Consider the following 1,153,433-nt stretch of genomic DNA (forward strand, 5'->3'; position numbering starts at 1 on the left):
GTATTTTTTTTTTCAAGACAGAGTCTTGCTTTGTTGCCCAGGCTGGAGTGCAATGGCATAATCTCGGCTCATTGCAACCTCTGCCTCCTGGGTTCAAGCAATTCTCCTGCCTCAGCCTCCTAAGTAGCTGGGATTACAGGTGCACATCACCACACCAGGCTAATTTTTGTATTTTTAGTAGAGATGGGGTTTCACCATGTTGGTCAGGCTGGTCTCGAACTCCTGACCTCATGATCCGCCTGCCTCAGCCTCCCAAAGTGCTGGGATTACAGGTATGAGCCACCACATCCAGCCTGTTCCAGATATATTTTTAAGTGAAAGAAACAAGTTGCAGAGCAATACTGCTAGCTTGTACACAAATGTACACAGTAGAAGTACACTTGCTGTTCATATAACAATCTAGAGCCGGTAAACAGGTTCTTGGGGCTACTTTCTTCCAAGCGATCCTGCAGAGCTCAAGCTGAAGGAAGCTCTGTTATCTTCGACATGTGGCCGTCTTCATCTCGATGAGCTAGAAAGAGAAAAGAGCTTAGAGCAGCATGTATAGGACGTTTTCATAGCCAGGTCTAGAAGAAATGTTTATTACTTCTACTCATGCTCCATGGGCTATACTTAGTCACATTACCACAACTAAACTGCAAGGCAGCCTGGGAAATATATTCGACATGTGTTCTCAGGAAGAAGAGAATGCAAATTTTACTCTAGCAGTCTCTAATATATATACACACATATTTGTGTGAATATATGTTGATTAGAAATAGAAATGTTAGCATATGCATAGAAAAAAATGTGGAAGAATATAAACAAAATTACTTATCATGACTTTCTCAGGAAGATGGAATATAGACAACACTTTCTTTTCTTTTTTTTTTTTTTTTAACACTAAGTCTTGTTCTGTCACCCAGGCTGGAGTATAATGGTGTGATCTCGGCTCACTGCAACCTCCACCTCCCGGGCTCAAGTGATTCTTGTGCCTCAGCCTCCTGAGTAGCTGGGACTACAGTCGCATGCCACCATGCCCAGCTAATATTTGTATTTTTAGTACAGACAGGGTTTCACCTTGTTGGCTAGGCTGGTCTTGAACTCCTGACCTCAAGTGATCCACCTGTCTCGCCTCCCAAAGTGCTGAGACTACAGCGTAAGCCACTGCGTCCAGCCTATTTTCTATTTTTTATTAATGTCTTAAAAATAACAAATATATTACTTTTGGAAGCAGAAGCTAGCTTTTTGTTTTGCTCTTGTAAAAGGCTACAAGGGCCTTAGCAGTGAGATGAAAATGCCTTCTCCCTAAGTGAGGTTTCTAAGGCTTGACGTCTTGTTGGGACTGCAAATATGTTTACTGATTTTCAAACAATACTCTTGTCTCTGTCAAATAGGTAGGAAAAATCAGTGTCGTTTTTCATATTGCTACAAAGAACTAGCACAAGACTGGGTAATTTATAAAGAAAAGAGGTTTAAATGACTCACAGTTCCACATGGCTGGGGAGGCCTCAGGAAACTTACAATCATGGTGGAAGGTGGAGGGGAAGCAAGGCACCTTCTTTACACGGCGGCAGGAGAGAGAAGTGTAAGTAGGGAAAATGTCAGACGCTTATAAAACCATTAGATCTTGTGAGAACTCACTCATGATCACAAGAACAGCATTGGGGAAACCACCCTGAGATCCAATTACCTCCATTTGATCTCTCCTTTGACATGTGGGAATTGTGGGAATTATGGGGATTACAACTGAAGATAAGATTTGGGTGGGGGCACAAAGCCTAACCATATCAGTCATTCGTCTCTGAAGCTTATTACAATTTGTACATATGTGCATTTATTATTTCTCAGCTTGATTCTTTTGGCCCCAAAAGGGGACTTCTCCCACCAGAAGTGACATGGGGGTATGGGCACTGTCACATGGCAGCTTACTCACAAGTTTCCAGATAAAGAGAACCTGATACAAAGAAAGGACTAAGGTTATGAGCCACTTACCAGTTCTAGTTCAGTGGTTTTAGACAAGTCTCTTAACCCTCAACCGCACTGCGTTACTCAACTTCAGTAATGTTAATGTTTTAGGGTCTGGTCCTGTACACTGGAGGATTTAGCAGCATTTCTGGCCTCTACATACCAGATGCCAGCAGCAACCCTTCCCCTCTGGTTGTGAAAACCAAAAATGTCTCCAAACATTGCCAAATGTCCCCTGGGGAGTAAAATTTATCCTGGTTAAGAATCACTGACTGAACCCCTGTAAGCTTTAATTTACATATTTGTAGTTTGGGGATAACAATGCTTTTCTGGTATAATAGGGAAGGTTAGCATCACTAACTTTTATAATAAACAATTCCAGAATCTCAGTGAAATTTTTTGTTTTCATTAAACCAGTGTGGATATTTTTGGTCTGGTCATTTTCCATGTAGAAAATTCAGGTGCCAGGCCAGGTGTGGTGGCTCATGCCTGTAATCCCAGCACTAAGGGCGGCAGAATTGGGAGGATAGCTTGAGCCCAAGGGTTTAGTAATAATAATTATAATAGAAAATTCAGATGCTAGACTATTTCCAGAGTCTTTTGGCTCTGACCTCCTTAAGTTCCTTGGAGTCCTCTCTGTTCAGCTGAGGGATGAAAACAGGGATAGGTGGTAACAAGTGGGAGATTATTATGAACCTGCCTTGAAAGAGGCATATATTCTTTCTGCTTTTACATTCCATTTGCCAGTGCTCGCTCACACAGGCACACCTGGCTGCAAGGGAGGCTGGGGCATGTAATCCGAAGGACACGTAGTCTTCCCAGGAGCCAGAGAGCCTATCTCAGCATAGAGGTGTTTTTGTTGTTGTTGTTGTTGTTGTGTGTGTGTGTGAGCATAGTGATAATTTACTTACTGATTATGGAGTGTGTGTATCTGAATGTCTCCATTTCACTAGTCTGATGGAACAAAAGAGATGCCATTGACACTGACATTGAACCCTCTCATGGAGAATGTAGGATTTCAACCACCAGCCATTCAAGGTCTCCCTGCAGTATTTCTGTGAGTCTCCAGGGACTCCTAGGTACTCAGGAACGAGCCTCCTCAAGTTCTTTTGCTTGATATTCTTGTGGAAACTCATGACACACAAGCCCTTGAGGGAGGCCACTAACCTCTGCTGCCGCTGCTGGTGACCCTCATGAGACAAGGTCCTGTGTCACTGTTCCAGGAAAATCATGCCAGTCATACTACAGCTGCTCTTTGTGGTTTTTCAGACCCTGTCGGACCCTGCTGCTATGTTGTGGCACCAAAATAAGAGCAATGACCTCTCTCTTCCAACTTGGTTTTGCTTGCTTGCCTCAGTCACAGTGGTGCCCAGAATCTCCCTCGAACTTTCATGAAAGCTGCTCCTTTGGCTTTCCTCCCAACCCCCTATCCATAAGAGGTCAAATGTAATCAATTAGCCTGAACAAAGGGCAGAGCCAGCCAAGGAGAGGCGATTGTGGCAGGGACAGAAACTGCCCCTTACCTTTCTTTTCTCTGCTCTATTAGTACCTCTGGCCCCCAGGAACCCCCTGACCATGCATATCAGCTTCTGTAAAAGACACCCACAGGGCCATCAACCCACAAGTCTGTAATAGCAACCTGATTGGGCTCAGCCAGGATTGCTACATATCTACTAGCTTAAGCAGCATCCCTCCTGAAATTCCAAGAGCATGTGGTCACACTGCACAGGCATCACTCTAAAAAGCAACTAAATGAAGTGGAAGACATTATGGAGTGATATGGTTTGGCTGTGTCCCCACCCAAATCTCATCTTGAATTGTAGTTCCCACAATTCCCATGTGTTGTGTAAGGGATGCGGTGGGAGGTAATTGAATCATGGGGGTAGGTCTTTCCCTTGCTGTTCTTGTGAAGTAAGTCCCATGAGATCTAATGTTTTTATTAAGGGGAGTGTCCCTGCACAGGCTTTCATTCTCTCTTGCCTCCTGCCATGTAAGACGTGCCTTTTGCCTTCTGCCATGATTATGAGGCCTCCCCAACCACATGGAACTGTGAGTCCATTAAATCTCTTTTTCTTTATAAATGACCCTGTCTCAGGTATATCTTTATCAGCAGCATGAAAACGGACTAATACATGTAAGTAAGAAGGGGACACATATTGTGTCTGCCAAGTGACACGGACTCGTTGCTCATTTAGTTCACAGAACTTTAGGGCTCTTTGAACATGGCGATACTTGGTTACAACATGTTATGCACATGTAATAAATCATATGCTATTCCTACTTAATTAAAGATGCAGCTTTCTAAAATAAATCTCCACCGCAGCAGATCTCAGGGAAACTAAGCCACCTACCCCCACCTGTGTGCTTACTCACAGTCTTCCAACTTAGAATGTGTACTTAGCTCAGTCACCTAATTAGGTTAGCAAGCATTTTTAGTGAACTCAGCTTCCACTAGCTGAGAAAAAAATAATTTCTGAGACTTGCAAAGCTGAAATAAAAAGTTTGAGATTTGGCTTTGTACTTATTCAAATATTTTCAGTAGACTGTAGTTTTAGTTATTTTGGTAAGAAACGATGAAAGCAATCAGTTACTCTCGTCTTCTCACCCAGACTGGTTTCTTTTGACCTCTGGAGTTGGCTATCCCTGCATTTAAATTTGACTGGCTACTTTGCAGGCCACTGTTACAACAAATAAGATGACATTGCAGAGTATTTCTATGGCTCTGGACATACCCTTTCTTCCTTCCTTCCTTCCTTCCGTCCTTCCTTCCTTCCTTCCTTCCTTCCTTCCTTCCTTCCTTCTTTCCTTCCCTCCCTCCCTCCCCCCTCCCTCCCTTCTTTCTTTTCTTTCTTTCTTTCTTTCTTTCTTTCTCTTTCTTTCTTTCTTTCTTTTTTCTTTCTTTCTTTCTTTTTTCTCTCTCTCTCTCTTTCTTTCTCTCTCTCTCTCTTTCTTTCTTTCTTTCTTCCTCCTTTCTTCTTCTTTCTTTTTTCTTTTCTTTTTTTTTTGAGACAGAGTCTCACTCTGTCCCCCAGGCTGGAGTGCAGTGGCATGATCTTGGCTCACTGCAACCTCTGCCTCCCAGGTTCAAGCCATTCTCCTGCCTCAGCCTCCTGAGTATCTGAGATTACAGGCACCCACCACCATACCAGGCTAATTTTTGTATTTTAAAGTAGAGACAGAGTTTCACCATGTTGGCCAGGCTTGTCTTGAACTCCTGACCTCAAGTGATTTGCTGGCCTTGGCCTCCCAAAGTGCTGGGATTACAGGTGTGAACCACCACGCCCAACCTTGGATACATTTCTTGATGCCAACGAATCGGAATAATTTTTTTCTTTTAATAAAGAGAAGAGTTTAACAGGAAAGTGTGTATGAGTTAGTGAGGGTATGCATGTGTGTAGGTGCATGTATGTATTTTACGTGAAAAGGCTTATATGAAAAACAACCCCCAAACACGAGAAACCAAAGAACAAGGCAGACAAATCCAGTTTGTCAGAATAGGATGGAAGTGTGGTCCTGGGCAGCAATAAGACAGGTAGGTCTCTGCACTGTTATTCCCCAGACCCAAGACTTATGTACCACAGGGAAAGGTGTCGCTGCTCCAGCAAGACAATCAAAGGCAACCCTCCAGAACAGGCAAGAAAGCCCCATGCGTCATAGCCTATGATTTGTGTTATAACACCAAGATTGACATGTTCTTACACAAGGGACAGTAAATAAAGCAGGAATCAGGAGGCATCCATGGGACCGGGGTAATCAGAAGTTAACATGGCGGATTGGCATCCAAGATGGAGTCATTTTTATCTCCACAATGTACAAGTATGTGCCTCTGGTATGTATGTGAATATATGTGTACATGTGCAAATGTGTGTATGTCTGGAAGAATATGTGTAGATATGCGTGTGTGTGTCTGCACACATGTGAAAGTGAGTGTGAATGTGTATGTGTATATTTGTGTGTATGTGTGTGAGAGCTTATATGTGTGTGTACATTTGTGTGAATGTGTGTATATGTGTAAGAATATGTGTGTGTTTGTCTTAGAGAACTTAAACACAATCAAAGAGCTGACTTTTTTTTGTTGTTGTTATTTGGTCTTGAGGTTCTGCCTCAGGAGATTTCCTATAAACTCTACCCCTGTCCTGATAGGGCTCCAGAGGACTTGGTCATGGATGCTTACAACTGACCTTTCACAGGACACTCCTTTATCCTGGTGCATGGTCCAATTTTTGACCAGGTGTCCCCCTCACAGGAAACTTGTCTATACTGGCAGATACCTTTGTGGTTCTTGTCTGACTTGTGTCTACTTGGCTCTTACCAAGATAGCCACTCTCTAGGCAAGCCCTGACCAAGAAAGAAATTAGGTTCAGGTGTGTCAGTCTGGTGAGAAACAGAAGAGGTGACACAACAAAACACGTGAAATATTACAAGCAGTTTATTACTTACAGGTCCCAGAGAGAAGAGGGGAGCACCCTTCCCAGGGCCAACAGGAAGGGAGCTGACCAGGACACACACACTCAACCAGTGGGCAGGAAGTAAGAGAAAGGACACAGAGGACCCAAAGGCCAAAGATTTTATTGGAGTCTGCAGCACTACCCAAGCAGGTTTCCCATGAGAAGTTCTAATTGATGGGTTTAGAGCAAGCAGGCACAAGTTCCCTGCACCATGCTGTGACTGAGAGTGGCCACTGTGGTACATCTGTGCACTCCTTGTGGGGTGTGGGAGTCAGTGGGGTGCATCAAGCAGGTTGCATCTAACTGTGCCAAAAGGGGTTGGTCACCAGGAGACGGTTGTATAAAGCAGATAAATCGTCAGCTACATTGAGGAACTGGGAATAGGTGGAGAACTGGAAACTGTCAAGGATAACTAAGCTCTGTTTCTGGTGTGAGAAAGTCCAACTTACATTCAAAATGGATGCCTTGGCAACATAAAATCATAGGAATTCAATGAAGCTGACTACCTGCAGCAGGATCAGTCACTCCTGCCTTGGAATGGCCCCAAATCAAAGGCTTTAGATATCTTTCACGTGCTTTTGACTCAGTTTTCTCATTAGACAATTCCCTCTGGACAAAAGTCGACTTAGGTAGTGAAGAGCAGAACTCAGCGGAGACAGAGAGACTGCCAAGTTTAGCCATGTGATCTTTCCAGCCTGAAAGAAAAATGGAGAGAGAAGTCGGGACAATCATAACCACAGACAGCTAGTTCTCCCCAGCAAGGAACAGGAACTTAACATTACTGAGGGCAAAAGATAAAATAAATAAGACAAGGTGCCCGGGGGATCAGGAAGCCAGACAGAAGAGACACTGGGAAACTGAGGCCAAGTTCCTCTCCCTGATGTGTGAACTATTAATAACAGGGTGACCACTCAGACACCCTTACCTCCTTCTCCTCTTGTCTTCTCACTTGGCAGGGGGTGGAAAGAGATGTTTGGGAAGATAGGAGAGTGAAGTGGGGAAGTGAGTAATTTGGGGTTGACATGGAAGTATAGGCTCTAGGATTCCCCCAACCAGTGATAAGATCCACCAGCTGGGTGGACTGAGGGTGTGGTAGAGATTTTTAATAAAATCTCCAAAAAGAAGGCCTGAGTCCAGAAGCTTTAACAAAATAAAGAACAGTTTTTCCTAAAGGCCATGGATTCATGGATCACAAACTTAATTTTTGACATATTTAAATATTACTTGTTCTATGATATATGTAACATTTTCTTTAAATCAGTTTACTTTTTTAGTCTAAGAAATTTATTTCAAAAGGAAACTTTATATCAGCAGTTCATGGAAAGCCAATATAACTTGTCAAAAATGAATAAAAATAAATATAATAAAAATAAATTATTTTTTCTCCCCTTCATTCTAGAGAAAATAAATTAATGCTATTAAATTTTAGCTATACATTATTGCCTGTGAAAGGCACTAAACCTTAAGGTCTACTCTCTATTAAAAAGGAGAATTAGGTAAGTTTGGAAAGATGTTGAAGATATTCTAGCACCAAATTGAGACCTTCTCCTTTATTTAAACAGAACTGAGAGAGAGTGAAAAGGAAGTAATTTTCTCACTTGACAGAAAGGGAAGACTTGAGATAACAGTAAATGAAAAAAAAAAAAAAAAGACAAGGAGATCAAAAATTAGAGAAACAATATTTGATTTGGAGAATAAAGTGAACCAATAAACACGTAAATTTGCGTCTCTAAAGTAGAAAACCCAAGAAATGGAACAAAATCATATTGGAATTGGAATTGAAGGAAAACTCTGAAATAAAAGGAATAAATAAAGCTGAAAAGACTACTATGTTTCAGGGAAGGTAATGTAAATATAACATTTACCTTAGATCTATCCTGACTGCATTGTTGAATTCAAAAGATAAACGAAAACAAACAAATGTCAGGCAACCAGGTAGGAAACGCAAATCAATTCAAGAGAAAGAAAATCAGGCTGGCCTCATATTTCTTTAAACAACATAAGAATACTAATGACAAAGAAGCAACAAATACAGAAGAAAATTGTGACTCAAGAATATTATAGTCAACCTGGACAACATGGTGGGAAATTAAACAACATTAGCCAAGTGCAGTGGTGTGCATCTGTGGTCCCAGCTATGTGGGAGGTGGAGGTGGGAGAATCGCTTGAGCCCAGGAGGTTGAGTCTGTGGTGAGTTGTGTTCATGTCACTGCTTTCCAGCCTGGGCAACAGAGCGAAACCGTGTCTTTAAAAACAAACAAACAAACAAACAAAAAACCAAAACACTCACCCAAGTTAATAACCAAGGGAAAAGGTAACAGATAGATATTCTTAAACATCAGTGAATGTGGGAAAAATAGCACTCATAAACTCTTTTTGGCTGGGAGAATATCTGAGGTTAAAAGCCATTAACCAAGTGTTGAAGCCAAATAATAGAAATTAGGAATTAAGAAGACGTGGTGAAAGATCTCCTGGTAAATATTTTACCGTTTAAATATGAAATGAAGACTAAATAACCCTGGGATTTTGTTTCAGAACATAACATAAAGATTACAAAACATGTAAACTTTTCAATGTAACAGTATACAGGAAAAGCAATAACAGGAAAAATAAAAGTGTGATTTTTCTTTTTTCTTTTTTTCCCCAGCTAGGGTCAGTCGAGACTTTTGAGGAGTGAAATCTGTAATTGAGAAATTTCACCTTTTAAATTTTTCATCTTTTTTCTTAATTGTACAGAGATTTTGTTTAAATGATCTATTGTTGTGCAACAAACCATCCTAACAGTGGCTTAAAATAATGATAATCACGTATTTGATCACAATTTGGCAATTTGAGCAGATCTCGGGGTAAGGACAGTTTGTCTCTAATATACCTGGTGTCAACTAGAGTAGTTCAACTGGGGCCAGAGGGGTCACTCCCAAGATGGCTTACTCACATGGCTGGCAAAGTTGATGACGGCTGTTGTTTGGGAATTCAGTTATGACTGTTGACCAGGGGCCTCAATTCTCTCCCATTGTTGGCATTTCTGTGTAGCTGCTCTGTGTTAGGTTTTTTGTTTTTTGTTTTTTTGTTTTTTTTTTTTTTTTTGCACTGCTATAAAGAAATACCTGAGGCTGGGTAATTTATAAAGAAAAGAGGCTTCATTGGCTCATGGTTCTGCAGGAAGTACAAGAAGTGCAGTGACAGCATCTGCTTCTGGTGAGGGCCTCAGGAAGCTTACAGTCATGGCAGAAGGCAAAGGGGAGCATGTGTCTCACATGGCGAGGGTGAGAGCAAGAGACGGGGGAGGTGCAACATACTTTAAAACAACCAGAGCTCGTGAGAACTCACTCACTATCTCAAGGACCTCAAGGACCTCAAGGACGGCACCAACCCATTTATGAGGGATCTGCCTCCACAACCCAAACACCTCCCACCTGGTCCCACCTCCAACACTGGGGATTACATTTCAACATGAGATTTGAAGAGGACAAACATCCAAACCATATCAGGCTTCCTTGCAGCATGGTGGCTGGGTTTCATGAGGAAGGAAGGAAGTGAAAACTGCAAGTTCTCTTGAAGCCTAGGTGCAGAATTGAAACCATGTCACTTCTACTATATTCTACTGGGTAAAGCAGTGACAGGCACAGCCCAGATTCAAGGGTCTGGAGACATAGAGCCCACCCCTCAGTTGAAGGAGTGGTAATGAATTTGTGAACAAATTTTGCCACTACATCTGTCACTACCTCTTTCTTGTGATAGAATATTTTCAGTTTTACTTCAATTTATTTTTCATATTAAGCTCAAAATAATATTAAATTTGACATATTTGCCAAAAGTAACATATAGAGTATTATCCAATTATTAAAAAATTAGTTCTATCCATCTATCCACCTTTGCATCTGAATATATGCATAAGGAGACATCTAGAATGATGTTCAACTAATATTAAGTATGGTTACTTCTAGATAATGGTATTTAAGATTTTTTTTTAAAAAAACTTGCTTTGTGTACTCTTCTATTTTATATGAATTTATTTGTATCATTTTAATAAAATGAATAAAGTCTTTATTTTATTAAAATCTAGAAGGAAGAAAGTTGTTGGAAACCTAACTTTTCTCCTAGTCAGACAAGCAACACTCACAATGTCAGTGGGTTGAAAGTGCCTTTGGGAACCACAAGTGCCACTCACTGTGTGGAGGAAGAAAATGAGGTCCGGAGAGGGACTTGCTCCAGCTCACACATCTAGTCTCATTCAGTCCCACAGGAAGAAGAGGCATCAATTGCCTGGTCAATTACTTGCTGCTGGGGAAACACTCAGGGAGCTGTGTGATAGGCTGGCCGAGAGACAGTGAGTTGTATGTCACCACTTCTTCCAAAATATGAAGGAGGGAATTGGCTTGGATTTATCTAATATGAATCTATGCATTTGGATGTATCATGTGGAGCCATATACGTGGAGGAAAAATTCGGTTACCAGCTTGATTTCTGGGCACATTAGCAGAGACTTAGATTTCTCCTGGTCCTTTAAATTCCTGTTCTGGATGTCTCCCTTAGGCATGCCCTGTCCAGAGGGGTGGTCTAGTCTATCTGTGGCCTAAAACCTCTGTGACACGTGGATATTCCTGGCATAAGGATTTAAAACTCCCTTTGAAAATGGAAGGTTCTGAGGTGGAAGGTCTGGCTTTCCAGACAGAGGGAAAGTATATTTCAGAGGAATTGCTTATGCAGAGCAGAGTCTATTTCAGATTAGGCTCCATGTTGCAAATTGCTGCTGCTCCTATTCCATCACTGAATAAATCACAGTTGGGTTTTGTGGGTAATTTCTGGGGTGCAAACAGAATGGCTGGGGCTCCTGCTGTTACTGGGGAGCTGGTTATAGGGATGGTCACAAGATGGACTCTCACTGCCGCAGGCCTCTCTCACTTGGTGGAGCTCCCAGGAGCCTATTTCTTAACCAGAGGACTTAGTCTTCCAGGACTGGTGCAGCCTGCCCTTGCCTTTGCGATCCAGCACCCGACACCACGTGTGTGGTCTTGGCCAGCTCTGCTCCTTATCGAGGGGCACGATGTGGAGTTCATTTTCACTAAATCTTCCCTGACATTTTGCTGAAGTTACTATTTCCCAGCGTTCAGCTGCTCTCTGGTGACCTTAATGGGAAAGGGGCCAGCCTCCAGCAAATCTCTTTTTTTGAGGAGAGAGAAACATGCCCAGGAAGCCAGCAATAAATAAAGACCCAGTGCAGTGAGTACAGCAAGGATGGAAACCTGCTGTTTTGTCCAATTGCATCAGGAAAAAACAAAACATCCAGGAATCTATCTGGTCTGATTTGCTTTGCTGTTTCTTTTAGAGGACATTTCCCCGAGAGGCTAATTCTCCTGTTTTCATTCTTGCTTTCTCTCCTGCTGCAAGAGGGCCGGAGGGGTTTGTCTCTATAATCCTTCTACCTCTTCCTGTCTCCCATCATGAACAACAGAGAGTACTTCAGGAATTAATGTACTGTCTTTTGAAATGTCATGTCTCATTCAGAACACTTTTGAGGAGGACGACAAGGAAATGAGATTAGGAGGGTTTTGTACAGTTCAGGAAACAAGCCATCCTTTTAACAACCAACATTCCCAACACTTTAATTGAGCACATTCTATGTACCAGGTATAGCGTTCAGCTCAGGGCAACAGCACAGAAAGGGGCAAGGAGGCATGGAGAGCTTGTTGCATCCAGCGAATCATAAGTAGTTCTGAATAGCTAGTGAGAGAGACATAGGATTTCTCACTGTTTTCAGAGATGAAAAAGACAAAAAGATCTCCCCTTACAGAGTTCTCATTTTAATGAAAAGGACAGAAGAGAAAACAACCAATATGCTCTATGCTTTAATGAAAGGATATGTGCCGTGGTGCCCTGGGAGCTGAAAAGAAGGAAGGACAGAGTTAAAACAGCCAGGGATTATTGGTGGAGATGGAGGTTGGAGGGAAGGTCAAGGAGGGTTCACAACACAGGAGAAGCTTGGACTGAGTATTGAAGGGTAAATAGATTTTTTCTCAAGTCCACAATGGATGAGAGGAAACACCAGACAGTGGAAACAGGATATACCAATGCTTAAAGGCCGGAGGATATGTATTGCAGTAGGGAAATTACAAATATAATGCAATGGTTCTGAACAGCCAGACTACAGAGTATGGAGTGGTTGGAGTCCAGGGAAACCAAAAGGAAACTGGGTGACACCTTCTGCCGCGGGCTTCTAGGAGATTGGATTGACCAGGACTCATGGCCATTCCGAGCACTGACATCTCAGCTCCAGATACTTATATACTTAGGATAACCCAGAGGAGAAGCTGCCAGCCCTTTCCATATTTTAAAGGGTAGAGGCTCTTCTGAAAATCTAATGAAGACACAGACTGCTTCCCAGATAACTGCACACACTCACATCAATTTCAGAGAGTTTGCAGACCTTTCTGAAGCACACGCCCCAGATTAAGACAACTCTTAAGGTAGAATTCGATAACTTCACAAGCAAGCCAAGCATCATCTCCAGGGAAAGCAGACAGGTTTTCCTGACAGCAGCACGACACCATTCCTTAGTTGTAATTGCCCTTCTAACCCCATATTTTCTTCGACTCAGTCACCCAAGAAATGCAGCTACGAAGAGCACCAGTTCTCTCAGGACCTCTCATGCTGCTGCTTCTTTGCCTCTTCATTCAGTTTTGTAAGTGGCATAAGTGCACATTAGGTCATTTGAAATGATTTCATTTGTGCACAGCAAGTGATGGGCAGGAAATCACTGAGCCTGAGGCAGCAGCCTGGCGCAAGCGGCCCGCACAGCAGATCAATGCAGAAGGGCGGGGTGGAATTGACCTCCCTTGGTGGACTAAGGCGGCTTCACTGGAAGGAGTTTTAATTACGACGCTGAAGTGTATTTGTCATATAAAGTACATCAGGGATAAAATATTAAAAGGGCACATACTCCTTTCCAGGAGAATGAGTTTTTCTGCCAGTGTATTTTATTGGAACAATAATCCTGACGAAATCAAAGTAACACCGAGCCCCTGCCAGGGAAAGTTGATGAAAGCAAAGGCATCTTCTCGTGAAAACACCTACCCTTTATTCAGCACCTACTCTGCACCAGCCTTATTCTACATTCATCAGTTTATTCAGCTCTCCTGCTGACCCACCAGGACCCATCTGACACATGGGGAGACTGACGCTCAGAGACATGTAAGAGTCACAGCTAGTAAAGGCAGAGATGGAATTTAAACCAAGGTCACTTGATTATAAAGCATATCATCTTTTTCTTTTTAGTTGTCTTTTAAATTCAATCTTTTTCCTGCAAGGTAACAAATACACATAGTCTAGAAGATTGAAAACTATAACCAGGTTCATAACAAAACCCTGAAATCTTCTACCTGGTGCCTTAGCCCCATTCCCCGCCAGGCTGATCTCCACTGTATTAGTCTGGGTTCTCTAGAGAAACAGAACCAAGACGGTGTCTGTGTGTGTACACAGAAGGCAAGGGAGAGAGAAGTATCTATTTTAAGGAATTGGCTAATGCGATTATGGAGGTTGGCAAGTCCACAGTCTGTATGGTAGGTGGGCAGGCTGGAGACCCAGGAAAGAGCCAGTGTTGCAACTCAAAACCAGAGGCTGCCTGTTGGCAGAATTCCTTCTTGCTTAGAGGAAGTCAGTCTTTGTTCTCTGAGGCTTTCAAGAGATTGGATGAGACCCACCCACATTATGGAAGGCAATCTGCCTTACTCAAAGTTCACCAATTTAAATGTTAATCTCATTTTAAAAACACCCTCACAAACACATCCAGAATAATATTTGACCAGATATCTGGGCACCGTGGCCTGGCCAAGTTGCTGCATAAAACTATCCATCACATCCACTTTCAATTCTATTAAGTGTTTAATCTAGTCCTTACTTCCACATTTTTAAAAAAATGTGCTTTTATTGTTCTTTCTTTTTTTTCTGCTTTAAGTGTTAACTATTAACTTTTTATGATGACACTTGCAGATTTAGCTTTCTCACACACCTCGCCGTAAGTCCTGTCTCTGCACCATCCTCTCAACATTGTTAAATCACCCTTTAAACCAATTTCAGAGTTCACATTATTATGACTGCTGAACCACATAGTGTACTTCACTTATGTTTCCTTTCTCATTCATATTTTTGTTCCTTTTGGGAATTAAAAATCATCCCATGCTTTGTTTGCTTAGTTTACTGCTTAGTGGCGATTACTGATTAATCCCCAAACTCCAACAGCACTGAAAAATCTCTCAATACGCTGACCTGTCTTGAGTATTCTGTCTATTTCTTCTGCCTTTTCTTTTCTTTCTCCTTCCTTCCCGCTGAGCCCTGTGTATTGCTGATCTGGATAGGCCTTTCCCTAGGCCTGCAAAGCTGCAGTCCCCACATCCCCATGGCCATGCCCTGGGAATTCAGTTGCCTCCTTTCTGTGTGTTTGTCCCTGGCTACCTGGATCCCATGTTTTCTTCTTTCTTGATTTCTTCTTTTTTTAAAAAAATTTTTATTTTGATGAGTGCACATTTTCTAGTAGCTTCCTGAGAAAGACTGCCTGCAAGTGAATTTTTGAGGCCTCGCATATCTGAAAATGTCTTTCTTCTACCTCACACTTCATCGATAGCTTGAATAGGCATAGAATTCTTTATTGAAAATGATTTTCCTCCAGAATTTTGAGGGCTTTGTTCTATTATTTTCTGGATTTCACTGTTGTTGTTGAGATGATTGTTGCCATTCTGATTCCTGATCAGCTTCAGAAGTTTGTATTTGATCTTTTTAAATTTCCCCTCTGGAAACTTTTAAGACCTTTTCTTTATCCTTAGTGTACTGAAATTTTATGATTATGAGCCTTGATGTGGGTTTTTCTTTCTTCATTCATTCGACACTTTTCAGAGGCCCTTATCTTTCTGTTTTGTAAAATTTTTCTTGTATTGTTTCTTCAGTAATTTCTTCTCTCTTTTCTTTTCTTTCTCTTTCTGGAATGTCTATTATTAAATGCCGATTCTCTTTATTGGATTCTCTAGTTGCCTTATCTTTCCTTTTCCTACTTATTTTTTATTCAGCTTTCTAGGAAATTTCCTCAATATTGGATTCTCTTTATTGGATTCTCTAGTTGTGTTATCTTTCCTTTTTCTACTTATTTTTTATTCAACTTTCTAGGAAATTTCCTCAATTTTATCTTCCAAACTTCCTATTGAGTTTAAATTTTTTCTATTTTATTTTTAACTTCTGAGAACTCTTCATTATTTTCTGAATGTTTATTTTTTAGAGTCTCTTACTCTCAAATTCAAGGATGCAATTATCTAACCCTATTCTAAGGATAACATTTACAGATTTCTAAATGTTTTCTTGTTTTCATTGCTGTCTCTTCTTCCTCTAAGCGTCTTTTATCTATTGGTCTGTTTTGATCTCTTTCACATTCTAGGTACTCTCCAAACATCTGCTAATCTTTGATTGTCCGTTTTAAGACATGAAGGCATTATCAATGTTGTAAGGCACTAAAATGCTGATGCAAAGCTCTGTGTGCATATTAGGGGCTTATTGTCTGGTGACAGTAAACAGTGGTGATCAGATGGGAACCAGACTGTTTTGTTAAAGATCTCCCAAAGCAGCAACCTTAGACATTTCTCTTGAGCTGGCCAGTTTCCCTAGTGAAGAATCTTTCAGGAACATAAGGTTGGCTTTTGATATTCTGGGGCAAAGCGTGGCGGGGGGTGGGGGGCGGCGCAGGCGGGGCTGGGGTTCTAAGTATTCACATAATCCCCGTTTTTGGTAGGGAGGCTAATAGCCATCCTCAGTTGGACCCAGTCTCCCCATGTTCCCCAAGGAGCCTGACTGGTTCACTTCTCCACAGAGTAAATCCCTGGTCCTGCTAAGTATGAAAAAAAAGGAGCCAGACCAAAAAAAAAAAAAAAGACCGAGTGGGTAAAAAGAGCCTGGGCAAGGCAAGAGGAGGGAAAGAGGAGGGATAAGTGGGTATCATTGCTTCTTTCCGTCTCTTGATCACCTATCTTTTTTCCAGCCCCAATATGTACTTCCATATTTGACGCACATCGTGCCTTCAATTCCTGAATCTTTCTAGAGATCTGAAGTATAGAGAGGCTCGCTTCATCTTGACTTCCTCCTCGTCTTGCTGGCTTTGTTCCAAATTATATCTGCTCATCTGCTTCTCAGCTTCCAAATTTTTATAGACATTTATTATCTGCTGAATTTCCTCCCTGGTCTCTTGCCTTGGTAGTCTGTTTGTTTTTTAAATACTATACTGTCATCTTAGTGGACTTTCGGTAGGAAACAGATAAAAGCATGTGTTCTAGTCTCCGTGTTTAGCCAGAAGCTCCCCAGAGCAGTCACTCTTAACTCCTGGGCTTAGAAGAGACTGATGGGGAAAAAGCCTCCTGATTGTGGAACTTGAGCCATTGTATTCCAGGCTAGCCACTGCTGCTTTGGTTCACAGTACACATGAGGTATGCTGTACGAACTAACCTTTTAGCAATGCTCTTTATGACTGTCTCCCTGGAGAGCTTCAAGAAGTCAGGCATTATGCACCAGGTAAGCATCCTCAGTGGGATAGGAGTCATTTGGCCAAGCCGGCTGTAAAGTAAATCCCTTTCCCCATTATTCTGTTGCCAGTTGGCTTCACTTAGTAAACATATGGTTAAGTAGTTAACGTGGCCGGTACACTATGAAGAGCCAGCAGTCAGCCTCCTAGGACTTCTTGGTGGGTTCATAACCACCACATTGGTTTGGTTGCAGGGGAAATTCGGTTTTTGGCTTGGCTAAGTACAGATTTATCTCTGATAATGTAAAATCATCTTGAAATGCCTGTGTAAACACTGCTCTCTCCATTTCTTGCTTGTCATCTGAAACACTTTCCACTTTTAAGGCTCAGGTAAAATGCCAATTCTTCTGTAACTCTTCTAGTCCTCATCTTCATGTTCTCAGGGTGCTTTTGATAGGACTCTGGGGTTACCTTTTCTAAGAATTGCATTCACTTGTTTAATAGTTGCCCTCTGTGGTTGGACAGGGAGCTCATCAATGCCAGCAACTCTGTCTCCCCTCTACTCCAGTGCCCAGCAGGGTGTCTGACACATACATGGGAGCAGCCCACGCATATTTATTGACTGACTGAGTGAAGAGTCTTCTATTAGTAGAGCCTATGTATCCTTTTACCAGGGATGGTAAAAGGACATCCTAGTGATGAGTTTGTAGTGAGTTACCGTTTGGCTTCACATTAGAGCCTCTAGAGACAACTCAAGGCTTTCCTTGGCAATACCCCTTCCCCTAAGCCCCCCTGCCAGGAGAAGGGGCTCAAGTGTGAGTTAACAACAAAGTAGAATGACAAGATAGAGCTAGTCTCTGCCTTGGGAGTGCACTTCTGCGGGGAAGGATGCGAAACTGGGGTCCACACTCTTGGCTCTCCCCTTGGATCCTGCTGCTCCTTTGGGATGTGGCTTGCTCCTGGCTGCTGGAGTGATGTGAAGGGCCCACGTCATCTGGTTTTCCTTGTCCTGGTCCCTCCTGTCGTCATCAGGGTTACACTGTACCCTGCAAACATCCTGTGCAGGTTCTAACCCAATGGAGGTCATCAGCCCTATGTACCTACTCCAGTTGGAAAATTCCTTTATTTCAAGGCATCAAGTATGGGAAAGTGAATGATTTTCCTAGTTTAACATTTGCATTAAACACAGGCTGTGTTCTCACAGGGACCCTGCAGAATGTGTTTCCCGGTTCTTATGACAAAAAGAATACTGCTGGTAAGGATTAGCAAAGAATGTCTTCAAATAATAATCAAAAGACATAGATAAATTCCAAATAAAATTCCATAATAATGGACTACGATGTAGCAATGAAAAGGAACTGACACTGGTATATGCAAAAATATCATATGGCGTGAAAGGAGCCAGATATAAAAGACTACATGGTGTATGACTCCATTTATATGAAATTTATGGAAAACACAAGTCTATGGAGATGGAAGGCAGATGGGTGTTTGCCTGGGGCTAGAGGGGAAGTGGAAATTAACATGGGCACAGCATTATCTGTCTGGAGTAACGTAACTCTTCTAAACTGGATTGTGGTGATGGCTGCACTATTGTATAGATTAACTAAAAGTCATCAGAATGTGCGTTTATACTGGGGAATTGTATGATATGTAAATTATACATCTATGAAGCTGCTAGAAGTATGGAAGAAAAAGAAGCCAGCCCCTACCCCCCCATACACAAAAAAGACTTAAACACTCTTCCTTCAACTCAGGAAGTAGATGGAAAAGATTTGCTAGGGTTCTGCAGCTCTCTATTGATGTAGATTTCAGGCATGCATCAACGTTAAAGTCTTTTTCCTTTTAATTTAACAACACTGTCTTCCTGTCCTTGGAGGGATGGAAATGGCACAGAATCCTCCTACTGCTAAAGACAGTGAAACCAGAAAGTGAGGCACGGGAAAGATACTCGGCTCCCCTGAGCTGCCTCCCCTACATGTAACCTCTTCAGCTCACCCGGCCCAGCAGCTTCTTCATCTCCTCTTTTAGCTATTACTTTAGTCATCCAAGCACAAAGACCCAAATTGTCAGTGTCAGCAGGTTCAACCTACACAGTGCAGCTCCAGCTCCATCAAGGCCCATGCGCTTCCTTGCAAGACAGTCCTGAAGAGGCAGCTCTGAGCAAAGACGTGAGGAGCCAGGAGGGGCACTGGCTGGCCCAAGGCAAGCAGCTTTGCTGACCGGTTGGCAGGTCAAGGGCCCAGGTCTATGTAATCCAAACCACCAGGAAAGAATCAGACCCACCAGGATGGAGAGATGAAAAATTAGAAAACAATAGTAGGATAGAAAGCATCCTCACAATAATAGGCCACACTCATCTAGACATTTTAATACTTTGCAGAACTCTTTCACATTATCTTATTTAATCCTCACAGGCTCCAGGCAAGATTGCCATTAACATCCCCAGGAAACTGAGGGAGACAGGCAAGATAATCAGTGACAGAGTTGGGGACTGAAAGTCAGTTCTTTTGACTTAAATTAGTTATACGCACCATACTATGTACATGCGGGTCCCTATATTCACTAATATATATATGGGTTATGTATACATAGTATAGATACCATATTTATGTATACATCTATATACATAAATGTTTATGTGTGTGTGTATGCACATTGAATACCCACTGTGTGTTAGGCCCTTTTTAAAGCCCTTCACATTATATTCTCACCACAACCCCCCCATGAAGTAGATACTTTTTAACAGATGAGGAAACTGAGGCACAGAGCAATTTCCCTTGCCAAAGGTCACACAGTGTCCAAGTGGCAGAGCTGGGATTTGAACCCACATCATCCAGTGTGCTTTCATGATACCACATTGCTTGTCTCTTGGTCCACCACATGGGTGAGTTTTGGCTTTGATTTCAGGGTACAGATTGCACTAAAATTCTGGCTTTCCCAGCTCAAGTCGGTCTGGCCCATGCTGCCTTCACCTGCAAGGACTTCATTTCCTGCCGTCATGGCAGCTCTGTCTCATCAGTGTCCCAGCCGCTTAGTGTTTCTTTTTTTTTTTTTTTTTTTTGAGACGGAGTCTCACTGTGTCTCCCAGGCTGGAGTGCAGTGGCGTGATCTCGGCTCACTGCAAGCTCCGCCTCCCGGGTTCACGCCATTCTCCCGCCTCAGCCTCCCAAGTAGCTGAGACTACAGGCGCCCGCCACCACGCCCGGCTAGTTTTTTGTATTTTTAGTAGAGACGGGGTTTCACCATGTTAGCCAGGATAGTCTCGATCTCCTGACCTCGTGATCCACCCGCCTCGGCCTCCCAAAGTGCTGGGATTACAGGCTTGAGCCACCGCGCCCGGCCCGCTTAGTGTTTCTTTCACTCCCAGGCTTGGCTTCTGTTTCTGCTGCCACCAGCCTCGTGGTACAGACCCCGGAGGAGCTGAAAAAGCATGTGGATTTTATGGGCCTATGGATTTTTGAAATGTTATGAATGTTGATTTATTATCTTCTCTGCATGTACAAAATGGCCTTCTAAAAACTTTATGGATATATTTACATGGGAATTTCCAACTAAAGAATGTACTGTAATACTAAGAAATTTGTTGCCAATATTGGTTCATTTCCAAGTGATATTGAATCAGGTCTAAGTAAATATTTATGATTTATCTTGAAATGTGACAGACTCATGACACAGTAATTAATTTTACTGTAGGCTGCATTCAGAATGGCTTTGGTAATATATGAGTAGGTGTGTAAAATGTTTATAGGGCTTTCAAAAATAAGCCCAAGGCTTAAATGAAACCTTAATCAGACAACCGAGGAGGAATACAATTGCAATTCTAATTTTGCTGGTAGAATTTCTGTGGGAAACAAGGAGTTTCAGAGATTGATATTCATGGCAGAGAACCAGCACAGATCATATATTTTATGTACTGCTAAACTATTTGGAAACTTCAAATACATTTACTTTTCAAGAAATGCATGCTTTGAGCAATGGTTACAAAGGAAAGGCTAAATTTAGAAAATCGGCTTTGGTTTAGGGCAAATGCAGAGAGGAACAGATATTTCAGAACTCTGCAAGAGGCTAAAGGCCTCAAGTGAGGCCTCCGTTTTGGGGTGCTTCTTCTTCTCATCCCCACATTTAATCAGTCAACAAATCCTGCGTTTTCTACCTTAAAAACATATCCAGAATCTGGCTGCGTCTCGCCACCTCCACTATAACCACATGGTCCACCCCCATCATCTCTCACCTGGGTTACTATGGAAGCCCCTGGCCTGGCCTCCCTGTGTCCAAGCATCCTCCCTTCCCCACGGAGTCCGGCATGATCCCTGTGGGAACATAAGTGAGTTCACACCACTCCCCTATTTCCACTGGCTTCCAGTCCCACTCAGACTCCAAGCCAAATACACAGGGAGCCTACAGGCCCCACAGGACTGTATTAGTCAGGGTTCCCTAGAGGGACAGAACTAACAGGGTATATATATGTTATAAATATACCCTATTATATAATAATATATTATATCTATATATATATATAAAGGGGAGTTTATTAAATATTAACTTACATGATCACAAGGTCCCACAACAGGTTATTATTGTTATCCCCAAGAGTGTATTCATCCAATAACATTTATTGAATACATACTATTTGTCAGGCACTATGCTATGTATTGATGCTGCAAAACTGTATTGGTCTTGCTTCAAGGAACCTACAATTTAATGAAGGAGAAAAACACACAAAAAATCAACTATTGCAGCCCCATCAGCCCAAAATGGTATGTGTTATGGAGGGTGGTGGAGCGGGAAGAGGTACAGCTACATTACAAGATCCACAGGAAAAATGAACTGACAGCTTTTTTTTGTTTGTTTGTTTGTTTGTTTTTTAAACTTACTTTCTAGGTCAGACAAGCTGGCTTATGATTGTAATCCCAGACTTTTGAAAGTCCAAGGTGGGAGGAATGCTTAGTCCCATGAGTTTGAGACCAGCCTAGACAACATGGTGAGATCCTGTCTATTGAAAGAGGAAAAAAACAGCCAGGCTTGGTGGTGCACGCTTGTAGTTCTAGCTACTGAGGAGGCTGAGGCAGGAGGATCACTTGAGTCCAGGAATTCGAGGCTGCAGTGAGCTGTGATCATGCCACTGTACTGCACTCCAGCCTGGGTGACTGCAAGATCCTGTCTTGGAAAAAAAAAAAAAAAAAAATCCTACTTTCTTCCTCCTCAATCATGTAAGGCTCTTTGCTAATTTCCTCCTTTGCCTGATGAATGGACTTTTCCGGAGAAGTCAGTCTACAGACAGTATTTTTATTTACAGTGACCAGAAATCAGGTTAGTTTAGAGTCTGTCCTGGGGCTGGTTCAAGGGAGGAGTGATGGAAAATCTTGTGTATTACTCCTTTCCCTTTGACAGTCTCTCCAAAAAAGGCTTTGTTGCCATCATGCAAGATTTGACGTGTCTTTTCAGGGGGATCAAAACCCCATAAATCTACCCGCACACATAGACCTTAAGAGTCTTATAAAGATACTGCCTCTAATATCTCAAAGTAGGCAGTGGGCAGCCCAGGGAATGCAGAATGATACACTGGGGAAACGGGAAGCAAATATTGGGATGTCTGCTACTAATGTTTTATCTAAAAATGAAAAAGGAATTAAGCTTCACTTAAATTTAATATACAGGTTGGCGCATGCATGCTTGCTTGGTCTGTCTGTTGCTCCCATGTCACATACAGACCTCAAGGGGTATCCTGAGGAACCCCGAGTGTTACACACAGTTTGATGAGTCTCTCATTGGCTTTCAGAGTATCGTAGCTTCTTCGTGCCACTTGAGAGGATAGGGAAATTGTATTATTTAGTCTTAACTAAACGAATCCTCACACAACTGAGTGACTTGGGAAGAGCTCTACAAAGAAAGGAGTGTGGCGGTAACACCTACAATGCAAATGCAAATAAACAACAAGAAAATGGCACTGTCCCTAATGCAAAAGAAGCTCATTGTCAGATATATCATGAGGTTAGAAACCATAACAATCTCATCAGATCAGACAAGACGTTGACAAAAACAAGTTTAGAAATTATCAAGGGGACAGTGCCTTCACCTCCACTGGCATTTGTGATAAACCTCATCCTAAGTGTATATTAAGCCTTGAGATATTAGCTAATAATAGAAATGCATCAATATAATTTATAGATAAGTAAATACACTATATTGGAGTGTATCTTCAACATTTTTACTGCTAGGGTTATGTGAATTTAAAAAAATTGAAGGCCTCCTTTTTAGGGACCTAGCCCTGCTTTAACAAGTCTCGGACCTTTACGATAATATTCACTGTCATTTGGGCAGAGCTGAGGTAGGAGGTGGGACTAGATTCTGGATATGGGACTCAGATACAGGACCAAATTGAGGACTACCTAAAACAGGTCCGGCGTGGAAGCACTTCTCCCTAAGACATGCAAACCAGTGTACCATGTCAGTTTACCATTGCCATGGCAACACCTGAAAGTTATCACCCCTCTCTATGGTGACAACTCCACAGAGACTACTACCCTCATCCTAGAAATTTCTGCATAAGCTGCCTCTTACTTTGCATAGAATTGAAAGTGGGTATGAATATGGCAGCAGAACTGCCTCTGAGCTGCTACTCTGGACACACTGCCAGTGGGGTAGCCCGGCCTCGCTGCTGCTGCTGTGCACTGCTGCTTCAATAAAGACTGCTGTTTAACACCACCAGCTCACCTTTGAATTCTTTCCTGTGTGAAGCCAAAAACCTTGGGCTAAGCCCCAGTTTTGGGGCTTGCCTGTCCTGCATCAGAACCAGGTGGCTGGTCTGTATAGACCTAAGATCAAGGGCTTGTCGCTTATTCACTTACAAGCTGCATGTTTTAAACACTATCAGAACGCTGATGTTCCCTGAAAACCCGTCCTGCGTGCTGTGAGCCTTTGCAAAAATAAATCGTATTTTATAACAAATAACCATTTTATACTGTACAATAATGGAAAATACTGAAATGTAGTTTTATAAAATCTTTTCTTCATGTTGTGAAATTTAACTTATAAAATTTCCTGTCACCCATATGTATTCTTTTTGTTTCTGTCTTTTCTTAATCTGACAATGATTTTTCTTTCGGTGGAAGAAAATTTGCATGGCTACTCCACATGTGACAGTGTTGCTCCGTGAGTCCTGGTCACAGAAAGTTTAAGAAATGTTCCTTTAGAGCATGTGAATAAATCTTGCCTCCATCAAATTCTTTTTCCTGCAGCCTCCCCTGCTGGACTCCCTTCCTTGACCTCTGAGCCTGCTGCTTGCCTTGACCCCAAGTTCAGAGGCTCCCACTGACCCGGCCCTTTGCTGTCCTTTTAAGGCCAAGCCTAGGGATGAGTCTCTTCCTCACAGGTTAGGAGCTTTCACCACCACCTCCGGATCTCAGAAGGTGAGAACTGAGAACAGATCTCTGAGAACGGGCACCTTGTGAACAGGTGCTGCTTAGTTCCTAGAGGAATTCAGAGGGAGAACTGCATGGCGGGCTGCCAGCTCCTTGCCTCAAGGTGCTTCTTTCCAGGGGTGGCGGGTAGTTCAGCGGCGAGTCGCTCAAACCGGGCTCTGCTGTTGGGACACGTTACTTAGCTTCAGTGTATGTCCGTTTTCTCATTTGTAAAATGAGGATAATAATAACTCCCACTTCTTGGACTTCTTGAAAATGAAATGAGAATCCTATAGGCTAATGCACTTGGCCTGACACATAGTAAGTCGTCAAAAAATGTGAGCTACTGTTATTATCAAGCATTATTTACTTATATTCAGTCCCCAGCTGAATAATTGGAGAGAACTTCATGGCTAATGTAAAATTGGACTTTGACCACACCTACTTAGAGGGTTGACACTTCTCCCTCCAGAAAATAACAGGACCTCATACAATTTATTCTACGTAGAACAACTTAAATATAGTTTGCAGTAATGGGATTTGGGAGCAGACAGATTTGGACTCAAATACCAGCTCTGTCACATGTTGCCATGATCTTGGGCAAGTCACTTAGCTGTTGTGGGCCTCATCTGTGCAGTGGGTATTTACACAGTAATACTGAGTTGTGAGAACATGATGTAAGCATAGGATTCAGGAGAGTGACTGGCACTTAGTGGGATCTCAATATCTTGTCCCCTCTCCCCTTTTCTTAATAGCCGTAATAGACATTGATAAAAGAATTAACATTTGTTTAACCCCTACTGTGTACCATGCACTGGATAGGATTTTATAATCTTACATAATCTCCTGTATTCTTTAAAATGATGTAACGTATATATTAATAACATAATTTTGTGGATGAAAGAACTAAGTTCAGAGAATTTAAGACCTTTTTCAAAGTCAATAACTTGACTGCAAAAGTCCATGCTATTCCTCCTTCCCACTGGCTGCACCATCTCAGATCTCTGGACCAGCAAACACTATACCTCTAAAGGAGAATACCTAGTTTCACCTCTAGTTCCAAATGTTGGTAATTAAACCAGAACCAGCATGAAGGAGTTGTTTGGAACTTTTACCACAAGCCTGCAAGACACTTGATGTTACCAGCACAGTCCCCGGTAATGGGAATATGGTTTGTTTCCCTCCAACCCCTAATTACTGTGACGTTCAAGACATACTCATCCCTGCCAAAGCTTCTCTCTAACTCTCCTCTTATCAACACAGTGATGGCCCTGTCTATTTGATCCCTTAGGGGTGGAATATAGGGTCACAGAACATTGCTGTCAGGACTTTAGACAATGGTTCTCAGGCTATCACTGATGAAAGTTCAGTTGGCAATCCAGGGCAGTCTTCATCAAGAAGAAAGATGGAAATAACCACTAGCTATTAAATTTGACCACCATCTGAAACTGATAATCCAAAACTAGCTGGATCAGTTATGGTCAACTAAAATTTATGTCACAGAGGAGCCCCTGGGAAGGGCGCAGGGCAGCAGGTGTGGGAAGGTGATGAGCACAGGACCACTTTGGAACCCAGAGGTCATTCCACACCCCCAGCATGGTTGCAAGACAGAAGCCCCAGACAACGTCTTTTCAAAAATAAAAATACCTTTATTTTCTTCTGATTTTAAAATAATACATGCATATCATTCTTATTTTTAAAAATCAGACAATATGAAAAGGCTTAAAGAAGGAAATGAAAATTCCACTCTTAATTCTGCCACCTGGTGAAGACATTCTGTGTAAATCCCTCCAGACTTTTTTCTGTTCATATACCTCTAGCCCCCCACAATTGTTCTGAAAACAAAAATCAACCTTTCCTAAAGAATATAGATTGATGTTGCTATATTTAATGGAATTATGATATTCCATTATAGAGATGTACCATTCCATTACAGAGATTCCATTATAGAGGTGTAATATTAAATATAGCCATTCCTTTCTTTTAAATTGTCTCCAATTTGTCATGATTATAAACAAAGCTGTAACAAACACCCTGGTACATTTTTGGTATTTCATCCTGTGGTTAATGCTGATGCTGAAATTCCACAAGATTCCAGGAATCTCAATATCACTTATGTATAAATACTTAATAAGTTATGGCTGAAACATTTAATTAATTAATTTATTAATTTATTTTTTTTTTGAGACGGAGTCTTGCTCTGTCACCCAGGCTGGAGTGCAGTGGCGAGATCTCAGCTCACCTCAAGCTCCGCCTCCCGGGTTCACGCCATTCTCCTGCCTCAGCCTCCCGAGTAGCTGGGACTACAGGCGCCCGCCACCTCGCCCGGCTAGTTTTTTTGTATTTTTTAGTAGAGACGGGGTTTCACCATGTTAGCCAGGATGGTCTCGATCTCCTGACCTCGTGATCCACCCGTCTCGGCCTCCCAAAGTGCTGGGATTACAGGCTTGAGCCACCGCGCCCGGCCTGAAACATTTATTCATTCACTCATTTGCTCTCTCTCTCTCTCTCTCTCTCTCTCTATATATATATATATACACACACACACACACACACATATTGGGTAACCATGATGTTCCAGAAACAAACCTATGTTCTGTGGATACGCAGTGAATAAAACAAGCAAACTCTCTGCCTCAGAACACTCACATTTAAAGAGGGGAGACAAACGATGAAATAAATAACAGTGTGTTAGAAGCTTGCAAATGTTAAGGAGAAAAATGAGGCAGAAAAGGGTGGTTTTCTCTTATAGTCATTCAGTATTTTTTCCCTGTTCTCTGTCATCATCATGCTATTTAGTTTAATTCACTAAATGCCTGTTAAGTTCCTATGCTGTGCCTTAAACTGTGCTAGGTATTGGGAATGGGGTGGAGAGTTGTGTGGAATATGGGCCCTAGCATGGACAAGCTCACGTGTCATCATTTTCTTGCTCATGACTTCACCATTTCATATGTGTATATTTTGTCTTCACAACTACATTAAAAGGTCTTAGAGGGCAGGAATCCATCCACATTCTTGGTGTTCTCCTGAGCTTTTAGTATATTTTTGTACAGAGTTAGTGTTCAATAAATGCTTGTTCCCCATACTTGTGACATAGAAATAATGCAAGTGGTTTTGAGAGATGAAAAACTGGGTTCTGATAAGCCAAAAAAAAAAAAAAAAGGCACTGATTAATACCCAAGGTTAATGAGAAAGCTAGCTATTTAGCTCATAAAATTGGCCTTTAAAAAAACTTGTTCTAAATCGTGCCATTTAATCAAATATAGTGATATAAGTATAGTAAATATAGTAATTTTAGCAAATGTTGTGCAAATCTGGCTGAACAAGTAATACAAATTTTTTTAAATAGAAAAACACAAACCAAATAGAGAAGCATGCTGGGTTTTCAGCTGGCTCTGTGTGGCTCATTTACGCTGCCCCCACATCCTACTAACACACACCCAACTCTGCCTCCAGGGGGAGCTCCAGCACTCATTTGAGTCCCAAGGCCTTAGTTCCAAGGGACTGTCAACCCTCCCAGCAGTATCCGGTTTTGAACTCTCTCATCGTCCTGGCTAGCAGTCAGCTCTTTCATCTGCCTTTAAAAACAACAACAACAACAACAACAACAACAAAATATTTGCTATCCAAATGTAGATAACTCTTAAAGTATGAAGTAGTTCAGAATAAGACTTTGGCTTTAGAGTGATCTTGATTGAATACCTAATATTTGTCAGGGATTGTGTCCTGCACGTTACATATATTATTCCTAACTCTCAAAACAAACTTGCAAGAGGGGTCCTGTTATCCTCACTATTACCCTATGCAGACAAGGACTGTGCAGCTGAGAGAGGTTAAGGAACTTGCCTGAGGTCACAGTGTCAGCAGTGGAGGCAGATCTGCCTAAATTAGGGCCCAAGCACTTCTACCTTGCACTCTGCTCTCTGTAGCTGCCCTTATTTACCTGTTTATTACTTGTTACTGTCGTCATTTTCATCAGATTATTGTTATAGTTGATGTCTTTCTGGCAGAGGCAATGCAGTTTTTTGTGTGTGTTTGACCTCAGCACACTTTGTTTTTTGACACGGTGTCTTGCTGTGTCATCAAGGCTGGAGTGCAGTGGTGGGATCACAGCTCACTGCAGCCTTCACCTCCCCAGGCTTAGGTGATCCTCCCACTTCAGCCTCCAGAGTAGCTGGGACTACACGTGCATGCCACCACACCTGGCTGATTTTTTGTAGAGATGGGGTTTTGCCATGTTGCCCAGGCTGGTCTCAAACTCCTGGGCTCAAGCTATTCTTGCAACCCCTGAGATATGGTTTGGCTGTGTCCCCACCCAAATCTCATCTTGAATTGTAGCTTCCATAATCCCCACGTGTTGTGGGAGATAATTGAATCGTGGGGGCAGTTCCCCCCATACTGTTCTCATGGTAGTGAATAAGTCTCACAAGAGCTGATGGTTTTATAAGGGGTTTCCCCTTTTGCTTGGCTCTCATTTTCTCTTGACTGCTGCCATGTAAGATGTGCCTTTTGCCTTCCGCCATGATTGTGAGGCCTCCCCAGCCACGTGTATCTGTGAGTCCATTAAACCTCTTTTTCTGTATAAATTACCCATTCTCGGGTATGTCTTTATCAGCAGCGTGAGAACAGACTAAAACACCCACCTTGGCCTCCCAAAATGCTGGGATTATAGGCGTGAACCACTGCACCTGGCCTGTTTTTTAATTTTAAGACTAGCTTTTTAAAGAGTAGTTTTAGGTTCACAGCAAAACTGAGAGGAAGGCGCAGAGACATCCCATACCTTCTTCCCCGAAATATGCACAGCCTCCCCATTATCAACATCCCCCACCACAGTACACCCTGGACAGAGCACAGCAGAGTACACTGTCATATCATTATCACCTAGTGTTCATAGTTTACATTAGGGTTCACTCTTGGTGGTGTACATTCTACGGGTTTGGACAAATGCATAATGACATGTATCCACCATTATAATATCATACAGAATAGTTTCACAGCCCTAAAAATTATCTGTGCTCCACCTATTCATCCCTCCCTCCCCGTAACCCCTAGAAACTACTGACTTTTTTTTTTTTTTTATCATTTTCATAGTTTTGCCTTTTCCAGACTGTCATCTAGTTGGAATTGTACAGTATGTGTAGTCTTTTCAGATTGACTTCTTTCACTTAGTAACATACATTTAAATTTACCCATGTCTTTTCATGGCTTGATAGCTCATTTCTTTTTAGCATTGAATAATATTTCATTTTCTGGATGTACCACAGTCTATTTATCCACTCACCTACTAAAGGACAGCTTTTGACAACTGCAAATAAAGCTGCTATATACATCCGTGTGCAGGATTTTGTGTGGACATAAGTTTTGAACTCCTTCAAGGAAATACCAAGAAGCATGATTGCTGGATTGTATGGGAAGATGATGTTTAGTTTAGTAAGAAACTGTCTTCTAAAGTGGCTGTACTGTTTTGCATTCCCAGCAGCAATGAATGAGAGGTCCTGTTGCTCCGCATCCTCACCAGCACTCAGTGTTGTCAGTGCTCTGGATTTTGACCATTGTAATAGGTATGTAGTGGTATCCCATTATTTTAATTTACATTTTCCCAATAACATATAATGGGGAGTATTGTCTTATATGCTTATTTGCTATCTGTCTGTGTTCTTTGGTGAGGCAGGTGTTAAGGTCTGTGACCCACTTTTTTCTTTTTTTTGGTAGAGGCAGGTTCTTGCTCTATCACCCAAGAGGGAATGCAGTGGTACCATCGTAGCTCACTGAAGCCTTGAAGCCTCAATCTCCAGGGCTCAAGTGATCCTCTCCTCAGTCTCCCAAGTAGCTGGGATTATAAGTGAGTGCCACCATGCCTGGCTAATTTATTTATTTATTTATGTATTTGTAGAAACAGGGTCTTGCTATGTTGCCCAGGGTGGCCTCACACTTCTGGCTTTCAGTGATCCTCCCACCTTGGCTTCCCAAAGTGCTGGGATTACAGGTGTGAGCTGCTGCACCTGGCTTTGGCCTGTTTTTGAATCATGTAGGTGATCATCAACACCTTGATGGTCACCTTGAATCAAGTGCTTGCACTAGCTAGGACTTCAAATACAATGTTGAAAATGAGTAGTGAAAGGAAACATCCTTGACTTGTTCTTTATCTTATTTGGAAAGCTTCTGGTTGTCACTATTAAGTATAATGTTAGCTATAGGGCTTTTTTAGGTATTTTTTTTAATCAAGTTGAGGCAATTCACCTTTATTCTTAGTTTGTTGAGAGGTTTTATCATGAATTGGTGTTGGATTTTGTCAAATGCTTTTTTTACATCTACTGATAAGATCATGTAATTTTTCTTCTTTAACCTGTTGATATGATGGATTACACTAATTGATTTTTGAATGTTGAACCAGCCTGTATACCTGGGATAAATCCCACTTGGTCGTGGTGTATAATTATTTTTATACATTGCTGGGATTGATTTGCTGATATTTTGTTGAAGATTTTTGCATTTATGTTCATGAGAGATATTGATATGTAGTTTTCTGGTTTTACAGTGTCTTTATCTAGTTTTGGTGTTAGGGTGATGCTGGCCTCATAGATTGAGTTAGGAAGTATTCCCTCTGCTTCTATCTTCTAAAAGAGATTGTGAAGAATTGGTATCATTTCCCCTTTAAAATATCTGGTAGAATTCACCAGTAAACCCATCTGCACTGGATGCTTTCTGTTTTGGAAGTCTATTAATTATTGACTCAATTTCTTTACTGGATATAGGCCTATTCAGACTGTCTGTTTTTCCTTATATGAATTTTGGCAGATTGTGTCTTTCAAGGAATTCATCTATTTCATCTAGGTTATCAAATTTATGGGCACAGAGTTGTTCATAGTATTCCTTTATTATCCTTTTAATGGCCATAGGATCTGTAGTGATGTGCCCTCTTTCATTTCTGGTATGTGTCCTCTCTCTTTTTTTTCTTAGTCTGGCCAGAGACTTATTGATTTTATTGATCTTGATCTTTTCAAAGAACAAGCTTTTGATTTCATTAACTTTCTCTACTGATTTTCTATTTCACTGATTTCTGCTCTCCTATATATTTCTTTCCTTCTGTTTACTTTGAATTTAATTTGCTCCTCTTTTTCTGGTTTCCTAAGGTGGAAGCTTAGATGATCTATTTTAGATCTTTCTTCTTTTCTAATGCATGCATTTGATGCTATAAATTTTCCTCTAAGCACTGCTTTCACTGCATCTCACAAATTTTGATAAGATGTGTTTTCATCTTAACTTAGCTAAAAATATTTTAAAATTTCTCTTGAGATTTCTTCCTTGACGCATGTGTTATTTAGAACTGTGTTGTTTAGGGACTCTTCCTGTGGATTCAGGCACCATGTCCTTCACTGCCCTCCTCTGCTGCAATCACATTTCTGGTAGGCAGTGGATCAGGGAAGCACCAGCAGCTGTGGACCATGTGGAGAAACACTACTGGCCGAGCATGCCCTACCTGACTGTGGGACAAGAGTACAGCAGTGCTGAGGTGTACTTGGCAGAGTGCTTTGAGGCTGTGAAGGCGGCCAACATTTCCAAGTTGCCTCTGTATAGATAGATTTGTTGTAAAACAGCTCAGTCATCTCAATGTCAACAAGAAGTGGTCATCTTCTTGTTGAATCATCAGCACCTTGATGGTCACCTTGAGTCATCATCCCTTTGATTTTATGGATCATGGGGTTGCCATGTCTTTACCTGGTCTGGTGCTGAAAAACTGTAACCTCTATAAAAATGTGAGGCTCTGGAGCAAAGTCTTATTAAAACAAACGTGAGCATAGTGGTCTGCGTATGGAATATCTAGGGCTCTAAACAGACTAATACTTATAAGTATAATCACTGTCCTATTGTTTTTCATTTCTTTACCCTGACAGGAAGATATCAGGGATTTCCTGGGTCACAGATGATATAAAACACATTTTGGATGAAAGCTGCAGTAAAGCTACTAACTATGATTTGGGATCTTTTTTTAAGTATGAGATACTTAATGGGGGCTTTATCATGCATTAGTTTGCTTATCTTTTGTCAAGAATAACTGGCTAAACTTCAATGGAAATGTGAGGTTTTTCAGTTACACATTCTCCTAAAAATAGCATTCTTCTGGGATTTGACTACTAAATGAAGACATTTAAATGAAGTAAAGGTTATTTATCAAAACTTTCAAAAAGTGTGCTGCTTAATCTCCATATATTTGGGGATTTTTCAGAGATCTTTCAGTGATTGATTTCTAACTTAATTCCACTGTGATCTGAGAGCAGGCATTGCATGATTTCTATTCTTTTACTTTTGTTAAGTTGTGTTTTATGACCCAGATTGTGATCTGTCATGGTGAATGTTCCATGTGAGTTTGAGAAGAATGTATATTCTGCTGTTGTTGGATGTAGTCATCTGAGTAGTCTGTAGATGGTCATTATATCCAGTTGATTGGTGGTATTTTTGTTATTGTTGTTGTTGTTGTTGTTTCTAGAGAGAGAGTCTCACTCTGTCACCCAGGCTGGAGTGCAGTGTTGTGATCATAGCTCACTGCAGCCTTGAACTCCTGGGCTCAAGCGATCCTCTTGCCTTAGCCTCCCAAAGTGCTGGGATTACAGGTGATGGTATTGTTGAATTCAACAATGTCCTTATTGATTTTCTGCCTGCTAGTTATGTTCATTTCTGATAGAGGGGTGTTGAAATCTACAATTACAATATTAGATTCATCCATTTCTCCTTGCAATTCTGTCAGTTTTTGCCTCATGTAGTTTGATACTGTTGTTAGGCACATACACATTAACACTTGTATATCTTCTAGATTTTCCTCTTTATCATTATATAATGCCCTTCTTTATCGCTAACTTTTCTTGCTTTGAAGTCTGCTATAACTGAACTTAATATAATTACTCCTGATTTCTTTTGATTTATGTTATCATGATATAGGATGGATTCTCCATTCATTTACTTTTAATCTATAATTGTCCTTATATTTAAAGTGGGTTTCTTGTAAAAAAATATAATTGGATGGGGTTTTTTGATCCATTCCGATTATCTCTGTCTTTTAATTGGTGTATTTAGACCATTGATGTTTAACATGATGATTGATATAGTTGTATTAATATCTAAGATATTTGTTCCTGTTTTCTTTGTGTTGCTCTTGTTCTTTGTTCCTCTTTTTGTTGTCCACTCTTTTTCTGCCTTTTGGGGTTTTAACTGAGCTTCTTATATGATTGTATCTTCTTTCTTAGTGTATTAGTATGCAGTCATGTGCCACATAATGATGTTTTGGTCAATGACAGACTGCATCTATGACAGTGGTCTCATAAGATTATAATACTGCAGTTTTACTGTACCTTTGCTTTGTTTAGATGTGTTTAGATACAAAAAACTTACCACCATGTTACAATTGCCTATAGTATTCAGTACAGTCACATGCTGTGCAGGTTTGTAGCCTAGATAACAAAATAACTCCAACTCCTTCCCCCAGTCCCTTGAATCATTGTTGTCATTCATTTCATTTCATCATACAAGCATACATAAGCATATATGCATGAGCATGCATAATCAAATACATTGTTGCTATTAATATTTTGAACAAACTGTTATGTGTTAGGTCAATTAAGAATAAGAGAAATAGGTTACAGTGGCTCACACCTGTAATCCCAGTGCTTTGGAAAGCCGAGGCAGGTGGACTGCTTGAGCCCATGAGTTCAAGACCAGCATGGGCAACATGGCAAAATGCTATCTTTACAAAAAGTACAAAAATTAGCCTGGTGTGGTGGTGTGTGCCTTTAGTCCCAGCTACTCAGGAAGCTGAGGTGGGAGGACCACCTGAACCCTGAAGGTGGAGGCTGCAGTGAGCTGAGATTGTGCCACTGCAAAAAAAAAAAAAGAATAAAAATAAAAGTTTTCATTTTACCTTCATTCATTCCTTCTTCAGTGCTCTTTCTTTCTTTATGTAGATCCAAGTTTCTGACTTACATTATTTTCTTTCTCTCCAAGGAACTTCTTTCAACATTTATTGCAAGGCAAATCTACTGGCAACAAATTCCCTCAATTTTTGTTTGTCTGAGAAAGCCTTTATTTCTCCTTCACTTTTGAAGGATAATTTCACAGAGTACAGAATTCTAGGTTGGTGGGTGTTTTTCTCTCAACACTTTAAATATTTCACTCCTCTCCTGTTGCTTGCATGGCTTCTGAGAAGTTACATGCAATCCTTATCCTTGCTTCTCTGTAAGGAAGGTGGGTTTTTCTCTGGTTTCTTTCAGGAGTTTTTCTTTATGTTTGATTTTCTGTAGTGTAAAAATAATATACCTAGAAGTTGTGGGGGTTTTTTGGCTTTGTTTTTTTTTTTTTGGCATGTATCCCGCTTGATGTTCTCTGAGCTTCCTGGATCTGTGGTTTGGTATCTGACATTAATTTGGGGGAAAATTCTCAGCCTTTATTTTTTTTAAATAATAATGTCTTGTCTGTCCCTTTCTCTCTTTCTTTCCCATTATGTGTATTTCCATTATGTATATTTATACCTTTTGTATTTGTCCATAGTTCTTGGATATCCTGTTCTGGTTTTTGTCAGTATTTGTTCTTTTTGCATTTCAGTTTTGGAGGTTTCTATTGAGATATCCTCAAGCTCAGAGATTCTTTCCTCAGCCTTGTCCAGTCTGCTAATAAGCCCATCAAGGACGTACTTCACGTCTGTTACAGTATTTTGTTTGTCATCTCTGGCATTTCTTTTTGGTTCTTTCTCAGCATTTCCATCTCTCTGCTTTCATTGCCCATCTGTTCCCACATGCTGTCTACTTTATCCATTAGCTCCCTTAGCATCTTACTTACGGTTGTATTAAATTTCTTATCTGCTAATTCCAACCTCCCTGCCGTATCTGGTTCTGGTTCTGAGGTTTGCTCTGTCTTTCCACGTTGTGTTGTTTTGCCTTGTGACTTTTTCCTGATAGCTGGACATGATATGCTGGGTAAAGTGTCCTACTGTAAACAGACCTTTAGTACTGTGGTGGCAAGGTGCTGGGGAGAGGAGAAGCATTCTCTAGCACTCTGAGTAGGTCTCAGTCTTCTAGTGAGCCTGTGCCTTGACTGTATGAACTGCCCCTGTGCTTCTTGGTCCCCACACCCTCCTTCAGTGTGACAGGAAGATTGAAGTGGGCTGGAATTATTTCCCTTCCCCTAGGTTAGCTAGCCTTTGATGAAACCCTCAACGGGTTAGGCTCTGGCTAACTAGTTTCTCCCGAGGGCAAACCTCGTTAAGAAGAGCAGAATGCTCTGGAGTGTTCCCAGTGGGTTCCATTTCTCCTCCCTGTGTCAGAAACACAAGCACATTTTTTCTCCGATAGGTACTGTGTGGATCTGGCAGAGCTCCTGGGGGTCAAACTCACAAATGCCTAGGGCCCCTCCCCATGCCTAGGTCCCCCTGGAGTTTATAACTCTCAGACTTTTCCACACTGAACTTCCTGCAGTTTGTCAATTACAGTTCTGCTTTCGCTGCCCAGCGTTGGTTCCTGCAGAGGTTTGTGCTTCTGAGTTTCTATTCTGGTATGTTGTGATTCTTTGTATCTGCCAGTCTCTCTAATTTTAGGGGCAGTGGTTTGCCCGGTGACTTCACTTCTCTTATGGATCCAAGAAGCGTTGCTGATGTTTCAGTTTGTTCAGCATTTTACTTGTTGCTGGGGTGTAGTAGTGACTTCTAAGCTCCTTATATGCTGGGCCAGAAACTGGAGCAATAGTACAGTTTGACAGTACCATTTCCTTCAGATTTAACCCTTAGCCCTTCCAGGCTTGCAAGGCCGTAGTAAGGACCTGTGGGCTCTTTTCAGTACTTTCTGGTCCAGCGCCCTCTGAGCTGAGCAGGCCCTGGCACAGGCAGAATTCCCATCAGGCAGGCCCCAGCTGTTCACTGGACCAAGCACAGCTTTTGACTCAATTAAGTGCCATCTGACCTGAGCCTTCCATTTTGGCTGAGATTCTGCCAGCATACCCCCAGATGTGGGAACACCTGGAAATAAATACATTGCTAGCTTTTCAAGCTCCTATCTACAGACTGATGTAAAGACCTCAGGATGAAATGGGCCTTTCCCCAGTGCCCACCACAGTACCCGGGCCCCAGGAGGTGCACAATAATTTTTGAGTGAATAAATGACATTATTTGCAGAAGCGTTTTGTTAACTATTGGAACCTTTCCCACAGGATGCAAAGATAATTTCAGAACAGCTACAGCCTGGGCTAACATGGAAAACTATGAAGACAAAATTATTGAGTCAAATAAGCAAAGTGGCTGACTTTGCTGGTCATGAGCCTAATTAGTGGGGAAATTCTAAAAAATTATTTAGCAAAAAAGGTTATTCTCTTTGGTATAAAAACTTCTTCTGGCTGCGTGCAGTGGCTCACACCTGTAATCCCAGCACTTTGGGAGGCCAAGGTGAGCGGATCACTTGAGGTCAGGAGTTTGAGACCAGCCTGGCCAACATGATGAACCCCATCTCTACCAAAAACTACAAAAATTAGCCAGGCCTGGTGGCATGCACCTGTAGTCCCAGCTACTTGGGAGTCTGAGGCAGGAGAATTGCTTGAACTCGGTAGGCAAAGGTTGCAGTGGGCTGAGACCTTGCCACTGCACTCCATCCTGGGGGACAGAGACCCTGTTTCAACAAAACAAAACAAAACAACTTCTTCTGCCATGTCCCTAGAGCAGATTGTGGCACTAGGGAGAAGTCAACTTAATAGCTTGAAGTTCTTAGGGTCCATTTTTTTTTCTTTTCTTTGAGCACTGAACCCATCCATTTTCTCAGAGGGAAGCTCATCTCTTCTGTGCATTGTCCGTCAGTCTGCTGTTAGTCCAATTGCACAGCCAGGTGGCTTTGCAGAAATCCCTGGAGCAGGTCAATGGCTTATTTTGTTGAAGTTCTAGGTGATCCTGGTGTCCTGGTGACCCATAAGTTCTTGGCAACATTGTCCTCAAAAAGTCAAATTTTAAGAAGTCAGTTTCTGGCCTTAATGAAGTAAAACAAAGACATAGGTTTGGAGCAGCCGGTGGAGCTCAGAGCTGGGTTATTGGTAAGGACTAATGTTACACTACCTCTTTTCATCTTCTGTGCCACTCTTAGTGTCTTTTCTTGAATATATTTTTTCTCTCTTGGGGGAATTTAAAATTTTTTGAAATCTTTTTGAGAGCCCTTTCTAATACCAAGCTTCCTAAAGTAAATCTAACCTAATGTGGAAAAATTATTAGCTAAGTTTCTTTTATCCACATTAGAGGGTATTTGAAACATTGATCTTCTGACCACCTTTGACAGATCATGGCCATTGATAAGTCTCCAGGGATGGATTTACTGCTAGTGAAACACATGATGTATTCTGCACTTCAGCAGAGCAAGGTTGGCCCCACACATAGCTGTAATGGAAAATGAGGTAGGGGGATTTATATACTTAATTAAAAATAGCAGACTCTCAAATCCAGACCCACAAATTGACTTTTAGAGTTCTGATTGCTGAAAGAGTTGCAAATCAAAGCAATTTAGGTTGAAAGTTCATTTTTCCTTGAGTCCAGTTCTTTAAAAATGGAAAGCTTTCACTTGATATTAATTTCACTGATAATAAGAACATAAATGTAGCCTGAATTATATGACTATATATAAATCTGATTTACGAAGATCTGTCAAAGAAGCTCTAAGGATCAGTAACAGACATAGCTTGAGAAGGAAAATCACAGAATTGTCTAGCTAATAACCCCTAGAGTGTATAAGACATATAATTTAAAATTTGTTGTGTTTGGATACAATGATCAAAAATAAACAAATCTTGAAAAATGCAAAATTCCAAACAAGAGTGGGAAGCTGAAGTTATGGGTGTTATCCACACAAGGCCACAATAAATGTGTTTTCCCTCTTATTCTGTTGTTCTGAAAATATTGTTTTGAATTGATAGCTGGTTCACATGTCCTTGTGTCGCTCCATTTTATTATCATTCTGGGCCTTTTGAAGGACGTAACTGCTTTTTAATCACACCAGCAACATAAACCATAATGACCTATTTTTTTTCCCTCATAAATGCCTTAAGACTGTCAGTACCTTAGTATCCTGTGAGCAGTTTGAAGACAGGGACCATGCCGTTCAGCCTGTATATCCAGCTCTGGGCTCAGTGCAGGGCACAGAGGGGCTTGGTGACCATAATGGGTTCAGCTGGATTATAGGAGCCAACACATGCAGCCTTTGGTGGCCCCTGAGCCTAAGAAAAGCAAGTGACTGGATTATTCCATTGTCTGGGAAGTATCAGAAGCTGGGCTGGGGACAGATGTGGAATTTGCATGTCTTGGATCTTCAGTAACACAGGGCCTCATTTTTTGTGACTTGGGGAGAGGTAGATTCACAGGCAGAGAAACTAAATAGGCAAAAATGTAGAACACAAGAAAGATTGCTAGAGAGCCTCTAAATGTCTTTGTCACAAAAAAGAAATGTGAACTTTATCACACAGCTTAAAGTCTTCAGCTGGTGTCCTTCAAGGTTGAGCGATTCTCCGCCAGAGGGAAGAGGGATGACTAGGGGGAGCTAATGGTTTCCGTATTATCAGCTGTAAACTTAACGCTGTATTAGTTTCCGTAAATATTTGGCATGTGAGTAGTAAGTAGGGAATAATGATCGGTCCAAATTATTCATTCGTTACTCTGTTGGTGGAACATATAGTGTCAGCTGATGCAGTCAGCTTGACTCAAGTCTGTGATACAAGCAGCAGGCAGACAGACCGTCAGGGGCTGCAACAGAGGGTCCAAGGTAGCCAGTTTGGGTGAGAAGAACCCTGCTGAGCCTGCTGCCTTCCCTTCTGTACTACACCCCTACGGTTAATCTTAATACCAACTCCAAGCCCTGCCACTCACAGTTCTTTAAACCACCCCAGTCTCTTCTCTAGGACTTTAAGCTACTCCTCGTGGCACTGCAACAGTGCTCAGGGGACACTTGCTGGGGCATACCGGAGCCTTTGACCAGGGTTCCCTGGACAACCCCACTTTCTTTTTCTCCTATACTCCAATCTGTCCTATTAATAATCTAGTTCCACACTCCAGGCAGGCTTGGATTTGGAGCTGTAAGACAAGTTGGAGAAGGTAATTCATCTCTTTGAGATTCAGTGGCCTCATCCCTAAAGTGTAGGGTGATCAACCGTCTATGGTTTTTCTGGGACACAGGACTCCTAGTGTTAAAACTGGGATGGTCCCCAACAAAGAGGGATGTATGGGTCACCCTATACAAGCGGGAATACTAACACCTCATTGTGTGGATGAGCTGAAATATTGTTTGCAGAGTAGCAGACAGGAAGTAAGTGGTCAACAATGGTAGCTCCCACCCTCCTCACTCAATTTGGTGAATTTTGAAACAAGGGTTTGTGAAACACTTCCAGGTACCGCTCTAGGTGTTGGGGGGCTGTGAGCAAGTGAATTCTAAGACACAAATCCTGGCTTCAAGGTGTCCCCAGTTCATTTGGGAATGTAATAGCAATACACATGAAACTGCTATTTTATTTACTTATACTTTTATGCTTCATTTTCTTCCAAAAAAGGATTGAATCGGAGGAAGCTCAGAATAAACATACAGATACATGAAAATAAGAGTTGAAGGACAACAACCACGTAATTAAAGGAGACAATGGTAGAATAATTATACTAGGAACCCAAGGCTAAGGAAATCTACTCCAATTGAACACCAAACAGCCAGAGAACAAAACCACACAGGGAAGACTAAAATGAAACAGTAAATTATACGGTGTCAGCACCACACATTCCAGATAGTGCTCTAGAAGTTCAAGGTGGTATTTGGTGATGATTTTCCTCAAACTGGCTGCATAACCATGGGCAGGTTACCCACTCCAGGCCTCAATTTCTTAATCTAGAAAACAAGAGCAATAATTTTCGTGACAAGACACCACCTATTAATGCATGTGTGTTTCCACCCTCTCCTCTTCCCCTGCCCATTAGGTGGCTGTGTCATCCAAGTTTCTCCCACGGTGCAGGAAGAAGAATGAGGGCAAACCGAAAAATAATTGTTTCTTTTTGAAAAATGTCCTACTTTTATTTTAAGTTCAAGAGTACATGTGCAGGATGTGTAGGTTTGTCACATAGGTAAGTGTGTGCCATGGTGGTTTGCTGCACAGATCATCCTGTCACCCAGGTATTAAGCCCAGCATCCATTAGATATTCCTGATGTTCTCCCTCCTCCACTCCCACCCTCCGACAGGTCCCATGTGTTGTTCCTTCACATTTGTCCATGTGTTCGCATCATTCAGCTCCCAATTATAAGTGATAACACATGATATTTGGTTTTCTGTTCCTGTGTTAGTTTGCTGAGGATAATGGCCTCCAGCTCCATCCATGTCCCTGCAAAGGACACGGTCAGTTTCTTGAAAAGTTAAACTTACAAGATAATCCAGAAATTGCCCTCCTGGGATTCTATCCAAGAGAGACAAAAATGTATATCCACACAAAGAAATGTACGTAATTGTTTATAGCAGGATTATTCACAATAGCCAAAAACTTGAAACAATTCAGTTGTTTATCAGCTGGTGAACAGATAAAATGTGATTTATCCACATAATGGAAAACTATTCAGCAATTTAAGAAAAGCTACAAATCCACACTACAACGTGGATGACACTTGAAAATGTAATGCAGCCAGATGCAAAAGAATACACTTTGCATAATTTCATTATGTGAAATGTCCAGAAAAGGCAAATTTATAGAGACAGAAAGTAGATTAGTGGTTGCCTAGGGCTTGGGGTGGGAACAGGGATTAACTGCAAGGAGGAAACATTTTGAGGTGATGGAAATGTTTTCAAACTGAATTTTGGTGATGATTGCAGAGTTCTATAAATTTACTAAACATCATTGAATTATATAGTTATAATGAGTGAATTTTATAATATATAAATTGCACCTCAATGCAGGTGTTTTTAAAAAAATTTGAGAAGCACTCTTCAAGAACACTCCTTCAGCTCACTTCATACTTAAATGCCAGTTTCCATGGAACTTGGTCCTTAACCCTCGTGCTTCTTATTTTTGTCAATTATTCTCTGTATATTCCCTGTGGAACCATTTTAAAATACAAACACTGAAGAGTACCTCCTCCTTCCTGTAGCCCCCTATACCCCAATTATGATAGGCCCCAGAACAGAAAAGTGGTTACCACACACATTTTGCAAATGTTCCCCCAGACCACTCTGATCCAAACCATACTCCCTGGGTGAGTTAATCAAAACCAAGGGATGCTTAATTGATGGCATCCTAGATAACTTCCTAGATAACTATTGATCCAATTATATTGGTGTATAACAAGTTTATATCCAAACTTAGGGGCTTGAAACAACAACTTTTATTTTTCTCATGCATCTGTAAATTTGGCACAGCTCCGTGGGAATAGCTTGTCTCTGTTTCATTGAGCACCAACTAGGTGGCTTGAAGGCTGGGAACTGGAATTATCTGACAGTCACTCATTCTCATGTTGAGTACTTGGGCTGGAAGACTGAAAAAGCCAGATGCAGCAACATCTGGGGCTCCTCATATGTTTCTACCTGTGGTCTCTAAGATGTGGTCTTTCCGTGTAGTCTCTCCAACATGGCTGCTTCAGGGTGGCCAGACTTCTCGCATGGTGACTCAGGGTTCCAAAGACACATGTTCTGAGAGAGAGAGAGAAAGTCCACGTAGAAGCTATATTGCCTTTTATGAGCTAGCCTTGGAAGTCATGTGGTGTCATTTCTGCTGCATTCTATTGTTTGAAACAGTTACAAAGCACCTCCCAGTTTCAAGTAGGTGGGAACACAGACACTCACTTCTTGATGGAGAGATCTCAACATCACGTTGTAAGAAGAGCATGTGGAATGGGATCTATAATGTTTTGAGTATCTTTGAAAAATACAATCTTCCATAGCTGTTTCAAACTGTCTTTTCTTTCCTCAAACTTCTAACGATTCCAACCCTATCCTTGCTTTCAGTTCATGACCTTGCTTCCAATCTCACTAGAAAAGCAATCGTCCTGTCTCTGCACATTTTTTCTTTCTTCCCTCCAGATATAGTGAATGGATGACCTCCCCATGCTCTCAGTTAAGTCTGTTGCTTGTGATGTGGTTTGGCTCTGTCCCCACCCAAATCTCATCTTGAATTGTAGCTCCCATAATTCCCATGTGGTGTGTGAGGGACCTGGTGAGAGATAATTGAATCATGGGGACAGTTTCCCTCATTTTGTTTTCATGGTGGTGAATAAGTCTTACAAGATCTGATGGTTTTATAAGAGGAAAGCCCTTTTGCTTGGTTCTCATTCTGTCTTGCCTGCTGCCATGTAAGATGTGCCTTTCACCTTCTGCCATGATTGTGAGGCCTCCCCAGCCACGTGGAACTGTGAGTCCATTAAACCTCTTTTTCTTTATAAATTACCCAGTCTTGGGTAAGTATCACTAGCATGAAAATGGATGAATGCAGCCTACATTTATACACTAGAGTTCACCCCACCCTGCTCCTGTCCCCTCAAGCATATTGCTTCAGCATTCCTCCAGGACAATCAGATTTTCCTTCTACTGGATCATTCCTTTCCCCATGCTCCCTTCTTCCTTTATTCTCAAAACTCACTTAATCCCATTTTCCCCTCTAGTCACTAGCTTCTTTCTTGCCTTCCTTTTTTAGTAAAACTCCTTGGTTAAATGTGCTGTCTTCAGTGCACTCCCATTTTCTCTTGAAAAATCCCATTCCAATAAAGTTTGCTCTCTCATTCCACTAAAACCATTCTCTTGAAGGCCATCAGAGACTGTTATGTTGGAATATTCAGTGATTGCTTCTCAGTCATTGTTTTTAACCCATCAACAGCATTTTAGATTTTAAATTGTTCTCACTTGTTTGAGATGCTTTTCTTCACCTGGGTGCTAGACAACAAACTCTCCTAGCTTTTCCTTTGATTTTTCTGGCAGCCCCTTTTTCCAGTCATTTTCCTTTTTCCTTCTCTTCTTTCTGAACTCTGAAAGTTGGGATGCCCCAGGTCAGTCTTTGGATGCTGAGGTGGTTTTTACTGTGTCATTTAATTAATCTGGGAACTGAGTTTATCAGAGTCCTCTTTTCTGTATGATTCCAGGCTAGAGTTGGTCAAAAGAGGAACTTGTGTGGTATTTGGAAGTTAGAAATAAAGCAGTAGCCATTACTCTGGAGGTCAACACAGTCAGATGTAGTCGGTCAGGTAGGCACACAGGTGCCAAGCAGTTCCTAGCATATCCTTGCTCTCCTCTTCTCAAGTCCAGTTCTTCTCCTCAACTGCTAACCCTACTGCCAAGAGTGGCCCAGGCCTACCACCAGACACTTGAATGTGGGCCCACAGAAGCTTTAGCTATACCAAGGCTAAAGTTTCCCATAGACCTATCCATGAGTCCCCCCTTCAGTTGGACATGTCTGGCTTAGATTGACTGACTCCCTTCCTGATCATCCAACCCCACTTCTATACCTTTCCATCTCTAGCTCTTTCCACAATTGTGAGGTTTTATTACTATAATAAATCCCTTATGCCATAACAACCATAGCAATTCTGCTTCCCTAACTAAAGACTTACTGATACAATTATTGGTATCAAATGTGGTTCTAGGGGAATAGAACATTTTTTTTAAATTATACTTTAAGTTCTAGGGTACATGTGCACAACATGCAGGTTTGTTACATATGTACACATGTGCCATGTTGGTGTGCTGCACCCATTAACTCGTCTTTTACATTAGATATATCTCCTAATGCTATCCCTCCCCCGCCTCCCCACAATAGGACCCGGTGTGTGATGTTTGCCTTCCTGTGTTCAGGTGATCTCCATGTTCAATTCCCACCTATGAATGAGAACATGCAGTATTTGGTTTTCTGTTCTTGCGATAGTTTGCTGAGAATGATGGTTTCCAGCTGCATTCATGTCCCTACAAAGGACATGAACTCATCCTTCTTTATGGCTGCGTAGTATTCCATGGTGTATATGTGCCACATTTTCTTAATCCAGTCTGTCACTGATGGACATTTGGGTTGATTCCAAGTCTTTGCTATTGTGAATAGTGCCACAATGAACATATGTGTGCATGTGTCTTTATAGCAGCATGACTTATAATCCTTTGGGTATATCCCCAGTAATGGGATGGCTGGGTCAAATGGTAATTCTAGTTCTAGATCCTTGAATTGCCACACTGTTTTCCACAATGGTTGAACTAGTTTACAGTCCCACCAACAGTGTAAAAGTGTTCCTATTTCTCCACATCCTCTCCAGCACCTGCTGTTTCCTGATTTTTTTAATGATTGCCATTCTAACTGGTGTGAGACGGTATCTCATTGTGGTTTTCATTTGCATTTCTCTGATGGTGAGTGATGATGACCATTTTTTCATGTGTCTGTTGGCTGTATGAATGTCTTCTTTTGAGAAGTGTCTGTTCATATCCTTTGCCCACTTTTTGATGGGGTTGTTTGTTTTTTTCTTGTCAATTTGATTGAATTCTTTGTGGTTCTGAATATTAGCCCTTTGTCAGATGAGTAGATTGCAAAATTTTTCTCCCATTCTGTAGGTTGCCTGTTCACTCTGGTGGTAGTTTCTTTTGCTGTACAGAAGCTCTTTAGTTTAATTAGATCCCTTTTGTCAATTTTGGCTTTTCTTGCTGTTGTTTTTGATGTTTTAGGCATGAAGTGCTTGCCCATGCTTATGTCCTAAATGATATTACCTAGGTTTTCTTCTAGGATTTTTATGGTTTTAGGTCTAACATTTAAGTCTCTAATCCATCTTGAATTAATTTTCGTATAAGGAGTAAGGAAAGGATCCAGTTTCAGCTTTCTACTTATGGCTAGCCAATTTTCCCAGCACCATTTATTAAATAGGGAATCCTTTCCCCATTTCTTGTTTTTGTCAGGTTTGTCAAAGATCAGATGGCTGTAGATGTGTGGTATTATTTCTGAGGGCTCTGTTCTGTTCCATTGGTCTATATCTCTGTTTTGGCACCAGTACCATGCTGTTTTGGTTACTGTAGCCTTGTAGTATAGCTTGATGTCAGGTAGCGTGATGCCTCTAGCTTTGTTCTTTTGGCTTAGGATTGTCTTGGCAATGCGGGGTCTTTTTTGGTTCCATATGAACATTAAAGCAGTGTTTTCCAATTCTGTGAAGAAAGTCATTGGTAGCTTAATGGGGATGGCATTGAATCTATAAATTACCTTGGGCAGTATGACCATTTGCACAATATTGATGCTTCCTATCCATGAGCATTGTATGTTCTTCCATTTGTTTGTGTCCTCTTTTATTTCACTGAGCAGTGGTTTGTAGTTGTCCTTGAAGAGGTCCTTTACATCCCTTGTAAGTTGGATTCCTAGGTATTTTATTCTCTTTGAAGCTATTGTGAATGGGAGTTCATTCATGATTTGGCTCTCTGTTTGTCTGTTACTGGTGTATAAGAATGATTGTGATTTTTGCACATTGATTTTGTATCCTGAGACTTTGCTGAAGTTGCTTATCAGCTTAAGGAGATTTTGGGCTGAGATGATGGGGTTTTCTAAATATACAATCATGTCATCTGCAAACAGGGACAATTTGACTTCTTCTTTTCCTAACTGAATACCCTTGATTTCTTTCTCTTGCCTGATTGCCCTAGCCAGAACTTCCAACACTATGTTGAATAGGAGTGGTGAGAGAGGGCATCCCTGTCTTATGCCAGTTTTCAAAGGGAATGCTTCCAGTTTTTGCCCATTCAGTATGATATTGGCTGTGGGTTTGTCATAAATAGCTCTTATTATTTTGAGATACGTTCCATCAATACAGAATTTATTGAGAGATTTTAGCATGAAGGGCTGTTGAATTTTGTCAAAGGCCTTTTCTGCATCTATTGAGATAATCATGTGGTTTTTGTCTTTGGTTCTGTTTCTATGCTGGATTACATTTATTGATTTGTGTATGTTGAACCAGCCTTGCATCCCAGGGATGAAGCCCACTTGATCATGCTGGATAAGCTTTTCGATGTGCTGCTGGATTCGGTTTGCCAGTATTTTATTGAGGATTTTTGCATCGATGTTCATCAGGGATACTGGTCTAAAATTATCTTTTTTTGTTGTATCTCTGTCAGGCTTTGGTAACAGGATGATGTTGGCCTCGTAAAATGAGTTAGGGAGGATTCTCTCTTTTTCTATTGACTGGAATAGTTTCAGAAAGAATGGTACCAACTCCTCCTGGTACCACTGGTAGAATTCAGCTGTGAATCCGTCTGGTCCTGGACTTTTTTTGGTTGGTAAGCTATGAATTATTGCCCCAATTTCAGAGCCTGCTATTGGTCTATTCAGGGTTTCAACTTCTTCCTTGTTTAGTCTTGGAAGAGTGTAAGTGTCCAGGAAATTATCCATTTCTTCTAGGTTTTCTAGTTTATTTGCATAGAGGTATTTATAGTATTCTCTGATGGTAGTTAGTATTTCTGTGGGGTCAGTGGTGATATCCCCTTTATAATTTTTTATTGCATCTATTTGATTCTTCTCTCTTTTCTTCTTTATTAGACTTGCTAGTGGTCTATCAATTTTGTTGATCTTTTCAAAAAACCAGCTTCTGGATTCATTGATTTTTTGGAGGGTTTTTTCAGTCTCTATCTCCTTCAGTTCTGCTCTGATCTTAATTATTTCTTGCCTTCTGCTAGCTTTTGAATGTGTTTGCTCTTGCTTCTCTAGTTCTTTTAATTGTGATGTTAGGGTGTCAATTTTAGATCTTTCCTGCTTTCTCTTGTGGGCATTTAGTGCTATAAATTTCCCTCTACACACTGCTTTAAATGTGTCCCAGAGATTCTGGTATGTTGTATCTTTGTTCTCATTGGTTTCAAAGAACATCTTTATTTCTCCCTTCATTTCGTTATGTACCCAGTAGTCATTCAGGAGCAGGTTGTTCAGTTTCCATGTAGTTGAGCAGTTTTGCTTGAGTTTCTTAGTCCTGAGTTCTAGTTTGATTGCACTGTGGTCTGAGAGACAGTTTGTTATAATTTCTGTTCTTTTACATTTGCTGAGGAGTGCTTTACTTCCAACTATGTGGTCAATTTTGGAATAAGTGCGATGTGGTGCTGAGAAGAATGTATATTCTGTTGATTTGGGGTGGAGAGTTCTGTAGATGTCTATTAGGTCCACTTGGTGCAGAGTTGAGTTCAATTCCTGGATATCCATGCTGCTATAAAGACACATGCACATGTATGTTCATTGTGGCACTATTCACAATAGCAAAGACTTGGAATCAACCCAAATGTCCATCAGTGACAGACTGGATTAAGAAAATGTGGCACATATACACCATGGAATACTATGCAGCCATAAAAAACGATGAGTTGGTGTCCTTTGTAGGGACATGGATGCAGCTGGAAACCATCATTCTCAGCAAACTATCTCAAGAACAGAAAATGAAACACCGCATGTTTTTACTCATAGGTAGGAACTGAACAATGAGATCACTTGGACTCGGGAAGGGGAACATCACACACTGGGGCCTATTATGGGGAGGGAGGAGCGGGGAGGGATTGCATTGGGAGTCATACCTGAGGTAAAGGACGAGTTGATGGGTGCAGCACACCAACATGGCACAAGTATACATATGTAACAAGCCTGCACCTTATGCACATGTATCCTAGAACTTAAAGTATAATAATAATAATAATAATAATAATAATAATAATAATAAAATTCCTGGATATCCTTGTTAACTTTCTGTCTCGTTGATCCATCTAATGTTGACAGTGGGGTGTTAAAGTCTCCCATTATTATTGTGTGGGAGTCTAAGCCTCTTTGTAAGTCTCTAAGGACTTGCTTTATGAATCTGGGTGCTCCTGTATTGGGTGCATATATGTTTAGGATAGTTAGCTCTTCCTGATGAATTGATCCCTTTACCATTATGTAATGGCCTTCTTTGTCTCTTTTGATCTTTGATGGTTTAAAGTCTGTTTTATCAGAGACTAGGATTGCAACTCCTGCTTTTTTTTGTTTTCCATTTGCTTGGTAGATCTTCCTCCATTCCTTTATTTTGAGCCTATGTGTGTCTCTGCATATGAGATGGGTCTCCTGAATACAGCAAACTGATGGGTCTTGACTCTTTATCCAATTTGCCAGTCTGTGTCTTTTAATTGGACCATTTAGTCCATTTACATTTAAGGTTAATATTGTTATGTGTGAACTTGATCCTGTCATTGTGATATTAGTTGGTTATTTTGCTTGCTAGTTAATGCAGTTTCTTCCTAGCATCGATGGACTTTACATTTTGACATGTTTTTGCAATGGCTGGTACCGGTTGTTCCTTTCCATGTTTAGTGCTTCCTTCAGGATCTCTTGTAGGGCAGGCCTGGTGGTGACAAAATCTCTAAGCATTTGCTTGTCTGTAAAGGATTTTATTTCTCCTTCACTGATGAAACTTAGTTTGGCTGGATATGAAATTCTGGGTTGAAAATTCTTTTCTTTAAGAATGTTGAATATTGGCCCCCACTCTCTTCTGGCTTGGAGAGTTTCTGCCAACAGATCTGCTGTTAGTCTGATGGGCTTCCCTTTGTGGGTAACCCGACCTTTCTCTCTGGCTGCCCTCAACAGTTTTTCCTTCATTTCAACTTTGGTGAATCTGACAATTATGTGTCTTGGAGTTGCTCATCTCGAGGATTATCTTTGTGGCATTCTCTGTATTTCCTGAATTTGAATGTTGACCTGCCTTACTAGGTTGGGGAAGTTCTCCTGGATGATATCCTGCAGAGTGTTTTCCAACTTGGTTCCATTTTCCCCGTCACTTTCAGGCACACCAATCAGACGTAGATTTGGTCTTTTCACATAATCCCATATTTCTTGGAGGCTTTGTTCATTTCTTTTTACTCTTTTTTCTCTATACTTCTCTTCTCACTTCATTTCATTCATTTGATCTTCAATCGCTGATACTCTTTCTTCAAGTCGATCTAGTCGGTTACTGAAGCTTGTGCCTTTGTCACGTAGTTCTTGTGTTATGGTTTTCATCTCTATCAGCTCTTTTACGGTCTTCTCTGCATTGATTATTCTAGTTATCCATTCATCCATTCTTTTTTCAAGGTTTTTAGTTTCTTTGCACTGGTTACGTAGTTCCTCTTTTAGCTCTGAGAAGTTTGATCGACTGAAGCCTTCTTCTCTCAACTCATCAGTCATTCTCCATCCAGCTTTGTTCCATTGCTGGTGATGAGCTGCGTTCCTTTGGAGGGGAAGATGTGCTCTGATTTTTTGAATTTCCAGCTTTTCTGCACTGCTTTTTCCCCATCTTTGTGGTTTTATCTGCCTTTGGTCTTTGATGATGGTGATGTACTGATGGGGTTTTGGTGTGGGTGCCCTTTCTGTTTGTTAGTTTTCCTTCTAACAGTCAGAACCCTCGGCTGTAGGTCTGTTGGAGTTTGCTTGAGGCCCATTCCAGACCCTTTTTGCCTGGGTATCAGCAGTGGAGGCTGCAGAAGATAGAATATTGCTGAACAGCAAGTGTTGCTGTCTGATTCTTGCTCTGGAAGCTTTGTCTCAGGGGTGTACCCTGCCGTGTGAGGTGTGAGGTGTCAGTCTGCACCTAGTGGGGGATGTCTCCCAGTTAGGCTACTCAGGGGTCAGGCACCCACTTGAGCAGGAAATCTGTCTATTCTCAGATCTCAACCTCCATGCTGGGAAATCCACTGCTCTTTTCAAAGCTGTCAGACAGGGTCATTTACCTCTGCTGAGGTTTCTGCTGCTTTTTGTTTAGCTATGCCCTGTCCCCAGAGGAGGAGTCTACAGAGGCAGGCCAGCCTCTTTGAGCTGTGGTGGGCTCCACCCAATTCGAGCTTCCCGGAGGCTTTGTTTACCTACTTAAGCCTCAGCAATGGCGGATGCCCCTCCCCCAGCCTCGCTGCCACCTTGCAGTTAGATCTCAGACTGCTGTGCTAGCAATGAGGGAGGCTCCAGGGGCGTGGGACCCTCTGGGCCAGGTGTGGGATATAATTTCCTGGTGTGCCGTTTGCTAAGACCCTTGGTAAAGCGCAGTATTAGGGTGGGAGTTACCCGATTTTCCAGGTGTTGTGTGTCTCAATTTCCTTTGACTAGGAAAAGGAATTCCCTTCCCCCTTGGGATTCCCAGGTGAGGCAATGCCTCGCCCTGCTTCAGCTCTTGCTGGTTGGGCTGCACCCACGGACCAGAGCCAACTGTCTGACATATCCCAGTGAGATGAACCTGGTACCTCAGTTAAAAATGCAGAAATCACCTGTCTTCTGTGTCACTCATGCTGGGAGCTGGAGGCTGGAGCTGTTCCTATTCGGCCATCTTGGGTGCACCCCAGAAGAAAATCTCATAATGGGAATCTGGAATTGGTTCACTGATATGACTAGATTTAAAGGCATAAAAGACCCCAATACTGATGATAAATTGGACACTGGCAACCCATAGCATATAATGACAAATCTTTATTTAAATGACTACCTATAGCCATTGCAATCAAGCTCAAAGGAAGGCATTGAGCACCAAATGGCTGCTGCCATATAAGATTTTAGAGCAAATAAAAATGTTGAAGAACTTGGTTGCTTCCAAGTATACTGGACAGCTTGGGTAAAGAAAATAATGAGTTCAGTGCTCAATAGTCCAGATCAAGGTCCATGTGATGAGCTGGAAAGCTTCTCTAACTTCCCTGAAAGAAACCCTTATCATCTGCAGGTGCAGGGCTAAGATCCCAAAATCCAAACCCATGGTCTAATTTTGAAGATTGCTGAATTACAGGGCAAAAAGAATTTACACCTGTGAATGTATGAAAAAAACTCATTAAATTGTACATTTTGAATAGATGAATTGTACAGTGTATAACTTGTGTCTTTAAAAAGTGTTATTAAAAAATTCACAACCTTGAAGGGTCTTATGTGAAAGTCAGAGCATTGATTGGGACAAAGAGGGATCCTGAAAATTGGGATGGGGACATATGGGCAGTTTCTGATGAAACAGAGGACCTCAGTTTCCAAATTCTGCCAAGCCTTCTTTGTCAATAAAAGCAGACCTACCTCTTCTGTCTGAGGAAGTTAGTCTCACCTGTCTTCAAGACCCATCATAATCTCTTCTGAATGGAGTGACTTGCAGGGGACTGCTGATGTCCATTAGGATGTACCTTCATCATAGACTCTGTTCCTTTCCCATTCCAATCACTGATGTAGATGAGACATCCAGTGATGTCTTATCCAATCACGTGGTTTTAAGTGCCATCTCTGTGTTGAAGATGAAAATTTATAGCTTCAGCTTAGACCTCTCTTTTGAACTTCAGACTTGTATATTCAATTTCTTTCCTTAAATCTCCACTCAATACCTAATAGGCATCTCAAAACTGACATGTCAAAAATGAGCCCTTTTCATTCTTGCTTCTCTTATAGTCTTCCCTATCTCAATCAAAGGCAACTCCATGACTGACATTCTTGATGTCTTCTCCTCCTCTCACATCCACATTTAAAACTTTATCCCATCTTGCTGTACCTTCACAATATATCCAGAACTTAGCATTTCTTGCAGTCACCACTGCCATCATCCCAGTCTCCATTGTCTGTCACCTGTGTTGTTGGAATGGCCTCTGAGTTGTCCCCTTTTCAGTCTATGTCCAACAGAGTAGCCAGAGTGATTCTGTTAAAATGCAAGTCAGATCACCTTACTACTTTGCTCAAAACCTTGCAATGGCTTCCAGTTTCCCTTAGAATAAAAGCTGGAGTCTTTATGATGGCTTGCAGGACCCTGGGTGACCTGTCCTCCCATGCTCCTCCCCATACCTCTGACCTCATCTCTTTCTACTTTTCTCCCTCATTTCTCCACCCAGCCACACTGGCTATTCCAGGGGTTTGCTTCACCACAGGGCCTCTGCTCAGAATGCCTGTCCCCCAAAAGAGCCACATACCTTACTTCTCTGCCACTTTCTCAGTAAGGCCTTCCCTGGGCACACACTTTATAGTTTAAACTGTTTCCACTCCTAGTGTTCCTATTGCCTTTTTTGCCTTATGTTTCTTCCTCATTACTTATCGTTTTCCTGCATACTCTATATAGGCAAGGGTTTTTACTTTTTTTTTCTTTTTCTCTCTACTGTTGTATCCCCAGTACCTGTAATTGTGCCTGGCACATAGTAGTCTCTCAAAGAAATGGCTGAATGAAAGCATGAAAGCATGCAAAGCATTTAACGTGGTATATAACAAGTACTCAATACAGTCAGCTGTTGCTATTTAGCTAATTGTTTTAACCACAAAGTTAGGAGATGTTCTGGGCTTTCTCACTTTCTCTTTCTTTCTCTCTTCCATTTTCGTATCTAACTACTCATGAAATTCTATAGAATCTACCTGGGGTTAACCTCTCATCATTTCTTACAGGGATTATGGAACAGGTTTCACACTGACTCCTGTCCTTTTCTCCCCACTTCTTTTTTCTTTTTTTAAACATTCCTGCTACAGTTTCAGAATCACAAACCTGGTCATGTCAATCCTCTGCTTAAAATTCCTCAATGGCTCGGCAGACCTGTCAGGATAAAGTTTCTAGTCTTCACCTGGTACACAAATCCTCTCCTGACGCAGCCCTCTGACCCCTTCTTGGCCTCTTCTCATCCGATTCTTCCTCACACCCTTTGCTCAAACTAAACAGAGCCAACTGAGGTTCCCCAATGACCAATGTCAATGCCAACTGAGGTTCCCCAATGACAATACCTTGGTGTAACTTGGTGAGCACATAAACACACGGCTTTTGCATATGCAGTCCCTGCTGCCTTCGATGACCTTCCTCTTCCTTTCTCTCTTTTTAAAATCTCACTAATCATACTCATCTTTCACATCTCATCTCAAGCATGACAGACTCTAGAAATTCTTCCTTGAACTCTCAGTTTGATTTAGAGAGCACTTTTCTCTGCATGTCCCCATAATAACACTTACAATCCTGTAGTGGAATTGGTAGTTTATTGTCTGCCTCCTCCATTAGAGAAAACAAACCTGGAGTGTTGGGGGTGGAAGTTTCACACTGTACTTTGCACTTCTGTGCTGAACACAGAAAGGCAGGGGTCGGAAATGTTTGCTGAATTAGTGATGGTTGTGTGGTTAAGACTGCCAGCTTCTTATGGCTGCTTGTCGAGAGGAAGAGAGACAGGCTGGAAGCCGGGAGGCAAGACATTCATGCGAGGGACATTCAGAGTTGGACTTCTCTAGGGGTGAGTGAGTAACCATTTCAGAGAGCATAGGGAAGGGCCAGGCACTGAAACAGCAATAATAGGATAAGCATGCTGCACTTTGTATTCTCGATTTGAAAAAAGTTTCTGGTGTTTTCTTTGTTCATTGCCTTTTTATTGTCTTTTAATATTTAACATAGTCTAATGGAAAAACCCCACCCTGCCTTAGCTGTTCTAAAATAATCCAACAGAAACAGTTTGGGTCCATGATTGAGTTGGAGTATTAAAGAAGTAGCCATGTCCCTCCTGGTGATGGCAGCAAGAAGTCTTTCCCAAACAGAAAAGGGTGTCTAGTGCTCATCACTTTGGAGGGGGTAAGACTTCCTTGTATGCCGTCACCAAAGGAAAGGTAAGACTTACAGTACGCAGTTCTCCCATCCTACAGATTGTCTTTCCTGAGTGGACACCTCAAAGCTTCTGTGCTTTCTTTTGTCAGAGAGGCTTTGCCCATTCACAGATGCTTAATACATGTTTGGAAGAAGAGGCTTTCTGATTGGTTCCAGACATGAAAAGGCACTCTGATTGGTGGGTGCAGAGGTAGAGGTAGGTAGAGTGGGTGAGGGCAGGAGAGTGGAGATAGAAAAGAGATGGAAAGGCCCGGAAAACTCGGGCTGGGGGCAGAGCAAAAAGGCACCACCGATGGTGAGCACATAAACGCATGACTTGACTATGAGGATTTCATTCTTCTGGAGGAAGTTGTCGTGTGAAAGGGGCAAATATTTAAACAACAGTTGGAGTGTTGGCAATTACATTTCCCACAGATGAATTTACTATGGCAAAGGGGTGACAGAGGACAATTTGGCTTAGAACAGAGTATTAAGACTATGGTAATAGAAAGCAATCTGTTCAAGGAGAGGTCTTGGAGGGCATGAAAAATAAAAATAACACCAAGCAAGTGAAATGGATAAACAATGGAGAGAGGCAATAATGGTCACCTTATAGTCGCTGAGAAAACACCAACATTAATAAATCTTGAAAGACATTTATAGGATGCTGCAGACAAAGGAGGGGACTCTCATGACAGCTGGTGACGAGGGTGGGAAAGTGGTACAAGTAACAAAAACTAACATTTGACAGAAAAAATCCAACAGGTACTAATCTGCCATTTTTTTTTATGTGGCTATAGAGCCTGTTATGTAGTTTCCTTCCTTTAAAAATGTCAGCCATTATACATATTCATCATCACATAGCTAGGAGAGAGTGATTTTAAACTCATAAAATTTTAGTGCTGGGGTTTAGAGGTCAGCTCTTCCAACTGCCATTCTTTACAGATGAGGGCACTGAGGTCCAGGGAGAGGATGTGATTTGTGCAGGATCACATTCCCAGGCAACGTACTTGACTTCCTTCTAGTGTTCTTTCCATGACGTGAGGAGTTTCCTGCTTTCGAAAGTAAGAAGATGCCCTTTTTAACGTCAAATGTTGAACACCCTCACATGCGTCTTAAGTATCCTGCATTGTATTCCTCACAATACCCCACAGACATTTGAAAATGCATAGTATACCTATGAGTGACGCATGCTAGGTTCTGTCTCTAGGCAGCCTGGTACTAAAATAGACCATGACCCTGGCAGCTTCCAGGTTGGCAACAGGGCCCTGCAGCAGGAGGCGTGGGCTCTTTTTAAACTGAGAATGGAAATAAATAATTCTATTCTCTTAAGAACAAAGAAGGTATCAAATGAAATCAAGTACCTTCATTTGGAAAGGTTTCATAGGACTTTGGGTAATTTCAGACTACAGAAGAAGAGGGTCCTATTCTTTGGTCTTGTCAGGACCCTTGGGAGGGGCTCTGTCAGCCAACAGATTGAGAATAAAGCCGAGTGGAGGGTCAAAGGCTGCTTTTCTATCTACATAGTCGGAAGGAAATTCACCTGAAAGTGGGACGGGGGAGACTCAAAGTGTGTCACAGCTCAATCCAGGGAATTGGAGAAGGGTTGGAGACAGGGGTTGGAGGGGGTGTGGGTGAGGCTGTAGCAGTCCCCGACCAGGAAACTGCTGAGCCTGGGAACCCTGCAGGTCACCCAGGTGGGGACACTCAGAGTAAGCTACTACTTATTGAGCACCTACTATGTGCTGGTCACTCTGCTAGATGCGTCACATGCACCTTTTCATATAATCTTGATAATAGCATTTCAAGGTAGAGGCTCTTATTATCCCCATGTACAGTTGAAGAAAGAAAAGCTTAGAGGGACTTTGAAACCTGTCTAAAGATCTCAGGGCTGGAACTGGAACCCAGGCAGATTCTAAAGCACCTGTTCCTAGCCACAATCATGGCAAACAAAAGTGTAGCAGGTCATTGTTTGGCTCAATTGAGAAAAATCCACGTAAAGTGCTTAACATTGTGTCAAGGTATATAAAAGAGGCTCATTACATGGTGATGCTGATTATCTGTATTTTCAACGTCATTACTTTGGAAGTATAAATCGTGTAAGAGATTAAAAATACTAAAGAGTTGGAAGAAAATTAAAGTGTGAAATCTCCTAGGAAGGGGTTTAATTAAAAAAAGAAAAAAGGGATTCGTGTCACTGGTTTAGGGATGGAAACCTCCTCCCACCTCAGTGTGGTGACTGTGAACCCAGAAGTGTGGCCAGGGTACAGAGTTTCAATGTAGACATTGGTACCTGCCAGGTGATTAGATTGCTTCCACCAGGATGATAATAATCGTCCGGAATGCAGGGGGCAATGTAGTGTGGGAGACAGGCAGAATGTAGTGTGGGTCATATGGAGAAGGGTGCAAACTAGGCGCAGGGAGCCCCTGGGATTTGGAGGGTGGGGTTCTGCGAAAAGATTATTTCATCACCATTTACTCTTAGCCATCTCCTTGTGTGCAGGGTGTGAAGGGGACATCTGCCAGCAAGCGACATCATAATGGAAAAGAGAGATATGGCCAGAGTCCAGAAAAGTTGAGCTTCAATGATAGAAAGAGTTTGAATACACGCCAAATTTAGGTAATCCGCTTACTAAATCAGGACTGGCTCTTTGAAATGTTACTCAAAATCTCTGTTTAAAAAAACATGGGGCACTTCAAAAGTAGTTCTGCCACGGTATGTAAAAAAGAGGTCATGGTTTGTAGCTTAAAATTTCAAATATTGTAAGTTTCACTTCAGAGAATTAACGTAGTATATATGCAGCAAAAATGACTTTTCTTAACACATCAAGCAGAGCCTTAGAAACCTCCCACCCAACTGAGTTCATTCATTCTCTAGGGGAAAAATTTATTTTGCAAAGGACAGTTTAATCCATGAAACTGGCTGTTAAGGTCCCTGTTAGGGGATCAGATTTTCTACTTAATTTGACTATACGATTGAATATGTTTCGCATCATTTGGCAAATTTCCCTGTAGAAGTTTTCATTTTTTTCCTTTTGTTAACTGAAAACGAGGAGGTATACATGAGAACATCATGAAAGAAAATGCATTGTTTTCAGTATTCGGTTAATTTGAGGAGGCTCAGATGGTATGTTCTGAAAACTGCTCAAAAATGAGACTGATCCATCTTGAAAAGCCTGTTGAGATGGAAAACCTCATCACTTTCAAGGCCTCCTTGGTGCACTGGTTTAGAGTTTATGGTGAGAAGGAGGAAATACATTAACACGTCAGTGTTTTCAGGTGATATCAACACCAGCTGTCTAGAGAATGACGAGACTCAGTGTGCCATATGAAGAGACCAGTCCTCTAATGACAGGACTCCCAAGCAGAAACGTATCCTAATAGGGACAAATGGGTGTGAGTAACATAAATGGTCTGGGACAGGTACTCCATGATAAATAGGGCCATTGCAAATCCTGACCAGGATGGGAGACTCATAAGGACAGAAAATGTGTCTAATCCTAACATATGGTACCAGTGAGGGGAAGCTGGCCTGAGGAGTTTGCTGTGGAAAAGAATGTGTATATTTCTCTCATAAGCCGAGATTCTCAAACTTTGGCAGTCTGAGGTCTACTATGCAGAACAATGAATTCTCCCATGACCTCAGCCTGAGGGCTACTGTAGACATCAAGGTGGCCTCTGTGTTGCCTAGGAGACAGTACCCCATACAACAAGCCCCATCCCTGCAAGCAGCTTCCAGCTCACAGTCTTCTGCAGTTGGTAACCCCATTTTGTAAAGGATGGAAAAGAAAGATTAAGGAATCTGCCTCAGTTTGTATTGTCCTAAGTGGTGGCTGCAGTTCAAACTCAGGACTATCTGAGTCTATAGTCTGTGCCTGCAAAAGTGTCACTAGGTGGCAGGTGCATAGAAACTGCTGAGTCCAGTTTGGAAAGATTGAAGGAGCATACAGCGGCAGAAGGTAGAAACTCCAGTCCTCTTGAAGAATCCTGAAAGACATTGGGGATCACTGGTATGATTAATTTTATATGTCAACTTGATTGGGCCACAGCGTGCCTAGACATTTGGTCAAAGATGCTTCTGGGTATTTCTATGAAATTGCTTTTGGATGAAATTAACATTTAAATGGGGAGTTAAATAAAGCAGTTTGCCCTCCCTAATGTGGGTGGGCCTCATCCAATCAGTTGAAGGCCTGAATAGAAGAACAAAAAGGCTGACCCTCTTCCCAAAAAAATAAGAGAGAATAGTTCTTGCCTGACTGCCTTTGAATGGAGACATTGGTTTTCCTCTGTCTTTGGGCTAAAACGGAAGCACTGTCTCTTCCTGGGTCTTGAGCCTCTTGTCTTTAGACTGGAACAACCATCAGTTTTCCTGGGTCTCTAGTTTGCTGACTCACCCTACAGATCTTAGGAGTTGCTAGCCTCCATAACCATGTGAGCCAATTTTTTATAATCCACATCTTTCTGTATAGTATGTACAGGTGCATCCCACTGGTTCTGTTTCTCTGGAGAACCCTGACTAATATACTCTCCAACATCCAATTCCTTTCTCTGGTTTTGGGAGTTTCTCAGTATGTATCATCCTGGTGGGAGACAATGTCTCATTTTCTCCTCTAGAAACCCAAGGGTCAGGTGGTCTTTCTTCCCACAGCCTGGCTGCAGGGTACAGGCACATGACCTGCACTGGGCCAGTCAGATGCACCTGCCTGGGCCTTTGAATCCGGGGGGAGGGGGTGCACCAAGATAAAGAGGCAATTAGAGTTCACTTCAGGAGCAGCGGAGAGAGACTGCTAAAGGATGGCTGCCTTGGCTATCTGGACATGCGTAAACTCTTGTCATTTTCTGTGTCTGGTTCTCCCAATACCAATGGATTCTGAAAGTTGCTTTTATCTTTCCAATGAATGCCCTTTTCTACTGACGATTACAGATTAGTCTCATGCTTACAGCCGATAATCTTGACTTGTGCAGAGGTGAGACCTGTCTTTCAGGTTGGACTCTGGAGCCAGGAGAGCTCTTATTTCTGTCTGTGTCGTGTGTAGAATTATAGGCAGATGCCACAGACCATAATGGAACCAGTGAGTCATGGGAGGGGTGCTCATCACCAAAGCCAAAGGTAATAAGAACATCAGCAACAGCAACCAAGAGCCTTTCCTATGTGCCAGTGCTTTGCTGTGAGTTTCTCTTGCACTATTTCATCTGATTATCACAACCTTCTGTGGTTGGTAGCCCCATTTTGTAAATGATGGGACAGGAAGAATGAGGAATCTGCCTCAGTTCGTATTGTCCTAAGTGGTGGTTGTGATTCAAACTCAGGACTATCTGAGGCGATAGTCTGTGCCTATGAAAGTGTAACTAGGTGGCAGGTGCATAGAAACTGCTGAGTCCAGTTTAGAAAGATTGGAGGAACATACAGAGGCAGGAGGTAGAGAATCAGGCAAGAAGGACAAGGGGCAGGCATGCTGATAAGGGCCATCTAAGAGTCTGCTCTGGTGTTTCTTGACCACTGCATTCAGGTAACAAAATCCACCCTCACTAGTCTAAACAGAAAAGGATTTGTTACAGAATATCATTTAGTTTAGAGTTTCCAAAAGAGTCTCTAGTCATACTTGGATGCTACCAATTCAGGATTTATGCATCCAGGGGAAAAGCCCAAGCAAAATTCCAGAATGGTCTAGGGGAAGCCCAGTGGTGCCATGACTGGCCATCCAGCTCTGATGATGCTAGGAACAGAACCATCATCCCCACTGCTCCAGAAAAGTCAAATGCTTCTGCTACTGCACTTGCTGAAAGATCCAACCTCCCTGCACATGAACACTGACAACATTGCTCACCTTTGCGTTTCAAGCCTCGTGTTGGTGCCTGTGTGGTGGACCTGTGTTATATATGGAACACTAGCTGCAAAGAATCTGGAAATGTAATTTTTAGATTTTCAGCCTCTTTAGTTCAGGAAGGCTGTTTAGAAGCAGGTTGAAGTGGATGTTGAATGTCTGACTCAATGGTATTATCATCTTTTAACCCTATTGCCCTGACATCCATGTATGGTGGAAAATGTGTATGAGGTCCCTATACTCCAAGTTGGTATCACACAACTTCACATCTGGAAGGGGTCTCAGAAATCACCTAGGTCAGAATTTTTCAAACTCTAGTTTGTAAGTCATGGAAGTTTCTTGAGGGGAATTAGAGACTGCCACAGTCATCAAGAAGAAAGGTGGGGGAGAAGAGCAAACACACAAGGTTTTATAACAGCTCAGCTTTAATGAGTTTTAGGTTATGTGCTTTAAAAATAGTACCAAACCACTGGCTAATCTAAGTTCTTCATTTTTACTGATGAGAAAACAAGGGCTAAGAGATGCAAATACCTTATCCAAGATCACAGAACTAATGAATAGTAAAGCTGAGACCAAAACAGGGTCTCCTGATCATAGACTGGTGCTTCTTCCTCAACTACACTGTGATATCTGAAGGTGTGTTCATTTGAAATTGCCCAGGATGCAGGATTTCCTGGATCCAGCACAAGTGGTGATAATCATCTGATTTCAGCATAAACACCAATGCCCCAGAGAAGTCTGCCTTGACCGAGGTCAAGCCAGGTCTCACTGTCATATGCTCTCTTGGAGCCTGTATTTTTCCCTTGAAGCACTCAACACAATTTTAATGAATAATTTAATCTTTATATTGCTTCATATCTGTCTGTCTTGCTAAAATGTAGCTCCGTGGAGCAAGGACTATGTTGGTTTTTTTCAATGCTATATCCTCAGAATGTGGCAGTTTCCAATGGATGTCCAAACTCCAAAAGGGAGTGGAAGTCAGGGCAGTTAGGTCTAAGTCCTGCCTCCAGCTTCACTGAAGGGAGGGAGCAGTGACATAGAGTGAATGAGAATTGTGGACTGAATTCAGCCCTGGTCTGGGGCTCTGTTTCCTCATCTGTTAAGTGGAGCCAATTATTTCATTCTCATATCACTGTTGTGAGGAGGGAAGGAGAGGAAGACTAAAAGTTGGGCCTGAACTTGGACACAAATTTCCCGTGGCCAGTCAAACTATGGGAGAAATTATAATCTCTGCCTAGGTTTTCGGAAGCCAATGGAAAGAAAGCCAAGAATGTGAGGACTGAGGCTGTTCTTGAGATCCTTGGACCTTAGCTCCTTGTTTTTATGGGATCTTCATTTCTATATTCTGGCCAAAAAATATAAATGTAAATTGTAGGAAAACGTAGAAAATATAGACAATCACAAAGTAGAAAATTCAAAACCACCTCATGACCCAATGTCAATATTTTGGTATGCAGCGTCTAAGCCTTTTTTATATTTAAATTTATATGTCATCATTTATATTGCTTATAACCTGCATGTTTCCATTAACAACATTTTGTGCACATTTTCATGTCTTAAATGTTGTTACATAACATGATTTTGCTACACTTTTTCTTTGAATTTTGATTTGTGATCTTTTCTCTTTTCTAATGGAAGCATTTTAGTGCTATGAATTTTCCTCTCAGCCATGCTTTAGCTGCATCCCACAAATTTTGATATGCTGTATTTCACTTTCATTCAGTTCTATGCATTTTGATTTCCTTATTTGAGATCTTTTAATTTTGATATCTGTTTTTTAAAATTGTAAGTTTAGTTTATTCATATGGCAAAACAATTCAAACGGTATAAAAGAGTGTTCATCAAAAAGAAAGTCTTTCTCTGACCCAATAACCCAGTTCTATTCAAGAAGTAGAATTTCACCAGGGTAAATTTAGTGAATGGTAATTTTGTGTACCTGACAAAAATCTTCCAGTTATGTGCATGTATGTGGTGTGTGTGTTTGTGCATATGTGTATGTATCTGTATGTGTTGATGTGTCTGGTGTTTTATCTTTTTACTGGACAAAAAGGAGCATACAAAACTCACTGTTGTTTGTTTTAGATATGTAGAAGATTCATTACAAAATTTTTTTTATATCCCCTTCCCTGTTTTCATACTCCTTGAAACATCACTTTAAAGTTCTTTTCAACAAGAGAGGGAGAATATTCCACTATCCCTTGAATCTGGGTTTGCTTTGGCCAACAGAATGCAGCAGGAGTGATGGTGTGCCAGTTTGGACTATAAGCATCAAGAAGTTTTGCATGCTTCTACTCTCTTTTGGAATTCTACCACTGCCAAGTGAATAAGCCTAGGCTAGTTTGTTAGGATATGAAAGTCTATATGGAAGTCAATTGTCACAGCCAAAAACATTCTAAACTAGCCTACCCCAGATGACCACCAAACATGTAAGAAAACCTACCCAAGATCAGCTGAGCTGCCTACCCAACCCACAGCTGCTTCCGGAGTCAGGAGGAAGGTCAATCAAGCAATTAAAAATGTTTATTCTGTAAGCCACTGATTTTTAGAGTACTGTGTTACACAGTAATGGCTAACTGATACATTTTTATACCAGTATATTAAATAAATTAACATATATAAAATACTTAGAACAATGCCTAGACCATAGAAAGCTTTCAAGAATGTTAGGCATAATTATTATGACATACAAACAATGCCTTCAAGTATTCCATTGTATGGTTAACCATAATTTATTCAACTTATCTTTATTTGTTGAACATTTATATTGTTTTCATTTTTTCCTACTATAAAGAACGCTGCGGTTATCCCAGTATATACATTTTTGCCTGTCAATGGGAAAAATTCTTAATAATGTAATTGCTGGGCCAAAGTAAACATTTCAAACAAGGATCAATAATACCAACTCACTTTGTGAAGCAGTTATTCAATTTATTTCCATCAATAGTGTGTGAAATGATGTTCCTCTTCTTCATCACCAGACCCAAGATTATTTTAATGGCTCCATAATGGTCTATCATAATAGGTGCCATCATTTATTTGACCAGTCCTCATTATTGAACACTTTTCTTTTTTTCCCCTATTATAAATAAGACTGCCATTAACATCCCTGTAGATAAATCTTTTCACATATTCATGATTATTTCCTAAGAGTAAATTCCTGGAAGTAGAAGTTCTGAGTCACAGGATTTGCACATTTTAAAGTCTTTTGAATATATAATATTAAATTATTCCCCAGAAAAATTATACCAGAGTATACTTATATGCAACATTTTAAAACTTTTATTTATGGAAAATTTCAAAACTATACAAAAAAACAGAGAATATAACAGTGGCTCCCCACATGCAGCCATCACTCAGATTCAATAATGATCAACTTATGGCCAATCTGTTTCATCTATAACTCTCCCATCTGGCTAGATTATTTTGAATCAGATCCAAAGCGGGCATTTTTAATATATATATTTTTGAACAGCTGAGCATTCAGAAGACAAATGAGAGGCTCCCTTTGAGGGTATCATGGTGAGAATCTCTTGGAATCTCATGTGATCCCACTCCAAGGTGCTAGGCCAGGAGAAGGCCTCGCGGAGGTGCCCAGGGCCCCCTAGGTAGCTCTGGTGCATTGTGTTCATTCCCTGCTTCATTGGAGTCAGTGATTCTTCAGGCAAAGATTAATCCATCCCACTTCTGAGGGTTTTCAGGGCTTTTTCTGTGTCTCTGTATTCCCCAGCTGCATGTCGTTCATCATCTAAATAAAGCAGAGGTAGATAATGTAATCCATCCATGGCTCATGTAAGCGCAAACATTGTGATTTGTGTTTACAGTGATTGCTGCTGAGTGGGAGGCTCTTCTTTGGCTCCTGTGGAAATTTTCTAGGCTGATTGAATTTTGTCATACAGTTGGTCACATTGCATGAACAACGAGTTGGCGCAACCTTAGAGCAGAAATACAAGTAATTTCCTTTAATGAGAAACTACAGTAATGGTTCAGTCTCTTTCAGGCTCTTCAGGGCATATTACCAGGACTGTACCAGGAAACAAACTGCACAATAGGGGAAAGTAAGAGGTAACTTGAAGACCTAAGGAAATCTCCAGGTAAAAGAGCAGGAAAAGGTTTGTCTTCTAGACCAGAATAGTAAGTGGAGGGATGATACTCAAAGTTGGTTTCAAAATGTCAGATTCAAAACACCCTCAAGAGTTCACTGCAGTTATTCCCAAGATATTGTATTAGTTCCAGAGGTCATCCAGCCTTACTTTAAATAAGCCACATGATGATACTATGTCATCAGAGTGCAAAGGAAAGGCCACAGGCTTTGAGACTAACAGGACTGGGTTTCAATCGCAGCTCCATAACAAGCTGAGCAACTTGGGGCAAGTTGCTAGTTCATTTGTTCACTCATTCACTCACTCAACAAAAATGTTTTGAGCACCTGCTGTGTGCCAGATCTTGTGCTTGGCACTAAGGACTCAATGGTAAGCAACATGCTGTTTCTAGCCAGGCACGGTGGCTCAGGCTTGTAATCCCAGCACTTTGGGAGGCCGAGGTGGGCGGATCACGAGGTCAAGAGATCGAGGCCATCCTGACCAACATGGTGAAACCCTGTCCCTACTAAAAATACATAAATTAACTGGTCGTGGTGGTGAGCGCCTGTAGTCCCAGCTACTCGGGAGACTGAGGCAGGAGAATTGCTTCAACCCGGGAGGCCGAGGTTGCAGTGAGTAGAGATTGCACCACTGCACTGCAGCCTAATGGCAGAGCAAGACTCCGTCTCAAAAAAATAAAAATAAATAAAAATTTAGAAAAGATGTTGTTTGTGTCCTTAGGTAGTTTGCAGTCCGGTGGGGGACAATGTGATGCTGTGAAAAGGGTAGAATGATGAGGGACACATAAGAAAGAGGCATCTCCGCTGAAATCAGAGTCAGCAGGAGTCAGCCAAACACGGTGAGGGTTGGATCAACCCTTGGGGTGAAGGGAGGACCAACATTTGTGAGTAAGAGGATTCCACACAGAGGGAACAGCCATCAAAGATTTGGATAAAGAAATAAAAAGCACACTCTGGGCTTAAAGTTGTTAAGTGCATGGATCACACGCTCCAGGACCGAAGTGACAGGGTGACTCATTCACGAGGGAGCAGAGCTAGATCATGAGGGGACATCCATGACAGATCCGGGACAACTCGGGGAGCTGTAAAGTTTTGAGCCAGGTAGCAACAGGATCAGGTGGCTGAGAATTCCAGCTGCAATCCAGAGCGGATGGGAGGAAGCAGTTGTGGCGGTGAGGTGGTCTGAGCCAGTGCAGTGGCGGGGAGGAGGTGAGCTGTGGATGGAGCCAAGTGCCATTTCACAGGGAAATGACTGAATGTGGTGACCGTGGGATATGGTAGGTGAAGAAAGAAGGACCCAGGACTGTCACGGGGTGGGGAAGATGGGGTGTTAGTGCTGAGCTTGAGGCTGAAGAGGTTCTGTGGGCGATTGTGCAAATGTGTTGGGGGCTCAGAAGGATGACAGTGTTTGATTGTGAGTCGCTGACACACGCAGGGTCACTGAAGCCACATGAGTAGAGGTAACCACTAGGGAGAGCACCTAGTTAGGAAAGAGACAAAATTTCTTTATCAGCAAAATGGCTAAGGTCAGAGATTCAAAGAATAAGTGAGCTACCATACGTAAAATGCCTACGAGGGTGCCTGGCCTACAGCCAGCTGGCAGTCAATGGCAGGGCCCTTCTCTTCAGCTCCCTGTGGTGCAATGGGCAGCTTTGTCCCACACCCAGTGCTATTTTGAGACTCTTGCCTGATCTCACTGTTCTTGTCTGCCTCTTTCTTTGATTTAATAGTGTTAGAGGAGCCCCTGCTTACCAGGCCTTTGGTTTAATAAAACATGACCAGAGTGATTCCATCTTAAAGTGAGTAACGAAGCACTCACACAGCACCTATAGGGTTAATACTTATGGTTTGAAAATAGCCACATTCTAAGCTGGCCACCACTTATAAGTGCAGAATATTTGTGGCCATACAGAACATCTTTCACCAAGCCCACAGAGCATCCAGATGCTCTGTTTTCCAGATCCAGGGTTTTGAGTGCACCCCACTTGACTTAAAGATAATGTTAATGAGCAGGCTTAGGTTGAAAGATGAGTGGTCATTGATAGCACCAATAGCCCCTACCTTTGATGCGTACGTCTGCACATTTCAAGCTTAATTCTAGCTCCTTATAGTTTCTTAAAAGTATCGACACTAACAAGGAAGGACACAAGTTCCTCCTCCTGCTTTCCAAGGACTCTCTACTCCATAATGGAGTAGTTTCCAACAGTCTTGCTTATTTCACTGTGCTCACAAGCCCTGTGACTCGGCCTGAGTTCTTTCCTGCACAAGATCCAAGAACCCTCTCTTGGGGTCTGGATTGGGACCCCTTTTTATGGCAACAATACCACCTGTGAAAATCTGAGCTTGTCATCCCTTCTTACCTATGTCCCAGAAAGTGAAAATGGGCTGCTTAAAATGCAAGCCCTGACCCAAATCCCGCAGCATTTAGAAATAAATTCCCAACCAAGCAGGACTCGACTCACAGGCGGTGGCTGCCTACTGCTCCAGGGATAAATCTTAAAGCCATGGTTTGCTTCATGATACATAGGAGAGAAATCTGGTCAGGAAACTCCAGAAAATCATTTCTCAGCCATCTGTCTTCCCCTGAATGGCAGCCAGAGATGGCTCCCCAAGTCGTGTGTGGCAGCTCGGTTGGAAAGGGGCTGGGGCTGGGGTGCCAGGGCAGGGTGCTAGCGCTCTGTGTTTGGTGAAGGCACCGGCTGGCACGTTACGCCCCAGAACAGTCAGCAGTACCAGATTATCCAAGGATGGGAAAATTATCTTCTGAAGCCTTCCCAGATATCCTATTATTGAAATTAACTTTTCATCTGATGAGATGTAGTTGTGTTGAATTGACAGCCAAGCCCTGACTCCAGGTAATGGCAGACTCTACTGATGCTATTTTTTCAATTTAGTACTAGTTTGAGAGAAAATGTGAACCGGATACCTAGAATAGACTCTTCCTAAGGGCTGCAGGAGTCTCAGAGAGATTCTGTTATGCCCAGTTGCCCTGAGGGTCTCAAAGCAGGAGTTAATGACTTCCTTAGAGTCCGTTGAGTCTGTTGAAAGTGGGCTGACCCGCCTGAATCAATGAACTGTGCTTTCAAGCAGGTAAAAGGAAAGAAAAGAAGCAACAGGTGAAGCTCTCCAGGAGAGGCAAAATGTTTGTGTTATAAATAAATACTTTCTTATAAAGAAGAAAGCTTTGTGGCTTCGTCCTCTCCACTCTCCCCTCCCCGCCATTCAGATTGCAGCTTTGCTGACTCTGTGCTCTTCTTGGTATATACCTGTCATTGATTTAGAGCCACAGGGAGAAGGCAGACGTCTTTGGTTTATCTAACCGGACTGTTTTTCATTTATGTGCCTCAGGGGCAATTTTGGCTGAACTGCAACCCAGTTATTGCAAGAGTTCTTGTCCCCTTCCTCTGTCTCTATTTATATGCACGACACTTATACTTTGTAATTGAGAGAGGAAGAAAGAAGGGGCTTCATGGATCTCTTCTCCACTGTCTCTCCTTGGCCTGGGCTTCATCTTTACCGGGATAAGGATCTGAATTGGATGGAATTATTTTCATGGCATACTTGGTGAGATTCTGGGCACAAGCTGGGATGCTTTAGGACCCAGGTGACAAAGTGCGACCTGGGAGTAGGGAAAGGCCATTCTCTGCCCTCTGTACAGAACTCAGGATAGATGGCCTTTGAAGGCTTTTTCAAGCTGCTTAATGGGTGAGTGGAAGCCAGAGGAAGAGGCAACTCAGGGCAGCCCCTTGTGGTTGGTGCTGCTGGAAGCCTGGCCTGTGCCCATTGTGAAGCTTTCCTGGGGCAGTTCCCAGAATTTACTAGGGGCCCCTTGAGGGGCTCAGTTCTGGTTGGGCAAGGGGAGGGCTTGCTCAGGGTCATTGGAATTGGGACATCAACATAAACGTGACCTTGTTTTATGTTCCCAAAGTGAGAGGCCACGGGACCCAGGATATTTTATGGGGGGAATGCTGTAATCACACCGTCTGGCCACCTCTCTGGCTCCAACTGAACTTAGCGGCAACTTTGAAGGACCTGCCCTGGAAGAGTAAGAGACATTTCCTTAAGTCACTCAAATGAGAGATTTCTCATCCAAGGACACTCCCACCAACAGTGTAAAAGCGTTCCTATTACAGACATGAACCACTGCACCCAGCCGGATAATTTATAAATTGATTTTTATACACTAAATTTTCACTTTACAAATGTATAAGTGATTTTCATATTTATAAGCGATTTTCAATTTATAAGCGAAAATCATAAGCGATTTTCCATGTTCTTAGGTAGTCTTTGGTGATAAGATGTTAATGACCACACATATCAGATTATATGACACTTTCTTTAATTAATTCCTTGCTGTTAGACATTTTTTGGGTTGCTTCTGATTTTTTGCTAATACAAACCTGCTTTAAGGAACATTACTATTTACCTTTGGATAAATTTCCTTAAAAGAAATAAATCACTGTGTCAAATGTATAAGCCCATTTAAAGCTCTTGATACATATTGCCAATGCCCTGCAGAAAGTTTGTATCAATTTGCACTCCTGCCAACTGGGTATGGCAGTGCCCTTTTTACTGAAGCTTTGCCAAGCCATAGTCACTCTGTTATAACTCAGCTCAGGCAAACACTTCATGTCATTATTACTGTAATGCTTAGAAAGAAGAGGGCAAGAGCCACAGTGCTGGTAAGTGTGTGTGTGTGCGCGCACGCGCGTGTGTGTGTTTATAGGGGTGCTGTTCCAGCGGAGATTTGCCAGAGCAGTTTGTAGGCTGGAAGTGGGGGGAGAAAGGTGACAATTAAAGCAACTTGAGCCAGTCTGGACTTTAACAGGGCACACTTGGCACTTGGTAAGAGGACACAGGACACACTGCCTTATCTTTCTGTCATTCTATGATGTTAGACTTTCTGCCCAACACGTTTCCAAAGTCAGAGTTCCTTAGCTTTTGGTACCTCACGAGGGTGGCTTTTAAAGCCTTGGATAAATATAGGAAACAGATTTATGTTCAGAGCCAGGGATAAGGTCTTTTCAACCAATAAGTCCTCTGAAATGAAATCCATCCATCTGATCCTAAATCCCATCTAAAGTAATTTTCATAAAATTGAGAGCGTATTTGAGTACAGTGCTTCTTACTTGAATGAAGGAAAAAATATGGTTTCCAAGGGAAAGGGGGGAAAAAAGCTTGTATTCAAATGTGGAGAAAACACTCCTCGGCCTCCCAAACCAGGTAGGTTCTGGTTCTAAAAGGCCCCAAAGCAAATGAACTCTGTGTCAATAGAATGACCTTTGTGTGGCTCCCTTTTGCTGCTGTAGTCACTGATGCAGCTACAAACCAGAGTGCATACAGATGGTCCTCCAGCATTGCCACGAGCACCAGTGGACCCGTGAGCCTTAGAGAGATCCCAAGGCCTTGAGTGTTGCAGGGAGTTGAGGGGCACTACTAGAAAGCCAGTGGGCTGGGAGGGATAACTGTGGACACATCACGGCCATCTCAGGGCTTTTGGAGAAAAAGAGGTATAGTTGGGTCTTGCAGCCATTACAACTGGGGACTGCTAAGTCAGGGACCTAGACCCTTTCTCTGTCCCCCAACAGTGACTTATTTTTGCTTGCTCTCTCTCTCTCTTTCTCTCCACCCACCCCCAGTTTCCTCTGATTAATCGTCTTTCAAATGCTCCCCAAATAGCCACTTCAGCCCCTGCGTCAGCCTGAGTTTTCAGTTCCAAGATTCTCCATCAAATTGACAACACCCTCTGTGTCTCTCAACTTAAAATCCTGGAAGAGAGAAGCTGACTGGGCCAGAGCATTCTATGGATGACCCTGCCTCTAAGTCAAGTGACCACTCTGGTTCCTCAGTCACAGGCAGGGAACAGATGGGCCACATGACATATAGGGCTGTGGCTGTGAGTAAAGCTGCTATGGTCAATTGCAGAATTTTTGAAGTAGAAAAAGAATTTTAGTTCCTCTTTTAAGATAGCCTCACACTGCCCATGAGACCAAACTGAAAGAAAGATGAGAAAGGAAAAGTTAGGGGCCAAGGCCCATTTCAGGTGCAGAGATAATGTGCATGTGAGCAGAAAGGGCTTTGGGTCTGAAGTCAGAGGACCTGGGTATAAATCCTGCCTGGCCTACCTGGGAGCTGGCTCTGGCACCAGGTATTTTACTTCTTGAGTCTCAGTTCCTTATCTGTGAAAGATTCTGCTGGCCCCTTAGAGAAGGGTTGAGAATAAAATGCTATCATCTACATGAAAGTGAATTTTATTTGCAAATCATAACCTCTACTCAGCCCCCACTTCACTCTTCCTGTTATGAGGCTTTGATCTTTCTGGGCTCTCCAGAGAAGCCGAGTACAACAGGAATGACTTGTTCTGTATCAAAGTCTTTTTTACACTCTAAAAAATTACTGAGTACCCCAAGCTATTTATGTATATCACAGTTATTTACTGTATTCAAAATGAAATTGAGGATTTAAAAATATGTATTTAGCAATTCATTGTAAGAAAAAATAAGCCCATTAGGTAGTCATATAAATATGTATTTTTATTTAAAAATAACTATATTTTCCAAAGTTAAAATATCAAGTGAAAAGAGTGGTAGGTACTGTTTTACATTTTTACAACTCTCTTTAATGTCTGGCTTATAACATTCAATCTGTTAGGATATGTTGTTTCGGTTGAAGTATATGAAGAAAATCTGGCCTCCATACATGTACAGTAGGAGAAGAGAAAGTATTTTAACAGTCTTCTTGGATAAGTATGAATGTTCTTTGTTATCATACCTACCCCACAAGAAGTAGTTACTCTAAGATCAGTTGCAACGTAAAATCTAAAATCACATCAATGAACTTTTCATTCTCTAGTATATTAAAATTCATTAGCCTATCTTACATGTTTGCAATGTCTTTTATCCATGCATTATTTTGTAACATGATTCATTGGTCATCTGGGAAATATTGCTTGAATGAGTTCTATAGGTCATCCAAATATTGATGTTTTTCTGTATACAACATAAATTCTATTCATTAATTTCACCACCAATCTCATCAGAAAAGTCTTTAAGTACTGGGAAACTGTCAAACTTACAGTAGTGGATACAAAGTTTTCCAAAAAAAAAAATTGTTAAGTTTTGCTTGAAAGCTCAAATTCTGGCCGGGCGCGGTGGCTCAAGCCTGTAATCCCAGCACTTTGGGAGGCCGAGGCGGGCGGATCACGAGGTCAGGAGATCGAGACCATCCTGGCTAACACGGTGAAACCCCGTCTCTACTAAAAATACAAGAAAATTAGCCGGGCGAGGTGGCGGGCGTCTGTAGTCCCAGCTACTCGGGAGGCTGAGGCAGGAGAATGGCGTGAACCCGGGAGGCGGAGCTTGCAGTGAGCCGAGATCGCGCCACTGCACTCCAGCCTGGGGCACAGAGCAAGACTCCGTCTCAAAAAAAAAAAAAAAAAAAAAAAAAAGAAAGCTCAAATTCTATCATTGGCAACAAATACTGTCGGTTGATTTCTTTGACATGACAGGCTCGCTTTGTTCATTTCAAAGAAAAATTCTGCCAAATACGTAAGTCTGAGTAACCACATTTTGTCTATCAGTGATGCCTTTAAGTAAAAACGGTATTCTATTTAAAAAACAAAACAAAACAAAACAAAACAAACGGGCTTCTTCAGCTCACAGCTCAAACCCTTCCCACAGAGCTTTTCTTCAAGACACAAGACAACCACCATAGCTGGGCATGCAGCAGAACTGCCTCATGCTCACTTTCCAGTTGTCACAGAGAATTATGTGGACTCCAGGGTCACGATTAATAACATCAATAATTCTTGCTGCTTCATCAAGAACATTCTCAAGTGAAACTGGCCACTGTTTTATTATATGAGGTGGACACAGTGATGGTGAATGCAGGGTGGCGCCTGAGTCGTGGTGGGAGACCTCAGTTTCCCTCACCCCTGCTTTCCACATCTGTGCAAATGGCAACACAGTGAGAAGGGTAAACAACATCTTGGTATTATTATGAAATTAGTTTTGACCTCTAGGGCCTCCTGAAAGGGCCCTGAGGACCCTTGTAGATCCATAACTTAAACTTTAAGAACCACAGTTCTAGGGCGTTTAGGTTGAAAGAAATGACACATTTCATTGTTTTCTAAACAAAACTGATTGTGGCTTGAGGAAATCAACTGTGCTTAGTTTTCTGGGATTCTCTCCTCCTCGCTTGGATCAGGCGAGCTTGGCATAGGAAACAGGTGAGGGACTTGGTCCCTGATGGTGGTTGGTGTGGACTCTGCTCTTTGCCCAGGCCCTTCTGGTCCGTTCAAGGGCAGGCAGCTCTGCTGGCAGCTCCACCACCCCAGTGCCACGCTCAGCTGTGGGGCCTTCCCCAGATCCCCCAGGCTCTGATGCTTGGTGCCCTGTCTGCACAGACCCTTGTTCCTAGATGCCACCTCCATGGGTGCTGCCCTTGTGTTGGTTCAGGTCTTCATCACTCTGAAACCTGCAACTCCTCCTCTCTTCCTAGTTTCTATGTCTGCAACCTCCCTAGATCAGGCCTTCCCCTTTTCAACACTGAAGTCCTAAGCCTTTAAAACCCTTCTCTTCCCTAGCATCCTGGCTTATTCACCCAGTGGACCTAAACTAGAAGTCCATGGTTCACATACTGTGCACGAGTTTTTGTTTTCTAAAAATTTGAATTAATTGCGGAGACTTAGAAGTCCGGATATTCACAGACAAATGTGACATCTGTCTTCTCTGGAAGCATTGGAAGGTCTGGCATCCTTAAGCCTGCATTTTCACATGGTGGCAATTGGCTGCAGGTGAGGATGCACACTCTGTTTTGTCAAAGACCCTAGCACATGCTATCATCTTGGAGCAGCCCAGTTTGCTCTCTGACTTACCTGTATGGCCTCATTAAGATTTGAATTTGTTATCCCTGTCCAGTCCTTTGAAGAACAAATCGTTTTTCAGGTTTATATTCTCCTACAGGACAACCGTACACAAATTAGTATTTTAATTACTTTGTGATAGCCAAGAAGATAGGGATAAGCCTACCTGACAAAGATTTATGACAGGATTGCTGTGTTTTCTCAAGGCCAGTTTAGAAGTGGAGCGTCTGTCGTTGAAGTGTGTAGGGGCTCAGAGTGCTGGCTCCTCAGTGGCTCTTGAGACACCTATATGGAACCCCTGGGGATCCACAGAGCAACGGGTAACAATCGCAGATCTAATTGACGCAAAGCTCAGAAGGAAATCAGGAGTCCTTAATTAGCCAGGTGTGGTGGTACACACCTGTAGTCCCAGCTACTTGGAAGGCTGAGGCAGGAGGATCACTTGAGCCCAGGAGTTCGAGGATTCAATGAGCCGTGATTGCACCACTGCACTCCAGCCTGGGCGACACAGCAAGGCCCTGTCTCTTAAAATAAATAAATAAATAAAAATTAAATTTAAAAAGGAGTTCTGGAATGACCACAGCTAAAGATAAGGGTGTTAGCTAGCTGACAAATTACTGTTGAGGAAGACCACAGCTTGATGCTTACAGGACAAGATGGGTTGAAAATAATTGCTGACTGCAGAGCTTTGCCTCACCAGCCGAGTGCCCAAGATAGATCCCCCCAACTCTCCCAAAGCATGTCCTGTTTTAAGCCTCCTCAACACCAACAGTCATTCCCAGTCTATGTTGTTCTTATTCAGGTGGGGCTGGGGAGCCACTTCGGGCCATCTCCTCTTAGAGTGGAAGCAGGCCCTGTCTGGGGGATTGTGTACTCTGTTCAAGGTCTTGAGAAAACCCTGGCTCCAACCATGGTCTGTGCCTGGGTCAGGGCAGAGCTCAGGTCTCACCAACACCATCAAGTCAAGGCAGCTTAGGGAAATGCAGGGCGGTGTGTGTGTGTGTGTGGGGTGTCAGGGAGTTCAAACAGCATCACTGTTCCTTTTCACCCTCCTTTTGTATAAAAAGATCAATCTCATGTCTAATTCATTTGAAAATTCTCCACTTCTCTGTGTGTGTTTTTGGTAAAAATAGAAGTCTCTGAGGATTGCAGGCTCCTGCTGAATTTTATGAGCAACTTTTCAAAGCTTGGTAACCAGGTTCTTCTAATCTTTCCTTGAGTGAATTAAGCACCAGTGGGAGGCTTGCTTTCCAGATGACTGGTTTGAATAAAAGACTTTCAGGCTTGGGGGTAGGAGGCTTTTAAGGTCATTTAATTAATCTGCAGACCACAGTAAAGCACCACTAAGAGAGTGGGCAAGTTGGCAGAAAGTTGACCTTGTGACCCCCTGCTCCCATCCTGTTCCTCCCCTCCCCTCCCCTCTCTTCCCCTCCCCTCCCCTCTTTTCCCCTCCTCTCCCCTCCCCTCCCTCCTTCCTTTCTTCCGCTTTCACTGCCTCTTTTCTGGTCCCAGCAATCACAGTCTTTGCAACAGACTCCCAGTTCGCCTCCCAGCCTCTTGTTCTCTTCCTAGACAGGAAGTGTTTTCCAAAGGACAAATATGATGATATTTCCTCCCTGCTTAAAACCTTTAGTGCTTATCTGGTTCAAACACTTCTATGATGTTAGAAGTTGGCTTTGATGGGCAGAGTGTGGTTGACAATAGGAAAAGGCACGAGGAGGGCTCCTACACAGCTGGCAAAGTTCTGTTCCTTACATTGGGCAGTGGTTACATGGGTATTCATATTGTGATAATTTGTTGAGCTATGCCATTATGATGCATGCATTTTTTTCTGTATGCATGCTATACTAAAATAAAAAATTTTTAAGTTGGTTCAGTGCTTAATGTCACCCTGCTGTGCTTTCCAAGGTGAGGGTGAGGAATGGCTTTGAATGCTGGGGAAGCGGACTGTTGGGACTCCTGAAGAGGGCCACTGAATCTTGTGGCAGCTTTGATGCAGAAGTATCAGAATCATGAGCCAATTTCAACGACTGCTGGTGTGGCAGATTTGTAGACTGATATATGGTGCCATGGAACTGCAGAGTGCTGAGATAATGATGATTCCAAGAAGCCTCTAGAATCCTTTCCAGAGGTTATGCTTTGGTCCTGAGCAGAATTAATCTTGGCCTTGTTTCCAGCCAAGAATGGCTGTGTTTCAGATGCAGGTTGGTTAGGCATGGGCTTGGAGAACCTCTTAGCAGGGTGTGAGATTGCTCTATAGGAAAGCTAGCCTGTAATTTGTGTTCAGGGCTACAGAGGACAGGAGGCCATAGGACCTGGGAAAGATGCCAGGCCTTCCCCAGTGGCAGGCTGGAAAAGTGTCCCTCAGAAGTGACCCTAATGGGTGGGTCAATACAGGGACCTTGCAGGAAACAGTGGAATGGGGTGGGAGGAGGGTGCTGGCTTCCCACAGCTGGTCCCACGGAAGAGCTGAGGAAGTCTCAAGCTAAAGAAAGAATTGGTGTTCAGTGAGTTGTGGGAACAGGCAGAGAGGGAATGGCTCCCCTTGCCAACTGAGTCAGCAACTTACTGAACCTTTGCCATCATTGGACTTTTTGTTCTTTACATTTTAGGGGAAAAAACCTCTCTTGACAACCTGGGTCTATCTACCTAGCGCTTTGCACATCACGTTGACGTTTACCTTCTCGTGAGTTGTCCTTCCTGGAGGCCTTGCCCGCCTTGATGGCAGAAATGGCCCTTTATGACGTTGCACCCAGCCCCAGCACAGTTTCTGGCACCTTGCAGTGTCAGTGAGTGTTTACAGAACAATCAGAGGGTGCAGGCCATCAGAGGCAGTGCTCACAGGCTCTACAACCACCCTGAAGAACAGGACTTGTCTTCCATAAAATTGAGGGAAGTGTACTCGAGGCACACGGCTCATCAGTGGTAGAACTGTGGGTTAAACCTTGGTCTCTCACCAAAGCCCTTTTCCTGAATCTCTATGCTCTGCAGAGCCTCAGTTACACTATCCTAGTTATTTCCTGCTCAGCAATCCTATGGGTTGCTGACTTTTTATTCAGGGCAACTTAATCCTCTCATCAATGGATCCCAAATATTCCCAAGGCCAGGTTCCCCACAAAGTATACAAATCTCTCTGAGACCTGGCCTCTGCCTGCACCTCTGGTTCCATCTCTAGCCACGTGACATCCTGAACTTCATGCATTAATCATGCTGAAACATCTGTCACTACTTGCATGGATCATGTGTCTTTGATGGGTTCCTCTGTCTAGAATTATAACTTTCCCATTATTATTGGCCTGGATAATTAAAAATAGATATTATGATGTTCTTGACTGCAAGCAGAAGAAAACCTACCCTCAAATGGCATAAAGAGTATTTATCATCTCATGTAATAAGAAATTCTGGCCGGGCATAGTGGCTCATGCCTGTAATCCCAGCACTTTGGGAGGCCAGGGCAGGTGGATCACCTGAGATCAAGAGTTCGAGACCAGCCTGGCCAACAAGGTGAAACCCCGTCTCTACTAAAAAGACAAAAATTAGCTGGGCGTGGTGGCTTGTGCCCGTAATCCCAGCTACTCTGGAGGCTGAGGCAGGAGAATTGCTTCAACCTGGGAGGCGGAAGTTGCAGTGAGCTGAGATCGAGCCATTGCACTTCAGCCTGGGCAACACAGCAAGACCCTGTCTCTAAAAAAAAAAAAAAAAAAAAAAAAAATCCCAAAGGAGGGGGAGGCTGCCAGTGCAGGGTGCCAGCTCCTGTCCTCTGTGATTCTCTCTGCTCTGCCCCTCTCTAAATTGGTTTTCTCCTCAGGCTGGATCACTGCAGTGGTTTCAGGTCTCACATCCAGACTCATCAACATCCTGCCCAGAAGAAAGATGGACTATTTCTTCCCAGAACCTTTAAACATATCACCTGTATGGCTCACTCGCTGGGACCTGATTACAGAGCCACACTCAACCAAAGGCAGTGGTATAACTGAGCTTAATTTAAACCAGTTGGGATGTACCCCAGGAGCAGGGAATCGGCGTATGCTGGGAAAAGGTGGGCATCTGAAACAGTGGGACTGTCTGCTGGAAGGTCACAGGGTTGGAGTGGATCTTAAATGGTCCCCAGCCCAGCCTTCCTAAGAAGGCTCCTCCAGCTACTATTTTAGCCTGCTCACTGCCGTAATTCTCATTTCTCCAGCACTTTTCCCCATTGCCCTTCCACACAGTGTCCCTGTCACCTGACTGCACCTGCTTGCTGTCCTTCCCACACACCTCGCCTATTCACTTGCTCTGGTGCACTGCTTGCCCAGAAACATTGTCTTCTCTCTGACCAGTCCACAAGCATTTTCTCAAGGAGGCCATGCCCCGATTAACCCCATCCCATGGAGTCCCTCCCCTCATTCCACAATCCTCTATCCTGTGGAAGTCTCTCCATGTGATGCAGCTGCTGGTGCTTTGCTTGAAAACTTTCCAAGTTCCTAAGTCACTTCTCATGCATTTCACAGGTAACTTTTTCTCCCAAACTTGTATGAGTTCCTAGACAAGGGTGATATTTTCTGGTATCTTCTCCCACATCTCACACACACACACACACACACACACACACACATATTCTTTATCTCTTCTGATTTCCACAATCACCCTGGGAGGGTAGGTAGCCAGTCAATGCCACTCATTGACTAACGAGCCAGGGTGTCCTCAGCCTCCCCTCCTGCTCTTGTCCTTGCTCCTCTGAATGTTCTGACGGTTGCTGAAAGGCAGAGCGCCAGCACTGAGGGCCAGAAAATCTTAGGAACAATTGCTCTTTGCGGCTAGGGTGTTACATCTCTAGGAATAATTTAAGCTCTGTCATGAACAAACCAGGCACTGTCACTCGGCCAGGATACAACAGAAGGAAACCAGAACCCACGGAGCACCTACTCTGTGCCAAGGGCTGGTTCCCTGCTTTAGTGGCTTGTCCCTTCCAAGGGTGCATTTGCCAGGGCTACCTCCTCTACTCGTCCTTTTGCACCTCTGCCTGGAGGGGTTCTGCATACCCTGCACGACTAAGCTCCAATAGCACCCTTGGTGAAGCTTCACCTACATCCCCCAGGAAAAGTTCATTTCCCACCTCCTCTGTTGTTACTCTTCATGCGAACCCTTTGTGCAGCCCTAGCCCAGAATAAGAGAGTTTCTTAGTTAACTGCCTGCCTCTACTGCTGTGCGGCATCCTTAAGCCCAGGCACCATTTTTTTTCCCTGAATCTTTGGGTTCCCTGAGGACAGTTCACGTCTGTCAGGTAACAGGAGCTCAATAATTTCACCCCTGTGGCATTAAATTCAATTAATTATTGCTTAGCACAGCAGAAAGCAAGATTATAAAAAAGTGAAGATGCTACTTAACAAATACAATGATTCCTAAATATGTATTTCTCCCCTTTATTATGACTTAGGGATAAAAGAATGATAAAAAGGGAAGGAGATAGAATAAGTGGGGATTGATAAGGCCTTTCTCCCTCTTGAAATGACCTGCTTGTTTAGAGCCGAAACTTTTATATCCCATGGCCTAGCCTAGTACCTAGAGAAGAGGAGGAGATCCATAAACACTTGTTGAATGAATAAATGGTACATGGGTCAAGTTGTACTTTGGGATTGAATTCTGAGCCTTGACTGGGGTAGGGCATGAGGAACCTGGAATCTAAGGTGGGCTAGGGAAGCCCCTAGTAAGGGAATAATCACCTTTACCTATTTAACCATTTTGCTCAGGGCCTGCCTGCAACTCAGGCCTGTGGTTGATCAACCAGCCCCATCCTCCCTTTATCCCCCGCCCCCAACCCATGCTGGGCTCAGTGCCTGCACAGTCCCATTTTAGGCCCTGGGCTGAGGCCTCAGGTCAAGTGGATGAGACCTGGTCCTCATGCATGCCAGCCTCCTGGCAAAAGATAAGCAAAGGCCCAAGGACCATATATCATAAACGAAGAGAATAAATGATTTAATAAAATATATTCTAGCTTCCTACCTTGATAAACATGCCTCAGCAAAATACACAATATGTACAAAAACTACAGTTTCTGTGTGACTGAAATTCAGCCAAATATCAAAGATGACTGGATTAAATTATTCTTACACATGTCTTGGTGTTTGGTTGATGGACCTGTGATGTTGGGGTGCGTAATGAAATAAATACATACATCATTCAGAAACTATTACATACTCATCCATGGACTTTAGTTTTCATGTTTTTATTTTAGCAAAATCATAAATTATGTTGTTATATAATCAAGATATTCATATCATATGTGTTCTATTGATGGTACTGATCTGGAGTGTAGAAAAATGTGATTGTACTCAAAATGTCCAAAGTTTTAACATATTTTTATCATAAAGTGTAAATTAAACTAAAGGTAAACCATTTGAATGTACATTTTTCATGTTTTCAAAAAATGAATTTTCTTTGATTGTATGAAAATGTACCTATTAAAATTGAGTGAAATACTTTTATAATTAATGGATGTGAAAATTTTTAATCAAAATTACTTAAATAAAACTAAGCAAAATTCTAGTGTGTGAGATCCTTGTCATTGCCAGTGTGAAGAAACAGCATCACTTTTCATGCACTTATGTCTATGAATATGTCTATGTCTAGTGGTTCTCGGTGGGTGGTTTTGCTTCCCAAGAGCATCGTCTGGGTACATCTTTGGTTGACATAACTTGCTACTGGTATCTAGTGGATGGGGACCAGCGATGCTGCTAAACATTCTAGGTCAGCCCCACAGCAAAGAAGGAACCGGTCTAAAATGTCAATAGTGCTAAGGTTGAGAAACCCCGGCTACACACACACACACACACACACACACACGGATTTTATAAACTGTTTAATATTGCAAAAGGTTCCTTAACTGCTATAGAAATTGTTGTGAATTCTACACTAGTTTATGGGTAACTCCAGAATCACAAATGGGAACATGAAGAAAAGCAAGAAAATGGACATGCAATGTATACTGAATTTTGCAAGAATTGATTGCATTCTTGGCTATGGCAGAGGAAGAATTTGACATGTTAACATATTTGTCTTTTCTTTCACCCAAGTGTTTCTGCTGATCAGTCACCTCCCCTTCCCCAGCTGACACACATTCTGAAATAATGTCCATCTCCAACACTGGAAACTCCACAACCCACAACTCTTGACATTCAGACGCAGTCATCTTTTGTTTCAAGGACCTAAGAGACGTGGAGAAGCATTGTCCTGAGGCCGGAATGGTGTCATTTCCAAGAGGGGGTGTTTAAGGTTCTGCGTCATGCTGTACCAGAGTTGAGCAGCAGATCCTGAGAGACAGAGGCGCCCAGGTTTCCCCCCATACATGGAGTTGGTGTTATGGGGGTGGGGCTGTCATGCGTGAGGCCCAGGGGCTTCTCTGGTTGGAGTAAAAGGCAGCATGCTAAGAGGCCCCATGTCCCACTGTCAACCTTGGGCTCTGAGCAGGAGCCCGGGAGAGCTGGGAGGCTGTTCATATCAGATCATTAACAGTTTCCCAGCTCCTTTGCAGAACAGCATGCTGTTTGGCTGCCAAAATATTAGGATTGAAAGCAGCTGGCAAAAGTGTTCAGCGAGGAAGTGAGCCTGCTTGGAGACGCAAAAGGAAAAATTCCTCTTAGTCTGTGACCTGAAGGGAAACCTTGCTCTCAGACCCTCTTTGGGATGCTCTTAGTCAGACAGGTGGGCACTCCCTTTGACCCCAAGCCGCTGGGGCTCCTTTGAAGCAGGTGGGCTCTGGGCCCAGTGCTGACTGCACATCCTTTCTGGAGCAGCAGAACCGAGGAGACTCTGTCACTGCCCTGCAGACATTCACAGCCTAATAGTAAATTTGTTCTCAGCATATGTTTAATGAGCTTGCAAAATAAAGAGAATTAGATGGAGAAAACCCCTGCAACCTAACCTCAGTTGATATTTCTAAAGAGGTAGGCCAAAAGGGTAATTCAATGGCAGTAACTGTGCAGGTGAGCACTCAGAGGAGAGACTGAAGACAATGGGTTCACTAATGCTTCTTCCTTGCATGTGTTTATGAGCTCCTTCACACGAGTCTCAGTTGATCCTCACAGCAACCTTAGCACAGGTGGGTTTCATATTTCCATTTTACAGACAGGAAAATTACCTTTGAAGATGGAGTAACTTGCCTTAGGAGGCACAGACAGTAGGTGGTGGAACCAAGAGTGCAATTGGGTCTTTGAACTCTAAGAACAATGCACTTTCCAGTGACATCAGCGTTTCCAGGCCTGTGGACACTGACATTTTCAGTTATTGTAAGGAGTCTGTGATTCCAAATGCGCAGTAAGCACCATCTGTAGCCTCCATCACTAGATAAGTGACCATTATCATGCAAGGAGGGCCTAGAATGTTTTGACACCGATACAGAGTTCTGCAGAAGAGCTTGGGAAACTCTATATTGCCCCATGTGGCATCAAAGATCTTCTGGCAGAGATGGGGCCAGAAATTCCTCCGAGTGAGATAACTGGGACTGCGTCACCAACGCTTGGTTTATGTTTCATGGTGCGCAATAGACTTATGATTCAAAGAGAGAACCCTACACACAGTACACAGTAGGTGCTCAAAGATTTTATCAACTGACTCTGTGCTGGCTGAATCTGAGCAGGGGAGAAGCCAAGTGCCATAGGGAAAACCAGCCTCCCGATGGTGATTAGAGTGGGGAAATCAGCCATCGAATCCCCTTACCCGTTAGGGAAAAAGGAATGGAAACAAACAGCAAAAGCATTTAGCACATTGTTAAACACTGGAAAGCTGTTGCTTTTGAAATAATAACAACCGTGCAATCTCATTAGAGGTTCTAATGGGAACAGAAAAGAAATGCTTACGGCTAATTTTCTTTCTGTGCCTATAATTAGTGGCATATTTTTAAAGCCCTGAGTAGGCTGTTGAATCTTGTTCAATCACTGCTAGTTCATTCATTCATTCATTTATTCATTCATTCATTCAGCAAATGTTCACTGAGTTCCTCTTTTAGGCGAGGCACTGATCCAGGTTTTAGGGGTATAACAGTGAACAAAGCAGACAAAAGACCCTGCCTCATGGAGTTGACACTCTAGACAGCAAATGAAAGGTACACTACGTAGTGTATCAGATGGTGGCAAGTGTTATAGAGACAATGAGGCAAGGAAAGGGGACATGGGGCAAAAAGCAACTTTAAACAGGATGATCAGGGAAAGCCTCATTGAGAAGGTGACATTTGTGCAAAAATCTGGGGATATGAGAGAGCAGCCAGACACATATCTGAGGTAGAACATACCTGGTGTGTTCTAGGTCAGCCAGGAAGTCACTATGGAAAGAGCAGAGTGAGAAGGCAGAGAGAAGTAGGATGAGGGTGGAGAAAGAAACAGAGACCCAGATTACATACCTGGTGTGTTCTAGGTCAGCCAGGAAGTCACTATGGAAAGAGCAGAGTGAGAAGGCAGAGAGAAGTAGGATGAGGGTGGAGAAAGAAACAGAGACCCAGATTATACAGATTCTTATGGGCTTTTGGAAAGACATGGGCCTTTCTTCTGAGTAAGATGGGAAGGAGTGACATTATCTGATTTGCATTTTAGCAGGTTGCCCTGGTTACTGTGTTGAGAGTAAATGTAGAGAGTCAAGGGTGGGATTAAAGAGACTAGTTTGGAGGAAAAAATCCAGGAGTGAGATGATGGTGGCCTGGACCAGGATGGTAGCAGTGGAGGTGGTGAGATGTGACTGGATTTTGGATGTATTATGAAGGTGGAAGAGACAACATTTGCTAATAGATTAGATGCAGAGTGAAAGGGACAGATTCCTCAAGGGTGATACCAAGGTTTTGAACTTTAGCAATGGTAAGAATGCCATTGCCACTAACTGATATGAGGAAGGCAGTGGTGGGAACATGGGTCTGGGAAAGAGGAAGTTTAATTTTGATTCAGTTTGATTCATATGATATGTCTATCAATTTATAATTTATCTATCTATATATCTGAAATTCAAGGAAGAGATTCATATTTACAGAGGAAAAGAGAGCAGAGAATGGAACCCTGGGGATCAGAGCAGGTTTTAATCAGCAAAAGGAGGCAGCAACTGTGCGGCCTACGATGTAGCAGGAAACCAGGATTGTGTAGACTACTGAGAGTCAAGTGAAGGAAACATTTTAAGAAGTGTCAGCTATTTCAGTTGCATTGAAGGCTGCTGAGAGGTTGAGCAAGATGAGGACTGAGAATTGATCATTGGACTAGTAACATGGAGGTCAGCGATGAGCTGGATAAGAACAATTTCAATGGACCAGGGTAGGGTGACAGCTGACTACTGAGGTTTAAAGAAAACAGGAGGAAATGTAATCAATGAATATAGACAATTCTTTCGAGTTTTGTTGCAAAAGCGGGTGTAAAAAGGGGGAAGTATAGTTGGAGGGGGCTGTCACTCAAGAGATAATTTTTTTTTTCTTTTCTTTTTTTTTTTTTTTTTGAGACAGAGTCTCACACTGTCACCCAGGCTGGAGTGCAATGGCATGATCTCGGCTCACTGCAACCTCGGCCTCCCAGGTTCAAGCAATTCTCCTGTCTCAGCCTCCCGAATAGCTGGGATTACAGGCACCCGCCACGAGCCCCGGCTAATTATATTTTTGGATTTTTAGTAGACACAGCGTTTCACTATGTTGGCCAGGCTGGTCTCAAACTCCTGACCTCATGATCTGCCCGCCTCAGCTTCCCAAAGTGCTGGGATTACAGGCATGAGTCACCGTGCCCTGCCGAGAATTTTTCTTAATGTGGGCAATAGTATAGCATTTTTATATGCTGATGGGATGATCCAATAGCAAGGGAAATTGATGACATGAGATACAGAGGGAAGACTTGCGGAGAAATGTTGAGTAGGCAAAAGGACATTGGACTTGCAGCACGAGTGCGGAGGCTGGCCTTAGAGAGGAGCACAGGTGAGTCATCTGTAACAGCAGCAGGGGAAGCCAAATTTACAGACACAGACGCAGGTAGGAGGTAGAAGCAATAGTGGGAGAGTATGGAAGATGTCTTCTTATTGCCTTCATTTTCTCAATGAAATAGGAAGCAAGACCATGGGCTGAAAGTGAGGGCAGGGGAAAGGCATTGGAGCTACGAGGAGAGACATCCCTCCCAAGGCTATTGTGAGCATGAAATAATATGACACAAGTCCAAGGCTTGGCACATAGGAGGAGGTACTTAGAAATGTGAGTGCCTTCCCCTCTAATTGAAAGGAATTTTTCGACTGTCTTTGTCATTGTTGTTCATAGGAATGTTTTATTTATTTATTTGTTTATTTATTTATTTTTTTTTTTGAGACGGAGTCTTGCTCTGTCGCCCAGGCTGGAGTGCAGTGGCCGGATCTCAGCTCACTGCAAGCTCCGCCTCCCGGGTTCACACCATTCTCCTGCCTCAGCCTCCCGAGTAGCTGGGACTACAGGCGCCCGCCACCTCGCCTGGCTAGTGTTTTGTATTTTTTTTTAGTAGAGACGGGGTTTCACCAGGTTAGCCAGGATGGTCTCGATCTCCTGACCTTGCGATCCGCCCATCTCGGCCTCCCAAAGTGCTGGGATTACAGGCTTGAGCCACCGTGCCCGGCCTATTTATTTGTTTATTTTTTGAGACAGGGTCTCACTCTGTTACCCAGGCTGAAGTGCAGTGGCACGATCACAGCTCACTGCCTCCTCAAACTCCTAGACTCAAGTGATTCTCCTGCCTCAGCTTCCTGGATAGCTAGGACTACAGGCATGCGCCACCATGCCCAGCTAATTTTAAATTTTTTTTTGTAATAATGGGGTCTCAGCTGTATTGCCCAGGCTGATCTTGAACTCCTGGCCTCAAAGCAATCCGTCTGTGTTGGCCTCCCAAAGTGCTTGGATTACAGACATGAGGCACCATATGCAGCCTCAGCCTTATTTCTTAAATTATATGTGTTGTTTTTATTATTATCATTATAATATTTATTTCCCAGTGTATGAAATTATGGAAAATGCAGAAAAGCATAAAGAAAAAAACCACTGATGCCATTTCCACAAAGGAAACAGCTATTAAGTTTGATGTATATCCTTTCAACCCCTTTTTCTATAAACATACATCATATATATACTTTAAAAAATATTTCCTGTTTAATTTTACATTGTATTTGACTATTTTCCCACATCATTAGGTAGTGTCCAAAAATACGGTTTTTAATGTCAACACAATATTTCATTATGCAGATGGTCCATTTATTTTAGACTTTTCTACTTTGAATATCAAAGTTAATACCAATTTTTCACATTTATAACTAACACTACAATGGACATCCTTACAGAAATCTTTATACCGTGATGAGTTTTTGAAAATAAACTTGTAGAAATGGAATTACTGAGCCAAAGGGTAGAGACACTTTTAAGGCTTTAAGGCTCTTGATAAATGTTACCAAACTGCCTCCCTTCCAATGTGTGCTTCTCCTGCAGCGTGAGAGTGCCCTGACATGATCATTTGAAAGAACTTCACCAAGTCAGTGTCAGTTCTTGATTTAATTTGTATTTCCTTGATGACATGAATGTAAACTTTTTTCCGTATGTTTACTTCATTTGCATTTCTCTGGAACGCCCCTCTGCCAGGGAGCTTGGCTTGAAGAAAAGCCTCTCAGTGGAAATGTTTTTGAACCTGCTGGAGTTGTCTGGGCCGAGCCCTTCTGGGACACTCCCCTGCACAAGGACCCCAGATCCAGAAAGCATGTGTGAAGGACTGTGACAAAATCCTTTGGCTAGATGACTCCTTTCCTTGTTCTTCAGGAGCCTCCTCCAGCCCCTGCTTGCCCCTAGATGGCACCTCCATATCAGGGTGACTTCGATTACTTCTGTTTGGAATGCCAAACCCTGGAGACCAAAACTCCTTTTCAGTATTCCACAAAGAGGATTTCATCCCATCCGCGACCTGGAAACAGGAGCTGTCAGGGGAGCAGGGACAAATCTAAAAACGGGCCGTGGGCTGTTGTCTCCTCTACCTTGCTGCATAGGGCCTGAGCCTCCACTGGTTTCAAAATAAAATATTCCTTCTCACTCAATGGAAGGAAACTGAAACCACCGCATCGTTAGCACTGGGTATGTAAAAATGCTTCTCCCCAAAGTATCTTTAACACTCATTTTATTTGGTTGAAACCCAGCTTGTCCTTTTTTATCCAGAGCATCAGAGACCTTCTGAGCAGAGGCTTTAGCCAAAAAAGGAAGATATTCTGGCAAATTTCTAGGGATAGAAAAATTCCCTTTTCAAGCAGCTTATTTTGTTAGAGATGCTTTCATTCTTGCTCTGCCTCTTTTCACACACGCACATGCACACATATACACACACACCACCATCACCACCATCACTACCACCACATTCATTCCTCCACACTCACCACACCACACTACACAACACACACTATACACACACAACACACACTACACAACATGCATATGCACACACACACTACACAACAGACACATGCTCATCCATAGAACCCAGACCCCAATGTACATGCACACACCATACACACACAACAAACTTGACCTGCACAACACATAGCACATTTGCACATCACACACCGTACCACACATACACACACCCCTCACACTCAGACCACATCACACTGCACATGCACACACACACACCATACTCACACACAAAACACACTTGACCCACACAGCAACTCATACCACATCTCACATACAACACATGTCCACACACACAGACACCATCACATACTTGACCTGCATAGCACACCCACATGACATCACACACACACCGTATTACACGTAGACACACTCCCCACATCACTACCACCACATCCATAGCCCCCACCACATACACACATCCCTTTTCCCCCAGCCTCTCCCGCATCCCAGCCCTCCACCCTTGCACTTTAAAAAACAGATGTGGTTCTGTGATTTCCCTGAAAACAAGAGGGATGTACACTGCCTTGGTTATTTTTCCCGTCCCAACAGGCACCGAAGCAGCCCAGACGTCTTTCTTCCTGCTTGTGAAGGGTGGGGGGAAGAGGCAGAATATGCACAAGCCAGGGTTCTGGGATAGATCAGAGCATTAATTAAAAATTAGTGAGTCGTTCGTGAGTCAATCACTTTAGGCCAGAGCAAGCCTTGGACTGAGACCTTCTCCCTGATTGCTCATTAAGATGGCTCATGGAACTGGCAATCTGGAATAAATTGAGTCCAGGGCAGATGGTCAGAGCTAGACAATAAGAAACTCGAAGCATCCACCCTTCTAATTTTCCTCCACATTCCTCATTGAAAGACAAAGAAATTTAAAAAATAAAGTCTCGGAGGGATGAAGGAGCTCCAACCATCCAGCTCTGCTAATTAGAAAGAGCACATCTAATAAAGTTTGATCATCAACTTTACGAATTATCTGTAGTCAAATTTTTATGCCACAGTAGTTTCTCCATTCCCACCCCTCCTTCAGAGTCACTCTCCTCTCCCACCTAGCCAGAGTAGTCTCGGAGATCATGGCTATTTTTAATACTTGCCTGGAAAAACATAACTCAGAAAGCGATTCTGCTGCAAACTTTCCTGGTTAGGCCATCCACAGCCAAGTCCAAGTGACTCCCTGAGCACCTGTACATTGGTGCTATCCATCCCACTCTGTCCTTCCATCAGCTCAGATGCTTGAAAACTATTCCCTCTTGCCTAGAGGTGTCAAGTTTGAGTTATTAGTACTCAGTTATTTCAACCATTGAAACATTTCCAAGTGGCAGTAAAGGTGGTAGATCACAGTGGTTAAGATCTTGGGCTCCGGATTCAGTCTATGTTTGGATCCTGGCTAGAACACTGGGCCATCGACCCTGAGCCTAAGGTCTCTCATGTATAAAATGGATAATAGGATTCCCTTCATAGAGAAGGTGGAGAGGAGTAAATGAGGTGATGCACAGTGCCTGGCGCATAGCAAGGCTGCAATAAATGGCAGCTACTATTATTATGAAGGCCCCCAAAATACTGATAGATGAGCTCATTGTTCTAGAACGTTTTGTTGCTCTGATAGTGCCCTGCAACCGGAAACACAGAGGGGAGATTTCAGCAGCATATTTTCAAAAAGACGAACTGCTGTTTCTTAATTGTAGTGAGAAAACAGAGGGCTAGTCGAGAGTTTTACCCCACGTGTTCTCAGCATCAGTGATGGGGTCATCATAGTGAGTGACCACATTGTAATCATGTCCTTGCCCTTCCCATAGTCACCCTCATGAAACCCCCTTGTCTGTTTCGCTTGTTCACCCATTTGGAAAGAGGTCTCCTTCTCCTTTGTATGAAATTGGCAAGTTATTCTTAGAGTAATAATACCTATTATTACCAGCCAATCTCTCTTTCAATAGTAAATTATTATTATATACTTGGCTAAAAAACCCTTTGCTCTTGTAATTTGTAAAGGCCAGATTAAGCAGAAAATAAAATTCGAAGTAATAATAATGACATCTTGCATTTCCACGGTACATTTATTTTTCAAGTACATAGTATGTCAGCAGGCTGCTCTCTGACCTCCCCTGGCCAAGAAATCCTGGCGTTGTGCCATTTATTCTGTTGGGAACCCTAAGTTTTCAGGTCACATGTCCCTTTGGAAATCTCTGTGCATTGCATCCTCAGGCTCCGGTGACAGCTGTGCCAGGCAGAGCCAGACCTGGTGGGAGGAGGTGTAGGGGGAACTGTTTTTCTGCAAACAGGCACCCCTGACCCCAAAGAAGCAGCTTCTTTATTGTGGCCATTTATTATTTACAACGCACTGAAGGTGTACACTCACTTTATGAGACACAAAGACAAGGTCCCTGCCCCGTGGACTGAGAGGTTTTATCCTGCATTTCATCTGTCTGAGCTAAAGGGTGGGAATGCAAGGCAAGCAGGGCGGAAGATCCGAGAGCGATGTCTGGGACGTCAGAGTGGAAGGAAGGATTTCTGACGAGGAATTTTAAATGGGGAAAGTCAGAGCAGGTGCGTGCAACTCGCAGCATCACTCCAGGATCCAGAGGAATCTTAGTGATATCCTGTGTTCCAGCCCAGGGAAGACAAATTCTGCCCCAGTGTCTTTGCCTTTGGAATAAGGCCAAAGACAACAAATGCTCTCCCAAGAGCCTCTTAAACAGCAAAACAGCATGTACCTCCCCTTCCCCAACTTTCCTGGAAGTCATCTTGTTTTCTTTTGTGTGGGGGAGTGATGGAGGTAGGGAGGAGCATTAGTCAGTCTTTTAAAAAAGAAAAAATTATTATTAATGTACTGTGTAGCTTTAAGTAGATTTGTTTTCCTTCTCAAGTAGGGTAAATTTCAGGTAAATTTTTCGATCACCCCCTACCACTGGGCAATTTACTCTTCTTCTATCTGTATCTGTCTCAGCCAGGCCAGCCCTAATGGTGCTTCCCAACCCCTGTACATTACAATCACCTACCTGCCTCATTCTTCCACCCACTGAGAGGCAGGGAACAGGCCCTGGCCTGAAAAGATGAACAAGATCCTTGTCCCCAGAAGCAATAGAGAAATGGAAATGAGGATGTGAAGGACCTCACAGGGAGGCTGGGGCCAACTCTGCCATCTCCTGCAGGAGGAGATAGATGGTTTGGTGAGATGAGCACAGATTCCTTCAGGACTTTCAATCATTCACTTGAAATGTTCCTGGTTCCCACCCTCTAGAACAAGGGCTGAAATTCTACGAAGGCTTAGAAATCCAGCCTTGCCCCCAGGATCGGCAAAAACTGATCACGTCCTTGGCATGGGATTCTTCCTGCTCAGAGCTCAGGGCTTAGTCTAATACCAGGCAACTTCTGCAGCCAGAAACAGATATAAATTTGGCTGAGCAGCACGAGTGAAAATAAAATAGATTCTGTAATGTACCAAATATGCACCAGATGGCTCTACTTCCTACCAGCCCTATAAAGCTGGTTAACAAAGCCTACTGCCCTCCTTCATCGCCATCATCATCTTCATCATCTCTTATTAAAGTCGTCTGATACATGGTGTTCTGCAGAGCCCTCCAAGTCTGGATATCAAGCTGAGAATATCTCCTGCCTCCCTCCTATTTGCTTCCCAGTTGTGTCTATGGTCTGGGTCATCGTTTCCTCCATAATCCTCTCTCCCCTTGCTTCACTCCATTTCCCACCACCACTCTCACCCCATTTTCTCTTCATCCCTTCCACTTTCCAAGCCAGTGACTCTCAAAGTCTGGCCCTCACAACCCCTGCATCAGAATCAGCTGGGGAGTGTGTTAATAGTGCAAATTTTGGGGAACATTTCCACTCCTAGGCTAATTCAGAGTGCCCTGTAGCAGTCTGTGGGCATCTGCATTTTAACAAGTTCCCTGCCACAGAGTTTGAGAAATACCACCCTATATGCTTTCTTTCCAACAAGAGTCAAAGACTTAGCCTTCCAGCTTCCCAGTGTAGAGAGGTACAGACCAGAAGCCAGCCCTAGAAGGGACACCAACAGTGATGTACCAAAGCTGGCTTGTACCTCATTGCAAAAGTAAAAATTTCAGGAAATTAGAAAGCTGGTTGTTAAACCATTGGTAGCTTGAAAGTTAGCCACGGGAGGAATTTTATACCACAGAAATGATCAAACACTATTAATCAAGGCTTTCACTTTTTTTTTTCCACTGCAAACATTTTAATGATTATTGTTGAGCACACATTTTGGAAATTGTTTACTTCAAATGGCAACAAGTTAAATAAATGTTTGTACTATACAAAGAAAATAAAACCAAATTAAAACTTGCTTTAAGTGTGCTTTGGGCTTAGACCAGTGTTTTCCCCCTAATATATCTTTATTTTTGAGCTGCACAAACACACTTAAGACTTTGATCTTCACAGTATGGCATTTAGGAAATAAAAATATACTCTCACCTTAAAGAAATAAAAATGTTGTGCATGATTATATGCCAAACAAAAGAGAGAACACTAGAAAACTCTGATAGTGCAGGCATCATTAAAAAGGAAAAGTAAAGCTTGAGATGCTCATTAATTCTCTATGCTTTAAGGAAGCAGATTTTTGACCAAGTAGTTTAAAAGCCAGCAAAACCTTTTTTTTTTTTTTTTTTTTTTTTAATTTTTGAAGAAACAGTTTACCAGCGCACCACTGGACACCAAGTATCATCCAACCCCATGCTGTGATTTGCAGATGAGAACACTGAGGCCTGAAGAGGTGAAGGGACCCATTCAAGGTCTTGTGACAAGTGAGGATAAAGTCACAGCTAGAATGATCCCTGTTCCAGGGTGCATGACAGCCCCATTCCTTTTTCATAAATGCTTTGCACCTGTTGGGAGGTTGATTTGGAGGAATTATTATACAGAGTTGACTTAAGTGCCTGTCACTCGGTGAGTTGGGTTTGCTTGATTGCAAACCGCAGATTCTGACTCCCCTAAGCAGAAAAAAAATTCAATTTAAGAGTCTCACTGAGTTCACAGAGTAGAAAGGAAAGCTAGAAACCAGACTGAAAGAATAATTGAGCTAGGACAGCTCAGGATTCCATGGGGCAGGAATTAAGGGGTGATCTCCTTAGGGAGATGCTGCTGGGTTGAACCAACTCCAAACTCTTCTTTCCAGCCTGGCTTCACTGAGCTCTAAGAAGTCCTTGAAGAGAATCGGAATGCTCTTGGGTCCCATGCTCACCTCTCAGCCAGAGCCAGACAGGTCACATTGATTAACACCCCCAAGACTGCCCAGAACGGGTGAGAGGGGGTTCCCCAAAAAGAAATCATGCTCCATTAGAATGAGAAGAGGAAATTGAAGCAGGTAGCCAAAACACTATAATGCCGTCTACGTGCTTCAGCACAACAGTGAGCTCCAGGGAGTTTGGATCAGGATCTTCACCCTCTCACCCCTAATACCCAGTGTTACACTTTATGGCCTGGGCACATCCTGCCTTTGGTTGCTGCTGGGATTGGGAAACCTGACTTGGGCTTTCTAATGCTTAACTGTAAGGGTTCCGGTCATCTTCTGTTCACCCTCTGTGATCTCTCTTAGTGTACTGACTACCATCTAAAAGCTAATGATCCTCAACTCTGTTCCAGACCCATACTTTGGGTTTCCCAGTGGGTCGAGCCATTTCTCAGGTTCAACTTACCCTTCCCTCCTGCTGCCACTGCCTTAATTCAGGTTTGCATCATTCTCACTTGGTCTTTCACACTAGCCTCTGGACTCTGTCTCCAGCTTCATTTTCTTTCCTATCCAATCCACCCTCTACATAGCACCAGGTAATCTCTTAAAAACAAAAAGATCACATTACTCCCATCCTTCAATGACATCCAATGACCATAAAAGGCTTTTGTGATCTGATCTTGACCTGTCACTCTCAGCCTATCTGCCCCTCGCTGCTGACACTCAGCTTTTGCCTTTACCACAAGGAGCCTCTCTGCAGACCTACCAAGCCTTCCCCACTCTCATCCCTTTTCACATGCTTTTCCTCTGTGTGCAGGGCCCTTCCTCAGAAACTTTCCCCAGAAAGTTCTTAAGCATCCTTTATGACCCAGAGGATAAGACAGTAAATGTGGGCTGAATGATAACACATTAGGTGGGTGGGACAGGTGGAGACTGCCTTGGTGAAGTCTTCTCTGACCTGCTCAGTCAGGTTTTATTTCTCTGTCCTCTGTGTTTCCACAACTCTCTTCATGAAGTTCATAAAGCCCGTATTCCATTCTAATATATGTATTTGCATGTATTTTTCACCTCATCATGGACACTTACCAATGTTTTGGCCACCCGGAACCTTTTCACGTCTTCCCTATGTTTGGGGAATTCTGTTTTACAAATCCCCACATCCTAACTTAGAAGGCAGGTACTCACTCTCCCCACCTTCCTTGCAGCTAGGGCACAGCTGCATCAGAAGGACACTGAATCAGAAGCTAGCACTGCAAAGCAGCAAGAACTGGGAGGAGTATGTTCTGGCTAAGGTGGCTTGTATCTGTCTCAGTCTCAGGAGATTCTGATGAAAGCATCTGAGATCCCACATTGGCAGGGTCACCAGTTCAAGCTGTGTGTCTCTGCTGACAAGGGGGCCAGTATGGTCTCTTCTAGACTATTCTGCAAAGCGTTTTGAGGCATTATTCCTAGCTTCATAGCTTCCTAGAGTTTTTGGGACCTAATATTCTTTAGTAAATACGCTTCCTGCTTAGAGTAGCCAGACATGGTTTCTGATATTTGCAACTAGGAATCTTTGAGTCTGAAAGACCTTCAAGAGTAGGGCCCACAGTTTGTTCATTTCTTTATTCCCCACACAGTGCATGGCACTGAGAAGCTTCTCTCTACATGTTTGTTGAATGAATAAATGAGGTTGCTTATCAGCAGTGCTCGACTTGACTTTAAGAGCTGCAGGCTGGAGTTTAAGGGCTGACCATAATGCCTATGTTGCTTGCGTCAGAAATCTGAGTCCTACATCTTATTTCAAGGAGCTCAGGAATGTTCAAAGGGAAATATTAAGCAATCTTTAAGATTATTTTAATTTTTATGTAAAACTCCTTTTCTGTTTGACTTTTCCATAAAGCTCTTATACTTGGAATTTCATTTCATTTCATTTTTAAACACCACTATGTTTCTGCCTTCTTTTTGTTTCTTCCCAGCACAGATTAATGGAAGGTTTAAATGAATTTCACTGCCCCAAATGTAAAACCATTTCTCAGACAGAGTGTGGGCTGCTTGTGTGCCATCTCCTCATGATGCCCTGGAAATGATTTCCTTTCTTTGCTAGTAGCAGAGCAGAATGGTGGAGGCCTTTGATTTTGTAACGTATTTGGTAGTCACCTTACTTCCTCGAGGACAAGATAGAAAATGTGGCCTGAATGATAATGCATTAGGTGAATGGGAGAGGTGGTAATTCCTAGCTGTCCACCGAACTCTCCTCCCCTTCTTCTGTAGGAAGAGCAGTGGAGCTGGTCCCTGGCAGCTAAGCTGCCCTGCCTTTCCCACCTTCCCTATGGTGTGGCGCGCCTTTGTGTCTAAGTTCTCCCCCACGCGCTTGTAAGGAGAAGTGATCCATGCCCCTGGCAGGCCAGCACATATATCTCCTCCACTTGCTCCTCCACACTCTTCTCCCACTTCCCACTGGTGGGAATGGTGAGCAGCAGAACCACTCAGAAAGCCACATGCTGAAGACAGAAGAGCTGCCATCAGCCTGGGTCCCTGGCTAATGGTGGGAGGATGGGCTCCTGCCAAAGTGGGGCCTCTCCAGACTTTCATGTGAGAGAAACATAAACCTGTATACCAGTTAAGCCCCTGAGTTGTTACTGAACTTACTTACTAAACATACTTTCCTTTAATGTACGGGGTTAACTGGTGTAACAGCCAGATCCAAAGAATAGTGGCCAATGCTTAAACATCAGCCTGGAAGGGGGACACACGGGGCTCTGTCTTTGATGCTGACACAGGTTATTTAAGCAATAACTCAGACAAGGCTGTGGAAGACGTACTTCTCAGATTTAAAAATGACACAATGCTAAGAGAGATAGCTGGTCAAAATTTAAAAGATCTCAACAAGCTAAAAATAACAAGTGATATTTTCTAAGCATTTAATGTAAGCCAGGCATTAAATGCTTAGAAATGTATGGGTTAAATGCTTTCCATACATGATCTTGTTTAATACTTATGATGATCCTATGATGTAAAAATGTTATCTCCCTTTCCATGATGGGAAAACAGAAATGTCAAGAGATTAAGTAACAAACTGGTAAATGATAGCACTGGGATTTGACCCCAGACTCTGTGGTCCTAACCATTTTTTTTAGGGTGGTCCCGGGTCTGGGTTTGTTTGGACAGCCCTGGTTGTGTCTGTTGTCCCAAAGTGATTGTTAATAGTAATAATAGAACCTGTTTTCAATCTTAAAACTGTCACAATTTGTATGATAAGTTATATGATCACTTTAGTGATTCTGCCCCGTCTAAACCCTGTAAGATAATATTCAAGAGAAATCACTATGGAGCTCCATATATCAAAGATTAAAATATGGAAAATCCAATGGAAGGGGTTTATTTTCTCTAAGATTACATTGAGCTAATAGTATGATGAGGCTGTTAAAATGGCACTGGGCATTTACATATCATCATTAACAGGTGTGGTGAGCCCAGAACCAGGGATGGGATGGTTCTATTGTGCTTGGTGCTAGACAGGCTACATCTTTGAGATCCTTTCAAGGAACCATATTTTCAGAGAGGTGAACAATCACAAACAAAGCACATTCAGGGGATGATGTGCTGGTGCAATATCAGGAAACCAAATCATATGAGGACTGGGTAAGGGCACAAGGGATTCTTCTCCTGGAGCCAAGCAGACGTTAGGGACATGTGAGCTGTCCTCATATATCCCAATGGCTGCCATGTGGGGGAGGGATCAGGCTGATGCCAGGGACTCCAGATGGCAGATCCAGGACTAGGTGGAATGACAAGGAAGCAGATTCCAGCTCAATTTCAGGAAGAACTTTCTAACAATCTGAGCTGTCTGACAATGTGCCCGACTTGCAAAGGATGGAGCAGCCGGTCCCTGGTTGTATTCAAGCCAAAGCAGACTAGACCTCAGTCAGAGATATAGTAGTGGTGGCACCTGCCCTAGGAATGGAGTTGAACTAAATGACCTCTATGTTTCTTTCTCAAATTCTGTTATTTCAATAACAGTGATAAAATAAGGTTGTGGACACAAGAGAGGGCACAGAATTTATTCAGTGTGTGAGTGGAAGAACCAATCACAGTCTAGATTTTTTTAAAAACAAGTAGACAGTGCCCTAAATCCGTGTTTTGAGTGGCCCCATGGTCCATAACAGGCTCCGAGTTACCACGGCCTGCTGAGGCCGGTTGGGGACTTGAGGGAAGCTGGTTAGGGATGATTCTGTAAATGGGACCAGGAGGTAGGGATTGCATCTCAGCAGCCAGACAGAAGAGCTCCTGGATCTTCAGGGCCCAGGGGAGCTGGGAGAGGGATCCCTGATGCACTGTTGCATAGGAACTGGGAGAAAGAAGTAGAACCAGCATTGTAGCACCTGCCTAGAAAGAGCCACGTGCTTATAATGCCCTCCCTGCTGGAGTTGCTAGTCCCCTGATTAGAGCAAAGAAACTTACATTCACTCACAGCTAGGTGCCAGCCACTGTGCTGAGGGCTGAGGATTCAGTGGTGAATAAGGCAGAATTTAAGGTGTTTTCTTGATTGCAAGTAACAACAACAAGCAAACCCAATCTCATTTAAGTATGAAGGTAATTGATCGATCTGTGTAACTGACAAATCTAGAGGTAGCTCTAGTTTCAGGCAATGTTTGATCGAGTGCCTCAAATAATGCAACCAGGACTCTGTTTCTTTCTCTCCATTTCTTAGCTCTGCATGGCTCCACTGCAGGCCAGACTCCACCACCCCAACCTTCACCTCCGTTGGTGAAGATGTTAAGCCCCTGAGTTGTTACTGAACTTACTTACTGAATACACTCTCCTTTAATGCATGGGGTTAACTGGTGTAACAGCCAGATCCAAAGAATAATGGCCACTACCTCAACATCAGCCTGAAAGGAGAACACTAGCAGCATGCCACAGGGCTCTGTCTTTTATGCTGACACAGGTTATTTAAGCATAACTGGAAGAAACCTTGGCTTGCTTCCAGTATCACAAGAGGCTACATGTGTGGCAGGGGAGAAAAGTCCAGGGCTCATCTTTCCAGGCAGAGCCCTGAGGTGCAGCCTGATTGGCCTGGCCTGAGTCACATGTCAATCCTGAGCTGCTGTGACAGGGAGAATGGAGGTAGGGTATGCCCATTAACTTAAACTCTGCAGATGGACTTGGACATTAGCATCAGTCGCACACAAACCACATGGCTGAAATAAAAAGGAAAGGAAATTTAGTAAACTCTTTCCAGAGGAGAGGAGGTAAATGCTGGGCTACAGATATCCAACAGGCGTGGTTCCTGATCTCAGGGAGCCTCTATGAAAGTACAGGTAATTATGAAGGCAAGCCGGTGTTCTCCTGTTGTACAGGAAGTCGTGGGTGCCAGTGGAGCAGGGAAGTACCTAACCCATGCAGGGGCTAGTTAGGGAAGTCTTCCCTAGGTCAGGAAGTGACATTTACAGAGACCTGAGCGTTAATAGGATTTAACTAGCTGATCAGAGGGAAAGAATGTTCTTGGTAGCGGCACAAGCATGAGCTAAGCCTGTAGGTGAGAGAGTATGACAGGTTCAGGGACTGAAGGGAATGCAGTGTGGCAGGAGCGAGGAAACCTGGGAGACAGGTGCTTCAGACGGGTGACGTTGCTGTCAACTGTGCTGAGAAGGGAGGGGAGGCCGATTGGGAGCTGGAGCCTCATTTGTCCATCAGCCTGCAGCCAGTGGCAGCAATGGGGCTGAAAGCTCTGACTGGGGGAGAGCAGCCCTGCCTTGTCCTCTCACTGTCCCTGAGGGACAGCACAGAACTCTGAGGGAGGAGGACACAGTGTGGGTGAGCGTGGGTGAGAAGGGCAGAAACCTGGGCTGCTCAAGTCTCAGCAGGGTCTCTGGGTAGCCCCAAGCTAAATGTCACAGTTTTGCCTAAAGGTGGGTTGAGATTAAAGGTTCTGGGTGGCTTTAATCTCAAGCGAGGTGGCTCATGCCTGTAATCCCAGCACTTTGGGAGGCCGAGGTGGGCAGATCACAAAGTCAGGAGATCGAGACCATCCTGGCTAACACGGTGATACCTTGTGTCTACTAAAAATACAAAAAATTAGCCAGGTGTGGTGGCAGGCACCTGTAGTCCCAGCTACTCGGGAGGCTGAGGCAGGAGAATGGCCTGAACCCTGGAGGCGGAGCTTGCAGTGAGCCAAGATCGTGCCACTGCACTCCAGCCTGGGCGACAGAAAAAAAAAAAAAAAGGTTCTATTAAATTGTAGACTACTGTAGAGGTAGGCACTGCATTAATACTTGTCACTAGATCCTGAAGTGTGAGACAGGATCGCTATCCTAGCCTGTACCTTAGGGTTTCCTAGGGAACAGCTTTAGAAATAGTCTTATGGTGACTATGACACTATGGTGGTGAGGCCCATGCCCCGCGGGTGCTCCTGTGCACATCCTGCACGGAGAGCCACTGTCTTAGTTGCTTTATTGCTGGGGAAACAGTGTGGGCTGCAGGGTCAGACAACTGTGGGCTTAAATCTCAACTCTTCTATTTGTTGTGTGATCTCATGTGGGTTTCCTGGTCTTGCCAAGCCTTGTTTTCCTCCCCTGTAAGATGAAGATAATGAGAGTACCCACCTCATGGGATCTTTGTAAGGATTAAATGAAATTATGTTTGTAAGCTGCCTAGGATATTATAAGCCCCCCAAGTAGAAAATATTATTATTACTGTGTTAGAGATGACTTCATCTTTACATACATTCAAAGGCTGTCCAGTCACTCGCTTATTCTGGTGACATCCACTGAGACTCTTTTAAGTCCCAGGCACTGGGAATACAGCAGTGAACAAAATAGACAAAAGTCCCTGCCCTTGTCAACCTTACCCTCTAGTCAGAGAGGAGGACAAGAAACAAACAAATGATAGACTATTTCAGATAGGGATAAGTGGTATGAGGAAAATAAAGTAGAATAAGCGGAGAGGGCTGAAGTACAGAGGAACAGAAAAAGCCCCGCGGAGGAGGTGAGAGCTGAGCAGACCTGAGTGATGGGGGAAGGAGGGCCAAGTGGGAAGAGTGCACAGGGCAGAAAGGGCTTCAGCACATTTGTGCAAGAGCAAGAAGGTTCCTGCGGCCAGAGTGGCGTGAGTCAAGTGGATGGTGGGATAAGCAGCAAGAGAGTGAGGCCGCAGCCAGCCAGGGAGCTGCAGGTGTCACTCTAAGGTGTGATAGAGGATTTGCAGAGGGAAGTGATATGCTCTAGCTTATATTTTGTGAGGACCACTCTGGCTGCTATGGGGAAAATTGACAAGGGGATGTCATCCAGGTGCATATTAAGGATGTACATGCCTTTGTTCTACTCTTGGGGAGACAGTCAACCTCCAAGTGGCCTCAACCATCCTCACCTCCTGGAAGTCACACCCTTCTGTAACCCCCTCCCCTTGAATGTGGGCTGGACCTAATGAGTTGCTTCCATCAAATTTATGGCATCATTTTTGTATGGCAAAAATGATGGATGTCGTTTCTAAGATTAGATTATTGAAAGTCTGACTTCTGCCTTGCTGGGTTTCTCTGTTGTCAGCTGCTCCATGGAGAGGTCCAAGTTGTAAGAAACTGATATCTTCAGCTAACAGCCAGTGAGAACCCGAGGTCTGTCAACAGCCACCTGCATGATCTCGGAGGCAGATCCTCTTCCAGCTGAGTCTGGGGATGACTGCAGTCCTGGCCAGCGCCTTCATGACAGCCTTGTGTGAGAGACGCTGAGCCAAAGGGAAGCAGATGAGCCACACTTGGATTCCTGACTCACCGTGAGACAACATTTTGTTGTTTTAAGCCACTAAGTTTTGGGGTCATTTGTTCCATAGCAGCTGATAACTAATACACTTGATAAGAGTTAGTAAAAATATAAACCCTATGTAGCCAGTCAGAAGCTTGAGAAGTACACAAAGATCACTGCATTTTCTCCTTAGACATGTCAAGGCTCACTCACCTCCTTCAGATCTTTAACCAAAATTCATCTTCTTATCAAGGGCTTTCTTGGCCACCCGTTATGAAATGGCAAACCATTTGACAGTTTCTTTCTCAGTTTAATGTTTGTTAAGCATACACTTATGATTAGACCCAGGAATCTCAATTCCAGATATTTACTGAAGACAAATATAAACATACTTTGTACGTTTGGACACTCCTCAGCCTCCCAAGTAGCTGGGACCACAGGGTGTTCATCACCACACCCTCCACACTCTCCTGCTTTATTTTCCTCTTTAACACTTGTCACCATCTAGTATACCATATATCTTATTTACTTTTTTTCTTTTTGAGTCAAGGTCTTGCTCTGTCGCCCAGGCTGGAGTGCAGTGGCGTGATCACAGTTCACTGCAGCCTCTACCTCCTGGGTTCAAAGCTCCAACCCCAGCCTCTGGAGTAGGTGGGACTACAGGCACATGCCACCATGCTATTTTTTTTTTAACATATATAGCATTTTAATTTTTTAATTTTAATTTTTATTATTTTTATTTATTTTCATAGGTCTTTGGGGAACAGGTGGTGTTTGGTTACATAATTAAGCTCTTTAGCTGTGATTTGTGAGATTTTGGTGCACCCATCATCCAAGCAGTATACACTGTACCCAATTTGTAGTCTTTTATCCCTCACCTCCTTGTCACCCTTTCCCCCAAGTCCCTAAAGTCCATTGTATCATTCTTATACCTCTGCATCCTCATAGCTTAGCTCCAACTTATGAGTGAGAACATGGGACGTTTGGTTTTCCATTCCTGAGTTACTTCACTTAGAATATTGCTCTCCAATTCCGTCGCAGATTACTGCGAATCTCATTCCTTTTTGTGAGTGAATAGTATTCCATGGTGTGTATGTATGTGTGTATAAATATATACACACACACACACACACACACCCCGCAATTTTTTTTTTTTTTTTTTTTTTTTTTTTTTTTTTTGTTGCCCAGGCTGGAGTGCAATGACACGATCTCGGCTCACTGCAAACTCCGCCTCCCCGGTTCAAACGATTTTCCTGCCTCAGCCTCCTGAGTAGCTGAGATTACAGGCGTCTGCCACCACACCCAGGTAATTTTTGTATTTTTAGTAGAGGCGGGGTTTTGCCATGTTGGCCAGGCTGGTCTCCAACTCCTGACCTCATGATCCGCCCGCCTTGGCCTCCCAAAGTGCTAGGATTACAGGTGTGAACCACCACGCTGGGCCATACCACAGTTTCTTATCCACTCATTGATTGAAGGGCATTTGGGCTGGTTTCGTATTTTTGCAATTGCAAATTGTGCTGCTATAAACATGCGTGTGCAAGTATCTTTTTTGTATAATGACTTCTTTTCCACTGGATAGATACCCAGTAGTGGAATTGCTGGATCAAATGGTAGATCTACTTCTTTAAGGAATCTTCACACTGTTTTCCATAGTGGTTGTACTAGCTGACATTCCCACCAGCAGTGTAAAAGTGTTCCCTTTTCACCACATCCCCACCAACATCTATTATTTTTTGAATATGGCTATTCTCGCAGATGTAAGGTGACATCTCATTGTGGTTTGGACTTGCATTTCCCTGATCATTAGTGATGATGGGCATTTTTTCATGTTTGTTGGCCATTTGTGTATCTTCTTTTGAGAATTGTCTATTCATGTCCTTAGCACATTTTTTGAAGGGATTTTTTTCTTGTTAATTTGTTTGAGCCAGCTGATTTTTATATTTTTTGTAGAGATGAAGTTTCCTCTTGTTGCCTAGGTTGGCCTCAAACCCCTGGGCTCAAGCAATCTGCCTGCCTCACCTCCCAAAGTGCTGGGATTATAGGTGTGAATCATTGCACCGGCCAGTTTACTTATTTTGTTTATTGTCTATCCCTCCCTCACCTCATCCCCTTCAGCAGAGATTTTTGACTGTTTTGATCACCACTGTGTTCCCAGTGCCTAGAATCATGCATCACATAGTAGGTGCTCAAAAACATTTGTTCCCACGTCGACTGCTGTGCCTGAGCAGGCAAGGTAGGAACAAAAGGAATGACAGAGTTGGCTGAAGGCTATATTATTCTGTTCAGCAGTTCTCCACTTACACAGAGAACAAAGAGCATCAATCAAAGTGAACCACAGTGTCTGGGAGGCAGTGAGAATTCCAGAACATAGAATACAAGCAGCAAGAGAGAAAGCGCAAGAGATGAGAGAATGAAAGGGAAGCCGGAAGAAGCAATATCTGAGGGCAGGTGCTGCCACAGTGAACAAAGCTGCCCTTTTGATGCCTGTTGGGCTAGTGCATTTAGCCCCCCGGCTACCCTCCCTGTGGCTGAATGTGATCAGTCCTTGGAGTTACTCCATAGGATAAGTGGGTGTTTTTGGTATTAGGGCAGCTCATGCAACTTTGAACTGGCCCCTGTGCTCTGTGCTATGCGCTGTATCATCTAAGTCCTCTTCCTCCCAATTTCACATGGAAAAATCAGCTCTTACTCTTTGAGAAATGATTCAGGGGGAGAGAAGAAAAATAAAGCATCTTCCACTGGAGTTAGGGAGTAAAGCTTTAGATTCTTAATCTTTGGTCTTTGGGGTTTATTGTTGTTTGAGACAGAATTTCACTCTGTCGCCCAGGCTGGAGTGCAGTGGCCTGATCTCAACTCACTGCAACCTCTGCCTCCTGGGTTCAAGTGATCCTCACACCTTAGCTTCCCAAGTAGCTGGGACCAGAGGCACTCAGCACCACACCTGGCTAGTTTTTTATTTTTTGTAAAGATAGGGTCTCACCATGTTGCCCAGGCTGGTCTTGAATTCCTGGACTCAAGCAATCCTTCCACCTCAGCCTCCCAAAGTGCTGGGATTACAGGCGTGAGCCACTGCACCTAGCCTCTTTTTTTTTTTTTTTTTTTTTTTTTTTTTTTTTTTAAGAGGAAGCCTCGCTCTGTCACCCAGGCTGGAGTGCTATGGTACGATCTCGGCTCCACCACCTGGGTTCAAGCGATTCTCCTGCCTCAGCCTCCCAAAGTAGTTGAGATTACAGGTGCCCGTCACCATGCCTGGCAATTTTTTGTATTTTAGTAGAGACAGGGTTTCACCATGTTGGTCAGGCTAGTCTTGAACTCCTGACCTCAGATGATCCATCTGCCTCTGCCTCCCGAAGTGCTGGGATTACAGGCGTGAGCCATCACGCCTGGCCCTCTTTGTTCTTTTGACTGATCACTGTTGGCTTCCACTTTGGGGATGATCATGCTGGCTTTTCCTCCATGAATGATCCTGGTAAATTTTTCTTTGAGGTCTTTAAAAACCCAGTTTCCCTATCCCACAGCATCTGTTTCAGGGAAGACTGCTGCCAGCCTATGGAGTGTGTAAATTCAAAAGGATACTTCTGTGTGGACACAGCTTCACCAGCACTTGGCTTGGTGGGAGCTGTTGCCTTTGTGCAAAGAAAAGGCATTCCTTCCTGCGGGATTGGAGTTCAGCCCCACTTGCCTTCTTGGCTGGGCACCTTTGCACAGCGTATAAACTCATGTCCTTACAGAGTGGCCTTCTATTCAAGTTCTTTCTTGTCACCATCTGTAAACATGAAATACCTACAGAGTAAAACCCTAAAACCAGCTGGGGCCAAAGGTGGATGTTGAATTGGGTTGTGCCAGAAGTTATAGGATGTATTTCTAGATTTCCAAAGCGAGAAGATGAGATTCACTCCTGAAGTAATTCTTGCTACAAAAAGGAGCCAGTTCCCAGCCCAGCCCACCAGCAGAGGCAACTGAGCAGAGGCAAGCAGATGCTGATGATGGAGCAGATCAGCACATTCCAAGTAGAGAAAGGAGCCATTTTTGGGTTATAAGTAACGGACAGCAGGCATTTTGCAGAACACCTTGGACGAGGCAGCCTCCCTAGACGGCAACTGATGTGGCCTTTGTTATTTAAAAATCTGAACTTTGAGAAATTACAGATGTAGAGATTGAGAATTCTCTGCAATTAGTAACAAGATCCTTATACAAAAAAAATCCATATGAACCCAGACCAATATGAGTCAAGAATTAGGAAGAATGGAAAATACAGGTCAGCTAGACTTGGGTAACATAAAATCAACAGACCCATCAATTCCTTAGTTTGGAAGGCGTGGAGGTCAATATCAGAATTCAGCAGCAATTTTCCCAGTTAACAGTACAGTGTTTTAGCCAGTCCTCATTACATAATGTGAGACTCAGCCATTCTCAATTAACCTTTGCCTTATCTTTATTAAAGTCTAAATTAAAGAACAATTCTCAGTATTTTCATAAATGGAATCTGACTGGGAAAAGGGCCCCACCTAACTACTGCTGACAGGATCCCAGTGTCCAGAGTGGGCAGGGCAAATCTCACAGCCTCCCTTAGGGAATGCCGCCTCTGGCAGCCTTCTCCCAGGCCAGAGGGCTGCACATGAATGTGACACTATGCGTGGCTGCTGGCCAAGCTGGCTTTCTTGGAGCAATCTGTGTGACAGAGTTTCCACCAAGTTGTCTTTGTGTGTACCTCATGGCATCGATAATCCAGCACTTTCCTCCTTGTATCTTGCAGCTTGCCTTGGGCAATCCCTGGGAGCCCCATTGCTGCTACTGAACCAGCTCCCCATGCAGGTCCATCTTTGCTTTGTCTCACCCCTCTAGTGCCCATGGCAGTTGGGGTGGGAGGAAGGCAAGGACTAATAACATTTAAGTAAAAGCTATTTTAACTCTAAGAAGGGAGAAGGCAGAACAAATTGCAGCATGTTTTTTTTTTTTTTTCTAGTGGTAAAATTTGTCTTTGACTGTTTTCTCACCTCTTTTCACTGCCTTACCCATACTTCCTCTAGTCCACCAGTAACAGTCTCTTTTACTTCCATCTCCGTGAACTTCCCTTTGACTACCCAAGATCCCTGGCTTTAGCCCATTTATCTTCATAAGATTCCATGCCTCCAAATTATATCTCATCTTCCTTCCATTTTCTTATGGTAGGTGTGGGGAAAGCAATCTGATTAAATCCAAAACCCTCACCATTGAGACTGGGGAGATTTTGTTTGAATAAGCCATAAGTTCTCTCTCTGTCTCTACCAGCAACATGAAGAGCTTTTGTGACTACTGTGGCACCATTTTTATACTCAGTACAATGTTGGCTATGGAATCTCTGCATTATTTTCTTTTTTTGTTGTATTATTGGAAATAATCATTTTTTAAGACTGTAATTTCAGCTTGCTGCTCACTCCCTCACCTCTTCCTCTCCCCTCTTCCTACTTCTGCTCTTCCTTTTTTGAAAGAAATTACTCCAAGGAGACTTTTCTTTTGCCATTTATTCTATGAGAGAGGGGTTTTGAGTCAGGGAGAGAGACAGGTGAAAGAAAGCAGCCATTTGTCATTACACTGGGTATAACCATGGGAGATTTTTTTTCTTGCGTGTCCAACCTGGAAAAAGGCTTGATCATCACTGATTTAAAGGAGGACTTCTGCCCACAAATACCTCCTCAATACCACTTGCAATTTCACCAACTAACTTTTGACTTCCGGACATTCCCAGAATTAGGTTCTGGGACTAGTTACTGCCTCTCTGTTTTCTCCTTTTTTTTTTTTTTTTCTTTCATCTTAAATGACAATAATTCAGCTCTAGTTTTCTGGCCCTTTCTTTTTTTCTTTCTTTTTTTTTTACATTTTAAAAATTTGTGGTAAAAAATGCATAACATAAAATTTCCAATCTTAACCATTTTAAATGTACTATTGCGCAATGAATCTCTAGAGATTTTTCATCTTGCAGAACTGAAACTCTACAATCATGGAATGATGCTAATAATTCCTCTTTCCTCACCACCCTCTGTCCCACCCTCTAGCAACCACCATTCTACTGGCTGTTCCTAAGAGTTTAATTATTTGAGATACCTCATATAAGTTGAATCATATCATATTTTTCTTTCTATAGCTGGATTATTTCACTTGATATAATGTCCTCAAGGTTCATTCACATTGGAGCATGTGTCAGAATTTCCTTCCTTTTCCAGGTTGAGTAGTATTTCATTGTATACATGCACCACATTTCTTTATTCTCCCATCGATGGACATGTGGGTTGCTTCTACCTCTTGGCTATTGTAAATATGCTGCAATGAATTTGGGTGTCCAGTTAAAATATCCAGAAGGTAAAAAGAACTGAGGATAAAGCTCCACTTTGCCACAATGGAAGTAAAAAATCAGCTGCCTACTCTGTCACTCACTTAGGAAGCTACTTGCTAGTATGAAAGTTATTTTGCATAAAATTATCTATTAACTCAAAAAGCTTTCAGCTCTATTTAAAGCTTCACTTTAAAGTTTGACTTTGTTTTTAGTCCTTCAGAAGTTTTTATGGTCTGAAAGTATTTTGAAATGTCTCCATTCATCTGAGGTTTCTAGAATACCTTATTCTTGAACAAGGGTATCCTATAATTCACACTAATATGTGAGTGACTGTTGAACACACTGCCTACCCTGCATTAGCTTTTAAAAACCAATTTATTTTTTACTTGGTGGAATTGGAAGTAGGTACTGAGGAGGTATTTGTGAGCAGAAGTCCTCCCTTAAATCAATAATACCCAGCCCTTTTTCCAGGTGGGAACACAAAAAAGAAAATCTTCCATGGCTATGCCCAGGGTAATGACAAATGCCTGCTTGCTTTAACTTTACCTCCCTCTCCCACTCAAAAAAGTACACAAAAGAATATAAGTGAACACAGTGTGTGTTGTTATAGGGATAACCTTGAATTTTCTCTTGCTTATTTTTATAATAAGATAAATCATTTGCAAACTCCAGTATTTTAACTATTAACAAAACAAATTACTTGCAACACACCTCACAGATGATTCACCATGCCACTGTGAGCACGCTGTGGTCGAGAACATTTGTCTTAAATGGTGGCATTCAGCCTATTCCACATACTGGTGTATCTAGCCTTGGAAGAGGCAATGAGAGGCGTGATTATGGTTCCCCAACTCCTTCCTTCCAACTGGGGAAGGCAGAAGAAGAGGAACAGAGCAGATCGGCAAGCTCCTTTGAGGATCCAAGGGTCTCGAATGCGTTGTCAGGCTCCCTGCAACTTCAGTTATTTTGAGAACCCTAAATGACAAGCCCAAGTATTCAGAGTTGGAGTCATGGGGCTCTTGGGGATGCTGAGACAGTGGAGCTAGCAGAGTGCTGTGGTGAAAACATGTACTTTTGTGTTGGACAAATGTGGCTTCAAGCCCAAGCTCTGTGACTTCCTAGTTTTGGAAGCCTTGGTGAGTTATTTAACCCATCTGATCCTCCATTTTCTCATCTGTATCATAGGCTTAAAGACATTCTATTTGAGGAAATCTGATGCTTCATCTTGTGGCATCCCTTCTCTACAACTTTTCCTGTAGGTAACCCATTCCTTGGGGTTCAAATGGAGCTGACCCCCACTTCATTCTCCCAGTAACGGGGGAAGCATGTGACCCAGGTACATCCAATCAGAGTATTTCATCCCCCGACCACCAAGGCTGATTCAGGAAGGAGCATATGACCCCAATGGGTCAGTCAGTTCTTACTGGTGGGGTTATTGAGAAAGACAGATTCTTTTCTGATAGAGCTGCTAAAATAGGAGCATAGGAGTCAGGGGGTGCCGTTAGCTATCTACTACATGAAACAGGCTGTCCAAAGAAGGGAGCCAAGCAGAAATAAGCAGAGGTTAATACAGAAAGAAAGAGCCCTAATAAAGTCATTTGATGTCCTGGTTCTTGCCATGTCTGAAAGCAGATACATTTCTGGATTTCCCAGCTTTCTGAGCCAATAAATCCCCCCTCCCTTTTTAAAAAGAGTTTCAGTTCCTGACATTTGTCACCTAAAGTCTTGACTAGCATACTCCCTCAAGGTTGTTGGGAGAATAATGCCAGTAAAGGGATTTAAGGTTGAGTCATAGTGTTACATCTCCCTTCCCTAAGACAAGGTTGGGGCAGGCTGGGCGTCAGGCATCCATGCTAAAGTCGGTAGAAGCCAGAAAGCTTCTCCTTCTGGGTGCTGGGCTGGGAAAGACGGAAAGGCAGAGCCACAGACTCTTTCCCCATCTCCCCTTGCTCCACCAATGTGCATTTCACCCCAGAAACACTTGTTCTGGAGGGCAAAGTACCACTAAGTATAGCTGTTTGAATATACAGGGTTAATTTACTTGCAAGTGTTACTTGATTTTTACATTAAACTCTGCTTGTGGAACTATAGAATATTAGAGCTGGGGGTACCCTACAAGAGGAAACGTCTAGATTGAACCCTTCAGTTTCACCCCCTTATGGACAAAAGGAGCATTGGGTGAATAACCTACTCCAGGTCCTACAGCCAACTCGCCAAGGTAGGTCTGTATCTAGTCTCCTGATTTCCAGTTCACTTCACCATTCAGCTTCATGGTCAGACTTTGTATTTTTGGCTTAGTCATCTGTCTCACCCTAAGAAAAACCAGAAAAAATCTGGCCAAAATACTTAATCCCCTCCCTTCCTTCCTTCCTTCTTTCTTTCCTTCCTTCCTTCCTTCCTTCCTAAGCATCTCTCCCATTGTCTAGGCACAGCCTATGAAAATCTCACAATTAGAGATTGTTTCCTTGCTCTTTTCCCACTTTCTTATACTTTGGGGGAAGGGATAAAAGATTAAGACACTTAGTAAGAATAGGTTTATTAGACATCTTCCCTGAAGATGCCTGAAAGGGAGGTGAGAGGAATGATTCCAAAGAAGGAGAAGGGCAGAGGCGGAGAGGGCTCACAGAAGGCACCCGTTGTCAGCTTTGCCCCTTGGACAGGCAGAAATCCAGGCACCACCTGTCTCACATGCTCTGGGACTCAAGCACTGGCTAAACCTCTAGCTGTGGCTACTCTACTCTAGCTGGGGAGCTCCTCTGTTCCACAGTGGAATGCCAGTCATCACATCGGAGTGCCTCTCTGAAAGGACTGCACCCTCAAAACAAGCTGGGACTCTTCTAAGCCTCACATCCAGCCTTCTCCTCCCTCTCACAGAACACCTATATGGCACTGCAACTCCTAGATGTGCTTTACTCACAGGCCAGGCAGAGTGCTGCCCTGTCCATCTCCTGGGTGTTCTGAGCACATGGCCAAGTCCCCACCTGCTGCACGGTGGAGTCTCCCTCCCCTCCCTCTCCTCCAATCTCTCCCTCTCCTCTCTTCTCTGTCCCTTTCTCCCATGGTTCTCTGGCTCAATCTCTTTCTGCTCCTCTTACCTCCCTGACTTTTTCCCTTTTCTTCTTGGTTTCTCCCTCGCTCCTTTTCTTTCCCCTTTTCATTCTTTCTCCCTCTCCTACTCTCCCCTCCTCTCTACCCCTCTTGCCTCGTGTCCTGCTTACCTGGTCTAGTTGGCCCCATTATTCCTGAGAGGTTAAGTCACAGACGTGGAGGCCAATGTTCTAAAGTTAGAATTCCCAAAAGGTGATCTAATGACCAAAATTCCAATAATTGCTAATATAGGTTTCATGTGTTTAAAAAGTTAACAAATCATGAATTATCAAATGTAATGGATAAGAATTGAAACTCAAACTTGGATGCACAAGAACTGTCATATTGCCTTATTTTCTTAAAGTCAAATTGACTGAACCTGAACCTCCAACCCACTGGACTAATGGAAAATCCACCCTCAGCTGTCACTGAGAGTTCCTCTGATCCTGCCCTCCCCCTCCAGGGATATGACAATGTACTGAGGTATGATACACAGTGGGACCCTCTGGGCTCAGGATAGAGTGGCGTGAACAATGGTCTCTTGGTCTAGGCCTGTGTGGCTGTGTGAAGGGGAATGGTTCTGCCAAGTTTGTGCCAGGCTTGGGTTTGGGGAACTTTGCTGAGGCCAGAGTCTCAGTACTTGGAGCCCAGCTTCTTCACATGCCCCATCAGGTCCTGACAGCTCCACAGGGGTCCTTTCTGGTGCCAGCTTCTCCCAGAACCCCCCAACCTCTTCTCCCTTTTCATCTTGGAGAATTTCTAACTCCTCTGTCTGCTTTTGCCTTCCAACTCCACTCTCTACCAGGCAAAAGGACTTGCCTATTTACTACCCCTCTAGGAGGCAGTAAATACAGGAACCAATCAAAGACAGGAAGAGTGTATCAAAAAGTGACTACATAGATCTACAAAACAAATCTCTCAATCAAGAGGGTACCAAAAAAGGGCTGGAACCTTTCTCAGAGAGAAAACATTGGGGAACAAAACCTACAGTGGGAACAAAATGCAAAATATAATCTCAATAAATTGCCCAGTCATTATCAGAGCTTCTGTGCATTGTAAACCTCCAGGAGGGAGACAGAAAATAAAGTCTCTCTTGTGTGTATATGACCTGGGAACCACCTCTCTGACCAGCATCTCAAGGATTTGTTCTACAGAACATACCTTGGGAAATTCTGCATTAGAAGATGGCTGTTAATGGTTCCTAGCTCTGGCCTTTGCCTCTCAGTGTGGACCAGTGTGTGACATTATCTAGATGACACTTGGAAGGAGAGAGAGATGCTGGAGTGTAGTGATGAGGACATGGGCTGAGGGTTCAAATCTGGCTGTGCCACTTCTACCCTGTGATCTCAGGCAACTTAGCTTTTCTGAAGTTGAGTTTTCCCATCTACAAAATGGGGTTAGTAATAATACCTACTTAATAGAATTGTGTGAAAGTTATACAAGGTTATGTATAGGAAGCATCCAGAACAGTTTTGGAATGTAGTAGATAGTCAAAAGTTGTAGTTACAGGTGCCCTTGTAATCACTGTTATCAGTCAGCCTGAATCTGAGGGGCCTGTGAACATTGGTGTGGCCCATCAAAGTGGGCTTCAGAGACGTTTATTTGGCAGGGTCGAGGAGTGTGAATGGGGCACAGAACCTGGAAGCTGGGAGACAAGTTATTTGGAGGAAGGATGAGAGAGGAGGGGAGTGACATCTTTACCCTGCAGAGCTCCTCAGTGTGGTGCTTTTCCACAATTTAAAGTACTCTGTTAAAATAAATCAAAAAAGTAATCCCATTTACAATAGCCACAAATAAAATTAAATAACTAGGAATTAACCAAAGAAGTGAAAGATCTCTATAATAAAAGCTATAAAACACTCATGAAAGAAATTGAAGAGAACACACAAAAAAACGAAAATATAGTGCATGTTCATGGATTGGAAGAACCAATATTGTTAAAATGTCCACAACACTCAGAGCAATCTACAAATTCAATGCAATCTCTATTAAAATCCTAATGACATTCTTCACAGAAATAGAAAAAACAATCCTAAAATTCATATTGGACCACAAAAGACCCGAATAGCTGAAGCTAGCCTGAGCAAAAAGAACAAAACTGGAGGAATCACATTACCTGACTTCAAATTATGCTACAGAGCTATAGTAACCAAAACAGCATGGTACTGGCATAAAAACAGACACATAGACCAATAGAACAGAAAAGAGAACCCAGAAACAAATCCACACACCTACAGTAAACTTATTTTCAACAAAGTTACCAAGAACATACATTGGGAGAAAAGACAGTCTCTTCAATAAATAGTGCTGGGAAAACTGGATATCCACATGCAGAAGAATGAAATTAGATTACTATCTCTCACCATATACAAAAATAAAATCAAAATGGGCTAAAGACTTAAGTCTAACACCTCAAACTATGAAACTACTACAAGAAAACACTGGTGAAACTCTTAAGGACATTGATATGGGCAAAAATTTCTTGAGTACTACCCAACAAGGACAAGCAACCAAAGCAAAAATGGACAACTGGGATCACATCAAGTTAAAAAGCTTCTGCACAGCAAAGGAAGCACTCAACAAAGTGAAGAGACAAAACCCCACAGAATGAGAGAAAATATGTGCAAACTACCCATCTGATACGGTTTAGCTCTGTGTCCCCACACAAATCTCATCTTGAATGGTAATTCCCAGGTGGTGAGGGAGGGAGGTGATTTGATCATGGAGCAGGTGTTCCCCCATGCTGTTCTCATGATAGTGAGTGAGTTCTCATGAGATCTGATGGTTTTATAAGGTGGTTTTCCCTGCTCTTGCTTGCTGTCTCTCACCTGCCACCATGTAAGCGGTGCCTGCTTCCCCTTCTACCATGATTGTAAGTTTCCTGCAGCCTCCTCAGCCATCCAGAACTGTGAGTCAATTAAACCTCTTTCCTTTACAAATTACCCAGTCTCAGGGAAGTCCTTTATAGCAATGTGAAAATGGGCTAATACACTATCTAATAAGGGATTAATAACGAGAATATATATGGAGCTCAAACAACTCTATAGGGAAAACTTCTAATTATCCAATTAAAAATGGGCAAAAGACTAGAATAGACATTTCTCAAAAGAAGACATACACATGGCAAACAGGCATATGAAAAGGTGCTCAACATCACTGATCATCAGAAAAATGCAAATCAAAACTACAATGGATATCATCTCATTCCGTTTACATGACTTTTATCCAAAAATCAGGCAATTACAAATGTTGGCAAGGATGTAGGAAAAGGAAACCTTCGTACACGGTTAGTGGAAATGTAAATTAGTACAACCACCATGGAGAACAGTTTGGAGGTTACTCAGAAAAATGAAAATTGAGCTGTTAGATGATCCAGCAATCCCATTCCTGAGAGCAAATCAGTATGTCGAGGAGATATCTGCACCCCTACGTTTGTTGCAGCATTGTTCACAATAGCCAAGACTTGGAAGGAACCTAAGTGTCCATCAACAGATGAATGAAGAAAATGTAATACTTATACACAATGGAGTACTAGTCAGCCATAAAAAAAAAATAGAACCTGTCATTTGCAACAACGTGGATGGAACTGGAGGTCATTATGTTAAGTGAAATAATCCAGGCACAGAAAGAAAACATCACATTTTCTCACTTAGTTGTGGGATCTAAAAATCAAAACAATTGAACTCATGGAGTAGGTGGGTGGTTCTCAGAGGGTGGGAAGGGTAGTGGGGGCTGGCAAGGAGGTGAGGATGGTTAATGGGTATAAAAAATGTTAAAAATAATGAATAAGACCTAATATTTGATAGCACAACAGGGTGACTATAGTTGATAGTAATTTAATTGAAAATGACTAAAAGGATACAATTGGATTGTTTGTAACACCAAGAATAAATGCTTGGGGGGATGGATACCCAATTTTCCATGATGTGATTATTATACATTGCATGCCTGTACCAAAATGCCTCATATATCCCATAAATATATATACCTACTATGTATCCACACAAATTAAAAAAATAATAATAGTGTGTTAACAAGGCTGCTCATAAGACTGATTAAACAGGATAAAAATAGGTCTTGGAGTGAATGCAAGACCCTGAGACACCGACCCATGAACTTTTACCTTGTGTTAAAACATGGTTTCTCTGCTGTGGAAGGCCACTGAGAGGTTTAGGTGAGGATTTTTAAGGATCTGAACCAGAAAAATTGGGGGAGCAGAGAGAGGTATCTCCAACATCATGGAATTAGAGCCTTGCCATCACCTTGCCCTGCCCACTGGCCTGCACTGCTCCTCTTCATCCAAGGAGGATTCAACCCAGCTTGGTTTCCTCCAGCTGGGCCATGCCGGCTGCTCCTGGTGGCAGGAATTGGACTGAGACGTGGTTCAAGGCCGGCAACGGGTAGGAATGGAGATCTTATTTATTTCAGTATCCCTTACACTTATCGTGGACCTTTTTCCTCCCTATGAGGACTTGGTAGGTCCATGCTGAATGGACAGGCACGAACCCCTGCTTCGTCATGTCTCTCGCTCCCCCGGCTGCAAGGCTGAGAGACAAGGCTGGGGCAGATGTGGGCAGCTCTCACAGCACAGCTCCCACTGTCTCCTCCAACCCCTCCACAGTTGGCTAGGGAGCCTGAGAAAGGCAAGAGCGCCGAACCAAAGTGAAATGGCTGCTCTTGTCCTCTTCCCACTCTCTCTCCACCCACACTGTCTCTGTCCCCTTGGTTTCTTTGCAGCTCAGATGAGTGGCAGTAGAAAGAGGATCTTGCTTCCTACATGAAACCATTTTCACAGACACAGCTGGTGCTGTGCTTTGCCCCCTCCTAATGTTGCCCCAGGAGCAAAGTGATTTCAGCTGTGGTATTAGAAACACGCTGTTGAGTAGTAACAGCACATTATTCTTGAGCATGTGCAGAGGTACAAGTGGCAGTTGTGAGCTGAGACGTCTTATTTGTATAGAATTGAGGTTTGTGACAGCTTCCTCCCTCCATCACTCTTCGTTCACCTTTGACGTGTAGAGCAATGTGGGGCTGTCTTCAACAGCTTGGCCACTGTGACAGGCTCTATACAACATAGGGTACTGCAGGGTGGGAATGGTGTCTGAGAATCATCAAATCATGAACCCACAAGTCTATGATTTGATGAGGCTTTGGATATGGGTCTATCCTGGAGATGCCTTTTATGGCGTGGCCCTGAAACCCAAAAGCAGAGAAACTCAGGAAAGGCATGGCATGCACAGCACCAGGGCAAGGAGAATCCAGGGTTTCTGACTCCCACCTGAGTGCTTCCCTCCACCACCACCACTAGAATTTCTTCCCAGCACCTGTTGTAGTCTAGAATCTTTTCACCTGAAATCTGTCTGTGGGAGGGATAGAGCCCAGTGAGTCAGCTTTTCCTGGGGCTGGGCTGCAATGAGTTTCCAGGAATCCAGGTCCAGAGGACTGGCCTGCTCTGAAGCATCTTGCATGCAGCCTGTCCATGGGGCCTCACTTACTGGCTGGCAGGACCCCTTCTGTCTATTAACCCTACTCCCTCCTCACCTTTCCTCCAGCTCCCTCCCCTCCTCTCTGCCTTCAAGAAAGCACAGGGCTCCACTCCTAATGGGCAGGACCGGGGCCTTGCCTCAAAAAGCAACCACTCTTAGAGCTGGGGGAGGGAGCCCCAGAGATGATCCAGTCCAGTGATCTGGGAGGACACTGAGGCCCAGGGAGACCAGTCTAAAAGCCACACAGCTAGGGAGCATCCAGGCTGAAATCAGAACCCAGGACTACTGACTCAAGTCTTAGAGGCCTTCCCTCGCTACCCCACAGCTTCATGGAGAAGACACAGCATACTCTAGGCAGGGTTCCTCAGAGCAGGGCCTATGGACCAGTTAGCTTCAGAATCCTCTGGGAAACTGTTTAGAATTCAGGTTTCTAAGGTCAATTTCAGACCAACTCAATAGGAATCGGTGAGGTGGGGGGCCCAGGAAACCGCTTCTTATCCACCACTTTCTTGGAGAACCATTGGGGCATATGTCACAAGTAGTGGTGTGTGGTGTTGCAAATAATTGGTTACTAATAATACTTAAAGCATCCAATTTGGGGAGTGATTTACTTTTTGAATAGAACAGATATAATAGCCTGGCTGTCCTGCACTTGAATAATGATTAGCTTGTTTGACCAGCAAAGAAAGTGAAGGAGCTACAGCTAAGTCTCAGGGAACAGCACATGCCCCAAAGTCTGACTTTTCAGTGCACCTGCAAATGTGTCTTACAAGTGCCCTGATGCTTTATTTGTGTTTAGGCCTCCCTTAAGCGAATATTTAGTGGGAGAGACTTGAGTACACCAGCTTTGGAGACGGGCAAATCTGGGTTTGGATCCAAGCTCTACCATTCGCAAGCTGTTGATCAAATCTCTTAACTTCTGTCAGTTTCAGTTTCCTTATGTAAACTGGAAAGATCTTACCCCTTAGGTTTCTATGAAGGTTAAATTAAAACATCCTATTGTATGTGTTTTGGAAAAAATTAACGTGTAGACGTCCACAGCTCTCCTGTGGCCTGCAACAGGGCATTTGGGCCTTGTTTTCCCCCTTTCCTCTCTGAGGAGAAAGAACCCACATGGCTGGATTCTGGAAAGGAAGAACTGCATTCCCACGGGTCTGTGTTAACACAGTGCTTACTCCTCAGTAAGAGCTCAATAAACGGAAGTGACAACGTTATTCCCAGCCACTGCAATCTTGACTACCTCTCACCTTCCCGCAGCAGCCTTCAGTGACATGGCTGAAGCTGGGGTCCTCTCTGCCCACCCCCGACCTTCCATCACAGAAGATTCCCCCCAGTCCTGAATCCACTTTAGTGAGAACACAGGTAGGGCAGGGTGTCAGGTGGAGGCCGGCTTCGGAATGGATGAGACACACCCCTGGCCCTCGAGAAGCTTATTTGCCAGGGGAGAAGGGCTGCTAGGCCCAAACACTCATGCATCATTACTTTAATGCAGTTCCACTTCACTCACTGGCACGTTGCCTGCTCTTCTCTGGTATGGATGGCAAAGAGATAGCAATTCCAGCAGCATGTTTGTGGATTCCAGTGGGTTGGCAAATTTGATTCCCACAAATACTTCTCTTCACATTTCCGCCCCTCCAACCTCGTCTTACTCCAGAAGTGTGGCACCTCCCGATCTAAGCCACTTAATGGACAGCTCTTTGGCAGTTCCAATGTATCGATATAGGCGAGTGTTCACTGATAATGACTCACAGGGAGAAACAAATTTTCCTAATCACTGCACTTGGGCCTGGTTAAGGCTTGTAGCGTCTGCGATATATCTAGAGAACACAAGCCGGGCTGGGGGCCTTTCTCAGTGTGTCAACTCCTCATAAATAATGGGTGGAGGCCTAGTGGGGGCCACTGTCCTTATTAACCTACTCCCTGATGTCACTCATGGCACAATAAAGAAACATATTCCAAACTAAGAAATTGAAATAATGAGAGATCTAAATATGAGATCAATATTCCTCAAAGCACTTGGGAAGAGAGAGGCAATAATGGCCCTATGATTGGACCAAGAGATTGGGGAGTGCCTTAGTCATATGTGAGCCCCCAGGTTTGGTTTCTGATTGCAGACCTCAGAGAGAAGCCTTTTAAATAACAGATGCCCCTTCTACTCCCCGTATCTTGCAGACAGTGCCTTTGACTCCTATCTGCAGCCCTCCCTCCACCTGTCAGCAAAGGATCTCATTAGCACTTGCTTTCAAGACCCACATCAAAGATGACTCTAGCTGCAATTTGTAGGAATCAGGTTGCCTTTACTTATCCATGCCCTCAGGGTGGGTCCTTGGGACGTGGACAATTTTTTAAACTGCAGTTTATCTAGAAATGGCTGGATGACTACAGAAGACCTGTGAAAATATTAAAAACAGTTTTGGTGATGGAAGTAGTGTTGGGATGAGGTTAAAGAAGGGTTGGATTTCTAATCAGTCTTAGCTTATTTTTTTTAATCCCTTGGATGTACAGAGACTCATAAGTAGGGGCAACTCAGATATGCATCTGGTAACGGCAGGTAGTTGGATTTGGATTCACATCTTGCAGAACTGACTTGTGCATTTAACAGGAGAGAAGGCCACCCTACTTCCAAGCAGTAAAAAACCTTCACGCGGGGCTTAGATTAAGTTGTACTCCTTTTTTTTTTTTTTTTTTTTTTTTTTGAGATGGAGTCTCACTCTATCGCCCAGGCTGGAGTGCAGTGGCGTGATCTCGGCTCATTGCAACCTCCACCTCCCGGGTTCAAGCAATGCGGTGGCTCAAGCCTGTAAGTTGTACATTTTTGTTGACATTTCCTCCTCCAAGAACTGACTACATGGCTAACCCTGCCCAGCCTGCCCCTGCTGTGTCTGGAGGAAGAGTTGGGGACACATTCCAGAGGAGCCAAAGCCCCCATCGCCTTACTCCCACACCTTTTCTAATAACATGTCACAAATGCCCCCTGGAGAACTCGCCCTTCTGTCCTCAGCAGCCTCCACCAGATTAAAACTTCACAGACTCCAGGGAGCTTCCCTTCTGGTCCCCTAAGCCTTTGAAGTCTGGGTTAGGTACCTTTCCTTGGTGTTTCCTTAGCACACTGAGTTCACTTTTAATGGTTTTATTTAACAAACACTTGCACTGCATAACACTTGCTAAGCACTTTTAGAAATGTTTACTCATTGAATCTTCATAACAAACAATGAGGTAATTGTATTATTATGCCTTTTATAGATGAGAAAACAAAGGCACAGAGAAGCTAGGCAACTTGTCCAAGGTCACACAGCTTGTAAGTAGCAGGGCCAGAATTCCAACCCACCAATCTTGTCATAGATTCTGAGCTCTTAACCACTATGCCATACCATATCTACCATAGCACCTAATGTTTTATGAAATAATGCATTTATAAATTTTTCTCCCTCACAACCCTATGAGTTCTGTGAGGGCTGGATTCAGTACCAAGTGCACAGTAGATGCTCCAAAGCTTCTGGGAATAACATGCCCCATGTGAAGTCCTACCCTGAGTCAGGAAGGAGCACACACCAGACAGTCATTTTCCCTTGGCACCAAAAAGGGAGCTGTTGTGGATTGAACTGTACCTCCCCAAAATTCATGTGTTGGAATTCCAAGCCCTAATACCTTAGAATGTGTCCTTACTTGCAGACAAGGCTTTTATAAAACTAATAAAGTTAATTGAGATCATGATTGTGAGCCCTAATCAAATATGATCTGTCTTTATAAAAAGGGAAAATTTGGACACAGACAGACACACATAGAGGAAAGTTGGTGTGAAGGCACACAGGGAGAAGATGGCCATCTACAAGCCAAACAGAGAGGTCTAAAACAGATCATTCCTCACAGGCCCCAGAAGGAATCTCCCAACACCTCAGTGTTGGACATCTAGCCTTCAGAACTATGAAACAATACATTTCAGTTGTTTAAGCCACCAAATCAGTGTGGTACTTTGTTACTGCAGCCTTAGCAAACTAATACAAGGACTTAAAATGAGGAGGGGGCGGTAGCCCCAGGTCAGGATCAGCAAGGTTGCCTGGTGGTGAGGACTGTACTCCCTGTCTTGTGCTGACTTGCCTGGCTCCTGCCTGCTGCCTCCTCCCCGCCCCCATCTGTAGACTCAGCCCCATTCCTGTCCTGGGAAGAGGGAGCACAGGGACTCCTGAGCTGGCCTCTCAACGGTGCTGCTGCTGGGCTTTCTCTGTCCATGTGCCTCCGTCACAGGCACTGGACTCTTACCGGATGATGTGTTGTCCTTCAAAGAGTACCAGCTTCTGACCACCCTGGGTTCAAACCCCAGGGCCGGCACTTACTATCTATGCAAACACGGGGCAAGTTTTCAGGTCAACCTGAGCCTCAGTTTCTTTTCTGATAAATGAGCATAGCCCTACCTGCTCATAATGGTCAGGTGCTGTTTCTCAACTGCCCATTCCCATCAGCACTTTGAATTCCTCTGGGGACACCACCTCTTTCCTATTGGAAACATTTTTGACAGGGTTATAAATGAAGGTGACCTGTCCTCCCCCAGTCAAGGGGGCCATGGATCCTAAGTCAACTGGACTCCTTTTTCTTGGACTTTGAATCTGGCCTAGAGTCACACATGGATGGAGATGACCAATGGATGGTGGCCGGTGGGTGCATGCCTGCCCCTTTTGCCTGGTCTGATCCCTGCCTGGATGTGCAGGCTCTGTGAACGCCTTTTTCTCCCTGCCCAGTCGTCACCTCTGGACTTTGACCCAAGCCTACTTGGCACTGGGCCTCTTTGGTCTGGTTAGATCTGACACCTTGACTCCCGTGAACTTGTACCACTTTTCATCCATACAACCAACCCCAAGGAGTAACCCTTACTGTGGGCCCCTCTGCTCCCTGACCTGCTCTTGCTCCAGACCTCCAACAGCCGGCATCCTGTTTTCTAGGCCTTCTCTATCCTCTCTTCCAGGAAGAGTGTCCTACTGTGTTCTCTGAGTCCGAGGATATATGCACCGAGGGGCCCGGGGATCAAGCGAGAGGCTGAACAGAGGAAAACTATTGGTGCCACTATTATCTGTCTTATACATTCAAAGAAAATATAACTTAAAAGGAAAAAAGCTCCCCTACATTAAAAAAAAGTTTGAAACTGTCATCTTGGACCTTTTTGAAGCCATCATATTGTTCCTGTAGCCCTCTAGCATTCAAGAGTTCCGGTTTGTTCAGAAATCAGTTTAATTGATATTTCCTTAGTGCCTACTCTGGAAACTCTAAGCCCTAGTACCTTGCAATGTGGCGTTACTTGAAGATAAGTCTTCTGTGCCAGGCTGTGTGGGGTGCTGGGGATTCCAGATAAGGAAACCGAGCCTCTGTCCTCAAAGTGCTCAGGAGCTAGCATATTGCTCCCCAAATTTAGTGTGCATACAAATCACCAGGGACCTTTTTAAAATGCAGATTTGTGTTGTGCAGATCTGAGTTATGGCCTGAAATTCTGCATTTCTAACAGGCTCTTAGATGATGCTATTGCAAGGTTTATAGCATTGTTCTCAAATGGAATCAGGAGCCCCAGGCTATTTCTGCCCATGCTTTAAACAATCTCAGTGCCTAGGTCGTGATGAAATCAGAGTCTCTCCTGGAAGGATCCAAGAATCTGTAATTGTAAAATCATCCTAATGATTCCAGTTAAGAACAGATTCTCAATCTGTAGCCAAGATTAAGAACCACTGACCTATAGGAAGAGACAGACTATATTAGTTTTCCAGGGATGAAGTGGCAAATTGCCACATAGTGACTTAAAACACCACAAATGTATTATGTTATAGTTCTAGAGCTCAGCAGTTCAGAATGGGTCTCGCTAATTCACCCTCATTAAAATCAAGGTGTGAGCAGGCCTGCATTCCCTTCTGAAGTCTCTATGGGAGAATCCATTTCCTTGCCTTTTTCAGCTTCTAGAGGCTACTGCATTCTTGGTTCACGGCCCCTTCCATCTACTCTGATGGAGCCTTTATCACATTGCATCACTGACTCTCCCACGTTTCTTTTTGATTTATAAGGACCCTGGTGATCACATTCGAGCCACCCACATAATACAGGATAATCTGCGATCTGAAGCTCAGCTGGCCGGTAATGTAGCATAGCGTGTTTACACATTCTGGGGATCAGGACTGGGACATCTTTGGTGGGGGTGGGGGCTATTCTGCCTACCACACAGATATTGATTAAGTAGCACAATGTGGTTCTGCCTTGAAGAAGATATACACAGGTGCTGTGGCTTTTCCCCAACATTGGAAAAGGGAGAGAAGAGCGATGAGGAAGGTCTTTCTGGAGGGCACGTAGTGATGGACATACTGGCTCTAGAGAACTGGTTGTCAAATTTCCAGGAAAGCTACCTAAAATAACCATTTGTGGTTTGAAATCAGCCATGGGAGGAAGATTTATGGCATGGAAATTGACAAATGTGACAAATCAGGGTTTTTGGGTTTTTTTCTTTTCCCAGAGAGCCAGTTGTTAAAAATTTATCAGCACACCACTGATGAGGTGGCCCCGGAGCTGAGTCCTAAAAGAGTAGACATTAGCCAGGTGGATTCACCTCTGAAATATGTCTGCCAGCACCAAATATAATGTAAGCTGCCACTGGACAAATTCCGAATTTCGATATCTCTAACGCAGGGCTTTTCAGACCATAATGGGCACATGAATTACCTGAAGATCTTGTTAAAATGCAGATCTGATTCAGGAAGTCTGGGGCAGGGCCTGGTAATCACAAACTCCAAGGTGATGCCCATGAGGCTGGTCCAAATACCACACTTGCTTGGAGCAGCAAGGCTCTAGAGCACTGGTCTCTAAAAGTGATCATAAAACAATCCATTTGGATCAAGAGGAGAAGATTCTAAAATTTTTATTTGCTATATTTTATCTACCAAAAATGCCACTAATTACCATTTTTTAATGTACATTAGGAAAAATGTTTAAAAGCTCCCAATTAAACTATGGCATGCTATGGTTGTAAAATGCATTCTAATTTCAGAGGTACGAAAACATGAAAAGTCTTTGAATCAATAAAATTCAATGTTTATATTTTTATAATTACAAAAACTAAGAAAGAAATTACATTTACCAATATTTAATATGTGGCCTGGCCGGGCGCGGTGGCTCAAGCCTGTAATCCCAGCACTTTGGGAGGCCGAGGCGGGTGGATCACGAGGTCAGGAGATCGAGACTATCCTGGCTAACACGGTGAAACCCCGTCTCTACTAAAAATACAAAAAACTAGCCGGGCGTGGTGGCAGGCGCCTGTAGTCTCAGCTACTCGGGAGGCTGAGGCGGGAGAATGGCATGAACCCGGGAGGCGGAGCTTGCAGTGAGCCGAGATCACGCCACTGCACTCCAGCCTGGGAGACACAGAGAGACTCCATCTCAAAAAAAAAAAAAAAAAAAATGTGGCCTGACACCTGAGCCCCTGCTTGTTCTATGTGTCAGATGGTTCCAAACCATGTGTGATCTAGAGAGACACGGAGGCAAAAGTGGGAGGCCCACACCCAGAAGGGTTAACACGGTGCTCTTGTCTGTCAATGCATTTTTTCGTATTCCCATAATTTTTAATTTTTATTGAGTTAGAGATTATGTAATTTAACTCTAACTAAACTATTCTTCATAAAATGGAAAAATAACTTAAAAGGATCCCTGTGGTTTGAGCTTAACACCAATAATAATAAGCCTGAGTGAACAATAGGAAAGAGATAGAACTGACATTTCTACCCCAATAGAATATGGGGTATTCTATGAGCTCAGCATCTGTCACATCATGCAGTAAAAAAACGATGATCCAATCAAATCTGACAAGACACTGGCCAAAAAAAGTTAGAAATTATCTGAAACACCTTTTGAAATGTGAGTTTGTTTATTTTTTTAGAGATGAATGTCACCCAAAGGACCTTGAAGAACGAGTGAATGATGGCAGTGCGGGTATGTAGTTGATAAATAAATAAACACACTTGGGGGAGCGAGTCTGCTCATCATAGTCACCCTGGGACCCATGGTAAGATGCTCATGGAGCTGCCACCTGCTTAGTGCTCTGGAGGCTCTCACACCAGCAACTAAATGCTCCAGTCTGAAAGTGTCCCATGTTTTGTTTGTTTGTTTACAAGTTATTGGTCTAAACTAAATATATGGTCCCAAACACAAGAAGAACAGGAGTTGCCATCTCGGCAAACAGTATTAATAACCATGACTCCTGATTCTCACCAGGTCCCCTTTCTCCACCAATCGTGCTGTCTTCTGCCCCTTTGGGGTCATGATTGTTGCAAAGCACAGATAGCCCTTGATTCTCCATGCCAGAGGAAGCTGCCTGGGTAAGCCTGTTTGGCCCAGAAAAATCTTGTCCAGGCTTTGAAATGCATTAAAATATGAAGATGTCAAATATTCAGAGAAATTGCTGAGCTCTAACCAGATAATAAAGCCAAACTATGGAGAAATAATCTACAAGGGTTTAAAAAATTGCCTAACTCTCCCAGGTCAGCCCTATTCTGTGCTAGGAAATGTCAACATCCTCGCTAACCTTATGCCAAGAACCGAACTAAAGAGGTCTTTTCTCATCCTTGCCATTCTAGCTATAGTGAGCAGGAAGAGTAAACAAAGCTGGTCATTATCGCATTGAAGGATTATGCCAAGGAGAACCTGGAAAACAAGAACCCGAAAGCAAGGCTCATTCAGAAAAAATTCCCAGTGCTGATCATGCATCTGAAGAGGATCCAGAGTTACAGAGAACATTTTCCACCTACCAAGGTTATATATACATTTTGATTTTTTAAAGGAACACCAAGTGGTATAATAAGCACAATGAGAGACATGATTTCTCCGTGACTCCATAGGAATGTGTCAGAGCTGACTTTTGCCTGATGCAAACCTCATTCACATCTAATACTGAATAAATGAGCGGAAAACAAAAGGCAGTGTTTAATTAGGGTGTAATTATTCATCCTTAGTGGGCTCCCAGCACCATGTCCTGTTTTCATTAGAGGAACATCATCTCTTCATTAGCAGCAGGAGCTGTGTCCCAATTTTACCTGCCTGGGGGCCAGTACAGTTTGGAAGGATCAGCAGCTGTGGGAAATCACCGCCATGTGTCCCGGGGAGGAGACAGCAGGATAGGCAAGGAGAGGTGAGTTCTCGGAGTATTTACAGCGAGGCTACAGGGTAGCAGCCTCTGCAGCAGACAAACAAGGAAGTCTTTGCTGTGAGAAGTCGTGCTGTGCTGAGAATGCACCCAATTTGGCCTATTGAATTAGTACAACATCTGGTATTTTTAGATATTTTTAAAATCTAATATGAAACTTTTTCAGGGCTTAGCAACCTCCTCTGAAAAGTCCTCCCAGAAACCCCCAAGGCTGAGTTAGGTGTCTCACTCCCGCACATGCCGTGTCCTTAACCCTATTATAGCACTGTCATTGTAAGAGTGTTTGTGTAAGCATAGTTGCTCCTGCTGTCTGCCCTAGGCCATGAGCTCCCTGAGAATGGAGGCTGTGTCTTGTTCAGTGCCATACCCTTGGTGTGTAAGCTGTATAACACATACCTTGTATATTTGATTGAAAGGATGGGTGAATTGAGTGAGTCATTTTAAGCCCTCAATCGAAAAACCCTTTGAAATACCATGGAGGACATAGTGCTGGGCTATGTAGGCTTTGTTTATAGCAGGGATTCTTAATTTGGATCCCTTGCACTCTGTGGAAGGGGAGTGCAGCTCGTGAATGGGATTCAGAGTGGGATGTCTAAATTTGATGAAATCGAATACAATATTTTATGTGCATGTTCATATTTCTGACGAGGGCACCCATAGCTTTTATCAGCTTTTCAAAATGATTCATGATCCCCAAAGCATAAGAAATTCATATGCATGTGTAATGTTTGGCCTTGGCCCTGGTGGAAGAAAAGGGATGGGAGTAAATTCTCGTTTTGCAGGGCAGCATCAACCATCTGCTGGAGAGACTGGGTGGTAGACAGTCACTCCCAATCCCTTAGCCTCTGCAGATTATGTGTCACCCTGCTCAATGTTTCCTAAACACAATGAGATAAAAGTATGTCTGAATTTGAGTAACATCCTTGAAGTATGAACATTTTGGATTTTAGAAGGCGATTTGGCTGGAAAAGAGACATTTGAATGCAACAATCCCAAAGAAGCAATCAGGGATGTTGAACCCAAGGCAGACAGGAACATTGTCTTGTGATACATTAAGAATTGTGTGCAGGAGTCTCTGGAGGGTAGAACTGGGATCAATAGATGAATGTTTCCAGGAGTTAATTTCTACTCTTACAGAGAAAGAAATTTCTTCCAGCTAGACTGCTTTAAAATGGAATTGTGTATCTTAGGAAGTAGTGAGTTCCTTGTCACTAGGGAAATTCAAGCAAAGGCTGAATGAATAGATATCAGGGATACAGTGTGGGTAACAATTCTAAGGTTTTGAGTTTTCATTTTTGTTTCTGCTTTTCAAGTAATTCAGTTCATTTTGAAAGGCAGTTCCCATTTATTAATTTGGTCCTGTAAGAGATCCCCTTTCACCAACCTCACCCATAGTTTCTACCCTTTTGTCTCCAAGCTGAAATCAAGGGCTTCTGTGGCAAGCGGACTCGAAACACACTGATGAGATTCTGAGCAAAATCCCTCTGGATAATGTAGTGAAATGTATTCTTCTAAAATATAAAACAGATACGCAAAATAGCTTTTACTCTTTGTTTTCTTGAACATCCCAGAAGCAACTGCTCTTGAAGATTGAGCCGTCGGAGTCAAAGGCTCTGAAATTAATGGAATGTAATTTTCTGCCATTTGTGATCAATTTCTGGCCCTTTTATGCATATGAAAGTCAGGCATGAACAGAAGCAAAACTACTAAACAGGAGGTTATTTTGACAAGCTTCCTCCAGCCATCCCTCTATTGTCTTTTTCCGATCACAGTTTTTTGTTTTGCACTGAATAACAATAAAATAAAAAACGAGAACAAGTGAGAGAGGAAACCAATGATGCAATTTTAATGTTCAGCCAACATTGCAAACAGAATAAAAATGTTCTTCGATTTGAGACAAAGAAAGAATAATTTGGTTAAGGGCAAAAAGTATTGTAGCACTTTATAGAAAGCAGGCATTGGGAATACTGTAACTTTTCTGAGCCACACAAAGGGGTTCATCTAGAATGTTATTTTCACTTCCCATGCCTTCTTAGGCATTGTTGACTAACAAGTCTAGTTCAGATCCTCGTTTCTTGGAGGCTTTGTTGAGCGAATTTCTCTTTCAGACTCGGAGCGCTGTCCCTTAAGCCTAGAGGAATCCTGTTCTCACTTTTGAACTTGCCTTTGTACTTCATTTTCCCTCTGCTTGGGACTTCTGACTCCCACGCCCATCTTGTTCAGATCACCTGAACGAAAGCAGCCCACCCCCACTCTCATGGCCAGATACCATCAAGAACATCACCTTTTCATTTTCTTCATAATACTTTTCATTATCTGATACTATCTTGTGTACTTATTTATTTACTTCCTTAATTGAAATGTAATCTCCATAAAATCAGAGTCCTTTTCTGTCCAGTTCATAACTCAATCTCAGCACTAGGAATCACACACTACTTACCTCTCCCTGGACCTGGAGCTAGGGTCAGTGCCTTCATGCCTCTTTGCCACTCTCAGCCTATTTTTCTCCTCCTGCCCTGCAAGAATTGTTCAACTGCTTTGAAGCACAGGCTATCAAATTAGACACCTGGTGTCCTCCCTTTTTGCAATTATCTACAATCCTCCCAGACACTCCCCCACTCACCGATTATTTCATCACCTGGTTTACCTGTCATGGATCTTGGTGACTTCTTTGGCCATCTAAACATCCCTGGCCTTTCAGTCCCTTGGCCTGCTCATTGTCCAGTCCTGTCCTCTCCTCCTTAGCTGTCGGCTCCCATTCAGCATTGCGTATGGTGTCATTATGCCCATAATCAGCACCTCCAAGCCACTCACTGTTACCCATTCACTCTCCATTCCTCTGCTCATGCCCACCTCCCTCTTTACCCAGCGTAGGCTCCCACATCCATCAATATAATCGCTGCCCTGTATCATTATCATCAACTCTGTTGCCCCTGTCTCATTCTTGGCAAAATTCCAATCCTGATTAACTCTATAACTTTCTCTGCCTGCTCTTCACCTACAATCATGGCTGGAAAAAATACACACCCACATTGATTTGTCTCATTTTAAATTCATGACCACAAACCTCAAGTGAGCCCTTGGTGCTGTCGGGCAGTGCTCCTACATTCACCCAGTTAATTCACTCTCCTGCTCTCCAAGAGGACTATCGCTTACTTTCTCCTCTCTCCTTAAACCCCCTGTACCTGTGATGCTCTCCTCACTCTCAGCTGATGGTCTAGCATATTATTTCACTGAGAAAATAGAAACTCCCACTGCCATATCCATCAACCTGCTGATACACTGAATCCACACAGGCTGCCTTCCTCTCGTTGCAAGGAACAAAGTGCCCATGTCTCCATCAAAGGCCAAATCCTTCACCTGGGCAAGAGATCTCTCCCCTCTCCTATTCAAGGCCATCAATCCTGAACTAACTCCTCTTTCTTTCGCCTCATTACTTTGTCCTTCCTGTTGGATCATCCTTATCAGCATACAAACATGCTGTATCATCTGCCATATTAAAAACAAAGTTATCCCTAGACCCCATAGTTCTCTCCAGTAACTGCCTGGCAGCACTGAGAGCTGCCCCTTTATAGCAAAACTCCTTGAAAAACTTGACCTTATACTTGCTATCTCTACAACCTCACCTACCGTTCCCTCTTGCATGCTCTCTAGTCACATTTTTCTCCCGATCTCTCTGTGGATAGAGTCACCATCAAGGTTCCCCATGATCTCTATGTTGCCATATTCAGTTGTTAGCTCTCAGGTCCCCTGTTACTAAACCTCTTAGCTGCTTTGGGTGTGGCTGGTCCTTCTTGCAACAATCATTCCACTTGGCTGCCAGACACCACACTTTCCTGCTCTCCCACCTAATGGGCTGCTCCTTCATAGTTATTTTGTAGATCCTCTTCTCCAGCATCTAAATGGTGCCGCTGCCAGGCTCAGTTTATAGACCTTTTCTTCTCTCTTCTCTCTCTCTCTCTCTCTCTGCATGTGTGTGTGTGTCTGTGTGTGTGTGTGTGTGTGTGTGTGTGTGTGTGTGTGTGTGTGTGTCTTAGTCTTTTTGGGCTACTATAACAGAACATCATTAACTAGATAGCTTATAATCAATAATAATTTTTTTCTCATAGTTCTAAAGGCTGGGAAGTCCAAGATCATGGGCTGGCAGATTCAGTGCTGGATGAGGGCTGATTTCTCATAGATGGCACCTTCTTGCTACATCCTAATATGATAAAAAGGGAGACCTTTTCTATAAGGGACATTTTCTATAAGGGCACTAATTCCATTCATGAAACTGAAGCCCTTATGACTTCATCACCTCTCAAAGGCCCCACCTCCTCACCTTGGGGTTAGGATTTCAACATATGAATTTGGTGCGTGGTGGGAGGAGACATAAACATTCAGACCATAGTGTCCTGGATGACCTCATTCAGTCTTACAGATTTAAAGATCACCTCCCAGATTTTTAGCTTCAGCCCTGATCTCTCCCCTGAATTCCAAACTTGAATATAACTTGTATCTCTGCATGGATGTCTAACAGACATCTCACACTTGACACACACAAACTGAATGCATGATTTCCATGCCATCTTCACTCCCACCAAAACCTCTCTTCCCCAGCAATCTCTAGCTCAGTGATTGGTGCCACACAATTCATCCAGTTTCTCAGATCAAAAACCTGTGAGTCATTGTTGATTCCTCTGTCTCACATACACCCCACATCTGACCTATTGGCAAATTCTTTTCAGTTCTGTCTTTAAAATATGCCCTCAAATCCACTAAATCTCACTACCTCTACCACCACCATCTGATCCTGGCCACTATCATCTGTCTTGGATTATTGTAGCAGTCTCCTAGTTGTTCTCTTCACTTCCACCCTTGACCCCCTAAAAAGTATTCTCCACACAGCCAGAATGATCCTTTAAAATGTAAATCAGACCCCTCCCAGAGTTTTCCATCATGCTTAGAATAAAATCCTAAGTCCTCACTGAGGTCTACAAGGCTCTATACCAACTCTGTCCAATAGAGCTTTCTGCAGTGGCATCCAATATCTGTACTGTCCAATATGGTAGCCATTGGCCATGTGTGGCTATGAGCACTTGAAATGAGGCTACACCAACTGAGAAATTAAATTTCAAATTGTATCCCATTCTAATTAATTTAAACTTAAATAGTCATATGTGGCAACTCCCATATTGGACAACACAGCCTACATAACCTCTCTGACTTTGCCTTCTACCCCTTTCCCTTCAGTCACTTGGCTCAAGCCACATTGGTCGTTCAGAATCTCCTTGAACATTTCAAGCACATTCTCATCTCATAGGCTTTGCATTTGTTCTTCTCTCTATCTAGAATTCACTTCCTCTAGATATTCAAATGTCTCGCTCCTTCACTTTATTCTGGTCAAGGGCCAAAAATTTTGCCCTGTCTCGATCTCAGGGAGTGTTACCAATGACACCAATAAAGGCATCACCTGTTACTTTCTCTTTTCTTTCCTCTGCTTATGTTTTTGTTGTTGTTGACAGTTATTGCTACCTGACTGATACGGTTTGGCTCCGTGTCCCCACCCAAATCTCATCTTGAATTGTAATCCCTATGTGTCAAGGGAGGAACCTGTAATCCCCATGTGTTGAGGGAGAGTGGTGATTGGATCATGGTGGCGATTTCTCCCATGCTGTTCTTGTGATAGTGAGTGGTTCTCACGAGATCTGATAGTTTTACAAGTGATTGACAGTTCCTCCTTCACACATTCACACTCTCTTGCCACGTTGTGGAGAAGGTGCCTGCTTCCCCTTCCGCTGTGATTATAAGTTTGCTGAGGCCTCTAAAACCATGTGGAACTGTGAGTCAATTAAACCTCCTTTGTTTATCAATTACCCATTCTTGGGTAATATCTTCATAGCAGTGTGAGAATGAACTAATGCACTGACATCATATTATACACTTGTGTATTTGTTCATTATCCACCTCTCTCATTGGTTTATAAGCTTCATGAGGACAGGGAGTCTGTTTTTGCTCAGTGCTATATCTCCTGTGCTTCGTTGGTGATTTAGTTATTAGTTGAATGAACGAATTAATGAGACAGGCTCTGGCCAAGGGTAAACACCTTTGCAAAGCACTGTGGGGATACAAAAAAAAAATCCCAGGGCAGGGACAGCCATCCAGAAGTTCATGAGAGATGACTTAACATTAGCAACAAGAATTTATGTCTTGTGAAAGGGTCTGTATGAAAGGCTAGGGGCTCAATGCCAGGAGATCAAGTGTGTGGTCAGGGGGTAGACTTTGAGAGTGGTGTGGATAGCAGGTCTGCAAAGGTTGACATTGGAGAACAAGAGGTAATGAAAGAGAAGACTTCCTGAAGAAGAGAAGGCAAAGGACATGATTTGGCTGAGGAGATTTGAGCAGGGTCCCCAGGCCAGGAAAACACCTTGAGCAAGGACATGGGAGGCCACAGACTGAACAGGAAGCCTTCGTCTCTACATACATGAGGCCTTCCTGAACAGACCCACAGATTCTCCTGGCCTACTTCGCATCAATCTCCAGCATCCACACTAGTGAAGGTTTGACCTGTTCACATCACATTTTACAAATGGTGTGGTATTTGTTTAAAGTTTCTTGTGGACCAGACGCGTTGGCTCACACACATAATCTCAGCACTTTGGGAGACAGAGGCAGGCAGATCACCTGAGGTCAGGAGTTTGAGACCAGCCTGGCCAACACAGTGAAACCCCGTCTCTACTAAAAATATAAAAATTAGCTGGGCATGGTGGCATGCACCTGTAGTCCCAACTACTCGGGAGGCTGAAGCAGGAGAATCGGTTGAACCTGGGAGGCAGAGGTTGCAGTGAACTGAGATCGCACTACTGCACTCCACTGTGGGTGACAGAGCGAGAATCTGTCTCAAAATAAATAAATAAATGAACAAATAAAAAAAGTTTCATTGTTTTGGCTGCATCCCCATCCCTTCTCCTGTGGCTTTTAATTTAAAATCACCCCTGACTGATGAGAAGCAGGGAGCTCTTTTGGGCCTTGGATCCAAGTTATTTTCCCCAATTCAGCAGATATTTTATCTCATTTTTATTTCTGTGTCTGTTTCTGCTTTGGAATCGAGAGATGTGACTCATTGGCCCCCTCAGCAACCTCAACACCCCCAGAATCAGTTCAAAATGTCACCTTTTCTGAAGCCTTCCTTGACTCTCAGCATATTCGTGGGTTCTTCCTCCGGCTCTTGCAGCTCTTTGCACACACTTGACATGGGTTTAAGACACTGTCTCTGGACTATCATGGTAGCAGACAGGAAACTTGTAGCATCTGACCTGTCTGTTCCTCGCTGGCTCCCCCAGCTCTCAACGCAGAACAGATGCCTAATAAGCATTTAGTCAATCCGTAAGGAACAGATAGCCACAGCTACTGAGACAGGGGCAGCAGAAAGGCGTTGGCAGAGCTCCAAGCCAGTTTGGTAGTGATCATGGGAGGTCTATCCCATAGGACGGCTGTTATAATATCCCAAAGGGATATCTCTGTACCCAAGGCTCCAGGCCACATCTCCAAGAAACCCATGCTTAAAACAGAATTTTCTGGGGCCCAGGCCCTGTCTTGGAAAAATGTAGGTTTTTCCCTCATATCGCCAACCCCACTCTAATGACTGCCCATGCCTGGCTGCTGTCTAGGTTATCCCATTCAGTTATCAACTTTGGAGAGCGGAAGTCAGAAACTGCTATTAAAAACTAACCACTTTGAGGCCGGGCGTGGTGGCTCAAGCCTGTAATCCCAGCACTTTGGGAGGCCGAGGCGGGTGGATCACGAGGTCAGGAGATCGAGACTATCCTGGCTAACATGGTGAAACCCCGTCTCTACTAAAAATACAAAAAACTAGCCGGGCGAGGTGGCGGGCGCCTGTAGTCTCAGCTACTTGGGAGGCTGAGGCGGGAGAATGGCGTGAACCCGGGAGGCGGAGCTTGCAGTGAGCCGAGATCACGCCACTGCACTCCAGCCTGGGAGACACAGCGAGACTCCGTCTCAAAAAAAAAAAAAAAAAAACTAACCACTTTGGATCCTAATAAAAAATGCGCCAACTATAAAAAGACATTCTCAAATAACTGCACAATTTCAGTGTGGACAGGGTAATATCAGAGAATTATTGTTTTGTTGGTTTTGTCAGGGGTGATGAGTACTTGTATATAGGTAAGGCCATGTATATTTAGAGTCATACACATTTACAGTTTTTATCAGAAGTATGTGCAGCAGAATAGACAAGTGAAATGATATAATGTCTGGAATTTGTTTTAAAATACTTTAGGAAAATAAAGAGGTGAGAAAGACATGAAACAAGATTGGGATAATGTTGACAGTTTTTGAATCTAAGTGACAGGTATGTGGGACTTCATTTTATTATTCTCTCTGTGCATATTTGAAAATATTTTATTTAAAAAAAAGTCAACCTCTTGGTCTGTCCCATCTTGAGGCTGTAAACAAACAGCAGTCTCTCAGGCCTCAGAGGCTCACCCCCTCATGGAGTGCCCTGTGTTCTTTTAGTGTGAATGTGATTGTTTCTATGTATCAGTTCAATTAGAACCCACAAATCTACTAGTGTGACAGCTTTATTAATACAGGCGGCTTCAGGTTTAAAAACAAAAAACAGAAAAAAAGCTGGATGATGTCAACAAGCTTAGAAGAATAATAAGGTGGTTCTACAAAGGTCAGTGGGATTAGGGGAGCCCAAAGTGGGCCTGCCCCTAGACTAGAGCATGACCTTCATCACAGTGAGAAAATTTTCCTGCCACAGAAATAGCCACACGAACCAGGGGCGATGAAAGCAAAAGCACCAGGCCCTGGGCTTTGCTGGCTGTGAGCAGAATTTGCCCCCCACCAGTGCTAGTGCCAGAGCACAGACCACCCAGCAGTGGGAGTAATTAAACTAAGAAAAGGTCACTGATTCATAATTTATGTCCCAAGGGCTCAGTTTAACCATCAGCCCCTCCTCGCCCACTAGAGCCCACCTCATCTTCAAAGAGAAGGGGACCATCTGAAGGTTTCTAGGTCACAACAACACCTGTTTACCTTACCTGGCGGCAGACTGCTCTCTGGAGCTGAGGGCAATTTCTGTTCTCTTGTGGTTAAGGCGTTCAATTGGTGACCCTTAATAGGGGATTTTATCAAGGTCATACTTTTAGATTAGAGGCCACTCAGTAAGGACTTATCAAGTTCAAATAATAATCACAGAGCTATCAGTTATTGAGCATTTACTGTATATTAGGCCCTTTACAAGTACCATCACATTCAATTCTCCTGGCAATCCTAATAGGTGCTTGTATTATCCCCATTTTACTGTTGACGAAATGGAGGTTTGGAAATATTATATACAGAGGGAGAATAAATCACACAGCCACGATTTACGTCCACCTTTTTTTAACTTCAAGACCCATGCTTTTAACCTCCTCTGTGTCTCGCCAATTGGAATTGTGTTGGGCTAAAAATGAGCGTCATCCGACTTTCCGAGTGACAGTTGACTGTGGTCTTCTCTTAAGTTTAAAGACTAGCTGTGGCTAGAAAGAAGGGAAGCTCTCTCTGCCTTGCCCCCAGATCCTTTACTCTTGCTCAAGCCACTCAGCCACAGAGCACACCAGAAACCTCCCCCTAAAGGTAAGCTCTGAATATCCGCAAGTGTCTGCGGTGGTTGCCCTGGGACCTGACCAGCTCTGTGTTGACCCTACCACTAGCTGTCACTGATATTCTGGGTCGGCAGGTGGAACCTCAGCTCCTGTCTCTGGTGCGGGTGGCCTTTAGCTTTTGTTTCTCTGGTATTGCACAAGTGACCTCTTGGCGGCTGCTGCAGAGCTTGTGGTAAATGTCAGGATGCCTCATTCCTGCTGCTCAGTTGGGGACCTCTGAGAACCAGCTCCAGCCCCCGCCCAACCAGGCCAGCACCCAGGCAAGATGCCTGCGATGCGGCACCTGCTCTTTCTGTCTAGAATGCGACGACTCTTGGATATTCAAAAACTATTTATACGAATGGTAATTCCTTCCTCAGTCATTCTTAAGGTTCGTTTTCAATTGCCAACCTGCCGTGGCATGCTGAGGAGAAACGAGGAAGGGGACTTTGTCTTCACTTGGGTGGGAGCAGCAAGAGAGGGAGCAATGCCCTGGAAGAACATGAAGGAGGCAGCAGGAGTCGTCAGCTGCTCCCCGGTGAAGGGGAGGGAGTGAGGCCACTGGTTCAAGGAAGAGGGTTTCCAGAGCATGGAGTCAATGAGGCAGCACCTGCCGGGAGGTTCTCTGGAGGCGCCGAGTACCAGCACTGCAGAGGTCAGAGAAAGGAGAGCAAGAGGTCAGAGAAAGGAAAGCAAGGCCTCCCAGGAGGGTGGCCCCTGGTCCAGGAGATTGAGCTCTATGGGAAGATCTTGAAACTTTACCTGGTAGATCTTTTCAGCAGTTGTTCTAACCCTGCAGTTCAGGTTTTAGGAATTCCAGGTGAGAAGGGAGACATGCCCCTCTCCTCCTCTGTGGTCAGCAAGCCTTCTCTTTGCTTTTAGACACTTTGTGGTTTTCCCTCCTCTCCCTGGCAAGCAGGAATTGATCTACCTAAAAATGACTCCCCGACTCCTAAACTTTGAAACTCCTATCTCAGCTAATTCACCCAGTTAAACGTTCTTGAGCACCTACTAGGTAACAGACAACATAGCAAGGGCAGGGAATACCAAAGTGAACAAAACAGAGACAGAACTTGTGGTCTAGTCCCTGACATATCTGTCTAGGAGATGGATAAGTAAATTAGCAGTTACCATAAAGTCTGAGGGCAGTGACAACAGCGGAAATGGAGGGCTCAGGGGGCATCTAACCCAGATTAGGAAGATGGGACCCTCCTCCCAAAGGAGATGCTCAAAACAAGGCAAGGCTCAGTGTTGGTGTCTCTGGGCCTAGCCTGTGGGGGAATGAGAGGCTCTTCAGAATTGAGGGAGGCTCACCGAGGTACTTTCTTGTCTGCCTGAGGGTGACAGAGGAAAGCATTACCAAAGTTCTGCTCACAAACCCGAAGGCAGAGTGAAGCCACCGTGAGCCTCCCAGGGCATCTCACTCACCAGCTCAGTTAACAATTAGAATGGCTTTCAGAGATAACAGTGGACTTCCATTTGTTGTGCTGTTTGGCTCTAACAGTTTAATCCAATGAATAGTGAAAAGCCTTTGCCGTCCTCCCTACCGCCCCTACCCTAGGTTAGCACAGCTGTGAGGAAAGTGATTGGTTTTTGTCAATTTTCATGCGCAAGAATCATAAAGAACTGGATGACAGGCAAGCCAGGCCATCCAATCCACTCCCTACTGGGGCCAAGGCATTCGTGCTCTGTGCTGTCCACAGCTTCCCTGAGCCATGGATGGAGCTGGGACCCTGCGGTCATCCCCAAGCCTGTTCTCCTTGCAAGTATCCTCTGCATCCAAGCCTGGCTTCAGCAACTTCCTACCCCTGAACCCTCCTCCTGAAGCCACAGACTTCACTATTGCCCCTCCTTCCTTTTCCTGCTTCCCTCATGGGCCTCTTCTGCCCACCCTCTTCCCCAGGCCGGGAAGGCTGGGCTCCATCGGCCACAGCTGACTTCTGCTCACCAGGTCCGTGGGCGACTCTATAGCCTACCATGGAAATGCCTACTCAGGAACAGAGGCCTCAGTGAGTTCCCGGCCTCCCCTACAAAATCTTCCTGGCAGTTTTTAAACTCTCCATCTTACAAAGGCTGCTGAGGTTTCCCAAAAGCTCAACAGCCACCTGGGAGGAGAGCCTGTCAGAGAACCTGTCAGGTGCTTCCAGGAGCAAGGCTGAAAAATCCCCCTGGGCGTGTGTGTCTGAATACGGTCTATGTATGTGTGTCTAAGAGTGTGTGTGTAGGGAAAATAATTACTCAGAATGAAACAAAATATGTTCCCATCAAGCTTAGCTGCTGTTCCCACCAGCAACCTAAACAAACACAGTATCACCCACCCATAGCTCTGTTACCTAGCCCTGGCACTGGGCTGTCTCCCCACTGCTGGAGAAAATTCCACTATTACCAGGGCATTAGACAAAGTCTGTAGGGTGACAGATCACTGCCGCATACCCTGAAGGGTAAGTTGCCGTCCCCCACCTCCCCAGGCTACTGATGCCACCCTTATTTAACTTTTTTATTCTTATTTTTTTAGAGACGGTCTTGCTCTGTCACTCAGGCTAGAGTACAGTGGTGCGATCATAGCTGATTGCAACCTTGAACTCCTGACCTCGGGTGATCCTCCTGTCTTAGCCTCTGAAAGCGCTGGGATTACAGGCAGGAGCCACTGCTCCTAGCCCCTTGTTAACTTTCTGGTGCCCAGGTCAAGGCCAGCCTCTCCGTCCTCTTCATGGGCACCCCTTGGTTCTCTGCCCTCTCCCAGCTACCTGGGCACTTTGCTAATTTGGGAGCCTTGAGAGTCAAAATCCAATGTCTGACAGTCTCAGCTGGGGCCCTCCTGTCTCCCACTACCAGCTCCGTGGTTGAGAGGGAGGGGTGTGAGAAGAATGTGTGTGAATCGGGGAGAAAAGAGCAGAGAGAGGTAGAAAGGGCGGGGGAAGGAGTGGGAAGCAAACTTTGCATTCCTCATTAGCAGCACTAATTGTGCAGTAATGACTTGGTGTTATTATCAGAAATGTATCCTGGAAAACAGTCAGCTGCCCCAGCAGACACACGCGTGCTTCACAGCGAAGGCTTGACATGAGAAAAATGAGCAATTTCTTTTAAAAAATTATTTATGAATTTATTTTTCTCCTCAATCAACCTTTTGGTAAGCAATTTCTTCGAAAAAAGAAAATGTTCATGACCCTAACTCTGGAGTGTTTGCAGAGGAGTATTGACTGGGTGCCTCCCAGCTTCCTGTGGCTTCACTGGAATCTCCTTGAAGGCTAGGGCTGGGCCTCCCTCTGCCTTGGCCTCTGACGCTGGAACAAGCCCAGCTCTTGATAACAACCCAGCTGAGTAAGATGAGCATCAGAGCAGTGAACTGGGATTCCTGAGGGTCCAGGGTCCTCTCTCGCCCCTTGTCCTGGACTCACTCCTTCCTGTGAAATGCTTATTTTTGCCTGAGCTCCCTGTGTCACAGGTGGTCCTGCAGCCTGGAATGAATGTGCTCCCCCATTCCTTCCAGTTCCAGACAAACTACTCTAATCACAACTCTACTCTTCCAAGAAGCCTTCCCTGACTTGGCCTGTGGAACTGTCCTCTGGGATTCCTCCTGCACTCACACACTCACTTCGCGTTGCATTACACTCACACATTCAGCCTTCTTCAAAGTGACAGACATTTGCTGTGTGTGGATCAGGAGTGAGGCCCTGCAGGTATAAAGATCAATGAGAGACATACGCAGCTCAGCAGCTCATGGCCTAGTAATAGTCAACAGGATAGTTTGTTAAACTCTGCGACAAAGAAAAGCATTGGGTGCCATGGGCTGTCAAGAAAGGGAATATCTGAGTCAGCTCTGGAAGTCAGAGAATGGGATATTCTGAGTGCTTCGTTCATATCAACTCATTTAAACCTCCCAGTAAACTAATGAGAGAGGTACTGCTATTATCATCTCCATTTTATGGACAAGAAAACAGAGGCACAGAGAGGTTTAGTAACTTGCCCAAGGTCACACAGCTACTATGTCAATCATTCAATTGGATGGCAGATCCAATATTTGTACCAAGCAATCTAGCTGCAAAGCCTATACATTTTTTTTTCCTCCAACTTTTGTTTTAGGTTCAAGGTGTACATGTGCAGGTTTGTTGCATGGGTAAATTGAGCGTCTCAAGGGTTTGGTGTACAGATGATTTTATCACCCAGTTAATCGGCATAATACCCGATGGGTTGTTTTTCAATTGTCACCCTCCTCCCACTCTTTACCCTCAAATAGACCCCAGTGTCTATTGCTCCCTTCTTTGTGTCCATGTGTACTCAATGTTCAGCTTCCACTTATAAGTGAGAACACGTGGTATTTGGTTTTCTGTTCCTGTGTTAATTCCCTTAGGATTATGGCCTCCAGTTCCATCCAAGTTGCTGCAAAGGCCATGATCTCATTTTGTACAGCTGTGTAGTATTCCATGGTATGCATGTTCCATATTTTCTTTATCCAGTCCACTGTTGATGGGTATCTAGGTTGATTCCATGTCTTTGCTATTGTGGATAGTGCATACACATGCATGTGTCTTTATGGTAGAACAATTTATATTTCTTTTTGTATATACTCGGTAATGGAATTGCTGGGTCAAATGGCAGTTCTATTTTAAGTTCTTTGAGAAATCTCCTGACTGCTTTCCACAGTGGCTAAAGTAATTTAAAGTCCAACCAGCAGTGTATAAATGTTCCCTTTTTTCCGCAACCTCACCAGAACCTGTTATTTTTTGACTTTTTAATGATAGCTAGCCATTCGGACTCGCATGAGATGGTATCTCATTGTGGTTTTTATTTGCATTTCCCTAATGATTAGTAATACTGAGTACTTTTTTTTCATATGTTTGTTGGCCACCTGTATATCTTTTGAGAAGTGTCTGTTCATATTCTTTGCCCATTTTTTAATGAGGTTGTTTTTTGCTTGTTGATTCATTTGAGTTCCTTATAAATTCTGGATACTAGACCTTTGTCAGATGCATAATTTGCGAATATTTTCTCCCGTTCTCTAGGTTGTCTGTTTATTCTATTGATAGTTTCTTTTACTGTGCAGAAGCTCTTTAGTTTAATTAGGGTCCCAGTTGCCAAGTTTTTTGTTGCGATTGCTTTTGGAGTATTTGTCATGAAATGTTTGCCAGGGCCAATGTCTAGAATGGGTATTGCCTAGACTGTCTTTTGGGTCTTTACAGTTTTAGGTTTTATATTTAACTCTTTAGTCTACCTTGAGTTAATTTTTGTATATGGTGAAAGAGAAGGGTCCAGTTTCAATCTTCTGCATACAGCTAGCCAGTTATCCCAGTACCATTTATTGAATAGGGAGTCCTTTCCCCATTGCTTGTTTATCTTGGCTTTGTCAAAGATCAGATGGTTGTAGGTGTACAGCTTTATCTCTGGGTTCTCTAACCTGATCCATTGGTCTTTGTGTCTGTTTTCATACCAGTACCATGCTGTTTTAGTTACTGTGGCCTTGTAGTATAGTTTCAAGTTGGGCAGTGTGATGCCTCCAGCTTTGTACTTTTTGCTTATGATTGCTCTGGCTACTCAGGCTCTTTTTTTGGTTCCAAATGAATTATATATATTTTTTTAATTCTGTGAGAAATGTCATTAGTAGTTTGATAGGAATAGCATTGAATCTGTAAATGGCTTTAGGCAGTGTGACCATTTTAACAATATTAATTCTTCCTATCCAAGAGAATGAAATGTTTTTCCATTTGTTTGTGTCAACTCTGATTTCTTTGTGCAGTATTTTGTAATTCTCCTTGTAAAGATCTTTCACCTCCCTGGTTAGCTATATTCCTAGGTATTTTACTATTTTTCTGGCTGTTGTGAACGTGATTGTATTCCTGATTTGACTCTCTGGTTAGATGTTATTGGTGTATAGAAATGCTACTAATTTTTGTACATTGATTTTATATCTTGAAACTTTGCTAAAATTGTTTATCAGATCTAGGCGCCTTTGGGCAGAGACTATGAGGTTTTCTAGGTATCGTATCATATTGTCTGTGAAGAGAGATAGTTTGACTTCCCGTCTTTTTATTTTGATGCCTTTTATTTCACTCTCTTGCCTGATTGTTCTGGCTAGGACTTCCAGTACTATGTTGAATAAGAATGATGTGTATGGGCATCCTTGTCTTGTTCTGGTTCTCAACAGGAATGCTTCCATCTTTTGCCCATTCAGTATAATGTTCAAAGTCTACAGTCTTATCCTGCATGTGCCACTGCATCCAGTAGGAACAAGCTGGGTGATGAGGAAAAGAGGGAAGGTGTTTGGGGCAGAAGGACAAGCAGTCACAACGTTCTAGACTCTAAAATGGAAGATAAGAGGAACTGCAGGAACAAAGTGAGCAAAAGTGCAGAAGGTAGGGTGGAGAGTGAGGACAAGGGACAGGAATTACCACTCTGTGACCACAGCATAGGTGGCCCACAGGGGATAGCCAGGAGTGTCTAGAGAGAAGGCTACCTAGGTGGACAAAGGCCAGATCTGGAAGGGCTTTGTTTGCTGTACTGGAGGGTTTCAACTTCATCTCAAAGGTCCCAAGAATGCTATGAAAGATTTAATGGAGAGGGTGACGTAATCATATTACCCCATAACGTAACTGCCATGATCTGGAAGAAGGATGTTGGGTGCTGGAGCTAGGGCAAGGACAGTGAATCCAAGGATGAGGGGGCAAGGGTTCAAAACACTTGAGAAATAGAAACAACAGAATTCAGTCATGGACAAATGCAGGTGAATAAGGGAGAGGGAAGCATCAAAGAAGGCTCTGAGATTTTTAGTTTGAGCCACTAATTTGGTTTGGTTATAGCCTTCTTTAAGAAGGTAGAGCAGGTTTGCGAAGGAAAATATGATTTCTGTCTTTTATGTATTGGATTCAGAAGGCCTAGGGTCAAGTTGTTCAGAACATGAATTTATAAATGCACATGGAGAAGCAAGGAGAGATAGATGAGTCAGAGATACAGAATTGGAAATCCTTAGGGTGGGCGCTGGAGTGAGACTGCATGGGTTGAAATTCTGGCTCTATCATTTGGTACCTGCAAATTGCAGGCAATAATAAGATTGTTGTGAGGATTAAATTATGCAATCCATATTAAGCAAGCAGCATGGAGCCTGGAAAAGAGTAAGTGCTCAGTAAATGTTTACCATTACTATTAATGTTGGCATTGTTTAGTATTTGAAGCCCTATAAGTGGATAAGACCATTCAGAGAGAAGGTGCTGAGATAGAAGAAAGAAAAGCTGAGAGCTGAACCCTGGAGAAAGCATAGGGTTGACAGGAGGCAAAGGAGAGAGTGAAAGAGAGAATCATGTCAGAAGAGAATTTCACAGTTGATGTGGGTTGTGCAACTGTGTATCAAGGAGGTAGAAGAACTCATTTTCAATCAATTTCACACACAGCCTCTTTACACAACTGGTGATGTGCACTCCCTCAGGACAGAACCCATATGCTCAGGGCTCTGTATGCGGTGTGGCTGAAGGCCAGTGTATACAGGAAACAGCACAGGACTGCATCCCATGTGCCTGGCACAGACTGGGTCTTAGTAGGACCTCAACAAATGTTGAATGAGTGAACGAGTGACATGAAAAGACAAACTCGAGCTCTGGCTCGGCCACTTGCTAGCTGTGAATCCTGAGCCAGTTATTTCTAGCCTCTCTGAGACCTCACCAGTGAAATGAGAATAATAATGTCCACTCTCGGGGTTGTGTGAAAGGAGATAACATATGTAAGACTGTTGTGTAAACTGTGCCACGCTTTACAAAGGTACAGAAGTATTAATAAAGGTTGGGGGCTGACTCATTAAAACCATTTACTGTGGTTCTAGCAAACAGCAGAAATATATATAAGGGTTGGGGACTGGGGTAGAAAAGGGTTTTTATTCTACCAATTGGATGGAAGCTGGAATTTGATAAACAGATTTGTTCTCTCCAGGGACTCCAGCATCTCAGTTCCACAGGGGGCTTCAGTCCACTGACCCAAAGCATGCTCTGTTGATTCTTCCTACCTGAATTCTGTTGAAATCAAGAATTAAGACTTCCTAGTTTTGACAGGGCCTTTTCGGGTTTGTCATTTTAATTAGTTTTGGCATTTTATCTGGTTTCCTTTCATTAGTGGAATAGCCAGAGACCTAAGATTGCAAACTCTCTCCAGGCTCCTTGGGGAGACCTCCAGTCTTTGAGGTCCCGGTCTTACAAGAATCTTGACTTGGCCCTTTCCTGGAAGCAGGACTCTGACCACAGGACACAGTCCAGGCACAGAGACACCTCCAGCTGCTCTCTGAAGAGTCCTACCTCTGTCAAGAATGAAGCAACCAAGCACGTCTGGAGCCATGAAGCTGGCTGGCCCCAGCCCCGTATTTTATCAATGACACCATATTTCCTCTAGACCAGTAACTGGGTCCAAGAGGCAACTGAAATGGCTAGGGTCAAAGAGCCAAGAGCATTGCAAAGAGGCACAGGAAAAAAATCTTTCACTGCATTTCAATTTATTTCTAAATTTTTTATTTATTATAAAGGCAATTTTAAAATATTGTAAACTTTTGTAAGAAAATAAGAAAAAGTATTCACATCCCCACCATCTTTCTGCAGCATGGTAAAGAAGGAAGGAGGGCTGATCTGCTGTCTGAAGGCCTGAATTCCAGTTATCTGCCATCTCCTTGCTTGTGGACTAGGAACTAGGCACTTAATCTCCTCTACTAGATGGACCATTAGGATCCACCCATTCTGCCTCTCAGTGTTTTTGTAAGAATTAAATGAGATAAATTCCTTCTGGAAAATTTGCAGAGACTTGCCCCATGGAAGAATACAGGTTAACCTCCGAATAGTACACCTGCTAAATTTTCCTCTACATTCTTAAAAAAGGAAGGAAGAAGACAGGAACTGTCTTTTGTTTAACACTTGCTACAGATCAGTCACAGTACCTTCGCCATTTAACCCAACTCATGTAATCCTTTCCTTGTACACTGTGAATCAGGCCCTATATGTCCCATTTTACAAATGAGGAAGCTGAAGTTCAGAGAGCTAAAGTACAGGACCTAAAGCAAGCCAGTTGGTAAATAACAGACCCAGGATTTGAACGCAGATCTGTCCAACTCCAAAGCCCATGCTGTTTCTTCTGTACAAGGTCAGTGAGAAGAGGACTATTTGGCTCCCTTCCTAGCCCTTCCCCTCTGACATCATCTTCACTTCTCAATAATGAAGACAGACCCCAACCCACCATGGTTAGGCCTAGCTCTAAAGTTGTTTGAAGGATGATACTGCCTTCTGACCTTCAACCTGTCTCTGTTTCCCCAAACTCCAGCCTGCTTTTGTCCACAAAGCCAGGCTGGATGCAGAAAACATTGTCCAGTCTTCCCAAGTCTGATGTGGAACATTGTGTGCTTGAACAGAGAGCACAGGACAGAGATGAGACCACTGAAATGGGGGAGGAATGGGAGAGAGGCAAATATACCCTGGTTCAGGATGTTTGAATTTCCAAGCAGATTTCTTGGAATAAAAGCAAGAATGGACTCTTTCAAACAGCACCTAGGCATTGACCCTGAGCTCTGCAATGTCTTCTGCATCTTCTCAGGTAAGGAGGAATCCCTGAAAACTCTGATGATGGCTTGGAACGGCATGATTTGCAGAAGTCACCCAGCTTTGGCTAGATTTACTATCTTGGTATGGGGTCTTGGGGAGAGAGTGGAATCTGTAGGAAATACTGATAAAGCTGTTCTAGCTGAAACCCCATAGGGAATCCATAGTACGGTTTATTCCAAATAATGATATAAAGTTACACCCTCAAATGCAGGACCTCAACTTGATTCTCCATTGGCAGTAGATTAGGTTCAACTGATGTCTGTTTTCTTAAGTAAATTAACACTTCTTCAGAAGGCAGCTACAAGCCTCAGTAAGCAGAGGACGGGGGAGGTGGGGGAGAAGAGACCAGGGGCCCTTAGGGTTGGGTCAGAGCCTCCTTGGCTTCTATCCACATGACAAAGCTGTAGGTGTGCTTGTGTGTCTATTCCTCCGTGTCTCTCCCTGCACGTCAGACAATCCAGCTTCAATCGTCAGACTGCTCCCTTTACATTTCTGCTGGGGACTTGGAGGGAGGAGGGAATGGGGAAAGGGCTCCCTATTTAGAAATTGCATTGAGATGAAAAGACAATATGACACATCGGCTCATGTCAAAGGAGCTCATTCTTTCCGCCTACAGCATTAGCAATTTCCTACCAAGGTTCAATTTTTTGAAAGAAATTATTATTTGGTTTTAATTTATTTTATTTGCAACATAACTCAACAAGACATTCCTGCTCAGAGCAGAGTGGGAGCCTGCCCAAGGGCAGAGACTTAAGTTGGGGGGGGGGGTGGGCACATTGGCTATTTCTGAAGAGAGGAGGGCATAGGAGTGGGAGCCCTCTGATTTCTGTCTCAAACCTCCTCTTATTCTGCCTCCCATCCACCCCAACTCCTCTTCCTGCATCTGAGCAGTCTGGCCTGGGGGCTACCCAAACTCGGGATGCTCCATCCATGGCTGTAGATGCAATGAGAACAATGGGGGAGGGGGATCTGAAAGTGAGTTGGCCTCTGTAAAACCACCCTCAGCTTCAGAGCCAGGAAAGGCTGCCTCCCTCCTTCCCTCACCCCAGCCTCCTCCTTTCTCCCTCATGTAAAATCCTAGAGTGCTGTTGCCAGAAGGAGCCTCAAAGAGCTCCTAATCCAACTTCGGATAGGCACACTAAGCCCCAGATAGGGGATATGACAGCCTCATGGCTGCTTTGGTGCACCAATCCTGAATCCCAGCCATCCCAGGCCCTGTCCAATGTACTTATTTGCCACCACTCCATGCTTACTATCTCTGTTCCTGCTTCTCTCCTCCCCACCCCTACACCCAAAATCAGAATGAACGGGGTTTCTCTGCGAGATAGAATTGAAGGGCAACAATTCTACTTCTTTCCACCTCTTTCCCTCTCTGGGTTTGAGTGGGACCCCGGATCCTCCCTCCCAGGTCTTGGTGGGACCCTGGGACTCTGAATTTGATCTCTTCATATAGGAAGAAGCGAAAGTGTGTTTTGGGGTTGGGTTTGCAGGGCAAAGGGGTTTGAGAGACAAAAAAGTTTCCATCGTTACATGAAGAATTTTTTCTGCTTTGTGGCTGATTATGTGACCATAATGGTATCAGCAGTTGACCTGGGGGCAGGGGGAGGTGGCAGGCTAAAGAGGACAACTAGGGTGAGGCTTTATTTTAATGTTAAAAATACTTTTTAAATGTCTCCTTCTGAATGTGTGTTTCTTTATCTGTACAGCTGTCTCTCTGTCTGTTTCTCTGTTCTCTATCTCCTATAACTGTTTCTCTGTATCTCTATCTCATCCTCTGTCTCTCTTATTTTTATCTGTCTCTTGCCTCTATCTCTGTCTCTGTTTCTTTCTCTTTGTCTCTCTCACACACCCTAACTCCTACTCTTCAACTTCAGTAGCTAATGACTGACCCAGGGGCCCTAACCTGTTTCTGCAGCCCTCTCAGGGCAGCAGCTCCTTCACAGTGTTAGATTGAGAAATGCCAGGTCCAGAGCTGCTGCCGGGGCGCCAGAGACGCTGCAGAACCGCCTGCCGAGTGTGAAGGCTGAATCCGGGAACAATGAGAAATTATCTGTTAATTCTCGGCTCCTGCCACCTGCTCTGCTCCAAACGAGCTCCTTTACCTTCGGTTTAGATGCAAATTCCCCCACTCGATATAAGCAAAATATTGATTTGCCTGCATCACAGGTCTGGGCCCTTGGAACGGTCCTGTATTTTTTCATTCCCTCCAAAGGCAAAACAAGGCGCTTTGTTCTGTGAATTTCCCCAGGAACTCGCGAGGGGGAGGGAGAAATAGCAGCGGAGTGACAGAGTTGCCATAAACACGGGCAAAGAGCAGTTCTCCATTTGTATTTTACATAAACACAAACCTGCCTCTTGGGAAACTGCTAATAAGCATGTAGCCAGAGGCTCTCCTGGGTGCTGAGATCTGCATCGGGTGATGGAAAATAAGTTAATGGGGCCTCTGGGCTCCTCAGGTGGGTTTTCAGAAGCACCAGGAAGGCGAATGGGGATGCCAGAGTCCCACTTGTTCTTGGAACAGCAACCAAACACCTCCAGCAGGAAGGCAGCCCGGATTGCACAGTATCGCCTGCGTCGTGTCTGCCTGGTCCCTGCCTGAGTTCCTAACCTTCTCCTATCACAGGCACAGGGGTCAAGGTGGAAGCTGCGAACCTTCCACAATTGCCTCTCCCTCGTCCCCTAAACTTAGGCCCACGCTACGGTAGCACCAACTGGGTCTTCAGCACTGTGGACAGAGCCAGAGAGCGCCTCAAGGTGGAAAAGCCGCCTGGCTGGGCCAGGGTCCTCACAGGCCTCGCCTTAGCCCTTGGTGCCCAAGGCACTAGCTGCTAGAGGATAGCAAGTCTAAGGGCCGGCTGGCACAGATGGCGCGCAGTGGAGACCGCCAGTACCTAGGGCTCCGAATCTCCTCCCTCCGGAACGTGAGTCACTGCTCGAGTCACTTCCTACAAGCGTGTTAATGAAGAGGCAAGACCCTCTTCCCTCGCCAGCCACTCGGGCATACACCAACCCAGCGGTTTCCAGGGGCTTCAGCTAAAGTTTCCTTCCCAGCTCCGGGAGAGCAAATGGACCGGGGTCTGGGGCTTCAGGCGAGCCCCTCACAGAAGCGGCCCCACCGCCGACAGGTGGAGATCAAGAGACTCCCGTGATAGGCCCCCCAGCAGGGCGCTGGTCCCCCGGCCTCCCTGACCATGGCTCATAGACTTCCAGCGCTGAGTGAGGAGCCTCGAAGCCCCTCAGCCAATCTGTTCCTGGGCCTCACTCCACAGTTTCTGAGGGGATCTCTGCTTTAAGTCTAGCCTCAATCCTCCCGTTTAGCTTTCTGTCTTTCTTGTTATGCTTGGCAGAAAGATACATGATCTCTGGTGCTGTTTCACAGAAGCAGGGAAGTGGGGCGGCGGAACTGAGCGCCCTACGCCCTCTTGAAATGGCCCCCCATTCCTATTCGCCAGAAACTTTCCCCTCCCGTTGCCATGGAGAGAGACCGCCGCTGCCTCCCGTCGCCATAGCAACATGCGGGTACGGCTGACCGCAGGATTGCGGAGCTCGGAAAGTCTTGCAGTTCGCATCGCCCGCCTGTCTTGGGGTCTTCTACCTCCGAAGCTGGGACTCGGGGACCAGTCTAACTTCTCCCGTCAGGAACCTCTGCCAAGGTCCCCCCAGACCCAGCCTGACCGTCGCTCTTTCTGTTACGGGGTTATCTATTTCCCTGTCATTCGTGCGGCATGTGGCAGTTTCCCCAGTGTTATCACAAACACGATCTTTCTGTCCCCAGGGAGCCCGTGAAGTACTTAAAATCATTACACCACCTTTACGGAGAGGAAAATTGAGGCTCAGAGACGCCCAAGGTCACACCAGGCAGTGAATGCGGAGCGGGAACCCGGACTCCTTCTTGGCCTTGCACCCTCTGAGATTCGGGACAGCCCGGCTCCCCGCCTCGAACCCCCTACTCCCCGGACTCAGACCAGTCCCTGAGTGTAGAGGGGGCGGCCGCGAGGCGCCAGACTTGCCAGCTGCCGCGGGATGCCACGTGAGGGGCGGGGACCCTGCGGGGAAGTGATTAAAAGCAGAGCGGAGCCGCAGGGGGCCGCTGCAGGGAGGGTCTTCTTGGGGCCGTTGTGCCCCGCCCCAGTCCGGCCGCGGCGCGGGTTCGAGCTGCTGCTCGGCAGGCCTGGGTGTCTGGGGCATGAGCGGGGTGTGGGGGGCCGGCGGGCCTCGGTGCCAGGAGGCGCTCGCGGTCCTCACCTCGCTGTGCCGGGCCCGGCCGCCCCCTCTCGGGCTGGACGTGGAGACTTGTCGGAGCTTCGAGCTGCAGCCCCCAGAACGGAGTCCCAGCGCGGCAGGCGCAGGTAACGGGAGACCCAGGGCCCCTTCCCTTCCTGGATATCCGTCCTGAGGTCTCCCTTCCCCAAAGTCCCAGTCCCAGGGGCCCCAGAACCTAGAGAGAACTCTCCAGCTAGGGATTCTGGATTGGGAGCCAGCCTCGTCCAGCCCCCTGACCCATCGCTTGCACAGCCAGGAGAGACACGAAGGGGACCGGGGGTGGGGGTAGAACCCCCCTGGCCCTCCCGTATTACTACTGCGGACTGCGGGGGACCCCGCAGACAGCCAGGCTCCCAGGACCGGGCACCCTCGGGGCTTCAGTTTCCCTCGCATCTCCAAGCTCGCTCTGCGGGCAATCTACCAGGAGAGGGGTCCATGGAGAGCGGGAGACGAGGGGCGCCCGGCTAAGGAAGAGAGCTCGCCTCCTAGCAAGTGTCGAGGTCCCGGGGTCCGTGCGTCGGTCTGTCCGTCCGTGTGCGTGTTCTCGCGGTGAACGCGGGCGGACCCCCGGTCTCTCCGGGAGAAACTTGGGTCTGCGGCTGGCACGAGGTCTTTGTGTCCGGGTGTCTCTCCAGCTGCGAGTGGTTTTCCGCGTCTCCGCTGGGGGGCGGGGGACGGGGGGCGGGGTGGGGGAGGGTATGAGGGTGTTGCGGCGTCCTTCCCCCACCCCCCTCGCCCCTATAACTCGCTCCCTCCGTCCCTCTCGGACTCGGACTCCGGGCGGGTGCGCGACTGAGCGGGCGCCTCTCGCCGACTTTGCCAAGAGGGCGCCTCCTGCCCAAGCCGCGCGGACCCTGCGCCGGACGCAGCCCCAGGCGGCCGCCTAGCCGAGGCGGGAGCCCGAGCCGAGTCGAGCTCGCCGGAGCGGGTGAGTCCCGAGCCCGATCCCCGCCGGGCTGGACCCCGGCGCGCAGCTGCGGTGTCTCCGGGGAGTCGCGACAGCGGGAATGGCGTGTCGCGCCCTGGCGGCGGCAGCTGCGGGAGGGTCGGCGACGTGGCGGCCGGCCCCGGGTATTTACCTGCTGCACCAGTGCCCTGCAGTCACGCTCGCCGGCTGCCGCGGGGCTTCTTTGTCCCGACGTCTGGAGGGTCCCGGGCGGGAGGGAGTACGGGGTCGTGTCCCCTCCGTGGTGGAGGGGCTGGGGGGGTGAGAGGCCTGGAGAGAATGCGGAGTGGGGGTGGGGAGATCCTGCAGGGACCAGGGCACCGGGGTTCCAGGAGGCTCTGCGGGCTTCATTCCTCCTTGTTCCCCGACCCCGACTCCAGTAGGGCTGGGCCTAGGAGTACTCGGGAGTTGCCCAGTGGCTCCGCATCGCTGGCGCGGGAAGGGGAGACAGGGGCTGCCAGAGGCGGGAATTTGGTCCCCACGCCCTGCTCCAGGGACGAGATGCCAGGGACCGGCGGTTCCAGGAGCAGGTATAGGTGGGGTAAACTCCCCAGCGGCTGCAGGTCCCAGGGTCCTTTCACTTGAGGTTAAAGGTCGTATATAGAGGTAGATACCCGTGAGGAACAATTCAGGGGAGGGGGCAGTAGGCCAAGGGGAGCCTTGGGTGTGTGAGGGGGCTGTATCCAGCCTTGGGGTGATTGGAGCCCACCTGAGCCCCGTGAGGGTCGTAGGAGGCGCTGCTCTCCCTAGTTGTGGCAATGTTTAGTCAATGGCTTGATCACTGCAGCAGAAGGGACTGAGGTTAGACATAAAGAAGAACTTTTAGAGGGTAGTATGGAGATGGAGGTTGGGGAAGTTGATTCCCTGCCTTGGAGATTCGCAGAACACGTTAGGCCTAACAAGTTATTATTATAAGACTCTGGTTCTCTGGTGCCATCCCCTCCCACACCACCGGTTTCCCCATACCCACCAGACACAGAATTTTCCCTATCAGGGAGTCTCTTCCTGCCTCTCCCTACTCCCCAGCTCCCTTCCATCTTTTCCACCAAGGATCCATCTCCAGCGGGGCCTTAATGCTGGTCCTGACCCTCAGAGCCTACAGGGTGAGAACATACCTGTGGAGTTCCACCTGGGATGGAAGCTGCCTCTCCTGTCTGTTCAGGGCAGAAATGCCAGGGGTGAGGGTGGAAGTTGCTGGCAGTGGGGCAGGGCTGTATGTACGCAGCACATCTTGGTAGGGGGAAGCACTGGTGTTCTGACTCCAGAGGGATACCCATCATCTGCAATGACAGGTGCCTGGATGGCCAGGTTGAGGGTGAGAAAAGCCTGAGGGGTGAGAGTCAGCAGGCCCAGATGAATTACTATGCCTTCCCTGCAGGCTGTATCAGAAGATGAGTTCGAGTTAGCTCTGGAAAACTTTAACTTTGGCTGCTGAGTCACAAGTCCCGGGAAGCCCAGGGTCCAAGTTGGGAGGCTGAAAGGGATGTGGGGAGGCAGGAGCAGACCCTTTGATCATAGCAAGAGAAAGATAGTGGTTGAGAGTGGCCTTGGGATCTTGAGAATTTAGGTGACTAGAGGGTCTGGGGAGATGCCATGGAGTTCAGGACCAGGCCCCAACTGTTCCACCTCCCAGCCTGCTCCCTGCATCCCAGAGCCACTACCTGGGTCCAGATTCTCCAGCCAGCAGAATGCTAGAGTTTTTCATTTGTTGTAGTTTTATGAAAAATGCAAGTGGCTAGAGCATGCCCAGCTCTCTTTACCATTTTATGTTTTCCCTTGACTTTCTCCTGTTATAAGTCTCTAGCTTACAGATTTCTAGTAACACCCTGGGATTCGACAATTGAGATTCAGACTCCACTGTCATTTGCTGAGACTCCTCTATAGGCCAGAGTCTGTGCTAGGAATTGCACAGGAAGTCTCAGTTAATCAGACCCTGACTTGGAAACACCTGTACACAAACTGTTCCAACTAAAAGCAATTTTCCCCTTTTTCTTTAAAAACTCTGGAGCCACAGCCCTGCTATTCTCCTTAATACATCCCAAGTGAACTAACAAGCAGTTCTCCACCTTTCATTGTGTCATTTGCCTTGTGGAAATGAATGAACTTTTTCCATAAGCCAAGTTGCAGAGGTTTAGGTATGGTCAGCATGGGTTCTGTACCTACGGTAGCAAGCAGAGGTCCAGAAGTGCTTCAGAAAATGCAGAAACCTGACAGGAGACCTCAAGCTTCCCTGCTTTTCTTAGGCTGGCAGCTGGGAGTGGTTAACTCCAGTTTTCTTGTGGCCATGAGATTTATGTGATATTTGTCCTTCTCACTGGAAGGATGGAATTCTGCAGATTTTGCCGTTGTTGAGGAAAGGTACAATGCACAACCCTTTAGAACCCAAGGAGATGATATTCTTATTAGTGTGTTTTGAGCTTTAGAGTTCTGGAAGCAGGGTCCAGTATCTAGGAGTTGTAGAGCCCTTCGATTTACAGTTCTAGAAGTTCTCTTCTCTCTCTGACTTTGATGAGAACGTCAAGTAGGGATGGTGGTTTCAGTAGTTGTCATCCCTCTAAGCTCTGTACAAAAGACATGTTCTCTTCTAACTGTCTGAAGCTTATCTTCCCTGTCCACAGAGTTAGGGGTATAACATGTGGCTGCAAATAGTGAGGAGTGGCATTGAGGCATCTGGATCAAGCCAGGTTTCTTTATGGTCTGTATAGGGTTGTCTGGCGTAGGGAAAGCATGCTAAGACAAAGTCCCGACTAAACTAGGTGGCATCCTTTCTAGTCTTGCTTAGGAAAGGAAGCCTGTAAGGACAGAGTCACACTTAGGAACCGAAATCAGAGGAGTCTCTGAAAGTAGAAATAAATAGGGGCATCCGGATCTGGGCACTCCAAGTATAATGACACAACCTCATCCCTCCCTTCTTTCTTCTAGGAGCACTGAACTCTTTCTTGCTCCCCGAGGACCCAGGCAGACCCCTCCTCTCACTAGTTGCAGGTACAAACAGGGAGAGGAGCATAGAGGGAAAAGAATTTCTGACTGTCTGCCCCCAACCTCCATCACTCCAGCCTTGATCCCACATTCAGAAGGCCCACATGCCCTGACCCCTCAGGCAGAAAGGTACAGTTACCATCCGCCAAAATAATAATATTAGTAATTGCTAAATTAGTGCCAATGCTCTCTTAGCTATAACACTCCACATTCGTCTCCAATTTAGCTCTGAATCCCCTAATGATGGTGGAAGCGAGCGCCCAGTCATAAAGCTTGGTGCGGCCGTAATTAGCTTGGCATTGTCTCTCCTCATCACAGCTTTTTCAGGAGCATTAATTCCTTCTCTGTTTGGACTCTGCTAATTATCCCCATTGGTAGCTCAGGCTGGATCTCTGAAAGAAGGAAAGGAAGCAAAAGCCCTCTGCTCCCCTCCCCCCAGCCCTGAATTTTAATTACACCGGCTTCTCCTAATAAACTTACAAGCCCTGGCAGAGCTTATTATTAATGGGCCACATATGAGCCTCAGTACAGAATAGCTCTGTTCTCCTAACACACACACACACACACACTCTCTCTCTCTCTCTCTCTCTCTCTCTCTCTCCCTCTCTCTCTCTCTCTCTCTCTCTCTCAGATATTCCTCAGGGACACCTTCTCCAGAGGCCACTGGTTACTTGCCTGGTGGCTGGTGGGCAACCTGAAGTGTCAGCTTTCCAGGGAAGAAGTAAGATGGGGCAGGTGGTGACCAGGCTGGTCATAATCTGAGTCTCTGGGGCTCTGTCCAGGTTCATAGGGTCAGGCCAAAAAGTGGGAGTATCCCTGCCATCCTCTCCTGAGTACAACTAAGAAATGCCTGCCCCCTCCACCCCCTGCCAACTTCTCTGTCCAACCTGGGACTCTACAGCTCAATCTGTAGTCCTCCCAGATATCTGGTTCAAGAGCCCAGATTTGGGCATCAGAAAGTCCTAGGTTCAAATCCCAGCTCTTCTCCTTAATGCACTGTACCCTTGAACAAGTTACCTGGTTAACATCTCTACACTTAGTTTATTTATCTTTAAGCTTGAATACCAATTTCTTAGGGAGGGTAAAAATATTAAATCAGATAATGTAAAGGGCATAATGCTTACTATGTAGAAATGAATAAATAATATTATTAGTATTTTATGAGTGGTTCTGCCAGAATATCTTCTCTTCCCAGGCTAAACACTGTTCTTCCAAGCTCCTGGGCCTCTGCGTCACTTGCTCCCTGGCCTCTGGGCTGTGCTTTGTCCATGTCTCTATCTGTGTCTGCACGAGAGCTGCTTGGCAGAGGCAGCTCCTGCTCTCCCCAGCCTGAGCGCTGACCATTTCTGAGGGTCCACCACCAATTCCAGGCCCTGAAGCCAACCTTCTCTGGCTTTGGGATGAGCAGGGAAAATGGTTCTTTCTTTTTGCTTCCTCTTCCCAGTTTATCTCTTCAATTACAATTGGTTAGGAAGAATGCCTGTTACTGTTACAAAATGGATTTTTCTGACATGAGAGCCCATTAGAAAAATGGGAACAATAGCAAGCGATAAGAGTTGCTGATGAATTCTAACACTATGGGTGGAGAAGAGGAGAGGGGGCACTAGGGCTGTCTTTGGAGAAAGAAGTGTCAGTGGGGGAAGATAAGAAAGCCCTGAGCTGCTAATTAATAACCCAGCGTTTTCTGGAAGAGGAGGGAGACCATGGGCCATCACCCCAACAAGACAGTCTCATTTAAGGTGACAAGCAGATTCTACCCTGATGGCCTTGAAGGGGATCTCAACTTCCCAGGAGAGAAGAGGGGCCTGACGTCCCTCGGATGCTTTGTCCTCTGATCTGGTGTCTCCCTTCCCTGGCTCAAAGACTTAGCTTTGTGTCTGTTCTGTATACACAGTCAATTATTATCCTCCACCAAAAAACAAAACATGAAGAATAACAGCAGCTTACATTTTGGGGACATTCACCATGTACCAGAGCCTGTGTTCAAAATCTTAGCTTATTTAATATTCACAATAATTCTGAAAGGAATAATTTGAATCCTGACTAAATAAAAGAGAAAACTAAGATTTGGACAGGTTAAATAACTTGCTCAAGTTCACGCAATTAGAAAGCAATGAGGATGGTACACGCTATGCTGTCATTCATTCTGGCACTGCCACCCACCTGAGATGTCCATCCTGAGTCTGAGCACCTGTGAGTCCAGTTTCACAGCCAGGGCTAGGAGCCATGTGCCCCTGTACAAGGCTATGTCACTCGGGTGATCCCAAAGCCTAGTTCCATAGCTGTTTTCTCTCCCATAGGGCTGCTGGATAGCTGGCTACTATGGTTTACCAAATCAGGTGCCCATGAAATACTAGAGCTCTTCTGATGCCTGAATGAAAACATTTCACAATGAATATTGGCTTCTTTTCCCCAAATTTCAAGAAATTTTTCAAGAACATAGGATGTTCTCAATTACAGGTTTTTCTTCCATGATTTTCTTACTCCTTTGGAATTCATTGCTGTTCACCAGCTGGCTGGTGATGGTAACAACAAAGCAACTGAGGAAGCAGCAAGCAAATGAGTATTAGCAGGAAAGCCTGGAGATGTGTGATCTGAACCATGGTTTTGTTATGTCTCAAGATACAGGCAGACCTGGCTACGTCCGAAACTGTTATATTATTTCTGCTAGTCAGATTGTTCTTGGTTTGTGAAGGCAAGGTTAAAACTATCTCTATTGATTAATGTTCATGGTTTGCAGGTGTTCTGCCCACTAAACAAATTTCAAAACTAAGAACTGTTTCAAATTGGGCTGGGCATAACTAATTCTAATAAAAATAGGTAATATTTATTTTATTGCTTATTACATCTTAGGCACTATCCTCAACACTTTTGGTCTCATTTAAACCTTACAATGACCCTATAAGGTAGATACTATTATTACCCCCAATTTATAGATGAGGAAACTGAGGCTGAGAAATGTTACCTAGTTTGCCAAAGGCACACAGTTTAAAACTAGTGGAGGTAGACTGTGAGTGAGCCCAGTCTGACTTCAGGGCAATGCTTCCTTCTCTCTAAGCTGAAGAGGAAGTAAAGAAGAAGACAGGGAAGAAGAATCCAAATACCTAGGAAGTACTTTCTCTTTTTCAGGGCTGGGCTGAGCCCTCTCTCCCTTACTGGAGGCTTACTTCTCACTTTTCCTGAAGTGAATGCGTGGTGTAAATTGGAAGAGCACTGGATCAGGACTCAGAAACTGGTGGAGTTGCCCATCAAAGTTCTAGCTGCCTCAAGGGGTCAAAGTTCAAACAAGATGTGAATGGGGAAAGGATTTTGAAGTCTCTTTGTGCACCTGTGATTTCCTAGGGGACATGTCCCAGTGGGTTGGCCCCAGCAAACCCAGAGTTGGAAGGCACACAGCTTAGGTTATCTGGGCAGCCCTTAGGCTGTACCTCAATGTACCTTAAACTAGGAGATGAGGGCTGTCTGAGTTCGAGGAAATGTATAGCGATTTTAAAGGGGGTAAATCCTCTACAATCACCTCCCTCCCTGCTGCTTGTTTCTGGTCTTACCAGCCTTGCTCACCAACCTTGCTCACCAACCTTGCATCTCCTGTGAAGATGAACCCACCCAGTGTTTGAGACCTAATTCTCCTTGTACTGCCTGCCAGTGAGATGTCAAAAGCCCAGGCTCCTCTAGTCCTGGAAGAAGATTCTTCAGGCACAGGACGGGCCTCCTGGTCTCATATAACCACTATTGGGCACTGGGTGCTGATTCCAATAACCCATGCTCTCTGCCTTCCCTAATCACAGCTCTGAGCGAAGAGCAGCTGGGGGTCATGTGGAGAAGCAATCTAAATAGCAACCACACGGAGGAAAACCTCATTCTCCTGCCCCACCCCCTTCTCCTACCTCTCTTTTTTACGAATTCAATTTTTTGTCAGGCTGAACATTTAAATGCACTGCATGCTCTCTAGATTCCCCCTACCCCCTTCTCATTAAAATTCTAATTATCACCAGAACAAGTAAGATGTATGATCAAAGGAAAGCAAAGCCCTAGAAACACCTTTTGTTTTGAGGTGAGTCATATTGCAGAGAATGCATCCAGAACAGCTGTAACAAAGAACAGATGTGAAGGGCTAGAGATGGCCGGATATGTAGAATAAGGACACATATAGCTGTGGTGACTTTCCCGGTGAGCCCACTAGGATAAAGGCCTAAAGAAACAGTCTCCAAATTATTTAGATCATGAACTCATAACAGGTTAAAAAAAACAACTCAGTGCCTCCAATATATGTTTTTTTTGTTCCCAAGTTACATACATGTTTCACAGAACCAGACTGGCTCAGTTGTAGCCCTGTTTCACCACTTACTAGTTGTGTGACCTGGGTAATCTATTTAACCTTCTGTGCCTCAGTTTCCACATCTGTAAAATGAGGATAATAATCATATCTTTTTCATTGGAGAGGATTAAATAAGTGAATAGATATAAAGCTCTTTGAACCTTAGACATAGTAATGTTGAATACATTGCCTAAATCTAATAATAATATGCTATTAGTCCTGTCAACCTGTATATTAAAATTTTGATTTCTTTTAAAGATTACAAATATTAAAATGGCTTGGTTTTTTGTCTCTTGTGTCCCCCCTGCCCCAAGGTTCACCCCCATTGGAGACACCACCACATTGGAGACCTTTAGTATAGAAGTTGACTTAGAATGAGCTTTCCTGGTGTCCAGCAGTCTCAGGTGAAGAACTAGCTCCAGCTCCTTTGGCCAGGAAAAGGCTCTAATGTCTCTGTGCAGGGAGCCAGGCGTTGGGAAGGCTTGGGAAGGGGGTGGTGGTAGGTGGCTCAGGACTTGAGGATTCTCTGCTATTATTCTCTATTCTCAGAGGTGACAGCTGATCTAGGCAAGTAACTTGCAGCAAAGGAGTCAAAAGGCAGTGCTGGCTTCCCAGAGAGAGTGGCTGATATCCTCACCTCCTTCTTGGCCCCTCTGATGTGGGATCTCTTTCCCTGGAGCCTATGTGCTGTGGGAGTACCTGGATCCCCTTAGGAGGGGCCTGGGCGTTTTTGTATCCCAAGCCTAGCCCAGAACTTGGCACATGGCAAGTACTCAGTAAATGTTGCTTGAACTTAATTGAAATGAGAGCTAATTACAGCCTCCTCATATATCATTCTTTCATTCACTCATTCATTCCATGTGCCAGTTTCTGTGCGAGGCCCTGAGTCAGACAAAGAGGAAAAACATGTGTCAAAGTAGCCTACAGTTTAACCAGAGACAGACAGGCCAGGGCAGAGGAAAGAGTGCCAGGCTGAGTGGTGGACATCTGGACCCTAGTCCAGGTTCTGTGTCTGAACAACCTGTGACTCCAAGTAAGTCCCTTCTGTGGACCACTGCTCCCATCTTTAAAGGCACAGCCTGGAGTCAGTCCTTGTGGAGTCATTTCTCACCTTAAATAGTAATATTTTTAAGGCATTTGGACAGGCTAAGACAGAGGCTGCAAACTTATAGGCTTTCACGGGCCAGGCAGGGAACAGGGAGTGGAGGGTTGAACTGGTGAGGACATATCCTTACAAAGAGAGTCACCAGTTCCCACTATGTGGGAGCCCGTGTCAATTACCAAGTCATTCGTCTTTTCCAGTGAAGTCAGAAGTCTGGGGTGATGATGATGGTGGAATTTCTTAACATTTCAATCATTAAGCAAGCCAAACAAAACTCCTCTGCTAGCTTGTCCACAGTAACAGTTTTGCAAACCCTGCAAGGTCTGCCCTTGGTTCAGAGCCTTCTGACTTCTCTACTCCGAGCAAGAAGAGGCCTTGGACTCAAAGGTTCATTCTCAAATTTGGAGAGGGAAGTGGGATGGGAGGTTTGCTTAATAATTTCTCACAAAGAGGGGCATCCCTCATAGGGGCATACCCCTTTCTTGGGATAATGGGCATCCCTGGGGTTAGGGGTGGGCTGGGGGTGGGGCAGTGAGTGCCCACCTCCAAACCAATCACAACATTTAAAACACCATTTTTATAGCAAAGCTCTTGAATAGCCACAGGAAGGAAGAGGACAGCTCTAGGAATCATTTGTATATGAATACCTTGGAGATATTGTAGGTTCAGTTACAGACCGCTGCAATAAAGCATATATCAAAATAAAGCAAGTCACACAAATTTTTCGGTTTCCCAGTGCATATAAAAGTTATATATATATATACACACACACACATACACACACACACATATATACACACACACGTAAGTTATATAAACTTATATGTATATATACACATTTAAGTATATATAATTTATACATATATACATATGTATGTATATAGAGATATATATAACTTTTATACTATACAACTTTATACTATATATGTATACATGTATATATACACACATATAACTTTTATGCTATACTACTTTTATACTATATATGTATATATGTATATATACACACATATAACTTATACTATACTACTTTTATACTATATATACATATATGTATATAGAACTTTTATACATATAAGTATATGTAATTTATATATATGCATATGTAAACATATATATAACTGTGTAATTCTATTGTGCACTTAATAGACTACAGTACATTTTATAAAAATATTTTCTAAAAATAAATAGAATTATTAGAATAGCATAATAGAATTAAACAAAATATATATACAGTATAAAATATGCATATATACAGTATAAAATATACTGTAGTCTATTAAGTGTATACAGTATATACATATATGTGAATATGTACATATATACAGTATAAAATATACTGTAATATACTGTAAATATAATGGCATCAAGAATGGTGAATCCTATTCAGATGGTTTTCAATTTACTTTGCCCAGATCCATCAGAGGAATCACTATCCGTGGCAGCTAAAGCCTAACAAAACGTATACAATGTAATATATATACCTATACATATATATATGTATACAGTGTAAAATATACTGTAGCCCCTTAAGTGTGCAATAGAATTACACCCAAAAACAATATATATCTTAATTTTAAAAACTTTATTGCTAAAAAATGCTAACAATCTGAGCCTTCAGTGAGTCTTAATCTCTTCTTGATGGTGGAGGGTCTTGCTTCGATGTTGATGACTGCTGACTGATCAGTTTGGTGGTTGCTGGTGACTGGAGTGGCTGTGGTAATTTCTTAAAATAAAAAAACAGTGAGTTTGCTGCGTCAATGGACTTTTCCTTTCACTAAAGATCTCTCTGTAGCATGCACCGCTATCTGAGAGCATTTTATCCACAGTAGAACTTCTTTCAAAATGGGAATCAATCCTCTCAACCCCTGCCACTGCTTTATGAACTCAGGTTATATAATACTCTAAGTCCTTTGTGGTCATTTCAACAATGTTCACAGCATCTTTACCAGGAGTAGATTTTATCTCAAGAAACTATTTACTCATCCACAAGAAGCAACTCCTCATCCATTCTTCAGGCTCCACTTCTAATTCTGGTTCTCTTGCTATTTCTACCACATCTGCAGTTACTTCCTTCACTGAGATCTTGAACCCCTCAAAGCTATTGACAATGTTTGGAATCAACTTCTTTTAAATTTCTGTTAATGTTGATATTTTCACCTTTTCCCCTGAATTATGAATGTTCTTAATGGCATCAAGAATGGTGAATCCGATTCAGACGGTTTTCAATTTACTTTGCCCAGATCCATCAGAGGAATCACTATCTATGACAGCTGAAGCCTAAGATTTGAAAGTTGAAGTTACTCCTTGATCCATGGGCTGCAGAATGGATGTTGTGTTAGCCAGCATGAAAACAACATTAATCTCCTTGCACACCTCCATCGGAGCCCTTGGGTGACTAGGCGCATAGTCAATGAGCAGTAATATTTTGAAAGGAATCATTTCTTCTGAGCAGTAAGTCTCAACAGTGGGCTTAAAATATCCAGTAAACCATTCTTAAACAGATGTGCTATTATCCAGGTTTTGTTGTTCCATTTTTAGAGCATAGGCAGAGTAGACTGAGCATAATTCTTAAGGACTGTAGGATTTTTGGAATGATAAATAAGCATTGTTTTCATCTTAAAGTCATCAGCTATGTTAGCCCCTAAAAAGAGAGTCAGTCTGTCCTTTGAAACTTTGAAGCCAGGCATTGACTTCCCCCTTCTAGCTGTGCAAGTCCTAGATAGCATCTTCTTCCAATATAAGGCTATTTCTTATACACTGAAAATCTGTTTTTCAGTGTAGTCACCTTCATCAATTATCTTAGCTAGATCTTTTGAATCACTTACTGCAGTTTTTACATCAGCACTTGCTGCTGCTTCTTTGAACTTTTACATTATGGAGAGGACTTCTTTCCTTAAACCTCAAGAACCAACCTCTGCTAGAATAAAACTTTTCTTCTGCAGCTTCCTCTCCTCTTTCAGTCTTCATAGAATGAAAGAAAGGTACTGTCTTGCTCTGGATTAGGCTTTGGCTTAAGGGAATGTTGGGGCTGGTTTGATCTTCTGTCCAGACCACTAAAGCTTTCTCCACATCAGCAATAAGACTGTTTTGCTTTCTTATCATTTGTGTGTTTACTGGAATAGCACTTCTGATTACCTTTAAGAACTTTTTCTTTGCATTCACAACTTGGCTGTGGGGCACAAAATGCCTCACTTTTGGTCTGTCTTGGCTTTTGATATGCCATCCTTACTAAGTTTAATTATTTCTAGCTTTTGATTTAAAATGAGAGTCATGTGACACTTTCTTTGACCTGAACACTTACAAGTCAAAGTAAGGTTATTAATTGGCCTAATTTCAATATTGCTGTGTCTCAGCAAATAGAGAGGCCCAAGGAGAGGAATGGCCAGCCAGGGGAGCAGTCAGAACACACACAATATTTACCAATTAGGTTGGCCATCTTACGTGGGTACAGCTCAGGACGCCTCAAAACAATGACAATAGGAATATCCAAGATCACTGATCACAGATCATAGATCACCATAACAACTGTAATAGTAATTTAAAAGTTTGAAATAATGTGAGAATTACCGAAAAGTGACACACAGACACAAAATGTGCACATGCTGTTGGAAAACTGGCACCAAAAGACTTGTTCAAGGCAGGGTTGCCACAAAGCTTCAGTTCGTAAAAAACACAGTATCTGTGAAGCACAATAAAGTGAAGCATAGTAAAATGAACTGTGCCTGTATTTAACTTTCACGTGCTCTGTGTAGATCAGATTCCAACTTAATAGAAGTATTTATTGAACCTACTATGCACAGACTTCTGGGAGTACAGAAGAACATAATGCTTGCCCTCAAAGAGACTATGCTGACTCTCATTCACTTGAAGTCAACTCAATGTTTATTGAGTTCCTGTCTTGGGCTCAGTGGGGATGGGATAAAGAAGAAAAGAGGATGAGTTAGCCAGTGTCTGCCCCCCAAGGTATCACAGCCTGTTAAGGAAGTAGGCTGTAGACAAAAATGACTCGTAAGTCTGGCCATAGTAGCAGCTTTAATAGAAATTCAAACAGCGTCTGAACATGCATGCTTCACGAATTTGCACATTTGCTTAGGCTACTATTTAAATTACTTTCCTTTCCCTGTGCACACGCCAATAGGCAGTAGAGAAGACAGCCCAGGTGCTCCCCAAGCTGGCTGGGGGGAGGGGGTGGGGGCGGGAAAGAGGATGATGCTGGAAGAATCAGATTGAGGTGAACACAAGGCTGCAGATATTCCACGAAGTGGACAATCAAGAGTCAACCCTGAAACCACCTCTCCCTCTGACCTGGCAGCTTTCTCATGACCATTCTTCTCTCTTCTTCCGTCTTTGTCCCTTCTGTGTGCCCCCTCCTCCAACACCCTCACCCGCTTCTCCCCGCCTCTGTCTGTCTGTCCCTCCCTGCCTGGCTCATGCCGAGGGCAGGCACCTCTGTCAGCCTCCTCGCAGTTGTAGTTATTGTGTGTGGCGTGGCCCTGGTGGCAGTTTTTCTCTTTCTCTTTTGGAAGCTGTGCTGGATGCCCTGGAGGAACAAGGAGGCCTCCAGTCCCTCTTCTGCTAATCCCCCCTTGGAAGCCCTCCAGAGCCCCAGCTTCAGAGGCAACATGGCGGACAAGCTGAAGGACCCCAGCACCCTGGGCTTCCTGGAGGCGGCCGTGAAGATCAGCCACACATCCCCAGATATCCCAGCTGAGGTGCAGATGTCGGTCAAGGAGCACATCATGCGTCACACGCGGCTGCAGCGGCAAACTACAGAGCCAGCCTCATCCACCAGGTGAGGAGTGGACCGCTCCCTTCCCTGATCCCACACCTCCACACTCCCTTAATACATCTATGGGATTCCAGCCTGTGAGGATCAGAGATCAGAAATAATAACACATATCCTTTGATGGAGAAATATGTCAGAAGATGTGATCCATGATGGGTGATCAACGAGGAGGAAAGACTTCACGAAAGGGAAACCTTTGAGGCTGGTTGCTGTACATGTGGTGTGCACTTGGGGTATGTGTGGATATGAGGGGAATGGAATAGTGGAATTGGGGAGTGTCGGATGTTTGGAAGGAAAGGCTTCAGGCAGAAGGAAGAGAACGGCAAAGGCCTGGAGAGGTAAGAGTTCATGGTGTGTTTAGGGATATGTCTGTAAAGCCCGATAGCTACAGTCTGCAGTGCGTGGCAGATAAGGCAAGAGAGTCTTAATAGTTTGAGAATGAGGATTCCTTTAAAGCCTTTCAGAGTTCCCTGTATGACAACAATTGTAAATACATACAGCATCCTTTAACTGAAAATAGCAACAAGAAAAACGTAACGACAAAAACCTACCCCAAATTCAGAAATACTTTTAAAAGATGTGGCGCAAGCATGTGTAAGGCATTGTATTTACTCAAAACTTAGGGCTCTGATGGATTCCTAGGTCCCTGCAATGGCTCTCCAGGCCCTCAGGGGACCAACCAAAGAGAATGAGTCCTGATCTTCAGACTGGAGGCCAGGAATGAACATGCTAGGGGTCACACTGACAGTTTGTCATATGGCCTTGGGCAAGTTCCTCACCTTCCCTTAGCCTCGCTTTTTCCAACTGTAAAATAAGGCTGATGACTTATATGGCAGTTGTGAGGAGCCAATGGAAGAATGAATGTAATCGATAAGGAGAGCTAACACATATATTGCTTATGATTATGCTTGGCTCTGTTCTAAGCACTTCATATGTAATCAATTCATTTTACTCTCACAGCAATCCTATGTGGTTGTTACTTTTATTATCCTCGTTTTTATGGCACAGAGAGGTTAAATAACTTTCCCAAGATCTCAACTGGAAAGTGACAGAGCCAAGACTGACCTATGCAGTCTAACTCCAAAGCCCATGCTTTTACCACTCCGCTGCCTGCTGTATAGCAAATGCCCAACAAATGGAGATGCTGATGACGGTGATGAAGGGGGTGCCACACTGATGATAAGAAGGGATGGTCCTTCTCTTAAGGGATCTCATGATTTAATAAGGAAACCAGAGTTTTGTCTACTAGGAAGTAAACCTAAAAAGCAGGTAACAGAAAAGCAGGAAAAAGTGATTATGATAGCAATGGCTAACATTTATTGAGCTTACTATATATCAGGCGCCATTCCAACTACTTTACATATATTAAGACATGTAATGCTCACCACAACCTTGTACACCAAGTGTGTGCAGAGGAAAAGTGGGGTCAAGAAGAGGAAGGAAGAGGGGGCTCAACAAGGGATACAATGAGCCAGGGCTTCCAGGCTCGTGTCTGCCTTCATCCCCCTTCCCCTGAGCCCTGACCACACTCCCTCTGCCCCCTCCTGCCCTCTACCAGGCACACGTCCTTCAAGCGCCACCTGCCAAGGCAGATGCACGTCTCCAGTGTAGACTATGGCAACGAGCTTCCACCAGCAGCAGAGCAGCCCACCAGCATTGGCCGCATCAAGCCTGAGCTCTACAAGCAGAAGTCGGTGGATGGGGACGATGCCAAGTCTGAGGCCACCAAAAGCTGCGGGAAGATCAACTTCAGCCTACGTTATGATTACGAGACGGAGACCCTGATTGTGCGTATCCTGAAGGCTTTTGACCTCCCTGCCAAGGACTTTTGTGGAAGCTCTGACCCTTATGTCAAGATCTACCTCCTGCCTGACCGCAAATGCAAGCTGCAGACCCGGGTGCACCGCAAGACCCTGAACCCCACCTTTGATGAGAACTTCCACTTCCCTGTGCCCTATGAGGAGCTGGCTGATCGCAAGCTGCATCTCAGCGTCTTCGACTTCGACCGCTTCTCCCGCCATGACATGATTGGTGAGGTCATCATGGACAACCTCTTTGAGGCCTCTGATCTGTCTCGGGAAACCTCCATCTGGAAGGACATCCAATATGCCACAAGTGTGAGTACAGCCCTGTTCCTTGGCTTTTTGAGGATTTGTGGTTCTGGGTTGGGTTGGACATGTCCCCAACCCCTCATTTCCTAGAGACAAATGGGCCTTTTCCTTTTGGGATAGGAAGAGGGACTCTGGAAACTGCCCAGTGGCCCAGCCTACCCTTGCACTCTGCCCCAGGTTGGAATGGCAGACAGCAGAGTCCCCATGTAGCTAGGAAGGGGAGGGATTTTTTATCTGTGGCTTCTGGTTGCATGTTCTGGGATGGTTCTTTCTACTGAGAGTACTGATATAGAGAGTACTGATATAGATACAGAAACCTGGCATAGGCAATCGAAACAGGCCATATCAATTAGGCTGAACCAGGCTATGCTGCAGCAGCAAACGATCTGAGGATTTTGTGGCTTTAGACAACCAAAGTTTATGCCTTGTTCATGTTTTGTGTGCTTTGCATCTGGGCTGGGGACTCTACTCCACCTTGTTACCTGGGGACCCAAGCCAACAGACGCTGCATTTAGACACGGGCCCCCACAGTTAAACATCAGGAGGAAGAGGAAGTGGCAAATCATGCACTGTTTATTAAAGCTTCCACGCAGAAGTGACACATGTCACTTCCACTCCCATTAGAACAAGACACATGGTAACTCCTAATATCGAGGGAGAAGGGGCAAATTAATCCTACCGAGTGCCCAGAAGGAGAGCTGGACATACCTAATGAACAGCACAAATGACGACACAGAGCAGAGTCCCTTCGCTTGGGCATTGTTTTCCCAGTCATGTATGGGAGATGGGGGAGGCCAGCCCAAAAGGAGACCTGACTAACCCCTACACAGGAGGTGGGTGCTGGGCTGTTTGCAATCAGCTGGAATTAACCAGGGAAGGTTTCAAGGAGCTGGGGCTCAAGTTGGCTTTTAAGAGAAGAGAGCACAGGTTTGGCACAGAGAACTGGAGAGGGCACATCTGGAGCCCTTCGGTCTGGCATAGCCCTTCGCTCCAGTCCCGAGTTGAGGAAACTGTACAGCTGCGTCCTGCAGGTATAGCTAGTATCCTCTCTCTAAGCCACCCCCCCACCCCCAGGCAGCTAAGAGCTCAGTGGGGGCGTTCCCTCCAAGCTCCAGTGGCCTTGCATCTGCTGTCTGGAGTGCTAACAGGTTGAGCAGCAACCTGGATATTTCCTGCGCTGTATCTCTGAGGAGGGGCGACCCCACTCTGTCTGCAGACTCCCGCTCAGATAGTCAATACTCAATATCTCTGTGTTGAGCCTGTGAAGAGAGGGGCTGGGAAAATCAGCCCTGCTCTGGCGTGCAAAGGGTGTAAATCTTGATTTGTTCGAAGTGAGAAAGCTTGGTGGGCTCTGCTTACACCCCAGGAAGAGTCTGGGGGACACCCCATTCTCATAGCTTGTGCTGACTTTGACCAGTCCAGCCCAATGGCCCAGGGCCTCCCCCACCTTTGCTTTCCTGAAATGTCATCCCTAAGAAGAACATAAGTAGCCGGCTGGCTAGCAGGCAGACAGGGCGGCAGACCGGGTGGATCAGAACAGCAGCTGTGCCGCAGCCCCGGGCCCGAGCGCTCCACCCCATAAATCACTCTGAAGTTTACATCTGGTGCAGCTCTTCCCTGTGGTCTCCTTAGGCTGTGGTTTCATTATGGTAACTGGGCAGGTAGAGAAAAGCAGCTCAGCCCTCCTCAGAGTGAGGCTGCCACCCAGGGAAGGGCGTGAGGGCCAGGGGCTGCAGGAAGCAGAGCTCAGCTCAGCCCTTCTAGGAGCCTCCTTTGCTCCTTGCCAGAGTCCACCATCTGGTGTCTTTGGCTCTAGGCATGACTGGAAGCCTCATGCCTGGGATAAGCAGTCTGTGCCCAAGCACACTTCTCACCTGGATGCACCTTTCCATATCCGAGAACCCCGTGGCTGTCCTGCCCTTGTCCCATCACCACTTCCCCAGCCTGGCTTCTGAAAAGGGCAGATCAACCAAAGAGCATGGAACAAATCACCACCATCCTCATCATCCTCAACTATTATCATTATAGACCCCCTCCCTCTCCTCCTCCTAAGAACACTGTGCCAGGCATGGGGGTGAGGGGGGACTGGGGTAGGAAACAGCCTCTTTGACCCACAGAAACTTGTCATCTAATTACAGAGACAGGAAAAGTCCATGCAGTAGCTGGCAGTGCAAAGCAGCAAATACGATCCGCTGTGTACGGTTGTAGGAGCCTTAGAGTTAGGACAGCTGGTGAAGGTCTCCTGGATAAGGAGAACTAAATCAGGTGGGGAAGGACAGTCATAAATAAGTCAACAGCCCAAGAGGAAGGGACAGCATTCCAGCCAGGTGCAGAGGGAGTCCAGGTGCAGAGGGAGTCCAGGCGCAGCGGGAGTCCAGGCGCAGAGCGAGTCCAGGTGCAGAGCGAGTCCAGGCTCAGAGGGAGTCCAGGCGCAGAGCGAGTACAGGCGCAGAGGGAGTCCAGGCGCAGCGGGAGTCCAGGCGCAGCGGGAGTCCAGGCGCAGAGCGAGTCCAGGCGCAGAGCGAGTCCAGGTGCAGAGGGAGTCCAGGCGCAGAGGGAGTCCAGGCGCAGAGCGAGTCCAGGTGCAGAGGGAGTCCAGGCGCAGCGGGAGTCCAGGTGCAGAGGGAGTCCAGGTGCAGAGGGAGTACAGGTGCAGAGGGAGTCCAGCTGCAGGAGTTTCCCAAGCTGCAGAGCCGCACCCATGCTCAGCCAGTCTGTCTTACTGTCTGTCTGAGCTGGATGTTTCTTCTCAAGTGAGTCCCCTGCCACCCTCCAACCCACAGCCCCGCCAGCAGATAGAATTCTCAGGAGCAGGTTCATCACCCTGCCAGGCAAGGACTCAAGCAAAAAGAGGGGGAAGAGGTGCAAGAAGGCTGGTGCTTGTACCTATTTGTGGTGCTGTCACATTTTAATTATTTGGGGGCCAGGGGGCCCAAGTCATCATAGTCACCAGGAATGACAGAGCACTGGGTGTATATGAATTTCCACAGCCAGCACAATGGGGAGCAATACTGACGAGCTGAGCACAGCCAACAGCCAGCTCCCATCTCTCCCATGTGTCTGATTCCATTCCCAGAGCTGCCCTTTGGACCTGAGCTCAGGAATCCAGCAGCTTCAGAAAAACACCTGACATTTCTGCCTCTTGCCTTTGCCAACAAGTTCTCCATGTCAGGCAGGCCTGTTCCCACCTCTCTGCCTGGTGCAAACCAGTCCACCTTTCAGAGCCTAACTGCCGTCATCCTCCATGTGGCCTCCCGGTCTCACAGCAGCTGCCTCTCCAGTGTGTTCTCTGTATCCCCAAGTTATATCCTGAGTCATATTCTACCTTGTAAAGTCCTTCCAATGGCTCAGGAATGGCTTGTGACCCATATTTGACTTTCTCTTATATTTGCCCTCAGGGCTGAGTGTAAGAACCCAGTACTTTCTTGTTAAATGACCAGTGGCTTACTTAATTCAATTAAAACTATATATGGGTGCCCAAGGAAAAGACTATTAAAGAAGCAGTTGGAATTGAATGGAGTTAACCTGGGAAGGCTTCTTGGAGGAGAAGCAGCTTAAGTAGTATTTAGAAAATGGCTTAGAGCCAGGCTTGGTTGGGAGAGACCCAGCCTGTGCTCTTGTTCAGAGGTGAATGGGATGGTTTGTGTCTGGAGTAACCAGTCAGATCAGGTAGTCTGGACCAAAGCAGAGGGTCCGTGACCCACACGCTAAGCAGAAGGAAAGGTGCCATGAGAAAGGGGACTTGGAGGCTGCTCTGTGCTCACCAAAGTGATGTGAATGCTGCCTGTGTTGTTCCCTGAGTTTGTGCAGGAGAGTCAGATTGAGCCCTGGCAGGTGGCACCAGGCAGGTCCCTTGTTCCCGCCCCCGCCCTTGTGCTTGACTTGAAGTACCAAAGCCTGAAACATTTGCATTGTTTTCTCACAAACACAGAACCCTGAGCTCAAGGCTAGTGAAGGGGAGGTACACATCCAGGGAGTCTAGCTCTTTGTTAATTGCAAATCTTAAGCCTCAAGGGACACTCACCTCCCTACCCTAGATTGTTCCAGAGGGAAGTCTGGGCAGCACAGCAGCTCATATGCCCCACTGGCTGGAGAGCCAGAGCAAACCGGGCCTGCGGGACAGTCAGAGGCCTCTTGCATTGCGTGGAATTAAGAAACTCAGGCCTGGGATGGAAATTTTGGGAGTTCACCACACCCATTCCAGCCCTGGGAAGCGCTGCCCTCCTGCTTCCCCCATCTCTCCTCCTGCCTGGCTTGCCCAAGGGCCCCTGATGGTCTCTTGGGCATACCCAGAGCTTTGCCACTCTCTCCAACCAGAGCTTCAATTGGCTAAAATCACCACGCTCTTCCCTCCTAGCGTCTTCTGCCCCCAGTCTCATTATTTCTAAATAAAGCTGTAGATTTATCATTATAATAGAGCTGCCGTCACCTGGGTTTGCTAACATCTCTAATCTTGTAGTTATTGCTACAGAGGACTCAGACCCCACCGCACACAACTATTCCTGTGGCTATTCCCTCTCCTTCACTGTAGTGGGAGACGAAGGCTGTAATTGGGGACATAAATATGTGCTGTGCTTGGTGGTGCTAATGGATTCAGCCATCTTCCTGCCTTACCAGGTCCCTACTAGTTTAGAGTGTGCATGTGTGTGTGTGTGCATGTGTGTTGTTTTTGGACTAGGCTAGAGTGTGTGTGTGCATGCATGTGTATGTGTATGTGAGTGTGCATTTGTGTGTGTGTGTGTTTTAGGGGTGATGAAGTGTTCCATATTCTTCCAGAGAACCTGGACTGAGGGTATGCAGGGAGGAAGGGAGGCCTTAAATGGTAGAATAGCCTCTGGTCTGGAAATGAGCAGAGCTGTGCAGAAGGAGTGCAGGCTTTATTGTCAACCCAACCTGAGTTGCATTCTCACTTCCTTACTTTCTAGCTTTAAAACCTTGGGACATTATCTAAACTGTGCCTCAGGTTTGACATCAGCAAGACAGGGATAATAATGGCTTCTAGTCCTACTGGTATTATATGTAGTAAATGAAACAGAGGACACAGCCACCCAGGACAGCACTGTCACAGAGCAATTGCTGAGCCCTATTCCTCTGGTGCCTTCCTGCTATAACACTCCCAGGCCTGACCTTCCCCTTCAGTCCAGGTCACCTGTTCTGACTGGTTGTTGGATATTATGATTCCTTTTTTTATTTCTTGTCTTGGCTATGCCGTGTGTTTTCTGTGTGACCTTGAAAAAGTGACTTTCCATCTCTGGGCTGCATTTTCCTCAGTATTAAACCATCTCTAGAGGCCTGTGATTCTCAGCTCCTCCCCCCTAGGAAGTTCTTGGCTCTCATGCTTTCACAGAACAGAGCTACCCATTCTCTGGAGTGTGGTCTCCATAGCAGAGGCCTAAACCGCACAGTGATAAGCCACTGGGCAGAATTTCCAGACATCTTCACTCTTCCCTTAAATGTCAGTAAGAGTCAGGCCTCTCTTCAAGCCCTTGGGGAATGTCCTCTAGGAGGTTTCTGCCACAGGGGAGGCCCCATCAGCAACCCATCTTCCTCCTTTTCCCATGAGCCACCTTCCTATGCCGGCACTCAGCTCCCTCCCTCCCGTTTCGTTCTCAATCCCCATTTACTGGAATGAGCCGGTCATTACTTATTGAGCTCCTGCTAGCTACCAAGGGCACAACCTGCTTTGCCCTGTTTCATCCTCACCACAATGCTTATGGTGATCCCCTATATGTAAATAGACAAATGAAGTTTGTTTAAGTGACTTACCCATTGTCACCCAAACAGAAATAATAAAGCCAAGATTTGAACTCATGATCCTTATACCACCAGAGGGAAGCATGGTTACATTGTTCCTTGGGACAGAAAATAAACACCGAGGCCGGGCGCGGTGGCTCAAGCCTATAATCCCAGCACTTTGGGAGGCCGAGGCGGGTGGATCACGAGGTCAGGAGATGGAGACTATCCTGGCTAACATGGTGAAACCCCGTCTCTACTAAAAATACAAAAAACTAGCCGGGCGTGGTGGCGGGCGCCTGTAGTCTCAGCTACTTGGGAGGCTGAGGCCGGAGAATGGCGTGAACCCGGGAGGCGGAGCTTGCAGTGAGCTGAGATCACGCCACTGCACTCCAGCCTGGGAGACACAGCGAGACTCCATCTCAAAAAAAAAAAAATAAATAAATAAATAAATAATAAACACCGAAATTGTGCAGCTCATCAGGGGATCCAGAATAGTGTTTTGTTCTGTTTTTTCTTTGTGGGCTGCTTAGGTTCTCTCACTCATCTCAAAATCTGGTCATTTTGGAGAGTGGGTTTGGTGCTGACATTGGATTCCTTTACCTTTTCCCCCATTTCCTTTCTGTGAGCACTAGGTTTGACGTCCTTTCTCTTTAGTTTAATAGCTATTCATTGAATGCCGACTATGTGCTGGTCAGTGCATCATTGGTCACTTGTTGAACGCAGAGCCATGGGCTGGGCTATGGAAAGGAAGGCAGAGCAAGAGCCCTCCACATCAGGGTGCCCAGGCTGATGGGAACTGTAGGAGATGCCTGTGCCCCCCAGACCCCAAACCCCTCATACACAAGGCACACACCTGGGGACAGACCAGTTCAGGATGCTTACAACACAATTATGCAAGCTGCTGCACTGCAAGCCATGTGCAGAGGTGTTAGGAGACATGAAGAAAAGAAATCGGAGTCAGATGAGATTGCTCTAGAAAAGCTGCTTCTAGAAAAGAAAAGTTTTAGGCCAGGTTATGTTGATGACAGTGAAGGACAGAGCATGATAAAAGAGGAAGTCAGAGGAAGGCGAGTATGTTTCTTTGTTCTCTTTGGACTTAGGGAAGGATCTAGAGAGAACTTCTCTCTCATGAGATTGGGTTTCTTTTCTTTGTATAATAACTACTTGCAGAGTAATTACTATGTAGCAGGCACCAGGCTGGGAATATGACTTCAACTCCAGTCCTGCCCTCAAGACCTTGCAGTCTGATGGGGGAGGCAGGAAACCAGTTCTGTCGTCTTGGGGACATGCAGGTCCCTCACTGGCCCAGCATGTTGGGGGAAGACAGGCCTCCTGAAATGAAGTTGCCTTGCTTGCCTGAAAAAATTTTCTGTTGCATCCTCTTCTCACGCCCACACACTCAAGTCAAATGAGATCCCAGAGTGGCCACAAAAGGCTTTTTCAAGTAGAGCCAAAGAATCAGCTAATTGATCCACTGTGACTCATTGAATCACCCGGGGATGAAGCCTCCCAAAGCTTCATTGACAGGCAGTTCGATACAACGCCTTCAAAGTGTCCACCTTGGATCTCAGGTTTCTAGGTCTGTCCTGGGCAGGAGACGGGCAGGAGTAAGAGGTAAGCGTATTGAATCTTCATCCACTAAACAGGTCTTCAACGAGCCCTCAAAGAACGTAGTTGGGTCCTAGAACAACTAACTGGGTATTGAAGGGACGAACATAGTCCTTGCTTTCAAGGAACTCACAGTTCAACAGAGGTTTCAGAGCAAGTAAAATCTAATGAAAGGAATACAATTATTTAAATTACATTAAAAGGAAAAAGGGGGAGATTGAGGTGAGTATTGAAGTGAGAAGAGTGAGTGAGTGGGATGAGGGATACAGATGGCTGAAGGAGAATTCAGGAACAAGAACTGAGCTTTGGGAACGCCCACAGCCAGGATGAAGGAGAAAGAGCGGCAGGCAGCAAAGAGCACCGAGCAGGAGGAGATCAAGAGAAAGGGAACAGAGGAAGTCAAAGGAGGAATCACTTGGGAATTATTGATTCAGCAATGACCTGTTTAAGCATCTGCTAAGTGCCACGCATGGTCCTAGATGCTGAGGATGCAGCAGTCAACAAAGTCCCTGCTCTCATGGAGCTTATGCTCTAGTGGAGGAAGGCAAATGACTAAGATAAATAGTATGTCTGAGAGTCATACATGACATGGAGAAAATGAAGCAGGAAGTGTGATAGGAGAGTTGGGTTGGGGAGGGTGGGCAAGGGAGACCTCCCTGAGAGGGTGCCCTTTGCGTAGACCTGAAATATGGGAGAGAACCCTGCAGATATTTGCAGGAAAAGAGGTCCAGGCAGAGAGAAAAGACCCTGCAGTGGGATGGCATCTGGCATGATCAAAGAACAAGAAAGAGGCCAGGCACATTGGCTCATACCTGTATTCCTAGCACTTTGGGAGGCTGAGGCAGGAGGATCGTGTGAGGCCAGGATTTTGAGACCAGCCGCTGGCAAAACAAGGAGACCTCGTCTCTACAAAAATTGAAAAAAAAAAAAAAAAGGCCAGGTGTGGTGGTGCACGCCTATAATCCCAGCAACTCAGAGGCTGAGGTGGGACAATCGCTTGAGCCTGGGAGATCGAGGCTGCAGTGAGCCATGATCACAGCACTGTGCTGTGATTCATCAGTCTGGGCAACAGAGCAAGACTCTGTCTATAAAAAAGAGAGGGAGAGGAAGAAGGAAGGAAGGAAGGAAGGAAGGAAGGAAGGAAGGAAGGAAGGAAGGAAGGAAGGAAGGAAGGAAGGAAGGAAGGGAGGGAGGGAGGGAGGGAGGGAGGGAGGGAGGGAGGGAGGGAGGGAGGGAGGGAGGGAGGGAGGGAGGGAGGGAGGGAAAAAAAGAGAAAAACAAAGAACAGCAAGAGGACCAATGTGGCAGAAGCAGAAACAGGGCTGGGGAGGGGAAAGAGTGAAAGATACAGTGGGAGAGGTAAGAGGCCCAAGAGGTTAATATGGTTCCACAACCAGAAGTTGAAAAGGATCACTGCAGCTGATGGGCTAGGACTAGACTACTGCACACAGTCAGAGCAAAGGCAGGAAAGTCAGTGGGGATGTGATTGTCCTGAAAAAGAGATGACAGTAGCTTGAACAAGGATGGTGGTAGATATGTAAGATGTGGCTAGTCTCTGAATGTATTTTGAAAGTACAGCCAGCAGTATTTGATGACAGATTGGGTGGAGGGTCTAAGGTGTAGAGAAAGAGAAGAATCAAGATTTTCAGTCCGAGCAACTCGGGATGCTGAGTTGGGAAATCTTGGAGGAAGAACCCATTTGGGGAGGAAGATTAGGAGCTCAGATTTGGACATGTCATATTTGAGATACCTTTTGGACATCCAAGTGGTGATGCTACGTAGGAAGCTGGATATAAAGTCTGGAGTCCAGGAGTGAGGTCTTGGTTAAAGAAACAGATCTAGGAGATGTTAGCATATAAATAGTGTCAAGAGCCATGAGACTGATTGAAATCCCAGTGGAATAAGTTTAGCTAGAAAAGAGGAAAGAAACAGGATTTAACCATGAGGTACTCTAACAATTGATGTGGGGCTATGAAGAAAACCCAGCAATGGAGACTAGCAGCAGGGGAAAAGAAGGAAAGCCAGGTGGATACAGTGTCTCAGGAAACAAAGGAAGTGTTTCCAGAAGGACAGGGGTAAGGCTCAGTTGTATTAGATGCTGTGACCAATCAAGTAAGATGCGGACTGAGACCTGGCCATTTTGTTCAGCATCAAGGAGCTTATCATTGGCCTTGACAAGGGCCGCTTTGGTGGAACCTGAGTGGGGAAGATCAACTGTGGAACGGGGACTTGGGTCGTGTTATTCTGGGGAAATTTTCTGGAGGGTTTAGCTCTTGAAATGGGTTTTTAAAGGTCTAGGAGGGTTGGTTTTGGTTCCATATATGGGCCATAGCTTAGAGAAAAGCTGGGGCTGGGACAGGGAGGTAGAGTGAGCAGCCCTGGCTGAGAGCAACACAAACAATTCAGGCCAAGACCACCTTTTCCATCAGAAATTTGCAGAAAGGCTCAGTATCCCTAGAATTCTGCCTTAAATTCCTGAGTGTCTGGACTGCTGCATGCAGGTCCAAGCCAGGATGGAAGCAGAGAGGGAGAGTTTTCTGAAAGAGGCCAGCAGGGCAAATCAGGGTTACATGGAAGCCCCAGTAGGTGTAAAGGTATACCTGAGCCTGGAGAACTGGGTGGCCTGCCCAAACCTATGAAGACTGCTCCCCAGGCCGAACCCTGCAGCCAGAGCACTCTGAATAATGCACGAAGATGGCCAGGTTTGCACCCCTCTTTGAGCAGTCCAAGTGAGCCCAGCAGTGACTCTCCCAGCTGCCTGGCCCCCACCCACCTGGATCAGAAGCCACCAGGTCCTTGGTAGGGCTGCAGGGCTCCCTTGTGTGTTTGCTGCTCAGCGGGAGCTGTGCAGCTCCCCGGTTGTCTTTGCTGGATGTTCATTTGCCCCCACGCTCCCCTGGGCCTGGTCTCATCATCCTTGTTATTCTCTGACACCCCCTCCCTTAGACCAATGGAAATGTCCAGTGCATCCTACTCACAGTTTATTCCTTCCACCCCTGCCAATGCAGAGATGGATGGGACCTCTCCTTTGTACCTCTCCCCAAAGAGGGGAGGCGGTGAAGAGCCTGGCTGCCTCCCTGGAAGGATTTCTGGGTCAGATGGGGACATCAAGCAAGGAGCAGCTTTTCCTGCTCCAGAATAGTAACAGCAGCCCTAACCTCAGACCTCATGTCCTGTAGTGACTAGGAGGAAATTGGAGGTTGGAGGGTGCAGGGAGGGGTCCCTCCATGCTCAAAGCTCAGATCCTGAGAATGTGCCTCACTGTGTCCAGTCCCAGGTTCTAAAGCCAACAGGACCTTGACTTTTCTGGGACTGCCCAAGGGGCCAAGGCTCCTCTAGAGAAGGATTGCTGAAAATCCACCAAGAGCCCAGAAAGGAAAGAGGAGAGGTGTAGGTTCCACACTCCATCCCACGGGCAGCCTTCACTAGGGCCTCCATGGTCAATCCGGGAGTTGGGTCACACACTCCCACAGCTGAGCAGCAGCAGGTCCCTTCCGCCACAGGTGAGGACTCCAAGTCCACAAACGGTTCCTGCTGCAGAGGTGACGGATGTGCCCCTACCCTTCCACACACTCTCACTTGAGCCAAAATTAGGACCTGTAGCTGTTCTTGGTTCCAGGGGGCTAAAGGTTTCCCATGTGATGCTGGAAAACAAAGCTAATGGTCCAGACAGGGCTCTGACCTGCAGTAAGCAGAGCTGCTCAGCTCTGCTGGCCTTGGGTGTTCTTATTTAAGTTGTTTCTAAACTTGGCCTTTCACAATAGGTCCTTCTCCACTGCTTCAGAAGAAATGGCCTTACAAAGCTGCCGGAGGCCCAGACAGTGGAGACAGTTCCACGTTCACTCTTGATGAGTTCCCTAGCCTCCAGACAGCCCCATTGCCCACTCAGGCCAGCTTCCTGTAGGGCACAGCTCCCACTGGCAACCAGACCACAACCCTGTCTTCCCTCCCTCCCTCTGCTCACAGCCTGCTTCAGCACAGAACTGGTGGGCAAGCCGACCCTGCCCCCAGCCCAATGTGCCCCTCATTAGTATGCTGTGCCTCTGGATGGAATAAATATCTAATCTTTCCTTCACAAGAGGATGAATGGGAAATCATTAGGCAACAAGCTCATGCATCAACAAAAAGTGATTTCTCCAACACAGATGTACTTCCCATGCTTCCCCCGACCTTGCTCCCAGAACATATGCACTTGCTTAGTGCTTCCACCGCCTAATAACACACAATGACATTTTCTCCTGGAGAGAGACTATTTGGTCGCAAGGAAAGCAGCAGCCAAACATCCCCTCTGGGCACTGTCACAGACTTTCGAACTCCGGGATTCATCCAGGAGGAAGGGAATGCAGTTTTCTAGATCAGCAGCAATACAGAGAGACTAGGGTCATGGGGTGTCACTATGACCAGAATAGCAACCAACTCGGGAGAATTGGAGCAGTCCCTGAGGGGCTTCACATTTTCCTGTGGACCACGGTGTTATGACTCCATGTTTTCATGGACTTGGGGGTGGTCAGAGCTAGAAAGAGCCTCGGAGATGACCTGGCTCAACCTCCTCCTGCCATAGATGAGTAATCTCAGACCAGAGAAGTCTCACACCTTGCTTGGGGTGGTTGGGAGTCAATGCAAATCTGGGCTCCAAAGCAGGTCTTATGAGACCCAGCCCATGCCCTTCCTACTGCCTTCCTAGTTTCTGGATTTTTATAGGAAATTCTCTTGCCTTGTTTTTACTCTTTCCTTCCCAGGCTCCTGCCCACGCTCTGCCTTCATCCTGTGCCCATGAGCCTCTCTCTCCTGTAGGGAAGAGGTGAAAGAGAGAATTTGGAGTTAAAGGCATGAAATGTCAAAGGACACAGAGCAAAAACCCCCTCCCCTATCCCAAAAGTTAGTCCTTTCCATGCAAGGAAGATCTAAGACCAGAAATAGGCAAACCAACAAGCAACATCAGCAGGAAAACCAAGGAAAAAAGAGGCCATTTATCAAAGTGTTTTGACCCTGAGCCAATTAACTCCCACCCAAAATCTCCCCATGGTACATAAATATTTCTATCTTACAGGAGGAAGGAGACAAGGTGAGCCATAGAGTATAGGTCAGCCTTGTCCAGTTGCTAGCATATTTTATAGTGTTTTAGTGTCGGCAGCAATACAGAAAAATGTGGTCTCTACAGCAGCCATCCTCCCCCTCCCTCCAGCCCCCACGCCCCTGCCAACCCTGAGCCCATCTGGCCCTCATTCATCCTCATCAGCCATCCACTGTAGCCACATTTTCCTCTCATGTCTGAATTGACACCTACTCATTCTCCATGAATATTTAATATCTTCCTTTCTGGACAAAGTCCGTGAGACCTTGAGAGACTCTCTAGGGCTGCACTGCAATCTGGGTAGAAAGCTTTCCATGGAGTCCACTTGGCCTTGGGATGAGGGAATTAGGGTAGAGAGACAGCCCCCAGACAGGATGAGCCACAGCACGATGTTCACCCATGTCTGGCCAGCACAGGCTGGCACTGCCCTCCGTCTTGATGGACTGAAAACACCAATGATTGCCTCCAAAGACTGTCATTTAGAGCCCTACCCGGCTGATTGTCTGGATGTGACACAATGTGGAGTTCACCAACATCCTTGACCATGGGTCGGGTTTCCCTAGGAGCTAGTTTATGTTTTCTTCACAAAACCCGTGTCTGATATACTTGAAGTGGGAGGGAATGGAGGTGGGATCAGGAAGGGGTGCGAAAACAAGCCTCAGATGACAATTTATGTGCAGAATTCCAACTGCAGGTTAAGCAGGGTGTCCGCCAGAGCTTCTTGGCCTCCTGTGGGCCAGGCTCTAAGTGCCATGGTTTATTCATTCCTCACCCCTGCCTTGCAGGGTCGGTACTGGTGTTATCCCCAGTCTCCAGATGAAGCAACTCAGGCAATCTGCTCAAGGTCACCAGGCTGGTGAGCGGCAGGGGTCCACCTGGCCAGCCGGCTGCATGTGCTCCAAGCCCTCCCCCATCTTGCCTTCTCAGGAACTGGCTAACACGGGCTCCCTCCATGCGTCCTGCCTCTTCCTGGGGTGGAGAAAGCATATATGAGCATAGTCTCTTCTGGCACCAACGTTCCACCTCTTCCTAAATGTCATCCTCCTCTTGGTCTCTGATGGCTCTTCCTTCATTGACCCAGTCACAGAACATGGGCCTAGCGCCACCACACCGCAAGCAACACAAAGTGAGGAGCAGCACTTAACTGCAGGCCTGTTGTGATGGAGAGTACCACTTCCCAGCGGCACAGCAGACTGCTGGTGGGCACCTGCCCCCAGCTCCCCACCGCTCCCATCATTCTATTGTCTTCCCTCTTCATTCCCCGAAAGTTCCAGGCCTCACATCCAAACAACTACACATCCCTCTTTCAATTGCCTGACTTCTCTCCAGCCCCAGCCCCAGCTGCGGCTCAGTTGCAGCCCCATCTTCTCACATTTAAAACCCAACAAGGTTGCTAATTGAATAACTGGCCATCATTTCCAGGAGCAGTGGGGACCCTAAGATTGTTATATTGCCTTTACCAGGCTCCACCCTCCATAGAAGGCTTTTATGGTTTCAAATGGCATTTGCTTTCTCTGTTTCCTAAGAATTTCTATGGCCATTGGCATTTCTGTGGGGCTTATAAAGCCATTTTCCTATATATGCCGAGAGAGGCCCCTCCTTACGGCTTGGCTGGAGTTGCCACCTGAGATAGGAAGGCGGAAGCCACTTCCATCTCAACCCTCCCAGTTCTGCAAGTCTCCTGAGAATGAACCAGTCCTTCCATCCAAAATGAAGCCTGAGAAGAAGGCCCCAGCCAGGTGGAAGAATTGGATGGGGTCTCAGCCAGAAAAGAGACAGAGTGTTAGAGATAAATGTCCATAAAAGAGAGGATGCCACTCCACGGGGACAGGCAGAGAGCTGCCAGGGGAAGACATGGGGAGGGGCCTGTGCAAGTGTCCTGGCCACCTGGGGCTGGAGACCCTGAGGCAGTGTCGTTTGCTTTGTCTGTGGCTATTTCCTTTTGTTCACCCTTAGTATCTGAAGTTCTTTTTTATACTACCAGCCTCTTTCAGGGATGCGATGGGAACCAGGAGCGGGGTTTGGCTCTACACTTGGGTTGGAGCTTTAAAGAGAATTCAGGGACAGAACATGAAGGAGCACCTAGAACCAGAAAGAAAACCCAAAAGGAAAGAAGGGGAATGTCCAGGGGAAGAGACAGAGGGTCTTTCTTCAGCCACCCTGGCCCCCTGCCAGCCTTCTCCAGAGCTCCTCTCTGCTGCCCCCAAAAGGCTTTGCACCTTGTTTGAATAAAAGAGGTCACCGCTTTGTAGAAGGAGAGGGGAGAGGACAGCCTCTCACGCCACCCCTGCACCCACGGGAACGCCACTGGCGTGGGACTCTTTCCCAGGGTGAGTCGGTCCCTCCTCGAGCCTTTGGTTGACTCACATCTCTGTAGTGACACATTGGACCATGTGCTAGGAAGAGTCCAACTTCCAGAGAGAAAAAAACAGCTCTGGTGGTGTGTCCTGACAACATGATAAGCACTTCCTTTCTTGAGAAGTTGGGGACAGGGCTAGCTTTGTGACTTGAGGCACCTGCTTGAAAATGCCTCCTCCACATTGTCAGAGTCATCTCCAGCTGAGTCACTCCTGCAGGGCCCTGTGAGAGCGACACTGCTGGGAGCCCTGCCCAGCCCCTCCCAGGATCGATACATCAGAGGAACTAGCTGAAAGTCAGCTGGAAGCAAAAAGGCAGGAAGGAGGGCATACGGAACAGCCAGGCTCAGAGTGCCTCGCAGGCCCTGGAGAAAAGAAAGTGTGAGTCAGGATTCTAAAGCTCACAAGCTGTGCTGGGCGGGCAGGCCCTGGACAGGCATTTTGAAAGTGGGGGATTAGGGCTCAAGGTGACTCTTATGGGGGAAATTATGAGAACCAATATTTCTTTGTGCTGCTGGGCCTTTTTGGTAGGTTTGTGGAGAACAAGAGGCCGGGGGAAAGGCTGGCAGTGAAGGCCTTTGTAACTCCGACTCCTGCTGGCAGGGTGTTTTTAGTGAATCCTATCCAAGTGCAGGCAGCCACCCAGCTCTTTTTAGGGAGTGGGCGTTCCCTAGGAAAGTATTCCCCCAACCCTATTTGGAGAATTTTTACCAGAGAAACTCTGGCTGCGCTCCTGTCTGCGTCCTGCAAGAGATAGGGAAGCAGAATCTGAGCAGAGCCCTCCGCCACCCACCCTGAGTCTTCCGCCACCCACCCTGAGTCTTCCGCCACCCACCCTGAGTCTTCCGCCACCCACCCTGAGTCTGGTCAGACCCCAGGCAGCCCCCTGTGTGTGTACATAGGCTCATGTACACACACACACACACACACACACACACACACACACACACACATGCACATGCACACGCTGGGGAAGCAGCAAGGGGCTTGTTCCTGTTCCATCTTGTTTGATTGGCTTTCTGTCACTCCTCCTCCCCACAGAGGACTCCGGTCCCAGGGACATTTTTTAGTTCCCCTAAGAAATTCTGTTTGGAAAAGAATTTCGAGGAGAGCTCACAGCCTGAAGATGATGTGCCTTATGAATACCCTTAAGGGTGATTATAATAAAACCCAAACCACTTCCATGTCAGTTTGCGTCTCTCACGTGTTGAGAAAGGAGGACAAAGATTCTCTCTTCATTTCACTCACAGGGAAGCTGAGGCCCTGATAATGGTGTAGAGCCTTCAAGGCCATGGAGTCAGCTCTGGGCTCTCAGTCAGGATCCATGAGACCCTGCAAGGGGCATGGATCCAAGGGCAGACTCGGTGCCAGGCCCCAAGAGCCTGCAGGTAAGCAAGAGTTGGAGTCAGGAGGCTGGGGCTTGAAGCTGGCCTCTGCTGTGTGGCCTGTCAAACCACTTCACCTCTCTCTTTCCTCCTTAGCCAAATGTGGACAAGAATCTCTACCACAGGGCTGTGACTAGGGTGCAATACGATTTCCATGAGAAAAGGGCCTTCCTGGGTTCTTGCCATGGTTTATGGCTCTTGAATCTAACAACAATAACTAATGTGTTTATAAATGAATTTCCAAGGATATATTCTTATTTAACCTCAATACAGGAAGGTATCAGTATTTCCATTTTACAGATGGGGAAAACTAAGGAAATTCCCTGAAGTCACACAGTTTTAAAATGATAGAGCAGAGAACCAAAACTGAGATCATTTTCTTTAAATGCTCTATAACTCATATATTTTACCGTTCTTTGCCTCAAGGTAAAGTATTACATTCGTATTTTATATATTTTAGAAAATGCAGAAAGCCACCAAAAATACATTTCACTAGAAGCCCATTCTCCCAAGAATACTGCAACTCACATTTTGATGAGCCCCCGAGTCCCCCTGTTGCTTAGAAAATGATGTGAATGCAGTGAAGGGCGGGGACTACCCTGCAGACTGTGAGGGGTTGATGCACTGGCTGGGTTGGGCCTGCAAATGTCTAGGATTAAGGAATTTTGGAGGAATGCCGGAAAGAAGGGAAGATGTGGAGTGGAGAACAAGAGGGAGGAGAGTGCGAGGTGTGCAGGGCCAAGGCTCCGAGGAGGGATAGTGAGGACAGGCCTGAAGATCTGGCAGGCCCCAAGCCAGCCTTCTGACCAAAGACCAAGGCCACTGCCCATCTCATATCAGCAAGTCCTTGAGCATTCTGAGATGTTAGGAGTAGGAGGGGCCATGGTCTTCTCAGATGATGTTGAGATCCTAGAAGACACTCTGGAGAGTCCTACAACCTCACAGGGACTGCCAACCTCCCCCTGGGGGGCTTGGGGGTTATGCAGACATTGCCTGTCCCTCTCTGGCCAGTTAGCTGCCCAGTGGGCAGGGCAGTAGGGACAGCTTCAACTAAGGCCCTGACTCTAGGCATGGACAGCGTGAGGTTTGATGCAGCTCTGTTCTCCAGCCAGGGCAGCATCAGTAGCTCCTTCAAGCCACACAACCCTGGGTATCTTCCCCGTGACGTAGGAGTAGGTCCCAGACAGCCATGCCCTCTTCACCAATCCCTGAGTGCAGGTGCCCCAGGGGCAGGGACCCCATCTCGTAACTAATAACAACAATATTAGTAACAAGTCACCTTGCCTTTATATAGCACTATTGAATTTACGGAGCCTTTTTGCACACATTGTCTCATTTAATCCTCAGCAGGTAGGAGGAATTATCCTAATTCTGTAGATAGAGAAAATTAAGCTAAGAGAGGCTAAGTGAATTATCTGAGGTTGCACAGCATGTAATAAAAACATTTATTTATTTTGCTTATCACTTTGTGTTGCTCCAGAAAAGATTTAGCTAGCTTATAGGACATATGACAAGATTAAAAATAAGTTTAAAACATCATTAAAGAGTAGCAAAAAATAAGTGAAAGAATGTAAAATTCTGGAGCCCAGAGAGTGCCCTACACAATGTGCATGCCCTGCTGTCCAAACCTGCCCAGAGGCAGGCCACACGAGTGACTTGAAGCGTTCTGGCAGATAATACAAAAAGGGAAAGATAGTCACAGAATTCAGTGTCCATTAAGTAAAGACAAACCAGAGGCCTAGGAAACACAAAGCTATTCCTGGTTCTAGGACAGGAGAAAATTTTCTCCTGAGGGCATCACATGGTGAACAGCATCACGGGGGCGGATCATAGCGTGGTCTTTGAATTCTGAGACCTCCTGAACACCTCTATGCCTTCGGTTCTTCAACTGCAAAGTGGGGGTAATTATAAAACCTAGCTCACAAATTTGTTGTAACAAATACATGAGAATCTTTAAAAGAGTTTTGCTTTTTTGTTGTTTTGTTTTGTTTTTTAAACGGAGTTTGGCTCTGTCACCCAGGCTGGAGTGCAGTAGTGCGATCTCAGCTCACTACAAGCTCCGCCTCCTGGGTTCACGCCATTCTCCTGCCTCAGCCTCCCGAGTAGCTGGGACTACAGGTGCCCGCCACCAAGCCCGGCTAATTGTTTGTATTCTTAGTAGAGACGGGGTTTCACCATGTTAGCCAGGATGGTCTTGATCTCCTGACCTGGTGATCCGCCCGCCTCGGCCTCCCAAAGTGCTGGGATTACAGGCATAAGCCTGGCCTAAAAGAGGTTTTTAAAAACAAGTTACTGAGAGAACGTGTAAAGCTCCGTCAAACCTTACTCAGTCAGAGCTCCAGAAGCATTGGGTGAATAATTCTCAGGGACAACCTTTCAGAAAATCAAACTGGCTTGGCATGGTGGCTGAGGAAGACCCTGGGGTCTGGCTGCCTTTGTTCAAGCCGTATCTCCACACTCTTTAACATAACATCTCCATGCTTGTTCTCTCATCTGTAAAATGTGGGTAAAACTTACCCTTTTCCATAAGGTGGTTGTGAGGATTAAAGAAGAGAATTCACACAAATCTCAGCCAAGTGCCCATCGGCACACAGCAGGAGCTCAATGAACGCCAGCTATGTGTAGTACCTTTAAAGTTCTTCCTTATCATCATACAGTGTTAGAGGTAGGCAGTCCCTGGAATTTGGGACTTTCCAAATTACTGGAGCCCTGAACCCTGGCCTTGCATCCAGTAAGTACTCAATTTATACTTGTGGGATGGAATTGGAAAGTAAGAGAAAGGGATTCCAGCTTAGTCTAGGAGCTGGAAAACTCCAAGTAGAATCACCAGGGACGCACAGCCCTTCCAAGCCTCTGTTTTCTGATATGTGAAACGAGAAGGAGCCTTTGCCTTCTCTGGGGACCCTTGAGCTCTCACACTGATCCCCAGAGAGGCCTTTACACTTCAACTACTAACTGCAGAGGGGGCTTGGTTGGAAGTTCTTTAAAGAGAGGCATCAGGCCGACTTGATTCCCACCTTTATCCCTAGGAAGGACTGGGCTGGGACTGAGTTGCTGGATGCTCTGCAGAACTGTGGCGTGTGCGGAGGGCAGTGATCACAGAGACATAGGAACCACCCCAGGTCCAGGAAGCTGTGATTTCCCGCTGCTGGGCCTGGCAGAAAGGGGCTTGGGTATATGCCTGGGAATGGGCTATTTCCACTCCCGTTTGGGACCCTGCCCCCTTGAGGAAGCGTTGCCTCAGCTGACACCGACAGGAGATGGCTCTGTCTGGTGTGAGAGGAGAGGCAGATGGGGGTGGGGGAGGATGGAAGAGGTGAGAGAGGAAATGCTGACTGCTGTGTGGGAAGCCAAAGAAAGCTGGGCATCGCCTGGGGGAAGGAACTCGAGCTGTGGGGACAGCTGGGGAGCAGCAGGCCCCTCTGCAGCAGCAGCAGGAGGCCCAGGGACACCCCACCTGAGGGCCCGGCATGGCCTGTGGGCTGTGGCCTCCCCTGGAGGCCAGGCAGCGCCATTCCTGAGCAGGGAGGTCTCCAGGTTCACACAGTGCAAACAGACAGTTTCTCTAAGCGAAAGGGAGGATCTGCAAACTTCTGTTGTGGTGCTCAGGCGACCCCTGGCATCAGGACCGTCCAGTGCCTCGGCTTCTCCCTGGGCCTCTCTCCTCCCAGCCTGAGCCTCACTCTGTTTCTGCCACTCTGCACTTGGTGCCTGGAAGGGAGAAAATAACTATTAGTGTCACCTGCTTACCAATGGGAGACATTAGCTGGCTCTGGCAGAGCATGCGGCCTATAATTTTTGGAGGAGTTACAATAATGGAGCTAATTTGGTGCTTCATCGTCGTGCTCCTGGGTGAGCAGGGGGAAGGGAGGCCTGGGGCCTGGTTTAGAGGAACCTCCCAGCAAAGAACTCTGTACTTCCTGGGGAATCTCTGGGATCCTGGCCCCATGTTCCCTCCCTCCTGTCCCCCTCTCCCACACCACTTGCTTCTCCTTCCAGTGAGGCATTGTCAGGATGCAGTTTGGAGATGGCTGAAGCCAACCCACCAGCGGCCAGAGGCAGCTCCGCAGCGGGATGGAGCAGGAAGGGGCCCGAAAGTGTCTGAGGAGTTTGCTCTGCACTAGATCCCTGCCAGGTGTCTTCAGTGCATACACTCACTGGGCTTCACAGTTCACCCTATTTCTCTAATGAGGAGGCGAGGTCATCTGGTACAATGCTCTCATTTTACAGCGGAGGATGCACAGCTCAGGGAGGCACAGTGACTTGCCCCATATCATTCTACTGATTCGCAGCAGAACCAGGATTTGAACCCAGGCCTCCGAGAGCCAGCTTAATTTTTCCCTTAAGTTCCCTTACTGGGAACATCTGAACTGAAGCCTGAGAAGACACAGGATGCCCTCCCCAATCCTACTGATTGAAGGTGCTGCTGGGTAGGGAAGCCCAGGGCTGGGAGGGAAGAAAGAGCCAGCAAATCTACTCAGCTTCCATGGGGTCCTGCAGGCAGGAGCTGGGACCTCTGAAATCCAGGCTAGAAGATGTCTCATGCCCACCCTCTACCCAGGAACAACTCCAAGGCAGCTGCCTCTTCCTCCAACTCTTGCTGACTTAGACATCCATGGGGCATACCTGGCCCCTCAGCCCACCAGGCAGGCAGGGGGGACAGCACACCCAGTGGGCTCAGTGCCACCACCTGCCTCCATGTGGCGGGAGAATGACAGGCTTACAAACAGTTTGCATTCTTGCTACATGCACGTCTTGGTTTTCCTACTAGCAGCTGGCCACACCCTCCCCATGGTTTCCTCTTATGCCTCTGAATCAGGGCAAAAGACACCTGCCTCACAGGAGCCACCTCAAGCATGACAATACTGCCCATCGTCAGAAAGAGTCAGAGACGTTCAGTGAGTTTTACAGTCACACAGCTGGAAAGCAGCAGGGCAGGGATTTGAACCCCAGGTTCTGCGCCCAACTCCATTCATCGCTCCTTGGATCTGTTTATACTAAAACTCCTGTAGCTGACTCATGGTTCTTCCCTTCTGGATCATGAGTCAGGAGTTTTTCATCAATGGTTAGTTGTGGGTCTAGATGAAAGGCCACCAAAATGCCTAAAACATTATGAGACCAAGGGAAGGTTCTCGGTTTTGGTGAAGAGAAGGTAGAGTCAAAACTCATACAGTCTTAGAAGGCATAACCTCTAAATTATGATGTAATAGTAGGTAGGAACTAGGAGGGAAGACATAGATGCCCCAGGCACTGGGTCAGCCATCTGGGAGGACTTTCTGAGTTCCAGGAGGGGGTGGAACACTGGAAAAGAGGCATTGATTGTAAAGCTGAATGTGGTCTTGCTGGGGAGCTGGGACTGGATAAGCTGGCTGATCTCTTGGGGCCTCTTGCTTCCTAGTGACATATGATTGGAGTTCCTTTGCTCTGATCCTTAAATATCCCACTTCAACTCTCCCAAGAAGCCTGTAGGGACTACAGACCATCTCCTCACCCCTCCTCAAGACCTAAGGAAGCAAGGAAATAACAGTGAGGAATATAACTACAACTTTACAGGAGACAGGGGAAACACTTCACCAGCTCAAAACTTTTTCATATATGGGTTTCCTCCTCCTAGTCCTGGTGGCTGCTCCCCAGAGAACTCAGGTACAAAGATCTGTGCAGAGAGGGCCCAGGGTTCTTCCACTGAGCTGCCGCGTTGGGGACAAGAGCTTTGGCCCAGGTGTTCTGCCCCTGCTGGCCTAGCTTCTCCCCCTCCGTCCTTCCCCTGAGGCAGTGTCTGCTGCAGCAGTTTGGCACTTGGTGAGACAATGACATAACAAGGACTTTCGTGAGAAATGACAGGCTGAGGCCAGGGTGCTGCACTAGTAGGTTTAAGTGAGTGAGATGGATCCTATCATAGTCTGTAATGCAGGGTGACACCATCCATTTGTCTTCTTTCAAGAGGGGCAGGTGGGGGCAGGCAGAAGGGAGGTAAATATTCTAAGTCTCCAAGCTTCCTCTCTTGTGCTTCTTGCTTCCAGAACACCAAGAAATTTCACCTTCAAAACCTACATGGTCCTCGGCAGCCCTAACCCTCAATAACCAGGGACAGAAGATGGGGTGGAGTGGGGTGGAGCATGGACAGTCCCAGAGGAGGCTGGGTGGGATGGAAGAGAAGAGCAATGCCTTCAGAGTCAACAAAGCCAAGCTTGGCACACGAGACCCTAGGCAAGTTACTTAACCTCTGTGATTTTCAGTACGATGTAGAGATAATTATGTGTTCCTGCCAGGCATAGAGTATGAGTAAAATGAATTTAGTATTTGTTAAGGGCTGGGCGCGGTGGCTCATGCCTGTAATCCCAGCACTTTGGGAGGCCAAGGGGGGAAGATCACGAGGTCAGAAGTTTCAGACCAGCCTGGACAACATGGTGAAACCCCATCTCTACTAAAAATACAAAAATTAGCCAGGCATGGTGACATGCACCTGTAATCCCAGCCACTCAGGAGGCTGAGGCAGGAGAATTGCTTGAACCCAGGAGGCCGAGGTTGCAGTGAGCCAAAATCGCGTGCCACTGCACTCCAGCCTGAACAACACAGCAAAACTCTCAAAAAAACAAAACAAAGAAAAAAACAAGTGTTAAGTACCCAACATAGTCCCTACGAACTAGTAGATGATCCGTGACTGTTAGTCTCCTCCTCTCTTGACTTTGGCTTTAATCACCAAAATAAGTAGATTCAAAGAAGTGGAAGACTCTTCAAAATCCTGGCCAGAGTATGTGTGTTCAATTGGTTCTTCCAACTAGATAAAAGCAATGGTTGTCAGTTCCTGAGACTTCCCTGGGGCTTGTTAAACACAGAAGTCCCTGCCTTCTGGTGAGGGTAGCATCCAAGTATTTGTGTTTCTGATTATTTCCAAATGATGCTGACCTTATTGGTCAGGAACACATCCTTGGAGATCTATTGCAATAAGGAATATTTACAGAATGGTGTCAGATATCTTTGAAACACTGTCTTTGCTTAATACCTAATTTCCTTAAACCCTGTAAATTTGGATGAGGCAGGTTCTTACAAAAATATAGCTACCCAGTGTGCCTTGTGGTGCACAGGAAAAAGGCAAAGGGAAGTGGTAAGGGCCAGGACCAGTCCAGCAGCCCACATGGCTTCAATCCTTCGGAACCCTTGCTTGTGCCTAATAAAAGAGAAGAGGCCCTTTCATTCCTTAACTTTTGCTTGGTAGCCCTTATATTTAATGACTTCGGTTGCATTAGGACGTGTTCCATGTCACAGAGATTCTAATAGGGTCTGACCTGGGGCAACCTCAGAATCTCTCATCTTATATCACAAACTGAGGCTATGTAACACTCACCTGGGAGGCCTATCAATAATGCAAACATCCAGGCACCCCCTCCAGAGATGATGACTCAGTAGATCTTGGGTGCAGCTCAGGAATCAAGTCCCCACCTCCCAAGCTTCTAATGCAGGGAATATTCAGCCCACCCCCTCAGGAACACCTATGAGTCTCCACCCTGAAACCATCTCAATAACCACAGCAACCCTCCTGGGGAGACCAGAGGCTGAGGTTAAGTAGGCTGAATGGCCTACTCTTGTCAGCCATTCATTTTGCCACTTTAACCAGGTGAACCCCACAAAGCTGAGTTGCTCATTAATTCAACAAATACTTGTCAGCATCTGTTATACACCAGGCACTGTGCTCAGTACTGAGAATACAGTGGTGAGTAAAATATGGGGTTGAGATTAGGGTGAGGCAAGTGAAGTACCCAGGAGGCAGAATGGAAGGGGGCACTCACTCTTGGATACATGCATGAACCTGACAGTGAGCACCTCCTTCACTTTTGTACCTGGGCACCTGCTTTGCCTCACCCTCATCCTGGCCCTGGCAAAATAGACCCAGACCTGTCCTTCGGGAACACAGTTGGCAGCAGAGGGAGGAGCTGGAGGAAGTGGCCTGAGATGAGTGGGTCTCTGCCATGTGAAGAGCTGGGGAAGGAATGGTCAATCAGAGGAAGAGAAAGTGCAAAGTCACGGGGCAGGAATAACCTGGGGCATTTAAGGAAGCCTGTGAGGAGGGCCCTGGCACAGGGGAGGCTGAAGAGTCAGCCTTGTTGTGGAGGGCCCTGTAGATCTTGGTAAGTGCTTTTGTTTTTATTCCTATTGCAAGGGGATGCCATTGGAGGTTTTAAACAAGGAGTGGTACAATCCATTTTCCATCTGGGGAAGAGCACTCTGGCTGCTGCGTGGAGAATGGGGCGGGAGAGCAAGGGAAGCAGGGAGGGCAGATAGGAGGCAGCTATATGTGGGTGGGGGTAGGCTTTGGCCTCTGTGTGGCACTGGAGATGGAGAGAGGTGGGTGGACTTGAGATGGAATTTGGAGTTGGAATTATCAGGGCTTGATGATGATCTAAATCCAAAAGAGGAAGGCAGACGTCCACAAAGATGTCTCATTTCTGGCTTGAGCAACTGGGTGGATGGAAGGGCCACTTACAGGTTGGGGAAAATTAGAGGAGAATGTAAACAGAAGATGAAAAGGGCAACTGTGAGCCTCTGAGAAGTTCTAGATTTCCAGCCACATGGCCATGTCATTTTGGATATATGAGTCTGGAGTCTAGAAGAGATGTCTGCAGAAGGGCCATAAACTCAAGAACCATTAGTGTGGAGACGGATATTGACATTACGGCTGAGTGAGGAGAGGAGAGGCTTGACAAACCCCACTGTTTAGAGGCAGGGATGGGAGAAGAGGCTGGCACAGGAGACCTGAAAGAGGCAGCCAGAGAGGTGGGAGAAGAATCCGAAGGAAGTGTAGTTTTCAAGAGCAGGGCAGTCAACTCTGTGAAAGGCTGGAAAGAGATTCTCTACGGAACACCTTGCCATGGCAAGACCCAGAGATTCTGAAGTGTGGGGGGCAGGGGGTGGGGAAAGACCTTAATCTTCAGGGTGACTGTCCCCAAAGAGATGGTGAAGCTAAGCCACTGTCACGCAGTGCAGGCATGTGCCTTTGGCTGAGACCAAAGCCGTGCCTATTTGGCACCCCCCTCAGGGCACTTGTTTGCAAGAAACATTCCTCAGCTGCCCCAGGAGACTCCTTTGGAAACCAGGACCAAGGCATCTCCCCTCCTGCCGAGAGTCCCAGCCCCCACAGCCCTGCCAGGGGCAGATAGCAGATCTCTCACCACTGAGATGCCTGCCCTCTCCCCAGGAGAAACTGGCAGCTGTTTGACAGCCATGTGGCAGGACAACTTGTGGCAAGAAATTAAGATGGATTCTCATCATTAACTTCATTAATGTACCATTTACTACCCCCACCGCCCCTGAGGTTAATGAAGATGACAGTGGCAGGACCAGATCTGAAGTGAGGTCCTCGGCTCTGGGCTCTCATGCACAAGCACCCTACGGCACAGACTTCCTGGCTTGACCAGGCACTGCTGCCATCTCTTCTAAAACTTCTCCAAACTCCACTCCCCTCAAGCTCCTTTCCAACCTCTCATAGACCCTCTTCTTCTCCACCCACCTTTTAAAAAGTCATTAGGAAGAGATCTGCACCTCCCAGTGTGATTCTGACTCACGGATATTTGCCCAAAAGTAATGGTGCATGTGGAATACTAAGCCTCTTTTCAAGGGCAGGTTCACGAAGGAGAGGCTGAGAAAAAGTTTCCTAAATAAGACCATCTGTTTCTCCGAAGATGCTCAGATGCAGAAACATTTGCTTCCCGCTGGTGTGCTTTAGTCTCAATGGGTCCCTAGGACAAACCCAGACTCAAGGATCTCACCCACATCCTCCGTGCACCGCTGCTCCACACCGGCTTGGGGGTGCCTTCACCTCCACGGGGCAGTCCTTAGCCCTGTGTCCACACTGCAGAGTGAAGTTGGAGTATACTGAGTTCGTTTAAGGAGCCTCAATTCTGGTTGATCATTTATTCATAATGCTGCAAGGCCCTTGGGGCAGAGAAGCACTTGAGAGTAAAAGCAGTCATGGAACTCAGAACAAACAGAACCTGCCCCAGCACCCAGCAGGAAGCCCTGAGCGTCACAACAGACACATCCCGCCCTTCCACCCCAGCCACCCCCAGCATTCTTGCTGAAGCCCTAGGAGTCCAGGCCTGAGGAGGAGCAGGGAATCAACTCACGTCACCCAGGCTGGTGTTCACAGCAGGGGCCCCCTCTCGGCACCCTGGGAAGGAGTGCCCACTCCCACAGCTCCTCTCTCCCAGGCGAGAGCTGAGCCAGCCATGGGGACATGGGGCGGGCAGAGCATCAGTCTCCATTCTCCTCCTGCAGCCCCTCACCCAGCAGTTCAGCACATCCTGCCGGGTTCCTCTCGGAAGTCCGGACTTTGCCTTGGGGCAGTTGTGAGATTTCTCCCTTGGCCTTTACCACCCAAGAGCAATGGGAGCACAGCCCCAGGCCAGACCAAGGGAGTCAGAGGAGGTGACCCAAGAGGAGGTGACAGGACAGCTGGCCTGGAAGATAAGAGTTGTCCAGGATGGTCAGGGCGATGGAGAGGTTACTTCAGGCGGTAGAAAGAACAGACGAAGGCATGAAGGTGGGAAAGATCTTGGAGCGTTTAGTGGGGAGGTGTCATCAAGAGGCAGGATGGTGTAGTGGCTGAAAGTGGGGACTCTCAAGCTTCTGTCCACATCTTGGCTGTGCCATTTAGTAGCTGTGTGCCCTTGGGCCAGTTGCATAACCTCTCCGTCCTTCAGTGTCCGCAGGTAAAAAGTGGGGATAACAATAGTAGCCATCTCGTAAGGCTTGTGTGAAGATTATATGACATCATACATAGGAGCACTTAGGGCAGGACGGCGCATAGTAAACACTCAATGTTATGGTTATTATGGCTGGAGTGTAGGGCACCTGGGGCAGAACAGTGGAAGGTGAGGCTGGCTAGAAAGGCGAGGGCCACCCCGTGAAGAAGCTTGAATGCCATGTGATTCTGTGAATTAGTGGTTTTTCATGCCGACTCCTGAAAGTTCCGAGGAGGTAGCCCGAGGGGTTGAAGGTACTCTGGGTGCCCTGTCTCTGAGCCATTCTTCAGCTGCTGCGTGTGATTGGGCTTTTGGATGATACTTCATTTGAAGAAGAGGCTTTCCAACTACAAAACAAGTGTGAAATGAGAAGCCACTGCAGAATTCTGAGCAGGAGAGCAACCTCTTGGTTACAGCAAGGACGATGGATTGGAGGGGGTGGGCAGGGGGAGTTAGAAAACTGCAGGGATCTGGCAGAGGTGGTGCAGGCCAGAGCTGAGGTAGTGCAGGGGGGATGGGAGGAGAGGGCCTCAGAGTTTGGGGACACTCAGAAGCGAGAAGCTGTGCAGCTCGGGCACTGAGTAGCCGTGGAGGGCGTAGAGCATCTGAGCTCACGCTCACTTTCACCCTGCCCCTGCCACCCATTCTTTACAAGCTGCTGAAGTCCCAAACTACTGCAAGTCCTCCAAGGGCTCTGCTTTTCACAGGAAGCAAAATCCAATCACTTCCAAGTCCTCCCTTGACCTCCCTCTTACCCTTTGCTTACTCTGGTACCACAGCCACCATCTGCTTCCCCCAGCCAGACCTGCAGCACTCTTTGCTAGCCCCTCTGCTGAGAGCTCTCCTTCCACTCTTGGCTGCTCCTCCCCATCTTTCGGGACCACTCTGAGTAAAGTGGCCCCACACCCACTCACTACCCTTGGTCAGGTCCCTGGCTCCCTCGCTGCCCTTGGGTACCATCTTGCTGAGTGTACTTTTGTCTCCCTCCCTTAGATACGAGTTCCTGGAGGGCCTGGACTTTGTCTGTCTTATCATTACTGTCTCTCGAGATCCTCCAACATTTAGTGGTTGTGTGACAAATGAATGACACACATGAAAATGGTCTCTGGTGTGGGTGTCTGGGTTGCAAGTGACACACTGGACTGAGTAGGAAGTAGAGAAGGAAGGACAGGGGTAGACCCAGTCTCCCATCATCTGCAGAATCATGGACAAACTCCCAAGTATGGGCTACTAGGCAAGCAAGGCTGGCCCTTGCCTGGGGCCCTGTTTCTAGCCTCATCTGGGAGCTCTCCGCCCATGTCATCACCATGCTCTCAGCCCCTGTCATCACCATGCTCTCAGCCCCTGTCATCACCATGCTCTCAGCCACAGGGAACCTCTCATGCGCCCTGAACACTCCCTGCCCTTTCCATGTCTTTAGGCACTGTTGATCCCTCTCCAGAGAAAAAAAGCAAAAGCCCTTGCTTGTTTTTTTCTGACAGAAATCTACTTTTACTCACCTTTCTAGATCCCACCAAATATCACCCTCTTTGGGAAGCCTAGCTTGAAATCTGGGACTGAGTTCCTTGTTCCTTGCTCTGCATGCCCCCATCTTGTCCACACCTCTATTACTGCACCGATCAAACCAAACAGTACTACCTACTGATATGCCTTTCTCTCCCCTGCCCCTCTTCCAAGACCATGAGCGCTTTATAATAGTAGTAATAATCATAATAGTAGCCAATACTTACTAAGCACCTATTCTGTGCCAGCCACTGTGCTAAGTAAGCACTTTGCACAAATTACCTCATTTAATCTCTAGGGCAACCCTAAGAGGTGAGTCCTATATTCATCCCACTGTACAGGTTAGGAAGCCAAGATTATGAAAGGTTAAGTAAGCCACGCTACTCTCTTAGGAGTACTTAACCTCTCATAGTCTTGAGAGCTGGAAGCTGGATCTGACTGACCCCAAATCCACATTCTCAACCATTTGTTCATTAACCAGTATTTGCTGAGCACTTACTACACATCAGGCACTGGGCTACACATGAGAGGTATAAGGATGAATAAAACCAGACCCCATTCATGCCTTCAGAGAGCATACAATCTGGTGAGAAACACAGGCATTCATCATGTAATCCCCAGATCAACATAAAAGTTATAGTTGTAGTGTGTGCTTCAGAGAGGAGGCCTGTGTTGCTATGGGAGGAGATATCACGGGGGCTGGCTCAGGTCCACGTATCTGGCTTCCACATATGACTCATCTCTGTACCCCCAGTACACAGCCCCAGGCCCATAATGCGGGGTTGCTCAGTGAATGTTTATTTAGCCATTGGAGTCCAGTTGGCTTCCACCCTATCTCTCTTCCAGCCCCCCTACCCTCCCACAACCCCTGGGGAACTTAACAGCACTTCCTGCCCAGTGCTTCTGAGATCTTTTTAGGTCTCTTTTGGCTTTCCTGAAAGTGTAGCGGATGCTTCTCTGCTGATGATGAGAGATTCAGACAAGCCACTTAATGACTAAGAGACTAGAAGTGTTCTGTAAGAAATGGGGAAGCATTGTTCTTGCTTTGCTTAGCCTGCATTCCCAGGATGGACTCAGAGGCACTGACGCCACTCACTGCTTATTCAGGAGGAAACATGGCTGGCCTTGGAGAAGAACAAAACGTTTGAGGGGCAATGGGGACTAAAAAAAATGGGAGCGTTTGAATTTCAGAGTGAAATTGCTAGACTCCTTGAGACAGGCAATAGACACCACTTAAGCATCCTTGGGTCATCTCAGTTGGTGATGGCTGATAGATTTTCCAGTTGGAATCTTGGGTTCTCATGGCTGGCAGGGACCTTGAGGATAGAGCATCTCATCTAGAACAACCCCTACATTTTATAGCCCGAGGACCAGAGATGGGAAACGATTTGCTCAAGGTCTCGCAGCTAACTGGGGGCAGAGGGTCTAAAGTCCAGGTCTCCTGATTCGTGGTTCACTGCCCTTTCATGGGCAGCCCACAAATAGGATATCTTTTTCTATGCCCCCGACTAGGTGACTGCATCAAGGAGAGAGAAGTGCTTTAATCAGTTGTTGCAGAGGGGCCTCTGGGAAACCAGGGAGTGCAGTGTTGGGCTATAGATAGGTGAGCCTTTAAGAATCTCTTACTGTCCAGACACCCTGGGCACTGCAGCCAAGGAGAATGCTACTGTTATGGGCAGTGACATCAAGTGTACAGGTTGCACTGAAGGACAGATTTCTCCAGAAGCCAACATCCTGGCTCCCTCCCTTCAGCAGGTCCACCTCCTGCAAGCACTAGCCAAGACTTTCAGCCAGTGCTGCTGAGCTCTGATCTACCCTATCAGCTTCTAGGTTAGCAGTCTAGAGGGCTATGCTGGTTTCTACTGCTTTCTGGATAGCAGTGACCTCTCCTGCACCAGAGAGCTCATTACCAGTCAGGGGCCCTAAGGCAGCCTCTCCTGACGGCAGGTGAAGATGAAAGCAATAATGTGCTAGCTGTTCTGAAGCCCCTGGTCACCCATCGTTTTATTGAAGTCCAAAGTCTCAAACACCTCTAATGAGGATAAAAGGCTGGTAAGCCATGTGGGATCTGACTGAAACCTCCTGAGAGAGGGTAGTTCAGAGAGAGGACCTGGTGAGGGCTGAGCTGGGGCCTGGCTTTCCAGAGAGAGACAGTGACTACCAGGAGTTGCTGACCCTCTCTGTTTGCTTAGCTCTCATCTCTTATTTACTCAGAATTAACCTGCTTATTTTCCCTTATTAAATAATCCTGTCCTCTGCTGCTTGTACGTGCAGGAGAACAGTGAACCAAGAGCTGCTAACTTGCCACCAGGCCCCGTGAGGGCCAGCCACTCCCCGAGGAAGCCTCCAGAGCCAGGCTTTTGTCTTCTGGCCCTGGTTTCCTCCCTGCCTCCAGGTCATAGTGGGATCTTGGGCCAGTCCTTTTACCCGGCTGTGCCCATGGATGGAGAGTGCAGTTCACTTTTGGGTGCAGGGGCCACACCACACTGCAGACTCAGCACCTGCATGTCGCCAGCTGCCACAGTCCTGTGAGAAAGAGCAGGCGTCCTGCAAAAACCAGGAGGTCTGCGGTTCACTGCTCCCCTGGAGGGAGCCATCCTTGACAGCAGTTCATAGAGCCTGGGACGATGCTGTTTACCCTGAGGGACCTCTCATACCCCGAGGCAAGCCTCCCAGGTCCATAACGAATAAACTCAGACTCCCCCAAAAGAGACAGCCTGTGAAAGTGCAGGCAACTCCGCATCTGTAGGACATGGTGGTGGGGAAATGGGGACAGCAGCCTTTTGTTCGCTCCCTCTCAGGGGGGCCACAGGAGCTTCCAGAGTTCTTCCCAGGGCCCTGACTCGATCATAACACTGCGCGAAGAACCACTCCTTCCAGAGTTCTTTTACTAACATGTAAGCGCCCCTTTCTGCGAGCATTTCTGTAGCTGCTTTTGTGTCCTTCTGGGCACGCTGAAGCACAAGCAGGTGCAAGGCAAGGACCCTGTCACAAAAGGAGCTCTTGTCACTAGATGCTGGGGGACACAGCTACAGGGAAAAGGAGACTTGGTGACTCCTGTGAGCTGTTCGAGGACAGGAAGCCTGCAGGGGTGTTGAGGAGAGATGCTCACTGTGGCCTGGACCCTGGGCGAGGGTCCATGGGGGTGTGGTGTGGGGGCGTGATGTAGGTATAGGAGTATCCAAGCCAAGAGGAGAAGGGGAGGCATTTTGGCAAAAAGGACCAAAGATATACCAGCCATGTGGAGCGGAGGGTTGGCATAGAGAAGGGAGAGAGCAGCAGGTGAGGAGGTAAGACAGGGCCCAGTTGCTGAAAGCCCCAAGTGCAAGAAGATGAGCCTTGATCCCAGAAGCCAAACAAGGGGAGCCACTGAAGGTGTTTGAGCAGTGGCACTGATATATGAAAATCTCGCACCAAAGCGCTCATTAGTCACTCAGCCTTGGGCCAGTTATTTAACTTCACCAAACATGAATTTTCTCCTGTGTGCAATAGGGATGATGAGAGAGAGAGCACCTACTTCATAGGGCTGAGGTAAGACTCACCAAGATAGTCTAGCCAAGTACTTAGCAGAGGCCTGGCACACAGTCCATGTGCAATGGGTTGGTTCCTAGTACTGTGCTCACTGAATCTAAAGGGTTTCAGTAACTTGGGGCTTGAGAGGTTATTAAGGGAAATAAAGGGGCTTCTCTTTATACCTCGGTGCCTCTGTGAGACATGGAATATTTAGCCAGATGTGATGCTGATCTGCCCGCTGCCGCAGGACCCATGCCAGGGCACGGGGCACTTGCTGTGTGTGTCTCTTTTGACTAGGGGTCTAGGGAGCCAGGAGATGCACCTGAGCAAGATGGGGACTCCAGCACCTTCTTTTAACTGGTTACGCCCCACTAGACCATCTGCATTTTGAGAGTGGGGACTGCATACCCTCCACAAAGCATGGTGCCTCTGGCAGGCACTCTGTAAATATGAATAGAAACACAAATGAACAAGTGGATGGAGTGTACGCCAAGGTGCAGAAGGGTGAGGGTTCCCTTGAGCAGCTTCCTAGGTGAGCTGGAAGGGCATTGCTCAAAAGTGGAGTGCAAGGACCACTCTCCCGAGAGTCACTAGTCCAGGCAGCTGGCAAGGCTTATAAACCTGAGCAAGTTCTTCGTCTGTGAAATGGAGGGGAAAATGCCAACAAGCCTGCCTCACAGAGTTGCTGAGAGCCTCACAGCTGGAAGTGATCTTCATGGAGGCGCTCCACAGGGGCTGGTGTGGGATGGCTGGCTCTGTGGAGGCCACGGGGTTCTGTGTGCAGGAGGGGTGGCTGTCTCCACAGTGTACCCAGCCCTGGCCCCAGCCAGGCCCTTCTTTGGAAGCTGGGGGTATTCACCTGCTGTTCCTAGAATTTGGTTTGGGGGGTGACTTTATTTCGGGGGTGTGGACAAAAAGACAAATCTGGGGCTAGGAAAGCGGTGGGGTGTCAGGGCTGCCTAGAGGAGAGTGTGGTGAGCACAGGCTCTGGAGGTAGGGGAGACAGGGCCTTGGCTTATTCTCCAAGGGGACCAGGCTGTCGGAGTCTCCAGGAGAGGGTGGCTCTTTGCAAGGAGAATGGACCAAAACCCTGGTGTCACCCTCAACTCTTCTCTTTCCCAGAAGTCATTACCTCCTTAGAGAGGCCTTCTCTGGCTAAAAATTCAACAACTATAGCCTCCTGCTGGTCATTTTATATTCCCCTTCTCTGCCTTTTGTTCTCCTTGATACTTTTGACTAACTTATGTACTTACCTCTTTTATTGTCCTTTGCCCTAATAAAATGTAAGCTCCACTCGTAAAGATGACAACAATAGACACTGGGGACTACTAGAGTCGGGAGGGAGGGAGGGGGCAAGGTTTGAAAAACTAACTGTTGGGTGCTATGCTCACTACCTGGGTGGCAGGATCATCTGTACCCCAAACCTCAGCATCACGCAGTATACCCATGTTACAAACCTGTACATGTACCCTCTGAATCTGAATCTAAAATAAAAGTTGAAATTATTTTTTTAAGTTGAAATGTATTTTTTAAGTTCCAGGAAGGCAGGGGTTTTTGTCTGTTTTGTTCTCTCCTCTATCCTTAGCACTCAGATCAACACTTAGCACATAGCAGGTGATCAATAAATATTTGTTGACTGACTGAATTACTGAATGGATGGATGGATGGATGGATGGATGGATGGATGGATGGATGGATGGATGGATGGATGGGTGGGTGGGTGGATGGATGGGTGGGTGGGTGGATGGGTGGGTGGGTGGATGGATGGATGGGTGGGTGGATGGGTGGATGGGTGGATGGATGGGTGGGTGGGTGGGTGGATGGGTGGGTGGGTGGGTGGATGGGTGGGTGGATGGGTGGGTGGATGGATGGGTGGATGGGTGGATGGGTGGGTGGATGGGTGGATGGGTGGATGGGTGGATGGATGGGTGGGTGGATGGGTGGATGGGTGGGTGGATGGGTGGATGGGTGGATGGATGGATGGGTGGGTGGGTGGGTGGATGGATGGATGGATGGATGGATGGGTGGATGGATGGATGGATGGGTGGATGGATGGATGGATGGGTGGATGGATGGATGGGTGGGTAGGTGGATGGATGGATGGATGGATGGATGGATGGATGGATAGATGGATGGGTGGATGGATGGCCTCATCTGAAATCACCCCAAACCCTGATCTCTTCCTCCTCAAACCTGACTCTGGGAGCCCTATGAGAGAAAACATCTCCGTATCTTGGAGCTCCTCCTCAAACCTGCGGGAGGAGGCTTCACCATGACAGCGCCCTCCTTCATCAAATGGAGGAAGCAACCTGGCAAGGCACTGTTTAATGCCACACATGGGTGTGCTTACTGTCTTTGAGGTTTTCCTATTCTCTCAGAAACTTCCAGGAATCCCTGGCCACGATGATTCTGGGGGCAGGAGAGGCAGCAGAGCGTGTGCTCTGTAGCTGGGTTTATTTTTAAAGGATGACCACATTTAAGGAGAAAACAGAAAGTGGACCTGAGGCCTAGCATCAAACACTTGCCATCAGATGGGGTGCCAGGTGTTTGTCTCCTTGGTTGGCTGTGATTGACAAAGAATTACTGCACTGAGGGGCAGAAGCAGAAAAGAATCATGGACCTGCTGGGAGAGGGGACACCTGCAGGCTAGAGCATGTGTCTTGTCCAGGACACTGTCATGACCACATGCCTGGATGGGCAGGAAGTCAAGGGGGTCAGTGACTGAGAAGGGTGAGCTGGAGGAGAACAGGAAGAGGCCATAAAGGGGCTGGTGGTTGGAGGCTGAAGCCAAGGGGCACACAGAGAGCAAGTCAGGCCAAAGGCAGAACGGCAAGGACCAGGGTCAGAATGTGGGTTGATATTGAGAGGGAATGTTGGAAGGGGCAAATTGTACTGAAGAGGCAATATTGTTTCCATTGCCTTTTATACCCGGTTACTTGCAGCAAGGAGGCCAGTCCCTTAGTCTTAAAAACAGAGCACTGTGTCTCCAAGAGCCTCCTCCTGACCCCAGAGAGCCCCAACAGATGCTGCACAGGACATGAGGCCCGTGGTCTGCAAGCCCCTCATCTGCCCTCTTGTCTGCTTCTTTGCAGGAAAGCGTGGACTTGGGAGAGATCATGTTCTCCCTTTGCTACCTGCCCACAGCAGGCAGGCTCACCCTCACGGTGATTAAGTGTCGGAACCTCAAGGCGATGGACATCACAGGCTATTCAGGTACTCCTCTTAACCCGAGTGGCCTGCCAGCAGCCCAGACATTAGGATTTGGAAGGGTGTTCAGGGAGAAGGGGAAAGAATTATCAGCATTCTTAGAATAGAAGCACCAGCTCTGGATGCAAACTGCCTGGATTCGAACTCCAGTTCTGCCACGTCTTTGCTGTGTAAATGCTTTGGTTTTCTAGTCTGAAAAGTGGGAATAACAATATCTTATATGGGTTGCTTGCAGGAGAAATGAGTTAATTCATGTAAATGTTCAGAATGGTGTCTTACACGTATAAGCACTCAGTAGATATCATCTATTGCTGTCACTCTTTCTCTTAGAAGAGGGAGATAATAAGAATTAAATATACAGGATTTAAACCTTAAGGATAAGTTTTCTTATTTATATGAGGCCCCAGGACTTCCGGAAGGGTTATGTCAAGTTTGAGCGTGTAAATGTTTGCCGGTCTGTGCAGGCTTATGGCAGCAATTCTGTGCACTGAGCCAAGGAAACAAATCCACTGAAAAGCAAAATGCATTTGTATTTGAGGCTTTACTGCAGGCCTCCTGGCCTCAGCCTCAGCACCAAGAAAGCTGCTAGGTACAGCAGGAACATAGAAATATAGTCCTATTCTAGTGACAGAGGAAATGCTTGTTTGGGGGCGGCTGCACAGCAACCTGCAGGATGGACGTAGTGTCAGAGGTTTGAGTCTTCCCCTACAATTCTGCAAGTTGTGGAAGGAGGTATTTGAGTTTGGAAACAACAGAGGAGTAACTTGAGTCTTGGGAGCCTCCTTCCCTCATCAGCTCAGACTGCTCTGAGGAGTGAAATGGGGTGAAGCCTCTCAGTCTGGGCTGTACTCAGAATTGCAAATGTGGAAAAAAGCTCAGTTTGTTTCCCTAGATCCCCTGCCCTCCTGCTCAAGAGACTCTCGATGATTCAGATTACCAACGTAAAACCACTGAGGAGTTGCTTCTGAACTTAGCTGGGAATATATTAAAGAGTTTTCCTCATATTTGCTTTGTATTCTTTATTTATTTGTTGGAAAACCCCTAAGTTGTGGAAGAATTTGAGTTTGGAAATAACAGAGGAGTAGCTTGAGTCTTGGGTATAATCAGTTGCTGGAAAGAGGTGATGGCTGAGCCAGAAACACCTGGGCTCAGGTGTAACCTGGTGCAGCTGGAAGAAGAGGAGGTATCAGGCCTTGAAAACTGAAGTTTCAGGATAAGGTGGTCAGGAAACCCTAGAGTAACAAGTGTTTGTTGCAGCTCTGAGTCCCTCAGAGCTTCCCACACACATCAGGACGTAGGGAAGAGATTAACAGACCTCTTCTGGCCTGGGAAAAGCTTAGGCAGCAGCAAGTCAGCTTCCCCTAAAGTGCAGCCAATGTAGGTTTCATTTTAATACCAAAATAAGTGCATAACAGGGAAGAAAATTCACTGAAGACTCTCAAGGCTACTGAGGGAAATAGGATTTTGCTGCCTAAGTCCCCACACTCTCTTCTCTGGCGTAATTAAATTGATGTGCTGGAGAGAAAGCCTATGGTGAAGCTGCTGAGGTCATCACAAAAGCTGCTCTGAATCAGAGAGTTTGGGGTGTGAGATTTTTTTCATGCTAATTTCTAACCTACCTTTCACAATTGCCCCTCTTTTTGACCTGGGTTTGGAACCTGTTATTAAACCTTGGCTTGATTCTGAAGATCCAGGGGTCCTCTTTTCATTACAGGTTTCTGTCTATTTTGTTCATTGATGTAAGCAAGTATCTGGAACAGTGGATAAAACACAGTAAGCATTCAATAAATAGATATCGAAAGAATGGATGGTTGAATTTACAGCATGAGGAACCTGGTCCAAGGGTGAAGCAGTGGGGGTGTACTGGCTAGGAGCCTCTCGAACTAGATCTCCTGTTCTTGAGGATGAGTTTGAGGTTGCCCTCAGCCCAGACTTATTTGATGTTGAACTAAGCTGGGGAGTGAATGGAGCTTATTAATTGCCTATTCTTGAATTGTGTGGCATTGACGTCTAAAACCCAGGATCTTCTTGTTCTCCATGATCTAAACTAGCCCTGAATCAATTCTCAAAGCCTATCTGCTAGAACTATGACACTAAAAATAGCACAAAATAATAATAAGGACCAGTATGCTACAAAGGGGTGGTGAGTGCATTCTAAATGCTGAATTTTGATGGCTCCCATGACAATGAGGCTGAAATACACTGCTGGTCTTTGTGTCCCCTCCCTCAGCTGCATAGAGCATCATAGGCTGTTAGAGAGGAAAGGACCTCCAAGATCATCTGGGGCCAGCATTCCACTAGAAACCACGGATTTTTGCCCCAGAAAAGCCTAGGGAACGGTCATCTGTCTGCTTGGCTTCATGGATGCTGGTGAAAGTGTGGGTTCCTGCAAGGGAAATATGTACGCTGAATTTTATAAATTTCCTATCAGCCAGGCACAGTGGCTCATGCCTGTAATCCCAGCTACTCAGGAGGCTTAGGTGGAAGAATCACTTGAGCCCAGGAGTTCAAGACCAGACTGGGCAAAACAGCAAGACCCTGTCTCTTAAAAAAATGCATATGCCTTGTAGGGATGAACAGAGTTGGGGAAGTTTGCTAAGGCATTTGCTCAGTGGCCCATGGGACAAGTGGCTCTGCCTCTATTTTTCCAAGCCTCACGATATGGAAATCTGCTCTGATGTGGGAATGTATGGAAATAGGTAGAGCAGGGGAATGAGGCAGCACCTGAGCAACCTCAAGTCTGGAGCCACTTTGCAAGGCAAGATACATCCTTATGGATTCTGCAAGCTGCTGTGTTAAAGACAGGTCTTGGGGCTAGCTCTGCCCATCTGTCTACCTGAACCTGAATAATGTCCTGGGGCATATCCACAGAGAATGGAATCTGTGGAAAGCAGAGCCTCATGCCAGTTCTCAAAACTCTTACTTCCTTTATACTGAAAATCCCCGAGAGAGGATCCTTTCAAATGTGTAGTTAGAGAAGCAGGTTGATTAAACACCTCATGGTCTCCCCATCAACCCAACCTCATGTCCCCACAGTTAAGGCATAGCTACTGCTGCCACATGGATTAGTTGGCAGCTCATTTAGGTGTCTACAGAAATGCCTTTCAGGCTTGGGGTTTCTGATCAGGTGTCACAGTTCTTCCTCGTTTCCACCATGGATGTGTGCCTCATCTGAATGATGCCAGGGAGTACAGGGCCCTAGTCGGTGCTCAGTGTCCAGGAGATAGAACCACATGCCTATGAATCACAGAGCTGGGAAGCAGCTGCTTGGCTGGCACTTCCTGACAGATTCACAGGAGCCCTGGCTTCTGGGCAACAAGGTGTCTCAGCACATCAGTGTCTCGAAAACTATTATTACCTGTGAGCTGCCCTCCCATTTCTTGAGCTGTGCAGCATAAATAACAATTATGATGGTGACCGAGACACCTGCGCTATGAGATACAATAGGTATCACTTCACTTGAGTGAGTAGAAAATTTCAGGGTAGAAAGATGGCCATGAAATACCCATTCAGAAAACTAAAGAAAACAAAAGGATGGGAGGCACATGGAAGTTCAATAAAAGCATCTCTTTGCAGGATGGAGAGAATCCAAGATCCCACTGAGAAAGGAAATGTCAACCAGCTGCCCTGAGTCTCCCCGGGCCACAGCTCCCTCCTCCTCCACTGCCCAGAAGTGGGCAGGAAACGGCTTCCAGGGAAGCAGAGAGCAGGGCCACTTCCCGCCTTCTAGATGCCAAATGGAAATGAGATTATTGAGACAATGGGACCCAAAATTATGTTCTCAGGTGGGGAGGACATGAACAGCATCGTGATTGTTGCTGTTCATTTCACTCTGACACATTGTGTCTCCTTGGCCATTGTTGAGTCCTATTTTTACCCTGCCCCAAAACTTTTATCCTTTGGTTTATAATTCTGAAAAAACAAAAAAGTCACTCAAGGAAAAGCACTCCTCATAGGTGAAAGAAATAGTGTCATTGTTCAGCCTCATCACCCTTTTGAGTCAGCCAGTGATTGACGAGCTGAGATTTAGGGCTGTGAACTGCATACCTGTCGGCAGGTGCCACGTCTGATTTGGAGCCAGCTTCCCCATTAGTAAAAGTCCATTAGGCGCTCTCCCAAGAGTACTGAGGTAGCTAAAGACTCTGCATTTATTAAGCACAGAGTGTCCTCAGAGACAGGTGTGCTACATAAATACAAGGTGGTTTAATTATTTTAACAACCCACTGATACCATCTGATGAGCAGCAGTAGGTCTAGGGCTTCAGTCCCTTTGCTGCAAATGATGTTTGCAGACATCTGTTAACACACTCCATTCCCTTTCCTCTGTCCCCATTGGCACAGATCCCTATGTCAAAGTGTCCCTGCTTTGTGATGGGCGGAGGCTGAAGAAGAAGAAAACAACCATAAAGAAAAACACACTCAATCCTGTCTACAATGAGGCCATCATCTTTGACATTCCCCCGGAAAACATGGATCAAGTCAGCCTGCTCATCTCAGTCATGGACTATGATCGGTAGGTGGGCGTCCCAGAAGGATGTGATTCCACCCCTCACTCCCACTCCAGCACCAGCACAGAGCTCCTTGACCTTGTGATTCAGGGCTCAGCTTCGGGGTTCAGGCCTCAACTCTATCTGTACCCAAGAAGGGTACAGGAGTTTGAGGAAGATCATGGATTCTCCCTTAGCAAAGGTTCAAAGTTCTTTTCCCAACTGGCCTATTTCCATCAGGGGCGGCTCTATCCATCAGTTTCCCTGAATTCACCCCTTGCTATTCCCATTCTTCCATCTGGCACCAAGTCCTGTTATCTGGCCTTCGAAATGCCCCTCTATCCTCTCTATTTCTGCTGTTGCTACTACTGTCACCCTGGGATGGCTGTGCAGCCTCCTAACTGACCCCTGCCTCCATCGATTCCTGCCCCAATTCGGTCAACATACTAGGCACACATCTTCCTAAATGACAGCTTTCTTCCTGGACCCGCCCTTCTAAAGAACCATCAGTGGCTCCTGTGATCCAGGCTTTTCCCTTGGACTCTCACGGCCTTCCCTCATCTGGAACCAGCATATCCATCCAGTCGGATCTCCCCTCTCTCAGATATTTTTCTTCTCTTCCACACCTCCTGCTTTTCCATCTAGGCTGGCTCAGAAACATTTCTCAACTGCTCCAGCCCCTATAACTCCTTCTCTCCAGTTGTCACTTTAGCTAAAGAAGAAAGAAACCATGCAATAAAGCCTCAATACAGGACTTTTAGCCCAAGTTCTCAGGCATAGTATTGACAAACATACCTAAGGGATAATTGATGTTCTTACCTAGTGAATAAATCACATTCCAGCCACGGGGGTTTTGGAGAAATGGTGCTCAGAGACGGTCGATTTATTTGCAAATACTGATGTCTCAGTGAGGTTGTAATGTGTTGGCGGGGTCAAATAAGTGAAGAGACTTAGACTCTCTCACCTCCCAAACTCAGGCTGTCTGCCCACCATTTCTTGAGATTCCAAACAGGTTTATAACCTTTGCTTATCTGCCTGTGTCCAGTGTCCACTGAAGGGGACCAGGCAAAGGCTTCACTGCCACTGCCACCCAGAAGCCCTGCCAAGCATCTGTTTCCAGAGCTCAGAGTTCTGAGTTAGACCCATTGGGCAGAGTCCTACCATGCACCCCCCCCTCCAACCCGCGCTGGACCTCCTTGTCTGAAGGCATGTCTGGTAGCCAATGCTGGGACTTTTGTTTCTCCCTCAGAGTGGGCCACAATGAGATCATAGGAGTCTGTCGTGTAGGGATCAATGCCGAAGGCCTGGGTAGGGACCACTGGAACGAGATGCTGGCATACCCCCGGAAGCCCATCGCACACTGGCACTCCTTGGTGGAGGTAAAGAAATCCTTCAAAGAGGTGGGTGAGGTCGCCTGGCCCTTGGCATGTTTGCTGCATGGCAGTGTGGGCTGGAGAATGGCAGTCGGCTGCAGTGACACCTTCAGCCTTTTGTGGAAAGGTGGGCATGGGGGCCACATGCTTCTTACCCAGCGTGTAATAGGCCAAAAGGAAACAGAGGAAAAAGGTGGAGGCCACCGACACAAAGCCTCTGGTGTTGGGCATTTTGAAAGCAACACTGAGTTCGTAATGGAAAGCAAGAACTTTGAAGAAGACTTCCCAGCAGACCACTGTGCCAGGCCTGAAATGCTTTCACAAAGCCCTTGGCCAAGTTGGTCCTTTAGGAGAAAGCCCCAAGCGGGTGAGATCACAGCTTGGCAAGACATTCTACCCCTGTCAGAACAGTAAGTTCCCTGAGGCTCAAGCGAGGCAGTCACTTGGCAGTTTTCACTGCTTGGATGGAGATGCCAAAGAGCAGATTCCTCCTCTTATGAATGTTGGTTCTCGCCCTTGTTGGGGAAGGGAGCATGACCTCAAGGTGTCAGGCTTTCTGGCTAAAGCTGTGGAGCTGGGTTGCGTTGGGTTCTAACAGAGACGTAATGGAGAGAGCACTGGGCTGGGAGTCCCGAGACTTGGGCTCCAATCTTGGCCCCTCCTGACTTACTGTATAATCTTGACCCTGTCACTTCTCCCTCAACTGCAAAGAAAATATCCCTTTGAGTGATATCTGCAAACTTCTCCACCCTCCACTGAATCCCACTGACTTAGGATCCTGTATTCTATCACCCTGGTGGTCCCCAGGCCTGCTTTTTCTCAAATGGATTGGAAGTGTGGGTGACCAAACAAGGCTTAAAACTCACTCACAGTATCTCATGCCTTGGTCTGTATCCTAGAAAGCTGGGTGAATATTCTGTCATCTTAACAGGCTTCAAACCTAACAAGTCTAGAGAGCTGTACAAATTGGAAATTCTACTAATACAAAATAAAGCTTTATCCTTTTCACTGCATGGCCCCTCAGCTTAAAATCGGAGTCACCTTCAAAACAGAGTCATCCCCTCCCCACACTCTATGATGCAGAGAAGTCAGGTCGGCAAACCTAGAGAACCCACCGGCTCCCTGCCCTCTCATGGAGGACAAGCCCATTTCCAGCTGTTTCTGGCAGGGTGAGGTGTCTCAGGAGAGCCTGAGAGCCAAGGGGACTGGACCTGTGGAAACACGGGTGATAGGGACCTCGGTTGGTGAGGGGGCAGGCTAATTGATTCACCTCCCCAGACAGGTGGCGTGTGCTCTGTGCAGCTCCTGCCCTGTGACCTTTGAGGCGGCATCAAGGGGTATAAAGAAGCAAAGTTTCTGGCAGTTGAGACCTCATATTTCTATCTTGTGGGTGACTTGATTTTCCCATAGCTGTGGACCTTTAATGAGTGAGGCCAGTCCCTCGGCTCTCAGCTCCCCCAGAGGAGCCCCTGCCCCTCTTTTCCAGAAAGCCCTTTCTGCAGAGTGTGGGTGAGGAACCCACAATACAGGAGGCGTTGCTGGGCAGAACGCTAGACAACCTGCAGACAGCATCCAGCACCTCACTGAAGGCTGTGCTGGTTCAACCCAGGCAGAGGTCATGACAGCCCCATCCACCACACCACTCCTCCTCCCCCGCTTATCATCCTTTGGAGATATTTAAGAATAGAACAAGTCTACCAAACTGTTTAGGGTGGCTTAGGGGGAGGGCATGGAATGAGAGCTAAGAGGTCTCTGGTTGGCTGTAGGGCCTTAGAAAACTCACTGCCCCACTCTGGTCTTGGGGCTCCTTGGTAAAATGAGAGGATAAGCCCTTCCCATCTTTGCTTTTCTAGGAAACTCTGACCCTAAACTATGGCTGGGCCCATGAGCCCCCATCTTGTACTGTGACTGCCTTTCTAATCTTGAGTCTGCAATAACCCATCCCTGTTACCAGGCTGAGCCTGCCTGTGGAAAATGGAAAGTGACAGAGCAGCGGCTACAGCTGGGGGTGGGGTGTTGAGTACCACGGAGGAGCTAGGACTTGGCTCCAGAATCACTCTCCTTCATGATGAATACAACCTAATTAAGCCAAATAATTGATTTCCAAGTCCCTATTTCTTTGAGAACTCCGACTCACTGGTTCAGACTACAAAAGAAAGATAAAGTAGAATCAAGCCCTTGAAAATGAATATTTGATGAGACAGTAAAGGGAAAGTAACAGTATATGGAAAACAAAAAGAGAATAAATTGATATGCTTTGGGTTTACTTTTTGCTTGACCTCGCAGGCCAGGCTCCCAGGAATGCCCCCTCCCCCATGCATGATCCCACCATTTTCTACTCAGCTGATCATTCTCTGTATCAAGAAGCTGAAAATGACACTCGTCTCGGCAACCTGAGATTTCAATAGTTCGCATTTATTTGAAATTGTTGCCGACACATTTAGCGCCCACATTTGAAATATCTTTATTAAAATGCATGCAAACCCCCACAGGGCTGACATTAAGTAAGCACCTCATGTCCGCTGGTGCGATGCATTGTGCTTGGAGGCAATCCTCCCGCTCATCCTCAGAGCTCACATCCTGCCTTCTTTTCATTCCTGTTCTGGATGTTGAGCAAGAGCTTTGCTCCTGAAACTTGTATCTCCCATTTGTATAATCATAAAGAAATCTCCTCCAGCTGCCGGGAAGATAAATGGCATCATATCTGCAAAGCGCTCTGTATTTATCTTGCACCTTTCTTAAGGGATTTTCAAGTGCTGTGATCGTTTCTTTTTTATTAATGAGAACAGAGGGCATCATACTTGCTCACTTGTTTGGGGCTCAAAATAAGGCTGAGGGGAACAAGTTAACTGAAAAGGTGTCTTTCCCTGCTGGGATTCTTTCATGAATAAAAATTCATTGAGCCATCACAAGTGGCCTTTCCCAGCTGCGGCACCCGCCCCCTTCCCTCTCAGCCCAGAGCCACGTGTCATCATTGTTACCACACACAGGGCTGACCAGCACTCTTCACCAAGGCATTTTATCATGGAGGGCCAGGTTCAGATCATCTGCCAGAGATGTTAAATCTCCATTGGAACGTGACCCATTTCAGAGCAAAAAAAGACCTTACTGGAACACAGGCCTTCTGAAACAACAATCTCCCTGTGTGCTGGGGACAGGTATGCTGCTATTTCAGAGCCACTGTAAGCCTCCTGGAATCATTCACCTTCCCATTGTCCATGAACCCCATCTCCTCCCTTTGTTTATCTTCGTAGGAAAACTCGGACTAGCAGGGGAGCCAGTGTTCCTTCTTCATTTGTTCTGGATAAACAGTTATGCTCCCTGCGACTACTCTTTGGGCTGCTACATAAAGGAAGAAAGACACTCTATGAAGCCCTTTTATGTTTTCTCCTCTGACCTGGCCTATCAGTCAGGTTGTGTAAGTGGCATGCTTACCCAGGGAAGAAGCCAGTGATTATAATGTACCTTTCACCAACAGTAAAGGTTGTAACAGAAAAGTAGAACTCCTAAAATGAAGGTCTGTTAAATGAGAGCATTAGTAATCATCTGTTGTCACCTTCTGGTTAAGAAACACTTGAGTCAGAAGCCACAGTGGGCTCAACAACCAGGCATTTATTTATCTAAAATATTTCACCAGGGAAACCCTCGGTTGTGATTTCATTCAAGTGGATGCTGCAAGCAGAGAGACTGCCACCTGGAGTTAGGAGTAAGTACCTGGTGTGGACCCAAAGACGTTAGGTTGCTTATTACCTTTTGTCTCCTTCTTCCCCTAGTGTGGCCAAATGCTGAGATAGCAGCAGGATGGAGTGGAAACAACACTTAGTTGGGTGTTAGGAGACCTGGTTTCGGGTCCTGGTTCTGCCCCTAGCCAGCTGTGTCTTGACTTCTCTGTCTTCGTTTTCTTATTTGCAAGAACAAGGTTAGACTGGATCAGCTTCCAAGCCTGCCTCCAGTGCTGACATGCTAAGATTGCTTAGGTCTAGGTCACATAATGGTAGTCATCAGTACCTGATTGTCTGGCCCTTGGTTAGTCATAAAGATCTTCAGTTGGCCTGCACAGGGAGTCCTAAGAAGCCCACGAAGAACCGAGCCCAGAGAATGGTAACAGAAGCTTTCCTTAGAACTGAAAGCATTAAGGTAGTTTAGTAGGTCTGAATCCTTCCTCAACTTTGTGGGTTTCCCATCTACTCCATAGGTGATACTGGATAGAAAGTGATCTATTCCTCAGGTGGCTCGGCCCTTCTAGAAAAGACTGTATTGAGGGAGAATCACATCCTCCCCTGACCCCAAACCTCCGTGTGTGCACAGATGCATAGTTGCAGCTTCTGCTCAGCCCCGTTACTCCACAGTGGAGACCCTCAACACTCATGAGAAGCAGAAGGGGGGGCTGCACTTCCAGGTCAGGAAGGCCATCTTGACCACCTACCTACCTCTTATCTCTGGAGCTCTGTCCTGCAGACACCCAGGAGAGTACTGGGTCTCTGCAACCCACTCCAAGGATGGGTGAGCAGTGGACACTGACTCACTTTGAAGTTATTAATATACAGCCCCCAGGCAGGTCCAGAATATTCATGGGGTCAGATCCTTGCTCAGTAAACATTGCTGCGGTTATGACTGCTGCAACAATGACTGGTTAAAGAAGGATCGAATGGCTCAAGTCCAGCCAGCCTCAGCCCTCTCCTTCACTCCATTACGCCTCATTACATGACCTCTTTCACAGAAGGGTTAGAGTCTGGCTGATAGAAGACAGTCTTTGAGCTAGGAGAGCTGGGGAGGAGAAAGGGGTTACAGAAGCCCAGAAGGGTCTGCTCATGCCTCTACCTCTCCACAAGTCAGGTGCAAATGCCCATAGGAAGAATAAAGACCAAAGGAGACAGCTCAAAGCTAAAGCAGTATCAGATTTTTAGCTGTACTATCAGCTCCCAGACAAATTGCTAATAATGCATGACCATCAGTTCTTGGCAGTAAGGACATATTCTGCACACTGCCTCTTTCGCTGCTAACATAATATGATTTTCAGTGTGAAAAATGGCTGAAGCGCACAGAAATGGTCCAGTCAGAGCACCTCATTCACAAACACACACACACACACACACACACACACACACACACAGTTAAGAAAGCTTTAATTATCTCTGCGGTAGGTCTTTTTGAAAATCAGGTTTCCAAACCAGAAGCTCTAAGCTGTTTCCCTTATGTTTTTGCATGGCTGACAGCAAAATTCAAGAAAGCTTATGAGAAGCTGGGAAAGGTGAATTCAGTGCATTGGGCCAGTTCAGTTTTGCAAGTTGAAATGTAAATTTATTTAGCAATTAATAACCAGACTTTTCTCCTCTTTACAGTGGCAGGGCCGAGCTGCTAGCTTCGACAGTGAGAGCTCGTGCCCATCTCCGAAGCCACCTCCGACACCATGAGTTGTGCGGCCAAATAACACAAATGGGACTCAGCAATGTTCTCTTTGCACTTGTTCAACCGTCTAAACAGTGTTGTGCAGTCGCAGTGGCGGCAGCAGTGGCAGCCGTCCGTCACTCCAGAGTCTTACCTGCTCCTGTGTAGGTCAAGGCTGAGACACTTGTCTTGTGGTCAGATCTGTCTTAGTCTTTTCTGTCTCCCAAGGTGATGTTTTTGTGGTTTTTCACTTTTTATGGGTCTACTGTTAAGAAAAGAAAAAAAAAAAAAAAAAGAGTAGGAAAAGACAAAGGGTGGAAAGCCCAGAAGTTGGTTCTAGAAAATACAATGTACAGTTTTTTGGAAAGAGGTGGATTGAGTTTCTGAAATGCTGTGTCTCCAGCAAGCTCCACAACCCTGGAAAAGGAGGACGCTCAGTGGGACTGCGGTTGCGTTTTCAGTGCCCTGCAGGAATGAGGTGAATCCATGGAAGAGCCTTTGTGAGGCGAATTACTAGTCTTTGAAGCTCTTCGCTGGAGGGACAGAAACCACATTGGGACCATCAGTCCCATGTTGAAATCACAAGACCTCTGAGGCGCTTGTGAGCCTTCAGCTGAAGTGCAGGATTCCTTGCTGGTTTTCCCCATGAATTGAAAACGTCTTGATTCTTCATGGGAACTTAGTCACTTTCTTTAGGAATGATTCCGCCGAAACTAAACACGCCGTATGTTTTCTGATGCGCCACAGTTAATGATCATATTTGTTTGAAAACAGGATCTTTGTTCTCAGAAATAACCTTCATTGTAAAGTAAGAGAGACACATACGTTCTGGAATGATTTCTGCATTATACATAGCTTTATAATTCCATGAGGTATCAACTCTCTGTTTAAAATGCCTAAACAGATTAAAGAACAACCTAGATTAAATGTTCTTTTCCAGATGGGGAGTTTTGAAATCCAAGTAGCAGTCTGAGTCCATCTTTCCATGAAGAGTATCTTTTTGATTGAAACTGAGTGAGCGTAAGCCTATTTCAGCCCCTTTGGCTCTGGGACAATATTCATCTTAAACTTTAGTTCTATAAATTACTAAGTACTTCAGTGTTGTTTGTTTCAGTGGTTGTGAGGGTTTCTTGTTTCCTTTAGATCTCTACCTTAGGCCAAACTCAATTTAGGAAAAAAAAAAATGGTTTGAACGATTCTGTGTTGTAATAGCACATTTCTGTTGAGTTAATAGTGTTCTTCGCACCAACCCCTAAAACCAGGTTGATTTGCTCAATCTCAGTTTGTGCAACCCCAGTAAGCGCGTGGAGGTGAGTTTCTACTTTGACTTGTGGCAGCACAATGCCGGTTTCCAGAGCTGTGTGTACTACTTGCAAGAGGCAAGTCTGCTGAAGAACCCCTTCTTTTAACAGTGGAAAATCAAGAACAGAAAATCTGTTCACACATCCGTGTCTTATTCTTTATATACGTTACATGGTAGAGGAGCAGCGACCAATAAAGCATCCCTCACTTTAAACCAAGTTGTCAGATTTCTCTGCTGATAGAACTCTGCATAGTGTCTTCTAGCCCTAAAAATGACCAGGTTGGGCATGAGTTAACAGGATATTGTGGCAAAAGGAGTTTTCTGCTTAGAAAAGTAAATGTAGATAAACCTAAACTCCACCCTGTACTGAACCTTAGGCTAGGGACTCATGTGTAAAGATGACTTTTCTCCCCAGATATCTTGTGATTGACAGGCCTTCCTAGTCCGGCAGTCCTGCATTTGGGTGTTCTCTTGAGAGTGAGAAAAAAACCCAAGGTCATGACAAGATTCCTAGCAGGCGACAAACTTCATTGTGATTCTGACTCTAGACTGACCCCATCAAGATAGTCGTTTCCATCAGTGAACAGATGCTGTAGACCTTGCAATTACAAAGGGACAGCTGAGTTTCCTGGGTCATAAGGAGTCCAGAAATTAGTGTGAGAAGGCCCTTCTGGAAGTGAACTCAAAATGCACGTCCAGCTGTCATCATTAAACCCTTAGGCAGGTGAGGATAACCCATTCTAACCTCTTGGAGAAGGGAGTGTGATCAATGTGAATTGCAATAGTATGGCTCATCTGAGACATTCCTCTTATATCCAAGCAGCTATCTCCCATGAGTGAACATCCCAATGGTTTCAGAAAATCATCTTCTGAATAGATTCTAGTCAGACCCCATACCACCCTGGCCAACTGCAACCGCTGCTGCTCTGGCAGTCTGGGTCAATTCCTACAGGCCTGGGAGCCCACCCCAGGGAGGCTTTTAGCTCCTGCAGCCTCACCCCCAGCACCCTCAAAGTAGACTAGTCTTCAACCTGAATCATGAATGAGACCTGAGCATCTGCCAACTTCATTATCTAGCCCAGTATCTCTTCCCTCACAGAGGAGAAAAAAATGAAATACAAAGTCGATCCATTTGTTGGCTTTCTCTGGCCGGAGAAGCCTCTCGGGTTGTTGCTGTGAGCTTTGATAAAGTTGTGATAACAAGGGCCATTTGCACATAGTTTTTAAAAAAAAATATGGAAAGTTCCCTTCTCCTTTATTTAGCAGTGTTTCTGGGCTGAAAGATGCCCTCCTCCCCCTCTGCACTTACCCAGGACGTTAATTAATTGCATCGTCATTTAAAATATTATGTTGTTAATTACTGCTTCGTGTCTTCCCACCCCTGTCACAGCCTGGAGTTTTTATTCAATTAAATCTCTGTCTCTTGCCCATTTCTCTTGTCATTTTATGTTCCTGGGGTTTAGCAGTCAGCACACGCACAGGACGTCGCAAAGCTTTTCTTTTCCATCTTTGCTTCACATAGATAACCACTTCCCTTCTAACAGAGGTAGAGCAGAAGGGCTTGTTTGTTCTTTGTTCTGGCGGAGGAATACCTGTGTACCCCATCAGGCTGGAATCCACCTGTGTTTTGTCAGGCTTGTGGCTCGGAGATCATTTGGCACACAGGGCTCCGCTGTTCCTTCAGCTGTTCAGCTCAACAAGCAGCCCCTGCAGATGCTGAAGCTCCCCTAGGGAAGTGGGCCACACACTCACATCTGGGAAGTACGATGCTGTCACCCACTAGCAGAGGAATTCTGCTAACCATTGTAAAACACAATTTGCCAAAGCCATGGGAAAATACTGTTGCAACCTCAAAAAAAAAAAAAAAAAAAAAAAAAAAAAAAAGAACATTCTAATATAATAGAATATCTCTCTGCTCGCCTGCAGCTTTTATTTTAGAGAGCAGTCCGTAGATTGGGGCGTGGAAGGGACCATCCATTCCTGCACGTCTGCATCTAAATGAGGGGTGCTCCACCATGAGAGGCCCAGTGAGCTGAACTGCTGAGAGCAGCACTCTCCTGCCTGAAGACGCAGCCTCCCCTTGCCAGTGGCTTCCCATCAGGTCACCCAGCAGCCAGAAGGATGAGGCAATGTGCTGGTCACATCTAGAGCTGATAAACCAAAGGGGTCATTGTGTCTGTTAGTATGGGCTGGGCTATGCTGCAATTACAACCTGCAGATTACAGTAGCTGAAAACAGCAAAGGCCTATCTCTCATCCATGATAGGCGCCCATCACAGGTCAGTTAGGAGCTTTGCTCATCTATCACAGGTCAGCTAGGAGCTTTTCTCATCGTATTTATTCAGGGGGACTCAGGAGGACAGAGTAACTGAAATCTCAAACACTGCTAGTTGCTACCCATGAGGGAAAAGAGTCCTTGGAAGGGTCTTCTACTGGCCTAAATGCTCTAGTAACACATCACTTTTCTTCACAGTCCATTGCCAGAACTGCTGATAGTGTCTCACAAAACATAAGAGGCTCGAGTTCCCCAGGGAAAGAAGAACTGGAAATACTGAGTTAGCAGCACCTGGGAAGACCACAGTGAACGTAAACAGGCCTGTGGAGGCTGACAGCTACTGAACAATGGATTCAGAAACACTAACACAGGCATCCATGTGTTCTATTCATTGTTGAACGACTTGCCCACAGAAAGCTTTTAGTCTAGTACAATGGCACTGAGTAATGATAGTTCAAGGTAGAAAATGGAAGTGCAGTTATGGAGGTGAAGTAAAAGGCTATATAGAGGTCCAAGAAAGAACATCCCAGCTCAGCAGAATGAGTGGCAGCTTCAGGTGCAAAGTGGCTCTGAGCTAGGCGTTGAGGCTGAGTGGGATTTGGAAGTGTGGAAGTTGTGGGGAGGAGGCATATTGCAAACTGAGGGCCCACACAAGTGAAGGTCCAGAGCTGGAATTCCTAGGGCTGCCACTACCCTGAATCTAGGGGAGACAGTGAACCCCCTGAGTTCAAGTGCTACCCTGCTTGCACTGGTCAGCCCAGGCAGAGTGCAGGACTTCTGCCCATGGAGCCCTGCTGTCCCTGGCCCTGAGCCCCACCCCACCAGACTCTAGACCTGGCCCCTGTGTAGCTCTTGCCAACTGCCTCCACTAGGACCTGGACCTGCTGCCCCACCCTCCATTGGTGGCTTGGCAACTGCTCCTCTGACTTTAAGACTCAGTCTAGCAGCCTCATCCCATCCACTTAACCAGCCTTTCCTCCCTGGGCTATTATTTCTCAGCCAGAAGCCATTTGGGACTTCATGATCTGTGTCATGTCCTGCTGTCCTGCAGGGTGAGCCCTATCCAGAGGTCTGATTCCTTAGTAGGGGGAACAGGACCAGCCTCTCCCCAGCTTTCCCTCGGCTGTTCATAGCAGCAAGCCCATGTGGAGAGACTGAAGGTGAAGAGATGGGCAGGCAATTGTGGTTGTCCACTCAAGAGGGAGTGTAGGGCTGACCCAGACATAGGCAGGGCACCTGTATAACATGTGGTGGTCACAGACAGACGTGGCGGCTCACACCTGTAATCCCAGCACTTTGGGAGGCTGAGGTGGGAGGATTGCTTGAGCCCAGGAGTTTCAGACCAGCCTGGGCAACAGAGCAAGACCCCATCTCTATTTTTTAAAAATTTGATAGTCACAGAGGGAAAATGCAACACCGGTGACAGCTGAGCTCATCTGGAAGACAGAGAGAGGAAAGGGGGTTTCCCAAGTGTTGTATGTTTTTATACCTTGGAGACTAAGTGTTCTATGCCTTCCACAGAAACCAGAAATTCAGCAGAGCAAGAAAAAGTGATGAGTCCAGTTTGGGCCAAACTGAGTTTGAGATGCTGGAGGGATGTCTAGCAGACAGCTGCAGTTCAAGATGCATCCTGGCAGCGAGGTCAGGTGTGAGATGTTAGTTTCTGGAAACCTTACACCACAAAGCGATGTGAAGACAGGAGGCTGACGCTGTTAAGTACAAGTAGACGAGGGAGCCTAAAAAGAGGTTCTTCGGGAACCATCAGCATTTAGACATCAAGGGAAAAGAAAGTGATGTGAATCATCATGGAGAGGTGCCCAAGCAAGGCTGACTGATGCAAATGCTGATGAACAAAAACAGATCAATCAAGGGCTTCCTAAAATGATTCCTCATAACAAGCGAATCCAAGTTGCTTCAGTATAACTCAATTCACGAAAGTCCATTTTCACCTATGTTTGCAGGGCTCCAACTCTTTTTTCGTCTCCCATCAGCTTGGCCCTTGATGTTTCAAAAAGAACTGTGTAAAATACACATAACATAAAATTTACCATTTTTAATTGTATGGTTCAGAGGCATTAAGTACATTCACATTGTTGTGCTAACATCAACACCATCCATCCACAAAGGTCTTTTCATCTTGAAAAACTAAAACTCTACCAATTAAACACTAACACCTCATTCCTTCCTTCCCCCAGCCCCCGGCCACCACCATCCTACTTTCTGTCTTTATGAATTTGACTACTCTAAGTACTTCATATGAGTAGAATACACAGGCTTTTTCTTTTGTGGCTGGCTTATTTCACTTAGCATCATGTCCTCAACAGATGTTGTAGTATATGTCAGAATTTCCTTCTGTTCTAAGGCGAAATAATATTCCATTGTATGGATATGCCACATGTTGTTTATCCATTTACTCACCAGTGGCTACTTGGGTGGGTTCTGTGTTTTAGCTATTATGAATGATGCTACTATTGTATGCTATAGGTGTACAAACATCTCTTTGAGACCCTGCTTTCAATTCTTTTACATGTATACCCAGAAACAATTGCTGGACTATACAGCAATTCTGTTTGTAATTTTTTTGAGGAACCACCATACTGTTTTCCATAGCAGCTGCACTATTTTATTACATTCCCATCAGCACTGCACAAGAATTCCAGTTCTCCACATCTTCACTAACCCTGGCTTTTATGATAGTAGCCATCCTAATGGGTGTGAAGTAGTATCTCATTGTGGTTTTGATTTGCATTTTCCTAATGGTTAGTGATGTTGACCATCTTTTCATGTGTTTAATGGCCATTTGTGTGTTTTCTTTGGAAAAAAGTCTACTTAAGTCCTTTGCCCATTTTGAACTGGGTTGTTTTTGTTGTTATTGTTGACTTGTAGGAGTTCTCTATACATTCTGGACATTAATCTTTTATCAGATATGTGATTTGAAAACATTATCTCCTATTCCATGGGCTGCATTTTAATATTGTTGACCATGTCCTTTGATACACAAAAGTTTTTAATTCTGATGAAGTCCAATTCGTCTTTTTTCTTCTATTACTTGTACCTTTGTATCCAGTAAATAATCACCAAATTCCATGTCATGAAGATTTCCTCTGTTTTCTTTTAAGAGTTTTACAGGTTTAGATCTTTACATTTAGGACTTTGATCCATTTTGAGTTAATTTTTCCATATAATGTAAGGTAAGGGTCCAACTTTATTCTTTTGCTTGTGGGTATACAGTTTTCCCATCATCATTTGTTGAAAAGACCGTCCTTTCCCCCACTGAATGGTCCTGATACTCTTGTCAAAATCATTTGACCATATACACAAAGGTTTATTACTAAGATCTCTGTTCTAATTATTTGGTCTATATGTTTGTCTTTATGCCAGTTCCATACTGTTTGGATTACTGTAGCTTCGAAGTAAGCTTTGAAAACAGGAAGGGTGAGTCCTTCAACTTTGTTCTTTTTCAAAATTGTTTTGGCTATGTAGGGTTCCCTGAGATTCCATATGAATTTTAGGATGAATTTTTCAATTTCTTTAAAAAACATCATTGGGATTTTAATAGAAATTGCCTTGAATATGTGGGTTACTTTGGGTAATATTGGCAGGAACCCAACTCTTGAAGACACTATAATCACTCCACAAGGTGCCATTTGCTGACATTCTGTCCATAAATCCACCTCTGCTCTGAGAACCCTACTGATATACACATGTTGTGATCCTTGGTAAAAAACCAAGTACATATGGAGGTCAAAACTAGCTAACCAGACCTTTTACACCAAACTCAACTCTTACCAATTCCCTGTGAAAGTCATCTCCCACAACTGCAAATGTCCTGGCCCAATTCCCAACCGAACAACAGAACTGAATCCTGAAGCCCAGCTTCTCTCTCCTGCCCTACCTCAGCCCCAGAATGCTCAAGAACTTCAACTGGGCTTACTCACATTATGGCAGGCTCACCTCTTTTGCTACATACACATGGGTATTTACTCATCTATTCACTCAAAACACATGTGTTGAGCATCTAATGTATATCAGGTATCATGTTAGAGATGAGGACATGCAAATTTAATAATAATAATAACTAACATACACTAAGCAGTGACTATATGCCAGGCATTGTTCTAAGTGCTTTACATGCAAAATCTCACCTAATTCTCCCTCCAGCCCTAAGAGGGTAAAGAGCTTGCTCAAGATCATGAAACTGAACCTAGGTAATTAAATCCCAGAGTTCACACGCTTAAGCATGATGCTAAGCTGCCTTCTAATAAAACATAGCTCTTTAAGGAGCTCACAATTCAGAGGAGGAGACAAAGAAATAGAAAATTACTCTGTAATACAGTAAGAGCAAAGCTTGAGAAATGCCAGAGATTTAAGACATCCTAGAGAAAGATTACCTAACCCAGACAACTATGCATATCCCTTCCTGGTGTACCCCTAAACGTACCTTCTGAAACTCCAGCCTCATCCCTTCCAGGAGAGGGCCCCGTGATGGACTCTTTGAGAACCATCAGTCATGCATACTAATTTGATCCCCCACATCAGTTACTCCTCCAGGAGCAGCTAAAGAGTTGTGGGATCTGCGTATCAAACCCAACCCCAGCCAGTAACCCCACAATGACAATGATGCAAATGACGGACAATGCAAGAAAGAATTTAGTCGGTATAACTTCACAGCTCTATTGAAAAGCAGTGTTGAGCTTCAAAAAGGCAGGAGAATTCATCACGCTGTTGCAATATGCAGCTCCAGACAAAACATGAGCCATGAGACTTGACAAAAAGGGAAATTTGGTGATGAGCTGATGAGCTGCCACAGAAGAGGGCAGACAGAATACGGAGGGTTCAGAGGAACCCTGCAAACTCAGGCACTCCCACAGGCTAGCTCAGCTCTCCTGCCTCCTTGCATCTCTTTCCTTTCAGTACCAGAGTTGTGAATCACCTCCTGCAGCAATCTCAGCTGAGGACGACCAACTCACAGTGAATCAGTACTGGGGGAAGGAATGGAGGAGATGTGACTCTTTTCCCTGAGGTGGCTCTTTTTTCCACACAGTTTGGGGAAGTTTGGTGACACATCAGAGATTATCCAGAGAGACACAAGCACCAATGTGGGCAGATGCCCCAGGCTTTCCTGAGCCATGTAGCATTTCTGCTTTTCTCTGTGGCTTCAGCTTGCGGTCTGTACCTAGGCTAGGTCTGTGGGAACATTTCAGGCTGCAGCAATAAGGAATGAAAACCTGTCCCTGAGATGACAGAGGACTCGCTAATCACAGTTGAAAGGGCTATGGCCCTTTATACCATGGTCTTTCATCTCTCTGGAAAAATTACCAACAATGACACACAGCAGTAAAGCTGGATTGTGAAATCAAAGAGCCAGACAAACTTCACACGTTGTCTTCCTTAAATTACTAAGAACTTTCATTGCTGAATGATCCAAATATACCTAACTTACTGTGCAGAGAGATTCCTCATGTGCCTCCTGGATGTTAACCTGTAGCTGCCCTCCTGCTCCTGGCTCTCCCTCTCCCTGACAAGGAAATAGGGGCAAGAGAGGGGTGTGAAATTGTATTCTCCAGTTTATTTAATCCCCATGGCTACCTAGCATGTGAAGATAGATTTGTCTGTTTGACACCAATACATTTGGTAAGCTCAAGACCCTAGAGCCAGAAGACCTGGGTTAAATTCTGGCTCCTCGAGCCTCCCCAGTCTGCCCCGGATGGATCACTCGCCCTCTCTGAGCCTCACTTCCCTGTAAAACAGGGGGATGACAACTTTCATGGCAGTGGTCAGGCTCAGCTTCTGACCCCATTGTAAGAACATCCTGCAGCCTAGCTGCCTGGACAGTCTCCCTTTTCTCTGAAGGCCCCTACTCAGCCTTTACAACCGGGTAACTTGTGCTGCTCTTAAGCCTGGAGAAGGTGGCAGGGAGCAAAGAGGGGGGTGTAAGGAATAAATCAAGTGGCTGGGTAATTAATTTAGAATAACTTAAGCACTGAACGTGGAAGAGAAACAAAAGTGATGACATTTAATGAATGTGTCAGTTGATATCTCACTCACTCCAGCTGTCTTTTAAAATGTCAAATATCCCATTCCTTTTCCTTGCAGCTGGAAGGTACATGCTAAAAACAACAATTCTGTCCCAGTAGGTTAGCACAGGCACATAATTCAGAAGCAGGAGGTCCTAGAGGCTGCAGGAACAGGAGACAATGCCCATCACCCTAGAGAGCTGGACGCTGCGGCTGCTCCTCGTGCCCCGCACCGGGCCATTCTCCTAGCTCTTCAGCTACCTTCTTGCTATCAACCATAAAAAAACATACAAGACGTCGATGCCAAGAGAAAGACAGTCAGTGTGTTTTATGGTCCTTTCCCCAGTTTGTGGTTCTTCAAACTGATTCTCAGGGCTTGAAAGTTTTCGAGAGAAAACCTTAGCTGAACTCCAGGGAGAGAGAAAGCCAGGAGACGGTTGCTCCAGAGAACTCCAGGCTCAGGCATTTCCATTCTGAGCTGATTGGCCCTTGGCTCAGTCTTCTATAAATACCAGATACTGCTTCAGAGACAAACCAGGGGAACAAACCAGCTGGATTTTCACTTTGGGGGAAAATGTGAAGCCATGCGGTATCAAACAGTTTTCCTCTCAAACTCCAACCCTTACCCCCTAACGAGAGCTTCTTCACTTTCAGCCACAGCTGAGCAGCTGCCTCTTCAACCTCACAGGGTGCTGAGCTACAAGGAGGAGGAGCCGCTAAAGAGCAAGCAGAAAACTGGCGAGTGGTCAGACAACCCGGAAGCGGAAGTGGCCTCGGCAGTCCGAAAATTTCCAGCAACCTCAGCTTATTGACAGGAGCGCAGCTTCTGGCTTGAGGAGCAGAGAGGGCCGTGGTCTTCTAGGCCATCTGGGGAGAAGTGCAGAGTGAGCCGGTGTGGGACAACTATGAACAGCTCAGCTTTGGCCAGGCACAGACGTTCAGGGAAGACACAGTGACAGGTCAGAGCAGAGGCTACCCTTCCACTGTCCAGTTTAGAGCCACGTTGTGCAGGGAGTCCATGTCAGCCCCTCAGGTGAAGCGGGACCTCCACTGCCTCAGTGCTCCCTTACTGAAGGAGCAGAGCCCAACCACAGGGACGCTCACCCCTGCTGACCTGCTCACCAATGCTCAAAGCCAATGGCTTATTAAAGGACGTGTTTCCAACCCATGTTCTCCTTGGCTGCCGAAGTGCCTCCTGCAACCAATCGGCCGCTCCCTCCTGGAGGTTCTCTCCTTATCTGACTTTGGGCTCCTGCATGAGATCCAGCTTTGCTGCCATCCCGACTCTTCTGCACACCTCCTGGCAGTGAGAAGGCTCCCCTAGTCCTCCACCCTCTCCCTGCACACTCTTACCCACTTCACCTCCACCTCCACTTCACCTACCACCTCCATGCCAGGCTGATCTGCGTCCCCAGCTACCATTATTCTTCTGAGCACCAGGCCCAAATTGTCACCTGCTGTTAGACAAGGCCCTGAGATATCCTGCCACAACCTAAACCCAACATATCCTTCAGAGCCGCTCCTCAGCCTCTGCAGACTTCAGCAACATTGTCCCATCAGTTTAACCCTTGACTCCCCTCACTCCCTCAATCCGCCAGCATGTCCTATTTACTTCTTTTGTGTTGTTTCCTTCTTCCTTATCTCACTGCCCCACTCTCTCTGGGCCCTCACTACTTCCCACTACTGTCATCTCTCCTACTGGAATTTCAACTTTTCACCCTCCTCAGTGCCAATTGAGAGATTAAAAACTCTAATACCTTCTGAGGCTAAGCAGGTGTAAATGTATGAGGCTGTAAAACAAATGTAGAGTTGTAGGTTGTGGGAACTGGAAGGTGAAAGCTCTATCTAAAGATGTTCAAATTCAAATTAAAAAAAAAAAAAAAGGCCGGGCACGGTGGCTCATGCCTATAATCCCAGTACTTTGGGAGGCCAAGGCCAGTGGATCACTTGAGGTCAGGAGTTCAAGATCAGGCTGACCAACATGGTGAAACCACGTCTCTGCTAAAAATACAAAAAAAAAAAAAAAAAAAAGCCGAGTGTGGTGGCGGGTGCCTGTAATCCCAGCTACTTGGGAGGCTGAAGCAGGAGAATCACTTGAACCTGGGAGGCAGAGGTTACAATGAGCCAAGATTTCGCCATTACCCTCCAGCCTGGGCAACAAGAGCAAAACTCCATCTGAAAAAAAATTTTTTTAAAAAGCTAACACTGTTGGGCAAACTAATCAGATTCAGCCCCTGGACAACTACTTCTGAACCCCTAAAAAGTTGTTCTCCACTTCCCTAGTAGTTTATTCATCCTAAAACCTTTGCCAGGCATCCCACCATTATTCATAATTTTTTACTGACTCCCATTTTGCCCACAGAAGGAGAAACGAATGATTAATGTTTGCATAGAGCTTTTAAAATTACCAAGCACTTTGCTTTACGTGAAACTGACAATGCATTCATCTGGTGTTCAAAATACTTCATGGGTCTTCAGCACCCGTTTCTATGGCCAAATGCAACGCCCTCCTCTCACCGTGCTTTGTTTATACTCTGTATCCTCAGGATGCCCTCCCTAGCCCCAGGAAACCTAATCCCACTTATTCTTGGGGCCTAACTCCAGCCTCTCCAGAAAAGCCTTCCTAGAGCCCCGCTGGGGGTCGTGCTTTTCCCTCCCATACCTTGAGCCGGTGCTAGGCACACTCCCTTATTAGAAGCTGGTGTCCTATTTCTTTCGTGCCCTTTCTCGCCTGCTCCCTCCCGCTGCCCTGCACATCCAGGTGCCCCATCATGGGGAGCCTGTCAGAGAGGAGGCATCTACAGCCAAGAGGGGAGGACACATGAGCCAAAACCAGAGTCAAGTACCCAGATTCAGAATACCCAGCATGGGATTCAGGAAACAGTTAACACAGTAACCCCACAAACGTGGTCTATGATGGACGATGCACGAAAGAAGTCTTGGTGTGATTTAACAGAGGATGCTCTCCATCAGCGACTCAAACTTTACTGTGCATTTGAGCCACCTAGAAAGCTTGTTAAAAATGTAAATTGCTACCCACAGATGTTCTGATGCACTAGATTAGAGCCTAGGAATCTGCACTTCGACAAGCTGGCTGGTGATTCTGATGCATAACAAAGTCCAGGCACATGCATCAAGGAACATTAAGCCCAGAATTAGAGATTTGGCTTTACCTGGCATGGGATGGTTGTTCCTAAGTCAAGAAGACCCTGACCCAGACACAGCTCACAGGGGATTGTGTTCTAAATTCCACCTGATGGGACTTGTGTGTTTACTTAGGTGTGTTCATTAACAGTTTGGGGGCGTGACTGTTTCCCCCCTTAGGCATTTGGCTGGCAGCCCCATGGGCAACACACTGCCCGACTTACACAGGAGGGGTTGTTAGCAAAGGCACCCACTCTGCAAGCCTTGCCCAGTGCCCTGAAGGTCACCCCACACAATGCTACTGCAATTCAGTCCCCACTACAGCAGGGTGAACCATCTGCTTTCCATGACCACAGAGCAAAAGCAGAAGCAGACAGGTTGATCATGACTGACAGCATCTGTTTTAAATCAGGCTAACTGTAGGTTGGGCACAAGCAGGGCAGGAGGCAGTGGTGGAGCACTGCCCTGGCCTGGGCACCTCTTCACACCCCTCTCCCTAACCCAATCTTTTCTTTCCTATAGTCAGCAATGCTTTCCAGAGGACTGAAGGACAGATACAGGAGAATGTTAGGAAGTAGACTCTAGATTATTGGGGTCTGATCAAGGTAAGAATAAAGGTGGGTGTCTCAGGGGTGGGTGTCTCAGGTGGGTGTCACTAGTGCTAGCCATTAGGTCTGAGGATGGAAGATTAAGGGACCCTTAGTTTCTCTGCCTATGAGAAAATGTCTTGAGTTGCCGCAAAGCAGTGACCTTTCTCCCAAGCTCCCAACTTCCTGCTGAAGAACTCCATGCAGAAGACTGCAGCGAGCTCACACTCAGTGCATCTGCTATCAACTGACACTCCTTCCTCCCAGCCACCAGTCCCCTCCGGCTCCCCTCTCGTTCATATTCTTATCCACAGGCCCAGAGGCTCTGTGCATCTGCTATCAACTGACACTCCTTCCTCCCAGCCACCAGTCCCCTCCGGCTCCCCTCTCGTTCATATTCTTATCCACAGGCCCAGAGGCTCTGACTCATCTTTTCTTCCTTCCTTCTGTCCGTCTTCCTTTCCTTTCCTTTCCTTTCCTTTCCTTTCCTTTCCTTTCCTTTCCTTCCCTTCCCTTCCCTTCCCTTCCCTTCCCTTCCCTTCCCTTCCCTTCCCTTCCCTTCTCTTTTCTTTTCTTTCTTTTTTTATTTTTTTGAGACAGGATCTGGCTCTGTTGCCCAGTCTGGAGTGCAGTGGCAAGGACATGGCCCACTGCAGCCTCTACCTCCTGGGCTCAAGTTATCCTGCCACCTCAGCCTCCTGAGTAGCTGGGATCACAGATGCACACCACTGTGCCCAGTTAATTTTTTAAAACAATTTTGTTGAGATGGGGGTTCTTACTATGTTACCCAAGCTGGTCTTGAACTCCCCTGCTCAAGCGATCCTCCCACCTTGGCCTCCCAAAGTGCTGGGATTACAGACATGAGCCACCATGTCCAACCTTGACTCATTTTTCTATTCCTCCTTCACTTCAGCCCCAATCACTCTCCAAATTCTGTCCATTTCTCCCACAGAACATCTTATACCTGTCCCTACCTTTCAGAAACCATACCTGCCTTAGTTCAGGCCTTCTTAACTTCTGTCCCGCGCATCCAGGAGTTTACTAAGGGGTCTTCAGACATCTGCTCTTCTACCTCCTGAGCCCTTTGGTTCCCAGCCTGGCACTCTTAAATATCTAGGGATCTTCAGTATTTAAAAGAACTACTGGAAACTATACATTTACCCCAATAAAGCATCACAGACTATTGATACATGTAATGTGTTAAATGTCCAAAATCAAACCGCCAGATCTTTGGGGGTAAATTAACAAAAGGGGTTTCCTGGTAATGAAAGGTTGGGACCCACTGCCAATCTACTTCACACAGCCCCAGTTAGCTGTCTGTCTGAAACAAAGGTCTAATGTCACTTCTCTTAAGACCTCAGTTCCTTCAGATTCCCTACTGTGGCATTTGAGTCCAGCCATCATTGGGTCCTACATGGTCACTTTCTGTCTCTACCCAGGCTACATTTTCCAAATACCCATGCACTTTCACTTCTCCATGACTTTGCTAATGCCTCTCCTTCATCCTAGAATGTTCTTCCCTCCCTCCTTTGCTCCTTGCTTCTTATCCTTCACGTTCTTGCTCAAACATCCCTCCTCTATCTTTCCTGAGTTCTGCATCTCTCAGGTCATAACTACGAGCTCCTTCTTGTTTGTCCTTGTAAGTCCAGTGTTTGTATCTTCTTTCTAGTACATATTTTATTCTGATGTATGTTATAGTAGGATCTCCCTCATCAGATTAGAGGCTGCCTGAGAGCTGACGCCCCATGAGCGGCCTCATTTAGTCCACACTTTGCATAGTCCCTGACACATAGTATGCGCTTGATAAGTGTTTGTTGGCTAAATAGACATGTGAGTGAATGAGTAGACAAGTTCTTTTACAGGATAAAATCCACATCATCACAATGACCCACAATGCTCCCACTGCCCCTGTGGTCTCAAGTGGCCACGTAGGACCAGAATGGTCACTATCTTCCAATAATACTAATACTAATCACAGCAGCTGTCATCTGTTACATGATTATGATGTGCCAGTCACCATGCTAAGTTCTTTTCATACATTATCTGATTTAATTCTGTCATCAACCTTTTGAGGTAGGTAATATTGGTATGACCTCATTATATGGAAGAGGACACAAGGAAGAGAAGTAAAGTAACTTGCCCAAGGCCAAGGGGAGGAACTGAGAGTCAAGCCTAGATGAGCCTGGTGTTACTTGCTTTATTTTGCCTGTGAAGGGCATGGGCGCCAGCTCAGCCTGTGCCCACTGACTAAGCCAACAGCACAGATGACGTGTTTCTCTCTTGCCAGGGAGACTGTGTGTTCCACAGGGCAGATTGGGCCCAGGCCACAAAGGACAGACCACTGACTGGGCTTGCCCTGATCTGGCCAAAGTGCAGGTGCTACCCGGGCCTGTGCCACTGACTGTCCCCAGACCACAAGTGCTTCCTCTGCCCTACACCAGCCTTCCTCCCTCTGCGAGGCAGTACCTGGTGTCGAGCACCTCTGATGATGGATGCTTTCAATATTTTGGTCAGTCCTACTAAGAAGGTTTGAATATAAACTGGGCCAGCAGGAAAAGGTAATTAGGCAGCGCTTTCCCGATGAGGGAAGAGGATCAGCAGGTGTCAGATCAGGGATCAGAGTCCTGGTGTGCATTTAATCAAGTATCGCTGTTCTGTTCACACGTCGTCGGATGGCAAAGCTTGAAAAAGTCCTAACCCACCTCTTTATTCCTAACTCCCGGTAGAGGTGGAGGAAGGATCCCAACGGTGCCCTCCCCCCAAAATCAGCAAAACCAAAACTGAAACACAAAACAGAGCCATCAGCATCCCACGCCTCCTTCTTCTGCATTCTCAGCCCTTGATTATGAAAAAAATAACCAAAAAAGAACAGAGAGAACCCTGGGGACAAGGCTCTAGACAGACCCATGGCAGACAAAAGGATTGGAGGAAAGGGAAGGAATGCTTAAAAAGCAGTTAGGCAGTAGCTTGGAGTCATCTTATTTAAATTCTAAACAAGACCAGTATTCTGAGATAACAAAAGCCACTGTGTTTAATTAAGGGCATAAATGGTAGAAATATGAGACAGGAGCTTTTACAAGCTGTTAATGAGGTGGATGGGAAACCTCTAAAAATAAACCACAGCAAGTTTAAAGGGTAATTAGGGGATCAAAAATAAACAGAGGGTGTCAATTTAAGAGAAGTTCCCTTCGAGGGCTCCTCCAACCAGTCCTCAGTAGGTAGGGCAGGCCAAAAAGAGAGCCCCCCAAGGAGTCAGGAGGCAGGTATCTTCTTCTAACTTGGCCTTTGCTCCTTCCTAAACTTTTAAGAATTCTAATGAGCTCCCCGGCCCCACCACCACCCACAACAAGCAAATAAAGCCACTGTGAGGCAGGCTATGCCTTATTTAACACGTAGTCCCCAAAGAGGCCTGAGCAAACATTAGGGGATGAGAAACCTTAAGAGCAAAGTTATAAAAATCAGTCCAGTTCCTGCATTTGAGTTGATAGCCAAGATTTGTGCCTACGTGTGTGGGTGCATGGACACACAAACCACACACCTGCACACACAAACAAACCCCCCACTTATCAATTGAGAGCTCCACTCAAGGCCATTGCTCATGAATAGAGAATAGGTGTTTGCTAACCCTTGAGGTGAAGTTCTTGTATGCCTCCCACCTCCTGCCTCCCACCTCCACAATCTTTTTCCCCTTCCCCATTATTGCTTAAAATGCTAGCACATTAGGAAGCTGTTCTGTGGTCGGGTAAGTTGGGGAAGTTCTTCCCATAATATGCCCTTCTAGGAGATGCATGTTTACACATTTAACGCTCTAAGAACTGTGATCAGGAAATCTCTTTTTGTTTGTTTAACTCAGCGTTTCCCAAATCCTTTGCTCATGTAACCCTTTTCCCACAAAAGGGTTCTGGATATATTCAGGTTATATCCATTCCTCTTCTAGTTCTGTGAGACCCTGTCCAAAGGTGACATCTCATCTTCCTACAATCTATGAACTAAATGGTAAACTTAACCTCTGCCATACCCCAATATTCAACAATGGAACAAAAATGGGAAGATAGCAGAAAACAATCATTTACTTAGAAAAATAGAGGAAAGAAAGAGATCTCTAGGCAAGAACCATACAGTGGCTACTTGTCTAAGCAAATATTTAATCCTGAAGCTATAGGGAACCATTACCATCCCTCCCCACTACCTACCCCCAAGTGGCAAAATTTGGGGGCATTAAACACTCCCCCAAAGGACCAGGAATTGGCTATACAGAGGGATAACTGCAGCACAGGCCTCTTGCTTCTCCATGGATGGGGCAGGTCGGTGGTCTCCCTCAAATGGGCTAGAGAGCAGCAGGGCTAGTCATGGGGTGGGGGAAGAGGAGACACACAAAGAGAAATAAGGAGCTCTGGGATAAGCATCCTTCCTTTAATTCATTTACTCTCCTGCCAACTTCTCTGCAAATATGAGGTAATACTGGTCTTTATGATTACAAAGTGGTGCCCACCCCTGGAGAGAATTCTGGTCCAGATTCTGGTCCAGTGCATATAGCTCTACCCTGCAAATTCTGAGTCCTTTCTGCTCCTAATGGGAGCTGAAAAGTAAACTCAGTCAGAAGACCTGTGCAACCCAGGCAAAGTATTAATAACTGAACCCATTTTTATCACCTTTGTTCATTTGTAAAATTAGGACAATAATTACAGCTACTTTACAAAGTTGTTTAGAAGGCTAAATTATATATGCAAACATTTAATATCTTGTGGTACACTGTAATGATCAGAATACATTATTTTCTCTTTCCCTCTACACCCTCCTTGGGTGATTTCCTCCACTCCCAGGTCGTGATTCCACGGACATGCAGATGGATCTGAAAAACATATTTCCATCTAGATCTGTCTCCTGAATGCTAGATTTCTGCCACAGATTGGGATTTATTGTAAGAAAGCAGAAATCCAATGAAATCCAAGAACAGAAAAGTAAAATATTGCCAGATATGAGAGGTTCTAAAATTAGGAGAAACCCATTAAGAACAGAAGCAGCAGCTCTCTCTCTCCCTGTCAGGAGTCACCAGTCTCCAGGTGTCTGCTCCATTCTCCCCTGGCACCCCACCTCATTCCTGTCTACTCATCATGCCCCCAGTGTATAGGACCCACCTGAAGAGCTCACTCCAAGTGACAATAGACCCAATGTCTCCTTGTTCAAAATTCAGGAGAAAGAGTCTGCTTTGATGAGCCTATCCATTCAACCCTGACAATGTAAGTCATAGGATTTGCTGCCCTGGGTAAGGTGTCCATCCCGTATAATGCTGTCCCTTCCAGCATCACTGAACAAGACAAATAATGAAAGTCTGTCAGTTTCATTCTATTGCTTGTCCTTATTCGGACATTTTCAAAGGTGCTTTCGTCTAATTGATCACATTTACAACTATAAATCATACATCCTCTCCCCATAGGAAATAACTTGAAGTCATATTCTGCTCCTCATTCAGAGGCAGTGAGTGTCTCAAGGCCATCTCAAAGGTTGCCTGCCTGCCTCAGAATCCACAATATTCAGTTTATATCCATTCCTCTTCTAATTCTGTGAGACCCTGTCCAAAGGTGACATCTCATCTTCCTACAATCTATGAACTAAATGGTAAACTTAACCTCTGCCATACCCCAATATTCAACAATGGAACAAAAATGGGAAGATAGCAGAAAACAATCATTTACTTAGAAAAATGGAGGAAAGAAAGAGATCTCTAGGCAAGAACCATACAGTGGCTACTTGTCTAAGCAAATATTGAATCCTTAAGCTACAGGGAACTCTGACTGACACTGTAAGGCCAATGTCCTTGGAAGCCTGCATATTCTTAATTGTTGAAATAAGTCCTGAGGACCAGGCCCATCAATTTTCTGTTGCTCAGAACCCAGGATTAGGTTCTTCAATCTGACTGTCCTTCTCTTAATGGCTGATGCCACTTAGTACAAAAGGGATGTAGGCAAAAAGTGCTAGCTATTTCTCTCCTAATTTGTCTTTCCTTATCCATACTTCAATCCTAGCTGTTAGACTTGCCTCCCAGTGGGAAGAGATCTTCTTGTTTTGTAGGGAAGACAGAGTAAAAAATGCCTTGGAGGAGCTTGTGGGAGTGTCATGTTCCCCAGCAACTCCTTCTAGATAATCCTTTTCCAATGGCCTAAATATCCATCTTTGTCAATCACACCTTTAGCTTTGGCACCAGAAACTCAATGAGACAGAAAATTAGGACTAGACCACAGTTTGGCAAGGCCCATTAGTTTCTGGATTTGAATCTAAGTAATCAGAGAGCTCCAGCTACAGACAAAATGGGCTTCCTGCCCCAGGATTACATAATCACCTTGCTTTTCTTATTTGCTGATAGACGGGCATTTTGGATAGAAACATGTCTCTTTGCTGATGGCTTTAATCTAAGATTCTAAGCAATAAATAATCTGCTTCATTATTCTTACAATCAGTCATCAAGCCTCCCAGAGCTCCACCTTTTGTATGGTTATGTCCTGGGTCTCAAGGGATTGCAGGTGACACCTAACTAGTTTTTCATCAAAAATCACAGGCTGCAAAATTCTCATCTTGTCATTTATTTTTAGATTATATCTCCTCCCAGTGATACCATAACTGTCCCACATGTTAAGGCTCTGTCACTTGAAACCCCACTCCTGGTACCAATTTCTATTCTAATTACAGGCTTTCTGGTCATATACTAAAGAAGATTAAAATTTAAATATTTAATATTTAAACACACACACACATAGAAAGAGAGAGAATGCACAAGAAACAAGAACAGCCAGGCTCAAGGAAATTAGAACTGAAAGTTAGAATATATACCAGACATATTCTCTTTCTCTGTCTCTTTCTCTCTCAGGGGCAGTGCCATATTCTCTCAGTTGTTCATCAATTTGTGTCTGTTCCATTATTTTCTCTTTTCAGGTCTTTCAGGAAGACAATGGCCCTTTCAGCAACTTACATATAGGCCCAATGGCTATCACAGCCCCTGAGTTTGTAAGACCTTCCAATACCAATGTCCATCAGTTACTGGCAGTAGTCAGTGGCTTGGTTGGTTGAAACTCTCCAAAGACAAAATCTGATTGACGTAACTCACTTGTTTGAGCCACATGTGATGCTTAATAATGAGTGTCAACTTGATTGGATTGAAGAATACAAAGTATTGGTCTTGGGTGTATCTGTGAGGGTGTTGCCAAAAGAGATTAACATTTGAGTCGCTGGGCTGGGGAAGGCAGATCCACCCTTGATCTGGTGAGCACAATCTAATCAGCTGCCAGCGAATATAAAGCAGGCAGAAAACCATGAAAAGGAGAGACTGGCCTAGCCTCCCAGCCTACATCTTTCTCCTATGCTGGATGCCTCCTGCCCTCAAACATCAGACTCTAAGTTCTTTGGTTTTGGGACTCAGACTTGCTCTCCTTGTTTCTCAGCTTACAGACAGCCTATTGTGGGACCTTGTGATCATGTAAGTTAATACTTAATAAACTCCCACATATATATGTCATATGTATCATATATATCCTATTAGTTTATATTTATATATATAAACTGATTTTATATATATCCTATTAGTTCTGTCCCTCTAAGAGAACCATGACTAATACAGATTTTGGTACTGGGAATGGTTCTAGAGGAACAGAATTTTAAGGATGGAGTTCTTTCATTGATTTTGGGGTTTCTGGAGTGAGCTGCTTAATATGATTAGACCCAAAAATGCTAAGGACTCTACTTCTAATAGTATGGAAAACACTGATAGTCCTTGGCATGAACTATTTAGAGAGTTATGCAAAATAAATGCATTTGACACTCCTGATTCACTGCTCATGAGAGGCAAGTTTAGTAACTCTATACATAATACCTATGACCATATGTGGAGAACCAAGGGACACAATGAAGCTGGTTGGTTGCTTCTAAGTTCAGCGGGCACAATGATGAAAGAAAATGATGAACTCAGGGATTCTGTCTCCCGGATTCAGAAGCAGATACTGAGCCTCAAATCTGCTAAGATTGCCCTTAGTGAGAGTCTTATATCCTATAGAGAAAGAGCTGAAATTGTGGAAAAACAGACACAAGCTCTTATCATGCGAGTGGCTGACCTGCAACGAAAGGTGCATGCACAGCTTCACCAGGTGTCTACTGTTAAAGTGAGGGCATTGATTGGAAAAGAATGGGACCCTGCAACTTGGAATGGGGACGTGCAGGAGGACCCTGATGAAACTGGGGACACTGAGTTTGTAAACTCTGATGAAACTTTTTTGCCAGAAGGAACAGCTTCCCCATCCCCAGTAGTGGCAACATACCCTCCCCGACCCATGCTACCATCAGCCTTTCCACCTCTGTCTGAGGAGATAAACCCTGTGCTGCCTGAGGCAACAGTCATGGCCTCCCCTGAGGCAGTTGCCAGGCAAGATAATGTTGATCCTCCTCAGGAGCCACCCCCAACACCCCTGTTTTCTTCTAGACCTATAACTAAAGTCTCAGTGGGCTGCTAGAGGTGAAGTTGATAGTGTGACCCATGAGGAGGTGCACTACACTGGAAAAGAACTGCTTAAGTTCTCTAATCTCTATAAACAGAAATCTGGAGAACAGGCATGAGAATGGATATTAAGAGTGTGGCACAATGATGGAAGGAACATAGAGTTGGATCAGGCTGCATTTATTGATTTGGGCCCACTAAGTAGGGACTCAGCTTTTAATGTTGCAGCTTGGGGAGTTAAAAAAGATTCTAATAGTTTATTTGCTTGGTTAGCTGAAATAAGGATTAAATGATGGCCCACTGTGTGTGAGCTGGAAATGCCTGGTCTTTCTTGGTTTAATGTACAGGGAGGGATCCCAAGGCCTAGTGACATTGGGATGGTGGAGTGGATTAGCCACTTTAGACCTACTCATCCCAGCTGGGAGGGTCCACAAGATATACCCTTGGCCAATGCCTTGTGAAATAGATTTGTGAGGGTAGCACCTGGATCTTTGAAGAGCCCTGTAATTGCTGTTCTCTGTATATCAGATTGAATGGTGGGAACTGCAGTTACCCAACTACAAAATGTAAATACAATGGGAATAATTGGATCCTGAGGTGGCCGGAGCCGAGTGGCAGCACTCAATCATAAAAGGCAAGGTGGGCATAGCTACCATAATGGACAGCAGAGGCAAAGTGGCAATCAGAACAGTCTGACTCATGTAGAGCTCTGGCATTGGCTAATTAACAACTGTGTTCCTAGATCTGAAATTGATAGGAAGCCTATTGCATTCCTACTTAATTTATACAAGCAGGAAACTTCTAGGTCAAATAGATAAAAGACTAACATGAATTATAAAAACAGAATCACAGTCCCTCAATCAATTTACAGACTTTCCAGCCAGTTTACAGACCCAGGACCCCTTGAATGAAAGGGAGGCCAGGTCCCCTTGAGGAAAGGCCGCATTACCGACAATTTATACAATGAATCTCTCTCCCATCCTTCCCCAAGGGGACCTCCAGCCTTTTACCAGGATAACTGTGCAATGGGGAAAGAGAAATTATTAGACATTTCAGGGACTGCTGGACACTGGCTCTGAGTTGGTGTTGATTCCAGGGGACCAAAAATGTCATTGTGGTCCTCCCGTTAAAGTAGGGGCTTACAAAGGTCAGGTAATTAATGGAGTTTTAGCTCATGTCCAACTTACAGTGTGTCCAGTGGGTCCCTGGATTCATCCTGTGGTCATTTCCCCAGTGCAAGAATGCATAATTGACATAGACATACTTAGCAGCTGGCAGAACTCCTACATTGGCTCCCTGACTGGTAGGGTAAGGGCTATTATGGTGAGAAAGATCAAATGGAAGCCACTAAAGCTGCCTCTACCTAGAAAAATAGTAAATCAAAAACAGTATCACATCCCTGGAGGGATTGCAGAGATCAGTGCCACCATCAAGGACTTGAAAGACACACAGGTGGTGATTCCCATTACATCCCTGTTCATCTCTCCCATTTGGCCTGTGCAGAAGACAGATGACAGTAGATTATTATAAGCTTAGCCAAGTGGTGACTCCAACTGCAGCTGCTGTACCAGATGTACACATCTCCTGGTACCTGGTATACAGCCATTGACTTGGCAAATGCCTTTTTCTCCATTCCTGCCCATAAGGCCCACCAGAAGCAATTTGCCTTCAGCTGGCAAGGCCAGCAATACACCTTCACTGACCTACCTCAGGAATATGTCAACTCTCCAGCTTTGTGTCATAATCTTATTCAGAGAGACCTTGTTTGCTTTTTACTTCCACAAGATATCATACTGGCCCATTACATTGATGACATTATGCTGATTGGATCCAGTGAGCAAGAAGTAGCAAACACACTGGACTTATTTGTGAGACATTTGCATGCCAGAGGACGGGATAAATATGAGGTAGAAAGTCCTAAAATTCAGGGACTTTCTACCTCAGTAAAATTTCTAGGGCTCCAGTGGTGTGGGGCCTGTAGAGATATTCCTTCTAAGGTGAAAGATAAGTTGCCGCAATCGGCCCCTCCTACAACCAAGAAAGAGGCATAACGCCTAGTGGGCCTATTTAGATTTTGGAGGCAACACATTCCTCATTGGGGTGTGTTACTCTGACCCATTTATCAAGTGACCCAAAAGGCTGCCTGTTTTGAGTGGGGTCCAGAACAGGAGAAGGCTCTGCAATAAGTCCAGGCTGCTGTCCAAGCTGCTCTGCCACTTGGGCATATGATCCAGTAGATCCAATGGTGCTTGAGGTGTCAGTGGCAGATAGGGATGCTGTTTGGAGCCTTTGACAGACCCCCATAGGTGAATCACAGCAGAGGCCTCTAGGATTTTGGAGTAAGGCCCGGCCATCTTCTGCAGATAACTACTCTCCTTTTGAGAGACAGCTCTTAGCCTGTTACTGGGCTTTGGTGGAAACTGAACATTTGACTATGGGTCAAGTCACCATGCGACCTCAACTTCCTATCATGAACTGGGTGCTTTCTGACCCATCTAACCATAAAGTGGGTCGTGCACAGCCACATTCCATCATCAAATGGAAGTGGTTTATACATGATCAGGTTTAAGCAGGTCCTGAAGGCACAAGTAGGTTACATGAGGAAGCGGCTCAAATGCCCATGGTCCCCACTCCTGCCGCCCTGCCTTCTCTCCCCCGGCCTGCACCAATGGCCTCATGGGGAGTTCCCTATGATGAGTGGACAGAGGAAGAGAACATTAGGGCCTGGTTCACAGATGGTTCTTCACGATATGCAGGTACCACCCGGAAGTGGACAGCTGCAGCACTACGGCCCCTTTCTAGGACATCCCTGAAGCACAGCAGTGAAGGGAAATCTTCCCAGTGGGCAGAATTTCAATCAGTGCACCTGGTTGTGCACATTGCAAGGAAAGAGAAATGGCCAGATGTGCGATTATATACGGATTCACAGGTTGTAGCCAATGGTTTGGCTGGATGGTCAGGGACTTGGAAGAAGCATAATTGGAAAATTGGTGACAAAGAAATTTGGGGGAGATATATGTGGATGGACTTCTTTGAGTGGTCAAAAACCATGAAGATATTTGTATCCCATGTGAGTGCTCACCAACGGGTGACCTCAGCAGAGGAGGATTTTAAGAACCAAGTAGATAGGATGACCCATTCTGTGGACACCACTCAGCCTCTTTCTCCAGCCACACCTGTCATTGCCCAATGGGCCCATGAACAAAGTGGCCATGGTGGCAGGGATGAAGGTTATGCATGGGCTCAGCAGCATGGACTTCCACTCACCAAAGCTGACCTGGCTACAGCCACTGCTGAGTGCCCAATTTGCCAGCAGCAAAGACCAACACTGAGCCTCACTATGGCACCATTTCTTGGGGTGATCAGCCAGCTGCCTGATGGCAGGTTGATTATATTGGACCTCTTCTATCATGGAAAGGGCAAAGGTTTGTCCTCACTGGAAGAGATACTCTGGATATGGGTTTGTCTATCCTGCACACAATGCTTCTGCCAAGACTATCATCCATGGAAGCATGGAATGCCTTATCCACCATCGTGGTATTCCACGCAGCATTGCCTCTGACCAAGGCACTCACTTTATGGCTAAAGAAGTGCAGCAGTGGGCTCATGCTCATGGAATTCACTGTTCATACCATGTTCCCCAACATTCTGAAGCAGCTAGATTGATAGAATGGTGGAATGGCCTTTTGAAGTCACAATTACAGTGCCAACTAGGTGACAATACTTTTCAGGGCCCGGGCAAAGTTCTCTAGAAGGCCGTGTATGCTCCGAATCAGCATTCAATATATGGTACTCTTTCTCCCATAGCCAGGATTCACAGGTCCAGGAATCAAGGGTTGGAAGTGGAAGTGGCACCACTCACCATCACCCCTAGTGATCCATTGGCAAAATTCTTGCTTCGTGTTCCCACAACATTTAGTTCTGCTGGCCTAGAGCTCTTAGTTCCAGAGGGAGGAACGCTGCCACCAGAAGACACAACAATTCCATTAAACTAGAAGTTAAGATTGCCACCTGAGGCCAGGTGCAGTGGCTCATGCCTATAATCCTAGCACTTTGGAAGGCCAAGGCAGGCAGATCATGAGGTCAGGAGATCGAGACCATCCTGGCTAACATGGTGAAACCCTGTCTCTACTAAAAATACAAAAAAATTAGCCAGGCATGATGGCATGCACTTGTAGTCCCAGCTACTCAGGAGGCTGAGGCAGGAGAATGGCGTGAACCCGGGAGGCGGAGCTTGCAGTGAGCCGAGATCGTGCCACTGCACTCCACCCTGGGTGACAGAGCAAGACTCCATCAAAAAAAAAAAAAAAAGATTGCCACCTGAACACTTTGGGCTCCTCCTACCTTTAAGTCAACAGGCTAAGAAGGGAGTTACAGTGTTGACTGGGGTAATTGACCCAGACTATCAAGATGAAATCAGTCTACTACTCTACAACAGAGGTAAGGAAGAATATGAATGGAATACAGCAGATCCATTAGGGCATCTCTTAGTATTACCATGCCCTGTGATTAAGGTCAATGGGAAACTAAACAGCCCAATCCAGGCAGGACTACAAATGGCCCAGACCCCTCAGTAATGAAGGTTTGGGTCACTCCACCAGGAAAAAAACCGTGACCCGCCAAGGTGCTTGCTGAAGGCAAAGGGAATACAGAATGGGTAGTAGAAGAAGGTAGTCAGTAATACCAGCTATGACCACGTGACCAGCTGCAGAAATAGGGACTGTAATTATCATGAGTATTTCCTCCTTCTTTTACTAAAAACATGTTTGTGCATGTATACACTTGTGCTAAGAAAATATCTTTATTTTATTTCCTTTTCCTTTTTCATGTGACATAAGATTTATTGACTTCATATCAGCATTTAAGTATTGTTAACTTTATGTAATAGTATTTGGGTTGGGGATTGGTGCATTTCTGGTTGTAAAAAGGATAGTTGTATTAAGTTAGATGCAATTATGACATTATTGTCTTTATTTGCAGATTATGAATGATCTCAGGAGATGTGTATGGGTTCAAGTTGACAAGAGGTGAGCTTGTGATAGTTAATACTGAGTGTCAACTTGATTGAATTGAAGGATACAAAGTATTGGTCCTGGGTGTATCTGTGAGGGTGTTGCCAAAGGAGATTAACATTTGAGTCACTGGGCTAGGGATGGCAGACCCACCCTCAATCTGGTGGACACAATCTAATCAGCTGCCAGCAAATATAAAGCAGGCAGAAAACCATGAAAAGGAGAGACTGGTCTAGCCTCCCAGCCTACATCTTTCTCCCGTGCTGATATTTCCTGCCCTCAAACATAGGACTCCAAGTTCTTTGGTTTTGGGACTCGGACTGGCTCTCCTTGCTCCTCAGCTTACAGACAGTCTATTGTGGGACCTTGTGATCATGTAAGTTAATACTTAATAAACTCCTATAAATATCCTACTAATTCTGTCTCTCTAGAGAACCCTGACTAATACACCATATCATATGTGAAAAATTACTGGCTAGCCAGTGTATTCACTGCCATTGTGTCTGACATTGATTCCATGTCCAGTCAGCATCCGCGGACATGTAAGAACCATACAGTCTGTAATTCTGTCCCTTCCTAGAGTTATGAGCAGCCAAGCATCCTGAAACATACATAGCAGAATATCCATATATTATACATATCTCTAGTTGGAATCCGTAGTCCCTGAAAAAGAGTCACAACCCAAACTGAGATTGTAATCTTTCCATACCCCAACTCTTCTCCTTCCATGATTCCAATCTCAGTGAATGGCATCACCATCCATATGGTTCTCCAAACTAGAAATGAGGGTGCTACCCTCCACTATCTTTTCTACTCTATTCCCCACATCTAAACATCCAAGTTTATTGATTTTACCGCCAAATATCTCTTGAATTCATCCACCTCTCTTGAAACCACCAGAGTTATCTTAGATTATGCTATTATTATCTCATCGCTAGTTAATCCCGGTAGCCTTCTAACTGATCTCCCTCATTCTGTCTTTCCTCCTCCCAAAGCATTCCCCGTATGGTATTAAGACACACCTGATCATGTCTCTCTCTGCTTACAACTTGTCAATAGTTTTCCAGTGTTCAAAACCCTCCATAGTTTAGCCTTCACTTACCTCTCCAGTCTTTCCACTTGACTTCACTCTGAGCTAGAGCTAGGCTGAGTAATTTACAGTTCCCAGAACCCACATTTTCCAGTTTTTCTTTCAGCTCACTTTGTTCATGCTCTGCACCTCTCAGGAAGCCTTCCCTGACCTCTCTTAGTCTACATTATATGTGTTTTCTGTGCACTCTCATAAGGGATTTAGCATTATCATCGTTCTTATCATCTGTATTGTAAGTGCCTATTTCTTCGTCTGTATATAACCCAAGACGTTAAATTTATTAAAGGCAAGGACTGAGTCTTTTTGATCATTGTACTTGACACATATTCAATACAGGTTTGGTGAATAAAAGAGACACATTTATCTGTAGGCACTTCTTTGTTATTACAATAATTGCTAGCTTTTGTGCAGGGTCTTCTATTTTGTAAAGGATATTCACAAGTCGTGTCTCATTGGATCATCCCAGCAAACCTGACATAAAGTCTTCCCAGCCCAGGCACAATGCCAAGAAAGAAAGAAAGGAGGAATGTCACTCTTATTTACCTAAGAAGGAAATTTAATTCAAATATATTAAGTAACTTGCCTGTTGGCAAGTGTCTAGTACTGACTCCTATTGGGGAAATCTATAAGCAACACAGCTGGGAAGCAGGTATCTATCTCTGTGAGAAGAGAAATCACAAGAATGAGCATATTCTAAAGAAAAATGTGCTATGGGTAGTGACATTTGAGGCAGGAGATGCTGAAACTGATAGGAAGACAATGAGGAATCTATTCCAGGAGTTTGCAACTGCCACTTAGTAGAGTGGATATGGTCCTTAAATGATGATTTATGATGTTCCCTAATGGCAGTGCACATGGCTGGACTAAGCAAGGATTAGATACAACACAACAGGCTCAGTAAGCTGCTAAATATTGGCCAGGGAAAAGTTAGGTACAGGGTGACCTGATTTTCCATAGAACAACATGATGAGGTAGGCCAAGTAGAAATCAAGGGTCAGGGAGGGTGTGGAATACAGAATGGGCTTAGCTGCTGCTGCCTATGAGGGATGAGGTCTGCCACTCCATACAGCCCTGTTCCAGCGGTATTCCAATTACCATTCAGAGCCTACTCTCTTGACGATCGATAAGAGCACTATTTGTTATTGTTGTCATTTTTATTATTATTTTAGTACTAGGACATTAGAGCACTTTAACAACAACAACAAAATGCTTCACATGTAGGGAAAAAACTTAGGAAAAAAAGACCTGGCTCCATTAAATAAGATTATGTCCAGAAAACCTAAGCCATTGACAGATCCACAGTGACAGATGCACATCTCCATTTGTATTACCAGTCATACAGAAAGGAAAAGAAAAAAGTGACACCAAAAACAAATAGCTACAACAAACAGCTTTGCCTCTGGGCAGATCTCAGACAGTCAGGAGTTCCTTTGCTGGATCCAGTACTTGTAGTTGAATTAAAGCTCCCTAAATGCTGACAAAGTCATTCTAGCAGCTAAACACGTGTTTGCATAATTGATCTAACCAAAAGTAAATTAAGGATCTGTGTTTCTGGGATCCACTGTTGAAATGCACTGTGGTGTGGCCTAGTGTGAAAAAAAAAAAAATCATTAATCCCAGGAGCTGATAAGGCAAGGGTTTTACCTGATGACTGAGAAATACAATTTTTAACAGGAAGTAATTTCTTCCAGCTGTCTGCTTTGTAGAGTTACAGAATTTCCAGCTATTTCAACGTCTTAGCCCTTGCCCTGCTAAATTGAGCTCAGCCCAGCCCCAATTCCAAGAATGTAAATTTAATTTAAGACATACATAATTTGAAGACAGCTGGGTGCAGTGGTGCATGTCTGGAATCCCAGCACTTTGGGAGGCAGAGGCAGACAGATCGCTTGAGCTCAGAAGTTTGAGACCAACCTGGATAACATGGCGAAACCCTGGCTCTACAGAAAGTTAATTAGGTGGGTGTGGTGGCATGCACCTGTAGTCCCAGCTACTCTGGAGTCTAAGGTGGGAGGATCAATTTGAACCCTGGAAGTGGAGGTTGCAGTGAGCTCAGATCGTACCACTGCACTGCAGCCTGGGCAACAGAGCAAGGCAACCCATCATCCTTTAATCTGGTGGGGATTAATTTGAGAATGCAAGCCCTAGTATGGAAAAATGGGCCTTACATTGTGCTCAAAGTCACTTTCATTTTAGTCTTACCTGGGCCACTATTACATCCCTCACATCCAGTCTACAAGCTCTGTTGGCTCTATCCCTAAACTCTCTCCATTTCCAGCTCCAACCCAACTCCTACCATTGCAGGTTACTTGGGGTGTCACTCTTCTGGCCGGAAACCTCTGTGGCCAGTGTTACCTTTGCCCAGGTTTTGCTCAGGCCCACTGGACTCATTCCACCCACTCAGTCGGACACACTATACTCAGCTCATGCTACCAGCCTGGATCCCACACCTGCCAAGGGTGAACCAGGCATGGAGTGGGGAGGAGTATGTAAGCAAGCAAGCATGGGGTCTGGCACTGCACATAATCAGGCATGCCAACTGCTACAGGGGGACAGGCAGCTCCAGGTGCTAGTATGGGTGCAGACTCTCTGCAGGGCTGCAGCTGGATCAGGTACACAGCAAGCAGCTTCCACAACTGCCACCGGGGACCACAGTGGCACCCAGAAGCTTGGAGATTCCAGGAACCACAGGGCCCCAAAGAGTGAGTCACAGCCCTGGTTTGGGGAGCTCCCATGTCTGGGCTCCCCAAAGGGCTGCAGCTCTTCTCTCCTTCTCTTTACCTGCAACGTGGTGAGCAAGGGGCATATTTCAGCCCTTTCAGTCTTGCCGTGTAGCAGGTCCCGAGTTCTTGTCTTGAGTCCAGGAAGAATAAGGTACATGGACAAGTGGAGGGTGAGCAAGGCAAAGAGAAGCTTTGCTGAGTGACAGAATAGTTCAGAGGAGGCCCTGGAGTGGTAGCTCCTCTCTGCAGCTGGTCATCCTGACATCTGCTCAGCTTTGGCTGAGCCTAGGGCTTTTATAGGCCTCAGTGGGGAGGAAGTGCATGCTGATTGGTTCCTGGGCAGCCATGGGCAGGCCCAGAAGAGGCACCACAAGCTCCCACTCTGATCTGTGGGACTGGCAGCCTGGTCCCCCAGCCTTCAGGCCCTCTCTGGCCTGAAGGGGCAGGGCTCCAACTTGTCCCAAGCTCCTGCTGGCTCCATGGAGTGGGCAACCTGAGCCATACCTCCCTGCTGCAGCTGGCATGATGGCAGTGGCAACTCCAGACAGGCTGCCACTGCCATGACTACCACTGTAAGTCACCATCATCTCTTCCCTCTCTTTGGCTTACTGTAAGGGCTCCTAACTGGTCTCTGCTTCCACTCTTTCCCCCTGCAGTGCATTCTCCATACAGCAGACAGATCCTCACCTTTGTAATTTTTAATATGCATTTTTAAAATATACATAAAAGTATAGTATAATAAAGCCCCAATTATTTAATTATTTTCTGAAATAAAGCAAATCCTAGGCATCATAACACATTACCCGTTGCCACTTCCACATTATCCATCCCAAACGAATACACACTTTCTTATTTCTTATTTGTCTTTTTGTCACTCTCAGGATATGCTTAACAGACTTTCTTTTAGCCCCAAGGCATGCTATTATCACACTTAACAAAATAAATAATAATTATATAATATAATCTATCTAATACCAAGCCCGTATTCAAATTTCCAAGGTTGTCTCAAAGATCTCTTTTTACAATTAGTTTGTTTGAATAAGGATCCAAACTAGATCTAAACATAGTGTTTGCTTATGTCCATTGTCTCTTTCATTCCACGGTAGTCCTTCCTTCTTTCTTTTCATGTCATTGATTATCCACTTTAAAATATAAATCGATCAGGTCATTCCTTGCTTTAACCCTCCTGCCCCCTAACAGCTTGCCTTTGCAGTTAGAATAAAACCCCAAACCCTTACCATGCTGATATGATTTGGCTCTATGTCCCACCCAAATCTTATCTTGAATTGTAATCCCCAGGTGTTGGTGTTGAGGGGAGACCTGGTGGGAGATATTGGGTCATGGGGGCAGTCCCCCCCGTGGTGTTCTTATGATAGTGAGTGAGTTCTTACACCATCTGATGGTTTTATAAGTGTTTGGTACTTCCTCTCTTGCTCGCTTCTTCTCTCTCCTGCTGCCCTGTGAAGGGGTCCCTTCCACCGTGAAGAAATTTATGAAGAAAAGAAGTTTAATTGACTAACAGTTTCACAGGCTATACAGGTAGCATGGCTGGGGGGACCTCAGGAAACTTACAATCATGGCAGAAGGCCAAGGGGAAGCAAGCAAGTCTCACATGGCCACCAGGAGAAAGAGAGAGCAAAGAGAGAAGTGCTACACACTTTTAAGCAACCAGATCTCATGAGAACTTACTCACTATCACAAGAAGAGCAAGGAGGAAATCTGCACCCATGATCAAATCACCTCTCACCAGGCCCCTCCTCCACCACTGGGAATTAAAATTTAATGTGAGATTTGGGTGGGGACACAGAGCCAAATCATATCAATGCGCATACATGGGAGCCTTCAGAATGGAGGATTTCTTTGGAAGGAGTTATTGCTATCTTATGAGAGTTAACTTCTTCTACCCAAGGGGAAGGGTTAAAAATGGGGAGTGCTACCTCCTTCAATCCTGGAGTGAGAGGGCTTTAGAGGACCATTTAGAGAGCACCCTGTGTGTTCTCTCAAGTTGGTGAGATGGGAGGAGTGTTAGATATTGAACTTGTGCTTGACTCACTGAAAAACCTTAAGTGGTTAGTCTGGGAAAACAGGAAAGAGGGTGTTATATTGGTTCCAGTCTGCATTTTCAGAGCCTGTTATGAAGAGAGATGCTTGAATATATTCTATGGACTAACAAAGACAATGCAAGAAAAATCAGAGAGCTGTTGTCTTGGGTTCTGCTCAATGTGGGTACCTAGAAGATGCAGTAATTCCTGCAAGAAGAAGCTGGAAGAAGCTAAAAGTAGAGGCCTATTCTTCCTAGGGGCTAGCAAAGAATAGCAAAAAACTCTCACAATTAGATGCATCCACCTGACTTTAACCATCTGCCAGGCCCAAAGAACACAAAATCTCCCAGACCAGTCTAGCAGGGACTGCCCCATCCCCTTACCACTACCAGCACCCCGTCACACACACTACCCCCTTTGAAAGAAGCAATATATCAGCCAGGAAGAGGTAAGATAGAAGAGAAGGTAAAATAAGAGAGAAAAAAAACTATGTCCCCTTCCTAGAGTCAGGATGCCATCAACTATAGGCCATAATTCAAAGATGCTAACTCAACTTTTGGATGAAATAGAAGGACTTAATCATTGTTTTCTATCAGATATTCCAGTTTTTACAACTTAAAGTGACCAAGGGATTGTCTATCACCTAGGAGTGGGCAGAACAATCATGGAATCTACCCACATTCCCATTATAGGAACAGATCACGACCACTGAATATACTTCAAATAGACAGTGGATGACAAAATAAGTTGTACTTTGAGCCTAAAAATCATGCATTTAGCGTGTCAGCTTGTTATCTGTCTCCCTTCCCTGGCAGGCAAACCTCACAAGAGTGTGGACTTTGTCATCCTAACATTGTATCCTTAGAACCAAGAAGAAAGTGTGGCATGTATTAGTAATAAATATTATCTAAGATTGATCAATGAGCTCATCTTTAGGTTCCCCAAGTTTCATGTCTCCAAATAACTGACCTTCTGCTCTGGGGTTCATTTAAAGTGTCTAAGATAGCTGTGTTAGATAGGATAAGCTAACTGTCATGACAACAACTCAAAACATCATTGGGTTAACTAAAACAAGTTTATTTCTTGCTCATGAAAAGTCTAATGAAAAGTCTAATATTTCTGGGCAACTCTCATCCAACCAGTGACTCAGGGATCCAGGCTCCTTCCATCTTGTAATGCTATCATTTTAAACATGCAGTCTGTAAGGTTTGGAAGGGGAAAAGAGTGGAGTAAGGCACAGCTGATAATTCATCTCCTCAGCTTATAAATGGCACACATTATTTCTGCTTATATTCTTTTGCCCGGTGCTTGTCCTACGGGTGCAGCTGAAGACAGTGGATTGAGGAGCATGGTATCTAACTAGACAACTGCATGCTAACAATACCTCTACACTGTGGAAGGAGAGCTTGCATCTTTGGTGGTCAGCTACCACTGCTGCCACAGTAGCCACCTAGAAGGACTGATTAAAGGCCTGCCTTACTTGTATAAATGAGCCCTCCTCCCGCATAATGGAGCCCAGACCATGAACCCTTGCTAGATATCTGGGCTTGACTAACCCCAGAATCACCTCCCTGGTGCCAGCTGTTACTTAGTCCAGCTTTCTCTCAGCTCTACTATCTGTTGAAACCCTGCTATTTCATCAGGAATCTTAGAACTGAATAGCTGCCTGCCACATCAGTAAAGACATCCATACCTAGTTCTGTGAGCATAAAAAGGCCACATCCACCCCCACAGCTGGGTCAGCTACCAAGCACCAATTCCATCCAGAGAGGCCCCTCTGCTCTTACCCAGGCTGCTGTGAGGAAACACCCAAAACTCTAAGAGCCCTAAATACCTCCTTCTCTTTACAGATGGAGAACTGGCACCAGGAGCTGGTGGATGGTGGACATCCAAGGTCACACTGTCTGTGGCCAGAGCCCACACTTCTGGCCACTCTTCACATCACACTACATATCAAAGGCTGCCGCCTCCTCAATCCCCCAATCACTCGCTGTTTTACTCAAACTGAGCTTCCATTGTCCCCATATCCCGAGAGCCTTCCCAGGCCTTCTACTCAGCCTTACCTCTTTTACTTGAACCCCAAGACACACCTTCCTTGGCAGTCTTCTCCTACCTGTGGGGATGGTACCCAATCCACCCTTTCTCCTTGGGTCTCCTTTGGAGGTTTTGTTCCATGCTGAGCATCTCTCTGGCCCCACCTTTATGGGTGAGGAAAGTTAACACCCAGAAGGCTGAGGTGACCTGCGGAGCTCACGCTGCCAGTTGTGCAGTTTGAAGAAGGTGCATCAACACACACCTCTTTTGCATCTCCCCAACACTCTTGGCCTTACCTCCCCCTTTTCATGCAGCCATCAGTCCTCAGTGAGCTGAGACCACCTTCAGCTCAAACCTGATCCCCATCGCCTCAGCCCTGCTCTCTTCCCATCTAGGGCTCCTACCTGTGTCGAGGGGAACCTGGAAATGCCCGGGAGCTAACATTGGCCAGTTTGTGGAGGGACAAACCTCTAACCAAACAGGTATGGGAACTAACTGAATGCTTCTGTTTCTTTCCTCCAGGTAGACAATTCTGAGAGCTTGTCAAATGGCTTCTCAGGCAGTCCTCTGCGACCAGGCAATCAGCAAGTAGCCCACTTGCCAGTGTGTCTTTGAATGAGCTCTCTCTCCAACCTGCTTCACTCCCTCTGACTCTCACTCATGCGGTCCAGTTCCCACTCTCCCAGGAAATCCTCACATTTCAGCCTTTGTCTCAGGCTTTTCTGTCCAGGGACCCCAGCCGCACACAGAGACAGAGCCGGGGAGCCATAGGAATGCCTGGTTGCCAAGTTGGGTCCCATGAGAGGGTGTTTGTCTTGGTTAATTTGCCATCCCCTATGTCTTGTCTTCGGTCTTGTTGGTTCAGAAACTTAACTTTCTCAGAGCCAAAAGGGGCAGCTCCCATTACCCAAGCCACAGGATGCCAGTCTATTTAGTTACCCTAGAAAACAATTGTCAAACAAGACAGAGTCTTCTTGAGCGCACCTAATGGGGCATCTTCTCCCTGTAGCTGAGAAACTAAACAGGCCACAAGGGCAGAATGTGCCTTAGTGAGCAGTGAAGCTCTAGGAGTTCTAGAGGATTCTCATCATCCTGGGACACCTCTCGGCTGAGGCCCTCTTGGTGCATCAGAAGAGCCTTGTGGAGGAGAGAGTGGTGAGTTGGCTTGGCCAAGACCTCTCCATGTTTGCCCCGTCACAGTCCTATTTTTCTGCTTCTATGTCATGACTATTGTTTTTATTATTATTGTAAAGAGGGTGCTATTTGGAAAAATTATTAATGTGTTTTTCTCTTTTGCCTTTCAGAGAATATAACCTTTTCCCTCAATTGGCCCCAAGCATTCCTCTGCCTTGGGAGAGATTAAATTGTTACAGAATAATGCAAAAATAAATAAAGAGTTAATATTCTGCTATTGACATTTAAAATGAGATTTCTCCAAAGGCACTAATTTTTAGATATTGTCTTGAGAGAGGTGGAATTGCCAATTGACTAAAATGAGAAAATTAGAGGCAAAATATCTGTGCTGAGTCCAGGTTCTGCCATTTACCAGTTGTGTGACCTTGAACAAGTTACTGAATTACTCTAGGAATTAGTCTGCTTTTCTGTAAAATGGGGTAATAATAACACTGACCTCTGGGGATTGCTGTGAGAAGTTAATGAGCTAACACATGCAAAACATAATATTATTTAATTCTTTCTAGATGTCAAGCACTATAACACTTAGAAGCAGTTAGGAAGTATCTGGAACATAGCAAGTATTCCATAAACACAGGCTATCATCTTCAAAACTCCTTTCTCTTCCCCTTTAGTGTTGTAGGAACCAGCTTTTAGAGTGCCCATGCAGCCATGAAGCTCTCTATGGTAGGTGGAGGATAGAACCCAGTGAGAAAAGCCTTCTTTCAATCCAGAGGGATAATGGGGAAAGGAGGTGAGAAAAAGAGAGGGAAAAGAGAACAGTCCTCCCATGACACACGATCACACATACCACACATACACACACCACACATGCACAATATATGCCACACATACACCACACCACACTACACTTACCACCTACCACACACACCATATATGTATCACACATCACATACTACACATACACACCATATACCACGCACCCACACTGCACATACACACACCACACACCGTATATCACACAGACACACACTGCACATACACACCATATACCATATATACAAATGCCACATACACCACACATGTACACACCAAACACCACACATACACAATATATGCCACACATACACACACACCACACACCACACACACTGCACCGCACTTACTACCTATCACACACACCATAGACCACATATATACCACACACCACACACACACATCATACACATACATACATGTACATACACACCACATATATATTATACACACACACACACCTCTCAAACCACCCACCACACACACACCACAGCTGGAACTGAGTTTCTGAAATATCCAGGAAACGAAAAGGGCTAAGAACACAGAGACCTCATGTGTCAGAGCACAGATATGAGGGCCCAGCAGCCTGTTAGGCAGAACCAGGCTGTAATTTGCTTCTCTCAGTTCCAGAGGTTTTGCCTTCCTGGAGTTCCACCACAGAGAAGACCATGAGCAGACCACTAGGGTTAGGGAGCCAGGTGGGGGACACGACAGAAACTCAGAAGGAGCTCTGCCCCACCGAGAACACTAATGGACAGTTGAGTCTGCCAGGGAGGAATGTGGGGTCCTGGCCAGACTGAGAGGCCAAATCACAAATCCCTCTAGCTGCCAGCTTCAGCCATGTAAGCAGTGACCGGGCTAGGGACAAGAGAGCCCTGGAGACTCCAGGAACCAGTGGCACCATCGCATGCTTCCAAGGGGGCAGTAGGGAATCGGGGGTGAGGGGCCAGAAGACTTTAAAAGCTGGGAGACCACGTAATTTTACAGAGAGATTGAATACTTCCTAGATGTATTGTTTCCTTTGTTGTCTTGAATTGAACTGAATCTAGAGTTTTCTTCAAGCTACCCAAAGGCTGGAGACAAAAATAAAGATTCAGATTCCAATCTCAGCCACTTGGAAGGCTGAGGCCTAAGAATCTCTTGAGGCTAGGAGTTCAAGAGCCAGCATCTCTAAAAATAAAAAATAAAAATAAATAGATCACAGTTCCCTCTGGAAGGGTAAGGTATGGTATAAGTTTTATGACCTTGACACTGTATTTATTGTTGTTGTTACTCGTGGATATTATCACTCACTTCTAGGAATTGCCCTCTCCACCCACAGGGCAGTCCCAACAAACAAAACATCTTTTTATTAAGAGATCCTGCCACCTCTCTTCTCCACTCTCCCAACCCCAAAGAGGATTGGTCCGGAGTGGACGCCTGGCTCAAGCTGGATCCCTAAGAATCTCAGCCTTGGGAATTGGAGATTTTGATCAGAGGAAGATGAGCTGTTAGTTGCTCAGATAAGCTCATGGAAAATTTCCAGAGCAGTCATTCCCAAATTACTACTGCATCTTCCTGGTGAGCTTCAAACTAATCCAAAATGCAAATCCTCACATGAAAATTATCATGTACAAATGATTTCTATACATATAAATTTTTATATATCATGAGGGACTATTTCCTAATAATGTATTAAATGGTCATTAGGGGTTTCTAAAAATCTATAAATCACGAATTAAAATGACTGTTATCAGAGTGTCCTGATGCAAAGGAGTAAGAATGATACGATGGACTTTGGGGACTTGGGGGAAAGGGTGGGAGAGGGGTGAGGAATAAAAGACTACACATTGGGCACAGTGTACCCTGCTCGGGTGATGGGTACACCAAAATCTCAGAAATCACTACTAAAGAACTTATTCATGTAACAAAACACCACCGGTTCCCCAAAAACCTATTGAAATTTTTTTAATGAAAAAAAAAAAAACCAGAGCGTCCTGAGAACTCTAACTCTGTATTCTGCTATGGACGCTGCCTGCCAAGCCAAGGCCCTCAACGTTGGGATGCTCTCACAGTGCACAGGCACATGAGGAGGTGGAATTCCTGCAACTGGGGGTAAAAACGGGACCTCATTGTCAGTGCTTCACCATTGTTGCTTTGAATTGACTGTGGGTTTTGATAGCTTGGTTACATTGGTCATTAATTATAAATTACTATAAATTTGGTTTCATGCTTATTCAGCTTTAGAATTACCAGTTTGTTGTGCATAGTGATCTTTTGGGCTTACAATTTTTCAATAATTAGACTTTGAAACTATCCATTACAGTTCAAATAACAATCATTACACCCTTTACATGCATATGTATGCATATTCCCCCTTGCAACTTAGTACAGTGATCACTCATGTAATAGGACTTTATCTTCTGGAAATTGGAAATAATTGAAAGGTTTCAAAGTTTTGCCCTTCTTCAGTGAGTCAAAGTGAAAAGTTTGGGACTTTTATCCTAGAAGAAGGACCCACAAATATCTCATGTTAAGACTCTAAAGATGCCCTGATTCTTACCCTTTCAGACAGCTTAGTCAAGCTCCTTTGGATTCCATGAATATATACAATAAATTGTTCTTTTGACTTTAAGGAGCTTCAGTTGATTTTGGATACTCATATCAAAAGAACCTTAACTAATAAAGTTCTTATATTTTAGGTAAGGACAAAAATATGAATGTCTTTAGTCTTTTCCCTCCCCTCTGCGTTCTAAAGAAAATTCCTCTACTCTCTATTTTTGGGATTAGGCTATGGGTGAAATGGAGAAGGTAAAAGCTAATCAGGTTAACGTTACAAGACACATGGCAGCAGGGGGAAAAAGAGACTCCGAAGGCAAGAAGAGTTGAACTAGAGAGGAGTGTCAAAGGAGCCAGGTGGATGGGAGTATTCTGGAAAGAGAGTGAGGAGAGCTTAGTGGGGAGCAGCTGCCATAATGAGCGAGGTGATAGATGGGTACAGAGGACTTTGAGAATGTTTTACTATGTGCAGAGACCAGCCCAAAGTGGCCAGCACTGCTCAGGTTTGAACCTGACCCATCTTCTTCAGTGTACACATATTTCTCCTATACCGGTATAATGATTAGACCCTAATCACTAGGTTACTACTCACTAAACTGCAGTCACATTTTAGTCCTACCTCCTTGAGATTCCACTTAAGACGTTTTGGGTGTTCCCAAATTCTTAAATCTCATATTATAATCTCTTGGTTTATTCCCATGGACATATGATTACATCTGCTGAAAGGTTTTCTTTTGTTTGTTTGTTTGTTTGCTTGTTTGTTTGGGAGATAGAGTCTCACTCTATTGCCCAGGGTGGAGTGCAGTGGCACAGTCACAGCTCACTGCAACCTCTTCCTCCTGGGTTCAAGCAATTCTCCTGCCTCAGCCTGCTGAGTATCTGGGATTACAGGCACAAACCACCACACCCAGCTAATTTTTTTAATTTTAGTACAGATCGGGTTTCACCATGTTGCCCAGGCTGGTCTCAAACTCCTGAGCTTAGCCAACCAGCCCACCTTGGCCTCCCAAAGTGCTAGGATTACAGGCGTGAGCCACTGAGCCTTGCCGAAAGTTGTTTTTATTGGTTTATCTCTAAGGCAGCCTTAGTTCCAAACTCTTAGAGGGTTTGCTAAGCTGACGCTGGCCCCCTTTTTTCTGACTTCTAGGCCTCACTATACGGCCTCTGAGCCTGGTGCTCTTTTCACTACCCATGGGACCTCCCTAAATTTCTACCAATTACCTGATTGTCTGTTATCCATCCACTCAAATAGACAGCACCATGAGGTGAAGACCTATTAGTTCAAATACTCTTGGCATGGTGGTGAATCAAAATCAACCAGGGTGCTTTTATAAAGTGTGTGTTCCTGGGGTTCCAACTCAAACCCACCAAATATGAATTTCCCTGCGAGAAGCTCAGGCATTTGGGGAAAAAAAAGACTCCCTGGTGATACTGATAGGTACTTCTGATTTTAAAACACTGCTGAAGTGTGTATATTTTTTAAGGATAGTTCAACGTCTATGATGTCATATATCCTACCCATAAATCCTGGAGTGTTAGGCACATTAAAGATTAAAGATCAGTTAAATAAATTCCTGCTTGTTTGACTAAATAGCCTGTAAGTTAATAAACACTTTTCTGACTTAGGAAATACTTGTTTACTATATTACCTAGAGAAGTAGAGGCCCCTGTGAAAGTGAAGTTCTTGTAGGATTGTCATATTAACAAAGATTTACAATGGCATCATAAGGGACACAAAAGAGACAAAAATGAGTGTTGCTAGTTGCAGACAACAGAATCCACTCTAACTAGTTTAAACAAAAGGAAGCTATTAAAAAAAGATTAGATTATTCAAAGAATCTCTAGAAGAGCCAGAGAGTGGTCTCAGAGGCTACACAATTAAGAACAATGCTCCCAAACACTCTGCAGGGTCTTCTAAAAAGACATCACTGGCCAGGTGCGGAGGCTCACCCCTGTAATCCCAGCACTTTGGGAGGCTGAGGCAGGTGAATTGCTTGAGCCCAGGAGTTTGCACTTTGGGAGGCTGAAGTTGGCAGATTGCTTGAGCTCAGGAGTTCGAGACCAGCCTGGGCAACATGGTGAAACCCTGTCTCTGCAAGCAACACAAAGATTAGTCAGGTATAGTGGCTCACACCTGTAGTCCCAGCTACTCAAGAGCCTGAGGTGGGAGAATTGCTTGTACCCAGGAAGTTGAGGCTGCAGTGAGCCGTGATCAGGCCACTGCACTCTAGCCTGGGTGACAGAGCAAGAGCCTGTCTCCAAAAAAAAAAAAAAAAAAAAAAAAAAAAAATCTGGTTCAAAAGTTTTAAAAAAAAAAAAAAGGAGGAAGAGACATGGGATTGCTCTGTCTGCTTTCTGCCATGTAAGGACCCAAGTAAGACACAGTCATCCATGTAAGACACAGCCACCTGCAAACCAAGAAGAGCATCCTCACCATACTCTAGATCGGCAGAGGCCTTGATCTTGGACTTCCAAGCCTTCCAAACTATGATCAATAAATTTCTGTTGTTCAAGCCACCCAGTCGGCAGTATTCAGTTGAAGCAGCCTGTGATCGTCAATTTTGTGTGTTAACATTACTGGGCTAGGGGATGCGCAGATCACTGGTAAAACATGATTTCTGGGTGTGTCTGTGAGGGTGCTTCTGAAAGATACTAGCATGTTAATCAGTAGACTGAGTAAAGAAGATCCATCCTCCCCAGTGTGGGCAGGCATTGTCTAATCTATTGAGGCCCCAGATAGAACAAAGTGGTAGAGGAAGAGCAAATTATCTCTACCTCCTTGAGCTGGGACATCCATCTTCTGCCCTTGAACATCAGAGCTCTTGGCTCTTGGGTCTATGGACTCTGAAGCTGACACCAGCACCTCTCCCCACCAGATCCCAGGCCTTTGGCCTCAAACTAGTAGTTACACCATTGGCTCCCCTGGTTCTCAGGCCTTGGACTCTGAAACACTCCACCAGCTTTCCTGGCTCCAGCTTATAGATGGCCTACTGTGGGACTTCTCAGCCTTCTGAGTCACATGAGCCTCACATGAGCCAATTCTCATCATATTGGTTCTGTTTCTCTAGATAAGCCTAATATACAGCCCAAACAGACAGCATGCATGTGGGGGTACAGCCTAGTGCAGGGTATTAAAACCTGAGCAGAATAAAGGGGGCATTTGCATAAGAAAGTGACCTGGGACAGGGTGCCAGAGCCTGAGAGCAATGAGAAGGATGTTTACTTGGGGGTGGGACATTGCTGTATGGGTATTGGAGCTTGAGAGGGAGAGGAGGATTTTGGCAGAGGGAGCAGCCTGATGCATACTTCTGGAGCCCAGGCAAAGTGAAGAGAGCATCATCACAGGGGGCAGTTGCAGTAGCTCCTTTAGGTAGAAGAGCTCAAAAGGGGTGAGAAGGGGATCCTTGCTGCTGAGGGGTGGCAATGGGAGGGGGCAACATATAGAGAAGTTGAACAAATAATGCATTAAGAATAATAGAGCTAGGTTTCTTACTGTTAGACTTGGGAGTTACAAATATGGAAAGGGAGAAAACTAGAATGAACACTGTGGTTTGGGACTGGAATTGGAGGTAGTAGAGTGAATTTGTGGTTTTCAATATAGATAAACAGACATAAAAATAAATACACAGATATACACACACTTGCATGTACATATATTCTCTATCTCTGCCTCCCAAGAAAGCAACAACATCTCCATTGTAATGAGCACATGCAGCACCCAGATTGTGGCTTCTAAATACCATTCTCAAGTAAAAGGAACAAGGGCATCTTAGAGAAATGGCTAATTCCAGCTGGGCATGATGGCTCACACCTGTAATCCCAGCACACTGCAAGGCTGAGGCAGGTGGATCACCTGAGGTCAGAAGTTTGAGACCAGCCTGGCCAACATGGCAAAACTCTGTCTCTACTAAAAAAAAAAAAAAAAAAAAAAAAATTAGCTGGGCATGGTGGCATACACCTGTGGTCCCAGCTACTCCGGAATCTGAGGTATGAGAATTGCTTGAACCTGGGAGGCTGAGGGTGCAATGAGTGGAGATCACATCACTACACTCCAGCCTGGGCAAAAGAGCAAGACTCTGCCAAAAAAGAAAGAAAGAGAGGAAGAAAGAATGAAGGAAGGAAGGAAAGAAAGAGAAAGAAAGAAAGAAAGAAAGAAAGAAAGAAAGAAAGAAAGAAAGAAAGAAAGAAAGAAAGAAAGAAAGAAAGAAAGAGAGAGAGAGAGAGAAGGAAGGAAGGAAGGAAGGAAGGAAGGAAGGAAGGAAGGAAGGAAGGAAGGAAGGAAGGAAGGAAGGAAGAAAGGAAGGAAGGAAGGAAAGAAAGGGAAAAAAAGAAAGAAAAGAAAAAAGAAGGCCGGGCACAGTGGCTCAAGCCTGTAATCCCAGCACTTTGGGGGGCTGAGGCGGGCGGATCATGAGGTCAGGAGATCAAGACCATCCTGGCTAACATGGTGAAACCCCATCTCTACTAAAACTACAAAAAAATTAGCTGGGCGTGGTGACAGGCACCTGTGGTTGCAGCTACTCGGGAGGCTGAGGCAGGAGAATGGCATGAACCTGGGAGGCAGAGCTTGCAGTGAGCCGAGATCACGCCACTGCACTCTAGCCTGGGCAACAGAGCAAGACTCCGTCTCAAAAAAAAAGAAAAGAAAAAGAAAAGAAAAGAAAAAAAGAAAAAGAAAAATGGCTAATTCCATGACACCTTAGTGTGCTGGGGCTGCCATACAAACTAGGTGTACTAAGAAACAGACATTTATTTCTCACAGCTCTGAAGGCTGGGAAATCCAGGATCAAGATGCCAGGTGATTCCATTCTTCAGGGTGCTGTCTTCCTGGATTGCAGATGACTGACTTCTCATTGTGTCCTTGTATAGTGAGAGAGAAGGAAAGGAAAAAACTTTCTCTGGTCTCTTCTGAAGATGCTAATCCTATTAAATCAAGGCCCTGCCTATACGACCTCATTTAAACTTAATTACCTCCTTCTAGGCCCTATCTCCAAATATAGTCATATTGGGGGTTAGGGCTTCAACATATAAATTTTGAGGAGACACAATTCTGTCCATAGCACATGACTAGAGCAGGGAAAGTACAGAATGAGCCTATGACATCCTGTTTTGCCAAAAAGTAAGAAAATGTTCAAAGAATGATAAAGATGTATCGAAAAAGACCCAAAAGCCAGCTTAAAGGGGCCCCTTCCAATGGTTAAATCTGGTGGAGAAATCATGAAAATAAATGATATTAGTAACATTATAACCCAGTGAATAAAATAGAAACCATGAGTCACTACTGATATAAAGGAATAAATTGAAAGTTTGATAAAAAAAAAAAAGATGTACATAATGACTAAGTAGCTCCTCATAAAATACTTATTAAAAGTATTTTAATAAGGGGAAAAAATAACTTATAGAGTTACAAAGGGAAGAAAGAATAACTTATAGAGGAGAAGTCAGGTAGATATCACATTAATTAAATCATCAAAGTTAACATTATCAGTAATGGGACAAACAGAAATCAGGTACCACCTGACAGGATGCAGTGAGAACACAGCATCACTCCTGTGATATTTGTACCCAAGGTGTATAACCCACATATGATCATGAAGAAACAACAGACAAGCCCACGTTGAAGAAGATTCTACAAAATAACTGGCCTATCATCTTCAAGGGAAAGATTGAAAGAGACATGACAAATAACGCAATGTGTAATCGTAAGTTGAATCCTTTTGCTATATAATTAACATTATTGGAACAATCAGTGAAACTTGAATAGAGCCTGGGAATAGATGGTAGCAATGTAAAGAGGCCAGGAAACCATAATCAGACAGATGTGCACTCTACCTCCTATTTCATCACTTTGCTCTCAGACTTAGCCCACAACCTTACCTCCTCCTCAGCAGAGAATATAGAGGCCATCAAGATTGTATTGACTACCTCCACCTCCTGCATGACACTCATGCAACTTACCTTTCTTCATTTCCATCTTTACCGCTTTCCCCCTGGCCTCGGTGAAAGCAATGTCCCTCCACCTGTCCAAGGCCAGCCCTTCTGCCCTAGATTCCACATCTCCTACCTCCTTCTCCTCAAGAACATGGCTGCATCAATCAGTCATGCTCAGGGCGTGGTCTCCACCCTACTCTTTCTATTGGTTGTTTCCTTCAGCCATGCTCTACAATCTTCTATTGTAAAACATTTTTCCAAAGCCCTCCCTTTTTCTCCACAATTACTATTTCAGACCTTTATCACTTTACTCCAGCTCACCATTTCATCAGAGAATCTAAATTTTATACAACAGAATCCATTCTAGTAGTTAACTGGAAAAAAAAATGTGTTATCAGATATTATTAGGTTACTCACAGTATCCCTGGAAGTACCAGAAATTTGGACTCCAAAGGTATGTGACTGAAAACAACTCCTGCATCTCTTTCTTACTAGCCCCTCCTCTTCACTTCATAACCAAACTTTGTGCAAAATAAGTCTACAATTACCACCTCCACTGCCTTCCTTCCCCTTCACTCTCTGTCCCACATTCCACTGAAACTGTCCTTGTTAAAATCACTTCTGACCTCCTAGTTGCCAAGTACATGGACTCTATTCTCCCCTGAAATCTCTACAGCACTTGAGACTGTTGCTCTCATCCCCTCCTGACACTCTCCCGGTGTCCATGCTTTTGTGTAATTCCTTCCCTATGAATGCAGGTAGAACCTGTTATTTGCTTCTAACCAATGGAATATGGCTAAAATGATGGGCTGTCCCTCTCTTAAGTTATATTATATGGCAAAGGGGAGGGTATATCATTCCCATGGGTGCATTACCTTATGTAAGACTCTGCCATGGCAGGCTGGATCAAGAGATTCCTCTTGCTGGCTTGATGAAGTCAGCAGGCATGTTGAGGAGGCCCACATTTCAAGGAACTGCAGAAGGGACCTGAGGGTGACCTCCAGCCACTAGCCAGCAAAGCCAGGCTCTCAGTCATTCAACCTCAAGTAAATGAATTCTGCCAACAACCTGAATAAACAACAAAAAAAAGCTAATTCTTCTTCCCTTGTCAAGTTTCCAGATGAAAATGCAGCCCGGCTGACACATGATTATAGCTTCAGGAGACCCTGCACAGAGGGTTCAGCAAGACCATGCCCAGACTCTTGATTCACAGACACTCTGTGATAATATTTGCATGTTATTTTAAGCTGCTGATTTTTTGTCATTTGTTACACAGCATTAGAAAACTAATCAGCCTTCCTGAGGCAGGTAGATCCCGTAGTGAAAGAAGGCAAGTAGATGAGCCATTCATGCTCGTTCCATCTCCTAAACTCAACACTCAAATCACTGAGGGCGGCCAGGACTGTTCATCTGAGGGTGGTGCCTCCACATGGAAACATGAAGGCAATGGAAGGAAAATCTATCCCTTCACCGACACCTCTGCCTCAATGGGAAACAAGAATGGAAGGAGAAAGAGAGAACTGCTAGGAGGATACAACCATAGTTCAGACAAAAGATGACAATCGCTTGAGTGGTACAGTGGCCAGGATGGGGGGAAGTCAACAGATCTGAGACGTATTTGGAAGGTATAAGTTGCCAGACTTGCTAATTGATTGGATACATAGGATGAGAGAGAAAAGATCAAGAACAACTTGTAGGTTTCTGGCTTGAACAACTGGGTATAGTGGTGCCACTTACCAAGCGAGGAAACACTGGGAGAGAAATGGTTTAGGGAAAGAGTGAAAAATCGAGTTCGTTCCAGACATGCTAAGTTTCAGTGCCTGTGAGACATCCAAGTAGAGATGTCAATTAGGGGGCTGGATATGCCAATCTGGAGCTCACAAGAGAAGTTGGGGCTGGAGATATGAATGTGTGAGTTACTAGCATACAGATGTTATTTAAAGCTGCGGAGAGGGGTAGAAACACCTTGGGAGGGAATACAATCGTGCCCTTGCAGGCTCTCCTCCACGCCGCCCTCCACACTACTCACTGGTCTTTCTAAAATGCAAATCCCATCATGTCAGTGCTAAGAATTATGCAACTGCAGTCAAAGGGATTATCCCCCCTTCTTTTAATTTTCAATTTTGCAGGAATTTTGTTTAAACTGTAAAAGGAAAGCTATGTTAACATATTGTACATTGACCTAGTTTCACAGAAGAAATTATATAGCACTGATTAAAAGCCAGTACAATATTTGGAAAGTGCAAGAGAAACAGAGAACACAAAGAAAATATAATGAAGACAAGTGAATAATTAAATTATAACAAGTGTGTTGCTTTTAGCACTGCTTTCCCAGAGTAACTAAGATAATTTATAGAGTCAGCCAAAGATTTTAATTGCCTGAAAGGCCACTCACCAGCTGCGTGACCTTGGAAACTGCTTTGACCTTTCTATGTCTCTTCGCTTTTTCTGTAAGGTGGGGATAATGATGTTTGCACTGCTTTCCTGGAAAGGTCGCTGAGAAGGCCAAATGAGATAATGGAAATAAAAACACTTTGAAAAGTTTACAGGAGGAGGAGGAGGTCATACGCTCCTTGAGTTCAGGGACTGCGACATATTGTGTTTATATCCTCTCCACCCAGCAGAGCGCCTACAGTTCATTATAGGATTATTCTCAGAAAGGGGAAAGATGCTTCCCGGGCTCCCTCTTGCCTTCAGAATAAATCTCTGTTGGGTTCCCTGAGCGCAGAGTCTAACATTAGGACCTGGATGCAGATCATTTATGGGGTTGTCCCCAGAGTGAGGGAGCAGGAACAGAGACCAAGAGAACATGCCGGTGTGTGGCACAACAGGGACACCGCTGCAGAAGGCAACAGGGACTCAGTTCTGCAAAGACCCCAAGATGCTTCATGAATCACTTCCGGAACTGTCAACCTGAAAGGAGGGAGTCTGGAACAGTGACCCACCACTCCAGCCCCTCCACTGCATGAGGTTGTCCTGGAGTATGCCAGCCATCAACCCTCTTCAAGTGAAGCCCTATGGCCTCAGAGACTCCTGGGGCAGAAGGTGGAGCATGCTTGTGGTGAAACCTCTCATTGAGCAGTTGGCTCGGGCTTGCATAGAACCCTCCACCACTGCAGCAACTAAAGTCAGAGGTAGGCCAAGGGAATGTGATGTTGGGCACCAAAAGCTGTCTGCTACAAGATCCAAAATCTGCCTGTCATTTGTCCTCCTATAGCTCATAGCCCCACTTAAGGGGATTTTCCTGCTGTCAGACTGCTGCACAGGCAGCCCTAGAGGACTATTTTGTACCTCATATCCCTGATACCTCCCTGTGCCACAGCTGATTGGATCAAGGACAGGCACCTGTCCTGAAGGCAGCCAGACTTTAGGCACACTAGTAACCCATACTTAGATAAAACCAATCAATCAGATTCTGTCCCTGGGGAATTCAAACTGGGAAAGCCAAGAGCATGAGTCCATCAGCAGTAGGTGTTGAAACCAGCAGGATGAAAAGCAAGGATGGAGCTGTAAGAATAGGTCAAGTCTACCAGGGGGCAGACTGATCTAGAAAATTTTTCATAGAAGAGATGATTCTTGACCTGAGTTTTATAAGGTGATGATGTGTTAACCAGACAGGCAGATAAAATGAACCAAAGTATGAGCAGACCAAGATTATAGGAATTAAAAGGTAAGGTAGAGAAAAGGCAAACAAGGATGAGAATAAGCCAGTCAGGTGGAGACACCTAAAGGGGGACTGGATTTCCTTAAAGGCACAGAACTACCTTGAAGATGTTCCTGCTGCTCCTGAGGCCCGGTCATGCAGCTTCCTTACACCTGTGTCTTCTGACCACCCCACACTCCTTCAAAGAAAGAGAATAATGGATTCCAGGCACCCATAATGCAGCCACTCTCCATATACTCCATATGTTCTCAAACCAGCCCTGCCTCAAATTCCTGGGCAACTCTGTTTATTCTTTAAAACTCAGCTTGGACATCAGAGCCTTTCTTGACTCCACTGTACCCCTATAACCCTGAATCACATGCCTTTCCTCTGTCCTCCGGATACCCATATCCATCTCTACTATAACATTCTTTGAGTTCCTAATATTGATATTCTTATCTGTTACCGTTACACTGAGAACTCTCTGAAGATTGGGAAACAATTAATTTTCCATTCATTTAACAAATATATGTTGAGTGTTATGTGCCATGCATTGTTCTGGACATTGGAGACATAAAAATGAATCAGGAAGACAGAGTTCTTGCTCTCATGGAGCATTTGTTGGATGGATGGATGGATGGATGGATGGATGGATGGATGGATAGATGGTTTGGTAGTTGGATGTGTAGACGGAAGGATGAGAGGGTGGAAAATGGATGAATGGAAAGATGGATGGATAGATGCATGTATGAGTAAATACATGGATGAAGCTTTGATATGTAAAAGTCCACTATAATGGAATAAAAGGTTTTCTCTTTGGTTAAACATTTACAGTCACCTCTTAGTCCAGACCTATCTGTATTCCTGTGTTAATTATCTATCACTATGTAACAAATTGCCCCATGACTGAGCGGCTTAAAATAATTATTACTTCATAGTTGTTGTGTCATGAATTTAGACAAAGCACAACAGGAACCCCTGGGGTCTCAGCTGGAAGACTTGAAAGCTGGGACCTGAAATCACCAAAAGGCTTGACTGAGGGTAGAGTGCCTACTTCCAAGGTGGCTCACTTACATGGTCTTGTCAAGTTGGTTACTGTCGATGAGTGCCTCTCCATGGAGCTGCCTGAGTGTCCTCATGACATGGCAGTTGGCTTGTCCCTGAGTGAACAGTCCAGGAGGAAGCAGGGCAGAAGCAGCAGTGCCTGCTACGACGTAGCCTCAAGAGCCACAGACCATCACTCTCACCACATTCTAGTCATTAGAAGCAAATTACTCAGACTGGTGCACATTCAAGGCAACAGGAATTACACTCCACCTTTGAAACTGTCTTCACAGGGTTCACAGGAATCACATCCTGGGTTCTGGGTAAAAATATAGTTATAATCAAGCATTAATCAGGCTGCACTTTGGCCACATCCTTGTAACTGAAAGTCAGGTAACACAAGATACTGACCATTCACATCCCCCTTGTTCCCATAGGCAGGATTTCTGACCTTAGAATCATAAGGCTTTTGGTTAAGAATTGCTTAAGATGTTCTTCAGATCCTGAATTCCAGTGGAACTACTGAAACCAACCGGTTCGACGACCCACCACGAAGGAACCAAACCAGAATGAGAATGCGGTTTCTTCATCTCCCTGACTCGTGACTTCTCCCTGCACTTTTCAGCCAGTCAATGATCCCCACACCTTGGCCCACTCCAAACCCCTCAAAATCCCCAGCTCCAAATTCCCTGGGAGGTGGATCTGAGATTTCCTCGTGTCTCCTCATTCGGCTGCCCTGCGATGATTACACTCTGTCTGCTGCAGTGCCTGGCATCTCAGTATATTGACTTGCTGCACATTGGGCGAATGAAGCTATGAGGATTATGATTACACTTTTGAAGGGAGTAGTGCCTAAGAAGTTGTGGACATGTGTTAAAACAACACAATCTCTCCAGGCCTGCAAATTAATTTGTTTTCTTTTTTCCAGCCATCATCAACTCCTATCAGACTCCTCCCTCCACAAAAATCCCCACTCAATAGGACACAGTCTTCCCAATTTAATTCCTACCAGGCTTTTCTAAACAAGAATAACCTTTGCATCTTAAGGGTTTTACCACTAATCCTTACAGAAAAGAAAAGAAAACTGGCCAGGCACGATGGCTCACACCTGTAATCCCAACACTTTGGGAGGCCAAGGCGGGTGGATCATGAGGTCAGGAGATCGAGACCACCCTGGCTAACATGGTGAAACCCCGTCTCTACTAAATATACAAAAAAAAAAAAATTAGCCGGGTGTGGTGGCAGGTGTCTGTAGTCCCAGCTACTCGGGAGGCTGAGGCAGGAGAATGGCGTGAACCTAGGAGGTGGAGCTTGCAGTGAGCTGAGATCGCACCACTATACTCCAGCCAAGCTGACAGTGAGACTCCATCTCAAAAAAATTAAAAAAAAAAAAAAAGTTTTGTAGAGACAGGCTCTATGTTGCCCTGGGTGCTCTCAAGCTACTGGGCTCAAGTGATTCTCCTGCCTCAGCCTCCCAAAGTGCTGGGACCACAGGCATGAGCCACTGCTCCCAGCCTGACACTCCTTCAAAAAGTCTACAAGGCTATTCGTGATATTGCTTTGGCTGCTCACCTCTCCTGACATCCACTTTTGACCAGAAGTAACTAGGTTCACCACCAAGATCTGTCTCACCTGTGGGCCTTTATACACGCTGTTTCCTCCACCTGGAAAGTTTGCCTCCCCAGCCACCAACCCTCACCCTGAGACTGCCTCACTCCTACTCGCCTTCAGGTGTCAGTTTGGATGTCTTCATTTCCAGGAGTGTAAGCCTGACTTCACCTCACCCCAAGCTAGCATACTGGGCTTGCTCCCACTTTCCACATGCAATTATATGTTGCTATATTTTGCTTTCTATCTATGCTGTTGACAAAAAGGGCCAAACTCTGTAAATTATTTGAAGAGATATATTCTGAGCCAAATACGAGTGACCCATAATGGCCCATGACACAGCCCCAGGAGATCCTGAGAACATGTGCCCAAGGTGGTTGGGCTACAGCTTGGTTTTATACATTTTAGGGGGACATAAGACATCAGTCAATACATGTAAGCTGTACACTGGTTCAGTTCAGGAAGGTGAGATAGGGCAGGGGACTGCTTTCAGGTCACAAATAGATTCAAAGGTTTTCTGGCAATTGGTTGAAAGAGTTTATATAAAGACCTGGAATCAATAAAAGAAGTAACTGGCTTAAGATAAGGAGCTATGGAGACCACAGTTCTTACGCAGATGAAGCCTCCAGGTAGCAGGCTTCAGAGAGAATAGACTGTAAATGTTTCATATCAGACTTAAGATAAGGAGCTGTGGAGACCACAGTTCTTATGCAGTTGAAACCTCCAGGTGGCAGGCTTCAGAGAGAATAGACTGTAAATGTTTCATATCAGACTTAAAGAGGCTGTTTTCTCAGTCTTAAGGTCTCTGTTTTAATGTTAATGCTTGTCAGCTGTGCCTGAATTCCAAGAGGAGGAAGGTACAATGAGGCATGTCCCCCACCTCCCATCATGGCCTGAATAGTTTTTCAGGTTAATTTTGGAATGCCCTTGGCCGAAGAGAGGGTCCATCAGCCAGTTGAGAGCTTAGTGTTTTATTTTCAGTGTACAACACTGTTAAAACCTTGAAGGCATAAACCAGGTGCTCTATATCCTCACCACCTAACACCACACCTGACTCATAGTACTTGCTCAGTGACATTTACTGATTGACTTGAGAAAAGAAAAATAGCTCAGAGCAGTCTGAGGTATGTAAGGTCTATAAAATTTATCAGGTCTAGAGAGACATGAGTATGGGAATTTGGTTAGGTGAGGAGGGTACCCACACACCTAGACCTGCCTGGGGGCAATTGTTTAGAGGCATTTTGCTCCTGACTAGCTGCCTCATCCATTATCTTCATGTTTTTGTGTTCTTTCTATCACAAATTCCATTTACAGGAATTTCATTTAAATTCCATTCCATTCCATTTAAAGGAATGGAATTTGTGATACAAAGAATGACACATAACCAATTAATCAATCAATAAAGAAGAGGCAGTTGCTAAGTTGTTTACCAAGAATTTTTACATGTAAATTCTGCCTCTTCTTTTCCTTTAGAAACCTACTTGTAACTACCACTAGTTTGAGTGTATATTCATGGCAACTTGAATGTCTGATGCCAGGTTGCAATCCTCAAGCCTGGCCAAATAACCTCTCAACTTGTATTAATTTTGCCTCAGCTTCTTCCTTTTAGGTCTACATGTTACAGTAGGTAGCTAGTCAGACATGAGCAGGGCAGGAGAGAGGCCCCCCAACCAGAAACATCAGGCAACCATCAGGTGATGGTCAGGTGGTTGTTACACTGTTTCTCTAAAATAATAATTGGTCACAGCCAGTGCCAGAGAAAGGCATTCTCCCAATAGATAGAAAAAACCCTGAAACTGGTGATCAGCAGCTTCCCAATCAGATCTCGGGAGTTGGGCAAGTGGGCTCAAGCATGAGCACTAAGAGGCAAAATGGCGGCGTTTAACTGGTATATAACCTTCTAGAAACATTTGACTGGCAAGAGTAGAATGCCTCAAGTGAGCATGTGTACAACTGCCGTAAACACACTGTGTATGTGGCCCCTCCCAAGTGCTGGCAGGCCACTGCGCGTGTGGACAGCCCACCCCAAAGGAAGAATCAGGGGAGAAAGGATGCAAGACCCCAAAATATGCCAACATATAAAACCTTAAGTCAAAGGTCAAACTGTGCACTGGATCTTTTAAGTTGCCTGCTTGGCCTTCTTCCAAGCATACTTTACTTTCATTCCTGCTCTAAAACTTTTTAATAAATTTTCACTGCCTCTCTAAAACTTGCCTTGGTCTCTTACTCTGCCTTATGCCCCTCAGTTGAATTTTTTTTTCTGAGGAGGCAACAATTAAGGTTGCTGCAGACCCATATGGATTTGCCACCGGTAATAAATATATTGAACAATTGATCGGAGGCCCTTCGTTGTCCACGTGTCTGTTCTCCTCCAGGTGTCCACGTCTCTGTTCCCTGGAAGGCCTGTCTGGGCCCAGGCCTGTTTCTGTCACATGCACTTGCCTGAAGAGCCCTGATTTAGTAGACAGGTGGGTGGCTGTTAAGGTGGGTTTAGCTCTTCTGTGACTTTTTCTGTCCTGAGCCTCTATTGGAGCTAAGCCTCATTTGCTGCCACGTGATGTACCAGACTGGCACCACCCTCACCAAAGTTCCAACCTTGTAATCCATGTGACAGATCTCTCCTTCCTCCAGATCTCCAAATAGCAGGGAAATTACTTGTCATTTGGTCATCCTGTCTGCCTGGGTAATCAAAGTTGTCACCTGGGGTGTGTCAAGTGACCCCAATTATAGACTCTCCCCTTTCCTAACACAGCTTGGCCAGTCTTCACCAGACTGTATAGTCATTTTATTTATTTTTATCTTTTTCATTTTCTCATTTTTACGCCTCTGTTCTGGGCAAACACAAACTCTATTGTAATATCTCTGATGGCATTTGAAGCAATTCTTCATCAAAGTTCTCCAAAGCTAGAAAGACCTGGAGCACTGAAGGTTGTGAACATTTAGTCTCCATTTCCAAACTAGTGTAGTGTGTGGTTTGAGAGACTGAGTTCTAGAGCCACACTGCCTCAGACAGATCCTAGTTCCACCGCTCACTAGGGGAATGACCTTGGGCAAGTCACATGACCTTGTTATTCAAGTTTGTCCAACCTGCAGCCCATGGGCCATATGCGTCCCAGGATGGCTTTAAATATGGCCCAACACAAATTCACAAAGTTTCTTAAAACATTATGAGATTATTTTGTAATTTTTTTTTTTTAGCTCATCAGCCATTGTTTGTGTTAGTATATTTTATGTGTGGCCTAAGACAATTCTTCCTCCAATGTGGCCCAGGGAAGCCAAATGATTGGACACCCCTGTTTTAATCCTTTGGTGTCTCATCTATGAAACGGAAATAGAAAATAATAGTGTCTTCTCTTAGTATTACTGTGAGGATTAAACAAGACCATCCAGGTAAAAGAGCTTAGAACACAGTAGTTCCTCAAATAAAGGATAGCTACGATTATCTGTACATAAGGGAAAGCAACACCTCGGGCAGAATGTTCCCCATTCTCTAACTCCCTTCCTCATCCCAATCCGTCCCCTTCACAGTCCCCACTTTAAGTTCTTCCTCAGTTGGGATATTCTTCCTCTCCTATAGGATGAGGCAAACCTCAGCCCACTCTCTTCTTGGTCCTGCCATTTCCTCAGGCGGGTGTCAGTATGGTTTTCCTCCATCCAAGTCTTTGCTAATCAGCTGAGAACTACGCATGTGAAACATATGTTAGGGGAGGGATGATGAGCAGAAATGGTGGATGTTTCAGCTCCATTTCAGCTCCTCTCCATGAGCAAATGCTGCAGTCTGCTTTCCCTGAATGACCTAAAAGCAAACACCCCTTTGCAATTCATTTTCTTACAAAGACTGCAGTCTAGGATATGTAATGCATGTGTATTCTTCCCATTGACACAGCTTTGACCCTACTCTTAAGGAAGTAATTATCCTGGCCTTATTATGCTAAAGAACCATTTGCCTATGTTCTGGCCTGGTTTTTATTACAAAGCATCTCCCTGTTAACTGCAAAGGCTTCCATCTGAATTGGGAGATTAATGGTACCATCTCCTTGGCATAGTTTCTCTGATCCCCAAATTCCTCTTTTAACGATAGCTGTTTTTCTTGCTGCTTATTTCGCTGTTCACTTCCATCTTCCTATTTCAAAGCTCCAACCCCTCGTGGGAACTCCCACTCAGCAGCAGTTTCCAGCTGGATGGGCACCTCTTGGTCCCAGCCCACTGCAGAGATGACTAACCCATCCTAAACTCAAAGATGAGTCACTCAGATTACCAGCTCCCACCAATTTTTCACAGACCCTGTTACCCCCTAGGGTGTCCATCCCATCCCACCCTGTCCTCCTGGAACAGTGGTTCTCACCTCTGTTCACTCATCCTGCACACACTTGTGCTCACATTCCTAGCACCAGTCTTATGGGTCCCAATCCAGACCCCAAAAGAGGGTTCTTAGATCTTGCACAAGAAGGAATTCCAGGTGAGTCCACAGAGTAAAGTGAAAGCAAGTTTATTAAGAGAGTAAAGGAATGAAAGAATGGTTACTCCATGGACAGAGCAGGGCATTTCTGAAAGCAAGAGGAGGAAGGCACCCACCTTAGGTGCAATGCATGTTTATACATGAGATAACAAGGCAAAAAATCATGAGAAGGATGTAGTCTATTACAAGGGCTCATGACAAAGGATTGTTAATCCTTGTGTAACTACTGACTTTTGCAAGAATCTATATTACTATCTTTAAAGCAAAATTTATTACTAAACAAAGAATGCTTTTGTGCTTAAGACAGCAGGACGTCAAGACATTTCTTGGGTCTGTTAAGTCCTGGATCTGTTTGGTAAATATTATTAACCTTAACCATAAACATGCTGTGACTGAGAATCGCTAACCTCCTGCAAATGCAGCCCAGCAGGTCTTAGCCTCATTTTACCCAACACATATTCAACATGGTTCCAATGCTTCTAACACTAAGACATCCCTGGATTTTCTTTTTTTTCTTTTTTTTTTTTAACTTTATGCTTTGTGGCATTAATAAAACAGTCCTCAGGTAATGCTCAATCCCCAGTCCCCAACATTATTACAAATCTTCCCACAACTGAGCAACACTCCCCTACATCCCATTAAAAACCTGCATTCTCTACCTATTGTATTCCAGAGCTATAATTTCTAGACGCTTTTTAAACATGCAATAACAACAAACACAATTCTTTCTAAGGGAAAAGAAATTCCACCCCCATCCCAAAATCCCCCAAGAAACAGGTGAGCATTAATTCCACCTAAATCCCAAGCAGGCAACAACCCAGTGCCCATAATGGACTCTGCAGATCACTCCACCCCACCCTCTGCCCCAAGTTCCAAAATCTGCTCAGCAACCAAAGCCATTAAATCCAGGAACTAATTTGTAAGGAAAACAATGAAAAGAGTAATAATCTCTCCCTAGGAGTCCAATGGAAGGTCCCACAGGGACTGGTGCACTGGAGAAAGGTACCTGGAAAGAAATGCCTATTAACATTCAAAGCCCCCTAGTGGAATGGAAGCTGACCTGCTGCAGAATGAAAATGCCCCAGCCCACGGGAGCCTGCACTCAGGTTCGCTTTATTTATCCTGCAAACAGGAGTTGCCAATAGCAAACAATCTTGGGCCTGCTCCCCACAGCTCAGGGGTAGCTCACAGCGTGGTCCCCAGGACATGTGCCTGGGTTGCTTTGGAGCGATCCTATTTGCAAAAGGAGAACAAGAAAAATAAAGCAGGGATGTGGAAACTGGAGAAAGAGCCAGAAAGGCTGAAGAGTAAGCTGGCAGAGAGGGCAGTCTGGTGGTCTTTGCACAGTTGCTGCAGCAGGGGGCCAACCTTGCCGAAGGGAAATACTGATGCGATCTTCTGTTCTTCATGGATGGGGGCCAGATACTCAGAGACGGGGAGAGATTCACCTTGAGTCATCCAGTGAGTCACAGGCAGGAGGCAGAAATAGATCTTATGACCCACTGTTACCTGTCAAAGACATCTTGAAGCATCTGTAACCAGGATTCCTGAGTGGGGATGGATTCGGGTGCTCCTTGCAGTCAGATTGGTTCATTTGATGAGATGTCTATTATATTCCATTCCAAAGGCAAGTGGTTTAAAGTCAAGACAGACCAGGATCTTCAAACAAACTTTCCTGGCCAAGGCTGCCTCTCTACTCACATTAAGTACGTCTGTTTCCCATTGTTGGCAAGGTAGAATTAACTCGCTTCCTGTCTCTCCTTTGCTTGACTGCCATCTTGCTTCCACAACACCAAGTCCATCTAGGACTTTCAGATCTTGCTGGGGCCTCATGCATTCCAGAAAGCCTTTCTTGATTAGAATGCCCCAGTTTCGTTCTCTTCTCTTACATATATTTTATTAGGGCTTGTGACAGACAGTGGGAACTGCCTACCCAACATCCAAGGTCCCTTCAGCTCTTATGTTGTCAGAACTCACATTCAGCTCTGATATTCACCCTCCTCCTGTGCTTAAGGAGGGTGTTCCTTGCCACACACGTCCATTCGAAGAGACTACCAAACAGGTTTTGTGTGAGCAACAAGGCTGTTAATTTCACCTGGGTGCAGGCGGGCTGAGTCTGAAAAGAGAGTTACCGAAGGGAGATGGGGTGGGGCCATTTTATAGGATTTGGTTGGGTAGTGGAAAATTACAGTCAAAGGGGGTTATTCTCTGGCGGGCAGGGGTAGGGGTCACAAGGTGCTCAGTTGGGGAGCTTTTGAGCCAGGATGAGCCAGGAGAAGGAATTTCACAAGGTAACGTCATCAGTTAAGGCAGGAATTGGCCATTTTCACTTCTTTTGTGATTCTTCACTTGCTTCAGGCCATCTGGATGTATATGTGCAGGTCACAGGGGATACGATGGTTTAGCTTGGGCTCAGAGCCTGACATTCCTGTCTTCTTATATTAATAAGAAAAATAAAACGAAATAGTGGTAAAGTGTTAGGGCAGTGAAAATTTTGCGGGGTGGTGTGGAGAGATAATGGGTGATGTTTCTCAGGACTGCTTTGAGCAGGATTAGTGGTAGCATGGGAACCTAGAATAGGAGAGATTAAGCTGAAGGTAGATTTTGTGGTAAGGGGTGATATTGCGAGGTTGTTAGAAGAAACATTTGTCACATAGAATGATTGGTGATGACCTGGATACGGTTTTGGATGAATTGAGAAACTAAACGGAAGACACAAGGTCCAAATAAGAGAAGGAGAAAAACAGATATTAAAGGACTAAGAATTGGGAGGACCCAGGACATCCAATTAGAGAGTGCCTAAGGGGGGTTCAAGTAATTACTTGCTTGGTTGGCAAGTTTAGGCTCTATCCTTGGGTTTTTTTTATGTTGTCATATACCAGGCCAGATTGATTTAGGTAAAAACAACACTTTTCATTTAAAAATATACAGAGTCCTTTTTTTTTTTTTTTTTAAAGCAGTTAGTTGAGGCCTTGGCGATTTTGGAGGAAAGAGAAATGCAAAGCCAGCAACTGTTTGTAAAAGAAGGAATAGAAATGGCTAGGAGAGAGTGAGAGATTGATAGTGTGATGGAGATAGCTGGGGAGAGGTAGAAGGTGGCATAAGAACGGGAATGAGAATAAGAGTGAGTGTAAAAGTAAAGAATAGGACTTCATCAGGGTGAAAGTATTGGAATGTGCCCTGTCAGCAAAGATTATCTATCCACTTTAAGAGAGACTTAAGGGTGGCGGTTTGAGGTAAAACCAAGAGATATCAGTTATGATGGTTTGAAGGAGAAGTGTAAACTGGCAGTGTAAACAAGGGCAGGGTATTTACTAGTAGTTGAGAATGGTAAATAGGAGTATGACTAGACAGAAGACAGCAGGGATGACAAGTTTTTGGGGTGCAGTTCAAGTTGGGCTGGTGTCTAGAATGAGACTGGGGCCTAATAAAAAGGAGCATCCATACAGGAGCTCAAATGGGCTGTACCCTGTAGCAAGCCAAGGACAGGTCTGAATTCTGAGAAGGACAAGTGGTAAAAGTACTGCCTAGTCCTTTTTAAGTTGGAGGCTGAGCTTGGTGACGTGTGTTTTTAAAAGACCACTGGTCCGTTCTACCTTTCCTGATGACTGGGGACGGAACGGGTATGAAGGTTCCACTGAATACCAAGAGACTGAGAAACTGCTTGGGTGATTTGACTAATAAAGGCCAGTCCGTTATTGGACTGCACAGAGGTAGGAAGGCCAAAACGGAGGAATTATGTCTGACAGAAGGGAAGAAATTACTGCAGTGGCCTTCTCAGATCCTGTGGGAAAGGCCTCTTCCTATCCAGTGAAAGTGTCTACCTAGACCAAGAGGTATTTTAGTTTCCTGACTTGGGGCATGTAAGTAAAATTAATTTGCCAGTCCTGGGCAGGGGCAAATCCCTGAGCTTGATGTGTAGGGAAGGGAGGGGGCCTGAACAATCCCTGAGGAGCAGTAGAATAGCAGATGGAACACTGAGAAATGATTTCCTTGAGGATAGATTTCCATGATGGAAAGGAAATGAGAGGTTCTAAGAGATGGACTAGCAGCTTATAACCTACATGGAAGAGGTTATGAAATGACAACAGAATAGAATGGGCCTGTGAGGCTGGAATAAGATATTTTCTTTGCTCTGAGAACCATTTGCCTTGTGTGGGAAGAGATTGATAGGTGGAAGTTTCAGTGGGGGAGTAGGTGGGACTGACTGACGAGAAGGAGAAAAACTGGCAGTGAGGGACAGAAGTTGGAACACTAGCTGTGTCTTTAGCTACCTTGTCAGCATAAAGGTTGCCCTGAGCAATAGGATCTGACACCTTTTGATGGCCCTTGCAGTGAATGACTCCAGCTTCCTTTGGAAGTAAAGCGGCCTTGAGAAGAGTTTTTATTAAAGAGGCATTAATGATGGAGGACCCTTGCATAGTGAGGAAACCTCTTTCAGCCCATATAACAGCATGGTGGTGCAGGATATGGAAGGCATATTTACAGTCAGTATAAATATTGATGCGTAGTCCCTTTGCAAGAGTGAGGGCTCAAGTTAAGTCAATGAATTCGGCTTGCTGAGAGGTAGTGGAAGGGGGCAGAAAGTATATGTCTCAGGTGTGAGGAAGAAAATAGATTTTGGAAGTCATGAGAACTGTGGAGAGTGAGTTGAGCATAGCTTGTGATTTTGAGGGCCTCTAAAAGTATTAGCGTGGCAGCAGCCGCTGCACAGAGACATGAAGGCCAGCCTAAAACAGTAGGATCAAGTTGTTTGTACAAAAAGGCTGCAGTCCAGCTCTTGTGTAAGGATTTTGACCACACAGCCCTGCACTTCGGCTGTGTGTAATGAAAGGGAGTGATGAGTTAGGGAGAGCCAGTGTGGGAGCTGTTTTTTAAGGAATGGACAGGGGAGTGGGGAAAGGATTTAGGATCTATGGGGTCAGCTAGGTTTATCTAGAACAGAATAATGGGTTGTGGAGGGGGGTATTGAGGATAGGAGGGTCTATGGGTTTGGCACCACGAGGTGGATAGGCAAAACAATTTGGTTGATAAGGCGCAGATCCTGAACTAACCTGTAAGGCTTGTCCGGTTTTAGGACAGGTAAAATGGGGGAATTGTAAGGAGAGTTTATAGGCTTCAAAATGCTATACTGTAATAAGCAAGTGATAACAGGCTTTACTCCTTTTAAAGTGTGCTGTGGGATGGGATATTGGTGTTGAGTGGGGTAAGGGTGATTAGGTCTTAATGGGATAGTAATGGGCATGTGATCAGTTGCCAGGGAGGGAGTAGAGGTGTCCTATACTTGTGGGTTAAGGTGGAGAGATACAAGGGGAGGATGCAAAGGAGGCTTTGAACTGGGGAAAAGGGCAGCAATGAGGTGTGGCTGTAGCCTAGGAATAGTCAGGGAAGCAGATAATTTAGTTAAAATGTCTCGACCTAATAAGGGAACTGGGCAAGTGGGGTTAACTAAAAAAGAGTGCATAAAAGAATATTGTCCAAGTTGGCACCAGAGGTGGGGAGTTTTAAGAGGTTTAGAAGCCTGGCCGTCAATACCCACAACAGTTATGGAGGCAAAGGAAATAGGTCTTTGAAAAGAAGGTAATGTGGAGTTGGTAGCCTCCATATTGATTAAGAAGGGGACAGACTTATCCTCTACTGTAAGAGTTACCCAAGGCATCTGTGATGGTCCAAGAGACTTCTGAGGCGATTGGGCAGCGTCAGTCTTCAGCGACTAAGCCAAGAAGATCTGGGAAGGAGTCAGTCAGAGAGTCTTGGGCCAGAGTTCCAGGGGCTCTGGGAGTGACTGCCAGATGAGTTGGACAGTCCGATTTCCAGTGGGGTCCCTCACAGATGGGACATGGCTTAGGAGGAATCCTGGGCTGCGGGCATTCCTTGGCCCAGTGGCCAGATTTCTGGCACTTGAAGCAAGATCCTGATGGAGAATGTCTGGTAGGAAAGCCTGGCCGCTGTGGCCTAGGCATGTGCAGCTTAGGCATTTTGAAGTTCTTGTGTGCTGGAGGTGAGGCTGGGTTTTGTCTCACAGCAGAGGCAAGTAATTGTAACTTTTCCCTATTATTATACACCTTGAAGGCAAGGTTAATTAAGTCCTGTTGTGGGGTTTGAGGACTGGAATTTAATTTTTGGAGCTTTATTTAATATCAGGAGCAGATTGGGTAATAAAATGCATATTGAGACTAAGACGGCCTTCTGACCTTTCAGGGTCTAGGGCAGTAAAGTGTCTCAGGGTTGCTGCCAAATGAGTCGTGGATTGGGCTGGATTTTTATACTTGATTGGAAAAAAAAAAAAAGCCTAAACACTAACTGATTTGGGAGAGGTCGGATAAAGAAAAAGGGGCATTAACCTTGACTATGCCTTTAGCTCCAACCATCTCTTTAAGAGGAAATTGTTGGGCAGGTGGGGGAGGGCTAGTCAAAGAATGAAACTGTAAGCCAGACCGGGTGTGAGGAGGGGAGGTGATAGGATTATAGGGTTGGGGAGCAGAGGCTGAGGAAGAACTGGAGCCTGATTCAGCCTGGCAGGTAGCGACCTGAGGAGGAACAGTCTGGGGAGGAGGGCAGAGGTCAGATAGGTAGGTAGAAAAGGAAGACTGAAAAGATACAGCGATGCTTGGGGTTGGGACTGAGGGGACAGGCAGGAAGGAAGAAGGAGGATTTGGGATGAGTTGCATTGGGAACAGAGACTAGGGAGGGACCGATGTGTGAAAGAATGCCGGGACGTCAGCCACCTCAGACCGTTTGCCCATTTTACGACAAGATTTATCTAGATCTTGTGGGATGGAAAAATCAAAAGTGCTATTTTCTGGCTATTTGGAACCATTGTCGAGTTTGTATTGGGGTTAAGCAGCATTGTAGAAGAAAATAGGCATTTAAGTTTTAGGTCATGTGTGAGTTGAAGAGGTTTTAAGTTCCTGAGAACACAGGCTAAGGGAGAAGAAGGAGGAATGGAGGGTGGAAAGTTGCCTATAGTGAAGGAGGCAAGCCCAGAGGAAAGAGAGGGTAGAGACACAGAGAGAAGGGGTGCGGGTGCTTGCCCGCCAGGAAAGTGGTGCTTGTCACTAAGGGTGAAGGATCAAGGAAGGCATCCCCACAGTGATCAGACATCTCTGAAACGTGGGTAAATAATCAAGTAGGTGTCCCCGCAGTGATTAAACACCAAGGGAAGACTGTCTTCCTGAGTCCGTGACCAGCACCAGAGTTTTGGGTTCACGGACAAAATGTGTCTCCTCTGTCTCTACCAGAAAAGGAAAGAACTGAAATGAACAGATGGGAGAGATTGAAGGATGGTGCCAAGATTGAAAGGAGAAAGAGGTTGAGGGATAGTGAGAGAGGTTGGAGAAGAGAGTAAAAAGAGGCCGCTTACCCAATTTAAAATTGGTGAGATGTTCCTTGGGCTGGTTGGTCTGAGGACCAGAGGTCATAGATGGATCTTTCTCACGGAGCAAAGAGCAGGAGGACAGGGGATTGATCTCCCAAGGGAGGTCCCCCAATCCGAGTCACGGCACCAAATGTCACACACGTCCATGTGAAGAGAACACCAAACAGGCTTTGTGTGAGCAACAAGGCTGTTTCTTTCACCTGGGTGCAGGCGGGCTGAGTCTGAAAAGAGAGTCAGCAAAGGGAGATAGGGGTGGGGCCATTTTATAGGAGTTGGGTGGGTAGTGGAAAATTACAGTCAAAGGGGGTTGTTCTCTGGCGGGCAGGGGTAGGGGTCACAAGGTGCTCATTGGGGGAGCTTTTGAGCCAGGATGAGCCAGGAGAAGGAATTTCACAAGGTAACGTCATCAGTTAAGGCAGGAACTGACCATTTTCACTTCTTTTGTGATTCTTCACTTGCTTCAGGCCATCTGGATGTATATGTGCAGGTCACAGGAGATACAATGGCTTAGCTTGGACTCAGAGGCCTCACATTCCTTCCCCAGCCCATTCCTCTTTTTGGACTCATCATGTGGGGATATTAATGTTTTTTAATGTAGGTTTTATTATTATTCAGATATGATGAGGCCAAAAGACCAGGTGATGATGGCAATTGAAAAGATAGTTTGTTACTCACAGTTGCAAGAGGAGGGGAGACACAGCACCATGTAGGGTTACATAAGGAAGCACTAGGGTTAGTCAGGAGAAAGAAAGCAGGGGAGTGTGGGCAAGAGCCTTTATTGTGGTTTCCACATGACAGAACAAGTGAAGCAGAGTTAGCAGGCCTAGGATCAGCTAATTTCAACACTTTCAGTGGGCTCAGTGGACTCTGGGGCATAGGGACCATCCTTAGTTGCCTGGTACCTGACCCTGGGGTGATTAGGGCAGGTGGATAGTGGCCCAGAGTGTGAGAGCCCTGTGAGTGCCTCATAAAGGAAGTGGTTGGGGTGTGGGCTCTGGATGGGTTTGTTTGTATCTGAAAGGCACACTTCTGGGCAAATGGTTTACTGTCTCCAGGAATTGACTAGCCCAGAGAGGGAGAGTTTCTCAAGGGTCAGCACGGCCCCCAGAGGTCAAAGTATCAGAAATATGGCAAATAGAAAGGCATGATTAATACAATTACCCTTGGAGCTGCTGCCAATAGAATCCCTGAGAAGACACTCCAGGCTCCTTGAATTTGTTGAACTACCTTGAATTCTCTAACTCTAATGTTCTCATTATGTGACATAACAAATCCCTTACTGTTTAGCCACATTATTCAGCTATTAAGTTACTTGCAGCTGAAAGCATCCTAACTGATATGGTATTTAAGCCTTCAGTTTACTCCAAAGGTAAAAATCCTAACTCCAACTTGTTTTGTTGGACTAGAATTGCTTTTCCAAAAAAAGAATAATAATAAGTTGCTGGCCCGGTGTGGTGGCTCACACCTGTAATCCCAGCACTTTGGGAGTCTCAGATGTGTGGATCACCTGAGGTCAGGAGTTTGAGGCTGGGTGAAACCCTATCATTACTAAAAATACAAAAATTAGCCAGGTATGGTAGCACGCACTGTAGTCCCAGCTACTCAGGAGGTTGAGGTAGGAGAATCACTTGAACCTGTGAGGCAAAGTTTGCAATGAGCCAAGACCATGCCACCACACTCCAGCCTGAGCAGGAGAGTAAGACTCTGTCTCAAAAAATAAGGAGAAGAATAAAAAATAAAAATAAAAAATGAGTTGCTTGAAATAACATCATTCCCAGGCTGCGGGAACTACAGATGAAGTCACAACAACTGGTCACATTTGCCTAGAGTTTTTTTTTTTTAATTTTTAATTTTTTTGTAGAGACTGGATTTCACCACGTTGTCCAAGCTGGTCTCAAACTTCAGGGCTCAAGCGATCTGCCCACTTTGGCCTCCCAAAGTGCTGGAATTATAGGCATGACCCACCACACCCAGCCTAGAGTTTCATATTTTTCAGCCTCTCTCAGCTGCTGCATAACCTCTCCGGAGTTAAACAGGAAGTGAACACTAAGTGTTCTGAATCGAGTTGAAGAATGAGAGAGGTCTCTTGTGTTTATCTTTTTCCCCTCCTGATTCCTGAATCTTCTTGTCTGACATTTCCTCTTGAAAATATGTTTGAACTTTAGGCAGGCGAGATGGTTGGAAGGGGAGTTGTGATTAGAAAGGGAAGAAGGTAATGAAATTTGATGTTATTAGACTGTAGAACCAAATAAGCAAAATGGGGGAAACGTTTTCAAGCCTTCAGTTTACTTCAAAGGTAAAAATCCTAACTCCAACTTGTTTTTGTTGCACTAGAATTGCTTTTTCAAGCAATAACCTTAGAAGAAATAACCTTTCAAGAAATAACCTTAGAAGACAAGGCTTCTATACCGGCTTGGCTGCTATATAGATATGTGTCCTCTGCCAAATCACATCACGTTTCTAGGCTTCAGTTTTCTTAATCATAAAATGAGGTAATTGCACTAAATTAATCCTGGTCACTGCAAACCTACTAAAAATTCCATAATTCTAAATATAAACAGATCATCTCAATCTTCTTTCTGCTAAAATGCCAACCACATACAATCAAGTTCTTTATTAGAGACAAAGACTGTTACATGAAAGGACTGGTTGTAAATGGTTCTGTTTGGCAGGGCCCTCTACCAAGATTGGAAATAAGTATTATCCATGCTAATACTAATACTACTATCATGTGTCAAATTGTGTTCCTCCTTTCCAATACCACAGAATGTGATCTTATTTGGAAATAGGGTCCTTGCAGATGGAACTGGTTATGGTGAGGTCATACTGAAGTTGGGTGGGACTTTACTCTAAAATAATTGGTGTCCTTACAAGAAGAGGAGAGAGATATACAGAGAATACCATGTGAAGACACAAAGAGAGTCAGCCTGGAGCAGTGGCTCATGCCTGTAATCCCAGCACTTTGGGAGGCTGAGGCGGGAGGATCAACTGAGGTCGGGAGTTTGAGACCAACCTGACCAACATGGAGAAACCCCATTTCTACTAAAAATACAAAAAATTAGCCAGGCATGGTGGCACATGCCTGTAATCCCAGCTACTCGGGAGGCTGAGGCAGGAGAATAGCTTGAACTCGGGAGGTAGAGGTTGTGATGAGCCAAGATAGCGCCATTGCACTCCAGCCTGGGCAACAAGAGTGAAACTCTGTCTCAAAAAAAAAAAAAAAAAACACACACACACACACACAGACTCACAAGGAGAAAACAGTCATAAGACAACAGAGGTGGAGATTACAGTGATGCATCTACAAATCAAGGAATGCCGAAGATTGCCAGCAAACCGCAGGAACTAGAAGAGGCAAGGGAGAATTCTCCCCTACAGGTTTCAGAGAGAACACGGGCCTGCCAATGCCCCAGTTTCAGACTTCCAGCCTCCAGAACTGTGAGACAATAAACCTGTGTTATTTTAAACCACCCAGTTGATGGTATTCTGTTACAGCAGTCTTAGGAAATGAATACAACTATCAATAGTTCACATTCATTGAATACCAACAGCTAATATTCATTGAATATTAATATATTACTGTGGGTCAGTGCTAAGTATTCTATAATCTCTTTCAACCTTCACAACAGGCTTATGAAGTTAGTACTATTTTTATCTGTATTTTACAGGTGAAGAATGTAAGATTTGGGAAGTTAAGATCATGTCCGCAGTCATCTACATAAGTGATGAAGTTGGAGCTTTGAGCTGCAGGATCCTTTGTTGTAAGGGTTTAAGGGGATTTCACATATACTTGAGGCCTCTGTGGATACCATGCTTTTTATATTCACTTTGTTCTGCCTGTTTAGAATTTGTTTGTTCAACCAAATCGAATGAATAATAAAGTACTGCAAATTTAACATGTCCTATATGGTATTCTTCATTTTTCTCTTCCGAGCCTCTTCTTCAATTTCCCATTAGAACACCTCCTTTGACCAGGCACGGTGGCTCACGCCTGTAATCCCAGCACTTTGGGAGGCCAAGGCGGGTGGATCACAAGGTCAGGAGATTGAGACCATCCTGGCTAACACTGTGAAACCCCGTCTCTACTAAAAATACAAAAAATTAGCCGGGCTCGGTGGCGCGCGCCTGTAGTCCCAGCTGCTGGGGAGGCTGAGGCACAAGAATGGCGTGAACCCGGGAGGTGGAGCTTGCAGTGAGTGGAAATCACGCCACTGCACTCCAGCCTGGGCGACAGAGCAAGACTCCGTCTCAAAAAAAAAAAAAAACAAAGAAACAAACCAAAAAAAACACCTCCTTCAGGTTGGGCATAATGACTTATGTTTATAATCTCAGCATTTTTGAGGAGTGGGCAACATAGTGAGACCCCCACGTCTCCAAAAAATCTGAAAAATTAGCTGGCATGTGCCTGTGATCACAGCTACTTGGGACGCTGAAGTAGGATGATCACTTGAGCCCAGGAGTTCAAGGCTATAGTGAGAGCTATGATCGTGCCACTGTACTCCAGCCTGGGAGACTGTGTGAAACCCTATCTCAAAAACAAAAACAAAACCTCCTTCCTCCAGTCTCAGCTGGAGACTGTATTTGTTCAAGCCACAATCCTGAGTCATCCTCACTTTCTCCACTCATCCCACCTGCAGGAAAAACCCACCAGCAGGTCCTGGTCCCTCATACTGTGTATTAAATCAGACCCCATCTCACCATCCCCACTGCTGCCTGTCCATCCTAGCCCCCAGCCTTCCTCCTCTGAGTTTATTGCTATCCACAGAAAGAGTCAAACTCTGTAAAATACTTGAAGAAATTTATTCTGAGTCAAATAGGAATGACCAGTGGTCTGTGACACAGCCCTCAGGAGATCCTGAGAACATGTACCCAAGGTAGTCTGGGTACAGCCTAGTTTTTGTTTGTTTGTTTGTTTGTTTTTTGAGACAGGGTCTTACTCTGTTGCCCTGGCTGGAGTGAAGTGGTATGATATCGCTCACTGCAGCCTCAACCTACCAGACTCAAGCAATCCTCCCACCCAAGCCTCCGGAGTAGCTGGGACTACGGGCACGCACCAACACACCTAGCTAATTTTTGTATTTTTTGTAGAGACGGGGTTTTACCACAATGCCCAGGCTGGTCTCGAACAACTGAGCTCGAGTCATCCTCCCGCCTCAGCCTCCCAAAGTGCTGGGATTACAGGTTTGAACAATTGCACTGGGCCACAGCCTAGTTCTATACATTTTAGGCATACGTTAGACATCAATCAAATATATGTAAGATGTACATTGGTTCAGTTCAGAAAGGCGGACAACTTGAAGGGGTGAGGATGAGGCCTCCAGGTTATAGGTAGATTTAGAAATTTTCTGATTGGCATTTGGTTGAAAGAGTTAAGTTATTATTTAAAGACCTTGAATCAATAGAAAGGAATGTCTGGGTTATGATGATAAAGGGCTTGTAGAAACCAAAGTTTTATTATACTGAGGAAACCTCCAGGTAGCAGGCTTCAGAGAGAATAGATTGTAAATGTTTCTTATCAGACCTAAGGTCTGTGTTGATGTTAATGTTGATCAGTTTTTCCTGAATTTCAAAAGAGAGGAGGGTATAATGAGGCATATCTGACCCCCTCCCCCGTCATGGGATGCCATTTGGGCACCCCTCATTCTCCGGTAAGAGAGAGAGCTGTTCTTTCTTTCTTTTGCCTATTAAACCGCTGCTCCTAAATCCACTTCTTGTGTCTGCATCCTCAGCTCCCTTGGTGTGAGACAACGAACCCCGGGTATTCACCCCAGACAATGATGCCACTTCAGAGAGAGATGAAAAACAAGCAAAAAAAAAAAAAAAACTAATTAAAATATATGTAGGCTAATTTTGCTATACTACATGTAGGCACATAACCCCAACCTATATAAGCACTAAGAAAATGTAACACTTTGAGTTGGTCTGGCGGAATTGTGTCCAACCTTCTCTCTGTATCCAGTTACAGCAATACATTCCTAGTTTATCTGCTTCTTGTTATTGGGCCATGAGAAAACACAGCCAGACCCGGCTCGGTTTCGGGAACAGGATTACAGGCGTGAGCCTGTATGCTAACTTTGGAATGCCCTTGGCCAATAGGAGGGGTCCATTCAGATGGTCAGTGGGGCCTTAGAATTCTACTTTCGGTTTAGACTGTGCAGTCCTAACCAGGCTCCCTGCTGGTAGCTTCCACTGCTGCTCCGTTCCCCACAAAGCAGGGCTTTTGCAGTTTCAATCAGCTCATATTACTCTCCTGCTTAAAACCCTGCAGAGGCTTGTTGTTAGGCTTTGAATGAAAGCAACTCCTTCCCTGGTCCACAGACTCGGATGGTCTGGCCCTTGCCCTCCTCCCTCACCTCATTCTCACTCTCTAACCATACTGCTGCTGTCCTCTTTGTGATCCTCAAACATCCCTCAGGGCCTCTGTCCTAAAATACTTTCCCCCTAGAGCTTCACCTGGTGGCCCCTACTCATTATTCAGGTCTCAGGGCCCTTCCCTGACCCCCAGATTTAAAAAAGCCCCAGTCCCTAGCCCCACTCTATCTCATTACTCTCCTTTATTTCCTTCATTCTCTGAAAATTAGCCTACATATATTTTAATTAGCTTTTGTTTTGTTTTGTTTTGTTTTGTTTTGTTTTGAGACGGAGTCTCGCTGTGTCGCCCAGGGTGGAGTGCAGTGGCCGGATCTCAGCTCACTGCAAGCTCCGCCTCCCGGGTTTTTACGCCATTCTCCTGCCTCAGCCTCCCGAGTAGCCGGGACTACAGGCGCCCGCCACCTCGCCCGGCTAGTTTTTTTTATTTTTTAGTAGAGACGGGGTTTTACCGTGTTCGCCAGGATGGTCTCGAACTCCTGACCTCGTGATCCGCCCGTCTCGGCCTCCCAAAGTGCTGGGATTACAGGCTTGAGCCACCGCGCCCGGCCTTTTTTTTTTTTTTTTTTTTTTTTTTGCTTGTTTTTCATCTCTCTCTAAAGTGGCATCATTGTCTGGGGTAAATACCCAGGGGTTCGTAGTCTCACACCAAGGGAGTTGAGGATACAGACACAAGAAGTGGATTTAGGAGCAGAGGTTTAATAGGCAAAAGAAAGGATAACAGCTCTCTCTCTTGCGAGACTTCTGGCCTGCAGCAGAGTGCACTGGACTGCACTGGAGTTTATAGGCAGGCTTGAGGAGATGGTGTCTGATTTACATAGGGCCCACAGATTGGTTGGACCAGTCTGTGGTTGGACCACTGTGAGGTTTACATAGTCCAAGGGGATGCTGGCCACCCCACCCTAATCTAATTAGGCAAATGGACTTTCCACTTGGCCGGCACCATGTTGTCTGCTCCCTACTGCACACATGGCTGGAAAGGAAAAGGGAAGATGGAGCTGCCATGTTAGAACTGCCTAGCCCCAGTAGCCCCTTTCCTATTGACACAACTGCCGGCACTCACCTGTGCAAGCATCGAGTCTGCCTTTCTATGTCTGCAGCTCAATTTTACAGGCTGCTTTTTGTTAGAAAAGAAAATGATTTGGGGCTGCTTTTCATTAAAAGGAAAACCTTACCGAGGGCTTCCTTACCCTCACTATCCGACTAAATAATTCATTTTTAACTCCTATATCATCTCCATTTTTGCTTGTTTTTCATCTCTCTCTTAAGTGGCATCAGACAATGGGGGTATTTACCAGACAATGGGAGCAGGGGCCTCCTCTATCCTGGTTTACTGCTTCATTCCGATGCCCAGAATAGTGTCTGACACATAACAGGTGCTCCACAAAGGCTGCATGAGTGAAACATAAAGGTTCTTACCCTGGGGTCCATGCTTTTGGTGTCTCTTATGTCTTTTGCTGCTCCTGGTTCAGTGTTGTGGCCCAGACACGTGTTCATCAAATGCTTACTGGCCGGATGACAAGAGAATTCTTTCTTCTAGAATTTCTGATCTTCTCAAATATAAAAGTTTCTGGGTGGTCCCACTATTTCACATTCAGAAATCCATCACACAGTGCACAGAGCTGAGACTCAGACATTTGTCTTCCGTTTTTTTCTATAGAGGGTATCTCTGTGCAGCAAGACAAAGTCATCCTCCACATGCATGAAGGTTTGACCTGCCCCAGACTTGGGGCCTAACTGTCCAGCTAAGCTCATATATGTAAGTACTTCCTGGATTGTTAATTACTTCCAGAATAGAGAACACATTTGGAGCTCCTTCCCAGTCATTCTGCCTGTCTTACCACTCCAGCCAAACTGCTTGGTATCTGAGTTTCTCTGTCACAGGGGACAAAGAAGAAAACTAAGAACTATATATATTGTTTAATTAAGTCCCTAGTTGATGCTATTCTCAGGTGCATTGAATCTATTTGTAATAAATGAATGTGGATTTGTATTTCTTAAAAATTGATTTCTCGACCGTGCACAGAGGCTCACGCCTGTAATCCCATTCCCGGAACCGAGCTGGGTCTGGCTGTGTTTTCTGATGGCCCAATAACAAGAAGCAGATAAACTCAGAATTTATTGCTGTAACTGGATACAGAGAGAAGATCAGACATAATTCCACCAGACCAGCTCAAAGTGTTACAATTTTCTTAGTGCTTATATAGGTTGGGGATATGTGCCTACGTGTAGTATAGCATTCACCTAAATCTATTGGTAACTAATTTTGTTTCAACTAGAAGGTCAGAGGCAGAAAAATGCTTGCTAAGTCTGATTAAGCTGTGAGGGCCCTAGTACCTTCAAGGCCTGTCTACTATGGTACCAGAGTGATTATTTCTGTCTTATCTACTTTACAGCTTGATCTGGAGAGCTGCCTTAGACTCTCCAATGGAGCTATTCAAACAGCTGCCTCTGTTACCTTGACTTGTCTCAGATTTCGTCGACCTGAGACAGGTCCTGGCACTAGGCATGTAAGTCTGTCTCTATTATTTTGATTTGCTCCAACAGGGGAGAAGCCCATGCAAGACTCCTACTGACCATATGTTTCATTTCTAGCTTTGATGTCTGGACACCGATTTCCCTAGGTTTAACTGTTTGCTCAATGTTAAGGCAGCTCTGTGGAAATTTGTCTGTGTAACTGGAGTGCTATGCAGGCCTGTCTGTGTGACTGTCTGTCATGCAGTCCTCTCTATGTGATTGTCAGGGAGAAATGGCCTGCCACAGTCCCAGCACTTTGGGAGGCTGAGGCGAGTGGATCACTTGAGGCCAGGAGTTCAAGACCGGCCTGGCCAACATGGCAAAACCCCATCTCTACTAAAAATACAAAAAAATTAGCTGGGCGTGGTGGCACACACCTGTAATCCCAGCTACTTGGGAGGCTGAGGCATGAGAATTGCTTGAACTTAGGAGGCAGAGGTTGCAGTGAGCTGAGATCACACCACTGTACACCAGCCTGGGTGACAGAGTGAGACTCTGTCCCTCACTAAAAAAATTATTTCTCCATTTCCCTCAATAGTGTTTTTTTGCTGGCTGTATTAGTCCGTTTTTATGCTGCTGATAAAGACATACCCGAGACTGGGAAGACAAAGAGGTCTAATTGGACTTACAGTTCCACATGGCTGGGGAGGCCTCAGAACCATGGTGGGAGGTCAAAGGCACTTCTTACATGGCAGCGGCAAGAGAAAATGAGGAAGATGCAAAAGTGGAAACCCTTGATAAACCCATCATATCTTGTGAGACTTATTCACTATCACAAGAACAGTATGGGGGGAACTGCCCTCATGATTCGAATTATCTCCCACTGGGTCCCTCCCACAACACGTGGGAATTATGGGAGTACAACTCAAGATGAGATTTGGATGAGGACACAGCCAAACCATATCATTCTGCCCCTGACCCCTCCAAATCTCATGTCCTCACATTTCAAAGCCAATCATGCCTTCCAACAGTCCCCCAAAGTCTTAACTCATTTCAACATTAACCCAAAAGTCCACAGTCCAAAGTCTCATCTGAGATAAGGCAAGTCTCTTCCACCTATGAGCCTGTAAAATCAAAAGCAAGCTAGTTACTTCCTATATACAATGGGGGTACAGGTATTGAGTAAATACACCCATTTCAAATGCGAGAAATTGGCCAAAACAAAGGGGTTACAGGGCCCATGGAAGTCCAAAATCCAGCAGGGCAGTCAAATTTCAAAGCTCCAAAATGATCTCCTTTGATTCTATGTCTCACATTCAGGCCACGCTGATGCAAGGGGTAGGTTCCCATAGTCTTGGGCAGCTCCACCCCTGTGGCTATGCAGGGTATAGCCCCCTCTCCTGGCTGCTTTCTCGGGCTGGTGTTGAGTGCCTGCGGCTTTTCCAGGTGCCAGTGCAAGCCGTCAGTGGATTCTGAGGTCTGGAGGACCGTGACCCTCTTCTCACAGCTCCACTAGGTGGTGCCCTCACAGGGACTCTGTGTGGGGTCTCCGACCCCACATTTCCCTTCCACACTGCCCTAGCAGAGGTTCTCCATGATGGCCCTGCCCCTGCAGCAGACTTTTGCCTGGGCATCCAGGCATTTCCTTACATCTTCTGAAATCTAGCTGGACATTCCCAATCCTCAATTCTTGACTTCTGTGCATCCACAGACTCACCACCACATGGAAGCTGCCAAGGTCTGGGGCTTGCACCCTTTGAAACATTGGGCTGAGCTATGCCTTGGCCCTTTTTAGCAATGGTTAGGGCAGCTGGGATGCAGGGCTCCAAGTCCCTAGGCTTCATACAGCATGGGGACCCTGGGCCCAGCCCATGAAACCATTTTTCCTCCTAGCCTTCTGGGTCTGTGATGGCAGAGGCTGCCGTGAAGACCTATGACATGCCCTGGAGACATTTTCCCCATTGTCTTGAGGATTAACATTCAGCTCCCTGTTACTTATGCAAATTTCTGCCACCAGCTTGAATTCCTCCTCAAAAACTGGGTTTATCTTTTCTACTGCATTGTCAGGCTGCAAATTTTCCAAACTTTTATGCTTTGTTTCCCTTTTAAAACAGAATCCTAGCCGGGCGCGGTGGCTCAAGCCTGTAATCCCAGCACTTTGGGAGGCCGAGACGGGCGGATCACGAGGTCAGGAGATCGAGACCATCCTGGGTAACACAGTGAAACCCCGTCTCTACTAAAAATACAAAAACTTAGCCGGGCGAGGTGGCAGGCGCCTGTAGTCCCAGCTACTCAGGAGGCTGAGGCAGGAGAATGGCGTGAACCCGGGAGGCGGAGCTTGCAGTGAGCTGAGATCCGGCCACTGCACTCCAGCCTGGGTGACAGAGCGAGACTCCGTCTCAAAAAAAAAAAAAAAAAAAAAAAAAACAGAATCCTTCTAACAGCACCCTGTCACCTCTTGAATGCTTTGCTGCTTAGAAATTTCTTCTACCAGATACCCTAAATCATCTCTCTTGAGTTCAAAGTTCCACAAATATCTAGGGCACGGGCAAAATGCTGCCAGTTGCTTTGCTAAAACATAATAAGAGTCACCTTTGCTTCAGTTCCCACAAGTTTCTCATCTCCATCTGAGACCACCTCAGCCTGGACCTTATTGTTCATATCATGATCAGCATTTTTGTCAAAGCCATTCAACAAGTCTCTAGGAAGTTCCAAACTTTCCCACATTTTCCTGTCTTCTTCTGAGCCCTCCAAACTGTTCTAACCTCTGCCTGATACCCAGTTCCAAAGTCACTTCCACATTTTTGGGTATCTTTTCAGCAATCCTCCACTCTACTGGTATCAATTTACTGTATTAGTCTGTTTTCATGCTGCTGATAAAGACATACCCGAGACTAGGAAGAAAAAGGTTTAGTTGGACTTATAGTTCCACTTGGCTTAGGAGGCCTCAGAATCATGGTGGGAGGCGAAAGGCACTTCTTACATGGTGGTGGCAAGAAAAAATGAGGAAGATGCAAAAGCAGAAATCCCTGATAAAACCATCAGATCTCATGAGGCTTATTCACTATCATAAGAACAGTATGGGGGAAACCACCCCCATGATTCAAATTATCTCCCACTGGGTCCCTCCCACAACACATGGGAATTATGGGAGTACAATTCAAGATGAGATTTGGATAGGGACACAGAGACAAACCATATCACTAGTCCATTAACTTTTAAGCTCTAAGAGTGGTTCTCAACTCAAAATCCAAGGCAGGGGTGGTGGGAGAGGGAGTTTATCCAGATCCTGCAGTAAGACTGCAGCAGTAGGGTTCCTAAAGCCTTTGAAAATTCTGCAGAAGCAGATAGCTGAGGGAAGATTGAGCCTTAGATGGCAAGCCCTGGACTCAGTTGCTGCTGTTCTGAGAAAACAACATCACACAGGACATAAAGTCTGCTGTGCAGCAGTTTGTATCCTGGCCCTGCCCTGCTGTCACCACAGTCTCCCATTCCCATTCAGCCTAATTACTCCAAACCAGAAAGCAGAAGGAGAAAAATGATTTAAAGAGAATTAAGTAAACTTATTTACGGTGTTTGCCTGTAAGAAGGAAGCAGCAGTATATTTTGAGCAAAGTTACCTTCCAGCAAAACTATCCAAATTCTTCCTCCTTTAATCAAAGGTGTTGAGAAAGCAATCTGATTCAGCATTGTGTTTTGGTTAAGATTCTTTTGGTTAGGTCAGGTGCAGTAGCTCAAGCCTGTAATCCCAGCCCTTTGGGAGGCCAAGGTAAACAGATTGCTTGAGTCCAGGAGTTCAAGAGCAGTCTAGGCAACACAGCAAGACTCCGTCTCTACAAAAAATACAAAAAAAAATAGCCAGATGTGGTGGTGTGTGCTGGTAGTCCCAGCTACTCGGGAGGCTGAGGTGGGAGAATCACCTGAGCCCCAGGAACTCAAGGCTGCAGTGAGCCATGATTGCACCACCGCACTCCGTCCTGGGTAACAGACAGAGATCCTATCTCAAAAAAAAAAAAAAAAAAAAAGATTATTTGGTTGTGAATAACAAAAATCCATTTGAGCTAGCTTAAACAAAATAGGAGAATGAATGATATGGATATACGAGTATCTTACAGAACCCAAGATCAGGGAGAAGGTATGTCAGGAGAGAGTTAAACCAGGAGCTGAAAAACCTACAGAAACCAAATCAGCCATTTCTTGTTTTTCTCTCACTCTGGGTTCACAAAGACTCTCACCTCTGCTTCCCTCTGCATCTCTCTTCCACTCTTCTCTCTCCACAGACGGGGTTTCTCTGCTTCTCTCTAATGAGTAGATAGTGTGAGGCAGGGAGGATTCTCAAAGGGATTACGGAGGGCTAGGCATCTGTCCCCCAAAATATCTAATCCATGTCATTACCCCATAATATGACCCCATGATACATATGGCCACCTTTTCATTCTGCCACTCTTGCTGCTCTGTTCCCTTAACTCCCGTGACCTCAGGTTGTCCAAAATGACTATAGTCTGGCCCCTTTATTCATAGCTTTTCTTATCTGAGAAAGTATCATTTGTTAATAAAACTTTCTAACAAATACTAAAATCATTTTTCCAGAGTTGTTATTTTCTTCTTCCCAGATACCTGAACAGGTGTCTCCAAACTCCTAATGCATATTCACTCTCAACCTTGGGAACTGAGCCAGTCGTCCTGGGGCCATTAGGATATTAAGGCTAAGATATTAATATAATAATAATAATAATGGGAAAAGGGAAGGAAAAAAGAAGAGGAAGTGGGCACGGAAGAGGAGCTAGCAATTAATGAACATTTACAATTGCCGGGGATTGTAGCAAACATCTTGGGGATTGTAGCAAACATCTTAGGGGCTCAGTGGCCAGTCTCTTCCTCCAGCAATTTAGACACACTGGTAGCTATCATTGTATTACACACCCACATTCAGGATCACTGCTCTCCCCTAGAAGTCTCTGCAAGTGCTTGGTTTGATTGCACAAAATATTTCTGATTTTTTCATTACACAAATAGCTTTCATTTACACAAATAGCTTTCATTTGTACCTAATCACTATGAAGCACAAAGATGATTATGTGTTGATTAACTTTGCTTTAAGATTAATTTCAACACTAACTCTGTCCATTATTTTAGGCTTCTTAACTTGTTGCGTGTACAGAATTGATTGTATATTCAAACTTAAAAATAATTAGAGGACATATCATATCCTGGAATATTAGGCTACAATACAGAGGACACACAAGTCCTTCCCCAAGCAGTAGAGGTAAGAGAATATTCTGAACCTTAAGATATCTGAATTTTTTTTGTTGTTTTTTGTTTTTTGTTTTTTTGAGACAGGGTCTCACTCTGTCACCCAGGCTGGAGTGCAGTAGCATCATCTCTGCTCACTGCAGCCTCTGCCCCGCCAGGCTCAAGCATCAATCTTCCTTCCTCAGTCTCCTGAGTAGCTGGCACCACAGGCATGCACCACCACACCTGGCTATTTTGTTTGTATTTTTAGTAGAGATGGAGTCTCTGCCTTATTTCCCAAGCTAGCCTCAAACTCCTGATCTCAAGCGATCCCCCCACCTCGGCCTCCCGAAGTGCTGAGATTATAGGCATGAGCCACGGCACCCGACCCTGAATATCATTTTGAATTTTAGAGTCATGGAGGTATACAATATGGTCTAGTTGTATTTTTAAGGTGCTAAACAGAGGTAGGCAGCAAGATACTGTGGAGGAGTACTGGTACTGACATCAAATGCCATGGTCAGCCTGTCTGCAACATTACTAGCTATGTTACCTTAGGGAAGTGGGGATGTGGGACTGTGTAGGGGAAACTAATATTTGTTGAATATATATTATTAGAAGTACTAGCACTGTCAGATGCTTCAGTAATAGTAGTGGTAGTAATGAGAACAATCATATAGAAACCCAGATAGCTAGCATTTATTAAGGTCTTCGTGTATGCCATTGATATGGTTTGGGTGTATGTCCCTGCCCAAATCTCATGTCAAATTGTAATCCCCAATGTTGGAGGTGGGGCCTGGTGGGAAGTGATTGGATCATGGAGGTGGATTTCGCCTTTGATAAAGACTCTCACCTCTGCTAGTTCTTGTGACAGTGAGTGAGTTATCACGAGATCTGGTTGTGTAAAAGTGTGTAGCACCTCCCCTCTCTATCTTCCTCCTTCTCCGGCCATGCAAGGCATGTCTGCTTCCCTTTTGCCTTCCGCCATGATTGAAAGTTTCCTGAGGACTTCCCAGCCATGCCTCCTGTACAGCCTGCCCAACCATAAGCCAATTAAACCTCTTTATAAATTACCCAGTATCAGGTATTTCTTTAGAGCAGTGTGAGAACAGACTAATACAGCCATGCAATATCTCATTTAATCCTCAAAATAACCCTAAGGGATTGGAGCTGTCACGATCCTCATTTTATAGGAGAGGAAACCAAAGCTCCAAGTTGCTACATAACTTGACTAAAGTCACGTTGATAAATCACAGACAGTCTAGATTTGAGTCCAAATCCGTTGGGCATCAAAACTTTAGTCTCTCCATTTCTTCTAGAGTATCTCCAAGGTTAAGTAATTCCTAACCTCCCAGAATCTGTTTCCTCATTTACAAAGTTGTATGAAAATATCTTACTTAAAACAAAAGATCTTTTTGTGGCTCAACAAGATCACATACCCAAAATAGCATATATTGTAAAATACTAGAAAATGTAAACTTGCTAGAGACTTAGAAAATTTACCTGTTTTCCTTGAGGCAAATAGGTACATGTTCCTCCCTTCCTCTTTTCCTCTCTCCCTTCCTTACTGACATCCTGCCTTCCTGCCTTCCTTTCTTTGCTTTTTGTTCTCCCCCTTCCGTTCCTTTTGACCCCCTTTTTGTTCACCTCTGCTTTCTTTCCATCCTGCAACAGCTTCATCCCCACCCCTACCCCTGCTTGGTTTGGGAAAAAATTAAGCAGAGAGCCCAGGAGACTGTGCATTTTAATTAGCCATCTATGATTCATTGGGAAATGGCTTTGTTACGCTGAAGACAGAAGGAAAACATGGATTTTCTCATTTACACAGAGCTGGTTGCACACCCAGCAGGGGCTCCAGGCACAGTTGCTAAATGATGAACGACAGCAGACCCAGGTAGGTTACTCACTGGATAAATATGAGCCATTTCTTTTTATGGGATCATCTTCATGCTGAGTCTTGGACACCAACCTGAATTCTCCTACAGAGAAACTGGACATCTGCCCTTGATAGAGGGTAGTGGATAAGGCATAGCACCTGTGATCAGAAGATCTAGATCTGAGTCTCAGTTGTGACACTTTTTTGCTGTGTTACTTTGGGAAAGTTATTTACCCTCTCTGAGCCTCAATTTCCTCACTAAAATGGGATCATGGTACCAACGTGTGTTAAATGAGTATTAAATGAGATAATGAGTACTTTGTAAATAATGTGTTTGTAATTAATCACGAATCTTTGTTTTGATTACAATTATGGTTTTTTCCAGTAATGGAAAGAGTGCAGGGATAAAAGGCAGTGAGTGACCTGAGCTTCTGAAAACTCTCATAAGTAGGATTTATAGAGGATTCACCTGGTTCCTTCTAGGAGTTCACGCACAGCCACATAATTTTCATTATTCAGAAAAACAAGCGCAGATGTCATGTATCACAACTTGCAGAGAATACACCTGCCCCTGAGACAGAGCAATCATGATGATGGTGGACAGATGGGGTAAATTCTGGGGAACTGGGATTCCTTGTGGGAGTGGAGGCCATTTCCCCACGGGTGACTCACAATGGCTGAAGAAGGGAGAGGCAATTATCTATTATACACAATTAGCAATCACCCCACAACCCTGGCTCATGTGAACCCCACCACCCCCAAAGCTGTTGCCTTTTGCATAGTCCTCCACCCCACCTCCATTCCCAACTTCCCAGACACTCATTTTAACATGCTTTCAGAAGGCAAGAACACTGGTGGGGGGAGATATCTCACGAGGTTTACCTGGAGACACTCCTGCCCCTGACCATGAGGGCAGTCTCCTATCTCCTCCTCCTTGGGTCCAGGTCTGGCCACACCCACATGAGAAGGAAGTGTGATCCCTGAGCATGCCCTGAACGTGGTGTTAGAAGATGGGACCCACATGAAGATTCTGCCACAAAAGTGCTGTATAACTCAGGGCAAATCACTCCCTCTCTCTGAGCTTCAGCTTCCTCTGCAGTAAAATGGAGATACTAATACTTGCCCTGACTTCCTCACATTACTGATGTGAACATCAAATTTTAAAACCAAAACAATAAAACAAAAACAATCATGAGGACTAACATGCTGTTTAAATGTTTAGCTTTAGGAGAACAATGAAACAGTTAAGAGTAATGAGCCAGATGTACACATAGCAACGTGGCTAAGTCTTAAAACCATGGTCCTGAATAGAAGGCAAGAAACATAATGAGATATATCACAACCCTATTCACATAAATTAAAAATCCGTGCCCACACAACAATGATATGTGCTTTTCAAAATTCAACGTTAAACAAACTAAAACAGCAATGGAGTATAGCGGATGGGGATAAAAGAAATGAATGAATAAAAGAATGAATGAATGAATGAATGAATGGCAGAGTTCTTGCATGGACCAATGGTGACACTGTGACATGAGATGATGGGTAGAATAATTCTGTGTACCTGAGATCCAAGAAAAATGTTTGTTTTTATTATGCATCAGCTTTGTGAAGTAAGAGAACTGACAACACCTTCTTAGTCATTCCTTGATTCATTTATTCAACAAATGTTGGTTGGGTCCTGACGCAGTGGCTCATGCCTGTAATCCTAGCACTTTGGGAGGACAAGGAAGGAGGATTGCTTGAGCCCAGGAGTTTGAGACCAACCTGGGCAACGTAGAGAGATCCCTCTCTACAAAAAGTGAAAGAATTAGCCAGACATGGCAGCTCACGCTTGTGATCCAACCGCTTGGGAGGCTGAAGTAGGAAGATCGCTTGAGTCCAGGAATTTGAGGTTGCAGTGAGCCATGATCGCACCACTGCACTCCAGCCTGAGTGACAGAGGGAGTCCCTGTCTCGAAAAATATAAATCAATAAACATTGGTTGAACATCTACAATAGGCCAAACTGTGCAGAGTACCAGTATTATAAGCCTCCCCCAAAAAAAAGTCCTGCCTTTGTTTACAGACAAGAAAACAAATGATCACAGTGTGGTATGATAGTGTCTGACAGAGGTAAGGACAAAGGAACCTAGAGGAAAGGTCCCTCGCCCAGCCTGGGGGAGAGGGAGGAGGCTGTGTCAGCGTAGACTGGAAGAAGGATGCTTGAGCTGTGCTGAAGTATGCATATGGGTCAATCTGGTGAAGAAGGTAGGGATGTGCTTTAGGTATAGGAAACAGCAAGTTCAACAGCACTGACACATAAAGCAGCAAGCAGCTCAGTACAGGCTAACATGGACTGTCCCACAGCAGGGACCTGGGGAGGCTGAGGCCAGAGATGCAGCCCACTCTGAAAGGCCTTCAGGACCAAGACAGGGACTTTACAGATTCCCTAAATGCAGGGGAGCCAAGTGGTTTTTACCCAGGAGAACATCACACCCAGATATGTGTCTTTAATAGCCAACATGGCCGCAATGTGGAGATGGGTTAATGGAGAGAATCTTGGTGCGGGAGAGGCCATTCAGGAGGTTGCATGAGCACTGGAGGCCTGAACTAAGGCAGTGGCTGTGGGGATGGAGAGAGGAGACTAAGCCTGTGAGACAGTAAGAAGTAGAGTCCAGGGTTATGTTGACTAGTGTCTGACTGGACATGGAGTAGAGAAGGGGTAAGAGAGGGTCAAAGATAATGTCCAGGTTCCTGACTCAGAAATCAAAGTAGCTGACCATGCCATTCTCCAGAAAATGACATCCAGGAAGAGGGACAGCCTTGGGTAAAGGGTCAGAGATGCAGAAGGTGGTTGTGCACACATACACAATTCGGTAGAGGGCCCTGGTCAGAAATATCTATATTTGGCAGCATTGCCATATAAAGCACAGAAAGAGATGATACATCTGGAAACATTTAGAGGATGAAAAGAGGAGAGGTTCAAGAATGAACCATGCATTTAGGGGACAGGCAATGGAATTGTAACCTGCAGAAAAAAAGGAAAGAAAAGACCAGAAGAGATGAAATTAAGAATAAGTGAGACCAGTGTGGTGGCTCATACCTGTAATCCCAGGGCTGTGGGAGGCCAAGGCAGGAGGATCTTTTGAGGTCAGGAGTTTGAGACCAACTCATCCCTGCTCCTTTGGTTTGTGGGATTTTTCTTTCATTGCTGACTTCTGATTCTTGCCTTCTTCTCAAGAGTTTTGCCTTGTGTTCAATTCCTTGATATGCCAGCTTTTGACTACCTTGGCTAAAACTCATGTACTGTCTCTGCAATATGTGTATATATACTTTTTTTTAACTAGCCAGATGTGGTGACACACACCTGCAGTCTCGGCTACTCAGGAGGCTGAGGCAGGAGGACTGCTTGAGCCCAAGGGTTCAAGGCAGCAGTAAGCCAAGATCATACCACTGCACTCTAGTATGAGTGACAGAGTGAGACACTGTCTCAAAAAACAAGAAGTGAATCATGGAAATCAAAGAAAAGAACCATTTCAAGGAGGAGGAAGCAGGGGTCAGCAGATAGTGCAAATAAGTAACATCAAGACTGAGTTGAGTAGAGCAACCAAAAGGCTACTGGTAACAATAGGGAGTGCACCCACACCACCGCGGAGTGAGAAACAGAGAAAGGAGAAGCTGTGGGTGCAGGGAACTTTCAGGAGAGCTGTCTGTAAAAGGAAGGAAGAAGACAGAACTAGAGAAATCAAGGAAGAAATTGTTAAAGGATGAGAATATCTTGAGTGGATACGGAGGAAAGGATTTAGGAGAGAGGAAGAGATTGAAGATGTAGAAGAGAAGGGAAATTTGATGGAAGGGGGTCCTAGCAAAGGAGAGATATGAAAGATATGAGGATGGAGGAAAGTGCACAGCTGAAGGAATCCACATGGACTGAAGAAGGGACACCTCCTCCCCTGGGTGCAATGCATTTTCCAGCTTTCTTAAAATAATATTCCATACCTAGCTCTATACTCCCTGTAAAATGAGACTGGCATCTGTTAATGAGATTACTGTAAAGCTAATTTCACTTCATTCTTTACCTCATTTCCTCTCTCCCTAACTTCCTCCATTGATGACAAGAGCAGTGAGGTGCCCTGAGAAGCAGGACGGGGTGCCTAGAGCCAGCAGGGATGGGGAGAGGAAAAAGGAGTCCAGCCTATGGTAGGACACGAGTGGCTTCAACACCCCTCAGAACCCAATGCCTCCGCTGAACCACGAAGCAAGCTGACAAGCCCCACCAGCTTATGGGGAAAGTGCTGGCTTCCCTAGAGTCTAAACCAGTTCCAACTTTCCCCTGTTTCCAGCTCTGGATCCACCTCTACATTTTTAACTCATCCCTGCTCCTTTGGTTTGTGGGATTTTTCTTTCATTGCTGACTTCTGATTCTTGCCTTCTTCTCAAGAGTTTTGCCTTGTGTTCAATTCCTTGATATGCCAGCTTTTGACTACCTTGGCTAAAACTCATGTACTTATGCTCCTCCTCATTCAAAAGGGGATTCGAGAGTTGACAAGGGGGTCATAAAGATAAAAAGGGATTACGTCATTGTGCACACATCACAGAGTGTACTTACACAAAGCTAGATGGTACAGCCTACCACACACCTGGGCTACAAACCTGTACTGCATGTTGCCATACCGAGTGCTGCAGGCAATTGTAACACTATGGTATTCAGGGATCTAAACATATCTAAATGTAGAAACTGTAAAGTGAAGGTATGGCATAAAAGATAAAAACTGTACACCTGTATAGGGCCCTTACCATGACTGGAGCTTGCAGGACCGGAAGTTGCTCTGGGTCAGGGTGTGAGCGGTGAGTGAATGTGAAGACCTAGGACATTACTGTACCCTACAAGGATTAGAAACACTGTACACTTGGGCTATGCCAAATTTATTCTAAAATTTTCTTTCTTCAGTAATAAATTACCCTTAGCTTACTGTAAGTTTGTACTTTATACACTTTTTAAATTTTTTTAACTTTTTGAGTCTTTTAAAATAACAGCTTAAAACAAACATATTGCACAGCTGTACAAAATATTTCCTTTATATTCTTATTCTATAAGCTTTCTTCTACTTAAAAAATTCTAAATATTTTTATTTTCTAAACTTTTTTAATAAAAACTTAGACACAAACACATTAGCCTAGGTCTACACAGGATCAGGATCATCAAAGTCACTTCCTCCTGCACGTCTTGTCCCGCTGGAAGGTCTTTAGGGGGAATAGAACACATGGAGCTATCATCTCCTATGATACCAAAGCCGCCTTCTGGAATACCTACTGAAGGACCTGTCTGAAGTGAAGCTGTTTTACTGTTAACTTTTTTTAAATAGGTAGAAGGAGTATACTCTAAAACAATGATTAAAATCATAGTAAATACATAAGCCAGTAACACATTTATTATCACTATCAAGTATTCCATACTGTATGTAATTGTATGTGCTAGACGTTTACATGACTGGCAGGGCAGCAGGTTTGTTTACACCAGCATCACCACAAACACGTGAGTAATGCGTTGTACTCTGACCTCATTAGGCAACAGGAATTTTTCAGCTTCATTACAATCTTATGGGACCACTGTCATCTGTGTGGTTCATCATTGACCAAAACACTGTTATGTGGCATGTGACTGTAAATCAATACATATGTTGATCAGATTGAGAGGAGATGAAGAAAGTGACTGTGAGAGATAATAAATGTTTATTGTTTTAATCTACTAAGTTTTGTGGTAATTTGTGTTACTACAAAAATGGAAAAGTGGAAAATCAATAGACAATGTCTAAAACAGAAAAAAGTAGCAATATAAGCTTGTTATTTAGAAATATGAAAGTGATATCCCAAGAAAGCTGACAACAGTTGGAGCTGGAGGATGTGCTTCTAAGATGGCTCACACACACGACTGGCAAGTTATTGCTGGCTGTTAGCAGGTGGCCTCAGTTCTTCACCACATAGACCTCTCTGTTGTGCTATTTGAGTGTCTTCACAACATGGCAGCTGACTTCCTCCTGAGTGGGCAGTTTAGGAAAGAACATGGTGGAAGCCACAATTCCTTTCATGACCTAGATTGAGAAGTCACATTCCATCATGTCTGGTTTATCTTATAGCTCCACAGGTCAGCCCTATTCTATATGGGAGGTGACTACACAAAGGCATGACTTACTAAGAGGCAAGGATCGCTGGGGGCTATCTGGGAGGTTGCCACGCAAGTATTCAAAAAGTGGAAATTTGCCTGACACACTGAACCTCATCCTTAATTCTCTTAATGATAAGTACATAAAGAGAGAGGCCAGTGACATAACTGCTCAGCCTTGTTCAATAGAGCTAGCCAGCCAGAGGCCAAAACCATATGTTCAGCTCTCTGAAGGTCTGACTTATCTGTGAATAAGACTAATGGAATCTAGAGGAATGGTGGGAATGCATGTCTTTTATCTCTATTAATGCTATTTTTTGCAACCAAGCATTTGGTAAATTTTGAGCTGCAGGGAGCTCAGTGTTATGCTGACAAGTACATGGGGTTCAGCTCCTCCCTGTTACCAATTAAAGGCAGCCTTATTCTTTAATAGGCTGGGCTGGAGATAGGCTGTCAGCCTCCTGTGAAAGTGCAGGAGCTTGGCTGGAAGGTGAGCCTCTTGCATGTAATACCTGTCCTAGATGCAGACAGTCTTGGCATTTAGGACACTCCAACTTTAAATCCATGCCCCTCCTCCTTGCCCAAGAGCAGAAAAAGATTTTCTTTCTTTTTTAATTCTACCAACCTTTCAAAGTCTAGCTCAAAATACTGCCCCCACACACATCCAGCCTCCCTCACTGCCTTCATACCTGCTCTTCTGCCCCCTCCAGACCAGTATCCAGGCCTCTTGGGCCTCTTTTCTGCTTCCCTGTCCAACCTTACTGATGCAGAGGGAATTAACCAAGACTGCCAAGGAAAGGTGGGTACAAAGTGGGACTCATAAGCACACAGATGTGGACCTATTGACTCCAACAAACACCACTGTCTCATTCAGATATGGGACAAACCCAGATACCCTTGTCAGCTTGTACCTTCCCAGACCTCAGGTTTGCTCGGAAGCCCTCTTACCTTTACAAAAGGGTGATTCCAGGGGCACAGAGACATCCAGAAATGATACTCAAAATTGTGTGTTTGTTCAGGCATTTCTTTTCCCCAGAAAATGCCTGAACATTTTCATCAGATTCTCAAGGCCCAAAGAGGTTAAGATTCCCTTGTCAGTGGACACAAACAAAGGCGTGCAGGCCAGATGGAGCCCTGTGAGGTTTCTGGTTTGGACCACATAGGGTTTGAAGAGTTTTGACAACGTTTAAAAGTCAGATGACTTTGCACAAAAATCCAGATTTCTGGCTTTCAAAAAAAATTGAAGAATGAAGCAACCTTGAGCCGACATTCCCTGGTGGCAAAAACTGGCTGGCCCAGGGCAGCAGCTACCCTTCAGATGGGGCAGGGGCTCCCCACAGTCCCCAGTGGACAAACTTCTTTTTGACGATTTTGTCTGCCGTCTCCTAGTTTAGGTCCTTTGTTTAATATCTTCAAAAACCGGTGAGTGTTTCTCCCAGCAGCTGGTTTTTATTGGTTTCAAGCCACTGTTCTCCATCTTTGGTAACTCTCCCCGCTCAGCACCACACTTTCGACAGGAGCACACCCTCATGCACACTTGCGGGGGGGCAGGGAGTTCTTCTTTCTGCTGTGACATTTCATTACCTGTCAGAAGGGCCTACCTGAGCAGGGTGCTCCTGCTGGAGTCCAACTGGCTGGAAACCAGACAGGCACCAACCCTGAGAGCCTGTTCACCTTGGTTTCTGGGATGGACATTAACAACCTCAATTTGCTCTAGATGTGAGAGCTGTTGACATGGTTTGGCTCTATGTCACTACCCAAATCTCATCTCGAATTGTAATCCCCAGTGTTGAGGGAGGGACCTGGTGGGAGGTGATTAGATTATGGGGGTGGTTTCCCCTATCCTGTTCTTCTGATAGTGAGTTCTCGTGAGATCTGATGGTCTTAAAAGTAGCACTTTCCCTTTGCTCTCTGTCTCTGTCCAGCGGCCATGTAAGACGTGCCTTGCTCCCCCTTCTCCTTCTGCTAAGATTGTAAGTTTCCTGAGGCTTCCCCAGCCATGCAGAACAGTGAGTCCATTAAACATCCTTTTTATAAATTATGTAGTCTCAGGTAGTATCTTTATAGAAGTATGAAAACTGAGTGACACAGCTATCATCAGTAATAAGGATAATACTCTGTTCTCTACCAGACCACACATTGTCTATTTTCTCTCTTTAGCTGGCGGATTCAGGAATTGCATTACTTTTCACTTACTAATTCTGTGACCTTAGAAAAGTCACTTGATCTCTCTTCTACCTCAGTTTCCTGGGCTGTAGAAAGAGGATAATAGTGTCACCCTTACAGAACTGTCATAAAGAGGAAAAGAGAAGATCTAGTTTTAAATACTTAGCCTAATATCCAGAACATTGTAAGAACACAATAACTATAAGTTATTATAATTTCTCATCTCAGTGACTTAAAAATTAAACCAAACCAAAACAAGAAAACCAAAAACAAAATAAACACTGATTTTCTCTGACTGGAGCCTGGTTCCTCAGCTCGACCCTTCTTCCCTTTGATGGTCCCCCAAAGTGGCTCCAGGAAATTCCCAGGGATCCTCCAGATGCAGTTTGTTTTTTGTTTTTGGTTTTGTTGAGACAGGATCTCACTTGTTCTTGGTTTTGTTGAGAAAGGATATCACTTTTTTCTTTTCTTTTTTTTCTTTTTTTTTTTTTTTTTTTGAGGCTGGTACTATCATAGCTCACTGCAGTGGTATGATCATAGCTCACTGCAGTGTCAATCTCTTAAGCTCAAGCAATTCTCCCACATCAGCCTCCTGAGTAGCTGGGACTACAGGTGCATGTCACCATGCCTAGCTATTCTTTTTTAACTAGAGATGGAGTCTCACTATGTTGCCCAGGCTGGCTTTGAACTCCTGAGCTCAAACAATGCTTCTACCTTAGCCTCCCAAAGTGCTGGGATTACATGCAAGAGACACCACACCCAGCTGGACATAGTTCAAACCAGTCTCCTAGCTGCTGAAATGGCCCCACACTGACCATATGCTGGCGCTCAGACACCTAAGAGTAACCCTTTACTCCTCTCTCTCTTCCCCCCACATTCAGCAATCCCATGTCCTGTCATCCACGATCCCTGCTAAATTTCTCCCTACCTCTTCACTGTTTTCAACCCCACTGCTACTACTCCTGCCTTTGTGGATTTTTTTTCACCTATGAAATTCAATAATTCACTCATTTAGCCAATATTTATAGATACTTACTATGTGCCAGGCTGAAGGCACCTGGTGAGACAGCAGTGACCAAGACAGACACATACCTGCCCTCAAGGGGCTTCCATTCTACTGGAAGGAGACAGAAAATAAACAGAGAAGTAAAAGCTATAGTGAGGTGGACGGAGAAAACTACAACATGGAAATGGAACAGGGAATTGAGGGTAGGGGACCACTTTAAATGAAATGGCTAGAAAGACTTCCCTGGAAAGGAGACATTCCAGAGAGAGGCACAAAGGCCTTGAGATCGGCATGGCTGGCATGTTTAAGGATCAGTGTAGCTGAGCCAGAGAAGACTAGCTGGAGACAACAGGTCAGCCTGTGTGGGGCCTGATAGGTCCTTGGAATGGCTCTGGGCCTTTACCATGAGTGCAATAAGAAGCCTTAACTAAGACCTCCCCATTTCTCACCTGCATTACCGCAAGAACCTCCTATCTGGCCTCCCTGAGGTGTCTGCCCAGCCTGTTAAATTTTTATAATTCCTATTCTTCACGCCTTCAACAGGTTGCCAGAAACTGCCTATTTCCCCATTAAAGTTTCAAGACTTTGTGATTTGCACTTAGGCCTATCTCCTTCACTTTTCTACAGCCTCTACCCATGCAATGCCCCCTGCCCTGCGTAATGTAGAACTGATTTTAATTCCCTGTGCGGCCCACAGCCTCTCACTCCCTTTTTATTCCAGCTGTTACCTCTGCACTCAGCATATGTCCCCTTTCCCCTCTAATATGGTTTGGATCTGTGTCCTGGTAAAGCTCATGTTGAAATGTAATTCCCAGCGTTGAAGGTGGGGCCTTGGAGGAGGTGTTTGGATCACGATGTCAGATCCCTCATGAATGACTTAATACCACCCCCTTAGTGAGGAGTGAGTTCACACAAAATCTGGTTGTTTAAAAGTATGTGACACCTCCCCACTTCACACTCTCTCTTGTTCCCATTCTTGCTATGTGAGATGCCAGCTCCCCCTTTGCCTTCTGCCATGATTGAAAGCTTCCTGAGGCCTCACCCGAAGCTGAGCAGATGCCAGTGCTATGCTTCCTGTACAGTCTGCAGAACTGTGAGCCAATTAACCCACTTTTCTTTGTACATACCCAGCCTTAGGTATTTCTTTATAGCAACACGAGAATGAACTAATATGCCTTCTCTCTCTGCTACTGCTCAAGTGCTTCCCTAACTACCCTGAGGTGGAGAGGAGAACATCTCCCGCCAGGAGGTTCCCTATCCTGTGCATATGTCATTGTCCATTCATTCATCTGTCTGCTCTAGTAGAGCTCTTTGAAGGCAGGACAGTGCTCAGCACAATTCCTTGCACAAAATAGAAGCTCAATCAAATGTTAGTTTTAAAACTGAGTGATCCTACCCTCTTCGAATCCAATCCATTAAGCTAAACCTTGTCTTTTCCTCTGTTCCTAAGCACTTCCTTGCACTTGGTTTCCAGCAGTAGTCACAGTCCAATCTTTATTAGTTACATGTGTATATGTGTTCTATCCTCTTGCGGGTTACAAACTAACTGACCAGGAATATTGGAGCTAATTTTTACAACCACATTCCATCTCATCTACACTGCCTAGAACAATGCCTCCCACAGGGAGAGCCTTATAAAATTAAGAGTATGGGCTTTGGTATCAGACTGGTATTTGCATCTTGGCCTCCTGGCCTGTGTAGTACTGGCCAGTCATTTCGTCTCTTAGCTTTGCTCTCCTTTTTTTGGAAAATGGGGATGTCCAGCTACTGGAGGAGCGAAAGGAGCCACTGCACAGGGTTTACCGTTGATTACGGGCTCAACAAAGGCTGTTGTTATCATTGGACGCACTGTGCAGTATTTCTCAAACTTGTCTAAAATTCAGTCCCTTTTGAAGGAGAAAAATTTTCATAGGATCCTAGGGAATATACATGCAAAAACACAGACTTAAGTTTTGTCTTTATAAATGGTACGAGTTTCTGTAAAGCTTATCATAAAATTTAAAAGTCGAAATTCCAGCAATTCTTGGAGAACTAGCAGAACATAAGACTGCGTCCACAGACTCCAATCTAAGAAGTTTTTGTTTACTAAGTTGACTTGGGGCAGAACCATAGGCGGAGGAAGGCAGGCGGCCACTTCTTTTGCTGGCAGTGTGGCTTCCCTCCAGATGACATTCTTCACAGTGGGCTGCAGAGACCAGAGATTTTTGTTCTTCCCATGGGGATTGGGGTAGGGGAAGTGGGAGGGGAACATGTGAGGAGGAGCCAAAAGGCCAGTGGTTTGACCCTGGTGGCTCTAGCCTGGTGTGGGTCCAACCTGTGTGTGTGCGAGACCTCCCACATGAGCCCTGGAGCCAGCAGTGCCTTGCACAAGATGGAGGGGAGTGGAACTATAGCAAGAGGAAGGCTCGTGAGCAGAGGCAGAAAGAAGTTCGAGGAAAACGGTGGAATTAAAAAATTGTGTATCTCTAGCACATGGGAAATTCATCACATCAAGAGAAGGTCATCCAAAGCAAAGAAAAACTGGGGTAGCTAAGTAAAGAGAACCCCTGGCCCTCCTCCTTCCCTGCCCCAGACCACAGGGTCAAAGGAAGCCTTGCAAGGGCTGAGGACCCCTTGGGGTCTGCTGCACAGCTGGTCTGTAAATGCCACTTCTCAATCCAGCCTCCCCCAACACACTCCTCCCATCTCCTCTCCCCACTAGCACAAGCCAGTCTCTGGGAGTCACCCAGGCCACAGACCCAGAGTGGAAACATCCAGAGATTTTGCAACTTGGGTTTCAAAGAGATCTGGAGAGCTCCTGCCCCACCAGCAGCATATAGTAGCTCCTCCCACAGAGATAGGCCAAGGCCTCCGTAGTAAACAGACCAACTGCTCACATCCCCCCATCACAAAAGCCTAAATAAAAGTCTAAATGATCATGACAGCCACTAGCAGACTCATTCTGCGAACGCAGGGATCACGGACATTCGGAATGAATCTGGGAGACACAGCAGCTGCCCAGGAGCAAGGAAGGGCCTCCTCTGCGGCTCTCTCTCCTCATGAGAGACCCTCACTAGAGACTGTCACGCTTGGAATGCTGTTCTTCTCCCCTCGGGAGACTTTGGAAAGAGTACGGTGACATTAAACCAAGCTTAGCACACTAAAATGTTCCCAGTGGCAACTTTGCAGGGGCATCAGTGCTGTGATCCTGCAGAGACTGAATGTGAAGGCGGCTCCTGGGAGCTCCCCCGACCACCCGCCTCAGCGCTGGTGGGGACAGGAGAGCGCCAGGGACACACACCACTTCCAGGAAAGAGTTTTGGATTGTGGAAGAGCCAGTTCTGCTCTAAATCACTGCAGTGCACCCCAGCCAGTACTGAAAGAAAGAGAAAGTCGACTGTTGCCCACAGAGCCCAAAGCACCAAGCGGAACTTTTCCTCCATGTCTCCTTCGCCCACCTCCTTCCTTCCGTAGCCACTGTAAATTGTAAGGGTTTTCCAGAGGGCAAATTTGCAATGTATGTCTAAGTTCTTACTTCTAGGAATTCAACCACCCCAAAATAATCTGTTTTGCTTCCCCAAGTGACTGTCGAAAATGGCGTAGGGGTGGGGGGGCAGGTCCTGGTAGGCTTGAGGCCGAGGCCACTTCTGGGGACGTCGGGGCCATGTGGTTAAGCAGGCAGTGTTGGACTGGAGGGTGGGGGTCGTGCACAGTGAGGGCATCAGCATTTCTGGCAATTTCTGTTTGTTTGTTTGGTTGGTTGGTTTTTTGAGATGGAGTTTCGCTGTCACCCAGGTTGGAGTGCAGTGGCATGATGTCAGCTCACTGCAACCTCCACCTCCCGGGTTCACGCCATTCTCCTGCCTCAGCCTCCTGGGATTACAGGCGCCCGCCACCACGCCCCACTAATTTTTGTGTTTTCAGTAGAGACGGGGTTTCACCATGTTGGCCCATTTCTGGCAATTTCTACAGAAACAAGGTAAAGTACCTGGCCTTCCTCCATAGGTGGATGAACACCAACCCTTCCCGGGCCCCCATCTATCCAGCCTGGACCGCGCGAGGCCAAGCCTCCCAGGACCGCCTCAACGCGCGCGCTGGGATCCCACGGCCCTGCAACAGGAAACAGCTGAGGGTGGTTCCTGCGGCCCTCCAGGTGGTGTGTCTAAAGCCTACAAGAAAGTTTGCCTGCCTGGGGCGCCCAGCTCACGAAGCTGGCTAGAAGTAGCAGGCAGTGACAGCCACCTGCAGCAGGAGAGGAAGGAAAAGGCCAGGATTTACTGCGGAAGGAAAAACAGCTCTTGAGGCCACAGAAACAGGCGGCAAAGAATGTGAAAAAAACTGACAGATACACAGAGGTCCTCAAGACCCCTGGACTCCTGGTCTGAGCCCAATAAACACTGGTCATCCCTCAAAAAATGAATAATAAAATAAATAAACAACTAAATACATCGTCCTTTTTTTTTTTTTTTTTTTTTTTTGGCTTTTTAACATATATAAGTGTTATCTTTAGAGTGTTATTTGTAGTAAACGTAAATGGCCCAAAAAGAAGAGATCATTTGAGTTAATGATGGCATTTTTGTGCAGTGGAATGCTATGTAGCCAACAACAAAAAAACTTTTGAAGAAAAAAATTATGATATGGGGGAAATTCTCATGCTATGTTAGTAATCTTTAAAAAGCATTTTCCCAAACATTATTTCTGATATTTCCAACGATATAAAGCCAGAACAAAACAGAAGTATGTATTAAAAGACTGGAAAGATATATCATTGTGTGGTGGGTGTATGGATAATTTTTTTCTTCTTTGTACTTTTCAAATTTCCTACAATTTACCTGTATCACTTCTCTAATGAGGGGATAAAAAGCAATAAATTGTCTTCCTAAAAGACAGACGCATACTTTTACATGATACGGATGCTTTTAGGGCAAACATCGCTTTGCCCCTGAGAAAAGGCCAGAGTTGGGAAAGGGCAGATGAATGCAAGACAGAGCCATTGACAATGAAAGATCAACTGGCAGGGCTGGCTACATAATTCCCAGGCCCTGTGCAAATGGAAATAAGGAGTCCTTTTTTCAAAAATTAAGAATTTCAAGACAGCAACAGAAGAACATTAAACTAAGCTCAGCCCCTTCTAGGTGCAGGGTTCTGGGCACCTGCACAGACCACATGCCCAGGAAGCTGGCCCTGGTCACTAGTTTGGAGCAAGATACCCTGACCCAGCAGGTGAGGGTTTATAGACAGGTACACACCCGGAGGAGTTGACAGGAAGTCCCTCTGCCTCCTCACCTGTCACTAAGCAGTTTCACTCTTCATGAATTCAGCTTCCCGGAAATCAACCTTGGGAACAGGGGCATACTTTATTATATATATATACAAATCAGAAACCAGCCCAGATTACTTAAACCCTAGATCAAAACCTCTTAGTATTATTTTTTTTTTGAGGTGGCTGCCTATTTATTCTATTTTAAGAATATTGGAAAGATGCCAGACCATCTTCTACCCTGAAATTAATGACAGTCCCTAACTAGAATGGAATATGGGATTTAGGAAAAAAAAAAAAAGATTTCTGATTATTTTCTCTCCAGAATCATCAAGAACCCTGACTTGCAGAGAATTATGGTTTTTCTCTGATCCAACATTCTTTTTTTCCAATTTCTTCTCTTTGGGAGCAGAAAGAAAATTCATTAATAAATTCACTACAGAGCATTATTCATTTCTCTTGTCTCACTCAGAGGTTTTTAATATCAGGAGTACAGTAAATCACCCCTGAGTAGTGATCACATGCATTGGAGATCTAACAAGGTCCACAGAGCAGCCCTCCTGCTAATAAGAAAGCACAGATAAGATTGGAAGAAGCATGTTGATTTCCCTCGTCTAAGGGGGAGCAAACTCATTACCTAACCCTTGGATTAAATTAGGTGCAAAACAAATCTCTCCCTTTGCAACCAGTCACAGCAGCTGCCTGCCACAGAAATGCAAACAAATCAGATTCAAACCATAGCCAGCCACCTGCCTGAGCCTGAGTTAGTGAAAAATTGATGCAGAATTGCTTAGGCAGAAACGCGCACCCTAAACTTCTGCCTCTAACTTCTCCTGGAGACTTCACCTGAAGCCAGGCTAGGGGTGGGCGGAATGAGGCAGAGCCTCACTTCTACTCCTCATCCCAATAGCCAGAAGAATCCCTCTCATTTTCTAAATGCAGCAAGTGGAGTACTGCCACATGGCCAGCCATTCTGGTGTCTTTGAACCTCTTCCCTTTTTGACCTGACTTCTTTTTTTTTTTTTTTTTTTTTTGAGACGGAGTCTGGCTCTGTCGCCCAGGCTGGAGTGCAGTGGCCGGATCTCAGCTCACTGCAAGCTCCGCCCCCCGGGTTTACGCCATTCTCCTGCCTCAGCCTCCCGAGTAGCTGGGACTACAGGCGCCCGCCGCCTCGCCCGGCTAGTTTTTTGTATTTTTTAGTAGAGACGGGGTTTCACCGTGTTCGCCAGGATGGTCTCGATCTCCTGACCTAGTGATCCGCCCGTCTCGGCCTCCCAAAGTGCTGGGATTACAGGCTTGACCTGACTTCTTTTTTATATTGCTAAAAAATGGAACAAAATTTGAATGTTGGAAAATATCGTGAAGGGCGTCTAGTTTTACTCCTCATCTAATGCTTGCATTCTCTGTACATCTTTGCCCAACATTCATTCAACCTTTGCTTGAACACCTCCAGTAACAGGGAGCTCACTACTACCAAAGGTAACACAAAACATTTTGTCATATCGCTGACTGTTCTTCCTTTTGTTAAATGGAACTTCTTTTTGTGTGACTTACATCCATTGAGCCTATTTCTACCTTTTATGGCCTGATCAAACGAGTACTGTTCTCTTGGCTTACGATGGCCTTTCTGCTGCTTGAAGATAGCACTCTGATTCCTTAGGTCTTTCTTTAGTAGGTGTTATTTTTCTCCTCTCTCTAAGGACATTGGCATGTAACTGAAACTCCTAGAGGCTAAGTTTTCTTATTTATAAAATGAAGATCGTATTATCTACATCTTGGGATTGTTTTGGCGATTAAAAAGAATGCATGCAAGCATCTCATGGGAGCCTGGCACATATAGGTGCCTAATGAAGAGTGGCAGTTATGATTATCACCCTTACCTAGGACAGGAAAGAACATTGTTTCTTTGGCCTGACCAGAGCAGAATAACACAGGACTGTTTCCTCTCCTTCACACTAATGTGCTCCTACTAAGGCAGCCTAAAAAGTATCATCATTTTGAGCAGCCACACCACATGGTACCTACTTATGGAAAACTTACACCAACCAACATCCTTAACTCTTTTTTGCTTCAGACCTATCGTGCAATTACAAGTAGTTGTGAATTGGGAAGATACCTATCAAGTGCACATAGTAAGGACTCAAAAAAGTAAGCAGCTGCTAGTTGTTAGTCGTTGACAAATATTGTCCAGAAGGAAGAGGAAACGGAGATGCTGGCAATGAGAAGACTGGCTGTGGGTGCACTGCAGATTCAGGCGGCTCGTCACTTCCTCTCTGCCATATTTTAGTGATCCCTTGCTGGCGTCACACCAAATTCGCGTCCTGCTCTTCTCTCTTCAGACTCTGAGCCATTTCCCATCCTCTTGCCCTCTGCAGGTCATTTACTATTCCCTTCTCAACAAGACTGGGATTCGTTCTGACATAAACTCCATTTCCACTTGCTATCTGTCCCCCTGCTCTGAGCTCTGAGAAGCCTTGTCCTTTCTCCTTCCTCCTCTTCCTCCCTCCTCCTAAGCAGGCTCCTTTCATTCTCTTTCTCCATTACATCTTTAGTCTCTGCCTAGCTCCTACCTTTTCCCTTCAAAAAAAAAAAGTTTTCTTTTTTTGTTCTATGATTGTCTGGTGTTGGTATCAGAGTTATGTTAACCTCATAGAATGATTAGGAAGAATTCTGGCTGGTTCAATTTTTGGAATAATTTGAGAATTGGTATTAATTCTTCTTTAAAGATTCCATAGAATTCAGTGGTGCAGCCATCCAGTCCTGGACTTTTCTTTCTTGGCAGGCTTTTTAATTACTGATTTAATCTCATTACTTGTTATTGGTCTGTTCAAGTTTTCTGTTTCTTCTTGGCTCAATCTGAGTAGGTTGTATGTGTCCAGGAATTTATCCATTTCTTCTAGGTTGTCTAATTTATTGGTGTGTAGCTATTCATCATAATCTCTAATGATCCTTTGTATGTCTGTGGTATCTGTTGCAGCATCTCCTTTTTTGTTTTTCATGATATTTATTTGGGTCTTCTCTTTTTTTCTTAGTCTAGCTAATGGCTTGTCTGTTTTGTTTATCTTTCAAAAAATCACACTGTTTTCGAAATGAGGTTTCACTATATTGCCCAGGCTGGTCTTGAACTCCTGGCCTCAAGTGATCCTCTCACCTTAGCCTCCCAAGTGGGGAAAGATTACAGGTATGAGCCACCATGCTCAGCTAAAGCCAAATTTTTGTTATGTTGAACAAAAATTTTTTTAGTCTCAATTTTATTTATTCCTGCATTGATCATTATTATTTCTTTTTTTTAAATTCTTTTAGACAGAGTCTCACTCTGTCACCCAGGCTGGAGTGCAGTGGAGCGATCTCAGCTCGCTGTAACCTCTGCATCCTAGGTTCAGAAGATTCTCGTTCCTCCACTTCCCAAGTAGCTGAGATTACAGGCATGCACCACCACACTTGGCTAACTTTTGTATTTTTAATAGAAACGGGGTTTTACCATGTTGGCCAGGGTTGTCTCAAACTCCTGACCTCAGGTGATCCACCCACCTCGGCCTCCCAAAGTGCTGGGATTATAGGCACGAGCCACTGTACCTGGCCTATTATTTCTTTTTCTCTACTAATTATGAGTTTGGTTTGTTCTTGCTTGCCTAGTTCCTTGAGGTGCATTGTTAGATTGCTCATTTGAAATTTTTGTAGTCTTTTAATGTAGGTATTTATTGCTATAAACTTGCCTCTTAATACTGCTTTTGTGTGTCCCATTGGTTTTGGTATATTGTGTTTCAATTTTCATTTGTTTCAAGGAATTTTTAAATTTAATTTTTCATTTCCTCATTCATTTCAGGAGCATGTACTTTAATTTTCATGTACTTGCATAGTTTCAAAAGTCGCTCTTGTTATCAATGTCTAGTTTTATTTCATTGTGGTAAGATAAGATAGTTGATATGATTTCAATTTTTAAAAAATGTTTGAGACTTGTTTTGTGTCCTAACATATGGTCAATCCTGGAGAATGTTCCGTGTACTGATGTAAAGAATATGTATTCACGGTGGCTCAAGCCTGTAATCCCAGCACTTTGGGAGGCCGAGGCGGGCGGATCACAAGGTCAGGAGATCGAGACCACAGTGAAACCCCGTCGCTACTAAAAATACAAAAAATTAGCCGGGCGCAGTGGCGGGCGCCTGTAGTCCCAGCTACTCAGGAGGCTGAGGCAGGAGAATGGCGGGAACCCGGGAGGCGGAGCTTGCAGTGAGCCGAGATCGCGCCACTGCACTCCAGCCTGGGCAACAGCGTGAGACTCCGTCTCAAAAAAAAAAAAAAAAAAAAAAAAAAAAGAATATGTATTCAGCAGCTGTTGAGCGAAATATTCTGTAAATGTCTGTTAGGTCCATTTGGTCTATGGTGAAGTTTAAATTCAATGTTTCTTCATTGACTTTTTGTCTAGATAATTTGTCCGATGCTGAGAGTGGAGTGTTGAAGTCCCCAGCTACTGTTGTACTGGGCTTTACCTCTCTCTTTAGATTTAATAACATTTGCTTTATATATCTGGGTGCTCTGCTGTTGGATGCATATATAGTAATTTTTATATTCTCTTGCTGAATTGATTCCTTTGGTATTATTTGCCCCTTTTTACATCTTTTCACTTGAAGCCTATTTTGTCTGATATAATTATAACTACTTCTGCTTGGTTTTGGTTTCCAGTTATACAGAATACCTTTTTCCATCTCTTCACTTTCAGTCTCTGTGTGTCTTCACAGGTGAGGTGAGTTTCTTGTAAGCAGAATATAGTTGGGTCTTGCTTTTTTAAATTTATTCAACCAATCCATATCTTTTAAACAGGGAATTTAATCCATATACATTTAAAGTTAGTATTGATAGCTGATGACTTACTCCTGTCATTTTATTGATTGTTTTCTGGTTATTTTTTGCAAATTTTGTTCCTTATTTCCTGTCTTATTATTTATTTTTACAATTGGGTGGTTTTCTGTAATATAAGGGTTTTGTTGTTGTTGTTTCTTTGTTTTTGAGACAGGGTCTTGCTCTGTTGTCCAGGCTGGAGACCTGTAGCACAATCATGGCTCACTGTAGCCTACACTCCCTGGGCTCAAGCAATCCTCTCACCTCAGCCTCCTGAGTAGTTGGGACCACAGGTGTGTGCCACCATGCCTGGCTAATTTTTCCTTTCTTTTTCTTTCTCTTATTTTTATTTTTATTTTTTTGTTTGTTAAGATAGTGTCTCACTATGTTGTGCAAGTTGGTCTTGAACTCCTGGTCTCAAGCAATCCTCCTGCCTCAGCCTCCCAAAGTGCTGGGATTACAAATGTGAGCCACCATGCTTGGCTGGTAGTGATACAGTTTGACTCCATTCTTTTTCTGTTTTGCGTATCAACTCTACCAGTGAGTTTAGAATTTCACATGTTTTCATGATAGTGGTTATCATCTTTTCACTTGATGTAAGACTCCCTTGAGCATTTCTTATAAGGCCAGTCTGGTAGTGATGAATTCCCTTAGTTTTTGCTTATCTGTGAAAGATTTTATTTCTCCTTCATTTCTGAAGAATAGCTTTGCTGGGTATAATATTCTTGGCTGTCTAGTTCTTCTCTCTTAGTACTTTGAATATATCATCCCATTCTCTCTTGGCCTGTAAGGTTTCTACTGAGAAATCCACTATTTGTCTGATGGGGATTCTTTTATAACTGACTTGATGCTTTTCTCTTGGTGCTTTTAGAATTCTTTCTTTGTTTTTGACTTTTGACAATTTTACTGTAATGTGCCTTGGAGAGGACCTGTTTGGGTTGAATCTATTCGGGGGTTCTTTGAGCTTTCTGGACTTGGATGTCCATCTCTCTCCCAAGACTTGGAAAATTTTCTGCTATGAATTCATTAAATACGTTTTCCTCACGTTTTCCCTTCTCTTCTCCTTCTGGAACACCCATTACATAAAATTTTGTTTGCTTGGTGATGTCCTGTAAACCCTGTAGGAATTTTTTTTTTTTTTTTTTTGAGACTGGAGTCTCACTCTGTCACCCAGGCAAGAGTGCAGTGGCATGATCTTGGCTCACTGCAACCTCTGCCTCCCAGGTTCAAGCAATCCTCATGCCTCAGCTTCCCAAATAGCTGGGATTACATGCATGTACTGCCACACCTGGCTGCTTTTTGTATTTATAGTAGAGATGGGGTTTCACCATGTTGGCCAGGCTGGTCTTGAACTTCTGACCTCAAGTGATCCACCCACCTAGGCTTCCCAAAGTTCTGGGATTATAGGCATGAGCCACCACACCAAGTCTCTTCATTCTTTATAATTCATTATTCTTTTTTGTTCCATCCGCCTGTGTTATTTCAAAAGGCCTGCCTTCAAGTTCAGACATTCTTTCTTCTGCTTGGTCTAGTCTGTTTTTGAAACTCTCAATTGTATTTTTTATTTCATTTATTGAATTATTCTAGAATTTCCATTTGATTCATTTTATATCTGTCTCTGTTAAATTTCTCATTCACATCATGAATTGTTTTCCTGATTTCATTAAATTGTGTATCTGAATCCTGTATCTCATTGAGTTTCCTTAAGATGATTATTTTGAAAGCTTTTTCTAGCATTTCATGTATTTCCTTGTGATTCGGATTTTTACTAGAGAATTATTATTTTCCTTTGGAGGTGTCATGTTTCCTTTCTTTTTTGTATTGGATGTGTCCCTACATTGATTTCTATGCATTTGGTGGAAAAGTTGCCTCTTTCAATTTTATGGAGTAAGTTTTGTAGGGGAAGACTTATTCATAAGAATGGGTCTTGGGGTGTCAGTTCAGTGTAGTATGTTGGCCTTGATTCTAGGTGGATGCAGTAGTGTAGATTCCATGTAGTTTCTTCAGCTGTAATTCACACTGTGGTGTTTGCAAGTTGCTCAGCAGCTTAAGCTGCAATGGTGGTGCAGCTTTGCCACAGGTGGTCTTGCCAGTCTGTTTCTCAAGTTAGGGATGCTTGTGTGCACATGGTGGGTTGACCAACTTGAGGTCTTGCTCACTGAGGTTTGGGCCATTGAGCTGTTACTCTGGCTGGAAGCATAGGCACATAGTTGCTCAGCCAGTCTGTGGACATGTCTGCCAGGAGCAGCCTGCAGGGCTATTTCTCAGGCCCAGAACACAACTGCACAGCTTTTTGGTTGGCCTGGGGGGATGTTTGCTGGGGGCAACTCACAGAGCCATTTATTAGGCTCAGGATGCAGGTGCAGAGCTGCTCAGCTAGCCTGGGGGTATGTCTGCCAGGGGCAGCCCACAGGGCTATTTCTCAAGCCCAGGTCATGATCACATTTCTTCTCAGCTTGCCTGGATGCACGTCTGTTGGGGGCGACCTATGGAGCTGCTTCTCAGGTCCACGGTGTGGGCTCTTGGGTGTTTGGCTAGCCTGGGGATGTGCACACCAGGGGCACCCTGTGGGACTGTTTCTCAGGCCTTTACTGGGGGCACAGTACCATTTGGCAGCAGAGGGACATACCTGCATGCGGTGGGGAGCTCTGTGGGGCTGTTTCTCAGGCCTTGTGCATGGGTGTGTAGCCACTCTGCTGGCCCAGGGGTCTCTCAGTTGCTTGGAGGCTTGGAGGCCTCTTCTGCTTGAGGGAGGGCATGCAGCAGCTTGGCTAGTTCAAGGGGGATTTCACTCTGAGCAGGATCGCCAGACTGTTCCTCCAGCTGGAAATTGGACTGAGGGTCTGGTTTCCCTGCTGTGCAGGACCAGCATCACAGCCCGGGCTCCACGCAGCTGATGCTGTGCCATTTAGCCAACCATGTCGGTTTGGCGGAATAAAGATGGAGCCCCAGTGCTGGGCAGGTGCAGTGGCTTTTGGCCCCCAGAAGAAGATGTACTCTAAAGGTTGGCTGAGGTCTCAGGATGGCACTGTGCTGCAGCAGCTTGTCTCACAGACGGTGGTGGGTGAGGGGTGGGAAGTGTACACCTTGTGCTCCTAAGCTTAGGTGATGCAGCCGCCTGAGTTCCTGGCAGCTCTCCAAACCAGGTCTAGGGCCTATGAGGACTGTGGGATTCTCCTGTAGTAAGGATTATAAATGTTTGTAGCAGCAACAGGGGCTAGTGGAAATCTTCTGCTTCACTTTCCCTCATAATGGAAAGTCCTGCCTGACTCCAGACAGATCTGATTCAGATACAGAAGGTGAGGCTACAGAGGCAGGGTGCCTCCATGCTGCCCTCCTGGATTTCCCGTCTCCACTCTCTTCAACACTCTGGTCAGATCTTAGCTGTTTATTCATTGCCTTAGTGCTTTTGTGTGAAGGGGATGAATGCTAGGCATCACCAGCCAGCCATCTTACTGATATCACTCCCAGAAAAAATATTAAAATGTTTCCTTTACCCTAAAAATTCTTCCACATGATCATTAACATAATAATAAGATACCACATTAGACTCATCAGGCTGGCAAAAATCAACACACGTGGTAACACTAGGTATTAATGGGCCATGAGGAATCAGGGATACAGAGTGGCACATTCACTTTGGAAAGTCTTATAGCAATGTCCAGAGGACAGACACACCAGTAACACAGCAGTAGCTTCCACTTCTAGGGGTTTTAGAGGGACTCTCTCACATGGGCATGGGAAACATGGATGAGGTCATTTGCTCAGCACTATTTCAAGCAGTGAGAGATGGCAACAACCAAACTGACCAGCAGTAGGGAAGTAGGCTTATTCATATACAGATGGTTAAAATAGTGAGCCACGGCAGTATGTGTCATCCTGGGCAAGCTCAAAAATAATGTGGCAATTTTTACTGCATAAATGATGTGAATTTTTTTAAACATACAAAATAATTATATAAATTATATTGGTAAAGATATACACAACAAACATGTTTTTTTAAGTCATGGGGGCTGAGCCTGGTGGCTCATGCTTATAGTGCTAGCACTCTGGGAGACTGAAGGGGATTGCTTGAGTCAGGAGTTTGAGACCAGCTTGGGCAACATAGAGAGGCCCTGTCTTAAATTAAAAAAAAAAAGAGTCATGGAAATAATATTTACTTAAGGATGGCGTTTACCTGTGGGAAAGGAGAAAGACTTTTCTTTTGCACACATCCTTCTGCTCTTCCTTGCCAGACAGGCTGCTGGCCAACCCCATTCCTTGGCTGCCCAAAACCCAGCACAGACACTAGACAGTCAATGCTAGGTATTAAATCAATAATGAGAGCAGCTGGCATTTGATTTGGGTAGCTTATGATTTACAAACCACATTCACATGCATCATCTCATTTAGTCATCACACCACCCCGTGAGGGAGATATTAATATCATTACTATCTTACAGATGAGGAAACTGAGATCACACAAGCAGAAAATAGCTGAACTGCAACTTCAACCTTGGACCTCTGCTCCATGCCCTTCAACTACTTGGCCCTCAGAGAGAGCATAAGTCAGCCAGATCCTTTCCAGACCATGAATCAATAAGAGCACTTCTCTGCCTCATTTGCTCTCATTAAAAACCCACAAGACATAAATCACAATTTATGGCCAATAAATCTGAAATTTACAGGCTTTTGAGTGAATATTGAAGTTTGATTTAAATGGAATCACTCTTATCTCAATTTGAAATCCAGTGATAGAATTACCATTTCTCTCTGTCACCCCTCCCCTACTTAATTATCCATGAGTGTTTTCAGTTTACATTATTAGAGTTTCCCCTAGATCTCTAAGTAATATATGGCTGTAAAAAAGTATTTCACCTCAATCAGGACTAAAAAGGGCTAGAGAGAACACAGAGGAGAAAAAGAGGGAAGTTACTAGGTCATAATTAGCAATCAGGAGAAACTCCCATCTATGTATGTGTACCTCCTCTGTCCTGAGAGGAAAATTGCTTAAGAATCCAGATCACTGGGTAGAAATTCCAAAGGGTGGAGCCATGACTTTATCAACCATTACCTGCATAAAACATGCACCTGCTTCACAAGTCACTGAGTAAACTAACCCCATGCATAGAAGGAACTGGACAGGGGCATGAGTTAGGATATAGTTGCATGACTTAAAGAGGTCAGACCAGATGACTGTGAGACCTCTTCCAGCTTAAAATAGTCAATGATTAGGGGTGGCGCCAAGAAGGCCGAATAGGAATAGCTCCAGCCTTTAGCTCCCAGCATGAGTGACACAGAAGATGAATGATTGCTGCATTTCCAACTGAGGTACCGGGTTCATCTCACTGGGACATGTCAGACAGTGGGTGTAGGACAGTGGGTGCAGCCCAAAAAGCAAGAGCCAAAGCAGGGCAAGGCATCACCTCACCCAGGAAGCACAAGGGGGAAGGGAATTCCCTTTCCTAGCCAAGGGAAACCGTGACACACAACCCCTGGAAAATCGATTCACTCCCACCCTAATACTGCACTTTACCAAGGGTCTTAGCAAATGGCACACCAGGAGACTACATCCCGCGCCTAACTCAGAGGATCCCACACCCACAGAGCCTCCCTCATTGCTAGCACAGCAGTCTGAGATCTAACTGCAAGGCCTCAGGGAGGCTGGGGGAGGGGCGCCAGCCATTGCTGAGGCTTAAGTAGGTAAACAAAGTGGCCAGGAAGCTCGAACTGGGTGGAGCCCACCACAGCTCAAGGAGGCCTGCCTGCCTCTGTAGACTCCACTGCTGGGGACAGGGCATAGCTAAACAAAAGGCAGCAGAAACCTCTGCAGATGTAAATGTCCCTGTCTGACAGCTTTGAAGAGAGCAGGGATTCTCCCAGCACTGAGTTTGAGATCTGAGAATGGACAGACTGTCTGCTTAAGTGGGTCCCTGAGCCCTGAGTAGCCTAACTGGGAGACATCCCCCACTAGGGGCAGACTGACACCTCACACCTCACATGGCCAGGTACACCTCTGAGACAAAGCTTCCAGAGGAATGATCAGACAGCAACATTTGCTGTTCAGCAATATTCACTCTTCTGCAGCCTTCACTGCTAATACCCAGGCAAACAGGGTCTGGAGTGGACCTTGAGCAAACTCCAACAGACCTGCAGCTGAGGGTCCTGACTGTTAGAAGGAAAAATAAAAACAGAAAGGACATCCACACCAAAACCCCATATGTACATCACCATCATCAAACACCAAAGGCAGATAAAACCACAAAGATGGGGGAAAAGCAGTGCAGAAAACCTGGAAATTCTAAAAGTCAGAGTGCCTCTCACCCTCCAAAGGAATGCAGCTCCTCACCAGCAATGGAACAAAGCTGGACGGAGAATGACTTTGACGAGTTGAGAGAAGAAGGCTTCAGACAATCAAACTTCTCCGAGCTAAAGGAGGAATTACGAACCCAGCAGAAAGAAACTAAAAACCTTGAAGAAAGATTTGACAAATGACTAACTAGAATAACCAAAGCAGAGAAGTCCTTAAACGACCTGATAGAGATGAAAACCATGACACGAGAACTACATGACAAATGCACAAGCTCCAGCAACCAACTTGATCAACTGGAAGAAAGGGTATCAGTGATTGAAGATCAAATGAATGAAATGAAGCAAGAAGACAAGTTTAGGGAAAAAAGAGTCAAAAGAAATGAACAAAGCCTCCAAGAAATATGGGACTATGTGAAAAGACCAAATCTACATCTGATTGGTGTACCCAAAAGTGATGGAAAGAATGGAACCAAGATGGAAAACACTCTGCAGGATATTATCCAGGAGAACTTCCCCAACCTAGCAAGGCAGGCCAACATTCAAATTCAGGAAATACAGATAATGCCACAAAGATACTCCTCGAGAAGAGCAACTCTAAGACACATAACTGTCAGATTCACCAAAGTTGAAATGAAGGAAAAAATGTTAAAGGCAGCCAGAGAGAAAGGTCAAGTTACCCACAAAGGGAAGCCCATCAGACTAACAGTGGATCTCTCAGCAGAAACTCTACAAGCCAGAAGAGAGTGGGGGACAATATTCAACATTCTTAAAGAAAAGAATTTTCAACCCAGAACTTCATGTCCAACCAAACTAAGTTTCATAAGTGAAGGAGAAATAAAATCCTTTACAGACAAGCAAATACTGAGAGATTTTGTCACCACCAGGCCTGCCCTACAAGAGCTCCTGAAGGAAGCACTAAACATAGAAAGGAATAACCGGTACCAGCTAACATCATAATGACAGGATCAAGTTCACACATAACAATATTAACCTTAAATGTAAATAGGCTAAATGCTCCAATTAAAAGACACAGACTGGCAAATTGGATGAAGAGTCAAGACTCATCAGTTTGCTGTATTCAGGAGACCCATCTCATGTGCAGAGACACATGTAGGCTCAAAATAAAGGGATGGAGGAAGATCTACCAAGCAAATGGAAAACAAAAAAAAGGCAGGGATTGCAATCCTAGTCTCTGATAAAACAGACTTTAAATCAACAAAGATCAAAAGAGACAAAGCAGGCTGTGACATAATGGTAAAAGGATCAATTCAACAAGAAGAACTAACTCCTAAATATATATGCACCCAATACAGGAGCACCCAGATTCATAAAGCAAGTCCTTAGAGACTTACAAAGAGACTTACACTCCCACACAATGAATTCCAGAATCATGAACCATCTGGAAGGGGCTGAGGACACATATGAAGTACAGTCTAAAGCTTCAGGATCAGTTTTGGGAGCCAGATGTTCTTCATTTACGGGCAAAAGACCAGAGGATCAAGGAAACTGAAAAATACAGCACAGCCTAGATCCAGAGAATTAACTGGGAGCTCTTAGAAATAAGACTCAATTGATTAGAGACTTAAATGTTAGACCTAAAACCATAAAAACCCTAGAAGAAAACCTAGGTAATACCATTCAGGACATAGGCATGGGCAAGGACTTCATGTCTAAAACACCAAAAGCAATGGCAACAAAAGCCAAAATTGACAAATGGGATCTAATTAAACTAAAGAGCTTCTGTACAGCAAAAGAAACTACCATCAGAGTGAACAGGCAACCTACAGAATGGGAGAAAATTTTTGCAATCTACTCATCTGACAAAGGGCTAATATCCAGAACCTACAAAGAACTCAAACAAATATACAAGAAAAAAACAAACAACCCCATCAAAAAGTGTGCAAAGGATATGAACAGACACTTCTCAAAAGAAGACACTCATGTAGCCAACAGACACATGAAAAAATGCTCATCATCACTACTCATCAGAGAAATGCAAATCAAAACCACAATGAGATACCATCTCACACCTGTTAGAATGGCAATCATTAAAAAGTCAGGAAACAACAGGTGCTGGAGAGGATGTGGAGAAATAGGAACATTTTTACACTGTTGGTGGGACTGTAAACTAGTTCAGCCATTGTGGAAGACAGTGTGGTGATTCCTCAAGGATCTAGAACTAGAAATACCATTTGACCCAGTCATCCCATTACTGGGTATACATCCAAAGGATTATAGATCATGCTGCTATAAAGACACATGCACACGTATGATGTTTATTGCGGCACTATTCACAATAGCAAAGACTTAGAACCAACCCAAATGTCCATCAATGATAGACTGGATTAAGAAAATGTGGCACATATACACCATGGAATACTATGCAGCCATTAAAAAGGATGAGTTCATGTCCTTTGTAGGGACATGGATGCAGCTGGAAACCATCATTCTCAGCAAACTATCGCAAGAACAGAAAACCAAACACCGCATGTTCTCACTCATAGGTGGGAATTGAACAATGAGAACACTTGGACACAGGAAGGGGAACATCATACACTGGGGCCCGTTGTGGGGTCAGGGGAGTGGGGAGGGATAGCATTAGGAGATATACCTAATGTAAATGACGAGTTAATGGGTGCAGCACACCAACATGGCACATGTGTACATATGTAACAAACCTGCACGTTGTACACATGTACCCTAGAACATAAAGTATAATTTTAAAAAAAGAAATTTTTTAAAAAGTCAGTGATTCTAGTCTGTGGTCTACTCCGCCATAATCCTTGTGACTCCAATAAAGGTACCTGCTATGTGCGCTAAACTTAAATCTTTCAAAGTCCTTTTACTGCTATTCTGCCCAGACTACAGTGGACAGCCCATTCAAAACAGTGACAGAGGTTTCTTAAAGTGGATTCAGTGGCTACAGGGAGAACTGACAGCTGACAGCGAGGGAGAAGACAGCAGGAAACATAAGTAGAAAAGCATAATGGCCACATTCTATATAGCATAATTGGTTCCAAAGGCATCCTGGCAGGATGCACAGTATAGTGATTGATGTGGATAATCACTCTGAGTCATCAAGAGGGGCTAAATTACAGATATGTCACTGGGAGCTGGTCACACAACTGATTTACAAAATATCTGTTGGATACCCAGTATGCACCTAACTGTGTCTGGATCCTGGGTATAGAAAGATGGATAAGGCATGGCCCCCACCCTCAAAACACTCTCTGAGCTTCAGTTTCTCCTGTTGTAAGAAGAGGAAGCCAAAGGACATGATTCCTAAGAGTCCTTGCCAGAAGTTCTGAATGCTTTATGCATTAGGGCTTGAACTGCAATGATCCTAGGCAATGATAATCCAGATAATATAATCCTGTTTTGCAAATGAGCAAACTGAGGCACAGAGGGGTTAGCATCTTGTTCAAGGTCACATGGTCAATGAGGAGCAGAGTCAGGACAGTCAGCATGTGGACCAATTACATAGAAATAGAAAGTTCATCTTACTCCCATCCATGCTCTTTCCACACTATCTTCCTTCCCGCAAAAGGACAATAAGAATAGATAGGCCGGGTGCGGTGGCTCAAGCCTGTAATCCCAGCACTTTGGGAGGCCAAGGCGGGCGGATCACGAGGTCAGGAGATCGAGAACATCCTGGCTAACACGATGAAACCCCGTCTCTACTAAAAAAAAAACTAGCCGGGCGAGGTGGCAGGCGCCTGTAGTCCCAGCTACTCGGGAGGCTGAGGCAGGAGAATGGTGTAAACCCGGGAGGTGGAGCTTGCAGTGAGCCGAGATCCGGCCACCGCACTCCAGCCTGGGCGACAGAGCGAGACTCCGTCTCAAAAAAAAAAAAAAAAAAAAAAGAATAGATAGAGAACAGCTCATGCATTTGACAACTGCATGGATTTACAGGTCTAGAACACAAAATTCACCAGCTACAAAACCAAAACTATGTGAAATTGGACAGTAATAAATACCCATAAGATGAAGTGCACCAAAATGGCACCGAAGGATCTGTCAAAATCCACAGCAAGGTAAGTTCAAAAAGTTAATAATGATGAATTCTAGGGACACAGGCTGAACAACTAAAATATCTTTGAGAGAAAATGTGATTGAAGGAAAAATGCGGCTTTGGAGCACAATGTCTCTCTCTCTCTCTCTCTCTCGCTCTCTCTTGCACACATACACACACACACACACACACATATCACTGCTGGGAGTGGTGGTCCAGGCACAGAGAAGGAGGATGTCTTGGTGCACCTTACTTTCTTCCCTCATGGCTGGTGCAGGGCACCTGTCAACCCTGCTGTTACTGATAACACAGAGATCTGTGGTGGGAAACAGGTGCCACGTCTTCCTACAGAACAGTGTACAAATGGAGAAGGAAGGAGCGGAGGGGTCACTGGGTCAAGATAAATGGTTTATAATGCCAAGCAGAGATGATCGCTGGCATGCTGTTCCACATCAAGATAGCAAGAGTCAAATTAGCCAGTTGTGGTGGTGTGTGCCTTTGGTCCCGGCTGAGGTGAGAGGATGACTTGCGCCTGGGAGGTAGAGGTTGCAGTGACCCAAGATCTCACTCCAACCTGGGTGACAGAGTGAGAACCTGTCCCCTGCCCCAAAAAAATAAAATAGCAAGAGTCATGGGCCTAGGAATGAACATTTATTGAACATCTATTCTTCTAGATGCTCTGCTAGATATTTTATAAACATTAGCTGATATGGTTTGGCTCTGGTCCCTACCCAAATCTCATGTTGAATCGTAATCCCCAGTGTTGAGAGAAGACCTGCTGGGAGGTGATTGGATCATGGGGGCAGATCTCCTCCTTGCTATTCTCATGAGAGTGAGTGAGTTCTTGTGAGATCTGGTTGTTTAAAAGTGTGTAGCGCATCCCCCTTGGCTCTCTCTTCCTCTTGCTAGCCATGTGAGACTTTCCTGCTTCCCCTTTACCCTTCTGCCATGATTGTAAGTTTCTGGAGGCCTCCTAGCCATGTTTCCTGTACAGCCTGGGGAACTGTGAGTCAATTAAACCTTTTTTCTTCAATTGCCCAGTCTCAGGTAGTTCTTTATAGCAGTGTGGGAATGGACTAATTCACTAGTTCATCCATTCCTCACAAGTCTCTGAGGCAGGGCATGTTTGCACAGGATTACATTGCTAGCAAGTGGCAGAGCAAGGATTTGAAGGCAACTTGAGTTCAGAGCTCCAGCTCTTCACACTCCTCCACATGGCCTCTGTAGCATAAGTTCCAGCTCCAATACTTATCAGTTATGTGGCCTTAGAGGAATCATTTCATCTCTATAATCCTCAGGTTTCTGATACCTGCTCATCTCATGGGATTATTGTGCAAATCAAAGGACAGAAAATATGTGAGAGCACTTTGCTAACTGAAAAGACTTATGCAATGATGATAACATTAGTAACAATAATAATAATAATAATATATATATTGAGCGCCTACTGTGTGCCAGATACTGGGATCACTGCTTTATATAGATTATTTCATTGAATGCTCACGGCAATCTGTGAAGTGAGTACTATTAAAACCATTCCATAGATGAAGAAACCAGGCTCACAGAGGTGGAGTAACTTGCACCACATCACACTCTGGCAAGTGGCCAGGCTGGGGTGCAAACACAGGTTCAACTACTCCAGGACCCTTGCTATGAGCCGGGTGCTGAACACCTAGGCCTTCCACTACCTTCCGCAGTTTTATTACCCTCCTCCCCTGTGGCCTCAGGGCATAAAGGTCCTGGCCTAGCTTGAGTTTCCCCTTAGATGTTCGAATTGGAATCATGTGGGAAGGCCAATGCCTTCTGCAATTGAAAGGCGCATGTTTTCAGTTTTTATCTGTATCTTGTCTTTGTCCAACTGATATGGTTTAAATGCATCTCCACCCAAATCTCACCTTGAATTGTAATAATCCCCACGTGTCAAGGGCAGGGCCAGGTGGAGAAAATTGAATCATGGGCATGATTTCCCCAATACTGTTCTTGTGGGAATGAATAGGTCTCATGAGATCTGATGGTTTTATAAGTGGGAGTTCCCCTGCACAAATTTCTTTCCTGCCTCCACATAAGACATCCCTTGCTCTTCTGCCATGATTGTGAGGCCTCCTCAGCCATGTGGAACTGTGAGTCAATTAAAACCCCTTCCTTTATAAATTACCCAGTCTCAGGTATGTCTTTATTAGCAGCGTGAGAACAGACTAATACACCAACTGACTTGAAAAATGCCACCAAGAACATGTACTGCTTGCTGGCAATGTGCCACTCCTGAGCAAGGTCCTGAGTTAGGAGACAGACATGCTCAGGGTTCCCAGGGTTCACAGCCTGACGGAGGAGCATGGATATATATAGCATTTATACATTCAACAATAATGATGAGTCAGGCTCTGTGTTCAACCCTGGCGACACCAACATGAGTAAACAGCACAGAGCATTACGGGCTCCAAGTGGGCTATGCCTGGGGGTGAACAGGGGTCCACAGCAAACGGTCCTGACCTGTGTGATTGGGAGTAGAAAGGGCCAGAAAATCCTCTCAAAGGAAGTGGGGTTTCAGAGCTACCACACACTGATTGCGTGCCCTACTGAAGAATCTGCATATTTCATCCTTAATCCTCATGGCAACAATCCTATTGGGTAGATATTATTTTATAGATGAGGCCTTAAATAACTTTGGTAAGTGGCAGAGCCAGACTCTGATCCCAGAGGCTCTGACCCCAGAGTTGATGCTCTTTCTAATACATAAGTTTACCTCTAAGAACGCTGTGCTACAGGCTCTGATGGGAGGAGACGGCAGCCCACGAATGAACAGAACAGGAATGTGGAACTGACTAGGTCATCTGGAAGGTGTCGTGGAGGAGGTGTGACTTGGTAGAATGATTGGGGCCAGGCTTTGGGGAGATTCTTTCATTATTCTAGTGAGTCTTCTAGGTCATGTGCAGGGAAGAACACTCTACAGCAAGCTTGTCCAACCCCCGGCCCGTGGGCCACATGTGGCCCAGATGGCTTTAAATGCAGCCCAACACAAATTTGTAAACTTTCTTAAAACATCATGAGGGCTTTTTTGCAATTTTTTTTTTTTGGTTTCGTTTTTTTTTTTTTTTTTTTTTTTTTTTTTTTTTTTTTAGCTCATCAGCTATCCTTAGTGTATTTTATGTGTGGTCTAAGACAATTTTTCTTCCAGTGTGACCCAGGGAAGCCAAAAGACTGGACACTCCTGACTACAGGGCCAAGGCCATTTGCCTAGCAGTCCAGGGAATAGGGGATTTTTCTGGTGGGGAAGGTAAAGATGAGGAACCGCCTTTGGGTTCTGGGAAACAGAAATCCACTCATATTAACTTACAGGCACTTTGCAGAACCCAAGAGCCAGAAGTGTGCTGTGACCTCAGGATTGATGGCTAGGGAAAGGGCCAGAACCCAGGCCCAGGTCAGCAGCCTCCTCCCTTCTGTCACAGCTTCTCCCTGGGGTCCACCTCATCCTTTCCCCTCCAGTCGGGCTTTCACTGCCTCTGGGTAGCAGGGCAAAGATGCCTTCACACACTTCCTAAGATCTAACATCTCTGACCTGCAGTTTTAACTCCCCAGGAGGGAGTCTGATGTGTTCCCCTCTGGGCATACCACTATGGCCAGGGAGTAAAGTTGTCTCATCTCAGAGAAGGGGGAATGTGAGCTGGGTAGACCCCCAGAGGTCATGCAGGAATGACCTGTGTTGGGAACAGGCCCCCCAAAATCTGGCCATAAACTGGCCCCAAAACTGGCCATAAACAAAATCTCTGCAGCACTGTGACATGTTTGTGATGGCCATGACATCCATGCTGGAAGGTTGTGGGTTTACCGGAATGAGGGCAAGGAACACCTGGCCCACCCAGGTCGGAAAACCACTTAAAGGAATTCTTAAACCACAAACAATAGCATGAGCAATCTGTGCCTTAAGGATATGCTCCTGCTGCAGATAACTAGCCCAAACCATCCCTTTATTTGAGCCCATCCCTTTGGTTCCCATAAGGAATACTTTTAGTTAATCTATAATCTATAGAAACAATGCTTATCACTGGCTTGCTGTTAATAAATATGTGGGTAAATCTCTGTTCGAGGCTCTCAGCTCTGAAGGCTGTGAGACCCCTGGTTTCCCACTCCACACCTCTATATTTCTGTGTGTGTGCCTTTAATTCCTCTAATTCCTCTAGCACCACTGGGTTAGGGTCTTCCCTACCGAGCAGTCCTGGAGAGGTATCCGGTTACAGGCATGGTCAGAACCCAAGTTCTGGGGAGACAGTGCTGAGAGTTTTGCACTTTTAGTTTCTCATTCTGCCCTTTAAAGTAATACATTGGCTTCCACATTTATAATTCTGTGGAGTTATTAAATCCAGAAATAAAGATTTAATCTTTTAAGCTCTGCATTGTAAAAGCAGAAGTTAAAGACCAGGCAAAGGAAAGCTCGCCAGCCAGGCTGAGGGGTCCACAGGGCCTGTGGAGGCCACAGCTGCCAACAGGAGCTAAGGCCACAGGACAGCCCCTGCTCTCCAGCTGGAGAAATAGAAAAGTTCTCCTGGACCAGAGACCACACTACACTGCAAAGGCAGACACAGAGAGGCTGGGCAGCAGGCCCTCAAGAGACCTATCTTGAAGGCCCTGAGAAATACCAGGACAGTCTCAGCAGCTCTCAAAATGCGCATGCTTTCCTCTAAACCAGGTAGAGGAGTGGGGAGCAGTGGAAGGGGAGGCCCCCAGGAGCCTCAGGGAAGGAGTGCCTGTTCAGGGAGAGATGAGAAGAGGCCCAGAAAATCTGAGACTGGAGGAGGAGGAAAAGGAGGGCTTGGTTTCTGTTTAGCTCAGAGCCCATCCCAGAAGAAACACTGACAGCTGAATCAACAACTTCATCCTGTCCATCTCTGCCCTGTCCCTCGCCACCATCCAGGGCGCTCACAACACTGGCTCAGCTTCCTTGATTAGAATGAACAAGACAAACACTTTGGATTCTCTGGCAGGCAGATGCTGAGACCAGCACTGGAGAAGAGAGGATATTGAGAACAAAGAGGGGAGCTTAGGAGGTAAAGCAGGAAACCCTGAGGCCCAGTGTGGTGGAGAGGGGAACCCTCTCAATACTGCCTTGTGAAGGAGAAGCAACATCTGGACCTAAGACCTAGCAGACAGCTGCCTCCACCACAGCAGGCCCTCCTGGTTCTTGGTGCCCTTCCCACATCCCCATCCTTGGGTGTTTACTGTATCAGGGCCAGGCACTGGGGCACATGTGGGACTTCTCTTTGGGCTTTTAACCCCTCTCCTCTCCTAGGCCCTTTGCCTTCCACTGTCTTTCGTTCAACCAAATCAGAGGTCATAACCTATATCTGCCAAGTGATGGGTTGTGGAGGGTCTGAGGTGGTTCTGAGGCTACTTGTGGATGATAGGATTTAGCTACTGGTGCTGTCTCCTGAAGCAGCAGATAATTTTGTTTAATGAATTTGGACAGTTCGCTGGATCCGCCCACACAGTTCTACTCACCTTCCAAAATTCTTCCAAAATAGCACTAGCTGTTGCACAGAAGCCAAAAAGAAAGAAGAGAAAAGTAATAAATGACAAGGCCCCAGAGATTTCTGCCCTTTCAGAAAAGCCTGAATGAACTTTTCCAGAGAAATTGTAAGCCTAAAAAAAAGAAAAGATGCTTTTTGCTTTTTTTTTCTTTCTCATGGAGGTGGAATCAGGCAAAGATAGATGCCACAAAGACGAGCACACACATGTAACGCGGAAGAAGCTGGTTACCTGGTTTTCATGGAAGTGACAAGGCGTTAAGAATGTACTTCAAATACACGTTCCTTGACATCACTTATGCACCCGGAGTCTCAGATTATGCTCTCATCAAGGGCATCAGAGCAGCTCCTGGTGTTTGGTGCTCTAACAAGGTCACTCCAGAGACACAACCCGACCCTACAGCCTCCCGTCACACACAGCTACACAGCTAGCAGACAAGCTCCCCTGCCACACGCGGGCACACATACACATACAGTCACACTAGGGAGACGACAAGCACCTCTACTACACACTGTCAGTGCCCCCCACCCCCACCAACCCCACAGTCACACCAGGGAGCAGACAGGGACCTCTGCCACACACAAGCACCCCTCACCCACAACACACAGTCACGCCAGGGAGCAGACAAGCTCCCCTTCCTTCCACCTGGGGCACCCACAGTCCCCACGCTGCGCTGCCAGCCCTGTGGCCCAGGACCCATTCTCCAGGCCTGCGCTCAGAATGCCCTTCCCCCTCAGCCCCTCCCTGTGCACCACGTGCGCCGCAGCCAGCTGTTCCGTGGGCAGACCCTTCCGTGGGCTGACAGGTGGTGATTACTGTTGCCAGCCCCACATTAGGAGAGAATTGAATGGGAGAGAGCCCCTGCCTGCCCCGGGCTCCCTACAATAGCGCCTTTGTGAGGTGCTTCACTGTCTTTCTTTCCCCTTCCTCATCAACCTACATCTGGAGCAGCTCTGCCTGAGGAGAAAAGAAAAAAAGACAAAGGGAGGCTCACAGGGCCCTGACGGAGCCACCCCACCTGGGGCGGGAAGGCAGGCTGTGCTTTGGGGAGAAGGCTGTGCCCCTTCCCTGCACTTGGCTAGGGCAAATAACCAAGAGGACCCCCAGGGCTGCCTGAGGTGGACTCCTCATAAAAGCAGTGGATCCTGCCCATCAGCCAGCCTTGCCCCTGCACGCTGAGCACGAAGCAGTGAGGGTGAGGCCCGGGTGGGAGCCTGGTGCAGAAATCAGCAGATTCCTGGAGACTGGAGTCCAAAGCCCAGAGCCTTCCTCCTCCTCTCCCTTCTCCTTTCCCCAGATTACCCTCTGCAATCCAACCCCAGAGGCCAGGGTATGGGCCAGAGAGGGTTAAGTTTCCAGAAGTCCTGACGGGTTCTGGCCAGGTTCAGGGCTGGAGTGGGTAGGTGAGGGTGATGAGGGTGGAGAAGAGGAAAGCAGGAATAGGCTGCGGACCGGGTAAGGCCAACATCTGGGACACGGTCACTGCCCCTCCTCCCTGCCCAAACCGCAGACGCTGTGGCAGCAGGAAAATCAGAGCAGTGTAGACCAAGAACGATTGTGCAACCTGGCCCTGCAGGAGCGCAACGCTGGAGGTGGGAGTGGAGAGGTCTGGGGTGCGGGGCAGAGTCTGCTTTAGAGGAGAAACTTCAGTTCTTACTAAAAACACAGGCAGGCATTCAGGGCTCTGGTTTCCACCCTAGACTGCAATGCAACTAACATCCATTTTGTACTTCAAAATCCTCTGAGAATCGGAATTGGAAGCTCTGCCCTGGGCCCCAGTGTCTCACAGTCAGAGGCACGGTGCCACTGAGGTTCTGGGATGGCTGCTGTGGATTGGCTGCTGCGGATGGCAGTGGGTGTGGAAGGAGACCTTTCGCCCAGCCTCCTAAAGTGGCGGGATTCTGCCGCTTCCCCCAGGCGCCTCACTGTAAACTCTTCCTCAGCAAAGTGAGCCCAGCCAAGTCCTTAATATGGCTCAAGGAGTGCGGATGGGTTGGGAGGGAGAAAATGGATGGTCAGGGGGAAGTTGGATCTGAGGGCTACCCAAACACACACAGGAGAGGAGTAGTGGATTTTCCTTTTAATGCAAAATGTTGCAATACAAAACTGTGGAGAAAGTCCTGTTCCTCAGGACACTGAAGGGAGGAGTGAGGAAGAGAGGGCAGAGCTGGACGTCTCCTCCTATTTCTCCCTCCCCAAGTCACTCTGAGGGCAAGAACACTGCTGCCTGCTCCTGGGGCCTGCCCCCATACAAGGTCAGTGCTCCGGGTCTGGGTCATCTTAGTCTGAAATTTGTTGACGTGGGGCAGGAGAGCAGGAGGGAACATTGAGGGTTTTGACTCTTTGAGCTCTACAAGGATTACTCAGGATCTGGAGTTCTGTATGAAACAAAGGAGCTGCAAGAATTTGATTGCCATTGGCTAAAAATGTAGAGGATTTGAGCCACAACTGGCCCACATTTGAAGAATGAGGAACAGGAAATTTAGTGGGGATATAATATAAATGTATGGGAGCAAGAAAGATGCAAAAAACAAGGCTAGCTCCTCAAACCTCCTCCTCTTTCTTCCTCATCTCCAGCTTATAGACAATCTGGTAGCCATCATCCCAGGCATAGAGCTGGCGTTCTCGGGGATTATAGCGGAGGCTGGCATGGGCACCGTATCTGCGGGGAAAATAAGGGAGTGCTGCCCGTTCAGGGGTCAGGGTGCCGCTGGCATCAAAGGAGCACTGGATGCGGGCCCGACTGGCAGGACGGGTGTTGTAGACGACATAGAGGGTCCCACAGATGACAAAGGCAGCCTCAGCATTCTCTCTGGGACATGGTGTGTCCCACTGCTGCTCTGTGTCCAGTGTCTGTGGATCTAACTTGGCCAGACACAAGTGCCTGTCATCCTCTCGGGTGGCATAGACAGCCCAAAGACCTTCCTCATCAGCTGCCAGGTCGATGTAGGTGTCTGCTGTCAGGCCGTATGGGGGAATCAACCCCTCTGCTGGGAATACTGAGCTGTCCACCACTGTCCGGTTTGCCAGGTGGAATTTGATGAGCTGCAAAGTGTTCTCCAGCTCACCACCCCCGCCAGGTCTTCCAGGAGGCCTCCGGGCAAAATAAAGAAAGCCACCATATACCAGCTGCCCTGTGCCTACCCAGGGAAAGGGCACCCGGACTCGGGAAGCTTTCCGGGCAGCCATGGCAAGGGTGAAGTCACGCAGCCTTGGGAAGACAAAGGCTGTGTCATTCTGTGTCCCATCTAACACGTAGATCTTCTCTGTTTGCCCCAGTGGATCCTTGGTCCACAGACCAGCTGGGCCACCAAATCGCTTCAGAATCTTCATTGATCTCACTTGAGAGATTGTGTAGCCACAGTCTGATGAGAAAAGCACAGGAAAAGGAAATAGAGGCAAGAATTAGATGCCTCCAGCAGGAACTCCCCCAGGGTGGGCGATCTGGAGAATAGTGAGCATTTGCCCAGTGGATGCCTCCACTCTTAGGGAGAATTGAGAAAGAGCAGGTACCACAGCGGCCTGGATCCCCAGAACCTCTCCTTAATAGACCTGGCATTACAGAGGTTTCCCTGAAACAGATTCCAGAAGACAGAGCCACAATGGACTGGGACAAAGAGAAAAAAAGAGTAAGAAGCTAGGAAGGAAGAGTATCAGTTCTGAGAGATTTAGGGGCCTGCTTTTAGATCATTTACCTGTCACCATATCATACTTCTCATTTCTTCTTCCCTTGCCTTTGGTCCCAGGGCCTCCAGTCACCTTCTCATCAAACTCTACACAGGGCAGAGCTGGGTTCTGGGTCTCCAGATAGTCCACCTCCCGCTCCAGACGATCCACTCTCCCGGAGATGGTGTCAGCCTCAGTTCTGAGTGCCTCCCGCTCCTTCTCTGCCACCTCCAGCAGTGGCAGCATCTTGTTCTTGAAGTCCCGCAGCTCAGCAGCATGCCGACTACTCTGGTCCTGGCACTGGGCCAGCCGTTCCTGAAGGGATGGGGGATCAGGAGGGAGGCTGCAGGGTTACAACTCCCAGGCAGGGAGAGGCCCAACTCGGGAGTCAGGAATGGGAAAAAAAGAGAAAACTCAGCCAGGCTTCAATATCCCCTTCCATTCCTGCAGAAAAGGAAACCAGATGTGCAGAGGTGCTAAATGTGTAAAGAGCCTAACTGAGATTCACCTAGGCCCCTACTCCGACTCCATGTCCTCCAGCCCGCGTTCTCTGTGAGCAGTGCCACTGAGTCACCTGAGCCTCTAGGCAGGTCTAAGCGCATGAAGGTGTGAAGAGGTCTCTGCTCCCTTAGCAATTATCCTCTGGGAACTAAAATGCTACAGATCTCAACCTGTTAAAAAGACAGGAAATTATAGATTCCCTGGGAACCTCCAACTTCAACAGAATCATCAGCTTCTCCGGAGATGCAGCCCCACAATCTTGGTTCTCGTTTCCACTCTGCCCCCTTATTCTGTCTAATCCCAGAGTTAAAACGCAAAAGTCTATTTGCTTTGGAATTCTTCTATGTGGGGAAAGAGGAGGGCTTGTCATTCTGAAGGTCCTCTTATTAAGGGAGAATTTTCTGTAGAGTCTTACAGAGCCCTTTCTTGTTATCCCCAGATCCCTAACAAACTGGTTGAACCAATAGACCTGGAATCCTTCTAGGCTGGGCTAGAAGGGGGTCCCTCACCTCTAAAGCAGCTAGTCGGCGTTCCATGTACTCCACCAGGTGGTGCTGCTGTCCTTGAAGGGGTCCCGACCATGACAAAAGGAAGAAGATGAGGAGAGGGGTGCTGGGCCCCATGGCAGCCGGGAGAGTGGTGCCAGAGTAGAAGGAACTTACAGTCGGCCTCTTCCCCTCAAGCCTGGGGGTTAGCTTTGGAGGCGGGGTGGGGGCGGTGCCTTCTCTCTTTCTGATCTCTGGGTCTCTCTCACTACTCTGGAATGCTTTCAGTCTCTTTACAATCCCCACCCCCTCCTTTCCGCCAGGATTGATCAAACACAGATGGCCCCATTGCACAGCAGCCAGAAGCCTTAACCACCTCCCGCCTAGGCTGTAGGCTCCCCTGGAGGGGAAAGAGCTGGAAACCCAAAGGCAGAGGCCTCTGGGCAGTCAAGCAGGAAAGCTAGCTGCAGGAAGCAGAGACCCCAGAGAAAACTCAGCAAACGTCATTCCTGTTTCAGGAAAGTTTCACCAGTGCTGACTTCTTAAGAAACTAACATCTTTCATTAATCCTTCCCTTCCCTGCAATGAGTGGGTTGTTTTCAGCCTTGTTCAGTAGAAGCTCGAAGCTGGGGAGGTGAGATTTGGGGGGAGGAAGCAGGAAAAAAAAGGCCCAAGTGGTCAAGCCCAACTTATTCTAAAGCTCATTGGCGCCACCTTGTGCTAAGCACCTAGTGTCATCTCTCATGATTAATATAGAAACTAAGGCTTAGACTCACCCCACGAGGAAAATTTTCCGCAAAAGCCAAATATATTGAATTTACAGGGGTTTTCACCACTAAAATGCAGATTTCCCCCAAGACTATCCAATTACTACTTTGGATAGGCTTGGATTGGCTATGCAAATATCTCTCTGATTTAGCCCAAGAAGACAATATAACTGAGATTAAAAAAAAAAAAAAAAGAGGTCACTGAGAAGTTAGTAAATTAACTCTTGATTGTCTGGAAGTAAGGCTGACAGCAGCGCTGTTTTTCATGGCTTTCCTTTGCTTGAAAGAGGCCAGGTATATTCTCTCACCAAAACTGAGGAGTGTTCAATGAGTTCACATTAATTTACTATACATTCATTTATTGCGGGGGGGGCGGAATCTGAAATACATATACATATATGTATGTTGTTGCAGTCTAAATCAGTGTATTCTGACCCCCTTACTACTGGGAGAAAAGACTGTTGGTTATTTCTCTCGGTTGGGGTCCAAAAGGGTATTTCTGAGTGTTTCTCATTTCCATACCCCAACTAAGGCTGCAGGAGCATCCGAAATGAATTAATGGCCACCATAAGGTAGACATGGCCTGACACACAGGTCAAAAAAAAAAAGAAAAATCAAAGAGAGCATTTACTCAGAGACCTGCAGTCGTTGATCCAAACAACCCCGTATTTCTTTATCGGGAGAAATTCTACTCACTTTAGAATCAAGAGAATCTGACAGAGAGGTTCCTTCTCTAAAAAGGACCATGACTCTTAACGGTACAGCTTGAAAGGAGGGGAAAAATAGCAGCTTCCTGTGGTGACTCATCTTTTCATTCTGCTACTGCTATTTGGCAAAATACACTAGGAAACAAAGCTTAATTAGCCTGTCTCAGATGTCTTCTACCTCTTTCAAGTGTCAGATCCAGATGATGTGAAGTAAGGGCCCTGGACACTGCATTCTTGGGAAGTATTCCCTGCCAAACCCTATTCATTTCCAGTATGGAGATTTGTATGAAGAATGAAATTGTCTCTAGTACTCTACTGATGTTCAAATATAATATGCTTAGCCACTTTCAAAGACGTCATTTATTGATCCCCTTTATATCCTATAACAGAAGTCAAAAACAGCCACGATTCAGAAAATTTACCCATTTTATTGATGCATTACAATTGCTCTACATTTTACCATATTATGTAGAAAATACTGAAAATACAAGCTACTTTGTAAAACCAAAGACAAACATTGAATCCAAAGATAAACTATGTTTTACACAATGGACCCTTTTCCCATAGTTAGTATTAAATTTTAAATATCTATTTCTTTTGTTAAAATGATTATTTTACATACTCCCTAAGTACATCTGCATTACAAACATAGCTCAGTAATTCTCAGAAACTATCTGTTTCTAGAGGCTTGTTGTAAAAGAAAGCGCACAACCAAAAAAAGGGAGAAAGCAAAAAGAGTTTAAATCACACACAATAACTAGCATATCAAATACATTTAATAAAGTAGGAATTCCATTGCAATATCAAGGATTCAAAGCAGAAATACTAACATTACATATAATGTACATATAATGTACTGCTACATGTAGTGAGATTATTTTTCAAGCTGAATTGAAACCACACATTATATAAAGTTTAGCAACAAACAACCATGTAGACATGCTGCACCATCTATCAGTTTAAAAAAAAAAAAAATCAAAATAGGAAGCAGGCTCGGGCCACTCCTGTCACTGAGAGGCAATTTCATTTCCTATCCTAAAACAAACCATCTCAACTAGTGAATTTTTGCATAATAATGCTGAATAAAACACACATTACTGTGCTTGCCTGGCCAAGGGCAGTCAAGCTTAGCCCCTCTAGTGGAGGACAATGGATGAGCAATCACAAAAGCAGGCTCAGAATGGCCAGAACTGTTTGAAACGGAGTTCTTATTCCTGGGGTTGGTATTTCAGCTGAGCACTGAAAATAATATCACCTCCTGGGAGCTATTAAAAACTCTGGAGTGACCAAGTGTCCCTATGAACCCAGAGTGGCTACAATGAACCCTTCCCCGCTTCTTCTCTCACCTGGAAAGGAAGAAGCTGGAAATGCAAGTTCAGAGAGAGGACTTAAAGCCTTAAGCTGGTTTGAGGTCAGGTCACTGTGACCCAGGCCAGCTGCTCACTAAATTCACCGGGCTTCCTCCCTTCCTGTCAGGGCCAACAATGTTAAGCCCCAGGGACAGAATCTAAAGCCACATTGAGCACATACATACACATTCAGTAGACACAGGTGGATTTTTATGTTGGAAAATCGGAAATGCCAGTTTGCACACTAAGACTGAAAAATCTCTAAAGTTTTTAAAGCCACACACTGCTAGTCAAGTGATTAACGTAACAATACAAGCTCTTGGTATTATCCTTTTCTGTGGAGTTTAGACTCCTATCTTAAGTGGTATCTGCTTATTGGACTAGGGGAAGGAATGTGGTTTGGTTTTGTTTCCTGCATCTCATTTCTTACAAAAACAACAAATCTTGTCCCTTATAGAAAAAAGACAAGGAACAAAAAAATTTGTCCTTTAGAAACCAGACCTGTGTTCCAACAAGAAAATCAGAATGTGCTTGGCAAAAAGGAGACACAAAGATCACACATGTTGACCAGAAAACTGTATGACACTAGTGACAGAAATTATACAAACTGCTTGGCTATCTTGACCAATATAGTGCTGAAAACACAACTCAATATAATGATTTTTAAAAATAAAGAAAACACAACATGTTCCTGGTAGGCTGTACTGACTACCTGCCCCATCTTGGAAGCCCTTACTCCTTACAATGAAGAAACTCCAAATACTTTGACAGCTCCTCGGTGTTCAACCTGGTACAGAGCTGGCTGACCAGGCTCTATGAAATCTCCCATCTCCATCCTGCACCTCCTTGACACCATCTCTATCTACATAGAACCAGTCCTAAAATTATATCTCAAATATATCATTTTCAATTCAGATGGAACACACCTGTATTTTAGGATTAACCTTCTTTCCCCAAATCCTTTATGGGCAGGAATGTCCCCATCCCCAGTACCTTCTACTTGACCCAGATCCGTGCAGGAGCTGAGAGTACCAGGACAATTTCACAGCTTGAAGGGCCCCAAGACTCTACAAGCTGTTAAAAAAGAAACCTCAAAAGCCTCAATGACTCAACAGGCTTTGGTTCCTTCTCTATATTCTTCACCAGCTAAGAAACCTTTCTGTGAGCTCCTTGTCACCAGCGGCACCATAAAACTCCTCCTCATAGTGTGGGGACATGGTAAGCAATACAATAGGCTCTTTGGTATAAACTCATCTGTTATATGTTTTTTCAACAAGCAAATATTTTACTAGGAATGTCAACTATTTGCAGGAAGGACTGCCACATGGGAAAAGGAAAAAAAAATTCATTCTAAAAGTGATTGCACATACTTTAAAAGAATGCATATTTAATATTGGCTTGACTCCTCTCACCTGCTTCCTGAATTCTCACAGAAGCAAGGTAGCAATGCACAGTGAGAGAGCCACATGGGGAAAATGCTTCTGTGAGAACTCAGCTGAGAATCCAAAATGGAAAGGGGTAGAGGTGGTGGTAAAGGAGAAAAGCTGCTGTTTTTATTTTTCAATGTTGGCAGGGAAACTGAGAACGATGCATTTACACAACACAGCTACTAATCCTGTTCTGATAAATCCCGTGAACAACTTAGGGTCCCCGGGGGCTTGCTGGTCCATCCTAAGGCAAGCTCACTGTAAACTCTATTAACCACTACATTATCATATAAGGCACTACAATAAGGGAAGGAAGGAGAAAGGGAAGGAAGAGACACACACTGAAAAACTCCTCACCAGACACACCTGTGCAAAACAATTCCAAGGGTCTCCTCTCCTTGCAGGCAATGCCCCTGCTCATTCAGCACTACAGTAATATGCTCTAATATACTTGCAATTAGTTCACATACATTCCAACAAGTATCAGTTCATTTTGGTTTAAATACAACGGGGACATCAATCCATCTCCCGGATAACACTGGAGGATCACATACACACTAAGTACACAATTCAAGTGTAATCACTACACATTTGATTACAAATAACATTTTGGGTTAGCAGGAAAAATTGCTTGTTATATTTTTCTAATCAATATGTACATATTTAATTATGTAAAATATTAAAACACCACCATTACAAAACTTCTAAAATATTTTTAAATTCAGTAATAAATTTTTAAAATATTTTTTGCAATTCCTACATGCACTTATTGTATAAGTCTTAATAAGAGAGCATTCAATTTGCTGCTGGCATACAAAGGAAGCTACTTTAAAGTATAAAAGCTATACACAAGAAATGTTCTTATCTGGTTTCAGGTTTTTTTAGCTTTCTCCCCAAACAAATCACATAAAACAGAAGGGAGAGATGAGCAAAACACAGAGGTGTAATATTGAAAATTCATACTAATCTTTAGGCAAAGCTCATCAATGCCAGTATCTCATAAGAGACAGAGATTTTGCATATAATAAAACAACCACCACCATATAATAATAACCACCTTAATGGCTTTTACAATAAAAAAATTTAAGCTGAATCAGAGAGAGAAAGACTTTTAAAAAATAATTTAAAAAAGAATTCATGGTGCTTCATTTAAAAAGAATACTTGGTGTTTTCACATAGATATGGATTCTCTCACATTAAGTTACCAGCAAATGGTGAGCTGCCTTTTAAACACTACTTTATAACACACACAGGAGCAATTGAGAGAATCCCAATAGTAACATAGAGTAATACGTAACCAGTTTTGCAAAAATAACAATTACCCATTAAGTATAATATGACATTAAAACAAAACTGAAACTCTGTAAGTTTAAATGTCCAATAAACGAAGATGAGATTTTGAGGAGAAATGCCTGATAGTAAAAACACAGACTTGTGTAAGCTGCTTTTAAAATAAAATAGGCAAGTAAGTCTGAGTTTATAAACAAACAAAAAGTAATGATTTTTCTTTTCTTGTCATCAGATTTCAACTCCTTCTATCAGCATTTTTCCTAACCAGCAATCACAATAACACAAAATGAAATAAAGAGGGGCTTCACTTGTTTTTAAAAGCATTTATAGAAATCAAGTCAGAGAGACAAAATATTTTTCAGAGGGTAACTTCACAACAATCTCTCTTCCTTGGTAACTGCAGAAGATGGGCATCTGAACTCTTCCAAGTACCAAAATTGCTGTCACAAAAATAAAGAATTTAAAAATAGGGCAAACTTTGGGAGACTACAACAATGCAGTCAACACTGAGACAGGTTCCCCCAGAGAAAAACTTTCTGCTTCAGTGGGCCCCTGCAGAACAAGTTGCTGGCTAAGAAGTTTCAAGAGGGTAAAGGAGGATCTCACCATAGCCCAATATTAAGAACTCAGGGCCAGAAGAAGGTAGCCATGACTCCTCCTCCCTCATGCTCACCAACTATAAGTAGGAATACTGGCTGATCTTGGTAGGACTCAGCGGGTATCCAGTGTAAATTGTTGAGCCTCGGGAAGACCCAATGTACGACTGAGTGGCAAACTGGTGTTGGTACTGAGCAGGGGCCACGCTGGCAGAAGTGAGGAGGCTGGGCCCAACACTGACAGGGACCTGGTGCACCAAAGTGCTAGGGTGAGTGGTATAGGCTGCAGCATGCCTTGAGGAACCCTGTGGGGAGAAAAGATGAGCAATGGAGCTGGTTGAGCCCAGTGCAGCAGCAGAAGTGGGGGCAGCATACGTATACAGATGAGCCTGGCTTGGCAGGTGAGCAGGGGCTGGGGCAAGGTGTGGGTGCCCCGTCGAGTGTAGTGGGCTGCCGTGCTGGAAGGTGTAGGGGGCTTGGGAGAGAGGGGCCACAAACGCCTGCTGCCTGCGGGGGGCTGGGTTGCTGCTTCTCTCCTGCGAGGTTGGAGCCGCCGATGACTGCTGGTTCTGGAAGAAAGAAGGAAGTGAGGAATCTTGAGGTCACTCTGGTTCAGGGCACGAAAGGCCAAGTTAAGAGCTCAGGTCCTGACTTGTACTGTTTCCGAATGGGTATATAACACATAATCTCCCAGACTGGCATTGAATGCTGTCAGAAATCAGCCACCCCTCCCTCTGCCTCTTAGCAAGATAGATCCTAACCTGGCTCAGGTAACAGCAGTTTGCTTATAAGTATGACAGGAAGAGGGAGAATCAAGAGATCACAGGGTTCCCCACTCCTGCAATTTAATAACTGGTGACTCAACTCACCCTATTCTGGCATCAGTAAATTTGAATTTTTCCTAACCTTTATTTCTTACCATTGCTTTCTTTTGTTCTTCTCCTCTAAGTTCTTCATACCCCTCTTGAAATGTGGAGCCTAAAATATATACACTAACTCAAACTTACATTTTCACTTGCATGTGCTCTCACACTCTCTCTCTCATATTGAACTTTCTCACTACTGGTGGACATCATACAAGCACTTGAATTTTAGCCTCCAAGAATGAACACAAATAAAGTAATGAGAGAAGTAGAAGGGTGGGTTGGGGCAGGGGATGTTCGGAGAGTGGGGAAGTCCCAAATCCCAGACTTCAGCAACAAGCAGGACCTAGAACCAGTTGAATTTGGTGGCCAGTGAGCTTTTCAGTCTCTTGACTCAAGTAAACAAGGTAAGGATCAGCTTACTTATGGCCTGAGGGATAAAGAGAATCTGGTCTCAAAGCATACGCCTATCACTGACATGGTTAAACTTCCCACGCTCTTTCTAAATCCCAGACGTTTCTCTAACCTTCCATGGTAGACTTAGGGAGGTTTGATGGAAAACCTAGAATGTACATCCCAAACACAAAAAGTGAATGATGAGATGCAGCACATGCGGTACGACGTAAGCCATAGAACACAAAATTGTTTGACACAAAAGGGGCTTCATTTGGCTTTATTCAGCATCCAGCCAGAAGCAGGGTTCTCCAGAAAGTAACAACAGTGCAAGGCCCAAAGAGAAGGCAGTAGCCCGTAGCGCTTACCTGGCTAAGGTTGAGTGGCTGTGCTGCACCGGTCCCCCCGCGTTGAGCTCGATACCCTGTGGGGGTGATACAGCATCCAGATGACTGCCCACTCACTGAAGCTACTGGCTTGGTCTTATTGCTCAGGAGACCTAAAAAAGCATCAAGCTTAATAGTTATGAGTAGACATCACTGAGCTAACCTCAGATGGCATCATATTAATTAGTCCACATTTGTATGCAGTTTGCAAGCGTTAAGGTCTCATGTATGTCTTAATTCCTCAATTCTATTTACCCCAGAAGAAAATAACCTGTATCACCCATTTCTTTTCTGTCTTGGCACAAATCTCCACATAGGAGATTTGTTCACTTAAATCAATATTATAAATATTATAATATTGATTATATACAATAATATAATATTGTTATATACAAGGAAGGACTGGAAATACAAATATGCTAAGACACCGTCCCTCTCTCTAAGAGTTTATAGTTTTATGTAGGAAGGGATTAAACAAGCACAGAAATGACAATATGAAGCTGAGAAAGCTATTGGTAATTCTTAGGATATTAAAGTGTCAAGAGGGTTTAAAAAAAGGCAAACTTATATCTTGGGCACTTAACTGGCTTCAAATTCTAAGAAATTACAGGACAGCTGAATGTGAAATTTTGCTTGCTTCTGTGTTCCCATTAGGAAAACCAGAGCATCTATTCAGTGTTTCATGTGATAGCCTATATTCTCTGGACCCAAGAGCGCATGGAGGTCCTAATAATTCTGTTCAGTAGCCTGGCATCAGGAAGCTCTCTCCCTTGTCTGCAATGGGACAACTGTCTACTTCTGAAAAGAATCACACAGAGGCGTAACACAATACCCTCAAATTATAACCCTGTTTACGTCTATGGCAGTAAGATAATACACAATAAAACATAATTTTTACAGGTATGGCCCAGGTTTATGTTGATACCTAAACTTCACCAACCCCTTTCTTGGTATGAAGTTGTCACTGAAAAGCAGCTACCTTGACAAGACTACATTGCCTGGCTCACTTGCATCTAGGTGGGGCCATGTGAGAAGTATTCACTATTTCCACTTATATCCAGGCTAAAGAGATTAAAACATGTGTGTGCCTCCTTCAAACTTTCTCCTTCTGACTGGATGCTCAGGAATCAAACACTTGTACCAAGAAGTTATATGAGAGAGAAGTAAATTTGTACTATGTTATGCTATAAAAATCTAGGATTTGTTACTGCAGCTATTACCCAACTAACACAATAACTGAACCAGGGAGCCTAAGTCCAGTATCTATCAGAGCAAAGAAGATGGAAGTAATTGGGTTGGTAATAAAACCAACAAAAGCATCACTGCTATGACACTGGGTGAGAAAAAAAATCTTAAGAATATAACTGTTTTCCAAAACACTTTTGTAGTCATTTTCAGTATTATCAAGTCCTGTCTACATCTCGATTGCCAAATTCAAATCATCTATGGCAAACCTAATTGCCTAATACTTCTGGCAATATCACAGGTCTTGTCTGCTTTCTCCCATCAGCACTGAATGTGTTTCTGAGACTACAATCTCATTTGTGCATTAATCCAAGCAAAATAAACACAGGAAGATAAAGTGATGGCCAAAAATAATTTCACATTGTGCAGGGAACTGATTTCTGAATTAAGGACTCTTTAAGAATGTCTACACCACTGGTCTCTACCACTAACATAAGTGGATTATGGCAAAATATTTAAGCATACACACATCAAAGGAGAATTCAACTCAAGTTGTGAAGATACACTTACCTGAGGCCTGGGTTGCTACAGTGCAGTCACCAAGCTGAGTTTTCAGTGGAGGCACAATGATGGTGCGGGTGCCAGTGCCATCTGCCACAACTCTGCCAGGCCCCTCCAAAACGGGTCCACTATTGCCTCGGAGAGCACTCAGGGTATCAGTGGAATAAGGGCTGCTCAAAGAAGAGTCAGAGTCTGGAGAATCATTGACAGTGACATAACTGATGACATTAGACCTTGGCTTCAGGCTAGAGCTGAGGAAAAGAAAAATAGATGAAAATTGAATTGTTCTTTTTTTTGTGTGTGACAGGGTCTTGTTCTGTCACCCAGGCTAGAGTGCAGTGGAGTGATCACAGTTCGCTGCAACCTCAACCTCCTAGGCTCAAGCTATCCTCCCATCTTAGCCTCCCAAGTAGCTGGGACTACAGGTGTGTACCACCATGCCCAACTGTTTTTATCTTTTGTAGTGATGAGATCTCATGATGTTTCCCAGGCTGGTCTCAAATTCCTGGGCTCAAGTGATTTCCCGCTTTGGCCTCCCAAAGTGCTAGGATTACAGGCATGAGCCACCATACCGAGCTTCAATTGCCCTTTTAAGCAATGTTTCTTAGATGATCTGTCTCTGGTTCTCCCATGATAACAATGATGATAAAGATGGTAATAATAACGGTAATATTAGCAGCAGTTAACTTCTGAGTACTTATGTATCAAGCACTACTCTCATGCTCTACATACATCTCACTGAATCCTTACAACAATCCTATGAAGTAGGTACTATTAACACCATTTTGCAAATGAGGGAACTAAGGAATATGGAGATGAGGAACTTGCCCAGGGTCACACAAGAAGTGATGAGTGGTGAAGACAGGATTCAGACCCAGGACAGAATGACTTCAGAGTCCACACCTCTAACACTTCCTGTATATTGCTTCTACCATCTTACAATTGGTCCTTTTGAACTAACAGGCTCTAAATTCATTCTAAATTTTCTCTTCCAAGTTCACTTAAACTTCATTTATGTATGACTCTGTAAAGTCTCCTAAGTTACTTTCACGTGTGAATCCTACCTTCTTAGGTAAAAGCAAGAGGTCATTCCCTCTTCTGTATGCCCAACACCAAAAGCCCCATCGAAGGCTATGCTTCCAAAATACCTTTTTCTTCGGCCCTTTTTTTTGGGATAGGGGTGGAAGGGGATGCAGTCTTACTCTGTCACTCAGGCTGGAGTACAGTGGCACGATCTCAGCTCACTGCAACCTCTGCCTCCTGGGTTCAAGTGATTCTCCTGCCTCAGCCTCCCGAGTAGCTGGGATACAAACATGTGCTACCACGGCCTGCTAATTTTTGTATGTTGAGTAGAGATAGGGTGTTGCCATGTTGGCCAGGCTGGTCTTGAACTCCTGACCTCAGGTGATCTTCTGGCCTCAACCTCCCAAAGTGCTGGGATTACAGGCGTGAGCCACCGTGCCCTGCTGGTCCTTTCTTTCACAGGCCAAACTGGGCCCACTTGCCTGAAGCCAACAGTCTAAGACCAACAGAGCCAGGAACCATTCACTTATCTTACCTACTGGGCTTGTATTTGTTGTCCTCTTCCTCATCAGTGTCACTTCGGATAGTGATGACACTCACAGGAGGGCTGGGAGTATCTGGAATGATGATGGGCTGATGCTGATCTTGGACAGGGACTAAGGAATTATAAGAAGATGTGGTGCGGAGGGGACTGCTCCCAACCAGAGAATAGACTTGGGAAGGCAGAACATCTAGAGAGGACCTGTAGGAAAAGTTCACATGGAAAGATGATTCAGTTCTTGGCCTTCCAAATTGTACATCTTTTCCCCCAGACTGCTTTCCAATTTACTCGTTGATTCCTTTTTACATAATCATTAAGCAAATACATTTAACTATACAAGTTCCGATGAAAATAAGCACCATGCTGGCAAGAGTTTCAGGGACAAGAACACCAAAATACAAGACATTTTACTTTTATAAGTCCTTTATCCCAGGACTAAATTTCACTCTGTAAAGTAAAATAAAAGCATCATAAAATGCCCCAGATTCAAAGTGGCAGCAGAGAGAAAGGACCATCATAACCAGGACACACCTGGTGTACATGTGCAGATGAAATGATTTGCTCTTTCTCAATTTGGCAGCTACCTGCTGCTTCATATCTATATGATATGTCTATAAAATATTCCAAATGCAAGGCAACATATCTCTCAAATTGGCACAGTTTTAACTATCAGCTGTAACACAGACTCACTTGGAAGAGACTGGAGCTGACTGCTTATTCTTCTTCGAAGGGAGGGAACTGGATTGCTGTTGTCTGACAACATGGGCAACACCAACATTCAGAGGCTGAGCAGTGGCCAGTGTCACATGGTTAGTCAGCAAGGATGGCTGCTGCATGATAGTGCTGTACTGGTTGCCATGAGAGTGGGCATTCCTGTACCAACAGAAAGAAAGAGAGAAGAGTGAATTCCAAAACCACTGAAGAATCAGGACCAAACAGACATCAAAAGCAATTAGCCAAAATGCAGCTGCATTTTATTTTTTTAAAGTTGAGTACCTACCATCTGATAAGGGATTCATAACCAGAATATGTAAGCAGCTCAAACAACTCTATGGAAAAAAAATCTAATAATATGATCAAAAAATGGGCAAAATATTTGAATAGACATTTTCCATAAGATAACTTACAAATGACAAACAGGCATATGAAAAGGTGCTCAACATCTCTGATCATTAGAGAAATGCAGATCAAAACTGCAATAAGATATTATCTCACCCCAGTTAAAATGGCTTATATCCAAAAGACAAGCAATAATAAACGCTGCCAAGGATATGGAGAAAAGGGAACAACTGTACACAGTAGGAATGTAAGTTAGTACAACTATTATGGAGAACAGTTTGGAGGCTCCTGTAAAAACTAAAAATTGAGCTACCATACGATCCAGCAATCCCACTGCTGGGTATATACCCAAAAGAAAGGAAATAAGTATATCAAAGAGATAGCTGCACTCCTATGTTGCAGCACTGTTCACAGTAAGATCTGGAAGAAGCCTAAGTGTCCATCAACAGATGAATGGATAAAGAAAATGTGGTACATATACACAATGGAGTGCTATTCAGCCACAAAAAGAATGAGATCCTGTCATTTGCAACAACATGGATGGAACTCAAGTTCATTATGTTAAGTGAAATAAACCAGACACAGAAAGACAAACCACATGTTCTCACTTATTTATGGGATCTAAAAATCAAAACAATTTAATTCATGGACATAGAGAGTAGGATGGTTACCAGAGGCTGGTAAGAGTAGTGGAGGGTTAGTGAGGAGGTAGGGATGGTTAATGGGTACACACACACACAAAAAGAATAAGACCTATTATTTAATAACACAATAGGTGATTACAGTCAGTAATAACTTAATTGTACATTTTAAAATGACTTAAAGAGTGTAACTGGACTGTTTGTAACTCAAAGGATAAACGCTTGAGGGGATGGACACCCCATTCTCCATGATGTGCTTATTTCACATTGCATGCCTGTGTCAAAATATCTCATGTACCCCATAAACATACATACCTACTATGTAACCACAAAAATTAAAAATTAAAAAAAAGAAAAAAGGATTTTCATTATAAAAAATAAAGTTGGGGACCTAGATTATCAGGCTTTAGGATCTCACTGTATGGTTTCTAATCACTTAAGACTCTCTTTAAAAAATCTGGAAGAAATGATTCTTAAGAACCTATTGCTTTCCTATATTCAAAGTTTTCTTATAACACCGTCTCCTAGCCTGATATGGGTTCTTAAAGGATTCCAACAGAGTCAAATTTTCCTTATTTTCTTACTAGTCTCTCCTTATTATCAAGTGCTCCCACCCTATGGGATCTGCCCTTACAAATCTCCCAGAGTAACACAGGACACTTGCCTCCAGTCGGCTAGCTGCTGGCCACTCCCCATGGCCTCTGGAATCATTGCTGTGGGCTGGACAGAGTTGTGTAGAGCTACCCCAGGCAACTGTTGCCAAGTTGAAGGCAGGAGAATTTGCTGAGTCCCTCCAGGCCACGCCTGCTGTAAGGAAACACACACAAAAAACATCCAGACTTGATTCATTCTTGGCTTTTTCTTCTGTTTTTTTAAAGAAAGAAAAATTCATATCTTAAAAGAAGTTGCTTGTAGATTGTTAACTTGCAGAGATTAAAAAAGAAAAGTCAGAGGGGCTCAAAGCTACAAGTCTTATGAATGGGGAAAGAAAACATACTGCTTTCTTTCACTCACCCCCATAACCTGACCACCCTGGTATTAAAGAAAAGAAGATCCCTGCGGTTAAGAGCTTCTATTATACTGTAGAGAAAAGGAGTCTGAAGGTTCAGAGATAAGAGCTGGTTAAATGCTGGAGTTTCATTTTTGCAACAATTCTAAAATATATCCGTAGAAAGACTTAAGAGGACTCCCTGGAGATTAAAAATTTTTTAATCTGACTGCCAATCAGATAAGATATCAGATCAATTCAACCCATAAAACAAAGGGCAGAGCTGTTCCCTTTTTTCAAAGGGTAGTACTTAGAAAATGGAGCCAGATGTGGATGACCAAAGGCCTAATCCTTTTGGGAAAAAAATCTTACGCCAGCAAGAAAAAGCTAACCTCATCATTTATAGCCACATAATAGAATTTCAAAATAAGGCTAAAAGTAAGATCTTTGTGAAATAGATGCAGAAAGCACCATACTTTGTTTCTAATAGTTACCTAAAATATGTTTTTATGTATCATTTGCAGGAATATTTCCACATAAAAACTAATCACTACAAGAAAGCATGATTTCTAGTTTTTAAAAAGCCATGTCACTTGCAATAAACTGAGCAACAAATGTTTTCTGTACTTCTTCCTCACAGAAATTCTGGCATTTTTTGAAAAAAAATGGAAACAGATTTGGAAGTTTCCTTTTTAAACTTGAATTCTGCAGTACGATTACCTACAATGCCTGGGTACATATGGTTCTGTTTCTTGAATTTCAAATTGCAAGGCCATCAACACACTGTTTTAAAAATATTTCTGCAAGTAACAGATCCACTTGTTACAAATACTGGTTCCAAACAAGAAGCCTTCAAAGCAGAGAAACTGCAAACACGTCTGCTACCATAAGCAGAATTTAAAACAAAACAAAACAAAACAAAAAAAATAAAAGAAGTATGTTAAGTCACACCATGCGTCTTTCCATAAGCCAACACCTGCACAAGACAAAGCATGTAGTTTAATACAAAGCAAGAAATAACATTCCAATGTGAGGCAGAAATCTGGCGTTCCAAGCGACGAACTGTTTTGACAGAGGAAGAACAAAAATATGCAAAGCTTAGCAAATGGCTAGTGCAAACTTAAGAGAAGCAGCAAAGGAGAAGTGTCAACTAGCATTCCAACCTCGAAACTACAGATGAGTGAGTTAAAACCAGCGGCTTCGATCAATCGAGTTGGAAATATATCTGACTCCCTCACACTCAGGTTTTATGCTCACAAGAAAATTAATGTGGAAGTGACAAAGACTTTTAAACTGAAAACCAAATTCCAACCAAAGTATGTTTCTGGAAGTGTTTTCACTCACATGAATACTTAAGAAACAACAAAAGAAATTTAAAGCAACTTTGAAAACAGAGAAATAACAGGATTCAATAGTGCCTTTCAGGTTTTTGGATGCTTACCTAATTTTAAATTTCAAATGATAAAATGCTGGATATCCAATAAATAATTCTAACTCCCCAAATAAACCAAAACACATCCAAAAAATCACTCTTAAGGTTACAAATCCTGAAACACACCTCAAAGTCTTGTTTGTTTTTTCTGTCTCTAAGCCCAATACTACAACTGCAGCTATATTAAGTAACTATTCCCCGTGACTTTTAATAACAAAGATATTGTATTTGCATATGTATTTGCATAGTTTGTTGGCCATACTTTCAACCTTTGTATAAAGACCTATTTGTAAAATAATTAATTCTTCCCAAAACTCCTAAAAATGTGTTCACTTTTAATTTCAACCAACAATATGACCTCCAATATGATCTACATTCTAAAGGGAATATCTTTAAATGTAAGATATAAGCTGCCACTGATCATGAGTGGCAAAAAGAGCTATCTTCATGTGCCCATAGAAAGATGGTTAATATCAACTGATAATAAATTAAGAGCATCTTAAGCATTTCCACGTGCAGAAAAGTTTTAGAACCTTAAAACAGCAAAAAAAGGAGAAAGCTACCTTGCCAAGGAGTTCAATTTTGGCCATCCGGGTACCTGTAGCTGAGCCAAATTAAAGGCCACTTCCTTCATGCTCAAGGGTCAGAGGGTAAAAGATAAGGCAGAAAACAAGTAACAGTGTTGAAGCTCTTCTGAGGCTATATTGAGAGCTTTTATCACACTAGGCTGGCAAAGAAGAATCAAGGGATCTGGCTCCTTACAGAGCCATATAACCATCAGTCAGACAGTGCTACAGCAAATGTTGGGGAGGAAAACAATGAGACATTAAAAGATGTAGCAAGAACACAGCCACAAGATGGCACATGCTTCCATGCCCTCTGCAAAGACTAAGCTAAAAATTTTTTTTGAAAAAAACCAGAAAAAAACAGAACAAAAACAAACAGGAAAAAAACAAAAAAGAAAGAAACCAAAGAAACTCCGTTAGTAACACAATCAAGTGAGGGGAATTACCAGTACAGCAGCAGTCTGTTCAACCAGCGCCGGCCGGCCGGCTGCGCAGCTCAGAGTAAAGGGCACCGCATACTGCGGTGTGATGGTGGCTACTTGAGGGTGGAGAGTTGCTACCATTAGTGGTGTACAGCTTCCCTGAAACGTAGATTAGGCAGGTGAGTGAAACAAACACGGAGGCAGGACATCTGGATTCAGAAGGGTTCTCATTCCCCCCAAGTTATTACTGACAATGAACAGTAATTTGATAGCACCTAAAATGCATATACCAGACACGACTTCCCCCCTTCAACTTTGTACAGCACTGGCCCACAAAGTCCAATGCCAATGGCCTAAAACAAAGAAATATAGGAATCCTCCTTGGGCTAGATTCAGGGCATCAGTTCTATGAAACAAAGACATTTATTAAGAATTCTTCCTCCTGTTCACAAAATAGGGTTTTTGGATTTGAGAATTTCCTATGTGTCATAGGCCACAAACATTTATATATAAAATATAAAATATACTGTTTGTTGCTATTTAAATACTTCACTATTTTCTCTATCATCTTAGTCGAATGTTCCATAGCAAGTATAAAGTTTTAAAGCTTTCTACAGTCTGGTTAAACACAAAGAATGAAGAAATGTAATACGTGAAGGGGCATCCTGATGTGATCCAGCCTCTCAACTGTGATATTCTAAGAGTGAGCAAAAGGGACACAAAGGGTGCAAAAGTGGAACCTTGTATTTTAGAATCAAAATGCTGCATATATACTTATCTTTATATGAGCTCCAACATTTAAAAAACAACAACAAAAAAAACCACTTCATCCCGCAAAATTAAACTAAACTTACTCAGAAGACCATTTCTCAAGAATGTCTGGATATTTTTCCCTGCAAGTCTAGGGAAGACGATGGCACACTTGCAATAGTGTTAGGAATGAGTATATTGTTCCATAGAGATGTTTCATTTTAAGTCCACTGAATCATGACCAAGAAAGATCTTAGAGTCAAACGAAATGCCATTTTCTAGGACAAAATATCTGAATCTCAACAGTGTTTAGCAATACTGAGTATCCACATTGCTCTAGCTTTTACCTGCGTAAGAACTCCTGACTGAATCTGTAGTGGCTGAGCAGCTGGTGCCTGGGGTACAATTGGTACAGCATTATCCATCCTCACAGGGAATCCAGAATGCTTTGCTGTTGCTTGTAGTCCAGCTGTTGAAAACAGCATCACAGTGAAATAGTTTTGCTGGGTCTGGGAGTACTGTTTTAGATTATTTTGTTTTCAGCTTTTCTGTTCAAATAATCCACTATTCAGATTTTAGTCCTAGACACTTAAAATAAAGAAGTTTCATTCACAGAAGTCTTGGAAGTTAAGAAAAGGGAGACTGTTCCCCTCAGTTTTTTAATAGAAAGATGTTTGATATAGCGAGGGTTGGCTTAAAGGAATTCTAAATTTTTTTTACACTACAAAATTTAAAACACAATATTCATCCCATCTCCATTAACAGTACAGGCAAAAACAAGCCTTCACTTAGTAAATTACATTCACTTTTTCTTTTTGTTTTTTTTTTTTTTTTGAGGCAGAGTCTCGCTCTGTCACCCAGGCTGGAGTGCAGAGGCGTGATCTAGGCTCACTGCAACCTCTGCCTCCCAGGTTCAAGCGATTCTTCTGCCACAGCCTCCCAAGTAGCTGGGACTACAGGCGTGTGCCACCATGCCCGTCTAATTTTTGTATTTTTAGTAGAGACAGGGTTTCACCATGTTGGCCAGGCTGGTCTCGAACTCTTGACCTCATGATCTGCCCACCTTGGCCTCCCAAAGTGCTGGGATTACAGGTGTCAGCCACTGCGCCCAGCATTATTCACTTTTTAATCCACTAGGGGAAAAAAAACTTGATTTTAAAACTCTAATCTTTAAAAGCAAAGGCTTAAATATAACTTTTAGAGAATGAGAAAATATTATGAAAAGCTCAATAATTTATAATCTAAGTTACCTTTTTATTTACATTTTTCCCCATTCCTCAAAAAATATAACCTAGTCCATAAATCAGACATATATTTTATCCTTAACCAGGCATGAACTGAAAAAATTATGCCTAGGATAAGAATATTTTAAAAGCAGACATTCTGGTTTATAGAAACTTTCTTCTACTTATTTTAGAAATCTACTCTTGTCATTGACATCTAATAGGGCTCTTTTGTAGTTAATGGACAGCTAAGAAAATCAAGAATTCTTCTTTGTAACAGTGCCTTTATAACAATGATCATGTCTTCTTTTTTATTCATTATGCTCTTAGAACAAATGTTGAATAAATCTTTCCTACAAACAGATCTCCTTCTGGGGAAAAGCACAACTAAAGACAATTCTTTATGCCAAGACTTGAGAGTCTTCAGTTGCTTCTGTACTTTATCAAAACTTGCAATATAAAGAATTTAAGTTTCTATTATACTTCCAACTCACTAATATCTGCAATTTTGTTAAGTAAGGATATAAAGATTTTAATTAAAGACTCCTTCAGTGACATTTTCTCAACTATCACCAACTAATTTCTCTTAATATTGCTATGGAGGTATCAAATAAGCATAACTCATAGACCTAATACTGCTGTTTTCAGCAAGTCAGTCTTCTAATTTTCCACTTCAGTAATTTATGAGTAATTTAATAACAGGCTGTCATGAAGAAAAATACAATCCAGCAATGTACAAAATAAGAGGGCATAGTAAAATCGGAATTAAAACACTAACAATATCCTTTTAAGTTCTACTTGTACAAAAATAAAAAGTAACAAATTCATATATCAAGATTAAAAAGTTGCCAGCCATGCTTCATTAGGCAATGTTATCTAATAAGGCTAAGCCACACAAAATTCTTGCCTAAAGTAGGACATGGATACATGCCTAACTACAAGACATTGGTATTGTATAATAATAGCCTCCTACAAATTGGTAAAATTTAGGAGGAAATGTTTACTTCAGAAGTTCATCTATGGCCCCCAAGGTGATAAAGCAAAAGTGACAAAATTACAGAATAATAGTTACTACTAAGCAAAATGTGTATCTATTTTGGCCAACCAGGATAGTATAGAAAGTAGTATTTATAGTACTAACCTACAAATGTGACTCTAATGTATTAAGACTGCTATTGTACTTTAGGCTGAGCCCAAAAGTGGGAACAAAGAATTTAACAAAAGGCAACACTGTTGGAAGGTTCTCCCTGGCTCCTGACCTAAAAAGGATTATAGTTTCATTTTTTGTTATTATTTTGTTTTATTGAACATAGTCCTTTAAATAAAGAACCAGTGAAGTATGGAAAGAATAAACTGCCTAACTGATGAGGATCTATCCTCCTGTAAGTATAGGCATCTTGTAAAAAAACAGATGGTCCAAGAAAAGTGGGCAACCTGGAATAGACCATTGCTGCACAGAAATGAGCAAATAGTGGTGGCTGGGAACTGAGGGGCAATGAGGAATAACACTTCAAAATACAGAAGCTATGAACTCCCCTGCCTGGGTTCAAATCATGGTTCTGCAATTATTAGTTATAGGACTTTGGGCACATGAAGGAACCATGCTCAAAATTCTCATCTATAAATTGGAGATAATGACATTACCCTGCCTCCTAGAATTGTTAGTGAAGATAAATTAATACATGTAAAAGCAGTTAGAACATTATCTGGCATATAATAATACATATCAGGCATCATCATCATCACCTTAATTTTAAAACTCCCTTTTCATTTGGAAAATTTTAAATACGCTCTACTAGCTCCTCAGGTTATTTATACTTCCTAGATAGGAAAAATGTCAAAAGTTATACTTACCTAATTATAGTAAAAAGGGTTATCCCACTTTTCCCCTCTAACTTCTTTAGTTTACATTTTGTTTTGTTAAAGGAACTCAAAAGTTCTTCTGCTTCATCTCTTATCATCTCAAAAGAAGCAGAAAACTTCAGGGTCCCACATTTGAAAATTGTTCCAATGAAACTCTTTGGAAAAAGTAGTGAAAAAAGTGGCTAATCTACTAAGCTCAGTGGAAGAATCACTCAACATACGACAACCCCAACTACAGAATTTACTATTATGAAGCATATGCAGAAAATAATTTGGTAAGTTAGGCTAAATGTGCATTTACGGATTTTGAATCTGTTCCTCCGCTCTCCCTGTGGTTTACATCGCTATTGCTCTCCTGTCCTCCTGGTAATCTTTCAGACTTCCCTAGCCCCTCTTTTCCTTCTGCTTGCTCCAACTCTGTCAGAAACCAAACAAACAAGAGAGTCATAGTCAATAAGTAATTGATGTAAAAAGGCAAAAATGCTACCTGCGGCCGGGCGCGGTGGCTCAAGCCTGTAATCCCAGCACTTTGGGAGGCCGAGGCGGGTGGATCACGAGGTCAGGAGATCGAGACTATCCTGGCTAACATGGTGAAACCCCGTCTCTACTAAAAATACAAAAAACTAGCCGGGCGTGGTGGCGGGCGCCTGTAGTCTCAGCTACTTGGGAGGCTGAGGCGGGAGAATGGCGTGAACCCGGGAGGCGGAGCTTGCAGTGAGCCGAGATCATGCCACTGCACTCCAGCCTGGGAGACACAGCGAGACTCCGTCTCAAAAAAAAAAAAAAAAAAATGCTACCCGCTTCTATGTAAAGTGTTATATGAGACACCTGAATCCTGGTTTATTCTCACAGGGTACTGACACTGACCTTCTCTTGGGAAAGTCAAATGTGTCATTGGATTTTAGCCTTAAAGTAACATTCTTCTAAATGGCTTACCAAATGATTAAACACACATTTCCCATATACAGAAAAAAGAAACTGGACAGACTAGATTACAGAACAACAATGTCAAAATTAAGAAGGATGGGAATGTGAAAATTAAAATCGTATTGCAACACAGGGACTCAGCCTCCTCCTTCAGCTATTCTGTTCCTCTATTGACAGGAGTTTGCAGAAACTGTATGATTCATAAGCTGAAGAAGATAATCTTAATGCCTGCCCCACACAAGCACCTCAGCCTGTAGGATTTTTTAGTTCAGTAAATAATGATTTTTCTATCCTTAAGTAATTTAAGACATTTCCACATTCTTAAACATGGTATTTACATTTTACAATAAAATCACTTTTTATTGGGAACATAATTTTTATAATAGAATGATACAGGAAATAGGATCCAATATTTAGCAATTCTGCTTACAACGAATTTTTTTCAAGTTGTATAGATTTTGCATATTGACAGATACATGCTTATACAAGACATATGACACTGACACAAGGACTCAATGGGCAAGAAAACTGGTGTGAGGCAATTCAATTAAGGAAACATAAATTGAGCTGTTATAATGCATCAGATAGCATCATAATTAGATAAATAGCCAATGTAAAAAGGGAAAACCCATTTTGTGATATCACCCAATTTTAGTTACCTTCATCATCAGAGACAGAGTTTAAACTTGTAAAGATCAGAACTAAACAACTAGAGCTGCCTGAAGCAGGAAGGTCTGATACAATACCATATGATACAGGAGTTTCCCCACTTACTTTGAAACGCAGGTGGACATACTATAAATGTCTGTTGGAATGGATCTGTCTGAGTGCAAATCTGGGTGGTTCCAGGCTGCAAGGAAACACCCTGCTGGGCAACTCCAGGAACTGGTGCGGCAGATGATGGGTACAAAGCTGACTGGTAGTTTAGTAGCGAGACATCTGAATTAGCCAGAGAAAGAGTAGCAGCTGCTGCAGTAGAACTGGAAGCTAGAACACTGGCCTAAAAACAAAAGGATTATATTTGTACACTTGTATTAAGTGGAGACACAATAATTTTACATATAGAGAATTTATCCAGAAAAACTTAGAATAATGTTTTAAAATGTAATGTTAGCTGCCTCTGAAATAACTCTCTGCTTAAGAAACTTTCCCAGTCCCTAAATCGAAGGCATATTACAAGGTCAAATAAGCAAATAAAAAAAAAAAAATAGTTCTATGCTGGCTGTGGCTACACAAACCCCAACTACTTCTGAACAAAAATTGCCAGATGGAAGATCTCACCAAATCTCATAGGCTCTTCCATTAAAAAAGGACACCCAGTCAAGAAATTGGGAAGCTTACATCTTCAGAAACAAACCTAAATGTAAATATCACTGGCCAGCAAACAAATGCAAAACCACCCTGAAAGTTAATGATTGGAAACCTTTCAATACAGTAACAAGAGATATAAAATCCTTCTCCTAACAAGGAGAAAGTCATTTGGCTAAAGTTAGTACAACTAACAGCGGTAAGTAGTACAATAGTCAGACTCCATTTGTTTGATCATGCTGAACATATGAGGGCATGGATTAGGCCTTTATATTTAACTTTAGTTAGCCTGTGCCTGGTACGTATTATCAGTCTACCCTGTTTTCCATCAACTTTTGTCAAGTAGAGAATTTCTAAGAAGCAACAAGACCACCAAAACAAAAATTGGTTCTTTACCTTGCCCTGTATTTTTACTAGTTTCTATCCCATTTAAGCTTGAGTTTCCAAAATTATTTACTGAATACCTGATTGTGCACTGTATTGAGCTGATTGCTGAAGCTCATGGTTAGATTTGTGCTTGTATTTGGAGCAACATGTGTAGTGAAAGGACTCTTGATCTGACTCACTGTATCATACATGTGAACCCTCCGCTTGCAGATCTCCATGTTCTGAAAACAAGACTTAACACTGAAAAAGAGATTAAAGATTCATTAAATGAACGCTGAGATTTAAACAGCAAATAACTCAAGATGAACATGGATCAAAGTTTTTTTTCCCCAATCACTTTCAGATAAAATAAATCAAGAATATGTGTAATCATAGGGAAGAAAAATACACATCTAATTTTTATCTTATGAAGTTTCAATGAGAAAGAAAAGCACTGCTGAGCCAGATTTATAAGCACCAAAGTGGCTGGCTCATTTGATAGTGCTATTATTAAGGCAGTAACTCAACAAACCACATGGCAAAAGCCCCAGAATATTCCATACTCACTGATTGCTATGTGGAAAATCCAAAAGGTGAGTCATTGTCACAAACTGATGGTTAAGAGTTTTTAGAGGGGTAATTCTCTTATCTGCATCAATTGTGAGCATTTTCTTTAAAAGATCAATATATTCTCTTCGGTCTGCCTTCTCTGCCAACATATCTGTTCCCTCTAGGTCTGTGGACATATTCACCTTCCAAAGAAAATTCAGAATTATACTTCTTCACTTAACCTTTAGCACTGACACTACATAGCTGCTTTCCCTCCAAACTATGTGTGTGTTTCCCTCCAAACTATGATCAAAAGAGAAACCTGGGGAAATTCTTTTTATGAAAGTGTAATCATTTTCACAGGAGGAAGCTCTTTTTATGCTGCTTAATTAAAATCTTCATCTAAATTTAGTGGTAGAAGAAAGCTAAACAATTTCTTGTCATTAAAAATTTGGGGGCTGGGCATGGTGGCTCATGCCTGTAATCCCAGCACTTTGGGAAGCCAAGGCAGGTGGATCACCTGAGGTCAGGAGTTTGAGGCCCAGCCTGGCCAACGTGGCAAAACCCCGTCTCTACTAAAAAAATACAAAAATGAGCTGGGCATGGTGACACATGTCTGTAATTCCAGCTACTTGGGAGGCTGAGGCAGGAGAATCGCTTGAACCCGGGAGGCAGAGGTTGCAGTGAGCTGAGATTATGCCACTGCACTCCAGCCTGGGCAATAGAATGAGACTCTGTCTCAAAAAAAAAAAAAATTGGAACAAGTAGTTAAGCAATAGTGATTGTTACTACCTAAATATAAAAGTTTCTACTGTTGAAAAAATTAAGTAAGTGTGAAGAGTTCAGAGTTTGTAACATAATAGGTGCTCAATAAATATAGCTCTTAAGTATTTGAGAAAATGGGACAAGAAACTTTCAATAATATTTTAAAACAATGCTATGTAACAAGACCAGTTAAGCAAAGCAAGAGAGAAATATGTAATTCTAAAAATATACTTGGTTAGGATTTAAATGTTCCTTTAATACATGGCAGAATATTAATGCATTTTTTATAAAAACTGAAAACAAATACTAGAAAGATAACATTAAATTTGTCTTCAGTATAATCAAGAGAAGTGTGTCTCTGCTTAAAAATAAATGTCTGACTTTCTGAAACTTTCTGCACTCACCTGAGCCATGTCATCTAAGCAATTAAAAATGTACTTCCGGGCTTCTTTTGATTTTATTCCAGTCTCCAGTTCATGTTCTTCAGGTGTCTATAAAATAAAGATTCTCCTCCTTAAATTCCATCTGTATGTTATTTTCACATTTTATTCAAAACTAAAGCCAGAATACAAGAGACAAGTGTGGTCACCCTGCCAACCATAGATGGAAAACATGAAAGTAATTCACAATCAGAAAATCTTCCAGTGGACAGATGTGACCTTGATATCTAGCTACCCTTTCAACAGCGATAAAATAAACATGCAAGTAATGATACAGCACAGTTCCTGAAGAATGTCAGGTAAAAAGGGACACTACCATTGTTCTCTTAAAGCTACTTTGAAATGAACTGATATCTCAAACGCTAACTGTTCAACAGGATTAGAGGCACAGTCACAGAGTTAGTCAAATTACTCAGATATTTCTGAACCTGACAGAGCAGTCTCAGAAGTAAAAAGCAGGTATTTGTTTCAAGAAAAAATACAGAAGTCTTGAATGTGGGCAGTTAGAAAATTATGTGATTTTATCACGTTCATTGAGAATTCTCTAAAAATCAGTCATTACTAAATGTCTCTAGTTCTATCACTTAATGGTGAGCACTACTCTCCAAACTTTCTATCAGCTGCGGATTGAACACATACAAAATAACCTCAGCCAACTGAACTAGCACTTAATGTTTTGTTTTTCAACCGAGGATAAGGCCAAACAGGTACAAAGAAATAATTTTTCAAAATGTTTCCCCCTCTCCTGTCCCTCCACTACCTGAAGAATTTAATAAACTTTGAATTCAAAGTTGGGGAATGAGGGGTGGAGTACAGGAATCGTAAGCATAGTAGGGAAGACAGACCTTAAGCCTCCACAGTGGGTACCCCAAATTAGGATCTCTGTTGAAAAACCTGGTTGTTTTTGTTCCGGCACTGAGAAGATATTCAGCTGGCAAGCCTTGTGTTTGTGAAATATAACGAATCTGAAACATCAAAACCATTAAACATCTATTTGAAGTGAAAAGGGAAATTATTAAAGACTTTTACACTAAAACATTATTAACTTTAGGCAAAAGAAGAAATCAATTCTTTAATCAATACAACTGAAATTTATCTGTAAATACCTATATATACTAACCCATCCACAGCTACTGTATCCATTGTTTACAAGGAAATCCAGTTTTGAAAATTTTGGCTATAATCTTTGCTTTTCCTGTGGACTTCTAATACTTCAAATCTGTGGAATCTGGGCCGGGCGCGGTGGCTCAAGCCTGTAATCCCAGCACTCTGGGAGGCCGAGACGGGCGGATCACGAGGTCAGGAGATCGAGACCATCCTGGCTAACACAGTGAAACCCTGTCTCTACTAAAAATACAAAAACTTAGCCGGGCGAGGTGGCAGGCGCCTGTAGTCCCAGCTACTCGGGAGGCTGAGGCAGGAGAATGGCGTGAACCCGGGAGGCGGAGCTTGCAGTGAGCTGAGATCCGGCCACTGCACTCCAGCCTGGGTGACAGAGCTAGACTCCGTCTCAAAAAAAAAAAAAAAAAAAAAAAAAAAAAAATCTGTGGAATCTACTACAACTCAGATAACTTCCTTTCTAAATCCTATAACTGGAAACCAAAATACCACGCAGACATTGTAAATAAGGTAGAAGTATATTTATGGACATGTAAAGATATTTGACAATATAGACCAGGCATGGGGGCTCACACCTGTAATACCAGTACTTTGGGAGGACAAGGCAGGAGAATAGCTTGAGACCGGGAGTTTGAGACCACCCTAGGCTGATATAGCAAGATCCCCAATTCTACAAAAAATAAAAGAATTAGCCAAGCAAGGTGGCATGCACCTGTAGTCCCATCTATCTGGGAGGCTGAGGTGAGAGGATCGTTTAAGCCCAGGGGCCAGAGGCTACAGTAAGCTATGACCACACCTACACGCCAGCCTGGGTGACTGAGCAAGACTGTCTCTAAAAAAATAAAAACTTAAAAACAAACAAAAAAAAAACTTGTGTACTGACTGTGTACCAGACACAGTGTTAGGAGCTGAGGATATACCAGTGATATGAAACAATCTCTACCCTCAAGGAGCTCACATCATAAAGGGTAGAAACACTTTTTAAAAATAAGAAGAAGGCTGGGCACAGTGGTCACACCTGTAATCCCAACACTTTGGGAGGCTAAGGCCGGCAGATCACCTGAAGTCAGGAGTTCAAGACCAGCCTGGCCAACATGGTGAAACCCCGTCTCTACTAAAAAATACAAAAATTAGCTGGTCGTGATGGGGGGCACCTGTAATCCCAGCTACTCGGGAGGCTGAGGCAGGAGAATTGCTTGAACCAGGGAGGCAGAGGTTGCAGTGAGCCGAGATCGCACCATTGCACTCCAGCCTGGGTGACAGAACAAGACTCCATCTCAAAAAAAACAAAAAGAAAAAAAATAACAAGAAATGAGAATTCACAATTTACTTCCACGGTAAAACATTTTCCTTTAATGGACAAATTCCTCAGGAAATTATAGTGTATCTCCTAAAGTTTGTCTATTTTGAGATACAGATCATCTATTACTACAACTCAGATGACTTCCTTTCTAAATCCTATCTTAGAGACCCAGTATGTCACAGCTTCTGGGACCTAAAGTGTTTCAGTCTGAAGAAAGTACTTCACTGTATCATGTGTAAAGGAAAATTATAATAGCTCTGAGTAAGTAGAAGTTCTCTTAAAATTCCAGTTCCTCATCCTTACTCTACTTTCCTAACTCACAAAGCACATTAGTTAATGAAAGTTAAGTCTCTAATAAATCATTACAGATCTAGCAAAGTATCAACCTTAAGTAATATAAAATAAAATTCTTTTTTTTATTATAGAATTGCAAACATACTTTAGCCTAAAAGGCAGGAAGAGAAAATTCTACTATTCTTTAAAAAGTTCTTTAGTAGTAATTGGACTACTCTTTCCCTATTATCTAAATACTTCAGTAGTACTTAGTACTTCTCTTTCTCTAGAATCTATTTCACAAGTAACTACTTGCATTCTATTTCCATCCAAATAAACACTTTTACCTGATCATATTCTGAAGCACCAGGATAAAGAGGCCATCCCAGGAACAGCTCAGCTATCACACAGCCCAGTGACCACATATCAATAGCTTCACAAAATGGTAACCCAAGAATAATTTCAGGAGCTCTAGCAAAAACAAAAAATATCAGATAAAAAAATAAACATTATTTGGGAAAATTAACTACATGACTAAGTCCTGTTTTAGTATTAGCTAAAGGAATATTTATTCAATGAAATGGAAAAAAATCTTTGGTATACAATCTATCATCTGAAACTCAGGGCCAGATGTGTTTTGGAATACAGAATATTTTGAATTTCAGAAAGGTAATGCAGAACACAAAGTACATATTATATAATAATCCCAGTGGAGTTCAGTGCAGTGCCCTATAATCAAACACATTAATATTTCTGCAACAAAACATGGAACAGTCATACTAAATTGGTTAAATAAAGACTTCAAATAGCTTTACAATGGTTCAAGTCAGGCCTTGCCAATTAAATGAATTTGTACCAAACTTAAAGAACAATTTTCATTTATGAGAGCTTTCTGAATTTTGCAATCACAGATAAGGGATAATAGATCTTTTTTATTATTATTCCTAGAAACTTTTCAATCACACACACACACACACACACACACACACAAAATCAATTAAAAGACCTGGTCAGCTGGGCACAGTGGCTCATGCCTGTAATCCCAGCACTTTGGGAAGCCGAAGCAGGCGGATCACCTGAGGTCAGGAGTTCGAGACCAGCTTGGCCAATACGGCAGAACCCCGAATCTACTAAAAATAAAAAAATTAGCCAGGCATGGTGGTGGGCGCCTGTAATACCAGCTACTCAGAAGGCTGAGACAAAAGAATCGCTTGAACCCAGGAGGTAGAGGTTACAGTGAGCCAAGATCACACAACTACACTCCTGCGTGGGCGACAGAGCGAAAAAAAAAAAAAAACCCTGGTCAATAAATAACTCCTCATGACAGAAATGCCTTCTGGAAAAAAAAAAAATAAGAAAGGCCTTCTGAAGAGACATGGTGTTGACAGCACACTCTCTAGAGCCAGCCTGTCAGGGTTTGAATCCTAGTACCATCATTTAACAGTTGCGGGTGTATTACTTGATATCTCTGTGCCTCAGGTTCCTCATCTATAAAATGGTGACAGTAAGAGTTCCCACCACACAAGAGTTGTTGTGAAGCTTAAATAAATATATGAAAGCTTTTACACCAGTGCATGGCACATGGTAAATACTAATAGGTGTTAGATATAATAACATTATTATATTACCATTATTTTAAGACTCTGAACTTTCAGTGTGCTTTTTAGAAATATTCATTTTCATTAACAGTCCAAGTGAGAAATAAAACACTAGGGAACCTTAAAAAGATGACTAAGGTAATCCATAAACTCAGACCTTTATATACATGAACACAACTAAAATAGAATTATACCCATTGTATAAAAAGAAATTGAGAAAAAGAAATATTAAGTTATTGGCCTAGAGTCACAGTCAAATAAGTGGCAGAGCTAGGACTTGAATCCCTGCAGTCTGGCTCCAGAGTTGAGTATATTATGCATTACACTGTTTCTCAATAAGTAAAAGTACATACTCATATATATAAATTTATACTTGACATGGTGGAATACAAGGGCAATTGTCAAACTGTGAGTAATTAAGCAATAAGTAGGTTCAAAAAGAAAATAATAGGTAAACACTAATAACAATAATAATAAATGACACATAAATAGTGCCTATTGTGTGCCATGTACTGTTCTAAGTTCTTTATAAATGTTGAGTCACTTAATCCTTACAACAATCCTATCAAAGTATTATTATTATACGTCATCAATTCTAAGATACACATCTTTTTACATTTCAGCACCTCTGAAATTAAGATTCTTACAAATGATGGTATCTTTTAGTTTAATGGCAGTGCTTTTCCTTTTTTAAGTGATACAAAAATAATGTTGTATCTTATAATCAATGGCACCTTAGATTCTATGTAATAAAAATATTATTCTCCATTTTACAGATGAAGAAACTGGGCACCAAGAGGTTAAAGTAACTTGCTGAAGGCTATACAACTACTAAAAGATGGTGCCCTTGGCCAGCGCAGTGGCTCACGCCTGTAATCCCAGCACTTTCGGAGGCCAAGGTGAGTGGACTGCTTGAGGTCAGGAGTTCAAGAACAGCCTGGTCAACATGGTGAAACTCCATCTCTACTAAAAATACAAAAATTAGCTGGGCATGATGGCGGGTGGCTGTAATCCCAACTACTTGGAGGCTGAGGCAGGAGAATTACTTAAACTCAGGAGGCGTAAGTTGCAGTGAGTTGAGATCGTGCCACTGCACTCCATCCTGGGCAACAGAGCAAGACTCCGTCTCAACAAAAGAAAAAGGATGGTACTCAAGCTATCTGGATCCAAGATTTCGGCTCTTAGGCACTCGATCATCTTCTCCAAAGAATTTCCTTTCCTTCTTACAAGTCATAGAATTACAATCTATAAGGACATTCCAGATCCAGATCCAGATCCAGATTCCTCATGTAACAGGAGTTAAATGGAAAACAGATCTCTCCATGAAGAACCATCTAACTGGCCATGTCCCCTCACAGAATACTTAGGTTTCTCAAACTACTTTCAAGTGATATGTGCTTATTGTTGCTTTGTGTATATGTGCAGGGGGTTGAGGGAAGGCAAGGATTAAGCATGGAGAATATAATTTCCCTAAATAAGAATATCCCTCCCCATCTAAGCAAACTAGGCATAGAAGGAAAGAAAAAAAATTCCCCCCTAGTATTTATACATAAATAGTGGCCCTTAGAAAATAGTAAATATCTGGGGACTCCACAGGGCCTGAAAGCTTTTCTGATCCTTAAACAGAAATAGCAGTCAACCCAAGCCTCTTCAGGCTTACACTTTTTAACAGCTATGGATGGAACAACCAATATCATCAGTTTTTGTAGTATTTAATTTGAACTGTGGTTTTGTTTACCAAAGAAATAACTGGCCAGGTGTGGTGGCTCACGCCTGTAATCCCAGCACTTTGGGAGGCCAAGGCGGGTGGATCACTTGAGGTCAGGAGTTTGAGACCAGCCTGGCCAACATGGTGAAACCCCATCTCTACTAAAAATATAAAAAATTAGCCAGGCGTGGTGACGGGTGCCTGTAATCCCAGTTACTCAGGAGGCTGAGGCAGGAGAATTGCTTGAACCCAGGACGGAGGTTACAGTAAGCCGACATGGTGCCTGCCACTGCATTCCAGCCTGGGTGACAGAGTAAGACTCTGTCTCAAAAAAAGAAAAGAAAAAAGAGAAGAAGTAACCCTCAAAAGTGATATTCCTGTTACAGGTGGCTAGAAGCACATATTACTGATGGAATTTCAGAGTTCAATGAAATCTCAACCATAAGGGCATGTTTTTAACACTGCACAAATTTGACAAGCGCATTAATAAGCTAGTGAGTAAGACTACCCAGAAACAACATAAAAGCTTTTCTAAAATTGAAAAGGAACAAAATTTTCTACTCCTAGTGAGCAGAATCATTAATTTCCAAGTTCATGACAGTGCCAAAAATAGCTGGCAGGGGGAGCACAACTGGCTATGTGCCAAAATAAAAACTGGGTTTAGAACATTCCAAAGCATCAATTGGAGGGCAGCATATTGATTTTGCTATTCTTACCATACTAGAAAGACATTTTAAAGTCCAAAAGGTAGGTCACAAAGAATGGCCAGGCCACTCTATAACTTCCTTTTTTAAAAGGCAGCAATAATAGGCCAGGCGCAGTGGCTCACGCCTGTAATCCTAGCACTATGGGAGGCCGAGATGGGTGGATAGACTGAGGTCAGGAGTTCAAATCCAGCCTGGCCAACATGGTGAAACCCAGTCTCTACTAAAAATACAAAAATTAGCTGGGTGTGGTGGCAGGTGCCTGTAATCCCAGCTACTCCGGAGGCTGAGGCAGGAGAATTGCTTGAACCTGAGGGGGTGGAGGTTGCAGTGAGTCGAGATTACATAAATTCACTCCAGACTGGGCGTAAGAGAGAAACTGCGTCGGGGGGGCGGGGGGGAGGTAGCAATAATATAACTGTCTAGAGCTTAAAGTTTTCTGGGAAATTAAGGAAAATATCACTTCCCACAGCCCCCAAGTCCCGTTTTTTAAAAACAAACTGAAGATTGGCTGAAAGTTTTTTCATTTGGTCTCACCCTGCTTTTGGAGTGACAAAAGCAGTTAAGGATTTCCAGCAAAAGCTCAGTCAAAACAGCAACTCTACCATATCCACCTTATAAAAAGGCAAATAGCAAAAGGAAAAACAAAAAAGGAAAGCAGTTAAAAAAAAATATATATATATATATATGTACAGCCAGAAATGGCAGTTCACACCTATAATCCCAGCACTCTGGGAAGCCAAGGCAGGAGGAACACTTAAGCAGGAGTTTGAGACCAGCCTGGGCAACACAGCAAGACCCAATCTCTACCAAAAAAAATTTTTTAATTAGCCAGGTATGGTGGTGCGTGCCTGTAGTTCTAGCTACTCGGGAAGCTGAGGTGGGAGGATCACTTGAGCCCAGGAGGTCACGGCTGCAGTGAGCCATGATTGCACCACTGCACTCCAGCCTGAGACCCTGTCTCAAAAATAAACAAAAAACCAGTAAGGCTGCTTAGTTCATTGAGGGCTTTGTATTATTTGGGCCTATAAATGTTAGACTTACCCAAACTCTATGAAGCAAAAAGACAAGTTATTTTCTACTTTACCGAACAGTAAGGCATCACTAGGGCAGGTTCATCTCTAAGAACTGAATACTTTAAACTGTGTATCCAGATTATAATTATTAGAATTATTTTCATTACATCTTTCCTGTTGGCCTCATTATTTCTTAATCCCTCAGTATAAACTCTATAGACAAGTAAAAATTCTGGTTCTACCTCATTTGTATAATAAGGAAGCGGAGTTAGATAATTACTCTTCCAGGTCCCTTTCCAGCTTTAACATTCTAACAACTGGGCAGTAAAAAAGGTTATCTACAGAAGCACAGGAAAGTGAAAGAAACTGTTTAAAACTGGCCGTGTTCACTTCAGTAGGAAAATGGCATTGATTGTGCTTTGAAGACGGCAAGTCTCCTCTCTGAAGACACATCCCATCCTTAAAAAACAAATACTAAACAGGCTTTAGTTATTACAGTTAAGTGATAGAAACAACAATCCCTGCCTTTTGGTTCCCCAGCTTCAAACTTCTTTAAGTTGAAAAATTCTTCCAACCAACATTGTTGAGGTTAATTTCACTGGCACCCAGAGCAAGCTAAGGTTAGAATCACTTAACACAAATCACTGATTATTTCCATGAACATTCTCATTTCTTTCTTCCTATCTCAGAGACATCAAACCTACTTACTTACCAGATTACAGAGGTTACTTAAAACCTAACTTCCTGCATCAGTGGCTTAGGTGAAACTATAGTTTGACTGTCAGAGGAAATTAGATTATTTGTTTGTCTAGGATAAATGGAAGATACATTCTCCTTCTCTAGACCTTTTCCTTCCATAAGTAACAAAGTGATTCAGCTTGAAATAAAGGCTGGCTAGTTCAGTAGGGAAAAACATTCAGCTTGTAAGCATGGCAAACCTTTGTCTCTAAAACTCAAGCCCCAAAGACAGGAGCTTTGCTTGGAGTCTGTGCACATTTACAGTGAGCCAGAGAATAAAGTATATTATTTCCACTGCCTGAATCATTTAGCCATGCCCAGGACCAATGGACACAGCGAGGTGGCAAATTTATGTGAGCTGATACTTTGGCAAGTTATCAGAAAGACAATGCAATGTAAACTAAAAAGGAGGGTAAGAGGAGGACTAGCTTTGGAGTCAGAATGCTTCACCAGCCAAAAGGATTTCACAGAGGTTTTATGAAAGACAGAAGGGTGAGGACTTAATGGTCTCTAATACAGCAACAAAGCAACATGAAAGAAGCTTAAGAGGACCATTGCGGATAAAACTAGTGATAAAGAAGGAATGCCTGAGCTGCTATTCCATCTGCCTTAGGCTCATTATCAAGTATTACTGTGACACAACAGAACACTCATGTTAAATCCTAAACACAGTCAAGCCCTGGGTACTGAACTTCAGTATACAGAGTAATTACTCAGTAACACACAGAATGAACTCCTGTTTTTAAGAGGCAAACTTAGCTCCACTTAAAATTACACTCAACAACTATAATGCAGTGAATTTAAAGAAAGCTTTGTCGAAGGTAACTTTGAAGATTTGAAAATTGTAGTTTCTATAAAAAAAAAAAACCTAAATGAATCAATTGACAGCTTAAATTAAAAGGATAAAAAAATACAAAGATCAGCAACCTAACATTGAAAATTATTCAAAAGAATTACATATTACAGAAAGCTAAGCAGTCAAATAATTCGTTTTATTTTGTATTAACATGCCCCAATTATAACAAAGTCAAAAAATATTTATCTCCTATTGCTCTTTTTCAATTTAAAAACTACTCTGTTATCACAAGAGAATGCACTTTGTCTTTGACAGGGCAAACAAGTACTTAAAGAACACCTGTACACACAGTGAAGACAGAAAGGAAAAGCTGATCAGCCTTCCTCCTTCAGCTGTGGTCTGCCTAGTCCCTCCTGAGGACTCAAAATGGGATGCTGTGCTGAACTCTTCAGTTCACCAGTAGAGTATGCTATATATATGTATGTGGGTGTGGCTGGTGGTGAGACTGCTCAAAGGAGAGTATTAAAAAGCAAATGTAGTTGGAACTTAAATCTCCCAAGGCATAAATAAATAAATGGAGATGAGATTCTTAAAGTTAGCCAAGGTTGCCTAGGGCAGCATAAAACCAGAAAACGAAGGCTCTAAGAGTTTCTTTACCTCACCTCAAGTAAAAATCACCAGTTTTATAAAACTGTAAAAAGGCCGGGCGCGGTGGCTCAAGCCTGTAATCCCAGCACTTTGGGAGGCCGAGATGGGCGGATCACAAGGTCAGGAGATCGAGACCATCCTGGCTAACCCGGTGAAACCCCGTCTCTACTAAAAAATACAAAAAACTAGCCGGGCGAGGTGGCGGGCGCCTGTAGTCCCAGCTACTCGGGAGGCTGAGGCAGGAGAATGGCGTAAACCTGGGAGGCGGAGCTTGCAGTGAGCTGAGATCCGGCCACTGCACTCCAGCCTGGGCGACAGAGCAAGACTCCATCTCAAAAAAAAAAAAAAAAAAAAAACTGTAAAAAGATATAAAGAAATAAGGATGGACTGACTTAATATTAAGCTGTCAACACTACCCAAAGCAATCTACAGATTCAATGCTATCCTTAATAAAAAGTAATTATGATTTTTGTATAAAATAGAAAAACCCATCCTAAAATTTATATGGACTCTCAAAGACCCCAAATAGCCAGAACAATCTTGAAAAAGAATAAAGTTGGAGGTCTCGCACTTCCTGATTTCAAACTTACTACTAAGCTACAATAATCAAAACAGTGTGGTACTGGCATACAGACATACATAGATTAATGGAATAGACAGCCCAAAACTGAAAATGGGAAAGCAATAGAAGATAAGAATTATTTGTATATATGTTCAAATGATTCCAACAAGTGTGCCAAAACCACCCAATGCAGAAAGGACAGTCTTTTCAGCAAATGGTGTTTGAAGAACTGAATAGTCACATGCCAAAGAATTACACTGGATTTGTAACTTGGACCATAGACAAAAATCAACAAAGAATCAAAAACTGAAATAAAAGAGCTAAAACTATAAAACTCTTAGCAGGAAACAGTGGAAAATCTGTATGATTTTGATTTAACAATGACTTCTTGGGTAAGTCACCAAAAGCACAAGCAACAAAAGAAAAAGTAGACAAACTGCACTTCACCAAAGTTAAAAACTTTTCCGTGTCAAACACTATCAACAGGTAAAAAGGCAACCCAAGGAATAGATGAAAATTTAGTATATAGACTATACAACTCAACAACAAAAAGCCCAATTCAATAAACGAGGAAAGGACTTAAATAGACATTTCTCCAAAGAAGATATACAAATGTCAGACACATAAAAAAATGCTGGGCTGGGCATGGTGGCTCATGTCTGTAATCCCAGCACTTTGGGTTACTGAGGCGGGCATATCACTTGAGCCTATGAGTTTGAGACCAGCCTGGGCAACACGGTGAAACCCTGTCTCTACTAAAACTACAAAAAACTAGTCAGGTGTGGGGGTGCATGCCCATAGTCCCAGCTACCGAAAGGCTAAGGTGGGAAGACTGCTTGAGCCTGAGATGTCAAGGCTGCAGTAAGCCATGATCGCACCACTGCACCCCAGCCTGAATGACAAAGTGGGACTCTGTCTCAAAACAAAACAAAATAAAACAAATGTTCAACATCATTAATCATTAGGGAAATACAAATCAAAACCACAGTGAGATACCACTTCACACCCATAAGAATGGCTATTATTGGCTGGGCCCAGTGGCTCATGCCTGTAATCCCAGCACTTCGGGAGGCTGAGGCCGGTGCATCACAAGGGCAAGAGATCAAGACCATCCCGGCCAACATGGTGAAATCCTGTCTCTACTAAAAATACAAAAATTAGCTGGGCATGGTGGCACCTATAGTCCCAGCTACTCGGGAGGCTGAGGCAGGACTGCTTGAACCTGGGAGGTGGAGGTTGCAGTGAGCCCATATCGTGCCACTGCACTCCAGCCTGGCAACAGAGCAAGACTCCATCTCAAAAAAAAAAAAAAAGGCTATTATTGGCCAGGCGCAGTGGCTCACGCCTATAATCCCAGCACTTTGGGAGGCCAAGGGCAGATCACCTGAGGTCAGGAGTTCGAGACCAGCCTGGCCAACATGGTAAAACCCCATCTCTACTAAAAATACAAAAATTAGCTGGGTGTGGTGGCAGGTGCCCGCGTGGTCCCAGCTACCCGGAAGGCTGAGGCAGGAGAATCTCGGGAGGCAGAGGCTACAGTGAGCCACGATCACACCACTGCACTCCAGCCTAGGTAACAAGAGTGAAACTCCAGCTCAAAAAAAAAAAAAAAAAAAGCATGGCTATTATTTAAAAACCAAAACAAGGCCAGGAGTGGTAGTTCATGCCTGTAATCCCAGAACTTTGGGAGACTGAGGCAGGAGGATGGCTTGAGGCCAGTAGTTTGAGACCGGGTTGGGCAACAAAATGAGACCCTCAAAACCCCATCTCCACAAAAAGTAAAATAATAGTAATTAGCCAGGTATGGTGGAGTGTGACTAGTCCTACCTACTTGAGAGGCTGAGGAGGGAGCATTGCTCAAGCCCAGGAGTTGGAGGCTACAATGAACTATGATCGCGCCACTGCACTCCAGCATGAGCAATAGAGGGAGCCCCTGTCTCTGTAAAAATAAACAATTTTTTTTAAATAAAAAAAAAAATAACAAATGTTAGAGAAAATGTGGAGAAATCTGGAATGTTCATCCACTGCTGGTGGGAATGTAAAACGGTGCAGCCTCTGTGGAAAATAGTTTGGTAATTCTGCAAAAAGTTAAACATAGAATTATCATGTGACCCAGCAATTCCACTCCTAGTTATATACCCAAAAGAACTGAAAATGGGGACTAGGATACTTGTACACCAATGTTCATAGTGGCATTATTCACAACAGCCTAAAGGTAGCAACAACCCAAATATCTACCAACAGATGAATGGATAAACAAAATGTGGTATATACAAACAATGGAATATTATACAGCCATAAAAGGAATGAAGTTCTGATACACGTTACAGCATGGATCAGCCTCAAAAACATTATGCTAAGTGAAATAAACTAGACACAAAAAGACATATATTGTATGATTCCACTTACAAGGAGTATCTAGAATAGGCAAATTCATAGAGACAGAAAGTCAAATCAAGATTACCAGTGGTAGGAAGAAGGGAGAATAGGGAGTTATTGCTTAATGGTTAGAATTTCTGTTTTGGGTGATGAAAACATTTGGAAATAGTGGTGATGGTTACACAACACTGTGAATATCCTTAACATACTGAGTGGTACCAAATGGTTAAAATTGTAAACTTCCTATTACAAAGATCTTACCACAATGTTTTTAAAAAAGTAAACATGTAGATGACATTTTTTCTGAGTCCTTGCATGGGTTAAAATATCTTCATATTATTTTCACACATAATATAAAATTATTAATTCAGAATTTCTATTTCCTCAAATTTTATTACAGATATCTGGCATGTATAGCTCCTTATAAACATATTTTATAGGTTATCTATGTTTTTGTTTATTATTTCACTTCTTGATTGGATGCTTACATGATTTGTATTTAATGTACGGCCATTAAAACTAAGTATTAGATTCCTTAAAATTAATAACTAGGCAAGTAAGTAAATGGGTGCTGACAAAAAGCACATTTTAAAAGCCTTGGTTATGATATAGACAAAAGTATATATATCAGCATTTACATACTGTCCCAATAATTATTATATGTTAAAACGGTAACTACATTAAAAGTATCAATCTAGAAATATATATCATTAAAGTGTAAGGTACTTGGGTCAAGGCCATTCTAGGATAACCCAATAAGTTCAAAGTATTTAGAGAATGTTAAGACAGGAAGAGACTGTAGCAATCATCTAATCCAATTCATGCTACTACAGAAGAAAATGTAAAAGAATAAAATGTTACTAGAGTTAAAGCTGGAGTTATTCCCAAGTTATTTTACCTGCCAAGGTAAGAGCTTCGAAAAAACAGCAGCATATGCTCAGATTCATTACAAATAAATAAATATCTTTGTATATTTCAAGACTCTTTAAAACGGGAAAATGGCTGGGCATGGTAGCTCCTGCCTGTAATCACTGGGAGGCCAAGGCAGGCAGATTACCCGAGGTCAGGAGTTTGAAACCAGCCTGGTCAACATGGTGAAACCTCATCTCTATTAAATATAAAAAAATTAGCCAGGCATGGTAGCAGGCACCTGTAGTCCCAGCTACTCGGGACAGGAGTAGCAGGAGAAATCACTTGAACCCAGGAGGTGGAGGCTGAGTGAGCCGTTATCACACCACTGCACTCGAGCGTGGGTGGCGAGTGAAACTCCATCTCAAAAAAATAAATAAATAGGCCGGGTGCGGTGGTTCACGCCTATAATCCCAGATCTTTGAGAGGCGGAGGCAGGTAGATCACAAGGTCAGGAGATCGAGATCATCCTGGCTAACATGGTGAAACCCCGTCTCTACTAAAAATACAAAAAAATTAGCCGGGCATGGTGGTGGGTGCCTGTGGTCCCAGCTATTCAAGGAAGCTGAGGCAGGAGAATGGCGTGAACCCGGGAGGCGGAGCTTGCAGTGACCCGAGATTGTGCCACTGCACTCCAGCCTGGGCAACAAAGCGCGACTCCGTCTCAAAATAAATAAATAAATTAAATAAATAAAATGGGAAAATGAGGTATAATGATAATAAAGAAAAGAACCAGGTGGTAGTATAATTCAACTAGTAACAACTTTCAGAATCAGACTGAGTTAATTTTTCCAGTGCTAGATAAAATTTCAGAAATAAGAAAATGTCATATATAGGAATGCCACACACACAGAATGAGCTAAAACATATCCTATTTCTATCTCAGAATCTATAAACAAATTCACTGCTATATGTAGGCTATGGGGTATATGTTAAATATAAGGACAGAACTCTAGCCTAAGATACAATTTTCAGCATTTGCCACTTGCCTGTAGTAACGTGACTGTAAGTAGGTTGAGCACACAGCTTTGGAAACATGACTAGCAGAACCAAAGTCAATGACCTTCACTCGGTAGGGTTGGCGAACTGGATCAACCAGCATGATGTTTTCAGGCTTAAGGTCGGCGTGGATCAGACCAAGACTCTTGAGCTTCATCAAGGCTGTGGCCACCTGCTGCAAGATTGGTCTGATGTACTTGAGTGGCAGTGGGCTAAATTTGTTTTGCTTTAGAAAATCATATAAGTTCTGCTCCAACATCTCAAAAACAAGGCAGGTGTGATTCTTATGCTGAAAGCACTCGTATGAACGGACAAAATTATATTCATCAGCATTTTCACTGCTTAGGCGGGAAAGGATGCTCACTTCAATCTGCCCCTGTCTGGCATAGGAGGGGTGGTTCTTCAAGATTTTAATAGCCACAATTTCCTTGGTGCTCCTCTTCCAGCACTTAGCCACCTGTCCAAATGTCCCCCGGCCTAGGAACTCCAAGACTTCATAGCTATTGGTCATAGAGCAAAGGATCTCATGCTGGACCAGCTGGTAATCCCCTTCTCCACTGGAACTGCTACTCTTTGTGGTCACAGTGGTGGTTGTGGCAGCAGCACCCACCACAGTCCTGTTTTGCAGCATGAGAGGGGGATGTTCTTCTATGATCTGCACACTACCGTTGCTGTCAACTTCCTCACTTTTTCGTTTCAATCCACATTTTTGATAGGGCTCAAGCAAAGAAACGTTGCTTCTGTGAGTCAGGGACTGGCTGCTTTGGAAGGTTGATGTAGCAGCACTGCCCGAGCTATCAGCGGCTGTTACAACAATATGCTCCACTGCAGGAGCTGGGAGGAGGAGGCCCTGGTCGTAAGCAGGGATGCTGAAATTTGCTACCTGGTGAGAGGAGTTGGCTTGGCCTTGTGTGGCTGGGAGGGTTTTGCTGTGGGTATAATATTTGTCGTTGCTACTCTGTCCTGAAACATCCCAGCCAGAGGGCTCTATTTTCAGTTTCTTCGCACTGCAGAAGGCACTCGACGACACTGATGGGGGCGAAAACACTTGCAGCTGTGATGCCATACCTACATTGAGAGAAAGGAGGAATTAAACCACAAGGATAAGAGATACAAGGCTTAGGTTTAAAACGTATACACACACACTTTTACTTGATAAAAGAAACATGATGTAATAATGTTCTCCTCAAAAACTAATTCAATCTGGGCCTATATTCATAGAAACAGTGTACAGAACCTGCTGGACAAAGTGAAGATTATCCACTCTGCTCAAGTCATACATAAAATGCATTCAACTGTCTACCACATTTTAAGAGAAAAAAGTAACCAGCATGGGCCAGGCACAGTGGCTCAAGCCTTTAATTCCAGCACTTTGGGAGGCCAAGGCAGGAGGATCTCCTGAGCTGAGGAGTTCAAGACCAGCCTAGGCAACATAGTGAGACCCTGTCTCTAGTATAAAAATACTAAAATTGAAAAAAAAAAAAGTAACCAGGATGATGAGAAATCTAGGGAGTATATTCTGAAGAACTAAGGAAAGTTAGCAGAAAAATATGAGGAAAGGATAAAGAATAGCCCAGCTTTCTGTCCCTGAATATCCCACAGACACTTCCAGCTCAATATGCCCAAAGATTAAACTGAAAGCTATCTTTTCAGAATAAAGTCCAAACATCTGACATAGCATACAAGCCATTTCATATTTATCTTCTCCATTTTCAACCATCCGATTTCATATGCCTTGGGGCTCTATAGTAATCCCTCTTTCCTTGCTCTACACTTTCCCCCTTTTTAATAATTACTCCTCAGAATTAGTCATCTGCAAAAGACTAAAATCTCTATCTCTAACCCAGAATTCTCTCGCTTTGAACTCCAAACCCGATATCCAAATGACTACTTAACACTGCAACTTGGATATTTTATAAATACCTCACATTCAATACATTCAGAATTAAACTTATGAGCCTCCACCCCATCTTCAGTTTTCTATCTTAATTATGAGATGCCATTACACATCCAGTGCCTCAAGCCAGAAATCAGGGAGCTCCAGCCTGGGCAGCATGGTGAAACCATCTCTAAAACAAACACACACACACACAACAACAACAAAAAGCAAACAAAAAAAATTAGCCAGGCATGGTGGCACATGCCTGTAGTCCTAGCTACTCAGAAGGCAGAAGTGAGAGGATCACCTGAGCCCAGAGGTAGAGGCTGCAGTGAGCTGTGATCGTGCCACTGCACTCCAGCCAGGGTGAAAGAGTGACACCCTTTCTCAAAAAAAAAAAAGAAAAAAATCAAGGATGTCTGTTTCCTCAGCTACACAATGGTGATAGCAATACCTACCTCATGGGGTTGTTCTGAGAATTAAATGATTCAATACCTGTAAAGTGATAGTGTCTAACACATATTTAATACTATTATCCCGACTCATTCCTCTCCCTTATTCCTCCACATCTAATCTCTATCTTATCCATTTCATCTCCCAAGTATATTTCTTTTATTTCTTTTTTTTATTTTTTTTTTTTTTGAGACAGAGTCTCACTCTGTAGCCCAGGCTGGAGTGCAGTGGTGCAATCTCGGCTTGCTGTAACCTTCGCCTCTGGAGCTCAAGCGATTCTCCTGCCTCAGCCTCCCAAGTAGCTGGGACTAGAGGCGTGCGCCACCATACCCGGTTAATTTTTTTGTATTTTTAGTAGAGATGGGTTTTCACCATGTTGCCTGGGTGGTCTCAAACTCCTGAGCTCAGGTGATCCACCCCGCTCAGCCTCCCAAAGTGCTGGGATTACAGGCGTGAGCCACTGCCCCCCACCTCCTAAGTATATTTCAAATCAGCCCTTTTCCCCTAACCTTATTGGCACCATTCTAGTTCAAACTGACAGTAGCTTCCAAACTAATCTCCTTTAATCCACTTAATAGATCTTTGCTTTTAAACAATGCAAATCGGATAACCGCTCTCTCTTCTTAACCATCTTGCTTCCCCTTCGCCCAGGGTTTCTCATTGCTTTGGAGATAAAGTCCAAGATACTCAACTTGGCTGGCCATAGTCACTCATGCCTGTAATTCCCGCACTTTGGGAGGCCCAGGCAGGAGGATCACTTGAGCTCAGAAGTTCAAGATCAGCCTGGGAAGCATTAACATTAAAAAAAAAAAAGAAAGAAAGAAAAAAAGAAAAGAAAAGAAAAATTAGGCCAGGCACAGTGGCTCATGCCTGTAATCCTGGCACTTTAGGAGCCCAAGGTGGAAGGATCACTTGAGCCCCAGGAATTCAAGACCAGTCAGGGCAACATGGGGAGACTCCATCTCTACTGGGAAAAAAAAAAAAAAAAAAAGCCAAGTATAAGTGGCACATGCCTGTGGTCCCACCTACTCAGGATGCTGAAGCAGGAAAATCATCTGAGTCTGGGACATTGAGGCTACAGTGAGTTGTGATCACTCCATTGCACTCTAGCCTGGGCAACAGAGCTAGATTCTGTCTCAAAAAAAAAAAAAAAAAAAAAAAAAAAAACTGTCTCAACCTGCCTTAAAATGCACTCCAAAATCTGCTTGCTGCCTTCCAACATCTCCCCACTTTGATTCCCTTCCCCCAACCCTCATTCTGGCCACACTGCCCTTCTTTCTTTAGTTCTTGGAAGGCCACTCACCTCCAGGCCCTCTAAATATGTTTAAGACTTTCTGCTGCGAAAACTGCCCTCTGTCACCTCTGCCACATGCAGAAATGCTCCCTATGATCATCCCCTGCCCCTACCATGCATTCCCACAGCACCCTGTTAACTTGAAAGCATTTCTTTAATGCTACATTCCCAACTACAGTATAAGCTCTAGGACATGTACCATCTCTGTCTTGCTCTTCTCTTATACCACCAAAGCCTACTACAGACTGACAATATATACATACTCAATATCTGTTGGATGAATTACTTGACCCCTGCCTACCAATCTCCTACCTATTAAATACAACTCCCTACCACTCATATTCAAATGCAGTATCTTCAAATGCTTGGTCCTTGGTTTTGTTTTTTTTAATGTCTTCCCTCCCTTTTATCTGTGTGGTCCTTGAGTCATGGGGGAGGTCTCTACTCCAATCCATATAGTATAACGTTACTAATCACAAGAGAATAAACACACACAACAAGAAAGGAAGGAAACATGACAAAGGATGTTACAGAACATCAAAAGGCAGTATGTGCATTTCTTTGTGCCTGAATACAACTAGAAACCACCTGCACTGGACTAGTCAGCTGGAAAGAACAAATCCTCTGCCTTCAATTTCTAAAACCCAGTTAAGATTTACTTTAAGAGTTTCCATAATTTACATAAACTTTGAAGAGGAAAAAAAGTACAAATTAAAAGTTAAGGTCAGTACAATTTAACTGTGAGACTGAATTTACAAATCATCTTGTTCTATCTACTTCACTGAAATACCAAACATAATAAAAGAAAAATCTGAAACCAAGTAGCTCCTTTACAAAATGCACCTATTAAAATATAAGTATTTCTTGTCATAAAATTAAGCCAACCTGTTGAACAACAAAAGGAAGCAAATTTTCTAAATTTGTTTTCCATTAACAATGTTAATATTGTTCACCTGCTAATTTTAACAATCTATCAAAAAACATAAACATGACTTCTATGTAACTGAAAGGAGTGAAAGAATCTAAATAGAAAATTTGCAGTTTGCAGCAACTGTCTAGGAATAGGGGGGTCATAAAAGTAATAATACTGAAAAGAATTCATGAAATACCAAATTTTTAAAAATGTATTCATTTTGGGAGGCTAAGGAAGGCAGATCATGAGGTCAGGAGTTTGAGACCAATCTGACCAACATGGTGAAATGCCATCTCTACTAAAAATACAAAAATGAGCTGGGCGTGGTGGCGTGCACTTGTAATCCCAGCTACTCAGGAGGCTGAGGCAGGAGAATCACTTGAACCTGGGAGGCGGAGGTTGTAGTGAGCCGAGATCATGCCATTGCATTCCAGCCTGGGTGACAGAGCGAGACTCGTCTCAAAAAAAAAAAAAAAAAAACAAGTATTCGTAACTAGATACTCTATAAAATTTTGCATTTAGCAGAGTAACATTATTGCCAACTTTTTACCCAAAAAACATAATAAAAGATTACTTATGATTTCAGATCTACACACTGCACATTGAAAAAAGCACAAGTTCTAGGACATTTTTCAGAATGTTTTAATATTAAATGATTATAATCTTTATCCATAAGGACAAATTTAGTTCACCCAAAGGGAAAGGACAACTCAGAATTCTTTCACTGGTCTTCCCCACAGCAAGGGTGTGACGTACAAAAAGTCAGTATCGGACCACCAGGGCTCTTACAATGTGGCTGAGACTCATTCTGACCTCAATTAACACAAGGTGAGAAGAAAATACAGAATCACAATGGCCTAGAAAAACCAACAGACTCTTATTTATATTCTACTCTGAAATTCAGCTAAAATAGCAATTTCTAGACACAGGATAAAGATACTATGTTCCATCAAACCTGCCTTTGCAAGTCGGGGGGCAAGTCTCTTCCTAGGTGGAGAGCTTTCAAACAACAACAAAAACAGAATTAACACCTGTGGAAAACTTACTATATATCAGAATCTATGAGGCAAATTACAGATATTTTTAATTCAATGTGAATAGCAACCCAATAAATTAAAACGCTATTTTTGACACATTTGCAGTCAACAAGCGTATGAAAAATTGTTCAACATCACTAATCATTAGAGAAATGCAAATCAAAACTAAAATGAGATACCATCTCATACCAGTCGGAATGAATATTACTAAGAAGTCAAAAAATAACAGATGCTGGCAAGATTGTGAAGATAAGGGAACAATTATACTGCTGGTGGGAGTATAAATTAGTTCACCCATTGTGAAAAGCAGTGTGGCAATTCCTCAAAGAATTTAAAACAGAATTACCATTAGATCCAGCAATCCCATCACTGGGTATATACCCAAAGGAATATAAATCATTCTACCATAAAGACACAAGCACATGTTCACTGCAGCACTATTCACAATAGCAAAGACATGAAATTCAACCTAAATGCCCATCAACGGTAGACTAAAGAAAATGTGGTACATATACACCATGGAATACTATGCAACCATAAAAAAGAAGGAGATCATGTCGTTTGCAGCAACAGGCAACATGGATGAAGCTGGAGGGCCACTATCCTAAACAAACACAGGAACAGAAAATCAAGTACTGCCTGTTCTCACTTATAAGTGGGAGCTAAAGAACAAGAACACATGGACACAAAGAGGTCAACCACAGACACTGGGGCCTAGGGCCTACTTCAGGGTGGAGGGTGGGAGAAGGGAGAGGATCAGAAAAAATACCTGTCAGGCACTATGCTTATTACCTGGATGACAAAATAATCTGTACACCAAACCCCTGTGACATACCTATGTAACAAACCTGCACATGTACCCCTGAACCTAAAAGTTTTTGTTTTTTAAAAAAGCTATTTATTTATTTATTTTATTATTTTTATTTTTTTTGAGACAGGTTCTTGCTACTGTCATTGAGGCCGAAATGCAGTGGTGTAATCACAGCTCACTGTAACCTCGAACTTCTGGGCTCAAGCAATCCTCTGCTTCAGCTATCCAAGTAGCTAGGACTACAGGCATACACCAGGACGCTTAGCTAATTTCTACAAGCATATGCCGCATTTGGCTAATTTTTTTTTTTTTTTTTCAGAGATGAGGTCTTACTATGTTACCCAGGCTGGTGTCAAACTCCTGCTCTAAAGCAATCCCCCTGCCTTGGCCTCCCACAATACTGAGATTACAGGTGTGAACCACCGTACCTGGCATAAAAAGCTATTTTTGACTTCCTGAAAATGCTGCACCTTTTGACTCCAGCAATGAATGAAGTCTTTACATTTCAAACCTGACTTTCCAAGGACTTAGTCATCTCAATATAATGATAAATTTGCCCAGTGCATTAATACCAAATTAGCAATGATGGGCAAAAGGCCATTGGTACTTGTATTTATTGCTAAAAGATAATTGCTAGAATCCAAGGCTTTCAAAAACAGATTAACAACTTTCCCACTCCCTGGCATGGTCACATTCATTTAACATCGTTTACTGGGTGCTCCATACTATAAGCACTATAGGTAGATAATCTTATTAAAATCATCCAAATATTATAACCCTGAATGGAACAGTTGGATATGACAACCAAGGTAATCATTTTCCATTGATTTGTCCTTACCCCTCAGTAACCTTTTTCCTGACACAACAGTAATAAATTCCTGTTGCTTTTGCTCAATGTCATCTTTGCCTCCTTCATACAATTTAACAGTTGGTTAGCCAAATGACCTAAAAACTGTACTATATATTGATTTCTTGTTCTAGCACTTATCCTCAGATGACATGAACACAGGTGTACATACTGTCGATCACATATTCTGATACATATTTTTACAGATGATAAGAGTACACCTTCTGTAAAACCAAAGTGAGACAAGTTTGGGAAGAAAATTATTTCCAACAAACACCTCTCTACTCTCCTAAGTTTTCTCCACCTCTACTGCACAATTCCATACTTAAACAGCTTAACTGGTTTCCTCCAAACTGTACTTTCAACTTCCCCCCTTTATTTGAGATTCTGTCACCCAGACTGGAGTGCAGTACATGATCATGGTTCGTTCACTGCAGCCTTGACCTCCAGGGCTCAATTCACTCTCCTACCTCAGCCTCCAGAGTAACTGGGACTACCAGCACATGCCACCACGCCCCGCTAATTTTTTTGTATTTTTTGTAGAGATAGGGTTTCACCATGTTGCTCAGGCTGGTCTCAAACTCCTAGGCTCAAGTGGTCCACCTACCTCAGCCTCCAAAAGTGCTGGGATTACAGGTGTGAGCCATGATGCTATCCTCAAGCCCCTTTTCTAAGCTCCCCTCTCCCAATTCATTATTCACCTTTCAACTGAAGCTTTAAAAATGCACAGCTGGAAAAAAAAAAAAAAAAAAAAAAGTGTATCTGTCCCCCACTTAAAAACTTAGGAAAAAGACCAAAAAATTCCTATTTTGGATTACCAGGCCTTGCAAGATCTGGACCATGATTACTTGCATAGCCTTGTTTCATCTGCGCTTTTCCCCAGGAACTTTCTCTTCCAATACTACCAAGTCTCTCTGGGTTCCCACAATATGCCTTGCCTTCTCTGGCCCTAGTTCCTTCAACACGTTTCCTCTCTGAAGTTCATTTTCCCCCTTAGACTTTTCTTTTCCTAACTTTCACTTACCCTTCTAGTCTGTACTTAAAGCTTACTTCTTCAATGTGGCAGAGGCTGTTGCTTTGTATCAAAATCAATAGTTCACTGAGATTTATTTGGAATGACTATGGCAACAGAACAAAAGAAAAGTGCTTGGCCAGGCGTGGTAGTTCACGCCTGTAATCCCAACACTTTGGGAGGCTGAGGCGGGCAGATCATGAGGTCAGGAGATCAAGACTATCCTGGCTAACACGGTGAAATCCTATCTCTACTAAAAATACAAAAATTAGCCGGGTGTGGTGACAGGCGCCTGTAGTCCCAGCTACTTGGGAGGATGAGGCAGGAGAATGGCGTGAACCCGGGAGGCGGAGCTTGCAGTGAGCCGAGATCATGCTACTGCACTCCAGCCTGGGCAACAGAGCAAGACTCCATCGCAAAAAAAAAAAAAAAAGTGCTTTGTATTTAGTAAAAAGGTACCATATTTTAGTACCTGCACATGACGGTCTATAGGTCTATAAGTTTAGAATTAAGAAAACTATACCTTGAGGAGCTTCCAGGATAAAAAAAGTTAAAATTAACAAAGCAGAGACGAATATGAAATATAAACAATATGCTAGCAAAAGCTGAAGGAAAACGGGACTTAAGTAAGGCAATAGCAGTTTGGAGAATGGAAGATGGAGGAGGCTCTTTCAGAAGAATGAGATGACTTTTGCTATGCTAGTACGCCAAAGGATGTGGAAAAATAAAAAGCTGTGTAGAGTAAGGAGATATATTTAACTGGAGCAGAAGACACGGGCAAAAAAGTACTGGAACTCTTACAGATAAAAGGGACCTTAAAAGATGCTAAAACCCCCTAATTCCAAGATGAGAAAAAGGCAATCCAGGCCAGGCATGGTGGCTCATGCCTGTAATCCCAGCACTTTGGGAGGCCGAGGCAGGTGGATCACTTGAGGTCAGGAGTTCGAGACCAGCCAGGCCAATATGGCAAAAACCCATCTCTACTAAAAATACAAATATTAGCCAGGCATGGTGGTGCATGCCTGTAGTGCCTGTAGTCCTAGCTACTCAGGAGGCAGAAGTATGAGAATCACTTGAACCCACCACGGCACTCCAGCCTGAACCCACCATGGTACTCCAGCCTGGGTGACAAAGTAAGACCCTGTCTCAAATTAAAAAAAAAAAAAAAAGCAGATCCAAAAAGGCCAAACGAGTTTTACCCAGAGCTAATGAGTAGCAATGCTGGCAAAGAATCCAGGTCTTCTCATTCCTTTTCCTTAAGCACTCTGGGAAAGCACTGTACCAGGTACCCTTAAAGAATCTAAAAGAAATGTCAGTTTCCTTACCTTCAAAGAACTTAAAATGTTGCTGAAATGATAAAACACATGAAAAAGAAAGAAAAATATGAAAACAGGATATAAATTTCTGAAGTGCCAAATTACGCACTACAGGAATATATTAGGCATTTAGGAGCTGGGTTCCAACAACTAAAAGGAAGATCAGGAACAAAAACAAAAGGAACCAAAAGACAAACCAGTGATTGTTGAAGTGGTACTCAAAGGAAAATAATCTTGATGACTTGTGTTCAGAATGGCACGAAGGGAGAGGAAGGGAAGAAAACGGGAGGAATAATAGTAAACTTTTTTTTTAAAAGACCTAAAAAATACAGACTGCTGTTATACCTCATGCAGGTGGCAGATCAAGCAGCTCATGTTTGCAAAATTACTTCAAATTACAAGACCAGTTACAATATATAACAAGCTGCACAAGTTCCAAGTGTAAGAACTTCACAAGGCCGGTATGACTCACTGATTTGTACCAACAAATCATTGATGGAGCTCTGCTTATAAAAACAAAAGCAGAGAATGAAAGAAGTCTATTTTCCAAAGAATTGTGAACTTTGAGATTATCTTTTTCTTTTAGAAGGAAGTTCTGGTTTGGTTTGAACTCTCAAGTTACCAACAAACTTGCTCTAAAATCCACAAAACTACAGTGTCGAGAGATAGGATAAACTATTTATGAAGGTATCACCAGCAAAAGTTCTACTTGCCAACCAGAGTCAGTATATTTATAAGATCTCATTCACCATTTTATTCTAAGATGCTTTACTGGCTTGGCTGCCTCCAGTTCCAACCGCAAGTACTTTACTAAAATATCCTTCAAGCCAGGAACAGTATCTTAAAAGTCAATGACACCCTTCATCATACCAGCATTATAACACAGAACCCTGAGATAATTGCATGTAAAGATCCAAAATCACCAGATGAATAATGAAAATTAAGTCAAATGATTTGTTAGATTTTAAAATGTTTTATAGAAAGCTTTAGGCTTCTATATTTAAAAACCTAGTAATGGTTTGCATTCTCTATAATCTTACAAAAAAAAAAACAAAAAAAAAAAAACCCAAAAACCCTACAGACCAGAAATCAAAAATAGCTTTACACAAACAAAAGGAAAATTGTAGGTTTGCTGAGGGCATCAGCCACTTAATTTAACCCCATTTCATCAGGAGCAGGAAGCCACACTGCTGTTTTCACCAGTTACTAAGAAACAAGATAAAGGACAGATTGGGACAGAGAGTCTATAGCTGAAAGTATTATTTTGATGCAATTACTGAGAATTCCCAAAGTGTCACTAATAGACAAGAAAGAGCATCTAGGACTGCCTCTAAATGAGTCTACCTACAACAGAATCAGTGGTTAAGTAAAGACAAGACTTACTGGAGCCTGGGGGTGTTTTCCCCCTCTTCCCTACCCCCATCCTCCCATCCTCAACTCCCCTCCCTAAGCAGGAAAGAAAGCTCGCCCAGCATAAACACAGGCCATTGCTCGCTGCTCGTCACCACAACAAACTGGAGGTTAGACCAACGCTCCTGGAGACAGAACTCCAGGTCTTGGTTGCTAGGCACAAAAAGGGGACTCTTCCCCACAGACCTGTGAACAGTGTGGGTCTTACCAGAATTTTGGTTGTTTCTCCACCTTTCCTTTTTTGTTTTTTTAACGAAAGCTTTGAAAGTGGTGACAGCAAAAGTTTCCCTTTGGGCCAGACCTCTAGATCTGCCTTGCACAGATATACATTAGGTGGGCTGGTCTCACCTAGTCTCCACCGTCATTACAAATTACAAGCCTAACGACTACAGAACATCAGCGAAGACGACAGAAAAGCTTCCACACCCATCCCACTGTCGTCCGCTCCAGGCACGGCTTCCTGGTCCCAAACAGCACAAATAACCCAAAATCATGGTGATAAGCGGAGCTGTGAAATACACACGCACAAGCCACACACTGAGAACCTGCCACGACAGCCGGGGAAAAACCGGCCGAGTGAGAAGACGCAAGGCGGTCCCCTGTCACTTAAGGACAACACGCCCAGGCGAGAAGTGGCAGGAGGCAGGGGGAGTTGTCCCGAAAAACAGCCCAGAGCCTGCCCACCTTCCTGGGAACGCAATCCCCTCAGCGGCCGCGAGCCGCCGGGCCGCAGGACGCGGCGCCCGGTCCCGGGCAGGGGCCCTCTGAGGAAGGCGCCCCCCGCAGGCTGGGCGCCCCAAGAGAGCCGGCGGCCGGCCCCGCCTCGGGGAGCTGAGGGGAAGTCCCTCCCCGCCGAGGCCCCCTCCTGCTGGTCCCCACTCACCGCCGGTGTGTCTGGTTCTCAGCCGCGAGCTGGGGCTGCCGTGAGGAGGCGGCGGAGGAGACGAGATCTGGGGCCCCGCCGCCGGGTCATCATACCCCCCGCGCGAGCCGGCCCGGGCCCCGGCCCCCGCCCCCCGGAGCCGTCCCCGCGCCCGTCCCGCAGGGGGAGCCTTCTCAGCCTCCCGCCCGCTCCACCACCCAGCCCCTTCCCGCCGCCACCGCCGCCGCCTCAGCCCCGCGCGCTCCCGCCTCGGCTTCCTGCTGCCGTCCGGGGCTACCGCCGGGCCCCTTGCTCCGCAGCCGCCGTTGTCGCCAGACCCGACGAGCGGAACGCCGAGCGGCCGCCCCTCAACCCGGACGGCCCCGCCTCGCCGGAACTATTCACCCGCCCCGCGCCATGACACCTACTGAGGCGGAAGTGCAGATGAATGGACTCTCTAGGACGACCGCATAGTACTGATCGCAGTGGGAGTGGGTGGGCCTCGAGTGGGTGGGCCTCCGTGGGGAGCCAGCGTGGATCGAGTGCGGGGGCTGGGCTTCCCGCCCCCTCCGCACCGTAGACTCCGCGGTGATTTAAAGGTGCCTGGCAGTGGTAGGGGATCCAACTGTAAAATGTCATCCCAGCTAGTGTGACATCACCAGTCTAGTGTGACACCCCCAGAGCCTGGGCAGTGTACAGGAAGACAGTGCCTAGCAGAGGAGCTCCACTGCCGGTGAGGGATTACCTCAGGTTAGGTTTTAATGTTTCGTTGCCGTCTAGAGACGTTCTAGCAATGTGACATCTGTGTACCCTATCTGGAAGTCTCCCTGTACGTCAAGAGCCCCTTAGGGGAGTCTCCCATTGCCGCCTTGGGAACCTATGTTTACATTAGGAAGAGAGAGAATAGCTGTAATCTGAACTTAAACGCTCAAAACATGCAGTGAGCGAATGCTAGCATAATTTTCTTGCCTCTACCAGAAGGAAGTAAGGCTGGGTATTTAGGAAACAGAACGCGTTGGCACAACATTCTGAGAAAAAGGACACTGAAAATTAGGTTATCCTAATGGAAAAGCAGTTGCGACCTCCCAAAATCAAGAGATTCTGCAGGACTTCCGATATATCTCCTGCTGTGTAAAATATTCAGATTCCTGAAGTGGGGGACATTTTTAAGGCAACTGTAATCTCTTCATTTTTTCCATCCCACAAGTGCTAGAGGCAGCAGTGATCTGAGCCCTAGAAAGTGACTGTCCGGCATCATCGGTATTTGCATATACTCTCTGAAGAGAAGGGCAGATGTGGCTAAGACAAAATTCTACCATCAAGTTTTGTTTCTCAGATCTCACTCATTAACATCTTTGATTTCCTTGGATCCCCATAACATACACACACCAAAAAAAACCTATAATTTTTGTAAAATGTGCTAAAGTACCTTTTAAGGGAAGTCATTTGACTTTCTCTCTGGCTTAACAACACGGGGAGCAGTTCCATTTTATCTGGAACAGGGAAGTTTATTTCCCTAGAGAAGTAGGGTTACCAAAAATGTTCGATCCCACAAGGCAGTTTTGTTTGCATATTTTCACAGAAACTTCCTTCAACTACTTAAAGAACTTAAAGTCCTCGCGTTGGGCCAACCTAGGAAATATGAAGACAAAAAGAGTGGGTAAACGTGCCTGCTTGATGAGCCAGAAGAAAAGGCAGAAACCTGTGGTCTGGGTATAACAGATCCTGCTCAAAATGTAAGCTTCAAACACACTGTTTATCATGCCTTCGTTCAACCTAACTCTCTGACATGTTCCTAAACTCCTGCTCTCTCAAGGCATGTCCCTTTCCTCTTTTCAAATATCTCTCAGAATTCACCTCTCGGGAACCTTTGCTGATTGACTCTTATTTTATTTGAATTCTACATCATCATCTGATTACTTAAATTAACCTGTACCTTCTTTATTTATACTTGTTAACCTCTATTTTCATTGCTTTTAGGTCCTCAGTCTTTCTCACTATACGGGGAGCTTCTTAAAGTCTGTATTTTCTCCTCTTTAGTATCATTCATTCATTCATCCAGCAAACTGCTGTGTGCCTGCTCTGTGCTATACACTCTTCTAGACACTGGGTCAGGTATGCATGAGACAGATGAATAAGGCATGGTCTTTTCCCTCAGGCACCTTACAGTCTATTGAGGCAAAAACGTGTGCAGACATATATAAGATAAGCGAGAGAGTCGGAGAAGAACATCAGAAGTGATATTTGAGCATAGTAAGGTCAAAGAAGTTTCAAAGTTTCATCATTTGTCCATTCCGTAACTATTTACAGAGCATCTTCTGTGTGCCAGGCACTATATAAGAAATTAAGGGGCTGGGTGTTGTGGCTCATGCCTGTAATCCCAGCACTTTGGGAGGCCAAGACGGGTAGATCACCTGAGGTCAGGAGTTTGAGACCAGCCTGGCCAACATGGTGAAACCCCATCTCCACTAAAAATGCAAACATTAGCCAGGTGTAGTGGTGCATGCCTGTAATCCCAGCTACCCGGGAGGCTAAGGTAGGACAATCACTGGAACCCAGGAGGTGGAGGCTGCTGTGAGCCGAGATCGCACCATTGCACTCCAGCCTGGGCGACAGAGTGAGACTCCGTTTCAAAAAAAAAAAAAGAAAAAAGAAATTAAGGAGACACAGAAGAAAAGGCATGGTCTGTTCCCTGAAGGAGCTTACAGTTAAGCAGAGAAGTGGCAGGATATAGAAGTAATAAGGTAAATTGAGTCAGATTTTGAAAGGCAATGTAGAGCTGTTAGAAGTTTATTCGCACAGGTGGCCAGGCACAGTGGCTCATGCCTGTAATCCCAGCACTTTGGGAAGCCAAGGTGGCAGATCACTGGAGGTCAGGAGTTCGAGACCAGCCTGGCCAACATGGTGAAACCCCGTCTCTACTACAAATACAAAAATTAGCCGGATGTGGTGGCATATGCTTGTAATCCCAGCTACTCAGAAGGCTGAGGCAGGAGAATCTCTTGAACCCGGGAGGCAAAGGTTGCAGTGAGCCAAGATCGTGCCATTGCACTTTAGCCTGGGCAAACACAGCGAGACTGTCTCAAAAAAAAAGTTTATTCAGATGGGTAATGTGAGAGAGAACTAGTGATGGTGAAGGAAGATAGCTGGCTGGAGTGGGTAAAGACTGGAGAAAGGGATCCTAATCAGAAAACTATGATGAGGGTTTGATTAAACAGGAAAGAAGGCGAGAAAGGGGCAGATATGTGAAATATATCCTCCTAAACAAAGACAGAGCAGCTGGAGAGGGAGATGGAGCAGTTAGCAATTGGAAGCATTCAAGTCTCATTCAGGGTCTGACATCCTTCTAGGACCTAGAGCCTAGATTCAGTGTTGCAGGCAAGAAGTCACTTGCCCAAGAGTGGCAGTGCTTAAGACCAAATAGGAGAAGCTGACGAGAAGGCTGTGTCTTGAGACAAACTGAACCATGAAGCTAGGCAAACTCTTCAAACAAATTATGAATCCTAGGGGCTAGGAAAAAAAGAGAATTTAAATAGAAATCAACAGGTTGTGAAACTGGGAAAATCAGATTAGCGTGAAGGTCTGCAGTAAAGGATAAAAAGCAGAAAAGTCCCTTGAGCCAACAGGAGGAGAACTTCAATGATTTTTTTTCAAATCCAGAACCCAGGATACTTTTTATTTGGAAATAATGTTAAACATACAGATATGTTGCAAGAGTGACAAAAAGAGGACCCATATACCTGTTACCCAGATTATTAACATCTTGCCCCTTTTGCTTTATCATTTGCAGTTATAGATAGATAGAGTTCTATTACACACATACATGCTTTTTTGTTTGTTTGTTTTTTGACAGTCTCACTCTGTCACCCAGGCTGGAGTGCAGTGGCGTGATCTTGGCTCACTGCAACCTCCGTCTCCTGGGTTTAAGTGATTCTCCTGTCTCAGCCTCCTGAGTAGCTGGGATTACAGGTGCCCACCGCCACACCCGGCTAATTTTTTTGTATTTTAGTAGAGACGGGGTTTCGCCGTGTTGCCCAGGCTGGTCTCGAACTCGTGAGCTCAGGCAATCCACCCACCTTGGCCTCCCAAAATGCTAGGATTATAGGTGTGAGCCACCACACCCGGCCCACATACATTTTTTTTTTCTGAGCAGTTGAAAGTAAATTGCATGCATCATGCTCATTTACCACATAATACTTGAATATCCTAATAAGTACATTATCTTATATAAACAAAATACATACAATTATTGACTCCAGGAAATTTAACATTGCTGTAACACTTTACCATCCATGTTCCAGATGTTGTCAGTTGATCCAATAACATCTTTTTTAGCATTTTTTTCTTTTCCAGCACAAGATTCAGTTTAGGATCATATATTACATTTAATTGTCATGTCTCTTTAGTGTTCTTTAATCTGGCACAGTTCCTCAGCTTTTCTTTGTCTTTGATATTTTTGAAGAATACAGGCCTTTTTCTGGTAAAAGGGTAATAAAATGTTCTTCACAGCTGGGCGCGGTGGCTCAGGCCTGTAATCCCAGCACTTTGGGAGGCCGAGGCGGGTGGATCACCAGGTCAGGAGATTGAGACCATCCTGGCTAACACGGTGAAATCCTGTCTCTACCATAAATACAAAAAGAAATTAGCTGGGCGTGGTGGCGGGCGCCTGTAGGCCCAGCTACTCGGGAGGCTGAGGAAGGAGAATGGCGTGAACCCGGGGACAGAGCTTGCAGCGAGCCAAGATGGCGCCACTGCACTCCAGCCTGACAACAGAGCGAGACTTCGTTTCAAAAAAAAAAAAAAAAAAGGCCGGGCGCGGTGGCTCAAGCCTGTAATCCCAGCACTTTGGGAGGCCGAGATGGGCGGATCACGAGGTCAGGAGATCGAGACCAGCCTGGCTAATACGGTGAAACCCCGTCTCTACTAAAAAATACCACAAAAAAACTAGCCGGACGAGGTGGCGGGCGCCTGTAGTCCCAGCTACTCGGGAGGCTGAGGCAGGAGAATGGCGTAGACCCGGGAGGTGGAGCTTGCAGTGAGCTAAGATCCGGCCACTGCACTCCAGCCTGGGCGACAGAGCAAGACTCCGTCTCAAAAAAAAAAAAAAAAAAGTTATTCATTTTAGGATATCCTCATTTTAGGTTTGTTGTTTATGTTTGTCTGATGTTTACTTATAATTAGATTCAGGTTATCCATTTCTGGCCAGAATACTTCATGTATGATATTGTGCCCTCAGGATATTATATCCGAAGGCACATAATGTCCCTCTGTCCTTCACTGGAGATAGTAATTTTGATTACTTTGTCAAAGGATCTGATTTCTCACAGTGCATTTACTATTTTTTCCTTGTAATTAATGAGCAATCTATGGGGACACATCTTAGACAATGCAAATATCTGGCTCCTCTTTAAACGTTTTCCTCTAGATTTAGCATCTATTGTGTTTTGCCTGTACCAATCCTCCCTTGTCTCTTATTTAGTTAGTTGGTTTTTTAGTTATCTATTAATGATACAGACTTATGGACTACTACTTTTTTCAATGGTTTATAATTCATTACTGTCCTTAATTATTTTGGAACTTGAATTTTCCAGATTTAGTCATGGATACCCTTTCAAGTTGGCTCCTGTGTCTTTTTCAGCATGTCTCCAAAATAGGATGCTCCAGATTCATCTTGTACTTTCCATGCCCCAGCCCCAGAATCAGCAGTTTCTCTGAGGAGTCCTGGATTGCTATTTCTTTAATGTGGAACTATATTAGAAAATAAGATCTGAGCCGGGCATGGTGGCTCACGCCTGTAATCCCAGCACTTTGGGAGGCCGAGGTGGGTGGATTGCTAAGTCAGGAGTTCAAGACCAGCCTGGCCAAGATGGTGAAACCCCATCTCTAAATACATCTAAAAATACAAAAACTAGCCAGGTGTGGTGGCAGGTGCCTGTAATCCCAGCTACTTGGGAGGCTCAGGCAGAGAATTGCTTGAACCCGGGAGGCAGAGGTTTCAGTGAGCCGAGATCACGCCACTGCACTCCAGCCTAGGCGACAGAGCGAGACTCGGTCCCCGCCCCACAAAAAAGATCTGAGCACTAGGCCCACAATGATTTATTACTGAATGCTTGGATATGAATGTCAGCCCTTTAGTTTCCCTACTAATCCCTTTCCTCAGAGTTGCAAGACTTAGGTATCACCAAGATTCTTCTCTTAAGACTCCTTTTGAGTATCCTTAACAGAGAAAGCTTGCATAGGGAAATTTGGCAGACACTGTACATTGCCTATTCAAATGAATAGTTAGGGATAGCTAACTTCTCTAGGAAACAATCCCCATACCTCAGGGGCTTATGGAAAGGTCACAGCTAGCTGGTCCATAATGGCATGTGCCTGTAGTCCCAGCTTCTCAGGAGGCTGAGGCAGGAGGATTGCTTGAGCCCAGGAGTTCAAATCCAGCCTGGGCAACATATTGAGACCCCCATCTCTAAGGCAGATAGATTAGATACATAGATAGATGGATAGACTGACAGATAGATAGATAGATAGATAGATAGATAGATAGATAGACAGATAGATAGATTCTGATTTTCAAGAGAGCGGTTTTAGTGGCATAGTGGGGGCAGACGCTGTGTGGTTCCTACACAGGATTACTCATAGTATGAGTGGTGACTGACAAGCTGGGAAGAATGGTTTGGTCCAACTGAATGATAGAATCTATTCTGGTCAATACCCATATTCAGCTCTTAATATCCAAGGAATCTGCTTGGGTCCACATAAGCTACATCTGAGAAGTCATGAAATGAATCATTTTGACAACGTTCTCTATCACTTCTCTTCTCACAGGAATAAACCAGGAAAAGTTGTTCTGGCCCCTCATCTGGTTTCATGATGGACAATATCTAGCATGAGAGTGACAGGGATTAGAATAATGGACATTTTGGGGACTGCGTTCTAGCAGAAATGATGGAATAGTGGAACAGGAGTTTGGATGAAGCGGCATCCTATGGGATTAAAGAAGATTTGAATACAAGCTTTCCTAATAAATGAAAGGGAAGGTGAAACTAGAGCATGCTGATGGCTGCACAGCATTGTGAATGCACTAAATGCAGTAACTGTCCACTTTAAAATGTTTAGTAATATGTCAATTTTATCTAAATAAAAAAAAGGAGCAACATAGTGAGACCTTGTCTCTAAAACAATTTTATTCAGATGTCATGGAGGATAAAACTTTCTTTTTTTAATTAGCCAGGCATGGTGGCACACACCTGTAGTCCCAGCTATTCAGGAGGGTAAGGTGGGAGGATTGCTTGAGCACGGGAAATTGAGGCAGCAGTGAGCTATGATCTTGTCACTACACTCCAGCCTGGGCAACAAAACAAGACCCTGTCTCAAAAAAAAAAAAAAAAAAAAGTGGGGTGGCAGGGAAGGAGGTTTTCAGGATTTAGAGACAAGGCACAATTACCCTTAATTTTCAAGGGTCAACCCAGAGACTATTGTAGGGGAAAGAACAAATGCCTTGACTCCTTATACAACCCATGTTTACGACTCCTCAGACCCTCCTTCCTCCATAATCATTTCTAATGTCTCCCTTTTCCACACATAATGATCTTACTCTTTCTCACTTTTCTCATATACCAACCGTTTATTTAGCAAAAGCAAGGAATAGTGCTTTTACTCCCTTTCCTTGGGTCATCATTTCTCATTATTATGCTTCCTCTGTTCTGTAGTTTCTCACCTTTTTTTTTTTTTTTTTTTTTAGATAGAGTCTTGCTCTGTCACCCAGGCTGGAGTGCAGTGGCCAGATCTCAGCTCACTGCAAGCTCCCCCTCCTGGGTTTACCCCGTTCTCCAGCCTCAGCCTCTCGAGTAGCTGGGACTACAGGTGCCCGCCACCTCACTCGGCTAGGTTTTTTGTATTTTTTAGTAGAGACGGGGTTTCACCATGTTAGCCAGGATGGTCTCGATCTCCTGACCTCGTGATCCGCCCGTCTCGGCCTCCCAAAGTGCTGGGATTACAGGCTTGAGCCACCGCGCCCGGCCACGTTTTCTTTTTTAAAAAGTCATCCTCCCCACTCTAAGATTCTCACCTTTTCCTTCACCAACTGTTACACAGCATTTAGCATCTGCATTCCATATGTCTTTCCCTATCATCAATTTCAAGCAACATCTAAAACCAAAATAAATGGTTTGGGAAGGCACAGAGACCCACATGAAAAGGGCAATGAAGCAGAACAGGAACTTGAAATTTAATAATTGAATATTATTTGTGTTAAGTCATTTTGCACTTCCCACAAACTCAGAAATCCAAAAGCCCCAATGAAGTGTCCCCTGCCCAGCACAATTCCTTACACATGGTTGGTGCTATAACTGTTTTGATGAATAAATTACTGAGTGCTTATTCACAGTGCTCAAAGCATCAGGATCAGTTAACTATAGAATAGGGGTTAGGAAACTTCAAATGGACCCGGTACAATGGTTCCTACTTGTAATCTCAGCTGAAGCAGGAGGATTGCTTGAGTCCAGGAGTTGAAGGACCAGCGTGGGCAACATAGTGAGACCTCATCTCTATGAGAAAAAATTAAAAATTAGCCAGGTGTGGTAGTGTGCACCTGTGGTCCCAGCTACTTGAGAGGGAGGCTGAGGTTGGAGGATTGCTTCAGTACAAGAGATTGAGACTTGTGCCACTGTACTCCAGCCTGAGTGACAGAGCCAGATCCTGTCTCAAAACAAAAACAAAAACAAAAACAAAAAAGAGAAGAAGGGAGGGAGGAAAGAAGTCAGGGAGGGAGGGAGACCTCACATCGGTCACGCCTGTAATTCCAGAACTTCAGGACTGGGAGGCCGAGACAGGAGGACTGCTTGAGGACAGGAGTTCAAGACCAGCCTGAGCAACATAACAAGACCTCATCTCTATTTTAAAAAGAAGAAACCTCAAAATAACAATTATCATCATTGACTGTGAATTTAATTTTTTTTATTATTACTTTTGTAAACTCACTTTGATGAAACCTGTAAGCAGTCAACAAGTGGTTCTTTTCACTCAGGGTAGGATAGGGGAATGTGCTCTATGAAAACCCTAGAGGGTAAATTCTCTGATGTGAAATAGGCTTTTACCTGACCAACCTCACTGCTCCTAGGATTCCAGTATAGAAAAATAGGAGCTTCAGAGCCTGACGTCCATAGGAATCCTGACTCTGGTAGGTATTAGGGTATGATGGTGGGCATCTTAATGAGCCTCACTTTCCTCATCCTGAAAATGAAGATGATAATACCTTTTCCTTAACTCCCTCATTCCATCCATCAGAAAATGTCTTCAGTGGTACTTCCAAAAGATACCCTGGCTGGGCATGGTGGCTCACGCCTGTAATCCCAGCACTTTGGGAGGCCAAGGTGGGCAGATCACCAGAGGTCAGGAGTTTGAGACCAGCCTGGCCAACACAGTGAAAACCCGTCTCTACTAAAAATATAAAAATTAACCAGGTGTGGTGGCAGGCACCTATAGTCCCAGTTACTTGGAAGGCTAAGGCAAGAGAATTGCTTGAACCCAGAAGGCAGAGGTTGCAGTGAGCTGAGATTGTGCCACTGCACTTCAGCCTGAGCAACAAGAGCAAGACTCCATCTCAAAAAAAAAAAAGAAATCCTAAATTTACTAATATTCATCTCTACTGATACCACCTGTGAAATTAGAAAGTCTGTGAGAAGTGAAATATAGAATAACAAATATGGATACTTGATACATCTATGTTGTGTGGGAAATATTTAAAAATTTAAAAATATTGGCCGGGCACGGTGGCTCAAGCCTGTAATCCCAGCACTTTGGGAGGCCGAGACGGGCGGATCACGAGGTCAGAAGATCGAAACCATCCTGACTAACACGGTGAAACCCCGTCTCTACTACAAAATACAAAAAAACTAGCCGGGCGAGGTGGCCTGCGCCTGTAGTCCCAGCTACTTGGGAGGCTGAGGCAGGAGAATGGCATAAACCCAGGAGGTGGAGCTTGCAGTGAGCTGAGATCGCGCTACTGCACTCCAGCCTGGGCGAGAGAGCGAGACTCCATCTCAAAAAAAAAAAAAAAAAAAAATATGGTCAGGCCTGGTGGCTCACGCCTGTAATCCTGGCACTTTGGAAGGGCAAGGTGGGCGGATCACCTGAGGCCTTTTTTTTTTTTTTTTTTTTGAGATGGAGTCTCACTCCATTGCCCAGGGTGGAGTGCAGTGGCGCAATCTCGGCTCACTGCAACCTCTGCCCCCCAGGTTCAAGCAATTCTCCTGCCTCAGCCTCCCAAGTAGCTGGGACTATCACACCCAGCTAATTTTTGTATTTTTAGTAGAGACGGGGTTTCACCTTCTTGACCAAGCTGGTCTTGAACTCCTGACCTCGTGATCCACTTGCCTCAACCTCCCAAAGTGCTGGGATTATAGGCGAGAGCCACCGTGCCTGGCCCTATAATAATCTTAATAATTTAAAAATAAAAAGTAAAGGCCAGGCACGATTGCTCACACCTGTAATCCCAGCACTTTGGGAGGCCGAGGCAGGGGTGATCACCTGAGGTTGGGAGTTCCAGACCAGCCTGACCAACATGGAGAAACCCCGTCTCTACTAAAAATACAAAATTAGCCAGGCATGGTGGCACATGCCTGAAATCCCAGATGCTCGGGAGGCTGAGGCAGGAGAATCACTTGACCCGGGAGGCAGTTTGCGGTGAGCTGAGATCATGCCATTGCTCTTGAGCCTGGGCAATAAGAGTGAAACTCCATCTCAAAAAATAATAATAATAAATAAAAATTAAAATTAAAAGTAAGCGTTGGGTGCGGTGGCTCACGCCTATAATCCCAGCACTTTGGGAGGCTAAGGCAGGCAGATCACTTAAGTTCAGGCATTTGAGACCACCCTGGCCAACACGATGAAACCCCGTGTCTACTAAAAATACTAAAATTTGCTGAGCATGGTAGTTCGTGCCTATAGTCCCAGCTGCTCGGGAGGCTGAGGCAGGAGAATCACTTGAACCTGAGAGGTGGATGTTGCAGTGAGCCGGGGTCGCGCCACTGCACTCCAGCCTGGGCGACAGAGTGAGACTCTGTCTCAAAAAATAAATAAATAAAAATAAATAAATAAAAAGTAAGTACTGTCTGATTAATGAAGTTTTTTAAATTGAAGATTCTTAGTTTCTCAGGAAATGTAACCTCTAACACCAAGACTTGTGTTGACTCCAAAGCAAGTAAAACATGCTATTTCTTTTAAGAAGATAGTTATAAAACATGCCTATTGTAGGAAATAATGTTAATTCATAAAATATTCCAATTATTTACTTATAAACTGGCTTACTCATTTCTTCCTGTTTTCTCATTCCCCACAAATATATGTATTTATATATTATTTTGTGTATACATATGGTTACAGATACACTTTTTCTTTGTGAAAGCTTTGGTGGAGGAAAAGGTATTCTTTTTCACTGTAACTGCTTGTAATAAAAAGGTGCTCTAAAAGATTCCTATCTAGACACAGTGTAAATCCGGCCAGGTGTGGTGACTCATGCCTGTAATCCCAGCACTTTGGGAGGCCCAGGCGAGAGGATCATGAGGCTGGGAGTTCAAGACCAGCCTGGGAAACATAGTGAGACCACATCACTACTTTAAAAAAAAAAAAAAAAAGTCAAATAGAATATAAATTACCTTTCCCCAGCTCCCAGCTCAGTTCACCAATATCTCTGATTGCTGTAAGAGCTTCCTAAGTGGTATCCTGTTTTCATTTTTGCCCCATTCTCTGTTGTTTTCAAAAATATATATCAGATCATATCACTCCCCTAATTTAAAGCACTCCAATAGCTTATAAGTACATTTACAATCAAATTAAAACTTCTTACTTTAAACTATTAAGTCACTTCTGATCCAATACCTGCCACCCTCTCTGACCTCATCTCCTCTTCTTCTCCTTCTGACACACTCTTCTTTGTTTATACATATATCTTTTTTTTTTTTTTTTTAATTTTTATTTTTGGAGACAGAGTCTCTCTCTGTCACCCAGGCTGGAGTGCAGTGGCATAAGCTCGGCTCACCGCAATCTGCACCTCCTAGGTTCAATTCTCCTGCCTCAGCCTCCCGAGTAGCTGGGATTACAGGCATGCACCACCATGCCCAACTAATTTCTTGTACTTTTAGTAGAGACAGGGTCTCATCATGTTGACCAGGCTGGTCTTGAACTCCTGACCCCAGGTCATCTGCCCACCTCGGCCTCCCAAAGTGCTGGGATTACAAGTGTGAGCCACCGTGTCTGGCCTGTGTGTGTGTGTGTGCGTGTGTGTGTGTGTGTGTGTGTGAAATATATATTTCAACTTTTATTTTAGATTCAGGAGGTACATATAACAGGTTTGTTTCATAGGTATATTGGATAATGCTGAGGTTTGAGGTATGACTGATCCCATCACCCAGGTAGCAAGCATAGTACTTAATAGTTTTACAACCCTTGCCCCCCACCCAGTTGTCCCCAGTGGCTGTCATTGCCATCTTTCTGTCTGTGACCACCCAATGTCTAGCTTCCACTTATAAATGAAAGCATGCGGTATTTGGTTTTCTGTTGCCGTGTTCATTTGCTTAGGGTAATGGCCTCCAACTGCATCGTTGTTGCTGCAAAGTAAATTATTTCATTCTTTTTATGGCTGCATAGTATTCCCTGGTGTATATGTACCACATATTCTTTATCCAGTCCACTGGGTTATATTTTTTTTATTTTACACATCACAAGTTACCATTAACCAATCCACTGTTGATGGGCACCTAGGTTGCTTCCGTGTCTTTGCTATTGTGACTAGTGCTGGGTTGGACAGATGAGTGCAGGTGTGTTTTTAGTAGGATGATTTATTTTCCTTTGAATATATGCCCAGAATGGGATTGCTGGGTCAAAGAGTAGTTCTCTTTTAAGTTCTTTCAGAAACCTCCAAACTGTTTTCCACAGGGGCTGAACTAATTTCCACAGGGGCTTATACACTGAACACCAACAATGCATAAGCGTTCCCTTTTCTCTGCAGCCTCACCAGCATCTGTTGTTTTTTGGCTTTTTTTTTTTTTTTTTTTTTTTTAGACGGAGTCTCACTCTGTTGTCCAGGCTGGAGTGAAGTGGCACGATCTCAGCTCACTGCAACCTCTGCCTCCCAGATTCAAGCAATTCTCCTGCCTCACCCTCCTGCGTAGCTGGGACTACAGCCGCCCGCCACCATGCTCGGCTATTTTTTGTATTTTTAGTAGAGATGGGGTTTCACTATGTTGGCCAGGCTGGTCTCAAACTTCTAACCTCATGATCCTTCTGCCTTGGGCTCCCAAAGTGCTGGGATTACAGGCGTGAGCCACTGCATCTGGCCATTTTGACTTCTTAATAATAGCCATTCTGACTGGTGTGAGATGGTACCACACTGTGGTTTTAATTTGCATTTCTCTACACTCACTTCTTGATGTTCCTTAGGCACAAAGCTCATTCCCATCCCATCACAGCCGCTGATTCTGCCTGAACCCTCTACCTATTCCCTACTCTCGGCAACATAGTGAGACCTCGTCTCTACAAAAACGCTTTTTAAATCGGACCTCCCCACCAAGTCTTTACCTGGCTGGCTCATTACTCAGGTCTCATTTTGTTGTCAGTCCCACAGATGTACTTGAGCAAGTAAGCCAGGAGAAAAAGTTTAAAATTGAAGTTTCAGATGTAGTATAATTTCTGGTAATGACAGGGTGGTGAGGTAGAGGGAGAATAAGGTCTTTGAAGATGAAGTCAAGGAAGCTGAGTGGCCAGGGTGTTGAAATCATCCAGAATGATGACAGGGTTCTGAAGGAGGAGAAGGCTGTGAGTCAGCGACTCAAGTCTTGATAAGTGAGAATGGGAAGGAGGGGATGGTGTAGCTAGATAGTATGCACTTCATGGGAGGAGAGATGGCCACAGGAAGAAATGGCAATAATGATTAGGAGGCAGCAAGGAGAGTAAGGAGAACATCAATGTCACCTTCTTACCTTGAAGTGGGGGGAGAAAAAAGGAGCCTGTATGTGAGAAGCTGGCTGGAAAGCAGTGTGCTCAGAGGAGAGCCAGTCTTCAATTTAGGCAAAGAGGGTGATGGATAGTTTCAGAAAAGATGCTGAGGACATAGAGGAATTTGCTGATCACAGAGCAGGAGACTTGAGAGCCTAGTGAAAGAGGGGAGGGAAGGCTGAGGATCCGGCCTTAAAGACTTGAACTCCTGACAATGACTGGGGTTTAAACAAGGTATAGGGGGATTCATTCTGCCACCTTTAGGGTGAGGCTGGGTGACCAGACCTGTTCTTATGGTCCAGGGAAGTTGCCCCAGGGTGTCACAGCTTGGTATCCTTGATGCTCAAAGGTGTCTTCCTAAGGCTTCACATGTTGTAAGAGTTTGAGTCATAAAGCTTTGTCATAACCACTGATGTACATGGGAGAGGAGGTGGATCGAGGGCATAAAGAGATGAGAAGCAGCTTTGAAAATACCAGAGGCTGAAATCTGTGGTGACACCAGTTGTATGGTTCTTTTCTCCAGTGGTTCTGCCTTCCTTCTGCAGGAGTTGAAAAGGAGAATTCCAGGACTGATCCAAGGTTGTTGGTTTATACAGCTGGTGTGGGAGAAGAATCTAGAACCAGACCAAGCATAGTATCTGGCCCTTAGTTTACCCACAATGTTTTGAAATGCACAGGCCAGACTGCTCTGCTCTGCACACCTCTTTGGATTCTCTGAGCCTCTGATTAACCACTTGTTCTTCTGAGGTGTTTTGGCTTTGCCTTAGGATTTTACAGTGAAATCTACTCAGCACAGCATCTGAAGCTTATCATGATTTCACCCTACTCTTTTTCCATCTGTACAAATGCATCCTTGGATGCTTCGGGTAACTGCCCTTTTGGTTAGACTTGACTCCAGGAACCTCTCCCCCAGGAAGTAACTTCATCAGCCAATCTCTCAGATTTTTCTGGGTCTGAAAGGTAGGATTAGCCAATGGCATTATCCAGAGCAAGCACTGGACATGTCAGTCACTCCTCTGTAAACAGAATTTAAGGTATGTCAGGGAGTTTAAGGCCAAACATTTTTTTTTTTCTGCGGTAGGGTCTTGCTCTGTTGCCCAGGCTGGAGTGCAGTGGTGTGATCTTGGCTCAATGCAACCTCTGCCTCCCTGGTTCAAGCGATTCTCCTGCCTCAGCCTCCCAAGTAGCTGGGACTACAGGCACATGCCACCACTCCCAGCTAATTTTTGTATTTTTAGTAGAGACGGAGTTTCACTATGTTGGCCATGCTGGTCTTGAACTCCTGACCTCAGGTGATTCGCCCACCTTGGCCTCCCAAAGTGCTGGGATTACAGGTGTGAGCCACTGCACCCAGCCAAAGGCAAAAACTTTTTCTTTTTTTCTTTTTTTTTTTTTTGAGACGGAGTCTTGCTCTGTCACCCAGGCTGGAGTGCAGTGGCCGGATCTCAGCTCACTGCAAGCTCCTCCTCTCGGGTTCACGCCATTCTCCTGCCTCAGCCTCCCGAGTAGCTGGGACTACAGGCACCCGCCACTTCACCCGGCTAGTTTTTTTTGTATTTTTTAGTAGAGATGGGGTTTCACCGTGTTAGCCAGGATGGTCTCGATCTCCTGACCTCGTGATCCACCCGTCTCGGCCTCCCAAAGTGCTGGGATTACAGGCTTGAGCCACCGCGCCCGGCCGGCAAAAACTTTTTCTTTTCTTCTTCTTTTTTTTTAATGTATTGGATACTCTTGTGAAGTACTTTGGTTGCTTTATTCTATTTCATTCTCCTCCAAACCCTATGAGGTAGGCATTATTATTCCCACTCTACAAAAAGAAACTTTATGCCGGAAAGCTGAGTAGTTTGCTAGAGATTATATGCACAGCTAGTAAGTCACAGGATCACTATTCCAACCCAAGACATCTAACTTGAAAATCCATCTTTTCCAGTATGGCCTACCGTCTTGCACATTGGGAGAACCCCGGGAGATAAGGCTAGAAGGATATGTTGGGCCTTGTATCATGTGGACCTAAAATGTTCTGAATAGTTTGGGTTTTTGAAGGTGTATGAGCAGAGAAAATGTTCTTAGTAAGAGGTTAATTGAAGGATTTTTATCCCACCATTGAGAGGGAAATTAGAAAGCAGATGGTATGAGCCTGGATGATGGGTGGGAATTTGAAGAAATTCAGCTGATCAAAGCTTTCCTTTCCTCCTGAAGACATGTTTTCTCCAAACTTTGTATCCCTGACTCCCTAAACAGCAGGCATCTGCTCTTGCTCTGGTGCTTTGTCTCCACAAAGCCTAATTAGTAGGGTGAGTGAGCTTAACCCAATTTCCTTAGCTCCTCAAAAACACACATTTCAATGAGCACATTGAGGAAGGAACAGCACAGGGGGCAAATTTTTCATCCCACACTCTCCAAAGTTGTTGTAAATTAACCAGAGGAGACAGGACTGGTAAGAGAGCCATAATACAATAGTGTAAATAATGTAAGGCACAGGCAAACCCAAGGCTAGCCAGAAGTTTTGTGTGATTGAAAGATTATTCAATAAGCTATTTATCCAGAAGAAGAACCAAGCCCAGAATCCTGGCAGCTTTTTGTGATCCAGTAGGTCAAGGATATGTTCAAAGAAGACAAAGTTACCCAGGAATGAGACAGTCAAAAATGGAAGGGTAGAGCTAAATGAAAGCATTGTGGTCAAGAGAAAGACAAGCTTAACCATTCTGAGAATGCCTCACAGGTGGCTGTAGACTCAGATGATTATAAGGGAGAGCAGCATCATTCTGTTTGGGTATAGGTGGGATCCCCTGGGGAAGAGAAAGGGGAAAGCACCATGAATCTAAGACAAAACAGCTTGTGGTGGTTGGTGGTGGCTGAGGGGCATGAGGGGTGGGAGGCAGCTAACACACTGACAGGTGCTCACTGATGGTAACATTGAAAATATATGCACGTGGGCTGGGCCAGGCGCGGTGGCTCACGCCTGTGATCCCTGCACTTTGGGAGGCCGAGACGGGCAGATCACCTGAGGTCAGGACTTTGAGACCAGCCTGGCCAACGTGGTGAAACCCCGTCTCTACTAAAAATACAAAAATTAGCCAGGTGTGGTGGTGCACGCCTGTAATAGCAGCTACTTGGGAGGCTGAGGCAAGATAATTGAACCCAGGAGGCAGAGGTTGCAGTGAGCTAAGATAGTGCCATTGCATCCAGCCTGGGCAACAGAGTGAGACTACTTCTCAAAAAAAAAAAAAAGAAAGAAAGAAAGAAAGAAAAAGAAAAGAGAAGAACAAGTGGAGTCACTCATCTGTTTCCTACCACAAAGGGCAATCTGGGTCAAGAGTGAGAGACGGTCCCCCAACGCCAGCCAGGCAGATTTTTTTCTGTAACGGGACTTAAGCCACTGTCAGTCACCTTGTGGAAAAGTACAAGTTCTCCCACAAGATCATCCATTAAATAACTAATGGATCTCTAGGGAACCTCCTTTTTCCCAGCACCTTCAAGCCTAATTGCAAGATCTTCATACATCTATAGGATCATCTTTAGAGCCTAAAAATAATTTAAATTGGCTATGTAAAGTATATGCAATGCAGCATTTTTATATGAGGGACTATTGGAAAATCAAACAACTGCTGATCTCTAGTATAAGAAGGCAGACATTTTTCTTTTAGAATAGTATGGAATTTTCCCATTATGAAAATGCAAACATGGCTGGGCACAGGGGCTCATGCCTGTAATCCCAGCACTTTAGGAGGACAAGGTAGGGGGGATCACTTGAGGCCAGGAGTTCAACACCAAGACCAGCCGGGGCAACACAGTGAAACCTTGTCTCTACAAAAAAAAAAAAAAAAAAAAAAATTAGTTGGGTACGGTGGTGCATGCCTATAGACCCAGGTACTCAAGAGGCTCAGGTGGGAGAATCTCTTGAGCCTGGGAAGTCGAGGCTGCAGTGAGTTGTGACTGTGCCACTGCACTCCAGCCTGAGTGACAGAGCTAAAAGCTGTCTCCCAAAAAAAGCCAAACAAATGCAAACATGCTGCCAACAACTAAATTCCTCAGTCTTTTGCTTCCCCTCCCCTATGTGAATGCATATAGAACCCACTTCAAGGAACAGGTGTGACACAGCATGTGCCAAGAGTAGACGGGCTCCCTTGTTGCTAGAAGATAACGCCAATATGAGGACCCCTGTACCGAGAACTACCTTATCTCTCCCAGCCACCTTCAGCCACACAGAAGTGAGACAGCTGGAGGATGCTAGAGGAAGTCCGGCTAAATTTGCCCACACAGTTTAGTAAATATTTATTAAGTTAACACATGAGATGATTTTCCATGTGTTAACATGTACCGTTCTCGTGATCTCATTTAAACTTAATGAGTCTTCAAGGTATTTTAATGCTATCCTGTCTGCAGAAAAGATGGTCAGGAAACCTTTCTGGAGGGCAATTCAGCACAATTGGTATCAATAACTTAAAACTATAATCTACCTCCAGTAATTTAATTTAAGGAAATAAAAATGCAAAATATATGCATAAGGTTGTTCACTGTAATATATGTCATTAGAAAAACAGTACACAAAGTGTTGAATATGGGAATGGCTTAGTTAAGGAATACTCATATGATAGGGTATTATATTAATATTAAAAATGATGTTTTTGAATAATATCTAATGAGTGAAATGCTTAAGATATCAAGAAATTAAAATGTAGGCTATAAAATTATATATAGTATTATCCCCAACTTTGAAAAACATTTACATATTTAATACATCTACATGCACAGGAAAAAAAAAAACTAAAAGAAAGCAAATCAATTAATCTATGACGAATTAAAATTTTTTCTTTATATTTTTTTCACTTTCAAAGTTTCTTTTGTTATATACAGATTAGTTTCTTTCTCGAACCAGAAGCTAAAGAAAACCAACATCTGAAAGACCCATCCTGTGGCAGACATTGACCTAGGGGAATTTTACCAATTATTTGATCTCCAAAGTAATCATGAGAGGTAGGCATCCCAAGTCCATTTTACAGATGAGGAACTAGGCTCCACAATTTAAGCAATTGCTCAGGGTTACACAGATTTGAGCCTAGGCAGTGCCCATGTTTCCTGCTGCACCAAATGCCTCACCTGCTGTGGCTCCTAACAGAACACTGGTACTTACAACAAAGGTCACTGACAAAACAGAGCTGTGTACAGCTTTCCCAAGAGCAACTGCTTTCTAAACTCTATTTCTCTCTCAAAGCAGAAAACTCTTTTAAATCCCCTGGACAAGAAACGGAACCTTTTTCATTGATAGGGCTAGAGGTTCCATCCCAAAGCAGTTTTGATCCAGATGCCCAGCTCCACAAGTCTGTGGCCTCTCAGAGCCTATTCCCTCTAGCCGTGGTATCAGCTATCCTGCTTACTAGTTTGGCATTTTGTCAGGTTATGAGCAGAAGGACAGGGCAGACTGTACACCCCACCCCTTCCAGCCAGCTGGCTCCTTGGTCTCTTCCTTGGATACTAAAACAAACAGGCTGTGTGCTCTGGCTCCCTACTCAATCCAAGGGGTGGGGGGAGCAACAAATATCCCAGCTATGTGAACAATTGGAGGAATATCTGACAACACATTTGATCTTTTGTAACTCTGCTTCAGTCAAATAGGGCCTCCAGGCCTGGGAGTCCCATCACACCCAAAGCCTTGCTGTTCAGCTGGGTTCTAGGTACTGCTAGAGAGTTGCCCAGCCCCCCAGCTGGCTCTGTTCCACATGAATCCCAGTGATACTAACTGCACATCCTCATGAAGGACACAGAGGTAGAATTTTCACTACTGTTTCAAGACCTCTTCATCGCTTCCTGTTCCCTCCCAGAGGCAGAGACAGGAAATTATTTGGATGGAGGGTCACAGCAAGTCAGTGATGTTCAGGATTGAAGCATGCAGCACCATAGTTCATAATTTTAAAAATAGAACTCCCTAGGGATTTTGATCTGAGAAGAGGCAGAAGGGGACATGGAGAATGGCACATGACACCACAAAACAGCAACAGGAATAACCTGGTCCTTTTTGTTTCAGACTCTTTTTGATTCAGACCCACATAAGAGGATTGCATGTTCACAAAAGTTTGAGAAATACTGGGTTAAACAAGGTTAAACAGATTAAGTTACTGTAGGACTTCAAAGAAATTTTAATTTGCTCACGCATACTCCAAAGATTTTAAAACAAAACGTATTTCTTAAACATAATCAATTATAAAATGAAGGATTCCATAGGCACGAGGACCCCAATGAACAAGTTTTGGGAAGTGCTGTTCCACAGTGGGCCCGTAAGAGTCTTGTAAAGATAGAAAAGCAGGCCCCCAAAACAAACTCTTTCCCACCAGCCATCAGTTACTATCTTCCAAATGGCAGTGTGGGCTCAACGTTGTCCTTCTGTACTCTGTCTTCAGCAGGGTTTATGGTATTTTTCCACTTGCTGGTCAAAGCTCCTGGAAGAATACCCTGCCTGGAATAAGTTCACTGGAGTCAGAAGGTATTTGAGTGCTAGATCCCTGAATTCACTAGCAAGATGAGGGGTGCCCTTGCTGCTGTGGGACGGGGGAGAACCATGGCCCATCCAGGCACTCTGATTCTCTGTGGCTTCTGGACCTCCATCATCATCTCCCAAGGGTACCAAGGGGGACCCTAAACCAATTTCCTCCCTGGTTTTTAGAGAGATAAACTCTTCATCTGTAGACCTTAAGGGCACTGAAAATCCCAATGGGGCAGTTAACATAGTCACCCTCTTTTGGGACTCACAGAAAGGCACTGCCTCGTTCCATTCTTTGCTATAGAGGTCTGGGAACAACTGCTTCTTGGTCCGCAAAGGATGGTGGGAAGGCTGCTTTTCAAGGTATGCAGGCCAGGGAGAAAGTTTCTCTTTCTGGGTCTTCTTCGAGTCTCTGTCAGCTTGAGATTGATCAGCACTTTCCTCAGGAGATTCAAACACAACACCTTGGGTTCTTGGCCTCTTTAGCCTCCTTTCTAACAGCCAGAGAAAGCTTGGTTTTCTAGAGGAAGAACTCATGTATTGCTGTACAGAGTCCGGGATCAGGGGCATGGAGATCCTGGGGCTCAGACTGTCCTGAAAGCCTCCACAGGGCTGCCGACTGACAATGGGCACCACCTGGCAAGGCTTCAGTGCTGCGACAAAGGCACAAAGCTCGGAGTAGGAGGAATGGTCAGAGTAAGGGATGACATGGATATCAGGATGGGAGCTGTGGATTTTTCGGCTTGTGGGAAGGATAGCAATGGTAGGGTGGGTCTGGTTCCAACGCAGCATGTTGGAATGGCAGATCTCCATATGGCCTACGGCATGGATGCGGCCAGCCTTCTCCTCCACCGTGAACACATCTGCCAGGCCCAGTAGCTGCACCAACTCCAGGCGCCGAGGACTCAATACCACCCAGGTCTGAAACTCCAGGGCGAGCTGCTCCAGCAGTGATTCCTTTCCCAGGTTGTAGAGTCCTAAATAACGTTCAATGTATTGGGGAAAGTAAGAGAAGGAAGAAAATGAAGCTATTGGAAAATCCTAATAAATCAACAAAATGTTTAACAAAAATAGATACAATTCATAGAGAAATCCAGGGAGAATATCAAGGAAGAAGCGACATTTGAGCTAAGATATATGAAGGGGAATGAGAGCATCTAGCAAGCTTCAGGCACTATGAAAACTAATAAAGAAAGCTGTCAGCCCTCAAGAAGTACAATCTACAAGGAGACCCAGAAAAACCAGTTAAGAGCAACGTAAAGATATGTATACAGGCCGGGCACTGTGGCTCACACCTGTAAGCCTACCATTTTAGGAGGCTGAGGCGGGAGGACTGCGTGAGCCCAGGAATTCAAGACCAACCTGGGCAACCTGGCGAGACCCTGTCTCTACAAAAATAGACAAATAAGCATGTTGCTGCACGCCTATAGTTCCTGCTACACGGGAGGCTGAGGCGGGAGGATCACTTGAGTCCAGGAGGTCCAGGCTGCCGTAAGCTGTGATCGCGCCACTACCCTCCAGCCTAGGCAACAGAGTGAGACCCTGTCTCTTTAAAAAAAAAAAAAAGTATACAGCATTGTATCCAACAGGTGATGGAGTTAGGGAAAGTTAGGCTAAATCTTAAAGGATGGGCAAGTTTAACCTGTCAAGGAAAGGGTAGAAAGGGTATAGTGGAAAACATTTTAAGAGGGGTCAGTTTGTTGTTACTAAAGTAAAGAAGGAATTGGTAAGATATGATACCAGAGAGGCAAGAAAGGGCCATGTAATAGAGGGTCTTATATGTACCACTAAGAAGCTCGGACTTCATTGTGTAAATGAAGGGGAGCCCCTGAGTGTGAAGCAGGAAAATGGCTAATTCTAATCATAAGAATAACATGCTCAGAGCAGAGCTTTAAAAACAAAAATATGGTAATAATATTATTTGACTGCCAGGATGAGAAGAAGCTGGAGTGGAAGTTTCAATTACCCAAATAGTACTTACAGAGAAAGAAATTGAGACATTAATTTGGGAAATGGTTATGGTAATAGATATAGGAGATGTTTAATAGCTGTTCTCAGACCTTTTCTGAAGAAGTTTCAAATCCACAACCAGATTGTGAACGCCTTAATAAGAAGTATGTATTATTTATATCCACTTTATTCCTGATTAGGGTTCAAAATCTCACTCTTTGGGCACAAATGGAGCTGATTTTTCTTCTCTCTATATATATTCCCACTTCCACCTCCCCACAGGTCCTTCCCTACCAGACTGGGAGCCCTCCAAGTCAGAGACTGTATTTTATTCATCTTTATATCCCCACTGCCTATTGGATACTTGGTACTTAGTTGGTAGAGGATTATTACATGTTTGCAAAATTAATCAAGACTTACTATAGCATCCTCCTAGCCAGCTTTGCTTCTTTGAGAAAATTCTGCATTTAAATAATAAGAATGGTTAGGTCTTTATGAGTAGTTAAGCAATCCTGAGAGTAGAGGATATTTCTCAATCAATTTGGTAGTCACCCTGGAAGGTATATAATTTTTTCAATGCCTTTGTTTAGTCTCATTTTGAAACTCCTTTCAGAATTGAGACATGTCCTTTTCAAATATTTATAATGGTGGCAAATCTTTGCCCTTTTGTAGACTCACAAATTTGGAAACAACCAAAAAAGTAATTTAGAACCAAATCTATTACATGTATTTATTTTATAAAACAAAAATTTATTTTCATAAACTATTCCAAATGGCAACTCAAGAGTCCTCGACAATGTTTTATACTATTTATAATCAGTAGAACAAGCACATAGCTGTTTTTTCAGTATACTTAATTTAAAGCACAATGCTCACTTAAATATCTATGTTCTGATAAATTTCATTCATTCATATTGAATGCATCTGTGTTAGGCATTAGTGGTATACCTATAATAAAACAAAGAGCCTGCCATAGTGGAATTCACATTCTAACAGGGGGAGTCAGACAATAAAAAGTCCAATAAATATATATAGAATATATTGCAAGATGATGAGTGCCTATTGTCCCTCTTCTACTTAAAATCCTTCAATAGCTCTTGGTTGGGTTTAGGATCAAGTCCAAAATGGCTTAAGAGCACTACAGCTCCTCTTGCCTTTTCAGCCTCCTTGCCCACTGTGTGCCTGTCATACTAGCTGCTGCCTCTCTGTTCCACAAACACACAAAGTCTCTTCCTATTTTCAATGATGCTCTTAAGGAGTTTATGCTTCTGTGTGTGTGTATGTGCGCGCGTGCCTACGTGCATGTGCCAGAGGAAGTGGGTGATAGGCAACAAGCAATAGCATATCTAAAAATGTATAGAATATATGAGTGCTATAAAAAAATGAAAAAAATGAATTGGTATAGGTGATCAGGAGTTGGGAATGGGGATGGTGGGCAGGTTGCAGTTTTACTTATTTTATTCATTCATTCATTCATTGAGACAGGGTCTTGCTCTGTCATCCAGGCTGGAGTACAATGGCACTTACATGGCTCACTGCAACCTTGACCTCCTAGTGGACCCAGGCAATCCTCCTGTCTCAGCCTCCTGTGTAGCTGGGACCACAGGCATGCACCATGCACCACCATGCCCAACTAATTTTTAAATTTTTTGTAGAGACAGGGTCTTGCCATGTTGCCCAAGCTGGTCTCAAACACCTGGCTCAAGTGACCCTCCTGTCTTGGCCTCCCAAAGTGCTGGGATTATAGGTGTGAGCCACCACAGCTGGCCAGGTTGCAATTTTAAATAAGGTGGTCAGTGTAGGAGAAAGTGAGAACTGCACAAAGATATGAAAGCACAAAGATATTTAAGTGAGAACCCTTAAATAACCTAGTTCACTATGTACAGGTGACAGGAAACTGAAAGGAAACAACTCACCAATCTTTATGTTATGTTGTGGGTGTTTTCGAATGAGCTGGACAATCTGGTGGGCAGCTTCTTGTCGGGAAGGAAGAACCAGGGCTGGATTGCAATTGGTGTTGTCTAGGTATAAAGTATGGATCTGTTTCCCCAGTGTCAGGGCTGGCTCCTTTAGCATGGATGGTGTGTATCGAAAATCACCTAGAAGAATATGTATATGGGGGCAGAAGGTCAGAGACAAAAAAACAGAAGACAAGCCTCTCCTACCTCCAACAATAGATGGGTGTTTGCTTACTAGTCTGTGAAAAAACTATTATGTAGCCTGGCACTGAACTATGCAGTATAGCTGCATGGTTTCTTTGTTGAAATGTCTCCATCCTGCTCCTGTTTTTCAATTACTCTTCACAAGGTTTGGACCCTTAAAGAGTGGGAAATTGGCTGGGTGCAGTGACTCATACCTATAATCCCAGCACTTTGGGAGGCCGAGCCAGGTGGATCACCTGAGGTCAGGAGTTCGAGACCAGCCTGGCCAACATAGTGAAACCTAGTATCTACTAAAAATACGAAAATTAGCTGGGTGTGGTGGTGGGCACCTGTAATCCCAGCTACCTGGGAGGCTGAGGCAAGAGAATCACTTGAACTCAGAAGGCGGAGGTTGCAGTGAACCACCATCATACCACTGCACTCCAGCCTGGGTGACAAGAGTGAAACTCCATTTCAAAAAAAAAAAAAAAAAGAGTGGGAAATCAGTTGAGATGGGGTCACTATGCTCATATGTGATGAACTTAGAAGGCCTTCAGCGCCTCCAGACTTCTATTGAGTTAAGGCTGCTCAAGAAAAGTCTGCCAGGTGTGGTGGCTTGTGCTGATAATTCTAGCTACTAGGGAGGCTAAAGCGGGAGGATCACTTGAGGTCAGGAGTTTGAGACCAGCCTGGGCAATATTGCGAGGCCCCAGTCTATACATTAAAAAAAAAAAAAAAAGGTAAGTCTGAGAAGTCACTGGGATTCCTTGAGAGGCCCACCTGTGTAGAGGATGGTTCCAAAATATCCTTCAAAGAGAAACATGACAGAACCAGGACAGTGATTGGCATCGAGGAGGGTTACAGTCATGGTCTCTCGTCCAATTTCATCTAAGGGTAATACATGGCTCTCACCAATCTCCAGGGGTTGGATCCATTGCTTAGATACCTGAGAAAACAGTTAGTCATCCCAGTGACCACCGACTCCCCTCCCTGTTACTTCCCCGGGTCAGGGACTATGCTTTACATGAATCAAGAAAGCTGACCAAATCCTGAGTCACCGCGAGCAGAAGCTGTAATGGGGATTCCCAAGCAATCTGCCCTTCCTCCTTCCACTCCCCATCCCACCCTTTGTACAATTTAATTAAGAGTTCAGCTGGCCGGGCGCGGTGGCTCATGCCTGTAATCCCAGCATTTTGAGAGGCCGAGGCGGGAGGATCATGAGGTCAGGAGATCGGGACTGTCCTGGCTAACACGGTGAAACCCCATCTCTACTTAAAAATAATAATAAAAAAAAAAGGTGGCGGGCACCTGTAGTACCAGGTACTCGGGAGGCTGAGGCAGGAGAATGGCGTGAACCCGGGAGGCGGAGCTTGCAGTGAACTGGAGTGTCCTCCAGCCTGGGCAACAGAGGGACACTCCGTCTGGGTGGGGTGGGGGGAGAGTTCATCAAACAGTCTAGTCAGCAATTTTCAAACTTACTCCTGATCTTAATATCTTGGAGACTTAAGGGTGGGGTGGGGAGAGAGCTGGAGAACCACCCAGCACGTTAGGTGGATTCTTAAGATAAGGCATATTTAGGCGGGGCGTGGTGGCTCACGCTTGTAATCCCAGCACTTGGGGAGGCTGAGGCGGGCGGATCACTTAAGGTCAGGAGCTTGAGAACAGCCTGGCCAACATGGTGAAACCCCGTCTCTACGAAAAATACAAAAAATTAGCTGGGCGTGGTGGCGTGCGCCTGTAATCTCAGCTACTCAGGAGGCTGAGACAGGAGAATCTCTTGAACCCGGGAGGCGGAGGTTATAGTGAGCCGAGATCGTGCCACCGCACTCCAGCCTGGCAGCAACAAGAGCGAGACTCCGTATCAGGAAAAAAAAAAAAAAGCAAGTTTGGGAAACATCAGCCTAGCTTATGTATAAAGGTAGCAATAGTTTCCTTGGCTGGACTAAAATATCTCCTCAACTTATAGCTAAATATCTCAAGTTGGTCACTTGGAAACCACGTTCCTATTCTGAGTTAAAGATGCATTTTTGGGTTCAAACAACTTCCGCATCAGTCTTGGTGGCCCCCATTCTATGACTCAAAGAATGACAGGTCGAAGTCCCAACCCAGATGCCTGGACCACCTCTTGGAGACTGACTCCAGCCCCATACCTGTAGGTGACGATGCAAGAGGTGGGCTGTAATCGGGGAGCAGTAGAGGGGCCGGGCCCAGGTGCTAGACAGGCCCACGGTGTGGTCCGAGTGCATGTGAGACAAGAAGAAGAGCCGTGCGGTGCCAGCCCGACGCAGGCTCCAGAAGTCCACTGCAATGGGCGTGTGGGGGATCAGGACCCCATTCATGGTGGCAGGGTTGTAGTCACCAGTGGGATCTTCTCCGCGGGGGCAGGGCTCCTGCGTGAGGCTTCCACAACGGCGCCCCGATAAAAGTCATGCTGGGGCAAGAACAGGGCCAGATACCCTAAGGGAAAGAGCCCAGCAGAGGAATAAGTCACTAGAGTGGGCAGAAAAAGGAAGTGACCGTGCCGGCGCAAGCCCAAATAGCGGAGGGCGCTTGACACTCCCAACCGCGCGGGAGCTGAGGCCAAGCCGGGCACTCAAAGCGCGCGCTGCTGGGAGGAGACAGGCCGAAGTAGCCGATTTCCGATTGCCCGCCGCAGCTCCACCAGAGGGAGCCGCGCGACTGCGCCTGGAGGGTGAGAGGTTGAGGGAAGGGCATCCTAAGGTCGGAGTCGGGACCAAGCTCAGCCCTCGCTCGCTGGGAGACCGGCAGCGCGCTTCTGTTTGGTCTCCTGACAAGGGGGCGGGACTTCCGCAGAAAGGAAGATTGGGCCTATCTGCGATGAGAACGGCTTGAAGGCGCAGGAAAAGCTGGAACTGGAGAGGGAGGGGTCTGCGGTCAGTCGGACGCGGCGCTGGAAATCCGGCGGAGGGCCTAGTGTTAGCGGGAGCGATCTGTGGGCGGGGCGAACGGCCTGCCGGGCGAGGGTAGGGCCTGAAGAGCCCAGGGTGGGGCTCGCGGGGTCGCGGAGGGCGTGGAAGTGTGTCAGGGCCAGCGTGCCGGCCCTACGGAAGCCGAGCCTGAGGCGAGATTTCGTCTTTAGTATTTTCACTGACTCATATTTCCTTTACTCAGGCTCCCACATCAAGACGAGAAGGAGCCCACGAGTTACCGTGGGAGCTGTGGGAGCTGCCCTGTGACTGTTAGGAAGATGCCGTACCTTGGCTCCGAGGACGTGGTGAAGGAGCTGAAGAAGGCTTTGTGTAATCCTCACATTCAAGCTGATAGGCTGCGCTACCGGAATGTCATCCAGCGAGTGATTAGGTATCACCTAACTCCCGTCGCGTGCTGTTTGCTCCCTTTGCAATCCCCATCAGGGCTCACTAGCCCCAGTCTCTCTGAAAGGGTAAATTAGCTTTCACACGTGGCAATTATATGGTTCGGTCTTCGTCCTGCTGCTTTGGAGTACTATCTCAGTCTCTCCTCTGCAGCATCTTTTACTTACCTGGGTAGTTTCCTCCATATCACAGGCTTGAACAATTACTGCTAACTCCTGGATCTATAATATAGCTAGTACAGACTTCTTTTTTTTAGCTTCAGACCCACGTATCCCACTGCCTGCTTGGCATTTCCACTTGCATGGTTTATCAAAAGTATGTCCGAAATAGCACGGACATTCTTCCGTCTTCCTCAAACCTGTTCTTCGGCTTACATTTGTGTTGATGAATGCCACCAGCAGTGACTATGCGTGGGAGCCAACCTTGAGGACACCCGATCCCCACTTCTCATGTCAGATGGTTTGAATTCATAATTCTAAATATCCACCCTCTCTTGTTTATTGGCGTTGTTGCTCTGGTCCAGGCCTTCATCACCAAAGCAATTGCAGCAGCTTACTAGTAGGCCACCTTGCCTCATTTGAGACAGAATTTTCCCATTATACAAATCTGAACATATAACTCTTGCCTACAGCTATGGTTCACAAACTTTACGGTGCACAAAAATCCCTGGGGGTGCTTTTTGTCATCCAGTCCAGGGATTGATTCTGATTTCAGTAAGGTAGGAGGGAACCCAGGAATCTGTATTTTTAATAAACATCTCAGCTGATTCCAGTAGGCGACCAGTTTGAGAAACAATGAAGTCCAAACTTACCACAGCACCCAAGGAACAAGCTGTTAATTCAACTACCTACAGACTCAAAAAAATGTATGCCACTCCTGCTCATGTCTACATACCTCATACCTTCTGTTACATCGATTACATCTGCCTAGTGAGCTCTTGCTCATTCTGGTAAAGTGTTACTTCCTCTGTGAAGAAACATTTTCTGACTTCCTGCCGGTGTTAGACCTCTGAATCCCCTCTGCGCCTTGTACAATACTTCTATTTAAATACTTATCAATCATACCATAATTAACGGTATTTTTATCTGGCTCATTAATAGATCTGAAGTTCCTAGAGGTCTGAGACCACGCCTTCTTCAAGATTATGTCCCAAGAGCATGTCCCTGGATGTAAAAGTTGAATTTCACCAAAGTACTAGGGATTCAATAAGTGTCTGTTGAGGCTGGGCATGGTGGCTCACGCCTGTAATCCCAGCACTTTGGGAGGCCAAGACGGGTGCATCACCTGCAGTCAGGAGTTCGAGACCAGCCTGGTCAACATGGCAAAACCCCGTCTCTACTAAAAATACAAAAATTTAGCCAAGCATGGTGGCACGCACCTGTGGTCCCGGCTACTCAGGAGGCTGAGGCAGGAGAATCACTTGAACCTGGGAGGCGGAAGTTGTAATGAGCCGAGATTGTGCCACTGCACTCTAGCCTGGGTAACAGAGCAAGACTCCATCTCAAAAATAATAATAAGTGTTTGTTGAATGAATAGAAGAAGAATGTTTATTGCAGACCTACGGTATGAAGTACTGTGTGATATAATAGACAAGGTAATCCTGGCTGCTACCCTCTTAAGAGATCACAAGCTAGTTGGGTAACCAGGAGATATGTAAGTAAAACTCCCTCCATTGTTAGTTGGGGATTTTGCATTTTACTTCTTTCTGTCATGTGCGTTGGTTTCAGGTACATGACTCAGGGTTTGGACATGTCTGGTGTTTTTATGGAAATGGTGAAGGCCAGTGCCACTGTAGATATTGTCCAGAAGAAGTTGGTTTATCTGTACATGTGCACATATGCTCCCCTGAAACCAGATCTGGCTCTCCTGGCCATCAATACGCTGTGCAAAGACTGCTCAGACCCCAATCCAATGGTGCGAGGGCTGGCGTTACGGAGCATGTGTAGCCTCAGGTGAGTACCGTCTTCTCTGTCTGGTCCTAAATGGCTGATGACTTCAAGAGATCACGCAGTAGGTTTTTAAAGAGGATAATTTATTTGAGCTCCTTAATACTGGGGAAAACATTATTGTACCCTGAACTTAGATTTTCAGCCACTGCTTTGGCTTAATAACCTGTATCATATAATTTTATTACAGGGAGTTTTTGATTCTCACTCTAAGTAAAATAGTCCTCAATTTTGGTTAAATATTCCTAAACAATTATGTGTATATATTTTTTTGCTGCCTGTGCATCATTATTCCAAATGAAAAGTCAAATTAGGCTGGGCACAGTGGCTCATGCCTGTAGTCCCAGCACTTTGGGAGGCTGAGACAGGAAGACTGCTTGAGCTCAGGAATTCGAGACCAGCTGGGCAAGATGGTGAGACCCTATATCTACAAAAAATTAAATGGGCATAGTGACACGCACCTGTAGTCTCAGCTACTAGCTAGCAAGGCTGAGGCAGGAGGATGGCTTGGGCCCAGGAATTAGAGGCAGCGGTGTCCTATGATTGGGCCACTGCACTGCAGCCTGGGTGACAAAGTGAGACCCCATCTTGAAAAAAACAAGAGAAAAACAAAAACATCAAATTATGGCTTTTTAAGCTTGATAGAGGCTTTCTGCAATTCTTCATGATCTGATGGGTGTAGCATCTACTAAACTCTGTTAGGTGAACAGGGTTTGATATATGTCAAAATTAGTATTTCCGAATCTGGCTGACTCCAGGATGTGTTGCTTAGGATGCCTGGTGTGCAGGAGTATATACAACAGCCTATTCTCAATGGTCTGCGGGATAAGGCTTCGTATGTCAGGAGAGTGGCAGTCCTTGGATGTGCCAAGATGCATAATCTTCATGGAGACTCTGAAGTAGGTAAGTTCAGTGTAATCCATCATGGTCAATGTGCCTCTATTATGTATAACTTTATAAAAGATTATGTAGCTTTGGTAGAAAATAATAATGTGGCCCCAGTTCTGTACATATCTCTTTAAGTAGGATGCAGGGCTTGGTATCTTCTGGAGATGAGAAGTCCTTTCTCTCGGGCCCCAGTGAGATCCTTTGTATTAGCTGCTTAAAACAGTCTAGACATGGCAGTTTTTTTTTTGCCTTGCACTTTAGTATGGCCTTTGTCATTTTTGTAGCAGAGAAGTTCAACTTTGTCTACTTGGAGCTATTACTCTGGCTACATCCCTGTTACTCTGAAGCTTTTCTTTTTTATCTAAGAACTTTGTTCTTTTTTATAGATGGTGCCCTGGTAAATGAATTATACAGTTTGCTGCGTGACCAGGATCCAATTGTAGTTGTGAACTGCTTGAGGTCTCTAGAGGAAATTCTGAAACTGGAAGGAGGCGTTGTCATCAATAAGCCCATTGCTCACCATCTCTTAAATCGGTTTGGATGCCTCGGTGCTCTTTTTATTATGAGATCTGCGTCCTTGTGGGATCTTGTTGATGTATTGAACAACTTATGTGAAGTAGAAAAGAAAGTTAACCATTATTATTATTATTTGAGACGGAGTGTTGCTCTTGTTGTCCAAGCCAGAGTGCAACGGCACTATCTTGGCTTAGCGCAACCTCCGCCTCCTGGCTTTAAGCAGTTCTGCTTCAGCCTCCTGAGTAGCTGGGATTATAGGCATGCGCCACCATGCCCGGCTAATTCTGTATTTTTAGCGGAGACAGGGTTTCTCCCTGTTGGTCAGGCTAGTCCCAAACTTCCGACCTCAGGAGATCTGCCCACCTTGGCCTCCGAAAGTGCTGGGATTACAGGCGTGAGCCACCGTGCCCAGCCAGTTAACCACTATTAACTCCCTCACATTTCACTAAGAGAATTTCTTTTATTTGCCTTAGTTTCCCTTATTGATATAGGGAAATAGAAATATACTGTGGGAATAGGTTCTGCCCTTCTCTAGTCATTATGTCCCCCAAAGTAAGCCATTTATAGTGTCTTAAAATGTAGGGAACCTGGACCCAGTGTATGCTGATCATGTCTTTGGTCTTAGGTGAGTGTGCATTTGTATTAACAGCTCATCTTGGAATTTTAAGCCTTTTTTGTGTAAACTTTTTTTTTTTTTTTTTTTTGAGACAGAGTCTTGCTCTGTCGCCCAGGCTGGGGTGCAGTGGCCGGATCTCAGCTCACTGCAAGCTCCGCCTCCCGGGTTTAGACCATTCTCCTGCCTCAGCCTCCCGAGTAGCTGGGACTACAGGCGCCCGCCACCTCGCCCGGCTAGTTTTTTGTATTTTTTAGTAGAGACGGGGTTTCACTGTGTTAGCCAGGATGGTCTCGATCTCCTGACCTCGTGATCCGCCCGTCTCGGCCTCCCAAAGTGCTGGGATTACAGGCTTGAGCCACCGCGCCCGGCATAAACTTTAAATAGTACATGAAAAGAATGATTTAATTATGGCACAGCCTATTTTTAAGAATTCTCCCTTTGTTATGATGAACAACCAACTGGTCATATGACAGTGGCATGGAAATGGCCCTAATTTTGTTGCTAAAATAGCTCTTTTGTTTTCTTTTTTGGATAGAATGTCAAAACTGGACCAATGGGGCCAGGCTGAGGTATTGAACTTTCTGCTACGCTACCAACCCCGCAGTGAGGAAGAACTATTTGACATTCTCAATCTGTTGGATAGTTTTCTCAAGAGCAGTAGCCCAGGTGTGGTGATGGGAGCTACCAAACTTTTTCTGATCTTGGCAAAAAAGTTTCCCCATGTACAAACAGATGTGCTTGTGCGGGTCAAGGGACCTTTGCTAGCTGCCTGTTCTTCGGAGAGCCGTGAGCTCTGTTTTGTTGCTCTTTGTCATGTACGCCAGATCTTGCATAGTTTGCCAGGTCACTTTAGCAGCCACTACAAAAAGTTTTTTTGCTCCTACTCGGAGCCCCACTACATCAAACTACAGAAAGTGGAGGTGCTGTGTGAGCTGGTGAACGATGAGAATGTGCAGCAGGTGCTAGAGGAGCTTCGAGGGTACTGCACGGATGTGTCTGCGGACTTTGCACAGTCTGCCATCTTTGCCATAGGTAGGTGTCTGCTGCTTTTCCTTCTTGAGAGACCAGCCAGCGAGAAAGCTGTGGTTAAGAGGAACCATAGAGAGCAAAGGGCATGAATCTTGCTTCAGAAGCGAAGTACTATGCACTAAATAATTGGGTCAGTGACTACAAACAAGGGGGAAGAGACTTGTTTTTTTTTTTCTTTTTTTTTTTTGGTCAAGATTGGTGTTGCCCTATCTTCCAGGATGGAGAATACAGGTAACTCAAACTACAATACTTAAAATTTTTGTTGTTTTCTATCCAAAATGCTTTCCTATACATCATCTTACTACAGTCTCATGAGACAGTCAGGAAAAGTAGACAAATGTCATTAACTTCATTTTAAAGATGAAGAAACTCAGGCACAAAAACAGTTATCAAGTTGCCAAAAGGACATACAGTTTTAGAAATGGGACTGAAATGCAACTTTCCTGACTCAAAGTCCTTTGTTAATCCACCAGTCGTTTATTGAGCTTCTACTATGGGCTATGTATTATGCTGAATGTAGACAAACACAGAATAATTCCTAAATCTTACAGACTTTTTCATAGTACCCTGTCTGGAATTTAAAAGGCTGGAGGTGACTCAAAAACTGAAAACAGCTGTTGAGCTAAGTTTTGAAGGATTTCAAGTATAGGAGGAGGAGGAACCCTCATATTTGGAATAAAACATGGTTATTTTAGGGGCAGAGAAGAGGGAGCAAAGAGGAGACTAGAAATCCTTAGGAGACTGCTGTCAAGTGTCCCCCGCAAAAATACTCCTTTGCAAGTGTGCTGCAACAAAAAGGGTGTCTCATATCTGGCTGCCATGTAAATACCTTTGTTACTATAAGTTTTCAGCCTTGTTTAATGGGGAATTGTTTTGCTATGAGCTTTTAATTTTCTAGTAGTCAGTGAGAAAAAATGATTTTTACCAAAGTTCCCTTTATAGCAAACTTATATTCTTAGTTCATCAAAGAATGATTTGTTTTTTCTCTTTTTTGTTTTTAGATAGCTCTGTTTCTTTTGTCTTTGATTGGTGGGAGATGATTTTAGATTGAGGTATTAATATTTCACTTAGCAGTTTTCTCTTCTTTCCCTTCTTTTGTAGGTGGCATTGCCAGGACTTACACAGATCAATGTGTTCAGATTCTAACAGAGTTGCTGGGTCTTCGACAAGAGCACATTACCACAGGTAATGCCTGCCTTTTTAGGATTTTTGATTTTTTTGTCAAGTGCCTGGCTTATAGTAGTTGCTCAAAACATGTTTGTTGTTGAATGAATAATATAGAGATTTGAACTTTTCTTTGCATCATCATCTGTTGCTGTTAGAGAAGCATAGGGTCTATGGATCTAATAGGATATTGAGTCTTTAGGCTGCCTTGAGTCTATAAGGCTGTACTATAGACAATGAAGGCTACTAGGATGACCTTGCTTGATATTTCACCAATTTTACTTCTCCTTTTGTTTTATGGCAGTATGCCATAGGCAGTGGCTTCCAGGGTTGGGACTAGGGTAAGTCAAGCAAGATGCCTAGGATGCAAAATTTAAGAAGGCACTCAGTCTTAGGTTCCTGCAAGAGCCAATCCTGCATGTCTTCTTCAATTTTGAACCCTAGGCACCTCACTTGCTTTATCATTTTCCCAAGCCTGGTGGTTCCATTTATACTGTCTTTAGTGTTTCATTCAACAGCAATACTACCCCACACACATTTGCATACGGCTTTACGTTTTACAAAGTGCTTTTTCATACATTAGTTCATTTATCCTCACATCAATCTGGTAAGAGCAATATGCAGTCAAGAAATTATTGCTCATTTCATTACATTTCTTAGATAACCATTGACCATACCTCCAAAACCCATTTTATAGAAATCCAGCCAGAACCATGAGTCTGAATACATGACTGTTCTTAAGATTCCTCCCTACCTGGAGGCTCTAATCCTGTGCTTTTGTACCCTGGCCTGTATTGTAGTGGTGGTGCAGACTTTCCGAGACCTGGTTTGGTTGTGTCCTCAGTGTACTGAAGCTGTGTGTCAGGCCCTGCCCGGCTGTGAGGAGAACATTCAAGATAGTGAGGTAGACTATAATTCTCCTTTACTTCTAGGTAGAGGGAGAATGCTTGAAACCTTGCCCTTTAAAAGGGAATCTAATTATTCTCTCTACCCTGTGTTTGAAGTGGACACTCTTCGAATTGATTGCCACCTTAGATTCTCTTTTGGATATAGATGGCATATAAATTATAAAAACAAGATTTATCTGACGGTTTTTATTACAAAACTCTGATACCATTGTTCTCTTGAACAATTTTGTTTTGTTTTGTTTTGTTTTGCTTGAGATAGTCGCCCAGGCTGGAGTGCAGTGGCGCGATCTCGGCCCACTGCAACCTCTACCTCCCAAACTCAAGTGATTCTCCTGCCTCAGCCTCCCAAGTAGCTGGGATTACAGGTGTGCACCACCACGCCTGTCTAATTTTTGTATTTTTAATAGAGTTTTGCCATATTGTCTAGGCTGGTCTAGAATTCTAGCCTCAAGTGATCCACCCGCCTCAGCCTCCCGAAGAGCTGGGATTACAGGCCTAAGCCACTGCGCCCGGCCTCTCTTGAACAGTTTTGAGTCAGAGATTTAGACCGTGGAGTTTTTAGCTAGAATGAGAATTAGAGTCATTTGTGAAATTTTTACAAAGATTTGGACGTAATCACAGGTCTACTGACTTAAATATTCAGGGGTAGTGGACCTAGACAGATAACTTTTTTTTTTTTTTTTTGAGACAGAGTCTAGCTCTGTTGCCCAGGCTGGAGTGCAGTAACGCCATCTCGACTCACTACAACTTCTGCCTCCTGGTTTCAAGCAATTCTCCTGCCTCAGCCTCCTGAGTAGCTGGAACTACACGCGTGCACCACCACGCCTGGCTAATTTTTGTATTTTTAATAGAGACAGGGTTTCACCATGTTGGCCAGGCTGGTCTCGAACTCCTGACCTCAGGTGATCCACCCTCCTCGGCCTCCCAAAGTGCTGGGATTACAGGCACAAGCCACTGTGCCCAGCTGACAGATACATTTTTAAGAAGCTTCACAGATGAATTTGATGTGCACTCTAGGTTAGTAACCACTTCTGTGAAAATTTTAGAGAAATTCTTCGAGCAACTTCCACTGAAACACTAAACCCCAATTGGGCCAGAGGCCCCAAACCTGAGGAAACCTTATTTATTGCTTAATCCAACATAGGCTATGAAAGTTTTGAGTTTCCTCTTGTGTATTAGAATTTCATTCCTATTTGTTATAGAGAGTATAGTATAGTAGGGGGAATTGGTAAATTAAATGAAGTAACTAAAGATTATACCTTTTCTGCTGACACTAAGCAAAAAGCAAAACCAGTGGCTGTCTACGATCTCCTTTGTTTTAGACAGTCAAGTGTTGAACGCTTGCTCTTATTCCTTTATTCTCTAGGGGAAGCAAGCACTTATTTGGCTACTTGGTGTCCACGGGGAAAGAATTCCTAATGCTCCTTATGTGTTAGAGGACTTTGTTGAGAATGTGAAGTCGGAAACATTTCCAGCTGTTAAGATGGAGCTGCTCACTGCTTTGCTGCGCCTTTTCCTCTCTCGACCTGCTGAGTGCCAGGACATGCTGGGACGATTGTTGTATTACTGCATAGGTGGGTTTTGCAGGAGGAAATAGTGCTTGCCGTGACCCATAGTAAAGATTCTTAATAGCTTTCATTGTTTGGTGAGTCATGTCTGGGACCCGAGAAGAAAATGTTAATGCTTCCTAGGGTTTCCTCTCTCCTTCATTTTTTTCTCCTGTTATGGTTGGCACAAAAGTAGGAGGAAAGTGGTTTTGTTTTTAATGAAGTCAATCTGTTGTCTTACCTCAGAGGAAGAAAAAGATATGGCTGTACGGGACCGAGGTCTCTTCTATTATCGCCTCCTCTTAGTTGGCATTGATGAAGTTAAGCGGATTCTGTGTAGCCCTAAATCTGACCCTACTCTTGGACTTTTGGAGGATCCAGCAGAAAGACCTGTGAATAGCTGGGCCTCGGATTTCAACACACTGGTGCCAGTGTATGGCAAAGCCCACTGGGCAACTATCTCTAAATGCCAGGGGGCAGAGCGTTGTGGCCCAGAGCTTCCTAAAACTTCATCCTTTGCCGCGTCAGGTAAAAACAGTCCTTACATTAAATCTTGTCATGATAAATCTTTACCTTTTCAATGATTGGCAGAAAGTAGAGTATCGTAGCACTAAAGCTCAGACTGTTGTCTGAATTTGAAGCATTTGTGAACAAGAAAGAGGTTCATCGTTGGTTATTTCAGCCATTTATCCAAAGATGAAAGTCACATTGTGTACATTTGGGAATTTGGGTAAAAAACTTAGCTCCTACAGATTAAGAGTATCTTTCACACAAGTTTTCTGTCTCTTTTTAGGACCCTTGATTCCTGAGGATAACAAGGAGAGAGAACAAGAACTCCCTGATTCTGGAGCCCTCATGCTAGTCCCCAATCGCCAGCTTACTGCTGATTATTTTGAGAAAACTTGGCTTAGCCTCAAAGTTGCTCATCAGCAAGTGTTGCCTTGGCGGGGAGAATTCCATCCTGACACCCTCCAGATGGCTCTTCAAGTAGTGAACATCCAGACCATCGCAATGAGTAGGGCTGGGACTCGGCCATGGAAAGCATACCTCAGTGCCCAGGATGATACTGGTTGTCTGTTCTTAACAGAACTGCTATTGGAGCCTGAAAACTCAGAAATGCAGATCTCTGTGAAACAAAATGAAGCAAGAACCGAGACACTGAATAGTTTTATTTCTGTATTAGAAACTGTGATTGGAACAATTGAAGAAATAAAATCATAACAGATTCTTGTTGCTTGTCCAGAGTAAGATGAATAACTATTATAGTTTATTTTTATTTATTTTTTTTTTTTTGAGACGGAGTCTCGCTCTGTCACCCAGGCTGGAGTGCGGTGGCCGGATCTCAGCTCACTGCAAGCTCCGCCTCCCGGGTTTACGCCATTCTCCTGCCTCAGCCTCCCGAATAGCTGGGACTACAGGCGCCTGCCACCTCGCCCGGCTAAGTTTTTGTATTTTTAGTAGAGACGGGGTTTCACTGTGTTAGCCAGGATGGTCTCGATCTCCTGACCTCGTGATCCGCCCGTCTCGGCCTCCCAAAGTGCTGGGATTACAGGCTTGAGCCACCGCGCCTGGCCAACTATTACAGTTTCTTTTTTTTTTTTTTTTTGAGACGGAGTCTCACGCTGTTGCCCAGGCTGGAGTGCAGTGGCGCGATCTCGGCTCACTGCAAGCTCCGCCTCCCGGGTTCCCGCCATTCTCCTGCCTCAGCCTCCTGAGTAACTGGGACTACAGGCGCCCGCCACCGCGCCCGGCTAATTTTTTGTATTTTTAGTAGAGACGGGGTTTCACTGTGGTCTCGATCTCCTGACCTTGTGATCCGCCCGCCTCGGCCTCCCAAAGTGCTGGGATTACAGGCTTGAGCCACCGCGCCCGGCCCTATTACAGTTTCTTAGTCTTTCTTTTTAGAGCTGGCAGTAAGTCCAGATAATATCAGATACAAAGGAGAGTGGAAAATCTAGAAATCAGGATTCTTAAGTTTTTGGCCAAAGAACATTGATTCATTCCTTTCATTCCTATTGGCAATTGACCCCATTTTTCAATGATGATGTTGTAAAGGTTAATGTTGGTAAGGGAATGGGGTAAGGATGGGATTTGGATTATTTCCTAATCAATTTTAGGAATTGTGTTAGTAATTAAAGATGGCTGATGTGTGGAAACTGACAGGGGTCATCATTTATGGGGGTCATCTTTTCTTCCCTGGATTATTATAGCAAATTGCTAACTGTTCTCATATTTCCAATCATGCTTTTTAGGCCAGATTCCAAAGTCCTTAATGTCATCTAAAGTACCTCTTTGGTGTCAAGTCTTGCCACTCCCAAAATGCCTTTTCTTCTGGCAGAAGCAAACCATTTGCATTGCAGTTCCCTGTATACACCAGCTTCTTTCACCTCTGTGCTTTAAACCTGCTTTTATTGTCTGGAACATTTTTTCACCCTCATATCTTCTTGAATTAACACCTTGTCTATCTTTCAGTGTTCAGCTCACTCATAAGCTCCTTCAGGAAGTTTTCTTTAACCCTCACTGCCTTCATTAGGGATCTCCTTCAAGCTGTGAAAGTAGCCAGAGCATACCTCTAGCAGTAGTACTGTGATTGTTTTCTTGTTGCTTGTCCTCAATTTTTATTCTGTTCTTACCTGACCACATTTTGTACATTGAAGCAACTTATGGCAAGAACAAATCTAATAAAATGATGGTAAAATATAAATAAGACTAGCGAATCCAGAATGGGAAAATTAAAATACCAGTTAAGACCAGCTGGGTTAGGGATGGGGAAATACACAAATGTTCAGGCTGTTTGGGTCTATTAGGTGATATAGTTGAGCCTTGATTTGTCTCTATAGGCGATTTAGCAGTCATAAGGGAAACAGTTATAATTGTCATCAGAGAGGAAGAAACATTGATTTCTAAAAGAAATTTACATGTAGTTTCACATAGGTGGTACTAAGATATGTGCAAGATCCTATGAGAAGTTAGTAATGGGTTTCACATGACTTTCTTACAGTATTCTTCAACGAAAGCAGAGACGTTAATATAGAGCTTAGATTGGGTGCAGTCGTTCACGCCTGTAACCGAGCACTTCAGGAGGCCAAGGAGGGAGGATTGCTTGATGCCAGGAGTTCAAGACCAGCCTGGGCAGCATAGTGAGACCCTGTGTGTAAAAAAATTCAGTTGGCTGGGCATGGTGGCACATGCCTGAAATCCCAGCTGCTCAAGAGGCTAAGGCAGGAGGATTACTTGAGCCCAGGAGTTCGAGGTTACAGAGAGTGGTGATCATACCACTGCACTCCAGCTCCAGCCTGGGTGACCGAAGGAGACCCTATCAAAAAAAAAAAAAAAAAAAAAAAGTAGGCTAGACATGGTGGCTCATGCCTTTAATCTCAGCAGTTTGGGAGACCAAGGTGGGTGGATCACTTGAGGCTAGGAGCTTGAGACCAGCCTGGGCAATGTAGTGAGATCCCCATCTCTACAAAAGTAAAAAATTAACCAGGTGTGGCAGTGTGTGCCTGTAGTCCCAGCTACTTGGGAGGCTGAGGTGGGAGCACTGCTTGAGCCTAGGAGGTTGAGGCTGCAATAAGCTATGATCACACCACTGAACTCCAGCCTAGGCTACAGAGCAAGACCCTGTCTCAATAATAACAACAACAACAACAACAACAACATGGTGCTTAATGAAGGCATTTCTTCAAGGACTTAACATGATCCAAGAATATAGCCTCCATCATCCAGCTTAATTCAAGGATTTCTACTATCTAGATACATAGATGAACACATACCCTTCAGAAAATTTTTCACCTATCACTTCTCTCAGTTAGGCTCTTTTTTTTTTTTTTAATCTGAGACGGAGTGTTGCTGTGTCACCCAGGCTGTAGTGCAGTGCTGTGATCTCAGCTCACTGCAACTTCCACATTGCAGGTTCAAGCCATCCTCCTGCCTCAACCTCCCAAGTGGCTGGGACTACAGGCATGCACCACCGTGCCTGGCTAATTTTTGTATTTTAGTACAGACGGGGTTTCGTCATGATGGCCCAGGCTGGTAACTCCTGACCTCAGGTGTTACCCAGCCTCAACTAGGCTCTTAATAGGAGTAGATAACAAACAGTATTGAATTTTCTGGTAAGAGCCTGGGTTTTGTGAGTTGTTTATTGAATGGTCTTCCCCATTGAACAACTTTTTTTTTTTTTAAACGGAGTTTTGCTCTTGTTGCCCAGGCTGGAATGAATGGCACGGTTTTGGCTCACTGCAACCTCCGTCTCCCGGGTTCAAGCAGTTCTCCTACCTCAGCCTCCCAAGTAGCTGGGATTACAGGTGCCCACACCACACCCAGCAAATTTTTTGTATTTTTAATAGAGACAGGGTTTCACCATGTTGGTCAGGCTGGTCTCAATTTCCTGACCTCAGGTGATCCACCTGCCTCGGCCTCCCAAAGTGCTGGGATTACAGGCATGAGCCACCGCGCCTGGCCTGAACAACTTTTTTTTTTTTTTTGAGACGGAGTCTCGCTCTGTCGCCCAGGCTGGAGTGCAGTGGCGCGATCTCGGCTCACTGCAAGCTCCGCCTCCTGGGTTTACGCCATTCTCCTGCCTCAGCCTCCTGAGTAGCTGGGACTACAGGCGCCCGCCACCGCGCCCGGCTAATTTTTTGTATTTTTAGTAGAGACGGGGTTTCACCGTGGTCTCGATCTCCTGACCTTGTGATCCGCCCGCCTCGGCCTCCCAAAGTGCTGGGATTACAGGCGTGAGCCACCGCGCCCGGCCCTGAACAACTTTTAAGAATGATTCTCACCGGGTGTGGTGGCTCATGCCTCTAATCCCAGCACTTTGGAAGGCCAAGGTGTGTGGATCACCTGAGATCAGGAGTTCGAGACCAGCCTGGCCAACATGGTGAAACCCCGTCTCTACTAAAAATACAAAAATTAGCTAGGTGTGGTGGCGGGCACCTGTAATCCCAGCTACTCAGGAGGCTGAGGCAGGAGAATCACTTGAAACCCGAGAGGTGGAGGTTGCAGTGAGCCAAGATCATGCCATTGCACTCCAGCCTGGGCAGCAAGAGTGAAACTCTGTCTCAAAAAATAAAAAAAATAAAAAATAAAAAAAAGAGTGATTCTCTCTTTCTTTTTATTTCCATAGTGCTTGCCACATAGTATTACTCAGTAAATCTTTATTGAATGAATGGCTGTATATAATTAGATTCTGATGTGTTTTGGGATTGATGTTTGAAATGAGTTTTACGATACTGTATCAACTATATGGAAAATAATGGAATTTCTTCTAGACCAGGATTTCTTAAAAGTGGCCATACTGACATTTGAGGCCAGATAATTATTTGTTATGAGGGGCTTTCCTCTGCACTGTAGAATGATTATTAGCAGTATCTCTGGCCTCTACCCACTGGATACCAGTAGAATCCTCAGTTGTGACAACTAAAAATGTCTTTAGACATTGTCAAAGTTACCCTGGGACAGGTGGCAAAATGGCCATTACTTGAGAACCACTGATTTAGACCATGGATCCTCAGGGGTAGGAAAGGGAGGGATTAGAACAACTTCAGAATTGCATTTTCTGTATTTTTATGGTTCAGTTAAATGGTGAATGTTTACATACTAGGAGAAATAAAATTGAAGTGCTGCCAATTCAAAGCGTAGCAAGGGGCTGGGCGTGATGGCTCACACTTGTAATCCCACCACTTTGGGAGGCCGAGGTGGGTGGATCACAGGATCAGGAGTTCAAGACCAGCGTGGCCAACATGGTGAAAACCCATCTCTACTAAAAATACGAAGAATTAGCTGGGTGTAGTGGCGGGCACCTGTAATCCCAGCTACTCAAGAGCCTGAGGAGGGAGAATCACTTGAACCCGGGAGGCGGAGGTTGCAGTGAGCCGAGATTGCGCCACTGCACTCCAACCCAGGCGACAGAGTGAGACTCCATCTCAAAAAAAAAAAAAAAATAGTGTATCAAGGGAACAGGATGCAGGTGGTGGAAACTGAGTAAATTTTTTTTTTTTTTTTTTTTTTTTTGAGACGGAGTCTCGCTCTGTCGCCCAGGCTGGAGCGCAGTGACCAGATCTCGGCTCACTGCAAGCTCCGCCTCCCGGGTTCCCGCCATTCTCCTGCCTCAGCCTCCCGAGTAGTTGGGACTACAGGCGCCCGCCACCTCGCCCGGCTAGTTTTTTGTATTTTTTAGTAGAGACGGGGTTTCACCGTGTTAGCCAGGATGGTCTTGATCTCCTGACCTCGTGATCCACCCGTCTCGGCCTCCCAAAGTGCTGGGATTACAGGCTTGAGCCACCGCGCCCGGCCAAGGAAACTGAGTAAATTGATTGACTTTTTAAAATTAAAGACTATAACTGAAAGGTTGATCTAAAGAAAATTAGGTATGACTAAGCAACTGAATAAATGAAAATACTAAAGTAATCCCAACTATTGGAGTTTTTAGAAGACTATGTTCTTCTTGGTCGCTTTTCTGTAATGTAAGAGGCATACATAGAATATGAAATTGTTGCTTTTGGAAAATATACTTTTAAGATTATCTCAATGAAGAACTGATTTCTCCTATAGCCTGGCTTTACTAATTTATAAGCAAAAATGACTAAAGCTCAAGTATACTATTAAGTTAATGCTTTAATATTTTCCCCCCTAGGAACTCTCTGTAGCTTCTGCAGACATGGGGTTTGATGATGTGATATAAGTAGATGTTTATATTTTAGAATCCATGAAGGTAGTCCATACTGTGCTCTTAAAGCAGCAGCCTTCTAATATCATTCTTAGTTGACAGGTAAACAGAATGTTGTGTATGTAATGAGGTCCCACAAAGACAATAGTGTTTTGGAACACCGCAGAGGCAATAATTTGCTTAGTTACCATCATTTTATAGTTGTGAATCAGTGACTGTGATGTATTTCCGTTCCCCCTATTTTTGAACAGGCGTTCTGTTAAAAGTATTCTATTCCTTTCTTAGATATGGGGTGTTTAGGGGAGAGGGGACACATTGCTTGTTTTCTTAGTTACAAGTCTCCATGTTGAGAGGAGTTGCACCCAAGGATCTTCATCCACATGCACATCTGGTACACATGACAGGATCCTGGACTTTAAGCCAATGATACAATGAGACAAAGCTTTTCGGGGAGGGATGTAAATTGTTGTGGTCAGAGGGTAGCAAGATAAACAAGTGACGGTGAAAAAATTCTGGCCTTATCATTTTTCAGTAATAATTAAGAGCACAATATTACAACTGCAAGGGTGAAGGTATGTGGGCTGATGGAAAGGGATAGTTTTGGAGGGTGCTTTATTGAAGACCCAGAAGAAGTAAACAAACGTGGAAAATTTACTCCACATTGACAATGACAGGCTGTACTCTCTTTCTATAGCTTTACAACATTGATTATAAAAGACAATGCAAAGGAGTTGAAATTAGACTTTTTTTTTTTTTTTTTTTTTTGAGACAGAGACTTGCTTTGTCATCCGGGCTGGTGTGCAGTGGTGTGACCATGGCTCAGTGAAGCCTTGATCTGGCCTCAAGTGATCCTCCTGCTTCAGTCTCCTGAGTAGCTGGGACTATAGGTGTGTGCTGCCACCCCTGGACTCAAGATTCGAGTTCAAAGATGGCATGAGCATACTGATAATGAAATGAGGAAGGTGGTTTATTACTGTGGGAAAAGCTTCAGTCTGATGTAAGACAGACTTGGTTTTATTCTGCCACTTACTGATGTGTTGGGGTCCGCGTGTTTCCTAAACAAAGGAATGAACACACAAGACAACACAAGACAAGACAAACATGGTGGCCGCCTCGAATGGCGTGCTCTGCTTTATTTTATACAGTCGTTTGTGGAATGTTGCCAAGTCACAAGACACATTGTTGTTTTTCTGACCTTTCCCTGACTTTCTGGATTTTCAAGATGTTTACACATAAACAAGCCCCCAACGCCCTGCTTCGTTTGCAAGAGCAGGACTTATCGGGAACGTCTCGTTTGCGAGCACATAGTCCTCTACACTGATGTGTGAACTTGGGCAAGCTATTTAATACCAGCTGGATGGTCTCATAAATATTTTCGTTTTTTATATATTGTTTTGGGAGTATGTCACAAATGTATTTTTTAGAATCCTTCAACTGTCAGTGGCTAGCTCTAATGTGAAAGGAGGCTAGCCTACAATTTTCTCTGAGTGCCCTTCTGATGTTAAAGATCTGAAGCCTACTTAGTAATAATGGAGGTTTCAGCCCTTTCGTCTCTAGAGAGAATGAGCAACAGATGACAAATGAAAATAGCGCTTTTTTTAGCTACATGGGAACATAATTTGTGTTCTTACTCCAAAAGCAATTTATGATCATTTTTAAAAATTAAGACTTTTTAAGAGCAGTTTTTTAGGTTCAAAGCAAAATTGAAACAAAGGTACAGAGATTTCCCATATACCTTCTGCCCCCACACAAGCATAGTCTTCCCCATTATCAACATCCTCAATCAAAGTGGTACAATTTGTTTTAAACTGATGAACTTACCTCATCAATTATTACCCAAAGTCCAATTATCACCCAAATTCCTCCTCATCTTTTCATGGCCTGATAGCTCATTTCTTTTTTTATTTTTTGATGGAGTCTCACTCTGTCACCCAGGCTGGAGTGCCGTGGTGCCATCTCAGCTCACTGCAACCTCCGCCTCCTGGGTTCAAGCAATTCTCCTGCCTCAGTCTCCTGAGTAGCTGGGATTACAGGTGTGAGCCACCGCGCCTGGCCAGCTCATTTCTTTTTAGCACTAAATAATGTCTATTGTCTGTATGTATGACAGTTTATTTATTCATTTACCTACTGAAGGACATATTGGTTGCTTCCAAGTTTGGGCAATTATGAATAAAGCTGCTATAAACAACCATGTGCAAGTTTTTATGTAGACAAGTTTTCAGCTCCTTTGGGTAGATACCAAGGAGTACAATTGCTAAATCATATGTTAAGAGGATGTTTAGTTTTGTGAGAAACTGCTAAACTCTTCCAAAATGGCTGTGCCGTTTTGCATTCCTACCAGCAATGAATGAGAGTTCCTGCCCCACATCCTCACCAGCATCTGGTTTTGCCAGTGTTCTGGATTTTGGCCATTTTAATAGGTGTATAGTGGTTGTATGTGTTTTCAAATGGAACAGAAAACACAAGATTGGCTTTGATATTTTGCAAGACAGAAATTCCATTCTGAACAACTGACTTACTGTTTATGCTTGAATCTTTTCTTTTTTTTTTTTTTGGAGACAGAGTCTCGCTCTGTTGCCCAGGCTGGAGTGCAGTGGCGTAATCTCGGCTCACCACAACCTCCGCCTCCCAGGTTCAAGCAATTCTCATGCCTCAGCCTCCCGAGTAGCTGGGATTACAGGCACGCACCACCACACCCAGCTGATTTTTGTATTTTTAGTAGAGATGGGTTTTACCATGTTGGCCAGGCTGGTCGTGAACTCCTGACCTCAGGTTATTCACCCACCCCGGCCTCCCAAAAATGCTGGGATTATAGGTGTAAGCCACCATGTCCGGCCTATGCTTGACTCTTTTATTAGTTGGAGCTGTTAATAACTTCACCAGGTCAGAGGTTGAGTGGTAAGTTTGCTGATAGACTTGATTTGGGTCTGAGACCCAGACCCAAAATCTAGGTTTAGCTACATTAAAAAGGCAACCACTACAGATAAGTGTCCAATCATGAGATCTCTTAAAACAGTGATGGAGTCCGACCCTGTTAGGAAAATCCTTTTGCTAGAGAGAGAATCTCAGATCTCTTTCATCCTGGTCATTATGCCTTGGGCTAAAAGGAGGACATTTAACATTTATTGTACGCCAACAGTGCTAGGCCATTCTGCATGTTATCGTACTTAATCTTCATAATTTATCTGTGAAATATTTTCCATTGTCCCCATTATAATTCCAAGTTGTTTGAGTTGTTTTTTTTAACTTTCCCAGACTTTATATTTGCTACCCCTCCACCTAGAATAGTATTATGCCTCCTTTTTGCATAGTGAATGCCTACTTATTCCTCAGAGCTCATCTCAGATGCTACTATTTTAAGGAAGCCTTCCCAGTCCCCTGGGCTTGTTTCCCTATTAAACTGATCAAAGGCTTGATTCTCTATTACACTTCACTGATCTAAGTGCACTGATCTCAATAGCACAAATAACTATGTGATTAGTCATTTAATGTCTGTCATTTCTGCTGAAGTGTAAGCTTCATGAGCACAGTAACTGTGCCTGTATCATTTTTCTATGTTATAGTGCCAAGTATAGTTCCTTGTTTGGTAAATAATTATATGATTATGGCAAATAAATTCCATAAACAGAAGGGTTTTTTTTTTTTTTTTGAGACGGAGTCTCGCTCTGTCGCCCAGGCTGGAGTGCAGTTGAGCGATCTCCGCTCAATGCAAGCTCCACCGCCTCCCAGGTTCACGCCATTCTCCTGCCTCAGCCTCCTCAGAAGCTGGGACTACAGGTGCCCACCACCACGCCCGGCTAATTTTTTTTTTTTTTTTTTTAGTAGATACGGGGTTTCACCGTGTTCTCCAGGATGGTCTCGATCTCCTGACCTTGTGATCCGCCCGCCTCGGCCTCCCAAAGTGCGGGGATTACAGGCGTGAGCCACCGCCCCCGGCTGCGTAAACAGAAGTTGAATGCTGGTCCACTGTAACTTCAAAACCTTCCTTTAAATTATGCCATATGCAGGACCTAAGAAGTAAAGGAAGTATTTCTTAATACAATTACTCCAGAGGCTCTTCCTGAACTCTGTTTCAGTTCTAGATTGGCTATCTAACGATAAAAGTTAAGCATTAACTTTATGTGGTTAGGGTGTGGTCTGAGATAAAGAACCTAAAGTCTTTAAAGTCTCCCCAGTTCCAAGTAGGTAATCCCCTCCGAGAAGTCCCACCTTTCTGAGCAGCTGTGTTTGAAGAAAGCTAGTGGGAAAAGTTCCAGGACTACATGTCAGGAAACTACAAGAGTTAGAAACATTTGTTGATTTACAAGTGTTTTTAACTTCCTGCTGGGCTGAAAACTGCTTGTTTTGTGGAAAAGCGAAACTTGGCAGCAAACATCTAAAATGAAGAGCCCCCAAACTTTTGAGGAAAAAACGGAATGCATTGTGAACACTCTACTCATGGACTTCTTGGACCCAACATTGCAGGTTGCCAACCGGAACCTATGCTGTGTAGATGAAGTAGATTCAGGTAAGGCTCCTGGCCTAGGTGGTGATTGCAGGTCAATAAGAGTATGTTTTCGGCTGGGCACGGTGACTGACTCCTGTAATCCCAGCACTTTGGGAGGCCAAGGCAGGTGACTTGAAGTCAGGGGTTTGAGATCAGCCTGGCCAACATGGTGAAACCCCATCTCTACTAAAAATACAAAAATTAGCCAGGCATGGTGACTCACGCCTGTAGTCCCAGCTACATGGGAGACTGAGGCATGAGAATTGCTTGAACCTGGGAGGCGGAGGTTGCAATGAGCAGAGATCATGCCACTGCACTCCAATCTGGGCGACAGAGACTCAGTCTCAAAAAAAAAAGAGTATGTTTTATTTATTTCCTTTAAGTTTCAAAAGGCAAACTCTAAGCTTTCAGTAACACCTAAAGGGAAAGAGGTTCTTAATGAAGGGAAACTTTCTGACTATTGGTGTTGACAAAACATTTAAGCTCTTGGGAGATGATGTGAAAATTATTTAAAAACAAGACCAATTTTTCCATTGCCCAGATTCCTGGGACTTGCCATTGCTTCAAGCATTGTAACAAATGTGTTCCCTCTGTCGTAGGAGAGCCTTGCTCTTTTGACGTGGTTATCATTGCTGGTCGCCTTCGGATGCTGGGTGACCAGTTTAATGCAGAATTGGAAACTTACGCCAAAAACATCATTGCAGAAACCATTCAAGAACAGGTCAAGTTTCTACTTCATGCTATTGTTTGCTGCTTTTTTTCCTATTTCAAACTTCCTTTTCTTACTACTCCCATACTATGGTGACTAGGAATGTTCTATGAAAATATTTGGGGGCTTATATTCCAAGGAGGTATAGCAAGAATTCTCCAATTGCTAAAACCTAAGTGGTATGGAGATGGAAAATTTTTGGCATAGGCTGATGAACCTTTAGCTTGTCTCTACTTGGTCTTCATCAGAGCTGTGCTTAGTGTGCATAGAGCACATTTTATAGCACTTTATTCTTGGCAAAGTATAGCATTTTTTTTTTTTGAGACAGGGTCTTATTCTGTCACCTAGGCTCAAGTGCAGTGGTGTGATCTCAGCTCACTGCAGGCTCCACCTCCTGGGCTCAAGCGATCCTCCCACTGCAGCCTCCTGAGTAGCTGGGACTTCAGGCAAGTGCTACCATGCCCATCTATTTTTTATTTTTATTATCTTTATTTTTAGTAGAGATGGGTTTTTGCCATGTTGCCCAGGCTGGTCTTGAACTCCTGAGCTCAGGTGATCCACCCACCTCGGCCTCCCAAAGTCCTGGGATTACAGGCGTGAGCTACCACACCCAGCCTATGCTTTTTTTTTTTTTTTTTTTTTTTTTTTTGAGATGGAGTCTTGCTCTGTCACCCAGGCTTCAGTGCAGTGGTGCGATCTTGGCTCACTGCAACCTCCATCCCCCAGGTTCAAGCAATTTTCCTGCCTCAGCCTCCCAAGTAGCTGGGACTACAGGTGCACGCCGCCACACCCGGCTAATTATTTTTTGTATTTTAGTAGAGATGGGGTTTCACCATGTTGCCCAGGCTGGTCTCGAACTTCTGAGCTCAGGCAATTGGCCCGCCTCGGCCTCCCAAAGTGCTGGAATTACAGGCATGAGCCACCACACCTGGTCCCAGCTTATGCATATTTTAATATTTATTTTGTTGGAGGTGGGCACTTTTTTCCCCCAGGGTCCAGCAGTGAAGTATATACAGGAATGACAGGCAGTCTACAAGTTTGATGCAATGAGGGATAAGCCCTACAGCAGCTCACTGGCTTTTCATCAGAATGCTGATTACTGGCAGTAGCACTTGGACTCTGTTTCAGATGTAAAGACAATAAGGCAGTATCTAGGAGATGTTGCCGATATATATCAACAATGACAGCTAATATTAACTTATCACTTACAATGTGCAATTATTATCTCATTTAATCATTATGCCCCTGTATGAGTTATCATGGAAGCTATTATCGCCGCAGCAACCTCTCCCCATCTGCATATAACACCACAAAAGCAAACATCTAACCTGTTTTGTTCACTGCCATATTCACACAACCTGTAACAGTGCCTTATATATAATACGTCCTCAGTAAGAATTTCTTTTTTTATTTTTTTTGGAGACAGACTCTCACTGCAACCTCTGCCTCCCGGATTCAAGTGATTCTCCTGTCTCAGTCTCCCAAGTAGCTGTGATTACAGGCACCCGCCACCATGCCCTGCTAATTTTTGTATTTTTAGTAGAGATGGGGTTTCACCATGTTGGCCAGGCTGGCCTTGAACTCCTGATCTCAGGTGATCCACCCGCTTCGGCCTCCAAAAGTGCTGGGATTACAGGGGTGAATCACCGCGCCTAGCCCATCTGGGTGGATCACCTGATGTCAGGAGTTCGAGACCAGCCTGGTCAAAATGGTGAAACCCCCATCTCTACCTAAAAATACAAAAATTAGCCGGGCAGATAACTTGACATCAGGAGTTCAACACCAGCCTGGCCAACATAGAGAATCCCTGTCTCTACTAAAAATACAAAAATTAGCTGGGTGTAATCCCAGCTACTTGTAATCCCAGCTACTTGAGAGACTGAGGTAGGAGAAACCTGGGAGGCGGAGGTTGCAGTGAGCTGAGATCACGCCACTGCTCTCCAGCCTGGGCGACAGAGCAAGACTCTGTCCCAAAAAAAGAACCACACTCTTAACCATTATGCTTTATTCTTCCTACTATACATAGCTTGGGCAGTGTGCCTACACTACTTTCAAGCAGAACTGGACCTGTTACCTCCAGTTACTTGCCCTGAGGCTGTCCTAGGTAGTTGATAGCTGAGTTGACTTTTTTTTCATTAAACAGATTTTTTTTTGGCTGGGTGCCATGGCTCATGCTTGTAATCCCAGCACTTTGGGAGGCTGAGAGGGGCGGACTGCTTGAGGCCGGGAGTTTGAGACCAGCCTGGCCAACATAGTGAAACCCCATCTCTGCTAATAATACAAAAATTAGCTGGGCATAGTGGCGCACACCTGTAATTCCCAGCTACTCAGGAGGCTGAGGTAGGAGAATCACTTGAAACTGGGAGGCAGAGGGAGGTTGCAGTGAACTGAGATCTCGCCACTGCACTCCAATCTGGGCAACAGAGCGAGACCCTCTCTCAAAATAAATAAATAAATACATACATACACACATACATACAAACACAAATACACAAATTAGCCAGGCATGGTGGCACACAACTGTAATCCCAGCTACGCGGAAGGCTGAGACAGAAGAATTGCTTGAACCCGGGAGGCGGAGGTTGCAGTGAGCCAAGATGGTGCCATTGCACTCCAACCTGGGTGACAGAGCAAGACTCTGTCTCAAAAAAAAAAAAAAATTATTTGACTTGAACTTGTTTTAATAAAAAAAATATTTTGAAACAGCCCTAAACTCAGGGAAAAGTTGCAAGGATAGCACAAATAATTTCTCTCTTTAATCATTTGACAGGAGGGAGTTGACATGATATTTCATCAACCCCTAATACTTTTATACTTCCTTCAAACGAGGACATTCTCTAATGTAACCACATTCTAACCATCAAAACCAGGAAATTAACATTGATTCATTTTCATCTAATCCTTAGATCTCTTTCAAGTTTTGCCATTTTTCCTGATAATGTAACGTATAGTAAAAAGTTGTAGGCCAGAATCACATATTGCATTTAGTTGTCATTTCTCTTTAGTTTCCTCCAATCTGGAATTTTTCCTCAGTCTTTCCTTGATTTTCATAACCGTGACACTTGAAGACTATGGTCTATCTTGTTGAATGTCCCTTAATTGGGTTTGTTTGATGTTTCTTCTTGAATAAATTAAAGATATGTACCTTTGGTAGGAATATCACAGAAGTATTGCTGTGTTCTCAGTGCATTGCATCAATTGGCACAATATTTCATTTTATCCCAGTATTGATGTTGTTAACTTTAATCACTTAAGATGGTGTCTGTAAGGCTTCTCCTCTATAAAGTTACTCTTTTGCCCTTTGTAATTAATAAGTGTTTTATGGCGAGGTACTTTGAAACTATGTAAATATTCCACATCTCATCAAAATTTCAATGCATTCATTTTTTATCAGCATTGGACCCATGAATTCCTACTTTATTCAGTGGGTTATAATCTGTTAATGTCATTATTAATTTAGATGCTCAAATCATCCTAGTTTTAGCTAGTGGGAGTGCTTTCACTCTAGACTGCACCTCTTTGATGTGTCTCTATTTTTATTTGAGTACTTCCTTAATTTCTGACAGAAGATCTTATACTTCCCTAGCCCCAAACTGAAATCAACCATTCTCCAGAGAGCGCTGGTTTCTTTTATTTTTTGAGACGAGTCTCACTCTGTTGCCAGTCTGGAGTGCAGTGGCACGATCTCAGCTCACTGCAACCTCTGCCTCTCGGATTCAAGCAATTCTCCTGCCTCAGCCTCCCAAGTAGCTGGGACTATAGACGCACACTGCCAAGCCTGGCTAATTTTTTTTTTTTTGTATTTTAGTAGAGACGGGGTTTCACCATGTTGGCCCAGGCTGGTCGCGAACTCCTGAGCTCAGACAATTCGCCGGCCTCGGCCTCCCAAAGTGCTAGGATTACAGTTGTGAGCCACCGCGCCCACCTTTTTTTTTTTTTTTTTTTGGAGACGGAGTCTCGCACTTTCCCCCGGGCTGGAGTGCAATGGCGCCATCTCGGCTCACTTCAACCTCTACCTTCCGGGTTCACATGATTCTCCTCCCTCAGCCTCCAGAGTAGCTGGGATTACATGCGCCCACCACCACGCCCGGCTACTTTTTTGTATTTTTAGTAGAGAAGGGGTTTCACTACGTTGGCCAGACTGGTCTTGAACTCCTGACCTCATGATTCACCTGCCTTGGCTTCCCAAAGTGCTGGGATTACAGACGTGAGCCACCGCACCCGGCCTTTGGTTTTAATGGAGAATGATATTTAGAAATCAAGATTTAGGTGCCCTCCCACACGGATGTCCTTTTCAGCTTGCTTGGGCTCTGATATTCAGCTCTGGCCAGGCTTGACCCGCCTAAATCCCCACAGATCTTGCTTGGACCCACCTAATGGCTTTTGGATCCCATATTTGAAAAGGAAAGAGGAAAAGGAAGAGCTACTCAATTATTTTAATTAATTATTATTTTATTATTAATTCTAATTAATTACTATTTTTGAGACAGTCTTTCTCTGTCACCTAGGCTGTAGTGTAGTAGCTCAATGATAGCTCACTGCAGCCTCAATCTCATAGGCTTAAGTGATCCTCCCACCTCAGCCTCCTAAGTAGTTGGGACCACAGGCATGTGCCACCATGCCTAGCTACTTTTTAAAATTCTGCATAGAGACAGGGTCTCAATGTGTTGCCCAGGCTAGTCTTAAACTCCTGACCTCATGTGATCCTCCCACTTTTGCCTCCCAAAGTGTTGGGATTACAGGTGTGAACCACTGCACTCGGCCTTTTTTTTTATTTGAGACAGAGTCTCGCTCCGTCACCCAGGCTGGAGTGCAGCGGCATGATCTCGGCTCACTTCAACCTTCACCTCCCAGGTTCAAGTGATTCTCCTGCCTCAGCCTCCTGAGTAGCTGGTATTACAGGCCTGTGCCACGATGCCTGGCTAATTTTTGTATTTTTAGTAGAGACAGGGTTTCACCACGTTGGCCAGGCTGGTCTTGAACTCTTGACCTCAGGTGATCTGCCTGCCTCGGCCTCCCAAAGTGTTGGGATTACAGGTGTGAGCCACCGCGCCCGGTCTTTACTTGAGAGTTTCCCAGACAATTTCCTAGTCATTCAAGCAATACCTTTACAATTTAACCAGCTGGACTATCACATACTTAATATTTTTCTTTCAAATCATTTTTCATTTATTTTGTTTAACCTAAGCAATAATATCTGAAATCATGGGTTTGATGGACTACTTATGTATTTTCAAATGCCCATTAATATAACAAAATATTAAAACGAGAAAAGATTATCCATCTACCCTCTGAGATTTCATTAGTTACCACCAATTGCACATTTGGCACTCTAAGAAACAATCGCTCTACTGGATTCCTGCACCTGCAGCCTCCTGCACTTTTTGAGGGATACTCTGTTGATATTTCCTTTGTCTTTCCTCAGGCAGGAGCTATACTCCAGAACACAGTGGAATCTCTCAGCAAGACCTGGTGTGCTCAGGATTCCAGCTTAGCTTATGAGAAAGCCTTTCTGGCAGTGTCAGTGAAACTTCTTGAGTATATGGCTCACATCGCTCCTGAAGTAGTGGGACAGGTGGCTATCCCCATGACGGGTATGATCAATGGGAACCGAGCCATCCGGGAGTTCATCCAGGGCCAGGGAGGTTGGGTAAGTGTGTTGGGGCTCCTGGCTTTGCTAGGTATTTGCACTGTTTTTGTACTAATACCTGGGATTCCAATTCATGACCCTTTTGGTAAATTGGAAACCAACAGGAAAACAGGCTTCCCTATTTTGCTGAAAATGCCTAGATTTTCTTGCCATGGAAAAGTGGAGCAGACAGAAGATCAGCCTGTGGGTGTTGGACTCCAGAGTCATGCTACCTAAAATATTGACTGCTGACTACTGTAAAGCTAATCTTCATTTCCTACACATAATCATCTATAAAGTATATTCGTGGTAGAGTTCTAATTTCAGCCTGGCTTCACTCTGTTCCCTTGTAAATTTCTGGGTCTTTTTTTCCTAACATCTTTATGTGTGTGTTAGGGAAGTCAGAATCACCTTAATAGTATCTAAGAAAAAACAATCTTTGCTGTAGTTGTAGCCATAGAAGGTATTCTAAGCCCATGTTTTAGTAATCATTAGAACTTATGCTGTCATAGAGCATTTACGGGGTCAGTGGAAGCCTTAATAAGAGCTACATTTCCTGGAGCTACCTGCAGATCATTTCCTGGTTTCTTAGGAAGTTCCTGAAAGCAATTCCTTTGACTGTAGGATTTTCACTGTCTTTCCTAGGAAAATCTGGAGAGCTGAAGAGGTGGAGCTATTCACGAGACTGAACATCACTTCCTTGTTGACTGATTGGGTGATTAACTCCTGGCAATTCAAACAAACAAATAAAAAAACACTTTTTTCATTTTATCAGAACTGAACTTAGCTGAATAAGTTATTTTTTACTGATTGTTAAAGTTGGGAGCAGCTGCCAGAGGCCTACAGAGTTGGTTTTTGTTTTGTTTTGTTTTGTTTTTTTGTCAACTTAACGCAAACCACAGAGATTTTCTACTTTCTGTTTTCACATGAGCTTTAATGAGGTTCTGTTGAAGCAAAGACCTCTAGACACAAAGTAATGACTTGTTAGTAGTGGAATTATAAACAACAGGGCAGGCCTTTGCTGGAGGTATTTTGAGAGAAGGGAGAATAATGGAAACTATTCCTTCAGATTTAGCCCTGTCCTTTGGTAAGCATCTTGTCTACTAATTTTGCAATTTAAAGGATTTCAGGAAGCTTTTTGGTTGAAAAATCTTGTTTTTCTTTTTTTTTTTTTGAGACGGAGTCTCGCTCTGCCGCCCAGGCTGGAGTGCAGTGGCCGGATCTCAGCTCACTGCACGCTCCGCCTCCCGGGTTCACGCCATTCTCCTGCCTCAGCCTCCCGAGTAGTTGGGACTACAGGCGCCCGCCACCGCGCCCGGCTAGTTTTTTGTATTTTTTAGTAGAGACGGGGTTTCACCGTGTTAGCCAGGATGGTCTCGATCTCCTGACCTCGTGATCCGCCCGTCTCGGCCTCCCAAAGTGCTGGGATTACAGGCTTGAGCCACCGCGCCCGGCCTGTTTTTTTTTTTAGATGGAGTCTTGCTCTGTCACCCAGACTGGAGTGCAGTGGCTCGATCTCAGCTCACTGCAAGCTCTGCCTCCCCAGTTCACGCCATTCTTCTGCCTCAGCCTCCCGAGTAGCTGGGACTACAGGTGCCCGCCACCATGCCTAGCTAATGTTTTGTATTTTTAGTAGAAACAGGGCTTCACCATGTTAGCCAGGATGGTCTGGATCTCCTGACCTCGTGATTCGCCCGCCTCGGCCTCCCAAAGTGCTGGGATTACAGGCGTGAGCCACCATGCCAGGCCTAAAATCTTGTTATTTTAAGTTGAGTATTTTCATTCAAAAATCATCCCTAAACTTCATGTTAATTTCACCTGAGGAGGACTATTTTATGCATTTTAGAGGTTGTAAGCAAAAAAAAAAACAAAAACAAAAAACAAAAACAACCCAAAAAACAAACAAACAAAAAAAATAGTTGTTTCTACTAGGAAGGTCAAAGAAAATAAAAGCTACTGCATTGTTACTGCCACAGGATGCAGGAAGTGCTGGCCCACATCTAGGACAGCAAGGCCACCCCAGCTGACATGAAGCTAGCTGCGTAGCACAGAGCTTTAAAAGTGTGGTTCACACACCACTTGTGGACCTTATTAAATTGCTGATTTGCATTCCTAGAGATTCTGATTCTGTAAGGGTAGGCTGGAGCCTAGGAACCTACCTTTTAAACTAGTTCCATAGGTGATTCTGATGTACATATAGAGTGTGACAGCCATCACTTTAGAGAATGGATTGACAAATTACAACCCACACGTCAAATCTGGCTTGCTGTCTTACTTTGTAAATAAAGTTTTATTGGAATAGAGTAACATTCACTTGTTTACATATTGTTCATGGCCACTTTTGCGCTACAATGGCAGAGTTGAATGATTATGGAAGACCATATGACTGGTTAAGTCCAAAATATTTACTAGCTGGCTCTTTACAGAAAAAGTTGGCTGACCCCTTCTCTAAATCAACATTTCTCCTTGGTAGTTGAAACTCTATTACAGTCCTGACAATTCAAGCAAACACAGCTGTGGATACAGGGTTTAAACTCAAAGATATTTAACTCTTTTTTGGGAACTTAGTCTCCATATGTTTGTTAGTTCTTGCATAATCCACAGTTTCTCTAGGTCTTCAGCCAATCAGAGAGCTCTGTAGCTCCTGAGTAGTCCATTTCTCTGGCCCTACAAGTGAGAGTGACTAGAAGCAAAACTTATGATTTGTATGATCTTATATCTCAAAATAGTCCTTAATGATCTAACAGATTAGTAGGCAGTCATCAGGTAGAGACTTCGAAAACCAGACTACTTTCCTGAATGTCAAGAAGAAAGGCATTGCTACTGTGATTCACGAAAAGCAGCATTAATGACTTTGGCTAAAGTTTAATAAAGCTAACCACTTCCCCTCTATCAGCCAGCCATCCATCTATCCCCTCTAAATTCAGAGAAGTAAATATGTAGTGCTGTTAATATATTTTTGCTTTTTAAAGTTATGCTTTGGCCTGGCGCGGTGGCTCATGCCTGTAATCCCAGCACTTTGTGAGGTCAAGGCGGGTGGATTACCTGAGGTTAGGAGTTTGAGACCAGCCTGGCCAACATGGTGAAACCCTGTCTCTACTAAAAACACAAAAAATTAGCCAGGCTGGGTGGCATGTGCCTGTAATCCCAGCTACTCAGGAGGCTGAGGCAGGAGAATCACTTGAACCTGGGAGGCGGAGGTTGCAGTGAGCTGAGATGGTGCCACTGCACTCCAGCCTGGGCGACAAAAGCAAAACTGTCTCAAAAAAAAAAGAAAGAAAATAAATAAAGTTATGCTTTTTCCTTTATTCCTAGTTAAATCACAACAGGTTAGTAATCTGTAAATGATGTGTCCTGTTTCTCTTTAGTAGAAATTATATTTTTGGCTAACCATTAAGAAACTTGTACTCCTTTGTCCCTTATGTTACTATAAACTCAAGATGATGAGTTTTGTGGTATTTGACTTCACAGGCAAAATCAAAATACTTTGACTGTTGCTATTCTGTTTTATGAAATAAACTTCTATCTATGCATTTGAACTAAGTTTCAGCAAATTCAATCTAAATTGAATAATTCCAGCTCCCAGTTTTATCCTGTGTTGCTCATAAAACAGTTCCAAGTATACTGCATTATCTTGAGATTTGAAGATATGGTGCCCACGGGGATTATACTAGGCAAATGCATTAAGCAGCTCTGGCCTAGGTGTTGTGTATTTTAGAAGACTCTATCTTAGGAGAGTTTAAGTGATTGGGCTGCAGGAAGAAGACATTTGTAACCCAGGAATTAAAAATGGATTCAGATTGCCTGATTTTAACACTTTAGTTTCACTATAGGCTAATTATGTGACATTGGGTAAGAGACATAATTCTTCTGTACCTTAGTTTCTACATTTGTAAAATAGAGATGATTTGGTAACTTATTAATAAGATTTTTGTGAGAGATAAATAAAACAATACACTTTGTAAAGGGCCAGTGCCTGGAATATTTTAAACACTGTGCCATTAGCAATTTGGAATTCTATGTTATGGAGTTCATAAGGTATTAGCTTGACTTTTTTCTCTCTCCATTAACCCTGGCTCTCACAGAGGCAAACCACTCTTAATGGCTTTACCTTTCACATCACTGTGAGTAATTCCTAAATATGATTTATTTCCCTTCTCAATTCCATACCCACAGACGCTTATTATTTATGTGTACCTTTCTTATCCCCATACTCTCCGTTTGCCATACAACTAGCTCAAAACCTCAGTCATTTTTACCTTGTCTCTCTCTCTCCAGTCCAACTCACCCAACAGTTTTTCTCATTCGTTACTTCCTTTTTGTCCTGGTTCTTCTACCAGATTTATTAGCAACTGCCTGGACTATTAATAAAGCCTCCTACTTAGGCTTTCAATAAATTGTTCTGTTCCTGCTCCATTCCAGTCTATCCTATATACTGACATCAGATTGATCAAAGCTGTGGTTCCTTTGTCTATTGTTTTGATTCATTTTTGTATATGGTATCATTCATTTTTAAATTTAACATACCAATGAAGATTATAGGACTTAAACATTTTATCAGAAGGGGGCATTTATTTGTTAAATCAAGAAATAACTTTCCAAAAGCATTGCTTTGAATGCCATTCTCTTAAAGTCCTTCAGTAGAACTTTTGAGGGTGATTAGATATGTTCATTATCTTGATTGTGATTTTATGGGTGATTTCATACCAACTTATCAAACTGTATACTCTGATTGAAATGTGTAGTTTATTGTACATTAGCACTACCTCAATAAGGTTGTTTAAAAAAGAAAATCTTCAGCGGCTCCCTACTGTTCATCAAATAAAGCCTGACTTTCAGTCTGATATTCAAATTCCCCTAGGATCTGGCCCTAACTGCCCTATATAGCCTTAATCAATCATGATTCTCCTCTACAATCCCAATGCTCTAGTAAAACCGAGCCAGTCACTAAAGCCATCCTCCTACTGTTCTCTGTGTTTCATATTGCTTTTTCTGAGGCTCTACCTGTAGACATCGTCAAGACCCAACCCAATTGTCACTTTCTCCATGAAGGCTATCCGTATAACTAGAACAAGAAGTGGCCTCTGCCTCCTCGAACTTTTGTTTGTACCACTTTTATGTTTCTTATCCAAAAAATGGCCTTAAATTGTAATTATCTGTATAGTCATCTTCCCCACTAGGATAAAGGATCGCTGAAGGATACAATTTGTTGTATACTTCTGTAACACCCCTCCTCTTCATTCTCTGTCATGTACATCGATATTAAAAATAGTCATTAAATGAATGAATAAATGATTGACTCAGATGAGACTTCAAGTTTGATTATATTTGAACAGGATGCTAAGCTTTAAGAGTCCTGATGCTCTTGGCCAGGTGTGGTGGCTCACGCCTGTAATCCCAGCACTTTTGGAGGCCGAGGCAGGTGGATCACAAGGTCAGGAGATCGAGACCATCCTGGCTAACACTGTGAAACCCTGTCTCTACTAAAAAATACAAAAAATTAGCCGGGCGTGGTGGCGGGCACCTGTAGTCCCAGCTACTCGGGAGGCAGAAGCAGGAGAATCGCTTGAACCCGGGAGGCAGAGCTACAGTGAGCCGAGATGGTGCCACTGTACTCTAGCCTGGGCGACACAGCAAGACGCTGTCTCAAAAAAAAAAAAAAAAAAAAGCTTCAGGCTGGAGTTGGTAGCTCATGCCTGTAATCCCAGTACTTTTGGGAGGCTGAGGCGGGTGGATCACCTGAGGTCAGGAGTTCAAGGCCAGCTTGGTCAACATGGTGAAGCCCCATCTCTACTAATAATATAAAAATCAGCTGGGTGTGGTGGCTCACGCCTGTCATCCCAACTACTCAGGAGGCTGAGGCAGGAGAATTGCTTGAACCCAGGAGGCGGAGGTTGAAGTGAGCCAAGATAGCACCATTGCACACCAGCCTGGGACAACAGCAAAACTCTGCCTCCCAAAAATAAAAAAATAAAAAAATGCTTCAATTGCAATTTATTGGTTGCCCTTTGCCTCTTGAGGATTCTGAAACCAAAGACAGAGTATGCTTCCCTGTGTAATATGTGGGAGGTTGACTATGAAGTCTGCAGCAGGTGAACTGAAGGACTTAGTGAAGTCTCAGAATGCTGTAGTGACAAACAGTAGATTAGAAGATGGGTAGGGGAACTTTTCCTACCATGGATGATGTGAAAACATGACAAAATGAAACAAGCTTAATTAAAGGCATTTTATAAGCCTCTTCCGTGTTCATTTATAAAAGGAGAAACAAGCCTATTCTAGAGATAAAGGAGGTCATTTATTTCTGGCTATTGCAGTTCTTCAGAGATGGACTCTGAAGCTCAGTATTGACACCATTCCTTTCATAATAATAGCCTTGCTGCTTGGACAGCAGCATTCAGGAAAGTACCCTTTGCCAGGTTCCTGTGCCTCCATGTAGGAAGGCCCATCTGCTCCTGGCATAATGAAAGTGCCTAGCTAGAGACAAGAAGCACAGACTGTGCCAGGCAAGAGACTTGGAGTAATTGATATAATGAGTAACCAAGTGAGAGTAGATCCCTCACCAAAGTGTAACCACATTAGCTTACATTATCACAACAGACTTATTTTAGGTATGTATTCTCAAGACCATGTTAAGCACTGTGGGTTACACAAATGCATAGAAGACACTATCATTGCCTTTGATAAATCTGAAAAACGGGGCATCTTTTGAATAAACTCTTAAACTTATAGGAGACAAGGAAATTGAATAAATGAAGAAAATGTCTATAGCTGTTATATTGAAGAGATTCAGACTAAGGGAAGATCATGGTGAAACAGTTAAGGGCAAGATTTTTGAAGAAAAAGTAATTGAGCTTTATGGCTTTATTTTCATCGTGGTGAAACTTAGGGGTACAAGTGAGAAGTAGAAAAAGAAGTAGAATGAACAAGGTCTGTAGGTGATGTGCTTGGATAGGTTGGCTGGGGATAGTTGACAGGGAGGGGCTTGGTGACAAGCTAAGGAATCTAGACTTGTTCCCATAGACCATCAATAACTATTCTGATTCTTTAGCATTAAAGTGCAGTTTTAAGAACTTTCATCCAGCCTTGGTTAACAGGAGATACTAGAATGGAAACATATAGATAGGAAGATAATATAAGTTTATTGCTATAGGAATCCAGGTGTGAAAGTGGGAATGGGACTAAGTGGGAATGGAAAAGACAGGTTGAATCAAAAAGACATTGAGGAAAAATTTCCAATAGGTCTTGGTGATCAAGAGAATGCTTACAAAGGACTGAATGTTTCACAGACAGTGTATATATCCCATATCAAATCAGTGACCCTGGGATGTAGGGAAAGGCAAGCGTAGTGAAACTAAAGCTAAGGTTGGGTAAGTATCTTCTCCAGGGTAAAACATGTCTCTTCCTCATCCAAAAGAGAGAAGGATGTTCTGAGAATCCTGAATGTTTTTCCTATTGAATAGTTTATCTTATCCTTGTAGTCTTTCCTGAAATTCTCTTCAATTAACCTGTATTGTAATCTAATTCCTGACCTCCATGATACTGATATTTCCCCTTAAACTAGCATACTCCCCTCTTGTTGGAACAGCTGACATGGTGACCAGCACTCTTCTCTATTGTGTTCTTCCTTCTGACCAAACACTACAGCCACATGAGGCAGCAGTGAGATGTGGCCTTGTCACTCCTCTTCAGGTGCTCATCCACAATTTACTTCCCACAATTTACTTGATGGTTCTGGCAAAATGTTGGTAAGTCTTTTTTTGTTGCATGGAATTGTTGTATTCACTTAGGTTTTATGCCAGACTGGTTTAAATGACTCATCATAAATTCTGAAACTCTTTTAGGTATTTGCCAACCTTTACTGCAAGTCTTGTTTCCCCTCCCCAGCTCTTTATCTTCCCACAACATACAAATGAGTCAACACAATCTTCATCAAAAAGTATTATGCTCTTATTGCCCTTCGGTATCTGTAGAAGGAAGTGTGATAAATTAAGTAGTAGCTTATTTAAAAAATAATAATAATAATAGCTCCAGCTACTTGGAAGGCCGAAGTGGGAGGATCACTTGAGCCCAGGAGTTCCAGACTAGCCTGGGTAACATAGCAAGACCCTGTCTCAAATCAAAACAAAACAAAACAAAACAAACAAACAAAAAAACCAAAACAAAAAAAATTAAAGTTTTGTGTTTTCTTCTTGTTTGTTTTTTGCTTGCTTGAGTGGTCTGCTCAGGAAATGGCCTTGTAGCTAAGTGGGTTTTGGGGGTTTGGTTATTTCACAATGTCTCTATACCTTTTGGGTTTACAGTTGAATAGAATCTTAAAAATTGCTGCTTGCTTTTTTAAAAAGTGTGAAGTTCTGCCCACACACTATTTACAGATTCTTAGATTTTGAAGAAAAGGACTATGGAGGCATCTAAGCAAAAATTTTTTTGTTATCTCCTATTTATTTCTATCTTCTCCCTCCTTAAGAAGAAACAAGAAAGTTAGTAAGAGATTGTTCTGAAATACAGGCTTGAGAAAAATAGATTTAAATTTTATTAGGCAGGTTTGCCTAATCAATTAATAAAAATAAAGTTTTAGTTTTGGTGTAATTGAGGACATTCTAAGGGTACAGAGAAATTATAAAACTATATTATCTTATTTGTCCAAACATAGAAAATCATTTTCCTTTTATGATTATGCTTTGCTACTCTGCAATTAAGCAAGTTATTTGGAATATTTTTATTTTTATGTTCTTTTCCAAAGTTACCTAAGGAATGTTTTAATTTTTATCAGTAATCATGTCTGTATCTTTAGTTCTGAGGTGCTTTACTAACTGGCTATGGATTTTTTTTTTTTTTTAACCATATTCTGGCTTTCTCAGTGTTGTATGCCCATCTCCTAAGATAATGTTTAGAATTTAGTAGGTACTCAATAAATTTGTTGAACAACTTAATGGATTTTTTTTTTTTTTTTTTTTTTTTTTTTTTAGTCTCAGGCTGTTGCCCAGGCTGGAGTGCAGTGGCGCAATCTCGGCTCACTGCAAGCTCCGCCTCCCGGGTTCCCGCCATTCTCCTGCCTCAGCCTCCTGAGTAGCTGGGACTACAGGCGCCCGCCACCGCGCCCGGCTAATTTTTTGTATTTTTAGTAGAGACGGGGTTTCACTGTGGTCTCGATCTCCCGACCTTGTGATCCGCCCGCCTCGGCCTCCCAAAGTGCTGGGATTACAGGCTTGAGCCACCGCGCCCGGCCAACTTAATGGATTTTTTAAATGTTTATTTCTAATTTTAAAAACAGTATAATAATTTTAGAAAGCAAACTTTATCCCATCACACTTATACAATTGATTCTCTTTTGCACCTTTTAGTCTTTAACTATGTACATACTTTTACATGGTTTTAGTTATTATAAACTTGAAATTTTGTATTCTTATAAATCAAAGATTTCCCATATTTTATGATTTAAAATAGCCAAAGTAAACATCACATTACTTAGAGCAGCAAGAAATTCTCTCTTAATTCTAGGTGGGAATAATTTGAGAAACATACTATTCTCAACAAATATTGCTGAAGAATGAGGGTTTAATTTATGTGTACTGGGATTGAGTTTCTTTATTTGAAATATTGTCTTTAAGTCACCTATAACCAAGATATCTCAATGATCTTACTTTTCTTTTTGCAGTACTTAGTAAAGAGCATGCAGTATCTTTAATATTCAGAATAAACAGTGTTCAGAATCATGATATCCTGAAAGAAGTTTGAATAATGTTGCAAAACAGAAAGGATTGCTAATATCTTAAATAGAGGAAGCCCTAACAACACATTTCCCAGTTTTCCTAGGATCAAGACTAATTTTGTTAACATTTGTTGAACTTCTGCCTTCAACAAAGATGATATGCTGATTTTGGGATGTTCTCACACTGAATTAGGCACTTGGGTAGACTTGTACCCATTGAGAGGTTATGCAAGCTGAGATGTGGAAGCTTTTTCTAGAAGAGCCTGCCTTTCAGGGCCAAAATGCCACAGGCACAGCATAACTTCCTGAAACAAATTTATTTCCTAAGACATTGGTTGCAGAGTAGAAATGTGTTCTTTAGAAACAGTTCTTCAGGCTTTCTGCCCTAAAAGTTACAATGTTGTCAGCAAGGTGGTTGATTTTACTTTCTTTTCTTTCCATCACAGTTTACCAGCATTACATATGCAGGATATTGTGCTAACTGCCTGGTCAGGTGCTCCTTGTGGGGGTCACTTGCTCTGGATCCTGTATAGACCAACACTCTTAGTCTTTATATCCAGAACCCAAGTGAAGCTTCAAAGGCTACTGGGAGGGTTGAAGAGGTGCTGAAATGAACACTTCCCCTAATGGAGGTCAGCACTTCCCCAGTCCTGGGGGAGACACAGACTGTCAGAAGCATCTGACTTTGCTTCATTCAAAAGAGAGTTTGAGGTATATATAGCAGACTTAAAAGTTATGAATAAAAACACCTTCTGTGATGAACAGAAGTTTCTCATTGATCACACTGACAAGAAACCTTTTGATGAACAGTCGGGGTAGAAGACATGTAACTCTAAATGGTGTCTGTCTTCTTTCCTGGGCCTAAATGAACTTTGCAGAGTTCACCTGGGACATAAGGAAACAGAAGGTGTCAACTGGGCCCTTGTGCTCACTGGGGAAATGGGGAGAGACAGAACTCATGCAGGAGACCTGTAATTCTGCTCTTTCTCTGGGAGGCAAGAAGAAAGGTGGGTTTTGCGTATGAGTGATGGAATGGAATAATCTCAGAGTTAAGCAGACCACAATTTATGTTCCGGTTAGCCTCTTGTTTGTTAAAAATTTGAATTGTAACCAGGTTCCTTTGCTGAGAAGGAAGGCGCTAGGGCCCTGGAGCAAGATAATGGCTGTGTTATGTGACCACAGAAGGTGGTTACGTACTAATTTCCTCTAGGGCTTGTGATGAAGTCAGTAAACCACAGACTTCAGCATGCTCTGCTCAGGCGGCAGCAGTGGCTTTTTGGAGGTGTCTCGGCCATGACACACATTTGACATGCCCTCCCTCAACCTGCTTATAGAGTATTTCTCTTGCTCTGCAGCATGGACCAAAGAGAAATTCTGCAGAAGTTCCTGGATGAGGCCCAAAGCAAGAAAATTAACAAAGAGGAATTTACCAATGAATTTCTGGTGAGTTCTGTGTGTGACCCTCTCAGGGTAGTTACATACGCTATTTAACTGACTATGTGGGTCCAATTTTCTGAGACCAAATTGCCCTTGGGATAAAGTAAATATCAGGCCTTGAAGGGGAAGACAGAAAAAAAGGCAAACTAAAGTCTGACTTCTCTGACTGGTTTGCATGTATTTTACGTATTCTCTCAAAATTACTGGTTTTAATATTTTGTTTGCTAGCTCTTTGGAGTTTGGTTAGGAATCCTACAGAAGACATATACAACTCCAGATATAAAACCACTAATATTAATTGAACATCCAGATTTCCCCAGATATCATCCAGATATCTGAGTTGTGGTTTATGCTTCATATTACTAATTTTAATTAATATTAAGAAGAAAGAGACCAATGTTAACTTTTCATACAATATTACATTTTTAGCCTCCCCTTGGGATTCCATTTGGCTGACAAAGGTTTTTGAAGAGCACCAAAACTACCCACTGCCACAGTTTGTTTTTTTTTTTAAGAGTCAGGATCTTACCCTGTCACCCAGGCTGGAGTGCAGCAGTGCAACCATAGTTCACTGTAGCCTTGAACTCCTGGCCTCAAGTGATTCTTCTGCCTCAGCCTCCTGAGTAGCTGGGGCCACAGGTGTGTATCGCCATGCCTGGCTAATTAAAAAAAAATTTTTTTTTTTTTCTGGAGAGACGCGCTTTGCTTTGTTGCCCAGGCTCGTCTCGAACTCCTGGCTTCAAGCACTCCTCCCATCTCGCCTCCCAAAATGCTGGGATTACAGGCATGAACCACTATGTCTGGCCATCATTTTTCTTTTCTTTTTCATATGAAAAATATATTATAACGTGTTTTTTCAATAACAGGCCTTCCTTAACTTCTTTTTCTTGGAGAAGTAGAATGGCTAGGATGGAGAGTAGAGACAAGCGTAGGTCACAGAGAGAAACATGAGTATAAGATAGGTTCAGGTTGGGTGGATTAGATTACCCAGAACAACAATGCATCTCCTTTGAGAGAACTGTGATTATTGATGCAATGGCAGCTGGGTAGGCCTCATTCACCCTACAAGCTGAGACATCAGATAACATAGGGTGTCTAATAGTACCTATCATGTATTTTAGAATACTTACAGCTGGTGTTTCAGAGATATAAGAATTTTAAACCTTAGCTCTTCAGCTGTGAAGAAATGGGGGGAAAAGGGAGAACTGAAGTACAAACCTGAAATTTAATCATGATTTTTTTCACTAAATTACCAAGTATTTGACATGTTCTTAAATCTTTCTGTTTTCTAACTTATAAAATGGGGATAATAATTAATGTCCTACCTATCCTCACAGGATTGTTGTGATGATTAAATATCAATAACAATAATTAAATGTGGTCATTTACTGAGTACTATTTATTGAGCACTTAGTAGGTACCAAGTTCAGTTCTAAGCACTAAAAATACAGCGGTGAACAAAAAGAACCAAAACCTTTGCCTCTTGGAGCTAAAACTCTGGTACCAGATAGTAGATGTGAAAACACTCTGAATGTCTTGAGTAATTAGATATTATTGAGTGATTAGATATTATGACAGGAACTCCGATGTCAGCTCAACGTGGATAATCTTGTGGTACTATGAAAAATGTGCTCTCACTGCCACTGGCTGAGCAGTCTGAGCCCCTCTGGTAGAGTTACCTGAAAGGAGTTAAGTAGGACATGTGTATACATGTCCCTGCCCCTGCACTATAATTCCTAAACCAAAGTAACCCAAGGCATAGATGTAAAAAGTGGGCTGATGGGCAGTGCCGGGCCTCTGTTTTATTTTAGTTGTGTTTCTAAAAATAATGCAGACTGGTCAGGTCCTGTGGCTCACGCCTGTAAACCCAGCACTTTGGGAGGCCGAGGTGGGCGGATTGCCTGAGCTCAGGAGTTTGAGACCAGCCTGGCCAACATAATGAAACCCCATCTCTACTAAAAATACAAAAATTAGCTGGGCGTGGTGGCGGGCACCTGTAATCCTAGCTACTCAAGAGGCTACTCAAGAGGCAGGAGAATTGCTTAAACTCGGGAGGCAGAGGTTGCAGTGAGCCGAGATACAGCTGTTGCACGCCAGCCTGGACAACAAGAACGAACCTCTGTCTCAAAAAAAAAAAATAATAATAATAATAATAATGTAGACTATATCCCTAATATTTTACCATTTCTCAGCTAAAGTCATTGTAGTTTCTCACTAAAATATAGCAGCTACTTCCTAACTGGCTTCTCTGCATCTAGCCTTGCCCTACCTTCAATCAATTTTCAGTTCAACACCCAAGTGCTCTTTTAATCATACAAATTTGGTCTTTTTTTTTTTTCTTGGAGACGGAGTTTTGCTCTTGTCACCCAGGCTGGAATGCAATGACACGATCTTGGCTCACTGCAGCCTCCACCTCCTTGGTTCAAGTGATTTTCCTGCCTCAGCCTCCCAAGTAGCTGGGATTATAGGCATGAGCCACCACGCCCGGCTAATTTTGTATTCTTAGTAGAGACAAGGTTTCACCATGTTGACCAGGCTAGTCTAGCCAATCAGGTAATCCACTCGCCTCAGCCTCCCAAAGTACTAGTATTACAGGCGTGAGCCACTGCACCCAGCCAAATCTGGTCATTTTTTCCCTGCTTAAAAACTTGTTATAGTTTTTTTAAGCTGCTTAATATTGTTCAATATAATACACATTTAGAAAAGTACATAAAACATCTAAGTATAATTGTAAAGCAACCATTAGCAGTGTAACCACCACCCAAGTCAAGAAACTGTCAGACCCCCGAAGACCCCTGCCCCATCAGGTCCGCTGCCCCCATCCCACCCTGTCCTGTCCTACCCTGGTCAAGGGATAATCACTATGCTGACTTTTATATTAATCACTTCCTTGCTTTTCTAGCTCCTGATTTTTAGGACCTTGTTTTTGGGTGGTGATTAAGTATAACCTCACTGTTCACTGACTCATGTCCTCCAGTGGAAAAATAGTCTTCCTCTCAGCTCCATCTAAAGGTTTCAGATGAGACACCAGAGAGAGAGCTTTGGGGGAGTAGAGGAGTGGTGAATGAGGCTACATTGCTTGCTTGGACAAGGAAAATACTGCCACTAAATCGGAGGGCTTTCCATCTGGTCATGTTCCATGTCCCATCTTGAGCCCTTAATGTATTCTCCCAGGATTTTATGTTTCTGAGGTTGGAGGACCAATTCTGTGACACAAGGCCACTGTTCACTTAACTGGTGGTACCTTTAGGGAAATTATCAAAATGCATATCTATTTCCAGGTAGATTCCCTGTGCATCCTAACCCCTTTACCCTTTCCCCAGGTCCATGGTTCAGATTTCAGTCTCCACTTCCTTCTTGGCCAGACATCTTTGTACAGAGAACAATACAGATGGCCCTCTGTATCCCCAAGTTCTACATCCTTGGATTCAACCAACTATGGATCAAAAATATTTGGGAAAAAAAACCAAAAATAACACAACAACAAAAAATAAAAAATGTAAAGCATAACAACAATTTATCTAGCATTTACATTGTATTAGGTATTACAAGTAATCTAGAGATGATTTAAAATATACAAGAGGACGTGTATAGTATGTGTAAATACTATGCCTTTTTTTTTTTTTTTTTTTTTGAGACAGAGTCTCGCTCTGTCGCCCAGGCTGGAGTGCAGTGGCGCGATCTCGGCTCACTGCAAGCTCCGCCTCCCGGGTTCACGCCATTCTCCTGCCTCAGCCTCCTGAGTAGCTGGGACTACAGGCGCCCGCCACCGCGCCCGGCTAATTTTTTGTATTTTTAGTAGAAACGGGGTTTCACCGTGGTCTCGATCTCCTGACCTTGTGATCCGCCCGCCTCGGCCTCCCAAAGTGCTGGGATTACAGGCGTGAGCCACCGCGCCCGGCAATACTATGCCATTTTATATGAGGGACTTGAGCATCCATAGATTTTGGTATCTTGAAGGGGGTAGTCCTGGAACCAGTCCCTCACAGATACTGAGAGGACTGTATTCATAATTCGATGTGGCAGTCCTGTTATGACAGCTGAAGCCAATGCCATGCTGCTTACGTCTTTTCCCTGTGCCAGGACTAAATTCAGTAACTTTTCTGTAGTTGAAGCTACCACTGACCACCCATCTAAGGTTTTTATACATCCATATAAACATTCATTGAGTGCTTATTGTGTGCAAAGTAATGCCCTAGATGCTAGGAATGCAATGCAATACTCCATGCTTTAGTGGAGCTTATTTTGTAAGACAATAGATATGTCTTAGAGAGGCAGACATTAAACAAGCTAATTAGTATATTAAATATTTAATATAATTGTGACAATCTGGGTGGGGTAGTCAAGGAAACATCAACATTCATTTTCTTATTTACTATTCCTTAAGAAAACCCTGTGAAATAGCTACAACTGTGATTTCTGACTTACAAATGAGGAAACTGAAGCGCTGAGAAGTTAAATAATTGGCCTAAGCTCACTCAGCTGTTCAGCCATAGGGATGAAATTTAACTCAGATCTGTCTTATTACAGAGCTGTGAAATTAATCCTTATCCAATAGTGTTCTACTTCATTCAATGACACTGAGTCTCTCAAAGGACCTAGTTTTAGGGTAAGTGCATAGTGCATAGTTAGTATAGCTTCTACACAGCAGAAACAGCAGGATGCAACTATACTGTTGAAATTTCTAAAGGTACTTTCAAACATTCCTTATTATTGTTATTCTTATAAAACAATGTTATTGAAAGTTAAAAGAAAGTAAACTCACCATAGTACCAACATTCTAACAAATCAAAACTTTTTTTGTGGATCTTGGCCAGGTGAGGTGGCTCGTGCCTGTAATCCCAGCACTTTGAGGCGAGCAGATGGCTTGAGTCCAGGAGTTTGAGACCAGCCTGGGCAACATGGTGAAACCCGTCTCTACTAAATATAAAAAATTAGCCAGACGTGGTGGTACATGCCTGTAGTCCCAGCTACCTTGGAGGCTGAAGTGAGAGGATTGCTTGATCACAGGAGATGGAGGTTGTAGTGAGCTGAGACTGCACCACTGCACTCCAGCCAGGATGACAGAGTGGGACCCTGTCATACACACACACGAAAACCAACAACAGCTTTTTTGTGTGGATCTTCTAGTTCTTGTCCATTTATATACTTTTTTATATTATGGTTATTATAGCATAGGTACAATTTTGTATTCTCATATTTTCACTTACCATTATACCAAAATTATCAGGCTGATTAAAATGTATATAATTTTTAATGGTTGATAATGCAGCATCATCACATGGACATGTATTTGTCCATGTGGGTTTTTGTTGTTGTTGTTGTTGTTTTTTGAGGAGTCTTACTCTGTCACCAGGATGGAGTGCAGTGCCGTGATCTCGGCTCACTGCAACCTCCTCCTCCCGGGTTCAAGCTATTTTCTTGCCTCAGTCTCTCGAGTAGCTGGGACTACAGGAGTGCACCACCACACCCAGCTAATTTTTGTATTTTTAGTAGAGACAGGGTTTCATCATGTTGGCCAGGATGGTCTCGATCTCTTGACCTCGTGATCTGCCCGCCTTGGCCTCCCAAAGTACTGGGATTACAGGTGTGAGCCACTGCACCCGGTCTGTCCATCTGTTTTTTATAATGAAAGAATAATAATCATAATAGAGAATGCTTGTATACCTCTTATAGACACTGTTCTAAACACTCATGTATCAACTCATTTACTCCATTGAGGAAGGTACTGTTTTCATTTCCATTTTATAGGTGAGGAAACAAACAGAGAGGTTAATTAACTTGCTCAGGGTCACATAGCTAGTAAGTGGTGGAATTGAATTTCAAGTTCAGGTAGTCTTGCTTTATCATCTGAAGTCATAAAAACTTTGGAGTCATATAAATCTTGCTTTGAATTTAGGTTATGCCCATGATTAGCTGTGTGACCTTTGATTAAGTCAGTAATCGAATAATTACTGGGAATAATATTCACTTTGAGGAACTGCTGTGAAGATAATAAGTATATAAACTTCCTGAGACATAGTAATATCCAAATAATTTAATTATTTCTCCATTGTTAGACATTTGAGTAATTTCTAATTTTTAATGATTATTGATAACACTAATATGAATATATTTTTCCATGTGGTTTTTCCCTTCTTTTGGATTAATCCTTAGGCTAGATCCCCAAAAATGTTATTACTGGGTCAAAGACTATTAGCATCTAATTGGTTAAGTATTACCAAATGTATTTCCAAAGGAGTTTTTCTAATTTGCAATATGTGAATTTATCATCTTCTCTACCACTCTGCTAGACTTAATAAATATAAAAAAGAATAAAAGATGAAAAAATTTTGCCTACTTACTATGTATCAGGCAATCTGCGAAGTGCTTTGCCATATATGATCTCATTTAATCATTACAACGACCCCAAGAGGAGAATATTATGTTCATTTTACCCATGAAATGGCAAAACCCAGATTTGAAACCAGTCTGTTTTTTTTCAAAGCCTCTTAACCTCTTAAACTGTATCAGGTAAAAATCATGTTTTTTTTTTCTGATATAACTAGCATAAAATAGTACTTTATTATGCTAATTTCACTTATTTGATTTCTGAGCCTGAAAATGTTCCATGATTATTTTAAATCTGCATTTCCTTATATACGTTTTCTGTTCATCTGCTTTCCACAGTCACAACAGCTAATCCATAGAACTGTGTTCCAGACTCTGTGCTAAAAGTGCTTCACAAATAGAACTTCATGTACCTCCCAAAGAACCTTTTAAAATGGCTACCAATACCCTACATAGTGTCTCTCCAGCTTCTTATAGCATGCTCATTTTCTTGTCCTTGCCATGCTTCCTCTGCCATAGGGCCTTGCACACATGTTGTTACCTCTGCCTTGAACATTCCTCACACTCCTCTTTACCTAGATAACATTTAGTACTTTTACTTTATTTTATTTTATTTTATTTTTTTGAGACGGAGTCTCGCTCTGTCTCCCAGGCTGGAGTGCAGTGGTGCGATCTCTGCTTACTGCAACTTCTGCTTCCTGGGTTCAAGTGATTCTCCTGCCTCAGCCTCCTGAGTGGCTGGGACTACAGGTGCATGCCACCATGCCCGGCTAATTTTTTGTATTTTTAGTATAGATAAGGTTTCACCATGTTAGCCAGGATGGTCTCTCGATCTCCCGACCTCGTGATCTGCCCACCTTGGCCTCCCAAAGTGCTGGGATTATAGGCATGAGCCACAGTGCCTGGCCTTTTTTTTTTTTTTGAGACAGGGCCTCACTTGGTCATCTAGGCTGGAGTCCAGTGGTGTGATCATGGCTCATTGCAGCCTCAACCTCTGGGGTTCCCATCTCAGTCTCCCAAAGTGTTGAGATTACAGGTGTGAGCCACCATGCCCGACTAATAATTCTTTAGATCTCAATTTGGTGGTCACTTCTTCAGAGAAAGCTTTCTTTTCTTTTCTTCTTTCCTTTTTTTTTTTTTTTTTTTGAGACAGAGTCTTGCTGTGTCACCCAAGCTGGAGTGCCATGGCTTGATTATAGCTCACTGCAGACTTGACTTCCTGGACTCAAGTGATCCTCCAGCCTCAGCCTCCCAAAGTGCTGGGATTACAACCATGAGCCACCACACCTGGCCAGAGAAAGCTTTCTGGACCTCTTTGAATAGATCAAATCTTCTATTATAAGTTCTTATTAGCACCATATGTTATTTTTCATAGCACTTACCACAATTTCAGTTTTTTTTTTTTGTTGGTTTGTTTTTTTGAGACGGAGTTTTGCTCTTTTTGCCCAGACCAGAGTGCAATGGTGCGATCTTGGCTTACCACAAGTGATTCACTGCAGGCAAAGTTGCAGTGAGCCGAGATCACGCCACTAAACTTTAGCCTGGATGACAGAGTGAGACCCCATCTTAAAAAAAAAAAAGGCATTTATTAAATATGAACGATTCATTGAATCCCAATAGAAAGAAGATAACTAGTTCTGAAGGCCAGGTTTAAGTGCTAATGATTTAAAATATACTAGAATTCAGACTGGTACTATAGCAACTTCTGGAGACTCAATAGAAGACCAGAGACAGATCAAAGCTCTGGTTACATCTTGGTTCTATAAAGGAGACATAGATACATCCTGGTTCTGTATGTATTACAGTAATGATACTAACCAAACAGTTATCAACATGGTACATCCTACAGAGCAAGTGCACAAACATCTATGAATTGACACTACTCATTCCTGGGAATCAGCCTATCACTTGAACATATCTATCGGCATTTCTTGACCTTTGTGCACATTAATGTGCAATTTTTAAAAATGCCACCACCAGAATAAATGTATCACATCACCTCTGAAGCTGACTTCTCTAACTCCAACTCTAGTCTCTCACTAGGGACCATCTAGTCCTATATTTTCATTTACTCACAGGACACTTAAAACACATTTCTTGGCTAAGCACAGTGGCTCACGCCTGTAATCCCTGCACTTTGGGAGGCTGAGGCAGGCGGATCACTTGAGGTCAAGAGTTCAAGTCCAGCCTGGCCAATGTGGTAAAACCCCATCTCTAAAAAAAATACAAAAATTAGCTGGGCATGGTGGCAGGTGCCTGTAATCCCAGCTACTCAGGAGGCTGAGGCGGGAGGATCACTTGAACCTGGGAGGCAGAGGTCGAGGTGAGCCAAGATTGCGCCACTGCACTCTCTGCTGGGCGACAAGGCAAGACTCTGTCTCAAAAACCAACCAACCAACAAACAAACACACACATTTCTTGCCATTTTCTCACATTTTATGTATCTAAAGTTGAACCTCTTGGTTTACTCACCCCAATTTAGCTATTGCCTACCCACCTAGCCATTTGCCCCACTATTGCACTGGAAACTAACCTCGATAAGTTTGTTGATCTTGTTGAAGATGATTGCACTGCACGCTCAGACAATTCAGTTTTGTCCTCCATTCCTGTTGGTAGTTCTCCTGATTACTGGATTTAGAGGCCTGAACTCCTAATGCCATTCCTTACCACTTGCGCTTTTTCTGTCCTGATGGAGGCTTGGGATAATACTGACCTATATTTGCAAGGCACGGAGGAACTACCTTGCAAAGTTCTGGAGATAACCAAACTTTGTGTTCTCCCACCTAGCACAGGAGGGCCAAGTTTGATTTTCCTCTCTCTAAAATGTCTCTAAAATGCTATGTCTTCTATTCAATAATGTAGTCCTTCAAGGCAAAGATATCGTGGTCTTGTACTTTCTTTTACTTTCTGTTCTCTTTTGGGAGTGACTTTATTTTATTTACTAGTCTATGAGAATAACATGCAAATGACTCAATCCGAATTTCTAGAATCTAGTACTCCTTGTTATACTGGCCAGGATCCCCGTTCTCCTCTCCTTTCTTGAAACGAAAGGGGTAGTATCATCTACAAACCAAATGAACTTACTATTAGCTTATCAAGCATACACAGAATCTGGTTTCTCACATATTCCACCCTATTTCAGGGCCCATACGGGATGCTGAGCTCTCTCTTCACTTTATTCTCTTTTTTATTTTTATTTTTTTTGAGACGGAGTCTCACACTGTCACCCAGGCTGGATGACAGACTGGAGTGCAGTGGCGTGATCTTGGCTCACTGCAATCTCTTCCTCCCAGGTTCAAGCGATTCTCCTTGCCTTAGCCTGCTGAGTAGCTGGGATTACAGGGGTCAGCCACCACGCCCAGCTAAGTTTTTTTTTTTTTTTTTTTTTTTTTTGTATTTTTAGTAGAGATGGGGTTTCACGATGTTGGCCAGGCTGATTTTGAACTCCTAACCTAGTGATCTGCCTGCCTCGGCCTCCAAAAGTGCTGGGATTACAGGTGTGAGCCACCACACCCAGCCTCTTCACTTTATCCTCTTGGCAACTATTCCCCTGACTTCTCTTGATGGTACCTCTTCTAGGGAACTCACACCCCCTACCTTGTACTTGGCAGAGAAATAACTTCACCCTTTAGATCTCGTATCTTTTCTTCCCAAACTTAAACCCATCCCCATGACCCTGCTTCCTCTTTTATACCCTTTTGCTTTCTACTCTCAGAGTTCCTCCTTTTCTGGTGTAGTTTATCACTTCTTCTGTCCTAATTGTGCCCTAATGTGTTCTTTGTTGGGGTATTGGATCCCAGGTGTCTGGCAGGAAGAGAGGTGGAAGAGAAAAATGAAGCCTGCCGGGCGCGGTGGCTCACGCCTGTAATTCCAGCACTTTGGGAGGCCGAGGTGGGGGGATCACTTGAGGTCAGGAGTTCAAGACCAGCCTGACCAACATGGCGAAACCCCATCTCTACTAAAAATACAAAAGAAAATTGACTGGACGCGGTGGCTCACGCCTATAATCCCAGCACTTCGGGAGGCCAAGGCAGACAGATCACGAGGTCAGGAGATCGAGACCATCCTGGCCAACATGGTGAAATCCTATCTCTACTAAAAATACAAAAAATTGGCCAGGCGTGGTGGCAGGCGCCTGTAATCCCAGCTACTTGGGAGGCTGAGGCATGAGAATTGCTTGAACCCGTGCCGCAGAGGTTGCAGTGAACTGAGACTATGCCATTGCACGCCAGCCTGGGCAATAGAGCGAGACACTGTCTAAAAAAAAAAAATGCAGAAAGAAAAAGGAAGTCTTCACAGTGGTATGACCTTAAGACGTTTGAAGGGAAAAAATCAAATCTTTCATACATTGCAAATGAATTATTCTGTAGGCATTTCCTGTGTGATGTTTTGCTAAGAGTGTCTCCCTTTGTCATCCAGCTAGATTACTCCAGGGGGAGAAAAGGAGTAGGACAAATAAAAGCCATTCTGCCTCATTGTTGAAGGTGGCAGTGAAGGCAGCTAAACAAATATAGGACACATACACACATATCCATCACCTTTATCTATAACATTTTGCCAAATTAATTGAAGCATATCTTACGCAAAGGGGTTTGTGTATAGCATTCTCCCTAGAAAGTGTTCCAAAAGCAAAATAAAACAAAAATAAATAAAAACAGTATAACAAGGAGTATGCACTGAGCTTAGTTCTGGAGATTCCTAGAATAAACTGTTCTGGGACTTGAGATCTTTTCAGCAGCCCTGGGATCAACAGCAACCTGAAAATGATCATTCTGGGGTTGCTTAAGAGCAGGGAGATTTGAAAAATCGGTGTAACTTCAGCTGAAATTCAGCATAGTCTTTCATGTGTCCTTAAATTCCCAAATTAGTCCATTTCTATCCATATCCATCTTGAAGTAAAAATATGGTATAAAGATAGTTCAATAGCTTCTTGGGGTTCAAAGTAAAGCAAGCAAACAAACAAACAAAAAGATATCAGTTCAGTATCTCTCCTCTCAAATCCAGTTCTGAAAATCTAAAGGAATTCAAATTACCGTAGGCTCTCTCTACAGAGGATGTGTTTGAAGACCTACAGTAGATGCCTGAAACTGCAGATAGTACCAAATCCTATGCATACTATGTTGTTTTTACCTATACATACATATCTTTAATTAAGGTCAATTTATAAATTAGGCACAACAAGAGATTAGTAATAATAGCTAGTAATACAATAGAACAATTATGATAATATACTGTAATAAAAGTTATGTGAGGCCAAGGAAGGTGGATTGCTTGAGCCCAGGAGTTTGAGACCAGCCTGGGCAACATGGTGAAATCCCTTCTCTACTGAAAATATGAGAACTATTCAGGTGTCATGCTCGCGCCTGTGGTCCCAGCTTTCAGGAGGTAAGGCTGAGGTGGGAGGTGAGGCTGAGGTGGGAGGTGAGACTGAGGTGGGAGAATCACCTGAGCCCAGAAAGTTGAGGCTGCATTGAGCTGTGACCAAGCCACTGTACTCCACCCTGGGTGACAGAGTGAAACTCTATTAAAAAAAAAAAAAGTGACTGCTTTTGGAACTGAAATCTTTGAAATTTTGCTAGATACAGACAGATTTTATTCAGCTTAAGCTCCACTTCTACTTAGAAAAAAAAAAGTGATCTGAAGTAAAAAGACTAATGGAACTTAATAATTTTCCAGTTACCATTTAACTAAAAAGCAGTTATGAAGAAAGTAAATTAAGCTTTTAATATCTGCCTTTGGGTGGAGCATATAGCTTGCTTCCAGAAGATATTTGGTTCTTAAAATATTCACAACTTTCACCTTTAAGTTCACACTATCTATGGCTCAGTTGCAGTAAGTGTGATCTTTTCACTTCCCCAAATGTCACTGAACTCCGGTCTCTTTATGCTCTGCAGCTCTGTCCTGAATGGAGTCAGAACCAGAAGATAATAAAAGGGTTGAGGTAGAATGTTTTGCCAGTGGAAAAGGAAAGCTCTTTAGAGATAGCTTCTTACCCCATTTCTCTATGAAGATTAATTATTCTTGGAATCTTATTACAGAAGCTGAAAAGGCAATCTACCAAGTACAAGGCAGACAAAACCTATCCTACAACTGTGGCTGAGAAGCCCAAGAATATCAAGAAAAACAGATATAAGGATATTTTACCCTGTAAGTTCCATTTCTCTCTATAAACTCATACTTTCTCCCAACCTCAATCATTACTATTTCTTTGTACCCACTGCTTACTGATCCTGACCTTGGAACATAGTATTGACAACTTAGTTTGTACTATTTATGACTGCAAAAGAATATTCATTCATTCATTCATTCATTCATTCATTCATTCATTCATTCATTCACTTGTTCACGCATGAGCATACACTATTCACAGTGTTAGGCCCTGACTTAAATCTGCTGACTAAGCTCTCTTAATTATACTATGTCTGTCTTTTGTATTATAGATGATTATAGCCGGGTAGAACTATCCCTGATAACCTCTGATGAGGATTCCAGCTACATCAATGCCAACTTCATTAAGGTACAGTGAAAGAAAATAGCCGGGCGCAGTGGCTCACGCCTGTAATCCTAGCACTTTGGGAGGCCAAGGTGGGCAGATCACCAGAGGTCACGGTTTCAAGACCAGCCTGGCCAGCATGGTGAAACCCTGTCTCTACTAAAAGTACACAAATTAGCCAGGCGTGATGGTGTGCGCCTATAGTCCCAGCTACTCAGGAGGCAGAGGCAGGAGAATTGCTTGAACCTGGGAGGTGGAGGTTGCAGTGAGCTGAGATCAGGCCACTGCACTCCAGCCTGGGCGACAAGAGCCAGACTCCCATCTAAAAAAAAGAAAAAGAAAATAAAAGCAGTCCACATTTCCCTAGATACCTAAAAAAAGGGGAGGGCTGGCTGGACTCAGTGGCTCATGCGTGTAATCCCAGCACTTTGGGAGGCTGACGCGGGAGGATCACTTGAACCCAAGAATTTGAGACCAGCCTGGGCAACATATGAGACCCCATCTCAACAAAAAGTTAAAAAATTAAACAGGTGTGGTGGCATGTGCTTGTAGTCCCAGCTACTGGAGAGGCTGAGTAAGGGGATTGCTTGAGAACAGGAGGTCAAGGCTGCAGTGAGCCGTGATTATGCCACTGCACCCCAGCCTGAGTAACACAGTGAGACTGTCTCAAAAAAAAAAAAAAAAAAAAGGGAAGGGGAGGACTAGGTGAGAACACGGTATTATTTGTAGTCACGCCACGTAATTTCTGTTCCCCTTTAGGGAGTTTATGGACCCAAGACTTATATTGCCACCCAGGGTCCTTTATCTACAACCCTCCTGGACTTCTGGAGGATGATTTGGGAATACAACGTCCTTGTAAGTATAGCGTTGCTTCTGTTACTTTATTCTCTACTTTATTAAAAACAGTGCCTTTAAAAAATTGGTCAGTGGAACTTCAGGGTTCAGGCCTCTTTTAGTCAGAATCACAATGCCATTCTTGTCTAAGGAAATGAAAGTTCTTAGCCAGGTGTACTCTGGGAGGCCAAGAGGGGTGGATAGCTTGAGCCTAGGGGTTCTAGACCAGCCTGGGCAATATGGCAAAACCCTGTCTCTACAAAAAATACAAAAATCGCCGGGCGCGGTGGCTCAAGCCTGTAATCCCAGCACTTTGGGAGGCCGAGACGGGCGGATCACGAGGTCAGGAGATCGAGACCATCCTGGCTAACACAGTGAAACCCCGTCTCTACTAAAAAATACAAAAAAAATAGCCGGGCGAGGTGGCGGGCGCCTGTAGTCCCAGCTACTCGGGAGGCTGAGGCAGGAGAATGGCGCAAACCCGGGAGGCGGAGCTTGCAGTGAGCTAAGATCCGGCCACTGCACTCCAGCCTGGGCGACAGAGACAGACTCCGTCTCAAAAAACAAAAAAAACAAAAAAAACCCAAAAAAAACCAAAAAAAGCAAAAATTAGCTGCGAGTGGTGGTGTGTGCCTATAGTCCCGGCTACTCAGGAAGCTGATGTGGGAGGATTGCTTGTGCCCATGAGGTTGAGACTGCAGTGAGTTGAGATTGTGCCACAGCACTCCAGCCTGGGTGACAGAATGAGACCCTGTCTCAAAAATAAATAAATTTTTAAAAATAATAAAAATAAATTTAAAAATTAGAAAGTTCTTACCTTGACAGGTTCATCTGGTAACAAGATTACTGGTTTGAACAGAGAAAGGGGAAGTACTGTCAGAATGAAGGAAGAGTAAGAGCAATGTTTCATAAGTTACCAGGATTTCTTTTTTGGTTAAAAAAAAAAAAACAACAAAAAAGAAAAAAGAATGGTTAATACTTTCTGACTCTGGGATCCATGTATTAACTGCTCTTTCTAACTATACATGAATGTTTAAGTTTCTATCTATTTCATCCCCCAGATCATTGTTATGGCATGCATGGAGTATGAAATGGGAAAGGTAAGTTACTTACTAGTACCTGCTGACCTACAAACAAAGGAAAGAAGAAAAAGGAAGGTGAAATTGGCAGCAGAACTTACCTAAGTGTGCCTAGATAAAACTTATGTCATCTTTCTAGTTTTCAATTTTGCAATGCCACGTGATTCTCAGGGGATTTTTTTTTTTTCTCATAAGAATCCTATTTGTTTTCTCAGTAGACTCTATGTTTTAAAGTTAAAAACAAAATATGCTTTTAAGATTAACAAATCGGCCGGGCGCGGTGGCTCAAGCCTGTAATCCCAGCACTTTGGGAGGCCGAGACGGGCGGATCACGAGGTCAGGAGTTCGAGACCATCCTGGCTAACACGGTGAAACCCCGTCTCTACTAAAAAATACAAAAAAACTAGCCGAGCGAGGTGGCGGGCGCCTGTAGTCCCGGCTACTCGGGAGGCTGAGGCAGGAGAATGGCGTAAAAACCCGGGAGGCAGAGCTTGCAGTGAGCTGAGATCCGGCCACTGCACTCCAGCCTGGGCGACACAGCGAGACTCCGTCTCAAAAAAAAAAAAAAAAAAAAAAAAAAGATTAACAAATCACTTGCCCATTTCTATTAATCAGATATCTTTAACTGCCAGCCAGAGCTTTTAATCCTGTGCTGTCCCATATTGCATCCACCAGACACATACAGCTATTGAGCATTTAAAATACGGCTAATGTGACTGGGGAACTCAATTATTTTAATTGATTTAAACTTAAAAACTGACATGCAATTCAGCTATCAGAAAGCTGTTTGAGTATGTGAAAATTTTTCAGATGTAAGTTTTATTAAATCTAAATGGAAATAAAATACTTCCAAAATTTGGCATCCTAATTGAGATTAGCTATAAATATAAAATACACACTGGAATTTGAAGACTTAGTAAAAAATGCCAAATATCTGATAATTATTTTATATTGGTTACATGTCAAAATGTTTTGATATGCAGGGCTAAGATATGTTATTAAAATTAATTTCACCTCTTTTCATTTTTTAATGTGTCTATTTGAAAATTTAAAATTACATTTGTGGCTCACATTATATTTTTACTGGATATCACTGTTCTACTGTTGCCATTCTGAGTTGACAATTCTAATCAAAACCAAGGAAACTAGGTATTTCACTTAGCTTGTGCAGCTGTTTTAGTAGACATATAATTTCTGTTAGTTCCTGTGAAATACTGAAAATAGGTCAAAGACTTCTATTTCTACTTTTTCAGACTCCCAGGAAGTCTGTAATTTATATATCCTTTAATGTTTGTTTTCCCATCTTTGGAGATTTTAATAATGTAGGGGTTGAAGCCCAAGGGGGTTAGACGCACCTAACCTAAGGTGAAGGACAGAGCTAAATATGCTTCCAGATGAGGGAGTGGGTTTTATTCCCCCGAAGAGACTAGAATACATGGAGGGAAATCACTGCATTCTGCTTTGTGCAACAGAAAAAGTGTGAGCGCTACTGGGCTGAGCCAGGAGAGATGCAGCTGGAATTTGGCCCTTTCTCTATATCCTGTGTAAGTATAATGTCTGTTCTCATGTCTGAGTAAAGCCTTCAGGGTCTACCTTATAGTGAGCTTGTCTTTGCAATCACTAATATTTTGGTCTTCTTTTTCTTTTTAGGAAGCTGAAAAAAGGAAATCTGATTATATAATCAGGACTCTAAAAGTTAAGTTCAATAGTGTAAGTATAAAAACTCTAAGGCTTTTGAGTTTATCAAAAGCCTATAGAGATCAGGCAAGTAAATATAGATGTGTGTAGCTAAGGCTGGGCATAAGACAATGGGGAGTGGTAGGGTCTTTGATGTCGTGAATGAGTCTTCATATTCAAGAGAATTTTGAGCCTGGCCAACATGGCAAAAACCCGTCTCTACTAAAAACACAAAAAAATTAGCTGGGTGTGATGGTGCATGCCTGTGGTTCCAGCTAGTCAGGAGGCTTAGGCAGGAGAAATCATGTGAGCCCTGGAGGCGGAGGTTGCAGTGAACCGAGATGGTGCCACTGCACTGCAGCCTGGGTGACAGAGCAAGACCTTGTCTCAAAGAAGAAGAAAAAAAGAAGAAACCGTTGGTATAATATGTCTTCAATCTATTCTCTACCATGACACACATATAAAATGATAATATTTGTAGGGTAAACAGAAGCTGAACAGTACATAGAGACTGGGGACCAGTTTGAGAGCTTAGGCTGCCCTAGGCCCTGCCCAGCTTCTCTAAGGCAAAGAGATTTACTATATCAGCATGATTGTGGCACATTTGAGGCATACCGGTTGGGAAACACTGGTTTCCCAACTATTTTCATATCCAGCTATTGCCTCTTGTGAATGGGGCAGATGGGGTCAAAAGTGACCTGAAATCACTTTTAATTGTTTTCAGAAAGCATCTGGTCACCTGAGATTTATAGAGAAGAAACCGGAATAAATTTCTAAAAGGATATACATAAAACTTAGTATGCCAGACTGATGTCTTGGTATAATGAGGTGGAGTTCCAGCCTTCAGTTGTCTTATTATCCTGGCTATTTTAAAAATAATTTCAACTTTTTTTTTGGGGGGGAGGAGGGGACAGAGTTGTGCTCTGTCACCCAGGCTGGAGTGTGGAGTGTGCAGTGGTGCAATCTCGGCTTACTGCAACCTGAGCCTCCTGGGTCCAAGCAACTCTTGTGCTGCAGCCTCCCCAGTAGCTGGGACTACAGGTGTGTGCCACCATGCCTGGCTAATTTTTGTATTTTTAGTAGAGACAGGGTTTCCCCATGTTGGTCAGGATGGTCTTGAACTTCTGACCTCAAGTAATCTGCCTGCCTTGGCCTCCCAAAGTGCTAGGATTACAGGCGTAAACCACCACACCCAGCCTCAACTTTAATTTTATGAATATAATACATAAGGGCGTAAATGTGCAGGTTTGTTACATGGGAATACTGTGTGCCACGGAATAATCACATCACCCCAGGTAGTGAGCATTGTACCTAATAGGTAGTTTTTCTGCCCTTGCCTCTCTTCCCCTCCCATCTGGCTATTTTTTATAGGACACTCGAACTATCTACCAGTTTCATTACAAGAATTGGCCAGACCATGATGTACCTTCATCTATAGACCCTATCCTTGAGCTCATCTGGGATGTACGTTGTTACCAAGAGGATGACAGTGTTCCTATATGCATTCACTGCAGGTATGATGCTATGTATAAACCTTCTACCTAGAATGAACCAAATGTCAGCGTCTGGCCAGGACTTTGTAATTGAAAGGGGGAAAGGTTAATAGCAGAAACAAACGACAATAAATTCAACCTAAGCATTAAATTCATGTTTTTCTGATAAGTTACTTGTGAGTAGTACAACTCTAGAGACTCTTGCTCTGAGATGTTGCCTAGGACCTGTGGCATGACAAATGTGCTCTGGGAAATGGTGGGGTTTGGGAAGTTTAATTGTCCCCAGGCATCTTCTTCCTCAAATCTGTTGGTGAAATTTTCCAGCTACTGTCAATGGTCCATTCTCTCTAGGTATACATGCATACATGCTACTGTGATCTTTCATTTCAGTGCTGGCTGTGGAAGGACTGGTGTTATTTGTGCTATTGACTATACATGGATGTTGCTAAAAGATGGGGTGAGTTTCTCTCAGCAGGCACTTCCCATTTTCTTACTCTACTGCTTTCATATTAGTAATTGTTTGGTTTTTCAAAATATCTATCTTCATGGTTCATTTTTTCTAGAAAATGTACTTGTAGACCCACTCTGTCAGATGATTAAATTAGTTCCCAGGTAGGTGGGTCTTAAAGGGTGGTCCACAGACAAGAAGCATCAGCATCACCTGAGAACTTGTTAGAAATGTAATATATATTGGGCTATGTTATTAAAATTAATTTCACCTATTTTCATTTTTGAATGTGTCTGTTTGAAAATTTAGGCTGGGTGTGGTGGCTCACGCCTGTAATCCCAGCACTTTGGGAGGCCGAGGCAGGCGGATCACGAGGTCAGAAGTTCGAGACCATCCTGGCAAACATGGTGAAACCCTGTCTCTACTAAAAATACAAAAAAATTAGCTAGGCGTGGTGGCGGGCGCCTGTAGTTCCAGCTACTCAGGAGGCTGAGGTGGGAGAATGGCTTGAACCGGGGAGGCGGAGCTTGCAGTGAGCCAAGTTCGCGCCACTGCACTCCGGCCTAGGTGACAGAGCGAGACTCCATCTCAAAAAAAAAAAGAAAAGCAAAAAAATTAGCCAGGCATAGTGGTGCATGCCCGTAATCCCAGCTACTCAGGAGGCTGAGGCAGGAGAATCGCTTGAACCCGGGAGGTGGAGGTTGCAACAAGCAGAGACTGAGCCACTGTACTCCAGCCTGGGTGATAGAGACTCTATCTCAAAAAAAAAAAAAAAAAAAAAAAAAGAGGCCGGGCGCGGTGGCTCACGACTGTAATCCCAGCACTTTGGGAGGCTGAGGCGGGTGGATCACGAGGTCAGGAGATCGAGACTATCCTGGCTAACACGGTGAAACCTCGTCTCTACTAAAAATACAAAAAACTAGCCGGGCGTGGTGGCGGGCGCCTGTAGTCCCAGCTACTCGGGAGGCTGAGGCAGGAGAATGGTGTGAACCTGGGAGGCGGAGTTTGCAGTGAGCCGAGATTGTGCCACTGCACTCCAGCCTGGGCAACAGAGCGAGACTCCATCTCACAAAAAAAAAAAAAAAAAAGAAAGAAAAGAAAGAAATTTTCGGCCGGGCGTGGTGGCTCACGCCTGTAATCCCAGCACTTTGGGAGGCCAAGGCAGGCTGATCACCTTCAGGAGTTCGAGACCAGCCTGACCAATATGGTGAAATGCTGTCTCTACTAAAAATACAAAATTAGCCAGGTGTGGTGGCACATGCCTGTAATACCAGCTACTCCAGAGGCTGAGACAGGAGAATCACTTGAACCTGGGAGGTGGAGGTTGCAGTGAGCCAAGATCGGACCAATTGTACTCCAGCTTGGGCAACAAAAGTGAAACTCCTTCTCAAAAAAAAAAAAAAAAAAGGAAAGGAAATTTAAAATTACATATGTGACTCACATTATATTTTTACTGGATATCACTGTTCTACTGTTCAACCATTCTGAGTTGACAATTCTAATCAAAACCAAGAAAACTTGGCCGGGTGCGGTGGCTCATGCCTGTAATCTCAGCACTTTGGGAGGCTGAGGTGGGTGGATCACCTGAGGTCGGGACTTCAAGACCAGCCTGATCAACATGGAGAAACCCCATCTCTACTAAAAATACAAAATTAGCCGGGTGTGGTGGTGCATGCCTGTTATCCCAGCTACTCGGGAGGCTGAGGCAGGAGAATCGCTTGAACCTGGGAGAGGGAGGCTGCAGTGAGCCGAGATTGTGCCATTGCACTTGGCCTGGGCAACAAGAGCAAAACTCCGTCTCAAAAACAAAAACAAAAAACAAAACCCAAGGAAACCAGGTATTTCACTTAGCTTGTGCAGCTGTTTTAGTAGACATATAATTTCTGTTAGTTCTTGTGAAATATTGAAAATAGGTCAAAGATTTCTATTTCTACTTTTTCAGACTCCCAGAAAGTCTGTAATTTATATATCCTTTAATGTTTGTTTTCCCATCTTTGGAGATTCCAATAATGTAGGGGTTGAAGCCCAAGGGGGTTAGGTGCACCTAACCTAAGGTGAAGGCAAATTACTGGGCCCCATTGAATTGAACCGTATCTCTAGAGATGGGGGCCCAGCAAGCTGTCCAGGTGATTGTGATGCATGATAAAGTTTGAGGACCACTGTCCTAAATTATATAGTTACCCTTCCTTTATCCAAACTGCTTTAATAGATGGACTCAACTTACTGCAATCATACTTTGCGTTCCAATCTATACATCATTTTTTAATGTCTAATAGGAAGTTTAAAATATGGCCTTTAGACCTATCTACCAACCTCTTTTATTTTATACAACTCTCATACTTGTGCATCTACTGAATCTTGTCCCTCGTTATATCTATAGTTTTAGACATTTGGTTACACCGTGTGAAATCATTCTGAAGAGTTTCTTTAGTCTTTTCTAGGGAAAATACCAGGCTTTAAATCATGTTGCAAGTGATAAGAAACCTCATTTGTTTTAAAAATGCATCATTTTTTCTGATATTACCCCATGTTAGAAGAGCAGATGCCATGGAAGTACAAGACTATGAAAAAGTAGCAATAATTTATTAACAAAGTATTGAAAGGAATAAGATATTTTCCCCTTTAATTCGATAGATAATTCCTGAGAACTTCAGTGTTTTCAGTTTGATCCAGGAAATGCGGACACAGAGGCCTTCATTAGTTCAAACTCAGGTATGAACTGTAGTGAATGGATCAGAAAGTGTGTCTGAGTCTTGCTCCATCTCTATGTTTAATGGTGAGGCATCCAAAAACAGCTGACTGCTCACATATAACACCAATTTACTATTACATGCTCTAGAGTCCATTGCCATTTTCTGTAACTCTGAATATCCCAATATTTTTCCTGTATCCCTTGTCCTGGGTCAAATTCCTTTCATTCCTTATTTTACTGTCTGTTCAGAAAATATTAAGACACCAATGTAATATTACTTACTTCCTTACAAAGGATGTTGTAAAACTATTCAACAAACTGTTTGGCTTGTGAACTTGAAATAGCTAGGTCATGTTAACTTGAAATTTTGTAGTGATAAAATTCATCTCTGAAAGCATAGAAAATCAGGGATTTATAATCTCTACCTCAGGATGTGGTAACAGAATATGGAGAATTCAGTCTATGTGCTCATTTTAGGAAACACTGAAAAATAAAAATAAAAAATATATTCCTATTACCTAGAGATAGCCACTATTACTATTTTTCTATAGTTTCTCCTGATTCTTATTGCATGCATACTTTTTAAAAAACACATAATTGGGCCAGGCACGGTGGCTCACACCTGTAATCCCAGCACTTTGGGAGGCTGATGTGGGTGGATCACCTGAGGTCAGGAGTTCGAGACCAGCCTGACCAATATGCTGAAACCTCGTCTCTAGTGAAAATACAAAAATTAGCTGGACATGATGGCAGCCACCTGCAATCCCAGCTACTCAGGAGGCTGAGGCAGGAGAATTGCTTGAACCTGCGAGGTAGAGGTTGCAGTGGGCGAGATCACACCACTGCACTCCAGCCTGGGCAACAGAGTGAGACTCTGTCTCAAAAAAAAAAAAAATATGTGTGTGTATATATATATATATGTATATATTATAATCACACTATATTTATGTATCACAATCTTTTAACCTACCCCAGAATGCCCACACTTGTTCATTCCATTTAGGAATGCTCTTCCCTTCTCCTCCTAGCTCAAATCTCTCACTGTCTACAATATTAATTTCACTCACATTTCTACACCAATAGTTTTACCCAACAGTTTTAGTTTTCTAAGTGGTATTCATTTTTAATATAGAATTTAGAATTGACCCATTCATTCATCAAATGTATATTGATATTTATTAACAGGCACTTTTGTGTAATCTGTTAGAACTACTTTTAACGACTTAAATAGCAAGACCTTAAAGTGTTTAAGACACTTAGAAATGAAGATGCAAATAGTTTTAGAGATAAAACCACTGACAATGGCAATTCAGATATTTTAGTCTAGAAGTTGTTAATTAAAGGGAAAAAATAAAGAGCTATTATAATATAAAACTGGCCTCCACAGGTTTTCCACTAATAGCTGGTGGAAAAAAATAACTTTTCATGTGCTGAGTGTAGGTGTTTTCTATATTCAACCTGTGAGGGAGAAAGCTTATATGAAATGAAAGCATTAGTGGTTTAATGCTGTCAGACTTGAAAGAAGGCTGATCCATGTAAATGCATAAAGATTCCAGAAGTATGGAATCTAGTTACATAAATTGCAATACTAATTTAATAAAACTATACTCCATTTCAAAAACAAATTCCATTTCAGGTCTACTTTTAAGAGTTGAAAGACAGCTGAAAAAGCCTTCACATTTTGGCATTATCAAACAACTAATTTAACAGTTGTAGCTGTTTTTTTCTGACACTACTCTAACCAGGAAATGGCACTGTAACCAGATGAGAGCTTCCTGTCTGATTTTTCTTTCTTTTCTTTTCTTTTTTTTTTTTTTTTTTGAGATGTACTTTCACTCTGTCACTCAGGCTGGAGTGCAATGGCACGATCTCGGCTCAGTGCAACCTCCGCTCTGCCAGTTTCAAGCAATTCTCCTGCCTCAGCCTCCTGAGTAGGTGGGACTACGGGCACGTGCCACCATGCTTAGCTAATTTTTTGTGTTTGTAGTGGAGATGGAGTTTCACCACGCTGGCCAGGCTGGTCTTGAACTCCTGACTTCGTGATCCACCTGCCTCAGCCTCCCAAAGTGCTGGGATTACAGGCGTGAGCCACCTTGCCCGGCCCTGATTTTTCTTTCTTAAAAAAATTAGCCAGATGTGGTGGCTCATGCCTATAACCCCCGCACTTTGGGAGGCTGAGGCAGGTGGATCGCTTGAGCTCAGGAGTTCAAAACCAGCCTGCGCAACATAGTGAGACCTTGTCTCTACAAAAAATACAAAAATTAGCAGGGTGTAGTGGCAGGTGCCTGCAGTCCCAACTTACTTGGGAGACTGAGGTGGGAGCATCACTTGAGCCTGGGAGGTCGAGGCTGCGATAAGCCGAAATTGCATCACTGCACTCCAACCTGGGCAACATGGTGAGACCATGTCTCAAAAAAAAAAAAAAAAAAAAAAAAAAGAGCATACTAATGACTATGTTGGATGATACAGACTCTGCATTGTTTCTTGCTAAAATTATCTTTGAAAAAATATTGTTCCTTATTTGTATAGAAATGTGTAAAGCGTCAGGGAAAACTCTGAATAGGCCCATTCAGATAAAAAGTAGGTTCAAAATTAAGTGCTTGAGCAAGTACAGGCTAAAACAGAATAGTAAGAACTCGTAAACCTTGTAATAGTAGAGGTCTCATTTCTCTATGGTGAAATCCTTTTGTAACCACAAATTTCCAAACCTTATTTAGTGGTTTACTTTTCTTTGGTATCTTTACTAGGACAAAATTTTAGCAACTTTATCTAAATGCACTGAACTAAGAGTGTGGAAATTAAGTTTCTGAGTCAAGTCCTGGAAATTTCTTCTGAATGACCTGGGATAAACTGTTTGTAAATAGGTATAATAGCCTATCTACTTTATAGAGCAATTGAGAGGACCGAATTAAAGCGTATACATTGAAGTTACCTATCTATACACCAACTACTATCTCTTTTTCCAGAAAAGATGAAGGTTGCTTACAAAAAATCCATCTAGAATGAAATACATTTTTTTTTTAATATGAGCAAAGGAAACAGAATTAGAGGAATGATGGAGAGAAAGATAAGAAAGTAGGGTTAGAACATAAAAGAAACAAGTCATAAGATTCTTGTACATTAGTTACAGGTGTATCAAATAGCTATTTTCAGCAGCATAAAAGTGCTTTGAAATCTGAAGTGAACTATGCAAGCATAAGGCATTGTTAGTAAGTTTAATAACATGCTGATTGTCCTTTTGGGTCTGCTATATTAGGATTTGATTGGTGTTCAAATTCCTAAAATCTGGTCCTGCAGTTCACCATTTTTTTTCTTTTTGTTTTCATTTGTTCTGGGTTGTGATGCTCTTCAGGAACAATATGAACTGGTCTACAATGCTGTATTAGAACTATTTAAGAGACAGATGGATGTTATCAGAGATAAACATTCTGGAACAGAGGTAAAATTTAAACTAGATATGATGTCAAAAAAATTTTCGTACTTGCTTTTGGTCAAGGGATGTCAGATTTGTTGCAGGATTTATCCATTGTCACAACTAAATTGAGAGCATCAGATGTGCATAGGGCTGCACTAAAAATTTCCTGTGGAAAAGAGCAAATTAATTTGAGGTAACTTAACTTAAAAAATTAATCTCACTAGGTCCGGTGGCTCGCGCCTGTAATCCCAGCATTTTGGGAGGTTGAGGCAGGCAGATCACCTGAGGTCAGGAGTTCAAGACCAGCCTGGCCAACATGGTGAACCCCATCTCAAAAAAAAAAAAAAAAATTTAGCCAGGAGTGGTGGGGCATACCTGTAGTCCCAGCTACTCCAGAGGCTGAGGCAGGAGGATTGCTTGAACCTGGGAGGTGGAGGTCGCAGTGAGCTGAAATGGCACCACCGCACTCCAGCTTGGGCAACAAAGTGAGACCCTGTCTCAAAGAGAAATAAAAATTTAAAAATAATCTCTTGGCTGGGCGAGGTGGTTCATGCCTGTAATCCCAGCACTTTGGAAGGCCAAGGTGGGAGGATTGGTTCGAGCCTAGGAGTTTGAGACCAGCCTCGGCAACATAACAATTTTCTCTACAAAAAAATTTTTCAAAATGGCCGGGCGTGGTGGTTCATGCCTGTAATCCCAGCACTTTGGGAGGCCGAGGTGGGCAGATCACCTGAGGTCAGGCGTTCAAGACCAGCCTGGTCACTATGGCAAAACCCAGTCTCTACTAAAAATACAAAAATTAGCTGGACATGGTGGCAGGTGCCTGTAATCCCAGCTATTCAGGAGGCTGAGGCAGAAGACTCGCTTGAACCCAGGAGGCGGAGGTTGCAGTGAGCCGATATTGCACCATTGCACTCCAGCCTAGGAAACAAGAGTGAAACTCTGTCTCAAAAGAAAAATAGTAGCCAGGCACAGGCATGTGCCTGTGGTCCCAGCTACTCAGGAGACTGAGCTGGGAGGATTGCATAAGCCCAGGAGGACAAGACTGCAGTGAGCCAACATCCCACAACTGCACTCCTGCCTGGGCAACACAGTGAGACCCTGTCTCAAAAAAAATTATTAAAAAAATTCATCTCTGATTAACCTACTGCATACAGTTAGTTTTCAGCTAAATTTAGAAACAATAGGAGTAAAAGGGCAAGCATATATTCTGCTCCCATGTTTAAAATTTACTATCAGCTATTTTGAAGTATACAATACATTGTTATTAACTATAGTCACCATGTTATACAACATTGTACAGCTTGAACTTATTCCTACTGTCTGACATTTTGTATACTTTGACTGACATCTCCCTAACCCCATCTCTCCCCCAACTCTCCACCCAGCCTCCTGGTAACCATTATTCTATACTCTGCTTCTATGAGTTTCACTTAAAAAAAAAAAGGTTCCACATATAAGTGATAATGTGGTATTTGTCTTTCTGTGCCTGGCTTATTTCAGTTAGCATGTCTTTCAGGTTCATCCGTGTTGTCACAAATAACAGGATTTCCTTCTTTTTTAAAGGCTGTATGGTACTCCATTGTGTATGTATACACATTTTCTTTATTCATTCATCTACTGATGGACACCAAGGTTGATTCTGTGTCTTGACTATTGTGAGTAACGCTGCAATAAACATGGGAGTGCAGATATCTCTCTGACACAGTGACTTCATTTCCTTCAGATATATACTGAGAAGTTGAATTGCTGGATCATATGGTAGTTCTATTTTTAATTGTTTGAGGAATCTCCATCCTGTTTTTCATAATTTCTGTACTAATTTATGTTCCCATCAACAGGGTACAAGTGTTCTCTTTTCTTCATATTCTAACTTTTGTTATCTCTTGTCTTTTTGATAATAGCCATCCTAACAAGTGACAGATGACAGGTCACTGTGGTTTCAATTTGCATTTCCCTGATGATTAGTGATGTTGAACATCTTTTCATATGCCTGTTGGCCATCTGTATGTTTTCTTTTGAGAAATCTTTTCAGGTCTTTTGTCCATTTTAAAATCAGGTTATTGTTTTCTTGTTGTTGGGTTGAGTCCTTATGCTATGTTAGTATCCAATGCTGTTGGATACTTATCAGATGTAGAGTTTGCAGAATTTTCTTCCATTGCACGGGTTGTCTCTTCACTCTGTTGATTGCTTTCTTGAATCACTGAAGTTTTGAGAATATTTTAGAATATCCAAAGGATTTTCAGCTGGAGGCCTAAGATATAAAAACTATTATGATTTGGCCAAATGCCAATTAAAAAATATTGAGAGTTCTAGGATATGCTATTTTGATCTCATCACAAAAATTGATGTTAAATACTGTATAACCACAAAGTGTTAGATTCTGAACAAACCTTAACAAGACAAAATTACTGCTGCCTTGCCTTCATGTGACATATACATTTCTTTTTTTTTTTTGGAGACAGAATCTCATTCTGTCGCCCAGGATGGAGTGCAGTGGCGCGATCTTGGCTCACTGCAACCTCTGCCTCCTGGGTTCAAGTGATATGTGACATATACATTTCAATTTTTAATATCGCATTTTAAATTATTAATCTGAAAATACTCACTGAGGCTCTACTATTTTCTCAGCATTAGGAATACAAAGTGTTTCAGACATGGCCCTGATCATAATTCTCATCATTTGAATGATGAAGCATACTTGAGACCTCAGCAAGACAGGTGGGTGGGAAGAAAGCCAGAATAACTGATGGGGCTAGGGAACTAATTAAGCAATCTTATAGTTAATATCAACTGCAAGGAGAAATGATATGGTGAAGGGACATGGAATAAGAATATAGTTGCTAGGAATTGTTACTTATTTTATATTCATGCCCATTTCATTGGCTAGTAATCCCAGAACAATGTCAAATAATAGAGGTGAAATAAACAATTCTAATTTTGATAGGAATTATTCTCGTGTCTCACTAAGCATAATTTTGAATTTTGATTGGACATATGAATTTTTAAATTGTTTAAAGGAATAATTCATTGATTTTCATTTTCTGAAGAATTTCTTCAGAAAGCATGTTGAATTATTATTATTATTATTTTTTTTTTTTTTCGAGACGGAGTTTTGCTCTTGTTGCCTGGGCTGGAGTGCAATGGCGCGATCTCAGCTCACTGCAACCTCCGCCTCCAGGGTTCAAGTGATTCTCCTGTCTCAGGCTCCCTAGTAGCTGGGACTATAGGCATGTGCCACCACGCTTGACTTATTTTGTATTTTTAGTAGAGATGGGGTTTCTCCATGTTGGTCAGGCTGGCCTTGAAATCCTTACCTCAGATTATCCGCCCACCTCGGCCTCCCAAAGTGCTGGGATTATAGGCACGAGCCATTGCACGTGGCCAACATGTTGAATTCTTATCAATTGCCTATTTTTGCATTATGGAGTGATTAGATGGATTTTCCCTCCTTTGACCTATTAATGCAGTCATATAATTATATGATTATCAACCATCCTTACACCCTTAGAATAAAGTCTACTTGAACAAAGAATATTGTCTTAATGTGTTGCTGGAGTAACTGTGCTTATTTTATTTAGGTTCTAGGAAATGTCAGTACTCAAATGTAGCCCAGTAGCAGTGCCATGGCTCTGGATAGCTGGGTTGTTTGGAGTGGGTCCTTAGCCAGTAAATGGGGATACAGGAACACAGTTCAACCCCTCACAGGGGGAACTGGTTAAAGATAGCCATGGAGGACTTCTGCTTCTAGAAAGATCTAGTAGAGATACTTTTCCTATTCCTTCCACTAAGTGCAACTAGAAATCCTGGATATTATACATAAAACAAACACTAGAAAACTCTGAGGGATGGAGAGAAAAAGGCAGACTAGTCAGGGCCCTCCGGACTTGAGAAACAAAATGGTGGTGAGCTCCCTCGGTTTTCTTTGCCTCATATAATTTAAACTTGGTGCTTAAGATGCCAACAACTGAGAAATGCTAACAGTGCAGAGAAAAAAGATGCCCCAATAAAAGCCTGCTATCTCTAGCCAAAGAACCAGTAAATGGGCAGCCTATCAAGACAGAACATTATTAGACAATAATCATTCTACTGTAGCCAACACTGAAGCAAAAGCTGACCCAATCTCATCCATGCCAACAAAGGCTGAGTGGGGAGCCTATACTTCCACCCTTACAAGGTTATAATAAGGTGTCCAATACGCCTTCTTGGGTGGTGTTAGAGAAGGGCAAATAGAGAGCTGGAACTTTCATCCCCACTGGCCTGTAATGAGGCTCCCTATCCTGCAGTGTCAGTGGAGACCATATGTAGCATCAGAAGAGGCCCAGTGGAAACTAAACACTTTCACCATCATTAGTGGTAATGAGGTCACCACTATCACAGTGTCAGTGGAGACAATGTGAGGAACCTAGGCTTCTACCTGGTATTAACATGACCCCACAATGCCTTCCCATTGAAGTAGTGTCAGAAGAGGCCTAGTGGAGAGTCAGGACTTTCACAGTCATCTGGTGGTAATGAGGCCACTCCCACTACAGTGTCAGTGGAGAACAAGTGAGGAGCCTTCCCAACAGTGCATGCCCTGGAGTGTCAACAGAGGCTAAGTGAGGAACCTGGTGGAGGTAGGATCCACCCAGCAGCAATGAGGAAGCACCCCCTACCATTTCCCCTGCTAGAGAGTATCAAAAAGCCCCAGCAACAGCCAGGTGTGGTGATGCATGCCTGTAATCCCAGCACTTTGGGAGGCCAAGGCGGGCAGATCACTTGAGGCCAGGAGTTCGAGACCAGCCTGGCCAGCGTGGTGAAACCCTATCTCTACTAAAAATACAAAAGTTAGCTGGGCATGATGGTGTGCACCTGTAATCCCAGCTACTCAGGAGGCTGAGGCATGAGAATTGTTTGAACCCAGGAGATGGAGGTTGCAGTGATCTGAGATCGCACCACTGCACTCCAGCCTAAGTGACAGAGCAAGACTCTGTAAAAAAACAAAAAAAGCCCCAGCAAAAAGAGAAGGCTTAACTAGGATTCAGAGTTTCATAATAATGTGAAAATACCCAGATTTCAGTTGAAAATCACTAATTATACCAAAAACCAGGAAGATCTCAAACCGAATTTAAAAAAGGACAATAGGTGACAACACTGAGATGATACAGATGTCAGAATTATCTGACGAGGATTTTAAAGCAGCCAAGATAAAAATGCTTCAGTGAGCAATTAAAAGCATGCTTAAAACAATAACAACAAAAACAATAAAAAGAATGAAAATATAAAAAAAGAAAAAAAGTAAAAACATGCTTAAACCAAATTAAAAAATACAAAGTCTCATCAAAAAAAAAAAAAAAAAAAAAAAAGAATCTCAGCAAAAAACGAGATATAAAGAGAAGCAAATGGAAATTTTAGAACTTAAAAATACAGTAACTGAAGCAAAATAGATGGGTTCAACAGCAGAATAGAGGGTACAGAAAAAAGTATTAATGAATCGAAAAGCAGAACAATAGAAATTGCCCAGTCTGAACAACAGTGATAAAATAGACTGAAAAAAATAAATAGGGAACTAAGAGACGAGAAAAAAAAAAAAAAAAAAGAAAGAAAGAAAATCTAGCATTGTGTCATCAAAATCCCAGAAAGAAAAGAGAAAGGGCAGGGCTGAAAAAGTACTGGAAGATACATGATAATTAAATTTCTGAAAACGAAAAACAACAAAAAAGTTTTAGAAATCAGCCAGAAAAAGATGACACCTTAACTGTAGGAGGAAAACAATTAGAATGACAGCATATTTTGCATTAGGAATCATAGAGGTCAGAAGGAATTGGCACAATATTTCCCAAGTGCTGAAAGAAAATAACTGTCAATCCAGCGAAAACATCCTTCAGGGATGAAGTGGAAATCAAGACATTCTCAGATGAAGAAAAACTAAGATAACCTGTTACCAGTAGACCTACCCTAAAAAAATGGCAAAGGAAGCTTTCTAAACAGAAAGGAAATGATGAAAGAAGGAAGAAAGAATATAATAAGCAAACATGGGTAAATATAATAAACTTTCCTTCTCCTCTTGAGTTTTATAAATTATGTTTTACAATTGAAGCTAAAATATAACACTGACTGATGTTGTTCTAAATGTATTAAAGAAAATATTTTAAATGCTTGTAACAGGAGGATGGTAAGAAACATAAAGGAAGATAAGGCTTCCACACTTGACCTGGTAAAATGACAATACCAGTAGAGTGTGATACCATATATCTAAATCTATATCTAGAGCCACGACTAAAAAAAGGCTATACAACGCGATATAATAAAACACACTGTAGGTAAATCAAAATGGAATTCTAAAAAATGCAAGAAAGAGAAAACGTCAGGAAAAAGAAAATAGCAATGAGAAACAGAATAAAAATAAAACAAAAAATAAAATAGCAGAATGAAACTTGACCATATTAATAATTACATTAAACATATAAGCCTAAATACACCAATATTTACTGGTGGTAGAGTGAATTGCCAGATTGGCACAGAGAATTAAAAAAACAATTCAACTATATGTTGTCTATGAGAAACTCACTTCAAATATATAAGAGGGCTAAAAACAAAGGAATGGAAAAAAGATGTATCATGTAAACATGAGTCAAAGGAAAGCAGGAGTGACTGTTAATATCAGATAAAGTAGACTTCAGAGTAAAGACAATTATCAGGGATAGGGAGAGATAATGATAAAAGGATCAATCTGCCAGTAAGACATAATAGTCCTAAATGTATATAGACCAAACAATGAAGTTGCAAAATATGTGAAGAAAAACTCATAGAACTTAAAGGAGAGAAACAGATGTTTCACAGTCATAGCCAGATACTTCAATATTCTTCTTTCAACAATTTTGATAGAACTAGACAGAAAACCAGCAAGGATATAGGTGAACTCAACACCACTAACTGACAAAATCTAGTTGACACTTACAGAACACTCTAATAAGAATACGCATTGTTTTAAAGTGCTTATGGAAAATATATATCAAGATAGAGTATATCCTGAGCTATAAAACAAATCTGAAAATTTTTTAAAAATTGTAGTCCCAGCTACTCGGGAGGCTGAGGCCGGAGAATGGCGTGAACCCGGGAGGCGGAGCTTGCAGTGAGCCGAGATTGCGCCACTGCACTCCAGCCTGGGCGACAGAGCGAGACTCCGTCTCAAAAAAAAAAAAAAAAAAAAAAAAAAGAAATTAGGCTGGGAACGGCAGCTCACACCTGTAATCCCGGCACTTTGGGAGGCCAAGGTGGGTGGATCACATGAGGTCAGGAATTTGAGACCAGCCTGGCCAGCCTGGCCAAACCCCGTCTCTATTAAATATACAAAAATTAGCCAGGTGTGGTGATGGGTGCCTGTAATCCCAGTTACTTACGAGGCTGAGGAAGGAGAATCGCTTGAACCTGGGAGGCGGAGGTTGCAGCTAGCTGAGACAGGATCACTTCACTCCAGCCTTGCCAACAAAGCGAGACTCTGTCTCAAAAAAAAAAAAAAAAAAAAAAAAAAAAAAAAGAAATTATACGGAATATATTTTCTGACCACAATAGAATCAAATTAGAAATCAGTAACAGAGACCGGGTATGGTGGCTCTTGCCTGTAATCCTAGCACTTTGAGAGGCCAAGGTGGGAGGATTCCTTGAGGCCAGGAGTTGAAAATGATCCTGGGTAACATGGGGGACCCCCGTCTCTACAAATATTAAAAACTCAGCCAGGTGTGATAGCATGTGCCTGTAGTCCCAGCTACTCAGGGAGCTGAGGTGGGAGGATTGCTTGAGCCTGGGAGGTCAAGGCTGCAGTGAACTGTGATTGTGCCACTGCACTCCAGCCTGAGTGACAAAGCGAGACCCTGTCTCAAAAATTAATTAATTAATTAAAAAAATAAAAAATCAGTAACAGGTAATGGAAAAGTATCCAAATACTTGGAAATCAAACCACACTTTTCTAAATAATCTATTGGGTCAAAGAGAAAGTCTCAAAGGAAATAAAGAAACACAGTGAATTAAACAAAAATGAAAATACAACATATCACAATTTATGAGACAGAAGCTATAGCAGTACTGAAAGGGACCTTTACAGCACTAAGTGCATCCATTAGAAAACAGTATAGGTCTCAGTAATCTAAGCTCTCACTCTAAGAATATAGAAAAAGAAATAAAGAGCAGAAATCAATGAAATTGGAAACAGTAATAGAGAAAAATCAGAATTGGTTTTTTCTTTGTTTGTTTTTGTTTTTTTGAGACAGACTTTAACTCTATCACCCAGGCTGAAGTGCAGTGGCATCATCTTGGCTCACTGCAACTTCTGCCTCCCAGGTTCAAGCGATTCTCCTGCCTTAGCCTCCCAAGTAGCTGGTACTACAGGTATGTGCCACCATGCCCAGCTAAGTTTTGTATTTTTGTAGAGACAGGGTTTTGCCATGTTGGCCAGGCTGGTCTTGAACTCCTGACCTCAGGTGATCTGCTTGCCTCGGCCTCCCAAAGTGCTGGGATTACAGGCGTGAGCCAAGGTGCCCAGCCTGGTTTTTTTAAAAGATAAAAAAATATTGGTTCTTTAACAAGATCAATGAAATTGAGAAACCTTTTTAAAAACTGACACAGATAAAAAAGGAGAAAATAAAAATTATCAATATCAGGAATGAAATAGGAGCTATGTTGCCCAGGCTGGTCTTGAACTCCTGGGCTCAAGGGATTTTCCTGCCTTGGCCCCCCAAAGTGCTAGGATTACAGGCGTGAGTCACCACATCCAGCCCAGAATGGATTATTTTCTCAAACACAATCCACCACAATTTATTCGGCATGACATAGATAATCTGAATAGCCCCTTAGTGATTAGAAAAACTGAATTTGTAATTTTAAAACTCCCAAAAAAGAAATCTCAGGCCCACATAGTTTCACTAGAGAATTCTATCAAATGATTAAGGAAGAATTAACACCAATTTTATACAGTCTATACCAGGAAATAGAAAAGGAAGAGATACTTTCCAATTAATATTTTTATTGTGGTACAATATATCATTTTAATCTGCTATTTTAGCCATTTTTAAGTGTACAATACAGTGGCATTAAGTATATTCACAATGTTGAGTGACCATCACTATTTCTGGAACTTTCGTTATTCTAAACAGACACTCTGTGTCCATTAAACAATAATGCCCTATTCTCCCCTCCCACTGGCCCCTGGCAACCATCATTCTACTTTCTGTCTCTATGAATTGGACTACTCTAGGTACCTGATATGGGTGGAATCATATAGTATTTGTCCTTTTGTGTCTGGCTTATTTCACTTAGCCTAATGTCCTCAAGCTTCTTCCATGTTATAACATGTGTCAGAATTTTCTTACTCATTAAGGCTGAATAATATTCCATTGTATATGTTTATACACACACACACCACACACACATACGCACACATTTTGTTTATCCATTCATCCATAAATGGATACTTGAGTTCCTTCCACCTTTTGGCTGCTGTGATGCTGTGATAACCACCGGTATACAAATATATCTTTGTATCCCTGCTTTTAATTACTTTGGTATAACCCAGAAGTAGAATTACATGTGGTAATTCTATGTTTAGTTTTCTTGTAGAACAGCCATACTGTTTTCCATAGCAGCTGTGCCATTTTACATTCCCACCAACAGTACACAAGGGTTCCAGTTTCTCTTTTTTTTTTTTGAGACGGAGTCTCGCTTTGTTGCCAGGCTGGAGTGCAGTGGCGAAATCTCAGCTCAATGCAACCTCCGCCTCCTGGGTTCAAGCGATTATCCTGCCTCAGCCTCCTGAGTAGCTGGGATTACAGGCACATGCCACCACGCCCAGCTAATTTTTGTATTTTAGTACAGATGGGGTTTCACCATGTTGGCCAGGATGGTCTCAATCTCTTGACCTCGTGATCCGCCGACCTCAGCCTCCCAAAGTGCTGGGATTACAGGCGTGAGCCACCACGCCTGGCCTATTTTGTTTTTTTGATGGCAGCCATCCTAATTAGGTGTGAAGTGGTATCTCATTGTGATTTTGATTTGTATTTTCCTAATGATTAAACACCTTTCTGTGGTCTTATTGGCCATTTGTATATCCTCTTCGGAAAAATATCTCTTCAAGTCCTTTGCCTTCCCCTACCCACCCCCACTTTTTTTTTAGTCAGGGTCTTGCTCTGACATTCAGGCTGGAGTCTAGTGGCACCATCCTGGCTCACTGAAGCCTCAAACTCCTGGGCCTTAAGTGATCCTCCCACCTCAGCTCCTGAGTAGCAGAAACTATAGGTATGCACTACCACACAAAGCTAATTTTTTTTTAACTTTTTTTTTTAAGAGACAAGGTCTCATTATGTTGCCTAGGCTAGTCTCAAACTCCTGGCCTCAAGGAATCCTCCCACCTCAAACTCCCCAGTAGTTGGGACTACAAGTATGAGCCATGGTGCCCAGATTTTGCTCATTTTTAAAATTGAGGCTGTATGCAGTGGCTCACGCCTATACTCCCAGCACTTTGGGAGGCCGAGGTGGGCAGATCACTTGGGGTCAGGAGTTCGAGACCAGCCTGGCCAACATGGTGAAACCTCATCTCTCCTACAAAGACAAAAATTAGCTGGGTATGGTGGTGTGTACCTGTAATCCCAGCTACTTGGGAGGCTGAGGCAGGAGAATTGCTGGAACCCAGGAGGCAGAGGTTGCAGTGAGCCGAGATCACACCACTGCACTCCAGCCCAGGTGACAGAGCAAGACTCTGTCCCCCGCCCCGCAAAAAAAAAAAAAAAAAAAAAAAAATTGAGTTGTTTACATGTTGTTGAGTTTCAGGAGTTCTCTATATATTCTGGATATTGATCCCTTATCAGATATGTGATTTGCAAATATCGCCTTCCATTCAGTCAAAGGGTTGCCTTTTTGCTCTGCTGATTGTGTCCTTTGGTGTGTAAAATTCTTAAATCTCAATGAAGTCCAATTTTCCTATTATTCTTTTGTTGTTTGTGCCTTTGGTGTCCTATCCAAGAAATAATTGCCAAATTCAATGTCATGAAGCTTGCCCATTTTCTTGTAACAGTTTTACATTTTACCTCTTATTGTTTAGGTATTTGATCCATTTTTGAGTTAATTTCTGTATGTGCCATAAGGGTCCAACTTCATTCCTTTTTTTTTTTTTTTTGAGATGGAGTTTCACTCTTGCTGCCCAGGCTGCAGTGCAATGGCACAATCTTGGCTCACTGCAACCTCCACCTTCTGGGTTCAAGTGATTCTCCTGCCTCAGCCTCCTGAGTAGCTGGGATTACAGGCATGCACCACCATGCCTGGCTAATTTTGTATTTTTAGTAGAGATGAGGTTTCCTCCATTTTTGTCAGGCTGGTCTCGAGCTCCTGACCTTAGGTGATCCACCGCCTCGGCCTCCCAAAGTGCTGGGATTACAGGCGTGAGCCACTGCACCCAGCCTCAACTTCATTCTTTTGCATGTGTGTATTTAGCTTTTCCCAGAATCATTTGTTGAAAATACTCTCCTTTCTCCACTGAATTTTCTTGGCACTTTTGTCAAAAATCAATTGCCCACCATATGTAATTGTGTTTTTCTAAGCTCTTCTATTTCATTGGTCTTTGGTCTATACTATGTCAGTACCACACCGTTTTGATTACTGTCGCTTTGTAGCAGTTTTTGAAATCAGGTAGTGTGTCATTCAACTTTGCTCTTCTTTTTAAAGATTGTTTTGACTATTCAGTGTCCTTTGAAATTCCATGAATTTTATTCTGGTTTTTAAACAAATTATGTAAAAATGCCATTGGGCTTTTGATAAGAATTGCATTGCACCTGTAGATCAGTTTTAGTAGTAATGTTATCTTAACAATAATACATTTTCCACTCCTTGAACAGAGAATGTCTTTTTATTTATTTATTTATTTATTTATTTTTTGAGACTGAGTCTGGCTCTGTCGCCCAGGCTGGAGTGCAGTGGCCGGATCTCAGCTCACTGCAAGCTCCGCCTCCCGGGTTTACGCCATTCTCCTGCCTCAGCCTCCCGAGTAGCTGGGACCACAGGCGCCCGCCACTTCGCCCGGCTAGTTTTTTGTATTTTTTTAGTAGAGATGGGGTTTCACCGTGTTAGCCAGGATGGTCTCGATCTCCTGACCTCGTGATCCGCCCGTCTCGGCCTCCCAAAGTGCTGGGATTATAGGCTTGAGCCACCCGCTCCCGGCCTGTCTTTTTATTTATATCTTGTTTAATTTCTTTCAGCAAAGCTTTGTAGTTTTCAGTATACAAGTCTTTTGCCTCCTTGGTTAAATCTATTCCTAAGTATTTTATTCTTTTTGGTGCCATTATAAATATAACTGTTTCCTTAATGTTCTTTTCAGATTGTTCATTGCTAATGTATAGAAATGCAACTCGTTTTGTGTGTTCATTTTACATCCTGCAACTTTGTTGAAGTTGTTTATTAGCTCTAGCAGATTTTTTGTGGAATCCCATATATAAAATCATGTCATCTGAGAATAGAGATAATTTTACTTTTTTTTTTCCTTTCTGTTTTGGAAACAGAGTCTCACTCTGTCGCCCAGACTGGAATGCAGTGGCGTGATCTCGGCTCACTTCAACCTCCGCCTCCTGGGCTCAAGCAAGTCTCCTGTTTCAGCCTCCCAAATAGCTGGGATTACAGGTGTGCACCACCATGCCCAGCTAATTTTTATATTTTTAGTAGAGACAGGCTTTCACCATGTTGGCCAGGCTGATTTCGAACTCCTGACTTCAAGGGATCCACCCGCCTCGGCCTCCCAAAGTGGTGGGATTACAGGCATGAGCCACCGTGTGCAGCCTTTTTTTTTCTTCCAATTTGAATGCTTTTTTTTCTTGCCTAAGAACAAAATTACTTTAAAAAATTACTTTGGCTAGAACTTTAGTACCAAGTTGAATAAAAGTGGTAAAAGTTGGCATTCTTGTCTTGTTTTTGATATTAGGGGAAAAGCTTTAAGTCTTTCACCACTGAATATATGTTAGTTATAGGTTTTCATATATGGCCTCTATCATGTTGAGAAAATTTCCTTACATTCCTATTTTAAGTGATTTTAACATGAATTTTGTCAAATGCTTTTTCTGCATCAATTGAGATGTTCAAAATGGATTTTAACATCTCTGAAATGAAGATATATTTTATAATCAATGGTATTTTAAGATTCTATGAACCACAATAACACATTTCATAATAATTGCTATAAAAAATAAGGATTGCGAGGCTGAGGTGAGAGGAGCACTTGAACCCAGGAGGTCGAGACTGCAGTGAGCCATGTTTGTGCCACTGCACTCCAGACTGGACAACAGAACAAGACCCTAACTTAATTAAAAAAAAAAGATTGAAGCCAGGCACTATGATACACACCTGCATGGTCCCAGCTACCTGGGAGGCTGAGGTAGGATGACTCCTTGAGCCCAGGAGTTTGAGGCCAGACTGGGCAATATAGCGAGGCCCTGTCTCTTAAAAAAGAAGATTGAGCATGGCTGGACAGGCGCAGAAGTGTGATTTTAGGTTGGGTGGTCAGGGAAGGTTTCCTTATGCAGATGACAGTTAAGCAGAGATCTAATTATTTAGAAGGAGACAGCCATGCAAAATTTGGAGCAAAAATATATTCATCAGGAGGAATAGTAAGTGTAAAAGCCTTGACTTGGAAGTAAGTTTGGCATGCTAAAGTAATGGCAAGAAACACAGTATATCTAGAGCATAGTGAGGAGGAAAAGAGTAGAACAAGATGAAATAGGTCCAGAGTACCTATAAAGGGCTGAGATGCTGAAATTTCTAAAGGCAGAGTGTTTTTGAGACTAAAGTTACTCACCAAAGAACATTTTTAAAACTCCCACATTTGCAAAGATGATATACACAAATCCTTTCTAGTTTCTATGACACTATTAATCCTTTATTCTGGCCATCTCAGTATATGAACGAGTTCTTGCTGAGTTCAATATTTTGGAAGCTAATCTAACCCTTTCATGAATTATTTTAAATCTTTGCATTTCCTGAAAAATTACTTTTCAGCCTTCTAAATATTAAAATATCTTATTGACATTGCTTCACTGAAAACCAGCCTTTGACTTATTTCTTTTAAAGAGTCAAGCAAAGTATTGTATTCCTGAGCAAAATCACACTCTCCAAGCAGACTCTTATTCTCCTAACTTACCAAAAAGGTGAGTACAATTTTATATATCTAAACGTTGACTAAATGTGTCTGGGAGATGAATCTCATGCTTATACATCATTGTGATGCTAGGAAGAGGCCTATTTGGAGTATGGTGTCATTATTACGCTTTCTTTTTATTTTAGTACCATAAAAGCAGCAAAAATGATGAACCAACAAAGGACAAAAATGGAAAACACAGAATCTTCTTCCTTTGACTTTAGGACTTCTGAAATAAGTGCAAAGGAAGAGCTAGTTTTGCACCCTGCTAAATCAAGCACTTCTTTTGACTTTCTGGAGCTAAATTACGGTTTTGACAAAAATGCTGATACAACCATGAAACGGCAGACAAAGGCATTTCCAACAGTTGGGGAACCTCTTCAGAAGCATCAAAGTTTGGATTTGGGCTCTCTTTTGTTTGAGGCATGTTCTAATTCTAAACCTGTAAATGCAGCAGGAAGATATTTTGATTCAAAGGTGCCAATAACACGGACCAAATCAACTCCTTTTGAATTGATACAGCAGAGAGAAACCAAGGAGGTGGACAGCAAGGAAAACTTTTCTTATTTGGAATCTGAACCACATGATTCTTCTTTTGTAGAGATGCAGTCTCAAAAAGTAATGCATGTTTCTTCAGCAGAACTGAATTATTCACTGCCGTATGACTCTAAACACCAAATATGTAATGCCTCTAATGTGAAGCACCATGACTCTGGTGCTCTTGATGTATGTTCTTACATACCTTTAGTGGAAGATCCTTATTTTTCATCATGGCCTCCAAGTGGTACTGGTTCTAAGATGTCTCTTGATTTACCTGAGAAGCAAGATGGAACTGTTTTTCCTTCTTCTTTGTTGCCAACATCCTCTACATCCCTCTCCTCTTATTACAATTCACATGATTCTTTATCACTGAATTCTCCAACCAATATTTCCCCACTATTGAACCAAGAGTCTGCTGTACTAGGTAAGTTATTTTTTAAAGTTTGCATAGAATTTTAGGTTTCACTTTGTTTCTATAGAATATTTGGTTTCTTCTCATCTTCCCTCTTCTCTGCTTCTTCTCTTTCTTCTTTTTTTGAGATGGAGTCTTGCTCTGTCTCCAGGCTGGAGTGCAGTGGTGCGATCTTGGCTCACTGCAACCTCTGCCTCCTGGGTTCAAGCAATTCTCCTGCCTCAGCCTCCCGAGTAGCTGGGATTACAGGCGTGCACCACCACGCCCAGCTAATTTTTGTATTTTTAGTAGAGATGGGTTTTCACCATGTTGGCCAGGATGGTCTCCATCTCTTGACTTCGTGATCCCCCTGCCTTGGCCTCCAACATGCTGAGGTTGCAGGCGTGAGCCACTATGCCTGGCCTACTTCCTTCTCTTTCTTCTTCCCGCTACTCCTCAAATAAATACATCCCAGGAGTGTTTTAATGCTGTAATAAGTTGAAAATAGCAACATCAAACATATAATATTCCATGAAACAGGCAGCAATGGAGGCAGTCAAGATCTGGTACAGGATCTGTACCAGCAGGAGTACTTCTAAAGAAGGCACGCCTCATTCCTAGAAATGTATATCAAAGGCCCACAATATACTGTTTTTCAAAAATATTTTTTGAAACAGAATCTCACTATGTTGCTCATGCTGGAGTGCAGTGGTGTGAACATTGCTCATTGCAGCCTTGATGTCCTGGGCTCAACCGATCCTCCCACCTCAGCTTCCCAAGCAGCTGGGACCACAGGGACATGCCACCATGCCCGGCAAATTTTTTTAGAAATGGGGTCTTGCTATGTTGCCCAGACTAGTCTCAAAAATCTGGCCTCAAGCAATCCTCCCACCTTGGCCTCCCAAAGTGCTGGGATTACAGGTGCAAGTCACCACACCTAGCTTCAGAATTTACTCTTAACATATAGAAGCAGCTTCCAAAAGAAGAGCAGAAAAAAATGTGATCAATAGCACCCAGAATTTTTGTTGCACAATTATGTGGCTAAAATGAGTTGAACATATTGCTAAAAACTGAATTCTCTTCCTGTGGGAGTTGGAAGGGGAGAACTTGATTTCTTGCTCTTTTGTAGTAATTTAGTAGATGAGAATACATGTTTATATTTTGTGTAAAAATTTTATCTTATGTATACCTTTACTTTCATGTTTTACCTTTTATAATTTTGTATTTTTGCATATCATGCATATTGTTCTGTTTTACTGATTAGTTTGAAAATAGAAATGAGCATCCTGTTAGAGATGATGACAATAATTTGATGTGGAAGATGATGAGGGAAAGCAAAGAACAAGTTTAACTCCCTTAGGTATATCATCAAATAATTTATAAAGCACATTCTACATAGACAGGAGGTGGAGAAAACTTTTGCTCTATAACATTATTTATTGTAGAGTTTCTTCATAAATAGTTGTGTAAGATCATTTGTGGCTTTGCTGCAAAAATATCTGGATCTAAGAAGTTCCTTCTGTGATTAGATTATTTTATACATTTTTAACCATTTAAATGTATTTTCTTTTCTCAGATACTCAAAATATCTTAGACTTCTCTAAGCATCTGCATCATTAAAAAACAGAGCGAGACTCCATCTCAAAAAAATAAATAAAAAATAAACCCTTATTTTTCCAAGGATTGTAACAATATCGTCAAGTGCCATCTGGTGGCAGTTTCTTATAATAGCATTTAAAATGTTTAATAACTGGAATGTTTGTATAGAAATACAGAAGACTATCCTATACTATTGTTTTGTAAAATGGAAAAATACCTATATTTTTGGATTTTGTGTAGAATGAAGAGATACTAAAATCTTTATAATTTTACCTAATGTATAACTGAAGCTTTTACATATCAAAGCACTTTATAATGCTTTATTATATAGTCTATATAAAACAAAAGGAGTTATGCGAAAGGTAATTCAAAGCTTCCAAAATTAATGTAATATTTTATGTTAACTGATATACCATGACTCAATCAAAATACTTTTGAGCTTTTATTTATTTATTATTATTTTTTGAGACGGAGTCTCCTGCTGTCGCCCAGGCTGGAATGCAGTGGTGCAATCTCCTCTCACTGCAAGCTCCACCTCCCAGGTTCACAGCATTCTCCTGCCTCAGCCTCCTGAGTAGCTGGGACTACAGGCGCCTGCCACCGCGCCCACCACCATGCCCGGCTAATGTTTTGTATTTTTAGTAGAGACGGGGTTTCACCGTGTTAGCCAGGATGGTCTCGATCTCCTGACTTTGTGATCTGCCCGCCTTGACCTTCCAAAGTGCTCGGACTACAGGCCTGAATCACCACACCCAGCCCTACTTTTGAGCTTTTAAAACAAACAATAAACGTTAAAGAATAAGCAAAAACCTCGTGGGTTTGTACCTTAAGATAATTCATTTTGCTTTTTCCTCGAATGAACAAGTGCCAACTTTACTGATAATGGTGCTTCAACGGAATTTAAATATAAATTATGGTAAATTTATATTTAATATTAGAATATAAGAATTTCCTTTGGATTGTTCTAATTAACAATTGTTACAATATTTCTGACATTTTGGATAGCAACTGCTCCAAGGATAGATGATGAAATCCCCCCTCCACTTCCTGTACGGACACCTGAATCATTTATTGTGGTTGAGGAAGCTGGTGAGTACAGTCCAGTAAGTACAAAATAAAGTGTGGGTCGGGCATGGTGGCTCATGCCTTTAATTCCAGCACTTTGGGAGGCTGATGTGGGAGCCTTGAGTTGGAGGAGTTCATTGAGGCCAGGAGTTCAAGACTAGCCTGCACAACATGGTGAGACCTCATCTCTAAAAAAAAAATTTTTTTTAATTTAGCAGAGCAATGGCAGCATGCATGTGTAGTCCCAACTACTTGGATGGTGGAGGCGAGATGATCACTTGAGCCCAGGAGTTGGGGGCTGCAGTAAGCTGTGATTGTGCCACTGCACTCCAGTCTGGGTGACAGAGCAAGACCCTGTCTCAAAAAATAAAATGAAGTGTGAATTAACTAGATTACTTCTCAGTTCCTTTCAATGTTTTATGTACTATTTGCTGAACAACATTCGATTTCTAAAAGAATACTACCCCTAAGAACTGAAACATATTCACTTTCTTCCAGAATTCTCACCAAGTATTTCCAAATCCTTATCCTCAGCTGTGAAGGCAAAAATTGGAACATCACTGGAATGGGATGGAGCATCTGAACCAAAGAAATTTGATGACTCTGTGAGACTTAGACCAAGCAAGGTCAATAATTTTTTAATGACTCTACTCATCTAGATTCAATAGACTACAGTTCTACTCCTTGTATTTTTAACACCCATCATTCAATAAATCCTAAGTACATACTAAATATAAAACAATGTGCTAGAGGATGTTGGGATAAAAAAGATGTATAAGACACAATTCTTGCCTTTAAGAAGCTTCTTGTCTAGTGGTAGAGATATAGGACGTGTACAAATCTTTATTTTTGCCTATATTTATTATAACAAAGCAAATATGATCAATGTCATATGAAAGATAAAGAATTTCAAGTGTGGGAGATGCCTCCAGGTTGGAAGTGATCAAGGAAGATTTAGTGAAAGAGGAAACATTTGAGCTGATTCTTGAAGGATAGTTAAGGCAAAAATAAATGTTTCATACTTAAGTAGGAAGCTTGTTCACTGTAGTCATCTGGTAGGCTGTATCATGTTAGCTGTGATAATATGTTATAGAGAATGACAGGTGTGCATATTACTTAAGATAAACCTTTTGGAATAGTGTGGTTGATGGTAAAGTCAGAGATGGTGGGGGGTTGTGGATTAAATAGAAAATAATTCTTGAAAGTAGACGTGTCCTGCTTCTGGAGGAAAAATAGAAGTGCATCTAAAAATGTTATGCATTTCTATATATTCTGTGAATCAATTATCTTAACATTTGAGAGACTGGAAAAATAATTAAACATTTTAAAGTACCTACAATTGCAATGCTGATAGGTAAATATTCTCTGCCTTTTAAATTATAATTCCAATGTACTAGTAATTATGATTGTCAATAATAACCACATATATTTATCTTAACAACTCCCAGAGGAAAGAACAATAATTCTTTCCAATGTTATGAAGTAACTTCAATTTCAATTTTCAGGGAAATGTTTTAGGTGGGACAGAAATAAGTCAGAAGGGGATCAATTTAGGACTAATTGCCATGGGATATAAAAAATCATCGTAAGAGTGAAGGATGCCATTTCCTAATTCAGCACACTTATGAATTAGGAAAAATAGGGTCTACATTTCATAATTATTTCTACAGCTATCTTAAATATAATTTCAAAAATGCCATTTTTTGCTTTGAGTTTGTATAATTCATACATATATTCTTCTTTCACTTTTCCTTTCTGTTTTTCTTTTAGAGTGTAAAACTCCGAAGTCCTAAATCAGGTAAAAGTTTCTCTTGGCTTTAGATGACATTTAGCCCTAAGATTGGAAGAATGGTTCGTTAAGTTTAGAGTAATTCACCTCAGGAAGTTACTTGGTTCCCATAATAGCTTCCAGTATTTATTGATTTATTTCTGGTTTTCCCGGACTAGAAATTTTGTTAAGAGCAAGGTGAAGACAGGATTTTAGAATTCTGTTCCTTAATATATAACCATTTAAAAATTATTTCAGAGAGAATCTTTTAAAACTTTGCAGCTTTTCCATTATATATATAGATTTTCCCACTGTTAACACTGTGATTCAAAAAATTATTTTTGGCCACTTAGTTCTTTAATTTGCTGTTGCCTTTCCAGTACTTTCCTGAGCTTTGCCGGTTTTATGCATTGAAGAACAAAAACTAATATTTATTGGGCACTTCCAGGTACTTTGTTTACATTATCACAGGTGGTAGTTGCCCTTAACATGTTTATTCATATTGTCATGTTATTCAAATACATATACAGACAATATAAGGGTTAAAAAACATGGGCTTTGCCAGGAGTTTCAGGCTGCAGTGAGCTATAATGGCACCACTGCACCCGGCCTGTATGACAGAGCAAGATGCTGTCTCTAAAAACCATGACAATAGGCCAGGAGCCGTGGCTCACGCCTGTAATCCCAGCACTTTGGGAGGCTGAGGCTGGCGGATCACGTGGTCAGGAGATTGAGACCATCCTGGCCAACACGGTGAAACCCCATCTCTACTAAAAATACAAAAATTAGCTGGGCTTGGTGGCACGCGCCTGTAGTCCCAGCTACTCGGGAGGCTGAGGCAGGAGAATCGCTTGAACCTGGGAGGCGGAGGTTGCACTGAGCCGAGATCACGCCACTGCACTCCAGCCTGGGTGACAGAGTGAGACTCCATCTCAAAAACAAAGCAAAACAAAACAAAACATGACAACAAAAACATGGGCTTTAAAGTCAGATAGGCTTTAAGTCAAATCCCCAGTCTACGAACTATCAACATGCATAAAGTTGGTTAAATTACATACTTTCTCCATCTATTTTTCTCATTTATAAAAGGAGAATAGAATCCCTTAGATAATTTTTATGAGGATTAAATACAATAATGTCATAAAGCTTATAGCCCAGTACTTGTCAAATAAGTCCTCATTAAATATTATCAATTATAATTTTTATTAATCATTAAATGAGCATTTTACTAAGCAACTTCTGTGTACCTTACATGGTGTTAGAATAGGCACGATGTATAAGAGTACTACTTAATGCTTATATTCAAATTCAGTAGATAAGATTAATACTCACATGGAACCACTAAGTGATAATCTGTGTGGTACCCACTGTAATCACCAGCAGTCTGGAAAAACAGGATGGCATTACTGGAGTGGTTAGGAAAGGCTTTGCTGAGTGGAAGAAAGAACTTTAAATAATTTGTATAGACAGAAAGAAAAAAGGAGGGAACTCCAGCAGCAGGGATCAGCCTAACAATGACTCAAAGGTAGAAATGAGCATGATGTGTATGGAGAAATGGTGAGTAGGCTATTTTTTATTGCAATAGATATTCTAGTTTGTGAAATACAGAAAATAAATTTGGGTAAATAAGATGTGAGGCAAGATTCTGAAGGACTTAAAAAAGCCAGTCAGATGAAATACCCAGAATAGATAGATCCATAAAGATAGAAGCAGGTTAGTGATTGCCAGGGGCTGGGAGAAAGAGGAAAATAGGGAGTGATGGCCTTATGGGTGCAGAGTTTCCTTCTAGGGTGCTGAAAAATATTCTGGAACTAAACAGTGGTGATGGTTGTACAATACTGTGAATATGCTAAATGTCACTAATGGCAAATCTTATGTGTATTTTACCACATACACCCAAATTTAGGCAGAGGAATTTAGATTTAATGCAGTAAGTAACAGGCATTATGGGTTCTTTGTCAGGGGAATATTAAGATGAAATGAAAATTTAGGGAAATATTTACTAGAATACTGTTAACGAACAACTTTAGTTTTCAAAATATTCCCTAACAGCAAACTGGAAGATGATGAACTACTTCAGAATAGTTATTAAGTATTTATTAAATGCCTACTGTATGCCAGTTATTTTATTAGGTGCCAGAAATAAGTACTACACTTGTGTGTATTACCCAGCATGTAAGAAATAAGACAATTTATTGATAAGACAAATTCTAAGGACTAAACAAACCCAGTGACCAATGACATGTGAACCTCTCGTACTTTACTGCATTTTCATTTTCAAAAGGAATTAATATAATAATACTCAGCACCATACAATGAGATGCTTATGTCAGTAGAATACCATCTGTATCTTTAGAAATTTACATCATGGGAAAATATGTCCATTATTGAACATCTTCATCATGGAAAATTTCAAACACATTTAAAACCTACCATGATACCATTATCACACCAATAAAGCTAATAATAATTCCTTAATAGTAACTAATATCCAGACTGTTCAGTTTTCAATTGTCTCAAAAATATCTTTTTACAGTTGGTTTATTCAAATATGGATTCAAACAAAATCTAAACATTGCATTTGGTTTACGTTTGTCTTCTTAAATCTGTCTTTTGAAATCTGTAACAGTTCTCCCTTCTTTTTTTGTATTTTCTTTTTAAATATATAACAGTTCTCCTTTCTATGCTTTTCACACCATTTATTTGTTGAAAAGAGTCAGTCATTTTTCTTAAAAGACTGCTTAACATTCTAGATTTGGCTAATTGTATCATGATGGTTTTATTTAACATGTTCCTCTATCCCAAATATTTCATGCAAAATGGTTGTTAGATCTAGAAGCTTGATTATATGTGGCTTCAGTGTCTTTGGGAGAATACTTCGGAAGTGAGCTATATATTTTTGATGAATCATAGGCTCACTGGCTAACGAGGCAGAAAAACAAAGTTCTTGAGGCTCCAGTCATTTTTCAGATAATATTTTATTTGGTGATTTTTGGTTAAGATTCATTGATTAAAAAATTATACAAAGAGAAAAGGGTGTTGACTTATGACTTTTAATTGATAGATTTCTCTGGTTTGTTGTATACTTTCTTATCACAGAACTACATCAAGATCGTTCTTCTCCCCCACCTCCTCTCCCAGAAAGAACTCTAGAGTCCTTCTTTCTTGCCGATGAAGATTGTAAGTGGTAGTACTTTCTCTCAAAAAAATCATAAAAATGAAAATGTTAAAAGATTAACAATAAAGTAGGACCTAAATGAAAAGGTACAAAAATGATTACACAAAAGAAAACATTTTAAAAGCCCATAACATATAGTCAAAATAATGCCTAAAAAAGCCAAGCTAATAATTTACTATATGTAACATGAAGGCTTAAGAAGGTATGCAATGAAACATGTTTTTCTCCTTTTTTTTTTTTTAAGGTATGCAGGCCCAATCTATAGAAACATATTCTACTAGCTGTCCTGACACCATGGAAAATTCAACATCTTCAAAACAGACACTGAAGACTCCTGGAAAAAGTTTCACACGGAGTAAGGTAAAGAAGATAAGAGTTTTGGGAAACATGCCAGAAGCTTTCTCTTACTGCGAGTTTCCCCCCTCCCCAGCATTGAGATGGAAAATTAGATTAAATATCTTTACTAAAACTAATTGTTGATATTATAACAATCAAAATTAATAGAAGGAAACCAAAAAGAAGAAAAAATACAACTTAAAGATTCATTTTTCAGAGACAGAGGACCAGAAAAAATACCTATTGGGTACTATGCTTATTACCTGGGTGACAAAATTATCTGTACAGCAAACCCTTGTGACACACAGTTTACCTATATAACAAACTGGCACACGTACCTGTGAACCTAAAATAAAAATTAAAAAATAAAAATAAAAAGAAATGAAGAAAAAAGAATCCACTTCTCTCTAAGGTTGATTTATAAATGTAAAAGATGCCCAATGAAACTACCAACTTGTTTATTTCTGCAACTATATAAACTGATTTCAAAGTTCATATGGGAGTAGGGGGAAGCAAGAATAGTCAGAAACCTGCAAATAAATAATAAATAAAAATAGTTCAGATAAATGTCTTTCTAAAATAATTTTTAAAGATAAAAATAAATAAAAAGAAAAGCAATAAACGAGTCACCTTAGCAGATATTCAAATATGGTAAGTCCCAGCCTTTGGGAGGCCAAGGCGGGCGGATCACTTGAGCTCAGGATTCAAGACTAGCCTGGGCAACATGGCAAAACCCCGTCTCTATCAAAAATACAAAAAATTAGCTGGGCATAGTGGTGTGCGCCTGTGGTCCCAGCTACTCAGGAGGCTGAGGTGGGAGGATTGGTTGAGCCTGGAAGGTGGAGGCTGCAGAGACTGCACCACTGCACTCCAGCCTGGGTGACAGAGTGAGATGTCATCTCAAAAATATAAATGTAAAAAATAAAATGGCATGATATTAGTGTATAAAAAGAAACATATACCAGCAGAGTAAAAGGGAAAGTTCTGAAATAGATCCAAATATATGTAGAAATTTAGTATATAATGAAGGTGGTATCTCAAAATCAGGGGATAAAGATGGATGGTTTAATAACTGTTGTTGGATCAAATAGATAACCACCTGAAAAAAAGCAGGGTCTATTCCTTATATCTATACCAGGATAAATTCTAAATGGCTAAAAGATGAAAATATTAAAAAAAAACAAAAACCTAAAAAAAACCTGGAAAGAGTCTTTTATAACCTGGGAGTGTGAATGACCTTTATAACTATGACTCAAAATCCAGAGGCCATAAGAAAAGAGATAGATAAATTCAGCTAAATAAAAGAGAAAATTTATGCATGGCAAAACAATCACCTTAAAATGATTTAAACAATCATTTTAAACAAATCACCTTAAAATCTAAAAACAAAGAACAAATTGGAGGAAAAAAAATCTGCAACTGGCACCACAGCCAAAGGGGTTATTACTCTAATATACAAAGAACTGTTAGAAATTCATGGAAAATAACCCCCAAATAAAAATGGGCAAAAATATGGGATCAGATGGTTTGAAGAAAATAAATGAGCGTGGTATGCCCTTTAAACATTTGATATGTTCAATCTCATTCATAATGAAAAAATTATAAATTAAAACCACAATGACATATGGCTTTTCATCTATCAGAATGGTAAATTCCAAAAGTTTGATTGCATTCTCTGTTAGGAAGACTATGGGGAAATAAGCACACTCAATGTTGTTGGTGAGAATGTCAAGTGGTACAACTTCCTTTTAAAATTTTTTTTAAAAATTAGAGATGGGGTCTCCCTATGTTGCCAACTTCTGGACTCAAGCAATCCTCCTGCCTTGGCCTCCCAAAATGCTGGAATTACAGGTGTGAGCCACTGTACCCAGCCTGCTACAACTTCTATGAAGGGCAATTTAGAAATATCAAAATTACAAATGCATGTATCCTTTACTCAACAATTTCACTAGAAGTGAAATTTATACTACAAATGTGCTTGCATATACATGAAATAACATGTATACCAAGTATTCATTGCAGCATTATCTGTAAGAGCAGATGACTGGAAACAACATAATTAATAGTGTTAATTGTTAGGGGAACTGATTAAATAAATCATAAATCATGTTATATCCATACAAATGGAATACTGTGCAGCTAAAAAAGAATTAGGACTTTCTCAATATATTTATATATAATTTATTAACTTTTACTTAAAAAGAGGAATATGATACATATGTGTATTTATATATTCATAAGTAACTCTGGAAGGATACTAACTATAGAGGATGAAAAACTAACAGTGGTTATCTACAGGAGGAACATTAGAAACTGAGTAGATTGAAGACAAGGATGGGAGCATTTTTACTAGGATTTCCTGACTTGTAAATAAATCATCTATTTTTTAAAAAATAACTAAAAATGTTACAAATTAAGAATTTATTAAACATCTATTCCAAGGAAGAGCACATTTCTGTTCGGTGTTAGGAAAATAGAAAAGTCATAAAGGATAACTATTTGCCCTTGAAAATAGTATAGTTAATCTGCTGGAACAGAACACCTTTGAGGAACATGAAAATTATCAAGAAGAATAAAATGCCATGAAGCAGATTAAAAACATACATGCTGAAGAAATGTGGAGTAAAGAAGAAATTTGGGTAGGTTCCTTGAAGAGATTAATTAGAGACACCACCATAAAAGTGAGGGAAGGAAGTATGGCTAACAGTATGGAAGGAGGCCTTAGTAAATTGAATATAGAATATGACTGGCAAAAATTCTTGGCTAGAATGAAAATGGCTGTGTATCATGGATATATTCAGAAGCCACTGTGGGTTCTGAAATGGTCCTAATAAAGGAGAGAAGTGGGAATTTCATCCCCTCTACCCCTCTGAGTCCCTTCCTTTCCCTTCTCCCTTCCCTTCCCTTCCCTTCCTCTCTCTCCCTCTCTCTTTCTGTTTCAGACAGGGTCTTGCTCTGTTGCCCACGCTAGAGTACAGTGGCATAAATATGGCTGACTGCAGCCTTGACCTCCTGGGCTCAAGTGATCCTCCTGCATCAGCCTTCCGAGTGGCTGGGAACACAGGTCTGCATCACCATGCCTGGCTTTTTAAAATTTTTGGTAGAGATGGGGTCTCACCATGTTGCCCAGTCTGGTCTTGAACCTCCTGGCCTCAAGGGAACCTCCCACCTGAGCCTCCCAAAGTGCTGGAATTACAGGCATGAGCCACCTTGCCAGCACCCCACCACTCCCTGTCAATATTCTGATAGCATAATTTAAAAAAACAATTTACTGGCTGGGCGCAGTGGCTCACGCCTGTAATCCCTGCACTTTGGAAGGCCAAGGCAGGTGGATCACGAGACCAGCTTGCCCAATATGGTGAACCCCCGTCTCTACTAAAAATACAAAAAATTAGCCAGGCATGGTGGCACGTGCCTGTAGTCCCAGCTACTCAGGAGGCTGAGGCAGAAGAATCGCTTGAACCCGGGAGGCGGAGGTTGCAGTGAGCTGAGATCACACTACTGCACTCCAGCCTGGGTGACAGAGCAAGACTCCATCTCAACAACAACAACAACAAAATTTATTAATCTTTCATAAAAGACATGTTTTCACTCTGTCGCCCAGGCTGGAACGCAGTGGTGGTATCAGAGCTCACTGTAACCTTAAACTCCTGGGATCAAGCGGACCTCCTGCCTCAGCCTCCCCAGTAGCTGCTACCACACTCGGCTAATATTTTTTTTTACTTTTTGTAGAGATACGGGGTCTTGCTATGTTGCCCAAGATGGTCCTGAACTCCTGAGCTCAAACAATCCTCCTGCCTTGGCCTCCCGAAGCACCAGGATTACAAGTGTGAGCCACTGCGCTCAGCCTCTGATAATATTATTTCAAAACACGTAGTGTGATACTTGCATGGGTGATAAAAATAGCAAGATAAAATCAAGTAGAGGTTGTGCACTGAATTAAAAATGGCAAGATGGAAAAACAACTTTGTACATTTTCACGGCTATTTTTAAGGAAATTAATTCTTTTCACTTAAGTCTATATTTCTACTTGATTAAAGTATTTCAAATTTCACAGGAAAAAAACTAACATTTTCCTTTTCTTTGCTTTTGTAGAGTTTGAAAATTTTGCGAAACATGAAAAAGAGTAAGTTGGTACTTATGTTTAAAAAGATCATTTTCTCAATATTGTAATTTTTCTTCATATAACCAACCAATATTGTGAAAAGATTAACAAAATTATTCCTAAACAGAGCCTCCCTAAAGTCCTATGAATCAGAACAATCACCCATAGGCCTCTTTTTTCTTTTGTTTGTTTGTTTTTGCTAGGCTTCACGATGCTAATATTGGGCAGGGAGTAGGCGATAAGTCTTCTGTTTAATACATAAGAATAATAATTAGTACAATGGCATTTTAAAAAAATTTAAATATATTTAAAAATTTATTTTTAATAGTAGAGACGGGGTTTCACCATATTGCCCAGCTTGGTCTTGAACTCCTGGGCTCAAGTGATCCTCCTGCCTTGGCCTCCCAAAGTGCTGGGATTACAGGTGTAAGCCACTGCACCTGGCCAATGTTTGGTACTTTTTACCCATCTTGAGATGCTGTCATACAATTGGGTTACTTAAAATTTCTAGCAGTCTAACCTCAGATGTATTTTCTTTGAAAATAGTCACAGCAAACCATATTGTGAAACAAATGTGTTGACTTCATGAAATAAGCAAAACATTGACACATTTCCATTTTTACCAAGTATTAGTAGCAATAAAAGTCTGCTGCTTACTATTTTTGCTATATTGTAATGAAAATAAAATCCGTTGAGTCCTGAAACTGTGGAAAATTATCTTAGAAATCTTATTTACAGGCCGGGCGCGGTGGCTCAAGCCTGTAATCCCAGCACTTTGGGAGGCCGAGGCGGGTGGATCACAAGGTCAGGAGATCGAGACCACAGTGAAACCCCGTCTCTACTAAAAATACAAAAAAAAAAAATTAGCCGGGTGCGGTGGCGGGCGCCTGTAGTCCCAGCTACTCAGGAGGCTGAGGCAGGAGAATGGCGGGAACCCGGGAGGCAGAGCTTGCAGTGAGCCGAGATCGCGCCACTGCACTCCAGCCTGGGCAACAGCGTGAGACTCCGTCTCAAAAAAAAAAAAAAAAAAAAAAAAAAAAAAAAAGAAATCTTATTTACAAATAGAAAATATAAAAAATATGGTGATGGCCGGGTGTGGTGGCTCACACCTGCAATCCTAGCACTTTGGGAGGCCAAGGCAGGTGGATCACCACGTCAGGAGTTCAAGACCAGCCTGGCCAACATAGTGAAACCCCGTCTCTACTAAAAAATACAAAAATTAGCCAGGTATGGTGGCGTGTGCCTATAGTCCCAGCTCCTCGGGAAGCTGAGGCAGGAGAATTGCTTGAACCTGGGAGGCGGAGGTTGCAGTGAGCCAAGATCATGCCACTGCACTCCAGCCTGGGCAACAGAGCAAGACTCTGTCTCAAAAAAAAAAAAAAAAAAAGAACCATGGTGATATACTTAAAAATTTTTTTGATCCATTTGGTTAATCGGTGAAAGACCAGTTATTTGACATTATACTAGTATTATAGGGAGAGACAAAAAGCACTGAGAAAATCTGATTTCAGGTATAGTCTAAGAAAGAAGGTTTCCTTTTGGGTTTTCATTCTATCTCCCTACCCAAAAGCTTCAGGTTCTTGAGCTAGTTTGATATCATTGCCATCATAGCTGATCTCTGACATGAACTCATGATGGCTGAAGTATAGTTGGAAAATGTACCTTTTCTCCTAAAGAGAGTCAAAAGAGAATTTAAACATTTCAAATGGAAATTATGGTAGGAAACAGGGGAAATAAAACAGCCAAGTGCAAAGAAATGAGTGACTTAAATGGTCAACCAAAGATTGGTTTGATCAGCCTAACTCAGAAAATAGTTTTCTTTCTCTAGCTCTCACTCTGCCTAGAATATCAAACAAGAAACAGAAACTTCAGGTAGATTTAGGTTGGCACAACTTTGAAGATATGGTGGAACTTTCAGAGATTGAGTATTCTTTCTTTTTTTTTTTAAATTTAAAAACCAAGTTCATGTTTTTCTTGTCCCAATAATTATACTATTTATTTATTTATTACATTTTAAAAATTATACTTTAAGTTCTAGGGTACATGTGCACAACGTGCAGGTTTGTTACACATATATACATGTGCCATGTTGGTGCGCTGCACCCATTAACTCATCATTTACATTAGGTATATCTCCTAATGCTATCCCTCCCCCTACCCCTTCCCCACAATACCACCCAGTGTGTGATGCTTCCCTTCTTGTGTCCAAGTGATCTCATTGTTCAATTCCCATCTATGAGTGAGAACACGCGGTATTTGGTTTTCTGTTCTTGCGATAGTTTGCTGAGAATGATGGTTTCCAGCTGCATCCATGTCCCTACAAAGGACATGAACTCATCCTTCTTTATGGCTGCATAGTATTCCATGGTGTATATGTGCCACATTTTCTTAATCCAGTCTGTCACTGATGGGCATTTGGGTTGATTCCAAGTCTTTGCTATTGTGAATAGTGCCGCAATAAACATACGTGTGCATGTGTCTTTATAGCAGCATGACTTATAATCCTTTGGATATATCCCCAGTAATGGGATGGCTGGGTCAAATGGTATTTCTAGTTGTAGATCCTTGAGGAATCACCACACTGTTTTCCACAATGGTTGAACTAGTTTACAGTCCCACCGACAGTGTAAAAGTGTTCCTATTTCTCCACATCCTCTCCAGCACCTGTTGTTTCCTGATTTTTTAATGATTGCCATTCTAACTGGTGTGATATGGTATCTCATTGTGGTTTAGATCTGCATTTCTCTGATGGCGAGTGATGAGCATTTTTTCATTTGTCTGTTGGCTGTATGAATGTCTTCTTTTGAGAAGTGTCTATTCATATCCTTTGCCCACTTTTTGATGGGGTTGTTTTCTCTTGTAAATTTGATTGAGTTCTTTATAGGTTCTGGATGTTAGCCCTTTGTCAGATGAGTAGATTGCAAAAATTTTCTCCCATTCTGTAGGTTGCCTGTTCACTCTGATGGTAGTTTCTTTTGCTGTGCAGAAGCTCTTTAGTTTAATTAGATCCCATTTGTCAATTTTGGCTTTTGTTGCCATTGCTTTTGGTGTTTTAGACATGAAGTCCTTGCCCATGCCTATGTCCTGAATGGTATTACCTAGGTTTTCTTCTAGGGTTTTTATGGTTTTAGGTCTAACATTTAAGTCTCTAATTGATTGAGTCTTATTTCTAAGAGCTCCCAGTTAATTCTCTGGATCTAGGCTGTGCTGTATTTTTCAGTTTCCTTGATCCTCTGGTCTTTTGCCTGTAAATGAAGAACATCTGGCTCCCAAAACTGATCCTGAAGTTTTAGACTGTACTTCATATGTGTCCTCAGCCCCTTCCAGATGGTTCATGATTCTGGAATTCCATGTGTTCTCCTGGTAGCCTGGATCTCCCACTGGTCCGTAAAGCTGGTCCTACTTTTAATGAAATTAGGATTCTTCATCTGTTATTTTAAGCTAGAATCTAAGCCTAGTGTCATTCATTCATTCATTCAATGAGTATTTGTTGAGTGTCTACTATATTTCAGGCATTCTGTAAGGCACTTGGTATATGATGGTGAACAGAACAGATATGGGCTCTGCTTTGTGGAATGTAAGTTTGGTGAGTGATTCCATCATTAAACAAACAACATTAAACAAAATTTGGTTGACCATATTCACAAATATGTACATAATAACACATGACAAATGCTATGAAGGAAAACAAAAGGGTAACTAGGAGAGGGTAACAAAGGGGATCCACTTTAGAATGAGGAGTCCAAGAAACCCTCCCCTTTTTTTTTTCTGAGACGGAGTCTCGCTCTGTCACCCAGGCTGGAGTGCAGTGGGGCGATCTCGGCTCACTGCAAGCTCCGCCTCCCAGGTTCACGCCATTCTCCTGCCTCAGCCTCCCAAGTAGCTGGGACTACAGGCGCCCGCCACAATGCCGGGCTAATTTTTTGTATTTTTAGTAGAGACGGGGTTTCACCGTGGTCTCGATCTCTGACTTCGTGATCTGCCCGCCTCGGTCTCCCAAAGTGCTGGGATTACAGGCGTGAGCCACCGCTCCCGGCAAACCCCCCGCCCCCACCTTTTTTTTAAGATGGAGTCTAGCTCTGTTATCCAGTCTGGAGTGCAATGGCGCGATCTCGCCTCACTGCGACCTCCCCCTCCCAGGTTCAAGTGATTCTCCTGCCTCAGCTTCCCGAGTGCTGGGACTACAGGGGTGCGCCACCATGCTCGGCTAATTTTTGTATTTTTAGTAGAGATGGGGTTTCACCGTGTTGGCCAGGATGGTCTTGATCTTCTGACCTCATGATCCACCTACCTCCACCTCCTAAAGTGCTGGGGTTACAGGAATGAGCCACTGCGCCCAGCCCAAGAAACCCTTTTTAAGGAAGTGAAAATTGAACCCGAAACATGAAGGAGCAGCCAGCCAGCCAAAGGGTCCAGAGAAGAGTATTTCAGATAGAGGGAACAAAATCTCTGAGGTATGAGAGTTTGGTGTATTGTAGAAACTCAAAGGGAAGCCATCTTAGTTGCAGGGTAGTAAGTAAAGAGGAGACATGAATAAGGCGAGACTGGAAAGATCAGAGAGGAGCAGTTAGATTCTCATGGGTCATGCATGGTAAGTAGTTTAGTTTATTCTAAGTGTAATGGGAAGCCATAAAAGGGTTTTAGGTAGAGATGTTACATGCTCTGTTTCCTATTTATTTTTATTTTTAAACATGCTTCACAGAAAAGTATAAAACGATCATGAATGAATTATAGAGTGACAAGAGTGGAAGCTGTCAACTGTGATGCTTGATGCTAACTTTTGGTGGGAAAATTTAATTGCTCAGAAATCCTTTAGTTACAAGTGACAGAAAACCTAACTTAAGCTGACTTAAGCAGAAAAGGGGAATTTACTGGCTTGTAACAATGGTCCAAATGATGTAATCAGAACCTAATCTCTCATTTCATGTCTCTCAGCTTAGTCTCACTCTGTGTTAACTCATTCATAGGCAGGTTTTTATCATGTGAGTTCAGGCTTATGATGGAAAAAAAAATAACTCTTTATTAGTTTTCAAGCCACACTGTGATGACTAGTGCCAACTGGGTCTGATTGTCTTGACTTGGTTCGTTTGCACATCCCTGAACCAATTATTGCCAGTATAGTCAATGTTCTGATTAGGCAGGATAGTGTCATACCCTAATATTTAACACTTATTACATGTGTACACTGTCCAATCAGGAATGAGGTCAGACCTATACATCTGGTGTGACCATGCCAATATACTAACTGAAAATCAGCCTTAGTTATAGGTCATTTCCTTAATCTAAAGGTACAATCAGCTCTACTGGAAGCATGGGAACTGAAAATTGGGGAGGGGTAGTTTCCTAAAGGAAAATTCAAGTTCTATTATTAGAAGTGGGAATGAAGGTTAGGCAGGCAGCATAAATATATCCATAATAGGCCAGGCGCAGTGGCTCACGCCTGTATTCCTAGCACTTTGGGAGGCCAAGGTGGGCAGATTATGAGGTCAGGAGTTCGAGACCAGCCTGGCCAACATGATGAAACCCCGTCTCTACTAAAAATACAAAAAATTTAGCCAAGCATGTTGACATGCACCTGTAGTCCCAGCTACTTGGGAGGCTGAGGCAGGAGAATTGCTTGAATCCGGGAGGCGCTGGTTGCGGTATGCTGAGATCGTGCTTGCGGTATGCTGAGATCGTGCCAATGCACTCCAGCCTGGGTGATAGAGTGAGACTCTGTCTCAAAAAAAAAAAAAACAACCATGATTTTTAAAATATAACAAAATAGCAGTTTCCTCTGATATATATGTGTGGAATCTGTGCCTCCTTTGTAAACAACCAATATTCTCCTTTGAGACAATTTTGTTTTCTTTCTGAAGGATGTATATAACTTTCAGCTCTATGCAGTATAGAGATTACTGATGTCTCCTGAACTTCCTTACCTTTACTCACTTTCTATTCATGTCTCTATCTTCAGTGCCTAGAGCAATGCTTAGCACATAGTAAGTATTTAAATATGAATAGTATTTTATACTTATACTTTAACTATTTTAATATATTAAGTATAATAATTATGCTTACTATAGTAATATAGTAAGTATAAAATAAATATGTGTTTTAACTGGATCTGATTGAAATTCAGTATGTATTCTAGTGATTCCTACTCAGGTACCTCCTCGAAAAGGAAGGTGTTTCTAGAATCCTAGTATGAGGTATGCATGTGCAAAAACACATATGCAGTTCACACAGTGCATTCTGAAAATGTTGAAAACAACAACAAAAATGCTTACCAATATTCTTCCCATTTATATGCAATTTGTTAGAAAGTTATACAAGCCTGAAATTATCTTTTTCCGTTGCCAAGATAGAATGTGCAAAATGTGGACAAAGTTTTTAAGGGACTATTTTCAAAACTGCAGAAACTGATACATGAATATATCAATGTAAATATATGACCTATAAGTAACTTATACCTATAAGTAACTAAAATAGCAAAACAAAGCAGCATAACAATGCTTTTGGGAGATTATTGGCCTAAATAATAATCAAATCATGTTTTTTTGAGACAGGGTCTTGCTCTGTCACCCAGTCTGGATTGCAGTGGCGCAGTCTGGGCTCACCGCATCCCTCTGCCTCCCAGGTTGGATCAATTCTTGTTTCTCAGCCTCCCAAGTAGCTGGGATTACAGACGTGCAACACCACGCCTGGCTAATTTTTTCTGTATTTTTAGTAGGGTTTCATCATGTTGGCCTGGCTGGTCTTGAACTCCTGGCCTCAAGTTATCTGCTTGCCTCAGCCTCCCAAAGTATTGGAATTATAGGCGTGAGTCACCGTGCCCGGTTATGGGCCTAAATTAGAAAAAAATCAGGCTGGAAAGTGGAATAAAAAAAGAGATTCCAGCGTAGAGGATTATATAATAAAAATAAGACTTGTCATGGATGAATTATTGTGGAGAACAAATGATGTAAAAATGTACTAAGAGTGGTCAGAGGAAAAAGTTATATGAAGTCCAAAGCCAAAATGTGAATTTCAAAAAAAAAAAAGAAAAAAACCATGCTGATTCATGATACATTGGATCTTATTTCTATGGCAATTACCTTTAGTGTTGGGCTTTACTATACAATCTGTTTGCAAAGAAAAGAAACCTTTTAAGAAAATACCAAAAATACAAATGAGAATATTATAGTGTCAACCCATTTGTAAGCACCTACATTTTGTTAACATTCGACAGTGATATGTTTATTTGGGATTATTAATTACTCTTAACAATTATATGTGATCTGATCAACAGTCATCTGAGTCTGTCTTTAGTCTTTCCCTTATATTTTTTCTTTTAATTCTAGGTATCTGTAATTCTTGCCCACCAAACAAGCCTACAGAATCTGTTCAGTCAAATAACTCCAGCTCATTTCTGAATTTTGGTATGTGTGTCGTTTTACTGAAGAGTTAAACAAATTACCTAAATTACTCATTTACAGTATAACAGATACAACTTTAAATATGATTTTAGGTTGCACGTATAGGTCCTTATGTTTATATTCTTTTCCATGCAATTTATCTTTTTATTTTTAACCTTAACTACCTCTTAATATCTCACACAGAACTAAATTATCTAGTATATGTGGAAAATAAAGCTAGGTAACCAAATGATTGTGTTGGCATGTAGTAAATAAATATGACTATCCAAATGAAGAAATTGAGATGCTGTGATATTCCAGTTCATATCTAAAGCAAATTTATGAAAAACATACAAGTATGATAAAAAGAATAGCAGTTGCCACTATTTAGTCTCATATAACTAATTTAATAGTACGAAATGAAGCACAATTCTGACAGTTTTAAGGTTTGCTTACCCAATTCCTCCTAAGTTAAGCTATAAACTTAAAATGATAATTTTATATTATTCTAAGCATTCTATTATTCTGTGTGATACATATTTATGATACTATTTAAAGTAGTATCAGGTATAATTTTTTGTAAGAAGAATAGCAATTAGTAGTAGGCTATTACTACTAAACATTATTATTAATCAACCCCCTGAAAGAGTGTGAGGCCTCCAGGAGTCCCTAAATCACACTTTGAGAACTGTCGCTTAATGGTATTGTCCTTACTTACACAATCAAAATTAGGTTGCTGCCACATCCAGACTGTAAGTGGCAAGAAAAGAGGAAAAAGTGGAGGTGTGGCCTCCTCTTCTTACTCTACAAAGGCACTGACCCGGAAATGGCCAGATCATATCAGCTCATATTCCCTTGAAGAGAACTCAGACATGTGCTATAATTAAACTGCAAAAGAGACTGGGAAATGTAATATTGCTGGGCAGACAGAAAAAACTGCCTACATACAATTCTATTTGAGGAAGAAGCAAAGAGGATATTGGTGGATGGGGAGCAATATCTGCCACGCCTAAGTTAGAGTCCCTGTGTCATCTTCACAAAATGTTTAACTAAAATCTCTGGATCTGTCTTTTTTGCCATAAAATTTTGTTTGGATTTCATTAACTCTAAGGTTTAAAAAGTTATAATTTAGGCTGGGAGGGGTGATTCACACCTGTAATCCCAGCACTTTGGGAGGGCGAGGCGGGTGGATCATGAGGACAGGAGATCAAGACCATCTTGGCCAACATGGTGAAACCCTGTCTCTACTAAAAATACAAAAATTAGCAGGGCATGGTAGCACATGCCTGTAATCCCAGCTACTTGGGAGGCAGAGGCAGGAGAATTGCTTGAACCAGGGAGTCGGAGGTTGCAGTGAGCTGAGATCGCGCCACTGCACTCCATGCTGGTGACAGAATGAGACTCCATCTCAAAAAAAAAAAAGTTATAATTTAAAAAATAAGTTATGATTTACACGAAATCACTTAGCTAAAACATTCACATAGAATATTGTAAAAACTACGAAAAAAGCAAGCCAGGCATGGTGGTTCATGCCTATAATCCCAGCACTTTGGGAGGTTGAGGTGAGGGTCCCTTGAGCCCAGGAGTTGAAGACCAGTCTGGGTAACACAGTGAGACAATCTCATTTAAAAAAAAAAAAAAAAAAAAGGAAAAAAGAGAAAAAAGCTCCCTACTTTGCCCGGAACATAAATGTTCTCTGCTTCCTTCTTTACTCTAAATCAGTGATACAACTTGAGTAACTCTAGGCCTACCTAGCTTAACAACAGTCTATATAATCTAATATGAGGATAAAATATTAGAGAGCTGCCTCCATGCTGCTTCCTCTCAAATATGCCTAGATTTGAACATTTTACCTACTTAAAAAGCAGCACTTTCATGCCTGTAATTCTAGCACTTTGGGAGGCTGAGGAGGGAGGATTGCTTGGGGCCAGGAGTTTGAGACCAGTCTAAGCAACACAGTGAGACTCTGTCTCTACAAATTTTTTTTTAAACTAGCCAGGCATGGTGGCATGTGCCTGTAGTCCCAGCTACTCAGGAGGCTGAGGTGGGAGGGTCACTTGAGCCCTGAAGGTTGAGGCTGCAGTGAGCCATGATCACGCCACTGCACTCTAGCCTGGGTGACAGTGCAAGACCCTGTCTTGGAAAAAAAAACCCAAAACATCAGCACTTACTTTTTTAAGGCAATATCAATTTAAGTGCATGTTACTCAAAAAAGTACTTAAATCGGAATGAAAAAAATTTGTGATTCAGGTTTATTTTCCCTGAATTGGCCCACATGCAAAAAAAGGTAGCTCGAAACTGTTTTAAACTACTGGGAATTGACCAGAGAAAGAGATTGAATATAGGTATTCCTAAAATTTTAGGTACTCAGTACTAATATATATCCATATCTCTATTCCTAGTCCACTTGGGTTACAATCAAGTGATCTGTACTGACAGGATGATTCTGACTATTGTGTGTGAAACATTTTAACCAAAAGTATTCCTTCCATCTTCTTTCTTACCACTGGGAAGAGTAAAATGTACATCAACTAGGCTGTGCGTCCCCTCCACCAATTTTTTTAATCACCACCATTAAGAAATTTGAATGTGCTTTTTTTTCTTGAATCTTCTTTCCCCTTCCCTACTCTTCTTCTCTTCCAGTTCTGGCATAGTTTTCTAGGTTGGAAATTTTCTTTTTCTTTTTCTTTTTTTTTTTTTTTAAATGAGATGGAGCCTCGCTCTATCACCCAGGCTGGAGTGCAGTGGCACGATATCGGCTCACTGCAACCTTGGCCTCCTGGGTTCAAGCGATTCTTCTGCCTCAGCCTTCTGAATAGCTGGCATTACAGGCACTCATCATCATGCCCAGCTAATTTTTGTATTTTTAGTAGAGACAAGGTTTCACCATGTTGGCCAGGCTAGTCTTGAACTCCTGCCCTTACGTGATCCACTCACCTTGGCCTCCCAAAGTGCTGGGATTACAGGTGTGAGCCACTATGCCTGGCTTCTGGGTTGAAATTTAAGCAACATTTGAGTAGTTACCATGTGCTTGAATTCCTGGCCTCAAGCTATCTTCCATACTCACCTCCAAAAGTGCTGGGAATATAGGTGTGAGCCAACATGACTGGCCTGAGCAACATTTGAGTGCTTACTATGTGCCAGGCATTGTGCTGGATGCTGTGCGTTTTTGTTTTTGTAATTCTTTTTTTTTTTTTTTTCTTTCCCTCTGCAGCCTTGACCTCCCTGAGCTCAAATGATTTGCCCACCTCAGCCTCCTGAGTATCTGGGACCAGAGGTGCAAGCCACCATGCCCAGCTAATTTCTTTTTGTTTTTTTTTTGTAGAGACAGGGTTTCACTATGTTGCCCAGGCTGGTCTTGAATTCCTGGGTTCAAGCAATCCACCTGCCTTGGCCTCCAAACCTGTGGGATTACTCAAAGGCATGAGCCACTGCACCTCATCCCATTCGCTTTTTACACAAATATCTCATTTGATCTTTACATCAGTTTTTTAAGGTAGACAGTACAACTTGTATGATGATGAAATTAAAGGTTTAGGAATATCTTTGAGTTTTCCATTTTATTATTCCTCTATACTTCGAACCTTTCATTTCTCACTGTAAGTTTCTAAAGTTGCTAAGTGTAAGATAACTGAAAAATACACTGCCATTAGGCCTGGCTTAGTGGCTCACACCTGTAATCCTAGCACTTTGGGAGGCCAAGGTGATCAGGAGTTTGAGACCAGCCTGGCCAACAGGGTGAAACCCCATCTCTACTAAAAATACAAAAATTACGCAGGCATGTTGGCTGGCACCTGTAATTCCGGCTACTCGGGAGGCTGAGGCAGGAGAATCACTTGAACCCAGGAGGCGGAGGTTGCAGTGAGCCGAGATCGTGCCACTGCACTCCAACGTGGGCAACAGAGCAAGACTCCGTCTCAAACAAAAAACAAACAAACAAAAAGACATTACCATCAAAGAAAAGTCATAAAGTCATATGTTGCTGAAATGATAAAGAACCAACACCATCAACCTGCATACCTTTTGAAAACATCCAGAAATAGCCTTCATTAGTTGTGAAAAATTTTCTCATCCTCCTTTTTTGGGGTAGGGTAGGGGGAACAAGTTTGAAGAAGAAAGATAAATAATAATGATTACTTACCTACTTCGTTTTTCAGAATTGTTTATTTTTTTCTAAGCTTTTCAAACATAATCTCTTAGTAAATTGAAGGATTTCTGGACTGACATAGAAGTATATCTAGATGTAATGCAATAATATTATAAGTAACGGTGTTATATTTTTGTGAAATTAAAATTTCCCAGCTTCATTTAATGGGAAGGAGTGGATGACAAAAAGTCATAGATAAATGATATTATATACTAAATTATCAAAGGCTATATATAACCAGGGTCCTACATTCTATTATTACCATTATTAAATTTGTAAATGCTCTTCAAAGTGTTATTAGTATTCTGTTATCATTTAAACTTTATATTACTATAATCCTTTTATAATCTATTACTAAATTGGTCAAGATGCTGCCTAAACTTAAAAAAAAAGACCATGTATTTGCATATATTATACTCTAAAATCCAAGTATTCATTTCTATACTTAAAACATCTTTTTCATTCAACTTCATTTTTGTTCCCAGGTTTTGCAAACCGTTTTTCAAAACCCAAAGGACCAAGGAATCCACCACCAACTTGGAATATCTAATAAAACTCCAGATTTGTAAGCATATGGGCTGCAAGTACACCTGCAAATAAAACTACTGGAATACTGCTAGCTAAAATAAGTGCTCTATACGCATAATATCAAATATGAAGATATGCTAATGTGTTAATAGCTTTTAAAAGAAAAGCAAAATGTAAGTTTTGCATTTTCATATCATTTACATTGAGTTGAAAACTGCAAATAAAAGTTTGTCACTTGAGCTTATGTAGAGAATGCTATATGAGAAACACTTTTAGAATGGATTTTTCATTTTTGCCAGTTATTTTTTTATTTTCTTTTACTTTTTTACATAAACGTAAACTTCAAAAGGTTTGTAAGATTTGGATCTCAACTAATTTCTACATTACCAGAATGTACTATAAAAAGTTAAAAAAGGAACTTACCTTGTGGGTTGCAATACAAATTGCTCTTGACAATGACTATTCCCTAAGTTATTTTTGCCTAAATGAAGTATACCTTGTAAATCTTCCCAAATATTGTGGAAAACTGGAATATTAAGAAAATGAGAAATTATATTTACAAAAATAAAATGTACAAATAATGACAATTATTTGAATATAACAACAAAGGAGTTCAACTGCATTACTGATAAGTTTTAATCAAAGTCATTAAATTACCAATTCTAGAAAAGTAATCAATGAAATATAATAGCTATCTTTTGGTAGCAAAAGATACAAATTGTATATGTTTATACAGGATCTTTCAGATCATGTGCAATTTTTATCTGACCATCAGAAATACTAGTTTAAAATGAATTTCTATATGAATATGGATCTGCCATAAGAAAATCTATTTCAACTCTAATTTTATGTAGTGAATAAATTGGTGGGTAATTGTGTTTTACAAAGAATCCACCTGACTTCCCCTAATGCATTAAAAATATTTTTATTTAAATAACTTTATTTATAACTTTTGGAAACACGTAGTATTGTTTAAACATCATTTGTTCTTCAGTATCTTTCATTCAGTAGGGCAAACTGAATGAAATATTATTAGCTGTCTGTTGTAGTACAATGTATCCAATAGATAATCAATAAACTTTGTTTTTAAACTGACTTCATTGCAGTAGTGTTTAGGTAATACTTCTCCAGAAACTAGTGAAATCAAACCACAGTAATTTTATCTGCTGAGTATATATATCATTGTAATCAATTACTTCCAAATGTCTTTAACAAGAAACAAATATATTAAAAGAATCCTAGGTAACTATGAGTCACCTAGGGCGCCATGAGTGCACCTGTAGACCAAGCTACTCAGTCCTTGAGCCCAGGAGTTGGAGGCCAGCTTGGTCAATAGAGCAAGACCTTGTCTCTCTCTCTCTTCTTTTTTTTAAGAGTCAGGGTCTGGATCTGTCACCCAGGCCAGAGTGCAGTGGCGCGACCACTCCTCCCACCTTAGCCTCCCGAGTAGCTGGGACTACAGGCGCGTGCCACAACACCCAGATAATTTAAAAAATATTTTTGTAGGGACAGAGTCTCACTGTTACCCAGGCTGATCTCGAACTCCTGGCCTCACGCGATCCTCCTGCCTCGGCCTAAGCTCTGGGATTGCCGGCCTAAGACACAGAGCCCCGCCCCGCCCGTCTCTAAATATATACCTAAAAGAACCCCAGGTAAAAGCTAAAGCGAGGATGAAATTCTAAATGAATTTCTGAGCAGCAGCTATCCGTAGTGAACAGTGACGATTTGTGGTGTGTTCTCTGGTAGGCACACTTTTCAAATTTATGCAACCTTATCCTTAAGATTTGGAAAAAAAACTTACAAAAAATCTTAAACATGGTTTTCCATCTACAATTTTTCTTAACTGTAGGGATATATTAAAAATAAATGCTAGACTCTTCCAGGCATTAGCGGGGATGTGGCCCGATGGCAAGGAGGGGCCGCCCCCACCAGGACCCCAAGCAGTTCTCGGACCTGACTTCGTAGGCCTGTAGTTGTAACCATAGCAATGCCCCAGATGCTTGAAAACATTTCTGAATTGCGGCCCTATCATATTTTTACAGCAAAACCACCCTTATTTTACATATTACTAAATCTTCTTTTCACCTTCATTTCATCCCCCGTAAAAGTTTAAAGGATGAAGATTTTTTTACCTGAAAAAGGTTATGAGAGAAATATTAAATTTAAAAGTCACTGTGGAGACCACCTCCTCCGTGTAAACGAGGAAGGGTCATAGGAAGATGCTAATGGGAACGCGCCGCCAGACTCTAAAAGCCATTAACATTGTTTCGGCCGTTAGGGCGGTTGGCGGCAACTCACCGCCCAGCGGCGGTTGCGTCGCAGCCAGAAGCGTGACTCCGCGCACGCTCCCTTTCCGCTCCTCCACTCAGAGCCGGGGACGCGGCGCGGGGCCCGGCGGAACTACAGCTCCCATAATGCTTTGCGCGGCACACGGTGCTTTACAATAGAAGCTCGGTTGGAGAGGCCTGCGGAGAAAAGCTGGGAACGGCCGCTTCCGGCATGTTCATCTCTGGACGAAGAACAGCCGACAAGTGGAGGGCGGAGGAGAGACTCCAATGCCCAGCGGGCAGTGCGCGGGCGGCGCTTGCGCGATGCGCGGACGGGGGGGCGGTCGGGCCATTTAAATGTGTGTTTGTGGGTGAAATGGCTGCGCAGGTCGGAGCGGTGCGCGTAGTACGGGCGGTGGCGGCGCAGGAGGAGCCGGACAAAGAGGGGAAGGAGAAACCTCCTGCTGGGGTCTCCCCGCGGGGAGTGAAACGGCAGCGCCGATCTAGCAGTGGGGGGTCTCAGGAGAAGCGGGGACGGCCGAGCCAGGAGCCCTCTCTCGCTCCCCCTCACCGGCGGCGTCGCAGCCGCCAACATCCTGGGCCGCTGCCGCCAACGAATGCAGCCCCAACTGTCCCAGGCCCTGTTGAGCCTCTTCTCCTGCCGCCTCCGCCGCCACCTTCGCTGGCACCCGCCGGGCCCGCTGTCGCTGCCCCTCTCCCGGCCCCAAGCACCTCGGCCCTCTTCACCTTCTCGCCTCTGACGGTGAGCGCGGCCGGGCCCAAGCATAAGGGCCACAAGGAGCGGCACAAGCACCATCACCACCGCGGCTCCGATGGTGACCCCAGCTCCTGCGGAACGGATCTCAAGCACAAGGACAAGCAGGAAAACGGCGAGAGGACTGGAGGGGTGCCTCTGATCAAAGCCCCCAAGAGAGGTGAGAGCAGGCAAACTGGCCGACTTGGGTTCTAGGTCTCTCTCAGTTCCGATATCCTGCATCTTTAGGACTGAAAGACGCCAAACCCCTGCTTACCTTCTGCTGCTCTACTTCCCTAAGCTCACTGGGGTGGACCCTGGATTTCAGATCGTTGACACGGTTTGATCTAACTACTTGAGGCTTCTCGCTCCGAGGCCGAGCTGTCAGTTACTAATCCCTTTGCCAGTCCCCCGGAACCTCAGCATTTGTTTTCAAATTCTGCAGGGTTTCCGCGCCGCGTTAGATTAGTAGGTGGGGTACTAAAAAATGCCTTTCCAAAGAAAAGACATGTTGCTAAAATCCCTTCTCCTTGTTTTGCTTGCTGGAAAGCTTTAGTATCCGCTCTCCCTTGCGCCAGAATAGTCAGGGGTATGGTTCCAGTCTTTCAGAAGGGAATTCATATAAAGGTTACACGACTCACTGGTTGACTTAGCTTCTGCAAGATAAAATATCACACGCAATTAATCTTGGTTCTTTTTAATCTAGAGATTAAAAATCATTTTAAAGTTTTCATATTATCCATTTAAATTCTTAGAATAGTCGTGTGGAAGTTTTCTCTACCCTTTGATACTAGGAAATAGGACCAACAGTGCCTCTGAAAAGTGGGAATTTGTGCAGTAGATAGTAGAGGCTGGAATTCCAGTTGCATTTGATTCTGTCTGGCACAATTTGTGAATCTGTTAATTCCAATAGCCCTCAAGAATATTTAACTAGAAAATGTCAGAGTATCCAATTAAATGTGGGTTCTAGAAAAATTAGATTGGCCAAAACTGATGTCTTCCTGTTCCCAAGTACCTGTAGCATTTATTTATATTCTTTGTGGAACAAATATGATGCTTTTGATTATGCCATATGTTTGTACTTTATATATTATTTTATATAATTTGCTAGTTGTTTTTCCTCAGGGAGATTTAAAATACTTCTTTGTTTCTTAGTACTGGGCCAGTTAGGTTATTACGTGTTAATTAACCGATCTTTCAACCTAAAGTTTTGTGAGTCTTGCATTCTTTCCACGTATTGAGTCTTAAGGCTAATCATTTTTTTTTGGTGGTGCTATTTCCAAATAGTGTAGTTCATTGCAAATAATTGGTCAATAAGTATTTATTGAATAGCATTAAATTTTTATTCATTTGGTGGCATCCAAATCTTATCCTTGGCAGTAGAACTTGTGGCAAGATGACAGAATTGCCAGTTTTCACCGCCAATATGCAATGATCTTGCTCTCTTTTTATTTTTACCTTTATTCCCTACTTTCTCATTTCGTGTATGTGTGTGTGTGTGTGTGTGTGTTAACTGTACAGAACTAGAGGGAATCAGTGATCCTCTGGCTTAAATTTGTATTGTAGAAAAGGAAACTGAGGCCCAAAGTAGTAAAGAGGCCTGCTTAATCAAATCACAGTTAATTCGCACCAAGTGCAAAAAATTTAAATATTTTTTAAAAAGATGAATTATTGACATAACAGGGAGTAGAAACCAGACTCCTGAATCCTGCTTCGAGCTTCATCTCCAGGCCTCATGATGTTGCTTTCTCTTCCTGCTATTCATTTTTTCCACTCCTTTGTTTACCTTTTCCCTGTGCTTTGACATTACAGTGGCTTTATATCATCAAGGATCCCTGACCTGGCCCTGTTTTATGGGGGATAGTGGCAATAGCATGTGTAATAATTCACAATCTGCTTCTCTGAAGATTAAACAGGCCCCACGTTCTTTAAAAAACACGCTTCTGACCCAATGCTGACTGATAGAACTTTCTCAGATGATGGAAATTTTCTGTATTTGTGCTGACCAATATGGTAGCCATATGTGGTTCCTGAACAGACTTGAAATGTGGCATGATTGAGGAACTGAAATTTTGATCTTATTTAATTCTAATTAATTTATAATTAGTCACATATGGCTAGTGGCTACCACATTGGACAACACCACTCTAAATATCTGTAGTTTGCCAATATGTGAAGAAGAGAAGTGGGTTAAGATAAGTCCATTTAAACATTTTAACTTTTGACTGAGAGATTGTTGGATTATATACCCAAACTATATTTTGGGTGAAAAAGAGTTTTTTGGTCAAATACATTTGAGAAAAACTGTATACTGTAGCCTTCTACATATGTAATATGAACTGGCAAACTGGCATTTTAAAAGTTTTGAAAACCCTACAGAAAATAAACTGATTTAACTTTGTTTAATCCAGGGTTTTGCACATAGTTGGACTGATACCTTTCTTGTCCTGTGAACATGTTTGTTGTTACAGTGGTATGCAGGAGGCATGCCTCTGGTATTAATCTGAGTTTAAATCATGACTCTCTTACTGTGTGAACCTGAACAAATTGCTTTACCCTCTCTCAACCGCACTTTTCCTGTCTGTAAAATGGGATTGTGGTATCATTTATAAGGACCTTGTATGGATTAAATAGGGCATTGTGTCAAAGTACTTACAACAGTGCCTGGCTCATGGTAGGCACTTAGTTAAAACTGGCCTTTATTATTTTATTATGCATGGTCCTTAAAACAACTCTAAGATTAATAAGGAGAGTGGGCAGATTCTTGTTACTTGCAAAGCTATGTCTTTCCTTCGCTTATCCTCAGATTTTTGGAAACTATTTTAACTTTTTTTTTTTTGAGATAATTAATGATTGACAGGAAATTGCAAACATACTCGAGTTCTTACCTTTTACCGGTTTCCCTCAGTAGCTACATCTTACGTAACTATTGTATAATGCCAACACCAGGAAATTGACATTGGAACAATGTATATGTAGTTATATGCTATTTTATCATATGTACATTAGTGTAACCACCACTACAATCAAGATACAGAACTATTCCACCACCACAAACCCTTTACAAACTTAGGCACTCCCTCTATCTCTCTATCGTCCCTGTCCCCTGGCAACCACTAACCTGTTTTTCATCTCTGTAATTTTGTCATTTTGAGACTATTATATAAGTTGAATCATACAGTATGTAATCTTTGGAGATTGCCCTTTTTCACTCAGCATGATGTCCCTGAGATCCATCCCTCTTTTTCATTGATGAATAGTGTTCCATGCTGTGGATGTACCATGGTTCACCTATTGAATCATTCCCCTATAAGAAAGGATATTTTGATTATTTCTAGTTTTGAGCTATTATAGATAAAGCTTCTATGAAAATTGATGTTCAGGTTTTTGTGTGCATGTAACTTTTCATTTCTTTGGTCGTATGGCAAATACAGTTAGCCCTCTGTATCCATGGGTTCCACATCCCTGGATTCAGCCAACCTGGGATTGAAAATATTTTCTTTTTTTTTTTTTTTCTTTTTTTTTTTTGTTTTGTTTTTTTTTTGAGACGGAGTCTCGCTCTGTCGCCCAGGCTGGAGTGCAGTGGCGCGATCTCGGCTCACTGCAAGCTCCGCCTCCTGGGTTTACGCCATTCTCCTGCCTCAGCCTCCTGAGTAGCTGGGACTACAGGCGCCCGCCACCGCGCCCGGCTAATTTTTTGTATTTTTAGTAGAGACGTGGTTTCACCGTGGTCTCGATCTCCTGACCTTGTGATCCGCCCGCCTCGGCCTCCCAAAGTGCTGGGATTACAGGCGTGAGCCACTGCGCCCGGCCTGAAAATATTTTCAAAAAAAAATTGTCTGTACTGGACTTGTACAGATTTTTTTTTCTTGTCACTGTTCCCTAAACAATACAGTATAACAATTATTTATATAGCATTTACATTGTATTAGGTATAAATAACCTGGAGATGATTTAAAATATAGGGGAGGATGTGCATAGGTTATAAGCAATTATTATGCCATTTTATATGAAGGACTTGATCGTCTTAGATTTTGGTGCCCTGGGAGGCTCTGGAACCAGTCCTCCGTGGATACCAAGGATGACTGTATATGTTTATTTATTTTGTTTTTTAAGATATTGCCAAATTATTTTCTGGAGTGTCTGTACCATTTTACATTCCTGTCAACGATGTAAGAGAAATCCAGTTTCTCCACATTCTTGCCGGTATCTGGTATTGTCACTATTTTTAGCAATTTTAATAGATGTGTAGTGATATATCATCATGATCTTAATTTGCATTTCCCAAATGGCTAGTGATATTACACATCTTTTCATATCATAATTTGCCATCTATATATCCTGGTCAGTAAAATATCTCTTTATACCTTTTGCCTATTTTCTAATTGAATTGTGTGTGTGTGTGTGTGTGTGTGTGTGTGTGTGTATATATATATTTTTTTTTTTGGAGACAGAATTTTGTTCTTGTTGCCCAGGCTGGAGAGCAATGGCAATCTTGGCTCACTGCAACCTCTGCCGCCTGGGTTCAAGTGATTCTCCTGCTTCAGCCTCCTGAGTCGCTGGGATTACAGGTGCCCGCCACTACGCCCAGCTACTTTTTTATATTTTTAGTAGAAACGGGGTTTCATTGTGTTGGCCAGGCTGGTCTTGAACTCCAGACCTCAGGCGATCCACTCGCCTCAGCCTCCCAAAGTGCTGGGATTACAGGTGTGAGCCACTGCGCCTGGCCCTTGAATTGTATATTTTTTTATTGTTGGGTTTTGATAATTTTTTGCAGATAACAGGTGCAGCTTCTTTGTATGTTTTGCACATATTTTCTCCCAGTCTGTTGCTTGTCTTTCCCTCCTTTTTGTTTGTTTGCTTGTTGTTTTTTTTTGTCATTTTGGTTTTTATTATTATTATTATTATTTTTTGAGATGGATTCTCACTTTGTCGCCCAGGCTGGAGTGCAGTAGCATGATCCTGGCCCACTGCAACCTCCACCTCCTGGGTTCAGGCAATTCTCGTATGTCAGCCTCCCGACTAGCTGTGATTACAGGCCTCTGCCACTGTGCCCGGCTACTTTTTGTATTTTTTAGTAGAGACGGGGTTTTGCCATGTTGGTCAGGCTGGTCTTGAACTCCTGACCTCAGGTGATCCGCCTGCTTTGGTCTCCCAAAGTGCTGGGATTATAGGCATGAGCCACCACGCCCAGCCTGTTTGTTTTTGTTTTTTGGGGAGGGTCTCACTCTGTTACCCACGCTGGAGCACAGTGATGTGATCATGGCTCACTCTGGCCTCAACCTCTGAGTTTCAAGTGATCCTCCCATCTCAACCTCCTGAGTAACTGAGACCACACGTGTGCACCACCTCACCTGGCTAATGTTTTTTGTTTTTGTTTTTGGTAGAGACGGGGTCTCTCTGTGTTGTCCAGGCTGCTCTCAAACTCCTGGGCTCAAGTGATCCTCCCACCTTGGCCTACCAAAGTGTTGGGATTACAGACAGGAGCCACTGTGTCTGGTCCTTTCTACCTTCTCAGTGGGATACTTCACAGAGCAAAAGTTTTAAATTTTGTTGATACCCAGTTTACTAGTTTTTTTTTTTCTTTAATGAATCATGTTTTTTTGGCATCATATCTAACATACCAAGTCCTAGATCCCAAAGATTTTCTCCTTTGTTTTCTTCTAAAAGTTTTATAATTTTAACTTTTATATTTAAATCTGTCATTCATTTGAGTTAATTTTGTACAGGTGTGAGGTTTAGGTTGCCTTTTTTTTTTCTTCTTGCCTAAGGATATCCAGTTGCTCTAGCACCTTTTGTTGAAAATATTAATCTTCCATTGAATTGGTTTTGCACTTTTTTCAAAAATCAGTACAATCTGTAATGTAACAATGTTTTTTTTTTGTTTTTTTTTTTTTTTTTTTTTGAGACAGAGTCTCGCTCTGTGCCAGGCTGGAGTGCAGTGGTGCGATCTCAGCTCAGTGCAACCTCCACCTCCTGGGTTCATGGGATTCTCATGCCTCAGCCTCCTGAGTAGCTGGGATTACAGGCGCCCACCACCATGCCCAGCTAATTTTGTACTTTAGTAGAGATGGGGTTTCACCATGTTGGCCATGCTGGTCCCAAACTCCTGACGTCAGGTGATGTGCCTCCCACAAGTGCTGGGATTACAGGCATGAGCCACTGTGCCTGGCCTAACAATGGTTTTTACAATTTAAAATAGTTGGAACGACCTTGTAGCACATGGAAATCTTATGAAATTTAAACTGTGTCCAGAAATAAAGCTTTATTGGAATATAGCTTTGTTCATTCATATATATTGTCTATAGTAGTTTTTGCACTACAGTAGCAGAATACAGTAATTGAGACAGAGACCATAAGACCTGCAAAGCCTGCTGTTTGACTCTTTAGAGAAGTTTGCCACCCTTGAGTTCACTTAGGAGACATGTTCCTTCCTGCACAGCAGTTCAACAGTATTTAATCGGAGTTCATGTGGAGACTAATTATGAACTATTACAATCTCAAATATTTGGAGTTGTTCGTAAACAGTTGAAACAAAAATTTAATCTGTAAATGCTAGGGTAGACTTGCTCATCTTCAAAACAGAAAGTAAAGTGATTTTCAGAGAGGTAAAGTGAAATGCTTAAAATTTTTTAGTTAGTGATAGAGCTGAATACAGAACTCAGTTTTTTTCACTCATAGCCCAGTTGACCTCTCTTTCTGCTATGCACACTGGGGTTGATTATTTAACAAAGAGATATTTAAATGTTTTTATTTCATATAGGCAGTAGACTTGAGTCTAACTAAACTGGCAGTTACCTATGTGTTTTGAAATCTTAATTTTTTTCTGTCCCTCTTATTGCTCATAAAAACATAAGACAGGCCAGGCGTGGTGGCTCACACCTGTAATCTCAGGCCAAGGTGGGCAGATCATGAGGTGAGGAGCTTGACACCAGCCTGGCCAACATGGTAAAACCCTGTCTCTACGAAAAATACAAAAAATTAGCTGGGCGTAGTGGCGGGCACCTGTAATCCCAGCTACTTGGGAGGCTGAGGCAGGAGAATCACTTGAACCCGGGAGGGGGAGGTTGCAGTGAGCTGAGATTGCGCCACTTGCGTTCCAGCCCAGGCGACAGAGTGAGACTCCGTTTCAAAAAAAAAAAAAAAAAAAATAGGACAAACATACTTCCTTAAAAAAACCATCAAAAGAAGTAATGCTTCTTTTTAATTATTCTTAGTAAATTCATGATTTTAATATTTTGTTGAAAAGGAAAGGAAGGACAGCCCCCATAGGCTGTCTTCTCCAATATCACTACATGACTGGATTGCTCATATGTATGTTCTTGTGAGTCATCATTCCTTTCTCTCTCTTTTTTTTTTTTTTTTTTACTCTTGACCACTTGCCTAACTGCTATCACAGAGTGTAAGTGTTCCTGAGCCAGACATTTAATGGAAATTTTCTCTTATGTCAAAAACCTGGGGTTTTAAGTCCAGAAGCACTTCTTTTTGATGTTAGAAATGGAAAATTATTGGGATTATAAGGGAATTGAAATAAACAGATAATCTTATTTATCAGAACAACAACTGTAGGGACTAATAGTTTTCCCTGCTCACCCTGAGAGAGGCAGAAACACCTTTAAGGATACGAAAAATTTTGGAATGGGTACTAAGTAAGATATTTGTTGAAGTAATACTCCCTTTCTTCCAAGCTACCTCAGGTCCATTAATTGTAACCAGATAATCTTAGTTAATCATCTAATGGGAGTGTTGCAGGGAGATGTCTGATAGTGGAGGCAGAAAGGAAGAGAGTGTAGTGTGCAGTATGTTAGAATAATTTGTTTTTGAGTCAGATAGGTGAGAAGTTTGAATCTTGGCTGTTGTCTACTAGCTTTGTGACCTAATATAAATTACATATCTGGTTTCAGGCTCTGTTTCTTTCTCCATACTTAATTGGTTTGAGGATTAAAATGAGATAACATATATGGTCCCTATTATACACTTGGCAGATAAGTTTTCTTTCTTCTTTCAGAGATCTTACGTGTTTCTCTTGATGATCAAGATGATAAGAGACTTATTGTGTGTCAAATATTGTGATGAGGGCCTATTATAGTCATTGTCTCATTTAATCCTTAAAATAACTCTGTGAGATAGACTCTAGAATTAATATATATATTTTTTTCTCTGAGACAGGGTTGCCCAGGAGGGAGTGTAGTGAAGTGATTATAGCTCATTGTAACCTCGAACTCCTGGGCTCAAGTGATCCCACCACCTCAGCCTGTAGCTAAGCCTAGCTCACTCCTGCAGCTAGGACTACAGGCATGCACCGCCAAGCCCAGCTAATTTTTTTTATTTTTTATTTTTGTAAAGATGGGGTCCTGCTGTGTTGCTCAGGCTGGTCTTGAATTCCTGGACTCTAGCAATCTTCCTGCCTCAGTCTCCCAAAGTGCTGGGATTACAGGCATGAGGCACTGCATCTGGCCTATGATAACATTTTAAGGTGAGAAAATTGAGGTTTAAAGAGATTTATGAGCTTACCCAGAGAACTTAGTAAACAATAAAGCTGGGACATTGACTTAGGTCTATCTAACTGTACACCTCCTGTTCTTAAATAGTACACTCTATGGCCTCTAGAATTCAACTGTTTTTGGCAATAATAGTAGTTAAGATGTATTGAGTATTTATTATGTTCTAGGACTATTATAAGTACTTTACATGCATTTTTCATTTACTCTGTACATGAATTTTATGATGAGATACTGTTCTTTCCTCCAATTTTACCAATGAGAAGCAGTGCAAAGAAATTAACTTGCAAAAAGATATGCCATCTCATTCATTATTTTTGTGAATACAAAATGATATAGCCAGTTTGGAAGACAGTTTGGCAGTTTCTTAACAAAACTAAACATATTGTACGATCCAGCAGTCATACTCTTTGAAATTTACCCAGAGGAGTTGAAAATTTATGTCCACACAAAAACCTGTAGATAGCTGTTTATAATAGGTTTATTCATAATTGCCAAAACTTGGAAGCAATCAAAATGTCCTTCAGTAGGTAAATGGATAAACTGTGGTACATTCAGACAGTAGAATATTATTCAGTGCTAAAGAGAAATGAACTATCAAATCATGAAAAGACATGGAGGAACCTTAAATGCATATTACTAAGTGAAAAGAAACCATTTTGAAAAGGCTGCACATTTTATGATTCCAATTATATGACACTCTGGAAAAGGGAAAAAACTATCAAGAATGTTAAAAGATCAGTGGTTGGTAGGGGTTTTGGAGAGGGATGCATGAATAGGCAGAGCACAGAGCATTTTATAGGACAGTGAAACTACTCTTTATGCTACTTAATTAACAGTGGATACATGTCATACATTTATCCAAACCCACAGAATGTACAACACCGAGAGTGAGCCTGAATGTAAACCATGGACTGTGGGCGGATAATGATGTGTCAGTGTAGACTCATCAGTTGTAACAAATATTCCACTCTGGCTGGGGATGATGATAATCAGGGAGACAGACTATGCATTTGTGGGAGCCAGGTGTGGTTATAGTTCTAGGAACCTGAAACTGCTCTAAAAAAAAAAAAAAAAAAAAAAGTAAAGGCTTAGGGGAAAAAAGTTATACTTCTAGAAAGTATACTAGAAAGTTGTACTTACAGAACAGGGATTTAAACCTAGGGAGTGCTCTTAAAACACCATGATATAGAGAGATGGTGGGTAAAGTAAGGCAGTGTTAAAAACATACAATGATTCAAAATGTTTGGCTTTCAAAATGAGTAGTTGTTTGTTTTTCCTTTTTAGTCAGGTATTTATATAGAACTGGCAGAACTCTCAAGAAGACTGAAAATAATTTGTTTTCAGAAAACAACTTTAGTCCTTTAAAAAATCATGAGTAATAAGTTGTAAGCAATTACACTTGTTTTGCTTTTGCTCATCTACTATGATTTTTAGGAATTGAAGATACTACCTTTTTTTGTGTTTTTCCAGTTCTAAGTCATAATTCGAGTATAAGAATTGCTGTTAAGACCTTACGTTTTGTAGGCCGGGCATGGTGACTCATGCCTGTAATCCCAGCACTTTGGGAGGCCAAGGCGGATAGATCACTTGAGGTCAGGAGTTTGAGACCAGCCTGGCCAACATAGTGAAACCCTGTCTCTACCAAAAAGTACAAGAATTAGCTGGGCATGGTGATGTGCACCTGTAGTCCCAGCTACTTGGAAGGCTGAGGTGGGAGAATCGCTTGAACTCGAGAGGCAGAGGTTGCAGTGAGCCGAGATTGTGCCACTGCCCTCCGGCCTGGGCGAGAGTGAAAAAAAAAAAAAAAAAGGAGAACTTAATAATGTGGAAAGCTATTTTTTGCATTAATGAAAACTTTCAGTAGTGTGAAATCAGATGACAATAATTGATAATATTGGAAGTATTAGCACATATGAGGATCTTATTAATAATGTCATGTATTGATAATGACCTTTTTAAGGACAGCCAGCAATTTGTTTCTTAAGTGAATGTTTGTATCTTCCTCTGTAGAATTATGTATTTCTCTTTATATTTAATCACACAGTTGGATATGTGAAAGCTTTTCTAAGTCACAGGTATAGCGTAGGTTGTTGGCTCTTTTTCTATAAAGAACTGTAGTCAATAAATTTTAGCTTTTACACTATGGGGAAATACTAAAATTGTGCTGAATAGATTCTCCGTTGGAAAGCTAAAATCAGAAATAGAAAGGTTGTGAAGACTTTGGACATTGACTTTCAAATAATGTTTTTAATTCAAGGCAGGACAATTGTTATTTTTCTCATAAAGCAACAGTGGCCAGCGTTTGATAATAACCTTTAATAACTTTTGTATACATATGCCATTCTCAATTAGTTGCCACCTTGATAATTCAGTAATAAATTTTGTTTCCTTATGGAGATTTGTTAGCCAGTATGAAATGGGTAGTCTTAAATTTCTCTGTAAAAAAGTCACGCTTTCTGTATCTTAGCCTCAGTTAGATAGATAAAAGTCAAAAGCTGGGGCCGGGTGTGGTGGCTCACGCCTGTAATCCCAGCACTTTGGGAGGCTGAGGCAGGTGGATCACTTGAGGTCAGGAGTTCGAGACCGGCCTGACCAACATGGTGAAACCCTGTCTCTACTGAAAATACAAAAAATTAGCTGGATGTGGTATTACATGCCTGTAATCCCAGCTACTTGAAAGGCTGAGGCAGGGGACTCTCTGGAACCCAGGAGGCAGAAGCTGGAGTGAGCCAAGATCACGCCACTGCACTCCACCCTGGGCAACAGAGCGGGACTCCGTCTCAAAAAAAAAAAAAAAGGAAAAACAGGATTAGTGAGAAGATAGCTTGAGATTTACTTCATATTTAAAATTTTTATCATGTTGATTTATGAGATTACAATGTAAGGTTTTTTTATTTATACAGTGGTTTTCTCTTTTTTTGTTTTTGTTTTTGCTTCTTTTTTTGAGATGGGCCATGTTGGACTAATTGAATGGTTTTCATATAAGTGACTTTTGTGAAACCCGTATAAGTGAAACCCACAGATACTTGGCCATGTTATAAATACCACTGGAAAGTTGATAGTAATATAGAAAATGTGTTACAATCAGCACAGTTCCTTCTTGGTGCTAATGTCAGTGGCAGATCTAGGTCACAATTTTCTGCATACCAAGTACCTCTTTTGAAGCTTAAAATAACAATATCTATTTGGAGATATTTTCTTTTCTTGTTTTCCTGTGAAATTCTAAAACATTAATAGCAGAGGGTAATTAGATGACTATTTTTAAATTGGTCTAACCTTTATATTGAATGGCATTAACATTTAGTTGCTTGGGAGAATTGACTAAATTACTGATTTGATATTGGGGAAAGTATTTAGATTAATTTTATGTGGTAAGAAGTATAAGTGACTATTACTAAGTGTTTAATTCTCAAATATCTCAAATATTTAGTTGTATATAGAATAAAAGATGACTTTTTCTCTTGCCAGGTTAACAGTATTTTGATTATATGTAAATTTTGGCATCTAGTCACAGTTTAATTACAAGTGATATTTGCAAATAAAGGGTTTTCATTTTATTGTTCTTAGAAGGAAATATTAAATACAATGAAAGTTATTTGGCATTGGAAAGTCTTCGACTTGGTTTTTAAAGTATTTTATGTAGAAGGTTTTATAAGCCTTGTAATAACTAATTGACTCGAAGTGATTTTTATATAGAGTACTGGAACTGTTATATATTTACGTATTGTACCAAGTAAATTCTTAACTCTAAAATTTGTTGAACTTATTCTTCTAGATGTAATAATAGGATTAATTGGAATATTTGTCTTAACTCCAAATTACTTCAATTATGTTAGAAAAAACGATTGTTTGGTGGATAAATTCTATACAGTAAATACTAGACCAAACTTGAAGGTTGGTCAGGACTGTACCTGGTATTTCATCCTGAAAGTTTCCTGCTAGGTATATTTTCCAACTGGTAAACAAAAGATGTCATTCCATCTTGGGCTTGTTAATCCATGATAATCCTTTAAAAATTAAAAATAAGTTTTTAAATTATAAAAGCAATACATTTATTGTAGAAAATTAGAAAATACAGATAAGCAGAAAAGAAGCTAGACATTTAGAATTCTACCACCAATAGATAACTACTGTTAATAACTTGGTATATATTTCTCCAGATATTTTTCTCTGTGTGTGTGTGTGTTTGTGTGTGTGTATAAAGCATCTATAGATCAGACTTTTTCATCGCTTTAGGTCCTTTTCTTCTTTCTGGGAATATTTTCTCCTAGACCTTTACATGCCTGGCTTGTCTTATTCTTTAGGAATCACTCTCAATTTTACCTCCCTAAAAGAGCTTCCCTCAAACTTAATGCATCCCACTTATCACTACCTGGTACTTTGTTTTTCTTGTACAATTAGATCTTAAGATCCAAGAGATGCCAGGCACCATGGCTGACACCTGTAATCCCAGCACTTGGGGAGGTAGAGGCAGGAGTATAGCTTGAGCCCAGGAGTTTGATACCTGCCTGGGCAACATAGTGGGACTCCATACTCCTCAAAAAGCAGGGAGAAAAAGATCCAAGAGATTGGGGATTGTGTATGTCCTAGTCAGCACTATGGTCCTAGTGCTCAGAAGTATACCTATGCACTTGGTAGGTACTTAAATGTTTGGATGAATGAATGTTTATATAAACATGGGATCAGAATGTACATGTGTTAAGTGTTCAGGAAAGGAAGGTAGGATATACATCCCTAAACTTAGATTGCTGACAGTCTAGGGGAGGGTGGAAAATGAAGTGTTAATAACACAGAGTATAAGTGCTGAAATGGGGATGCAAAGCTAAGGGAACACGTAGCAGGAGTAGCTATCCAGATTGGGTGGGGAAGAAAAGGCTTTCTGAAAGAATGACAGTCTAAGCATTTTGTAACTTTCTAATTTTTATGTCAGTTTTTTCATCTATAATATAATTTATTTATTTATTTATTTATTTTGAGACGGAGTCTTGCTCTGTCTCCCAGGCTGGAATGCAGTGGCGTGATCTCAGCTCACTGCAAGCTCCACCCCCCGAGTTCACGCCATTCTCCTGCCTCAGCCTCCCAAGTAGCTGGGACTACAGGCGCCCGCCACCATGCTTGGCTAATTTTTTGCATTTTTAGTAGAGACGGGGTTTTACCGTGTTAGCCAGGACGGTCTCGATCTCCTGACCTCGTGATTCACCCACCTCGGCCTCCCAAAGTGCTGGGATTACAGGTGTGAGCCACCGCGCCCAACCATCTGTGATATAATTTATAATGGCTGGGTAGTATTTTATAATATGTAACTACCAGAGGTTAATCAGTCCCCTGTTATTAGACATTTAGAGCATTCCCTGTTGTGTTGTTTTAAATAATACTGTCATGAATATCTTTTTATGATCTTCAATTATTTTCTTAGATAACTTTTACTTGGAAGTGGAATATCTGAGTCTGAGGATTAGAAATATTTTTTAAGACTTTTGACACGTATCATGAAATTGCCTTTCAGAAAGTTGTACCAGTTTAGTAGCAACTTACTACTTCCAGCAACAGTAGTTGAGAATGGCCAGAAACCACAAACTTTGCCAACTTGATAGGAAAAAATGATATCCCATGGCTTACTTTGCCTTTGTTTGATTCGCCTATATGTATCATAGTAATTCATAGGCCGACAGCAAAATACACCCAGCTTAAATTTAAATTTTATGATGGTAACTGAACAAAAGGATCTATGTTGTTAACATAGATTTCAGAATCGTCATATTTAGCTATCGTATAATGTTGCATACCATTGCTATATCATGATTTATTTAACCATTCTCTGTTTTTTGGATGCATGAATTATTTCTGATTTTTCTCCATTGTCAGTAATACTGCTTTGAAAAATGGATACCTTCAGTTCTTTTAATATTTTCTTCAATCCAGAATATTATTATATTTTAAGATCTCTGTCTCATTTGTTTTCTAACCATGTAAGTTGTAATAGCAAATTCAGAGAAATTGAGGATAGGCTATTTAATGAGATCAAGTACCTTAAGAAGCTTGTATGTTGACACTAGTCCTAGCAACTAACTTCTTTTTAATTATTGTGGCCAGAAACACCAGATGAAAATGGTAAAACCCAGAGAGCCGATGATTTTGTCTTGAAGAAAATAAAGAAGAAAAAGAAAAAGAAACACCGAGAAGACATGCGAGGAAGACGCCTTAAAATGTACAATAAGGAAGTTCAAACCGTCTGTGCTGGCCTGACCCGCATCAGTAAAGAAATTCTCACCCAAGGACAAATAAATAGCACTTCAGGACTTAATAAGGAGTCCTTCAGGTATCTGAAAGATGAACAGCTGTGCCGATTAAATTTGGGCATGCAAGAATATCGGGTACCCCAGGGAGTACAGACACCTTTTATGACTCACCAGGAACATTCTATTCGTAGAAATTTCTTAAAAACAGGTACTAAATTTAGCAACTTTATTCATGAGGAACACCAGTCCAATGGTGGTGCTCTTGTCCTTCATGCTTACATGGATGAACTCTCATTTTTGTCTCCAATGGAGATGGAGAGATTTTCTGAGGAGTTTCTTGCTTTGACATTCAGTGAAAATGAGAAAAATGCTGCTTACTATGCTTTAGCAATAGTGCATGGAGCGGCTGCTTATCTCCCAGACTTCTTGGACTACTTTGCTTTTAATTTCCCCAACACTCCAGTGAAAATGGAAATTCTGGGCAAGAAAGATATTGAAACAACCACCATTTCAAATTTTCACACTCAGGTAAGATAAACGTTGTTAAAAATTATTTAGTAAATACATTTCTAAACAGAATTAACCTCATTCTGTTGCACAGCACGTACCAGCACATTTTTGGTAACAAATTTTTGGTAATAAAGGTGCTTCAAATTGTTTGTCTCTTCCTTTCATTGAAAAATCTTAATTACTGAGTTCTTTGGGGTGGGACTTCTTATTTACTGGAAGGAATGCTTTATACTAATGTTATGTATCATTACAAACTTTATGGAAAACTAGCTTGAAAACTTAACTGGTCTTTCACAAATCAGGTAATGTTAGTATGGAGGATGTGATTGAGATCTGGTAGTCTCAGAATAACTTTAGTTAAGGTTTGCTTTTATATCATAATGAAACACATGAGGGCATGGGCCTGTTTATTTTCCAGGTTTTTGGAGTTTTTATATCTCTTTCAGTAACTTGTTGGCAGTCCATCCCAGAAATATACCCCAGTTATGTGACTTGGAAGTGTCATTAGGAAGACCGCCATAGCCTCTGCTCCTTCTGCCTATGCATTGTTGTAGGTGAAGACATTTTTTGAAGCCTTGCTTGGGCAGCTAGGCTTAAGTCAGCAGGGAAATGTCTGCTTCTTAACCAGTGGTTTTAACCAAACATTTTTTTCAGTGAAGTTATTTTAGGGCATAAGAAGTTAATAATGTGTCCTAGTTTTTTTTCTTACTTGCTTTTCTCATAAGAATTGAATATGAATGGTCAGCTATAAGTTTGTGCAGTATGTATTATAAATTCAACTTTAGTGGAGACTCACTTTTTAAACTTTTATGATTGTACATTCTATTTTTTCAGGTTGTCTAGTAATTTGCTGCCATTCTTTTCCCTTAAGATTTTTTTTTTTTTTTAGGTAAATAGATTGTTGCCATAATAAGACTCTCAGCTGCCTGAATTATAGTGGTTTCAAGCCACTTAGATTTATTTGTAACCTCCTCTAACTTGAATCTTTTTAGTGAGTCTTACCATCTTTGCCTCCAATGAGGGGAGTATCCAGTTTAGATTTATGAGCTTCAGAATTTCTCTAATTGAAGTTCTCTCTGCAGTAGAGAGAGCAGGAGCAGCCAATGTGGAGAGGTCGCAAGATGGGGCTGCCCACGATGTTGGAACACCATGTGCAATAAAGGGCTTCGTCTTGGATTTTGGCCTTGTTACCACAACCAGGTACCGAAGTGCTGACTTTTGTAGTAGATTTTCTTTTTTCATTTTCCTTTTTTTTTTTTTTTTTTTAAAGTTTTGCCCTTTGAAGGTCAAGGAATTCTATTTTTATAAATATTGCAGATGAGACCGAAAACATATCTCCCAATATAGTCCATAATCCCCATAAGTTCCCTATTTAACAAGGAAAGATATCGCTGAGAGCAGAGTCAACATGCTGTATCATTTTTTTAGTTTAGAAAAATGCAGCAAATTTTCTCTTTTGATAGACCAACAAGCATTTCTGAGAAATAAGCCAGAAATTTTGGGGAAAATTGTCCCAGTTTTGTAAGGGTGACTTTTTAACATTCCTATTAGTTAAAGTGAATCAAATTTGTATGTCAACAGACAGTATCCAATCTAAATAGTTAATAAAAGAAAATATCTTGAAATATTCCCTGCTGATTTTTGTCCTCCAATTAATTTTTTAAAATGGAGCTGAAATTTAAATGACTGTACCAACAACTTACCTTGATATTTACTATGAGATTTAAAAAATAACCACTTTTTAAGAACATATCAGATTATTATTAGATTACATATTAAACACTTCAACCACATAAGAATATTGAGGACTGTTGAATGAGTCCTGTGCTCTCGTGGTCCTGAAACTTAATTTGATTTATAAATTTTCAGTCATTAGAGAAGAGTATGGTGTGGATATGGGAGGTTTGATTAGCCCACTAAACTTTTAAGTTTGCAACTTTAGCAGATGTTGGGATAGAAGTTAACACAATAGTTCAAATGTATTTAGCACTTCATGGTTTATAGAAATGCTTTCACATTCATATCTGAATATTTGAAACAACCCAGTGGGTAGGTAGGTAAGCAATTTTATCTCTGTTTCCCATGGAAGAAACTGAGCCTGGGAGATGTTCATTGTTTGTTAGCCAAGGTCATATAGCTAGTAAGTAGAAGAGTCCAGATGCAAACCCAGGCCACCTGAACAATGTTCACATCATTTTACCATGGAGAAGAGATTAGTGCTTTTATTTGTCTAACACTGTGGTCATTGAAATTAAAGTATCTCCACAGCATGCAAAAGGCTTTGTTTCTAATATTTTTAACAAATCCCTTTAGATCGTTGGGAATTTAACAAATACCTAGGGTAGTTTGGACTTACGTGAAGTCTTTTGACATTTTGTGAAGTTCTGTTAAACCTAGAAATAAAGTCAAGTAAATTTTTTATTGCTTTAGAGACAGAGTTATTGGAAGTTATTTATAGTTTAAATGTGTAGCCATAATAATTATCTGTGACTATATTTCAAGATAGTTTATTCAGCAAGCACTTGCTAAGAACCTACCATGTACTGGGCACTGTGTTCTTTTCTTTTTTTTTGAGACAGAGTCTTGCTCTGTCCCCCAGGCTGGAGTGCAGTGGCGCGATCTCAGCTCACTGCAAGCTCCGCCTCCCGGGTTCACACCATTCTCCTGCCTCAGCCTCTCAAGTAGCTGGGACTACAGGCGCCCGCCACCATGCCCGGCTAATTTTTATCTATTTTTAGTAGAGACGGGGTTTCACCGTATTAGCCGGGATGGTCTCGATCTCCTGACCTCGTGATCCACCCATCTCGGCCTCCCAAAGTGCTGAGATTACAGGCGTGAGCCACCGCTCTCGGCCTAGGGCACTGTGTTCTTAAAAGGACTAATTGTTGAGCTCAGTCTAGTGGGGGAGATGAGTAAACCAGCAATTATAATGCAGAGTACTATTTGAGTAGAGGTATGCATAGGGCAAACCCTATAATAGAGGGAGCACTGTCTGTGGTGTTACCTAATGCAGACTTGAGGTAATTAGAAAAGGCATGTTAAGCCATGTGATGCTCGAGTAAAATCTCGAAAGCATGTTAATACTTAACTTGGTAAGAACATTTTAAGCGAATAACAGCCTATGCAAATACACAGAGGCATTTAAGAATGTGGCACTTAGAGAGAGCTACAAATAGGTTGACATGGCAAGAGTATGCACTAACTGTTAAGGGATGGAAGGAGTTGAGACCAGAGAGAGAGAGACATGATTAGGATTATGAAGAGCCTTATATGACATGCTTTTAAAAAGTTAGTACTTTTTCCTAAAGATAATTGGGAGTCATTGGTGAATTTTAATAGGGAAATGCTTGCTATTCATTTGTTTGCAAGATTACATAATAGTGTGGAGGATGGAATTGGTGGTGCAGGATATGAGATTGGAAGCAAGAATACCAGTTAGTTGTGATAGTAACCAGATAATAAATACTCCATGTCCAAACTGGTACTGACATTAGAGAGAAAAGAAAGTAATTTGAGAAATAATTAGAAGGTTGAGATTTAACTAGTCTTGGTGAGAGAGAGGGATAGTCTTCAGATGTGGTTTGGACAAATGGGTGGATGGTGATACTGGTCAAAGCCAATACAGGGTTGAAAAAGCTAGTTTCTAGGGCCCAGAGGGTGTTGATGAGTTCAGTTTGAGGTATCTTGAGTTGAAGGTACCTGTGGGAATATATGGTTAGCAATAACCATTAGGAGGCTGGGCATGGTGTCTCACACCTATAATCTCAGCAGTTTGGGAGGCTGAGGTGAACGGATTGCTTGAGATCAGGAGTTTTTTGAGACCAGCCTGGTCAAAGTGGTGGAACCCCATCTCTACTAAAAATTCAAAAATTAGCTGGACATGGTGGCGGATGCCTGTAATCCCAGCTGCTTGGGAGGCTGGCTTGAACCCGGGAGGCAGAGGTTGCAGTGAGCCAGGATCGTGCCACTCACTCTAGCCTGGGCGACAGAACAAGTCTCAAAAAAGAAAAAAAGAAAGAAAAAGAAAGAACTCTTAGGAATTGAATGTATGGATCCAAGTTTGAGAGATTTGTCTAGGCTGGAGATGCAGAAGTTGAACCCATTAATGCAGGAGATGCAGAGGTGCAGAAGATGGAACCAGCGATAGCACTGGAAAGGAGTTGAAACTAAGGGTATAATCTTGTGATGCACCCACAAGTATGATGAACATGGGAAGAGACCAAAAAGAAAGACAGGCAGAAGAAAGACTAGAAGTTTTCTACATTTTAGGAATGAAGTGTTTATTTCATCCATATGAAAGATCCAGAAAGTAAGGATGGGAAAGTGGTAGGTTTATCAGTTAGGAATTGAATTGGAGACGTTATCAAGATTAGTGCTTTGCAAACCATGGATAGCTAAATACTATTGTAAATTACACCTTTTCTTTAGGACCTTGCTACTAAAAGTCTGCTCTATGTATGAATTTGGCGTCACCAAGGAGCTTGCTAGGAATGTAGACTGGGCTTTTACCCAGATTTTCTGAATCGGAATCTGCCTTTTTAAAAGGTGATTCGAATGCACATTAAAATTTGAGAAGCTTTAGAACTCAGCTCCTCTAAGCAGGAGAAAGTAAAATGTAGGTTTTGTGCAAGAAGAATGAAAACTTCTGTTATTTTTATATTTTTAAATTATTGTGGTGGCTAAAGCTAGGATCCACATATAGGGTTTTCTTTTAACATTCTAGAAAACTCAAATGTTCTAACACCAGAGCAGAAAAATTTATATGTCCATTGAAACAGTAAGCTGATCCTTGTTTGATTACTTAACTCTCAGCAGTTGATACAGGATAACTTTATAAAGTTGAGTTTCCTTCCTTCTTCCCTTCCGCTTCCACTTCCCCTTCCCCTTCTCCTCCATTCCCTTCCCTTCCCTTCCCTTCCCTTCCTTTCTTTCTCCTTTCTTTGATGGGGTCTCGCTCTGTGGCCCAGGCTGAAGTGCGATCATGACGTGTGATCATGGCTCACTGATGGCCTTGAAATCCTAGGCTCTAGTAGTCTTTCTACTGTTTCTTACTCCACTGTGCCCCAGTACATAAACTTCGGGAAGTGGTGGATCTCAACTTGTTCTTTGCTTTCAGGTGCTATATCCAGTGCCTCAGCCTCCTGAGTAGAGTAGCTAGGACTATGGGTGTGTACTACTACAATTGGCTAATTTTTAAATTTTTTTATAGAGCCAGTCTCACTATGTTGTCTAGGCTAGTCTTAAACTCCTGGCCTCAACGGATTCTCCTGCTTTGGCCTTCTAGCGCGTGCGGATTACAGGTGTGAGCCATTAGCCCTGCTTTTAGTCTGCATTTTCTGGTGATGCTGATGTTGCTAGTAAATGGACCACCAAGGCCATATAGGTCTCAAAATCTGTACATAAATTACGCAAATAATAATAAACACTAAAAATACAGTGAAGTTAAAAGGGAATTGTTTTCAATATCACCATCTGAGATCTTCTGGCAACTAAGTAATTAAAGGATGTACATAGAGAGAAGTGTGTGTTATGTGTCTGCTGGTGGGGAGGGGAGATTGGCAAATCTGCATGTTTTAAGTATCTTTTTCAAAAATTTGCATATATAATTTTGAGGTTTCACTGAGAATAAAAGCTTTTTAACTTTAAGTAGTTTTATTTCTTATGTTACTTTTATTAGTCTATAAAATGATAATGTTCTGTAGCATTGGTGTGTACAATTTTAGTGTCTGCGGTTCCAGAGAGAAACAAAAAGTGTTATTCCCTCATTGTGTGTTGGGACAAGGCCTTATATGGGCTAGTTATATGCACTCTGATCTTTGATTAACATTTTATAATGAATTGGTAGTACTAATGAAGAGCAGAACTAGTAGAGTAGTATATAGCTTGGAGAATAACTGAGCAACCCTTAAGGAACTGTATACATTAGTGTGTTATAGAAAAGGAGAAATAAACATTTTAAGTAGCAGGTTTTATAAAATAAAATGGCATAAATAAAAATGGTAGGCTTGATTCTTTTTTTTTTCTCATTTTAAGTACTCACTTTGACCCACTGACACTGTTTTTTCACTATATATTTTAAAGTAGGAATGCTTTCCTATTCACAAGTCACAAGGTTAGGAAGATTGCTGGCTAGCTTTTTCCTTTCTGTGTTTTAAAAAAGCTTGACTAGGCTTCTTCCTGAAACGTGAGTTCTGTGGAATAATCCACACCCCCTCTCAAACCCCTGTACACAGGGTTTTCCACATAGTGCTTTTTTAGCTTGGTGTTCTCCTGAGTTAGTAACAGATTTATAATTGTCCTTTGTAGGAGAACCTGTATGTGTTGGGGACACAGTTGAGCTTACTTAATTCAGAAATTCTTACGGGATAGCTGTGAAGTTGAGTTTCTAATTTAAACACTACATATGTATTGACAGCATATGTATATATTCAAAGATAATTGTTTAACATTTTATAGATACTATAAATATGTTAAATTTTTATGCAAAACTAACTACTATTTTTTTTTAATAGGCGTATTTCTCTTTGATGCCACATCCTTCTCCCCTCCCCACTTTGCCTTCTGATTTTTACCAAAGGCTGCATTTTTCCTGTTGGCGTTATGTCTCCTGCTTCCATGGCAGCTTTAGTTTTTTCTGTTCTTTGGTCTCATACGTACCTCCCTCCAGTCCTCCCAATACTGTTTCTTCCTCCACTGTGCTCCAGTACATAAACTCTGGGAAGTGGTAGAATTCAACTTGTTCTTTGCTTTCAGGTGCTATTTCCAGGCCAGAGTTTCCCAAACTTGCCAGATCCTAAGAATAATTTGGGGTTGCTAGTTCAAATATACATTAGACTCTCAGGTTCCTCTTCTGAAAATTCTGGTTCGTGAGGTCTGGAGTGAGGCATGAAATAAGTACCTTGACTGACTTGACTCCTATGATCAGGCAGGTTTAAGAAACACTGTTTTAAACCACATACCATCTACCATTACTCTAGTTCCTTTCATTTGACCTGTAGATAGCATCTTTTTAGAATTTCAGAGCATCATAAACTAAGAGATAATCTTATCTGACCTCTGCAAAGTGCAAATTTTAAAAAATCATGTTTTGATTGGTCGTCACTGGGGACTTTGTCTCTTCATAACATTTTATAATGCTTCCCATTGGGTCGTCAACATTGCCTGGGAAGCCTACTTCGTTTCTTTGGTTAGCTTGCTTACCTAGTCTTCATAAATACTATTTAAACTTTCTCTGTATACATCTTTTCCTCATTCTCTCCTGTTACAGTAGAGAAGATATTCTGTCTCCTCCTCAAAGCCTAATTTGTCAGGCTAATTTGTCTACTTGTGTTATGAATACCATCCCTTAGCCTGCTAAGGTTTTTTAAAAACTGTTGTCAAATATACACAAAATTTACCATTTTAACCATTTTAAAGTGTATAATTCTGTGGCTTTGGGTATATATGTGGTTGTACTATTACCACAACTTTTTCCTCATACCAAACAGAAACTCTATACCCATTAGCTTAGGATCTTTGATGTCAGTTACCCGTTACTACCCCTCCAACCTTTCCCTTCTCCATTCCCACTCCCCACATAACTAAAAGTATAAAATATATTAAGCAAATTTCTGCTTAGTGTCTTTCCCCCTTTTTTTTTTTTTTAATAAACTTTTCCTTTCTCCCTAGAAGTAAATCTTTATTCTGAATTTGTGGCTTATCATGTCCTTTTATCTTTTAACATTTTACTAATACCAAATGAACATAAAAACAATATTTGTACCTTTGTGTTTTAAAACTATAGTGTATTGTGGGTATCATTCAGCGGGCTATTTTTGTTCAACATTGTTTTTGAAGATTATTATACACGTAACTCTACATTAATTTTAACCATTATATTTAGTATTTCGTTGGGCGACTGTATCACCGTTTTTGAACACCTTACTTTTCCTCTGCTGTCAAACAACAACTATCAACACAGAAGACTTCTTTGTCCAAATGTGGGAGATTTCTCCCCCACAACAAGCAAGCAATCAATTCTGCAGCAGACACCAGCTGGATGTCATCCAATTCAATTCCGACACTACCCAGAGTCAGTTTTGGATCCCAAATAGAGGGCTCAGTCCCCAGAATTGACCCCTCCTTCCCACCAGTCACAAGTCCAGGCCTCTGGAACTTCTGACCAACTGGCTTCAAGTTGGGGGTTCCCATGATCCCCCCTTTGAGTTCAGTGGATTTGCTAGAGTAGCTCAGAGAACTCAGGGAAATACTTATGTTTATCGGTTTAGTATGATGGATATGTTAAAGGGTGCAAATAAACAGCCATATGAAGAGATACACAGGGCGTGGTCTGGAAGGGTCCCAAGCACAGGAGCTTCTTTCCCCGTAGAGTTGGGGTCTGCCACCCTCCCTGCAAGTGTATGAATTCCTGTTCATCTTCCTGTCTGCTTCCACATGTTCAACTATCCAGATGCTCTCTGAACCTCTTGGGTTTTTATGAAGCCTTCAGTACGTAGGCTTGATTGATTAAGCCAGTGGCCATTGGTGGTCAGCTTGACCTTTAGCACCCCTCCCTGGAGGTTGGGGGTAGGACTGAACGTCCCAACCCTCAATTTTCTTATCTTTCCTATTATATTTTTCATTGTCTTTTTTCTTGCTTTCTAGGGGTAGATTTAACTAGCTTCTTAATGTTGATTAATGTCAGCTGTAATTTGAGAGGTTGTTCTTGTTCTCTGTTCCTTTTTTAGTAACTTCCTATTGTTTTATGGATACAATACCCTTTTTCATCTCTCTGATACTAATTATACTTGTTTTTAAATTCTCTTTTATGTTGTAAGTTGTTCAAGTTCTTTTTTGTTTTTGTTCTAGTCTTCTATTTATGTCATATGTTTTCATCAAACATGGTGATCTGTTCATATTGAAACATGAGTCGTTGTAAAACTGGTTAGAAACTCTGTGAACACATGGGTAGGATTTATCAATTGAAGACTGGATAGGCAATGTGGTCATATTGTGAGAAAAGCTCTAAATATTAGTGTTTAAAGATATTGTTTCTTGGGCTTTTAGTTTCTACAGCTAAAAATCTACCACATTTTTGTCAGAGGATAGAGTAGTTTATACACCCGTCTGCTAGAATTCTTGGAAGGAGGTAGGTGATTGCATTGTTAAATAACTGGGATTTTACTTAATTCCTTGCTTTCAGTGTAATGGTTCTCTCCCATGGACTTGTGCCTTGTATCCTTGTGTCTGTAGTCATTTGGTTCACTTTCACCACAAATAAGGTGAGGAAAAAGGAGTATGGGATAGGGAGGTAGAATGTAAGTGGAAGGGTCTCACTGACTCAAGCAGATTTTAAACCCAACTTTTTTGTTTTTAATTGCATGCTTTGTTCCTTGCTTTCTATAAAACTTAGCCAGAGTTCTCATTTTGCAAATTCCCCTGTACATTTTTCACCTTCCCAAAACATTTTGATAGCTTGTACCTATAGTTTTTACTTCTGTTCTTTTTGAATATTTGGGTTTTATAGCCTTGCTATTTTATTCTCACTTGAGTGGGATTTTGATAAGGAATAGAAAAAAATCGTTCATTCAGTCTACCATGTTTAAACAGCAGTCCTCTTCACCTTTTCATCTTTATCAGATTCTTTCTATTAGTGTTGAAACATGATCACACAAAAGAGGACTTAAATGGAAAGATATATTACTATGTTCCTGGGGAAGAAGAATCAATATCAGAATGACAGTTTCTCCTAAATTATAAATTGAACACAATCCTAATAAAATAGAAATAGTTGTTTTTTGAGACAAGCAAGCAGATACTGAAGTTTATATGCAAAAATAAGTAGGCAAGAACAGCCAGAAAAGAAAAGAAAAAGTGGAGGAGTGCCCTACCTGGTACCAATATATTCTAAAGATTTAATTATTAAATCAGTATAATTGGTTTATGAGCTCTGTTCAGCAAGACAGAAAATTTGGAAATAGACTACAGACACTCACCACCATGCCCAGCTAATTTTTTGTATTTTTTTTTAGTAGAGATAGGGTTTCATCATGTTGCCCAGGCTGGTCTTGAACTCCTGGGCTCAAGTGATCTGCCTGCTTTGGCCTCCCAAAGTGCTGGGATTACAGGTGTGTGCCATCCAGCCCCCAAACAATGGCTTGAAACAACACAAATTAGTTTCTTACAGTTCTGAAGGCTCTGAGGGAAAAAAATCAAGTTTTTGCCTTTTTTAGCTTCTTGTGTCTTGTATTTCCTAGCTTGTGACCCCTTCCTCCATCTTCAAAGTATAATACCCCAGGCTATACTTCTGTCATCACATTGCCTTCTGAAGTATCTGTCCGCCTCAGTCTTACAAAGACACGTGTTATTACATTTAAGCCCATCTGGATAATCCAGGATACTCTCCTCATCTCAAGATCCTTAATTTATTCAAATCTGCAGAGTCCCTTTTGCCGTAAGGTAACATTCACAGGTTCTAGGGATTAGGTTCTCGGGGTTAGGCTTTTTGGAAGCCATTTTTCAACCTATCACATACTTCCAGCTCATCATGTCCACAACAATGAAACCTGGTCCTCCTTCGGAAGACAGAGTAGTTTCTCTGTCAGGTTCCAAAGTACAGAAGCTGGCAGTCATCTTTGATACTTCTTTCTGTTATCTATCATATCCAATCTTTGTCCACATCTTGACAATTTTATCTCCTGTATAATTTTCAGATCTCTTTTTTTTCTTTTAAAAATAAGTCCCTGTTTAAAATCAAGCTATTAGCTTAGCCTAACATTTCTTATTTGGCATATTATAGAATACTCCCAGCTGATCTCTTTACTTTTTGTGCCCCTCTGAGAAAACTAAACAAACAAAAAGCCAAAGGCAAATTGGGTAACTTTCCTTCTCTTCAGATCCTTTAGTGGCTTTCCAAAATCCTTAATGTGATCCTCCAGGCTTTCCATAATCCAGCCACAAGTGTTTTTTTCAGTCTCATCTTTATTTTTCTCTTGCTTTCTGTGTTTATTACCATTAGCTTTCTTTTAGATCTTGGAAAGGGCAATGCTTAAGAGATTTTGTTTCCCTCTGAACTTGTTCTTTAGATCTGAGCTCAGTGTTACTTCAAGGAACACTTTATTCCCCGGATCAGGATCCCATGTTCTTTTTCATAGTGTCATACACCTTACATTCTGAAGATCATAGTTTATAATTAAATGTCTGTTTAGATTAGTGTCTGCCTCTCCCTACTAGACTGTAAGCTTCAAGTGGCTAGGAGTAGGTCTGGTTTGCTATACCTGTGTTGAGGACAGTGGCATAAAATATATGTTTATGTGCTATGTAATGACGTTTCGGTCAATGACAGACCACATATGTAAACTGATTCCGTAAGATTATAATGGAGCTGAAAAATTCCTATCGCTTACTATATTTGCTGTACCTTTTATCATTATTTTAGAGCATACTTCTACTTATTAAAAAAAAAGTTAACTGTAAAACAGCCTCAGACAGGTCTTTCAGGAGATATTACAGAAGGCTTTGTTATCATAGCAGATGATCGCTCCATGAGTGTTACTGCCCCTGAAGACTTTTCAGCAGGACAAGATGTGGAGATGAAAGACAGTGATATTGATCATTCAGACCCTGTTGTAGGCGTAGGCCAATGTGTGCATTTGTATCTTTGTTTCTAACAAAAAAGGTTTAAAAAAGTTAAAAAAAAGTTTTTAAGTAGAAAATACAGAATAAGGATGTAAAGAAAATATTTTTGTATAGCTGTACAATGTGTTTTAAACTATGTGTTATTACAAGAGTCAAAGAATTTAAAAACTCATAAAGTTTATAAAAATTACAGTAAGCTAAAGTTAATTTATTATTGAAGAAAGAAAATTTTAAAAAATTAGTTTAGCCTAAGTGTACACTGTTTATAAAGTCTACAGTAGTGTACAGCAATGTTCTAGGCCTTCACATTCACTCACCACTCACTCGCTGACCCAGAACAACTTCCCATTCTGCAAGCATGGGAAGTTAAATGTGTTTAGATACATAAAAACTTACCATTGTGTTTTAGTTGTCTACAGCGGGGGTCCTCAACTATACTGGTCCCCCAGTACTGGTCTGTGGCCTGTTAAAAACCAGGCTGCAGCAAGCTATAATAGCATTGCTGCTTGAGCCCCACCTCCTGTCAGATAAGCTGCAGCATTCGATTCTCATAGGAGTGTGAACTCTTGTGAATTATGCATGTGAGGGGTCTAGTTTGCACACTTCTTATGAGAATCTGACTAATGCCTGATGATCTGAGGTGGGTCAGTTTCAGCCAAAACCATGCCTGCCAATCCCCGACCCTGTTCCGTGGAAAAATTATCTTCCATGACACCGGTCCCTCATGCCAAAAAGGTTGGGGACCACTGGCCTACGGTATTCAGTACAATAACGTGCTGTAAGTTTTGTAGCCTAGGAGCAATAGGCTATGTCATATAGCCTAGGTGTGTAGCAGGCTATACCACTTAGATTTGTGTAAGTACAATCTGTGATGTTCTCAAGCACAAATTGCCTAATGATATTTCTCAGAATGTATTTCTGTCATTAGGTGACACATGACTGTACAATAAACTTGTGGTAAATGAATGACACCTGCTTTCCTGTAACTCATGTTACCGGCCTCCAAGTATTTGAAGATTGTTGTGTCCCTCCTTTAATCTTTTCAAGTTAAATACTTTTGAAATACTTTTGATTTCTTGAATTCTTCCTCCATTTTGTATGGTTTGCAAGTCCCTAATCACTTTAAATGTTATATTTTGGGTGTGCCCTAGTTATAGATTTTTTTAGCCCAGATCAGGAGATCACACCCCAGATGATATCTCTGTGCAATGCAGAATATTGCCTCCCTCATTACAAAGTATACAAGATACAGGCTAAACAACCATAACAATGAGGACCAATGTGCAGTGGCTAGAACAAAAGTTTCTCTCTTGTTTAGCAGTCCAGAGGTAAGCAACTCTGTTCCTTGTTGTCATCCAGGATCCTAGTTTCCTTCTGTCTTTAATTTTTGTCATTCCTACTGGTGTTGTCATGTGCATGGTTGAGACTAGCTCTTTACCACTCTGTGTTTCAGCCCTCAAAAGAGAAAAAGGAAGTGGAGGGCAAGCCAGTTCCTTATAAAGGTATGCCCTGAAGATTGCATATGTAACTTATGTGACTGTCTTATTGGCCCAAACTTAGGCACCGGCCACAGCTAGCTGTCAGGGAGCCTAGCTCATTGGACATATGCCCAGAAAGTTTTCTTACTAAAAGGAGGGAATACTTTGCTTGTTTGGCATTAGTTTCCTACAGTTGGTGAATGTTTTTTTGTTTTATTTATTTATTTTTCTCGCTCTCTCTTTTTTTTTTTTCTTCTTGTCAGCCTTTTCAAAAGGTTGAAAACTGGTGCATGTTGAATTTGTGGTCATAATTGCTGTTCATTGTTATGCTGTTTATTATTTAAATGTAACAAACATTTGCATTTATTAAATTTTTTAATGCAAGTGATAGACTAGCAATCAGCAGTTCTTCTCCGCACCCCCCCCCGCTTTTTTCTTTTTGCCAGAGTTTGTGGTTGATTACTTCATTTCTAGCCCTAACATACAGAAATTCAACAAATATTTATTACTACATACCAGGCACTCTGTATTACAGATATATAATATTGAATGATACAGATTATTCTCTTTCACAAAGTTTGTATTCAAACATATTGCTTGATTTCTTTTGTGCGTGGTTTAAATTAGGGGTTGGCAAACTTTTTCTATTAAGGACCAGATAGTATTTTCTGCCCTGTGGCCTAAAATTTATGTAAAGAATTCAAACAACCCAATAACAACAACGAAATAATCTGATTTAAAAATGGGCAAAAGACCTAAATAGACATTCTGAAATTTGAAGACATACAACAGGTATATGAAAAAATGTTCAACATCATTCATCATCAGGGAAATGGAAGTCAGAACTACAATGAGATATCACCTCACCCCAGTTATGGCTGTTAACAAAAAGACAAAAAATAAATGCTGGTGAGGATATGAAAAAAGGAGAACTTTTATACAGTTAATGTCAATCTAAATTAGTACAGCCATTATGGTCAACAGTGTGGAGGTTCCTTAAAAAATTAAAAATAGAACGACCACATGACCAAGCAATTCCACTTCTTGGTATATGTCCAACTCAAGGAAATTTACTCAGTATGTTGAAGATCTGCATTTCCATGTTTATTGCAGCACTATTCATAACAGCCAGTTTGTTTTTCTTAAAAAATAGTTGTCCTTGACCATTTTTTGAAATGTTATTCTTACATCATTTTAATTGCATTACTTCTTACTTCATCCTTTCACAATTCCTTTAGCTAACTCTTCCTCCTGTCTAATACCTGTTTTAAGTGAAGTTCTTGGTTCTCTGTCTCTCTCTATTCTTTCTCTCAAGTCTTAGTCACTTAAAAAAGTACATGTTATAGACAATTTGCAAATCTATGCATCTGTTCCTTACCTTTTTTGATCTAGTTATAACTCCAAATCTCACTTATCTAAAATCTGTAAATATTATGTACTTCAGTTCTTTGAGCTTGAAACCTTATTTTGAGTCATTTTATACCATCAAGGAAATAATAGGAGTTGTAGAGGTGGACAATAACATGTGAAAACTTGTAGAGGCAGCAGAAATTATTTAGAATTTGGGAAATGTATATTTAGAATGTGGCAAATGTGGAGAATGTGGCAAATGTTGGTCTGTTACTCCCTTGGAATAATAGATCAAGAGGGGCTTTGTCTTCCTTAAAAAGGATTTTCTAGTTTGATTCTATAGGTAGTATGGAGCTACTAAAGGATTTAAAATGGGAAGGTTTAATGATAAGATGTTTTCCCCTAGATTATTTGTAGCAGTATGTAGGATGGCTCTTGGGGATGGGAATCCTGAAGCAAGGATACTGGTTAAGAGGTTTTACGATTAGGTGAGAAATGATAATTTCCTGAATTAAGGCAGTGGTACTGCAGATTTAGTTAGAAGGATAGATTTTGATTTAAGTGGTGAGGAAGAGGGATTTATCAATTCCTGATTTAGGACCTGAGAAAATGAATATTATTAACTGGCGAAGTACATACAGAAGGAAAAAAAGAAGGTTTGGGAGGGGAAGGGAACCTTACAAAAAAACGAGCTCTGTTCTGTAGGTATTAAATTCAGGGGTGTCTGTGGGCTGCCCAGGAGGCATTTGTATGTAAAGATCTGAATCTGAGGCAAAGTTTTAAGTTAGAGATGTAGATATGGAATGTAGTAGGGTACAGGTGATAGTTAAATCTGTAGTATAATTGAAACCACCTGCAGATAATATGTTGAATGAAAACTCGGCCAACTCTGCAACAACCACGTTTTGGAGAGGAGGAAGCCTGGAAAGGGAAATCAAGAAAGCAGGTGATTGAAAAGCATTTCTTGAATTTGGCTGTGAAGAGGTCATCAGTGATTTGTTTCAGGGGAGTGGTGTGGGCAGAAGCCTGATTGCAATGATATGAGATGTGAATAAAAGGTGAGGTGAGGCAGTAGAGACAGGTAATACAGACTAATATTACAGAAGTAGGATTTTTATGTGAAAAAGGTATATCATGTTGCTTTTGATGGCAAGTTGCAGGATAGTCAATTTTAAAATGGGCTTAAATGATGAAAGAGATTTGTTGGCTTTTGGAATGGAAAAGTCCAGAGGTGGGATTGATAGTTTGAATGTTTCACGCTTGGGGTTTGCAGGCAGGACTGGTGGAAGGACTGGGATAGAGGATGAGAATGTGTTTATGAGAGAGGGATAAACCTTGGGGTTTAGCCTAGATATAGAAGCAGCTGGAAGAAGGAGGGGACTGATACTGAGAAAAAAACGTAGGTCACAGAAAGCCAGAAGTCTAAGTAAAGGAATGAAAACAGGAAGGTTGTGGTTTACTAATAAGGGCTTTCTCTAGCTAGGCTAACTTAGCTACAGTTATCCAAATAGGCTTTATACATTGCAGCTTTCAAAATCCAGTCCTAGTATTTTGTAGCGTAGTTGTTTACTTGATGGCTCTTCTGCCAGGAAATAAAAATTGAACATTGTTAATTCTTTGTCATTCGTGGATACAACATTGGTACTCACACAAAGGTGTGAACCTGAAGATCCTCATAAGATGAGAAGCTTTTCTTTGTGTATATATGAAAATAAACAAGTTGGTCTTGGCAAAATTATGAGGTTGCTATATTTTGTGGTCATACCCTGTCTTTGTCTTCTGTTGTTCCCGCCCTCCTCCTTTTTAAGTTTACTTTTTTTCTCTTTACAAATAAGAAAAGATGCTTCATATTTATTCATGTCACATGTTAATTATTCTAGGTGTTTACCTTTCTAAGGTGTCTTCAAGTTCAGTGCTGTTGAGTTTAGTGGTATTTGAATTAGGTAAACTTGGAGTGGTGTGATATAAGAATATTAATTCTGTCTCACTTTATGTGTAAAATTTAAAGTAATATGAATTCCTTCAAATTAGTAATGCATTGAGTTGCATAACCTCAAAGCCAGCAGGCCAAGTGAATTGAAAACTGCCACTTGGCAGTGTATTTCTTTAGGATTGGTCTTGAGTTTCGGCAGCTTTAAATTATGATAGGTCTTAAGAGTCACTTCTGGCTGGGAAAAAGATTTTAAAAAAGATTATGATAGGTCTTTAGGACATTTGTCCCATAAAATGCCTGTATAGAGTGAAAGCCTTTCTTAGGAAAGGAATTTCTGAGACTGGGAATAGTTGGGAGAGGTGTTTGGGGGAGACTGATACTTCTTTCATTTTTTTTGAGATGGAGTCTTGCTCTGTTGCCCAGGCTAGAGTGCAGTGGCACGATCTTGGCTCGCTGCAACCTCCACCTCCCGTGTTTAAGTAGTTCTCTGCCTCAGCCTCCCAAGTAACTGGACTACAGGCATGTACCACCACACCCAGCTAATTTTTGCATTGTTAGTAGAAATGGGGTTTCACCATCTTGGCCAGGCTGGTCTTGAACTCCTGACCTCGTGATTCATCCGCTTCAGCCTCCCAAAGTGCTGGAATTACAGGCATGAGCCACCGTGCCTGGCCGAGACTGATATTTCTTATTATCCCTAAAAGCATATGATTCCTAGAAATGTTGCTGAAGGTTAAATCTACTTTAGTTGTTTTAGAGTGCTTAGAAAGGTTAGAAAAATGATTTAAAAAGACTTCCCTTTCTTCCCCTTCCTTATCTCTATATCCCATGGTGAGCCTTTGTTCCATGCTGCCACCCCTGGCGTTTTATGGCATGATGATCATATAAAACATACGGAAAGTAATTCATATGAATATATATATAAAGTAATTCTGGCCTGGGTGGCTGCTGCTTAAGAATATCTGAAGTGATCTTCGGGGGAGGATTTGTAAGGAATTAAGAAATCCTCACCCCTGCTATTTGAGAACAAGATCTACGGCCTTTTTTTCTGTGTATATGTGTGTGGGTGATGTTAAATTGTCTATGGAAAAAAAATTGATTCTAAAAATGCTGCTTAAGAACACATGGTGAAGAATTGTGGTAAGATATCCTAGATGGTCGTTTATGTAGACTGTTTCCTATTAAGGCAAAATAGGTGGTATTTAAAACATGACGGTAGATTCTTTAAAATTTTTTTAATGTTCAATAAAGAGCCATTTTATATAAAGGCACAGCTATATGTTAGGCTTTTAAATTTAATCTGCATTTTAACAGAGGTAGAAAATGCTAGGTAACTGATCTGAAGTGGAAATTCTGGTTAAATGCAGCATTTCTAGTCTAGTCCATTGCTATGTACAGGATCCATCTCTCTGTCCTTGAGAAACTCTAAATTGGAGATTATATAAGATAAGAACATACATGAAATGACTAGAGGAATAGTATCAGATTGTATGGAATTAATTGATAGATTACATTCAAATGCTAGATAGGATGCTCTGGGCTACATATTTGTATAGGATATGCCGTCAATTCACTAGAGAGTTGATACAGTGAAAATGTATGTTGCTCATAGGTAACATTAGACTTCAGAGAAGGGAGAGATCATGGAGTATGACCAGAAAGATTTCTGGAAAAAAAAAAAAGCTTTTGAACTGCTCTTTGAAGTATGGATACGATTTGGGTTGACAGAAAAGAGGACATTCCAGATGGGCCAAATTCAAGAGAAAAATCACTGGAGGTAGAAATAAGTTTGTTGTAAGTTGAGTAGAGAAAAAAGATTGGGGCCAGGTGTGGTGGCTCACACCTGTACTCTTAAAACTTTGGGAGGCCAAGGCAGGTGGATCAGTTGAAGTCAGGAGTTCAAGACCAGCCTGGCCAACGTGGTGAAAGCCTATCTCTACTAAAAAAATACAAAAATTAGCCAGGCGTGGCAGCGCACACCTGTAATTCCAGCTACTTGGGAGGCTGAGGGAGGAGAATCGCTTGAACCCAGGAGGTGGAGGTTGCAGTGAGCCAAGATCACGCCATCGCACTCCAGCCTGTGGGACAAAGAGTGAAACTCCGTCTCAAAAAAAAAAGATTGGTCTGTCTTGGTAACAGTGAGCCTGGTATCCTGGTATCTGGGCTAAAGTGAAGACTTTGAAGCTAGGGAGTACAAAATGAACATGGAAGATTAATCTGACCATGGTCTTTTTTTCTCCCTGCCCTGATGATTTTACTTTTATATGTTTTTTTCCTTAAATAAAAATCACACTCTAAAATATTTAAAATATTACAAAGTTAAAAAAAAATCATTTTTAGAGAAGTTTAAGTATTAAATAGATCTTAATGTCTTCAATATTTCTTTGAGATGTTCAGGCTCACTCACACATTGAAATTTGCTTGTGGCAAATGTATTAGTGTATTTGTCAGTGTGCTTGGGTGCCTCTCTGACTTTATTCAAGGTATTGACCATTCAATTCTTAGTTTGTAGAAGAAATGGCAACATTGGAAACAATAACCTATTTTAATTCTTTAATTATATTATAGTTGTGCCTCAGTCCATTTTTCCCTCTTTCATTTTATCTTAGGTCAACAGGACATACTGCTGTGGCACCTACCGAGCAGGTCCTATGCGGCAGATAAGTCTTGTTGGAGCAGTAGATGAAGAAGTTGGTGATTATTTCCCAGAGTTCCTTGATATGTTAGAAGAATCACCATTTCTGAAAGTGAGTATTAATTAAGATTATTAAAGTTTTGATCTTTACTTAAGTGGGCCCTTTATATGTTGAAGAGTATTAAACTAATATTGCCTATTGAAATTAAATTTATCCAGTGTTTTGCATAGAAATGTTTAGATATAATAATATTGGTACAAAGTACTTAAATTCAATTATTCTTTTTAATATAAATTACTATGTAGCATTTGTTTCTTTATATACAGTTGTAAAAAAGTCTTCTTAGAACTTTTATTTGGGTGGAGGGATTAACTTATAAATCACTGAAATGATTTTTTAATGTGACTAATCCTTCTGATTTCTAGATGACTTTGCCCTGGGGTACACTTTCCAGCCTCCGACTCCAGTGTAGGTCCCAGAGTGATGATGGGCCTATAATGTGGGTAAGGCCAGGAGAACAGATGATCCCAACAGCAGATATGCCAAAGTCACCCTTCAAAAGACGACGGTAAATATTTCTTTTTCTCAAATAAACAAAACTACTTTTTTTTAATTGGTTGCTTATAAAAATGAACACAGTTTGAAAACCATTTGTCTTGGGCTCCCTTAAGTAAATATTTTAGTTGTCAGTTCCTCGTTTCAGTTCAATCATCACACAGTTATCACAGTGAGGCATTTTTCTAAAACACAAATTTAATTTTTACTTATTTTTTAAAAACCTGTGCCCTAACTGCCTGCAGGATAAAAGATCAAATCTCTTAGTGTGGTTTACAAGGATCTTTCATAATCTGGTCAGCTGTACCTCTTCTAGACGTATCTGGTTTTAGTCTTCTCCGGCCATACTGAATTCACTTTCCAAACCATAGTCTATCATAACGCTTTGCTTTTGCACTATTTTTTTTTTTTTTTTTTTTTTTGAGATAGGGTCTTACTCTGTTGCCCAGAGCTAGAGTGCAGTGGTACAATCATAGCTCACTGTATTCTTGAACTTTTGGGCTCAGGAGAGCTTCCCAAATAGCTGTGGCTATAGGTGTGCACTACCATGCCCATCTGATTCAAAAAATTGTTTTGTGTATTTTATTTTTGTAGAGATGGGGGTCTCATCATATTGCCCAGGGTGGCTTTGAACTCCTGGCCTCAGATGATCCTCCTGCCTCAGCCTCCCAAAGTGTTGGGGTTACCATCCCATAGCAAACTTAATACATTTTCAAAACTTAGCTTGAGCTCAGCACAGTGTCATATGCCTTTAGTCCTAGCTACCTGGTAGGCTGAAGTAGGAGGATCACTTGAGCCCAGGACTCCACAACAAGATCCTGTCTCAAACCAAAACCAAAACCAAACAAAATTTAATTTGGACGTCACCTCCTTTGTGAAGTTTTTCTTTCCTCCCTTAGGTAACTTTGCTACAGTGTTCTGTTCATTAAAGTTCTGTTTACATGTTTTTATTTTTTACTAATATTTGAGGTGTGCTTTGGGAAGACAGGGACTCTTTTATTCATCTTTGTCCTCATGACATATACTATAGGTAACCAGTATTTGCTACATGAAACCAGTAATGTACCATAGTACCGAGCCTCAGTAATTCATATTGTGCTAACATGTTTTGTGTTTCAGACTCTTAAGACAAATGTAGATTAACTCACTCTCTAGTATTTTGAAAAATCTAATTTAATGAGACCGAAAATGATTTATACCTGCTTAGACTATGAAAATAGCAATTCAAAATAAGTGCCCAGAAGTGAGTTTTAATGGACTAATCTAAACCTTAACTTAAGACTCATAGGAGAATGATACTTGAGCTAAGTATGGAATAATCTTAGGTACTTGAAATGCATGAAAATATTTTGAGAAAATTATGTACGAATGCAGGGTGGTGGGATGGTAAAAACCCAGGAGTTATTTGAAAGTTCTGCGCATTGTTAGATTATAGCAGTTTTTGTTGCAGGATGACGACGAATCTTAAAATCTTATTAAATTGTTAAATACTATATACATTTTTTTGTTCTGTAGTCTTTCCCCCAAAAATCACCATCATTTGTTTCCTGAAAAAAGTAATAGGAAAGAGTAAAAAGAGGGCAGGCGCAGTGGCTCACACCTGTAATCCCAGCACTTTGGGATGCTGAGGCAGGCAGATTGCTTGAGTCCAGGAGTTCAAGACCAGCCTGGACAACATGACAAAACCCTGTCTCTAGTAAAAATACAAAAATTAGCATGGCGGCACGCTTCTGTAATCCTAGTTATTGAGGTGGTTGAAGCATGAGAATCGCTTGAACTCGGGAGGCCAAGGTTGCAGTGAGGTTGCAGTGAGCTGAGATGGCGCCTCTGCACTCCAGCCTGGGTGACAGAGCAAGACTCCATTTCAAAAAGGAAAAAAAAAAAAAACAAGAGTAGAAAGAAGGCAGACCAGGCATGGTGGCTCACACCTGTAATCCCAGCACTTTGGGAGGCCAAGGCAGGCATATCACCTGAGGTTAGGAGTTCAAGACCAGCCTGACCAACATGGTGAAACCCCATCTCTACTAAAAATACAAAAATTAGGTGGGCATGGTGGCAGCCGCCTTTAATCCCAGCTAGTCGGGAGGCTGAGGCAGGAGAATTGCTTGAACCCGGGAGGTGGAGGTTGCAGTGAGCCGAGATTGTGCCATTGCACTCCAGCCTGGGGGACAGGAGCTTCTTCGCCTCCAAAAAAAAAAAAAGAAGGCAGAAAGCCACCATTTAGGCATATTAACCTTTCAAATTATATATAGTCATAAATAATCTTTTTACAAAAATCCATTGTTTGTGTGGTGTTTACTTTAAAACTTGGGAATTTTTTTCCCCCTAGGCTTATGCGTTATATCAAGATGCAGCTGTATCATTTCTAAACAACTGTGTAGTTTACTGTATGGTTGTATCAAGATTTATTTAACCAATTCTTGGTTGTGTTTTTGTTTTTTTCTTTGAGACAGGGTCTTACTCTGTCACCCAGGCTGGAGTGCAGTGACTCAATGAGGGCTCACTGTAGCCTACCTCCCAGGCTCAGGTGATCCTCCCACTTCAGCCCCCCAAGTATCTGGGACTACAGGTGCCTGCCACCATGCCTGGCTAGTTGTTTTTTTTGTTGTTATTGTTTTAAATTTTAATTGTAGGCCTCACTGTGTTGCCTGGGCTGGTCTTGAACTCCTGAGCTCACACAATCCTCCTGCCTTGACCGTTACCAACTCTTTATTAGTGTAATATTTTCCCAGGTTTTCAATGTAAACAGTATTTTCAAAACATGATACTGGTGTGCTGGAGCCAGTTTGTACCTGTTCACAAAGGCCATCATTAGCATCACTTTCCAATTCCACATCGTGTGATGTCATGTTAGTAACTGGAAATTGTTTGTGTTAGGTGTATTTATACCATAGAAATCAGCTAAAATCAGCCACCTCCCCGACCCTCAAGCCAGAGGTAAAATATATAGAGCGTACCACTGATTGTATGTGGATGGATCATATAAACAAAAACTTCTGTGAGTAAAGAAAAAAACACTGAAGCCGAAAGGCAAAGAGAAAAACTTGGAACAGAAGGGAAAAAAAGCTTAATAGTCATAATATATATGGGATTTTTACAAAAGAAAAACACCAAAATAGAAATATATATAAAGGAAATCACCAAAGACAAAATAAGAAACCCCTCAAAAAATAGCAAATTAAAATGAGACATTTTGGGGTTGGTATGTTTGTGCATATGTGTGTTTCTTTTCTTTTTTTTTTTTTTAAATATTTTTTGAGACAGAGTCTCACTCTGTTGCCAGGCTGGAGTGCAGTGGTGCCATCTCGGCTCACTGCAACCTTCGCCTCCCGGGTTCAAGTGATTCTCCTGCCTCAGCCTCCGAAGTAGCTGGGACTACAGGCATGCACCACCATGCCCAGCTACTTTTTGTATTTTTAGTAGAGACGGGGTTTCACCATGTTGGCCAGGATGGTCTTAATCTCTTGACCTTGTGATCCTTCCACCTTAGCCTCCCCAAGTGTTGGGATTACAGGCGTGAGCCACTGCATCCGGCCATGTGTGTTTATATTCTTAGTAAAAATTCCTAAAGGCTCAAAGTATACACATTTCTAATGGACTTCCAGAAATATACCAATTTATACACCCACTCATACAGTTCCCCTTTTTCTTATACTCTCCACTAACATTTTTAACTATATTGATCTGATTGGATAAAAATCTCTCATTTTATTTTATTTAAAAAAATTTTATTAGACAGAGTCTTGCTCTGTCACCCAGGCTGGAGTGCAGTGGTGCGATCTTGGCTCACTACAACCTCTGCCTCCCAGGTTCAAGTGATTCTCATGCCTCAGCCTCCCAAGTAGCTGGGATTACTGGCATGCGCCACCACGATTGGCTAATTTTTGTATGTTTAGTAAAGAAGAGTTTTGCCATATTGGCCAGGCTGGTCCCAAACACCTGGCCTCGAGGGATCTGGCCAGTTTGGCCTGCCAAAGTGCTGGAATTTCAGGCGTGAGCCACCGCGCCCAACCCCAAAATGTCTCATTTTAGTTTGCTATTTTTTGAGGGGTTTCTTATTTTGTCTTTGGTGATTTCCTTTATATATATTTCTATTTTGGTGTTTTTCTTTTGTAAAAATCCCATATATATTATGACTATTAAGCTTTTTTTCCCTTCTGTTCCAAGTTTTTCTCTTTGCCTTTCGGCTTCAGTGTTTTTTTTCTTTACTCACAGAAGTTTTTGTTTATATGATCTATCTTTCCTTTTGAGGTTTCTCCTTTAGCAGTAGGCTTAGAAGAGCCTTCTCTTATTCAGTGTTATAAAATACTCACCTACATTTTCTCTTAGTACTTCTGTGATTTCAGTATTTACATATTTAATCTACCTGGAATTGGCTTCAGTATAGAGGAAGAGATTTACATTTTTTCCAAGTAGTTAGGCAGCTATACCAACATCATTTATTTAATAATTCATCTGAGGTGCCATCAAATTTTGTTTCTATTGGGATTAAATATTCTTAAGTGAGGCATTCAAAAGCATTTTGAATTAGAATTGAATGAATCAAAATGTAAATGCTAATGTCCATCTTTTTGTGTTAGTGAAAACTTCTTGTTGCAGAAAATGGTGGAATCAATGTGAGAAGCTGTTCAGTTACCAAGGGCACTGCTACTGAAGCTTATCTTTGGATTTATGAACTCTGAAGTTAAAGAAATATGTGTACAGAGTTTTTTAAATATCAGATAATACAGCAGGACTTAATAATGGAAAATCCTGCCCACTTTTCCTTCCCAGAGGCAAATATATTTTTACGAGAGTCAAAACCCATTTGTTTATAATACTTTTTTAAAAAGGCTTTGGCAGGGTTTTTTTTTAATTAAACATTTTTTTAATCTTGTGTATATAATAGTTGTATATATGTATGATGCACATGTCATGTTTTCATACAGGTTTTGATTTTTTGGTATGATAGCAGGTATTCCTTCCTCTTACCTGTTCTCTGAATAGTTAAATGACCCCTACTTTATCCTCTTCCTCATTTCTTCTTTCAGTCAGCTGTCCCTACACATTGCTGGGGTTAATTCATATTCTGTTTTAAAATTATCGTTAGGTCTTACATGCCTTGTTAATAAGTGGATTCTAAAATTTTATGGCTAGCTGTGTTTACTGCAGACCCAGCTAGTAAGTTATTAATTCATATGCTAAGGTTTCGATGTTATGTCGTCACTCAAAGGAAGAATATGCAAAAGCCTCTTTCTTTTCTCTATTTCACCTATGTACTTAAAACCATGTCACATTTTTTGAAAGTTTTATATTTGGTATCATAACTTCTTTAAAAAAAAAAGTCTTCTGTTTTTCCTGCAGTTTCTGATTGCCCTGTTTTTTGAGGTAGGAACATAAAAAAGTGTTCTGTTTTTCCTGCAGTTTCTGATTACCCTCTTTTTCTTTTTTGGGAGGTAGGAACATAATAAACTTTTCTTGACCATCCTAAATATCTTCTGTTCTCTTTATTGCTTTACATCCTTTTATTTATTGCTTCCATTCTCCTTACTGCTTACAGGGTTAGCGTTAAGGTACATTACTTTCTTCCAGAACCACGCTGACTTTGTCATCTGTCTGACTATGGCTTTCTTTAATAACTTTTTTTTTTTTTTGAAAGGGCATTGCTGTTGGTAGTTACCTAGCATTCTGTTCTTTTATCATATCCTCATGCCTTTCAGAATTTTTTTTCGTACTCTCTGCTGTAACATATCAGTTTTTTTTTTGATCTTTTGGAACTCTGTGTTCTGCCTATAGAAGGCTTATTTCAGTTATGCACCTAGGACTTCGTATTTAATGCTTTTCTGCATTAACCTATGGTGGTTGTTCTCCTAGATTTATTTCCTTCTCTTGCTTAACACATTCTCAGGGAATAGTCTAACAAAAAGGAGGTATTCTGAGTCATTGTATGTCTGAAAATTTATTTTTCTGTTAATAAACATGATTTATAGTTTAGCTGAAGTCCAGAAGTTGTGTTGTCTCTTAGTATTATTAGCAATGCTCTATTGTCTTCTGGCATCTAATATTATTTATGAGAAGTCCTAATGCTAGTGTAATTTTTATTCTTTTGTAGGTAGCCTATTTTTTCTTGTCTGCAAGCTTATAGCATCATCTATCATCAGCAGTCTGAAATTTCACAGTGTTACATCTTGAGTCTTTCATTCTTATTTTTTAATTATACTTTTTGTTGTTTAGTAGTCACCTTAAATTAAAAGATTCATGTCTCCTTTCCTTTCTGGTAATTTTTCTTACCTAATTGCTTTGGCAGTTTCTTCTTTATTTTCTCTTATTTCTTTCTGAAACTACTATTGGTTGAATAATAGATCTCCTGGTTTGATTGTCCTCATATTTCCTATTATCTTTTTGCTTTTGATTCTGAGACATTTACTGGACATTTGTCTTCTAACCTTTCTTTGGTGTTTAAAATTTTAGCATTGTTCATTTTGGTTTTTCTGTGTCAGGTTGCTGTCTTCAGATAGCTGGTGATTTTTGGTTGACCCATCCATATTTTAAAATAAAGCATTGGGTTCATTGCGAGTTATATTTATATTTTGGTGAGTCTTGTCAACAGGTAGACAATTGTCAGTTGTCAGCTTAGAGTGAACAGGCATAGAAATGGACACTAAATGATGTGCCCAAATATCAGAGGATTATGTTCTATTTTTGTGGCAATTTCCATGTGTTTAGAGAATGTGCAGTTTTTCTGGCTGAAAGTTTATCAGGATGTTTTTCGCTATAAGCAACAAAAATTTTGATTCAAACTTGTTTATAAAATAAAATGTCTGTCTTGTATATCGAGAAGTCCAGAGAGGCTGGTTCTAGACACCATATGGTCAGTGTGTCGGTGCTGTTATCAGGGGACCAGATTCTTTCCTTTTCTCTGTTCTAACATTCTCTTGGCCTAGGCTTTGCACTTGCACTAGCTCCCTTTATAGTTGCTGGATGGCTGAGGCAGTTCTAGACATCACATCTGGATCTGGCTATATCTAATAGAAGAAGATAGTATCTTTTCTTGTACTTTCTTAGGAGCTAGGAAACTTCCCAGAAGTCTCTTCGGCATATTTCCTTTCATACTATTAGACAGAATCTGTTCATGTCTATTCCTAAATCAGTCACTGTCAGGGGAAATGAGCCTACCATAATTTACCAGGACTCATCAGAAATGAACTCTGGAGCTTGTGAATGAGGTCACATACAGGGCAGGATGAGATGCCTAATGAAAATCAGGGTTCTGTCAGGGAATTAAAGGGGAGGAATGGATGCTGGGTGGGTAGCCATAGTCTACTCCATGTGGGGCAAAATGCCTGTCTACATTTTTTCCTGCAGGGATGACTTGTTTATTTGCAGAATTTCACTTTAATTCCCCTTTTCTCAGCCTTACTTCATTTCTGTTCATCATTATTATGCCTGGCTTCTTTTTGGACTCAGGCTTTTCTAAAGTCTGTTGGGCAGGTCTGCTGCCTTTTGCCTGCTGATCTCTTTTTGTGTATTCTATGCCTGTGGCTTTCTCTGCTCAGTTTTATTAATCTCAGGTACTATGATCATTTTCCATCTTGTAAAAGTTTGCTGATATTGCTCATTCATTAATTCATTTCCTTCATCACTTATTCACTATCATCTTTAGATTATTATACTTAGAAATTCTTGAGCACATAAAAAAGCAAAAAATAATATAATAAACTGCTGTGTGTTTAATATACAATCAACAGCTGTCAACTCATGGCTAATTCTGTTTCATCTGTACTCTAATCCATTCTCCCATCTAATCCCCACTTCCCCTATTATTAATTTGAAGACTTTTACTTTCGTTTTAATGTAGAAGGAGATAACATGGATGCCTAGTTTGCAATCTTGAATCAGAACTCTAGTCTAACTATAATAGGTTCATTGCCTGATGCACATGGCAAGTCAGTACACCAAAACACCAGATTGCAACAGAGAAAGAAGTTTAATTGTAGGGCCACTAAAAGAGGAGATGGGAGGAAATCTGAAATCTGTCTCCCTGAGGAGTTTGGGGGTTAGGGTTTTTAGAGGTTTTGGAATGGGCTGATGTGTGGAGATGTTCATTGGTCTGAGAGTACAAAGTGAAGTTATGGACAAAGAGATGAATAAACTATTCTCATGCTGATTAGGTTTTTCTGTGGGGGTCTTTAAATTGGTTGGCCGCAGCTGTTTTGCCAGAATTCAGGATCTGCTTAAGCCATTCTTAATATGGGAGATTCTATCTTAAACAAAAGCCTTATGATGCTAATACTTGAATTCTTTTTTTAAAAAAAGTATATATATGTGTGTGTATATATGTGTGTGTGTATGTGTATATGTGTGTGTGTGTGTGTATATATATATATATATTTTTTTTTTACAAAAAGGTTTCCCACTTCAAGAAATTCTATCTGTAGGAACAATGGGGATGCAGATGGTCAGTATCTAGTGTTACCTGACTTGTAGTTATAAGAAAGTGGTCTAAGTGCAGCCTGATTAACACTTAATTATAGCTATATTTCCATCCAGAATTTTTGTTAACTGTATGAGGGCAGCCTCACTCGTAGCATATATTGAGAGTTGGAAATAAGATGATTAAGGGTAAAGAAACCTTAAACTTTGACTTTTATTTTCTGTTGCTAGACAGAAGCACTACATTTGAGCCTAATCTAAGATAATATTTTCAGTTTTATTATGGCACACAGGGAGAGGAAGGTAATTACATTAAGCATTATAATATAGTGTGTTAAATGCTAATGATCATAATCATTGAACCCTTCTCAGTCCTCATGTTATTTAAATCTGGTATTTTAGCAGACTTTTTTGTCTTACTGGTATTAATTAATTTTTTTCTTTTTTTGGTCTCTTTCTTCCTTGCTTACCCTTTGTTTACCAACCAAATCAACTCTAGATCAATGAATGAAATAAAAAATCTCCAGTACCTACCTCGGACCAGTGAACCCCGCGAAGTCCTCTTTGAAGATAGGACTAGAGCTCATGCTGATCATGTAGGTCAGGGGTTTGACTGGCAGAGTACGGCTGCTGTTGGAGTTTTGAAAGCTGTACAATTTGGTGAATGGTGAGTTAATTGAACTCAACTGCAAGGTTGGTTAATATTGTATAAGACAATGTGGACTCTATTTAAAAGGTTTAGGACTAGTTTTTAAATTGTGGTAAAATACACATACAGTTTGCCATCTTAACCATTTTTAAATGTACATGGTGGAGTTAAGCATAATTACATTGTTATGAAACAGAGCTTCAGAACCTTTTCATCTTGCAAGGCTGTAACTCTATACTCACTGAACAATTTCTCTTTTACTCTCACCCCCGGACTCTGGTAACTATCATTCTACTTTTTGTTTCTATGAATTTGACTACTTTACATACCTCATATAGATGGAATCATATAGTGTTTATCTTTTTGTGACTGGCTTGTTTCTCTTAGCATTGTCCTTAAGGTTCATCCCTGTTGTAGCAAGCGTCAGAATCTCCTTCCTTTTTTAGGCTGAATAATAATTCATCATATGTGTATACCACGTGTTGTTAATCAGTTTTTCCATCAGTGGGCGCTTGGGTTGCTTCCACCTTTTGGCTTTTGTGAATAATGCTGGTGTGAACATGGGTGTATACATATCTCTTCATGTCCGTGCATTCAGTTATTTTGGCTATACACCCAGGAGTGAAGTTGCTGGATTATATGGTAGTTCTATTTGTAATGTTTTGAGAAACTGCCAGACTGTTGTCCATAGTGGCTAAACCATTTTACATTCTGTTGGGGCCCATTTTTAACAAAGCTCAGGACATAGAAATACAAAGTGGTGAGAGGACCGCAAATGCAACTAGTTTAGAATACAACTATTCTTTTTAGCCATTTTTGTTTTAATTTTACAACAGCAGATCTGATTTTTATGGCTTTTTAAGTTTTAGGTTTTTCTCAAATTTTAAAAAAATTGTATACCTCGTCCTTAGAAACTATGCATCTATTTCTCTGCTAGTAGAAGCATTTCCAAGAACAAAAGAACTGAAATTTTTTCATTGTGAGATGTTTGGCTCTAAAACTTAATTTTGTTAGTTTGTCTCTAAAACTTAATTTAATCATTTTTCATTGTGAGATGTTTGTCTCTAAAACTTAATTTTGTTAATCTTAGGAGTGACCAACCTCGCATAACCAAAGATGTGATTTGTTTTCATGCTGAGGATTTTACTGATGTTGTACAGAGACTTCAGTTAGATCTTCATGAACCTCCAGTTTCCCAGGTAAAAAACTTATTTTTTATTACCATTTGAGATACTGGAAATAAATATCTATACCCATTTTATTTTGAATTTTATCTTTCAGTCTGATATGTGGGATAGTGAGTTTAATTTTATTACTATTAAAGACTGGGGTGGGGGTGGTGCTGAGAATCATTTAAACAGAGCTTCCCCAGCAGAATGCTTGAAATCACTTCCATCTTTGGGATACCAGGTGGGCCTGGGATGGTTAGAGGTCCCAGGTGACTCAGTTATGGCCATGAGCTGTCTCACTTGTTAACCCCATTGCACTGTGTCCCCTCAACTGCAAAAGGCTGAAAGACACACTGAAAGAAAACATGTTGCCTTTATGTGTGGTAAAGAATATTGGTACTTAGCTGTACTTTGAAATACTTAAGTGATTTAGGCCATCCTGATTTTAACCTGTACTTTGTTACTAAAGAGGTAGTAAAATAGGAGGAAAAGAATTTCCCAAGCATTACAAAAATTTTTAGAAAGTTACCTATCATTCAGTGTTGCTTAATTTTAATTTGATTGATGTTATAACACATTTTGTTTCTACTGTTTTCCTTTGCTAATTATAATATTTCATTTGACTAAATTATTACATGTTTTAAAGTCTCACGTAACTTTTTTCTTTCTTCAGTGCGTACAATGGGTAGATGAAGCTAAACTAAACCAAATGAGGCGGGAAGGCATTCGTTACGCTAGAATTCAGCTTTGCGACAATGACATCTACTTCATCCCTAGAAATGTCATTCATCAGTTCAAAACAGTTTCGGCAGTGTGCAGCTTAGCCTGGCATATAAGGCTTAAACAGTACCATCCTGTTGTGGAAGCCACTCAAAACACAGAAAGCAATTCTAACATGGACTGTGGTTTAACTGGAAAGCGAGAATTAGAAGTTGACTCCCAATGTGTGAGGATAAAAACTGAATCTGAAGAAACATGCACAGAGATTCAGCTGTTGACAACTGCTTCATCATCCTTCCCACCTGCATCAGAACTTAATCTACAGCAAGATCAGAAGACTCAGCCTATTCCAGTTTTAAAAGTGGAAAGTAGACTGGACTCTGACCAGCAACACAATCTGCAAGAACATTCAACCACTTCTGTGTGATATGTACATATTCAAACACATTTTTTAACTTTTTTAAATTTTGATGTGAAGTTATAGTTTTATAACTGGCTTAAGTTAAGTTTTATTGGAGAAATCTTGCCTATAATTCTATAAAGAGAAATGACATTCCACAAATGTCAAGCATATCTTTTTTACACAGATTATGCAAAGTTAAGAGTTGTATCTTATCCCGTTAGTACAGTATGTAATAGTGGGTCTGCTGCTACTTTCTGTTTTAAGGTGTGAGGTAACAATTCAATCTCTTCTTCAAATCAAAATGAGAATTCTCTGGAATAACAGATTCTTATTTGGTAAATTATTCACTTCCCTTAATTTTATCTTGCCTTGTCTCTTGCCATATTTGCTGTTTTTATGGATAAATCAGATTTATGGTTTAGTATTTGTGTCTTTATGGCACAGGTTCAATTTCTACAGTAAAAATGGCATTAGGTTGCAGGAAAGAATTCCTGCATCTGGTACATGGGCAAGTAAGTTATTTAGTTCTAACCACAAATAACAAGTAGTTTCTAAGGAAATTTCAGTGGCTCTCTGGTTTCTTAACAAAAGAGAAAGCACAGCACTTTCTGATCCAAACTGTCTTTTTTTTTGTATCTGTTATTTAAAGCCCAGTGGATATTTCAATTAAAAAAAAATCTAAAGATGAATAGTCCTTGGTCATTCATTATCCATGGCTCATTAATCTCTTCTAGAATATATGCTAACTATGGAAGATATTTTGGGTAAAAGAGATAATGTTGACATGATACTCTATTGTTCTGCTTCCTGGCATCCTCACATTTTGTGGGGATAATTTTGCTTCCTAAACTGATCACAACTATTAAACTTAGAGAATAATAATAGTCTTGCTGATGAGGCTGCCATATTTTGAGCATCAATCTTATGATAAACTATTCTTGTCACTTGGCATCAACCTCTTCATGATAAATATCTACTACTGAGACACTTCAATTCACAGTTTTAACTCGTGAATACCTGGGTTTATTTACTATTACTCTGTGTTGCTATTTTCTAAGAAAGAATACAGCACTAGACTTCATCCTAGAGTTTCAGGCTAATGCTTAGTGCCTGAGTATTTAAATTTTCTTTTCAAACAGGCACAGTTCACGTTGCTAGTATGGTCCTAACTTTCTGTTATTTTAGAATGTTAACATGATTCACATTATACTTTATCTTAGTTAATAATACAATAAGCCTTTTGTTTATTAAAGGAAGAGTTCTCCCCACACCTAAGACCAGATTCTTGTATCTCCCTGGTTACAGTGCAATTTGGAGATTTTTTTTTTTCCTGGATGGTAAGATTTGAAATATTTACATTAACATAGGCAAAAAAAAAACAAAAAAAAAAACAAAAAAAAAAACCAAGATGCTGCTTTATTATGTCTGTCACCATGAAAACGTAGCTGCATCTTTTGAAATATCAAATATGAATTTTCTCTAAAATATTCTGAAATAGGTTAAATCTTATATAAATATTACTTTGTGCAATATTGTTGTGTAGTTAAATGCATATTAGCAAAGTATAGAGGTCACTGTGTAAACAGATAGAAAAGTAACCATCAGCAAATACTGCAGTGATTAGTTAGAATCTGTATTATTCCTTATATATATGTATATGTATGTATTCTCTGTTACAAAGGATGAAGACAAATAGGGATACATTTCAATGTAAACCATTTATGAATTGGAAGTGATGTTGGCTTTAGTTATCTTTGTAAATAAGGTAATTAGAATGGTATGAAAGGTAATGTGATTATTGCAGGGGTGTTTTTAAATCTTGGGTATAAATTCTAGGGTAAATTCCAGTTTATCAATACTAGTTTTTAACAGGACCTGCCTTTCAGGGTGTTTTTTTGTTGTTTTGTTGGGGAGGGGTTTAATCACAAAGTGTGTGGGTTTGGGTTACTTCTTGTTTTTATTTTTCTGTCCAGAAGAGCTTTACCAGGCTGTGCAAAGTAAAATTCTTCTCAGGCAACATTTGCTTTTAAAAATAATCATGAAGAGAAGGCTGTTAAAGCAAAAAAAAAATTTTTTTTTAATTTTTTCTTGTCTTCCAAGATCCGATTTCCCCATCTCCCACTTGCCATCCAGCAGATGCCATCTGTCATCCAAGCTGGTCATTGCTAATAAACAAGGAGACTGTCTCCTGACAGCCAGCACTGTGTATTATCACTCAGGAACCAGCGGATCTGCAAAGACCTACAATCAAAAGCAAATCCCCATTTTCCTTTTATAAAACATTCTACCCTCACCTCCAATATAAACACATTAAGAGTACAATAAAAATGTTTAAAATCATGTACTAATAAATTCATTGTATGTTAGAATTGCAATAGAATGGAGAGAAACATTTAGCTAGTAATGTATCTGAAAACTGAATGTCCTATGTGAGTATTAGATTTTAATAGCATGCTTTAAAGACTGATGAATATAAAAGCAGAAGTTTTGCGTTTTTTACTGCTTTCAAAGCTGTATCCTAGTTTAGTGATACAAATGATTGCAATTTTTCTAAATCATTAAATTATTTGGTTTGGTGGAGTGAGGCATGGAGCAATCTGGCGTCTTCTGATTTGTTAAAGTAGTGATGGGAGTGAAGTTGTAACTGAAATTTAAGCTGATCTTCCTTTTTGATATATTATCCGTTGTGCCAGCTCTTGAGATTACTTGCACAATGTGGCTATAAGTTTTAATATTTTGTGGAGCAGAGGGATGGTTTTTAAATGTGCTTATGGAAAGGACCCAATAAATGAATATTCCTAACTTAGTAAAGTAGAATAACTTCATGGTACCCATTAAAAAGGATAAAAGTCTTCCTCTTGCCCCAGAAGTAATTCTTGATACCAAGATATGCTAGGAGTAGGATGATTCAAAGCGGTAACCCAAATTCATAAAGCAATAATAATGAAAACCTACATAGTATGTTCCCTCCTCCAAAGTTTTAACTCTAAAAATTGATGCCTAGGTTTAATTGTACTTTTAATTTGCTTATTCAGTACTTAGAATTTGTTTAACTGGTACTTTTATTATTTTTTAGTGAAAGACTTTTGAAAAGTGCCCTTTCCCCTTAAGAGACAGTTGGAATACCAGTTGACTGATATTATAAGCTCTTATAGGGGGGAAAAAGGAGCTTATTAAAGTTCTTTACTAAACTTTGGGAAAAGATGTCTTGCATCAGTCTTACTAGGCATAAAAGTCACACTTAATGACTGGAAAAAACTTGCTTATTGCCTTTCCTTATATAAATATTGTCTAGAATGAAAGCTAATATAGGAACAAGACTCCCAAATCCATGAAAACCCTTAGTGAATATATTCTTAATCATTAATATTAGCCCATTATATTTTCATCTGTATTTGCCATAAAAAATTTATTTGCATTTATGCCTTTAGGATAATTTTGTATCTTTCTAATCTTTTATCATTGCTACACGTTTTTAAAAAAGAATCTTTCACTAGCACATGCCAGAGGTTCACATCTGTGCTGTTTTGTTTTTCAAACAGGTTGTAGCTGTATTTATTGGCCATGCAAGTAGAGGAAATGCACAGTACAAATGTTTTTCTTTAGCACGTAAGGGACCTATCCTTGTCTTGAAAGTTTGTTACTTTAAAAGCAAGTATCTCTCCATAAATATTATGGCCTTCCATTTTCTTCATACATTTTTTAGGATCCACTTGTGCATGTAGTTGAGACCACTGTCTCTTAAAATATAGCACTTTTCAATTCTCTCTGAAGAAATACTTATGTACTACTATCACATGTTGTAAATTTTCATGTAATAGTGTTTTCTGTGACTAAACTCCATTTTGATTGGCAGCTAAGACTTTTTTTCCTGTGGCTTTTATTTATCTAAGAGGTCTTTGCATATAGATGAAATGTATATTTGCCTGGCGGACTATTTGCGTTGTGTGGCCTTAGTTTGTTTATTGACATTAACAAGTGTTTTAAAAAGGTTTTTAATGAATAGTCTTAAATCTAAATTTGTGTGAATAATCCTTTTAACACAGTGCTTTTTTGTAGCTGTCTAAGTGTGTTAAATTGTTAAGCTATTTCTTTGTAAAATAGGACAATGGAATGCATAGTTTTTTTTTTTTTTTTTCCTGTAAAGTATTTTTTTAATAAACAAAGTCTGATTTGTCCTTTACTGGTGTTTCATCACAAAATGCATAGCATATGCGAGTTCTAAATACCTGGAACCTATTTTTAGAGGACGAATCCTTCACCTACTTTATCCCCTACTACTACAAAAAATTTTTTTAGAAAATCTTACGACTTTTCTTTCTAAAGATGTCTGGGGAAAATTCCATCCATATTGAGATGCAATTAGTTTAGGGGAAGAAGAAAAAATCACTTGGCATTTGTTGTAGTTAATGCCTCTTAATTGCTTAAATTAGTGTGTATCTACTTAAAAGGACAGTCTTAAATTTGTATTCTGGTGATGTGGATTTTCTTGAAGTTCATTGAGTATTAATGAAGATGGCGTATAGACTTTTATGTCATTGATGTATTAATGCAACACCACAAAATGGATTTCTTTCCTCATCAGTTTTTGTGTGAACTTACCTTTAATTGAGGTACCTTTCCTAAGCACTGATAGCCTTTGATTCTGATTAGGAAAGGAAAAGAAAGGGACTTCACAGTTTTTGAGTAACTGCCATGGGCCAGGAAGTTTGTATGAGGGTATCTCATTTAATCCTCACATCCTTAAGAAGGCAACTATCTCCAAAATACAGGTGAGAAAACAGGCTTGTTAGTTGAATAAATTGCCTAAGATCACAGATTATTGGTTGGGAGCAAGGATTCATACCTTGTTCTCTGGTAGCCTTAGGAAGCACTGAATAGTTTCCAACAGGGCACCTGAAAAATGGTTTGCTACTTAACCACTATCCTCTAATACTACTTACCTGATTTAGTTCCTCCACACACTGCCCGGAAAATCTTTTGTGTGCCAAACAATGAAGTAAAGTACTTTTGCTATTAATGTAATTGAGGTTAAATATTTACGTGTGCAAAATTCGACGTTTTTCACTTGTCATTTATCTTTCTTTTTTTTCAAGTTGGTCATTTGTCTTGAAGCCCAACAGAATTGTAATGTTTAGCACTAACGAAAGGAAAAGCTGTCAAGGATTAAAAGGAAACCACTGCCAATGTGTGCAATGTAAAAAGGATAAAATAATTTTTACTTTATTTGAGACAGGGTCTCTTGCCTAGGCTGAAGTGCAGTGGCGCAATCATAGCTCACTACAGCCTCGAACTCTTGTGCTCAGACGAATCCTCCCGCCTCAGTCTTCGAAGCAGGTGGGACTACAGGTGCGTGCCACCATCTCCGGCTAATTTTTTTTTTTTTTTTTTTTTTTTTTTTTTTAAGAGATGGGGTCTGGCCATGTTGCTAAGGCTGGTCTCAAATTCCTGAGCTCAAGCGACATTTCCGCCTTGGCCTCCCAAAGCGCCCGGATTGCAGGCGTGAGCCACTGCGCCCAGTCTGGGGGAAATAATTTGTAAAACTTAGTCCTGTGGGAGTTATTTTAGCTTAGTCGATTTTCCTCATCCGTGAAATGGGATAACTTCCACCTGGTACCCACTCAATAGATGATAAGAAATAATGTCTGTAAAACCGCGCCTTTTAGCCTTTCTTAAGTGGAAGCTATCATCTGTCATTAGCTTTTCTCTGACCCAGATGCTACAGGCTGTGGGCCAACAAGAACACAGCTTCAAATAAGGTGGGGAGAATGACTAAGGGGACAGTGTTCCATTAATGGCCAAAAAAAAAAAAAAAAAAAAAAAGGAAAGCAGCTTAAAAATCCTTTTAATGTATCCTTAAATATTCACTTTAGGGTTCAACCTTTCTTTCCTTTCTCCTGACCTCTATCGGCCCTAATTAACGTGTTCCCGCCGCCACCTAACTTTACCCTATTTTGGAAAAAGCTGTGACTGCCCAATACTTGTCCCTCTTTTTCCCCTACCTTTGAGCCCCAGAAAGCTCCAGACCCAGAGCTGCTGAGGGGCGGGAGAGGAAGGGAGTCACTAAGCCGCAGCCTGGCCCTTCCTCCCAGGGCAGCGTAAATTCACATAAACATTCATTCATTCACTCAACAAACATTGGGAACCTAAGTGTCACGTTCGTGCCAGGCCCCAGTCTCTGACCTCATGGAGCCCACAGCCCACTGGGGAACAGAGATTAGGCCATGAAACACGAAGATGAGTGCCACAAAGACATGAGCCGGGAGCTACTAGAGTATCAGGACCGACCTCCTTTAGACCGCTGGATGGGAGAGTCGTTTGTGAGGAAGTGACTTTTAAGCGGAGGGCTGAAGGGTGATCTGAGGGAGCTGCTCTTGGCCACCGATCGCCGCGCGGCTCCCCAGGCCCTTGGACCCGGAGCCTGGACCTAGGCGGGGCGGGAAGGCCCGGGCCAGGGGCGGAGCCACCTCGGCGGCGAAAGCCGGAAAGCGGAAGCCGAAGGCTGCTACCCGGTGGTCGGCTGAGCGGCTCTAGCCCAGCTCTCAGACGGCTGAGTCACTGCCGCCCGGCCCGGCCCGGAAAAGACGAGCGCCGCCGCCGCCGCCGCGGCCGCCTCTCGGGTTCCCGGGCTCTCGGGGTCCCGGGCCTTTGCACCTGTCTTTTCCAGCTGGGCACACCTTTTGCTGTCGCCGTGGCGACTGGCGGCCTAGCGAAGACCTCCTTTACTTTTAATCCCCCTCGTTTTCCAGTCCATTCTCTGCTTATTTTCTGATCAGTCCGTGACCCTCTAGGCGGGCTCGGACCCGCGATCGATTTGCCGCCCTCAGGGCGCTGGGCAGCCCGGCTGCCTCCGGGGCTGGGGCTGCCTCCGCGGTCTCCATGGTAACGGTCTCGCCGGCGTTTCCGCCTAGGTGGGAAGATGCGGCCTGCCCTGCCCGCCGCCTCGCCCCCGGCCTTACGGTGGGACCCCGGGCACTGAGGACGAAGGTCCCGGGCGCCGGCCCGCGGGGCAACGGGCGCTAGGTGAGAGCCGGACGCCGGGGAGCGAAGAAGGCGGGTGCCGGGCGACTCCAGCGGCCGCCCCTGCCCCTCCCCCGCACCCAGGAACACGCTCGCCCGAAATATTGCAGAGGCTTCTCCCGTCGCCGCTGCGCCAGTTTTTGTTTGTTTGTTTGTTTGTTTGTTTGTTGTGTTTTCCCTGGCAAACAGCTGGAGAAAGAGCAGCTCATGGAGAGGCTGAGAGAAGCGGTTTTTGAGTCCTACCCAAATTGGGAGAGTAACCTTCAGCAGCTGGACTCACCGACTGGTTTTCCTTCATTTTCAGTGAAATCCCATTCTCTGGCTGGAGACACAGATGGCCTCGAATGAGAGAGATGCTATATCGTGGTACCAAAAGAAGGTAATACCAATATATATATATTTTATTTGTAACGCATTCTTCCTGCAAAAAGCTCTCACAAATAGTATATTACTTTCCCCTGAGTTTGGTAGTGCCAGGTGTTCATGTATACTTCAACATAAATGGAAAAAAAAAAAAAAGATGTACAAGGTCATTATGTTTTTTAAACCCGGTTCCAGGTCCTGGAATAAGGTTTACAGGCCACCTCCCTTCTCCAGGCTGCGTACACAATGCCACCGCAATGCTTTGAAAGTTTGCTTCTGATCAAACTGCTTAAAAACAAAAAAGACATGAAACCTTAATCTGCACAGCTCAGATTGATACTATTAACAGTCTTATTGAGCTGTTCCTTGTATTTTATTCCTCTCTAGTTTTTCTATTGCTGTTTTCCTTAATAAGTGGATTTGATTTTTTTTTTTTTTTTTTTTTTTTTTTGAGACGGAGTTTCGCTCTCGTTGCCCAGGCTGGAGGGCAATGGCGCGATCTCGGCTCACTGCAACATCCGCCTCCCGGGCTCAAGCTGTTCTCCTGCCTCAGCCTCCGGAGTAGCTGGGATCACAGGCGCCCACCACCACGCCTGGCTAATTTTTTGTATTTTTAGTAGAGACTGGATTTCACCATGTTGTTCAGGCTGGTCTCAAACTGCTGACCTCAGGTGATCCACCCATCTCCACCTCCCAAAGTGCTAGAATTACAGGTGTTAGCCACCATGCCCGCCCAAGAAGTGGAAATATCTTTTAAGGTAATATTTAATTTGAAATGTTTTGGGCATTGCTTTTGAATTTACTTTTAGGTCCAGCTATTTTAGATATTTGAAAGAAACAGTCCTTGGAAGTATTAATTTATTCTAACCCCTGAGTAGCACAAACATTTTCCACATAGCATATTGATACTTAATAGGCTCATGACTTTTGTGAGGCTTGACTTAGGTAAGGATTTCCTTTGCATCGTTTAAATACACTACTCCCTCTTTCAGATTGGAGCCTACGATCAGCAGATATGGGAAAAGTCAATCGAACAGACTCAGATTAAGGTAAATTGGTTTCTTTGATTCTGCCTATGTTTCACTGCATTAATATGAAGAGTGGAATTGTACTTACCTGGTAAACTCTCACTTAACTACCAGTATGGCATTCTTTAATCTTTGAAGGTTATAAGAAAAACAGTGCAAGCATAATGAGAAGTGACACTTGATTTTTGGCCTCACTATCAGGAAAACAGAAAGGGGTGAGTTGGTCTGTGATGAATTAGAGAGCAAATGTCCCATGTAAATAGGGCTGGGTTACTTAGCTCTGGCCAGTTTTTACTACATGGCAGTGCAGGTCCAAATATTGCCAGAGTTTCAGATTTTTCAAGAGAAGCTGGAAATACACATTTTTATATGAAATATATTGTGCATTTTATGTCAGATTTTTAAGAGACTCTTCCTTTTCTTCCTCCTCCTCTGCAAGCCAAATAAAATCCATTTGTGGCCTGAATCCAGCGTATGGTCCCCCATTTTATTCAATCACTAGCTTAGAGTATGGGTTTTTGTTTGTTTGTTTTGTTATGTTTTTGAGACGGAATCTCACTCTGTCGCCCAGGCTGGAGTGCAGTGGCATGATCTTGGCTCACTGCAAGCTCCGCCTCCCGGGTTCATGCCATTCTCCTGCCTCAACCTCCCGAGTCGCTGGGACTACAGGCGCCCACCACCACGCCTGGCTAATTTTTTTTTTTGTATTTTTAGTAGAGATGGGGTTTCACCGTGTTAGCCAAGATGGTCTCGATCTCCTGACCTTGTGATCTGCCCGCCTCCGCCTCGCAAAATGCTGGGATTACAGGCATGAGCCACCGCGCCTGGCCTAGACTATGGTTTTAAGTTTTTCAGATTCTTAAACTTTTTTCTACACAGCTCTTAGAACTGAGAGGATTCTTATTTTATACTAACCAAGTGACCAAAAACTGATATGTAATTCAGAATGCCAGTTTATTAACTTATAATAGGGGAGGAGAGGGTTAAATCATCTTCTAATATTCCAAGGTCAGAGTTGTGGGGTTAAGCCATTTGGGGATGCTGGTACAAATTCGTCATGGAATGGTTGCTTGGTAACCAAATGTAATTGGATAGTCTTGAGATGTGGAAAAGCCTAAAGAACTATCCTTGGTCCTCAAAAGAATGTAACTGTCTGCAACTTTAATACTTAAATCTTACGGATACAGGGCCTCACTTCCTTGGAAAGTACTGATAAATGCCAGCTGATTCTTGTTTTTGGATTATCTTTTAGAAAGTTTTGCTGCAGACTCTTCATTAATAATTAAAAAAACCTGGGTGAATACAACTTAATATTATCTGTTGTGTTAAATAGACCAATCAAGTAGAAAGCTACTTGAACGACAAGTAGCCGACTAACTTTTCACAATTTGGTATAGTCCTTGATTATTTATATTAATGGGAGATGGGGTTAGGATGAATAAGTCCCGGGATTTTATTTTGTAATTCTCTAAATCCTGTCCCGTTATTTTTTTGTGAGCTGCTAAACATCATTGATAGTAAGTATGGTATAATGGAAACAGCATAGAAGTGGAGTCTGATCTTGTTTTGTGATCTCTAGCCTTGTGATCTAACCTTCTTTTAGCCAATTTAAAGATTTCCTTCACTCTTTTTTTTTTTTTTTTCTTTTTCTTTTTTGAGACAGAGTCTCGCTCTGTCTCCCTGGCTAGAGTGCAGTGGCGTGATCTCGGCTCACTGCCAGCTCCACCTCCCCAGTTCACGCCATACTCCTGTCTTAGCCTCCTGAGTAGCTGGGACTACAGGCACCCGCCACCATGCCCGGCTAATTTTTTGTATTTTTTTTTTTTTAGTAGAGATGGGGTTTCACTGTGTAGGCCAGGATAGTCTCCATCTCCTGACCTCGTGATCCACCTGCCTTGGCCTCCCAAAGTACTGGGATTACAGGCGTGAGCCACTGCGCCCGGCCTGATTTCCTTCACTCTTATTTCCATGCTATTTAAAACATACCTTCCTTTTAGTGCACCATATGAAAGTTATTTGTTAACCTGTGTGTGTTCATAGGCCTTAAGGGTAGGAAGTGTGTTTGTTTCCTACTCTGAGAACATCTTGATTCATACTGAGAACTCTGTTGCTATAGTTAATTGAACCCTATCCATCATGCATGTTTTTACTCATTGTTCTCTCATAGGGTAAACTGCCTAATCATGCCTTAATGTGTGCTTCTGAATTTAGCAGCAGTGGAAAGAATGAAATGTAAAATAACTATAAACATTTACTGAGCTTTCAGTGTGATAGTAGAAAGCTGGAAAAAAAATTACTCAACTAATGTGCCACACTTATACTAGGTGCTGAGAATACAGTGAAAAAGATAAATGTGATGCCTTCGTGGGTTTCACTGTCTAACAGTGATGGGAGAAAAGCCAAGATATCTTTTTAATATGCTTAAGTCTTAAAAAATGACCGAAGTATAGCATACAAAAAAATTAATGCTAAATTTAAAAATACATTAACACAAATACAATTTTTTGAAAACAAAAAAAGAACAAATAAGCAAAAAAAAATTAAAATAAAAATATTAACATCATATCACAGTACTGTTATATAATTAAAAATTATATATGTAAAAGTATAATTCAGAATTATAAAAGACATAAATTTTAAAAATCTTAACTTGGATCATGAAAAATGGTACGAACTTTTCCATAAGTGTTTATTGAACTACAATGTTTAAGGCATTTTGTTGGGTGCTGAGCACAAGAGGAAAAGTACTAACAAACAGAAGTATAAGACTTGTTTAAAGTAAGAGCAAGTAAGTAGCCCAATGTGATTGGAGAATAAGGTACACAGATGGAGTGATAGGCCATAAATCTATTTGGACATTACTTGACTGCTTTACTAAGAACTTTAGATACTATTCTGTAGAAAATTGAAAGGTTTTAATGGTTTTTGAGTAGAGGAGTCACATCATATCTGTGTTTTTGAAAGACAGAAATAAAAATATAGACATAAAATTATGAAATTATGGAATATTTCCAGAGTCGTACTTATTATTCTTAATGTCTATATTAACAAAAAATGTCTAGTTTGACTAGGAAGGAAGATTTATAATGAATAATATTAATATTGAATAATCTAGAGAAAGAAAATAGTAATCAACCAAAGTAAAACAGGAAAAGAAATACCAAAAATAAAACGAAAGCATCCATTACATATTTATTTAACAAATATTTGTTGACTGCTTACCTACCATGTGTCAGACACTAGCTATGCCTACATAATGGTGAGTAAAAACATTCAATCTTTTTTTTTTTTTTTTCTGAGACAGGGTCTGGCCCTGTTGCCCAGGTTGGAGTGCAGTGGCATGAACACAGCTCCACTGCAGCCTCAACCTCCTGGGCTCAAGTGATTCTCCCACCTTAGCCTCCTGAGTAACTGGGACCACAGGCATGCACCAACAGGCTTGGATAATTTTTAAATTTTTTGTAGAGACAAGGTCTTGCCATGTTGTCCAGGCTGGTCTCGAATTCCTGAGCTCAAGCAACGCTTCCACCTTGGCCTCCCAAAATGCTGGGATTATAGGTGTGAGACACTCTGCCCAACCATTTTTATTTTCATGGAATTTATGACAAAGTGGGTGAGAATAATAAAAAGAATCCTTCTAATAAGTGCAAATTACTTTGAGGCAAATACTGAGAAGAGGGCTATTTATAAGCTACTACGCTTATAATAAGGGAAATAAATGAGCCTAGTTGCTGGGCATGGTGGCTTATACCTATAATCCTAGCACTTTGGGAGGCCAAAGTGGGAGGATCGTTTGAGGCCAGGAGTTTGACACTAGCCTGGGCAATACAGGGAGACTCTCTCTCTACAGAAAATAAAAATTAACTGGCCATGATGGCATCTGCTTGTGGTCCCAGCTACTCAGGAGGCTGAGGTGAGAGGATTGCTTAAGCCTGGAGGTCAAGATGACAGAGACCCTGCCTCTAAAAAAAAAAAGGCTGGGCATGGTGGCTCATGCCTGTAATCCTAGCAGGGAGGCCGAGGCAGGCAGATTGCATGAGCTCAGGAGTTCAAGACTAGCCTGGGCAACATGGTGAAACCCCTTATCTGCTAAAAATACAAAAATTAGCTGGGTGTGGTGGCATGCGCCTGTAGTCCTACCTACTCAGGCGGCTGAGGCAGGAGAGTCGCTTGAGCATGGGAGGCAGAGGTTGCAGTGAGCTGAGATCATGCATTGCACTCCAGCCTGGGCAATAAGAGCGAGACTCCATCTCAGAGAAAAAAAAAAAAAAAAAAACCTATTTAAGAAGGTCTCAGATAAGCTTTTGCTAAGGAATTGATTCTTAAAATGAGATCTGAAGCATGAGTAGCAGTTAATTATGTCAAGAACAAATATACTAATTCTACACAAACTTTTTCAGAAAATAGAGAAGGAAATATACTTCTCAGCTTATTCTATGAGACTAGTATTACCCTGAAACCTAAGCCAGACAAAGGCATCATAAGAACATTCATTATGAATGTATGTGTGAAAATCTTTAATAAGATATTAACAAAACCAACAACACATAAAATGGCTTATCTACTGTGACCACGTGGGAGTTACCCCAGGAATGCATTAATTTGAAAGCAAAGTAATGTAATATACCATATTAATAGGATAAAGGACAATCACATATGATCTTCTCAGTAAATACAGAAAGAGCATTTAACAAAATTCAGTGCTGGCCGGGTGCGATGGCTCACGCCTATAATCCCAACACTTTGGGAGGCCGAGGCGGGTGGATCACGAGGTCATGAGGTCGAGACCATCCTGGCTAACATGGTGAAACCCCGTCTCTACTAAAAATACAAAAAATTAGCCGGGTGTGGTGGCGGGTGCCTTTAGTCCCAGCTACTCGGGAGGATGAGGCAAGAGAATGGCGTGAACCCGGGAGGCGGAGCTTGCAGTGAGCTGAGATGGTGCCACTGCACTCCAGCCTGGGTGACAGAGCGAGACTCCATCTCAAAAAAAAAAAAAATTCAATGCCCATTAATGATAAACTAGGAATAGAAGGGAACTTCTTCAACTTATTAAAGATTGTCTAGGAAAAGCTTGCTACAAACTTCACACTTAATGGTTAAAGACTGAATGTTTTCCCCTAAAATCAGGAAAAAAGCAAGGATATCTGCTCTTACCATTTTTATTTAACATTGTCCTGGGAGTCCTAACCAATGTAATAAGCAAAGGAAAAGAGATGAAAGGCATTGAGATGAAAAGGAATATGAAAACTGCCTTTACTCATGACAACATAATCCCATGTTTAGAAAATCCTAATAATTCATATAAAAAACTACAGTAACGAATGTGGCAAGGTCTTCAAATACAAGATCAATATACAAAAATCAGTTGTATTTCTATATACCAACAATGGGTAATTCAAAAATAAAATTAAGAAAACAATTTTATTCATAATAGGAACAAATAATACAATTCTTAGGAATGTTTGACATAGAAAGTGTAAGAGCTATACATGGAAAACTATAAAACATTGCTAAGAGAAATTAAAGAAGGCCTAAATAAATGGAATAACTTTTCATTTTCATGATCTGGAAGATTCAATATTGTTAAAATGTTAGTTTTCTCCAAATGTATCTATATATTCAATGTAATCCACTCAAAATTCCAGCAGACTTTTGTTTTTGGTAGAGATTGATGAGCTAATTCTCAAATATATGTATGTAATACGAAGGATGTAGAATATTCAAAACAAATTTAAAAAGAATAGTGTTGGAAGATTTACATTACTACATTTCTAATACATCTGTTAGAACAAAACTAAAAAGACTAACGATACCAAGTGTTGGCAAGGTGATGGAGGAACTACAACTCTTCTACACTGCTGGTGGGCATGGAAAATGGAAAACAGTTTGGTGGTTTCTTAAAATGTTAAGTATATACTTCTCACATGACCCAGCATTTCCACTTCTAGGGTATCTACCTATATTTAGGGTATCTACTATATCTAATATTTTCTATCCAAGAGAAGTGAAAACATAAATACATGCAAATATTCATAGCAGCAGTAGCAGCAGTGTTCTTAATAGCCAGAAGTAGGAAAAATCCATGTGTCCATCAACTGGTGAATCAACTGGTATAAGCAAATGTGTTATAGTCATATAATGAAATACAATTCAGCAATAAAAACTGTTACTACATACTGCATCATGGATGAATATAAGAAATGTTATGCTAAGCACAACATATTGTATGATTGTTTATATGAAATTTCTAAGAAACTATAGAAATAGAAAACAGATCAAAGATTGCCTATAGATTGAGGGGAACAGGGCTTTCCTGCAAACCGGCAGAAAGGAACTTTTTGGGGTAATGGAAATGTTCTAAAACTTGAGTGTGATAATGATTGAACAACTCTACAAATGTACTAAAAATCTAAATTTACTAAATCTGTAAAAATGAGTTAGTTTAATAGTATGTAAATTATACCTCAATAAAGCTACTTTAAAAATTATACCAATAGAAAAAAGTAGGAAAAATAATAATGTAGTATACCAAAAACGTAAATGTATACATATTCACAATTAAAATTGTTTTCTAAATTTAAAAAAAAATTTATATTTTGTAGAGACAGGGTCTCACCACGTTGCCTAGGCTGGTCTTCAACTCCTGGGCTTAAGCAGTTCTGCCTCCCTGGCCTCCCAAAGTGCTGGGATTACAGATGTAAGCCACCACACCCAGCCCTAAATTTTTTGAATGAGAGTGTATATTAAATCTAATGTCTAACATTATTTTCAGTGATGGAGTGTAACTTAGTCCTCCAAGTTCTTATTTTAAGACTAAAATAAGAATCTCCCTTTTTACTACTCTTTTTTTTTTTTTTTTTTGAGACAGAGTCTTGCTCTGTCACCAAGGCTGGAGCGCAGTGGCGCAATCTCGGCTCATAGCAACCTCCCCCTCCTGGGTTCAAGCAATTCTCCTGCCTCAGGCTCCCAAGTGGCTGGGATTACAGGCACGCACCACCACGCCCAGTTAATTTTTGTATTTTTGGTAGAGGTGGAGTTTCACCATGTTGGCCAGGATGGCTCGATCTCTTGACTTTGTGATCTGCCCACCTTGGCCTCCCAAAGTGCTGGGATTACAGGCATAAGCCACCACGCCTGGTCCCTTTTACTACTCTTTAGCATGCTGTTTGAGATACATGTGCTGAGATGAGCAAAACATTCTAATTAACATTATTAATATTATCTTTTTTGTATGTTTTCTTTTTAAAAATTAATATTAGAGTGAACAAAAATCACTGTTTGAAGATAGCATGGTTTTGTATTTAGAGACTAAAAAAGGCTAATCAGAAACACAGAGACTACTTCAGCTGTATTTGTAATGTTTTACTTAAGCACGATGGTGGCCCATATGATAGATGACACTGACACTCCTTATTAAAGATGACAGTTTGAGGCCAGGCATGGTGGCTCAGGCCTATAATCCCAGCACTCTGGGAAGCTGAGGTTTTTGCTTGAGGCCAGGAGTTTGGGACCAGCCTGGGCAACATAGCTCTACAAAAAGATAAAAAAAATTAGCTGGGTGTGATGACATGCGCCTGTAGTCCCAGATACTGGGGAAGCTGGGTGGCGGGGATCGCCTGAGCCTAGGAGTTTGAGGCTGTGGTATGCTGTGATTGTGCCACTGCACTCTAGACTGGGTGACAGAGCAAGACCCTGTCCTGAAAACAAAAACAAAAACAAAAACAAAAAACAAAAAAAAACACCCAAAAAACGATAGTTCAAATACATGCTCTAATCTCTCCTGAAACCTCTTTAAAAGTACAATAAATAAGAAAAAAACATGGCAGCCTGCAAGGACTAAAAGAATGGAAGAAGAGACTACAGTAAACGAGAGCTATCAATGCAATTTTGAAGGCTGGAAAATGAAGGAAGTAAAAATCTAAGTCTCTGCAATAGGGAAAGCCAATAGGAAACAAGTAAAACCCATGTGATTAACTTCTGCAAGACTCAGGAATTAGATGTATCAGGTATATCTGTAGGAGTGAGGAAGAACTAAAGACAGGATTATTTGAGCATGTGTATAAGGGATAATAGACCTAGCCCCAGATCTTCCTTATTCCATGTAGCCACATAGTTACCCTTATCTTCCTCTGACAGAAGACTGGATTGAAGCTTGCTCTCTGGAGAGGCTGAGCCAGAGAAGTTCTGGATTCTGGAAGACCAAAAACAAATCAGAGTCTGGTGAGATGCTGCACTAACAATGGGGATTAAGTGAAAGTCTGGTGGTCAGATTTATAATCTGCAAACAGAAGACTGGAATTTCTTTTTGTCAAAACTGAGTAACCAAAGAGAACCTACGGATACTGAAAAGTGAATGACTGGCCACGCCTCTGTAGTGAGGCCCACTATTCAAAATGCTTCACCCATTGCACAGTGAGCTTGCATTCAGTGTGTTAGTGCCTCTTAACTATAAATGGATAATTAAAGATCATCAAATATTTGAGACCTAAAGAAAAAGAAGAAAAAAGAAAAGAAGCAACGCAGGAATCATAAGAACAGTGTTTTTAAAGATACAGTTACTACCTTTAAAAAACTGGATACTATAAAAAGACTGAGATATCTTCAGCAGATCTATTGTATAACATTGGTGACTATAGTTAGTAACAGTATATTGTATTCTTGAAAAATGCTAAGAAAGTGGATATTAAAAGTTCTTACCACACAAATAATAACCATGTGAGGTAATGCATATATTAATTTGCTGGATTTAGTCATTTTACAGTGTATATCTACTTCAGAATATGTTGTACACACTGAATACATAGAATATTATCTATCAATTTAAAAATTAAAAAAGAATGCTTAAAAGATAGACTATAGATGAGAAAGTAAGAAGACTTGAAAATAAAAGTAATCAGAATAAATTCAGTGGTGTCTGGGTACAGTGGCTCACGCCTGTAATCCCAGCACTTTGGGAGGCCAAAGTGGATCGCTTGAGCCCAGGAGTTCAAGGTTAGTCTGGGCAACATGGTGAAACCCTGTCTCTACAAAAAATACAAAACAATTAGCTGGACTTCGTGTTGCGCGCCTGTAGTCCCAGCTACTTAGGAGGTCAAGGTGGGAGATCATCTGAGCCCGGGAAGTCAAAGCTGCAGTGAGCTGTGATTGCACCACTGCACTCCAGCCTGGGCGACATAGTGGGACCCTGTCTCAAAAATAAACACATAAATAAATAGAAATTAAAATAAATTCAGGGGAAAGGTTAGAAGATAAATTTGAGACCATTTTCCAGAAAAATAGTATAAAAAAGAATGACAAAAAAGAAAATAACAAAGTGAGTGCAGTTCGTACAGGAAATGTAATATCCAACTAATAGATGTTCCAGAAAAAGGAAATACATGGAGAGGAAGAATAAATAATTCAAAAAAAAAATTGCCCCAGAAATTCAGTACTGTATATGTATTTCCAGATTAAAAGGATCTTTTGGTTGGGCATGGTGGCTCACGCCTGTAATTCTAGCACTTTGGGAGGCTAAGCCAAGAGGATCCCTTGAACCCAGGAGTTTGAGACCAGCCTGGGCAACAAAGTGAGATCCCATCTCTACAATAAAATTAAAAAATCATCTGGGTGTAGTGGTGTGTGCCTGTAGTCGCAGCTACTCAGAAGGCTGAGGTGAAAGGATCCTTTGAGCCTGGGAGTTTAAAGGTGCAGATAGCCGTGAATGCAACACTGCACTTTGATCTGGGTGACAAGTGAGACTCTGTCTCAAAAGAAAAAAGAAAATAAAACGATCTTTTGAGTCATCAGCATTGTTTGGTGATGTAATGATCATTAATAGCGTGGAGTATGTGTCTTGCATTATTTTAAGCAACACACACAATTTATCCTCATGATAATCTTATGAGGTATGTGCTATTATCTTTCCCTTTTTATAGGTGAAGGAATTGAGGCATAGAAAGGCTAAATGGAAAGTTATTTCCTCATCTTCAACAGTAAGAAATGAATGGATAACATCTGAAATTGATTAAAGCACTGTAAACTTTTTTTTTTTTTTTTTTTTTTTTTTTTTTACAAATAAAAAAGAAATAGCTAGGATATATGAATCAAGGGTAAGGAAGGGTGAGACTGGAATGTTATTTTTTATTAGCCTTGTAATATGAGAATTATTTTAGTACAAATAAAGATTTAATTTTAAAACATTTTTCCTCCAAAACCAAATAATATATTAAATGATGTTACCTGAGTAATAGGCTATACATACATTTCCATATAAGATAGGTATATTTAGAGGTATATGAGTATTTAGGTATATTGGCTATACCAATATGCTTTATTTATACCGGTGCCAAAACGAACAAATCTCATCAGCATTTAGGCAAGAGCTTTAGAGTCAGATGGACTTAACTGTATATTATAGTAATTTTCCTAATTATTCACTACCTGTAATTATTCTTTCCTGTAAGAAGATTATATGGCTGCACTTACTGTCATGTGACTTGCAGTGCCTTCCTATAAGAGGAGAATTCTTCCTGGCCCCACCGTCTTCCACCTTAGTCATGGAATTTGCTTGGCCAGTGGAGTGTGAGCTGAATGTGACCTTCCTCCCATGACTCAATACTTTTTTTTGTTTTCTTACCTTTCCTATTCAGTGACTTGCTAAAATACTAAAGTCAGGGTTTAGAGTTCTTCACCTTGACACTAATCTCACATTTTCAGTTACCAATACTTCTGGATTATACCTGCTAAATATCTTTTGAATATGAGTACAGCTCCCAGTTCACACTTCTAATTACTGGTCTGACCTATTGTCTACTCATCTGGTTGGCAAACTATTGCTTATGTGCAAATCTAGCTGAAACCCAGCCAGGTTTAGTGCTTTACATATTTATATTCAATGTCTGTGTCTGCTGTAGGGCTACAGTGGCTAAGTTGAGTGGTTGTGACAGAGATGGTATAGTCCAGCAGTCCCCAGTCTTTTTGGCACCAGAGACCAGTTTCATGGAAGATAGTTTTTCTGTGGACTGGGGGGATGGTTTTGCAGTGATTTAAGCACATTACATTTATTGTGCACTTTATTTCTATTATTACCTTGTAATATATAATGAAATAATTACACAGCTCACTATAATGTAGAATCAGTGGTAGCCTTGAGCTTGTTTTTCTGCAACTAGACAGTCCCATCTGAGGATGATGGGAGACAGTGACAGATCATCAGGCATTAGATTATCATAAGGAGCACGCAACCTAGATCCCTTGAATGTGCAGTTCACAATGGGGTTTGCACTCCTGTGAGAATCTAATGCCACCTCTGATCTGACAGGAGGTAGGGCTCAGGTGGTAATTCGAGCAGTAGGGAGCGGCTATAAATACAGATGAAGCTTCCCTTGTTCTCTCACCTGCCGCTCACCTCCTGCTGTGCAGCCCAGTTCCTAACAGGCCACCGACCACTATTCCATGCCCTGGGTATTGGGGACCCCTGGTATGGTCCATAAAGCCTGAAATGCCATCTGGCCCTTTATAGAAAAATTTTATCCACTCCTGATTAGATTACTGGAGTAGGTTTTTTAACTTTCTAACTGCTTTCTTTTGCTTCCTCTCTCTCCTTACCCTCCATCTGTTCTTTATAACGAAGCCAGGTTGTTGTTTTTTGGTTTCTGTTTTAATACAAATTTGATTATTTTTCTCATATTTAAAACTGTTTCCTGACTTCCTAGTACCCTTACAATAAAATCATACTCCTAGCATGATTATAGTTTTCACATTATGACTTCTCATCTCACAAGTTTACCTCTTACCCATGTCTTGACCTCTTTTCACTTCCACTGTGTGCTTTAGGCCTTCTCAAACTTACTTTAGTTTTTACCATGCTATCTCTTATTCCTGGGTCCTCTCATATGCTTTTCTTTCTTTCTTGCCCTCTCCTCCCCTCCCCTCCCCTTCCCTCCTCTCCCCTCCTATCCCCTTCCCTTCCCTTCCTTTCCCTTCTTTGGAGACAGAGTCTTGCTCTGTCATGCAGGCTGGAGTGCAGTGACACAATCTCGTCTCACTGCAGCCTCTGCCTCCCTGGTTCAAGAAATTCTCTTACCTCAGCCTCCCGAGTGACTGGGACTACAGGCTCATGCCACCACTCCCAGCTCATTTTTGGCATTTTAGTAGACACGGGTTTCACCATGTTGCCCAGGCTGGTCTCCCTGAGCTCAGGGAATCTGCCTGCCTCAGCCTCCCAAAGTGCTGGTATTACAGGCATGTTTCTTGATTCCTCATTTTGCTATATCCCATGCGCAACTTTACAAGTTCTTATACATCCTTCAGGTATCAGGTTAGATACTATTTTTCTTTGTGGAAATCTTTCTTGGACTTCTTAAATGTGAATAAGGTGTCCTTTATGGATGTTCCTGTAGTGCTACACTTGCTTGTAATTGTTGTTTTGTTGTTTATCATATGCCCCAAATCAGGGGTAACTTCCCTCTCTGCACCAGACTGTATAAATAGTTCAATTCTTTTGATGGTAATAAAATAGAAAATTTCAGCACACTAGGAAATAGAGATTTGTCACAGGGTTTCACTTGTTTTTTATTCCTTGTTTAATACAAAGTCCAATTATATTGCATCAATACCTCCAGTGTTTTTGTTCCTCTTCCAAAAAGTGGGAACTTCATTTGTCAAGTGGTTCTGAGCTTGTGATGATGTTGCACAGTTATGTTGGGGGCAAACAGTAGAGAGGGCTGCGTACAGCCTACACCTGGGGATGTGCAGAGAATTCCCCTACCACTACTCTGGCAACTAGTGATTATCCTGATTCTCTCCTACAACCTTTTCCTGGACTGCTGAGGTAGAGGTTGTGGCCAATAGGAAAATCCACTCCTAATGCCCATTGAACCTCTCAAAGTTAAGCAGTCTTGTTTGATTTAACAAAACCTCTCTCTACATTGATTAGGGATGCATTTTGTGTCATATAGCAAAAGGCAGGATAGTGTAGTGGTTAGAGCACAGACTTTGGAATGAGAATGACAGGATTGGAATCTCTGCCTTGGTTGCCTCATCTGTAAAGTGAGGATAATAAAGGTACCAATATCATAGGACATTTGTGAGGACTAAATGAGTCAAGTTAAGTACAGTCATGTGCCACATAATGATGTTTCAGTCATCGATGCTCCTCATATGGTCCCATAAGATTATAATGGAGCTGAAAAATTCCTATTGCCTAGTGATTTTGTAGCCATCCTAAAGTCTTAGCATGACACATTACTCATGTGTTTAGAGTGATGCTGGAGTAAACAAACCAAATGCACTGTCAGTCATAAAAAGTATAGCATACAGTTACGTACAGTACCTAACACTTGATAATGATAATAAATGTCTATATTACTGGTTTATATATTTACTATACTATGCTTTTCATTGTTATTTTAGAGTGGACTCCTTCTATTTATTTAAAAAAATCAGTTAACTGTAAAACAGTCTCAGGCAGGTCCTTCAGGAGGTATTCCAGAAGAAGGCATTGTGATCATAGGAGATGACAGCTCCCTGTGTGTTATTGCCCCTGAAGACCTTACAGTAGGACAAGATGTGGGAGACAGTGATATTGATGATCCTGACCCTATGTAGGCCTTGGCTGTGTGTGTTGGTATCTTAGTTTTAAATTAAAAAGTAAAAAAAAGAAGAAAGAAAAAAGCTTATAAAGATAAAAAGAAAATGTGTGTTTTTAAACTGTTATTACAAAAGAGTCAAAAAGTTTAAAAAACCTATAAAGCTTATAAAGTAAAAGCATTACAGTAAGCTAAGGTTAAGTTATTATAGAACAGACTGGTTGAGGTGGCTCATGCCTATAATTCTAGCACTTTGGGAGGCCACGGCAGGAGGATCACTTGAGACCAGGAGTTTGAGACCAGCGTGGGTGACAAAGCAAGACCCCTTCTCTACAAAAAAAAAAAAAAAAACTTGGGAGGCTGAGGTGGGAGGATTGCTTGAGCCCAGGAGAATGAGATTGTAGTGAGCTGTGATCGTGCCATTGCACTATATCATGGGCAACAGAGCAAGAGTCTGTCTCAGAGAAAAAAAAAAGTTATTGTTGTAGAAAGGAAGATTTAAAAAAATGTGATGTGTATCTTATGTTTACGGTGTTTATGAAGTCTACAATAGTGTACTACAGCGGTGTCCTAAGCTTTTACTTTCATTGACCACTCACTCACTGACTTACTCAGAGCAACTCCCAGTCCTGAGAGCGCTATTCATAAGTGCCCTATACAGGTGTACCATTTTTTATTTTTTATTTTTCTTTTTTGAGACAGAGTTTCACTCTTGTCGCCCAGGCTAAAGTGCAATGGTGCGATCTTGGCTCACTGCAACCTCAGCCTCCTGGGTTCAAGCGATCCTGCCTCAGCCTTCTGAGTGGCTGGGATTACAGGTGCCCACCACCACACCCGGCTAATTTTGTATTTTTAGTAGAGATGGGGTTTCACCATGTTGGCCAGGGTGGTCTTGAACTCCTGACCTCAGGTGATCCTCCTGCCTTGACCTCCCAAAGTGCTGGGATTACAGGGGTGAGCCACCACGCCCAGCCCCATTTTTTATCTTTTATACCATATTTTTACTATACCTTTTCTAGGTTTAGACACAAATACCACTGTGTTTAAAATTGCCTAAATATTCTGTATAGTAATATGCTGGACAGATTTGTAGCCTTGGAGCAATAGGCTGCCATATAGCCTAGGTGTGTAATAAGCTATGTTCAGGCAACAGTGAAATCACTTAAAGATGAATTTCTTAGAATGTATCCCTGACATTAAGTGATGCATGACTATATGTGAAAGTGCTTAGGATAGTGCCTGGCATGTACTTCCTCTTATACATACCTGCACGGTGGAAGATAAAGCAGAAGAATTCTAAAACAAAAGTATGGAATGTGGTTTTTACTCTCCCTCAGTACAAAATATACAGCAGTATATGGTGACTTTTCTAATCTTCCTTGAGATCAGTGGTCATAAATTTATTAATGATTTCTGTCTCTTTAGGAATTAAAAAAATGGAGAGATTCAGAGGGCATTTTCCTGAGAAACCCTTGTACATTTGGCCTTATCGTTTGTCTTCCCTTCTATACTGTACATTCGTTGAAGATAGAGCCATGTTTTGACTTATTGTTTTATACCTAGCTCAAGCAGAGTATCTGACATATAAAAGATACTTGTGGAATATTTTTTGACTGAGTGAATGAATAAATGTGTTTCTATTGCTAAGGGAGATTTGGATAATTGTACCTCTAGTTAATGCTAATTCTAACGCTGTAACATTATTGGAGAAAAGTCTAGAAAGCAAAGAAAGTAGAAAGATTATTTTGACTCTAAAGTGATGGGGAATAGCACTGGTACAAATGTCCGGAAAGCTTAGCACTGGGACAAATGTCCAAAAAGCTATAAAGTAATATTTTTACTTTAAATTTTTAATTTCTGATTTTGAATATAGCATACAAGATAATTGTTATTCTCGTGAAAATGCATATTTCAAAAATTAGTGTACATGTTTCTTCAAAGGGTTTTTTCCTTGAGTTGCCTCATTTTCAAATTTTGATTCCTTCTTTAATTTTATTACACTTGAGGTTTTAGAATATTTTTCTGTAAAATCTACAGCTTATGGTGAGTTGAATAGAAATATATAGGATTCACAAGAGAAATTGACTGCATCTGTTTAAACAAAGCTAAAGATCAATACTGGTTCAATGACCATGATAGGTAAATAGCAAATTATTGTAAACTTTATTTTTGGCATTAATTTTAATGATTGAATATCTAATTTTTAAGATGTAATTAAGAATTAGCATGTACAAATTATTTTATTATTATTTTCTAAATTAAGGGACAGGGTCTTGCTCTGTCGCCCAGGTTAGAGTGCAGTGGTGTGATCTCAGCTCGCTGCAACCTCCACGTTCCCAGTTCAAGTGATTCTCCTGCCTCAGCCTCCTGAGTAGCTGGGATTACAGGCACCCACCACCATGCCCAGCCACTTTTTGTATTTTTAGTAGAGACAGAGTTTCACCATGTTGGCCAGGCTGGTCTTAAACTCTTGACCTCAGGTATCCTCCCGCCTTGGCCCCTCCCAAAGTGTTGGGATTACAGGGGTGAGCCACCGTGCCTGGCCACTATTTCTCACCATATACAAAAACCAAGCCAAAATAGATTAATGATTTAAATGTAAGACCTGAAACTGCTAGAAGAAAACATAGGGGAAATGCTTCAGAACATTGGTCTGGGTAAAGATTTTATAGAGAAGACCTCAGAAGCACAGGTAACAAGCAAAAATAGACAAATAGGATTGTATCAAACTAGAAAGCTTCCGCACAGCAAAGGAAACAATCAAGATTGACGAGACAACCTACAGAATGAGAGAAAACATTTGCAAACTTTTCATCTGAAAAAGGATTAATATATATAAGGAACTCAAATAACTCAATAGCAAAAATCCAAATACTTCAATTTTAAAATGGACGATTGAGCTGAATAGACATCTCTCAAAAGAAGACAATACAGATGGCCAACAGGAATATGAAAAAATGCTCGATATCACCAGTCATTAGGGAAATGCAAATCAAACCACAATGAGATACCACGTCAACCTAGTTTAGAATGGCTGTTATCAAAAAGACAAAAAAAAAATGCTGGCAAGGATGCAGAGAAAGGGGAATTCTTATACACTGGTGGTGTGAATGTAAATTAGTACAGCCACTATGAAAAACAGTATTGCAGTTCCTCAAAAAACTAGAAATAGAACTACCATGTGATCCAGCAGTCTCAGTATATATCCAAAGGAAAGATAATCTATATGTCAAAGGAATATCTGTATTCCTATGTTTATTGCAGCATTATTCACAATAGTCATGACATGGAATTCATACATGTCCATCAACAGATGAATGGATAAAGAAAATATGGTATATATACACAATGGAATATTATTTAGCTGTAAGAAAGAATGAAGTTGTGTCATTCATGGCAACATGAATGGAAATGGAGAACATTATGCAGAGTGAAATAAGCCAGGCCCAGAACGATAAATACTTCGTGTTCTCACACATACATGGAAGCTAAAAAGTTGATCTCATAGAAGTAGAGAGTAGAATAGTAGTTACTAGAGGTGTGGAAGTGTAAGAGGGAGGGAACGACAGATAGCCAATGCTTGGTTAACAAATACAAAAGTACAGCTAGATAGGAATAAGGTTTAGTGTTCTGTAGCACTGTGAGGTGGCTATAATTAATCACAATTTATTATATGTTTTCAGATACCTAGCAGGGTGGATTTTGAATGAACCCAACACAAAGAAATGATAAATGTTCAAGGTGATATAGTTTGATCATTATACATTGTATACATGTATTGAAATATCACATTCTACCCCATAAATGTGCACAATTATAACGTGTCAATTAAAAATAGTAGAGCAAAAAAAAGATGAGAGTTATTTGTTTTTGAGGAGTGAAATTCAGAGGAGAGGAGCGATGGCTCAGGGGGCTATTATTTTTCATGTATTGATCTGTTGGCACTGTTCGAATATTTTAAAAAGTGATAAAGTATATGGATGCATTAGTGGAGAGGATTAAAAACTAAAACAAAATGTGTATTAATGGCAAGTTCCTTTAAGGAGCTTTAGGATTAAAGTGTCCTTAGTAAAAGGGAATCGGATATACAGAAAAAAAAATTTAAGTTTATTTTCTGTATTTAAAAGGGCTTTTCTGACTGGGCACAGAGGCTCACACCTATAATCCCAGCACTTCTGGGAGGCCGAGGTGAGTGGATCACCTGAGGTCAGGAGTTTGAGACTAGCCTGGCCAACATGGTGAAACCCCATCTCTACTAAAAATACGAAAAATTAGCCGGGCTTAATGGTGGGCACCTGTAATTCCAGCTACTTAGGGGGCTGAGTCAGGAGAATCACTTGAACCCGGGAGGCAGAGGTTGCAGTGAGCCGAGATCACACCATTGCTTTCCAGCCTGGGCAACAAGAGCGAAACTACGTCTCAAAAAAAGAAAAAGTAAATAAAAGGGCTTTTATTTATTTCTGGTTTTGTTTTTGTTTTGTTTTATCCTAGGGTTTGAAAAACAAACCAAAAAAGATGGGCCACATAAAGCCAGACTTGATTGACGTTGACTTAATCAGAGGTTAGTTCTAAAATTGTTTTTTATGTACATTATTATATTATTTCAGGTGGTGCCTAATTTTTAATATCTTCTCTATATGATGGTGTACTTTAATTTCCAAATGTAACACTTTTCTCTCATCACTCAGGCTTTAGCACTTTTTCTACCTCTGCCTTAGTACTGTGTGGCTCTATAAATTACATGCATACATGTAAAAGAGGGATGAACATAGAGACTTGCTGTTGTGTAATTAGATAAATAGGTTGTTTAACATTCATGTAAGCCTGACTTATTTTGAGCTTCTGTCCTAGTGATTGAGGCAAGAAGTTATTACATTTAACAGACATCTAAGAGGGTTTTTTCTTTTTTTTTTTTTTAACTGAACAGGTTTTGTGCTGATGTTTGCACTCACCTGTTTTTAATGTAGTGCTACAGGTGGGCATCAATACAGTGTATATAAATGTTTGATATTTTGTTTTATTGTATGTTTAAAGGGTCAACATTTGCCAAAGCAAAACCTGAAATTCCATGGACATCTCTGACTCGGAAGGGGCTTGTTCGAGTTGTATTTTTTCCATTGTTCAGCAATTGGTGGATTCAGGTTACCTCTTTAAGAATCTTTGTTTGGCTGTTACTACTTTATTTCATGCAAGGTAATTGGCAGAGTTGGAATAAGCAATGACAGTTTCTTTTTGCTGCTTTTGCTATTAAATAATTATCTACTGTTTTTACATTTACCCTTTCACTTGACGGTTTAAAGTACGCAGAAGTGAAGAGACATAGGCCATTCGGGGTTCATCTTAAAATTACCTGCTACATTAGAGCAAACATACTTGTGTAACTCTTTCTCTTCACTTGAGTTTCTTTCTACCTGTCTCACTGGCCAGGCCTTTTCTGTCTTTTCTTGTGTCTGACCTCTGAGCCTTTGAAATTGGGTATGTGTGTTTTTTGTTTTTGAGACAGGGTCTCTCTCTGTCACCCAGGCTGGAGTGCAGTGGCATGATCATAGCTCACTGCAGCCTTGACCTCCCAGACTCAAGCAATCCTTCCACCTCAGCCTCCCAAATAGCTGGCATTACAGGTGTATGCCCCTGTGCCTGGCTAATTTTTGTATTTTTTTGTAGAGACCAGGTGTTGTCATGCTGCCCAGGCTGGTCTTGAACTCTTGGGCTCAAAAGTGTTGGGATTACAGGTATGAGCCACCATGTTCAGCCTGAATATTGGATTACCTAAAGTTTGCACCCTAGGTTCTGTTCTTTAAGTAGTCTCATTAAGGCCTGTTGCTTTAAATATAATTGATATACAGATGATTCCCAAGTCTGTATCTTCAGGCCAGATCTCTCTGCTGAACTTCAGACTTACAAATCTAATTGGCTGCTTGACATTTCCATATGGAGATTTAATTATATAAATCTGGTATCAAGATACCATATGGTATCTTGAACTTAATTATATAAAAAATGGAACTCTTGACTTGTGTGTGTGTGCGCTGCACACATGTGCATGTGTGTGTAAACTTGTTCCTGTTTGTGTCTCCAATTCATTAAATGATACCATCAGTCACCCAGTATGCAGGTGAAAAATGAAAGCTTCCTACTCTGCCCTACCATCAACTCTCATGTGTAATGTGTCACCAAGTCTGCGAGTTCTTCCCCCAAATTTGTCACTCTATTTATCTCAGTCTCTGCTGCCATGATAATTGTCCACAGCACCAGCATTTCTTTGCTTAGACCACTGGAATAACATCTACTCTGAGCCTTCTTTCTACCAATCATTCTTTCCACAGCAATTAGCGAAATCTTTTAAAAACAGAAGCCATATAATGTCATTTTCCTGCTTAAAACCCTGTAGTGACTTCTGTCGACCTTAGAATAAAAATCCAAAGTTCTTACCATGGCCTATACTGCCCTGCAGGACCTGGTCCCTGTTCTCCTCTCAGACATCATCTTCTCTATTTCTTACCACTCTGCTTGTGCTGGCTCTAGGCATAATGTCCTTTTTTTGTTCTTCACACACAGCTGTTTTGTTTTGTTTGAAGCATTTGGAGTTTGGCTGTTTTTTCCCAGGCTGGAGTGCAATGGTGCGATCTCGGCTCACTGCAACCTCTGCCTCCTAGGCTTAAGTGATTCTCGTGCCTCAGCATCCCAAGTAGCTGGGATTATAGGTGTGCGCCACCATGTCCAGCTAATTTTTTGTATTTTTAGTAGAGATGGGATGTCACCATGTTGGCCAGGCTGTTCTCAAACTCCTGACCTCAGGTGATCCGTCCGCCTCAGCCTCCCAAAGTGTTGGGATTACAGGTGTGAGTCACTGCACCTGGCTGTTTGAAGCATTCTTAAGGCTTTTAAAATGGCTGGCTTTTTTCTCACCTTTAAATCTCAGCTGGGATGTAAATTCCATAAAGAGACCATTCCTATCTATATTTCTAAGTAGTCCTAATACCCTCTAGTCACTATCATAAGAATCAATTTTAATTTCTGGGTTACACATCACTACTTGATGTTTTCTAACTGTGTGCAGGGACCCAGTGTATTCTCTTTACGAATGTATCCCCATTGTCTACCAAGGAAGTAGGCAGTATGTACTATGGTTACACCTGTGCAAAAAGGCATGAATTAGAACAAAGAGTGGGAGAAAGTTGGGTTAAGGTGAAAGAATTATGTTTTTTTTTTCTTTTATCTGTGTCAGTTTAAAAAATTTTTAAGTTATAGAGTGAAAAATATATGTATATATTTACAAATTTATAGGTTTAATATTTTTTAAGTTGTGAAAGTGTCATTTATTAGAATATCTGTAATGGAAGTATTCCACATCTGTGCTGCCCAGTGTAGTAGCTACTTAGCCATATGTGGCTATTGAGTATTCAAAATGTAGTTAGTGTCAATAAGAGACCGAATTTTAAATTTTATTTGATTTAAAATAAGTCTTCATAACCATCATTTTAATGGCTGCATAATCATTCATCATGTGGACATACCGTCATTTAAAACTATCATTTTAATGTCTGTACAGTCTATCATATGTAGTCATATGTATCATATGGATTTATAAACATCTTTATATGGCTGCCCTTTTTTTTTTTCTTTTTGAGACAGTCTCACTGTTGCCCAGGCTGGAGTATAGTGGTGCGGTCTTGGCTCACTGCAACCTCTGCCTCCTAGGTTCAAGTGATTCTCTTGCCTCAGCCTCCCAAGTAACTGGAACTACAGACACACACCACCACGCCTGGCTAATTTCTGTATTTTTAGTAGAGAGAGGGTTTCACTATGTTGGCTAGGCTGGTCTTGAACTCCTGACCTCAGGTGATCCTCCTGCTTCAGCCTCCCAGAGTTCTGGGATTACAGGTATGAGCCACCACACCTGGCCTATATAGCTTTTTAATAGTCCATTATGTAAGAGTACTGTAATTTATGTAACCTTTCTGTCTGAGTCTGTTCAGGCTGCTATAAGAAAAATATCATAGACTGGGTGGCTTATCAACAACACAACTTTATTTCTGACACCTTTGGAGGCTAGGAAGTCCAGGATCAAGGTGCCAGAAGATGTGGTATCTGGTGAGGACCTGATTTCTGATTCATTGGTGTCAGTCTTCTTGCTGTGTCCTTATGTGGTGAAAGGGGCAAGGGAGCTCTTAGGAGTCATTTTATAAGGCCACTTCCATGAGGGCACTCATCCCCAAACTTACCAACTGGTTATATGTGACTGGGGACCTCCCTAATATGCTTTCTCACTTTTTACAATGTGCATAGGCTGATAACTTTTCAAATCTTTAAGTTAATGCTTCCTTTTTGCTTAACAATTCTGTCTTTTAAGTCATTTCTCTCTTCTCACATTTTACTGTAAGCACATAGGAAGAGCCAAGCTGCACCTTTATCACTTTGCTTAGAAATAGCTTCAGCTAAATATGCAATTTCATCACTTGCAAGTTTCACTTTCCACAGAATCCTAGACCATAAATACAGTTCAGCAAGTTCTCTACCACTCTGTAACAGAGTGTTTTTCCTTCAGTTTCTAATAACATATTATTTCTCATTTCTATCTGAGACCTCATCGGAATGGACTTTACCTCATATTTTACCAATACTCTGTTCATGGTTACTTAGGTATTCTCTAAGAAGACTGAGGCTTTTTCTGTAGCTCCCCTCTTTTCTTTCTTTGTTTTTGTTTGTTTTATTTTGTTTTTCAAGACAGAGTCTTGCTCTGTTGCCCAAGCTGGAGTGCAGTGGCACGATCTTGGCTCACTGCAACCTCCGCCTCTCGGGTTTAAGTGATTCTCCTGTCTCAGCCTCCCGAGTAGCTGGGATTACAGGCGCCTGCCACCATGCCTGACTAATTTTTGTATTTTCAGTAGAGATGGGGTTTCACCATGTTGACCTGGTCTCAAAGTCCTGACCTTAGGTGATCCACCCGCCACGGCTTCCCAGCTTGTTGGGATTACAGGCGTGAACCACTGCACCTGGCCACCTCTTTTCTTTCTGATTCCTTACCAGAATCTCTTTTGAAAAGGTTTAAGGCAATCCAGGCTTTTTCTACTGTGTACCTCAGTATTCTTCTAGTCTCTACCCATTACCTCTACCCATTCTAAAGCTGCTTCCACATTTTTAGGTATTTGTTATAGTAGGACTCCCATTCTCAGTACCAATTTCTATCTTATGCCACTTGGGCTGATAAAACAAAAATATCATGGCCTAGGTGCTTTATAAATAACAAAAATTTATTTTTTACAGTTCTGGAGGCTGAGAAGTTCAGATCAGAGCACTAGCAGATTCAGTGTCTGGTGAGGGTCTGCTTCTCTCTGGGTCCTCATGTTGCTGAAGGGGCACAGGAGCTCTCTGGAGTCTCTTTAATAAGGTTACTAATCTCATTCATGAGAGCTCTGCCCTCATGACCTAATCAGCTGCCAAAGGCCCCATCTCCTAATATGGTCACATTAAGGATTAAGATTTCAATATGAATTTTGTTGGGGACATACTTTATAGTATCTTCCCATATTGTGGGCATTTAGGTTGTTTCTATGTTTTTTCTATTAATAATGCCATCAGGAACAAAGTTTTCCTTATTTTATATTATTTCTTTAGAATTTGTTCTTTGAAATAGAATTAACAGATCAAAGAATGCGGACATTTAAGGGTTTTTGTACATACAGTGAAATTGCTGGTGGCACAGTTCTTTTGGAAAGCAATAGATGAGGATACTTGTTTTACCATGGTCTTACCAGCATTATTATAATTTTAAAATTGTTATCTAGGTGGGGGGCGGTGGCTCAAACCTGTAATTCCAGCACTTTGGGAAGCTGAGGTGGGAAGACTTGAGGCCAGGAGTTTGAGACCAGCTTGGGAAACATAGCAAGATCCCATCTCTACAAAAAAAAAAAAAAAAGAAAAAAAAAAGTTTAAAAAAATTAGTGGGGCATGGTGATGCATGCCTGTAGTTCCAGCTACTTATGAGGCTGAGGTGGGAGGATCACTTGAGCCCAGGAGTTTGAGGTTACAGTGAGTTATGATTCATCACTGCACTCTAGCCTGGCTGACAGAGTAAGACCCTGATTGCATCTCTGCCCACACCTGCAACAAAAAATTGTTACCTAATTTGACATGCAAAAAATATTTTGCTTGTTGAATATGCATTTCCTTGGTCACTTGTAAGGGTGAAATTTAAGTATTTTTTCCACACATTTATTATTAAATTATTTATTCCTTCCTGGTTGATAGATACTGTATCATATATAGAGAAAATTTCCATATATGCCATGGTCTGTTTCCAGACTACATATTCTGTACCGTCAGTTTTGGTTATTCTATGCCATATGTTAAATGGCACATAAATAATTTTGGTTATTCTCATATCTGTGCCATATACTAAATTTTCATATTTGCCATGGTGTGTTTCTGGACTACATACTCTGTACCATTAATTTCTGGTTATTCTCATATCTATGCCACACTGCTTTCATTAACTACAGCTATTTAATATGGATTAACATTGAGCAGGAAATTTTTTTTTTTCTTTTGGGATGGAGTCTCACTCTATTGCCCAGGCTGCAGTGTAGTGGTGTGATCTCAGCTCACTGCAACCTCTGCCTGGGTTCAAGCAATTTTCCTGCCTCAGCCTCCCAAGTAGCTGTAATTGCAGGCATGTGCCACTACGCCCAACAAATTTTTGTATTTTTAGTAGAGATGGGGTTTCCCCATGTTGACCATGGTGGTCTCGAACTCCTGACCTCATGATCCACCTGTGTTGGCCTCCCAAAGTGCTGGGATTACAGGCCTGAGCCACTGCGCCTGGCCAGGTATTTCTTTATTATTCTGCTTTCCCACATTTTCTCTCATGCTTTCTTGTTTATCCTTTCCAAAATAGTTTAGCATTATTTTATCATGATTAAAACCAAAAAACCCTACAATATAGGAATTTGGATTGGAATTCTCTGATTATCCCCTTTCCCCAGCACACATACACAAATATAGATGTATGCATATATTTTTGGAAGATGGACAGAAAATATGACTTCTTTACAATATTCTCTTCGCTATACAGAAATATGATATTGCTCTCCTTTTAATCGGGACTTCCTTTTTTTTTTTTTTTTTTAATTGAGATGGAGTCTCGCTTGTTGCCCAGGCTGGAGTGCAGTGGCATTATCTTGACTCACTGCAACCTCTGCCTCCTGGGTGCAAGCGATTCTCATGCCTCAGCCTCCTGAGGAGCTGGGACTACAGGTGTGTGCCACCATGCCTGGCTAATTTTTTTGTATTTTTAGTAGAGACGGGGTTTCGCTGCATTGGCCAGGCTGGTCTTGAACTCCTGATCTCAGGTAATCCTCCCACCTCGGCCTCCCAAAGTGCTGAGATTACAGGCGTGAGCCACAGCACCTGGCCTTAATCAGGACTTCTATTTATCCCTCAGTAAAGCTTTGCAGGATTTTTTTCTTTCTTTCTTTTTTTTTTTTAAATATAGACAGGGTCTCACTCTTACTCCCAGGCTGGAGTGCAATGGCCTAATGGTATTTCACTACAGCCTTGAGCCCAGGCAATCCTCCTGCCTCAGCCTGTTGAGTAGCTGGGACAGTAGGGGTGTGCCACCACGCTCAGCTGGTGTTTTTTATTTTTTATTTTTAGAGATGGGCTCTCGCTATATTGCCCAGGCTGGTCTTTGAACTCCTGGTGTCAAGTGATCTTCCTGTCTCAGCCTCCCAAGTGTTGGAGTTACAGGTGTGAGCCACCACACCCAGAACTGGATTTTTTTCTTATAAGGCCCCCTTAGATCTTATTAAATTCAGTTTTTTTTTTTTATTGTGGTAAAATGTACACAGCATGAAATACACCATCTTAACCATTTCTCAGTGTGGAGTTCAGTGGCGTTGAGTATATTGATATTGGAATACGACCATCAACACCGTTTATTTCCAGAAATTTTTTCATCTTCCCAAACTGAAACTCCATACCCATTAAACTCCCCATTTCCCCTACCCATAGTCCCTGGCAACCATCATTCTACCTTGTCTCTATGATTTTGACTACTCTGGGAACATCATATAAGCGGAATCATATAATATTTGTCCTTTTGCAACTGGCTTATTTCACTTAGCATAATATCCTTGAGGTTGCCCATGTAGAATGTTTCAGAATTCTTCCTTTTAAAGGCTGAATTGTATTCCATTGTATGTATATACCATGTTTAGCTTATACATTCATCTTTTGAGAGATACTTAGAGATTTCCACCTGAAATTTAAATAGTTTGTCTTTGTTGCTGCTGCTGAAAATACATGACTTTTTAAGTCTATTTTTACAAATTTTAAGTGGTTTTTGCTGTCACATTTGAAAGCTGTTGGTTTATAATTAAAATTGTTATAACCAGCTGCTTTATTAAACTCTTTGTCATCAATTCTAATAGTTTTTCAGTGCTTGTATTAGATTTTATAATGATACAACCATATGGTTGGCAAATAATGAAAATTTGGTTTTCTCCTTTCATATACATTTCATTTACTTTCACCGAATCCATCAACATTTCAGAGTCATGTTAAGTGATAACAGTGAGTGGTCATGTTGTTTTGTTCCTGATTCAGAATATCTTCACTAACATATAATGTGTATTTATTTTACTTATATATTCTTTAGCATGATAAGGAAATATTTTTATTCTTAATAGTTTAGAAAATATGGGCATTTGAGATGAATTACAAATCAAGAACAAATATGTGTGTGTGTGTGTTTTTGAGATGGAGTCTCGCTCTGTTGCCCAGGCTGGAGTGCAGTGGCCGGATCTCAGCTCACTGCAAGCTCCGCCTCCCGGGTTTATGCCATTCTCCTGCCTCAGCCTCCCGAGTAGCTGGGACTACAGGTGCCCGCCACCTTGCCCGGCTAGTTTTTTGTATTTTTTAGTAGAGATGGGGTTTCACCGTGTTAGCCAGGATGGTCTCGATCTCCTGACCACGTGATCTGCCCGTCTCGGCCTCTGAAAGTGCTGGGATTACAGGCTTGAGCCACCACGCCCGGCTGTGTGTGTGTTTTTTAATACAATGCTTTTTTTTTTTTTTTACTGTTACCTGGAGCTGGGCCAGACTTCACAGGTTTAGGGCACAGTCCTCTACAAGACTGCTCTCACTTCAGATACCAGCCTCAAGTTTAGGGGTCGCCAGGGTCACTCTCACTTCTGACCAGGTAGCTATAGTTTTAGGTCCCCCAGGCATTCCCTCAGATTTGATGATTGGATGGAATGACTCTCCAGAAAGTACTAAACTTACAATTATAGTTTCATTATAGCACCAGAACATAAATGAGAAGAGAGGTATAGGAGTGTTTGGGATAGTTCCAAACAGGATGCTTCCGTTGTCCTCAGGTAGCAATATGCAGAATATTGCCACCCTGCTAGGGAAGAAGCTCCCCTTAGCTTTGGTATGTAGAGTTTTTATTGAGACTTTATTATTTAGGCTTGATTGATGGGATCATTGACATGTGGTTGAACGCAGTCTCCATCCCCCTTTACTCCTCAGAGGTCTCCTATGGCTCAAAGACCCAAGCCTTTAATCACATAGTTGGTCTTTTTGGGGTGACCAGCAGCCATCCTTAGGTACCTTGTTAGCATAAACTATCAGGCTTGGCACAAGGGGCCCACAATGAATAGCAAAGGTACTTCTGTCACTTAGGAAATTCAAGGGTTTAGAGGTTACCTCTGAGGAACTGGGATCAAATGCCAACCAAATTCTTTTTTTTTTTAACTTCTTAATTTTTGTGGGTATATAGTAGGTATATATATTTATAAGGTACATGAGATTCTTTGATACAAGCATGCAATGCATAATAATCACATCATGGCAAGTAGGGTGTTCATCTTCTCAAGCATTTATCCTTTGTGTTACAAACAATCCAGTTATACTCTTATAGTTCATTTTAAATGTACAATTCAATTATTGACTATAGGTCAGCCTGTTGTGCTGTCAAATACTAGGTATTTTTCATTCTGTCCCATGAACCATCCCCACATCCCCTACTCCACCCCCACTACCTTTCTCAGCCTCAGAGCCTTCTACTCTCTGTCTCCTTGAGTTCAGTCTTTTTCATTTTTAGCTCCCACAAATAAGTGAGAACATGTGAAGTTTGTCTTTCTGTGCTTGGTTTTTATGGTTTTTATCACTTAACATAATGTCCTTTAGTCCCATCCATGTTGTTGCCAGTGACAGAATCTTATTCTTTTTTATGGCTGAATAGTACTCGTTGTGTATATGTACCACATTTTCTTTATCCATTCATCTGCTGATGGACACTTAGGTTGCTTCCAAATCTTGGCTATTGTGAACAGTGCTGCAACAAGTGTGGGAGTGACTCTTTGATATACTGATTTCCTTCCTTTCTTTTGTTCTTTTTTGTTTGTTTGTTTTGAGACAGAGTCTCATTCTGTCACCCAGGGACTGGAGTGCAATGGCATAATCTCAGTTCACTGCAACCCTCTGCCTCCTGGGTTCAAGTGATTCTCCTGCCTCAGCGTCCCGAGTAGCTGGGATTACAGGTGCCCGCCACCATGCCCAGCAATTTTTGTATTTTTAGTAGAGACAGAGTTTCACCGTGTTGCCCAGGCTGGTCTTGAACTCCTCACCTCAAGTGATCCGCCCACTTTGGCCTCTCAAAGTGCTGGGATCACAGGCATGAGCCACAGTGCCCAACCACCACTTTCCTTTCTTTCGGGCATATACCCAGCAGTGGGACTGCTGGATCATATGGTAGTTCTATTTTTCTTTATTTAAGGAACCTCCAAGCTGTTCTTCATAGTGGTTGTACCACTTTACATTCCCACCAACAGTGTACGGGGGTTCCCTTTTCTCCATATCCTCTCCAGCGTTTGCTATCGCCTGTCTTTTGGATAAAAGCCATTTTAACTGAGGTGAGATGATATCTCATTGTGGTTTTGATTTGCATTTCTGTGATCAATGATGTGAGTACCTTCTCATTTACCTGTTTGGCATTTGTATGTCTTCTTTTGAGAAATGTCTATTTAGATCTTTTGCCCATTTAAAAATCAGATTATTAGATTTTTCCTATAGACTTGTTTGAGCTCCTTATATATTCTGATTATTAATCCCTTGTCAGATGGATAATTTGCAAAGACTTTCTCTCATTCTGTGAGTTGTCTCTTCTCTTGGTTGATTGTTTCCTTTGCTGTGTAGAAGCTTCCCCTGCCCCACCTCCCCACTCCCACCCCCACCCCATCCCTGAGATGGAGTCTTGCTCTGTCGCCCAGGCTGGAGTGCAGTGTCGTGATCTTGGTTTAACTTGATGTGACCCATTTGTCCATTTTTGCTTCACCAACCAAAAAATTTTTTTTTTGTTTTTGAGACCAGGTCTCACTGTGTTGCCCAGTCTGGAGTGCAGTGGTACGATCTTGGCTCGCTACAGCCTCAACTTCCTGGGCTCAAGTGATCCTCCCACCTCAGCCTCCTGAGTAGACTGGGAGTGGGACAACAGGTGCGCATGCCACCATGTTCAGCTAACTTTTTTGGAGTTTTGTAGAGATGGGGTTTTGCCATGTTGCCCAGGCTGGTCTTGAACTTCTGGGCTCAAGTGATCTACCCACCAGGCCTCAAAAAGTGCTGGGAAGGCCAGGCGCGGTGGCTCATGCCTGTAATCCCAGCACTTTGGGAGGCCAAGGTGGGTGGATCACGAGGTCAGGAGATCGAGACCATGGTGAAACCCCGTCTCTACTAAAAATACAAAAAATTAGCCGGGCACGGTGGTGGGCACCTGTAGTCCCAGCTACTCTGGAGGCTGAGGCAGGAGAATGGCGTGAACCCGGGAGACGGAGCTTGCAGTGATCTGAGATCCGGCCACTGCACTCCAACCTGGGCAACAGAGCGAGACAACTTCTCAAAAAAAAAAAAAAAAAAAAAGGTGCTGGGATTACAGGTGTGAGCCACCATGCCCAGCTGCCAACCAAATTCTTACTGCATAACTGTCAAAATTGAGGTGATTTGTATAGATGTGATCAAAATTACATTGTATGAAATTATTACATTAATTCAGTTGAGTCAACAAATACTTAAGCCTATTGTGTCTGTGCCAAATATTCTTCTAGATGCTGAGATAAATTTTCTACTTTTAAATGTTAAATTCACTTTGATAGTATTTCAATAATTTATCCAACAAATATTGAGTGTCTATTCTGTGCTCCAGGTACTGGTTTTAGATAGAGCAGTGAACAAACCAGAAAAAACTCCTTGTCTTCACGGTGCAGTGGTAAATTTATATTCACATTCTCAAGTCAACAAGGTCTATAGTTTATTGTCTGGGTACTTTCATTATTGTGTTTGAGTATTGGGATTTTATTAGGGCATGAAATAGGTAACTTTCTTTTTCTCCACACAGGAATAGTTTGTATAACACAATAATTACTATCTATGTGAAAATCTGAAATATGTTAAAATATGGAGATACTTTTTGATATTTTTCCATTTCATTTGCTTCTTTTCTTTTTTTTTTTTTTTTTTTTTGAGACGGAGTCTTGCTCTGTTGCCCAGGCTGGAGTGCAGTGGCCAGATCTCAGCTCACTGCAAGCTCCGCCTCCCGGGTTTCCGCCATTCTCCTGCCTCAGCCTCCCGAGTAGCTGGGACTACAGGCGCCCGCCACCTCGCCCGGCTAGTTTTTTGTATTTTTTTTTTAGTAGAGACGGGGTTTCACCGTGTTAGCCAGGATGGTCTCGATCTCCTGACCTCGGGATCCGCCCATCTCGGCCTCCCAAAGTGCTGGGATTACAGGCTGGAACCACCGCGCCTGGCCCATTTGCTTCTTTAAACCTTTTATATATATGCTTTGATTTGCATTTCATACACACACACACACACACACACACACACACACACACGTATATGTATTTCTTCTTCATTATATATGAAATGAAAAGGCAACATAGTTAAGAGTGAGGACTCTGGAGCCTGACTACCTAGATTCAATTTCCATCTTTGCTTTTTGCTTTCTGTGTAGCCTTGGAAAATACTCTTCCTTAGAGCAACACATTTCAACATGCGTGTTATATACAGCATCTAGTTGTTTTTGCGGTGGAAACCCTTTTGAAATATCTAAATTATCATGCTGCCAGAAAGGTAAATCCTTTTAACACAGTATTCTTCACTTGCCGAGGGATCTAGGGCTTCAGGTTTTCACTCTGCTAATGTGCAGCTGGATGGGTGTTGTAGGAAATTATTTATTTGTGTACTTTTTTAAATGATGGATTTTTATAGAAATTGTATAGTTTTTAGAATTAATTTTAAAGATGAGATCTAATGTTTTACATCTTAAAACCTCTTCTTTTCAGTTATAGCAATTGTCTTATATTTGATGATGCCTATTGTGAACATAAGTGAAGTACTTGGACCCTTGTGCCTTATGCTACTCATGGGAACTGTCCACTGTCAAATTGTGTCTACTCAGATAACAAGACCATCAGGAAACAATGGAAATCGAAGAAGAAGGTAAGATGAGAAATTACACTGTAGTTGTATATTTTCTGGGAGAGGTGTTATAGAGATTTATAAAGTCTTTGATTAATTTAAAATCTCCCTCTTTTGTATATTTTTTCATTATTTTTTGGCTTAGGAAATGAATGCATTACTTTGCACTTTTCTCCTTGATGCTGAGAAACCTTGTTATAAACTTTCAGTTCCAGTTTGGGATTTTTGTCATTCAGTACAGTTGTTTAAAAGGAAATTTTTTATACTATATTATTCTTTATTAAAATTTATGTTATATATTGTCTTTAAAGAAAACATTCTCTTTGAAATTCAGTCTTAATCAAAATTTGGTGAAAATTCACTGTAAACAAGGATCTTGGTACATTTGGTTAGTGCTACCAAAATTTTACCTTTTTTCAAAAGTGTGTAATAAGAATTGACTTATAAGTGGTCTAAACTTTTTTTTTTTCTTTTTGAGACAGAGTTTCGCTCTTGTTGCCCGGGCTGGAGTGCAATGGTGCAATCTTGGCTCACTGCAACCTACACCTCCCGAGTTGAAGCGATTCTCCTGCCTCAGCCTCCCAAGTAGCTGGGATTACAAGCCTATGCCACCACGCCTGGCTAATTTTTTTTTTTAATTTAGTAGAGATGGAGTTTCACCATGTTGGTCAGGCTGGTTTGGAATTCCTGACCTCAGGTGGTCCATCCACCTCGGCCTCCCAAAGTGCTGGGATTACAGGCGTGAGCCACCATGCCCAGCTGTCTAAACTTTTAATAAGGATTGATTTGGCTTTTCTTTACATATTGAATTCATGTTATATTTTGATCGATTATATGGTATATGTGAGTTTTGGAACTGTTTAAATGTTCTTAGGTATATGCAGTGTTACCTTCCAAAAGTTATGTTATCCTCCCTCAGAATATCTGTAGATATTTGCCTGCGTAAGCAATTACTAAATAAGAATTTTCCATTAGGTGCAATGAATTTCAACGTATTCTTATTTTTGAATGTTATTTTAAAAACTTTTAAAAAAGAAGATTTCTTGTAAGTTCAGTTAAATTGATTGAATGTTTTCTAAGGAAATAAAATGCTATGCTATGTCTTATTGATATATATATAGTATATATCTTTTAATTATATAGGATATCAATAAAAAGTGATCAGTTGCTATTATTCTATGTTCCCCTTATAAAATGTGCCATAAGAGGTAGATTCCTAACGTCCATATTTAAAGAAATTGCTCCTTCTGCTAGTGGTGTTGAATGTGCCTGAACAGACTTTTGGTCATACAAGTGGAAATTTTTTTTTAGTAGATTCTGAATAGCAGTTCTATTTCTTTAATGAATGAACAAAATGGTAGCATAGGACTTTGGTTTGGAATCTGGTTTTGCCCTCAAATCAGAAAGTTCTTACATAATTTATCCTCAGTATGTGAAGTTAAACTATACTTGATTTTACGTAATAATTTGTCAGTATAATTTTCTATAGGGATATTTTGGGCAGAAATAGGGTCTTGAATAATCTGAAGTTATTGACCTTTTTTTTGTAGAAAATTGCGAAAAACTGTAAATGGTGATGGGAGCCGAGAAAATGGAAATAACTCCTCTGATAAAGTCAGAGGAATAGAAACTTTGGAATCTGTACCCATTATTGGTGGTTTTTGGGAGACTATCTTTGGCAACAGGTGGGAGTCTTTTTTACTTGATTTTGTATTCACATGGTGTTTACAGAATGTATAGTATCATCAGGTCATAGGAGTAAGTAGTTTAGACTTATCTTGGTGTGATTTTAAGGGTTATCAGAGGGCTTGCTTACTCAAAATGTTGTCTTCACTGTCTGTTTTGTTAACTGTGAATGCAGTAATCTATCATGAAAGTATTCTGTTTTTTGTTTGTTTGCTTGTTTTTTTTGAAACGGAGTCTCATTCTGTCACCCAGGCTGGAGTGCAGTGGCACGATCTTGGCTCACTGCAACCTCTGCCTCTTGAGTTCAAGCGATTCTCCTGCTTCAGCCTTCCAAGTAGCCGGGGATGACAGGTGCCTGCCACCACACCCGGTTAATTTTTGTATTTTAGTAGAGACAGGGTTTCGCCATGTTGCCCAGGCTGATCTCAAATTCCTGACCTCAGGCCTCAGGCATGAGCCATCGCACCTGGCCTGATTTCCTTTCTTTCAGGCATATACCCAGCAGTGGGACTGCTGGATCATATGGTAGTTCTATTTTTCTTTATTTGAGGAACCTCCAAGCTGTTCTTCATAGTGGTTGTACTACTTTACATTCCCACCAACAGTGTACGGGGGTTCCCTTTTCTCCATATCCTCTCCAGCGTTTGCTATCGCCTGTCTTTTGGATAAAAGCCATTTTAACTGAGGTGAGATGATATCTCATTGTGGTTTTGATTTGCATTTCTGTGATCAATGATGTGAGTACCTTCTCATTTACCTGTTTGGCATTTGTATGTCTTCTTTTGAGAAATGTCTATTTAGATCTTTTGCCCATTTTAAAATCAGATTATTAGATTATTTCCTATAGACTTGTTTGAGCTCCTTATATATTCTGATTATTAATCCCTTGTCAGATGGATAATTTGCAAAGACTTTCTCTCATTCTGTGAGTTGTCTTTTCACTTGGTTGATTGTTTCCTTTGCTATATAGAAGCTTTTTAACTTGATGTGATCTCATTTGTCCATTTTGCTTTGGTTGCCTGTGCTTGTGGAGTATTATTTAAGAACTCTTTGCCCAGACTGTTATCTGGAGAATTTCTCTAATGTTTTCTTTTAGTGATTTCATAGTTTGGGGTCCTAGATTTAGTTCTTTAATTCACTTTTATTTGATTTTTGCATATGGTGAGAGATAAGGGTGTAATTTCATTCTTCTGCATGTGGATATTCAGTTTTTCCAGCACCATTTATTGAAGAGACTGTCCTTTCTCCAATGTATGTTCTTGGCATCTTTGTCAAAACTGAGTTCACTGTTGGCTGGGCACAGTGGCTTATGCCTGTAATCCCAGCACTTTGGGAGGCTGAGGTGGGGGGATCATTTGAGGTCAGGAGTTCAAGACCAGCCTGGCCAACATGGCCAAACCATGTCTCTACTAAAAATGCAAGAATAATCCATGCATGGTGGTGGGTGCCTGTAAGCCCAGCTACTCGGGAGGTGGAAGCAGGAGAATCACTTGAACCTGGGAGGCAGAGGTTGCAGCGAGCCAAGATCTCACCACTGCACTCCAGCCTACATGACAGAGTGTGACCCTGTCTGAAAGAAAAACAACAAAAAAAAAAACAGTTCACTGTAGATGTATGGATTTATTTCTGGGTTCTCAATTCTGTTCTGTTGGCCTATGTGTTTTTATGCCACTACCGTGCTCCTTTGGTTACTATAGTGCTGTAGTACAATTTGAAGTCAGGTGATGTGATTCCTTCAGTTTTGTTATTTTTACTTAGGATATCTTTGGTTATTTTGGGTCTTTTGTGATTCCATATTATTATTATTATTATTATTTTTTTTTTTTTTGAGACGAAGTCGTCTTCTTTTGCCCAGGCCAGAGTGCAAATGGTGTGATCTCAGCTCATTACAACCTCTGCCTCCCAGGTTCAAGCAATTCTCCTGCTTCAGCCTCCCAAATAGCTGGGATTACAGGCACCCACCACTACGCCTGGCTAATTTAGTAGAGACAGGGTTTCACCATGTTGGCCAGGCTGGTCTCGAACTCCTGACCTCAGGTGATCCGCCCACCTTGGCCTCCCAAAGTGCTGGGATTACAGGTGTGAGCCACTGCACCTGGCCCATTCTGTATAAGTTTTAGGATTGTTTTTTCTATTTCTTTGAAGAATGTCATTGGTATTTTTATAGGGATTGCATTGAATCTGTAGATTGCTTTGGTTAGTATGGATATTTTTAACAATAATGATTCTTCCAGTTCATAAACTATGGAATATCTTTCCATATTTTTTGCATTCTCTTCAATTTCTTAAATCAATGTTTTATAGTTTTCATTATAGAGATCTTTCACTTCTTTGGTTAAGTTAATTGCTTGGTGTTTATTTGTAACTGTTAGAAATCGTATCACTTTCTTGATTTCTTTTTTAAATTGTTTGCTGTTGTCATGTAGAAATACTATTGATTTTTTATGTTGATTTTATATCCTGTAACTTTAATGAATTTATCTGTTCTGATAGTTTTTTGGTGGAATCTTTAGGTTTTTCCAAATATAAGATCGTATCATCTGTAGACAAAGGTAATTTGAATTCTTCTTTTCTAATTTGTATGCCTTTTATTTCTGTCTCTTGTCTGATTGCTCTAGCTAGGACTTCTAGTACTATATTGAATAACAGTGATGAAAGTGGGCATCCTTGTCATTTTCCAGATCTTAGAGGAAAGGCTTTCAGTTTTTCCTCATTCAGCATGATACCAGCTGTGGGTCTGTCATGTGACTTTTATTCTTTTGAAGTATGTTCCGTCTGTACCCTGATTTTTGAGAATTATTATCATGAAGGGATATTGAATTTTATCAAATGCTTTTTCATCATCATTTGAAATGATTATATGGTTTTTTTCCTTCATTCTGTTGGTATGATGTGTCACGTTAATTGATTTGTATGTATGTTGAACCATCCTTGCATCCCTGGTATAACCCTACTTGGTCATGTTGAATGATCTTTTTATTTATTTATTTCATTTTATCTTTTTTTTTTTTTTTTTTTTTTTTTGAGACGGAGTCTAGCTCTGTTGCCCAGGCTGGAGTGCAGTGGCTGGATCTCAGCTCACTGCAAGCCCCGCCTCCCGGGTTCACGCCATTCTCCTGCCTCAGCCTCCCGAGTAGCTGGGAGTACAGGCGCCCGCCACCTTGCCCGGCTAATTTTTTTTGTATTTTAGTAGAGACGGGGTTTCACCGTGTTAGCCAGGATGGTCTCGATCTCCTGAACTCGTGATCCGCCCGTCTCGGCCTCCCAAAGTGCTGGGATTACAGGCTTGAGCCACTGCGCCCGGCCTCATTTTATCTTATTGTTATTAATATTTGAGACAGAGCCTCACTCTGTTGCCCAGGCTTCAGTGCAGTGGCGTGATCTTGGCTCAGTGCAACCTCTGCTTCCCAGTTCAAGTGATTCTTGTGTGTGAGCCCCCCATGTAGCTGGGACCACGGGCATGTGCCACCACATCCCTCCCTAATTTTTTGTATTTTTTGTAGAGGTGCACAGAAGTCAAGAATTGAGATTTGGGAACCTCCGCCTAGATTTCACAGGATGTGTGGAAATGCTTGGATGTCCAGGCAGAAGTTTGCTGCCAGGGCAGGGCACTCATGGCAAACCTTTGCTAGGGCAGTGTGGAAGGGGAATGTGGAATGTGGGATGGGCACCCCCACATAGAGTCCCCACTGGGGCACTGCCTAGTGGAGCTGTGAGAAGCGGACCATGGTCTTCAAGACCCCGGAATGGTAAATACACTGATAGCTTGCACTGTGCGCCTGGAAAAGCCACAGACACTCAACACCAGCCTGTGAAAGCAGTCAGGGGATGCTGTACCCTTCTGGTGATACTTGATATAATTTTAAATTTCTGGAATGTTTTAAGATTTGTTTTGTGGCTATAATATGGTATATTCCTGAAAATGATTCATGCACTGAGGAGAAAAATGTGTATTCCATAGCCGATAGGTGAAATGTTCAGTAAATGTCTATCAGGTCTATTTGGTCTGTAGTGTAGATTAAGTCCAATGTTTTTTTGTTGATATTCGCTTTATGTATCTGGGTGCTTCAGTGTTGGGTGCATATATATTTACAATTGTTATGTCCTCTTGCTGCATTGACCCCTTTATCATTATATCATGACCTTCTTTAACTCTTTTTATAGTTAAAATCTATTTTGTCCAATATAAGTATAGCTACTTTATATGGTTAGGCTGTGTCTCCACCCAAATATCAACTCGAATTATATTTCCCAGAATTCCCATGTATTGCGGGAGGGAGCCAGGGGGAGGTAATTGAATCATGGGGGCTGGTCTTTCCTGTGCTAGTCTCGTGATAGTGAATAAGTCTCACAAGATCTGATGGGTTTATCAGGAGTTTCCGCTTTTTGCTTCTTCCTCATTTTCTCTTGCTGCCGCCATGTAAGAAGTGCCTTTCACCTCCTGCTGTGATTCTGAAGCCTCCCCAGCCTTGTGGAACTGTAAGTCCAGTTAAACCTCTTCTTCTCAGTCTCAGGTATGTCTTTATCAGCAGCATGAAAATGAATTAATACAGTAAATTGGTACCAGTAGAGTGGGGCATTGCTGAAAAGATACCTGAAAATGTGGAAACAACTTTGGAACTGGGTTACAGGCAAAGGTTGGAACAGTTTGGAGTGCTCAGAAGAAGACATGAAAATGTGGGAAAGTTTGGAACCTCCTAGAGATTTGTTGAATGGCTTTGACAGAAATGCTGATAGTGATATGAACAATAAGATCCAGGCTGAGGTGGTAACAAATGGAGATGAGGAACTTGTTGGGAACTGAAGAAAAGGTGACTCTTGTTATGTTTTAGCAAAGAGACTGGTGGCATTTTACCCTTGCCTTAGGGATTTGTGGAACTTTGAACTTAAGATAGATGATTTAGGGTATCTGGCGGAAAAAAAATTGAAGCAGCAAAGCATTAAAGAGGTGATTTGGATGTGGCTAAAGGCATTCGGTTATATAAGGGAAGCAGAGCATAAAAGTTTGGAAAATTTGCACCCTGACTGTGCAATAGAAAAGAAAAACCCAGGCCGGGCATGGTGGCTCATGCCTGTAATCCCAGCACTTTGGGAGGCCAAGGTGGGCAGATCACCTGAGGTCAGGAGTTCAAGACGAACCTGGCCAACATGGTGAAACCCCTTCTCTACTAAAAAAATACAAAAATTAGCCAGACGTGATGGTGGGTGCCTGTAATCCCAGCTACCTGGAAGGCTGAGGTAGGAGAGTTGCTTGAACCCAAGAGGCGGAGTTTGCAGTGAGCTGAGATCACGCCACTGCACTCCAGCCTGGGCGACAGAACGAGACTCTGTCTCAAAAAAAAAAAAAAAGAAGAAGAGAAAAACCCATTTTCGGGGGAGAAATTCAAACTGGCTATAGAAATTTGCATAAGTAGCAAGGAGCCCAACATTAATCCCCAAGCAATGGGGAAAATGTTTCCAGGCCATGTCAGACACTTTTATGGTAGCCCCTCCCATCATAGGCCTGGAGGCCTAGGAGGAAAAAGTGGTTCATGGTCTGGACCCAGGGTCCTCATGCTGTGTGCAGCCTTGGGACTTGGTGTCCTGTGTCCCAGTTGCTCCAGCCATGGCTGAAAGGGGCCAATGTACAGCTCAGGCTATGGCTTCAGAGGGTAGAAGCTCCAAACCTTGAGCTTCCACGTGGTGTTGAGTCTGCAGGTGCACAGAAGTCAAGAATTGAGGTTTGGGAACCTCTGCCTAGATTTCAGAAGATGGATGCCCAGTCAATAGTTTGCTGCAGTGGCGGGACCCTTATGGAGAACCTCTGTGAGGGCAGTGTGGAAGGGGAAAGGTGGGGTCAGAGCCCCCACACAGAGTCCCTACTGGGGCACCGCCTAGTGGAGCTGTGAGAAGAAGGCCACCATCCTCCAGACCCCAGAATGGTAAATCTGCCAACAGCTTACACTGTGCTCCTAGAAAAGCCCCAGACACTCAACACCAGCCTGTGAAAGCAGCCAGGAGGGAGGCTTTACCCTGCAAAGCCACAAGGACAGAGCTGCCCAAGACCGTGTGAACCCACCTTTTGCATCAGCATGACCTGGATGTGAGACCTGGAGTCAAAGGAGATCATTTTGGAGCTTTAAAATTCGATTGCCTCACTGGATTTTGGACTTGCAAGGGCCCTGTAACCCCTTTGTTTTGGCCAATTTCTCCCATTTGGAATGTCTGTATTTCCCAATACTTGTACCCCCATTGTATCTAGGAAGTAACTAGCCTGCTTTTGATTTTACAGGCTCATAGGTTGAAGGGACTTGCCTTGTCTCAGATGAGATTTTGGACGCTAGACTTTTGGGTTAATGTTGAAATGAGTTAAGACTTTGGGGGAGTATTGGGAAGGCATGATTGGTTTTAAAATGTGAGGACATGAAGTTTGGAGAGGCAAGGAGCAGAATGATATGGTTTGGCTGTGTCCCCACCCAAATCTCAACTTGAATTGTATCTCCCAGAATTCCAGTGGGTTGTGGGAGGGGCCCGGGGAGGGTAATTGAATCATGGGGACTGGTCTTTCCCATGCTGTTCTTGTGATAGTGAATAAGTCTCACAAGATCTCATGGGTTTATCAGGGGTTTCCGCTTTTGCTTCTTCCTCATTTTCTCTTGCCACCACCATGTAAGAAGTGCCTTTTACCTCCCACCATGATTCTGAGGGGCCTTCTCAGCCATGTGGAGCTGTAAGTCCAGTTAAATCTCTTTTTCTTCCCAATCTTGGGTATGTCTTCATCAGCAACGTGAAAATGGACTAATATACTACTCCTGCTAATTTTTAGTTTCTATTGGCATGGAATAACTTTTTCCATTGCCTTATTTTCAGCCTGTGTGTATGTTTATAGGTAAAGTTTGTTTCTTGTAGGTAACAGATCATGGATTTTGTTTTTTTATTTCATTAAGCCACTCTATGTCTTTTGATTAGAAAGTTTAGTTCATTTACATTCCATGCCATTATTGATAAGTAAGGACTTACTCTTGCCACTTTGTTAGTTGTTTTCTGGTTCATTTGTGATCTTCTTTTCTTTCTTTCTTTCTCGTCTTCCTCTTAGTGAAGGTGATTTTCTCTAGTGGTATTTTAAAATTTATTTCTTTTTTTTTTTTTGTGTATCTGTTATTTTTTTTAAATTTGGGGTTACATTGAGGCTTGCAAATAATATTTTATAACCTATTATTTTTAAACTGATGACACTGATTGCATAAACAAGCAAACAAACTCATAAACCAGCAAAGAGAAAAGTAATAAAAACTGTACACTTTCATTCTGTTCCCTTGCTTTTTAACTTTTTGTTGTTTGTATTTATATCTTATTGTACTGTCTATGTCTTGGAATGTAGTATTCTTTTAAATTGGTTCATCTTTTAGTCTTTCTATTGAAGATATGAATAGTTTACACATGACAATTACAGGGTTATAATATTCTGTCTTTATTGTGTACTTACTAATGAGTTTTCTACCTTCAGATGATTGCTTATTGCTCATTAATGTCTTTTCTTTCAATTTGAAAAACTCTCTTTTGCATTTCTTGTAGGCAGGTCTGTTGTTGATGAAATCCTTCAGCTTTTGTTTTTTTCTGGGGATATCTTTATTTTTCCTTCTTGTTTGAAGTTTATTTTTGCTGGATAATACTATTCTAGGATAAAAAGGTTTTTCCTTTAGCAGTTTAAATATGTCAGACTGGCTGCACATAGTGGCTCATGCCTATAATCCCAGCACTTTGGGAGGCCAAGATGGGAGGATTGCTTGAGGCCAGAAGTTCGAGACCAAGCTGGGCAACATTAGGGAGACCCAATCTCTACAAAAATAAGAATAAAAAATTAGCTGGGTATGGTGACATGTGCCTGTGGTTCCAGCTATGCTGGAGGTTGAGACAAGAAGATCACCTGAGCCAAGGACGTTGAGGTGGTAGTGAGCTGTCATGACAGTGAACTCCAGCCTGGGCAACTGAAATCCCCATCTTAAAAAAAAAAAAGTAAAAAGAAACAAGTAAATAAATATGTCATACCACTCTCTCCTAGCCTATAAAGTTTGCACTGAGAAGTCTGCTACCAGACATATTGGAGCATCTTTGTATGCTATTTGTTTCTTTTCTCTTGCTGCTTTCAGGATCCTTTCTTTATCCTTGATCTGTGAGGGTTTGATTGTTAAGTGCCTTGAGGTATTCTTCTTTGGGTTAAATCTGTTTGGTATTGTATGACCTTCTTGTACTTGAATATTGGTATCTTACTCTAGATTTGGGAACTTTTCTGTTAGTATCCCTTTGAATAAACTTTGTACTCCTATCTCTCTCTCTACCTCCTCTTTAAGGTCAGTAACTCTTAGATTTGCTGTTTTGAGGCTATTTTCCAGAATTTTTAGGTGTGTTCAGTCTTTTTTATTCTTTTTTCTTTCGTATCTTCTGTATTTTTAAATAATCTGTCTTCAAGCTCACTAATTCTTTCTTCTGCTTGATTAATTCTGCTGTTAAGAAACTCTGGGCCGGGCGCGGTGGCTCAAGCCTGTAATCCCAGCACTTTGGGAGGCCGAGACGGGCGGATCACGAGGTCAGGAGATCGAGACCATCCTGGCTAACACGGTGAAACCCCGTCTCTACTAAATAATACAAAAAACTAGCCGGGCGAGGTGGCGGGCGCCTGTAGTCCCAGCTACTCGGGAGGCTGAGGCAGGAGAATGGTCTAAACCCGGGAGGCGGAGCTTGCAGTGAGCTGAGATCTGGCCACTGCACCCCAGCCTGGGCAACAGAGCAAAACTCTGTCTCAAAAAAAAAAAAAAAAAAGAAACTCTGATGCATTCTTCAGTTGCATTTTTCAGCTCCAGAATTTGTTTGATTTTTTTTTTTTTTTTTTAGTTATTTCACTCTCTTTGTTAAATTTATCTGATAGGATTCTGAATTCCTTCTGTGTATTCTTGAATTTCTTTGAGTTTCCTCAAAATAGCTTTTTTTTTTTTTTTTTTTTTTTCAATGGTGCAATCTCGGCTCACTGCAGTCTCCACCTCCCAGGCTCAAGTGATCCTCCTGCCTCAGCCTTCCAAGTAGCTGGGACTACAGGCACATGCCATTGCACCCAGCTAATTTTTTTATTTTTTGTAAAGATGAGGTTTTGCCATGTTGCCCAGGCTGGTTTTGAACTCCTTAGCTCAAGTGATCCACCTGTCCCTTGGCCTCATAAAGTGCTAGGATTACAGGCATAAGCCATTGTGCCTGGCCAAAAATAGCTATTTTGAATTTTCTGTCTCTAAGGTTGTATATTTCTGTCTCTCTAGAATTGGTCACTTATTATATCTTATTAGTTGGTTTGGTGAGGTCATTTTTTCTTCGATGGTCTTGACGCTTGTGTGGTTAGATGTTTATTGTAGTCTTCACAGTCTGGGCATCTTTGTACCTGTCCTTCTTGGGAAGGTTTTCCAAGTATTTGAGGAGAATTGGGTGTTGTGATCTAAGTCTTTGGTCACTGCAGCTGTATCTGCATTCGGGGGCACCCTAAGCCCAGTAATGCCACAGCTGCTGTAGACTTGTAGAGGTGATCGCCTTGGTGGTCTTGGGTCAGATCTGGGAGAATTCTCTGGATTACCAGGCAGAGACTCTTGTTCTCTTCCCTAACTTTCTCCCAAACAAATGGAGTCTCTCTCTCTCTTTGCTGAGCTGCTTGGAGCCAGGAGGGGGTGACACAGCACCCCTGTGGCCTTTAATACTGGGACTGGCCTGGGGCAGGCCTGAAGCCAGCACAGCACTGGGTCTTGCCCAAGGTCCACATGGTGACCACTTGCCTGTCTACCACCTATGTTTACTCAAAGCCCAAGGGCAAATTCAGCCAGGCTTATGTCCTTCCTTTTAGGGCAGCAAGTTACCCCTGGCTCTGGGCAGATCTGGAGATGCTGTCAGGGCCTGGCGTTGAGAACCTTGGGAATCTACCTGTCGCTGTGTTCTATGGCAGCTGAGCTCGCACCCAAACCAAAAGACAAACTCCCCACTCCTCTCTCCCATTTCCTCAAGCAGAGGAATCTCTCCCCATGGCCACCACTGCCCCAGGCCTGCAGCAAGTACTGCACGGCTGTCGCTGATATTCACTCAAGGTCCAAGGGCTCTTTGGTTAGCTTGCGGTTAATGCTGATAGGCCTGGGTATCTCCCTTCAGGGCAATGTGCTCCCCTCTGGCCCGGGGTGGGTCCAGAAATACCATCCAGGAGCCATGGCCTAGAATCAGGGACCTCAAGAGCACACTTGGTGCTCTACCCCACTGTGGTTGAGCTCGTACCCTGCCTATAAGACAGGGTTCCCTTTACTCTTCCCTCTTTTCCTCAAGCAGGAAGAGTCTCTCCCTGTAGCCACCACAGCTCGGAATATACTGGGTCACTCCCTGAGGCCAGTATGGCTCTGAGTCTCACCCAAGACCCACAGTGAGTACTGCCTGGCTACCACTGTTTGAGCCCAAGGGCTTTTTGGTCAGCAGGTGATGACTCCTGCTGGGACTGGATCCTTCCCTTCAAATGTGCTGATTGCATTTTGGTCCAAGGTGTGTCTAGAAATGTCGTCCATAAGTTAGGTCCTGGAATGGGGGCCTCAGGACTGTGGTCCCTTGTTCTACTCTGGCTGAGCTGGTCCTTTTTACTCTTCTGTCTCTTCCTGGGCTGTGAGCAACACTGCCTGGCTTTGCAGTAGGGGTGGCACAAGCACTCCCTGGCCACTCAGCTGGTGTCTCAGTAGGTCATGTGCACCCTAAGTCTGCTGGGCTAGTGGAGTGGCAGTAACAGATGATAGAAGGTAGGAGTTGCATTGTGTTTGAGAAGATGTGGAGAGGACTATGAACCTACTTTTGTGCAACACTGAAAAGTATATGCTTCCTTTCAGTTAATTGACCTGAGTCTTTGAAGAATAGACTCACATTCTGAGTCTGTGATTGAATATTTTGTCATTCTACACCCTTACTTAGCAAGCTAAAGTCCTGAAAAATATGATTCTTGAATTTTCTTGATTTCCAGAATAATATAGCGTATTCCTTAGAAGAAAGTGGTTTCATGAAAGGTGTTATTTTCAAAAAACTAATCTTCTTTTCCTTTTTTTTTTTTTTAAAAAAAAAATAGGATTAAAAGAGTAAAATTAATATCTAACAAAGGGACTGAAACTGACAATGACCCAAGTTGTGTCCGTCCTATCGTTAAGAAGAGACAATGTCGACCAGAGATTAGAATGTGGCAAACAAGAGAGAAAGCAAAATTTTCAGATGGAGAAAAGTGCCGTAGGGTAAGATTTAGATGGATTTAACAAGCCTTTTTTTCCTCATGTAACATTTTCCTGTTAAGACTCTGTTAGAGATATAAAACAGATACTAGTAGGTTTGTAAATTTGTCCTAACAAGTAAAACCACAGGATATGAAAAGAAGCTATCACATGAAGACTGGAACTTAGTCTTAAAATTTCTAGTACTAGACTTGTTATTAATTTTGCGAGTTATCCAGCCTTAGCAGTAGGCTAGTAGATTTAATAAACAGATTAGTGAAGAGGGTGCTGTGTCATATTCCAGAGAAGCAGTGATAGTATAGTAAGAGTTTGGGAAATTATTTTGTAGGTTTAGGTAGAGATGGTCTGCTCTATGTCGAAAACTAGCTATATGCTTTTACTTTATAGTTTTAAACTGTTTTCTTGTTGGTTAGATCGTGGCATTTAGTCTAATAATTATTGAGCCATTACTATAACCAGGCATTGTTCTAAGTACTTTACGTATACTAACTTATCTCATTTATTTTCAACAAATCTGTGAAATAGATGCTTTTATTATCATTTCTTTTCAGATGAGGAAACTCAGCTCCAGACAGATTTAGTAAATTGCTCAAGGTTATGTGTCTAGTAAGTAGAAGAGTTGTGATTCAGGCTTAGAGTTTGACTTGAGTCTTGGTTTTTGAATACTCCATAACACTGCCTCTTCATTTAGCATATTTAGTTTCAAGTTAATATTTTTCTTAATTGAGATTAAATAATATATGGATTTATTCAGTTTTGGGTTAGTTTACTTTTGCTGCTTGGTAGTGTTTGTATGATTTTTTTGTTTTTACACATGCAGCTTATTAGAATATTTTGGGCTGTCCCCTGTGAAGATATTGCTGTTCTCTTTGTAGGAGGCTTTTAGGCGTTTGGGTAATGGGGTGTCTGATGACCTGTCAAGTGAGGAAGATGGTGAAGCACGGACACAGATGATATTATTGCGTAGGAGTGTGGAAGGGGCCTCAAGTGACAATGGTTGTGAAGTTAAGAATAGAAAATCAATACTTTCAAGGCACCTAAACTCTCAGGTAATTTCTGTTTTAGTTTATGAAAGTATAGGACTAAATCATTGAAGTTAGTAACAAAGCATTTAACATATCTTCCTATTGTTTGTTGGTTTGATTTTTGGCAGGTAAAGAAAACCACTACAAGGTGGTGTCATATTGTGCGGGATTCAGATAGTCTAGCTGAATCAGAATTTGAATCAGCAGCCTTTAGCCAGGTAAAGTATCCCTTTGAGAAATCAAGGTATATTTTTGAGTGTAATAACTTTATCCATTCCTTTTTTTATTGGTTGCCCTAAAGTTGCGTTTACATTAATATTTGCCAACCCTTTCCTTGTCTCCAATTATCTATCTCCTTATCTGGCAGCTTTTAATGACTACATACCTAGAAAGAATATTTTTTTTTTTTTTTTTTTTTTTGAGACGGAGTCTCGCTCTGTCGCTCAGGCTGGAGTGCAGTGGCCGGATCTCAGCTCACTGCAAGCTCCGCCTCCCGGGTTCACGCCATTCTCCTGCCTCAGCCTCCCGAGTAGCTGGGACTACAGACACCCGCCACCTCGCCCGGCTAGTTTTTTGTATTTTTAGTAGAGACGGGGTTTCACCGTGTTAGCCAGGATGGTCTCGATCTCCTGACCTCGTGATCCGCCCGTCTCGGCTTCCGAAAGTGCTGGGATTACAGGTTTGAGCCACCGCGCCCAACCGAAAGAATATTTTTCTATATTGACCCTGAGCTTAAAAGTCTCACAGATGATGCCCAGAAAGAGGTTACTTAATCCCTGAATTATGAGATTATTAAATATTCACTTGGAATATGAGGTTTATTTTTAAACATCATAAATTGGATTGACACTGATGAAGACAGATTTTTGAGAAAGGAGTTCTGAAAAGATGGGAGTAGTAAATCTCATCATGAGAGCTAAAGGGCATATTATATTATTTGGAAAATTGTAAGTCAGAGGTGAGCAGAGTAGATGGTGGTGGTGTGGTTTTTCTTTTGTTTTGATTAACAAGGCAATTGTGATCATGGAATAACTTTCATATTTATGTTTTTACTTTTCTTTGCCTGATTATCCTTTAACATTTTGGAGCTGAGTAAGTCTGTAGTGAAGTTCACAATATTTAGAGTTGGGGACATTTTGTGTGTGTCAAAAAGCTCAGCTAAGCCAATTGAGTTGGTCATCTTGGTGTGCTTATAGGAATCACTCCCTTCCAAGAACACCTTAGTTGAACAGTTCTGTAACTTGGCAATAGCTTCTTAGAGGGAGTCCTGCTTGCTAGAGACATCAGAGTTTAACATTTAAATACTAAAATCTATTATTGGCCAGACATGGTGGCTCATGCCTGTAATCTCAACACTTTGAGAGGTTGAGGTGGGTGGATAGCTTGAGACCAGGAGTCTGAGACCAGCCTGGGCAACAAAATGAGACCCCCTCTTTACAAAAAAAAAATATATATATATATATATGTGTGTGTGTGTGTGTGTGTGTGTGTGTGTGTGTGTGTATCCGGGTGTGATGGTATGCACCTGTAGTGCCAGCTACTCAGGAGGCTGAGGCAGGAGGATCGCTTGAGCCCAAGAGTTTGAGGTTACAGTGGGCTATGATAATGCCACTGCACTCCAGCCTGGGTGACAGAGTGTGACCCTGTATCAAAAAATAAGAAAGCATTATTGTTATGTGAAGCCCTGTGAAAAAATGAATTCATGGTGATTGACTTTTGAAGGCTTTCAATCCATTGCTGTAGATAACTTGTTTTAATTTTATTTCACATATAATTATTTTTAAAGATGAAGAAAATTTTTTCCTTTTTGTTTTCCTTTAAAGGGCTCTAGATCTGGTGTGAGTGGTGGCTCTCGAAGCCTCAACATGTCAAGAAGAGACTCAGAAAGCACCCGCCATGACTCGGAGACTGAGGATATGTTATGGGACGACCTGCTACATGGCCCAGAGTGCCGGTCATCTGTCACCAGTGACAGTGAGGGGGTTCATGTGAATACCCTTCACTCAGGGACCAAACGTGACCCCAAAGAGGATGTTTTTCAGCAGGTCTGTGCAGGCATGATAAGAATAGCTAGTATTTATTGTGTTCTTACTGTGTGTCAGGCATTCTGTTATCTCATTTAACTTTACAATAATCCTGTAGGGTAGATACTATTATTATCCCCAGTTTAGAGGTGAGGAAATTGAGCATAGCCTGTAAGTGAAGATGTTGGGATTAGAATTCAGGGAGAAGTAATCTAGAGTTACCTAACCTAAATTTTTTTTATATTACTTTTTCTTATTATTTTCCTTAGAATGGCCCTTAACGTGTATTTTGTATTTTGTATGAGTAAAGTTTGTATACAGAAAATATACCTTATAGTTTCATGAACATCACAGTGTTACATATGAATTACTAGGAAATGGTACTGCTTGCTTTTTGAATAGTGCATAAAATAAATAATGCTTTTAATTTCAGGTTTTATATTAATGTCATAAAATCAGTCATTAGAAGGTATTTCAACCTTCCAACCAATGTAGAGATTCATTCTATATCTGTGTAAATTTTTTACCATCTGTTGTGTGGTGATAATAGTTCCTACTTCTTAGGAATAGTGTGAAATAGCTAATAAGATAAAGTACATAGCATAATACCTGGCAAGAGTAAATACCCAATAAATGTTAGCATTATTATTAATGTCTCCATCAGATGATCAGTTGGCCTCTTCTTAAATACTTCTGGAGCTGGAGTGCTTGTTATTTAATGATACAGCTTATTCCACTTCTGGGTAGATTGAATGATGAAGAAATAGTTCTCATATCAACCTTTCAGTTGCTTAATGTCAATGATTGTTATGATTCTTAGGTTTTTGTTCTTTAGGCTAAATATTTCCACATTGACTTGCAAATAGTGAATGATGGATACATATTTGCTTAATTATCAAATTTTCTTGATTCAAAGATACCATTGATTTAGATGATACATTTTCATTTAAAAAATCACTTCATTAAATGTATATAATTTTTAAAAAATGAACCAGAAACAATGTAAATTTTCTCATTAAAGTTTGTTTTTTTTTTTGAGACAGAGCTCACTCTGTTGCCCAGGCTGGAGTGCAGTGGTGCAATCATGACTCACTGTAGCCTTAACCTCCCCAGCTCAAGTGATCCTCCCACCTCAGCCTCCTGATTAGCCACCATGCTTGGCTAATTTTTAAATTTTTTTATAGAGATAGGGTCGCACTATCTTGCTTAGGCTGGTCTTGAACTTCTGGGTTCAAACAGTCCTCCCACCTTAGCCTCACAAAGTGTTGGGATTACAGGGGTGAGCCACCATACCTGGCTCTCATTAAAATTTTATGCTGCTTTTTCTGATTTTGCAGTGAGGCTAAATATTTTTTGCATTCAGTCTGAAGATTCATCTAAATTACATTGCTTTCAGTAGTTATGCATAGCATCATGATGATCTTGATCTCTTTAGCACTCCCCTCCTTTGAGATTTGCAGTATAATTTTAAGACATATATAAGAATAATTGAGTGTGGTAAACTCACCATGTCAAATGCAATAAATCATTTTCCAATCCTGTTCACCTAGCCTATTATTCTTTTATTCCCTGTGTTTCTTAATACTATACTACCCACCCAAGTCAAAAAGCTTGGAGTCATTCTTGACCCCCCCCCCCTTTTTTTTTAGATGAAGTCTTACTCTGTCACCCGGGCTGGAGTATAGTAGCACAATTTCAGCTCACTGTAACCTCCGCCTTCCAGGCTCAAGTGATTCTCCTGCCTCAGCCTCCTGAGTAGCTAGGATTACAGGCGCCTGCTGCCCACCACCACACCTGGCTAATTTTTGTATTTTTAGTAGAGATGGGGTTTTGCCATGTTGGCCAGGCTGGTCTCGAACTCCTGACCTCAAGTCATCCACTCGCGTCGGCCTCTGAAAGTGCTGGGACTACAGGCATGAGCCGCCATGCCCAGCTGGCCCCATTCTTTCCACCCTTAATCGCTTATATTCTTTTGATTCAGCTGTCTAAATACCTGCATCTCTGTGGTCACCCTGCTTGGTGCAGGCCATCATCTTATTTCAACTGGATAAGATAAGAAGCTATTACAGTAACTTCTGTAGGGTTGCCTCTGTTCCTTTCATTTTCCTTGCTACAGCCAGAGTGATACTTCTAAAATACAAATCTGATAATGCCACTTCCTTTAAAATCCTTTTTTCTTCTTTCTGGATTGCTTGCTTCTGTTCCTTTATTTGTTCTAATACAGTTTCATCTCTGACCATTCTGTCCCTGCTCCTCACATGGTGAACTTGACTCGACTAACTTTCTTTGTTGCTGATATGTAACCAGGCCTCATGCGCCTCTGGGCCTGTATGCATACAGGTTTCTTTGCCTGGGACATAATTTTCTCTAATGCCCATTCTTTTGGTTCATTCCTTTTTATTTCCAGGCAGGTCTTGGCCTGAGTGATGCTTCCTTCAGGAAGCCTTTCCTATATACTCCTGAAGCACTCTTGCTTTTCCTTACCATGCTGTATAGTAACTTCCTTCAGAAGTCTATAAACTCCTTGATAGCAAGGACATCTGTCTTGTTCTCCATTTTATCCACAGGCATGATACATAGTAGGTGCTTAGTAAATACGAGTTGTATAAGTCAGTGAATCAGTCACATCAGTGATTCAAATCAATAAATGCTTGTTGGCATTATGCTAAGCGTTTTGGTAGAAAGAGAAAAAATATGCCAGATGGTCCTTTTCTAGAAGGTTATATTTTAGTTTGGGAACAAGATAATTATATAGGAAATAAGTAGAGGACAACATAAAAGCACCATATAATAAGATGCTAATTTGTCTGATACAGACTGTAAAAGTTTTTCATTTCAGAGAAGGGCAAAGTTAGTAAGGCTGAGGCTGTCAGAGAGGACCATGGTGGTGAAATGGGACTTGAGCTAGTATTTAAAGAATGAGACATGATATGGCAGAGGAGGAGAGGGAGCTGTTTTCATTGTGACTGTCTCCACTTGAGCTTTTCTAAGCCTCACTAATTCTCTGTGTCCTGGTTAGACCAGAAACAGACTTAACTCCTCAGTCATTCATGTGATGTATAAGGCCTTTTAGTATCTTCCTTTACTTCCTATTACTCCCAGTATAATCTCATAGCTCTAGAAATTCTTTCTTAATAGCCCATGACTACACTAAGCTTATCCTCACTTCCATACCTTTAGAGAGGGAAGCAACCTTGGAGATCATGGACTGCTATCTCTCCTCATAACAGAAGACATTTAGTCTCTCCCTAGGTAAGAGAATGGCTTAGTGAAGAAAAATGGACCTAGCGGGCCATGGTGGTATGTGATTGTGGTCCTTGCTACACAGAAGGCTGTGTAGAGGGAGGCAGATGGGAGGATTGCTTGAGCCCAGGAGTTTGAGACCAATCTGGGCAACATAGTGACACCCTGTCTCAAAAAAAAAAAAAAAGAAAAAAGGACCAGCATTATAGAAGCGGTTATTAGAGTGTTGGCAAATGAATGGAGCCTGGGAAAGAAAAACTAATGGAGGCAATAAAGCATGGATAGAAACAATTTTATATTTTTCTTCTCAGAATCATTTGTTCTGGCTTCAGAATTCAAGTCCTTCCTCTGATCGAGTTAGTGCAATAATCTGGGAGGGGAATGAGTGCAAAAAGATGGATATGTCTGTGTTGGAAATAAGTGGCATCATCATGAGCAGGGTAAGATTGAATATGTTTCCAGATTTTTCAAAAAATATACTAGGTGATCAGGAGCTATTTTATAAGAATCTCTTAGTGATTAAAACAGTATGACTCTGCTTTTGAAGCACATATATATATATCATCTATATTATATGTAATATATTATTAACATATATATGTAATTTTGTAGTCAGAGTCTTTACATGGTAGTATATATATTATTTGTTATACCTGGTCTCTGTTAGCATAGTCAACTGTTCAGGTATGCTCTACAGATATTCCTATCTCATTGAATCCCAATTTTTAATAAGATTTAAAAGTCATAAATCTGTATGTCATTTGTATTTATACTTTTAGAATGTGTTTTTAATAGTCTGAATAGTGTTTGATAAATACTGCTTTGTAACTCCATTTAGCTACACAATAATGATAGAAATTGTAAATAATTCACAGGTCAATGCCTATCAGCAAGGAGTAGGTTATCAGATGCTGGGAAATGTTGTCACTATTGGATTAGCATTTTTTCCATTCTTACATCGACTTTTCCGTGAGAAGAGCCTTGACCAGCTAAAGTCCATTTCAGCTGAGGAGATCTTGACTCTCTTTTGTGGGGCACCACCTGTTACACCTATTATTGTTTTGTCCATAATTAATTTTTTTGAAAGATTGTGTCTTACTTGGATGTTTTTTTTCATGATGTGTGTGGCAGAGAGAACATATAAACAGGTCAGTGGAGAAATAAGTAAAATTTTTTACCTCTGTTTTTGTATATGATATTCCATTGAGTCGTTTTTGTTCTCTTGATTTGGTCTCTCTTCAAGTTGATGTGGACAATAAAGGATTGATAAGTGGACTTTTGATATTTGTGGATTTATTGTTTGTGTTATTGACTGTTTACATATTACACATTGTAATCTGAAATTTTGCCAGGCCCCACGTGTAGAATAAGTGGCTTAGCCAGTGAGTGAGCCTAGCCGACTGCTTAGTTTCTGTACCTCAGTGTCCCTTTTTTGTTTTTTATCCATAGAATAAAATAATTATCTACATGTGATAATGTTTTTGTGAAAAATGGCCAAGTGAGAAATACGTAAATTGAAATTTGATAAAAATTATGGATGGAGGGTTTAAAATATTGGTGATACGCAGAAGAAGTGTGATTTATTTTATTTTATTTTTTTGAGACAGGGTCTCGCTCTGTTGCCCAGGTTGGAGTGCAGTGGTGTGATCACGGCTCACTCCAGCCTTGACCTCCTGAGGATCAAGCAGTCCTTCCAGCTCAGCCTCCCCAGTAGCTGGGACTATAGGCCTGCGCCACCACACCCGATTAATTTTTTGTATTTTTGTAGAAGTGAGGTCTTACTTTGTTGCCCAGGCTTGTCTTGAACTCCAGGGCTCAAGTGATTCCCCTGTCTTTCCTCCCTAAGTGCTGGGATTACAGGCCATGAGCCACCATGCCCAGCCCCAGAAATGTGATTTTGAATAGAAATTTAATTTGGGAATAAGGCAGAATGATGTATAAACATTTGAGTTTGTGAAGTAGTGGATCCACAAATGCCAACCATTCTTTGGGGGTCTCCAAAGAATATTCCTTGCAAATGTTGAGTGTACCACATTGTGAAGAAGTATATTACTATGTAATGTGCTTTGGAAACAACAGGGTAATGAGCTATTAATGAAAATTTTCACTGCCCATCTTAGTGATCACTGATTAGAACTTCATTCTTTTTAACATTTTTGTATTCTGCGAATATCATTGGCAATTATGTGAATACACAGACACATACATACATTTCACTGTGATTTTTTTTTAAACCTCTTCTAGAGATTTTTATTTGCAAAACTCTTCAGCCATATTACTTCTGCCAGGAAAGCTAGGAAATACGAAATACCTCATTTCAGACTTAAGAAGGTGGAGAATATTAAAATATGGTTATCACTGCGTTCCTATCTAAAGGTGAGTTTTATTTGATTAACAATAGAGTATATGCAAGAATATGCTCACTGAAGCTCCTGGCAGCAGTTACTCAGTAGACAGTGTAGTTCTGGGTGTCAGGCAGATCATATCAGTAGCCGACAAACTTGCTGGACAGCAAGTTGGATGTCATCTCTCTGCAAAGCTGGTAGGGGTAGGTAAAGAAGAGCTTAGAAAGGGAAAAGAAAATCTAAATTTCCTAGGGGCAAAGTGATAATTAAATAGTGTATATTTTTCTGACTTTTTTGGGAAATATTCCAGCTTTTTTGGGAAATATTCCAGCTTTTTTGGGAAATATTCCAGTATGTTAATGAATCAGTCACCCTTAATTTGAAAATGCATGGATTTCAGTACTTAAAGTTGATGACTTTATGTACTGAATATGTTAAAATCCTATCTCAGAAACTTCTTATAAACATTTTCACACGAATGTAGTACAATTCAGAGTGTTAATGATGTGAGGGCAGTTGCTGTCTGCCAGTAATCTAAAACATTAACACGTGTCTCACTCCACAGAGACGGGGGCCACAGCGTTCAGTTGATGTGGTTGTATCCTCAGTCTTCCTACTGACACTTTCGATTGCTTTCATTTGTTGTGCTCAGGTAAAAGTTTCACATCTGCTTTAAGGAAAAATGAAAATTCTAATATAGGATTCACTTTCTGTTTTAGACTTAGGTCACTGTCTTTAAGTATGTACTTTTAGTACATCTACATTTTTTACTATTTTGGATTTTTGGTAATTTTTCTAACTTTTCAAAATTGGAATACAAGTAATTTTGAAGTCCTTTCAAACTGTAAGATCAGTCTAATTTTAGTTGGTAATTATTAATTGATATAAAACTATCGTATGATTGTAAAATATTGATTTTCCGACTACGTTATTCCTTCTGTATTTATTAGTTGTCACTCCAAGGTAGATCTTTCATTTCTTTCCCTCTCATTTATTCATTCATTTATTTATTATACTGTGGAATCATGTATTCTCATTTTTATACAGTGGGTTAAAATCTGTTACTATAGGCTGGGCATAGTAGCTTAACACCTGTAATCCCAGCACTTTGGGAGGCTAATGTGGGAGGATTGTGTGAGGCCAGGAGTTGAAGACCAACCTGGGCCACATAATGAGGACCCATCTGTACAAAAAAAAAAAAAATCTGTTACTATATTTGCTTTGATGCCTACATTGTCCCAAATTTGGCCAGTGGGAGCTCCTAGAAACCCCCTCCTTTATCCTTTTGATAGGGTCTCCTTTTTGTAAAGCACTTCTGTGCTTTCTGCATTAAAAGAAGTTACAGGTTTATCTTATACTTTTGCATTTATTGAATTTTAATGTAATTCTACTGTGGTCAAAGCATACTCTGAATATTTTCAGTCCTGTTAAATATGTAGAGGTTTACTTTATTATCCAGCATATATTCAGTTTCATTAAATTTTCCATTAGCACACTGACAAGATTTATATTCTGTCATTGTTGAGAGCAGTGTCCTATATGTATCAAATTACCTACATCCTTACTGAATTTTTTGGTCTGCTTATTCTGTCAGTCATTGGTAGAGGTGTGTTCAAGTCTGATTGTGGATTTGTCTATGTGTCCTCTTCTGTCGATTTTTGCTTTATGTGTAACGGGGTACAACCAGATTTAGTTTTGTTATCCATCTTTTTGGGCAATTGACTTTTATGTCCTTTATAGTGATTTTTTTTTTTTTTCCTGAGTCCAGGATCCAATTCAGAATTACATATTGCATTTAATTGTCATGTCTCTAGTCTCCTTTAATCTGGAAAAATGTCAGGCTTGGCCTTTCATGACCCTACAAAATGTCTCTCTTTGTAATGTTTCTTATTGATTTGATGTTAATTTCGTTGCACCAGCTGTCTTGATTCATTTCTACATGTTATATCTTTGTCTACCTGTTTTTATTCTTTTGTTCTCATATTTTAGTTGTATCTCTCATAATCAGCATGTCCTCTTATGGTTGCTTGGTGTTCGTTCGTTCGTTCTTCTTCTTCTTTTTTTTTTTTTTTTTTTGGTAGCTGGGACTACAGGCACATGCTACCTAGCCTGGTTAGTTTTTAATTTTTTGTAGAAGTGGAGTCTGGATTTGTTCCCCAGGCTGGCCTTGAACTCCTGACTTCAAGTGATCCTCCTGCTTCTGCCTCCAAGAGTGCTGGGATTATAGGCATGAGACACTGTGCCCAGTTGGTTGCTTGTTTTTTAATCCATCCTCACAGTCTTAGATTTTGGAGTGTCTAGCCCATTTAAACTTAATGTTATTACTATAACCACAAATATATTTGGTTCTTACTTTTGCTACCTGCTAATTTTCCTTTTTCACTCCTCTTACCATCTTTTTATTAACCAAATATTTTTAAATATTCCACTTAATCCTATTAACTTGTTATATATTCTTTTACTATTGTTTTAAGTAGTAAAGAGATTACAACATGCATGCTTAATTTATTATAGTCTAATAAAATGATTAATTTATCACTCTCTTGATAATGCTAGGCCCTTAGAACAGTTCATCCCATTTACTTTTTCACCTTTTGTATTATTGTCCTTCACCTTAATTTTACATATATTTTAAAACCACAAGATGTAATTATTATTGTTTTGTGTAATTAATCATTTATATTTACTCACATATTTACCTTTTCCATTGCTTTTTATTATTTCCTGAATTTCTGTGTTTCTCTCTGGGATTATTTTCCTCCTACCTGAGTAACTCCTTTAGTATTTATTTTAGTGACAGTCTGCTGGTGATGAATTCCCTCAGTTTTTGCTTGTTTGAAAATATATTTTATCACTTTCACTTTTGAATATATATATATTTTTATCAGGAATCGAATTCCAGGTTGCCAGTTATTTCCTTTCAGCACTTTTAGGATTCTATTGCTTTCTGATTTCCACATTTTATCTTGAGAAGTCTGCTGCTAGGGTGCCATGACAAGCCAAAGCTAATATGAGTCAAACTCAGTGGGGAGGCAGAAAACAAAGGTCTTGTAAGGCAATGGAGCTGGCTAAGAGGAGTGGAGATGGGAGCCTACGTAGCCCTGGGGGAAGCGAGATGCAGAGGGCAGCTCTTCCTGTTTTTCACAAGGTTTCTGTGAGCATTATCTGTATGTTTTTCAGTAAATTCCATCTTACTTTGGGCTTGTTTGAGTAAATTTCTTTACTTTTAAATCAACAAATTTAAAAACAAAAACAAAAACCTTTTACCAGAAAATTTGACGCATAGTTCCTGCTGCTATTGTTATTTGGAGCCTAAAACAGAATAAAGAACTGATCGTTAGGACTTTCTAGTCATACCAGTGGGATGAGCCACATGTTTTAGGGAGCTCACTTGACATAATGCAAAGTTATTACTTTGAATAATGGTTGCCATATCGTTGTGAGTGGACACACTGATAGTTAAAGTAGTTGCAAATGCATTTGTCTTATTTTATTTGTGGTATTTTCCTTCTTTGTTACTTCTAGACCCTTGCTAAAGGAGAAAATCTAGGAAACTTAAATATATAATGATTAAATAAATAGGTAATACTTTGGGTATTAAAGCTCTTCTGCTTTGAGTATTAAAATACTGGATTTTTGGAAATGTTCTTAAATTGACAGAGTAAAAGTAATGATATGATTTTAAGGTAAATGAAAAACTAAACTTTTTTTGATCCTTTATATAGGTTCTCCAAGGACACAAAACTTTCCTGAATGATGCTTATAACTGGGAGTTTTTGATCTGGGAAACAGCTTTACTACTTTTCTTATTGCGTCTGGCCTCATTGGGGTCTGAAACCAATAAGAAATACAGCAATGTTTCGATATTACTTACAGAACAGGTATTGATCAGTCCTGTCAATTGGGTTTAGTGGTTAGGGGTAGCATAATACACTGTAAGGTCCCTGCAGAGGATTCAGGGTTTAATCACTGTCTAGCTATCACATTCTAGCTAAAGGACCTCACAAGTCACTTTGCTGCTCTGTAGTTGCTTATCCCTAATAAAATGGATGTAATATCTCCTCTTGCTCCCAGGATTATGAGAATTAAGATCTAATGGATTGAAAAGACTTTGTACACTATAGAGAGATTTTTATTGGTGGTAATGGAGCATGCTTTTAATCTCATACTCTATGTCAAGTATTACATCTTTAGAGTACGTGTCATTTAGCATGTATAATAAGCTTCTTGAATTCTTCTGTATCAGACATAGAATACATTATTCAATGTTTGGAAAATACTTGGTTTTCGGTATGTGAATAGATACTAAGATTGAGAAATATCTCTTGTAAATACAGAGTAGTATAAAGTGTTTTTTTTTTTGTAATTTTGTTTTTAATTTCAAGTTTTCCCATAAACTTTGAATAAAAACATTTATCATTCTTTTTTTTTTTTTTTTTTTTGGTCTTAGAATCATACTGGAGAATTCTTCATACAAGGCAAAATATAAGGAATTAGTAAAGTAACAGGAGCTATCTTCTTCCATGTTTAATGAGGATGTTAGATTATCTAGGGGGATAGTGAGATGAATAAGATATAGGTTTTGTTTTTTTTGTTGTTGTTTTTTTTTTTTTTTTTGAGACGGAGTCTTGCTGTGTCGCCCAGGCTGGAGTGCAGTGGCCGGATCTCAGCTCATTGCAAGCTCCGCCTCCTGGATTTTTACGCCATTCTTCTGCCTCAGCCTCCCGAGTAGCTGGGACTACAGGTGCCCACCACCTCGCCCGGCTAGTTTTTTGTATTTTTTAGTAGAGACGGGGTTTCACCGTGTTAGCCAGGATGGTCTCGAACTCCTGACGTCGTGATCCGCCCGTCTTGGCCTCCCAAAGTGCTGGGATTACAGGCTTGAGCCACCGCGCCCGGCCAAGATATAGGTTTTGAACTCAAGGTGCTTATGTGCTAATTATGTTATATTGCAAGTAATATTAAAATTTTTCATTGTTTTGATATTTAAATTGCTTCATCATTAATAATTTTTTCATCACTAAGTATTTTTTCTTTGCCAGAGTGAGACTGATCAGGGCTGGGGGCTAGAGTACGTGACATATGTTCTCTGTATCAATAGTTATTGGAATTTCAAAATTTTACTTGAAAACATGACCTTTGAAATATGCCAGATTTTATGCAGTATACATATTTTTTTCCTAAGAAATTTACCTTAATTTCTGTTCCTTCCCTTAGATTAATTTATATCTTAAGATGGAAAAAAAGCCAAATAAGAAAGAACAGCTTACTCTAGTAAACAATGTATTAAAGCTGTCCACCAAGTTGTTGAAAGTAAGTCATAGGCTGTGATACACTTTTACTATCATTTAAGTTAAATCAGTCTCTTCTCTGAGAAAACATTAAATGGCAGATGATACCTTGGGTTGGGAGGAGTCCTGGAAGTGGACTCTTCCACAGTGGCATCAGGGGTAGGGGTCACAGTGGTGGTTAGGACCAGAGCTGAGGTTACAGAGCTCCTGGAGGCAAGGTTAAGGACAAAGAGTGGCTTCCCATCACCAAGTTGGGCCATCTGGTCAAGGACATGAAGATCAAGCCCCTGGAGGAGATACGCCTCTTCTCCCTGTGCATCAAGGACCAGGTTCAAGGCATTTGTCACCATCGAGGACTACAGTGGCTATGTTGTTCTGGGTGTTAATGCTCCACGTAGGTAGCCAGCACCCTCCATGGGGCTATAATCATGGTCAAGCTCTTTATCCTCCCTGTGTGAGGAGGCTACTGGGGAAACAAGATTAGCAAGCCCCATACTCACACTGCCCTTGCAAGGTGACTGGCAGCCTGCATCTCTGTCCTGGTGGCCTCATCCCTGCCTCCAGAGGCATTGGTAGTGTCTTAGCCCCTGTGCCCAAGAACCTGCTGCTGATGGTGGATACCCACCATTGCTGCACTTTGGGGACTGCGCTGCTACCCTGACCAATTTTGCCAAGGGCACCTTTGATGCCATCTCCAATACCTACAGCTCTTTCAGCCCCAACCTCTGGAAAGAGACATGTTCACCAAGTCTCCCTATCTGGAATTCACTGACTATGGCCTAGAGACCCATACCAGAGTCTCCATGTAGAGGACCCAGGCTCTAGCTGTGGCTACCACGTGGTGGTTTTATACGAGAAAAATAAAGTGAGTTAGCCTGTTTTAAATAAATTAATTAATGTTTTACTTCTCAGAACCCAGTAAGAGATAGATGCTAGGCTGTGTAGATTCAAAATGCTGACCTGATGATTTTGGGTTAATAACTACTATGAAAAAATTTCCAATTTTGTTACCCAGGTTCTGATGATTGCTGATGTCTGTCATATTTTATATATTTTAAACCACAAATGACATATTGCTCAAATCCACCTAAAAAAATCTTAGTAGAAAAGTAGGTGAGAACGCGTTATGGATGTTTTGAAGGTAGCTCTTTGAATATTAAGGAAAGGCAGCCTTAAGCATTCATCTATACCCAAGACAAAACACAGCAAGAAGTCACTGAGTAGCTATGAGAAAACATGTATCTCATTTCAATTCTTTGATGTTTTTTGTAGGAGCTGGACACACCATTTAGACTCTATGGACTGACAATGAATCCCTTAATCTACAATATCACAAGAGTAGTTATCCTTTCTGCTGTCTCAGGTGTTATAAGTGATCTTCTAGGATTTAATATAAGAGTAAGTATCCCCACCACTCTGTAGCATCTTAGTCTTAAAAATTACTATGTACGGAAATCTGTGTTCTTCACACGTGTGTGTGTGTGTGTGTTTCTAGCATGGAAATAACTCTTGAGGTAAAGAAATAGGCATTTTGATTGGTGGTCCACAGGCTTTTCTTTCAAAGCTTTGGTGTTCTCATTTTACACAAGTATTACAGACAGTGCTCTTGAATGGAACAAAAAAAATCAAGTTTGAATTTCACATCAGTTTAATAGCCTGAGCTGGGTAACAGTCTTACTCTTATCCTGGGAAATGTACAGAGGTAGAATGAATGAAAACCAGTTCATGAACTGCATTGTATTATTTTTGATCCTGGAAGTTTTAAATGTTTTTTCTCTATGATGTTCTATGGTTGCTATTGCCAGACTTGATACCTTTTCTTCTTTTATAAAGGATTCTTTGTTTATAGTCATGTAAGTGTACCTATAAATCCCACCTGGTTTTCCTAGAACTAACTTATTTTGGTGATTTTGTTTTCTTAGCTGTGGAAAATTAAATCATAAGCTGAGTTAAATGCCTGGACTCTCCCCTGACTGGTATCAAAACTTACCTATCAAGGAAAGAGATGACTGCAGAAACCAGTGAGATACCCACCTGCTTGTTCACATGCACAGGTGCTCTCAGCTCTGCCAAAGCGAATGAATGGTGTTTCCAGAGGAACAAGTCCTTTTCCAACTGGGCGTGCATGCTAAAAACCTGTATCTTCATGCTTTTCAAACAACACGAATAGTCAGCCGACTAAAGACACTGTGTGTTTTGGTAACACAAGGACAATTTTGTAAGTTAGTAAATTTATTATGTGCACTTCTGTACTGTGACAGTTACATTTACTGGCCATAGTCTTTTGGGCAACTATGGTAGATGCCCAAAGCATGAAGCAAATGTCTTTTATTGGAAATATGCAAATTCAATATTTTTACATTATAGTCTATAGAATTGGAGATTTCATTTCTCTATCAAAGAGAGATCAAACTATTTTAGGTTAAATCCAAATAAAAGAACTTTACTGGAGACTTTCAGTTTCTAGGTTTTCTTTGTTGTTGAAGGAAGAAAAATAACTTTTAAACTCTGAGTTTCTGTTGAACTGTGGATAAATGTTTTGTTAGTTTACAATTTTGAGTTAATCCTAATAACTGTATAGTTGTTGGTGAGCGATGCATGCACACAATATGCCATGTAATTCAGCATGAAAAATTTTTAAGTATATGCCTACTCATCCATTTCCATCATACAACATGGTTTCCATGTTCTATGTGGAAGTCATGGAAGCATGGTTTCCATATAGATCATCTAGTTGTGGTTCCTAACACAGTGTTATGTGTCCTATCACAAGCATCATTGATAGTTTATCTGTTGTGCAACTTAATGTATTAAACCCTCAGTACATTTTCAGGTCCTCAGTGTCTATAGTCGACCATGCCATGCCTCTGATGATATAGATTCTGTAATGCAGCATCCTCTTATACACATGCATATACATATGTTAATGAAGCTCTAATAGTCTACTTATAATTCTTGCTCATTAAGTTACCTGCTTTGAAGAATCTTTTTTTTTTTCCTTTTTTTGAGACAGAATTTCGCTGTGTTGCCCAGGCTGGAGTGCAGTGCCACCATTTTGGCTCACTGCAACTTCCACCTCCTGGGTTCAAGTGATTCTCCTGCCTTAGCCTCCTGAGTAGCTGGGATTACAGGTGCCCACCACCACACCTGGCTAATTTTGAAGAATCTCTTGAGGCAAATTGAAAGCTTGAACATTTTAATGATAAGGTTTTGTGAACTTTTAAATAAACATAATTTAGAAACTTGGTTATTACATGTAAAGCATGTATTCATTCAAAATCAGAGTATCAGTTGCATATTTTCTAATAAGCAGGAAGATTTGTGAGTTTTAGAGGTGGATTTCTGAAGAGTCCAGGGATTGAGGTCAGACTTTTCTGAGTTCAAATCTTTGGCCCTGCCACTTATTAGCTCTTTGTATATTAATTTCCTCACTTCTTAACCCATTTATGGGAATAATAACTACAAGTGGGGATAATAACTACATAATAGGGTTGTTAAGATTAAATGAGGTTATCATGTAAGGTACTTGCACAGTGTAAAGTATTTAATACTTAGCAAATCTACAATAAATATGTTACTATTTAAAGTCCTTTAAAAAAACCTCACTGATAATTCCTGTGAAGATAGAAACATAGAAAGCAAGGTTGCCGAACTAGAAGTTGATTACCAAAAATATGCAACCTTTTATACATGAGTTATAATTTTTTAAATGGTAAAACTCCATTATAGTGATCTACCTTTAGAAGGAAGTGTTCTGTAGAAGCACTTCAGCATCTCAACAGATGGCTCATAGAAACCATGCCTTTACTATTTCCATAGGGAACAGTAGCAGTAATCTCAAATCCAAAATTGAGCTCACTGCAGATTTCAAATGAAAACTGATGCCTTCATCTTTTTCTTCTACAAAAATGCTGTTCTATTTTTATGTACAACTTTTACACAGTGAATTCTTAGTTTAAAAGCAGTGTTTAGAGTATATTAATTCACTTGTGTGGATTGCTTCAGTTGTGGTTTTGATGGTGTATATTGGTTTAAATTATTTTTCAGATGGGTAAAATTATATGTAAGTATAGTTAATCATATCAGTAACTTAGGAATGATTCTTGACTCATTTTTCTTCCTCATACCTCACATCCAATCAATCACCAAGCCTTTGAATAATTATCTTCTAGGTATCTTTCTGATCAGTCCACTTTTTCTTCCTCCCCACTGCCATTGCTCTTAAGTCAGCATCCTTGGTTTTTTGAACAAGTTTCTGCTATGCTCTTATGTATGCTTGACTCCTCTTTCCCCCATGCCTAACCCACTCATCTCAAAAGTGTAATATGTCTTTCCTGAAATGTAAGTTTCGTAATTTAGAATCCATTAGTAGCTTACTAGCACTTTGAAGATGAAAATCCAAAATTCTTTTAGCAAGGTGTATAGGCCTACCCTATTGAGAAAGATTTTGAATCTTCATGTTTGAAAGATACTTTTGCTGGGTATAAAATTCTAGGTTTAAAGATGTGGTTGTGCTGTTACCTCCTGGGTTGCATTGTTTCTGACAAGAAGTCTACAGTCACTCTAATCTTTGCTCCTCTGTAAGTGTCTTTTTTTTTTTTTTTTTTTAACTGTGGCTACTTTTAAGATTTTTATCTTTACCATTGAATTTGTGCAATTCAATTATAGTGTACATTGGTTTAGTTTTCTTCATGTGTTCTGTGCTTGGGGTTTGTTGAACTTATTGGATCTTTGGTTTTGTAATTTTCATATTATTTTATATACAGTTTTCTATTTTCATATAAAATTTGGAAACATTTTTGCTATTCCTTAAAATAAATTTTCTATAGTCTACTCTTACCTACTTCCTTCTGGGACTCAAATTTACATGTATATTAGACTGCTTGAAGTTGTTCCTCAACTCACTGATGCTTTATATGTTTGTCCAGCCTTATGTTTGTTTTAATTTTGGATGATTTCGTTTGCTGTGCCTTCAAGTTTGCTTTTTTGCACTGATTTGCTATTAATCCCATCCTATGCATTTTTCATCTCTAGAAGTTTGATTTTGGTCTTTTTTATATCTTCCATGTCTCTCTTTAACATGAGTATTCTTTTCTCTACCTCATGTAACATAATACATTTATAATAGGAATAGTATATAAGGATATTAAAACAGTTATTGTGTCACTTCCCCCCCCCCCCATTTTGGGTCGTTTTCCTGCTGTTTTGCTTGCCTGGTAATTTTTTATTGGCTATGAATTTTATACTGTTGGTGTTTGTGTGTATGTATGTATTCTTCTTGGTAGTCTTTTAAATATTGTTGAGACTTTGTTTTGGAACACTGTAAAGTTATTGGAAATAGTCTGATTATTTCAAGGCTTGCTTTTAAGCTTTGTTAGGTGGGCAAGAGCAGCCTTTAGTTTTTCTCCGTTCACCGAAGCAATATCCTTCTGAGTACTCTACCTGATGCTCTGTTCATTATGAGGTTTTTTCTTTGGCTGTAGTAGCGTGAACTATTCCCAGACTTGTGTGAACTTCTGGAATTTTTCTGCCTGCTTCTTGGAGGTTCTTAACCTGTTCTTGGGTATTCCCTCATATGCTTGTGCTGATCAATATTCAGCTAAAGACTTGAAAGGAGCCCTCTGCATGTCTCTGGAACCCTCCCTTCTCTGTGCAGCTGCATTCTCTCTGGTACTCCTACTTATAAATTCTAGACCCCAGGCCTTCTCCAAATTCTCAATTCTGTCTCCTCAACTCAGCAAGACTACTTGGTTCTTTTTGGGTTCTCCCTTTTTGCACCACAGCCTAGAAACTGCCTCCTTGTAAAACTGCTTGAATGAAATAATCTTGGAGCGGTTATGGGACTCACCTTGTTTAATTCTACTATCCTGTGCTGCCTGGTGTCTAATATCTAAAATCCATTTTTTCGTATTTTTAAAATTGTTTTTCAGTTGTTTGAAATTTGAAGAGTAAAACAACTCTTCATTACCTTAGTAAGTGAGTTTCTCCAGTTGCTCAGGCCGAAAGCTCCATATCTAATCTACTACCATGTCATGCCAGTTCTGCATTTCCACAGCTACTAGGTTAAGCCTCCTTCACTCTCACCTGGACTACTGTGTGACCCACTGGTCTGTTTGCATTCTTGTCTCCTACAGTTGGTTTTTCATAGCCACATGAATGAGCTTCAAAATTTGGAAACTCACATTGTTCCTACTTAAACCTTTCCTGGCTTTCTCTTTGGTGGCCTCCAAGGCCCTTCATTATCATGCTTGCCTTGCTTTCCAGCTTTACCTCCTTTACAGCCTGACTCCTTTACCTCACCACCACACTGACCTCCCTCTGCTCTTCTATTAGTCCAATTATTCTATTATTCTGCTCTTCTATTATTCTTTCTCATATCAGGCTTGTGCAAGCTTGTTTCATCTGCCTGGAATGTATTTTCTTAGGTTCATCTCTGGCTGGCTGCTGCTTATCTCTCAGCTGTCAGCTGTCAGTTCCTTAGAGGGCCTTCTCTCATGACCCTAATTAAAGTAGTTACCCATTTTATCCATTATCAGTTATACCGCCTTGTTAATTTCCTTCATGGCACTTACCACAATTTTATCGTGTTTATTTTTTGACTGTCTGTCTCCTTTCCCACTAGAGTGTAAGTCTCTTGAAGGCAGAGACTTTTTCTTGTCCCCAGAACATATAATAGGTGTTCAATAAAAATGTGTTGAATGAAGAATAGACCTCAAGTAATTTACCATTCATGTAGTTTTTTTTCTGTTAGGATAGAGGGTTGTACATTTGATTCTTGAACAATGCAGGGGTTAGGGGCATCATCCTCCTGTCCTGTCGAAAATTCATGTATAACTTTGATGCCCCCAAAACTTAATAGCCTACAGTTGACTGGGAGTCTTGCCAGTAACACAAACAATCAACACATTTTGTATGTTATTTGTATTATATACTGTATTCTTAAAGTGAGCTAGAAAAAAGGTAAATGTTATAAAGAAAATCCTGAGAAAGAGAAAACGTATTTCCTCTTCACTAAGTAGAAGTAGATCATCATGAAAGTCTTCCTCTTTGTCATTTTCACATTGAGTAGACTGAGGAGGAGGAGGAGGGGTTGGTCTTGCTGACTCGGGGTGGCAGAGGTGGAAGGGGATGCACAAGAGGCAGTCACACTTGGTCTAAATCCACAGAAATACATTTTAATCTGTCTGACTTTTTGCTTTTTTCATTTCTCTAAAAATGTTTCTATATGGTACCAATCCTTCTACTGTTTGCTTTAGTTTCAGTGTCCATATCATAGAAGAGTCCATGTTGTAAAAGAAGTCAAAAGCAGCCTTGAATAATTGGAACCCTTCTGCCAGATTGTCTTACATCCACTTGTTCTTTGGCATTGCTTCTAAGTTTTCTTCCTTATCATCTTGCACTGCTTTGGAATCACTCATCTCCATCAACAAGTCATCTGTTAATTCCTGTGGTGTGGTGTTTATTAGCTCTTGAATTTCTCTTGAAACCCTTCACACCCCACCTTTTTGCCACATCCACAATCTCTTTTTTTTTTTTTTTTTTTTTTTTTTTTTTTTTTTTTTTTTTTTTGAGACGGAGTCTCGCTCTGTCGCCCAGGCTAGAGTGCAGTGGCGCAATCTCGGCTCACTGCAAGCTCCGCCTCCCGGGTTCACGCCATTCTCCTGCCTCAGCCTCCCGAGTAGCTGGGACTACAGGCGCCCGCCACTGCGCCCGGCTAATTTTTTCTATTTTTAGTAGAGACGGGGTTTCACCATGGTCTCGATCTCCTGACCTTGTGATCCGCCCGCCTCGGCCTCCCAAAGTGCTGGGATTACAGGCGTGAGCCACCGCGCACATCCACAATCTCTTTCATGACTTCCTTGACTGACTCTTTTGTACATCTTATGAAGTTATGACAATATCTGCATAGTTTTCTCCAGCCAGAATTTAGTGTTTGGGCTTGATGATGGCATCTTCAGTGACATGGCATAATCATTCCTTCCAGACTTGCATAATGTTCTCTCTTGGGCTTCTCTTTCACAGCATTGACAGTCCTTTCCAGAGTACTGTGTGTAATAGATCTAAAAAGTCCTTATGACCCCCTTATTCCTGAATTAAAGATGTTGTGTTTGGGAGCACAGAGACCATTTCATTGCCTTGGTGTTGAATTTATGGGGTTTTAGGTGGTCAGGGGCATTCTCCAGTATCAAAAGAACTTTAAAAGGTAGTGTCTTACTAGCAAGGTACTTCCTGACTTTAGGGACAAAGCATTGACAGAACCAATCCAGAAAAAGGGTTCTCATTGTCTAGGACTTCTTGGTATACAACCAAAAGACTGGCAGCTGGTGTTTTTTATTTTTATTTTTATTTTTTCTTCAAGGCTCGGGGGTTAGCAGCTTTACAGATATGTGTAGTCCTGATTGCAAACACAACAGCATTTGCACAGTGTTAGCTTACCCTTTCCTGCCTAAATCATGGTGCTTGCTTCTCTTTCTAATAAATTTCCTTTGTGGCATTGTTTCCCAGAATAGGTACTTTCTACTGCATTAAAAACCTGTTAAGGCAGATTTCTTTTCTTCTCATTTATCTTCTGAATGGCATCTGTGAACTTGTCTGCTGCTTCTTAGCAAAGCTACTTTCCTTTTGCTTTAAATTGTCATGTGACTTTGCTTTTTCTTGAATCACATTGGAATCTATAGATCTGCCTTAGAGCACTCCTGTACTCACATGAAGCTGCATTTTAAATGCAAGTTAAAAAGCTATTTCACAAAAAGTGCAAGGTTTTCATGCCTGGTGGCATAACTGCAGCAAAAGCTTCATGAGTTTTCTTTTCTTTTTGCTTTCCTTTCTCTTTCCTTCTTTCTTTTTTTCTTTTTTTACAATGGTCCTTATGCTGCACTCATTTATCTTGAAATGGTGGGCAACCACAGACCCCAATCTATGGTATGTAAGCAATTCAACTTTTTCTTCTAATGTCGTGACTCCTCTGTGCTTCTTGGGAGCACTTCTATCACTGGTGGTACTTCATATGGGTCTTGCAGTTTTTATGTCCTCAAGGTTTACAGTATTGCACTAATCACGAAAAATATGCAGGAACCGCAAGGGATCACTTTTTACTGTGATCCACGGTTTATGAAGAGATGAACTGCCCACACAGAGATGGTTAGCATCACATGGTGTTTTAAACAGACCTTTCGACACTTGAGTTCACCACAATAGCAACAGGAGGTAACTACAAAATAATTATAGTAGCTCAGCATGTACTACAGTTAATTTTATGCAGTTATGATTTAATACTGTATCTTTGTTTACATTTCTCTCAACTGTGAATGGTGCCATGTACAGTTTGTGTTTGTATGTTTTTATAAATTTTAACTTCTTATAATAGATTTGTGTGTATTTTGTAGTAAATGATAAAATAGGCTAGTATCTACATACCATTTTAATTTTTCTGTATTTCTAGGCTACATGGTTTCTTTTTTCAAATTGTCATAAATCTCAAAAAAATTTTCCAATATACTTACAGAAAAAAAACCTGTATATAAGTGGACCCACACTGTTCAAACCCGTGTTGTCCAAGAATTTACTGTAATTTCATGGTTCTCCTACCTTCAGTGCTTCGTTTATCCCTGTATAGTAATTTCTAGGAACTTGGGCTTTTGTTTTGATTTCAAAAAAGAAATGAGATTTTGGTGTTAATTACTTGTTACTGAGAAATTAAACCAAGATGTAAAAACAATTAGATTAGGCCATTCACACATTTAGTTGGAATAGTAATAACCATAGAAGGGTAAGAAAAATACCTGTTGACTTAATTTTATAATCTGCAGTTGGGAAAAATTCTCTCTCTGAAAGTTGGGTGTATAATATGCAGCAGGGGTCCCCGGCCACCCACACCCCCCACTGGCCGAACAGCAGGAGGTAAGCTGCAGGGGAGAGTGAAGCTTCATCTGTATTTACAGCTGCTCACACTGCTTGCATTACCACCTGAGCTCCATCTCCGTCAGATCAGCAGCAGCCTGGATTCTTAGAGGAGCGCAAACCCTATTGTGGACTGTGCATGTGAGGATCTAGGCTGCGTGTTCCTTATGAGAATCTAATGCCTGATGATCTGTCACTGTCTCCCGTCACTTCCAGATGGGACGTCTAGTTGCAAGAAAACAAGCTCGGGGCTACCACTGATTCTACATTATGGTGAGTTGTGTAATTATTTTATTATATATTACAATGAAATGATAATAGAAATAAAGTGCACAGTAAATGTAATGCACTTGAATCATCCTGAAACCATCCCCTCCCTGCACCCCCTCCCCCTGCCCCCAGGTCCGTGGAAAACTTGCTTCCCATGAAATCACTCTCTGGTGCCAAAAAGGTTGGGGACCACTGATCTACAGACTTTCTAAATATGTACAATATGACCTGTGTATAATATAAACACTTTGAGAAGTTAAATAACCAAATAATTGCCTCACTGGAGTATGGTTCTGACTTTCAGAGACAGGTAGAAAAATTCTAAATACCAGGATGTCTCACAAAGTATGAGTTTGTTTTTATTTTTGGTTCATTTTATTTAGAGGCAAGTGGACCTATGCAATATAAAAATAACCTTTCAAATTAATGAAATTTATGTTTGAAAACTTTTAGTTCTACACACTTATAATAGGCTAGATGAGCTTCTCTCCCAAATACAGTGTGTCACTTGGGAATATCAAGTTAATTCATTAAATCTAATCTATTCATGTACTGGCTAGTTTAGTAATCTGTTACTTCCTGCAGTTATGGGGACCCATGTTGAATAGTGAAGTGTGAGTTTCACAAATGTGCAATAATTCTGTAACTTTCCTGCAGCATATCCTGAGCCTATAAGGTATAATAGGGTATTACTCTAGTTAATAAATGGTTGTCTTTTATTTTTCTATTTTTTTTTTTTTTTAATATTTTTGAGACGGAGTCTCACTCTGTCACCCAGGCTGGAGTGCAGTGGCACAATCTTGGCTCACTGCAACCTCCACCTCCCAGGTTCGAGCGATTCTCCTGCCTCAGCCTCCTGAGTAACTGTGACTACAGGTGTGTGCAACCACGCTTGGCTAATTTTTTGTATTTTTAGTAGAGACAGGGTTTCACTGTGTTAGCCAGGATGGTCTCGATCTCCTGACCTCATGATCCACCCCCCTTGGCCTCCCAAAGTGTTGGGATTACAGGCGTGAGCTACCATGCCCAGCCAGTTATCTTTTATTAATGGCAAAATATGTCTCTTGATTTGTGTATTTGCTAATAGTTAAGCTTTACTTGAATGCAATATTGCAAAATACCCACAGGATTATTTGTCAAAATATAGGTTTAGGCTAAATTAAAGCTCTTGGCTATGTTTTCCTATTTTAATGTATAAATGAGAAAGATTCAGGTTTTCTATTAAATAGAATTCTCTCTTTTTTTTTTTTTTTAAAGACAGAGTCTTGCTCTGTCACCAGGCTGGAGTGCAGTGCCACAATCTCAGCTCACTGCAACCTCTGCCTCCTGGGTTTAAGCGATTCCCCTGCCTCAGCCTCCCAAGTAGCTGGGATTACAGGCATGCACCACCACACCTGGATAATTTTTTGTATTTTAGTAGAAACGGGGTTTCACCATGTTGACCAAGATGGTCTTGATCTCTTGATCTCCTGATCCACCCACCTCAGCCTCCCAAAGTGCTGGAATTACAGGTGTGAGTCACCACGCCTGTCCAGAATTCTCTTTATAAGCCTTCATACTCCCTTCTTATACTACTAAAAAAAAAAAAAAAAAAGTTCTTTTTTGGCTGGGCGCAGTGGCTCACACCTGTAATCCCTGCACTTTGGTAAGCTGAGGTGGGCGGATCACATGAGGTCAGGGGCTTGAGACCAGCCTAGCCAACATGGTGAAAACCCATCTCTACCAAGAAGTACAAAAATTAGCCAGGTGTGGTAGTGCGCACCTGTAGTCCTAGCTACTGGGGAGGCTGAGGTGGGAGAATTGCTTGAACCCAGAAGGCAGAGGTTGCAGTGAGCCAAGATCGCACCACTGCACTCCAGCCTGGGTGGCAGAGTGAGACCCCATCTCAAGGGAAAAAAAAATTTTTGAGATGGGGTCTCACTGTGTCATCCAGCCTGGACTCAAACTCCTGGGCTCAAGTGATCCTCCCAGCTCAGCCTCCTGAGTAGTTTGGACTACAGGTGTATACTACCATGCCTGGGTTTATAATTCTTAAGGCTACTTGCCTATCAATGTCGTAATTCAGCTAACTAAAAGCAAAAATTATAGATTCCATGTAATAATGACATGCTTTAAACAAGTCATCATATTCCCGATAAACTCTAATAGAACCAGAAAAGAGCCACCTGAATAAATAAAGGTTATTGTTTCAAAAGCACAAATAGTTTTTAGGCCTTGGAGCATGCCATGATGATGTAATAAGTTGCTCTGATGTATTTCTCTTACCAGACTGAAATGTCACATTTTGTAACAAGTTTATTTATATCAATGTTCCTTAGCTCCACTGTGGACTAAGTGTCAAATACAGCTTCCTGGAAGTCATTAGTGAGACTGTTATACAGTTTAATCTGAATACTCCTTGCCTTATTAAATCCTTACTCTTCGAATAGTGGACATATTAAACATAAAATTCTTTGTCTGCATGTTTAAAAGCATTTGGCTTCTACATGATTACATTTGCTTCTCTTTTAAATCTTGCTATTAAAAAGGGAAATAACAAGGTATTCTTATGTTGAGTAAAAAGCCAAGTGCCTTTCTGGGTCCAAGACTTCTGAAATAAGAGTTGACCCTGTTCAAAAGCTACCTGGTCCAAGACTGATGTAACTAGAAGACAATATCATAGGATCTTAGCCTTCTCATCTCACTAGTGAGACAATGTAATAGTATCTCAAAGCTTTTCTCCTTGTTGTGACCAGTAAGGAAATATGTTCACTAAAACAACAAAACGATTTTACTGCCAGTTTCTGCAGCCTCTGCTATGGCACATCTTCACTGTGGTGTCTGGGAACTAGAAGTTTGGGTTTACTTTTGTTGTTGTTGTTGTTTTTTGAGATGGAGTCTTGTCTGTCAGCCAGGCTGGAGTGCAGTGGTGTGATCTTGCCTCACTGCAACCTCCGCCTCCTGGGTTCAAACAATTCTGCTGCCTCAGCCTCCTGAGTAGCTGGGATTACAGGCACCCGCCACCACACCCGGCTAATTTTTGTATTTTTAGTAGAGACAGGGTTTTTCCATGTTGGCCAGCTGCTCTCGAACTCCTGACCTCAAATGATCCGCCTGCATTGGCCTCCCAAAGTGTTGGGATTACAGGCATGAGCCACTGTGCCCGGCCGTGGGTTTACTTTTAGTATGAGTTCTTGCAATGGTAGGTGGGAATTTATATTTCACCTTAAGAGTATAAAATTTACCATGGTTTTGAAGTAGGTTTTAGGCACTTTTCATACCGAGTTAAATCAAAACGCTTTATTCTAAAAGTAAGTATAAAAGTAAATAAATGACCTTTAAAGATAATGTGGATCGTTAGTCTGCTGAAATGGAATTTTGTGACCTTGTGGTAACTGGACTTATGTTACTATAGCCATTATAAATGTCTAGTAGCTGAATTTCCAGTAAGAAATTTTCTTCTCTCCCCAACAGTGTAAGAAAGGATTTTTAGTAGCAAATTATTTATCCAAAGCTATTTTCTTTACAATGAAAGATGAAAAATGAGTATAATGATATTCAACTCTAAACAATTTCAAACTCTATGTGTAAATAAAAGAAGTGTAGCTATACAGGTAAAATCATTATTATAAGAATCTTCCTGATTTTAGGACTTTGAATGTTTGTTACTTGGAGGGACAAAATCTTGTCTGCGGACTCAGACTATGATGGAACCTTGCTCCACCAGTAGAAAGCAACATTGAACCAATGTGACAGTCACAGAAATGCAGGCCAGGAACTCTTGTTTTTTTTTTTTTTTTTTTAATATCTATATAAAAAATAACGAGCAATTTACAGATCTTTCTCTAATCAGAACCTCAAGTGTATATATAAAGGTACTGTACAATATATAAACATTTACAACCAGTACATCCACATTTTGCTCAGCATTCCAAGGCCACATTGCTAAGTCAGTATATAATCAGGACAGAGGTTACTTAGAAAGGAAGAACCACATAGGACAACATATGACATCAAAGTTATGTCACAGTTAACAAAAATAGGATTTGTTATCACTAATTGTGGACTACAGGGAAATAAATAATTTCTGTGGTACTAAATTCTTAGCATTTATCAAGCCTCCTAATTTTGCTCTATTTGAATAGTTACAATAGGTGGGTAAATATAGTTCTGGATGAAAAGGGGATTTCAAAAATCTCACTCTGGGAAGCATGTCTTATCTATAGGGGCTAATACAGTTGTTGGGTTGAAGAGTTTCACAGTCAGACTCCCAGAGGGAAGGACCTGGACGTAATGTGCTTCACAACAGGATGAACCCAGGTGACATAACAAGTGTGTTCACACACTCCATGGAATAGTTCTATTCTCCGAAGGTGCCTTTATTTATATAGATGCTACTGAATGCTGCTTCAGGGAACTGAAAAACCTGGATCTATTTTATGGCAGTTAACAGTCTCCAACTTCTAAGAAACACCTTTAACTAGACTTTTAAACAGAATTCTGAAAATGTGTACAAGCTAAGCAGATGTTTAGTCTCCCTTTCTTGTTTTTAAATAAGAAAGTTAATGTAGCCAAAAGTTAAATAAGATCCAGTAAGTACTGTCTACACATTTGTCCTCACTTGCTGGGCAGCATACCCTACACAGGTTGTTTCTAAACACCCAAGCTTGTGCACCTGCTACCAGAAGAGTTGGTACCTGGACTGTGAAACTGGTTTCATGATTAAGTCCCTCACATAATCTATATAATAATTTTACTTTTCAAATATGTATTATGTATTAAAGACTAATGACTTTAGTAGTAGGTACAGCCAAAATATCCAGAAATAGTTGGCGGTTTTTCTTCAAAGAGCAATAAACACTATTTCCACATGCTTCTTTATGGTTTCATAATTAAATAAGTGAAATAAAAAGCGTGACCTGAGATGCTGTAAGTATACATCGAGGTTGGATAACACAGCAAGAGATGAACTCTATTGCTTAAAGTACTTTCTCATTTTGAACATTCAATTGTAAGTAATATCTTTTAACAGTTATTTGAAACAACTTATCCAGCCAAATTAAAATAAAAAGCTGTAAGAAAGCATCAGTATTGGACTACATTTTTTTCCTTAAAGTAGTGATGTTTGGGGGTTTTATTTTTAAAGTGGGACATCATCAGTAGCTGTTAGACGACAACTGCCATCTTTAACGATGAGTTAACAGTCTCGTCTTCTGCAAGGACTCACATATTTCTCTCTGTAAACATGCAACATGCTATTGAGAACATCAACTTCCAAGCCAAACCTAACTTTTTCATTACTGTGGAAATAGCTGAACAAGAAGGATAAAAACAGACATGATACAGTAGATAACTTGGCACAAATACAAAGTGAGTTGTGACCACACTGTTAATATCAACATATGTCATTTGTTCAGACACTCGTGAAGATGAGCTGGGCAGCCTGAGCAGGGCGGGTCAGATGAGCGTGTGGATGCAGCTCCTTCCTGAGTGCGAGGGAGGGCAGCCGGCCAGGGGCAGTTGGTTCTTAGCAATCCTAAAGGCCCTTCATGCAGCCTAGGTAACTTGATGCTCACATTAACATGTACTTATCTGTTTCAGAATATCTGAAAAAAAAAGGCTTTTTCTGGAAAAATGCTGCTGTAAGAAAAGATGACAACTTGTTTTTGCTTTATACTAACGGTTACTGCCGTTTCTCAGCCATACCAGTAGTGCCTGTGACTTTATTTCCACTTGGCACCTTCCAGGGCCCTGGAGTTATCGGTGTTTTCTTAACTGGAGAACTACTTTCAGGTTTGAACCCTCCAGTCTCTCTGTTTTTGTCAGCTGCCTCTAGTTCTTTCCCTTTGTGGTCTTCTGTTTGGTTTGAAACTACCTTCTCTTCAGGTTCTTGCTTCAGCCTCTTTTCTGATAGCTGGATATTTTCTGCTATTTTATCATTACTAGAACTTGTTTCTCCTGTGGTTACTTTCTTTCCTTTTTCATTTTCAGATACTTCTTTACTTGTAGTCTTATTAGTCTTTTTGGATGGAAGAGATTTCTCAACCATTCTTTTGCTTTTTTTCTCTGGAGACCTTGTTCTGCTTTTTTCCACCTGATTCTGCTTTGCATCTTTCCTGATGACGTCTGATTTTTCCTTCCCATCTAGGATCTGCTCAGCATTACTGCCTGTGTGGCCTGCTATTCTTCGACTCTTACCCTCTAACAATTTGGCCTCAGCATTTGATGGAGCTTTGCTTCCTTCAATTTTTTGCTGCTTTTTTGGACTGGCAGACCGACCTCTGCTTTTTCTGCACTGATCTTGTCCAGAACCTGCCTTGGTGCTGACCTGGCAACTTTTATTTTCCCCTTTGCTGGGGCTGAGGGATCGATCTCTGGGTCTTCTTTTGGGGTCATTTTTTAGAGGACTAGAAATCTTATCCAAATGTTCCTCTGAATGTTGACTGGCTGGCTTTTTGGGACTAACCGATCTACCTCTTCGTGTAACACCATTTTCTACTTTTAATAGAGTTTTCTTGTTACTGTGCCCATGACTGCTGGGTGGATCCCTCTTACTCACATTTTTCTGGAGAAGAGACTGGTGCTTTATCTCAGGTTGATTTTCATTTAAAGTGCTTTTCTTTTCAGGTACAATGTCCTTTAATTCTTCTGCCTTTTCACATATCTGAACTCTCATTAAAGATTCTTCAATTACTGGCATGTGAGACTCTTCAAATATGGAAGCAGAATGTGAAGATGGGGGTAATGGTGACTGTTCATCATAAATCACATTTGACGATGAAGGATTATTAATATCCCAATCACCTAAAAAAGTGATTTGAATGGAACATTATTTTTAGAATTACAAATAGGAACAGTACGTTTGAACTTTGACAGCCATTTGAATTGTACTAACTGCTTAAAAAGCCTGTATTTTATACAGTTTGTGTATGTTTACAACATATCTCTCTACAAATATAGGCAGATGTGTATAAACATCTGTTCATACATAAAGGATAGGTTGTTTATATACATAAAATAATATTCATTTTTTTCCAATTACATATAATTAGTGAGATAATATATGTTCTGTAAATTCTCTATTAGTAAAGCCCAATTAGAACTTACAAGTTATAAAGTTGAACCAAATTACCTGGCCCAAGAAGCTCACTAATTATTATGGATTGATATAGTTTAGGATATGGCAAAATCACTAATTAATAAAGGAAACCAAACTGTGGTAACCAGAATGAGGCTCATGGGCATTTGTAAATAATTTTCTTGCGTTAAGCTGTCAAATTTAATGTCAAAAGGAGACTGAAAAGTGCAGAAGATAGAAATAGATGTATTTAATAGCATCATTTTTAATTTAAAAGAAAACAAAAGAAGAAAGTGATTTACAAGACATGCAAATTTACCAAGTCTTTTTAAGGAAAGACCAAGAAAAGCCCTGAAAGCCTTAATGTTGCTCGGGTTTCACGTAGGAGCACAGACCGGAAGGAGCCAAACCTGAAGAGGGAAGAGAAAAAGCCTAGGACTATGTGAAAAAAAAAATCAGTGCAGTTAGCAAAGATGTCACTGGGAACGTATGATTTACAAGCAGATGGTGGAAGGTAATACAGTCAGAGAATCATAAGCTGGAAGGCTACTGTAGGAGGTTATGTCTACACTTATCCCTCAAAAGTGGTGAGGTTGGGTAGGGCAGGGAGTGGGGAGCTAGATGAGGCAAGTACTGTGTGGGTGTCGTACTGCCTTTATTTCTAGAATAGTGCACTCAAAAAACAGTGACTTTCAAATACCATGATATTTCAAAACATGCAATGGAAACCCAGGATGTTTAACATTAATACAAGACAAACATGGTCTCAGGTCCAACTCCGTGTCTCCAGGTAGGGTGATAGCAACTTGTTTTTGCCGAGTCACCAGAAAAGCCTAAAGTTTTCATGCTACATATTCATTATAATATAAACTTATCTTGCTTTACAGAAATAAAAATATTGGTTGGTAATGTGTAATTAGCTAAGTAAGGGGAAAAGCTGGGATATTTTGCAGAGATTTAAAATGTTTTTTATGATATTTAAATTGTTTGCCTCTAATACACTTTTTTTATAGGCACATTTTTCTACAAAAACAACTATGTTTTTTCTGATTAAATTTAAAATACATTCCATTCCAATGAAAGTCCTGCCTAAGTCACTTGTTTTCTAATACTATTTATGATAACTCTGCTATGTAACTAGCTTTTCATGGTTCCAGCATTCATCTCTGAATTAACTAGTAAAATATCTATCCTCTGCAAATATATATTCATCTTTCTTCTGCCCCCCTCCATAATATACAACTTTTCAGCTACTAGTGGGCTACTTTACTTACCATGGTCAGGTATCAAGCCAGTTCCTGGCCTCAAAAGAAGAAGAACTTTATTTCCGCCAGCCTGAATGAGCTCAATTGCTCGAGTATGTGTGATTCCTTGTGTAGGTTCCCCATTGATTTCAACAATCTGGTCACCAACCTAGACAGAGAACATTCACAGGAACAACATGAAACTATGCATCCTTTGTAAATTCTGCTTTTGTCAGCTCTTGAGCCATTCAACCTTGCTAAGTGATTCTTTCATCTGTAAAATACCTAACGTGTACCCAGTGCTGCCCTGCGAGAGTTGATGAGAGGACAGATGATAACAAACAACAGGAAGCGGCAATGTCCAGGTGTACTCACAAAAAATCCTACACAGGAAAGTTTTATATGGCTAGTAACTAAGATCTGGACATCTTGAAGTCAAGCATCAAATTCTAGAATCAGATTTGGAATTTTCTAAATTTATAAAAATCGAATTTAGAATGTTAATCAAATTCTAGAATTTGGTTCTTGATTTGAAGATGCCCAGATCTTTAATAGCCATATAAAACTTTCCTGTGTAGGGTTTTCTTTTTTTCTTTTTGTTGTTTTTGAGAGGGAGTCTCATTCTGTGGCCCAGGCTGGAGTGCAGTGGTGCGATCTCGGCTCACTGCAAGCTCCGCGTCTCGCGTTCACGTCATTCTCCTGCCTCAGCCTCAGGAGTAGCTGGGACTATGCAGGCGCCCACCACCACGCCCGGCTAATTTTTTGTATTTTTAGTAGAGACGGGGTTTCACCATGTTAGCCAGGATAGTCTCGACCTCCTAACCTCGTGATCCACCTGCCTTGGCCTCCCAAAGTGCTGGGATTACAGGCGTGAGCCACCATGCTCGGCCCTGTGTAGGATTTTCATAAGTAAACCTGGGCACTTCTTGTGTAGGGTTTTTATACGTGAGTAAACCTGGACATTGTCTCTTCCTGTTGCTGCCATCTGTCCTCTTATCAACTCTCACACAAGAGAGCACTGGGTACACGTTAGGCATTTTAAAAACAACAATCCAAATGATACTACAGAGTTATGTCTGAATGTGAAGGGTACTTTCAAAGTTGAGCTGAATCCGAAATGTATCTCCTAAAACCTGGGCGGAGGGCTCCTTATCTTTGAAGCCTTTCTGGCCTCCAGGGAGAACTGCTCATTCCTTTGAGCTGCTGCTATGTCCTGTACATACATGAGGCATTTGAATAAATGACATCTTTATAGATTAAAATTCTTAAAAATTTAAGCTTGGAGAATAGATTAATATGAACAGTTATTTAAAACCAGTAACTCAGTGATGTTAAACTTAGTGATGTTAGTGTAAAATCATTTCTCAGGGCCAGAGGCAGTAGCTAACACCTGTAATCCCAGCACTTTGGGAGGCCGAGGCGGGTGGATCACCTGAGGTTGGGAGTTTGAGACCAGCCTCACCAACATGGAGAAACCCTGTCTCTACTAAAAATACAAAATTGGCCAGGCGTGGTGGCGCATGCCTGTAATCCCAGCTACTCCGGAGGCTGAGGCAAAAGAATCACTTGAACCCGGGAGGTGGAGGTTGTGGTGAGCCGAGATTACGCCATTGCACTCCAGTCTGGGCAATGAGCAAAACTCTGTCTCAAAAAAATAAAAATAAAAAAATAAAATCATTTCTTAGGAAAATAAACATAAAACTAGGGATCAGAATAAGATCTACCTTAGTACCATTGTGATTTACTAGAAATGTCTGAGTTACTTTAAAAGAAAAAGGGAAAATATGTAAAAGTCAAGTATAACTTTGGAACAGACCTAATTAAAGATAATGATGGTACTGATTTTAAATCTATTTCAAGCAAACACATGTTGATGAATGCCAGATTGGATAAAGAAAATGTGGTACAGATACACCATAGAATACTATGCAGCCAAAAAAAGCGAAATCATGTCCCCTTGCAGCAACAAGGATGGAGTTGGAGGCCATTATCCTAAGCAAACTAATGCAGAAACAGAAAACCAAACACATCATGTTCTCACTTGTCAGTGGGAGCTAAACACTGAGTACACATGGACACCAAGATGAGAATAACAGACACGGGAATACAAGATGGGGGAGGGAAGGAGAGGGTCAAGGGCTAAAAAACTGCCTATTGGGTACTATGCCCACTACCTGGGAGATGGGAACTCATTCATATTCTAAGCCTCAGAATCATGCAATATACCTGTGTAAAAAACCTGTACATGTACCCCCCTGAATTTATTTAAAAAGTTGAAAACTATTTCAAGGTGACATGTAAATGAAGGATACTGGCTTCAAAACAGAAAAATTAAACAATGGCATATTACTGAAATTCCTAAAAGCAAATACTCAAATGTTTGTAAGAGCTTACTAAAGCAATCCAGAAGTTCCTTTGAGTTGAAGCTAGCTAGCTGCAAGGTGACTAAAGAATAAAAAAAATAATAAGCCAATCCAGAAGTAACAAAACAGAAGGACTCAATATTTAACAAAGGTCAGTGGGTCAACGCTTTCTACAGACACAGCACGGCACAGGCGCTCAGGAGGCCGTGGTTCCCATCTTGTGCTCCACCTCTTTCTAGTGTTGTGGTCTCATTTTCCTCATCTGTTAAATGAGGATAATATTAGTACCTACTTCGTGGGTTTCTGGGAGGACTTAAGATAAAACATGATTATATACCAAGTACAAATATTAGTTTTCAAGCTATTTTCAAGTGTATCATTATGAAGATTTAACTGTAGACTGTACTCCATTCTATACAATGCAAAAAAAAAAAATTCAAGTCAACTACGAAATAGACTAAGGGTCTTATTGCATACTTATTTTAAACAAGGGAGTCTTACTCTTGAAGAAATGGAGGATATCAGAAACAAGATTGATGGATTTAATATGTAAGATGAAAACACCTTAATAAAACCAAAGTAAGACAATAGGATGGAGAGTAATTTGAAACCCCTTACTATCCAGAATATATAAGTGCAACAAAAGCCAGTACTTAGATTTCCCTTGATAAGTGATGGAAGAAGAATCATTTTCATGAGGCAATGTAGGTAATAACTTAGCACTAGATATATAATCCTGCTGATAACTAAAGAAAATTAAAGTAGATAGTATTTGGACACTGCTTTGGGTATATCTTGTAAAACGTGTTTGAGGTTATAATTTATTTCAGTCACATTCTTTAGCTTAAGCTCTCCAAACCTGTAACACTCTTTATTCTTTTACTGCAATAAACTGCAAAAAAAAAAAAACAACAACAAAACAAAACTTGTAATTGAACAGACTTGCCACCAGGTGTCATTTCTGTTTAACTTTAAAACTGAATGAGGGGAAGGAGGGGGAGCCATTGCTTTAAGATTTATGGTAGGCCCCTCAGAGCAGGAGAAATTCTGCAGAGACCTACATACACAAAACTACAGATGCAAAAGACTCTCCTGAGAGGGAAATTCAGAGAAGTAAATTCACCCAGTAAACATCCTTTTAACATTTTGAGTCACTTTAAAAATGTGATAAAAAATAATTTGGAGAAAACATCTTTTGATAAATAGAACAAACATTTAAGTTTGGTTTTGTATTATTGAAAAATAATTATGGGGACAGAGGAGAGAGAGGAAAGAAAAGAGAGAAAAAAAATAGAACCAAAAGAAAAGAAGTAGGAAGAATAGACAAAAAGAATGTTCCCTTTTTTAAACAAATCACTATCTTTTTAGGCAGTCTTGTCGTTTTAAAAACAACATCCACTACAAATGTATTAAAATGACAAAATATTTCTACCACATGGCTTATATTATCTCACAACCTGTTAAGAAACTATCTGCCTCTCAATGAAATCCAATCCAAACTGGACACAAGCCAAGACCTGACATAGCGGAAAGGACACGGACCGAGCTTCAAGGATGACGGACCAGGATCACACCTGGGTCACACTGTGGCCTTCACAGGCTGAGTGATCTCTGCAAGTGACTAGGTCTCCTTGAGCCTCAGTTTTAAATCTGTAAGTGGGGATAATGTCACCTATTTCAGAGTTTCTGAGAGACTATAAAACTAATGTAAGTAAAAACACACATGTAGGAAAACACGTATTGCCTCAAAGACAGCAAACTCTTAATATTTTCTAAATCTGATTCTGTTCTATGTTAAATATTCAAGTTTGACACTTTGCTAATATGAACCTTTTCCATTCAGCTATTTCTCAGTTCCTTATCCCAGAACACTTTTTTCTCCCTCCTCTCTAAATTTTAACCAGACTGAAAGGAAAAACCTCTCAACCCCTTCCATCTATGTTACAAGTTAACATTTTCTTGTTTTCTTAATGACACTAAGATTGTTGCTAATTACTTCATATATCCCCACTCCTGTTCACCCAGTAATACGTGCTGGGAACTGATCTTAAAAAACAAACAAACAAACAAACACAGTAATTCTCTCAGTATCTAGAATGATCCATCCATTTTACTCTTTCAACAAATACCTATGGAGCACCTGGTGTGAATATTCAAGGCACTGCATCAGGTGCTATGAATATTCAAGGCACTGTATCAGGTGCTGGAAATACAGAGTAAGAGGTATAGGACACAAAGCACAGTGGTCACCCTAATAAAGGGAGAAGAGGAGAGGCAAGCGGGGGAGGCAGAGGGGGCACTCAGGTAGCTCCGTGGTGCGAGTGTCAGCTGGAGATAAACTCTTATCATTTGGACAGTGGCCACCAGAGAAAGTTGTCATCAATAACACATTATTGAGCACTAGTTATATGCAAAGCCCTCATGAGCTTTATCAAGTCAAGATTTTGATAACTTAATAGCCCAAAAAGTGACTTCTCTGAAAAGCTGACATTTTCTTACAGGTTAGAGCACACTAGGGTCTAACAGTTAATTGCTTATTTCCGTTTGTTTTTCAGAGTTTATTCTTGAAATAAAAGCTGATTTCATCATTAGATTCTAAAGTTTCTGCTCATTCATAAAGCATGTCATGTCATTTTTTAACTGAGGATGTTTTGCTGTATTGCCCAGACTGGTATTGAACTCCTGGGCTCAAGTGACCCTCCCACCTCAGCCTCCCAAGTAGCTGGGATTACAAGCACGTGCCACCACTCCTGGCTAAGAATGACATGTTTAGAACTAGACTTTATCTGCTTTAAGGCCTGTTTGCCTTTTGTTTACTGACATTAGTGGATCTGAGGGTTATATTTGGAATCAACATTTAAAACAATGTTATCCTAATTTATCATGTAATTAGGATTTTGGTGACAATATATACAATGGAAGTGTTAAAAACACAGATGTAAAGTAACTGAAGAGGTTGTGTGTTTGTGAGAGAGAGACAGAGAGAAAAGAGAGAGAGAGAAGACAGGAGGGGAGGGGAGGGGAAAGGACCAAGAAAACCAGGAATAAATATGCCATGCTCTGTAAACAGTGTCTCAGGATGCTCTTATTAAGACTGTAAGAAGTTTACTTGGACCATGTATTTTACATATAGTTCTGCATTTTGCAGATGAGGAAACTCAGGTTAGGAGAAGATTCTTGTCCTGTCTGATTTCCAAACCCATGTTCGTGTCACCATATGAAACTGTCTCTACGAGAAAGCAGATCCAGGAGTTCCTGAGTTCTTGACAAGCTGTACTAACAGCATTTGGCCATCAGTCCCTCCTTGTCATAAACACTGCAGCTTTGGCTCTGTGGCTCTGCATGCTCTGCCTTCCCATTTCCTTTATCTTATCTAACTACATGCCTTGCTCAGAGCTCTGCCCTTGGCTCACTACTCTCTAAATATTCTTCTTTTAGTGATCTTATCTACCACAAAGGTTTCCATCATCACTTCTCAGTAATGTCACAATCTGGGCTTCCACCACTAGTAGTAATTGCCTGCTGAACATTTACACCTGCTCTACTAGCTGTTCCCTTCACCGCAACATGACTCAAACTGACTACACCATCAGTCTTTGCCATATCCTTTCTCCCCTTGGCCTCCCTAATGGTTTTCGTAGTACAGATGGGGCGAGGCTTCTGAGTCATCCTTTACTCTTCCTTTTCCTTCATCCCTCATTTAAAGGATCTTGTTGGTCATCTAGTCTGGTCTTTTCTTCACTGACAGTTGAACTCATAGGCATCTCTTATCTTCCATCCAAAGCGTTACCAAGTTATACTCCCACCACTACCACTGTATGCATAAATTACAGCTACCTGGATTCCTTCATCCATCCTGCACACCACTAACAGATTTTTATCAGCAGATTGCTCCAAGGGGAAATTCCTGGCTAAAAAGCCTCCCGTGGCTTCCACTGTCTAGGACTTTTATGCCTGTGACCCATATGCTTTTATATTCTCATCTCCTCTGTTCCTCTACATATTTTCTAAATAAAATCTAAGTAAACTCAACCATTTGAAGTTCCCTGTACATGACTTATACTTCCTTAGTTTTACCCCATTGCTCATTTATTCAGCCTGGAATGTTTTCTCTCCTCAATTTCTCCCTATTGAAATCCTGTGCACCTGTCAGTCAATGCCACCTATTCTGTGAAATCTTCTCTATTCACCCCTTTGAACTTGTGCATGTGTCTGGTCATTCTGAGGGAGGATAGTATCTTATTTGTTTTGGGTCACTGTCTCTCCCAGCTAATTCAGTAGCGCGCACAAGGCTTTGGGTAATGCAAACACTCAGTATGTGTTTATGAAATGAGTAATGGGAGTGAAATGAAAAATGCAAAACTGCTAAATCACCCAGAAGCACCTTTTCTAATCATCACTACAATATACCAGCTAATAATTACCAGGGTCATTTGCCTTTCTCACTGAATTACTTAAAGTTAAAAAAAAAAAGTTCCTTTTCCCTGATGCTTACTGGTGGCAGAGAAAGGAAATCCAAACTTTTTTTGAGTTAGTAGGGGGAAGGGTATCTAGAATTAAAAATTTTTAGTGTATCACCTAACTGAATACCAGTGAATTAACTTTTTTTTTTTTTTTTTAAATCAAGGACAGCAAATGTCTTTTTTTTTTTTTTTTGGATGGAGTTTTGCTCTTGCTGCCCAGGCTGGAGTGCAATGGCGCGATCTTGGCTCACTGCAACCTCCGCCTCCCGGGTTCAAGTGATTCTCCTGCCTCAGCCTCCCGAGTAGCTGGGATTACAGGCATGTGCCATCACAGCTGGCTAATTTTTGTATCTTTAGTAGAGACAGGGTTTCTCCACGTTGGTCAGGCTGGTCTCGAACTCCCAACCTCAGGTGATTTGCCCGCCTCGGCCTCCCAAAGTGCTGGGATTACAGGCGTGAGCCACCACGCCTGGCAGCAAATGTCTTCTACATAAGATTCTTCTTTAATTAACAACCAGAGAAGAGGGAAAAACTATCTTATGCAGATCTAGAAACAACTTGGTCTGCAATGCCCTATATGAAGTCACAGTGTTTCAGAGTGAGAACATCTGTGATGGAATACTACTGATGTGAATTCTAGTCCTTCAAACAGTAAGAAGTATTGAGAGCCACGCTTTTCAGCCTCTAGTTACCTCTCCAGGTAGCTAAGAGGGGGGTAAAAATCCTGGACCTATTGTTTCCTGGGAGAAGTTAAAGATTCTATTTGATCCTTGCTTTCTCAAGACTTATTAAGATGAAAAGTGTATTTATTAATTCATTTACCCTCAGATGTTGACTATGTGAATAAGAAATGAATTTTCTTATTGACCAAGGTCAAGAAGGCAAAGTAGCATAACTGTAATACAGTTTAGCACACTGAAGGGAAGAAATGAAATCATCAGGGCATTAGAAAAGCAAAATGACAAGCACTTGCCTTTTTGAGGTATCAGTGACGACAAATCCTGCTTTTTAGATGTAGGAGGTTCCTGCATCCCTTTAAATCAATTATTAATATCTTTTGAAGTTTCTAGTCTAGAGCCTGAACCTAAGGTTACAGACAGAAACCAACTCACATGAATTCTGCCATCTTTGATGGCAGGACCATCTTCAGCAAGACGAAGGATGAACAGCCCCATGTTGTACTCCTTCCCCCCTCGGAGGCTGAATCCAAAGCCCCGGGGGCCTCTCTCCAGCTCTACTGGGTAACAACCAAGGCTCTAGAGAGAAAGAAGTATAAGAAAAGCAAGTTCTCACGGACTGTTTATTTACATTTTGAAGAAAGATTACTTCTATAGCTAGGGGAAATCATTTATACTCTCAATGTGCATTTCTATATTGTAAAGAAGGAATGTAGGTTTTCGTTAAAGGGCTCCTTAATTTTTATAAATGTGGCCTAAACTAATCTGAAGGTTACATGTCCTTTCTAGTTGGTCAATGTGCAATGGAACAGAGAACAGAATTTTGGAAAGTGCTTCCTTTAAGTAGCATTTGACTAATTTTCCTGAAAAACAAACAACAAACAAAAAGCCCTAATTTGATTATATAAAATACTATTTACTGCTAAGTACTTAACCAAGGGTTCAAAATTCTCTTGCTATAGGGGAAACTTTTCTTTCACACCTGACGGCCTCCCGTGGATGCCAGCAGAATGCCAAACACATGGCAGGTCTTCGAGAATTATTAGTTTTGCAAACAAATTTATCTGAACTGATCTGTAATAAAAATTCACCAATGCCAGTGGTATGGCAACTCAAAATCTCACTCCCCGTCTGGGGGAGTGTTTGTTTACCTGATTGTGCCGACTGCCTACAACTGGAATCACTGCAGGGTCAGGCTGTGCAAGGTGCTTGTGGTCTGACCAAGAATGTCTGTAGGAAGTGCAGACATCTTTTCCAATCTCACCTTCTAGGCCACTTCTACAAGAGAGAAATCAAGTCACTCTCTGACCTGAGACAATGAAAAGCAGTCTAAAGGCAGATTAATTTCTTTTCTTTTAAAAGCTCAACCTTGCCACTTTTCCCTCTGACAAACCACTGTGAAGACAGACTATATCTAAAATCAAAGGGGCGCTAGGAGAAACCTGGCCATTAATTCCAACATATCTTGAAGTCTGTCAATATCCCCAATTTTTTTAAGGACATCTCAGAGTAGTTTATAGCAAAGGAAACTGCAACCAAATAACTACACCAGAGGGCAGTTAAGCTGACCCTGTCTCAGTGAAAAATGGCTCTCCTGCAGCACCAACGCCCGTGAAGATGCTGGATTTCTGGAAATCTAGTTTTTGTTTCATGGCTAATATTTTCAATGAAAGAGGACAGAAATACACACAAAAGCCTGCTCTGCTCAGGTGGCCTGATACGATAGCAATCCATATGGGTCTGCAGTTTGCCTATGAAAACTAGGAGGACCAAGAGTAGCAGAGCCAGATGCTACTGTCATTTCTTTCTAATCCTCGCATGTCAGGCAAAATTGGATAATTATGCTGTGCCTGGGATGGAGGCTGGAAGAGGGACGAAGGTACTGAATGGGTGGGTGGAAGCAATGGGGACGGTATTTGAGGAACAGGCAAGAGTTGTCATTTTGACCTCAACAGCTGGCATCTGCATTACTGTATGGGGGTGGATGATGGGGAGTGGGGTTATGAATAGCAGAGCAATAAGGAGAGAATAAGGAAAACAAAAACAAAAACAAAAAACCTGAGAATAGCCCCACCTGTCCCCAGGTATGTGGTTGGCCTGTGACTGTCCCACGGGCCTGTGCTGCAGGGCTGGGCTTTGCCTGGCTGAGTTTGTTCCTGATGGTGGACCATGATGCTCTGTTCAAATGAGAAAACAAAAGAAATAAGAATTTGTACATAAAAATGTGAAGACTAAGTGGATCTGTGAAAGTGAGACAATAACAGATGGTTACTGCTGTACTGACTTTAGTGGCTTTAGCATGAGCAGCACTATTGTCAGCTGTCTGGAACTGGCACATTAACATCTTTTTTCCCTGTGGCTTTTGATTAAAGTTTATGTGTCAGGAGAACAGGAATCATATCATGTCCCCATTTTCACCTTTGTTTTAGTCATCCATATAATATAAAATTCAGAAATGAATATAATATTTATCCAGAAGACAGAGCTCCAGGAACTATACTGTTGCCTATTCTATGAGTTTCCAGAGCACACACCTGATAATTGGTAACCCATTCTAGATAACAAAGTCGGGTCTCAGGAATGCTGGAACACGGAGGCCAGTCTGCAAACCAAACTCACACCTTTGAACCTGCATCCTCAATATAGGAGCAGTTATTTTGCCTGACACCGAGAACCAAAGACAAACTTATAGAATCCTGAGTGCTAACAAATGTTTATAAATACTCTACTGCTTCTATTTTCTCAGAACACCAATATAGGTGAAAAACATTACATTTGTTTCCATGTCATTCCTAACAGCTCTGGATTCCCTGCTGTTCCTTGAAGATAGCTTTCACAGCTAAGCATAGTGACTACCTGCACCTAGAACTAGATGGCAAGGAGGGGACAATTAAACGAGATGCCTAAGGGTGGCAGACTCATATTTCTGAAGTTGAAACTTCTGCACATTTTATTATGTTTAAATATAAAAGCATAGGATATTTAAAGTATCGGAGAGAGCAAGCACAGCTTAATGATTAAGAGCATGAACTCTGAGCAAGCTGGACAGAGTTTAAGCCTGACCGCATCATTTACCAACTGTGTGTTCTTGAGCAAATCTGTTATGTTCTCTGTGCTTTGAATCATCTTGTCTATGAAAGGGGAAATGCAGTTATCTCATTGGGTTATAGTATCAAAGGAGCTTATAAATGCACATGCTTAGAATAGTGCCTGGCATATAACAGTCACATTATAACAGTTTCTGTTATAACTATCATCATTTTCATCATCATCAAAATAATCTCTCTCACTTGGTATTGCGTTTCTCCTTAAGCATATATTCTGAAATCTTTACCTTGCTTTACAAAAATGTTAAATGTAGAGGATATTTTAAGTTAGAAAACCATGTGGAAGCTGATATAACCTGAATCTTAGAATACAATAGAGAAAATCTCACATTAAAGATAAAAGATACGAATATTAAGAAGCAGTTTCCATTAAGAAAGCTGAAACTTCAGGCTTCACTACAATACATGCATCACTATTTTATGGCTTGGATTAAGTTGCTACTTTCCAAAGTTCTGTGAGACTAAAAACACAGATAAATTGCTTATTTTTATTGAAAAACTTCTTGTAGCTAGAGAGTACTCTAAAAACACAGGCCAGAGAGTAGAAAGTGGCAGGAGGAAGAAATGGTATATGGCCAAGCCAGGTGGCCCCTGAGGATTTCTACGCCCTCTGGCTGCTAGGCTTAGGTGTGAACATGGATTTAACAACGTGTACCAGACCTGGAGATGCAGAACCAACCTCTGCACCAGAACTTATCCAGAGGGTTGTGTTTCCTCTTTAAAGTCAAGTATTCCAGGAAGGGAGGGTGTGGGTGGGGTGGGCTATGAACTTTTTTTTTTTGGAGACCTGGACATTGGTTGCTCTTTTATATTGCTATCATGAATTTTGTTTTTCCTGAGTAACTTTAACAAGTTGCTTATACTGACCTCCTAACTGCTCTCTTTCCCACTGAAGACTCCAGTTTTAACACAAGTTGAAATATGCCACTGTCTTGTGTAAAAAAACTATGGCGGGCTGGGTGTGGTGGCTCACACCTGTAATCCCAGCACTTCGGGAGGCCAAGGCAGGCGGATCACCTGAGGTCAGGAGTTTGAGACCAGCCTGGCCAACATGGTGAAACTCTGTCTCTACTAAAAATACAAAAATTAGCTGGATGTGGTGGCATGTGCCTGTAGTCCCAGCTACTTGGGAGGCTGAGGCAGGAGAATCGTTTGAACCCAGGAGGTGGAGGTTGCAGTGAGCCGAGATCATGCCACTGCATTCCAGCCTAGGTGACACAGCAAGATTCTATTTCAAACAAAAACAAAAACAACCTATGGTGACGTTTTCTTGCTCATAAGATACTATCCAACCTTGTTACCTGGGCACTCCTGCCTTTCCATTTCACCTCGTGTTGAAAATTTCACCTCCTCTGTGAAATCCTACCTGGCTCCTTAAGCACACTGTGATCACAATGTTCTCACAGCATTTCCCACATTGTGTCAGAGCTGACAGAACACCTGTCTTTCCTACCATACTCTGAACTCATTGATTGCAAGAATCACACCTCAGTTATCTCAGTATTCCTGTACTCACTAGAAATTTCCAGAAGTTCTTCCACATTTGCTTCCTGGGTATGTCAATTTCAAGGTACCTGTCTCTAAACTTTACTGCCCAGTATAGAGTTGGATTCTTTTCGGTCACTGTAAATTCATGGTTAATATTAAGGGAATGGAAAATGATGGGGAAAATTCCACCTGCCAACAAGATGACTGGGAGATACTTGTACCTTTGCATGTGGCCAAGAGAGATAATTTATCAGCATTACTAGCTTGGCTATTGTAATGAGTGTATAACATCAGAGCAGGACACCAGAAGTAATCTGATCAATTTCAAGTTTTCCTCTACCTTCCACTCTAGATGAGACATTTCAGTTTTAGGCAAAATGTACCACAAATTGGTGCTTACTTTTAAAGTTACATGTTTTTTGTTGTCTTCATCAAATTTAAGTAAAACTTCCTATCACTGGGATTCTTTTCATTTTTAGTCCTTCAACCCGTGCTACATGCTACGTGGCTTCTCCATTTTTTTTCTATTATAAGCTATTTTACTTCACAAAGTCAAATATTTATTCCATAATGTCAAACAGGCCTATCTTCTCTCTGAATTTTATTTGAAAATTCTTAAAAAAGTAAAGCAATGGGTTAAGTATATCTCTCCCTTGATGAGAATTAAATTTTTGCTGGGCTTTCTGTCTCTAAGTATAGGTACGCCTTATTTTAGTGCACTTCGCTGTATTGCATTTTTTATAAATTGAAGGTTTGTGGCAACCCTGTATTGGGCGAGTCTATTGGAGCCATTTTTTCCAACAGCATGTGCTCACTTTCATGTCTCTGTGCCACATTTCGTTAATTCTTCCAGTATTTCCAACTTTTTCATTATTATTATATCTGTTATGGTGATCTGTGGTCAGTGATCTTTGATATTTCTATTCTTGTACCCACTGGAAATTCCTTTGCTTAATGGGTATGTCAATTTCAAGTTACTTGTCTCTAATTGTTTTTGGGTGCCATGAACCACACCCATATAAAATGGCAAACATAATCGATATATATGTGTGTGCTGACTGCTCCATCAACGAGCCTTTCCCCATCTTTCTCCCTCTCCTCAGGCCTCTCTATTCCCTGAGACACACAATATTGAAATCATGCCAATTAATAACCCTACAATGACCTCTATGTATTCAAGTCAAAGAAAGAGTTGCACATCTCTCCTTTTACATCAAAAGCTAGACATGATTAAGCTTAGTGAGGAAGGCATGTTGAGACCCGAGACAGACTGAAAGCTAGGCCTCTTGTACCAGTTAGCCAAGTTGTGAATGCAAAAGAAAAGTTCTTGAAGGAAACTGTAAATATTACGCCAGTGAACAAATGAATGATAAGAAAATGAAACAGCCTTATTGCTGGATATGGAGAAAGTTTTAGTGGTCTGGATAGAAGATCAAACCAGTCACAATATTTCCATAAGTAAAAACCTAATCCAGAGCAAGGCCCTAACTCTCTTCCATTCTGAGAGCTGCGGAAGCTGCAGAAGAAAAGTGTGAAGCTAGAAGAGGCTGGTTCATTAGGTTTAAGGAAAGAAGTCATCTCCATAACAAAACTGTAAGGTGAAGCAGCAAGTTCTGATACAGAAGCTGCAGCAACTTTTCCAGAAGATTCAGCTAATATCTTTGGTGAAGGTGGCTACAGTAAACAACAGATTTTCAAGGTAGACAAAACAGCCTCTTATTAGAAAAAGGTGCCATCTAGGACTTTCACAGCTGGAAAGGAGAAGTCAATGCCTAGCTTCAAAGCTTCAAAGGACAGGCTGACTCTCGTTAGGGGCTAATGCAGCTGGTGAATTCATGTGCTCATTTACACTCCAAAAATCTTAGGGCCCTTAAGAATTTTGCTAAATCTACTCTGCCTACGCTCTAAAAATGGAACAATAAAGCCTGGATGATAGGACATCTGTTTACAACACGATTTACTGAATAATTTAATCCCACTGTTGAGACCTACTGCTCAGAAAAAAAGATTCCTTTCAAAATATTACTGCTTACTGACAATGCACCTAGTCACTCAAGAGATCTGATGGAGAAATACAAGGAGATAAATGTTGTTTTCATGCCTTCCAATACAACATTCATTCTGTGGCCCATGGATCGAGGAGTAATTTTGACTTTCAAGTCTTAGTATTTAAGAAATACATTTGGTAAGTCTATAGCTGCCATAGCTCATGATTTTTCTATGGGTCTGGGCAAAGCAACTTGAAAACCCGGAAAGGATTCACCGTTCTAGATGATATTAAGAACATTCGTGATTCATGGGGTAGAGGTCAAAAATATCAACATTAACAGGAATTTGGAATAACTTGATTCTAGTTCCCATGGATGACTTTGACAGGTTCAAGACTTCAGTGGAGGAAGTAACTGCAGATGTGGTAGAAATAGCAAGAGAACAGAATTAGAAGTAGAGCCTGAAGATGGGACTGAATTGCTGTAATCTCATGACAAAACTTGAACAGGTGAGGATTTTATTCCTACGGATAAGCAAAGAAATAGTTTCTTGAGATGAAATCTACTCCTGGTGAAGATGCTGTGAACATTATTGAAATGACCACAAAGGATTTAGAATAGTACATAACCTTAGTTGATAAAGTAGTAGCAAAGTTTGAGAGGATGAAGTCCAATTCTGAAAGAAGTTTTACTGTGGGTAAAATGCTATCAAACAGCATCACATGCTACAGAGAGATCTTTAGTGAAAGAAAGAGTCACTCAATGTAGCAGACTTTATCGTTGTCTTATTTTAAGAAATTGCTACAGCCACCTCAACCTTCAGCAACCACCACCCAAATCAGTCAGCAACCATCAACATCGAGGCAAGACCCTCCACCAGCATAAAGATTAAGACTTACTAAAGGCCCAGATGATCATTAGCATTTCTTAGCAATAAAGTATATTTTCATTAAGGTATGTATGTTGTTTTTAAAGATATACTGCTATTGCACACTTAAGAGACTACAGAATAGTGTAAATATAACTTCTATATGCACTAGAAAACCAAAAAGTTCATGTGATTCACTTTATTGCAATGTTCACTACCTAATGGCAGTGGCCTATAACTGAACCTGCAGTATCTCCAAGGTATGCCTATAATAATACACTTAAGAGAAAGTGTATATTCAAAAGATAAAAACAAAATCCACAATTAAACTACAGCAATAAACATAATCTATTGAGAATCACCTTACTAAGAGTAAATAAGAACCCTATGAGACAACATTCTAAAACTCTTATTAAAGGACATAAAAGATAATCTGAGTAATTGGAAAGACAGTCCATGATCTTTGGTGGGATGACTTAATATGTACAGATATTCTCCCCCCACCAAAAAAATATATATACATACACACATGTATATTTATATACACATAGACACAATATATCCCCAAAAAACTGCACTTTGACTTTTTTGGAGGAGCTTAATAATTTGCTCTAAAATTTTATATAGAAAAGTTCCATGAATATATAGTCAATTTCAAGAAACAGAGAGACAGGTTTGCCCTAATAGGCAGATATATTAGGATATATCACAGATAAAAAAAATTAAAAATACACACACATATATCATCAGCCCAAGAACAAATAAACTAATAGAACAGAATAGAGAATTTGGAGACTCATGTTTAAAGGGGAAGTTGATATATAGGAGAGATGACATCACAAATAAATAAGGCAAAGAAGTGCTGTCTAATAGCTGGTGTTGGGAAAACAGGCTCATGTTAAGAATAAAAATAAAACTACATCCCTCCTAAAACTACATACAAAGGCAGGCTCCAGATGGATTAAAGACCTAGGTACAAAAATCAAAATTACAAATCTGGTATTAGATCATATAAAAGAAAGATCTCTGTGATGTGGGGAAAAATGACTTATCTTAAATAAAACCTCAATAGTTTAAGCTGTAGGTAAAAAGTGACAAATTTGATTACATCTAAATTAAGAATTTCTATATAATAAAGGGTACCATGGTCAAAGAACATACAGATAGCAGAAAAAGATATTTATAGTCTCTAAAACAAAGCTGTACTACTGAAGTCCATATAATTCATGAGCAACCACTAAATATCAACAAGACAGAAATCCCACAAGAAAAAAACTCAAGCATATGAAGAGATGCTGAAATTCATGGGCAATCAGAGAAATACAAATTAAATAATGAGACAATACCTTCATGCTTTAGGCTAGCAAATTCAAAAGCTGATAATAACAAGTACTGGTGGGGAAGTAAAGGCATAAAAATCCTCAATGTTTTGCTGATGGAAATAGATGGATGCAACAATCTGACAATATCAAATCAAGCGCATGTATACCCTCTGATCAAGTAATTTCACTCCCAGAAATCCTCACACTGTTTTTCATTTTTTAAGAGATAAGGTCTTGCTATGTTATCTAGGCTGGCCTAAACTTCTGGGCTCAAGCGATCCTCCCGTGTAGCTGGGACTACAAGCATGTGCCACCAATGCCTGGCTTCTCACACTGTTTTGTAACATAGATATGTGAAGATGTGTATTATAGAATTGTTTGTAAGACTGTAGTGTTGTAGGCAATGTGACTGTCTATAGGAAAGTGGACAGGTTATTTGTTGTAAATATTCATGGAAAACTATCAAGCAGTTAAAAGCAATCAATTATGTTCATCCAGCAACGCAGATAAATCTTAAAAGCATATGATGCTATGATACCAAAGCACAAGCACCGCCCCTGCAAATAGATGAATTAGACTTCTTCAGCATTAAAACTTTTGTCCATCAAAGGATAGTATCAAGAAAGTAAAAACACGAACGGAGACTGGGAGAAAAATACTTGTAAACCATGTATCTGATAAAGGTCTAGTATTCAGAAACCAATTCAACAATAAAAAAGACAAATAACTGGGTTATAAATGGCAAAGGATTTAAATAGACATTTATGTAAAGAAGATTTACAAATAGTCAATAAGCACATGAAAAGATGTTCAACATCATTACTCATCAGCAAAATGCCAGTCAAAACCACAATGAAATACCATTTCACACCCACTAGGATGGCTAGAAAACAAACCCCCGAAACAGAAAATAAGTGTTGGCAAGGTTATGGGGAAATGGAAGCCTCATATATTGCTGGTGGGAATATAAAAGGGTGCAGCTGTTGTGGAAAACCGTTTTGAAGTTCTTCAAAAAGCTAAACATAGTTACCATGTGACCCAACAATTCCACTCCTAGGTATACAACCAAGAAAAATGAAATCATACATCAACACAAAAACCTATAAAACAACGTTTGTAGTGGCATTATTCACAGTAGTAGAAACAACTTAAATGTCTATCAAATGATTAATAGGTAAGCAAAATATATGTATGCATAATGAAATACTATTCATTAGTCATAAAAAGGAATGAAGTACTGATACATGCTATAACTAGGATGCACCTTGAAAACATTTTGCCAAGTGAAAGAAGCCAGACACAAAAGGCCACATACTGTACGATTCTATTTATATGAAATACCCAGCAAATCCACAGAGACAGAAAGTGGATTAGTGGTTGCCTAGGGATGGGGGTTTCAAGAGAATGGGAAGTGATTTCTAATGGGTATGAAGTTTCTTTTGGGGGCAATAAAATGTGGAACTAGTGGTAATGATTGCAAAATCCTGTGAATATACTAAAAACCACTGAATTGTGCATATATATATATATATATATATATATATATATATTTTTTTTTTTTTTTTTTAAGATGGAGTTTCGCTCTTGTTGCCCAGGCTGGAGTGCAATGGCTCGATCTCAGCTCACTGCAACCTCTGCCTCCTGGGTTCAAGTGATTCTCCTGCCTCAGCCACCTGAGTAGCTGGGATTACAGGCACATGCCATCATGCCCAGCTAATTTTGTATTTTTAGTAGAGGTGGGGTTTCTCCATGTTGGTCAGGTTGGTCTCGAACTCCCGACCTCAGGTGATCTGCCCGCCTTGGCCTCCCAAAGTGCTGGGATTACAGGCATGAGCCACTGTGCCAGGCTGAGCTGTATATTTTAGAATAATGACTTTTATAGTATATGAATTCTATCCCAATTAAAAAGAAAAAAAAGACACAACAACTAAATGCCACGAGGAATCCTGGATTGGATCCTGTTCAGTAAAATGGCATTAAAAGAAAACAACAACAACATGGTTCTGAGAAAAACCCAGTGTAAAATCTATAACATTTACATAACTCAAAAATAAATGCCAACACACAACAAAAATGTATTTTAAAAGACGTACAAATAAAATGCAGTACATAAAACATACTAGAATGTTTGCCAATGGGAGCAGTGAGAGAAATGAGAATGGAAAATGGAGACAAATGGGAATAAACAGATAAATAAATTGAAAACAAAACAAAAGTATTGCAACACTACCAGAATCATTCCAATAGGAGTGCTTGGTAGCCTTTGGTAAGTCATGTTCACTCTTAAAATTAACAAGACCTGACAAAAAATTAGAAATTAATTTTGAAAAATTATATATTTTTACAGTAAGCAGGAACTATCAGACATAGTAAATTTATGTTCCATATTTTAAAACAAGATACCATGGCGGAGGAAGAGGCGGTAGTGTTGTGGGGAATGCCATATGATAGAGAACAGTCTCAAGTCCTGGCTACAGTTTGGAAGTCTTTTATGAAATATGACACTTGCCTTACAATTTCCTTGGCAACATAGGCACAAATATTAAACAGCATCTAGCAAAGGGGGATAAAAAGGATGGAGGGACCAAGAGTTGTCCTTTTTCTAGGTAACTGTCTTTTACCTGTTAACGGGGAATGGCTGACGGAGAGAAGGGAAGAAGTACCAGATGGGAAGCTCTGCTGCCCTGAGGTATTGATCTGAATGTGTGGTTTCTGAAAATAGCTTTAGAGTTATAAATATTCATTTGACTCTTTAGTGCAGTTGATAGATTTTATACTGAATTTTATGAGAAACCTGGAAGGCTTACAAACTCCATGAATGAAATCTTTATAGACAGAAGGAAGATTTTCTGGTTTTTCCTAAGAAAAATAAGAGATTCTGAATGTTTTCATAGTTTAAAAAAACCTAGAGTATAATAAAATAATGTGTGATCACTGCAATGTGATTTAACATATAAAATGTGACTGTATTTTGAGAGGCTGTGGCTGCATATGAAATATACTTTAAGTATATATCTGCTAGGGAGCTTCCCTCCACCCTTCTCTCTTTTCTCTGAACACGAACTGACGTTATACAGGAAATCTCAAGTGTCAGTCCACAAGTGTTTGGGCCAGAATGTGAAAGGGAACTTTCATTCTAAGAAAAATTATGAACAATCTTGGATAATCTCTCAGAGAAAACACCATCAACAGTAAACAGTAATTTTTGGGGAAAAGTTACTGGAGAAAGAAGTAGTTTTTTTTCTAACAATCTATCCCAAGGCTACCCAAAGTGTGGTTCACAGACGAGATACATAGATATTGAGAGTAAGCATTTAGAACATTTTTTAACCACAGGCAATTCATCTAACTGCTCTGTGACTCAGTCTCCTCATCTACGAGAATTGGAAAACCATAGTGCCTGCCTAGGATTATTGTATTAGTTAATATACATAAAGCATTTAGGACAGTGTCTGTCACATAGTACACCCTTATTAAATACTACTATTATTTCCTTGGGAAGTGAGATTTAAACAGAGACCTGAATGAGGGAGCCAGTCATGTAGGTAAAATAATGATATTAGATGAGCACCCTAGGGTATTTATGTAGTTTCTGTATATTTTCACCTTTAACCTCTGCTGATGATCCTGAAATAGATATTACTACTCCAATTCTACAGTTAAAAAAGTGAAGATTAGAAATATTAAGTAGCTTTTTTGTCATATAACTAGCTAATAGATATCTGTGACCTTTGTCAAAAGCCTTACTTATTGGGTTTAAATCGCCTCTGCTCAGGTAATGGGATAGAAGGCCTCAGAACTAAAATCTCCTAACTTTTACTTTGTTCACTCATTCGTTTACTCATCTTTCATTCAAAACGTATTTGCTGGCAAGGCACAGTGGCTCACCCCTGTAATACGAGCACTGTGGGAGGCTGAGGCAGGAAGATCGCTTGAGCCCAGGAGTTCGAGACCAGACTAGGCAACACAGTGCGACCCCATCTCAAAAAAAAAAAAAAGAAATTAAAAATGATGTAGTCCTAGCTACTCAGGATACTGAGGTAAGAGGATCACTTGAGCCCAGGAGACTGAAACTGCAGTGAGCCACGACTGTGCTACTGCACTCTAGCCTGGGCAACAGAGTGAGACCCTGTCTCAAAAAAAAAAAAAAAAAAAAAAATGCTGAGCATCTAGTATCATAGTCAACCAATATGTTTTTTGTTTACAAAGAGCAGACCATTTAAACAGGGATATAGTTATATAAGAATGATGTCCAATGACGTGCAGAGACAGGAGGTGCCATGGGAGTTGGGGTCAGGCGGAGGCCATGTACACAGAGGCCAGTGAGGCCCAGCTCAGAGAGGGTGTGGAGAGAATACTGAGAAGTACATTTAAAAGACAGGCTGAGAGCAAAATCACAGAACACTTTCTGGGCAGAGAGTGGGGAAGCAGTGGAGCTTCTACAAGGGATTATTTTTAAAAAGAATCAGCAGAGTCTGAGAAGAGGGTAGGAATGGAACGGAGAAGGGAAAGAACAAAGGCAGGGATGTCACAGCATCTTGGAATCCTGCCCAGAATTCGACAGGACCTAAGGGAGCAGTAAAGTCAATTCAGGTCCACGCAGAAATACCCCCTACTGCATCTTGAACAGATTTATGTAATACCTTAGAAATAAATGGATGAGAGTGGTGTGGTAGGAACAGAAACAAAAGGTAGAACTGGGAAGTATAAAAGACTTGGAAACCAACTAGATCAGAGGGTCATGGGGGAAAATGGAACATGAATACACATTATAGTATGAAGAATTGTAACATCAAAGACTGACCCTTCATAATTCTGTTTTTGGCTTCTTGTTTTGCAAAATCAGGAAAAATGAGAGCATTACATAGTGGTTATGTTGTAATTCACAAAGAATATGAACTGGTTAAAGATGGTTCCTAATTAGAAATTCTTAATGATCAAAAGGCAGCTTTACAGCAAGGCAAGACATTAAACATGTTTGTAAGACTCCAGGGCTGCCAGTATGTGTTTTATGCCCCACTTACTAGCCATTCCCACACACTCTTTTACCCTGTTTACAAAGCGGCTGCCCAGAACAAAGCCTTGTCCCCAAGGAAAGGCACACGGTGGCATCGGCCTGACATAAAAGACTTGACATCAACAGTGACTTTCTTTGAACTGTTTAAAGGATTTTCTCTCACTCAAGCCAAGACTTAAGACATTATTTTAAGAAAATAAGATCTGAAAAGTATGACCAGTCTCTTTCACTTCCGGGTGCTTGCTTCTCTAGCACATAAATAAATGGTACACACTCACTAGCTGGATTATTTTTCTTGAGCTGCTGATAATTTTATAATAAGCTGTCTTTTAAGTTCATTAAATGGAAAAGGCGAAGAATGAGACTCCAGCGTGCATACACAGTTCTATCCCTGCAGTGATTCTGGCAGTGCTGGAGGAGGCCACTGCCTCCCACAGGTTTTGCGCCTCTCAGATCAGCTTGGGGCAGGCGGGTCTACTGGCTCCTTACCTTCTTCAGCAATGACCGTTAGTGTGACGGTGACACCAGCATCTTTGATCAGCTGAACAATGTTATCATGAGACAGTTCAACAATGGACTGCCCATTCACTGCAGAGATATGATCTCCAACTTTCAGTTTTCCACAGCGGTCAGCTGGACTTCCTTCTATGACTCGACCAATTTTATGAGGAATAACTATGGGAAAAAAAACCCAAAAAACAAAAAACCAGGTTTTTCAATTATTTAAGATTTCTGCTAGTGTTAGATTTATAATCATCATCATTTAAAAATTCAACATAACGTCAAAGAAAAATATTTAAAAACATAACAGAAAAGTACCACACGTCATCATCCCATCCAAACGCAAGTATTTTCGTACTTCTCACTTTTGCCCACATACATACTCTTTACACAGTTGTAATCATAGTATATAAACCTCTTTGCTATCTTCTACCTACCAGAAACCTTGTTCTAATTTTTACATTATCATCCTAACTGTTCTGTTTAAGAGTTATTAATCTCACTGATACCACCTGACTGATCAGATGTCTCATTGTTTATCGTTGATCATTTAAGCTGCATCAAGTTTTTAGCTGTTTTAAAAACTGCTACGATAAGATAATCTTTGCTTCTGTTAAAGGGGCACTTGCTCCCATAAGGAATCTTGTAAATAAATGCAGGTCAAACTCAGGTTTAGCACTCAGTAGTTATTGGTCAGAAATTCAGGTACAGTGAAATGACTGACAATTAAAATGAATCATACTTAATTCCACAGGTAAATTAATTCCTCTTATTTATGCCTTTGGTTCTTTTTAAAATTTGAAAAGCTAAGTGGAATTAGAACATTAAATGTTAAGTGTTAAGACTACTTGACTCATGGATCAAATTCTAAACCAAATACACAAAGCTGAGTCTCATACAATTGCAAAGATGCTCTGTGCAGCTCTACTGTATCTCTAGCTTATAATGCTAAGGGCCTTCCTGGACTAACTATTAAGACATTCTGCTATAATTGTAGCTTGAAATGAGTTCTCATATATTCAGGAAATCTTGTCAAACAAAATATTTTCCACCATGCAACAGGCAGCATTAGTATTAGGAAACAAATGTTCCTTCTGTGTTCTCTGAGAATTTCCTAGCCTAGGTCAGTCAACTTTAAACTTATCAGATATGTGGGCTCCTGCTGACTACTGACTGATTTGAATAGGGATACTTCATATTTTTGAATGGCACTGTGAATGATGTTTAATTTCCATAGTAAAACCCGCTCCTTACTAGTATGTCTGAATCATATCTAGGAGTATGTAAGGGACATTTTAATAGACCTTCGTTTGGACTAGAAAAGTTATTCTTGATGATAATTTATTTCCCTACAGACAGTGCCCTGGCTCTTCTAGGAATACACAGTGGGAGATTTTATCTTAAAATAGAGTAAGTCAGTGTTGGAAGGAAGTGCCTTTTAGCTCTGAATTATGTCAAGCACTTATTATTCTATTTTCCTTACAAACAATGTAATTAGAGAAATGCCAGTGCAGAAAGGGCCATGTCGTATGCCAGGCATTATGAGTTGATTCACTAATTCTACAACAGGTGGCACACCAGAAACATATGGCAGGTCATATGGTGGCCCTGTGGTGACCTTCTAAATCAATATCTCAGTTATTCTCCTTTTTACAAAAGATTTACTTAAACATAGTGTTCTTTCTAGATCCCCTGAGAAGAAAATCATTCAGTTCCTTGGCTCACTAAAAGGAGTTTGTTCAGACTTGGGAAAGCATTAAATAGAATTAATCTCTGAAATCTTAGTGGTCCCCTTTCTCAGCCTGTGAGCAATGTGGTAAAAAGAATTGGTGCATGGTGGTATACAACTTCCTAAAGGGCTGGTTATCTGGATCAGGGAAGGTAAAAGTAGTCAGATTGTTACTGTCTTAGTATTTATAGCAGTATCACTAGAACAGTTAAAAATAGCAAACAGACCAGTAGAAAGGTAACTTCTGAACATTTTCTAAATGGACAGGGAAACTGTTCAAGGTAACCTCTTAGAGTTCACATAGCTAGGGAAAAGCCTTCAGTCCTGCCTGATTTTTGTTGATACACAAAGTCTACAGGCATTTGCCATAAAGCCAACTTATCCATCTTCATTCATCTTTGGCCTAAATCTGTCTCATAGCCTGGCTTGTCCAGATCCTGAGATCACTTTAGTGCTCTTAAAACATTTCTTTTCAGGAAAACAAAGAACAGTAACTGGAAATGTTCCCTTTTCAAAGAAATCCTTTGCAACCGGAACTGAAAACTATATGATAAGAAGGAATAACACTAAAAGCTCTGAAGTACTGGTAAAGCAAAAACTAGCCACGTCTTTTTAATCTTAAATAGAGGCCTTTTCTAAATACTCCATTCATTCAGCACTTAGACAAATTCTGAGGATGCTGGACCTGGATCCCTGATCTTTGAAAAAGTCAACAGTAGAGAAACTCAGAATTCCATAACTGGTACCACAGATGCTACTAGGAACTCTTCTTGAGACATATGTCATCAGAAAATACCTGAGACAAGGTCCATAAAGAATGATCTGGCCAGGCACAGTGGCTCACGCCTATAATCCCAGCACTCTGGGAGGCCAAGGTGGGTGGATCACCTGAGGTTGGGAGTTCGAAACCAGCCTGGCCAACATGGCAAAACCCTGTCTCTACTAAAAATACAAAAAACATTAGCCAGGTGTATTGGCACATGCCTGTAATCCCAGCTAATCGAGAGGCTAACGCACGAGAATCACTTGAACCTGAGAGGCAGAGGTTGCAGTGAACCGAGATCGCGCCACTCCACTCCAGCCTGGGAAACAGAGAAAGACTGTCTCAAAGAAAAAAGAAAAAAAAAAAAGATCTATTCTGACAGACAGGTTTCCTGCCTTTCCACCTGTGCTAACTCCTTTCTGAACCAAACCTTCTCTATCATACAGTTTGCAGCAAGTATTCAGTCTCTGTGAGTGAAAGCTCCTCATTTGAGCTTTCCCCTGAGAATGTCAGAAAATAAAATTCTAACAAGAATACTCTCAGGCCTCAACATTTTATGAGATTATTAACTAGCATTTCAGTGAAATTATCAATTCTGGTTTTACACTAGGACTGAAAATCTCAAGTACTTTACATAAAATTCATTAACAACCTGAGCCTAATTTACCATTCAGCCTGATAATTAATGAGCTGCAATTACTCATTTCCTGCCACATGTGAGCTGCTGCCTCAATCTTACATTTTAATTGGGCTTTCTTTCCTATCTCATTATTAAGTATTGACGAACTTTTAAAAGTTTTTTAAAAGAAAAATTAAGAGATGGTTACAATTTTCTAAATAATAATGATGATGATAGCAACGGCAGCAGAAGCTACAACAAGCGACAGCAGCTAACATTTACTGAAGGCCTTGGCTAAGGGCTTCCCATACGCTGTCTCCTTTAATCCTCACATTCGTGAGACAGGGAGTGTCTCTATCATCCTCATTTTACGGAAGAAACTGGAGCTCTTGGAGGGAAAATAAGTTGCCCAAGATCAGACAGCTATTAAAAGATATAAGCAGGACCTGAATCCAAGTTTGTTGGATTACAAAACCCAACCCTTAATGACACTATCTTATACAGAGATGAAGTAGCTCCATAGGTAAAACTATCAAAATAGTAAAAAATGATTGAAACAAGGAAATATAAAATTACTTAAAGATTTTTAAATTTTTAAAAATTTACCAATAAAATATATACAAATAAAAATACTTAATTAATTTTTAATACTTAATTACATTTAATACTTAATTTTAAATATAAACAAATATAAAAATATGCTCAAACATATTTAAGCAATGAAACTTATTTTACTGAATTTCTCTATATAGGTTAGTTTTATGGTGAACATCAGACTCTCCCCAAATTTCTGTAGTGCTAGAAAGGGAATATCTTCAATACAGAAAGTGGTTAGCATCTATCTACTAGAGTAATACTCTTTCACTGTTTTTGTTAATCTGAATGCCTGGGGTTATCATATGTTAGGAGAATGACAATATCATTATCCTAAATGGTTATCTGTTTTTAGAAACACTGATTCCAATGACATAACATGAAAACCACCTAAAAGCTGCTTTCCTTTCATTTTTCTGACACAGGCCATATTATCATCCTCACAGCATCAGTGACAGTTCCAGTTCCAAGTGTTTCCATGGCAACTGCTTTGGGAAAATGGAAACTAGTATCAGTGAGCAGTGACCTAATACTATAGCAATAACTCATCCATGTCATGGACTCTTTTTCCCTTATATACTTCCATTAATTTTAGCAAGATTTTTGCAAATTGCTTTGGCTCACAACACTTTCCTAAAACTGTTTTCTTTTTTTTAAACTAAGGTTTTAGCAACCACTTGGTCTAAAAGGATCTCACTATTCAAAATATAATCAAACTGACTTGTAAAGGCAAGGGCACATTTTCATGTAGTCAGAGATTTTTTATTATTTGACTTGGGGCTGGGTTCTTATATTCAACTGGATTTTATAATTATATTAAAAATTATTATTTTATAGAAACATCAAGACAAATATTTCATTTGCTGAATCGTAACAGCCCTGAATATATCAGATGTAATTCCTCCTTTGATCATGGAACTGATATAAATACATTCATCTTCTGGATTAGAATATTCTGTTAAATTCGGTTCAAGATATTTAGATTCATTTTCTAATTGTTGACAAAATTTTTACCTTTCAATGAAACATTTATAAAAAGTATGCCTCTTATTCACAAGGGTAATTTATAGCTGGACTACAGCAATTATCATTAAATAATAACATTAAATAAAGACATATTTGGGTCAAGATTTTTCTATTAATCTGCTTTGCTTGTTCTCAATTGCTTCTAGTCTTTAATTCTTTTCTATATACATGATTAATCCTAATTTTCAAAACCTATGCCCCCATTTGTTTATTTTTTATTTTTATTATACTTTAAGTTCTAGGGTACATGTGCACAACATGTAGGTTTGTTACACACGTATACATGTGCCATGTTGGTGTGCTACAGCCATTAACTCGTTATTTACATTAGGTATATCTCCTAATGCTATCCCTCCCCCCTCCCCCCACCTCACGACAGGCCCTGGTGTGTCATGTTCCCCTTCCTGTGTCCAAGTGTTCTCATTGTTCAATTCGCATCTATGAGTGAGAACAAGAGCCCCCATTTTTTTAAAAGTCAGCATTATACCTTTCATTAAATCCATATCTATTACATATTATCTTCAGTATAACCTTGATGCAAATGGAGCTACTGAGACTTAGTAAATATTTTATAGAATGTGAGATAATAGATAAACCTGAGGCCTAGAAGGTTTGGTTCAGATTACCTAATTTTGAAAATAAGGAAAGTATTCACCATTCTTAAAAAGATAAGTACCTAAGGCATTTTATAAGTAGCTCCTAATTATTTCATAAACTCCAGTGGGAGCCTCAGAAAACTGGACTTGCAGGCAGAGACAATAAGATACAATATCCTTTACCTCCTGGAGGTGGTTTGTTTTTGGAGGTGAGGATGACAAAGCCAAATCCTTCATTTTCTTTTCGTTGCAAGACAACATCATAGGGCTCCTGGGGTGCAGGCCTGGCTGGGACCTCTGCCCGGTTCAGGCGGGGAGATCCATTCTGTGTTGAAATGAAGGCCTGAGAGCTGTCGTCCTCAGGTTGTTTTTCTATAATAAACATGATCAGTTTTGATATTTCTGGAACATCATAATTTCTGGTGACTAAAGTGTTTTTATGCTAAGCCCCTCACAGAAAAATTCAGTTTCTAATAACATAAAGAATAGAAAAGCAGCCCCACATGTGAGCTTCGGGTGTAATCTGAGTGCAGATTTAGGCAACAGCAGTCCATCCGACTTTCCAGATACTCAGAGTGGATTACTGAAAAATACATATAATCTCAAGTTGTCGTTTTTCTTCCCCCCCACCCGCCGAGATGCAGTCTTGCTCTGTCACCCAGGCTGGAGTGCAGTGGCGTGATCTCGGCTCACTGCAACCTCTGCCTCCGGGGTTCAAGCAATTCTCCTGCCTCAGCCTTCCGAGTAGGCGGGATTACAGGTGCCCACTATCATGTATGGCTAAGTTTTGTTATTTTTAGCAGAGATGGGGTGTCACCATATTGTCCAGGCTGGTCTTGAACTCCTGACCTTGTGATCTCATTTTAAAGGAAGCTTTTAAAAGCTTCTGTGAGATTTGATAGTAAAAAATTCTTCTTAAAACTGTTTTAGTTCCATCAAGGTTTATAACATGGACCAATAATTTTAACGAAACACATAATGAGGAATGACACAATGAACTTCCTTTTAAAATCAATTATAAATATAATTTAGTTCAGTGACTGATACTCATTGATGTCTGTCTTAGAGGTTAAAGCATCAGGGCAGAAATGTTGCCCCACTGTAACAGTTTGCTACCTGTACAGGATTTGTCTCATATGATGTGTTTTGCAATTGCAGTTTCCTGAGTGATGATATAAGATGAGTTCATCATTAGCAGTTCTCAGCCTTCCACCTCCCCAACCCCCACCCCCCAACTTGCTGGGACACATAACAAGCTGTCCACATGAACAGCAAACACTTCTAGGCATAGGCAGGGTCATATGAAATTCCTGATAAATGGCCAATTAACCTACACCTTTTTCTGCTCTTTTATCAGAACTTGAGAATGGCACAAAGTCCTAATTGATTTTTTAAAAAGGGCATTTTTTTTTTGCCATAATTTGGTACAAACCATCGTTAATAATAACCACAACACACTGCAGTCATGTACATATTTATAAGGTCTCTTTTTGGCTAAAAATTCACATGGTTTTAATAACATGTTTTTTTCTTTTTTTTTTTTTCAAAATGCATGGTTAGAATGTATTAGCTAAAATGTCTCCAACAATACCACACTACTATGAAACTTCTTCATGATTCTTTCCAGGGAAGAGCCAATGTGTAGGTTGTATAACATCACAATTTTACTGTAAGTAGTTACATTTGGCCTCCAACACAACCAAATTGAGGCAGTACTGCGTTACAAAATCTGTATGCATCTCTAAAAGGCTGGTATTTACCAAAGGAGGCAGGCGTTTACTTTGAATGTTGCAATAACAAATACAGTGCCTCAGTTTTGAGAGTGAGGTAAATATTCATCCAATTAACAATTTATTAATGTCCACTTTGTACCAGACAGGCACTCTTCTAGGTGCTGAGGATACAGGAGATAACTAAACAAATAAAAAATCATAGCTTCATGAGGCTTATATTCTTGTGCTACAGAGTTGTATTTTTCTAATTTTAAAGTGGCAAGAATTCATTTATAAGACTTCCTAATTATTCATAAAGCTACTGATGAGAAACTATAAGAGATATTCATATCCTAATATTATAGTTTAAACCCTGATCTCTGAATTAAACTGCAAGTTTTAATCCAGGCCCTATCTCTTACCAGTTATTTGTTTCTCAACCTTTCTCTGAGTAGTCATAGAACTAGACAATGACCTCATAGTGTTGTGAAGATTAAATAAAATAATTCATGCGTCTATGACATAGTAAGCACTCAATAAATGTTAAATTATACTAAAACTTCCCAAGTAGAAACATCCCACTTTCCCTTAGTAGTTCAGATTTCATTGGGATCCAAAAATCTTTGTACATTCAGCTAGTGGGATATCTAGGTATGACTAAATAACTTTTCATTTGCTATTAAAAAAAAAAATTTAGGCCAGGCATGGTGGCTCACGCCTGTAATTCCAGCACTTTGGGAGGCTGAGACAGGCGGATCATTTGAGGTCAAGAGTTCGAGACCAGCCTAGCCAATGTGGTAAAACCCCATCTCTGCTAAAAATACAAAAATTAGCCATGTGGTGGTATGCTACTCAGGAGGCTGAGGCAGGAGAATTGCTTGAACCTGGGAGGTGGAGGCTGCAGTGAGCTGAGCTCATACCACTGCACTCTAGCCTGGGTGACAGAGTGAGACTCTGCCTCAACAAAACAAAACAAAACAAAACAAAACAAAACCGGATTTAGATCAATACTCCCACCTATAATACCACATTTGCGAAATGCATCAATATATGAAAATAATCTTAATATAGAAACCCAAAATGTATTTTTTTATAGTAGTATTATTTCTGAATCCTTTTGTCTTTGCATGGCCTTCCACAGTGAGGCCTGGATCACATCAAATGAGTTATCTCAGATACTACTGAATGTAATAAAATAACAAAACTACACAAGAGGTAGATTAGTATCTTTGTTTCTTTTTTAACTTTCCAGAGCAGGAACAAGTTCACATACCTCCATAGAAGATCTTTCGTCTGACAGTTAGTAACACATGGCCATTTCGAGCAGCAGTCGTCATGAGGTCCAAGACTTGTTTGTGTGATTTCCCTTTAACAGGAATTCCATCAATGCACATTAGTTCATCAGCTGCACGGAGCCGACCATCTTTCTCAGCTGCTCCCAGGGGAATAATAGCCCCGATATATATCTGATAAGATAACAAAGTATAGTTTGGTCCACAGCGTAAAGTTTAGCTGAAGAGTTAAGGGATTCCTAACTTAGCATTGTGCAAACCAACAGATTTTTGCAGTTCAACTATGAAAACAGTCATATTCTAGAAAGGTATTATCTGGGAAAGTGCCCATTCTCCAAAACGGCACTTCAAATAACCACACTGTATTATGTAATCCCTTATAGATCCTCAGGGCTGTGTACAAAGGAAAGAGAAAATACGAAGTTGTTCAATAACTCAAAATGCACCACCATTATCCCCATCATTACAATGAAACAAAACACTAAACTCAGAAAATATAAATCTGCATAGTAGCTATTAAAAGTCTGTTCAATGTCATCAGGCAAGATTTTCTACATACTGTTCACAGCAACTGAGATCATTCTCAATGGTACTCCCATCACATAAGACTAACAGTACAAGTTCAATATACACAGCACAGAGACATTTCTTCTTTCTAAGTCTCAATGGGAACAGAGTGGCCTGAAGCTCACTTGTATCTAAGTGAACAAATCTGGTTCACTTTGCTCACCAGCATTAGAATCCTATTAATTAGGCAATTCTGAATGTTTGGGCTAGTTTCAGAGCTGCTAAAATCTGACATTCAAAAGAAAAGAAAGGTTTCTTCTAAGTTGTTTGAGACAAATTCTTAAAATGTCTAAGTGAACATTATGAGTATCAACAAAATAGGAAGCAACAAAACAAAAATACAAATACCACCAAGAACAATTAAAGTATCTACTATTTGTTCTACATAGGGCAACCTGCCTTAAGCTTTATGTGTCTCCAATGACTGTTGTAACTGTAACCAATATGACCAATTAGAACAAATTTATACTACATAAATCAAATGTTCTATTCAGAAATAAGAAGCCTGTAATTTTTAAAGATTATTGTTCTTCACCTAACTTCCAACCATAATATAGTCTTTTTTGATATTATATAAAAGAAAATGCAAATATGTTCTTAAAAATTCTATAGAACACATTACTTCTTTGTTATTCAAACCAAGAGCAAAACTTAGAAACAAAACCCACTACATTTGTTCTCTAAAACAAATTTATGTGAGTATCATATGTAAACAAAATCCTAGACTTCAAATGCTTTGCAAATATAACCCTTATGCCTCTGGACAAAAATATTAATTATTTTATATTCCTCTAGTTTCAAAGTAACAGATGAAATGAATGCAAAGTACTGAGCATGAAAATGCCAACCTACTAATAAAATGAGGTGAAACAATATACACAGGCTCATGCCAACCATTTATGGAACATTCAGCAGAAGTAATAGTGGGAAGGAGGACATGGGATTATAGGTTTCTTAGAGAAGGAAAATGTCTTAGACTCTGTTTAATGAGGGCAAAGGAAAATACAAACTTAAAATAAGCTTTATGTAGTTATTCACACAGAGAAGTAAATAAATTAATCACTGTCTAATTTGCAGCTGACATATTCAGTTTTTACTCACAGATTTTAGCCTCAGCTACACCCCAATAACTGAGGGACTATGATACTAATAGAAATGCAGTTCTTCCTCATACTAATGAAACTGTTAGAGGGAAAAAAAAACTTAAACCACAAAACAAAACACACCATAATCCACCAAATCACCACTCAAAACGTTTGAACAGGAAACAGCCATGTTCCAAAGAAGTGACACTTACAGACTGGTCAGGTCCATCTCCTCCTAGCACCCTGAAGCCAAACCCTGACTCTTGTTTTCGAAGAAAAACATCCAAATCTTTGGTATTTGGTGCTAAGGAAAATCAGAAAATATAAATATTTTGATTTATTTTAAAAGGACTAAAACAAAACAAAGTTCAATATTTAGTAGGACATTATAGAGTAAGACAATAAACTATAATCTCAGAACTTTTTAATATGTGAAAATTTGCACAGGAGTGTAACACACACACACAATTCAACTATAAATCCTTGTTTTGAGCTCTAAGCAAAACTGTATCAAGACTGTTTAGAAGCATTTACTTTCACTTCCATATACTCAGTATTACACTGTCATTAACTTCTAATGCTGTCCAATCAATATAACAATGTTGAATTCAGAATGATCAAACTTGAGTTTGATATTTGACAGGTGCAAATGACCTAACTTAACACTTGGGTAAGGTACATTAAATCCTAGGAAAAGAGTGCCTATAAAATACCTTATTCCTGCTCTCAAGCTGATACCTTTCTCTCAGAAAAGTATTCCATATGAACTACTTACCTAGCCTGGTTTTGCAAAATGATAGCATTTTAAATGAAAATAATTAAGAACTAACATTTATTATTAGCCCCGTTTTCTAGGTGGGAAAACAGGGTCTAAGTAAGTTGGCCATTGTCACACAGCAAGTGGTGAAGCTAAGATTTAAATCCAGGTTGATTTCCAGGGTCTAATCTCCTAACCCATACTATCCTACTCTGAAAGGGTAGGTTGTATTCCTTAGAATATTAAGCAGGAGGATTGCTTGAACCTGGGAGGCGGAGGTTGCAGTGAACCGAGATAGTGCCACTGCATTCCAGCTTGGACAACAGAGCGGGACTCCATCTCAAAAAAAAAAAAAAAGAATATTAAGTCACAAAAATCTATTTCATGACTAAAATTTTTTCATTGGGAAAATATTAATGTTATTTATAGGTAAGAAGTATTTACTATAAAGAGAAAAGAAATAAACATGTCAGGGAACTATATAAAAAGTGAGATTAGTCAATTCCTGATAATATTCTATAGAAGCAATATCTTTTGATATATACTTCCTATTAAAATTGTAGAACTTTAGAGATTAAAAGAGTCCACTTTGGGAAGCCGAGGCGGGTGGATCACGAGGTCAAGAGTTTGAGACCAGCTTGACCAACATGGTGAAACCCCGTCTCTACTAAAAATGCAAAAATTAGCCAGGTGGGGTGGCGTACACCTGTAGTCCCAGCTACTCGGGAGGCTGAGGTAGGAGAATTGCTTGAATCTAGGAGGCAGAGGTTGCAGTGAGCCAACTCCAGTTGCCACTCCAGCTCCGGGTGACAGAGCAAGACTCTGTCTCGGGAAAAAAAAAAGAGTCATGAGTTCAACTCACTTATTTTATGGGTGAAGCCTGATGGGACTGCAGAGTTTATATCAGTATTAACAATGTATCAGGCTATGAATGGAAAGTATGAAGAAAGGGATTCTACATAGTTATGCTAACTGAAATGATTGCTTTGCTATGCATACAACTGGTTTTCATCTTTCTGAATATGGATTGGTATTATCAAGATGTAGTTCTGCAATTAATTAAATAAGCATTAAGTCAATACACATATATTCCACTTGTACATATCTTTTCCATATAGATTTACGCCTATTTCTAAGAACAAACAAATTTTAAAAAATTATACCTACTTAAATCTGCAATTTTACTTTGGAAAAGATGTATCATTAGTAAGTGAATTAGTAGGGACATGCATGAATTTCTGCCTTATGTGGTCTCTCTTTTTATCTCTCAGCTGTACTCCTTTAAGGAGTCAATTCTTTAGTTTCCTCTTCAAATTGCACACTCTTCCTCAAATTGCATTCACCTCTGATTCATCCTTCATACTCCTGCCAGAGAAACCTTTCTAAAATACAAAACTATGTCTTCCTTCCAGTTAAAGGCATTCTGTGGTTCTCTGTTATTTGTATGACCAACTCCAGCTCCCCTTGAGGGGCATAACTGGCCTTTCTCAATCTGTTCCTACTCTCCTCTGTGACTTTCCTTGCCAACTGCACCCACGAAAGTGAATTACTTGCAGAACCCAAGTCATGCAAGACCAGTGTGCACGTGCTATTCCTTCTGTCTTTCCCTTTTATCTTCCTGATAGACACTTTTTCATCCCTGATGACTTAGCTTTGCTTCTAGTATGAAGCTTTTCCTGACACTTCCTACTGCCCACGCTGATAAAACTGAGTATTCCTTCTTTGGATCCCAATTTATCCATTTCATCTTTCTATCACTGTACCTGTTAGGCTTATTACGTGTACTTATTTGTATACTATTTGATTACATATTTGCCTTTTTCCATTTAGTTCTAATAATATTTTTGGGTGCAGGTCCTATGTAACCTATTTATCTCTGTATTCTAGTTACCTAGTATGGCATCTGGTAGATAACTAGCACTTAAAACATGATTCTGAAAAAAATGAATGTGTGAATGTTGAATATACATGGAAGAAGTCCAGAGTTCTATTAAAATGGTAATGAAGGAATAACTTTTCAATATGCTTCTGAAAGATGGGAAGGCCCTAATCTAAAATAAATCCAAATTTATCTTGTTACATGCTTTCCTGAAGTATTCCACAACTACTTACGTTTATCTTCATATAAAGTCTTAGATTTCAGGTAGACCTCAGAAGGATCCAATTTTGGGGATCCTGACCTGATAATGCTGGGTGGAAAAGGCATAGGCTGAGGAATAGGCTCATTTATGGCCTCCAAACTTCCTGAATTTTCCTTTTTATCTGTTTTCTGAAATGGAAAAGGGCCTTACTTAGTATCTTTTAAAAATCAGATGGTTGATTAATTCATAAAACTGATATCTGAAATGGATATGTCAACTGATTATAGTTGTAAAGGTGGCAGGATCAAAGACACAGCAAATTTACAGTTACAGGAATTCATTTTCATAGCAAGGTGTATTTGAAACGTATTTAACTTAAATTAGAAAAAAGTTTACAGTAATATCAACTGAAGAGCCTTAGTTAGTCCTATGTTTAAACAATTTTGCCCTTTTCTCCACCACCAAGACACAAATTGACTTTGAGATGAAGATAAATAAAAATACAACACAATACGGCACTTCTAAGTAAAGTAGGAGGAAGATTCAGAGAATATCTTCATAAAATTCTTGGCCCGGCCCACTTCCCATTCACTGAGTTTAATTTCTAAGGAAGATGTTTAAGATAATACTCTTTCTAAGAAAACAGGAGAGGTTAACTCTAATTTAGGTTATAAAGATGGCACTGTGGAAACCCTGCCTGGCCAATTCATACATATTAAGAGAAAATGTACCATGCAAGACAATTAGATAAGGGAAAACACAGTAGCATATTTTGATATTTTTCCTATTCAGATAGCACTTTTCCAAGATAATAGTCAAGCAAAATGACTTATTTAATAAAATGTTAACAATGAAATCCAATAAATAGCCCAAGGAATATGGTTTTGAGACCAGTTTGTTTTCCTGGATTATTGTTAGGAGAGGGAGATTATGGATGTTTGTGATCATTAACAATGACTAGAATGCAGGGGCACCGGCTTGTCAGGGAGTAATCAGGGGTCAGCCACTACAAAGTGTTGGCCTAGAGGGGACCCTTCAATCTCCCAGACCCAGTGAAAAGGGAGAGAAGCTAAAGGTGGTCTCCCACCATTTCCCCACACATCTTAGCATTCTGTCAGAAGCGGTTAAAGTTCATCAGACCCTTCCATCAATTATAAAGCATTAGGGCCACTGCGGCTGTAGTGGCATCCATTATGAAATAGATATGGTGGCACAGGAATTAAAAATGATTACTAGAGGAACCAGAGAAATGTAGAATATGTGCAATTTGAACTGAATGGACAAAAACAATTTCTGTTCACACTAGACCCAAGTAGTATAAGCACTCAATGAAAAGGGCAGAAGTTGGCCAGGCATGGTGGCTCACGCTTGTAATCCTAGAATTTTGGGAGGCCGAGGTGGGCAGATCATCTGAGATCAGGAATTTGAGACCAGCCTTGCCAATGTAGTGAAACTCCATCTCTACTAAAAATATAAAAATTAGCCATGTGTGGTGACGCGCACCTGTAATTCCAGCTACTGGGAGGCTAAGGCACAAGAATTGCTTGAACCTAGGTGGCAGAGGTTGCAGTGAGCCAAGATCACACCACTGCACTCCAGCCTAAGTGATGGAGTGAGACTCTGTCTCAAAAAAAAAAAAAAAAAAAAAAAAAAAAAAAAAAAAGGCCCCAGAAGCTGAGTGATTCTTTTTAATCCATAAAACAGCAAATTTGCAGAGGATTCCTACTTGGTGGGCTAGAAATAACTAATTCATTTAATATAACCATCTATAGTTTATGGTTATGGAAGGCCATCTTTCGATTTTGAGATAAAAGACTCCAAATGAGCAAACTAGAACTAAATTAGAATTTTAAATAAAATTGTCTTTATATCCAAAACATTGCGGATATTTAAATAGCTACAAATGTGCACCTTGTAGAGTTTCTTCCACAAAGCAGTATTTGATGCACCCCTTTTAAAGTTCTTACTTTCTGCACAGGTCCTTAAATAGGCTACGTGGTTATTCAGAAGAATGCCAAAGAAGACACTGTTTCAAGTCTTTCACTTTGACAACAAGCACATTTAGCACAGAAGGCCACAATTACTCTAGAAGTCTTGTTCAGTTAGCAGGATGTGGTGGTTCAAGCCTGTAATCCCAGCACTTTGGGAGGCTGAGGCAGGCAGATCATGAGGTCAAGAGATCGAGATCATCCTGGCCAACATGGTGAAACCCTGTCTCTACTAAAAATGCAAAAAATTAGCTGGGCGTGGTGGTGTGCACCTGTAGTCCCAGCTACTTGGGAGGCTGACGCAGAAGAATTGCTTGAACCCGGGAGACAGAGGTTGCAGTGAGCCGAGATGGCGCCACTGCACTCCAGCCTGGGTGACAGAGCAAGACACTGTCTCAAAATAAATAAATAAATAAATAATAATAAAAAGAAGCCTAATTTAGTCTTAAAAGTAAGAAGATTATCTAAAGGTGCATGCACATTTATAGTCCCCACAAAATTATGTGAACTACTACGTCTTCTCTTCAGGCAGGGGCAAGACGATGTAATAATTTATCATCTGTCTTAATGTTTAGGTCCTTCCTACCTTGTTTCTCTGAAACACAAAAGTAAAAAAACCTCTAGGTTGGTTCTTTGATGTGTTCACATTTTATAACTTAGAGAACAGGATTGTTGGTACAATAGGCCTTCAGCAGTCCTCCAGTTGCAATACTTACCCAGTGGAGCACATCTCCTCACTAGGGGGCTTTTTCAAATGCTTCCCTAGTTTCTGATAAATACAAGCCAAGGGCAGCATGCCTCCTAACTTCTCCCGGCCGATAATCATCACCACAGTGAGCCCTCTTACAGAGGGGAATGTGGCATCTTTCTCAGTGTGTTGGGGAAAGGATTTGAGGACCAGTGGATACTCACCATTTTGGTAGTTTTGGTTGGTGAAGGAGGACCTTAAAAAAAAATAAGCCAAAGTTTAAAACCAGAGGATGCATTCCCAGATCACAAATACTGCTGATGTTTATGATAAAACTAGCTTCAACTTTTAGTAGGCTAGTAAATTCTGTGTCTAACCTCCTATGTAGCAGGTATTATACATATATTATCTCATTTCATTTTTATAACAATCTGAAGGCACAAATGTTATGACCATCTTATAGAGAAGGTAAACTAAGATTCTTTCCTATACCAAAGAACCAGTAAGTGGCAAGGCAGGAGACTGACATCAAACCTGTATGACATGGAACTTTGGTGTCTTTGTTACACTTGTTGAAGCCCTGGCTTACTCTCAAGCACTCACATAGAGATTTCTACCTTACTCGGAGCACATTCCACCATCACTCAGAGAAGAAACCCATATGAATCAAAGAAATGAGAATAAGAAAAAACTCCCAAAGAAGCTGAAGTGCTCATTTGCCTCAATAGTGAAAAGTAAAATCCAGAGAGATAAAAGAGTAAGTGGTTAAGTTTTATTCTTTAAGATACTAGTCACTTATAAGTATGGATTTAAGAAAGCCTATTAAAATTAAACTTTGTGATTATTCCTTGGAACTGGATTTGTAAATGTCTGGGAGCAGTTCATGTCAGCTGATGACCTTGAAAAATAAAAATTCTATTTCTCTCACATAAGCACTGTGCGGTTTAATTAACATCTACAGACAGATACTAGAGCTTAAGATAAAAGCTTTATGAGCACAAGCTATCATGATTGCCTCTGCAGAACAGATTAGCACACCATCCAACATTTTACTTATCCACAGAGATGCTAGCTCTTTCAAAACATCTTTGGTGCATTACAGAGGTCCAGATGACGTACCATTGGTTGAAAGAGTCAATTTCTATTACTGTCATCAACAGAGAAATGAAATTAAGAGGATGTATTTCATTTGAAGTATCACAATGCTGTGACTCTCTCTAATCATTAAAGCCAAGAATCAGATTTTCAAAAGAATACAGAGGGAAATAAATCCATAATGGACATGAACGAAACCACTAATAACTTTTTAAAAACTGCTGAAAAAGATACTGCTTATGGAAACAATCAGACAGAACCTTAAGGAAAATGTGCACTAATTACTAGTTAAGTCTGCTGGGAAAACATATTCTAAACTGTAAGGAAGGACAATCAATGGATATAAATGCTTGAACACTGAAACTTTTTCTATGTGGTGCTTTTACTTACCTCCTCTTAAGATAAGCAATGGTACATCGGCACCTACTGGAAACTGCTTTAGCACCTCTACCACTTGGAGATGTGTTAAATTCTGCACATTTTGATGGTAAATTTCCTTAATTATATCTCCTTTCTGAAGGCCTTGACACCACTGACTATCCAGTATCATTTTCACCTTCTGTCCAGTAGGGCTGTCGGCAATTGCAAACCCAAACCCTTTAGGGCCCTTAATCAAAGGGATAGTCACTAGTTCAGGCTGGGAGCTGCCTGACGATGCCATGGATACTCTCTGCTCACTTGTATCTGATGGTCCATTGAGACCATCACCAGTCAAAGTGTGTCCCGATTTTCCATTCTGCTCCAGAACCATTGTTCCTGGCTTAAAATCCTGAGGATTCATGCAAGTCTCTCCCTTGGTTAATGACTGTCCATTGATGACAGGGGTAGCAGCAACAATATCCACGACAGGATCTTCACTGTCATCAGGAAGTGGATAACCACGACATAAAGTGAGGTTTACATACTGATTGACAGGTACCAATTGAAACATCTGGACAACATCTGCATGAGTATGACCGAGGACGCAGTTGCCATTGATGTCTACAATAACATCACCTGGTAAAACATAATCATATTAAAAATATTAAAATCAACAAATAAGTTAAATTTTTGCTAGGGGGCAAAAATAACTACAATTTAGTAACAAAATTTGAATTTTGGAAACCTCTATTAATTGCTGAAAAGACAGATTTCTAACACAGACATTCTCCCTTTTCTAACTCCTCTCTAAAAAGTATGTATGTCTAAAATCCTACTTATTTCAGTAGCAAAGAATTTTCACTTCAAGCTCAAGTGAATCATTAAAAAAACCCTGATAATTTATATTATCATTATTAGTATACCCTCTGAGTCGTATCTAAGTAGCCACGCAAAGCTATGCACATTGTAGCAGGTATTTAGTACAGGAGCAAATAACTCCACTGACTACTTGTACAAACTGTATTATATTTTTTGAATACATTAATTTTTTTATATATGTGTATGTATGTTTGTATGTATGTATATATACATACACTGACAAAGATGCTATCCTTAACCAAACTCTAGACAGGCTCCTCTGAGCTCTTTTTTCAGCAGGCCTCATCCTTGGCATGTCCTCCAGAGCCCAGCTTTAGCAAGAATTCTGCTAAGTTGGTTTAGCCAGAATCACCCAGTCTTGATACATGGTCTAAGTCCTCACTCCCCACCATTCTCCAGGTGATTATCTGATCGCCTCAGCCTGCATTCAGCAAGAATCCTGTCACATCCCTATAATAGCCAGAAATCCTCCTTCACCGTGATACATACATATATATATATAATGTTTTAATTTTACTTTAAGTTCCAGGATACAAGTGCAGAATATGTAGATTTGTTACATAGGAATACGTGTGCCATGGTGGTTTGCTGCACCTATCAACCCGTCATCTAGGTTTTAAGCCCCACATGCATTAGCTATTTGTCTTAATGCTCTCCCTCTCCTTGTCCCCCAACCCCCAGCTGGCCCTGGTGTTTGTTGTTTGTTGTTTGTTGTTCACCTCCCTGTGTCCACGTGTTCTCATTGTTCAACTCCCAGTATGAGAACATGAAGTGTTTGGTTTTCCGTTCCTGTGTTACTTTACTGAGGATGATGGCTTCCAGCTTCATCCATGTCCCTGCAAAGGACATGATCTCATTCCTTTTAATGGCTGCATAGTATTCCATGGTGTATACCACATTTTCCTTATCCAATCTATCATTGATGGGCATTTGGGTTGGTTCCTGTCTTTGCTATTGTAAATAGTGCTGCCAATAAACATACGTATGCATGTGTTTTTACAGTAGAATGACTTATATTCCTTTGGGTATGTACCCAGTAATGGGACTGCTGGGTCAAATGATACTTCTGGTTCTAGATCCTTAAGGAATCACTACACTGTCTTCCACATTCATTGAACTAATTTACACTCCCACCAACAGTGTAAAAGTGTTCCTGTTTCTCCACAGCCTTGCCAGTATCTATTGTTTCTTGACTTTTTAATAATCACCATTCTGACTGGCATGAGATGATATCTCACTGTGGTTTCAATTTGCATTTCTTTAATAATCAGTGATGTTGAGCTTTTTTTCATATGTTCGTTAGCCGCATAAATGCCTTTTTTTGAGAAGAATCTGTTCATATCCTTTGTCCTCTTTTTGACGGGGGTCAAACAGTCTATCTTTAAATACCACCTTATTTCTTGAGTTTAAGAAGCCATTGGCTGGGCGTGGTAGCTCACATCTGTAATCCCAGCATTTTGGGAGGTCAAGGCAGGTGGATCACCTGAGGTCAGGAATTTGAGACCAGTCTGGCTAACATGGTGAAACCCCATCTCTACTAAAATATTAAAAAATTAGGCCAGATGCGGTGGCTCATGCGTGTAATCCCTGCACTTTGGGAGGCCGAGGCAGGTGGATCACCTGAGGTCAGGAGTTCGAGACCAGCCTGGCCAACATGATGAAACCCTGTCTCTACTAAAAATACAAAAAATTAGCTGGGTGTGGTGGCGCATGCCTATAATCCCAGCTACTCAGAAGGCTGAGGCAGGAGAATAGCTTGAACTCGGGAGGCAGAGGTTGCAGTGAGCCAAGATCACGCCACTGCACTCCAGCCTGGGCAACAAGAGTATAACTCCATCTCAAAAAAAAAAAAAAATAGCTAGGCGTGGTGGCGTGCGCCTGTAATCCCAGCTACTTGGGAGGCTGAGGCAGGAGTATCACTTGAACCCAGGAGGCGGAGGTTGCAATGAGTCGAGATTCTGCCATCGCACTCCAGCCTGGGCGACAAGAGTGAGACTCGGTCTCAAAAAAAAAAAAAAACAAAAAAAAATTAAACAAAACAAAAGCCATTGATTACAATGTACTTTAAAAATTCATTCTACTTTGAGAAATATTGAACTGAAGATTAGAATGATGTTAATTTATGAATGTATTTTCTTATAGTATCCTTTTTTTGCAGCAATTTTGAATTTGATTTATAAATCAGATTTCAAAAGGTAAAACAAGCAACAAAAAATTCAACAGACGCAAACAATGCATTATTGAAGACACTGAAAAGTCAGCTTAATAAATCCCTCTAAAAGTTGGTTTTGCTTTCCTGATTTTACATTAGTATGAACATTTTGGTTGTAGAATCATTACCACTCGACGGTCATCAGTTGGGTATTTTTTAACACAATCTTGACTTAAAATTTGACCCCTGTTGTCTCATAAATTTGCTTTTATTTGAATATGATTATTTAAAAGGTTATTGCCAAATAAAAGTGCTTTAATTTGTTCTGATGGGTTTTAAGAAACTCAATCTGGTATTAAAGCTCCCAGAATTTTCATGGAAATATTGTATTGTCATGCAAATTAGATAAGCATATTAGACAAATATGAAACTATATTTTGAAATCCTGACAGCATACACAATAGCTAACACGTGTTTCATGGACAAATGTTGAAAAGGTCAAAACTGAAGACAAAAGAACCTTACTATTAATTTTAATCTCTAAAGTTTGTTAACTTTATAAAGTAATAAAGTAGAATAAAAATAATTTCCTTTACAAGTGTAACTTTTGATTATTTTAAGTTTTCTTGTTTTAAGTTTTTGTTACCTCAGTGGGAAAGCATAATATGAGAGATCAAAAAATACTATGACAATTCAACCATCGAATGTTGGTCCATATTTTCATGGTATGTGAAATAAGAGAGGATTAGAAAAGTCTAGCAAACACTGAAAAAAGCAACCTCAGTATAATACTAAAATCTTTCTGGAAAACAATGCTTAAACTTCCCCCTGCAATCAGAAATTAGTCTTCAACTTTCTCCAAGTGCCTGAGCCACAAACACTGCCAGCCATATTAAAATATCCAGCAATTACCAAGTAAAGGCTTTAGGAAACTACAGAAAAGACAAGTTTACACAACTTTGTAAAAATGGTAATATTTATGTCTATAATTCTTAACATAGGAGTTCAATTTAATAACCAGTAAGATTAAGGAAGAAAACAAACTTGGGAAAAACTGCAAGATTGAACAATTTGATACCATGATAAACACCACAAATGACCTATTTTCAAATTAGATTATAGGTAAATGCTAACTCCAAAAGTATCCTTTATAATTCAAGAAAATCAAACAAATAGTTTTCTGAGATGATTAATAAATCTTTAGTTTTATACAGTAAAATGATTATCTCAAAATTACATAAAATATTTCAAAATATTAATGAACTTAATGTTTTCTCCAACAGTTTTCACCTGTTTGTAAAATGGCCCACCATCAAAGATAATAGGCATTTAGTTTAGAGGATAGATGGTGACAGAGGGCAGAGCAAGGTGGTGGGATAGAAGCCTACACTACTCATCCCCCTGCCCCCACAGAAACACCAAATTTTAACAACTAACTACATACTAAAAGTACTGTTACAAGAGACAAAAAGCAGGTGAGCAATCACAGTGTCTGGTTTGGACTTCGTATCACTGAAAGAGACACTGAAGAGGATAGGAAAGGCAGTCTGGAATTGCCAGTGCTACCCCTCCCCCATCCTCCCTGCAGTGGCGGAGAGAATCTGTATGCTTGGGAGAGGGTGAGCACAGCGATTGTGAAGATTGGCATTGAACTCAGTGCTGCCCTGTCACAGTGGAAAGCAGAACCAGGCTGTAATCAGGTGATATATGCCAACAAAGGGAACATTTGGGCCGGCCCTAGTCAGAGAGGAATTGCCCATCCCAGTGGTTGGAGACTGAGTTCCAGCAAGCCTCTCCACTGGGGGCTGTAGTGCTCTGGGGCCCTGAGTGAAGAGGGGCAGTCTAGGCCACAAGGACTGCAATTCCTAGGCAAGTCCTACTGCTGAGCTGGGATCAGAGACACCTGACTGCAACCTATGAGACACCAGCCAGGGCAGCTAAGGGAGTGCTTATGCCACCTCTCCCTTACCTCCTGGCAGCGGCCACCTGGTATGGAGAAATCTACGTGCTTGGGAAAGGGAGAGTACAGTGGCTAAGGTACTCTTCATTGAACTCAGTGCTGCCCTGTCACAGCAGAGACCTGGCAGATTTCATCACCTGCCTACTCAAGAGCCCCTGGGCCCTGAATAACCAATAACAATACCCAGGTAATAAATACACCACAGACACTGGGCTCTGAGACATGCTGGCTTTAGGCGTGACCCAGCACATTCCCTGCTGTGGTAACTATGGTGAAACACTGCTGCTTGAGAAAAGTAGGGGGAAAGGTAAAGGTGACTCTGTCTTGCAGCTTAGGTACCAGCTCAACCACAGTAGGGTAGACCACCAAGCAGGCTCTTGAGGTCCCTGAGTCCAGGCCTAGGCTCTGGCTTAGCACTTCTGGACCTGGCCTGGATCAGAGAAAAGCCCACTGCCCTGAAGGGTGAGTCCCAGGCCTGACAGCACTCATCACAAACTGACTGAAGAGTGGTTGTGCTTTAGGTGAACATTAGCAGTGGCCTGGCAACACCCCCACACCCCCACATAGGCCAGTGTTGGTGGCCACAGGGAGAGGTTCCTCTGTCTGTGGAAAGTGAAGAATGGGAAGAATTCTGTCTTGTGGTTTGAATGCCAGCTTACCCACAGTAGAATAGAATACCAGGTAAATTTCTAAGGTTTTTGACTTCAGTCCCTGGCTCCCAGACAGTATCTCTGAATCCACCCGGGGCTTGGGGGAGATCACCATCCTGAAGAGAGGGACACGAACCTAGCTCACTTTGCCACCAGCTGATCATAGGGCCCCAGGGCCTTCAGTGAATTTAGGTGGCAGCCAGGTAGTGGTTACAGCTAGCTGTGGGCAAGATCCAGTGCTGTGCTGGTTTCATGTCTCACTCAGCATAGTCCCAGTGGTGGTGGCCACAGGGATGTTTATGTCCCCCAACCCCCAGTTCCAGGAGGCTCAGCACAGAGAGAAAGAGAGAGACAGAGAGTGAGAGAGTGAGAGAGAGAGAGAGAGAGAGAGAGAGAGAGAGAAAGATAGAGAGACTTTATTTGTTTGGAAGAATGTAAGGGAAAAGAACAAGAGTCTCTGCCTATTAATCCAGATAATTCTTCTGGATCGTATCCAAGAATACCAAGGTGGTCCTTATATGAGTCTGCAGGAACCACAGTGTTATTGGGTTTAGGACCCAAGTTCCTTTGAATACCTGGAAAGCCTTCCCAACAAGGATGGGCACAAACAAACCCAGCCTGCAAAGACTACAATAAATGGCTAACTCTTCAATGCCCAGACACCAACAAACATCTACAAGCATCAAGACCATCCAGGAAAACATGACCTCACCAAATGACCCAAATAAGGCACTAGGGACCAATCCTTGAGACACAGAGATACATGACCTTTCAGATAGAAAATTAAAAATAGTTGTTTTGAGAAAACAACAACAACAACAACAAAAATCAAGATAACAGAAGAAATTCAGAATCCTGTCACATAAATTTAACAGAGACTGAAATAATTAAAACAAATCAAACAGAAATCTAGAGTTGAAAAATACAACTGACATGCTAAACAATGCATCAGAGTCTCTTAACAGTAGAATCGATCAAGCAGAAGAATTAGTGAGCTTGAAGACAGCCTATTTGAAAATATACAGTCAAAGGAGACAAGAAAAAGAATAAAAAACAATAAAGCACACCTACAGTATCTAGAAAATAGCTTCAAAAGGGCAATTCTAAGAGTTATCGGCCCAAAAGAGGAGGTACAGAAAAAATGGGGTAAAAAGTTTATTCAAAAGGATAATATCAGAGGACTTCCCAAACCTAGAGAAAGATACCAAGCCCATGAAGGTTACAGAGCACCAAGCAGATAGAGCACCAACCGAAAGAGGACTACCTCAAGGCATTTAAAAATCAAACTCCCAAAGGTCAAAGATAAAGAAAGGATCCTAAGAGCAGTAAGAGAAAAGAAACAAATAACATACAAAGGAGTTCCAATATGTCTAAGAGCAGACTTTTCAGTGGAAACCTTACAGGGCAGGAGAGAGTGGCATGACATATTTAAAATGCTTAAGGAAGAAACTTTTTACCCCTGTAATAGTGTATCTGGCGAAAATATCCTTTAAGCATGAAGGAGAAATAAAGACCTTCCAGACAACAAAAGCTAAGGGATTTCATGAACGCTAGATCTGCCCTATAAGAAATGCTAAAGGGGGTTCTTCAATATGAAAGAAAAGGACATTAATGAGCAATAAGAAATCATCTGAAGGTACAAAACTCACTGCTAATAGCACACAGAAAAACACAGAATATTAAACTGTAATTGTGGTGTGCAAAATACTCTTAAGTAGAAAGACTAAACAATAAACCAATCAAAATAATAACTAGAACAAATTTTCAAGACAAAGACAGTACAATAAGACATAAAGAGAAACAACAAAAAATTAAAAAGGAAGAGATGAAGTTAAATTGTAGAGTTTTTATTCATTTTCTTTTTGCTTGTTTGCTTCTTTGTTTATACAATCAGTGTTAATTTGTTATCAGTTTGTAATTATGAGTTATAATATAGTATTTTCAATCCTCCTGGTAACCTCATATAAAAAAAACACACAATGGATACACCAAAAATAAAAAGCAAGAAATTAAATCATACCACAGATAAAATCACCTTCACTAAAAGGGAGACAGGAAGGAAGGAAAGAAGGAAGAGAAGATCACAAAACAATCAGAAAACAAATAACAAAATAGCAGGAATAAGTCCTTATTGATCATTATTAATAACATTGAATCCATATGGACTAAACTCTCCAATCAAAAGACACAGAGAGGATGAGTGAATAAAAAATGCAAGACCTGATGATCTATTGCCTAGAAGAAACACGGCACCTGTAAAGGTACACATAGACTCCAAATAAAGGACTAGAAAAAGACATTCCATGCCAGTGAAAACCAAAAACAGTAGGAGTAGCTACATTTATATCAGACAAAATAGATTACAAGACAAAAACTGCAAGAAGCGACAAAAAGGTCATTATATAATAATAAAGGGGTAAATTCAGCAAGAGGATATAACAATTGTAAATATATATGCATCCAACACTGGAGTACCCAGATACATAAAAGCAAGTGTTATTTGCTTTACTAGAGCTAAAGAGAGAGGTATTTTATTATATATTACAATTATATATTATATATATTTATTACATAATATATGATATATATTATTAGAACTAAAGAGAGAGAAATATACCTCAACACAATAATAGCAGGAGACTTCAACATTCCACTTTCAGCATTAGGTCTTCCAGACAGAAAAATCAACAAGGAAACATCAGACCTAATCTGCACTATAGACCAAATGGACCTAATAGATATTTATAGACTATTTCATCCAATGGCTGCAGAATATATATTCTCCTCAGCACAGCATCATTCTCAAGGATAGACCATATGTTAGGTTACAGAAGAAGTCTTAAAACATTCCAAAAAATTAAAATTATATCAAGTATCTTCTCTGACCGCTATGGAATAAAATCAGAAATTAATAACAAGGGGAATTTTGGAAACTATACAAACACATGGAAATTAAACAACAGGTTCCTGAATGACCAGTGAGTCACTAAAGGAATTAAGAAGGAAATTGGAAAAATTTCTTGAAACAAATAATAATGGAAACAAAACACACCAAAACCTATGGGATACAGCAAAAGCAGTACTAAGATGGAAATTTATAGCTATAAGTGCCTATAGATATAAAAAAGGAAAAACTTCAAATAAATAACCTAATGATGCATCTTAAAGAACTAGGAAAGAGCAAATTAAACTCTAGATTAATAGAAGAAAAGCAGAAAGAGTAGAAATAAATGAATTTGAAATGAAGAAAACAACACAAAAGATCAATGAAACAAAAAGTTGGTTTTCTGAAAAGATACAATTAACAAACCTTAGACTAACAGAAAAAAAGAGAGAAGATCCAAATAAATAAAATCAGAGATGAAACAGCAGACATTACAACTGATACTGCAGAAATTCAAAGGATTGTTAGAGACTATTATGAGCAACGATATGCCAACAAGTTGGAAAACCTAGAAGAAATGGATAAAATCCTAGACACACACAACTTACCCAGATCAAACCACAAAGAAATCTAAAACCTGAACAGACCAATGACAAGTGACAAGATTGAAGCTATAATAAAAAGTCTCCCAGTAAAGAAAAGCCCAGGATCTGATGGCTTTACTGCTGAATTCTACCAAGCATTTAAAGAAGGAGTAATACAATTCCTACTCAAACTATTCTGAAAAACAAAGGGAAGAATATTTCCAAACTCATTCTATGATGCCAGTATTACCCTGATATCCAAACCAAAGACATATCAAAAAAAGAAAACTACAGGCCAGTATTTCTGATAAACACTGATGTAAAACTCCTCAACAAAATATTAGCAATCAAATTTGACAATACATTAAAAAGATCATTCATCATGACCAAGTGGGATTTATCCCATGAATGCAAGGATGGTACAACATATGCAAATAATTAGTGTGATACGTGGTATCAACAGAATGAAGAATAAAAACTATAATCATTTGAGGCGGGTCGATCACCTGAGGTCAAGAGTTCGAGACCAGCCTGGCTAACATGGTGAAACCCTATCTCTACTAAAAATACAAAATTAGCGGGCATGCTGGTGAGTGCCTGTAATCCCAGCTACTCAGGAGGCTGAGGCAGGAGAATCACTTGAACCCAGGAGGTAGGGGTTACAGTGAGCCGAGATCACGCCACTGCACTACAGCCTCGGTGACAGAGACTCGGTCTAAAAAACAAAACAAAACAAAAACAACAACAAAAACTGTATTCATTTCAACTGATGCTGAAAAAAATTTGATAAAATTCAACACCCCTTTATGATAAAACTCTAAAAAAACTGGGTATATAAGAAACATACCTCAATATAATAAAGGCCATATATACAACAGAGCCACAGCTAGTATCATACTGAATGGGGGAAAAACTGAAAGCACTTCCTCTGAGATCTGGAAAATGAAGATGCCCACTTTCACCACTGTTACTCAACACAGGACTGGAAGTTCTAGCTAAAGCAATCAGCAAGAGAAAGAAATAACAGGCATACAAATTGGAAAGGGAGAAGTCAAATTATCCTTGTTTTTAGATGATGGGATCTTATATTTGGAAAAACATAACAACTCCACACATAAAAAAAACTATTAGAACTGATAAACAAATTCAGTAAAGTTGCAGGATACAAAATCGACATACAAAAATCAGTAGCATTTCTATATGCCAGTGAACAATCTGAGAAAGAAATTAAAAAAGTAATCCTATTCACAACAGCCACAAATAAGATTAAATACCTAGGAATTAACTAAAGAAGCAAAATATCTCTACATCGAAAATTATAAAATACTGATGCAAGAAACTGAAGAGGACATAAAAAATGAAAAGATATTTCATGTTCATAGTTGGAAGAATCAATATTCTTCTCAATACTACCCAAAGCAATCTAGAGATTCAATGCAATCTCTATCAAATCTCTATCAAAATACCAATGACATTCTTCACAGAAATAGAAAGAACAATCCTGAAATTTATATGGAATCACAAAAGATCCAGAATAGCCAAAGCTAGCCTGAGGAAAAAGTACACACAACTGGAGGAATCACATTACCTGACTTTAAATTATACTACAGAGCTATAGTAACTAAAGGAAGATGGTATTGGCATAAAAACAGACACATAGACCAATGAAACAGAATAGAGAAATCCATACACCTACAATGAACTCATTTTCAAGAAAGGTGCCAAGAACATACATTGGAGAAAACACAGTCTCTTCAATGGTTCTAGGAAAACTGGATATCCACATATAGAAGAATGAAACTTGACTTCTATCTCTCGCTGACTTCTATCTCTGCTATATACAAAAATCAAAACAAGGTGAATTAAAGACTTAAATCTAAGACTTCAAACTATAAAACTAGAAAAAGAAAACACAGGGGAAACTCTCCAGGACATTGGTCTGGGCAAAAATTTCTTCAGTGATACTCCACAAGCCCAGGCAACGAAAGCAAAAATGGACAAACGGGATCACATCAAGTTAAAAAGCTTCGGCATAGCAAAGGAAACAGTCAGTCAAGTGAAGAGACAACCCACAGAATGGGAGAAAATCTTTGCAAACTATCCATCTCACAAGAGATTAATAACTAGAATATATAAGGAGCTCAAACAACTCTATAGGAAAAATCTAATCTGATAAAAAATGGGCAAAACATTGGAACAGACATTTCTCATGAAGAAGACATAGAAGACAAAGAAACAGGTATATGAATAGGTGCTCAGGTCATTGATCATCAGAGAAATACAAATCAAAAGTACAATGAGATATCATCTTGCCCTAGTTAAAAATGACTTTTATCCAAAAAGACAGGCAATAACAAATGCTGGAGAGGGTGTGGTGAAAAGGGAACCCTCAAACACTGTTGTTGGGAATGTAAATTTGTACAACCACTATGGAAAACAAGTTGGAGGATTCTCAAAACACTAAAAATAGAGATACCATACAATCTAGCAATCCCACTGCTTAGTATATACCCACAAGAAAGGAAATCAGTATATTGAAGAGATATCTGCACTCCCATGATTATTACAGCACTTTTCACAATAGCGAAGATTTAGAAGCCACCTAAATGTCCATCAATAGATAATTAGATAAAGAAAATATGGTACATATACACAATGGAGTACTATTCAGCCATAAAAAGAATGAGATCTTGTCATTTGCAATGACACAGATGGAAATGAAGATCATTATGTTAAGTGAAATAAGTCAGGCAAAGAAACACAAACTTTGCATGCTCCCATTTCTTTGCAGATACTAAAATTAAAACAACTGAACTAATGGAGATAGAGAGTAGAAGGATGATTACCAGAGGCTGGGAAAGGTAGTTGGGGTTGGTGGGGGGTGAGAGGGAAGTGGAGATGGTTAAGGAGTATAAAAAATATATAGTTAGAAAGAATGAGTAAGACCTAGTTTTTGATAACACAATAGGGTGACTACAGTCAGCAATAACTTAATTGTACATTTTATAACTAAAAGAGTATAAATGGGTTGTTTTTAACACAAAAGATAAATGCTTGAGGAGATGTATACCCCATTTTCTATGATGTGGTTATTACTTATTGCATGCCTGTATCAAAGTATAATATCTCATGTATCCCATAAATACATATACCTACTGTGTACCCATACAACTTTTTTTTTTTTAATTAGAGGATAAGCTATTTTAATACTGGAATCTCTCTCTTTAGTTATATAATTTAATTCTTTCTCTCTATGTATATAAAATCTCTTCACTATAATTTTTGTTATAGCATCACTACTCTTCAAACAATTATGAAAAATTTGTTACCTGGTGCAATTTTCCCATCCTGAGCTGCAGGACCATCTTTCAGCACATTTTTCACTTGTAGGAACTCATCAGGTCTATCTCCGCCAATAATGGTAAAACCAAATCCCATTGTGCTTTTTTTCAGTGATGCTCGAACAAGGACACCTTTAAGTTGGGATGGATCTCTTGTGAAGTGTGATTTTTCCATATCTGTGCCAAAATGAGAAGTGGGTTTGAGAACAAAAATAATTACAATGAATATAGCACTCAGTCAATCTTTTTTTATATAACTTAATGTTATTCTCAACTTTATCTCTTTCTCATTGCCTTGTCTGCACTTACTTTCAACCCAGAGTCCATTATATAAAGTTAAAATGACACAACCTTTAGTACTCAATTGCTGAAAGTTTGGATATTCAACTGTACTATAAAACTCAGCATCCACTGAGTTTTATGTGCAAAGTACGATACCAGGAGGATGAGGCCAAGTGTCACAAACTTGTGAAAGGGAGTATATTGAAAATTTTTATAATTCACAGTTCAGGCTTTCTGCAGTCTTTAATTTATAACTGATGGAAGGAGTGAATCTTTTTACTACCAGTAAATAGCTTCATATTTCTATCCCTTTCACTCGTGTTTAGTAGATAATTTAGGAAGAAAAACACATCTTCTTTTGAAATGCCCATTTTTAGGGGTTAGATGACCCTAGTGATTCACATCTGCAAATAACAACCTCCTTCCAGAACTTCTCTCTTCTCCTCAACCATGCGTGCCATTAGGGAAGTGACAAAAACTGAGAGAATCAAACTGTACAGGTTTATAATTTACTAAGTATTAAATTAACTGTAAAAAAAAAAGATTTTAAATGTTCTGCCATTATCTATTTTTTAACAAATTTATTAAGATATCATTCACATACCATAGAATTCAGCTCTTTCAAGTATACAATTCAGTGTCATCCAACTATCAGCATAATCTAATTGTAGAACATTTTCTTCCCTCCTCAAAGGAAATCCCCATGCCCATTAGCAGTCATTATCCAATTTCTCCCCAACCCACGTCCATATTCCAGCCTTAGGAAGCCACGAATCTACTATCCATGTATAGACGTGCCCAATACAGGCATTTCATATAAACAGAATCAGATGATATGTGGTGTTTTGAATGGTTTCTTTCAATTGACAGTGTTTTTGAGGTTCATCTGTATTGTAGCATATGTCAGTACTTTATTGCTCTTTATTATTAATATATAATAAATATTAAATTAAATATGTATTTACTAAAGATAAATTTATTATATTATTGCCAAATAATATACCACTGTATGGATAAATATCACATTTTGTTTATCCATTCATTAGTTGATGGACATCGGGTTATTTCCACTTTTTGGCTATTATGAATAATGTTGATATGAATACTCACAAGTTTTTGTGTGGACATATTTTCATTCATCTTGGGTATATACTGTGAGTGGAATTCCAGCAGTTACTATGAATATATCGTAATTATGTTTATCATTTTGATAAACTTCCAAACTTTTCCAAAGCAGCCTTGCCATTTTACATTTCCACAAGCAACATAGGAGGGCCTCAATTTCTCCACATACTTGCCAACAGTTGTCCTGTCTGTCCTTTTGGTTGTACCCATTCTAGCGGACATGGAGTGGTTTCTCACTGTGGTTTTGTTGTGCATTTCCCTGTTAACTTGAATTAATAATGGTAGCTTGTTTCACACTTAGCACTAGTATCACGCCCAGAGTTACTTATGTGTATTTGCTGCTGCCTCTCTTAGCAGAGTGTTCTGATATATTAAAACTTATCAGAAAAAAGAGCGATTCTTGGTGCTGTTCTGTATGGTTTGCAGATTATGCAGTATGTAAACAGCTTTCTCAAGAGGTAGGCTTGCCCTGGCAATAGTGACAGTGGCAGGTTCGGGGTGGAAAGTAGGAGCTACCTTATTTAATATGTTATTCCCAGATTTGTTTTTATTTGCAAAAAGCACATGATACAAACAAACGAAAAATCCAGCTCTTTTGGGCTTCTCAAAGTAGAGAAGTAGACTCCAGACAGCAGTGCATTGATCATAGTAAATGCCATTTTGTGAGGCCTCTCAGAGGATGGCCAGTCAGCCTACTTATGGTGACACCTCTGTATTATTGAGCTTCTCACATTCAAAGTAGCAACTTTGAATTTTGTTCAGTCTCTGAACAAAATATTACTTTAAAAAATTATTTAATTGACATATGCAATACCCATTCAATTACAGAAGTTGACTAACACCGTCCACTAGTGTTGCCTACCAGACTGTAGATAAGAATATTTCTCTAATGACTGAGTACTTGGACAGGTACTTGATGATAATATGAAATGTACCGTTTTCATTTTTATGTCAAATACTGAGATGTTTCTGGTTAGCTATCCCATGCCCTAATCCCCAGGAATACTAGAATAAGATTGGCTTCTGAGGGCAAAACTTGAAAACTAGCATACAATAAATGACATCCAGGTTGTACAAACAATAAAGAGGAAGGAAAAATAACACCTAATTTTAGAAAGTATTAATAAAACAGCCAAAGCCAACTGAAAGTTGGTCAGAAGTAAGTCTTATCAAAATTAAGCTTAGAAAAGTGAAAATCATAAAGGCACAAAGAAACTGTCTTTGAGATCAACCGTCTCAACTTTAAATCCAAGATTTGTAATTTAGTTGAGTGATCCTGGGTATGTTGTTTAAAACTTGTAATCCTCAGCTGTCTTGTCTCTAAAATGGGGCTAGTCGTACCTAAAATTCATGGGATTGTCACAGAGATTAAACTATGTGACACACAGAAAGCAGAGGAAGCGGTGCTTGACAAATGGTAACTGCACAATCAATGTAGATGAGCACAAACTCTTATATACTGTCCAAGGAAGGAGGTTCCATGGCTCACAAACTTGAGTGCTTCTGACTCTGTGGAAAGGATAACCTTGGGATAGATGAATCAGACAATTTTAACTTAATGCCATCAAAGCCTCTAAATGGGGATAATAATATCAATAACTTGCAGAGCTATTTTGAGACTTAAATGATATGATTATACAAAGTATCCAAATCTATATGTGATTCAGTATCTCAACAAATGGCAGCTGTTATTCCTTAAGGACTAGCATAACTTCAGTAACATCAAGGAAGTCTTTCTTGTCCTTCTACATTCAGATTTAATTTCTCCCTTTTGTCTACCACTATTGTTTATATCTTCCTTATCATACTATACTAAAATTATATGTGTATTTCCCTGACTAAGTTGGGAGCTCCTGAAAGACAGGTGTTGAATATTTCTGTTTGTTTGTTTTCCTTTTCTTTTTTTTTTTGAGACAGGGTCTCATTCTGTCACCCAGGCTGGAGTGTAGTGGTGTGATCACTGCTCACTGCAGACTTGACCTCCTGGGCTAAGGTGATCCTCCCACCTTAGCCTCCTGAGTAGCTGGTACTACAGGTGTGTGCCACCACACCAGGCCAGATTTTTGTATTTTTTGTAGAGATGGAGTTTTGCCATGTTGCCCAGGCTGGTCTCAAACTCTTGGGCTCAAGCAATCCATTTGCCTTGGCTTCCCAAAGTGCTGGGATTACAGGTGTGAAATACTATACCTGGCCAGGTGTTGAGTGTTTACTCTTCTTTTAATCCCTACCTTATAGGAGAGAGCCTGGGTATCTAAATCAATAAAACATATGGTACCTGACTTCAGGGAAATTAGAGTTTATAAAGGGAGGAAAGATCTCCCTTGAAATGTGCCATGAATTCAGGGACTATATATTATAATACAAAGAACTTTGAATTTAAAGTCAGTAAAACTAAGTTCAAATTCTGGCTTGACACTCACTGTTATTCTAAGCAAGAGGCTTAATCTTTATTAAAGTCTCCATTTCCTTATGTATAAATTAGGGATTCAAGTTGCTCTTCAGTTCATGTCTTCTGTCTATAATCTTTCATGGTCAAAGCTATGAAAATAGTTGGTTATACTCATTGTCTCCACGTCTTCACCTCCCATACCTTCTTCATTCTACTGCAATTTTATTTCACTCTCTACTTGCTCTTGCTAGAGTGACTAATGACCTCCCTACTGTCAAATCCAACATATATTTTTCAATCTTCAACTTCCTTGACATTCCAGCAACATGTGACATACTCAACCTCTTCTCATGGCTGCCTATCCCTATAAACTCATCGCTTGTTACTACCCTACAAATACCCTATGCTGTAACCACGCCTACTTGCCTTCTGGCCTTTCAGCACACCATTTCACACTTCTATGATTTTAAACATTCTGTTCCTTCTACTTGGTATGCTTTCTTACTCCTTTAAAATTTTTGTCTGCCTGCTTTAACTTTTCCTGACTTTTTAAGACCTAGTTCATATCTCTTCTGCTTTGAAATTTCTCCTGCCCCCTTGACAATCTCCACCAAAGCAGAGTTGGGTACTCCCTTCGTTATGCCACCACTGTACCTTGTACATCTCTATTAATAACAATGAAACTATTATAATTTATTAGCCAACGCACGCTTAATACCATTGCAGGCACTTTACATCTGTTATTTTACATACTCATAACCACCTTAAGAGGTGGGTACCATTATTATTCCTATTTTATATATGAGGAAATAGGGGCATTTAGAGATTCAGGAAATGTACCCAAGTTTACACAGCTGGGATTCAAACCTGCTCCTCAGCTTACCCTTATAATTACTATTCTAGGATGGCACCTATCTCTATATATTATAACCATCAGTTTCCTATATTAGACTGTGAACTCTTGAGGGCAAGCCCTGTCTTACTCTTAGTCATTTTTGAATACCTAGTGCCTAGCAAAGCACTGGGGATACAGTCAGTGCTCAAAAGTATTTGTTAAACTCAAAATGTTTGCTAAACGAAATGCAAAACTTTAGGAGAAGGATGATGTTTTTGAAGAGTAACTATAAGAAAGAACTATTTCTCTCATGGGCAACTGAAGTGGAGAATCTAGTGGATTACTACAATATGACCATATATACCCTGGTTATTAATGACAAATGAGGACTGGAAAAGGGATGGGGAGGGATAAGTAGAATGTAAGAACTTCCTGAGCAGTGTTTTCAAAATACACATGACTAGGCTCATTGAAATTTCCGGATCTGTATTTTTAAAAAATGCTCCCTAAGTGAGTCTGATGTTACTAATACCTACCATCCCACTTGAGACTCGATGATGTAGGTAAATCATTTGATATATTTATTATTTATTAATATTGGTTAATGAAGAATCCTCAATGGTTACAGATACCATACTTAAGCAATTAATGATGAACTAGAGACCTAATATTGGTCTCGCCTTAAACATATAAGGAAACATTCCAATCTTCAAAACAAAATCTCAAATTCACAAAAAAGCTACCCAAATCCCTTCTCCCAACAACTTCATGCTTTTTATATACTCCTGAGAAAAATCTCACTATTCTCATAATGTTCAGATGTTTTATTAAGATTATTCATATCTTTACAATAACAAATATTAGACATTCTTGTCTAGTGTCAAAGCCATAGAAATAAAAAGTTCAAACTCACTTTTATTAACTCAGCATACAAATTTCACAAGTTATTCTTTCAAGAAAAGATTGAGAAGAATGCCTACCTGGTTTTGAAGACCCAATTTCAGCCTGTCCTAACTGCTTTTTCCTTTTCGCTTCCTCCACTGGATTTTCAAACTGGGTTTTCTGGTTAAGGTGACTATAGAATGCAGAAAAATATACATTTCAGTTTAAAATAAAACAGTAACATATTCTTAAATAGTCTATCATACCATTCCATCCTCATAGATTAGGGGACAAATATGTATCTTTAGGCTATGGAACATAGAGAGACTGACAGATGATAGCAGTGGGGCTTTCTGTCAGCTAAATAAAGTCCTGTAGAAGATGCCAAGCTGTGAAGCTTTTGATATTATATTTACTATAGCTTCTTCATAAACCTACCCAATATAGCCAATAACGGTTTTCAAAACTATGGCCTTCTTATCTGATGCAATCACAAGTACTTGTTCTTGGTAATTTAATTTTTTTTAAAAGGCAGTTAATGATAGAAGGGTTTTAATTTAAGTTTCTCCAAAATAAAGCAAGCTGTAAAGACACTTTCAAAGAAATCTGTGTACAGAATCCTTTTTAAATTATATTACTATTACTTTTCCACTGACTCACCTATATCTGTTCAGTAGTAACTAAGAAAATGACTTGCTCTTATCAATTATAGTACAGAGTAACTCTTTCACACTTAAATTTCTTCATAATTATATCATAATTAAATGAATAATTATAACATAGGTTCAACTGACATTTATGATTTGGGAACATTCACTACTGACTCTTGGAATGCATACAACTCTGTGAGAGAAAGCAGGAAACCTGAGGAGACTAGCCGCTAGGAGATTAGCCAAAACTATTCAACACGCTATGGGCAATAGTATGTTTTACAGAAGAAAAAGATCACTGTTCTTCTGGCAAGCCAGGTAAGTGGAAGTTGGTTAAGAAAGCAACTGCTGTAAAAAAGATGTTAAGGACCTCGAATAGGTCTAATTCAGAAGCAATGGAAATCATATTCGAACACTTCCATAGTACAAATATATTTCAGCATATGCTACAGTTTTCCACTTTAATAAGAAGTGAGGTCGGGTGCAGTGGCTCACGCCTATAATCTCAGCATTTTAGGAGGCCAAGGCAGGCAGATCACCAAGTCAAGAGATAGAGACCATCCTGACCAACACGGTGAAACCCCGCCTCTACTAAAATACAAAAATAAGCTGGGCGTGGTAGTGCATGACTGTAATCCCAGCTACTTGGGAGGCTGAGGTAGGAGGCTCACTTGAACCCGAGAGGCAGAGGTTGCAGTGAGCCGAGATCGTGCCATTGCACTCTAGCTCAGGCGACAAGAGTGAAACTCCGTCACAGATAAATAAATAAATAAATAAAAAGTGGTAACACGAGTGAACACCAACAATTAAATACCAAATCATGAGAATTTCAGAACATAATTGTCTTTAGGTAGGTTGAATATTACAAAATGTACATATAAATAGTCACACAAGTTGAACATTTATTTTGCCTTTTTATTTATTTTACTTTTTTTCGAGACTGGCTCTCATTCTGTCACCCAGGCTGGAATGCAGTGGTCTGATCACAGCTCACTGCAGCCTCAACCTCTTAGGCTCAAGCGATATTCCCACCTCAGTCTCCTGAGTAGCTGTGACCACAGGTGTGTGCCACAAGGCCCAGTAAATTAAAAAAAAATTTTTTTCTTTTAGAGATGGGGTCTTACTATGTTGTCCACACTGGAGCTTTGCCATTTCCAAACATTAAGAGTGGTGGTAGAGAAACGGGCAGCAGGAACTAAAATTAAAATTTTAAAAACCACCTTCAAAAAAAGGAAAGTTAGCTTTCTCCATGTCACTTAGGCTACTAGTGCATATTAGTTCCACAACACATGTGGTTACTTATTAAATAGTTTAAGAGATCTAAATATGGTAAGTGCCACTGGACATTCTTTGGGTTCTGATTTCACTAACACTCAAGTATGCTTTTGCTTCATAATATGAGGGGGACAACCTGTCCATTGAGTTAACTGTTTAACTCTGTGAAAATAAAAATCTTAGGAACTACTTTAAAAAATTTATTTAAGAACTGATATTTTACATATTCTTTTGAAAAACAACTAAAAATTGACACTCAGAAAAGAATAAACCTGTTCAGAAAGAAGCTTGGCTCACTTTCACTTTAATATCATTGGCTAGAATGACTCACTTTGCCACCCAGGCATTAGAACATAAAAAGTAGTAATTTGTATTTATACCCTTTGTAATGTGTGGGAGAGGAGAGTAGAAGTATGCAAATGAGTAATCCTTTTCCTAAAAATTTGACAACAGAATATAAGATTTACTGAAGGAAGTTATTATCTTCATTATCTTAGACTATCTAGACTAAAATGCCACTCAAAAAAAAAAAAATCAAAAAATAAAGAAGTGAGAATACTGTCCTTTTCATTTAGTTACTTATACCTACACTATTATTAAGATACAACAAATTTTGTTTTCCATATAACCAGCTATGGGAAATAAGAGAGGAAAATATTATAGATTATCAGAAAGAAAAAAAGATAGCAAACAAGAACGATCAAATATTAGTACATAATGTGGCACATTGTATTAAAATTTTATGTCTAATATCTGGATTTAAAAATTTATCTCAACGAAATATTCTTTCATAAAGAATTTTAGATGGCTGGGCATGGCGGCTCACACCTGTGATCCCAGCACTTTGGGAGGCCAAGGCCAGCACTTTGGGAGGCTGACGCGGATGGATCACTTGAGGTCAGGAGCTTAAGACCAGCCTGGCCAACATGGGGAAAACCCATCTCTACTAAAAATACAAAATTAGCTGGGTGTGGTGGCACATGCCTATAATCTCAGCTACTCAGGGGCTGAGGTACGAGAATCACTTCAACCTGGGAGGTGGTGGTTGCAGTGAGCCAAGATCGTGCTGCTGCGCTCTAGCCTGGGCGACAAGCATAAAGCTCTGTCTCAAAAAAAAAAAAGTTTTAGTTGTGAAAGCAAGTATATATTTTGACTTTGTCACCTAGATGCATCAAGACATTTAATGTTCATTACCCTGATCTAATCACTATATATTATGTGTACTGAAACATCACTATGCACCCCCAAAATGTGTATAATTATTATATGTTAATTTAAAAAAGACATGTAATGCAATACAATCAAGACCGCATTTCTAAATATATATGCATATTTATATTTATGCATATTACAAGCATATTATATTTTTGGAACAATTTTATTTTAAAAAATAAATTCATCCATTTCAGAATCCCATCCTCTAAAATAAATACAAAGAAAAACTACCATTGCAGTTGGTGTTACTACTATAAGGCTCCTGCCAAGAGCAATCATCGTGCCATCTGGTTTGACAAACTAAGAGAGCCAAAGAGTAGCCATTCAAGTAACAGCTTTTTATCTCCATCAGTAAACTCACTGCAGATTACCATGGTCGAGATTCAAAACCTAACTAATCTGGGAATCAAGCCACACTCCACAGCTCAGCTGACTCCATACTAATGTGCATCTTGAGTACAGTCTGCTCCTTCTTAATCTAATACAAAACCCTCCTGTAAAATGAGCTCATTCTGGGAACAATCATAAAAAATCATGTCGCTGCTGCTGTTGCTTCTAATTCAGGCTATTTCATGTACCTCCCTGACAACTAGGAGCAGGTCGCTTCAGGATTTGCCCTAAAGTTGCTTTAATATTGTATCTTTGCATAATGGGCACCAGATCATTCAGCTCAAGGTTTTATAACAGGCAAATGACTTTCACCTTTTGACCATGTATTCAAATTCACTTGGAATGGGTAATAAAGAGAATGAGAATCATTATCTCAGAAATGTTCAGCAGTGTCAATGGCAAATAATAGCTGATTAGAGCCCAATTTAAAGAGACTAAACTTTGAGGGGAAGAAAAAAATCCTGCAAAACCTTTTCAGTTGGCCCCCAAATATTCCTTTAATGTGAAAAATGGTCGTTTCTTCCTTTAACAAAATATGACTTAGGAAAAAAATAATAAAAGAGCTGCTGTATACTTTTTATATCACAGTATCAGTAAGATATTAAGTAACACAATGGAAATGGAAACAAAATTAGCATAGCTTTCAAAGGAACCAAGATATTGAAATTCTGAAGTTATATACTTAAGTGTCAAGCTAATTGAGTCATTTCCTTAGGAGACACCTTTAATTATGAATGAAGTCATTCCAAAAATCCCTCTAACCACAGTGACTCAAGTAACAACCTGCACAACAGAATAAAGACTAAAGTTGCAACAGGAGTCAGAGATGCTTACTTTAGGGATAATTACCAGGAAATGTCATTGGTTTATGCCTGTAAGTATTGAAACATTAAGCAACAATCATAAAATTAAAGATGCTTGTGTTTGTTACTTTTTCAGGTAATAATAACATTTTGTCTTTGCTACCTAGGCGGCAGGTTTAACTCCTAGTCTCCAGGTAAATAGTAATGTTTCTGATACAATTATTTGCCTGCTGCTAGACGCTTGAGGTCAAATTCAATGTTTAGCATCTGGAAAGAAAGCAATCCCAATGGTCATAACAATGTAGCAATTAGATAAAGAAAAGAGAAGGCAAAATTAGACATTGACATTAGCTTAATTTCTCTGGCTAACATAGGCAGGGGTCTGGCACTCCTCTCCAATATATATTTATGTTTAAAATTAACTGTAACACCAGCCTAAGAAGCAACTTTCACCCCTAAAAAGAATACTAAGTTTTCCTGGAATAACTCCTTAAAAAGAAAGTACACCTTTAGGTGTATGCTTCAAAACTTTAGGTAATTATGTTATAATGCCCTAAAGTTCTTCCACTGCTTTCAGAAGCATACAGGGGTAGTGTTGGAAATTACCTTGATAATTAATCTAGTCTGTTGCCCTCATTTCAGTTTTCTATCAACTGACTTTCTCTTTAGAGGCTGTATTAGTAACAACAGTATCTCCAGCTATTAATCCTCTAGGCAACTTCCCCCTTATTTTCTATATTTAGAAATTCAAAGCCAACTTCCAGGAAGCCCAGGATCAATGTAGTAAATGCTCACTGCCTCTACCTTTTCATACCCCTAGTTGAAAAACTCAACAGCTGGATCACAGAAGCATAAAGTGCTATATCCAGTATTCTCTAAAGCTATATGCTGAAAGGAAAACATCTGGGAGAATATTAACTGAGGTAACAAACTTACTCAACATAGTATGTCCCATACTGAGGGTCCTCTATTTTCTCCCAGCCATAAGGAAGCTCTGTAAATAAAGAAAATTGAGTGAAATGCCAGATTCAAAATTGACAGAAAATAATTCACCAGTGAGTGAATTTATTATTTAATTATACTAATATTTGGGAGTCAGAAAGCCGAGGGCTCACTTCCAAGGAACAAACACAATTTAAGTCTGAGTGGCTTTTTCCCCAGCCAGTGAGAATTTCAGCAAGCATTAGAAGCCCAGAACAGAAGATGGCATTAAACAAAAAGGTGTTTATATGAACCACAAGCCATAAAAATGCTAATACAAATTACTGTATATTTCTTTCATTTAAAAACCTTGATTATGCTGACATGAGACATACATACCCTGTAGTCCAACACAAGAAGCAGGTGCCTGTTCAGTTTTTTACTATTATACATAGTCATTTTTGATGCTATGTTTGGACCCACTTCTCCTCAAAGGCAACCCTAGTCCTAGACTTTTGCCATTTCAAGTGAGCAATCTAGATTTGCTTAAAACCTACAAAAGTACCTCCTTTCTGTTGGTGAACAGGATCTGAGTATCTGAAGGAACACTAATCTAACTACCACAGTGCTTTGTGTAATCTGTATTTGTGAATAACAAACATCTTACACAGCATTTTTATATATTACTAAATCTCGGTAATTGAGCAATAAAATATAACCAGAAATACTGAAGGTAGCTGAATTTCTGGAAGTTAAAAAAAATCTCTAGCCTTTTCAACGTGAACTGACCTGAGCTTTTCAATGTGAATGTGAATCTTTTCCCTCCCACTTTGTCTGCATTCCTTGTAAAGTTAAGGTTTCTGAAGAACCATCTTATTAGGAAAACATGGATTAAGTTGGGAGGAATGTTCCTAGCAGGTGGTTCTAGTCCTATTCATTTTATATAGCAGTTGAGCAAAAAAGAATTTTTTTTTTAAGTACACAGTTGTACACTATGATGTCCCATGCTTTCATTTTCAATTTCTCTTAAGAGTGCTTCTGCTATGCTGGAAGACGCACACACAAAAAGTACGCTGGACAGCAAACAGGTTTAGAAAGTATCACAAGACTTATTAGTTTTATAACATTTAGCCTCAGTTATGACATACCAACTTTGTAAGTAAAAATTCCATTATAATAAACTTGACAAGTGATACTGTTTTACTCTAAGAAAAATTATTGTTCTGCATTCAGAATATAAGAAAAGAACAGATGACTAGCCTCCTGGTGAAAACCTCCGAATTACCCCTACCCCATTTCTCCACCATTCTTTTCTGCATACATATTGATTGGTGGTTTCAAAGTTTGATGAGTTTTTGTGTTTTTCCTTTGAAGGACCTGGTTGAAATATCTGAGGTGGGAAAGATGAGAACAAATGAAATATTAAAATAGTTGAAATATGTGAGAAGAGAACAAAACATTAAAAAGAACTGAGATGTACTTTAGCTCACTTTAATCCTCCTCAGCTATGAAGCAAATCTATCAAATAGATATAATATTTTATCGTGAAACAACTGTTTCATGGATAAGAGTATTTTTTTTGGAATATATCTGTAAAACTGCACTATAACGGTTATGGATCTTCCATGAAAAATATTTTTTTTTTCTTTAAAAGAAATTTTCTTGAAATAGCATGGGAACTGAATAGAGCTGAGTAACAATTAATTCTACAGATGTACCACAATTAGACTTACGTTTTGTCTTTAGAGAAGTTTGGAGAAATTAAGGTCTATAGAAATAGCTGAAATAGTCCATTTGATACCTGAAAAGTTCACTAAAAGGGATGTATTAATAGTTAATAAGGATAAATGATCAACATAAATATATTTTAATGTTAACTTGAAAGTTAATTTAGCATTTTAGTTAAGACTCAAGGTAATTAGCAACTAAGATTAACAGTCCTTTCTTTAGGAGGGTAAACAAATGCAGCCATTTATCTTCTGGGTTATTTTATTAATTTTAAACCTTTACCACTGACACCATTAGCAAGTTGTTTTTTTTTTTTTTTTTTTTTTTTTGCATGCAGGGAAAATTAATACAGATAAAGAAGTGGTTATTATTTGCTCATTTAAAATGAAGGTAATAAAAATCAAGACTAAAATACCTAGCAATTTTATACACTATTTAGTGGATCAATTCATTTATTCATTTTATTTCTTTTTTCCTTTCTCCCTTCTCATCCTTCTCTCCCCATCATCCTTATGCAGAAATAAAAATTATAAATATAACCCAGTTCTTGACTTCAAGGAGTTTACAGTCTAGACAGGAAGACAGAAGAGATAAATGATAAGATGAAGATAAACATCATCTTTTTTGGGGAGTACAGAGGAATGACACCAATTGCCTGGTAAGATTGCTATCAGGAAAGCCTTCTAAAAGGTGACGTTTAAGCAGTCTTTAAACATAAGTTGGCTCACACCTGTAATCCTAGCACTTTGGGAGGCTGAGGCAGGTGGATCACGAGGTCAAGAGATCAAGACCATCCAGGCCAACATGGTGAAACCCCATCTCTACTAAAAATACAAAAATTAGCTGGGTGTGGTGGTACACACCTGTAGTCCCAGCTACTCAGGAGGCTGAGGCCGGAGAATCACTTGAACCCAGGAGGCGGAGGTTGCAGTGAGCCAAGATCGTGCCACTGCACTCCAGCCTGGTGATAGAATGAGTCAAAAAAATAAATTAATTAATTAAAAAGTTGGGATTAGGGAGAGGGAGATGATTCCAGATAGATCAAAGGGCACTGAGGTATTAAGAATGCTTGGTATTTTCCAAAATTACAAATAATTTGGTAAACTAGAATGAAAGTTGTATGCAAAGAGAAATGAATTTTATGAACAAGCACCAAATTACAACATTCTTAGAGTGCTGTTTTGAGAAGTTTGATCTTTATTTTGATGATGGTGGAGAATTGATTAAGGTGAACTGTGACATAATTTAATTTATATTTGAAAAAGATTATGGGCAGTGGTAACAAAGGACGAAATAGATGGTGTGCAATGAGAATAAAGGCAGACAAGATAAACACTAATAGACTGCCTAAGAACTTGTGAAGACTGGAACTAAGGCAGGGATAGCAGAATGGATAATAAGACAAAGAAGGTAAAGTAATAGAACTTAATGACTATCATGAGGATTGAGGAAGGGAAGGGAGGAAAGAGGCAAAGATGATTCCCAGGTTTCTGGCTCTTGTAGCATGAAAGTGATACATTATCAAACATTTATTGAATAATTATGAAAATAGGACGGCGCAGTGACTCACACCTGAAATCCCAGCACTTTGGGAGGCCGATGTGGGTGAATCATTTGAGGTCAGGAGTTTTAGACCAGCCTGAGCAACATGGTGAAACCCCCATCTCTACTAAAAATATAAAAATTGGCTGGGCGTGGTGGTGGGTTCCTGTAATCTCAGCTACTCAGGAGACTGAGGCAGGAAAATTACTCGAACCTGGGAAGTGGAGGTTGCAGTGAGCTGAGATCTCATCACTGCACTCCAGCCTGGGCAACAGAGTGAGAGTCTGTCAAAAAAAAAAAAAAAAGAATAATTATGAAAATGGCTGTGGGAATAGAAATTAGGAATTAATGTGGATTCAGAGGAATTTACAAGACAGATGATATGTAAAAAGTGCCTAGTAATGTGTCTACCACCAATGGACACTCAAGAAATGGCAGGCTTTTATTTATTTATTTTTTTTTGAGATGGAGTCTTGCTCTGCCGCCAGGCTGGAGTGCAGTGGCGCGATCTAGGCTCACTGCAACCTCCGCCTCCCTGGTTCAAGTGATTCCCCTGCCTCAGTCTCCCGGGTACCTAGGACTACAGGCTCGTGGCACCACACCTGGCTAATTTTTTGTATTTTAGTAGAGACAGGATTTTACCATGTCGGCCAGGACAGTCTTGGTCTCCTGACCTTGTGATCTGCCCGAATGGCAGGTTTTTAAAAGTCAGAATTGATAGAACTTGGTAGTTAACTGCAACAAAGAGGAGTGAGGAAAGGGCGAGGATGACAACCAGTTTTTGGCTCAAGCAGCTGGCGGTATGTCATATCATCTGTTGAAGGCAGGAAGGGGAGGTGTTACATTTGAGTGATCTGTGGAACATCCTGGTAGAGATAAATAACAAGCTCTTGGCCATATGAACCTGGCACTCAAAAGAGAAATAAAAGAAGATAAAGATTTGAGAGACACTGTAGTGAAAGCTATGACAGCAGACATGATTACCTAGATAAACTGAGCAGAGAAAGGTGAAGAACAGAATCTTAGGCGCACTGACATTTTAAGGGGCAGATGGAGAAAGTAAGAATCATCAGGGGGAATGGTATAAAAGAAGACAGAAGAGGAAGGGCATGGTCAGCATTAAAAAATGCTTTGTAAAGCTGTTAGGCATAAAGATAAGGGCTAAAAAGAGTCTGTAAAAATCAGTAGCTTACTGGTAACCCTGAAAAGGTAAGAGGCAAAAGTCAGAATATTGTAGTAACTGGAGAGAAAAATAAGAGGTAGAGTCCTTAAGAATACATGACTTAAAACAAAAATTTGCTTGTGAAAAAGATAGTATAAAAACTATGGGGAGGGTTAGGGCCAAGATAAAATGTGTTTATTTTTGATACAAGAAAGACCTAACCTAACCATCTTTTCCCTTGTGTGAAGCCAAAGTATTCCCCTAAAAAGCTATTTCAAAAGACAAAACTATTTTGGGCATATCAAGCAGCTGGTTGGTTCTAAATCCCATGAATTTATCTTTCTTTCCTCTTCCCAAAATAGGATTTTTCTTGTTTAAATGTAAGAATTACAATTGTTTTCTCATGGTGGAGCTCTATTCAGTTGATAATTTTTTTATCACTCTCTAAGCTCTGAAATATCAACATTCAAAACATTTGTAAGCTGCCTTTAGCAAAAATTTAACCTTTCTTTCATCATAAGAGAAATGGGATGGGTTGAGGGTAAAATGGATTCCTAATGTTGTATTTTCAAGACAACTACCTAACCAAAACACTATTTTATTTGAATAGAAGATAAAATGTACATCAATTAAACCAAGCTGTTCAAGCTGTGTCCTTACACTGTATTTGAATATACAGCTGGGTTCAGAATATCAGAAGATTGGGAAGAAAAGGACATGTTTTAGAAACTGTAAGGTCTTTCCAGAAGATCTTAAATGTTCAGCAGAATGTAAACAATATATTAAACTATAAAACCTACATTTAAAATATTATTCTTCTATTTTCAGCATCTACTCTGTGCAAAGCACTGCAGAGAATACTAATGTGAATCAGATATAGTTCATCCTGAAAATAGTCTTCTGTGGGGCTATTTTCCCCCTACTGAGTGGGGAGACAAACTGTAGAGAGAAAGTGGTAAAGTCTGGCTGAGCATAAAACAAACAGACTCGATGTTCTAAAGTGTAGGCTCCCCCCAAGATCAGTATAGGCAATGTTAAAAAGGTGCACCCAGTGTGTAGATGGGAGAATAGCCCTTATTAAAGAGTTTCAAACATTCCAAGAATACCGAATGCAATTTTGATTGTTCTATTTTAAGAAAAATATACTTAGGATGATCATAAAATGTACTGTCCACTTTTGAGAATAAAAGGTGATACTATTAATAATTATGCTGGGACAACAGGAATAAGCTGGGTTAGTCCTGGGTCAACGAAGACACATGTTCAGCCTTAATGTAAAGAGCACTAGGGGGAAATGTTCATCCAATTATACAAATTCCTTAGAGAATAAAGAATGGGAGGAACGTTTCCAGTTTCTCGGAGCCCCCTCACTTTCTTCCCCAAGGAAGAACGAATGTCTTTTTTTTCTTTTTTTTTTTTTTTGAGACGGAGTCTCACTCTGTCCCCCTTGCTCCCCCTTGCTGGAGTGCAGTGGCCGGATCTCAGCTCACTGCAAGCTCCGCCTCCCGGGTTCAGGCCATTCTCCTGCCTCAGCCTCCCGAGTAGCTGGGGAGTTTTACACAATGTACTCAATATGCTTGCCTCAGGGACTCTTGAGTTCTCTCAGTTTTGGTTAACAGCCTGCCTGCAGAGGTGTATTCTGGTCTGTTCTCTGCCATGTCTGCCCATTGGGAGTAGGCTTGCAGTTGAACACACAGGCCAAAGACTAAGTATTTATGTCTCCCTCCTGCAGGGATAAAACAACAGCAAGGCCATGTACATGCAGGGCTAACATTCATTCACTGGCATTCTGACTTCATCTGTCCGTCTCTGGTGTCTTATTTCTCTATTGACTACAAACTGGTGAATGAAGACATGCTTATTATTTATTGGCCCCTCAAAGCCTCACAGAGATTAAAAAGTATTTCCAAAAGGGCGACCAAAATAATCTGGAGGATAGAGTAGTTTCTTTCCTTTTTTCCCTTTCTTTCTCTTCCTTTTCCCTTCTTCCCTCCTTTCCTCTATTCCCTCTTTTCAAACATTCAAGTCTCTGATGAAAGGATATATACAGATGAATGTGTCAAAAATCACTACTCTGAGTGTGGTATCTAGTTACAATGCAATATAAGTGCTACAAGAGAGACATGTCATATGGTACTACTGAGCACAGAGACAACATCTACTTCTGACTTGCAAGAAAATGACAGAAGGGGCTACAAAGAAATTATAGCTTAGACTGGAGCTTAGAAGGATAATAGGTATGAGCCAGGTAGACACTGGAAACAAGACTGGTTCCTGGCAGAAGAAATGGGTATATGGCAAAGACGAAAATTATGTCAGATTTATGACATGAGAATACTTTGAAAAATAAATATGGAATATGATTCAATTATAAAAAATCTTTAATACTTAACCAAGAAGTCTGGACTTTATTCTGCTGACAATGGACAGCAAGGGAGAGACAGTTAGAAAATTAGTTTTAGAAAGATTAATTTGGTCTTACATAATATCTCCAAGGTTTTTTGATCATGCAGCCTTTTTAGTAAAAAATCTGACATCTGCCCCTCTTCTAATATGTATATAATAAAACATATACAAAAATAGATGTTTTTAAAGGAGGTGATTAAATAAACAATTATGATTTTACCTTGATGAAGTTGAAAAAAGTTCATATACGGTCATATATGGCACACAAACAGTATCAGCTCTTCCACTTTCTTGCTATTAGTCTGGGTTTGCATATTTGTATTATCTTCAATCAGTATTTTTGTAGAAATCTTTTAAAGTGACATTTCCATTTTATGTGAGGTTAGTTTAAAAACTATATAACAAGTCTATAAATCCACTTAACTGGGCACAAATCAACTGTAAAATTTCACAGTGTCCTTGAAAAAAGAGCAAAGGTGTCACACCCATTCCTCCCTCAAGGCACTCTGGTTAGAGTCTGCGATAATCCGACATATGGAATCAGTAAGAATGCCATTACCAATCTGTATGTAAAATAGTAGTGAAGCTTAGTTTGTTTCTTTTTCTTTCAGTAACAACATTATGAAAAATTAGTTCTAATATTTTCTACTGGTTACCAGTAGATAGTTTGAGTATGATCATTTTGGAAACCACTGGCATAAAAGATATATTAAACAGAGAGAAATAACTGGAGGAAGAAAGACCAAGAATAATCCAAGTGTGTAGTGATTAGGAGAATGGAAAGGAAGATATAAAAGAAAAAGCACAGATAGAGAAAGAATAAATAAATAATCATGTGAATAAGCAAATGTAGCAAAATGTTAATTGTAATATCCTAGTGGTGGGCATATGTATGTTCACTGTAAGATTCTTTTCATTTTCCTATATGTTGAAACTTTTGCATAATAATATATTGGCAAAAAGAGAAAAAAGAAAAAGCAAGAGGACATGAAAACTAAATCAGGAAGTAGAGTAAGAAGAGAGGAACAGATAAAAATAATTGCAAAGATTTTGGCATAGATCATTATGAGAATGGTACCTATATGACAGAAAGAGGGACGGGGTGGTGTTAGGAGAAAGATGTCAATTTAGTTTTAAATAAGCTTATTTGAAGTATTAGTAGGGAAATCAAAACAAAGACTCAAAAGCAAGAGGAAATAGAAATATAATTCAGAACAAAGGACGATACTAGAGATTTTGATAATGGGGCAGGCTATAGTAAACTGATAAAGCTATGAGAATAAATACTTTCTACAAAAGAAAACAAGAAAAGGCTGAACTGAAACAATTAGGGACCAGGAAAAAGAATGGAAGTCAGTAAAAGGGACATGCTCTAGAAGACAAATACCATGCTCACAATCAAAAAAGTCAACTTCTATAGTATTATATATTCTAGTTTGCCTTTAGAATGGCTGATTTCACCATAAGAAGGGACTTACTATGGACCCAGGAGGAAGAGGCTGCAGTGAGCAAAGATTGCGCCACTGCACTCCAGCCTGGGCGACAGAGACAGACTCCGTCTCAAAAAAAGAATAATAATTGAGGTATAATTTACAAACAATAAAATGCACAACTCTTAAGTGCCCTTTTAATGGTAAAAAAAAAATCTGGCTGGGTGCAGTGGCTAATGCCTATAATCTTAGAACTGTGGGAGGCCGAGGCAGGCGGATCACGAGGTCAGGAGTTCAAGATCAGCCTGGCCAATATGGTGAAACCCCGTCTCTACTAGAAATACAAAAATTAGCTGGGCATGGTGGCACCTGCCAATAGTCCCAGCTACTTGGGAGGTTGAGGCAGAAGAATCACTTGAAACTGGGAGGCAGTGGTTGCAGTGAGCCAAGATCGTGCCACTGCACTCCAGCCTGGGTGACAGAGCACAACCCCGTCTTGGGGAAAGAAAAAAAATCGAGTGCTTGTTCAATTATAAAAAGTGGGTTTTGGTAATTGGATATGCCTGTGTAACTGTCACCTCAATTGAGATGGAGAATACAGCATTCCAGGGAATTATCTCACTTTACCCCACTTCTACTCTCCCCAGTCATTTTCTGATTTCTATTACCACACATGAATTTTGCCTGTTCTCAAGCTTTAAATAATGAATAATTAAGAACCTACTCTTTGGTGTCTGGCTTCTTTTACAACATGTTTCTGAAACTCATCCATGTTGTTGAGTGTTATCAACACTTTTTTCTTTTGACTCATGAGTAGTGTTTTATTGCATGAATATACCACAAATGGTTTATCCATTCTCTTCTTGATAGATATTTGGGATGCTTCCAGGTTTGAGCTATTAAGAGAAAGGCTGTCATAATCATTCTAGTTAAGTCTTTTGGGGAACATATGTTTTCATTTCTCTTTAGATATTACTTCATAGGAAACCGTCAAAAGTTCTAAAAATGTTCAGGTAATTTTGTGCCCCCACTCACAATACATGAAAACACTAGTTGCTCTAAAATCTCATTAATCTTCGGTATTGTCAGTATATTTTATTTTACTATATATAAAAATAATATTACATATATAATATGTATATTATATGTATATTTATATTGGGGTATAAGTGGTTTTTAGTTACATGGATGAACTGTATAGTGGTAACGTCTGAGATTTTAGTGCACCCATCACCCAAGTAGTGGGTGTACCCACACTTGGTACATACTTGTGTACCCATAGCTTAGCTCCCACTTATAAGTGAGAACACATAGTATTTGGTTTTCCATTACTGAGTCACTTAGAATAATGGCCTCCAGCTCCATCCAAGTTGCTGCAAAAGACATTATTTCATTCTTTTTCATGGCTGAGTAGTATTTCATGGTGTGTATGTGTGTATATATATGTGTGTGTGTGTGTATATATATATATATATACACACACATTTTCCTTTTTTTTTTTTTGAGATGGAGCCTCACTCTGTCACCAGGCTGGAGTGCAGTGATATGATCTTAGCTCACTGCAACCTCCACCTCCCAAGTTCAAGTGATTCTCCTGCCCCAGCCTCCTGAGTAGCTGGGATTACAGGTGTGCACCACCATGCCCAGCAAATTTTTGTATTTTTAGTAGAGATGGGGTTTCACCATGTTGGGCAGGATGGTCTTGATCTCTTGGCCTTGTGATCTGCCCACCTCAGCCTCCCAAAGTATTGGGATTCCAGGTGTGAGCCACCACACCTGGCAATACCACATTTTATTTATCCACTCATCATTTGATGGGTACTTAGGTTGGTTCCTAAGTTGGTTCCATATGTTTGCAATTATGAATTATGCTATGATAGACATACATAAGCAGGTGAGTTTTTGATATAATGACTTCTTTTTCTTTAGAGAGGTACCCAGGAGTGGGATTCCCAGATCAAATGGCAGATCTAATTTTAGTTCTTTACTTATTTTTTTTTTTATTATTATTATACTTTAAGTTCTAGGGTACATGTGCATAACGTGCAGGTTTGTTACATATGTATACTTGTGCCATGTTGCTGTGCTGCACCCATCAACTCGTCAGCACCCATCAACTCGTCAGCACCCATCAACTCGTCATTTACATCAGGTATAACTCCCAATGCAATCCCTCCCCCCTCCCCCCTCCCCATGATAGGCCCCGGTGTGTGATGTCCCCCTTCCCAAGTCCAAGTGATCTCATTGTTCAGTTCCCACCTATGAGTGAGAACATGCGGTGTTTGGTTTTCTGTTCTTGTGATAGTTTGCTAAGAATGATGGTTTCCAGCTGCATTTTAGTTCTTTAAGAATGCGCCATACTGTTTTCCATAGAGGCTGTACTAATTTACATTCCAACCAGCAGTGTATAAGTATTCTCTTTTCACCACACCCATGCCAACATCTATTGCGTTTTGACTTTTTAATGATAGCCACTCTGGCTGGAATAAGGTGGTATCTCATTGTGGTTTTAATTTACATTTCCCTGATGATTAGTGATGCTGAGCATTTTTTTTTCATATGTTTGTTGGCCATTTGTATATCTTCTTTTGAGATATGTCAATTCATGTAATTTGTCTACTTTTTACTTTTTGGTGGCATTATTTGGTGGGTTTTATTTATTAATTTTTCTGATTTGTTTGAGTTCCTTGTAGATTCTGGATATTGGTCCTTTGTTGGATGCATAATTTGCAAATATTTTCTCCCATTCTGAAGGTTGTCAGTTTCCTCTTATGATTATTTCTTTTGCTGCATAGAAGCTTTTTTGTTTAATTAGGCCCCATTTATTTTTGTTTTTGTTGCACTTGCTTCTGGGGTCTTTCTTTCCATGTTCATCAGGGATACTGGTCTGTAGTTTTATTTTTTTGTTATGTCCTTTCCTGGTTTTGGTATCATGGTGATACTGGCTTCATAGAAAGAGTTAGACAGGATTCCCTCTTTCTCAATCTTTTGGAATAGTTTCAGTAGGATTGATACCAATTATTCTTTGAATGTCTGGTAGAATTTGGCTGTAAATCCATTTGGCCTCGGGCTTTTTGTTGTTGTTGTTGTTGTTGGCAATTTTAAAATTACTGATTCAATCTCATTGCTAGTTATTGGTTCAGGATTTCTATTTATTCCTGATTTAAGCTAGGAGGGTTGTATGTTTCCATGAATTTATCTAGTCCTCTAGATTTTCTACTTTGTATGCATAGAGGTATTCATAGTAGCCTCAAATTATCTTTTGTATTTCTGTGGTGTTTGTTGTAATGTCTCCATTTTCACTGAGCTTATTTGAATTTTTTCTCTTCTTGGTTAATCTAGCTAATGGTCTACAAATTTTGTATATCTTTTTCAAATAACCAGCTTTTTGTCTCTTTGATCTTCTATGTATGTGTACATGTATATATATGTGTATACACACACACACACACACACTTCGACTTTTCTTTTATTTTTTGAGACAATCTCATTCTGCTTCCCAGACTGGAGTGCAGTGGGACAGTCTCGTCTAACTGCAACCTGTGCCTCCTGGGCTCAAGTAATCCTCCTACCTCAGCCTCTGGAGTAGCTGGGACCACAGGTGGGTACCAACATACCTGGTTAATTTGTGGGTTTCACCATGTTGTTTAGGCTGATCTCAAACTCCCAAGTAATCTACCTGCCTTGGCCTCCTAAAGTGCTAGGATTATAGACATGAGCCACTGTATCTGGCCCACTGTTTTTGTTTGTTTCAGTTTCATTTAATTCTGCTCTGATCTTTTGTTATTTCTTTTATTCCACTAACTTTGGGTTTGTTTTTGTTTCTCTAGTTCCTTGAGGTGTGATATTACGTTATCAATTTGTGATATTTCAGACTTTTTGATGTAGCAATTTGTGCTATAAACTTTCCTCTCAGCACTGCTTTGCTGTATCTCAGAGGTTTTGATAACTTATGTCACTAATATCACTCATTTCAAATAATTTTAACACTTCCATCTTGATTTCATTCTTAACCCAGAAATCACTTAGGAGCAGAATGTTGAATTTCCATGCATTTGTATAGTTTTTAGGGTTCCTTTAGGAGTTGATTTCTAGTTTTATTCCACTGTGGTCTGAGAAGATACTTTATATGATTTTGAGTTTTAAAAATTTATTGAGACTTGTTTTGTGGCCTATCATATGGTCTATTTTGCAGAATGTTCCATGTGCTGATGAGAAGAATATATATTCTGCAGTTCTTGGGTAGAATGTTCTGTAAATATCTGTCAGGTTTATTTGTTCTAGGGAGTAGTTTAAGTCCAGTGTTTGCTGATTTACTGCTCCAATTATCTATCTAGTGATGTCAGTGAAGTATTGAAGTCCCCTACTATTATTGTGTTGGTATCTCCTTTCTTAGGTCTAATAATAATTGCTTCATGAATCTGGGGGCTCTAGAGTTAGGTGTATATGTATTTAGTATTTCAATACCTTCTTGTTAAATTGATCATTTTATCATTGTATAATGACCTTGTCTTTTTTTTTAACTGTTTTTGCTTTAAAATCTGTTTTCCCTGACATACCAATAGCTACTCCTGCTCACTTTGGGTTTCCATTTGTGTGAAATATCTTTTCCACTATTTTACCTTGAGTCTACAGGAATCCTTACGTGTTAGATGAATCTCTTGAAGACAGAAGCTATTTGGTTTGTGAATTTTTATCCATTCTGCCGATCTTTTTCTTTCAAGTGAGCATTTAGACCATTTACATTCAACATTAATATTGAGATACAAGGTAGTATTACAGTCATCATGTTGACGGTTACCTAGTACTTTGTTTTCTTCACTGTGCTATTGTTTTATAGGTCCTGTATTTTTTTGGGGGGGGCGGGGTGGGGGCGGTGGGTAGAGTCTCACTCCATCACCCAGGCTGGAGTACAGTGGTGCAATCTCGGCTAACTGTAACCTCCGCCTCCTGGGTTCAAGCAATTCTCCTGCCTCAGCCTCCTGAGTAGCTGGGAGTACAGGTGCCCGCCACCATGCCAGGTTAACTTTTGTATTTTTAGTAGAGACGGGGTTTCACCATGTTGGTCAGGGTGGTCTCGAACTCCTGACCTCATTATCCACCCACCACAGCCTCTTAAAGTGCTGGGATTACAAGCGTGAGCCACTGTGTCCGGCAGTCCTGTGAGTTTTATGCTTTCAAGAGGTTCTATTCTGGTGCATATCAACTTTTTGTTTCAAGATTTAGAACTCCTTTTACCATATCTTGTAGGGCTGATCTGGTAGTGTAAAATTCCCTCAACATTTACTTGTCTGAAAAATACTTTATTTCTCCTTCATTTATGAAACTCAGTATTGCTGGATACAAAATTCTTGGCTGACACTTACTCTGTTTAAGGTGGTTAAAGATAGGACTCCAATCCCTTCTGGCATGTAAGGTTTCTGCTGAGCATCAGTGTACTTTAGTCCTTCTAAAGGATGTAGATGGTATCTCTAGCCCTTGTAGTGGGTGTTGATGGTATCTCATTGTAGTGGTAACTAATGATAAGCACCTCTTCATGTTCTTCTTGACTCTTCTTTTATCTTCTTTTGTGAAGTGCATAAATCCTTTGGCCATTATAAAAACCACTTTATTGAGGTATAATTTACATATACAATTCATCTGTTTTAAGTATACAGTTCAATAATTTTTAATAATTTATGGAGTTGTACAACCGTTACTACAATCCAGTTTTAAAACGTCTCCATAACTCCAATAAGATTCCTCATGCTGTTAACAGTTAAATCTCTATTTTTACCCTTAGCCCAAGGCAACCACCAACCTATTTTCTGTTTCCACAGATTTGCCTATTCCGGACACTTCATACAAATAGAACCATATAATATGTAGCCTATTTTGTCTAATTTCTTTCACTTAGCAGGTTTTTGAGGTTCACACATATAGCATGTATAGTATTTTGTTTCTTTTTATTGCTCAATAGTATTCCATTGTAGATTAGAGCACATTTTATTTATCTACTCATTGGTTAATGGACAGTTGGGTTGTTTCCACTTTTTGGCTATTATGAATAGTGCTGCTATGAATATTTGCATGCAAGTCTTTATGAGGACTTTTATTTTCATCCTCTTGGGTAGATACCCAAGAGAAAAATTACTAGGTCATACGGTAAACTTATATTTAACCTTTTAAGAAACTGCCAAACTGTTCTCCAAACTGGCTATACCATTTTCCAATGGCACAGCAATGTACAAGGGTTACTGTTTCTCCATATCCTCCCCAAGATTAGTTAGATTAGTTACCATCTGTTTTTTTTTTTTTGTTATAGGCATTGTAGTGGGTGTAAAGCAGTATATTACAGTATATATGTGGTTTTAATTTGCAAAACACCTAATGACTAATAATTTTTCATATTTTTTCATGTTTTTATGGGCTGTTTATATATTTTCTTTGGTAAAATGTTTATTAAAATATTTTGCCCATTTTAAAATTTGGCAACATTATTGAATTGTAAACAGTTCTTATAAATTCGGAATTTAATTCCTTTGGCAAATATATATTGCAAAGTCTGTGACTTTGTCTATTCGTTTTTCAATGGTGTCTTTTGATGAAGAGAAATTTAAAGTTTCTATTACATGCAAAATATTAATTTTTTCTTCTATGGTTCATATTTTTTGTGGCCTGCTTAAGCAATCTTTGCCAATTCTGACATCATGAAGACACTCTCCTATATTTTCTTCCAAAAGCTTTGTGGTTATAGCTTTTATGCTTAGGTCTTTGATTCATCTGAAATTAACTGTTTGTATGAAGTGAGGTATAGTTGACGTTCATTTTTCCATATCAGTTGGCACCTTGGTTGAAAATAAAGTGACTACATACATGTGTTTTGATTTCTAGACTCTCTATTTTCTTCCACTGATCTATTTATCTATCCTTATGCTAATACCAAACTGTCTTTATCACTGTAGCTCTAAAATAAGTCTTCAAATCTGGTACCCTATGTCTTCCAACTTTGTCTTTTTCTTTTAAGGTTCTTTGGCTAATGAACATAATATATCTTGTCAATTATTATTATTATTAGTAGTAGTAGTAGTAGTAGTAGTATTTTGAGACAGGGTCTCACTCTGTCACCCAGGCTGGAGTGCAGTGGCGTGATCACGGCTTACAGCAGCCTCAACCTCCTGGGCTCAAGCGATCTTCTCACCTCAAGCCTCCCGAGTAGCTGGGACTACAGGTGCGTGCTACGACACCCAGTGAGTTTTTGTATTTTTAGTAGAGACAGGTTTCACCCTGTTGCCCAGGCTAGTCTTGAACTCCTGGGCTCAAGTGATCCATCCACCTTGCCTGTGATTACAGGCATGAGCCACCATGTCACCAGCCTCTTATTAATTATTTTGTCTTCCTTAATGTCTTTCAATTATGTTTTGTAGTTTTTAGTGTTGAGAGCTTGCACACTGTTCAGAAGATTTGTTCCAAGCTATCTAACTTTTTTGATGCCACTGTAGAGAGAATTTTAAACAATTCCATTTTCCGATTGCTTCTTCCTAGAAAACTCTTAATAACCCTTATAATCATGCTGAACAATATATGTGGAAATTTTGTTTAATTTCTTTTTATAAATTGGACTTCAATACAAGGGGGACTATTGTGAGCCTCATTTTATGCTACTTATTTTTAAAAACCAATTAATATGTAGTTTCTGATTAGTAATACAAAACAAATGCAAATTTTATTCATTTGCAAAGGTAAAGACATCGCAAACAATTTTGGAGGAATAAATTCTATACTTATTTACAGAACTCTACTCTTTTTAAAACTTTGTTTATTTATGAATTTTCAGAGACAGGGTCTCTCTGTTGCCCAGGCTGGAGTGCAGTGGCATGATCACAGCTCACTGTGATCTCAAACTCTTGGGCTCAAGCAATCCTCCCATTTCAGCTCCCCATATAGCTAGGACTACAGGTATGTGCCACCACACCCAGCTCAAAACTATACTGTTAAATGTAATCTATAATATATAAGACAAATAAGTGCTATTATCTGATGATTCTTAGAGAAATAATTTTTCCTTTAAGCAGTAAAAAGTAAGTGTGTGTATGTGTGGGGCCTATATTAAAGACTTTCATTGAATTTCTACTGCTGCTGTAAATGGCTAAGGAATAGCTATAGATACTTGCATATCTACTGTAATGTATACTAAATTAAGTATACTTTAAAAACTTCAAAAGACATGATAAACCTAGCTTATGGTTGAGGATGTGCCTAATTTTTAAATATTTATTTAGAATTGTAAAAGTCTGTCTTCGGGACAGATGTCAACGAAAGGGCAAATGTATTTTATTGTTGTTGTTATTTTTATAGAGAGTTATGTAATCCTGAAAAAGAAATGAAATCTCTCATAAAGTTAGATGTAATGATGTAATTACCACAGTCAGTTGATTATGATATCCACCCACTGCTTTTTTGCTTGTGTACATTATGGTTTGTTTAGGGTTTTGGAAAACCCATTACTGGGGCAAGAAGAGCAAGAAAGGATTAAGAGAATAAGTATGATAGAAAAAGTTTCTGAATCTCTACCTCCATCTTCACAGTCTTCAGGGGCTTTGGCTTTCTTACAAAGACGCGGATCCAACCAGGTGGTTGTCTTGGTATTGTGGCTGTGGAATAAAAATTTTAATTAGAAACAGTAAAATAGAGGAGAAAACTATTTCAAAAGTAAAGATTAAAAGTGACTAAAAGGTATATGATGGTTGAACATTAATCTCCTAGAGCACCATTTGTATTCCTCAGATTCATTCATTAACCCTATTGTTCTCAGTCTACTTCAAAATTTCCATAAAGGAATGGTAATGCTAAGGCACTAACTTGAGAATCAAGACTTTAGAGAAGGCCTAAAATGCCAAGTATGGAATAACAGACACTATTTTAAGCAGTTAAAAATGTTTCAAAAGGTGGGTGCACAGCCACATACTGTGCATTATCTAGCCAACAATACTGCACTGAAAACCTTGTTTGCTCACTGGCTGAACTCCTTCCTCCTTCCCTTCAAAAAGTACTATATTTCTTGCATGCCTGTGATATGTAGGTATTGTGCTGGCAGTTGGAATATAAAGATAAATAAACAACCAGATAGAGCCCCAGCCATCAGGGACTCTTAAAAATAAAAGAGAATACCGAGACGGGCGGATCACGAGGTCAGGAGATCGAGACCATCCTGGCTAACACAATGAAACCCCGTCTCCACTAAAAATACAAAAAAATTAGCCGGGCGTGGTGGCGGCGCCTGTAGTCCCAGCTACTCGGGAGGCTGAGGCAGGAGAATGGCGGGAACCTGGGAGGCGGAGCTTGCAGTGAGCCGAGATCGCGCCACTGCACTCCAGCCTGGGCGACAGAGCGAGACTCCGCCTCAAAAAAAAAAAAAAAAAAAAAAAAAAAAAAAAAAAAAATAAAAGAGAATAAAATAAAGAGTTTTAAAGTGGCTGTTTTTCTGCCACATGCAAGTAAAAGCAACAGGTATAAATTCTGCTCTACAAAACTAAGTTTTCATCAGCATGATCCACACAGGGAAAAAAGGGAAGAATAAAAATATCCTGCTCCTGGCTTCATTTTATGATATAGGCCAAAGATGACTTTAGAGAGCAGTATCTGTTTAATTTCATTAAATGTCATAGTCAGTTAGTTTCAGACCAGGTCACCATGCAGCATATACTAATGCCCAAACAAAACTATCTCATTGCTCAGTGGACAAACAGTGTTAGTTTAAATATCTGAAATACAAGGATATTAAAGAAAGAAAAAGTCATGGAAGAAAACACAAAGGAAGGGAATAAAACATAAAGTTATTGTTATTATTATTATTATTTTGAGATAGAGTCTTGCTCTGTTGCACAGGCTGGAGTGCAGTGGCATAATCACAGCTCAGTGCAGCCTTGACTTCCCGGGCTCAAGTGATCCTCCTGCTTCAGCCTTCCAAGTAGCTGTGACTACAGGCGTGCGCCACGATGCCCAACAACTGAAAAAATTTTTTTTGTAGAGAGGCCTTGCTATGTTGCCATGCTGGTCTTGAACTCCTGGGCTCAAGTGATTCTCTTGCCTAAAGTTATTATTGGAATACAATGTCATACTTAACTGAAGTAATTAACTGTTATTAATTAGTAACAATGAACGTAAACAAGTTATTTTTCCTGAGTGTGTTTAATGTGAGATAAACTCACTAATCTGTACCTTGACCACTCTTAGAAAATGAAGCCAGTAAGGTTTCAGGAAATTAATCATATCTTCTATACCTTTTCTAACTGCTGAGCTACTTACAGAGCTATGCAGCCATTGCCAGGTATAAATAATATTAGCTGGTAGAATGTAATAGAAACACTTTTTTTATTTTTATTTTTTTTTATTTTTTGAGATGGAGTCTCGTTCTGTCACCCAGGCTGAAGTGCAGTGGCCCGATCTCGGCTCACTGCAAGCTCCGCCTCTCGCATTCACATCATTCTCCTGCCTCAGCCTCCCCAGTAGCTGGGACTACAGGTGCCCACCACCACGTCCAGCTAATTTTCTGTATTTTTAGTAGAGACGAGGTTTCGCTGTGTTAGGCAGGATGGTCTCGATCTCCTGACCTCATGCTCCGCCCTCCTTGGCCTCCCAAAGTGCTGGGATTACAGGCATGAGCCACTGCACCCGGCCAGAACACTTTTTAACTATGCTGAATAATAGCTAATTTCTGTAAAAAAAAGTGAGATTGTTTCTAGAAAGTCTGTATTACTCATGCTATTAGAGAAATAATCTCCCCAAACTTAAAAGTTTTTTGCTGAGAAAAAATTTAAAAAATGAAAGGGATGAGAACTCAGGGGCCTAGGAGCCACGCAGATTGTCAGGAAACAACAACAACAATAACAACACGAAAATACCTTGCTAAATCAAACTAAAAACTGCTACTTGAGAAAAGCTTAACTTAGGTTCCCATGATCCAAAATTTTATTGCTAAATTAGCAGATGTAGGCAATTTGCTAAAATTTTACCCAACATTTTCCAATGAAAAGAAATATCCATAGGGGCTATTCTATATGAACATTATTTTCCCACAGTTGCATTTTTCAACAGCAGCAGTAATACAGATCAACCATATTGGTTATACCAAACAAAACAGCTTTATCTGGCAGCAAATATTTAACTATATTCTACACATTAACCCTTTATTATGTAAGGTTTATAAATATTTTCTCCTATTCTATATATTGCTTTTTCAATCTGTTGATTGATTGCTTTGCTATGCAGAAATTTTAAAGTTTGATGTAGTCCATTTTTGTCTACTTTTGCTTTTGTTTCCTGTGCTTTTGGTGTTATATCTAAGAAGTCCTTGGCAAATCCAATGTCGTAAAGCTTTTTCCCTGTGTTTTCTTCCTTTTTATAGTTTCAGGTCTTATGTTTAGATCTTTAATCCATTTAAATATATTTAACTATAAAAAGATTTCTTTTTATAAATTATTCTCCCCTTTACTAACTTAGCCCTGTTTGCAAGGTGAAGTACTATCAGATTAAATGTCTCATAATCTGTTTTTAAAGATATTTTAGCTACTTCTAATGATTCTACACCTTATTTTGGGGTTTAGCTCTAAAGTCAGCATGAAAGTCAAAAGTCTAAATTTCCCTTAACAAACCCCTTAAAGTTGTCAGTAAAGAATATACCACCTGGTTGTACTTGTTTTACATCATTGTGGTCATGAATGTTTATATAAATGTATAACCTCATCAATAATGTGCAATCTATAGTAAAAAGAACGCTACACATCCAAAGATCTATGTCTTTTAAAAACTAGAATCCTATTTGGTATAGCAAGACGCTCACTCTTTTGGAAGGGGATGGAATTGCGAATATCTGAGGAAACAGATTCAAGATCCCCACTACAAATTCATTTCTGAGTATATGTTCTTTGAGTGTAGTACCCAGACCCAAATATTTTAACCATTATTTAATTGTTATATTCTGTAACTTTACTACATTAATATTCTACCTTTGGGCAAATTACTTTAAGATGAGAATTACAGCTACATGAGAACATAAAAATTCTTCATGATAAAACTTCCAATAATTATTTGCATAATATTATTCTCTAGTACAAACAACATACAATTTTAGGTTGATCTAATACATGTGGTAATCAGTATCTCTATAAATACTATATTAATAGTGCTTTCTCATAAAAGTAGTGTTTTTTGTGAACTTAAGTTTGTACCAATTACTCTGACATCAAGTGATATTTTCTTCCTACATCATTCAACTATATTGCCTGAACACATCAGACTCAAACTCTAGGACTGAAAATATTTAATTCAGATAATAATATGTTCCTACTCATGATGACAATTCTTGAAATCCTCATTAAGCTGGACAATCTACCTAAAAGTTTTTTAATAAGCAAAGCAAAATACCCTTTATTCTTTACATTTTTCACCATTCGTGATGAACTGTTTTTAATCCTCCTGCTCTTATAAAACCAGAAGTCAAATACGCTATTCCTTTATCCAAGTCAAATAAAAATGAAGTGTCAGATTAAATCAGATTAAAAATCAACTGTCAGTTTTATGAAAACTATTTTTAAAGAAAGAAAAAGAAATGAGTCTTCTGAAAAAGGTTTGTGTCCAAAATGGGGTTTTTAAAAAATCTTAGGCAATCCTCAAGGTGTTAGGGCACGTTAGAAGAGATAGAGACATTTGCTTACTCAATGAAGTAGATCATCCCTGTGTCAGTGTAGGCCATTTCCCAGTTTTTGGGCAGTGGTTCCAGAGTCTCATCTCTCATCATATAATTTCTAAAGTCCATGGAGCTATTTGTTTGGTTGTAACTTGGAACAGTCTTCATCCAGTCAGATGACTCAGAATGCCTCTCTCTGTTTTCTGCCATTGTTCAAAACAGAACAGTGTGAAAAGTAGGTAAAGTTACATTTTTCTTCAAACAGCACCTTTCATTTCTAAAAAAATTCCAAATACGTAAATATTGCAAATTTCTTGTCTATTATGTCCACATTCTGCTATAAATTTTAAAATAACCAACATATTCAACTCTTTTCCCCTACTCATTGACAACTAACTCTGTATAGCACCTCTGATGCTAGTCTGGGAAAGAAGCAAAAAACAACACTAGAATTAATTCAGTATAAATCCTAATAAGCCACAGCAGCTACAGCACTAATGTAGTCCTTTTATGTGTCAGGCTCTATTTTAAGTGCTTTCTATAAATTAACTCATAATCATCACAGCAACCCTGTGAGTATCCATTATTAAACTCCCTGTTTTACAGACTCAGAAAACTAAGGCACAGAGAGGTTAACTTAGTCATAATTACACTGCCAATAAACAGCAAAGCCATGAGTTGAATCTAAGTGGTCCATGCTCTTACCTGCTATACTAAGCTGCTTTGTACACATTTAACACTGGCCTTTAAATAATAGTAATTTTTAAAAATTACACTCAATAGAGTTCCTGTTGTTAAATATAATTCCATTTAGTAATATTAAAATCCTTTTAGAGTCCCAAGGCCCATAATGTAGGTAAGAATACTAAAATTTGGGTACCGTCTAGGGGGTTCACAATTCATATACTTAAAACTTGTTTCTAAAACTTAAACGATGCTATGTGATATCACTACGACAACTTCAAATTGCAGGCAATGGCCAGATTCAGAGAATCTAAGAGAGATCTTATATATCCTGAGATATCCTTCTCTATAGTATTTCAACTCCAACCATCCTTTATCTAACCATGCGCTACTACTTACTACCTTTCACTATTCTTTATCCTCTACCCATTTCCCCATTGCCCTGCTAACCCAACTTAAATTCCATGATGAACCATTATAATTATTCCCTTGTAAATATTCCTGATTCCTTTGCCCTAACCTTACTTCATAATACTGCCTGGCTAAATCAGAACTCTGCTTAAATCCTACTCTCCACCTACTCCATGTCAGCATATGCAGCTGAATACAGGCAATGTTGACAAGTTTACTTTAAATTCATGATCACTAACTTTAAGTGGGCATTTAATGAATCATGGTGATCATAGCATATTTCTTTAGTTGATTCACTCTGACACTCTCCAAGATAATTATTTCATACCTTCTTTCTCCTTAAACCATCCACTACTTTTCCCTTATCCCTCATCTCATTTGATGACCTTGTGTCTTATTTCACTAAGAAAATACAAGCAAGCATAAGAAAACTTCCACAAACTCCCACCATCACATCTACACAGCAACTGTGCCCATTGACTCCACCATCTGTTACTATGGAAGAACTGCGTGTACTCCTAGCTATGGCTAACCCTCCAATTATAAATTATATCCCATCCTCTCTGCTTACAGCAATTCTTTCACTCTCCTTCCTGCATCACCAATCTTCTTTATCTATTAGATCACATCCATCCACATAAAAACATGTTCCCAGTTCAGTAAAAAGAAAATAATTCTCTGGCCGGGTGCACTGGCTCACGCCTATAATACCAGCACTTTGGAAGGCTGAGGCGGGCAGATCACGAGGTCAGCAGATTGAGACCATCCAGGCTAACACGGTGAAACCCCCGTCTCTACTAAAAATACAAAAAAAATTAGCTGGGCATGGTGGCGGGCGCCTGTAGTCCCAGCTACTCGGGAGACTGAGGCAGGAGAATGGCGTGAACGTGGGAGGCGGAGCTTGTAGTGAGCCGAGATTGCACCACTGCACTTCAGCCTGGGCGACAGAGCGAGACTCCGTCTCCCCCCCCCCAAAAAAAGAAAAGAAAATAATTGTCTTTACTCCTTGGCAGCCAACCTATTTCTCTCCTCTTTACACCAAACCACCTTGAAATAGTTTATATTTGCTACTTCCTCTTCCGCTCTTCCAGTTCTTCTGGACCTCACTCCAACAAGGCTTTTAAATTCCTATCATTAAACTATTCTTATCGAGGTCATCAATAACCTCTACATTGCTATATCCAATGATCATTCCTCAGTTCCATCCTACTTGAGTTATCAGCAGCATCTGATCACTTTCTTCCTTGCACATTCAGTAACCTCCTAACTGGTATCCCTATTTTGCCCATGTCCTCCTTTTGCCTATTTGCAATACAGTAGTCAGAATAAGCCTGTTAAAAACTGTTGTACCATGTTACTCTTTGAATCAAAATCCCATAATGGTTTCTCATTTCAGAATAAAAACTAAAATTCTTCCAATGACCTACAAGATCCTGTATGATATGCATTCCTCCCTCTTCATACCCATCATTATCTAAATGATCTTATTGGTTACTATTCTATTCTATTTCCTTCCATCACCCAGATCCAATCACTCCAATAGAATGCATTGTCCACATCGTATCCAACCACTCTGGTTTCCTTGCTATTGACTGAATATTCTAGGTATGTTTCCATCTCCGGGCATTTGTACCTCCAGTTCTGTCTGTCTAGAATGCTCTTCTCCCAGATATCCTGAGTTTACTCACTCGATTCTTTCAAGTCTTTTCTTCCACACTATCTAAAATTGCAAACCTTGACCACCATATCTTACCACCTCCTGCTCTGCTTTGTTTTTCTCTGTAGCACCATCTAACACGCTATGTATGTTATTCATTTAAGTTGGCAAGTTCTGTCTCTCCCACCAGAAAGTATAGTTCATTACAGGTTTTTGTCCGTTTTGCTCACTGCTTTATTTCTAGCATTTAGCACAATGGCATTTAGTATTCTAGTAAGTGCTCACTACATACTTGTTGAATAAATAAATGAATCAAGCACATGATTTATTTTGTATGCAGAAAAAATGACAGAAATCAAAAGGTACCTAATGTATAAATCAATCAGGAAAGGAGTTACATTCTTGGCAACTAACCATGTTGGAGAAAAGCAAAAGCAAGTATATAATCTATAATATTTTTCTTAATAAAGTTCCAAGTGATTGAATAAAGGAGTTTGCTTAATAGCCAATGACTTGTGAAGATGTTCTTTATATAAAACCATTTCTTAGAAAAAAATTATAATTATTACATAACATATATTATTGTACAAGGCCATTTTAGCATTCTTTTGGGTTATTTCTTCAGTAAGATATAAAATAATAAACATACTGGTGTGCACAAATAAACTTCTACCTAACTTCTCCTAATTTCTGCTCCCAAACAATTTTCTGATTTTTCAAGGCAGGGATTCAAAAACGATACACAGGCCAGGCACGGTGGCTCACGCCTGTAATCCCAGCACTCTGGGAGGCCAAGGCAGGCGGATCACCAGAGGCCAGGAGTTCGAGATCAGCTTGGCCAACTTGGTGAAACCCCGTCTCTACTGAAAATACAAAAATTATCTGGGCAGGGTGGCACATGCCTGTAATCCCAGCTACTTAGGAGGCTGAGACATGAGAATTGCTTGAGCCCGGGAGACAGACTGCAGTGAGCCAAGGTCGCACCACTGCACTCCTGCTTGAGCAACTGAGGGAGACTCTGTCTCAAAACAACCAACCAACCAAACAAAGAAACAAAGAACAACAAAAGCAATACACAAAGCACATTTCCCCAACTTTGATTAGTTAACTAACAACTACAGTTCATACTTATTCAGAAGGTGAATTCTGTTTGTAGGCAGGTGCTTTGTATTTTTTCACTTAAATGTCCTATATATTTTCTATTACAAAGAAATATGTAATTCAATGTAAGTGTCCTATGGTATCTATACATAAGAGGTAGTATACGAACTGCCTCCCACACACCCTTGGATATATTCCCTTTAAATATTAATATCAAAGAGTATATAACGTCAGTTTAACAAGTGACTTACATGAAGCATAAACTATAGAGATTACAAACAAGTTTACCTCTAAAAGAACTGCAGTGAGCATTTAAAGGCTCTGTATTAGGAAGTAAAAAAACAACATTTTCTTTTCCCTTAAATCAAGAACATATAAATTCCTATATTGGGAAAGATTCATGGTCTCCAATCCTGCTGTTTAGCATTTTTAAATGTTAACAGACTTAATTTTGTGGGATAGCAGAGCTGGTATCAACATTAAAAGGCTCAACGGTGTGATGACTTCCCTTCGTAGCTCCTAAAAATTAGATGTGAATTCACCTAAACCTTTTAAAACCTGTTTTTAGTATTTACATTTAAATACATTGGGGTAATCCATTTAACATTAAACACACTATGTGGCATAACTACGTAAAAAGTTAGGACTATAAAACCGAACTCACACTCTGGAGTGGGACATAATGAATGTATTAACTCATTGTTTAATACATTCATATACATATCAAATTTTAATAATTGATGAAGAAAAAGATAAGGGTGCTTTGGGAAAATGATAAGGACATGTGTTCTGCAAATTTGAGGATTTTAGTTCCTATTACATGCCAGGCATTGTTTTTGATGGAAGGGACAGAACAGTAAACAAAAAAAGCAAAACTTCAGCCCTATGAAGTTTACATTCTAGTGTTCTGAATGGAATTTTTGCAATGGGTACCACTGAATAAGCTCAGCTGTGATTTTATGGTTTCCTAGTTATACTCTCAGTTACAAGTCTAATAACCCTCTAAGCAATCACCACATTAATTAGGGCTACTCAAAATGAGCAGATTCTTCCCCACTGAATTTCTGCTGGTTTTACATTTAATGAAGGGACTCATATTTGAAAATTTGAGTGAATCTAAAATTTAAATTCAAAATATTATAAACCAACCTTTTAGATAATTTTTACCAGCATACTTTCAAACCCTATTTACTTTGTTTAGGCTGAAGTCTACATTCTAAAACATCCATATATTGTTTACATCCTATAAAGGAAGACATAGACCAACAAGATTCCCATATTGCAACATCAGAGGCAAATCTCAAGTATTTTAAACAGCAGGGTAATTGCATATATTTTATTACTAATGATAGCTTATCATTAATTTATCCAAATTGGAAAAATTCACTTTAGCTTATAGGATGGTCTACAGAAATACACTTTGTTCCACATACAACCTTTACAAAAAAATTAAAATCCCATCACTTGCTCTTCATATGCTTTGTAGAAAATTTTAGTGGTTTTAATTCAATGTAATAGTAAAATCAATCTAGAAGATCAGTTAAAAGTTGTTCATCTATTACAAACCTGCGTTTCCACTGCCATTAATAGCTTCCTTGTCCTCATCTTCTTCCTCTTCAGGAAGAGAGCTATCCATTCTTTCCATCTTGCTGACAGATGTAGTTCGTTTTCTTTGAGATTCTGCATCAAACTCATTATCAAAGAGGACTTGATCAACTGGATCTGGCTGAAAAGGGCTGGGTTCTGCTGGAGGCTTGGGAGTTCCATAGAAGTTTCCTGAAGTGAGTAAAATAGCAGCTGAAATTACTAATGTTTAAGTGAGAGTCAGAGCAATTTGACTTAGTGTATGTCTCTGCACTGTTTTTCACAAAGGAGTTTTGAAATATCTACCAAAGGGCTGGGCACAGTGGCTCACACTTGTAATCCCAGCACTTTGGGAAGCTGAGACGGGCGAATCATTTGAGGTCAAGAGTTTGAGATCAGCTTGGCCAACGTGGCGAAATCCAACTCTACTAAAAATACAAAAATTAGCCAGGTAAGGTGGCACATGCCTGTGAATCCCAGTTACACAGGAGACTGAGGCAGGAAAATCATTTGAATCTAGGAAGCAGAGGTTCCAGTGAGCTGAGATTGTGCCAGTACACTCCAGCCTGGGTGACAGAGTAAGACTCTGCCTCAAAAAAATAAAAAGTAAATTTAAAAAAATTAAAATATCTACGATTGGCCAAAAGGAGGCCAAAGCACTCATCTTAGGAGAAGAGAGAGCAGAAATAGGGGAAAGAACTAATTTCTCAAGTGCTCTTCACCATATATTATCTAGTATTTTCATGCTATTTGTCTAAGGCCGGGAAATTGACTGTATGTATGTAGATTATTCATTCCTACAGGGATTGCCTTACATGGGTTCTGAATTAGGACACAATTTGTGAATTTAAATGCATTGGTGCTGTCATGTAAGACTAATTGGCATAAAAGGTGGGGGTAAATGAGGATAAAACTAACTGAAATAATTTTGTTCTAATGTGTAACATAATGAACTATTTTGGTAAAATGAGGAAGTAAGTGGGTAAAGGTTAAGCTATGAACTAACCAGGTCAGATAAAAATGTAGGATGTTTATATAAGGGTAATTTTTTAAAGTTTTTCTGAGCATTCTATTATTTTATCTGACAATTTATTGAACAAATAGAGACATTAGCAGGATCATTCAGTATTGGCTTACTCTAAGGAAAGCAAGAAATACTTTAATTTTCTCTTGAGAATCTGTAATTTTTGCAGTAAAAATAAATGTTCCAGAAAAGAATGAAAACAATTGAGTATCTTCTCAATTTGTCATGCAGTTCCCACTAGGCCGCCAAATAATATGGGAAAGCACTCAACAGGTCAAGCCAACATTAACAGCTTGTGGTTCCTACTACTTTTGACATTCTATTAATCATTATGCTAATGTTAGAGAAATATATATATGATGAGAGAGTAAAATACTCATGATTCTTCTAACTTCATATTTTCTAATCAAATTCTTTGGCTCCTAAGGAAGTAATTAAGATGCTCATTCACCTAACGTAAATTAATGAGGTAGATAATTGACTGTTTTTTCCTAGACGGAAAGTAGCATAGGTTCTTCCCCATAATGCTGAAACAAATCTAGATATTACATAGTTTACCTTAAATTGTGCATGTTTTGAGGGGGAAAACATTTAACATGAATTCTTTGGAAGTTTGACTTTCAGCAGGAATTGTCATTAAAATAATGAAGACAAAACAATAAAATCAAACTAAAAAACTTTTCAGCGACATCCTGTCTCTCCCTACTCACCTACTCCCTGGTTTCCAAATCCATATTTGAAATGGAGTTACTCCAATCGTACAGATGGATGCAAAGATTTGTATGAAAACAGACTAAACTTTCTGCAAACTTTCTAGCTCAGAAGTAAAGCAAAGAACCAATGAAAAAGCCAGTCACGCTTCTCTGGGGTAGCCGGCACAGAAATACATCAAACAGAGATTTGGCTGGGGATTAGGAGGTTCGAGGGTCTCTCTTTCTCCTGAATTATGCCTATTAATCACAGTATCAAGGAAACTGGATATACCATGACAGAAATAAAAAGTCCACTTTTTCTAAATAAGGTAGTAGTATTACTAGAAACACATCTTACTGAGAATTCTTGGTAATTATTATCTAACTTGAGAAAGTTTAACCTTTTTCTAAGGGGAAAATATAAAAATGCTGGATATGATGACTGCCATCCATAATCACTGAAAAGATTTTAGGACTTCATAATAATTTGGGGCAGTTTCCTTGTTAAAAAAGATAATTACAGGGCTTAGATTAAAAAAGAAAACTAGCATTGTTTATAAATAAATTAGATCTATTTTTCTTGAGTTGTTGGTAAATATCAAGTTTTCAGATACAGTATACAATTCCAAGGGTTGTGAACTCTAACTATAGTTACTGACAGAGAAAGTTTTTCATTGTTTTAGAGCTGTTTTGAAGTTTTTTTATTTTCTGAAGGCTTTTTCATTTTTACAGAACTGCCAACTATTCAATATTTCAAATATATATAAAATTACAGACTGTAGTATCAGAATAGTATTAGAAATATCTATGTATAAAATTTACTTACATAAATATGTGTACATGTATCAATTTATTTATATACACATCATCTAGATATTATTGCTAGATTGCCTTCAAATCTCTCTTTTTTTTTCTCTTTAAGGATATATATACATAGTCACATCTACAATTAAAGCTCTAACTTCCTGTCCGTATAGCCACTCCCTCCCTGAGCTGTCCTGAAGTTGGTATGTGTCTTTCCTCCTGAATATACATCTAAGATATGTATATATGCATCTATAACATGTAAACACTATTGTTTTCATAAAAGCTTCAGAGAATACTTTCCTAACATTTCACATATTTTTTCATAAATAGTATAATATAAATATTGTTTTGTAACTTTTTATACAATTTTATACCTTTATACAATTTTATACTTTTTATGCCTCTTAACACTTATTAATGTTCATACCTATAAATCTAGTGCATTGAACTGTTGTATAGCAGTCCATTTTTATGAACAAATTAAATGTATGTTATTCATTCTACTAAAGGAGAGTTGTTTCCATTCTGTCACTGTTTCACACTATAACAAATATTCCCATACGTGTCTATATATGCATATGCACAACGGTTTTTCCTGAGTAGATGTCTAGAGGGGAGCATTGCTGGGTCAGAGCTATGTATATCTTCAAATTTACTAGCCACTGCCACAATGTTCTCCAAAAGGATTATACTATTTTATATTCTCACCAGCAATGTATGGGAGTTTCCATTTCTTTCAATTATCAGACTGTAAAATTGTTGCCAATCTCTGAATGTGAAATGAAATGATGCATTTTCTTTGAATTGAGCACACAGCAATAAATAATATATAATATGCCACTTCGTCCATACTAAGCTCTTATATTTAATGGAATAAAATGTAGAATATCTTCATCATTTAAGGGGAGAGGGCTTCTTTAAAAAAAAAAACAAAAAACAAAACTTCAAAAGCACCTTAACCTTGTTCATCGCAGTATTCCTAGATCCTCTTATAGAGCTTAGCACATAGTAGGTACTTAATAAATGGTTGTTTAATGAATAAAACAGGATAAAACGAATGAACAAACGAATGAGTCATGAGTGCTAAGCCCAGAAAAGGTAGTTAGGTTAAACTTAGCAGATGAAAGGAAATCATTGAAGGTTCTGCATAGGAGAGACATGATAGAGCTGCTCTTGAAGAAGACTAGCATGGTAGCAATGGGCAGGGTGGAAGAAATTGGAATAAATGAGATCAACAGCAACAGTCCACACATGAGCTCTTCTAGTAGGCCTACAACGAGGTGGTGAAGGTGAAAGAAGAGCATTGTGAATGCAGCTACAAAAGAAGAATGATGAGATTTGGCAAATGGATGTGAAATGTGAGAAAAAGGAGAAAGTAAATAATGATTTCACTGTTCTGAGATCATGGTGCTGCTAAAGAGAGAAATGATGAAGAATTACTCTTTTGGATAGAACACAAATGCATATTTGAATATGCTGAATTCCAGGTTAGATATTTACTGAACACTATCTTTAGGCACTGAAGATAATATCAAGTATGAAAGACATGACCATTACTATCACAGAGCTTGTAAAGAGGCAATTATAATAGTATGAAAAAGCAATGATGGACCATAGCATAGGTGCTATGGAAGTGGATAAGTTTGCCAGGGAAAAGTATGCTACATAAGGGGAAAAATAGATCTAACAGAATCATTTAAAAATGGAAATTGATCTCAAATATCAAGTATCAATGGAATAAAGTGGGTAGAGGAAACAGAAATGAAAAGAAAACCAATTATTCTGTTTTTGTTGTTTTCTCCCCATATTTTATACTCTCTTTTGTCCAGGATAGTCAAGGTACATATAAGTTTTTTAAGAGTACAGATTTTGAATTCCCAACCACAAATAGAAAGCAATCAACAAATACTCATTGAGTTCACATGATGAATGTGAATTACTATGAAATATATAAACTGGCCAGTTTGACTGATTTTTAGTACATTGTTCACAATCAACTTTAAAATATGACAGACTTTTTTGGTTTATTATTTAATCCCATTTGTAATTAGTAAATTACAAATCTCTCCATTAAAAGAACATTTTCCCAAAAACAGAGCAGAAAAAACTTTTTCAAAAAGTGGTACTTTGCTGGTCAAATTCCCTCTGAAATAATTCCAGTCGTTCAGATAGTTTTTTTGGGTGGGGGGTGGTGGTGTTATTTGGGGACATACCATCATACGTTCCACTTTCTAACAATGCTCCACTCTCTTCCAGTGCTTTGAACTGTTCAACGGAAATGAAATTATAATCCACTCCTGGTACTTCCCCATCCCTGGGGGCCCTTGTAGTGCCTAAGAAAAAAGAAAAAAAAAAAGTAGGTTGTAAACTACTTTCAAACTTCCAAAATATTCAAAGTAATAGAATATTTCATCTATAGAGAACACTTTAGAGATACGTCATTCCCCTGCCCCAACTTTATTAAGGTAAAATTCACAGATAAAATTGTATACATTTATAGCATACAACATGTTTTGATATATGTGCACCCCTGGCGAAAGATAGACTTATTTTAAAGTAGTTATCCTACGTATTTTTTTCATCTCTAGCATAAATGTAAACATTCTACTTACTAGAGTGATGAAAGACAAAAAAATAATAATTTTTATAAGTTATTTTAATGAACTTTATTTTTAAAACTTGGACAAACACTGGTTATAAAGTTACTTTATAAGTGAATAAAATAAGATAGGTATTCACTTAATAAAAATTAAGATAGGTATTCACATATGGCTTCTTAGCTTTTATTTTCTTCAAGTAATTTAAAAAAATTAAGTAAGTAAATTGTTTCATAAAATTAACTGCAGTAACAGATCACTAAATGCTAAAGTACAAACTTTCTTTCAGCTTCAAGGTACAAATTCAGGTTATGGCAGCATTGCTACATTTTACTAAACAAGAGTCACTTTTATGAAATGTCATTTCAAACACTACGTAATACAAAGAGATCCAGGATTCTCACTGGGAATAGAGTCTGGGATTTGGCTGCAAGTCTAGGACAAGGACACTTTCCTTCTTAAACCTGTTTCTCCACTTAGGCCCCTATTCAGTAATAGCACTCCAGGTAGGAAATCTGAGAGTCAGTCGTCTTGGGCTCCTCCCTCTACTCCACATCCAGTCACCAAATCTACCTCATAAGTATCTCTAAATACTTCTTTTCATTCCCATAATCACTGAATTCATATCATTATCTAGGACCTGTATTGTTGGTACTCCCAGGTCAACCTTTACCTCTTCCCAGCTACACTCCTAGTACCCCGCCAAACTGCAGTCAGTGACTTTCTAAAACACAGTCTGAGGAAACAAAGAAAATCTCTCTAAACCCATCAATGGCTTCCCATGATCCTTGGTATAAAATCCAGATTCTATAACAACACATTTTACAAAGCCTTCCTCTTAAAAAAAAAAAAAAAGTAAATTCAATGATTAAAATTATAATTTGTAATTATCTATGACAGATGGAAAAAATATGATGACAATATTTTGCACCTCTTAAGAGGTGGGGCCTGTTGCCTCATCCCTTGAATTTGGACTGGATTGATGATATGCTGTGATTAATTTAATGTGAAGGCTGTGATGCTGTCCAAGTTTAGGGATCTAGACTTCCATCTTCACCCTCTTGGAACGCTCCTGCTACCATGCAAGGAAGTCCAGGCTAGACTACCGAATGATAAGAGAGCCCAAGCCAACAAAAAGCAGCAAGGCCCCAGACACATGAATTAGACCATCTTAACCCCTCCAGCTCCAGTTGAGCTGTCAATGACTACAGCCACATGAATGGTCCCAACTGAGCCCAACTCATGTAATCATGAGAAATACACACCACTATTTTAAGTCACTAAGTTTTGGGGTAGTATGTTATACAGCAAAGGCTAACTGAGATATCCAAATAAACTCTACTATAAAATATAATGACTAAAAAACAATTTAAAAAGCAAGCCATATTATAGATAATACTATAAAAACAGCACTGATCCAAGGGGCAGGAGGAACTCTGTTTTGGTCTGGGATTATTATTAATGGCACAATTTAGATCAAGTAGTTAATCTCTTTTGGCTTTCTCTTTCTGCAAAGTGGTGTTGAGCAGGATGTTGTCCATGATTCTTTTCACTGACAGATATGAATGTTATGTGTAATTCTACCATATATTTCTAAGACTAGAAAATAGTTTTAATGTTAATTCTCTTTACAAAGTATTGTAAATTTTAACTCCCCCCACAAAACCATACAACCCAATACACATAAAGTTATCTTCCTTCCTTTACCCCACTGCTTTTGGCATTCCATAAAATTTATCTTTATATTCTCCTAATACTATATATTTTATATAAAGCTTTCTACATCCCCACTCACCCCCAGTTCTCACCATAGTTCTCCTTTATACACAAAAATTCTTCCAGGAAGAGGAAGAGTTCTTTGGAGCCATACAGTCTCCAATTCTCCTCTCACCGTCTCTTGAGCCTATTCAAATACTATCTTTTCCCCAACCATTCACTGAGACAAAGTGCTCTTTCAACAACAGTCTCCACTCTGCTGAACTCAATGGCCAAGTCTTACCCTCATCTTAATTGACCTATGAATAACATTTGACATAACTCATTTACCCTTTCTGTTTAGTTATAAGCAAATCAACCCAAGCAAAGAAACAGAACATTACCAGGACCTCAAAAACCTTCTTGGGTGTCTCTGATGATAAATCTCTCCTCAAAAGTGACTATCATCTTGACATCTGTGATGATGATTTCCTTTCCTTTTTGATGATTGTACCAACTAAATAGTGCATTTTAAAGGAACATAGCTTAGTTTTGCCACTTTTGCAACCTCATATGAATGGAATCACATAACATGCATCCTCTTCTGTCCACACCAATACTTATCATGAGGCTTTTAAACTTTATCCAATATCCTGGGTGTGTAAAGTCACCTCACTGTGTATTTAATATGCAATTGCTTTATGAGATTAAACATTCTTTTTAATACATTTAGAAGCCATATAGATTTCCTCTGTTGTGAAGTGGTTATTCAAGTCTTTCCCCATTTCTCTGTTGGGTTTATGTCTTTAAAATTGATTTGTGGGAGCTGGCAAGATGCCCAAATAGGAACAGCTCTGGTCTGCAGCTCCCAGTGAGACTAACACAGAAGTTGGGTGATTTCTGCATTTCCAACTGAGGTACCCAGTTCATCTCATTAGGACTAGTTAGACAGTGGGTGCAGCCCATGGAGGGTGAGCAGAAGCAGGGTGGGGCATTGCCTCACCCAGGAAGCACAAGGAGCCTGGGAACTCCCTCCCCTAGCCAAGGGAAGCCATGGGGGACTGTGCTATCTGGCCCAAATATTACGCTTTTCCCATGTTTTTGCAACCCGCAGACCAGGAGATTCCCTCGTGTGCCTACACCAACAGGGTCCTGGGTTTCAAGTACAAAACTAGGTGGCTATTTGGGCAGACACTGAGCTAGCTGCAGGAGTTTTTTTTTGTACCCCAGTGAGACAGAACTGTTCAATTCCCCACAAAGGGGGCTGAAGCCAGGGAGCCAAGTGGTCTTGGTCAGTGGGTCCCACTCCCACAGAGCCCAGCAAGCTAGGAACCACTGGCTTGAAATTCTCACTGCTGGCACAGCAGTCTGAAGTTGACCTGGAATGATCGAGCTTGGTGAGGGGAGGGGCATCCACCATTGCAGAGACTTGAGTAGGTGGTTTTTCCCCTCAGAGTGTTAAGGAAGCCGCCAGGAAGTTTGGACTGTGCAGAACTCACTGCAGCACAGCAAAGCGGCTGTGGCCAGACTGCCTCTCTGGATTCCTCCTCACTGGGCAGGGCATCTCTGAAAGAAAGGCAGCAGCCCCAGTCAGGGGCTTATAGATAAAACTCCCATCTCCCTGGGACAGAGCACCTGGGGAAAGGGGCAGCTATGGGTACAGCTTCAGCAGACTTAAATGTTCCTGCCTGCCGGCTCTGAAGACAGCAGCAGATCTCCTAGCACAGTGCTCGAGCTCTGCTATGGGACAGACTGCCTCCTCAAGTGGGTCCCTGACCCCCGTGCCTCCTGACTGGGAGACACCTCCCAGCAGGGGTCAACAGACACCTCATACAGGAGAGCTCTGGCTGGCATCAGACAGGTGCCCTTCTGGGACAAAGTTTCCCGAGGAAGGAGCAGGCAGCAATCTTTGCTGTTCCGCAGCCTCTGCTGGTGATACCCAGGCAAACAGGGTCTGGAGTGGACCTCTAGCAAACTCCAGCAGACCTGCAGAAGAGGGGCCTGACTATTAGAAGGAAAACTAACAGAAAGCAATAACATCAACATTAACCAAAAGGATGCTCACACAAAAACCCCATCCAAAGGCCATCAGCATTGAAGATCAAAGGTAGATAAATCCACAAAGATAAGGAAAAACCAGCACAAAAATGCTGAAAATTCCAAAAACCAGAATGCTTCTTCTCCTCCAAATGATCACAACTCCTCTCTGACAAGGGCACAAAACTGGACAGAGAATGAGTTTGATGAATTGAGAGAAGTAAGCTTCAGGAGGTGGGTAATAACAAACTCCTCTGAGACAAAGGGGCATGTTCTAACCCAATGCAAGGAAGCTAAGAACCTTGATAAAAGGTTACAGGAACTGCTAACTAGAATAACCAGTTTAGAGAAAAACATAAATGACCTGATGGAGTTAAAAAACACAGAATGAGAACTTTGTGAAGCATACACCAAGTATCAATAGCCAAATTGATCAAGTGGAAGAAAGGATATCAGAGATTGAAGATCAACTGAATGAAATAAAGCTTAAAGACAAAATCAGAGAAAAAAGAATGAAAAGGAACAAAGCTTCCAAGAAATATAAGACTATGTGAAAAGGCCAAACCTATGATTGATTGGTGTACCTGAAAGTGACAGGGAGAATGGGACCAAGTTGGAATACACACTTCAGGATATTATCCAGGAGAACTTCCCCAACCTGGCAAGACAGGCCAACATTCAGATTCAGGAAAAACAGAGACCACCACTAAGATATTCCTGGGGAAAAGCAATCACAAGACACAAGATCATCAGATTCTCCAAGGTTGAAACAAAGGAAAAAATGTTAAGGGCAGCCAAAGAGAAAGGTCAGATTACTTACAAAGGGAAGCCCATCAGACACACAGCGGATCTCTCTGCAGAAACCCTACAAGCCAGAAGAGGGTCAATATTCAACATTCTTAAAGAAAAGGATTTTCAACCCAGAATTTCAAATCTATCCAAACTAAGCTTCATAAGCAAGGGAGAAATAAAATCCTTTACAGACAAGCAAATGCTGAGGGATTCTGTCACCAACAGACCTGCCTTACTCCTGAAGGAAGCACTAAATATGGAAAGGAAAAACTGGTACCAGCCACTGCAAAGACATACCAAAATATAAAGACCAACAACCCTATGAAGAAACTGCATCAACTAATGTGCAAAATAACCAGCTAGCATCAGGAGGACAGGATACAATTAATACATAACAATATTAACCTTAAATGTAAATGGGCTGAATGCCCCAATTGAAAAACACAGACTAGCAAATTGGATAAAAGAGTCAAGACTTTTTGGTATGCTGTATTCAGGAGACCCATCTCATGTGCAAAGAAACACATGGGCTCAAAATAAAGGGATGGAGGAAGATTTACCAAGCAAATGGAAAGCCCCCCGCCTTGCCCCAAAAAAAGCAGGGGTTGCAATCCTAGTCTCTGATAAAACAGACTTAAAACCAACAAAGATCGAAAGAGACAAAGAAGGGCATTACATAATGGTAAAGGGATCAACGCAACAAGAGCTAACTATCCCAAATATACATGCACCCCAACACAGGAGCACCCAGATTCATAAAGCAAGTTCTTAGAGACCTACAAATAGACTTAGATTCCCACACAATAATACTGGGAGACTTTAACACCCCACTGTCAATATTAGGCAGATCAATGAGACAGAAAATTAACAAGGATATTCAGGACTTGAACTCAGCTCTGGACCAAGTAGACCTAATAGACATCTACTGAACCCTTCCCCCCAAATCAACAGAATATACATTCTTCTTGGTGCCACATAGCACTTATTCTAAAATCAACCACATAATTGGAAGTAAAACACTCCTCAGCAAATGCAAAAGAATGGAAATCATAACAAACATTCTCTTGGACCACAGTGCAATCAAATTAAAACTCAGGATTAAGAAACTCACCCAAAACCGCACAACTACTTGGAAACTCAACAACTTCCTCCCGAATGACTACTGGGTAAATAACAAAATTAAGGAAGAAATAAATAAGTTCTTTGAAACCAATGAGAACAAAGATACAATGCACCAGAATCTCTGGGACACAGCTAAAGCAGTGTTTAGATGGAAGCTTATAGCACTGAATGCCCACATCAAAAAATGGGAAAGATCTAAAATAGACACCCTAATATCACAATTAAAAGAACTAGAGAAGCAACAGCAAACAAATTCAAAAGTTAGCAGAAAAGGGCCGGGCGTGGTGGTTCACGCCTATAATCCCAGCACTTTGGGAGGTCAATGGGGGCGGGTCACGAGGTCAGGAAATTGAGACCATCCTGGCTTACGTGGTGAAACTCCATCTCTACTAAAAATACAAAAAATTAGCCGGGCGTGGTGGCGGGCGCCTGTAGTCCCAGCTACTTGGGAGGCTGAGACAGGAGAATGGCGTGAACCCAGGAGGCAGAGCTTGCAGTGAGCCGAGATCATGCCACTGCACTCCAGCCTGGGTGACAGAGCAAGACTCCAGATCAAAAAAAAATTAAAAAAAGCTAGCAGAACAGAAGAAATAACCAAGATCAAAGCAGAACTGAAGATTATAGAGATATGAAATACCCTCCAAAAAATCAATGAATCCAGGAGCTGTTTTTTTGAAAAAGACTAACAAAACAGACCACTAGCCAGAATAAAAAAGAAAAAAAGAGAGAAGAATCAAATAAACACAATAAAAATGATAAAGGGAATATCACCACTGATCCCACAGAAATACAAACTACCATTAGATAATACTATAAACACCTCTATACAAAAAAAAAAAAAAACAAAACTAAAAAATCTAGAAGAAATGGATAAATTCCTGGACACATACACCCTCCCAAGACTAAACCAGGAAAAAGTCGAATTCCTGAATAGATCAATAACAAGTTCTGAAATTGAGGGAGTAATTAATAGCCTACCAACCAAAAAAAGCCCAGTATCAGAGGGATTTACAGCTGAATTCTACCAGAGGTACAAAGAGGAGCTGCTACCATTCCTTTTGAAACTATTCCAAACAACAGAAAAAGAGGGACTCCTCCCTAACTCATTTTATGAGGCCAGCATCATCCTGATACTAAAACCTGGCAGAGACACAACAACAACAAAAAAGTTTCAGGCCAATATCCCTGATGAACATCGATGTGAAAATCCTCAATAAAATACTGGCAAACTGAATCCAGCAGCACATCGAAAAGCTTATCCACCACGATCCAGTTGGCTTCATCCCTGGGATGCAACGCTGGTTCAACATACGCAAATCAATAAATGTAATCCATCACATAAACAGAACCAATGACAAAAACCACATGATTATCTCAATAGATGCAGAAAAGGCCTTCAATAAAATTCAACACACCTTCATGCTAAAAACTCTCAATAAACTGGGCACTGATGGAACGTATCTCAAAATATTAAGAGTTATTTATGATAAACCCACAGCCAATATCATACTGAATGGGCAAAAACTGGAAGCATTCCCTTTGAAAACTGGCACAAGACAAGGATGCCCTCTCTCACCACTTCTATTCAATATAGTATTGGAAGTTCTGGCCAGGGCAATCAGGCAAGAGAAAGAAATAAAGGGTATTCAAACAGAAAGAGAGGAAGTCAATTTGTCTCTGTTTGCAGATGACATGGTTGTATATTTAGAAAACCCCATCTTCTCAGCCCAAAAACTCCTTAAACTGATAAGCAACTTCAGCAAAGTCTCAGGATATAAAATCAATGTGCAAAAATCACAAGCATTCCTATACACCAATGATAGGCAAACAGAGAGCCAAATCATGAGTGAACTCCCATGTACAATTGCTACAAAGAGAATAAAATACCCAGGAATCCAACTTACAAGGGACATGAAGGACCTCTTCAAGGAGAACTACAAATCACTGCTCAAGGAAATACGAGAGGACACAAACAAATGGAAAAACATTCCATGCTCATGAATAGGAATAATCAATATCATCAAAATGGCCATACTCCCCAAAGTAATTTACAGATTAAATGCTATCCCCATCAAACTACCAATAACTTTCTTCACATAACTAGAAAAAACTACTATAAATTTCACATGGAATCAAAAAAGACCCCATATAGCCAAGACAATCCTAAGCAAAAGGAACAAAGCTGGAGGCGTCACATCACCTGACTTCAAACTATACTACAAGGGTACAGTAACCAAAACAATATGGTACTGGTACCAAAATTGATACATAGAACAACGGAATAGAACAGAGGCCTCAGACATGACACCACACATCTATAACCATCTCATCTTCAACAAACCTGACAAAAACAAGCAATGAGGAAAGGATTCCCTATTTAATAAATGGTGTTGTGAAAACTGGCTAGCCATATGCAGAAAGCTGAAACTGGACCCCTTCCTTACACCTTATACAAAAATTAATTCAAGATGGATTAAAGACTTAAACGTAACACCTAAAACCATAAAAACCCTAGAAGAAAACCTAGGCAATACCATTCAGGACGTAGGCATGGGCAAAGACTTCATGACTAAAACACCAAAAGCAATAGCAACAAAAGCCAAAATTGACAAATGGGATCTAATTAAACTAAAGAGCTTCTGTACAGCAAAAGAAACTATCATCAGAGTAAATAGGCAACCTATAGAATGGGAGAAAATTTTTGCAATCTATCCATCTGACAAAGGTCTGATATCCAGAATCTACAAGGAACTTAAACAAATTTACATGAAAAAAAAACAAACTACCCCATCAAAAAGTGGGCAAAAGATATGAACAGACACTTCTCAAAAGAAGACATTTATATGGCCAACAAACATATGAAAAAAAGCTTATCATCACTGGTCATTTGAGAAATGCAAATCAAAACCACAATGAGATACCATCTCACATCAGTTAGAATGGCAAATATTAAAAAGTCAGGAAACGACAGATGCTGGAGAGGATGTGGAGAAATAGGAACATTTTTACAGTTAGTGGGAGTGTAAATTAGTTCAACCATTGTGGAAGATAGTGTGGCAATTCCTCAAGGATCTAGAACTAGAAATACCATTTGACCCAGCAATCCTGTTACTGGGTATATATTCAAAAGATTATAAATCATTCTACAATGAAGACACATGTACACATATGTTTACTGCAGCACTATTCACAATAGCAAAGACTTTGAACCAACCCAAATGCCCATAAATAATAGAATGGATAAAGAAAATGTGGCACATGTACATCATGGAATACTATGCAGCCATAAAAAAGAATGAGTTCATGTCCTTTGCAGGGACATGGTTGAAGCTGGAAACCATCATTCTCAGCAAAGTAACACAGGAATGGAAAACCAAACACCACATGTTCTCACTAATAAGTGGGAGTTGAACAATGAGAACGCATGGACACATGCAGGGGTATATCACACACTGGGGTCTGTCAGGGTGTGGGGGGCAAGGGGTGAAAGAGCACTAGGACAAATACCTAATGCATATGAGGCTTAAAACCTAGATGTTGGGTTGATGGGTGCAGCAAACCACCACAGCACATGCATACCTATGTGACAAACCTGCATGTTCTGCACATGTATTTCAGAACTTAAAGTATAATAAAAAATAAAATTGATTTGTAATTCTTTAGATTCTGAATATTATATTAAATCATCAAATCTAAGTAACCAACCCCTTCTAAACTGCATCATTATTTTATCCCTAAGAAAGTAAATAACCTGACAATTACAATGGAAAGATTTCATCTATTCTAAGATGCATCCCAACTGTAGAGATGTTAAAATGTGAAATAACTGCCTTGGTATTGATGAAGTACTGTGGTCCATTGTCAGACATATGTATTGCAAAAGGGGGATTTCTGTGAAACATGTTTTCTTGAAACAGCACTTTCTGAAAAATCATGCACCCAAAATAACAGAGATTATGGAGAAAACAGAGTCATGGTTGACTTCTCAAAACCTTTGCAACTTTGTAACCAGAATGCTAACAAAATAAATAACGGTTCTAATTTAAAATATTAATACAGTTTAAAAGACATGTTAAATTCCCAATTAAAAATAATAAATAAAATACTGTGTCTTCTAAGAAAATGAAAGAAATGAAAAGAAAAGGTGGCTTGACAGAAAGGGGTATAAGAAAGGGTTAGCCTACTAAATAATGAAGATAGGGCAAATAGTGCAATAAAGATTGTAAAAACAGAACACAAAGTCAAACAGAAAAGATGCCAAATTGAAGTATACAGGCATCATATACACTGCCATATTCTTCCTCAGCTGCAATATTCAGTTGTGTTCGTTGATTCTATTTACTTGTGGCTATTTGATGATAAAAAAAAAATTAGCTTGCTGAGGAAAATGGCATAGAAACTAGTATAACCTCAGTTAAACTTATGTCATTTTCTACATATGTGCCAATCACATGTAAACTATTTGTACTGCAGAAATACATGTAGAGGAACAGAGAGTATCTTGTCACATTCTGATTTTTTCACCTTTTTAAAAAATTGTATTTTGATGACAGAAGTTCTTAATTTTAATGTAGTCAAATGTATCAATCTTTTCCTTTACAGCTAATGGGTTTTGTGTCTAGTTGAAAAAACTCCTTTCCCAGCCTGTGCTGATGGCATCCAGGGCACTGGGTTGCACCTGGAAAGCGAGCCTCAATTGTCTGAATGCATAAAGCAAACTGTCCAGAAAAAAAAAAAAAAAAAAATTCCTTTCCTAAGGCTATGGAGATATTCTATATTCTTTTTAAAAAGCACTACAGGTTTGCCTTTCACACCCAGGACTTTAACACAGTGGCGGGGATGGGCGAGCTGGTGAGAAGTACCAGTCCAATTTCCATTTTTTCCAAATGACTACTCAAAATGATTTATTGAAAGTCTTAATTTCCCTTCTGATCAGCCACAGCACTTCTTTCATAGCAATGTCTATATAAGCTTGGGTGTCTACTACTAGGCTTTCTACCTACTGACCATTCCTGTATCATTATCAGTGTTATAATTATTCTATTTTCCTAATAAATCTAGATATACAGTATAGCAAGTCCACCTATCTTGCTTTTTGTATTCATAGCCTGTCCATATACATTCTAGAATCAGATAAACAGGCTAAAAAGGCTGAAATTTTTATGGAATTTACATTGAATTTACCAATCCATTTGAGTAGAACTAATATCTTTGCCATACTGCCTTTAATTCATGAATAAGAAATCTCTGTCAGCATATTTAGATCTTCTTTAGCATCCCTTAATTTCACCCTATGGAGGTCTTATGTTTCATTAGAGGTTAATTTCTAGGTATTTTAAAAAAAAACTTATATGCCATTGTAAGTAATATTTTCATAAACTTTTATTTTCTAAATATTGATGGTATGAAAGAAGTAATTTATCTACAATAGAATGCACTAATTCTAACAGTACAATTAAGTGAACTTTGGAAACCATTATCCCCCAAAGTTTCCTTGGGCCTCTTTGCGGTCCTCCACTGTGGGCAGTTACTGACCTACTATCAGTAGAGTTTTGCCTTTAATATAATTTAATATAAATGGAATCATACATTAATTTGATTCCAGTAGTTGTCTGGCTTCTTTTACTTAGCCTGATGCTTTTGAGATTCACCCAGGTTGTTCAAATTCTTTTTACATTTAAGATGTCATCTGCAAAGAGAGATCATTTTAAGTCTTTTCTAAGTTGAATGCCTTTTATTTCTTTTTCCTGTCTTATTACTCTGGCTAGAATTTTCAGTACTATGTTGAATAGTAATGGCAAGAGTAGGCATCCTTGCTTTATTGTGGGATCTTACAGGAAAAGTCTTCTGTCTTTCCCTGTTGAGCATAATGTTAGCTTTTATTATGTTGAGGTAGTTTCCTTCTACTCCTAATTTGTTGAGTATTTTTTAAAATCCTGATAGGGTACTGAATTTTGCTTTTTCTGTATTGAGATGTTAATGTGGTATAATATATTAACTGATTCTTATATGTTGAACCATCCTTGCATTCCAGGCATAAATTTTAGCTGGTCAAGATGTATGATCTATTTAATGTGCAATATAATTTGGTTTGCTAGTATTTTCTATAGAATTTTTGTGTCAAATATCCATCAGGGATATTGGCCTGTAGTTGTCCTTTATCGTGTCTTTGTCTGGTTTTGTTATCAGGGTAACGAGTTTAAATGAGTTTGGGAGTGTCCCTTTCTCTTCCGTTCTTTGGAAGAATTTGAGAAGGACTGGTATTAACTGTTTGGTAGAATTCTCCAGGGGAGCCACCAGGTTCTAGGTTTTTCTTTGTTGGGAGGTTTTTGATTACTGCTTTAATCTCCACACTTGTTATAGGACTCTTCTGAATCTCTTTATGATTCAGTCTTGGTAGGTTTATATTTCTAAAACTTTATCCATTTCTTCTAGATCATCCAATTTGTTGGCATCTAATTTTTCACTACAGTAGTCTTTATAATTCTTTTCATTTCTGTGACATCAGTTATAGTATCTCCCCTTTCATTTCTAATTTTAGAAATTTAAGTCTTTTTATTCTTAATCTAAATAAGGAAGTAAGGGTTTATCAATTTTAGTGATTTTTTTTTTTTTTTAAAACAACTCCTGATTTGGTTGATTTTTTTCTTTTATGTTTTCTATTGAGTTTATCTCTGCTCTAGTCTTTATTATTTCCTTCCTTCTGCTGACTTTGGGTTTAGTTCGTTCTTATTTGTCTAATTCCCTAAGGTATAAGATTAGGTTGGTGACTTGAGATTTTTCTTCTCTTTTAATGTGTTTACTGCTATAAACTTCCCCCTTGGTACTGCTTTTACTACCTTCCATAAGTTTTAATATGTTGTATCTTTTTAAAAAATTTATCTCCAGGTATTTCTGAAACTCTCTCATGATCCACTGGTTGTTTAAGAACACACTGTTTACTTTCCATGTATTTGCAAATTTTCCTGTTTTCTTTCTGCTAATTAATTTTAGTTTCATTCCATTATGCTGAGAGAAGATACTTTACATAATTTAAATCTTAAATTCATTAAGACTTGTTTTGTGGCCTAACGTGGTTTATTATAGAGAATCTTCCATGCATGCTAGATAAGAATGTATATTCTGCTGTTATTGGATGAAATGTTCTGTATGTCTGTTAGGTCCATTTGGTCTCATATTGTTAAAGTCCTCTGTTTCCTCATTGATCTTTTGTCTTGTTTTATTCAGTTGGTATTCCACTGTATGGATATACCAAAACTAATTATCCATTCACCAATGATGGACATTTGGGTTGTTTCCAGATTTGGGCTATAATAAATAAAGCTGCTATTAACTTACATGACTTTGGATAGACATATATTTAAATGTATGTTGAGTTAATACCTAGGAGTGAAATTACTAGGTATTGTGGTAAGTGTATGTTTAATTCAATAAGAAAACGTCACATTATTTTCCAAAGTAGATGTCTTTGCATTTCCACCTGCAATATATGAGAGCTGCAGTTGATTTACGTTACTGTTTCTAACTAGGAATGCTTTCTGGAGTTTCTTGGGTAATTTGTTTTCTCTAAATCTTACAACAAATTCGTTGCCAGGAAAAATGACAAAAAAGTTCTAATTTCTCTTGCACAAATTAAAGTTTAACAATTTGACATAGAGACATCTGGCTTAAAGAAATCCGCTGATATCAACCGAAAGCAAGAGCAGGAAACGCTGAAAAGCAGAATCAAAGGTTAAGGTTGACATTGCCAGGAACCAGGACAGAAGCATGTGGGAGAGTAGCAGTCACAACATACTCAAGTCAGTCTTACTTGCAGCTGTTCCCACAAGTGTGTGTTCATGGCCATATCTGCTAGTGGTGGGTCTTTCTTACATAAAACAATACTAATAAGATGATATGTGTATTATACTTTATATAAATCCTACGAGTTGTGTTCCAAGAAATAACAAGTTTGGAGGCTAAGTCCTTAAATTGGCAGTTTCAACACACAACTCTGTGTAATGCTGTTAACCATGCTGGGAAATCTAAATATTAGGTTATTTGAATACTATCCAATAATATTTTCTGGCATTTTTCACTGATTATTTGTTACAAGCTTCAGTGCTTTGTAAATATTTAACAGAAGAAATGCAAAGAGAGAAAGTGAATGCTACTGTGGAACGTTTCAACATGAAATTAGAAACAGATCTAAAATCTGAAATAAAAGTAATATATTTAATAGATTTCAATGGCAAAATCAAAATCAGGAGAAGCAGACAAAATGCTTTCACAATTAAAAAAGAAAATGAGATTATATGAAACAACATACTTTGTAATGCCCAATATGAGGATGTTTTTTGATACATTCTTAATAAATTTGATGAATGTCAGTGCAAAATGAAATACAATTTTTTCTGGCATACTTGTCTGGCATATTTATCACCAAACAAAGATCAAGACCATCAGATAAAACAATTGATACTTTGTGCTTTAAAATTTCATTTTAGGGTTGGGCTTGGCGGCTCACACCTGTAATCCCAGCACTTTGGGACGCTGAGGCGGGCGGATCACCTGAGGTCGGGAGTTTGGGACCAGCCTGGCCAACATGGTGAAACCCCATCTCTACTAAAAACACAAAAATTCGCCGAGTGTGGTGGTGTGCACCTATAATCCCAGCTACTTAGGAGACTGAGGCAGGAGAATCACTTGAACCTGGGAGGCGGAAGTTGTGATGAGCTGAGATCGTGCCACTGTACTCTAGACTGGTCAACAAACAGAGCAAGACTCTGTCTCAAAAATCAATCAATCAATCAAAAATAAATAAATAAATAAATAAAATTTTAGGTGTGAAAAATTCAAATGCTAAATATGTATGTGATTATCTTTCAAATTCTAAATGATTTTTATTTGATCTTTATTTTGTGTTAATGCCTCCATTCATTCATTCATCAGTTTAGAGAAGCAGTCTTGCTATGTTGCCCAGGCTGATCTTGAATTCCTGGCTTCAAGATTTCCTTCTGCCTCAGCCTCCCAAAGTGCTAGGACTACAGATGTGAGCCACCATGCCCAACCGATGTCTCCTTCTTATAAGTTTTTCTGTTATCAAACATCTGTATCAAGTAGAGATCACTGAAAAATAGTAACAAAATCTTATTTTATTAGTTCATAATAATAATAATAGTAAACCATTTGATTTTATCTTGCCAGTTTCTCTCTGTAAGCGCTTGCCACACAGGAGAATCCATCCTATACTACAGTGTTTGTAGCCATAACTACTGCCATAACAGTCAAGTGCAGCAGTCATTTGGGCTCTCAAGGTACTGGGTTCATTTGTCATTTCTTCACAATCAACTGTAGGTGATACTGTAATTAAATTGTGAGGCCATGACTTCTCATGAATTATCAGCATCCCGCCTCTCATTGGAAGAAACCTGGCACTCCACGTAAGATCAGCCAAGACAACCAAAACCGATTCTGAAATCCCTTCTTGGAGGTTCTGTCTCCTGGGAGCACTACTTGTACTAATTCTGTATCAAGATCCAGACAGGAGAGAGAAACCACATGGCAATCTGAACAGAGACGGTTTAGTATATAGAATTGTTAACTGTTTACAGGGAATTAACTAAGTAGGAATAAACAAGGACTCTAAAGAATATCACCCTAAAGCTGAGGTAGAATAGTTAAATAAGGAACAAACTTGGAAGGGAGGGACTCTCCCAAAGTCTGGGATTCAGACCTCATTGAAGAGGGTGTGGTAACAGCCCAGTGGATGGTGGGGAATTTTGCTGGGTTGCCTGAGGACAGAGCTAGTTTACAGTCAGTGGGTCAAGGATTATAGGCAGGGAACTGCATGGGGTACCAATGAAATTCACCAGCAAGCTACCTCTGGTGGTGAGTGGGGTTTGTAAATAGAAAACCAGCTAAGACACTGGCTGGACTTGCCAGTAATCCATAGGAAAACCGGCTGCAGAGGATGTTGCTGAAAACTGGGGGACCAAATGGGATGTCAAAGAACTCACCAGGAAACTGCTAAGAAGTCAGCTGGTACACTGCTGGTACTCATGAAATCACCTGTGAGGGTGTTGCTGAACTTGCTGTAAGGAAGTCTCCTGCAGGTGTGCCACTGAACTTGTCACTGAGAAGCTGACTGCTAGGGTACTGCTGAAACTTGCTGGGTGTCTTTTTGGATAGCAGGAGCAAAAAGAAAAAGATACACTGGAACCAGGAAAAGAACTCTCTTCTTTGTCCAGTATCCTTCCTGTGCCCTCTATTGAAAGCTTAACACTGTGTCAACGGACAGGAGACAAATGTTACAGTATCACAACCAGGCAAGAAAGTAGATTTATAGCTAAGAGGCAATATGGGTAATAAATGGCAGACTAGTTTTCTGAGAGATTCTATCATAAATGGGAGTTGAATTTTGCCAAATAATTTTTCTGCATCTATTGAAAAGATCATTGGTTTTTGTTTTCTAATATTACTATATTAATTTTGAAATGTTATACCAACCTGGCATTCCTGAAACAAACTCCACTTGATCATAATGTATTATCCTTTTACATATTGCTATATATATATTGACTTGCTAAAATACTGTTAAGAATTTCTGAGTCTACATTCAAGAAAAATTTTAGACTAACATTTTCTTTTCTTTTTTTTAATTTTAGAATCAGAATCATGTTCACAACACAGAATGAGTTGGGAAATGTTCCCTCCTATATTTTCTAGAAGAGTTTGTGTAGAATTGGTATTATTTCTTTCTTAAATGTTCAGAACAATTTACCAGTATCACCCAGGCCTAAAGTTTTCTTTCTTTTTTCCAACTTTTTTTTTTTTTAAATTAGTAATTCCTTTACTGTGGAAAAATTAGCCACTGATAATACATGAATAATAGCACCTTGCTGTGACTCAATACTGTAATGCATGTACGTACATATTAACTCTACAGTAAATTCTGTGTCATTCCCATTGCATAGTCACCAGTCACCAGCTTCAAGTTAAAGAAATCTCTAAGCTACTAGAACCAAGAATGGGAGAGGCAGAATTGGCTACACCTGTATAGCAAATATAGAATTCACTGGTCTCAAATACAAGTGTAAAAAAAAAAAAATAACTACTCTTCTAGAACTATATAACTTGGCTTGAATTCCTAATTTCTCTGTTTAATTTGATTTGAATTCCTAATTTATCTAATGCAAGAAACTTAATACAGTCATCATGTTCAGGAAAATTCTCTAAACTCACTGCTTCTCGAATTCATTTAGGTTTTTAAATCATTTAAAAGCCTTTTCCCACATTCTTCTCCCACCTGAGTTTTAGGCGTGAGTTTGGGGAAGTCGGAGGTTGAATGTGGACTCTGGAGCAGGAGTAAGTTAAGGGCCCTTGCCTTGCTGTGCTGCCCACATGACTGCCATTGCAAGGCCCTTGCTGGCTCTGGCCTCTGCCACCTGTCCTTACTGATGTACTCTGTGTCAGCCTATGCTTATCTGGGCCTGGGCCAGTGTTCACTGAGGCAGTGTGACCCCGTTGGACCTCAAACCCATGGCATTGTGGCCATGAAGAACTGGAACCCATGTCATAACCATGAGCTGATTCCCTTTGGGGCCACTGCCTGCACAGAGCTGACCGTCAGACTCGGTGCACCTGGTCACCTCCGCTCTTGGTCATTTCTGTCCCCTGCCATGTAGGACTGTTCATGGAACTTTGGGATGTACCACAGGCTCTGAGCTCTAGAACAAAATCAGGCACAAGGAGCCTCTGGGTTAGAGTCTGTGCACCTGCTCTGGGGGTTTTCTGCCCTGACTTTCTATCCCCACGGTTCCCACCTTGGGGGAGAGCAGGGCTGGGCCTCTTTTTGGAGGCAGCCTGTTGTGAATTGCCTTCTTCCTCACATTCCTTCCTTCCTCAGTTCAGGCAACCCTCATTGCTGTGGGGTTCCTGAAAACATCTTGTTTAAGCCAGATGGTTAGCTTGTTTTGTTTTGTTTTGTTTTTTTAAAATTTATTTATTATTATTATACTTTAAGTTGTAGGGTACATGTGCATAACGTGCAGGTTTGTTACATATCTATACTTGTGCCATGTTGGTGTGCTGCACCCATCAACTCGTCATTTACATCAGATATAACTCCCAATGCAATCCCTCCCCCCTCCCCTCTCCCCATGATAGGCCCCGGTGTGTGATGTTCCCCTTCCTGAGTCCAAGTGATCTCATTGTTCAGTTCCCACCTATGAGTGAGAACATGCGGTGTTTGGTTTTCTGTTCTTGTGATAGTTTGCTAAGAATGATGGTTTCCAGCTGCATCCATGTCCCTACAAAGGACACAAACTCATCCTTTTTGATGGCTGCATAGTATTCCAGGGTGTATATGTGCAACATTTTCTTAATCCAATCTGTCACTGATGGACATTTGGGTTGATTCCAAGTCTTTGCTATTGTGAATAGTGCTGCAATAAACATACGTGTGCATGTGTCTTTATAGCAGCATAATTTATAATCCTTTGGGTATGTACCCAGTAATGGGATGGCTGGGTCATATGGTACATCTAGTTCTAGATCTTTGAGGAATCGCCATACTGTTTTCCATAATGGTTGAACTAGTTTACAATCCCACCAACAGTGTAAAAGTGTTCCTATTTCTCCACATCCTCTCCAGCACATGTTGTTTCCTGACTTTTTAATGATCGCCATTCTAACTGCTGTGAGATGGTATCTCATTGTGGTTTTGATTTGCATTTCTCTGATGGCCAGTGATGATGAGCATTTTTTCATGTGTCTGTTGGCTGTATGAATGTCTTCTTTTGAGAAATGTCTGTTCATATCCTTTGCCCACTTTTTGATGGGGTTGTTTGTTTTTTTTCTTGTAAATTTGTTTCAGTTCTTTGTAGGTTCTGGATATTAGCCCTTTGTCAGATGAGTAGATTGCAAAAATTTTCTCCCATTCTGTAGGTTGCCTGTTCACTCTGATGGTAGTTTCTTTTGCTGTGCAGAAGCTCTTTAGTTTAATGAGATCCCATTTGTCAATTTTGGCTTTCGATGCCGTTGCTTTTGGTGTTTTAGACATGAAGTCTTTGCCCATGTCTATGTCCTGAATGGTACTACCTAGGTTTTCCTCTAGGATTTTTATGGTATTAGGTCTAACATTTAAGTCTCTAATCCATCTTGAATTAATTTTCGTATAAGGAGTAAGGAAAGGATCCAGTTTCAGCTTTCTACTTATGGCTAGCCAATTTTCCCAGCACCATTTATTAAATAGGGAATCCTTTCCGCATTTCTTGTTTCTCTCAGGTTTGTCAAAGATCAGATGGCTGTAGATGTGTGGCATTATTTCTGAGGACTCTGTTCTGTTCCATTGGTCTATATCTCTGTTTTGGTACCAGTACCATGCTGTTTTGGTTACTGTAGCCTTGTAGTATAGTTTGAAGTCAGGTAGCGTGATGCCTCCAGCTTTGTTCTTTTGACTTAGGATTGTCTTGGAGATGCGGGCTCTTTTTTGGTTCCATATGAACTTTAAAGCAGTTTTTTCCAATTCTGTGAAGAAACTCATTGGTAGCTTGATGGGGATGGCATTGAATCTATAAATTACCTTGGGCAGTATGGCCATTTTCACGATATTGATTCTTCCTATCCATGAGCATGGTATGTTCTTCCATTTGTTTGTGTCCTCTTTTATTTCACTGAGCAGTGGTTTGTAGTTCTCCTTGAAGAGGTCCTTTACATCCCTTGTAAGTTGGATTCCTAGGTATTTTATTCTCTTTGAAGCAATTGTGAATGGAAGTTCATTCCTGATTTGGCTCTCTGTTTGTCTGTTACTGGTGTATAAGAATGCTTGTGATTTTTGCACATTAATTTTGTATCCTGAGACTTTGCTGAAGTTGCTTATCAGCTTAAGGAGATTTTGGGCTGAGACAATGGGGTTTTCTAAATATACAATCATGTCATCTGCAAACAGGGACAATTTGACTTCTTCTTTTCCTAACTGAATACCCTTGATTTCTTTCTCTTGCCTAATTGCCCTAGCCAGAACTTCCAACACTATGTTGAATAGGAGTGGTGAGAGAGGGCATCCCTGTCTTGTGCCAGTTTTCAAAGGGAATTTTTCCAGTTTTTGCCCATTCAGTATGATATTGGCTGTGGGTTTGTCATAAATAGCTCTTATTATTTTGAGGTACGTTCCATCAATACCGAATTTATTGAGTATTTTTAGCATGAAGGGCTGTTGAATTTTGTCAAAAGCCTTTTCTGCATCTATTGAGATAATCATGTGGTTCTTGTCTTTGGTTCTGTTTATATGCTGGATTATGTTTATTGATTTGCGAATGTTGAACCAGCCTTGCATCCCAGGGATGAAGCCCACTTGATCATGGTGGATAAGCTTTTTGATGTGTTGCTGAATCCGGTTTGCCAGTATTTTATTGAGGATTTTTGCATCGATGTTCATCAGGGATATTGGTCTAAAATTCTCTTTTTTTGTTGTGTCTCTGCCAGGCTTTGGTATCAGGATGATGTTGGCCTCATAAAATGAGTTAGGGAGGATTCCCTCTTTTTCTATTGAATGGAATAGTTTCAGAAGGAATGGTACCAACTCCTCCTTGTACCTCTGGTAGAATTCAGCTGTGAATCCATCTGGTCCTGGACTTTTTTTGGTTGGTAGGCTATTAATTACTGCCTCAATTTCAGAGCCTGCTATTGGTCTATTCAGGGATTCAACTTCTTCCTGGTTTAGTCTTGGAAGAGTGTAAGTGTCCAGGAAATTATCCATTTCTTCTAGATTTTCCAGTTTATTTGCGTAGAGGTGTTTATAGTATTCTCTGATGGTAGTTTGTATTTCTGTGGGGTTGGTGGTGATATCCCCTTTATCATTTTTAATTGCGTCGATTTGATTCTTCTCTCTTTTCTTCTTTATTAGTCTTGCTAGTGGTCTGTCAATTTTGTTGATCTTTTCAAAAAACCAACTCCTGGATTCATTGATTTTTTGGAGAGTTTTTTGTGTCTCTATCTCCTTCAGTTCTGCTCTGATCTTAGTTATTTCTTGCCTTCTGCTAGCTTTCGAATGTGTTTGCTCTTGCTTCTCTAGTTCTTTTAATTGCGATGTTAGAGTGTCAATTTTAGATCTTTCCTGCTTTCTCTTGTGGGCATTTAGTGCTATAAATTTCCCTCTACACACTGCTTTAAATGTGTCCCAGAGATTCTGGTATGTTGTATCTTTGTTCTCATTGGTTTCAAAGAACATCTTTATTTCTGCCTTCATTTTGTTATGTAACCAGTAGTCATTCAGGAGCAGGTTGTTCAGTTGCCATGTAGTTGAGCAGTTTTGATTGAGTTTCTTAGTCCTGAGTTCTAGTTTGATTGCACTGTGGTCTGAGAGACAGTTTGTTATAATTTCTGTTCTTGTACATTTGCTGAGGAGTGCTTTACTTCCAATTACATGGTTGATTTTGGAATAAGTACGATGTGGTGCTGAGAAGAATGCATATTCTGTTGATTTGGGGTGGAGAGTTCTATAGATGTCTATTAGGTCTGCTTGCTGCAGAGATGAGTTCAATTCCTGGATATCCTTGTTAACTTTCTGTCTCGTTGATCTGTCTAATGTTGACAGTGGAGTGTTGAAGTCTCCCATTATTATTGTATGGGAGTCTAAGTCTCTTTGTAAGTCTCTAAGGACTTGCTTTATGAATCTGGGTGCTCCTGTATTGGGTGCATATATATTTAGGATAGTTAGCTCTTCCTGTTGAATTGATCCCTTTACCATTATTTAATGGCCTTCTTTGTCTCTTTTGATCTTTGATGGTTTAAAGTCTGTTTTATCAGAGACTAGTATTGCAACCCCCGCTTTTTTTTGTTCTCCATTTGCTTGGTAAATCTTCCTCCATCCCTTTATTTTGAGCCTATGTATGTCTCTGCATGTGAGATAGGTCTCCTGAATACAGCAGACTGATGGGTCTTGACTCTTTATCCAGTTTGCCAGTCTGTGTCTTTTAATTGGAGCATTTAGTCCATTTACATTTAAGGTTAAGATTGTTATGTGTGAACTTGATCCTGCCATTATGATATTAACTGGTTATTTTGCTCGTTAGTTGATGCAGTTTCTTCCTAGCCTCGATGGTCTTTACATTTTGGCATGTTTTTGCAATGGCTGGTACCGGGTGTTCCTGTCCATATTTAGTGCTTCCTTCAGGGTCTCTTGTAAGGCAGGCCTAGTGGTGACAAAATCTCTAAGCATTTGCTTATCTGTAAAGGATTTTATTTCTCCTTCACTTATGAAACTTAGTTTGGCTGGATATGAAATTCTGGGTTGAAAATTCTTTTCTTTAAGAATGTTGAATATTGGCCCCCACTCTCTTCTGGCTTGGAGAGTTTCTGCCGAGAGATCTGCTGTTAGTCTGATGGGCTTCCCTTTGTGGGTAACCCGACCTTTCTCTCTGGCTGCCCTTAAGATTTTTTCCTTCATTTCAACTTTGGTGAATCTGGCAATTATGTGTCTTGGAGTTGCTCTTCTCGAGGAGTATCTTTGTGGCGTTCTCTGTATTTCCTGGATTTGAATGCTGGCCTGCCCTACTAGGTTGGGGAAGTTCTCCTGGATGATATCCTGAAGAGTGTTTTCCAACTTGGTTCCATTTTCCCCCTCACTTTCAGGCACCCCAATCAGACGTAGATTTGGTCTTTTTACATAATCCCATACTTCTTGCAGGCTTTGTTCATTTCTTTTTCTTCTTTTTTCTTTTGGTTTCTCTTCTCGCTTCATTTCATTCATTTGATCCTCAATCGCAGATACTCTTTCTTCCAGTTGATCGAGTTGGTTACTGAAGCTTGTGCATTTGTCACGTATTTCTCGTGTCATGGTTTTCATCTCTTTCATTTCGTTTATCACCTTCTCTGCATTAATTACTCTAGCCATCAATTCTTCCACTTTTTTTTCAAGATTTTTAGTTTCTTTGCGCTGGGTACGTAATTCCTCCTTTAGCTCTGAGAAATTTGATGGACTGAAGCCTTCTTCTCTCATCTCGTCAAAGTCATTCTCTGTCCAGCTTTGATCCGTTGCTGGCGATGAGCTGCGCTCCTTTGCCGGGGGAGATGCGCTCTTATTTTTTGAATTTCCAGCTTTTCTGCCCTGCTTTTTCCCCATCTTTGTGGTTTTATCTGCCTCTGGTCTTTGATGATGGTGATGTACTGATGGGGTTTTGGTGTAGATGTCCTTCCTGTTTGATAGTTTTCCTTCTAACAGTCAGGACCCTCAGCTGTAGGTCTGTTGGAGATTGCTTGAGGTCCACTCCAGACCCTGTTTGCCTGGGTATCAGCAGCAGAGGCTGCAGAAGATAGAATATTTCTGAACAGCGAGTGTACCTGTCTGATTCTTGCTTTGGAAGCTTCCTCTCAGGGGTGTACTCCACCCCGTGAGGTGTGGGGTGTCACACTGCCCCTAGTGGGGGATGTCTCCCAGTTAGGCTACTCAGGGGTCAGGGACCCACTTGAGCAGGGAGTCTGTCCCTTCTCAGATCTCAACCTCTGTGTTGGGAGATCCACTGCTCTCTTCAAAGCTGTCAGACAGAGTCGTTTGCGTCTGCAGAGGTTTCGGCTGCGTTTGTTATTGCCCTGTCCCCAGAGGTGGAGTCTACAGAGACAGGCAGGTTTCCTTGAGCTGCTGTGAGCTCCACCCAGTTCGAGCTTCCCAGCAGCTTTGTTTACCTACTTAAGCCTCAGCAATGGTGGGCGCCCCTCCCCCAGCCTCGCTGCTGCCTTGCCGGTAGATCACAGACTGCTGTGCTAGCAATTAGGGAGGCTCCGTGGGTGTGGGACCCTCCCGGCCAGGTGTGGGATATGATCTCCTGGTGTGCCTGTTTGCTTAAAGCGCAGTATTGGGGTGGGAGTTACCCGATTTTCCAGGTGTTGTGTGTCTCAGTTCCCCTGGCTAGGAAAAGGGATTCCCTTCCCCCTTGCGCTTCCCAGGTGAGGCAATGCCTCGCCCTGCTTCAGCTCTCGCTGGTCGGGCTGCAGCAGCTGACCAGCACCGATCGTCCAGCACTCCCCAGTGAGATGAACCCAGTACCTCAGTTGAAAATGCAGAAATCACCGGTCTTCTGTGTCGCTCGCGCTGGGAGTTGGAGACTGGAGCTGTTCCTATTCGGCCATCTTGCTCCGCCCCCCTCCAACTTTTATTCTAAGTTCAGGGGTACATGTGCAGGTTTGTTACATAAATGTGTGCCATGGTAATTAGCTGCACAGATCATCCTATCATCTACGTATTAAGCCCAGCATCCATTAGCTATTCTTACTGATGCTGTCCTTCCTCCCACCCTCCAACAGGCCCCAGTGTGTGTTGTTCCCCACCATGTGTCCATGTGTTCTCATCACTCAGCTCCCAATTATAAGTGAGAACATTTGATTTTCTGTTCCAAATGAATTGTAAAATAGTTTTTTTTTTCCTAATTCTGTGAAGAATGTCAATGATAGTTTAATGGGAATAGCATTGAATCTATAAATTACTATGGGCAGTATGACCATTTTGATGATACTGATTCTTCCTATTCATAAGCATGGAACGTTTTTCCATTTATTTGTGTCATCATCTCTGATTTCTTTGAGCAGTCGTTTGTAGTTCTTGAAGAGGTCATTTACTTCTCTTGTTAGCTGTATTCCTAGGTATTTTATTCTTTTTTGTGGCAATTGTGAATGGGAGTTCATTCTGGATTTTGGCTCTCAGCTTGCCTGTTACTGATATATAGGAATGTTAGCAATTTTTGCACATTGATTTTGTACCCTGAGATTTTGCTGAAGTTGCCTATCAGTTTAAGAAGCTTTTGGGCAGAAACGGTGGAATTTTCTAAATATAGGAGATCATGTCATCAGCAAACGGATAGTTTCACTTCCTCTTCCTATGTGAATATGCTCTTTCTTTCTCTTTCTTGATTGCCCTGGTCAGAACTTCCAAAACTATATTGAATAGGAGTGGTGAAAGAGGGCATCCTTGTCTTGTGCTGGTTTTCAAGGGCAATGGTTCTAGCTTTTGTCCATTCAGTATGATATTGGCTGTGGGTCTTATTATTTTGAGATATGTTCCTTCAATATCTAGTTTATTGAGAATTTTTAACGTGAAGCATTGTTGAATTTTATCGAAGGCTTTTTCAGCATCTACTGAGATAATCATGTGGTTTTTGTCTTTAGTTCTGTTTATGTGGTGAATTATGTTTATTGATTTGTGTATGTTGAACCAGCCTTGCATCCTGGGAATGAAGCCGAATTGATTGTGGTGGATGAGCTTTTTGATATGCTGTTGGATTCAGTTTGCCAGTATTTTACTGAGGGTTTTTTCATTGATGTTCATTAGGGATACTGGCCTGAAGTTTTCTTTTTTTTGTTGTATCTCTGCCAGGTTTTGGTATCAGGATGATGCTGGCCTCATAAAATGAGTAAGGGAGGTGTCCCTCCTTTTCAATTATTTGGAATAGCTTCAGAAGAAATGGTACCAGCTCCTCGTTGTACCTCTGGTAGAATTCAGCTGTAAATCCATCTGGTCCTGGGCTTGTTTTGGTTGGCAGGCTATTTGTTACTGCCTCAATTTCAGAACTGGCTATTGGTCTCTTCAGGGAATCAACTTCTTTCTGGTTCAGCCTTGAGAGGGTGTATATGTCCAGGAATTTATCCGTTTTCTTCTAGATTTTCTAGTTTATTTGCATAGAGGTGTTTATAGTATTCTCTGATGGTTGTTTGTATTTCTGAGGGGTCAGTGGTGATATTCCCCCTTATCATTTCTGATTGTGTTTGTTTGAATCTTCTGTCTTTTCTTCTTTATTAGTCTAGCTAGCAGTCTATTTTATTATTTTTTTCAAAAACCCAGCTCCTGGATTTGTTGATTTTTTTTGAAGGGTTTTTCATGTCTCTATCTCCTTTAGTTCAGCTCTGATCTTGGTTATTTCTTGTCTTCTTCTTCTAGCTTTGGGGTTTGTTTGCTCTTGGTTCTCCAGGTCTTTTAGTTGTGATGTTAGGTTGTTAACTTGAGATCTTTCTAGCCTTTTGATGTGGGCATTTAGTACTATAAACTTTCCTCTTAACACTGCTTTAGCTGTATCTCAGAGATTCTGATATGTTGTCTCTTTCTTCTCACTGGTTTCAAAGAACTTCTTGATTTCTGTCTCAATTTCATTATTTACCCAAGAGTCATTCAAGAGCAGGTTGTCCAATTTCCACGTAGTTGTGTGGTTTTGAGTGAACTTCTTTCTTTCTCTTTCTTTCCTTCCTTCTTTCCTCTTCTTTTCTTTTTTTCTTTCTTCCTTTTTCTTTTTTAGATGGAGTCTCACTCTGTGGCTCAGACAGGAGTGCAGTGGTGCAATCTCAGCTCACTGCAACCTCCACCTCCCGGTTCAAGCGATTCTCCTGCCTCAGCCCCGTGAGTAGCTAGGACTACAGGAGTGTGCCACCATACTCAACTAATTTTTGAGTGAATTTCTTAATCTTGATTTCTAATTTGATTACACTGTGGTCTGAGAGATTGTTATGATTTCAGTTCTTTTGCATTTGCTGAGAAGTGTTTTACTTCCTATTATGTGATCAGTTTTAGAGTAAGTACCGTGCAGTGATGAGAAGAACATATATTCTGTTGTTTTGGGGTGGAGAGTTCTGTAGATATCTATCAGGTCCTCTTGATCCAGAGCTGAGTTCAGGTCCTGAATATCTTTGTTAATTTTCTGTCTCAATGGTCTGCCTAATATTGTCAGTAGGTGTTAAAGTCTCCCACAATTATTGTGTGGGAGTCTAAGTCACTTTGAAGGTCCCTAAGAACTTGCTTTATGGCCAGGCACAGTGGCTAATGCCTGTAATCACGGGACTTTGGGAGGCTGAGATGAGTAGATCACTTGAGGTCAGGAATTCGAGACCAGCCTGGCCAACATGGTGAAACTCTGTCTCTACTAAAAAAATTCAAAAAATTAGCCAGGTGTGGTGGTGGGCACCTACTGTCTCAGTTACTAGGCTGAGGCAGGAGAATTGCTTGATCCCAGGAGGCGGAGGCTGCAGTGAGCCAAGATCGCACCACTGCACTTCAGCCTGGGAGACAGAGTGAGACTCCGTCTCAAAAAAAATAAATAAATAAATAAAGAACTTTATGAATCTGGGTGCTCCTGTATTGGGAGCATATGTATTTAGGGTAGTTGGCTCTTACCGTTGAATTGAACCCTTTACCATTATGTAATGCCCTTCTTTGACTTTTTTGATCTTTGTTGGTTTAAAGTCTATTTTAAAGTCTGTTGGTTAAACTGTATTTAGTCTGAAACTAGAATTGCTTTTTTCCATTGGCTTGATAAATTTTCCTCCATCCCTTTATTTTGAGCCTATGTGTATCTTTGCATGTGAGATGGGTCTCTTGAAAACAGTATATTGATGGATCTTGATTCTTTATACAGCTTGCTATTCTTTGTCTTTTAATTGGGGCATTTAGCCCATTTATATTTAAGGACACCATGGTTATGTGTGGATTTGATACTGTCATCATGATGCTAGCTGGTTATTTTGCAGACTTGTTTATGGTGGTTGCTTCATAATGTCACTGGTCTGTGCACCACAGTGTGTTTTTGTAGTGGCTGGTAATGATGGTTTTTCCTTTTCATATTTAGTGCTTCCTTCAGGTGCTTTTGCAAGGCAGGTCTGTGGTAATGAATTCCCTTAGCATTTGCTTCTCTGTAAAGGATATTAATTCTCCTTTGCTTATGAAGCTTGGTTTGGCCAGATACGAAATTCTGGGTTGGTAATGTTGATTATTGGCCCCAATCTCTTCTGGCTTGCAGGCTTTCCACTGAGAGGTCCACCGTTTTTATCTGGTGGCTTCCCTTTGTATGTGACCTGGCCTTTCTCTCTGGCTGTGCTTAACATTTTTTCTTTCATTTTAACCTTAAAGAATCTGATTATTAATTGTCTTGGGGATTATCTTCTCATGGAGTATCTTACTGGGGTTCTCTGCATTTCCTGAATTTGAATGTTGGCTTGGCCTGTCTTGCTAGGTTGGGGAAGTTCTCCTGGATGATATCCTGAAGTATGTTTTCCAACTTGGTTCCATTCTCCCCATCATTTTCAGGTACCCCAGTCAGTCGTAGATTTGGTCTCTATATAATCCCCTATTTCTCGGAGGTTTCGTTCATTCATTTTCATTCTTTTTTCTTTATTCTTGTCTGCCTGTCTTAATTCAGAAAGCCAATCTTCCAGCTCTTAGATTCTTTCCCCCGCTTGGTTTATTCTGCTATTAATACTTATGATTGCATTGTGAAGTTCTTGTAGTGTGTTTTCAGCTCTAACAGGGAGTTATGTTCCTCTCTAAAATGGCTTTAGCTGTCAGTTCCTGTATTGTTCTATGATGATTCTTAGCTTCTTTGCATAGGGTTACAATGTGCTCCTTTAGCTCAGTGAAGTTCATTATTACCTATCTTCTGAAGCCTACTTCTGTCATTTCAGCCATCTCAGCCTCAGCCTGCTTCTGAGACCTTGCTGGAGAGGTGTTGTGGTCATTTGGAGGAAATGGGACACGCTAGGTTTTTGAGTTTTCAGCTTTTTTTGCATTGATTCTTTCTCATCATTGTGGGCTTATGTACCTTTGATCTTTGAGGTTGCTGATCTTTGAACAGGGTTTTTGTGGTTTTTCTTTGTTGTTGTTTTCGGTTTATTTGTTTTTCTTTTAACAGTCTGGCCACTCTTCTGCAGGGCTGCTGCAGTGTGCTGGGGGTCTCCTCCAGACTCTAGTTGTTTTGGTTCGTTGTGTACCTGGAGGTATCGCTAGTGAAGGCTGCAAAACAGCAAAGATGGCAGCTTGCTCCTTCCTCTGGAAGCTCTGTCCCAGGTGGGTACTGACCTATTGCCAGCCCAAATGTACCTGGAGGAGGTGGCTGGAGACCCCAGTTGGGAGGTCTCACCCAGTGAGGATGAATGGGATCAGTGTGGCTGCTTTTTGGTAGAGGAGGTGTGTTGTGTTGGGGATTCCTTCAGCTCCCGATTGGTCTGGGCTCTCCAAGGCCCACAGGATGGACCCATTGATGAGCCCAAATGGCCAAGGTAGCAGCTTGCCCACCCCTCAGGCACTCTGTCCCAGGGAGAAATTGGAGCTCTGTCAGTTCCATAGAACATGGGTGGTGGCTGGAGGCCCTGGCTGAGAAGTGCCAGCTGGGAGGACCAGCTGAGACAAGAAGTAGATCAGAGTCTGGCTTAAAGAAACAGTCTGGCCACGCCTCAACAAAACAGCTGTGTCCTGGTGGAGAACCGCTTCTGCCCATCAACTTGGACTCTCCAAAGCCTGTAGGCTGTAACAGTTAAGTCATCCATCTAACTCAGGTGGCATCCCTCCCCTCCCCGGGGCACTCCATCCCAGGGAGAGATCAGAGCTCTGTCCAGAGTATGTGCCAGTGGGCACGGCTGGAAGGCCCAGCTGGGAGGTCCTGCCCAGTGAGAAGGATGTGATCCAGACTGCTTAAAGCAGCAGTCTGGCCATGATCTGGCAAAGCCACTGTGTTGTGTCCGGACCTTTTGGACTCTCTGAAGCCCGCATGCTGGAATGGCTGAGTCGACCAAACAGCAGAGATGGTGCCTAACCCTCTCCCCTTAAAGTTTTCTTTATAGGAAAGTTAAAAACTAAAATTCAATTTCTTTAATAGATAGAGGGTTTTTCAGCTCACCTATTTCTTCATGAGTGAGCATTGGTAGTTTTTGTCTTCTAAAGAATTTGTCCATTTTATCTAAGTTGTTGAGTTTATTGCCATAAAGTTATTCAGAATATTCCTTATTAGGCCAGGTATGAGGTCTCACATCTGTAATTCCAACACTTTGGGAGGCCAAGGCCAGAGGATCACTTGAGCTCAAGAGTTTGAGATCAGCCTAGGCAACATAGCAAGACCTCATCTCTACTAAAAAAAAAAAAAAAAAATTAGCTGGGCATGGTGGCACACATCTGTAGTTCCAGCAACTAAGGAGGTTGAGGCAAGAGGATAACTTGAGCCCAGGAGATGGAAGAAATGGAAGTTCAGCTATAATCACACCAATGAATTCCAGGACCTGGGTGACAGAGTGAGACTGTCTCAAAAAAAAAATTTATTTATCATACACTTACACACTTAACATCTATAGGATTTTCAGTGATGTCACCTCTCTCATTCCTGATATTGTTTTGCTTTGTAGTAACAGAGTCACTATTTGCTCAGGCTTATCTCAAACTCCTGGACTCAAGCAATCCTCCTGCCTCAGCCTCCCAAAGCACTGGGATTACAGGCATGAGCCACTGCACCCAGCCTCCTGATAGCATTAATTTGTGTTTAATTTCTTCCTAAGCAGTCTAGCTAGAGGTTTATCACTTTTATTGATCTCAAAGAATGAGCTTTGGGTTTCATTGATTTTTTTCTATTTTCTATTTCACTGGTTTCTACTCTTTATATTTTCTTCCTTCTACTTGAAATAAGTATTTTTCTCCTTTTTAAGATTCTTAAGGTAGAAGTTTAGATCACTAACTTGAAATCTTCATTATTTTCTAATATAAGTATTTAATACTGTAAGTTTCCATCTAAATACTACTCTAGCTACATCCTACAAATTTTCATATGTTGTGTCTGATACATTTCAATTTGTTGGTTGATATGTGTAATATTTTGTAATCTTTGTGATTTATTCAACTCACAGTTTATTTAGAAGTATGTTATTAATTATTAATTTCTGAATATCTTTCTGTTAGTATTTTCTCTATTTTTTTTTTAAGAGACAGGGTCTCACTCTTGACGTGATTATAGCTCACTACAGCCTCAAACTCCTGGGCTCAAGGGATCCTCCCGCCTCAGCCTCTCAAGTAGCTAGGACTATAGGTACATGCCATCTTGCCTGCCTCATTTTAAAAAGTTTTTTTTTGTAGAGATGGGGTCTTGGTAGGTTGTCCAGGCTGGTCTCAAACTCCTAGCCTCAAGCAATCCTCCCATCATCGTTAATAATTTCTAATTTAATTTCATGATGGCCAGATAACATGTTTTATAGGATTTAAGTCTAAATCCTCTTAAACGTATCGGTTCTTGCCTTGTGGTGCAGAATATGGTCTATATTTGTGAATGTATCATCTACACCAGAAAAGCATGTGCATTCTGCTGCTGTTGGGTGGCATCTTCTAATAAATAGTAACTAGGTCAAGCTGGTTGAAAATGCTGTTCATGTTTTCTATTACCTTACAGATTTTTTGCTTAATTTTAAAATTAATTACTAAAAGGGGATGTTGAAATCTTGAACTGTAATTATGAAGCTGTGTATTTTCCTTTCAGTTCTATTGCTCTGGTATCATTTCCCTTCTACCTGAAGAATTTCCTTTAATATTTCGTTTTGTTTGTTGTTTGTGCATTTTGTCCAATCTTTAATATTTCTTACAGTGTAAGAAATATTAATATCTGCTGCTGAAAGCTTCTTTCACCTTTTTGTTTGTCTGAAAATTCCTTATTTCTCTTTCATTTTTGAAGGATATTTTTGTTGTATATAGAAATCCAGGTTGGCATCTTTTTTTCCTTGCAGTATGTTAAAGATGTTATTTGATGGACTCTGGCTTATACTGTTTCTGTGGATTCTGCAATCATTCTTTGTTCCCTTGCATGTAATTTATCTTTTTGTTTCCTGTTTTTTGCATTTTCTTTTTCAAAAATTTTTATTTTATTTCACTTTATTTAGAGATGGGATCTCACTATGCTGCCTAGGCTGGATTTGAACTCCTGAGCTCAAGTGATCCACCCACCTCAGCTTCCTGCTGAGTTGAGATTACGGGCACATGCCAGCATGCCCAGCATCATTTTCTTTTTATCAATGGTTTTTAATAATCTAATTATGATGTCCTTTGATATGGTTTTCTTCATGTTTCTTCTGTTTCGGGTCTATTGAGCTTCTTTGATCTGTGCGCTTATTATTTTCATCAAATTTGGAAAAATTTCAGTCACTATTTCTTTAAGAATTTTTCTCCTTCCTCCACTTTGGCTTGATAGTTTGCCATGGGTAAATATAAATGCATCGTAGTCCTGTTCTGCCTATATTTAAATGTCTGAAAACAGCTGTTACATATTCCTCATCCAATTTCTAGTTGTCTATGACAACAGGGTAAATCTAGTACTAGTTATGGTACTGGTACTTCATGGCAGAAGTAGAAATCTCTCCCCTCCCCATTGTCATCTGGTTGCTCAAAAAAACAGAACGTTTTCACTTTCTCAGTCATTTTCTTCTCTGTGCTTCAGTTTCATTAGTTTATATTGCTATGTGTTCAGGTTCACTGATCTTTTCTTCTCCAGTTTTGAATCTTCTGTTAAGTCCATTCAGTGAATTTTTAAGGTTCCACTTAATTCATATATACATATATATATACACACACACACACACACACACATACATACACATATGAATATTTATATATAATTTTTCTCTTCATTATGTTCATATTGTTCTTTAAATCCTTGAGCATATTTCTAATAACTAAAGTTGCTGGTATAGTCCTGCCATCATGTGTCATTTCTGTTTCTTTTTTCTATCAGCTGACTTTTCTTTTGATTATGGGTCACATTTTCCTGCTTTTTGCAGGTCTAGTAATTTTTTATTAGATGCTGGACATTTTGAATATTCTATTACACAATGTTTCCATTTTGTTGTCTTTCTATTTTTTTGTTTGTTTGTTTGTTTGAGACAGAGTCTCACTGTGTCGCCAGGCTGGAGTGCAGTGGCACGATCTCGGCTCACTGCAACCTCCGCCTCCTGGGTTCAAGCGATTCTCCTGCTTCAGCCTCCCAAGTAGCTGGGACTACAGGCACACACCACTATGCCCAGCTAATTTTTGTATTTTTAGTAGGCACGAGGTTTCACCATGTAGGCCAGGATGGTCTTGATCTCTTAACCTCATGATCCGCCTGCCTCAGCCTCCCAAAGTGCTGGGATTACAGGCGTGAGCCACTGAGCCTGGCCAATGTCTTTCTTTAAAGAGTGTTGATTTACTTCTTTCCTTCTTTCTTCCTTTTTTGCTAGCAGTTAAGTTGCATGCATATTCACTTGATCCTTTGGGGTCTTGCTTAATTAAGCTTTGTTAAAGCAGGCCTAGAGGAGCTTTATCTGTGGCTATTTTAGCCCTGCTAGTAAGGCAGGAGTCTTATGGGATTCTTCCACCAAGCTGATTAGAACTCAAATGTCTCCTGGCCCTGGGTAAGCTCTGGGAATTGTTAAACTTACAACTCCAAGAGATTTTTTGGTTTAACCTTGAAGAGTCTCATCCCACATATTCTCAGCTTAGTATTCAGCCACAGAGTCAAGGGGGTGCCTTTACAGATTGCTTGAGCTCTTTTTCTTCATAGCTGTCTCCTCTGAGACATTCTGTCCTGCAAATTCCAGATACCTCAGGCTTCTTGAACTCAGATTTCTGTCCCTTCAACTCAGAGTCCATTGTACTCTGCCTGGGCTCTCCCTCCTTGTGCTGTGGTCCAGAAAGTGCCTTTAAGTAGAAACTTGAGGAAATTATAGGATTCCTCTGTGTGTGGTCTCCTTTCTTCTTCTCTCAGGGATTACAGTCCCATTCCACCTACAGCTCAATATCTGACAATAGAAGTGCCCTCTCTCTTTTTTCAACACTGTTGCTCGAATTGTCTCAGATTTTTTGAGTAAGCCTCCTTTTAGGTGGCTTCTATGTCCTCCTGGTATGTCTCTATAATTTTTTAAGCACTATGTACTTTCTGATACACTTACATGCTCCAAAGCTCATCGTGTACTTTCCTTGCCCCAGACCTAGAATCAGAACTATCTCCAAGGAGACCTCAAACTTTTTAGGAAAGTATGATATTTAGAGACCAGATGTGACCCTTCAGTATGCTAACTGCTACTGATGCGGCATTGTGTCTAGGTTCCTAGAGGGAGCTTTGGACACTTCAATTTGTGTGTAAGTTAAGAGGGCCTATTGAGATCTAAAAGGTCTACAGCTGCTTGGACCCTATGAAATGAAACAAAATAAATTTTAGCTCCCTTCAAGGATAAAAACCTCACAGTGAGGAAGATGCAAAACTAGAACAATAAAAGTAAAAGAGGCCGGGCGCGGTGGCTCAAGCCTGTAATCCCAGCACTTTGGGAGGCCGAGACGGGCGGATCACAAGGTCAGGAGATCGAGACCATCCTGGCTAACACGGTGAAACCCCGTCTCTACTAAAAAAATACAAAAAACTAGCCGGGCAAGGTGGCGGGTGCCTGTAGTCCCAGCTACTCGGGAGGCTGAGGCAGGAGAATGGCGTAAACCCGGGAGGCGGAGCTTGCAGTGAGCTGAGATCCGGCCACTGCACTCCAGCCTGGGTGATAGAGCGAGACTCCGTCTCAAAAAAAAAAAAAAAAAAAAAAAAGTAAAAGAAAAACTCAAGTGAAAGTGGCAGAGGGCAGTAAAAAAAAAAAAGACCTATCTTAGAAAGTACAAGTACATATTTTTATTATCTTGTTTTAACAACGGAAGAGGAAGCTCTAGAGTTATGAAACTAAAAATGAGACATCCTATGCAGGAAAAATATCAAGTTATTTAAAAAGAAATGAAAATTAGATTGCTACCAAACTCTTTAAGAGCAATGCTTTATGCCAAAAACAGTTAGACAGTTGACTAATATATTTAAGATAGTCGAGGAAAGAAAATGAGTCAAAAATTTTATATCCATCCAAACAAACATCAAAGTATAAAGGCCACAAACAAAATCCTAAGATGATCCTGTGAGCCTTTGCTGGGAAATCGGGTAAAGAAAAAGCTTTAGACAACTACAATTAGTGAAAAAATAACAACGTAAGGATTGGTGGTTATATTAAATATGTATTTACCCACAGAATAAAAGATAAATGATAATTATAAAGGAAGAAATTACAGTAATGTAATGGCTATTTGCTTAGCCAATGTAGATACAGCCCAACTATTAAAAAAAATAATAATAAGGTAAGAATGACGAAAGCATATGCAAAGTGGAATAAGCTTACTGATCACCTTATATTTGGTAGGAATAAAAAGGTATTACTTCAAGTCAGATGATGGGAGAGAAGGAAGGAAAAAGAAGAGATGACTAAGTAATTTAAATATTACTCATAGTAGAGACAGAAGCAAAAAAAGAGGGAGGGAGGAACAAAGATTATTATATAAAGGTATCAAGGTAACCATTAAAAAAAAAGATCCCTACAAACCTTTCTAAAAAAAGAGAGATGACTACATAGTGAAAGGATTTTCATACAAAAGGCTTATATATGGTAAATATAAAAACCATGACAGAATTGAGGCTAAAGATATTGATCACATCAATAAAAATGTAAAAAGTTTCACACTGGCTGAGTAAAGTCCAGAACTATTTGTAAAACAGAGATTCAGAGACTTTAAGAATAACAAGATAGACAAAGACACATCAGGCAAATACAAATTGAAATAAAGGCAGAAGTTGTGATCTGCAGCTACAAGGCAGATTTGTAGGAGGAAATCATAGATAAGGAGGCAGATTAAAAAAAACAAAAAATATTTTATGCGATGCTAAGGAGTCTGAACTTGATTTGTCAGTGGAAATCTTTGAAGGATAAACTATAGATGGACAAGAATCGGATGTCCACTTTATTTTTAAATTTTTTTCCCTTTCCTATAGTGCTGAGAAACGTGCACTTTAAAAATCGATTGAATTGAGGTGAAATGAGAGGCAGGAGATCCAGTTAGAATGGGAGAAGGTGACAAACACTACTTGAGTGCCTACTCTAGGCCAAGCAGTTTTACATACATGCTCTCATTTTAAATCCTAGTGACAGCTACATGAGGTGAGTCTTGTTATTTTAATTCTATATATAGAGTTTCTGAGGACCAGGAACATTAAGTAACTTGCCCAAGTAAAGTAGCCAGTAAGATTCTAGAGTAAAGATTTTGAACTCAACTTTACTTAGCTCTTTGCCACTACATAGTCAAGGTAGGAAGGGAGGAAGCCAGGGAGGGAGGGAAAAAAAATTATTCCAAGTAAGAGAGAGTTCCTTTCCTTCTTCTTTTTTTCTTTTTTTTTAAATTTTTTTCTTGTTGGGGAAGGGGCAGATTTTAAAATTATTTTAAAATAATGTTCTAATAAAATACTTGTTCTTGGTATACAAGGCATTGGGAGCTAAAAAGTCTTCTTACTGCATAAGGCTTTACAAATCGATTTACAGGAATAAAATCTAGTTAACAACATGTAAATATATATTCTTTTTTGATTTCCTTTTTTTCTTTTTTTCGAGATGGGGGTCTTGCTGTTATCACCCAGGCAGGAGTGCAATGGCGCGATCTTGGCTCACTGCAACCTCTGCCTCTTGGGTTCAAGTGATTCTCCTGCCTCAGCCTCCCAAGTAGCTGGGATTACAGGTGCCTGCCACCATGCTTGGCTAATTTTTGTGTTTTTAGTAGAGACAGGGTTTCACCATGTTGGCCAGGCTAGTCTCAAACTCGTGACCTCAGGTGATCTGCCCACCTCAGCCTCCCAAAGTGCTTGGATTACATAGTCTTAAATTCTAGTCATCACTTTTTAAAAGTCACAATATAGAATCTTCCAGTTTTTCTACTTTATACTTTTTTTTTTTTTTTTTTTTTTTTTTTTTTTTTTTTTTTTGAGGCAGAGTCTTGCTCTTTCGTCTAGGCTAGAGTGCAGTGGCATGATCTCGGCTCACTGCAACCTCCACTTCCTGGGTTCAAGCGATTCTCCTGCCTCAATCTTCAAAGTAGCTGGGATTACAGGTGCCTGCCACCACACTGGGCTAATTTTTGTGTTTTTAGTAGAGACGAGGTTTCACCATGTTGGCCAGGCTGGTCTCGAACTCCTGAACTCAAGTGATCCACCTGCCTTGGCCTCAAAAAGTGCTGGGATTACAGGTGTGAGTCACTGCACCCGGCCCAGTTTTTCTACTTTTAAAAACAAAACCTCTCAAGTTCTCTGAAAATTTTTCTTCTTATCCAATTTTGTTCATTTTTGCTCCCAATTTAGTCTTCACAATTTCATGTGAAATACTCTATCAAACTATCTGTAGATGTTTAATTAGTTAAGAAAGGACATTTCTGCTTCAGTTCTTTTATTCCATCACATACTTACATGGAATGGTTCTCAAGTAGAGATTATCTCTGATCACTTGCTGCAGTTTGTGGTCAATTGATCCTTTTTGAAACTGAAGACTTAGGTAATGCCGCAAATCTTTATTAATGACTTTGCCTGGAGCAAAGACAAAAAAACAGAAAATAAATGCATAATTTTTAGACGTTCACTTAAATATAGAAGCTAGTAACTGAATATTCTTAAACCAGTTAGCTATGAACAGGATAAAGGAATCAGAGTATTTTACTAAAAAGAAAATAAAACCAAATTATTTATAGGTACTATAATTAAAATATGTACCTGCAACATAATGTGGGAATAATTTTACATGGTAAGGGAGGGAGAAGGTACAGGTCAGAGAGGATGACAAAAATATTCAGAGTAATTTCATTTAGTCCCATGGCTTTAAATGCTACCTATATAATGATAACTTCCACATTCATATCATGTCTCCATCCTTGATCTACCTCTGCCAAGCTCTAAACTCATCAAACTGATCCATATATATTGCAGATATATTTGGAAGTCAAATAAACACCTCAAGTTTCAGATAGCCAAAACAGAACTTTTAATTCCATCTGCCCCCAATGTTTCCTCCCCAACATTTTCCCTATTGTAGAAGGCACCATCAGCTTGCAAAACAATCTCGATACCTAGAAATCATCCTTGATTTCTCTTTTTCATTCTACCCATCCAGATCCAACCCATTAGCAACTTTTGTTGGTTCTACTTCCAAGACATACTTGACTTTTCTTCATTTCCTTTGCCACCACCCTAATCTAAGTCCCCACTGATTCCTCATCTGGAATTCTGTCCCAGCCTTCTAATCGGCATCTATTCTTGTCTCCTTTCTGCCGCCCACCACTTAGCAGCCAGAGTGAGATTTAAAACATAAATCTGATAATTACTACTCTGTTTAGGGTCCCCCAAGATATCTTGTACTTGCATCAAAATCTAAAATCCTGAACAGGGACTAGAAGGCCCTACATGTTCTGGCTCCAGCCATCTCTGATCCTAATTTGGTCACTCTTCCCACTGTCAAACACTGCTCCACCTATGCTTGGCCATCTTTCTGATCTTCGAAAAGGGCAAACTGGCCCCACCTTAGGGTCTTCTGCCTATCACTAGATTAAACAGGCATTTTCTGTCCACTTGCTTGACTCCTAGATACAATGTGAATAATTAAGAAAGTTGGCCGGGCGCGGTGGCTCAAGCCTGTAATCCCAGCACTTTGGGAGGCCGAGTCGGGCGGATCACGAGGTCAGGAGATCGAGACCATCCTGGCTAACCCGGTGAAACCCTGTCTCTACTAAAAAATACAAAAAACACTAGCCGGGCGAGGTGGCGGGCGCCTGTAGTCCCAGCTACTCGGGAGGCTGAGGCAGGAGAATGGCGTAAACCCAGGAGGCGGAGCTTGCAGTGAGCTGAGATCCGGCCACTGCACTCCAGCCTGGGCGACAGAGCAAGACTCCGTCTCAAAAAAAAAAAAAAAAAAAAAAAGAAAGTCAAAGATTTTCTATTATTTGTGGGGAAAATGGGAAATAAATAGAGAAATATAAGGGCTCTCAAAGAAATATTAAGCAGAAAAAACAGGATTGCAGAAATCTGATAGCAATGAATTTATACTAAGGGTTGAACTTAAAATGAAACTCCAAGTAGTCCAAACCACTGTTCATTAGACAAGGCTTCAGATAATTAGAAAAAAATCAATGCTAAAGCAAAATAGATTATTTTACTAATAAGAACAGTTGATTAAAGTATACTATTTTATTTAGAGCAACATACTTATGACAAGGTTAGATAAACCAAATACTATAGATCAGCTAATTCTTTTAACTATTACTCCACAATATTACATTTCTAATTCCCTCTTTTGCTCTTCTCATATGTATAAATGAACATAACCTATGCAAGACAGTGTTAATATAAACAGGAGATCAGTGTGTGTCAAAAGTTCAGCAAACATATTCAGACCCTAAACTAATAAACACAAACCTTAAAAAATCCTTCTTTTGTCTTGCCAAAAATAGATGCTGAGCAAGGGGGAGCCTTTGTGATTTTAATAAACCTGAAAGATATTTACCAGGATGAACACAGAATAATCTCTGGTCCCAGAGATTGTTTCTATTAAGCATTTAGGGATCCCACTAACCCAAGTATTATTTAGATAAAAATAATATTATTTCATTTTTAAAATTTATAATACAGAATAGTACAGTATACTATTCATCACTGGATAGAATAAAATGCTAATTTATAATCAATATTGCATAGTCTCATTGCTTATTGAACAAAAATATACCAAATAATGAATTCATTAAGTATTTTTAAAATCAGGTAAGAGATGTCTCAAATGCTTTGTAAATGTTATTAAAAAGTTTTGGCAAATCGTTATATAGTTGCCTAAAGGTGTTTTGTGATACTTGGGGAAGTTTGGTTAGAGTTTTTGAATGGACAGAGAATGCATCATTGTTTTTTCCCCACTTAAAAATAACATAATATAGGCTCTGATATCTAAAAATCTGCTGTACAACATATTTTGTATAAAATATACAACAATTTTAATTTGGATAAAAGATAATACATGAATAATTTAAAAAGACAATCTGACTCAATATTTTGTTTTATTAACTCACGATTTCCTTTTTTTTTAATTTGAAGCTTTACTGTCAGATATGGTATAACTTACAAAGATAACTATAAAATGCTAAAAACTCAGATTGTATTTTAGTGTATAAAATAACAACCATTAAATTAGATATAATTAAGGACAAAGCCACAATAAAATCAGAAATACAGCATAATGGGTCTCTTAAGGCAAAATAATTGAAACAACTCAATTTTTGTTTTGTTTTGTTTTGTTTTGTTTTTTGAGACGGAGTCTCACGCTGTCGCCCTGGCTGGAGTGTGGTGGCGCGATCTCGGCTCACTGCAAGCGCCGCCTCCTGGGTTCACCCCATTCTCCTGCCTCAGCCTCCGGAGTAGCTGGGACTACAGGCGCCTGCCACCACGCCCCACTAATTTTTTGTATTTTTAGTAGAAATGGGTTTCACCTTGTTAGCCAGGTTGGTCTCAATCTCCTGACCTCATGATCCGCCCGCCTCGGCCTCCCAAAGTGCTGGGATTACAGGCTTGAGTCACCGCGCAGGGCCTCAATTCTTCTTTCAAGGGCCTACAAGATCTTAAGAGTGAGAGGCCAAGGCTGGAATTGCACTCTTTTTTTCACCCTTCACTTCTACTGGGATTCTAGATGTAACACCGAGATGAAGAGTTGCAAAGAAAAGTGTGAGGGACAATTTTGTAAGTGTGATATTTTGGCCGGGTGCTCATGCCTGTAGTCCCAGCACTTTGGGAGGCCGAGGCAGTTGGATTACTTGAGGTCAGGAGATCGAGACCAGCCTAGCCAACATGGTTAAACCCTATCTCTACTAAAAATACAAAAATTAGCAGGATATGGTGATATGTGCCTGTAGTCCCAGCTACTCCAGAGGCTGAGGCAGGAGAATCGCTTGAACCTGGGAGGCAGAGGTCGCAGGGAGACGAGATCGCCCTGCTGCACTTCAGCCTGGGCAACAGAATGAGATTCTGTCTCAAAAATAAACAAATAAATAAATAATTGTGATATTTTATGTAAACATCTGCAAGTATTCAAAAAAGTCATCACACTTTTTTGAGGCTAGAGGCAAAATATTACAAGCATCAAAGAAATATCAATTATGATGAAAGTTTAATAAGTTAACTATGGGTTTGCATTCTCTAAAAGTAACAATTAATTTAAAAAAAAATTGGATGTAGCAGTTATCATGGACTGCCAAAAGAACTTCCTAAGGGGACAAAATATATGGTTCTCTCTTTGATATGATTCCAGGGAATTTGTATTGTTTTTAAAAATATGTAAATATCTTGAACAGGCAGCTGACTGTGGGATTACCAGAAGGCCAACAGACACACTGACTCAAAAAGACACTGCTGAGTATATCTGTACTATCAAGTTGTATATGAACATCTGCCTTTTATTTAGGGATAGTTCACAGGAATGACATTTCAAAGGTATGAAAAACATCCAAGTGAGCTTAATATAGTTGTTACTGAACAAAGAAAAGATTCCTCATAATGTTAGCATTCTTAACATAGTCAGACTTTGCTCTAAATGTTAATATTATGCCTTGACTTTAAGTAATTTATAAGTCAAGGTTACATATATAAATTAAAAACAGATTTATATATCTTACAAATACAGCTCAGTTGGAAAAAAGTCCCTAACAGAAACCTCAATCATATGAATAAATCTAGGTACTCAAGTTTCAACATACAAATCCTTAAAAAAACTAATAACTACAAATCCATACTTTCTGAATATATGCAAATTAATGTTCACCACCAGTTCTCTGTGAGGAACCAGTATATAAAGTAACTATTATTTAACTAAACCCTGGGCATGCTGGCATGGGGATGGCCAGGCAAGCAGCTGTAAATCAATCTAATTACAATCTAATTTCATCATGTTTCCACAAGGATAGATAAGGAATCATTGTCAACCACTTGGCTAAAGTCAAGATACAACATGTCTTTACTATTCTCTAATTCAGTAGCAATTATAAAACTGAAAATAAAGCAAAAAAAAAAAAAAAATGAGGTCAGTTTGGCATGTCTTATTCTTATAAATTCGTATTGATTCATAGTGATCATCTCATTCTCTTCTAAACACAATATTTCATTTTTTTACAATCTCTTCCAATTTTACCACAGTTTAAAGTAGGGAACTGGTCTTGGGTTTTTGCAATATACTTTATTCCTTTTCGGAAACTGGGACATTTGTCTCTCTCCTCTCTCCAAGTATTTATCCCATATTCTCACTGATTTTGTTAAAAAAATAAAAAAATACTGACAACCCTAAGATTATACCTGAGTCCATCAACTCCTGGGAGGCAATTCATTTGGGTCTTGAAAATTTAAATTCATTTAAAGTGAATGATACTCCATCTTCTCATATTTTTTGTTTGTTTGTTTAATTTCTTCTGTTTCAGGTTGTTTGTTTTACCTTTTACTATGGGAAAAGGATTTCTGCTACTGCAGGATTACAGAAGCAAAGTAAGAATTGTATAGGTCTGATTTTTACCTGTAAAGAAACATTAAGAATATCTTCCTCAGACAGTGAGCTATCCCTTCCCTCTTGTTGCTCTTGCTCCAAAGACAACCTTAAAAGTTCTTTGTGCACTCTGAGGCATCTCAGCTCGTTTTAAATTTTGGTCTTTGAAAATTCTTAAATGTTTATTTCTTAAAATCTTAGCACTGTATAACTGTGTGATGATTATGTGTTCCTTTCATCTATTAATCATGCACATCCTTTAAGAAACCTGAGCTGTTCAGGGCATTTTGTACACCCATAAGAATTTCTTCTAATAATTTTTCTTTTAGAACTCTCTAGTCTTCAAATCACACCCATAGATGCTATAATCTTGCAAATATCTGTTTTCCTTAAAGGCAAAGGATGGGCATAATCATGTTTCAGTTCTCTTCTTTACAATGATGTCTGCAAGACAACTTGGTGACTTTCTCAATAAACTGTTCAATACAACCATGTCAACACACAACCAATGTTACAAACTAGTCCTTTTCCATTAGACCAAGACTCAGAATAGCAGTCCATCTTATTATTTCTTCTACCTCATGAAATCTATAGCAGTAAGGGAAGACTCCATGAAAGTGGTGAGATTAGCCTAATGCCAGACTGGCTCCCTGGCTCAAGGAAGAGGATCCCTAAAAGAAATAATAAATCAAACTGTCTACTTGTTTGTAAAAACAAAGAGTATTTACAATGCTTTTCTAGATAATCAGTATCTATACATTTCATAGTAAAACATATTCATTCTATGGCACAAAAGCTGTTCAAAAATACCATATACATTGTTAAACATAAATTGTCAGCTATCTAAAGGCGAAGGCCATGGTTTATTTTTTATTGATTTAGTTTATAGATTTCATTTAGTTTTTATAGATTTAGTGTGTACCTAGAAAACAGAATAAGTGAATCAGCTTTTTTTTTTTTTTAAGATGGAGTCTTACTCTGTCAACCAGGCTGGAGTGAAGAGGTGCGATCTCGGCTCACTGCAACCTCGGCCTCGGGGGCTCCAGCAGTCCTCCCACCTCAGCCTCCCAAGTAGCTGGGACCACAGGCACATGCCACCAGGCCAGGTTGATTTTTGTATTTTTGGTAGAGACAGGGGTTTGTCATGTTGCCCAGACTGGTGTCAAACTCCTGAGCTCAAGTGATCCACCTGCCTTGGCCTCCCAAAGTGCTGGCTGGATTACAGGTGTAAGCCATCATGCCTGGCCTTAATTTGTATTTTTAACTATTCATTTGACCCTCTCCATCCTTGAATACATGAAATTTTAGAAGACAGTACTCACTTAACTGATACAGCACTCTTTAACAGTCTGTCTACAACTTTATGTTAAATTGTGTTTTTTCAAAAATGAAACTGATTTTATTTTGGCTCTGTCAAATCACTAAAATAAATTCTTCACCAATTTCTTCAATTCTTCATTAAAGCAGCAAGCTCTATGAGTCTTTATAAGTAGGTTTTAATTATAGTTTATATGTCAATTCCTCAAATTCTGTTCTTTACTTATTAACATTTTAAAACATATTCAGAAAATGGTATCTGGACTGAAATATAAAATAAGGCTAAGCTAACCATTTGAATCTATTATCTTCTGGCTCCATTGGGTATAACAAGTCTACAGCAGGAAAAGCCAAAAACCCTTCTTTCTGTGGAAGAGGCATACGAATGAGACAAGAACAAGAAACGGAAACACTGATGACTAGGGCTGTTATTTTAGAATTATTATCATTACTATATACATATTAATTACATTATATTATATGCTATATGTTTTAACTCACTCCTCATGATAACCTTTGAAGTAGGTGTTATAATTATTCCCATTTTATAGGTAAGAAGCTGAAGTTTTAAGAAGTTAAGTAACTTGGCCAAGGTTACACTGCTAGTAAGTGACAGACTTGGGATGTGAACACAGTCAATCTGTCTTCAGAGCCGACACTGTAAACACTGTAAGCACTGTCCTAGAATATCCGTTTCTTTCTCTCTCTTTCTGTGTGTGTGTGTATGTGCACACGCGTATGTATGTGTAAGAGACACGGTCCCTTTTGATGAATTTCTTGTTTTGCATAAGCTTATAGAGTACAGGTTTCCTGTTTCATAAGAGCCTACTTTTCCATGACACAGTCTAGTCATTTCTGAGTTCTGAGGAGTAGGTACTTAGGGCTAAACATAGTGAATGAGAGTGAGCCCAAAGGGAACTTTAAGTCTTACAGGGAACATAAACATTGAAGAAGAAATTTCAAATGTGGAAACATAAAAGAGAAGTACAGGAGTTCCTCTTTATCTGACGTTTTGTTTTCCATAGTTTGTTACCCACAGTCAGCCTTGGTCTGAAAGTATTAAATGGAAAATTCCAGAAATAAACAATTAATAAGTTTTAGATTGCACACCATTCTGAGTGCTGAGATGAACTCCCGTACCGTCCTATTCCATCCCGCCTGGGATGTGAGTCATCCCTTTGTCCTGCTGTATCATCCCTATATCCATGCCATATATGCTACCCACACATTAGTTACTCAGTAGCTATCTTAGTAGCTGTCTGGGTTATTAGATCAAAAAACATAGTATATATAGGATCCGGTACATATCCCCCAAGAATAAGGGGGGACTACTATACAGAGTAGTGTGTGAATTTACAACTTAGATCCTAAATCTGGGGGTTATGGGAAGACTTCACTAAGTGCCATTGTAGCTGAAACCTGAAAGATAAATAGGAGCCAGCAAGGCAAAAAGGGCAGTGGGGGAAATGTTGGTAGAGGAAACAAGACATGCAACAGCACTTACTTGAGCTGGGGAAGAACATAGTGGTTAGAGGAACTGAAAGAAATCCAGTGTTGCTGGCTCTTAGAAAGTGAGGAAGAGTCCACACAGTCTGCGATAAGAGTTCCAGAGACCAGTAGGTTACGCAGAACCTTGTAACAATAATTTAAAAGAACATCCACTAACTCAGGTCTGACACTAAAACCCTTTGTAATTCCCGTAAGCTAACAACTATGAACATATTCTTTCTAGTCACTTCTATATTCCACATCTGTGTTCAAATGCTTTCTCATTATTTCTAGTCTGTCTTCTGCTTAAAAGAATAAATCCAAGGTTTTAAACTCAGAAGGTCTATATCTACACATTTCTCTAAGTATGCCACTCTCATTACAGGCAAGCAGGAACTTAATGAATTTTTAAAATAATTTATATAAATAAATTCCTCTCCAGTCCCAAGTGTGAAAAGCATTAAATACTCCAGAGTCTCCTGAGCCATTTCCATTTTTAAAACTAGTCAGTTTTTCAAGTTACAGTTTGAAGAAACACAGACTAAAGCAATGAAGCAATGTTATTATCTTCTACATAACAGAACCACCACTTCAGCAGTCACAAAAAAGGCTCCTGCTAACAGAGGTCACATTCTTTGTCTATATTATGAATTATGGCAATAGTAAACGTTAAAATAGGAGTGTCCACTTTGCATAGGTTCCTGGAAGGGGCCATCACAAATATATTGGTCAGATTTCATATGCTGCCCTGAGTCCTACATGTCACTGGCATTTGAAGGTCAAGCCTGCTGCTTTCCCTACACGTGCCCAGAAAGGTTTTCTTTTCTCTCTCCCTCCTTTCTTATTTCTTACATTCCTCCTTTTCTTCTTTCCTTTATTATTTTTTAATGTGTTTATAATCAGAAGAATTATAATCATAGCTAGAGAAAGAACTCTTTGGCGTAAGTAGCCTATACATCTGGAAAATCCATGAGCTCTACCAAACTAAAACTATATATTCCTAAAAGTCTAATACTGTTTTTCACATGTAGAATTCCATATTAATGTACCATCAAAATTGCTCTATTATATTCAAATTATGTGTAACTAAAACCCATCATGCTGTGGACATTTTTTTGTTTATATGATTTTTATTTGCTTAAAAAAGCAAATGTTTCTGTGTATGATATATTTACAAATAACAGTCATATCTCTAAAAAACTCTCAGACACATGGCTAGGGATCTGAGATGTAAAGAAAAAGAGGTGGTTCCCCAGAGGAAAATGATATTGCATCTATATCTATATTCTCACTTCTGAGGCAACTACACCAGTCTGTCAACACCCAGCTCTACCCTTCTAATCTCCATACCCAATTGTTTTCTCTACTGGTTTCAGTTTTGTGTCTCCAGCATGGAGAACAGAATGAGATCCTGTCTCAAAAAAAAAAAAAAAAGTAATGCTTCAATATATGACAATGCAGTCAAATGCTCAAGATATATTTTAAATGAAAAAAAGCGAGTTACAAAATAAAATATTTGGTATGAATCCAAATTAAAGATAACTGAAGATATGCAAATAAAAAATGTAAGGGACACACATAAAACAAACTCACACTTAAACACTTAACAATACTTAAGAGTATTATCAAAGGATGTAATTACCTTGTGATCTTGAAAAGCATTTTAAATATACTTTTCGCCTTTTTCTTTTTTTTTTTCCTCAGGAGTCTCGCCAGGCTGGAGTGCAGTGGCGCGATCTCGGCTCACTGTAACTTCCACCTCCTGGGTTCAAGCGATTCTCCTGCTTCAGCCTCCCGAGCAGCTGGGACTACAGATGCGCACCACCACGCCCAGCTAATTTTTGTATTTTTAGTAGAGATGGGGTTTCACCATGTTGGCCAGGATGGTCTCGATCTCTTGACCTCCGATCCACCCATCTCAGCCTCCCAAAGTGCTGGGATTACAGGAGTGAGCCACCGCTCCCAGCCTTAAATAAACTTTTTTCTTTAAAAATGTTTTTCTTCATAGTTTTTATTTTTCAAATTTTCTGCAGTGAAAATACGTTACTATAATGAAAAAAAAGTTTTACAAACTAGAAACCAAATTTTGAAAAATTGTGCCTTTTAAAGGTCATTAATGGAAAAGGAGGCCTAATGTAGTGGACTGTTATGACAAAAAACTTGCAAGTTCTACATGAAAGCTGAGACTATTTGTGTAGGTTTTTCTTTAGTCAGCTGTCTTCAAAATAAGTATTATTTTCACCATTCCTAGGATAAATTGCAATCATTTCTCTTTTAAATGAAACTCTCAGTCAACGGATAAACTAAAGAACTAAAACCTATGTTTGAAAAATAAGATGGAAATCATCATTCTAGACAAGACACAACAAAATCACCACAACCTCCCCTTAAAAGGTCATATATCAGGAAGGGCAAAGTAAAATGGGACCTTCCCAGCGGAACACAGTAGAAAAAGTAAAACAATAAATAATCAAAATTGGGTCCTTTTCTTTTCCAAACTTTTTATGGTATTATGAACATTTAGTACTTAAAGAAAAACAGCATTTTAGAAGTGTTATCCTGAGGCTATTTACAATTTTTTCTTTGTGACACTCACATCAGGAATCATTAGCAAACCTGTCGTAATGCCAGATAACCAATGCCTGGCTGGCATACCAATAACTGAGTCATATTATATGCTTCATCCTTTTGACAGGAGGGTACAAAGCCATCTATTATGTACTGTCATTTTCACTGCAAACAGAATAACTGGGTTTAGTAGTCTTTACACATCAAAGTTATGTGCTTCAACAGAATGTCCAGGACTTGAGGTGGAAGATCTGTTACTGATATTTCATTACAACAGCTGATAAAGACATAGCTGAAAGGGAATACTGACCCAAAAAAAGATAATTAGAGAATTCATAGTGTATTTTAAGAGACTTCATTATTGTAAACAATTTCAACCTCTGGATTCAGGCAGTAGGCTGATATAATTAACCAATATTAAAGGAAAAATTTAATAGTCTCCTTTTCTCTGATAGCTTTTAAAAATATATACTGACCCTCAGAACTTTTCTACAGTAAATGGTTAAAGATCCCCAAAATTCTATTACACATCGAAAGTAATCTGACTCCAGAGAGAGTCAACATACATTCAACAAACAAAATAATTTAAGTATTTTCAATTTCCATTTCTAATCTCTCTTTAATCAATAACACATTTAGAATATTTTTTCAATGATCCTTCAAAATGTAAAATGTCAGTTCAACAATGGAAGTGTCTTCTAGGCAACATGACAATATAAGTCACTTCCACAAAAATCCCTCTTTTCAACACAGAAAATGAGAAAAATAATCAAAAATAGAAAGAAAAAATGTAGTCTCTTAAAAAAGTTATCAACTCCAGAAAATGCAAAACAATTTGGACTACACTGAGGGAATGCCAGAAGCTGACAAGCAATTCTCTAGCTCATAAGCACAGCACGTTTTGAAAACTCTGAATAGAAAATATCCGGAAGGTCTCCACTGACATCCCCAGTTTACATGAGCTATCAGAAAGCATGGCAGGACTGAAGGTGGAACTCACTGGCCAAACTTACTGGCCATTTTTCTTCTGTACAAGGTTCTTAACTGGGAGGTGTGATGTCAGTAGGCAAACCTACTTCAAAGCTGCAGATGACAGTGACTTGAGAGTGGAATGGTACATGACAAAAGGTGTATGAGCTGTGGCAGAGTACCTTCTAATTCACCATCAGTTCACCTTGAAGCAGAGGGAACCAAATCAAGCCACCATGCCTACTCCCAACAAGGGAAAGGCAAAAATTCCCAATGCATAGGAGCAAAAGACAAAAATTCAGAGAGAAATGGACATAAAGCTACCAAAATGTTCCCTTGGCTCTAGCTCCCTCCTTACCCACTACTACCAATGCAGGCATTTTAATAGCTAAATAGAGGCTATCTGCCATCTATATCAAGCTGAAGACTTCATGTGCTAATGGTAAGAGCCAAGTGATACCAAGGTAAACTGAAAAGGTAGTCAAGAAATAGCACTAATGGGCTTTACGTGAAGAAGTAAGAAAATTAGACTGGCATATTGAAAAAGTAACTTTGTGTGGAGAATGTACAGGGGGGCAAGAATAGCTATGGGGCATGTAATTAAACAGTGAGGGTCATTGTCCAGGTGAGAGATGATTTTGATTTACAGTCGTAGTGAAGGAGAAAAGGAGATGGATTTGAGATTCACTGTACATACCCATACATATGAAGAGTTTTTCAACATCAAAAACTATCCTTAGAAGAGGAAATAATCTTATTTTGAACCTTAGAATATTTCAGATTATAGACTGACATATAAATTATTTTGTTCTGAAAAATCACAAAGTACTGTCTGGAACAGGCAGGTTAGCCTGAATCAACAACAATTGCTTCAAGAGATAATTTGACACAACTGGTAAAAAAAGAAAAAAAAAAAGAAAAGAAAATAATAAGCAAAGTAAGATTTAGTAATTACTCCATGACGTATTACCTCCCTGCTGTGTGTGTTAGATGTCACCATTAAGCAATATTTCAATGATCATTTGAAAAAAGTGATTCAGTCCATGCTTAGGTTACAGGATCAGGAATATATGCCAACAGAAAAGTAGGGGGAAAAATTCTGCCCTAATTGTACTTGGAACTGAGACAGCATTATACACAGATTCAAAAAATACATTATCTCAAACAACTTAGATGGAAGGGAGGAGGAGATGATCTGGAAAACTGTGTTAGATCACTCATTCCAGCGTTGACAAAGCACCAACAAAATTTTTGTATGATACAGTGGCAAAACCAGTATCTCTAAATTGTGAGTTTAAATATATGTATAATTAAAGTAAATATTAGAAGTAGAAATTTGATTATATCCCTAAAAGTTAGATTCATACTGTCTAATCAAAAGATTTTTTTAAAAAAACACATGTCTTCTACAGCAAACACATGCAACAAAGGCAATAGCTAGAGAAATGGTATACTTGATTTTTTGGAAGTTTTATGAAGTATTTCCATAAAATAAAATTACGACGTGCTATATCATAAAATAACCTTAAACAATTTGATACAGTAATGTTTTAATAGACTTATTTAACTAAATTACTATCTACCTGAATCTGAGATGAAGCACAGTTTACAAAATTATTGGGGTAATCTCCAAACTAACAAGCTGAACAGCACACCTGTATACAGGAATACGAAAAATTCAATCGGTGTGAAAGCAAAGGGTGACACACGAACATCTGTACATTTTCTTAGGTGGTTTAATACATATATGATAAAAGAATCATATAATTTCCAAATGTTGGTGGTATTACCTGAAATACTAAATAAAAATAAAAAGGTATCTTCCAAAAAGAAAAAAGCAAAACAAAACAAAAAAACACATGTCTTCTAGTAATTGTGGATAGCTTAAGAACAGGCTCTTCTTGTATTTGGATATACATGGGACTGTGGGTAGAAGTCATAATCCTTGGTAGTACATTTGACAGGAAGATTCAGGGAGAGACAAAAATAATAATGACTCCACGTTTCTCATTTGAGAAACCAGGTAAATTTAAGTTCTATTTAAAGAAAAATAGAAAGGAGAAGAACAGGTTTCAGAATTGAGGCAGGAAATCAGGTTGGTTTCAGGCATCCTGTTTTGATATGCTGGTAAGACGGACACCTTGTAGAAATATCAAGTAGGTTGTTGGATATAACTATGTGGAATTCAGAGAAGACATCTGAATTTAGAGCTGGAAACTGGACGACTTTACCTCACAGAGAGTAACTGACAATAATCTAGCTTTGAAAGAGATGTGCGGCAATAAGTATTTTCATGTACTATTAATGAGGGTATACAGTTGCACAACCTTTCTGAAAGGCATTATGGCAATATCTATTAACATATACTTGCATATCCTCTTACAAAAGGATCTACTTAGGTAATATTCAAATACAAATGTAAAAAAAAAGTGTCCAACTATAGGGAACTGATGAGTACATCATTAATAATGAAACATATCTTCAACTACTGATTTATAATGTTCAAATATATTGAGTAAAAAAAAGAGGATGGTGCAGAATAGCATTTAGTATACAATATTTATGAAATTGGTACACATTTCTTATATATGTATGCAAAACATATCCTAAAATGTGCTTATTTCTCAGTGGCAAGACATTGAAGAATTTTTAGCCTCCTCTTCGTAACTTTCTATCGAGAGGCTTTTTTTTTTAAGTGAACAACAAAAGTGCACCATTTTTTAGAAATCTATAAAGCTTCTGTTTTTTCCCCCATTCTCTTAAGTGCTTAAGAATTAGAGCAAATACAATCTTTGAGGCAAACAAGAAAAACAAGAGAAGACGACCACCCTGGCCAAGTACAGCTGGCTTTCAAATTTCAGAGCTGCATAACTAGGAACACACTGTCAAAGCTGAGCACCATCCCAGGCTTCAGACCAAACAAGTAAGCTAGAGAAGTCAGTCCTGGTTGACCTAAGCCTGTAATTTGATTACTGAAATGAATACTAACAGGCCACTTACAGAACTGGTTCCTCCACTCCGACCCAGTGATTGAATACCATATGGTGATTTAAGGCAATTTACTGTAAGACCACATCTTAGGGATTAGTAAATTATGTACAAGAAAATATGGACAGGAGAAAAACAAATAGTCTGATTCCAATAAAAATACTTCCCATAAAAAAGAAAAAAAAATCACACGATAGAGATGATCATTACTCTTCCCTTAAAATATATAAAACCAAGAGGACAGAAGGGTAATAAAACAAAATACCAAGCACTATGCTAGACACTGGGGATATAAAAATCACAAAGTAATACCTGTCTTTGGTGTCATAATGGCCACCCCAGTGTTATAGTATCACAAACCAGTCTAAACAAATAACTACAAAACCCAGTTAAGAAGCATGTACAAGGTACACAGGAGTATGTATCCAAGAGAAAATAATTGTAACTGGTAGGGGAAGGCAACATAGACTGGAAGAATGAATGGAGAGGATGGATAGAGGGAGCACAGTGGGCATTCCAGGCAGGAGAAAGGGCATGCTGAATGGCATGGAAGGAAAAGCAAGGCAGCAAGGGATTATATGACTAGAGTGATAGGCGGGAAGCTCAGATGAAAGAAGGCTCTAACTCAGGACCTTAAAGGATTAGAGCATTACTCTGTGGTGAAGTCACTAAATATTTTACCAGGATTCATGACATAGCCAGACTTGTGTTTTAGATGGATCATTCTGGCAACAATGTGACTATGGGAAAAGCAGAACAGTTGGAGGGCACTAACACCAGCACAGGATAAATTTAGCTGCAAACCAATTAATACTGGCAGTAGAAGTAGTATTAGAGGAATCAATGCAGCAGAAAATTGTATTGGCGAAATAGGAGGCAGAGTCAAGAAACACACTAAACATAGGAAATTAGCTGAGATGTGAAGTGAATGAATGCTCACAGATGTGCAGGGGAAGTGCTGTGATTCAAACTTCAAATTATAGGTGTCCCTGCAGGAGAAAAGAGAATGAACTAAATGTTTAATAAACAAGAAGCACAGTTGAAGAAAACTCAAAAATTAAAAAGAAATTACATTTGAAACGAGAATATTAATATTCACCCAAGAAAAAGGAAAAAACAACAACATCATAAAGACAAATTTAAATTCTTTAGCTATGGGGACGGGGAATCTGATTCCAAAAAAAAAAAAAAAGAAAAGAAAAGATATTTAAACAGTCCAAATCAAATCAAGGGAAATTAAGACGAAACTCTGTGATGAAAGACACGATGAGTTATCTGTATTCTGTCTGCATGGCAACAAGGTCTTTCTGAGTTGTGGTGGTAATGGTGGTTTTAAATTAATAGATAAATAGATAAATTTCATCTATCTTTTTATCTTTATTTTTCAACTTTTACTTGAGGTTCGGGGGATACATGCGCAGGTTTGTTACATGGGTAAACTGAGTGATGCTGGAGTATGGTATACAAATGATCTTGTCACCCAGATAGTGAGCATATTACCCAATAAGTAGTTTTTTTACTCTCACTTTCCTCCCACCCTTCACCCTGAAGGAGACCCCAGTGTCTTATTGCTCTCCTCTTTCTGTCCATGGGTACTCAATGTTTAGCTACCATTTATAAATGAAAACGTGTGGATTTGGTTATCTGTTCCTGTGTTAATTCATTTAATGTAATGGCCTCCAGCTGCACTGATGTTGCTGCAGAGGACATGATTTTGTTCATTTTATGGCTGCATAGTATTCCATGGTGTATATGTACCATATTTTCTTTGATTTTTTTCTTCAGAGAGAAAAGGAGTAATAATCCGGAGCTCTATGACTAAAGCTAAAAGAAAACCATATAACTTAAGAGCTGCTGTAGGCAAACATTAATACTATGTTATTTAGCTACTGTGATGAAAAAATAAACAGGTGTCACATGAGAAAAAACAAGGCACACAGGTAACAAGACTAATAGATAGAGGGGGGAGGTACAATCCACACACCACCTTATTTTTCATGGTCAAAATGAATGGATGTCAAAAGTTACTGCTTTCTAGAGAGATGTAAATTCATCACAATTCAGTTGGAAAATGTCTGTTGTGAAGTTCAAGTAAGCACTAACATCAATTCTTCTTTGTAGCTCTTCAATAACATACATTTTCATATATTATGATTCTACTACCTTGTTATTGACATGATGAGACAGATTTACAATACACACACTTAGAATTAACATTTTCCAAACTCTCTAATAAATAATTCACAAGTATCTTAACCTCAGTAAACATGAGATACTTTGTTAAATTTTAAATTCAAAATTAAAACCAAGTACACTTTTGTTGATCTTGAAGAATACTATTGTATTTAAAAAAGGGACCAGTAGGCAAAAAGCACCACTGAGAGGAAATTATTCTTAGAGATCAGGATTTGTAAAGAAACAGATGTGACAATTTACAAGAGACCTTAAAAAATAAGACAACTGACAAATAATTAAAATGCTGTTAGTGATAAGATTATGAGTGGCTATGCCCTGTCTTTACATTTTTGTCTCAATGTTGTTACTATTTTTCCAATTAAAAAAAAAAAAAGTAGAAAAGGTCCAATACAAACATATAGGTAATACTATAAAGACAAAGGTTATATATATATATATAAATACTGACTGAAAGGGAATTTGCAGACATGGAAATAAAGTTTAATGTTCAGTTCTGTTTCTGGGAAGCTGTTTATATATAATATAAAAGTTTAATAACTGCAATACAGATAGATTCGTATTTGACTCTATAAAATGAATATACAATTTTTCTTTCTTAGCAAAGTATGAATAATCTTTAAGCAGTAAGGCTATATTTATGTGATAATTATTTTAATTAAATTACCTAACTCAATTCAGTGAAGAAACCAATTTAACTGATTTCATTGGTTAAATTACTGATTTCTAATTATGTAGCTCTTATTGTATTATGGTATATTATAAAACTTAAAAGAACCACTGATGTTTGCTCTCACTTTATAGCAGTGATTTAAAGAAATTTAAGAACTGAATTACATCTTCAAAGAAACTGTGTAAGAAATTCCAATGGATAAAAACAGATGAAACTGTGAGTCCAATTTGAAAAGCTCTACTTCAACAGTTTCCTAGGCTTATACATATGAAGTTGTTTTAGTTCCTTAGCACGGCTGCAGTATGCATAAGACACCTTAAAGGGAGACATGGTGATTTCTGTTGTGTATCATGTTGAGTACTAAGGTTTCGAGAAAGGTACCCTGTTTTTTTTCCCCCGCCCTGCCCGCAATACCACTTATGTTCAAACATAAGAGTCGGGGAAACACTACCACCAAAACAAATGGCTAGGTAGTTTACAGAAAAAGAAATGCATGACCTTTAAACTTAAAAAGCCTTCACTCATAAGATGAATGCTAATTAAAACAATATGATTTCTCACCATCAGACTGATGAAACATTCAACAACACTCTGTTGGTGAGGTTGGGAAGAAACAGATATTCTCATACTTTGCTAGTGGACACAGTGGCGTACCACAGGTGGGGTGGTAGAAGCAGATCACCCTTGAGGCCCACAACAAGAGGGTGCATTCTACATAGAGAACTTAAAAATTGAACCTAACTAAAAATTGTTCTGCTTTTTATCATCACGTGCCAGCAATTCTAAACAATGTCAGTGATAAAAATACTCCCTGAAAAACAATTTGTGTTCTAAATTCTAAATAATTGTTCCAGTGACTGCTCAGTTTTAATAACCTGTATGTAAGCTTTAAATTAGCAGATTTTTATTACTTATTTCTCAATAAACACTGAATTAGATATGAAAATTAACTTAAAAAAAAAAAAAAAAGAAAGTGGAGAACTCCCAGTTTAGCCAGATACACATGGACTGTTACATTTATTTCAGAAGTTAATTTTGTAATGTTTCAAAATTATTCAAGCTCCCTCTGAGTACCATTTATGTCTCTAGCCCCTATGACACCAAATATTTCTGCACTTAAATAATATATTCCAAATAAATAACGATCAGTGTATGCTGTTTCTCTTTTTCTCTTTTCTTTCCTTTTCTTTTTTTGAGACAGGGGCTTGCTCTGTTGCCCAGGATGGAGTGCAGTGTTACAATCACGGCTTACTGCAGCCTTGACCCCCTAGGCTCAAGCAATCCTCCCACTTCAGCTTCATGAGTAGCTGTGACTACAGATGCACACCACCAGGGATAATTTTTGTATTTTTTGTAGAGATAGGGTTTCACTATGTTGCCCAAGCTGGTCTTGAACTCCTGGGCTCAAGCAATCCTCCTGCCTCAGCCTCCCAAAGTACTGGGATTACAGGCATAAGGCCACCGCACCTGGCCTTGTTTCTCTTCTCTAAGTTGTCTTTTTTTTTGTTTTAACTTTTATTTTAGGTTTCTGAATACATGTGCAGCACTGTTATACAAGTAAACTGCATGTCATGGGGGCTTGGTGTACCAATTATTTGGTCACCCAGGTAATAAGCATAGTGCCCAACAGGTATTTTTTTTTAATTCTCTCCCTCCTCCCACCCTCTACCCTCAAGTAGGCCCTGGTGTCTGTTGTTCCCCTTTTTGTGTCCATGTATTCTTGTTTAGCTCCCACTTAGGAGAACATACGACATTTGGTTTTCTGTTCCTGTGTAAATTGTCTCTTTTTTTTTCTTTTTCCTTTCTGGTAGGAAGTTTTAGATGAGCTAATCAGACACAAAAATGTTTGCAGACAGCTGGAATCAAATTTGAACAATGGACAATAAAACACAAAGCTTTAAAACTGTTATTTAAAGAACAGTACATGGAAACTGTGGCTATGGACATTAACTACGCAAAAATAAAATGTGAGGAAATGGACATTTATATTGAGAAAAGAACAAAAATGTGAAGAATGCTAAGGGAAACAACAAAAGATGCTGCTTTTACATTACTAGAGGAAACCAAATGGCACTGTTTATTTGAATGCACAGTTATAAACTAGTGGGTTAAATAGCATCAATGTTCACTATCACACAGTCATTTTCTCTGCATTTTCCAGAACAAGAAAAACTTTTAGAAGTTTTTTAAAAAACCAAATAGAAAAACTTAAGATGAATTTTCTGGTGAATATATTTTAATAAACATTTTCTGTACCATAATATTTATTTTATTTTTAATTTATTTTTATTGGCATGATTATATAGTCAACATTCGATCAAATAATTTAGTGTTTATATCTCATTTCTACCCATTATTATATTTTGTTTTATTTCATGGTTATTTTTGGAAATAATTTTATCATATAGGAGAGGTATATATTAAAAAGTTATCTGCTTTAGGCATCAAATATACTAGGCATGCCACTATGGAGTACAAGATGATACATCCAGTATAGAAGAAAAAATAAGGATAGTTAGAGTTGTAGTACTGCCAGAGACTAAATGTTTATGTTCCCCCAAAATTCATATGCTGAAACCTAATCCCCAGTGTAATTGTATGAGGAGGTGGGGCCTTTCAGAGGTGATTAGATCATGAGGACAGAGCCTACATCAATGGGAATAGTGTACAATAAAAGAGAACCCAGGCTCCTTTACCCTTCTGCCTCATGAGGATACAGCAAAAAGATGGCCATTTTTGAATTGATGTGGAATTGAGCCCTCATCAGGCATCAAATCTGCTGGCACCTTCAACCTAGTACTTCCCAGGATCCAGAACTGTGAGAAATAAATATTTGTTGTTTGAACCACTCAGTTTATGGAATTTTCATTATAGTAACACTAATTAACAAGGAGTTACACAGTTGTATCATAACAAATGGAAACACACTAGGAGGCTAAACTAGAAATGAATAAAAATGGTTACCTATGACAGGGTGGTAAAAGGACGGAGGTAGAGGGTAGATATACAAAATAGAAGCCAGACTTCTCCAACTATACTTTATAATATAGTGTGACTTCTGAACCAACAAAAGTTTTATAAATTCAAGAGAATAAAACTAAATATAAGATCTAAATAAGCAAACTCTGACTGAAAACAAGTAGAAACAAATGAACTTAATTGCTTGTCAAATTAGTAACATAACCACATGAGAACAAAAAATATTTCAAGTCACTTTTGAACACAGTATTCTGACTTACATTCTTACTGGCATATATTCTAAGGACAATAAAAACTATTAAAACATTTAACCTCACATTATGCTTATAGTATTAACATTGGGTTTTGTAATTTTAAACCTATTTTTGTGTACTGTAGGATAAAGCAAATAAGTAATTATGTTGTTCATTTCCAGCTGCAAAATTCTTATTTACCTAAGAATGCCAGTTAACAATGTACAAGGAACGATAGAATTAACAACTCCCGATGAAATAACTGATTCAGGCAAGAATCATCAATAAATGCTGAGCCATTTAGTATGAAATTGTTCCCACTGATTTCCTGCTAATCTCAAAGGGGAAAAGTATTTTATTACACAAAAAAGATGAAACTTATTATTGCTAATCTGATAGCCATTTTATGCAATACAATATGAAGTTTACAGTGTCATCTATGAAGTATTTTTGCCAAAACACTTAATCTGAATAGAATCAACTTGATTTACATTCCAGTTTATAGGAATTACAAAGGATAGAGGAACAAGACAAATGATACCATGAAGAAGCAATCAGACAAATTTAGAATTTAGAACATTCTGCTCTCTTAAAAAGTCTGTCCTCCCTTCAAAAAAAAAAAAAAGTGGGGGGAGGTGAAGATTTTCAAACAAAAGAGACTAAAGAGGTATAACACCTAAAGGCAATATGTGAACTTTAGTTGGATCCTGTTTAGGAAGGGGGGGAAAAAAAACATAAAAAATATTTTTGTGATAACTAGGAAAATCTGACTATAAACTGGATAGTAGCTAATATTAAGATATTATTGTCAGTTTTCTTAGATGTGATAGTGGTGTTGTGAGGTATAATATGGAATACATGCTAAATATTTTAGGATTAAAGTGTCACAAAATTTGCAATTTACTTTGAAATGGTTTCACTAAACAGACATGTACACATACACACACATATTTATAGACAGGTGGGTATGGAATCTAGGTGGTGGTTATATGGGTATTCATTGTCCTGTTCTTTCTAATTTTCTGTATGCTTGAAATTTTTCATAATAGTAAGTTGAAACACTATAGAATTCCTTAGTAAATACAATATTAATTAATTCTAGCAATAGGTACTGAAGACGAATAATTTATAGAAAGACTTAAGAACTTATTCTTTGCTATTCTGCCAATTAGGAATCAATCTTTTATCTTTTTTCCTTAAGTCAGATCCAAAACAGAAAATAATCAGCAACATCTTTCCTGTGATAGCAAAGTGACTTCTCTGCAGTTTCCTCAACAGGCCAATGATTTTCTTTCATCTAGCTGCCCATTTTACTCAGCTCAACATCCTCTGAAGACCAGCCTAATTTAAATGAAGTTGTATTGAATGCTGAAAGTTTTCTAAACTTTCCATTTGGCATCAAGTTTTATATTTTGGCTTCTGGCCTAAATAATAAATTCTTAAAGATAACATAATCTTTTATATGCCTTTCCCCTTATTTAACTAGTTCTTCATTTGGCTGAATTCATTCAATTTCCACAGCTTAATTATCACCTATATTCTAGTAATTTTCAAACTGATATCCTCAACTCTTTCTCCCTACTTCCAAATTCACGTGCCTATTGAGTGATGCCAACTGGAAAAGCCCCTCAAACTCAGCAAATCCAAATGTGAATTCATCATACCTCCCTGCCCCCAGCCTCCCACCCCCCGACACACATAAAATCTGCCATAATTCACCTCAACTGCCATTTAAAAAATCTATGAGTTAGCCTTGGCTCTTTTTCTCCCTCTCACTGACATGTCTAATCAGTAATAATAATATTAACAAATTCCAACAATAACTACTATAGAACTAATACTTATATGGTACTTACTATGTACCTGGCACCTGTTCTAAACTCCGTACACATATTAATTCATTTAATTCTCACAACAATCCTATAAAATAAGTATTGTTTTTCTTCCCATTTTATAGATGGGGAGAATGAGGCATAGGGAGGTGTAATAACTGCCCCAAATTTACAAAGCTACTAAGTGACAGACTTAGGACTTGAACCCAGATGTCTGGGCTCTACAATCTTTTTCTTAACTAATACATTATACCTCCTCTTCAATCACCAAATACTGTTGATACCATCTCCCAAATATTTCTCAAACTCATTCAGTTCTCTCCATTTCAATGACTACTACTACCTTAATCCAGGTCACCAACATCTTTAGCCTGATTAAGCCAATAGCTTCCTAACTGCACTCCCTGCTACCAGCTTTGTTTTCCAATTTTCCTAAAGTACAAATCTGCTTATATCATACTTCTACTTTTGTACATAACCTTCCAATTGAGCTAAGAATAGCACTCAAATCCCTTAATGTGGTTTATAAGACCTCCAGCATTCCCTTTCAGCCTCTTCTCCTGCCACTCTGTAGTTCCCTCTCCATACTCCACACCCACTGTCATTCTCACATTCCGCAAATGTTAGGTTCTCTCTCTCTCTCTCATATGCAGAGCTTGGGACGTGATGTTCCTTTTCTCTGGAACACTCTTCCCCTAACCCCTTGTCTGGTTGTCTCATAGAACCTTTATACCTACATTAACATGTCTATACATAGATACTATGTCTTTGGAGAGGTGTCTCTAATCTCCCAGGAGGTTCTAAGTTAGCTGCTCTTCTTATTTGCTCCCCTAGGACCCTGTAATCTCCTCATCACATATACTCACATGTCTTATTACACTGTACTACACCTTCCTAACAGCTTGTCTCACTCCCTGGATTGCAAACATTAGGGGAACAGGAACAACTTAGCAAGAGCTCAATAAATATTAAAGAATTAATAAAATGAGACTGAAATACTTTTTAAGCCTTTTTCAAATAAAACAACTTTTTTGGTCTATTTGTTTTTCTTTATAAACCCAATCTTTTGGAATATTCTACTCAAAACATGTTTGTTTTTGTTTTTTGTTTTTTTAAGACAGAGTCTCACTCTGTCATCAGGCTGGAGTGCAGTGGCGCAATCTTGGCTCACTGCAGTCTCTGCCTCCCAAGTTCAAGCAATTCTCCTGCCTCAGCCTCCTGAGTAATTGGGATTACAGGCATGCGCCACCACACCCAGCTAATTTTTGTATTTTTAGTAGAGATGGGGTTTCAACATGTTCGCCAGAATGGTCTCAATCTCCTGACCTCATGATCTGCCTGCCTCAGCCTCCCAAAGCTCTGGGATTACAGGCATGAGCCACCATACCTGGCCAATATGTATTTTATTTTTAATGATCTTTCACATAACCCAAATTATCTCCATTATTTATTTATCTTCTCAAAACTTTAAAGTTTAATTAAATAATTAAACCACATTAGTTATTAAATAATTAAATGATAATAAAATGTAGCCTTCATTTAATAAATTATTTCATATAATGGTTAAACAATTTAACTATTACATGAAGGTTACATTTCATTATCATTTAATTGTTTAGTTCAATGAAGACCCCAGAGAGGAAACATAATTTAACAAAGTTGGTTATCTTTCAATCTCTATGTGCAGTTTTCAAAAGAACATGTTACAAAGCAAGCTACTGCTCTATAGTCTTCTAAAATGTCAATGTCATAAGAAGACAGGGAAAAAGGAAGGAAGACTGGTCTAAATCAACAGACTGAAGAGTCAGGACAACTAAAGCAAATGTAATTCTTGTTTAGTTCCTAGATGTTTTTAAAGAGAGAGAGAAAGTAAAAAGGAAAAAAACTATAAAGGAAACTTTAGGAACAATTGGGAAATTATGAACATAGCCTGTGTATTAGTCCATTTTCACGTTGCTGATAAAGACATACCTGAAACTGGACAATTTACAAAAGAAAGAGGTTTAATGGACTCACAGTTCCACGTGGCTGGGAAGGCCTCACAATCATGGTAGAAGGTGAAAGGCATGTCTCACACAGTGGCAGACAAGAGAGGAGAGCTTATGCAAGAAAACTCCCCTTTATAAAACCATTGGATCTCATGAGACTTACTATCATGAGAATAGCATGGGAAAGACCCACCCCCATGATTCAATTTCCTCCCACTGGGTCTCTCCCACAACACATGGGAATTGTAGCAGTTACAATTCAAGATGAGATTTGGGTGGGGATACAGCCAAACCATATCATTCTGCCCCTGGTCCCTCCCAAATCTCATCTCTTCACATTTCAAAACCAATCATGTCTTCCAACAGTCCCCTGAAGTCTTAACTCATTTCAGCATAAACTCAAAAGTTCACAGTCAAATGTCTCATCTGAGACAAGGCAAGTCCCTTCTGCCTATAAGCCTATAAAATCAAAAGCAAGTTAGTAACTTCCTAGACACAATGGGGGTACAGGCATTGGATAAATACACCCATTCCAAATGGGAGAAATTGGCTAAACAAAGGGGGTAAAGGCCCCATGCAAGTTCGAAATCTAGTAGGCCAGTCAAATCTTCAAGCTCCCAAATTATCCCCTTAAACTCCATGTCTCACATCCAGGTCATGCTGATGCAAGAGGTGGGTTCCCATGGTCTTGGGCAGCTCTGTCCCTGTGGCTTTGCAGGGTACAGCCTCCTTCCTGGCTGTTTTCATGGGCTGGCATTGAGTGTCTGTGGCTTTTCTGGTGCAAGCTGTCAGTGGATCTACCATTCTGGGGTCTGGAGGATGGTGGGCCTCTTCTCACATCTCCACCAGGCCGGCTCCCCAGTGGGGACTCTGTGTGGGGGTGCCCACCCCGCATTTTGCTTTGGCACTGCGTTAGCAAAGGTTCTCCATGAGTGCCCCATCCCTGCAACAAACTTCTGCTTGGACATCCAAGCATTTCCATAAATCCTCTGAAATCTAGGCAGAGGTTTCCAAATCTCAATTCTTGACTTCTGTGCATCTGCAGGCTCAACACCACATGGCTTAGGGCCTGCACCCTCTGAAGTCATGGCCCGAGCTGTACCTTGGCCCCTTTTAGTCACAACTGGAGTGGCTGGGACACAGGACACCAAGTCCCTAGACTGCAAACAGCAGAGGGATCCCAGGCCCGGCCCACTAAACCATTTTTTCCTCCTAGGTCTCCAGGCCTGTGATGGAAGGGGCTGCCGCAATGGTCTCTGACATGCCCTGGAGACATTTTCCCCACTGACTTGGGGATTAACATTTGGCTCCTCGTTACTTATGCAAATTTCTGCTGCCAGCTTGAATTCCTCCTCAGAAAATGGGATGTTCTTTTCTATCACATTGTCAGGCTGCAAATTTTCCAAACTCTTATGCTCTGTTCCCCTTTTGAAACTGATTACCTTTAACAGCACCCAAGTCACCCCTTGAATGCTTCACTACTTAGAGATTTCTTCCACCAGATACCCCAAATCATCTCTCTTAAGTTCAAAGTTCCACGAATCTCTAGGGCAGGGGCAAAATGTTGCCAGTCTCTTTGCTAAAACATAACAAGAGTCACCTTTGCCCCAGTTCCCAACAAGTTCCTCATCTCCCTCTGAGACCACCTCAGCCTGTATTTCAGTGTCCATATCATTACCAGCATCTTGGTCAAAGCCATTCAACAAGTCTCTAGAGAGTTCCAAACTTTCCCAGATTTTCCTGTCTTCTTCCAAGCCCTCCAAACTGTTCCGGCCTCTACCCAGTTCCACCGTCGCCTCCACATTATTGGTTATCTTTTCAGCAGTGCTCCACTCTACCAGAATCAATTTACTGTATTAGTCCATTTTCGTGCTCTTGATAAAGACATACCAGAGACTAGGCAATTTACAAAAGAAAGAGATTTAATGGACTTACAGTTCCACATGGCTGGGGAGGCCTCACAGTCATGGCAGAAGGTGAAAGGCACATCTCACATGGCGGCAGAAAAGAAAAGAGAGCTTGTGTAGGGAAACTTCCCTTTATAAAACCATCAGATCTCGTGAGACTTATTCACTATCATGAGAAGAGCATGGGAAAGACCCACTCCCATGATTCAGTTTCCCCCACAACACATGGGAATTGTAGTAGTTACATTTCAAGATGAGATTTTGGTGGGGCCACAGCCAAACCATATCAGACTGCATATTAAATAGTTTTATTGTCTCTTTCTTACATTTCCTGGGTGTGCTTGTATAGGAAAATGTCCTTACTCTTAGTAGATATGTGCTGAAGTATCATGATATATGCAGTTTACCTTCAAGCAGTTTTGCTTAAAAAATTACACACACACAGAAAGAAGGAAATTTTGGCATTAAGTAAAAAATTAGTTCAAGCAAAGGGTATGTGGATACTCATTCACTCTTACCATTTTTGAAGGTTTGAATTTTAAAAAAAAGTTAGGGAAGATAACATTTATCAAGTGGGCTTGAGACACCATTCTAAGATATTTGCATATATTAACGCAATCCTTACAAGGTCCCTGTGAGGTATTATTATTATCTCTGTTTTACAGGTGAGTAGCCAGAGGCATTAAGAGGTTGGGTAACTTACCCAAAGTCACACAGCTGGTTGTATAAATTGTGGTAAAAAAAGCATAGCTTCTGAGAGGACAAAGCATGCCCTCTGAGAAGGCAAAGATAAGCACATGAGTAATTATAAAAAAGTATATGACAGGCCAGGTGTAATGGCTCATGCCTGTAATCACAGCAGTTTGGGAGATTGAGGCGGGCAGGTCACCTGAAGCCAGGAGTTCAAGGCCAGCCTGGCCAACATGGTGAAACCCTATCTCTACTAAAAATACAAAAATTAGCTGGGCATGTGGCACACGCCTGTAATCCCAGCTACTTGGGAGCCTGAGGCATAAGACTCACTTGAAACTGGAGTCAGAGGTTGCAGTGAATTGAGATCGTGCCACTGAACTTGCCTGGGTGACAAAGCGACACCCTGTCTCAAAAAAGAAAGAAAGAAATATATGACAAACCAAAAAATACGCATGTGTTAGTGTAAAAATTTAAAGCAAAGGGGAAGAAGAGTTAGTAAAGCTCCACACCCAGAGCTCAGGTTCTTGAGTTATTTCGTGGAGCTGTGGGCATGATAGAAGACTCTGATACATGGTTAGAAGATACTGAACAACCACCTAAGGCAAATTCTAAGCTCATTATATTAAGGAAGTCATATCAAAAAGAGAAATGAAAGAAAGCAAAACTGACTAATAATTCAGTTACTTCAGGAGAAGAGGCAGGAATAAAAAGGCAGTTTGCATGGGTAAAACAGGAAGTGATGATAATTGATTTCTTTCTGTATAAAGCTTTATATAAAATTCATAATATGACTACTACAAGTACTGGACATTAAGAATAGCACTAACCGTGGCCGGGCACGGTGGCTCACGCCTGCAATCCCAACACTTTGGGAGGCCGAGGCGGGTGGATCACGAGGTCAGGAGATCGAGACCATCTTGGCTAACATGATAAAACCCCGTCTCTATTAAAAATACAAAAAAATTAGCTGGGCATGGTGGCGGGTGCCTGTAGTCGCAGCTACTCGGGAGGCTGAGGCAGGAGAATAGCATGAACCAGGGAGGCAGAGTTGCAGTGAGCCGAGATCATGCCACTGCACTACAACCTGGGTGACAGAGCGAGACCCTGTCTTAAAAAAAAAAAGAACAGCACTAACTGGCCAGGAGTGGTGGCTCACACCTGTAATACCAGCTCTTTGGGAAGACTAGCCAGGTGGATCACTTGAGGTCAGAAGTTCAAGACCAGCCTGGCCAACATGGTGAAACCCTGTCTCTACTAAAAATATAAAAATTAGCCGAGTGTGGTGGTGGGCACCTGTAATCCCAGCTACTCGGGAGGCTGAGGCAGGAGGATCACTTGAACCCGGGAAGCAGAGGTTGCAGTGAGCCAAGATTGTGCCACTGCACTCCAGCCTGGGCGATAGAGCGAAACTTCATCTCAAAAACAAAAAAGAATAGCACTAACTGCAAAATGTTTCTTAAAGGCAGTTACTAAAATGTTTGTGGTGGCTTTATGTAGGGAGAGCCTAAAAACGTTCCAGCACAGTGGCTTACTGTGATAAACCACTTTATAATTAAGCATGCCCTCTCTCACTTTCTCTAGCACAAAAATCAAAAGAATTGAAGAAAACAGGACACTATGCCAGGTGCAATGGCTCATGCCTGTAATCCCAGCACTTTGGGAGGCTGTGGCGGGTGGATCACCTGAGGTCAGGAGTTCGAGACCAGCCTGGCCAATACGGTGAAACACCATCTCTACTAAAAAGATGAAAATTAGCCAGGTGTGGTGGCTTATGCCTGTAATCCCAGCTACTTGGGAGACTGAGTCAGGAGAATCACTGGAACTGAAGAGACAGATGTTGTGGTGAACTGATTGCGCCATTGTACTCCAGCCTGGGCAACAGAGTGAGACTCCTCTCATTAAAAAAAGGAAAAAAGGGAAGGAAGGAAGGAAGGAAGGAGGGAGGGAGGGAGGGAGGGAGGGAAGGAAAGAAGGGAGGAAGGGAGGAAGGGAGGAAGGGAAGAAGGGAGGAAGGGAGGTAGGGAGGGAGGAGGGAGGGAGGGAGGGAGGGAAGGAGGGAGGGAAGGAATGAAGGAAGGAAGGAAGGAAGGAAGGAAGGAAGGAAGGCAGGCAGGCAGGCAGACAGGACACTAAGAATTAATGTTTTTTGTTTAAAAAAGCCCTAAGATTACACAGCAGTGTCCACAGAATATACACAGACACATAAATAGTAGTATAAGTAAGTTTATTTTAAAACCTCTTATAAAATACAATTTGACAAAATAATGTTCCTTATACTAATTTGTAAACATATATTTATTTACATTCCTGTCATCTTTCTTAGAATATGGGCTTCTTCATGGCAGGAATCATGCCTGGTTCATGTCTATGTCCCTAGTATCTAAAACAGAAATAGGTGTACAGTGGGCGCTCAAATGTTTGCTGAATTTAAACACATTTATAGAACTTACACATGAAGAACTAAAAAAGAAAAGTCTCAATATATTCATTCCTATTGTGATCATTTTGTAACATGCAGTTTATTTCTATTTAAAAAAATAGCATCTGTTCCAAAAGTTAACATGCTTGATATGTTGAAGTCTGAACTGACCGTGTTTATATTTATTTCAAACCATGGATATTAGCCATCACAAACGGGCATGGATTTATTACCACCTTCCAAAGCTGCAGTAATTATGATAGACAAACTTTACCTATAAGCATTCAAGTTATATTGCACATGCAGTGAAAAGACAATAAATAAAACACGGCTGAGACGCTATCCTTAGAAAAGCTTCCTTGCAAGATTAGCCCTTGGCTAGCCCCTGGGATTCTGGATTTTGGGAGAGTTCCTACTATTCCATGATAAGAATATCTCATTTTGCCTAAATTGTGCAAACAATGTGGTTTACTTTTCCTCTGGGAGTCTGGAAATCTGGTATGTGCTAGGCTAAGGCTGCCCATGTGACAAGCCTCCATAAAAATCCTGGCCATTGAGTCACTAATGAGCTTCCCTGGCATATGACATTTCATATGTGTTGTCACAACTCAATACTGGAGGAGTTAAGGGCATCCTGTGTGACTCCACTGGGATCTTGAGCTCAGATTCCTTGGTCTTTGCACTGTGTGCCTTTTCCTTTTGTTGCTATAAATCAGAGCTATTAGTAGGACTATGCACTGAGCCCTCTCAGTTATCCTAACAAATCACCACACCTGGAAGTGGTCTTGGAGACCTCTGACACTGATACAGTATGCTGTATCAGATAATAGTCTCATTATTTGGGGATAATGAAAATTATCATTTAACAGATTTCCATAAAAAGTCGTATCAAAAAGAAACTTAATAGGAGTCATGAAGATTTTGACTTTGAACTGTGTTTTACAATAATTGCTTCTATCCAATAGTTACTACAGACTTCCCTCATGGGGCAAGAAATCAAAAAGATAATTAATTATGAGAAACCCAATCATACTTTAAAGCTATGAACTAGGTCTCAGCCTCAAACGTAATGGAATTATTCTTAAGAAATCTCATTTCCACCCCTCTTCCCCCACCCCCAAGTTCATATAAATCCCAATCGGAATACTTCCAAGAACAGGTTTCCGGAGCTCAAATATTACATTTTAATAGCCCAAATTCTTGAGGCTTTGGTTTCTGCTTTCATAGACAGAATTAGGGCGATATCAGAAAGCAACAGTGCCCCCTTTTATTTCCCTCCTAAAATAATGTGTAGTTCATAGTAACAGGGGAAACAAATTAGTTATTCATTCCTCTGAAGAAATATAACTTGGAAACAATATATATCCAAAAATTGTCTAGCTGCCTCTTGCATTACCTGTTTTCATTTTAAAATAAGCACTGACAAGAACTCTTAAACATTTTCTTAAAATAAGCATATTTTATAGAAAATATTAACAGTCTAGATAAATATAATTATTTTAAATTAAATGGATTAGATTTAAGATCCCTATAGAGACAAACACAATACACATTTTTATCTATTACAGAAAAATGTATTGACCTAAGAAACTTCAGTAGCAGCTGCACTTTGGAACAATTCTGTTAGCTATAGAAAGAACAGGTGCATGACCCAAACTTTAAATCACAGTCTGAAAGGAAGCAACTAATAAATGGGAATGAGAATGAAGCAGGAGATCTGTTAATCTAATTACAGTTGAAAGGCTTCAATATCTAATCATATATCTATATTAAAGATATTAAAAATTACGCTTTTATTGTACTGTATGTAGACACAGAAAAACAGTAAGGCTCCTTTCTGATACGATTTTAACTACCTTGCTTTTCCCAACTCCTAAAATGTATATAAGGAATTAAGGATGAGATAAATCATAATATTCAATGGAAAGCCATTGCTAATATAAACAAAAAACATCTCATTACTACTACTGAATTTATAAAGCCATACTCAGGGAAATATCAAAACACAGGAAACCAGTCAAGTTGAACACACTGAATAAAATCCATAACCATAAATCTGAAACCACATTCACTCATTCAGTCATCATAAATGAACCACCATGGGAACAGAAAGACAGACTCTTCGTAATCTAGGAGCTTAGGTGGAGTAGAAGGGGAGACAGGTCAGCAATGTCAGTGGTGTGTTATTTGTATTACCACAGAAACCAGTAAAATAGATTTAAGGGCTCAAAACAGGAAGGGGTCAATTTTAGAGATATTGAAGTATATGACAGTAGAGAAAAAAGTTTCTTACATGCAATGAGGAACCATTATAAGATTAAGAGAAAGGGTATTAGGAGGATCCAATTTGTTTTAAACCCATACATGTGAAAGACACAGTGGGAGAAGGAGGGTACAATAATTCAGGCCTTAAGGTAGAGGGAATCTAGGATGATTCCCACATATTCAGCTGGGGGAACAAGACAGAGAATGCAGGAGATACCAGGTTTTGTGACTCCAATCTAGTGAATTTGACATGTTATAGGACATAAAAGTATAGATAGATGCTTACTCTGAAGCTAGACTTAGAAGCTAAGATCAGCCTAAAGATTTTGAATTGGGAGTATCAACATGTAGATGATATGTGAAGCTACAGGCACGAATGAGGTAATCCAAGACAGCTACAAGAATGAGAACAAAAGCAAAAATACAAAACCCTCAAGGACACTAAAATTTTAAGGGTGAAGGGGAGAGAGATTAGAAAAGGTAAGTAAATATGTACATTGCTCCTTTGTGCCTACTAGGTATCCTAGGCATTTCCATTAATGTTATTTCTTCACTAGAGACTCAACATAAACAAAAATGAAATACACTTTTTTTCCTCTATGGTATTATCTATAATGGTGATTTTCTCAACTAGGTGCAATTTTGCTCCCTAGGAGACATATGGCAATGTTTTGAGGCCTTTTAAAAAAATAAATAAATAAAACTTTTATTTTACAACAGTTTTAGATTTACAGAAAAATCGTAAAGATAGTACAAAGTTCCCATATGCTACACCAATTCCCCCATTATCAATATATTATATTACTATGGTATATTTGTCACAATTAATGAACCAATATTGATACACTATTGACTAAAGTTCATATTTTACTCAAATTTCCTAATTTTTTACCTAAAAATTTTCCCCCCTTTTCCAGGATCGCATCCAGAATACCACATTACATTTACTTTCATATTTCCTTAGGCTTCCCTTATCTGTGACAGTTTCTTAGACTTTCCTTGTTTTTGAGGACCTTGAAAATTTTGAGGAGCAGTAAACAGGCATTCTGTAGAATACCCTTCAACTGTAGTTTGTCTCATGTTTTTTTCATGATGACACTGGGGTTACATGTTTTTGAGAGGAAGACGAGTAAGGTAAAGTACCATTCTTATTACTTCATGTTAAGGATACATAAACTATCAATATGATTTATCATTGCTGAAGTTAAGTTTGAATACCTGGCTAAGGTAGTATTCATCAGATTTCTCTACTGGAGCATTATTTTTCCCTCTCCTTCAATAACTGATTGTGCTCTTTGGAAGGAAGTCACTATGGGTAGCTCATACCTAAGGAGTGGGGAATTATGTCCCACACCCTGGGGGCAGGTAGTTACATAAATCATTTGGAATTCCTCACAGGAGATCTGTCTACTTCACTCCAATTTATTAATTTATGAGATCATTTATTGATGTAATCAATATGGGCTCATGGATATTTGTTTTATACTTTGGGTTATAATCCAATACTATTCTATTTTTTTTTTTTTTTTGCATAAATTTTTCCAGATTTGGCAGTTGAGAGTTCTCCTGTTAGTTTCTGTGTCCCTTTGGCACACCCTTATAATTGTGGGGGATTTTGCCCCCCCTTTTTTTTTTTTAAGCACTTCCTTAGTTTCTGGCACTACAAAATGCTCCAGGCTCATCTTATAGTTTTTTCCAACACAGTCCTAGAATCTGCCATTTCTAAAAGGAGTCCTGGTTCCTTGTGTTGGAGAATATCAGAAACCAAGATTTGAATGTAAGGTCTGCTCATTGCTATTGACTAGTCACTGCTTCTAGACCCTGTCAGCTGGCAGAACAAGGAAATATATGTGTCTATTAATCTATGTACTATATACATATTGATAAATATTCCATCTGTACCTATATGAAGTTAAACATGAGTTAATCCTTCTGTTGCAGACAGAAAGATGACGATTTTTCTGAAAGCTGTGACAATTTTTCATTGTCACAAGGGAGTGGTATAAGCATCTAGTGAGTGTAGCCAGAGATGCTGCTAAACATCCTATGGTACACAGGACAGTCCTCCACAACAAATTAATTACTGAGTTCAAAATGTTAACAGTGCCAGGCACAACTGATCCATAATAGCACAACTCAACAACCTGCATATGCCTACCTCTATGGAGTGATTTCAATAATCAGTACCACAGGTCATCATGATAAACAGTCACTACATATACTGTCTTTTAAACTAAAAGGTAAATGTAACTTAAATCTTAAGTAATTCCCTCACTCAAGAACTATGAGTTTGTTTTTGTAATAGTGACTAAGCACACAGGCTTTGGAATCAGACAAAACCTGAATTTTGAGTCCTACCGCTGTCATTTATTTACTAGCTGAGAAAATGGTCCTGAACGAAATACTTCTCTCTCTGAACCCAACGTTCCTTATCTGTAAAGGAAGATAACATCTATTCCATAAGGTTGTTTTAAGGATTAAATGAGATAATCATGTAAAAACTGGTGTGCTGACTGGCACAGAGTTTGTATTCAAAAAATATTCAATCATTTTTGGAGGTCATATATAAATAAAAAAACCTTAACTTTTTTAATGAAATGAAGTTCCTAATTTTAGACAAACATTAGAGAAGAGATAGTAAAAATTTATTTCTTAGCCTTCATTCTCTCATTCTCTTTAGTCAAAGCTCTACATCAAGCCATGCTACTACTTTACAGATCAGATTCCAATACAACAAATGTCAAATCACAAAAACTCAATAGTCCCAAACATTATAGATAGTCAACGATCACAATAAAATGGCAAACAACAAAGGCCTTTGGAGGTTTGCTGCCTTGATATCAAATTTTTTATTTTTTTTACCATTTTTACTCAAGAAATGGTTTTCTCCTCATATCTTCATTTTGCCGGTATGAGGTTCATCAGAAGAGAAACTTTTATTCAGAAACCAAAATCAACATCTATTGAAAAGCTATATTGTATCCACATGGATTTACTTACAAACATGCACAATATATGCCTTAAATGTCAGGTAAGGGTTGGCAATAAGGGCACTGACCTAGAACTACTAGATGTGAGAATTTAGTGAAATAATGAAAATTCCTCTCCTAAGAGGAATTCTTCAAATTTTACACTGTAATATTATTCTTTGCCATCTTTCATATCCTGGAGTTACATTCTAGGTTTGGAATTTGGATTTGTGGTTTAAGAAAACTACAAGGGTACAAATGTTTTGCCTCATCAGTCAGCAGATCACTCTGAAGAAGACAGAATGAAAAGAAAAGGCTTTGAAAATCTTAAAATTTATGCCCAAAAACATATTTTTATTTCTCTCCCTTACAAATGCAACAAACTACATGTTGAGGAGAAAGAATAAAAAGAACACAAAGATCTGTAGATGGTTTGGAAGTGACTAGTTCTCCCTCTAATTTTCAAATAGAACATTCCAAAATATTTAGATCTTTAAGTGGTTGCTGCAGTAATAGAGTTAATTATTCTCTCTTCAAGGCCTGTGATTTTACAATTAAAGCCAAGCTAAGAGAGGTTTAAAGATTTCCTTTTTAAGTCTTTTAGTTTTTATAACAGAAGATTAATGTGCTTAAACATCTGTCTTGGTATGACTTTGATTTTATAAATCTGACACTGGACATAAAGAAAAAATGTTTTGCTTTATTATGACTCCCTTATTCCTGCAAATATATATGAGTCATTTTTACCCATTTTGTCTTGCCCTAAGAATAATTATTTTACTGATTTTAAATGTGAAAAAAATGTTGGCATTTGAATGTTTTCAAATTATTGTCTTCCCCCCCTTAAAGAACTAAATGACCTCTACATTTAAAGAAATAAGGAAGACCTAAGAGGAAACCTTTGGTTATGTAAGGGAGTTTAGGGGAAGATGTGAAGATCATAATCACAATGATGCTATTTAATTTGCCACTCCTGGGAGCAAATGCTCCTGAAAGGTGACTTTTTCCTTCATTAACTCAACTTTCAGTGAGTCAAAACCATTTAAGTTACAGCCCAATATCGGCTTCAGTAAATTCATTAAACGTCCTATCTTATAAATTAAATTTTATGGAACTACTATTTATCTAGTCATTTGTAACTACCCAATAAGAAATCTGCCAGATGATCTGACCCAATCTTTTAATTGTACAAGGATCTGTTCAAGGCTGTCTAGAAAGTTAATACATGGCTTTCTTAAGAAATTAACTGTATTCAATTTTAAACCTTAGCCAATCAAGTTAGCTTAGATTTTGAGGTCCAACCCTAGCCAATGTGGTAGGGACACAGAAGTGCTAAGAACTTTGTTAGGGATAGAAACCCCTGCCACACCCTGCTCGATGTGCTCTTGCAACCACACCAGGTTTGAGTGGCACCCTTCTGCAAAAGTAAATTGCCTTGCTGAGAAAGCTTTTTGCCAGCGTGCTGATTCTTCTTTGCAGCACAGAGCATTTGTTTCTAACAACCATCTTTTCATTCTTTCCTAACTTGTGTTAGTATAGATAACTCTCTTGGGCTATTTAACTCGTTTTAAATATTCACTGTCAAGTAAATTATAACAAGATTTTATATTTCATACTTTAAGGTTACCTTCCCCTACCCACAACTAAATTACCAGAATACCCTTAACAGGTCCTACTTTGGAAGAATGTGATGGGGGAAAAAGGTATTATATTCCTTAGGCACTTTTATAGTTCAAACAAGTTCTTTCAGAGGCAGAAAATGTTTAAACCCTGCATCTGTACCCAATGCAATATATAAAGGCATGTCCAACACCTACCACATGTCAAGGCCCCACAATGGGCACAGGATATGGGATTTACAAAAATATTGGCTAGTTCATGCTTTTAAAGGGTCCCTAGTCTAGTGAGAAAGGCATCAACAATTAATTATAATGTAATGTATTAATGTTATAGTGATCTAGGCACAGTGTTATAAGGATGCAGAATCCTAGAGAAATCAAAGGACATTTGAGCAGCAAAATAAGGATACTCAGGGCAAACAGTGAGTGTGAAGATAGATTCACAAAGGCAGGTGTGGAAACAGCATGCAGTTAAATGTGGCTTAATAATATGGTGGTTAGAGGAGGATCACTGGGCAAACTACAAAACTAGTAAAATTAGGCTAAGGACAGATTGTTGATGGCCTGTAAGTTCATGGTAGAGTTTAGAATTTCTCCTCTAAACAACATAAGATGCTGGAGATATTTCAGCAGGAATGTGATATGACCAAGATTTTGCCTTTGGAAAGATAATCTGGCAACAGCATGAAAGAGAAACAGTCTAAGTAGAGAAAAACTTAAGGGAGATATCTCAAAAGTTTGTTTTTACTCTTGATGAAAGATAAAGTTATTAGCAGAAGGGACAGCTACCCAAGAAGAATTATTGAAAAGACCAAACAGATATTTGGTGCTTTGAATCATGTGCACATTTACACAAGTAAATCCACTTGAAATGTCATGGGGGTAGATAATATTATCCAGAACGTTAAAAAAAAATTAGTCAAGGCCTAGGATTAAATGTATTTTACACTTCTGTTTATCATAGATGCTTACTGTTCTTATGTATAATGTTTAGAAAGAAGCATCTTATCAAATACTTATAAAGTTTCTGTTACCTAAGTAGCACTTACAATACGAACGATATGTAGAAGATTATGGTTTACAAATGTTTGATTTTAAAAAATACTTAAAAATTGCATTGTTTACACACTAAGAACAATAGAAACCATAACTCTCATAAACAATGATATAGAAAACACTACACTGACAGTCTTTAAGAATTATTTTTATGGTGTCATGCTCATTCCAATGCCACAGAAACTGTATGTCTACAACCATGACATCATTTCTATGAAAAGATAATTGAATAGTATTCAATAGTGATGAAAAAAAATAAACATTATCCTAATTTCAGCTGAGGGAATTCATAAAAAGAAGGTAAAAATAACTATGGAGTCATTCATTCTAGGGGTTGTTAGTGGGGTTTTTAAAATAATAATGTTTTAAAATGAGTATACGATTTTGTTGTTACTTGGGCTGGGAAAAATTTCTAGATCTCAAAATGGTAATTTAAGAACAAAAAAAAAACCTTATATCAAACTGTTTGGGTAAATATGCAAACAATGTAACAGTAACTTCCCCACAAAGATCCTCTTGCTTAATGTTAGGGTTGCCTAAGTGAAAATAGAATTGTTTCTAAATAATACCACCATTTACTCACTTTGTGTAATTTCTTCCCACACATTTTTAGAAGAAAAAAAAATCAAGGAAAATATTTTCTCCACATAATTTATGCATAATTGTTTTCCTATTTTGCAACAGCAATGGCAACATCCAACAAAGGCTCCTGAAGGTTTTTTTCAAAAAACATCAATCAATTTCTCAGCAGAGAGCAGCAATGTAAGATAAGCACAGATCAATAAAACTTAGATGTTTCCTTTTGCTCTGACTCCATTCTTTCATTAGGGAATACTTCCTGCATAGAGCAAAATGTGCTATAGGTACATTTAAAAGAACAAGGAATCGCACTAGAAGTTTATTAGCGATGGAGGGGAAAGCATGTCAGCACTCACACCTCTCCCATTTCCCAAATGGTTCTCTATCCAATTCTGTTCTTTCTCAACCCTCCATAGCTATCAGAAACAAGCTTGGCTTACTAGGAACTGTGATAACGGCCCCTAAGCAAGTTCAACTACACAAGGTGAGTTGTGATAGCTTCAAAGTACATTTATTTACCACTTCAATGGACCTTTGAGCCCATGAGGAAAACAGTAGGAAAATGAGCCAGGTCTGCAAAAAACAACTTGAATTGCAGCCTTTTGACCAGAGGAATTAAAATCTCTGTATGGAAAGTTGAAAAGAGAGGTGCCTACCCTTAAGATTTCTATTTTCAATCACTTCACAGAGTTCACCTCTGCTTCTCTCTTTCCCCTTAACAAAAATACTAAAATGTTCCCATGTTTACATACCATGTTTCTTTTCTTTTCAACTTGCACTTTTTCATAAATTTATAATTTTCATAAATTTGCGAACAAGAGTTGAGACTTGTTTGGAAATTTAAATTCTATATAATTTTTGTTGTGGATAATTACAGCTGCCATTCTTTGTTTGCTCAAGCTCCACATAGCTTTCCTTTCAGTAATGCAATATACCTCCGTGGCCATTAAAAGGAAAACTTGACCTAGGCTTAGCCAGTTGTAATATCTCATTTTTTTGGCAGTAATGATTGGTCCAAACGGTAGGCACATGACCCCCAAAAGGGCCAGAATTCTTCAATAAGGCTGACATGAGTACTGGAAGACAGAACCTCTCTCTTTCCACTGGGGTGTCTAATCTGGGACAGTCAGTGATCATATTTTCCCATCTTAGAGAGCAAACCTGTCTTTCTTAAGGAGGTAAAAATGAGATCACATTACACAGAGAAACTGTTCTCTCCATTCAGTCATTCAGTAAACATTCACTAAGCATTTTCTGTGTGCCAAGTGCTGTGTGGGCACTGAGGATACAAAGATAAAGTAATACAATGACCATATTCTGTGAATCAAAAATCAAGACATTATCTGTTGAAAGATTTTTGTGTAACTTCTAGAGGTGAAATGTTATCTGAGAGACACTGTTTAAGTTCAAAAGCATGGTAACTTTCAAGATATTTGGGTGGTCTAAGAAAAAAATCAACAGGATATTCAAACTTGGAAGTATAAGAGAAAAAGGTCAGATTTACAGACGCCAAAATTTTAAAGCATTATCTATTCCCTCAAACCTTCTACTTACAGTTTTTCAATATAATGTAAAACAGAAGAATATAAAAGATTAGTGAAGTAACATAAATGCTATCCCCTTATAAGTAGGGGAGAGGATACTATAAAATATGATATGCCATGCTGAACAGGCTTAGGTGCTGAGTTTATCTAATGCCACTTACAGTACATATATACTAGTAGTTTACTCACATGTAAAACAGCTATAGCAGCTACCTCATAGTGTATCCCAATTTTCCAAGAGATAGTTTAATTATTTTTTCTATCTCTTCTTTTCTCTTCCCTCCTTTCCCCAACTTTTTACTTAGCTCTATTTTACTTCCTCTTTACAAGACATTTCCTACAGGGCAAGTTCATCTAACTATGTACTTAAAAGCTCCAGAGCAGAACTCTCACCCATCAGGAGGTTGCCTCAAGAGACAACAGTCCATCTACAACCCAAAGCATGCCCACTATGAAACTCTCTCCCATCTGGAGAGTTTTGGGATGCTTTTTACAACCTAGGCCTGCCCAAGAAGGCACCAGCAGTCACCAGCTCGACTACCCAGTAGATAAGGCACCAAAGCTAGTATACGGACTCCCCACCTGCTTGCTTTCTCCCCTGAATGCCATTCATGCCAGTATGCCAGGCAACCCCTTTAAAAGCACCCGCTTTCTGCTCCAAAAGGGAAGTGGTACCCTTAAGGCAGGAAGCCTACACTTCTTCCTATAAGCTACCTTTGGAATAAAAAGCAGCTGTCTTTATACTAGACCTTGCTCTTGTTAATTGGACTCTGTGAGTGGCAAGCTACTGAACTTGGTTTTTTGTTAAAATAGGGTTGTTTTGAGGATAAAAGGATTTAACATAGCAAAAGCACTTAAATGAACACTTTTCACATGGTAAACAATAAGTGGTTTTTGTTACCTTAACTTTAATTATCATTACAACAGAATGACATTGAGAGCCAAAGCAAGTTCTGAGAGAATATGAAATGTAGAACACTGGTGTGATCTACAACCATTAGCAAAAAAAAAAAAAAAGGGATATGAGGTTTGGAGGGGTCTTGTGATTGCTTTGAGATTTATACAAAAGAGAAGTTTTAATCACTAACCCCCTTTTAATTTATCTGCTTTGCTTTTAAACAGCCTAAAACATTCTACATAATTAATGCTGGGGGCACTAAAGTATATTCAAAATTAAAAATAGTTTTGTGTGATTCCAAAGTGGACCCAACTAAAATCTATCAGTCCTTTCTCTCATGATCTTCAAGCTCTCCTCCCTTAACCTTCAAAATGTATCTGAAATCTGACCCCTTTCTCACTACTTCTACTAATTAATAGGGTCACCATCATCTCTTGCCTACTCTAGAGCAATAGTCTTTCTTGCTTCTCCTCTTATCCCCTAGAATCAATTTTCTACAGAGCAATCAGAGTGAGCTTTCTTAAATCCAAATTAGCACAGCTTCCAATGTCCATAATCTTCCAGTGCTCATAACCCTCCCCCCATAGCTTCCCACCACAACCAGAATAAAATCATATCTCTTTACAAGTGTAACAACGCCCTACAAGATCAGACCCTACCCACCTTTTCGAACTCATCTATTCACACTCTATGTCCCTGTGCTTTAGTCACTCTGGTCTTCAATTTTCTAGAATAAGTCAAGGCCTCAAGGTCTTCTTACTTGTTCTATCTGACTGAAAGGTTCTTCTCCCAGATATACAGTTGGCCTGATTCTTCATTTCATTCACTTTTTTTGTCAAATTCACCTTCTGAAAGAAAAACTTTTCCTCACTACCCTATCCAAAATAGTTAAACCTCCTCTCCTTTTCCCTTCCCTGCTCTGTCCCTTTTTATCTGCTGAAAAAATGCTTTTTCTTCATAGCTTTTATGTGATCTGACATTATATATTTATTTATTTATTATGTAGGGACCTTGTATGTCTTATGTGTCATTGTAGGGGCCATAACAATGCCTGCCAGAAAGCAGGTGATCAATAAACATCGGTTGAATAAATAAAAGCTGTTACAAGTTTTCAATTAATATGTTTATTTGAGCTAGTTAAAGCAGAAAATACTACAAAACCTATTGCTGAGCTTTTGCTGATCAAGGTGAAGCAGAAACTGATTAAAATATATGACAAAAAATACAGATAGATGTTAAAGGGTTAGCTCTTACATCTGGTTTTTGTTAGCATCTAATATTGCCTCTACAGTTCACTCTTAATTTTAAATGTTGAGTCTTGACTTGTTCTTTGAGTTCCATTCTCACATCTAATTACCTGGTATGGGCCTACCTCCCTTTTCCTTCCTACTCCTGTTGTATTATTATAACTCTCTTAAAACATGTTAACCACTGAGTATGAATTCTTCTCTTTTGCTACATACTGCCCTGCCATATGAACATATAAATGTGTAGGCTCACATACTCATACATAAACTCACACAAAGGATTTTGGTCACTGTTCTACAAAAGAATTGGATGTATTAATACGTACTTCTGTATATCTTTCTTTCTTCCTTCAATAGTACCTCACAGAAAGTCCCTCTAACTCATACAGTGCTTTTTGTGATAGTAATATAATGATTTGTGCTGCAATATACTATAATTTATTTATCCATTCCATTAACAAGCATTATTTTGTTTGTAATTTTTAATACCATAAACAGTACTGAAATAAATATCCTTGTACATACCAGTACTTTTATTTCTTAGGGATATATTTCCTGAAGTGGAATTACTGGAGCATAGAGTATGTGTATTTTCCATTTTAATACATATTGCCAGATTGCCTTCCAAAAAAGAGATAAAATAACTCTCACATTTCCAACAGCAATGTATTCAAATAATTTCCCATATCCCCATGCCAAAGTGATACGTGTTTTGACCATTTTAATCTTTGACAAACTTGTGCATGTAAAATGATAGTTTGGTGTTATTTTAATTTGCATATCACTAACAGTTAGTAAGTCTGAGCATCTTTTGAAACATTACTGACCATCTAAATTTGATCTTCCAAAATTGCCTATTCATATCCTTTGCCCATTATCCATTGGGTTGTTTGTCTTCTAAACAAATTATAAGAGTTGCTTCCATATTATAGACACAAATTTGTTATCTGGCATCTCTGTTACAAATATTTTATTTCCTGAATTTTATTTGTACTATTACTTTTGTTTATGTTTTCTTTTGCACTATGTTTTAACTTTCATATAGCCAAATTCTTTTTTTCTTTGTCTAGTTTCTAGATTTCCTGTTTAATCAATAGGGTCCCCTAGAGGATGGTTCCTACTTAAATATCAAAGTTCCTTCTTCCCATATAAAATATGAGAAATCCTCTTTAACTGTATTTTGTTAAGAAATCTCCTTTCTGATATGAACAGACATTTCTCAAAAGAAGACATTCATACAGCCAACAGACACATGAAAAAGTGCTCATCATCACTGGCCATCATAGAAATGCAAATCAAAACCACAATGAGATACCATCTCACACCAGTTAGAATGGCAATCATTAAAAAGTCAGGAAACAACAGGTGCTGGAGAGGATGTGGAGAAATAGGAACACTTTTACACTGTTGGTGGGATTGTAAACTAGTTCAACCATTATGGAAAACAGTATGGCGATTCCTCAAGGATCTAGAACTAGAAGTACCATATGACCCAGCCATCCCATTACTGGGGATATACCCAAAGGATTATAAATCATGCTGCTATAAAGACATATGCACACGTATGTTTATTGCAGCACTATTCACAATAGCAAAGACTTGGAATCAACCCAAATGTCCATCAGTGACAGACTGGATTAAGAAAATGTTGCACATATACACCATGGAATACTATGCAGCCATAAAAAAGGATGAGTTTGTGTCCTTTGTAGGGACATGGATGCAGCTGGAAACCATCATTCTCAGCAAACTATTGCAAGAACAGAAAACCAAACACCGCATGTTCTCACTCATAGGTGGGAACTGATCAATGAGATCACTTGGACTCGGGAAGGGGAACATCACACACCGGGGCCTATCATGGAGAAGGGGGGAGGGAGGAGGGATTGCATTGGGAGTTATACCTGATGTAAATGACGAGTTGATGGGTGCTGACGAGTTGATGGGTGCAGCACACCAACATGGCACAAGTATACATATGTAACAAACCTGTACGTTATGCACATGTACCCTAGAACTTAAAGTATAATAATAAAAAAAAAAAGAAAGAAAGAAAAGGAAACTCCCAGGAAAATAAAATAAAATAAAATAAATTCTTCTGTCAGTGCACCAAAAAAAAAAGAAATCTCCTTTTTAGGCCGGGCGCGGTGGCCCAAGCCTGTAATCCCAGCACTTTGGGAGGCCAAGACGGGTGGATCACGAGGTCAGGAGATCAAGACCATCCTGGCTAACACGGTGAAACCCCGTCTCTACTAAAAAATACAAAAAAAAAACTAGCCGGGCGAGGTGAGGGGCGCCTGTAGTTCCAGCTACTCGGGAGGCTGAGGCAGGAGAATGGCGTGAACCTGGGAGGCGGAGCTTGCAGTGAGCTGAGATCCGGCCACTGCACTCCAGCCTGGGCGACAGAGCCAGACTCTGTCTCAAAAAAAAAAAAAAGTTATCTCCTTTCTAACATCTGGTTCTTTTCTAGTTTTTTACTCTATGTACTCCAACATCTTAACCTTATTATTAAAGTAAATATACTTTTCATAGAAATCTGAAGATAAAAGATCCTAAAGGTCACTTTGAACTTTCTATCCATTATAGGGATTCTCTGCTTCAATATCAGTGTCAAAGAATAACCTAACCTCCGCTTGCTCATTTCCAGTGATGAGATATTTACCACTTCTCTAGACCTTACCATTCCATTTTCCAGAAGTTTCTATTCATATCATTCCCAGTCACATATATTTTTATATTCTTGTTAAAATAACCAAGCTAACCAAATATATGAGAATGCAAATTAGATTTAATAAGAATTTAAGTGTAATGTTCTTAGCATCTGAAGATTATTCATTTCCTTCCTCCTTTACTTCCAATGAATATCAACTTGATGCCAAGTATTGGAAATAAAAAGATAAAGAAAACACAACTTCAAATTCTGACCTTACAGTTATAGAAAAGTAATGTTTGTATAATGTATGTGCATATATGTGACTATATAAATATATATACAGAGAGAAAATTGCCGTACTGTGAAAATGCTACTGAAGATCCATTTTAGGGAATTTTAGTACATGTCAGGTAATAATTGGGATAATTTCAAATTATAGAAGTTAATGAAGCTGAAGATTGAAACAGATATCTGCAGTGTTGAGAAAATTATAATTTAGCACTGTTTTCTTGAATCTGGTTCAATCAATTAAGCTCTTTTTTTTTTTTTTTCTTTCCTGAGACAGGGTCTCGCTTTGACACCCAGGCTGGAGCGCAGTGGTGTGATCTTAGCTCACTGCAACCCCCCACCTCCTGGGCTCAAGTGATCCACACACCTCAGCCTCCAAGTAGCTGGGACTTACAGGCACGCACCACCATGCCCGGCTAATTTTTGTATTTTTGTAGGGACAGGCTCTCTCCATATTGCCCAGGTTGGTTCTGAACACCTGATCTCAAGTGATCTGCCTGCCTTCGCCTCCCAAAGTGCTGGGACTACAGGTGTGAGCCACCACCCATGGCCTCAATTAAGCTTTAATTACATTGCTTTACCTAGATAATATAATATTCAAGTCAGGCAATATAATGCATTTTATAAGAGATCTAAGGAGCCTCAGTCAATAGATAATGTATCTTGAAGGCTAATTTGGCCTAGATAATAATTACTTAAAAAAAAAATGTATCCAGCCTACACATTTACTTGTTCATTAAGGGTCAGGTTTACCTTTGGTAATCAGTTCTATCCCAAAACTGAGCAAAAATTCTGAAAATTATAAACACAAATATTTAAACATCCTGAAAGTTTAAATAATTGAAAACTGGTTCAGTGTGGTTTTTTAAAAGGTAAAAAAAAAAAAAAAAAAAAAAAACAAAGTCCAATATAAAATGCAATCATAATTATACTAAGAAATAGATTGATAAACAGATAAACAAAATGCTAGAAACAAACAAGAAACTGATTATCAAAGTTTATTCTACCAAGGTAGACGTTTGCTCCTTTTGTGAAATTCTAAGAGACTCTGCAAATCCTTAGGGTGGAAAAGTAATCTATTTACTGATTTACTTAGTGCTGACAGTCACATTTAACAAACACATGTAGGATTTCATAGATAGTGAGCTATCATAAGCATTTATCCATCCATCAATCAACTGGCATTCCCAATTATTAATTCAAACCTCAAATTCAGAAAACATGAAGCTAATTTCCTGGGGACAAAAACACATGATGATTCTATTTTATATTGACCAGAAACCTTACTTAAATTTCAGCAAATTTAAAATCTAAGTTGTAATCAATTAAAATATAATAGCTACCTGAAAATACCTGAAAATATGTTCATTTTCAACAATGAAGTTGAAATATTTGAAAATCATAAAAAGCATTAGCAACAAGCAAAAAAGAAGCAAATTAAAGCACAGTTCCTTTATCAGACTATCAGGCTAAAAATAAAAGATAAACAAAAAGCTCACAGAAAGATTTCAACCACTAAATGCTTCAAAATCATTAGTCAGGTTTATCTATCATATTAAAGAAAAACTAGGAATTCTTACATATATCACAACCACTTGTCAAAGAGAAAAACCTCTTATCAATCATAGCAGGTCTAATGATGTCAGCTGTTTTGATTTATGCAGTCATAATACTGCTCTACTTTAATATGGCAGAGTTAGCTCAGTTGTTGTGCTTCTGTGATATTTTCTACAGTAATTATAGAGTTTACTATAAATATTTGTTTGTACCGCTCTCTTAGTCTCTAAGATCCTAGGGATAACAGACTTTATATCCCTAATGACGAACATAAACTTTAGTCCTAAATGCGTTACTCTGCTTATTTGTTAAATTAACGATGTTGCATAAACAGGATGATCTTTAGCAGGTTTAGTTCTTACTATGTATACCTTACCTTCACAGACCTAATGAAGCTAAAAGTTCAAACATGCATTATAAACTGGCATTAAAAGAAAGGTACAGTATCTTCATACAATGAACTTTGGGGACTCGGGGGGAAAGGGTGGAAGGGGAGTTAGGGATAAAAGACTACACATTGGGTACAGTGTACACTGCTTAGGTGATGGGCACACCAAAATTTCAGAAATCACCATTAAAGTTATTCATGTAACCAAACAACATTCATTCCTCAAAAACCTACTGAAATTAAAAAAAAGAGAGACAGAGAAAGGTACTTCAAAAACTAAAACAAAATGCCATATTCTTTGGAAGTCTACAAGTTAAAAAATCTTCTTGAATTATGTAACGGTATATGTGCTTATTGTTTTAAGTGTTATATTTATATGAGAGCTTGACAAATGGGTTTTCAAAAAAATTAGATCCTTTATGATTTAGTAGTCCATGTACTTTGCATTACTTCAAATCACTTAGTAGTTAAACTGGCTTCAATTTTGTTGCATTTCTTGAAGTAAATGGAGCATCGATCTAGCTGCTGACAACATAGTCTAAGAGGTGCTTTGAAAGAATTAATTTCTATGAAAACCTAATAATGAACCAAGAAGATTTTTCCAATATAAATGTATGTTTTGGTTTGTTTTTTCAAATGTGTGCCCCCTTTTTGAGGACATATTTAAATTAGCATAGATCTGGAATTGGTCGTTCTTAAAAATAAAACAAGTAAACAAATAAATCTAGCTAGTTTAAATCTGTATTAACAAAGCTCATTAATCTGAATTAAGAATAGTATATAAAAGTACTCAAACCAGCTATCAACAAAGAACCCTTGGCTGAGTGATCAAAATTCGAAAGGGAAAAGAGCCCTAACTACAACAGAGTTGTTTATAGACACATTGATTGTCAGTGACTCATGCATAATATGTAAACAATACTTATGAATCCCACCTTTTAAAAGACTCTACTACTAGAAAATAATTTCAGTTTCTGCCTAGTTTTATATTTTAAATAAAGAGATATTGTGATACATCATTTAGCATGTGGGAACTGTTACTAATTCAGAGATTAAGATTTTTCAATAACCATTTTCACCTTAATAAACTTTTTAAAAATTTAAGTTCAAGGGTAACATGCAGTTTTGTTATACAGTACACTTGTATCATAGGGGTTTGTTGTACAGATTATTTAGTAACCCAAGTATTAAGTCTAGTACACATAGTTATTTCTCCTGATCCTCTCCCTCTTCCCACACTTCATCCTCTGATAGGCCCCAGCGTGTGTTGTTCCCCTCCCTGTGTCAATGTGTTCTCATTACTTAACTCCCACTTGTAAGTGAGAACGTGTGGTATTTGGTTTTCTGTTCCTGTGTTTGTTTGCTAAGGATAATGGCCTCCAGCTCCATCCACGTTCCTACAAAGGAAGTGATCTCATTCTTCTTGATGGCTGCTTAGGATGCCATGGTGTATATTTTCTTTATCCAGTCTATCATTGGGCATCTGGGTTGAGTCCATGTCTTTCAGAACTATTGTGAATAGTGCTGCAATAAACATATAAGTGCATGTGTCTCTATAATAGAATGATTTATAAATCTTTGGATATATACCCAGTCATGAAATTGATGAGTCAAATGGCATTTCTGTTTTTAGGTCTCTGAGGAATTGCCACGCTGTCTTCCAGAATGGTTGAACTGATTTACACTCACTCCCATCAACAGCATATAAGTGTTCCTTTTTTCTCTCCAACCTCACCAGCATCTGTTGTTTTTTGACTTTTTAATAATAGCATTCTGACTGGTGTGGGATAGTATCTCACTGTGGTTTTAATTTGCACTTCTCTAATGATTAGTGATGTTGAGCCTTTCTTCATGATTGTTGACTGCATGTATGTCTGCTTTTGAAAAGTGTTCATGCTCTTCGCCCACTTTTTAATGGGGTTGCTTTTTTTTGTAAATTTAAGTTCCTTATAGATGCTAGATATTTGATCTTTGACAGATGTATCATTTGCAAATATTTTCTACCACTCTGTAGGCTGTCTGTTCAGTCTGTTGATAGTTTCCTTTGCTATGAAGCTCTTTTGTTTAATCAGATCCCATTTGCCAATTTTTGCTTCTATTGCAGTTGTTTTTGGCATCTTCGTCATGAAAATTTGACCACTCCTATGCCCAGAATGGTATTGCCTACGTTGTCTTCCAGGGTTTTTATAGTTTGGGATTTTACATTTAATGCTTTAATCCAGCTTAATTTTTTTATGTGGTGTAAGGAAGGCATCCAGTTTCAATTTTCCGCATATCTCTAGTCAGTTATCTAGCACCATTTATTAACTAGGGAATCCTTTCCCCATTGCTTGTTTGTGTCAGATTTCTTGAAGATCAGATAGTTGTAGGTGTATGGCCTTATTTCTGGGTTCTCTAATCCATTCCATTGGTCTATGTGTCTGCTTTTGTACCAGTACCATGTTGTTTTGGTTACTGTAGCCCTGTAGTATGGTTTTAAGTCAGGTAGCATAATGCCTCTGGCTTTGTTCTTTTTGATTAGGATCACCTTGGCTATTTGGGCTCTTTTTTGGTTCCATATGAATTTTAAAAGTTTTTTCTAGTTATATGAAAAATGTAAATGGTAGTTTAATAGGAATAGCATTGAATCTATACATTGCTTTGGGCAGTATGGTCATTTTAGCAATATTCTTCCTATCCGTGAGCATAAAATGTTTTTCCATTTGTTTGTGTCATCTCTGATTTCTTTAACCAATATTCTGTAGTTCTCTTTATAGAGATCTTTCACCTCCCTGGTTAGTTGTATTTCTAGGTATTTATTCTTTTTGTAGCAATTGTGAATGGGATTACATTCCTGATTTGGCTCTCAGCTGTACTGTTGTTGGTATATAAGAAAGTTAGTGATTTTTGCACATTGATTTTGTATCCTGAGACCTTCCTGAACTTGTGTATCAGGTGCAGGAGCTTTTGGACTGAGACTGGGGTGTTTTCTAGGTATAGGATTATGTCATCTGCAAAAAGAGATAATTTAACTTCCTCTCTTCCTATTTGGATGCTCTTTCTTTCTTGTGCCTGATTGCTCTTACCAGGACTTTCAAAACCATGTTGAAAACGAGTGGTATTCTTTTCCAAGAGACTGGAAAAAGGATGCCAACAGAGGGCATCCTTTTCTTGTGCAAGTTTTCAAGGGGAATGCTTCCAGCTTTTGCCCATTCAGTATGATGTTCACTATGGGTTTGTCATAGATGGTTGTCACTATTTTGAGGTATATTCCTTTGATACCTACTTTATTGAGAGTTTTTAACATGAAGGAGTATTGAATTTTATTGAGAGCCTTTTGTGCATCTGTTGAGATAATCGTGTGGTTTTTGTCTTTAGTTCTGTTTATGTGATGAATCACATTTATTGATTTGCATATGTTACACCAACCTTGCATCTCGGGGATAAAACCTACTTGATTATGGTGGATAAGCTTTTTGATGTTATGCTGGATTTGATTTGTCAGTATTTTCTTGAGGATTTCTGCTGCAGTGTTCATCAAGGATACTGGCCTGAAGTTTTCTTTTTTTGTTGTGTCTCTGCTAGGTTTTCGTCAGGATGATGCTGGCCTCATAGAATAAGTTAGAGAGGAGTTCTTCCTCCTCAATTTATTTGGAAGAGTTTCAGTAGAAATGGTATCAACTCTTCTTCGTACACCTGGTAGAATTCAGCTGTGAATCTGTCTAGTCCTGGGCTCTTTTTAGTTAGTAGGCTAATTATTACTGAATCAATTTCAGAGCTTGTTATTGGTCTGTTCAGAAATTCAGTTTCTTCCTGTTTCAGTCTTGGGAGGGTGTATGTGTCCAGGAATTTATCCATTTTCTTCTAGATTTCCTAGTTTATGTTCATAGAGGTTTTTATAATTTTCTCTGATTTATATTTCCATAGGGTCACTGGTAATATCACCCCTGTCATTTCTGATGGTGTTTATTTCAATTTCCTCAAAAACAAAAACAAAAACAGCTCCTGGATTCACTGATCTTTTGAATGGTTTTTCATGTCTCAATATCCTTCAGTTCACTCTAATTTTGGTTATTTCTTGTCTCCTGCTAGCTTTGGGATTGCTTTGCTCTTATTTCACTAGTTCTCTTAGTTGTGATTTAGGTTGTTAAGCTGAGGCCTTTTTAACTTTTTAATGTGGGCATTTAAGTGCTATAAATTTCCCTCTTAACACTGCCTTGGCTGTGTCCCACAGATTCTGGTATGTTGTCTCTTTGTTCTCAGTAGTTTCAAAGAACTTCTTTTATTTCTGCCTTAATTTCATTATTTATCCAAGAGTTTATTCAGGAGCAGGTTATTCAATTGCCATGTAATTGTATGGTTCTGAGTGAATTTCTTACTCTTGATTTCTAATTTGATTGTGCTGTGGTCCAAGATATTGTTTGTTATGATTTCAGTTCTTTTGCATTTACTGAGGAGTGTTTTACTTCCAATTATGTGATCAATTTTAGAGTATGTGCCATGTGACAATGATATGAATGTATATTCTGTTGTTTTGGGGTGAAGAGTTCTGTGGATGTTGATCAGGTCCATTTGATCCTGTGCTGAGTTCAGGTCCTGAATATCTTTGTTAATTTTCTGGCTCAATTATCTGTCTAATATTGTCAGTGGGGTATTAAACTTTCCCACTATTATTGTGTGGAAATCTGTCTTTGAAGGTCTCTAAGAACTTGCTTTATGAATCTAAGTGCTCCTGTGTTGGGTGTATATATATATACTTAGGATAGCAATTCTTGTTGAATTGAACCCTTTATCATTATGTAATGCCCTTCTTTCTCTTTTCTGATCTTTCTGATCTTTGTTGGTTTAAAGTCTGTTTTGTCTGAAACTAGGATTACAACCCCTGCTTTTTTCTGTTTTCCATTTGCTTGGTAGATTTTTCTCCATCCCTTTATTTTGAGCCTATCTGTGTCACTCCATGTGAGATTGGTCTCTTGAAGAGACCAATGGGTCTAGATTCTTTATCCAGCTTGTCACTCTGCCTTTTAATTGGGGCATTTAGCTCATTACATTCAAGGTTAGTATTAATATGTTTGGATTTTACACTGTCACAGACCCTGGTTATTTTTCAGACTTGTTACGTGGTTGCTTTATAATGTCACTGATCTGTGTACTTCAGTGTGTTTTGTAGTGGCTGGTAACAGTCTTTCATTTCCATATTTAGTGCTTCCTTCAGGGGCTCTTGTAAGGTAGGTCTGGTAGTAATGAATTCTCTCAGCATTTGCTTGTCTGAAAAGGATCTTATTTCTCCTTCACTTCTGAAGCTTAGTTTGGCTGGATATGAAATTCTGGGTTGGGATTTCTTTTAAGAATGTTGAATATTGGCCTCCAATCTCTTCTGGCTTATAAGGCTTCTGCTGAGGGGTCTGCTGTTAGTCTGGTGGGCTTCCCTTTGTAGATGACCTGACCTTTCTCTCTAGCTTCTTTTAACATTTTTTTTCTTTCATTTTGACCTTGGAGAATCTGATGAGTATGTGTCTTGGGGATGATCTTCTTTGTGAAGTATTTTACTTGGGTTATCCGCAATTCTTTAATTTGAATGTTGTCCTCTCTAGGTAGATTGGTGAATTTCTCATGGATGATATCCTGAAATATGTTTTCCAAGTTGGTTCCATTCTCCCCATCTCTTTCAGGAACACCAGTGAGTCATAAATTTGGTCTCTTTACATAATCCCATATTTCTTGGAGGTTTTGTTCCTTCCTTTTCATTCTTTTGTCTCTATTCTTATCTGTCTTATTTCAGAAAGCCAGTCTTCAAGCACTGAGATTCCTTCCTCTGCTTGGTCTACTCTGCTATTAATGGTTGCAATTGCATTATGAAATTCTTGTAGTGTGTTTTTCAGCTCTGTTGGGTTGTAACCTTCTTTTCTATACTGGCTATTTTGTATGTCAGCTTCTGCATTGTTTTATCCTGATTTTTAGCTTCCCTGGATTGGGTTTCAACATGCTCATGTATTTCAATAAGCTTTGTTCCTATCCACATTCTGAATCTTATTTCTGTCATTTCAGCCATCTTAGCCCGGTTCAGAATCCTTGCTGGAAGGGAGATGTGACCGTTTGGAGGAAAGAAGGTACTCTGGTTTTTTGAGTTGTCAGGGTTCTTGCGCTGATTCTTTCTCATCTTTGTGGGCTTATCTTCCTTCAATCTTTGAGGCTGCTGACCTTTGGGTGTTTGTTTTTTCCTTTTATCCTATTTGATGACTGTAAGAGTTTGACTGTGGTATAGGTGAATTCAGCAGACTGGCTTCATTTCTGGAAGGTGTTAGAGGGCCACTGCTCAGCTCCCAACTCCTGGACTGTGTGCTCTAACTCTGGCAGACTTGTATTGGGCTCTTTGTTCTCTGGCTCCTCAAGGTTAGAAATCCACTGTGCTGGGGTGGGGGGCCTAAGGTGTTCCCAGACTGCTGGTCACTACACTCTGATAGGTGGTGTGAATGAAAGCATTTCATAGTGCAATGACAACAGGATCCATCCTCATTTGCACGTGCCAGCAGCAGTGGTAGCAGCAGCTGTGGCAGAGTGCTAGTAGGTGCCAGGGTGCCTGTCTCCCTGTGGATGTTCACCAGAGTGGTGAAGGGAATGCAGTTGGAGCAGAGTGCAGGGGGCCCCTGCAAGTGACTGTGTGCACAGTCATGCTAGAAGTTGTGTTGGCTCAGGGCTGGGGTACTGGCAGGTGCAGATCTGGGTGCCTTCTCTGTGCCCTGCAAGCAGGAGTTGTCACTCAGGGCTGGGGAGGATCTGTTGTTCTCTGTGCCTAGTTTGACTCCCACAGCAGTGTTAGCGCAAGGGGCAGGGTGCTGGTTGGGGAAGGCTGGCTGTGCCTGCCACGGCTCTGTCTGCAATGGCAGTTGGCGGGTGGAGGGGTAGGACTGTACTCCCTCACACTAGTGTGGCAAAGGAAAGCAAAACTCAGCCACACAGATACATGCCAGCCAAGTGAGTTGCCATGGGTTAGGGGAAGCTGCAACATAGGGAGGGAGTATGCAGGCTGGTGCATGCCCACAGAAACTGCCCTGCTGAAGCTCTCCGCTGATCAGGCATGGTCTACCAGAAAAGAAGCTATAGTGCAGGCCCCCCAGGGCACCTGAGGCTGCCCTGCAAGCAGGCATGGCCAACTTGGGGCGTGAGAGGGGTCAGCAGACCAGTGGGGTGCTCAGGTTGGACCAGCCTCAACTGATGGGCAAGACCATCCTGCAGAGTTGAGGACTGACAGTTCCCCTAGTACTAAAGTCTCCTATAGGAGCAAGTTGAGCCTATGGGGATGGCTGTCCCTGGCCATGCACCACTACAGATGTTCTTGCACCAAACCCTCTGGGCTCCATATCAGTTGCTTGATGCTTCTACCACTTCTCTGAGCATATACAGAATAATCTTTCCAAATAGTCAATGAAACACTAAATTTTCTAAGCTAGATGTAATGAAATGCGTAAATAATTTAATAATAGTAAGTTAAAATAGTAATCAAAAATAAGCAAGAAAAAAATCATGTAAAACATCTGGTGTATTAAATTGTCACGATAAAAAATGAAGGTAGATCCTTCCAAGGGATTTTGGAACAAGTTTGTTCTCTATCATAACTTATTTCTACAGTTGCTTGTTCCTACAAATAATTATTTTGTTAAACAATAGAAAAATATTTTAGTAAATCATGTCACAACTACTCAATATAATATTATGCAGCCATTAAAAATGATGTTTGTAAAAGTGTGGTACTAAAGTGAAAAAAAATTATTTTATCAACTAATTTGAAGCAGAATGCAACATCAAATATATAAGCATGCACATAATATAGAAAAAATGAAAAAATAAAGAGATGTCAATAGATATTATCTATGTATTAGGTGGCTATAGATGACATTTTTCTTTTTACTTTCTACTTTACTACACTGAAATTTGTTATAATGTATTATTTTCAATAATTTTTATTTGCAATATATCACAAACGAAAGTATTCCCCTATTTTTGGTTAATCTAATTGAATTATGCATACCTCATACTTATTAATAGATTTATGCCTAGTGTTCCATTACTGGAACACTGAGCTTGTGGGAGTTATTTTTATCCTACTGCTCAAGGTTATCACCAATATCTGATTTTTCACGCACAAAAATTTGCAACCTCTGGCATAAATGGGTTAATACAATTATTCCAGTTAAAAGTATTGTATACACAGCAAAATTATAGTAGAGACCCTGGATTTCTGTTAACAAGTATTTACAATCCAATGAAGCCTATCTGTTCTCTTCTTACCACCCAGTTAAGTTTCTTCTGTCTCTGAATTTTCACTGCACTCTGTTAAAATATTTCTTACTACTCTTCATATACAGTTTACTTTCATGTATTTATTTATATATACTTTCTTAATTTCTTTGAACTCTTGGTGATCAAGGATTATCCACATTTCCTAGAGCACCCAATACAATGTTACATATTTAATAGTTAAAATATCTGTCAAATTATTAAAAGCCATAGAATTTTAGAGTTAAAAGAAAACTTGACAAGAAACCTTCCCCTAATTCATATCTCAAGACTTTGTAGGCTGGGGGCAGTGGGTGATGCCTGTAATCCTAGCACTTTGGAAAGTCAAGGCAGGAGGTTTGGTTGAGGCCAAGAGTTTGAAACCAGCCTGGGCAATATAGCAAGATTCTGTTGCCACAAAAAAAAAATTAAAAATTAGCCATGTGGTGGCACAACATAGCAAGATCCTGTCTCCATGAAAAAATAAAAAATAAAAAATAAAGCCATGTGGTGGCACACGACCATAGTCCTAGTCACTCAGGAGGCTGGGGTGGGAGGATCACTCAAGCCCAGGAGGTCAGGGTTATAAGTGAGCTATGATCATGTCATTTCACTCCAGATTGGGTGAAAACACAAAGCCCTGTCTCAAAAAAAAAAAAAAAAAAAAAAAGACTTGGAAGACCCTGTTTTTGTCTTCACAAGAAAGTATATAAACTATAAGAAAACATCAAAATATACATGGTAAGTCCTCACACCATTTAGAGATAGTTTTATGCCCAAAAATATATTGAAAATTCACAGCTTGACTGAGAATCAAATCAAGAACTCAACCCCTTTCACAATAGCTGCAAAACAAACAAAACAAATTTAGGAATATACCTAACCAAGGAGGTAAAAGACCTCTACAAAGAGAACTACAAAAGGAAAAAGAAATCACAGATGACAAAAACAAATGGAAACACATCCCATGCTCATAGATGGGTAGAATCAATATTGTGAAAATGATCATCCTGCCAAAAGCAATCTACAGATTCAACGCAATTCACAGTATCAATGCATTATCAAAATACTACCATCATTCTTCACAGCACCATAAAAAACAATCCTAAAATTCATATGGAACCAAAAAAGAGCCTGCATAGCCAAAGCAAGACTAAGCAAAAAGAACAAATCTGGAGACATCACATTACCTGACTTCAAACTATACTATAAGGCCACAGTCATCAAAACAGCATGGTACTGGTATAAAAATAGGCACATCGACCAATGGAACAGAATAGAGAACCCAGAAATGAAGTCAAATATTTAAAGCCAACTGATCTTTGAAAAAGCAAACAAAAACATACAGTGGGGAAAGGACACCCTATTCAACAAATGGTGCTGGGGTAATTGGCAAGTCACATGTAGAAAAATGAAACTGAATCTTCATCTCTCACCTTACACAAAAATCAACTCAAGATGGATCAAAGACTTAAATCTAAGCCCTGAAATCATAAAGATTCCTGAAGATAACATTGGAAAAACTCTTCTAGACATTGGCTTAAGCAAAGACTTCATGACTAAGAACCCGAAAGCAAATGCAACAAAAACAAAGATAAGTAGATGAAACTTAAATGATAAAGCTTCTGCAAAGCAAAAGAAATAATCAGCGGAGTTAACTGACAACCCACAGAGTGAGAGAAAGTCTTCACAGTCTATACATCTGATAAAGGACTAATATCCAGAATCTACAAATAACTCAAACAAATTAGCAAGAAAACAAACAAACAAACAAACAAACAAACAATCCCATAAAAAAAAAAGTGGGCTAAGGACATGAATAGATAATTCTCAAAAGAAGATATACAAATGGCCAACAAGCATATGGAAAAATGTTCAACATCACTAAGTATCAGGGAAATGCAAATCAAAACCACAATGTGATATCACTTCACTCCTGAAAGAATGGCCATAATCAAACAAATCAAAAAATAACAGATGTTGGCATGGATACAGTGAAAAAGGAGCACTTTTACATTGTTGGTGGGAATGTAAACAAGTATAACCACTATGGAAATGAGTGTGAAGATTCCTTAAAGAACTAAAAGTAGATCTACCATTTGATCCAGCAATCCCACTACTAGGTATCTATCCAGAGGAAAAGAAGTCATTATAAGAAAAAGATACTTGCATATGCATGTTTATAGCAGCACAATTTGCAGCTGCAGAAATATGGCACCAGCCCAAATGCCCATCAATCAATGAGTGGATAAAGAAAATATGGTATATATGGGCTGGGCGCGGTAGCTCACACCTGTAATCCCAGTACTTTGGGAGGCCAAGGCTGGCAGATCACAAGGTCAAGAGATCAAGACCATCCTGACCAACATGGTGAAACCCCATCTCTACTAAAAATACAAAAAAAAAAAAAAAATTAGCTAGGAATGGTGGCACATGCCTGTAGTCCCAGCTGCTCGGGAGGCTGAGGCCAAAGAATCGCTTGAACCTGGGAGGCAGAGGTTGCAGTGAGACGAGATCGCGCCGCTGCACTCCAGCCTGGCGACAGAGCGAGGCTCCCCCAAAAGAAACGAACGAATGAATGAACGAAAGGTGTGTGTGTGCGTGTGTGTTTATATGTGTGTGTGTGTGTATATGTGTGTGTGTGTGTGTGTATATATATATCATAGAACACTACTCAGCCATAAAAAAGAATGAAATAATGGTATCTGAAACAACCTGGATGGAACTGGAGACTATTATTTTAAGTGAAGTAACCCAGGAATGGAAAACCAAACATCATATGTTCTCACTCATATGTGGGAGCTAAGCTATGAGGATGCAAAGGCATAAGAATGATATACTGAACTTTGGGGACTGTGGTAAGGGGCAAGGGGTGGCAAGGGAGAAATGACTACACACTGGGTACAGTGTACACTGCTTGGATGATGGGTGCACCAAAATCTCAGAAATCACTACTAAAGAACTTATTCATGTAACCAAACACCAATATTCCCCCAAAAATCTACTGAAATAAAAAAATTTAGAAAATAAAACAAAAATTCACAGCTTGAATTCAATCTCGATTAGAACCATACTTCAAGGATATTCATTTAAAATTTGCCTGTTTCCCATATGGTAAATCATCTTTAAAACTCCAGATTTTTCAAAGTGATTTTCAATTTTTCAAAGTAATTATGCCCTTTTAGAATCATTTGCTATTTCTAAATCTGAAAACTGGAGAAACTTGCATATGAACGATATAATGCATAATATTGTATCAATGTTAAACTTCCTAAATGCTAAAATATTTGGAGGTAAAATATCTGCAACTCACTCTCAAATGGGTCAGGGAAGAAAACAGATAAACATACACACACACACACACACACACACACACAAAATCACATTAGAGAGAAAAAGAGAGTACAAGTGTGCTTTTGCAGCAAAATAATAATTAAGACACACAGGTACTATTGTACTATATTGTTCTATTCTTGCAACTCTTCTGAGGTATGAAATTTTTCACAATGAAAGTCGGAGAAAAATAAATCCAAGCCAACTCATCTTGCCTCAACAATATTCATTTCACACCTTTAGATCTTTTAGATCTAAACAACAGGGCTCTGCAGCACTGGTACTTTTATTTAATAGCATAATAAAATTTAAACATCTCTGTCTTAGTTTGAGCTATTATAACAGAATGCCACAGATTGGGTTGCTTAAACAGAAACTTATTTTTCACAGTTATGGAGGCTGGAAACTTTAAAATCAGTACCAGCATGGTCACAATTGGTGATGCTCTCCTGCTGGTTTGCTGTCTTCCTGCTGTGCCCTCACATGCCAGAGGACAGACAGAGAAATCAAGCTTTCTTGGGTCTCTCTTTATAATAGCACTAAGCCCATCATGAGGGCTTTACCCTCATTACCTGATTACTTCCCAAAGCCTCAATCCCCAAATATCATCATACTGGGGATTAGGTTTCAATATAGGGATTGTGGGGAGATACAAACATTCAGTTCATAGCAACATCTAAAAAGAAAGAGCATCAAAAGTCAGTTAGTAGGGATAGATCCCATATGTAATATCAAAACCAGTTTGCATTCATATCAAAATGGCATTCACATATGTTAAAATGTTGAGGTATGTTCAAATTTTCCAGTAATCTTTTAAAAGGTAAGAAAAGGATCTGCCTAGGTTCATTGGCTCACACCTGTAATCCCAGTATTTTGGGAGGCTGAAGTGGGTGGATCTCTTGAGTTCAGAAGTTCGAGACCAGAACGGGGCAATATGGTGAAACCATGTCTCTACAAAATATACAAAAAACTAGTTGGCCATGGTAGTGCATGCCTGTGGTCCCAGCTACTCAGGAGGCTGAGGCGGGAGGATGGCTTGCGCCCAGGAGGTTGAGGCTGCAGTGAGCCAAGATCATGCCGCTGCACTCTGACCTGGGCAACAGAGAGAGATCCTGTCTCAAAAAAAAAAAAAAAGCATCTTAGATATTGTTTGTGATGTTAACAAAGCGATTCCAAAGGGCACCATGCCTTTAACCCTACTGTCAAATCATAAATGTATTTACATTTTCCATAAAAAATTATTAGATTTAGTCAGAAAGTAAGATCTCCAGTTGTTAAAAAAAAAAAAAAAAAAAAAAAAAAAAAGTAGGCTGAGGCCTGGTGCAGTGGCTCACACTTTTAAGCCCAGCACTTTGGGAGGCTGAGCCAAGAAGATTGCTTGAGCTTAGGAGTTCAACACCAGCCTGGGCAACATTGTGAGACCTCGCCTCTATAAAAAATAAAATAGTCAGGTGTGGTGATGCATACCTGTAGTCCCAGCTACTTAGGAGGCTGAGGAGGATCAAGGATCACTTGAGCCTGGCAGATTGAGGCTGTGGCAGCCTGAGTTACAGAGTGAGACCCTGTCTCAATGAAAAAAAAAAATAGGCTGAACAAACTGAATTAAATAGGAAACTCTCAAATATCTTAATAACTAAGACAACTGTCCAAAGACTACCAGATCACTTTCATGTGTATAAAAGGGAAACTAAGACCCGCAAAGGTTCAACATCAAAACAGCCATCACCATTACCACCAACAGTAAAGTTTCTCTCTCCTGTCTTCTGAGTATCACAATTAAAGAAATAATTAGAAAATTGGAATACTGTTAGATGAAACTAGTTATAATCTTAAATATTTAAATTTAATTTTATATTAAGTTTATTATATAAATTAAAGACTATTACATAGTTTAAGTTTGTTTCTTCCTAAATTCTGAACTATGTTTCATGGGATTACAATCATATTGAAAGAGTTGGAAAAAAAGAGAGAATGAAAGAGAAATGAGAAAGAGCTTGTCTAAACTTTGAGCAGGGAAATGAGTTTTCCCCTAATATCTCCAGAAAGGAATATAGTCCTGTGATATCTTGACTTTGGCCCCGTGAGATCCATGTCGGACTTCTGACATGCAGAACCATAATTTAAGAAATTTGTCTTGTTCAAGTCACTACATGTGTGGTAATTTGTTACAGCATCAACTAAAAACAAATAAAGAAATAGAATTAAGTTTATTGTTTAGTTTTTATGGGATTGCATGGTAAACACTAGCTTTTATCTGAAAAAAATAGAATGAGCAATATGGGTTATAAAATTTAGAAATTTGCCAGTACTAATAACGAATAAATGCCACCAGTTATAGTTGCACTAAATTAAAGAAATAAGATCAAGACAGAAGCTTGCTTCTTTTTAAAAAAAAAAAAAAAGCTAAAAATCTACAACCCTAATTAGTTCAAAGCTACAAGCTTTATCTAGTGAATTAGATTGCTAACATAATTGAATGTAGTAACTCTGGTGAAATTCATCCATTTGTTTCTTTCAATGTATGGTGTTCACTATTTTAGAATAAAACCTTTACCTGAACAATCAAAATATATAAAAATAGATTTAGACAGTGAATGACAAAGGCAGACCTAACTAGGTTTATAAGATTTGGGGTATAAAAGAAATAGAAGTAATGCTAAAAAGTGTATCTGAATCCTCATGTAATCTTTGCTGAGATGCATAATTCTAGAAAAGCAGTATGCATTACTAAATGGCAGAAAATTTTTGAAGAAAATTAGGGAAATTAGGGACAAAACAAAAAGCAAGCAAGCCTTTAGAAAGAATGCTTCTAGAAAAGGAAAGAAGAGAGATGCATAGTATAATATGGAGGTAGTGATAATATGAAATAGGAATCTGTAAGCTTTCCAATTCTGACTTTATTAAATAGTAGCATATTGAGAATCAAGTCCCTTCTTCTGTCTTTTGTGGACCAGGTACTCCTGACTATCCTTCCAAACTCAAATAAAATAGCTAAACATATCTGTGCTTCTTAGGATGATAAAAGGTTTCCTACTGGTGGATTCAAAAGTCACACTAGAGTGCCATCAGTAAGATGGCAGAATAGGAGTTTCCAGTCCTTGTTCCCTCATAGAAACATCAATTTGAACAACAATCCATGCACAAAAAAACCTTCACAAGAGCTGAGAAATCCAGATGAGAAAGTACAGCACCTCAGTGAAGCATAGAAATAAGAAGGCACATTAAAGAGGGGAGGAAGGACAGTTTAACACTACCTGTATCATTCATTCCTACCCTGCATAGCACAGTGTAAAGAGAAATACCCTTTGTGTGGGGGAAGGAGAGTAAAGTGAGCACATGAGTTCACCACAGACCTTAGCACCAGGTCAATGCCTATAGCCTCAGACTCCAAGTCCACTCCTACAGAGCTAACATCAAGGTCAACCCCTGCGGACCCAGATTCCAGGGCCATTCCACTGCCACACCAGCTCTCATGGCCTCAGGCTCCTGGCCTGCCCCTGTGGACCCAGGCACTCGGCCAGAGAGCCCTTAACTGTAGACCTCCCAGTACCAGCCCAGCCCCCACAGACCCAGGCACTAGGCAAGCCCTCCCTATGGGCCCTGCAAAATGGCCTAACCAGAATCTGTAAATAGTTGACTATTGCAGGGCATTCCCTGCCAAAGCTGGTCTGTAAAGACTGGAAGAGGTGCCTACTTCTTCAAATGGGCACACACTAATGCAAGGCCACAAAGATCATGAATCATCAGGGAAATATGACACCACAAAGGCACAAAATGAAGCACCAGTAACTGACCCTAAAGAAATACAGATCTACAAATTACCTGACAAGGAATTCAAAACAAACATCTTAATGAAGCTCAGCGAGCTACAAGAGAATCCAGATAAAAAACTAAATGAAGTCAGGAAAAAAATGCACGAACAAAATAAAAAAAAATTAAAAAAGAAATACAAACCACAAAAAAGAAACAAATAGAAATTCTAGAACTGAAGAATACAATGAATGAACTGAAAAATTCCATAGAGAGCTTTCAACAGTACACTTGATGAAGCAGAAAGAAGATTCAGCAAGTTCTAAGATGGGTCATTTAAAATTACCCAGTCAGAGGCACAAAAAGCAAAGGGAGTTAAAAAGAGTGAAGATAGTCTATGGCACTTACGGAATATCAAAAGAACCAATATATGTATTACAGAAATAAAAGAGAAAGAGAAAGGGGCATAAAGTTTACTTAAAGAAATAATGATGAAAACCATCCCAAATCTGGAGGGAAAAAATGAACATCCAAATCCATGAAGCCCAAAGAACCTGAAATAGATTAATAATAAAAAGATCTTTACCAAGACACATTTTAATCAAATTCTCAAATGTCAAAGGTAAGGACTGAATTTTGAAAGCAGCAAATGACTAGTCGCATACAGGGGAACCATTTTAAGACTATAAGTACATTTCTCAGCAGAAACTTTGCATGCCGGGAGAGAATGAGATGATATATTTAAAGTACTGGAAGAAGAGGAAGCGCGGGGGGGGGGGGGGGGGGGGGGGGGGTTGTTCCAAGATGGCCGAATAGGAACAGCTCCAGCCTGCAGCTCCCAGTGTGATCGATGCAGAAGATGGGTGATTTCTGCATTTCCAACTGAGGTACCTGGCTCATCCCATTGGGACTGGTGGAACAATGGGTGCAGCCCACAGAGGATAAGCTGAAGCAAGGTAGGGCGTCACCTCACCCGGGAAGCACAAGGGGTCAGGGAATTTCCCTTTCCTAGCCAAGGGAAGCCATGACAGACAACCTGGAAAAACAGGACACTCCTGCCCAAATACTGTGCTTTTCCCAAGGTCTTAGCAACCGGCAGACAAGGTGATTCTCTCCCATGCCTGGCTCGGTGGCTCTGATGCCCACGAAGCCTTGCTCACTGCTAGCTTAGCAGTCTGAGATTGATATGTGAGATTGCAGCCTGGCTGGGGGAGGGGCGTCTGCCATTGCTGAGACTTAAGTAAACAAAGTGACCCAGGGAAGCTTGAACAGGGCAGAACCCACCTCAGCTCAACAAGGCCTACTGCCTCTAGACTCCACCTCTGTGGGCAGGGCATAGCTGAACAAAAGGCAGCAGACAGCTTCTGCAGACTTAAACGTCCCTGTCTGACAGCTCTGAAGAGAGCAGTGGTGACTACTGGGTAAATAACGAAATAAAGGCAGAAATAAAGATGCTCTTTGAAACCGATGAGAACAAAGATATAACTTACCAGAATCTCTGGGACACATTTAAAGCAGTGTGTAGAGGGAAATTTATAGCACTAAATGCCCACAAGAGAAAGCAGGAAAGATCTAAAATCGACACCCTAACATCACAATTAAAAGAACTAGAGAAGCAAGAGCAAACAAATTCAAAAGCTAGGAGAAGACAAGAAATAACTAAGATCAGAGCAGAACTGAAAAAGATAGAGACACAAAAAAACCTCCAAAAAATCAAGGTATCTAAGAGCTGGTTTTTTGAAAAGATCAACAAAATTGATAGACCGCTAGCAAGACTAATAAAGAAGAAAAGAGAGAAGAATCAAATAGATGCAATAAAAAATGTTAAAGGGGATATCACCACCAATCCCACAGAAATACCAACCAACTACCATCAGAGAATACTATAAACACCTCTATGCAAATAAACTAGAAAGTCTAGAAGAAATGGATAAATTCCTGGATACATACACCCTCCCAAGACTAAACTAGGAAGAAGGTGAATCTCTGAATAGACCAATAACAGACTCTGAAATTGAGGCATTAATTAATAGCCTACCAACCAAAAAAAGTCGAGGACCAGACGGATTTACAGCTGAATTCTACCAGAGATAGAAAAAGGAGCTGATACCATTCCTTCTGAAACTATTCCGATCAATCGAAAAAGAGGGAATCCTCCCTAACTCATTTTATGAGGCCAGCATCATACTAATACCAAAGCCTGGCAGAGACACAACAAAAAAAGAGAATTTTAGACCAATATCCCTGATGAACATCGATGCGAATATCCCCAAAATACTGGCAAACTGAATCCAGAAGTACATCAAAAAGCTTATCCAAAATGATCAAGTAAGCTTCATCCCTGGGATTCAAGGCTGGTTTTAACATATTCAAATCAATAAACGTAATCCATCACATAAACCAATGACAAAAACCACATGATTATCTCAATAGATGAAGAAAAGGCCTTTGACTAAACTCAACAGCCTTCACGCTAAAAACTCCCAAAAAACTAGGTATTCATGGAATGTATCTCAAAATAATAAGAACTATTTATGACAAACCCACAGCCAATATCATACTGAATGGGCAAAAACTGGAAGCATTCCCTTTGAAAATCAGCACAAGACAGGGATGCCCTCTCTCACCACTCCTATTCAACATAGTGCTGGAAATTCTGGCCAGGGCAATCAAGCAAGAGAAAGAAATAAAGGGTATTCAGTTAGGAAATGAGGAAGTCAAATTGTCCCTGTTTGCAGATGACATGACTATATATTTAGAAAACCCCATCATCTCAACCCAAAATCTCCTTAAGCTGATAAGCAACTTCAGCAAAGTTTCAGGATACAAAATCACTGTGCAAAAATCACAAGCATTCCTATACATCATTAACAGACAAACAGAGCGAAATCATGAGTGAACTCCCATTCACAATTGCTACAAAGGAATAAAATACCTAGGAATCCAACTTAAAAGGGATGTGAAGGACCTCTCTTTAAGGAGAACTACAAACCACTGCTCAACAAAATAAAAGAGGACACAAATAAATGGAAGAATATTCCATGCTCATGGACAGGAAGAATCAATGTTGTGAAAATGGCCATATTGCCCAAATAATTTATAGATTCAATGCTATCCCCATCAAGCTACCAACGACTTTCTTCACAGAATCAGAAAAAAACTACCTTAAAGTTCATATGGAACCAAAAAAGAGCCCGCATTGCCAAGACAATCCTAAGCAAAAAGAACAAAGCTGGAGGCATCATGCTACCTGACTTAACCAAAACAGCATAGTACTGGTACCAAAACAGATATATAGACCAATGGAATAGAACAGAGGCCTCAGAAATAACACCACACATCCACAACTATCTGATCTTTGACAAACCTGACAAAAACAAGAAATGGAGAAAGGATTCTCTATGTAATAAATGGTGCTGGGAAAACTGGCTAGCCATATGTAGAAAGTTGAAACTGGATCCCTTCCTTACACCTTATACAAAACTTAATTCAAGATGGATTAAAGACTTAAATGTTAGACCTAAAACCATAAAAACCCTAAAAGAAAACCTAGGCAGTACCACTCAGGACACAGGCATAGGTAAGGACTTCATGACTAAAACACCAAAAGCAATGGCAACAAAAGCCGAAATAGACAAATGGGATCTAATTAAACTAAAGAGCTTCTGCGTGGCAAAAGAAACTACCATCAGAGTGAACAGGCAACCTACAGAATGGCAGAACATTTTTGCAATCTACCCATCTGACAAAGGGCTAATATCCAGAATCTACAAAGAACTCAGACAAATTTATAAGAAAAAAACGAACAACCCCATCAAATAGTAGGCAAAGGATACGAACAGACACTTCCCAAAAGAAGACATCTATGCAGTCAACAGACACATGAAAAAATGCTCATCATCACTGGTCATCAGAGAAATGCAAATCAAAACCACAATGAGATACCATCTCACACCAATTAGAATGGCAATCATTAAAAAGTCAGGAAGCAACAGATGGTGGAGAGGATGTGGAGAAATCGGAATAATTTTACACTGTTGGTGGGAATGGAAATTAGTTCAACCATTGTGAAGACAGTGTGGCGACTCCTCAAGGATCTAGAACTAGAATTACCATTTGACCCAGCAATCCCATTACTAGGCATATACCCAAAGGATTATACATCATGCTACTAAAAAGACACATGCACACGTATGCTTACTGCGGCACTATTCACAATAGCAACGACTGGGAACCAACCCAAATGTCCATCAATGATAAACTGGATTAAGAAAATGTGGCACATACACACCACAGAATACTATGCAGCCATAAAAAAGGATGAGTGCATTGCCTTTGCAGGGAGATGGATGAAGCTGGAAACCATCATTCTCAGCAAACTATCACAAGGACAGAAAACCAAACATCACATGTTCTCACTCATAGGTGGGAATTGAACAACGAGATCACTTGGACACAGGGCAGAAAACATCACACACTGGGGCCTGTCAGGGGATCAGGGTGCTGGGTGAGAGATAGCATTAGAAGAAATACCTAATGTAAATGATGAGTTAGTTGATGGGTGCAGCAAACCAACATGGGACATGTATACCTATGTATCAAACCTGCATGTTGTGCACGTGTACCCTAGAACTTAAAGCATAATAAAATATAAATTAAGTACTCGAAGAAAAAAATGTGTCAACCAAGAATACTATACCTAGCAAAGGTGCCCTTCAGAAATAAAGGAGAGATAAAGACTTTCCCAGAAAAACAAAAGCTGAGGGAGTTTGTAATCACTGAACCTGCCTTACAAGAAATGCTAAAATGAGTTCTTCAACTTAAAATGAAAGAATGCTAATTAACAACATGAAAACACATTAATTTTAAAAAGTTACTATAAATTCAAATTTACAACTCTACTATAAAAGTTTAAAATATATTAAGACAACTTAGCTATAATAATTTGTTAATGGATATACAATACAAAAGACGTAAACTGTGACATTAATTACATAAAATATGGTAGGAGGAAAAGTTAAAGTGTAAAGTTTTTGTAGATAGTTGAAGTCCAGTTGTTATCAGTTTAAAAGAGACTGTTAGAAGATGTTTTTAGTAAGCCTCATGGTAAACACACACATACCTGTAGTACATACAAAGTAACATAAAGAAGAAGGAATCAGAACATACCATTATAAAAAAAACTATCAAATCCCAAAGGAAGACAGAAAGAGAGGAGGAAACAAACTACAGAACATTCAGAAATCAATTAACAAAATGGCAATGGTAAGTACTTACCTGTCAACAATTATTTTAAATGTAAAGGGATTAAATTATCCAATTAAAAGACAGAATGGCCGAAGGCTTAAAAAAACAAGATCTATCTGTATGCTGCCTACAAAAAACCTTAGCTTTAAGTACACATACAGGTTGAAGGGAAGCAATGGGAAAAGATATTCCAAGCAAATGGTAACTAAAAGAGAAGAGAGGTAGCTGTTCTTACATCAGACAAAATAGAATTTTAGTCAAAAATTATCACAAGAGACAAAGGTCATTACGTAATAATAAAGGAGTCAATTCATCAAAAGGATATAACAACTGTAAAAATATATGCACCCAACATATGCACCAGAACATGTAAATATTAATAAACGAGGCACATATTAACAGAAGTAAAAGGAGAAACAGCAATGCAATACAGTCATGAACTGCATAATAATGTTTTGGTCAACAACAGACTACATATACAACAGTGGTCCCATAAGATTATAATGGAGCTGAAGAATTCCTATAGCAAAATGATGTTGTAGACATTGTAACACATTACTAAGGTGTGGGTGGTGATGCTGGTATTAAAAAAACCTAATGTATTGCCAGTCATATAAAAGTATAGCACATACAATTATATACAGTAAGTAATACTTGATAATGAAAATAAAAACTATGTTACTGGTTTATGTATCTACTATACTATACTTTTATCATTGTTTTTAGAGTGTACTCCTTCTACTTGTAAAAAAAAATGGTAACCGTAAAACAGCCTGAAGCAGGTCTTCCTGTAGTCTTTTTTGATGTAGGTATTTACTGCTATGAACTTCCCCTTTAGAAAGGCTTCTGATGCATCCCTTAAGTTTTAGTATGCTGTGTTTCATTTTTCTTTACAATTCTTAAAAACTTTCATTTTGATTTCTCCATTGACCCACTGGTTGTTCAGGAGTATGTTGTTTAATTTCCACATATTTGTGAATTTTTCAATTTTCTTCCTGTTAGTGATTCTGGTTTCATACCACTGTGGGTGAAAACAATATTTGATATGATTTCAATCTTCTTGAATTTGTTAAAACTCGTTTTGTGCCCTAACACGTGATCCCTCCTGGAAAATGTTCCATGTGCTCTTCAAAAGAATGTATTTTCTGCTATCAGCTGGAATGTTCTTTATATATCTGGTAGGTCCATTTGGTCTGTAGTATTAGACCCTCATCTCAGACCATAAACAAAAACCAACTCAAATGGACTAAAGACGTAAAGGTAAGACCTGTAAGATTACCAGAAGAAAACACAGGGAAAAGCTTTTTTACCTTGGTCTGGGCAATGAGTTTTTTGGATATGATGCTCAAAGCACACACAACAAAAGCAAAAATGAACAAATAGGATTGCATCAAACTAAAAGGCTATATACTATGGATTATTATTCGGCTTTTAAAAAGAAGAAATTCTTGTCATTTGAAACAACATGAATGAGCCTAGAGGGTATTATACTAAGTGAAATAAGCCTAGCATAGAAATACAAATACTCCATCTCACTTATATATGGAATATTTTCAAACTCAGAAGCGGAGAGTAGAGTGGTGGTTGAAAGGGATTGAGTGACAGCAAGGGATGGGGAAACGTTGTTTACAGGATTCTAAGTTTCAGTTATACAATGAATAAATTCTAGAAAGCTAATGGACAGCATGATGACCATAGTTAATAATTCTGCATTGTAAACTTAAAATTTGCTAAGTGAGTAGATCTTAAATGTTTTCAATTTTTTTTTTTTAAACATAGTTACCATGTGAGGTGATGGCCTCTCTTGCAGATAGATTTGTCCATGTGATTAAGTTCTGGTCAATAGGATATAGCATGAAGTGCTGTATGTAACTATGAAGTCACATACTTTTTCTAAAGCTGCTTGCTTTCCACTTGTTTTCTTCCCTTTTTCCCACAAACTAGAACTGAATGTGGTGGTGGTGGCAATTTAGACTCATCTCTGCAGACGTGCAACACCTTAGGGAATGGTAGAACAAAAGAGAAGAAACAAAACAAGGTCTCTGGATGGCAGTGTGAAACAGAGCTGTCCAATATTCAGAACTGCCTGTTAGCTCAGACTGAGCAAGCAAGGGAGAAAAAAAAAAAAAAAAGACTATTTTTTGCATGCAAAATGATAATGTCTAAAAATAAATTCATTTTTTTTTACCTAGAGTCCACCTCAATCTTTTGATGGCATATTTTTAAGCTAAGTTTTCCTGAATACCCTTACAAATGTGTATGAATTTGCAAAAGGTATGTCACCATTGAAAAGAATCATGTGAACAGAAAAAACAGATAAACTTAGCATATATGGGAAATTGTGGCAGCATGTTAAAAATGAAAAAGAATACATCTTTTCCCTTGAACGTTATACCCTCCTGTTTTATAACTATTCATTTGTAAAAGATTTATTCAGAATAATAGCATACTGGATTTGCAATTAGATATGAAATAAAACTTTCTGTGGGAAATGTTAACAGAAAGCTGAAAGGAAATAAACTTATATTCTTGCCTTTTTGCTTCATCCCCAAAAGTAAAGTATTATAAATGTGTTACCAACCAGAAATCTCTTCTATTAATAATATAAGAGAGAAGTTGATTCCTGGGACCACTATATAAATAACCATTTCATTTTCCCAAAAGTCAAATGTTAATTTTTCATTCATACACTACCAGTGGCAACACTTTCTTTATACTTTTCCCAGAGCTGAAAAAAATATTACTGAAAGTATAAACATAAAAGCTGATGCTGAACAGAAAAAAAAAAAGACTTTGCTTGCTGAACTTTAATAAATCTTAAAGCAATTAAAAGCAGATTGTGAGGCCTAAGTAAACTTTCTTCATTCCAGGAAAGCAAAAGAGTCATCAGAAAGTCCCCCAAGTCCAATACTGCCCAGGATTCGTTCACACACATACTTCCACAATTTTGAAAGTGATAATTATGGATGACCAAAATTACATGACATTTCTTTAGCATACTGGTTAAAGGTACAAACTACAAAGCCAGACTGCCTGAATTCAAATTATTTCCATCACTTAATATTTGTGTCATTTTGTTATTTAATGTTCCTGTCTCCATTTCCTGTAAATGAGGAATATTAATAGAATTTTGCTTACAGATGCTGTTATGAGAACTTAATTATTCAATTATTAATAGAATTTGGCTCAAAACAAGTGCTGTTACTCCTGTATTCCTAGGTATAGGTTTTTTCCTCTATGTACAAGCTTGTTTATGTATGTATCTATCATATATATGCTTTAATTCAAAGCCTCAATTCTTCAAAAGGCTTATGGTTACAATTTCTAGAGACTATGTTATTCATTCAACAACTATTAAGTATCTACTATATTAAAGACACAGTAATAGTCAAGATTAAAATGAAAAGGGTCCTTCCCCACAAGGAGCTCACTGTCAGAACAGCACTGTCCTATAGAAATATAATGCGATCTACAAATGTGAGCCACATGTAGAATTTTAAACTTTCTAGTGGCTATATAAATGTAAAATAAAATAGGTGAAAGTATTTTAATAATTTATTTAACCAAACATACTCATATTACATCATTGCAATGGGTAATCAATAATTAAAATTATTAATGACAAATTCATTCTTTTTTATATCTTTGAAATTCAGCATGTGTTTTACACTTAGGCACATCTCAATGCAGATGCTACCGGAAATACTCTGATCTACCCAATTCTTCCCTTCTTCACCTACTGGCACATGACAAAAGCGGTGAGCTGTCCTGTCCAATACAGTATCTACTTGTCATGTGTGGCTACTTACATTCAATTTATATTAAATAAAATTAAAACTTCAGTTCCCCAGTGACAGTAGCCACATTTTAAAGTGTCCTATAGCCACATATGGCTAATGGCTACTAACTATACTGAACACTGCAGGTCTAGAGGGAAGACAAATGTGCAACAATTACATTTAGATAATTTCTACAGTGGGATTATCTGTCAAGTATAGTAGGAGCATTAAAAAGGTAGAAACAATCTGTGCCCAAGGAAAACACAGCAGAAATGTAAAGAATAAATGAGAATTTGCCAGACAAGCAAATTGGGAGACAGTGTTTAGGAACAAAACCATGAGACAACGTCCAGGAGTTTCAGTGAGTTTACTGGGAAAAGTATAAACAGGCCGGGCACAGTGGCCCATGCCTGTAATCCTAGCACTTTGGGAGGCCCAGGCAGGCGGATCACGAGGTCAGGAGATCGAGACCATCCTGGCTAACACGGTGAAACCCCGTCTCTACCTAAAATACAAAAAATTAGCCGGGCATGGTGGCAGGCGCCTGTAGTCCCAGCTACTTGGGAGGCTGAGGCAGGAGAATGGCGTGAACCCAGGAGACAGAGCTTGCAGTGAGCCAAGCTCACTCCACTGCACTCTAGCCTGGGTGACACGGCAAGACTCCATCTCAAAAAAGAAAAAAACTATAAATAGCTCACGATTACTGAAGACATACATGAAACTGGCCAAGGCTTGGGCAAGGACCAAATCCTAAAATGTTTTATAGCCCATGAGGTAACATTGTAGGATACTAAAGATTTGTTGACAAGGAAGCCTTTTCTACCTACACTTATGGCAAAATTAAGGAAGGAATAAGTTATTGTTGAAATGGGAGGAAGAAGGGAAGAATCAAAGAAGCTATATCTCCAATCCTAAATGCTAAATGTTAAAATAAGATTTATGAGCATAAATATGTAAAATAATAGTTTGGCAAACACCTCAAATAAGTTTAACTGACCATTTTGCCATTATCAACACCAAAGAACTTTATTTTAAATAGTCAAATTTAAGAAATTTTGAGATCTTGCTTCTATAGACAGCTTTTACAAATTAGGTTTTAAATTTATTCTAGAAGAACTCTTGACGATGATACCAACAATCTGCATCCAACAATCTCATTTAATGGAAGCCAATCATGAAAATTTCAAGAACCCAATGACATCTGTATTGTTTAACTGCCATTGAGTTCCAGGAATGTACTCAGAATTATCTAGAAAGTCTTATTATCTAGGCAGGCTTACAATATTGAGCTATCACATGTAACACAGAAGGATTAAGAGTCAAACACAAAGTAAGTAGAATAAAGATGAAAATTGTAAAGAAGATATTTTGATTCCTTTAGATTACAAAATAATAAGGTCGGCACAACTACATAACCCAAATGATTAAAATGTTTTAAAATTATTTTCCAAAGATAAAGCAATAAATATCATAAATGATCAGAGTCAAGCTCATTGGATATAACCCTTACACGCTCTAAAGAAACATTATTTTTAAAGAACGGAGGAATATCCAAAATAGCGTTTTACATACAAGTTCTGACTGCTCCAAACTGGCCCTTTCAATAAATACTTCGTAAGTCAGCTTCTACAATAAAGATTTTCAAGACATTTCCTGTATTTTAATTATTTGTAACTCAAAACACAAAATATCTTTCAGAACGTATGCTTTTCATAATCCTAAGTGACACCTGTATGAGAAAATAATAGGCTAAATTCAGACTATTCTAAATTAAATGCTATTTCAATTCATCTTATCATTTAGATAGCAATTATTATAGCACATACAAGCCCCAAAAATCTAGCTAGCAGATACATTTAACTTAAAAGTATTAAATGTATCCTAGAAAACTTTGCCTAATGAAGATTTTTTTTTCCTGTTGATTTTCATTAAAAATTAGGCAAGACAATACTCAGTGTTTTATGTTTCTGATAAGCAAAAGGCAAGTAAAAATCCTAACAATTTTTTAACATCAAAAAAGGGAGAGAGAGAGAGATTTCTGATTCCAAAATGGTAACATAGAAGCAAGCTGGCTTCACTCCCCACAACAGAAAACCAAAACCAAATACACAGTGCTGAGATTATCACCAGCAATATGCCAGAACTTAAATATGATGATGAGACAGTTCCCAGAGCCACAGAAGCGAAAAAAACTCCAAGCAGATGACAAGCAAATCAGATTTCTACATCTGTGGTGTCCCTTTCACCATTCTGCTTGACACCAAGCATGCAAAAAATTTCCCCCAAAATCAGTTTCTACTCTAGAAAAAGTGAGATTGAGGTGGACAACCAGCTTCCCCACCATACTGGATTTCCTGGCAGGAGACCTGTTCCTGCCTTAAACGATAAGAAGCACCACAAGTGCCAGAAGGGAGAAATATTCAAGGAGAGCCAGAGACCAGAAGGGGAGGTGTGACTACCATTCCCACCCCTGATAACTGCTTTATAATCCAGCCAAAGGAGATGCCAAATCACAGTTGCTATTAAGCAGCACCATTCTGTAGGAGTTACATTCCACAGGTTAGGATGGGCATGAACCCTTAGCTGTCCTTCTCACACTGCCAGAATATTCCCTTTGGGACCTCCCCAATTTCGAATGGGAAGGACTCTGATCATGTACTAGAGCCAAGGTGAACCCAGGCTTAAAGTGCCACCTCGACCCCACAAGAAGGCAGCAAACTAGTGGTAAAGAATCTGTTTACAAATATATCCAACAAAAACAAAGCAAGCCACATATTCCAGAAGACTGGAATAAAAAACGAATTCTTCAATGCAAAGACACAGATGTATATCCAGAAGAAACAACAGCAAACAGGCAACCACAATCTTCCCAGACAAAGCAAGAAACCAGTGACTAATAGTAACAAGACAGCAATATCTGAACTCTCTTCCCGAGAATTCAAAACAACAGTTTTAAGGAGACTCAGTGATCTCCAAGATAACACAGAAAACCAATTCAGAAATTTATCAGAGAAATTTAACAAATTCTTTTTAAAAATCCAAAAGAAATTTTAGAACTGAGAAATACATTTACTGAACTGAAAAATTCATTGGAAACTCTCAACAATAGAATGGACCAAGTCAGCAAAGTTATCCTTCAAATATGAAAAAGAAATAAAGTCTTTCCCAAACTATGAGAAAGTATTCACCATCACCAGACTCATCTCACAAGAAATGCTAAAGGCAGTTCTTTAGTATGAAAGTGGAAAAAAACCACACTAATGTACAAAAAGAAAACATCTGAAGGTATAAAACCGACAGGCTAAAATTGAATACACAGACAAACCCGAGAATACTTGAATACTATAACTGTGGTGTACAATTCACCCACAACTCTAGTATGAAGCCCAAAAGACAAATCTATCAAACACAGTAATACCTACGGCAACCTGTTAAGAAATAGGTAACAGAAAAAATGTAAATTGAGAAAACTAAGAGTCTAACTAAATATGGAGAGAATAAAGTTAAAGTATAAGGTTTTTTTTTTTTCTGTTTCTATTCTTTTCTTTGTGATCTAAGATAAGTTGTCATCTCTTTAAAATACCTTGTTATAAGATGTTTTGTGTAAGCCTCATGGTGACCACAATGCAAAAAATCTGTAATAGATTCACCAAAAATAAAAAGCAATGAATTAAAACATACTACCAAAGAAAATAACCACAAAGGAAGACAGTAAAAAAGGATGAGAGGAATTACAAAACAAGCAACAAAATGGTAGTAAGTCCCTACATATTAACACTGAATGTAAATGAACTCAATTCTCCAATTAAACGGCAAAGAGTTGCTGAACAGATAAAGAAGAAACAAGACTCAACTTTATGCTGCCTATAAGAAACTTAGCACCTATAAAGAAACACAAAGACTGAAAGTGAAAGGGTGGAAAAGATACTTCATACAACTGGAAACCAAAACAGAATAAGAATAGATATACCTATATCAGATACAATAAACTACAAATCAAAGACTATAAAATGAGACAAGATCACTATATAATGAGAAAGGTCATTTTAGCAACAGGATATAGCAATTATAAATATTTATATACAACAATGGGGCTCCTAAGATATATATGCAAACATTAACAGATCTAAAGGGAAAGATGGACTGCAATACAATAATAGTAGGGGCCAGGTGTGATGGCTCATGCCTGCAATACCAGCATGTTGGGAGGACAGGACAGGAGGATTGTTTGAAGCCAGGAGTTCAAGACCAGCCTGGGCAACATAACAAGGTCCTGTCTCTACTAAAAAAAGTTTAAAAATTAGCCATATGTAGTGGCATGCACCTGTAATCCCAGCTACTTGGGAGGCTGAGGCAAGAGGATCACTTGAATCCAGGAGGTTGAAGCTGCAGAGACCTATGAACATACCACTGTGTTCCAGCCTGAGTGACAGAGTGAAACACTGTCTCTAAAAAGAAAAAATAGTAGGGAACTTTAACACTCTACTCTCAGTAATAGATCATTCAGAGAGAAAACCAACAAAGAAACATCAGAGTTAAACTACACACTAGGTCTAACTAACAGAACATTTCACCTAATAGAAGCAGAATACATTCTTCTCATCAGCACATGGAACATTCTCCAGAAGAGACCATATCTTAGGCCACAAAACAACTCTGAACAAATTTAGAAAAGCAGAAATCATATCAAGTATCTTTTCTGACCACAATGTAATAAAACTAAAAATCAACAACAAGAGGAACCTCAGAAACTGCATAAACACATGGAAATTAAACAATATACTCTGGAATGACCAAAGGATCAAAGAAGAAATTAAGAAGAAAAAAATTTTAAATTTCTTGAAGTAAATAAAATGGAAATACAACATAACAAAATTTCTGGGATACAATAAAAGCAGTATTAAGAGGGAAGTTTATAGCAATAAACGTCTATATCCAAAAAGTAGAAAGACTTCAAATAAACAACCTAATGATACATCTTAAGGGACTAGAAAAAGCAAAAAGAAATCAAACCCAACATTAGTATAAGGAAACAAACAATAATGATTATAGCAAAAATACATGAAATTGAAACCTAAAAAAAAAATACAGATCAATGAAACGAAGAGTCGGTTTTGTAAAAGACAAACAAAATTGACAAATCTTTAACTAGACTAAGAAAAAAAAGACCCAAATAAAATCAGAAATGAAAAGATGTAACAACTGGACCACAGAAATAGAATCATTAGAGACTATTACAACTACATGCCAACAAATTGAAAAAACTACAAAAAAAAAAGAGTAAATTCTTGCACATATAAAACCTACCAATACTGACCCACGAAGAAATAGAAAACCTCAACAAACCAGTAACAAGTAACACAATTGCAGCTGTAATCAAAAGACCCCCATCAAAGAAAAGTGTGGAACCTTATCACTCTACTGATGATTCTACCAGACATTTAAGGATGAACAAATACCAATTCTACTAAAAAAGTCGAAGAGGAGGGAATATATCCAAACTCCTTTTATGAGGCCAGCATTACCCTGATACCAAAAACAGATAAGGACACAACAAAAAACGAAGACTACAGGCCAATATCACTGACGAACACAGATGCAAAAATCCTCAACAAAATACTAGCAAACCAAATTCACCAACACATTAAAAAGATCATTCACCATGATTAAGTGGGATTCATCCCAGGGATGCAAAGATGGCTCAACATATGCAAATCAATAAGCGTGATAATTAACAGAACCGCTACAAAAACCCCACGACTATTTTAACAGATAAAATAAGCATTTGATAAAATTCAACATCCCTTTATGATAAAACCCTCAACACAAAGGGTATAAAAGGAACATACCTCAAAATCATAAAGGCCATATATGACAAACTCCCAGCTAACACTGCACTCGAAGGGGAAATATTGAAGGTCTTTCCTCTAAGATCTAAAACAAGACAAGGATATCCATTTTCACCACTTTTATACCACTTAATCTTGGAAGTCCTGGCCAAAGCAACTAGGCAAGAGAAATAAAGGATATACATTCAAGTTGGAAAAGAAGTCAAATTAGTCTTGTTTTCAGACAACATGATCTTATACTCAGAAAAAACTAAAGACTCCACTGAAAACACTATTAAAACAGATAGATAAATTCAGTAAAATTGCAAAATACAAACTGAACCTACAAAAATCAGTAGTCTTTACACACACCAACAGCAAACAAAGTGAAAAAGAAATCAAGAAAGCAATACCATTTACAATACCTACAATGAATATGAAATCCTGGGAATCAACTAAAGAATTGAGAGATCTCTGTTGAAATCTATATAACACTGATGAAAGATATTGAAGAGGGCACCAAAAAAAATTGAAAGATATTCCATGTTTATTGAGTAAAAGAATACTGTTAATATGTCCATACTACCCTAAGCAATCTATAGATTCCATGCAATCTCTAACAAAATACCAGTAACGCTCTTCACAAAAATAGAAAGAAAAAAAAATCTTTTAACATTTATATGGAATCACAAAAGACCCCAAAGAGCCAAAGAAATGCTGGGCAAAAAGAACGAAGCTGGAAGGGTCACACTGTGTCCGGAATTGGTGGGTTCTTGGTCTCACTGACTTCAAGAATGAAGCTGCGGACCTTCTCAGTGAGTGTTACAGTTCTTAAAGATGGTAGTCTGGAGTTTGTTCCTTCAAATGTTCAGATGTGTCCCCAGTTTCTTTCTTCTGGTGGGTTCGTGGTCTCACTGACAGGAGTGAAGCTGCAGACCTTCGCAGTGAGTGTTACAGGTCATAAAGGCAGCATGGACCAAAGAGTCAGCAGCAGCAAAATATATTGCAAAGAAGGATAGAACAAACCTTTCACCATGTGGAAGGAGACCCCAGTGGCTTGCGCCCGGCTGCCTCAGGCAGTCTGCTTTTATTCCCTTATCTGGCCCCACCCACATCCTGCTAATTGGTCCATTTTACAGGGAGCTCATTGGTCCATTTTACAGAGCACTGATTGGACCCTTTTGACACAGTGCTGATTGGTGTGTTTACAATCCCTGAACTAGACACAGAGTGCCAGACATAAAAGTTCTCCAAGTCCCCACTAGGTTAGCTAGATACAGAGTACCCATTGGTGTATTCATAAAATTGAGCTAGACACAGAGTGCTGACTGGTGCATTTGTGATCCTTTAGCTAGACATAGAAGTTCTACAAGTCCCCACTAGACTCAGGAGCCCAGGGGGCTTCATGTAGTGGATCCCGCACAGGGGCTGCAGGGGGAGCTGCCTGCAAGTCCCGAGCAGCGCCTGCACTCCTCAGCTCTTGGGCGGTGGATGGGACTGGGCCTACAGAGCAGGGAGCGGAACCCGTCAGGAGGCCCAGGTGTGCAGGAGCCCACCAGGGAGGAGGATTTACAATCCTAGAGCCACACAGAGTCACAGAGTGCTAGTCCTCCAAGTCTCCACTAGGTTAGCTAGATAGAGAGTACCAACTGGTGTACTCACAAACCCTGAGTTAGACACAGAGTGCTGATTGGTGCATTTACAATCCTTGAACTAGACACAGAGTGCTAGACGGAAAAGTTCTCCAAGTCCCCACTAGGTTAGCTAGATACAGAGTGCTGATTGGTGCACATACGATCTTCTGGCTAGATATAAAAGTTCTCCAAGTCCCCATCCAGTTCAGGAGCCCAGCTGGCTTCACCCAGTGGATCCTGCACCGGGGCTGCAGGCGGAGCTACCCGCCAGTCCCGAGCCAGGCCTGCATTCCTCAGCCCTTGGGCTGTTGATGGGGGTACCTCTCATTGGTACCTTTGTCAAAGATGAGTAAATGCATGGATTTATATCTGTGTTCTTTATTCTGTTCCATTGGTCCATGTGTCTGTATTTATACCAGTACTATGTTGATTTGGTGACTATAGCTTTGTAGTAAATTTTGAAGTCAGGTAGTGTTGAGCAGTGACAATGTGCTAGCAGCCCTCACTCTCAGTGCCTCTTTGGCCTCGGCGTCCACTCTGGCGGCGCCTGAAGAGCCCTTCAGCCCACCACTGCACTGTGGGAGCCCCTCTCTGGGCTGGTGGAGGCCAGAGCCGGCTCCCTCTGCTTGCTAGGGAGGTGTGGAGGGAGACGCGCAGGCGGGAACCGGGGCGCCAGCAGTACTCACAGGCCAGCGGGAGTTCTGGCGGGAGTTCTGGTGGGCGCGGGCTCCGCCGCCCCACACTAGGAGTGGTGGGCTGACGCTGCCTGCCTAGGCAGTGAGGGGCTCAGCACTCTGTGTCTAGCTCAGGGTTTGTAAATACATCAATCAGCACTCTGTGTCTAGCTCAGGGTTTGTGAATACACCAATTGGTACTCTGTATCTAGCTAACTCTGTATTTAGCTAACTAGCACTCTGTGATTCTGTGTCTAGCTCAAGGATTGTAAATGCACCAATCAGCACTCTGTCAAAACAGACTAATCAGCTCTCTGTAAAGTGGACCAATCAGCTCTCTGTAAAATGGACCAATCAGCAGGATGTGGGTAGGGCCAGATAAGGGAATAAAAGCAGGCTGCCCCAGCCAGCCACGCTCAGGTCCCCTTCCACACTGTGGAAGCTTTGTTCTTTCGCTCTTTGCAATACATCTTGCTGCTGCTCACTCTTCGGGTCCACGCTGCCTTTATGAGCTGCAACACTCACTGCGAAGGTCTGCGGCTTCACTCCTGAGGCCAACGAGTCCATGAACCCACCAGGAAGAACGAACAACTCCAGACGTACTGCCTTTAAGAGTTGTGACACTCACCACGAAGGTCTGTAGCTTCACTCCTGACAGCGAGACCACGAACCCACCAGCAGGAAGACGCTCCGGACACATCTGAACGTCTGAAGGAACAAACTCTGGACACACCATCTTTAAGAACTGTAACACTCACTGCGAGGGTCCACGGCTTCATTCTTGAAGTCAGTGAGACCAAGAACCCACCAATTCTGGACACACCAAGAACATACAATGGGGAAAGACAGTATTTTCAGTAAATGCTGCTGGGGAAACTGGATTAACTATATGCAGAAGAATGAAACTGCACCACTATCTCTCGCCAAACACAAAAATCAAAGCAAAATGGATAAAATATTTAAATCTAAGACCTCAAACAACTGATGAAAAACTACTAGAAGAAAACACTGGGGAGATGCTCTAGGGCACTGGTCTGGGCCAAGACTTTCTGTGTAGGATGTCAAAAGCACAGGCCACAAAGCAAAAATAGACAAATGGGATTATATCAAGTGAAAAGCTCTGGACAGCAAAGGAAACAATCACAAAGCAAAGAGACAACCCATAGAATGAAAGAAAATCTTTGCAAATTATCCATCTGACAAGGGATTAATAATCAGAATATTTATGGAGCTCAAACAACACAACAGCAAAAAGCCAAAGAATCTGGTTTAAAAATGGGCAAAATATCTAAACAAACATTCCTGAAAATAAAACCTACAAATGACCAACAAGTAAGTGAGCAAATGCTCCTTGTTAGTAATCATCAGAAAAATGCAAATCAAAACCACAATGAGATACCATCCCACCCTAGTTAAAATGGCTTTTACCAAAAAGGCAATAACAATGCTGGTGAGGATGGAAAGAAAGGTAAACCCTCATATATTGTTGGTGGGAATGTAAGTAAGTACAATCACTACAGAGAATAGTATGGAAGTTCCTGAAGAAACAAAAAATAGAACTACCATATGATCAAGCAATTCCACTACTGGGTATATATCCAAATGAAAGTAAACCAATATATCAAAGATATATCTGCACCCTCATGTTTACTGCAGCACTATCTACAATTGCCAAGATACAAATCAACCTAAGTGCTCATTAACAGATGAATGGACAAAGAAAATGTAGTATATATACACAATGAAACACTGCTCAGCTACAAAAAAGAAGGAAATCCTGTCATAAGTAGCAATGTGGATGAAACTGGAGGTAATTATGTTAAGAAATAATCCAAGCAGTAAAAGACAAATATTGCTTGTTCTCACTCATATGTGGGAGCCAAAAAAAGTGGATCTCATAAAGATACAGATTGGTGGTTAGCAGAGGCCAGGAAGGATATGGGCAAGGAAAAGATGAAGAGAAGTTGACTAATACGTACAAATATATAGTATGATAGAAGAAATAAGACCTAGTCTGATAGATCATTAGGGTGACTATAGCTTAATCTATTGTACATTTTGAAATAGCTAGCATAATTTGAATGTTTCTAGCATAAAGAAGAGACAAATATTTAAGGTGATGAATATCCCAAGAACACTGATTGGATCTTCGTAAGTTATAGGAACATATTTTCACATGTATCCCCAAACTATGTACCTCTATTATACATCCATAAAAGAGAAAGGGAGAGAGAAGAATTGAACAGGGGATGTTCTGCTCTATTCTAGACAGTATTAACGTGAGAGTATTAATGTCAAGCCTTAATATATTAATTTAAAGTACCAATATCCCCCTGACTCACATCCCCAATTCCAGGTACTCTACCAATTCCTCTCAATCCTCTAAAGTGGGTGAAGAAACTCTCACCATCTCTCCCCCGCCTTCACAGCAAAATCTATTGTAAAATTTGCCTCTATTCCTTATCTCTACTTCCTCATTTTAATCCATCACAGGCTTTCAGCATCATCACTTCAATGAAACAGCTCCCTTAAAGGTCATTAAAGATCCCTTTTGTTAAAAAAGTAAATGATCAGCCAGGCGTGGTGGCTCAAGCCTCTAATCCCAGCTCTTGGGGAGGCCGAGACGGGCGGATCACGAGGTCAGGAGATCGAGACCATCCTGGCGAACACGGTGAAACCCCGTCTCTACTAAAAAATACAAAAAACTAGCCAGGCGAGGTGTGGGCGTCTGTAGTCCCAGCTACTCGGGAGGCTGAGGCAGGAGAATGGTGTGAAACCGTGGGGGCGGAGCTTGCAGTGAGCCGAGATTGTGCCACTGCACTCCAGCCTGGGCGACAGAGCGAGACTCCATCTCAAAAGAAAAAAAAAAAGTCAATGATCAAACTTCTCTGACCTTCCTTTTTAAAAAATTACTCTTATCTTTTGATCCAACTGACTTCTCCCCACTTAAAACACTATTCTCCAAGTGATATCACAGGTTCCTACCTCACTGGTTGCACCTTCTCAGTATCTTTTTCCTAAATGAAATTTCTAAAATCTAGTGTGCCACAGGACTCTATTCTTGGCCCTCTTCTCTTTTCAATTTATCCTCACTTTCCTGGGTGATCTCATCTAGATCCAAAGCTTCAGATGGTTGATGACTCTCAGACAGAAACCTCTAGTCTAGACCTCTCTTCTGAGGTTTAGTTTTCTGGAGACAACCACTACTCTACATCTCCACGGGGATATTTAATATACACTTCAAACTTATCCCTTGGTATTATCTGGGACCACTGGACTGCAGATTTGATTTTTAAATTTGTTTCTGGGCAGTTCTATTTGTAAGGATTGATATTTCATGACTTTATTCTTTCTTAGAGGTATTCAAGAGCAAACAGAACTCTTACTTGTTTTTAAAACAGACACCTATTTTGTCTTGCAATTACCATATGGGCCCATCGGACTCTTTTATAAATCTGAGCTATATTATGGGGCCTCAGTGATCTTATTTTTCCTATATCTTAAATCTTTTGGTAATCCATCATCCTGAAAATTATTTCATCATTATTTATCAGTTATTCCCAACTATCTTTTTAAAAATCTAAAATTATAACAATAATAGAATTACCTAAAAGGATACTGTACTACTATACCCTCCTTCAGTTTTCTTATTGCATTACTCAAAGTATTGCCTCATCTTTTGTTTTTCACCTTTTATTTTAGGTTTTGGGGTACAAGTGAAGGTTACATAGGTAAACATGTGTCAAGGCAGTTTGTTGTACATATTATCTCATCACCCAGGTGTTAAGCCCAGTTCCCAATAGTTATCTTTGGGAGGCCGAGGTGGGTGGATCATGAGGTCAGCAGATTGAGACCATCCTAGCTAACATGGTGAAACCCCGTCACTACTAAAAATACAAAAAATTAGCCGGGCGTGGTGGTGGGTGCCTGTAGTCCCAGCTACTCAGGAGGCTGAGGCAGGAGAATGGCATGAACCCAGGAGGCCATGCTTGCAGTGAGCCGAGATCGCACCACTGCACTCCAGCCTGGGTGACAGAGTGAGACTTTGTCTCAAAAAAAAAAAAAAAAAAAAAAAAAAACCCCACAGTCTCAGCCTGAAAGCTCTTCCAGCTGGTACACAGCTTCAGCGAAGTTGTAGGATACAAAATCAATGTACAGAAATCACTAGCATTCCTATACATCAACAACAGCCAAACTTAAGGGCGAAATCAGAAAAGCAGTCCCATTCACAGTTGCCACAAAAAGAATAAAATACCTGGGAATACAGCTAGCCAGGGAGGTGAAAGATCTCTACAATGAGAATTACAAAACACTCCTCAAAGAAATCAGAGAAGACAAATGGAGAAGCATTCCATGCTCATGGATAGGAAGAATCTATATCATTAAAATGGCTGTACTGCCCAAAGCAATGTACAGATTCAGTGCTATTTCTATCAAACTACCAACAACATTATTCACAGAAATAGAAAAAACTAGTTTAAAACCCTTATGGAACCAAAAAAGAGCCTGAATAGCCAAGGGAATCCCAAGCAAAAAGAACAAGTGCTGGAGGCATCATGTTACCCAACTTCCAACTATACTACAAGGTTACAGTAACCAAAACAGCATGGTACAGGTGCAAAAACAGGCACATAGACCAATGGAACAGAAGAGGGAGCCTAGAAATCAGGCCACACATCTGATCATCAACAATGCTGACAAAACCAAGCAATGGGGAAAAGACTGCCTATTCAATAAATAGTGCTGGGATAACTGGCTAGCCATATGCAGAAGATTGAAGCTGGATCTCTTCCTTACACCATATATAAAAGTCAACTCAAGATGGATCAAAGGCTTAAATGTAAAACTCAAAACTGTAAAAACCCTGGAAGACAACCAACGCAGTACCATCCTGGACATAGAACTGGCAAAGATTTTATGACAAAGACACCAAAAGCAATCACAACAAAAGCAAAAATTGACAAGCGAGATCTAATTAAACTTAAAAGCTTCTGCATAGCAAAAGAAACTATCAACAGAATAAACAGACAATCTACAGAATGGGAGAAAATATTTACAAATTATGCATCTGACAAAGGTCTAATATCCAGCATCTATAAGGAATCTAAATAAATTTAGGGGAGAAAAAAATCCATTTAAGAAGTGGGCAAAGGACATGAACAGACACTTCCCAAAAGAAGGCATACATGAGGCCAACGAGCATATAAACAAAATCTTAATATCACTGATCATTGGAGAAATGCAAATTAAAATCTCATTTTTAATTAAAATTAAAATATCCTAATCTCATTTCAAATTAAAATCTCATAATGCAAATGCAAATTAAAATTAGATACCATCTCATACCAGTCAGAATGGCTATCATTAGTCAAAAAATAACATGCTGGTGAGATTGCAGAGAAAAGGAAACACTTATACACTGTTGGTGGGAGTGTAAATTAGTTCAATCATTGTGGAAAGCTGTATGATGATTCCTCAGAGACCTAAAAGGAGAACTACCATTTGACCCAGCAATCCCATTACTGGGTATATACCCAGACCAATATAAATCATTCTACTGTAAAGACACATCCATGCCAATGTTTATTGCAGCAGTATTCACAATAGCAAAGACATGGAATCAACCTAAATGCCCATCAGTGACAGATTGGATAAAGAAAATGTGGCACATAAATACCATGGAATACTATGCAGCCATAAAAGAACAAAATCATGTCTTTTGTGAGAACATGGATGGACCTGGAGGCTATTATCCTTAACAGACTAACGCAGGAACAGAAAACCAAATACCACATGTTCACACTTACAAATAGGAGCTGAATGATAACTTACAAACAGAAAGAAGGAAACAACAGACACTGGGGGCTACTTGACGGGGAGGGTGGAAGGAGCAAGAGGAGCAGAAAAGATAACTATTGGGAACTGGGCTTAATACCTGCGTGATGAGATAATACCAAAGTGCTGGGATTACAGGTGTGAGCCACTGCGCCCGGCTGAGACTATGGGGTTTTCTAGATATACAATCATGTCATCTGCAAACAGAGAAGACTTCCTTTCTTCCTGTCTGGGTGCCCTTTATTTCTTTCTCTTGCATGACTGCTCTGGTAAGAACTTCCAGTACTACGTTGAATAGAAGTGGTAAGAGAGGACATCCTTGTCTCATGCCGGTTTTCAAGGGGAATGTTTCCAGCTTTTGCCCATTCAGTTTAATGTTGGCTGTGGGTTTGTCATAGATGGCTCTTATTATTTTGAGGTATGTTCCTTCAATACCTAGTTTATTGAGAGTTTTTTACCTTAAGGGATGTTGAATTTTATTAAAAGTCTTGTCTGCATCTATTGAGATAATCATGTAGTTTTTGGTCTTTAGTTCTGTTTATGTGATGAATCACAATTATTGATTTGTGTATGTTGAACCAACCTTGCATCCCAGGGATGAAGCCTACTTGATCATGATGGATTATCTTTTTGATGTGCTGTTGGATTCAGTTTGCAAGTATTCTGTTGAGGATTTGCACATCAATATTCATCAAGGATATTGGCCTGAAGTTTTCTTTCTCTGTTGTGTCTCTGCCAGGTTTTGGTATCAAGATGATGCTGGCCTCGTGGAATGAGTTGTGGAGGAGTCCTTTCTCCTCAGTTTTTTGGAATTATTTCTGTAGGAATGGTGCCAGCTCTTGTTTGTACATCTGGTAGAATCTGGCTGTGAATTCATCAGGTCCCAGGCTTTTTTTGGTTGGTGGTATTGTCTCATCTTTTGAAAAGAAGTCTGGAAATCCCATCTTTGTATTTTTGAGAGTTTCAGTAAACATGGTTGAAAATTCAGAATATTTCATTTTCTACCCATAATGGCAAAGAGAAGAAAACTGACAGAGAAAGATATTTCACAATTATTAGATGGTGAATGTAAAGAGGCAGGTAGTAGTGAAATCTCAGGTTATGAATCTTCAGATGATGATATCCTAGATAAATTTTCAATGAAACTTAAGAAGGAATGAATGTACAATATGATTTTTAAGGACAAGAAGGAACTATGGTACTTTTAGCCAGACAGTCATTCAACAGGAAACTTCATTGTACAATATGTTACAAGATCCTAGACCATCCCATTTAGTTAAAAGAACATGTGGTAGCATTTGTTGATCTTTTTATGATGTTTATGAAGCTAAATTTACTTGATGAAGTTCATAGGTAGACAAATGCTAAGTATCTATACAAAACGCGTGGAGAAAAAATAGCTGATGTAGAAATAACAAATTTCATTAAATCGATCATTCTCATTAGTTGATAAATCTAAAAAACAAAAATGCTTCTCAATTGAAAGTGTTTATCCTTTCTTCAACAAAATCTTAGCCATCAAAGTTTTCAAAAATACTGCCTTTTGACAATAAAATGCAAAAACCAGAAGTAACGATAAGCCCAGAACATATTAAGAGATTCATTTTAAATCTGGAAATCAGTATTTATATAACATATATTTTACAGGCTTGCATATAGCAATTGATGATTATATTCAAAGGACTTTTTCTCATTTTGAATATGCATGTGTCTTCAAAACCAGGAATTTACAGGATAAAAAAATTGGGTTTGATATGTTTAAATTATTATTATTATTTTTTTTTTTTTTTTTTTTTTGAGACGGAGTCTCGCTCTGCCGCCCAGGCTGGAGTGCAGTGGCCGGATCTCAGCTCACTGCAAGCTCCGCCTCCCAGGTTCACGCCATTCTCCTGCCTCAGCCTCCCCAGTAGCTGGGACTACAGGCGCCCGCCACCTCGCCCGGCTAGTTTTTGTATTTTTTAGTAGAGACGGGGTTTCACCGTGTCAGCCAGGATGGTCTCGATCTCCTGACCTCGTGATCCGCCCGTCTCGGCCTCCCAAAGTGCTGGGATTACAGGCTTGAGCCACCGCGCCCGGCCATGTTTAAATTATTATTAAAGTTTCTAATAAGGTTGTTTTTCATTATTCCTGTATGTTTACTTATGTTAATTATTTATAAAATAACTTAAAAAATGAACAGGCACAGTGACTCACACCTATAATACCACCACTTTGGGAGGCCAAGACAGGAGTTCACTTGAGCCCAGGAGTCCAAGGCTGCAGTGAACTATAATTGTGCTACTGCATTCCAGCCCAGGCAACATAGTAAGACCTCGTATCTACAAAACAATAAAAAAATTTAAAATTAGCTGGGTGCAGTGGCACACTCCTGTAGTCCTAGCTGCTATCTGGGAGCCTAGAGTGGAAGGATCACTTGAGTCCAAGAGTTCAAGGCTGCAGTGAGCTATGATCATGCCACTGCATTCCAGTCTGAGCAACAGAGACAGTCTCTAAAAAAATATAAAAATAAAAACATAAAAATTGAAAGTAAACAGGGTACAATGAATTCAGATGGCAAATGATAATAATGACTTCCTTGGGATACTGAGAGTTAGTACAGCCAAACAGAGAGAGTGCTCTCAACTCATAGCTTCACTTCCAATCTCAAGAGTTGCCCATTTCAGCAAACAGCATCATTATACACTTTATTATTCAGATCAAAAAATTAGGGTCATACTCGACTCTTTCTTTCATACCACTCCAATCCATCAGTCAAATTCTACCTGCTGCCCTGAATCTCCATTGCACCCACCTGGACCCAAGCCACTAGCACAAGCAATGATGTCCTACCTGGTCTTTCTACTTCCACTTTTGCTTTCTTCTTGTCTGTCTTCCACACAGATCATAAACGTCTCACTTTGAAAAACAAACAAACAAACTATCTAAAGGTTTTCCATCACATTTCCAAAAATCCAAACTCCTTCTTATGGCCCACAAGTTCCTAAGTGACCTGGTTTTTGGCTACTTCTCCAGCATTACCTCTCCTTACTCTCCCTCTTAGTTCACTGTTCTTCAGCCACATTGGCCTCCTTTCTGTCCTTAAATTCATTGTCACCACATAGTTCTTTCGGCTGGGAAATGCTCTTAGAACAGGTGCCCTTATGGCTTCCTCTTCCTCATCCTTCCTAACTCAATTCAAATGTCACCTTTTCAGCAAAGACTTCTTTGACTCCATCTAAAAAGCTCTTGCCATACAGTATGCCATTCATAATTGGTCAATACCTATTTTATCTTCTCTATATTTATCAGTATTATTTATAATTAAATTTATCTCATTTATATACACTTTATTATCTATCCCCTCTGCAAAGTAATCTTCTTAAGAACAGAAAATATCTTCTTCACTACTGCAATCCTAACACCAAGAACAGGAACTAGTACTTGAAAGGTACTCAAATATTGGTCATTTAATTGACAAAAGAAAATCCATGAAAATGACCATACAGTCCTTGCTGAGGACAAGATGAGAAGTGTACGGGGCAGCACATGACCTCCATTATCAAACTTAATTCAGTATTTCTTACCAAATAAGACATAGAAATGTCTGCTTATCAACCTATTACTGTCGTATAATCTCAAACGCAAATTGACTTTCAGATTAATTGTAAGGGTCAAATGGGAAATTGTAGATTTGTAAAAAAGAGGTAATGATGTCTCTGCCCTCCTCCGAATTCCTTTCCTGAAAGAAAAGTCTGTTTACAAATATCAAGCAAATGAAAACCTGCCAAATTTTGATCTCTTTCAACAATCACGTTGGTTTAATAGCACTGAAAAAAAGAAATATGGCTCAGAACAATATAGGAGCCAGTCAGGCTCCTTCTCTTCCCCTGACTCATGACTGCATACTAGCGAGCCAACTTTAAGCAAGCACAACCTAGTAAGACACAAGGGAGCTTGGAAAGCCTTTGCATGAATCAGCTCAAAAAACATGTGTATCCAATCTCAATTCTCATATTAATTCATACCTATTCTTACTAATGCCAATAGTTTTTAATTCTCTGTTTGGTTTCTAGGTATAACCAATCTGCCTGCAAACAATGGGAACTATATCTCCTTTTTTCCAAAAGCCCTGCTTCTAATTTCTGTTATGTTTTATTGCATTGTCTAGAACTCAGCAAAAAAAGGGGGGGGGGGAACTAATGGTGCTGTATCAGCGAGCCTCTTTATTTTATCCTATTTTCACAGAAATGACTCAACCATTTCATTATATAGCATGATACTGGGATATTGGTTTGGACAGAAATTTGTTTTTCTTTTTTTTTTTTTTTTTTTTTTTTTGAGACGGAGTCTCGCGCTGTGTCACCCAGGCTGGAGTGCAGTGGCGTGATTTCGGCTCACTGCAAGCTCCGCCTCCCAGGTTCACGCCATTCTCCTGCCTCAGCCTCCGAGTAGCTGGGACTACAGGCGCCCGCCACCACGCCCGGCTAGTTTTTTGTATTTTTAGTAGAGACGGGGTTTCACCATGTTAGCCAGGATGGTCTCGATCTCCTGACCTCGTGATCCACCCGCCTCGGCCTCCCAAAGTGCTGGGATTACAGGCTTGAGCCACCGCGCCCGGCCAGAAATTTGTTTTTCTTTAACTGAAGAAGTTAAAGAACAGGAACTAGTACTTAAAAGGTACTCAAATATTGGTCATTTAATTGACAAAAGAAAATCCATGACAATTACCACTAAAGTTCTTTGTTTTCCTTTAACTGAAGAAGTCTTCATCCAAACCATTAAATACTTCATAAAGAATGAATATTGAGTTTTATCAAACTCTTTTGTGGCATTAAGATCACCATGTGGTTGTTCATTTTTAACCTAATATTCACCCACTTTTTAAATTCAATGTATAACTTATGCTATGAAATGTTCTTTTAATATCCTGCTGAATCTGATTTGCTAGAATTTTATATTGGTTTTTCCCATCCATATTCATGACTGAACTAGGTGTGTATTACTACTTTTTGGTACTTTATCAATTTGAGATTGAAATAAAATGAACTGGATAGCTTTCTATATGCATATGGGTATGTTACAAAACAGTTTGATATAGAAAAGTATTTCCTAGAAAGCTTACAAGAATGTGTCCATGAAACCACTTAGGTTGTTTTTTGTGTTTGAGAGGGAGAGAGAGAGAGAGGATGGGTTTCTAAATCTCACTATTAAAGAAAAAATGGAAAAGGTTATTTGACTATGCAAGTCCTTATTTAATCAGAAAATACTAAGTACCTCTCTCTGTGCTAGGCAAGAATGAGCAAAACAGCCATTAATTCTACCATCAAAGAAACTAGGGTCTACTTGGGGAGAAAGAGACATAAATACCCAGAAATAACTGTTAACAGTGTTAAGTATGAAAACAAAGTATAAGGAGCTATGAGAGCAGATGGCACAGGGACCCGAACCTAGTCTATGAAGAGTAAGGTTCAGTTTCCTGACATGAAACTTGAGTAGAAATCTAAGGATTAATAGAAATTAAGTGTTCAAAACAGGCAAAACAAACAGGATGTGCAAAGGTCCTGGTGCAAAAGAGAATAGTATTAGATGAACAGAAAGATCAATATGGCCAGAGTGCAGAGGAGCCCAAGGGGAAAGAATGCAAGGCTGGATGGCAAGAAACAGGTCAGATCACGGAGGACTAGAAAACAAGTTGAAAGTATCTATCTTTATCTTGAGAACAATGGGAAGCTATTTAGGGGAATTTCAAGCAGAAGAATGACATAATCACAGTCTTCTATTTCTCTAGTTGATTTTTATATCTGCCAGGAAATTTTAGATTTCATCAAGATTTCCAAATATATTACTGCAAAACTCTGCATAGCAGTCTCTCATACTGTTTAGGATCTTCTCCTGATCCTCTTTTTAACTTTTTAAACCATTTCTTTCCCCCTCCCCCCAATTAGATTTGCTGTAGGTTCTCATATATTATTGGGATTTTTCAGAAAGTCCACTTCTCAAATTTATCCTACTGTATTTCTATGTCATTTTTGTTATTTCCTTCCTCCACCTTTTTTTTTTTTATTTCCACCCTGACCCACTATTTATCTTTTAATAAACAAGAGGTAAAGCCCAGAACTATGACAACTATTCTGGACCACACATTAATTTTTGACGTACGCCTTCTCTGGTTCTCCTACTTCTTGTTTATTCTGTACCTAATCTCTCATACTACATACTTCAGATTCATGTTTCTGGGTATATTTTCAACAATAATATCACTATCTCCCTTTTTTAAGGTTTATAAGGATGATGATGACTATCACTTACTGAGCATTTACTATACACCAGGCACTGCCGTAAGAACTTCACATGAATCTATTTAATCCTCATTGAAATTCTGTGTAATACAAGAACAGAAAATCAAATACCGCATGTTCTCACTCATAAGTGGGAGTTGAACAATGAGAACACATGGACACAGGGAGGGGAACATCACATACCAGGGCCTGTCAGGGTATGGGGAACTAAGAGAGGGATAGCATTAGGAGAAATACCTAATGTAGAGATGGGTTGATGGGTGCAGCAAACCACCATGACACGTGTATACCTATGTAACAAACCTGCACATTCTGCACATGTATCCCAGAACTTAAAGTATAATAATAAAATAAATAAATAAAATAAATTCTGTTCAATAGATACTAATCCCTATTTTACAATGAGGTAATTGAGACGAGAGAGGTTAGGTAACTTGCCCAAGGTCACACAGCTGCTAAGTGAGATTAAAATGTACGGACTGGTCATACTTGCTAGCTTGACTCCAGAGAGTAAGCTGCACTGCCTCTTATGGATAAAAAGTAGTTACCCTTTCTTCTCTTGAACTGAATCAGGCTAAAGACTGAGCTGAGCTACCCCTAAAGGAAGAAGACCCTGAAAACTAATTTAAAACAGCAAAATATGCATCCCAAATAATAACTATCAACCAAATGGCTTTTTCAGTTTTGTTATTTATAATTCTATTTGAATTTCATCTACATAAATGGCTTGCATTTCTGTTCTTACTCATTTGGTGGCATATTGTTATCCTAATAGAAGACCAGTTTTGGTAACTCTTCTAGAGATATCTGAGGTATATGCTCTGTTTTTTGAGAATAATGTTTAAAATAGAAAAGGGTCGGCATAATTATATTATTTCCTATGCACCATTTCTTATCTATTTGTTGTATTATGGACATAGAGTGGCATGCTAATACTTCCTACAAGGGGAAGCAGTAGATAACATGACGGTTAAGTGCACCAGCTCTGAAATCAGATTGCCTGTTGCTCTCTTCTCATACTAATGTGTATATTTAGCTCCCTAACAACTCACTTCACCAAGTATTATTGTTAAAAGTCTTAGCCATAAAGGCCTATCATAGCTAATTATCCCTAAAGAAGAATACAGGCATTAGCTAAATCAAACAGAGCAGAAACTCCCCAAATGGGCTAATCTCCACTACGTAAGGGTTGGCTTTACATTTCTTCTCTAAAACATGCAGCTGCCCACAGGCAAGCTAAATCAAACAGACTACTCCAATAGCAGCATGCCTTCACATTCTGTTTTACCGAGTTATGTTCATTCTCACTGCTTTTATGCCAATTTGATTATGCAATTTAATATTTAATTAAATATTATGAAATATGAGTACAAAAAGGGTGTTTCTATGAAAACAGATACATGTTTTGGGAAAACACTGAAAGCTTTGGAAAGGTAAATCTCAAAATGTTAGAAAAGAAAAATTGGGATAAAAAATGTAAAAATCAAGTAGGATTCCATACTCAGTTTGCTAAGCTCTTGTTCCACTTTACGGAAATTGGAATTGGAAACAGGAGATAAGCATTATAGGTTGTTTATGCAAGAAAGATAATAGCAGTCTCCAGTCAGTATATGCTTTAAGTTAAAAATCAAATGCTCTTGAAAATTTATATCAATTTATGTAATTCCCTACCTTAACTATCATTTTCAATTAATCAACCATTGGCTCCACTCATATCCTATACATATGAGAGAACACTAGGTGGCATTCAGGCTAGGTTGAGCTGGTCTGCTTTCCCATGAAGAATCTATAACATATATGCCTATATACTTACAAAGTATATCATACAATTGCTTACTTAAAGGGTCTGACTTTTGCGTGCACAGTGGAATGTATCAATTTGCTGGTCAACTATTAATTCCACTCTCACTTGATGATGAATAATCAAAGTAAGATTTCCTGCTATATTGCTTTGGGGATGGTGAAGGAAGAAAAAACCTCTTTATTTCTTTGAGTAAAATTTCTTCACTGAGTCTTTCTAATCTTGGGTTTTCCTTTGTCATATTTTCCTTGTTTTTCCCTCATCCTACTTTAATCTCCTTACTTTTTGGCCTGTGCCACTTTGCTGAATGGGCAAATCACCCAAGAGGTTATTTAATCCTATTCAAGTCAACAGAGAAAAAAGTACACAAACAACAACTGCATTTGTGGGTTTTTTCCCACTATAAAATATTTTAAAGTAGTTGCTTCTAAGAGGCTGTCGTGGATCAACCATAATTGTCAGTGCAAACTCACAATACTGCATTTCCATCGTAACTTTCCTAAATAGATTATGAAAAGATATCAAATAAAAATTAAAATTTAAGGGAACAATGATGCTTCAGTGTGTGTGTGTGTGTGTGTGTGTGTGTGTGTGTCTATGCACATAAGTTAATCCAACAAAATTAACACATAAATACTTGGCTAAATCTGATGTCCTAATGGAATAGTTACAGTAAAGTCCCACAGAGAGGTCATCAATCTTTAGAACATAATTCAGACTAAAAATCTGCAATAAACAGCTTTCGGATCAAAACTCCAAAAATAAATAAATGCCAAAAGACTTCATTGAACCTTAATCCTAAACAGAAGACGTTATGGCTACAACATACCTTGACTTACTAAAAATTACTTCTCCTTCCTGAAAGGGGAAGTTGGCTGACATAAGCAAGGTCCTTTCTTTACAGGAAAAAAACAAAAAGGAATCAACAGTTTACCCTGCTTCTGCTCAGGAAAGAAAGATACTGTGATCTCTTGTTCTTCATTAAACAAAGAATATCCCTCCAGAGCAAACAGTGGTCATTTCAGCATGTCTGTAAACAGCACTTATAATGGAATGCTTCAGAAGCCCTTTTGAGAGCTAAGGAAGTAATCGTGAAGAAACATTTATTATCCATCCACCCTCATTTACTTAACCAGTTGGGTGATTGCCAATGGAAGGTGGATAGACAGAAAAAAATTAATGTGTACAGACACACTGCCATAGCAATTAACATCATGTTTATTTCTACTACATGTTAACCTTTTCTAGAAAACATGTACAAAAATAGAAAAGACAATGTTACAGAATAAAAACCACCACACAGATGAAATTATTAATAGTTGCGATTATTTTCTCTTCTTAATGCTGTATTCCCCAGGGAAATATACATATAGCTGCTTGACCATACTACCCATTTTCATCTCCAACAACAACAACAACAACAAAAAACCCTCCTTAATTGATGTCTTTTTCCTTATAAGGAACAAAAATCTGAAAAATAACATTGTTCCAGCAATGATCTTCCTAGGACATTTTCAAGAAGACCTGGCATCAAAAAGTGAGTCTTATGGTGTACCATAAATGAGAAGGATGATATAACTGCATATGCAGGGAGTTTTAAAATATACAATATTGTGTACAATTTTAAAGATTTATAAATCTGCACAGTTTTGATTATTTTCTTTAACATATATAAATTATTAAAACAAATCCAAGATGATGAAGAGTATCTGAAGAAACCAGAGAAGAAAAATAGTAGACTATCTAAAAACTCTCAAAGCTGTTTACAATGAGATCAATTTTACAGGTTAAAGCCTATAATAAAGCCTTACAGAAAGTTTATCAGTCCATTCTTCAGGCTAACATAATCCTGATAACAAACTGAGTAAGGATAGCTTCCTCTAATACACATGATGGACCAATTTCATTTATGCAGATAATACTGAAAAATTTCTTAATCAGCAAACTGAATGTTGATAATAAACTCAATCTATTGGGGGAAAAAAATCCATTTGCAGATAATTTATCCAGAATCTCCAGGATCTACTCTGTTCTGGATGGATGTCCTTTCCAACAGTCTAGAAATTTTAGCCCCCAAATGTTACAATGATGAAAAAATATAGACCCAGTCCCAAATCTTCTAAGTGAATTAATTTGTTTTTTCTTAATATTACATGATTTAAGGATTGAAGCCTCTCTTTCTCTGTCACACACACACACACACACCACAAATGTAATGCAACACTTATAAAGGATTTATTTGCTGCTCAATGTAAGACTAAATGAGGAAATTCACTACTCATGCATTATCTGCTATTCCACTGTGATGTCACTCTCATCGTCAATTACGATCATCAACTTCTTATCTGTTTTGCTTAGACTAGTCATCTGTGTCCTCCTTAACCTTTTACTATCCAGTATATCACATTATTGCCCCTTGATACTGCAAAATATTCGTTTTTTTTTTTTTTTTTTTTTTTTTTGAGACGAAGTTTCGCTCTTGTTGCCCAGGCTGGAGTGCAATAGCGTGATCTCAGCTCATCGCAACCTCGGCCTCCCAGGTTCAAGCAATTCTCCTGCGTCAGCCTTTCAAGTAGCTGAGATTACAGGCATGCGCCACCACGCACGGCTAATTTTGCATTTTTAGTAGAGAAAGGGTTTCTCCATGTTGGTCAGGCTACTCTTGAACTTCCGACCTCAGGTGATCTGCCCCCTTCGGCCTCTAAAGTGCTGGGATTACAGGCATGAGCGGCTGTGCCCGGCCTCTTTTTTTCTTTTTTTAGCAACTAATGTAACATTAAAAGTGCATCGAGGGTCCGGCATGGTGGCTCATGCCTGTAATCCCAGCACTTTGGGAAGCCAAGGTGAGGCGGGAGGATAGCTTGAGCTCAGCCTGGGCAACATGGTGAGATCCCATCTCTTTAAAAAAAAAAAAAAAAAAGGCATTTAGATCATAATACCATACATCATTGCTTTAAAACAAATTAGGGTTACCTACATGAAGAAATCTCACTATTAATCTGAGGAGGCATGTCACAGCAACCAAAGAACTCTTACAGGACAAGAATATAGAAATACTGCCATACACAAATTATTTATCCATTAAAAAACATTTCGTATTCAATATGTAAGGGAATATCTGACAATTCTGCTCTTATACTGGTGATAATAATGTGAAAGGAGAAGGGTAGGTTGAAATTTACCAGTTACTTCAACTCCCAAACAGTAGCCTCAGTGAAAAAAGGATCTTTACTAGAATAATCCTATTACTCCACTCAAAAGAGAACGCCTGTTCTAATATTATAACTTAAGCCTTGTAACATACATTTTCAAGAAATATTTAAAGAGAATTAGCCAAATTAGCTGTATATGCTCACACAGAAAGATGACCAAAAAGCCCAGATATGACTTTCAGCCTAGATAATTATTCTAGAAACTCTGATAGCCTCCACCATGTACTACTTGCCTTAAAAGAAGTTTCTTGGCTATAAGACGGGTTAAAGAAAATAATTAAAAACATTATTTGCTCATTGTTTACATCTGTCTACTTAAAATATAGTGAAGAGATATTAGAATAAGATATATTCCTATTATAGCTTCAGCTTTTATTTTTAGTCATTTAGTGGTTGCCAGGGGCTAAGCAGAAAAGTAACTGCTAATGAATATGGGTTTCCTTTGGGGTGATAAAAATGTTCTGGAATTATATGCTGATGATAGTTGCACAATTTTTTTTTTTTTTCGAGACACAGTCTCGTTCTGTTGCCCAGGCTAGAGTGTAGTGGCGTGATCTCGGCTCCACTGCAACGTCCACCTCCCAGATTCAAGCAATTTTCCTGTCTCTGCCTCCCGAGTAGCTAGAATTACAGGCACATGCCACCATGCATGGTTAATTTTTGTATTTTTAGTAGAGACGAGATTTCACAGTTTTGGCCAGGCTGGTCTGCAACTCCTGACTTCAGGTGATTTACCCGCCTCAGCATCCTAAAGTGCTGGGATTACAAGCATGAGCCACCGCACCTGGCTGCACAATTTTTTTTTTAATTTCCCAGTTTTATTGTGATTGCTATGTTTTTAGTATTTATCCCCTTCCAAAGTTATGTTGAAGTTTAATTGCCATTGTAATTGTATTAAGAGGTGATATCTTTAAGAGGTGACCAGTCCATGAGGGCTATGCCCTTACGAATGATTTAATGCTATTGTCTCAGAAGTAGGTTTCTTATAAAAGATGAATTTGGTCCCCTTTCCTTTTCCTTGCCCTCTCTTTGCCCTTTTACCATGGGAGATGCCAGTCTGACTTGGACTTCCCAGTTCATAAAACTGTAAGAATAAATTTCCATTCATTATAAATGACCTAATCTCAGGTTTTCTGTTATAGCAGCACAAAATAGACCAACACAGTTGTAAAATACACATAACATAAAGTTAACATCTTAATCATTTTTAAGTGTACAGTTCAGTATTAAATACATTCACACCGTCATGCAACCATCATCACTATCCATCTCCAAAACATTTTTATCACACCAAAATGAAACTCTGTACCCATTAAATACTAATTCTGCATTCTATCCTCCCCCGCACTCCTGGCAACCACCATACTACTTTCTGTCTCTATGATTTCTGACTACACTGTATACCGCATAAGTAGAACCATATAGTATTTGCGTTTCTGTGACAGACTCATCTCAGCATAATGTTCTGAAGATTTATCCATGTTGTGGCATATGTCAGATTTTAATTGTTGTATCCTCTTGCTGTACTGAACCATTTATTAATATACAATGCCCTTCTTTGTCTCTTATAACATTTCAATTTAAAGTCTATTTTGTCTTATATCAGTATAGCCACTCTTGCTCTCTTTTGGTTACTATTGCATAGAATATCTTTTTCAATCCTTTCACTTTCAATCTATTTGTGTCTCTGGATCTAAAGTGAGTCTCCTATAGATAGGATATAAGTGAATCATTTTTCTTGATTAATCCATTCTGCCAATCTCTGTCTTTTGGTTGAAGAGTTTAATGCATTTAAATTTAAAGCATTTATTGATACATACTTCTGTCATTTTGCTATTTGTTTTCTATATGCTTCATACATTTTTGTCCATCATTTCCTGCATTACTGCCTTCTTTGTATTTAGTTGACTTTGTTGTAGTAAAATGTTTAAATTCCTTTCTTATTTCCTTTTATGTATATTCTATGGCTATTTTCTTTGTGGTTACTATGGGGATTACATTTAACATGCTAAAGTTAAAACATTCTAATTTAAATTATTACCAGCTTAACTTCAACAACATACTAAAACTCTGTTCCCATAACAGCTCCATTTCCTCCCCTTTTGGCTGTTGATGTCACAAAATTACATCTTTAGACACTGTGTGCCCAGAAACAAAAACTAATAATTATTTTAAATGTGAGTTTCTTAAATTATGCAGAAAAAAAAATATGGAGTTACAAACCAAAGTGACAATAATAATAGCTTTTAGACTGATTGTTTTTCTTAATGTATTAATCTCTTAAATCATGAAGAAAACAAAAAAGTGGGGTTACAAACTGTTGTTACAATAATACTTGCTCTCATAATTACCCATGTATATACCTTTATTGAGATCTTTATTCTTTCATACAGCTGTTACTGCCTAGTCTTCTTTCACTACACCCTGCAGTACTCCCTTAAGCATTTCTTGCAGGACAGATCCAGTAGTAATGAAATCCCTCATCTTTTGTTTATCTGAGAATGTCTTAATCTCTCCCTCGCTTTGGCAGGACAGTTTTGCCAGACATAGAATTACTGGTTGATAGTTTATTTCTTTTAGTATTTTGAATATGCCAGCCCACAGCCTTTTGGCCTCCAAAGTTTCTGATGAGAAATCTGCCAATAATAATATTAAGGATCCCCGGTATGTGATAAGTTTCTTCTCTCATGGCTTTCAAGATTCTTTGTCATTCAAAAATATGATTTTTTTAAAGAGATAGGGTCTTTCTCTGTTGCCCAGGCTGGAGTGTGGTGCCATAATCACAGCAAACTGCAGCCTCAAACTCCCAGGCTCAAGCAATCTCCCATCTCAGCCTCCCAAGTATCCTGAGTAACTGGGACTACAGGTGCATGCCAACACACCTGACTCATTTTTTTATTATTATTTTTTAGAGAGGTGGGTTCTCACTATGTTACCCAGGCTGACCTTGAATTCCTGGCCTCAAATGATCCTCTCACCTCAGCCCCCTGAATAGCTGGGATTGTAGGCACAAACCACCACACCTGGCTCTCAAAGTACGATTATGAGTCTTGGTGTGGGTCTCTTTGGGTTCACACTACTTGGAGTTCATTGAACTTCTTGGATGTTTATATGCATGTCTTTCATCAGCTTTGAAAAGTTTTCAGCATTAAGCCTTCAAATATTCCCTCTTCCCCTTTCTCTCCCTCTTCTCCTTCTGGGACTCCAACAATGTATATGTTGGTCCACTTGATAGTATCACACAGATTCCTTAAGCTCTGTGTATTTTTCTTCAATATTTTTTCTTTCTGTTCCTCAGACTCAATAATTTCCATTATCCTCTCTTCAAGTTTGCTGATTCATTCTTCTGCCTGCTCAAATATGCCTTTAAATTCCACTAGTGGATTTTTCATTTTAATTACTGTATTTTCTAGCTCCAGAATTTCTTTTCGGTTTCTTTTTAGGTTTTCTATTTGTTTATTGAGATTTCCACTTTGTTCATACGTTATGTTCTTGACTTTCCCCACATCTTCCTTTAGTTCCCTAAGCATCTTTAAGACAGTTGTTTAAAGTCTTTGTCAAGTAGATCTGTCATGAGGTCTTTTTCAGGAACAGTTTCTGTTGATTTGGTTTTTTCCTTGGAATGAGCCATACTTTTCTGTTTCTTTGTATGCCTTGTAATTTTTATGTTGAAAACTAGAATCTAATAATATGGTTACTCTGGAAATCAGATTCTCCTCTTTCCTCAGGGTTTGCTGGGTTTTGTTATTGTTTCTATTTATTGTTTTTGTCTTGATTGGTTTAGGCTGTCTTTGTGCCAATGAGTAGCCTGAAATGTAAACTTAAGGTTTTCCCAGGTCTTTTCCAAACCTGTGTCTTTCCCTAGGCATGCACAGTCACTTTCTAATTTTTCCTCACATATGCCATTGTTTTTTAATATCCTAGCCTTTAATGTCTGCTCCCAAAAAGAGAAAAATGAGGAGGTAAAGGTACTAGCCCTTCAAATCCCCTAGAAATCACTTCAGCTGAAGCGGGAGGGGACTGCAACAAAGGCGGTAGGTATACAACAAAGGCTGCCACCCTCTCTCTGCACCTCTGGGAGCAGAAGTAGCAATCAGAGCACAGATCCCCAATATCTAGAGGACAAGGTGCTTTTTGCCCACTCTAGCTCCCACAAGCTGTGTGAAAACTGCTTCTGGAACACCTGTCAGCACAACTGCCTGCCATGGGGCTGGGGTAGGGGATAGGTAGCTGCTACCATGCAAAGAGCTGAAACTGACCAAAAATAACCACAATTAGATCCAAACCTTCTCCCTGGAAAGTGAAAGCCTTCAGTAGACTCCAGAGATCCAAATAGTTGTCAGACAGATTCTGCCAGTGCAATTGTTGTCTAGGGGAAGTAAGACTTTCTGATGCTTCCCACTCCATCTTACCAAAATCCTCTTCTGATAGTTGCGTAACTTTGTGAATATACTAAAAACCACTGAACTGCATACTATAAAAGGGTAAATTTTACAGTATGTAAATTACAACTCAATTTTTACAAAATGAATAAATATACAAAACACACACTCCGTAAGAAACTTGTTTTCACGATGTAAACATTTTTCTTAAAAACAATGTCACAATTGGTAACCAACAATTTTATCACATTTCAATGTACTAACCACAACTTTAGGTTAAAAGGGACTTTAAAAAGTTGCAAACTAAAACAAAAACTACAGATGGGATTGTACCAGTTACTCACAATATTCCATTAGGGTAAGTAACGAATCACTGGTACATTCTAAGCATCATAAATGATCCTGGTTAAAGACTTGTTTATACAAGGCAAAGTTTATAAACTTTTAAAATAAGCTTTATAAACTTCTGATCAAGAGTAAAACTTCTAATGAGGAGTCATCTGCTAATTTTCACTCTGTACCACAATAAATATCCAAAACCTAGTGTATGCTCTTGTTATGTCTCAATTCCATTAATTCCCTTCTAGGAAAAAGAAAGTAATTCTAACCAAAACAAAGCTTCCTGCTAGTCATCAAGAAGGTAGACATTACTATATTCTACGCATTAAAAATTTTCAACTCTAATCAGAACTACTGGAACTCAGAACCATTACACATAATAGCTTAACATCTTACCAATTCAAATTAACAGAACCAGCAGGCTGTATAAGTTACTACTGTAAAATTATGTGTGAATTATTAATATATTAAAATAATGTTATTATTCCTACTACACAGAATAATTCGTTTTAATTTGAGCAAGGCATACTGAATTGCTAAGTCAAGAATCTGCCTACGTCTGTCTACCTCATTAAGTTGATAACTATTAGCTGAGTAGTTACTATGTCCACAACATAGTGATGAATAAAAAGATGTTAGGCTCCATTCAAAGAATTTACAATATAATACAAGATGAAAATGCTCAGCTAATATAAACTGAGGGCAAATTATAAATTTTGAGGATCTTATACTTTAACATGTATGTTATGAAGAAACCATTAAACAATCTAAACTATCTACTGTGTCAGACAAAACTAGGCATAGAGAGATTAGCTGTGAGGCTAACACAATAGTCAAGATAAAGATGATGAAGACTCTAAACTAAGGCTATGGAGCCAGTTACAGTAGCTTGTAATCCTACCTACTCGAGAGGCTGAGGTGCAAGGATCCCTTGAACCCAGGAGTTACACATATATATATGGGATATAATACATATATAATCTCACTGCTATGGTCATTATATATGTGATCATTGTATACATTACATATATCTCCGTACATTATATATGACATATATAATGATCATATATATTTTTTTTTGAGAGTGAGGACTGTAATGGGTTAACCAATTTTTTTTGCAAGTGACCTTGGTATGACTTATCCACAATAAAATCAATTCTTCAGTAACACATACGGTAGACTAGATACTGCCAATGTTTTAGGCTTAATAAATGCTTTTAACTTTTTTTTTATTTCCCCATGCTGTGTTCACTGCTTTACATATGTCTCTGACTGCCAAAGAATTGTTAACTTATCGGCATGAGATTCATTTTGTTAGTTCACAGCTGGGTACTTTAGTCATACGACATCTGCTTCACAACGTATCTTCTGCCTTTTCTTCATCCATCTCAAAACAGTTTCTAAAAGTTGTCACAGTAAAGGATATATGCTCCCTCTCAAATATTTGGAAGCTGAAACTGATAATCATTATTATGTTTATTACTCTGCTAAATTATAAGTGACTTCTGAATGACTAAAAACCATCTAGTAAATCTAAGGATCTAGAAAATCTGGCATTAACATTGATTTGCATGAGAAAACACCGGAAGAAAATTTTTAAAAACAAAAGTAAACAATTATTCAATTTGTAAAACAATTTAGTTAAGCCAAAGAATGAAATCATGCAACAATCAGATGTTAATTCTCTACACATACAGATCTCTAAGCTCTCCGAGTAAAGACCTAATGGAAAAATAACTGCTTCAAAATGTAAATATTAAAAAGAAAATTAATACATATGAAGTACCCATAGGAAAGAACATACTTCACTCTGCAACCAAGACAGATTTTCCACATTCTTAACTTTTTTATTATAGAGAGACTAATCAGGCAACTAATTATCCATGTCCTTAGTTTCTGCCTTTTTACTGGGGATGAGTATGTATTAGTCTAGCATCCTATCAAAGTACAGAATGGTCAAAACCCAAACATAGGTCATTCAACTCATGATATTAATATATTCTACTCTGAATGTTTGTTTTCAAATCGGTTGGCAGTCAGAAAGTATTTCCCTAAAGGAATCATATATAATGGTATTTTATAGATCTCAGGCCAGTCCTCAAAAGCCAAAATGTAGTTGAACTAGATAAGCAATAATAATACACAACCCAAACATCCATTATATTCAGTTTCTATAGCAAAGTTCATTCCAGAATCCAAGTGAGCATTTGGGTAACATATCCTCCCAATCACTGGAAAAGCAGCAAGAGCTTCACAGTTCAGTTTTCCTCTTCTCTCCCAATCAGCCAAAAATCAAGAGGGTGAGAAGGCAGAAAGAGATCTAATAATTGTGGAAAGCTCCAATAATAGGAAGCTGGGTGGTACAAGGCAGAACTATAGAAGATCCCACTGTTTTCACTGAGTCTGGTAAGAGTGAAAGGGGAAATCCCAACATGAGATATTAGGGGTAGAAAAAGTGGCCTTAAGAATACTATCATCTTCTGAAAGTTGACATTGAAGCTATAGATCTCCAAAAAGAGCAGCAGCCAAGAAACTATCAGAGGGACTCCAGCAATGTTACGGTGTTTCATTGTTGTATATCTGGTAGTGGTGGTTGTCCACTTGGTTTTGTTGTTTGACGTGTGTGTCAGGAAGGTAGGAACAATCAGAAGTAACAGAAACAGCATTTTTTTAAGCATTCTTAAACCAATGAGATAAGAAAATGCCTGTAAGCCAATTTTGTAAAATGTTAGCACTTAAATATAAGGACATAGCTGATCTACACTTAGTGTTTACGTGATATGGATTAAAACAATGCACAATGCTTACTTATTAACTGCTTCAGACTAATGAAATGGTAAGCATACCTTGCAATGGTTTTCAGTGCTATTTCATCACATAGCATCATCATCACCACCACCACCAGAACTGTACAAGACACTTCCATAACTTTATATGAGGGAGCAATGTGCTCATCCCTACAAGAAGAAGAACTGTTGATCTAATCACAACCAGCTTGTTCTCCACTTTTCCAGTATTTTTCACAGCTTAGATAATGGCAAGACTGGAGTTAGGAGAGCAGCTAAGCCATTACAGTAGTCCATGTAACCAACTCCAGCCAGTGAGATATAAAGTAAACATCTGGAAAGGGTTTTTTCTCTTCTAATAAAAGATATAGACACAGATGATACCATTACTTTTCCTGCTTTAAATGTAACACCTGCAACTTCACAGATTTCCTAAGACTATGAGAAAGAAAGAAAGAAAGAAAGAAAGAAAGAAAGAAAGAAAGAAAGAAAGAAAGAAAGAAAGAAAGAAAGAAACTTAAGTCATTGAAGACTATCTCTAAACTTTTTATTACGTGAAGCCATTTAAAAATTTTTTTGCTAAGCCACTGTAAGCCACTGTATGTTTTTCTGTTGCTTGTAGCTATGATAAGATCAACTACCTGTTGATTAACTTATCTGTTGATCAGATAAGATACAACTGCCATCTATAAAGCATGTATCATGTGCCCAACACTGCACAAAACCCTCTAATACATTATTTCATGTAATTCTCAAAATAATCTTCTAAAGTAAAAATGATAACAACCACATTTTTTAAAGGGGGGGAAACAGAGATTTATAGAGATTAAGACACTTGTCAATGTTAGTTAAATGGTAAACTAGAACTCAAATCCAGGTCTGTATAATGTCCAGGTTCATGTTCTTCACATTACACTAGATCACATCATCAGTTATTACACTAGTAGTAAAGAAACAGCATGGTAAAATGAAATAACCGGAGACCGCAGAGTCAAAACAGGCCTTGGTTCGAGTCCTGGCTCTAGTATTTAGTAACTGGGGAAATTAATTAATTTCAGTTTTCTGAACTGTAAGATGGAGATAATATGTAATAAAAATATATACTAATTATGATAATATGTTCTTACAAAATTTATTGTGGCAATTGAATTTATTCAATTGTGTCTAAAACAACACAATTAAGCACATTCCCTGGCACATAAGAGACACATAAGAGACACTCAAACTTTAGTCTCCTTTCACCTTTCCAGTCTAACAATTGAGTGTTACTGTCCAAATCATGAAGGGAGGTGAAAGAATCCATTTATGTTCTCACAGAGATCAAAGTCATGTGAGGTGATAAAGCACTACAGTATAGCCATCTTAAAGGCATACATCAGATGCTATAGAAAGAATACAGAAAAGGAGGAAGCGTAATAAACTGCCTTCAGGAAATAACCTCTGAGCAGGCTAAAAAGAGCTTGCCAGGTGATGAGGAAGGGAAGAGCAATAACACAAATATGCTCTCAGTAGAGGAAATAGTATGTACAAAGGCACAGAGGGAAAAGAAATCTAGAAATACAGTAGTCCCTGCTTATCCACGATTTCGTTTACCAGTTTGTTATCCTGAAGTCAACATTGGTCCAAAAATATTAAATGGAAAATTCTAGAAATAAACAATGCATAAATTTTAACTTGCACACTGCTCAGAGTAGCAATCTCGTGCTGTCCCACTCTATCCCACCTGGGATGTGAATCATCCCTTTGTCTGGCATGTCCATGCTGTATATGTTCCTCACTCATTAGTTACTTAGTAGCCTGCTCTCTTATCAGATTCATGGTATCACAGTTCTTGTGTTCAAGTAACCCTCATTTTATTTAATAATGTCCCCAAAGCTCAAGAATAGTGATGCTGGCAATTTGAATATGCCAAAGGGAAGCCATAAAGCACTTCCTTATAAGTGAAAACGTAAAAGTTCTCAACTTAACAAGGGAAAAAAAATTGAATGCTGAGGTTGCCAAGATCTACAGTAACAATGAATATTCTATCTATGAGATTGTGAAGAAGGAAAAAGATATTTGTACTAATTCTGCAACTGCACCGGATAGAGTTTAGATGTTTGTCTCCTCCAAATTTCATGTTGAAATGTGACCCTCAATGTGGGAGGTGGAACCTAGTGGGAGGTGATGAGTAATGAGTGAGTTATCACTGTATTAGTTTACGTGAGAGCTGGTTGCCTTAAGGAGGCTGGCAACTCTTGATCTCTCTCTCACCCGGCAACACACCTGCTCCCCCTTTGCCTTCCACCATGATTGAGAGTTTCCTGAGGTCCTCACCAGAAGCAGGTGCTGGTACCATGCTTGCTATACAGCCTGCCAAACTGTGAGCCAAATAAGTCTCTTTCCTTTATAAATTACCCAGCCTCAGGTATTCCTTTATAGCAACACAAAATGGACTAATATAGCACTTCAAACTGCAAAAGTTACAGCAATAGTATGTGATAAGTGCTTAGTTAAGATAGAAAAGGTATTAAATTTATGGGTAGAAGATGTGAACAGAAACATGTTCTGATTGCCAGCAATCGAATTTAGTATCATGCACAGTTTCAGGCATGCAATGGGGGTCTTGGAACCTATGCCTTCAGGATATGGGGGGACTACTGTATTTCAGGACTGTAAGTAAATAGGAACAGTTGGAGCTAGTAATGGGGAGTGATAAGAGAAGGGGGCTTGTTGCTTAAGCCCAGCAATTTGAGGCCAGCCTGGGCAACATAGCAACAACCCTGTCCCCCCAGCACCAAACAAAAAGATTGCTACATCAGTATTGCAGAGCCAGGCACAGTGGCTCATGCCTGTAGTTCCAGCTACTCAGGAGGCTCAGGTGAGAGGGTCAGTTGAGCCCAGGAGTTCAAGACCAGCCTGGGCAACACAGAGAGATCCCTGTCTCTATATATTAGAAAGAAAAGAGAAGAGAGAAGAAGAGAATGAGGAGGAAGAGGAGGAGGAGGAGGAGGAGGAGCAGGAGATGGAGGAGGAGGAGGAGGAGGAAAGAAGAAGAAAGCGGGAAGAAGAAAGAAAAATGAAGAAGAAGAAGAAAGGAAGAAGGAAGAAGAAAGAAGGAGGAGGAGGAGGAAGAGGAGAAGGAAAAGAATGAGGAGGATTAATTCTATAAGCTTTTGGACTGATAAGAGTAACTGATATATATAGTTTAAAAGTAATGTATTATTCAATATATACAAAGATAGTAGAGAAATATTTTTGCCAGTGGCAAACATAGCTAAATAAGTGAATGAAAAATTATTAAGTAATCCTTATTTATGTTCTACTTTCTTTCCCTTTCTATTATCTAGGGAGAAAAAAACTTAAAAACACAAATTACTCATAAGAGAATGAGATGGACAAGAAAGAAAAAAGGAGGGGAATAAGGGTCTAGAAAAATAAAGACACTTAATTAGTTATGAATTACTGAAGCAGTAATCAGTTTAAAAATAACATGCACTTGCTCTAATTCCTACTTTACTATTCTCATTTAACATTAATAGACAAAGATGAGTTTAGTTCCAAGCATGTTTCGGGGGGAAAGGGGAAAGAAAAGACTGACAATAAATATTAAAACTTATAAAATATTAATATTAAATAAAAGCATGTAAAAATTAGGCTAAGCATGGGAGTGGGCAGATAATCAAAGAAATAAAGGGAGATAAAAAATATTTTCCAGGCTGGGTGCGGTGGCTCACGCCTTTAATCCCAGCACTTTGGGAGGCCTAGGCGGGCGGATCACAAGCTCAGGAGATCGAGACCACCCCGGCTAACACGGTGAAACCCCGTCTCTACTAAAAATACAAACAAAATTAGCCGGGCATGGTGGTGAGTGCCTGTAGTCCCAGCTACTTGGGAGGCTGAGGCAGGAGAATGGTGTGAACCCGGGAGGTGGAGCGTGCAGTGAGCCAAGATCGTGCCACTGCACTCCAGCCTGGGCGACAGAGGGAGATTCCGTCTCAAATATATATATATATATATATATTTTTTTTTTCCTAAAGTTGTTACTTTTAATTATCTCATTTTAAAACAGCCTTAAAATATTTGGTACAATACTGATTTTATTCTTACTTGACATCTTCTCTATTAATGTCCTATTCAAACAACTCTATTAATAGGTACGCATCTTCATAAAAGTTGGAATGTTTTAGAGAGTAAAAAGAGGACCTATTTACTTTTCTTTACATTATGATAAATACAGACATATATCTTTTATTTTGGGAATAGAATCTATATAAAATACAGAATCTAATTTACCTAGTAAGCGTAAATAGGCAGAACAATACATAATTATTGCCTTTCCAAGGAATAGTTTTGAATGTAGGAATCCCTAAGGTGCAAAATGGAATGGATCTTATAAATGACTTTGTTAAGACTGTCTTTAAAATAAAATTTGGGGAAAAAAAAGAAAATAGAATTGTAAGAGTAACTTCACTTTAATACAAGTTGTGCAGCTACAATTCCATTCTCCAAGGTGCTTCGACAATATAAAAAAAAAAAAATGTTTAATCATTAAAGGAGCACCAAAAGAGAAAAAAAGAATCATTTTGCATCCTCCGTGAACTATTAACATTACCCAGCTCAATGGTTAAATAATATCCTTTCCATTTTAAGTAAATGAAAAAATTAAACCCCAAATGGCCTAACTTTTGCTTTTTGAATACTTTAAACCTCCTTGCTGATCTACAGATTCATTTATTATTCATGTTTAAATAAAAACAGAATAAAATTCACTTAGGCATGTAAATATATGAGCTACTATGTACCATCTCCATCATTTTTACAAACCAACTGCCCATTAGAGAAATCTTTGTTTTTTATCTCACTAATGTTTTCATGTCTTAATTTGGTCATCTATATACAAAATATATATACACAGAGAGAGAGAGAGAAGGCAATTATATTATTTCACTCATGGAAAAGTATTTCTTACAAAACACACTGGAAAGGTAAAGAGATTAATGGGAGAATGACTGTTATTCAGCCCTTTTCTGAATTATCAAATTATAGCATCCCTAAATCTGTAGTCAAGATAATTTATAATATGCAATAATTCTAACAATTATTCATCATTTTGAACTATTCAGGTATTAACCAATTCATCTAACATAACTTTCCTAAGATGCACGTTTGTATTCATGTTTTTCAATAATCATTATTTCTAAATACTGAATTCAATCCTCACCAACTCACTGCAATGATATAGGACACAAAGATTTAGAGTAATAAGCAGATGCTGTAAGTACCTCTAAAAATCTTTCATTTATGAAAGATCTACAGACTCATGCTTCCAAACCAAAATATCAGAATATTATTTGCTAAATATATTTTATAGAATGGTCAAGCTGGATGCTAGAAAAGGTTAAGATCCTTGCAGTTCTTTGCTGTCCCTTTTTCCACCTGATTTATATTCTAGCCTTCTGTAATATTTCAAATCTTACACAGAGATTTAAATATAAATTAAAGACATCCCTCCACATATCAGCTATGTTTAACTCTTCTTCATAATACTGGCACCTTGAACATATGATAAACACTGAAACACGTTTATTAAATGGATGACTGGCTGAACCAAGAATGAATGAGTAAATAAATAAATAATACGAGTATGAAATAACATATTAAGAAGAATCTTACTATTAATTCTTTTAAGGTAATAAATCACTTCTCTAAGTTTTCCTTGATTTCATTTATCAAAACACTTCAAGTAGGTTAGCAATTGTGAAACTGACACTTCCAAATTTACACATTAATATTTTTTAAGAGTAAAATGAAGAAGGAAAAGAGAAAGTGGGTATCATTGTGAACCACAATGAAAAAATTTACTTATGCTGAGGGTCAAGAATTCATGTAGCCATTTAAAAGTCAGTCAAAAATAATCATCTTTGGTGAAATTCTATGCAATAGAAAACCAAAGAAGCTATTACTACAAACGCTTATTAAGTGTCCATTATGTATTTGGCATTGTACGAAACACTAAAATCTAATTTCCCATGATAAAAGGAATTTAGAATTTCAACTCTGAATCTTAAAATATGTAAGACATACTGCTAACGGGGGACAAAAGTGAATAACCAAGAAAAGAGTTAACTACTCAGGAAAATAGTATTGTAACTTAAACATACTTGGTATGTAAAACTCACATACTGCATAACAACTAAATAAGTAACTATAAAAATCAAAAGTGATTACTAAAGATAAAAATTTTGCAAGAATATAACATTAAAAGACTCATGGATAAAAATGGTTTAGGGCCAAAATGAAAAAACAAGGCCTTGCTAAAAAGCAGAACAATACTAAACTTGCTAAAAATCAGTATGATTAAAGATACTGCACTTGCAGTAAGTTTTATGAATGCAAGAACCTTCCTTGTCTGTTCTGTTTACTTCAGCACAGTGACTGAAACAGTAGGCACACAATAAATATTTGTTGAACAGCAACAGATAAATGAGAAACTGATCCTTGTCTTCAAACACCTTACTAAGGAGATAAATTTTTAATCACAATTCGACATTAACCAGTGCTATAATAGTGTGTTATAAAGCATAGAGAGGCACAGAGGACAGAGGAGGTTCTCTCAGCTATAAAAACTGAATGGTCTTATTCCATCCCTTGAATTTTGGCTGACCTGATTTGTTTTATTCACTAATTATTTAGTGAATGCCTACTAAGTAACAGGTGTTGTTCTAAGCACTGAAAATAGAGTATAGTATAACTAGTATGCTTTTTTTTTTTCTTTTTTTTTTTTTTGGTAGTGGTGGTAGAAATAGGGTCTCGCCATGTTGTCCAGGCTGATCTCAAACTCCTGAGCTCAAGCCATCCTCTCACCTTAGCCTCCCAAACTGTTGGGATTACAGGCCACCTTGCCTGGCTTATCAGTGCGCTTTTAATGATTAACTCACAACCCTCAAATGCAGTGGCAAACGACAAACACCATGTAGCTCATGTTGACAATTTGTACTAGATTCAGCGAATGGTTCTTTTGGTTTTGCCTGGGATAATTTATGCATTCGTGGTCAGAAGATAATCTGGTATCTTCTGGTGGCACAGTACAGCTACCAGGGTACAGCTCTAATATCACAAATCAGGGCAATGAAGGATGAATTTGGAGCTGAGAGGCAATTAATCAGTAACTGGCACATGCTCCCATTTCGTTTCTCAAAAGAATTTAAAGTGGCCACAACTTTTTAAAAATCACACCCAGGGAAGAAAGAAGAATAAAAATAAGAAAATACATAAATAATCAAATTAAATCACAAATTGTGACTCAACTTCTGTGTGATTAAATTTCTAAAAAATTATGATTACCTGTGGGGTTTTTATGGGGCATAATAAGAATTTAAAGCTCTTCTTTTAAAATGGGGCTGATATTCTCAACTATGTACACAAAGGTAACAAAAAAAAGGACAACAAAAGAATATAGCATGTTAAGTCACAGTTCTCTAAATGGTTTGTTATCATCTATGAGTTTGTATTTTCCAAAATTTTTTCACACAATTATTATTACTTTTTAAATTAGGGAAATTTTATAAAAAATTGTTGAAGTTGGCCAGGCGCGGTGGCTCACGCCTGTAATCCCAGCACTTTGGGAGGCCGAGACGGGCGGATCACGAGGTCAGGAGATCGATACCATCCTGGCTAGCACGGTGAAACCCCATCTCTACTAAAAAATACAAAAAACTAGCCGGGCGAGGTGGCGGGCGCCTGTAGTCCCAGCTACTCGGGAGGCTGAGGCAGGAGAATGGCATAAACCTGGGAGGCGGAGCTCCAGCCTGGGCGACAGAGCGAGACTCCGTCTCAAAAAAAAAACAAAATTGTTGAAGTTTAACTGGTCACTAAATATCAATGAATGGGATTAAAGCTGTATAGCCTCTTATGTAACAGGATTCTGAATTCCTTTGAGAGAGCATACATTAGAAGGAAATCATTTCTGCAAAGTAAATCCTGAAGTTTTAGGTTATTTCCTAATAGCTATGGATTTAGAGAGAATAAACCAAACGTTAATCCTTTCAAATGTTATGAACTGCACCAGCAAATTTATAGTGTTCTATTTAATGACTCAGTAGCACAGCTCCAAATGAAAACAAACGAATAATCTCCTAGAAATAAAAAATCAGCCAGAGCAGGAGATCTGATCATAGTTGCTTCTCTGGTATTCTAAAATGCACAGACACAGTAGTACCTGAAGGTAGAATCACATCACCTCTCACAAGTTCAACATAGTGCCAACTGTCAGCCCCATGTTCCATCTCCTACAGGTTCTTCACCGAAGAAAGTATCACAAATGGCCATTAATAGAGGAAATTATGCTTACCCTCATTAAAAATCAAGGGATGCAAGTTAAAACCATACATATACCATTCTATGGCCACCAGAATCAGAATAACATGAATAATGTTTTTATTATTATTATTATTATTTGCAGAGATGGAGTCTCACTGTGTTCCCTAGGCTGGTCTTGAACTCTGGACTCAAGTGATCCCCCTGCCTTGGCCTCCCAAAATGCTAGGATTACAGACGTGAGGCACCGTGCTTGGCAGAAGAATTTTAAAAGTCTAAAATACCAACCGTGCAAGATGATGTGGAGCAACGGAAACTTATACCTTATTGATATGGTAGAAATTCTATATATTTATGGTTACAGGGTATAATCCTGTCTTATTCTAAGTATTAAAAATATCTTCTCCGGCCGGGCGCGGTGGCTCAAGCCTGTAATCCCAGCACTTTGGGAGGCCGAGACGGGCGGATCACGAAGTCGGGAGATCGAGACCATCCTGCCTAACATGGTGAAACCCCGTCTCTACTAAAAAAATACAAAAAACTAGCCGGGCGCGGTGGCGGGCGCCTGTAGTCCCAGCTACTCGGGAGGCTGAGGCAGGAGAATGGCGTGAACCCGGGAGGCGGAGCTTGCAGTGAGCTGAGATCCGGCCACTGCACTCCAGCCTGGGCGGCAGAGCAAGACTCCGTCTCAAAAAAAAAAAAAAAAAAAAAAAAAAATCTTCTCCAAATTTCTGATTTGCTTTTTTTTAAATAGTGTCTCCTGATAAATAGAAGTTCTTTAAGTTAGCCAAATTTATTTTTTTCCTTCATGATAAACATAAAATTCTTCCCTTAAAAAAAGAAACAGCCTATAGTCCCAGCTACTTAGGAAAATGACTTGAAGGCAGGGAGTTTGAGTCCTGTCTGGGCAACATATAAAGACCCAATTTCTTAAAAAATAATAATAATAAATTAACAAAAATTTAAAAACAACTCTTCCCTATCCTACAGTCATAAACAAATGCCCTTATATTGAAAATTTTAGTTTTGTTCCACCCATTTAAGTGAAGAAGTATAGCATAGTGGTTAAAAGCATAGACACTGGAGCCAAACTACCTGGTTAAAATGTGGCTCATTCTACTGTGATCCTAGGCAAATTACTTGACTTCTCTGTGCTTGCCTCAGTTTCATTTTAAAAAATGAAGGTAACTGACATGATAAAAAGAGTAAATGTATATAAAGTGCTAGAACAACATCAATAATATGATATGCACAGCATAAGTGCTGGCTGTTTTTATTAAGCCTTTAATTTGCCTGAAATGGATTTTTGTATAGGGTGTGAGGTAGAAATTCCACTTCATTATTTCCCATGCAGATAACCAATTGTCCCAGCAAGATACAGTGAACAGTTTATTCTTTTTCCATAAATGTGCAATGTCACTCTGACATACATTAAGTTTCCATAAAGGTCTGCTTATGTGTCTATATTCTGCTTCATTGGTCTATTTATCAATCTCTGTGAAGCTACCATTACATAAAATTATAAATTATTGATATCAGTAATATAATACTACATAGTGTAGATCAAGTGCGTGTCCCCTAACTTGTTCTCCAAGTTTCCAGGATAACTTATCCTCTGCAAATTTTAAAATAAGTTTCCAAATTTCATTTTTAAAAACCATAGGAATTGTGCACGAAATTGCATGAATTTACAAATCATTTTGTGAATAAATGACATAATTATGATATTCAGTCACCCTATCTGAAAATATTTTTCTCTCCATTAAAGATTTTTAATTTTCACTCAATATAAGTCTTATTACCTTCTCTGAAAAGATCTTACACATGTCTATTCACACTTACATCTCGATATCCTTTTGTGAAATTATAAATATTACCTTTTTAAAATATTTTGGTTTTAAGTTTACTTAAATACTATTTATTTTTAATCATTACCTTATATCCAACAACTAAGCCAAACTACTGATTTTTCTGTACACTCCTTGGACTTTTCTACGTAGACAATAGTATCATCTACAAATAATACCACCTTGTTTCCTCCTTTCCAACTCTTATACCTTTCATCTATCTGTCCTGTGTCATTACACTGGCTAGAATTTCCAACTGAATATTTATTTTAAATAACTTACAAATAAGTTATATATTAATGTCTAATATAAAATAGAAACAGTGAAGGCAAGTATCCTTGTTATGTCTCTGATTTGTTGTTTTCTTTTTTTAATAAAATGATGCTTCTACTATTCCATACTGAGTATGAGGCTTGCTATAGGTTTTTGGTGGATTTCAACAGGTTAAGAAAGCGTCCTTGTTTTTTGTTTGTTTGTTTGTTTGTTTGTTTAAAAAAAAAAAAAAAAAAAAGGTCTCATCTGTTACCCAGGCTGTAGTACAGTGGCATGAGCATAGCTTACCATAACTTTGAACTCTTGGGCTCAAGCAATGCTCCAGCTTCAGTCTCCTGAGTAGCTAGCACTACATGCATACACCACCATGCCAAGTTAATGGGTTTTTTTTATTTTTTTGTAGAGATGCCCACTCCATTGCCCAGTCCCCAGCCCCTTTTTACTCCAAGGTTCCAGGTTACCTACTAGGACTGTGTATGTCCCCCGGTTATCCAGTGGTTTCAAAGCTCTTGCTTTCCTAGTCTCCTGCTCATTCCTTTTTGTAGACTTATGTATTCATTTAAAATGATCTTTGGTTGTCATGCCTTTTTTTAAAATTCAAATATGTTTTAAATGTTTTATAACTGATTCAGTGAGCCATTTTACCAGAAAAATAAATCCAATTAATGCTTTCTTGACTGTTCAACCTAATGCCATAAGTCATATGAAGCTTTTGAACATGTCCTAGCTTAAAACAGAAGTTACTTTAGGATAATCTATTCCAACAGGAAAATTCCTTTAGAACAAGAATTTAATAAGTCAGTTCATTTGGCTGATGAAGAAACCAAAGACATTTAAATGTAGAGATACTTCTATTATAACAATCAGTCAGATAACTGTTCTAGTATGAATACATTTTGAGAACTACTTTAAAAACATGACATGATTTACTTCAATAGTGTTCTATTTAAATCAGAACAATTAACTTTCTAGTCATATATCATGCATCATGAGTTATACCAAATTATACAGCAATTCTATTGTAATTATGTCCCCAAACACCTTTTTACATTCTAAAAAAAAGTCACAAAGCCAAATACCATATATTACTTTGTATAATATTACAGCCAAAAAGTCTCAGTTTACAGTAATACAGGGCCTCACTCATGAACTACAAGAACAATGCCTCCATATCTGATCAATGAGTTCTGCTAATATAATGCTTCCATTTATTTAGCCAAAGATTTGAATACCTAGTATGTGCAAGGCCTTGTGCTAAGTACTAGAAATTATAGAGCAGTATATAATTTCCAAAATCAGCAGCTATTCCAACCTCTTCTCTGGTCCTAACACCTTCATAGACTCCACTCCCTGATAAAATAAGAAGAAAAAAAGAAATTTATTTATTCACGTTTTTCTCCTTACTTCTATATTATATGTTAAAATCCTACCCTGTGGTTTGCATTTGTGGCCTGAATAACTGATATTCAGAATGATCTGGAAAAGTTTATTTGCAGAGGTGCAGATAAAGGAAGGGCAGGAACACTAAGGCTTGTGTTTCAGAACCAGTTGTTTAGTTAGGAAAAGAACCAAGTCAACTATCCAACCTTCATGGCGAGGCAGGAGAATAGGGTCTGGAGGCAGGCAACCTAAGGCCAATTCACGCTGACTTCCCAGAACTGAATTAAAAAGAACACCCCGCCTCTCCACATCTAAGTAACAAAGGGATCAGAGGCTACTCCCTTTGTAATACCCCCACTTTTTCTGCAGTTACAGATGAAAAACGAAAGTACCTCTGACTGGTCTTTTCCTGCAACCAAACTGGTCACGGGCCCAATCTTCATTTGCATAGGAGTATAGCTCTGTAACTTCACTTCAGTCTCTGGTCACTTTCCGGAACCAATCACACATTTGTATAGGGTGTAACTTTGTAACTTCACTTCAGCCTCTGATGGGTCACCTTCACAAGCAATCAGATTGTGGGCCACTACTTCATTTACATAGGGTGTAAACCAAGTAACCAATGGGAAACCTCTAGAGAGTATTTAAACCCCAGAAAATTCTGTAACAGGGACTCTTGAGCCGTCGGCTAGAGCCCACTCCCACTCTGTGGGATGTACTTTCATTTCAATAACTATATGCTTTAGTTGCTTCATTCTTCCGTTGCTTTGTGTGTGCATTTTGCCCAATTCTTTGTTGAAAATGTTACTGGGCACCCTCCACCAGTAACAATAGCTCAATATCACTTTGGATTTCTTGTTGTCATATATGCAGCTAACAATGTAAACAGTAGTAAACTGTGATGAAAAAATGTTAGTGGACATTGACAAGGTGATTCTAAAATTTATATGAAAATTTAAAGGATTTGTAATAGCTGAGGCAATAGCCAAAAACAAAGTTGGAGGACTTATACTACCACTCTGATTTATTATAAAGTGACAGTAATTACAAAAGTATGTTCTAAAGACTGACAATAGAATAGAATAGAGCTGCACTGTCCAATATAATAGCCACAAGACACATGTGAGTGCTGAGCACCTAAAATGTAGCTAGTGTAATTAAGGAACTGAATTTGTAACTTTTAAATTTTTAATTAATTTAAATTCAAGAACTGATAAGTGATTCAGTTATTGGAAAACTCTGAAGTATGATTTGGACAAACTTAGGCATGTGAACCTACTTATTCAACTGTGAATTGTATGAAACCTAAATACAGATCAAGTATTTCTGATTAAAATTTAGAGTCTAATTTGAGATGTGCCACACATGTTAAATTTATGCCCAATTTCAAAGACACAGTACCAAAAAATGTAAAATATCTCATTAACAACTTCCTATTGGTTACATGTTAATATTTTCAGAGGTAGGGTTCAATAAAACATGATATTAAAATAAAATTCATAAATTTCTTCTTACTTTTTAAGATATGGTCACTAGAAAATTTAAAGTTACACATACGGCTCACATTTGTGGCTTGCATTATATTTCTACTGAACAGTATAGTGGTCCAGAAAGAGTTGGACCAGTTGCCACTGACATAGTGAGTCCAGAAAGAGTTCCACATATAGAGATCTGATTTATAAGAAAGGCGATACTGCAAATGTGGTGAGGAAAGGATGTCTTTTCAATAAATAGAGCTGAATGAACTAAAAATCCATGTGGGGAAAAAAATGAATCTTGAGCCCTCACATAATAAATAAAAATCAATTCCAGATAGACTGTGTATCTAAATGTGAAAGTCAAAGCAATAAAGCTGTTAGAAGAAAACAAAGAGTATCTTCATTACCTTGGGCTTGCCAAATATTTCTAAGCAGAATTCAGAAAGTATTCATCATTTTTAACAATTAATAAGTTGAACTACACTAAAATTAAGAACTTCCCTTCATCAAAAGATACCATTGAGAGAGTGAAAAGGCAAGCCAGAGTGGGGAGAAAAGCCATTAGAGCAGAGAAAGCATAAAAAAGGGAGAATATGAGGAATGGGGACACACACACACACACACAGAGAACACATTCATTGTATATACTTTAATGCCTCAACATTTGACTATTATTTTCCTGTTAATATGTTCCACTTAAGAAAAAGTTCAAGTAGCTAAAGTTTACCCACTCAAGAAACAAAATTTTAGCCAATTTTGATTCATTTTTTAAATAGTTATATACATATATTTCTTGTTGTTTAGTTATCCTCAAAAAACAAAAGCAGTGTTGGAAAAAGTTACCCTCAAATTAAAATTAATAAAATATTTTAAAACATGATTGAGACTTTCAGTCCTGACAAGCTAGCTTAGACTGATTTCTCTTGTTCTTCTCTTGTATGTACAACTATAAACCCAAGATATACTGCAAGAGACAGCCAAAAGAAAACTTTGGAAGGTAGGGTAGTAAGAGGACAGCAAACTTGTTTGGGATTTCAGGACTATATGTGCCCTCTACTCAAGAGAAGACAGCCAGCCAGTCTCAGCATGACCCAACCCCCAATTTGGTACAGAAGGCAGTCCAGGTAGGCTCATTCCTCCCCAGGATTGAACAGGAATACTTTCTCTCTCTTTTTTTTTTTTTTTTTTTTTTTTTTTGAGACGGAGTCTCACCCAGGCTGGAGTGCTGTGGCGTGATCTCCACTCACTGCAAGCTCCGCCTCCAGAGTTCATGCCATTCTCCTGCCTCAGCCTCCCAAGTAGCTGGGACTACAGGCGCCTACCACCACGCCCGGCTAATTTTTGTGTGTTTTCAGTAGAGACGGTGTTTCACGGTGTTAGCCAGGATGGTCTTGATCTCCTGACCTCATGATCCGCCCACCTCGGCCTCCCAAAGTGCTGGGATTACAGGCGTGAACCACCGCACCCGGCCTGAACAGGAATACTTTCAACAACACCAGGTAAACCTGACAAACCAAAGGCAAGAGGGTATATGACTGGGAAGCTTGCTAATAAGAAGCAGCCAGGGGAAGCAATCTCCTTCTCCCACAAGGTCTGAGATTCTCTTGTCCCACAAAAGGAGACTGGGTTAGGGGGCCAGATGACACTGGTAAGAGGGATTCCTTCAAAAGTGTCTCTCCTGAGATACATCTTTGGCCTCAAAGGCCTGAGACTCCCTTTTCACCCAGAAACATGAGGTGGCCCAGCCTGGGCAAAACCCTGGTGCCTCCTCTGGCAGTACCAACAGGGAACCATGGGAGCCTCAGTGGTATCAGATAAACTTCATAGATCAAAATAACATCACAAAGACTCTGGGACCTACCCATCACTGAAATCACAGCCCACAAAATGTGGCAGGATTTCATGCTAAACCTAAACAGGATGACTGTCTGTAACAAGTAATATACGTATACATACACAAATATATAAAGAGAGAGGGGAGAGAGACATATATATGATCATATATACACACACACATATATATAGAGAGAGAGTAATAAAAGGGCAGAGTTAAGCTCTAACATATTAATAATTACCTTAAATGTCAATGGCCTAAATACACTCATCAAAAGACTAAAATTAGCAGCATGCATACAAAATACATGACCAAACTATAGGCTGTCTACAAGAACTTGGTCCAAATTCAACATTAAGGAAGCTAAAAGAGAAAGGATTTTTAAAAAAATTATACTACGTAAACATTTTAAAAAGCAGAATTAGCTATATTAACATCTGCTAAAGTAGATTTCAGAGCAAAGAAAATTATTAGAGACAAACAAGAATATTACACAGTGATAAATGGGTCAATCTACTAGGAAAACATAATAATTCTAAATGCGTATGTACCAAATAACAGAGCCTCAAAATACACAAAGCAAAACCTGACAGATTGGAAAGGAGACACAGACAAGTCCACAATTATAGTTGGGGACTTCAACATGCTGCACTCATCAACTGATAAAACTACTAGAAGGAAAATCAGCAAGGTTATTTTGAACAGCAAAACCAACAAACAATTTAATTGACATAAATAGAACACCCCACCCAACAACAGGAGAATATACCTTTTTTAAAACACCAATAGAAATTCATCAAGAAAGGCCATACATTGGGCCTGAAAACAAACCTCAGCAAATTTTTTTAAATTGAAATCATAGATTGTGTTCTCTGACCATAATGGAATCCAAATAAAAGTCAATGACAGAAAGACAATAGGATAATCTCTAAACATATGAAAATTAATCAACATACTTGTAAATAATCCATATGACAAACAGGAAGTCTCAAAGGAACATTTAAAAATACACAGAATTGAATGAAAATGAAAATATAAAATCAAAATATGTGGAATGTAGCTAAAGCAGTGCTGACAGGAAAATTTATAGCACTAAAAATTTATAGTAGAAACAAGAAGAGGTCTCAAATCAATAAGTTATTACCTCAAGAAACCAGAAAAGGAAGAGCTACATAAACCCAAAAAGCATAGAAAGAAAATAAAGATAAAAGCAAAATTAATGATATTGGAAATAAAAAAAGGAAATCAAACAAAAAGCTGGTTCTTTGGAAGGTTTTTAAAAACATCAAAATTTAGTAACCTAAATGTAGGAAGACTAAATAGAGATAAAAATAAAGAAAATACAAATCACCAATGTCAGGAACGAAACAGGGTCTATTACTACTGATTCTGCAGCCATTTAAAGGATAACAAGGGAATATTATGAACAATTTTATACTCATAAATTCAATAATTTTGAAGAAATGGACAATTCCTCAAAAACCACTCAACCAAGATGAAGAAAATCTGAATAGTCCTATAAACATTTTAAAAATTGAAATTGTAGGTCGGGCGCAGTGGCTCACACCTGTAATCCCAGCACTTTGGGAGGCTGAGGTGGGCAGATCACAAGGTCAGGAGATCAAGACCATCCTGGCTAAAACGGTGAAATCCCGTCTCTACTGAAAAATACAAAAAAAACTAGCCAGGCATGGTGGCGGGTGCCTGCAGTCCCAGCTACTCGGGAGGCTGAGGCAGGAGAATGGTGTGAACCCAGGGGTGGAGCTTGCAGTGAGCCGAGGTCACGCCACTGCACTCCAGCCTGGGTGACAGAGTGAGCCTCCATTTCAAAAAAAAAATTGAATTTGTAATTTAAAGACTTTGAAAAAAGAAATCTCCAGGGCTAGACTATTTCACTGGATAACTTTACCAAACATGTAAACAAAAATTAATACCAGTTTTTTGTTTGTTTCTTTGTTTTGAGACGGAGTTTTGCTCTTGTTGCCCAGGCTGGAGTGCAATGGAGCAATCTCTGCTCACTGCAACCTCCATCTCCCAGGTTCAAGTGATTCTCCTGCCCCAGTCTCCCAAGTAGCTGGGATTACAGGCACCTGCCACCATACCCGGCTATTTATTTATTTATTTATTTATTTATTTGTATTTTCAGTAGAGACAGGGTTTCACCACGTTGGTCAGGCTGGTCTTAAACTCCTGACCTCAGGTGATCCACCCGCCTCGGCTTCCCAAAGTATTGAGATTACAGGCGTGAGCCACCGCGCCTGGCCCCAGATTTACATAATGTGCTCATCTCTTCTAGAAAATAGAAAAAGAGGGAACATTTCCCAACTCATGAGCCAATATTACCTTTTAATTTATGGTAACATTAAAACCTGTATATGAATGCTCATACCAACTTTATTCATAATAGCCAAAAACTGGAATCAGTCTATGTCTTTCAACAAGTGAGTAGTTAAACAAAAATACTACTCAGTAATGAAAAATTGGTAGAATTGCTACATGCAACAACTTGGATGAATGTCAAGGAGATTATGCCATTCCCAAAAGGTTATATATCACATAATTCCATTGAGATAAGTTTTGAAATGACAAAATTATAGAAATAGAAAACAGATTAGTGGTTGCTTTGAGGTGTATTTCTGGACTGCTCTTATTGTCCACATAATCTCATTCTTCCTGGATGTGGGGTAGGAAGGAGGGGTGGCGAAGAGGTGGGTATGGTTCTAAAAGAGCAATAAGAGGGATACTTTTGGTTATAAAACTGTTCTGTATCTTGTCTGTGGTGCTAGATACACAAACCTACAAAAATGATAACATTGTATAGAACTAAATACACATATGATGTCAGCGGTGGCCCGTGTGGAGTAGTCACTGCAAGGATGCCAGCTCCAGCGGGGGGGAGGGGAGGGTGGGAAGGAAAGGGGGTCGGGGGGTGGCTGGAGCTGCACACTCCTCAGGGCTGGCAGAAGCTAGGAAGAGGTGATCCCAGCAGGAGCCCCGCCCCCTACTGAGTTGGCGAAGTGGGAGCCTGCACTCGCAGTCACCCAGCAGCAGCTCCAGACTGGGTATCCTTGCACTCTAGCGGAGAGGGAAGCCCCCTGTCCCTGCAGGCTCAGAAGTGCCTGCACCTGCTCCCTGGCTTCTCCCTTCCCAGGCTCACAACTAGGCCGGGTGTGTAAGCACTTCAGGTGGCACTGACACACCAGACCCGCGCCTACCCCACCCGCCACCTCAGTCCCCTCCAGAAACCGCTTCTGAGGCTGAAACTTTGGGTGCAAACAATCATAGCAGGGAGGCTCCTGGCAGACAGATTCTCAGGTGGGAAAGGGACGGTCCCTGGTGAAACCTCACCTTCAAGCAAGGGAAGACCTGAAGCCTGGAGGCCGGGCTGCCAGTATCAGGTGGAGTCCGGGGCTAGGAGTGACAACTTCTTTGATGCCTTTTGGCCAATGGGATGGTGCTTTTTCCAATGGGATGGTGCTTTTTCCAGGCCTACCCATGGCTGCACATGGATCAATCAGCACACACTTCCTCCCTTCTATGCCTACAAAAACCCCCAGACTCGGCAGGGCCCAGTGGCTCATGCCTGTAATCCCAGCACTTTGGGAGGCTGCGGAGGGCGGATCACGAGGTCAGGAGATCAAGACCACCCTGGTTAACACGGTGAAATGCCGTCTCTACTAAAAATACAAAAAATTAGCCAGGAGTGGTGGCGGGTGCCTGTAGTCCCAACTACTGGGGAGGCTGAGGCAGAAGAAAGGCGTGAATCCAGGAGGTGGAACTTGCAGTGAGCTGAGATTGTGCCACTGCACCCCAGACTAGGGCAAAAGTGCAAGACTACGTCTCAAAGAAAAAAAAAAAAAACCAGATACTTGCCAGGACAGCCTGCCTGCAGATAGGAACTACCCACTTTGGGTCTCTTCTCCACTGAGAGCTGTTCTGTTGCTCAATAAAGCCCTACTCTGCCTTGCTCATCCTCCAGTTGTCCACATAATCTCATTCTTCCTGGATGTGGGACAAGAACTCAGGACCTACTGCATGGCAGGAGCTAAAGGGGCATGTAACACATTCCTGGTCGGCTCACCAACCACAGAGTATGCTGTAAGCAGTGACATACTCTCAGACTGCAGGAGTGAAGGGTGGCAGCCCTTTTGGGGACCCAGACCTCAGGATTCCCCAAGCCAGAGTTTCTGTAACACTATAGCCCTCCCACCCTCCACCAGCACCAGGCAGCCCCACATGCGATGGGAAGCAGCAGTGGGGCCGGACCAGCCCAGGAGCTACAAGCCAGAGCTGAGTAGTGAGACTGAAAGAGCTATAACACAAATGGGCAAAAACATGCCCCAAGAAACACGCCTCCCCCACTCACTGCACTGTGGGCAATGGGGTTCTGCTGTTCCTGGTATCTCCCAGCTTTCAGGCACCACCGCGTTCCCTTATCCAGACAGTAGCGCCCACAGCAGAAGCTGCTTGCGGTATGTCTGGTATAGATGCACCCTTGCATGGAGCAGGCGCCTGTGCCAGCGCCTGGAGCTGCCTTCCCCCCCAACCCCACCCCCACCCCCGCAGCAACCGGCAGGCCTGTCTGTGCAGTGGCCAGACCCCGCACTCGCTTACTCACATGACCCTCACCGCTCTGTCCTGGCTCACCCTTGGCAGGCATGGGATCCAGGCAGGCATCATGAGCCAAACGCAGCCTGCCAGGCCAAGTGGGCAGAATGAGCCCAGCAGGTGTGAGCAAAACTCAAGTAGAGGTGCCACCGGCACAGAAGTTTCCGGTCAGTGAAGCAACATCCTAAGGATGCCGTGACACATACATATGCACAAATGAGTAGAAGTAAAACCAGGGAAATCTGTTAAGATTGGTGTTATCAATGTCAATATCCTGACTGTGATATTATACTGTAGTTTTGTAAGATGTTACCACTGGTGCAAACTAAGGGAAAGGTACACAAGATTTCTATTATTTCTTATAACTACATGTGAATTTAGTTATCTCAATAAAAGTTCCAATTAAATAAAAAACAAGAATTGCTATCTAAGCTTACTCCTTTATAGTCAATAAAAGGGTAAAGAGAGAGACATGGGCAGGGCATGTTTTACATACAGCTTTAAAGTCAGTTCACACTAATGATGAGAGGTGAAATTCCAAAAACAACATGAATTCTAAGACAGCACTCAGTTCAGCATCCAGGTCATCAAATTCCACATCAGACAATCAGTAAGCAAAACCAAATCCAAACATATATAGATTAAAAAAATAAAATAAAGGTGGTTTCAGACATTAGAGTATAACAAGAATCCAAGAGCAGTCCAGAAATACACCTCAAAGCAAATACAGAAGTAATTACAGAGTCATAGTCCCTTATATCTGGTTCCTTGTTTTAAGATTGGCTACTTCCTATTGGCTATAGATAAAACAAAAGATCAAGTTTATGAAGAATCATATATTAAGAGTACAGCCCAAGTACCTGGTAAAAACTTCACATAACATTTATTAAAGTACTGAAGAAAGAGAGGGAATAATTCATGAATGAATAAATAAAAGTTGATGGACCCTCATTCCATAAAAAGACACAATCACAGAAATTTTGCATGCAGCTTCAGAGGGTTCTTGAAGACTCTAAAGCCTGGATTTTATGAAACCTTGGTTTAGAGTCTGCATTTTGAGGAAACTAATGAATTAAGTCATTTGTCTCTTTAAAGCAGAGGGTTAGATGAGAAAACTTGTCAAAGCCCTTTCTAATACTATTACTTAATGATTTATATTCTGGTCATATCCTCAAATGAGACTCTCTCTTTTTCACTGTCAAATGAGTAGCACAAAATTTTTAGCTTGACATTGGATTTATCTAAGAGGACCCTTAAGCATATTTACCACATGGGACAGGCTTGAAGTATAAGGAAGAAGCTACAGAAGCCATGGAAATTTTTTGTGTATCATTAGTAAGTCATACTTAAATAGAAAACATGAGGCACAGCAGCCTCAGGGAAAAAAGGTAAATACCATGATGCTGCACTATGCCAGACTGGTTAGAAAGTATGTTCAATTTCACTCTGTTTCAGCAAAAATACCTTCCAAGAAAAATATACAGTTAGCCCTCTCAAAAAAAAAAAAAAAAAAAAGGTTTTAATCTATAAGGTCATTAAAAATGTATGGAGAAAACAAATTTGCTACATAATACATTATGAGATATCTGAAAGTACAAAAATGTTTTCAGCTCTCCCAATGCAATATTCACTGACTACCAGGTATAAGCTGGTAGTCAATGAATATTGACTGAAAGTGAACTACTAACTAGATCTCTCAACTAAAACTACTGAAATTGTTCAAATTGGTTGGTTATAATCGAAACCATGAAATATTCAACACAGATGAACAGATGCTATGTTCCTCACCTAAAGACTTCACATAGGCCTATTAAATTTTTCCAAAAAAAATTTTTCTCCTATTTGGAAAAATTTAAGATTAAATATTCAAACTCCTTTCCACATAACTTTTTAGGAATGCCATCCATTCAAATTGTTAAAAAGTCTGAGTATTTTTCACCTGAATGGAAGAATGAGTCCTTCAAAACAAGTGAAAATATACTTAACCCAAAAGAACTGCACCAAACAAAAGTAGGTCACTGCCTAAGCAGTAGGTTCCTAAATCTACAGCCCTTGTTTTCAGTCTTTCTTTTAGGCCTCATGTTTACTGCTGTATTGAAAGGGGGACAATAAAGCAATACAGCAACTAATGGAGTAAAAGTTGAATTCCTTAAGGCAGGGATTATGTTTCATATCCAAATTATAATAGCACTGAGCTATGCATAGAGAATCACTTGATCTCAGGTTTGGCAAGGATCTAAGGCTCATGTAGCCCCACCAATGTTTATAGATCCTATCTACAACAATTTCGGGAAGAGGTCGTTCATCCTCTGTTCAACACTGCCATTGTCTAGGACATGCTGCTCCTTTCTGAGACTGCCCACTCCATCCTTACAGCTGACGGTTAGAAAGTTCTCTCTTAAAGTGAGTACAAATCTGTCTCTGTAATTTCCACCCACGAATTCTAATTCTATCGCTTTGGACCACACAGAAAAAAGACTAATAATTTCTTCCATCTTTCACATGTCAGCCCTTCCTTCAAATATTTGAAGATACTTACTGAGTCTCTCATAATCATTGTGGTAGGCTGAATAATATCCCCCTAAAGATGTCGACATCCTAATCCCCAGAATCTACATATTATACAGCAAAAGGGACTTTGTGGGTGTGATTAAATTAAGGGTCTTGAGGTAGGGGATTAGCCTGGATTGGTCCTATGCGCCCGGTATCCCCACAAAGATCCTTCAAGAGGGTAGTAGGAGGGTCAAAGTGAGAGAAGGACATGTGACCACGGAAGCAGAGGCTAAATTGATACGCTCTGAAGATGGAAGAAGGGGACGTGAGCTAAGGAATGCAGGCAGGCTCTAGAAACTAAAAAAGGCAAGAAAATGGATTCTTCCCTAGTGCCTGCAGAAGGAATGCAGCCCTCCATACCCACTTGGAACTCTGAGCTCCAGAACTGTTAGATAATAAATTTATGTTCTTTTATGCCACTAAATTTGTGGGAATCTGTTACAGCAGTCATGGAAACCAATCATTCTCTTTGCAAACCAAAAAGAAAAAGATGTCTTCAACCACTCTCCAAAAATACAGGTCTTGCCCTTGGGATATTCCCAATCTTTCTTTTTTCTAAAACTCCATGCATTCCATGCCTCCTAGCCCTGCACTCTACACCCCAGGCCCAAAAGAGCCTCTTACACTTTCTCTCCAACAAAGATGCCTAAAGCCCTATCCATTTGGTTCACTTACCCTTACCAAGCATAATCACTGAGTTCACTGTTAAATATCAAGTTGAAATGAAACAACTGTTCAGAACTCTGAACAGTTCTGATCTTCTAAAAGATAAAAAGGCCTTATTCCTCTATTCCTCCCAAACTGAGTAATAAAAATATAAGTTAACCTGTAGAGTCCCCAGGTTTTTCCCATCTATAAGGATTTAAGAGTACAGAATGTAGATTCGATAAATGACTTCTCAGTTCAGACTTTCTGTCATATGACTCCTTAATTAATAAAGCTAATGTGGAAATTGAAGATAAAAGTAGAAAATCCCTATATAATGTGTATGATTAAAATTTCCTAAAAATGGGCCCCCTGAACTCTACATTTACTTTTACTTACCATGTAAATAGTTTACATGATAAGTATTATAAAAATCAAAAATCAATTAAGTACTATATTAGTTAAGCCAAATGTTTTTACAGAATATTTAGTTATATAATAGCTTTATCTGCCAACATTAATTTCTTCCAGCAAAACAATGATGTAGCAAAAAAAATAAGTTTTTGACAAATGCACTGTAATATATATTGTTCCTGTAAAATTCACTTTAAAATCTTTAAAGTTGTTCTATAACACTTCTGTTCATAGATGCTAAAGTTTAGTGTACTAGTCATTATATTTTGGAATTGTATTAGATATAAAGTGATTCACTATCATATTCTCTCATTACGTTTCTATACATAAGTGCAACCAGGTGTCTAAATACTCTAATCAAATATATATTTATTGAGGACCACTAGGCACAAGCCCTATGTTAAAGACAGCAGGAGATTCAATACATGTAAGAAATGGTCCTCAAACTCCATGTGCTTTCTATCTTGTGTAAGAAGATGGCATATTTATAAATAAAAAGAGAGAAAGAAGAATAATACAAGGCAATATCACAAATGAATACCATAGATAGTTAAATCCCCTAAACAAGGTCAAAAGGGAGTGCGCTATGGACTAGAATGGTCAAAGATGTTGAAGGTGGGACTCAATTTGGGTAAGACTCAGAAAGAAATGGAAAAGTAGAACATACCAGATTAGTGAAATAGTACAAGTAATGGCTGGAAAGTCAAAAGCATGTTCAGAGAAAAGTAAGCAACCAAATTAGACACTATGGAGAATTTTAAGTAGGGAAGTAGAAAAAGATAACAGGAAAAGTGTGTTGGGGACAAATTACACAGCCTAACAAATCACCCATCACAGTGCATTTGATACTATCAGATGCTAAAACCTTTTAAATAAATGATAAAGGTCTTGAATGCTAGACACATAAGTTTACATTTGCTGTGGTAAACAACACAGAACCCACTGAGCTTTCTGAATAAAACCACAATTTACACAAAACTGAAATAGCAGTAGTTTACAAGGTAAAAAACAAAAACAAAAGATTGAAACCAAGGACCACAGGTCTTCGGTCGGAAAAGCCCAGACAAGGAAGTGAATATGAAAATAAAAATGAATGGATGAGGATAAGAAAAAAATTATAAAGAAAGAAAAATTGATACAACTTGGTAATTAGGTTTTCTTTCTTTTAGGAGGAGGTTTTAAAGAGTCTAATATTATTTTAAAGTATTTGAGTCTAGGTGACAAGAAAAACACATTCAGAAAATATTTATTACCTACTATGCCAATCACTTAGTTAGATGATAGGGATCAAATAATGATCAAGACAATGAAGCACCTCAGTGAGACTTACAGACTAACAGGACAGACAAGTAACTATCAGTTATAATAGTGTGATGAATGCTATGAATGAGGGAAGAAATGCATATAGGAGGAATACATAGTCCAACACAGAGATCATGAGAAGAAACTGCTTTTAGGAAGAAAATTAAATGGGAAAAAGGACAGGGGAGCAGTAAACGGGAAAGTAAACGTATACATTTACATTAAGTCCCGTTCTTAAATTGCTCAGTTAAATACAAGAAATTCAAATTAAGCTATCATGAGCCCAGGAGTTCAAGACCGCAGTGAGCTGTGATGTCACCACTGCACTCCAGCCTGGGTGACAAAGCAAGACCCTGTCTCTGAAAATAAAAATTAATCTATCAGAAATCAATAAATGTGGTCCCCAATTTGAGACCTGGCTATACTCCAAAATCCACTTCTATAATAATTTGATTGTTTAAAAATAAAAACTTTTATTTTGATGAAATACATTATAAGGTGAAATTGCATTCTCAAAAGATCACCAATCTACAGGGGAGAACCAGGGAATTTTATGGGGGATTTTTTAAATCTGTATTTTGATTGTGATAGTGATTACATGACTCTATACATTCATCAAAACTAACAGAATCATATGCCTAAAATGGATGAATTTTATTGTATGTAAATTATACCACGATAAATCTTACACTTTAAAACAGGTCTATAAGAACAATGGAGAAGTGAAAAAAAGAAAATACATAAAATTTTAAAAATAAAAGTTTTTTAAAAAATCAATTACTGGGCCGGGCGCGGTGGCTCATGCCTGTAATCCCAGCACTTTGGGAGGCCGAGGCGGGCGGATCACCAGGTCAGGAGATCGAGACCATCCTGGCTAACACGGTGAAACCCCGTCTCTACTAAAAAATACAAAAAACTAGCTGGGCGAGGTGGCGAGCGCCTGTAGTCCCAGCTACTCGGGAGGCTGAGGCAGGAGAATGGTGTGAACCCAGGAAGCGGAGCTTGCAGTGAGCTGAGATCCGGCCACTGCACTCCAGCCTGGGCGACAGAGTGAGACTCCATCTCAAAAAAAAAAAATCAATTACTAATTGCTAATTCAATGGCAGTTAAAGGTGATTCAATAGTTACTTAATATTATATTAGAAACAAAGTATATGCTAATATCACCCTTACTATTTATAGTACTTTATTTATAACCACTCCGCCAGCAGCATATACTTTCTTAATAAATATGTAATTTTGTCATTTTCATTTGAATAGAACTCTAAACATTCCATCCTGAATTTGAAAAGCAAGTCTTAATGCTCAGGTTCTAATCTGAAGTCCAAATTTATATCATCATTGCAACCAAACCTATTTAAAATCTAAATCATACTCCTCCTTAAAACCAGCTCTCCTTCATAATCTCCCTTATTCTGTCATTATCTGTATCTCAAGATTTGTTAACTTTGATACCTGATATCTCTTCCTCACCCCAGGCATCAGTTCTACCTATCCTGGGAAATTTGACTCTTTCTTTAACAGTTTCCATGCTAATCTTTAACTCTTCCAGTATCTCTTACACATCAGTGCCAGATTAATCATATATTCCTTTATTAATTATATATATCCCTGCTCAAAAACATTTGGCTACTTTCATTGGCTTTAGAATAACATACCAACTTATCTGACTAGCTTTCAAATCCTCCATAATCACACCTAATCCTATATACACAGTACGACTTTATAAATATAAAATGCACTCATTTAAAGACTACAAAAGGTGCAGCTATTGGGAGAGGGGGTAAGGAGATAACATACTAAAACTTTTGAAGCATAAAAAGAAGTACAAAGCATATTCTGGTGAGAAACAGACCAATGTCATTGGTACAGGAGAGAATAACTGCATGTGAGGCTGGAAGAGTAGGCTGAGTCCACACTTGTAAGATCTGCATGCTAAACTGAAGATTTTAGTTGGCAATAGGAGACATCATCATGGATTTGAAGAAAAAAATAAACAAAAGTGATGCTCAAGAATCATATTGGGGCTGGAGTATGGGATGTAATAGGAGGGGAGAAACAGAAAAGAGAGGCAAAGGAAGATCATAGCCATTACAAAGTAATCTAGGCAGAAAGTGATAGGAAAAAAAAGGACAAACTATTCATTCTCAACTATTGCTGTTATACACAAACCTCTGAAAATAGCCAATTAGTGTTAGATGTCCTATCAGGTGTGGGGAATGGGGATGGTTACAAAATTAATCCTCACAGTATCTGAGTAATTTCTGCCAGTTTTAATCAGTCTGGAAAGCAATGGCATAGACAATTCAAAAACACCCAACATTCCTACTTCCCTTTAAATGGGAATGAACTTTTGGCAGAAAGACTGCTTGAACTATAATTGCTTACTTTATTAGTATTACTTCTGCTACTAAAGGTCCTACTGACAAAGCACTTAGAAGAAAGCTACTAAAAACATTATAGGGAAGAGGATCCGGGATTTAAAGTTGCTCTAGTTTCTACAAATGCAAAGATTTGCCTCAGATTTACACTATTTCGTCTAGTAACACATTTACACAAATACTGTGAAACTTGTAATGATAATAATGTCATCTCATTAGGAAAATTATATACCAAATTTCACATAATAATTGGAATTAGTGTTACAGGTATAAAAGGAACTCTAAAGTCTTTTATAATATCCAGCAGTGTCTTACACATAAGCAACATTTATTTAAATCTGCTTTAGTAATATATGTTAGCTTCGATTGAAATAAACTAATTCACCAAAGTTTTATTATTAATACTAAATAGTAAATGTAACTATTAATTTTTTATCTTTATATAATGCTTTGTAATTTTTATAAAACAAAATAGAAGATTCAACATTCTTTAAAACTTAATTTGTATTCCAAACTACCATCATAGAATACTATAAACACCTCTATCCAAATAAACTAGAAAATCTAGAAAAAACAGATAAATTCCTGGACACATACACTCTCCCAAGACTAAACCAGGAAGAAGTTGAATCTCTGAATAGACCAATAACAGACTCTGAAATTGAGGCCATAATTAATAGCCTACCAACCAAAAAAAAGTCCAGGACCAGACGGATTCACAGCCAAATTCTACCAGAGGTACAAAGAGGAGCTGATACCATTCCTTCTGAAACTATTCCAATCAATAGAAAAAGAGAGAATCCTCCCTAACTCATTTTATGAAGCCAACATCATCCTGACACCAAAGCTTGGCAGCGATACAACAAAAAAAGAGAATTTTAGACCAATATCCCTGATGAACATCGATGCAAAATCCTCAATAAAATACTGACAAACCGAATCCAGCAGCACATTAAAAAGCTTATGCACCACGATCAAGTCGGCTTCATCCCCAGGATGCAAGGCTGGTTCAACATACACGAATCAATAAACATAATCCATCACATAAACAGAACCAAAAACAAAAACCACATGATTATCTCAATAGATGCAGAAAAGGCCTTCGACAAAATGCAACAGCCTTCATGCTAAAAACTCTCAATAAACTAGGTATTCATGGAACGTATCTCAAAATAATAAGAGCTATTTATGACAAACCCACAGCCAATATTATATTGAGTGGGCAAAAATTGGAAGTATCCCTTTGAAAACTGGCATAAGACAGGGATGCCCTCTCACACCACACCTATTAAACATAGTGTTGGAAGTTCTGGCTAGGACAATCAGGCAAGAGAAAGAAATAAAGCATATTCAGTTAGGAAATGAGGAAGTCAAATTGTCCCTGTTTGCAGATGACATGATTGTATATTTAGAAAACCCCATCGTCTCAGCCCAAAATCTCCTTAAGCTGATAAGCAACTTCGGTAAAGTCTCAGGATACAAAATCCATGTGCAAAAATCACAGGCGTTCCTGTACACCATTAACAGACAAACAGAGAGCCAAATCATAAGGGAACTCCCATTCACAATTGCTACAAAGGAATAAAATACCTAAGAATCCAACTTACAAGGGATGTGAAGGACCTCTTCCAGGAGAGACACAAACCACTGCTCAAGGAAATAAAAGAGGACACAAACAAATGGAAGACTATCCCATGCTCATGGATAGGAAGAGTCAATATTGTGAAAATGGCCATACTGCCCAAAGTAATTTATAGATTCAATGCCATCCCCATCAAGCTACCAATGACTTTCTTCACAGAATTGGAAAAACTACTTTAAAGTTTATATGGAACCATAAAAAAGCCTGCATTGCCAAGACAATCCTAAGCAAAAAGAACAAAACTGGAGGCATCATGCTACCTGACTTCAAACTATACAACAAGGCTATGGTAACCAAAACAGCATGGTACTGGTACCAAAACAGAGATATAGACCAATGGAATAGAACAGAGGCCTCAGAAATAACACCACACATCCACAACTATCTGATCTTTGACAAACGTGACAAAAACAAGAAATGGGGAAGGGATTCTCTATGTAATAAATGGTGCTGGGAAAACTGGCTAGCCATATGTAGGAAGTTAAAACTGGATCCCTTCCTTACACCTTATACAAAACTTAATTCAAGATGGATTAAAGACTTAAATGTTAGACCTAAAACCATAAAAACTCTAGAAGAAAACCTAGGCAGTACCATTCAGGACATAGGCATGGGTAAGGACTTCATGACTAAAACACCAAAAGCAATGGCAACAAAAGACAAAATAGACAAATGGGATCTAATTAAACTAAAGAGCTTCTGCGTGGCAAAAGAAACTACCATCAGAATGAACAGGCAACCTACAGAATGGGAGAACATTTTTGCAATCTACCCATCTGACAAACGGCTAATATCCAGAATCTACAAAGAACTCAAACAAATTTACAAGAAAAAAAAAAAAAAAACACCAAAAAGTGGGCAAAGGATATGAACAGACAAGTCTCAAAAGAAGACATCTATGCAGCCAACAGACACGTGAAAAAAGTGCTCATCATCACTGGTCATCAGAGAAATGCAAATCAAAACCACAATGAGATACCATCTCACGCCTGTTAGAATGGCAATCATTAAAAAGTCAGGAAACAGATGCGGGAGAGGATGTGGAGAAATAGGAACGCTTTTACAATATTGGTGGGAGTGTAAATTGGTTCAACCATTGTGGAAAACAGTGTGGCAATTCCTCAAGGATCTAGGACTAGAATTACCATTTGACCCAGCAATCCCATTACTGGGTATATACCCAAAGGATTATAAATCATGCTACTATAAAGACACATGCACATGTATGTTTATTGTGGCACTACTCACAACAGCAAAGACTGGGAACCAACCCAAATATCCATCAATGATAGACTGGATTAAGAAAATGTGGCACATACACACCACAGAATACTATGCAGCCATAAAAAAGGATGAGTGCATTGCCTTTGCAGGGAGATGGATGAAGCTGGAAACCATCATTCTCAGCAAACTATTACAAGGACAGAAAACCAAACACTGCATGTTCTCACTCATAGGTGGGAACTGAACAATGAGATCACTTGGACACAGAGCAGGGAACATCACATACAGGGGCCTGTCAGGGGGTGAGGGGCTGGGGGAGGGATAGCATTAGGAGAAATACCTAATGTAAATGACGAGTTGATGGGTGCAGCACACCAACATGGCACATTTATACCTATGTATCAAACCTGCACACTGTGCACATGTACCCTAGAACTTAAAGTATAATAAAATAAATAAATAAAGTTATTTCTATGGAATTCTTTCACAAACAAATTGTACATTTTCTGTCTTCTCTCTTTTTAAACAAAGTATTCTCAATTGATTTTAACTTTCCTTGCTTTATATTGTGCTATACTGGTCTCCAAGTTGACTTTTACAGGGAAAAAAAAAAAATTGTATTCAAGATTCAGAGAAGATTCAAGGAATAAATCAATTCCCTTCAAAGAAGCAAGTAAGTTTTGTTTAATTTCCAGCAAAATGTGTAGCTTATTTAATTCAGCAGATTTTTAAGAGTCATCATGACTGAAAACATATCATTTCTAGATACTTGATGGTTAGAATGGATTATCTGGGAAGTAATCAGTGGCAGTAATTCCCAATATACGAGAATACATATGAAAATCTGCCTATATTCACCTTATAAAAACGGCCTAAATTTGCCCTCTGAAAAAAGATACAGTAAGAGATGCCTACTTATACTATCAGAAATAGTCAGAGAAAACATAAGACTTAAAAACAGTAATTTAACAACAAGGCATTTTATGGATACTAAGGTGATTTGTGTATGTGCCAATTTAAAAGCCTACTGTTTTCCACTAGATTAAGGTCAGTGTATCCAAATAGCTCAGCTTTATTACTGAAACACTGCTACTCAATAAAGAGATTAAGTTGCTAAGAATAAATTATATATTAATGTTTTACATCTGTCAAGTTTTTAAATACTTTGGTAACTTATTGGTAGCTTATCCCAGGTTTGGTTTTGGTTTTGTTTTACTTACCATCTCAAACTAAAGACTGACTCAACTTTTTAAAATGGAAATATCAACAGTTCTTGTTCTATAGCCAAGAGTACTTCTACTTTTACACAAGATCCATCTGGCTATCTAGAGGACAGAAACAGGGTAGTGAGGAGTTAAGTTCCTTTTTTACATACAGTACTTTTTTACATACAGAATAAAAGGACACTATCCTATGTTGATCAAAGCAGTTATCTATGGCAAAATTTTAGGTGTAGGAGACAAAATGGAAACAATCACCAATAGCTACTAGGCATCCTCACTCTGCCATGTAACTACTTAGGCAGAGTTAACATAACCCGGGATATCATAATTGTTTATCAACATGACAGTCATTGCTGTGAGATGAGGCCTGGAAGTTTCCTGTATAGTTAACAATCCAGCAAATAATCCAAAATAACAGATGACTATTTGGAACCAAAAGAGGAAAAAGAAATCTTTTTTGGCTACAAGATCTAACACTGCCTAATAAAAAATAATAATAATAAAGCCTCAAAGACTGGGACAATTTAGTATGAAAAATGTATGAGCTGTAGAGCCAGAAAGATACAATGTAACATTATCAAGATCTCCCAAAAAGTTCACATTTTTTGACCATGTAATCACACATCTAGGATGGTCATGGCCAAAATAATTTAAAATAGTAAAAGAAAAAGAAAATTAATTATTATTATGGCTTCCGGGTGGTAAATGGTTAGTAGCAATTTTTGGTCCTGATTCTTTATGGAACTTTTGAATATAGAACTGTGGCAGACCTAGGATTCAAATTTAGGACTAAGAACCAAAATCCAGGCTCTAGACCTTCTTGTAATATAAGAGGCTTCCCAATGCCCCAAAAGAATTGTCACTCAGAAAAGATGAAGCTGACTTATATTTCAGTACATACAAAGAATATATTTCAGTACTTATATTTCAGTACTCCTTAATTAATTTATTTTGAACAACAAAATACTGTTACAGAGGACTCTGATAAGAAGGCAGAGAAAAACAACACATGGAGAAAGACCATCCTCAGGCAAGAGAAGTGGAGCTGCCTGAAGAAACGTGATGATAAAAGAGGGGGCTAGGAACCACAGACATCTTCCTCATACTTTCCAGAATCAGTTACATTAGGCAGAATACATTTAATGGCGCGACTTGCAGAAAAGTTCCTACAGCCTTACTTGAAATTCTGTTATTTGGGGTCACACAGGAAGTTAAGAGGAAAATATCCCTGAGTGGGTTTAGCAGTGACAATTCCTCACATCAGTTTAGTATAACCTAGTATAGAACAGATTAATCAAATAACTTTCCTGACACCTACCTATTACACAATGGAAAAATGCCAAATGATAGTGAGTGCCAATAAGAAAGGGTGCTGAGACTAGACAGTCAGGAGACAGTGTGCAGACACAGAAAAGTAATACCAAGAAGTAAAAATGAGAATGGGATAGGAGAAAAAAAGTAACAACGTACCAAATGTTAATTTCACTTCACAATCTTGCCTATGTCAAACATGTCTCACTGGAGCACTGACCTCCTGGGCCCAAGTGATTCTCTTGCCTCAGCCTCCCATGTAGCTGAAACCACAGGTATGCACCACCACACCCGGCTAATTTTTTTATTTTCTGTAGAGACAAGGTCTCACCATGTTGCCCTGGCTAGTATTGAACTTCTGGACTCAAGCGATCCTCCTGTTTGCCTCCCAAAGTGCTGGGATTACAGGTATGAACCACCACACCCAGCCAAAAAGTAAACTTCCAGTTGAAAGATAAATCCCAAATAAGTTCAAATCGATGTCAATTTTGGTCTCCTCTCCCTCTATACTTTTCTAATTCTTACTAACAAGGAACTAAATTCCATTCCATTTCTCTTTTTCCTTGTCAAATTTGGGAGAGTGAACTGGAAAAAAAAAAAAAAAAAGAACAGATCCCTTTTGTAATCCATGTGTGTTCCTCTTGAAACTTTCCACCAAAGAGAAACTCTTCTTGTCAAAGGTATAAAGATGCCTTCCAGTATAGAAAGTGTTTACAGATTAACTTAAATTTGATAAGATTTTTTCAGCATCAGTAATAAATAGACCAATTTTATCACTATAGTCTGCTGGGTGGTTCTAAATTACTGCACTAAATAGCTACAAAATTAATAATAATATATGGCAAAGTACAGAACTATTTAGGTATCCTGGGGTTGAAAAATACAGAAATAAAAAGTAATAAATTAATCCTAGAAAAATCTCCAAAGGAAATAAATTTAGGACTGGATTTTGAAGATGTGTAACAAATACATTGGCTGTAACTGAGTATTCATATTGGGTACTAATGGGAAATGAGTTTGGGAAGATATGAGCTGAGAGAGTTGTTGGAGGATATTAAATTTTGGAACAGAGAATGACCACTCCAAGGAAAGAACACAATGCTCTGTTGGGTTAATTTCCTTAAAATCCAAATTCTCAGAACTCAATAGTGAAAACGTTTATTTTACAAGAAAGCATAAAAATAATATCAGTATGAGACAATTAGTTTAACTTTTAAAGACAAACAGGTCTCACATTTCTGTACCAACTTAAGTCATTATTAACTTCCAGGTTGGATACTGACTTAACTGATAACCTAGCTAGTTAATTGCATATGATAGAAACTAAAATAGCATATTTTCACTCCTTGGAAAATAAGGTGCTTACACAAAGCAAATGAAAAATCTGCCCTTCACACTACTAGCAATTGATTCAATTCTGTAGCCTATGTCAGTCATATGCATATAATTTTACCAAAGAGGCTGAAGTTTTGCCTAGATTGAATAAGCTTCTCTACCTTTTTGAACTTCAGTTTTTATTATATTTTTAAACAAACATATGGCAAAGAAAGAGAAATTTCAGAAAACTGACACAGAAGTCAAAGGCTGATTTCCTTGAAAGTATAGAACTTAAAAACCCTCCAAAAAAATCAATGAATCCAGGAGCTGGTTTTTTGAAAAGATCAACAAAATTGAGAGACCGCTAGCAAGACTAATAAAGAAGAAAAGAAAGAAGAATCAAATAGATGCAATAAAAAATGATAAAGGGGATATTACCACCGGCCCCACAGAAATACAAGCTACCATCAGAGAATACTATAAACACCTCTACGCAAATAAACTAGAAAACCTAGAAGAAATGGATAATTTCCTGGATACTTACACTATCCCAAGACTAAACCAGGAAGAAGCTGAATCCCTGAATAGACCAATAGCAGGCTCTGAAATTGAGGCAATAATTAATAGCCTACCAACCAAAAAAAGTTCAGGACCAGATGAATTCACAGCCGAATTCTATCAGAGGTACAAGGAGGAGTTGGTACCATTCCTTCTGAAGCTATTCCAATCAATAGAAAAAGAGGGAATCCTCCCTAACTCATTTTACAAGGCCAACATCATCCTGATACTAAAGGCTGACAGAGATACAACAAAAAAAGAGAATTTTAGACCAATATCCCTGATGAACATCGATGCAAAAATCCTAAATAAAATACTGGCAAACCGGATTCAGCAACACATCAAAAAGCTTATCCACCATGATCAAGTGGGCTTCATCCCTGCGATGTAAGGCTGGTTCAACACACGCAAATCAATAAACGAAATCCAGCATATAAACAGAACCAAAGACAAAAACCACATGATTATCTCAATAGATGCAGAAAAGGCCTTTGACAAAATGCAACAGCCTTCATGCTAAAAACGCTCAATAAATTCGGTATTGATGGAACGTATCTCAAAATAATAAGAGCTATTTATGACAAACCCACAGCCAATATCATACTGAATGGGCAAAAACTGGAAGCATTCCCTTTGAAAACTGGTACAAGACAGGGATGCCCTCTCTCACCACTCCTATTCAATATAGTGTTGGAAGTTCTGGCTAGGGCAATCAGGCAAGAGAAAGAAATAAAGGGTATTCAGTTAGGAAAAGAAGAAGTTAAATTGTCCCTGTTTGCAGATGACATGATTGTATATTTAGAAAACCCCATCGTCTCAGCCCAAAATCTCCTTAAGCTGATAAGCAACTTCAGCAAAGTCTCAGGATACAAAATCAATGTGCAAAAATCACAATCATTCTTATACACCAGTAACAGACAAACAGAGAGCCAAATCATGAATGAACTCCCATTCACAATAGCTTCAAAGTGAATAAAATACCTAGGAATCCAACTTACAAGGGATGTAAAGGACCTCTTCAAGGAGAACTACAAACCACTGCTCAGTGAAATAAAAGAGGACACAAACAAATGGAAGAACATACCATGCTCATGGACAGGAAGAATCAGTATTGTGAAAATGGCCAACTGCCCAAGGTAATTTACAGATTCAATGCCATCCCCATCAAGCTACCAATGACTTTGTTCACAGAATTAGAAAAAACTGCTTTAAAGTTCATATGGAACCAAAAAAGACCCCGCATTGCCAAGACAATCCTAAGCAAAAAGAACAAAGCTGGAGGCATCACACTGCCTGACTTCAAACTATACTACAAGGCTACAGTAACCAAAACAGCATGGTACTGGTACCAAAACAGAGATATAGACCAATGGAACAGAACAGAGGCCTCAGAAATAATACCACACATCTACAGCCATCTGATCTTTGACAAATCTGACAAAAACAAGAAATGGGGAAAGTATTCCCTATTTAATAAATGGTGCTGGGAAAATTGGCTAGCCATAAGTAGAAAGCTGAAACTGGATCCTTTCCTTACTCTTTATACGAAAATTAATTCAAGATGGATTAGAGATTTAAATGATAGACGTAAAACCATAAAAACCCTAGAAGAAAACCTAGGTAATATCATTCAGGACACAGGCATGGGCAAGGACTTCGTGTCTAAAACACCAAAAGCAACAGCAACAAAAGTCAAAATTGACAAATGAGATCTAATTAAACTAAAGAGCTTCTGCACAGCAAAAGAAACTACCATCAGGGTGAACAGGCAACCTACAAAATGGGAGAAAATTTTTGCAATCTACTCATCTGACAAAGGGCTAATATCCAGAACCTATAAAGAACTCAATCAAATTGACAAGAAAAAAGCAAACAACCCCATCAAAAAGTGGGCAAAGGATTTGAACAGACACTTCTCAAAAGAAGACATTCATACAGCCAACAGACACATGAAAAAATGCTCATCATCACTTGCCATCAGAGAAATGTAAATCAAAACCACAATGAGATACCATCTCACACCAGTTAGAATGGCAATCATTAAAAAAATCAGGAAACAACAGGTGCTGGAGAGGATGTGGAGAAACAGGAACACTTTTACACTGTTGGTGGGACTGTAAACTAGTTCAACCATTGTGGAAAACAGTGTGGCGATTCCTCAAGGATCTAGAACTAGAAATACCACTTGACCGAGCCATCACATTACTGGGGATATACCCAAAGGATTATAAGTCATGCTGCTATAAAGACACATGCACACATATGTTTATTGTGGCACTATTCACAACAGCAATGACTTGGAATCAACCCAAATGTCCATCAGTGACAGACTGGATTAAGAAAATGTGGCACATACACACCATGGAATACTATGCAGCCATAAAAAAGGATGAGTTCGTGTCCTTTGTAGGGACATGGATGCAGCTGGAAACCATCATTCTCAGCAAACTATTGCAAGAACAGAAAACCAAACACCGCATGTTCTCACTCATAGGTGGGAATTGAACAATGAGATCACTTGGACACAGGACGGGGAACATCACACACCAGGTCCTATTGTCAGGGTGGCAGCGGGGCGGGATAGTATTAGGAGATATACTAATGTAAATGACGAGTTAACGGGTGCAGCACACCAACATGGCACATGTATACATATGTAACAAACCTGCACGTTGTGCACATGTACCCTAGAACTTGAAGTATAATTTAAAAAAAAAAAGAAAAAGAAAGTATGGAACTTGAATCATTCCCTTTTATGGTATCTGGGCCTTGCATGGGGCTTAGTGCATAGTAGGTATGCAAGGCACATTTGCTAATTAAAATGCAAATGCCTTGCCAACAAGAGGATTAATGCTTGGAAGAATCCCAACCTACTTTTCTGAACTAAACATCTGAAAATGTTCCAATTCTACAACATTAGAAGGTACTTTCCAACAAGTCCTAAGTGCCGTGCTAACATTGTAGTTCAGTCAAATGCAACTGCAGTACTACATCTTTTGCATTTTTGTCTTAGAAATTTGGTTCTAAGAGATTATAGCACATCAACAAGTTGGTGGGAAAACTTGTCCAATTTCCAAAATTCACTTTTATTCCTACAAGTTAAAATATAATCAAATTAGAGTCCTGGACTAATGGTAACCTGCATGCTGATTCACCAGTAACTAGCTATACGACCTTGAACATATTTTTCTCCAAGCTTTAGTTTTCTCATCTGTAAAATGAGAAAAACTGGGCATTTAAAAGTCTTTCTTGTGGAAATGCATTGCAATTTACATTGAAAGGCATAAAAAACAAGATAGATTGACGGATGGAGGAATGGGTTAATGTATAATAAAGCAACTAGAGTAAAAAGAAAATAATCTTGGTGGTAGATATATCTCCTTCACACAAAAAATCTGATCACTCCACCCAATATCCTGTCCTTCCTATTCCTGGAAATAGTACCACCACCAGTTACTCAAAGCAAAAACCTAGAGGTTCTCCTGAAGTCTGCTCCTTTTCTTACCTGCAATCAATCAGTAAGTCTTACTTAGTTCCTCTTTCAAAACATATCTCTATCCACTTCATTTCACTGCCACTATTCTTATAGTGTCCAAGCCATCATTTATTTTCATCCAAACTAAAGGGTTTCTTCCTTCTTCCACTCTGGCCCTCCTTCCACATCACAAACAATGACTTTTTGAAATACATACCAGTCATTCCCCAACTTTATGTTTTCCAGTGGCATTAACAATAAATAAAACCCAAACCCCTTACTGTGGCTAACAGACCCCCACTGGTCCCTATCTACTTCTTCAATCTGTTCCCTCTCACTTTCACCCCTCATTTAGTTGGTGCCAGCTACATCAGCCTTTCTATTCCTATATCGAACCAGGTTCTCATATTGAGGCCTTTGTGTTTTACAATTCTCTCTGACTGAAAAATTTTGAGGGCAGATGCCTTCCTCCCAGTCATTCAACTCACAGTGGACATGTCCCCTCCTCAGGGACACTTTCCCTGGCCACCCAGTCTAAATAATCTTCACATTAAAGTGCTAAGGAAATTCTCATCTGCACTGTAATACATTTTTTCTACCTATCTCCTGTAATCGGAGGAAATTTTCTTTTATGTACTTATTTTTCCAGACAGGGTCTCACTATGTTGCTCAGGCTGGTCTTGAACTCAAGCAGTTCACCTGGTCTCAAATCTCATGAGTAGCTGGGACTATAGGCCTGTTCTACCACACCCAGCCTTTAATACTTATACATTCGATTAACATGCCTCAATTAGATAATTTTTTATTCTTTAATAAGAAATCCTAAGAGATTATTTGCTTTTCAAAAATCTATTTTCTTTTTTTTTTTCATTTATCATCTTATGAAAGAAGAGAAAAATCCAGTTTCAACCACTATTTTTTTCCTTTTTTTTTTCTTAGAGATAGGGTCTTGCTCTGTCACCCAGGCTGGAGTGCAGTAGCATGATCAGAATTTACTGCAGCCTCCAACTCCTGGGCTCATATGATCCTCTTATCTCAGCCTCCTGAGTAGCTGGAACTATAGGCACGTGCCACCACACCTGGCTAATTTTTTTTTTTTTTTCTGTAGAGGCAAGGTCTTACTATGTTGCCCAGGCTGGCCTCAAACTCCTGGGCTCAAGCAATCCTCCCACCTCAGTCTCCCAAAGTACTGAGATTTACAGATGTGAGCCATCATGTCCGGCCCACTATGTTTTTTTTAAGACGATTTTTTAAAAGATGGGGTTTGGTTTACTAAATGCAATCCAGTTCAAATCTCTAAAACATGGGCACCAAATTAAAAGTAAAATATTATCTGTCTTGAGGCCAGGCTTCTGGAATATTTTTAAATCTGGAAACAGAAAAAAACATATATACTGATGTTCTGGGGGTAAAGAGCAGCTCCTGAATATCTAAGCAAAAACAAACACATCAGAAAAAGGAATACCACTCTGGGTTTATACCTAACCCCTCCGACTAAACAACCCACAATGGAGAAGTTAAGAGCACTGCAATCAGCTGACAGGATCTATACACGGTCAGTTTTTTCTATGGAAAGCAGAGAAGCATGGGAGAAGCAATCAGTACAGAGAAAACAAAACTGCAGAGGGAGCAAATCAAAGGCAGCAGAGAAGTTGAGGTTGTGAACTACAGACACAGACAGTCCAGATCTACAGTCTGCACCTTAGCAGTTACTAAAGGCGTAGGCCGAAGCTACAATAGTAAAGAGACAAATATCACCTATGCCCCAGTATTGTACAAGCAACTACAATAGACTCCACAATGTTTATACATGAAAAATATTACTGAATTTTTTAAAATGTATTTATAAGCGGCATTCCTCAACAGAGCTTTTAGTCTTTTTTTTTTTTTTTTTTTTTTTGAGACAGAGTTTCACTCTATCTCCCAGCCAGTATTCAGGTGCAAGCACGTCTCACTGCAGCCTGAACCTCCCTGGGCTCAACTGATCCTCCCATCTCAGCCTCCCAAGTATCTGGGAATACCAGACCCACACCACCATGCCCAGTTACCTTTTTTTTGTAGAGATAGGGTTTTGCCATGTAGCCCAGGTTGGTCTTGAACTCCTGGGCTCAAGCAATCCACCTGCCTTGTCCCCCCAAAGTGATTTCAGGCGTGAGCCACGACGTCCAGCCTTTCAATCTTATTCTAGTGTAAAATGTGTTAGGGGAGGGAACGTGGACTACATATTTACAAGTTACAAATACCCTGCTCTGGAAATTCTCATATATCATACTTCTGCCTACCTTCTTTAGCTTGTTTATCTACATCAGAAAATCTGAACTCAAACTTTCAACATACTGCCTCTTTTTCATGAGAAGGTGGCACAAAAGCATAAATAAATAAAATTAAAAGTAAATAAAATTCCAGGGTATTCTATTAGAGCTAGCAACACACACAAATTCATAATTTCATATAATTCCAAGAGCAAGAAATAAAATAGGGCTGAATTCTAAAACTAGGCTTGTAGGATGATTCTAGAATGATTCTAGACCTTGGAATGAAGAGTTTGTGGCCCTTCCCTCCAGTGTTCTGCTATTAACACCACCCAGATCTACATCATGCATTAGTTTTTTCTCATCGTTTCACTCATAGTTTCTTCTCCCATAATTTTAGTTTGTATATGGTTTCTCATGGCCTCTCCAACTGTGACTCTCCCTACCCGCCCCCACAATCAGTGTGATGTGTTCAGGAAACGCCAACAACTACCACCACAGTCAACTGTGACAACAGTGAAAAGGGTGCTGGGAAGATATGTACAGTAGCAAACCACTATATAGTGTTTCTACCATACAGATATAGAAGATATAAAGAAATTCAAGAGCACAGATAATTCTAAAATGTGGGAAAATAATTAGGAAATAATTTCTTTTGAGTATTATCTTTGTTTTCATTAAAATGTTATTCAACTTAATTCTTAAAAATGGCTGTTTGACAACTCGCAGAATTCTTGAAAATTTAACAATTGGTCTTGCAAAAGAATACAGCCAACTCACTTCAAAACCTCTCAGTTGAAGCTCCCACACTTAATTGGAAATTATTTCCTTTTTGTCTTAGTTCAAAAGATAAGCCCCACTTATCTTTTTAAGCTACAGAAATCACAGGTTGCTGACCAGCCGATAAATTGCTTGCTTTGGGTGAGGTGCTCTCCCTGCCTGTGGCTTGCAGGGGAGGTTGACACCAAATGATGTCAAACATAGATGTCAGCAGCAGATATGGGAGGTGGGAGAGATACAAGCTAACCTAGGACAAAAAGTTACTACAGATGTTAAAATCCCTTGGCCCTATGATCATTCCAACTACAGGCCATAATGAAAAGAGAAGCTTACAGAAATGACAATGAGTCATCAAGAATGGGCTAAATTGTAATTAAAATACTATGTTTAAGAAGATGAGTGCCTGGGAAAGGATCAGCTATCACTCAGGGACTTCCTCCTTGAAGTATGCCTTCCTGAAATGCAGAAGTTGCAAAACTAAAAACTGTATCTTCCAGACTCCTTTATAGCCAGTATTCTGAATGCAAATCTGATTCCACCATTAAGATGCAGGACACAAGATATGGAAGGCAGAAGTAAAGCAAAGCCCCATTGGCCTGTAGCTTTTAGCAGCTTTCAGCTTGTACACAAGGTCATGAACATGTCAGTGTCCAGTCTCTAGCTCTGAACTAAAACAAAAAAGAGAGAATTTTCAATTAAGGAGTAGAAGCATCAGTTAGGAGGTTTTACAGTGATGCAATGGAGTTGGCTGTATTCTCTTGCAAGGCCAATTATTAAATTTTTATGAATTTTACAAATCAGTTGTCAAACACAGCCACTATTAAGAATTTAGTTGTATAAAATTACAATTAAATTATATTAAAAACAGAATTAATCATTTTTAATTATTTTATAGACAGTGGCAGAGGCAGCAGGGACCAGATTCATCACAACAGTATCTAGTCACCAGTTCACGGGCATCAAGGAGACGCTGTCACAGCAATGGCCAGATGCTACATTCCAGACTTCCAGCAGTTACAATGTTAACAGCAGTGGCTGTTGTGATCACCTTGATCGCAGCTACAGTAGCATTTTCTTGCCACTGTTTCAGTAGCAACCTCCTGATGGCCACTTTCCTGACTGTAGCAGAGGTGGCAGCTCCCACTGTGGACTGTTTCAAGGTGTCCTGGAAAAAATCATTCTCAGAGGCTCAGCCTAGAGCCTAGCCCTCCAGCCCTTTCAAAAGATTCCCTAAGCAACTAATTCCCTGCATTACATCCCTTTCTGTTTCCTGCACTGAACCCTGACTGATACTGCAAAGGAGTAAGGATTGCAGAAATATTTTTTCATGTCTACACTCATGCTGTTCTTCCACAGACCTACAAAGAACCCAAGCAAGACTCTACCATTCCCATTAGTCTTACCCAATAAATATAGTTTCCCCAGAACGGCCACCTCAATCCCCTTTCTTCAGTTTTGCCTCACAGGGAGTAGCTTGTCCTCTGCTGTGGCCAGCTTGACATGGCCTGAGATATCTTCCTGTCCCACCCCCAGCAAGAGCACAATCCCTCTTCTCAGTTATGCCATCACTACAGCCGAACAAGCTTGAGGACAGTGAGCCAAAGGTATCCTTGACAGTTCATCTCCCACAACCCTGAGTGTCCCCTTGCCCTAAAATTTATCTTCCCCCAATGCATCCCCTAGTCAGTCAAGGAAAAAAATAGAAGTATAGCTGACTCTAAATGAGACTTGCAGCATCAGCCCCACAGAGAGAGCAAGAAACAGTGTTAGCAGTCTACCACATAGCAGGAACTATTCAGAAACATTTTACTGAAAGCATTGTGAAGAATCTCCGATAGGAAAAATGATTTTCCAAAACTAAAGCAACTAACCAGAATAAATATTTAACTATTCAGCTATTATACCAGCTAACAATTTTGACTGTGTAAATCTTAATCATAAGTTACACCATTATAAAGGCTTAAAATGCCCTGAAAATCCATGGCATATAACGATTAAAATTCTTTCCTGTGCTGCAAGTTTCGGGATACCACTGCCTCTAACCTCATTCATGCATGCTGATGGCCTAACAAACTGAGTCTAGCACATTACACTTAATTCCAAGAGAATGCAGATTTCATAAAGAAACAGAGTATGTTTAACAAGTCCTTTTTTCACCAATTTTCTACACAAATTCTTATGCCAGAAACTAGAACAATGAAAGGAACCAAACAATCTGAGTTCCAGTCTCTGCTCTACCATGTTTATGCTATGACTTCTGCCACTGCTAAGCCTCGACTTGTTTATCTATACACTACGGTTGGATTACTGTGCTTCCTTCCACTCAAGGGACTGACTTTAGCCCAGAGAGAAAACATAACAGCACAAATACTTAAAGAATAAGAGGTGCCAACAATCCACAACCTGCTTTTCCTGACTCTTCAAAGGATCCATCTTAGGTGTGCAATACTTGAAGCCTAGAAGGAGAAAGGTCTACTTAAATGCAATGAGTTATTCTTTTATCTAGCTTAGCTAAATTTTCTTTAAGCAAAGTGTACTTTTCTGAGAAGGGTCTGCATACTTATAAAAGATCCCTAATTCTAAAATACATTCCTTTCTACATTCACCAGAACATTTTCTAGGCTCTGTCTCAGGGAAGTATGCTAACACCTTCCTGGTGAGTGAATTACAGAAGAAGTAGAAAGGAAACACAACGACAAAATATTATTTCCAGTATCAAATATACAATTTTCCCAAATATATTTATCCCAAAATATGTATCTAATATATTTATCTGGGCTTTTACATATTACAGAGAATATTTTCAGCAATAAAAATAATCTGCTGAAAATATTGTCTTACAAATGTAGCAAGAATACTAACTTTCTGCTTGATTAGCAATTCTTCGAAATAACTACTTATCACGCAGCTTAGTTGTACAGATTAAACTGCGCTGCCACAAACTCTGTTTTGAAACAGAACCAAGCAATGAAGCCTTTATTGTAAGTACTTGCCCAGTATTTTACTGCATTTAACACCCACGCAAACAATTCAGAATTGTGGTTTTTCCTTTTACTAGAGAAAGGAAGACAGGTTTTTTGGATATAAGGAACTAATATTCTATCCAAAAAGTAAAGACTCAACACTGTTTCAGTTCATAATTCTTCCTGAGAGTCTGTGTGAACTTTCATGTGTTAATCTCTCTCTTAAACTCAATTTTATCATCTGTAAAGGAAGACGGTAACATCTGACTCATAGAGAATAAAAATATATAAAGTTCTTTATAAGAAAACATGAATGCTAATACATACATCCTTATAAACCAAATGAGACAGGTATAAAATGCCCTGACATGGGAGTTATTACTCTAAATGACAGCTAGTATATTGTGACAAGTCCCCAATATTCCTATTAGAGTAAGGTTGTCTAAACTTAGAGTTGACACCAAAGGGAGGCTGAAGTATCATTTCAGTCATCAGCATTACATTGTGAGATTGCTCTAGTTAGCAAATCTAACTCTATTCAAAGGAAATTAAAATTTCCATTAGCTTGTGCATTCTAACCTAAACACTGAAATTAGTGAATAGAATTCTTAGCTAAAATTAATAATATTTTGACAAAGAGTTCTGCTGAAAGCTACCAAGTTGGATTAAGATACAATTCTGTGAACAGAGGTAATAAAGACTATATCATTTTACTAGATTTCATGGCTTAATTAATCAATATATGGAATTAATATTGGAGAACTCTAATCATTACAGGCTTTTGGAGTAGAAGCAGTAATTTTCCAAATATGGTCTGAAGGCATCCAAAGGGTGCCCAAGCTAATCTAACAATACAAAGTACTTGCTATGATGATTCTTATTGGCAAATCACACCCAATTCCAAGAATGTTCATTTTTATGTACAATAAGTACATTCACCAATAATCTACCAACATTTAAAATTCACTAAAGATCCAACTACCAGATGACACTTGGCAAAACTGCAAAACTCCTACAGTGTATGGCATATGTAAACTCAAAGTTATTACTAAAATTATTATTTTTATGGCACCAAAGCTGAAGACATTGATACAGTAATTAGAATATAAAAATAGTATGAAATGTTATTTGGAGCACCCACCCCTCTCTTTCAACTGTCTACGCCTGCTCTGGGTACCTCTGTTCTCCCAGTGGAGGCTGTAAAAAACCTTAAAAAGGGGATCAGATTTTATCCTGCAATATCTGCCAAATAACATTTTTGGTAATTAAACAGGTATGACATTACACCATACTTAAGTAATGTTTCAAAACTTATATACCCATTTTATATGTGTCAGTGAAGCAGTTCATTTCACATAATTTCCACGAAATCATGGTTAAAAAGTTTTATTAGGGACCCCTCAGAAATACTACAATAATGATGTTGTCTCAATTTGTGTTTAAAAGGACCATTGTTTTAAAAGCAAAACACCTTGGAAAATAATTCGTTTAGAATTTCATTTTCAAAAGGGTAGAATAAAATTGTTTTAAAAACGTAATTGCTTAACTAGGCTAATAATCTTTTCCTCAGTGCCGAAGACTGTTAATCTTCCAAAGTATTCCATCTCCCTAAAAATCAACAGCATTGACTTAGAGAATCTTGATGTTTTTTCAATCAAAGAAAATTAAATAAAAATTACAAGAAATACTTTTAAATTATACACATTAAGGTATCAGTATTTCAATTTTTTAAAGAAGTAACTTCTAAATAAAAGCAATTTTTTATTAAAAAAATTAAATATGATAATATTTGAGCAAAAGCAGTGCCTAGAAATCAAATCAGTTTTGGCTTACAGCCAATATCTGTTTTTCTAAAAATGATAGTTTTATGACAACTGTATACTACTGCTGGCTTCAAAGTAAGAGAGATTAAATGTTTTAAAAGAGATCATTTCCTGGAGTATTGATTCCTCGGCATCCCACCCTTTCAGGAACTCCCCCTCCCTTATGTCTTGGGGTTCTGCTACAGTTGTTAATCATATTATGCTATTTATATCCAGCTGCAAGGGTAGACATGTCCCCACGCCTGACCAATCATGGCACTTCATTGTCCTCTCCTCTCTCCGCAGTAATTGGTCCAAGAGATCAGCACAGGGCCAAAGTCTCTGCATGAGATTTGTTATTAGACTCCAAAAAGATGAGAAGCTTTAAGGACCCTGTATGACTTGGGGGTTCAGAGCTACCTTCACTGCTACACTGACAGAGTCTAGCTGAGAAAAAATCCAACCTAGAAGAAAAGAGAACCAAATAATAATTCTAATGACCAACATTTGAGAACATGAAGTTAGCTGTCACTGATCTATGCCTGGATTTTAATGTATGTAAGTCAATAAATTTCTTCTTAGCCTAAATTAATCTCAATAGCATTTCTGTCACTTGCTACAGAATTCTTACAAATACAGAAACTGATATGTAAATTAAGATTTTTTTCTTTCCTACTGAGATCTAAGCTATATATCACAAGATACTTGCTGCAAACTAGATAACCATATCCAAAGAGTAACATATCTCTAGAACTATTCCATTAAAGTGAATTTTTAAAAGTTATTTTACTGGAAGAAAAGCAAAGCCAATCTAGCTTAATTCTATTTAAGTTCAGAAAAGGAAGCATTAACACTTGTTTTTTTCCTACCTTGTAGGGTATTTTCCTTTCATAAAACTACTTCTGCTAAATGCCATTATGTATAGTAAAACCCCATTTTTCATAGTCATGTGTAATTCCCAATCAGAACAACAATGAGATACAGGCTTGCCTCTCACAAACTTCCCTGAAGCCAGAAAATAATAATTATGTGTTTCAAATTCTGTGCAAAAAAACAGCAAAAGCAAAGAGGCTAAAATGCCAGAAAGTTTTAATTAAGTAGATAGGTTACCTTTCACATTGCATACCCAAGACAATAAAAAGGGAAGCCTCCAAATAGAAAAGATCTTAATTATTAACAAATTTGAAACAAAATTTTTCCAATTATCACTGCATGATATTTTTTAAAACCAAACCCTAAACTCAAAATAAATTATGGCAAGAAAGTTTAACCCTTTATAACCCATACAGAGTCTCTAAAACAATATCTCTCAGTATGTGTTAATAAAACAAGTACCTAATCACCTATAAGGACAGCGTGTCCTTTCTCAGGTATTTAGAGATGTCATAAGTCAAATTATGGTCCTCAAAATGTAATCTATGTTCCCCTCGCCATGTTGGGATGACCGAAATGGGTGGGGGCTGCAAGTAAGTGGGTTGCTCCTGGGAACCACTGCAATGCAGCTGAGTGGCTGCATCAGGATAAATTGCTTGGGTTCAGGGAAGAATGGAGATATAATGATGCCCCCCTTCTCACTGGAAGTCAATTGGCTGTGACTATAACAAAAGGGAAGGCAGGATTAAGATGAAAATATATTTTTCAGTTCCCTTTTTCCTAGGCCAGCAAATTGTGTTTTCCCATAAAACTGGCTAGACTTCCAAAACAACCCAAATAGGGCTATTAACCATAAAGAACAGAACTAATGGTACATTAAGGGTTACATAAAAATATTCATAGTATTACATTATGAGTGGAATGAGGCTGAAGGCAGAAATAGCATTAAGCATCTTACAGCATCATCTCGAGGAGATAACACATTAAAAAAAAAAAAACTTATGGAAGACTATTCATAATGGAACTACCTAGCCATTTAAACAATTAATATGATCGTCCCTCTATTTTCCAATTATTCTACAATGTGGATTTTGTGCCCTTGTACAAAATAAAGTTTTTTATACACAAACACACACAACATTATTGAGATGGACCACACTGTAAACCTTTCTGTATGGAATGTTTTTACCCTGTGTTTTTCTCCTCCTCTGCTTCTTACCTACTACTGGAAAGATCCTAATTCCACTCAACCAAAACCTGTCATCTTTCAAAACCAAAGTAAGTTCAAAATTATTCACAATTCATTCCTCAACCACTCAAGTCAGAAAACAAGGGCAGATGGTGTGGATCCTACCAAGATATTAAAAAAAAAAAAAGAAAAAAAGAAAAGAAATCGTTCTTTCACTTCATGTACACATTTAACATCCATAAATTCACTATACATACCTAGATGAGGATAATTTCTTAGAATTAAAAGATTTTTTTGTAAAACATATATTTTTAATGCAAGTAAATTACTTCATCTGGTATTCGACCAAAAAACTGCAACTGGTTCCAACATGGGTGGAAAAGTGGCAAGTAGGACTCATCCTACAAACAGTACAATATAGTATTTTATGAACAATTTAAGGACTTTTTGAAAAGACAGTTTTGCTTATATTTGATTTCCCTCTTTGTGAAATGACTTGAGAACCCAAATCCTTTCTAAAATGCAGCTCCACAACTTTTTTGAATAGCACACTATGCAGCCAGTTAATTAGTCTCGTTTTCACCAAAATTCATATTAAGACCTACCTAAAGAGTTTTAAACACTGGCAGAAAAGTGAAAAAGGCAAAACCCTTACTATAGGTATTCCTTACCAATGAGTCACTAAGCTCCTACTAAATTGCCAGCTTCTTGAAGACACACAACTTCTGACTCATGTTTATATCGCCAGTGCTAGCTCCATGCTGGCACTTGATGGGTGTACCACTAAGTGCTTGCTGAGGGAATGAATGTATGCCAGTAATAGGACTTCTTATTTTTTCTGTATTAAATAAAATAAGCATCTTTTCTTGGAAAACATTCTGAATAATAGTTGTTCTTCAAAAACAAAATAATAACAAGATATTTTGTTAGCAAAATTAGCTAGAAGAGCAATGAATGGATTTGCCTCTTTCCCTACAAACATGTCTCGTAACACCAGCTTCTAAGTTTCTGAAACTCATACTTTTGGCAATAGTTTTAAATTCAGGGCATTCATTCTGTCTACCAAAATGTACTATTTCAAGAAAATTATTTCTCAAAATTTCAGAAGACAAAAAATACTTTATTAAAGGCAAAACAGTTCTAGTCTTCAATAGCAAAACACTTATCTTTTGTCAAATCACACACACACACACACACACACACACACACACACACACAAAACCCTGACATTCACAGATTTTGAAATTGGTAAATAATATTAAAGTAACCCATTAAAACAAGATTCTCTTTCAACATACTCCCAAAACACTAAGTCCCCCCAAAAATTACAAAGCACTTAGGGGTTACACAGTAAAGACCATATGAAACTATCACTTGAGAAGATTAGGCACTGACTTCATAAGTCAGACACTTGAATGAATTTAGAAGATTTGTTTTGCTGCCAGTTTACATAAATTAGCAGAAAAAAAAAAATCACGAAAATTTGTCTCTCATAACAAAAGGTTTTGTAAAGTATATCCCAGGATCTCAGAGGAAAAATAATGTATACGTCCCAGGAACACAGAGTTATATTACATGAAAATCAGTTTTAGCAATAAACTGAACAAAATTTAAAATCATCTAAAAATCAAATGGCCAGATGTTAAGTATTTGTTTGTACCAGTAAGATAGCAAGAAATTAAAGAATTGTTAAAATGCCTCAACCTAGGAAAATAAAGCTTTATAAACTAAATTTTTTAAAAAGTCTGGGGGTAAGGGCAGGATCAATAAAGTACCCAAAATGATATACTAGAAAATGATATATGAGAAGAGTTAACAAAAGTTTGTGTATATACACGTATGCATATATGCATACGTGTATATACACACACATATACACATACTGAGATATTTGGATGTAATACTCCTAGAAAATGATGGAGAGAAAATGTTTTTAAGTACAAAGATGTTAATGATATAATAAGAGTCACCAAATATCACGCAAGCAAATCAGTTTGCAATCGCTAAGGTGTAAGCCCATTACTCATATGAATTGAAGGTGTCAATGAACAGAATCCAAAACCTGAACCCTTGAGTTATTAAGAGCTTTGGTGGGGGGGGGGGGGGGGGCAGGGGGAAAAGAAAAGAAAAAAGAAAAAAATCTATCAAAATCTGAAATAGTAGGACATTTTCGACTTTAAGGTTTATCAAAATGTAATGCTACTTTCTTTTTTTTTTTTTTTTTTTTGAGACGGAGTCTCGCTCTGTCGCCCAGGCTGGAGTGCAGTGGCGCGATCTCGGCTCACTGCAAGCTCCGCCTCCCGGGTTCACGCCATTCTCCTGCCTCAGCCTCCCGAGTAGCTGGGACTACAGGCGCCCACAACCGCGCCCGGCTAATTTTTTTTTTGTATTTTTAGTAGAGACGGAGTTTCACCGTGGTCTCGATCTCCTGACCTTGTGATCCGCCCGCCTCGGCCTCCCAAAGAGCTGGGATTACAGGCGTGAGCCACCGCGCCCGGCCCTCAAAATGTAATGCTACTTTCCCTAGCAAAGGGGGCTTGGCTTGCTTCTTTTTCTGTTGTTTCTAAAACACTCTCTAGGTCTCTAGATTTTCTTGTTTTAAAAAACGTACGAAGAAATGTATTGTAAACCTGGGAGGCTAACAATTAACTCTAAATTCTCTTACCTTTCCCGTCTTCAAATATTACAACCACCTCAACAAAACTCATCAAAAATCCCAAATTACCCACTAAACAAATAAACAAAACAAAACAAAACTAACAAAAAGATTCAATAGAGAAGAAAGGCACAGCGTTATTTTTATTTAAATAACACAAATATTTCTTATTTTAAAGCATCCAGTAATGTTTCTTCACCAACAGGAAGTGTATATCTAGGAAATTAACCCATTTTAATAAAACTCCCTTACAAATTGGATGTCCCAAAGAGTCAGCAGTGAAGACTTTTACCTACATTTAACATTACCCAGGAACTGTTTCACCTTGGTTTTTATTTAAACAAACTATAACATTGTTTCCTATGATTTTCATCCCTGGATACACTACTTGCTTAGGGTAGTTGAATGTAATGTGTGCATGATACGGCAGTAGACAATGATTTCATGTATTTATTGTACCAATACTTAATCCCTGGAATAAAATACACATAATTTACCGAAATTTACTGAAAGCAAACTGCTGAAATACGAGCTTAAAGGTGTATGAAGAAGCATAAAACTCTGCACAATTAGAGTCTGGGGAATTTTAGAACAAAATTAACTACTTGTATATTAACCAGGAGAGAAATGGTTTAAGAGTATATACTGTATAGTAAAATCAAAGAAACTAAACCTAGTCATAGTACTATATCACAGAACAATTTCACCAGGGGTCCAAAGTTCAACTTTACTACTGGGCAAAGACAAAGTTCAAACTCAAATGACAACTTTTCTCTTTGCAGAAAAATAAACAACAGGGTCATAATTAAGAAACAGGTAACTAAGTGGGCCAAGCAACAGGTGAAACCAATGATTCTTCTAGAAGCAGGCAAAGTACTGACTACTAAGTACTACACTAATACTAAAACAGTAAGAAATTACCTAATTGATTCAGGAAAAGTTTTAGATTAGAAACCGCATTTTAAAGAGTAACCTTCAATTCTCTATTAAAGATTATAACCCAAAAAGGGGGAAAAAATCACAGCTAAAGACAGTAGGTGCCAGAAAGATGTTAAGTCACCTGGCTTTTGGTACAGGCTTTGGGAGGGCGACCCTTAGCACCTAAGTGAAAAGAAGGCTAGGAAGAATCAGCACTACAAAAGCCATGTCCTACAACCCAGCTTATCCTTCTGCCATGGACTTTCTCAGAAGACAATACGAGATCATTTCCAATTAGTATTACATCTTACAGAAATAGTTAAATTTTACTCTTTCACTGTGCTAGTCTCTAAATGTCATGTTATGAATATGGTTTAATAAAAAGCAACTAGTCAAGACAACAGAGTGCTAAGTACACTTTACAATACCTTATTAACTTGAAAAATCAATTTCTGTCACAAAGTTTAGAGAAAAGGGAAAAAATAAAACAATGTTTATGGCAAGTTTCTTTTTAAATTTCCTTACTCTATTTTCACCCTTTCCAAAATGAATCACAACAATAAAGAATCTTCGTCTCTTCTGAAAATAATGTTTGTTTTTAATCAAACTCAAAGTTCTACAGATAACCTCTTCAAGTTCTTGACTTCTAGTATTTAAAGTCTTGTGTTTAACCTGTAAAAATCTTGCTATTTTATAACAAATGTTGCTTTTAAGCAAAGCCATTTAAGAAAGCCATTTAATATAATACCTAACATGAGGCTATTAAGAAGCTAAGAATACTATTTTTAAAAGAGATTAAAATTTTTAAATTACAACCTGCTTAGAAACAATATTAATCTCAGATAACACAGACATAATGATATCTTGAGAAATTACTGACTCAAAGTGTCTCTTCAAAAAATAAGTGTAGTATTCAGAACTTTACTACTAATGACTACAAAATGTTCTGCGACCATTAATATGTTATTCCCTTTATTTTGGCTAAATCTTTAAAATAGAACAGTGTCTATGGCTGTCAAGAGGGTAAAACTGTATTACTCTAATAATGTCAACTACATATGGGGCATAGGATGCTTATCTAACACAGTTAATATGACTAATACTCTAAATCTTGAATTATTGTTAAATAAAATACAAAGGTTGAGAAAATGTATAACAGGTAGATTAGACTAATGTGAAATAGCCATCTCTTCGGTCTTCTAAAAAAAAAAAATCACAATAATTTAGAATACACCAGCTTCCATGTCAATATATCAACTTTAAAATTTCTAAAAATACGTTATATTTTCATCTTTGCCCCAACTACTCAAAACAAAACACAAAGCAATGATGCAGATGTTCTCATTATTCATTGACTCATGGGATTTGAACTAAGATTTGGCACCTAGACTAGTAAATGCTGTCTATATAGTCTTTTGCACATTACACACAGTGCGTGACTGGCTGAATTACAGTCCCAAAAGTCTTTCCTCTGCCTTTCACACACTGTAAAAGTTAGCGTTAAGAAAAAATTTTACAAATTCTCAAAACTATACAGAAAAAGCTGTTTAAAGTCTGCCAAAGTTTTAAAAAATTAACAACAATAAAAAGAAAACCTCACTACATAAACCCATACATTTAAAATGAATACGATGGAATAGGCTATAGAAAGAAAATCTTAATTATGATCTTAGGAGCATGTGAGTCTGTGTGTATATATATCCACAATACACAGACATATGTAAACCGCACCACAAACCATCAAGCCCCATTAAGCTCAAGGACTATTAAAGATATATAATATTTCCAAAGCGAGCTGCTGATAAAGAAATGAGAAGGAGATAACATATTAAATTTTTCTCCAGAATTTTCTAGCATTTTGCCATCAAGGGTGGACTGCTACCTAGCCCAGGTAACAATTAAGCAGCCCATTATATTTTGATGCACCGTATACTCAGTAGAGCACATTCAGGAAAAACAGTTTGGTTTCTAATAACGTTACAATCACCATTCTCTCTCCCACAAACATCTAAGACGACAGAATCACATTCTATCTATGCTGAAACAAAACCAACAATGCTGTCTATAACAAATTCATAAGAACTACTACATACTATCAGATCTCACTGTATGCTGTCTCTGATCAATGCTTTGAAACTGACGAGTATGCCATAAACGTAATGTGCTTTGCAGCAAATTTTACTAGCATAAAAGATACCAGGGCAAAGAGCCTCCTTTAACCCACCACTTGAACAAAATTCTGTAAAATCAAAAGCGTTACAGAAGCTTTCACTCCGCTAGGCACCTAAGTCTTCCTTCAAAACCCAGACTCTCTTCAACAGCTCCCTGCAAGAACACACCAGTCGGCCACATATCACATATTGTACCCTTATCGGTACTCAGACACCTGAACCACCTGGACTGACAGAGTTAGGCTGACAGCTCCGAGATGTCTGCTAGTGTGCAAGAAACACTGAAGCAGCTAAGCCCTTCCAGGTACACTAGGTGGTAACCTTGGCACCAAGTACTTCTATAGTAAAGACCCTTTTTCCCTGTTAGAAGATGCGTAAGATCGTTCCAAAGAAAATGCTACAATCCTAAGGACCTTTTTGCACAACAGAGAGCGGAAAAGGCTGGCCTTCTCTAGTCAAAAACTCTTGTCTGCGGGGGGAGATGGAGCTACAAATATAGGAAACTCAGCTTCTAGTCGCAATTCTGTGACAGCTAACACAGCTAGCAGGGCAACCTCGCCAAGCCAGAGCTCAGTTTTCCCATCGGCAAAATGGGACTCACCAACGCCACCCCTCCCCCTCGTCAAGGAGTCAGGCACACCCTAGAGGTCTAAGATTAACCCGGACCATACGCGGTGGGGAGGTGCCGTCGCTCCCAGGACGCCCACCCTGGCGCCCCTGTACCCAACACCCCGCGGCAGATACGCAGGGCCGGCGTACCTGGTTTCACAGTCTTGAGACGGATGGGCTCGCGGAAGTGGCGGATGACAGCCAGGGTGTCCCGGTTGGTGAGCCCGCTGACAGGCGTCCCGTTTACCTCCAGCAGCACATCGCCTGGGCTGGGCGCCTTGCCGGAGACGACGCAGCAGGTGCCCCCGCCGGGCTCCTCGCGGAGCCGCCCCAGGTAGGGGAACTCGCCACGCTCCGCGCCACCGCGGATCTCCGCGCCGAAGTCGCCCGGGGGCCCGGCCCAGGACACGGCGCACTCCTGCACCTTGCTGAGCCAGTGCTTCTTCTTCTTCAGCGTCTTCGACATCCCGAACCCCGCTGCACCATGGGGGAGACCCCGCGCGGGCGGCCGGGGCGCCGCTCCGGCCCCGTCTCAGCCCGGGGGCCCTGGGCGGCCCGCGCAGCCGGGTCAGGGGGGCCTCGCCGCTCCGGCCCCCACCCGGTGACCACAGCCCGCTGGGGGCCCGGCCGCTCCCAGACTAGTAAAGGCTCCGAGACGCCTCTTGGACGCCCCTCCCAGCTGCGCTCCCCGGGGCTGACCAGACTCCGCGAGGGCCAGCGCAGGTTAGGCTGAAGAAAGGAAAAGGGAATTGTCCCCAGGCGGTTCCAAAAGGGGCTTCGGGCGGGGTCACTGCCGCCGGCTGGTCCCCGGGCGCAGCGCCCGAGCGGCGGGAAAGGCTGAGGCGGGGGGGCGGTGAGGTGAAGGGGGAAGAGCCGGGAACGGGAAAAATCCGTCGGGGGCGCGCAGAAGCGCGCGTAGACCCGTCGCGGGATCGATCGTGCCCGCTGCGGAGCTGTAGCGCGGAGACCAACGCCTGCCCAAGCTGCCAGGAAACTGCCGCTTTCAAACCCGCCGCAACCTCCTCCTCCTCCCTTTTCCCTTCCCCCCGCCCTCGCCCATCCCTCATCCAGAGCCCCGCCCCCTCCTGCCGCGCGGCGCCCGGCGCGCTGCCGTCACAGGCCCGGCGCTTGGGAACGAGCCCCGGCCCCGGACTCTCGCGCCAGGGATTGGCCCCCGGCGGGCAGGGGGCGGACCGCCAACGAGAATGAGGACCACTGGTTGGTCGGTGCGAGTGGAGGAGGCGGGCACTAGAATGACTGAAGTTTAGAGAGGGTGGAAAGAAGAAGTTTGGAGAGTGAGGGAGGGCGCAGAGGAGGGGCAGGGGAGTGGAATGGGCTTCAGGTCGCAGGGCCGGGAGAGGCCCTCTGCGCGGCTGCTGGAGCCGAGGAAAACGCGAATCCGAGAGTGACCGAACTCCCCGAAGTGGGGGCGTGGCCGGCGAGTTAGGCGGAGACGCAGGCGGAGCCTCCGAGTCTGTGCGGGGCGCTGAGAGGGGCCGGTGTGCTTAGATTGGAAGACAACGTGCGGAGTCCTGACCCTGCCAAGGTTCCGGGGCCTCTAGGGTGGCCTGTTACAGCCGATAGCTTGCATTGAGTGGGTGTTTCTTGTTCATTCGTTCATTCAACAAATGTTGAATGAACGCCCATTGAGGCAGGGCTTCGGAGTCCGGTTGATGAAAGATATTATAAAATAGAGTCCGGCACTTTAACTGCTGTGTGACCTCAGACAAATTAGACAACCTCTCTGAGCCGCAGCGTCCTCAATGAAAAGTGAAGATTCCAGAAGATGTACAAAATAACTGCATAGTGCCGGGCAGTGTGTGGATCCCTCTTAAAGTTTGGTAGCTGCTGCTGCTGCTGATGATGATGATGATGACGATGACGATTTTGTGTTAGATATTGTGCTAGGTACTGGGATTCAAGGGTGAAGAAGCCCCGCTATTGAGGAGGTTACAGTCTAGTGGGAGAGACTGAGAAGTAAGCAGACTGCCTGAGGTGAGGGGGCGGGGTGGAGGTAGAGGTGGATTATTAAGAACTGGCCTGGTAGCCAGCAGACCTGGTTGGAGTCTTGACGTGCTACTGACTTGCTGTTTGACCTTGGCCAAATCTCAGTTAAAGGAGGTGAAGGGAGAGCGAACATCAAATAAAAGATACCGTAGATCCCTTCCAGCTCTAATTTTTCGAAAACTTCACTTCAGCTTTCTCTCTTCCCCGGCTTGACTCACACTCTTCCCTGTCTTTGGAATGCCCTTCAAACCATCTCTTTTAAAACTCCTATCCGTCATCATCCCAAATGCCAGCTCTTCCAGGTAGCTTTCTCTGATTTCTTGCCCTCAAGTGGAAAATGTTTTCTCTGAGCTATGATCTTTGTTTCACTTCTGCAGCATGCCATTTATTTGTGTAGTCTCCTGTCTCCCTTCAATAGTAGGTGAAAGCCCTTATTTAACTCCACAGAATCTCACCACACCTCGGATAGACTGGACCAAACTTCAATAGCTGCAGTGATTTGGTTGACATCATTGTATCAGTCAGGGTCCTGGCAGGAAACAAATGGCATTTTGCAAAGATGTGGGCAGGGTGTGGGAAACCACAAGAGAAGCCTGGAACCCTGAGGCTACAACTCCTAGATCTGTCCAATCAGGGGAAAGAACAGTTGCCGAAAAATCCAGACACAGAGGGCCACCTGACAGGAGTCTGACCTTCAGTCAACGGATGCAGTCAGCCTAAGTAAACATCCAGCAAAGGACCTGGGGGATTTATATCTAACTCACCACCCACCTCCAGTCTCCTGGTGGTGTAGGTCAATGGCCAAGTCCAACCAGAAGCCAGAGGGCAAGGGAGGCTTTTGATATAGTTCATATCAGTCAGTTTCAGAAAAGGAAACAGTGCATCTGAGGGGAAAATATTCAGCACAGACACCATGTGGGTGGCTCAGATTTACCCATATCTGAGACGAAGCTTGGAGTATTTTTTTTTTCTAAACTACTACCTATACTAATGGATTCCTGGATAAAATCTTCATAACCTACACATCATCTGTTTTTGCTGAAACTCTGAGAAAACATCTTTCTCTGTCTAGATTGCATCTGTTAGAATGCCTTTGGCCTCAAGGAACAGAATATTTGACAGTAGCTTTAAACATGAGGTCATTTATTATATCTTTAATATAAGTTTCAAGTGCAGATAGTTTCAGGGTTAGTTGAGCAGCACAATCATGTCATCAAGGACCCAAGCTCTTTTTTGTGTTTGCTCTCTGCCCTCACATGTGTGTTAGCGGCCGTCACCTCTTAATTGCAATGTGACTGCCATAGCTCCAGACATCACCTCCACAGAGGTCATTGCACAGAGCAAGAAGGGAAGAAAAGGAAGTGCTGTCCACCATTTTTATGAAGGAGAAAAATATTTCCCAGACTTTAGAATCTTCCTTATTGTCCAGAAAATGGTCACATGCAACATCAGACCAGTCACTGGCAAAAAGAGAGGATTTGCCACAGTTCATTAAATTGATCACAAGTCATCCCTAAACAAAATGAGTGTTCTGATGGAGAGAAAAGGGGAAATAGTTGCTAAGTAGGCATCCAACAGTGTTTGCCACATGCCTCAACCATCAATAAGTTATATTCATTCTTGGGCAGAAAACTGCAGTGGTTCAGAGCTTGAGCTTTTGTGTCAGACTGCAAATCCCAGCCTTTCTACTTAGTAGCTCTGTGATTTTTTTTTTTTTTTTTTTTTTTTTTTTTTTTTTTTTTTGAGGCGGAGTCTCGCTCTGTCGCCCAGGCTGGAGTGCAGTGGCGCGATCTCGGCTCACTGCAAGCTCCGCCTCCCGGGTTCCCGCCATTCTCCTGCCTCAGCCTCCCGAGTAGCTGGGACTACAGGCGCCGCCACCACGCCCGGCTAATTTTTTTGTATTTTTAGTGGAGACGGGGTTTCATTGTGTTAGCCAGGATGGTCTCGATCTCCTGACCTCGTGATCCGCCCGTCTCGGCCTCCCAAAGTGCTGGGATTACAGGCTTGAGCCACCGCGCCCGGCCGTAGCTCTGTGATCTTAAGCAAGTTATTTAACCTTGCCTATCCTCAATTTCCTCATCCACAAAATGGGTTTGATGACAGTATTTACCTGAGCTGTTGTGAGAATTGTATGAAGCTATTTGAGTCAAGTAATTTGAGTCAAGCTATGTGATAATATAGGGTGCAGCATAGAGCAAACAGTACATTTTTATTTTAGTTTGTGCTAAATTGTACTATCTGTGACAAAGCTAAAAACATCATATTAAATTCACCCATCTTAGTAAGCTTTGGTTCAGTTTTTTAAATATTCTAGAAATAAGCTACCCATGCTATTGAATTAATTCTAGTAGGATATTATTTTGGCAATTATTACATAAAGGGGTCATATCATAAGCTCTGTCTCTAAAATGGCACCTAATTAAATCATCATATTGTATCCATGTTTATCACTACTTTCCAAACCTAATGATTGGTTTAATAGTTGTGATTTCCATTAGGGAATATTAATAAGCCAAACAACATGGAACAAAAATAATAAAAATAAATGAGGCAATTGAATTTGATGATCTCCAAGGTTTCTTTGGGCTATCTCTGTCTAATCTATAGAGATAGAGATAGCTATGTGTGTTAGGCTATTTTTGTGTCATTATAAAGAAATACCTGAGGCTGGGTAATTTATAAAGAAAAGAGGTTTAGTTCACTCACAGTTCTGCAGGCTGTACAAGCATGGCGCTGGTATCTGCTTGGCTTCCTGGTGAGGCCTCAGGTAGGATTCACTCATGGTGAAAGGCACAGCAGTGGCAGGCACATCACATGGTGAAAGTGGGAGCAAGAGAGGGTGGAGGTGCCACACACTTTTAAACAACCAGGTTTGGTGTGAACTCACTCATCGCCAAGAAGACAGCACTAAGCCATACGTGAGGGATCCGTCCTGTCCCCATGATCCAAACAGTTCCCACCAGGCCCCACCTCCAATACTGGGGATCACATTCAACATGAGATTTGGAGCGGACAAATAGCCAAAACATATCAATATGTTTCACTATGGAAACTTACAAGTTCAGTCCCAAGATGGCTGCAGAAGCTCCAAGTATCACATCCTCACACAATAATGTCTAAAGACTGAAAGGAGAGAAGAGGATATTTCCTTTCCTCATTTCCTTTTTGTAGATCAAGGAAGCCTTTCCCCCAAAGGCCTCCAGGAAGTCTTCTCCACCAGCTTCTTGGCCACAGTTTCCCGAATTTACTTTACTAAATGAATCTTTGCCAAGGGTAATGAAATATCCTATTACTCCTCCAACATCACCTCTGGTACTCTGAAGGGGGCCCTGCTTCTTCAGCTGCACAATATAGGGACAAAACTTGGGGGAAGAGGTCTCTTAGTAAATATAGGGAGAGGACATTAGCTTTTGGGTAAGCAACCCACATTGTCTGCCACGTGTCCACTGCATTGATTTCCTTCTAATAATTTTTTTTTTTTTTTTTTTTAGCAAGGTGGAAAGTTTGTTTTGTTTCATAATATTGTGCCTAATGTTTCTAGTGACAGTTACGTAAACCCACTCCTGACCGGGCGCAGAGGCTTAGGCCTGTAATCCCAGCACTTTGGGAGGTCAAGGCGGGTGGATCACTTGAGGTAAGGAGTTCAAGACCAGCCTGGCCAATATGGTGAAACCCCGTCTCTATTAAAACTACCAAAATTAGCCCAGCATGGTAGGAGCTACCTGTAATCCCAGCTACTCAGGAGGCTGAGGTGGAAGAATCACTTGAACCGGGGAAGCAGAGGTTGCAGTGAGCCAAGATTGCACCATTGCACTCCAGCCTAGGCGTTGCAGCGAGGCTCTGTCTCAAAAAACCCACTCTTGGCCGGGCGCAGTGGCTCACACCTGTAATCCTAGCACTTTGGGAGGCCGAGGCAGGTGGATCACCTGAGGTCGGGAGTTCGAGACCAGCCTGATCAACATGGAGAAACCCCATCTCTACTAAAAATACAAAATTAGCTGGGCGTGGTGGCGCATGCCTGTAATCCCAGCTACTCAAGAGCCTGAGGCAGGAGAATCGCTTGAACTCGGGAGGCGGAGGTTGCGGTGAGCCGAGATCGTGCCATTGCACTCCAGCCTGGGCAACAGGAACGAAACTCCGTCTCAAAAAAAAAAAAACAAAAAAAAACAAAAACAAAAAAAAATCCCACTCTTTTAAGTAGAAAACTTCAGAATGGAGGTATAAATTTCCCATTTTTGAAAGTGACCCATACTTAGTTACTTCTTTGTACAATCAGGGATGCCTCATGGTGGTGCAATGCAGAGTCTATGTGAGTAGTGCCCTGGCGTTATTCATGGCTTTGTGCCAAAGCAAGACAAAAGGAGGGGGAATGTTAGATTTTGTTTATATTTATATTCTCACTAGTTTCATGGAAAACTGAATTTCTAGTAACAATAAATCAAACCGTCATGATTTAGATGAAGTCATTCTCAACTATTGAGGTGGCAGACAGTGGGGAAAAGGGGGAGTGGACAGATAGAACAAATATGCGCCTTCTATACAGAATGTAAGAAAATGTGTCCTGTTTTTTTTTCCGACAGATTATTATAATAAAATCATCTTGAGTTGTTAAAATTCTGATCCACAAAATCTTTCGCTGGCTTAGAAAATGTTTATATTTACTCATATAATGGAAATAATATATGTAATGTAGTCCAATATTAATAGCCTAGCCAAATTCAGTATTAATGTTCTATTGTACTTTATATTTTGTTAGTGTTTTTATTTGCCTAGGTTATGTGCCAGTTTGTATGCCAATGCTAAAGTATGCTCAATTACAAAAGCAATAACATGGAAATTTTTATTTCACTTATAAACTAATTTATTGTTTAAAATCAGTATTACTGTGTTTCTCACTTAAACATGCATTTTTACCCATAGATGCACTTACCTGCAAATGACCAAATGAATCCAACCCAAATTCAGAGAACAACAGCAACATTAAAAATCAGTTTCAGCCAGGCGCAGTGGCTCACGCCTGTAATCCCAACACTTTGGGAGGCTGAGGTGGGCGGATCACCTCAGGAGTTCAAGACCAGCCTGACTAACATGGTGAAACCCTATCTCTACTAAAAATACAAAAATTAGCTGGACATAGTGGTGGGCACCTGTAATCCCAGCTACTTGGCAGGCTGAGGCAGAAGAATCACTTGAACCCAGGAGGCGGAGGTTGCAGTGAACCGAGATCCTGCCATTGCACTGTAGCCTGGGCAACAGAGCCAGACTCCATCTCAAAAACAAACAAACCAACAAAAAATCAGTTTCAGTGCCAACATCTTTTGGAAAGGGGAGTTAGTTAAGCAGTTAGGTGTCACGTTTGTCTAACAAAACAGGACAAAGAGAACATTGAAAGAAATAGAAAATGCCAAAATGCCCATCTTTCTAATTAAAAGCCACCTTTTCCCCAAAGCTGGCCTGGATTTCCTATAGGTGGATGCCATCTCTTCCTTCTCCAATGTTGTTTCTATCTATGTGTTTTATCTTTTCCAGTAGACCTCAAGATCCCTGAGGGCAAGATCTCTTTTTGATTCATTTGTGCATCTCATTGAGCTGGGTGCTTTGTCTTTGGTGCAGTTAGCACACATTCATTTATAGCAATGAACAGATTTACAAGGCCCTTCCTTTCATAGGGAAGAAGACAGTAAACCTGAAACAAGTAAATTATCAAGATAATTTCAGGTAGGTGGCCGGGCATGATGGCTCATGCCAAGGCAGGTGGATCACTTGAACCCAGGAGTTTGAGACCAACCTAGGCAAGATGGCGAAACCCCATCTCTACAAAAAATACAAAAATTAGCCAGGCATGGTGGCACATGCCTATGGTCCCAGCTACTCAGGTGGCTGAGGTGGGAGGATCACCTGAGCCATAGGCGGTCGAGGCTGCAGTGAGGTGTGATCAGGCCACTGCACTTCAGCCTGGGCGACAGCGTAAAACCCCATCTCAAAAAAAAAAAAAAAAAAAAAGATAATTTCCGGTAGTAATAAATATAAATGAAACAGAATAAGTGTAAGTGATTGAGTGGTTAAAAGTAGACACAGGCTTCATTAAATAGAGGGGTTAGAGAGAGGGCTTCAGGGAAAGTAACAGTTGTGATGAGACCTGAATGACAACGAAAAGTGAGCCATATGAAGATATAAGTCCAGCACATTCCAGAGCTACACGAAGACCTTAGGTAGGCCTTTGTCTGAATGAATGTAAGGAACAGAAAGAGTGCTGGAGTGGGGTTATGGAGGAGAGAGTGGTAGGAAATGAAATCAGAGAGGTAGGCCAGATCACATAAAGCTTTTTAGGTCAAAGTAAGGAATTTGGAACTTATTCTGAGCACAATGAGAAGTTTTAAAGAGAGAAATGGCACAATCTGGTTTACATTTTAGGCCTAATTGCTATGATTCTGATTGCTATGTTGAAAAGGATGGGTGGGGGTGACAGTGGAAACAGAGAAGGCAGACAGAAACCTAGAATGAGAACCCACTGAGAGATGACGGTGGCTTAGACCAGGGTAGAAATAATGCAGATGAAAATCTGTTGAAGGCACTGTGGAAACCAGAAATTATAGCTTTAATTTTCTAGACTGATCATAGCTAAATAAACATACATTACAATTGTACTTAATAAGGAATTTTGTGGAGTGTAATTGTTTTGTCGAAATGTCCTTTCCCCATAAGATAAGGAGGAGGACACTAGAAAGTAAAAAGTGAGGAAAAGTTCTTAATTAAGTTTAAATTTATACAGGTTCTTTCTTTTATTATGTTTATTCAGAAGAGCTTCCAGAGAGATGTAATGTTAATTTCAAGGTTTTTGTTTAATCTCTTAAGAAAGTAACATCCACTCAAAGTGCATGATGACTTAAAGTTTATGAAACAACATTTATTGTTCCTTTAATCTATAGAATGTATTATATGAAGTAGAATTTGTTTCTTAAATTATAAACTAACTCGCGAGCCTTGTTTTTTAAAACAGCTCTGACACCATATAAAATCATTTAGGTTATTTGACTAGTTAGAAAACTTCAAATTTTTGAGTCTTATTTTCCCACTGCAGACTGGAAGCCAACAGTGCCTGTGGCAGATTCCAATACAAAGCACAAACTGAGGCTCCTTTACTTCAACAGAAGGAAAATTCTCATTTACTTGGCTAAACTTAGGTGTAGTGCTTCCAGACACATACTCACAAAATTTCACGTAAATATGATTGGAAAAATACCACATGAGCTTAAAATAAACACACGCCATTCAAAGACAGGATACTGTGGTCTTTCCTACACTAACAATTACTCTACACTAACAATGGCTCCACGTATGATTTTTCAGCTTTACAGTGATGCAAAAGCAATATGCATTCAGTAGAAACCATAATTCAAGTACCATACAACCATATAGTTTTCACTTTCAGTACAGTATTCAATAAATTACATGAAATATTCAACACTTTATTGTAAAATAGGCTTTGTGTTAGATGATTTTGCCCAATTGTGGGCTAATATAACTGTTCTGAGCATGTTTAAGGTAGGATATGCTAAGCTTATGATGTTTGGTAGGTTCAGTGTATTAAAAGCATTTTCAATTTACTGTATTTTCAAATTACAATGAGTTTAACCAGGACGTAACCCCATCATAAGTCAAGGAGCATCTGTACTTACAAAGGAATCAAAGTAAGGTCTGTACTGAATTTGCCTTCATTCAAAAATAAAGAGTAATCCAAAAGAAGACACATATGTGCTCAACAGCTATGTGAAAAAATGCTCAATATCATTAATCATCAGAGAAGTGCAAACTAAAATCACAATGAGATATCACCTCACACCTGTCAGAATGGCTATTGTCAAAAAGATGAGGCTGGGCGTAGTGGCTCATGCCCATAATCCCAGCACTTTCGGCGGCCACGGTGGGAGGATCACTTGAGCCCAGGAGTTCAAGACCAGCCTGGCAACATAGTTAGACCCTGTCTCTACAAAAAACAATTTTAAAAATTAGCCAGGCATTGTGGCATGAGCCTGTGGTCCCAACTACTCAGGAGGCTGAGGTGGGAGGATCATTTGAGCCCAAGAGGTCAAGGCTGCAGTGAGCCATGATTATGCCACTGCTCTCCAGTCTAGGAGACAGAGCGAGATCCTATCTGGGAAAAAAAAAAAAAAAAAAAAGATGAAAGGTAATAAGTGTTGGTGATAAGGATGTAAAGAAAACCCTTGTATACTGTTGATAGGAATGTAAATTAGTATAGCCACTATGGAGACAGTATGGAGATTCCTCAAAAAAAAATGAAAAATAGAATTACCATATGATACCATATGATCCACCAATCCCACTTCTGAGTATATATCCAAAGGATTTGAAATATCTGCACTCTCTTGTTTGTTACAGCAATGTTCACAATAGTCAAGATGTGGAATCAACCTAAGTGTTCATCAGTAGATGAATGGATAAAGAAAATGTGATATATATATACCTATATATATATATAATGGGATAATACTATTCAGCCCTAAAAAGTAAAAAGAGGGAAATTCTGTCCTTTGTGACAACATGGATGAACCTGTAGAACATTATACTAAGTGAAATAAGCCAGGCACAGAAAAACAAATACCACGTGTTCTCATTTATATGTGGAATATAAAACAATCAAACTCATAGAGTCAGAAAGCAGAATGATGTTTACCAAAGTCTGGGGGGTGGGGAGAATGGGGAGATGTTGGCCAAATGATACACTGTTTCAGTTAGACAGGAAATAAATTATAAGTATTTGAGGTGTTGGATATGTTAATTAGGTTGATTCAATCATTCCAATGTGTGTGGCTGTGTGTGTTATATACATATTGTGTATATATATACACACACATAACATCACTTTGTACCCCATAAATATATATAATTACAACTTGTTGAAATTCAATAATATTTTTTAATAGAAAGTGATCTTTCTGAGTTTGGGATGAGGGAGGGAGATGATTTTCAGTCCAGAATCAGGGTAACATTCTAGCTAACATGGGTTCTGATGAGATGCTTCTATGCTTAGAACCCAAAATTAATCTTAGCGGATTTAAATATATAATAACTGTCCAGCCACAGTCTGACAGGCACAACTTGGACAAAGAAAGTGACAGATTATATCAACAGCAGGCCTTCAGAACCATTCATACAAACAATACATGGTTAATTTTCAAGTTTGCCTTTTCAGCCTTGGTGTGTCTGAGAATGTTTAAGAGTTAAGAAATTGAAATTTTCAAGTTGCAAGCTGCTATGGACTGAATTGCATCCTCTCCAGATTCATAAAGCCCTGACCTCCAATGTGGAAATAGGGTTTTGGGGAGGTTATTAAGGTTAAATTAGCTGATAAGGGTGGAGTTCTAATCTCATCTCTTTCCCCGCTCTCTTCCTCCCACCATGAGATGACACAGAGAAAAAGGCAGCTGTCTGCAAGCCAGGACGACAGCCATCACCAGAAACTGGCCATGCCGCTGCCCTGATCTCAGACTTCCAGCCTCCAAAACTGTGAGAAAATAAATTTCTGTCATGTCAGCCGTTTAGTCCACGGTTTTGTGTTATGGCAGCCTGAGCTGACTAAGACACAAGTAGTTACAGTGATCCTTTCCAAATAATGAGTGAGATCTTGTCTGTCTTTGCTTAACACTGCATTGTATTACCATTTCACTCTAAGTAAAAGCCATTGTTCCTACAATGACCAACAGGCCCTACCTGATGTGGACCATTTTCATCCCCAGCCATTATCCATTTATCTCTGATTTCATTCATTACTGCCCCCTATTCTCCCACCTGACTCCAGCCCAGCTATCCTGGCCTTCTTATAATTCATGCTACATGCAGGCATGCTTCTGCCTAAGCTTTCCCTCTGCCTGGAGTGCTCTTCCCCCAAATATCTGCATGGCCCATTCCCTCACCTCTAACTCTTTGATCAGTTGTCACTTCTCCATGGCCTGTACTCTGACCTTCCTATTTCAAAATGCAACATTCTCCCAACCCTTAACCCTCCTTGTACAGCCCTCTCTAGCTTTTCTTTTCTTTGTCCACAGCATTTACCCCTTTCTAATGTACTATACATTTCACGTGCAACTGATAGGTGACAAAGTGCTAGCAGCCCTCACTCTCAGCCCCTCCTCGGCCTCAGCGTGCACTTTGGCGGCGCTTGAGGAGCCCTTCAGCCTGCCACGGCACCGTGGGAGCCCCTCTCTGGGATGGCTGGGACCAGAGCCTCCTCCCTCTGGCTTGCAAGGAGGTGTGGAGGGAGGTGCGGGTGGGCACCAGGGATGCGGTCACAGGCCAGTGTGAGTTCTGGGGGCGAGGGCTCGGCTGGCCCTGCACACAGAACGGCCGGCTGGCACCGCCGCCCCAGGGCAGTGAGGGGTTTAGCACCCGGGCCAGCAGCTGCATTGGTTGTGCCTGGTCCCCCAACAGTGCCTGCCTGCTGGTGCTGCACTCAAATTCTCATGGGGTTTGGCTGCCTCCTGGCGGGGCAGGCCTGGGGACCTGCAGACTGCAGTGTCTGAGCTCCTCCCCCTGTGGTGGCCTCCCGCGTGGCCTGAGCCTCCCCAACTGGCACCGCCCCCTGCTCCATGAGCGCGGTCCCATCCACAGCTCAAGGGCTGAAGAGCACAGGTGTGGCTTAGGACTGGCGCGGCTGGGCCTGCGCCCTGGTGGAGGATCCACTGCCTGAAGCCAACCATGCTCCTGAACCGGATGGGGACTTGGAGAACCTTTATATCTAGGTGGAGGATTGTATGTGCACCAATCAGCACTCTGTGACTCTGTGTCTAGCTCAAGGATTGTGAATGCACCAATCAGCACTCTGTGTCTAGCTCAGGGTTTGTGAATACACCAATCAGTACTCTGTGTCTAGCTCAAGGTTTGTAAACGCACCAATCAGCACTCTGTCAAAACGGACCAATCAGCTCTCTGTAAAGTGGACCAATCAGCTCTCTTTAAAATGGACCAATCAGCAAGATGTGGGTGGGGCCAGATAAGGGAATAAAAGCAGGCTGCCCAAACCAGCCAGCGGCAGCTTGCTGGGGTCTCCTGTAGTGTGGGAGGTTTGTTCTTTTGCTCTTTGCAGTAAGTCTTGCAGCTGCTTGCTCTTTGGGTCCTGTAAGAGCTGTGAGACTGAGCATGAAAGTCTGCAGCTTCACTCCTGAAGCCAGCGAGACCACGAACCCATTGGGAAGAACGGACAGCTCCAGATGCGCTGCCTTTAAGAGCTGTAACACTCACAACGAAGGTCTCTAGCTTTGTTCCTGACAGCAAAACCATGAACCCACCAGAAGGAGGAAGCTCCAGACACACCTGAACGTCTGAAGGAACAAACTCTGGATACACCATCATTAAGAAGTGTAACACTTAACGGCGAGGGTCTGTGGCTTCTTTCTTGAAGTGAGTGAGACCAGGAACCCACCAATTCTGGACACCCTACAACTATTATTTTGTATGTCTCTACTCTAGAATGTAAGTTTCAAGAGGGAAAGGAGTCTGTGTTTTGTTCACTGATTTGTTCCTGATGTCTAGAAGAGTTCCTAGGTCATAGAAAGATCTCAATAAATACTTGTTTACACAGGTATTCTAAGACATTTTAGCTATACTAGGTAATTGAAACTTCATGATTTTTAAATAATTCAATCTATAATCCTATGAGGTAATCATTATATGCCTACTTGTAATGGGTCAGAAAGTTTACTATAGTCGCTCACAGGTTTCTCAATTGTGAATCAAAACTTGAATTCAGATGTTTTTGCTTCTCATTTAGCTTTCATTCCTATATCATGGTAGTTGTATTCAGACATTTCATAGTCAAACACAATGTCAAAATACCCAGGTTAAGAAACAATGATCACCATTACAACTGCATCAAAATGGTTACAATTAAAAGGACTGACCCTGTTAAGTGTTAGCAAAAAATGTAGAGTTGGAAAATCCCATACAATAAGAATATAACATGGTTCAACCACTTTGGTAAACTGGTGGATTCTACTAAAGTTAGCATATGTGTACTCTATGACCCATCAATTCTATTTCTGGGTATCTATCCAACAACAATGAATACGTAGATCCTCTAAAACATCTATACGAGAATTATAATAGCCTGAACCTGGAAGCAGTCCAAGTGTTCATTATGACTAGAATGGTTAAATAAATCTTGGGATATTCTTACAATAGTATATACTATAATACCACACAGTAAGGTAAGAAAAAATTAATCTGCACGTAATGAAATGGACAAATATCCCAGCACTGTGGGGGGGCCAAGGCAGGCAGATCACTTGAGCCCAAGAATTTGAGACCAGACTGGGCAACCAGGTAAAACCCAATCTCTACAAAAATACAAAAAAATTTGCCGGACATGGTGGGGCGTGCTTGTAGTCTCGAAGCTACTTGGGAGGATGAGATGGGCGGATCACCTGAGCCCAGGAAGTTGAGGCTCCAGTGAGCCATGATCACACCACTGCACTGCAGCCTAGGTTACAGAGTGAGACCCTGTTTCAAAACAAAAAGATAACTATCACAGGCATAATTTTTAAGCAAAAGAAACCTGACACAAAGATCACTATGTGATTCCATGGATATGAATTTCAAGAATGGGCAAAGCTAGTAAATGGTGATTCAGGTCAGAGTAATTATTTCCTTTGATGGAGTATTGACTGAAGGGGGCACAAGGGACCTTCCTAGGGTTCTGACAGTGTTCTATATCTGATCTGGGTGTGTTTTACAGAGGTATAAACGTATGTGGAAATTAATCTGGTTGTACACTTAAGATTATACACTTTACTACATAAGATGTATATGTAGATATATATACCAATGGAGAGAGTTTTTAAAATGAATAGTATTTTAAAATGTTTTAAATGAGTTTTAAAATGAGGAAATAATGGATTAAATGATTACAGAACACCTGGTTAGCCATGAAAAAAAATGTTGATCCTTGATTCCTAACATATTTCTTACTTAAAAATAAATTTCAGATGATCAAATATTTAAATATAAAAAACCCAAAGAGTACTAGGAAAAAGATGATAAAATTAATTTGTAATATTGGAGGAAGAAAGTCTTTCTGATCAAGATACAGAACACAGGATAATCTTGGATTAAGGAAAGTTTATTAAATTTGATTACAAAAAATTTAAATGTATATGTGGCCAAATAATTACCATAAACAAAGTTTATGGTAATGACATACATTTTATTTCTTGGACCTATGAAATAAATAAGTAAAAATGACAATCTTGGAACAAATATTTATAATATTTGTTGACAGAGGCAATTTTCTTGTTATACAAGGAACCCTTATAAATCAATAAGCAAGCAAAACAAAATAAATAATCCAGTGGAAAAACAGGCTAAATGAGATTACAGAAAAAAACTGATTTTAGACATATAAAAAAGCCTCATTTTAAAATAATAATAAAATTCCATTTTTTACCTAACACGTTAGCAAGGATCAAAAAGTTTGATAATATGTTGCTGAAATGAGACTATAAATCAGTATAGTTCTTTGGTGGGCAACATGCCAGCATTAAAATTTTTAAATTTTCATTGCAGTTTCACTACTAGGAATTTTCAAAGACTTACATACTAGCATGCACATTGTAGCACTGCATGTAGTAGAGAATGTCTAGAATAGAGGCTGGTTAAATGCATTGTGATGTATACATTCAGTGGACTAATATGTAGAATGAAGTAGAGCTTCACATGCTGATGTGGAAAGATTTCCTAAAATATATTTTAAAGGTACGGAACTTTTTGCTCCTATTTGGAATAAAAGGGGGAAAATAGTGGATATACATATTTGCATGTACATGCCCATGTTCCTCTGAAGGATGTATAAGAACTGATGGCTGTAGTTGTCTCTGGGCAGTGTGACTAGGAGACTGAAAAGGAGAAATGTTTTTTCACAAAATGCCCTTTGCACTGTGAATTAGTAGTAGTAGTATTAGTAGTAGTATTTTCACTAAGTATATATATGTTACATGAAACTGAAAACATTATGTTCAAGAAAGAGGGGGAAGTGGAGTGAAAGGGAGGAGTTGGAGGAGAGGGAAGAGCAGGTGGTAGAGGAAAAAGAAAAATAATCAATACCTCCACTTCTACATGTCCCCGCATTACCTAGCCCTGTGTCTTACAGATAGTGTACTGAATAAATAAAACTCCCAAATCTACTAGTCTTGAATTTCGTCCAAGCCTGAGTTCAATGTGTTTAACATAGATTGACCTTTTAAAATCAGACTATTTCGGATATGAGATACTCAGGCTAGGAAATTCTCTGTTTCTTAGAGGTAGTTTATGCTGGTAAGATACTAGAGTTTACCTCGTGTAACTGGCTTTAGAGAAGATGAAGGATAAATCAACACGGATGGAAAAACATGATCACACCAAAGCAGCATGCTACCTATCTGAAGCTAAAAATGGACCTGTTGAACTTACTAGAAAAAGACCTATTAGCAGAAATTCCATCAACGTTGGTTTTGGAGAGATTTGGGATTCAACTGATTTCTAGGTTTCAGGTGACTTGCAGAGGAGGTTCTAGCCCATGTTTATCTTGATCTAGGAGGTTAATCTATATCAAAAGGAAGTTATTTTAACGTGAATCTTAACAAAGTTTTACAGAATATTAATAAAGCAACAGCCAATATAAATAGGAAGTAAGACTTGGGAAATTATCAGGAATTCAGTTTTGAATGTATGTGTCAAGTTGGCTGATTTTTAAAGGTTTGGTAAAAAACATGAGGAAAATACTCCTCTATCATGAATAAGATTCCTTCTAGTCGTAAGAGTAGAAAAACAAGAGTATAAACAATTGACATACAGATTTGTTGAAGTTTAGAAACAACAATGTAGTTATATTTTTATAACCAAAATTACAACCTTTCCTAGTTGTAAAAGTAGTGTGCAGCGAATGCAGCATAGTTGAACAAAGGACAAGCTTATTTAAGGGGCCAAAATTCCCAGTTCTAGAAGAATGTGATGCCCAGACCTTTGGGGACCTTATACTGCCTGTACTCAGCTAAACCGGAAGCATGCTGTTGCTGCTTCCATCACCACCAGAGCAGAAACAAATACTGCGGAAGCATTGTGACCTGTAGAGACATTCTCCCACCTTCTTTTAGTTTTCATGTCATCCCTTAGAGGCAGAAGTGCATTCTCTTGATTTCTTTTCATGGATCTCGGCAAAATGCTTATGTAACAGCTTGGCCTTTTCACAAAAATTAAGCTCTGTGCTAGGACAAGTTGCTAGTTGTATAAATAATTCTAAACTTTGAAACCCCAAAATACATTATTCTAAAGGTCTTGAGTGTTCATTCAGATTATAAATTGTGACATTTGTGCAGAAACCAATCTGGATTGAATCCAAGGATATCCAGTGTGGCTGGAGCAGAGACGTCTACGGAGACAGAAGGTCACAGAAAGGATTATGAAAAGAAGGTTGGAAGAAACTTGGACTGTATTTGGTAATTATGGAATGCCCTGGTGCATTATAGAATAGAATAATAGCGTAATCAAAGTAGTGCTTTTAGGCCAGGAAAGATATGAGAAATTGAAAGAGAAGAAATCATTTTTTAAGAAATTGTATATGTAATGAATGATGTCAGGAAAGCATTACGAATTGTTACCAGTAGTTGAGTAGTTATCTCTTGAGCGATAGAATTATCACTGCTTTGTGTTTATCTGTGTTGTCTACTTTCATTGAGAATGCATGACTTTGTGTTGCTTTGCTTTAAAGAAGTCCTAAGTTAGGTAAACATTTATTTTCTAATTGAAAAATTCAAACAAATACAAAAGAAAAGAATAAAATGAACCCCATACACCTGTCACCCAGATTAAACAATTACCAAGATTTTGCTGTATTTTCTTTCTTTCTTTTTGTTTCTTTACCAATGTCTTGCCCCTGTTCCTGAATCTTGCTTTTCAGCACAGAGAGATGTCCCAGACTCCTCTTCATTTCCTGCCACAGCCCTGAAATCAGTCCATCTTTCAAGGTCCTCTGTGTCCTCTCAGTGGGTTGAAAATTGTTTTAAGAAACAAAGGTATAAGCTGACAAAAATCTTACACAGAGGTGATCCCTGAACAATTATGGGTGTTATCCTTCTGAGAGTGGTAGAGAAAATAATTAAAATAGCATAAAATAAATAAGAGTAAATTCACTTTAATAAACATACTAAAATGAATCTGCTTTAAAACAAAACATTTGTCAGCATTAAAAACTGACCTTGTTGGTAACCCTGCTCCTGAGTTGATTTCTTCAATTTAAGAAATATTTAGCATCTTTGTGATCTTTTGAATAAAAGTTTTAAGCCTGATCTTGCCAGATAAAATCTAGCATCTTTTAAACAAGGACCTTCATTTCGTTTTCATAACTCTTAGCAAAATGCTAAGTAACATCTAATACCTTCTCCTTACTGTTTAGAACAGTTTTCATTCTCTAGTTTAGCCTAAACAAATAAAGCCCTACCCTGTCTCCACCCTGGTCTCGGACTTCCAGCCTCCATAACTATAAACGATAAACATCTGTTTAAGGTAACCAGTGTATGGCGTTTCGTTATAGCAGCCAGAGCTCACTAAGACAATGTATAAACATATATGTTTAAATAAGAAGTGTTTACCATGCGCCAGGTGCTATTCTTAAATCCTTTTCATATGTTAACACTTTTAATCCTGAAAAAAAAAACTATGAAGCAGGCACCGATTGCCTTAATTTTTATAAATAAGGACACTGAGGAATAAAGGGTGAATAAATAGGAAGCCCAAGACCAGTCGTCTATGACATGACACAGTCAGAATTTGAATCCAGGCAATCTGGCATCAAACTCGCTCAGGGCTCTTTTTTCTCCCTAACAAATAGAAAAACCCTGAATCTCAAAACCACAGCTACAGAGAAATTACTGTTCAAGAGTGAAATACCAGAGTCCTTCATTTTAAAAGCGAAAACAAAACAAAACAAAAACAAGGTGCCATCACCATTATATTGTCAGGCTAACCCAATCATTCAGTTAACAGTTGTATGGTTTTCACCCAGGAAAGAACTAAAACGTGTTTATTGTTTACAGGTGCAGTTTTCACATTGCATTATGTAAACTCCATGTGGGCAGGAACAATACTTTCATCTTTGTATCTCAATCATTCCTTGTAGATAGGAGGTAAATAACATATAAAATGAATACTTTTTGAATGAACTAAAGTTGATAAAGCACTGGATTTTGAAAGTCATGCATATTGCATCATGATACCTGTGTGCAGATGACCACATGTTGTCTAAATTTGGACACTTAAAATTTTTTTTGTTTTTGTTACTGTTCCTCAAATTCCTTTTGACCCAAATCTGGACACAAATGAAAGAGGATACTAGTACTAATTACACCAGGACAACAACCCTTCTTATTTGAACAGTTTTGCTGCATAAACCAGAACTGAACAAAAATACTGAGTCCCAAGGCACGGTAATGTGTGAAAGTGTTATTGTATCACATTAAAAAAAAAAATGCTATGCTATTTTATAGCATAAATTTGTCACATATACCTGCAGCTCCTTTCTCATTACCCTTTTTTTTCTTTTTCTTTTTCTTTTTTTTTTTTTTTTTGACAGTCTGGCTCTGTTGCCTAGGCTGGAGTGCAGTGGCAAGATCAGAGCTCACTGCAACCTCCACTTCCCAGGTTCAAGTGATCCTCCCACCTCATCCTCCCAAGCACCTAGAACTATAGGTACGTGCCACTATGCCCAGCTAATTTTTAATATTTTTAGAGAGAGGGTCTTGCCCTGCTGCCCAGGCTGGTCTCAAACTCCCAGGCTCAAACATTCCCCCTGCTTTAGCCTCCCAAAGTGCAGGGATTACAGGCGTGAGCCACTGCACCTGGCCTCTTTACCTATTTTTATGACTTCTCAGTAAAAACTTTTCCTGCCATCTTTTAAGTCCTTTATTTACACTGCTGTTTTAAACAGCATAAGTATCTGCAGATATCTACCTAAACATTTAGTCTTTGTTCTTTAGATAAAATTTTAAAGTAAACTGTAAATACTATACAGTATTTTCATAGTCAAACTCTAAAAGCTCTTTTATGTGTAATTCCAATTTTTAAGGTTTTCTAAACTTTGGGCTCATCTACATATTTTAGAGGTGGCAAAACTTTGTAGACCAAGCCAGAGAGGTATTCTTTCTAGTAAAAAAAAAAAAAAAGGGGGTGGGTTTTATCTTTTAATTTTTGTCTCTGATCAAAAGACCAACATTTATGGTTTCTATGAACTCCTTTTTTATTCTAGCATTTTGAAGATAGTGTTGGTGAAAATCTGGCTGTTTACATCCTTATAAATGATTTAACTTTCCTGTTTTGTCAACTCAGCCGTTTAGGTCTCTTATAAGTCAGAGCAAGGATATAATATCATTTGTGGTATTATTTGCAAACATGAAAGGAAATCACTGTGGCTCACAGACACCACTTACATTCCATCGTCGACAAGGAAGCAAAAAACATAGCATAGTATAGATTTAAATGGTTTGCCTGGTGTTCCATAAGACATTTGTTTCATTTACTTCTCCAAGTCTGTGCAATTCAGCTCAGCTACTGTGAAGCAGAAAATATTATCAATTAGAGGCACAGTATGTTAGTCCTGAATCACAGGGCTCCAGTACCCTGGTGTGTTATGATATCCAAGCTCTACCCTGCTCCCCGCCCCAGCACACACATCACAGCAGGAAGGGATGTATTCAGAGGCTAGATGTGTACTGAAAATTAACAGAAGAATTGAAAAGGCAAAAACTTAAGAAATAGAAGTTTTTTATAAGGTAAAAATGTGGAAAACCATAATATGACCCCCAACTATTGCGTCTTTTAGTATAGTAAGACTAGATCTCTAAATTGACAAAATTGGGAATGACAAACAGGTCACTTAGGCCCTCACCTCAAACTCAATATATTTAAAATTGAACTTTTGCTAATCCTTTCTTTCCCATCTAACTCCAAATTCTCCGTCGATGATGGCAAGACTACCCAGCAAAGGCTAGAAATTGAAGTCATCTTAACCGAAGTCCAAGCCTCTTTCATTCCCATGGCAATCAGTCTGTATGTGCTGTAGGTAATTTTGCTTTGAAGTATTTCTGGAATCTGATGTTTATTCTTCATTTTCATTGCCTCACTCTAATCCAGACCTCCTCTGATTTGTTTCTGGACCATCAGAACAACTTTCCAGCTTGTCCTTCTAGCGGCACATAATCTTCCACTTTTAATCCATCTTATATACTTTGTAAATGGCAAATTAATCTACCCTAAACACAACTTTCACTTTCCTCTATAGGGAGGCTCAACAGCTCATGGACTTCAAGACCCTCCGTGATCTGTTTTCCCTTATGTCCTCCTCAATATACATTTTTTTTTTCCAAGACAGAGTTTTGCTCTTGTTGCCCAGGCTGGAGGGCAATGGCACAGTCTCGGCTCACTGCAACCTCTGCCAGCCTAGTTCAAGCAATTATCCTGCCTCAGCCTCTCAAGTAGCTGGGATTACAGGTGACTGCCACCAAGCCCAGCTAATTTTTGTATTTTTAGTAGAAACAGGGTTTCACCATGTTGGTCAGGCTGGTCTCGAACTCCTGACCTCAGGTGATCCGCCTGCCTCGGCCTCCCAAAGTGTTGGGATTACAGGTGTGAGCCACTGTACCTGGCCTCAATTTTATCTCATTGGTTCTGAATATTTTTTCTGTGATGTGGTCAAGGCCTTTTCTACACAAGCCCACAAACAAACAATAATCCCTGCTAGCTATTCCTTGGCCTTCTTGCCTGGCATGCCCTCTTTTCCCCCTGTATCATTTAAAATTCAGCAACAAGTTCAAACCCTAGTTCCAACCCTTGCTTTTTCTGAATTATGTCGTTTGACCAACATCTGACTCTTTTTTTCAATAAGCAAAGCACTGTGCTATCCCAGTGTATGGTTCATTCAACCCTGAATGAGGACATACAAAGGTCATAGTGCTGGAGGGTAGGCTCCCATGTCAGATATCCTCTTTTGAGAATGTGACATTGGGTGAGTTATTTAATCTTTCCTAGCCTCAGTTTATTAATCTGTAAAATGGGGATAATAATAGGACCTACTTCATGGAGTAGGTGCTATTAGGTTGAGAGAAGAAATAAGACAATCCAAATGAAATACTGAACATTATGCCAGATACGGCAGTGCCCGATAAATGTTATCTGTTATAATTCATTAGACATTTGCTGAGTCCAGGCTCATGGGCTCTACCTACAGGGGTTCACGATCCAGGGGAAGAGAGAGACTTGATGTGTGTATGTGCATGTGTGCATGTGCAGGACTGGGGAGGTGGCCTTGAGGATGGCACTGAAAGGTAGTGGTGCCTTTAACCAAGGTAACTAAGGAACTCAGGAGGACAGTTGGGTTAGTGAAGAAAGGATACTGTGGTTAGTTAGGAAGATGTTAAGTTTAAGGTGCTAGCAGGACATCAGTGAAACCATGCTTGTCACCTATATTCAGTTTTCCCCTCCAGATCTGCTTTCCATCCTTCCCCATCTGCCCTGGGCCTCAGGAGTACTGATCTGAAGGGCTACAGCCATAGCCTCCTGTGCCTCTGGCTTCTGTTTGAGTTTAGCTGATGGGGAGCCTAGCAGGAAATAAGGAGGGGGAAGAATGGAGCCGGGGTATTTATTTCTCTGGTTTCTTCCCAGCGAGACCACCGTCAGGCTGGCTGCATCCCCTGAGAGGAAATCACAGTTCTCTCAAAGCAGCCTACTCTTCCCAACTTTCTCTCCTTCTTGGTTCTGGTGATTTCTCCCTCCTCTTATCCTTTCAGATTCCGGGCTAGTAAAAGCCCAGCTCACAGTAGCCCCTCATGGTTCTCCTCTTGCCTAAATCTTTGTAAGTAGACTCTTTGCAAACAAACCCTCTCTGAATTATCCCAATTTAAATGTGCCTTCTGTTTCCTGTTGAGATGTTGAGTGATATATCGTGTTGGTCTGGCCATTTGGATTTCAGGTCTAGAATTTGGAAGAGAGATTAGGATTGGAAATACAGATTATGGAGTCCAGGTGAAATAGGGAGAGTGAATGAGATTGCTGAGGGGAAGTAGATGGGGAATGAGCATTAAAGGCAGACCCTGGGGGACTTCTGTCTACTCCAAACAGTGAGTAAAAGAACACTTCGAGAGTGAAAGTAATAATTTTTCTTATGACTCAGATCCTCCTAACAACCATCAGGCCCTGTTGACACCTTAAACTCAACATTTCCCTTCCAGAAGATGTAGAAATGTTATAATCCTACTGATGGGGCAGTTATTTAAAAACATTGTCAGGGTACTTGACAACTTGGACTTGTCTTGGAAATAGATTCTGAGTAAATTATGCATACCTTTATGTATAGGAACTTAATTTTTCTAATTTTTTAGTTTTATTTTTTAATAGGCAATGCATTGACATAATTCAAAAAGTAAAAATAAAAATAAAAAGATACACATTGAGAGTAGCTTTTCCACCTGTCCCACTTACCTTATTTCTCATCCCCCTCTTTCTATAGTACCATTTCCTATAAATTGCTTGTAAAATATACAGGTATATCTTAAAGATATTGTGGGTTCAGTTTCAGGCAATCACAATAAAGCAAGTATCACAATAAAGTGAGTCACACAAAATTTTGTTTCCCAGTACATCTAAAAGTTATGTTTACACTATTCTTTATTAAGTGTGCAATAGCATTATGTCTTTAAGAACAATACACATACATTATTTTTTAAATACTTTATTGCTAAAATATCCTAACAAACATCTGAGCCTTCAGCGACTCCTAATCTTTTTGCTGGTGGAGGGTCTTGCCTTGATGTGGATGGTTGCTGACTTAACACAGTGGTGGTTGTTGAAGGTCGGTGGCTGTAGCAATTTCTTAAAATAAGATAACAGTGAAGTTTGCCACTTTGACTCTTCCTTTCACTAAAGATTTCTCTGTAGCATGTGATGCTGTTTGATGCTTTTGCCCACATTAGAACTTCTTTCAAAATTGGAGTTAATCCTTTCAAACCCTGCCACTGCTTTATCAACTAAGTTTATGTAATACTCTAAATCTTTTGTTGTCATTTAACAATGTTCATAGCATCTACACCAGGAGTAGTTTCTATTCAAGAACCTACTTTCTTTGCTCATCCATAAGAAGGAACTCCTGATCTGTTCAAGTCTTATCACGAGATTGCAGCCATTCAGTCCCATCTTCAGGCTCCACTTCCAATTCTAGTTCTCTTGTTATTTTCACCACATCTGCAGTTATTGCCTCTAATGAAGTCTTGAGCCTCTCAAAGTCACCCATGAGAGTTGGAATCAAATTCTTCCAAATTGTTATTAATGTTGATATTTTGACTTCTTCCCCATGAATTATGAATGTTCGTAATGTCATTTAGAATGATGAATCTTTTCCAGAAGGTTTTCAATTTGCTTTGCCCAGATCCATAGAAAAAAATCACTATCTGTGGTAGCTATAGCCTTACCAAATGTATTTCTTAAATAATAAGACTTAAAAGCCTAAATTACTCCTTAACCCATGGGCTGCAGAATGGATATTGTGTTAGTAGGTATGAAAACAACATTCATCTCCTTGTACATCTCCATCAGAGATAATTCTGTAGACCCCAGGATTTTCAGAATGTCAAATAAGCATTGGCTTCAGCTGTTGCACTATCACCAGCATTATCACCAGCTGGATCCCCTAAGAGGAGAGCCAGCCTGTCCTTTGAAGCTTTGAAATTAGGCATTGACTTCTCCTCTCTAGCTATGAAGGTCTTAGATGGTGCCTTCTTCCGATAGAAGGCTGTTTGGTCTACATTGAAAATCTGTTGTTCAGTGTCACCACCTTCATCAACTATCATCTTAGCTAGATCTTCCAGATCACCTGAGGCAGCTTCTACCTCAGCAGTTGCACTTTTCTATTTTGGAGATGGCTTCTTTCCGTAAACCTTATGAACCAACCTTGGTTAGCTTCAAACTTTTCTTCTGCAGCTTCCTCACCTCTCTTAGCCTTAATAGAACAAAAGAGAGTTAGAACCTTGCTCTGGATTAGGCTCTGGCTTAAGGGAATATTGAGAGTGGTTTGATCTTCTATCCAGACCACTAAAGCTTTCTCCACCTCAGCAATAAGGCTTTTTGCTTTCTTATCATTTATGTGTTTACTGAAGTAATATTTTTAAGAACCTTTCCTTTGCATTCACAAATTGGCTAACTGGTACAAGAAGCCTAGCTTGTGGCCTCTCTTAGATTTGGACATGCCTTCCTCACTAAGCTTAATCATTTCTAGCTTTTTGAAGTGAGGGACACGAGACTCTTCCTTTGATGTGAACACTTAGATGCCATTGCAGGGTTATTAATTGGCCTAGTTTGTTGTGTGTTGAACACATAGAGAGGCCCAAGATGAGAGAGAGAGCGGGAAGAATGGTCAGTCAATGGAGCAGTCAAAAGACCGGCAATTTATTAAATGTTCTGTCTGATATGGGTGTGGTAATGCAGCTCTCCCAAACAATAGTAACATAAAGATCACTGATTACAGATCATTATAACAGATATAATAATAATGAAAAACTTTGAAATATTGTGAGAATTACCAAAATGTGACACAGAGACACAAAGTGAGCATATGCTCTTGAAAAATGACACCAAATACATTTGGGTGAGGCAGGGTTGCCACAAACCTTCATTTGTAAAAAATGCAATATCTGCAAAGTACAACAAAGCAATGTGCTATGAAATGAGGAATGCCTGTATTCTTTCCTGTTTCTTCATGTAAAAATATAAGCTAGCATGATATATTCTTATTTTCCCTTTTTCTTATCCAAAAGGTATTATACTAGATGACTACATCTTGTTTTTGTGACTTAACACTATATCCTGGAGATCATTTCCTCTTTCTTTAGAGTGCTTCCTCATGTTTTGTGTAACTGTACAGAATTCCATAGAGGAGAGGTACCACTGTTTATTGACTCAGAAGGTAGAGGAGCTTTGATGAGTGCTCTGCCTACCAAACTCAAGTCCCTAACTACAGCTCTCAAACCCTTTCCCCTCCCTGAAAACATGAGTGCCCAATTCCTACCCACCTATCTTCAGAGATTTCTCTCCCTCTAAGAAGAAAAAAATTGAGGGCTTCAGAAGGAGCTTCCTCGATTTGTTGCTATCGAATATAAAAAACCACCTACATCTATGCCTACCCTCCTTTCATAGGCTGCAACACAGGACACTTTCTACCTGCTGTTGAATGCCGATCCTTTCCCCTCTGGCTAGGATCTCATCTCCTTTCAGTCTTCTCAGGACTCTACTATTGACCCTAGTTTCCCTCTTGGATATTAAAGTTTCTTCCTTACATCTGGATCCCATAAAAATACAATTAACCCTCCTCCCCACCCCCTTGACTTCTCTCTCTAGCTACTGCCTTATCTATCCCTCTCCTCTTCTTCAGAGCCAGATTTCTCAGAAGAGTTGTCCATAGTCAAAGTTTTGATTTCCCTGCTTGCTTTTCATCCATTTCAGCCCAATTCCACCCCATCACCACACTCAGGCTTTTCACAATATGTTCCCAATGACCTTCAGATCACTCAACAAGTATATGTTTTAGTTTTAGCTTTAGTTGACTTCTCAGCAACATTTGATACCCTTTATGAGTCTCTCTTTTGGAAATACTCTGATGACACTATATTCCTGGATTTTCTCTTACACCTCTGGCTGCCACTTCTCCATATAGTGGGGATGATTCTCAGTCCATAGTTACATGTTCAACAAATAAAACTAGAACTGGAGTGAGTTGAGTGAAGCATTCACCTTGGGTGTAAAATTAAGGGTGCACACAAACTCAGTAAACAAGGTGAATAATATTTTAATGCAATATGTTTTAAAAAATCCAATTAATGTAAAAAATCCACATTGAACAAAATATCAAAATTTTAAATGAAAACCAGTGCTATCTGATTCAGATTGGAGCCTAAGGCAAATGGAAAAATGTATGCCTCTGTATACATGTTTTTATGTGGTTTGTAATGGTCAATTTGTTGCCTGAACATTAACATAGGTAGAAAAATACTGAAAAATTGAAGAGTAGGTATATTACCGCATTAAGTTTAAATATATTTTATCTGTACCAAAAGGAATTCTGATTTTACTTCAATTTAATTAAAATTTATTTAGATCATCACTTGAAGATAATTTATTCCTTTTTTTTTTTTTTTTTTTTTTTTGAGACACAGTCTTGCTCTGTCGCCCAGGCTAGAGTGCAGTGGCGCAATCTTGGCTCAATGCAACCTCCGCCTCCTGGGTTCAAGCAATTCTCCTGCCTCAGCCTCCTGAGTAGCTGGGACTACAGGTGCACGCCGCCATGCCCGGCTAATTTTTTGTATTTTAGTAGAGATGAGGTTTCAACGTGTTGCTCAGGCTGGTCTGGAACTCCTGTGCTCAGGCAATCTGCCTGCCTCAGCCTCCCAAAGTGCTAGGACTACAGGCGTGAGCCACCGCTCCCAGCCAGTAATGAAAATTTTATTGATGAGTTTGCTCCCATGAAAGCCAGGGGCACATGTTTCCTTTCACCTTAGACATCCATATGGCACATCATGGAACTGTTTAAAATAATGGCATTTTAATTCTAATTTTTAAAGCAAAGTGCAGACTTTTTGCTACTGTCCCACCAGCATGGTGAGAACTTTAACTTCAGTTATTTTTGAGCTTCCCATCCTAGAGCTGGGCAAAGATCTGGAAGCCATATATATCACCAGGGCACTGAGAGAACCCTCTGACCAGTGGCCATAGACTCTCTCTATCTGCAGAATACACTCACCCAGATCTACTTGGGGCCTTCAGGCCCAGAGGTTCTGCTGCATCTAAGGACTCTGACAGGCCCTAGGATGTTCAGATTGAGGGCTTGAGCCACCCGTGGATCTTCACAGTTCACCCTGCCTTGGAGCTTCTCTGTGACTTCTTGACACTTACTGAAATTACAAGAAGTTTACCTTCAGGATTCTTTTGCTTTAGGCCCTACCAAGACCCCTGAAGCCAGGAAAATAAAACCAGGCTATCAGCTTAAAATGGGAGAAAAGGGAAAAATAAGAGTGAGAAAAAACAATAATTAATATTCCATAGACGATCCTGTCACATGAGCCTCGTCTGCAGGCTCATCTTCTTCCCACTGATCATCCAGCATCCGGGTTCCCTAAGCTCCCACTCTGTTTTCTCCCCAGGCAATTTCATCTGCTTTCCTGGCTGTAGTTGCCATCCATAAGCCTATGACTCCCTGATTTGTTTCTCTGGCCTAGACCCCTACACTGAGCCCCAGAGCAATACATCCAACTGCTTCTTGATACCTCCATTTGGACATCTCTCATCCCAACATCAAACTAAATATGCTCAGGGCCACATTTACTATCTTCTCCCTCTAATCCAGTCATTTCCCAGTGCAGTTAGGGGATGGTAGTCACACTTTGCACCTCCTGCTCCCTTCTCTTCTGTTTCCAATTCATCCCTGAATCCTGTCCACTTCCACTCTTTTTTTTTTTTTTTTGAGATGGAGTCTCGCTTCATTGCCCAGGCTGGAGTGCAGTGGCGCCATCTCGGCTCACTGCAAGCTCCGCCTCCCGGGTTCATGCCATTCTCCTGCCTCAGCCTCCGAGTAGCTGGGACTACAGGCGTCCGCCACCACGCCCAGCTAATTTTTTTTTTTTTTGTATTTTAGTAGAGACGGGGGTTTCACCATGTTAGCCAGGATGGTCTCGATCTCTTGACCTCGTGATCCGCGCCCGCCTTGGCCTCCCAAAGTGCTGGGATTACAGGCGTGAGCCACAGCGCCCGGCTCCACTCTTACATAGTTCTAAAATTCTAAATGGTTCCATTTCCACTGCCTCCACTCTAGTCTTACCTACCGTCATCTCTCCCCTAGACTGTTGTGAAAACCTTTTAACTGATCTTCTGCTCTGGGCCTGCTTCAGTATTTACCATACCCTCAGAAACACAGATCTGAACATGTCACCTCTGGCTTCAACTCTTCAAAGGCTTTCTGTTGCTTCTGGAAATAGACCAAAATATGTGCTGGCCCTGCTTGTCTGGTCTCCGTTCACTTCTCTCACCCCACATCTCACCTTGTTCCTTCTTTCTCCCCTTTGCTCCCTGAGCTCCAGCCACATAAACCGTTCTTTCCTTCAGCACCTGTTTCTCATTTTGTCATGACGTACTACTCATTTATATGATTATGTGATTAATGTCTTCCTCTCCCTCTGGACTGTGTGCTCTATGAGAACAGAGGCTGCATGTCCCCAAGACCTCACACAGAACCAGCGATATTGTAATAAATGTATTTTATTTATGAATATGTTTTGTGGGAAAAGTAATAAATATATTGCTTATATTTCTTTGAGAATTAGGCCATTCTGAAGTTTAGAAGTATATTTGTAATGAATTTTTGTTTTTCAATAACATTTATAGAGAATTATAGTGTTCCAGACACTGTTTTTAAGTGCTTTACTATTAACTTTTTTTTTGAGACACAGTCTTGCTCTGTCGCCCAGGCTAGAGTGCAGTGGCGCAATCTTGGCTCAATGCAACCTCCGCCTCCTGGGTTCAAGCAATTCTCCTGCCTCAGCCTCCTGAGTAGCTGGGACTACAGGTGCACGCCGCCATGCCCGGCTAATTTTTTGTATTTTAGTAGAGATGAGGTTTCAACGTGTTGCTCAGGCTGGTCTGGAACTCCTGTGCTCAGGCAATCTGCCTGCCTCAGCCTCCCAAAGTGCTAGGATTACAGGCGTGATTAACTAACTATTAACTTAGTTAATCCTCACTGTAAGCCTAGAGGTCAAGGCTATTATTATCCCTATTGTAAAGATGCTGAAACTGAAGCACAGGGAGGTCAAGTAACTTGAACACTCATGGTCTCACAGCTAGTAGGAAGTGGAAGGAGGGCTCTAACCCCAAAACGTTGTACTGGACTCTATGTTTATTCAGCAAATACTTACTGAGCAAAGTGCCAGGTACTGTGACAGGAATGGGCTAGGACATCTCAAAAGAGGAAAGTGTAAAAGAGATTAATGGTGTTTGAGTGTAAAAGATGCTATACTGAGTAGATATCCCATTTTATTGGGTCCTCTCAGAATGGAATAAGCTAAGTATTATTATGCCCGTTGTATAGATAAGAAAGATGAGACTAACAGAGTTGGCATAATTGGTTGAAGGTCACATAAGCAGTAATGAGACATAGCTGGAATTCAAACCCAAGTCAGGATGACTCTAAAGCCAGTGCTCTTTCCACCCCGTGAAGGTGCCTCCAGAGAAAGTTGTTTGAGACTGCTTCCTTTCCATCACAGATTGATTAATTGATGAATCTACTGCTTCAGTGTGCATAAGAATCACTTGAAAAGCTTGTTGAAATCAGAGATGTCTGGGTTTCACCCTTAGAGATTTTGGTGTGGAGTAGGACTCTTTAATCTGCAGTAAGCCCACCCACCTCCCAGGTGACTCTAGTAGTTCCAAAATTTTAGTGGCATGATTCTAAAACTTCAGCACTATCAGAATCAGCCAGAAGGGTGGATAAACCAGAGACTGTTGGGCTCTACTCCAAGAGACTTTCTGATTCAGAAGGTCTAGAGTGTCAGAATTTTCATTTCTAAGTTCCTGAGCAAGGCAGGGACCAGCTTTTGAGATCCACTGTGTCCTACGACAAGACTCTGAGAGACACTTCACTGGTTATATAATTCTTCTTGATTCCACCAATTTTGAAGCAATTTCTAAAATATACATGCCTCCACTGTGTCATATCTTCATACCCCTTTCTTTGAGAAATGTGGAGAATGGCAGGTTTCGGGACCTAGAGAATACTATCTTGGGATAAAATCTTTCAGCAGCTTGAGATGAAAAATCTACTCTCCTTTTCTTTCTTTTTCTTTTCTTTTTTTTTTTTTTTTTTTGAGACGAAGTTTCACTGTTGTCACCCAGGCTGGAGTTCAATGGTACGATCTTGGCTCACTGCAACCTCCACTTCCCAGGTTCAAGCAATTCTCCTGCCTCAACTTCCCGAGTAGCTCAGATTACAGGCTCCCACCACCACGCCTGGCTATTTTTTGTATTTTTAGTAGAGACGAAGTTTCACCATGTTGGCCAGGCTGGTCTCGAACTCCTGACCTCAGGTGATCCACCTGCCTTGGCCTCCCAAAGAGCTGGGATTATAGGCGTGAACAACCGCACCTGGACTTTTGTTGTTGTTGTTGAGACAAGTTCTTACTCTGTCACCCAGGCTGGAGTGCATTTTTTTTTTTTTTTTTTTTTTTTGAGACAAGGTCTTGCTCTGTTACCCGGACTGGAGTGCAGTCGCACAAACATGGCTCACTGCAGCCTTGACCTCCTGGGCTCAAGCAATCCTACTACCTCAGCCTCCCAGGTAGCCGAGACTATAGGCATGTACCAGCAAGCCTGGCTTATTTATTTATTTATTTAGGTAGACATGAGGTCTCATTATGTTTCTCAGGCTGGTCTTAAAATCCTGGGCTCAAGGGATCCTCCCATCTCAGCCTCAAAGTGCTGGGATTACAGGTGTTAGCCACTGTGCCCAGCCAGAAAATCTAGTTTCAAAATGGTGCAGTGTTTGTATAAAACTTCAAAGTAGTAGAAGCCTCAAAATAAGATTGATTCTAGACAAGAAATAGCAAAAGCAGTGCTTTTTTTCCCCTGCCTATACTGCCTTAAGATTTAAAAAGCAGGGAAATTTATTTTTTGTCACACATATGTATATTTGTGACAAATATAGTATATATATTTGTGAGTTTCTCAATAAAATATAATTTGCATTTAAAGTCATTTAGCTTTTGGCAAACAGGAGGATACCATGTCAGACATATTTAATTTCATATGGGGGGATATTTTAAATTGAAAATAAAAATAGGATTAAAAATTTTAATCTTATACTGTTCCTCTGGGAAAATCATTTTGTCTTAGATGTCTTAATACTGCTTAAGATGCAAAAAGATAAAGTGTTTGTGAGAGAGAGAGAGAGGGAGAGAGAGAGAGAGTGTGTGTGTGTGTGTGTGTGTGTGTGTGTGTGTGTGTGAGGCTTGCTTGGTTTTGTGGTTCAAACTCATGAAAGTGCACAAGGTAACTAAACAGCATAAAGGATGATGATTCCATGATTCAGGGCCCATTCATTTGATGAATTTTTGAGATATGTTAGGTAATCTTTTCAGTGTATGTGATCTATGAAGATATTTTCCATAAAGGCATTTGGCAAATGAGTTTCCGATGAAATGTGCTTCTAGACTTCAGTATCTTCAGAAATAATTCAGTCCTTTCAGATTTTGGAATTACATAGAAGATTTATGTTTCTCATAGGCATCCATGAGGAGAGCTGTCAACATCTCATCTTCAGAAAACCTTTGTAAACATCACTGTCTCCATAAAGCTTTCTTTTCTTGCCCATAAGCACCTCACTCCCAGCAATGGACTCACACCCTCCCTTGAATTCCACTTCACTGTTATAATGAACAGACATCTGACGTTATTGACTGAAATTGATTGGCTTTACTGACTGAAAATCAACTCAACTTTATTCATTATCCCTTTTTTTTCTTTTACTACTCAGCTTAAATGCAAATAACTCTTCTTTCCTACAGCTATCTACAGGAAGTGAGTATTTTAAAATTACCAATCAAATGTCTTGGTGTGTAGGGAATTATACTTTTGCAGACTCTTGATGATTAAGTCTTCTGAGAATGCCAATGGGCATGAAAAGTTTATCCTTTTCTCTATTCAAATAGACCCCACTTAAGGCAAATTTTTAGTTAGATAGCAGAGAAATGCACTCTCTTAAGTACAAGGCTGGTCTAACGCAACTGTCTTACGTATGGCCGAAGTGTTTGAGGACACAGTTGCCAGGCACATGGGCTCTGGAACCAGACTGCATGAGTTCAGTTCTGGTTCCAACAGTTACTAGCTGTGTGACATTGTGCAAGTTACTTACCTTCTCTGTCTCATCTGTGACATTAGATTCTAATAGTACCTACTTCAAAGAGTTATGAGGATTATATGTAAACAGCACTTAGAACAGTGCCTTAAATATAATAAATGTTCAGTAAGTATTAGCTGTGATTGTGTTGTTATAATTGTTACTAAAAAGTTTATATCGTGTTAAAGAATGAGGAGCAATTTGATTCTGAAGGGATAAGTATTAACAATGGTTTGTTTACTATAAAATGGCATGAACGCCTATTTAAAGGAAAATAGATTATTAGTTTACCTGATCCCAAATTAAAATGAGAAAGTTTCTTTCTGTAAAACCTACTACTTATTGCCAAGAAATATAACAAATGTCATAAAATGTGTAACAAACACAATATAGCTTAAAAACATCCCTTAAAAAAACAACCTGGCTTGTAGTTATGAACAGACGCCATGACATTTTTACCTTGAGACATTTGCTGAGAGGGAAGCACAATTATATAATGAAACATAATGAATGCATATTAATTTATACTGCAGCTTATTCCAGAAAGGAATAGAGGCTGCTATAACTAGTGAATCATAAGAGAAAACATAAGAAATCTTCTAATGCAATGGGCTAGCTCTCAATACATATAAAACATGTAAAAAATATTGAAAAGAAATATAAATAAATAAGAATAGAAAATGCTCCTTCTACATTTTTATTAGTGGCACAACATTTTCTTTCTTGAAGTATCAGTGTTTCATTTGAATCTTTCCCATCCCTCATTCCTCATATTCAATTGGTAGCCATGACCTATTAGTTTCACCGTAGCCTTATTTGTTAGATCCAGATCTTTTACCTGTTTCTACTGCCAATACCCTACTTCACATTACCTCTTTAATGTTAATAGTTTTTCATTCGCCTCTTTTCCCTCTCTCCTCTTTCCATCCTCCTTGCCTTCTCTTCTACCACCATAATCTACCCAACACAGTGCTACAGGATTAATTTTTCTAAAGTACATCTCTGGTCTTGTCATTTGCCTGCTTAAAAACCTTTAGTGACTTCTTATTACTTTATATTTTTGATACATTTTATTTGTACCTCTTTTTTGTCAATGTTTTCTATTTCACAGTATAATAAATTTTGTATATATTTGAGCATCTCTACTAGTAAGTATGTTCCTTGCATTGTTTTTTCCACAGAACCTAGCACATTCTCCTAAAATATCAGTGAATGTTGAACAAAAAGAAGTAAGTAGGCCAGGTACAGTGGCTTGTGCGTATAATCCTAGCACTTTGGGAGGCTGAGGAGGGAGGATGGCTTGAGGCCAGGAGTTTAAGACCAGCCTGGGCAGCACAGCAAGACCCTGTCTCTACAAAAAAAGAAAAAAAAAAAAGATGTACTGGACTTGGTGGTGTGTGCACCAGAAGACCTAGCTACTTGGGAGGCAGAAGTGGGAGGGTCACTTGTGCCTAGGAGGTCAAAGCTGCAGTGAGCCCAGGCTGGACTTCACCACCGCACTCCAGCCTGGGGGCAACAGAGTGAGATTTTGTCAAAGGAAAAAAAAAAAAGAAAAAGAAAAAAAAAAAAAAGAAAAGTAAAAGAAGTAAATAAAATCTTACAAGAAAATAATCTTGTTAGGCATTTAGCATTTCTTTTTCTTCTCTTTTCTGAGACAGGCTCTCACTTTGTCACCCAGGTTGGAGTGCAGTGGCACGATCACGGCTCACTGCAGTCTCAACCTCCCAGGCTCAAGCAATCCTTCTGCCTCAGCACCCCCAAACAGCTGGAACTACAGGCACGCACCACCACACCGGCTAATTTTTTATATTTTTAGAGACCGGGTTGCACCATGTTGCTCAGGCTGGTCTTAAACTCCTGAGATTGAGCGATCCTCCTGCCTCAGCCTCCCAAAGTGCTGGGATTGTAGGCATGAGCCACCATGCCTGGCCTTGACAGGCATTTCTAACTACTACAACTATTTCTTTATGATGACATAATTTGATCAGGACAAAGAGAGATGTGAATCACCAAATTAAAAAAGTGTAACTAATCAAGACCTTAATTACAGATCCACAACACTTAATTTCTCTAAATTGAAAAGAACATATTTTCATCTTGTTGCCTGCTATGTAAGTATGCCAAATAAAATGTTAAGCAAAATTTAAGGAAAAAATTTTAAGGAAAGCCAGTAGAATGAAAAAACAAAAAATCTAATTGAAAATAACAAAATGTAAAAAGATACCATGACACTAGAGATTCTAATGAAAATGATAAACTGAAATACCCTTACATGTAAGGTAGTAAGCTGTTTACTAAGTTGAAAGCCTTTGAGAAAATGTATAATCACATGACCATTGAAAGAGTAATTCATTTGTGCATTTATGATTCTGCAAACAGTATTCTTGGCAATGTGCATTTAAATGTTGTGTGACCCCAGAGTACAGCTATATGAAGATGAATTTTTAGCTTGTATATAATGTGCATTGTAGCATGTTCAGTCTCAGAAGAAAATTCATCCAGGGATTTCATCAGATGTTAAAAAGAGCTTAGAAAAATAAGCAGTCGTTTTAATGACAGCTCAGGTAAGGTAAAGATAACCATCTCTAAGACTCTGAGTATCTATAATCATTGTAAGGATTAAGGTTTGTGTCTTTCCATATGATAGTAATACACACAGATACTTCTAGAGATTACAATTGTTGCACTACAAATCTCCGAAATATTTCTCTTCCTGATAACCTAAAAGTTTATTGAACTGAATTTGTATGGAAGACAGGAGCTTTATTATACATTCACATTTTGTGTAAAAGTTATCTTAAAAGCAAATCACCCCCTTCACCCCTTGAGTGTGGGCTGGGCTCAATGTCTCATTTCCAAAGAGTAGAGTGTGGGAAGGGAAAAACAGTAACCTTACAATGAAGAAAGCTGGCACACACCACTTCATCCAAGTGATGAAAGTTAACATCACTGGTGATGTCATGTGCATGTCATATCCCTCTGATGTATGAGAGGAGAAGGACACTTCATCTCTGTGGCATTCTTTCCAAAAACCGATAAACCCCAGCTCATCATGAGAAAAACATAAGACAAACCGAAACTGCGGGACACTCTATAAAATACCCGGCCAAGCTCTTCAAAATTGTCAAGGTCATGAAAAACAAGGGAAGACTGAGAAATTGTCACAACCAGAGGACATTAAGGAGACATAACAACTAAATGCAATGTGGTACGCTGGATTGGACCCTGAATCAGAAAGAGGACATTATTGGGGAAAGCTGTGAAATTCAAATAAAGTCTGGAGTTTAGTTAATAGTTATATGCCAATGTTGGTTTCTTAGTTTTAATAAATGTACTATGGTAATGTAAGATGTTAACAATAGGTGAAACTGGGTGAGAGTATGAGAACTCTGGGTAGTACCTTTTCAACTTTTTGGTAAATCTAAAATTGTTACAAAATAAAAGTTTACTTAAAAAGAAACATTGTACAGCAGACATATGCCCACTGTCTGCCATTGTCAAAAGTTACATTATCATTCCAGGAGCACTTGGTTGACAATGGTGTTGAGTGAAATGGATAAGAAAATGGATAAGAGAAAGCAATTTAAAGAAAGGACATGGGGAAGCTTAAAGAAAATCAAAAAGCTTTGGAAACAATGTATAATATTACATTTAAAAAAAAAGAATTTGTTTTACTTTTTACATACAACCACAATGGAGCCAAGGTAATAAAAATTCACTTCCACTGTATTGTGAATCCATTGAAATACAAATAATCTCTATGTTTATGCTTTTCTGAGAAAAGACTCTGTCCTTCTGTTATCACGGCATAGACTCCTAAGCTGCTATTACCATCAGGGGAGAGCTATGTTTTGTTGGATTGGGTGTAACAACGTTGCAGCCTATATGCACCCCCTGGGAGAATATCTGAGCATTTCAAGTTCTTAATAATAATAATAATTTTTTAAAACCCTAGAATTTGGCTGCTGGCTTTGTTTAAATGTGAACAAAGGGAAATACCATTTTTAAAACTCATATAATCCTAAAATTGATGAAAGTGGACCAGGACATAGCATTTGTCACCCCACCTTTGTTCCCCCAGTGGCATATTATCATTGCTGAATATTCATGATGACCATGCCTAGCTGTTCTTAAATACACTAGTCCCCCTTTATCTTTGGGGTCAACGTTCCAAGACCCCCAGTGGATGACTGAAACTGCAAGTAACACCAAACCCTATATAAACTTCACTTTGTTTTTTTCTATACATACATACTAGTGATAAAGTTTAATTTATAAATTAGATACAATAAGAGGTTAACAATAACTAATCATAAAATAGAAAAATAATAGATAAATAGAAAAATTTTTAAATTATGAATTGTTCATTTCTAGAATTTCGCATTCAGTATTTTTGGACTGCAATTGTCCAAAGGTAAGTGAAGCTGTAGAAAGCAAAACTGTAGCTAAGGAGAGATTATTGTATTTACAATCATATAATTTTATTATTGACTTGGGAGGCTTGTTTATATTCTCATTGTAAAATTTACTCTTGATCTAAATAAGCAATTTTTGCTTCTTATTATCAGTTTACCTTTTACCACGCTCTTAACAGATTTTAATTCTTGTTATACATTGCAAATGCTAACATCATTAGTTAACCCATATGTTCCTTCCAAAGGGAATATTACGAGAACTACTGTATTTTCTGCATATGCATCTAGGCAAATGCCTTCATATCAAATCCGTTATTGAAAGATTCATTCTTCATCGTGCTGAGAAGATTATAGATATCTCCTATAATTTAGAAACTGTGTTCTGGTAGAGTTTGCCATTAGGTAAAATGTTGCCTATCAAGTCTTATTTTCCTATGAATTCCAGTAATAAATGTTACATGCTTTTCAGTGTAGAAATAGAATGAAAGAGCAAAGTATCTTTGAAATAGGAAGAGCAATGACAAGGAGATGGGAGTACAGAATGTCACAACATCAGGATTCCATGTCCCTGACTCGTGGTGAGATGGAGGTGCAGAAAGACTGTGGCTGTGTTTGCTTTCCCAGGGCTTTCTTCCTGAGTACTTAAGTTCAATGGGACCTTGGTGGGAGAGGGGGGCCACTTCCGAAGAGCAGGGAGAAAGGAAGAAAGCCTACCATCTTTCCTTAATTTTCTTCTTTCCCTCGCCTGTGCCCTGGATATCAAGGCAAGACTGCTCAGAAGGCTAACCTCAAAGACTTGAACTCATTGGTATTGCTGGCTCTGCTCTTTGGAATAGGCTCTAGAACATCTGTGGTACTTCATACAGGGAATTGCAATATTTGCATTGTTACAGTATACAGGACAAGAATGTTATATTGTTATATATTCCAATGTTTCTGTTATTGAAATGCCAAATAATTTGTCTCCAACAAGATGTGCATGATTTTCCTTACATTAAAAAACATTTGTGTCACTTAAAAAGCAACTTTCCACGTAGCTAATTTTCTTTACATTAAAAACATTTCTGCTTCTAAGAGAGCAGTTTTACTTCACTGTGAAGCTAGTATTCCTTGAACTATATTTGATTCAGGATGTGGACCTTTATAGGATCCATATTTTTCAGTAGTCTGCTTTCTGATGCTTTTATCTATTTTTGCCCATTTTGACTGTGCTGCATTTTCTGCCCTGACTAAGCATTTGCCAAGGAAGGCCACCAGAATGGAAACTAAGAGTGGAGACTTCTTCTTACTTACTAATATTTGTATCTCTAGAGCCTAGCACAGTGCTTGGCACATAAAATATGTTTCATTCTTGCTATTTAAAATGTAGAAAAAATCATTTTCTTCTTTCTTTCTATGGATGTGTGTCACCATAGTGTGCACCAGAATTGAAGGTTCACCCTTTGGATCAATTGTGTGGGTGTCAAGGGTACTGCATCATTAATAGGTTCTCCAAAGTTGTGAGCAAATTTCCCCAATTTTTTTTCCTGTTGGCTTGACATGCATGGGTTCTTACAAATGACCCAATACTACACCAAATATCTATGACCTTTTGGTGTCTGTTATCCACTGTCCAATTTTTCTGAGGGCCATTTCATGTCAGACTTCTCATGTTATTGAGGTGTCTAGTTGCTTCTATTCCTGGCCTCATTTGCAGGAGAAGTAGAAAACCAATGGCCGCTTTTAGAGAATTGAGAGGAGTTACACCGGTGGTTAAAGTGACTCTGGTGAAGGGATTCAGCAAAGATACTTGAACCAGCCAAAATTGTGAACCAACTATTAGGTCATGTATACCATTCACCTCCATGGAAGGAATTCTATAGGTACAAATAAACCAATTGGAATTTTAAGACCGGTTAGTTGCAAGCTTCTCTATCAACTAAATTCCACTATGTAAACAGTAACACTTCCCAGTTCCAACATACCTTTTCCAATAATCTCAGTGTTGATGTTTGTGCTTCACTTTTGTAGAACATAACCCCTCCTCGTTTTCCCTTCTACTAACTTACCCATTTCCAGCTCAGCACTGTGTCCAGGTTCCTTGCACTTGCTCCCTTCTCCCTCATCCCCAATACTTTTCACTGTGGGTTTTTTTCTTTTTCCTGCTTTTTTTGTTTGCAACCAGCACTGTTTTGTGGAAAAATCCACTCGGTAGTATATGTCAAGGCTTCCCTTCTAATTCTTTGTGATGGATAAAGCTCCTTTTGTAACTCCTGCTGATGCACGGGGCTGAGAAAAGGAGGTCCATGTACTCCACTCTGCATATCCTTTTCTAGACCATTGTTCATCCAACTTGTGCCTCATCATGTTCAGTATTTCCAAGGCTCAAAAGCAACCCTTTTTCTATGTCAGTCTATGGATTATGTCTCTATAGCTCTTGTCCTTTCTCACTGCTACCATGAATACTCAAAAACTACCCAAACTAGGCCGGGTGCAGTGGCTCACGCCTGTAATCCCAGCACTTTGGGAGGCCGAGGTGAGCGGATCACAAGGTCAGGAGATTGAGACCATTCTGGCTAACACGGTGAAACCCCGTCTCTACTAAAAATACAAAAATTAGCCGGGCCTGGTGGTGGGCTCCTGTAGTCCCAGCTACTCGGGAGGCTGAGGCAGGAGACTGGTGTAAACATGGGAGGCGGAGCTTGCAGTGAGCCAAAGTCGCACCACTGCACTCCAGCCTGGGTGACAGAGCGAGACTCCTTGTCAAAAAATAAATAAATAAATAAAAAATAAACTACCCAAACTATTTTTATGACATTCCAACTAGTCACTTTGATGCCAGCCTCGCCTTCTACTCTTAACCTACTGTCCAGCCAACATGCTGCTTATTTACACTAAAATGTTAATTTTGATCTAGTTTTCTAAACAAAAAAAATCAAAGATTTGCTTATTGAATAAAGCCCAAACTCAATGTGGCATCCAAGACTCCCTACAATATGGCTCCAACATTTAACTCCAGCTTTACCTTTCAGCGTCCTCCTCTTCAACCGGCCTATCCTGTGTGTTGTTCCTGCCCTGTGGGATTTTCTGCTTTTCATAATGGTAGTAATACTTGCAATTTAATCCAGCATGATGTTCCAGACATTGCAATTAAGCACTTCATATTTAATCAACTCAGCAACATGTAAGGTAGCAACTATTATCCCATTTTAACAGATGAAAACATTGTTACAGGGAGTTACAGAGACTCCCCAAATCACATTTAGAAAATGGCAGATCCAGATTTGAAGCCCATCTGTCTCCAAAGCCCATGCTTCCTTCTTTGTTTGAAATGTACTACTCTTTAGTCATCAAAATTAATCATAACCCCCCAAAACCATCTCAAATGCACTTTCCTTTATGAAACCATTTTTCATCCCTCTGACCAAAAGGCATCACTCCTTCTCTGTACTTTTACAGTATCGTAGATGCTTTGCTTCAGCTTTTCAAAAGCCAAATTAACAATAGAATATGGTTGCTGCCCTACTGAAGCTTACCTACCACATGTTACTTACTGCCTTTTGTATTACCTTTGGACATAGTAGGCATTTATTACATGATTATTGCACTGAGTTGATACCATCCATCCATCCATTATCCACTAATACACTGGGTCATTTGTACAGAAGAAACTGACAAAATCCTTTCCCAGATCATCTTTCTCGGAATGCTGTAGGCATCTGAACCTCATTTTTACAGTTGCTATTTGTGTACAAACTATATGCTCCGTACTCAAGAAATTTTTTGTTCACTAAAATAATAAACTATTTATTTCCTTACATATAATCAAAAGGTTCATGTCACCAGTTGCTTTTTTAAAGTCTCACTTCTTATAAAATCTAATGTGAAGACAGCTTGTTTCTCACTCAACAGCACCGGGGAAAAACCAGGCGTGAGCAATAAGATGCGAAAGTGACAGTAAGTGGCAGAATCAGGATTTAAATCAAGGTGTACTTGATGTAAATGCCATAGTTCTTAACCAATATGCTACATTGTGTCACAAAATCATTGTCTAGCCATTTTGTTGCCTACAAATACAGTCGTGCTATTTTGACAATACTTTCTGGCCACTGGAATTAGAATTTGTGGTTTTCCAAAACAATTTAGCTGCTTATTGGTAATTTAAGATTTTTTTTCTTGTTTTGTTTTTGACATAGATAAAATATCCTACCACTTGTCCAAAGGGAATATCTTTTAACTTTGCTTAGACTGTACCTTTGATAAAGATTAATGCAAATAGTTGATTTTGTCATTTTTCTTATTACATTTCAGAAGGCAAGTTCAAGCTTGGAGGTTACCTTGCAGTCATCACTCTTGTATCGTCATGTGCCTATTTGTATAAAACTGAAGTTAAGCTGGGCATGGTGGCTCCCACCTGTAATCCCAACACTTTGGGAGGCAGAAGGGTGGAGGATTGTTTGAGCCCAGGAGTTGGAGACCAGCCTGTGCAACAAAGTAAGACTCCATCTCTACAAAAAAAAAATTTTTTTTAATTAGCTGGGTGGGGTGGTACACGCCTTGTGGTCCCAGCTACTTGGGAGGCTGAAGTGGGAGGACTGCTTGAGGCTGGCAGTTCAAGGATGCAATGAACCATGATCGTGCCTCTGCACTCCAGCCTGGACAACAGAGCAAGATACTCTATCAAATAATTAAAAATAAAAAAGCCTGAAGTGTAACTTAAAGAAGGAAGAATAATATTTAACTGCCTTCATGGTGGCTCATGCCTCTAATCCCAGCACTTTGGGAGGCCAAGGAAGGCAGATCACGAGGTCAGGAATCCAAGACTAGCCTGGCCAACATAGTGAAACCTCATCTCTACTAAAAATACAAAAATTGGCTGGGTGTGGTGGCGGGTGCCTGTAATTCCAGCTACTCGGGAGGCTGAGGCAGGAGAATCTTTTGAATCCGGGAGACGGAGGTTGCAATGAGCCGAGATCGTGCCATCGCACTCCTCATTGATCATACAGTCGCCCTGTATGACAGGGCGAGACTCCATCTCAAAAAAAAAAAAAAAAAAAACAGATTTTCTGAACCCAGAGATCTGGTTTGCAACCTGGTATAGTTCATATGGGAGATAAAAGATAAATTTACATTTTCCTGATATAAAAAGTTAATTAAAATAGACCTTACAATATTGCTTTTAGAATAGCAAGCAAAAAAAAAAAAAAAGAATAGCAAGCAAATTTCTTCAGAACGTGCATACTGTTGTTCTTCATAAAATGATCCTTCTTTATCACTGTAGTCTCTTTTCTCACCATTTTCTCCTCTCACTTCAATTATAGACAAACTAAACTTCTTTCTCAAAGACAAGATCTTTCTCACCTCTGCAACTGCACATGTCAATTTTTCCTTACCTATCTAACCTCTACTAGTCCTTCAGGACTATTCTCACGCTGCATCTCTTTCTTGCCTCCCAAACTCCCCCAATGTCAGGAATCCCTTTTATATCTCCCTGCTTATTTCCCACTGGTAGCACATGTCATGCTGATTTGTGATTGCCTCTTAACTTGCCTGTCTTCCCAATCAGCTTGTAAACTTGCTGAGGGCCAAAACTATGTCTTGTCCACATAGTTTCCCAGGACGTTGGATGGTATTTAGACTATATAGTAGGCACTCCTAAGAAGACACAGTCATTCTAGACAGTAGCTTTGTATCTTTTCTCACTAAATATTGTTTCTCATGACCTTACTATTCCCTGACAAATTTGAAAGACTGATTTATAGTAGGTAGGTAGTATCCAAATTGTTAAAATACTTGGGGAACTGCCAGATTCCTTTTTACCATATGCATACTTTGCATCTGGATATTTTATTTGCTCAAGGATAATTCTCCTGGGAAGTAATATAGGCGTTCTTAGGGAGTACACCATCAAAAGAGATGGATCAGCCTAAATTAATCTGAGAAACTAAATATAACTGAGTGGAAAAAAATAACGCTTACTGTTATTAAGAGGGAAAGCACACACTATATTTTGTTCTGTAATCAACTGCAAATTTACATTTGATAACTCTGGTTGTTGTTTAATCAAAAATGATTATCTTCCTTGATTAGGAGTATTTTTTAAGGAAAAGGAATTGCTAATTAGTTTGCTGACGCGCTGTTGAAGGTGTTTGCAATTAAATTGAGGAGGTAAAGAAAGCTGCAAATGATCCAAATGCTGAAATGTAGTTACTAAATATTGAAGGAGTTCCTCTTTCAAACTATGTGAAATTCTAAACTTTTAAAAAACACTCTAGTATATAAAATGCTGTCCCTATATGAAAAAAAATCTATGAATTCTTGGTAGAGACTAAAGAGGCTGATTGTTAAATACTTTTATTACATGTAAACCTAAAAAGGAAAGCAAATTGCTATTGTGTATTTAGATACAGTTAGATAAAGTCATGATATTAGACAATTTTGAGGTTGTTCATTCTCTTCATTAATATGGCATTGACTATAAATAACAGCTACTTCCTATTAGGTCACTTCAGACCTGGTATATGAATCTCCCCAAAGCGCTGAGGTTCACACATCATATGACTTTTATTTCTGTTATTCCTTTCACCTGGAGACACTACCAAAGGCATAATCTGTAATGATGCATTGGTTTCTTCAATAATAACACTTGAAGATGTCTGTGTCTTGAAAAATTTAATTGCCTAAGATTGATTTTTGCAATCTTAACCCCTTTTCAGTATATGGTTCAGTAGTGTTAACTACATGCACATTGTTGTGCAATAGATCCCTAAGACCTTTTCATCTTGCAAAACTAAACCTCTGCATCCATTGAACAACTTCCCACTTCCTCCCCTGGCAATGTCCATTCTACTTTCTAAGAATTTGACTTTTTTACATACTCCATGCAAGCAGATTCTCTTTTTGCAACTGGCTTGTTTCACTTAGCACAATGTCCTCAAGGTTCCTCCATGTTGTAGCATGTGAAAGGATTTCCTCCTTTTCTGAGGCTAATATTCCATTGTATGTACATACCACATCATCTTTATCCATTCATCCACTGATGGACATTCAGCTTGCTTCCACCTCTTGGCTATTGTGAACAATGCTACAGTGAACATGAGTGTGCAAATATCTCTTTGAGATCTTGCTTTCAGTTCTTTGGGTATATATTCAGAGGTGAAATTGCTGGATCATACAGTAAATCTATTTTTAATTTTTTGAGGAAATTTTATACTGTTTGTTATAGTAGCAACACCATTTTATATTCCCACTGACAGTGCACAAGAGTTCCAATTTCTCCACATCCTTCCCAACACTCGTTATTTTCTGTTTGTCTTTTTCAAAATAGTAGGTATCCTGGTGGGTGTGAGGAGATATCTTATTGCAGCTTTGATTTGCATTTCCCTGATTATTAGAGATGTTGAGCATCTTTTCATCCGCTTATGGCCATATGTATATTTTCTTTTCTTTAGAGAAATGCCTATTTTAGTCTTTTGCTCATTTTAAAATTGGGTTTTTGTTTTGTTGTTGTTGAGTTGTAGGAGTTCTTCATATATCCTGGATATTAATCTCTTATCAGATACATGATTTGTCTGTTTTTGAGACACGGTCTTGTTCTGTCACCCAGGCTGGAGTGCACACTTTTAAAAAACATATACCTGTTCAGCCAACCCAGGTATTTATTCATTAAACTTTTACTTGTCATCTATCATGTGCCAGGCACTATGCTTGGTGCTTATGATACAGATGATGTGAACACACACACACACATACACACACACACACTCTCCTGTCTCTTCCTCCAAGGAATCCACATTTATGTGCTTCAGTAACGAATATGAAAGATTGTAAAATGCTTCACTGAAATTCAGAAACACTGATCCATAATGTCAAACACAATAACTATTGTATAGCAAAGGTGAAGTGTGTTTTCACTTCAAACCCAGGATGATCAACTTCTTTTTTCTAGAACTGTTGTTTCAATATTCCTATGAATACATTTAATTTCACTTTACATTTTCATGGCCTGGCTTGCCTTAAACAATTTTTTGAATTCTAACCAATTATCAAACAATTTTTATGCTGAACTTAAATATTCAGTAAAGATTCTATTTGGTTTGAATATGTATGATTCATTAAACCCATGGTCTTCATTACAGTAATATTTAGAAGCCTAATTATCTCTGAGTAATCATAGAGTATGAAGCAATTTAAATGTCATTCCCAGCACAGGTTAGAAGCAAATTTACTTATTAAATTATTAATGTTTTACTTTAAACTGGCAGTTGAATAATTAAAAATGAACATGACAGTTAATTTCAAAGATGTAAAAAAAAAAAAAAAATACAATGGCAATAGCTCTACATCAGCTCAAAACAGTTTGACCTGAGTTTATTTTCTTCAAAATCAAAAACCTCCATTGTGTTTTGATTATGTTGGAGTCATAGTTTTCAAATGTGATTTTCAGGTAATTTATTTCACTAACAATTTTCCAAAAGTTAGACTTATTTTGAAGCTTAAGGAACATTTTAGAATAGGAGCTAGCAACTTTTATTCAAAAACAGATTCATTTTGTTAGTTGAAAATACAGTATTAGAATGAAGTATATGCTGCAATTTCTGTAGATCAAAGATGATTGACCTACATGAAATTGACAATTTCACAGTTGAATTTAATGAATATACTTCATTATATGATAGGTCTTCAAAAGTGAAAATTAATCTTTAAAAAGTATAAATAGAGGCCAGATGTGGTGACTCATGCCTGTAATCCCAGCACTTCGGGAGGCCGAGGCAGGTGGATCACCTGAGGTCAAGAGTTCAAGACCAGCCTGACCAACACGGAGAAACCCTGTCTCTACTAAAAAAAAATACAAGATTGGCTGGGCGTGGTGGCACATGCCTGTAATCCGAGCTACTAGGGAGGCTGAGGCAGGAGAATCACTTGAACCCGGGAGGTGGAGGTTGTGGTGAGTCGAGATCGTGCCATTGCATTCCAACCTGGGCAACAAGAGTGAAACTCCGTCTCAAACAAAAAAAAAATTATAAATAGAATTTAAACATACATGAGATTTGAAAAGAAAAAATCCATAATCTCATCACACATATACATTCTATAACAATTTCTGTACTTTCTGTTCTATTATTGTCTCTTGTGCATAGTTTTACATGGTGTACTCAGAGCATGCATAAATATTTGCATATGTAAAATGAAAAACTTTACATTACAGGCATACCTTGTTTTATAGCACTTCATTTTATTTAGCTTCACAGAGACTGCATTTTTTACAAATTGAAGGATTGTAGCAACCTTGCATCAAGCCAAGTCTATTGGCATCATTTTTCCAGCAGCGTGTGCTCACTTCATGTCTCTGTGTGACATTTTGGTAATTCTCACAGTATTTCAGACGTTTTCATTATTATTATATCCGTTATGGTGATCTGCGATTAGTGATCGTCAATGTTACTATTGTCATTGCTTTTGGGTGCCATGAACGGTACTCATGTAAGATGGTGAACTTAATAAATGTATATGTTCTAACTGCTCCACTGACCAGCCATTCCCTGTCTCTCTTCCTCCCCTTGAGCCTTCTTGTTTCCTGAGACAGAACAATATTGAAATTAGGGCAGTTAACAACCCTATGATGGCCTCTATGTGCTCAAGTGAAAGAAGGAGTTACATTCTCTCACTTTAAATTAAAAGTTAGAAATGATTAAGCTTAGTGAAGAAGGTATGTCGAAAGCCAAGATAGGCGAAAAGCAAAGCATCTTGTGCCAAACAGTTAGCCGAGCTGTGAATGCAAAGGAAAAGTTCTTGAAAGAAATTAAAAGTGCTATTCCAGTGAACACATAAATGATAAGAAAGCAAAACAGTCTTATTACTGATGTGGAGAAAGCTTTAGTGGTCTGGATAGAAGATCAAACCAGCCCCAACATTCCCTTAAGCTAAACCCTAATCCAGAGCAAGGCCCAAACTTTCTTTCCATTCTATGAAGGCTGAGAGAAGCGAGGAAGCTGCCAAAGAAAAAGTTTGAAGCTAGCAGAGGTTGGTTCATGAGATTTAGGGAAAGATGCCATTCTCCATAACATAAAAGTGTAAGATAAAGCAGTAAGTACTATGTAGAAGCTGCAGCAAGTTATCCAGAAGATCTGGCTAAGATCATTGATTAAGGCGCCTGCATAAACAACAGATTTTCAACATAGATGAAACAGCCTTATGTTGGAAGAAGATACCATCTAAGACTTTCATAGTTAGACAGAAGTAGTCAATGCCTGGCTTCAGGTCTTCAAAGGACAGTCTGAATCTCCTGTTAGGTGCTCAAGCAACTGGTGACTTTAAGGTGAAACCAATACTCATTTACCCTTCTGAAAATCCTAGAGCTCTTAAGAGTTATGCTAAATTTACTCTCCCTGCACTCCATAAATGGAACAACAAGGGCTGGATGACAGAATATCTGTTTAGAGCATGGTTTGCTAAATATCTTAAGCTCACTGTTGAGACCTACTGCTCAAAAAAAAAAAAAAAATTCTTTTCAAAATATTACTTCTCATTGTCAATGCACCTAGTTGCCCAGGAGCTCTGATGGAGATGTACAAGAAGATGAATGTTATTTATATGCCTGCTAACACAGTATCCATTCCATAGCCCATGGATTAAGGAGTAATTTGGGCTTCCAGGTCTTATTATTTAAGAAATACACTTTGTAAGCCTATGGCTACCATAGACAGCAATTTCTCTGATGGATCTGGGCAAAATAAATTGAAAATCTTTCTGAAAAGGATTCATCATTGTAGATGGCATTAAGAACACTTGTGGCCAGGTGCGGTGGCTCACGCCTGTAATACCAACACTTTGGGAGGCCGAGGTGGGCGGATCACCTGAGGTCAGGAGTTTGAGACTAGCCTGACCAACATGGAGAAACTCTGTCTCTACTAAAAATACAAAATTAACCAGGCATGGTGGCACATGCCTGTAATCCCAGCTACTCAGGAGGCTGAGGCAGGAGGATCGCTTGAACCCGGGAGGCGGAGGTTGCAGTGAGCCGAGATCATGCCATTGCACTTCAGCCTGGGCAACAAGAGCAAAACTCCATCTCAAAAACAAACAAAAAAACTTGTGATTCATGGGAGGAGGTCCAAATACCAACATTAACAAGAGTTTGGAAGAAGTTGATTCCAACCCTCATGGATATCTTTGAGAGGTTCAAGGCTTCGGGGGAGGAGGTAACTGCAGATGTGGTGGAAATAGCAAGAGAACAGAATTAAACGTATAGCCTGAAGACAGGACTGAATGGCTGCAGTCTCATGACAAAACTTGAACATATAAGTTGCTTCTTATGGATCAGCAAAGAAAGTGTTTTCTTGGGACGGAAACTACTCCTGGTGTAGATACTGTGAACATTGTTGAAATGACAGCAAAGGATTTAGATTATTAAATAAACTTAATAAAGTGGCGGCAGGGTTTGAAAGGATTGAGTCCAATTGCAAAAGAAGTTCCACTGTGGGTAAAAAACAGCATCACATGTTACTGAAATTATTTTGTGAAAGGAAAAGTCAATCAATGTGGCAAACTTCATTGCTGTCTTATTTTTTTTAATTGCCACAGCCACTTCAGCCTTCAATAACCACCACTGTGGTCAGTCAGCAGCCATTAACATTGAGGCAAGACTCTCCACCAGCCAAATGACTATGATTTGTTGAAGGCTGAATCGATCATTAGCATTTTTTTTACCAATGAAGTATTTTAAAATTAAGATACATATATTTTGTTAGACATAATGCTATTGTACACTTAACAGACAACAGTATAGCATAAACATAGCTTTTATATGCATGGGAAACCAAAAAATTTGTGTGACTCGCTTTCTTGTGGTACCTGCTTCATTGTAGCAATCTTGAATTGAACCACAGTGTCTCCGAGGTATGCCTGTACTTACATTTTTCAATCTGACATATATAAGTTACATTTATAACTTTCAATAATTGCATAATCTACCAATTTGGATGTACTGTAATTACTTACTCATTCTCATGTTGCTGAACATTTAGGTTGCTTCTAGTTTTTTGATATTACAAATGTGTTATGATGAGCATCTTTTGAATTGCTAAGAAAAAGCTGGCTTATATTTATATAATACCATTTCAAAAATCTATGTCTGTATTTTTCCACTGTTTAGGTTTTTTAATCAAATAAATTATGATGGGTACTCTTGGTACATCAGGAGATAGAAAGCAGTTCCATAAGTTTTTCTCTGTAATTTACCGTTAGCATTCAAAACTGATTTCTTTTATAGTCATTAATTTGTAATGACAACATAATAATGATTTTCAAAGCCCACAGACTACTAGAAAACTTTCTACTGAGCTTGTAATTAAAATGTCAGAATTCATTCCCATCCTTGAAAACAATTTTTTTTTTTTGCTTTTGATGATTGATTCAAAACTGTGTTCTATAAATCTTAATTTTCACATTTTCTACTTCGGCAGCAAAATGAATACTCAAGGTGAAAAACAAAATAAGAGCTTAGAATTTAAAACCTGTTATTATTAGCTTGATATAGACAACAGGGTGAGATGTTGCTGCTTTCAACTTTTTTTTTGCACACTTAAAAATAAAAATATGAATCGTTATGCAACTAAGAGTTGAAACTTTTCTATTGAACTATTAAGTTATAGTTTGTGAGTTTTAAAAACTACTTTTGTGTATTTTAAAGAGATTGTGTTCCATTTATTCTCAAGTCAGACTTACACATCTTGGTTCTGACCCAGATTGTATATTCTCATATATAAGGGTGAAAAAGACTGCCAAAGTACAGTGTTAACTTCAGGTATTCACCAGTCTAACCTGTTATCCGCCTTGGGGTCTTACTTTCTTACATGACTGCAGTCAACAAGTTAACTGGAGCTCTAGTACTTGTGATTCATTTTAAAGACTATTCACTATTATTTCACCTCCAAAGGGCTATAACAACAAATATTAGAAAGTGGGTAATATACAGGCCTCTTTGTTTTGATTATTTAATCCAGAAGAGGTAGATGTAGAAATACATGACATCATCCTCATCCTTCCCTTTCATCATTTTTGATGATGGTACTCAATAGTTGTCAATACCTACATAGTTCACAAGGAAAAGCTATGTAGAATTAGAATGAACTATTAATATCAAGAAAGTGACAACCTACTTCTGCCCAACATCATACATTACATAAGGAGAGGACATTCAATTTGACAAGTATTTGAGCGCCTTATCTGTATTGGGTAAGATGTGTATCAAGGAAAGCTGTGCCCTTGGTTTTTACATTTTTCCTCGTCTAGCGAAGGGCTACATTCTTCCAAAAACACATCCTGTGGCTGAAAATGTTTTTGTTAGCAGTTATGCAACTTTATGAAAAAGCATGGTCTTCTCCAAATTGGATATACTATAAATTGAAGACATTAGTCATAGCTGCTGGATTTTTCCCCCCATTTGAAACACATGCTTTAATACTTTCTTTTTTAGGTCGGATTTTAAGTGGTGTATTGAAATGTGGGAGAAAAAAATACTATAAGTAAGAGAAAACAGGTTGGATAGATAATATTTTTAAAAGCAATCTGCATTAGGAGGAGAAATAGCAGTGTCATTTTCTCACATTTCAACTCCCAGGCATACACATGTAATTTAACAAAATGCAATATGATGCAGTACTCATTCACACACTTAGCATGTGATTATTGAACACTTGTCATGGGTGTCACACTGCAATCATCTCTGTAGGAGATACAAAGAAAAGAAGGCCCTGCCCTTGCCCCCAGGCAGCTCACAGCACCTTTGGAGAAACAAGACAAGCATGAAAAATTTAATGACAGTGTAGGGTACTGAATCTATAACCAGACAATAGTGCTTTGAGAAAACATGAGAGAATGTGTTCTGTTGGGAGGGCTGTAAAGAAGCAGGTAAGCTTGAGCTGGGTCTTGGAGGGTAAGAAAGATTTAGCTAGACTAGGGAACAATAGGGAGGAGGGCCCTCTAGACCAAGGGGAATGTTTAAGAAAAGGAAGGATTGTGTAACCATGTCCAGCAGGTGGTAAGCAGACAGCACCTGTCAGCACATCCTTCCTCTTTCTACCGTACCAGCTCCTTTAAGTGTCTCGCAAGGGACTTGAACTGGTTCTTTATGAAATAGAGAATGGCTGAAAATACTTTGATCCAAAAAGACTTTAAGAAAATTATTTTCATGGTGTGTCAGTGTGCAGTATGGATTAGAAGGACCTAAGAGTGGTCAGCATTTTGGACATACTTTTTTTTTTCACTTTGTCGTCCAGGCTGGAGTGCAGTGGTGCAGTCTTGGCTCTGGCTCACTGCAGCCTCTGCCTCCTGGGCTCAAGCAATTCTCCTGCCTCAGCCTCCCTACTAGCTGGGATTACAGTTTACGCCACCACACCCAGCTAATATTTTGTGTTTTCAGTAGAGATGGGATTTCACCATGTTACCAGGCTGGTCTCAAACTCCTGACCTCAAGTGATCTGCCAGTCTTGGCCTCCCAAAGTGCTGGGATTACAGGCATGAGCCACTGCTCCTGGCCTGGAAATAATTTTAAAAAGGGCCTTTACAACTCAATATTCCCTTGGAATCCAGCACATTGTCTTGCACATAGTTGCAGCTCGGTAAATATTTGTTCCGCTAGAAAAGACCAGAGAACTAGTATTCAGAAGATGTGTGTTCTAGTCCTGACTTGACAGCAATGAGTTTTGTGGGCATGGGCAAATGGGGTAAGAGCTCTGTGATCTTGAGCACGTTCCCCAACCTCTCTAAGGCTTAGTTTTCTTATCAGTGAATATAAGGATCATAGGCTTATTATGGGGTTTACACGGAGACGATAAGATACAATATGATTGAACAGTGCCTGGCATAGTAAACCTTAGTTGTTATTATTAAGGGGAAAATCCTTTAATTATTTTAATTAATTCATAAGGCCTAATGGAAAGAACAGTTTCCTACATTAAGCCTACAGTTAGTAAATAGGTTTTGGTAGATAAATATTTCTAAAGCATGAGAGTTGAAGGGAGGGGAAGGGAATTAAAAGGATCTTAGGTGATGGGAGTGATGAGTACACTGGCTTGAATGGTTCCCAGGAAATGTCTACCAGCACAAATGCTATATGAACATGGGACTGAAGGAAGACATAACCAACCTGGTGACTAGTCCTATTAATGCCTTAATCTCTAGAGGCCCAAGATCCTGAACAAAGAAAAAATAGAGATGTAGAGAGGACCCTCTACGTGTCTGGGTTCTGCATCTGTGTATCCAACCAAATATAGATCAAAATACTTAAAAATTTTTAAAATAACAATAAATAAAAAATACTATATAACAACTCTTTACATAGCATGCATGTGGTATTAAGTATTGTCAGTAATCTATTTATTTACTTATTTTGAGATAGGGTCTCACTCTGTTGCCTAGGCTGGAGTATAATTATATGATTATGGCTCACTGCAGCCTCAACCTTCCTGACTCAGGTGATCTTCTGACTTCAGCCTCCCGAGTAGCTGGGACTGCAGGCATGCATCAGCATGCTTGGCTAATTTTTGTATTTTTGATAGATTTAGGGTCTCACCATGTTGCCCAGGCTGGTCTTGAACTTCTGGGCTCAAGCAGTCCACCCACTTTGGTCTTCCAAGGCCAAGTGCCGGGATTACAGGTGTAAGCCACCCTGCCTGGCCTCAGTAATTTAGAGATTATTTAAAGTGTATGTGAAGATGTATGTATGTTATATGCAAATATCATGCCATTTTATATCAGGGACTTGAGCATCCACATATTTTGATAACTATGGGGGTCCCGGAACCAATCCCCCAAATACCAAGAGACAACAATACTAAATGCCCTAACTTTTTTGGAAGACCAGAAAACTCATGTTGGTGATGGTGGAAAAGTCACGTTGGAGTTCAAGGTGCTTGGGTTTTGTATGTTATGTAATTTAATGTAAGCTTTCAGTTTTATAAAATATAGTCCTAGTTAAATCCTGTTCTGAAACATTTTCAGGTTTTGTCTGAAATTATACTGCCTAAACTTTATGCCAATAAATTTTCCAGGGGAGGGTGAATAATGGATTTGTTGTCTGATTATCATATTTACAAGCATCATCTGGTCTTAGTTGCCAAAGATTGGTATTTTGAAACCACATGACAAGAGAGGTTCATTTCTTTACGGTAAGAAGACAACAAAAATCCCCATTATGTCTACAGCACTTTCCCACTGTTCCTTCTTTGTTGTACATTAGAACAGCTGCAATGCACTGCACATAAAAAAGGAATCTATGATGGTTAAATATTCATGGCCATTTGCTATTCAGTGTGTGTTTTTATTATTTTTAGCAAATAACAGGACTATCTAATGATTCATTTAACCTAGTTTATGAATTTTCAGTATCTAATTTTTATCTATTACTGAAAGATTTCTGTTCTTTCTTAAAAAGAATGCCTTAGTCTTGCTTTTATGTGGACTCCCAGCCTAGAAAAATCCATTTGATGGTCCCACATGCTTAGTTTGTAGGATCTTAGGTCTCAGAGTTGATAAAGTACTGTTGATGAAGACCAAAGAGTATGGAGGCAGACTTTTTCCTCCCTGGGAGCATAGTACCTCCAAAATATAAACCGGGGTTAACTGTGATAGAAAGGTCAGGGGAAAATTCTGCTCATCTTCTTTCTGTTTTATTGTTATAAAAAGAATGGCATTTCCCAGAGATTATTGCCTTAGCAAAGCAAAGAGAAAATGAAGCAGAGAAAGAGGAGGAAATGTTTCCTAAGATGTATTTGTTTACTTTTCAGCCTAACAGGGCTGGCTTTCTAGGTGTGTAACCTGTGTGGGTCTTAGAAGCAACTCAGGAGGGCCTCATGCTTGAATTAATAATGCTCTACTGTCACCATCTAAAAGTTGTTCATAATTTTTGAGTCAGGGGCCTCACGTTTTCATTCTGTGCTAGGCCCACAAATTACATAGCTGGTCTCATGACTTAGCGAAATATTTGATGAAGAAGATGCTTTTGTTTAAAGCAAAAGGCTTATATCAAGTCAACTGAAGAAAGAAGTCAATACCAGGAACCAAAAGAGACAGAGGAAGGTGAGAACAGAGGATTCGCTTCAGTGGTAATGTCCCTTTTCATGACTAACAGTGATACATATGCAACTTGTTCTCAAGGAAAAGAGGAATATGGTTGGAAAGAGAAATCACATATTTGATACCTCTTCCAATGTGGCTGCTTTTTATACAAATTATACGTTTCTGTTTTTCACCCTCCCTGCACCTACCCTGCTCTGTTCTAATAGTCATTTGGAATCATTCATCCACAATTGCTACTGATATCAAAGGTAAAGTATCTTATGTTGATACTTTAATACCAAGAGTCTTCCCATAATTTCTGGAATAATAAAAAGTTCTTCATTTATTTCTCAAGTGCCGAAATAAAGATCAACCAAACGAGAAAAGCAAAGGCTATTTATTCTGAGCTTGCAATGGAGTCAGCCACCATCATTTGCATTTTGACAGAGATTCAAACGCAGGTAGGAGAGAGGAGGTGGAGCAAGATAGCTGAACAGAAGCCTCCACCAGTCATCCTCACCACAGGAACACAAAATTTAACAACTATACAAAAGGCTCCTTCATAAGAACCAATAATGGGGTGAGCAATCACAGTACCTGGTTTTAACTTCATATCTCTGAAGGAGGCACCAAAGAAGAGGAAAGATAGTCTTGAATTGCCAACACCACCCCTCCCCCATCCTCCTGGCAGTGGATGGCCAAATGGCATGGTGAGAGAATTATATGTTCTTGGGAGAGGGAGAGTGCAGTAATTGTGGGAATTTGCATTGGAACACAGTGCTGCCAACCCAGGCAGAACTTAGCTGCTACTCACAAGAGGGAGCATTTAGACCAACCCTTGCCAGAGGAGGATTGCCCATCCTGGCAGTTGAAACTTAGGTTTCAACAAGCCTCACCCACAGGCTAAAGTACTGTGGGGTTCTAAATAAACTTGAAAGGCACCCTAGGCCACAAGGACTGTAACTCCTAGGCAAGACGCAGGGCTTAGATCCAGTGGACTTTGTGGGTGCATGACGTAATGAAACACCAGCTGGGCAGGGCTAAGACCACCTTACACCACCTCTCCCACAACCTCAGGCAGCACAGCTCACAGCTCCAAAAGAGACCCCTTCCTTCTGCTTGAGGAGAGTAGAGAAAAGAATAAAGAGGACTTAGTCTTGCAATGTGGATACCAGCTCAGCCAATGTAGGAGAGGGCACTGGACAGAGTCATAAGGCCAGAATTCCAGGGCTAGCTCCTGAACAACATTTCTAGACACATTTCTAGACAACATTTCTGAGCCAGAAGGGAACCTGCTGCCTTGAAGGGGAGAACCCATTCCTGGCAGAATTCCTCAACTGCTGACTAAAAAGCTCTTGGGCCTAAATAATCAGCAGCAGTAACCAGGTAGTAGACACCATGGGCCTTGGGTGAGACTCAGAGATGTGCTGGCTTCAGGTGTGACCCAGCACATTCACAGCCATGGTGGCTATGATGAGAGACCGCTTCTTCCTGAGAGAAGAAGAGGGAAGAGTAAAGGAGACTTTGACTTGGGCTTGGGTACCAGCTTGGCCAAAGTGGAAAAGTATAGCAAGCAGGCTCTTGGGGTCCCTGATTCCAGGCGTTGGCTCCTGGACAGCATCTTTGGACCTACCCTGGGCCAGAGGGGAGCCCACTTCCCTGAAGAGTGAGTCCCAGGCCTGGCAGCATTTACCAAAAGCTAACTGAAGAGCCCTTGGGCCTTAACCCTGGCAGTACTCTCCATGAACTTATGGTGGTGGTGGACATGCAGAGAGACTCCTCGACCTGGGAAAAGGAGAGGGAAGACTGAGAAGGACTTTGTTTGGTGGTTTTGGTGACAGCTCAGCCACATTAGAGCATCAGGTAGACTTCTACAGTTTCTGCCTCCAGGCCCTGGCTCCAGAACAGCATCTCTGGACCTGCCTGGGAGCCAGAGGAATTGCTGCCCTTAAGGGAGGGACACAAGCATGACTGGCTTCACTACCTGCTGATTGTAGAGCCCCAGGGCCTTGAGTGAACACAGGCAGTAGCAAGGGAGTAGTTACAGCAGGCCTGGGCGGGACCCAGTGCTGTGCTGGCTTCAGGTCTGACCCAGTGCAATCTCAGAGGTGCTGGTCACAGGGATGCTTGTGTCACCCCTCCCTCAGTTCCAGGCAGCTCAACACAGAGAGAGAGAGAGAGAGAGAGAGAGAGAGAGAGAGAGAGAGACTCCATTTGTTTGGGAGAAAGTAAGAAAAGAGAACAAGAGTCTTTGCCTGGAAATCCAGAGAATTCTCCCAGATCTTATCCAAGGTTCCATGGTGGTACCTCTATGAGTCTGCAAGAACCAGTGTTACTGGGCTTGGAGTACTTCCTAAAGCAGACATGGCTGCAGTGATCAAAAACTTAGGTCACCAAACCCAAATCCTTTCAAATACCTGGAAAGCCTTTCCAAGAAGGACAGGTCCAAACAAGCCCAGATTATGAATAACTCTTCAAAGCCGAGGCACCAACAAATATCTATAAGCATTAAGACCATTCAGAAAAACACGGCCTCACCAAACAAACTAAATAAGGCACCAGGGAACAACCCCAGAGAGACAGAGATATGTGACCTTTCAGACAAAGAATTCCAAATAGCTGTCTGAACAAAACTCAAAGAAATTCAAGATAACACAGAGAAAGAATTAAGAATTCTATCAGATAAATTTAACAAAGAATTGAAATAATTAGAAAGAATCAGAAAGAAATTCTGGAGTTGAAAAAGGCAATTGACATACTGAAAAATGTTGTCAAGATTCTCTATCAGCTAGATTCCCCTTCTCCTGAACAACTCCTTAGCCTCTGTAGGTTCACCTCTCTAATCTTAGCAGCTCAGAAAGCAAACATGAAATGAAACAAAACAAAAACCAAACGTTGTATTTAAGGTCAAGTATACCAGGTATACCTGGGTACCAGTCCTGGCTCCACCCTATGAGCCACATGATTGCAACCAAGTACATTGTCGGAATCTTACCTTTCTTATCCGTAAAGTGTGGATAATGTGTTTCTTGACATTTTCACGGGGTTATTACGAGGGCTAGATGTGTTATTCTAGATGCAAATACTCTGAAAACATAACAAGCAGCATTGGTTTGTTCACTTTTGTGACCCAGCCTGGTGGGTCAGAGGCGTCTTCCTGGAGGAGCAGATGTTGGACCTGAGGCATGAGGAAGGCAGAGAGTTAGCAAATGAAGGTTCTAGATTGAAGCAATGGTATGAACAAAGCCAAGGAGTTGTAAAGTGGCAGGGTGAGCTCAGAGAACCGTGAGCACCTCTGTATTCTCAGTTGAAGTGAGATGGGGAGATGCAGACAGGGCTAGGGTCAGGAGAGCCTAGTAGGTTCACCAAGAACCCTGTGGCCCTGGGGCCATAAGAGCTACGGGAAGGTTTTGGCAAATGAATAATGTGGTGTATCAGTGTTGTAAAAAGACTGCTCTCACGGCAGAGTGTAGGGTGAAATGGAGGGAAACCACAAGGAAGCTGGGAGTGCGGTCAGAATAAAGGCCTTAACCAGTGCAAAAAGTGAGGATAGAGAGGAGGGGTGAGGTCAATAAATATTTAGAAGACAAAATTAGCAGCACTTGGTGATGAGTAATTAGTGTCTTTGGATAATAAAAATTGGCAGGTTTGATGATTGATCCTTGGCAAAATGCTGTAGCCAATTTTTAGAAACAGTAAATGAACATTTCATTTAAAAATTAAAATGGTAGATTAATTTAGCATCAGAATACATTAACGATGAACAAATCATACCAAATATGTCCCATTTCCTCTTTACAGAATAGTTATTTTTCCAATATAAAATAATAAATGCTTATTTTAGAAAACTTGGAAATTGTAGAAAGCTAGGATAAGAAAAACTTCTGCTACCCACTAATTAACATTCCCGTCAGTATTTTTCTAAGATCCTTTAACACAGCTGTGATCATTCTGTCCACTAAATCTAACAGTGTGTGATTTTTTTCTCTTAACGTTATACCTCAAACGCATTTATTTTGTAACAAAATCTTTGTAAATATTATTTTAAATAATAATATTGACTGTCTATGGATGTGCTTTAATTCATATTTTATGGGATATTTGTTTCCAATGTTGGGATATTTAAAATAATTTCATTGATATCTTTATATATAAAGTCCTTTCCATAATGGGGCAGATTTCTTAAAAATGTTTACAGTATCAAAAGACACAAATGTTTAAAACCTTTTTTTACATGTTATCAAACCTCTTTCAAAAAGGATTGTAACAATTTATAACGCCACTGGTATTGTAAGGTTATCCATTTCACAATATCTTTTCCTGCAGAAAATCATCATTAAAAACAACAAAACAAAACCAAAATACTTTGCTAATTCGATTAGTAAAAATGCCAACTCATGACCAAGCATGGTGACCCACACCTGTAATCCCGGCACTCTGGGAGAGCAGGACAGGAGGATTACTCCAGCCCGGGAGTTTGAGACCAGCCTGGGCAATGACACTTTGTCTCTAAAAATAATTTTGTCTCTACAGATAATTTTAAAAATTAGCTGGGCATGGTGGCATGGGCCTGTAGTCCCTGCTTGGGAGGCTGAGGCGGACGGATACCCTCCTCTGGGAGGCGGAGGCTGTAGTGAGCTGTGATCACACCCTGCACTCCAGTCTGGGTGACAGAGTAGGGGGATAAAGTCAACTCGTTTCATTTTCTTTGTTTTTACAAATATGAATAAAACACACATACAAGAGAAAGTAAAATAGTGTAAAAAGGTATAAAACGAGAAAGCAAAAATCTCCCCACTTCCCCAACCCCAAACCTACCCCCTTCCCCAAAGTAACCACCACAAAAAACTTACTTGTGAATATCTTTGAAAAAAATTATTTATTAAAGTTTCTAAAACAGTACTAGGTACTATTTATATCAGAGGGTTCTGGGTCTGGAAACCTTTCCATGTCAGTGCATATAGTTCTACTCTATGAATATATACAAACTTATTTATCCAGTCCCCTATGGATTGATATTTTGTTTACTTTCAGTATTTTGCTATTGCAAAGAATCCTGCAATAAATATCTCCGAATTAAGATCTCAGTGTACTTGTGCAGCATAATTCCTGGATAGGAAATTATCTTCAATCTTAGATTTTAAAATGTTTGCAGCAATTTACAATCTCACCAGCAATGTGTAAATGTTTATTCTCTCACACTCTCACAGATAAGCCTTTTTTATCAATCTGATAGATGAAAAAATGTCATCTCCAGCCAGGTGCGATGCCTCACACCTATAATCCCAGCACTTTGGGAGGCTGATGCAGGCAGATCACCTGAGGTCAGGAGTTCAAGACCAGCCTGGCCAACATGGTGAAACCCCATCTCTATTGAAAAAAGAAAAATTAGCAGGGTGTGGTGGCACATGCCTGTAATCCCAGCTACCTGGGAGGTTGAGGCAGGAGAATCACTGGAACCCGGGAGGCAGAGGCTGCAGTGAGCAAAGATGATGCCACTGCACTTTAGCCTGGGCGACAGAGCAAGACTCCCTCTCAACAACAACAACAACAACAACAAGTCATCTCGGTGCACACTCATTCATAAATGTTTATTGAGCTCCTACTTTGTGCCAGGCCCTGTGCTAGATGCCTGGGACACACAACTGAATAAAACAAAGATTCCTGCCCCTACGGAGCTAACATTCTAACACAATTAACAATAAACATAATACATAATAAATCATAGTACACAAGTAAGTCAGAAGAAGATAAGCTCCAGATGCACTAGAACCTCTGCTTTTGCTGCCTCTGAAACAGAACGTCGTGGCTGCCTTTGTCACAGTCCCACCAGAATGGATTTTCACCAGTTGCTGCTTCACTGGTTCTTGCCACACTGGTTCTTGCCACAAAATTTAGGACTAGAGTATCTGATTGGTGAAGCCTAGATCATGTGACAGCGTTCTTGCTGTAAAGGTGGTTAGGAAAGTGAATAGATGGAAATTTCAGGTTCTTTGCTGAATAGAAGTCTTTGTCTCATAAAGTGGGGAGGAGATTCCTCAAACCCAGGGGGAGTTCAGTTGCTGAGCAGCTAAAAGGAATGACAAATGTCCACACACTAGTGTTTGATTCCTTTTCACAAGTGCCTGGGCAAACCTGAGGGAGTAGAGGCCCCAAAAGTCAAACTAGATCTGGTAAAGTAGGTACCCAGGGTGACCAGGGGCAGATGTAACCTGACGATCAAGTGTAGGTAGAAGCCAAGGTCAAAACTTAAGGAGTATGACCAGTTATAGGGCCTAAGGGAACAATGCTAATATTACAGGAGTGAACGCTACATATCCATGGATACTAGGAGATTTAGGAAGAATATAGAGCTTGCCTTCATGTGTAGAAGTGTTGTCATATGGAAGAGTGATCATATGTATTTTTGGAAACTGCATTGGGCAAAGCCACATTTATCATGTATCCAGCAAGTATCTAGTAAGTAACTGATATATACTAGTTCCTGCTCTAGGCAGTGGAAATACAACAGTGAACGAAGCACATAAATTTCCACCATGTAAAACTGGCATGTACTGGGGGAGTAAATGATAAAAAGAATCACACATACATATGCGTAATATAATGCTAGTGTTAGGTGAAATGAAATAAAATAGAGCAGGGTAAAATATACAGTCAAGCATGGAGCAGGATAGATAACGCAGATGGAGAAGACCTCTCTGAGATGGTAACATTTGAGCAGAGACTTGAATGAAAAGAAGGAGCAAGCCCAGCAGGCATTTGGGAGAAGAAATTCCAGACAAATAAAAACCAGTACAAAGGCCCTGAGATGGGAATGCACATAGTATGTTGGAAAACAGTGAGAAGCTAGTGTGGCCGGAGAGCAGTGAGTAGTAGGAAATGAGATCAGAGAAACAGTCATGAAACCAGGTATTTCAGGCCTATAATTACAGGATGAGGTAAAGCATTTTGATTTATTATAAATGTTATAGAAAACTATCAGAGGACCTTGAGCCAGAGAATGACATCATTTGGCTTACATTTTATAAGGACTAGTTAAGGGGCTTCTATGGAGAATTGATTGTAGGAAGGACAAGGTAGAACCAGAGAGATGAGTTAGGAGGCTACTATCATGGTCTAGGTCAGAGACAGTGGTGGTAGCAGTGGGTGAGAGTTTCAGAGAGACGCGATGTAACTTTGTATAAGAAAAACCTCCAGTTATTACAACTGTCCAAATATAGAATGGTCTGGGTGCTAAAGATGAGATTTCTGTATTGGGAGGGGTTTGGTCTAAAACAGGAATCAGCAATCTATGGTCCAAATCTGGCCCACCATCTGTTTTTATAAGTAAAGTTTTATTGAAATACAATTATACTCATTATTGTCTATGGCTACGTTTGCACTACAAAGCAGAGCTGAATAGTTGCAACAAAGAACATATGGCCTGTAAAGCCTAAAATATCTCTTTTCTGGCTCTTTACAGGAAGAGTTTGTTGATCCTTGATCTAGAAGACTCCTCTGGTTCTTCCTCCCTTCCGGAGTTCCTAGAATTCCATATGTAATTGTTCACTTGACATTTTTCTGTTATCTTTGTTCCGTGTAGGTAACAAAGTCTTCACAGATGGGAAACTTGCTTTCTACTTCTCAAATAGGTCTTTCTATTGCCTAATTATGAACATTTAGCAGTTTCCTTAAAATACACTCTTATTTGGGAGGTCAAGTATGAGGTCATTATCACTTTGTAAAGAAAAAAAAATTGTTCCAAGGTTCTGAGTACATTACTATTTAATATTTTTCCTATAGATAGAGTGTATGCCACTGGCAATACCTATGAGTTAGCTTAACAGTTGCTTAACAAAGTCATCTTGATAATTTTAAGAATGATATATGGGGTTAAGAATCAAATGTTTGAAGCTCCAGAGGAATATCTTGTTCCTGGCAACACACATGGGCCAAGGGTAATAGAAACAAGTGCAGTAACTTAGCAGCCAAAAGAGGTTGATCCAGCTCTCTGGCTTCTTCTGAAGACGCAAACAGGTCATATGTTTGGAGAAGTGAAGGAATTGCATGCCTAAATAGACTATGACATTTCCTTTAATGAATGAGAAGAATGTTTGTACAAGATACAAACCAATCTTGGTTATCCAACAAAAGGCAGCAAGAGCTTCAAGTCTACCATGCAAATCCCTGGAATTTGATTTGCAAATAATTCTTATTCTCTCATATGAGGGCATTGGAAGAACAACAGTGCTAAGCAAAAGCAGAAATTCTTCTTAAGAACTCTAAGAAAGAGAGAAAAGGGGGGTTTCTTACTTAACAATAGGTGTGAGATCCTGAAGATAATGAGCGAGAACAAAGAAAAGGGGGCAAGAGGAGCACAGTACACATCACTGATACTTACGGTGAGCCAATGCCCATGCTGCTAGCTTTCCAGGAAGCAGAGACTCTCTTTCCCTTTGCCTCTACTAACAAAAACATCAGATGAACTTCTATTTTGAAAAATGCTATCATTAGGCATTAGGACCAATTATGAGGAATGGATTTTTAAAAATTGAAGTTCATTTTCACCTCTGAATCTACACACAGACACACACAAACACATATACAAACACACACAAACAACTTAGACAACTATTCAGACAATTCAAACAAAAATCTCAAAATCTGTTACTTGTGAAGTTCTTTATCTCCTCTAATTATCAATACCGATCATATCAACTAGGCAGACCATAGCTCTCCTCTCTCCTCTCTATTTTGTGTTCTTTGTGTAGATGTATAATATTAATAACTAGACTGAAATCCTAAAGCAGTATTCACTGTTTGCTTCAGGGGTTGCCTGGGGTCATTATTTGGGCAATACTCCGAAATTATTAGTTCCCCCTGGTGTTTTAGTGATATAGCAACCTAATCAATTTTAAATTGTTTTATAGAATATTAATATCAGTGTTGCATAAAAACCTTTACTTCTGAAGCTTAGCTTTTAAAAATTCTTCCTAGAGCACCCCTTCTTCAAATATATCTAGGCCAAAAGCTATTTGGTATGTGACTGCTCATTTATGTATACACACCCATGTTTACCCAGTGCTTCTGAATCACTTATGACTGATTAATCTAGCTAACCATTACAGGCTGCATAGCAAGTGATAATATAAGTACCACCTTGTATTTGTTTACATAAGAGAGGCAGAGCACTGGCAAAGGAATTGTAAAAAACGCTTCACCAAGCAACCTGGGACAGGCTGCTGGACAACTCTGAGCTTGTTTTTTTCTGTCTACAAAAAGGAAATATGTATGTATTTCCATTCTATCTAACTATATGTTTGTACCAGTTTGTACCATTAACCTTCCCCACTCCCTCCCCACACTATTCTTTCCAGCTTCTGGTAACCGTCATTCTACTCTCCATCTCCAGGAGTTCAATAGTTTTAATTTCTAGCTCCTACAAATGAGTGAGAATCTGCAAAGTTTGTCTTTCTGTGCCTGGTTTATTTCACTTAACATGATGACCTCCAGTTCCATCCCTATTGTTGAAAATGACAGGATAAATATGTATTTCCATTTTATAGACACATATATATGTATTTCAATTTTATAAATATATAAATTCATATGTAATATATATATCCTACTAGATGAAATTATTTTAAGATCATGATTCTGAATAATTACAAATGGATAGCACAGACAGGATTATTATTATACTATTATAGAATACCTTGATTTATATTAGACCCTAGACTTCCTTGGAACAATTCTATGTCTGGAAAAAAGTGTGGTCATTACTCAGTAATGGTCTTAGTGAGAAAATATTGAATCAATAATTATGAATACCAAGATTTCATTTTTTAAAAAATTTTTATTTTTAATTTTTCTGCTTACATAGTAGGTATATTTATTTATGGGGTACATGAGATATTTTGATACAGGCATACAATGCATAATAATCACATCAGGGTAAATGGAATATCCATCCTCTCAATCATTTATCCCTTCTTTGTAACAATCCATTTATACTCTTTTAGTTATTCAAAAATATACAATAAATTATTGTTGACTGTAGTTATCCTATTGTGCTATCAAATACTAGATCTTATTCATTCTATCTAGCTGTATTTTTGTTCCCATTATGCTTTCCCCCTCCCTCCCCCCAACTACCCTTCCCAGCTTCTGGTAACCATTATTCTACTCTCTATCTCCATGAGTCCAGTGGTTTTAACTTTTTGCTCCCACAAATAGGTGAGAACTTGCAAAGCTTGTATTTCTGTGCCTGGCTTACTTCACTTAACATAATGACTTCCAATTCCATCTATGTTGTTGCAAATGACAGGATGTCATCCTTTTTTTATCGCTGAATAGTACTCCATTGTGTAGAAGTACCACTTTTTAAAAATTATATTTTAAATTCTAGGGTACATGTACACAAAGTGCAGGTTTGTTACATAGGCATACATGTGCCATGTTGGTTTGCTGCACCCATCAACTCATCATTTACATTAGGTATTTCTCCTAACCCTATCTCTCTCCCAGTCCCCCAGCCCCCAACAGGCCCCAGTGTGTGATGTTCCCCTCCCTGTGTCCATGTGTTCTCATTGTTCAGCTCCCACTTATGAGTGAGAACATGCAGTATTTGACTTGCTGTCCTTATGATATTTTGCTGAGAATGATGGTTTCCAGCTTTGTCCATGTCCCTGCAAAGGACATGAACTCATCCTTTTTTATGGCTGCATAGTATTCCATGGTGTATATGTGCCACTTTTCTTTATCCAGTCTATTATTGATAGACATTTGGGATAGTTCGAAGTCTTTGCTACTGTGACAAGTGCTGCAACAAACATATGTGTGCATGTCTCTTTATAGTAGCATGATTTATAATCCTTTGGGTATATACCCAGTAATGTGATTGCTGGATCAAATGGTATTTCTAGTTCTAGATCCTTGAGGAATTGCCACACTGTCTTCCACAATGGTTGAACTAATTTACACTCCCACCAACAGTGTAGAAGTGTTCCTGTTTCTCCACATCCTCTCCAGCATCTGTTGTTTCCTGACTTTTTAATGATCGCCATTCTAACTGGTATGAGATGGTATCTCATTGTGGTTTTGATTTGCATTTCTCTGATGACCAGTGATAATGATTTTTGCATATGTCTGTCGGCTGCATAAATTTCTTCTTTTGAGAAGTGTTTGTTCATATTCTTTGCCCACTTTTTGATTTTTTTTTCTTGTAAATTTGTTTAAGTTCTTTGTAGATTCTGGATATTAGCCCTTTGTCAGATGGATAGATTGCAAAAATTTTCTTCCATTCTGTAGGTAGCCTGTTCACTCTGATGATAGTTTCTTTTGCTGTGCAGAAGCGCTTTAGTTTAATTAGATCCCATTTGTCAATTTTGGCTTTTGTTGCCATTGCTTTTGGTGTTTTAGTCATGAAGTCTGCCCATGCCTATGTCCTGAATCATATTGCCTAGGTTTTCTTCTAGGGTTTTTATGGTTTTAGGCCTTAAATTTAAGTCTTTAATCCATCTTGAGTTAATTTTTGTATATGGTGTAAGGAAGGGATCCAGTTTCAGCTTTCTATGTATGGCTAGCCAGTTATCCCAGCACCACTTATTACGTAGGGAATTCATTCCCCATTGCTTGTTTTTGTCAAAGATTAGATGGTTGTAGATGTGTGGTGTTATTTCTGAGGTCTCTGTTCTATTGCATTGGTCTATATATCTGTTTTGGTACCAGTACCATGCTGTTTTGGTTACTGTAGCCTTGTAGTATAGTTTGAAGTCAGGTAGCATGCTGCCTCCAGCTTTGTTCTTTTTGCTTAGGATTGTCTTGGCTATGCAAGCTCTTTTTTGGTTCCATGTGAAATTTAAAGTCGTTTTTTTCCAATTCTGTGAAGAAAGTCAGTGGAAGTACCACATTTTCTTGAGATATTCGTCTGCTGATGGACACTTGTTTGCTTCCCAGTATTGGGTATTGTGAATAGTGCTGCAATAAACAAGGCACTGCAGATAGCTCTTTGTACACTAATTTCCTTTCTTTGGGGTATATACCTAGCAGTGGGATTGATGGATCATATGGTAACTCTATTTTTAGTTTCTTGAGGAAACTCCAAACTGTTTTACACAGTGGTTGTACTAATTTACATTCCCAGCAACGGTGTATGTTCTCTTTGTATGTATGGTTCTCTTTTCTCCGTATTCTCTCCAGCATTTATTATTGCCTGTCTTTTGTATAAAAGCCATTTTAATGGGTGAGAGGATATCTCATTGTAGTTTTGATTTGCATTCCTCTGATGCTCAGCGATTTTTAGCACCTTTTCATATACCTGTTTGCCATTTGTATGACTTCTTTTGAGAAATGTCTGTTCAGATCTCTTGCCCATTCTTTTTTTTTTTTTTTTTTTTTTTTTTTTGAGACGGAGTCTTGCTCTGTCGCCCGGGCTGGAGTGCAGTGGCGCGATCTCAGCTCACTGCAAGCTCCGCCTCCTGGGTTTATGCCATTCTCCTGCCTCAGCCTCCCGAATAGCTGGGACCACAGGCGCCCGCCACCTCGCCCGGCTAGTTTTCTGTATTTTTTAGTAGAGACAGGGTTTCACCGTGTTCGCCAGGATGGTCTCGATCTCCTGACCTCGTGATCCGCCCGTCTCGGCCTCCCAAAGTGCTGGGATTACAGGCTTGAGCCACCGCGCCCGGCCCTCTTGCCCATTCTTAAATTGGATTGTTAGGTTTTTTTCTCTATAGAGTTGTTTTATCTCCTTATATATTCTGGTTATGATTAGCACCTTGTGAGATTGATCATTTGCAAAGATTTTCTCCCATTCTGTGGGTTATCTTTTTTACAGATTGCATTGAATCTGTAGATTGCTTTGGAAAGCGTGGACATTTTAACAATATTGATTCTTCTAATTCATGAACACGAAATATCCCTCTATTTTTCATGTCCTCCTCAATTTCTTGCATCAATACTTTATATTTTTTATTGTAGAGATCTTTCACTTCTTCAGTTAATTACTAGGTATTTAATTTCATTTGTAGCTATTATAAATGAGATTCCTTTCTTGATTTCTTTTTTTTTTTTTTTTTTTTTTTTTTTTTGAGACGGAGTCTCGCTCTGTCGCCGGGGCTGGAGCACAGTGGCTGGATCTCAGCTCACTACAAGCTCCGCCTCCCGGGTTGACACCATTCTCCTGCCTCAGCCTCCTGTGTAGCTGGGACTACAGGCGCCCACCACCTCGCCCGGCTAGTTTTTTGTATTTTTTTAGTAGAGACGGGGTTTCACCGTGTTCGCCAGGATGGTCTCGATCTCCTGACCTCGTGATCCGCCCGTCTCGGCCTCCCAAAGTGCTGGGATTACAGGCTTGAGCCACCGCGCCCGGCCAATTTCTTTTCAGATTGTTTGCTGTTGGCATATAGAAATGCTACTGATTTTTGTATGTTGATTTGGTATTCTGCAACTTTACTGAATTTGTTAATCAGTTATAAGAGTTTTTTAGTGGCCCACATGCTGAGGAGAAGAATGGGTATTCTGTAGCCATTGGACAAAATGTCTGTAAATATAAAATCCATTTGGTCTATGATGCAGTCTGGTGTTTCTTTGTTGATTTTCTGTCTGGATTATCTTTCCAATGCACAAAATGAAGTTGAGGTCTTCAGTTCTAATTGTATTGGGGTCTATCCCTCTCTTTAGCTCTAGTAATATTTTTTTTTATATATCTGGGTGCTTCAGTGTTGGGTACATATATACTTATAATTGTTATATCCTCTTGGTGAATTGATCACTTTATCATTATGTAATGATCATGTTTGTCTCTTTTTATAGTTTTTGTCTTGAAATCTATTTTGATTGATATAAATAAAACTACTTCTGTTTTTTTGGTTTCCTTTGAATACAATCTTTTTTCATCCCTTTATTTTCAGTCTATTTAGGTCTTTACAGATGACATGTGTTTCTTGTAGGCAACAGATCATTGAGTCTTGTTTTTTAAATCCGTTCAGATTTAAATCCACTTGTTTTTAAAATTCACTGTATGTCTTTTGAGAGTTTAGTCCATTTACTTTTAATGTTATTATTGATAATTAAATACTTTCTCCTGCGATTTTGTTTTCTGTTTTCTGTCTGTTTTGTGGTCTTCTCTTCCTTCTTTCCTTCCTTCCTTCCTGTCTTCCTTTTAGTGAGGGTAACTTTCTCTGGTGGGATGCTTTAGCTTTTTGCTTCATGTTTTTTGTGTATCCTTTGTATATTTTTTTATTTGAGTTACCATGAGGCTTGTAAATAACATCTTATCCATTATTTTAAAATGATGACAACTTAACTCTGATAGCATAAACAAACTGAGAAACAAGCAAAAAGAAAACTAACAAAAACTCTACATTTTAACTTTTTTTTTTTTTTTTGAGATGGAGTTTCGCTCTTGTTGCCCAGGCTGGAGTGCAATGGTGCAATCTTGGCTCACTGCAACCTCCACCTCCTGGGTTCAAGAGATTCTCCTGTCTCAGCCTCCCGAGTAGCTGGGATTACATGCATGCACCACCATGCCCAGTTAATTTTGTATTTTTAGTAGAGATGGGATTTCACCATGTTGGTCAGGCTGGTCTCAAACTCCTGACCTCAGGTGATTCAACCACTTTGGCCTTCCAAAGTGCTGGGATTATAGGTGTGAGCCACCATGCCTGGCCCTACACTTTATCTTTGTCTGCCCATGGTTTTACTTTTTCTTGTTTTTACTTATAGCTTATCGTACTGTCTGGCTTTGTTTTTGTTTTTGTTTTTTTCCTCAAGATGGAGTCTTGCTCTGTTGCCCAGACTAGAGTGTGGTGGCAGCGTGATCTGGGCTCACTGCAACCTCCGCCTCACAGGTTCAAGCAATTCTCCTGCCTCAGCCTCCCGAGTAGCTGAGATTACAGGCACATGCCACACACCCAGCTAATTTTTGTATTTTTAGTAGAGACGGGGTTTCACCATGTTGGCCAGGCTGGTCTCAAACTCTGGACCTCATGATCTGCCTGTCTTGGCCTCCCAAAGTGCTGGGATTACAGGTGTGAGCCACTGTGCCCGGCCATCTTACTGTACTGTCTAAGTCTTGAAAAGTTGTTATTATCTTTCTGTCTTTCTACTTAAGATATGAGTAGTTTACACACCACAATTACAGTGTTATAATAGTCTGTGTTTTTCTGTGTCCTTACTATTACCATTGAGTTTTGTACCTTCAGATGATTTCTCATTGCTCACTAAAGTTGTGTTCTTTCTGATTAAAGAACTCCCTTTAGCATTTCTTGTGGGACAGTTCTGGTATTAATGAAATTCCTCAGCTTTTGTTTGTGTGGGAAAGCCTGTATTTCTCCTTTATATTTGAAGGATATTTTTGCCAGGTATACTATTCTGGGGTAAAATTGTTTTCCCTTTAGCACTTTAAATATGTCATACCACTCTCCCCTGGCCTGTAAGGCTTCTACTGAAAAGTATGCTGCCAGATGTATTGGAGCTCCATTGTATATTATTTGTTTCTTTTCTCTTGCTTCTTTTAGAATCCTTTCTTTATGCTTGACCTTTGGGAATTTGATTATTAAATGCCTTGAGGTGGCCTTGTTTGAGTTTAATCTGCTTGGTTTTCTATAACCTTGCTGTACTTGAATATTAATATCTCTCTCTAGATTTGGGATAACCTCTCTGTTATCCTTTCAATAAGCTTTCTACCCCTATCTCTCTCTCTCTGCCTCTTCTTTAAGGTCAATACCTCTTAGACTTGCCTTTCTGAGGCTGTTTTCTAGATCTTGTAGGCATGCTTCATTCTTTTTCATTCTTTTTTCCTTTGTCTCCTCTGACAGTGTATTTTCAAATAGCCTGTCTTCAAGCTCACTAATTCTTTCTTCTGCTTGATCAATTCTGCTCTTTAACAGGCTCTGATGCATTTTTCAGTATGTTGATTGCATTTTTCAACTCCAGAATTTCCTCTTGATTCTTTTTGTTTCCATTTCTTTGTTAAATTTATCTGATAGGATTCTGAATTTCTTTTCTGTGTTATCTTGAATTTCTTTGAGTTTTGTCAAAACAGCTAGTTGGCATTCTCTGTCTGAAAGGTCACATATCTCTGTCTCTCTGGGATTGGTCTCTGTGGCCTTATTTAGTGTGGTGAGGTCATGTTTTCTTGGATGGTTTTGATGCTTATGGATGCTTGTCAATGTCCAGGCTTTGAAGAATTAGGTAGTTATTGCAGTCTTTGTAATCTGGGCTTGTTTGTACCCATCATTCTTGGAAAGGCTTTCTAGGTATTTGATGGGACTTTGGTTTGGTGATCTAAGTTTTTTATCACTATAGCCATATCTGCATTAGGAGGTACCCTGAGCCCAGTAACACTGTGGTTCTTGCAGACTCATAGAGGTACTGTCTTGGTGGTCTTGGATAAGATCTTGAAGAATTCTCTGAATTACCAGGCAGAGACTCCTCCCTTACTTTCTCCCAAGCAAATGGAGTATCTCTCTGTGCTGAGCTGCCTGAAGCTGTGGGAGGGGTGACACAAGCACTCCTGTGGCCACAACCACTGAGACTGTGTTAGGTCAGACCTGAAGCTAGCACAGCACTAAGGTCTCACCAAAAGACCACCATAACTACTGCCTGACTACTACCCACATTCACTCAAGGCCCTGGGACTCTACAGTCAGCAGGTAGTGAAATCAGCCAGGCTTGTGTCCTTCCCTTTAGGGTGGCAAGTTTCTCACTCTCCAGACTGGTGCAGAGACACTGTATGGAGGCCAGGACTTAGAGTTGGAAACCTTAGGGATCTACCTAGTGCTCTATTGTTCTGTGGCTGAGCTGGCACCCAAGCCACAAGGCAAGTCCTTCCCCCACCGCCCCCCCCCCACCTTTTTTTTTCCGAGATACAGTCTCACTCTGTTGCCCAGGCTGGAGTGCAGTGGCTCGATCTCGGCTCACTGCAACCTCCGCCTTCTGGGCTCAAGCAATTCTTCTGCCTCAGCCTCCCAAGTGGGTGGGATTACAGATGCCTGCCACCATGCCCAGCTAATTTTTGTATTTTTAGTAGAGACAGGGTTTTATCATGTTGGCCAGGCTGGTCTCGAACTCCTGAACTCAGGTAATCCCCTTGCCTCGGCCTCCCAAAGTGCTGGGATTACAGGCATCCTTCCCCCTCTTATCTCCCATATCCACAAGCAGAGGAGTCTCCCCACATGGCTACTGCTGCCCCAGGCCTGTGGCAAATGCTGCCTAGCTACCACTGATGCTCACTCAAGGCCCAAGGGCTCTTCAGGCAGCTTTTGGTAAATGCCACCAGGCCTAGGACTCTCCCTTCAGGGCAATGGGCTCCCTTCTGGTCCAGGGAAAATCCACAACTGCCATCCAAGAGCCAAGGCCTGGAATTGGGGGCCGTAAGAGCCTGTTTGGTGCCCTTCCCCACTGTGACCAATCTGGTACCTAAGCTCCAGTCAAAGACTCCTCTACTCTTCCCTCTGCTTTTTTTCAAGCAGGAGGAGTCCTTCCATGTAGCCCCTAGATCTGTGAATGTGCTGGGTCACACCTGAAGCTAGCACGTCTCTGAGTCTCACCCAAGGGTCATGACAAATGCTGCCTCACTACCCCCTGCTGATTATTCAGGGCCCAAGGGTTCTTCAGTCAGCAGTTAATAAATTCTGCCAGGACTGGGTCCTTCCCTTCAAGGCAGCAGGTTTCCTCCTGGCCCAGGGTGTGTCTAGAAATATGGGAGTGCCAAGGCTTGAAATGAGCACCTTGACGACTCTGCCTGGTGCCCTATCCTATTGTGGCTGAGCTGGTATCCATGTTACAAGACAAAGTCTTCTTTATTCTTCCTTCTCCTCTCCTCAAGTAGAAGGAAGGAGTCTCTTTCAGAGTTGTAAGCTGAGCTGCCTGGGGTTAGGGTAGGCATGGCACAACCATTCTCTTGGCCACCCCGGATTGTGTCTCACTAGGTTACATGCACCCCAAGTCCACACAGCACCAGGACTTGCCCAGGAATTGCAGTCCTTGTGGCCTAGAGTGACTTTCGAGTTTATTGAGAACTCCATAACATTTTAGCCCATGGTATCAAGGGTGGCTGGAATTCAAGTTCCAACTTTTGGGATGGGCAGTTCCCCTGTGGTTAGGGCTGGTTGAAATGTTCTCTCCATGGGTGCCAGCTGAGAACCATCTGGTGTTTTGTTTGTTTTTTTTCTGTGACAGGGCAGCACTGAGTTCCAATACAAAGCCCCACAATCCCTGAGCTCTCCCTCCCCCAAGTACCCAGATTTTCTCCGTGTGCCATGAGGCTGCTGCCAGGGGATGGGGGTGGGTGGCTTCGGCATTTCAAAACTGTCTTTCCTGCTCTCTTTCGTGCCTCTTTCAGTGATATAAATTTAAAACCAGGTACTATGATGCCCACCTGATTTTTGGTTCTTATGAAGGTGCTTTTGTGTGTTGAAAATTGTTCAACTCCGTGTTCCTGCAGGGAGGATGATCAGTGGAGGCTTCTGTTTGGTCATCTTGCTCTGCCTCCTGATCCCTAGATTCTGTTGTTATTATTATAGTTGACCCTACTGTAAGTCGCGGCTATTTTCTTACAACAGTTTGCATTCTCCAAGCTCCTCTAAGTATGCCCCTTTAAAAACTTGGGGTTCTGTTGGTCACATTTTCTAGACACCAAACAAGGATATACAGTTTGACCTGGGATTTTTGTCTTGTAATCAACAATAAGAGATATTTTGTGTGATGTATTGTGGACACCACGTTACTAACATTTCTGTGACCTTCTTACTATAGGAAAAAATCAAAATATTTGAAATGTAGAAAGTCTGAGATAAACAAGGGTTTATGGATATGACAGTTATGATAGATAGCCCACAAATGCCCAATTTTGAGAAGTAGAGTCCAACTTCAGATGCAGAAAATAATGTGTGACTTGATTATTAGTGAAAACACAACTTTTAATGAGGCAAATGTGCTATTTAGTAAATTAAAATGAGAAAAACAAGGCTGAAAAGGAAACACCCCTTTATCATCAAGGGAATCTCTTAGAATTTCCCTCAAAGTAACTCTTCTGAATCCAATGGTCCAAAGAAAGCATTACTTCTTCTGATTTGTTGTAGTTTTAAAAAAGAGGTTTAGGGTCAGGTGCAGTAGCTCATCCCCCTTTGGGATGAGCCGAGATGGTGGATCACCAGAGGTTAGGAGTTGGAGACTAGCTTGGCCAACATGGTGGAACCCCATATCTACTAAAATACAAAAATTAGCTAGGTCTGGTGGCACGCTCCTGTAGTCCCAGGTACTTGGGAAGCTGAGGCAGGAGAATTGCTTGAACTTGGGACATGGAGGTGGCAGTGAGCCCAGATTGTGCCACTCCACTCCCACCTGAACAACACGGTGAGACTGCATCTCAAGGGAAAAAAAAAGAGGTGTGGGATGGAAGGGGATGGGGCAGGTATTATGAAAAAATAAGAAGGCTATACTGCAAACTACACATTAACATTATAGAACATTATATGTGAGCAGTTTCTGTTAATTTGTTATAAACTGTGCAAATTTTGGTTTTCAGTAACATTCAGATCTATCAGATTTACTCAAAGTAAAAACAGGCAAGGGAAAGAGAGTTGAAAATTGTATTTTAGCAAAAACATGGAAAAAAAGCTATAGTGTTTGTACACAAAAGTTAGCCTCCTAGTAACCAAGGCAAAGAGGAAAATATGATGAGTTATATAACTTATTTTTATATAAGTTGTATAAATAAGTTATATAACATTTTTTCAATAGAAGCAAACAGGCCAATTATTCATGAGAAACAATCCCTTTCTGACACTGGACTCTGAAAATAATTTGTCACAGGGTTTTTTTAAATAAAGGAAGAGAAATTTTTTAATAAAGGACCTTGAGCAATTTAATGGCTGATATTTTCTAGTTAGGAGATTTTACATACATATGAGAGCAGAGCTGTTAAAGAAATGTCTTTCTTGCAGGGGAGGAAAGACAAAATCAATCTCTGTCTCTCATACGCGCGCACACACACACACACACCCACACCCAACACCTACATCCTTGTCCACGTATACATACCTTCAAAGGGTATGTGGCCCAGATGGGGTATGGCCATAAAGAAACCACAACAATTACATCATTACTCACTCGCGGCTCTTCAGCGAGGTAATAAGAGGTATGTTCCCTTTGAAGCGGGCATAATCATTCTTCCCAGCCCAGATGCCTAAGTATGGGGAGTGGGATTTGTAGCAGTTGTCTCATTTTGCCACCTGTTCTGCCACTCTTTCTTCTATTGAGGCGTAAGAAAGAGTAATAGGTCGGGAGAAAGGTGTTCACATCATCTCTTCCCCCTAGCGAGGTTTGTGGCTAGAGTCCTTCCTGGCTGGAGGGAAAGATCTGAATCTCTATGCTGTGATCCTAAAAGAGCAGGAAATTAAGCTAAAGATGATATGTGCTGGCAGGTATAGATGAAAATGGTAGTTTCAAAAAAAGAAAAAGAAAATGGTAGTTTCACTGTGCTCTCCATGTTATAAAACATGACACCTTCATAGAGAAAGATTAGAGGAATAGCACAGGGAAATGTGTTTTTCAGAATGCTACCTTCAATGCTTGACTGCTTGTTAAGACCTATCAAAACAAACCGAACAGACTACTATGTGGTGCTTTGGTGGATTAACACTGGGCTGGCTCTTACATTCTGAGATTTCAAAGTTCCTTTGAAGTTAGTGTATTAGGAAATCACTTTGCAAGTCGCACCACTATAAGCTTTAGATGTTTCCTAATAACTCTGTGATGGAATAAGAGTTGACTAACTCTTCAGGATTTAACAAGGAAGAGAAATTTTTTCTTGGCAAACATGAAAATAAGATCCTTTAACCAATGAAAAAAGAACACGGAAGTCACATGGCATTTGCCAAAGGTGATCTTTTCTTCTAAAAAGTCAATTTCCTTCAGAATTTTGTAACAGTTTTGTTCCCTTAATGTGGCCCTACATCTTAATATTAGGGTAATTTCTTTAAAATATTAAAATTTGACTTGTCATTAAAGTAACCATTATGAGCCTTGATTTTGTTAATATTACTTGAGTGACCTTTCCGTCTGAGGAACGTAAAGTCCTTTGTAGGAGAATTAGTCTTCTACTTCCCCTTAGGATCATTTGGGTTGAACTGGTGATTAGGGTGTGTGAGCCTCGAAGGTGAGAAGACAGTTCATATCAAGTACCTCAGGGATCAGGTCCTGACTCCTACTACAAGCTAGAAGTTCCAGAAATCCTCGCTTATCCCACAGTTGTGCACTCAGTGGTTTTAGTTACAGGTGGTCAACCACATTCCAAAAATAGGTAAGTACAGAACAAGAAGATAATCTGAGAGATACAGATCACATTCCCATAACTCTTATTGATGTATATTCTTATACTCGTTCTTATTGTTGTGACTTTCTTATAGGGCCTAATTTAGAAATTAAACTTTATTATAGGTATGTATGTATAGGAAAAATGATAGTATATAGAAGGTTTGGTACTGTTTGAGATTTCAGGCCACCACTGGGGGATTTGGAAGGTATTCCCTGCAGATAAGGGAGAATATTACTACACTGGTTTTCCACATACTGAGTGCCTTTACAACATCAGTGCCTCTTAGAAAAGCTAAAAACAAATCACACAAAAATAATAAAGAAATAACAACACATCACACTGATTGAAGAGTATGTAACAGAAATGCTCTGCTATTTTAAGGTAGCTGCAGCATTTGGATGTGAATCTAATGACTTTCCTGTTATCACATCTGTGTATATTTATAAACTTAGCGTAGAAACGTGCGTCACAACTGATCCCTTGAAAGTAGTTGAGGTTATGGTGTGGGGGATGAATGTGAAATTTAACTGCAAGATCAAGCTTCTTAAAAGGTCAGTGGGGTGGAAAGAATAGTAATTGTTCCAGCTGAGCTACTTTTCACACTACATTTTTGATGCAATGACTAATTATTGTGATTATTTTCACCAGCAAAGTTTCCTTTAGAGTTAAATATATTTATTTTCTCTTTTCATCCCTAAAAAGTATTTCAAGCTTTGGAGGAATTCCATATGTTTTCTACCTATACTGAAGCAGTGTGCTCTCATATGTTTCCACAAATGGTGAACCACCTTTTTCCCATTGCTCTTCTTTCTGTGACACATATTTCTCTCTTTGTATCTGCTCAAGAAAGCCAGCTGGGGCTTAATGAGAATAGTCAGCTCCCATGTTGACCATATTCTCACCTGGCCTTTTGAGGACCTGTTCAATAACTGTGCATATAGCCAGTGGCCAATAAGCTCGAATTTAATATAATGAGCGGACACATCATTTCAATAGAAGGAGATAGTAGGTGTAGAAATTGTAGGTTTAAAAAAGGTTATCTGTAGTATCTGAAAAATTACGGTCTACAATTTTTCGGTTTAATATCAAATGTGGCCACTTTACTGAGCATGTATCCGAAGAAGTTACAGAAGAGAGTTATTGGAGCTGCCACACCCACAGTAGTAGAAAGAATGAAAGATTAGAAGAATTAGATATATCATTTATAATATAATAATAAGTCCTTAAATTCCTATAATTCTTCATACTTTTCTTTCTTTCTTTCTTTCTTTTTTTTGGAGACGGAGTCTCGCTCTGTCGCCCAGGCTGGAGTGCAGTGGCGGGATCGCAGCTCACTGCAAGCTCCGCCTCCCGGGTTCACGCCATTCTCCTGCCTCAGCCTCCCGAGTAGCTGGGACTATGGGCACCCGCCACCTCGCCCAGCTAGTTTTTTGTATTTTTTAGTAGAGACGGGGTTTCACCGTGTTAGCCAGGATGGTCTTGATCTCTTGACCTCGTGATCTGCCCGTCTCGGCCTCCCAAAGTGATGGGATTGCAGACTTGAGCCACCGCGCCCGGCCTCTTCATACTTTTCAAAGAGCTTTCACACACCCACATTCTTGTTTGCTCTTCACAGGATCTGGGAGTGATCATACCAATTGAATTTGAGACCAAATGAGCATAGCTGGAAATCATATTGCTCAATATGTGACCTGTGAAGAACAGTCCAGTTTTCCAAATTTTGAATTGTTCGCACCACCATAAAACAAACACTAACATAAGGTCTTCAGGAGCGAAATGAAGCAGAGATCTAGGGACTTATTAAGCAGACTATCATATTCTGTCTATTTCTTCCCCCAGCTGATAATACGAAGGGAAAGAGTATCTTGGCTTGTGTGTGATTTGAATTCACACTGTTGTTAACTTTACCTGTGTTTTTAAATTCATAATATAATTGTCAGTTATTTGCTCAGATAACTGTGTGATTAATTTGATTTTTCAGTCTTTGAACAAAATCTTTGGTATTTAAAATGCCTGATGAGTGAAAGATATTGGGACCACACTTCCTTCCACATGAATGAATGATTTCTGAAAATGATCATACACAGGAATCAAACTTCATTTCAATTTTCTAGAGCCAGGTTAAGTAAATCCAACCAGTATACATTCATCTAGTCAACAACTTTAAAATTTAGAATCCCAGAATTTTATAACATTGGGACTGGGCGAGAAATCAGTAACAGAGGGATCTTAAGATATCTGTTTATTAAATACAAAAACATGAGACTAACCAGAAAATTTATGAGTATAGATTTCAGAAAGTTTGGTTTAAAATGGCACTGGCACACGCTAATATCTCAGAAGATTATAAATGTCAGCATATTTCATACTGTCTTTACTCATGATGGCTCCCCTTTTACTCAAATTATGGCTATTTCTTACTAAAATTGTAGTTTTTTAGTATCTTCAGTATTATCTAGAGATGTAACAAAAACATACCATAGAAGTTTTTCTTTCAGGCATTTTGGAAACAAGCCAAAAATGGACCATTCATCTTTACATAGCATGTCTTAATAAAATAGTTATAATGGTAATTATTCATGTTTATTATATTTTTCTTAAAGATGCCTTAAAATATATATTTCACATTTCATTACTCTGTGTCATAATGCAGCATCATAAACTTAAATATCAAACGACTTCTTGTTACAGTACAAGTACTAAATATCTCTAAAAATGTGAAATCCTCTTTAAATGGTACTTTCTCAAAAACTATTTTTCTGCACCTCTCTAGGTATTGCATTTCATAACTCGATTCTTCTCATTTTAAGAGTAATTGGCTTTTCATAAAATCTTGAAGTTGGGAGGTATATTAGGATGCATTCAGCTGCCAGCAGCAGAAAACTTGACAGACAGCAGCTTAAGTAAGAGGTTTAATGGGCCCTGACTACTTCTGTTCATCCTCGTCAGCAAATGGCCTTTGTCTTCACAATCATAACATGGCCACTGCACTTCAGCTCTTCCATCTTCATTCCAGCAAGGAAAATAAGGTCATGGGTAAAGGGCAGTGCAAGAGCAATTACTGTTAGGCCAGCTGAATCTGTCTCTTTAAAAAATTGAGACATAATTCCCATACCATAAAATTCACCTCTTATGTTCACAAGGTGGTGCAATCATTATCACTGTCTAATTCCAGAACATTTCCATCATCCCCAAAATAAATCTGTACCCATCAGCAGCTGGCACTCATTCCCCCTTTCCCCCTCCCCAAACCCTGGCAATCGCTAATCTACTTTCTGTCTCTATGGATTTGCCGATTCCGAACATTTCATATATATGGAATCATACAATATGTGGCCTGTTGTGTCTTCCCCTTTGCATGATGTTTTTAAGGTTCATCCATTGAATGGAAGTATCAGTGCTGCATCCTTTTTTATGGCTGAATAATATTCCCTTATCTGTATATAGCACATTGGTAAATGAATATTTGTGCTGTTTCCACTTTTTGGTTATTAAGAATAACGCTGTTATGAATAGTTGTGTATGAGTCTTTACGTAGACATATGTTTTCACTTCTCTTGGGTATCTAGCTATGAGTGTGCTCAGTCATACGGCAACTCTGTTTTGGCTTTTTGAGGAACTGCCAACCGTTGTCGAAAGCAGCTGCACCATTTTACAATCCTGCCAGCAGTGTAAGAGGGTTCCGATGTGTCTGTCTCTTCTAAAAGCTTTTCTCAAAAGCCTCCCTCACTCCGCCCCAGGACTCCTGCTAACATCTCATTGGCCGGAACAGGGTCATGTGGCCACTCCCACCTACAATTGAGGCTGGGAAAGTGAGTATTTTAGAATTTAAACCTCTGTTGTAGAAAAAGAAAAAGGAGGTTTGCATCTTTGTGTGCTGAAGAAGTGATTCTGGTCATCTTTTTTGATGGAAATCCCCTCTTCAAAACCCCTGCTAGGGGGCATCCTGCTTCTGTATGAACACTGCCGGTGATCAGACTCTTGTCTCTGAAGGGAGGCCCCCATTCCACATTTGAATGGTTCTTACTGTTTGTGTGTCCTGTACACTGAGTAACATATCTAATATTTTCCCTTCAGAAATAATAAAGGGAATATGGCTATGGAAATGAAATCGCGTCATTAATAATGTAAATGTGATGTTCCAGCTATTATTGCCTCGCTCACAGGAGGGCTCAGTAATTGTTTCTCTCCCTTCTGCTCCCCTCCCTTTCATCTTTCCCTTCTTTCCTCTGTAATGGGATGGCAAGGAGAATACATTCTGTTGTTTTGGTAAATTACACATCTCTAGGACATCAGGGATGGTGTTGTCTAATTGACTTTGGTTCACACCTGCTGCAACTTAAACATATGCAAGGATTAATGAATTTTTTTCCTAAAGTAGAGGGAGAAGAAAGCTGGTGATAGAGGAAACCATTCACAGGCCTCACCATTGGATTATAAGCATGCTGGGTGCTTAATGAGTTGCTGAATAATATAACACTTCTTTAGTTCTTTGGCTGCCTCATGATTAAATGCTATAAATATTTATGATTTATTACTGATGCTTTGGATAGGGTAGGCTTTGGAAGGCTCATGGATCACAGTGATTCTAAAGGAAAATAAGAAAATACAACTATATAAAGCTGCTTATTTATAATGCTGCTGTAACGGGCAGAAGCTGGTGGAGGTAAAGCTATTTAGAGGCAATGCCATTTAAATAGTTTCTTTTATCATTGATTATATAATTTTCATTAGCATATACTTATAATAAACAGGAATTAAAATCATCACTTTCTACTAATAACACACTCACCTTTGAAGGTTTCAGTTAGGTTGCAAAATCAAAGAGCTCTGCGTAATGTTTACTGCAACTGCCGTCTTGCTATATGTGGCAACAGGGACCTACAATACATGCGGCTTTTTCTCCCCAAATCAGAATACTTGTCTCAGGGAACCAAGGCTGGCAGTGTCTGCAGCATAAACCCCAGCTGCATCTAATACCCCACTTGCAAAACTTTCTGCTCCCTGTTTCTTTCTTTCTTTCTTTCTTTTTTTTTTTTTTTTTTTTTTTTTTGAGACAGAGTCTCACTCTGTCGCCCAGGCTGGAGTGCAGTGGCCGGATATCAGCTCACTGCAAGCTCCGCCTCCTGGGTTTACGCCATTCTCCTGCCTCAGCCTCCCGAGTAGCTGGGACTACAGGCGCCCGCCACCGCGCCCGGCTAGTTTTTTGTATTTTTTTAGTGGAGACGGGGTTTCACTGTGTTAGCCCATGTTAGGATGGTCTACGATCTCCTCTCCTACGATCTGGTCTCGTGATCCGCCCGTCTCGGCCTCCCAAAGTGCTGGGATTACAGGCTTGAGCCACCGCGCCCGGCTGCTCCCTGTTTCTTTGGTTCTACTGGTTTAGAGGTTAAGTCCCCAACAGAGTTAATACTTGCACAAGGGGCGTGGAAGCGTTGCAGGGTCAGCTGTAGTGCGGGTTATTGATTCAGATAACTAGGTTTGATTCCTAACTCCATCAAGCTGCATGACTCTTAGCAGGTTATTCAACCTCTCTGAGCTTCAGTTCCTTCATGGAGCTACTATGAGAATTGATTGAATTACACATGTGACATACTTGCCAATAGCAAGTGCTTAATTAAACATTAGATTTTATCTCCATTAAAATGAATCATAAGCAAATATTTTGACCTGCAATATACCTTAGAATACAATGGACATTTATGAACAGTGTACTAGATAGCTTATTGCTCAGACATAAGAAAAATTTAGTGTATACAGAAAAATAGAAGCATTAATTTTTTTTCCTGAAATTAATGCTGTCCCCTAAAGTATGTATGGAGAACAAAATTATTGAGTCTGGCCTTTTCACATATCTCATTGCATCTTTATATCCACCCTTTGAGATTATTATTATTATTTTCTTCATTTGACTAATGAGGAAACTGAGACTTTGAGAGAGGAAATGCTTTGCCCAAGAGACAAAACTAGTAAGTGGCAGAGCCAAGAATTGAACCCAGGTCTTCTAAACAATCAATAGATACACAAAGTGATGACAGGAATATGTTTTTGCTTTATATGGCTGTTGTAAAAAATGGAAAGGCAGGTTTAGGGGTGAGGTAGAGGAGGAATAGAAAAAAAACTCATCTTCCTATAATTCTCCATGAAGGAATAGAATGGGTTCTCCTTGAAAAAAGGTCAACCCATCTCTCCTATCATGCAGATAGCCATCACATGACTGCAAAACAGATCTCTTATTTCTTGGGTTTCCAAGCTGGACGGCTTTTAAATATAAAGTTTCACTAATTTTTTTTAAATCACAAAAAAATCATTTGATTTTTTTAAATCAAATGAAATTATAGTTTCTTTTTAACTGTAGGTGTAGCCTGGTCAGGGTCTAAGAAGCCTTTGCATTATAGACTGAAGTTTTTTACTATTGCATTGACTGACACCATTCAAGTGGAAGATAAAAATTTCACAATTTCTAATGTGGTAATGCCAACGAAAAAAGCAAAAGGCTGCTGAAAATTTGTGACTGACAGCTCAGTGTTCTCAGGGAGATAATGAAGTCTCTCCCGAATGCAGAGCCACCTTGTGTGCCAAGACTGAGGTCATATATTCATACCACTGAGGGAATTTCATCTGTTTCCGTATTTGAAAAAGGATTCTTAATAACTCATCACTTCTATATTTCCCTAGTTTTACTTCAGAGAAAAAGAATTAGATAATCATGTCACATACCAAGAGGAGAACATTTATAATACCCATGAGAGTAAAACCTTTCAGGGCTGAATGGAAGGTTACTCAGTCTCCCTGAAACATAAAGTCCTGACAAGAGGAAACAAAAAAGCTAGCAAAACCAACCTGGATAGCTATATCATGCTAAGGTCCCTGGGTGAAGGCTGTAATTGTTCCAGTGGATGAAGTCTACATCATATAGTAGCAATGAATAGCGTCTACTAAATAGTTCATATCGGCCAGACATGCTACTAAATACTGTATCTGATTTACCCCTGCAAACAGTACCATGAGGCAGGAACTATTATCTTCATATTAGAAACAGAGCAGCCAAGGTTTAGAAAAGATATGAAACTAACCAGATGCTAAATGGCACAGCAGGGACTCTGTTATCCAAGTCTATGCTCGTTTCCATTTCATACAACATTTCCTTTCTTAGGAATGTGACCCCACTTTTATCAATAAACAATGTATTAGTTAGCTATTGCTCCATAACAAATTGCCACCAACTTAGTGGCTTTAAAAATGCCAACTTATTATCTGTAGGACATGAATGTGGGCACAACTCAGCTGGGTCATCTGCTTCAGGGTCTCTCAAAACATTGCAATCAAGGTGTCAGCCAGCATTGGGGTCTCCTCCAAGGCTCGACTGGGGAAGGATTGGCTTCCACACTCACATAGTTTTTGGCAGTGTTTCATTCCTTGCAGGTTGCTGAACTGAAGGCCTTAGTTCCTTGCTGTCTGTCACCTGGAGGACACCCTTGGTTCCTTGCTGTGTGGGCATCTCTACATGGTAGCTTATTTCATCAAAGCTATCAGGGGAGAGAGTCTGCTAGCAAGATGGACGTTACGATCTTATATAACATAATCATGACAGTGACATTCCACCACCTTTACAGTCTTCTATTGCTTAGAGGCAAGTCACCAGTCCTGCCCACATTTGAGAGGAAAGGATTGTATAAAGATGTGGATTGTATAAAGATGTGGCTAATAGGAGACGGGGGGTGGGGGGGTGGACATCTTAGGGTCTATATGCCACAGGGAGTTATGTCAAATATTCCATGTTTTTCCTTTATATTTCTTCTAATTCCATAAACTTATCCTAAAGCTCCCTGTCCAGGAAGAGAGAAAGGTTCACAATTATTTTTCAAAATATTTTAAAATCCCACTGGAATATTTATCTTATAGTAGTTTCTTAAAATATTAATTATTATTTCTTCAGACTTGGACCCTGATTCTTATTAGTTGCATGATCACCTTGTTTCTGGAAATAAGCTCATTGCATATAGGACCCCAGGGAAGTGGGTATTTAATGAAGTTAGCAGGGTCATGAAATGAATAGATGGCATGAGTTCCACACCCTGTGAATGAGCTCTAGTGGCCTTTCAACCAAGCCTCTCCTGGGTCAAACAGAGGTTCCCTCCGGGGGAAATGCAAACTGTTTTCTGTGTCCTACAGAAACTCTCTAGCACAAGGCTTCTGGCAGTGCAGGCTTACAGCAAACAGAACAGAACACTTACAATGAGAAATTGGTTTTAGAGGTTATCATTTTTATTGCTTTTTAGTGTCTCAAACCCCACTGCACCAGTGGAATGTAGCCTGCCTGAATTATAGCAGCTTAAAAAATCTTTTCATCACTATCACCACATACATATGTCTGTGTGTATATATATATATGTATGCATGACACCCAAAATTTAGCACCGTGAATTCTCACTGCTGCAAAAAAATTGTGTTCCTTCTCAACCCTCTTGACGTACACTGCATCCAAAAAAGATTTTGGAAACCTTCCAGGGCCCAGTTACGCTGGGGGGATGCAAACCCACCCATCTTCCATCTCCCTGTAATTTCTTCAATAACTTCGGCATAGAGTGACATTGGTTTACCAAGGAAAAGCTAACAGATTTTTTTCTATAAATAACTGGTTGGCAGTGCTGTGGTGACAATTTATATAATAGAACTCATGCTTAAATAATAAGGTAACAGCTTTGGACTGAGAATTTTAAAATGTTTTATTGAAATGTAGACTGATTAACAGGCAAGGTTCTTCTTCTAATTATTTTAATTATAGGCTCTTAATGACAAGAAGCTGTAGAAATAAAAACACATTAAAATTACATTTTTAATGAAGTGGCACCTGGAAACCTCAACTTGTCCGAAGCAAGTAAGGGTACTCTGTTGTTACCTAGGAACAATGCACACGTACGGAGAGGTTAAGATGTTCGTTTAAGGGACAGATTTATGACCTCGTTTCTCTCTGAATGCAGGTAGGATACAGGAGACATGAAGTATGGTAGAAAGAACACTAGGCTCAGAGTCAAGAGACTGATTTCTGGTCCTGGCTCTGTTACATCGCTTGACTGTGTGTCCACTTCACCTTTCTTGGCCTTAGTTTTTCAAGGCTAAAATGTAGAACGTGAAGTTAGTAAGCTGTAAACACCCCTTTTAACTTTATAATTCCATGATTTCATTCTTCTGTTGTAACGAACTATAAACTTTTGGGGGAAATAGATTGAGCACATCCGTCATTAAATATTAATTCATATGCACATGTAGTAATGGCAAGTTTTAGGACACAGATTGGGACTTTCATTGAATTTAGCAGAACTAAATTAGACATATATCCATGTACCCACCACTGTACCAGACATGTGAGGGTGGGTGAGGTTTTGAGATGGAGAAAGGATAGTATGCTTCTATCCACCCATTCAGTCATTCATTTCCTAAGCAAATATTTATTTGTTTGTATCATAGGGAAGATTCCACCAGTTAGGTCATATTTGAAGAGAAATCTAAAAAAAAAAAAAAAAAAAAGCGTACAGATTATCCTAGGGAAAAGCATTTCAACAGAGTAAGAGGCAGTGCAAATGCTCTGAGGTAGGAGTGCCTTGTTTTGTTCAAGGACTAAGCAAGAAGGTCAGGATGGCTAATCAATGGGAGAGAGGAGCAAAGAGGTAGAGATGAGGTCATGGAGGTAGGTAGAGCCAGGGAACCTAAGGCATTTTAAAAAATGTCTCCTGCTCAGCACAAGTTGTATACTTTCATCTGTCTTCAAGTCCAGAACATTCTCAGCCATCATCTCTACAAATATATCTTATCTGCTACTCTCTCTATTCTCTTAAAAAAGAGAATTCCTGTAAGAGCCATGCTGGAGTCATTCCATCTGTTTTCTATATTTTCTACCTGACATTTTGTAGTTTTAATCTCTATCATTCTGTGCTGCATTCTGGGTGAGTTTCTCAATACTATCTTCCAATTCTTTAATTATCTGTCCAATATGTCTGTTCTAGAGCGTATCCTATTTATTATGGTTTTTATTTCAGTGACTGCAGTTTTTACATTCCTAGGACTTTCAATTGGTTATGTTTTATATCTACTTGTTCTTGTCTCATCTGACTATTTTGTTTCAGAATTCTGGTTTTTTAGTAAGTGATGGTCCTTCCTTTATCTCTTTGAGGATCGGAAACTCACCTATTTTGAAGACATTTTCATATTAATGTATTATTTTGATTTCTCGGTAATAAGTATATCCCTACTTACTTATCTCTGTTGTCTTAGTTTTCTCCATGTGTTTTGGAATTTTGGTTTGAAGGCTCATTGTGAATAGGAGGCTTTATTGTTTTCTCTCTCTTTGTTCCCTCAGACTCTGACAATTTTGTGTGTAGATACCAGCTTTTTCCTCCCAGCAGTTCAGAAGCTCCTGTCCTACTGAAATTGAAAAAGGTACAGGTTACTAACCCAGTGGGCTGCTTGGCCCATATTCTTGCTTCAAGATGAGATCCATTATTTCCTATCTTTCAAGATACTCAGCTTCATATACTCCATTGCTCCAGGTAAGGACCCACTGCAACTTTTTTTTCATCCTCCTTTCATGGGTGAGAGAGTCTGCAGAAGGACTGGTTTCACTCAATGAAATTGGCTCTCTCTGACCTGCTTTGCGTACCAGGTATTACCATTTCGCAGCCTGTGCCTCCTTTCATCCCTAGTAGCCTTGCTTATGGTACTGGGTTTTTGCTTTGTTTCTGGTTCATAAAAAAAGAATTTTTTTTTAGCATGGCCATTTGTGTTTAGATTTCTTTAAAAACATTTTTATCTACCATTGTTATGTGTTTGGAGCTGAGGGACAGGGTGTGGACCTAAACGTGTAAATATGTATGCCATCTTGAACAGAAGTCTCTTTAAGCGGAATTTGAGACACAGGCTAGGTCTTAAAGAATTAATAGGTCCTGAGTAGGCTGGCTGAAACTATAATCCCAGAGTCGAAGTCAAGAATACGTAGGACGTGTGCAAGAAAATAGGAGAAAACCAATCTGGCTAAGGAGAACCACGGCAGTTGAGACTAGGGGATCCCCAAGCCAGTGTTGATGCCCCTCGCATGTGTTTCTGGAACAGTCTACACATCCCCTCTCATCACATCCATCCTCCCTTTACAATTGGCAGAACCCTGTATATCTTTAAAACAAAAATGTTACCATTTTCGTTTTAACATTTGGTTAAGGTGTACAGTATGATGTTTTGGTACATAGTGAAACGGTTACTATAGTCAAGCAAATTAGCATATTCATCATCTCACATAGTTATTTCTACAATCTACTCTCTTAGCAAATATCTAGTATACAATACAATGTTATAATTACATTACTCATGTTGCACCTTAGATCTCTATATAAGAAGGACTTTCTATTGCTTTTAAAACTTTTGGTCTGGGTGGGGCATGGTGGCTCACGCCTATAATCCCAGCACTTTGGGAGGCCAAAGCAGGTGGATCACCTGAGGTCAGGAGTTCGAGACCAGCCTGGCCAACATGGTAAAACCCTGTCTTTACTAAAAATGCAAAAACTAGCCAGGTCTGGTGGTGCACACCAGTAATCCCAGCTACTGGGGAGGCTGAGGCAGGAGAATCACATGAACCTGGAAGGCAGAGGTTGAAGCAAGCTGAGATCGCGCCACTGCACTCCAGCCTGGGCAACAGAGTGAGAATCTGTCTCGAGAAAAATAAAACTTTTGGTCTGCTCGGAAATCTGATTTTTAAAAATTGACTGATAAAATTATATGTATTTATGGTATATAACATGACGTTTTGAAATATATATATATTGTGGAATGACTAAATCTACCTAAGGAACATATGTATTACTTCACATGATTATCATTTGTGTGGTCAGTACACTGAACTTTCACTCTCCCAGCATTTTTCAAAAATACAACACATTGTTATCAACTATAGTCACCGTGTTATACAATAGATCTCTTGAACTTATTCCTCCTAAATGAAATTTTTGTATCCTTTGACCAATGTCTCCTCACCCTCAACCCTTGCCCCTGAGAACCATGTACATCTTGTTTAGCACTGTATCCCCTACTGTTTGTACCGGGCCCAGACAGAATAAGTCCTCGACAAATATATGTAGAATAAATGAATAAATATTGGGCACACAAATTAAGGTGTGAAAAAAATACACTGATCACATGTGACTTCACTCCAACAAACACTAAGCATTAGTCTTTTTTTCTTCAGCTGATCAAAAACCCAGTTCCTACTATCTTCTTTTCACCCATCCCTATAATCGGTCATCCATTCTCAAAACTACACTAAAAGTGCTCCACTTAAAAGTCTCAGCAAGTCCTCCATGCCCAAACTAAGCTATCTATTCTCAATTCTTGCCTTATAACCTTTTCTGCAGTACACCGCTGATCTTGGCTTTGGTGGTGCCACACTGTCCTGTCTTGGAGAACTCATGACAGCTACCAGGTTGGACAGCTGAAAACACAGGTATCTGGTGATAAGCAAGCATTTGGCCAAGATCCTGAATAGGAAGTGACCTGACAAAAGGTGTGTTTTAGGAAATCCGATCTGAATGTGAGAGGCAAGGCAGAGGGGAAAGGGGCAAGATTGGAGGCAGCGAAAGGACTACGAGACAATGACACCTTACTTATCCTCATGTGTCTATCTCATGTCTTTCTTCTCTGGGAGGCATTTCCTGATCTACAGGTCTTCTTCTTCTTTTTTTCCCCCCTACTCTGGGACAGGGTCTCACTCTATCGCCCAGGCTGGAGTTCAGTGGCATGATCTCAGCTCACCACAACCTCCACCTCCTGGGTTCAAGTCATTCTCCTGCCTCAGCCTCCCAGGTAGCTGGGATTACAGGCATGTGCCACTACCGCCTAGCTAATTTTTGTATTTGTAGTAGAGAGAGAGTTTCATCATGTTGGCCAGGCTGGTCTCGAACTCCTGACCTCAAATGATCCACCTGCCTCAGCCTCCCAAAATGCTGGGATTACAGGAGTGAGCCACCGTGCCCGGCCCTGATCTACAGGTCTTCTTAGCGCTCAGCTGTGCTGCCTAGGATATCAGCTCCTCTTCCTAGGACAAGAACCCACTGACTGCCACTTTGTATATTCTTTCCAGACCCGTGCTCTGGGACTAGTTTTTGTCTCTGAGATCCAGCCTGCTGTCTAGAGCACGGGTGCACGTGAGTAAAACTTCCAAGCATGCCACCTCCCTACATATCTCCCCTACACTGCTCTCCCCCTGCATTCCCTGTGACTCTAAAGCGAGACCTAAAGCTCTGATCGCATCACCCAGTTTCCCTCCACACACTCCATGCTTTCCTCTGCCCCATCCTGGTGAGATGAGGTGATTCTTTCCCTGGTGAGGGAGCGTCTGGCAGCTGTTGCCTGGTTCCTCCTCCCTGTTGGTTCTGTCCTGGTTGCTGAGGACCATAATGCCTTGAACTCTATGCCTGTTTGTGATTGGAACAAAACGACGTGACTGGGGCTTGTTAGGCCTCAGTCCTAGTGAAAGTAGTAGGCAAGTTATCTAAACACGATCTCAGGCAGAGGGTCCTCAAGATAGAAGCCCATTGGCAATCCTGCTGTACAAGGAGATGGTGAGTGTTGTGATGGTTACAGAAAGCTAGTTATCCAACTGGGGGCACAGACCAGGCTAGATTTCTAGTTGGATGACCTGATGGTTTGCTCCATAAGACTGAGTTGTAGCTCCAGAAATTCCTACTGTTTGAAGTCCAGACTGGTCATAAAAATGAGAGCAAGGGGTTAGTTTATAGGTAGGGATCCAAATGGCCTAGCTATCTGGATAGAGACCAGCAGAAGAGGTAGGAACCAGGCACAGACTATAGAGTGCCTTGGGTATACCAGTGTGTGTGTGTGTGTGTGTGTGTGTAGAGAGAGAGAGAGAGAGAGAGAGAAATTTAGCTCATATATAGTGGTAATTTTTATATATCAAACTGTGTTAAAGGTACAAACACTGTGACTCAGAATCTAAAGATCTCTTCTCTCTCTGTTGATGCTTTCTTATTCTAAAATTGTTGTCCTGGAGTATTTGTGTGTTTTTTCCAGCTGCCTGAATTGCTCGAGAACTTTTTTCCTAGGGGATAGCTGGGGATATTATGGACTGCCTTTGAAGGCAGTAGTCAATAAATAACTGACGTGAAGTTGTTTGTGTTTTTCAGCAGCCCATGTAGGTGGAAGCTCCAACTGACTATACTCAAATTATTTCTGATTAGTTCCATTTCTTCCTTCCTTTTGTGTCCTAGGTTGCCTTGTCTAACCCCTGGTTACTTAAGTGATCCCTTTCCTTCTCGGTTTCTCCCTGCCATCTCTTTTCTTATTGTTATTCCCAAGGGCAGTGAGGTATTCGCCCAACAACCTATTGTAGGCACTGCTTGGAGTTCACCGTGGGGATGAATAGCTTGTAACCCCTGGACTCAGTCTAAGAGACCAACATCAGAAGATTTGCTCAATCTGCTTTGCAGGAGACACCTGACAGTATTTTGTTGTTGTTGTTTCTGTTGTTCCCAGATGCATTAATGGAGTTTAGGCATTTTATCTTATTGTGGTAATTGATTCATCACCTGGTTCAAATCCCCCAGGTTGATGATATAAGTCATTTAAAAAACCAGGAAGCTGTCGCTGCTATAAGAAATTGACAGTTATGTTATGTTCTTTTAGACTTATCTCATCATGAACTCTGAGTCCAAAGTCACTTCCACTCTTCCTGACTTTGGGTTTCACCTGCCTTACTTTATTTCCCTTTGAATCTGATTGAGTTGGTTGAACCAAATGTTCCTACAGAACATTTTCTCCTTGAAATTGGCCTGTATGGCCTGAAAGAGAGAGAAACTCGTTTTCCTTCTCTCCCTTTTCCCCTCCTCCCCCTCCGCCCTTTCCTCTCTCTACTCCTCATTGCCCAGTTAGCACAGTCTTCTAGAGACATGTTGTCTATTTTAGGAACTGCTATTCTTACAAACCAAAGTGGTTTGGTTGCTTTAGCAAGGGTAAAAGAGCTATAAAATGATTCATTGACTCCTCTTCAGCTGTTTCCTCCTACGAGTGTGCCAGGCACTGTGCTAGGTGCTGGAATTATTTATAAACACCCAAGGGTAAGTCAATCCCCCTTTTATAACTTGTGTAAGTTAGGGTGAAATTTTCAAAGCCTCCTGTACTAACTTTCTCCATTTGGCACTCCGCAACCATTTGTTGTACCTGTAATTAATTAACCATGGCCACAACAGAGCCCTTTATAGGAAACCTGGTAACTGGGACAAGCAGTCTGTGGAAAAATCCCACAACACTACAGTGCAAGTGCAGCATGGAGCAAAGAATTCGTGTGAATTTTGCACAGAGTGTACTTTTTGAGTAACTAAATTATTCCCCCTGGTCTCTCTGAAGCTGTCGTTACTTCCCAGTTCACTTCTGTTCCTTTATATAATCCATGAGAAACATTTTCCTTTTGACTTGTCAGGGCCCCTTGCATGCCCATCTTCATGTCAGTCTCAGCTTCGGCTCTTATCTTCTTTCTTCCTCTTTACAGTCTGTAAACGGCCCCATCCGTCCCCAGCCCTGAGGTTTCTGTGCCTTTCACGGGATTTTTCTTATCTCTGATTACTTTGTGTGCTCCTTTATTCATCTCCTGTGTCGCAGCACACAAAACCCTCTAGAAGAGGCTATGGAGTGTTTTCCTGCTTCTTCACATTGTGCGGGCTTGGGCTTCTTTCGCTTTGTTTTTCAAGTGCTTGGGAACATGGCTGGATGAATTACTAAGGAAGCTGAATGGGCTTCATGGGAGCTCACCCTTTTCCTCTGAAGGAACCCCAGCACTGGAACGTGCCCTCTCCTGTCTGTTTCCTTGGGCCATCGTCTTCCCACTGAGGCCAAGTGGCCCTGTATCTCATCCCCACAGGCCACTCGTGCTTCCCAAAACATACCAGGGGACAATTTTAACTCGAGTTGAATGCCAACTTGTATTGATGCCAGGCCCCGCTCTAGGTGCTGGTGATACAAAGATAAACAAGACTCAGTCCTTAACCTCAAGGAGTTTCCAACCTTGTATGGAAAAGATGCACACAGATGCAACAACTATAAATCTGTAATTGCTAAGGGTATGCCAGCTGCCTGCACAGGGACGTATGGGAGCACATAGAAAAACAGATGATTCTCCAGTAAAAAACATGGGAAATCGAAGTTCAAATTTAAAAACAATGCTTTTAAGTTTGATGTATTGTAAGCTTCGGTGTGTAAGAGAAGGGAGGGGAAGAAGCAGCTTCCCAGAAAATGTGCTATATCTTGAAGATTGAATCATGGAGGATGCACTTACACCGCTCCTAACAAATAGGAATTTTCCAGCCGAATGAGGCAGGAAAGGTTTTTATTGGCAGAGGAAAAACAAAATTGCAAAGGCACACAGGCATGAGAGGGTGCTAATTGTGCAGGGAAGCTGCTGCTTCATTGTATGACAGGGTCTGTTGGGGAGTGGAGGGTGATGTGGGCAGAGAGGCTGGTGAGGGCAGGTGAGACAGGGCAGGCCCTGGGGGAAGCTGCCTACTGGGGGCCGTCACCGGTTGGGTGTGAGGACAGGCAGATTGGGGCAGTATTTATGCAGAGTAGCTAGAAGTAATGTTCTAAAGCAGTGTGTTTGCAAACATTTTTTTTTATCATGGCCAGCAGAAAAAATATACACATATTGCATAGCAAACCAATGCGCGCACATTGAAGATTTACTACCTAGAATTCACTCTGATATTTTTCTATTTTATCCTGCCTGTTTTTTTTTTTTTTTTTTTTTTCCCAATGTCATCTTTAAAAAAATGCTAGCCGTAACTCTCTAAACTTATCTCATAACCCAGTGGATCAACTCAAAGTTTGGAAAACACCTTGATTTATAGGGTGAGTGTAAGTTATAGTCAAAAAGGGAATCTAAGATCAACTCAGTGTGAGGGGCGATCTAAGCAGGGGAAAGCAGGAACCGTTCAGTAAAGCGAGAACGAGGCAAGGGTGTTGGGAGCCTGTTCTTACAATGATAGCTGCACATCACTGGAAAGGGCTGGTTACCTAAAGGTATGGAGCTCAGCACGATGATGAAAGACCTTCTATGTTATTAAGGTAAGGAGTTTGGGCTTTTTGCAGAGGCAATGAAAGGCATTGAAGAGTTTAAAGTGGGTCTATCAGTTAGCTATTGCTGAATAACAAGCCACACCAAAACTTAGAAACTTAAAATGACAATCTTCAATCGTTTTTCACAAATCTACTGGTTGGCTAGACAGTTCTGCTTCTCTGGTTTAGACTCATTATGCATTTTCAGGCAGCTAGCAGGTTGGTTGGGACCTGGCTCATCTAGGACGGCCTTGACTGGGACAACTCGCCTCTCTTCCACGTGTCTCCCACATCCCTCCAGCAGGCTAGTGTGGGCATGTTCTTGTGGCACTAGTGGGGATCCAAGAGAGGAGGAAGCATGAAAGTGCTTTTTCAAGCCTCTTCTGTGTCAAGTTTTCTATTATTCCCTTAGCTGGAGCAATTTACATGCTTGAGCCTGGAATTGGTGTGGGAAGGCACCACCTTGGGTGTGGGTACAGAGACGCATGAAAGATTGGGCCATTCATGCCATTAATCTTCACAGTTAGAGAAGAAATAAGATCAGATTTTTGTTTTAAGAAGATCATATTGGCTGCTGTGTGTTGGAAGAAGATGATGCTGGAGGCAGCAAGGCCATGTAGGAGGATGTTTTAGTGATCCAGATGAGAGACGATGAGGGTTCAAACTAAGGACCTAGCGTTGGGGAGAAATGGATTCCTAGAAATCTAGGGAGTCAGCTCAAACTCTTGGGACCCTCCTATTCCCCCTCTCCCAGCCTAGGCCTTGGAACAGCCCTGTAGAGTAGATATTGTCACTCAGGATCGGTGCTTCCCACTGGTGGACGACAGAATAGAAAGAAAAGGAGATGAAATCTTGTAGTCTTTAACAGATTGGCCCCACCCAGCCAAGAGATTCACGTGTCAATGGGAAGTAAGTGGAGAGGGGAGCGAAGGGCCAGGAATGACATGCTAGGGCAGGGGTCACAAACATTTCCCATAAAAAGCCAGAAAATAAGAATTGTGTCCTCTGCAGGCCACTGGGTCTCTGTCACACTACACAGTTCTGCCATTGTAGTGCAAGAGCAGCCATAAGCAGAACATACACGAATGAATGTGACTGTGTTCCAATAAAACTTTATTTATGAATGCTGAAATTGGAATTTTCATGTTCCACACAACAGCCTACTTATGACTGATTTTCAACCATTTAAAAATGTTAAAGATCATTTTGTAGCTCGTGGGCTGTCCAAAATCAAGTGGTGGCTAGATCTGGTTTGCAGATCCCTGCTCTAGTGGAAGCTGTTTCATAAGAAAATATGAAGTGGAGAGAAAGGAGTTCCTCCAGAGTAATTGTAACCTAACGAGGGTGATTTTTTGGGCTACTGTTGTTGCTGCTTGGTAGGAAATGACTTCTATGATGAGAGCATCAAGTGAAATCATAGGGGCGAGGTGAGGGGGCTGGGAGATGGGAAAGAAAGGGAAACTGTTAACATGTATTAGTGTCTCTTCTGTGCAATACACTTTGCATTACGGTATTAATCTTTCCCAAAACCATCTGAGACAGTTTTCATGCCCCCTAATCTGCTAGTGAGGAAACAGAATTTCAGAGAGGTTAATTAACTTGCCCAAGGCCACACAGCAAGTAGGGGCAGTGTTAGTTTTAAAATCTAAGGTCCTTTCCCCAGTTCACTGGTATTTTGGTCACTTCTGTGGTCCCCAACTCTCACCAGGTAGACAAATACATTTCCAGTGGACCTACTCTTCACGGAACTTATGTTCTAACCAGAATGGCCAGACAACAGCAGAGTTTTCAAAATACCAGATGTCCACTAGTAACACAAAAACAGAACTGAGATACTCAGGTACTTCAAGCCCCCAAATGCTCCCCACCTTCCATGTGCAAGCCTTCTTTTCTTCAGAGATGATAGGCAAAGCTTCCCAAGGAAGTGGGGTTCTTTCTTCCTTTCTCCTTTTGTGCCTCTTTACAGTACATTTTTTGAAATATTGAGGTGACATTCATATAACATAAAATTAACCATTTTAAAGTATAGAATTCAGTGGCATTTAGCACATTCATAATGTACAACCAACTCCTCTACCAAGATCCAAACTTATAGCACATTTGGCCTCCCATTTGATAGATGTTTGTCTATCATACTGGATGGTTCATTTCTTGAAGCCAGTATCTCTGTCAGTTTCATCTACATACTTGTAAACATTCTAATGCCCAGAAAATTCTAGTTGAATGGAATTCCAGTTTCCCTATTCCCTATTTCTTCTTCTGAGCAGCACTTGAATGGCTGGATTTGGGATCAGAATCAATGTCTTTTTCCTGCAGTGTACCTTCGTTACATCACTGAGTCAGAACAACAAGCTTCACAGGGAAAGAGATTCTTTGTCCTATCTTCTTTGAAGACCTTCTCTTATCTCTTTTTCATCTGACTTCACACTGCTCATGTGGATATTAATTTGTGTCAAGCTATGCTTAAATTTTGAATGTGCCTCCAAATGTATATTCTATTTCTAAGTGAAAACTCACAAATCTGAATATTGAAATTCATTAAATAATTAATTTTTCTAGGGTTTCTTCCATTTTGAGAACAGCAAACTTTACAAATACATAAATATGAACTGAAGCTTGGAAATTGAGGCAGATAATATGTGTACAACCTCAGTGCAGAATTAGGGAAAAAACAGTGCATTATGTTTTTAAAATCAAAATGAATTAGTCAAGAGGTTTACTTGAAAACAACAACATAAAAAAAGACATTAACCTATTCTGTGTTTTCCACAAATTGTGAAATGGAAAGTGAATCTTCCAGTTATTATTTCAGAATGTTTTAGTCCCTAGAAATAGCTACAAATTAGACCCATTCACTACTGGAAAGCTCTGAGTTTTCTGCACTGCAATTCTATATAATTTATATGCTATGCAAATCATGCTCCACTGAATACCATCTAATGCATTTATTCTTCTTCAAAATTAGCTAAACACTGCCTTCTCTTCTGCTAAATCAATCTGCCTGCAAAGGCAGATGTAAGGACACTTCTCTGACACATGCTATTGCTTCTTAGCTCCTCTTTGCCAAAAGGCATATGACTGGACAGTGGTAAAAAATCTGTGGGGCCTCATTTCACAAAACCTAATGTGAAATCTGTATGATGCTCAAGGTGTGTAGAAGCAAACATGAAAGAATGGAGGCCAAGTTTCCTGGAGGTCTATTTTTGGGAATAGACCACAAAAGTACAGAGCCTAAATTTATTTATGATTTTATGAAAATGTTTATGAGAAAACTGACTTAATCCCAGAATAGTATTTCTCTTCCCTCATTACATTCTAATCATCATCTGTACTTATTGATATTATTGGAATAACTCCATTAAGATGTGTTGGAGGGCAGTCATTCTAAATCTCTGATTTTCAATAATGCTATTTGATGAGAAGGTGCTGGCATAAACAGAGGATCATTTACATCTTTAAGCCCAGATATGCTGGGCTCAGCAGCTACTTCTCTGAGAAACATAAGGGATGTTGACCGAGAGCTGGTCAAGAGAGTCAAGAGAAAAAGGTTTGACTTCTCTCACACAATAGTCACAGCAATGTGAAAGTGCTCTGGAGGAGTAATTATACTGGGAAAGGATCCCAGTATAATCCAAGTAGGAAACAATCAATCCTATAATCAATTCTTATGTTGTATGGAAGCCATTTCCTTCCCTCCCTCAGGCCCTCTGGGACTCCCTGTTTATGACTTGGAAGTCCAGAGGTCTTACCAGAAGGGAAGCATTCCGTGAAGGAGCAACATGCAACAGGACCATACATTTGAAGTGTTGGGCCTGGGAGAGACATCATTTCATGGACCCCATCCATTTTTCCCATGTGATGGAATAAGTAGCATGACTTAGTGGACAATTACTGAGGCTCTACAGACAGAGTTCAAGTCACAACCTTTCTATTTAAGCTGTGTGTGCTTGGGTAAGTTAAACTTTCTAGACCTCAGTTTCCACATTTGTGGAATGGATGTAAGATTACTACCCGCATCACAGAACTGTTCAAGCCTTAAAGAAAGTAAACCACACACAGTAGCTGAGAATAAGTGTTCAGGAAATGCTAGTTACTATTAACTGTCAGAGTTGTCTTATTCTCTCCCTGTTACCAGAACTGGGATGACTAATTTGATTTATCTAACCCAATGAATGTCTCACCTTCCCCCATTGTAGAAGTCCTTTGAAAGGACCTTAAATGCAACTGTATATTAAATATCTAGGCAGAATCAATATGCAGGCCTAGACTTCTGTTTTTTAAATTTTGTTTTGTTTTGTTTTGTTTTTGAGATGGAGTCTCGCTCTTGTTGCCCAGGCTGGAGTGCAATGGTGTGATCTTGGCTCACTGAAACTTCTACCTCCCAGGTTCAAGTGATTCTCCTGCCTCAGCCTCTCAAGTAGTTGGGATTACAGGTGCCCACCACCACACTCAGCTAATTTTTGTATTTTTAGTAGAGACGGGGTTTCACCATGTTGGCCAGGCTGGTCTCAAACTCCTGACGTCAGGTTATCCACCCGCCTCGGCCTCCCAAAGTGCTGGGATTACAGGCGTGAGCCACCGCGCCCAGCCTTAAGTATATTTTTAAATTTTGTTTTATTTGGAGATAGGGTATCAACCCTGTTGTCCAGGCTAGCGTGTAGTGGTGCCAACATGGCTCACCGCAGCCTCAACCTCCTGGGCTCAAGTGATTGTCCTACCTCCTGAGTAGCTGGAACCACAGATACATGCCACCATGCCTGGCAAGTTTTACAATTTTTTGTAGAAATAGGGCCCACCATGTTGCCCAGGCTGGTCTCAAACTCTTGGACTCAAGCGATCCTCCCACCTCAGCCTCCCAAAGTGCTGGGATTACAGGCATGAGCCACTGTTCAGGGCCTATACTCCTATTTTTGAAGTGGATTTGGTTTTACAATTGGGGTAATGCCTCAGTGCACAGATTATGCTTCACTGGTGCTAATAAATCTATAAAAGGTTTATATCTCTGCTCTGTATCTGTAAATCTCTGACAGATATTCTTCCTGGTAATGAGTTTGCCTTGACATCTTCCCAAGTGAATCTCATTTTTCAGAAAAAAAAATGATGTAGATGTTTAACTTAATGTGATAGATTTTTATAATAATGGTTGTCAATGGATTCCACCACCTCAAACCCATGCATTTGAGTATTGCCCTCCCACATTGACTTGGGCTTGGCCGTATGACTAGATTCGGCTGATGCGACATTAGCAAATTTGACATAGGCAGAGGCTTGAAGCATGCTTGCCCATTGGGCTTGACTCTCTCTCTTGTTGCCGAGAATTTTTCTGGGACCATGTGAAGAAACCCAAGCCAGCCTGCTGGAAACAATGACCTAGCCAACAGCCAGCATCAACCCCCATCCATATGAGTCTGGCTATCTCAGACTATCTGATCCTATCTGACTTGTTAGATGATTGCAACCACATTAATGGCTTCAGGTAAAAATAGCCCCAGAAGAGATCAGCAGAGACCAGCTGAGTTCAGCCCGAACTGTTGACCTATAGAATAATGAACATGTAAAGTAGTTGTTGTTTTAAGACATTAAGTGGTGGGATGGTCAAAGCAATAGATAACTAATGCAATTAAAATTAAAATTTATAGATACAGTGGCAGTTATTTTTGTCCTCCCCTTTTCTGTATTTCTAGCAAAGACATTTTACTGTATAAAAGATGAGATTCATTTGTGGCAAATCCAGAAAGCCCACTTATTCATTTTAGTTAATTTTGGATAAATGAGAAGTGAAGTGGAGTCTGTGCAATTTTCAAAAAAGTGTTGCAACAGAACCTTCACCTGAATAAAGTGAGAATTTCTGAATGGCAGGAGAGAGATTTGCTGGCAGCAAGGACATGCTGTGCTCCTAGGAATAACTCTCTGACATCATCTTGTGTGTTGCAGCACCAATTCTTCCTCCTGACACTTAGCATGCATGACTACACTGGCATTTTCAGCAGTTTTTGAAGAACATAGATTTTCATCTGGCAAATGCATACAGCCAAGTGGTCAAGTAAAATCTAGGGGACACAGTTAAAAAGAAAATGCCTGTACAATGTATATTTATGACAAGGATGTGAATGGAAAATGAACTGAAAGAATCTGAAGGATTCAAAATAATAATGAGAAACAAAAGAAACGGATGCATTCAGAGCAGAGGGATATTACTAAAGCCTCTGACTTCTATGTGGTTCTGGCCCACATCCAGGGCCTTTGACCCATCCAGTTCCAAATAAACAGCTGTTAATACTCGTTAACTTCCCCAAACAAACAAAATGCAAGCGGACTTGGAAGATTAGGTTGGGTTCTTAGATTAAGGTGGCACCAAAACTGTCAGGATTGTGGGTGGGGAAGTTGGGGACATACACTGAAATTTTCAGGATTCAGTGGAGAAGCCCAGACTCAATTAACATTTCTCACAGGAATCAGAAATGAATATTTGTTGAATACTTTGTTCTGGAGGAGAAGACACTCTGGGGAATTCTGACTGATGCTGGTGGTAACAAAGAGAAGAATGGAAGGTGGAGGAAGAGACACAAATGGGAGAAGCAGCTTCACTCAGCTGCCCTCAAACAACCGCTATATATATATATATTTTCCCCTAACGGGGACTCTTCTTTAAGATGGAGGAAGATTTTACCCTGGGATGTGAAGGCTGTTTTAAAATCTTAATTTAAATATTACATAACGTTGCAAGGTCACTTATTGGTTCCCCACCCCAGGATTCACTCTGCCTTCTCATGGTGTTATAGTATACTTCAATTCTGCACAGAGACAGCTACCCCTCTTCTCCAGGAAGCCAGTGCCCTTACAGCAAGACATTGGTTCCCCTGAGCAGGCACATGACCTAGATTAAGCCGCCACTGGCGCCTTTTAGCTGCCCAAGGAGGGGCACGTGACCCCACTGGAGCCAATGAAATGCCATAGGCTTCTGGGACTGAGACAGACACTTTTGCTCTACCGGAAGCTGAGGGCTGGCACCGCCATTTTCTATCAGGGGCACTTAGATTCTGGGATGACAGCCAAAAATGTGGTGAAAGACAGCCATATAAGGTGGAACACAGAGCTCTGAATCCAGCCGCATCTGAAACTATGCTTACCCTCTGGACGTTTCATCTACACAGGACAATACAATCAATTTTTTTGCTTAAATTGATTGATGTTATGTTTTCTGTCACTTGCTACCAAGAGAGTACTAACTATGCATCTTTATCACATTTTTCATCTATGAAAATGGGGGAATTCTGCTGGAAGTTATCATAAATCCACAGCCTATAACTCTGACTTTAAGAGAAGAATGGTGGAGGAAGAGCCTTGTAGTATTCTGAAGCAAAACAGGTGTTTCCAGAGAAACTGCTTCCCATGTTTGTAATCGGTTCAAAACAATTTATTGAGTGCCAACTGTACTTTAAGCCCATGTGATTTCTTTCTTTCTGCATCACCATGAAAGGTAAATGTATATTATCACACTGACTGCCATTATATCACAGATAGAAATGTGCCCTTGAGCATGATATTGCTATTGTGATTAGCATCTAGTAGCAGAAAAAGCAATTAAAGTGAGACAAGTGCATTATCATCTTTTAAATAGCATTTGTTGGACCTGTGTGAACACTGTCTATACCTTTTATAAATATTGGCCAATACTGTGGTTTTAACTAGAGTTATGCAGGCATAAAATATCCTTGGTTTGCAAATTTTCTATTAACTTGAACATACTGGGAATGCTTAGCAGCAATGAAGTGCTGAAAATGCCAAAGAAATTAATGGCCTTGTGCTGTACTACTGAAACATGTCCACTAATATTTAAAATTGCATGTCCCAGGACATCACTTACATCTGCTGACTGAAGCTGAATGGCTTGGAATCTGCTGGGTGCATCAGGCCATTTCTCAAGTCTCTCTCTGTTGGGCTTCTGTTTCCCTCTCTCTCCCATTTCCATTTTCCCTCTCTCTTCCATTTCTATTTTCCCTCTCTCCAACCTTTTCCCCTAGCTCACCCCCATTTCTCTGGGATTAATTGAGAATGTTATTTATAAGAGACTAGAAAAAGGGTTATACATATGGAAGAGGATATGATTTATCAGGATTTATTTCAGATTTCTTAGGTTTAAAAAAAGTACTAAATATCCATGTCTCATTTTAAAAATTCGTATGAAGTCAACATTTATGGACTTTGAAATCCATTGTTTTCTGTGTCCTTGAGAGAAATTTTACAGGCCTTGTGCAAGGTTTGTGTGTTCATACGTCAATGTCACTGTACTCTGAGGTTCCCTGGTTCATGCTGTCCCTCAGATGATGTCTGCCAGAGAAGGCAGAGTGTCTGTGCTAACCAGGCCATGGCATTGACCTTCTTGAGGACTCTCAGGTGACTTTTGTGTGATCTCTTATCACTAGAAGAACTAGTACATATCATATTCCTTGCCATGAAAATAAGGGTATGATTTTACATGGGTAATTAGTCAATTCCTGTATTGCTTACATGCCTACTCTGGGTGGTTCTCATTTTGTTTGTACGCAAACATTTGTTAAGTACACACTGTGTGCCAGGCTCTGAGATAGGCACAAGAAAAATTTACCTGCTACTCAACATCTCCTTGTCAATGTTCTGCAAGTGCCTTTAACTTATCTACCACTAACCTCATTACTTACCCCACCCAAACAATAGAAATGACGACAACAGCGGCAATAGCCAAAACAACCCAGTCTTTCACCTCTGTATTTTCCACCTCGTTGAATAGGGTCATGCATACACTACTAGTCTCTTAACCTAAAAACCTTAGTGATCCATAGTCTCCCATTCTCTCCCTCACTCACCATATCCAGTGGTAGACTAAGTCTATTTATGCTCCCCTTAACATACCTCAGGTAAATAGACCTCTCTATCCCCATTAGCCTAGCCTTTGTCCAGACACCTAAACTCTCTTGGTGTCTCTCCCTCAAGTGTCTCCAGCTGCCATTTATTTACATGCTGCTGCCAGAGTTAATTTTCTAAAATATGAATCTGACCATGTCACTTCCTTAGTTACAAACCTCCCTCGGCTTCCTACCTACCTTGTAGGATCAATTCCCATATTCTTTGCGTGAAAAGGTGCTTATAATCTGGAAGCTGCCTATTTTTCAGCCTCCTCTCCTGGTGTTCTTTCCCACATTTTGCTCTAATCTCACCAGGCTTCACACATACCATACATGCCTCTAGACCTTTGAACATAGTGTTCTCTGTTCCTCAAAAGCTCTTCTCTACTTCTCTACCTAAAGAGCTTTTATTTCCTACTCAACCTTCAAGAGTCAGCTCAAAGTTCCCTTTGTGAAGCTTTCGCTGATTTCTCTAGTTGGTTGTCCATGCTCTTCTCTGTATTCCCAGAGTCCTCAAGGCATATCTTCACTAGCTGTTTCATACCCAGTTGTGACTATTTGTCTACATGTTGATCTATACTATTAGCCTGTGAGCACCTTAATGTATCTTGTTCTTCTCAGTATCCCAAGTGTGCAACATAGCACTTGGCTTTACAGTAGATACTCACTTGGTGTTGTATGGAAGGTAAAGAAATATAAAGCACATTTCCTATCCTCCCCCTCCCATTGGAAAGGTAAGATAAGATATACACATTATTTGTGAAAAATTAACTAGCAACGGGTAGTAGTAAACAGGTTGGTGAGTGGTATAGTCTTACCACTCTTAATTTGGGAGAAATAAATATTTGGGAATGGCAAAGTCAACAAAGTGATTTGGATCTTGAGAGTTTGCCATTCAGTAGGTAGAGAAGGGGAGGAGGAAGGAGAAGAGAAACATTATTAACTAAAGTGCAAAAGTAAGAAGGTGCAGGGCGTGCTCAGGGATGGAAGGTGTGCTGGGACCAGGCTGTGGAGGGCCAAGAATGTCAGAACGTGGACTTTCTCCCATAGGCAACTGAAAGTTTTTGATCAAGGAGGTAACTATTGAAAATTATATTTTAGGATTAATTAGCAGGTAGTATACAAGATAAACTAAAGGTAGAAGGTAGAAAAACAAGTTAGGAAGTTATTGCACAATGCATGCTTGGGGGGATGAGCTCTCATCCATGGTGGTGACAAAAGGAATTAGAGGGAATGGGTAGAGTGCTGTCTCAAGAGTGGAACTGAATAACCAGAGCGACTCCTCAGCTAAAAAGAGAGAGACACAGACACAGATGACCCAGAGATTTCAAACCGGGGAGGAAAAAAAAGATAACTTTTGCAAATAAGAAAGTCAATGAAAAGACTGTAATTTGAGAGGAGATAGTGAATTTTGAGAGAACTGCAGGATATCTGAAAGGAAATGTCTAGCAGGGAACTGGAGATTACAGACAATATTGTGTGGTGGTCAAGAACATGGGTCTCTAACCAGACTGGGTGTGATTCCTGGTTACACCAGTTATGAGACAGGTGATTTTAGGCCTCTGTTGCTGTATCTGTAAGAGGGGCATAATTACAGTCCTTATCTCATAGTGTTGTTGAGATGATAAAGGAGATAATGCACATAAAAGCATCCCTCACACACAGTGTCTGGCACATGGTAAGGGTTCAATAAATATTGGCCATTACTATTAACAACTAAAACTGATAACAATTTTTAGAGTGCAGAAAATATTTTCATTTAATTTTTCCAACAATTATGTAATGCAAGTAATGCTATTACCATTCCATTTTAGAGTGAGGAAACCATAGCTCAACAAGGTTAATGGATCACATAACGAGTAGGAAGCAGAACCAAAATTCAAATCCAGGTTTTCCAAGCCAAGTCTTCCATGTTATTCTTTTTAACTTGCTGAGTCTGATTTACTTTGGAGGAAAAAGGGTGTCTAGCGTACAACCGTCTAGCACCACCGAATTTTGGGACTGGGTTTTGACATAAGGTTCTTATTGTCACAATGATAATCTTAACTGAAATATACCAAAGCTATCAAGCTCAGCAAAGAATAAGAACTTTTTAGAGAAGGGGGTCATTAAAGGTTATTTAGACTCTGCCAAGTTTTTGTTGAGGGTAGGCACTCCAATGCCCACTCCATCCCTACCAACCTGCCAAGGCTCTAGGATATATTCAGAGACAAGTCATCTCCTTTAATTTAGAACACAAGATGCTAATAACAGTCTGATACCTGTCTGCAAGACTCTCACCCGGCTGGAACAGCTGCCCATAAATCTCACATTTCAAGTAATTCTTCCAACATTAAAAAGATGGGGAAATTGTGCTGAAGGTGAAATTGATGATGAGTTTCTGCCTGGTAGCTGTGAAAATGGTTATTGCTGACCCCTTTCTGTCTTTGAATTATTGCTTAGCTTTCTGTCTGGACATACAGAAGGAAGAAATCTTTGGGGACGTTGCCAGATAAAGTTGGCTTACTTTGGATTCCTGAACAAACAGTATGTCTAAGAATAGACTCCAAGGGGAGACACAAGGGAGCTCAGTGGAACCATAAGAATTGGGCATATTGTTCACTTTTTCCAGTAACGCCTTTGATTTAAGAAGTGAATAAAGTTATGGCACACTGCCATGGAGAATTAATAGGAAAGAGCACTGGAGAGGTGATAGGCACTTTTAAGAAAGTTCTTTTCAGCCAGGCGCGGTGGCTCACATCTATAATCCCAGCGCTCTGGGAGGCCAAGGCAGGCGGGTCACGAGGTCAGGAGATCGAGACCATCCTGGCTAACACGGTGAAACCCCGTCTCTACTACAAATACAAAAAATTAGCCGGGCGAGGTGGCGGGCGTCTGTAGTCCCAGCTACTCAGGAGGCTGAAGCACGAGAAATGGCGTGAACCAGGGAGGCAGAGTTTGCAGTGACCTGAGATCGCCACTGCACTGCAGCCTGGGCGACAGTGCGAGACTCTGTTTCAGAAAAAAAAAAAAAAAATACAGAAAGTTATTTTCTTAAAAGAATTTAAAGAATGAGTTGGTCAAATCATGTTCTTCCACCAAGGCATCAGAACAGGAGACTGATCTGTTGGTTTTATCATGAAAGGTGGAGACAGAAAATTTTGAATTCTAATCCTACCTTAGAATGCTGATTCCATCATGGCCAAGGGCATTTTCTATTATTTCCATGCCACTTTTCCCACATCCATAAAAAGGAGTTCATCAAAGGTGTTGCTAAGATTTAATTAATTAATACTGTAAAGTGCTTTGAAGATGAAAAGATTATAAATATCTACAGTTAATTGCTCTTTTATAGTTAAAAGTTAACAGTAAACCAATCACATGGTCCCCAAAATAGCTTAGGGCAAATAAAAGTGGCTTAGCTTTGACAGGTACCTTTCCCTGACATTACATTATAGTTATTACAGTTAGGGGGAATAGTTACAGATATTACAGTTAGGGGGAAAGTGCTGGGGCCCTCTTCTTGGTCTTCAGGATTTTTTGTTGTTATTGAGAGGAACAGAAGTGAAATAGTTTGTCTCCATCAGGATAAGAAAATCAGGAATTGGGAAGCCACGGTAGGAGGATCATGTGAAGCCAGGAGTTTAAGACCAACCTGGGCAACATGGTGAGACCTCATCTCTACAAAAAAAAAAAAATTAGCCAGGCATGGTGGTGTGCACCTGTAATCCCAGCTACTCGGGAGGCTGGGATGAGAGGATCGCTTGAGCCCAGAAGTTTGAGGTTACAGTGAGCCATGACCATGCTGCTGCACTGCAGCCAAAATAAATAAATAAATCAAGAAATCTAGAGAAAAATAAAAACAGATTCAAGTATTCATAGCATCCCCACCAGGATAATTTGATGACAAATTCACAGTGACAGTGGGGAGAAAAGAGAGAACGCACTCACAAGCGTGCTCCTAGGCTTTCGCAGCCACATATGCAAAAAATAGCTTTCCTCAGATCAGAGTTTTGGATGTGGTGTTGTTAAACAGATAACAGAGAGAAATGGCAAGAGACTGTGGTGTTAATTAGACTGGTTCCAGGCGTACCTCAACACTTTCCAGCTGTGTGATGCTGAGCAAGTTACTTTTCCTCTTGGAACCTTGGTTTCTTCCTCTGTGGAATGGGGATCACTCCTGCCTCCTAGGATGGTAAGGAAAACAGAAATAATTGGTGTGAAGTAACTGGCGGATAGTTCTTCCCCCACTTTTTACCATTATTTTCATCCTATTTCTTTTCTTCCTTCAGCCTAGATTTTCTTTCTCATAAGCTTCAGAAATACCAACACATTGAATTCTTGTTTCCAATTCAGAGCTGTTGGGATTGTCTTATTTGCTTTCCATGTTTTCAGTGAAGAATGCATCCCACCTATGGAGCAACGTTCCATGGGAGGAGGTCTTATTTTCAAAAGCCAAGGTTTCTCAGGGGAAAACTCAAATACATAAAAAAAAAGAGAGAGAGAGAGAGAGAAAGACCTTAGATTATTTTTCAAACCCCAGATTTCAATGCAGCTGTCTTTCTATTCCACCATCCTGCGTTTAAATTTCTGAGAAGGATAGTGATCTAAAAACATAACTACCATAAAAGAGAAAAGCCTGAAACTGCTGGGTGTGTGCTTTTTCAACTGTCTGTTATCAAAATGACCAAGGACCTCTCCTTTGAAGTGAAGGAGCTCCAATAGGCATCCCTGGAGGCTTTTGTGAGATAGCATTATGTTTCCAAAAGTTCCCAGAAAAAGTCGTCACTGAGATTCACAGATTTTGAGAATGGTTAGAACTGGGGAAGCTGGGGGTGTGCGGGGGTGAGTTTAGAGATTATGCTCCCCTCCCCTAGCCTATTTCACTGATAGATACATTGAGTTCCAGATTCCCAAGGGACGTACGTGCAAAATACATTAGAATCATCCACCAGGCAGGTAAATACCACTCAGTAATCTGCCCACTCAAGAGCCAGTCTATCAGTGTGTGACCACCGCCACAGGAAAAAAAAAAAATCACCAGATAAGCAGTTGCAGCTACTTGGATGTCTAAAAAGCATAGAAAGGGCAACTTTAAAAATAAAACTTTAAACAAATCACCTTCAAATCTGGGACAGTGGATTGGGTGAATCCTGAAGATTTTTAAAAGGTAGATGAGACAAGGAGGTCAGGAAAGGATTGTCGATTCTAACATGTGGATTGTTGAGAGTTGATCCACCTTTTCCTCTCCTGGCTCTCTTCATTAACATTCTGAATGCTGTCGCTATTGACATCTCTGAGTACAGAGGACAAAGGCATGACATGAGCAGAGATAGATACTGTATGTATTTAATACTTTGAATATACCCTTTATGTTTGGCCATACAGAATAACAACCTTGGGTCAGTGTAGTTTTTGTTTCTGCCAATGTGAACCTGCTGCATCTTCATTTATAAAGGAATTTAGAGGAAAGAGGGAATGCTGACATCTTTGGTATCAGGCTACCTATTTGAGCTTCAGGCTACAAGCAGGCAAGGATGTCACTCCCCTCAGATGTCCTGCCTTCTCCAGAATGCTTCACCACAGAATGAGGATTAAGACAGCCTAGCTGCTTACAGTCTCAGCTGTCACCAGAGAAAGAACATGTCTGCCACTCATTGCATTTATGAAGATCAGCGACCTCTAGGGTTCTTCAGCCTGAGTTCAAGGCAGGTGTGTGGCCAAGAGTAGGAACATTCGAGAAGAAACCCATAGCCAGATTCCATTTCACCTTCCCATTATCCATCTTCCAGTCTATCCCAAATCCCTTAACCATGAGAGAAACAGAAGGCCATGCAGCAGAGCCTATTGCTGTGATTTTAGCAACATCTTTTGGGGCTTTTCAGCCCTTGATCCCCTTGGCTAAGGTGGGGTGTGTGGGTAAGTGCAGAAGTGGGTTAATCCTGGGCAATAAGTCTCCCTTGGGCTTGTTACTCCACAGATGAAAAACACAGACCCTGACTAGATCCTTGATGTGGAATAACTTCCTGTTTTGCTCCAATATCTTTAGTTTCTGTATTTTCAGAAACAAGATGAGTTTTTTCATTATCTCACTTCCCATCCCTGCTCCAGCTACACTGCTTCCACCAGGCACCATCTTGACTCTGTGCTTTTATGTATATACCCCTCCTGCCTGGGACTTCCTCTCCCACCTCTGCACTTAGCCAGTTCCTGCTCATTCTTTGGGTCCAACTGAAATATTACCTCCTCTAAGAAGCCTGGCCAGTTATATTTCCTTTTTCTGTGTCCCATGGAATTCCATATCTATTCCTTTTGAAATAGGCATAATGAAAACATTTATTTATATGTGTGTGTTTCTCACTAAATTCTGAATTCCCTGAGGACATGAACTTTGATATTCAATTTTTTTAAAAAAATTCCATTACTAGCACACTCTTTGGCATATAAAATACATCTAATAAATGCTTCTAGAATAAAGAAATGAGTGAAAAAATCTCACAGTCAAAAAAATAGGAACTGACCAAAAAAGAAAAATATTTTCTACAAATATAAGAAAAGAATAATTACTATCCATAATATATAAAGACTTTTTTTCAAATTAATAAGAAAAAGATGAACGTGCCAGTGAAAACCAGGCCAAGGGCAAACACTGATAACGAAGGAAGAAGAAATACAAGTATCTAAGAAAATTTATGAACAGATTTCAACTTCATTTACTAACAAACGATGCAAATTAATTTATCAACTTGGCAAAGATAAAAAGATTAAAAACAAAAATTAAAAAGACAAAAACAAAGTTAGAAAATGTTCACTGTTATTGAAGATCTGGTGAGATATGCACTGTGGTGAGTAAAAAATGTAATCTTCCTGGAAAGCACTTTGGACATGTGTATGCATGTGCCAGAAGTCTTAAAAATGTTTATATGCTTTGACCTGTGATCCCAGTTATACAATCTATTATAAAGAACTAACAATCTATTATAAAGAACGTAGTAAAAATCCACGTATATGTATGACATTCAAAGAAGTATTTATAATATCAAAATTAGAAAATAACATAAATGTCCAAAAATAATAGTTAAAAATTAGCCCCATAAAATAGAGTATCATACAGCCATTAAAAACATGCTTTCAAATAATATTCCATATGATACATAAGAATATTCCCCACATAACATTATGAGAAAGAATAGAATGCAAAATTGTATCTTATGTTTCTAGTTTTATCAAATGTGAATAGCTAGATGAATAGATGAGTCTGCAGAAAAATACTAGAAAAATATGTACTGACATATTAACTGTAGTTATATCTGAATGGAGAGAATTATGGATGATTTTTATTTTCCTTTTTGTGATTGTCTTGTTATCTATGTTTTTTATAATAAGCTTTTCTATTAGGACAAAAGTGAGCTTTTATACTAAAACTAAAAATTAAAAAAACTACAAGATATCACTACTCACCTACCAAAATAGCTAAACTAAAAAATACTAAAACCAAATGCTGGTAAGGATGCAGAGAAACTGAATCACTCATCTATTACTAGTGGGAATGTAAAATGGTACACCCATTCAGAAGAGAATATGGCAATTTCTTACAACATACGTACTTATCAAACAACCCAGCAACTGCACTCTTGGGCATTTATCCCAGAGAAATAATAACTTTTGTTCACACAAGAACCTATGCATGAATGTTCATAGCAGCTTTGTTAATAACAGCCCCAAACTAGAAACAACCTAGATGTCCTTCAGTGAGTGAATGGTTGACTGTTTAACTGTGATACACCTATTCCATGGAATATTACTTAGCAATCAAATGGAACACCACTTAGCAATCAAATGGAACAAGCGATTAATACATGCTGTAACTTGGGTAGATCTCAAGGAATTATGCTGAATGAAAAAGGTCCATCTTGAAAGATTACTGCATGATTCCATGTATATGACATTCTTGAAATGACAAAATTATTGAGATGGGGAACAGGTGAATGGGTTAGGAAGGAGAGGCAGGAAGAAGGTGGCTGCGCAGGAGGGACCTTTGTGATGGAACTGTTCTGTATCTTGACTGTAGTAGTGGTCACACAAATCTGCACATGATTAGAAATGCATAGAACTAAATACACATACAAATTAGCATGTGTAGAACTGTTGAAATGTCAGTAAGGTTGGAAGATTGTATCAATGTCAATTTCCTGACTGTGATATTGTACTTTTATTGGCAAGGTATTAACATTGAGAGAAAGTGGGTGAAAGGCATAGGGATATCTCTGCACTAGTTTTTACAACTGCATGTGAACCTACAATTATCTCAAAGAGTTAAAAAATAAAATAAATAGAAAAGATTGCAATTTGTGCATCTTGTTGGGATCCTGATTCAAACTACAAAAACACATGACACTGCAGATTTCAACACTGGCTCAATAGTTGATGCTATTAAGAAATTGTAGGGTTTTTTTTTTTTTTAAGATGTGATGATGGAGGTTATTGTAGCCATTTTTTAAAATCTGTCCTTATCTTTTAGAGACCCAAATCAAAATATTTAGAGATGAAGTCATATTGTATCTGTAAGTGCTTCAAAACAATGTGAACAGACCAGGTGCAGTGGCTCATCATGCCTGTAATCCCAGCACTTTGGGAGGCCAAGGTGGGAGAATCACTTAAGTCCAGGAGTTAGAGACCAGCCTGAACAACATGACAAGACCCCATCTGTGCAAAAAATAAGGTTAAAAAAAAAAAAACTAGCTGGGCATAGTTGTGCATCCCTGTAGTCCCAGCTACTAAGGAGGCTGACGCAGGAGGATCACTTGAGCTCAGTAGATAGAGGCTGCAGTGAGCTGTGATCTTGCCACTGCACTCCAGCCTGTGTAACAGAGTGAGACCCTGCTTCAAAAAAATAAAAATAAAAACCAATGAGAGGCAATTCACAATTGCAAAATGGTGGAACCAACCCAAATGACCATTAATCAATGAGTGGATAAAGAAAAATATATATGATGGAATATTACTCAGCCATATAAAAGAATGAATTAACAGCATTTGCAAAGACCTGGATGAGATTGAAGACTATTATTCTAAGTGAAGTAACTCAGGAATGGAAAGCCAAATATTGTGTGTTCTCGCTGATATGTGGGAGCTAAGCTATGAGGACACATAGGCATAAGAATAATGCATTGGACTTTGGGGACTTGGGGGGAAGAGTGGGAGGGGGTCAAGGGATAAAAGACTACAAATATAGTGCAGTGTATACTGCTTGGGTGATGGGTGTACCAAAATCTCACAAATCACCACTAAAGAACTTACTCATGTAAGCAGATACCACCTGTACCCCAGTAACTTATGGGGAAAAAAGCAATATGAGGGAGGAAGAAGATGGGATGTGGATTGGTTAGGCTTAGCCTGGGTGGATGTGTAAATTGGCATGTATTATAATAATCTATGTTTGTGTATTTTCAAAATTCTCCATAATAAAAAAGCTTTCTTTTTTTTTTTTTTTTTTTTTGAGATGAAGTCTTGCTCTTGTCCCCCAGGCTAGAGTGCAAGGGTGCAATCTCAGCTCACCGCAACCTCTGCCTCCTAGGTTCAAGCGATTCTCCCACTTCAGCCTCCTGATTAGCTGGGATTACAGGCATCTGCCACCACACCTGGCTAATTTTTGTATTTTTAGTAGAGACGGGGTTTCACTATCTTGGCCAGGCTGGTCTCGAACTCCTGACCTTGTGATCTGCCCACCTCAGCTTCCCAAAGTGCTGGGATTACAGGCATGAGCCACCATGCCCAGCCAAAGCTTTCTCTTAATGAGGAAAAAATGTAAAAGAAGGTTAAATCTTCTAGGAAACCCTGCTGAGTTACTTATCTGCTCACCAGTAAAACATGTGGCTTCTATGTGAGCACCTTGTATACCAGGCTTTAAACTAGGCTATAAAGTTATGGTCAATGGGGTTGTGCCTTCCCAGATATCAAAGGTTAGTGGGAGCAGAGTGACTGCAAACACAAATGAGTACAGTTTGAGATGGTAAGTGCTAATAAGCATAGTGGAAAAACTGACTGTCATCTGCACTATGAATGGTGTCTGGACCAAGGCTTCAAGGATGTGCTCAGCCTAAGTCTATTACAGTGGGGAAGAGGGTTCTTTAAACCTGAACCTGATTCCTAAACAGGACTTAGCATCACCTGTTTTCACATCAATGCTTTTCATTTAGGATCCTGTTCCAGCCCAGACTGCATTACATTCTTGTTGTCAACTGCCTCTACTGTCACCTTCAGGGAACAGATAAAACAAAGCTAATGATGTTTACTGAAGTCTTCCGGTTCTCGTAATAGGCTGATGTGAGCTTAGATTCAATCTCTCTCATCACCAACCACCATCTCCGAGGTCCTTGAGCCTTTCAGCTCTGGCTTCATTATTTGGATATTGAGTCAGAGGAAAACTATTAAATGAGACTTTTAGAGGGAAGAAAATTTGGTTAGATGTCTTAAAGAAAAAAACAAATATTGGCTGAGCAGGGTGGCTCATGCATGTAATCCCAGCACTCTGGGAGGCTGATGCAGGTGGATTAGTGGAGCTCAGGAACTCAAGACCAGCCTGGGTAACATGGTAAAACCCTATTTCTACAAAAGTATACAGAAAAAGTAGCCAAGTGTGGTGGCACAACCTGAGCCCAGGAGGTAGAGGCTGCAGTGAGCTGTGATTGCATCTCTGCGCTCCAGCTTGGGTGACTGACTGAGACCCTGTCTCAAAAAAAAGAACATAATTGCATTTGAGGAAGGCAGTGATCATTTTGCCTTGATAAAAGGGAAACTCAAATGAGAATAAGTTATTCTGGCTGGGCGCAGTGGCTCACACCTGTAATCAGCCCCAACACTTTGGGAGGCTGAGACAGGCGGATCGCCTGAGGTCAGGAGTTCGAGACCAGCCTGACCAAAATGAAGAAACCCCCGTCTATACTAAAAATACAAAATTAGCCAGGCCTGTGGCACATGCCTGTAATCCCAGCTACTTGGGAGGCTGAGGCAGGAGAATTGCTTGAACCCGGGGGGCGGAGGTTGCGGTGAGCCGAGATCACACCATTGCACGATCTCGTTGCAATGGGCAACAAGAGCGAAATTCCGTCTCCAAAAAAAAAAAAAAAAAAATTATTCACACACACACCGTATTTATGTATATATATTTTAAATTTATATATATTTAAGATATATTTTTAAATGTATATATATGTTATGTATATTTTAAATTTATATACAGTTTCATTATGGCTACTGCCTAATCAGTTGTAATAATATAAAAGATGCCATGCGGTTAACAGTATTAAGGTCATAACTTACATTTCATAGAATGTGGTTTCTCCACAAAGCCACTAGGCATGCTGTGATTAATGTCACACCAGGGAGGCATGACAGAGGTGAGATGGCGGTGGGAGGGATGGCAGGGAGAAGCGGCAGCAAATGAGACACAGGGACAATGGTAACAGCAACGTCTGCAGTACTGGCCCTGAGGGGCCAGGACCCTCAGACTTCAGGACTAGTGGACAACACCTGCTTTGCTTATTTTTTAAAAAGACCTATCCAACACTTCAGAAAAGTGTTAACCTCTGTTCTGAATATTGTTGACATATTTATCGGTCTCGTGTTCCATTATTTGTAAATAGAGAATCAATGGATTAAAACATAAAAGACCCACAGAAATAACAATCACCAAATAAAGCTAAATCTTCTACTAGGACTTACCATGATTCCTGGCCACTGGAGCAAAGCATTTGTTTCCGGCCTCGCCATTTGTCACTATTGATTCTGCCTGTGAAGGAGGACGAGCTCCACTGCCTTGACAAAGAATGATTTATCCTTCCTCACAATACAATTTGCAACCTTCAGTCTTATTTGAATCCTTACCTCTAGAGTCTTTATTATGATAGGAGAAACCATAAAGGAGTTAGGTTTTTGTCCGCAAGTCTGCCTATAATTACTTTTAGTATCAAATAGCTCGAAGAGCCAGAACATAATGATTTTAAAGGATACAAAGCTTGGCCATAGATAATAGGTTTAAATATAGTATGCAATTGGCTGTGCCTGGAAGCAGAGAAAAGAAAGTCCATGATGATACAAATAAGAGAAAGAGAAATGCCCTCACCTGAGTCCACCCTTGAGTTTTGTATGTTTCCAAGGAGTTGCTCATTTATTACCTCTAAATGGTTTAATCGCCTGGTCTTCTAGTAAGGAAAGACCATTCTTTGGAAAATGGCTTAATTATGCAAGCTGTCTTTTATTTTGATAATAAGGAAAAACAACTCATTCTTAGCAAGTCATATTGGTGAGATAAAAAAAAAAATTTATCCAATACAACTCAACAAATGCCTGTCAAACTTCTGTTGAACACCACCACTAGGCACTAGGAGATGCATGTTCATTCACCATATATTTGCTGAGTGTCTGCCCTTTGTCAGGCAGTAGGCTAGGTGCTACGTGAGACGATCCCGTCCCTCATAGAACTTGTAGACTGTAAGGGAGACGGTCATTACACAAATAATCACACAATTAAGTAATTCGTTGATATCGTGTAAATTGATGGAGACGTCCAGGTGCTATGAGAAAGTGTGGTGAAGGTCTGCTCTGAGCACTTGAAGAAGGCTTCCTTGAGGAAGTAATGTTTAAGGAGAGAACCAAAGGATAAATCAAAGTTAGCTAAGTGAGAATGGGGTTGCACTGGGAGGTGGGAGGCAGCTCTGGTCTCTCCCTTCAAATGCTCCCACTAGAGCAGGGAGCCAGAAACACGAATGAGTCGTCTGATCCTAGCTAGATGGGGATGTGCTATAATGGCGACAACGTGTTGTGGGACTGTGGATGGATTCCAGCAGGGTGAGCCCTCTCAAGCCTGACCCTGAGCCCCTGGCTGCGGTGTAGGGAAAAGCAAAACTGAGCAAGGCAATGTCATGGAGCAAGAGAGAATCATTCTTCTTGACTTGTCTACGGAGAGGGGCGTCACTGCTCAGTAAACAAAAAATAATGTGATCGTCCTTGTTATTATTTCCTCTCTTAAACAAGATTTTAGTTTTTCATCTCTCTTTTGAAAGGTGAAAATGAGGGCTTGGGAAAGATGCAACATACTTTAGATCTGAAAATTTAAAAATTCATCTTTAGCTCAAGTGCAGCAAAATATGCCAAGTTGAATTTTATGAGCAAAGCATTATGATTTTATGAGGTGATGCCATGGGTGACTGAAAGTAGGCCAAATGTGTGAACTGATTCTGTGAACTGTTCATGCATTAATTTGACAACTATTTATTGAGCATCTGCTACATGCCTGGCCTACAGCAGCAAGTGAAGCAGACAAAGTCCTTATCCCCACGGACCTTCCACTCTAATAGGAGAGAGAGATAATAAACACATATAATTTTAGGTAGTTGTAAGTGCTATAGGAAAATAAAGTGGATTCAGGTGGAAAAGATAAGAATGAGGATAGAGAGATCCTATTAGGATATAGTGGTCAAAACGTCCCCTCTACAGGGCCAGCTTCATGAGTGAGTGTATGACCAGTGCAGTCACACAAGCCACCACATTCAGAAGGTGACCCTGTGATTGGGGTTTAATGCTCTGCAGTCATCTTCAAATTTTCTGAGTCTGTGATTTGTAAGTGAAGCCTGATGGGCTAGGAGCTCGGAGCCTCAGCATGTATGTGGTCCCACTTCCATTGGGCTCTTGGCTGGCCGCTCCCAGACCACTCAAGCAATTTCTGCCACTCTCAGCCCCAGTGGGGCTCTGGGTGTGGGCAAAGGGAGAGTCAGGGTGGGATGCACGCACCCTGTGGGCCAAATCCCAGTGTGGGGGCATCTCTGAAGGTCTGCACTTATGAGTATCCCTGTGCCCAAGGGGGCATGGCATAAAATGACAAATAAAACACACCATTATGGATGGAGAGAGACCACAGAAGAAAGGAAAAAGCTTTTCTTCCTGCTTTTTGGACAAGGGGTCCTGCCCTGCATTTTCACTGTGCAAACTTTGCAGCTGGTCCTGCCCCTCTGAGGAGGGGACATTTGAGCACAGATCTGAATGGAGGGAAGATGTGGGTGTCAGCACACCAAGCAGAGGAAACATTAAGTGCTGAGGCCCTCAGGCTGGAACATGCTTGACGTGTTGGAGGAGCAGCACGAAGGCTGGTGCAGCTGAAGTGTGGCCAGCAAGTGGGAGGTGGCGGGAGAGGAGGCTGGAGCTGGAGCCAGGGGCAGGATCACGCGGGGCTTTATAGGTCACGAAAAAGAGGTTTGCTTCCAGCCTAGATGGAAGCTGTGGACAGTTTTAAGTAGAAAAATATACCATCAGATTTAGATTTTTAAAGGCTAATTTTTTGGAGATGGTGAGACTTACTTTCAGTTTATTAACGTATTAACTCATTCTTATCCCATCTGGTTGTCGAAGGGATTGGGTGGCCCCTAATGAAGGCAGTGACAGGCTTGAACACTGGCACTATAAGAAGGGAAGAGGCAAGAATGCTGTGAGCCCAAGTGGAGAGGTGAGCTGTCAACACTGAGACCTCAGGAGAAACTGGGTGTGGGGGGAAGCAAGAAGGAGTGAGCTGAAGGGGAAGAGTTCAAGGCCTTCATCACCCTCAGTGCAGTGAGAAACAAAGCCATGTGCTGAGAATGAGGGATGGCTGGGCAAGGGGATCTGAGGAGAGGAGAGAAGGTTTAGAACATCTTTTGAGAGGAACAGGATGCCTTGGGACAAGAACAGAGAAGGATTCTGGCAGCACAGATGGCCCGGCTTTGGTGGGAAACCCTTCTCCTTTCTAAAAGTAACCTCAGCAGTTAAGTTGTAGGCCCCATTTTTTACCATTTCCTGAAGGATCTGCCACACTGAACCCCACTCTCCTTCCTGTTCTCCTTAAATATGCACAGATCTCCAATTTTAAACCTTAAAATGCTGTGCGATGCAGCTGTTCCAGCCATTTTCCTATGTCTCTTCTCCTATATATACCTTTCAGTGAGTGGCACTTTCTGCGTCTGCTCATCCGTATTCTCACCACGTGTTCCCTCCCGAATGTCTTGCCATATGATTTTTGTTGCATCACATTATTGAAATTTCCCTTAAAGGTCACCCATCATTTCTGCCCTATCCTTCTTGTTAGAATCTCTGTGTGTGTGTATATGTAACCAGCAAGAGCTTCTTCCTTATCTTGCCTTCACCTCTCATTTGAAACTCTTGTTCTGAATTTGCTGAACACTGAGGGTTCATGAGTCTCTTTCTATCTCTGTGGCCACCATGCTCTTTCCTTTCTCTGCAGCTCTTTCTCCTTCTCTTAGTCCCTCATCGTGAGCACTGACTGAGACTCAGCTCCTGTTCGCTGCCTGGCCTGGTCCTCAGGGAGCTTGTCTACTTTTCCTGCCATCAGCTATTCCCAAATTTATGTGGTCTTCCAGCTTAAATCTCAACTATCAGTTTATGACTCCCCAGTCACACCTTTAGCCCAAACTTCTCTCCTCAGACTCTGTTGTCATATTTCCAACCTAAAATCATCCATGTCCAAAAACAAGCTTAAAAATGTTTCTGCAAAGACCCCTTCTCAGGTTCCAAACTTCTGTGAGTATTACCATTCTTGAGTCCACCATAATTCCAACTGTGGAGTTAATTTTTCTTATCCTCAGCTCTCAGCCTCCTCCTATAATATGTCATCACTTTTTCAGTGATGAGCTCATCTCAGATACAGTCCTTTATTCCTGTTGACTCATCCACCCAACATACAGACTTTGAAATGACCTCAAAGGTCTAGCCTCATCTTCTTCTGATGACTAGAATTCCCTCTCTAATGTCCCCAGCCAAGATCATTCCATCACTTATTCATTCAACAAATATTTACTGAGTACCTATTAAGTATATTGGGTATACAGTGCTGTACAAAGAAGACAAAGTCCTTGCTCTCATAAACTGAATATTATAGTCAGAGAGACAACAAATATGAAAATAAATAAAATAACTTCAGATAGCAAAAACTGGTAAGCACAACATATGATAATGTCATGGAAAGAGATGGTTGAGGGGGTAGGATGGAATCTTTGTTAAATTGAGTAGTCAGAGAAGTTCTTTCTGAGAAAGTGACATTTTAGTTCAGACCCAGATGAACAGAAGGAGACAATCATGCCAGGCTCCAAGGGTACACCAGGCAAGGGACATCTGGTGTGAAGGACCTTATGTGGAAATGAACCTGGCTTTGTTTGGGAAACCAAGAAAGATGGGTATGTTATGAATGCAGTGAGCTAAGGGGATAACAGTAAAATATGGGTTTACAGAGGCAGCTGTGGCCAAACCACATGGGGCTTTTTCAGCTAGGCTGAGGGATCAGAGTTTTATCCTAAATTCAAAGAGAAGCCATAGGAGGGTTTTAAGCAAGACAGTGATATGATTTGCTTTGCATTTTGTTTTTTTGTTTGTTTGTTTTTTGAGATGGAGTTTCACTCTTGTCACCCAGGCTGGAGTGCAATGGCGTGATCTTGGCTAACTGCAACCTTCATTTCCCAGGTTCAAGTGATTCTCCTGCCTCAGCCTCCCGAGTAACTGGGATTACAGGTGCGTGCCACCACACACGGCTAATTTTTGTATTTTCAGTAGACACGGGGTTTCACCATGTTGGCCAGGCTGGTCTCAAACTCCTGACTTCAAGTGATCTGCCTGCCTCGGCCCCCCAGAGTGCTGGGATTACAGGCCTCAGCCACCTCACCTGGCCTGCTTTGCATTTTCATGAGATCACTTTAGCTGCTTAGTGCATGGAGAATGAATCCTGCAGCTCATGAGAAGATGCAGGGAGGGCAGGTAGGGATCCAGCTGAGGGATGACGGCAGCCTGGATGGCTGAGCACAGTGTAAGTGGACACAAGTGGACAAATGTATGTTAAAATATTTTTGAGGTATAAATGATAGGATTTGTTGATGGATTGGACATGGGGATAAAGGAAAAAGAGGAATTAAGAATGACTCCTAGATTTTGGCTCAAGCAATGGATGGATAGTGATGTTATTTCCTGAGGTGGAATAGTCTGGGGTGGGATAGGTTGTTGGATATAGAAAATCAAATCTCTGCTTGCACACTTTGAATGATGGGACACTCACTACAAGGACAGGCTACGATGCCATTGATATCAGAAAAGTCTTGTATTGAATTCAATTCTGTTTCTGTCCAAATTTACCCAATTGTCTTAATTCCTCCTTTTCAATAAAATGAAATTGTCTTTCCTCCTTCCTACATGACTGTCATTTTCTTTACCTAGGTTGAGAATTACTATGCCCTGCTAAGTATTCTTTTCTGGGTGAAATATCCCGAATCTACACAAATTTTGTCTTATTTCTGGATCCCAGCAGATTCAAACTGGTCTTCCTTCTACCATGCACCCATCTATCATATGAACTTGAGCTAGAGCCATCCTCCTAGTGCGCCAGGCACTACTCACCAAGGGCTAGGCACTGCCGTGTACTGGAGAAAGATACGTTAACAGAGTTCTAACATTAGACTCTTCTATCTCCGTTTTGCTAAAACAAGAAGACAATAGATGCTACATTTTTAAAACGCTACCATGCAAAAATTTCAAAGTGATTGGCCAAGGAGATCCTTAAATGCCCAATAAGATCCCACTGTAATATAAAAGACCTGAGACTGGAGATAGTGAGACGGGAGCAAAGATAATGTGTGACCCGGCTGTGAATGCCGTTCCTCCCAAGTGTAGGGGAGGGCTGCTTCCCTTTTCTCCTCAAGTCAATAGAGATGGGTTTCAGGGGGATCATGTGGGGAGCTTGATGTGTGGCACCAGCAGTTGGGGAGACCTCATAGACTGGTGTCTGACTCTGGACTAGAAAATCCAAAAGGTAAAGATGGGCTGGCTAGTTGTTCTGATGGCCAGGGTGGAGGAGCATAGTTTGCACTGGGAAGCCCGCACACGCAGTTTGCGGAGACAAAAAATGTGATGATAATTCTCATGGAATGGATGTGGATCGTGTCAGGATGAAAGCTGGCCTGGAGCCATTTTGAAGTCGGCCTGACAGAACCACCTGGAGGTCTGCATAGAGAGGGCTGCTGGGAAACCGGGGCTGAGGAGGGTGTCATTCAGAGGAAACTGCGTCACACGAAATGCTGCTGAAAGTTACCAATGGAGCCTCCCAAGAACGCACAAAAAAGCCCATAAGTCAGCTTTAAAATAGGTGTCCAAATTGTGAAGCAGTATTGGGATAGTACTAGTCAAATAAGAACTTTCCTGCTTTCTTCCTTTCCCCCTCTTCAGCCACAGGGAGGACAGAAATCCCCGTTGGCTAGAAGGTTGAGGAGAGGGGATGTGCCAGGCAAGTGACAGAGAAGCTGCAGCCCTCCTTTTCCTCCCACCTGCAGAAGGACCTAAGAGAGAATAGAATAAGGTTTAGCTTTCAATTTATTTTATTTTTTTGAGACAAGGTCTCACTTTGTCATCCAGGCTATAGTGTAGTGGCATGATTCTGGCTCACTGCAACCTCTACTCCCGGGTTCAATTGATTCTTTGCCTCAGCCTCCCAATTAGCTGGGACTACAGGCATGCACCACCACACCCAGCTAATTTTCGTGGTTTTTTGGAGAGACAGGGTTGTGGCGTGTTGGCCAGGCTGGTCTCAAACTCCTGAGCTCAAGTGATCCATCTCCTTCAGCCTCCCAAAGTGCTAGGATGATAGGCCTGAGCCACCGTGCCCGGCCTAGCTTTGAATTCTGATCATTATGTTGGCCCTGCACACTATTAACTATTGAATTAAAACGATGAGCAGGGAAAGAACTTGCCCCATTTTAGATGCAGTGGAAGTCCAAAATAAAGTCTCTTTCTGATTACATTTCAAGAGTCCTCCTTGTTCAGCATTCTGGTTATACACAGCTGAAGACACCTTCACTTTGTCAGTCTCTTGCTTTAAAAGCTCCCTTCAGTGCCTCTTTCTTCACTTTTAGATGAAATCCAGACTCCTGAGCATAGAGTTTGATGTCCTCTATTATCTGAGCTCGTCTATATTTTTCAACAGAACCTCCCACAATTCCAAAAAGAGAACATTTGACTCCAGTCAGGTGGTCCTCTGTGTTTTCATGCTAGGTGTTTTTTTTTTTTTCTTCATTTAATCCTCACAACAACCTTTTGAGATTGGTACTATTATTACCCTCATTTTACAGATGCAGAGTCTGAAACCAGCTAATAAAATGGAGAGGATGTGATTGGAATCCAGGAAGTCTGACTCCAGAGCAAAGCATACTGCTTCCTCTCCTTGTATTAATATATTCTTTGTTCTCAGCCTACTTTTGGCATGTCTTCCAGCCTCCCTTTCTTCTGTTTATGCCATCCCAGATATCTTTCAGATCTGCTCAAATGCCTCCTCTTCTATGAAGCCTTCCTTAATTTCTACAGTTATCTCTATTCTCTGAACTCTCAAAACATTTCATCTGTGTCAAGGACTTCAAAAGTCAAAGTCATGATGTGTGTTTCTGTATTGTCATTTTGGGAATGTGATTTGGGCAAGCCCATGTACGTTCCTTCCATAATAAGGGTCTATGTTCCATGCTCTTCTTATATTCACCAGGGCAGTGGCTCTCAAACTTTAGTGCACATAGGTAGAAACAGACAGTTTGCAAAATAAGAACTGTACATGACGCTTAAATGTTCTAAAAGATGCTAGACCTCATTAGAATAAGAGACATGCACCATCTCACTGACTGACTATCACCACCCAGATAAGCAAAAGTCTGAGAAAAAAAAGTCTGATGACAAAGCTATAGGGAAAAAGGACCTCTCATACATCACTGGTGAGAATGCAAAATGATACATCCCTTAAGGAAAGGAATTTGGCAGCATCCAGCAATGTTGTATGTACACTCTTTTGGACCCAGAAGTCTCAGTTTGGGGAATCTATCCTGAAGATACACAGGCAAAAATCTGAAATGCTGTGTGTTCAAAGCTATTCTTTACTATTTTTACTATTTATAAAAGTGCAAGACTGGAAAATATGTCAATGTCAATCAGTACAGGCCTGGTTAACTGTGGTACATCCATATAAAAGAGGATGGTGCAGGGATGAGGAAAGATCACTACAGGCTGTTCCAGATGATCTCCAGGATCTATTGGTAAGTAAACACAGCGAGGTGAAGAAAAATGTGTGTGAGCGAGTGAGAATGGTGATCATTAAAAAGTCAGGAAACAACAGGTGCTGGAGAGGATGTGGAGAAATTAGGAACACTTCACACTGTTGGTGGGACTGTAAACTAGTTCAACCATTGTGGAAGACAGTGTGGCGATTCCTCAAGGATCTAGAACTAGAAATACCATTTGACCCAGCCATCCCATTACTGGGTATATACCCAAACGATTATAAATCATGCTGTTATAAAGACACATACACACATATGATGTTTATTCCAGCACTATTCACAATAGCAAAGACTTGGAACCAACCCAAATGTCCATCATTGATAGACTGGATTAAGAAAATGTGGCACATATACATGGAATACTATGCAGTCATAAAAAAGGATGAGTTCACGTCCTTTGTAGGGACATGGATGAAGCTGGAAACCATCATTCTCAGCAAGCTATCACAAGGACAGAAAACCGACCACCTCATTTTCTCACTCATAGGTGGGAATTGAACAATGAGAACCCTTGGACACAGGAAGGGGAACATCACACACTGGGGCCTGTCGTGGGGTGGGGAGGGGGGAGGGATAGCATTAGAAGATATGCTATGTAAATGATGAGTTAACGGGTGCAGCACACCAACATGGCACATGTATACATATGTAGCAGACGTGCATGTTGTGCACATGTACCCTAGAACTTAAAGTATAATTAAAACCAAAAACAATGAAAAATGTGTGTGATATGCTACAATTTATGCTACAATTTATGCAAGACGGAGGGAATATGACTATTTATACATTTGTTTGTGTTTTTCGAAGGAAACAATGAAAGATTAAACCGAAAACCAACAAAAATTGCTATCTATGATGGAGGGGAAATCAGTGGGGAGGGAACTGGGGTCAAAATGGACCTCCCTGAATGTATCTTGGTTTATGTTTTGACTTTATAATAAATCATAAACAAAATTAATCAAAAGAAAACATTAAAAACAAATGGAAACAGCTATGTATGTAGCTGTTTCATAAATCAAAATAAATCAAAAACAAAATTAATCAAAAGAAAACATTAAAAACAAATGGAAACAGCTATGTATGTATGCTGGAATTAAACAATCAAGTAAATGATTGGCAGCCAGGTTTCTACTGCTGGGGTGGGAGATTACAGATAAGCAAGAGAATGAGCCACACAGCAATGGATTAGAGTTGGAGACATTAGTATGAACTCATGTTTAGCTGAATATAGACACAGATGCTTACACATAGAAATACTTAGAGAGATGCATATATGCACAGGTTAGTCTACATGCATATATTTCCTTGGCCTGTCAGCTGAGAGGAGCTAGAAGCAATGATACCCCAGTAGCAACAAACACATCTAGTGCCCAGATCTTAGTTTCTAATACCATTATCCAACGAGGGGAACCAGAGCTCCCTGTAGAAATGGCTGATTTTAGGATTGGGTCAGGAAAACTACAAGATAAGCCTGGAGCATCTTATAATACCGGAAAGTAAGAGAGTGCTCAAAAAGAAAAAAAAATTAAGGGGGCATGTCTATAAAGAACACAAAAGTCCCAATGGCTAATGCTGGACCAATTTGAGCAATAAAATAAATAAAAATAGAATTGGGTTATAACTCAAAATATTAAGTAAATATCTGAGTCCATACTGATATAAATAAATTTTTAAATAAATAAGAGACAAATCTCACATGCAAAAGAATTCCAAATAATGTATGTAAATATCCACCTTCAAGGAGATGGAGCATAATTCCCTATTCCTTATGTGTGCACTGTGCATAGTGACTTTCTTCACTCCCTGCAAAAAAAAAAAATATATATATGGAAAGGGTGGGAAAAAAGAGTAACTTTACAGTGGAGAAACCTGACCAACACTACCTCAGCCAGGTGACCAAGGTCAACATCAACTGTGATAAGTCATCTAGATACTATGTACCTTTGATACGTTATGTCTGTTGTCTTCCTTTATCTCTGTTGTCTTCCTCCCAAAACCAAGTAATTCCAGTCTCATCATGAGAAAAATATCAGATAAATACCAACTGAGGGACATTTGACAAAATACCAGACCAATACTCCTCAGACTGTCAAGGTTATCAAAAACAAAGTCTGAGAAACCGTCACAGCCAAGGAAAGCCTAAGCAGACATGATTTCCAAATGTTGAACAGAAAAAGGACATTAGGTAAAAACTAAAAAAATCTGAATAAAGTGTGGACTTCAGTAATGTATCAATATTGGTTCATTAATTGTGGCAAAAGCACCACATTCATATAAGATGTAAATAATAGGGTAAACTGGGTGTGAGATAGATGAGAACTCTTTGTATTATCCTCATCATTTTTCTGTACATATGAAATAAAAAGTTTACTTGAAAATCTAAAGCAAATAAACCTAGCCGTATATCAAGTTGATTCTATAAATATAAACAGAATTATTTTAAGTGATTTTGAAACAAATATGCACACATATATTTTGAGGACAAATATACACACAAAGAAATTTTGTATTCCCTTCAGTATTATTATGCTAGTTACAATATTGGTATTTTGTACCAATTTGGAGAAAGAGAAAGAGAGAAAATACACAACTATGTTAATATCATTAGGAGCCAAGCTTTTCAGCGTAAGAGAAAAGGAATAAAAATATAAAACCAAAGTATATAAAAATATAATCTTTATTTGAATTGGAAATATAAGTATAAACTCATAATTTACTTTTTCTCTTTTAAAATAGTGCATATTTCCTAGCTCTATCCAATGAAAATGGCCAGGATTGATGAGCAGTGAGCACCCCTAGAGCCCAGATTATAATCTCTAAGGACCATGACCCATTAAACAGAATCAGGGTTCCTTGGAGAAAGGGCTACTTACAGATCTGCAATAGATGAGCCTGGAACATCTTTCCATATCTGAAAGCAAGAAAATCATGGCGATTACGAGTTCATGTCAAAAAGACAAACAGAGAAGCCAACTTGAAGTGGCCCCCGTTGGCCAAGGAGGGACAGTTTGAACATGAAAAAAAGTAATGACTGTAATAAATTAAAACACATCAAGTATGTTAAAATTATGAGCTCATAATGTCCCTCCCCTATAAGAAAGAAAACTTCATCAGTCATCTTTGGGGAATACTAGGGCATCAATCATTTGGATAAATATGAAAATGATAAATAAAAGGAAAAAAATAAAGCCTATAAAAAATAAATACGCAAATGATAAATAAAAGGAAAAATATCTTGCCTTTCCTGTACAGACTGAATTTCTTGGTAACCAAATATTTTATCAAGGAAATTTCTTCTCTCTAGAAGAATCATAGCTAATAAATGCAAGATGAGAGACAGAACTAGAAAATCAATGAAATAATAGAACCAGGCGGTGATCAAATTGCCTGCCGGAGCCATTAAATAAAATGTTAATGGAGAACTTTATAGTGGATGGATCAGGCTGACCACACTTGAACCCACTGATCAACCTTAACTAAAAGTGAAACAGCCAGGCATAATGTTCCTCCACCTGTAGAATATTCTTGCAAAAAAAATTGAATCTAATCAAACTTCTAACCATCAGCTTACAGGAAATAAGAGAGATAGGGAAACATGTTAAAAACAGCACTGCGAAGATATAATCAGTCAAATCCAGAAAGTGGGAAATTCTGCAGGAGGAATGATACAGTTTCCTCAACAAATAAATGACACTAAATAATGGAGCTATTATAAATTAAAAGAGACATCCCAAACAAACACAATGTATGGATCATTTTGAATCCTGATTTGAATAAACCAAATGCAAAAAGACATTTTGAGACTACTATGGAAAACTGATCACAGACTGAGAATTTGATAATATTAAGAAATATAGTTAATGTTGGATATGATGCTGGCATTGTGATTATGTTTTTAAAAAAGTTTTTATCTGCTACAGAAATGCACTGAAGAACTAATGGATGAAAGGATAAGAGGATAAGAGTCAGGAATTCACTTTAAAATACTCCAGTACTTTTGCGTCCAAAAAAGTGGTACAGCTGGGTAGAATTGAAACAAGAATAACAGGATGTTGATAGTTATGGAAGCTGAATGATGGGTGCATGAGGTTCTTTATACTATTCTCTCTAATAGATAATATACTATTCTCTCTAATGTTTAAACACATTCATGATAAATAGTAAAAAACTTTTTTTTATTTTAAAAAATAGGTACAATGCCGGGCACAGTGGCTCATGCCTGTAATGCCGGCACTTTGGGAGGCCAAGGCAGGCAGATTGCTTGAGCCTAGGAGTTCGAGACCAGCCTGGGCAACATAGTGAAACCCCGTCTCTACATAAAATACAGAAAATTAACTGGGCGTGCTGGCGTGCACCTGTAGTCCCAGCTACTCAGGAGACTGAGGCGGGAGAATCACCTGAGCTTCAGGAGGTCGAGGTTGCAGTAAGTTGTGATCACACCGCTACACTTCAGCTTGGGTGACAGAGTGAGACTCTATCTCAAAAAAAAAAGATTAGCACAGTGTTTTGGTTTAATTCTAGGTTAGGGGTCGTTTAAGCAAGGAGCCCAGGTGGCTTAATTCAGCCCTGGACTCAGATAGTCCAGGACCAGACTGACAGAATCTGCCCTAGTTGAATAGTGCTCTGGGTAGGAGGCAAGCTCTTCATAGGGATTTATTGAATGAAGATGAAGTCTGTATTTCAGTCAGGAATTGAAGCTGGAAAATTCTGTCCGTATGAAAGAAATATGGGAAAAAAAGAAACATGATAAAAACAGGCAAAGAGAATATTTCATGGGCCTGACCAGGATGCCCAACCCCTAGGGTTTCATAACATCATCTTTCTGTGAGAGCCCATTTCAAAACAGGGTATTCTGGATTCTCTGAACTCATTAATTGAAGGATCAGTTGGATTCTCAAAGACTTACTAAGTGGATGCCAGTTCTGAAATTATTTCCTCCAGCTGTTGGACTGTGTGTGTATACAGTTGCTTTAATCCAGTTTATTGCAGGATCTAGCATTCTCTCTCTCTTCTACCCAATACAAGAAAAGTATGTTTTCTGAGGCTTGTGACCCCCCCATCTTCTTAATTTGCTTATATGCATATTTTAGCTCAGTTGCTCACAATAATAAAGAAGGAAATCATCAGAGTCTGTGCTTCTGTACGGCAGTCTCCTAAGATCTCTGAGAAAGCAGGTCTGTCTAGGTAAACCAGTAGTAAGAATCCTCCTGAGGTATCTGCGCTACTGAGTTTAATTGGGCTGCTGCTGCTTTTCCTCCTCCCGCGCTTGTTCCTGGTTCAGCTTGCAGACCACAGGGATTTACCAGTTAATTGGCTGTTTCTACGATTGTCATTCACTCAGGCATTCTTCCCTCTTCTTTGTTACCACAAAATGCTTCTCTTAAAATTATTTGCCTTCCTATGGATCCTCAAGACAAATGCGTGACACTTAAATTTTTAGGATTTGTTACAGAGAGGGAAATCTGTACGGGGAGGTGGTGTATATGGTAGGTTTTGGGGTGTTGCTGAGATCAGAGTCGGAGTGGAGTTGGAACTCGCGTCCTGGGTTCTATGTTATATAAAGGTGCTGGACCCAGTTCAAGCCTCAGAACCAGTTGGGCAGGTTAAGGGAGTTCCCTTTTATTTCTTACCACTCAGTTGAACAGACGAAACTTTCAGCTTCATTAGGTGAATGGTTTACTTGGGATTGTTGAGAAAGGTTAGCAACGTAGGCTTAGGTTTCACGGCTCTAGCATCTTTTCAGCTAGACATGAGGCCCCCAAAACAGATGCAAGGCTACAGAATTGAGCAGAGGCCCACTGGACCACAGCTCTCAGTTCAGCTTCCGACCTAGGCTGCCAATGGTTTTTCAATGTGGCTGGCTTCTGACAAAAACTAATGGGAACCACTGCCAAAATCGATACATCATGTTTGTTTGTATGTCTGCCTGCCGCAGGTTTGACACTCCGTCTCCTTCCCTAATTGCTTTGTGTCAAACTGCTGCCTAACTTTCTATCAAAGTGTCCCAGAGCCTCGCTCCTTTGCCAGTTTAGTGGAAACTTTCGGGGGTAATTCTAAGAGTGTGCCTCTTCGGAGGGCTTTGTAATTTTTTTTTTTTTTTTAATGGGAGTTTTGCCATTTAAGGATCCTAATTGGTTCCTAGGAGATGAGATGATTCTTTTGGCTCCCACAGCCTCTATATTTCTGCAAGGCCATTTTCTGTTTACCAAATAAATACACCAGTCCAGGAGCCAAATGGAAATCTGTTCCTGGCCCTCTCCACTAAAGAAGAAAATAATGCTATATATTGTAAATCAAAAAGAAAGTCTGGGGGTTGAATTTCAAAAAGAGGCTTTTTTAATTCAGAAGTTCATGCCAGTGGTAGGTGAGGTCAGATGGATTATAGTAAGCACCTTGCAAATGTGTAGTATGTGTCTTGAAACTCAGTTGCCTTTTCTGCTCCCTCTAGTACCCAGAGCAGGTGGGGTGCAGGGGGGTGGGAGGGTGGGAGAAGGAGTATTTCAAAATCTTAATATTGGCCGGGTGCAGTGGCTCATGCCTGTAACCGTAGCACTCTGGGAGGCCGAGGCAGGTGGATCACTTGACCCAGGAGTTTGAGATCAGTCTGGGAAACAAGGCAAAATTCTATCTCTACAAAAAAGTACAAAAATTAGCCAGACGTGGTGGCATGTGCCTGTAGTCTCAGCTACTCAGGAGGCTGAAGCAGGAGGATCACTTAAGCCAGGGAGGTCAAGGCTGTGGTGAGCCGTGATCCCACCGTTGCACCCCAGCCTGGGCAACAGATGGAGACTCTGTCTCAAAAAAAAAAAAAAATCCCAATGCCCAGAGAGCTCCCCAGTTAAATCTCCATCTCTGTGGAAGGCTTTTTCTTGTGTCGTCACTCGCTTTAATTTCCCTGTTGATGGGTATGTTGCACAGTCAAGAACCACCTCTCTAGTGGAAAGACCAAAGGCCTGGGAATAAAATTAGCAATTTTCAAATCCTGCCTTTGCCATTAACAAATTTTTGGACTAAAAATCATGAATGACTCTATTCTAAGATGATTTGAGCTCTAAAATTCTATGATTCTCTTTCAACTGGTCTCTCTCCTGGAAACAAAGAACATAGCAGGGCCAGCTGTTTTTCTGTAACACCTGGCACTTCTCTAAAGCTATCTATCCTGTAAAAAGATCTGTCTAATCGGGTCGCTGTGTTAGTTAAGTCTAGATTGACTTACCAGGCTTAAGTAAACAAGTAGTGTTGGTTTACAAAGGAAAAATACAAGTTACACGGTGTTGCTGATACTTACGGCCTACCAACTAGTTTCAAATGAGTAGTGGAATTTTTCTTAATGCATATTTAAGTCCTCTAGTTGTGCTAGTTTCCAATTCCTCCCATGCTCAGTTAATTGGAAATACCTCCTTCTCAGGAATGCCTTACAATATAAATGGATCCCCTACCTCTCCCTGACTGGTGGAAATTTAAATACTTAGAAAGCTAAGGAGACTGTGTTATCCAAAATCGGCATTTTTGTCTGGCCTGGACTTTAACTAGGATAATATTGTAGTTGCCTAAATGGATAGGGAGAAGCTTTAACTCCTGAACTAAGGTGCAATTATTCGGGCATAAAGGAACTCTAAAGGGATACTAATTACTTTTTAAAAGATAAATTGAATTGAACCAGAGAAGCAGAAAATTACCTTTGTTGAGAAGAATCTTGGTTGTTTAAGAAAGGGAAGGCTTGTTGAAATAGGAACGACTAAATGAGGATGGCTAAGAGGAGGCCCTTACCACTTTCTTGGCCAAACATAAATCCCAAGGTGGAAACTTTAAACTTGAATGCCCCCGGGTTAAGGTAAGGCTGTCTTTCCAGACTCTGGTAACCTACATGCATACCTTAAACCCCAGCCGCAATTGTTTTGACATCTTACTGCGAGGAGTCCCAGTGTTATGTGTAAATGTTATCTCAAAGGGTGTGTGACGAAACTGCCTAAATGAAGGTAATTTAAATTCAGTTTCTTTTTTTTAATGGACCTTCAGGGCAGGGGTGAGGCAGTGCTCCTCTCTGTGAACTCCACAGCCCTTTAGGGTGCTTGATGTGGAGAATGAGTTCAGTGTGTGTGTGGAAACAGTTGTATTTATAGCTCTGTGAGTCAAGCTTAGGAGACAGCAACATCAAACTCAACGTGGAGTGTCACAGCTCCAACAACACTGGGAGCTGGTGACCAGAGGCAAATCCAGAGATGCTCTTTTGAGAAGAAGATATTCAGAAAAGTCACCTTCCTGTCCCTAAAACGTCTGAAAGAGGGCTGAGGATATGTTTGCTTTTATTCAGTACCGTGTGCAAATAAATGGTCCTTGGTGTTTTCCTCACACAACTGAGCACAGAAAATAACAAAACTCAGGAATGTTAAGTTAATGAAGTCCATTGGTAACCACTGGACACTTCTCTGCCCTCACCCTCCTCTACTTCTCAACAGCATTTGCATGGCTGGCTAGCCCTGCCTTCACCTTCCTCCTCTCTGGGTTTCTCTTCCCACCTGCAGCCTCCTTTATCCAGTCTCCTTCGCTGGCCCTTACTAGCTACCTGACTGGTGCTAGAAAGCCCTGTGCTTGGCCTTGCGCCCCATCCTCTCTGTCTCCCTCTCCCTCTTGGGGATCGCATCAATGACTGTGGCTTTAAACACCACCTGTACACTGATAACTCTCTTGCTACTGAGTTACACACTCAAATACCCAACCACCTGCTCATACCTCCCCTTGGGAGTCTAACAGGTATCTGAATCCTAACAAATCTAGAAAAGAACCTTGATTCCTGCCCTCCCTGCTTTGACTCTCCCTGGGCTCTCCATTAAGAAAAGTGGGACCACCTCGCTGCTCCACCGAAACCTAATCATCATTCTCAGCTCTTCCCTTTTCCTCTAATCCATCTGTGAGCTCTGTCAGTTTTATCTCCAAAACATCTTCCTAATCCTCCCACTTATCTCCATTGCCACTTTCCCATCCTCTCTGGCCCAGACGATTGTCCTAGCCGCCTGGCTAATCTCCCTTCGTTCACCCTCACTCCCCACAATGCATTCTCCACACAGCAGCCAGTGTGAACTTGTTAGAATGAAAAGTAGATCATGTTAATCACCTGATGAAAACCCTGAACTGTTATCCCAGGAACACCAGCATATCTAGTTCTACAAAACACCATGCTAACAGATTAAAGAAGCAGCGCATGAGTATCTCAGCTGATGCAGAGAAAGCCTTCAACAAAATTCAAACTTTTTCCATGATAAAAACTAAAAATAGAAGAGAACTTCCTTAACCTGAAAAAAGTGATCAAATGCATTTTTTTTAAAAAAGAGCAGAGGTAAAAGAGATTGTGGTGCTGAGGAAGCTGAGCTCTGGATTGCAATGTTAAATTGAGTGGTCAGAGTAGGCCATGTTGAGAAGGAACAACATAAGAGGTCTGAGAATGGGAAGAAATAGGTTGGAGAGTGGGGAATGAGACAGGGAATGCAGGGAGCCTTAATTGCATCAGTAAGGTTGATGCAATTATCTTTCTTATGCTTGGTAATAGGTTCATTTACTACCTGCATCCTTTGGTTTGCCTGAAACATTTCATCATAGTATTTTAAAAAGAGTGGATTAGAAGCATTGATGGCTGGACACCAGCTAGACCAGTGGGGAGAGCCTGAGCTAAGACAGTAGCAGTGAGGATGAGGAGGGTCTGTGTATACCCACCATACCAGGGACAGGAATCCTTAGGGGGTTATGACTGGCTGAGCATGGCAGGAGTGAAGAGAGACGTTGAGGATGACTTGCTGGTCACCGCACAAGTGACTGGAGAAGGGTGGTGCTGTGCCCAGGACACATGAAGAGAAGCAGACCTAGGGGTGAGCCGTGAGCAGGGCGGGGGGCCCTGAGCTCAGTTTTGGACCAACATGTCTCTGAGGTGCTGTTGATGTTCAAGAGCAAGAGAGAGGAAAGACATCCAAGTGTGGGTCACATCTATGGCTCTGGGATGCAAAGGTTGCCAGCTTTCTAGCCAGACACAAGGGGCAAGACCCAGGCTCAAGCTGCAATTCTATTCCCCCAAAGCATCTGGGTGCTCAGATGCAGCTCACGCCCCTGGATTCCATGCTCAGCACCTCTGGAAAACCCTCTCTCCCCCAGGGCCCCAGCCCAGGCCACTGCACAGACTACTCAGGGATCGTCAGAGCCGGGAAGGACCTCAGAGGTCAACTAGTCAGTAGCACCCCCTTCTTTTAATAGTTTTAAATTTTAAAATGGATTTACATTCACAGAAAAGTTACAAAGAGAGGACAGAGTTCCCGTATCCCCAGTGCTCAGCTTCTCCTATGATTACCGTCTTATACTGGTATATTTATCACAATTAATGAACCAATTTTAATACATTATTGACTAAGGGTCACATTTAGGCATCATGTCTCATTAGGCTCCTCTAGACTGTTGTGCTTTCTCAGGCTTTCCTTGTTTTGGATGACCTTGACGGTTTCGGGGCATGCTGGCTGAGCATTTTGTATGACGTTCCTCAGTTGGGATTTGTCTGAGGTTCTCTCCTTCTCCTCCTTTTTGAAGTAGCAGAGGTGGCCTCCTTCTCCCTCAGACAGAAAGAGGGAATAGCTATGGTTAAAGCCTGAGGTAATAGCAGAAGAGCCTCAGCCTCAAGGCATCTCTGCAGACTCTGCGGGGCTCTCAGAAACCTAGTCTAGAACAATCCCTCATTTATAGACCAGGGAAGCTGTGCTCTCACCAGCCTCCACTCCCCTTTTCTGGGCAGGAACATCCCCATCACCCACCCACTTCAGTTGCATGCATCTCCTTCCCACATGAATTTCCTGTCCCACAGGGACCTACAAATAGACAATCTCTCTTATTGTACTGATCGCCAACAGCCAGGCCCCTCCCAACCGTACACATACTTGAATCAATCGTTGCTGCCAAAATGTACAGTCGTCCCTCGATACCAGTGGGGGAACTGGTTCCAGGACTTCCTCGTGGATACCAAAATCCATGAATGTTCAAGTCCCTGATATAAAATGGTGTAGTATTTGCATATTACTAATGCACAGCCACCCCTATACTTTCAATCATCTCTAGATTAATTATACCACCTAATGCATGTAAATGCTATGTTAATAGCTGTTATACTATTTTGTTTAGGGAATTATGATGAGAAAAAAAGTCTGCACATATTCAGTACAAACACAATTTTTTATCAAATATTTTCTGTCTGTGGTTGGTTGAATTCACAGATGCAGAACCCGTGGATACAAAGAGCTGACTGTAATTATATTCAGATCATTTAGCTCAGCCAGATGGGTCAGTGAGTCAAGGACTGCTTTGAGAGGGTAGCCAGAAAAATGTGCATTCAAAGTCTTGTTTCACCATTTCAAGGGCTCATGAAACTTCTGGGAATGAAACCAACTCCAATGAGGAATCCCTGAGACAGGGCAACATATGGAACACACACACTCTATGTGAAATGAGAGGTGACCAATCTCCCCAGCACCTTTAGACCACGGAGTATACCGAGAACACTCAGGTTTGTGGAGACCCAGGCTCTGGTGTCCCGCAGACCTGGGCGAATTCCAGCATGGTCTTCTGCTAGTACCTACCTGGGTGAATCCTCTGCACCTCCCTTTGACGCTCTGTAAAATGGGGATAATGTTGAACTCAGTGGTTGTGGTGTGGACTGAGTGAGACAAAGCCCAGCACAGTGTCTGGCCAAGATCGATAGCTGTTGGTATTATCATTGCTGTTATTATCATCAGACACCGACAACATGGTCTGCTCCTTTTCCCTCTGCCATTCTCCCTTGCCAGCAGACTGTGGGTGGAACAACACACAGACCTAACACTCTTCCAGGATCCATACTCTTTAAGGCAGTTACCAAAAGGGAACATTTCTAAGTCAACCGAGGCCCAGGAAGCAGCTCAAAACTCAAAATAACCGTTAAGATAGGGGGCACTTTTGACTTCATCTGGATTGCCTTGGCTGGAGACAGGTACTCTTAGGGAAGGTCTCTGCATGTTCTTCTGCTGAGCAGTGCTTTTCCAACTGTAAGTTGCATCCCATTAGTTGGGTATTGAAATCAGTTTGGTGGGCTGTGACCAGGAAAGAAAAAAAGAAGGAAGGAAGGAAGGAAGGAGGGAAGGAGGGAGGGAGGGAGGGAAAGACTGGACTAAAATATTAGAGGGCATCATTTGTAGAAAGTATAATATTATTTCAGGAAATTTGTTTTACATGTTTGTGTGTGCTGGTTCATGATATAAAATGTCTTTCTTTCTATGGTTAGTGGTCAAAGAAGTATATGAGCCACTACTCAAGTGTAGGGAAGATTGAGGTATAAGGAGTGTTTATTAAGCCCATCCAAAGAACAAAACACAAGGGAGTACTTTTATGACCAAGGGAGTCAGGACTAAGGATAGAGACTGAATGGAAGGTACTGGAAGGTGCTGGAACCTTTCCCACTCCACCACAGGCCCCACCCATACCTCAGGTTATTATGATATCCATTTCTGGCTCCTTTTAGGGATTAGCTGTTTAAAAAATAAACACCAACCCCTGAAATCATAAGGGCTTGTGTCCTCATTGGCAGGGGCAGAGGGAGAAAGGAGGGCTGTATCCTATTCTCAGTGCCATGGGAGCAGGCCTGAGGATGAGGGGCTTCACAGGAACCCTGAGTTCCATCTTGGACCAGCTGTTTTTGAGGTGCTGGTTGAAGTTCAATGGCAAAAAAGAGGAATGAGATGAAAGTGTGTATCATATTTGTGGTTCTGTAATGCTCAGACTCAAAAAAGTCCTAAGGGATAGAGTAGGAGGTGGCAGCATTAACAAGCCCAGGGCAACTGGAGCAAGAGAACTGCCCGGGCCTGAGAGAGATCATTTGATCCAGACTCCGCTTCCATGCCTTCCCCTACCCTCGGGGTAGTGTGGGGTCTCTTTAATCCTGCTCACAAGGGCCCCTCATCTCCCCGGCCCTCCGGACCTGCCCAGCCTCATCACTCCCTCCAGGGACTCCAGAGTCCACACATCCCAAAAAACTTGCAGTTCCCACACCATCCTCTCTTTCTTCTGGCCTTGAATGTTTTTCTTTTTCCTGGAGCATGTCAGGCCTTGTTCCTCAGGCCTCATCTTAGCAGTCACCTCCTTCCTGCTAACACCAGGGGTGATTGTTTCTCTATGACATCCCTGTGGAGGCATTTCTGTGTGTAGCTGCCGCCCCTCTAAGACTGAGCTCCTGAGGCAGGAACTGGGTCTAGCTATACTCCCACAGCTTTCTGGAGCACTCCATGACACAGCCTGGATACTGGATTGATTGTTTATTGAATGAGTAGGTAGAAAGCATGAGCACTCTCCCGGGGTCAAATCTGGCAGGCTCTGTATCAGGAATTTCTAGGAGTCTGAGCCATTAGGGAGTCTCTGGAAGCAGCAGGATTTGCAAGTCCAGGGACAGATCTGAGTCAGAGAGGCCAAGAGACCACACCAAGTCGGAAGCCTGCACTGCCCAGAGTCACTGAAAGATGGGTGGGGCCAGCCAGGACTGTGCTACAGAACAGGTTATGACTGTTCCCTTTACTTTTATTGCCCTGGCCATGAGTGGGCTGTGGGGGCCCAGCTCCTGTCCCCAGGGCACCTTAAAAGAACTTTAGTACCTTTGACTCCAAGTTCAAAGGTGGGAAAGCCACAAGGTGTGTTTGGGGCGTGGGAAAAAGAGCAGAGTGGATGGGACAGTGTCACTCCAAAGCCAGGTGGGGAAGAGGCAGAGCAGCAAGGGATAGATTTTATTCAAGGAAATGGGAGATCAGCAGAAGGGGGGTGGGCTAAACCACTGCCCCCTATCATTGAATGCAAATTTGGGTATGTTTTTCTAGGAAGACCATAGCTTTCATCAGATTCTCAAAAATGTTGTGACCACGAACAGTAAGCAAACACTGCATGAAAGGCTCTTGAGCAGGTTTTGGGAATATTACTCTGGCAACAGCACACAGTAGAATGGAGTTTCACCAGTTTCCCTGGTGGAAAAACATGTTCCATGGCAAGACAGTGTGTAAATATTTGAGATCTGACATTTGGTTGTTTGATAAGATTGTCTGCCTCTCTGCATATGAGTTAGAAATTTTTCTTTTCTAATAAAGGTTGCCCCCTACTTTATATGCCTGTTACCTTCATGGAAACTAGCTGTTCAGCTGCGTGGCCTCAGCTGTCTCCAACAGTGATGTTTTTCTCTTTGTTCCTTACCTGACAGCTGACTTGCAGTCTGCCTGGGGCTCCCATCCTTAGGTCCTGCTTCCCATCTCATTCTAGATTGGTCTGGTGCTGGGTCAATTATTCATTAAACAAATTTCTTTTGAGTGCTGACTATGTGCTAAGCATTGTGCTCAATGGTGCAAAAGTCCTGCTCCTTGACTTCAATAAACTACAATGCAGTGGGGGAGGCACCTAAGGATTCAGGCAGTGACAGCATGCGATAAAGGAAACCAGCATAGGGTTCTACTCCAGCAGAGGGGAGGGAACTAGTGGGGCCTGGGTCACCTGAGACAGGACCTGTGCAGCAAGAGGGGAGGGGAAGGCCACCAAGGTGAGGCCTCATTTTGTTTCTGTGCCAAAAATGCCTTGAAGCCTCATTGAGTTTGAACTTTCCTCAAATATTCAGATGAATCTCACTCTAGCCCTCTGTATAGTCCAAGACCAACTGTTATTAGCTTTGTGTTTTTTCCTTTTTCTTGCAGGTTCTGGGAGGTTGTCTTAGTCTGGTCTATTTTTTTGCCACTATAACAGAATACCACAGACTGGGTAAATTATAATGAACAGAAATGTATTTAGTTCTGGAGGCTGGGAAGTGCAAGAGCATGGGGTCGGCATCTGATAAGGGCCTTTGTGCTGCATTGACCCATGGCAGAAGGCAGAAGAACAAGAGAGCACTTGAGAGCAAGACAGGAAGGGGGGCCAAACTCACTTCATAACCACCCTACTTTTCTGATCACTAACCTACTCCTGTGACAACAACGTTAATCCATCCATGAAGTCTAGAGCCCTCATGACTAATCACCTCTTACTAGGCTCCGCCTCCAAACAGTATTGCACTGGGGATTAATTTTCTAACACATGAACTTTGAGGGACACATCAAACCATAGCAGAGGTGGAAGCAAAAAGGAAGTAAACTAGCTTCAGGAGAAACTCAAAATGTGTTACTAATATAGTCAGGTTTGTTGTTTTTGAGACTGAGGACATTTGTCTCCCTTTATCCCAGGGATGACCCCTGAATCATCCACCTGGCAGGTGCCTCTTCTGCCACTCATGTCTCTGCCCACATCTGTGCCTAGATCTCCTGGGCAGAGACCCCTTAAGAGGATATCTCTCCCTCTCCCAGTGAGTGATGGGAGGCAGGCTGCCCTTCCCTTTCTGTCCTGTTCCTTAACACTCCACCCTACCACCGTGACTGTTAACGCTCCACCCTACCACCATGACTGTTAACGCTCCACCCTACCACCATGACTGTTAACGCTCCACCCTACCACCATGACTGCATGAAGAGTACTTGATGTCAGACCTACCTAAATGGGAGAATTGTGACACCAGAGAGAAACCCACAGAATGTGGAGAATGTGGAGAAAGAGAGAGGGAGAGAGGGAATTTAAGGAATCAGCTCACGTGATTGTGGAGGCTTTGTGCAAGCCTAAAATCTGCAGGGTAGGCCAGCAGGCTGGAGACCCAGCGAAGTATCCAAAGTCAGTCTGCTGTCAGAGCTCCCTTGAGAGATAGGGAATTCTACCTGAATGACTGACTTTGGACTCCGTTCAATCGAATGGATGAGGCCTACCCACAGTATGGAAGGCAAACTGCTTCACTCAAAGTCTAATGATTTAAATCTTAATCCCATCCAAAAATACCTTCACAGAAATATCTTGGATAATATTTAAGCAGACATCTGGGTACTGTGGCCTAACCAAGTTGGCCCATGTGATTAACTATCACTAGCCTCCCTCAACTGTAGTTCTCTAACCTCCCCATTATCAGGCAAGTCTGATGTTGCTGCAAAAGAGACAGAAGGCAGAACCATCGCACAACCCAGGAATGAGATAGTGTGGTCCTACCCACATGTACCCCACCCTGAGTGTTAACCTCTCGTTTCTTTCTTCTTGCTTCTTGCTGTAAGTTTTAAATGGATTTAATAAACCCCGTTATTGAATCATCTTAATTTGACCTGTGAGTCTTTCCCTTCTGTGACCCTTGGAATGGCTTACCTGGTAGCGTACTTGAAGAGTACCATTACATAAGGGAATTTCCACACTACAATGCCTAAAAACTTGGCATCAGCTTTGCAATGACACTTTCCTGAACCTTAAGCCACCTCTTGCTTATTCTCAGTAGGCAGCAGGGAATGGAGACAATGAGGATCAAAATCCACCCCATCCCTGGGTTGGTAAAACAGCTTTCCACAAATATTTATACTTTTCAGGAACTAGAGGACTGGGAGAAACTGTGAAGTTACCTTCTGTTCTGCAGTAGCTGGTTATTAGGAAGGACAGGAACACTAGTCAGAGGCCCTGACAAACAACAGAAAATAAGAACAGAAATCCCCAGATCCATCTCCCTCACTACCTCCTTCTGTAAGAGCTCCAACCTTTCAGGCTGTCTTGGAGGTCACCTCCAGGTTTGAAAGGGAGTTTGTCTTCTCATGTGTACAAGAAGGAAGAATGGCACAGGCTGGCAGTTCAGCCTCTTAATAACAGGAATACATTTTTTGTAACCCCCAACGCCTATAGCCTGCCTGGCACATGATATTTTTTCAGGTAAAGCTTGCTGAATTGAAGAGAAGTTGGAGAGAGAGTCTGCTGACTGGCCTGCAGGGAGCTCTGGCCTGCCATGAGCGCTGGCTGCAATAAGCATGGGCTGCAGGCCAGTCAGCAGGTTCTCTCTCCAACTTCTGGCATCCCATGTTAGAAATCTGAGTGCAACTGTCCTGAGAAGCACCGTTAGACATGGTGATTATGTTCTTTAGACCCACAGCACTGCTCCAAAGAAGTTAAGCAGGATTTTCTCAACTGGTCTAGGGGTATAACCAGCATATTATAACATTACTTTTCTATGCAACATACATTACTGATTTCAACTAATCTACTTTCAGAATCCACTTATCTATAAACTGAGAACTGCCTATCCATGCCATCCCTATTGCCACTCAATCCTGAAATTCCAACCAGTTTAAGTACCTGTGAGTCTACAGGAAAGGGTTTGGTTTTCACCTAAGGTACATGCAGTGATTCTGCACTCTACCCTGCACCTTGGAGCTTGAATGTTGTAACACCCCAGTGCAGAAATTGTTCCTTGTTTTCACACCTTCTCAGTGTTCACTCTCAGCCCCTAGCAAATTGTGAATGCGAGAAATAAAGTGATCACCACACTGCTTTTTATTTCCACTCACACCTTCTTCTTGGAAAGTGGGAGGGGTAGGTTGTGATGGGTGGGTGATGGGGAAGAGTGTGTGCACCCGCAACTCCCCCCAAAGGCACACCCACGCATTCTCAGGTAGGATGAGCCAAGACATTAATATCCTCATTATTCTTTCACTTAAATTATTCTGCCTGACTTAATCCTCCAGTCTTATCAGTAGAGGAGGGGCCTCTGCCCTGCAGAATGAATGTTGTTAACAGGAAAAAGACTCAGTTTACTAGAGACTTAGTATCTTGAATGAATGGCACATGTTAAATGATTATGAACTATAGAGGTTCCTATAGAATCAGGCAATGCAAACTTTCAAAAAATATATTAGGCAAACCTCTTAAGAGTGTCCTAGGAAACAAATTTTGGAGAATATATTTGCAGCCTCATATATCAGCAATTCTCAGCTGAAGAAGATTTTGCACCCCAGGGGACATTTGGCGATGTTTGAAGACATTTTCAGTTTCCACGACGGGGCGAAGGGATACAAACCAGAGATGCTGCTAAATATTCTGCAGTAACACAGGACAACCCCAGACAACAAAGAATCATAGTGCCAAGGCTGAGAATCCCGAAGTTAGATGGATATATCTGGTCTGTCACCATTATGGTGTTATTCAGGGAAACAAACCATTAGCAAAACCTCATATTTGTAAAGATTAAAATGAATATAAAAGCAAATGACTTTCTTCTGAATTTTATTTCCTTATCAGTGGTTTACTATACAGGTTTTCATACCGTAATTTAAGAATTTTGAACTTTTCCTTGAAGTTTGATTTTGATTTCTTACTGTTAACCATTTTTCACACAAAAATCAAGTTTTTATTAATCTAGGCAAGTAATTACTGCGGGAACAGAAAAAACTACAAAGTGTATTGGAATGAAATGACTGGCTCATTCACCCAGTGACTGTGGCAGACTGTATTTTCTGAAAGTGGCTGCATCAGTATCCTCCTCCGTGCTCTTATCGAACGTGACTTTGGCATTCCTCCCATTGAAGGGCGGGGCCTATGTTCCCTCCAGTTGAATCTGGCAGGTTTTTATGGCCATGGCACACTGTGTGACTTCTGAGGCAAGGTCACAAAAGGCATATAGCTTCCTCTTCCTTGTGGTTTTCTTGGAACATGGGGAAGCACAAGCAGCTGCATGTAGATGTTCTGGCCAAAGTCCCCCATGAGGCGGTGAAGTCCCATCGTTAGGTCCTCAGCGTTAATTGCCAGACATGTGAGTAGTGACAAGCCTTTACATGGCTCTGCCCTCAACCATCGGGTCACCCGCAGCCTTTGAGTCTTTTTAAAGAAGGCCCCAGACTTTGTGGAGCACAGACAAGCTGTCCCCACCTTGCTCTTTCCAAATTCCTGACCTACGGAATCTCTAAGTATAATAAAATGATTGGTATTAGGAGAAATACCTAATGTAGATGACGGGTTGACAGGTACAGCACACCACCATGGCACATGTATCTATGCAACGAACCCGCACATTCTGCACATGTATCCCAGGACTTAAAGTATAATAAAATAAATAATGTTTTTAAAAAATTATTGTTTTAAGCAACACAATTTGTAGTAATTGTTATACATCAAGATATACATGGAATAGGAACTCTCCCTCATATATATACACACACATACATATATATATAGCTATCACATTATCTGTTATATATATAACATTATATATATAATGTTATCTGTTAGATATATGTTATGTATATGTTATGTGTATATAAATAAATATCTGCAATAAAACTTCCAAATTACTATACATCATGGGCTTTCTTTCTTTCTTTTTTTTTTTTTTACTTTAAATCTTTTTTTATTATACTTTAAGTTTTGGGATACATGTGCAGAACATGCAAGTTTGTTACATAGGTATACACGTGCCACGGTGGTTTGGGGCACCCATAAACCCATCATCTACATTAGGTATTTCTCCTAATGCTATCCCTCCCCTAGCCCCCCACCCACTGACAGACCCCAGTGTGTGATGTTCCTCTCCCTGTGCCCATGCATCATGGACTTTCGGGACAGCTGAAAAGTGGTCAAAACCACAAAGTCTGAATTTTTCAATGTCAAAGATTTTCTGTAAAAATGGTAAGTAAGTGGCAAACATGCATGACTCTCCTACTCTGCACCTAAGCAGACATCGCTAATTATAGAACTTTTCCGAATGAGCAAGAATCCTGCCTTAAAATGCTTCTCAATAAAGCTCCCAGCAAAACACGAAAACCAAGTGATCAGGGCTGGCACACAATGTGAAATAACTTTGCCAACCCCAGTGTTCTCTGCAAGAGTTGAGACTGGTTTTCACTGGCTCATCCCCAGACAGAAGGATTTAACTATTGTTTAATCAGGTGCACACAAAAGAATGTATGGCTTTGCAGAACCTGTTTGCAAAAATGTTGTTATATTAGGTTTGTAGATGAACACGGTGGACATGCTTTTATCATGGTTTTTGAGAATTTGGCCATAAAACAACAATAGCAATCTGTAGATGCCAAGAACCACTTTTATTAAAAACAAATAAACCCAAATCCCTGGTATATAAGAAAAATATTTAACCCCTTAAAAAAAAAAAAAGGGAAGAATCTCTAAAACAAAAACAAAAAGATAATTATGATGAGATGAACCCACAGTCCAGTCGGTGATTGAAGATTGCCAGCTTTGTGGGATAGTTCAGAGGCAGGGTCTTTGATTTCGGTTTGATGAGGTGAGCACACAGTGAAAGGGCCTATTGGTACATGCATTATTATTACCATTATTATTTATTATTCATTATTATTGAGATGGAGTCTCACTCTGTCACCCAGGATGGAGTGCAATGGCATGGTCTCAGCTCACTGCAACCTCCGCCTCCTGGGTTAAAGCAATTCTCCCACCTCAGCCTCCCAAGTAGCTGGGACTGCAGGTGCCTGACACCACACCTGGCTAATTTTTGTGTTTTTATAGAGACGGGGTTTCACCATGTTGGCCAGGATGGCCTCAATCTCTTGACCTCGCGATCTGCCTCGGCCTCCCAAAGTGCTGGGATTACAGGAGTGAGCCACTGCGCCTGGCCATATTATTTTTGATGTTTGTTCAATGCACATTATTTTAACAGGTCTAGGAAAGAGCATGAAGTGAATATGCCCTCTCTTTTTCAATTTTCTGTTTGTGAATTTGATGTCTTCACCTACAACTGACAGCTAAACTTCGTCTCTCATCTATCAGGGATTCTGGGAAGCCTAAAGTTGTTTATTTTTAAAAGGAATGTAATAACGGTTATTTGAAGAAAATGACTGAGGTGATTGAATTCCTGGGCAGGCAGGCAGACCACATGACTGAGATAGTTTTTAAGCCAAGATTGCAAGGTTTCTGCAGACCTCACACTCATCTATCTTATTCTTTCATGGTGGCCTTTTCAGCTTTCAAGCAAATTACCTGTAGAAAAGGGGTGGGGTGGAGAGAGAAAGAAAAAGTCACAGTGACTGAAATTCTCTAATTGTCCTTTTTAGAACATTTTAAAAGCATAGTTTAACCAAGGAACAATCCTGGGAATGTCGTAGAGGTAACTATAATTCTCTTCTGCACCTCTCTGCTTGCTGTCCTATGGCCTCTTCTCCCTTTCAAACATCCCACTCTCCTCTCACTTCCTTTCCCTGCAAGCGACCCTTTGTCTTCATGTGTAGACACTGAAGCCATCCTTTTCCTCCCCAGTCCCTTCTAGGACTGCTCTATCCCACCCTTCTAGAAAAACTGCATGACTCCTTGGCTAATCCGATAAACTGATTCAAGCTGAGGTATTATTTTAGTCTTTTCCTACTAGGAGCCACTGCCCCATAGGAAAAAAATAATAATAGAGAACCATATAAATTCAAAGCAAGTGCATTACATTTGTTTATTTAGAAGACTACATAAAAATTAAAAATTCCAAATAAGGTTAAAAAAAAAATCTATGAACAGTAAGTTCTCACAACTCTGTGTGATACATTTTATTTTGTCCATTTTCCTGATGTGGAAATGAAGGCTTAGGCCTGTCAGGAGACTGCTCAGGATCCCGGGATTCAAACCCAGACCGACTTGACTGCAGAGCACATGCTCTCAGCTGCCATGCCTCTCTGCCTCCTGAGAGAGGTTTGGGAGATTTAACAGGGTGATCTTCCCTGGGCAGCTTGCAGGAGCAAGGACATTTTACCACCCTGTTTCCTGATAGCCAACATTAAAACTCAGAGCACGTGGTTATGACTGTGGCTGTTCTGGAACACTTAGCAAATGACTTGCTTTGGAAAGCTTAGGGTTTACTCATTTAAACACCAATTTTTAAAAGTGTATGGAAATTTTTCTTAAGTGTATTATGTAATTTTTTTGCCTTCTTAAGCTGGATATTCTAAACATAATTTAGCCTCTGGCCTTTCCTTATATACTCAAGGTTCACCAACATGAACATTAGCTACAGTTAACGAGGCTGTAAGACAGCAGTGCCTTTGGGGACTGTTGAAGTACATAGGACTGTTTTTAACCTATATTTTAAGTGGTCCCAGACTACTGTGCTATTTGAGTTCTTATGTCTGCTTCTCATAGATTTTCTGCCATGCTGTCAGCCTCTCAGTTATTGACTCTCAATGCTATTAGTGTCTGTCTGTATTAGTGCTTCTTTGCCTCCTTAGTTTTGCTATTTATAACCTGTGGTGGGTGTGAAACCCAGATATTCAGGCATATTTTGCCTGAAAAAAGAGTAAATACTCATCAAATGGCTGAGAGGATTTCTTGTGAGAAGGAAACATGGGTTTTTGTGAATGGAATTTATAACATCTATTTTAACTTTCTGATTCTCTAGGCCAATAGCTAATGAGATTGTTAGTTAACCAGTGCACTAGCAATATCCATTGGTACCTGCCTGCCCACACCCCCCTTTGAGGGAAACTGTCTAGCTACCACAGCCCCTACTTCTTTGGTGGCCATGTTTTGCCCTGTTTAACCACGATCCACCACATCACACACGCTATGTGTGGTAGAATGAGTGCAGCACCTGACCCCAGGCCAACCAGACTGGCCAGTGACCATGATAAAAAGACAAGCTGTACTTAGCTGATCCTAACTCTGGAGAATGTGCATTGGGAAACAAGGCAAAGTGGTTAGGGGTGGTTTTGAAAGAGAACGTTCACAAGTAGAATTGAATTGTGTCCCATAAGGCCACGCTGTAGCATGGGCCATCTGAAGTGCTGAAGAAGCAGACTCTCTAAGAAAGCTGGTAGACGAAAGAGAAGGAAGCAAATGCACAGAGAGAGGCAGCAATGCTCTGAGGCAGAGACCGACACGCGGAGGAGAGAATGCTGAGATTTGTCCATGTGCATCTTCACTCTAGACACCATTTTTCTTAGGCAACTTGAGTGAGTCTCTGTGCCCCCCACAGGAAAGAAGCTAACTATAAAAATTAATTTTTTGAGAGCCGTGTTGTTAGTGTAACTTCCTATATTTTCTGGACCCTATGAAAGCAAAAAAATACCAGCAATTTAACTATACGAGAGAAATAATGGATATTGAAATGAAGACACTTAGACTCGCAATTAACACAAAAGAAGTGTGCATGAGAAAAAGGACAATAGTTGATAGTGATGGTGAAATACAGGACCCACATCCTATTATAGCTTGAATAATCAATCCACCAACACAGAAGCAAAGATGAAGAATCCACTCAATGAAAATGTAAAACAGTCAGAAGAAAGCCCTTGAGTCCTGCTAAGTTTCCTTTTTAATTAAGCAATTACAACAGGCATACAACTTCCGGTTGTGTGTGTGTGTGTGTGTGATCATCCTGGGGAGGGGGATGGAATCATTCCCGTGAGGTCCTACAACAGCCTGATGAAGAGCCACAGCTAGACAGGTGCTCCTATGGGAGCTAGAGGCAGACAGTAACAAAAATTAGCCAAACAAGAGACCAAGACTCATTTCTTAACCATTCTTGATGGCTCTGGAGAATGCAGCTCCACGGATGCCTCGTTTCCTCTACAGAGGTGAGAGAGGCCCACTGGAGGACCTCTGAACACTGTTTCACACCATCAGGGACTCCACCTAAGGTCAGAAAATGATGGACACACACCTTCGCTATGCACCACACATCACTCAAAAATCTCCGGCCTCCAGGGCTTTCTCAGCAATTGTCCTGGCCTCACACCTAAGGCTGGGGAGAGGCAGGTGGAGCTGCCATCCATCCAGATGATGGCCCACATTCCAAGGGCGTAATTGCTGGAACAGAGAGGCAGAGGCAGGCCAGTCTGAAAGGAAACCAGGCCTTTGTTATCACTGGCAACTAAAGAGAAAGGATCAAATCTGAAGGGTTGGGAAGATGATAAACAAAAACAAGTAGCAAGGCTGATGGCGAGGAGAGGTGAGAGTCACGCTTCACTCTGAGTATCCAGGGCTGTGTTCTTCAGGCAGTACCTGGAATACAGAAAGCCCATGCTGGGAGGCTGCTGCCTGGTTCACCCAGAGAAGCCAGGCAGAGGGGGCTGAAAACCAGTAACTTCCAGACACCATATTCCCTGCCTACAGTAGGTAGGTAGGGGAGAGAGATAAAAGGGTAAGGCGAAAGAGAAGAGGATGTGGAATGGGTGAGAGAAAGGTGGGCAGAGGGACGGGGAGAGAGAGAGATCATTTAAGAGTACAGCTAGAGTTGACAAACTGTGGCCCAAGCAGTTAATATCTTCCCCGGAAAACTTCCTCCCTTCCTGTGGCAAAACCAAATCACTACCAAAACCTACAAAATGATTGAGGTGATCTTTGCGAAACAACAAGAGGGTTTCATGAGGTCATAATTAACAAGTGAGTAACCTTTGGTCTAGATTCTGGAAACTAAATTTGCATCATGCTGGTAGCTTCACTAATTTCCCCTCGAACGCTGTGTCAACAAATCTTTTAAAACGGAACCCTGGCACAGCATAATTAGAAAGGGAAGCAGAATAACCTCCCCGCCATCCTCAGAGGCTCTGAGTCCTACTTGCAAAATTGCTAATGTTCCAGAGTAACCAAGGATGACACTGGGAACTGAGGAGACCAAGGAGATCCCTGGCACAGGAGCATTTCCTGGGTGGCAGGGAGCACACCCTGAAGTGAGAGGGGCCAGAGGGATGTGGGTCCCTCCCTGGAGACACCGGGTGACAGGCTCAGTGCTGGATGCCTGACCCATCAGAGGCATCTCATCCACCTGGCCACACCCTCCTTCTAGAGGCATTTCTTTCCTTGCATCCAGGGATATGACACTTGCCTGGGTTTTCCCCTCTTCTTTCATTATAGCTGCTCTTTCTGAGAGTCCTTTAAAACAAATGTATTATGGAAAACTCCGAACATTCATAAAAGCAGAGAAAATAGTACAATGAAGGCCTACATATCTGTCCCTAATCTCTGACAATGATCTCCTTGTGGCCTATCTCAATTGCCCTAGACATCCCCCACCCCACCTCCCTGCTCCCAAAGGATTGTGAAGTAAATCCCAGTCATCGTTTCAGCGGTTAGAATTTCATTGTGTGTTTTTGCAAGACTCTGTCTATAAAATCAGAACCTCAATTTACCCAACCACACTCCCCCTAATACAACAACTCTTTAATAGCATCAAATCAGTGTTCACACATCCCCAATTGTCTGATAATAAATAGCTTTTAAAAATAGTTTATTTGTCTCAATCAGGCTCTAAAAGAAGTTCATACGTTGCTACTGCTTAATATGTCTCTAAAGTGTCTTTTAACTTATAGATTCTCTCTCCCTTTTTTTCTTTTTCCTGCCATTCTTCTGTTGAAGAAACTGGACTGTTTACCCTATAGAATTTCCCACATTTTGGATTTTGCTGATTGCACGCCATAGTTTCTTTACCTGTTATTCTGTCCCTTTTATTTCCAGTACATTGGTAATCACATCTAAATGTTTGATCTGGTTCAGGTTCTAGTTTTCTAATGTTAGAAACTATTCATGATCATTGCTTAACGATCACTTCTACTAATTCAGTAGAGAGTTGCAAAATGGTGATATCATTCCTCTTTCATGTACTAGCTGCAATACTCCTATGAAGGGAAACTTCTTTTGTCAGCTCTTTGGTGACCCTGAGGCTTAGTTCGTGTAGGAAAGTCAGCCTGCCCGGCTGACCCCAGGAGCACCATCAGCTAGCTGCGTGACTGTGGGCAAATCATCCAATCCTTCTGAATTTGTTTTCCCATTTATACAATGGGAATGATCATATGACCCAACTCCGAATTGTTATAAAGATTAAAGGAAATAACACATGGCAGGGGCCTGACATGTAAGCCTTTCTTGGAGGTGAACTGGTATCCTTATTTTCATTGTTAGAGTGAGGATTTTTCAACCGGCGCCCAGAGAACACATCACAGGGATGCTGAGCAGGGTTTGGGTTTTTATCACTTGTCATTACCACAGGCTTATTGCAGCCATCAGTGGAGCTGTTCCCAAAAAAGACAGTCATCCCTCTGCATAGAGCTTTTTTCTGATGCTTATGACAGTAATCAACAATCTGCTCTGCAGAGAGGGCCCTGGGAAGACCCACAGGAGTCAGCCATGGGAGTCACAGCAAGGCAAGTGCCAGAGGCCTGTGGAGGCCTGGGCGGTCCCGTCCTCCCAGGGAAAAATGTTGGACACAGAAAGGATTCCGTGGTGCCCTTTGAGCAACAGCTCTGATCCAAGATGTCCTTTCTTTGGAAACTCCTATTAGCTACATATTTACTCATCCTTTGGTTTTGGCAAGTCAGTAAATTAATTTAACCCTATTGTCAGAACAGTTGGTTGCTCATTTACAACGAACATAATTTTATAAGGCTTTATAAAAATCACTCAGGCATATTTAGGGCCTAAAGGCATTCATCTCAAAATTGGCTCTCAATCTGATTTCTGTATTTCTGTGCATATTAAATCCTTATATTGTCACTTACATTCTCTTAATGGTTTCTACTGAGTGGAAGATACTGGAGTCGCTGGTAGAAGTTATAAAAACAAGAAGCCAGTTGTAAGTTAATCTAATTCCGTTGTAAAGGTAAAATCTTATTTGAGTGACTTAACACCAGCAGTTGAGTTTCTGAGTATTTAGAAAGAGTCTGTGCTCTTCAACCTTTCTTTAAAAGAGGGGTTGGACAGCTAGTGTGGCCTCCAGGGAGACGACATTCATGAAGGGACTTAGCCTATGGCTTTTCTCCCTTTGAGGCCTATGAATAAAATGGTGTCCTGTTTCCTCAGCACATGTGCATGTTAAGAGCTTAGGCGGTGGATCAGGATCAACCTGGTAGCTGCTTAACCCTGAGAAAGTACTTAACCTCTGTGAGCCTCAGTTTCCTTATCAATAAAATGAGATAATGAAAGTTGTTGCCGGGCGCGGTGGCTCAAGCCTGTAATCCCAGCACTTTGGGAGGCCGAGACGGGCGGATCACGAGGTCAGGAGATCGAGACCATGCAGGCTAACACGGTGAAACCCCGTCTCTACTAAAAAATACAAAAAACTAGCCGGGCGAGGTGGCTGGCGCTTGTAGTCCCAGCTACTCGGGAGGCTGAGGCAGGAGAATGGCGTAAACCCGGGAGGCGGAGCTTGCAGTGAGCTGAGGTCTGGCCACTGCACTCCAGCCTGGGTGACAGAGCGAGACTCCGTCTCAAAAAAAAAAGAAAGTTGTTGTGGTGGGGATTGAATGAGATAGGGTAGGAAAAGCACCAAGCACAGTGTCTGGCAAATCTTAAGGACTCAAGAATTGTTAACTGCTATCATTATTAGAGCTATGACCAGATTCTGGTCACAGTTGGTCATGTGTTGTATTGCAATTTTTGTTTAACAGAATATTTAGTTGGAATATCACTCAACAATAAAAAGGAAGAAACTCTTGATGTAAGCAACAACTAGGTGGATCTCAATGGCATTTGCTGAGTGAAAAAAAATCTCAGGCTGGGCACGTTGGCTCACGCCTGTAATCCCAGCATTTTGGGAGGCCGAGGTGGGCAGATCACCTGAGGTCGGGAGTTCAAGACCAGCCTGACCAACATGGAGAAATCCCATCTCTACTAAAAATACAAAACTAGCCAGGCGTGGTGGCACATGCCTGTAATCCCAACTACTCAGGAGGCTGAGGCAGAAGACTCGCTTGAACCCGAGAGGCAGAGGTGGCAGTGAGTCAAGTTCACGCCATTGCACTCCAGCATAGGCAACACAAGTGAAACTCCATCTCCAAAAAAATAAAAAATAAAAAAATAAAAGTCAAAGGGCCACGTTATTTATGAATCCATTTATATAACATCCTTGAAATGACAAAATTAGAGAGATGAAGAACAGCTTAGTGGTTGCCAGGGTAATATTAGGGATGGTGGAGAGGAGCATGCGGCTATAAGGGAGTAGCAAAGGGACACCTTTGTGGTGATGGAATGGTTCTGCCTCGATGGTCATGGTCACGTGGATCTACACATGTGGTAAAATGGCATAGAACTTGCACACATTGTACCAGTGTCAATTTCCTGCTTGGTATTTTTTTGTCGGTATGTAAGATGTAACCACTGGGGGAAGGGTACATGGGACCTCTCTGTACTGTCTTTGCAACTTCCTGTGAATCTATAATTATTTCCAAACATTTAAAAAAGCCAATATTTAGTGTTTACATTATGAAGTTGAAAAACAGCTCGCAGCTGAGCCACATAGAGTATGATCATCACATTTCCTTTCTTGTGTGACATTTTTCCCTTAGATTTAAAAATTCCCTCACATTTTATTTGCTTTGGTTTGCTTTTTACCTAGTACCAATTCTTTCCAACAATGTCAGAACTACAAATTCCTTCTCAGTGCAGTTGACCACATTAGGAAACTCATCAGTTACTATTTTTTTAAGTGACATCCCCGCTAGAACTCTGCCCTCCAGCTCCAATCTGTACTTGCTATTCTCTAGGCTGATTCTGTACCCATTTGCATAGGAAAGATCTACTAATCTACACACCAAAGTCTTAAATTGTGGTTTTTTCACAGGATACTGAGATTTCAGAATATGGGTTTGTTGTTGTTGTTGCTCACCTGTGTTTTCTGACTTTGCTGCAGGTAACTTGTATTACTGGTGTTATGCCATCATTACTATATCCTTTATCACGGAAAGAGAAAGAAGGGCATACAGTTGAGAAAAAAAAAATAAAAGGTCTCACTTTTAGTTGCTTGAGCATGTACATGGAATCCTGGGGAACATACAGTCAGTTCTGTACACCTCTCCAACTGACACAGTCTGTACAGGGTGGTACTGGGGGCCTTTTAGTGGCTCCCGTGCATCTTAATCTGGGCCCTCCCTTTGTACACGGGGCAGGACTCCAGCTCTATACTCTTGGTGGACACCACAGGGTCATCCCTTATTCATAGCCACACCCTTTCATTACCACTCTCTCACCTTTCCCTCTTCCAAACCCTTAGATATTTGTAGCCCCTTTGTCTCCCGCCTCCACCCGGGCTCTCACCCCAGTTATTGGCATTTTTAACAAATTCTAATGCTGCAGCTGGATGGGGAGGGGGGATGTAAGGGAGCTTCAGATCGTGAAGCTGGAAGCAGGCAGGGTAGAGGCCATCACAGAGATCTGGCTCCAGAATGGAGTATTTAAAAGACAAGCAAACCGAACTCATTGCTAAGTCTAACCTCATTCTGATTCTTTCAAACCTCTCTAGACCAAAGAGGCCCTAATCTGCTTCCCAGACTTGGGGTAGTTTACAAAAAGCAGCCTTCTCTTAGGTACCAGGAAAAGAGTGGGGAGGAAGTTTTACCAAACTGTGTAAAAGGGATTAAAGAAGCAATGTTTGGGGGTGGAAGGGAGGAGAGCTCTCACATCTGCAGGAGGAGCAGCTGGCAGTGCACCCCTGTCTCCTGAGGTAAAGCAGGACCCTGTGTGGGCCACCTTTGGGGTCAGAGGAGCAGTGAAGTGCGCGCCCACCATCCCCCCAGCTCACCGGCAGGGCCCTGGCTCCCGCCTTGCACGTGCATGCGAGTGTATGTGGACTCTCCGAAGTATGTGTCTGTGCAATAAATTCTGAAGAGAAGAGCTTTAAAATTCAGTGTATTGGCCGGCAATAAACCTCATCACCTCAGAAATTCTGAGACAAAAACACACAAAGTAAACCACAGAGCATTCTCGGTGATTTTCTGTTGCAGATTTTCTGTAAGTGGATTTTCTGCCTTCTGGTAAAACACAAACATGTTTAACGGGCCCCCAAATTCCCCTGGCTGGATTTGTTTTACATTCAACAGCAAAGCCATTAATGCAATTTCAGGTAAGCCTCGCATTCTGTATCTTCTATAATCTCTCAAGGTTCTTGAGTATATTAAAACACTTCCCAAGAACATTATAAGAAAAATGATCTTTTAAAGTACAGCTCAGCATATAATAGGATTTTTTTCTTCTATGTCTGTCCAATAGTTCCTCTTAACAAAATGTCATGATTCAAGTACAGAAGTCCCTGGGAATCCTTTGGCATAATAAAGCATTTTAAATTTGTTAATTTGATTTAAGAAATAGCCTGGGTAACCTATGTAGAAGACATATCAAACCTCCACTTAATATGTGGTATATTTCCTTAAGTACATAAAAGACCTTGGAAATGCTTAATTTAATCAAGATTATTCACCTTGGCACAATACTGCTGTGTGGATAGCCAGTGCACAGATGAAAGCAAATCTATGTATTTGCATAAGGCAAGAAGAGCTGTGATTTTACTGTGGAGGCAGAACATGGGCTGGATACAGTTCCAAAATTTAATTATTAGAAATAGAGACAGCACAATTTTTTTTATCATAAATTGAAAAAATTTTTAAAGCATGTTAGGATCTCTCTCTCTCCCTGTGACATTAGCCAGTTACACAGACAAATTGTTAACAAAGTACATGGTTCTACTGAAACATTCAGAGTTTTTATTTAAAATCCCGGGAAAAGACAGTGTGGTGGCTCACACCTGTAATCCCAGCACTTTGGGAGGCTGAGACGGGAGGATCACTTGAGGCCAGGAGTTGGAGACTAGCCTGAGCAACATAGCGTGACCCCTGTCTCTACAAAAAATAAAATAATTAGCCAGGAGTGGTAGCATGCACCTATAGTACCAGCTGCTTGGGAGGCAGACACAGGAGGATCGTTGAGCCCAGGTGTTTGAGGCTGCAGTGAGCTATGATCTCGCCACAGAGTGAGACCCTGTTTCTAAAAAACAAACAAACAAAAAATCTGAGGCAGTTAGAGCCTAATGGGAAAATATATGAATCATAGGGAAGAGATGAACTACTCATTATTTCCTTAATTTTATTTTTGTGCCAAAAGTTGTTTTCTTAATGATAGAACCATGTTGTTAAATTAAGAGAACTTAGGCCCTTTTATGCTAGCCAACATCTTTAAAGACAACACAATTCTTTTCCTCTCTCCTTTTCTTCCCCTGCCTGCTCTTCCTCTGTGCTTAGGAGCCTCTTGGATTCTCCAGGGAAGTGTTCATCTCTGCCCCTTTTTCTGAGTTTTAGCAAAATTGTGGTCTCCTGGTCTTCACCTTACTTCTTTTTGTTTTTCTTTCCATTTTGCTTTCATTGTATTTTTATGATTTTTTTCTGTAAGGATATACAAAGCAACTCTAAATTGGGGTTATCTCTGTGGAGGTAGGGGTGAGCATGAGGGGGCCTTTAACTTTGCTTTCTTCTGCATTATTCAAATCTTCTTTTAAGCCTAAGTTACTGCTGTAATTTTTAAAATATTTTTTCTGATTACCAGTAGCATATGTTTATTGTAGATAATTTGAAAAACAAGGAAAATGAAAAGAAAAGGGAAAACGCAGAAGACAGTTCTGTGCTTGGCAGTGCCTAGTGAGCCATGCTCCATGGTGTGGCCGCTGCATCCTCCTCCAGAGAGGGACCCTCCAGGCTCCTGCGGGGCGGAAGAGTGGGAAAGGAAGGGACCCATGGTGGGGGAAAGGCATCTTGAGGTCTAGATGCTTCTCAGAGTCTCTCAAGCAATCCATTGTTTTCAGCCTTGCCCGTTCCTATGCTCATCTTCCTGAGACTTTCTAGGCTTCTGAGGAGCAAACTGGCTTGCCTCCTAGTTCCCCAACCGCCCCCTGCCCTCAGGCATTTAGCAGTCGCCTCCTTTTTTTTTTTTTTTTTTTTTTTTTGTAAAGAGTCAGGAGTCTCACTGTGTTGCTCAGGCTGGACTTGAACTCCTGGGCTCAAGCGATTTTCCTACATCAGCCTCTTGAGTAGCTGGGACTACAGGTTTCCCTCAGAGGTCATCTTTTGGTGTGTCAAGCTGGTGAATGCTCATCTGTTTGCTTTCAAGCTTCTAAAATTTTGTTGACATATCTAATATGCTGCTGTCTGCACTCCTGTTCTTTAAGCCTTAGGAGCTTTCTCCTTTGTGATCCTGTTAATGTAATTTTGTAGGGTTTTCCTAGCAGGCAGAGGTAAATATATGGATTCAACTTGCCATATTTAATGAGGAGTGCCCATATACCTGGTCATACACTGTTTGAAATATTTTACAATATTCTTAATGATTGCATAGTAACTCTTCTTCTCCTCCTTCTCCTCTTCTTCTTCCTCCTTCTCTTTCTTCTTTAGAGACAGGGTCTTGCTGTGTCACCCAGGCTGGAGTGCTGTGGCACAATCATAGCTCACTGTAACCTCAAACTCGTAAGTTCAAGCAATCCTCCCACCTTGGCCTGCCAAAATGCTAGAATTACAGGCATGAGCTACTGTGCCCGGCATGAACTCTTGTATATGGATGTGACGTGATTTATCTAGCCTTGTTGTTTAGGTATGTTTTGCCTATACTATTTATTTCCTTAAGATAAAACATTAAATACAGACTTGTTGAACCTAAGAATATGAACAATTTAAAGACTCTTCGTAGGTACTTGTACAAATTGAAAGGTCGTCCATCTTATGTCACCCCAGACAGTTATGGTGGTGTACCCGTCCCTCTCCCCATGAGTCTGCCATCCCCCTGATGCTCCCCTTTCTTTTAGATCATTTCTCCTTGAACAGTCATCCTCAATTCTGTTTGATTGTGCTTCTCTTTGGCTGCTGTTTCCCACACAGCTCCTCCAGGCTATGGGGAATTAGCTTCTTGCTCTGAGCTCACCTCACCAGGATCAAAATGTACTCTGAAACACTTTTCAGGGCTCCTTTCCAATATTGTTTTGCATTTTGCATTAGCCTGAATTTCCATTTTGGCTCTTCTGAATAGGAACCTTCATCGGGATGACAGTCCTTTGCTTTTCAGCCGTTACCTCTGCAGCTTAGGCTGTGATCTTTTCTCTGTTCATCTACTTTTTGGTAGAGTAAAGATTTGTGCCTTGAGTCTTATTTGTATCTCAGAATCTCTTAGGCAATTGCATGACTAAATCTACCTATGATTTCACTGGTCTGCTCTCAATAAAAAGAGAGCTTGACAAGTTCAAAATCTAGACAAGTTCTGTGAATTTTTTGCAGCATTTTGCAATAAATACTCTTATTTTTCAAGCTGCTAAAATTTTCAGTCTAAATTTATTGGCTTGAGTATATTTTGGCAATGAGGGAGGAGGTTCTTGGGCAGTTTGGGCCCACCGTCTCCTAGCTCCAGACAGCATGAAGAATTCCTGAGGACATTCTAGCTTACCCTGACTACAGATAAGGGCCTGAGTGTCTTCCCAAGAGCAGGGGTCCCTTCTTGATTCCATTTATTCTTCTAGCAAAGAATGCACCGCCAATACTGTACCCCATAATGCCTGAAGTCACAAAACACAAAGTACTAATTTTATTTTTTAATGATAACATCACAGAAGCCAAAAGATGGGATTAGATTCCATGAAATTCACTCAGTGTCTTTTCCTTGCTGTATCTTTTTGTGTTTCTGTCTTTTTATATTTTCTTTCTGTGCCTGTTTTTGGATGTGTGTCAGCTTGTCCATTTCTATTGTTCACTCGATAGATCTCTTTCATTCTCCTTTTCATTGTTTCATCTCATGGTGTGTCTACCCTTCTCTCTTCTTTAATAAGGCTATACTACAGAATTCTTCTACCATTTACATTTTTGCTCTGTATTTTGAATAGTTGCTCATTCCCAGTCTTACTGAATTCAATAGTTTTCTGTTCTCATTTTTAAAGAAAAATGACTGAAGTCTTTTGTGTCTTTGTCTTTAAAATATAAATTACTTTTGAATTGTTTGTCTCTTGGCTACATTTTTGTCCCTCTGTAGGTCTGTATCACTGGGTGGCAAGGTTTCTTGACACAACGAAGCATTCCTTGACCAATGTTTCCAAAAACCTGTGCTGCAGTGATTCTGCTACTGATTCCAGGCGTTTCTATATGTCCATGTACTCTTTTTCTTCTTGGTCATTCAAAATGTTTTCTTATTAATATAAAAATAAGACATAGTTCAAACATAGATAATAAAAAAACAACTAACATTTATTGAGTGCCAGGCACTCTTCTAGGAGCTTTGCAGTAAATATTACCTCCTTCGAGCTTTACTCATTTGTCGTAATATACCTTCTCAATGAGGCCTTCCCTGACTACCCTCCCTAAAATGCCAGCCTCTTTGACCCATCTTATCTTTGCTTTATTTTTTTCTGCTTATTGTTCATCTCTATCTAACATGCTGTTTTTCATTATCTAGCTTCTTATTGCTCTCTCTCCAGAATATTTGCTTTTTCAGAACAGATATCTTTGTGTGCTTTGATCATTGCTGTATCCCTGGCACCTAGGACAGTACCTGGTACATAGTGGCCCTCAGGAATACTTATGGAATGAATAAGTGAGGTCATTTGATTGTTACCATAGCCCCATACAATATCTTCTATTATTATCCCCATCTTAAAGATGAGAAAATTGAGGCACAGAGTTGGGTAACTTGCTAAGGTTATACAACTTGTAAATAGCAGAGCTGGTATCCTAACCCTAGCAGTGTGGTTCCATAGTCCTTGCTCTTCACAACCAACAATGCCCAGGTACCCACTAATACCTGCTTTACTTTTTAAAGAAAACAAAATATTTTTTAAAAATTAAGAAGTTGAATTAGCCGGGCATGGTGGTGCATGCCTGTAATCCCAGCTACTCGGGAGGCTAAGGCAGGAGAATCGCTTGAACCTGGGAGGTGGAGGTTGAAGTGAGCCAAGATCACGCCATTGCACTCCAGCCTGGGCAACAAGAGTGAAACTCTGTCTGGAAAAAAAAAAGAATTAAGAAGTTGAAACCCCCTTTTAAGCTCTTCTTATTTCTGATTCCTTCCAGCTCTCTCCAGAGACAGCCACTGTATGGAAGCTGGTGTATGACCTTCCCACCTTCTGGTGTGTGTTTTACACACAGGCCTTTACTGTTTGGAGCTGTCTTCCCTGGAGCTTCTGAGCCACAGGCGAGAATGGTGTCTGGAGATAGATAGGATCTACATAATTGAAAACCCCCCAAATCTATCTCTCATGTGAAGTATCGACTGCTTTTGTTCCTTTCACTTTCCTATTTTTTTTTTTCCTTTTCTACTTACGGAGACTCATTTTTCTAACTGAAAATAGAAAACTTTATCAGATTGGAATAACAGTCCCTCTTGCTGTAGTTTTTTTCCCCAAAGACTGGATGAATTTGGGCCTCGTCAGAAAGCCATCTGCTGTGTACGAACAGACCTATTCAGAGCCAGGAAAAGAAAACGAAGGAGGGGGAAAGCCCTGGCTTACTCATTTTAAAACAAAGAGCTGCGGCTTGCGAACTCCACCACGCCTTTGACAAAAGCTGACCGTGGGCAGCGGGCACTAACTGGGAACGGAGGACGGGAAGAGTTCCGCATTGCACACGGTGACCTTGCAGAACTTTGCTACGGATAAAGAAAAGCCATTTACTGAACAGGGAAGGAGGCTCCAAGTCATTCCCTTTAAGTTGGCACCAGTTCTCCATGGAAAATGGCCATTTGATTTGTGTTCCATTGCCTGCTTCGTCAATGCCCTCTCCTTTGTGGCTCTATTTAACTGCTTGTTATTCCTGCTGTGTCGGGCCTCACCAGTCTTGGTTCAGGACTATGTGGAAAGATGCCGTGCGGTTTTCAGTGGACACTTCAATCCACAGGGCTACCCTTGCTGCATAAGGGAAGACTGACATTTGCTGTTGTAGACTAGCAGATCCTAAACTATGGGCTGCCCACTCATGGTTCCTGCTGAAATGCTTCATCTTTACCTTCCTCAAGTCACCACAGCAAAAAATAAATTACAACATGAAAGTCCAGGTTCAAAATCAAATAGTTTCAGTCCAGATGCGGTGGCTTATGCCTGTCATCCCAGCAACTTGGGAGGATGACGTGGGAGGATCCCTTGAGCTCAAGAATTTGAGACCAGCCTGGGCAACATAGACCTCATCTCTAGAAAAAAAATTTTTTTGTGACAGAGTTTCACACCTGTTGCCCAGGCTGAAGTGCAATGGCGCAATCTTGGCTCACTGCAACCTCCACCTCCTGGTTCAAGCGATTCTCCTGCTTCAGCCTCCCAAGTCACTAGGATTACAGGTGCCTGACACCATGCCTGGCTGATTTTTGTTATTTTTAGTAGAGACAGAGTTTCACCATGTTGGCTAGGCTGGTCTTGAACTCCTGACCTCAGGTGATCCACCTGCCTCGGCCTCCCAAAGTGCTGGGATTACAGACATGAGCTACCGATCCTGGTTGAAAAAAAATTTTTTAATTATCCAGGTGTGGTGGTGCATGCCTGTAGTCCCAGCTGCTTGGGAGGCTGAGATGGGAGGATCACTTGAGCCCTGGAAGTCAAGGCTGCAGTGAGCAGAGATTGCATCACTACACTCCAGCATGGGCAATAGAGCAAGACCCTGTCTCAAAAACAAAACAAAACAAAATAAAACATCAAAATCCAATAGTTTCAAGGCTGGGCGTGGTGGCTCACACCTGTAATCCCAGCACTTTGGGAGGCTAAGGCGGGTGGATCATGAGGTCAGGAGTTCGAGACCAACCTGGCCAACATGGTGAAACCCCCTCTCTATTAAAAATACAAAAATTAGCCAGGAGTGGTGGCGCACGCCTGTAGTCCCAGCCACTTGGGAGGCTGAGGCAGAGAACTGCTTAAACCTGGGAGGCAGAGGCTGCAGTGAGCTGAGATTGCACCACTGCACTCCAGCCTGGGCAAGAGAGCGAGACTCCATCTCAAAAAAAAAAGAAAAGAAAAATCCAATAGTTTCATATTCTTAAGAACCTGTAAACACATTTTAAAAATTAATTTAATTTTTAATGTCTTTTTTTTAATAAGTACAAAAGTAGTATACTCTGGTTGTGAAACATTTGAATAATACATAAATATATACCTGAGAAAGTTAAAGGCCTTTGTTATTCTACCTCATAGATACTTGTTAACAGTTTGTTGTCTATTCATGTGGAACTTTTTGCCATTTGCACGCTTTTGATTTCTATAAAATTGTATGCTTTCCAGGACCTTGTACCTCCCTCGTAATTCTGCTCCCATCTCATCTCTATTACTCACTTACCATCTGCCTTTCCTACTAGCCTGTCATGTCCATGAGGGTGTAGACAGAGGTCTTTAGAGTTCAAATGGGAAGCTCTTGCCATCAGCACATCTTCCTGTTAACAATTGCCAGGGAATCATGAGCATGCCCCAACCAGAGACCTCATTTGCATCCAAACACACGCTATGAAGCCTTTCCATCTCACGCAGAAGGAAAATGTTGCATTCAGTTTTGACTCTTTTTTTCTTTTTGAGACAGAGTCTTGCTCTGTCACCCAGGCTGGAGTGCAGTGGCGCGATCTCGGCTCCCAGCAACCTCTGCCTCCCAGGTTCAAGCGATTCTTTGCCTCAGCCTCCTGAGTAGCTGGGATTATAGGCGCGCGCCACCACACCTGGCTAATTTTTGTATTTTTAGTAGAGACAGGGTTTCACTATATTGGCTGGGCTGGTCTTGAACTCCTGACCTCGTAATCCGCCCACCTCGGCCTCCCAAAGTGTTGGGATTACAGGCGTGAGCCGCCGCGCTGGGCCCCATTTTGACATTTTTGAGTTAGAAGTAAATGAGTTAGAGAGGAGAGATTATCATCCGTTATTCGAGAAGATAAACTAGCGTTCGAGGCTGACTTGGGAGGCTGCTTGCTGAGTTAATTATTCAAATATGGAGTTCAATGCTCTCTGGCCACGCTAACAGAACTGCAGGCCTAACTCTTGGCTGTTTCCTACACCCAGGGGATCAGAGCTGAATGCACTTAGCTTCTAGGAGCTTGCGCAAGCTCAGGTCTCCATGGTGTGGGCTGGGGGTGACCCGCTCCACATGGCCCTGCAGTGCTGTGAGGCTTTCCACGGGCAGCTGCACAGAATGAGATTTCCGTTCACACACCCAGGACTGGGCAAGGAGTAACAGAAGTGCCATCAGTCCAGAGAGTCCCAGGCGTGAGACCCCGGGAAAGAGACTGACCTCTTAAATGACTCTCCTTTGTGGTGTAATCTTATTTATTTGTTTATCTTCCACTCTTACAGAGACTTGGATCCTTCATTTTCAGAGGTGACAATTTTCTTCTGGAAAGAATTGTGGTAATTCCTCAACATTATATTTCAACTTACACGACTTTTGTCTTTCTTCCCTTGTTTTGATTTTGCTTTGAGCTAGTTTCGTTTACTAATTCTGATATAGAATAGCTAAAGGCAGTCTTTTTAACATTCATTGTTTTCATCATACAAAAAGAAATATTCTTTCTCCTTTCCTCCTTTTTCTTCTCTTCCTTCTTTCTCCTTTTCTCTCTCCTCCCTTTCTTTTCCCTCCTTCCTCCCTCCCTCCCTTCCTCTCTTCCTTCCTTTCTTCCTCCCTCTCTCCCTCTCTCTCTTTCTTCATGTGTACAGTATTTGATTTTTAAATATTTTTTGGTATTATAAACCAGCTTTATTGAAGTAAATTTACTTACCACAAATTTATCACTTTTTACATGTACAATTCAATAATTTTAGTAAATTCACACAGTTTTCCCATCACCTCAATCCGATTTTAGAATGTTCGTATCGTCCCAAAAGGATTTGCTTTCCACTGTGGTTGGATGAATTTACACTCCCACCAACAGTGTGTAAGTGTATAAGTGTTTCTTTTTCTTCACAACCTTGCCAGCATCTGTTATTTTTGACTTTTTAAATATTGTTTTATAAAGTGCTTTGTTCATTAAAAATGTTGATTTTTCCCCAAAAATAGTATGAACAACTGTCTTATCAGATATTTAAAATGTCTTAAAAAGTCCTAGTCACCAAAGCAATGAAATTAGATGAACAGATCATGGAAGAGACTGTAATACTCATATAGTGCCAAGTATAGGTACATTAGAGAAGTAACATTTCAAATCAGTACAGACACATAGGCAATTCAAGAAATGATGGTGAAAAACGCTGGCTAGCCATTTGGAAGAAGTAAGCCTGGATCCAAGCCTTAATTTTTATATCAAAGTAAAATCCAGAATTATCACCAAAAGTGTATGTAAAAATGAAACTGTGAAAGTGGTAGAAAAATAAGTGAAAATTTTCATAATTTTTGGATGGAAAAATCTTTCTAACAAAAAAATTTAGATAGAAAGTACTGGTAAAGGCTGGGCGCAGTGGCTCACGCCTGTAATTTCAGCACTTTGGGAGGTCAAGGCGGGCAGATCACTTGAGGTCAGTCGTTCAAGACCAGCCTGGGCAACATAGCAAAACCCTGTCTCTAGTAAAAATACAAAAATTAGCAGGGCGTGGTGGCGCACACTTGTAATCCCAGCTATTTGGAAGGCTGAGATGGGAGGATCTCTTGAGCCTGAGAGGCAGAGGTAGCAGTGAGGCCTCATCATGCCACCGCACTTCAACCTGGGTGACAGAGAAAGACCCTGTCTCAAAAAAAAAAAAGAAAGAAAGAAAAAGAAAGAAATTATTGGTACATCTTGCAATATAAAAATTAAGTCTTCTCACCAAAAAACTACCATTTAAAGGTTTGAATGATAGAGGACACATTATGAATATACATATATGTACACACACACACATACATATAAAACCTGCATATGGTTAATATCCTCAATATACAAAAAGCTTTTACAAATTTATAAAATTTGGCTATCATTGAGTAGTAGAATTTGGGACAATTTTAATTTCTTCTTTATAGTTTTCTATAATTTTTTTCTCTTTACAGTAACTATTTTTAATACATTAAATTCATTGTCAGTTTTTTAAAACCTGCTTTTTAAAAAATGTGGATGGGCATCTTTTTTTAGTGCTTAAAATCTAAAGCCCAAAATAATGTTTCCAGAATTGTCCACTGATTCTGCTTTGTAGTATTTATCATTATACATAGCCTTTAATGTATTCATGTAGTAAGACAAGACCAACTAAAAAAGTAAGATGCATGAGGAATAGCAGGGGAAAAAAAATCACAAGACAAAAAGAATGGATTTTAATTTGAAAGGGCAAACTTCATATGGAGGCCCTTGTTTTTTCAAAGCCTGATTTGAATCTAAATCTTTGGATTAAAATTTGACCTTTTTTTAAAAAAGATAAGAGTCCATTTAACAAAAGCTCTTTCACCCCTGGAATATTTTTAGTGCCAAGGTCTTTTCTTTCTAATACAGGTTTTTTTCTTTCCTCTCTCTCCTTCCTCCCCACCCCCCTCCCCAGGCATCTGAGTTGTGCCATTAAATAAAATGTATGATTTAAATTTCAATTTTACTGAAGCTGCAGGTAGGATTAAAGGGATCATACAGATGAGTGATTTCACTGAATGTCACTTCACATAAATTTACATAAAGCTTCAAAAAGCCTACACAGCCTCTAAAAATTCTTCTGAAGGAGAAGGGAGGAAAACGTATATTTATTGAACCCTCATGGTTTGTCAAGCCCCATACTGGACTGCTTTATTTATGTCACTTCGTTTCATCCTTAGAGTCAACAGGTGAAGTCAACATTGTTATGCTCCTTTTAGAGGTGAGAGAACAGACTCAGATTCAGTGATCTACTGGAAATCACTCCCACCTGATTCAAGCAGCCTTGCATGACCTTTCCCCTACACCTACAAGCTTTCTCCAATACACACATCTTTGCTTATAGGAGGGCTTACCCAGCATAAGTTGCCATGCGGTCCTGGACATCCTTTGGTGGTGTCTCAAATGGTCTGCCCACTGCAGGTGCAGATGCTTCCTCTCGGCTGCTGTGAGGCATCTGCATGGTCCCTTCTCCATGCTCAGATGCACTGTGGGGAGCACCTGGTTACTGTTGCCAGTGCTCAGAGTCCAGGGTGGTCACCTTTTGCCTTGACCAAGGCTACCGGAGTCCTGACTTCTTCCCTCACTGCAAAACCTGACCACTAGAAGCTGCTGGCTCTGGTGACACTCATGTTTCGTATTTTGTTTCTTTACATTTTATTATTTTTATTTTTTGAGACAGAGTCTTGCTCTGTCCCCCAAGCTGGAGTGCAGCGTTGTGATCACAGCTCACTGCAGCCTCGATCGCTTGGGCTTAAGCAATCCTCCTACATCAGCCTCCTGAGTAGCTGGGACCACAGGTGCGCACCACCACACCCAGCTAATTTTTGTATTTTTAGTAGAGACAGGGTTTCGCCATGTTCCTCGTCTCAAACTCTGAGGCTCAAGTGATCCACCTGCCTTGGTCTCCCAAAGTGCTGGAATTACAGGAATGAGCCACTGCACCTGGCCAGTTTCTTTATATTTTATTTTCCCGTACTCATGTCTACTGACACTTGGAGTTCGGCAGAGGGGGGCAGGCACTGACCTGGCTCTGCACAAGCAGCTTAACCCCTGTAAGCTTGTCTTCTTATCTGAATAAAGGAGATCTCACCAGTCCATAGCTGGCAGGGTTACCCATTTAATGACTGAGTGCGTGAAGAGTGCTTAGCGCAGTGCCGAGTGCTGCATATGCGCTTCATAAACGTGAGCTATTGCTGTGGCTGCTCTCGCCTGCTCTTTTGACTGCAGCCCCTCAGCCTGGCCTCAGAGGCCCACCTAAGGGAAGATGTCAAAATCACCCTCTCCTGCTGACTAGGCCATTGTGTCTGGACCAAACTGGTGTGCTGGACTCCTGCCTCTGAGGTACATTTTCCCAGCCAGCTCCATAAGCCCTGGTAGGCCCACCTCCCACCAGGCCTGTGGTCACTCTGGGCCTGGATTCTAGGATGGCCCCAATTCAGGCACAAATTTAATCAGGAGCTTGAGCTGGGTGTCCTGTAGAACCTAAAAACAAACAAACAAACAAACAAACAAAAAACACAAAAAAACACAGGACTGGCATGTTCATAGAATAAATGTCGAATTACATTTTTTCCTGAGTACAATTCTGCCCAAAACTTGTCCCAACAGAGTAACAGAGTGGCTGGCAGAGGAGTGAGCATTGCCTAGGTGGGTTGGCAGTGGCTGATGGTGTCTGCCCCTGCAGGTCCAACTCCCAGCGCCGCTGTCCTCCTGGGGCAAAACAGAGCTACTGTGAAGCACCCTCTTCCCAGGCTGCTTTTTGCCTCCCTCACCCCCACCTGCTTTTCTGACCTTCCTAGCAGATCACTGCTGAGTGGACAGATGCCAAGGGCTCACCTTTCCATTGCCAGTGGCCTGACTGACAGAAGCACGGGCAATTCATGTGCAAGCTCGGTCCACATCTATTACCGGTGTGAACCCCAAAAATCTGAGGCATGTTGCAGTTAATTTAAAAAGTTTATTTTGCAAAAGTTGAGGACACATGCCTGTGACACAGCCTCAGGAGGTCCTGTTGACATGTGCCAAGGTGGTCAGAGCACAGTTTGGTTTTATACATTGTAGGGAGACATGAGACATCAATCAACATATGTAAGATGAACATCGGTTCGGTCTGGAAAGGCGGGACAACTTGAAGCAAAGGTGGGGAGGGGGTTTCCAGGTCACGGGTGGATAAGAGACAAATAGTTACCTTCTTTTGAGTTTCTGATTAGCCTCTCCAAAGGAGCAATCAGATATGCATTAATCTCAGTGGGCATAGGGGTGACTGAATAGAATGGGAGGAGGTTGGCTCTAAGCAGTTCCCAGTTTCACTTTTCCCTTTAGCTTAGTGATTTGGGGACCCCAAGATTTATTTTCCTTTTCCTTTCACACTGTCTAGGACTCTAAGAGACAGAGAGAGGACCCAGACATAAGCACTGGGTGCTTCCTGCAAAGCCCCAGCCTCACCTGATTATTCTGTTCCCTTAATGCATCTGCAAGTCTTTGTTTCCAAGTGATTGTTCATGCTGTTCCCTGTGCATGAAATGCCTTCCCCCATTTCTCTGTGTAGAAGTCCTTAACGGCTCATCCATAAAGTTTTCAGACACCCCCTGACCATTATGATCTGCTCATACCTCTAAATTAGCAATAACACATCCCTCCATGTGTGCATGAGACCTCGTGTGCTCCAATCGAGTTGGTTTCATTTGTGATCTCATTTCATTTCACACATTTAAAAATATTATTCTGAGAAGGGGTCTATACTTCCGATTTCCAATGACACCAAAAAGGTTAAGAATCCCTGGCCTAGCTTGTGTTCAATATTTCAGGAGGGTGGAGACCGTGTTGTAGTCCCTTTTCGCCCTCTACCTCTAACACTACCTAGCATAGTTTGTTGACTTGAACTTGCCAGTGTGGGGGACGGTCCCCACAACCAGTTGTGACAGTAAGTCCCACAGATCCAGCTGCTCATGGCTTGCAGAGTCCAATTAATAAGAAGGAGTTGTGGTGGAGAGAAAGTGACTTTTATTTCAGAGCTTAGCTGAGAGGAAGTACAGGCTCCTGCCTTAAGGGTATTACTTCAGCTTTCAGGGCAGAAAGCATGGGCTTTTAAAGGGGGACTTGGGGTGAACCTCACGTAGGAGGTAGGGGAGGAGGTGTGGGGCCCACGTGACTTGCTTCCTGTGTCTTATCTATCAAGTGGTCTGGCTAGCACCATTGTGAGCAGAGCCATGTTGTAAAGTGACGATTTTAATTTTGCCTAGGGCAAAATTTAGGTTGTAAATTAACTGTTATCTTGAGGCAATCTCCTGGCAGGAGAGAGTTCCAGAAGTGCCTACTGTGTTTCAAGGTTCAGCCTCTGGAACTTCTAAGTAAACACATAGTTAGATAAGCTTGCTGTGTAGGGAGTGTCTGGTGGAGAGAAGGTAAAGGTTATAATTGCATTCCTAAAGAGCTAAGTAGGAGGTGGGGGAAAAGGAAAAAGGTTAAGAAAATTCATTTTTTTTCCTTTAAAAATGTGGTAGTCAGTTACACTCATGCAGCATGCACTGCTCAGGAAGGCAGCGTGTCCCTCATCAAGACCCAGGGTCACTTTGATTTTGCATGTGCTGCTCTGTTGACCAGGCCCTGGACTGGCCTTGAGCCTCCTGTGCTCCTGACCCAGCCATGGCCACATCATGCTGGGATCCAGCAGTGAGCATGCACGCAGCTCCTCAAGGTCACACAGAGGCTCTGTCTTGGGGCTTAGGATCTCAAATACTAAATACAGTTTCAGCAGAATTTCCTTTGGGCTAATTTGTCTTCTTTAGTATCCAAAGAGGAAAATCAGGCCCATTGTTCTGCTGTTAATAAAATAAAATTCAGTCTGCAGAAGCAGAAGAAAGCTGGTGGTGTCTGCTCAGCTACGCAAGCCTGCTTTTCTCTGAAACTGATTGATAGTTACACATACAAACATGATATCGCTTTTATGTCCCTAGAAATTCCTATTATCCATTTTACCCCTCCTTGAGGGTTTTCAGTAGTTGATGGTTTGCAGTCAGAGATGTTCTAGGAAAACCACAGAGATCTGACTAATGAAATGCGGGAAGACAGAGCCAACAGGGAAGGGGAAGGGGACAACTGTTTTTGAGCAATTGCTGTGTCCCAGACCCTGCATTAGGTATGTTACAAAACTTCTTTCATTTTTTCTCCTAACAACCCTCTGGGTTGGGTATGATGATCTTCACTTTACACATGGTAAAGCTATGCTTCTGAAAGGGTAATAAACACCCTCCGCCACACAGCTAGAGGAGTGGGGCCAGGTTTGAACTCAGCTTTCTCCCACTAGAAAGCCTGTGCATTTCCCAATCTTCAGGCAGCCGCGGGTGAGGCCAGCTTGGAGCTTGACCTCTATCTCTGGAGTGATGATGTTTGGCCCTTGCAGCCGAGGCTATGTGTCCGTAGCCCCTGCTGCTGCCCAACCTAGCACAGTCCTTGATAACTGGTGAAATGTCCGGCTATTTTGCTGATAGTAAATGAGCAAACAGGCAAAGTAAATGCCAAGAAGCTCCAGAGCAGACAGCAGGGCTCAGCAGCACCCCCAGAATTATAAAGGACAGGATGTCAGAGTTTCTGAAATCCCCAAATCATTGGTTGTCTTTGCTCCTTGGTCCTACTGTTCCCCTTTCACCACCATCTTCTGTACCCTCTCCTCTGAACATCTTCACAGTGGCTTCCTCTTCTTTTGTTCTCATATAAGCCTGCCCCCAGCAGAGGACTGCATACACCAATTCTCCCTGACTCTGATAAGACCTAGACCATCCCTTCCAGAGATTCTCTATTTTCCCGGAGCCAAAGAGTCTTATGCCTAAGGAATAACTTTGTGACTGTGCAATTCTTTGAAGGTAATGGAATAGGTCATCTGAAGGAAGGTATGGGAAAAGAAGAGGGATGGAATGTCTTCCCCATGAAGCCACCAAAATTCCACTGGATGGACAGTTGCTAATATAGTTTGGATATTTGCTCCCACCTAGATCTTGTGTTGACTTGTAATCTGCAATGCCAGAGGTGGGGCCTGGTGGGAGGTGTTTGGGTCATGGAGGTGGATTCCTCATGGCTTGGTGCTCAGTCTTCATGATAGTGAGTTCTCATGAGATTCGGTCATTTAAAAGTGTATGGCACCTCCCTGTCACTCTCTCTTGCTTACTCCTGCTTTTGTCATGTGACATGCCTGCTCCCCTTCATCATGACTGTAAGCTTCCTGAGGCCTCCCTAGAAGCTAAGTCAGCACCATGCTTCCTGTAAAGCCTGCAGAACTGTGAGCCAATTAAACCTCTTTTCTTTACAAATTAACCAGTCTCAGACAGTTCTTTATAGCAATGCAAGAATGGACTAATACAGAAAATTGGTACTGAGGAGTGGGGCATTGCCATACAGATACCAGGAAATGTGGAAGCAGCTTTGGAACTGGGTAATGGCCAGCGGTTGGAAGAGTTTGGAAGGCTCAGAAGAAGACAGGAAGATGAGGGAAAGTTTGAAACTTTTTAGAGACTGGTTAAATGATTGTGACCGAAATGCTGATAGTGATATGGACAGTGAAGTCCAGGCTTTCGAGGCCTCTGATGAAAATGAGGAACTTACCGGAAACTATAGCAAAAGCTCATGTATTATGCTTCAGCAAAGAGCTTGGATGCATTCTGTTTATGCCCTAGGGATCTGTGGAAGTTTGAACTAAAGAGTGATGATCTAGAGTATCTGGCAGAAGAAATGTCTAAGCCTCAAAGTGTTCAAGAAGTGGCATAGCTGCTTCTAATAGCCTACACTTTGATGCAGGAACAAAAAAATGACTTAAAGTTGGAAATTCAATAGGAAGCAGAGTGTAAAAGTTTAGAAAATTCTCTGACCATGTAGCAGAGAAAGAAAACACTTTTTTGGGAGAGGAATTCAAGCTGACTGTGGAGCAACCACTTGCTGGAGAAATTTGCATAACTAGAAGGGAGCTAAGTGCTAATAATCGAAGACAATGGGGAAATGGCCTCAGAGGCATTTCAGAGACCTTCATGCAGCCTCTCCCATCACAAGGCCAGAGGCCTAGGGGGAAAGAATGGTTGTGGGGGCCAGACCCAGGGCCCCAATGCCTGAGGCAGTCTTGGGACTACCTGGGCAGCCTTGGGACACTGCTACCTGCATCACCCATTCCAGCTCCAGCTTTGCTCAAAGTGCCCCAGATACAGCTCAGGTTGCTGCTTCAGAGAATACAAGCTATAAGCCTTGGCAGCTTCCATGTAGTGTTAAGCCTGCAGACACACAGAATGCAAAAGTGAAGGAGGTGTGACAGCCTACACCTAGATTTCAGAGGACATATGGAAAAGACTGGGTGTTCAGGCAGAAGCCTGCTGCAGGGGCAGAGACCTCATAGAGAGCCTCTACTAGGGCAGTGTGGAGGGGAAATGTGGGGTTGGGGGTCCCACACAGATTCCCCACTGGGTCAGTGCCTAGTGGAGCTGTGAAAAGGGGCCACCATCCTCCAGATCCAAGAATAGTAGATCCATTGACAGCTTGTACCTGCACCTTGAAAAGAAGCAGTCATTCAACTCCAGCCTGTGAGAGCAGCTGCAGGGCCTGAACTCTGCAAAGCCATAGGAGCAGAGCTGCCCAAGGCCTTGGGAGCTTACCCCTTGCACCAGTGTACCCTGAATGTGGGGCATGGAGTCAAAGGAGATTATTTTGGAGATTTAAGATTTAATGACTGCTCTGCTAAATTTTGAACTTGCATAGGGCCTGTAGCCCCTTTCTTTCTGACAATTTCTCACTTCCGGAATGGCAATGTTTACCCAATGCCTGTATCTTCATTGTATCTTGGAAGTAACTAACTTTTTTTTTATTTTACAGGCTCATTGGTGGAAGGGATTTGCCTTATCTCAGATGTGACTTTGGACTTTTGAATTAATGTGGAATGAGTTAAGACTTTGGGGGACTGCTGGGAAGGCATGATTGTATGTAAGAAGAATCCAAGATTTGGGAGGAGCCGGACTGGAATTATGTAGTTTGGATATTTGTCCCTGCCCAAATCTCATGTGGAATTGTAATCCCCAGTGCTGGAGGTAGGGCCTGGTGGGAGGTGTTTGGATCATGGAGGTGGGCCCCTCATGGCTTGATGCTGTCTTTGTGATAGTGAGTTCTTACAAGATCTGGTCATTTAAGAGTGTGTGGCATCTCCCCACCCCTGGCTTGCTCCTGCTTTCACTGTGTGGCATCCTGCTCGTCCTTCACCTTCCATCCTGATTGTAAGCTCCCTGAGACCTCCTTAAAAGCCAAGTAGATGACAGCGCCATGCTTCTTGCAAAGCCAGAAGAACTGTGAGCCAATTATACCTTTTTTTCTTTATACATTACCCAGTCTCAGGCATTTCTTTATAGCAATGCAAGAATGGGCTCATAGAGTTGCCAAGAGTGAAATTATGCTGTTTTTCAAAAGGCAGCATCTGGATGAGAATCCTGGGCCTGGTTCTGAGCTCCTGAAGGAGTCTTTCCTGAAACCTTTTCCTGTATCCTTTTAAATTCCTTGCAAGATTTGCACAGAGCCATTATTTTTCCCTTTGTTTCTGACCTTCACCTCTTTGCAATGATGCTGCTTCTTGAGCTGCCGACTTGGCTAAATTGTCTGAAAATGTATCATGGTACTAGGGTGAGAGTGGTCGTCTGCGGAGCTGGTACAGGCCTATGACTGCTGGTCTTAGCAAGGGTTGGCTGAGTCAGGCTGGAGCCTTCAGGGCAACACGGAGGCCAAATCTCTGTCCCTGCCCAGGAGGAGCTTCGTGTGGTAGGGACTTGTGGTGACTTTACAATACCGTGGGTACCTAGAAATGGGGTGCTGCCATAACAAAAACCTAAAATGGGAGAATGGTTTTGGAAATGGGCCTGTTGAGTGAACAAATGGATGAGTGAACGGATGGCTAAAAATAGATTGAAAAGAACAGGGCATGTTCTGAGAACTGAAGTTATTTTGGAATTACTAGAGCAGAGAGTCCATTTTTGTGAGAGTGGCAGGAACTTTCTTCACTCAAAAACTATTTATTGCAAACTTTGTTCCTGATAGTGCATGACCAGCTGACTCTTGCAGTGATGGGCTGGACACACCCAGCTGTGAAGCTGGACAGGTAAGCCGGCTGGAAGCTGGATGCAGATGCACAAGCTCCTGTCTCTGCAGAGACTCCTCTTCCTCCCCATCTCTCAGTCTTCAGTGTTTCACAGGGGCTTCACCTCAGCCTCTTTCCCTCACACTCTACCTCCTCACTCACTCCCTTGGCCCCCAAATCTGCATTCCTAGATGCTGCCTGAGCTTCAGATCCATTGGTGGTGGGATGAATGAAGTACCCCCAAAGAGAAGGCTCCAAGACACTGCTGAGTGAATGCCAGGCTTTTGTTATGCTCCCAGGGGCATGCAGGCCAAGAGTCAAAGATGAACAGTTTCAGTTAATGGAGAGTTCAGAGGTCACATGAGGAAAGAGAAGGAGGAGAGCCAAGATGACTGGCAGGAGAGAAGACATATTTAGGCTTCTGCTATCTGCTGGGCAATGTCATTATTATTCCCAAACTCCCCTCGAGAACTGTGGCATATTATTTTTTATCTATACATCTCTATATAATCTACATTTATTATTATAATATCTTCTATGTTAATATAACCGTCAATCCTGAATTAACATTAATATGAGATTTATCATTGATAAATATTTATTGAGCACTTCCTATGTGACAGGCACAATTCATTGATGCATTGTGGATATTAGCTTTGTTTTGGGGTTGGGGGTGGCAGGGTGTGCAATAAAATGCTAACTAAGTGCAGCATCAAGATGAATGTGGGCAACCAGTGAGGACTTCCACAGGCGTGCCTCCACATCCGAGCTACGCACCCACTCCACAAATATGTACTGAGCACCTCATGTGTGCCAGGCATTCTTGCAGGTCCTCAGGATGCAGTATTAGGTGCAGTAGGCTGAAAGCCCTGTCGCCCTGGAGCTTGCCTTCCAGTGGCTTATCTATCTACCCGGTCATCAGTCGGTGTCATCCCACCCCAGATGCAACATGTCTAATGTTGGGCTCATATTCTTACATCCACCACACTTGCTTCTTTCATGTTCTTTATCCCAGTTCGTGGCACCTATGTTCATCTCTTAGCCAGGAGCACTCTCATCCATGCAGTCGCTTAAAACAGAAATATGGTGCCATCCTGCACTTTTCCCCATTATTAACTCCTAAGCCCACTCTGTACTGCCATAACATCATCCATCAGAGCCTAGCAAGCAGTAATCGTTGCTTTCAATGTTTGTGTTCCCCACTGGACTGTGTGCTCATCTCTCTGTCATAGTACCTGGCATAGAGAAGAAGCTCGATAAATGTGTACTGAATGGAGGAGGTAATAAATTGTAACAGAGTGAGCATGAGTAAAACTGAATCCCTCAGACCTTGGAAATGTTATTATGCTCCTCTCCCTTCCCTTCTCCTCTTCTCCCCACTTCCTCTCCTGTCTTCTTCTCCCCTCCCCCCATCTTCCCTCCCCTCATCTCCTCTCCCCCCATCTCCCCTCTCTGTCTTCTCTCTCTTCTCCTCCGCTTCTCTTCTTTCCTCTGTGCTGCTCTGCTTTCCTCTCTTCTCTTATCTTCTTCCTGCAATTGGCTCTGACCAGTTAATGACAGCTTTTGCTGTCTGTTTCAGCTGCCATCTGACAGCATCAACTCACATCACTGTTTCTACTCCAGAATCGTTCCATCTATGCCTCTCAAAATCCATGCTGATTCCTGCCTGTGCCGAGATTCACCCTTACTCCCCAGTAGTGGCTGCAGTTTCCATTCAGCTCACCCCGCAAAGCATATCTGTATTTCTAAAGAAGCCTCCTCCAGAGGTGACCACCACTCCCCCACCAGGTGTGTGGGACCCCACCTGGTACTACCCTCCCAAGTTAACAGTGGGGGAATAGCCTACTCAGCTATATCACATTAATACTTAATTCATTTACACCTGCCTTAGCCCCAAAAGGGCTCTGCAGCTTACCTTTGTAGTGTAAGGTAAGAAAATGGTGAGCATTAACAGGGCCACCACATTCAGCTATGCAGTGTTCACTGCACAAGAACACCCACCGAGGGGAAAATTGGGGGCCCAAATCCAGCCCATCATCTGCCCACCCAGCCATGCAGCCTGGTACAGGCTACCCCTGCCCAGAGAGGCGTTCTTTTTCCAGTTCGCATAGGTCTCCTGTGGGTTAGGGTGAGAGTTAAGAGTAGAATGAAAAGATGGCCAGATGCAGTGGCTCGTGCCTGTAATCCCACCACTTAGGGAGGCCGAGGGGAGCCTCTTGAGGCCACTTGAGGTCAGGAGCTCGAGACCAGCCTGGCCAGCATGGTGAAACCCCGCTTCTACTAAAAATACAAAAAAAAAAAAAAAAAAAAATTAGCTGGGTGTGGTGGTGTACGCCTGTAGTCCCAGCTACTTGGGAGGCTGAGGCAGGAAAATCACTTGAATCTAGGAGGTAGAGGCTGCAGTGAGCCAAGATTGTGCCACTGCACTCCAGCCTGGGCAACAGAGCAAGGCTTCATCAAAAAAAAAAGAAAGAAAGAAAGAAAGAAAGAAAGAAAGAAAGAAAGAAAGAAAGAAAGAAAGAAAGAAAGAAAGAAAGAAAGAAAGAAAGAAAGAAAGAAAAGAGAAACAAGGCAAAGCACAAAGGGTGACAAGGTCCTTAGGATGGAAAAGCCCCTGGGCGCAGACGTATTCAAATCTTTGCCCATGTGTGTCCCTCAGGAGAAAGAGAACCCTAAGTGACTTCCAAGATGAGACCCACCTTTGGGCTAAAGCAAAGAAAAAGGGGAACCATTGTTGCTCTGTGGGGAAAGAGAAGGAGGTCTTTCCAGAAGACATACCACACCCACAGTTTTGCAGTCTGGCTGCAGTTAGTCTCATTCCTCACCACACTGTACCTGGAGAATCTAATCAGGTAAAGCAAATGCTTATGGAAGTAAAGTCGGACCCATCTCCTCCTCCCATGCTTCAAAGTCATCACCACGAGCTGACTCAAATATGTTTACACTGGCCAATGATTGTACCTGGGCACCAGCCCTACCCTACCAGGTAAGCCTGGAACAGCCTGTTTTCTCGGATATTTCCCTTTGCACATTCCTGTTTCTGACTCTGATATAAATTCTGTGGGTGAAAATGAGAAATGGATTCCACAACGCTACAAGACTCTCAAAACTGAAAACTAAAGATCAGTGGCAATCTCTAACCCTCTCAATCCGGGTCTCTACTTACTGGCTTCCCTACACTTGGCAAAAAACAATTAAAACATGTTTTTGCTTTAGGATCCGACAGTCAATACTGCAACAGCATGTCGTCCTGGCTTACCGACATTTTATTGACATATTGATAATTCAGAGCCATTCCAGAATTTAACTCACCAGTGGGACTAGGAAAAGATGGTGACCTCTGCTTACTGACCCAAGGAGCTCAGATTGAGAGCTTGGTGAATATTTTGCTTTGTTTAGCATGTGTAATCCCCAGGAGTAACTATTACAATAAACCAAATGAGTGTTACCTCAGGCCCACGTCTTTTAACACCCATGAGCACAAGATTATATTAACAAATGGAATCAAGAAAACCTACAAAATTTAACATCCACTTGGCAGCTGTTTCTGGAAGGTGATCTACGCCCCTCTCTCACCCCACTGGGGGGTGCCTCTGGCTTTGCGCTTGAGCTGCCTCTCCCAGGAGCACGGGGGACTAGAGAGGTTCTCACACAGGTCACCTTCCTGGAGCCTGTCCCAAGATCTCTGTTTCTAACTCCTCGGGGTCTGCAGGCCACCCCACAGCTCTCACCTGGGTGCTTGCCACCTGCCAGCCCTCAAAAGCCCAGGGTCACCTCTGGCTGCGTGACAGCCTTTTAACTTCTTCAGGTATTCTCTCAACATCTTTGAGTTTGTTTATGTATAAAATGGGAATCATATTCTCTAACATATCTCAAGCACTTGAAGTATCTGGCACATCAACAGAACCTCAAATAGTGATAAGCATTTTTAATCTTAGGAGAAACAAAAGGGTGGCATGTGGGGGTTACGAGTCTAGGTCCTCTCCTTGGCGTTCCTCCTCTGGGTCCGCTCAAATCCCAAATGATAAAGCAGAAAGTGAGCCTCTTCCTTCTGTGTGCCATCCACTGCTCTTGGCTTATGGCCTGTGTGCTGAACGCCTGCAAGGAAGACTGCTTTGTATTCACATCACTGTGGGGCTAGAGGCTGAACACAGACTGGAGAAAGGTTTCCAGCTCTTGACCTGGTTAAATAGGTGAGTCTCCTGGAATAGTGCATCTTTATCAATAATGAAAGGCATTTTATACAGATAGGGCATAAGGCACACAGCCACTTTTTTCTCCTGCTCCTAAGACAGGACAGGAAGTAACCTTTAAGAAGACACAATTTGACAGTAACACAACAAAAACATTAAAGGGTAATAGTTAAACTCCTGTCCAAACCTTCATGCTGTGTCACATAGCAGAGAGAAAAACCAAAGCTGCTGCAATTACTTAGCGGAGGAGAAACGACACAGGTATCTTATGCAAAAGGAAACAGAGGATACTGCCAATCAAATGTTCAGGTTGAGTCTATTGTGTCTATTGTTACCTCTGAAAATTGAGTTAGAAAAGCTTTATAAGACTTCGGAGTCGGAGTCAGAATATGTACTCATTTGCAAACAAAAGTAAATACTGGAAGAGAAGCCATGTCCCTCAGTGGATCTTGACCCTCAATCCCAAACCAAACCCACATGTAAATTGCTATGGTCGGCCGGGTGCAGTGACTCACGCCTGTAATCCCAGCACTTTGGGAGGCTGAGGTGGGCAGATCACAAGGTCAGGAGTTCGAGACCAGCCTGGCCAACATAGTGAAACCCCATCTCTACTAAAAATACAAAAAAGTTAGCCAGGCATGGTGGCAGGCACCTGTAATCCCAGCTACAGAGGCTGAGGCAGGAGAATCGCTAGAACCTGGGAGACAGAGGTTGCAGTGAGCCAAGATCGCATCATTGTATACCACACGAGCCGGGCGACAGTGTGAGACTTTGTCTCAAAAAAACAAAAACAAAAACAAAACAAAACAAAAAAACTGCTATGGTCGTGGGCAAGATAATCCAGTAGACTCCCCCAAGTTTAGATTCATAGAGACAATAAGACATTAAGGGAAGGGAGCTGGCATGTTCTGAGGCTAGAATGACATGCATATAAAATGGCCAATGGACCACAGGGTAATTTGGAGACATGAGGCGAGGTTGACGGTAACGTGAATTGAGGAACTCACAATGGCAGAGGAAGGCAGACAGGTTACACTGCCTCAAAGCCAAAGATCTTCATTCCATCTGACCCCACCATCCATGCTCATGCATGCAGTGCAGTATTCCTCTGCAGTCCAAACCATAGGAAACCCTGTCATGCAAGTTAAATACCTTCCTGCATTTGCTATGGAGTCTGGGATGTTCCTGAGACCTCCCCACAAAGGGGTGATTTGAAAATACACACTCAGAAAGTAAAGAATAGAAACCAGAGTTTAAAGGCCAAAGACAAAGAGGGAAGGGTTTAAGTGTGAAATGACTCTCTGGTCCACAGCTTACTTCCAAGGGGAGTGGTCCTCAGTAGTAATTTCTGCATAAAGTTGCAATGCTTTGTGCCCTGATCTCTGAGTGAATGTAGTCCCCATACTCTGCCCATAATTAGTTTAATGAGAATCAGGGCTCCAGCCAAGGGTAAACACCATGTGCCGAGCATGAGAAATGCTGACTGTCTCCGAGGAGGCTCAGTGCAAAACCCTGCTGCTGCGACAGTCAGTTTTCCAATCCCAGTGACAGAAACCCAGCTCAAAGGGATATAAGCAACATAGGAAATGTATTAGCTCCTAAGAAGAGATGGATCCAGGGACTCAAACATTGTCTTTAAGGTTGCCTTTAGCTTTCCATCTCTCTGCGATTTCTCTTTGTACATTGACTTCATTTTCTCCAGATGATGAAAGTGTACTCTGTGCCCCTGTACACTGGAGAAGATGGCTGCGAGCAGCTCCAAGCCATCCTTAGAGCATATTATCCAAGAGGAGGGCAGAACTGCTCTCCTCCGGCTGCCACATCAATGCCTGAAGCAGGCTCTGATTGGCTGTGCTTACGTCATGTGCCCAGCTCTGTGCCAATCACTGTGACAAGGGCTAGAGGACTACTCCTATTGGCTAGACTAAAAACAGGGCACCCTCCCTGCACTGCGGGAGGTGAGGTCGGCCCCACCTGAACCACATAGAATGGGTTCGAGGAAGGAAAGTATGGTTTTATTTCCAAGAGAAGTGGGAGGTAAGCTGGGCAGGCAAAAACAACAAATGTCCTTTGCTTCTGGCAGATAGGAGAGCTCCGTTTTGGAGAGGGATAAATTGACACAGTTAGATCCTCTCTCTGCTAGGATAAATTCTAGACATTCAGAAAGAGGGCAAATCTATTGGCCTTAAGTTGAAATCCAGATTCCATGAAAAGCACTGAACCCTCTCCTCACCCCCACCACCTTGGAAGCATTGGGACGCAGCAATGTTGGGAGGATGGGATTCTGTGCCACTGAGGGATGGCTCGCAGGTAACGTGGCTATGTCTCTTCCTTACATCCGTAAAGAGACAAAATAAAAAGTAACATAGCAGCACTAAATAGTCTATCTTCCTGACCAGGGCCCTCCTCCATTCTGCTGGCACAAGTGCATTCCCAGCTCCTGAACCCACGGGCTCTCTCTCCTCCTTGTGGGCTGAGCAATGTCTGTATTTACTAAACAGGCCCAGTGAAGCAGTACATTCCTTCCAGACCCAGCACAGCCTCAGGCACAAAAGAGGTCCTTGATAAATGTTTGTTGAGGTCTTTTCCCAGCAGATGAAAGTAAATAATTTGGGAAGAATTTGGAAGAAAAGTGACCTGGCCTCCCCTTTGGTAGCTTTTTCCTTTAGCTGGTGAAAGCTCCTTAAAAGGCCTGGATGGGCTGTTCCAGAAGACACTCACAAATGTAAACAGAGACAAATGCCCACAGCCCATGCACACCTGTTTCCCCCTGTTAATACTTAACAGTTAGTAGCTGTTAAGTATTTGATTACTCCTTTCCTACAGAAAAGCATTCCAAACCCAAAGGGAATATGGCTCATTTATTTGCTGAGTGGGACTGGAGGCCCACAGCCGCAGAAGATCCTGGCCCCACAGCAGCTAGAGAGTAAGCTCAGAGTGCTGTCAGTTCTCTCCTGGTGCCTCTCGCCATGATGGTGTAGTGGAAAAATGGTCAACAAGGCTGTTTCCTACTGTGTCCTAAATGCCCATCATGAGAAGTACCAGGTAAGTCCAGAAAAATATTTATATTGTGTTGTTATGGCTGAATTGTGTCTCCAAATTCATATATTGAAGTCCTAAACCCCAATACGTCAGAACATGACTCAACAGGCCTACCTTGGAAATATTGTTGGTTCAGTTTCAGCCACTGCAATAAAACAAATATCACCATGAAGCCAGTCACACACATTTTTTTTTTTGTTTTTGGTTTTGCAGTGCATGTAAAGGTTATGTTTATATTATGCTGTAGTTTACTATGTGTGCAACAGCATTATGTCTAGAAAAAAAGGAACATACCTTAATTAAAAGATACTTTATTACTAAAAAGTGCTAATGATCATCTGAGCTGTCAGGGAGTTGTAATCTTTTTGCTGGTGGAAGATCTTGCCACGATATTGATGACTGCTGACTGATCGCAGTCATAGTTGCTGAAAGCTGGGCTGTAACAATTTCTTAAAATAAGACAGTGAAGTTTGTCTCATTGATTGACTCTTCCTTTCACGAAAGTTTTCTCTGTAGCATGAGATGCTGTTTGATACCGTTTTATTTTATTTTTTGGAGACAATGTCTCACTCTGTCGCCCAGGCTAGAGTGCAATGGTGCGATCTTGGCTCACCGCAACCTCCACTTCCAGGTTCAGGTGATTCTCCTGCCTCAGCCTCTGGAGTAGCTGGCACTACAGGCACGTACCAGCACACCCGGCTAATTTTTGTATTTTTAGTAGAGACAGGGTTTTGCTATGTTGGCCAGGCTGGTCTCGAACTCCTGACCTTGTGATCCGCCCACCTCGGCCTCCCAAAGTGCTGGGATTACAGGCATGAGCCACCACACTGGACTTTGATACCATTTTAACCAGAACATCTTTCAAAATTGGTCTCAATTGAAAGAAATTGAGGAAGACACCAAAAAAAATGGAAAAAATATTCCATGTTCATGGATTGGGAGAATCAATATTGTTAAAATGTCCATACTACCCCCAAAAATCTACAGATTCAATGCAATTCCTACCAAAATACCAATGGCATTCTTTACAGAAATAGAAAAAAAAAATCCTAAATATATTGAACTACAAAAGACCCAGAATAGCCAAAGCTATCCTAAGCAAAAAGAATAAAACTAAAGGAATCATACTACCTGACTTCAAATTATACTACAGAGCTATAGTAACGAAAACAGCAAGGTACTGGCATAAAAACAGACACATAGGCCAATGGAACAGAATAGAGAACCCAGAAACAAATCCACACACCTACAGTGAACTCGTTTTTGACAAGATGCCAAGAACATATACTGGGGAAAAGACAGGCTCTTCCATAAATGATGCTGCAAAAAGTAGATATCTATATGCAGATGAATGAAACTAGACCTTTATCTCTCACCATATCCACAAATCAAATCAAATCAAAATGGATTAAAGGTTTAAATTTAAGACCTCAAACTATGAAACTACTATAGGAAAACATTGGGGAAAATCTCCAGGACATTGGTCTGAGCAAAAATTCCTTGAGCAATATCCCACAAACTCAGGCAACCAAAGCAAAAATGGACAAGTAGGATCACATCAAGTTAAAAAGCTTCTGCAGAGCAAATACAGTCAACGAAGTGAAGAGACAACCCACAGAATGGGAGAAAATATTTGCAAAGTACCCATCCCACAAGGGATTAATAACCAGAATACCTAAGGAGCTCAAATAACTCTATAGGGAAAAAAAACTTATAATCCAATAAAAAGTGAGCCAAAGATCTGAATAGACATTTCTCAAAAGAAGACATACAAATGGCAAACAGGCATATGAAAAGGTGCTCAACATCACTGAGTATCAGAGAAATGCAAATCAAAACTACAATGAGATATCCTCTCACCCCAGTTAAAATGGTTTATATCCAAAAGAAGGCAATAACAAATGCTGACAAGGACATGGAGAAAAGGGAACCCTATATGCTGTTGATGGGAATGTAAGTACAACCACCATGGAGAACAGTTTGGAGGTTCCTGAAAAAAACTAAAAATTTAGCTACCATATGATCCAGCAATCCTATTGAAAGTAAACCCCAAAGAAAGGAAATCAGTACGTTGAAGAGATACCTGCACTCCTATGTTTGTTGCAGCACTGTTTATAATAGCTGAGATTGAGAAGCAACCTAAGTGTCCATCAACAGATGAATGAATAAAGAAAATGTGGGGCTGGGCACAGTGGCTCATGCCTGTAATCCCAGCACTTTGGGAGGCCGAGGCAGGCGGATCATGAGGTCAGGAGTTCAAGACCAGCCTGGCCAAGATAGTGAAACCCTGTCTGTACTGAAATTACAAAAAAATTAACCAGGCATGGTGACGGATGCCTGTAATCCCAGCTACTTGGAAGGCTGAGGCAGAGAATTGTTTGAACCCAGGAGGGAGGTAGGCCTGTTGAGTCATGTTCATTTTTCAGTGAACCAAGATCATGCCACTGCACTCTAGCGTGGGTGACAGAGAAAGACTGTCTCAAAAAAATAAAAAATAAATAATAAATGTGGTACATATACATATAGAGTACTATTCAGCCATAAAAGAAAAGAGTGAGATCCAGTCGTTCACAATAATATGGATAGAACTGGAGATTATTATGTTAAGTGAAATCAGCCAGGCACAGAAAGACAAACATTGTATCTTCTCACTTACCTGTAGGGTCTAAAAATCAAAACGATTGAACTCATGGACACAGAGAGTAGGATGGTTACTAGCTGGGAAGAGTGTTCGGAAACTCGAGGGGAGGTGCAGATGGTTGATAAGTATTTAATACAAAAAACAGAATGAATAAGACTTACTATTTTATAGCACCATAGGATGAGAATAGTCAATAATAACTTAATTGTACATTTTTTAAATTTTTATTTATTTATTTATTTTGAGACAGAGTTTCACTCTTGTTACCCAGGCTGGAGTGTAATGGCGTGATCTTGGCTCACTGCAACTTCTGCCTCCCGGGTTCAAGTGATTCTCCTGCCTCAGCCTCCCAAGTAGCTGGGATTACAGGCATGCGCCACCATGCCCGGCTAATTTTGTATTTTTGGTAGAGATGGGGTTTCTCCATGTTGGTCAGGCTGGTCTAGAACTCCTGACCTCAGGTGATCCACCTGCCTCAGCCTCCCAAAGTGTTGGGATTATAGGCGTGAGCCACTGTGCCCGGCTGCACTGTACATTTTTAAATAACGTGAAGAGTGTTATTGGATTGTTTTTGTAATTCAAAGGATAAATTCTTGAGGGCATGTGTTAGGAATAAGGCTTAAAATCCTAAGGAAATCGAACACTCAAACAAAGGATTCTTAGCAAAGCAATTTTACTTCTGTGCAGAGGGGTGCCTCCTTGGCCAGTTGCCATGAAAGCACACCTGAACAAAGGGGCACGAGAGCCTTTATTCCTGATGCAAGTCCTGCCCCTGTGCCCTTTCCTCACTGGCCGGGGTCGGGTCGTCCAATCTAAACTAATCCCGGTTGGCTAAACATTTGATTTTTTTTAGATAGGAAGGGCACGTAAAAGAAAGTAGAGAGGAAGGGAAAGGGTGTCTGTAATGAGCTAGAAAGTTAGTCCTCTTTCCAAATAAGGAAAGGAATGTGAGCTGGTACTGATAACGATTGGTACTGTGGCATGCCTGTGTACCTAACAAAGGCAAAAAGGAAAAAAGGAGAAAAAAGGAGAAGAAAAAGGGGGGGTGTAACTATGAATTAAAGAATAAAAGATTGATCAGATTATTTGAAGAGAAACCTCATCATATCCCACAGATGGAAAAAAAAAATTGGACACAATCCTCTCAAACCCTGTCACTGCTTTAGGTTTATGTAATATTCTAAAACCTTTGTGGTCATTTTCACAATGGTCACAGCATCTTCACCAGGAGTGAACTTCATCTTAAAAAACATGAAAAAACACTTTCTTGGCTCACCCATGATAAGCAACTCCTCATCCATTCAAGTTTTATCATAAAATTGCAGCAATTCAAAATGTCAACCTGGAGGAAAAAAATGAGGCAAAATTAGTATAAGTAGAGAGTTTATTTGGGTCAAGTTTGAGGATTGCAACACAGGAGCATAGAATCAAGTTGCCGTGAACATATGCTCTAATTAGCAGCAGGTATAAGTGGGTTTTTAAAGGAAAAAAGAAGAGCAAGTTCCAAAGGTGTTTACCAAGAATTTACATTAAAATAACATAAGCTATTCATTGGCTATACATTGTCCTTTGTATCACAAATTCCAGGAACAAGAAGATCATGGGTGAGGCAGCTGCTCAGAAACAAATGTCTTTCAACAATTACCCCCAGGCATGGGTAGGTGTAAGTCTTTCTGGTCTGAGCTGTTTTTCTTTTCTCAAGTTACATCTTCAGGTTCCACTTCTAATTCTAGTTTTCTTGCTGTTTCTACCATATCTGCAATTACTTCTTCCACTGAAGTCTTAAGCTCCTCAATGTCAACCATGAGGGTTGGAATCAACTTCTTCCAAACTCCTGCTAATGTTGATATTTTGACCTCCTCCCATGAATCACAAATGTCCTTAGTGACATCTAGAATGGTGAATCCTTTTCAGAAGATTTTCAATTTTACTTTGCCCAGGTCCATCAGAGGAATCACTATCTGGGGCAGCTATAGCCTTACAAAATGTATTTCTTAAATTACAAGACTTGAAAGTCAAAATTACTCCTTGATCAATGGGCTGCAGAATGGATGTTGTATTAGCAGACATAAAAACATTAATCTCCTTGTACATCTCTATCAGAGATCTTGAATGTCAAAGTACACTATCAATAAATGGTAATATTTGGAAGGAAATCTTTTTTTTCTGAGCAGTAGGTCGCAACAGTGGGCTTAATATACAACCGGCCCTTGAACAACACAGATTTGAACTATGCAGGTTCACTTATCCGTGGATTTTTTTCAGTAAAAGTTACACTGAGCGTGCCTGCCTCTTCTGCCTCACTTTCCACCTCTGCCACCTCTTCCACTTTTGCCACCTCTGAGACAGCAAGATCAACCTTTCCCCTTCCTCCTCCTCAGCCTACTTAACATGAAGACAACAAGGATGAAGACCTTTATGATGATCCACTTCCATCTTTATGAATAATAAACACATTTTCTCTTTCTTATTATGTTCTTACTAACATTTTATTTTCTCTAGCTTGCTCTGTTGTAAGAATGCAGTATATAACACATATAACATACAAAATATGTATTATCGACTGTTTGCATTATTGGTAAGACTTCTGGTCAACAGTAAACTATTAGTACTTAAGTTTAGGGGAGTCAGAAGTTATCCACAAATTTTGACTGTGGTGGGGGTCAGTGTCCCTAACCTCTGGACTGTTCATGGGTCCACTGTATTCAGTAAACCATCCTATAAATAAATATGCTGTCATCCAGGCTTTGTTGTCCAATTTCTAGAGCATAGGCCAAGTAGAATAGCATAATTCTCAATGGCCCTAGGACTTCTGGAATGGTAAATAAGCATTGGCTTTAACTTAGTCACTAGCTGCTTAGTCATTAAGGACTTAACAGGAGAATCAGCCTGTCCTTTGAAACTTTGAAGCCAGGCATTGACTTCTCCTTTCCAGCTATGAAAGTTCTAGATGGCATCTTCTAATACAAGACTGTTTCATCTATATTGAAAATCTGTTGTTTAACACAGGCTCCTTCATCAATAATCTTAGCCAGATCTTCTGGATAAGTTGCTGCAACTTCTACATCAGCACTTGCTGCTTCACCTTGAACTTTCGTGTTTTAGAGATGGCTTCCTTCCTGAAATCTCATGAAACAACCTCTGCTAGCTTCAGACTTTTCTTCTGCATCTTCCTCAGCTCTCTTAGCCTTCACAGAATGGAAGAGAGTTAGGACCTTGCTGTACATTAGGCTTTGGCTTAAGGGAATGTTGTAGCTTGTTTGATCCTCTATGCAGGCCCCTCAAACTTTCTCCATATCAGCAATAAGGCTGTTTGGTTTTTTTTTTTTTTTTTTTTTTTGAGACGGAGTCTCGCTCTGCCGCCCAGGCTGGAGTGCAGTGGCCGGATCTCAGCTCACTGCAAGCTCCGCCTCCCGGGTTCACGCCATTCTCCTGCCTCAGCCTCCGGAGTAGCTGGGACTACAGGCGCCCGCCACCGCGCCCGGCTAGTTTTTTGTATTTTTTAGTAGAGACGGGGTTTAACCGTGTTAGCCAGGATGGTCTCGATCTCCTGACCTCGTGATCCGCCCATCTCGGCCTCCCAAGGTTTTTTTTTTTTTTGAGATGGAGTCTCACTCTGTTGCCCAGGCTGGAGTGCAGTGGTGCGATCTTGGCTCACTGCAACCTCCTCTACCCGGGTTCAAGTGATTCTCCTGCCTCAGACTCCTAAGTAGCTGGGATTACAGGCATGTGCCACCACGCCCAGCTAATTTCGTATTTTTAGTAGAGATGGAGTTTCTCCATGTTGGTCAGGCTGGTCTCAAACTCCTGACCTGCCATTGTGCCCAGCTAATTTTTTTGTATTTCTAGTAGAGACAGAGTTTCACCATGTTGGCCAGGCTGGTCTTGAACTCCTAACCTCGTGATCCACCCACCTCAGCCTCCCAAAATGCTGGGATTACAGGTGTGAGCCACCACACCTGGTGGCTGTTTTGCTTTCTTATAATTTGTGTGTTCACTGGAGTAGCACTTTTAATTTCCTTCAAGAACTTTTCCTCTGCACTCACAACTTGGTTAACTGTTTGGCACAAGAGGCCTAGCTTTTGGTCTATCTCAGCTTTTGACATGCCTTCCTCAGTAAGCTTAATCATTTCTAGTTTTTGGTGGAAAGAGACATGCAACTCTTCCTTTCACTTGAACACTTAGAGGTCATATTAGGATTACTAATTGGCCTAGTTTCAATAATATTGTGTCTCAGGGAACAGGGAGGCCCAAGGAGAGGGAGAGACTGGGGAACAGCCAATCAGTGGAGCAATCAGAACACACAAATTCATCAATTAAGTTTGCCATTTTATATAGGTACAGTCCATGGCACCCCAAAACAATTATAATAGTAACATCAAGTATCACTTATCACAGATTATAACAGAAATAATAATGAACAAGTCTGAAATATTATGAGAATTACCAAAATGTGACACAAAGCCACATGAAGTGAGCACATGTATTTGGAAAAATGATGCCAATAGACTTGCTCAATGCTGGTTGCCACAAACCCTCAATTTGTGAAAAAAGCAGTTTCTGTGAAGCATAATAAAGCCAAGTAAAATAATACAAATAAAATATGTCTGTATTTGGAGATAGGGTCTTCTAAGAGGTAATGAAGTTAAAATGAGGTCATTTGGGTGGAACCTAATTCCATATGACTGGTGTCCTTACAAGAAGAGGAAACTAGGACACGGACACACATCAAGAAAGATCATGGGAAGACACAGAGAGAAGGCGGCTGTCTGTAAGCCAAAGAGAGAGGCCTCACAAGAAACCAACCCTGCTGACACCGTAATCTCAGGCTTCTGGCCTCATGAATTGTGAAAAAAAAAATTAATTTCTGTTGTTTAAACCACACAGTCTGTGGAATTTTATTATGGCAATCCTAAAAACTAATACATGTGCTTTACAATTTACAAAGCTTTTTCTCATAAACTCACTTAAATGTCAAAATAATCCAGTTGCATAGAGTATTATCCCCATTTTACTGAGGAAACAGACTCAGAAACGAATAGCCTAACATCCCAGTGTTCATGCGTGGCAGATCTTGGCTTGGCTTGGAGACTTTCTGACTCCAGATCCCAGGTTCTTTCAAATGGACTCTGTTTCCTATTTGCAAAGTGCTTAGCACCATCATTTTCATGTTTTTCTGTCCATCAGCCATTTACAGGCAGGCTACAATCTGTTCCCTTAGTCTGGAGAGTGGCTGAGTGATGTGCTTAGGCTTACACAATGAGTTGGTGGCAGGAATGGCATTAAAGTGGCTCTTGAAATTCTAGGTCATTTTAAAGTGATGATTTCTTATTTTTCCTGTTCACTCAGCCAAATTCAAAGAGCCAAGAATTTTTTAGTAGCTTTGTTCCTGGTGCAGAACAGCCCCACCTCTAATGTCTACTTCAGGTGAGCCTGCCGCAGATGATCCAGGAATTCAAATGCTGCGAGCACCTGAAGAATCTAAGTTGTTTACAGGCCTCACTGCAGGGTTTGGCTCTTAAGGAGCTGTTTTTGACCCTTAAGGAGCTGCTTTTAACTGTCAGCACCTACTGGGAGGAAAATTGACCAGGGAACTGAGTTCATCTGTGGTTTGCTTTCAACTTAAAATAATTATATCTTTTCCTGAGAATATTGATTGAAAAGTTGATATCAAAATAAGCAAAGGAGCTACACTAGCACATTTCAGTGAATGAGGCTTTTTCCTCTTTGGGGGAAGGTGAAAGTGCATGATAGGTTAGTGAGCAAGATTTTAAAACGATTTTCTTACTTAGTGCACAAACAGCAGGAATAGACACCAAAATACATGAGAGAGGAAATTGTACCCACCATCCTCCCACCCCATTTTTTCCCTTTTTTGGTGTGTTTTTCTTTATCCAGATGTACATATAGTTTTTACCACTGCACTCATGGCAGAGATGAGATTTTATATTTTCACTGAACATCATAATATAAACATATTTCCAAGTCACCACATAATCCTCACGAATTTATATATGTATATATCTCCTCATGATTATATATATATCCTCATGATTATATATATATTTTTTATTTATTTATTTTATTTATTTTTGAGACGTGTGCGTTTATTAGCTGAGCCACTACTTGAGGGGGTGAAGCAGGAGGAGTGGGTGCCGGCCGGCTGTGCTTCACGGGCTTGTAGGTGATGGAGAACTCGCCCCCAGGTAGTGGCTGATCATCTCCGGCTTGATCTCCACCTGGTTGAAGGTCCGTTGTAGACGCCCACCATGCTGCCCACCATCTCGGGCAGGATGATCATGACCCGCAGGTGAGTCTTCACCACTTCCGGCTTCTCCATGGGCGGTCCCTCCTTCTTGGCCTTGCGCAGGCGTTTTAGCAGCGAATGGTGCTTCCGCCGCAGTCCTGGTTTCAGCCGCAGCCGCTGGCGCGCACTGTTCAGCTGTGTTAGCTGCTCGAAGGACGTGTCCAGCAGCTGCTGGAGGTCCACGCCGCGGTAGGTGAACTTGCGGAAGGTCCGCTTCTTCTTCTGCTCTACCTCTGCCATCTTGCCGGATCCTCAGAAAAATGATTTATATTTTTTAATGGCCACCTAATATTACTTGAAATGATGGAATCATCGTTTGTGCAACCAATCCCTTTCCCTTAGTCATTTAGGTTGTTTACAATTTTTCGCTTCAGGTGATACATCCTCTTCGCAGACTGCAGAAAAACAGCAGATTTGTGATTTAACTGGGAGTTTTCTGGGATCAAACAGTGGCTTCGTTTACAGGTAGGTTGCCGAGCGGCCATGGTAACTGATGGAGCAGTCACTGTGCTGGTCAGTAGGACTGAGTGGGAAGGGTGCCCTGGGAGCCTGGAAGCCTGGGAGCTAGCAGGGCCGCAGTCGTCCATTTCCCACCCAGTCTTTCCTGTCTCTCAGGGACCCCTGGCAGTTGCTCAGCTGGTGCTGAATTGAGAAGCAACGTGTGAACATGAAGGGTATATGGCAGATGATCCCAATTTGGCTTCTGCAAGAAGTAGAACAGTGAGCTATCTGGGGAGGCCCTGTGCCTCCGACTCTTGCTACTCCTTGGAGCTTCGTGTCTCCGAGAATAAATACCCAGTATACTCTGGGGACCTAACCGCTAATCCCAGGAGCCGAGCTAAAGAGAAATAGTGTGTTTTGCTTGTTTCATCAAGCTGAAGTCTGGGTCACCTGATCCAGGCTTATTTTCTGCTCCTCTGCAACTTCTGCCTGAGGGGCCAGGCAGTCCCAGCCTATACACAGCCTGGGCACAGCCCTCCAGGTCCTACTGGGACCAGAAATTCCTTCTGGCTTTAGGACTCCTCATCCTGGTGCTTCTTGCCTGAGCCCTTTGGGAAAGGCACCCAGTAGATGAGAATTGCTGACAGTTTGAGGGAGTGAAAACATGCAGGAAGGCAGAGGATGTTCCCGTTGCGTTTAAGGTCAGCTGTGTTTGGAGAGAATTCAAAATGCAAGCGTCCTAATACAGTCACTGGAGGCCAAGTTAATTTATTGCCTCCTGGTTACAGCCTCAGTCCCACCCCTTAGACTGAGTTGAATTTTGGAGTCTGGTGGCCAGGCAGAATCCTATGGAACCTTCTCCAGCATCCTCTTCATGGTCAATCTCAAGGTCACTCAGGGCTTGTCTTGACTAGTAATAATAAAAGAAGCCAGCACTTATAGAGTCTTTCTTGCTTAGTACTCTACGAAATGCTTTACATATGATATCTCAAATAATCCTCACAAGAACCCTATAAAGAAAGGATTATTGCTGCCTCCATTCTATAAATGAGAAAACTAAGGTTCAGAAAGGTCAAGTAACCCCAAGTCACAGAGCTGGTAAGTGGCACGAATAAAAACTCAGATTTGGGCAGGCTTACGTGTACACGCTCCCTGTGAGGGATCCTGCCACCTGCCAGCCTAGCCACAACCAAAGGAAAATAATAGCTCAACCCTTCATCAATGCAAGGCACTTTGCTAAGGTGTTTGCTTGCATTATTCTAACTCTTGAATGAGGAAACTGAATCAGAGAGATTCATTCATTTCCCCAAAGTCACACAGCTAGTATGACAGAGACTATTTTCCTCTAAAATCTAATTTCTCCTTCTTGTACAGTAATAGACCCTCATTTTTAGCTGAGCATGTGGCCTTCTGGAGTTATGACTACATTCTCCAGACTGTTGAAGCTAGGTGTCCTTGTGACTAAATCGTGGGCAATAGGATATAAGCAAAAGCGGAATGTGCGGCTTCCTGGAACTCTCAGCCTTCTCTCCACTGCTGAAATGCAGACATGACAGCTTGAGCTAGAGGGTGCCAGCCAGTGCCATGATGTGATCAAGGCCATCAACAGCAGAGCCGCAGGGGAGCAGGAGCCTTGGTCCCTGAGGACACGCTGGACCTAACTTGGGAATCTTGAGTTGGCCACCTCCAAAATTTTACATGAAAGAGAAAAGTAAACATCTAACTTGCTTAAGCTGCTATTGTTTTGGGGTTTGTCATTTATAGCCAAATCTAATCCTCATTAAAATAGTGGTAGAACTGGAATTTGAACCAGTTTACTCCCAAGACCAAACTTAACCTCTTTGACCTGCTATTTCTACTGTAAAACTCTATGCCCACACCAGTTCGTCTTTAAAAAAAAAAAAAAAAAAAATTCTTTTCTCACACTTCTGGAGGCTATATCCAATATCAATACGCCACCGGGGTTGGTTTCTGATGAGGGCTGTCTTCCCTCATGGTGGTTGGCTGCCTTCTGGCTGCGTCTTCATATGGCCTCTTGGCTATGCTTGTGTGGAGAGAACGTTCCCTGGTGTCTTGTCCTCTTCTCATGAGGACAACGGTCCTTTGGGATAAGGCCTTGCCCTTATGACATCACTTAACCCTATTACTTTCTTATAGACCTTATGTTTACTGGTTTATTATAAAGGATACAGATGAAGAGACACAGAGCGTGATTTGGGGGTAGGAGCATGGAGCTTCTGTGTCCTCTCCGGGTGCACCACCCTCCACGACAGCTTCCAGCTGTCTGGAAGCTCCTGGTTCATCTTACTACCAGTGTCTTCCATTCCCTTCCTTTGAGGAGTCAGTCAATATGTCCCAAGTGCTAGGCTCTGTGCGAGGGAATAAACCAAAAATATAAATACGAATGAGGCTTGATTAGTGCCCTTGAGGAGCTGGCAGTCCATCTTGGAAGACAGATGGCTAAGCTAGTAAATGAAAGACAATGCAGTGAATCGTGTAATCGAGACATGGGCCCAATGTTGTGGGAGCCCAGAGGAGTGGCTCACCGCCCGGGGGTCCGGGAAGGTTTTGCTGAGAGTGCAGCATACAATGTGGACATGCCAAGTGGCTGCTAGAGTAGGAAGTGTATTTGCTTCTCAGTCACCAGCACATTTAAACCACGGTCCTCCGAAGAGTCTCGCCTGTCTAGAACATAGCCTACTCTCCTTACCCTAGAATTTTAGACTCTTAATTCTTCAGCACCGGAGACCCCTAGAGTCAGCCCCTTAGGAATCCAGATTTCTTCTTGCTGGACCCAAGGCCATGAAGAAAAAAGTGTGTGGGATCCCTTGTTGCCTCACAACAAGGAAGAAAATGGAAACAGGAAGCCGGAAGGCCACTATCAGCAGGGCTGGACAAATAAAGATTCCTCAGCATAGCTGCGAAAGCCAGAATGAGTTGTAATTACTCTGTGCTTGGAAATGGTGTTTCCAGTGTGATCTTTCTACCTGCTCTTCTAACAGTGGAGCTGTTGTCACTTTATAAAGCCCAGACCTGGCTTTCCCTGATTAGAGCCAATTAGAATGACCCCAAGAGGGCAGCCAGGGCCGCTTCGCTGCTAATGAGGGCGGCTGATGTGTTGGCGTCAGTTTATTTGCCCGGTGATGGGGAGATGGGAAAGCCTGTCCCACCAAGCGGTCCCTTTCTTTCTCCTCCCAGTGCCTCCAATAAGTCTATCAACTATTCTGAGCACCAGCTTTCAATAAAGGGATGAGATCTACTGGGGGAAAAGACTATCGTCTGGGTAATGAGGCCAAGCAACACTTTTCCTTACTCAGCATATATTTATTAAGCAACTACTATGTGCCAGATGTGGTGCCAGGGGTCACACATAATAATACGATACAGGCAGTGGCAAATTTACCATGAAGTTAATAAAACTTAAGCTTTAGGGCCGCCCATTAGGACAAGTTCTGAAGGGGACCCTAGTAATGTGTTTGTGGCGATCACATGTTTTGTGAAACTTGCCAAAGTCAGCTATTTGAACCACACTCAGTTAAGACTGCTATCCCTTTCCACTCAGACTTCCCCTCTGTCACACTCCCCCTCATGTTGCCCAGAACTGAAGTGGCCATGGACATTTTTGCGATCTGGCTGGGGGAAGTTAAGTTGGGGATACAGTTGTTTTATGGGACATATCTAGGTGGTTTGCAGTCACTTTTGTGTAGAGTTGGCTTTTGCTAGCCATCTCAGTGCAGAAATGGTTCCCAGAAACACACTTACTGCCCATGGTGCCGACTTACCTGGCATTATGGCACTCAAATGCAGGGCCAAAGACCATATGGGATTTGCGAGTGTCCTATGCAGCCTGGCCCTGGAAGCATGTGGGTAATAGAGGAGAAACAGGATTTGAACTGTATAGAGCCAAAAGCTAGTCTGTAGGAAATTCTTCCAAACATCAGATGTGTAAGATCGTAAGTGCAGAATCCGGTTCTCACTGATACATAGTCATATACCTTAGGCATATATATATTGAGTACTGCGGCGATACAATTACATGCTTTCCTTTTTTTCCCCTTTTTAAAATGCCGAATATAATTTATCAGAATTCCTGTGTTTGTAGGATACAAACTGTAGCGGTCCTGCAAACAACAAATAAGTCTGGCTGTGGTCACATGTGTTTATGCATTGCGTCAATCATAAATATAATTATTATTATGCCAGAGGACTTAATTCTCATTCCATTCTCTATATAGAAAATATTACAGAATCATTACATATGAAGAGGCAATAAAAGAGTATTATTCAGCCAAAAAATGTGGAGAAAGACTTATTGCAGTGTGCTAGGCAGTTAACAAAAACATTTTTCTGTATTTTGTGATATTTGAAGTATTTTTCCACTTTAAAGGCTTAACAATTTATTATTTCTTTCCCCAATCTACATAAAGGTCCACTTTTCTGCCTAATTTTGTTTTTGTAATTTTGTATTTTTCTTAAAAGAGAACCCTCAAATTGTCTAAGCTTCAGGCTCCACAAAACCTGAGTTCACCCCTGGAACATACAATTCTTTATTCCTTGTCATGGTCTATGGGCGAACCCTGTTGCCTCCCTCCTTTACCACGTATGTAACCAGTGCCTGCTGCATGCCAGGTTCTGAGCTAGGGATGGGAACACAATCATGGATGAAACAGACCTGGCCCCTTCCCACGTGGAGAGAAAGAGACAGACATCAAATAAACGAAGTCATACAGGATGCTGTGGGAGAGAAAAGGGGTGGGGACCTCTTGCAGGAAATAACGTTTCAGCAGAGACTCAAAGAATATGTAAGAGTTACCTAGATGAAGAGTAAAAGGATAAATGTGCAAGCGGAAAAACAGCATGGGAGAGGCCCTGAGGTGGGAAGGGCTTGGTGCATTACAGGTACTCAGTAAATATCTATTGAATTAATTTTTAAAAAGTATTATTTGAGCAGGGCCAGGGTGCTATGGGAGCATATAAGAACAGCATAGAACTCTTGTCTAGCCCAACCAGCAACAGAGGAATGAGGAATGAGAAAGAGTTAGATTAGAATCGACTTCCTGACTTTCAGGAGGAGAAATACCATGTGCAAAGGCCCTGGAGTCAAAGAGGGATCAGCGAGCAGTTCTGTATGGCTGGACCATAGTGGGATGGATTTGAGGAGGGGCATTTGTTGAGGGGAGATTGAGAATTGGCAAGAAATGAGGCTGGAAATGTAAACCACAGCGAGACCATGAAGGACCTCATAAGCCATGGTAAGCTGTGTGGATTTCATTTGGATGCTGTGGTGAGGTGGTGTTAGGGAAGGAAGTGATAGGCCCAGGCCAGCACGTTGGAAAGAGATGGTTGCATGGTCAAGAGAGGACTGGATGAGATGGCAAAGCTGTTAGAGAAGGTGGTGGCCACAGGTAGTGTGGCATGGGGAGAAAGAAGTAGACAGCTCCAAAGGGGAACATTGTGTACCTAATGGATTTAGGTAGGCAAGATAGAGTCACATCAGGGCAGGTGCCAGGCTGGTGCATAGTTTCTCTTTCTTCCTACAGCTAGCTAACCTCTTGGGAGACTGGGTTCCTGGTTTACAATGGATGGTGTTACCGGACTGTCTGCACCCTTGGCTACTGGTCACCATGCGCTGCTTATTTTCTGCTCACTCTGTCCTCTGACTTCTCACTGGGTTTGGCCAATGGGAAGCCCATGAATACTGCGGAGCAGAGGAACAAGGTCCCCCATGAGGACCTTGCCTCCCCATGAGAAGGCCCAAGGCTAGCTTTGCCCCTCAGTCTCTCTCAAGGTAACCCTGTCATATCTACCTTCCTCTACATGACTTTTTTACTTCCTCCTTTCAATGTCCACTCCCTCCCCTTTCACTTGGGCCTGGAGTGGTTACAGCTCAGCTTACGGGCTGCAGAAACACCCCAACACCCCTTCTGGTTCCCACCACTTCACCCACACCTTTGGTCAGCTCACCCTCCTTGAGTTACTCTAATGAGTATGACATCTGTTTCCTGTTGGGACTCTGAGTCACACACCTGACACCAGGCTGAATTGTACATAAAATAGTTCCCAGTTCCTTTAAATCAGACCACACCCCTGCAAGCCCAACAGCTAATAAGGCAAGAACACATGCTCCAGCCATTTACCTGGTGAGCAATCAGGATCTTCCTAGGCCTCGTCTCCCTGGTCAAGTTCTGCTCCTAGCCACCCAGACTTGAGTAGGGCTCAGATTTCCCAGCTCTGACCCTGGGGATTTTCCTAGTGCTGGATGCCCCCCACCATGCTGTCCCACACAGGATGACGCTGCCAAGTTCAGCACCTTGGGCTAGGACAGGGTGTGCAGGGACAAGGGAAGGTAGGTAGCCTCAAGGTTCCTTTCCACCAACCCTGCTGAGACCTAGGGATCCCATCATCAAGTGGCCACTGACCTTCCCTGAGAGGGCTGGAAAAACCTGCAAATGGTTCTGACTCACTGTTCGCTAGGCTTTCTGCTGACCTGTGATCATCTGCATGTCTGTCTGGGTGTGTATGAATGGGTCTGTGTCTGTGGTATTTTTGTCTGTTTTCCCCTCCCCCACCCCAGAATGTAAACACACTGAAGGGAGGGACTTGTCTTGTTCTCCACTGTATCCCCGTGTCCAGCCCAGTGCCTGGGACACAGTAGTTAGTGGGTAATTATTTGTTGACCAACAGACCAGTGACTGGTCTCTCATCATCTGTTTACTGTTTTCCCCCAGACAACATAGAGCTTCACTGGTTAGATTTCCTAATTACGCTCCTTTTCAGTCTTGCCTTCCTGAGATGAGCCTCGTCAGCATCGTGAATATTTCCAGCAACTCCTCAATCACACACTTATAGCTTTTTTATGGGATACTCCTACAACCTGATTAATGTCTTTATTGCCCTAGGCACTGACAAGTTTACAGGGACTCGCACATGAAATTCAAAATACAATTTTACAGCACATGAAATTCAAAATAAAATTTTATTTTTTGGTTTAACATTAAAGTTTATGCTAAAATTTTAAAAAGCGACTTTCTAGATTTTCTGCCTGCAAAATTGTGAATAAGCTCATTACAGCTGAACTTACCCTTCTTTCTGTCTCTCAGTTTGCTAGTGCCCTAGGCAACTGTTTGGTTTGTCTGTTGGGCATTAGTTACTTTCATATATGGGTAATTCCAGGACTGGTTTTTCACAAGCCAGAATGGAGTTCTTGGGAGCATGGAGAGGACAGGGAAGAGTCAATTTCCCATTACCCCACATGTGTTGTTTTTCAGCCTAGGCACTACTGGCTGGACATGGGACTAACCCGCTCATTGCAGGACATTTATCATTTCTGAGTTCCAGGCGCTAAATGCTGTTAGCATCCCCCAGTCATTGTAACAATTAACAACAAAAGGGCCTCCAAAATCTCCCTAAGGGAGCAGTTCTACCTCAGGTCAAGAAGCATCATGCCCAGTGTGGCTGAATATAGGTTAAAAGAACGTTCTTTGAAAGGTCCTTCCTTCCCGTGCATGTCTGGAATGAACACCCCTTTCTGTTCCTCCTCACTGATGGGACCCAGATTCTATACGACCATTCCTGGGCAATGGAGCCCACAATTTCTCTCTACTGTGAGTAAGAACAGGGTGATAGTACCACTCCTTAACATTTTGTCATGTGGCATGACTCTCATTATAACATCACCTTTCATGTTAATTAGCTCTCAGGGTTTGTTACAGAACATTTCAAAATCTGCATGTGTGTCTCTCGGACTAAATTACGAGCTCCTGGGGGCAGAAGCCATGTTTTATACCTCTTCACTTAGGAGAGAAGGTTGGTTTTAGGGGTAAAGTGACTCAGGAAGAGTTGTCTAGAAAGCAACTTGGAATTAGGGTCTGAAATCCAAGGGGAGGTTAGAGCTAGACACAGACTCAGGATGCGCCGCCCACAGGGAGAGCTGAAATTGTGGTTGGAGAAGGGATGACATCGGTTCAAGGGCATCACTTTGAGAAATGACCACCTTTAGGATGTGGGAGGAAAAATAAAATCCAATAAAGGAGAAGGCAGAATGGTAGGGTTGTGGGAAGTGATGGGATGTTGCTGCATCTCAGAAGGTGACAGGGTTATCGGGACCAGAAGGAGGCAAGACTGAGGACAGCCTGCCCTGTCTGCCAGCTGAGAAGCCGATGGCAACCTTTGGGACTCTGTCAGTAGAGTGGTAAGAATGGACAAGGCTGCGAAGGACTAAGGAGTGGGGAAACTACGGCAGAGAGTGCAGGTTTCAAGACTTCCAGAAGCGAAGAGAAGAGGGCAGTCATGTCAAAGGGCGACTTGGCACATAGGAGGCATTCCTAAATAGATCTGTTTGGATACATGAGTTCCTGATACAAATGTTTATTTTTATAAACATATTTTAGTATTATAGGAGAGATGCAAACAGTGTTTGGGGGCAGTAGGGGAAGGGGGAAGGGAGAAGCCACATTTACAATGGAGTTCTTAGCAACAGAGATGGGCCAGGTCTGAGTAGCAGAGGATGGGTTTCCAGTCCAGGTGGAGGCCTTAGACTTGGAGAAAGGAAATTCCCGAGAGATGAGAATAAAGGCATGCAGGGAGGATAAAGAAAAATGGATACCGGGGTGAAAGAATTGCTTCCCTGGCAATTTTACCAGAAACACAAAATGACTCTAGCCGTTCCACATTTATGCATTTAGGTGGCTTCCAGCAGCTCCTAAGCCTCATACAGATTGCAGAAATTTCTGTTACTGGATTTAAAAAGGCCTTCCCCTAGCATGTTACACCTCTAGCCTGGACAGGGAGTTTGACAGCAGGCCCAGAAAAAGGGGGTGACACGACCAAAGTCTCCAGAAAACCAAAATGCCTCCTTCATTCCAAGCACAAAGGTCAGTAATAATCCACAGCCTGAATGCAAAGGTTAGATGGAAAAAAAAAAAGCAACCCTAAACTGTACCATGTGCACTCTTCCATTTTACAACTCTGGCAAAAACAAGCAGGAGACAAATCCCATTTACAAGGACAGCAAAAGCTTGATCTCCTACCTGACCCAAGCTCTCTCCATGCATCATAAACATTTCCATAGTCATAAATATTACTGATGAGGAAGCAGAAGGCTCTTAATTGGCTCCAAGTCATTTCATGGTGAAGGAAGCTGGGGAAATGCACTGAATAAAAATAAGACAAAGTGAGGAATCTCCCTGGAGGAAATTAAAATCTAATCTATTTCTGATCATGCTATATCTAAAGAACTAACCGAAGATCTTACAGTGTAAGGAGTGTCGTCCCCCACTAGCTTAGTGTTTTTTCTCAGGGATGCCGATTCCTTTCTGGTTGAGTTTCGTGGCAGTTGATACTGTTCATGATGATCCACCATAAGGAAAGGAAGGTAACCAGTATTTATTTAAAATGAATAGCAAGATAATGGCCAAATGGTGGCATGTTCATACAATAGAATACTACTTAGCAATTAAAAAAAAAAGGACACTAATCACATGAGTTTCAAAAACATTATGCTGAGTGAAAGGAGCCTTACATAAGAGTACAGACTATATCATGAGAAGCAAGTTCACTGCACACTGCTTGTCTGAGTCGGGTAAGACAGAAGAGCCACACATACAAATTACACGAAGTGGGTTTATTCCTTACAGATAACGCAGCAAGGATAACAGAAGCCTAGGATTCGTTGTGACCCAGTCCCACAAGGCTCAGAAAACTGCCTGGGGTGGATGAGTTTGACTGTGAATGCCTTACTTGCACTGCAGCTGAAGGCAGCAAGCAGCCTGCTCTGGGTTTTAGACCCAGGGGTACTGTGACACACTGGGCCAGAGTATTGAAGGAATCCTATTTCTGGGTAGTGAGGAACAGGCACAAAGCCCAGGTTGTTCTGGCCAGCTTCCCCTTATGTCAAGATGTTGCATTTGCAGCATATTCTACAGTTATCCTTGAGCACTACAAGCAAGAAAAGGGGAATAACTGGCTCAGTCTGAGGCCACCTGAACAACTGTCCTGCATGCGATCCTACTTAAATGACATTCTATAATAAGTAATCAACAGAGGGAAAAAAAATCCGAGCAATGGTCACTTGTAGGGGTGAAAGAGGAAAGGACTGGAAAGGATCATGAGGGAACGTTCTTTCTTCTTTTCACCCAGTCTAGGACATCTTGCTATAGCAGCATGAGGGAACTTTTGGTGGTGATACAAATGTTGTATATTTCTTGATGGGTGCTTGGATTACACAGGTGTTTATATTCATCAAAACTCAGCAAATGTATTCTTAAGATTCATGCATTTCATTGTATCTAAATTTTACATCAAATGAAAAAGCTAACCAAATACTGAACTGTAGTTAATGATATGCATGCTAAAGTATTTAGGGGAAAATGTACTGATGCTTGCAGTCTACTTTAAAATGAATCACTAAAATAGGATAGATTAATGGGTAAATAGAAGAATGGAGAGATGGACAGATAAGTGAAGAAGCAATTTTAGTAAAATGCTAATGGTAGAATCTAGGTGGTTAGTATGCAGCTATTCAAGGTAAAATTCTACTTTGCTGTGTGTTTGAAAAATTTACAATAAAATGGAAACAAATGAGTGATGTGATTTTTGCAAAATAACAACCATTTATTGGGTGCCTATATATACCAAATGCCTTACATACATTTTCCCAATCCTTGTATTTTCCTGATTTTACAGACCAGAAGGTCAACATTCAGAGAGACTAAGTGACTTGCTCAGAGATGCACTGCTGTAAACACCAAAGCTAGACTTACCTGGTTGGTTATATGAATAGAATGTGTAATGATCCAGTCAGGGCATTTGGGATATCCATCACCTTGAGGATTAATCCTTTTTTTTTTTTTTTTTTAAGACGGTGTCTTGCTCTTTTGCCCAGATTGGGGTGCAGTGGTGCGATCTTGGCTCACTGCAACCTCTGCCTCCCAGATTCAAGCAATTCTGCTGCCTCAGCCTCCCAAGTAGCTGGGATTACAGGTGCATGCCATTACACCCAGCTAATTTTTGTACTTTTTGTAGTAGAGAGACAGGGTTTCACCATGTTGGCCAGGCTGATCTGGAACACCGGACTTCAGGTGATCCGTCCACCTTGGCCTCCCGGTATGCTGGGATTACAGGCGTGAGCCACCGTGCCTGGCCTAGCATTAATCATTTCCACATGTTAAGAACATTTCAAGTCCTCTCTTCTAGCTACTTTCAAATATTTAATATATAACACATTGTTGCTAATTACTCTCCTCTGTTGTGGAACATTATAACTTCTATCTAACGGTATGTTTGTACCCTTTAACCAACCTCTCTTCTTACCCGTCTCCCACCCGCATGCCCTTCCTTGCCTCTGGTATCCATCATTCTGCCTTCCACCTGCATGAGATCAACTTTTTTAGCTCCCACATGAGTCAGAACATATGATATCTGTCTTTTTGTGCCTGGCTTCTTTCATGTAACATCATGACCTCTAGTTCCATCCATGTTGCTGCAAATGACAGGATGTCTTTTTTTTTTTTTTTTTTTTTTTTTTTGAGACGGAGTCTCGCTCTGTCACCCAGGCTGGAGTGCAGTGGCCGGATCTCAGCTCACTGCAAGCTCCGCCTCCCGGGTTCACGCCATTCTCCTGCCTCAGCCTCCCGAGTAGCTGGGACTATAGGCGCCCGCCACCTCGCCCGGCTAGTTTTTTGTATTTTTTTAGTAGAGACGGGGTTTCACTGTGTTAGCCAGGATGGTCTCGATCTCCTGACCTCGTGATCCACCCGTCTCGGCCTCCCAAAGTGCTGGGATTACAGGCGTGAGCCACCGCGCCCGGCCCTTTTTTTTTTTTTTTTTTGAGACAGAGTCTTGCTCTGTCGCCCAGTCTGGAGTGCAGTGGCCAGATCTCAGCTCACTGCAAGTTCCACCTCCCAGGTTTACGCCATTCTCCTGCCTCAGCCTCCCAAGTAGCTGGGACTACAGGCGCCCGCCACCTCGCCCGGCTAGGTTTTTTTTTGTATTTTTTAGTAGAGACGGGGTTTCACCATGTTAGCCAGGATGGTCTCGATCTCCTGACCTCGTGATCCGCCCGTCTTGGCCTCCCAAAGCGCTGGGATTACAGGCTTGAGCCACCACGCCCGGCTGAAATGACAGGATTTCATTCGTTTTATAACTGAGTAGTATTCCACTGTGTATATATACTACATTTTCTTTATCCATTCGTCTGTTGATGGACACTTAGGTTGATTCCATATCTATGCTATTGTGAATAGTGCTGCAATAAACATGTTTGTGCAGGTAACCCTCTGATACACTGATTTATTTTGCTTTGGGTAAATACACAGTAATGGGATTGCTGGATCATATGGTAGTTCTATTTTTAGTTTTTTAATTTAACTTAAATTTTTTGTAGTGACAGGGTCTCCCGATGTTGCCCAGGCTGGTCTCCAACTCCTGGACTCAAGTGATCCTCCCACTTCAGCCTCCCAAAGTGCTGGGATTATAGGTATGATTATAGGCCATCACACCCAGCCCATTTCTAGTTTTTTGAGAGATATCCATACTGTTTCTCGTAATGACTATACTAATTTACATTCCTACCAACAGTGTATAAGAGTTCTCTTTTCTCCACATCCTCAGCAGCATCTGCTACTTTTTCTGTTTCTAATAATAGCCATTCTAACTGGAGTGAGATACCTCACTGTGGTTTGATTTGCATTTCTCTGATGATTAGTAATGTTGAGTATTTTTTCATATACCTATTGGCCACTTATACATCTTCTCTTGAGAAATGTCTATTCATGTCCTTTGACTACTTTTTGATGAGATTGTTTTTATTTTTACTGTTGAGTTGTTTGAGTTCCTTGTGTATTCTGGATGTTAGTCTCTTGTTGGATGAATAGCTTGCAAATATGTTCTCCCATTCAACAGGTGGTCTCTTCACTCTCTTGATGGTTTCCTTTGCTGTGCAGAATCTCTTTGGTTTAACATAGGCCCATTTGTACATTTTGTCTGTGCTTTTGAGGTCTTGGCCATAAAATCTTTGCTAGACCAACGTTCTGAAGTGTTTTCCCTGTGTTTTCTTCTGATAGTTTTATAATTTGAAGTCTTTAATTTTTTTATATATTGAGAGTTAGGAGTGAAATTTCATTCTTCTGCATATAGATATCCAATTTTCTCAGCATCATTTATTGAAGAGGGTGTCCTTTCCCCAGTGTATATATATATTTTTTTTTTTTTTTTTTTTTTTTTTTTTGAGACGGAGTCTCGCTCTGCCGCCCAGGCTGGAGTGCAGTGGCCGGATCTCAGCTCACTGCAAGCTCCGCCTCCCGGGTTCACACCATTCTCCTGCCTCAGCCTCCCGAGTAGCTGGGATTACAGGCGCCCGCCACCTCGCCCGGCTAGTTTTTTGTATTTTTTAGTAGAGACGGGGTTTCACCGTGTTAGCCAGGATGGTCTCGATCTCCTGACCTCGTGATCCGCCCGTCTCGGCCTCCCAAAGTGCTGGGATTACAGGCTTGAGCCATCGCGCCCGGCCCCCAGTGTATATTATTGGCACTTTTGTCAAAAATCAGTTGACTGTAAATACTTGAATTTATTTCTGGATTCTCTCTTCTGTTCCATTGTCTATATGTCTCTTTTTATACTAATACCATGCTGTTTTGGTTATTACAGCCTTGTAATATATTTTGAAGTCAGATACTGTGATGCCTCCAGTTTTGTTCTTTTTGCTCAGGATTGCTTTGGCTATTCAGGCTTTTTTTTTTTTTTCCCATATAAATTTTAGGATTTTTCATTCTAATTCTGGAAAATTGATGTTGGTATTTTGACAAGAATTGCATGAATCTGTAGATTTCGTTGGGAAGTATAGTTGTTTTCGTGATATTAATTCTTCCAATCCATGCACATGGATGTCTTACCCTTTGTTTGTGTGCTTTTCAATTTCTTTTTGTTTTTGGCTTTTTTCTCAACTTTTATAAATGGGGGTCCATGTGCAGGTTTGTTACAAACCATGATGCTTAGGTTTGGAGTATGATTGAAGCTTGTCACCCAGGTATCAAGCATAGTACTCAATAGGTAGTTTTTCAGCCTTTGCCTCCCTCCCTCTCTCCCCCATCTAGTAGTCCCCAGTGTCTGTTTTTCCCATCTTTATGTCCATGTGTACCCAATGTTTAGCTCCCACTTATAGACAAGAACATGCAGTATTTGATTTTCTCTTTCTGCATTAGTTCACTCAGGTTAATGGCCTCCAACTCCATCTGTCTTGCTACAAAAGACATAATTTTGTTATTTCTTCTTCTTCTTCATTTACCTCTTTTTTACATTTTTTAATTTTTAATTTTTGTGATACATAGTAGGCATATATATTTATGGGGTACATAGATATTTTGGTACAGGCATGCGATGCATAATAATCACATCATTGAAAATTTGGTATTTGTCCCCTCAAGCATTTATCCTTTGTGTTACAAACAATCCAGTTATACTCTTTCAGTTATTTTCAAGTGTACAATAAATTATTATTGACTAATAGTTCCCCTCTTGTGCTATCAAATCATTCTTTCTTGTGGCTGTGTGGTATTCCACAGTGTATATGTACCACATTTTCTTTAACCAGTCCACCAATGATGGACATGTGAGTTGGTTCCATGTCTTTGCTATTATGAATATGTCTGCAGTGAACATACACGTGCATGTGTCTTTTTGGTAGAACAATTTATTTTCCCTTGGGTATGTACCTAATAATGAGATTACTGGATTTAATAATGGTTCTATTCTTAGTTCTTTGATAAATCTCCAAACTTCTTTCCACAGTGGCTGAACTAATTTACATTCCCACCAACAGTGTACAAGCATTCCCTTTTCTCTGCAGCACCACCAAAATCTGTTATTTTTTTTACTTTTTAATAAAAGCCACTCTGACTGATGTGAGATGGTATATCATTGTGGCTTTGATTTGCATTTCTCTGATGATTAGTGATGATAAGCATTTTTTAATATGTCTTTTGGCTGTGCGTATGTCTTCTTTTGAGAAGTACCTGTTCTTGTCCTTTGCCCACTTTTTAATGGGGTTATTTGCTTTTTGCTTGTTGATTTAAGTTCCCATTAGATTCTGGACATTAGACTTTTGTTGGATGCATAGTTTGCAAATATTTTCTCCTATTCTGTAGGTTGTCTGTTTACTCTGTTGAAAGTTTCTTTTGCTGTGCAGATGCCCTTTAACTAGGTCCCCCTTACCAATTTTTGTTTTTGTTGCGATTGTTTTGTTGCGATGGACTTAGCCATATATTATTTGCCAAGGCCAATATTGAGAAATATATTTCCGAGGCTTCCTTCTAGGATTTTTATAGTTTGAGGTCTCACATTTAAGTCTTTAATCCATCATAAATTAATTTTTGTACATGGTGATGGGTCCAGTTTCATTCTTCTGCATACGGGTAGCCAGTTATCCCAGTACCATTTATTGAATAGGGAGTCCTTTCCCCATTGCTTATTTTTGTTGACTTTGTTGAAGATCTGATGGCTGTAGGTGTGCAGCTTTATTTCTGGGTTCTCTATTCTGTTCCATTGGTCTGTGTGTCTGTTTTTGTACCAGTACCATGCTGTTTTGGTTACTGTAGCCTTGTAGTATATTACCTTGAAGTCAGGTAATGTGATGCCTCTGGCTTTGTTCCTTTTGCTTTGGATTGCTTTGGCTATTCAGGCTTTTTTTGTGGTTCCATATGAGTGTTAGAATACTCTTTTCTAATTCTGTGAAAAATGATGTTGGTAGTTTGATAGGAATAGTGTTGAATCTATAAATTGCTTTGGGCATTATGGCCATTTTAATGATATTGATTCTTCCAATCCATGAGCATGAAATGTTTTTCTGTTTGTTTGTGTCATCTCTGGTTTCTTTCAGCAGTGTTTAATAGCTCTCTTTGTAAAGATCTTTCACCTCCTTGGCTAGATGTATTTTGAGGTATTTTTTATGGCTATTGTAAATGGGACTGCATTCTTGATTTGACTCTTAGCTTGAACATTATTGGTGTATAGAATACTACTGATTTTTAGGCCAGGAGCAGTGGCTCACGCCTGTAATCCCAGCACTTTGGAAGGCCAAGGCGGGTGAATCACTTGAGGTCAGGAGTTTGAGACCAGCCTGGCCAACATGGTGAAACCCTGTCTCTACAAAAAATACAAAAATTAGCTGGGTGTGGTGGTGGGCACCTCAGTTACTCAGGAGGCTGAGGCAGGAGAATCACCTGAACCTGGGGGGCAGAGGTTGCAGTGAGCTGAGGTCACGCCACTGCACTCCAGTCTGGGTGACAAAGTGAGACTACATCAAAAAAATAATAATAATACTGATTTTTTTTTGTACATTGATTTAAAGTATCCTAAAACGATAGTGAAGAGTTTTATTAGTTCTAGGAGCCTTTTGGTGGAGCCTTTAGGGTTTTCTAGGTGTAACATCATATCATCGGTAAAGAGAGATCGTTGGATTTCTTTTCCTATTTGGATGCCTTTTATTTCTTTCTCTTGCCTGATTGGTCTGGTTAGGACTTTCAGTACTATGTGGTGAGAGTGGGCATCCTTGTCTTGTTCCAGTTCTCAAGGGGAATGCTTCCAGGTGTTGTGCATTTAGTATGATGTTGGTCATGGGTTTGTCATAAATGGCTCTTATTATTTTGAGGTATGTTCCTTCAATGCCTAGTTTTTTTGAGAGTTTTTATTATAAAGGGTGCTGGATCTTATCAAAAGCTTTTTGTGTCTATTGAGATGATCATATGGTTTTTGTTTTTAATTCGGTTTATGTGGTGGATCACATTTATTGATTTGTGTATATTGAACCAAACTTGCATCCCAGGAATAAAACCTATTTGATTGTGGTGAATTAACTTTTTGATGTGCTGCTGGATTCATTTTGCTAATATTTTGTTAAGGATTTTTGAATCTATGTTCATCAGGGATATTGGCCTGTAGTTTTCTTTTCTCATTGTGTCATTGCCAGATTTTGGTATCAGGATGATACTGGCTTCATAGAATGAGTTAGGGAGGAGTCCCTCCTCCTTGATTTTTTGGAATAGTTTCTGTAGGATTGGTACCAGCTCTTCTTTGTATGTCTGGTAGAATTCAGCTGTGAATCCATCTGGTGCAGGGTTTTTTTTGGTTCGTAGGTTTTTTATTACTGCTTCAATTTTGGAACTCAATATTGGCCTGTTCCAGTTTCTTCCTGGTTCAGTCTTGGGAGGTTGTGTATTTCCAGGAATTTATTCATTTCTTCTGTATTTTCTAGTTTGTTTGCCTAGAGGTGTTCAAATAGTCTCTGAGGATCTTTTGTGTTTCTGTGGGATTGGTTGTAATGTCATCTTTGTAATTTCTGATCGTGCTTATTTGGATCTTGTCTCTTTTTGTTGTTGTTAATCTAGCTGGTGGTCTATCAATCTTATTTATCCTTTCAAAAACAAACTTTTGGTTTTGTTGGTCCTTTGTAAGAATTTTTTTGCATCTCAGTTTCATTCAGTTCTGCTCTGATTTAGTGCAATAAACTTTCCTTTTAACACTACTTTTACTGCAGCTCAGTGACTTTGGTATGTTATGTCTCTGTTTTTATTAATTTCAAAGAATTTTTTTATTTCTGCCTTGATTTCATTATCTGTCATTCAGGAGTAAGTGCTTAATTTCCATGTGATTGTGTGGTTTTGAGATATCTTCTTGGTATTGATTTCTATTTTTATTCCACCATGGTTTGAGATGCTTGGTATGATTTACATTTTTTTTAATTTATTGAGACTTGCTTTATGGCTGACCATGTGGTCATCTTAGAGTATGTTTGGTGTGCATATGAGAAGAATGTGTATTCTATGGTTGTTGGTGGAGTATTCTATAGATGTCTGTTAGGTCCAGTTGATCAAGAGTTGAGTTTAAATCCAGAATTTCTTTGTTTTCTACTTCAATGATCTGTCTAATGCTGTCAGTGGGGTGATGAAGTCCCCCCCCATTATTATCTGACTGTCTAAGTCTTTTGTAGGTTTAGAAGTACTTGTTTTATGAATCTGGGTACTCCAATGTTGGGTGCATATACATTTAGGATAGTTAAGTTTTCTTGTTGAATTAAACTTTTATCATTATGTAATGCCCTTCTTTGTCTATTTAACTGTTGTTGATTTAAAGTCTGTTTTATATAAGAATAGTGACCCCTGTTATTTTTTGTTTTCTGTTTGCATGATAGATCCCTTTACTTTGATCCTGCGGGTGTCTTTACATGTGAGACACCCTCTTGAAGACAGCAGACAGTTGAGTCTTGTTTTTTTTAATCCAACTTGCCACTCCGTGCCTTTTAAGTGGGGTGTTTAGACCAGTTACGTTCAATATTAATATTGATATGTGAGGTTTTGATCCTGTCATTCTGCTGTTAGCTGTTGTTTGGCAAACTTGATTGTGTAGTTAATTGCTTTATAGGTTCTATGGGCTATGTATTTAAGTGTGCTTTGTGGTCGCAGGTATCATTCTTTCATTTCCATGTTTAGAATTCCCTTAAAGACCTAAAATCTCTTTAATGTTTGCTTCTCTGAAAAAGATTTTATTTCTCCTTTGCTTATGAAGCTTAGATTGGTAGAATGTAAAATTCTTGATGGGAATTTCTTTTCTTTAAGAATGCTGAAAATAGGCCCCCAGTTTCTTTTGACGTGCAAGGTTTCTGCTGAGAAGTTCGCTCTTAGCCTGTTAGCATTCCCTTTGTACGTGATCTGCCCCTTCTCTATAGCTACCTTTAAGGTATTTCTCTTTCACATTGGAAAGTGCAATGACTATGTGTCTTAGGGATGGTCATCTTGCATAGTATCTCACAGGAGTTCTCTGAATTTCTTGAATTTCATGTCAACCTCTCTAGCAAGGTTGGGAAGAGAAATTTTCATGGACCATATCCTCAAACGTTTTCTGAGTTGCTTATTCTCTCTTTTTCTCTCTCAGAAACACCAATGAGTTGTAGGTTTAGTCTCTGTACATAATCTAACATTTCTCAGTTGTTTTGTTCATTTTGTAAAATTATTTTTGCTTTATTTTTGTCTGACTGGGTTGATCCAAAGCACTGGTCCTCAAGCTCTGAGATTCTTTCCTCAGCTTGGTCTAATCTGTTGTTCATGTTTCCAGCTGAATTTTGAAATTCCTATAGTGAATTTTTCTATTCCAGAAGTTCAGTTTGGTTCTTTCTTAAAATGACTATTTCAACTCTTGTATCACTTTACTGGCTTCATTGGATTGGATTTCAACTTTCTCCTGAATACCATTGAGTTTCTTTGCCATTCAGGTTCTGAATTCTGTATCTGTCAATTCAGCCACATTTCAATCTGATTAGGGTCCATTGCTGGGGAGCCAGTGCAACCATTTGGAGGTAAGGAAGCACTCCTTCTTCTTGATTGCTGGGGTTCTTATGTTGATTTTTTCTTATCTGAGAGGGCTGGTGTTTATCCTTTTGAAGTTGCTTTTATTTGGATGGGGCTTTTTAATTTATATATATATATATATATATATATATATATATATATATATATATATATATATATATATATATATATATGCTTTTGTTCTCTTGAGGCTTTGACTGTCGTGCTTATTGTGTATAGTTGATTGGCTTAATTTTTGGGTGTTTTCAGAGGGCCAAGACTCTGTATGGGTTATTGAGTTGTGGCTAGACTCCTGTACTGAGTTTCACAGTCAATGTGTGCTAAAGAATTTTTAATTGGTGGTTTAACTCAGGCTGCATTCCAGTAGATGGAGCTTAAGAGTAAGGGCCAGCAAATAGGCTGTCACTCAGCTATGTGCCTCTTTTATATTTCAGGGCATTCACAGCAGTGCTCTGTGGAGGGAGAGATGTTGGGGGTGAGAGACAATCCCAAGTTTGTTTCTAGGCCTTGGAGGAGCATCCTCTAATCATTGGCATCATGCCTGCATTTCCTTAGCCTCAAGAGGGCCCCTGTCAGGCTACACTCCCACCTCTCTTGGGTGGCCAGAGCCAACAATTAGGTTGCCAGGAGACCCACAGCTCCCCTGAGACCCACTGGTCCTCTGTGTTTGACATAGAGAGAGTGGGTTATGGAGTATGTCTGCAGATGGTCTCTAGATGCAGTGGGCCAAGACTGGAGGATCCTCAGGCAGGGCGGTGTCGTCAAGGGTGCACAGCTGGTGCAGCACCCATGACTGGGGGGTTTTGCTCAGCAGAAAACTGTGGGGACTACCCAGCTTGTGCTCCCCTGACTGAGTCTCCTTCTGGTGTCTGCCCCCATAGCAGGCCCAAACAGCTAGTTTTGTACTAAGCCTTCTGTGCCCAGATTGCTGGGCTGTTAGGTGTTCTGGGCTGTGGGGCTCCCTTGGGCAGAGGCTGTGGGCTGTTAAACAGGATACACCTTTCCCAGACTGATTCGTGTGGAGGGAGGCATGCCCAAATCCCACATTAGTGCATGAACCTCCACCTCACTCTTCTGAGATGTTCTGAGAGTAGGCGCTCCTCACCTGCTTGAGCTCAGGCCACAGATCTGAGCTCGATACCCCTGAGCTATGTGCTCAAACCCTGGGGAGTTGGGACCTGGCCCATGGCTTTGTCCTTTGGCTCCTTGGGATTGAGCACTGGCTGTGCTGAGGGATGGGGGAGGCTGAATCATTCCCAGGCCACCAGCAAAGCAATCAGGTGGGGCAGTGGAGGTTGTGCTGTGTGCAAGCTCTTGCTCAAGCAGCCAGGCAGGGGCCTTAGGAGGAGCCAGTGGATAGCGGGGTGTGCAGATCAGATGCACCCTAGTACTGCAGGAAAGACAGCTCTGCTCTCTTCCAGCCTGGCAGTCAGCAAGGGCTAGAGTCACTCAGAGCAAAATGGAGAGCCTTGGAGGATGGACACCTATGGTCACATTTTGCTGCAGTTGTCCCCCATGCACAACCTTTTGGGCTTAGCACAGGTTGGAGTTCTGCCTCTGCCTACTTTCCAGGCAGTTCCCCTGCCAATTCAAATGTCTATGGGGGTCATGGAATCTCTTGTAGTTGAATTTCTTCCTTAGGACCTGCTTAGGGCCAGGAGCTGGTACTGGTGCTCAGCGACTCTGTGAAGTATTCCCAGCTTCCTCCCTCTTCAACCTTAGTGTCTGTGTCGCCTCTCTATTGATTTTCTGTATTTTCTCTCAAAAGATCTGTTTGAAGTATGATGGATTAGTCAATATTTTGGTTTCTCTCAGTGGGAGAGGCATTTCCTGGCTGCATCTTGTCAGCTATCTTGTTCTTCTCAATCCTCTTCAATTTCTTTCATCAGTATTTTGTAGTTTTCCTCGTAGAGATCTTTCACTTTTTTGGTTAAATGTATTTCTAGGTATTTAATTTATTTTTTCTAGTTATCTTAAATAGAATTGCCTTCTTGATTTCTTCTTGGCTGTCCATTAATGTTGTATAGAAATGCTGCTGATTTTTGTGTGTTGATTTTGTATCCTGCAACTTTACCGAATTTATCATATCTAAGAGTTTTTTGATGGAGTCTTTATGTTTTTCTAGGTATAAGATCGTATCATTACAAAAGAGGGACGATTTGACTTCCCTTTTCCAATTTGGTTGCCTTTTATTTCTTTCTCTTGCCTGATTGCTCTGGCTAGGACTCTCACTCCTACGCTGAATAGGAGTGGTGAGAGTGGGCATCCTCATCTTATTTCAGTTCCTAGAGGAAAGGCCTTCAGCTTTTCCCTGTTCTGTATAATGTTAGTTGTGAGTTTGTCATATATGGCCTTTAATTTGTTGAGGTATGTTCCTTCTGTGCCTATTTTGTTGAGAGTTTTTATCATGAAAGGATATTGAATTTTTATCAAATGTTTTTTCTGCATATATTGAGATGATCATATGGCTTTTATCCTTCACTCTAGATGTCGTGTATCACATTTATTGATTTGCATTTGTTGAACCATACTTGCATCCCTGGGATAAATCCCATTTTGTCATAGTGTGTTTTTTAAAATGTGCTTTTGGATTCAATTTGCTAATATTTTGTTGAAGATTTTTGCATCTGTATTCATCAGATATATTGGCCCATAGTTTCCTTTCCTTCTTTTTTTTTAATTTTGTTGCGTCTTTGTCTGGTTTTGGTAACAGGGTGATGCTGGATTCATAGAATTAGTTGGGAGAGGTTTCTCCTTTTCAATTTTCTGAAATAGTTTGGAGAATTGGTGTTAATTTCTGTTCGAAGGTTTACTAGAATTCAGCAGTGAAGCCATTCAGTCCAGAGCCTTTTTCTTTTGTGGGGAGAGTTTTTATTACTGCCTTGACTTCATTACTTGTTATTAATCTCTTCAGGATTTTCTATTTCTTCCTGTTAAAGCAAACTATGGCCTGAAAAGGACTCCGTACTTCTATATTTGAGTCCTTGTGGATGAACTGTAACCTAGCTTAATAGGCAGACAAGATTGAAAACTTAACTTAGGAGTATGTGCCTGTAACAATAGCTAAGTCTTGGCCAATCCCAGTGGACATATTTCAACCACTCATAGACTGCTAAGTGTTCATACTGTGTTCAAATAAGGCAAATGCCAACCTGTAACCAATCCAGTTGCTTCTGTACCTCACTTCCAATTTCTGTATGTCATTTCCCTTTTTGTGTCTGTACGTTGTTTGTTGTTTTTTGAGACACAGTCTTCCTCTGTTGCCCAGGCTGGAGTACAGCGGCACAATCTCGGCTCACTGCAACCTCTGCCTCCTGGGTTCAAGTGGTTCTCCTGCCTCAGCCTCCTGAGTAGGTGGGATTACAGGTGCCCACCACCATGCCCAGCTAATTTTTTTTTTTTTTTTAGTAGAGACGGGGTTTCACCATGTTGGTCAGGGTGGTCTCAATCTCCTGACCTCAAATGATCCTCCCACCTTGGCCTCCCAAAGTGCTAGGATTACAGGCATGAGCCACTGTGCCTGTTCTGTCTATAAATTTGTTCTGACCAAAAGGCATCCTTGGAGTCTCCTGAATCTGCTGTGATTATGGGGGCTGCCTGATTCGCAAATTGTTCATTGTTCAATTAAACTCCTTTAACTTTAATTCGGCTGAAGTTTCTCTTTTAACATTTCTGATTCAATTCTTAGTAGGCTATATGTGTCCCAGGAATATGTCCATTTACTCTTAGTTTTCCAGTTTGATAGTATATCATTATTCATAATAGTCTCTGATTACCTTTTGTATTTCTGTATTTTTGTATTTGTATTATCAGTTGTAATGTCTTCTTTTTCATTTCTGATTTTGTTTATTTGGATCTTCTGTCTTTTTTCTTGGTTAGTCCAGCAAGTGATTTATCAATTTTGTTTATATTTTCAAAAACACAACTTTTGTTTCATTGATCCTTTGGTGTTTTGGGTTTTTGTTTGTTTTGTTTTGTTTTTGTGTCTATTGTGTTTAGTTCTGCTTTGATCTTTATTATGTCTTTCCTTCTATTAATTTTGGATTCGGTTTGTCCTTGCTTTTCTAGTCCTTGAGGTGCATTATAAGATTATTTATTTGAAATCTTTCTACTTATTTGCTATAGGCACTTATTGCTATAATCTTCCCTCTTAGCACTGCTTTTGCTGTATTCCACAGGTTTTGGTATATGGTGTGTGTTTCTATTTTCATTTGTTTCAAGAAATGTTTTTATTTCTTCCCTGGCCCAGTTGTCATTCAGGGGCATATTGTTTAATTTCCATGTATTTGTTCATTTTCCAGAGTTCCTCTTGTTATTAATTTCTACTTTTATTCCATTGTGGTCTGAGAAGACACTTCATATAATTTCAAAGTTTAAAAATTTTTCGGGCTGGGCGCAGTGGCTCATGCCTGTAATCCCAGCACTTTGGGAGGCTAAGGCGGGCGGATCACGAGGTCAGGAGATCTAGACCATCCTGGCTAACATGGTGAAACCCTGTCTCTGCCAAAAACACAAAAAATCAGCCAGGCGTTGTGGCAGGCGCCTGTAGTCCCAGCTACTCGGCAGGAGAATGGCGTGAACCTGGAAGGCGGAGGTTGCAGTGAGTCGAGATCGCACCACTGCATTCCAGCCTGGGCGACAGATTGCAACTCTGTCTCAAAAAAAAAAAAAAAAAAAAAGTTCGATACTTGTTTTATGTCCTAACATATCATCTATCCTGAAAAAATGTTCTGTGTGCTGTTGAGAAGAATATGTATTCTGTAGTTATTGGGGGAAATGTTCTGTAAATATCCGGCAGTCCATTTGATCTAGTATGTAGTTTCAATTTTTTTTCTGTTAATCGTCTGCCTAGATGATCTGTTTAATGCTGAGAATGAAGTGTTGAAATCCCCAACTATCATTGTATTAGAATCTCTCTCTCCCTTTAAATCTAATAATACTTGTTTTTATATCTGGGTGTTCCAGTGTTGGGTGCATATATGTTTAGAATTGTCATATCTTCTTGCTTAACTGATCCCTCTATTATTATACAGTGATCTTCTTTGTCTTTATTGACTGTTTTTGACTTAAAGTCTGTTTTATGTGATATAAGTATAGCTACTTCCGCTCACTTTTGGTTTCCATTTGTATAGGATATCTTTTTTCATTCCTTTACTTTTAGTCTACATGTGTCTGTGTGTGAGATGAATTTCTTTTAGGCAGCATTTAGTTGGGTTGTTTTTTTCTCCATTCAGTCAGTCTATATCTTTTCAGTGAAAAGTTTAATTCATTTACATTCAAAGTTATTTTTGATATGTGGGGACTTATTTCTGTCATTTTATTAATATATTTCTGGTTATTTTGTGTATCCTTTGTTCCTTTATTTCTCTTTTATTGTTTATCACTATGGCTTGGTGGTTTTTCTGTAGCGATAACATTTGAGTCTTTTTCTTGTTTGAGTTTACTCTATCTGTGGGTTTTATATTTTTTTTTTTTTTTTTTTTTTTTTTTTGAGACGGAGTCTCGCTCTGTCACCCAGGCTGGAGTGCAGTGGCCGGATCTCAGCTCACTGCAAGCTCTGCCTCCCGGGTTCACGCCATTCTCCTGCCTCAGCCTCCCGAGTAGCTGGGACTACAGGCGCCTGCCACCTCGCCAGGCTAAGTTTTTGTATTTTTAGTAGAGACGGGGTTTCACTGTGTTACCCAGGATGGTCTCGATCTCCTGACCTCGTGATCCGCCCGTCTCGGCCTCCCAAAGTGCTGGGATTACAGGCTTGAGCCACCACGCCCGGCCTGGGTTTTATATTTTTATGTGTTTTCATGATGGTAGATATATTTCTTTCACTACTGAGTGTAGAATTTCCTTAAGCATTTCTTGTATGACTGATCTAGTCATGAATTCCCTAAACTTTTGCTTGTCTGGGAAAGACTTTATTTTTCCTTCAGTTATGAAGGATAGCTTTGCTGGTTATAGTATCCTTCACTGACCTTTTTTTTTTTTCTTTCAGCACTTTAAATATATCATCCTATTCTCTCCTGGCCTGTAAGGTTTTTGCCAAAAATGTGCTGTTAGTCTGATGGGAGTTCCTTTATAAGTGACTGCCGAGACCACCTCGGTTGGGGAGACCCTAACTTAGCAGCACTAGAGAAATTAAAGACACACACATAGAAATATAGAGGTGTGGAGTGGGAAACCAGGGGTCTCACAGCCTTCAGAGATGAGAGCCTCGAACAGAGATTTACCTACATATTTATTAACAACAAGCCAGTGATAAGCATTGTTTCCATAGAATATAGATTAACTAAAAGTATTCCTTATGGGAAACAAAGGGATGGGCTGAAATAAAGGGTTGGGTTTGGCTAGTTGTCTGCAGCAGGAGCATGTCCTTAAGGCACAAATCACTCATGCTATTGTTTGTGGTTTAAGAATGCCTTTAAGGTTTTCTGCCCTGGGTGGGCCAGGTGTTCCTTGCCCTCATTCCCGTAAACCCACAACCTTCCAGCATGGATGTCATGGCCATCACAAACATGTCACAGTGCTGCAGAGATTTTGTTTATGGCCAGTTTTGGAGCCAGTTTATGGCCAGATTTGGGGGGGCCTGTTCCCAACAAGTGACTAGATGCTTTTGCTGTTTTTAGAATTCTTTATTTGTCTTTAACTTTTGACAGTTTAACTGTAATGTGCTGTGGAGAATACCTTTTTGCATTGTATCTATTTGGGAATTTCTTAGTCTCTTGTATCTGGATGTCTAGCTTTCTTGCTAGACTTGGACAGTTTTCATCTATTATTTTGTTAAATAACTTTCATTTTCTCTTCACCTTCTAGGACTCTGAAATTTTGACTATTTTGTCAGTTTATGGTGTCCTGTATGTCACATAAGCTTTGCTCATGTTTTAAAATTATTTTTTCTTTATTTTTGTCTGACTGGTTTATTTCAAAAGACCCGTCTTCAAATTTGAAGCTCCTTTCTTCTCCTTGATGTAGTCTATTGTTGAAGTTTTCAACTGTAGTTTATATTTCATTCAATGAATTCTTTAGTTTCATAATTTCTGGTTGGTTCTTTTATGATAACTATCTCTTTGGTAAATTTCTCATTCATACCTTGAATTGTTTTTCTGATTTCTCTGTATTTTTCAGTATTTTCCTATATCTCACTGAGCCTCTTTAAAATCAATATTTTGAATTCTTTTTTTAGGATTTTATAAATTTCTTTTTTATTTATATGTTACTGGAGAATTATTATTTTCCTTTGGAAGTGTCATATTTCCTTGCTTTTTCATGTTTCCTGTGTACTTATATCAACATCTGTGCATTTGGTGTAACAGTTCCTTCTTCCAGTTTTTGAATTTGCTTTCATAGGGGAGGACTTTTTCCTGAATATGTATCTACGTGTGTAGAGAACTTTGCGGGTGTGTACAGTAATGTGGTCTGTGTATGATTTCTGTGACTGTAGGCAGTGTTAGTGGTGTCTGTGGTTTCTTCAGTGGCTTAGGATGAGGTCATTAGTGGAGGCTGTGGTGACATATTGCTGGGGACTGGGACCCCAGGTGGGCCAGTTTTTGGACCTAATGGTGACAGTGGTAGGCTGAGTGTGTCTGTCCTTAAGCCCCAGGGTGGCATATGCTGGCACCAATGTTAGCAGGTCCAAGCATGCTGATTCTTGGGCTTCCAGCTGGCTTGTTCGTATGCTGGTGGCAGTGGTTGGCTGCCAGGCTTCTCAGGAACCTGGACAGTAGGCATGTTGTGAGTGGTGGCAGTGGCAGTGGTGAGACAATTCTCTGGGTCCCAAGCAGTATGCAGTGGTGTTGGCAGTGGCTGCAATGGGCTGGGCAGTCTAGTCTCCAGGTCTGCAGGTGTTGTGTGCAAGTAAGTGCCAGCTGTGGTGGTAGTGGAAGGGTGGGTGGGGCCAACCTCAGGCCCCCAGGAGGAGTGTTCAGGTGCTGACACTAGTGGACTGGGCTGGATGAACCTCAGGCCCACACACGGTGTGCTCTGGCATGGATTAGGGGAAAGCCAGCCTGAGCAGGCTTGTAGTCAGCTCCCCACAACAATGGTGCGTACTGGCACTGGCTGTGGTAGGCAGAAACGGAGGGATCCCCAGACCCCCAGCAGAATGCTTAGGTTGGGGGCAGCAGCAACTGCATTATGGCCCTGCTCCTGGGAAGGGCGAAGTTGTTTTCAGTGGCAGCAGTTATATGTAGGCGAGCTTAGCTTATGCTTCAGACCTAATGGCAGCAGCCCTTTCACTCACACTTTAGCCCCAGCAGCGTAGTAACAACCGCTATGGGCAGAGGATTCTGTCTGGGGGTGTGAAAATGTGCAGTGGCTCTGCTTCTGGAGGGAGTGGGGTCACAGCCAGTGGCCTGCACTTCAGCCTCAGTGGCAGCAGCCGGCTGTGGTGGTAGCTGCAGGTGGGGAATCTCAGTGGGCACTAGGGCCATGGAGATGCAGGCACTGCTGGGCCCCAGGGAGAGTGCCGTTTGCCTGGTGTTGGGCTCTCAAAATAGCACGTTACAGGAGCTGCTGATGCCTTAGGGGTGTGTGGAATCCAGTGTGAACTCCCTCTCTGGGTCAGCGCCATTGTGTGGTCCCCAGGAAGCTCTCTGTTTTAGTCTCAGGGCCCCCGGGGGTCAGGGGCTATACCATGGCTAGGACTGCAGGAGTCCATGGTAAGAATATGGACCATGAGGCATCTCTCACTGTCCTTTTTCCCCACACTGGGGAGTCTCTGCAGACGCCTAGCTGCTCCTGGCTGAGGAGACTGCCTTGCTCCCCTTTTATTCCTTGCCTTAGGTGTTTCCTGACACGTGTCTGTTGAATTCCAGCATTCTTTTTTGGATGACCTATTTGAAATGTGATTATTTACTCACTATTCAGGTTCTTCTTTATGGAGGAGGCAAGTACCAGCCATCTTTAAGCCCCTCTGACTTCAACTTCTGAGAAGCAGAATCTTCCTAGAGGCCTTAAGCATGAGAAATACATGATGAGATGGTATCTGAGGAAGATGAATCTGTTTATTTGCAGTAGTGGAAGAAAACAGTGGCATAAATAATCATAAATAGCAGATTATTATAAAACGATGTAGCAGGTGCCATAATATCCTCAATCTGTTGTTTTCAAACTATAATTTTCAGAATGCTGGGGCTCCTAGGAAAGGCCTTGGGGATACTAAGTGGGGTGGGTGGATGAGGCAAAGCTGAGGGGAAGCGGGACTCAGCACCCCTTTCCCGTTCCCACCTTAACTGGAACAGCACTGCTTTTATTGTTTTAACACATGGAGTTCCAGATAACATTTATTTTCAGACAAGAATTTAATAGACCTTAACTGAACAACATCAATTAATTACAGAAATACATAGCCAGACAAATGTTCCAGGAGGGGGTTGTTTGAGGATAAATACTTTGCTGGACATTCACCTCCCACAGCTGTTGGAGATTACTTCACATTTTCACCTGCAAGGTACCAGCTCCGACAAGAGGAAGATTCTCTTGGAGAAGACAGATTTGGAAGGTGGCAGATATGCCTATGCCCCAGGAAATGACTGAACCTGGCTCAATTTATTCAACACACTGGGCAGTGGCCTTTCAACTCTTAGCCTGGGGGCCTGCCTCAGGCCCAGTCAGGCTCTCTGTCTTCAACTTGATTCCCTCAGCAAGTCCCAAGGCCTACTTTCCTCGTCCGGTAGCTACCCGCTGAAGCAGCTTTGGAGTGGGGCAATTCCTATTTCCTAAACCCTCTCCCCTTTTCTTTGTTACCCCAGACAAACATTCAAGAGCTTTTCACCCTGGATAACTAGACCAGGGTAACAGAAACAACAAACCTAGGAAAGTTACACAGATTCTAGGTTCTTACATACTTTGAATCCCCTGGCTTTTGTTTCCTTCACAAGGGATAATAATGGATAAATTCTGCCCTCCACATTTATTTATTTATTTATTTATTATTTATTTTTACAAACGAGGCAATTTATTTAACCTGGCATGGTTTGTTCTAATGCTTCCTGTTGGCAACTGCCACCTCTCCGGCAATTCTGTCCACATCTCTCTGTCCCCAAGGTGTCAGTTTGCAGCCCCCATCTTGGCCCTTTTCCACCATTTTCAGCCCCTCCAGGGCTTAGAGGACCCGGTGGGCCACACTCTTGGAGCCTTGGCTGAAGTGACTGGGCATGGCGCCATTTCTTTGACGTCCCCCATTGATCTTGGTCATGGAGTCAACCCCAGCGCCACCCCGGAGGTACAGGTGCCGCGCTGTGGAAGCAGCTCGTGTGCAGAACCAGTTCTCATCACAGGGAGCAAGCTCTTTGTGCTTGGCCACCCATTTGGGGACTTTCAGCTTCCCGGACTTTTTGAGAAAGGCTGCCAGAGCTCTGACGAGCTCCTGCTGGTCCACGTCTTTTACAGTAACTCTAGGCATGGTGCAGCCTCTGCACTGCCAGCCAGGGGAAAGGGCCACATTTATTTTTAAATGACCTCACCAATGATCTTTCATTCAGACCTGACTCTTAGATGTCCCCAAGGAATGATGTGAGCCCACCCCTTGTCTTAGGAGTTCCCTGATCTGTCCCATATGAAAAGGATCCCTTTTAAGCAGTTTCTCATGGTCGTTTTCATCCCATTACTTCATACATGACCTTATACTATGCGTTCTGGGTTCTTAAGGATGTGTAACAAATCACCCAAAATTTAACAGCTTAACATAATAATTTACTATCTCTCATGGTTTCTGCTGTTCAGGAATTTAAGGAGGTCTCCGCTGGGCAGTTCTGGCTCAAGGTCTCTCATGCACTTGCAATAATATATCAGCTGGGGCTACAATCATCTGAAGGCTTTACTAGGATAGGAGGATCCACTTCCAAGGTGGCTCATACACATGAATGACAAATTGGTTGCTGGCTCTTGTCCAGGGACTCAGTTCCTCTCCATGTGGGACTCTCCACATTGCTGCCTGAGTGTTCCCATGGCAGCTGGCCTCCCCCAGAGCAAGAAATCCAAGAGACCAATGTGGGTGCTGGAATGACTTTTATAACCTAGCCTTGAACATCATACACTATTAATTCTACCCTCTTTTACTGGCCACAAAAGTCCAGCCCTGATTCAATGTGAAAGGGGATTACAAAAGGAGGCAAGGGTCATTGGCAGTCATCTTGGAGGCTGGCTCACCATACTATAGAAGGGCCAGAAGAAGACCAGCCTCAAAGAAAAAGAGAAGGCAGCTAGTAGATGCCCTGGAATGCAGACTAGGTGTTGAGTGAGTAAGAGAGAGTCGCGGCCCTCTTGAAGCTTGTAATCTAGTGGGAATGACAAGTTTCATATGAATAAGTGCACTTGGAATAAAACCCAATATCCTGTACCTTGCCCCACTTATTCTTTTCTTCTCCTCTTCTCCTTTCTCACTGAGCGCCAGCCACACTTCATTCCTTCAACAGGCTGAGCTCTTACCTTCCTTAGGGCCTTTGTACTTGCTGTTCCCTAGAATGCCCTCCCCTGATCTCTGCATGGCCAGCGCTTTCTCACCATTCAGGTCTCTGACTTAAATGCCACCTGATATTTTCTTGGGTATTTGTTGTCTGCCTCCCCATACTAGAAAGTAAGCCACATGACAACAGAGACTTGTTAAGTCTCCTGCACTGCTACCTCCCCAGACCTGAAATGGCACTTGTTATATATTAAGTGATGAATATATAGCCTAATGAGCAAATGAAGTACCCACTTTCTGACCAAATTGTATAAAATTTTCCTTCTAGAATATTGTAAACTCAAGCTCTATCCTTATTTCTTGGCCATCTTGCAATCCAAAGGTTGGTGAATTACGGACTTATTCTACGATCTAACTTTGCTGATTCCTTGCCTCTGAGCAAATGGGTACCTCTGCCACGCCTGATTTCTAGATCCAGTTACTTCTTCCCAGGCCAACTGTATTATTTGTATGTTTCCACAGGGCTGAGTCCTCCATTTCTGATTGCCTTTCCTTGGTTTCCTGTCCAACTTTCCTCCCTCCTCCAAAGGAAGGGCAATCCCAGCCTTGTTTTGCTGCACTTGTGTTTTCAGCTTTCTTGGGCTAAAATATTGAAAGCGTTGCTCATTAGCATCCCAGATTTCCTGCTTTTCAGGGGAAACGACATGATGAGCAGGGCCCCATGAGGATTTTATTTCGAAAATATGTTTTTTAATTTGAAAGCAAATGGACGCTGCAGGTCTGCAGGTCATTTCACCTGCTGTGGCATGTGATTAGTGAGGCCTTTTCTCTCTGGGTGGTGGTGCCAGCTAATGGACTAACGCTCCCTATATATGTTTATCTTCAGTTAATTAAAATTTTGCCAGATCTTCCTCACAGCCCTTGTGCACAGCAAGGCCAAGCCTTGACTTGTGGCACTGATCCGGGCTGGCAGGGTGGATGGGGGCGGTCATCCTATTAAATATTAATCTAAGAAGGCAATCAAGCCTATGGGCTTCCACCCCTGAGGTTCTCCCGCGGGGAAGTCACAAATCGATGCCAGAGCTCCGTGCTTGTGGCAACTCTTCCTGCCAGGCCCGACTCAGCAAAAGACGCAGTTTTACCGAACAGTTATTTGACAATAAATCTGAGCAGAATCCTGGGAGATCTCTCTCAAATACTGGAATGAATTACACACACGTCTACCTGGGAAGGGAATGTTAACTAGCTGGTGAAACTGCACCTTATGAATGATGAAGGGGCCACTTTGCCAGGATTTATTTTGAAGTTACGGGTCAGATGAAGACTAGCAAGTATCCTATACTTCAGATGGCAGTTTTGAAAATCTGCCTATGCCAGGGATGGGGGAGGAGATTAAAGGTTCACGTGGCTCACAAAGCCTCCATTGCCCTGTTTTCAGAAATGTGGACATTGCCTCCTCACAAGTTCACCTTCCTTCAGTCACTTCAGTCACCTTCTGTCCTAGCTGCCAGATCATTTCGGCAGATTCTTCTGCTGACAAACACGAAAGATAGAAAGAGCACTCTACTGTGGGCTGAATTTTGTTCCCCAAAAAGATACATTAAAGTCCTAACCCCCAGGACTGTGAATGGGGCTTTATTTGGAAATAGGATCTTTGCAGATGTAATTAATTAAGATGGGTGGGCCCTGATCCAATGACGGGCGTCCTCATAAGAAGAGATAACAGACACACGCAGGAAGACCTCTGTGTGACGAGGGAGGCAGAGATGGGGGTCAGGCATCTACAAGCCAAGGAATGCCAAGGAAGCTACGAAGAAGCACATACAAATCTCCTAGAGCCTTCAGAGAGAGCACGGCCCTGCCAACGTATTGATTTCAGACTTCCAGCCTCCAGAATTGTGAAAGAGTACATTTCTGTTGTTTTAAGGCAGCAAGTTTGTGGTACTTTGCTATGGCAGCTCTAGGAAACTAACACACACTCTACTCCTAACCCTGATGCTGACTGCCATGGCCGTTTGCCTCCTCTGCAGACCTCGTTGATAGGCTCAGTCACCCTGATCTCCTTCCCTTCCTGGGAGGAGGTGGGAAACCAGGCTAGGAAGAAAGCCTCATCACATCTCAAGACTTGCCCATGATTTTTGAAACATCTCTGCCCACATTCTTGCCTAAGTAGGGGTCAGTGAACATAGTAATATCTCTCTTTAATGATGGAGAATGTCACTCTGCTTCAGGCGTCATCACTCTAAATTCAAGTCTCATGGACTGGCATCACAGATATAGAAAAAATAAGAGGGGTACATTTGTACTGACCCTGACACATGTTCTAGAAATCAAATTTTTATTTTCACATTCCTGGCTAATTCTTTGTCTCTTCCAAAAGTTGAAGGTTACAGGCCGGGCTTGGTGGATCACCTGAGGTCAGGAGTTCAAGACCAGCCTGGCCAACATGGCAAAACCCCATCTCTACTAAAAATACAAAAATGCCTCACACCTGTTATCTCAGCACTTTGGGAGGCCGAGGCAGGCGGATCACCTGAGGTTGCGAGTTTGAGACCAGCCTGACCAACATGGAGAAACCCGTCTCTACTAAAAACACAAAATTAGCCGGGCGTGGCAGCACATGCCTGTAATCCCAGCTACTCAGGAGGCTGAAGCAGGAGAATCGCTTGAACTCGGGAGGCGGAGGTTGTGGTGAGCAGAGATCGTGCCATTGCATTCCAGCCTAGGCAACAAGAGCAAAACTCCCATCTCAGAAAAAGAAAAAAAAATTAGCCGGGCATGGTGGCATGTGTCTGTAGTCCCACCTACTTGGGAGGCTGAGGCAGGAGAATCGTTTGAACACAGGAGGTGGGGGTTGAAGTGAGACAAAATCGCACCACTGCACTCTGGCCCAGGCAACAGAGTGAGACTCTGTCTCAAAAAGAAAAAAAAAGTTGAATGTTACAAAAATCCAGTTAAATGAAGGGTTTGAGCCAGGGAAATTTCTAAGAATAAAGGCTGTACAATATTTTGTTGTCTTGAGATAGCTAAGGAAAGGGACATTGAACATGAGGTCAGAAAACTTAGGCCTGAATTCTAGCTCTGTTCTTCCTCACAGCATCCTTGCAGGGTACATATAATTAGCCCTGTGTACACGTGACCAGATGAGCTGAGACTGCTCCTTGTCCCACCCCAAAACAGACATACTTACAGGAACTGGGGGGGTGGCTTCTGCTTGGTGTTTGTTTTTCTGAGTGTGGGACACCAAGCTGAGGGTAGAGGTGAACTGCTCTGGACAACAGAATGAGTTTTAAGAAGTTGTAGAGGTAAAAAAGGGAAACAAAATTATTGGCAGGGAAAAAAAAATATGTGAGGCAAGATGAAGAGAAGTGGCTGATGAATTTGGTTTAGTTTCTACTGTGTGGTATGCAATATGTATCTTCTTCCCTATGTCTCCAAAAAGATCTGATTAACATGGATGGGAACTGATTTTGGAGGTGGACATCTAATAAGGAACAGATTGTCCAAGGAGATCCAACTATCCCAAGGCTACAGAGAAGCTGATGGCCAGAGAAGTTCAGCTAACCACAGGACTATGAGTGCTGCTGCTTTCCACAGATCTGACTACCACATTACTAGAGGCCTGTTTACTGCGGTTCCTTTTAACTAGTACATCATGTCGACCTTTCAGCAGAAAATTACAAAGCATACTAAAAGACAAAAAACACAGTTCAAAAAGACAGAGCAAGCATCAGAACCAGAGTCAGACATGGCAGGAACATTGGAACTATCAGAACAGGAATTTTTAACACTATGATTAATATGCTAAGGGCTTTATTGAAAAAAATAGATAGCATGCAAGAACAAATGGGCAATATGAACAGAGAGATGGAAACTCTAAGAGAGAATAAGAAGGAATAGCTAGAAATTTTAAAAAACAAAGCAAATAATAGTAATAATAATAATGTAACAGAAATGAATACCTTTGATGGGCTCACCAGTAGACTGGACACAGCTAAGTAAAAAAATTTCTGAGCTTGAGGATATGACAATAGAGACTCCCTAAGTGAAAAGCAATCAGAAAAAAAGATTTTGAAAAACCCAAAAAAGGGTATCGGGAACCATGGGACAAATACAAACGGGGTAGTATAGGTAGAGTGGAAATGCCAGGAGAAGAAAGAGAACCAGAAGCAATATTTAAAGCAATAATGACTGATAATTTTTCACCCAACCACAGATCCAGAAATCTCAGAAAACAGCAAGAAGAATAAATGCCAAAAACAAAACAAAATACCTAGGTATATCATATTCAAAATTCAAAAAATTAAAGATTAAAAATAAATCTTGGCCGGGCGCGGTGGCTCAAGCCTGTAATCCCAGCACTTTGGGAGGCCGAGACGGGCGGATCACGAGGTTGGGAGATTGAGACCATCCTGGTTAACACGGTGAAACCCCGTCTCTACTAAAAAATACAAAAAACTAGCCGGGCGAGGTGGCGGGTGCCTGTAGTCCCAGCTACTCGGGAGGCTGAGGCAGGAGAATGGCGTGAACCCGGGAGGCGGAGCTTGCAGTGAGCTGAGATCCGGCCACTGCACTCCAGCCTGGGTGACAGCGCGAGACTCCATCCCAAAAAAATAAATAAATAAATAAATAAATAAATCTTAATAGAAACCGGAGGGAGTAAAATAAACACTTATAGAGGAGCAAAGATAAGAATTATATCAAACTCTTGCCAGGCATGGTGGCTCACACCTGTAATCCCAGCACTTTGGAGCAGTTGAGGCGGGTGGATCACTTGAGGCCAGCAGTTTGAGACCAGCCTGGCCAACACAGAGAAACCCTATCTCTACCAAAAATACAAAAAAATATTGAGAGAAAAAAATCCACCAACTCAGAATTCTGTACCCTGTGAAATTATCCTTCAAGAGTGAAGGAGAAATAAACTTTCTCAGACAAACAAAAATTGAGGGAATTTGTTGCTGGTTGGTCTGCCTTGCAAGAAATATTTAAGGAAGTTCTTCAGAGGAAAGGACAATTATGTAGGTCAGAAACTCAGATCTATACAAAGAAAACAAGAGTATCAGACAATGAATAGGTGAAGGTAAAAATAAAAACTTTTATTTCCTTATACTTAATTGGCCTAACAGAGAAGTTTAGTAAAAATAATAATAGCAACAGTGTATTTGATTATGCCTGTATTATGCACATATGTCAAATATGTAGGCACACATAAATGAATATATATTATTATATATGCTTATGTATAAGTAAAATGAATAACAGAAATGATATGAGGGATGGAAGAGAGGAATTAGGAATAGTACATTATTATAAGACACTTGCCAGCAAACCACCATGGCACATGTATACCTATGTAACAAACCTGTACATCCTGCACATGTATCCCAGAACTTAAAGTAAAATTTTTGAAAAAAGAAACATTAAAGTATTTCTATTTTTATACAGAGGAAAAAAAAAAGATATTTGCCCTACTCATGTTATTTGAAATTAAATTTGGATTAGTTATAAATAGATATTCCAAACTCTAAGGCAACCAGTAAAACAAGTAAAAGAAGAAGTACAACTGACATGCCAAGAGAGGAGAGAAAATGAAATCACATAAAATGTTCTGTTAAAACTACAAAAGAGCCCAGGCAACATAGTGACACCTCATCTCTACAAAAAAAAAAAAAAAAAAGCCAGGTGTTGTGGTACCTGCCTATAGTTGCAGCTACTCAGGAGGCTGAGGCAGGAGGATGGCTTGAGCCTAGGAGATTGAGGCTACAGTGAGCTACGATCATGCCACTGCACTCCAACCAGGGTAACAGAGCAAGACCCTATCTCAAAAAAAAAAAAAAAGCTGGAAGACAAAAATAGGAACAAAGCCCAACAGGGGCACCCTTCTACTAGAAATGGACGGATCCAGCAGGCAGAAAATCAGTAAGGACATAGTTGAGCTCAACAGCACCATCAACCAACTGGATATAATTGACATCTGTAGACTACTTTAACAACAGCAGATTACACGTTCTTCACAAGCTCACATGGAACATTCATCAAGGTAGACCACATTCTGAACCATAAAACACACCTTAACAAATATAAAAGAATAGAAATTATATTATGTTTGCTCTCAGACCACAATAAACTTAAATTAGAAATTAATAACAAAGATAGCTGGAAAATACCAAAATTCTTGGAGAGTAAGGAACACATTTCAAAGTAACACACGGGTTAGAGAATAAATCTCAAAAGAAATTAAAAAATATTTTAAGCCAAATGAAAATACAACTTATCAAAATTTGTAGGATGCAGCATAAGCACTCCTTGGGGAACATTTATAGCTTTGAATGCATGTATTACCAAAAAAAATATCTAAAATCAATAATCTAAGTGTCCTCCAGCCTGGGTGACAGTGAGACTCTGTCTCAAAAAAATTTTTTTAAAAAACCGAGTGTCCACCTTTGGAAACTAGAAAAAGAGCAAATTAAGTCCAAAGGAAGCAGAAAAAAAGAAATAGTAAAACTTAGAGCAAAAATTAAAGAAATTGAAAACAGAAAAGCAAT

At 41.1% G+C, this 1,153,433-nt stretch overlaps 10 protein-coding genes, 4 long non-coding RNA genes and 2 pseudogenes across 88 annotated transcripts; 8 read left to right on the forward strand and 8 right to left on the reverse strand.

Moving 5' to 3' along the window:
• Window positions 1-146,216: 146,216 nt before the first annotated feature.
• SYT6 (synaptotagmin 6) lies at window positions 146,217-219,391 on the forward strand. Of its 14 annotated transcripts, none has more exons than XR_001483378.4 (8): window positions 146,217-146,476; window positions 160,182-160,530; window positions 162,083-162,641; window positions 197,643-197,763; window positions 202,098-202,269; window positions 203,493-203,643; window positions 207,254-207,322; window positions 208,959-210,200. XR_001483378.4 is itself a non-coding variant. In XM_045365255.3 (7 exons), the coding sequence occupies exons 1-7, from the start codon at window positions 146,314-146,316 to the stop codon at window positions 209,028-209,030; spliced, it is 1,587 nt and encodes a 528-aa protein (XP_045221190.1). In that variant the 5' UTR covers window positions 146,217-146,313; the 3' UTR covers window positions 209,031-211,737. The 14 variants fall into 14 exon arrangements, 8 of the variants coding, with proteins under 8 accessions (XP_045221190.1, XP_045221195.1, XP_045221208.1 ...); XR_006690485.3 differs by having other exon boundaries at window positions 203,493-203,622; XR_012416229.1 differs by having other exon boundaries at window positions 160,265-160,530.
• A 106,085-nt stretch (window positions 219,392-325,476) lies between these two features.
• Window positions 325,477-328,244, reverse strand: OLFML3 (olfactomedin like 3). The gene is made up of 3 exons (XM_045365337.2): window positions 328,088-328,244; window positions 327,107-327,392; window positions 325,477-326,776 (listed from the first exon to the last, which is right to left on the reverse strand). Exons 1-3 carry the CDS (start codon window positions 328,199-328,201, stop codon window positions 325,956-325,958), a joined length of 1,221 nt encoding a protein of 406 aa, XP_045221272.1. The 5' UTR covers window positions 328,202-328,244; the 3' UTR covers window positions 325,477-325,955.
• Window positions 328,245-329,945: 1,701 nt separating this feature from the next.
• HIPK1 (homeodomain interacting protein kinase 1) lies at window positions 329,946-379,673 on the reverse strand. Of its 3 annotated transcripts, none has more exons than XM_015430777.3 (16): window positions 379,465-379,673; window positions 367,193-368,270; window positions 355,493-355,616; window positions 353,296-353,415; window positions 352,415-352,501; window positions 351,264-351,448; window positions 350,795-350,957; window positions 349,797-350,022; window positions 345,357-345,478; window positions 344,284-344,418; window positions 341,516-341,658; window positions 339,842-340,024; window positions 339,146-339,352; window positions 337,597-337,838; window positions 335,824-335,954; window positions 329,946-334,768 (listed from the first exon to the last, which is right to left on the reverse strand). In XM_015430777.3, exons 2-16 carry the CDS (start codon window positions 368,266-368,268, stop codon window positions 334,280-334,282), a joined length of 3,633 nt encoding a protein of 1,210 aa, XP_015286263.3. In that variant the 5' UTR covers window positions 368,269-368,270; window positions 379,465-379,673; the 3' UTR covers window positions 329,946-334,279. The 3 variants fall into 3 exon arrangements, with proteins under 3 accessions (XP_015286263.3, XP_005542327.3, XP_065403563.1); XM_005542270.5 differs by lacking the exon at window positions 379,465-379,673 and adding an exon at window positions 379,058-379,319; XM_065547491.2 differs by lacking the exon at window positions 379,465-379,673 and adding an exon at window positions 379,058-379,190 and having other exon boundaries at window positions 341,516-341,655.
• On the forward strand, window positions 379,444-386,198 carry LOC123567520 (uncharacterized). Of its 3 annotated transcripts, none has more exons than XR_012416234.1 (3): window positions 379,444-379,509; window positions 380,619-380,772; window positions 385,862-386,198. It is a non-coding gene; the product is annotated as an uncharacterized lncRNA (long non-coding RNA). The 3 variants fall into 3 exon arrangements; XR_006690490.3 differs by lacking the exon at window positions 379,444-379,509 and adding an exon at window positions 379,727-379,786; XR_006690491.3 differs by lacking the exon at window positions 379,444-379,509 and adding an exon at window positions 379,727-379,769.
• A 12,943-nt stretch (window positions 386,199-399,141) lies between these two features.
• DCLRE1B (DNA cross-link repair 1B) lies at window positions 399,142-406,199 on the reverse strand. 2 transcript variants are annotated; one of them, XM_005542266.5, is made up of 4 exons: window positions 405,748-406,199; window positions 404,378-404,543; window positions 403,373-403,555; window positions 399,142-400,483 (listed from the first exon to the last, which is right to left on the reverse strand). In XM_005542266.5, the coding sequence occupies exons 1-4, from the start codon at window positions 405,934-405,936 to the stop codon at window positions 399,423-399,425; spliced, it is 1,599 nt and encodes a 532-aa protein (XP_005542323.2). In that variant the 5' UTR covers window positions 405,937-406,199; the 3' UTR covers window positions 399,142-399,422. The 2 variants fall into 2 exon arrangements, with proteins under 2 accessions (XP_005542323.2, XP_065403579.1); XM_065547507.2 differs by lacking the exon at window positions 404,378-404,543.
• Window positions 406,200-406,260: 61 nt separating this feature from the next.
• AP4B1 (adaptor related protein complex 4 subunit beta 1) lies at window positions 406,261-416,776 on the forward strand. 21 transcript variants are annotated; one of them, XR_012416242.1, is made up of 13 exons: window positions 406,423-406,491; window positions 406,730-406,918; window positions 408,660-408,884; window positions 409,651-409,781; window positions 410,153-410,300; window positions 411,434-411,930; window positions 412,122-412,158; window positions 413,029-413,112; window positions 413,892-413,995; window positions 414,691-415,016; window positions 415,366-415,573; window positions 415,793-416,074; window positions 416,340-416,776. XR_012416242.1 is itself a non-coding variant. In XM_045384816.3 (11 exons), exons 2-11 carry the CDS (start codon window positions 406,806-406,808, stop codon window positions 416,765-416,767), a joined length of 2,220 nt encoding a protein of 739 aa, XP_045240751.2. In that variant the 5' UTR covers window positions 406,261-406,289; window positions 406,730-406,805; the 3' UTR covers window positions 416,768-416,776. The 21 variants fall into 21 exon arrangements, 5 of the variants coding, with proteins under 5 accessions (XP_045240751.2, XP_005542320.3, XP_005542319.3 ...); XR_012416241.1 differs by lacking the exon at window positions 406,423-406,491 and adding an exon at window positions 406,495-406,581; XR_012416240.1 differs by lacking the exon at window positions 414,691-415,016.
• A 9,310-nt stretch (window positions 416,777-426,086) lies between these two features.
• Window positions 426,087-510,147, reverse strand: LOC102116058 (uncharacterized). Of its 2 annotated transcripts, none has more exons than XR_010587891.2 (4): window positions 509,956-510,147; window positions 508,247-508,349; window positions 507,290-507,385; window positions 426,087-426,223 (listed from the first exon to the last, which is right to left on the reverse strand). It is a non-coding gene; the product is annotated as an uncharacterized lncRNA (long non-coding RNA). The 2 variants fall into 2 exon arrangements; XR_010587889.1 differs by lacking the exon at window positions 426,087-426,223 and adding an exon at window positions 497,741-499,174.
• Window positions 426,387-433,814, forward strand: BCL2L15 (BCL2 like 15). 2 transcript variants are annotated; one of them, XM_005542279.4, is made up of 4 exons: window positions 426,387-426,720; window positions 427,299-427,420; window positions 432,834-433,058; window positions 433,683-433,814. In XM_005542279.4, exons 1-4 carry the CDS (start codon window positions 426,594-426,596, stop codon window positions 433,698-433,700), a joined length of 492 nt encoding a protein of 163 aa, XP_005542336.3. In that variant the 5' UTR covers window positions 426,387-426,593; the 3' UTR covers window positions 433,701-433,814. The 2 variants fall into 2 exon arrangements, with proteins under 2 accessions (XP_005542336.3, XP_045240771.2); XM_045384836.2 differs by having other exon boundaries at window positions 432,834-433,002.
• On the forward strand, window positions 444,014-508,918 carry PTPN22 (protein tyrosine phosphatase non-receptor type 22). Of its 15 annotated transcripts, none has more exons than XR_012416276.1 (21): window positions 444,014-444,189; window positions 456,552-456,660; window positions 456,954-457,030; window positions 457,766-457,861; window positions 458,902-458,940; window positions 460,392-460,463; window positions 460,570-460,629; window positions 461,968-462,110; window positions 462,480-462,546; window positions 465,172-465,249; window positions 468,582-468,668; window positions 482,724-482,800; window positions 482,937-483,754; window positions 486,326-486,423; window positions 486,884-487,011; window positions 488,156-488,183; window positions 491,253-491,333; window positions 491,576-491,691; window positions 495,763-495,793; window positions 503,095-503,172; window positions 507,781-508,918. XR_012416276.1 is itself a non-coding variant. In XM_015430837.4 (21 exons), exons 1-21 carry the CDS (start codon window positions 444,103-444,105, stop codon window positions 507,843-507,845), a joined length of 2,421 nt encoding a protein of 806 aa, XP_015286323.2. In that variant the 5' UTR covers window positions 444,014-444,102; the 3' UTR covers window positions 507,846-508,918. The 15 variants fall into 15 exon arrangements, 13 of the variants coding, with proteins under 13 accessions (XP_015286323.2, XP_015286328.2, XP_065403602.1 ...); XR_010587862.2 differs by lacking the exon at window positions 503,095-503,172 and adding an exon at window positions 495,400-495,496 and having other exon boundaries at window positions 486,326-486,409; window positions 507,781-507,921; XM_015430837.4 differs by having other exon boundaries at window positions 486,326-486,409.
• LOC135971650 (uncharacterized) lies at window positions 469,520-476,124 on the reverse strand. Its single transcript, XR_010587899.2, has 2 exons — window positions 476,027-476,124; window positions 469,520-470,898 (listed from the first exon to the last, which is right to left on the reverse strand). It is a non-coding gene; the product is annotated as an uncharacterized lncRNA (long non-coding RNA).
• A 111-nt stretch (window positions 510,148-510,258) lies between the features above and the next one.
• RSBN1 (round spermatid basic protein 1) lies at window positions 510,259-561,201 on the forward strand. Its single transcript, XM_005542280.4, has 7 exons — window positions 510,259-511,025; window positions 525,442-526,115; window positions 545,084-545,221; window positions 545,536-545,678; window positions 554,577-554,744; window positions 555,817-555,925; window positions 556,569-561,201. The coding sequence occupies exons 1-7, from the start codon at window positions 510,323-510,325 to the stop codon at window positions 557,040-557,042; spliced, it is 2,409 nt and encodes an 802-aa protein (XP_005542337.2). The 5' UTR covers window positions 510,259-510,322; the 3' UTR covers window positions 557,043-561,201.
• A 2,321-nt stretch (window positions 561,202-563,522) lies between these two features.
• On the forward strand, window positions 563,523-625,804 carry PHTF1 (putative homeodomain transcription factor 1). 20 transcript variants are annotated; one of them, XM_073998500.1, is made up of 21 exons: window positions 563,523-564,041; window positions 564,343-564,417; window positions 565,394-565,450; window positions 573,569-573,652; window positions 582,684-582,741; window positions 583,492-583,561; window positions 584,035-584,193; window positions 596,343-596,499; window positions 598,029-598,163; window positions 609,269-609,428; window positions 610,301-610,474; window positions 610,579-610,668; window positions 612,274-612,495; window positions 616,029-616,157; window positions 616,593-616,865; window positions 617,962-618,093; window positions 618,628-618,714; window positions 621,788-621,943; window positions 623,280-623,375; window positions 624,626-624,751; window positions 625,276-625,804. In XM_073998500.1, exons 5-21 carry the CDS (start codon window positions 582,733-582,735, stop codon window positions 625,294-625,296), a joined length of 2,196 nt encoding a protein of 731 aa, XP_073854601.1. In that variant the 5' UTR covers window positions 563,523-564,041; window positions 564,343-564,417; window positions 565,394-565,450; window positions 573,569-573,652; window positions 582,684-582,732; the 3' UTR covers window positions 625,297-625,804. The 20 variants fall into 20 exon arrangements, 17 of the variants coding, with proteins under 17 accessions (XP_073854601.1, XP_065403627.1, XP_073854602.1 ...); XM_065547555.1 differs by lacking the exon at window positions 582,684-582,741; XM_073998501.1 differs by lacking the exon at window positions 573,569-573,652.
• Window positions 625,805-637,283: 11,479 nt separating this feature from the next.
• On the reverse strand, window positions 637,284-930,473 carry MAGI3 (membrane associated guanylate kinase, WW and PDZ domain containing 3). 2 transcript variants are annotated; one of them, XM_005542285.5, is made up of 22 exons: window positions 929,628-930,473; window positions 771,969-772,085; window positions 734,896-735,015; window positions 730,142-730,351; window positions 724,751-724,925; window positions 720,609-720,688; window positions 703,803-703,860; window positions 698,632-698,726; window positions 693,009-693,197; window positions 680,601-681,206; window positions 679,340-679,371; window positions 676,471-676,627; window positions 673,814-673,905; window positions 671,931-672,123; window positions 669,129-669,317; window positions 663,607-663,792; window positions 651,402-651,504; window positions 650,479-650,605; window positions 649,763-649,906; window positions 641,855-641,993; window positions 640,900-640,990; window positions 639,480-640,306 (listed from the first exon to the last, which is right to left on the reverse strand). In XM_005542285.5, exons 1-21 carry the CDS (start codon window positions 929,941-929,943, stop codon window positions 640,941-640,943), a joined length of 3,378 nt encoding a protein of 1,125 aa, XP_005542342.3. In that variant the 5' UTR covers window positions 929,944-930,473; the 3' UTR covers window positions 639,480-640,306; window positions 640,900-640,940. The 2 variants fall into 2 exon arrangements, with proteins under 2 accessions (XP_005542341.3, XP_005542342.3); XM_005542284.4 differs by lacking the exon at window positions 640,900-640,990 and having other exon boundaries at window positions 637,284-640,306.
• Window positions 930,474-1,106,514: 176,041 nt separating this feature from the next.
• LOC107126703 (uncharacterized) lies at window positions 1,106,515-1,111,858 on the forward strand. The gene is made up of 3 exons (XR_006690494.3): window positions 1,106,515-1,106,752; window positions 1,110,978-1,111,047; window positions 1,111,656-1,111,858. It is a non-coding gene; the product is annotated as an uncharacterized lncRNA (long non-coding RNA).
• Window positions 1,111,859-1,114,813: 2,955 nt separating this feature from the next.
• LOC102122595 (small ribosomal subunit protein uS19-like) lies at window positions 1,114,814-1,115,957 on the reverse strand (annotated as a pseudogene).
• A 29,435-nt stretch (window positions 1,115,958-1,145,392) lies between these two features.
• LOC123567522 (small ribosomal subunit protein eS19 pseudogene) lies at window positions 1,145,393-1,145,886 on the reverse strand (annotated as a pseudogene).
• Window positions 1,145,887-1,153,433: the final 7,547 nt, after the last annotated feature.

The sequence above is a fragment of the Macaca fascicularis genome, chromosome 1 (genome assembly GCF_037993035.2).
Source record: "Macaca fascicularis isolate 582-1 chromosome 1, T2T-MFA8v1.1".
In the NCBI taxonomy this organism is placed as follows: domain Eukaryota; kingdom Metazoa; phylum Chordata; class Mammalia; order Primates; family Cercopithecidae; genus Macaca; species Macaca fascicularis.

Bases quoted from the DNA above. Each gene is read 5' to 3' on its own strand.
- SYT6 (XM_045365255.3), top strand. From the start codon at position 146,314: ATGAGCGGGGTGTGGGGGGCCGGCGGGCCTCGGTGCCAGGAGGCGCTC. The intron at 146,477-160,181 runs GTAACGGGAGAC...TGCCGAGGGCAG, and splicing joins TCCCAGCGCGGCAGGCGCAG to GCACCTCTGTCAGCCTCCTC. The intron at 162,642-197,642 runs GTGAGTACAGCC...GCTTCTTTGCAG, and splicing joins ACATCCAATATGCCACAAGT to GAAAGCGTGGACTTGGGAGA.
- OLFML3 (XM_045365337.2), bottom strand. From the start codon at position 328,201: ATGGGGCCCAGCACCCCTCTCCTCATCTTCTTCCTTTTGTCATGGTCG. The intron at 327,393-328,087 runs GTGAGGGACCCC...CCATCCCTTCAG, and splicing joins GCCGACTAGCTGCTTTAGAG to GAACGGCTGGCCCAGTGCCA. The intron at 326,777-327,106 runs GTAAATGATCTA...TTTTCTCATCAG, and splicing joins GAAGTATGATATGGTGACAG to ACTGTGGCTACACAATCTCT.
- HIPK1 (XM_015430777.3), bottom strand. From the start codon at position 368,268: ATGGCATCACAGCTGCAAGTGTTTTCGCCCCCATCAGTGTCGTCGAGT. The intron at 352,502-353,295 runs GTCTGTCTTCCC...TTTATTTTATAG, and splicing joins ACCCACTGTGGAGGCTTAAG to ACACCTGAAGAACATGAACT. The intron at 341,659-344,283 runs GTAATTCCCCTC...GTTTCCTTACAG, and splicing joins AACAGACTGCTGCTGTACTG to CAGGCGTGGCCTGGAGGGAC.
- DCLRE1B (XM_005542266.5), bottom strand. From the start codon at position 405,936: ATGAATGGGGTCCTGATCCCCCACACGCCCATTGCAGTGGACTTCTGG. The intron at 404,544-405,747 runs GTATGGGGCTGG...CTGTTTTCTCAG, and splicing joins TCTTGCATCGTCACCTACAG to GTATCTAAGCAATGGATCCA. The intron at 400,484-403,372 runs GTGAGTTGTTTC...AACGTTATTTAG, and splicing joins ACAACATAACATAAAGATTG to GACTCTACAACCTGGGAAAG.
- AP4B1 (XM_045384816.3), top strand. From the start codon at position 406,806: ATGCCGTACCTTGGCTCCGAGGACGTGGTGAAGGAGCTGAAGAAGGCT. The intron at 408,885-409,650 runs GTGAGTACCGTC...TGTGTTGCTTAG, and splicing joins CGGAGCATGTGTAGCCTCAG to GATGCCTGGTGTGCAGGAGT. The intron at 411,931-413,028 runs GTAGGTGTCTGC...CTTCTTTTGTAG, and splicing joins GTCTGCCATCTTTGCCATAG to GTGGCATTGCCAGGACTTAC.
- BCL2L15 (XM_005542279.4), top strand. From the start codon at position 426,594: ATGAAGAGCCCCCAAACTTTTGAGGAAAAAACGGAATGCATTGTGAAC. The intron at 426,721-427,298 runs GTAAGGCTCCTG...CCTCTGTCGTAG, and splicing joins TGTAGATGAAGTAGATTCAG to GAGAGCCTTGCTCTTTTGAC. The intron at 427,421-432,833 runs GTCAAGTTTCTA...GTCTTTCCTCAG, and splicing joins CAGAAACCATTCAAGAACAG to GCAGGAGCTATACTCCAGAA.
- PTPN22 (XM_015430837.4), top strand. From the start codon at position 444,103: ATGGACCAAAGAGAAATTCTGCAGAAGTTCCTGGATGAGGCCCAAAGC. The intron at 482,801-482,936 runs GTGAGTACAATT...TTTTTATTTTAG, and splicing joins TCTCCTAACTTACCAAAAAG to TACCATAAAAGCAGCAAAAA. The intron at 483,755-486,325 runs GTAAGTTATTTT...CATTTTGGATAG, and splicing joins CCAAGAGTCTGCTGTACTAG to CAACTGCTCCAAGGATAGAT.
- RSBN1 (XM_005542280.4), top strand. From the start codon at position 510,323: ATGTTCATCTCTGGACGAAGAACAGCCGACAAGTGGAGGGCGGAGGAG. The intron at 545,222-545,535 runs GTGAGTATTAAT...TCTGATTTCTAG, and splicing joins AAGAATCACCATTTCTGAAA to ATGACTTTGCCCTGGGGTAC. The intron at 554,745-555,816 runs GTGAGTTAATTG...TGTTAATCTTAG, and splicing joins GCTGTACAATTTGGTGAATG to GAGTGACCAACCTCGCATAA.
- PHTF1 (XM_015430902.3), top strand. From the start codon at position 564,373: ATGGCCTCGAATGAGAGAGATGCTATATCGTGGTACCAAAAGAAG. The intron at 609,429-610,300 runs GTAAGATTTAGA...TTCTCTTTGTAG, and splicing joins ATGGAGAAAAGTGCCGTAGG to GAGGCTTTTAGGCGTTTGGG. The intron at 618,094-618,627 runs GTGAGTTTTATT...CTCACTCCACAG, and splicing joins CACTGCGTTCCTATCTAAAG to AGACGGGGGCCACAGCGTTC.
- MAGI3 (XM_005542284.4), bottom strand. From the start codon at position 929,943: ATGTCGAAGACGCTGAAGAAGAAGAAGCACTGGCTCAGCAAGGTGCAG. The intron at 703,861-720,608 runs GTAGAGATTCAG...CTTTATTTACAG, and splicing joins TGAAGACTGTGAAGATGGAG to AGCTTCCTTATGGCTGGGAG. The intron at 663,793-669,128 runs GTAAAGGATATT...TTTTTCCCATAG, and splicing joins AAACAAACCACCTCCAGGAG to TTATTCCTCATAAAATTGGT.